This window comes from Crotalus tigris, unplaced genomic scaffold (assembly GCF_016545835.1).
Source record: "Crotalus tigris isolate CLP2741 ecotype Arizona unplaced genomic scaffold, ASM1654583v1 scf7180000018468.2839379, whole genome shotgun sequence".
Lineage (NCBI taxonomy): Eukaryota > Metazoa > Chordata > Lepidosauria > Squamata > Viperidae > Crotalus > Crotalus tigris.
Genome location: NW_024097024.1, coordinates 1893834 through 2839379, shown reverse-complemented (window position 1 = coordinate 2839379; position 945546 = coordinate 1893834). Strand labels below are relative to the sequence as shown.

At 36.6% G+C, this 945546-nt stretch overlaps 3 protein-coding genes and 1 pseudogene across 37 annotated transcripts; 2 read left to right on the top strand and 2 right to left on the bottom strand.

Annotated features, from left to right (window-relative positions):
- Window positions 1–55578: 55578 nt before the first annotated feature.
- On the bottom strand, window positions 55579–579090 carry ATRNL1 (attractin like 1). 4 transcript variants are annotated; one of them, XM_039352766.1, is made up of 29 exons: window positions 577611–579076; window positions 540489–540572; window positions 539293–539406; window positions 538102–538230; window positions 536689–536897; window positions 524700–524874; window positions 523030–523117; window positions 517386–517641; window positions 508901–509084; window positions 506104–506258; window positions 495151–495235; window positions 492702–492910; window positions 477043–477161; window positions 465967–466099; window positions 464441–464622; window positions 460166–460379; window positions 457985–458173; window positions 447772–447990; window positions 443452–443589; window positions 436155–436248; window positions 417991–418043; window positions 395432–395526; window positions 393927–394005; window positions 391908–392065; window positions 365726–365787; window positions 342836–342914; window positions 256383–256490; window positions 139617–139731; window positions 55579–58063 (listed from the first exon to the last, which is right to left on the bottom strand). In XM_039352766.1, exons 1-29 carry the CDS (start codon window positions 577895–577897, stop codon window positions 57939–57941), a joined length of 4137 nt encoding a protein of 1378 aa, XP_039208700.1. In that variant the 5' UTR covers window positions 577898–579076; the 3' UTR covers window positions 55579–57938. The 4 variants fall into 4 exon arrangements, with proteins under 4 accessions (XP_039208700.1, XP_039208702.1, XP_039208703.1 ...); XM_039352768.1 differs by lacking the exon at window positions 447772–447990 and having other exon boundaries at window positions 577611–579080; XM_039352769.1 differs by lacking the exons at window positions 55579–58063; window positions 139617–139731; window positions 256383–256490; ... (7 more) ...; window positions 443452–443589; window positions 447772–447990 and adding an exon at window positions 455943–456070 and having other exon boundaries at window positions 577611–579084.
- Window positions 579091–678135: 99045 nt separating this feature from the next.
- On the bottom strand, window positions 678136–713246 carry FHIP2A (FHF complex subunit HOOK interacting protein 2A). 3 transcript variants are annotated; one of them, XM_039352764.1, is made up of 19 exons: window positions 712575–713246; window positions 711837–712030; window positions 705162–705240; window positions 702229–702398; window positions 701061–701165; window positions 700763–700885; window positions 695010–695048; window positions 692855–693139; window positions 691247–691443; window positions 690868–690982; window positions 690697–690773; window positions 690391–690583; window positions 689249–689418; window positions 686882–687025; window positions 684738–684828; window positions 684045–684188; window positions 682038–682178; window positions 681638–681741; window positions 678136–681548 (listed from the first exon to the last, which is right to left on the bottom strand). In XM_039352764.1, the coding sequence occupies exons 2-19, from the start codon at window positions 711879–711881 to the stop codon at window positions 681443–681445; spliced, it is 2328 nt and encodes a 775-aa protein (XP_039208698.1). In that variant the 5' UTR covers window positions 711882–712030; window positions 712575–713246; the 3' UTR covers window positions 678136–681442. The 3 variants fall into 3 exon arrangements, with proteins under 3 accessions (XP_039208698.1, XP_039208697.1, XP_039208699.1); XM_039352763.1 differs by having other exon boundaries at window positions 711837–713246; XM_039352765.1 differs by lacking the exon at window positions 695010–695048 and having other exon boundaries at window positions 711837–713245.
- A 909-nt stretch (window positions 713247–714155) lies between these two features.
- LOC120312265 lies at window positions 714156–715420 on the top strand (annotated as a pseudogene).
- A 17505-nt stretch (window positions 715421–732925) lies between these two features.
- ABLIM1 (actin binding LIM protein 1) lies at window positions 732926–942121 on the top strand. 30 transcript variants are annotated; one of them, XM_039352749.1, is made up of 26 exons: window positions 732926–733160; window positions 831436–831570; window positions 855001–855184; window positions 856769–856878; window positions 866114–866240; window positions 866918–867011; window positions 880005–880092; window positions 881257–881315; window positions 883396–883458; window positions 888175–888222; window positions 893822–893899; window positions 895237–895392; window positions 898053–898091; window positions 899391–899426; window positions 899747–899876; window positions 909252–909356; window positions 919506–919553; window positions 924305–924451; window positions 926805–926899; window positions 926999–927095; window positions 928964–929028; window positions 930745–930805; window positions 931175–931182; window positions 932249–932323; window positions 934099–934179; window positions 935819–942121. In XM_039352749.1, the coding sequence occupies exons 1-26, from the start codon at window positions 733148–733150 to the stop codon at window positions 935930–935932; spliced, it is 2256 nt and encodes a 751-aa protein (XP_039208683.1). In that variant the 5' UTR covers window positions 732926–733147; the 3' UTR covers window positions 935933–942121. The 30 variants fall into 30 exon arrangements, with proteins under 30 accessions (XP_039208683.1, XP_039208686.1, XP_039208678.1 ...); XM_039352752.1 differs by lacking the exon at window positions 732926–733160 and adding an exon at window positions 733478–733500; XM_039352744.1 differs by lacking the exon at window positions 732926–733160 and adding an exon at window positions 774002–774150.
- The last annotated feature ends 3425 nt before the right edge of the window (window positions 942122–945546 follow it).

The window sequence follows — 945546 nt, the reverse complement described above, 5'->3', positions numbered from 1 at the left end:
GTATGAACTGATTGGGTGGGAGCTGGGCTGTGTTCTGATTGGGTGGAGGTGTGTTCTGATTGGTTAGGGGCGTGGCTGTGCTCTGATTGGCTGTGGGGTTGGCTGTGCTCTGATTGGCTGGGGGGTTGGCTGTGCTCTGATTGGCTGGGGGAGTGTTCTGTTTGGTTGTGCTCAGGTTAGTCTGAGTTGCAGAGGGCTTTAAGATTTTGGGCTACCTTGCTATTTTTTGGCTTCGCGTTCGTGGTCGTGCCTCCTCTTCATGGAGGGTGTCAGTTTGCTTCATGTTTGGATTGGAGGGGTTTAAAGTGGCTAATGATGAAGCTGTGGTCTGGCTTCTGGTTTGTGGTCGTGCCTCATCATCGGTGTGGCTTTGGGTTTGTTTTTTGCGTGGATGTGTGGTGGTGACATCCTGTGTGGTTTTTGGGAGTGTGGGTCTGGTATCATTTTTTGTGTTAGGGAGTCGTTTGTCAATAAGGGTGGGTTTCCAAATGGCTGGTAGGTGGGAGGTATCATCTCGCTTGTTCATGCTGTGTGGGCATTTTTCTATCTCGATGGCTTCTCTGATTATTCTGTTATTAAAATGTTCACTTTTGGCAATGGTTCTGGTATTTTTAAAGTCAATTTCAGTCCTGTGGCTTTAAGGTGTTGGACCAGGGAAGATGTTGGTCCTCTTTTTTGACTGAGTTTTATGGGGTTCAATGCTGTGCACTATTTCTTCTGTGGTTTGTCCGATGTATGTGGTGGACAAGTGGTGGCATTGGGATTTCCATATACTCCTTGATTTCTAATTCAATTTATCTTTGGGGTTCTAAGGATGGTGGATATTTTTCTGTTTGTGCAGAATGCTGTTTTGATGTTGTGTTTATGGAGGATCTTACTGATTCTGTCTGTGATGCCTTTTATGTATGGGAGGATGGCTTTGCCATTTTCTTGTTCTTTGTCTTGGATTTTAGTGGGGGTTTCTTTTGGGATTAGGTTTGTAATCTTATTTCTATGGAATCCATTGGATGTTAGTACATTGGTGAGAGTGTGTAGTTCGGGTTTTAGGTGTTGTTCGTCAGCTAAGCGTTTTGTTCTGGAGATGAGTGTCTTGGCTACAGCGTTGATCTGTGCTGGGTGGTGGTGTGAGAGAGCGTGCAGATAGCGGTTTGTGTGTGTTTTCTTCTGGTAGATGGTGTGTCCTAGGGAGCCATTGGATTTCTTGTAGACTAAGACATCCAGGAAGGGAAGTTGGTTATGAGCTTCTGTTTCCATGGTGAACTGTATTTTGGGTGTAGGCTGTTGAGGTGTGTGAGGAAGTTGTCCAGTTTTTCTTTCCCATGTGGCCAGATTATGAAGGTGTCGTCTACGTATCTGAGCCAGAGTTTTGGTTTGTGATCCGATTTTTCTAGAGCTTGGGTTTCAAAGTGTTCCATGTAGAGGTTTGCAATGACAGGTGAGAGGGGTGATCCCATGGGTGCTCCTTCTGTTTGTTTGTATTTTTGTCCATTATAGATGAAGTATTGTGTGGATAGGCAGTCGGTTGGTCAGATCTAAGAGTGTGTTTGGGGGGATTATATTTGTTTTGGATAGCTGTCAAGGCTTCTTTGATAGGCACTTGGGTGAAGATGGATATGACATCGAAGCTCACTAGTAGGTCGCTGGGCTGTAAGTTTTGTTTCTTTATGATCTCTATAAACTGGAATGAGTTTTTTATGTGTGAGGTGATGGATTCTGCATAGGGCTGTAGTTGTTTTGCTTGTGTCTTCTTTCACAGCCACACATGAAACAAACAGTGCATAACATCTCAGATAGGATCCTCACCAAAGCTGTGAGGGAGGAGGGGTTTGTTTCTGGCGTTCTTGTAGTCTTCGGAGTTTGTTGGTGTGTGTATCTGTCTTGAGGGTGGTCTGTGTTTCGGCTCTCCAGATGGTGAGTTGTTTGGATTTGTCCCAAAGTGCCTCCCTCACAGCCACACATGAAACAAACAGTGCATAACATCTCAGATAGGATCCTCACCAAAGCCGAAACCAATGTCCTTTCCAAAGGATTCAACTTTGCAGTCGCTCCCAAACATATCCCCACTGAAACCATTATATGTGGAGTTGAAACCAGCCTGACCAAAATCAACCCCGATGACGCTAACAAAATCAGACTCAAAATCACCAACATCCTCTGCACCAGCAAGCCACCCAAAAGCAACTGACCCAAAGAGGAACAGACAGCACTACGTAACCTGAAAGAAGACACCAGCATAATAATCCTACCAGCAGACAAGGGCAAAGCCACGGTGGTTATGAACACATCTGACTACCAAACCAAATTAACCAACCTACTCCAAGACTCCACATACAAACCCCTAAATACAGATCCCACCACCTACCTGGAAAAAACCACCAGATCCAAAATAAAAGCCTCCCCCATTAGCGAAGACATCCAGCAAAGAATCATTCCCAGAGAGAAATCATCCAGATGCCCCAAACTCTATGGTCTCCCCAAGATACACAAAGAAGGAACCCCACTCAGACCTATAGTCAGCTCCATAGGCTAACCTCTACAAAACCTAGCCAAATTTCTCGCCAAACAATTACAGCCCTATGCAGACTCCATCACCTCACACGTAAAAAAAACTCATTCCAGTTTATAGAGATCATAAAGAAACAAAACTTACAGCCCAGCGACCTACTCGTGAGCTTCGATGTCATATCCCTCTTCACCCAATGGCCTATCAAAGAAGCCTTGACAGCTATCCAAAACAAATATAACCCCCCCAAAACACATCTTAGATCTGACCAACCACTGCCTATCCAACACATACTTCATCTATAATGGACAAAAATACAAACAAACAGAAGGAGCACCCATGGGATCACCCCTCTCACCTGTCATTGCCAACCTCTACAGGGAACACTTTGAAACCCAAGCTCTAGAAAAATCGGATCACAAACCCAAACTCTGGCTCAGATACGTAGACGACACCTTCATAATCTGGCCACATGGAAAAGAAAAACTGGACAACTTCCTCACACACCTCAACAGCCTACACCCCAAAATACAGTTCACCATGGAAAAAGAAGCTAACAACCAACTTCCCTTCCTGGATGTCTTAGTCTACAAGAAATCCAATGGCTCCCTAGGACACACCATCTACCAGAAGAAAACACACACAAACCGCTATCTGCACGCTCTCGCACACCACCACCCAGCACAGATCAACTCTGTAGCCAAGACACTCATCTCCAGAACAAAACGCTTAGCTGACGAACAACACCTAAAACCCGAACTACACACTCTCACCAATGTACTAACATCCAATGGATTCCATAGAAATAAGATTACAAACCTAATCCAAAAAGAAACCCCCACTAAAATCCAAGACAAAGAACAAGAAAACGGCAAAGCCCTCCTCCCATACATAAAGGCACCACAGACAGAATCAGTAAGATCCTCCATAAACACAACATCAAACCAGCATTCTGCACAAACAGAAAAATATCCACCATCCTTAGAAACCCCAAAGATAAAATTGAATTAGAAAATCAAGGAGTATACGAAATCCCATGCACCACTTGTCCCACCACATACATCGGACAAACCAACAGAAGAATAAGTGCACGCATTGAAGAACATAAGAACTCAGTCAAAAAAGAGGAACCAACATCTTCCCTGGTCCACACCTTAAAGCCACAGGACATGAAATTGACTTTAAAAATACCAGAACTATTGCCAAAAGTGAACATTTTAATAACAGAATAATCAGAGAAGCCATCGAGATAGAAAAACGCCCACACAGCATGAACAAGCGAGATGATACCTCCCGCCTACCACCATTGGAAACCTGCCCTTATTGACAACGACTTCCCTAACCCCAAAATCTTAAACCCCTCTGCAACTCAACTAACCTGGCACAACCAAACAGAACACTCCCCCCAGCCTCAGAGCACAGCCAAGCCCCTAACCATTCAGAACACCACTTCCACCCAATCAGAAACACAGCCTAGGCTCCCATCCAATCAGTTCAGACCCTCACTGGCAGTTAAAAGGAAGAAACAGCTAAAACCACACATTGCTGCTCACAGCAAGAAGCTAAAAACACCAGCCTGAAGATGACGAATGTGACTTCGTCGAAACGTTGCCAAGACACTTCCAATTTTACGCGGGAGAAAACCCGAACAACCAAAGACCTATATACAAATACCCGCGAAAACCTCAGAAAACAAATATCGAACCTCTACGGGGAGGAAATCCACCATCTGACCATGACCTATGAAAAACTTGAAGTCCAAAGAGCTTCCATTTTATGTGACCTCGCATTCCTACGTAACTGCCGAGATCAAAATCTAATCCCCACATGTTTCCAACTGAAATTCCACTCCAACTCTGCAGCCTCCAAACGGATCCTGAAAAGAACAGAATTGGCCCTAATCAGAAATGAACTTCACACAAAAAGATTCCTCCTAGACCGAATTAACAAAGATCTCCTCACACTCCACCTCAAACTCAGCAACAAGATCCACCCCGCACTTTGGGACAAATCCAAACAACTCGCCGTCTAGAGAGCCGAAACACAGACCACCCTCAAGACAGATACACACACCAACAAACTCCGAAGACTACAAGAACGCCAGAAACAAACCCTTCCTCCCTCACAGCCACACATGAAACAAACAGTGCATAACATCTCAGATAGGATCCTCACCAAAGCCGAAACCAATGTCCTTTCCAAAGGATTCAACTTTGCAGTCGCTCCCAAACACATCCCCACTGAAACCATTATATGTGGAGTTGAAACCAGCCTGACCAAAATCAACCCCGATGACGCGAACAAAATCAGACTCAAAATCACCAACATCCTCTGCACCAGCAAGCCCCCCAAACGCACCTTACGCCAAAGAGGACAGACAGCACTACGTAACCTGAAAGAAGACACCAGCATAATATCCTACAGCAGACAAGGGCAACGCCACGGTGGTTATGAACACATCTGACTACCAAACCAAATTAACCAACCTACTCCAAGACTCCACATACAAACCCCTAAATACAGATCCCACCACCTAACTGGAAAAAACCACCAGAACCAAGATAAAAGCCTCCCCCATTAGCGAAGAGATCCAGCAAAGAATCATTCCCAGAGAGAAATCATCCAGATGCCCTAAACTCTATGGTCTCCCCAAGATACACAAAGAAGGAACCCCACTCAGACCTATAGTCAGCTCCATAGGCTCACCTCTACAAAACCTAGCCAATTTTCTCGCCAAACAACTACAGCCCTATGCAGAATCCATCACCTCACACGTAAAAAACTCATTCCAGTTTATAGAGATCATAAAGAAACAAAGCTTACAGCCCAGCGACCTACTAGTGAGCTTCGATGTCATATCCCTCTTCACCCAAGTGCCTATCAAAGAAGCCTTGACAGCTATTCAAAACCAATATAACCCCCCCAAACACATCTTAGATCTGACCAACCACTGCCTATCCAACACATACTTCATCTATAATGGACAAAAATACAAACAAACAGAAGGAGCACCCATGGGATCACCCCTCTCACCTGTCATTGCCACCTCTACATGGAACACTTTGAAACCCAAGCTCTAGAAAAATCGGATTACAAACCCAAACTCTGGCTCAGATATGTAGACGACCCTTTCATATCTGGCCACCTGGAAGAAAAACTGGACACTTCCTCACACACCTCAAACAGCCTACACCCCAAAATACAGTTCACCATGGAAACAGAAGCTAACAACCAACTTCCCTTCTGGTGTCCTAGTCTTACAAGAAATCCAATGGCTCCCTAGGACACACCATCTACCAGAAGAAAACCACACAAACCGCTATCTGCACGCTCTCTCACATCACCACCCAGCACAGATCAACTCTGTAGCCAAGACACTCATCTCCAGAACAAAACGCTTAGCTGACGAACAACACCTAAAACCCGAACTACACACTCTCACCACTGTACTAACATCCAATGGATTCCATAGAAATAAGATTACAAACCTAATCCAAAAAGAAACCCCCACCAAAATCCAAGACCAAGAACAAGAAAACGGCAAAGCCCTCCTCCCATACATAAAAGGCACCACAGACAGAATCAGTAAGATCCTTCATAAACACAACATCAAAACAGCATTCTGCACAAACAGACAAATATCCACCATCCTTAGAAACCCCAAAGATAAAATTGAATTAGAAAATCAAGGAGTATACGAAATCCCATGCACCACTTGTCCCACCACATACATCGGACAAACCAACAGAAGAATAAGTGCACGCATTGAAGAACATAAGAACTCAGTCAAAAAAGAGGAACCAACATCTTCCCTGGTCCACCACCTTAAAGCCACAGGACATGAAATTGACTTTAAAAATACCAGAACCATTGCCAAAAGTGAACATTTTAAGAACAGAATAATCAGAGAAGCCATCGAGATAGAAAAACGCCCACACAGCATGAACAAGCGAGATGATACCTCCCGCCTACCAGCCATTTGGAAACCTGCCCTTATTGACAAACGACTCCCTAACCCCAAAATCTTACACCCCTCTGCAACTCAGACTAACCTGAGCACAACCACACAGAACACTCCCCCAGCCAATCAGAGGGCACAGCCCAGCCCTAACCATTCAGAACACCCTCCACCCGAATCAGAACCAGCCAGCTCCATCCAATCAGTTCATACCCCCACTGGCCGTTAAAAGGAAGAAACAGCTAATACCACACATTGCTGCTCGAAGCACGAAGCTGAAAACACCAGCCTGAAGATGACGAATGGGACTTCGTCGAAACGTCGCCAAGACACTTCCAATTTTACGCGGGAGAAAACCCGAACAACCAAAGACCTACATACAAATACCCGCGAAAACCTCAGAAAACAAATATCAAACCTCTACAGGGAGGAAATCCACCATCTGACCAGGACCTATGAAAAACTTGAAGTCCAAAGAGCTTCCATTTTATGCGACCTCGCATTCCTACGCAACTGCCGAGATCAACATCTAATCCCCACATGTTTCCAACTGAAATTCCACTCCAACTCTGCAGCCACCAAACGGATCCTGAAAAGAACAGAATTGGCCCTAATCAGAAATGAACTTCACACAAAAAGATTCCTCCTAGACCGAATTAACAAAGATCTCCTCACACTCCACCTCAAACTCAGCAACAAGATCCACCCCGCACTTTTGGACAAATCCAAACAACTCGCCGTCTGGAGAGCCGAAACACAGACCACCCTCAAGACAGATACACACACCAACAAACTCCGAAGACTACAAGAACGCCAGAAACAAACCCCTCCTCCCTCACAGCCACACATGAAACAAACAGTGCATAACATCTCAGTATGGATCCTCACCAAAGCCGAAACCAATGTCCTTTCCAAAGGATTCAACTTTGCAGTCGCTCCCAAACACATCCCCACTGAAACCATTATATGTGGAGTTGAAACCAGCCTGACCAAAATCAACCCCGACGACGCTAACAGAATCAGACTCGAAATCACCAACATCCTCTGCACCAGCAAGCCCCAAAAGCAACTTACCCAAAGAGGAACAGACAGCACTACGTAACCTTAAAGAAGACACCAGCATAATAATCCTACCAGCAGACAAGGGCAACGCCACGGTGGTTATGAACACATCTGACTACCAAACCAAATTAACCAACCTACTCCAAGACTCCACATACAAACCCCTAAATACAGATCCCACCACCTACCTGGAAAAAACCACCAGATCCAAAATAAAAGCCTCCCCCATTAGCGAAGAGATCCAGCAAAGAATCATTCCCAGAGAGAAATCATCCAGATGCCCCAAACTCTATGGTCTCCCCAAGATACACAAGGAAGGAACCCCACTCAGACCTATAGTCAGCTCCATAGGCTCACCTCTACAAAACCTAGCCAAATTTCTCGCCAAACAACTACAGCCCTATGCAGAATCCATCACCTCACACGTAAAAAACTCATTCCAGTTTATAGAGATCATAAAGAAACAAAGCTTACAGCCCAGCGACCTACTAGTGAGCTTCGATGTCATATCCCTCTTCAACCAAGTGCCTATCAAAGAAGCCTTGACAGCTATTCAAAACAAATATAACCCCCCCAAACACATCTTAGATCTGACCAACCACTGCCTATCCAACACATACTTCATCTATAATGGACAAAAATACAAACAAACAGAAGGAGCACCCATGGGATCACCCCTCTCACCTGTCATTGCAAACCTCTACATGGAACACTTTGAAACCCAAGCTCTAGAAAAATCGGATCACAAACCCAAACTCTGGCTCAGATACGTAGACGACACCTTCATAATCTGGCCACATGGGAAAGAAAAACTGGACAACTTCCTCACACACCTCAACAGCCTACACCCCAAAATACAGTTCACCATGGAAACAGAAACTAACAACCAACTTCCCTTCCTGGATGTCTTAGTCTACAAGAAATCCAATGGCTCCCTAGGACACACCATCTACCAGAAGAAAACACACACAAACCGCTATCTGCACGCTCTCTCACACCACCACCCAGCACAGATCAACTCTGTAGCCAAGACACTCATCTCCAGAACAAAACGCTTAGCTGACGAACAACACCTAAAACCCGAACTACACACTCTCACCAATGTACTAACATCCAATGGATTCCATAGAAATAAGATTACAAACCTAATCCAAAAAGAAACCCCCACCAAAATCCAAGACAAAGAACAAGAAAACGGCAAAGCCCTCCTCCCATACATAAAAGGCACCACAGACAGAATCAGTAAGATCCTTCATAAACACAACATCAAAACAGCATTCTGCACAAACAGAAAAATATCCACCATCCTTAGAAACCCCAAAGATAAAATTGAATTAGAAAATCAAGGAGTATACGAAATCCCATGCACCACTTGTCCCACCACATACATCGGACAAACCAACAGAAGAATAAGTGCACGCATTGAAGAACATAAGAACTCAGTCAAAAAAGAGGAACCAACATCTTCCCTGGTCCAACACCTTAAAGCCACAGGACATGAAATTGACTTTAAAAATACCAGAACCATTGCCAAAAGTGAACATTTTAATAACAGAATAATCAGAGAAGCCATCGAGATAGAAAAACGCCCACACAGCATGAACAAGCGAGATATACCTCCCGCCTACCAGCCATTTGGAAACCTGCCCTTATTGACAAACGACTCCCTAACCCCAAAATCTTAAACCCCTCTGCAACTCAGACTAACCTGAGCACAACCAAACAGAACACTCCCCCAGCCAATCAGAGCACAGCCAAGCCCCTAACCATTCAGAACACACCTCCACCCAATCAGAACACAGCCAAGCTCCCACCCAATCAGTTCATACCCCCACTGGCAGTTAAAAGGAAGAAACAGCTAAAACCACACATTGCTGCTCAAAGCAAGAAGCTAAAAACACCAGCCTGAAGATGACGAATGTGACTTCGTCGAAACGTTGCCAAGACACTTCCAATTTTACGCGGGAGAAAACCCGAACAACCAAAGACCTATATATGTACATATATATATATATATATATATATATATATATATATATATATACTAAGAATTAAATATTTCCCTTTTTCGTTACTTATAAAGTAACCAGATCTTTATAAAGTTATATGTATGTATATGTATATGTATGTATGTATGTATGTATGTATATATGTATATGTATGTGTATATATATGTTTGTATGTGTGTATATATATATATACATATATATATATACAAAAAAAGTCAGAATATAAGTACGAAAAAGGGATATCCTAAAATAAACTGAAAGAGTAAAACCAAACACTAGTTTAAGAAGGAACCAGTGATGGGATTCAGCCAGTTTGCACCACTTTGGCAGAACCAGTAGCTATTTTTTGTTGCCCAGACCCAGAATGGACTTCCGGAAGCGGCATCCACACAGAGAACAGGTTGTTCACATATTTGAATCCCACCACTGGAAGGAACTTTTGATAGCTCATTTCCCCCTTCCTTTCCATTGGCCCTAGCCACTAATCACTATTTAAGTGTTTGTATTTGTTGTTGTTATATTTATTTAAATTTTTGGTCTGATATTTTTAAACTGCTTTCTGAAATATTTTTTCTAAAAATGCATATAAGTAGCCCTGGACTTACAACAATTCATTTAGTGACCATTTGAAGTTACAATGGCCCTGAAAAAAGTGACTTATGATTATTTTTCACACTTAGAACCACTGCAGCATCCCTGTGGTCACAAGATTAAAGTTTAGAAGCTTGGCAACTGGCCTGTATTTATGATGGTTGCAGTGTCCCAGGGTCATGTGATCACCTTTTGCGACTTTCTGACAAACAAAGTCAATGAGGAAACCAGATTCAGTTAACAATTGTATTAACTAACTTAACAACTGCAGGGATTCACTTAACAACCATGGAAACAAAATTCATAAAAAACTCACTTAACAACTGTCTTACTTAGCAACAGAAACGTTGGGCTCAGTTCTGGTCATAAATTGAGGGCTACCTGTATCCTAACTCTCTAAATCTGCCTTGCTGTGTGATAGATCATATCTAAGGTAACACTTCTTTATTAATTTTAAAAAAAACTACATAAAAACTATTCTTTTTCCAGTGTTTTTCATTCTCTTTTCACCCATATGTAATCTGAAACAGACTCTCATTCTTTGCCCATCACATTTTGATTATCATTTTTATCATTTTTCCATTGCTTTAGAGGACAGATGTCTACTATCCCGGACAGATCTGAAAAATGAATGATTTTCGTTGCACTGTGATAGATACACTCCCTAGACCAGGGGTAGGCAACCTTGGCTCTTTTATGACTCGTGGACTTCAACTCCCAGAATTCCTGAGCCAGCATGGCTCAGCTTGGAAACTCTCCCTTTCCCCTCAGCATGGCTGGCTCAGGAATTCTGGGAGTTGAAGTCCACGAGTCATAAAAGAGCCTGCCATAGACAAATCTGATTATGATCTATAGGCAACTTCTTTAGAAGATTGACTCAAATTTTGAAAAATGGTGTGCATATCCCCTTGAAAAGTGCTGATTCTTTATAAAACAAGAAATAAATTATCAGTTCTCCTTAGCTATTCTATCATTCCTTCCAGGGATGGGGGAGAAGCAATTTTCTTGTTTATCATATCAGGACCAAAAAAAACCCCTCCTAAACTGCAACATGAAATGCTAAAATCCTATTTTTTCCTCTTAAAAAAAAAAATCTATTAAGTAAATCTTATGTGTGAATATGTTCCTTATTTCAGCCCAACTAGTTTCTCTCATAAGTATAATCAACAACAGTACAACCAAGCAATGCCAGGTTGAAGAAGCTTTCCTTTATGAGAGATATTTAGATGACACTTTCTGTTAGTTCTGAATGACAAAAATCATACAATATGTAGCCACTTAGTATCTGCCACTGAATGACAGAAAGCCTACTGAGATAATGGTTCCTCAGAATTATAGTGAAGTTTGAGTTCTTTTCCATAATTAGCTCACTTTTTCACCTTGTTCCTTCAAAAACCATTTCTGAGGAATAAAATATACTATGAAATATTTCATTCTTTATAAGCTTACAAAAAGAGATCAGCCAAGTAAGGATCTTGCCACCAGGGGACAAATTTTCCAGATTTACATCGGGAATTAATCTTACATACTGCTGCACATAAATAATTGAGGACTATTGCCCTATAGTTATTCTCTACAACAGTGTTTCCCAACCTTGCCAACTTTAAAGCGGGTAGACTTCAACTCCCAGAATTCCCCAGCCAACTAGCCATGGGGAAGTCTGGGAGCTGAAGAACATCCGACTTAAAGCTGACAAGGTTGGAAAACACTGGTCTACAAGGACCATGATATGGAACCACATTGCTGCAGTTTCATTCACTAAATGATATAAAGTCATAATGGTCATATGCATTGCTGTATTTCAGAAATCCCCTGCATTATATTCAAACTCTTCACATCTTAAGCATTTATCCCAAGGTACTCAGTTTATGGCAAGTCCTATTACCCCTGCGGAAACATCTCTATCCATATCTCAGTTGATACTACACTCTTCAAACACTTAACAGGGTCCAACAAAGCTGATCCTGAGTAGATCTATACCTGAATCTATGGAAGGAGAAGAAGAGAATTGCACTATGTTATTATATGTTGTAAATGGAATGCTCACATCTAGGAGGAAAGAGTTATTTTCCTCCACCAGACTTCTAAAACGTTCAATTAATTTCTTATCTTTCTTAAACTGGGCCTAATTTAATTCTTATGGCTCTCTACAAAACTTTGCATGGCTGACAGACTCTATAGCATTTTAAAAGACTTTAATTGTTTCTCTGCCACTTGGAAGAGAGATAACATATTTTTCTTCAGCTTTAAGATTCCCCAGCAGCCATAAACTTTGAATATTAATAGGATCCATGGAAACTGATGCCTATTGTTGCACCTGCACAAACTGACAGAAAAGATCCTGTCATTTGGGACTGGTGGCTGGGAAAAGGAGCATAAGACAAACAGAGACTGAAACACAAAGCACTAAATAGATCATTGCAGGCAAGTTTTTATTCTAGTTGAATTGGTACGTGTTGAAGTTAACATGCATAAAATGTAATACCTACCATTTTTTTCTTTTCACTTCCCTTCATCAATCTGTATTTGATCTGCAGTCAAACATTTCTATACTATGCATACTATGTGTTTGACATACACTGACGTGCTATGATATCTTCAGCAAATTTTGAAAATTGAAATTTGGGCAAGACTCTTAAGCTGAAATTCAACTGTGGATGTTATCGCTTTGCATTTTTGTAAGTAATTTGAAGGCATTTCTGAATGAAAACTCTTCTGTGCTATGCCTGCTTTCTTACAACAGCTCATTGTGCTTTACAGAGATTGTACAAAACTCCCTGTAAGGATTGTGGGATGATTGGCTACACTTTGTATTACATGAATACATGGCATATCACAATTTTTTAAATAAATCTTTCAGACAATCCCCTACTAATATACTAATTTTTCAGAGAGGTTGGCTGCTTTCTCAACAAAGATAGGAGTAAGCAGCCTCAGAAATATAACATGTTCTACATGCCAACATACAAAACAATTCCCCAACAGATCCATGAACATCCATGGTAGGGTGCAAGAGGAAAAAGTAATGAAACTTAGTTCATAACACTGTGATATACACCCCGCTGTTCACATGAATATGCATGATATTGTAAAAAGAAAAAAGATAAAAGGACAAAGTTTGCACAGTGTTATCATGATGCAGATTTCAGGTTTTTTGGCATCATTATGACTGAAGAGTTGACTCATTATTCTAGCCCACGGGTCAGCAACCCGCGGCTCCGGAGCCGCATGTGGCTCTTTCAGCTGTCTCCTGCGGCTCCCTGTCCTCAGCCACCATGTGCAGTCTGAAAAAAAAAGTGGGCGTAAAAAGTTCAACCAATCAAACTTCTCATGAAATTTGAATTGATTGGTTGAACTTCTTTGGTTTGTGGGACTGCCCACAAACCTCTCTCCTGCATATGGTGGTCGGGAGGGGGCGCCTGGGGTCTTCCAGAGCTTCCCCTCTCCGCCTGCGCCTTTCGGCTGTCTCACGAGCAGCGGATTTCCCCACGGTGCCTGCCTGGCCCTTTACCCACTGCTGCGTGGTCCTCTTGGCCGTCCTCCCACTGCTGCTGCCGGTGGCACTGAGGCCAAAGAGACGGCGAACGGGTAGCCGCACCCCTTCACCCTCCTGCCGCCGCTGCCCTCAGTGCTGTAGGAGAAGGAGACCTCTGGCTGCGAGGGTGGCAGGGCTGGCAGCAGATCGGGACCTTCCCCTCGTCCCCGCAGTGGCATTCCCCATTGACGGCATGGCCGCCCATGGTGCACCCAGTCTTTACGCCCTCCTCTTGCGACAGTGAAGTGGCTGAGGATGTGGCGGGGCAGCGGCCGGGCCGGGGGCAGCAGGGACCCCCGACAATGCTGCAGTGGCCACCACCGCTGCCAAAGCTACTGCCATCTGGTGCTATTTACATGGCTGTTCATCCGCATGACTGAGAAAGGCAGTGCCATCCTGCTCTGCTCTCGTTTCCCCAGACCAGAGTTGGGGCTGCTGCCTATCTCAGTCATGCAGATGAACGGCCATGTAAACAGCACCAGATGGGTCTGCTGCTGCGGCTGGAGATGAGCTTGAAGGAGAGGCCGTCTGCTCCCACCTCCTGCAGAGCACAACTGCTGCTTCCTCACCCTCCCAGCGAAAGAACCCCAGAAAGGTGGAAGACGTCCCTTCCCCAATTTTCCACTTCTCATCCTCTCTTTTCTGAGCACCCCTCCCAGAGCGAGCCAGAAACCTCAACTCCAGCCTCCTGCAGCAGGCTGAGATGGGTGAGCCCGCAGCTCCTTCTCCCCATCGGCCTCCTCCTCCGCTTCCTGGGAACCTTCACACCAAAAGGCAGAAAGAAGAAAGTCCCAGAGAGGGAGAGCGTGAGGTGGGGGGAGAGCAGTCTTTCCGAGGGGAGGAGAAGCCAGGACAGAGCTGGATGAGGGGCAGAGCTGGTACAAGTCTCACCTTAGGCTCCACTCTTTAAATCAAGCCTCCTGTTCTGTGCGCACGTGCGTGCGCGTGCGCACACATTATGCGGCTCCCAGTTTTTTCTTTTGTGAGAAAATGGGTCCAAGTAGCTCTTTCAGTGTTTCAGCTTGCCAACCCCTGTTCTAGCCAATTCTCTTATAAGTATATTGTACATTTTCCTTTGTTAGACTGAATACCTTTCCATCTTAGATTCTGAAAGAGAGGTATAAAAATATTCCTGCACAGAAGACTTCCCCATGTTTCTCATATTTCCCATGTTTCCTATATTTTTTTGCGCCAGCCTATGTACCAATCATAGCAGCCAATCTCAATAATGGGTTATTGCTGGGCATATCGGGTTGAGCAAATGCATTTTTTTTCTACTTGTGAATTGTCTATAGGAAGAATTAGAAGGATGGCTAAATTCTGCTTAGAAGTATCTTTGTAATAATAGTGATATAAATTTATTTTTTCAGGATTGAAAACCTGGTAGCTATATCTCACCCTTGCTTGTTTATTTTTTTGAATTGTAAGGGTTTTTTAAAATTCCTTTCTTGCTCTTCTTTATTTGAAATGGCTATATATTGTTTTGGGGTATTTGTTCATAATAATAATAATAATAGTAGTAGTAAAGTTGGAAGGGACCTTGGAGGTCATCTAGTCCAACCCCCTGCTCGGGCAGGAAACCCTACACCATTTCGGACAAATGGCTGTCCAGTCTCTTCTTAAAAACTTCCAGTGTTGGAGCATTTACTGCTTCTGGAGGCAGGCTGTTCCACTGATTAATTGTTCTCACTGTCAGGAAGTTTCTCCTTAGTTCTAGGTTGCTTCTCTCCTTGATTAGTTTCCACCCATTGCTTCTTGTCCTGCCTTCAGGTGCTTTGGAAAATAGCTTAATTCCCTCTTCTTTATGGCAGCCCCTGAGATATTGGAATACTGCTATCATGTCCCCCCTTGTCCTTCTCTTCGTTAAACTAGACATACCCAATTCTAGCAACCGTTCCTTATATGTTTTAGCCTCCAGTCCCCTAATCATTTTTGTTGCTCTTCTCTGTACTCTTTCTAGAGTCTCAACATCTTTTTTACATCGTGGTGACCAAAACTGGATGCAGTATTCCAAGTGTGGCCTTAATATTAGCCTTGATATAATCATCCAAGGCCTGTTTAGAGCCCATTGCTCCATAACAACTGGATTGTATAATTTTGAAGATACTGATTTTAATTTTTCCTTTGATTTTAATTGTACTATTAAGATACTGATATTTTTTATCTACACCTCTATCAATATAAATAGCTATAAACTTACTTTATGAATATATTTATTTATAAAGTAATACCTCCTAATTATGTCAAGTATCCTATGGTATGTGCAGCAAAATGTATCTCTGATATTAGGGTCTCTCTTTAATTCATTAAAAAATTCATCATTATTGTTATGATCTTTGTGCTTTTCTACAAATGCTACATTTTATGATGGACTTCTCTGAGGTCTGTTTATATGGATAATACATAGGCCTTTGGTAACTGATTGAAGATGAAATCTATGCACCCAACAGCTCCTGATGTGTATAATTAGGAAGAAAAGAAAAAGAACTCTGTACTTTTATAGCCTATGTATGTCTTTTGTAAGGCATCTCCATGTTACCATTAGACTAGAGACATGAATCTTTTTCTGATTTTACTTTACTGCCATTATTAATATCTATGGATTTTCTACCCAGCTTTTCATTTTCACACTGTTTATCAATCTGTTGTGAAGCCTGGTGATTTAATGCAGTAACCTTGCAGAAAAATGCTATGATTATTCCAATCTTTAAAGATTAAATTTCTACCAAATTTAAAATATAAGAACAGGAAAAAATAAAGGGTGAAAAAAAGTTATGAATATCCTGACATTCGGTTTTCATGTTTATGGAAGTTTTCACCATGCATTTATACCTTGTGGAATAACAGGAATTCAGGTATTGGAGCAGTGCAGGGCATTATTATATGACCAGGCAACTGTTGGCCTTTCAGTAATCATAGGAAATGGAAGTGTAGCCCAACAATATCCACTACATTTCCCCAGACCTTACCTTATTGTCATTTTTCCAATAGTGCTAAGCAAATGTTATGGAAAAGAGCACAGTACAGCACAAAAATGTGATTATTGGTGAATGCTTTGGATGGTTCTGGCAAAAATAGACCATAGAGAGTCCAGAAAACTACAAACTCAGTGGCACAGCACCTGTCTGGTCTTAGAGGACAGTGGCCCATCACTCTTGACAATGTCTACTTGTCTAGATAGATCAAGAGGTTTGACTCAGTAACTCTAGGTTTCTATAAAATGAGACTACAACATACTGGATTAATGACTAATCTACATGTATTTCTGCAGTCTAAATGTTATTTATTTATATCCTGCCTTTATTGTTTTTACAAATAACTCAAGGAGGTAAACATATCCAATACGCCTTCCTCCTCTTATTTTACCCACAACTACAACCCTGTGAGGTTGAGTTAGGCTGAAAATGACTGGCCCAAGGTTGCCTAGGTTTCATAAATATGGCAGGATTAGAACTCATGGCCTCCAGCTCTTTAGCCTGGTGCCTTAACTCATGGATCAAACTGGCTTTCCAGTTATAGTGCGTTTTGCAGATTTGTCACTTTATAGTATAATCCGAAGCCAACCAGATTGTTTTGACTCAAGGCCTACAGGCCACCTCTATCAATGTAACAAGATGAGCTACAATAGTTGGGATGTCATGAAAGGACAGGACATCTTTATCAAAATTATCATTACTATATTTTGATTATTATTATCTGCCATGCAAGGAAGTGGAAGAACTTACTTCCTAACTAAAAACTAAAAGCAAAGATGTGTCAAGGGCTGACTATGTAACAAGTCATGAACTCTTCATGTGCAAGTTCCAAGTCTGGCTAAGTCAGAACAAAGCCAATTGCTTTCCATGATATGATTTTAGAGCATAGACTAACCATGTTCAAGTAGAATGCCAGAAATCACTTTGAAGTGCTTAGCCTCATTGACAGAGAACCAGAGGAACTGAAGAATGAATTTTTTTAAAAAAGGTTATTAAGGATGAATGCAAGAAAAGGCTGCCAAAGAAAGCAAACTGCATGTCAGAAAAGACAGTAGAAATTGCCAAGAAAAGAAACTGAACCCAAGAAAGGCAAAGATCTCAGGAAGAACTTTAAACCAAAAAAACAAAAAACAAAAAAAATCCAGACAGCTGCAAGAAAAGACAAGAAGCAGTATTACAACATTTGTAAAGATGGAAACAGACATGGGAAAAAGGGGGTGGAATCTCAAAGATTCCTAAACTCAGAAGGATGTTCCAGTCTTGAATCGATATGTTAAAGGACAGAAAATAACTGATTTAAAGAAGACCAAAATTGAGAGATGTATACTGAAATTCTGCAAATAAAGATGTCAGTATCCAAGATACCTTAGAATATATTTGCAGGCCCTTGGTTTAGTGACTGTTCAAAGTTACAACAGCACTGGAAAAAGTTCCTCACACTTATGGCTGTCACAACATCCCAATGGTCACATGATCAAAACTCAGGCACTTAGCAACTAGCATATATTTACTATGCTTGCAGTGTCCTGGGGTCATGTGATTTGAGACCTTGCCAGCCAGATCCTGACAAGCAAGTCAATGGAGGAAGCCAGATTCATTTAATGACTACATGGTTCATTCAACAACTGCAGTGATTCACTTAACAACTATAGCAAAAAGGTCATAAATTGAGGCCTGACTCACCTAACAATGGACTTGCTTAGCAGCAGAAATCCTGCTCTCAGTTGTGGCCATATATCTGTGTTTACAGGAATCTTTAGTACTAGAAGATTATGTTAGATTAGCATTCCAGTTATTACTAAATCAGAAGTCTACAGGAATATGTAGACAACTACAGAAATATAGAAACAGCAACAGAAGAATCAGTAAAGATTCTAATAAAATTATACCTGTAAATCTGGACAATCACTCCCTGGCTAACAAATTGAAAGAGGTCACAGTGTACATATCAATATGAAGAACAAGAGTTTAAGCTATCAAAGAATGTCCTTAATTTCACACGTGAACGAAATATTGCTTAGAATCATTCAATGCAGATTAAAAACTGGTAGGTATCCGGTAGCTCCCTTTGAGACTAAAAAGTTTGAGATGACATTCCTAGACCTTCCTCCAGTTATGAAGCAGGCTAGGCCAAGAAAATAGGACTAGTCAATTTGTCTATGGCTGAAGGTGGCCTTAAACCTGGTGCCAGTCTGCCAGTCCAACATTTAGTATTGTACTGCACTGGATCCCCAACATTACATGCAAGGTCTCTAGTTGAAACCCAGAGGAATTAAGCATTATTTTTCAAGAGAAATAACAGTATTAAAATTCAAAGATGAATTATCACTAAATTAGGCACAAAGTTAAAACTCTGAAAAGCAAGCATATCTCTTTAGTAATGCCAAATTATCAGGGAAGACCAGAAGCTTCTGGTTTAATTATGGCTTTGCCTTTGTTACAGTCTTAGCCTTCTACCACATTATTATCCGGTCTGTTGCTTTCAATCTGTTAAGCAGGAACATAAGGTAGCAGAATAAAAAAGAGAGAAATCAGCAATAGGAAGTAAGAGACGGCAAGAAGGTGGTTTGATCCTTTTAAAATGCCCTCCCCTTAGAAAGTACAGATGGCTTCAGAAGATCATTTTATTCCAAGCTGCTTTATATTTATCACTATGCCCTTAGGAGACATTATTGATTATCCTTTCTGTGTATTATAATTTGATTATTTTATACTATTATATTTGCTATATGCCTTGCTTTGGAGAAATGACATGTCACCAAGCTAAGGACCCAGCATCCCAGGTCACAACAGCTGCTGTTTGAAAGCAAAGCTATCACCATTGTGCCTTCTCATCTTCATTAGCATCATGGTAGAATTTTGCATTTAAATTAGCAGTGTATATAGTCTGGCGGGTGGGGTGGGGTGGAGAGAAGGAATTAAGTTATTAAGTCTAAAATCCCTATACGTGATCCTTCGTTTTTCTATCAACTAACAGACATAAGAAGCAGCAGTCAGGAAGATGTATACAAAGTTTTGTTCTTTTGTTATATCCTATCAAAAGTCTGCCTAGCACTTTGGCCCCCGCTCCAAAAATCCAGTCATAAATTCCCAGAAACATACAAAAAGTTATGGATATTGCAGTCTCCTGTTTAAGCCTTGTTATCTACTATTTAGAAATAGGCTTAGACTTGCTTTATCTCATTTAACAACACGTCAAAGACAATTATATATATGTATTTCTCTTTACGGTTGTTACATTGAATATTTAAACTGCCCTGTTGTAATGTTGAAAAAAAAATACAACTTCTTGGTCCTTGGCTCTCTCTGAGTTTGCTTGTTTGATTGGAGATGTTTCATTACCCAACATCATCGGTGCTCATGCTCAAGTTCTGATCGTGTTCAAGCATAGTTGAGTAATGAAATGTCTGCAAGCAAACATATATTCTACATATACATATATTCTCCTATAATGGAAAAAAACTTTTGATAACATTTAGTGTTTCGTTTTAATTATATGGGCTAATAACACTGACATATTTACTCTTCATTCCATTTAGTCTTAATGTTAAAATGTTGGACAATTACTTCCTGATCCTTTATGTAGTGTGATAGATCCCCATTTCCTCAGTCCCTGTGAGTGAAAGTTTTTGGTTGTAATTACTAGTCTCCACTATGGTTGGATTAGTAATAAAAATTATCCAGAAAAGTATATTTAAATGGAAATCAGCCTCTACGGGAAACTGTTTTGCATCTCCTGATTGTAGCACCTTATTTAATCTATAATAGGACACTGCAGAAATGGCCTGATGAAGCCTTGGAAAAATTAAAGAGTGTGATAATAGGAAAGAAGACAATATGTTAGGTCTGGTTATTGTACAAAGATGGAAAGTTAGTGTATGTGTTTTTAAATAATGCAATACTGAAAAAGTCTGAATTTGAGCTGGAAAAAACAGAGATGAAGCTGCCTGGGGAGAAAAAATTCACCTTTCATTAAAACTGAGCAAACTTGCCAAGACTGCCAGGCTCAACATAAGCTTGATTAAGGCAATAGGGAACTTACAAATAAAAGAAAAAGCATAGCATAGAGGAATATATATATAAATGCTCAATTGGTTATAACTAGCTAACGGGAAATCTGGCAGATCAGAAAGGTGGGAGAGAAAAAGTAAGGCTTGGTGCTATTGATTAATGAATGGGCAACAGCCAAGAAAGCAATATTACTTTATTGCAGTTCCTCACAAACTGTATGATATTCGCCTGAATGTGTGGAAGGGGGCTCTAAGAATGTGCTGGCTAGATCATTTTCACTGATGAAAATGCAAACTCTGAAAATGCAGTCAATTAACAGGGAGTCAGAATTCTGTTGCTCTCCAAAGGCTCTTTGAACAATGAACAACCAGGCAGACGCACAGGGGAGAAACAGGCTATGTACATTCCTAAGTTCCTTTTATGTAAGAATTAATGTGTCAAGTAGGCTATACTCTCACATTATCTTAGCGGATCAAACAGTTTGAAGGCTGAGTTAAAAGTGCTGACATGGGTGAAATGGGAAGGAATTTTATAAGATATATTCTCTAGCAAATTATCTTCATTTCATCAAGTAGCATACTGGAGGACACGGTTCTTTGGTGTTTTGTTTTGTCCAAATAAAGTCTAACATCCAAAAGAACTACCGTATATGCCGGCGTACAAGGCGACCCAGCATATAAGACAACCCCCGTCTTTGTCGCCGAGTCGCATTCCTAGAACGTCACCTTATATGCCGGAAACTACCAGTATTTCCGGCGTATAAGACGACTCAACGTATAAGACGACCCCCGTCTTTGGCGCCGATTTTAACATTTGTGGAAGTCGTCTTATACGCCGGCATTTATGGTATCTTATTCCTGTGCTATATTTCTACAAGAGATTTATTTTATATAGATAAACGACAAAATGTACTTATATTTACTAGCTGTCTGAACCATCCCAAATATTTTTTGGTTTACAAGGTGGATTATACACACAAAAAAAAAATACCTAGCATTATACAAGAAGTTTATAAAGGCCTATGAACATGTCTGTCCATGGTGGTTGGGCAGAACAAACGTGTCAGGATCTAATTTTTTTAATGAAACAAACTTCTGGGAGTTGCTTGGTTTTAAAAATTGGGCAAGTAAATCCAAAGAATCTTGGCACCTAACACTATACCTAAAGCATTACATTATAGTAGTGTGAAGCTGAAAAGAATGGCCAAGAACAGAGTTAGTTTGATTGCCAAGCACAAGATGCTGAAGCATACCAAATAAATGTCCCATGATATTACATCATCATAGGACTTTGGGCATTATTGGCTACTGCAGATTAACAAATAATATTTCTTGTTTGTTTATATTAAGAAGACTTTTCTTTGGGAATAACTTTTTATAAGACAGCTGCTATTGGCTTCTCTCATTCTTTCTTCTGCTGATGACACTAAGAATACGGGTGCTTTAAGAGATGGCTTTAGTGATTTTGTGCATAATCCAGCAGGAATTTTTCCCACAGAAAATCTAATTGATCTGAATAAAGACTGTAACAAATGCAAAGTTTGTATTCATTTCAAGCAGAATTGCGCAGAGAACATTCCCATGTATTTTGTATTACAAAAACAAGATGATTAATACCTATGAGGTTGAAAGCAGCAGATAGCAAATAGTCAGACTATTTGAACTCCATCATCTACATGGTTTGCAAACTCTGCAAAAGTCACCATCTACATTTGTCTAGAATTACAAAAAAAAAAAAATGCCATTTACTCAAAAGGGTTTTAAGGCAGTGAAAAGATGGCCTGGCTAATGCAACAATGGATTACAAAATGTATCATCTGTCTCAAACTAAGGAAATAATGGAAGAGAGGAAGTACAATTTATTACTTATAGAATGTAAATTCATGTTCACATCAAACATAATATGTTCTGAGAACAAATGGCAGGAATTGTCTTAAACAGAAACAAGTTCTATGGTTATTGCTCATTTGGGAGAAATACGGAGTAAGGAAAATATAATCAAAGACCTCGTTGCTGCCACTCATGGGATGTGGGAAGACAAAATTTTATGTACTGTAGCTTTGGAGGTGTAAATTTGATTTGAGAAAGATATAATTAAATCAGTTCTTTAAATTTAATTTTTGAATCAAATCTTTAAATAGATGTAGGAGCATAGGAGCTTAAAAAGTAATTTATCAGAGAACTTTTAATCATTTCTTGGAAGTTTTTATTTTTAGGCCGGGGAAGCCATTTTCTGCATTGGTTTATTACAACTTATGATAAGTTGTCTCTTAGATGGTTTGGAGGCAGCTATATTGTTCTTTCCTTTACCTTTATATTTATGCTTTAATAGTGTGCAGGAAAAATATTTTTAAAAAATATTTGTTTAAAATATTATTATGAGAAACATTTGACATCTCATTCAGCTGAAGAAATGAATAGCTGAATAAATAGCTCTTTATTCCTTCTTTCATTTCCTAAGGGCTATTTAAAGTAGCTGGATAGAACCATGTCTGTCACCTTCACTGAAAATGCATCTGAAAATGCCTTGAAAGGGATTACGGTATATATAAGGACCAATTTCTCCTTTCTGTTATTAAAATATGTCTTACAAGATAATGTATAAATATCAAATAAAAGATAAAATAGATAAATCCTTAAGTATTAAACACTGATCTCTTAAAAGTCAGCATAAATCAAGGATAACCAATAATAAAGTGATATTTCAAATATACTGATGGAATAATAACATCTCTTTCAATAAATTCTAAAATAATCTGAAAAAATATTGTATGGAGAAAGTTGGCTACTCCATAAGTTCATATAGTATTATGATTCCATACTAATTTACTGTAATTTACTGTAGGCATACAATATTTGAATGTGAATGACAGATATCAGTTTTCAGCTACTCCAAGACACTGGAACCCAGGAAATGGTTTCATAAAACTAGCCACTTTATATATCTAAACTATGATCTGCAATAAAAAAATTGACAAAATTCATTCAAAAATGCAGTGTTCTTAGGAACAAAGCGTTATACAATGATTACAAAACACTTGTGAAAACTTTCCATTCTAACAGAAAGAAGAAACATGAGAAGAAGAAGCTGAATTCAGCATAACTGCATCCATCCAAGTCATGCAGCTAGTTGCTTTCTCAGCAGATTAAGCTGAAAGGCATAAACAAAAGAAATAGGGTTAATACTTCAAACCTGAAAAAAGGTAAAATGAAGCATAGAGGATAAAAGGTTTGGGACAAGTAAATAGGACATCAGAGGTCAGTAATTCCCTTCAGGGCCAAACCTATATGAATGGCTTTGTCATTGTATCTCATTTCAGACTGAAATGTTCTTTTGAACTCTGACAAAGATATCCACCCCAATTCATGCTTTTGGTCCCTGACAATTTGCTTCCTGCTGAAATAGTACTGGAGCTGGAACTAGATTTCAGTTAGATGTCCATGACCCTGGAGCTACAGGAGGCCACAAATGACCCAGAAAACATGAGTGGATGGAGGGTTAGATAACAAAGAGGTGCAGCATTAGTGTTTGCATTGCTTGTTGCAGAATCTGTGGCTTCCTCTTTGTAAAACACATATACCAATCATATCAACCATCAGAGGCTGAGCAGATAGAATTATTCAGAATGCTAAATGTTCATTTCATGCTTTGCTTCAACAGTGAAATAATGCTTATTTCTGAGTAATAACATACACATCTGAAGTTTCTCTTCCTCTGTAATACCATTCAGTCCACAGTTAAAATTGCAAAGAGAAAGGAGAAGAAAAAAATGAAGAGTTGCTTTGCTGCAAATATACAGTTTCATGTGGAATGGATGGCAGTAGTTATCATTATTTGCAGCTTTAGCTAGCACCGGAAATACTCTGAACAATCACTGCTTTAAGTAAGCACAGTTTGTGATGTTTTCAGGATGCCCAATTTCCATCTGTCTTTCCCCCATGCCTGACTTGGCCAGTTTTCTAGAAACAGTTCAGTTTCCAATGGCTCAATTAAATGCATTAATATGATCAGAAGAAAATGTCAGATGATTCATTTCCTTCCAATTCACCCACAGGATGCCTGTTCTTTGCTGTGCTGATTTGCTCCCCAAGTATCACCACTGATGATCTTCAGGAGCAAAGAAATACTAAAGAATAGTTTTGCTAAGTCCCACCATCTCCAGAAATCAGCTCAGGATAAGAATGACCTGTGACAACCCTTTCAAAGGGGCTGCCCCTTTCTTATGAAATTTGCAGGCCTGGCAAAGCTGTTTTTAATTCACTTCCAGTTTCTGCCAGCTGTCATCTCTGGATTTAGCACTTTGCTAGCTGCAATATGTATTGACAGGATCTGGGATGGGTGATCTCTGACCCAAGAACCCTGCAATTAATACTGACAAGCCCACAGAACTCAGACAGAATACAGCAGGTGACTAGATGGTACATTTATCACAGTCAGGAGCTGAATACACAGGCTTTAATAATGGCAGTGGTGCTGACTGCGAAGCTTCACAGGGAAACATTCTCTCTCAAATTGTCCCTTCAAACACAGTAATTGATATCAATGACAACTTTGAATTCTTTTCTGGCTTTTAATTCAAAGGATTTGGTGTGTTGGTGCAGTTATGGTAGCAAAGGGACCCTATCACTGCCCTATAAATCTAGTGAATGCATTGCGCGTCTCTTTTCCATCTTCCAAATCCATAACAGACATCAGAACAGTAGCCTGGAAGGCAAAGGGACATAATTGTCGATTATAGTTCTACCCTGCACATTGCACGTACATACATGAAAAATGCCCTATATTGTGTCTTTCAGTATAAACTAATGATGTTGTGAATGTTCTGATTTCTTAACTGGAGAAAAAGAACAGTGTAATCCAATTGAAAACTGCAGCTTGTAGCAGACAGTCAGACAGACAGAGAAACATAAGCTATGTCTAAAACATCTCCTTTTGTCTTCTCTAAGTTTGTAAGTTCCTGGAAAGCTAGTTCTACTTACTTGTATCATCTGGGAGCCCATTTTCCACAAGCAGTCATTTCTCTAGGCTAGTTTAAGGCATAAGAAAGGAATTCCATTGGACAGTGGTTGATAATCTGTTGTACACTGAAGTACGTAAATTCAGAAATTATAGTAGTTACTGTCTAAAACATATAGAAGGCAACATGTTGCCTGCTCCTTCCATAGGATGGCAGATTAAGTGGGTTGGACATGTAAATATGTCCTAAGGTAAGTGGAATTTGTAACTAATTTTTATTTGTTTGGTGCATTACACTTTTCAGTGGAAAGTGGCCACCAAATCTAATATCTGATATTCTTCTAGATTGTACCTTTTTGTTGCAAAAATTAATTTCTTATTGGATCATAGCAGGAGAGTTCTGAACATCTTCATGCTATTATATTTCTGCAAGAGTAGGGACTAAGATGCTTTATTATCTGACAATGTAATCTTGCTCAACTTTTCTTCTTATAAAAGCTTCCCACCCCCCTTCATTTTGTTGGGGGAGAGAAGGAGAAGTTAGCTTCAGCAATTGTGCTTTAAGTGAGCAGCTGAACAATGGCAGTCATCTGTCCTTTTTAAATTAACTTATGTATTTCTCCCTGCACCAGTGAAGCTTCAATGATTTCTACCAGTTTCCTGCTTATTTCCTCTCTCTCTCTCTCTCTCTCTCTCTCTCTCTCTCTCTCTTTCCCTCTCCCTCTCCCTCTCCCTCTCTCCCTCCCTCCCCCCCCCCTCTCTCTCTCTTAAAAAAAACCTATTTTTGAAGGAGAGATGAAGTCATCCGAAAGGTTCCACCTGGCCAGGCAACTGACTCTTCTTGCCAGCTCTTAGAATTGCTAACCTACTATTTGTCATTTTTATGGCCATCTAAATTTGCAGAGTGCTTTTAATCTTTATAGTATTCACCCCTTACAGCTGCTTCATGAAGAAAATTACCCTTTTGTCTTTGATACAGGTGGAGAACCAAACCTGAAAAGGTATGACTTTCCCAAACCACAAGAGGAAAAAAAGATTTTTTTTTTTTTAAAAAAAGAGAGAACTGGAAAGGTTACAACATCCTAAATTCTTGGGTATGAACACTTCTGTTCTATAGGTGTGAGAAAACAATTTACTGAAAGAGTCGTGTATATTTTAGGGGCATATTTTACTTTCAGGTCAGACAGCACAAGAGAATGTTTTCTAAAAGGAACTGTGAATAAAAGCGAGGCAGGTCAGTTGTGTGTTATTAGGCAGAACAGCACTTGCTACAACATGATCTTCAAATCACAGCAGCCTAGAACGGTGTTCAAGGCTCATATTCATCCCTTCTCTGAGCAATTCAAAGCAGGAAATTGCTAGTTTTCTCAAGGTTCAGCCACCTGTGGAGTGTGGAAGTTAAAATGCATCATAATTGCCTTCAGAAATCTTTTTTCCCATTAGCAATTCCCTGATGGCAACATAAAGAAAATCGAAGCCCTCCCATTGCATCTTTAGCTATAACTTAGCTATGCATATTTAATAAGAGAAGAAACTTACCATGCTACAAAAATATTGGTGTCCATGGAAAGTGCAGACCTTAGTATCCCCTCTCAAAATTATATCCATATATATATATATATATATATATATATATATATATATATATATATATATATATATATATATATATATACATACACACACACACACATACACACACACATTTAGCTTCCTTTTCTCTTTCTACCACAGATCAGTTGTTACAAGTTAAGGTGTGTCAGAGGAAATAAGGTGTGTCAGAGGAAATAAGGATCTTTTCTGTGTTTGCACACATACATTTATATTTGTGGTGATATATTTCAGGAAGGCAGCTCAGTTTTTGGGTGACTCATGACCATGTTATAGACTTACTTCAGTTATCAGTGGGATCAAGTAAAAGTACAACAAAAATACAGCCGTATTTATAGTTGACGAGAAAAAAATCCACTAAAGAGTGCCTCAAAATTTACCCATTTAACTGAGGATTACTTCAAAACACCGTAGTTGAGGAGTAAGTTGAGGTGGGTTTTTTTCTCCTATGATTCCTAAGGAGAAAAGCATACAAAGCATGATTTATATAAAAGGTTTGAGTTGAAGACATGTTGAAAGAGACCTGCATTTCTCTCCCATATTGCTAACCAGATCAGAATTTTCTTCTTAATGTTCACAAGGCAAATGTTGTCAGTTGGTACTCACTCTATTAAACTAATAATAAACAATTCATCAGAATTTTCTGCTAGATCTTAGAAATCAATGAAATCTTAGGGGCTTCTTGGAAGGGAGAGGTTCTTTTTTTTCCTGCACTTAGGGGTTAGAAAATAGTGCCAACATTTTTTTCTCAAGTCTTTGATACATTTGGCTTATGTGCTATTAAACATATTATTGGTTTCACAGTGTATAATATTGTATTAACATTAAATCCAAAACTCGTCTCCTAAACTAGCAAGCATAAGAATTCCATTTATAATATGCAGTTTCTAAAGAAATCTGCCAAGGTTAAGATGCTGTGTCTATATTTGTAGAAGAAAAGAAGAAACAGTTAATAGTATTTATGTCATGGTTCCGATAGATGAAACTCTTCAAAAGAACTTTTAGGCATTGTTTACCTTAAAGAATCTTTTATTCGAGAAACTAAGTATAGGCACTACATAGTTGAAACCAGAAACTAAATTCCCCTCCCCTGGATACAAATTAACAAAGTTCAATTCCCTCCTCCAATAAACAGTCATAAATCACATTCCCCAATTAGCTTGAAGTGGCGGGCTTTCTCCCCACCTCCCCAGCTCTCCAGCCTGCCAAAACACTATCAGCTCTGGGCCCTGGACTTTCATCCCTATTCCCCCTCCCAGCAGCAACTAATTCTAAAAGCAATAGAGAAAATGGCTGCATTTCCATCTGTTGTCAAAGCAAGAACATCCGATGTTAGCAGCATTGACTTCTATATTCTTGAAGACAGAAAGGGCAAACCCATGGCAACCTAGATTTTTTTTCAAATTGCAATTCCCAATAATTCTCATTATGAGAAGGCTACATGTGATTGTGGATGGTTCAGCACCATCTAGATGCAGATTTTGTTTCCCTGCAATAATGCCATAGAAGGACTAATCTTTGATAACCAGAATAAATTATAGTCCCCCAAAATCTGAAGAGTTAAGTACAGAAGAGGGCTAATCCATATGCAAGAGAGTTTGCAATGAAGTAGGTATATAATTTGCATGCATGGTAGAGAGTTAAACACCACTGGGAACTAGATTTTGCAGATTTTAGTACTATCTTATCATTTGTCTCAATCAAAAACTGATGTTAATTAACTATGCAGACAGATATGAATAAATAGAAATCAGATATATGTTATGATGGCCTTGAGTGTATTGTAATGCCATGATATCATTACTTACTTCTTATAGTGGGCAACCTAGGCTGATCTAGAAAAGTATCATGGTTGATGGTACCAAAAGCTGTTGAGATGTCAGGTACAGCCAGAATGGAATTACTACACAAATTCCAAGCTTACCACATTAACAAGTGTGATCAAAGCTGTTTCAGAATTAAATTCCAATATGAATTGATAATTCAAAAAAGTGAAGAATTTTTCATTGCGACAGTCTCATCTCTCTTTCTCTCTCTCTATCATTCTCTGTCCCTCCTCCCCTTCCTTCCTTCCTTCCTTCCTTCCTTCCTTCCTTCCTTCCTTCCTTCCTTCCTTCCTTCCTTCCTTCCTTCCTTCCTTCCTTCCTTCCTCTCTTTCTCTCTCTCTCTCTCTCTTTTTTTTCCTCTCTCTCTCTCTCCTCATCTCTCCCCATCTCTTTCCTTTTATGTGTCTGTTTCTAGATACAGTTTAGGTATTAGGTGTTTTACTTTATTACTTTTACACCCTATATTAGTGTTTTTTAAAAAAATTTCCTTGAGTTATTCCCTTCCCCCATCTTTTATGTGGTGTTTTATAGGCAGTTAAACATCAGAAGTTTCAATGTTCTTCTCTTTACCAAATAATACACTCCCAGAGGATAATGTAAAAAAAAGTAATATTGTTCTGTTATATAATAGTACAAATCATATTGCTATTTACTTTATATATAATATCACAAGCCATTTCATTTTAAAAAGAATGCTAATTATGTTTTTGAAGTTTAATAAATATATTTGCAGTGATTGCAAACCTTTTTGAGACTGAGTGTCCAAAAACCACCCCGCCCCCCAGCCCATCCGCCGCCTGCCCCTGCTCCACCCCCACTCCACCCTCAGCTCCACCCCGCTTGTTTGCAGGGCCCCATTGCCTCCATGGCCTGCTGCAGATTGCCCAGGTGACCCTGCAGTATCATGGTGGCCATGCCCTCCACCCGCATCCACCAGCATCATCTGTGCACATTGGGGAGTCTTGTCCCTGCTGCCTGGCTGCCATGTCCTTGGCTGTGCTGTTCCACATGGGCCACTCCTGGGGGTGACTCTATGGAGGGGCTGCTGATGAGGATGGGGCCATGGTGCGTGTGCCCACAAAGAGGATTCTGAGTGCCACTGTGGCATGCGTGCCATAGGTTCGCCGCCACTGATCTATTGTATTGGATATTCTCACAGTTTATATTCTTCTGACTATTTTCCCTGCAGCTTAGCTTTATGAAGATGCTGTTGCTATGTGAGTGTGGCATTGTTACAGTTTGCAATATTTAATTAAAATATTATAATAAGTTTTTCCTTGCATTTCAAAGCAGCTATTGCAAGTTTGCAAAAAGTTTTCTTCAGGGATCTAATTAGGGGGTGCTCTCAATTACTCTTCAGAAATGAAATTGCAATACAGACTAAGCAGTGTTCAGCCTAAAATTCATAGCAGGTGCTTTACATTTCATTTCACAAGCCATTTCTCATTTCTTACATTCAGAAGACTAGACAAGTGTAGAGCACAAGAATCACAGTCCAAGGAATATAAAGGCTGAATTTGAAGAAGCCCCAATTAGTCACATTTCCTGACTTTTGAGAGTAATAGCAATAGGAAATATAATCAAAATATAGAGATCTGGGATAGAAGATGCTGCAAGACATTTCTGCAGGTTTAAAGAAAACTAAGAAAAAGAAGAATTGGTATTGTCAACACTGAATACATTGTACCAATATAAGATTATGCTATGTTGACAGATGCAGTTAGACTTTATTCTTTTGAAAATATTCACCAAAGTTCTGGGCAGAAAAATAAGTTGACTGTTTCTCTGATTTTTTTTTAGGGCAAGGATAATTCCTACAACAGTTTCTTCAGGAAGGACATATCAGGCTGTTTTCATTAAAGTGAGCCACATAGCCTAGAAAATAAATAAGAAATAGTATGCCAAAAACTGAAGAGTGTGAATTAAAAAAAAGGAAAAACTAGCTAAAACTAGTTTGTTTCAGGGCCATTATTATAACTGACCACATCTTTTTGCCCCTACAAATTATTATTGTTTCCACTCTAACCAGCCAAAGTTTATATGTTTATAGGTCTTCCAGAGTAAACTAGATAGGAATTATAATCCAATGAAATAACGCTACTTTATTGTAATGCTAAATTCACAGAATTTTGCAAGTCTGAAAGTACAACTCTCTCTCCCCACCAGCATCTTCTTTATTGCCAAGAAACTAGGGAGGGTCTCTTCAAAGCCTCTTGTCCTGCCTGCTATCCAGCTGCAGGCTATACTGTCTCATCTAAATGTTCCCTTGGCAGCATCTGTCTGCCCAATCTCCAAAGGTCTTTCCCACATTCCTTTACAGATCAATTTTACTGTATTCCAGTGCTTGGGGAAAATAGCCAGCTCTGATTTCTGGAAGATTAGAAGGGTGGAGGCCCACCAGATCAAAGGTGAAAAGTGTTTCATAGGACAGGGAATGGCACAGAAAAGGAAGCTCCTTAGGACTCAACGGATGGCAACATTAAAGGAAGGGAACTGGAATGTGACTATCCAATCTGGTAGAATAGCAGAGATATTCTCAGGAGGAGGTGGTCCCACAGATAACCTGGTCCATACCATATAGTAATAATCAGCACCTTGAATTGAACTCAGAAAAAAACCCTGGGAACCAGTATAGTTCATGCAATGGGAGTAAAATAGACAAATCTAGAGCTGGGCTGCAGTGGGCATGCCACCACATAATAATAATAATAATAATAATAATAATAATAATAATAATAATAATAATAATAATAATGATAAAATTAAACTGCTCTGGGACTTCAGAATTCAAACAGACAAGCACCTGCAACATAACACCCCAGACTTAACAATTGTCGATAAGAAAGACAAAAAAGTCTGGATAGTGGACGTGGCAGTGCCTGGAGATAGCAGAATAGAAGAGAAAGAACTGGAGAAGATAACAAAATACAAAGACCTACAAATAGAAATATAAAGACTGTGGCAAAAGCAAGCAAGGGTAGTACCAATAGTCATAGGCTCCTTGGGTGCAATCCCAAAACAACTGGAGCACCACTTGAACACCATTGGCATTGACAAATTCGCTATTAGTCAATTGCAAAAGGCGGCCTTATTAGGAACTGCTTCCATCCTGCGACGATATCTGTAATACCATCAAACATCCACATCTGCCTATCCCAGGTCCTGGGTAAGGACTCGATAGGTAGACAAAATGCCAAATCCAGTCTGAACATCTGGCTGACTGTGCGATGATCGATAATAATAATAATAATAATAACAACAACAACAACAACAACAACAACAACAACAGGGAGTGACAACATTGAAACTGGAAAAGACTTTTTACAAAATAAGAAATCATAAGAAATTTGAGGAAAAGGAAGAAGAATAGACTGAATGGAAAATAAACCTAGCAGGACAATTGTGGGAAATTGGAGTAATAGGGAGACAATTTAATGAATACCAATGGGCTCGTCCTTCCCAAAAAACTTCAACCAAATGGTCTTTCTTATTCCAAATAATATATATAATAATAGAAATGATTTGATGATTCAAAGGCACTGACATGGAAGATTAGCTGGCAAAGGAAGAAAACCAGACTAAAGCTGAAGAAAAGAATGGCTTTGATTTATTTGATTTATTTATTATATTACTAATTAGAGGGTTGAATATGGTGGAAAATAGATAACTTTTAGAAAATAGAGTAACATTATAATTTAATAGGTAAGATATGTAACTAGACTATTAGACTTTGGTAGAAAAAGGGAAAGAGAAGAAGTTGAGATAAGGGAAACTTTTGATCACCTAACATAAAGTATTTGGGAATCATAAATAATAATGTGGAGGGTTTTTTTGTGTTTTTTTGTTTGTTTGTTTTTGAATATTGATGGGAAATTAAAGTTTATGTAGAGGCTCAAAAGTATTGATAAATGTTAGTAAAGGTTTACATTCACAGTTCAAGTAGGCCAATTTTACTGCCCAGCTGTTCTCTTACAATTGGGTATCTCGCAGATGGTGCCAAGGGCTACAAATAACTTTTACTAGAAAAACTATTCACAAATAAGTGAAAGAGAAGGATGAAGACCAGGAAAAAATTCTTTCTATGTTGAAAGCAATACATGAAACCATTCTTTTAGCTTGTGACAAAATAAGACCTAAAATAAAAAACCAAAATGCCAGCTCAGATGCACAAAGCCAAATTTTGACTACTACCAAAGAACCAACAATGCAGAAGATAACAGAAGAAGCGGGACAACCAAATATTATGACAGAAGACTCAACTGACCAACAAATAGAGCTGATGGAAAATCCAGAAAAGGAAGTGACAACATTGAAAATGGAAATGACTTTCTATATGAATCACAAAGAATTTGAGAAAGAAGTAGAACAGATTGAATTGAAGACAAATATATTACAGCAAACATGGGGAACTGGATTAACAGGGAAACAATTTAACGAATACAAATGAGTTAGTCCTTCCAGAAAATGGGCAATCAAATAATAATAATAATAATAATAAACAAAGAAATAATGATCTGTTACTACAGATCAAGTCCAACAAGAAGAGGATATCTAAAACGAATGCACCAGTTCTGGAAAGAACAACATCCAGAATCAGAAATAACAGAACAGAGACTAGCAGATCAACGCCGATTTATAACACAAAATAAAATATTCACAGAAACAGAATTGGACGAACTGCAAAGGTTTACCCAGGGCAAAGAAATCAAAGCCTTACCAGAAGTAATTCAGAATGTAGAGGCAAACGAGGGGGAGTTGGCAGTGAAGGAATCTAGCAAAGATATACAACTGTTCTCATTTGGAAATCAGGGACCTCTACCTCAGGAAGAACAAAACCCTCTAACTAAAGAAATAAAAGAATTGAAACAAAGAATAACTGAGCATCTAGAACAGCACAAAAACAACAGAATAAGGCTACCTGCATTGAAGCTTGTTCCAAAGAAACAGCTAGCACAAGCATTAAAAGATGCAAATACTGCAATATCAAGTATAAGCACCAATTCATTGCAAGAAACAAACCAACTAATGTACAGCACAGCTGCAGTTATAACAGAATACCTGGGATGCAAAATCAACAAAGAAGAAAAACAAACAAACAGTGCACCAGAAAAATGGAAGGTTAGACTAGAAAATAAGATCAGCAAGTTAAGATCACATGCAAGCAAGCTAGAACAGATGAAAGAAAAGAAGCTGAAGAACAAGAAGACCAAAGAATACCTAATCAAGAAATACCACTTAGAAACAAGGAAGATCAAGGAAGCACTGGAAATAATAAAGCAACAAATAACAGCTATAGCCAGGAAAATCAGTAGATATGAAGCTCGAATTGCAAACTATAGGCAGAACCTCCAATTTCAATCCAATCAGAAACGTTTCTACCAATCCATCAATGGAGAAACTGCAAAGAATCAGTCAGTACCTGACAAGGAAGAAACAGTGCAGTTCTGGAAGCAGATATGGGATAACCCAAAGAAATACAACAAGGATGCGGCTTGGTTAAAAGAGGTGGATGCAAATAAAACAGAAGTTGAAATGAAAGAACTAGTAATAACAACAAAAATGGTAGAAAAAAGAGCAAAGAAAATCAAAAATTGGTCAGCACCAGGTGAAGATGAACTGCATGGGTTTTGGTTGAAACATCTAACTGTTATACACCCACTCATTGCCAAACAGTTCAACAATATACTACAAGGAGGAGAAATTGAAAAGTGGCTAACAACTGGGAAAACCTACCTAATAATGAAAAATCCAGCAAAAGGGGCAACACCAGGTAGCTACAGGCCAATTACCTGCTTACCAACAACTTTCAAATTACTAACTGGTGTAGTAGCTGATGCAGTGCAACAGCATCTAGTTGAAAACAATCTCTTTCCACCTGAGCAGAAAGGAAACCGCCCCAATAGCAGAGGAACAAAAGATCAACTCCTAATAGACAAAATGATCTTGGAAAACTGCAAGAGAAGGAAGACCAACCTGAATGTGGCATGGATTGACTACAAAAAGGCATTTGACTCTCTGCCACATGATTGGATAATCAAGTGCCTAGAAATAACAGGAGTCAGTAGAAACATCAGAAAATTTGTGCAAAGATCGATGGCACAATGGAAGACACAGTTGCAGATCAATGGTGAGAGGCTGGGAGAGGTTAATATCAAGAGAGGAATATTTCAAGGAGATTCATTATCACCATTACTATTTGTTATTGCACTGTTTCCTCTGTCAACAATACTGAATAACTCAGGACATGGCTATCAAACATCAAAAACATCTGCCAGACTATCCCACCTCCTTTATATGGATGATCTGAAGCTGTATGGAAAAACATCATCTGAAATAGAATCGCTGCTCAACACTGTCCGTATATATAGCCAAGATATTGTAATGGAGTTTGGCTTGGACAAATGTGCCACACTTACTATCAAACAAGGAAAAATAGTGAAAACTGAAGGAATCAAGATGCCCCACGAAAATAACATTAAGAGTCTGGATGAGGAAGAGTACTACAAATACTTGGGTATCCTTCAAGCTGACAACATCAAGCACACTGAAGTCAAGAAAAAGATTAGAGGTGAATACATCAAGAGAGTGAAGAAGATCTTAAAATCCAAACTCAATGGAGGAAATACCATAAAGGCAATCAACACCTGGGCAATCCCAGTCATTAGGTACACAGCTGGAATAGTGGACTGGACTCAAGCAGAACTAAAAGCAATGGATAGGCAGACCAGAAAATAATGACAATGAATCATGCCCTTCATCCACACAGTGACATTGATAGACTTTATCTACCAAGGCAAATAGGTGGGCGTGGAATGCTACAAGTACATCAGATGGTCGAAGAAGAAAAAATGGCTTTGGAAGAATATCTGAAGAACAATGATGAAGATGCACTGAAATTAGTATATCAGGAAGGCTTACTAACTACTGGAGAGACCAAACTGGCCTACAAGAAAGACCAAATGAAGAACAGAATAGAGGCATGGGAAGACAAAGCACTACATGGCCAATACATTAAAAAAATATTAACAAGACCTGGCAATGGCTAAGAGCAGGAAAATTGAAGAAAGAGACCGAGGGACTAATTCTGGCTGCACAAGACCAAGCCTTAAGGACAAATGCATACAAAGTCAAAATTGAGAAGACAGCAACAGACAGTAAGTGCCGCCTATGCAAAGAAGCTGAAGAAACAGTGGACCACCTGGTAAGCTGTTGCAAGAAGATTGCACAGACTGACTACCAGCAGTGGCATGACAAAGTAGCAACAATGGTGCATTGGAAGATCTGCAAAAAATATCATTTGCCTGTAAGCAAAAACTGGTGGGATCATAAAATAAAGGCATAGAAAATGATAAAATTAAACTGCTCTGGGACTTCAGAATTTAAACAGACAAGCACCTGCAACATAATACCCCAGACTTAACAATTGTCGATAAGATTCAACCAATCTATGATTGGTTGAATCAGATGTCTTTGTGTTTCCATTGTCAAATATCACTTGATATAATTATAAAATGACTTTTGGTTGCCATTGACTTTAGGAAACATATCAGCCTGAGAAAGGACATCTCCTCACATAGAGGATACTATTTTAAGAAAGGATTTCATAAACATGCACCAAGGTAAGTATCTAGTCCTTACGTAATTGGTTTGCTGAAAGTTTGCCAACATTTTGAAAGTTGATTGCAGTAGATCAAATGAAATAAATTGGGTTTTTTTCTTCCTAGTTAGCCACAACGTGTGAATAGCTTTATAATTATTTGTGGTTCATGGATTATAGAATTGGAATCCCTAGTAATGGAACATCAATGATTGTAGGTCTGAAAAATATTATATTCATATCAGATTTAAAATTAAAACTATTCATTCAACTAACTTACTTCAAGTTTAAAAATATATTAAAATATTTTAAAAATGAGTGGTCTTTGGATTATATGATTTGATCTTATGAATCATTGACATCCTCTTAAAATAATATTTTAATGTACTTAAATAGATTTATAGGGATTTTTTAAAAAGATGCTTAGGTTTTGTTTAATTATGTCCCAAAACTTTGAAATTTGACTATTTTTAAGGAGTTTTGTTGTATTGGATCTAAGAGAATTATTTTGAGAAACTGATAATACCAGAAATACTCCTAATATTAAGGATTGAATTCAAGAGATGTATGATTTACCAGATTTTGAAAAGGCAATTTCATCTACTATTTTCTGTGAGCAAGATTGTTAGACAATTATAATTATAATTATTTAGATAAATAGAAATCTAATATTTAGGTAGATTTAGAAATCTAGCACTTATTAACATGTGACATAAGTATATTAATTGTCCCTTTCCCTTTGATGTTCTTGTTTTTGTAGTTGTTCCTGCATTTTTCCTGGTTGTTGTTGTTTCCTAGTTGTTGTTTGTATTTTGTTATTTATATATTCCTTTCTATAAAAATCTAAGAAATGATGATAATATTTTTTTCTTCCTAGCATTTTACCACAAATGAAGCTTCTTTTTTTCAGAACAATTGAATGTCGATCCATTCATTTGGATAGGAATTGATCAACTGACTTGTTGACCAAGCCTGACATCATGGACTGAGAGTGACTGGCCAAAAGTCACCAGCTGGCTTTCATGCCTAAGGCAAGACTAGAACTCAAAGTTTCCAAGTTTCTAGCCTGGTGCCTTAAGCACAAGACCAAGCTGACTATCAATAATAATAAAAATATTTTTACTCATTTATTCTATTTGTACATTTTCTCTACTTGCAACTTTCTTGTAGAAGTTTTACACAACCTCTTAATTAAGCTCTTTTTTTTTCAACCTAAAATCAGTTTTGACCTGAAGAAGCATTGATTATATAGACCTCTGTGGTGCATCTTTAATTAGTTATGAGATATACAAAAATTCTGGACATGAAACATTTCCCAACTGCTGCATTTGAATGTCAAAGAGCAGCAAGATATTGAAACTTGGGTTGTCACGTTTTCAATTTATCTCTCACCTATGACTTAAAACAGTTGTTCAAGATACTGAATTAAATATATTTATTTAATAAAAATAACTTTCATTAAGTTTTGTTTTTTAAATATAAAGAGACTGCTGTCCTTTCAATTTTGGATTGGATCCAAAGATGATTAATGAAATTCCTACATCAATATCTGGGAAGATCTTCTGTGAAAGGCAGGAGATATAGATGAATGTGACAGGTACTTGCATGGAAAGAAATATTTTAGGTCAAATCTCTTCATCATCACCTCAACCATGACAATGTCATCTAGTCAAAATCCAGCCAACTGCCTCAGGCTACTCATAAGCCAAAACATGCATATATGTTCCCATTTCCTGACATTGTAACTGATATTCATTCCTAATGACAAACATTACATAAAAGGATCTAGACCAGGGCTTTTCAACCAGTGGTACGGGTACCACCTGTGGTACACTGGCACCTGGCAGGTGGTATGCGACCATCCTAGAAAAGTGGTAGTGGAGGAGGGGAATGAGCTGAACCAGTGGGAGCACCTCACAAGCCTGAGCAAGAGATGGCTGGAGCTGCAGGGCTGTCAGAGCTCAGCGGAAGCGCCAGGATCAGTGCCGCTTCTTCGGGGCTATCAGTGCTTAGTGGAAGCACCAGGATTAGTGCCAGGCTCCAGCTGGAGCTCTGTGCTGATCCTGGTGCTTCTGCTGAGCCCTGAAGAAGCGCCGATCAGGTGGAATGTTGCAGCATCTCCAGGGTCTTGTGATTTACATTCATATGCTTGGCAACTGATTCATATTTATGACAGTCACAGTGTCCCAGGGTTATGTGAAGTGACCAAAACCTGCTGCAACCACCTAGCAGACGGGGGGGGAATAAAAACCAAACACCATCCCACACCACCCTCGCTGCCAATTCTCAACAGAAATGCTCACAATGACAGCCTCGGAGGAGGAAGAATGCCGCTGGGTGGGCAGGCAGGTGTCTTGCTCAGCTGTGGCTTGGGGGGGCACTTTTTTCAATGCCATTGTAACTTCGAACAGTCACTAAGCGAACTGTAGTAAATCGAGGACTACCTGTACTTTATCGCTTTTTTTCTTTTTTCTTTTTTTTTTAAAAACTTGGTCATCAAGTTTTTGACACCGTGCTAGGTGACTGGTGGTACTCGGATATTGCCATATCCTAAAAGTGATACAATGGGTGAAAAGGTTGAAAAGCCCTGATCTAGACCTCTTTTACCATTGCATTTTAATTTAAAGAAGGATTTTTCTATTGAATCCATTGCGGTTTATTTTGTGAGCAGCCAAATTTCTTTTAGTGTGAGGACAAAAATGTTTATTCTGTTCTCTCCTTATCATGCATTGTGTGTGTGTATGTGTGTGTGTGTGTGTGTGTTTCTAAATGACTGAGCTCAAAATATTTTTTATTTTATTTTTTGTAGAGAAGGTACTCATGCCCACTGAACATTTTGAGTATGCTCTGTGTATCTATGCTTGCTTGCTTACTTTCTATAGCAATGAGACTGGTATACAATGTTCTTGCCATAAATCACGCTTTCAATAAAAGGTCATTTGAGAGTTCATTAAAAGTTGTCAACCTGACTTAAGTCTGCAGGTCAACAAGAAAGAACCCATTTTTATAGATAATAATAGACAATGCTAGCCAAATCACATAAATTTCTGAAATTCAAATCAGAGAAAATATTAATAGTGTATACAGTAAGAAATAATTTAAGCATATTAATAACATGTTGAGATAATCCCTTTTTATGTGTGCATTTTGTTTTTATTTCAACAAAACAATCATATTGCACAGACTTTTTCATAAATTTAAATGTATGAAAGCTAATCCCAAATTATACTTGTTCATCTGAACAGTCGGGACAATAGTTCAAGCTCTATTTAGATTAAAGGCCAGAAGTTCCTCCAGCAAGATTCATAATTAGCAGGTAGTAGCATTTGTCAAGACTGGTGAATTCTAGTGATGAAATTAAGTAGTTAAGAAAAAAAAATCAGCCTTTGGAAAAAGATGATTCGCTCCTTTCACGGCCTTGCTTCAAATGAAAACTAAATACTAAGCTTTGTGCAAGAATTATGCAAAGAGATCAAAAAATAGATGATTAGTTTCAAAATTAAAATGCAAAATCTGTATATGTTTACTAAGGAGTAAATCCTATTGATCAGAGTTATGCTGCACAAAAGTACATAACACTATCCTTTATAATCTTTAGTGCTATACACATCTAGTTAAATCTATATAGTAAATCCAGAGAGGCATTTTTCTGAATGAGGTTTCTAAGTGTCAGGAGAAAGACCTGGTGATAGATTATGATAAAATTATACACACAAACACACACACACACACACACACACACACACACAGAGAGAGAGAGAGAGAGAGAGAGAGAGAGAGAGAGAGAGAGAGAGAGAGAGAGAGAGAGAGAGAGAGCTGCATGCCTTGCTCTGGATAGTTACTGTATATATAACTTTAAAGATAGGTTTACAATAAAGTGTTGGAAGGAGAATTTTTATTAATTTGCTCTGAGGTTGCTTAGTTTGCTATAGAAGTGTCCTGTAGGATCAAGGTACATATTAATCAAAAAGAAAAAATGCTGAGTCTTAAATAAATACAAGGACTCACACAGCAACCATATTTTTTTCTCAATGTGAAAAATAGCAACATTTGAAAATAAAGATCTGTGTGGAGAAATCCATCAAAACTGTAATAACTAGGGATTAGGCTAATCAGAAACCAAAGAAACTGCTTTATTAAGAGATATGTGTGAAAATCCATAGGTAGAAAGGAGTTCAATTGATTTCTTTCTTCCAAGTGCGAGACACCTATTCCAGAGTCTCTGACATCGATAACAGTGTAATTTGGTAAATGTAACAAGTGACACCAGCTATAACATTACATTCATGACATTGTGCAATGACGTCATCACACAAACACCACCATTACATACTCGGTATTCAATGTTTAACAGAGAGATTTTAGCATTTGCATTATGCCATTACACCCGTGGCCTTTTTGGGGTGTGTGTCGCTTTTTGGCCTTTTGACACACCCACCCACACAAATGAGACATATTAAATTATTTCTTCGCAGAGAACTGTTAAAGATTATAGGAGGGAATCAGTTAGTTTATACAATAAAATGTACATCTAATAGGTAAAGCAAACTATTAAAAATAAAAGTTATATCATTTGGAAAATGATATGGATGAATAAAGGCTAGTTGGGGATTTCTAAACTCAAGATGCAGTGACAAAAGGCTGTTTTTCGCAGCAACAGAACACAATAAACACCACTAATACTTTGGAATTCAGAATTATGGGCTATCATATCTGGGCTGCAAATTCTGGATTATTAATATACGACAAGAAAGAGCATCCTGGAAATTTTGCAGCTTAAATACTGTAATGTATCTCTAGCACTTGGGAACTAATGTAAATGAAAGCAAAATCAGTCACCACCCCAATGCCATTTTTGGAAAAATGTTTATGTGTATATGCCTTTTGGTGACTTGTTGGTTTCGGTTCCATCCCAGTTTAGGTCTCAGTCTACTTTTCAGATCAGATTGACCTGATGACATTTATTAGGAAGAAAGTAATTGATGCGGTCTTGTTCATTCTTGTTTATCTCTTAATAGTTTTGATGTCTTGAAACAGTGCCATCTTGATCAACATACCATAGTTGGAAATGGAGGCATTGTGGTCCTGCTCTTAACAGTGAGGTCAACTTTAGAATACTTTTATGACATATTGACAACATTGTTGCTCCCAAAATCATTATGTTTTGTTTTATATAATTAAGAAATACTACTGAAACAATAAAACAGTTCTTTGCAACACTCCACAACATGATTGCATAAGATGGATAATGATAATGATAATAATCCCCCAGTGAGGCACTACCTTGACGTGGTTATGGGGCTTGCATGCTCCGAGAAAGATGAAAGCTATGCCAGAGGTTCAACCATACTGGACAGGTCTCATCAGAGGAGTCAGACAAAGAGTGTCTCTCCCATAAAAAAATATGGTGAGACGTAAATTTCAGAAAGCCATACCAGCTTGGATGTCACCTGGGTTAACAAGGTCCGCACTAGATGTTACAGTTCCTGGATATCTGGTGAAAAATGGGTTACAGGACTCAGGACTGTTGGCTGAGCAACCAGGACTAGCAGCTGCAGAACTACTGAAAGAAAAGTTTTTTACTTGTCACAAATACACAGTGACTGAAAACAAAGAAATAATAATCTGTTATTACAGATTAAGTCCAATAAGAAGAGGATATCTGAAATGACTGCACTGACTGTTCTGGAAAGAACAACATCCAGAATCAGAAATTGCAAAAAAGAGACTAGCAGATCAACATCGATTTATAATACAAAATAAAGTATTCACAGAAACAGAATTGGATGAACTGCAAAGGTTTACCCAGGGCAAAGAAATCAAAGTCTTGTCAGAAGTAACTGAGAATGTACAGGCAGGGGGAATTGGCAGTAGAGGAATCCAGCAGAGATATACAATTGTTTTCATTTGGAAACCAGGCACCTCTTCCTCAGGAAGAACGAAGACCTTTAACTAAAGAAATAAAAGAATTGAAACAAAGAATAACTGAGTATCTAGAACAGCACAAAAACAATGCTGCCTGCATTGAAGCTTGTTCCAAAGAAACAGCTAGCACAAGCATTAAAAGATGCAAATACTGCAATATCAAGCATAAGCACCAATTCATTGCAAGAAACAAACCAACTAATGTACAATACAACTGCAGTTATAACTGAATATCTGGGATGCAAAATCAACAAAGAAGGAAAAAAAATCAAACAGTACACCACAAAAATGGAAGATTAGACTGGAAAATAAGATCAGCAAGTTAAAATCAGATGCAAGCAAGCTAGAACAGATGAAAGAAAAGAAGCTGAAGAACAAGAAAACCAAAGAATACCTAATCAAGAAATACCACTTAGAAACAAGGAAGATCAAGGAACATCGGAAATAATAAAGCAGCAAATAACAACTATAGCCAGGAAGATCAGCAGATACGAAGCTCGGATTGCAAATTATAGGCAGAACCTCCAGGATTTTTGAAAGATATAGTTCAGTGGTTCTGAGATCACATGTACCAGTTCCTTCAGAACCTTGGGGTGTAATCCATCTGGTCCTGGTGATTTGAACTAGTCTAGGATGGACAGGTGCTCACTTACCATTTCTTGCCTATCTTAACTTGTGTTTCTAATCTGTTTTTTATGGTACTGTTTTTGATAGATTGGACTGTTTTTTCCCTTTGTGTGAAGATGGATGCAAAAAACAAAGTTGATAAAGCACTAGACTGGTGAACTATTCAGATTTAATAAGTGACACCTTGAATTAAGGATTAAGCAGACCATTTCGCTAAATAGATTATATCTTTATATAGAATAATATCTAGAAACAGCTTACAAAACTGTAGGGCATTCTGAAACAATAGCCTTCAAGGGTAAATAGATTTCTAGAATTCTTTTTGCTTTTGGATTATTCTGCTGTCTTCACTGATTATCATCATCACACTGTTTTATGAATGTTGAACCAAGAAAACAGAAACAAAGCAAGAAGTCAAACTTGTAAGAGACATGACTCCTTCATAACATGTAGGTTTTCTCTGCTTGATTAACAATTCTTTGTTCCTCTTCATTTAATTTTTATAGGTTTTCCTTCCCCCCTTTTGCAACCTCTGTCCTGATTAAAACATATTAGGATCAAAAATGTCCCAGTTGAATGAAGAATCATTAACTGAAAAACATGGAATGCTGTTTAATTACCTTTACAGCAGCCAGAGAACAAATAATCTTAAGTTTCTAAGGGACCAATATGCATCATGCATAGTGACTTTGTTTTTAGTATCTGCTGGAAGAAAGTTCCATTTGCAAATCTCTTGGTGGAAAACTCTCAAGATTTTTTTTGCAGGAGATAAAAGAGTGTTAATAACTGGCAAAATGGAGCTATTTTTATGTAATAACAACTGCAAGTGATAAATATTGACATACAGGGACTTGTTGGGCTATGTTTCTATATCCTCTCACCGGCACCAGAAAAGCAGTTGCAATTTTATTAGGAAATGACCACAATTTTATGTATATGTAAGTGTTATACACTTGATTGAATTCAATAGATCCAATTAAAATCTTTAATAAAAGATTTTAAAGAATGTGAATTGAAGTGCACCCATTTGTTTTTAAGCAGAAACATACAAATATTGCAGAAACAATGCTATGACTTAATTTGGGTAACTCAGAAATCCCATTGCTTCCAAGAAAAAAGAAAGTTCAGCCTTTGCTCATTTATTTTCCAGGCTATGATTCTATTAGCAAAATGAAAAAAGCTAAATTTTAATCATTTTTACAGTACATTTATGAAAACTTTATGGTACTTGTCTGGAAGGAAGGTTATTAGAATAGTGAAGACTTCAAAAATTACTTAGAAATGTTCACAGCCTCATCTAACTGACCATATCATCTTTAATTCATTCATACAGCCTGCCTTTTTTAAAATCTGAAAATAGGTACAGCTGATTTAATGAGTTGTCATTCAAGTAATGTAAATCTTCAAACAACTGCAACTCTGCCCCTTTAAATCAGGTTGGCATAGTAACTTTAAAAAAAGCTTAGAAGGCATAGCAAAGAAGTGCTGTATTTTTACAGGGTCAAAAGCATTTATTCCAAGTATTTTTGAAGTATGTGCAGTCCTGTAAGTTGGAATTTTTAATAACCACCCTCAGTGACTTTAGATGGTTTTACATCCTCTGGCTAAAATTACAATGAAATCAATTAAAAAAATAAAGATTGCAAGCATCATGAAGTGAGGATCTCACTGTCCCTCGCTGAACACATAATAATAATAATAATAATAATAATAATAATAATAATAATAATGCAAGGCAAATAGGTGGGCGTGGAATGCTACAAGTACATCAGATGGTTGAAGAAGAAAAAATGGCTTAGGAAGAATATCTGAAGAACAATGATGAAGATGCACTGAAATTAGTATATCAGGAAGGCTTACTAACTACTGGAGAGACCAAACTGGCCTTCAAGAAAGACCAAATGAAGAACAGAATAGAGGCATGGGAAGACAAAGCACTACATGGCCAATACATGAAAAAAATAGCTGGGAAAGCAGATAATAATAAAACCTGGCAATGGCTAAGAGCAGGAAAATTGAAGAAAGAGACCGAGGGACTAATTCTGGCTGCACAAGACCAAGCCTTAAGGACAAATGCATACAAAGTCAAAATTGAGAAGACAGCAACAGACAGTAAGTGCCGCCTATGCAAAGAAGCTGAAGAAACAGTGGACCACTTGGTAAGCTGTTGCAAGAAGATTGCACAGACTGATTACAAGCAGCGGCATGACAAAGTAGCAACAATGGTGCATTGGAAGATCTGCAAAAAATATCATTTGCCTGTAAGCAAAAACTGGTGGGATCATAAAATAGAGAAAGTCATAGAAAATGATAAAATTAAACTGCTCTGGGACTTCAGAATTCAAACAGACAAGCACCTGCAACATAACACCCCAGACTTAACAATTGTCGATAAGAAAGACAAAAAAGTCTGGATAGTGGACGTGGCAGTGCCTGGAGATAGCAGAATAGAAGAGAAAGAACTGGAGAAGATAACAAAATACAAAGACCTACAAATAGAAATAGAAAGACTGTGGCAAAAGCAAGCAAGGGTAGTACCAATAGTCATAGGCTCCTTGGGTGCAATCCCAAAACAACTGGAGCGCCACTTGAACACCATTGGCATTGACAAATTCGCTATTAGTCAATTGCAAAAGGCAGCCTTATTAGGAACTGCTTCCATCCTGCGACGATATCTGTAATACCATCAAACATCCACATCTGCCTATCCCAGGTCCTGGGTAAGGACTCGATAGGTAGACAAAATGCCAAATCCAGTCTGAACATCTGGCTGACTGTGCGATGATCGATAATAATAATAATAATAATAAAGTTGGAAGGGACCTTGGAGGTCATCAAGTCCAACCCCCTGCTCAGGCAGGAAACCCTATACCTGACAAGGAAGAAACAGTGCAGTTCTGGAAGCAGATATGGGATAACCCAAAGAAATACAACAAGGATGTGGCTTGGTTAAAAGAGGTGGATGCAGATAAAACAGAAGTTGAAATGAAAGAACTAGTAATAACAACAAAAATGGTAGAAAAAAGAGCAAGGAAAATCAAAAATTGGTCAGCACCAGGTGAAGATGAACTGCATGGGTTTTGGTTGAAACATCTAACTGTTATACACCCACTCATTGCCAAGCAGTTCAACAATATACTACAAGGAGGAGAAATTGAAAAGTGGCTAACAACTGGGAAAATCTACCTAATAATGAAAAATCCAGTAAAAGGGGCAACACCAGGCAACTACAGGCCAATTACCTGCTTACCAACAACTTTCAAATTACTAACTGGTGTGGTAGCTAATGCAGTACAACAGCATCTAGTTGAAAACAATCTCTTTCCACCTGAGCAGAAAGGAAACCTTTCTGAGGAACAAAAGATCAACCCCTAATAGACAAAATGATCTTGGAAAACTGCAAGAAAAGGAAGACCAACCTGAATGTGGCATGGATTGACTATAAAAAGGCATTTGACTCTCTGCCACATGACTGGATAATCAAGTGCCTAGAAATAACAGGAGTCAGTAGAAACATCAGAAAATTTGTGCAAAGATCGATGGCACAATGGAAGACACAGTTGCAGATCAATGGTGAGAGACTGGGAGAGGTTAATATCAAGAGAGGAATATTTCAAGAGATTCATTATCACCATTACTATTTGTTATTGCACTGTTTCCTCTGTCAACAATACTGAATAACTCAGGACATGGCTATCAAACATCAAAAACATCTGTCAGACTATCCCATCTCCTTTACATGGATGATCTGAAGCTGTATGGAAAAACATCATCTGAAATAGAATCGCTGCTCAACACTGTCCGTATATATAGCCAAGATATTGTATGGAGTTTGGCTTGGACAAATGTGCCACACTTACTATCAAACAAGGAAAAGTAGTGAAAACTGAAGGAATCAAGATGCCCCACGAAAATAACATTAAGAGTCTGGATGAGGAAGATTACTACAAATACTTGGGTATCCTTCAAGCTGACAACATCAAGCACACTGAAGTCAAGAAAAAGATTAGAGGTGAATACATCAAGAGAGTGAAGAAGATCTTAAAGTCCAAACTCAATGGAGGAAATACCATAAAGGCAATCAACACTTGGGCAATTCTAGTCATTAGTTACACAGCTGGAATAGTGGACTGGACTCAAGCAGAACTAAAAGCAATGGATAAGAAGACCAGAAAAATGACAATGAATCATGCCCTTCATCCACGCAGTGACATTGACAGACTTTATCTACCAAGGCAAATAGGTGGGCATGGAATGCTGCAAGTACATCAGATGGTTGAAGAAGAAAAAATGGCTTTGAAAGAATATCTGAAGGACAGTGATGAAGATGCACTGAAATTAATATATCAGGAAGGCTTACTGACTACTGGAGAGACCAAACTGGCCTACAAGAAAGACCAAATGAAGAACAGAATAGAGGCATGGGAAGACAAAGCACTACATGGCCAATACGTTAAAAAAATAGCTGGGGAAGCAGATAATAACAAGACCTGGCAATGGCTAAGAGCAGGAAAATTGAAGAAAGAGACCGAGGGACTAATTCTGGCTGCACAAGACCAAGCCTTAAGGACAAATGCATACAAAGTCAAAATTGAGAAGACAGCAACAGACAGTAAGTGCCGCCTATGCAAAGAAGCTGAAGAAACAGTGGACCACTTGGTAAGCTGTTGCAAGAAGATTGCACAAACTGATTACAAGCAGCGGCATGACAAAGTAGCAACAATGGTGCATTGGAAGATCTGCAAAAAATATCATTTGCCTGTAAGCAAAAACTGGTGGGATCATAAAATAGAGAAAGTCATAGAAAATGATAAAATTAAACTGCTCTGGGACTTCAGAATTCAAACAGACAAGCACCTGCAACATAACACCCCAGACTTAACAATTGTCGATAAGAAAGACAAAAAAGTCTGGATAGTGGACGTGGCAGTGCCTGGAGATAGCAGAATAGAAGAGAAAGAACTGGAGAAGATAACAAAATACAAAGACCTACAAATAGAAATAGAAAGACTGTGGCAAAAGCAAGCAAGGGTAGTACCAATAGTCATAGGCTCCTTGGGTGCAATCCCAAAACAACTGGAGCACCACTTGAACACCATTGGCATTGACAAATTCGCTATTAGTCAATTGCAAAAGGCGGCCTTATTAGGAACTGCTTCCATCCTGCGACGATATCTGTAATACCATCAAACATCCACATCTGCCTATCCCAGGTCCTGGGTAAGGACTCGATAGGTAGACAAAATGCCAAATCCAGTCTGAACATCTGGCTGACTGTGCGATGATCGATAATAATAATAATAATAAAGTTGGAAGGGACCTTGGAGGTCATCAAGTCCAACCCCCTGCTCAGGCAGGAAACCCTATACCTGACAAGGAAGAAACAGTGCAGTTCTGGAAGCAGATATGGGATAACCCAAAGAAATACAACAAGGATGGCTTGGTTAAAAGAGGTGGATGCAAATAAAACAGAAGTTGAAATGAAAGAACTAGTAATAACAACAAAAATGGTAGAAAAAAGAGCAAGGAAAATCAAAAATTGGTCAGCACCAGGTGAAGATGAACTGCATGGGTTTTGGTTGAAACATCTAACTGTTATACACCCACTCATTGCCAAGCAGTTCAACAATATACTACAAGGAGGAGAAATTGAAAAGTGGCTAACAACTGGGAAAACCTACCTAATAATGAAAAATCCAGTAAAAGGGGCAACACCAGGCAACTACAGGCCAATTACCTGCTTACCAACAACTTTCAAATTACTAACTGGTGTGGTAGCTGATGCAGTACAACAGCATCTAGTTGAAAACAATCTCTTTCCACCTGAGCAGAAAGGAAACCGCCCCAATAGCAGAGGAACAAAAGATCAACTCCTAATAGACAAAATGATCTTGGAAAACTGCAAGAAAAGGAAGACCAACCTGAATGTGGCATGGATTGACTACAAAAAGGCATTTGACTCTCTGCCACATGACTGGATAATCAAGTGCCTAGAAATAACAGGAGTCAGTAGAAACATCAGAAAATTTGTGCAAAGATCGATGGCACAATGGAAGACACAGTTGCAGATCAATGGTGAGAGACTGGGAGAGGTTAATATCAAGAGAGGAATATTTCAAAGAGATTCATTATCACCATTACTATTTGTTATTGCACTGTTTCCTCTGTCAACAATACTGAATAACTCAGGACATGGCTATCAAACATCAAAAACATCTGTCAGACTATCCCATCTCCTTTACATGGATGATCTGAAGCTGTTTGGAAAAACATCATCTGAAATAGAATCGCTGCTCAACACTGTCCGTATATATAGCCAAGATATTGTTATGGAGTTTGGCTTGGACAAATGTGCCACACTTACTATCAAACAAGGAAAAGTAGTGAAAACTGAAGGAATCAAGATGCCCCACGAAAATAACATTAAGAGTCTGGATGAGGAAGATTACTACAAATACTTGGGTATCCTTCAAGCTGATAACATCAAGCACACTGAAGTCAAGAAAAAGATTAGAGGTGAATACATCAAGAGAGTGAAGAAGATCTTAAAGTCCAAACTCAATGGAGGAAATACCATAAAGGCAATCAACACTTGGGCAATTCTAGTCATTAGTTACACAGCTGGAATAGTGGACTGGACTCAAGCAGAACTAAAAGCAATGGATAAGAAGACCAGAAAAATGACAATGAATCATGCCCTTCATCCACGCAGTGACATTGACAGACTTTATCTACCAAGGCAAATAGGTGGGCATGGAATGCTGCAAGTACATCAGATGGTTGAAGAAGAAAAAATGGCTTTGAAAGAATATCTGAAGGACAGTGATGAGGATGCACTGAAATTAATATATCAGGAAGGCTTACTGACTACTGGAGAGACCAAACTGGCCTACAAGAAAGACCAAATGAAAAACAGAATAGAGGCATGGGAAGACAAAGCACTACATGGCCAATACGTTAAAAAAATAGCTGGGGAAGCAGATAATAACAAGACCTGGCAATGGCTAAGAGCAGGAAAATTGAAGAAAGAGACCGAGGGACTAATTCTGGCTGCACAAGACCAAGCCTTAAGGACAAATGCATACAAAGTCAAAATTGAGAAGACAGCAACAGACAGTAAGTGCCGCCTATGCAAAGAAGCTGAAGAAACAGTGGACCACTTGGTAAGCTGTTGCAAGAAGATTGCACAGACTGATTACAAGCAGCGGCATGACAAAGTAGCAACAATGGTGCATTGGAAGATCTGCAAAAAATATCATTTGCCTGTAAGCAAAAACTGGTGGGATCATAAAATAGAGAAAGTCATAGAAAATGATAAAATTAAACTGCTCTGGGACTTCAGAATTCAAACAGACAAGCACCTGCAACATAACACCCCAGACTTAACAATTGTCGATAAGAAAGACAAAAAAGTCTGGATAGTGGACGTGGCAGTGCCTGGAGATAGCAGAATAGAAGAGAAAGAACTGGAGAAGATAACAAAATACAAAGACCTACAAATAGAAATAGAAAGACTGTGGCAAAAGCAAGCAAGGGTAGTACCAATAGTAATAGGCTCCTTGGGTGCAATCCCAAAACAACTGGAGCACCACTTGAACACCATTGGCATTGACAAATTCGCTATTAGTCAATTGCAAAAGGCGGCCTTACTAGGAACTGCTTCCATCCTGCTACAATATCTGTAACACCATCAAACATCCACATCTGCCTATCCCAGATCTTGGGTAAGGACTCGATAGGTAGACAAAATGCCAAATCCAGTCTGAACATCTGGCTGACTGTGCGATGATCCATAATAATAAGGTTGGAAGGGACCTTGGAGGTCATTAAGTCCAACCCCCTGCTCAGGCAGGAAACCCTATACCATTTCAGACAAATGGCTGTCCAGTTTCTTCTTAAAAACTTCCAGTGTTGGAGCATTCACTGCTTCTAGAGGCAGGTTGTTCCACTGGTTAATTGTTCTAACTAGGGTTTTTTTTCTCATAGAACGCTCACCTTTTTTGGATGGAACCTTGTAGGGTAGGCAAGGCGGGTTGTATAATGTGTGTGAGTTCCGGCACCTTTTTTTTTTTTTTTTTTTTTACAAAAAAAGCACTAGTTCTAACTGTCAGGAAGTTTCTCCTTAGTTCTAGGTTGCTTCTCTCTTTGGAGTTCTAAACAACACCAGAGTGAGGGTATCCAAATTTTTCAATTTTTTTAATGAAACTTATGAATATTTTACTTTTGCATTCAACTTGAGCACTCAAGATGGCAAAGAATAAATACACTACAGAATACAAAAAATTAAACGTCCTGTGTTAAACCCAATGCAAACTTATAAATGTTTAAAGGAATAATCTTTATTGTTCATTTAAAGGAAAAGGGAATAGGGGACAAATGCTAACCATTGTAGGGCACACATTACCTCTGCTGAAAGATCTCTACTATGATTGTTATCAAAGCTGCTCAGGAACAGTCACAACTGTTGATCAATGTACTTTCACTGTGTCTGAATTTAATTGAAGTCGTTATCCAGGCCATTATGAAGTTCATGCAATTTTAAAGGCTCAAAGGCCATTTGGTGACTTTACAGTTTTTGTTTCTGTTTCCAGTAACTCCTACTTAAATAATTCCTGTGGAATTAGGTACTCTACTGTGATGATATTGCCTTTAAAGTGAAAGAGTGCTATTTGCTTCTACTGAAATCTAAATATTGTAAAGATAATAGGTGCTTGTCTTTAACTTAAATAGCTGTTGATTGCAAATCACTCAAGTAGGTGTCCTTAAGAGAAAGGAAAATAGTTATCTTATGCATACATTTAAAAAGTGTAAAATTAACATTTTTAAAAACTTTTCTAAAAGTCATTACTTATCCCAGCCAAAAAACAAAAACAAATCAAATCAAAAACAGATGACATCTCTTCTTTCACTTTGGCAAACTGACCACATCTGAACAATCTGAACAACAGATCTAGAATGCTAGATAGAATGTTCAATGCTTGTTTTATTAATTATACAGTAGTAATGAAGAAAACCTCCTTGAAAATTATGGTAGTTTCTGGCATATAAGATGACTTTCTAGGCATGCGACTTGGCGCCAAAGATGGGGATCGTCTTATACGCCTGGTTGCCTTATACGCCGGAATATACGGTATGTTAGATGTTTGTAGGTAAATGTTAGCACTTTGTATTGGCCCTGGAAGGCAGTGCAATGGCTGCAGGACAAGTGTTATATTATATTGACAGGTTCCCATCAGTTTTTGGGCCACTGCATTAACATTTTAATGTCATCTTCCAAAATAGCCTCATGCAGGAATTTAGTACATAAGAGCACATGATTATATTTGCATTTGTGATGTGGGTTATGGGGGAGGGGGCAAATCAATTTGATCAATGTTGTTTTTAAAAATGATTTTTTTTTTTTAAAAAAAGAACAATTTGTTCATAAGTTATAATGGAAAACATAAAAATGCATGCAGCTGATTCTTTTTTGCCGAAATAACATGACAGCAGTAGGGATGATAAACTCTTTACAGGGCACTTAACCCTGCCAAGCTTCAATTAGGTATCTTCAAGGTTTCACTACAAAGTATTTCTGAAAAATTTCCCTGAACTTCTTCTAAAGCAGACCTAGCAGGAATGAGGGAAGAACTGCAAAGAACTCCAAACTCTCCTGCAAAGAAGCCTAGTTGTGCTGAAATGATAACATCTTGTGCCAAATTAGGGAAAAAAGAATCAAAAGCAGTTCAAAAACTGAACTTCTACCTTTCCATTTGCAAGGCTTGGCCTGACATGAAAAATGATCACTGACTAACCTTGTGAGGCTGCTTTAGCTTTGTGATTACTGCATTTCCTGGAGTGCCAGGAGGGCTAACATAACTCATTGGAGCACCTGGCTCCTCCAGGAAAAGCTGTCATAACTGACAAGATTTGGTTGTGTTAAAGTTGCACTTTGCTGGCAACATTTTTAGTTAGTTAGTAAACGCAAGTGAAGTAGACTGGCACATTGAGATACAATACCATGGAGATATTCAATCTATAGAAGAGAGACTGTCATAGAAGAAATAGTACTCAGTCTTTCTCCTATCAACTGGGTTAGCTCCATGCCTATTTAATTGTCATGTAATTTATCCAATCAGGTATACTTTAAAAGTCAGATTCCACTCAAGAGTGCCAATCAGCCCAAAACCTATATTCCAAGTTATGAAGATTGTATTACATTCCCAGTCATATTAGCAAAGCCAGTTCAGAAGTGTAACATTCCCTTAGAATAGAGTTTCTCAGGAGACCTCAGCAACTTTAAGCTGTGTAGACTTTAGCCCCCAGAATTCCCTAGCCAATGTTAGAAAAGAGAGCAAAATTAAGGTTTGATCTGTGACTTTAAAAATGCTGAGATAAGAAGTAAATGAAGTCCAAAGCAAAGCAGAAAGTTAAATTAGGAAAGCATGTCAAAATCATATCATAAAGATTCTTTCAGAAGTACCTTGCTTATATAACTTTTCCATGTACAGAAGTTAAATTGCAATATTGTATATCATCTATAAAAGCTCCAGAAGCTATGGAAAAGTCACATATTTATCTTTATCCCATGTTTTTCTCAAGAGGGATACAGCAATATTTCAGTGATGGATTAAGTCAGGGGTGTCAAATTGGCAGCCCATGGGCTGGATGCATCATATGCAGGCCATACCCATCCCAGCTCCGCGAAGGCAAAAAACGTTGTGATACATCACAATAAGGGAATACAACCCAAAATTAATTTAAATTAAGAATAGGGTTTTATGGCTTCTTCTTCAGCAGAAATTTAAAATTCTCACGAGGTGGTTGAACATGCAAAATAATGTATGCAGATTTACTTGAAAACTGCACAAAGTATCCTGAACTTATAATTTTTAGGACCCAAGGATCCATTATGTTTTTTCCCCATGTTTTTAAACATTAGTGTAGAATATGCCTGAAGATGGGTCTTGAGGTGGCAGAATTGGAATTGAAATGCCAATTCCAGTGTTTCCGAGATTTAATTTACAGCATTTTTTTGTCTGACCAAATAGGTGGTAGAAAGATCAAACATTTCCTGGCAAAGTGAAATGTAGATGGATAAAGGTACTTCTGCTGGCATTACTTAAAGATTATGAGCTATCTTCAGCATTGGCTAAACTGATTCAAGGTCAAGCCTGCTTCATTTGCTGTTCCCATTTCTGTAATGCTAACATGCATTTGACATCAAGCAGATTTGGATTGCTTGCAATATTTCTGATAAGCACGTATCTTAATGTCTTCTCACAAGTGGGATTTCTATCTGAAAGTTCAGCTATATTAAATTCTGCAGAAATGAAAGTTTTTGTGTGAGTGCAATGTACAGTGCCCAGAGACTCAATGAAGAATGTTGGATTAAATAAGAAAGTCTTATTCAGATAGATTACTATCCAATTACATTACTACCATATTTTGAATTGAGAACAAAACTCACACATCATACCATTGTGGAGATGTTGCCTCCTCCTTGTCACTGGATTAATAAATTGGATTCCCATTCCTCCCTTAAATCTATGAGTAATTATTAAATTACAATCCTGGTTCAGAATGGTTATAGAGCTGCATGTGTCTTCCTAGACCAGAGAGGCCTGCATTTTGTATTGCCAGGATATACAGTTTGGTATATGCTGTTTTCTAAAACAAAGCCATTAATAGTTCACACTCATAAATTAAGCCTAGCAAAATGGATATTCTACCAATGACTAATCGAAAGGATGTCAGTTTCTCCTTTGAATAATTTCAGTTTCCATCTCACGATTGTCTTTAGATGTATTTGCACTTTTTTAATATAAGTTATAGTTATATTATATGTTATATTTGAATATATTTTTGAATCTATGCATATCATAGAGAATATATGATGCACCAAAAATTTAAATAGGAACAAATTAGGAATTTACAGTCAAGTCTTTTATTTCTTTTTGTTATTCTCTGAATAATTCCCTTATTCCTCATACATGCCCATTGTATTCAATTTTTTTCTATTAGCATAATAGAAGGCTTTTTTTAAAAAAGAAAACCAAAACAAAAGCCTTATCAGAGTTATAAAAGTTCATTAACTGATTTTTTCTGATAGCAACAGCCCTCCGTCTCCCTAATTCTGTAAATATTTATATGTATATAAAGTTATCAATAGAGTTATTAACACAAAAATGCCTGCAGAACTGGGAACCTTTGTTTTAGAATAATAAACTGAATTTAAAACAAAATCATCACACCTTGAAAACATAACTTGAGTAATAATCAGTGTCTTTTTGAGAATGAAAATATTTCAACAATCATGCCCGCATAAATTTATGACTGTGCAATGAATCAAAAACAGTAAAGCAATCATGATAAAAATGTGATCCAATGATCTTGGATGAGAGAGAACTACATACTGTACAACAATTCAGTTTAATGAATTTTTATCTTTTTTCAAAACATCACACCTCATCCAAATTAAGTAAAATTATTTTTAAAGAGAAACACCATCAAGTCACAAACAGGCCTTTATTATGCTACTGCACCATCTTGACATGCAAGGAACTATGTAGTAAAACTGTAAACAGTTAAATCTTTTCCCTTCCTTGAAGAAAATGAAAATATAATATAAACACCAATTATATTTGTATACCTTTTTTAATTAACACAACTTCACCACTGGTAAGAGTGCATAATTACCACAATAGCAGTTCTGCAGATTAAGAACTGCTGTTCTGTTCTTTCCTGGGATTTTAACAAGTCCACTGGAATATGTAATCTGCTATTATCAGTTTTGAGTACATACCAACTTCAACTAAAATTGTACATTTAATGTACATTGTAATGAATAAGATTAAGTAAACAAATTAAGTACTTAAATAGCATTTCTATTATTTAAATGCATTGTGTTTCTGGATTTGAGACCAGGAAGCCTAAAGAGCACATTATCAAAGTGATTAAACCTCTGAAAGACCTTTTCTCATTAAATATGATATGAGTCCTCCTTATATTTAGAGAACTGTATTGTAGCAAGAGGAGAAGAATATGTGTATGGGGGGTTGGCAGAAGGAGAAACAAGAAAATGGCAAAAAACAGATCTCCCTTCTGCGGGAACCTAATTAAATCACAAAGCCTTTCATCAACAAAAGAGCAGCTGCTGAAAACATAAAATGTATTCACAATTAAGCAGCAATTACAAAGCAATAAAATTGTGTCATAATTATTATTTGTTTTCAAATACCAAGATCCATGGTTCTCAGATTATGGTCTAGGGAACACCAGTGGTTTATGAGCTACTGCAGGTGGACCCTAGTGAGATTATGGCCAAAATATTGGGCAATACCACCCAATTCTGGCATACCACCCCAAATTTCACAGGTTTCAAATGAGCAAAAATGCACTGAGATTTGGAATACTTTAAATATTTTAGATATGGGAGTTTTTTTAAAAAAATATTTTTAATTTAATGTTGGGGTTTTGTGGACACTATAGGAACGTATGTATCCTCTGATGCCTACAGGTACCATTTTCTTGTCTCATAGCTTATGAGGTGACTTTTGATAAAGTAGTAGTCTGCATAAAGAAAAGGATGGAAATTGAACTTTAGAAATTGTTTCCTTCTACCTTTTGATTGGCAATTTGATAACGGCCTATATTGAAAAGCCATTCTAATAGCCTTGAAGAAGGAAACTGTTAGTAGGCCACTGGATACTTCAATGTATGTTTTAAAAGATTATTGTTAAGGGAACATAATATATATTTGTTTCTAACAGGGAGATCACTTTTAATAAAGGGGAAAATATAGCCAGTGCAACATGATTTGGTAGTAATTATGGCAATGATCTTCCCCTTGCATACTAAGGCTAAAATCTGCAACAAGCTTTAAGCCCATGGATTTCATGGGTCATCAGTATTATCAGTATTACCAATATTAATGGAGAATTCAAGGCAGTTTTATATAGGAATGTAAGGTTTTTCATTTCCACCCTCTCGAGTCTTGCAAATTCTTAACATGGCTGCTGTAAGTGGGGGAGAATGGTTGTAAATACTTTGCTGCTGGTTTGATTTTTTCCACTCTTACGATGAGTTAGTTTGGCAAGGAATACAGGAATGATCTTTCTGTTTCATTCCACATTCTGAACTCTTTACCCTGCTTTTGAAAGATATTTTGATAATCATGTATCCAAATTTTTACTTATTGAAACATGTATTTTGTTCATGGTATATTTGCCTCACTGAAGTACATATTTGTATTTCTAGCTTGAGTTCTATTGTCATACCTGGCAGTGATAATATTTACAGTATATCCCTAATAATGTCAGTTCTTGCCTTATTTAACTAAATGTGCCTAAATAGTGATCAAACTGAAACACTGGTAACTCATTACTTCTAACTATGTAATGAGTCCTTCAAAATAATTAATAATATATTTCCTTTCTCATTATAAAGCAATTTATAATTTTTCCTTTTTTTCTGGTAAGGATAATAAAAATTGTGGAGAAATATTTTATATTAGTACTGATGTTAGAATATTTTCTTCATGTTCAGCCAATATATTCACATTGCCCATTAGGGCTTTGGGGGCTCAGTGGAAAGAAGACATGTTAATTCATCTAAGCTTGATACTTCTTACCATCATCTTTGCCACCATCCAGAGATTGCCTCCATAAAAACTGAGGCTGTATTTTAGCTTTCAATGGAAGCTCTTCAAAAGAAAAAAGGTTGGGGAAAAAAAATAAAGCATTACAGAATATACAAATGCATTCTTGTTATCTCAGACACAAGTCCCTTGACGGGTTGAAAGGTGATGCTTTCGATTTCTGATTCCCAAACTCTTGTCTTTACACTCTGAGGGCTTCTGTTGTGAAATGTCTATCAGTGCACTTGCAATTGCCAGCCCTGTAAGAAAAGATAAAAAGAACAATGTAATACTCTATTATAAAAATATTTTCTAGCTGCCTTTATTCTTTCATGTATAGGAAATATATATACTGCATGTTTTGAAAATGTTTTGGAAGATTTATTTCAGTCTTTGCACAAGGATAGCACCTCAGGGTTACCAATTAAGGCAGCCATGTCTTTTTATAGACATTCATATGACTATTCATAAGAGACAGAATTAAAGTCAATGAAAAGTTATCACTTTTTCAGTCCATATCTGTTTCTGAGTGAGAAATGGAATTTCTAACTTCACTGGACAAATTCAGCTGCAAAATAAACTCATAAACAATGCAGTCAAAAACATGTCATATGAGTTCTGTAAACTGGACAGTGGGAGTGAATGCTATTTCACTGGAAAACAGTAATGAAGTTATTAAGATTAAAATATCAAGTTTGGCTCTGAATTTGAAATTTGCTGCCATAACTTGCTCTTCAGGTCAGTGATATGGATACCTGGCTTCCCATCATGCATGCACATGGAAACATGTCTCCTAAGACTTATATATTCTCCTATTTATTTATTGAAATGGCATTATGTTGTGTTGAACTGAATTCTGAGTTGAGTTCATCCATTCTAAAAAGGCTCCAAGGCAAAATGAGTCTGCCACTGAAATAGCTTTCTTCCAGCTTTTCAAGGGGGAAGTGGGTTGATTTAATGTACTGTTTTGTTTTGTTGTAATTCGCCAGTGTACAAAAAATTTATGTGGCATATTCAAAGTTAATTAAATACAGAGATATAGTGAAATCCTTTATTATATTGCATTTATTAAATCCTATTTCCACATAATTCACATACATAGCAAGGTAACGGTGCTAATATTCCTGGCACAAAATTGTTCTTAATTGAATGTTAGTATTAATGCTTGCTTCATTTCTTTTCCATTCATTTCAGGATGAACTTATCAGCAAATATATGCAAACAAAATTGTAAGAAAAAATCTGTTGCTTGATATTCTTCTGATGAAGTAAACATGTACTGGGATTTGAACTATACCTGGATTACTCCAAGTATTTTTCAGCATTGGGCATACTGGTTAAAGCAGTTGAGAATTTTACTGCAACAATATGTAGAACTCCAAAATAGGTTTATTCCTGTGTAATATTCATCATGACTTTAAAATATTAAAAAAAATCAAACTTCTAATCACAGTTACTGAAGAATTCTTATTGATCTCTGAATTCTAATGTGTCTTTAGTCTTAATTTAAGACATCCATTGTATTATTTTATATGTGAGTTGAACCATAGAGTGATCTTAGTTAATATCAGCTGCAGAACGCCTTATTATACGCATCATAGTAGAATGTCTCCTCATGGCCATCTCAATTAATCCCCAACAAAAAAGATTTTATTTTACAGGAAGGATGGCAACATGCAACCTGAAAGTGGGATATTATCTCCATAATACTTCTTGAAATTTCTTACTGAGTAGGCTATTGATTTCAGCATTATGATTTCCAATTCTTAAAATCACATAAACTGTAGCTTATGAGCTAAAATAGAATTAATGTAATTAAAAAAGAAAATCTCAATTCCATAAATATGATTGCTCCAGCTTCCCATGTATTATGGCGTCCATCCATACTATGTCTCTTCCCCTGTGCAACTCTGCCTCCTGTGCTGTTCGGGTCCATAACAGCTCAGTGAATATGGCACTTTATTGTGACTGCATTCAATAGAAAGTAATAGAAAGAATAAGATCTGTTTATTAAATGCATGATTATTCTTTGGTTATTCTGCTTCTACAAGACAACAGCTGACTTCCTAAATTAATGTTAAATAAATGTTAAATCAAAATTTGCTTCTCAGTGAACCTGGAGATGGCACTTTCTCAAATTAATATTTTCTTACGGAGGTTTATTTGTGTGCTATTCCATTCATTTTGTTTAGGGCAACAACTGTGAAGGAATCATGCTTTTCAATCTAACACTGCATTCTGAGACCTACTGACATGCTGGTAAAGTTCCATTAAAATGAGGTCACTCCAGAAGATCATTTCCCAAAGCATCACACAAATCATCCAAAGAAATTTATTTATTATTTTCTCTGGGCTCAACACCCTTTGTTTTATCAAAGCAATACAATTAACTGGGGGATCAATTCATTATTTTACACTGGCATCTAAAAGAATTTCATTTACCAAGTCAAAATGATGCACATATGCTGCCGGCAAGTAGAATTTACATCAAAATGCAACCAAGAGTCAATAAAAATGCTGGGGCTTAAATATTTATTATATACTTTACCTTTATTTAATAGGTTTTTCCCCCAAGACAATTAATATTATTGGTTGGAAATGTAAATTCTATGATAGCTACCATTTAGTTCCCTTATTTTCATAGCTTTAATTTAGTGTCCCTTCACACATTCCCCATTTGAAAATATCTTCCTATTGAGTTGACTGCTCTTGTTTATCAACATTGAAGCCATCATGTAAAATTAACATGGCTCAATGCTATAAGTCACGTGCCTAGTTTTTTAACATGTAGGTACTGAGGTTCATCTAGGAATGAGATCTGTCTATTCCAATACCTGGCATTCTCTGGATGACTTGGGATTCAGTTTTTAAAATGACTTAAAATTGTGAAAACACATTGTATGAAAAGCACCTGTTATGAGAATATGTTAATTATTATTATGTACAAAATGGGCCTGGTTATTTTGATGAATTTTGCTTAAAGAGAAAGAATAGCTTCTTTTATCAAATGCTTACATACAAACATTAAATAAAACAAAAGTGGAAATTTACTCTTATTAATAAAATAATGTTACATATACTTGAAGAGAGAGAAAACCAGTGTTATTTAGGTTACATATCGAAATATAACAGTTATCTTGAAAGACAATATCATGGTAATAGTTAATCAGTGAGTTTCTAGCTATAAGTTTACTTGAGTGCATGTCTGTGTGTGATGTTTGTTATTTATAGTAATCATGTAGAACAATTAATAAGTATAGAAATAAAATGTACCACATCAAAGCAGATTGCTTTGCAATAGTGTGTAATTTAGATATAAGTGCAACATTGAGCATTTCATTAGAACAATAGGCTTTGAAAGTGGTTTCATTTTGAACTAGTCTTTCCTTTCCAAAACTTTTATAGAAGAAAGGCTGCATTATATATTTTATTTTTCCTCCAGCAAAACAGCTTCATTAGGCACGAAAGGTTAATTGTAGCCTTAAATGCAATTCAAGCAACAACACGCAAGTATGTGGTGAATGGAGCAGCTTGACAGAAGAAGCAGCATGCTATAAACTGTTTGCCCAGCTGAAATGTTTTACTACCTCATTTACTAACTGTCTCCTTTTACTGCTTGTATTCCTAGTTCTTTTAAACCTTTAATAGCTGCAGTTTTATTTCAATGTAATCAGATTTACATAGAAATACTATGGCTGAAGATATTTAAATGTTTTCCTCCCTTGCTGTTTTATATAGATACACATTAACTGATGCAAGGCCACATTATCTTTCAGAATAAGAAGGCAACATTTTACTGGGTGTCTTACTTGGTGTTGGCAAATGCAAGCTTTTCCCTTTCTGCTGTTGTTAATTTTAATTAAAAATTTATCAAGTTCACATTTTTCTCCTTTGTTCAACAGAAGGATGTTAAAGATGACCTGCTAGGTTTGGTTAGGAAGATAATTGCAATTCAATTTTTTCTCCTTTAAACATATATTATTGTAACATATTATCCTGGACAGATAACTTTATTAGATAAGATTACATTTCAGGCATTTTACATTATTATGCAGAATCTGAACATTCACAATACAGAATACAGCTAGAATAAAGCATACATTGGCACACAATGTTTTATATCTTTTAACCAAATAAAAGAGAACAACCATTAAGCAGTTAAATGAAATAATTAAGAAGAACTGAAAAGAGAAAAGGTGCTTCCACAATGCTATAGAAAATCAAATGCTTCACCCATCAAAATTGTTACATCATTACTGCAATTTTTCATTTTATTTCTCCTGCTCTAAAAGCTATTGTAACACGGACAGTAAAGTATAAATATAGCTGCATTAGTGCTGTGAACTCATTACTCACGTTATTACTGTCAGGAATCCCAATGTCCCTGAAAGTTAATGCAACAGTTTTAAATCCCACTGAGAAAATGATGGAAATTAAAATGTCTAATCTGTGGTTACTCAGATCACCATAGAACTCCATAAGTGTATCTTCATCTTTATCTCATCAGCACTATTTATAATTACACGCTTCTCCCTTTTGCATCCTGTCATTTATTATCAACATTTCACTGCACTAAAGAACTCTGCAGATACATATGAAAATATCCTGGTTCATCAGCTTTCAACCATTTACAGCACTGTCTACACTTTCTTCTTTCATTCATTCAACTCATCCCTTTCTGGAATAAAAAAAGTGCAGTCAAACTAAAGGCCTAGACCCATTTCTTATCTTCATTCTGGATTATTCATATTATACTGAACAAAGTTTTATTCACTTCCATGAGCTTACTTGGAAACAAAACATATTGAAGCTATCTGAGGAACTCCTGTGCTGTCTAATGTTCATGGTTGCAAACTATGGTATTCCCTGTATGGAGCAAAAATTGGACTTTGAAAAAGCAGGATAGGGAAAGTCTTGAGTCTTTGAATTTTGGTGCTGAAAAAAACACCTGAGAATACTGTGGACAGTCAAGAAAACAAAACAAATGGATTATCAAGCATATCAAGACAGAGTTGTCACTCGAGGCACAAATGACCAGGGTCAAATAATATTACTTTAGACATATTATGTGAAGACCAAACTCTCTAGTGTTAACTCTTTTAAGTATTTCCGATAAGAAATACAACCATCACCACTATCTTTATTGTAAAGTTACATTAAACAAAATTTCGCAAGACTGAAAGTATTTCTCTCTTCTTTTTTAGTTGCTAGAAAACTAGGGAAACTCCCTTCTGAACTGCTTTTCATACTTTTCCTTCACCTGGGAACAGAGCTGCCTCTTCAGATAATTGATCTGATTGTGGGTCTCACTCTTATCTCGCAAGGTCAATCCTATATATACCAAATGTGAATGATGTAGAGCTGGCCATGCCCACCCAGTAAGCCACACTCAATCCATCCATGCCTACCCAGTAGGCCTCACCTACCTGGCCCCCTGAGGGCAACCACAATGCTGATGCGGCCCTCATGAAATTGAGTTTGACATCCCTGATCCATATGATTGTTAAGAATCAACATTGATTTGATGACACATCATTCAGTTGGTTCTTACAAGTGAGACTTTTTCTATAGGCCATCACTTGTTTCTCTGTATGATTCCTCCTTCCCATTCTCTCCTTAGTTTGGTTTATTCTTTCATTATATTACATTTTGTTATATCTGAAGAAAGTTGTTTAAATTAAACTCCTGATCCTTCTCCCATTTGACTCCCTTGTATCTTCTGGTATAAAACTCTTTGTTTCATAGCTATTTTAATTTATGATATGGAAAAAGATATTCTTATAAGTATTGATATGAAGAACAACCCCTTTACATCTATATATTATATGCAACAGGTATCCTTTAATTTTATGGGACAAAACTCAATTGAGTAAATTTGTGTGGGCAGTATTACATGAAAAATGTTGCTACAACTCTTATTTCTAAATCTATAACAAAATAAAAATCATCTTTTTTTAGAGACAATAATGTATACAGACTTATAAACTGAGTATTCTAGAAGCAATTTTTGTATAAGTCACTATCTAATATTGAACCTAGCTTCATAAAAATTCAATTAGAAAGGCTTTTTTGAGCATAGATATTTAATGCATGATAGATTTTTTACCCACATAATCACTTTCCATTTTCATTAATAGAGAATAGTTAATCATAAGAAAACATATTTCCACACTCCTCATTCTAATTTGCTTTTCAGAAAATTCTTATTGATTTGTGACTTTACAAGTAGATGGTGTAATACATTAATTACATGTGCAACCTGTGAGATGTTCAAAGCAGAACATAACATAAGGATTATAGTGATGCCTTTGCAAGACTATTGCTTTGCAGATTTTATTCTTCATCAAATATTGTTTTCTGCTATTAAATTACTATTAGTACATTCAGATAAGCAAGAATACATTATTACTATTATTACTGAAAGAGAAACAAGTTGAGAATTATTTTCTTCTATTTTTCAATACATTCAAATTCATGGTCATTTATAGAATAATAGTAGCAAAGAGAAAGTAATGATAAAATGTGCACAATGACATCATATATTAGGACTGAAATTTTCATTATGAAATAATCATGTATATTTCATCATTCTGGGGCCAACACAGTTTGCTGTTCAATCTTTTGACTGGAATTGTAAGGACCCACCCCACTTTGCATCTTAAGAAGACAGAACTCTTGGAATAATTCTTCCAACAGGAATCCTTTATTAAGAGAAAATGGTTGCAGGCATGCTAGACAGGACTTGGGGTCCAAGCTCTCCCATTCAAGGTTTTAAGGGGTTCCCCAGTAGTCCCACCCAATCAACCCCCCTTCCAGTGATAGTTTCAAGTATCACAATTCCACTCCCTTTCTTCTTTCTTCCGTCTGGATGGAGACTTCAGATAACTACATGAAAGGCAACTTCCCTCCTTTGGTATGTTAACGCTTCGAGGTTACAATAAACACACATTCAGCATTCAGCTCTTTGAAGTGTAAAGAAGGAAGTGAGGGCCATAAAGCCCCTTTGTTCTCCCCCTTCTCTCCCTCTTATGGCAGAATCCAGAGAAGGCAGAATTGGGAGTTTCTATATTTGATAATTTAAAGATGAAATATAATTGGATTCTGACAGGAATATATTTTACAAGCATGCAGATGCAAAATTTTTAGAATTGTGTAGAATCAAGTTTTTTAAAAATATTTATTACTGTTTCTGGTTATGAGAATAACTAAAATGGGTTAGGGTTAGTTTAAAATATAGCTGCATAAAATTGCAATATCAATAAAATAATAAATGTTTTAAAGGAGGTAGTGTGAAGGTTATCCATGAGATAAAAGAGACATCATAGATTGTATATAAACTAGGACCATGATTTAGAACAGACACTCTATATTATTTTCAGAAATAGATGAAACTAGAGCATTTAGTCTATACGTTTATAACTCTGATTCTAAATCTTCCAGGCTAATCAAAATCAGGTGGTGACAGAAATTAAACAAATGATAGTCCTTGAATCACAAAAGTTAGATCTTCATATTATGTGAATCTTTTTATTTATATTTTCTCTTTTATCTGTTTTAATGGAAATTGAAGTCTTTTCAAAATAATAATAATTAAAAAATATTCTCTATACTGTATTAAAAACCACTGCGTGGTGGTCAATAGTTAGAAGGCAGTACTCCAGGCTACTTCTGCTGACTGCCAACTGCTTGCAGTTCGATTCTCACCAGCTCAAGGTTCACTTAGCCTTCCATTCTTCTGAGGTCAGTACAATGAGGAGCCAGATTGTTGGGGGCAATATGTCGACTCTGTAAACTGCTTAGAGTGCGCTGTAAAGCACTGTGAAGCGATATATAAGTCTAAGTGCTATTGCTATATTTTAAAAAACAGATTTAAAATACAGTTTATTGGTGGTTCACTTCTATTTATTTATGTTTTCCATCTAGAAATTGACCCCAACACTTTTATTAGTTCCATAAAAAAAGACATTATCCATACAAACATCTGTCATCAAGCAACACCTGATGAAGAGGATCAAATATATTAAAATATAACCAATGTAATATACTACTCTAATTTTCAAACTGTCCTTTTCACTAAATAAAACATGGAAAGAAACGGGTATATAGAACTATAAACCTGAACTAAAGTACTATTGAAGTGTACTATTTAGAGATATGGGAAAGCCTAGAGCGAATGCCCAACAAGGCAGATAGTGTAGGTTTTGAAAGACTTTTGCTACCAAACAATCTACATATGACTGAAAATTGACCCCAATTAATTCTATAGGGGTTACAAGTATGTTGCAAACTCAAAGGTGCATATGATGCATAGCAAGCTACTGTTCAGTGTACATATGTATGTGTGTAAGTCCATTCCTAAAAGGGAACTAAATATACCGTATATTCCAGCGTATAAGACAACTGGGCATATAAGACGACCCCCAACTTTTGAGAAGATTTTCAGGCTTTAGAAAGTCATCTTATACGCCAGAAAATACAGTACAATATTGAATTTCTGTTTATAGATTAGCACAATAGGAGCTCCTTTGCTGCTAGAAAGCTTTGTCCTGTTAGTGCTTATTTCTGTAAAAAAAATAGGGCTGGCCACTAGGGGGCAGATTGGTTTTAAATTCAGGGAACAGCTACCCGTATATTCCTGTGTATAAGATGACCCCTGACTTTTAAGAAGATTTTCAGGCTTTAGAAAGTCGTCTTATACACCGGAAAATATGGTAAATGATTTGTGCATTGGATAAAATAAATGTTTAAAATAAAATAAACTCATAGAAAGAATTAAATCAATAGACAGCAGAATAGTTCCACTCTCTCATAGCTTTGGGGCTATTTGAATGACCTTAACAAACCCTTAGAACTGCTTGTCCTTCAAGATTCTCACACCTCAATGTCCACTGCCTTGCCAAGGTCTTATGTAAAGACAAAACACCCTAGTGAAAGAGAAGAGAGAGAGAGAGAGAGAGAGAGAGAGAGAGAGAGAGAGAGAGAGAGAGAGAGAGAGAGAGAGAGAGAGAGAGAGATGGAAACTAGAGATACTAGAAGCCAATATGCTAATTTTACCCAAGGAAAAGGTCCAAATGCTGAAAAATGAGAGGAAGATGTTAAGTCTATTTATTTATCTATCCTCTTATATCCCAAATGTGTGTGTAGGTATATGCAAAATAATAATTAAAACAATTAAAAAACAGTTAAAATGGGAAAAGCTACTTTTTTCATCTGGATATCCTCAAATATATATATGGATGTAATTTACTTGGACTTCAGTAAGGCATTTGATAAAGTAGATTACAACTTACTATTCGATAAGATAGAAAAATGTGGGTTAGACAGCATCACCACCAGATGGATTCGTAGCTAGCTGACCGGCCCTACTCAGCGTGTGATCCTCAATGGAACTGCATCTATATGGAGGGAAGTGTGTAGTGGGGTGCCCCAGGGCTCTTTTCTAGGCCCAGTACTCTTCAATATCTTTATCAACAATTTGGATGATAAACAGTAAAAAGCAAGAAAGGGATTTGATTATAGAAAGTTTTAAACAGATTAAGGGATCAGAAAACTTTGAAATATGGGATTTTGAATCAAATCCCATTGAATAGTGGGACATTTGGGATTGAGTTATATTGTGTGTTTTTATGATACCCTGTTCCAAGAAGATATTACATGAGAAGATGCTGTTACAGAAAAAGATTTCCAACAAAACGTATTTGACATGATTATGGAGAACAATGTGAAGAAGAATTTATCCCTGGATTTTAAAAAATATGGATAAGGCTCTATAAATTAAGAAGGAAATTAGAAGAGAGTAATTGGAATAATTTCTTCTGGTGAATTTATAAAAGAGGCTTGTCAAAGTTTTGAAGAAATTTGACATAAGAGATAATGAACATTCAAATAGATTAAAGAATAAGATTGTTTTATGTAAGAGAAAGGCTTAACATTGGCTTATTTGATAGAGTTAAAATGGGATATGATGTTATTCTTTCTGGACTTGTTGACATCTGGACAGGAAAACTGTATTGGATTACAGTATTACAGTTAAGAGTTGAGATACCAAATGATGAGTTTTATATTTGTTAACAAATGTAATTATTTTAGAATTCTGTTTGTTCTTTTTGCTGACACCTGGATCAAAAAGACTTTATTTATTGACCCGCCCTATAGCTAAGTGTTGGGACGAAGAGTTTTATATCTGTTAACTAAGAGAATGTGAAGAGATAGTGAAATTGTTTATATTTGTTGTGATAAGGATGGAAAATTGCTTTCATTGCTTTTCTTTATTTTTCAATTGTCTCTTTTTTCTATCTTGCACTTTTCTCTTTTTCTTTCAAATTTGTACTATATTTTATTATTGTAGTTAACATTTAATAAAAATATTTTTTAAAAGATGATCGTCTCACAGTTTCAGCCTTCTCAACCTTTATAATGTTCAGCTATTCACATTATTTCAATACATAAATTAACACATAATTTTTAAAGTAGAGACAGAAAGAGAGAGAAGTAAATAAATAAACACTTTTAAGTTTAGGGCAGATCTATTAAAAAAAACCTGGCATATTGAATTTATTTAGCCCAGCAGAATTTCACTTATAAGTGAGTCACATTAATACTTTTCATCAGTGAGCTAATATAGAGAATAATAAATAATAGGGAAAACAGCTGAATCTTATACCAACAAATTATGGAGGATTCTTTGATACTGACAAATGATACACCCTCTTTTGAAATATGTTTTTTGCCTGGGATTCTACTATATAGATAATGCTTTCCATGCATAACTCCTCATTTATCGAGTGTACATATTACTATCTTATACTAATTAGATAATTAAATACTATTTAATATTTTCTCTCTCTCAGGTTTTTGTTTTAATTAGTATATATTTATTTTGTAGCATGACATTGCTGCATTATACATTTTAAAGGTGATCACTGATTACAAGCTCTATAGAACAGATTGATTTTTTCCTTTATCGCTACCAGGGCCTCTCCTTTGACTCAGCACTAATAAGTTGATAACACTGCAATACTTGCATTTTATGAAAACCTTGATAAATTGGGAAAACATATTTGATTCATTTTTCTAATAGAGGCTTAATGACAGCCATAAACACATGGCGCTAACAAGATCATATCACAAGCATTAGCACAGGAAGAGAAAGGATCTAATGAGGAAAAAGGTTAAATAAAATCTGCACAAAGCTTTGTTTACATATTTGTAGGAGAATAATTCAGAAGGGTCTAATTTCACCTGTGTGGGACAACTTCTCACAGAATCTGTGACTATGATATATTGCCCTTTGTATGAAATGGTTCTGACACAATTTAATAAATACATTTTATTAAGCAAAACAGAAACAAATGCACCATATATTTATATAAAAGGAGACACTCAGATAATATATGTTACTTCTTTTAAAATTAAAGTCACAGATCATATGAAAGCAAAGACTGAATTCAACAGAAGACAAAGAAAATAGACATATTGAGGCTTGGTGGAACCTCCCTTCTGAATACTAAGGTCAAATTAGATAGCTAGGACATAGGGATAGGATCTGGTTTTACCCCAAATGTAGAATATCTCTTATATCCTATGATATTATCCAACTTCACTTCCCAGAATTCATATGTACAAATCATGCTAATATTTATTAATCCTCACTGAACGATAGTATATGCAACATCATCATATTTACACTAACTTTATTAGGATGTCTTCTGTATGTCCTACTCTAAGTCTACCTTTTTAGTCTATTGTTCTGGGACAATAGAATTGGTCTGTATGGAAAGCGAGTCCGGTCAGGAAGGGAGAAGGCTGGTGAGGGTGGGGGTACTCCGGGGAGGGGAGATGGTCGGAGCATCCCGGTTATGACTGGGATGGGCAGATATGGCGGGAGCCGAGGGGCAGGCCATCTTTGGGGAACGAAGGCTCGCTATGTTAGAGCGATTCCTTGTTCCGGCCCCTCAAAAGGCTCATCCTGTAGTACTGGTGACAGGGGAGTACAGGGCCTTAATTTTAGTCTGCTGTTGCTTAATGCCAGGTCCGTTGTCAGCAAAGCCCCCCTTGTCCGTGATTTAATATTGGACAGCGGGGCAGACCTGGCATGTATAACCGAAACCTAGCTGGGCCCTGAGGGGGGTGTTTCCCTCTCAGAGATGTGCCCGGACGGGTTTGTGGTGCTTCATCAGCCTCGACATCAGGGCAGGGGTGGGGGAGTGGCAGTCATCGTTCGGAAGTCCTTGAGTCCTCGTGGGATTCCTGCCCCGGAGGTTGTTGGGTGTGAGTCCCTCCTATTGAAGTTGGGTTCATGGGTTCAGTTGGGCTTGCTGCTGATGTACTTACCTCCCAGCTGCGTTGCAACAGCCCTGCCTGCGTTGCTGCAGTCAGTAGCCGGGTTGGCGGTGGAGTTCCCCAGACTTATAGTACTGGGGGACTTTAACCTACCATCACTTGGCGATTGCTCAGAGGCGGCGCAGGAGTTCATGGCTTCCATGGCAACCATGGACCTGACCCAGGTAATTCAGGATCCGACTCATAGGGGTGGTCACACATTTGACCTTGTGTTTCTCTCGGGGCAATGGAGACATGATCTGGAATTAAGGGGAATAGAGATCTCGCCCTTGTCATGGACAGATCATTTTCTATTGAGGCTGGACTTCAAAGCATCACTCCCCTATCGCAGGGAGAGGGAGCCGACTAGGTGGTTCCGCTCGAGGCACCTAATGGACCCAGATCGGTTCCAGGAGGAGCTTGGGGAAATACCTGACTCCCTTGTCTACAACTCGTCCGGGTCCCTGGTTGCGGCCTGGAATGAGGCGGCGTCCGGGGCCCTGGATCGAATTGCGCCTTTGCGACCTCTCTGTGGTGGTGGCCCCTGAGGGCGCCTTGGTTTACTGAGGAGCTCCGGGAGATGAAGCGCCACAAGAGATGTCTAGAGCGACGTTGGAGGGCCAGTAACTCTGAATCTGACCGATCACTATTAAGAGCCTATCTTAGGACTTATTTAGTGGCGATAAGGGCAGCAAAGCGTGTTCACTTTTCCGCACTTATTGCGTCCGCAGAATCTCGCCTGGCCGCCTTGTTTAGGGTGACCCGCTCCCTTCTTAAAGTGGAGGAGGCAGAGGAACCCTTGCAGGGGAGAGCTGAGGAGTCTGTTCAGTTTCTTTCGGACAAAATCGCTCAGATTCAGAGAGACCTGGACTCCGACTGGGCAGTGCCAGCCGAGTTGCCAGGGGCTGGTCTTAGTCATGTTATCTGGAGCGAGTTTGAGCCTGTGACCCCTGATGAAGTGGACAAGGCCGTGAGGGCAATGAATGCTTCACCTGTTTATTGGACCCGTGCCCCTCCTGGCTGGTTTCTGCCAGTAGGGAGGTGACACGAGGCTGGCTCCAGGCGATAATCAATGCCTCCTTGATGGAGGGGTCTTTCCCGCAACCTTTAAAGGAAGCGGTGGTGAGGCCCCTCCTGAAGAAGCCTTCCCTGGACCCAGCTGTTTTGAAGAACTTTCGTCCCGTCTCCAACCTCCCCTTTGTGGGGAAGGTTGTAGAGAAGGTGGTGGCGTCCCAACTCTTGCGATCCTTGGTTGAAACTAATTATCTGGACCCTTTTCAATCTGGTTTCAGGCCTGGCTACAGCACTGAGACTGCTTTGGTTGCACTGATCGATGACCTCTGGAGAGCCCGAGATAGGGGTTATTGCTCTATCCTGGTGCTTCTTGACCTCTCAGTGGCTTTCGATACCATCGACCATGGTATCCTTCTGCGTCGTCTCAGAGAGGTGGGGGTGGGCGGCACCGTATTGCGGTGGTTCTCCTCCTACCTCTCTGACAGGTCGCAGTCGGTGTTGGCGGGCGGACAGAGATCGACCCCTAGATGCCTCGATCATGGGGTGCCTCAGGGCTCAGTCCTGTCCCCCCTCCTTTTTAACATCTACATGAAACCGCTGGGTGAGATCATTCGGCGACATGGGGTGAGATATCATCAGTATGCGGATGATACCCAATTGTATATCTCCACCCCGTGTCCTTTCAGTGAAGCAGTCGACGTGATGTGCCGGTGCCTGGAAGATGTGAGGGTCTGGATGGGGGTGAACAGGCTTAGACTCAACCCTGACAAGACCGAGTGGCTCTGGGTCTTGCCTCCCAAAGGCCAACTGGATGGCCCATCATTAGTCCTGGGAGGGGGCAAATTTACTTCCCTCAGTGCAGGCACGCAACTTGGGTGTCCTCCTGGACTCACAGCTAAATTTGGAACAACATCTATCGGCTGTGGCCAGGGGGACCTTTGCACAGGTTCGCCTAGTGCACCAGTTGCGACCTTATTTGGACCGGGAGGCTTTACTCACAGTCACTCATGCCCTTGTCACCTCAAGACTGGATTACTGTAACGCGCTCTACATGGGGCTACCCTTGAAGGGCGTTCGGAGGCTGCAGTTGGTTCAGAACGCAGCCGCGAGAGTGATTGTGGGCGCGCCAAGGTACGCCCACGTGTCACCTATCCTCAGCGAGCTGCACTGGCTTCCTGTGGGTCTCCGGACACAATTCAAGATGTTGGTTATCACCTTTAAAGCCCTTCATGGCATAGGGCCAGGTTACTTACAGGACCGCATTCTGCCGCACAGTTCCCAGAGACCGGTGAGGTCCCATAGATTGGGCCTCCTTCAGGTCCCGTCGGCCAGACAATGTCGGCTGGCGGGCCCTCGGGGAAGGGCCTTTTCTGTGGTGGCTTCGACCTGGTGGAATCAACTTCCCCCGAGGTTCGAACTACTCCCACCCTGCCGGCCTTTAAGAAAGCCGTTAAAACTCTCCTGTTCCGGCAGGCCTGGGGCTGATGTCCCCGGGGGGGGGGGCTGGGATATGATCGGACTCGCGGTATGACTGTATTATTTTATTGTTTTATGATTGTTTTAACTCTGTACGCTGCCCTGAGTCCTTTGGGATTGGGCGGCATATAAATAAAATTAAATACAAAATACAAATAAATACAATACTTTGTTCTACTTCAACTACAAAACATTTTAATATATAATAAACTGTGTGAATTATTTTTGTCTTCATTTCCCTTTCTTTCTCCTTCATTTACATATTCTTCCTTGACAGATTTTTTTTGCATTCCAAACATATTTTTTAAAATTTGGTTACAATTTTAATACCAACTTTGAAAACATTTAGTAATGCCTAAAGAAACTATATGTCTTTAATATTGTGAAAATTTCAAATCTAACTGCTTGATTCATTAAGAATGAGTCCTATGAAAGTGCTCAAAAATAGGCATAAAATATAAAGGCAAGATGATTACATGCTAGTTTCTCTCCTAGTACTTCTGTCCAACACTCGAACTTCCTAAAGTGATTACCCAGTTTGTCTAGATGATTCTAAGCTGAAAAATCATACATCATATCACTGTATCTTCCAGCAATGCTAGAGGTATGTGGGTGGAGCTGACACAGAGATGGATGTTTGGGGCAAAATTAATTTTCTGCTTCTATCATGTTTTACGGCTATATTTTCTTATTGGAAAAGTAGTAAGGTTAGAACAAATTTGCAGGAAATGTCTTGTGAAAATTGGTTCTGGGTATGATTTTCTTTAACGTTATGGATGTTAAATATTATATTTTATAAATTATGCACTTTGTCCTCAATTGTTGACATCTTATTGGAAAGTATATAAAGAAAAATATGGGCAAAGGACATTTTCTAACATATACCTGCCCTATCGTATCTTTGCATCTATCTATGGGAAACTATTTTTGGAACACTATTCACAGAGGTGGAGGTAGAGTGCAAATCTTCATTATTGGGATTTCAAAGTACGCTTAACATCCATTTAATTTTGGAACTGCAGAGAATTTCTTTTAAAAAAGACAATTTATTTCTCCTATTTTGAGCATCCTCCTAGCATATTACTGTATAATGTTCTATATGATGTAGATCTACAAACTAAGAAAAAAACATATCCATCATGCAGAGTATGTGAACATTTCATTAGAGTAATCCATTTAGTTTGGGGGCTAAGAACAGGATAGTAATAAAACAATAATCCAAGATAAATATTCACTATCAATTCTGCAGTCTTGTGCTGACACTTTGGGGATTTTCAGCGGAATAGGAAATTGGTATATTGACTCATCTGCCATCACAAGTTTAGAGAAAGATTTTTGTTATAATGAGTGCACGAAGGCTGAATTACTACCTGCTAAAACAACCAGTGAAAACTAACTCTCCCTTTAATGATGACTTCTAGTTCATACTAATCAATTTTTCAATTATTCTAATGACAATTTGGAGTATTTACATAAGTACTGCATGCTCAATTGTCTTACTTCCAATTTAAACGCAATATGATATTATAATATATACCTTAAGGATTTTATAGTCACTAGGTTAAAGTGTTAGATTACACTAAATTAGCTTAACACGTCCTTTTGAAACTTAAATTAATAGTAATTAAAAACAACTAACTTAGAGTATATCTAAATCCAGTTTTAGACATATATATTTCCTTTGGTCATTCTCCATGGTATTGAGGAGAATCTATTTGCTTCACTACCTTTTCTCCATGCACTTTTTATTTCTGATGGTATTTAAACTCCTGCCTGCTTATTTCACATATATGAATGTTAAATTAACTTAACTTCTAAGCAAAGAGCTTATGGTTCTGTGCAACAGTTTCTATGGTCTATAATAGTGATGTCGAACCAGAAAAAACTGACCCCACCCCCACTCCACCCCTTGCTCCACCCCCATCCCGCCTGCCCATAGGGCCACTCACCACCTCCAGGGCCCACCGTAGATCACCCAGGCAGCCCAGCAGCACCATTGCAGCCATGTCCTCTGCCTGCACCCCACAGCATTAACTGTGCGTGATGGGGTGTGAGGGCAGAGTCTTGTCTATGCTGCCTGTCTGCCATGTCCTTGGCTGCACTGCTCTGTGTGGGCCATGCTCAGGGGCGACTCTCCTCCAGGGGGTCTGCTGGTGAGGAGGGGGTCATGGGAGGAGGCAAGGCTGGGGCAATGGCACGTGTGCCCACAGAGAGGGCTCCAAGTGCCCCTCTGGCACGCATGCCACAGGTTTGCCACCACTGGTCTATAAGGTACAGTTTAAAGATTCTTCTTCTAAATTATTCTTTGGTAATGTTACAGATCCTTAGACAGTAATATATTGTGGAAAGAATCCAGAGAAAGAAATATTTTGGGAAACATTATGAAGGCAGAATATATTTGCCCAAAGGATTTTAAAGGCAGAAACCAACCCCCCCCCCACCCAAGTTACTCTGCCCCAAACAGAAACCAGGTCTGCAGAAATGCAGATGTGATAATCCTGTCAGAAAGATTAGAGTCAGGAAACTAGGATTAGAAAGAAAGATCCCTAGAATCAACAATCCCTTACACCCCAAAAATCCAACAACTCATCAGCCACAGCCCCAGGGAAACAGGATATGACTTTTAAGACATAATAGGATTAACTCACCACCATCAGAATACCAGAAAGGCACATTCAGACTCAGGTCTAAGTTCATGCCACAGGAGCAACTCCAAACAAAAGCCCAAGAAGGTAAAAAAACCCACTCTCAGTTTTTCCAGAGCCAACTTTCTGTCTGGCTCTCCTCTTTAATAAACTGCAACCTTCTTTCTAAAGCAGTCTCAATTTTGATTATTCCCATCTTGGATTGGACCCTGATGAAGATTTTTCTTTCAACAATATTAACTAACATACGGTTTTGAGATTAGTCTAATCTATGCCTTCTAACTGCTTCATATGCCTTGCTTTAATATTTCATAATAAATGGAAAACAATTGGTTATACATATTTCCATTTAAGAGCATATTTGCTTTTGCTTTAGATCTGGCAATGTATTATATAACCATACCCTTCTATGCTCCTGGGAAAGTTTTTTTTAAAAACTCTTGTTTAACATTTCAAATACTGTCCTAATTTAAATTAGATTTTATTTTTAATATGTATTTCTTCAAACTTATTTGCACTATGCAGTCTTTGAATCTCTTATTTGGTCAACTGCCCAAATAAAAGAGTATGTATTTGCTGAAGCAATAATAAACCCTGAAGGAACTTTACTCTGTTTTTTTTCTAGAGCACTATCTATTTTCATTTTCTTATTGCTCCATTTTAGCTAAGTTGGGCACATTTTTAAAAAGTAATCAATCAGGAAAAAATTCATATACAAATAAATAAATGGAAGCTATGCACTAGTGACTAGCCAGACCATAAACATATCAACCCATTTTGACTGAAACTGCATGGGAATAATCAGTTACCACTTAGTAGAACCATTAAGAGTACTATAGTAAAGACTAGGTCTGAAACTTCTCTGGAATAGCGCCATACTGTTTATGATCTTGATTCATCATAATGAAATGCTATAAATAGTAATTATATTATTTGTAGTTGTCTTTTCTCACGTAGGAAAAGTACATTTTGCGAGCTATTTGTAAATTCAGACCTGGGCAAAATGTGCACATCTCACACTCTTCTTCATAAGATCACATCCAATCTTAAAGAAATTAGTCTGACATATGATGCAGCCCAAGTAATTTGGGCAGTCTTCTATTTCCTAGCTTAGAGTCCTTGTTTTGATACAGATATATAAATTCATAACAAACCTCATCTTATGAAGGCTGAAGGCATCTGCAGGTACAGTCTGGTGTATGTTCTATTAAAATTCTTGGAAAAGTTCAGACATGCATTAATCAGTTGTTGTTTTTTAAAATGGACATGTCCCAAGGAGTTTTCTTTCAAATGTTTATATCTTACATGCTTAACATAAGGCATATGAGCCTACTTAATATGGTATCTGTATCCAAATACATACTATGAAATAAATATTATTTCCATAATAGTCCAACATCACCAAATAAAGCATATACAATTTTATTTTAAATATGAAAGTGGATTTAATGGTAGGGGTGCTGCATGTGGCCATTATATTGTAACATCCATATCTAACAAGACACACTTCCAGAGATTCCCATTAGACCAGAATGCACATATATTTGACCTGCAACCTAATTCTTTCTACCTCTAGTCAGAAAACCCAGGACACCTAAGCAAACGCAAATCCCTTCTTCCGAAGTTAAGCAGCAAGAAATGAGGTTGTTAGAGGCTTTTTCTTCTTTGAATCTTTCTGAGAACTGTGATTAGTAGCTATAGGGAAGTAAAGTTATTTTCACTCTGGGTTGTGGGATAAAATCTAGGATTCAGGAAGGAATCCAACAAACCTTAATTTCTAGAGGCCAAATGCAGTGAGTAACCAGAAAAAGTTTGAGTTTGTATTTTATATTGATGTGCTCAAGGCTTTCCTGATTGCTTTCAAAGTTATTGCTTTCTGAGGTTAATCTACATTTTATATGGGCCTGCTCACTGCTTGTGTGTGTGTGTGTGTGTGTGTGTGTGTGTGTGTGTGTATCTGTTGTATATCCCTTTGAATGTTTTCATATTGAGAGGAAATTATTCTCTTTGTATCATTTCTTCCAAATATGGCTGCTTTGTAATTTTTACAAAATAAGTACTATTTCCAGAAGATTTTTTTGTAATATACTTAAACTAGTCATCCAAACTGACTACCAAAGAATGGCAAAACTGGGAAGAGATGGAATTTCTTAAAGGAAATTTGTTTGTTTATTCAATTTCTATAGCTACTCATCTCAAGCAACTGAGAGGTAAACTAACAAAAAATTAAATACAAACACATACATGCACCCCCCCCTCCCACGAAACCATAAATATCAATATAACTAAGAGATGTGGTCATTAACACACTCTGGATCTCAGCTCCAAGTATATAATCAGGACCTCAAGGCCTTACAAAGATCAACAGGGACAGGGCCATCCTAATCTCTGGAGGAAGAATGTTCCAGAGATCTGAGTTATGGCAGAGAAGGCACACTTTCTATTTTCAACCATCCTTAGCTGATGGAACCTGGAACATGCCCAAGGTTCCATAATGAATTGCTGACAGGTACTACATTCATATGTTCCAAATCTTTTTTTTTTTTTTGTAATTAAACCTATTAGTCATATCTAATTCTTTCTGTCTAGTACGCACATTGCATCTGTCTATCTGTCATAGGACAGCTCAAGTTTAATGAGAAAGTTTTGTTTGTATCCACTTCTGGCTTAAGTATGGCAGGATATAAACAGAGATAGTGTAAAACAGCTTATTTCAAGTACTGTGCATAGCCCAGCCTATATCACAATCCAAATTATAGTATTTTGTCATTTGTGTATTGATTAATTCACATATCAAAACATGTAATGTTACCAAATCAATTGCTTCGGTTAGATGTGAATTTGTGTAAGGGCTTTCAAGTATGCAAAATGCAGATAGATAAGCAAACAAGCAAGCAACTAAGGCAAAGTACTCAAAATAAAATGGTACAGCCTAAGAACCCAAATGACTGAACATCTATGTGAAATTCAACAGCCTAGTTTCAGTTTTAATAGATGTGTCTATTTTTTTCCCTTGAGTAGTCCATCTGTTTCTTTCAATATGTGTTACTCATCTAGTATGTGTTACTCATCTAGTAATCATCAATTTTTAATTTCTTCTAAGTGAATTCACAATTTCCGCTTACAATAGGTGACACTTAAATTGCTTCTTTTTGCAGGTTAGCAAGAAGAACATGGGTGTAAATGTAACAGTTAATATTCACACGGTAGAAAATATTATGTAAAGATCAGAAGACCAGAATAAATTTTAATAAGCTCCAACTTAGAATAAAAACATCCTTCAAGTATATGAGTAATGCACAATACATAATACTATAACATAACAAATTCCGTATAAATAAAAGTACATAGTTCAAATAATAACAATAATTTTAAAAACCCATAAAATGGTTGGGATTTCCAAGTTTGGGAATCATCCGTGAAAATAATTTCTTTTTTTAGTAATCAACCATACTGGCTGATGGTAGGGAACTTTCAGTGATCTTCTGAAGATCTGACGTATTCTCAAGCCTATAAGGAGGTATTTGCACAGAACAGGTATCTTCAGGACCATGACTGGGGAGGAATGATGATCTTGTGAGTTATCTTCAGGCAGCTTCCACATTTCTTCACATCAAATGACTGATGAGACCTCAGAACAGCTTATACACTTCTCAAAAGAATGCTGAAGGATGACCTTCATCATTATTCAATTTTGAGAGGCAGATGGCTGATGAAAAATAATCATATATGATGATAAATAGAAGAGATTTATCCTTGGGGATTCAAGGGGGTGAGGGAAAATACTTGAAAATTTCTCTTCTCATTTCACATGTTCAGATTTATCCCTGAGGAACAGTGACCTCCTCTAACTCAAGAGCTTTTAGACAGAGTCAACACTTTGAACTCCTCTGGATCAAAATAAAATTCATTTATTTGTTTGTTCATTTTTGAAGCCACCTGATTCTAACTGAAAAGCGGTCACCAACTTAAGACAATAGGTTCAACATGGTTTCCCTCAAACACATAAAACAGGATTGTTTTACTGGGAATCTATTCTATATAGGTGATATAAATAGATAAAGATAGATGATCTCACTGATTCACTTGATGATAGCTGTTTTTGGGGGTTTTTTTGGAGGAAGGTAAGAAGCCAAACTGATTTTCTTCAGGTTTTTAAAAACAATTTTTGGCTATTTTTAAAATAATTTCTGTTTTAGATTATATGTCAATGGTGATGTTGGAAAAAAATGCATTTTATTTATATTTTATAAGGTGTAACTGTGACTGAACAGCAGAATAAATTCCACAAAATTATTTTTGTTATTTAAAATCCTTTCATAAAATATAGCACATATCACTGTACAATATTCTACAGATATTGAAATCCATGAATATTTAGGTATTATTCTGTGTAATTGATCATTGTTAAAATTACTGTTTTTCTTAGCAATAAAAATATATTTTTCTAATTTGGAAGGATGTCATCAAAATAGTTTAAAAATATTCTGCTAAACTTTATGGGCTCTAAAGTGAGAGAATAGGGTCATCTATTTGTTTTGTATTATTTAATCAAGCTATATTAAAGTCATAATTGTGACCCTCTCCCACTAATGTCTTTCATGTTCATAATAATTCATGTTGCCCAAAGCCAGCAACACTATTTGATATCTGAAGTAGGAAATCCTATAAGCACTGTCTAGTTTTAAAAAATAGATCAAAAATAAATTAAATAACAAGATACCATGGGTTGCCATCTAACTCCATATTTGCAACTATTGATATAGATCTTATTCATTAGTCACAAAGCATAAGTAATGCCATTTGAGAATATTGAACCTCAGAATTTAAGTTTAAAATAGGAACAGACCCTCCAGTAATTTTGGACTTCAACTTTCATCAGTTTCAATCAGCATAACCAAGAATTAAGGACTATGATCAGTCTGACTGTGTTTTAAAATGTAAATCAGGAGCCACAGCAAGGCAGAAAGTGCATCCTATATTCTTGATACCTATCATTATGTTGATCCTGTTTCTATCACATAAAAATAAGGGAAGGAGTATAAAGGTTTTTTTTGGGGGGGGGGAATACACACCTACTTTCAATTCTAAGAAAAGGAATAGAGAAGGACATAAATATCATTTTCAGCTTCAAACATTGATCAGATTCAAGAGTTGAACTTATTGGCCCTCAAGGTTCATTTCTAGACAATAAATCCCTGTATCAATTACGATAGATTATAATGAAGAAATAAACAGCAATTAAAACAGTTTTACCAAGGTTCTTGTATGTAAAAAGTCAAGAAAAGTTTACAGTTGTGATACACTTTATGTTGCAGGTGCCAGTTTACAATACATCACTAACATAAAAAGATGACTTTCCTTAAGAATGCAGATTCTAAAACAGGTTTTCAGTGAAATCAATTTCTTTTTTTACTTCTGCCTCAGAAAGTTGCTCTACTAGGCTTATTTCAAAGTACAAATATATTAAAACTCCAATCGCTTTTCATTACTAAATTATTTCTGTAAATTCTTGTGCAGTTATGTTGAAATTACAGCTTTTAAGGTGAAATCAATGTATCTACAAACACACATACACACACAGAGAGAGAGAGACTTGAGAAAGAGAGACAACTAAAGTTCTTTTCTGCAATATCAATGGGGAAAGATTCAAAATGTTCTGAATTACTGGTGTACATTAAGATTGTCAAAATCTGTATAAAATATTTTTCATGTTCTGATACATTTAGGGTCAATTTCACATTCTTTTTATTAGAAATGATTCTATGCAGAATCTTGGCTTAGTCAGATATTAAGGAGAGAATAACTATAAATGAATACGCTTGGACTGAGGACATCATAGTAGCTTATTAAAAAAAAGATATACATATTTTTGAAACAATACATATTCTATGAACTGGAAAATGATGAATAAGACAACCTCTGCTTGAATGAGACAATGCAAGTGCAAACATGATCTACTGGAGGACAAGAAAGCAATTAACAATGAAATTTATTGATGCAAACCAGAAATGGTTTTAGAGATTAAATTATTTCTGAAAAAGTATCTGCCTTTTATCACAGTGGTTGCGGCTGAAAGATCTGAAAAACCCAGCATTATGAAAAAGAAACATTTTATTTAAAGATATCGGCCTTGAATTATACTCTTCTGATGTGGTACAGGGGGTATAGTTTTTTTTCGTTCTTTCCATTTCCTACACATATTCCAGATTTACTCTAGAGCAGGGGTTCCCAACCGGGAGGTGTGAGACAGTATTCCAGGGGGTGCACAAACTTGGGTTTTCAAAATTATAGTGTATATGCATAATTCGTTGCCATTCTTTCGAACCTTTGTAAGGGGTGAAGCAAAATATCAGAAGCATTCTAGGGTGCGGGTTATAGAAAAGGTTGGGAGCCGCTACTCTAGAGAAACTCCAAGAAGTAAAAATGGATTTGGGGAGCCAGCAAAAAGTTGCAGGATGTACTGTAGATACATTCATTCTACTGTTCTGTTCATGTCTAGTGCTTTATATTAGAAAATGCACCATTGCAGTAGAAATGTTTCATACTTGGAGGCATAATTATACAAAAACACTTGAGTAATTAGAACTGTGCTGTCTCAAACAAACAAACACAGTTATGATCTGCAAATAGCCAAAATAAACACCACATTTCCATAGCACAAGCCCCAAAGAGATACTATGCTATACATAGAGGGAAAACCTCTATAAATCTGACAATAATACACAGCCTGCTGATTCTATCTTACCTTCTTTCCCATATGAGCAACAATGATTTGCCTCTGGAATATTTCTCTTCAATAGTGATGAAGATAAGATACTAAGCTATGCCAAGTTGCAGGCTGTGTATTTATATGATTAGAATTTAATTTTACCACAGTTAATAGCAATAAAAACTCCATCAATTGAGCTTCAATAGATATAAATTTAAAAAAAAAATAAGCAGAAGAGAAGAATATGTTGCAGAAGACAGTAAGTCCAATTATTGATATAGTCCTTGGGTTCTGATAGCAATTGGGATCAGGATTGCCATTGCTAGGTGAAGCAGTTGTAAAGTGCAACATCACATGACCACATCATTTAGCAACAACAGTCCGAGCAGTGAATGTTGTAATCCCAAGGAGCACAAGGGATGTATGTACGGCAGCATATGGTCTTGGAAGGCCGAGCACAATGAGTTAGGGAAGGTTGGGGGATGGGGGGACTATGGCACTGTGCAAGTATAGGGAGGTCAGGGAATGTATGATGCAGTACCGCGAGGGTGCAGGGGAGGCAGGAAAAAGATGTTGCAGCCTCAGGCAAGCATAGGGAACCGAGGGAAATGGATAATGTGGTGTCATGTGAATGCAGCGAGAATGGGGGTATTGCCAGTGTGACTTACAAACTTACATGCTGGTTCCTCCATTGACTTTATTGAGGGAAATTGGCAGAGGAAGGTACAAATGGTAATCGTGTGACTACAGGAATGGTGCAAGAGTCAAACTTTGAGGACTGGTTGTAACTACCATTCATTTGTTCAATGCCATTGTGATTTTGAATGAGTGTTCAAAAAAGAGGACTATCTATCATAGAGGAAAAGTGAATTACTGGAACTGGAGCAAGGACATAAAGATGAAAATTACAAAAAAGGAGGCAATAGAAAAATACTTTTACATCTTATTGTAAAATATTGCAGTTTCTAGGTGATTTAAAGGGTATGTTCTACCACACAGAATCACAATACGGTCTCTTAAATGAGGGTTAATGGAAGAGGGCATATATTTTATTAACATAACTGAAAGAGCAGAATTGGCAAATAAAGAGATCACTATCAACATGTTAGTAACGAACAAATTAGATTGGAAATGGAAATAGATTGAAATATATAGATTAGAAATAATGAACGAATTACTGATTTTTCTATAGTTGTAGATATTTTAATAGAAGAACTGCATTGTAAGAGAAAACTGCAACCTGTTGCTGCCTGAAAGAGGACTCCCTCTTGTCAGTGGAGTCTGACTGAAAGAAATTGCTGAGGAAAGCTGACTCCTTTGGAGGAGTGCAGAAACGGAATTCAGATCCTAAAAATTTAAGCTCCGTTTCTGCAACCCGCCAGAGGAGTTACCTTTGTGCATCAAAGGAAGCCAAATGTCTACTCCAGATGTGTATATTCCAACCTCCCTAAAGTTTTTGTTCACAATTAATACTGCTTTAAAGGAATTCAAGTGAAATGAAGTGAGGGGACTCACTCTTGTTTGTTGAAGGCCTGGGTGAAGAACAGGTCTTCACAGAGCTTCTAATGAACAGCAGACAAATCTTAGGGGGAACCTCATTCCAGAGGGTAGATGTTATTACAGAGAAAACAAACTTCAAAGAAGGGTCCTGACAGGATTGAATCAGCTGGGTAGTTCTTATGGAAGACAGATGATCTCTCAAGTAACTAGGCCATATGCCATGTAAATAATGAAAAGTCACAACTAGCTAAAAGGAAAATGTCTCAAATGGCATATGACACATTCAAAAAGATGTTTTAAATACAAATCAATCAAATTCCCAATCTGGGAATTTGTAAAAAGTGTAGCTCTTTTTTCATGTGTAAATATGTAAATGTTCAGTGGGAATAAGAGAAAAAGTGCTAAGATACTCTAAAGACAAGTTCATAATTGTTTCTCCATATTTAGCCTGCCATTTTAAATTCAGGCCAAAAGAGAAGTGGCATGAGCTCAGAATTATTTTGCAGTTTCCCTGGAGAAATTTGCATAATGGTGTTGAAGTTGAAAATTAAAAAACAAAAACTAAAAAAACCCTATTTCCTTAATTCATTGCCTTGCCATTTCAGAATTGCTTATTCCAATATATTCCCTTGGGCTTACTATGGCTTACTAAAGGCATTTAGTAATATGCACTGCTTTAATTGGTTAAAGTATAATTATATAGGTTAAACTATTTTGCTTTTTATGATAAAAGATCCTTTGGACAGAAAAACAGAAATTAAATGGAATTATTTTAGAAATCACTAATTGCATATTAGACAATTAAAATTATAAATTATTTGATGAAATAATTGTTTTAATTATGCAACCCAGTTAGGCTTACTAGTAATCAGTGTTTCAACATTTTTATTAAAGTTGATTTTCATATACATACATTCTACTGTTTTTATTTAGGAAAAATGGACAAACTAGAATATCCATTAGAAAAACTGCAAACTGTGCTTTCAATATAAGTTGACTCAAAGTAAGTTCAATAGAAAAAAGATAGCAATAAATATTAGGGAAATTAAGTATTTACTTAACAAATCCTGTTAATAAAATGTTTTTTTCTAATTATCATAGATATCATGAATATGTATCTGTTTACACTGTTTCCAGCTTACTGTATACTATATGCATTCCTATATACTGATTGCGAAGTAAGTACACCATTTTTCAAGAAATATATATTAATTTTTAAGGAGGATATATTTCAGGACTTTGTGCAAATACAGAGATAAAAGAGCATTTATATTACCTCATTCAGATAAGGAAGATTTACAGAAGCTGTTGTGCAACTTAAGAATCTGATAAAAAAATATCTTAGCACATATCGTATTTCTGGGTTATAATAAGACCGTTCTTTAAATTTCTATTTTTTTTAGTAACTGGGGTATGTAGATTTTATAAAAGTCACTGAGATCATAAGAGTTTTCTGATAAAAAAGTCAATTAGCAGAATTATTTCTGTGTGACTGTGATTCAGAAATTGGCAAGAATTTCAATGTATAATAATGTTTTTCATTAGCAAGGACTGCCATGTTATTTTCAATATTAAAAAAGACCTACTGTTATGTTCCCAGGGTCAAGGTTACCCATTCAATGGAAACATTTCAGAGAAGAGGATAGCGAAGGTGAGATGGCTACCTTCATTCTTGAATCCCTCTTTTCCAGGAGACTAAAGTTTTATAACCTTAATTTCTCTGCCTCAGAATGAGCATCAGGATAAGACGGAATTAACTCATCCATCTCCTATCTTTCTACCAAATTCAGGCCCAGTAAGACGACAGTATTTTTACCTTTCTTTTTCTGGACTTGAAACTTTAAATTCTTTATATTTCTAAGGAATGTTTCTAAGCTAGCAATCAGATTAAAACACAACCTCTTTGCTGTGAATTATGTCTGCAGTTTCTATAATCTACTGTGGACATAAGGTTTTTTTTTTTTTTTTTTGCCCAAATAGTAGGAGATGGAAATAAGTGGATCTGCTCCCCCATATCTTTTAATGTTTTACTTCAATTACTTGCCATAAAATATATAGACTTTTGAGTCTGTGTATAAACTCACTAATGCAACTATTTCTTGAAGAAATACTTGCAGTGTTCCTAGATTTTTCTTCCCCTGATTTAATTTTTGAAGATTTAGTTGGGTCTTATATGCTTATATAATTCAACATATATGCAAAGAATTGTCTTTTTATGAAGTGTGATAAATATATTCTATTTGGATGATATTAAACAATCCTGTTATTTATTAAGATTTCTACTAATTGGACTTGATTATTAGAGTGCAATATCTGGCATCATGGTAATTTTTGGAAATGTCAGCATTTTTTAAAATTTTGTTGTCTTATGTACAAAATCCAGTCTCTATATAGGTTATCATTGCCTGCTCCAATGGCACTGGTATTTTGTTTATAATTTATTTTAGAATATCACATCTATCTTTTACTTATATGTTTGATTTAAAAATCCTTAAATATATGCAAATCAAACATTAAATAAGATTTCCTTGAGTAGATTTAAATGTCTAGCTTTAGGCATCCAAACTGGGAAACTCTGACCTCAGTCACCCAATTTTCTTTTCTATAAAATGGGATAAAGCCTACTTAACAGTTTGCCAAGTTGCTAGAGGGTCTAATTTATGAATATATTAGAATTGTATGCAACTGCAGTGCTAAGGAAATTGAAAATCCATTCTTCATCTATATTTCCTACTTTCACGTTTTAAAATAGCTAACAGATCTTTCAACAAAATCACTGTGGCTCTTTCTTGACTGTGGTTCTTGCATTATGCAGGTTTGAGCATTAAAATAATAAATTATTACTATATGATAAATTATTATATTTTATAATATATTTTATTATAATAATAAAACCACATTTTCTAGGAAAGAAAATTGGGTGACTTGAGATCAGAGTTTTCCATTTTGGATGCTTAAAGCTAGATATTAGAGTTGAAACAAAGACTTTTTAGAAAACACACACAGAATAAGCTAGCCATAATATATCTGCCATGTTACCTCTCTGGTGGTTTTCTCAATTGAAAGTGAGGGGTATAATTGAAAAAATTATAACTCAACAACGGAGACATGTTCTGCAAAGATCTGGTGCTGGCTTAATTCCTGGTATCCCCATATAAGAGTAAGGAACATCCAGGAGAGACAATTCCAGACAATATAGATTAGACAATATTGAGTAAAGTAGATTAATGGTCCATAAAAAAACAACACTTTTTCCTTGCTGTGACCTTTTCAGCATATTGCTACATAGAAACACATTCCTTAATTTAGTGGAATTGATATTTGTTCATGTTACCTATAGAGATCTATGAATAACTTGAGAAAGATCCACTCTTACCTACTAGTAAGTGTTATCTGATTTTCTAAAGTGATCAAGCTTGTGTTAGGAAAATATCATAGTGTATATGTTTTCATAAACAGTATGCTTATTGCTATTTCTGTGGCTGTTCCCTTGCTGCCCCTGGCATTCCATCATACATTTTGTCAGAAGATTTACTCATTATTTGGAGGGAAATAATAAAAATATGATTGCAACCACAATATTAGAAATCATTTAAGGCTGTTATTAAACTGAAGCCTTTTCTATACAGGCAACCTATCATTAAGTTTAACTTCTAGCTAATATTTTATTGGCAACTTTCAGATAGTATCTGACAATATCTTTGGGTGGAATAAGGAAGCTTACAAATTATGGTGAACTATCAAAATGAATAGAATAGCAAGAGCTTACTATATATAATTTCTTATCCTGTATGCTTTAACATGTTTTTGAGAAAAGAACACTTTTTAAAAGTAATATTTGGGGGGAAATCTACTTTTAGGGTTACAGTGATTGTGTAGTCCTTCATAAAGCTGCTTATGTTTTCAGTAAATAAATAACAAGTGGTAAAAAATATAAGAATGGTAAATAAATATAAGAGTGAAAGAGTGGATTGCAAGATGTAATCCTTAAAAAAAACCAAAAATGAAATCTTTGAGATTCTTTCTTTGAAATGCTCTGAATCACCTCACTGGTTCATCTTCAAATAAGTAGCATAATCCAAAATAAATTACAACGCAAGGTAAAATATTTAGATACTTGACTGAATTAGAAAAATTATGATAGGGAATTCAGAACATTTCTTGGGGCTTATTTATGCTTTCTATATAAAGATGATTTAGAAATTAAAGAGGTTAAAGATTGTATGATTAAATGGATAAGGAATTTAAACAGGACAATAGACATGCAACATTTATTGTGAATATTATCCTCAGAGAAAACTGAAACAAAATATTTTACCTTTGGTATATTACTCTAGTGCCAACACAGATCATTCATTTTCTAAAAACTGTTAGAAATTGAATAATTCTTTTGCATTTGATGGCAAGCTCAAAAATTCTTGAGGACTATTTAAATGACATTTAAAGGTAGAATTTCCTCCTTGCCAGCTTTTCTTTTTGTTAAACATTATTAAACCAAAGTATATGGAATTGGCTCTGAAAATGATATCAGCTGCCAGAGTACTTTGTGTTCTTATTGAAAATCATGTATAATTCTGTCTTTAGAAGACAGAACAAACTAAATGATGAAAATATGCATCAACATAAAAATAATTCTGTATTTGAAAATAAGTTTGATACAAAATTTAAATCAACCTGGAAAGCATTCATGGATTATAAGCATACATATATAAGTAGTCCTCAACTTACAACAGTTCATTTAGTGACCATTCAAAGTTACAATGGCAATGAAAAATGTGACTTATGACCATTTTTCACACTTACAACCACTGCAGCATCCCCATTGCCATGTGATCAAAATTCAGATGCTTGGCCAGTGACTCCTATTAATAATGGTTGCAATGTCCCAGGATCATGTGATCACCTTTTTGCAACCTTCTAACAAGCAAAGTCAATGGGCAAGCCAAATTCACTTAACAACCAAGTTGCTAATTAATAACTGTAGTGATTCACTTAACAACTGTGTCAATAAAGGTCATAACATGGGGCAAAATTCCCTTAACAGCTGTCTTATTTAGCAACAGAAATTTTCTTAAGTTTAAGATTTCTTAATTTTCTTAAGACTACCTTTACCACATTCCAAGTCTGGCTGTCTCTTAACATCAGGTATTACAATGGCTTTTGTCTGACTTCCTAAATGAGGATAGAATTTTTAGATCAGAAAGAAAGTCTCTTGATAGTTTATTTTAACTTACATTGTTTATTATATTGTCTTTTTGCTAATTATTCAATATTGTCTTAATTTTAACAATGTTGTCATCAATTTTATGGGCAGAATATCTCTTTCCTACAGTCTGTCTGCATTTTTAATTTTTTCTGCTTTTTTTTGGCTTATGCTTTAAATATCTATTAAAAATTTAAAAGACTGGAAAAGAAAAAGATCAGGTGGCGAAACTATTCATGTATATTAAGTAACATTGAACCTATTTTTCCTTCCGTACTTTAGTACCACTTTGCTAGTACTAAATAGCAGCAAAATATTATGCAATAAAACAAAACCCTGAGGCTGCAATCATATGGCTGCTGAGATGCTATCCCACTGTTCAAAAAGTTATATGGATATTCTTTGCAAGACTAGATAGAGAAAAATATAACATCATATTCTTTCTCATGTTTCTGTCTCAGCCTCGATATCTGGGTCTTTCCAATGTTGGAGAATTTCCAAAAGAAATTTTGACAGAGATGGTGTAGCTTGCAATGGTGGTGAATATCTGTAACTTAGGTGTAGGATGAGGATGAAGATTCGTTCCCCAAGCTTGTGGGTTGGTTTTCAAATGTTGTATTACCAGGCTCAGTGCTTTTTTTGTAAAAAAAAAAAAAAAAGGTGCCGGAACTCATACAACCCACCTTGCCTACCCTACAAGGTTCCATCCCAAAAAGGTGCCGGAACTCCGTTCTGGGCGCTCTATGAGAAAAAAAGCCCTGACCAGGCTAGATAATATTTTCAGACTAGGTCAGAGGCCCCCAACCTTTTGGGCACCAGGGACCGATGCCATGGAGACAGGGTTTTCTGCAGATCAGAGAGAGCGTGGTTTTGCATACTGCCTGTGTCCTGCAGATGGGGCTTTGCTTGTTTGTGCAGCCCGGTTGCTGGAACGCCACAGACCGGGGGTAGGGGACTCCTGGACTAGGTAACATCTTCATGTAAACTCCACTGAAGATATTATCTAGCCTGGTAACGAAATGTTTGGAAACCAACCCACAAGCTCGGAGAACGAACCTCCACCCTCATGGTGCAGCTATATAGATTTTACAGATAGATGTCCCCCTCTCTCTCCTAGCTAATATAACTTTACTGTGTGTTACATTATATCTCAAGCTATCAATTGTGCAACGTCCCCCCCCTTTTGACATTCTGAGCTAAAAGAAGAAAAAGAAACCCTTAGTGACTTATTATTCTATATAATTCTTCTGCTGGCTCTTCTCCAAAACTGAATATACCATTTTCAATTTTACAGGTAATGAACAATCTTGTGAAAATTTGGGATGGAGGTGGGGAGGAAGTTGGCTTTTCAGAGGATTTTACTCCTTTTTAATTAATTTTGTTAAATAAATTATAACCACTATTTCACATTCAGGTTTTTGGAAATCGTTACTGAATGAGCTGAATGACTGCCATTTCTTTATCTTAGAAAAATTTAAATCCACAATTATAAATTCTATGGAACAGAATACATAAACAAAAGTAACAATAGACTAAATACCCACTAGTTTCTACTTTCTAAATCTTTAAGCTTCTTAAATATAATTATCAGGTAATCTATAGAAGTATGCAATTAACCTATGGATACATGTTATTGTATTCAATAAGAAAATCCTCTATATTCAACATATAATTGCATTCTAATTTTAAGAGATTTCAGAAAAGCATCTTCCTTCCTTCCTTCCTTCCTTCCTTCCTTCCTTCCTTCCTTCCTTCCTTCCTTCCTTCCTTCCTTCCTTCCTCCCTCCCTCCCTTCCCTTCTCTCCTTCCTTCCTTCCTTCCTTCCTTCCTTCCTTCCTCCCTCCTCCCTCCCTTCCCTTCTCTCCTTCCTTCCTTTCTTTCTTCCTTCCTTCCTTCCCTCCTCCCTCCATTTCTTTTTCTCTCTCTGTTTTTCTTTCTTTTTCTCTATCTCTATCTCTTTCACTATCATACATTAGAGACATTTTTTTTCTTTTAAAGATCTTTCAACAGAGATAAAATGAACTGGAAATAGTGAACATATATTGTAAAATATGTTTGTCAGTGTTTTACTTAGGCTTCCTTTTGAAAATATGATGGCACAATCCTATATTTAATTATCCAATGAAAGCCCACTAAATGAAATGGAATATATTCTGTGTGTAGCATTGATTCCTGGCAAGTGAACAAGTCTCTGCAGATTTCAGATGAGGTTTTCCACTGTCTCCTTCTTAAGGTGAGAGCAACTGGCCTAAGCTGGTTTCATGTTGAAGATGAGACTAGAACTCATAGTTTTCCAGTTTTTAGACAGATGTCTTAAGTACAGGTAATCCTCGAGTTACGAATGTAACATGGAGCTTGTTTCTTTTGTCTCATTGGGCTGAATTGCAAGCTCTGCATTTATTGGCTGCTGCCACTGCCTTCACACCCCAATTCCTGAAGCTGCTTATTCAAATCAGCCACCCAGCAGCAAGCAGGAGGCTGCTGTGGCACCGCCCAGGCTGGGACCAAATGAGACATACAGGGAGACTGGCCTCATGGCAGAAAAGCAGACATTCTTTACTCAGATGCTGGTGAAGCTGTTGCCCTTAGATTTCACATTCTTGCAGTTTCACCAGCATCTGAGCAAAAGACATCTGCTTTTCTGCCATGTTCCTGTTCTGAAACTCTGGAGATCTTTGAAAAATAAGTAAGCGATTGGAAATGGGGTGGGGAGTAGCAAGTGGAATCTGGGAGGCTAACAAAGCAGGTCCAGTGCCTGTGGAGACCTGGTGGTGCAGAGTGGGGGAAAAGGGTGACATGCTGCAGTGTCTCTGCGGTGGGTCATAAGGGTGAACGACTGCTGTGGTGCTGCAACATACGTAATTTCAGGACCAAGTTGTAAGTACTTTTGGGAGGAGGGGTCATAATTTTGAATGGTCGCTAAGTGAACTGTCGTAAGTCAAAGAATACCTGTACTACACCAAACTGGCTCTATTTTTAGTACAGATGTACATACTACAAATAAACTATATGCTTAGTAAATGGCTTAGATAATTAGTAAATTTTCCATAATACCTAATCAATGTACAATGAATTCTAATTGATTAGATTTTAACAATGTAAATAATTAGATAGAAATAATGAAATGCTGAATTAGTTTATTTTTTTGATTATTTTCTTGGGCTTTTATGCTGCTAGTTTTTGTAGGCACCAAGAATGCCAACCATAGGATGATGGAATATCAAGAGAAATGTTACAAAAAAAGCTATCTCAATCTGAGGAAACTACACAGCATGAAAGAAAACTTAAAACATCCTAACCTTAAACCCATTCTGCATTTAGTTACCACATACTGTTCCTTGAATTGGAAGTGATAGGATCGTTAAATGAAAAAGAAAGAGGTGCTGTAAAGATTATTGGTTGGTGCGATCTCATTCAGATAAAATTGTCAGACAGTGTCCTATGCCTGACCCATTTTTTTCTTTTTTCTTGCCCTCTCAGATGCAAAGCAATTGCTTAAACAATCAATCTCTTACTACTTGTTTTTCTCCACAACTCAGTGCTTTCTCCAAAAGCAGTAACTGCAAGCTCTGTGACCTTAATTAATAAGAACCTTCTGACTGGGTGCCACTACTACCTGAAACTGACTAGACTTTAATCAGTTTCACACTGAATGTTTTTGAAGGAATGCAAACTTTGTGTGTGCATTGTTATGAAAATTATTTTTTAAATTGGCATTATATTTGCAAACCATGTTAAATTGGGTAGCTGCAAAATGAGGAGTGGCTGTATAAGTTGAGCTGAGATGGGTTTTCAAGATTCTGTTAAAATACCCCAACATCACTAAAGCTTTTTCCAAATACTTTTCATTGAATACTTGAAGGGCTCACAAAAAAATCATAATACTCTTATAACTGCTATTGATATCACTATTCCTGGGGTGAGCTAAATGGCAGCTAATGTAACTCCTAGCTAGCAGTGTTGTATGAACAAACTTTGGTCTGTGAAAAACTACATGGACAGCTAGGTCTTATATCACCTGGAGTTTCTGAGCAGATTTTAGGAGTAGAGCCATGTAGAGAGAATTTTGGTTGTCCAAATCACAATGTGACAAGTGCATGAATGACTGAGCATAAAGTATCTGATCCAGATATGGCTTCAATTGGTGCCCAAACTGTTAATCGTTTATAGCTTTTTTTTTGCCACAGCCACCATCTACTATTCCAGCAGGTACTGTGAGACCAGAAGTACCTGCAAGTTAGAAACCAACTCCATTCAGGGGAACACAAGACTGCAAAGTAGATTGTTTCCTGATTTGGTAAACTTTAAAATCACTACCATTCTTGCAAGGGTTCAGCCTGAGCCTATTTCCCCACCCAATGAATCTATGTCTTGAAAGGGATAGCACAGCAACTCAGATTAATTTAACAATTTCTTCCTCAAAATAAAAGATATACATCTACCTTCAGACTCCTCTTTCTCCATTATTACACACTTTGTGCCTATGGAGATACTGCTTCAAAGAGGATATTTAATTAATGTTACAGGCAGTTTTTGTTCAGACAGTGACAATTTTGATATTTCAGAAAAATATGAGCCACAATTCAGTAAGAACCAAAATGAGATGAATAATATTGGCATTTGCATAGGATATAGAGGTATCTGGAACACAAAATACTTCAACCAAGTCCAGTTTTATATGATATAATGGATGTATAATATGGGTAGAGAAGAAAATATTAAGAAGCAATTTGTTTCTCTTCTCAAACCCTAATATTTTTGGTTTTGTTTGCTAAACCTGCTATGATAACAGATCCCGTTATCTCAATATTTCTTCCTAGTCACCCAACTATGAACTTTATATAAAAACTTTATAAGATATTGAATAAAGTGCTGTTCTGAGCACAATTTATTAACATGTTCCCTCAGATTAAAAAAAAATGATAGTTTGAGAATAATGCATATTTCACAAAATAACAATAAAAATTTCACATTCAAAAATCTCTTAACATTAAATAGCTACCTTGTGGAAAGCATTACTTTGAGATACTTAGCAAATGCAAGGTATTATATGCAATATGTGGGAGACTCTCTTAGGCCACACACACCCTGCAGGCAGGCTGGACCTATTCGAGCAATCTGCCTCCGGTGACTGATAGACCTGAATCAGTTCCAGAGGGAATTGGGGGATAACTTGGACGTTTTGCTGCATGACACCGCTGAAGTCAAGATAATAAACTGAATCAAAGGGCAGCTGAGACTTTGGAAAGGATTGCACCTGTATAGTCTCTCTTGTCCCATCATTCCCAATTCTCCCAATAGTTCACAGAGGAGTTGTGGGTCCTGAAAAGGGTTAAATGTCACCTAGTGCAGGAGTCCCCAACCCCCAGGCCATGGCCCACTATTGGGCTGTGAGCCATTTGAAACTAGGCTGCAAAACTGGTGGATGAGTGCGCATGCATTCCTACTCACACAAACAATGGGTGAGTGTGTGTGCGTGCTCCATTTGCGCAAGCGATGGGCAGACATACCCACCACTTGTGCAAATTGAGCTGTGTGCTTGCTGGCTGCTCACTCAGAACCATCCCCTCCCCCTTCCCCCACTGGTCCACAAAGCCAGAAAGGTTTGGGAACTCTGACCTAGTGCACTGCTGATATAAAACGAAGGATGACTCTGACTGGAAATGACTTAGAGCTACTACTAAGCCCTACTTGTGATGGTAAGAACAATGCAACAACATTATTTCTCCACCTTCATTAGTCTTGGACTTATTTCAGTTGGATCCCATACGTAGTATATACACTCTGTGAAGTATGCAAAAATGGAACTACCTGGGAAGAATTCCTGGCACTCTCCTGCATATTGGTTCATCCTTCATTAAAACAAAAATATGTCTACAAATGCTAGACATTTCATCTAAAAAGGATTTATAACCCTTTTAGTATAATCCAGGTATGTCTGTTATTTATTAATTCTTAACATTGATTTTAAAAAAACGGAGTAGCAATATTGGACTTATATCTACATATATCTACATATCAATAAGATATGTGATATGTAAACACACACATACAGACACACACACACTAATAAAAATATGAAAATACTGAGCAGGGAGTTGGACTAGATGACCTCCAAGGTCCCTTCCAACTTTACTACTATTACTATTACTACATTATGTTTTATAATGGAGGTATAGTAAGAATAAATTACTTTTCTGTTCAAAATTAGAAGCAGACAAAATTGATCCCATGTCAAACTAATAACAAGCAGTAGCATAGAAGCTTTAAGCGGAAGATATTTTTTTCTCCATTTTAGACTTACTGATTTGAGGGCAATAGACAAACATAAAAACATAATCAGAGTTTGTAATAAAGGTATACAGTTTTGTTATACAAGAAAAAAGGATAAAATGTTCTTTAATTTGTAATGGGTCTGGTCCTGGGAAAAATGACATTCAGATATAGAATCATTACAATAGCTTTAAACAAGGAAACCCAGTTTGTGGCCAGGTGACGTAAAAGAAAAGAATGCAGACATTATGTCAATAATTGAAAAAAATATTTTATATCTCAAGGTTTGCCATACTTGCTTTCTGCCCAGAAAATGATAGATGTATATAACTGAAATACCATCCATCTATTTTAGAATGTACTTCCAAAAATCCCATAATAAAATTACTGTCTTTAAAAAATGCATTTAAAGTTTTAAAACAATAGTTTTAATAATTAAGATACAAGAACATGTGTAGAACACAGATCTGTTTTCACAACTTATTTTGAAAGAGAATTTATATTTGAAACGTTTAATAATAAATACACAATACTGACAAGAAAAGAATTAGATACCCATCCATAGATAAAATCTCTTCCTACCTAATCACTATGGTAGCCTATGAATAATTCTTACTAAATTAATGGGATTTCAAAGAAGACATGTCTGGGAATGAATATAATTAGCAGAAAGAAATGTATAAAATCTTCATGTACTTCTTTGTTGCTGTCAAAAGAATGAACATCCAAATAAGCAGCTATGATGAATTTTCAAAGGTTTGTTTATGAATACTTACAGCTTCCAGCAGAAATTAAGCAAGCAACAATTGATCATAACTGAATCTGAATACATGTTACCATGATGGAAATACAATATTTATCTTCAAAAATTAACATGTTGATTATTATCTATGTCAACAGAAGCTTTGGACTGCTTTCTACAATCACCTGGAAGTAGGTTTAAAATAGTTACTACATAAGGCTTCAGACTCAGTGTTACATTATCCATAAGGTGACCAACTTTTTTACAATGAAAAGGAGGACACAAATAAATTGAAGAAAAAAATATCGTAAATAAAGGAAACATTTTATTCATTACAACAATAATACAGACAACTTGCATGTGCAAAGTCTGCCAGCCGGGTGTTTTGGCACGCTCAGCAGCAATTCCTTTTTTTGATGGGTTTTTTTTTTCAACTTTTTTTAAAAAAAAAACCCATCAAAAAAAGGTGCCGGAACACCATTCTGAGCATTCTATGAGGGAAAAAGCGCTGAAGATTAGTCTTTAAATATCGAAAAGGAGGACATGAAGGAGGACACTTTTCGAGGGAGGACAGAACTTACAAAAGGAGGACTGTCCTCCCTAAAGGACGGTTGGTCACTTTATTATCCAGCAATGGTTTTCCTCATGGCTCAAATAGTTTTACTTTTTAAGAGGTTTCACTTAACAATAGCCCCCACAACCTTAATTAGAAGATCCCTTTTTGGGTTTTACTGTTAATTATTTCTTATTCTGTATGATACCAACATATGGATGAATTGCCTCTTAATTAATAATTTCCTGTTTCTGGTTTTAATTGTTAATTTTGCCTTATCTTTTTTTTAAATTGTATGGTGTCATATTTTCCAATAAGGGAGCAAAATAACAATGAAAGGATACTAGTAATTAAAGCCTCTAGGGCACAGAAATTAAGTTCAATTAAGGGAAAATTCTTTGGTTACATTAAACAGGAAACAATTAGATACCACAATTAGGATGCACAGAAGTAAAGGCACCGTAGCCGTGAAAAAAATGAAAGTGTATTGCTAGCCTATGTTGGATAAACTGCCTCTGCAACTGCATTTTTAAAAATCTATAATAAAGTCTTAAAAGGTAGAACAGACAACAGTGATTCTGTTTGAATTTTTGTAAAAGGTCAATCAATACATTTTCAGATTAAACTACTAGAAGAAAATCGATCTTTTCCCAAATATTCTAGTATAAGTTTACTCTCTAACTCCTTGGCAGAAAGAATACTCAGATCCAGTTACCCTGAGACTGCAGGAATAAAAGGAAATTCAGTCTGCCTTCAAACATCAGATTAAAATATAAGGACTGTTGAATTATACGTGAGTTGTTTTCTATAATGGCAATCTCTCGTAAGATGCTTTGAGGATCATTTAATCAAAAGGCAAAATATAAATCTTCAAATGAATAATAAATAAAAGAGCTGTAGACAGCATTATTGGGACAGATGGGAGTTTATACAATTATTGTAGTTGGGAATATAGAGAGGTTTGAGTATAGCTGTTTTGAAAGACAGCACAGAAAAGAACATTAGAAAGCATCGTTCTGTCAGGAACCAGTGAAGCCAAGGCCCCATCCATTTCCAAACTCTAGAGAAAACTTTCAGGACTTCAAAAAAAAAAAAAAAGAAAAGAAAGAAAGAAAGAAAGAAAGAAAGAAAAGAAAAAAGAAAAAGAAAAGAAAAGAAAAAGGCCATGGTCTGAATATCCAGGGGAACAAAACAGAACCTGCAGAAAAGAGCCAAAGGAGCTCTCAGAAAGTCAAAAGGGAAGCGTTGTGCTCTGAAAAAAGATGAAGAGCTGCAAAATTTTGTAACTATTTCTATTTTGATCAAATCTTCATTAACAATAGGATATGAATTCCATCAGACAATAATGGAGAGGAGAATAAGGAAGCCTGAAGTAATAGGATCACGTTGGGGTGAGGGGTTCTTTTATGATTTAAACTTTTTCACTAAAAAAATGGGTGGGGGGAATCACTAAGGGTCATATAAAGAGGACAGAAAAAATAGACATTCAAGATTTCCAATATCTTCCCTAAGTTGCTGCTTTTAGCATAACAGCCTTTAAAAGTCTCCATGAACATCTCTTCAATTATGCCTTGATTTCAGATTACTTTGCAATTGTCTCCCCTCAAATGTGACCTTCACATTCTGCTAAATTATCCAGGGAGGACATGATACAGGACTTTTCTCTCTGGGTGGTTAAGAAAACAGGAGCCTGGCAATCTTCTTCACAAGGAATAAGTTGCCATTAAAGATACATTTTTTTTCTACTTTTCTAATCTTAAGGAGCCATTAAAAACCAGGCTGTTCCAACAAGCTTTTTGAACCTGAATAAAAAACTGAACCATTTGCAGGGTGAGGTGGGCATTTTTTAGCTTGCTTTTTAACGCTAGTATTTTAAATGATGGGGATTTTATTGTTTTTAAAACGTTATTTATAGCTTTAGGTTTTATATGATGTAAACCACCCATCAAAGATATAAAGTGGGTGAAATAAAGATGTTAAATAAATAGATAAATAGCCTGTAAATTCAAATAACCTGTACTGTTTATAATTATTTCACAGAATTGCTTCAGTTTATAGTATCTTTGTGCTGCTAAGATATTGCTTTCCTACTTTTGAGGTGACAGAAAAATGGTGTTGCTGTTATTTCATGATGTAGAGCTCTGCCCAAGGACATGGACATCTGTCATAATGATAGCAAATGAAAGCAAATCTGAAAAAAGCTGGAAAAAAAAACTATGACCGTTTCATCAACCCCAAGTTTTGTTCTGTTTTTCAAAGTCAAAAAGCTTGAAAATATACTTTTTGATTTACTCTTCTCAAACTTGGATATAGTTTTCCGTCTTTCTTGTAAAAGTCAGATACAAAATGTGAAAACTCAAACTTCTTACTCAATTCAAAGCAGTTTCACACAACATGTGGAAATATACAGGCAGTCCTTCTTTAGTGACCACAGTTAGAATTAGAATTAGAATAACAAAGTTGGAAGGGAACTTGGAGATCTTCCAGTCCAACCCTCTACTTAGGCAGGAAACTCTGTACCAGACAAATAATTGTCCAATCTCTTCTTAAAAACCTCCAGGGTTGGAACATTCACAACTTCTGCAGGCAATTAGCAATAGTAATTCAGTTGTTAAACTAGGCAACCACTAAATGAAACCAAAACTGTGCTTATTGTCATATTTCAGCTTTTTTTTGCTTTACAGGCCTGTGAAAGCTGCAAATGCAGATTGGTTCCAAAGTTACTTTTCACCGATGAATGGCCACTAAATGAGGACTATCTGTATTATCCATTACAATTGCACAACATTTATGCCAGAGAGGCCATATTACATACAGAATATACTGTAGGCCAGGCATGTCAAACCTGCGGCCCAGCCCGGTGCCGTAAAGGTGAAAAATTCCAAATATGTCACTATACGGCCCACGATGCAATTGGGCTTGACAACCCTGCCATAGGCGGATTCAGAACAGCAAGGGATAGTATGTTAATGTATGAAAATTATATAGTTGAAGTTTAGTCACCATCACTTCCATTTGAGATGTGAAGTGCCTACATCTACATCAGTGATTTTCAACCTTTCTAATGCCGTGACCCCATAATACAGTTCCCCATGTTGTGGTGACCCCCAAGTGGGTGTGGCCACCAATAAGAGGGAGTAGGACAGCTAGGGAAAAGGGAAAAAAATGGCGGACAGCATGGTTTGGTGACCCCCATGAAATGGTCATTCGACCCCAAATGGGGTCCCGACCTACAGGTTGAGAACCACTGATCTACATGAAGCTTTTTTAATTTCTGCTTGCTGGGGGAAGTCAAACTGGAACATCATGTACACATATAAGTGATCTGGTTTGAACAAATGTTCACAGAATCTAATACAGTTAATGCAGCTCTTTGATTTGGAATCTAAAAATATTCTGATCAAAGAGAATATTGCTGTAAGGCTAGACATTGTACAGTGGAATGGTAAGCTTCTTAAACTTTTGCAAAGATAATGCTGTAAGAAAACAAATGGATAAAAATTAGGTATTGCAAATAGGAACTATAAACCCAATGGGAAAGTATTTTAATTTCATTCCATACTTTTTCTTTTGTTGTAATACGAAAAGAAGTAGAAAAAAATCAAATGAAAACTCAGCAAGGCCATGTAAAATCTGAATTTATGTATAAAATTCGCTATATTCCTATGGGATGTCTCTTGGAATATTAAAGATAAATTGTGTACCGTCATGTGGCTTATTGAATACATGATATGATTGACTTCTGAAAGCTATAATGTTTTATTTTTTATTACATGTAAGATATGTTTGTGTTGTGTTCTGAGATTGGTCTTTTTCTTCTATTTTCTTTTGTCTCTCATTGTGTCTCATTATCCCTTGTTTCTTTATGCTGAACTTTATTTTGTCTAATAGTTAAGGCACCAGGCTAGAAACCAGGAGATTATGAATTCCAGTTCTGCCTTAGGCTTGAAAGCCAGCTGAGTAACTTTGGTCCAGTCATCTCTTTCAGCCCTATTCACCTTACAGGGTTATTGTTGAAATTAGGAAGAAGGAAAGTTAATACAGTGCTAGCCTGCATTAACAGAGGGATAGAATCAAAATCACGTGAAGTGTTAATACCACTTTACAATGCCTTGGTAAGGCCACATTGGAATACTGTATCCAGTTTTGGTTACCATGATGTAAAAAAGATGTTGAGACTCTAAAAAGAGTTCAGAGAAGAGCAGCAAAGATAATTAGGGGACTGGAAGCTAAAACATATAAAGAACGGTTCCTGGAATTGGGTATGTCTAGTTTAATGAAGAGAAGGACGAGGAGGGACATGATAGCAGTGTTCCAATATCTTAGAGGTTGCCACAAAGAAGAGGGAATCAAGCTATTCTCCAAAGCACATGAAGGCAAGACAAGAAACAACAGATGGAAACTAATCAAAGAGAGAAGCAACCTAGAACTAAGGAGAAATTTCCTGACTGTTAAAAAAATTAACTAGTGGAACAATCTACTTCCAGAAGTTGTGAATGCTCCAACACTGGAAGTTTTTACGAAGAGACTGGATAGCCATTTGTTTCCTGCCTGAGCAGGGGGTTGGACTAGAAGACCTCCAAGGTCTTAGATAGGTTCACTGCCTTATTTATAAAAATTAAAGGCAGGATGAAAAAAATCAAGTTAAACAAAGAAATAGAATAGAATAGAGCTGGAAGGGTCCTTGGAGGTCTTTTAGTCCAGGCCCCCGATCAAGCAGGAGAACCTATACCATCTCAGAAAAGTGACTGTCCAGTCTCTTCTTAAAAACCTCCAGTGATGGAGCGCCCACAATTTCTGAAGGCAAGCTGTTCCACTGGTTAATTTTCCTCACTGTTAGGAACTTTCTCCTTAATTCCAGGTTGCTTCTCTCTTTGATCAATTTCCAACCATTGTTTCTTGTCCTGCCCTCTGGTGCTTTGGAGAATAATATGACCACCTCTTTTTTGTGGCAGCCTCTCAAATACTGGAATACTGCTATCATATCACCTCTATTTCTTCTTTTCTTTAGAGTAGACAAACCCAAGTCCTGCAGCCATTCTTCATATGTTTTAGATTCCAGGCCTTGGATCATCTTAGTTGCTCTTCTCTGAACTTTTTCCAAGGTTTCAACATCTTTTTTATAGTATGGTGACCAAAATTGGTTGCAGTATTCTAGGTGTGGTCTCATTAGGATTTTATAAAGCGGTACTAATATTTCACGTGATCTTGATTCTATGCCTCTGTTTATACAATCCAGGATTGTATTGGCTTTTTTGGCTGCTGCTGCACATTGCTGGCTCATAGTCACGTGATCGTTCACTAGGACTCCAAGGTCCCTCTCGCAGTTACTGTTTTTGAGCCAAGTCTTGCCTAATCTCTACTTAATCTGCCTAAATGTAAAACTTTGCTTTTCTCCACATTAAAACTCATTTTGCTGGATAGGACCATCATTCAAGTTTGTCAAGATCTTTTTGAATCCTGAGCTTGTCTTCTGGGGTGTTGGCTATTCCTGCCAGTTTAGTGTCATCTGCAAATTTGATGAATTCCCCTTCTATTCCCTCATCTAAGTCATTGATGAAGATATTGAAGAGTACTGGGCCTAAGACGAAGCCTTGTGGTACCCCACTGCTTACTTCTCTCCATGTGGATATAGTACCATTGAGTACTACTGGTTGAGTACAGTTTGTCAACCAGTTACAAATCCATCTGGTGGTGATGTTGTCTATTCCACATTTTTCTAGTTTAACAAGCAGCAGATTGTGGTCTACTTTGTTGAATGCCTTACTGAAATCTAAGTATACTATGTCCACAGCGTTTCGCTGGTCTACTAATTTAGTCACTTTACCAAGAATAAAATAAAATTGGTTTGGCATGATCTGTTTTTAACAAACCCTTGCTGGGTACCAGTGATAACTTTGTTTGCTTCTAGTTGTTCGCAGATCTGTTTTTTGATTATATTTTCCAGGATTTTCCCAGGTATTGATACTAGACTGTCTGTAGTTTCCTGGGTCTGTTTTTTTTTTTTTTTTCCTTTCTTGAAGATGGGAACCACATCAGCCCTTTTCCAATAGATAAGAAGCTTGGCAGAACAAAAGTAAGAGCCTCCTTGTACAAGAAGACTCCAGACTTACTATAAGTTACTATTGTTAAGTAGTATACAATATAGCCATTGCTTATGAAGGTTCTATATAGTGACCAAAGACAGACATTTACATATAAAATGATGCCACTCTATATTAATATGTAATGATGCATCACATGCCAACGTGATTTTTATGCCATATTTTTTGCCATCAGTTTTATAGAGCATCTCTAGCTCCAATATCTCTTCTAAGAAAGATTTTAGTTATGCTTCCTATCCAGCAAATATTTTCCCTATGTTAAAAAGCATCAAGTATGTTAACCATTTTGGGTCATTTTCCTGCATTTTGCTGAACTGTACAGTATCTTTTTTGAGGCGATGTTCCTTGTGATATAGATGCTCCAAACCACCAGTTACAATGGGTATTTTTGTTGTTGTTAATTGCGAAGTCCTGTCCGACCCATCGCGACCCCATGGACAACGTTCCTCCAGGTCTTCCTATCCTCTACCATCTTCTGGAGTCCATTTAAATTCACACCTACTGCTTCAGTGACTCCATCCAGCCATCTCATTCTCTGTCGTCCCGTTCTTCTATTGCCCTCAATGTTTTCCAGCATTAGGCCCTTCTCCAGTGAGTTCTTCCTTCTCATTAGGTGGCCAAAGTATTTGAGTTTCAACTTCAGGATCTGGCCTTCTAAAGAGCAGTCGGGGTTGATCTCTTCTAGGACTGACCGGTTTGAACGCCTTGCAGTCCAAGGGACTCGCAGGATTCTTCTCCAGCACCATAGTTCAAAGGCCTCAATTCTTTGGCGCTCAGCCTTTCTTATGGTCCAACTTTCACAGCCATACATTGCAACTGGGAAAACCATGGCCTGGACTATACGCACTTTTGTTGGCAGGGTGATGTCTCTGCTTTTTAGAATGCTGTTTAGATTTGCCATAGCTTTCTCCCCAGGAGCAAGCGTCTTTTAATTTCTTGGCTGCAGTCCCCATCTGAGGTGATCTTGGAGCCCAGAAAAATAAAATCTGTCACTACCTCCATTTCTTCCCCATCTATTTGCCAGGAATTGAGAGGGCAGGATGCCATGATTTTGGTTTTCTTAATGTTGAGTTTCAAGCCAACTTTTGCACTCTCCTTCTTCACCCGCACCAAGAGGCTCTTTAGTTCCTCTTCACTTTCTGCCATTAGAGTGGTATCATCTGCATATCTTAGGTTGTTGATATTTCTCCCGGTAATCTTAATTCCAGCTTTTGATTCATCTAGCCCTGCCTTTCTCATGATGTGCTCTGCATATAAGTTAAATAGGAAGGGTGACAGTATACAGCCTTGCCGGACTCCTTTTCCAATTTTGAACCAATCAGTGGTTCCGTGTTCGGTTCTCACTGTTGCTTCTTGACCCGCATATAGGTTTCTTGAGAAACCTATATGCGGGTATTTTTATGCATCTGTATAACTAAATAACCATTTATTATGTTTCTGTATGTTGATATCTATGCACGTGCATCTCTGCATGTCAGCAACATGTGCATGCTGGCCATCATTCTCAGGGCACTCAATAATAGCAATCATATGACTCGTTATTTGTGTGAGTTCATGCTTGATAACAAATGTGAATCTTTACAAACAAGAGGCCCTCTATGCAAGATACTATTCATGCTTTCATAATCTTATTTTCATATGAAAAATAATCAGCATCTTCTTTGATGGGGAAAGATTTATCTGGGAAAGAGAATGGGTATACCTCTCTTTATTGAAACTAATCAGAGTATCACAAACTTTGTTCTATTGATATAACACTGATCTATTGATATTGGGATAAAACCAAACAAGAATTTCACTGAGGGAAGGACCCTTGATACAGGATGGCACAAAATATCTATTTAGCACCAAGGGAGTATAAATCTTGGAGACTGTATTTTACCACCACCCAGCTGATTATTGCTAATCCTTAATAAACAATAGGCATCACAGAATCCAGCTAGATTCAAGGAACTCCCTTGAGCAGTCATTAATGGTAAATGTCAAAAATGTCCCTTCTACAAACTAATTTCCCTGTCTACTCTGCCATTATTCAGCCCCTCAGAAAGGAACTCCCAGGGAGATATGACTATTGGTACATTTCTATCTTCCAGCATATCAGAAAACAATTGTTATCCATAATGAAGTTAAATTTTGCTGAGAACTAGGCAGCAGATATTGGTGAATAAAACTGCATTTCTCGACTTCAAAAAACTTCAAAATTTTATCCTCTTCCACTTCTTTCCTTTTCTTTAAAAAAACTGTTTTGACTTCTTTGCATTGTTATTTGTTATAATGTACATAGAGCTTTACGCATATTCTATACGTAGCTATGCAAACAAAACTGGTCAAAAACTTCAATAAAATTAATAAGCAACTAAACCTTTGAATATTATTTGATTATTTATTTATATACTGCTTTTATTGTTGTTTTAAATAACTCAAAGTGGCAAATATACATAATACTCTTCCCTTCTCCTATTTCTCTCACAACAACAACTCTGTGAGGCAAATGGGGGGGAGGGGGGGACAAAGGGAGGAAGGGGGGTTACAATCTCCTTGTTTCTAGCCTTCTGCTTAACCACTAGACCAAATCCCCTATCCTCATACATTTATAACATTTCTAAATTACAAATGATTCACTGGTATTCTTCTATAGTATGAGTGTTTTTGTTTCCATTTCAGAAATCTCAAATGAAATGCACAAAGTTTAAATGAAATTATTAAAGTTACTCAAAATATATAAGAACACAAAGGGCTGTTATAAGGATCAGTCACTGTTTGCTACAGTTGTCTTGCTTTGACTTTTTTTCTCCCAACCCAGCTGGTTCCTTGATAGGACAAGTGAAGGTCAAAGGCTCTGTCAATGAGGTCAGAAGTTGCCAGAATGAGAACAAAGAATTTGATGTCTGAGTGCCTTTCTTTATAAGAATAATGAAGGAAAGAAATGAATCCAAATTATCCTGAATGCATGTCAAATGTGGGAGAAAAAGAAAAGTAGCTACCGCCATGTGTGCTTCCCATTACAAAATCTCATTGGATGAAGATTAATGTAGCTACAAATCCTTCTAGGTGGCTGCCCAGCATTTCCCTCTTAATTACTTTTTGTTAGACAAGCAATTATTTTGAAGAGATTCTGCAGGTCTCCAAAATGGGAAACGGCATGTAAATTATTTCAATTTTTTTGAGTAAATTTTGTACTTCAGAGTCTGTAGCAGACTGCAAAAGAAAAAGAAAAAAAAAAGCCCACTACTTTCTTTCGTTTTTCTAAATATATGGAGAGTTACTTTTGTGAGTGAAATGGATGGTATCTACATTGAACAAACAAACGCCAAACAAAGAAAGAGGAAGACTAGTTGTATGGAAAATCTATTTACTGTATGAAGAATGGATGATTTACCAAAAATGCTTTACTTTTCTGTACTCTTGGGGATGAATGTAAAATGTTATTTAATATTTTCTGTGAGATGGTCTTTGTTACATTTTATTTCCTTATTGTTCCAGCTAATCTAGAGTTTTTAGATTAATCCTTATTCCAACATCCCCAATATTTTTCTTAACGTTTTATTTTTCATTTTTAGGAAATATAAGACTCCGACCCTTAACTTTAGCTGTTCAGTTAATTAGCACTCAGCAACTTGCATCTAGGATACATTTCACTGATTACCCAATCATACATGCAAAATTAGGTTACTCCATTACATTAACTGTGAACTCAAAAACATGCTGGGAGTTTAAAGGAAGAAAAACTGCAGGATTTAAAATTCCATTTGCAGTTGGTATAACTTTGCCTTTGCTCTTAGAGTCAATCAGGTCTTAACTGTTCATTAAACATTCCAAAATGTTAATGTTTGTCCATGGCGATCTTTGTGTATGCCTGGCTCAATCAAAAGCAGGATCTTCCCATGTTTATTTTAATTGCCCAACACAAAAAACAAAACTGTTGAAATTAAATGTCTGCAGTATAAAAGTTGGGTTTCCATGATCCAGTTTCAATCATATCTGTACTACTTTATTTCTTAGGAACTCCTGCTGCTGAAAAATTCCTTGCAAACTTAATGGTTTTTTCCTGTTCATATATAGAAATAATTTGAGATTCTTCTCTTACGGATTAATATACTTATGAGTTTATTTGAAAAAAATGTCAATTGTAATCACAAGAACTTGGGAAGGATAAAGTGACATTGAAACTAAGCAAAATAAGTAGCCAACATTATTGGGGATTTTAGCTTGAATGAAACTAGGTAAGAGGAGATATGATAAGGATCTATAAAATATTGCGTGGTATGGACTATGTGGATTTTGGGCTATTCACTGGAGCTAAATCCAGCATGATCAAAGGAAGTACTTCTTTACACAAGACATAATTAAGTATGGAAATCATTTCTATTAGATGTATATCAAGTTGATATTTCAGTTTTGAATTTTCTTTTCCTGCATGATAGCATCGGCAACTAGACATACCAAGGACTTAATTTAGTCATGTCATAAACTCCATTAGTACTCTGAAATGTGCTCAGGTTTTCTTCAGTATCATCCAACCTGAGGGGCCTATCTTCCAGTGTTATATTATTAATCAGTTTATACTGTCCATAAGATTTTCTTGGTAAAATGCAGGAATGGTTTATTGCTACTTTTCCCATACAAGAGGAAATGATATTTAAGGGGTCCTTGGTGTTCTTTGAGCTTGTTTGTTTTCTTGCAGGCATTTCATTACCCTAACTAGGTAACGTCATCAGTGCTAATAAGGAATGCTATTTGCTGTCAGTTTATATTCTGGTGTCTTGCCTGTGGGTGGGGGTGGTCTTAGGGATTCTTTGGTTAGGCTGTTTACTGGCTCTCTGGCAATTTCTTGATTGGGGTATTGCTTACTTGATTGTTGGTCTGAAGTTGTCCTTGGAGTTAATCTATGCTGATCTGAGTACTGATTGCTGGTGGAGAGGTACTGGACTCTTTTTCTCTTTGGGGTTGGTTGATTGTCTCTTTGGCATAGTCTTTAGATGTTGTTAATGTCTATGTGTCTATTGATGGCTGATTTGTCATAGTGCCAGGCTTCTAGAAATTCCCTGGCATTTTTGGATTTGGCCTGGTGGTCTAGGATTGTCACATTTTCCCAATTGAAACTATGGTTAAATCTGTATATATGTTGCGAAATTAAAAAAGTTTTCTCATGCCTTTTGACTGCCAGTTGGTGTTCATGGATACATTCTGCCAGTCTTCTGCCTGTTTGTCCTACATAGTGATTGTTGCAGTTCTTACACTGTATGTTGTAGATGACTCCTGTTTTTTGCTGGGTCTTTTGGACCCCTCATTTCAACCCGGAGCTACACATTTCTCCTTCACTAAAATGTCATTTGTTCCATTGTCACAAAATATATTATCTACTTCCTCTATTGGTACTTCCCAATATAAGTGCCTGCTTACTTTAGTGGACAGCTGGGATGACCTTCATGCTTGAGTGATTCTGCAGGGATTATATACTTTTGGCATACCGCCTGGCATTTTTTATTTATCCCTCCCAGAAATATCCTACCTCCAGCTTGATGAGGCAGCACAGCAGGACTTGAGGGAGTAAGATAGGTGGCATCCACAAAACAGCAGTTTCAGGCTTCTGTTTTAAAACTGATGTGGTCACTCAAGATATGTTTACTTCAATTCAAGAAAATTTTTCTAGAATGAATAGCTTCATGTTGGGCATCAAAAACATTCAAGAGTCTCTATAATTAGAATTCCAAATTTAATTTTCCTCAAATATATTTGATCTCCAGACCAAGTTATTTTAAAAGACAGATTGAGACTATTGACAAGAATGTTAGCTTTAGGACTTATATATGGATGGTAAAGATAATGAAGATTCAGTTTAGTACTATCCAAATTTGTATAATTGGCATTTCTTTATAATTTTATTTGAATGTACAGATTGGGTTATGCACAAACAAGTATTCTGATTTTGGTAAAGCTGTATCTTATTACAATACTTTAGAACTGGCTAAGAGCCATGGTAGCACAATGGTTAGAATGCAGTATTTTAGGCTAACTCACTGCTCACTCCAGGAGTTCAGTTCTGAGCAGCTCAAGGTTGACTCAGCTTTCCATCCTTCCAAGGTCAGTAAAATGAGGACCCAGATTGCTAGGGGCAAAATGTGGACTCTGTAAGTTACTTAGCGAGGGATGTAAAGCAGTATGAAGTGGTGTATAAGTCTAGTGCTATCGCTATTACTATTTTCAACAGTGTCTCTTAATCAAGGCCTATATAACATGACACATTGCGTATTCTTGTTGCCTATATTATCATTACTTCAAATTCTCTGCTTTATTTGCTTTATTTGTATAAATTAGTTCATTTATTTTTTGCCACTTGAATATCTACCAATCTGGCAGCCATTGCAAAACTGCAGATGTCATTAGCTTGTTTTTCCTACACGGATTTTCTCCATTATATCCTTGAAACAGGGACTGTTTGTTTTCTGTAATAGCTTGCATTCTTTTTGGAAGCTTGCTGGCTTCATGAATACAGCAATTAAGTTTTGGCTTCTTGCTATTATGACAGTACTTTATAATAAAGTACTGGTAAGAAACCAGTACCTCTATAGAAAAAACTGTCTTAATCAAATAGTATTAATTTTATTTAAATGGCCTATTATTAAGACATACTTCACAAATTATTGATTTGGTTTTAATGACAGCTCTTTTAAAGCTTAAGTGAGATTAAAGAAGAATTACCCATATTTTCAAGAATAGGACTAAAATTGCCCAGTGATCTTCCTTTCTCTTTTATTATATTTTGTAGTTTATTTTACCATGTAAATTTAATGCAAAATGACACATACATTATCAATACATAACTGGCATCAATACATAACTGGCATAACTTTCTCTGAAGTACCTTCTAAATATCTATGTCTTACCAGGATGTCAGTTCAACAAGTAAAATCTATATGCCTATCTTATTCATATAGCCATATGACTATAACATGGGTTTTCCATACATTTAAAGGCCTCCAATGTCAGCATGCAATGGTGCCCAAGAATTATATAACTGAATAGCAGAAGTAACATATGAATGAATTAGCAAATTATTACTAGAAGAGGGTAAAATTAAAATTAATGTTATAATAATATGTGTTCTGATATCTCATAGCAAAACAGCTGGATTGCAAGACTCAAACTGTTTTCAAAAGTCCACTGTCTTGGTCATGTTTCTCAGCTGTGAAACTTCTCGGAGAAACTGTGACATGCAAACAGTTGTATTTGCTCATCAATATCAAAATGTACCATTGAGCACAAGGCAGGGTGTCCTGGTTGGAAGAGACAGTACTGCATTGAGGATTGACAGATCCATTCACAAACCAGAATGACATTTATAGTTAACCACCCCAATTATGCTCCACTTAGATTGGTGAAATCATGGAAGTGAAGAGATTAAAGTATAATTGCTATCAGTTAAATGACTCCTTTCGGAATGAAAAAAGATAGAGCATATTTTTCATTTGTGTCATATGTTTGACACTGATCATTATTTTCACTGGATTTTTATTACAATTAGTAGCAATAAATTCTTGTTTTCTTTCCCCCCCCATAGATATTCTCTGATAGTTCCTGTTATCAATATTCTTGATTTTCACTTTAATATTTAAATATTTTCCCTTTAATCAGTATCATGCTTGATCAATGTGAATCTGAATTGGAGCGTTTTCCCCTCTATTTTTTTTCCAACCAATCATATAATTTGTTCCAGATTTCATAGTAATCTGTTTCATTCTTATCCTTAAGTTCTAACGTCAACCTATCCATTTCAGCACAGGATAAAATCTTATTTATTATCTCTTCTTCTGAGGGTGTCTCATTGTCTTTCCATCTCTGTGCAAAGACTAATCTTGCTGCTGTTAGCATGTGTAATAATAGGTATAAGGATCCTTTATTGTATCTATCTTTAGTGATACCCAGCAAAAAGAGTTCTGGTTTTAGCTCAATGTTCTGCATTAATATTTCTTCTAACCACTGTTTTATTAAATGCCAATTTTTTTGTGCTTTTGAACATTCCCACTACATATGGTAATTGGTCCCTAGTGATTCTTTACATTTCCAACATTTCGGTGAGGTCTTTTTGTCCATTTTGGCTAATCTCACAGGGGGAAGGTGCCACCTATAAAACATCTTGTATAAATTTTTGTTGTACGCAGTAGCTAGTGTGAGCTTCCTATTCCTTTCCCATAAATCCTGCCAATTATCTAAGTCAATATCATAGCCGAAATTTTTACTCCAAATTAACATTGTGTCTTTTACTTGCTCTTCCAACATATCCCATTCCAATAAATATTGATATATCATTTGTGTGAATACGTGGATTATGGATTATAGATATTAATTGTTGACGATTTTCCTTTGTAAATGTAAGCCAGGCAAGCACACTATTAATCAACTATTATGTGATTTATGTTTTAAAAACCAATAAAATTTATTAAAAAAAGAAAAAAAAGTAACAATAAATTCATCTACTCATCTCCTTTTCTATCCCAAACATTTCTTTTTCCCCAATGTATTTCAATTTTGTATTTGCTTAAAGGTCATAATTTTTTAGTTGTGCACATTTTTTACCTAAACCTCATCTCTCATTTATTTATCGCGTTTGCAAAACATTTATTATATATTAGGAGGTTCTATTTTAACTATATAAATAATTGTAAACAATATATGATTAAATAATAGATAACTTGTCTTTTGTTCTCGTAATCAGTATTCTCCTTCCATTACATTCTCTCTCTCTCTCTCTCTCTCTCTCTCTCTCTCTCTCTCTCTCTCTCTCTCTCTCTCTCTCTCTCTCATATATATATATATGTAGTAGTTATAAAGAATCACTGGAGAGATTGAGGGAGAAATTGTACACACAAAAGATTATTGATGGGTCCACTGTAGAAATGGTCTGAAAAAAGAGTTGCTACATTCCCAGAAAGATATTACAGTACTTAAAAACTACAACATTTGTTCTTATGAAATTTGGTACACTTTATAATCTTATAACAATTTGGTTTCCTTATATTTTTCATCTCATTTTGCTTTATAAAAGCAAAAGAGTTATGGATACCTTAATAATCCACATTTTAAAGGCTGTATCTTACAAAGATTTTATCTGATTATTATGAAATGGGAGTTTTTCATTCTTCATGATAATTACCTTCCTAGAAATTTCAACTTGTTCTGATTAACAAACCATAAAAGTATAACCACCTTAGGTTTATGTTTCTTCCATGCTATATAATGGAAGAATTGAATCCTGCTTTTTCTTTTTGCTAATAAAACACTAGAATTGTATACAAATGCCGCAGTCCAACACAAGATAGGTGACATGAGGAACAGGTCATGGAGTTCTTGGGCAAATTTAAAAGAAAGCTTAAATTGGATGTGTCTTAGAAATTCCTGCTTTGTACAGTGTAATGATCTTGTGGCCTTTTTAATACTAATAGGGTTGAAATATCAACTACAGGTAGTCCTTGTTTAGTGACCATAATTGGGACCTGCAATTTTGTTATTAAGTAAAGCGGTTCATAAATGAAAGATCACGTAACTGCAGCTATGCTTATGGTTTTTCATAGGACAATGCATACTGACTCTAATAGCTAACACATTACTGCAAGAAAGAAACACTGCAAAGGTTGTAAATGTGGGCATTGGTCACAAAGTTAATTTTTCAGTACCAGGTAACTGTAAACAGTCACTCTCTGAGGCAGTTGCTAAACAACTAGTAGAACTTTTTGTAGCTCAGAATAGCATTGGCTCTTTCACAATTGTCTATATCAGGGGTCCCCAAGGCCCAGTCTGTGGACTGCTCCGGGCCACAGCATGCCAGCAACCGGTCTGCACAGACAAGCAAAGGATGAGGCAGTATACAAAACCACGCACTGCGGAAAAAACTTCTCTCCATGGAACCAGTCCCTGGTGTTCAAAAGGTTGGGGACTTCTGATCTATAGCACTGTCCCCCATCTTGTATTTTCATTTATTTCTTCTATTGTTTCAATATCTTTATGCATTTATAATTAAAGGGGCATTGTCTTACCTGAACGCCTTTCCTCAGCATGATGATGGAGAATCCACTGGTGGTAATCTCAGCCTTCCTGCTCAGTTGAGACTAAGTCAGAAAATTGTCACTCCTCCCGCTGGGCTGGACTGTACCCAGTTTTCGACCAAGGCGAAGCAAAAATGACGAAGTCTGACGCGCTAGCTTCTTCTATCCCTGACACAGGACCAGACTGCCCTTAAAGGGTGGGTGTGGATTCTCCATCATCATGCTGAGAAAAGGCATTCACGTAAGACAACGCCCCTTCTCCAGCATGATGAGTGGAGAATCCACTGGTGGGACATACCAAAGCCGCTCATGTCCCTACGGGAGGGAACTAGTCTGGGCTTGTGTCCCACTAGATGAAGTCACTTGCTGCAACACCCTCCAGCCAAACACAGCATCCGAAGAGGCAAACTTGTCCAACTTATAATGCCTGATGAAGGAGGACGGTGAGGACCAAGTTGCCGCCTTGCAGATTTCCTCAATGGATGCCAGGGTAGATCAGGCCGCTGATGTAGCCGCACTGCGAGTGGAATGGGCAGTGATGTGTCCAGGAACTGGTAGGGATTGAGACAGATAAGAAAGCCCTAATCCACCTCCCAAGAAGAAGAGACCTTTTGACCCATGGAAGAGGGCTGGAACGACACGAACAGGGCCTCTGACTTGCGGAAGGCAGAGGTTCGTTTTACATAACAACGCAGGGCCCTGCATACGTCCAGTTTATGCCACTGTCTTTCCAGTCTATGGGATGGATTTGGGCAAAAATTGGGAAGTACCACCTCTTGGGCCCTCTGAAACCAGGTGTTGACCTTCGGAATGAAGGATGGATCTAAACGAAGGACCACCCTTTCGTCATGGAAGGTACACAGGTCACTCCTAACCGAAAGGGCAGCCAGTTCCGAAATACGTCTGGCTGACGTGACTGCAATCAGGAATGCCACTTTCAGTGAAAGGAGTTTGATGGGTTCAAGATCTGATGGGTTCAAATGGCGTTGAAATTAGAGCTTGTAGAACCCGTGACGGGTCCCAAGAGGGGTAGCAACGAACCGCCAGTGGTCTGGCATTAGTCGCCCCCTTGAGAAAGGCATTTACCACTGGGTGCTGGGCTAAGGGAACCAGATTGTCACAAGTAAGAACCGTGGATAAGGCCGCTACCTGCCTGCAGATAGTGCTAGGTGTTAACCCTCTATCCATACCCTCCAGTAAATAGTCTAGAATATTTGGAATGGTGACAAAAAGAGGCTGGAGTTGGTGCTTAGTGCACCACAGGCAGAAGTTTCTCCATGTCACATCATAGATCCTATTAATAGAGGGGCACCTGGAAGCTTGGACCATAAAGATCACCCTCGATGAATAGGATTGTCTGGTTAAATTTCTCTGCTCAAGTACCAGGCGGCCAACTGGAGCCACTGGGGATCCTTGGCTGAGGGAGATGAGGTCTGGAGGAATCCTCCATGGTGGTGAGATGGAAAGCTCCACGAGGTTGGCAAACCACAGGCATCTTGGCCAATGTGGAACAACCAAGATGACCTCCGCCTACTCCTGAAGCATCTTGTGGATGGTTACTGGAATCAGTGGGAGGGGAGGGAATGCGTACAGCAACTCCATGGGCCACTCGCTGCAAAGAGCGTCCGTTCCCTCTGCCCCTGGGGATGGGAACCTGGTGAAATACCTGGGCAGTTGAGAGTTGGTTGGGGAGGCAAACAGGTCCAACCGGGGCTGACCAAATCTGTCCAAGATCTCCCTGAACAGAGCTGGGTCCAGTGCCACTCTGAGTGGTCCACTGTAGACCTGCTCACAGAATCTGCTTGTTGGTTCGCCTCCCCCGATATATGCTCTACCTTGAGCGAGCCGAGATTTGCCTCTGCCCATGAGTTCAAACTGTGGGCTTCGAGCATAAGGGATTGAATCAGGTCCCTCCCTGCCTGTTTACGTGTGCCTTTGCTGCCACGTTGTCTGTTAATACTAGAACATGTTGTCCTGCTACCATGGTGGAGAAGTGGTGCAGGGCCAGATGAATGGCCCTGAGTTCTAGCCAGTTTATACTGTGGCTCAAGTCCGAACAGGACCATCGACCCTGGGCCAATTATGACTGGAGGTAAACCCCCCCAGCCAAATAAGCTGGCGTCTGTGGTCAAGGTGAGCCTGGCAGGCTCCTTGAAGAGGGATCCCTTGACCATTGCCGGGGAGGTCCACCACAGGAGGGACGACAGTGTCTGCTGTGGGACCCTTACTCTCCTGTTGGAAGAGCTCATATTCAGCTTCTGAAAGGGGAGAAGAAACCACTGAAGCTCTCTGGGATGCAACCTGGCCCATGGAACGATCCCCATACAGGAGACCATCTTCCCCAGCAACTGTGACAGCTGGACTAGAGGAACTACCCTCTCCCTTCGAACCCAGTGTATGAGGGTCCGGATGCTGTCCCGGCGTTCCTGGGAAAGGAAGACCTCGCAAAGGTTCGAGTCTATGACTGCCCCCAGGTGGAGGAGGCAATTTGCAGGGACCGTATGGCTCTTTTGGAAGTTCACAGAGAATCCGTGAACCTGAAGAGTCCTGATGGTGAGTTCCAGGTCCGACTGGGCCGAACGAAAGGAGCGGGACTAGATAAGGATATCGTCCAAATAGCATTGAACACGCACTGGGATCATTCTCAGATGGACAGCTAATACGATTAAGATCTTCGTGAACACCCATGGGGCTGAGGAAAGGCCAAACAGGAGCACTTTGTACTGAAAATGCCGGTGCGCGTAACAAAACTGAAGGAATTTGCGGCGCTCGGGAAGGATTGGAACGTGTAGGTAAGCTTCCGTCAGGTCTATGGAGGACAGGAAATCCCCCCCTCCTGATGCTGGCCAGGATAGACTTGAGAGTTTGCATCTTGAACCGTTTGTAGTCCTTTAGTCCTTTCAAGTTCAATATCGCCCTCCAGCCCCTCGAGGCCTTCGGTATCATGAACAGAATGGAGTAAAACCCTTCTCCTTTCTTTTCCATGGGCACTGGCTCTATGGCCTCTATTTCCAGTATATGGGAGATGGCCATGGACATGAGCCTTGTCTTGGTGACGTTCCTCGTGTTGGGGCAAGCTAGGAAGCGCCCTGGAGGTATAGTTAAGAACTCCAGGGCAAGGCCATGTCGGATGGTGTCTATCACCCAGGATTCTGTGGTGGTAGCCTCCCAAGTGTCGATGAATAGGGATAGCCACCCACCTATGGGAGAGGTCTCACTAGAGTCATTTGTTTCATCTATACGGCCAGCCTCCGAAGCCCCAAAAGGGCCGTTTGGACTGGTACTGGGCCCTAGATCTGGGGTTTTGGCAGTCCTGGTGGCGATCCTGCCTGGGGAGAAAGGATCAAGAGTTAAGGGACCAATCCCAGGATGGTCCGGCCTGAAAGGGCTGCCTCCTGTCCCAGGTGGGCCCGGCCCAAAAGGGCTGCCTCTGGAAGTCTTGTTGGGGTCTTCTGTCCACCCTCTTAGAGGGGTGTGCAAGCACCTTACGCTTGTCCTTTCCCTCAATCAGATACGGCTCTAGAACAGGGCCGAAAAGGTGGGTACCACAATAAGGGGCGGTTGCTAGGTGCCACTTGGACTTCAGGTTGGCCTGCACTGTTTTAGTCAGAGGAGCCTACGGGTTGAGACGCTGGCTACTATAGATGTCGCAGAGTACTTGGCAGAGTGGAGCGAGGTGTCCGCTACGTACTCAAATGCTGCAACCAATTTGCCCAAGGTCTGGTGTGCTCTCACCTGGTCTGGGGGAATCAGTGCCTGGAGCTTCCGGAGCCAGATGATGGACGACCTGGCGAAGAAAGATGATGATGTCGCCACCCTGACTGACCACACCGAGGCTTGATGAACCCTGCAGAGGGAAAATTTAAACCTCTTTTCCTCTGGCTTCAAGGTCTCGGCCATGTTCCCTGGTATCGTGGAGGAAGAAAATAAAGAGGTTAGGGATGTGTCCACAAGTGGCACTTCCAGGAGAGAGAAGAAAGCGGAAGAGACATTAAACAGTTTTTTCTCTGTCCCGCTGGGAGTGGGAAGAGTGCCAAGGGATGACCATTGTTTTTTCACCGTGTTGCAGAAAAAGGGTCGGCAGGGAATCTGCTTTTCCTTGATCACTGGCTCCGAGAACAGAGGGTTTGAGTCCTGGGTGGTGGTGGCCACCGGCTTAGGCTCCTCTTCTGGAGCGATGTTGGCCAAAGTGCATGCCTTCAGGAGCAGCGAATAGAGAAGGATCGAAGAGGCCGGAGACTGGGGATGGGTCTGGAGCTACTTCTTCATCCTCTGACATGGGCAGGTGTCGAAGTCCACAGGATCTGTCTGAATAGCCCGAGCTGAGAAACAGGGCAGGCGCTGTCTGAGGCAGAGATGCCGAGGGAGGCAGAGGCATCTGGGAAGGCCGTTGACCCATGGAGGTCATCATGTACTGCGCAAAGGCTTGAACCATAATGGCCTGAAGTTGGTCCGGCCACACCCCCTGTTGCTCTGTCGGGCGAATGCCAGCCGCAGTAGGCGTATAAGTGGCTTCCAGGCCTTGTTGAGATGTGTGGGAGGGGGAAATTCCCCGAGTGCTTGTAAGAGAGGGGAGAGGGAAACTGACCTGTCCAGTTTCCCCCTGAGGAGACCATGCCCTAGGGGCAGTACTCAACGGTGCGTATTGAGGCTCAAATGGGGAACGGTCCAGTGGAATGGGGGAAACCACTTCTGCTCCACTGGAGGTGAGCCTCTGAGCTCTTCTCCAGTGCCTGATGTCTCCTTGAGGCCTCTCTCTCAGCCGCTTTGGAGGGCTTCTTGGTGGACAAGGCCTTTGCCTTAGCTTTTAGCCTTCCTGCCACTTCCAATTTGGAAGATCTGTACTTTTTCTTTGTGGGGGAGGCAGAAGAGCCCTGCGATGGCTGAGGAGTCACACTGTCAGCCATTGCCACCAAGATATTCTGAGCAGGAGATATCCGGGGAGTGGGTGGATCACAGATCTGGTTGTCAGAGAGGGAAACTCCGGGCTCTGAACAACAGCAATGGCTGACAGCCAGATAGTTGCCTAAAACTATCTGCTAGGCCCTGCTGGCACAGTGCTGCATCTAGGAGGGACAGGTGGTAACTAATAAATTCTCCCTGTGAGGTGATGGACTGATGTTGTGTCACAGATGAATGGCCACTGATACTCAGGGATGTATCTTAGAAGCCTGCTGATATATTAAGGTAGAAGGCCCAAGGGCCTGTCAGGCAGTAATTATAATAGGGCCGAGGAGCCTTGTTCAAAATGGCAGCCGTGCCACAGGCTGTCACTTCTTGGGAAACCCGAATAAACTGCCAGGTCCACTTCACGAGGAAATGCTCACAAGTGTTGGAATGTTTCCCAGTCCTTCGTTGTGATAGAATGGACAAGAGTCTGGCCCTTTATAGACGGCACCCCCCCGGGGCAACCAGGGATTGAAGGGCTGTCGCGGATCCCAAAATGGCAGCCGCGCCAAAATTAATGGTCTGAGTAGAAATACGCGGCTCTAAAAACCCCTTGGAGAATCTTGCTGACCGTTTGTCTCTCTCTCTCTCCCTCATCATGGAGAATGATGGGCTGCTAGTTTTTTTGAGCTGCGCAGCCTCCTTGACAATCCAAGGCTTCAGGAAACAAAAGGAAGCCTCTCAACGACGAAAAAACTCCGTCGAGGCTGTCCAGCCCTCGGGCTCACAGCAGGGGGTCGCCCAGCTGATGCAAGCACCCCGCGCCTCAGTGAGAGCTCTGTCAGTCGATCCGGAGGTCCGATGAGGCCGAAAAGGCAAAGGACCTCAGCTGATATTCGGAAAGCTCGGAGGAGCCGAAAAAAGGCGAATGGCTGTCAGCTGACGTTCAGGAGGCCCGGTGGAGCCAAGAATGAAGACGGCCCCCCAAGCAGTGAAATGAATTTGGATAAGCCAATTGAGGTAAACAAATTGAGTTCTTTAGAATTTGAAAAGCCAATTCAAAAAGGAAAGAAATGATGAGTGGAATTCCAGAGGTTCTCAGCTTGGATCTAAGTCAGAGAAACCTAAATTAATGCACCCTGCTGAGTGAAGACTAAGTCGAAAACTGGGTACAGTCCAGCCCAGCGGGAAGCATGGCAATTTTCTGACTTAGTCTCAACTGAGCAGGAAGGCTGAGATTACCCACCAGTGGATTCTCCACTCATCACGCTGGAGAACTCAGCCTTTCAATTCATTAGATATGATTCTTTCAGTTAGTGGTGGATGCCTTCTATTCCATGCGTTGGGTGAAAAAATCTGCTCTAGAGAAAATAAAAAAGTGACTAATTCAATGAATTTTGAATGTTTGCTGCATCTTTATACTACCTGAACTTCTTCCATCATTCAGCATTCCAAACTAATCAAGCCATTCAAAAGAAATTATTATCTTCAATAAATAAGAATGCTGACTAGGATTGCAGAGTTCATTTCATTCAACATATATATGGTCTATATCAGTGGTTCTCAACCTGTGGGTCGGGACCCCATTTGGGGTCGAATGACCATTTCACGGGGGTCGCCAAACCACGCTGTCCACCATTTTTTCCCTTTTCCCTAGCTGTCCTACTCCCTCTTATTAGTGGCCACACCCACTTGGGGGTCACCACAACATGGGGAACTGTATTATGGGGTCACGGCATTAGAAAGGTTGAGAACCACTGGTCTATATGTATATTGGGAACTGGACATAATTAAACAGTAAGCCTGAATTTCCATTCCATCTCTGCAACATTAACTCATTATATGTGTGGCCATTATCGCTTTTCATTAATTATCATTATTAACTAATTTTATTATAAACATCATATTTTCCATAGTAAGTGTAAAATCTGTAATTGGACTTTAAACAGATTAGTATGATTCAGGCAGGAGAGATGTGGTCATTGTTGTCAGCCATTCAGTCATGTCAGGCCCTCGGCCACTCTATGGATCAGCACTCTCCATGCCCCTCTGACTCATACTGCTTCCTTCAGGTCCACCATGGTCATCCTAGTGTTATCTTTTATAGTGTCCATCCAGTGGGTACTGGGAAAGCCCCTTCTCATTTTCCACTGATCACTCCAGCATTGATTGACTTTTCAAGTGAGTCAGCTCGCCTGGCATGACCAAAGTATGGAAATGTTTGGAGATCTTAGCTTCAAGTGATATTTTTGGTGAGATTCAATCTAGAACCTTTTTTGTGATTTTTGCAGTCCATGGGATATGTAATAGTCACCTCTAGCACCACAATACAAAGGGATCCATCCTTCTCCCATCTGCCTTTTTCAGAATCCAGGTTTTCGCAGCCAGGAGTAGCAATTGGAAAAATTATTGCATTAACTAATCTGCATTTGGTTGTGAGGCTGATGTCTTTACTTTTCCAGGTATCATGCTAGCCATTGCAATTCTTCCAAGTGCTATACGCCTTCTGATCTCAGGGCTGCAGTCACCACTTTGGTCAATTTTAGAACCAGGAAGATGAATTCCTTTACTTGTTTCAAAGATCTCATTGTTGATCTGAACTGTGTGTTCTCTGCAGTTGTCATTATCTTTGTTTTCTTGATGTTAAGGTACAATCCAGATTTTTTACTTTCATCTTTGATTCTCAGGATTAGCTATTCCAGAATCTCCATGCTTTATGCAAGCAATGTTGTATTATCTACATATTGGAGGTTGCTTGTATTCCTACCATTGATTTTAACCCCAATGGTAAATTCCTCCAAATATACACTTCTCATAACTATTTTTTCCCTCATGCCACCACTCTGCTGAACACCTAATTCACACAGTACTGTCTTATGTTTAAGTATATTAACCCATATAGTATGGCTGTACTATTCTTATCCTTCTCATCTTTACTACTTCTCTCATTAGTATCATTATTATGATCATTAATATTCTGTTGTTTTACAGGTACACTGCAAACTTATGCACCTGAGACAAATTCTTTGTACATCTAATAACACTTGGCAAAATAAAGAATTCTGTTCTGTTCTGTTCTGTTCTATTCTATTCTTCTATTCTATTATTCTATTCCATTCCATTCTATATTCCATTCCATTCCATTCCACTGGGGAGATGTGCTGCATATAAATTAATGTAAACTTTTTTCATAGCAATTATATTGATTAGAGCAGTGGTTCTCAACCTGTGGGTCGGGACCCCATTTGGGGTCAAATGACCATTTCACGGGGGTCGCCAAACAACACAGTCCGCCATTTTTTTCCCCTTTTCCTTAGCTGTGCTACTCCCTTTTATTCTATTGGCTTTTGAAAGCCAATAGAATAGACTCTCTTGAATAGAGTCTAATTCTATTGGCTTTCAAAAGCCAATAGAATTGTTCAGGCTGTCTCTGTCCTGCTGAGCCCGCCAAAAGTCCTATTCTGCAAACGGTGCTGCACCAGTTGAGTAATCCCCGACTTACGACCGGTTGAGTAGTCCTCGACTTACAACCGGTTGGGGGTCGTGGCATTAAAAAGGTTGAGAACCACTGGATTAGAGACTATAATTGTGCTTAAATGACATAGGTCAATTGCTTTAAAGATGAGGCTTTCATAGGCTTTTGAAGAATGGAGAGCTTGGTAAGATTCCTATCACTTATTCCATGTTATACTTTAGAGATACAAATCTTAGTAGTCAGTTTCATAGTTCCATTTGATATATTATACGTAAAACAGCACTTTCAAGGAAGTGTTCATCATTTATATAATTAATTATTTGCAGGCAAAACAGTTAATATGTAGTGTTCTACAGTGATGTACCAAGTTTAATTTATGTTTAACCCGTAAGAAAGACATCTTGAACTTCCTTATATACTTTCATCCAAACTAAATGCTTTTTTACATAAATAATTTAATGAAAGTGACAGTGCTTAAATTTACAAAGGATCTGCTGTATTTCCAATATGGGAATGTCTTGATTTCAAGAATGTTTTGAAGGTTGTGTAAAGCTTAATATAGATGCTTTGATTCAACAAAGCTGAAGATGAATTATACCACTGAAATAGATTTGTGAACTAAATAGGATTGGATTCTGAAGCAGCAAATCATATTACAGAATATGATTTCTGCATTACTTCAACTCTTTTTTACAATATTTGTAGGCTGCTATTTCTATTCTGTTCTTTTCTTAAGTCTGCTATTTCTATCTTTATAATGATGCAGGGAAAGTCTTTTAAAAATTTATGGTAGTGAAATATTTGAAGATATCCATCTGAAACATGCAAGTATTAAAAAATACTATGCTCTTTAAAGATACATCATCTCTGTTATTTCTATTCATTTTTGTAAAAAAAATGAAGCTGTTGCAAGAATTTTGGAAATTTCTCATTAAAGCCGAGGCACAAATCAATTTAAAATTAAATTATGAATCTTGAAGTGGCTTAAACTGAATAAGAGTGACTTTGTATCTTAAATACAGTAATTCCTCCTTGAATCCTGAATCTCCAGTTAGGATCAATTTTCATAAACATATTAAGTTACCATCCTCCACGTTTTCTTCAATTAAGATAAGAATATTCCATTGATCCTAATAAAATATTCTGAGGTTATTTAATGAAATTTGAACTTACAACCCAATCAATTAACCCAGCTAAATTAAGAAGTAATTTAAAATATAGTATATGCTCAAACCTTCAGATGCATACAAATTGCTAAATACAATCAATCAAGCCCCAAATATTTTTATGCTTTCTTTTTCTTTTAAAAGACAATATTTTGTTATGATAACTTAATAAATATGTTCATCTCTATTATTACTTTTAAGTTGGGAAACCACTCTCCTCAGATGGAAACCCCAGAAAAACAATAATCCTATCCTATATTAAAGTGATATCTCACAAAGTTGAATACATGGGATATTCATATAATGAAATGTCTTGACTTTTACTATTTTTCTATATAACACTGCCTGAAAAAATGGAATATTCAATATCTTTGAAAACTAAGCTAATATTATATGAATACATGAATTTTATATTTCTACACAATTTGTGAGTTGCCGAGGATTAAATATCTGGCAGTTATAATATAAGAGTATGTGAAAGGTTTGCTTACTACTTTCATTTCCCTTTAATTTTTACTTGACAACTACAAGAGATGTTATAGTAGCAATATCTCTATAGCAACTTTTGAAATGGTTTCTTCTTGCAGTACTGAAAGGTGTGAGATGAAAAGATTCTTGAAATTGGACAACTGCAGAGTATGAAGTGCTACTTTTAAGCCAGAACTCTCCCTATCGTAGTAATAATATAAAGCCTTGACAACTTTCTGACATTTTCCTAAAACAGAAATTGCTCATGAATTAGGTTTTTTTCTGAAAGGGTCTGAAGCAAATATAGTTACAAAATACATGGAGAAAGTGGGGGGCGGTGTTCATTGATAGACACAGCTATCCAAGTATTTAGAAAGTTCTAAATAACACACTGCTTTTCTATAGAGATAGTTCTTGATTTACAACCATTCGTTTAGCTACCTTTCAAAGATAGAACAACACTGAAAAAAGTGACTTACGACTGTTCCTTGCCCTTATGACTGTCATAGCATCCCTATAGTCACCTGATCAAAATTCGGGCACTTGGCAGCTAGTGTGTATTTAAAATGATTGCAGTGTCCCAGATTACATGATCACCATTTGTGATCTTTCCCACTAGAGTCTGACAAGCAAAATCAATAAGCTGGGATAAGCTGAATTCATTTAACGACCAAGTGATCCACTTAACAACTGCATTGATTCCTTTAACAATCATGTAAAATAGATCATACAATTGGGTATGACTCACTTAACAACTGCCTTGCTTAGCAATGGAAATGTTGGTCTCAATGGTGGTTAGAAGTCAAGGACTAACTTTAGTTAGAAATCTCTAGCAATGCAAATGTCACCGGTATCAGAATAAACAGTAAGCAAGACAAACCAATGGTATAATTAGCAATGGATGACCAGATGCTACTGTATCCAAATAACTGAATAGTCTGAATATCCCAAATTCTCCCTAGGGCAGGACTCAAGTCAAGAACTCTTAGAATTCTTAATGTGAAATAATAATGCACAGAAACTGAGATTAAAATGAAATATGGATGTTTCCAGTTAGTATCTGTCTTTCTCTGCAACAAAGATATCCATGATACACTTGGAATACTGCATCCAGTTTTGGTCACCACGATGTGAAAAAGATGTTGAGACTCTAGAAAGAGTACAGAGAAGAGCAACAAAGATGATTAGGGGACTGGAGGCTAAAACATATAAGGAACGGTTGCTAGAATTGGGTATGTCTAGTTTAACGGAGAGAAGGACAAGGGGGGACATGATAGCAGTATTCCAATATCTCAGGGGCTGCCATAAAGAAGAGGGAATTAAGCTATTTTCCAAAGCACCTGAAGGCAGGACAAGAAGCAACGGGTGGAAACTAATCAAGGAGAGAAGCAACCTAGAACTAAGGAGAAACTTCCTGACAGTGAGAACAATTAATCAGTGGAACAGCTGCCTCCAGAAGCAGTAAATGCTCCAACACTGGAAGTTTTTAAGAAGAGACTGGACAGCCATTTGTCCAAAATGGTGTAGGGTTTCCTGCCTGAGCAGGGGGTTGGACTAGATGACCTCCAAGGTCCCTTCCAACTTTACTATTACTACTACTACTAAAGTGAGATAAATTTTATCATAAAGATTGTACAAGGTAATTGACATTTTCTTTTGGGATTTAATACATAAAAGGCGGTCGCTTTTATAGAGTGTATTTGCTACTGTATTTTATGAAACTCATATGATAGAAAAATAATCTAAAAGCTATATTTTTTAAAAGTATCTGTGACAAATATATATCTATAGTCGGAGATTTTAAAATGTCTTTTCCTGGTCCTAATATAATTCTTTAAATTAAGTCAAACTCTTTCTATTCTTAGGTCTGGTTTGGTGAATTTCCAATCAGATTTTTAAATTTTTAACAAAAGTCAAGACAGCAATCTGTTCCCAACAGTAAAAAGTAAAACAGAATGGAGTTACTCTGATCTTCTAATCCCTAGGAATGAGTTTAGGGAGTAGAATTATATAACTGCCCCTCTGATTCTGTAGTAATTATCACAAACAAATGCAAAATTGCAATCACATTATAAAAACCAGGATGATGCAAAGCAAAAATAAAATAAGTGTTGGTGTGTGTCTTGGGAAATTACATATTCCACACTGAAGGCCATCTAATATGAGCACAATGATGTATGCAAAGTGCATCCTGTTTTTGCAGTTCCATAAAGCTGAGAGACTGTTGCCACTAAAACTGGACAAATACTGTGCCAACAATAATCAGAATACAGAACTGTCAATAGATGTAAGAGACAGCAAGATGTAGGTGTTAAGGAAGGCCAAGCTTAACTCCCTCCCTGCCCTTAAACATGGAACCTCTTTGGATGATTTGGGCCCAATTTCTCTCTCTCTTTCAACTCAACCTATTTCACATCAGTGAACACAATGCTAGAGCCATCATATTGGTCAACCTAGAGCCAAGGCCGGATATATATCTAACAAAGAAATAAACAGAGGAATTTATTGGAGTCATTTCAGATTTTCCTTAAGTGAAGAAAGAATTTGAAAGGAAGTGATTCAAAATGTTACATTTTACATTATTAGATTCTAGGAAAACCCATGATGCCTCTTTAATGTCAAGTTTCTGTATATTCAAAAGAAAAATAAAAGTAAAAATGTTAATCCCCAAATATATGATATTGAAGGTATATTTCTTCCATAAATCAATCATTTTGTAGTATCTGATAAACATGGAGTTTAACTTTTAGAGATACAGGTCTGCAATGTAATAATTAGGCAATCTAGTTAACATATAGGAAAATATTATAAATTATACTATAAAGCATAATGTTTGCAAAACATCCAATTTCTGATACATTGTAGCTATACATTGAAATGCAATGGAACTTTATCTATGCTACCTTTGTACTCTTAGCACAATAGAATCTTTGTGCTACTTGTAATTTACTAGATCTATTTTGTATTTTGTTATATAGCTATCAAATTTTGTTATATAACTATATAACTAGTTTAAACAATTGGTAAAATGAGCAAAATAATATTATCAAAATAAAATTAATCAAGCTACTGTATCAGAAAGAACATTATTTCATGTCAACAACCAATAATTTTTTCTGGACTACAGCTTTTACTTTGTGGAGCACAGGTTTTACAACTTTTTGATAGTTGTCTCAGTGCTTAACATTAAATGCAAGGCAATGAAATACTATGTAGAATTTCTCTTATTAATAAAAACCAGTCTGTATTTAAAATGGAGAAATATTGCTTGTCTTCTTGCGATTTATATCCCCATTAGCATATGGACAAATTCATACGGTGATACTCAGACTTATACTGAAAACAAGTAATCTGTCTTGACCCATGCAGGTATACTTCAAGGTGGTAACAAAAGTGGCTTGGAAATGGAGATAAGTAGTTTCTTAACAACATCCTTAAATGGTAACTTCATAGTTTTCTGGCTGTCTACAAAACTTTTTTGGGCTTTCCTTTGAAGTTGCAAGAAAGTTCATATCAAAAGAAGGTACAGCAAGCTAAGAATTCATGAAACTAAAAAAAGCTTATCTGTATAAATTGCTCAAGGGCCTGCCTGGGGAAACTGGTTAAATTTGAAAATGCATTCTTCCCACCATCACATACACAGACAGCTCACAATTCTTTTTTTAAATAATGGATCAATTTCATTTTCAAACAGCATGTACCTCAGTGCTGTGAGTACATCAGCTTGATACCTGGTGGACTCATTAGCAATATATTAATACTTTATTTATTATTTACCTCCTTATACTATTTCTATATTACCCTATTCCAATATGACTTGTGGGTGACAATAAAAGAATTGCATAACAATACTAATTCAATCATTTGTGAAAATTATCAAAATAAAAATATATTAAAATCTGGATCAAAAGCAACTATTAATACCTTTGTCATAGGTGAGATAGCACTGGTCATACAGTCTTCCCAAAAAATACAGTCCTTACCATTTTCCCCAAGGACAACAAAGTACACTCCCAATGAAAAGATAGGACTAGTAAAAATATATAATGATTGGGTCACAAAATTTGTTCTTTAAGAAGGAAAGCATCACTGCCTCTTTCAAAATAGTACAAACTCTCCCAAAGTAACATTGAGCCTCTGCTAAATCCACTTATGTACATTCAGCTGACTGCATTAAGGTGAGATGTGGAATTCATATTACAGAGAACCTTATCTACTTCTTCAGAGTCCACAAGTTGAAGCAAATCTCAGATAACCTTGCATGATTTGGCCTCAATCTCTGCATTGTAATCTACTGAAGTAGATGCTAGACCTGAGCAAATTTGATTGGTTTCATCAGCAAAATGTTTAGCAAAAATGTCACAATAGGCAGCCAGCAGCCTATTGTGCATCTGTGCCCTACAGTCACCAGAAACCTTAAATAACACCACTGCAGCACATTTGACTTATGTAATAAAAACAAAGAAATATTGACTTTCACTGCTTTGATCACTATATGTGAACCCAAAAATGGACTCTCTTTGGCATGAAGTTATAATGGTTCTTCTCCTATCTCCAGGGACAGTTCCAGTCAGTGTTTGGGGGAAGCAATCCAGCCCTAAACTCTTGCTTTTTGGGTGAGTGAAGCTACTGGGGTCCTATCTGAATGTTTGAAGGGACTTGGATAAGAAAGAAAGGGCCTTGGTCCAAGCTCACCAAGATCAAGTGGCTTTGGGTTTTGGGTACTCTGGATCCCAGAACTGGACATTTCCCATCTTTGGTTCTGGATGGTGTTGTAGTTCCTCACTCAAACCTATTTCTTTAGTCCCAGGTTTTGAGAAAGACAAAAATTAGGGGCCTGTGACAGATATTGACACTGAGACATAAAATGTGTTGTTTCAACTAGAAATGCTGATGAATATGGAGAGTTAACAATGAACCTACTAGTCTTTCCTGGTCTCATAACTTTAATATAGTTTTTGTAAATGTATGAAATACCACACGACTGCAATGAATGAAGTGTTTAGCAAAACAACATGATAATTTTTCATTTTGTATTTCACCAGCCAATTAAGAGAAAGAAAATGAACAAATTTACATTAACTTCTATAAATAAGGTCTATTATATAGCAAGCTAGAATAAAATGGTTTGTCTGTATAGTTATAGGTTTTTTTTTTTTTTTTTTTTTTTTTTTTTTACCATCCAACTTCATTTACCAGCCAACTACCATCCAAACTCTGTTTTTTGGGAACTGATACTTTGGAAAAAACAGGCAGATTGTGGCATGTGTATCTGTATGTCTTTGAGAGTTTTAAATTAATTGAACATTTCCTTTAGTACTTCATATGAAGAAGTGTTAATACATAAGGATTTCTTACTGTCATATTTGAATTTTCATGTATTCTTAATGCCTGACACATTTTTGCAGTAGTTAAAAGAACACCGTTCAATCCATTTGGGGGAAAATAGAAAAAAAATATTAATGTCCATTTCGTGTAGCAGAAAAGCAAATAGCATTGGGGTTTTTTCATATTTTTCACTGTTCTCTAAAAACTGGGAACATTTAAATATTTCCAAAGAATAAACCATTTGAATAATGATAGGTAGCATAATTTTTGCATTTGTGTTAATGGGAACTTGTTTTTAATTTATTTTAAGATTGTTTGCCATATAGAATCATTTGTGGAGATGGGTGGCCATATAATTTAAATTAAATACATAAATAAATGAACACAACTTGGAAAATATTTTTATCTTATATTTTATTTGTCTCTACATTTAAAAGGAAAGGAAACACAATTATAAATAAAACCAGTTCAGATAATAAAGTTCTTCATATGGTGACTTTATAGCTTCTCAGTTCCACCTTTTGTTTCTTCTACCAGATATCTATCTATGAGTTTTGACCAGACAAAGAGTATGTTCAGCTTTATTGCTTAAACAACATGTAAATTGGGACAGAACAGCAGCAATTACAACAAAAGGAACACATAATAACACTCTGCTAAGTGAATGGTTTAATATTAAGAAACTGCAGTGTGTGATTCTTTATACTGCATTGCAAAGTTCTAAAATGTAATTTTCTTTAAATTTGAAAAAGTGGGGACTTCAAAAATGATATCTGACATATCTTTCCTAATTAAGAAACATTAAAGTGCTAGTTAGCAAGTAGGTGTAATATTTTTGTTATGAAATTCTTCTGCAAATTTTTGCAATTCCTACAAAATATCTTTAATAATAAAGATTTGAAAGATAATCTAAATGAATTTTGTATGCTGAGATACCGAGTCAGTCTTGTTAGCTAGCAAATATAATTTTAAAAAGATGAGAGAAAAACTTAATTTCTGTTGCCCTGAAGTGCAGGACTAGAGTTGGTGAGTTAAAATTATAAAGAAGTAGATGTCAAATGAAATTTTCTGACTATATGAACTGCCAGCTAGTGGATAGACCATCACATGAACTGGTGAATTCTTCATTTGATGTCTTTAAATGGGGGCTAGAGGATTTTCTTTCTGAAATATTGTTTTGGATCCTGGACTGAACAAGGGTTAGGAGAAGATGACCTCTAACATTCCTCCAATGTTCGGATTATATGATTTCTAATAGTATTTTGGATCAATTCATTTATGATGAAACAATATTTTTAAAAATTTTGTATAATGGAAATCTGAAGTTGATTTATGTCAGTGTTGCTTTGCAATTTATTTGACTAAACTATATTTGTCATTTAACACTTTAGTACTCATGGCATTGCTATTTCTGAAGTTCTGCCTCTGTTATCTAGAGAAATCAAGTGATAATTTTTATACCAGTAATCCTTTTTATAGAAAATGGAAGAATTCATAAGAAATTGATATTAATTATTTACATAACTTTTGAATTAACTAACTTGAACATTCTGTTACATTATAAATCACTTGAGTTTTACTTAAAAGAATGTGAATTCTGATGAACTTAAAACATGGTTAAGACAAAATATAATTTGCTTCATGAATAGGAAGTATCACAGAGAATGTTAAGTAAGGGTTGGCTGCAATCACCTTGGTATGAGAGATATAATTCAGAATTGGAACATTAATTTCATATGCTCTGTCCTATTAAATTCCACAAAATTATTAATGAACTTTAGATTGATAGCTGCATGTCAATGATGCAATGGTTTTCTTGGCAATATCCAAGCATTTGTACTCATCAAGAATCTGGCAGTAACATGTGGAAAACAAGATGACAGCAAGATGAAAGACTTGCTTCTTGAAGAGAATAATTCTTGACAAAGCCTTACTGTTTTGAGGAATATAATCTAGTAATTAAAGCTTCTTAGTTTTAGCCTAGGACTGAGGAAAATAAAGGAGTTTGAGGCATTAAATCCCACTTCAGTTGGGAGATTTTTTGCTGCAGCAAATTATGCAACAGGCCTATCTGTATCCATGTTTTGTTGGTGTGAGCACTTTGATTCCATACAATTCGATATGATAAAAGTCATCAGACTATGAGTAGTTGATACTGCACTATTACATGAGGTCTATTGGTTGCATTTGACCATTGCACTGATTTAGATACAAAGCTACCTTCTTTCCCTTGCTATTCAGGCAAAAAATAAAAGTCTGATGTAGTGTTTAGTGGCTAAATATATAGTAAATGGATTTGATTTATAATTTATCTAGTCCTTTTTGTAGGAGCTTCCTAGCTGTAAAAGATGGCCACTAAAAACGTATTCTTGGTTTTATGACTTTCTCAGAAATGATGTCAAACAGCAATGGGACATATTTTGGCACGAATGTTCCTTGTTGCTGGAGCAAACCTATATAAGCCAACTATAGGTAGTCCTCAACTTACAACAGTTCATTTCGTGACCATTCAAATGGCACTGAAAAAAGTGACTTATGACCAATTTTCATACTTATGACTGTTGCAGCATCCCCAAGGTCACATGACCAAAATTCAGATGCTTGGCAACTGACTCATATTTATGACCATTGTTGTGTCCCAAGGTCATGTGGACATCTTTTGCGACCTTTCGACAAGCAAACTCAATGGGGAAGCCAGATTCACTTAACAACTATGTTACTAACTTAACAAATGGAGCAATTCACTTAACAGCTGTGACAAGAAAGTTCTTAAAAGTGGGACAAAACTCACTGAACAACTATTTTGCTAGCAACAGAAATTTTGGCTCAATTGTGGTTGTAAGTTGAGGACTACTTGTATTGGGTTCTTCTGCACTTAAGGCTAAACAGAATTGAGGATATGGGTCTGTGTGTAGTTTTTATACCCAGTGTTTGTACATGCACAGCTCTTTAGCAATATCTTATTGTATTCAGCATATATAAAAAAGTAACACAGATGCATTCTGGTGAATGCTCACCCCAAAAATACAAGTAGCAATATTTGAAATTGAATTTACTAGAGAAAGACAGTGGAAAACTTCTGTTGCTACAACAAATTCTGCCAACAGTGAAATCTCTAAAGTCATATTCATACATATACACACTTGGCAGATGGGAGTCATTTATGTTTACTAAATCTATGTTGCAAAAATGTAGATAACTAATAGATGAAAGAAAGATACTGAAAACCTCAACCCGAACTGCAAAACAGTGTTGAATCTATTTCTGCACCTAAAAGTCTTCCGGCCTCCTCTCCTATAGAGCATGCCATAATATTAGAGGCAGGTGTGATCAACAGATGTTTGTTGTAATCTAATAATACTTTATATTTTTCATTGTACAACAAAGGGAGCTAAATAACATAGAAGTTTCAGTCAAAGGATAGTTGAAGTGAAAGGACTAAAATAAACCTGTCTGATATATTGGGCAACAAACAAACTAAACAAGATAACAGGAATATAAGGGAATTTTTTAAAGAAATACATGGACTATCTGGGATAAAGAAGCAAAATACTAGTGACAGAGGAACAAATGAAAGAAATAAGTAACAGAAGATCTGGCTCTGTACCTTTGGTAAGCTATACAGAAAAAAAACAATCTAAGGACAAAATAAATCCTTTAAAAACGGATCTGAGAACATTACACTCAAAATGAGAAAAGAATCTGAAAACTAAACATTGGGTATAGATTATCTTCAGAGATTATAACTCTTGATACATAGTTATCATAAATTTTCATGTCAGTTCCGATACTAGTTACGTCAGAGAAGCAGAAGAGGAAAAAAGAAAGACGAGAATCTTACAAAATATTTAAAGCATATGATTATATTGTGTGTGTAATTATGTAGATATATTTATCCTAGCCAGAATAAGCATTATCAAAAGCTGTACTTATTTATAATGATACTAATGAATTTATGTATTTATTTTTTGCAGAAATGTGTGCTTCAAATTGAACAAGTCTTCTAGTGTAAAGGGCCAAAGAGCTCTGGCTCTTTTCCAGGCCTTTGGTGAGAATGAGTGAAGCCCCTTTGGGTTAATACGGGTTTGCTTCTTGCTGTTGCCTGGTTGTTGTTTTTTGCCAACTTTTATTCTTTGTTTTTGCTGTTGTATTGTTCTATTTCCCCCCCCCCCGTCTTTTTACTTGTGAATCACCCAGAGTTAAATTTCTCAAATTTAATAAATAAGGCAGACAAAAATGCCAAATCCAGTATGAACACTTGGCTGACAGTGCGACAAACAATAATAAATAATAATAGCAATTGACATAAATATTGTAAATATAATGTGCAAAGCTTTCAGAATCAAAACGGATAACATATAGGTTCAACTCAACTACTTATTTAGATCAGTTTCTAACATAGAAAATAGCTGTAACTCGGCTTCCCTACTTCTTCAACTTCTGTACAGTTAGTCCTCGAGTTACGAGTGTATTGGAGCCTGCCCATTCCACTCATAACTCAAAAACTCATAGAGTGAATCTCATTCCTTTAGCGAGATCACTTTCTTGATTGTTAAAACGTATGCGGCTCATTAAGTAAACATGAGGTATCTCAGGTTGGGAAAGGCCAAGGGGGGCCTAATGACGGAACACGCCCCCAAGACCTCCACGACTCACTAAGATACCTCATGCTTCCCCCTCCCTTCTTGCCGTACCGGACTCACTTACCTTGAAAAGATCTGTCTCCTCTCTGCCGTGATTCCTGCTTTTGAAGGACAGGAGAGTCGATGGAAGTTCAGGCACCTATCAGAATGGGTGCCTGAATTCTTGCACTGTTTGCAGTCCCTCCTCCTGCTTCCCTCCACCTCTGGAACGGAGATGCCCTTCTGCATGCCCTTAGAGGCATGCAGAAGGGCTGGATCCAACATCTGGAGGCATGCAGAAGCTCCCCCAACCTCAATTCCTGGCACAAATGGCTTGGAAGCCCCCTCCGAGGCTTGGATCCAGTCCTCGGAAGCTCCTTTCTGGGTGGCAGAATCTTGGAGCAGGCCTCCAAGGGCTGGATCCAACCTCTGGAGGCATGCAAAATCTCCCCCAACCTCAATTCCTGGCTTAAATGGCTTGGAAGACCACTCCCAGGCTTGGAGCCAACCTCCGGAAGCTCCTTTCTGGGTTCAAATGGCTTGGAGCAGTCCTCTGAGGGCTGGATCCAACCTCCGGAGGCATGCAGAAGCCTCCATGGCCTCCATTCTGGGCCGTTTGGAGGACACCTCCAAGGCTCCAGGGATCACTTTCTCCCCCAGTGCGGCAAGGTCCGGTGGGCTGGACATGAGTGAGAGGGGCCTGGCCTTCTCTCTCAGTTGAAGGCTTCAGGCCTGCTATCAGGCAGAAAAGAGTTGGGGGCAGAAGCAGGAGACAGGCACTTTTCGCATAGAGAATGAAAGTTTCTGAGGTACATGATTTTGCGCGAGATCACAGACTCCAGAAACGTCCATTCTTGGCATGAAAAACATTTCCAAGCCGACTCTCTTCTACCTCAAAGGGAAAGAAACTATGGCAGAGAGGATTTTTGCAAGGTAAGTGAGTCCGGCATGGCAGGAAGGGAGGGGAAAGCAGTTGTGAGGATTGGGGGAAAAATAAGGTAAATGTTGTAATGCCACTGAAGTCGCTTGTAAGGTCGAACGATTGCCGTGGTGCTGCAATATTTGTTATTTTGGGATTTGCTTATAAACAGTAGGGGGCACTCATCACATAACTTTGAACAAGCATTAAGTGAATGCTCGTAACTCGGGGATTACTTGTAGTGTCAAAATATTTGCTTTTGACTAGTCTACTTTTATGCTATTCTTACCTGGACTACAGCAATAGTAAAGAATTCAGATCATGCTGAGTTTTTAATCTGAATTGGATCCCTCACAGTTTAATAAGCAAATAAGCTGACATAGCTGCATGCAACATATTAACATTAACATTTAAATTATATTTCAGGCAAAATCTTCATATTGTCTGAAGATGATTTGGAGCTAATTAAAATCTACTTCTCTTGGCTTTAGCTGATTTGATCTATTATGTTGTACTGCAAAGATTGATCATTTTGGTAATTCAAAGAAAACAAATGATCAAACATCTGAATATGTTAGGAAGGTTACTACATTTCTTGAGATTACTAATCAATCACCAAGTTGTTCTGGAGGAAGGTGAAGGACAATTTGACTTGAGAGATATATTTTCTTAAGCATTTTGCAAGATGCAATCAGGGTATACTGTATATTGCATATTGTATATATCAGGGTATAGAGATGAAACAGAAGCTAGTTCCCCAGGTGTAGCAATTATAGTGCAAGTTCAAAGGATGAAAAATGAAATTCATGTTGACTATCATGAGACATTAATCTAGCCAGAAGTAAATAACTTTTTACCAGCCAAGACTACATTTGAAAACAATGTAGCCAAAATAGATGTAAGAAGAGCCCAGGACAATTAAATATACTCACATTATAGGAGATGAAAATCTGAGCTTTTGAGCTTGTTATTTTATAGGGAGAAGTTAAATTTTCTTGGTTTGCTAAGGTGAGGCTTGGCTTAGCTTTGCCTTTTCATTAAAAGGAGTTTGGCTTGCTTATCACATCACAATTTGTGGTCCAACATTCAACTGATAGAACTAGTTGCCTAGTCTTATAGTGGAGCCTTGTTCTAGACTTTCCCCTTTTAAAGGCCAAATGATAAAGCAATAGAAGTTTGGCTATGAGTATCCTCTGCTGGCAACAATTGGTGTGCCAGGTGTAAGCATTTATGAAACAGAAGGCATCAGCAGCAGTTACTCATGCCCTTGTCATCTCATAAGCAGGATGCGCACTAAATAGAATTGACCTTAAAAGACATTCTAGTAATTGCAACTATTGCAAAATGCAACATAGCCAATGTACTAACCACTCAATAATTCCCATATAACACTAGTATTGTAGGAATGTCTAAATATAATTTAAAGGATTAGCTTATCGCCTTTGATAAGCTAATGAGGTTATTCAAATATAGAATCTATTTGCCTAAAATGTGCCTGCAGTGAGTTCCTTAGTCCAACAGCCCCAATCTTTTGGGCGTCAGGGACTGGTTCTATGGAGAGAGGTTTTTCCAAGGACTGGAGGGGGTGGGTCTTCGCACACTGCCTACATCCCACAGATGGGGCTTCACTTATTTGCATGGCCTGGTTGCTGGCATGCTGCAGCCCGGTGCTGGTCCACAGACTGGGGACCCCTGCCTTAGTCCTATAAAGTGCAGCAGAAAGGGATTCAGAGGTACCATTTCCTGCTGGAACTCCCGTATTATGGAGTGCCTTCCTACCAGGAGAAAGATTTATGCCCCCACTCCTGATTTTTAGAAAGCTTTTGAAAAGTTGGCTATTGAAAAGAGAATTCAGGGACTGAGACACAAACTGTACGTGAAATGAATGAGAACACTAATACCATGACTTTTAAGTGCTGAATCGTATGTGATGGTTCATTAATACATAGTTATCTATATAATTATTAGGCTTGGGCTATAATTTTGTATGTTTTTAATGGTTGTCATGTTTTCCTATAGTGCTCTATTACTGTAGTCTTTTTAGTGAGCCACTTAAAGTAGGAAGAGCTGAAATGACACAGGAATAATAGTAGTAAACAAACAAAGGTCTCAATAAAATATGTAATCAGTAACATAATATTTCTAAAACATATACAAAATTAATTCTCACATAAATCCAAGTATTATTTGAACTATTGTCACTTTCTTAATTCCTGAAGGACTTACTTTTGATGTTATCATCAATTTAAAGAAGAGAACATTTTGAGTTATTGCTGGACATTAATAGTTTAAAATCTATACCATTTTTCTGTGGCTATAATAGTTGGCCATAACACTATATATATTTCATGACAAATATGGAAATAATGATAAAGCAGTATTTATGCTATTCCATACATTTATTATTTATTATTGTATTATAGTAATCCTATTATCTCAGAGGAACACTTTCCCCAAGCAAATTTCCTAAAAATATTTGCCCTAGTTTTATATTACATACTTTTTAAAGCAGTTACACTGGAATTGTTTCAATTTCTAAAGCATAGTCATTCTGAATGCATTTTATGAACTCGAGAACATTTTGTAGCTAATGTTCCTTATTTCTTTATAATATATAAAGAAATGTATAAGTCAGATGTATAGGTAGTCCTTGACTTACAATCATTTGTTTAATGATATTCAAAGTTATTACTCTGAAAAAAAGTAACTTATGACCATTTTTCACACTGATAACCATTGTAGCATCCCTAGGTCACATGATCAAAATTTGGATGATTGGTAGCTGAGGACTACCTGTGCAGTCATATGTGTGTTTTTACTATTGAAACTATTGCAAGGTTAAAGGAAATAGACAAGGGAACTTAGATAAAACTTTTTTTATGACTTTTGGTTAAAACCTTTGAAACTCCAACCAATATTCTAAGTTTCTTCGTGCAAATGAAAACCATATGAATGCTTATTTTATCAATTAGGAGGCATAATTGGCTTCTTTTTCTTAATTTTCAGTTCCACAAAATCTTTTCTCCAGTTTGGAAAACAATTCCAATATCATCTCTACAATCAAATCAAATAGGATCAAAATAGATATTAAAGATTTGACAATGGCAACAAGAAATTTGTTATATATTAATTACTTGTAGAGTAAGGCAATTATTGTTGTTTGTCTACTGTCTTTATCAATTAAACTGAATATATATGTTGGCAAGAAAGAAATCTATCTACAATTTTCATTCAGAAAATTAGAAGGAACCTTATAAGTTATCTTGTTAACACTTGGCTTTGTGCAGAAATCCACCCAACCATACATTACAGATGTCATCCAGCCCCCATGAGAAAATCTCTTGCAAGGAGAGTTCCATTGTTGTTCTAGGCTGATTGTTTCAACATTTAATAGCTTCTCCAGCCTGGAGATTCCTCTGACTAGTCTATTTCTTTGAACAATAATGTTGCAAGCATTTTTTTGCATATTCTAAGAACAACATCCTTCCATTCTTTTAAAAAAAAATCCAATAATCCTGAATCTGCTTTTTTTTAAGGCAGTTTGTTCCACTTTGAATTAAAATGGTTGTCTTCATATTTCCAAAACTGTTCAGAGAATTAGCTTCATATAATTTCACTCAATTCAGGTCCTTTTTTAATAAAGAAGTTATCTGGTTAGTTTGGTTCTTAATTACCTGATGGGCTGGTTCCTACTACTGAGACTAAGTGAATGAAGCTTTTTGATTTTTTTTTTAGATTTTTTAAATCCCGCCTTTACCAGAGCTTATAACAACTCAAAGATGTAGTGCAAGATCACATAATGTGGAGAGACCTGGCCCACAGAATCGTCTAGAGTCGGATAACATCATCAAGAATGGATAACATCATCACTCCTTTCTCTTCCTAGTTCCCCGACAAGTGAGGGGAGCTGGGCTGAGATAGAGTGACTGTCCCAAAGTCATCCAAGCTTTCATGCCTAAGGCAGAATTAAAACTCACAATTTCCTGGTTTCTAGCTGATGCCTTAACCACTAGACCAAACTGGCTCTATTATTTTAAAATAATAAATTGAAGCTGTAACATTGTAGCTAAAACTACAAAAGGTGATGAACAGGAAGAAAAATCCTTGTTATATTTTAGGGTCAGCCCCAGTGGTACTGAATGAATTATAAAAATTATAACAATCATGAATACTTCTAAGAAGTTCTCCAACTCACACTGTTTATTCCTGCTATACAATCTGCACAGTTCCAGAACATTTCTATTTGTATAACGCAGTCACATAGAATTCTGCATGCTGTTTGTTGAAATATATAAAACTGTTTTTCCATCATTGTATAATTATCACTATAATTATCCCCACAGTTGCAAATTAGTCTATAACAGGGACCAGGAAATAGCATCCCTTGAATGAATCTGACCTCCTGAAGGATAATGCTCACCTCCCACAGTACAGCGAAGAAGAAAGGAAAATGATAGCAAGAAGACAAGGAGAAAGAAGCAGCTGTGCACTCAGTGATAAGGTTAAGTGAGCCTCTTTAAACAGTTTCCATGAATTATAGTTGCCAACTAAGTCTTTAAGTTTAAGTCAAAAGCCCTCAGTCCATTTCTGCAATGATGAGTGCCATTTTTGAGAAGGATTATGTACAAAAAGTACTGTCATCATCTTCTTAAACAATTACTACCACTATGTTAAATGGCATGTTAGTTGAACAGCTTATTCTCAATTTTCAAGCTTAAATTTATTTATTCAAGCTTAAATTTATAGTATATTTTATCTGAGATTATGGATGATTCGCTTCTTTATGATGCATACCATGTTGCTAGCTGTACATACTTACATTTTTTAAAACTGAACATGCACATTTAAATATATATTATTTCTGTGACAGAATCTGATTTCATTTATTAGATTATTCCTCTAAACAAAGCATATGTCCAGACCAAAGCATATGTCCAGATTATTCCTCTAAACAAAGCATATGTCCAGACCAGACCAAAACCTAATTGGATCTGTATCCAAAGGTGCTTTTCCTATGAGTCAGCCTATGTTGATTGTCTTGTAGCGTAACTGGGCAATGCTCTTACTTATCTACCAGATTTATTTATTCACTAAATTTATATGCTGCCCCTCTCACTCATCAGGTGTCTCTGATTATTGGGAATACATATTTATCTTATTCTTAAGGAGAGACAAGAAAATCTCTGGAAATAAAATTTAGGTTTGGATTCTTGTGAATTCAGATTAAAGTGTAGGAATATATTTAACTGGGGTGGCAGTTAAACTGTATCAATGAGAGATTACAAAGGAAATTTGGAAGGCCAGTCTTATCTGGCAAGGTGAGAAGTTAACATCAAAAAAATCATATAAACTAATTTGGAGCCAGCTCTTTGCAACTAGAATTCAATTCAATCATGCAACCACACATGCATGATTTCAGGAAGCAAGGATTATAGGGATGGTCTTTCTTCATAGCTGCCCCCTTCCTCTGTCACAATGTAAAGCATCTTGCTGGAATTTCAGAAAAGAAGATCTGATTCTTCCAGGGGACTTTTGTGGAACTTTGGCATATTATAAAGAACATTTTGCTATATGATATTTTAATCTTCTTTACCTATTGGGGGGGAAAACATTCAAAGTTGCTTTCAATTGTAGCAGTATATAAGCCTTAGAACAAAGTTCCCCAACCTTTCTGGGTTGGTGGCTCGGAGGGGGAGGAAGGGGAGGAGGGAAAGAGGGGATGGTTTTGTGGGAGGAGCAGATGCATTCATGTGCGAGTAGGGCCGAGAACACCCATGATGCCCCAAGTCCTTAAATGAGTGGGGCCCCAAGCACCCGCAATGATTGCGTGACTGGCAATCGCATGAGTGGGGCTGTGCACACGCACACATGCATATCAGCCAGTCATGCAGCCCAGTTGTGATTAGGCCACGGATCAGTAGTGGACCACAGCCCATAGGTTGGAGACCTCTGCCTTAGCAAATACATATGCACATACATAATGACTACACATACACACACACACACACACACACACGTTATGACTTGTATTTGTCTAGTTTTCTATTAAGTGCTAGACCTTATTTAAAAGGCGGTTGAATGTATGAAATTCAGATATAAAAGCAGTGCAACTATCTATGCGTTGTCAGTTTTGATTTACTTTTCTTGGTGTAAAGAAAACAGTCTGCCAAATAAGGCAGAAGAACTTGAATTGGGTTCTGTATTAACAAAATGTAAACCACAAGTTACTCATTCCAGTTCTAAATAGGCAGATATATATTTGAACAATTGACTCAGATGCTTTAACTTTCAAAAAAAGATCCATTTCTGGTAGGACAATAATACTGGATTTAAGCTACGGGACTTATGTTAAAGGATTCTTACCTGATTGACCAGGTGGTGGAACCCCTAGTGATCCTCTTGGCAGGCATAAAAACACAGTGAGTACAGCTGCTTTGTTTCCTGAGCATGGCTCAATGGCAATTGGTTTTGGAGAACCCTGGAATTAAAGAAAAAAAATATAACATTGACTGACTTAGATTATTTTCTGGCTTTACATGTTTTTTTAAAAAAATTCAAATTATACTTTAATTTTTTTTTTAAAAAGGAGAGACAGTACTTTCAACACCATTTCCTAAAGGTCTTTTGGACCTGAGCAATGCATTGTGGCATAATTTCTCAAAGATTACAGATTGTTTCTGTAATCCCTGAGAAATTATGTAGGATAATTTACATTTATGGCATAAATGTGGTGACTTTAACATGCCATAAGACCTTTTTCTCTCTTTCAAATATGTCACCTTCTAAGCTTTTCCACAAGTACTTCTATTTATGTTTTGAAATAGATATACATCTATCTATTTCAAATATACATAAATATACATTTTCATGAATAATTTCAACTACTGAGTTAAATGCAAAAAATATACAATAATTGATATTAATTTTCATTCTTACAAATGTAGCAGCATGCATTAATTTAAAATAAAAATATGATCATATAATCGACAGCCTTCAGGATTATTACTCGGGAAAAAAATCACTTTACAATTTACATACAAAAATATAGCTTTGTTTGTGACAGTTTATTTTCCTACAACAGAATGCAACTGAACTACAAAATTTATTTTTAAAATGAAACTCACATTGAAATGCATTGTACTTTCTAAAAGTACATAGAGTTAGAAAAATTGTTATTTAAACATGAAAGAAAACAAAAATGTTTAAAAAGAAAAGTGATATTGATAATAAAGTATATTAATGAAGTCATACATTTATCAAAAAAACTTATTTGCACACTATCAGGAATGGTTGATGTCAAGAGAACTGTATAAGAAAAAGAAATACTGAACATTCAATATTTACTAAGAAAGACTGCCATTTATCAGTTTATGTTTTTCTTTTTAATTCACTGTATTCCTTTGAGTTTTTATTTGTTTGCTTAGTCTTCTATGCTGTAAATTTCTATAGCTTTTTGTAGGTTACTGAACATCTCAAAGGTTATTTACAACATGTAAATATCTCATAAAATACGACAGTGCTATTCCATACAGCAGGGTTGTCAAACTGCTGGCCCACGGGCCGGACGCATCATCTGGAAGCTGCACCCACCCCATTGCGGCAATGGCAAAACCGTCCGGATACGTTGCGCGACGTTTGACATGTCTACCATAGAGTATGATAAACCTCCATGTTCCCAAATGGCATCCTAACCACCCAAATCTTTTTGATACTTTGGAAGCACAATAAAATAGAAGATTGGATACTGGATGAATTGGTAGACAATGCAGTTATCGGAGAAACATAGGCAAATTTCAACATACCAATAATTATCTAAACAACTGCATGTTGATGATCTGAAACTTCATTGATAGAGAACTCGATGAATTATGGGATAAACTTTAATAAGTCATTAAGGATGAATATGAAAAGAGAATGCAAAAATGAAGAAAGAAAAGAAAGCAAACTAGATGTCAGGACAAACCAAAATTGCCAAGAGGAGAAAGATGAGATGCCAAAGCCAATAAAGATAAAAATTTCAGAAAGAAACAAAAGAATTTCAGAGAACAATTAGAAGGCAAGAAGTATCACAGTATTACAACAACAACTGTAAAGACATTAAAGATAGAAATAAACATGGACAATTGCATAGAAAATTTCTGAGTGGGCAATTTAGAGAATGTTGTCAGATCTGAAACATACAAACAAACAAAAAAATATCCCACTGTTGCCATGCACAACACTTTTCAAAGTATAGTGATCTTTGTTGTCTTTTCTCCAAATAAATTTAAAAAACTCAAATAGTATTAGCATTAAGCATTTTCAATTGAACTTCATCAAAATCAACTACATCCAGTATTTTCATTTCTGGCTGAGAAAGTGTTTTATAGCATGCTTTAAGGGGGGGGGGGGTAAAGTGCAATCTTAGCATATATCATTTCAACTTTGCAGTAAGAGACTCAGGCAGCATAGAGCAAATGATCATAATTCAGATACCCTTAGGTTTGTCAGTTGTTTAAAGATAAATACATAACCCTAAATCAAAGTTATTTCAGTGGGACATGACACATTCTTTGAACACTGTACAGTTTATCATATACTTTTCACAGCTTTGTAGGGGGGGAGGGGGAGATAAGGCACGTGTTTATTTGCCCAAAGCACTTATCAACTTCAATTTATTTACCAGAATTACCATGTTTTAGATGGTAAAAAGCAGCAGCTGTTATGCTTTGCCAAAAAAAAAAAAAAAACCTACCAAAAAGAGTCAGACCATAAATAAAACATTGGAATACATAATATATGCAGGAAATAGTGAAAATTGAGACAATATGCTGTTCTGATTTAAAGCGTATCTAAAACTTTATTTAAAAAGGGTATCTATTTTGTCTTATAAAAACAAACTTAAGTATCCCACAAAAGGAACAATTCAATTATAATTAAGTAGCTTAAAACATGTTTTGTATTCACATAATGATAGGGTCAGATTCACTTCTGTGGGCTTGTTGATAGACTCACAACAGCAGCCATTCCAATCCCACAGCTGTTATTCTACCCAAAGAGCCTTTCATTCTATGCTGAAGCCTTCTCCAAGGCAATGACCTTTCTAATTCTTTGGACTGGAACAATCATTTTCCCACTTTTGGAACCTACTTAACATGCGTTGTCTATTTCAATAAACATTTTTTTAAAAATAACAGAACAAAAAGTACAAAACTAAATAGCTTTTGGTCTGCAGAGAGTATTTTAAATTGTGCAAATAAAACATAACTATTACACAAGACATTATGGCAGAAAAGATAAATCATTTCATTTCGTTAAACTTGAATATCATAAACAAAGTCATGGAATCTTGATCTAGAACAGGGGTGTCCAGCCTTGGCAACTTTAAGACCTGTGGACTTCAACTCCCATAATTCCCCAGCCAGCATTCTGAGAGTTGAAGTGCTGAGGTCTTAAAGTTACAAAGGTTGGAGAGCCTTGATCTAAAGTAGACATGTCAAACTTGCGACATCACATGATGTTGTGAAACATATCGGGACGGTTTTGCCATTGCTGGCAATTGGGTGGGCGCGGCTTCTGGATGACACGTCCGGCCCATGGGCCGGTAGTTTGACAACCCTGATCTAAATAATGTTACAGTAAATAATATATCTTGGAGCTGACTACTTTGTTACAGAGCACTTGGTTTAGGTTGTAGAAATCTTGAAAGAATTTGAACACCAGTAGGAACAGGACAAAATGTGGAGCTGGAATGCCTCTGCCAGTCCACTGGAACTGTAGGAAACTGGGCTGATAAACATCTTATATCATTGAAGAATGAATGGGTTTTTGCACAGATGAATTTGCTGGATGGCGAACACAATTTTCTAGTGCAGGGCTTTTCAACCTTTTCACAGATTGTACCACTTTTAGGATATGGCAATATTAGAGTACCACCAGTCGCCTAGCAAAGTGTCAAAAACTTGATGACCAAAAAAAAAAAGGGGGAACAAAGTGATAAAGTACAGGCAGTCCTTGACTTACAACAGTTTGCTTAGTGACTGTTCAAAGTTACAACGGCATGAAAAAAGTGACTTATGACATTTTTCACACTTATGACTGTTGCAGCATCCCCAGAGTCAGGTGATTTACATTCAGATGCTTGACAACTGATTCATATTTATGATGGTCACATTGTCCCAGGGTCATGTGGTCTCTTTTGCAACCTTCTGACAAGCAAAGTCAGTGGGGAAGCCAGATTCACTTAACAACTGTGTTGCTAATTTAACAACTGCAGTGATGCACTTAACAAATGTGGCAAGAAAAGTCGTAAAATGGAGCAAAACTCATTTAACAAATTTTTCACCCCTCCTCCTTTTATATCTTCTCCTTTCCCTTCTTTCTCTTCCCTCTTTCTTTTATATCCTCTCTTCTCTCCCCCTTTCTTTTATATCCTTTCTTTCCCCTCCTTTTATATCCTTTCTCTCCCTTTTATATCCTTTCTCTCCCCTCCTTCTTTTATATCCTCTCTTCTCTCCCCCTTTCTTTTATATTGTCTCCTCCCCCCTTTTCTCTTCAGTGCCACTCCAGCTGACTGCTCTCTTCAAGGCTGCGCTTCTCCATCTCTCTTTTGCCATCCCCTTCTCTTTCTCCCGTTATCTTTTTTTCCTCTCCCTCTCCCACCAAAACCTGTTCCTTTTATAGCCTTTGCTCTCTCTCCCCTTCTCCTTTTCTCTTCTATGTACGCTGGAAGCACCGATCAACTGGAGTGCGTGCCCTGATCCTAGTCTCTCAGCAGAACCCAGGCAACACCTCGTGCAACTCCAGTTGAATCTCCGTCTGAAGAGAGTGTGGGGCTGCCTGTCACTCTCAAGGCCTCCACCAATCAGTTGGAGCTGCGTGCGCTGATCCTGGGCTCTCACAGAACCCAGGCAACACCTCATGCAGCTCCAGTTGAATCTTTGCCTGAAGAGTGCATGGGGCTGCCTGCCACCCTCAAGGTCTCCACCAATCAGTAGGAGCTGTGTGCGCCGATCCTGGGCTCTCACAGAACCCAGACAACACCTCATGCAGCTCCAGTTGAATCTTTGCCTGAAGAGTGCATGGGGCTGCCTGCCACCCTCAAGGTCTCCACCAATCAGTAGGAGCTGTGTGCGCCGATCCTGGGCTCTCACAGAACCCAGACAACACCTCATGCAGCTGCAGTTGAATCTCCGCCTTGCCTACCCTACAAGGTTCCATCCCAAAAAGGTGCCAGAACTCCGTTCTGGGCGTTCGATGAGAAAAAAAGCCCTGCACAGGAGGAATAAAAAAATGCAAAAAGTACAGAAAACCAGTGACAGGATGATTGGATATTTGGCGGAAATTAGATTTTAATTTCCTGGCTCTTTCTTTTTTAAAATATTTGATACTTTATTGCAGTATAAATAATCAGAAGAGGAATAAAAAATATCCTGAAATAAATATTCATTATATTCACAAAGCAAAATGAAGCGAAGCAATTTATATTGCAAGAAAAAAGAACATCCATTATAGCTAAGCATTGGCCATATATTTCTGGGCAGTCATTTCAAAGCTAGGTGCATCTAATTTTTAAAAGTGCATTATTATGCTATAAAGACAAATAGATCGTGAATCTTATGCCAAAAAAGCAATTAGAAAATTGGATTAAGGAATTAATGTGAATATGTTACACTTGTCAGCAATAATAAGTATTTTGACACAAGAAGAATAAAATTTGACATAGTGCACAAATACTGATCAGATATGCTAAACATTTAAAATGCAAACAAGTATTCATTACTCACTTCCATGTTGTAAACTAAATACCTAAATGCTAGGCTTATCACAATTAGTCTATAAATAAAAATGAATCTTTGCTCTTCTCAAATGTTTCCCCTTAAGAAATAATAATTTATACATGAAACTGAATTCTTAATCACATTATGAACACTGTACAGTATTTATCTAGTAAACCCAACTAGAGTAAACATGATTTCTTTGTATACAAGCACTCATGTGTGTTAATTTGATGTAATTAACACAGCAATTTCAGATCCTTGCAGCTGTTTCTTAAAGTTCCATTTGTGACAACATTAGATAGTCAAAACTTCCTCACCTCTTGAAAAGAATTAAATCAGATGGGAATAGTATTAATATGAAAACTGGCCTTGACATTTGGAATGCAAGCCACATTAATACTCCAATCCTATTACCATTTTGCTAATGTACTTGCTCTTTTCCTTGGCTTAATGTTGCATTGATACTTATGACATAATGCTGTCTTTTGTCATGTTGCATTTTATATGCACTGGCATGCTCATTAAAGAACCTAAATACTTATTTTAGAAGTTTAGCATTTTTTCTAGGCTTCACTGAACATGACTAATGGAATCCCACCCCCACGAATTTCAGTATTTTCAGCCCCCATGATAGTATCAACTTAATCAGGTGATTAAGCAAGCTGCTTTCAAAATATGAATAAGGAGAGGCATATACAATTTTTCCTTATTGATGTCCACCTTCTGTGGCTCTCACAACTGGAAATCCTGCACCAAATTATTAAATAATTAACATTTATAGTAAAAATTATTGGTTTTACTATAAATGTTAATTATTTAATACTTTTTTTGCTGTCTCAGTTATTTCAGCAGAATATGAAAAGAAACAATGAATAATTTAAACATTAATGAAATTATTGCACAAACACTTCCACTAGAATAAAATCTGTGCTTCAGGAAGAATATTCTTCAGAAAATACTGAAGGAAGATATTTGTTCATACATTTCATGACAATTCTCTTTGAGTTACCACAATATTTTTGTTTGCTTGCTTGCTTGTTTTGACCTTTTACTTTGCTATCTTCACCTTTCATTAAATTCCATGCTCAATATATTCATACTTTAGCTGCAATTTACTCTGAGGATTGAACAAGAACATCAATATTTTGGTTTTTTTTCTACGAAGTTTTCTAGTTGAAACTTCCATAATGATTTACATTTTTAATTAATTAAATTTTTCTATGTTAAGAGGTAAGTAAGCATTATTATCTATTTTAGAATAGTGATCTACTAACAGGATTCTCTCCTTTGGCTTCTTAAAATGTTGCCCCCAATCTGAAGAGAGAATTACATTAATTTCTTTCTTCCATAGCTATTCAATCCCTCAAAGGGAATTTATCCTCAAGGTTCATATTATAATATCAAAAAAGCACTTTCATTTTCATTTCCAGAACCCATTGAAAATATTATCAAAAATACAACAATAGAAGTAGTAAATAGAAGTATGGACTTATATTTGTACTATACAGCTGATTTTAATACAGACTAGCTATTCTAATCTGTTACACAGATTTTTCTCCAGTGATTCTTCTAATTCCAAGTAGATAGAATTGACAACCATTTGACAAAAGAAAATGAATGTGAGCCATTTCTGGACAACAGATCTACAAACATGATCAAGAACAGCAACTTTTTTATTGCTTTACCACATGCCTAAAGGCTCTGCCAATGAAACAGGATAGTGATTATAAAAAAGAAGAGGAAGAGAGATTGCCAAGAAAAGTAAATTCAGAGAGGACATCGGGCTAAGAGAAGGAAGCATACATTTCCATCATGCTATTTCCTTTCAGAATAAGCAGCATTATGAGAAGTGCAGAAACAGAGCAAGAAATAGTTAGCAAAATAAATAAAAGACATGAGATAAAAAATGAAAATGAAACAGCTAAATCTAGTTTAACCAAACAACATTGGTTATATTTCTTAATATTCTTTATCCTTACAAAGTACCTTTGATTTTACACATCCACAGATTACTTCCATTTGTTCTTTAAATCTGTCATGTTTCTCTTTTTTAAGGATCTCTTCAGTTTCATCTAACAATTTGTTTTCATTTTCTTTCTCTAGACCTGGGGGTGTCAAACTGCTTCCCTGCGGGCTGGATGCGTCATGCAAAAACTGCACTCACCCCATTGCCGGCAATAGAAAAAAAGTTGTGATACATTGCAACACATCACGTGATGTCATCGTGAGTCTGACACCCCTGCTCTAGACATTCACAATTTCTTTGTTTTGGGTTCCTTTGTTCTCTCTATGATCAAACCACCACAGTCTACTTCTTTTATTGGTCACTCAGTTTGATTTTTAATCCATTTTCAGTATGTACTTATCCATTCTTGACTTCTTTAGCCCATACACTTATTATATAGTATTATTTCTATTGCATTAAATTGTGATATATCTCCTGACATTTTCATTCCACATAACAAAGAAAGTAAAAGCACACAAGCATTTCACTTATTCTGGCATTCATTTCTCACAACAGACCATACACTGCTTATAAACATGCTACCAGCATTTGCATGGCTTAAAATTTCTCTATCCATTTCCTCATTTTTAGTAATCATTCTAAAGGTACATATGCTCTTATACTTTTTCTATCTTTTACATTGTTCATTGAATTTTGTCATATTGTTCAATCAACCATATGTAAACCAAATGCTTTTATCTTGAACCGATCAATTTAAAATCCATATGCTTTCTTGTACCATATAATCTAGCTAACATTCCCTACATAGCATTCAGATTCACAGCTAATAACATGGTACCATCTAGATACCAAAGTACAGATACATTTATGTGCCAAATCGTGTACATTACCAGCATACTTTGTACATTATCCATAAATACATTAAACAACCAAGAGTCCATTGCAAATCTATGCCTTATTTCCTGATGAATAAAATAGGAAAAGGAGTCTCATTAGTTGCTTCACATAAAAAACAAATGTATTCTCAAAACATTGGCAAATGCTTCAAAGATATGACCTACAGATAGAAATGCATAACTGTATACTTTTTATATGAAAATGTGAAGAAAATAGCATTAATTTTCCAAAATAGTGCCTCTGCCTAACAAAATATTGAAAACATGTCAATATTTTCCAGCAAGGAAAAAACAACCTCTAGTACTTTGAAGTATCAGATAACACCAAGTGCTAAAAATATTCATACTGTTTGCAAGCAACTAAAGGTTGGAAATAGTCAAAGTCATCAGCAAATTTTTCACGCTCTTGGACTATCCAAAGGCAAAAAAGTAAAGCTGGAATCTAATCCTCCATAACATTTTGCTCCTAAGCATATCAGAGACCTACCCCTCAATTCAGAGTAGTGGATCACAAGAAAAAGGTGCTGAAAAGCATTTTTATTGTATTATGGGAAGAGGGAAATCAATGAGACATTTTACATGCTAAGAAAACTTTCAACATTTTACTGTGAATTATCTCATAAATTTAATTATCAAATGCACAGAGTAAATTAAAGTTCTAGAAGAATAAATCTAAAACCTAACTATGCACTTGTATTGTGTTTTTGTGGATGCTTAATCTCCTCTTGGACTAAATTGTAACCTTACTCTAATTCCAATTCTGCAATCAGACTCCCTTGGTAACTGATGGCAGAGTAACCATAGGCATTATTTTAAAATATTAGGCCTAATACCATACACATGTAATTTTTACTTGTTAGTTCTGTCATATGAGATAGATGACATTCATGTGATATTTACTTAATTTTTATGCCCATCTATTATGTTGGTAAATTTTAAGTTCCAAGTCAAGGATCAAAAAGTTTTCCTCTTTTTCTATCTCTAGCCCGTATGATTGTTCTCAGCTCTTTGTCTAAGAAATACCAACTGGAAGCAAATGCAAATGTACAAGACTGAGGAAGTTTTTTTTTAAAATGATAGAATCTGCAACTGTTTATTATCCAAAAATAGAGGGGAGGACTCTGCTCCGCATAAGGGTCTCTTGCAAATGGTAAGTTTCAATTCTATCAGTTTATTTTTGCAGAACCTAATTTCTTCCTAATAAATGAATTGCAACAACACTCTCTTATTTTCACTATAGAAAACTAGCTATTCCAGGAACTTGATGACTCGTCAGTTTTAAATCTGAGAAAATAATTGAATGGCTTGTAAAGGTCAATTCCCCATTAAGGTTCACCTTAATGAGTCTCCAATTTTTCTCCATGGGAATCTCATGAGATCTTCCTTGGTATCTCTCATTCCTACTGATGAGTGAAACAAAGCTGGAGCTGAGAGCTCTGTGGCAAAATGAAGAGAGGAGGCTGAGGCCTCTGAGCTATCTCATCTGCCACATTAAGGAAGTGTAGCATGAGTGTATTTGCTAGGACCTGAACGATGGTGAATTACCTCTGGGCAAGGTAAATTCTAAGGCCCAAGATTATAAATTGGGGATAAAAAACTGGAAAGATAATGGCCCTGATGTACAAATTGACTGTTCATCCTAGGTGAAAGGATGAAAGACTAATTGCACTATTTAGTAGTTGGTTCCCTCTGACCAGCCGGTGCCTGGAGACACGAGGCTCCTTCACTTTTACCAAATCAAGCAAATGTTTAGAGGTTTTGGGGCTGAAAAATATCTCAATCTATTCCCAAACTGTATATGTGTAAGAAATCCTGATCACTGGCTCACTGCTTACACCTAGTGGTAAGCAGTACATTGTGGGCTGCTTTTGATGACCCTTCAGTGTTTTACTCAAAGTGATGATTCAGGATGACTTGGTTAATATATATTTTCAATTCAATTGCCCTTGACACATACATGGCAATTAAAAATAAATATCTCAGATCAGTCACATTGGTCTTTTAAGACAGACACAGTGCATAAGGAGTTAAACCCTGTATAGTTCAGTTAACATGTATTACTAAGTCAAAGCAAAGTGAAAGGAGTAGCAGAAGAATTCACTTTATTACAATCCAAAAATTCATATAAGTCTAGCAATCTTATCCTCGATAAAAACGTTCTTGATAGATCATGATCTTTTCCAATATGAATTTGCTATGGTATAATTCTTAGGAGGTTGCTGTCTTGCTGTACAGTTAAGCTACAAATTGTAGCCTGGTAATGAAATCAATTTTGTATAATTTTGGTATCTGATATTTGTCTCAACAACTACCAACCTCAGAGTTCCTTGTGGAAAGACAGGGAGAGGGGATTGCTAGTGAGAGGGTCAATTGAAATAAGCAGAGGATTTTGCCAACCAAAATTATTACTAAATGGTAGGTATAAAGGAACCTTTGATTCAAAGATTGACCAAATCATTCCTTCAACTTTATTTATATCCTGCTTTTATTATTTTTACAAATAACTCAAGGCAGCAAAGATACACAACACACTTTCCTCTTCCCATTTTTCCCACAATAACCACCCTAGGAGGTGAGTTGGGCTGAGAGAGTTTATATTGAATTGCATCAGGCATCTTTGAAATAACTGAAAGATTCCAATGGAATTTCGCACACATACTTCTACTGAATCAACTGATTGATTGAATCAACTTGAATTTTTCAAGCAGACTGATTTGATTCTAACCAATTCAATAGTACAAACCAATTCAGATTGATGACTTGACACATTTAGGCTGATGATTTAAATCAGATCAATCTGGTAAGCTTCCCCAAAATGGGTGCTATAACTGGATTGTGAAAAGAAAACTCTTCATCAGGGACCAGTCCAAGCTGGGAATAAGCAAAATGGAGACTGTTTTAGAAAGAAGGTTGGAGTTTATTGAAGAACAAAGCCAGACAGAAAGATGGCTCTGGGAAAGCTGACCACATGTAATAGGGAGTGGTGGATTTTTATACCTTCTTGAGCTTTTGTTTGGAGTTGTTCCTGTGGCATGAACTTTGACCTGAGTCTGAGTGTGCCTTTCTGGTATTCTGATGGTGGTGGGTTAATCCTATTATGTCCAAAAGTCATGTCCTGCTTCCCTGGAGGGGTGGCAGATAGCTATGTCCTGTGTTGCATTTTTTTGGGGAGGGGTGAGGGATTGTTGATTCTAGGGATCTTTGTCTTTCTAATCCAAGCTTCCTAGCTCCAATCTTTCTGACAAGATTATCACATCTGCATTTCTGCAGACCTGGTTTCTGTTTGGGACAGAGGGATTTGGGGGGTGGTTTCTGCCTTTAAGATATTTTGGGGAAATATAATATTCTGCCTTTTAATATCCCCCAAAATATTTTTTCTCTGGGGGGGGGAGCTGGCTTCCCAAAGGATGCTATAATAACAGAACAGAGGATTGTTTGACAACATAATAGAAATGTCCTACCTAGTGTATATTTTCTATAATGTGGAAAACAGTTTCAGAATTAAAATAGAAAATGTACATATAACCTGGAACTGTAGAGTGTAAAGAGAGACAAGAGACAGATGGTAAATTTATTCAATCTCATCACCTCCCCCACCTATTATTATTTTTTTTTTGCAAAGTTTAACATTTTCCTGAATGAACTCATACCTATCCCCTTTTTTTCATAGGCTTTGTATAGGATACAATCCTTGTATACCAGTGGTTCTCAACCTTTTTAATGCCGCGACCCCCAACCAGTCGTAAGTCGAGGCCTACTCAGCCGGTCGTAAGTCGAGGACTACTCAACTGGTGCAGCACCATTTGCAGAATGGGACTTTTGGCAGGCTCAGCAGGGCAGAGACAGCCTGGACAATTCCTATTGGCTTTTGAAAGCCAATAGAATTAGTCTCTATTCAAGAGAGTCTATTCTATTGGTTTTCAAAAGCCAATAGAATAAAAGGGAGTAGCACAGCTAAGGAAAAGGGGAAAAAAATGGTGGACTGCTTTGTTTAGCGACCCCCGTGAAATGGTCGTTCGACCCCAAATGGGGTCCCGACCCACAGGTTGAGAATCACTGCTGTATACAGTCCTCTTTTAGGAATTGCATTTTGTTTACTTTTGCTTACTATCTTGAACTACAACATATAAAAGTGAGATAAAAACACTTTATAATACATAAATAAACATAAGCATCAGGTAGAAAATAATTGCTAAAATAGTCTTTAACTACTATTTTTATGATCCTCTGAGAGTTTCTTAATCTGCTATAGCTCATTCAATGAACTGTTGAATAAGCAAGAGATGTTAATAATTATATATCACATTATGGAAGTGTTTTGCACATTCATCTTATTAATGAATATTTCTGTAGATACTATAGGTGTTAGGCAATTTGCACCTGTCCCTTTTTCCCTTCTTAAAAATAAGATTCAGCTACTTCTCTAATTAACCAGCTATAAACAGAATGGCTGTGTAAATGGTTTCATCATAGGTTTAGGAAAATCATTATGTTGCCTGCTTTACTTCTGAGGCTATATTGTCTTCATAGCAAGACAGGAATTTGTGAAAAAATTCCACAGCCAATGTGAATTAATATTTTTCTTAATTAATAAAAAGTAACTTTTATTAAGAGAGGACATCACTGTTCTAAAACAGTTTCCTAATTCTAAGTATTTAACATGATGTATGATGCATTTCATATCTATTATAAGCAACAATAGGAAGGTAATGTATCACTAATGGAAAGTAATAAACTATATTAAAAATGTTCCATTTTTTTAAAAAAATCTACTTGAAGCTTATTATGGTTTGTTGTAATTAATCAAGTTAGATTTTTAAAAAAACTTTGATGAAGATAGTTTTGAATAATAATTGGATTTTTTTTAGAAGATGAAAGAAATCAGTCATTTTTTATATCTTATTTCTCTCCATTGTTATCTTCTTAATGAAGATTTTCAGAAAATTTGGAAACTGGCAAATGTATTTTTAAGCTTTTGTTAAGCAGTGAATGGGACAAAAATATATGCAGTCCTTGACTTGCAACTGTTCATTTAGCGACTGTCCAAATTTACAATGGCACTGAATAAAGTCATTTATGACCATTTTTCACACTTATGACCACTGTAGCATTTTGATCACATGATCAAAATTTGGACACTTGGCAGCTGACATGTATGGGGCATTGTCTTACCTGAACGCCTTTTCTCAGCACGGAGATGGAGAATCCACCAATGGGTTTAGACGGGTTACAGCCCACTCCACACGGAGTGCAGCGACTTCAGCAGCCTGGGCTACCCAGGCATCCATTGAGGAGGTCTGCAGAGCGGCCACATGGGCTTCGCCATCTCCTTTTATTCGGCACTGCAAGATTTAGACTGTATTCCTGCCCAATCAGATCAAGTCAGCCAAAGTTGCCACGCCCGTCCTGGACCATAGAGATCCCAGTCTTGACTTGATCTTGCCCAGGACAGACGGGAGATTCTAATGTCTGAAAAGGAGGAAACTCCTCCAGAGGCCCCTTCATTCAGTGGCCTCTTCAACCCTTCTTTCTTTGTCATTTTACTACGTAAGGCCACTTCCACAGCCCACCTTGGGCCTGAGCCTTCATCAGCAACGACCCCTGTTCCCCCAGACTCGGAGGCAGACCCGAACTACTGGACCAGAGAGGTCAGGGGTTTTTCTCCATCCTCTTCGTTGTTCCCAAGATGTCAGGGGGATGGAGAGCCATTCTAGATCTCAAAGGCTTGAATTTTCATCTTGCATACCGCAAATTCAAGATGCAAACGCTCTGCTCCACCTTGGGAAGTATAAGAAAGGGGGACCTCCTGACGTCTATCGACCTCACAGAGGCGTACCTTCATATTCCTATCTCTCTGGCCCACCGCCGGTTTCTACGGTTCGCATACAAGGGGTGCCACTTCCAGTACAAGGCGCTCCCATTTGGCCTATCATCGACTCCCAGGGTGTTTATCAAAATCCTGGAGGTTCTGGCAGCTCATTTAAGGATGATACCAGTCAGAGTCCAATGCTATCTGGACGACATATTAATCCAGTCATCGTCGGACCTCGAACTGGTGGGAAAGCTGCTCCAGGACCACGGGTTCTCGGTAAACTTTCCCAAGAGCCACTTGGTCCCCAAAACAAGGCTGTTACACCTCGGGGCCATCATAGACACAGTGGAGTGCCGGGTGTACCTATCTCAAGAACGCCGGGACAGTATAAGGAAGTCAGTCCTCCAGACATGCAGGGGGCGGTCAGTAACATTGGCCAGTCTCTCCCAATTGTTAGGGAAAATGATCTCGGCCATAGCAATCATCCCGTGGTCCAGGCTCCACTCCAGGGAACTACAATGGTTCATGCCCCCCTTCCAGAGGCAGAACCTCAGTGCCTTCCAGCAAAGGGTAAAACTCCCACAACAGGTTTTGCGCTACCTTATGTGGTGGCTATCACCAGCCATGCTCAGAGGGTCATTCTTCAAGGAGCTGGACCGGATAGTACTCACGACCAACGCCAGCCTGTTCGGTTGGGGAGCACACCCTGGGTCGCAGTGGGCACAGGGTCGTTGGTCCAACTCGGACCTCCGGCACAACGTAAACTGGCTCGAACTATGAGCCATCCATCTAGCCCTTTGTCACTTTCACAACCTGGTGGCACGGCTTCACGTACTGGTCCTCATGGACAATGTGGCAGCCAAGGCTCACGTGAACCACCAAGGAGGTACCTGCTCTCGGACTCTTTTAACCGAGTCTCTCTTACTGGGTTCCTGGGCAGAACACAATCTGGTCTCCATCAAGGCTGATCATATTTCAGGGGAAGCGAATACCCAGGCCAATCTTCTGAGCAGGACAACGGTAGATCACTCAGAATGGCGCCTCCATCCGAGGATCTTCAGGGAAATTTGTCACCGTTTCGGCCTCCCACTTGTGGACCTCTTCACAATGTCCACCAATGGGACATACCAAAGCAGACTGGTCCGGTGTGGCACTTTGATGTATAACCTGTTGGAGAACCCTCCTACCGAAGGAAGCCTTCACGGAGGCAAACCTATCGATCTTGTAGTGCCGAATAAAAGGAGATGGCGAAGCCCATGTGGCTGCCCTGTAGACCTCCTCAATGGATGCTTGAGTAGCTCAGGCCACTGAAGTCGCTGCCCTCCGTGTGGAGTGGGCTGTAACCCGTCTAAACCCATTGGTGGATTCTCCATCTCCAGTGCTGGAGAATGATGATGTTTGCAGTGTCTTGGGGTCACGTGATAATCTTTTGTAACCTTCTGACAAGCAAAGTCAATGGGGAAGCCAGATTCACTAAACAACTACATTACTAACTTAACAACTGCTACTGATTCACTTAACAATTGTGGCAAGCAAGGTTGTAAAATGGGGCAAAATTTAACAACTATCTTGCTTAGCAATGGAAATTTTGGACTGAATTGTGGTCATAAGTCAGGGACTATATGTGTTGCCTTAACATAATGGGATAATAACTATAAGATCCTTTGGCTTTTCTTTCAGAAATACTCCCTTACTTGCAACTTCTCCTGGGATAGTCGAAATAAATCATTTCTTTAGCTGAGAAAAAAGACATAAATGAAAACTGACTTTCATTTATAACATAAATGTAAGATTTGCATTCAACACAGCATGAATAAGAATCCTAATTTTGGTAAGTCTCCTACCAGGCAAATTGAACTGTCCTACTGCACTAAGTATTTTTATTTGCCAATAAATAAAGAAGCAGCTTCTCTCTGCAGCTGCTCTTGTCAGATGTGCCCAGATTCAGGCCCCATTTCTCAATAGTAAGTTTCATTTGCCAGCAGTGACATCAGCTATTATTGTTACAGGATATTAAATCCAGCTGCCTTTTGTAAAAGCTTAGTGAGAACATGCAAGCATCTCACAATTGTGGAATATGTTTTGTGATGATGAAAAAAGACCCGTGTTAACATGGGTGATACCACCACATGAAAAAAAGATATTGGAAACTGCAAGCTACTACAGTGGGAAAATTGGCATTACCTGTTCCAGAAAAACATCTATTTCACCTAATTAGTCCCACAGCACACCACAAATAAAGTAGAAGGTGCAAACAATTTAGTATTCATCAACAAAGTTGAAATGAAAGTCATGAAACAAAAACAAAGAACAAGTAACAAGTTAAAGAGAAAAAGGCCCATTACTATAAAGTTTACAAAGGTTTCTCTATCTGCAGCAATTGACTCATTATCAGAGACTTTTCATGCAAGCCTGCTTTTGTTTTCTGGCTTCTAGAAGTCCAGAAGCACACAGTGCAATTGTCATTCAGCTGGGATTTCTAACTGTATTTCTTATATCAGTAATAGGAACGTCACAGTTCTGAAACATTGACTGTAGGCAGATATTTTAACAGTCTGCTTTTTGTTCCTGATGGAAAGACTCTCTTTTTCTCCTTTCCAACTCAGCATGGCAGAAAGGTTATAGATAGTCTTGCTTAGTAATAAAATCTAATTACCTTCTCAAGTCTAATTATCTGCCTTTCTGATTTGAAGACTTCTGAGGTCTAAACTAATAACATGCATGATTTCTATACATAAATCAATATGTGAGAACATTATAAAAATTCTTATCTTGGGATGTTCATTGTACTCCCTCAAACAAAAAGATCCTTGATATATTAAATGTCTGAGCCTAAAGCCTTTCAACATTCTTTCACCCAAGATAGTTAGAGACTTGTCAGACTTTACAGCAGATCTAGAAGTAAATCTCACCTCTTCAGAAACCCAATTCCATCCTCTGCAGTAATTTCATTGATGTGGCACAGCTCTATTAGTAGTTTTTATTTAAATGATAAGATGTCATTTAGAGAGAGAGAGAGACCCAAACTTTCAAATCCTAGGCTTTTTGCTTTTACTTTTACATTAGTTACTATGTTAATGTTTACCATATGGAGTTTGTAATTTAGCTCAACCTTGGACTATAGCAGTGGTTCTCAACCTTTTTAATGCCGTGACCCCCAACCGGTCGTAAGTTGAGGACTAAACCGGTCATAAGTCAAGGACTTTCCCTGCCCGGGAGCGCCGCACATGCATGGTGCCGCCCCCTGCGCCAGCCGAGGCATAGCTGGCAAGCGGCAGAGATGGAGCAGGCCGACCACCGGCTGGGCCACCAACTGGCCCAACCCAAGGGAGATAAGGGCCGGGCCCACGCACACCAGCAACCCTCCCTGCACCCGCTGGCCTTCCACCTCCCACTCCTGGCCCTCTTTTACTTACATTTTTAGTAGTTGCTCAGCAGGGAGGGGTGGAAACTTCCAGACAGTTCGCCTTCGCTGCAGACAACTTGCAGCATCGTTTGCAGACTGGGGCTTTTGGGGGGGCTCAGCAGGGCAGAGACAGCCTGGACAATTCCTATTGGCTTTTGAAAGCCAATAGAATTAGACTCTATTCAAGAGAGTCTATCCTATTGGCTTTCAAAAGCCAACAGAATAAAAGGGAGTAGCATAGCTAAGGAAAAGGGGGAAAAAATGGCGGACTGCGTTGTTTGGCGACCCCCGTGAAATGGTCATTCGACCCCAAATGGGGTCCCGACCCACAGGTTGAGAACCACTGGACTATAGGTTTTCAGAATTCCAAGCCAAGGGCTGGTGGGGATTCTGACAATTACCTTCTTAAAGTAACCCCCATACATGTAACTGTTTACAAATTAGGTAAGATTGATCTAGTAGTCCAAAAATGCATTGTGCAGAACTGCTGTATCTAATATTTCTCTATGAATTTCATGTGGACTTTCTAGCAAATGTTTTACATGTGAAAGTATCACTGAGTTTAATGAGATGCATTTGCCACTTACATATGCAAAGAATTGTAGTTTAAGCTTCTGCAGTTGTTGTAATACAGTAACAGCTAAGGATTTTATTACAGTGTGAAATCTAGCACTGCTTGATATTCTGTAATATTTATATTCTGTGAGAAATCTTTTGTGAGGTTTAATGTAATAAAGCAGGCAGAAGCCCAGCTTTATGTAATTAAGTATTTGACTTGAGCTAGCTATGGCTGCTTTAAATGTTATTACACTGAAGGATGCTTTAAATTTCCAATTTAAAAAACTGAATGAGGGCAATCAGTTAATAAAGATGGTTGTCAGCTAACATAGAGCTGGTGACTGAGTAAAGGAAATCTGCTAGTCACTTGTGATGGAATATTTGATGTGAATGGGGTCAAGATACTTAACAATAAAGTTAATGGAACAATTCTGGTCTTTTAAAGTACAGTTATAAACAAACTAGCAAATAACAAGGAAATACATTTCAACCCAGAATTAATGGTATGGACAAACATTTACAGGTGGGATTTTGGCAAGCTCTTAAACCTGCTGAAACAGTGGTCAAGGCAAACTAAACTGAGTATTCATGCAGGGGAGCTGGAACAATATTTAAGGCTATTATCTGATTCTCTTCCCATAACATTTGTATTTATTTGGCTATTTTGAAAACATTCAAAGTACACTGATGCAGCAAATGAGCTGGGACCATGTACAACATGAAATTAGTGTCTCAACTTAGTTATGTAACTGCATAGCTTTGAAATTTCAACTTTTTGCATCAAAGTTGCTGTGGAAGAAAGCTATGTGAGATTATAGGACTGCAGTTTTTTTCCTTAGCAGACTTCTCTATTAATTTTTTTTTACTGTAGCTGTGGTTTGCTGTCTCAAATCTTTTTAGTCTTTCAAATCATCTAGACCAATAACTTCTGAAAAATTTTAGTAACACCCTAGTTGTGCTTCAGCATGCAGATATCTGCAAATATTTGGAAACCAATATTTCCTTATATCACTAAACCTTTTTCCATTTGCAAGCAAGCAACTGTGGGTTGCCTGGGCACCCCAGACTATCTGTCCTAGAAAGAAGTATTATATAAGTCTATGGGCAAGTCTATACTAGAAAGCCTTTCTTTTCACCAATCTTATTGCTAATTCATTTACTTAAATGATTTCAGTTAGTAAGACCTATAGAACAGCCCCAGAGCTGAGTAGATTATGGTCTTGTACAATGTGTTTAGCCTATCACTGATCCAGCATTGAATCGTGTTAGGAATGAATCACATAATATTAAGATTTTTTCTAACCCAGTTCTGCTAAAATAGTTTGTTTGTTTAATATTTTTATTGATTCTTGAATCAGCTTGAAGAAGATACATAGATTGACAGGAGGAAGGATAAATATATCCTTATTCACAGCAGGTTTGAGACATAGCATTACAAATTAACTGGTGTAAATCTATTGCCATCTTTCTAGCTTTCTTCTTACTGTTATGGCTATGTGGTTTAGAAATAGACTTATTAATTCATAATCAGCATTGTCAGTTGGAAAAGAAAAAGTAGGGAGAAGAATTTGTATTGCAAGTTTTCTGAAGCATAATTTAAGTGCATTAAAACACCCCCCCCCAAAAAAAATCACTGCATTTCTTAGTATGTTATCAGCCTCACACATCACATATCAGTTTTTAAAATTTTCACCAGCAATGTAACTTTTCCAAAATCATCTTAAAATACCAAGAAAATAGAAAAGATTTGTGTCAGTTTTTACTTTACATGTTTATGTCAGTTCCTCATTTACATATATTTCATATAAGTAAAATCTAGCAAAGTTGAGGATAAGTTATTTGTAATCTAGATAAGTCTAGCAAAAACACAGACTCATTAGAAATCACTTATCTATCTCCTCACATGCTGTGGATTATTATATTTTGTGTCTGAATAAGGGTATATGATCATTGTCACAAATAACCCATATACTTCAAGGGAACTGGTTAATAAATAAATCAGTATTCAGCATACCGACAGTCAAAAATATGAGATGTGTTTATCCTGTCTTAGCTTAAATGATAATAATGTAGAAGTTGCTCATAATATTCTAAATGAAAACAAGTAAGATTGCAATTCTATGATATTCAATTTTGGTAAACAAAAATCCCATTTGAAATGTTATTTTGAGTAAACTAGTACAAGAAAACAAGTAGGCGCTTCCAAGTATATAAAAATATAAAATAATTCATTTTAGATTTTTAAACACCTATTTAATCATGTTACAAAAGAGATTAGAAAACAAGAGCACAGAAATCTTTTATCATTTTTCAAAGGTGTCAGTGCTACATTGGCTGCTCAGTAATGTAACCAATCAAAAAGACAGAAAAGAACAAGAGTCAGTGAACATATCATAAATGTTGATTTTGAGACTAGTATTAAGAATTTGGTATATTAATCCACCCACCTGCCTACAGATTCTGCTTCAAAACAGATAACTGCTTAGCTCTCTCCATTTTACAGATATGTTTTCATAAAGATATGATAATATTTCCTGTAGAGGTACAACACCATTCTGGGCTAATTTTGCAGCACAACTGGATTTCATTATGAAGTGAGATTGGAATTAAAAATGGCAGTCCTATATTTGGTACCTGCAGCTAACAAGAGAATGAATTTAACATAGAAATATATTATCAGTTGATAGAGCAGGGCAGGGAACTAACCATTACGTTATAGAACCTAACATAGCCATTCTTAAACAAAGGAATTTCCAAAGACAATTTTCAATGTGAAAAAAGTAAATTACAATTTCTTAAAATAGGGTCATGTGACTTAAAGGATTAGTTCATGACTGTGCATAGTTTTATCGGTTCATTAAAGAATATTAATTGTGATCGTGTCAAATTATGTATGAATGGAAGATAACTCTTAATGGATTTTTGCTAACCAGGAGGGTTTATAGTATCACTGGAAGATATTTAAGACTCATCTGCCTTTCAGTTCCTGGGATTTTCTTGATTAGGCAAATAAACCCAGATGCAGAATTGCCAGCTTGCAAGAATTAGGAATTTGGAAGGCAATGGAGTCTTGCCACCATAGCAAGAACTGAACAGTGCTCGCAATGTATTTTTTTTTTTGTATAGGTGAGATAAGAATGAAGTGTTCTGTATACAGACCCATACCTGAAGAGGCAGGAGAAGACTATTAGTAACTGGCTGAAAAGCAAGTTTGATTGTGCTCAGTTATTGGCCAGAAAGGATAAAACTGATTCTTTATTATCTTTAGTCCCACAAAGGTAAAAAATTGTCCTCACAGTATTGTGATGTCTGAATAGGTATGAAAATAGGCAAAACAACTGAATAAATATAATCCAGTAGGTGATATGGGGAGAGGCTTCAATCACAAATATACAAATTGTACATTAAAGAGAGATTTGAATGGTCAATAAAACGACTTATAAAATACTTCACAGTAAAAAAAAATAAACTAGTGTACTGCAGCAAGAATGTTTTGCATTGACTGAAGTGCTTTCCAAAAGCAATAGACTGCTGAGTTATTCATATTGTGAGATTATTTAAGTAGGTTTGGAATGAGCTGCATTTATTCAATCCTCTTACACTCAAAATTGTGTTAATACATTTAAATTGTGCATGAATTTGTTTGAAGGACAGATTCCAAAAACTTTAGTTTGAAGCATGTTGTATAAATGAGCCAAATAAGCTAATTTTCATAAAGATCGTTGTGTAATGGCTATACTTGAAATTAAATGATAAAAATGACCATGTAAGTCAAATAACATTTCTCAGCAAGTTTTTCAGTGTTTAACTATGACATTAATACTGTACATGTACAGTATTCATTTAAGGACTACATTGCTATTATGTTTATTACTGCTTATTTGTTTTGGCAGTGATGGATTTTCACTACAACCTGTAACCAGTGCTATTTTGGTAGCTTTAACCCTCGTATTCCAAATCAGACCAGTTTCATGTAAATTAATTTTAAACTCAGTTATTCTGCTATGGCCTGTACTTCCTTTCTGGTGAAACAGGAACATTTATCTTCTGTTCCCTTTTATATATCCCTTTCATATATTCTTGGGAGTCAGAAATTATAACTAATCAATGCTAACTGGAAACACTTTGAGGCACTAAAATACTGAAAAGTATGTTTTTATTAGAAAAATTATAAAAAGTAAGAATTACGATCCCCATATAAAAGGTGAACTTGAAAATGTGTTTCTTGCTTATCAAAATAATACTTCATCTTAACTTTATTGCAGTCATAATCTAATTGGGAACAGCAACTACATCCCTAAGCAACCGTTGTTAATTGAAACCTTGCATGATCACCTTGCTAGCAATAACAGTGATGTTGTGGCTGTTAAGTGAATTATTCACCGTCATTAAGCAAAACTTCACATGACCACAACTTGCAGCTTGTTGCCTGCTTCCCCATTGACTTTGCTTGTCAGAAACTGACTGGGAGGGTTGCAATTAGTGATTATGAAAGATTATGCAACTGCTGCAAAAGTGTTATGGACACCAAGCATCATGGTATTTTTTGGGCTACAAAGACAAAGTTGTATTTGCAAAGACTGGTGATAGGTTTTCAGTGGCATCATAACTTTGAACAGTCAGTAAACGAATGGTTGTTAAGCGATGAATACCTGTATTAGAAATTTGGATCTTAAAATTTGCTTCTCGTGGTATATTCTTCCAATATACTAAGGATCAGTTTTTTGGGGTCATGTGTCTCATTCCATTCTGAGGCTCTTTTATGGATGTTGGAGGGAGACATAGCACTGGACTTAGCTAAAACTATACAATGAAAGGAGAAATACAGTCGGGGCTATTGTATTCTCAGGTGACTGAAAACTAGATATTTTTCAGCTTTCTGATCATTCTAATAATTCTTAATAATCATATTAATTTGCTATTTAAAATAAAAAGAAAGATTAGATATAAATGTAAAATATGCCCTTACTTTACCAAGACTTCACTGAGTTGTTTGAATTTTCCCAGTTGGAAACCTGAGCCCAAGGAAGATGACAGTTCCAGCACTCTGGTGTTGACTAGTTTGGCTTTCATAACACACACACACACACACACACACACACACACACACACACACAATTTGAAATTTAGCCTAGTAAACTGAAAATTTGAAAGCAACCTTTCTTGGAGCCCATCTCTGCATTTAAAAGCTCTACCATACTCCCACTGAAACAACCTTTGTAGATTCTAGCACTTCTTGTCATTCACATCCACTGCTAATGGCTATCAAAAAAAATGAAAGAAAAAATGCAGAAAAGGAAGAAGAGTGAATATTTGAGATATATATGGCCCCTGAAATGTTAATACCACAGATGCCAGGTACTCTATGAAATACAGTCACTAACCCCCAGGTTTTCAAGTGGCTAGCTATATCTGAATGCAATGTTCTCGGTATGTGGACTGCGGCCTAAATAAAACAAGCTTTTAAGATGCTGACAGCTATATTTGTATTCAAGCAAATATACTGAAGTACAGATTCCATTTAGACCTGCCTATTTGGAGGTTGGAGAAAAGCAGATGAGGATTTAAGCAGTTGTCTGAATTTGACTACAACAAGATAGCCAAAGAGAAATGAATGTTTTTTATTAATAGCATTTGATACATCACTGTGCTAATTACTGGAGGAAACACAATAGATGGCTAAAGCATCAAGGAATGGCATATATCTTCTATCCATATAAGGAAATCATTTGTTGGTGAAAAAAAATGTTTAAAGTATATATTGATTCTGAATGTTTTGTTTAAAAAGGAGGAATATTATAAAAAACAGTTTATGTGAAAGAAATGTATTTAAAATATTGCACAGTAAAAGAAACCAAACATAAACACATAAAAATTACAACTAAAAATATAATTGGACAAAAATATATCATCATCATCCTTTTGGAGTTTATCGTAATTATACACATAAGGGACATAAGAATTGTATCCCCAACTCTTGTTAAGAAAAGTCACAAAAAAAATCTAAAAACATCAGATGGCCCAGATTATTGACTTGCTAAAAAGCACAATAGGTTTAGTTCTGATCTAATCAGAATTTGTTCTTAGATGTATGAAATGTTAAAAAAAAAATCAGAGTTTGACAGTTTTCAGGTAGTGCTTTTTCATGTCTTTCTTCATCTTAGGTGCATTGAAAAGGAAATTAAAGTAAATGAAATAATTTTCAGCAATAGCAAACCTACAATTAAATAATTTTTGTTTGCAATTAGTTATACATCACTGACATGTTTAAGTTCTTTCTGATTAAAATCTAATTTTTAAAAGACTTAACATGTCAAAGCCACTGTTGCAAGTTTCATGTACTAGCTGACCTTCAACGTTCATTTGTTTCAAGTGGAACCTTAATACATTTCTTCTTGTTTTAGAAGAGCCTTAATAAAAAGAATGGTGTACTTAAAGCAAACCTGAATGCCTAGTGATCAAACAGCAAAGAATGGCTTTCTTTTTCCTTTTCATGAAACCAACTAAACTGTGAAGTCCATTTGTTTTGTTTTTAAAATGTTACTTTTTAAATAACTTCTATCTCTTAGTTACTTAGATGGGAGCTGTGTTTTGTTCCATCTGACAAAGGATTTTTTTTTAATTTGCTGTGTTTACAAGTTGTATGAGACTTGTGTAGCGATGACAGCTTGAACTCTATTTTCTTAATAAAACATTTGCCATCTCTACATTATCAGAATGTTAACCTTTATTTTTTTCTCCAGATTGTACAGACTCATTTGAAAAATTTGTCAGTATCTTTTGTTGAAACTGACTCTAAAAATCAGTATAATGATAACCTGCTACCTTTAAATAAAATGTTTTATATATAAGAGGGAAAAAAAAACAAATTGTAAAGAACTGGAATTATGTATTTTTTTTCAGCATGCCAGCCACTTAACATTCCCCCCTGTGGAACAAATATAATTAGCTAGTAAGATTTATAGTTATCAAAAACTTCTGAAAGACTTACATATTAGTTACCCAAAAGTTTATAACCTTCTATATATGATTACTAATTAACTACAGATCAACCTAATTAACTATAGATCAAAATTTCTGACACAGTCCTGCAGAACTATTTTTAAATAATAGTAATAATTTAATGTGATATCAGTGCAGTGTTTGAGAGAGCACGTATCAGTTGTTACTATTGGAGATATTATTCAAACTGTATATGCATTTTTCAAAAGTGACATACTTTTTAACACATAAATATTTACAGAATAACTACTGAAGTTGAAACCTCATTTCAAGAAGCCCTGGGTTTTGTTTAACTCTATTTTTTCAGTCTTTCTTTTTTTTTAGTACCCAGAATTACTGAACCAGACTTTGCTTAATTAATAACTATAGGATGTGAGGCAGTTCCAGTGCTGCTTTTTCTATTAACTTGCAATTTCCTTTAGGAAATGAGTAAACTGGGAGGAATGGCTGCTGCAAATAGATAGTATAACTGTAAATTGCCAAAATTCATTTGAATGAAATAAGAAACATGCTCAGATAAATTCTATACTTGAATTTATTGAAAATGAATCTAAACATTTGTGATGTACTTTAAATATATTGTACTAAATGTTATAGAGAAATGCAGAGAATTTAAAAAAATATTGTGCTGGTTCTTGCTACTCCACTACAGAATTGCTCAAAAAGGGAGAGTATGTGTTCCAGACTGCTGTTCCACAGCCCTTCCATTCTTTTACAACTGCTTGTAGTCAGTCTTTTTTAGGATGAATGGGCAATAAAACTCAATTACAGTTCCAGCTTATCTGGTACAAATAAAGTGGCACTGATTCTTTTCAGATGTACTATGCCATCAATGTAAACAATCCTATTTATGGGTCTCATCCAAATTACACTTTCATTTCTTTTGGTAAAGGTAAAAAGATACTTTTATTTCCTTTCATCAGTATTTACTCCTTTTTTGATGGCATTGTACAAGGTCTGCAAAAACTCTTTGAAGGGATGCCTTGTTTCAGTGGACAGACAAATGAAGTGTTCCTCTAAAGTCTAAAGCAACATTACAAAATGAAGGGTGTCCACCTATCGTATTAAGAAGTGGGTTGGTTGGTTGGTTTGCTTGCTAGTAACACTTGCTGCAAATGACCTTGGGTGAGCATAAATTACTATTAGTGGGATAAATCATTGAGACAATTTAGCCTTGCACTGACAGTTTGTTCAGGCAGAGCAATGTGTCTTTGTGAGGTAGTTCACCGTCATCACCATATGGCAAAATTCTTCAGGATGGTAGCTGAATTTATTTATTTTAAAAGCCGTGTATAGTGGCCAATAAAAATAAATAAACAATAGACACCTGACATGGCCCTTAACAAGGCAGCTGCTGACCCAGCCTGGCTTTATTGTTGTTGTTCCTTGCAGCTAGGGAAGAAGGCTTTGCATGGGCAGCAGCTGCCTCCTGAAGGGCCAGACAGGGCATGCCTCGTCAGCAGCAGAAACAAAAATATGTTATGCAATGACAGAGTCTTTGAGTACAAGGTGGTGAGAGTGGCAGAGATGGTGAATGTGCGGTTGGGGAGAGTTAAAGTGGAGCTGATCCCTTCATCTTGGAAGAACTGAGGCTCAGTGATGGGAGGGATCAAGCTGGAATGCCTTAGATTGGTTCTTGGCTAACAACAGCTTGGATTCAGTTAACAAAAGCAGTGCTGGGATTGCCATTGCTAAGCAAGTGTGATACCAAGTTTTATAACCTCATTGCATTGTGGTGGAACTTCTGCTCCCAACTGCCATCCTAACTCAAGACCACCTGTATAACGGATAGTTCTAACACTGGAATTTCACTTCTCCATCAAATTAGTTGGAGGATTTGATTTTAGAAGGACCAGAGTCAATTAGGTCTTTTTAGTTTATAGGAAGACTTCAAAAAGAGTCTTCTATATAGTTAAGAAAATAGCCTTTGTAAATTATGTAAAAAGGTAATATTTTAATGCTCTTTTCCCCAGATCTTTATTGTATCTAATTTGTGAGGTTAAAGTAACATGGTGTAACCTTTTCTTTCCTTGCTTTTCTTTCTTTTACATTTAATGTTTTATAACCCATTCATCATAAAGTATTTTATGAAGAGTTTAATACACATTTATCCAGCAGTTTTCCCCTAATTCCTTTTGTGCCAGCATCAGGGCCTTTCATACTGATGGTTTCTGCTCTCATTCATTTACTTTTCTGGAAAACTACATTCTTAGAAGCAGTTAACATAGATCAGTGGATTGGAGGGCTACACACCTAATTTTTGGACTCACTTTTTCTTCATAAGGACAAGTAATTATTTGCTCAGATAACTCTTCTAAATTCTGTCTTGACATTCCATTAGGATAAAACATTACACTCACCACAATTTCCCCAGTTTCTCCATTTCCTTTCTACTCATCCTGAACAACATAATTTCAAAGGGACCAATATCTGTTTTGGACTTTCTACAGCATTTTTCCAAATGAACAACTGCAGTCATCAAATATTGTTATGAATATGCTAAGCAATCATACCCTCTTCAGATTTGTTACATGAGTTACAGCCACTTTTACAACTTTTCTAGGTGGGTTCTCATTACCACAACTATGCAAGGCAACTACTTGGGCTCAGGTTTAGAATTGATCCAGGAATATTATCCTAAACTGAAGAATGAACTTTTGGAACACATACATTTTGTTATGAGTTTTCAAGCAATTGGGTTCACAATTGTCCAGTTTGTATATTTCTATTAGTAAAAGGCTCCATTGTATTAATTTCAACACTAATGAAATTAAAAGTCAAATGGCCCAATTTTAGTGATTGGATTTTGAATCATTTGAGGGATTTGGGAAAAGTTTAAGGTTAGGAATAGATGTTATTTTTCCACCAAAGCCTGTCTACCTCCCTCCCCAAAAATGATGGAAAATTTTTATCACATGCTTTTAGATCAGGTCAGATTGTAAGGTTAGAACAAACCTTACAAAAGTTCTGGCTTATGGTTCTTGATCCCTTAGAAGTTGTCTAATAATTCTAAAAGAATTATGTTCTGCTTGATGAAATTCTTTTACACCTATAGCAAAGTATTTTACTACTCTGTTTAAGTGAAACACTCTAACTTGAATGGTCAGAAAACTGGATTTCCTAATTTGACACAGAGTTGTAATAACTCTCATAGATAATAAAATAAAAAAAAAAGTAATGCTTGCCATCATATTGAAATCTGAAGTCACAGTCTGGCTGATAAAACTCCATTATGCTTGTCTGTTATATCAAGTATTCCTGATTCAATCACCACTGCTTTGTTTTCTAAATAATTGGAACCATATAATTTATGCTAGTAATTTATTCTAGTGTTTATGCATCTTAATTTCATAATTTTTTCGTTTATCTGAATGATTATGCAATGTGTATTTGCATTTTGTTTACTTTTTGCTACGTATAAGCCCCTAATCATTTGCTTACCTGAAATTATTTTATGTTCTTGAGTAATACATGCAAGTGAGTTCACCTGAGTGTGTCCTGCTATTAAAGTTGCTTTATTAAGGTCACATTTTGATTTCCTCAGTTAATTAAAGGATTCTGTTATTTTTATAATTGCCTGAGTTCTGCAATGGCAGATTTTACACCTTTTTTCTTATTTGGTTTCTTGTAATTCATCACAGCTGTCAATACAAATTCTTTGCATCTAGGCAGTAGTGAGAGAAACATAATGCTTTATTATCTAATTGCATTTCTAAATGGGATAAAACTGTTACTAAAACAGTCTCTTTCAAAGTGATTCACTATATCATAGAGCAATATAGTAACTATCACTTTATAATATAGAGCCGTGGTGGCAAACCTATGGCACGCATGCCACAGGCAGCACGCGGAGTCATCTCTGGTGGCACGCAAGCCATTACTGGACTGAGCTGCTGCCTCCTCTTCACGCATGCACAGCTCTCCGCACATGCAGTGTGGGAATAGGCAAGAGGCTACAGCGGCTGGCCACGCAGGGGAGGAGGAAGACGAAGGACAGCGGGGGCAGTAATGGCTGTGGCGAAAGGCGTGGGAGGTGGCCTGCCTGGTTAAGCTGCCTTGCCTTGGCTTCATGGAGCTATGGCGGGGTGGCGGTGTGGAGGCCGATCCAGACAGCCACACAGGGCAGAGGTGCTACCTAGGGCCAGAGGGGAGGCTGGGCAGATTGTGGGTACCGGCAGGGGCGCCGGCGCGAAGGCCGATTGCACGCGTGAGCAGGACAGCCGTGCAAGACAGAGCCAAATATGAATCTGGCCGCAAATGAAACAGGCGGAAAAGGTGATCGCCATGCCTAAAAACAAAAAAAGGGAGGGAGAGCGGGAAAAGCGACGAGCCAAGTCAGGAAAGGAAAACCGGGATCTCCCTGACCAGTGCAGAGGGAGCAGCCAGCCCACCTGGCCTGCATTTAGGAAGGGGGGGAAAGAAGGAAAAAAGGGCAGAAATTACTTTACATGTTCAAAGATCAGGATGATCTTCTCTGCAGACAACCCACAAAGCCTGAGGAAGAGGTGGCGGCGGTGGCACTTTCTCCCTTGAGATCACGCGAACGTGTTCGGAGGGAGCACAGGAGGATCTCCCAGAGCCCGACCAGGGTCTCTCCAGCTGCGGAGAAGGGAACCAGAGCCGATCGGAACATCCTTTGTCTGGCTGGCCGCGGCTTGGAGCCTTCTACGGGGCTGATTTCTGCGCTCCACCCATCAACGCGCCTCACTCTTCCCATGCCAAGTGAATGCCATTTTCATTCCCCGGAAGCCTGGCCCTGGTGTCCGTTTGCTCCCCTCACAGATCAGCTGGTCAGGGAATGGGCTGGTCGAACCGCCCTTCACCTGGAAAGGAGCCAGAGACAAGTCCAAGAGAAGGAAGCCACAGGACAGACTTCGGTCTTCCCACCATCCCTTAATCCCACCGGCAGGTCCTCCCAGAGATGGTTGGAAGTTCCGATCCCTCCACAGAAGTTTCCCTCTGCTGCCCACCTTCTATGAGGGCGCTGGTTAAAGTTTGGAGGAGTTCCCCACCCCCCGCTTTATTATTTTTGGATAGAGGGGATTTACCAGGAACAGTGCCTCTCCCCAGGATGACCAGAAGGGATCCCCTTCTTCAAAGGAAGCCCCTGAGCTCGGCTATCCGGACAGCTCCCTGTCCGATCCAAGCGAGCCCCTCCCAGCCCCGATCTTCACTTCTTCCGAATCAAGGGACACTTTCAGGACATCCCTAGAAGAGGCTGACCCCGCTTCTCTTGCCCTGCACCTCCTCGTTTTTGTCATCCACCTTGCCAGCTGCTGGGCTCCTGGTGGGCCTGCCCCACTTCAACAGCCTCAGACTGCCACCGCCACCCCCAGGCCTCTACTTCAGCCCCAGCACCACCGCCGCCTTGGCTGCTGTGAGAAGGTACCCCAAGACTTTTTGGCCGAGCTGCCCGGCAGGACCCCCATCTTTTGGCTGGGGCCGGAGGGGAGGTCGCACAGTGCCTTTGCGCTTTGTAGAAGCTCGCTGTAGGCAGGGGGAGGAGGACGCATGTGTGTTTGCACTTCGGAGGAGGCAGGGGGAACATAGTGCCATTTGCGCTTTGTAGAAACTTTCTGTAGGCAGGGGGAGAAGGACGCGTGTGTGTTTCTACTTTGGAGGAGGCAGGGGGATCATAGCGCCCATTTGCACTTTGCAGAAACTTGCTCTAGGCAGGGGGAGGAGAACATGTGTGTGCTTGCACTTTGGAGGAGGCAGGGGAATGTAGCGCCCATTTGAACTTTGCAGAAACTCGCTGTAGGCAGGGGGAGGAGGATGCGCGTGTGTTTGCACTTTGGAGGAGACAGGGGGAATGTAGCACCCATTTGTGCTTTGCAGAAGCTCACTGTAGGCAGGGGAGGAGGAGCGTGTTTGCATTTTGGAGAAAGGGAGAGAGGAAGGAAGGAGGGGAGAGAGAAGGAAGGAGGTGGGAATGAGAAAGAGTGACAGGCAAGGAAGGGAGGGAGAGAGGGAGGGAGGGAGGGAGGGAGGGAGGAAGGAAGGAAGGAAGGAAGGAAGGAAGGAAGGAAGGAAGGAAGGAAGGAAGGAAGGAAGGAGATGGGAATGAGAAGGAGGGAGGCACATGACTCTGGGGATGCTACAAAGGTCAGAAGTGAAAAATGGTCATAAGTCACTTTATTCAGTGCCTTTGTAACTTCGAGCAGTCACTAAGTTAACTGTTGTAAGTTGAAGACTACTGTGCTTTATCACTTTTTTCCTTTTTTGGGAGGGGGAGTCATCTAGTTTTTGACACCTTGCTACACGACTGGAAAAGCCCTGAGTTATAGTACTTGGATTGCAGCTGCTTTCTTGCAGGTATGTGAAATGGCGTATAACCCACAGGTTTTACAAAGTTAAATGAGGAAGTTGGTTACAGCTTATTAGGAAAGATAAAATAGACAACCAAGAATGCTTTATTGACCATTCTTCGTCCAGATTTTATATCAGTTGCATCTGCTACTACAGGCATTCTGCTTCAGATTTCTGTTATTTTCAGCATCTGGCAAAATCCAAGGCACCATGCTTTCATTGTTTAATTCCCCCCTCATACAGTAGTGGCCAAAATTGTGGAAATCTTTTGGGAAAAGTGTATAGTAGAAATGCCACCTTTGGTTAAGTTTCCACCAATTTTTCTTCTAATTTCTTTATAACTGTAGCCTTGTTCACTTAATAATACTATTTTACATCGCTTTCTGGGCAACTAGTCAACTCCTTGCACCATTACTTTAATTTTATTACGTTTTACAAGCTCACTAAATGAAAGAACACAAAAAACCCAACCAACTTGATAGCGATCACATAACACACTAACAAACATCCTCCTCTGAGCTTCAATACATGACATCAATAACTGACTCCTACTGTGATCTGATTGGCTCATTGCCAAAACAAGATGATGAGCCTCCTGCCCACTGCCCCACCCACAGAGACCCCCTGGATCTCCCCCAATCCTGCCCACAGGTATCCCTCCTCAGGAGCAACAGAGGTGGCCATGCCACCCTGGCCACGCCCACCCACACTGCCATGACTACCATAGCCATGCCCACTCAGTGGCCACGCCCACTCAGTGGCCACACCTGCCCAGCACCCGGCAATGCATAAGTGGGTTTTGGGTTGCAGTTTGGGCACTCGGTCTCTGAAAGGTTCACCACCACTGATATAGAGGATTGTATATATTTTTACTTTCTTAGAATAATTTCTTCCATCATTTCATACAAAATTATTTCATACAAAATTCATACAATCCATTTATGGATTGCTTGTTATATTCAACTGTTTTCTGTTTCTCAAGCCAAATAAAGTCTGTATTTCCATAGGTGTCTGCTCCTAACAAAAAATACATTAAAGGAATAAAATGCATATCATGAATATGTTCATTTCAGTCTACAACTACACCCCAGAATTTTGAAATAAAGTTTCAACTAAGGCATCTTTAAAACTCAATAAACTTGGAAAAGATTTCAGTGATGTCATATAATTGGCCAGAGTATTGCTTACTTTTGAGGATGAAAATAATTATATTTATATATATCATGTTAGCTGAACCATCATGAATTGGTGGGATTGGAAATTCAACATGAGAAATTTCATCAAAATGTGCTGCCAGCATTTCAGGATTTTAGGCTTGTCTATTTTTATTCTTACTGCACATTCTTCTCCATAGTCTTAAATCATGGCAAGGTATACTCAGGACTAAATCATAAGCAGCTGAACCAGAGATAGAAACTTGGAATAAGATCAACACAAACATGTCAAGAAAGAGAATTGGAAACAAATGGTGTTGCCTATCTCTAAACTTTAAAATCCCCTGTAGTATCAGACCAAACAGTAAACATACTTCCTAAAATTTTGCAATTCTAACTGAATGATGAACCTATGCATAAATACTTGAAAGTAAGCTTCACTGCATCCAAGAAGAACTGATCCTATTTGTAAGGATTGCATAGTAAATGGTAAAGCAAGTTGACAATTAAATTCCACACTACATTTTAAAGGGTATGAATCATGTTAACTAATATTTTCAATGATCACCTTTTTCAAACTTTCCCAATTCTAATGCTACATTTGTTCAATTATTATGAATAGCATTTTGGTATTTTGACTACCTTAAATCAGTCTGATGGTTTTCTGGATCACTGCAATATACATTATATAATTAATAGGTTATAAATTTGTATAATATTTAGGGACATGATTCAAATATAATAGATGGAAAATAGCAATTAGACATAATATAAATCCCAATTGTTCTGAAAAAGAACAATTCTGAAAAACCATGTGTTACTTTTTTGTAAGGGCATTTTTGTATAAAAGCCTGAGAAAACAGCTTATTTTCAGCAATGAAAGATTTGGCTGCTCTCTGTTAAGAACATAACTTGCCAAATGCTCTGTTTTGGGCTGGCAATGACTAACTCATTTTTCTCAGTTTTACATGAGAAGTCCTTTCCAGTTTTTCATGAGAATCCACTATTAGCAAATACATTTTTCTAGCAGTGGCTTTTTTGAACTTGAATCAACAGCAACTGGACCTGGCTGCATTTGGACTTTTGGTCTGCTGTTTGGAAGAGTAGGCTAAGGAACAGGCCAGAGGATTGGCCATGCCAGAAGACAGGTTGTCCTTGTTGCCCTGCTGCACTGGAATCTATGGACTTGTGGTGCTATGTTAAAGATAGCCGTTTCTTGCACCATTTGTCTATTTGAACACTGTTGATCACTGAGATTTTTATTTATTTATTTTTGCTGCTACTGCTGGACACGTCCTCCTGTAACACCTGCTTCTTTAATTATTGGACACTGAATCATTCAGGTTCATTGCACCATACATAGACTGCTGCCTATGAGACCCTGTTTATCACGTTGGGCTGTAGGCTTCAGTTGGGATTGTTGCTGTTGTCCCAGCCTCCCTGCTACATAGCAACCTACGGACCTGAGCTCCTTGACTCTATTTCTTAGTTGGCAGTGAATTTCTCCAGATATATGGTTCTGAGCAACTTCTACTTCTCGTAGTAAGGTCTGAGGTAGATGAGGTGTCCATGGCCACCATCATGGCCATGGGCCTATCCTAGGTTATCCAGAACCCAATATGGAAAAATAGTAACACACTGTTTCTGTTGGAATAATGGCTATATGATCTGAAATGGTGGAGCTTTTAGTGTCCCCCTTGTCATTGTCAGACATTGCCTTGATTACAATGGAATTTTCTGGAGCTGCCATCCACTGCAGGGAGGCTGAGGCCATTAGATTGGTCCACCCCATTGATAGATGAAACTGCATAGCTTTGAGAGGAAATGGCGGAAATACTGGTGGCTGCATGGTCTATCTGAAGTCTTGGTCATAAGTATTGGAATAAAGGGGCAACTGAAGCATTGGATTCAATTGAACCCATGCAACCTTATGCATCTCATCACTCCCCATGGTTCATAGAGCAGCTGAGGGAGATGAAATGAAAGATGTCTAGAGCACCAACCTTTGCTGGTGCTCAGCAAAGAACAAATTCAACCAGACATTGGACTGGGTTATTTGACGGATAGCCTCTCCCCAATTACAAAACCCAACTCATTAGATCCAACAGAGAAGGCATGCTTCAGATTTCATCTGCTTAAGGGATGGTCTTCTCTGCTGTGCCACCCACCTTATAGAATATTCTTCCCCTCCTCCTCCGAAAGTTAGTTAGGTCCATCTTTGTTAATTTTCTGGAAGTTCCCAAAGACCTCCTTATGTAACTAGCCTTTGAGGTTTCAGGAAACATGCAACATTTTAAGGTGGCTCCTCTATTGTGGATGATATATGATTGTTATACTTTTCTCTCCATTGTGGCTTGTATACTTTATTTTTTAATTACTTGTTAACTTTAACTAACACTTGCCTATACTTTATAGTGATTGTTTTTATAATGTTTGTTTTCAGATTGTGGTTTTATTTGACTGTTATATGCTTTCCTGAGTCACTTCTGGTAAAATGGGTAGATTTATAAATCAGAATCAGAATAGAGTTAGAAGGGACCTTTGAGGTCTTCTAGTACAACCTTCTACTCAAGCAGGAGACCCTATATTATTTCAGACAAGTGACTGTCCAGTCTCTTCTAGAAAACCACCAGTGATGAAGCACCCACAACTTCTGACAGCAAGCTGTTCCAGCAGTTAATTGTTCTCACTGTTAGGAAGTTTCTCCTTAATTCCGTGTTGCTCCTCTCTTTGATTAGTTCTATCCATTGTTTCTTGTCCTGCCTTCTGGTGCCTTGGAAAATAAGTTGATCCCCTCTTCTTTGTGACAACCTCTCAAATACTGGAATATTGCTATCAAGTCCCTCCTAGTCGTTCTTTTCTCTAGACTAATCAAACCCAAATCCTGCAACCGTTGTTCATATGTTTTTGTTTCCAGGCCTTTAATCATCTTAGTTGCTCTTCTTTGCACTTTGCACTTTTTCCAAAGTCTCAACTTCTTTTTTGTAATGTGACCTAAACTGGAAGCATTATTCCAGGTGTGGCCTTACTAGGATTTTATAAAGCGATACTAATACTTCATGTGATTTTGATTCTATGCCTCTGTTTATACAATCAAGGATTGTATTAGCTTTAATATGAGCCACACACTGCTGGCTCATATTTAAGTGATCGTCCAAGGTCCCTCTCACAGTTACTGTTTTTAAACCAGATTTCGCCTAATCTGTACTCGTACCTTTGGTTTTTCCTGTCTACGTGTAAAACCTTGCTTTTCTTCACATTAAATTTCATTTTGTTTGATATGGCCCATTGTTCAAGTCTGTCAAGATCTTTTTGGATCTTCTGCTTGTCTTCTGGCATGTTGGCTATTCCTGCCAGCTTAGTGTCATCTGCAAATTTGATGAGTTCCCCTTCTATTCCTTCATCTAAGTCATTTATGAAGATAATGAAGAGTTGTAGGCCTAAGATGTAACTTGTGGTACTCCACTGCTTACTTCCCTCCATATAGATGTAGTACCATTAAGGATGACTTGTTGAGAATGGTTGTCAGCCAGTAACAAATCCATCTGGTGGTGATGTTGTCTATCCCAATTTTCTAGCTTACCAAGAAGTAGGTTGTGGTCTATTTTGTTGAATGCCTTGCTGAAGTCTAAGTATATTATATCCACAACATTTCGCTGATCTACTAAGTTAATCACTTTGTCAAAGAATGAAATACATTTGGTTTGGCATGATCTATTTTAACAAACCCACACTGGCTTTTAATTATAACTTTATTTGTTTCTAGATGTTCACAGATCTGTTTTTTGATTATCTTTTTCAGTATCTTCCCAGGTATTGATGTTAAGCTAATTGGTCTGTAATTTCCTGGGTCTGTTTTTTTTCCTTTTTTTAAGATGGGAACCACATCAGCTCTTTTCCAATCCTCAGGTAATCCCCAGTATTCCAGGATTTTTGAAAGATATGGTACAATGGTTCTGAGATAACATTTGCCAATTCCTTCAGAACTCTGGCATATAATCCAACAGATCCCAGTGATTTATGTTAGTTAAGATCAGATAGGTATTCTCTAACCATTTTCTTGCTTATTTTTATTTTTATTTCTAGTCTGTCGTTTATAGTTATACTTTTGGTAGATTGGGCTATAGTTTCTTTTTGCATGAAGACTGATGCAAAGAATGAGTTAAGCAGTTCTGCTTTCTCTCTGGTGCCTATTACGTCCTTTCCATCTTCTGTCTTAAGTGGATCTACTGTTTTTTTTTTACTTTTTTTCTTGTTATTTATATGTTGAAAGAAACTTTTTTTATTATCTTTGACTTTTGTTGTGAGTTTTTGTTCATTCTATGCCTTTGCTTTCCTAATGTCATCCTTGTGTCAACTCTACAAAGGAGCATTTTCCTTATTATTCTAGGTTGTCACATAGCACGGAGGGAGGGGGTTGTCCAGGTACTTCACTAGTCAAAATAATCTTTTGTTCTGTGGAAACCAAGGTCATTGGCTGCCCCCAAGACTAGGGACTGGGCAGTGCATAAAAAGCCCACCAAATAATCATATTGGGGAACATAGTTGCTTGTATAGCTTTTATGGGTGGAGTATTTAACTTTGTATTGGAAAATTGTTACTTGGTATCCAGACTTGGTTTCACTCTTGACCGTGTAACTAATAAACATGTTCTTTGAGGAATTTGCAAGCCTCGGAATTCTATTTTATTCATCTCTCTCTGTTGGAACCATGACACTTTGCAGATTCTGCTGATACTCTGCCTAATGTGTCCCTCTTTCCATTTTTTGTACTTGTCCTTTTTTTCTTTCAGTTTATTAGAGAGATCTCTGTGCAACCATGCTGGTTTCTTCTTGAATTTCTTCTTCTTTTTCAGTGGTATTGTGCTGGACTGGGCTTTTATCATCACATTTTTCAGAGTTTCCCATGCTTCTTGAGTTGTTTTTCCCTTTAGGATTTTCATCCATGAATTTTTTCTTAAAATCTCTTGCTGAGTTTGTTAAAATCAGCTTTTTTGAAGTTTAAGACATTGGCTGGATTATGTTCTATTGCTTATGTTTGCATTATATTGAACTCCAATATGTTGTGGTCACTCTCACCCAAAGTTCCAGCAACTTCAACTCTTTCTATCACTTCTCTATTAGTAAGAATTATAGCATTTTCTCTGTTTCTGTCCTCTACCTTTTGGATGAGCTAGGTTGGTTAGGAATCTGTTTGATCTCCCACTTGTTGCAGAGCTTGTCTCCCAGTTGATATCAGGGTAGTTAAAGTCTCCCATTACTACTGTGATATGTTTCCTACATACATTTGTTAACTGTTTAGCAAAAAGTTCATCTATCTCCTCTGCTTGGTTGGGTGGCTTATAGTATATGCCTATAGTAATGTTGTTCTTTTTTCCTTTTATATTGACCCAATTTGATAGATAAATAAATTAAATATATTCTCTCTTAGATAAGAGGCTTCTATTAACCCACTTCAGTCAACTTGCTAATTGTTTATACATACGCAATTTATTAGAGAATTTTTAAGACATATTTTCTGAAGTCATTTGAAGGTTCTCCAGGGTGCAGTTCCAAAGCACAGTATTTTGTTGAATATTTATAGGAAAGAAGCAAAGGAAAAATGGAGTACTTGCAACAGATTAAAAGCTCTTTCCAATCTTATTCCATTAATAAAGCGAGACATACAGTATATTGTAAAAGTATGAAGGCACTTTTGGTAATTACTCAGTTTTTTTTCCTGAAATTTGCAGCACTATTATTATTAGAAATATTTCAAACTTCTCTTTCATTTTAAAATCCCAAAGCAATGAGCAAACTAAATAAAATCCAACATACAATAAAAACATAAATTATAATTAAAAGTCGATAAAAATGGATTAGACATACAATAAGCAGGAGAGATTCAACTGAATCCAACATCATAGTTTCATTGTTAAAATCAATGGTGGAACCAGCTGAATGTTAGGGATATGGCAGTCAAATAAAGATGCTTATCATGGTCCAGAACATGTGTAAAAAAGCTTTTCTAATCATCTTGATGTGGACAGAAAATTACGTGAAGAAGTTATATCATTTAAGTCAAACTTTTAGGGCTCTAGAGCAGAGGTGTCAAACTGCCAGCCTGCAGACTGGTTGCATCATACAGAGGCCATGCTCACCCCAGCAAAAAAAAAGTGACGATACGTAGCGACAGGTCACGTGATGCGGCGAGTTTGAAACCCATGCTCTAGAGGAAAATAATCAGCACACTGAAATTTAGAAAGAAATAGTTACTGCAATGTCTTCAAATATCTGTCTGCTATTTATCTGTATATGACAGTTACAATTCTAGAAGCTGCTTTATGCAGTACTGTGGACTAAGCAATGTATGATGTATTATAGTAAACCATGTAGGAATTTGCCAGTTACTACTTCCACCCTAATAAAGGCAATGTTTGCCAATGAAAGGCAACAAGCCTTCAAGTGATAATGCTAAATCTAAGGATAACATGAACCTGCATCCTAGATTTTTAGCTGTAGCTTTATCAGGATATATGTTGATTCATAATATATAAGAACAAATGAAACAGGTTAAATATAAGGACTTTCCTCTAACCCATTACTAACTATGGAAAGTGGTGAATTCCTGAAAGCCTTATTTGATTTAATGAGTTAGACAGAAAAGGCTGCTTAATATAAATACTAAAAATCAAAAGATGCAAAATAGAAGTTTGAAGAACTACAAATGAAATGCTATGTAGCTGAGCCATTCTGAAAATGACTCTGAAAATAAAAGTATAATTGCAAATTTCATGTGCCTTCTACTTACAGTTACATAGAAATAAATGAAATCATTTGAATAATTGGAATTAACAATGTGGACAATTCTTTTACTTACATTTAAATAGTACTTTAATAATCTTGATGAAACATGAAAAACCATCTAAGATAACTGACTTGTTGAATATATATATGTGTCTCATTTGAAGTTATGTGTTTCATTTAAAGGTATGCATCTAGGTTATGGGACTCAATCTAATATTTAGTATCCATAACAATGTCTCTTATCTTTCTGAAAAAATTAAACTCCTGAATATAGGTTATTGAAACAGAATTGCTACTTGAACCGTAGCCAAGGTTATTGTATCTCTTTATAGAAAAAAAAAGCTTCAGTATCTTATATTTAATTTGTAAGATGTTTCGGAAACATCTTAGACTGTTTTAAATCTTGCAACATGGAAGTCTCTAAGGATCTTCATCTTTTTAACTACTGAAAAAATGGAACTAAGAAAATAATTTTGTACATTTTTAGATGACAAATGTTACAGTTTAATAACTAGTAATATATTTGAAGATGTGTTCATCAGGTTCTCATACTCTCAGTCTTCATTTTGGGTGTCTATGACAAGAAGGAGAGGCAACTAATACAACATTATGTCCATAACAATATCATGACACACATAGTTGCACTGTCTTTCATCTTGGATGCCTGAGATTTTCTGAGGCTGGGAGTAATTGATGATTGTACTCAATTATAAGTAGTTTCTTATTATAGTTCCACATAGCTTGTTCTCAAATTTACAATATTTTACCATGCCAGTGAAAATGCTTGGAATGGTTATTTGTGAATTGTGAACAGCAGTTGATATAATAGCAATTGAGTGTACTGATTAACAATCACAGAAGCACTGACTTGTCGGGGCAAATCAGGAGAAATACTAAATGTGAACATTGGCAAATATCCAGAGTTATTTGAATGTCCCATCTGAGATTCTTTAAAGAAACTTTAATTGTCTGGAAATATCCCAAATTATTTTCATTATAACTCTTACTTGACAGTCTTATGATATCTTGTCTAATTAGTGCATGCCTTTTAGTTTAAGTGTTACTAGTTGCCAGCATGCTCTCCAATATTCATCAGAAATGTTAAGTTTGCGACAGCATAATTTTTAGCTAGTTATTATAATTGTAACAATATTAAAATGTACTGAAGGAATAAAACTTTATAATCATGGAATAAAATACAACAAAAAGCTCATCTGCAAGTGTTTTGCAAGTTCTACATTGCCCCAGAAGCCACATGGATGAAACCTATAGGAACAGATAGACAATTGGAGAAAATAAGAGTTGACCGATTTTTGTTGCCATTTCATTGATTTGGGCCACATAAATCAGTTTCTAGATGAAGCTAGAGTTCAAGTTGAAAAAATAAGCTGTATCATTATCCCACTAATTATATTAAGACTGGGAAAGATCTGGGTGCAATGCAAACGGCATCATTCATGCCCACCATTCAACTTTTCCTCCAAAATGCAAATCTATTTAGGAAAAAAGCTGCCAAATGTGTGTTGGGAACACAAAAGTGTCTAACAAGCATAGGGCATGGCGAATGACTCCTACATATCAATTGACATGAAAAAAAATGGAATAGTGATTTAAATCCCCAAATAAAGCTTTCTTATTGGCATTTAATGCATTTAGGCAATTTCCTTGAATCGTGACAGCTAGCATTTACACATAGGAACCAAGATGCTGAGATGTGGAGATGAGAATCCCTAACTGAGGAGTATGGACTGAAGTAAAAAGAAGCAAAATGTTCATCAGAAAATCTGATCACCCTTCCTCTTTTCAATGTCAAGGGATCAAGAATAGCGTCATGATACCCCATTGTTGGGATAGGCTATTTTCTAGAAGACTTCTTCAATTTAATTTGACCTATTGCTAGGCACTATTTTTCCCTACTCCTAATAAAAAAGATGAAGAAATTTATAGAGGAATAAGAGGCATAACCAATATGACCAGAAAACAGGTAGAAGAAAAGATAGAAAAGAACAGAGGACCCTAACATCATTCCTCACCAATCATATAACACAGAGGGTGGCCAAGGAAAGAAAAAAATACTTGGAGAGTGCATAAAAACTAAAGAAACATCTAGAAAATTTATAAGAGCAAGCAAGCAACACACCAAAGGAAAAGAAACAACCCATCTTTTTTAGTGCAAGGAAATGGTATTACATGGAGTAAAGAGTAAGACCAAAGAGAAGATGGAACAAACAATTGTTCCTCAGAAATTAAGACATCACATCTTGAATTTTGCACATGAGATATGTCTATCTTTTGTCAAAATCTGATTTAAGGGCATTATATGATAAAAGTCATGTTAGTCCATGGTGGCAAACTGATTCATCAGGAATCTAATATCTACCAGCATCTAATAATCTAAAATCTAATAGCATCTTTTCTTTGTAATATATTTTATTAAAAGGCATAAAGTTTCTATGCATTATGAAATAAATTTCAGTTCATGAAAGCTTTATGCCTTCTAAGAAATCTTATGAAAAGATGTTTCCAGCTTCCCAACGATCTTTGGACAATGGAAATCCATCTCTTTGTCAAAATGCCTTATTATAACAGAGATTCTTAGTGTAGAATTCAGAATTTTGGCAGGAGATACATTTTGTTCTCCCAAATCAGCCAATGGGTGGATCTAATGACTTACATGGAATGAAAGGAGCTTTCTTTCCATAAATATCAAGAAGTTTCCTCCCTCCCCCTCCCACCAGGATGCTGTTACTCTCCCACCTCTGTGTTACTGGAGCAATACCTTTTTGATTTTCATGAAGGTTGGGGCAGTTCTGCCATAAATTTGGTAAAGGAGATCAAAAGCCCCTTTCACTTTAAGGCTAGTATTATTTCAAATATCTTTAATGGGAGCATCCCTTTTCAATAGATCTCTGGCAGAGAAGAAATAAAAATGAATACTTATATCTACATTAATGTGTTGCTGTGGTTTTTATAGGAATCAATATTTTCAATTTATGATAAAAATTTATGGAAACACCATTTTTGCGAAAGGTCATGGTAGTCATTTTTTGTAGAGCCACTCTTGCAATAAAGCCATCTTAACTGATACTTCTGACCCTTCCTCAGCATTTCAAATATGGTCTCAGCTGTACAATAGTATTGTCTTTACTGGTATCTGTCCATCCTGATACTTACCTACCAATGTAAGAGGAAAAGTAAACTGAACAAATATAAAACACTTAGCATTTGCATTTGATTATTAACATTTTTTTCCTAATAAAAGACCTAGAGCAGTGATTCTCAACCTTTCTAATGCCGTGACCCCATAATACAGTTCCCCATGTTGTGGTGACCCCCAAGTGGGTGTGGCCACCAATAAGAGGGAGTAGGACAGCTAGGGAAAAGGGAAAAAAATGGCAGACAGCATGGTTTAGCGACCCCAGTGAAATGGTCATTCGACCCAAATGGGGTCCCGACCCACAGGTTGAGAACCACTGACCTAGAGAAAAAGTACAGCTCCCTTTAATCCAGTGTTTTTCAACCTTGACAATTTTAAGGCATGTGGACTTCAACTCCCAGAATTCCACAGCCAGCAATGCTGGCTGTGGAATTCTGGGAGTTGAAGTCCACATGCCTTAAAATTGTCAAGGTTGAGAAACACTGCTTTAATCCTTGATGGAGGAAGTGGCAAGAACAGCCTTCTGTCTGATTCTACTTGTGCAAACATTACGTCTTGCCATCACCATTTAAAAATATTTCAGGCAGCCAGGATTTTCTTGGGAGTACACTGAATAGCCTGTTATGTTGTACCCTAATAATTAGCTTCTGGTTTTCTTTCATTTAATTACATTATGCTTAGGGTCAGACTTTTTATTATTGATGAAGAGAAATAGTAACGACACTGGTTTCTTGGCAGTTCCATCTTTTTAATGACTTCTCAAAAGTAAGTGCCAGTGGTAAAGGAAATCTGTATGCATCCAGTGTGCTTCCATTGTGTAACAAGGGCTACCTAACCTGCCCTTAAAAAAGTTGTTAATTATTTTAAAAATTAAATAATATAGCTGAATGTCTAAATGGAATACTTCCTAACTCTTAATCTCTCAACTAAACTTTTATCATTCTATTTTAGAATCATCACTCAAAAAGAATCAGTCTTATTTTACTCTCATCTTAGTATATATTTTTTTACTCACTTCATTACCACATTTGATAGAAACTTAGCAAACTTTAACATTAGTGAATTTAAGTCTGCTCTGTTATATGAAGCAGCCAGGGTAGCAAGCTCATTATATAACTATATAGCAAGCAAAAAGCAGGAAATATATAAAATATATATTCCACAGACTTATCAAACTATTTGATTTTCATATTATAGTATTATACTGATCTAATAATTTAGCAGATAGATATAATAATTATGAACTTTAGCTTGTCCTGGTTCATAGATATATGTGATGATGAATGGCACATTGATATATTAAAAGAATATATTATAGTAATAAATCACCTGACTTTGCCTCTCCCAGCTACATAATCAGGATTAGTAGTAAAATTTTTCTGGGCATCTCTATGTTTTGTGAGCCTGAAAATTAACAAAGCAGGATCTCCTGGTAGGATGGAAGAAACATATGACACCATTTATACTGAGAAAGCTTGCAGAGACATTTTATCATGTTTGGGTAGATATGTAAAAAAGGTAAATTCTGGATCCAAATACAAACTTTAATACAGAGGATCTTAAAAAATAATATTCAATTGATGCCAGAACTTTTCTTTTAGGAAAAAACATGAAATTTGTTTGTTTGTTTCCTAAATTTATTTCATTTCGAAGTGAGTCTGAGCAACTTACAGCATTAAAAGCATTAAAAAAAATAAAAGATACATATTTTTAAAATAATAAAAATGGAAACCAATCAAAGGTAAAAGATTATTTCAGTATATGATCACAGCACCAAGATTACAGTATGCAGAGAGATAGAAAGATTTGACACTATCCACTATGGAAGAATGATTGGACAAATTGACAGAATTTGCTTAAATGAATCAAATTTCTTTGATTAGAGAAAAGATATTATCTACATTTTAAAAAAGAGCTTGTGATTTATGGTTTTAATGATTAGACAGGACAGATTATAAAAAGATGTAGCTTTAGAAAGAGAAGTTTAAATATATTTGTACTTATAACTGCTCTTAAGAATATCATTTCTCTATATGTTTTTTCCTTTTGTATTTTGTATAATGTTTACCTTTTCTTGCACTTTTTCTCTGATTTCTTTCTTTTATCCTTGCTAACTTTCTATTAGTTTGTGTTAGCTGTCTAGTTTAACAAAGTTTAACAAAGAGAAGGATGAGGGGGGACATGATAGCAGTATCTCAGGGGCTGCCACAAAGAAGAGGGAGTCAAGCTATTTTCCAAGGCGCCTGAAGGCAGGACAAGAAGCAACAAGTGGAAACTAAGCAAGGAGAGACCTAGAACTAAGGAGAAACTTCCTGACAGTTAGAACAATTAACCAGTGGAACAATCTGCCTCCAGAAGCAGTGAATGCTCCAACACTGGAAGTTTTTAAGAAGAGACTGGACAGCCATTTATCCGAAATGGTATAGGGTTTCCTGCCTGAGCAGGGGGGTGGACTAGATGACCTCCAAGGTCCCTTCCAACTTTACTATTATTATTATTATAAAAATAATGAGAAAACTTTCATTACCTTCCACTGGGAAGTACAATCATACTTTTGACACAGCAGATGGGTTCATATAACATGTTTTAACTTAACCTTCAGTCTTGAAAACTGATTTCCTTTCTTCCTGCTTCTACTCCATAGGCAATGCCACACAAAGAATGCAGTTCATAGCAATTGATATAAATATTGCTATAATTTTTTTGCATAAATTACTTCTGCTGAAGTAAGAATAAAAGCAATACAATGATGCAGCTGAATAATCTTCCGTTTCTATTAACTTTCTTCATATCATGTTAGAAGGTGTGATGTATTTTTATCTTCATGATACAGGAAACAGATGCTAGTATGCATTCATGCTGCTCTGTTGGAACTTAGATTTAATTTTAAAAAATGAACAGATTTTTGAATCATTCAAGTAGCTTCTTCAAAAGTCATGCAATCCTAATATTTATATATTCCAAATAAGCTTAGTAGTGTGATATATATATATATATATATATATATATATATATATATATATATATATATATATATATATATATATATATATATATATATATATATGTTTTCTGAGGTTTTCGCGGGTGTGTGTATGTAGGTCTGTGGTTGTTCGGGTTTTCTCCCGCGTAAAATTGGAAGTGTCTTGGCGACGTTTCGACGAAGTCCCATTCGTCATCTTCAGGCTGGTGCTTTCAGCTTCGTGTTTCGAGGAGAACTTCTCTATCCCATCAGCCACCCTCAGTTAGCATGCCCCTGGGAGAATATTCTACTGGGAGAATATTCCAGAGAGTGGGGCCTCAACCGAAAAAGCTCTTCTCCTGGACCCCACCACCTGAAATTCTCTGGCTGATGGGATCCGAAGTAGGCCCTTTCCGCTGGAATGAATGGAGTGGATTAATACCACTGGGGTGAGACAGTTCCTCAGAGTTTACTGGATGCTATATGTCATCTTTTGTTGTTGGTTTTTTCTGTTAGAGAGGTTGTTAAGGCACTACATTTCATTGCCTAGGTAATTATATCAGTTTCAAAAACATCATCACACCACTCCTTTCTCTAGACATGGAAGTGAAATTCAATAATCTATATTGATTACAAATCACAAGTAGTAAATTGACAAAATGTTTTGTAATCATCTGATTCAAATTGCTCTGTTGACACAGATCCCCAAATCTGCTTCAGCAACTGCATTAATAAATTTCCTTAAAGTGAAACATTCTGAAAATTTTGCACAGATCTAAAGTCCCTGGAAAAGAAATTTTTCTTCCTTAGTATCACATTTTGCAGCCTTCTATTTGCCCTGGATGAATGAATTACAAATTGTCTCTTTTGTGGGTTTTTTTTTAGTTTATTGCAAACATAAGCTTTCAAAATAAGAGAAACATAGTTATTTCTGACATTAATGGGTTAGATTAGTTTTAATCTTGAATGATTGTAAAATGAAGGTATAAAAATTTCTTACAGAAAGATAAGACAAGCAAGTTTCTTTACTTAGTACTTTAGTTAACTTCAGATGCTCATAAAAACATTCTGCAGTATTTTATTTGGGGAATGCTTTGCTTGTGTGTGGCAGTTCTGAAATGTGCCATGACGCAGAATGATTCACAACTTCTCTTAACAATGGATTTTAATTCTTTCCAGTGTTCACAGTATCAACCTGTTGACTAATCTCTCACTCTCTCTCATGTGAAATATGTTTGACGATGTAACAGTCTGAGTACTTGAATATCCTCGGCTCTCTCTTTTATTTTCAAGAATATTGCTATTAAAAGAATGCCATTTATGATGTGGCAAATAAAAAAACTGAACTGGAAGACTGAAGAAAGTCTTGTAATGAAAAAGAGCCACATAGTTCTTAATAAATGAGTACTTCTATTATTCATTACCATGAAAAAGGATTCTCACTGGAAGAAAATTAATATTCATTTAGCAAGTATTGGAAACATTTCTGTTTATCTCTTTGATCCTAGCTTGGACATCATTTCAAATATAGTTCAACTGAAAACACTTGTCAGGAAAATTCTCCACAGGCAGGAGACTAGACAAGAACTTTAATTATCTTCTCCAAGTAGAATAGCAAAGGACATAACCTTGATTGCATGCTTTGGTTCTTGAATGTAAGGATTTTTTCCCAGAGGAATTGCCCCTGTGCAATTTCTGATTTAGATCCGCACAATAGCATGGAAGCATGAGTTTATCTACAATTTGCATTAATAAGTTTCTATTAGTTTCAGCATAAAGTATATGTATTTCTTTTCAAATGCTTCCAGATTAGAGTTATAGACATGGGAAAAAATTACTTCAGTCTATTATAAATGCTAGTGGACAGTATAATCATATGATTAGTCACCAAATGGAACATCAAGTTGCAAAGTATCTCCAATCCCATGGTATTAATCTATAGAAAAATAAAATCTTACATTCCAGAAGAGGAATATAAAGAATACAAATATAAGGTTACAGTAATTTGGAACTTGATGTTCCATTTGGTGACTAACCATATGATTAAACTTTCCACTACCATTTATCTGTGTGGGTATAGCTGCTACTACAGCTGCTACATGAATATCTACACAAACTTTTGGTGCACTAACTAAATATCTGAAGAATTAGTCTACTTCAATGTGTGATGCAGATGCTAAAACTCGGACCCAAACATGCCTTCATGGGAATTCTTGCACTGAACAGAGAATAGGCATGAATAAAAATGAAAAGAAAAACAGCCAGATATCTTATGTTATAAAACATTAAAACAGAAAGGCTTTATGGTGAGTAAAATCAAGGTATAATGAATTACTTTAAAATTCATATAATGGGGGTAGAAATCCAATCATTCACTAATCATTCTTGCCTTCGCCACTCTTCTTCCAAATTAGTCAGTTCATTTTTTTTTATGACAGTGACTGATCAATATGTTCTTCCAACTCTATAATTTCCTTTCTTGATGCTAACATAATAAATTGTTTAACTATTGGAATTATCTGTGGCCTAAAGTTCAATATTTAAAGAGTTAGATGTATGGTAGGGTACTGGTGTTGTGGTATTTATTTGCTGAACTCAAACCATGCTAATCACTACTTTCCCTATTACCATTTCCAAGTAAATATACATATTACAATATTTATACAAACATTTAAAGGAGACAATAAAAAAGCTAAGAAGGAAACAAAGATCAGAACATGTCCTTCCCAGCAGCCAACACCTAGGTAAGCAGGGATTAACACCAGGCAAATAAAGAAGCAGAAAATATTATCTTAATCAAGGGCATCAGAAAGGAGAAAACCATACCTTCACTAATACTATCAGGGCAAGTTACTGTATATCAGTGGTAGTCAACTTGGTCCCTACCACCCACTAGTGGGCGTTCCAGCTTTTATGGTGGGCGGTAGGGGTTTTGTCTGATATTGAAGCACTTTCCTTTTTTTTTTTTAATTTAATTGACTTTTTAAAAAATTTTCATAGCATTATTTAAAAACATTTTCATTAGGTTTTCATAAAATTCCCCGTGACAATTTAAATTTCTGAAAATATATTATTTGTATTGCCCGCGCATAAGTTTAGTTCACGTTACATAAGTGAAACTAAATGGCGCTATAGTGCAACCGCAAACAAAAGAGCCTCATCTCAGAATAGCTCACGCATCTCCCCCCACACCACCCAGCTGTAACAGAGAAGCAGAGGTGGTAGCCGGCGCCCCCCCAAACCCAATCCACGATGCACGAGAGGCATGCACAGACAATACACAGTGCAGGCTCTTTTGTCGCACTGGTTAGTACACGGTTAGATTTGTGAGAGTGAGCACGTGCCTACAGCTTCAAACAAAATATTGTGAGTCCATGTCTCAAAAAAAGGAATATGCTCGTGGCTATTTGCCAGAGTATCTGAAGATGGGTTTCATAGAATCTGTTGTAAATAAACAACATCTAATCTTTTTATTGTGTCATAAAACATTATTCAATGAAGCAATGAAACCAAGTCGATTGTGAGAACATCTTTCTACAAAGCATCCAAATGATAAGGACAAGCCCATTGAATATTTTCAGGAAATATATAAAAAAATTCAAAATCGTTCAACAATCGTTGCATCATTTAAGAAACAACATGCAGTGAATGAAGATGGATTAATTGCCGCTTATCACATTTCACAATTAATTGCAAAAAGTGGTAAAAGCTATAATATTGGAGAAACTGTAATAATACCCTCTATAAAAGAATTTATTTCAACAGTAATGCATCAGGATATACCTGAATTTTAAAAATGTTGCCCCTAAGCGATAGCACAGTAAAGCGACGAATTGAAGAAATGCCAGTTAATGTTGAAAAAAACCTGATAAGTATTCTCCAAAACTCTTCATTTTCCATGCAATTGGACGAGTCTACCACTGCAGATAATAATGCTTTATTGATGGGATATGTACATTATTTTGATGAAAACAATACATTACGAGAAGAAATGCTATTTGCAATAAATCTCATTACAGATAGAAGAGGATTATCTATATTTAATACTGTGAAATCATACTTTACAAAAAATAATATTCCTTTGAATAATATTGTTGCATGCGCTACTGATGGAGCACCATCAATGGTAGGTCGCTATCGTGGATTTGTTGCTTATTTGAAGGAAGAAGTGCCAAATGTTTTATATATTCATTGTGTGGTGCACAGACAACATCTTGTAGGAAAATATCTAAGTACAAGTTTCCATTCATCATTAACTATAATAATTCGAGCCATAAACAAGATCAAATCCAATGCAAAAAATGATAGAATGTTTCGACAGCTTTCCAGGACAATAATGAAGATTTTATTATGTTACTTTTGCACACAGAAGTTCGGTGGCTGTCAAAGGGTACATCTTTGGCTCGTTTTGTAGCATTATATGATAGTGTCATACAATTTTTTGAAAGTAATAATGAGACCAATCTGTGTCAACAGTTAAAAACAGTAAAGAATGATGCCTTTTATTTGGCAAATATTTTCAAGAGATTTCATGATGTCAATTTGCAGCTTCAAGGAGCTAATAAAACTCTTATAGGTTGCCAAAGTATTGTGTCATTATTTATTGACAAACTTGAACTACTTCATTATAATCTATTGAAGAGAGAATTTCATCAGTTTCCTGAATTATCATCTATAAAAGATGATGTAACTCCAGAGGATATTGACAGATTCAATAGCCACCTCAACGAACTTAAATTGGACATGGACGATATTTTGAAATTGAAGGTGTATGACTGGATGAAAAATCCTTTTACCGCAAATATTGAAGAGGCTGATACAACTTGCCAAGAAGAACTGTTAGAAATTAGATATGATGAAGGAAGTAAACATAAATTCGATAGTGGTGGATATGAAAACCTATGGCAAAGTAAAAAAATGCCTGTCTTATATCCAAATATGAGGAAAATGATATTCAGTTTATTGATACCTTTCCCTACCTCATATCTTGTGGAATCAGGCTTTAGTGCTGTTAATCATATTATGACCAAAGAAAGAAACTGCCTGAATATTTACAAAAGAGGAGACCTTCATTTGTTCCTTACAAAAATTGAGCCAGATATCCAGTATTTAGTTTCGCAGCATCAGCCTCGGGGATCTCATTAATAATTTAATTAATTAAATGTAATTTCATCAGACTTCATGCTTCTATGTATGCAAAGTATAAATAAAAAGATAGATTTAATTACAGTAAGTTGTTTTATAAAGATTTATTCTGCCAAAGTTAGCAAAAGTCCGACAAAGTATTTGGTAAGTAATTATTATTATATGCTTTAACTTGCTGTAACTCTGCTTTATAAATTTTATAAAGTAAAGTTACTTCCCTATTTTATAAATCACCATTACTGTGGAACTGGTGGGCTGTTTGAAAATTTTACTACTAACAGAGATACAAAAGTGGGCGGTAGGTATAAAAAGGTTGACTACCCCTGCTGTATATAAACAGGTAACAAACCCCACATTGACTAGCACTGATAATGCTATCCAGCCTGTTAATGAAACATCAGCAAGCAAACAACCAAAGTCATAGAACACCAAAGTCTCTACAGTTCAACCCTGAGCTATATATATTATCTTATGCTGGAATATTACTGTCTATCTCCTTCTTGTACACATAACATTGCAAAAAGAATACTGACAGTACTGATTTTCCATTTGCCACCATAAGTAGACAAAAAAAAAAAGCCCACCCCAATTTTGCCTCTTGAGTTAGAATATGGAACTAATCTATGCCTTTCTTTGTATTTCAGAACAGCAGAACAGTAAATCTCAGAGAAAAATAGAAAGCATCTAAATAAATATGTTTATTGAAACAAGAAGACATGCAATCATTTTAGTATTAATTACAACATAGCAAAAAAATAAGCCTAAGCAACAACTTGAGGTTAGACAACACAATAGACTAATTATCTGCTGATCAACAATCAATGTTGCTTAGCATCTATTTTTTTTTTACAGCACAAAGAGATAGAAACTTGCTTTTTAAACTTGTGATATTATACCATAGCTACCACCTTTAACCAATGTATAACCTGCTGAAAACAAGAAAATGAATGAAGCACTGACTAGCACTTTTGATACCAAAGGAAGAAAGACAACAATTATCGTTTTGGGGACTAGTCTGTTCTATTTAATCATAAATCTTATTGTGATAAACAGTGAAATGGAAAGGTTTTGGGATAATACTAATTGGAACTCAGGATACTATCAAGCTGGACATTTTTATCTCTGCATAGTGGCATGTAGAAAAGTTAATATAAAAACACAGTGAAGAAAAACAACAGACAGGATTATAATTTTGAATTTCTGCTGATAATCCTTTCATTAAAAAAATCTTTCTGGGAAATGGCATGCATAAGTAGAAATAGATTATTATTTATTTAGTGTTATAGTCTAACACTATCTTATTTTATAATAATTGGTAAAAACAGTGTTATATAGCACAGTGTAAAATTATTTCATCAAAGGAAAGATGGATGGATGGACACATATACATACATACATACAATATATAAAACAGAATACATATACATACATACATACAAATATACACACAAATGCAGACAGGCACATAGTCAGAAAAACACCATGTTGTTGTTAACTGCGAAGTCGTGTCCGACCCATCGCGACCCCATGGACAACGTTCCTCCAGGTCTTCCTGTCCTCTACCATCTTCTGGAGTCCATTTAAATTCACACCTACTGCTTCAGTGACTCCATCCAGCCATCTCATTCTCTGTCGTCCCCTTCTTCTATTGCCCTCAATCTTTCCCAGCATTAGGCTCTTCTCCAGTGAATCCTTCCTTCTCATTAGGTGGCCAAAGTACTTGAGTTTCAACTTCAGGATCTGGCCTTCTAAAGAGCAGTCGGGGTTGATCTCTTCTAGGACTGACCGGTTTGAACGCCTTGCAGTCCAAGGGACTCGCAGGAGTCTTCTCCAGCACCATAGTTCAAAGGCCTCAATTCTTTTGCGCTCAGCCTTTCTTATGGTCCAACTTTCACAGCCATACATTGCAACTGGGAAAACCATGGCCTGGACTATACGCACTTTTGTTGGCAGGGTGATGTCTCTGCTTTTTAGAATGCTGTCTAGATTTGCCATAGCTTTCCTCCCCAGGAGCAAGCGTCTTTTAATTTCTTGGCTGCAGTCCCCATCTGAGGTGATCTTGGAGCCCAGAAAAATAAAATCTGTCACTACCTCCATTTCTTCCCCATCTATTTGCCAGGAATTGAGAGGGCCGGATGCCATGATTTTGGTTTTCTTAATGTTGAGTTTCAAGCCAACTTTTGCACTCTCCTTCTTCACCCGCATCAAGAGGCTCTTTAGTTCCTCTTCACTTTCTGCCATTAGAGTGGTATCATCTGCATATCTTAGGTTGTTGATATTTCTCCCGGCAATCTTAATTCCAACTTTTGATTCATCTAGCCCTGCCTTTCTCATGATGTGCTCTGCATATAAGTTAAATAGGCAGGGCGACAGTATACAGCCTTGCCGGACTCCTTTTCCAATTTTGAACCAATCAGTGGTTCCGTGTTCGGTTCTCACTGTTGCTTCTTGACCCGCATATAGGTTTCTCAAGAGACAAATGAGATGGTCTGGTACTCCCATCTCTTTAAGAACTTGCCACAATTTGTTGTGATCCACACAATCAAAGGCTTTTGCATAGTCAATGAAGCAGAAGTAGATGTTTTTCTGGAACTCCCTAGCTTTCTCCATGATCCAGCGTATGTTGGCAATTTGATCTCTAGTTCCTCTGCCTCTTCGAAATCCTGCCTGTACTTCTGGTAGTTCTCGATCCACATACTGCTGGAGTCTAGCTTGTAGGATTTTAAGCATAACTTTACTAGCATGTGAAATGAGTGCAATGGTGCGATAGTTTGAACATTCTTTGGCATTGCCTTTCTTTGGAATTGGAATGTAAACTGACCTTTTCCAATCCTGTGGCCACTGTTGAGTTTTCCAAATTTGCTGGCAAATTGAGTGTAGCACTTTTACTGCATCGTCTTTTAAGATTTTGAATAGCTCAGCTGGAATACTGTCACCTCCACTAGCTTTGTTGTTGCTCAGATTTTCTAAGGCCCATTTCACTTCACATTCTAGGATGTCTGGTTCGAGGTCATGACCATCTCATTGTGGTTATCTGGGATGTTAAGCTCATTCTTGTATAGTTCTTCTGTGTAGTTTTGCCATCTCTTCTTAATCTCTTCTGCCTCTGTTAGGTCTCTGCCATTTTGGTCCTTTATCATGCCCATCTTTGCATGAAACGTTCCCTTCATATCTCCAATTTTCTTGAAGAGATCTCTGGTCCTCCCTATTCTGTTGTTTTCTTCTATTTCTTTGCACTGTTCATTTAAGAAGGCATTCTTATCTCTTCTAGCTACTCTCTGGAATTCTGCATTCAATTGGGTGTATCTTTCTCTTTCTCCTTTGCCTTTCGCTTCCCTTCTTTCCTCAGCTATTTGCAAAGCTTCCTCAGACAGCCATTTTGCTTTCTTGCATTTCTTTTTCTTTGGGATGGTTTTAGTTGCTACCTCTTGTACAATGTTGCGAACTTCCATCCATAGTTCTTCAGGCACTCTGTCTATCAGATCCAGTTCCTTAAATCTATTTGTCACCTCTACTGTATATTCATCAGGAATATGATTTAGTTCATACCTGAGTGGCCTAGTGCTTTTCCCTACTTTTTTCAATTTAAGCCTAAATTTTGCAACGAGAAGCTCATGATCTGAGCCACAGTCAGCTCCTGGTCTTGTTTTTACTGACTGTATAGAGCTTCTCCATCTTTGGCTGCAGAGCACATAGTTAATCTGATTTCTATGTTGACCGTCTGGTGATGTCCATGTGTAGAGCCGTCTCTTGGGTTGTTGGAAAAGAGTGTTTGTTATGACCATCGTATTCTCTTGACAAAATTCTATTAGCCTGTGCCCTGCTTCATTTTGTACTCCAAGGCCAAACTTGCCTGTTATTCCGGTTATCTTTTGGCTTCCTACCTTAGCATTCCAATCCCCCATGATGATAAGGACATCATTTTTTGGTGTTAATTCTATAAGGTGCTGTAGGGCTTCATAGAACCGGTCAATTTCATCCTCTTCAGCACCAGTGGTTGGGGCATAGATTTGGACTACTGTGATATTGAATGGTTTGCCTTGGATTCGAATTGAGATCATTCTGTCATTTTGAGGATTGTATCCCAGTATTGCTTTTCCTATTCTTTTATTGACTATGAAGGCTACTCCATTTCTTCTGAGGGATTCTTGCCCACAGTAGTATACCTGATGGTCATCTGAGTTAAATTCACCCATTCCTGTCCATTTTAGTTCGCTGATTCCTAAGATGTCGATGTTCAGTCTTGTCATCTCTTTTTTGACTACGTCTAGCTTGCCTTGATTCATGGATCTTACATTCCAGGTTCCTATGGAGAAAAAATCTTTACAGCATTGGACTTTCCTTTCACCACCAGATATATCCACAGCTGAGCGTCCTTTCGGCTTTGGCCCAGTCGCTTCATTCTTTCTGGTGCTACTAGTACTAGCACTCTGCTCTTCCCCAGTAGCATATTGGACACCTTCCGACCTGAGGGGCTCATCTTCCAGCGTCATATCTTTTTTCCTTTTAGTACTGTCCATGGGGTTTTCATGGCAAAGATACTGGAGTGGTTTGCCATTTCCTTCTCCAGTGGATCACATTTTATCAGAACTCTCTGCTATAACCTGTCCGTCTTGGGTGGCCCTGCACGGCATAGCTTATAGCTTCATTGAGTTACGCAAGCCCCTTCGCCACGACAAAGCAGTAATCCATAAAGGGGCAATAATAATTACAAGAAAGAGACAGTTAAACAAAATACATGGAGACTCAGGAAATTGTTTTAAGGTTTCTTACTGACCTAAAAGTCATTCAATATATTTAAAAAACAAATCCATCTGAACAATCAACTATCAACTATTTGTTTTGTCTGATCATATTTTGAATTGAATATCAATTCACTGAGGCAGTTAATGAACTCTTGGCATTTTAAACTGGGCTAAATCTTTAAATATGACAAAAAAATACAGCTATGAAACTACTGTTTGGCTGAAAGAAATCATATGGCATTAAGTCAGTAAGCTAGAAATAATGCAGGGCATTTTTATCTGAGCAAAATTCTTATCTTTATCTAAAATGCACTAAGTAAATCTTAGAGGTGGTAATGTCAACATATAACCTTTCCGCTTCTCAAAACTGAAAATACTTTTTTAATATCCCCATTCAAGTTTTCAAAATAGTAAAGGAAGAATTCAGGATAATGAAAAATCAGTATCATTTCACTAGAGAGGAATATGAAAACAAAGCCTAATATCAAAGATGTAGATACCATATTTTTTAAAAATCCTACTTTGAACCATAATTTTCTAACATTTGCAATTTATACAGTTAATAAAAGAAAGATAACAGCTATAATTTATTGTATGTTGATTCTTTCTTACTTAGAGCTAAAAATTACATCAAGTTCAAAAAGGCTTCTAAATATATATGATTCTTGAATATGTAGAATACCATTTCATCTTTTCTTCAGGGCACAGAAAGCCACAAAGAGAAAAAAAATCCCTGCATCCTTGAAAATGAACTACTGAAGAGATTAAATCTAGAAACAAACCAAAGTTTACCAAAGAAAGAAGCTGTCAATTTTATATTAATGCCTTGTTATCTGTGACAGAAACTGATACTGCTGTTTCCCCACTAGTGTCTTACAGTACCTTATCCAATATAACCAGTCATACTTGTGATGACATGAGGTCATCATTACAATTATATTGGCACATTGGTAGTTGGATGGTGCTGTAAATCAATAGGAAATGGCCTTTAATTCCATTCCCGATTACATAGCAATGTTGGCCTAAAAAGAAGCACAACTTATAAACTTAAAAAACAACAAAAGCAACGACCTCCTTATTTGCTCACAATGTTCTATAAAAAGAAATTACTTGAGTGTATAAAGTATCATTTTTGTTTGTTTAGCACCATTAGATTTAGTTACAATGAGACATATGCTTAGCATCCATGTTTGGGGACAAAGGTTTATGAAACAGGTGTTTTGACATTTGCAAGAAACGTGCATTTGTTTAGGTACAAAAATGACCAGCACAACAAATTTATAATATTATTTTCCCTTATTTTCGTATTATTTATAACTCACTGACTTAGGTTCATCCAATTCTACTAAAAAAAAAGAATATAAATAAACAAACAATATTTATCATTGTTCAGTGCCTAATGAAATGATAAAATGTGAAGGCTTAATTTTATTCTTTTCTGTTTCTTCATATGAAAGCATATGTATGAAATGAAAAAGACTTTAAAATGTAGCATCTTTACCATGCAAAATTACTGAAGAACTAGGCAAAATTAACATTAGAATAATTTATTTGTTATTTGTTAATAATTTATTTGTTATTTGTTAATTGCTTAAGTGACATTGGAGTAATTTTACAATGGTATCCAATATTTCCTGCATTCATAAATTCAAGTGTAACACCTTAACAATGTGTTTCACAATGTACCATATACATTGGGATGAAAGGCTAACTTAATGTAAAAAGCAAATAGAACTGAAGCCAGCAGTCTGTACTTTGAGAAACTACAGACAAGCCACCCATGTTGTAGAGACTATTATAAATCTAAGGATATTTAATTAATGCACAGTCAAATGTGGAAGATAGTAAACCCTTAGAACCAATCTAACCCTTAGAACCTGGGCTTTGATTTGGTACATATGTCTCATTTCATATTAGCAAATGCAGTGCTTTCTCATAATCTTTTTCAGAGCTCATCTACAGCATGAAATGCCATTAGAGGTGTGCAAACATTCCAAGCTTGAAACACTCCAAGCTCAACACGGCTGTTCTGAGCTGAAGGCAAAATACTCCAAATAGTCTCAAATTTGAAATAAAACATTTTGTATCTCCCTATTCAAGCAATATTTGAGTGTTCCATTCTCTACAACTGAACTGATACTTCAGAAAGTACATTTTTATTTTATTTTTTCCCAGTATAGCTACTGCTGTATTGATTTTGACTGAATGATGTGATTTGAATCAAGCAACAGAAGTAGCAGGGCTGAAAAATTATTGTAACTTCTGCTCTGCTACTTGGAAGACAGGATCAAGAAACTTAGAATAGACAAAACTTAATGATTCCAGCACATAAGACTTTGCCTGAGCTTCACCAGTGAGATCAATACCATTCCATTTCTCAAATCATGACATATCATGAAGGCAAAACAGATGCTATAGGCAGAGGTTGCTACTATGAATAAGACTCTGGCCAGGTCTTCTGCTGAAATCAAAAATTGGGAAGGCTGCATGGAAGTTTGACATTCGAAGAAGCTTGTTTCTCTTGTGACAGCAGTGATACCACTCCCTGGTGTGCTGACAAGGATTCAATGTTAAGGGAAGTGCTCTTCTCCTGGCACAAATAGATAGAAAAATGGGTGGAACTGTCTATTTGCCAGGAAGCCCACTACTGTTTTAGGAACCTAGAGGCTGAGAATAAGTGACAAGAGGAGGAAAAACTGATTATCTTCTCATACACCGTGTCTCCATTGCTGGAGATGATAGTGACTAGAAAATTACTAAATTTCAGGACTGAAGTCAGAGTCAGTTTGGAGTACCTCAAGCTTTGGTCCATGTTATGAAGCTTAAACTCATTGAAAGGAAGGATAAGAACACTAAATGTCTTTTATTTGGGGATGCTCAAGCTTTGGCTTAGACATTAATTTCTTTCCAGTTTGATCTTCTGCTATCTAAAGTAGTTATCAATATTATTTCTCAGTTTTACCCTGATAATTTGTAAAGGATATATCTAAATATTATCAGAAGTAGATATAAATATTTTTAAAAACATAATAATGGAGTCTGAATCATGTAATTAAAATGAAGCAAGGTTCAGAACAAACGAAAGTTCTTCTTTCAATAATTCACTAATGCATTATGAATTGTCAAAGATAATAAGAAATACAATGTGAGCTGGCTTCTGTTGTTCTTACTTGCATACCAATGTGCCTGATGCACATTTTTCAGTACAATCTCCAGTAGTTTCTGAGTAATCACTCCTTTCTCTAAACAACAACAAAAATGAACTTCATCTCCTAGCAGCAGAAATATACACTAAAGCTACTATGAGACCAAAGAAGCTGTTCCTCGCATAGCAGTCAAAAATATATTGAAAAGTGCCATAGCTCAAAGGATTTGAAATGTTACTCTTTCAAAGTATTCTCTTATGACTCTGTTCTCATTGCTAAAAGGTGACTGTGAGTTAAAAATCAATTGTTGGATAGACCAAGCTTTACAGCTGTTGAAATACTTAGGGCCTGGCAGATCTTTAAATGATGTCATTGCAATGTAGTTATTATTACTTGCCTTCCATCAAATCTTGCTGATGGCAGATGTGCTTTGTATTCATTGGGTCCAAATAATTGAAACAATCCATCTGTTCTTCTTTGGCTTTGGATCTAGCATGATTAGTTGCTGCCTTGTGATATGTGCCAGTGATGTCATACTTAATCAAGTAGCCACTTACCCTCAGGATCTCTACAGAAATGTGTTGTATTTTTAGCAATGAAATAAAGAGAACTAAAACAATACACCTATTTGGGACATTTTTCTTACCACCATCTGATGAGACCTAATATTTGTCAGGGATTATCAGTCTTGGACAAGCAATTGTCAGCCTTGTGCATTTTTCATGAAAGCTTTTAGTGTTCTAATTTATCATGAATCCCAAATCATTACAGTAATTGACCCATTCTAGGTCTACTGCTTAAATTTCTGTTAAAATACTTAATTTGCCTATTGTCAGGTTCAGTTTAAAGACTGCAATGGGTATAAGCCTTAATTACTTTTTCCACAAGACAGAGTAGTAGGCCATAGGAGGCAAATCCTATTATTTGCAGAGCTATTTTAGTGAACTTTGAGATAATAATTTGTCCTTCCATCTTGGTTCTATTAACTATTAGTAAGCTGAGAAACAACAACAACCAAACTTGTTTCTTTCAGTATCATGCTACCATCAGAAAATTTGCTAAAAAAAAGGAAACAGAATATTATAAAACAAGCCACTTAATAATATCAGAGGTTGATTTTCCAAGTACAGCTAAGGAATGATTTCTTTTTAGGAAGCTCTCAAACATTTTACAGCTGGACTCTTGCATAAAAATTACAGTTATTATATTGCTGAAATGAAATGAGGGTATATTTTATTATATTGTTTGATTTAAGTAATAGGATCCTGACTATTTCTCTTACAATATTTATGATCTACTTACTGTATTCATTTATACTCCGCCGTTCAAGATAAAAATAATTTTCAAAAACTTTACTTTAAAATGTGTAAAAACAATTAAAAGCAACACCACAGACAATATAAGAACCTTCAAGAGTCATGAGGCAGATTCAGATTTACTCATTCAAAACTGATGAGGAAATTTTCATTAGTTTTCCCAGTGATGAAAATTGAGAAAACTTGTCAGATTTTCCTGGAGTGGAAATTTCACATCTTTGACTGAAAAATCTTGCCTCCATTATCCACCAATCAAATATCATCATATGATAGTCCATTAAGAAAAAATGTCTAAACTTTGGATGGGCAAATATACAGGGTATGTTAATTTGAACTTGGGTCTTAGTTTATTTAAATATTTAAAATAGCCCTTCAAAATGGAGCCTGAAAATTGATTCAGTCAGTACACTGAATGAAAAATCATAGCGATTGGGAAAAAGAGTCCCAGTATTTCAGCATCTGTAGTTTACAAACTCTTGATTGTTTGGAAAGCAATGCAATAGTCCAAATGCATTTAACAAATTCATGAATAAATATGATAGCTTGCTCATGTCTACAAATGCTCCTAGCTAATGAGCCAGCTGAAACTGGCACTCAAGATCACCCACCATTATTGATGCTGGATTTAAGAAGCCCAAAACTTCATTAATTGGTTATTCAGAAGATTATCCAGATAAGAAGAATTTCTAATCTATCACTTTTTTTAGCTTGTTCATCTTCATCCACAAGATACATTTGTAACTGACAGTTCTAGGCTGTATCCAAATTCTTTGTTCCATTTTTTTCTCTATACGCTAAAACATATACATGTATATATAGCCATGGATGCAAAAAAAAATGTGTATGCGTGTGGTCTGGGTGTGTGTGTGTGTAGTGAAAATATCATAAAATGGTTAAATTACTATAAAATTAAATCTAACAATTTAAGTCCAAGGAGGACATTCTCTATTCTTGAAAAATGGACATTGTGAAATGTAAGGTAGTTCCCCAATGGAATGAATTCCATAATTTAGGAGGAAACTATTATTTGAATCTAAAGAAATATGTATATTCCCTTAAATGTATATTAGCTTATACATATGTATATGTATATTAGCTTATATCCTTGTCTTCCTGAATTAACCTTCTGGCCAGATATAAGGTCATGTTTGTAGTTTATGGCCCCATTAATGATTAATTATCATGTGATCTCCAAGTGATGCGACACCAGAAGTAGATTTTTTTTCCTACGGCTCTGTAGAGCCCAACCTGTTCTGAAAAAAAAAAAAGGAATCTTAGAAAACGTCTTAAAATGTTCACAAGAATGGTCCTTTCTGCTAAAATACTCTTGTTGAAAAACTTTTCACCTATATTTCTAACTCTAATAGTCTGCATATGTGAGTGATTTAAAAAGATAAATGGCAATTTAAAGCATGAAGGAGTACAGGAGAAATTTCTACAGCTGTTCACCAGGAAAGGTAATCTGAAAATATCACAGTGTTGTTATTTAAATATTTCTTGCACACTTAAATATTCTTTACAGATGCCAGATATGCTCCTGAGAAAGTTAGGACAATTCTATGTAAAAAGAACTAATTTCAAACTACTGTACTGTAAACTGACTATGAAAATGAATACTACTCTGATCAGGCATTACCCAGATTTTCAATCTTGCAGAGCATACTTCAGTAGCCTATTCTATCTATTGTAACATTAGTTTTAGCCAAAGATCTACAGAAAAATAATACTGTGTTTATTTTTCAATTGCTATTCATTTAAATGAAAGAGAATTTTGAAAGAGTGTTTTGTTTCGAGAAAAAATAGTGAAATTATCATGATTGGAATCTGGTGTTTTTATAATTAGTTATTAAATGACTATAAGTGAGATAAGATACAGTATATGAATACAGCTAGTCCTCAAGTTATAAATGTAATGGAGCCTTATAGTCATATGTTGCAGCAATCATTAGCAGAAATGACCTAATGACCCCCCCATCCCAGCTTCCCCAATGAAATGTTAAATGAACATGCAGGTTATTAAGCAGAGCATGGGGTGCTGTCTGGGTGGGGGAGGCTGTTGAAGGCCTAGCGCAGACCCAGGCCCACCTGTCCTGGCCCTCCCAAGGTCTGCCTGAGATGCCCCATGCTCCACTTCCCGTGCCTTGGGTCCCAATAGACCTCTACCCGCTCCCACTGGGTTCTCCTTTTAGATCCATCATAACCTTGCAATAGGGTCACATGTAGCTTTTGGGAGGGTCTGTTATAATTTTGAACATTCGTTAAATGCCTTGTCATACCTCAACGATTACTTATATGCTGTTTTGAATGCATGATAATCATCTTTCTAGCGTTTAGAGTCTTGGTGGCACAGTGATTAGAATGCAGTATTGCAGGCTAATTCAGGTCACTGCCAGGAGTTTGATTCTGACCTGCTCAAGATTGACTCAACCTTCCATTTTCCCGAGGTTGGTAAAATGAGGACCCAGATTGTTGGGGGGGAGGGGGGGCATATGCTGATTCTGTAAACTGCTTAGAGAGGGCTATAAAGTATGGTGAAGCGGTATATAAGTCTAAGTGCTATTGCCATTGCTATTTAGTAGCTTCATAATTTCCCACACTTCCATAAAAGCATACAAGAATTCCTCCTTTGTAATTCTGATTACAAAAAGTGTCGCAGAAGCTAATACTGGCAATAGCACCATATAATACCCTAAACAATAATGTCATCTGGAAAGCCCTAAAATGTAATATTTATCAAAATTGTCAGACTTTTAAAAAGATATCTTATACAGAGGAAGAAAAATAATTGGAAAATTGGAGAGCAAATGTGTACACACCATGTTAGCAGTGTATAAAAGCTAAAGTGGGAAAGACAGAAATGCCACTGAAAATTTTCAGATCAAGTTGAAGATTCTGCGTGAATCTCAGGCCCTCTGAAGAATCCGGTTTATAGATTGAAGATTTCCTTAGCACTAGTATTACTTATCAAGATACAAGTGGTCTCAGTGGAAGAATTCCCTTTTGACACTTTTAACATGTTTGACAGCTGCCATGCTATCTGAAGAAAATGGATCAGGCTTCATTTATAGCTATGCCAGCAAAGAGATGATGGAAGTGTGGTTGGGTAGATCCAGAAAGTGAAGAAAGCACATTTATCCAATGGTTCTTCAAAAGCAGTCTATGTCTTATTTCCCCTTATTTTTTTAGACATCTTTTTATTACAATAATGGAAGATGAAGAAATATCCTAAAGGATAACTTTTGCCAGCTAGAAAGAGGTAAGGTCAACACAAATGAAATATATACAAATGGAAAGTGCAATTTAGTGCCAAACCCATACTATACATACTCTTATTGGACTAGACGATGCCAGAAATGAAAAGAATGGAAGTGGAAAGAAATGACTAAAAGTATTTTCCAAATCTCCATTGGTTTTCATAAAAAAAGTAAAAGCAGCTCTGAAAATGGAAAATACACTTTTACTAAAAGCAGCATCAGCCTGACCACGTTTTATCAAAAATTGATTTTTCACAGCTTTATATTGCCAAAGCTTTTTAAAAAATTTTGCAGTAGTTATGCAGATAGGACACCACATGGTGGTTAGGGAAAATAAATAGATTTTAACAACATTGTTTCAACTTTTGATAATCAAGAATTACTTAAATATTATAATTCATTTCTTCCCTCTTAAAACTGTAGATTAGAAGTGTATATGTAAGTCTCAATGGTTGCATGAGACCTGAATGCATTCTATTGTAGCCTTTTGGTGCTCTTCCCAGAGTTAAGGTTCCTATCCCTGTTCCCTTCTTTAGGAGACTTCTTGGACTGCAAGGCATTCAAACCGATCAGTCCTAGAAGAGATCAACCCCAACTACTCTTTAGAAGGCTAGATCCTGAAGTTGAAACTCATATACTTTGGCCACCTAATGAGAAGGAAGGACTCACTGGAGAACGGCCTAATGCTGGGAAAGATTGAGGGCAACAGAAGAATGGGACGACAGAGAATGAGATGGCTGGATGGAGTCACTGAAGCAATAGGTGTGAACTTAAATGGACTCCAGAAGATGGTAGAGGACAGGAAGACCTGGAGGAATGTTGTCCATGGGGTCGTGATGGGTTAGACACGACTTCGCAATTAACAACAACAACAAAGGAATAAAACAGGTATTTAAATGTTGAAGGTATTTATAAAGAGTAATATATCATTTAAAGTTTCTGAAATTCTGTTCCCAAATAATCTCTTAGTATAGTCTTATATAGGTAATATTTGTTCAATCACAAGTTAGGACCAGCACATCTGTTATTAAGCAGTTGCTAAGTGGGGAATCATGACTATATTTTCCTTTTCTCCCTTTTGGATAGCATCCTGGGATAGCATGCTGGCAGCTGCTGTTTGTAACTGATAAGGCTAATCAGTTTCACACTTCTGTTTTTGTTTGTCTCTCAACCATTACCCCTAGCTTAACCCTAGTGCAGGAATAATTAGCAAGAGGGGAATTAATGTTTGTATTTATATTCACTGGACAATAATTGATTACAAAAGAATAAACAGTCACATATTGGAAAATATACATTGAAAGGTACGTGGAAACAATGAAGGAGCTGGCAGTTCCAAGCTGTGAGGTGTGTGTGTGCTATGTAAACAGCTAGTGTATTTCCCATTGCATGCCTAATTTGCTTTCTTAATCCCTTCTTCTCCAATGTCTTCAATCTTCGAGGGAGGGGGAGAAAAAAGCAAATCAGGCACAGGAAAGACTGCCTACAATATTGTTTTTTTTTCTTCCTCATTCACAGAAAACGAGATAAGGATTTACAAGAGAGTAAGCAGGCACAAAATGGGGAATACATTGGGCTGTTTGTATAGAATGCTTGAAGATTTCAGAAAGATTACCTTTCTAGCCTTGAGGGAAATTGCTAGCTTTCTATCTGTGCCGTGTATTGGCTGGGCATCCCTATAAGCTGTAGGGAAATAGAAAGGTAAGTGGACCTGGGTGTATGGGGTAGGGGGAAAGCCCAGGTCTCTCAGGAGTGATAGGTGGAGGGAGAAGGACCATACACCAGGAGGCCTAACCAGTGAAGGCCTCACAACCCATAGAAGGGTTTCCCTGTGCTGATAAGCATTGGGCCTCCTAAGACTTCCCCACCCAAGGCACCTCTGTGAATGCAGTTGCTTAATAACCACAACAGAGAGAACTGGTTTATGGTCATTAATAGAGACAGTCATATGAGTGTCTTGTTTAACAGCCACAATGACTTATGACCAAAATTCCAAGCCAAATTATGTGGCAACCTAGAATGAGAAGAAAAAATAATTCAAGGACTACTATATATAAACATGTCCTTGTGGTTTCTTGTTTTAAATTAATTTTAATTCCAAACTATAGTTGTGAGATTTCATTATGGCCTCCCAATCAGCTACTAATCAGATCAAACCTTGTTTATCTTTTTTTGAGTTCTGCTGAAGTCAAATTTAGTGAACAATATTGTTAAATAACAAATTTCTCCTCATGTTTAGCTAAAATCTGCTTTCCATTAATATTGCAATCCTACTATCTGTACTGAAGTACAATCTTGTTATTGAACAGGAGAAGACAATTCCTTACATGGCAAGGAAGAACCAAGCAAAAGCTAGGGGAAGCAGGCAAAGGATTATAAGGAGTTTATATGATGTTATTACTGTAAACAAGTTATTGTTCTATCGCAAGTTTCAAATCATTATATAATGGTCAGTAATCTGAGCCACCTCGTGGCTTTGAAGAACTCCCATTTGATAAGGCCTATAGAAATTGGCTTCGTGAAAAAAATATTACTGTTTAGAAAGCAGGAAATAAACAATTTGGGACACACTGAATCATTTAACACAAGGCTTTATCGCAAATAATAAATTGTGGTAAATTGATATACAGTGATACCTTAGTTAGTACTCAACTGCTTTGAAATTCATCGAATTTGGTATTCAGCGCATTTTGTTATGAAAAGTTTGTCCCGGTACTCATTATTTGGTACTCAACAGACAAGCTAGAACTTGTTGGTGTCAGCTATCTTGTGACTCACTACACTATATCTTATGTGAAAATTTTGTTTGATACTCATTATTTTTGGTACTCATTGTGCCTCCCAGAACCAATTAACAATGAGTACCAAGGTACCACTGTAATTGATATAATCCTAGAAGGGATTGTGGAGGTGATGTGAAGATGAAGGTTCATGTCCAATGAATGTTCATAAAGCCCCCCCCCAAAAAAAAAATTAAAAGGTCTCAGCCATCCAGACAAGTCTCCAAGGAGAAACTGCAGGCTAGACAAGTTAACATTCTAGATTAAGAATGCATCTGCACTGCATCCTTAAGCTGTTCGTATTCTGCGTTTATGTCAGCTTGCCTGTAATGTGTGTAAGAAAATGCTGTCCTGACTGAGATGCTTGGCAGCATGTACTACACACATATATAATGTGTTAAATTTATATATACCAGTTTCAGGTATCTGCAGGCATATAATATGGAGGCTCAACAGAAAATTATGAAAAGTAAATAGCTCAGGGTAAAAAAAAAAAAAAAGAGGGACATGTGGTGAGGATGCAGTTAATCAAAGGAGTTGGCTTCAAAGAAAACACAGCCTAGCAAACAAACCAGGGAATAATGTTTGAGACAAAAAAAACAAGAAAATATCACACTGGAAGTGGGAAATGAAAACAGACAGGCAGCATAATAGGGCAATATTATAGTGTGGAAAAGCCCTAAAACAAACTTTGCCTCCCAGTCAACTCACTCATCAAAATAGCTGAAGGATTCTAGGTATGCTTGTCATGTGATAGAGTACATGCAGAGGCTAGGTCCGCTCTGTAAAGGTTATGCCACTTTGCAGTTCAAATGTAAGAAGATGGACCACTTTGTAATATTCATAAAGTGAGGGAAATGGAAAAACATGGAAATACCAATGAGCATTTCTTTTTGGCACTATAATGAAAAGAGGTGTCTTTGTAAATAAATTTTCATGTAGTGTACTGTAAAACTGGGACAAAAATGGATGTATTATGATTTCATACTCTGGCTACAACATCTCATCTCCAACTGGCAGACTTTCTTGTAGGCTCCCAACAACAACATTTTACACTGCCTAGGATTCATTATGGCTGGTATTTCAGTGCAATGGCAGAGAATTTAACGATAAGCTGTATGTGCTTACATATTCAGATAAAAGTTGGTTTCTTGTTTTTCTGGTCAAGAAGCATCTGCTCAAATGATGTTAGGGTGCTGTCTCCCTATGCTCAACAGATGTAAAACCCTTAAAAATTCCTCTGATAAAGCTAAGGAGTAAGAAAAGAGCTATTCCCTATAAAACCCACTTAGCCATAATATCAATCCCACAATACTCTTGGTACACAGACTTATTGAAGCAATTACTGCATAGTATCAGTAACAAAGAAAATTACACAGTTTGCATATGCACAGATCTGAGACACATGACAAGCTGCAGAAGACAGAGCTACATCTTTCGTACTATTCCTTGCATTCTTCTCTAAATCCAGCACTTGAGTATTCTCACTGCTCCATTTTAGCAGATCCAGTTAGACTTTGACTGTACCAAATGATGTTTGTAATAAATAAATTAAATTTATTGCACCATTTGATAAAGATTTCAAAACCACTTTACAGAATTTCTAACAATCCAAAGCTGTCCCAAAGAGAAATGCTTGCTCTCCAGTACCTCAACCCATGTGATTGTGGTTATGTCTTCCTGCAAGGATCATGATCAAAAACTGTTTAAAATCCTAATGATCATAAGCTAAAAGTGAACAAAAGACACCTGTGTCTAAAAGAACTAACATATATTGAACATCACATACTGAGCATAGAAGAGTAAGAAAAATGGAAGGTGTTTCATAAAATGATTTAAGTAATATCTTGGAAATGCTACAATACTTTGTAAGATAAGTGTTCCACAGCTGGGAGTGTTTCTGATCTTTTAAAGCTCAAAACAAAACAATCACATTTTGAAACATATGAAGTTCTACAATTTTAACTGAAACCTCATTGCTGGTATTCTATGATTTCACCTGTCATTATGTATGTTGATATAAATCTCACATGCAGATTAGTTACTGTAGCACATATTTTGTGTCAATAAAATCGTATCATCCAAACTCACTTTCAACTTTTACAGAAAAATTGAGAAATGGAGACTTCCAAAGGAACATTGTAGCCTAAAAGGTTACATCTCTTTTTCCATGGTTCCGAACCACCGCAATAGGAAAATCTTAATTTTATTCAAAATAATTGTCCATCATTTGCATGCAGCATGCTTTCAATCCACTCTTTGCAGGAAAAAAAAGACTTACAATAGCACAGGGACTGCTAGTCAAGTTGAGATCTGGCAAGAAACACTGGAAAAACTGTCTTAGTCAAAATCTTAGAACATTTGTAGCAGAATTTATATCTTGTCAGAAGAATAAACTTTCCCAGCAATTTAACTCTTCTCACCATTGTCCAATAGATCTTCAAAAACAATTAGAATTCATAAATGAACTTGGGGATCATAAATAGTTAGCTATTATTGAACATTTTTCCAGGCATCTAGAATTTGAAACCATAGTTATTCTATTCCAATTAAGTGCTTTAAAAAGTAATATCTAAATGGGTTATTCCAATGAATTCATAGGAAGCAATTTCCCATTATTCACAGGGAGAGTTTGGAGAAATGTCTAACTTCACTCACAATCAACCCCTGCTATCTACAAAATAAAGGGGAAACAGAAATCCTGCAAAGCAATATCCATTCTCAGCTCTAATAAAGAGCAAGTCCAATCAATGCCATTCAGTATCAGCCATCAGTAATTAATCAGTTTCATTCTTGGAAATAAATCTGCACTGTTCTAATTTTATGAAAGTCTATACCAGATGCAAAGGCAGCTTTCCACTGCAATGACTGTCATAGAAGACAAAGACTTATGTGCATTATTTACTGTTTTTGTGGATTATATTTTATGATTCAAAGGAAGAAAAACATAGTGAAACACAATATTATTCGATGAATAGGAGAAGACAACACCTTAGGTCAGTGGTTCTCAACCTTTTTAATGCTGCGACCCCCAACCGGTCGTAAGTCAAGGACTACTCAACTGGTCATAAGTCAAGGACTAAACCGGTCGTAGGTCGAGGACTACCCAACCGGTCATAAGTCGAGGACTTTCCCTGCCCGGAAGCACTGCACATGCGTGGTGCCTCCCCCTGCGCCAGCCGAGGCATAGCTGGCAAGCGGCAGAGACGGAGCAGGCCGACCACCGGCTGGGCCACCAGCTGGCCCAGCCCAAGGGAGGTAAGGAACCTGCCGGGCCCCACGCACACCAGCAACCCTCCCTGCGCCCACCGGCCTCCCACCTCCCTCCCCTGGCCCTCTTTTACTTACATTTTTAGTAGTTGCTCAGCAGGGAGGGGTGGAAACTTCCAGACAGCTCACCTTCTCTGCAGACATCTTGCAGCACCGTTTGCAGAATGGGACTTTGGCCGGGCTCAGCAGGGCAGAGACAGCCTGGACAATTCCTATTGGCTTTTGAAAGCCAATAGAATTACACTCTATTCAAGAGAGTCTATTCTATTGGCTTTCAAAAGCCAATAGAATAAAAGGGAGTAGCACAGCTAAGGAAAAGGGGGAAAAATGGCGGACTGCGTTGTTTGGCGACCCCCGTGAAATGGTCGTTCAACCCCAAATGGGGTCGCAACCCACAGGTTGAGAACCGCTGCCTTAGGTGGTCAGAAAGAAACACAAAAGAAGTTAACCAGATAGTAAAATTTCTTTTACAGAAGGCAAATTAAGAAATGTAAGCTGTTTACATAGCATTATTGCAAGTAAGTTAAATTACTGTTGTTCAAATGAAAACCTCAGGCCAGTTTAGAAGAAATAATTTTTTTCCTCATGCTATGCTACCCTCAAATCATGAATAGTTACACCCAGTATGTTGCAACTCTTCCAAATAGCTACACAAATATCCAGTCACAAATAGATTGTTCTGTAACTGAATGCTAAATGAACTCCTGGCTTCATCTGTATCAGTGGTGGTGAACCTATGGCACGCGTGCCAGAGGCAGCACTCAGAGCCCTCTCTGTGGGCACGCTCGCCATGAGGTCCCACGTGGCTGGATGCATCCCAGCACCCATGTGCTCACTGGCCTCTGTGTGCGGGGGCCGATGGTGTCAGGCAGCAGCCGCCCCGCCCCGGCCCCCGCCTCGCCTTCCCCTGCGACAATGGCACCCCCGCCCTGCCTCACCTTGCCTCGCCTCATCCCACAGGATGAGCCTCTTGCCCACTGCCCCACCCACCAGAGTCACCCTGGATCTCTCCCAACCCTGCCCAGCCCCCACAGGCATCCCTCCTAGGAACAACATTGAGCTGGCCATGCCTACCCTGGCTACACCCACCGATCTGCCATGATCACTGTAGCCACACCCAGCAGGCCACGCCCACCCAGCACTCAGAGATACATAAGTGAGTTTTGGGTTGCAGTTTGGGCACTCAGTCTCTAAAAGGTTCGCCATCACTGATCTATGTTAAAGAGGTTCAGAGGAAAATAAAGCATGATGAGGTAAACTGGCTGAAAATAATCATTTATGCACAGCACAGATTACTGCTGGGACTTTCACACTTTTTATCTAGAAACCAGTGTTATCTTTCCAACTCTAATAAAAGCATTACATTGCCCCAAAATCTTTTGTTGTGTTAAAAGTCCACCAGATTTTTGTCTAGGATTCCTAGACCATCATTTCAGGCAAAGTTCATCTTGTACCATGGTTGTACATCATTAAGTTGTCTGAATCACCTTTTTGGGGGGGGGAGGCTCTTGTTATGAACAATTTTCCAGTGGTGGAAAAAGGCTGTGATAGAATAAGCATCTGAGATAAACCTTTCAGGAGATGCCATTATAGTAAAATTGAGCATTCCAATCAAATACTCTGACATCTGAGCTGATTTGTCACAGTCATGATTTTCTGAAAGAGGTTAATGTTCAGAGGAATTTGGAGAATTGCATAGCAAGTGCCATTTCCATTAGCATTTTGTTCAAGGCATGTTCTCTTTGGTAGGTAAGAAAAAGTCTGAATGTAGAACAAAGCCACCTAGGAGGCCTCATATACTAGTGAAGGAGTTCCATGCATTTACCTTCATTTCTATATGTAGCACAGGGATATAAAAATATAGCAGACGCTTGTCTTTTTTTTTTTTTTTTTTTTTTACAGAAACTGACAACCAAAGCTTTACAGACTAGCATTTTCAGTATAGAGAGAGTACGAGAGAAAAACTACCAGGGAAGGCAAAGCAAGGACAAGGTCGTTTATGGTGAAACAAGCACTGCAATGTCTTCAAATCCATAGGAATCAATCATTTGTATTTATTTTTTCTAATTCAGACAGAATAAGCAGATAAGAGAACTTTACTTTGTGCTTGGCAGGACATTAGCTAGCACTCTATAAAAAGAAAGATAATGGCAGATTATTCTCTCTGTATGACAGGACTAACCTAGCAAAGAAAACAGGGCTTGTATTATGCTTGCCAGATTTTGTATTATTCTTCTGCTGCAGAAGCACATATCCCTAGAATCATTGCTGCAGCTAAACAGAATTCCTCAAATATTTTGCATTACTAAGGTTATAATCAACAAAGTCCAAATCAAATTTATCTTCCCATTTTGGAAAGAAAGAAATGCATTTTTAATTTTATTTCTAGACTTGATTGGGAGAGTTTGCCCACCACCAATCATGATCTTATCATGCTAATAATATGGTTCACATTTGGATTGGTATTATGTACAAGACAGATAAGGAAGGCAGTCATTTAAAATATATTTAAAATGGCATTTAATCAGCTGGTGATTTGCAGACTTTCAAGATTGATATTGACCTCGTGGGGAAAACCAGATACAAATCATGATCAGATGAGCTAAATTACTTCATTGTAAACATTAAAGAATCTTTTAGGTTTGAAAGTACATCTCCCCCCCCCCCCGCATCTCCCTTAGAGCACAACCTCTCTTCTGAGCCTCTTGCCCTGCCCACTATCCAGCAGGGGCTATGCTGCCCTTTATCTGATGGTTCCCTTGCATCTCCAAAGTCTTTTCCTGTATAAGTAAATAATATATTTTATTTCTTAAAATTAAAGAATTAAAATGTATATCTAATTCTACTGTATCTATAAATTATATGTTTATTTACTTTGTGTATTTCTATGGTTTTTTAAAATTTCTTTTTCCCAAAAATGCTGAATAAAAATATATGTTAAATAATGCAGATACCATATCCCATTGCCCTTCTATTGAGGAAAATGAACACCACAATCCAGATAGTTTCCTGAACTATTGGCATGGCATGGAAATGTGGCAAAAAGAAGTTTAGCCTTGACATTTTCGCAAACATAAACTTATCAAAAATACCATTAAATACTCCAAAATGATAGATATGCCTTTAAAAAGGAAGAAAATTCAGTCAGTCATTCTAACATAATTTTTATATGTTCCCAAGAAAATGGGAAGGAGGAGATAAAGATTCTTTTTGAAGGTCATCTGTCTGAGCATAAACCTATGGGTCCTTCTCTTGTGGAATGCAGACTGGATTAAATATCATTTGATGTACCAAATATAGAAAGCTGCTATCAGCTTTCTATATTTCTAAATAGGAAAAAAGTCTTTCTTCTGCCCCAAATGTCCAATAGGCAAGGTTATAGAAAGGATTTCCCAAAACAAAATGTAGATTGGAAGAGGATCACAGAGTATAAATATTGTGTTTTATGTGATAAAACAGGAACCTGCTCATTTTGTGAGCTAAGAATGTAACAAAGGCAACATTAAAATGAGAAAAGGTTTACGCCCATATTCTGTTTTCAAAGTTTGTAGGTCTTCAAAAAAAAATTGATTAGTTCAGATTTTGATAGAATGTCCTGCCCATTTAGAGAAGCTGTATTAATGATTGTTTCTTTGATGGCCACAAGCTCCTAGTTAAAAAAATTATAATCCCTTATGGCTGTAAAAACAAAGTGCTGGGAAATGCTGTCATCAAACTCTGGAGCAGATTATAAGAGTACAGTTTTCAAACCAAAATTGGAAGCAACATGGAAAGATGGGATCTGGATGACAAAGGATGGACTAAAAAGCAATTGCTTGTTCTGGCCTAAATCTCTTCAAATTTAACTTTATATACCAAAGTGTGTATATTTACACATTTGTTTTAATTTTTCACCATCGCTTTAATATTTCATGATTTATGTATACTCTTGAAGCTCTTCACTCTATTTTCCAGGTCAAAGATGTTTTAGTGTTTGAAAAGTTTCAGATTCCTTGAATCAGAATCTATTACAATCTAATATTCACTTAAAATTATTTGGGTTTTCATCCAACAAGATGGAGGAGATAACTAAGCTGATCCTGGGGTCAAACGCATCATCAATCTCAAGTTCCTTCATGCTTACAGGAAATCTAAGTCCAGCCTCCCTTGTGTTGATTCTTACCCGCCACCAATTTGCTTTGACCATTAGCAGTTCAGATTCTTGCAGAGAGCATTAGCTTACAATAAACCTATTATTCTTTGGAAACTGCCTGAACTCCAGATTTAATGTGCTTGACACAATACGGCATTATTTTCACATAAAAGTAAGCACATCTGCAATGTCACTATAAAGATTCCTTATATAGTTATCCATTAAATACATTAAGCAACCAACGAGACATCACACATTCCTTATGCTGAACTATTTGCTAAATACTGAATTAATTTTATTTCTATAATGTGCTCTTATAATATTCATATTCATACTGATGACCTTATGTTATCACAAGTGCTTATTTGTGGGGAAAAATTCCGTAATACAGACTTATTCACTTTGTCATATATTTTTATAAATGCACAAATATACAATAAATCTTTCCCCAACAGTCACACCTTTTAATGATCTGCTGAGCAGACAAAATGCATGTGCATCTTCTGCATAATATAAATTTAAATTTACACCGCACTTTCCAAAATTGCTCATTGTCGTTTCTTTCAACTTTTCAATCAGAGTTCTGTCAAACACTTTCTCAGGCTCACTTAACAAACTATTCTCTCGATAGTTTTGCATTCACTCTTGGTATCTTTCCCTTGGCGTAATGAATTCTTCCAATGGTCCGACAGCTATTCAGTCTTCACACACAAATTAAATAAGTTATACAGCTGTTGCATATTCAAATCACTCACATATATTAACAGTAGTTGCATATTTACATCCTCAGCATTAGCACTTTCAACATTTTCACAATATTTATGATATTCTTTTCATCATCTTTTTCAAAAACACTGATATTTGTACATTTTGTTCTAGATCTACTATTCTACATATACTGGAAAAATCACATTAAGATATGGAGAAAATAAATTGTATTTGTGTGAATAAACCTGAATACACATCTTGCAATTAAAGGTTACTGATATATTTTTTTCTGCTGCTTCCATTAATTTATCTACAAACATGACAAAACTCCATAGATATTCTCATATTTAATAATTCAAGGAGAATCAATAACATGCCTAACTTCCATCAGATCAGTTTTTCATTTACAAAAGCAAAACTGTGTTCTTTAATTGTGAATTAGAGATTAGTGTAGCAATCATTTACACTAGGATTTATTTCTCCAATCTTTCCTAGTCAGCAAATACCTGAAGGGTTTGTTCCTCGGAAAATTCCAATTCTTGCTTAAAAAAAAAAAAAAAGTAAACAGGCTATTCTTTGCAGTGACTCTGTGTTAGTTTGCTGTTACTATTAATACTGCATGTCTTTGTCTCTATGTTGTAGCCTTTTGGTTCATATTCACATACTCACAATTTCTGTACCACATTTTAAGTATGAATACATATTTGTGAATTTAGATTACATGAGATCTACTCAAAGCAGGAAACAGAGAAAGAGAGGGAGGGAGGGAGAGAGAGAGGGTGGGAGGAGAGAGGATTTTAAAAAAACATAATAGCTCTTAAAATAATAGTTCTCATATTGGAGTCCTAGTAGACAATTACCTAAATATGAGCCAGCAGTGTGCTGCAGCTGCCAAAAAGGCCAACACAGTGCTAGGCTGCATTAACAGAGGGATAGAATCAAGATCACGTGAAGTATTAATACCACTCTTCAATGCCTTGGTAAGGCCACACTTGGAATACTGCATCCAGTTTTGGTCACCACGATGTAAAAAAGATGTTGAGACTCTAGAAAGAGTACAGAGAAGAGCAACAAAGATGATTAGGGGACTGGAGGCTAAAACATATAAGGAACGGTTGCTAGAATTGGGTATGTCTAGTTTAACGAAGAGAAGGACAAGGGGGGACATGATAGCAGTATTCCAATATCTCAGGGGCTGCCATAAAGAAGAGGGAATTAAGCTATTTTCCAAAGCACCTGAAGGCAGGACAAGAAGCAACGGGTGGAAACTAATCAAGGAGAGAAGCAACCTAGAACTAAGGAGAAACTTCCTGACAGTGAGAACAATGAATCAGTGGAACAGCTTGCCTCCAGAAGCAGTAAATGCTCCAACACAGTTTTTAAGAAGAGACTGGACAGCCATTTGTCCGAAATGGTGTAGGGTTTCCTGCCCGAGCAGGGGGTTGGACTAGATGACCTCCAAGGTCCCTTCCAACTTTACTACTACTACTACTACTACTACTACTACTACTACTACTATTATTATTATTATTATATGAGGAATAACATGTCACTCAACTGGAAGAGTATCGGGGCATGAGAAAAGAATAAACCTGAGCCTAGTTAGGTCTTTTTGTCAGGTATAAAAGTGAATGGAAATTACAGTACTTTGGAACTAATAAATAGAATAACTGGCAGATATGATGGACATACTGCCTTAAGTCTATGGAATTCAAATGAAAAAAATGGAAAATGGAAAAGAATGAAAGAAAAATCCACCACAAACCCACCATAACAAATTATATATTCAAGGGTTTTGTGTACAGAGAATCAGTCTGGTCTAGTGGTTAAGGCATCAGGCTAGAAAGCAGGAGATCGCGAGTTCAAGTCCCATCTTAGGCAGGAAAGCCAGCTGAGTGACTTTGGGCAACTCACTCTCTTTTAGCCCAATTTTCAATTCTACAATGAACCTGGCTGAAGCCATCTTGCTTGTTTCCAGTTGCCACAAGATTGGGAGGAGGAATGGGAGGTTTTATGCTAGCCTAAACAATTCTCTGTCCTGTGGGAACCAAGGTCATTTCTGTTCCCTCAGCTGGGGTGGTGAACCTAATGTTAGAAAGCTCACCAAACTATTTTATTGGAGAACATAGTTGATTGCATAGGCATGGAGTGGGAAGTTTAACTTTGTAATACTGTTACTTTTTGGAGGAAACTTTAGTCTTGATTTCACTTTTGACTGTGCCAATATTTTGTAACCAATAAACCTGTTCTTAGAGGAAAACTCAAGCCTTGGAGTTCTGCTTTGATTGGTCTCATCTATCGGAACCATGACACCAATCCAGGGCTGTTGTTGTGGAGAAAACAGAAGGAGAAAGATGTGTTGGATACATTGTCACCTTGAGTTAGTTATCAAAACAGTATTTATTATTATACAAAAATAATAAAGTTGGGATATAAAAAAATAAATACTACAAGTATTACATCCATATAACTTTATACATCTCAATAAATGGTATTATATTTCTTTGTAACTGTCCATACATAATCTGCACATATGATTAATCAACTTATTCATCAGTCGCAAGTAGCATCAGTCTTCAGTCCATATAAATCTACATTTCCAATATCAAAAGACATGTTACTAAGCAATAATAAATTCATATCTAGCTTTCAATTGCTTTCTAATAAATATATATTTCAAAAGAATGTGGATATCTGAAAATATTAAACCCTTATCAAAGTCAAATTAATATGTATAACTTCTTCCCCAAATACAACCATTTTGGAACATCTGTCCATCTGGATTTCTTTAGTTGGATAGATATGCATTGTGTTTGTAAATGTCCAGTGTCTATTTTCAAGGCAGCATTTTCCCCTTTCTATATTGGTCTGTTTTGGATGCATTTATCATTTTATGATGTTGTTGTGACCATAAGATATTATTGAGCTTATGGTTAAAATCTGTAGTAAAAGTTTCTTTTTAATTCTTGCTGGACTGGGATACCATAGAAGCCTTGGCAGTTAAATAAGTAAATAAATACTGTAAATAACCCCTCTAACAATTAATTTGATCATTCCATTTCCTTCCTTCCTTCTATTAATAATGTAGCCACCAACTCACGAAGCAAATAGATTTAAGGAAGAGCATTACTTATATCTATAATATTTGGTCCATATTACTCGGCATCAACTTGCCTTGAACTGTTCCTAATTTCTTTCATCTTACTGGGATTCTAAACATCTCTCTCTCTCTCTTTATTGCATCATCCTAGCTCCACTGTTTTTTTTCATCTGCCTCACCATCTCTCACTATAGAATCTCATTTCCAAATCTTGCCTTCTTGGAGCTGCATTCCTAATACATGTGGAAAATACTTCATCATCTTTAATTGTTCTAATCTATTAACATAATACATTGGGTGTTCATTTCTGACATAGCTTCTGCCTTGATCCAGGTATCACTCTGTTCTTAAACGGAGTCAAACTATTTCATCCTATGCCATTCTGTATAACTATTTATTTATTCAAAATTTTCATATTATTTAATTTGAAAACTCTGACCTTTATGTAGCATGCAAAAGCTACTTTAGCTTATTAGTGATTCACAACAAATCTCTTACGAAGCCATTGCATCTGTTGGCATTGTTGTCTAAGTAGAGACTTTGCAAGAATTGAAATAGATTGATTTTTTTTAATAAGAAAAAGCTTGAGCAGCATGTCTTTGAAACACAATTTCAAAATAGGTCAGATTCTAACAGCCTACAGAGTATGAAAGTCTGGATGTGTTTTCTCATGCCTGCTCTTCTTCTGGGAGCTCTCATGGATCATTACTCTTTGAAGAGAAAAATAGAAAAAAGAGAAAATGAGAAAAAAAGAATCCATTGACAGACTCTCATAAAACAAACTGGAGTTGTCCATAGGGAAACATTAGCAAAGTTTAGATTCTGAGCAACTATGCTACAATATAAAGATATACCTATTTCCTTTCTGCTTCTTTCATGAAAATCTCACACATAGCACAATCCGATACATGTCTACTCAGAAGATACAGTTTAGAGGGCATTTATTAATCACAAGTAATTGAGGATAAGATTGCAATCTCTTTATTTGAAAAACTGGCACCTCCCTGATACAATATATTAAAGTATTGAAATTAAACCATTTAATACTATAACCACTCAATATCTTATTGATTGCTATACCCACATTACATAATCACAGTAAACTGAAAACAGGTTGTTGATATTCAAATAAACTAATAGGAAACAAGACCAAATAGCTAAATGCTTGGAAAATACAGTTATGCATATCATATGATCTTTTAGATTCAATCTCCCTGAGAGGGGTGGCTGAGGTCCCCACCCCATGTAAGATGGAAGAAATGGGATCCTAGGGACTTGCCTTCTGAATGGTAGTATCAACTGTATAGAACACCTGACTACTGAACTCCTGCTTCTATTTTGCAAGTCTGTAAAGAACTATTCTGTTCTTATTATGCTGCAAGGTAAGGGCAGACATGGAAAGCTTTTAGCGCTTAAACCAAAGGCTACTGCAAATCAGCCGAAGTACAAAGAAATTAAATATTTGCCTATAGTGTTTTAGGGTATTTTTATTTATCTGTTTAAAAACATTTAAAAACAATAATATAATGGAGATATGAACATTAAACAAAAAATATATATACTTTTTAATACCATAAAAATAATGTGCTTCGCTTGGAACTCTTAATGTCATATTGAATAGTAATCACACAATTTCAATAATTATATGTTTATTGATAGATAATATATATTTTAAAATGTACCCTTATAAATAAAATAAAAGGATTATAGTAAAACTAAACAATAATAACAAATAACATTTTTTAAAAAACTCTTATCAGATTCTGTTTTTATTGTTTTATTGGGATGTGGACACAATCACTTTTTTTTTTAGTTTTAAGCTGATCAAACAAAACAAACACTTCTATATATCCCCAAAATATCAATGTTAATATTCTATTGATAAAATTCAGATTATGTCAATGTTATTTTTTTCTACCTATGTATATATTCAATAAGCCATATGTATTGTGATAAGATTGCTTATACTACAGTATAGTATTTTATAACTTTTCTTTCAATGTGTTCATTGTGCACATATGTATACATATGAGCAAGGATGTCTATATACATATGTGTGCACATAAATATTAATTAATTTTATTTATTTATCAGATTGTATGTATCTCTCTCACAGAGGCACTCTGGCCAGTGTACAAATAAAAAGTTAATGTCAGGCACAAAAGACCAAGTCCATACTTGAAGATTCAATTTAAGTGATTTATTGCTAAAAGCCTATGCTCAGGAATCTTCTCAAGTAACAGATTCAGATATGGGTCAATAGCAGTCAATAGCAGTTGGACTTGTTTGTGGCTACATAGTGATTCTGATCTTTCTAAGCTGATCCCTCTTTTCATTTCTCCCCCTGTCTCTGCCAGTTCTCCTACTGTTAAAAATATAAAAACTGAATATAAAAAAGGTAAGGATGGTGAAAAATCAATATTAAATATTAATTAAATGGCAGAGGAAGGGGCTTCAGGGTACTAACCAGCCCCATGTCTGTGTGTTCCTCTGCAAGCTATAAATTAGATGGCAGAGCCAGATCCTTAGATATTTTTGAAAAATCATGAGACTGGAGCTTTTTTTAAAAAAAACAACCCAAAGTATAGAAATTTAATTTTCAAGAATATAGCTTAGTTCAAATATGTCTTAGAATAAATCTTATGTTATACACTAGTCTTGCAAAAGACTTGTAAGAGATTATTTGATTATATTAATAAAATGACTTAACTTACTCTTTTTATTTGTGTTCAACTGACCCCAATTTACCTATGCTTTTTTTAAAATTATATTAATATCTAATTATTCTAATTTGGTGTAAAAATACATGATTTTATCTTAAAGGTTACGGATTATAATAACAAAGTACTATATCCAGTAATATTACCTAGTGAAATGGCTTCTTTGTTAGCAAGTATATGGTTTTATAGAGAACTATAGAATGTGTAGTTTGCATGTAATATATAGATTATAGAGCGTTTTTTTGCTTCAACTCCTGAACTAGAAATAGTCAAAAAAAATCTCCTTAATTTAATTTTACAAGTAATTTTATAACAGAACTTGCTATTATATTGAATTTTGAAATGTTCACAATTTTAGGATCATTTAGACTTTAGTCACTGGGCATATATACTTTCATATATTTTTTCTCTGACTTTAATTTGTATCGCATTAAGCAGTCAACTTCTCAAAAATGCATAAAGAGGAAAAATATAGATTGGAAGAAATTGTAACTGTTCTAAGCAGAAAATGTGAATAGAGAAGTTTTATATATTTTAATTTCTCCTAATTATCCCCAAAGTATTAATTATAGCAGTGATAATCATCATAATAAAACATTCTTTATTTTTATCCCAGTCCTTATCCCAAATGAAAACTGTTTAAAATGGACTATCTAAAGCAGTGGTTCTCAACCATTTTAATGCCGTGACCCCCAACCGGTCTTAAGTTGAGGACTACTCAACCGGTCGTAAGTCAAGGACTTCTCAACTGGTGCAGCACTGTTTGCAGAATGGGACTTTTGGCAGGCTCAGCAGGGCAGAGACAGTCTGGACAATTCCTATTGACTTTTGAAATCCAATAGAATTAGACTCTATTCGAGAGGGTCTATTCTATTGGCTTTCAAAAGCCAATAGAATAAAAGGGAGTAGCACAGCTAAGGAAAAGGGGGAAAAAATGGCGGACTGCATTGTTTGGCGACCTCCGTGAAATGGTCGTTCGACCCCAAATGGGGTCCCGACGCACAGGTTGAGAACCACTGATCTAAAGTATTTGCCATATAGAAAAAAATGACATTTTTGCACTTGACATAAAGATACTCATGTAGACAAATAAAAGTACAGGGTTAGTGCAATCAAAATATATTTTCTGTTGAAGTTGCACAGTGTACTGTTGTTAATGTAAATGCAATGGCACAAAAAATGAAATGTGTTTCTTAAGATCAGTGTAATGTATTGTCCACAACTGTTTTAAATCACTTGCTTAATGTCTGACCTACATTGCTGTATTGTTTAACAGTTGCTGTTACTGAAAGCCAGACTGGCTGATAATGAGGTTTGGGGTGGGAAACTGTTGCTTTAAACCTACCTATTGGTTGCCACCTAGAGGCTAACTATATAAATAGCAGCCTTTAGAGCTGCTTCTATTCTGAGTTAATAAACTTGTTTTTGTTTCAACACTTTGCCTCATTCAATGCCTAAAGAACTGAAATATAACAATCAGCTTGGACATTACTCATCATAAAATGGGTATAGACAACCACAGAGATGATTATGGATAAAATTTGCTGAAATAATTACAAAAGTGAAAGCAAGTATTAACCTAATAAACAGAAACTATGATAGAGGCTTAAACTGGCATGTATTAGAGAGAGAGAAAAAAACATAGTCCGCTAAGACTGATGCCAGCCCTGTGAGGTAGATCAGGTCAGGAAGCAGACTGCGTAAGTTTTATTAAACTTCTATTCTAGTGATATAAACCATAGCACAGAATCTGTGTTTTCCCTTCCCTCCCCCTTACATCCCAACGTATTACAGCACAGCCAGTCCGAGCTTCTTTTTAATGCTTTCACTCTTTCCATGGCATAAAGCATACTTTTGTTTTTATAACTGTTTTGTTTATTTCCTCTGACTCATTTATGTGGCTCTCTACAATGGGTAATTCAGTTTCAGCTGAATACTAGCTTCCTCACATGAAAAAGCTAACGAACCAAGAAAGCAACCAAAATCAAAATAGAAAATTTGCTTTATACATTTTTTCTGTTCCTGAATTACACTTTCCTCGAAGCAAGATTGACAGTCATCATCACCATCACCATCACCACTATAATTTTCATCAACTCTTTTTTTTCTAATTATATTTGCTATAATAGCTGCTATCGTCCCAAGAAGGAAAATTGAGTTTCCTTTAATTATGGGTTGCATAATTTACAGCTCTAGACTTACAGTTTAAAGAAGCAATTTATTTTATTTTAAATAGACAACAGCTGTGCTTTCCTTTTCCATTAAGTGCAGCTAGGCCTTTCCTGTTAAGATAACATTGCTTCATTTATTTATCAAATTTATATAGCTACCCATCTCACAAATGTGACTTTAATAAAAAAACAATTATTAAATAAACATTAAAACAGTTAAATATAAATAAAACCATGGGCAAATTCATCAAAGTCTCATATATAATACAACCATAGGGAGTGATCAATATAATTAATATATGTAATTAATGTATTAATATATTTCAGTCTAATTAATACAGACAAAAGAAAACTACCAGAAAACAGCAGGGTTTGTTTTTCTTTCTTTCTCAGATTTTATAACAAACTAAGGCTTAAATATGATGTACATATATGAATGTATGAACTGATATCCAGTATAAGCCATGATGATGTCGATATAACATTTCATGCATCACAATGTCATCACACAAATAGCACACATTTCACAATACTTTCCTATTCTTTCCTTATCTCCCACTGAATATAATCTTTTATCTGTAATGGGATAAATACAATATTTTCATTCCCCAAACCATTTTGGCTGCCTCAATATAGGATTTCATTCTCTTCCCCTCAACTGAATCCAACTGAATGAAACTCCCAAACTTATTATAACCCTGCATTCAGGGGTAATTTTTAATCCATCAAATGGCTCTTAAATCCCATATTTCTATTATAATCTCAGAGATGCAGAAAACAAGTAAACAGTACAAAGGAGGCAGAAGATATAATTCACAAATATAATTCAAAGATAAGGAAAATACAGATTTATCTGAAAATAGCCAACTGTAGAAAATTCTGCCTTTTCTTTGAAAATCCTAAATTTAAGTGCAAATACAGCCAATATTTGCAGCTCTGGTTCTCTTGAAATGCCTGCAACACAGTTGTTTGTTGTTATTTCTTTCTTTTTCTCGTGTAGAAATCAAATTGTCTATATTTTGCTAAAAGGAGATAGGGTAGCTCAGTCATAGCATCAAGGCCATGGAGAGGTGCTGACTGTGGTCAGATCATGAATTGCTCATATGCAAGTTATGCTAAAGGAGGAGGAAGCCAGTCTGTTTCTGCAATATGGTCTTGAACTGCATTTTCAAGGAAAACATCAGGAATTGCTTTGAAGTCTGAACCTCATTGTTGGAACCAAAGCAATTATAGAATGAACTTAAAGAAAATGTTAAGTATGGATGTGAAAAGAAACTGCCAAAAAATGAAGACACAAAAGAAAGCAAACTGGGTGTCAGAACAAACATGAGAGAAGAGAACTTTAAAAAAAATCAGAGAGTGTTAGAAGTTATAAGAAGCAATGTCTACAAATGTTTGTAGACATTGAAAATAGATATGGGAAAAATAATGCTTTCGTGGAAGAAATCCTTCAAAATATCTCTGAACTTAGGAGATTCAAACCTTGAATCCAATGCTAAAAGAATCCAATGAACAGTAACTGATTCAAAGAAGCTAGAAGGAGTATACTGGAACTGAACAGTAGAGATGTCAACATCCAAGAGTCCTTAGAAGAGGTTCCCTACATAGAAGAAGCTGTAGCATTAGAAGACAAAGTTAGATCAGCACTCCAATCATTGCCAGATCAGAAGGCTACAGGAACTAAAGGAATACCTACTGATATAAGGAATACCTACTGATATAAGGAAAGCCACAGAACAAGAATCAGTAAACTTTTCACTAAGCTTTGCCAGCAAATCTGAAGAGCATCACTGTGGCTAAACCTGAGTAACATGTTTCAGATTTTAACTTATATCTTTTCTTGCTAAGTTGCTTTAGTAGACCCTTTAGTTTAGTTATAATCAGTAGTGGGAGTCAGCCGGTTCGCACCGGTTCAGTAGAACCAGTACCTAATTGAGTTCAGCAAACTGGTTATGAGCCTGGTTGCGGGTTCATTGGCATTGGAGAAAGGCCAGCAAATCTTCAGTTGAGTCTGAACACTTGCTATCCATTGGAGGGCAGAGGTGAATGTGGAAGCAGAGGAGAAAAGTCCCATTCCTTTGCCAAATTCTGGCAAAGGAAAGGGGAAGGGTGGGAGGCATCGGGGGGTTCCCGTCACCCCCAGCTCTAACTTCTTCCCTCCAGGGATTCATTGAGGCACCCCCTCCATCTATTTCCTGCTGGGCACCTGTGCAGCTGCATTTCCAGGATCTTCAGGATATGCTCAGGGTTTTTTCCCATTCATCCCCTTGGCGCTCCCCCAACTTTGGCTGCTTCTCTCTCTCTCTCTTTCCATCTCAGCTTTGGAGGGGACCCCAGAACATCTGGAGCAGCTCCTGCTTTTCCCCTGGGAGCGGCTTTTCCTCAGGATCTGCATCCCCTTCCTGCCCTCTTCTCCAGCCGGTGGGAAACACCGCAATCTTCACAATTCCCTCTTTGACTCTTTGGCGCCATCATGAAGCTTCAGTTTCCATACCGATGCTGGACCAGGAGACAACCCCGACCAGGCAAAGCAGGGCACACTTCTGATGCAGATGACCAGCGAAACAAAACAGAATCCCGACTGGAAAGGCAACGGAGGGAAGGGAGGGCGAAAGAGAGGCTGCCAAGGGGTGGGGCTGAAAGGTGGAGGCGGAGGCCAAGAGGAGAGCAGAAGCCCCATCCCTCCTCCACCCTACCACTTGTTGGATCTCTGCAGAGAACAGTTGCTAAGTTATTTGAATCCCACCACTGGTTATTATCATCTACTCCAGCTAAAATCTGGGTATTCTGAATTCCATTTTCTGTCATGCATATGGAGAATGATGATAACATCCAAACATTTCATTATTTTTTTTTTAAGGAAGACAAAGTCAAAATCCTAAAACCATAGGTCTAAAGAGGTTTTATTAAGGGATTGTACTTAATTATCAGTCTGTTTGTAGTTGTCAAAGTGCTGGGCTGGAAACCAAGAGACTGAATTCTACACCTTCTTTAGGCATGAAAGCTAACTCGCTCTCTCAGATCAACCCATCTCCAGGACTGTTGCTGTGGGGAAAATAGAAGGCAGATTTATTAGGCTTGTTTGCTCCCTGAGTTCACAAAGACACCAATATATTTTTTTTATGAAATTATGAAATCAGATATCTTTCTTCCACAAAAGCATCCCAAGCTGCATTTCACATTTTTGTTTAGTTCTGCCAGCAGTTAGACAAAATCTTGTAATATTGTATTATGTTTTTTTTTCAGATAGATAAATTTGTTATACATGTAATACAAATAAACCTGTATAGTAAGAGCATGTGAACCAGCATTTCAACTGCTTCAGAAGAATAGGGGCACATCTGACTTTGGAGAACTTATAAAGTGCTGCCACAAGCACTCAGCAGTAGCTGAGAACAATCTTTTTCAAGCTGTTTGGTTGATTTGATGAAGAAAAATTAAAGGTCCATTCTATCATTGACTACTAGTAACAAGGCACCATTGTAAATACTTTTTCATTGCTTTTTGAGCTGCCTCAATTTATCCCTGGTAATTCTAATCTTTATCAAAGTAAATGTTAACTTATATTGCTCACTAAAACTGTAATTCTACCCCCCCCTTCATCTGACTCATAATTGAAATTTGTATTTTAAGAGTATAATTCTCTCATTATTTCTAGCTATGGAATGTTTCATGAAAATTGCAACACTGAAGTTAATTTGGCTTTACATCTCTGTTAATGGATACTGTCTGAAATATAATAAACTATGGGTACTCAGACCTCAGCTGAAATAAGTCAAGGTTACTTTCCTAATTACTGCAGTTTGTTAGACAGCGGACAATTGCGTATCATTCCTCATGTCTGACAGATTTCAAATTGCATATAAGAGTTTTGTTATAGTGTCAAAATGATTTTTTTCAACATAACATGACAAGATCTCTCCATGTGAACTTTAATCACTAATAACCCCAAATCATTAATTGACCTTACCATCACCTTTGGATGGTTTACCTACAAATCATTAGATAAAATGTTTCTGATTTTTCTCATGATAGCCATTTGTCAAGTTATGGTCAACTCATGGATGAATGAAATAGGAAAATCAACATGGTATAAGAGAGTACTGAATCTGACTTTGGCTGAATCAGAGCGAGTACAAATATTAATTATAAGAATATTTTTCTTTAACATGGCCAAATATTGGGGGTTTTATTAATAGCAAAGTTATGAATATCCATCCCATTAGCACCCATGCTGATTTGTAAGATGATCTATTAAAATCTATTAATCTGTATATGCAGACTATTAGCATTAATTGTGTAATCATTAAATTTTATATACTCTTATTATGGTTATGAATTGCATTTTTTGCTATGATTATGGATATTCAGTTCTTTAATTCTGTATTCTTTTATAGTTTAAGAATGTGTTACTATGTACATTGGATGTTAAATGAATTTGTTGACAATAAACTATAATAGTATTTAAAAAACATTTTACTAGTATTTCTTATTTAAAAAATGAAGATAAACATGATGTCTTTTATAAGAGACTTATTCTTAGTGAACAAAAAAAGTCTGAAGAGAGTTTCAAGGTCTGGACATCATACTTGAGGTGAAATTTCTCTGAACCAGAATTACTTCCTCTAATTTGGAAATTATATTTGCTAATTAATAGGTATCAAAATAACTTGTGCCTTCTTTCTCCATTTAAACTAGAAAGTTGTCAACATGGCAAATCAAGAATTTCCTGGAAGGATCATGCTTGGCTGAGTTTGTCTCTCAGCAATCATGCTGTGCCATGCTTTTGTTAAGCTTATTTTTGGCAGCTGTTGTGAGGTGAAACATATCTTATGCCAGCAGTTCATTAGCTAGATAACTCAGGCCATGGGGGCCCAAAAGCCAAGTCTCTTCTGTCAACACATTTTCACAGCTAGCCATTGACATGAAGTTTTTTCTTTTTCATGGCCACAAAAAATGAATGAAAACAATAGGTTAGCACCAAAACTTGAATTTCCTTCTAAACATTTTGAAGTCTGCCATAATATGGTTCTTTGCCATATCAATTGTATTAAACCAAGGAAATAATTATTTAAAGTTGATAAATATTGAATTGCTCTTGGTAAATTTTGAATTGGTCTTGTGCCTAATAGACAGAACTCCTTATAAATTTATTATTACATTTGTATGCCACCCAATTCCTCTTATGGATTTGGTTGGTATACATTTGTTTTACGAGTAATGCCTCATCAGCTGACTCTTTGCAGAATCTACCTAGATGCATTTTCTCTAGGACTCCTTCATTCCATCTTCTGTTGTACACTTACTTTTTCTTCTCCAACTACTTAAAAATTATTTCTGAATTTCAGTGGTGCAAAATATCATCTACATCTTTTGTTTCTAGGACGTATTGTTATCTACTGGACTTATTTATTCTTTCTTCTTTCTGTAGAGTTTCTTTCACTGTCAGTTTTTGTTGCAGATTTTTGAAGAATTTCTTTGAAGTGATACAGCTTGTCCTTTCCCATCAACTCTAATGTGACTTACTCACTGTTCCAATTCTTTGCCTCTTTATACAGGGTTTCAACAAGCTTGTTATATGCTATTTTTTCCCAGAAAAAACAAATATTCCAGAAACATTATAGGCACAATGGTAAAATCCTGCTCATTTATCTTAACTTTTGCTTCTTAAAGCTTCATCAATAGATACTTCTTTTTTTTTGCTCATTTCTCAGACTTTGGATCTCTTTTAAACTTCACAGACAAAATCCTGTTAACTCTCCTTGTTCATTTGCTCAGTTAGCTTACTCCCTGAAATCTGGCTGCATGATACTCTTACACTCCCTGATTACTTAATAGTTATGTAATCATTCCTACTTGGTAATCAGCAACTCTCAGGACTTACACCTTAATATCAGCTGCTACTGAGAAATCACTTCCTCACACCTTAACATACAATCTGTCAGACTAGCTTCTCTAGTCACCTCTTTCTCCTATGGGATTTACTAGGAAGGTTTTTGTTAGCTCTATTCATTGCTGGGTGATTCTATAATTTTAGACCCAGGCAGCAGGTATGTGTGATTGCTGGAGTATATATGATTGCTGGAATATTTCGTTGTATGATGCCATTTTGAAAATTATTTTATATATTTTTGTAATACCCATTCCTTCTTTACTGAAAAAAAAAGTTTAAAATTATGAGGGGTTTTTTTTCCAAAAAGTTATATGGGAAACATTGTATCAAGAAATAATGTGTATAATTGGAAAAAATATACAATAATAATACTCTACTATGAAACCTGCTTTGTGCTAGAATATCAAAACATGATTTAGTGTCATATTTCTGTTAAAAGTATTTTTCCCCTTTTTTTGTTAATTCACAAGAGCCCTGTAATTTCTGATCTGACGGTTCTTTCTTCCCAGATTGTGAAAATTGCAAAGAAGAAGCAGGATTCAGGTTCATTGTCTCTGGTATAAATTGTCTCAGCAGCAAGGTGAAATAAATCATGGTAAATAATATTGCTCTGGAACAGAATAATGTCTTGTACATGTCAAAGACACTATAGGTTATCTGTGTATTAGTAACTTTCTTGTAATATGCAAAAACATCTATTTTGAAATAAGATCATTTCATTGCTTGAGTCAGAATTCATACCTAAAGTAGTAGAGGTAAATTTTTTGTAAATCAAAATGTATACTTCCTTTTCTAGAGGGCTTAAAAGAAGAATAGGCATAAAGCTATACTACTTTACTGTGACTGTTTTTCCCATCATGCAGTGATCTCAACCATGGAGTCATGCTTGGACTTTGGCTGAAATGTATTACAGGTTACTCACCCAATTCCCATTACTTTCTTCAGTTATTCAAATATAAACTTCTGTGGAGATTACTATTTCAACTCCCACAAAAAAATTATGTTATCTTTCTCAATATCTAAGCAATATAACAAAAATTGCACTTTAGTTTGACCTTATTTTAACCTTTCTTGGCAGTTGTTAAAGCACATGAGTTAAGAGGTTATTGACCCTATTACTGGATATATGAAGCACAAAGCTATAGTTTTGAGACAAGAAATCTTTCTAATATTTAAGCTGAAATCTTTCAAGGTTGACACATATTAGTACAAAATTCCTTAAACTTTGTAATATCATTTTCTCTGGGTAAGCAGTATTAGACTTAGGGCTTTACATGCTACTTCTAACTTGGAAGATAGGAACATTAAGGATTTTTTTTTAGTTTCTATTTTTTTTTTAAAAAATGTTATATTACTGCATTCCATAGACCCTGAGAAAGATGCATTTGTGATCTAGTCCCCTCATATACATTCTCTTGTGTTTTGTAAAATCTGATAATCTTGTTTTTGTTATTAGTTCTTCTTTTTCATTATTTCTTTTGATCATAATTATATATTATTCACTACCCAGAGTTGCAATTATAATTGAAGTGACCTATATTGCTTATGATTAAATTCATAGAACTAATAAAGTAGTTCAGGAAAAAGTAATATAAAAATATGGCAATTTTGCACAAGTCTCAGGAACCAATACCTGTGAGGTTTCCTCAACCTCCTTTTCTATACGTTTATATGTTGGACAAGTTGTCTTCTGGTCTTTCATCTCTTGTGGAACTTCCTTGAGCTTCTTCTGTTGATCCTTTTCTTTACAGTTATATGTTGCACAGGTTATCTTCTGCTCCTCCATCTCTACTTGTTGAGGCCTCCCATTTTTAATTAATACAGGCTCTTCAGACTGCAGTTCTGGCATTAAAGATTGTTCCAAAGAATTTATAAATCCTACTTCTCCCGCAGATTCAGGAACCAATACTTGTGGAACTTCCTTAAACTTCTTCTGTTGATCTTTTTCTTTACAATTATATGTTACACAGGTTGTCTTCTGCTCCTCCATCTCTACTTGTTGAGGCCCCTCAAACTGAAGTTTCCCAATTTTCATAATTCTTAGCACTTCTGACTGCAGTTCTGCCTTTTTTTCTTCCAAAGCTTTAAACATGATAGGTGACGATGAGCATACCCCCAGGACCGAAGTATAAAAATCTTTTGCTTTAGAAACAGTATTAAGACTATAACGTATCCCCAGGTAGCTCACCACCATTCCAGTCGGAACATCCCATCTAAACAAAATTTGTCTCCTTTTAAGTTCATCTGCTAAAAAAGCAAACTCCTTTCTTCTTCTTAAAATTTTTGGTGGGATCTCCTTTAAAATTATAACATCTTGTGAAGCAATTTGAAACCTCTTCTTATAAAAAGCTTGTATAATTTCATTGCGCAGGGATCTTTTCCCAAAGTAAATTACCACATCTCTTGGCAAATTCTTTTGCTCTGCCACCACAGAGTTAACTCTAAATGTCTGATCAATTCCACTAAGTATTTCCTCTTCTTCTCTGTTCAGAATCACAGCAAAGTCCTTTGCCACCATCTCTCTCAAATCTCCTTGCACAGACTCATGTAAACCTCTGATTCTTAAGGCATATTCCATTTGTTTATATTGAAGCATAAGAATCTCATCTTGAAAGTTTTTCATCTCTTTTTCCATACTTTCAAATTTTTCCTCCATCAATTCCACTTTTTCTCCTACCTCTTCTACGCGAGCGTTCAACTTTTCAAGAACAGAGGCAACTCCTTTTAAAGTCAAAACTATCTCTTGCCTCAAAGTCTTATTATTTTCCTCTAAAATCTCTTTCATTTCTCCCCTAATTTGAAGTATCATATCTTGCAAGTCCTTCACCATTGTTGACTGTGGCAAGGAAGAAGGTGAAACTATTAATTTAGGTTGTTGCCCTGACGATAACACCGAAGAAGAAGCCACCTTGGAAGCTGTAGAGATTACTGGACGCTTTGGGGCCATCTTAAAAAAACTTTACTCCTTCTTAAAAATTGCAAAAATTAAGCAAAAAAAAATAAGAAATTAACTCCCTAAATTAAAAAAAAAATCCTTCAAGAGGGATCATTATTAAAAAGAAGGGAGTTCAAAAAAAAAGAAAAAGGAGGAGAAGAAAAAAAATAATTAAATAGAAAAAATCCATTCCATTTTTTAAAAGTACCGAAAAGTACAAAATACAAAACACGAAAATTAAACAAAAATAATAATACTAACACTCCATTCCAATCATAAAAAAAACAAAAAAGAAAAAAGGAAAGGGAAAAAAAGAAACACCAAAAAGCCTGCCGGTCACCATTCTAACGTCTGAAAAAAAAACACTGAGAGGCTTGCCGATCGCCATTTTACTTTCCCTTTCAACAAAGGGAAAAAAAAATAAAAAGAGGGAGTATAAAAGTAAAAACAAGTCTTGAAACTTAAAATCCAAATAAATCAAAGAAAACAAAAACTAAATCCTCTACTCAGCTCTGTCCGTTTATAAAAAAAAACAACTCACCAGTTTTCTTTAATCACGGAGGTGATTAAGGACAAAAGCAGCTGGGAAGCGGAGACAAGTCTGAACTCCGTGGGAGCACTCTTTTCACCCCCCAAAAGAAAAACTTGGGGGGTGCATAAGAGGCTCTATCACTATTCAGACAACTCTCTGCCCCCCCCTTTGCCCGGGAGGGGGTTTTGAACCGCTGAACAGCTGATGTCTGCTGTTCATAGCGGTTCTTACACTTACCCAGGAGGACGGCTACAAAGTAGCCGCCATCGCGCAGCAAATCCACCGGAAGCAACATGTAAACGTAAAGAGAAAGACCAACAGAAGAAGGAGGTTGAGGAAGTTTCACAGGTATTGGTTCCTGAGTTTGTGGGAGAACCAGGACTTACAAAATTTTTTGGAGCGATCTTCAAGGGCAGATTTTAATGCATTTCTTTCGATGCTTATGGGCAAGAGAGACTGATAAGGATTGTGTTTATAGTGGACGCAACCGGCTATTGGACAGAAGATTATGGAGACTGAATGAAAATTTTAGATAAGAAGTTTAAGTTTAAGTATTTTGTTTAGATATTTAGAAGATTATTGAGATTGCGGGAGAAGTAAAATTTATAATGTTTTTGGAAAATGTCTTAAGTAATGTTTAAATATGTGTTCTGGGATAATAATATGTATGACATGAAAAGGTTTAGAGTATATTATAAAATGATGGATAATAATATAAATGATATGAAAAGGGTTTAGAGTATACTATAGTTTGTTTAAAGATTGGTTTCTTTTCTTTTTTTATTATTATTATTATTCTTAAGAGAAGTTAATTTGTTTAATTAAATTTTAGATAAGAAGTTTAGATATAAGTATTTAGTTTAACTAATTAAATGAGTATCCAGTCCTAATGGTATAATGAATGTTCATATGCTTATTTTTGTGTTTTAGAGTAAAGAAAGAGGGAGATTAGATTAGATTTTATAGTGTAGGTATAGATATTTAAAGAAAGTAATGTTCAAATTGGTGTTTTGGTGATTCTTTATAGAATGATGGGTAATAATATAACTACAATATTAGAAAAGGTTTAGAGTATATCATAATATGTGTTTAAAGCTTGTAATTATTATCTTTTAGAGAAGACAATTTGTTTAATTTAAGGTATTTAGATTTGTTTGGATTTATATGTGTTTTAAGTTTTTTTATTTCTTATCTTTTTTGAAAAATTTTAATTAAGCCTGTACTCAGCTCTAGGAAGGTTGAGGGAGGGTATGGGAGGTTTGGGGAGAGGGGGGAGGGTATGGGAGGGTGGGGGGTTTGGGGAAGGGATTTATTTTGTAAAATTCAAAAACTTTCAATAAAAAAAATATGGCAATTTTAAAGCAAACCATTCATGAAATATAACAAAGAGAATTAAAAATACATATAATATTCATTGATGCTTATAAGAATGACAAAAAGTAATCTATTGTTGTTCCTTATATAAAGCAATATGATTTTTCTAAAGCAGGCATGCCAAACTGCCGGCCCGCAGGCCGGATACGTCACGCCGAAACCGTGCCCACCCCATTGCCAGCAATGGAGAAAAAGTCACGAGACGTCGTGCAATGTCATGTGACGTCGCAAGTTTGACAAACCTGCTCTAAAGCAACAGAATGCTACACCTAGATTTGAGGTTTACAGTTACAGTATCTCCACTGTAGCAAATTTAGCAGAAAGGAGCAGATGTAGGTCTAACTCATTTTTTTCTTTTCCTCTAACTCAAAGATCTTCAAACTTGGCCCTTTTATGACTTGTGGACTTCAACTCCCAGAATTCGTCAGCCAGTGTCCTGGCTGAGTGCCTGGCTGAGGAATTCTGGGAGTTGAAGTCCACAAGTCATAAAAGGGCCAAGTTTCAAGATCCCTGCTCTAACTTGCCTTAATAGTCAGACCAAGATAATTTGTTGTTTTGCAAAAAACAAAATGAAAACCCCAGCCCTCTATGAGTGAAAACTGACACCCCTACAGCTGAATCTTTTTTAAAAAAAATATTGAAAATTTTAATTACAGTAGTAAGCACAAATACAAGCTAAAATCAGAGGGAAAAAAGATAGAAAGAAAAAAATAAAATGTGCAGGGAATGAAAACAAAAAAGCAAGAACAAAAAAAGAAGAAATAAATATTTAAAGAAGAGATTTCCAATCTTTATTACAAATATGAACAAACTTTTTCATTCCCATAAGCAAATATCTCTTATTCACAAAACCTATTTCTTATCTACACAAGTTCATAAACCATCAACGTTTCAGTGTTGGTGTCAGCAAAGTCTATAAAGAGTTACCAAAGCTTTAAAAAGAAAAAAATGTCTTATTTTAACAATGATCAAAAACTAACTTTATTTTACTTCTAACAATCTTGATATTTAATTCATTTAGATGTCTTGATGTCTCTTCAATTTTTCTTTTTCCATTCCAAAGACTTCTTCAAGGGTTTAGCAAGCTTCTTTTGTAAATCCAATAAAAAGTCATTATCCAGATCATTTTTTTTTGGTTTATCATCCATGTTTCCACTTTAAGTTTTAAGGCTTTAATCAATTTCTTTTATATGTTCTTATCCAAGTCATTCTCTTGGCTTATCATTTGTATTCCCATTTTAGTTGTCTTTTCTGTTTTATAGTCAATGCTATTTTAATTTTCCAGTATTTCTAGTTCTAATGCTTCTAAGTCAAACAACATTTGTTTCTTCTTTTTTATGCTGTAAATTTCTCAAAATATTCTCTTTCACATTTATCATTCCTTCATTAATATATTTTTGTCATAGTCTATCCATAGATTCAGACATAATTGTGACATTGTAACTGCTAATTTCTGACCCCATTCTTTAAAAATCTTCTAGAATATTTCAAATGTTACATTTTGACTCATTTTTTAAATTCCAGTACTAACCAAAACAGTGAACCCAGTGTCCTCTAAAAGGCTCGGCTGTGCTTGTGAGCATGATGTCTCCTGGCATCCAAACCTTTGGAAGACTGCTGTCCTGCAATTTCCTTGTATGGAGCACATGTGGGTAATGTCCCATCTTCTCCTTATCTGGAGAGGTTTTGTAAAACTGGTCTACTCATCATTCTTTGATCTTCATATCATTTGGAAACATGATAGTTTGTCATTCCACACCAGAAAGTTCCTTAGTTGAATCATTGTTGAATAGAAATGATTTTGCACAGCTGAATAAAATAAAGATTTGCTTTTTCTTTTAACATCTTGCTTCTGTTTTTTTTTAGCATCTGTTGCCTAAGGAAAATTGTCATTCTATCTAATGGAAAGACTGACTCCAGTGACCCAAAATTATAGGTTTAATGCCTTTAGTGCTAATTGCATAAGATCCAATACATTCATCTCATGTATAAATTTAGACAGATATGCAGACAGATTTAGACAGATATGCAGATATGAGATCTTCTTGTTTTCTTTTCCATGGTCCCCCATTTCCTCCTCCTGTAATTATGCATATTATTTCCCTACTTCCAAAAATCTTCATTCCAAAAACTTTTTCACAACTCCTACCCAACAGAATCAGCTTGCCATAAGGAACAGCACTTTTGCTATCATGTTAATTAAGAAGTTATTTATATGAACATAGCTCAGCTTCTTTTCATTTCTGCATGCTGCTTTATGAGGAGCAGGACCACACCAGTCCATCACAGTGAATAATATGACTGGCCTTGACAAAACATTGACATCCCATACATTACTGATCACAACTACCTGGCAAATCTATCATAATATGATATACTTTGAACAAAAATGTTAGGCTGATCACTTTATTCAACTACCACATGTACGTTTAAATTTTTTATCCACAGATTAAAAAGCATTAGGGAAGTAAAACAGTAATTATATTGCTTTGCAGTCAAAATCATCACTTAACTATATAATAGCTGTTCTCTTAATTATAGCACATACAACCTTTGTGGACAGGAATTCTGAAATAATTAAATGCTTAGTCAGCATCTATCTAAATTAGTGGGAAATGTACAGCATGTTAGATTTCAATTCATATGTGTTTTCCATAATCATGAAATCTTGTACTGCATTGTGAATCTCTTCCTATACAATAAAATTCAACTTTCATAATATCAACAGCTAAAAAAATCTATTAGGTTCAAAACTGCAGGTAATAACTGAATATTATCCTGATTTTTTTTTCTTTCATGTCTTTCACTGAAAGACAAAAGTTTACATTCTTCTTACTCAACACTTATTATAACTAAAGGCTACAAGGTATATAATAAATAACACAGTAATATTGTCATTAGGTAATATAAATAGCTCTGAAAATATATTTTGTTATTAGTGATTAGTAATTCAGTCCTATATTTTGATGCTACCATTCAATTGTTTTTTGTAGGACAGGATTTCAGTGAAACTGGTTTGTAAATAATACCATTCAGAAGACTTTAGTCAGGAAAAACAAGATTGAATGTTTTTGTTTGTACATATGTTACTTATTTAATAAAATATGAGAATATACAACATTCTCATTTCAGTAAAATGGAGCATTTATAATATTTTTCTTGCAAACTGATATGCAAATACAATAACTTTATTGTGCCAATATTTCAAGGGTGTTAATTTTTATTCATTGAAACTGAGTATGAAATCTGCAAAAATAGTATATTTCATCACTTTTAGAAATTCAGATTGAGAAGAGTAAAAATGCCCATGCCATTAAGATTAAAATTATTATTTTAATTTTTATTTAATTTTATTTTTTATTAATAATTGAATTTAATACATAGTGAACTGTAGAGGATTAGGGGATTCCCATCCATTACAACAATGATCCAAGCCTCACATGCTTTGATTAGGTCCATACACTGCAGTAAAGCACAATGTGATTTGTTCATTAAACTGGCAGGAGTAGCCAACACCCCAGAAGACAAGCTTAGGATCCAAAAAGATCTTGACAAACTTGAACAATGAGTTTTAATGTGGGAAAAAAGCAAAGTTTTACATTTACGCAGGAAAAATCAAAAGTTTAAGTACACATTAGGCGAGACCTGGCTCAAAAACAGCAACTGTGAAAGGGACCTGGAGTCCTAGTGGACGATCATGGACTATGAGCCAGCAGTGTGTAGCAGCAGCCAAAAAAGCTAATACAGTCCTGGGTTGTATAAACAGAGGCATAGAATCAAGATCACACGAAGTATTAGTACCACTTTATAAAACCCTAGTAAGACCACATCTGGAATACTGCAACAATTTTGGTCACCATACTACAAAAATGTTGAGACCTTGGAAAAAGTTCAGAGAAGAGCAACTAAAATGATCAAAGCTCTGGAAACTAAAACAAATGAAGTACGGTTGCAGGACTTGGGTTTGGCTAGTCTAAAGAAAAGAAGAAATAGGGGTGACATGATAGCAGTATTCCAGTATTTGAGGGATTGCCACCAAGAAGAGGGCATCAAACTATTCTCCAGAGCACCAGAGGGCAAGATAAGAAACAATGGTTGGAAACTGTCCAAAGAAAGAGGTAACCTAGAATTAAGGAGAAACTTCCTGACAGTGAGGATAATTAAGCAGTGGAACAGTTTGCCTTCAGAAATCGTGGGCGCTCTATCACTGGAGATTTTTAAGAAGAGATTAGACAATTACTTGTCTGAAATGGTATAGGTTCTCGTCCTCGATGGAGGATGGACTAGAAGAACTCCAACTTCCTATTCTATTCTGTTCTGTTCTGTTCTATTCTATTCTATTCTGTTTAGCACAATGCTATTTCTTAAGAAACCATAATTAACAAAATCATAGCTCGGGACATTATTATGTGAATTTAGGTATTATTTCAGAGCATTTTGTTTTGCCACAGAAATGCTAGGAATGAACCTAAAATTCATGTCTATTATTTATTCTCCTCCCACTTTATCACCACAGGTATCTAGGTTCAGAAAGGTATTTCATTTAAATAACCATGTCATCTCCTGATTTTACCATTTAATTCTCTTTAAAGATGACATGGGAGATGAATATATATGCATGCATGCATTTGTGTGTGTGAATGTGTATGTTTGTGCATGTGTGTTAGTAAATCTCAAGGCCTATTCCAATCTTGCTTTGGGGTTCCCAAACTGTGAGGTATACTGCCCTTAGGGAGGTGCAGATAGACCAGAGGTGTGAATAATTTTTCAGCTGTACAATATTACCATAAATCCATTTTTGTCAAAGTTCCATTGTATTGTTTTCACTGTTCATTTTTGTACATTCAGGTGTTTGGATTTTTAGGAGAGTTGTGTACATTAAAATTACATTAAAGATAGATGAGAGGGCCCAACATTTAGGAACTCCTTATAGAAAAAAAAAAAACATAAAGAGAAAGTACTGCACTATCATGAAACTCTTACTTAAATCTTCAGAAAAGAAATATTTACATAGTGCATTCTAATCTCCCTTGTCATCCTCAGCAGGAGTACAGCTACTGCGAATTATTTAAAATACACAAGCTAGGAGTATCTGTAATTTTTCTCAGGCAGAAAAAAGTAGAAATGAAATACAGTCTCTCCAATGGGATAAATCTAGCCAGAGGGTATATCATGACTGCTCTTTCTAGGCATGAATATGAACAGATATTCTCTGAGCTGAAGAAGCAGACTGGTTGTTGAAACCTAAGGCTATAGCTTTCACTCTTTTTATCTGCTGTGAAGGGACCATAAAAGCTAAATAAGTTACAAGAAGTGGTAATTTTATGTTTGCTTTATATCTACATTTAGACTAATTCTAGCCTTAATGTTTAATATGTTTAAATTAAGTTACTTTGTTTAGAACATAAGTTTGGATTTAGTATCTTAAATAGAAGAAGTGTTAAAATTATCATAGGATAAAGCACTTAAAATACATAATTTAAAATTCTCAATTATGTGTCCAATTAGATTTGCAGGTGGGAGTATGAGCAGGTGAAATCATTACTGCAGATAAGCCAAAATTCCTGTTTGATATAAGTATTATTTCTCAAAAGGAAGACGAATTTTCTGCCTTTTCTGAAAATAACTCCTTCATTGGTATCATAAAATGTTTTTTCAGTGAAAAAAAATGGCTGTTGAAGAAAAAAGAAAACTCTTGAAGCAATATCTCAGATGAAGAGATTCAACAGCTTCAGAGGCCAAAACATTTTCCAGATAAATGAAGCCGTCTGACTGGAAGGGCAATTTTTAGCTACCACAGAGTTATGACAGGTCAGAGAAAAACATACAGCAAGATGGAATAGGGGAAAAAACAGCTGCAACGGTATGTTTTGAGGTCAAAGTGGAGTAAATCAATGGACATGCAGAAAAGTAGAAAAGCAATTTGAAACTGGTTTGGAAAAAAAGCAAGAAACCTACAAAAGGATAGAAAAGGGGCTGATATAATCTTCCATTTTCTGGAGCAACATGGAATACAGCCTCAAAATTATGACTACAGGGCAGACTTGGAAGTCAAAATAATAAATAAAAACACACAAAATAATGAATAACGTAAACAAAAAAAAAATAAGATTCCAGTGGATGGACAAGACTATACAGTGTTTTAATTAATAATTAGGAACTATTAGGAGATAGTAGAAGTTAAGGAAAGTTGAATGTAATAACAATACAATTATGAAATCAAATCCCTCAAAGTTTATTTTTCACCATAAAATAGTAAAGAATAACTTATTGGAATCTCTTTAGTCATAATTACAAATGAACTGATGCAAATTTTTTTCTCTACATTTTTAGATGTATTATTTTATAGCTACAAGAGTTACAAGTTTAGGATTCTCTTATCTAAGGTGAACAATTTTTTTACAATGAAAAGGAGGACACAAATAAATTGAAGAAAAAAATATTGTAAAAGCTGGCCCCATGGAAGGTCAACTGCCCGCCGCGCCCCTGCCCATAGCTGCCCCACCAGCACCACTGCCCGACTGTGTAGAGGGGCCCCATGGCTCCCAAAGCACCAGCTGCGCTGGCTCCGGGGGGCAGCCTGCCGTCGATACACCCCGTTTGCAGCCGCCCTGCCAGCACCACCGCCCACCCTGCGCTGCCCCATGTAGAGATGGCTCTGCAGCTCCCACAGCATGGGGGGCAGCCAGCTGCTGCTGCCCCTCACGCCCCCACCCGCAGCATCTCCGCCACCCCTGCCTCTTGTGCCCGCAGTCATTATTGCCCTAGCAGAGCCGAAGATCAAGAGAAACTTACCGTTCCAGTCTCCTCCAGGTATCTTCGGAACTAACTAGGACACAGGTCAGCAACCTGCGGCTCCGGAGCCGCATGCGGCTCTTTGAGCCTTCCCCTGTGGCTCCCAGCCTCCTTTGCCTTTGCAGAGAGAGACAGAGACAGAGAGGCAATTGCGCTTCCCTGCTTCTCTCTCTCTCTCTCTCTCTCTCTCTCTCTCTCTCTCTCTATCTATCTATCTCTATCTCTCTCTGTCTGTGTGTGTGTGTGTAAAAGAGAGTGCACTCACAGTGTTCTCCGAGGAGCTAAAAAGCATACTGGGCGGAACTCCTTCCTTTGCTGAGTCTCTGCAGGAAGCAGGAAGCAGGAAGGGCAGGAGAGAGCTAGCTAGCCCAGCTAGGCTGACTCAGGAATTCTGGGAGTTGAAGTCCATGAGTCATAAAAGAGACAAGGTTGCTTACCCCTGAGCTTGTTGGACAACAGCTTGAAGCTTACCAGGTGAGCAGCAGATAGGAGGGGGGGGAGAAAGAGAGAGAGAGAGAGAGAGAGAGGGAGGGAGAGAGAGAGAGAGGGAGGGAGAGAGAGAGAGAAAGAAAGAGAGTGGAGGAAGAGGAGTGGCAGACCAAGGGCAGATAGAGAGGGAGGGAGGGAGAGAGACACACACAGAGAGAGACCCTTTTGACATCTAAAATGAAGATAACACTGCATATATCCTTTTTTTACCTTTGTGTGTATGTAATTTTATTCTCTTAAAGCATTCTCTTGGTGATCATTGTTTTAATAGTATGGATATTCCCAAGAGTCATATTTTTACTTTTATTTTTAATGTGTGTGTGTGTGTATGTGTGTGTGTGTGTATACACACACACACACACATACATACACAAACACACACGCACCTATAATAAAGGTAAAAAAGGATATATGCAGTGTTATCTTCATTTTAGATATCAAAAGGGTTTTGCGGCTCCTGGTGTTTTGTTTTTGGTGGGAAACGGGTCCAAGTGGCTCTTTGAGTGTTTTGGGTTGCCTACCCCTGAACTAGGAGATGGTGTAGTTGGGTAGCCGGGAGGGGTGCAAAGTTTCTGCCAATTCACCTTCACTGCAGACAACTTGCATGTGCAAAGTTTGTCGGCCGGGTGTTTTGGCGTGCTCAGCAGCAATTCCTATTGGCTTTCGAAAGCCAATAGAGGGAGTAGCACAGCTCATGCAAAAGTTGGAAAAAAACCATCAAAAAAAGGTGCCGGAATGCCGTTCTGAGCGTTCTATGAGGAAAAAAAGCCCTGCAGATTAGTTTTCAAATATCAAAAAGGAGGACATGTAGGAGGACACTTTTCGAGGGAGGATAGAAATTACAAAAGGAGGACTGTCCTCCCTAAAGGAGGACGGTTGGTCACCTTATCTTATTGGTCCAAAGAGAGAAGATAGACAGAAAATAGAGATGGATGGATAGAGATATGGATATAGATTATAGATATAGATACAGATACAGATATAGACATAGACAGATATTTATTTGGCTTTTAAAATGCCCATCTCTCTCAGAGGGGGACTCTGTGATATTTTAATTTCTTTACTACTTTATTTATTTACTTATCTACATTACTAGGTTTACATGTCCTTTTCAATCATTGCTGAATCTCAGCAGCTTACATACTTTTATAAAGACTAAAACAGTATATATGAGAAGATAAAAAATCAGAACATCTTTTTGTCTCTCGTGGATGGCTTAATTGATTTTCTTGCATATAGCACAGGGTTGAATTAGATGATCTTTGTAATCCCTTCCAGTTCTACATTTTGATGATCCTATGACCCAATTTACCCTATTTTCCAAGATTATGTGTAAGAGAATATAATATACAGAATGTCTCTTTACAGATTTAGGCACTGAGCCCTTGGGACTTCAGATGAATTTAAATCTAAAAGTCATAAGGATAACAATTACTAAGCACTAAATGTTGATTCTGTTCATAGAAAGTAGCCACAAATCATTTATGCAAACATGGTTAAGGAATAGATAGGTTGTATTGATTGAAAATGCTATAATGATGGTTATGAATATTTAAATAAAGCATCAGAGCCCAAACAAGAAGACTGACCTAATGTTTCTATGTAGGGAAAATAGACCATAGTACGGATTTTCTCATGTTTGTTGGATGACAATGCAAAGCTGAACTAGACAAGAAGAACAAGATTAGAGGAAGGACAATTGTCCAAATCAGTATAATCAAGACTGATCAAGGGGTCTAGACTCTAGAATCAGAATCCCAGCCCAAGGATTAATGCTACCATGGCGAATCTTTAGAGTAAAAGGGAGTAAGTTAGGCAGACACAAAGAAAAAATAAGTGGAGTGATAGATATTAGCATCTAATCAGAGACACTTGGCAAGACATTTAAAAACTCAGAGGGAAGACAGGTTAGCACTATAGTGTAGGGGAAATCCTTTCAGTGCAACCAGGTATGAAGGAGTACAGAACACATATGTTCTATAGCAGGAAGATAATGAATAACCTCATTTGAAACATAAAGCATTTTATAGGATTTTAAAACAACAATACTTAGAAAATTTTATGAACATGGTTTTTCCTTACATGCATGCCTTATAAACTTGGAAAGGTAAATTATAAATCTAAAAATAAATTAGTAAATACACAACAAAATTATTCTGTTATTTGCCTTTCTTATTGTTGCTGTGTAGGTTTTCTACTTCTCCTACAGTAGTCCATCACTTATGACCAGTCACTTAGTGACCATTCAAAATTATGAGAGAAATTCCTGTGAATAATTATCACCTGGTTCCAGAATTCCAATGGCTGCCCCCTCTCTGCAGTGATGCTACTCCATTTCTGCCCTTGGTAACCAGTTTACATTTACAGCCATTTGCAGAATGCTGTAGTCACATGACTGATTAATGACATTTTTGCTGAAAAGTGACATTTATTTCTAGGTTTTGGAAAAACAATCCAAAGCAAAAAATAATAGTTTGCTTAATGACTGGAATTTGCTTAAGGATTGTAGCATTTACTTTATGATTGTGGCATTCATTTAGGAACAACCCCCCCCCCCAAAAAAAACACTGTAAAATCAGGTCTGTCAGATGGGTGATCCATTTTATGACTGTTGTAATTTATGACTGTAATAGGCAAGCATAGGTTTTGGATTACCTGTAGTACGTTATATGGATTTATCCCATAATCTGCTGATGGTAAAATATAAATATTCAGAAACATTATCCCTTTATGATTAACAGCCTCACAATTGTCATTTGGGGATCAATTGTACAGAGTGGGAAAGAAACAGCAAGAACTATGGAAAGACTGAAGTGTGGTTTAGAACTATTTTTTTGTTGTAACAGCTTACAGAATTTATCTGGCTTAAGCCAAGACACTGACCAGATCCCATTCAATATGATAGATAAAGAATTGAGGGATGGCAAGAATTTGGGTCCACCACTCAAGATACCAGTACATTAACTTGATCTTGCAACCTGGATGGCTCCTGGCACAATCCAAAGTGCTAGTTATCATCTATAAAGCCCTTCATGGCATTTCATCTAATCACACATCCAGTCAGTTCACCTAGAGATTATACAATGTCACATTGTGGGACTTGGGAGTGTTTCTTCTCAGTGATGATTCCTGCCCTGTGGAATGATTTCACATCTGAGCTGCCTATTCCTTTCTTTTTGACTTTCCACACCCTTTTGACTTTCTGCAACTTATTAAAGACTTGGTTGTTCTTACTGGCCTTGGCCTAAAATGGCAGTCCAATCCCTTTGGTTGTTGGTTCTATCTTTTGGTCAACTGTATTCTTTTTCATTTTAAATTTATTTAACATTTTTAAATTGTAGACCGCCCATTAGTTACAGTAGTCAAGCAGCCTCAAAAGTGACATAATAAATAAATAATATTGGACTGAAATACAAGGCCAATTCAGAAATAAACCTCTGTCTAGTTATCAATGACAGACACTCGCAGATACAGAACCTGTATTACAGTATACACATTAGAAAACTACAACATTACATTACTTTTCAACATAATCACCATTCAAACTGAGGCACTTGTCATAATGTCTTACAAGGTTTGAAACTCCTTCTGCAAAAAAAATCTCCCGCCTGGGAATGAAGCCACTCTGTAACAGCATAGTGACGCGCATTGTCATCGTTGAAGTGGTGTAATACAAGCCACTGTTTCATTTAAAAAACTGGTTCATTTTCATCTGATCTAGCAGACGAGCCAACTGCAACACAACTTTCCACTCCTCACTGCCTACTGAACTACTGCGCACAGCGCTATAGAATGGGCATTGCTATCCCCGCCTATTTCTCACATATGTTCAAACCAAGGTTTATTTCTGAATTGCCCTCGTATTATTCCAAAATCCTATAAATAGTACATTTAATTTGACTAAAAACAAAACACTTTATTCAGAACTTTGTATCTGCTTGTGAATGGCCTCTGAAACCTCTAAAAATCATGCAAGAATGCTCACATAATTTTTGGAGGTTTCAGAAGCTGCTCATGAGCAAAGTACCCTCATATGATTTCCAGAGGGTACAGAGGCCTGGTGTGTTATCAGAAATGACATGGCATGCCACAGGTGACACATGTGTCATAGATTCATTAATATCAAGCTAAACTCTCATGGAAAATAAGGGCAGACTGTTTCTAAAAAGAAAAGGAAGCAATTGCCTTGGATATTACTATGTTTTTATCGATTAAGGAATATTTATCTAATGGTTTTAATGCTTTTAATATTGTAAGATGCTCAGAGTCACCTTGAAACAGATGGGTGGCAAATAAATTTAATAAACAAAAAGAAAGAAAGCTTTAGGAATAAAGAAAAATTGATAGCAATTTTATTTCTGCAAGTCTTATTCCACTTACAACATAACTAGAAGCTATATTCTTAAAATATTCCTATTGTATAAAGCTGAATCAATGGATTTTACAAAAGAGCACTTAATTGTTTACGCCTTTTACTGTTTGATAAGTGTCATATTTATGTTTCTATCAAAATAGTTACAGCTTTCAGTGAAGTTACACAGTACTAATTTGGCAACATAGTGCTTTATGTATGACGACAACTGTGATAAAAGATCTGTGAAACAGACTGATTAAATGACCTGTGAAAAAGAGGTTGAAAGAATGCACTACCAGTTTGCACAGATCTTTTCCTGTTAAACAAGCAGGGAAGGCATACTGCTGATCAAGCATACAAACTAGTTTCATTTTCTGCAAAACAATCAAGCGTGCTTGGACTGCAGATTTTAAAATTGCTCATTATTTTATTTATATTATTTAAATTAAAAATAAAATAAGCCCAGCAAAAATTATTGTATGGAAAGCAAATTTTAAAGCCAGCCATGTTATTGACAAGAGAAAACTGAACACCAGCTGGTTAATGTAAATGTCAATTAACTGAATGCAGAAAAGTCAAGTATAGTTCTTATTATATTTTTAATAAATTACTGTTAGTTCTCGACAGGCACTTATGCCATATTGAAGTAACAGAACAAAAGCTTGGGTTCAAGATAACCCTTTTACAATGCTTGTTCCTTGCCTTAAGACAGCAGAAATACAATGTATTTAATACACATTATTAGGAGTATTCCAATTTAAAATATCTCCTCCGCCAAGGAAGAATTAACAGAAGAAAACAAAAGTTAAAAATACATAAAAGTACTATTTAATCCTTGGTTTCTCCATCCTGTCAATTTGCCATTATCAAGGGGAGCCCAGAATAGTAACGGAAAATTTATTTCTCAATAAATGAGCACATGACACATTTCTGCATGCATATATGCATCACACAGTCTATGTATACATGTGGTAAAACTATATTCTGAAAAAAGGAAACACTAGGATTAGGAAAAGAAACTACTGATAGAATGGATGACTGATTAATATTAATTGTAAAACAATGTACATTGTTATAAACTACAAATGAATTTATCTACTATTATCTTTCACATACAGAAAAGCATGAAAATATGTGCGCACAGAGACATGTTCCCCTCTCTCCTTCCATTAGGAATAAGAATAAAGACGAAAAATACAGAATGGAGGTGGGGCAAAGGAAGAGATAGTTATATAGAGATGTGAAAGATGGGGAACAAAACTGGATGGAGAGGAAAGGGGAAGGGATGAAGGGAAGGGAAGGGAGAGGAGGGGAGGGCAGAGAAGAAGAGAAGAGAAGGGAAGGGAAGGTAAATCAAACCCTGTTTAGGAATTGCAGAAAGGAGAAAAATTAAGCTGGCAAGCAGTCCTTTTAGAGTGCCATGGATTAAAAGGTCGTACAGACTTCAAGCACATGCAGACCTTTTTGGAAAGTGCTTTCTTTGTTTTTCGATAAAAACTGTATTTAAAAAATTACAAGCATGGGTATTTCAGATAACCTGTCTTCTCATACCAAGCAATGGATGATATTCAGAGGTATCCATGCTTTCTGATGATAATGTCTGTAGTCATTTGTACCCTCTGCCTATTCCTTTTTTCCCCAGTGGAAGCTACTATTCTATGGAGTAAATGTAAAATAGCCCATCTCACTCCCATCTCCCCCCCCCCAATTCATAGGTAAACCTTTGGGGAACAGAGATTTTATATTTTTGTCATCTATATTAGTGGAACTACTGTGTGTATTACTCAGATTCCAATATGAATAACTGGAATATCATGAGTACTTAAAGCGTATCTTATGAAATATACTGCCACCATTTGGAGTAGTAAATATCCTTGAATTAGAAGGATCACAGAGATGCTGCAGAATGACAGACCCTTAAATTAAATATATCTTTGAATTCATAATTGGCATAATTTGTTATAAGATAGAAGGCTCTAATAAATGTTTTCAATAAGTAAATAAACCTGAAAGTTCATGCAATAGAACTTTATACAATATAATGCATCTGCTTTATATATGCCAATATACACACATATGAAAAAAGAAGTTAACACATCACTTTTTCAGATCACTTAGATCACTTTAACATCACTGACCTACAACTATATCCAGGTTCTCCCTGTTACATTCCTACTTGTGGTTTAATTTAGCTATTCTTTAAATAAGTTCACCTGAGGAAAGCAGCTAAGATTTATAAAGTTCCTCAGTAATTTCTCAGGTTCATTGCAACATGTTAATAGTGTGTTCTGGAAGTACATATCTAGATTCAGTACTTTTTTTTTTTTTGCAGTTTCTGGATTTTTATGGACACATATGATGCTTTAACTTCAAATCCATATATGTAATTCTCGGAGATTTTGTGAAATCTAACATTTACGAAAACAGCTACTCATGTTGGCATCTACCCAGCGATGGAGGCAAATGATTAAATCTTAGTCATGACATTTGTATTTACATCACACTGTTGTTTGTGTGTGCATTGTGTAAGAGGCAGGGCTAAACTTGGGAAGTCCTGAAGCAGAGTTCACCATTTTCATGAAAGCTCTGCTGCCATATTCTTGGCTGACCAGTGAGGTTTATCAACTCATTAAACTCTCCCACTCAAGGCTGTTTTGTCTAGCCTTGTCTCTTTGTATTATAAGAGGGATCTGAAGCTTATTAGCAATGGCGCTTAGACTTATATACCACTCCACAGTGCTTTACAGCATTCTCTGAGAGGTTACAAATGTCAGCATATTTCCACCAATATACCAACCTCAGAAGGATGGAAGGCTGAGTCAACCTTGAGTCAGTCAGGATCAAACTCCTGGCTCTGGGTGGAGTCGGCTTGCAAAACTGCATTCTAACCACTGTTCCACCATGGTTCTCTTAATTGGTTTTAAGGAGAGAGAAATAAAGATTACAGCTAGATCTAGCTTTTATAACACATTCTTTTATTCTTAAGTTATCCTTCCCAAATCCACATATTTCACTGCTATTTGTGGTTGACCTAATCCCATTAGTCCTTCTCTGTCTGTTCCTTTCATACTCTTTTAATTATTGCCATTCCCATCCCCTCAATAATTTAAAACATTCCTCTATAGACTACTTCTTTAGGGGATCTAAAACCATGTTTGGAATTATGCTATTCTATTCAGAGTACCATATTTTTTATTATAGCAAGCTGGTTATTATTATAAACAACAATAATAAGACTATTCATCTCTGAAGTTTAGTTGAATTATTCAAATAGTTTAATACAGTGTTTTATTAAGTTAATTAAAGCTAATATTAATAAAGTGTGACTGTGATTCTAGGAGGAGGAGAAAAACAAAAAAAAATCTGTAACACATTCTATCCTCATGTGGCAGGTATCTGTATGGTGCAGGTGGAGAGAACTTCTCTGACAGCTGAAACACAGGAAAGACCCAAAGGCAGCAGCTTAGCAAATTTCTTTGTGGCAAAGGCAACAAGTATCACTAATCTTGTAGAACAGGGGGAGGGGAACATAACAGAAATGGAGAAAAAAAGTCAGGAAATGAAGAGAATTTCACCATTAATTCCCTTCTGAATTTGAGGAGGAGGAGGCGGCGGAAAAATCCAAATCTTCATCTAAGAAGTATGCAGATAGACCTGCATGACATTGCTTGCAGCAGGAAGAAGGTAATTTCTACTTTGTAGCTTATAATCACTATAAGTGCAGCATGCCTGTTGTGCCTACCATCCTCCTATTCCAGAAAATCCAGCAATCACAGATAGCATAGCCACACCACTTTACACAGGAAAGTCAACAGTAATTCTTTGGTACTTTTAAATTTGGAACCGGAAAAGGAATTAGAATGGTAGGAACTTAACTATTTTATATAAACTGGATTTTTAAAAATTGAAATAGGGCATTTTTTGCACTGGTTTCTATAGGTTCCTTATTAGAATTTTTAGAGGCTGATGTGTCATTTTTTTCTCTACCCGTCTAAAAAAGTACCGTATTTTCTGGCGTATAAGACGACTGGGCATATAAGACGACCCCCAACTTTTCCAGTTAAAATAGAGTTTGGGCTATGCTTGCTGTATAAGACTATCCCTCTTCCAACACACACCAAATAAAAATTAAAAAACATCAGATTTAATTTCAATATGGTACCGTAATTTTAATTCAAATGTTTATGACATGCACACACACACACACACACACACACACACCTCCTTTCCCTCCTCCCTCTCCCTTCAATCCTTCCCCCCCACCCAGATTTGCAGTTCGGAAAGTGCAAAGCAGCCGGGAGACAGATTGAGTTTTGTTGCTAATTTCCCAGGGTGAACATTTACCAGCCTGCGACTTCAAGTCAGAAAAAAGCAGTTACAAACCACACGCCCGCTAGAAGTGAGCCGCAGGGACAGTGGTGGCCGATGACACCTTCGTGACCTTTGTGAGCAGCGGCTGTGGGGCGAGACGAAGGAGGAAGAGAAGGAGCGAGCGGGTCCCTTCTGTTGCTCCCCCCCGGTAGCAAGCTCCGGCTTGGAGCAAGTGGGGTGCACAACGGGATCTCTGGAGACGGGATCTCTTCCTCTCGGTCTTCCATCCTGCTAATCCTCCACAGCCTCCCCAAGCCAAGCTGCCCCTCCCCGAGTTTGGTGGGATGTACTCGCAAAGCTCCCCCCTCGGTTGAGATGACGGATTGGGATATGGAGCTGGGAGCGAGCGGAAAGCCTGCCTGTTTGTGAGCCAGGAAACTTCGGGGCTCTGCCTTGTCAATCGCACACACACCTTGATGAAAATTGCCCTGCGTGAAAAAGGACTTCTCAGTAGATTTTTAAGGCAACATTACCAAGAATGAAATTGGCGACAGCCAGAATGTTTAGGAAAGAAGGAAAGGAAGAAGTTAATAAACCGAGTAAGAAAGGCATTTGCCCTTCGAAAACTTGCATTTTCACAAATGTGATAAGTTGCCCCCTTTTCAGGTAATGGGGGGGGAAGTAAATGCTTTCCTTTTAATTTCAGCTTTCCTTTTAATTTGTTATTAAAACTCAGTGCACTATAGTACTTATTGATGGGAGCCAGATTGACCAGCCAGGATCTGTCATAAATAACACCACAAATGCACCATGCAAGTTTACTTAGGCAGGGGGAAACTGCTGGTATAAGCTCAGTGGAAGTCGACAGGCGAAAGGACCGTGTAGCTCTTTTCTGTCTCCCCTCCATTCCTGCTTCGTAAATCTGAGAGGAATTTAGCTGACATCCCTCCCTCCCCTTCCAGACTCATAGCCTCCTCCTCCTTCCTCCCTACCGTGTGGGGCGCGAGGAAAGAGGGAACGTCTTGCACCGCTGCTGCCTGCCTGCCCACCTCTGCAGCTGCCGGTCACATGCTCAGTATGAGCCGCCACTGCATTCCCCATGAGTATCTCCTACCGCCCTGCCTCCTTTCAAGCTCCGCCTCCCCCAAGCTACTCTCACTGGGTGTGAGAGGTCAACGCCGAAAAGGCCCCAGATGATGGCAAAAGAAGCGCTGAGAAGTGCCTCAAATGGATGCAGATGCTTCGGTTTGTTTTCATTATATATAAAAAAAACACCCTACAACTCTTTTTCCCCCTTCCCCATTGCATGGGCCATCCCTTTCTACTTCCTTCGAATGAATTAATCACGGGACGGCCACTACCAATCCGCAGTTCTGGAGGGGTGGGCAAAGGATTGGGATGGCGAAGGAGAGGGAAGAAGAGAGAAGGAGGCGGTATGCCAAACCACATGTGTAAAGGAATAAAATAGAATACCCGTCTTTTCCGGCGTATAAGACGACTGGGCATATAAGATGACCCCCGACTTTTGAGAAGATTTTCATGGTTTAGAAAGTCATCTTATATGCCGGAAAATACGGTACATGGGAGATACTTTGAAAGTACTGTGGGAAAACTTTTGAATGTGTATCCAATTGAAACTTGGCAAGTTTAGTGACAATGAAAGGATCTATTTTCTTACGCTCATTCATTCTGCCAAAAAATGAAGCATTTTCAAACATTTCGAAACTTTCCCATTATAGCCTGTGGTTTCCCAAGAAGGAAGCAGAGAGAAGCCCAAATTAAGAGACTGGAACAGAGGGGAATAAGTTCAGGGTAGCCACACCCTAGAATCTCCCAGGTATGTCTAGAAGATTGTAGCTTTAATATGGCAAGATTATGTCTATGACGTATAAGCAAATAAAGAATTGGACTCAGTTAGGTTTCACTATATTGTCCTTGGGCTTGGCCCTGATGTCTATACATTAAATGTATATGGTTTAAAGACTGAAGTAAAAGTGAGGATTCAACTCACCTCACAGATTGTTTTGGAAAAAACAGGAACAGGAAGGAGTAGAAGGTATGTTTGCTGCCATGAATTATTTATAAAAATAATAAAGGCAGGGTAAAAAAAATCTAAAAAATGTAATCCATTGCTTGAATGCACTGCATGATCAATATTAAGTAAACTGGGGAAGCTAAAAGGTTGCTGTTAAACATATACAATCACCTCAGTTATACCTGAGCCATTTTGTGGCTCTCAAACTTCCCAAATCGACAGTTTAGTGTGATTTTTACTCTTTGGAGGTAGGTAGGTAAAACAAAAACAAACCCAGTGATAATCAGCTTCCACTTGGTTTGATATACTTATTTATACTGGAGTATCCCGCAAATCCCCTAGTGGTAGTGACCTTACCATGCTCCCTGCAGCTTTCATAAGCAAATAAATAAATAAATAATGGCCCCAGGAATTAAAGGCTTTGTTGAAGCTATTAAAATATCCCATTCTAAAACTTTAGGAATGTATGTATTAATGAATTTATACTACAAGCTTAGTAGAAGACTTGTAACACAATAGGTACTGTATAACAGTTCTAACACTACATTTATCTAAAAAATTATCTAGACCCTTTTCAATCTGGCTTCAGGCCCGGCTTCAGCACAGAAACCGCTTTGGTCGCGCTGATGGATGATCTCTGGCGGGCCCGAGACAGAGGTTATTCCTCTGCCTTGGTGCTACTTGACCTCTCAGCAGCCTTCGATACCATCGATCATGGTATCCTTTTGCGACGACTCGAAGGGGTGGGAGTGGGAGGCACTGTTTTACGGTGGTTCTCCTCCTACCTCTCTAGCCGGTCGCAATCGGTATTGGTGGGAGGGCAGAGGTCAACCCCGAGGCCCATTGAATGTGGCGTGCCACAGGGGTCAGTCCTCTCTCCCCTCCTATTTAACATTTATATGAAGCCGCTGGGTGAGATCATCAGACAGCACGGGGTGAGGTTTCATCAGTATGCTGATGATACCCAGTTATATATCTCCTCCTCGAGCTCTCTCAGTGAAGCGGCCGATGTGATGGGCTGTTGCCTCGATGCCGTGAGGGTCTGGATGGGGGTTAACAGACTCAGGCTCAATCCTGACAAGACCGAGTGGCTTTGGATGTTGCCTCCCAAGGATCATGTTGACTGTCCAGTGTTGACTCTTGCGGGCGAAAATATACCCCCTTCAGAGCGGGTTCGCAACTTGGGTGTCCTCCTTGATCCACAGCTGAATTTGGAACATCAATTGACGGCTGTGGCTGGGAGGACCTTTGCACCAGTTGTGACCCTACCTGGACCGGGAGGCTCTCCTTACAGTCACTCACGCCCTTGTCACCTCACGTTTGGACTACTGCAACGCGCTCTACATGGGGCTACCCTTGAAAAGTATTCGGAGACTACAGTTGGTCCAGAATGCAACCGCGCGAGTGATAGTGGGTGGTCCTCGATACACCCACGTTACACCTATCCTCCGTGAGCTGCACTGGTTGCCTATTGGTCTCCGGGTCCAATTCAAGGTGTTGGTCATTACCTTTAAAGCCCTATATGGCTCACGGCCAGGCTATTTGCGAGACCGCCTACTACCTCATAGTTCCCTACGTCCGGTTAGATCCCACAGGCTGGGCCTCCTTCGGGCCCCGTCGGCCAAGCAGTGCCATTTGGCGGGGCCACGGAGGAGGGCCTTCTCTGTGATGGCGCCCATGCTTTGGAATCAGCTTCCCCCGGAGATTAGGACCGCTCCCACCCTGTTGGTCTTCCGTAAGCTACTTAAGACCTGGCTTTTCCGGCAGGCCTGGGGTTTATAAAACCTTACCCCTAGATGATTGTTTTTGTATTGTTGTGTGTTATGTTTTATGTGTTTTTTATTGTTAGCCGCCCAGAGTCCTTCGGGAGTGGGGCGGCTTATAAATTTTAAAAATAAATAAATAAATAAATAAAATCCACAGGTCAAACTCACATAATCAAAGCTGTCAGAGCTACTACCACAAAATAAAATGATACTTCTGAAATTATATCTGATCCAAAATTGATTGTCAATCAAATAAAACAAGGAAGGTTGGTTAAAGAAATTATTATTTTACTAGCAGTATAAATACAATTTGCTGAATTGGAAAGAATATGATATTTATTCCCACATACTGAATAATAGGTGCTATGGCAGTCATATATATGCACCCATTCTACTGATGTCAACTAACAGATATACTTAGTAAGGAGCACAATGATTAAAACCACCATGATTAAGATTATCAAATGGAATTCACTTCCCAATAAATATATGGAAAGCTTATAAGATTATGTTGTATTGTATTGTATTGTATTGTATTGTGTTGTATTAATATATTATATTTATTATATTATATTTATTATATTATATTATATCATTATATATCACAACACAAATGTAATAAATGAATTAATAATTTAAATAAATTAAAAATGTAAAAATAAAATAAGGAAATGGCTTCTTTTATTGCAGAATTTCATAAAAATAATTGCAAGGCAATTATACGAACTAGGAAAACTGTAACAATTTAGGGGAAGTGTGATTTTTATTATTTAGCTTTTACAAGTTCAGAAGAGACTGGTAATTTAGTTTTGTCATACAGCCCTCTTTCTTTGTACTGAACTCTACGTTGTAGATACCACAGAGTAATTGATACAGTGCAATAGATTACTAAATATTTAGGGTAATGCAATATTTCTTCAGACTGCAATCCTTTCACAGAAATGTTAACATTCACATCCTACCTATGTTTTACTAGCATAAGCCGAACACAGGCATGCAGTGAACACAAATACACAAATAAAATGATCAGAGTTGGGGAAAAGGGGTTATTAATAACTTTAAAAATATACAGTTAAAGTCAGTTTCTCTATTAGTTGGTTTCTAGATAAACATGTCATATAAAAGGACAATTAATTTTGATGTTTATTTCTAACATTTAATTAAAAAATAATAAAAACAGGTTTTTCCTGAGGATCTGCTCTGCCATTTGAATATCCTAAAAATATATTCTCTATAACAGTGTTTCCCAAACTTGACCATTTTAAGGCATGTGGACTTCAACTCCCAGAATTCCACAGCCAGCGTTGCTGGCTGTGGAATTCTGGGAGTTGAAGTCCTCATGCCTTAAAATGGTCAAGTTTGGGAAACACTGCTCTATAACATTACAATTCCAAACTTCTTTTCCTTTTCTTGACTCTAGGCCCATGGATACATGCCCATCTACACAGCATAACCCCAGCTGTGTCCTTATTTTAAAATAATTCAATAGAAATAAAGGACATTTTCTTTGTTTTCCTTCCATATGTTACTTTATAAGGAGAAGATATTTACTTTCCAAGCTTCCTCTCTTTTCTTCCTCTTACTGTGCATTCTTGGTAATGTATAGCAGGAGGAGACCCAGAGTAAGTCTGCTGATTTATCCTTCAGTATGCCCAATAAATGTGCTGTGGAAATGTACTGGTTGCTGAGGATCTTAATCAACTTCTTTAAGAAAGGAATGCCACTGCTACTTAAAGAAGACTAAAATAAAAATATTTTGTAATTTAGTCAGTGTAATTCTGTTCTATGTGCAGCACACTATCATAATTTTACAAAGATAAAACCTACCTCTGTTAACATATGCTATCTAATTTCTGATACCTATAATGCTGCTGGCTTTCTTATATACTTCATTTGATTACTCACATATACACATTGCCTGATCTACTGAGACAACACAAAGCAGTATGGGACCCTTAGATATTTCAGACTACAGTTATAATCCTTAACTATTTGCTAAACTAGCTTAGACTCCTGGGAATTACACTCTAAAACATCTGAAAGTTTGCCTGTCCCTATCACTAGCTACCGTTTATTACTTAAGTGATCATGTTGGGGTAAAGTAAAACAGATATAAGCAAAGCCAATTAGATATCTCTACAATCCGTATCTCTTCTAGGAGCCAATAATCTTAATCTGGGTACACAATATCTATGCAGAAATTGCAGGATTGTCTTTGATTCTTATGATTACAAGTATTCCTTGAGTTATGACCATAATGGAACCTGTCCATTAGAATCAAAAGTTGGAACAATGTTAAATTAATTGCCTCAAGTAATGATTCCTGCTCTTTACAGTGCATTTGTTAAATAAATGCACAGGTTATTAAATGGAGCTCGGGGATGGGGGGGAGAGATCCTGGGAATCCTAGCACAGGCACAAGCCCAGCTGCTCAGGCCTCCCCCACCCTGTACGCCGGCCCACCACACAACTGACTGCCTTGCCAGTGAGCAAGAATGAGGAAGGAAAACCCTTGGCATGCCTGCTATTCTTAATTTTGCCCCTGCCCTTCTCCTGCCAAGGTGCCCTGCTTTTCTGTGGCAAAAAAGGAACCAGTCTTTCAGAGCTTTCTGCACCCATCAGCCTGCCACTGATCAGCTTGCCATTGGGAGGCTGCAAAACTCTCCTGCCCCTTGCCTGGCTTTGGGAAGCTGGCCTTTGCATTAAAGTCAGCTTCAGGATGAGCTTCCTAAAACCTTTCCCTTCTTATTTCCTTTCCTCCCTTCCCTAGAATGCCACATTTCTTCAATAAAAATAAAATAAAATTGGGAGGGACAGATTTGTTGATTCCCCTCTGCTCTGATTAGAGGCTAGGACTAAATTCTCCCCCTGCTTTCCAATTTTTATCCCTTTTAAAAATCTTATCTTGACTCCAGGCTGAAGGAATGAAGCAACAAGGAAATAAAATTTTTCTGTGGCTTTTCCCCCTGAACTAAAGAAAAAAAGTCACCTCCAAAAGTTATGCAACAAAATGGAGGACACTGGTTCTTTGCAAGATTTAGCTGTCCATCTGAAAGGCAAGAGGCAGCAGAGCTTTGAAACCTCCTGATGGACAGCTAATTGGCAGCCAGCCGATTCTGCAGAAAGCTCTCAAAGCAGCTGCCATTTCTGCAAGGAATTGTTGGGACCTTGAAAATGGTGCCTTCTTCCAGGAGGCATAGGGAGCAGGTCTGAGCACTGCAGGTCCCACTGGAGCAGGATGGGGGATGAGAGGCAGGGAGGGGGATGCTGCATTCCCGTGATCTGTGTGAGGGTGAATGACCACAGTGTCGGCTCTCATAACTCTGGAATAGAGTCTTATAATTTTGGAATGATGGCCATAATTTTGAACTATCATTAAGCTGCCTGTAGTTTCTTGAGGAATACCTGTATAAACAGACTGGGAAATCTCACACTTATCATATTCCCATTAATAAAGGTCTCAGTTTGAGTAACTTGTACATCTAAGGACATATAATGTCTAGACGGCTATAATGAGACTATCAAATACTATCTAAGCAAGAGGTCATACTTCTATTTTTTCCCTAATCATCCATGTTCTTGCTTGTTCCTTTGAGAGAAAGACCTCAAATTATTTATAAAAAATGACAGATATAAGTTACTTTATAATTTGGAAAAATATCAGAACATTTTTTGTAGAATATATATATTAATGATCATACAGTAATTAAACTATGATAGTTAAAGATACAGAACTATGTGGCTACACAAAAAACTGGTCCAAGTTATGTCGGTAGTCATTATCAACCTTTATTTGCACTTCTCTTTAATTTTAGGTGATGCTTCTAGAATCTATTTTGTACATTTTTACATTATTCCCCTGCCATGTTGTATTGTATAGCATTTTATAATTTCTTTTTCAGAGTGTTGCCTTTACAATTAAAAATGTTGGAATGTATCCGTTAATCACAAACATAATATATCCATAAGTAATATATCTCCAAACATAATATATTAAATCAGAATAAAGACATGCAATGCAAATCTCATTTTAAAATACAATCCTAGTAAATTAAGATGGATATGAATGTTAACCAGGGAGCACAGTATACTCAAAAGACCAAACATGAGACTTGTTTAATACATGCAACTAACAGTTGTCTGCCAAAAAAAGGGCTGCCAGGTGAGCAGATTGTCATTGCAGGCTAGGCTAATGGATCCTCTGGTGGCTTTTGTTACTGTTCATGTTACACTACTGAAATGATGAACCTTGAAAATGACACAACATATGTAGCTTCAACTTGTTGGCTACAGGTAATCCTGCTCTTCTTGGTTTCAGAAGCAGATGCAGATGAGACTAGCAATATAAATATGCAAATTGAAATGGTCCCTAGTTGGCGACACAGTGCCTACCTCTAATGGACCTCGTAGAAAGTCTGTTTGCTCAGCTCCTATTTCGAGTGCTACATCCACAGAAGCAAAAGGACGGCTGGCCATCTGCTGTCGCTCTCGCAAAAGTTGCTAAGGAAAGGGAAAAAAACACCCTACGTTAATAAAGTATATTTAAAATTGAATATTTAGTACAGTCAATCAATGATTCGTTTAACATTGATCCACTAAAGGGAAATGGAGCTTCTGAACTACATGTTCCAAAGGAGATCAGTTGTGTGATAACATGGCTTTCTATACTTGGGGAAAAACATAATAAAACCAGAAATGTTAGTTTGTTTTTATGAAAGCACATGGGAAACACCATGATTCAATATGTTTCCTTTGAATACCATGCCACTGAATCAACTACAGGTTGGGCTGGGTTGTTTTTGCTATTTTTAGAACTGAATACAGAAATCCTCAATTTACAACAGTTCATTTAGTGACCATTTGAAGTTACAATGTCACTGAGAAAAGTGACTTATGATCATTTTTCACACTTATGGCCATTGCAGCATCCCCATAGTCACATGATCAAAATTCAGACACTTGGCACAACTAACTTATATTTATGATGGTTGCAATGTCCCAGGGTCATTTGATCACCTTCTGTAACTTCGGATAAGCAAGGTCAATAGGAAAGCCAGAGTCACTTAACAACTGCATTACCAGCTTAACAACTGTAGTTATTCACTTAGCAAGTATCACAAGATAGATCCTAAAATGGAGCAAAACTCACTTAACAAATTTCTCATTTAACAACAGAAAATTTTGGCTCAATTGTGGCTGTAAGCATAGGGTCCCTGTATATTTATTAGAGATAAGCTATTAGGAGCACAGGCTGAAAACAGCTAGTTCAAAACTTACTTCTTTTTCTTAAAAATACAAAAATACATTTGTTTTCACTTGGGAAAAAAAAACTTAAGATGGTGGAAAGAAATAGAATGTTGAAGGTTCTATTTCTCCTTAAAATATGCTCCATGACCATTCACACACATCCATTTACTCTTCATACTTATATATGAGAATTACCATGAGCTATGGTTTCAAACAGTGTTTAGTTATTTTATTTTTTTTCCACTGAAACTTGTTATTAGAAAAAAAAGATGCTAAAAAAACCCTTCTCCATCTTTCCATATTATTTGTCCATGAAGTATTAGATATTTTAGTGGTAAAAGAGGCATTAGGAGAGAATTTAATTGTGTAGCTGTAAAAGTAATGATAATAAAAGAAGATGGCATGGATTGTATGAAAAATCATCATAGTTCTAATACGATTCTTCTCTACAGTTAGAAATCCCAAATCTTATAGCTGACAGAAATACTGTGTGACAAAATTTGGCAAATTAACAACACTGATATAATGTGATAAGGTCAACATCAAGAGTCAGAATCTTAAAAAGTAACATTTCTTACATATGGAAATTTGTTGAAAGTTTCTTTTAATCAAAAATAAATTGTGGTCACTTTCTTTTGCTCTGCTAATTACTGTGTCAAACTTTATTTTCTCAGATATTATTTTGGTGCTTTCCTAAAATCACATTGATTAGCATCTATCTTTGCTGTAGAACTTGAACTCTTTTACACAAAAGCCAAAGGGAATTCAGTATGGCAACCTTGAGTGTTAAGGTTTTAAAGCAAAACAATACTTTATGTACAAGTTATCGTTTATACAATTAGCTGGCAACCAGTGTATGTCATTACCAATTGCTTAGTGCTGTATAAGTTAGAAAAAGTACATATATCATATTTCACAAGCATCAAATCTTCCTCACACATGCATAAAATATTTTTCTAAACAAAGAGCACATAATGAAAAATCATAGCAAGCGAGTATGACCCGAAATCTTATATTATGGAACAAACTCTCTGAATCTATCCTGGGAACAAGACCTTTCAGCCTTTAGATTCCCTGTCTATTTGTACTATAGTTATTACTAATAGTGTCTGCAGATGCTTAAGCATAGTCCTTTCTCTGATTACTTAAACATGAAGAATAATGTCTGAGTATCAGAGAACATTATTACACCAGTGTCAGTGCAACTGTGTAACTTAAAGACCCACACTAGTCACAGATTGTTAGAAACTCCTATGACAGGTGCAAACAACCAGACCCACACATGAAGAGTTCAATTAGCTGTTTTATTGCTCAAGCATATACATAGGAACTCCTCAGACTGATGTTTGCAGCTGGGTGAGATTAGATAAGGTTTAACAGTATTCAAAGTGGGTTGGACTTCGCCCTATTACCCACAGGGACTCTAGACTAATTCCCCATTTGGCTCTTTCTCTGGCTAGAAGAGACTGTCTCCTACATCCACCAATATCACAAATTATTCAGTTAGCCACAATGTATACTCTTCTGAGATAATTTATATTTTTCTTTCAACCTATAACAATAATACTAATTAAACAAAGCAAATAAAAATGACGAACAGCACTAAATAATACAAATCTTATTTCTCTGCATTTGAAAAACTAATAAAGGCAATATTAAATATTTAAATCAAATTAGCTGCCCAATTAAGTTTAGTTGCTTCTTTATTTATATGAACTGGGTTTGGCTGCATTTGGGATGAATTGCCTGAACTGAATTCTGTACACACTTTAAAAAGTACACCTAGATACTAAAGCAGTCCCAGAGGCAGATATTACAATAGGATTGTACGATACTAGGGACAGGCAAACAGTGAAGACAGGAAAAGGGGCTGCTTTAGGGCTTGTTGGCACAAGAATCAGAATCAGAATAGAGGTGGAAAGGACCTTGGAAATCTTCTAGTCCAGCATCCTGCTCAAGCAGGAGATCCTATACCAGTGATGGCGAACCTTTTAGAGACTGAGTGCCCAAACTGCAACCCAAAACCCACTTATGCATCGTCAGGTGCCGGGTGGGTGTAGCCCATTGGCTAGGTGTGGCCAATTGGGGGTGTGGCCCATTGGGTGGGCGTGGCTGCGGTGGTAACGGCAGACTGGGTGGGACTAAAAAGTTCAATCAATTCCAACTTTGCAAGATCTTTTTCCTGCGAGAAGTTGAAATTGACTGAACCTTTTTTTTTTTTTTTTTGCACACGGCAGTGGAGGACTAAAGCGAAAAGATTTTATAAAACCAGCTGAAGCCCTAGTATCTGAGTGCCGCCTCTGGCACCCGTGCCATAGGTTCGCCACCACTGTCCTATACCATTTCAGACAGGTGACTATTCAGTCTCTTCTTAAAAACCTCTAGTGGTGAAGCACCCACAATGTCTGAAGGTAAGCTGTTCAACTGGTTAATTGTCCTCACTGCTAAGAAGTTTCTCTTTAATTCCAGGTTGCTTCTCTCCTTCATTAGTTTCCACCCATTGTTTTTTTTTTCTGCCCGCTGGTGCTTTGGAAAATAAATTGACCCCTTAAGCTCCCCTTGTATTCAAATTTAAAGGGGCAAAATAGTCCTCTGAGGCCATGATAATAGTTGAAGTGGAGGCAAATAGGAGGAGGAATGAGTGAGAGGCAGAAGAATACTGTTGCTGTTACTACACTATCACCTTTCCCTCCAGTGCATTTCTGCTTGTATTCTGAATAGGAGGTGACTGTGAAAAGGACAGATTCTGAGAGAGTTTAGGTCCACTGTGAGGCAGTGGAGAAATGGCTGTAAGAACCTTCTCTTCCTTGTCTTCTCCTTCTCTTCAATTGCTGTCCAGGAACCTGAATGTTCTTATTTTTGAGGGTCCATCTGAAAGCTACTTACACTACTTAGCTCGGACAATATATTTCCTGCTTCTTTCCAGAGTTTAGTTCCCCTCCATCCTTTTCATCCAATGGGCTTGCAGTTTGCCATCAAGGACCAGTTTGCTTTCTTCTCCCTTATTTTGTTACTCCGAAGGGATAAGAGTCAAATGTAAGAATGGGGCACAGGTTATCTATCAGTTTTCATACTATCTTGCTGGCTGGGAGGAAAGAGTCCTAATTGATTAAGGAAATATGATCATAGTTGTTAAGTGCTGTATAGACTTATGACCACAATGGAGTTTTGCCCCATTTTAGAACCATTCTTGCCACAGTTCTTAAGCAAATCACTGCAGTTGTTAAGTTAATAACATGGTTGCTAAGTGAATCTGGCTTCCCTATTGAAATAACAATAATAATAATAATAATAATAATAATAATAATAATAATAATAATAACAACAACAACAACAACAACAATAACACAGTCAATGGGCCAGACCCAGCCAAAGGGCCACACCCACCCGGCATTTGATGATGCATAAGTGGGTTTTGGGTCGCAGTTTGGGCACTCAGTCTCTAAAAGGTTCACCATCACTGCCCTATACTATACCCGTGCATTTGGTTTTTCTTGCCTAAATGTATTTTTTTCACTACTGAATTTCATTTTGTTAGCTAGCACTCAATATTCAAGGCTGTCAAGATCCTGGGATACTGCAACCATCATAAATATGAGTCAGTTGACAAGCGTCCGAATTTTGATCACATGACTGTGGGTCTGTTGCAATGGTGGTGTGGAAACAGACATAAATCGCTTTTTCAGTGCCGTTGTAACTTTGAACAGACACTAAGTGAATTGTTGTAAGTTAAGGACTATGGCCAATGAGGTATAGCTGGCAATCATTTGGAGGTTCTCTAGTTTCACAACAAAGAAACAGGGATGTTTAATTTCTTTAAATAATCCAGCCAATCCATTACAGCAAGAGAAAGAAAAAAAGAAAGGAGAAAGAAGAATCTAATCTTCCTTATCAAAATTTTGGCAAGATTAAAAAATCAGTCAGAAGCCAAGATGCTAATACCTCAATCAAATACAGACACAAAGTTAATTTACACCATGTATTGCCATTCATATCAGGTTTGTTGTCTTCTATTGTCAAATCACTTTTCTTTTAAAAAAATGTCCATTACTCTCTACCTGAATAAGTTCTTGCATAAATAAATAAAATACGTCAATATAGTATTATTATGAAATCAGAAAGCATTGTGAATTGTTTTTGCTCAGGACCAGAATGACCCATAAGCAATGAGGAGAATTGGGACTGCCTGATTTGAAATTGTATTTTGCAGCTTGCTGCTCAGTCTAGAAAAAAAAGAGTGGCTTTAGAAAAATTTACAATTAGAAGGAGAAATAGAAGAAATAGAAAAATTTACAATTAGAAGGGCATGATTAGAGATGTTCAGATAATATCATTTTCTTTGGGGTAATAAAATTAATGTAGATTTTAAGAATCATTATATTAGAAGTCCATATTGAATATATGGAACAGATATAATGCAGACTTTGTCCAAAAATGCTTTTATGGGTCTTAGTACAAGTAGCATTTTACAGGAAAGAAACAATAGGTAAAGAGCATTGTTATAACAGGAACATGAAGAATATAAGATGAAATCAAAAATCCAATTAACTGTAACTGCAGTGAGATTTAGTTTTCAATAGTTTTTATATGTACAATTAAGAGAAAGATTTAAAGTAGATAACAGGACATTTAGAATTGAACAAAAAAGATGTTGAAGTTGAACCATATACAAATGATGAACATGTATAATTGCCAAAATGAATAAACTTCTATGAAATTTGACACAAAAAAATAACAAGGAAAAGACTTGTGCAATAAAATGGGCTAAGAATTTGGACACAATATAGTGATGAAACAATGGGAAAATATGTGACTAAAATATGTAACTAAAAGGATTGAAATTTATATTGTTAACTTCAAAAACAATTTTTATAAAATGATGTATCTTTGACATATGATTCCAAAAACAATATCCATAATGTATAAAGATACGTCAAATTTATGTTGGAAATGTGAACAACATGAAGGTTATGTTATCATGGTTGACTTGTAAAAAAGCTAGACATTTCTGAATTCTATTATAGACTGTTATATCCATAAGAATGGAAAAATTTGGAAATACCCATACAGAAGAATGGTTGGTGAAGATAACAGAACTAGCGGAGATGGCAAAATTAACTTGTTTAATTTGAGAAACATCAGCTAGATTTATCTGTGACTGGAAACCATTTATTTACTTTTTGCAAAAAAAAGAAAGAAAAATTAACTTGAGATTTATGGATTTGAAGATTAGAAATGATTAGCGAAAGAAGGAAATTATGCTGTTACCTCAGAAACAGAGAGTAAAATATAGCCACAGTTTTTATAAAATATATCTATGTATGTATATATACAATATGTATGTGTGTGTATTTATATAGATATATATTTATATAAAATATAACTACTGTCAAAAAGATTGGAAGATGTTTCTTAATGTCCTGTCCTGTCCTGCCCCCCCCCCTCTCTCTTTCTCTCTCTCACACACACACATAACTGTGGTTTAGTGGGTTTATTAATATTCCCCAGCAACTCCCTTTACCCAAAATCCACAACTATCCCAATTAAGTCCAGTCACAGACCAATGCTAGTCCACAAAGCAATGGCCAATGAATCCACAAGGCAGTTGAAAGTTTCCCGATCAAAATAAACCACCAGGCAAAATGAAATCCACCATACAGGAGGGTTCACGAAGCAAGAAAAGTCCAGAGTTCACAAGGCATAGTCCAAGTCCAGGCGTGGTATTAATCCAAAGCAAGGTAAGAATCTCAATGACCAGAAAACAGATGACATCTGTAGAGGTATCTGGGGGAAGCGTCCAGGGGATTCATCACACTCCTCTCCTCTCCTGTCTTCCCTCCTCTCCCTTTTTTCCTTATTTTAATTCTTACTTATTCACTATTTGCCTTATATTCTTTTTTATAATATTTGTATTATTTTTATCTTTTTAAAATTTCAGGACAAATTATATTTTTTAAAAAAAGAAGACCCACAATTCAGATTTGAAATTGCAGACAAAAGGACAGCAAAAGACAAGAGAAAGAGTAAAAGCTAACAAAACAATCCTGAATATTTTGAGCTTTAAAATGCAGTCTAGAATGTCAATACTAAAAGGTACAAGAACAGAGGGCTTTCTCTTAGAATCCAATGCTTACTATTCTTGGTGCTAGCCCTTTTCTAAATTAAGTCATACAGTTTCTAAATTGTTCTGAATTGTTGGTGGCAAACTGTTATCTATTCAGGTACCTTCACTGTCCATAACCATAAAATCATGAACTAGCAGAGATGGCAAAATTAACTTGTTTGATTTGAGAAAGATCACATTTCTTCTTTTTTGTATGTGGCCCATCATTGGTTCTGTCCTTAGTTTCTGAGGATTTGTATAGTCATCACATAAATATTTATTGATTTTTATCTTGAAAGCTTCCCATTAAGTTATAGTCTACATAAAAGAAGATATAGGATTTTCAATCAATCAGTGCTATAGGAAGGTATGAAATTTGGCTCGGGCATGAACCAATTATGTAAGGGTAAGCAGAAATAATAATTAGAAAGAGAACTTTTCTGTAATACAGTTAGAGATTTCAGCTTGTTTAATAGTGTAGCTGGGAATATTCAAGTCCTTTGTGATCCGTGTTGATTTACAGCCTACTTTGTTGGATCATTTTTTAATAAGGGACATATTGTAACAATCAACACTTCTGTTCCATATGGTGATAATTCCTTTCCTTTTCATAGAAACATGAGCGAGCAAACAAGCGAGTGAGCGAGCAAGAGACAGATAGAGAGCATGTGTGGTGTGGTCATTATAGCTTACCATGGTCACGTTATCAGGATTTGCAAATTTCCCTACTATCTTGCCACAAGCAAAATCAATGAGGAAGCTGGTAGGAAGTTGTAAATCAAAATCACATGAGGTTCTCATTTAACAACCTATGGTGATTCATTTAATAATGGTAACTAGGGACTGATGTAACTGATGTCACTAAGCAGTGGGGTGATGTCATGCTTTATGACTGCATCATGAAAAAAAAATAATTACTGTCATTTAGAGATGACTATCAATGCAATGAAAAAAAAATCATCCTTAAAATCTTGCCTGAAACTGGTAATCAGGATTGAAAGTATTTACATGCTAATTTGAACCTTTCAAAGACTGGGCATAAACTGTTGTATGCATGTTAGCTAATCGTACTTGACTCACCCATACCAGACATCTATCTCCTGTTTTTATTCCACATCACAACAGCCAAAATCATCTCTAGAACACTTCTATGAAGTATCTCAAAGAAGATTCCGTTAAAATTTTAATTGTACTACAAGATGGAAACTAAATTGTTTAGGATTATTTAAGTCTATAAAAAGTTACCAAACCAATGTATTATTAAAAAGGATTTTTGACTGGGGATTTTAAATATTTCATAATACACTGGTTAACAAAAGATTTCAGTCTGAACTTATAGGAAATATAAACAACAGAGTTTATAGGATTTTTTAGATTATAACAACCATTCATTATAATCAAAGTAAGGTAGTTGCAAAATTATTGTTTATATTCACATGTTGTCATTGTAGTGAACAAACACAATTATTCATTTGGAAACTAGGACTTCTTGTGGATGATGATATCTATGATTCTCCTAGATTAGACATTTTGGATAATTCATTTTAATAAATATCTAAAACAAATAGATAAAAAGATTGATTCTGCAGAGATCAGAAAAGTAGGAAAAAATACTGTGGTCTATTCATTTAAATGTATGAAATCAACCTTCTCATTTGTAAGGTTATAGTTTAAAAACATGAATATAAAGATGTAGCAGTGTACATCTTTATGATATGCTCCATTTATAGTAGCTTTTAAAAATAGTAACTAAATGAGTATGAGTTAGTTACCAATAAAACTTCTATCATAGGAATGTAGGAAAAATCTTTTGGCTCCTTCATTCTGTATTCAGGCCTTTGTTCGGGATAAAGGGCTAGAATAAGAATAGAGAAAAACTGATAATATTTTACAATACATTTGGCCATGAAGAAAAAGGTTATGGGCATGAAGAAAAAGGTTACTAGAAGTAATCATTCATGGGTATGGTATTTCTAAAATACAGTTCCAATATACTTAATGCTTTAATGTATAAGCTTTAGCTTTTAGTGTAACAATAATTTTAAAAAGGTCAGAGTTTATTTTGAAGTATACAGTTGGTGGGAGAACAAAAGGAGTAGGATACACAGTCAGTATAAAGTTAACTCTCAGTGTTCAATTGAACTTCATCTATAATAATCCTATCAAGTTTAAGACCATTATGTGGTAAGGTGTAGTTTATTACCCAAGAAAAACAGAAGGGGGGGCATCACAGTCTGAAAAGTTGTTCCACATTCATCACAATCCATATGTCAAAGAATCTTGGGGAACCCTCCATGGGTTGACATGCCAAAATAAAGTGAAATATGTCCATATGTAGATATGCGTCCATATTTCACACAAGCTGTCCTCCTGAGAAATGCCCCCCCTGTAATAATCACATTATTTGGATAACTAAAAACAACAGGGGACAGATACCGTATATGCCGGCGTATAAGGCGACCTGGCGTATAAAATGACCCCCATCTTCGGCGCTGAGTTGCATGCCTAGAAAGTTGTTTTATACGCTGGAAACTACCATTATTTCCAGCGTATAAGACGACTCGACGTATAAGACTTCAGTCCCGATTTTAACGCTTGCAAAAGTCATCTTATATGCCAGAAAGTACGGTATTTTATACCTTGCAATTGATTTTGTAGTTTGCATATAATGCTAGAATTAAATATTATCTTTTTAAAAAAAAAATAGGAAAACTCAGTATGAACTAAGCACAGCATTTACAATTTAATCCATGGCAATACTGAAACCAGAATTTCTCAAACCAGAGGTCCCCAACCTTTTTGGCACCAGGGACCGGTTACGTGGAGAGAGATTTTTCCATGGACTGGAGAGTGTGTGGTTTTGTGTGCTGCCTGCATCCTGTGGATGTTGCTTTCTTTGTTTGTGCGGACTGGTTGCTGGCATGCCATAGCTCAGTACCAGTCCATGGACCTGGGGTTGTGTACCCCTGTTTCAGACAATGTAGGGGAACTGGATGAAATAGCAAAATGTCCTGGCTTATAGTGAACTCTTAATACAGAAAATTGCCTATTTACAAACATGGGATGAAGGAGGGCAATCCAGCCAACTGCAAGTGGAACAGCTGTGCAATTCTGCTTACATAGCCAGAAACTGAACATAAACTTAAATGCTATTGTAACAATATAGATGAGGTCTTGAAAAATTGCTATTATTTTTCTTTAAGGGCTTTTGTATAACTACTTAGACACTGAATCTATAAAGTAAATCCCAATAAATCTTGGTGTAACAGGGAAAATAGCTAATTATTTTTGTTTTGTTTTGCAGGAACTACAAGCTATTTCTGCCTTATGATAATTGACACTTTTACCATATAATACATTTTTGAAATGTTATAATTGCATATAAGCATTTTTACAGATGTGACAATGTCCAAAAATTATTGTAAAGTCTTTATTTCAGAAATGGTACATAAGACCTTTCTTAGAACATTTCTTTAAAATACTAGATCATTTATTCCACTACTCTTGAATTCCATTTCCCATTTTAAAAATGATGAGAAATTAATTTAAAAATCATATTCATATTTCTACAATCAGATTAACAACACAAATACTTCAGAAATAAAATCTATTCAACAAAACAGGTAAGACTTGGACTTAAATGGCATAGTACTGTACACTGTCTTCAACAAGGTAACTTGCTATATTCAACATCAATTGAGATCTAGAAATAATCACATCTACAGTAGTTAATGAACGATAATAAAAGTTTTGGGCTTCCCAGTTATTATCATTGGGGTCTCAAAGAGTATATGGGTTAAGTTATTTCTCAATTATATATGGTAATTTGAATCTCTTCCAGAAAAAAAAAATAGATGTGATGGAAAAAAGATATGCCCCTTTCAGTCCTTTTCACCAAACACAAAAGTTCCAGCAAATATTATTCCAAGGCAGTAATATTATCTTATATCAGGAAAATTATAACTTTCACTGGCTCCCACATCTTATGTGGCCAAAATGTGAAAAGTGTTCTCTAATTCTGGGACAACTAGCAGTACCATTGTTAACAAAAAGATGGCAGAGCCTTTCCCACTGGTCAATGGAGAGTACAAGCTATTTTTCTTTCTCATACTTTCTCTGCTAGTATTATGTACTGATGTAGTATAGTTGCTGGGATATTCTAATATAAGTCATAGACAGCAGTCAGTGGTCACTGGGAAAGGATCTACTGGCACCCTAAAATTACAATTGTAACCAAATGCCATTTGCATTAAAGTTCACACTGAGAATCTTAAAAACAAATTTTAGGATTTAAATTTGCCATACTTTCTATTTACTGGTTCACTATTTTCAGTGGAGGAACATTTTTTTTAAAAAAAATGTTTTTATCTTCAAGCTTAATCAATATATTGGCAAGAAACAACTGCTTTCTTTAACTCTGCAATTGTATTAACAAGAGACTGAATGCTTTTTCTTCTATTCACTCTGAACTTGCCTATTGTTCTTCCAGCTGAAGAAGCACATTGAAGCAAAAAGTCACAAGAATTTCCCTTGGATTGGCAATATACCACAAAACAATTTTCTTACAACAGGTTTTAAAAAAATGAAAAAGCAGGAATATATGAAATTATTCTTAGCGTTAAGATCTCATACACTAAGGCCCAAATTCTGAATATTTTATTAATTCATAAATCTAAGGATAAAATGAGTTAACCAAATGTACTCTGCCAATTAACGTCATGGCTTAACCAAATGTATTTCAACCATCTAAGAAGCAACCCAACTGATAAAGGAGTATTCATACTAATCATTTGAAAGTATCAAGCCAAATGATAATAATAAGTGTTTTGTTTGTTGGGTAAATATGGCTAAATAAGACATATCTAGCAAGGGTGCATTCATTTTTAAGCTTTTAAGTTATGTTTCTTAGTTAAAAAGGTTAAAGTGATGCATGATCATTCATTATTCTATACCAGTTAGAGATTTTAATTTAATTATATTTCACTCTAAAAAAACAAAGACAGTATAGTTTGACTTTTGCACTAAAAATGTGGCAGCATTATAGGTACTGTAACAATAAACTAAGGACATAAGTATTCATAAGTTACTGCTCTTGCATATTCTGTTGTGTTCTCTTCTCCAGTGTAACCACAAATGGTTACAGCAGATTTTACTTTCACATCAGAGGGAACTGCTGCTTAGCATAATATAATTAATGTTCAATATGATTTGTTAAAATAATCTGGTTTCATAAACAATAATTTGGAACAAATTACAGATTTTCTGTGTTTAGCTGATGTGATAAATTTACATTAAAGCCAAAGCTTTAGTTCAATAGTTTCTGAACTCTACTTTAGGATTATATTATAAGATAAATAAGCCCTACCAAACAATTCTTCTATGATTCTTGAGCAAGGCAGCAGGTGAAGTAGGTAGTTTATTACAGTTTAATCAGAGAAGATACAAAGAACTTTATATACTTTCATTCATCCCCTAAACTCCGCTGAAGATGTTACCTAGCCTGGTAACGAGACATTCAGAAAACAACCTACAAGCTCGGAAAATGAACCTTCACCCTCAACCTACACCCAAGCTACAGATATTCGCCACTATTGCAAACTTTCATTCTAATTGTATACAAAATGATACAAAAAAAATAAGAAAATGTAATTCAAAGGCAGTAGCTAAAATGCACTTTAAAATAAAGTGCTTGCTTGTTCTTTGCCCATTTTTATATACTACAATCCCATCCAAACAGTATCAAAAGGTCAATTTTGGAAACCAAATAGCAGGTGCTTGCAATTTCCCCAGAACAAATCAAAAAGAGAAAAAGGATAAAAAGGTCACTGTGTATTTGGATCCAAGGAACATTTAGCAAACTGCATGTTGCTTCTCAAAGAACAAAATATGAATGTTCCCCTACCACTTTAGATTCAAGTTTGCTTCCAATGAAAGGTTCCATAAATAGAATGAGGAATTATATCTATCTATAATATATGAAAAAATAAATTCCTGAACTTATATATGTTTGACGCAAAGCCAAGCAACTATATGTACTGTAGCCGAGTAGATCAATGAGATATCCATAGACACAAAGTTTGTACAGACACATCTTTTGTGTCTCTGCCAGGTCCTTTCCCCATTGTTTCTCACATTTTAAAAGGATTTTGTTTTGGGATTGAGGGATATATTTTTGGATTTTGGATTTTTAAAGGAAGCTTGAACTAAATCTTGCATGTTTCAAAGCAAAGCAACAAATAAAGCTTCATTTTTAATTCTAAATAGTCCTCTGAGCCCATATGCACTCCATAGGAGTAAATGGAAGAAAATCATGGTGGATTGTGGTAGTCCAGTGTTTTTATAATGATGTCCACTTAATTCAGTAATCTCTGAATTAACAGTGAATATTTGGGGTTAAATACTGATATGGCACAACCTCATTAATTTGCTCTCCAGTAAGCTGATATTTTGAGCCTAAATACAGATGTCCATATCTTTTGTATGGGCAAAGCTCCTCTCCCTAGTAGCCATTTTCTTTGATTTGCTCTTAAAATGACAGATATGCCCCGTAAACATGAGGCATTTGCATAATACCTCTAAAGGAATGAAGTAAAACATGAGGCTATCCAAACACATAAGACTGCAATCCAATGTTAAAGGACTATCAGTTCTCTTTAGGGAGATTATTCATTATATTCATTATATTTTGCATTTATGTATATGCAAATTGTCAGCATTGTATATGCTTAAACAACCTCTTCAACCATTTAGCCAAATGTACAGAAAGCTTCAAGCTAATTAGAAAATGGAGGCAGCATCCTTTGTCCAACCTTTTCTCTCTATCATTTCCATGCATTCAGAGAAACATCTGAAGATTTATATTCATGTATGCATCAATAATGCAAATAAAATCAGAGTAAGCACAGCAGCATTCCATGTAATAGCCATATTTTTACAAATGTATGTGTATTCTACTTACTAAGAATATGGGTTGGTTTCAGAAGATATTGGAAATAAAAAAAATTCTATTTTTTTCTGGCTTTATTTATTTTTGGCAAAACTGACAGAAATATCAGGATTGGATTTGGTATGAGTTCTTCTAAAATAATTCTAAAATAAAATAATTTATAATAAACTGCCAAAGTACTGTGATGCTTAAAAATGGAATTAACCCTATTGGGAGAAGGAAACAAAAAGTATATTATTTCTCATGTAGATATGGTAGTTTCCTGATACTGTCTTCTCCTTGAATCAAATAACTACTACAGTTGTTTTGTTTTGTTTGTTATTATGACTCAGGAGATTTGATCATGAATCTCTTGAGTCTCAATTAGTGATGCCCTAAATTTCAGGAATTATTAAGGCACAGGAAAATGATTACTGATAGTGCACATATAATTGGCTGAAGATTATTGTTAAAATACTGAGATACTGTATGTATTATTTCCTCTAGAATTATTCCTATAGGATGATTTCTGTACAATTACATTCAACACAGAATTTAATTCCCTGTTTAAAAGTGTTCTGCTTTATTTTCACTTAACTATAGTGCTGAATGAGGCCTTCATTTTAGCAATTTAGAAATTCATGCTGACCATTTATGTACTCAGTTATGTTAATCATGCTACAAATTCCTCAAGAGGAATGTATTTTTTGTTCTTAACAAAAGAGCATTTCAAAACAATTAAAAATCTACTCACCACCAAATGTAGTCATTTTGCTATTAGCCCATGAAATTTTATGTTTGTAGCAAAAGGTATGAAAAACAAGTATATGCAACAGTTTATGTGGGTATATTGTTATGTACATTTCAGGAAAAGGGTACAAAATGCTTGAATATCTAGAACCTCCATCATAAAATGATGTGGTCATTAAGTGAATCATTTATTTATTTCTAAAATTTATATGCTGCCCAATCCCAAGGGACTCAGGGCGGCGTACAAAATTAAAACAATAATCTGACAATAAAACAATAAAATAAATACATTCATACAGCGTGTCCGATCATATCCCGCCCCCCCCCCGGGACATCAGCCCCAGGCCTGCCGGAACAGGAGAGTTTTAATGGCTTTCTTAAAGGCCGGCAGGGTGGGAGTAGTTCGAACCTCGGGGGGAAGTTGATTCCACATAACCATGCCAGATTTTATGACATTTCTGCCATGGCCACTAAGTAATCACAGGTAATTGAGAAAACTGGTCTCTCCCTATTTACCTTGCTTGTCGGAAGCCAGCTGGGAAAGTCGCAAATGGCAATCATGAAACCCTGGGACATTACAACCATCATTAATACATACCAGTTACCAAGCGGCCAAAATACAATCACATGACCCTGGAACACTGCAAAGGTCATGAAGATGAGGACTGGTTGCAAGCCACTTTTTCAGTGCTGTTATAATTATAAATAGTTGCTAAATGAATGGTTGTAAGTTGAAGAATACCTGTATTGCTATACATTATGATCCAGTATTTAGCTGCTTGCAATTGCACATGTAGGAGAATGCTAAAATATTGGTGTTATTCCAGAGTGGAAAATACTATTGTGGATTAATACTGTATACAGAAATGTTTCTGAACTGTCTAAACTTACATTGCACATGGTTTCATGAAACATATAAAATAACTTTAGAAAGAATGAATAAATCCTGAATGGGAGTCTAAATTTTTATACTTAGAAACAGTGTTCCTTTATTTACCCTATAACAAGGAAAGCTTCATTTTCCTTCCTAATTGTAGAAATAATATGGACATGATTAAGAAAATATATCTGTGGTAGAAATATACTTTTCTGCTGCAAGTATCTTTAAAGCTATAAAAAAATCACAATGTATACTCTCAAAGGTGCTTTTTTCAAGAAGCAATTTGGACTTTCTTGTTTTTCTTTGAAGACATTTCGCTTCTCATCCAAGAAAGCCTTTTCTGCTTCTTCTTCAGTTTCAGCTTTTTGGATGGGAAGCCAAATGTCTTCAAAGAAAAACAAGAAAATCCAGTAGTCTCTTGGAAAAAGCACCTTTGGGACAACCATGACCTGGATGATTGAGCATCTCCATAGACAACAATGTATACTATCTTGTGCAATAACCACTCTTCTCAGCTATTGCTAGGTTGGATTTTTTTTTTTGTTTCATTATTTTATAAATAACCCAAGCCAGTGAACATACGTAATACTCTTACCTTATCCTGTTTTCCTCACAACACACCTATGAGGTGAGTTAAGACTTAGAGACCCTGACTCGCCCAAACTCACCCAGCCAGCTTTTATATTTAAGATGGGACTAGAACTCACAGACTCCTGGTCTAGACAGCTGCCTTTACCACTGGACCAAGCTAATTCTCAAAGGCAATTATTATCATTGGCCACAACTATGTGATGAAATCCCCCATCCTTTTTTTAAAGAGCAATTCTCATTAAAGGATGGAACTTTAATTATATGGTTGCGTCCATCATAACCTCCTCATTTATTAGTGAATATATCTGCAATTTTGAGGTGAAAAATTGTTCTTTTAAAAATAACTTGCTTCCTTGCAATCATAAAAATCTGCTCTATAGACTTGATATGAATATTTGAAAAATACTTATTGAGCTAGAAATTACCTTATTTATGCAACTGACAAATGGAAATAGTGATATATATTTATTACATGAAAATTAGCACTCAGGCAACATGGGAGATCTAAGAAGAAATCTGTTAAGTCCAATTATTTGCTAAGTAATTGTTTCCTATCGCTTAAAGTAATTTCAATGAAAGACATTTAAAAAGGCAGATATTGAATATGGCACACTTATAGATCCCAGAATGAACATCAACAATATTTTCTGTCTCACATTCCCAAAGAAGAAAATAACACTGATATAGTTTACTGAATTCTTTTAAAAGGGAATAAAAACATCCATTCAGGATTCAGGATAAAGGATGGCAGAGGGAAACTAAAATTCAGATAGCTTACCACAGTTTAAGCAGGACAAATCATTTATGAAAACAGAAAAAATGGCTGAATCCATTACTTGCTATGTGACAGATTATCATTTCTCATAGGAAAATGATCTAGGAAAGCCTCTAATGGAATGGAATCAGGGAATTTTGTTTGTTTTTTAATGTTTTCTCCTCCAGCAACTTCTTGTCCCTCCCTTCTCTAAATTTGTTATAGTGAAGACAATGAAGTCTTCCAGGTCTTGAGAGGTTAGAAGTTAGCAACAAATCAACAAATAGTTCTAAATAGAAAGAGTTCTAACTAGAATCCCATTAAAAGAATGCTACCATCCGCCAAAACAAACTCTAGATTCAATCTCATATCATTTTTTTACTCAATCTTCGTAATGCAGTCATAGACCCAAGATGAATGGGCAAAACTACAATTGCCACAGTGAAACAACTAATCAAGTTCAAATCCTTAGCAGCTGTCTGCATGGATTACAGAATCACACTTGATAAATTGATTAAAAGTTGTAAATTTATTAAAAACTGTAAATTGACTAAAATTCAGCAATGATTTAAAATGTGCTCCCATGAATATTCTTAAATGCTTAATTTCTAATTCTGAGTCTTGATGCATTCTTTCTCCTTTTTCTTCCTTTCATCCAACTTCTACATATCATCCAGTCAATGCATTTGGAAGAAAGAATCTTTTGTTTTTTCTTCAGTGTGCCTAGGCTTCAATCATTGGTCATGATGCATGGAATAATGGAACTGAAATAAACATATGGAAAGTACCATAGTTGCCTATCTATTGTGGGAAGAATCCAGAGAAAGAAATATTTTGGGGAGTATTTAAAAAGGCAGAATATATTTCCCCAAAGGAAGAAGATCTTAAAAAAGACAGAAACCAGCCCCCAGAAACCAGCCCAGCCCCTCTCCCCCAAGCAGAAACTAGGCAGAGGCCAGCTTTTAGAAATGTGATAATCCTTTAAGAAAAGTTGGAGCCAGGAAGCTAGAAGCTGATGAGATTAGGAAGACAAAGATCCCTAAAATCTACATCCTCCACCCAAACTCTAAAACAGAAAACATAATAGGATTAACCCACCAATACCAAAAAGGACACACTGAACCCAGGTCAAAGTTCATGCCACAGGAACTCCAAACACAAAAGCCCAAGAAGGTATAAAAACCCACCACTCCCAGCAATATGTGGTCAGCTTTCCCAAAGCCACACTTCTGTCTGGCTTTGCTCTTTAATAAACTGTCATCTTCTTTCTAAAACAGTCTCCATTTTGTTTATTCCCGGCTTGGACTGGACCTGATGAAGATTTTTCTTTCAACACTATGGTCAATTGCAACAGATAACAGCTCGCTGGACTTTCAAAAAAACCTAATCTTCCTTGTGGATATACAAATGACAATGCCAGAGATTAGTCTTGCAAAACTCATACTATACTATAGTGTGATAATTACACCTTATTGTAATTTTTGTAACTATTCTTTCTATTCCTTGACCATATAACTCAAAGCAAACCATCTGGATTGTTTTGCAGGTTTAGAGCACCTGGAAGATAACTGATGTATATAGAATGCTGGACTGATTAACATGGAAATCATTTTTTCACACATTGTTATCAACAACTTCTATCTTCCTTGCTTGTTTGTGAAAAGACTTTGGATTAGCTGGTTCAGTTAATTGATTCTCAGACTAGAATTAAGGTGTTAAGCTATGTAGTTATATATAGCTTTATTTTGACAAACAGAAATTGACTTTTTAGAACCTTCTAAACCTTTTGTTTGAACAAAGAGTACAAAGAATTAATAGGCATTGTGGAAATAGCTGTAAAACCCTGTTTATGGATCTTCATTGCAAAATCCATGTGAATATATCATTCTGATGCATTATTGTGTTTGAATTTTTATTGTATTCTTAACTATCTTGAATACCCTGCTTGAATTCAGAGGGAGAATGTGAATCAAAGAAGCATAAAGACTTTTCTTTACAATACAAAATATTTCTGGGTTCTGTGAATAATCATGAATGGAAAAACAATCCATCTCAAATGATTTCAAACTTACCTATGAATTATATAGCACATAACATTAGTCTTCATTTACTTTACTGAATTACTACAAGACCTTTTTCATCTGAATATAGTTTTCTTTTTTAAAAAGATCTTTTTAAAGGAAGAAACATGTTTCCTATCTTGGATTTTATACAAATTTAAACTATAGGTTGAAGTGTATAGTATTATATCATATTCTGTCTCATAATCTTGGGAAGCTGTATTTTATAAAATAGATATTTCTTGCATTAAAAATGGAAATTGTGAGCCCATATATGAAAAATTGGAACAAATGTGCAAAGAAATATTTACATCTACCCTACATATGTCAAACCAAACTTTGAACACACATTTGCATTATTTGACCTAGTCCTAGACAAAAGAAGTTATCTGATTTCTTTATTATGGATTGTGTGCCAATCCTTTTAACACAAAAGTATTTAGAAGCTCAATGGCCACCCCCTTTCATAGACAGTAACAGTAGATTATAAAAAAATGAGTGGGGAAATCTATTAAACTGTACTTTTTCTAGACAAGAATTTATTAATTATCATGTAATGTGTACAAATATTAAAGCACTTATATTATTTAGAGCTCTTCAACTAGAAATATAAATATGGGAACATTTTAAGGAACATAAATTACAGGAATTTATTCCAAATTGTGTAGACACAGTCATCTTCACAGAAGAAATGGACAAAAAAATAATTCTCTCTTGCAATATACTGTCCTAGGATCTGCTCTTGAAAACTATTGGGAAAACAGACTGGTACAGAATACAGCGGCATGAACAGCGATAGGCAAGAGCTGCAGCATTCCCTGGATCTCTGAGATGCACTTGGTTCTAATTTGGCTTTTGGGTGCAATTCAAGGTGCATGCAATCATCTTTAAAACTTTACACGCTGTAAGATCCAGTTTTATAGAGATCACCAATCTCCCATGGTTTATTTTTCCCTTTAGAATCATCTGGCAGACACGACTCTTTCCTGGTTTTGTTCTTCCATCTTTCTTATGCAAAATGTGATGATAGGAAACTACTGTTCAGCATCGTGTTCATGATCTATGATGCCTCACAGAGTTCAATCTTATCCCCTATGCAGGAGGTTTGATTGAAAATGACTACTCCAGAATCAGTAAGGTCACAGTATGAGAATGCTATAAATGGATTTGCAGATACAATTGTGATTCTTTCTTAAAACATTGGATGTGGTAACAATGACGTATGACTTGCTATAACTATCTTGATCATAATGCACTCAAAGTAAAAATATGCTTGAAAAATGTCCAAAAATTAGAATTGATGCAAAATGCAGGAGTCAAGCTGCTTCCTGCTGCAAAACAAAAGTGCTGAAAGAGCTACAATGACTGGCAATAGCCTACTGGTCTAGGTATTCTTTAGGGAGTTAATTTTTAAACCACTAATTGTCTTAGGAATTTTCTTTCCTGCCTCAAATCTGCTTAGATGAGCAGGAGAGGTTGTTGGCAAACACTTCCACTTCTACAAACTCAGCTATCTAATATGTAAGAGAGGCATTATCCTGGGTGATTCTGAGTACAGAATCCTCTCCCTAGGTAAGTTAATTTGCTCTCTTTTTTTTCCTAATTTTATATTATAGTACTGTCTTGCTTTCTGTTTTGTTGTAAACCACATAGAGTGCTTATATAAGCAAAAAACCAAGCTATACATTTGTGGAGTTCACTGATTTCTTTTTCAAGAAAAGATTGGACAATCATTTGTTGTGCTGAGGTTGGTTCTTCAGCAGCCAATACCCAGATAAGAAAGGGGAAACTTTTACCTTAATGTTTAACATTACATATTATCATCATCTTCACCATCAACCAAATTCCCTAATCAAAGAACTACCAAGTAGAAAACCATACCTCCCACTAACACTGGTAGTGCAAACAACTGTATATAAAAAAGGAGGAAACAGCTCACTAGCTCTGATGATGTTAGTTGGGTAATGAAACATCTGCAAGCAATCAAGCAAACAATCAAGCTCAGAGAACATTAAAGACTCTAGAATTCAACTCTGAGCTACATATATTTTCATCTATTGTAAGAAAAAACTTTTAAAAGCAGAAAGGAAGATATGATGTGCAATGCTTCCACATATTTCTGTTGAATTTCATATTTGTTTGTTCCTCTTTTACAGGTTTGTAGCTTTGTGTATACTTTGTGAATACTTATTCTCCAGCAGCAAGGAATTCATTGTGACATGCTGAAATTCCTATAAAATATATAGAATCTTGCAACTGAAAAAGGATTTCCTTTATATTTTACCTTAGGCAAAATTTATGAACTCAAAATCAGAAGAAAAGGTCTCTTTGAAGCCTTTTCATAAAGCAAACATTATGAAATTTAAAAGGGAAAATACTTACAGGTATCAAATATACTTGACTATTTAAACAGTGTACATATTTCTTTATTATTACATCAATTAGATTCAATCTTTCTTGCCTGCGTTAAGTGACAGCTACAATGATCAATCATATGAATATAGAATGTAGCGCTAGAATGCCCTATATTAAGCTTTGTTGAATGCAAACTGTTTTCATTTTCCAATGAAAATTTTATTTCAAACTATATGGAATTGGAAATCATTGCAATATTACCACAACACTAAAAAATAAAAAAACAATTGTATTATAATTCAGAAACAGATACATTGTCCTATTTGGTTTGAGAAACATAATATAAATTTAAATTTAATATTACATATAAATAATATGCCATTGGCTGTTACCCATAATGATATGATAGCTAGATTTTCTAGCAATCCTGTCCTTCAACACAAAAATCAACACACAAGCTTAGCACCAAAGCTGTATTTGTAACAAAACTGAAGTGGGTAAACTTGTCACAGCATATGAACAAACTCTATGTTGTAAAAAAGAGGGGAGGGCAATGGAGAGCAGTAAGTTGAAGGGGCTATGGGCAAACAAACGCTTGCAAGTAAAAATGCTACTGCTGTTGCTCTACTCATTTCACCAACAGGTTTTTCTGATGGAGAGGTTCTCCCACAGGCTAACACTGTTCTATATTAACCAATCAATAGATTGAACTGAAAAATGTCAGTTCAGGCCAGTCAGCCATTAGATAATACAACTCTTAGCCAGGAGGTAGATCAAGAGAGGACTCAGCCTAGAATCATTACATGTCCACAACCACTCCAAATCCAACCCGGGCCCCTTGAATTCAATTGACTTTCCTCTAGTGCCAATTTAGTGCTGATCATTAGTTGACCAGATTCTTGTTTATAGGTTCTTAATTGGAACTTACCATACAGTCCTGATTCTTTGTGCCTGACACGTGGAGACATATTTCCTGATATGGTCCGGACTCTACTATGCTTTCATAAATTGTAAAAAAAAAAAAAAACATGTTCTTTTAGCAGGCTGTGGGGTAGGGCTAGGTGATTATGTATTCTCGTTTTTATTATTATGATTGAGTTGGTTATCCTTTCCTCTGAATGCATTACAGTTCTTTGGATTTGGTTTTCTTTTTATTACTTCCATTGGATTTTTAAAAATTCCAATCTGGAAGCTACCTAAGAGTTATGTTGTTGGTTGAAACAACATACAATTTGGGGAAAAAAAGAAGTAAAGGTTTCTAAGGGAAGGACTTTGGCTTCAAAAGATTTGCCTTTTAGTAACAAATATGAGACTATTAGGAAAGGCACAGCCATTAGAGAAGATACTGTTTTCTGGGGGTAGCATGAAGAAAAATACATAAGAGAAACAAATTTTTTTCTTTATGTCAGTTTGGTCACACAATATATATATTTTATGACAACCATAGATCTCTGGCAGACTTTCCTAATAGATACTAGTAGAGTGCTAATCCTCCATGGGGTGCTTTCCTTCAATGAGTTTTGAGTGAAGCATTTCTTTATAGCAGCTTGGGAAGTATCTTAGAACCACCTCTGCTTCTAAGGATAAAGCAATGTTGCTTTGCTTTCTTCTGCTTCTCAGTCTTGACAAATACTATAAAAAACTTCACTCTCTGCTCCAAAGCTTTGGTGAGTACTGTAAAATGGCAACCATTTATTTTCTCTTATGCTTATCCTGCTTGACAAATACTGCATGAAGATATGCCACTCACCTTCTTTGGCTACTTTCACATTAAACTTTTTTGATAAATGTTGGGGAATTAAACTTGTCTGTCTCTTCCAGGATTCACCTGCTGGAGCTGGAAAATGACTCTTCTCACGTTGGCTAGTGATAAATAGAGGGCAGAAAGATTTGAGCCAATGTATAATATTTGGTTAAAGGACATCACATCAGGTGTACTGATTCTGTTACCTAGTTTGGTAATGAAATGTCTGCAAGAAATAACCAAGCTGAGATGGCACAAAGGATTCCATGAAAATCACAGTTTTTTTTGTTTTGAAGAACAAAAATTCATTCTCCACAAAAATAATTTGTTTGTTGTTAAATCTGTCAGAGAACTATGAGATAATTAGTCTTCCTTAATTATGGCCAAATGCTTCCAGACAGAGTGGCTTCAGCAATCCCAGAGTGCACTGGAGCCACTACAGCACCCCCCTCCCCAGATCAGCATCAATGTGCCATGACCATATGATTGACAGCTTCAGCAAGTATTCCTGAAGTTCAAGTACTTTGGACAAACCTCCATCATTTCCTGAAGCTGTCCAGCCACAAAATATTCTGACTAGAATATAGAAAAATATTTACTAGGCCTAAGTGAGATAACTTACCGATTTCTCTTGACAAAGAGATTTATGCCAGCAAGGTAACATGATTTTATTTATCAAAACAAAGCCACAATGTTATTTGCTTGTCAAAGCACTAATCAAGTAGAAAAACCGAAAAAAATCAATATATAGTATGTATGCTATGCCCACAACAGAAAGCACACATAAAATTGTAAGTTAGATATACAAAAAACATTGCCTCAAACCTTCCATTAATCAAACTAATCAGGTTAGAGCCCCTTAGCATGTGTCTGTTGAAGTCTTACAGGATGATGTCTTAAGTAAATACTCTGAAAAGATGCTTAGACGGGAAGTCGAGAGGTGTATTTCTGGCCCAAAGCAATTCAAGGCCACCCAAATTGTTTCACTGAATAAATTACTAATCCCAGTGAAGCAAATTTAGTCATCTGCAGGGGATGACTCATTTAATCAAAATGAACCTATTTTTACCTTTATTTATTTATAAGGTAGTTGGGTTTATTCTAAACCTGAATCAAAGAAACAATATGATAAAGTAAATGTATAAACTAAGTTCTATTTTGACTAGCCCATCAAACACCCAGAGACAGAGAACTTCAAGTCGTTTTAATATGTACTGGTTATAAAAAATTACACACATAAAAATATTATATATATACACACACATATACACTCTCTAAAGCAGGGTTCCCCAACCCCTGGTATGTGGCCCAGTATTGGACCTTGGCCAGTTAGGAATCGGGCCGCACAGCTGGAGGTGCGCTGAAGGCGCAACCTCCGTCTCCAGGCATGCGGCAAGTGTGCAGGAGTCTGGGCAGAGGTGGGAGAGTGTAGGGGAGGAGCCTTCTTGTTCAATGCAAAGATCCTCCAGCAGCTGCACTTGCAACTCACTTGCAACATCTGAGCTCCATGTCCTTTCTCCTTCTGCCTTTTCTGCTATCTCTTCTTCTGCCTCCTTCTCCTCTTCCTGGTCCTGCTTCTTCTTTCTTCTGCTCCTTCCTCCTCTTCTTCCTCACTTTCTTCCTCTCCCCCTCCCTTTGTGCAACTCCTCGCACTCCCTTCATGCAACTCTGCAAGTTTGCAAGACAAGTGCAAACAGTGCAGGGAGAAACTACCTTTTACCTTAAGCACTGCATCTCCAAAAGAATCTACCCCTCCCTCCTCCCTCCCTCCCTCCCTCCCTCCCTCCCTCCCTCCCCCCCCCTCTCTCTCTCTCTCTCTCTCTCTCTCTCTCTCTCTCTCTCTCTCTCTCTCTCTCTCTCTCTCTCTCTCTCTCTCTCTCTCTCTCTCTCTCGTCTGCACCTTTTTAAAGACTGATAGGCTCCATTGCACTTCAACTGGAGTTTTTTGCTTTTGTTTTGATGTTTTGTGTTTTGGCAACATCCTGCCTGCTTTTTGTGGTTTAATTTGGAGTGTGTGTATGTTTGTGTGTTCCTACTTTCTTTGTGCAGCAAAGAGGGGGGAAAGGGAGAAGCTACATTTCCCCTTAAGCACTGTGTTTCCAAGGGAATCCCTCTCTCATCTGCACCTTTTCCAAGTCTGCTGGGCTTGTGCAATGCAGAGTTGGTTTTGTCCCTCTCTCACTGTCTCTCTTTCTCTCTCCATGTCTTTGTTTCTCTCTGTCTCTGTCTGTCTGTCTGTCTCTCTCTCTCTGATTGTTTTTCTAAGCACTTCCTCAATACACTGGGTCTTTGGTTTGTTTTGCTGGAAGACAGAGTTTAGGATTGTCTTTTTTCCTACCCACTTTCTTAGAAGCAGAAAGTCACTGGTCTAATCTAATACAATGTAATAATAACAGAAATAAAGTGATTTATTTGTTTGTTTGTTTACTTAGAAAATTTGCAATAAATGTAATGCACTTGAATCATTCTGAAACCTCTCCCCCCCACCCGGTCCATGGAAAATTGTTTTCCATGAAACCGGCCCCTGGTGCCAAACAGGTTGGGGATCTCTGCTCTAAAGGATCAGGAAAGTATCACTAAACCTTGGACAATAAACTAACAAGAAACTTTATTTCAGAAAAGAGGCAACATGAAGCATCTTACAAAACAATTCTCCAGGTCGTAAGAAAATCTATCAAATATCGTTTCTTTAGAAGAATGAAAGACAAGGCAGATTCTACTAGCATTAATTATTTATGTTTGGCAGAAAAACAGGACAGAACAATTGGAGATGACATCAGATTAGCATTTGGTGTTAACCACTGGGGGAAAGGAACAGTGTTTATTAGTCTCCTTTGAAAAACTCATCTTGTGTTCTGGACTGCATTATTTATTTGTTTAAACCAAACAGGCTCTTCATCAGCTTCTGTCTTTCCTTATGTTCTCATTTCCCTGCAAATTTATGATAACCAAGGCCTTTTAACAGATGTTCCTCCAGACTCATTAACTTCTGAGCTTTATTGTTTATATAATTCAGAAAAGCTAGTTTATTACAGACAACGAGCAAAAAATAATAAAAAATGAAGAGCATATATCATAACACTGAATTCCAACCATGTACAATGTATGAAAATTGGAGGAAATGTTATTTTAAGTAGATGCTTTCTTAGGTGAAAGAAGGAGTTCCTAATATCTCCAGCCAGAAAGATAATTTACTCCTATATGACTTCTGGCAAACAAATGTGAGTATTTGCAAGCAATCCAAATAGATGCTTGTTGGGTTATTGACCAATATCTCAACAGAACACAAAGTACTTTTGATCAGACTTGCCAGATGATAAGCTCTTTAATTCTTTCTTCCTGATGGAGGGAACAAAATACATGCAGTATTTATGAAAATAAAATATCAATAAGTCCTTAACTATTTCAACAACATACTGTAAATACGATCCTCTGAGAGAAAGGAAGAGATAAACTGCAGGCAGGAAGGGAAAGAAATGAAACAAACTGAACTAATAGTACAAATATTTTTCTTCCTAGAAAATAGTAGGTGAAAGAATTTGGACCACATCAGGTGATCCATCCCAGCATTATCTTGCCAAAAAACTATAATAAACTACTTCTGGAAACTCTGCAAGACCATTTCTTCAGTTTTCCCACAAAAAGTGATACTTATAGACATGCCACTTTTGAACATGACTAATTCAACTTCCTCATCTTTAACAAGTTACACTTCATATCAAGGCAAATGCATTATCTTTAATAAATCAATTAATAGCTGGGTTTTGTATTAAAAAAGTTACAGATTCAAGAAAATTTAGTGATCAAGAGAAAAAGTATGGTAACAGGGCTGATGAAGTGAGAGGTCTTACATTCCATCTCTGAAGGTTTAGGAAAAGTGCCAGGTCTTTATGACTCTTCTAAACAACAGAATTGAAGCCATTCAGATCTCAAGGGGAATCTCATTCCAGAGAGCAGATGCTTCAATAGAGAAGGCACACTTCTGGGTGTGCCCTATGATATTCATTAATCTCTGGCATGCCAACTTTGCATGATCTAATCAAGCAGACAAATATTAGGGAGACAGGCGGTTCTTCATTAGAATATATTAGATAGTAGAATATATTAAAATGCAAATAAAATTCTCTACCCTCTAATTACTCCTAGAATTTTAAAGATTAAATAACCTGAATTTGTACAGGCCCAAATAATTCATAATATGGCTCCGCTGTTGCTATTGCTGCTGCCACTAGTGCCTAGTACTTTGATAACTAAGAGTGATAACTAAGATATAATAAGGTATCTATTCTTAATGTTTGAAAGGATAACTGATATGACAACTTTTTCCAGACAGCCAGAGGTGTACGGACAACCCTAAAATAATGCCAACCTTTCCAAAGTTAAATTCAAATTAAATATTGTTTGTTTTTTTCAAAGAATACTCCAGATCTCACAATATCATAAGATCTTACAGAAATTTCACAAGATGTCCTGCAATATTTTGACATTCAGGTTGATATTACTGAAACCTTGGCACATTTGATTTAGCTATTTCTTTTTTTAAAAAATGAGAACTTTGAATATGATTGTATGAAATAGCCTCTAAAAAGGTTGCTGGCTGCAACTCCAGAAAACAGAACGTAAACCACTATTAAAAGAGAAGTCTTCTAAATTGGGTAAATTCAAGCAAATTGATGGTCCATTAAATAATAAAAAGTAAAACTTTGTCCATTGCCCTGTTTGATGAAATCTATTTTCCAGAAATCTATTCTTTTTTAATGTATATTTTATTAATTTTTACAATAACAATCTTAGTATTTAATAAGCAACACGTCTGGGTTGATAGTAATACAATTTCCATTCCTACCCTTTATTTTTCTAACCATTTATAAAAAGAATTATCATGTTTGAAAGTATTCTGAGTCTTGCTTTCCCTTCATTTTCAATGTGAGCCTATTCATTTCTGCACAGTCCAAAATTTTCTTAATTATGTCTTCTTCAGATGATATTTCTTTGCTTTTCCAGTATTGAGCAAATATAATTCTCACTGCTGTTAATATATGTAGTATTAAGTATACACATTTCTTATCATACTTTTCTGGTATCACACCTAAAGGATGATGTTCCTATCATCTTTTCTAGCCACCTATGTATTTTTGACCAACATTTCTTTGCTTTAGGGCATGCCCACCAAAGATGATATGTGCCTGGATTTTGTCTGCATTTCCAACAATTGCTAGACACATTTTTAAACATTTTTGCTAATCTTGCAGGTGGTAAGTTCAATCTATAGAACATTTTATATAAATTTTCTTTGTAAGTAGCTGCCCTAATTATTTTATCATTTCTTTCCCATAGGTTTTGCCATTTTTCTAATTCTACATTGTGCCCAAAGTTTTTTCCCAAGTTATCATTGTTTCTTTAACTTGTTCATCTCCCATCTTTGAATTTAATAGAAAGCTGTACAGTTTCTTAATCAGTTTGTCATCTGATGACAATAGTATCTGGTCTAACCTTGTCTGGTCTTTGTAAAAACCATATATTTTTGCATTTTTCTCATCTCATTTGTATTTGCAGGTGTGGCCACCATGATAGCTCAATGCCCTATTCTTCCAATTCTGGTTTAATTTGTAGTATCCGATCAGTATTCAAAGTATCTTTATAAGTCACAAGTTTCTCATAATTGATTAAGTTTGGGTGTACAAACGCCTCCATTGTCAAGATTCATCCTGGTATTTTCATGTAAGTTCTTGATTTTACCTTTTCTCATGTCAAAAGCAGTGCATTTCTTACATAGTGGTTTTGAAAGTATTTGTGAATTTTGTTCTTCCCATACTATAGGAAAGCATGTCATCCAAGTTGTAGGTCATGCCCTTCTATTTTACAGAAATCTATTCTTCAATGTTGCATGCAACTCTGCCATTAAAGAACTGAAGCAAACTCTTGCTCCTTCCTTTATATCTAGCTGATTTCCCCCCAAGCTAATTATACTGTTTATCATTTTTCCTCAACCTTGTAGAACTACAGTTCGTAAAATTATCAAGGATTGTGAATCATAGTTCTAAGCTACCCAGAAGACACCAGGAATGGGGGAAGATGTGTTAGACATATTAGATTATGTATACCTTTGAACAGAGTTGAAAAAAATACACTACAGCTTCAAATTACTAATTGGGAACCATTATACAGAACAGAATGTAAGAATCTAATTGAACAAAAGGCCAGTTTTATCATATATCTGGAAAGCCAGACAGTACTACTACATAGCACCCAAGTCTGAGAAAGCCTTCACTTCTCTATATATATTCTTAAATTGCAGAAGGCAGGGTGCCAACCAGACTTTATTTATTATATTTTTAGAAACATCTGAAATTCCCATTGATATTGGTAACAAACTACAACATATAGGGATATGATTAAATTCAAACTGCAATTAAAAAAGCAAGCAATAGAAAGTTTATGTTTCAAGATTTAGATGGTGAATTTTGGATATTAACGAAGTAATCTTATACCAGGAATACCTTATGCAAAACTTCACAATTTTCTTTTCTGGAAGTCAGGCTATAAAGACCAAAGAGGCTAAATTTAAATTTGTTGATAACGTTTATACAACTTATCAAGATGCCTCTTTAGTAAGAGGCAGGAAGAGCAGATCTGAGACTTTTTACATCCTATTCAAAAATAAGAAGGGAATCTAACAGGAGCACTTTGAATCCTACAAATGTATTTTTCATTCAATATAAAATCTGATGGTGCTGATCTTATATTTTTCGGATCATTGTCTTAAATCTTAAATCACAACATAAAAATTATATTTTTAATCTAATGCAACTATACCACAGGATATAAATTATTTGTTTTTTCTATGCGTTCACAGTAGGCATCAGCAATGCTGGTTCTTTAATAAAGTAGGGTATTTGGTGATTTTTTATTTTTTTTTTGCTTTTGAATCATCACTGAGCTATAAGCTTCTGAACAAAGAGTGCCTGATGTATTTATATTGTTTTGTGTCTCCTGGACTTTGTTCCATTCTGCTAACAAGCTGCCCAACTTAACTTTGATTAGATATATATTGTCAGGAAATAATCCAATAAGAAGCAAATATGTTATTGTTAAGAATATGTGTCATAGATTTAATTTTAGGAATTCTCCAGGCATTTGTTTTTCTGTCCATGCTAAACATAATAAATTATATCCCTACAATTGAGGGAGATGAATAATCTGCACCTTTAAAAGTTTCATACTAAAAAAAGGCAAAGTATACATGTTAAAAAAAGAGCGTACATATAACTCATAAGTTATAGAAAATATATCAAGATGAATGAAGGGATGGATGGATGGATGAAGTGTGGAAGAGAACAGCTGTAATTTGATTTAAGATACAATTGATATTTATTAAATATATACTTCTGCACATATCTCGTAACATGAGCAAAATGGATTTGTAAAACAAATATATAAATCCAAATAAATTTACAGGACCTGCTCCCCTTTTCCCATAATAAAAAGGACACTAATTATTTTTTTTCTTCAAGGATTCCCTTACTTTTCTAATAGCAATTTTAGAGTTTTTAATGCTACATTGGTTTGTTGCTTAAATCACAAAAAATAATAAATTACATTACCATACATTGTTTACTTAGTAAGGATAATATCCATGTTCTCACACTTCAATTTGTTACTAATAATAGTAAATTTTTAATTTCAGGCCTCTAACTGAAAGTACAAGATATATTGTACAAACTACAGTATATCATATGCAACATAAAATACAAAAAGGCAAATTATTCCTCAATACAACAATGTAGCAACAAACCTAGTTGCACAAGACAAAATAAAGTTGGCATAAAAAAACTCAAGGTAACATAAATATAGCCAAATAAAATGTATCCATCCATCCATATACTTTACTATGTTTGTGAATAACAATGAGTTCAAAGTACATTTATTTATTCCTAAAATAATTATAGAGAAATTTTGTCATTGACAAAATTAAACTGGTTTCCCCTTAGACTTTCTCAGTGTTTATTTTCTTATTTAGCAGACAATATTATTAAAGATAAAATAATCAAACATAGAGAAGGACAATCCTGGTGAAGAAGAATTAAATTTGTAATAGAAAAGTAAATTATTAATTTGTTGTTCCATTTCTGGTGACCCTGAGCAAATGGAGAACTTTGTGGAGCAGATTTGGAGATGGAACTACAATGGAAAATAGGAAGACCTTCAGCCTTCCAGCCCAATTATTGTTAAATTATCATAAAATAGCATTAAGTCTTCCACTATAATAAAATATTAAATATCATCAGTTTGAAGTCTTTTTGAAATTAAATTAACACAGTCTCCTATGGAAAGGCCAAAAGCAGTTGGTTCCTCTAAACTAAATCTCATCTTTAACTAGATGTGACAATTCAATGAATAAAAGTAGCTGCAATCCTAGCTTCTTGGTTCATAGACTGAGTTATTTGCACGAGATTAAGAAATCAATAACTATAAAGGATATGCAGTAGCTCCTATGTGAAGAGCCTGAAAATGCTAGGAGAGGGAGTCTAAATTGATACAGGTAGTGCTCAACATATGATCACAATTGGAACTGGAATCTTTGAGTAAATCTTTGAGCCATTGACTAAAACAGTCATTAAGCAAGATGACACACGAATGCTTCATTCAATGAGTGCAATCCTGGCTCTTTCAGTTATAAGAGAACGTTAAAGGAAAACCAAACAGATGCATTAAGTACATCGAAGTGGCCATTGTTTTCAAGGCTCACAATGCAATCTATCATAACAGACACTGATGTGAAATAAGTAGTTTGTCTCCAGTTACTGCTGACCCTGCTTTGCTGCCCCTAAACTCTGATAAAATAAGTTTGCTTTCCCAGTTAAGGAAGATATTGATAGCATCAGGAGTGTACTTATGACAGCAGAATAGGTTTGTAAAAGGCATTGTCTGCAATATGGTGAGGATTCATTTTACAAAAGATATACAAATCTATGGATAGCTTTTTGTCTTGACTCCCTTTTGTATGTCAATCACAAATCAAAATGATAGCTTGCTTATATTCTTTCTATCATTCATATTCTTTTCAGATCAGGATTCATGAATATTGAGAAATGAACTGGACTATGATGCCAGGCTCTGTCTCCAAATGAATTGCACATTATAATGTGCTTGAATAGATTTCAATAGATGGAAATTGTTCTGGAAAATAATGGACCTGCTTTTTTGATATGCATGTACAATGATGCATATCAAATATATACACATATAAATCAATCAAATCTAATGAATCCATTGGATTTAAGTACAAAGGTCACTATTCCAATTCTGTTTTGTCTACTCCACTTACGTATCTGGTTCTTATCCAAATTGTTTTGTATTTCATACCAGATATTCTGCTTTTTGAAAAAGTCAAATTCTAATTTTTAAGACTCAGCACATCAATGTTCTGTTACTTTAGATTACATAAAGCATATCGAGTAAAGTTCACATATGTGAATTTCAACTGTAATTTTTCAAAACTGGAAGCATAGCATTCTTTAATAAGCTGAAAAGTAGAGGTTGACACAATTAACTTGATTTCCTTTTCAAACTATTTGCAATACTGAGCAATTGTTCAGTTTTCAAAAACCTTAATCAGTAAAATTGCTGTTTTTGACTCTATTCTTTTGCTGCTAAGTATACCCCAAAAGATTACCGTAAATGCCGGCGTACAAGGCGACCCGGCGTATAAGACGACCCCCGTCTTTATAGCCGGGCCGCATTCCTAGAATGTCGTCTTATACGCCGGAAACTACCAGTATTTCCGGCATATAAGACGACTCGGTGTATAAGACGACCCCCGTCTTTGGCGCCGATTTCAGCACTCGCGGAAGTCGCCTTATACACCGGCATTTACGGTAAATATTTTGTAGGTGCTGGTCTTATGGAAAATGCCCATAATCTATTTTATTAGCAGCATCTTACTAGAATTATAAACAAAAAGCTGTACACGGTATTTGGTGCGGTGTCTAGGCCTAGAATATCAAAGGTAATTTAAGATTTTACAGTCTATGTTATTCAAAATATACTGTGAGAAAATCATGTCCTAGTAAGTAATTGATTAGTTGCACTTTTGTCTCTTAAAGAGGTAATAAACCCTAGGATGTGGTTGTATGTCATCTTACTGAAGTGGACTTGTACCAAATTGCACAATAGTTCATTCCTGTTTTTTCAATGCATGTTTCTACATATCACTGAAGTTGCATGAGATGTCAATGCACTTTGTAACAAACTATTTCCCAGCTGTGGCTAAAGCAGGGACAGAAGGCTCAAATGTTCTAACATACCTAACAATTCAATTACAGTTATCTTATGGTGCCATCACATATTTTTCTTCAACAATCAAACAGCCTCAGCTGGAAACCCTAAGTAATAACGTAAATAAAGCACCATCTGGCAAGAATAATTAAGGAAGGCTGGAAATAAAGATTAATTAGCACAGTACTTCAAATAACCTTCAGAGTCTTGATTATGAAATTATATCCAAAACAGGTAATCACTTATTTCATGTTGTAGTTAAATTTAACTAAGCATGAATAAATAATTTCACACTTTGAATCTACTATTGCATGTTATTGGCTACTGACACAAACCAAAGCTCAGAATTGTTTCATTCTGGTAGGACAAGAATCATGAAATAGATAACAAATAAGCTACAATGAATTTCTGCCTTGGATATTTGAGATAGTGAACAAGAGATAGTTGTGACTCCAACATGTTTCTGTTTACAATATTTTGTTATCTATTGATTTTCATTAATTCTGAGTCATCTTTTCAGAAGCATCTGCCACTAATAAAAATATTTCTTCATATACCTTTTTATTGCTCACATAATCATATGATATTTTTGATCTACATGAACCCAATATTCCAAGCTCAGAAGCAAAACTATATAACTAGAATAACCTTTGTCCTGTAGATAGAGAAATCAGCCATCTGTCACTAGGAAAAATTGCCTTCACTACTTTCAGCCAGAAACTCAAGATGGGAAAATGAAGAGAAATTGATGGCATAATCTATTATGTCAGGTTGAAAAGAACACCTAGAGTGAATTTTTAAAACTTTAGCGTAGTTAGGGACAGTAATCTCAGTAGCAGCCCTATCTTACTTTACATTATAACGTGACTGTTTCAGTACTGATCGTAATTTAACAATGGTTGGTAAATAAATATTTAAATCTGCTAAGAACTCAGATACTAGGAGCATCCTGATGTCAACAGTATTTTAGAAACAATATACACTCAGGACAGAAAGATATAAGTCTTTTCTCTGCTAGAACTTGTTTGTATTAATTGCCATTTGATGAATAAACCTTAGCAAACTATGTAACTTAAGTATGGTTTATAAAACACATTTGGCTTCTTATGTCACATTATCCCAGGACCAATAATAGTATAGCAGAAATCATGAACTAATGGACTAGTTAATGATTCAGTATTATGTGTGAATTCAAAAATGATGTGTTTAGCAAAACATAATTAAAATAAAACATGACTTCATGTATCACATGGAGTGAGCCAAGCAAGTGACAAACATTAAACTTTTATTTCATTCAGATATTTATGGCCTTCTTTAGAGTATTATGGTAAGGGCAAACAAAAAGGATCAAATATACTTGATGAAAAGAATGCTAGAGATAATTAAGAAAGTTGGCAGAGGATGAAAACTATCTTGGTGCAGTACAGATTTTGATATCCAGTTTTCCAGGACAATGCCCTTCATCTTCAAGGAATGCCTAAAAGCTTAAAAATAGGTATTTAAGAGCATGGAACAGTTGGCTCATTTACTAATGCTACCATAGTAATAGGCCAACATACTAAATAGCTCTTTGTTTAATTAATGCATGTTTAAATATACCACACAGAAAACTTGTAAAGTCAACATAAAATTTAGATCACTTTGCTTAATTGCTCTTAACACTGCTTAGGGTCATGAGATGCAAAGAAAGCTAGTATAGGATAAATTGTCCGATGAAATAGCGATCTATTGTCCATGAGGAATTCTTAAGTATATGCAAACACAACAAGATAAGGAAAAGGATTATAAAAACTGTATAGAGAACTCACCATAATGATTTTATATCAAGTTCATCCTTAACCTGTTTGTGTTGGCTGACTTGTTATTCATTTAACATAAAACTAATTAAGCATGGGTGTTACTGCTTGACTGAGTGACTTGATCCATTTTCATTTCATTTCATTTTACTGATTATTTACTAACTATCCCTAATATGAGTACATAATAATTATGCAGCTATAGTATAGAATAGAAATTCTAATATATGCTATTATGACTGAGACACTAACAGATAAATTGCAGATTCATTGATCAGGACAGTCCCTTTTGTTTTGTTTTTGTTCCTTGTGCTTTTGTTCCTTGTGCTAAGTCATTATTTATTTCTTGAAGAAATAATATCCTAGATTTGCACAAAATGTTATGCCATAAACTATTTACAAACTATAATGGCTGTGTTTGCACTTATTGTTAAACTAAATTAAGCAAAACCAAATGATATGTGAAATAAGGTACTGAGTGACAAATATCTTTTGATGATATAATGCTTCACAAATATATACGAAGCAATATAGATAAATGTCTGTAGAAATACATATGAACTTTAAATACTGCCAGTTCCTAAAAGTTCATGTAAACTTTTACTGTTTTTTTTAAAATTATGGTTAAATGAAGAGTGGCCTATAGATTCTTTTCATAGGAATCAAGTACCGTAAATGCCGGCGTACAAGGCGACCCGGCGTATAAGACGACCCCCGTCTTTATAGCCGGGCCGCATTCCTAGAACGTCGTCTTATACGTTGGAAACTAACAGTATTTCCGGCGTATAAGACGACTCAGCGTATAAGACGACCCCCGTCTTTGGCGCCGATTTCAGCGCTCGCAGAAGTCGCCTTATACGCCGGCATTTACGGTAATCATTGTAGTAGCAAATAAACCCACATTCACTAACACAAAAATTGCATGAGTTACATTCTTTGCTGCAGTCCAAATAAACTAACAAAGCAAATTATTTTATTTATAGTACATAAATGACTTGACTTTCAGAGTCCCTGAGAGCCCAATGGACTAATTTGAAACCATCAACTAAATAGTATAACAAAACAATACAGTAAACAAAGAATTAGTCCAAGTAAATTAAGACAAACACTGAGACAATCTAATATTTCTTAACAGGGAGAATCTTAATAGAACTAGTACTGAAAGAGATATATCCTACATATCTAAAATTCAGCCCTCTGAAGGTTGTAAATCTAATGGGGACAAATAATGGGGTGTCTCTCAGAGTCTGCATTTTGGATGTACTAAGGCAAATGTGGAAGGAAACACTACAAAGAAATCTTAACCTACTTTTAGTGCAATACTTAATAGGTTAAATACCAATGACCAGCTACGTAAAAGGAACTAACTACTGAAACCCATCTATTTTGAGAAGAAATGAGATGTCTTTGTGATACATGTCAAATGAAGGAATAAGAAACCATAAACAGTGCAAAATCCATAAACTTAATTTCAAGAGTATACCACATTAACCAGTATTTCTGTTCTGTTAACATTAAATGGATGCTGATGAATCAATCTTTGCCAGAGGCAAAATTATAGAATTCATATTCACATACAATGACCTTTTCATAAGGGGAGAAGAAAGTCATTTGAGATCAGAGTAACTCACCACTAAAATCTTTGTTCTGAGTGAAAAAGGGATAAAAACACTGGAATATTCTCCTGGAAGAAAGCCAAAACCACTATTGTATAAAAAAAGGTCAAACTGAGGGAGAATTTAAAGAAGAAAATATTGTAAAATTATTACATTCACTATCTGCCTCAAATCCAAGTGAATTGCAGCCATGTCCCTCTCTTGGGCATGCATATCTTTACCACTTATGGTTCTGTTAAGTTGCCAGGCTTCAGTGTCAAAGATATATATTCTTGTCCCTTCCCTGCCTGTTTGTTATCTGATAAAAGTAAGTAATATTCAATGTGCTTTCCAATTTAACTTTATCCTTTGCCGCATAACTGTTCCCCTCAATCTCTGTTGCCCATTTTCTTCCAGTCCCAAGTTTCACAGCTTATCCAAGCAGCTTCTTCAGTCTGAGTAAGTTGATTAGAGTGATCTGATTAGGCAGAGAGTCATTGGAATGTACTAACTCTTAAAATTCTTAGGGGCTTCTAACGACTCTTTGCCTACTCAGATTCCCCTAATCAATTTAGTTCAGACTGAAGAAGCTACTTGGATAAGCAGCAATACCTTTTAAACCAACAAGAAAATAAGTCTAACTGCCATGACTCAACTGCCAGACAATTCTACTTGGATGACTGAGAATCTTCATCAAAAACACCCAGTTTGCTTACACCTTCCTGGATCAATTGCTTTGACTCTTGCTTTGATAGTTGAGAAAAATGACATTTAAAAACACTTTTGATAATTTCTCTTTGTCCCTCCATGAATTATAACTCCTCTGCAATATTCGCTCAACCCAGCTTTATGCTTTTTTATGTAGAAAACTATCTCCTTTGCTCTCAATTCCAAATATGAAAGCTTTTTCAATTCAGATACACAGCAGCCTAATGATTTACTTTAGTATTTAGAAAAGTTCTATGATTTCAAGCTAGTGTCATTAAATATTTTATATATAACTTTATGCAGACATATACTCTGAGTAAGAGAGCATGGCCTAATCCCTTTGAAACACCAAAAATAAATATATCCAAGGGAAAACAAAAACACTTTGTATGAGAAGATTCAACAGTAACAAGAAATTCATCTCAGCAAAGTGCTAGCATAAGCAATTTTAAATTAGATACTCTATGTAATCTGCAAGGTAATATGGCTTAGTATAGTAATGGATTATAGCTAGATTTAAAATGTTATGCCTAACGATTCCTGAATATGTGAAAAGTAGCTTCATTAGACTTTATAGACTTCTAACTATATGGATTTTCTGCATATTATTTGCTTACTAACCAGTGCCCAATTAAATTCATTGTTCCAGTTTAAATTTTAGCTCCAATAAAATAGTGAGCTTAGTTTTCTGGACGGCATGACTATTTCAACCCAAATTTAGGTACTGAGAACTCTCCGAACCATATTGTAAATAGGTCACCATTTATTATGGTTGATAGAATTTAACTGTCATTAGAAGCACTAATGAATTGCCTTTTTTGTGTAGCATGAAATGGAAAATCTGTCCAGCTTAAATCAGTCAAAGAACAGCAAGGATAATTTGGCAAAGATAATAAAAGTTCATGATAAGTATGATATAATGCATATCAGAAATATGGATTTAATGAATAAGGCTTAATATGTTAACTGTTACTGAAAGAAAGATTATATTTTATCTATTCTGTTTTAATAATACGCTTTTAAAGATGAATGATTCAAGGATTACTAACATTAACATTGATCTGTTTAATTCAGTAGAACTCCACCAATGTAAATAATCATTTAATCATCTTCCTCTTACCCATCACATTTTTTTTAAACTGATAATGCTCTACTGATCAAACATTATTTCTCACATAGATGGTATTAGGATAAGCAATGATTTAAAAAAGCAATCAATTTGCAAAAAAAAATGTCACTATTCAGTTTTGATTTAACTACTGGTACACAGTGTACTTAAGAGTCCATCATATCTTGATTAAGAGCAACCTATGAACTGGGGACATGTTGGGAATAATTATTAACCATGACTATTGCAATTGTATGAGTAGAAATGCAACACCTTTGTTTTTAAAGTTACATAAAAAGAGATTGAATGGATATGGGATGATAAAATCTTGAATTGTCTACTGATAGTGAAGTTTTCACTCTCTTTGTTTTTTGAGTATGCTGCCATTTATGTCCCAGAAAGGCAGAGAATATATAAAAAATAATTACACAGTCTCCATTAAGAAACAAGCCATTTTTTAAACTCAGAAGATATGTAATGTTGGACATGTTTGATTATTTTATAGGAGATCGGGAAGGAAAACAGACTCAGATTGGCCATATATATAATCTTATTTGTTCATCATAATAAAATTACTGTTTAGTAACTGTTGTGTTCTCCGTTCACTTGCGAATGATGAAGAGACATGGTTGTAATAATCAATGCTTTATTCTCCTACTCCAACTCCAAGCAAAATGCAAAAGGCATGCAGGCCTTTTATAGGGCTCAAACCCCGGACAGAGTGAACCAATAAGAGTTCTTCTTTCTTCGTGCCTTGCGCATGCGCACAAGGCTGGGGCCGCTCTGTCTGATCCCGGACAGCTTTTAGAATGCCCGGGCCCATTTGCAACAATTCTGGGCCTGCTGAGTTTCCTCATCAGGCCCAGGACACAACAGTAACCACTTCAGAGTCATTATGTATGGTAGTTAAAGATTTGGAATAGGAGGATTAGGGAGATTAATTTATGGTTATGGGCATTCAGACAGTGACTTAGTCTTACTGAGGACAGAATGAAAAAATATCAGCATGTAAGCCATCTTGATCTACTGGAGAAAAAACAAGATTACACTATGAAATCCCAGTCTGGGTTTTCTGTTTTCAATTCCTGGACTGTTCATTTTCTGGTGTTACATGTTTTCCAGATCTAAACCTGATGGCTGGCGGCTGGTTTGCTGGCTATGGAAAGGAGTTCAAATCAAGTGATTTTTTAGGGTATGTAGGAGCCATTGTTCCAAACCCCAATACAATGTCTCATAAACATTCTTATATGAAGGATAACTATTTCACAAATTGCTAAATCCCTATAGTCCCACATAAAAGTTGAGGCAGTGAGAAATGAATATAATCTCAGTCTGTAATATTTGCACACCAACACCTCACTATCAGTAGCACTTGCTAAAGGGCTGCCTCCCCTCTTTTAAAGATTGTCATGCTTCCTGTTCTGGATAGTAGTAAATTCTGATTTTAAAAATACTCTACTGAAGAGGACAAATTTTGGGCACATTTTCCAAAATGTGTATTATTTGGTAGAGACTTTGTTTGCAAATATTGTTGAATACCTTATTATTGATTTTAAGTACAGGTCCATCCTGTACTTACATAGTACTACTATAATATAATAAGACTTGTAGTACTTGAATTGCTGACTTATTAGAAAAAAAGTATTTATTTTCAACTGTTACTGTTCTGCAACATATGGACCAAGAATAAAAGGAAATTTAAAATATTCAAACTAGTTTGTAAATCACACAATTTACTAATAGAATTTCAAATAAATAAAAAAATTGACAAAACTCTTGATTATCTCTTCTTTAATTGAAATATGCATATATTTTAATGTAAAAATAACGGAATTCCAATTTGATGCAATGTTGTGTCTTAATAAATAAAAATTCTAGCTGAAAACATTTCACGTATAATTTGCCTGGAATCAAACTAATGCTCAATACAAACAGAACATATTGTAACACTAAGGCATCTAATTCAAGGACAGATGTCTAAACAATATAGAGTCCAAACATTATACAGGGCCAAAACCCAGTTAAATGATAAGCATCCTAATTACAGAGACAGCTGATGTTTGAAATGAATTTGGCTGATACACATGTTGTGCATATTGTATTGTGTTCTTCAAACTTAGAATCAAACAATGGTAATTATTATAGCTTTGTAAAACAAATACATATTCTCATTTTGAGTGTATATTTTATGTGTAATTAGGTGTAATCACATATACACTCAAGAGAAAGAATTTAAATATTGCCCTTTCTATAAAAAACATATTGGAAAAAAATCTGATCCAGGCTAACTGTGCCAGCTAGGGAGCAAATTAAACTAACATTCTGCTTGCTGTTTTACAAGGACAAATTTACTACTATTTCATCAATATTAATTCATATATTAGTAGCTGGTAACAATCAATGCTAATTATTTCTAATCAATGCCAAATAGATTTTTTAAAAAACCTAATTTTGAGGATCTGTAGTAATGATGGAAAATTCTAAAAAATAAAAAGACTTTAAAAAATTGAAGGAAAGTCTAATTTTAGAAATATATCTCCTGGCTCCTATGCAAAAATAGGAGTCCAGTTATTCTGTGCTGAGATGGCTTTTAAAAACAATTTATTTTATAATGAGGGAAATCACTGTTCAGGTTCAAATATGTATATATTCCAGCATGATTTAACTGATTGCATTTAACTCTGATTTTTTCCTGATTTTTTTATGCTTGTCATTTTATTTATTTATAGTCCACTTTTATTATTCTTATAAATAAGTAACACACAATACTCCTTCTTCCTCCTATTTTCCTTATATCAACAACTCTACGGGTAGATTAGGCTGAAGGAGAGAGACTGGCCCAAAGTCTCCCAATCAGCTTTCATGACTAAGGCAGGAATAGAACTCAGTCTCCTGGCCTGATATTTTAATCACTAGAAATTCAGATGTAACCTGATGATATTCTAATAAAATATTTATAAATATATTTCATATTTATAATAAAATATATAAGAAATTTGTAGTTCTGTTGCCTATATGGAAAATGGTCATTGTAACACTATCCCTTAAAAAAGATATCTAGGAACAAAAGTATAAACTGCAAATGGCAGTTTTCTTGCAATCTGGTAAAACATAACATAAAGAGTTAACTAACGACTTTCTTATAAGGAGGGCAGTCAGTCAGGCAGAAGCTAGAAGAACTGAGGGAGGTACCAAAAGAAACAGTTGCTTGACAATTGTACAAGGTAAACTATGAGAAAGGAAAAATATATATTGTATGATTGTATATAAGAAAGTAAAGAAAGAAAAAAAATTCTGACAATTATTATCTAATTGTCACTTCTAATTAGGAGCCTCGATGGATCTAGAACACAGGTCGGCAACCTGCGGCTCCAGAGCCGCATGCGGCTCTTTGAGCCTTCCCCTGCGGCTCCCAGCCTCCTCTGCCTTTGCAGAGAGAGACAGAGACAGAGAGAGCAATTGCGCTTCCCTGCTTCTCTCTCTCTCTCTCTCTCTCTCTCTGTGTGTGTGTGTGTGTGTGTGTGTGGTTTTGTGTGTGTGTGTGTGTGTATGTGTGTGTGTAAAAGAGAGTGCACTCACAGTATTCTCCGAGTAGCTGAAAAGCTTACTGGGCGGAGCTCCTCCCTTTGCTGCGTCTCTGCAGGAAGCAGGAAGGGCAGGAGAGAGCTAGCTAGCCCAGCTAGGCTGACTCAGGAATTCTGGGAGTTGAAGTCCATGAGTCATAAAAGAGACGAGGTTGCCTACCCCTGATCTTGTTGGACAACAGCCTGAAGCTTGTCAGGTGAGCAGCAGATAGGAGAGGGGGGGGAAAGAGAGAGAGAGAAAGAGAGGGGGGGAGAGAGAGATAGAGAGAGAGAGAGAGAGAAAGAAAGAAAGAGAGTGGGGGAAGAGGAGTGGCAGACCAAGGGCAGATAGAGAGGAGAGAGAGAGAGAGAGAGAGACCCTTTTGACATCTAAAATGAAGATAACACTGCATATATCCTTTTTTTACCTGTGTGTGTGTGTGTGTGTGTGTGTGTATGTATGTGTGTATATATATATAAATACATATACATATACATATATATATATATATATACACACACACATACATACACACACAAACACACACACACCTATAATAAAGGTAAAAAGGATATATGCAGTGTTATCTTCATTTTAGATATCAAAATGGTTTTGCGGCTCCCAGTGTTTTGTTTTTGGTGGGAAACGGGTCCAAGTGGCTCTTTAAGTGTTTTGGGTTGCCTACCCCTGATCTAGAACAATATATACTATGCTTTCTATTTACTTGCTTGGATTGTTAAATTAAGTTTTGTTTGTTCATATCTTCAATGAGTTCTTTGAATACATTTGTCTAATGCATAATCAAAAAAGGATCACTTAAAAGCACACTGGTATAACTTAGTTGTTCAGGTTGTGAATGGAAATGTGTTTTCAAAGTACATTTATTTATTTCTAAACTAATTATAGAGAAATTTTGTCATTGACAAAATAAACTTGGTTTCCCCTGAGTGTTTGTTTTGTTATTTAGTAAACAATATTATTAAAGATAAAATCATCAAACATAGAGAAGAACAAATCTTGATAAAGAATTAGAATTATCATAGAAAAGGAAATTATTAATTTGCTGTTCCTTTTCTGGTGACTCTGAGCAAATGGAAAACTTTCTGAAACAGATTTGTTTGGAGAAAGATCTACAATGGAAAATAAGAACTATAGTGTGAATAACATATGGTTTTACATTACATGATTCCACCTAAGGACACTTGCTATCTTTTATATTTATATGATAACTAAATAATTATTTTAAGAATTTCAGTTTCTTGTCCTGATATTTTATGATAAATCAATCTTGTTATTATTGATAGATTTAGAAATGTATCTTAAGAGAGCAATGTCCTCAAAACTGTGGATGGTATTTCTGTGTGAAAATAAAATGTCAACTTCCTAGATAACAACTAATAAATGATTTAAATTCATAAGCTTCTTGTAAAACAATGTGTAAAAAATTGTGAATTGGTTTAGAATTTGAGTAGTCAAGTAATTTATATATAAATAAGAATCAGTTATGTTACAACTATATTAAAAGGTCATAACAAACGGAGTACAATTAAAAACAAATGCCTACAGCTTTTCTGACAAATTTAATGTTTGCTCAGAATATAAATTGATATTGATATTATAATCTACTGAATATGCTTAAAATTATGTATTAATGAAATTAATGAAATTAATACATGTATTAATGAAATTAATGCATGTTAGTTTTAAAAGGCCCATTGAAATAAATTATACTTAAATTAATCATAAATCCCAATCAATTAGACTATATGAATATGTATGGTACAAAAAAATATTTTCAATTATGTAGACAACTAGGATTAACCACTAAAGTTTTGAAAAATATTTTGAGTTTGAAATACTTCAAAGTTTGAAACAGATTGTTCCAACATTGGTAACAGTGGCACTGTTCTACCCTTGGTAAAAGTGTTCTGAGCTTGAAACATTTTGGGGCTTTTCAGAGCTGGAGCAGCATTTCTAGTTAAGGAATTTAAAAAAGGAACAAGTAACTCAAAGCTTGATTTGTTCAAAATTCTTTGCATATCACTATTGTACAGTTATGAAGTTAAAATCAATAATAGAATATAGATAGAGATGATATTTAGATATAAATATATATAAAGAGCCCCTTTATGGATTACTGCCTTGTCGTGGCGAAGGGGCTTGGGTAAGTCAATGAAGCTATAAGCTATGCCGTGCAGGGCCACCCAAGACGGACAGGTTATAGCAGAGAGTCCTGACAAAATGTGATCCACTGGAGAAGGAAATGGCAAACCACTTCAGTATCTTTGCCATGAAAACCCCATGGACAGTACTAAAAGGCAAAAAGATATGACGCTGGAAGATGAGCCCCTCAGGTCGGAAGGTGTCCAATATGCTACTGGGGAAGAGCAGAGGGCTAGTACTAGTAGCGCCAGAAAGAATGAAGCGACTGGGCCAAAGCCGAAAGGACGCTCAGCTGTGGATATATCTGGTGGTGAAAGGAAAGTCCGATGCTGTAAAGATTTTTTCTCCATAGGAACCTGGAATGTGAGATCCATGAATCAAGGCAAGCTAGACGTAGTCAAAAAAGAGATGACAAGACTGAACATCGACATCTTAGGAATCAGCGAACTAAAATGGACAGGAATGGGTGAATTTAACTCAGATGACTATCAGGTATACTACTGTGGGCAAGAATCCCTCAGAAGAAATGGAGTAGCCTTCATAGTCAATAAAAGAATAGGAAAAGCAATACTGGGATACAATCCCCAAAATGACAGAATGATCTCAATTCGAATCCAAGGCAAACCATTCAATATCACAATAGTCCAAATCTATGCCCCAACCACTGGTGCTGAAGAGGATGAAATTGACCGGTTTATGAAGCCCTACAGCACCTTATAGAATTAACACCAAAAAATGATGTCCTTATCATCATGGGGGATTGGAATGCTAAGGTAGGAAGCCAAAAGATAACCGGAATAACAGGCAAGTTTGGCCTTGGAGTACAAAATGAAGCAGGGCACAGGCTAATAGAATTTTGTCAAGAGAATACGATGGTCATAACAAACACTCTTTTCCAACAACCCAAGAGACGGCTCTACACATGGACATCACCAGACGGTCAACATAGAAATCAGATTGACTATGTGCTCTGCAGCCAAAGATGGAGAAGCTCTATACAGTCAGTAAAAACAAGACCAGGAGCTGACTGTGGCTCAGATCATGAGCTTCTCGTTGCAAAATTTAGGCTTAAATTGAAAAAAGTAGGGAAAAGCACTAGGCCACTCAGGTATGAACTAAATCATATTCCTGATGAATATACAGTAGAGGTGACAAATAGATTTAAGGAATTAGATCTGATAGACAGAGTGCCTGAAGAACTATGGATGGAAGTTCGCAACATTGTACAAGAGGTAGCAACTAAAACCATCCCAAAGAAAAAGAAATGCAAGAAAGCAAAATGGCTGTCTGAGGAAGCTTTGCAAATAGCTGAGGAAAGAAGGGAAGCGAAAGGCAAAGGAGAAAGAGAAAGATACACCCAATTGAATGCAGAATTCCAGAGAATAGCTAGAAGAGATAAGAATGCCTTCTTAAATGAACAGTGCAAAGAAATAGAAGAAAACAACAGAATAGGGAGGACCAGAGATCTCTTCAAGAAAATTGGAGATATGAAGGGAACGTTTCATGCAAAGATGGGCATGATAAAGGACCAAAATGGCAGAGACCTAACAGAGGCAGAAGAGATTAAGAAGAGATGGCAAAACTACACAGAAGAACTATACAAGAATGAGCTTAACATCCCAGATAACCACAATGAGATGGTCACTGACCTCGAACCAGACATCCTAGAATGTGAAGTGAAATGGGCCTTAGAAAATCTGAGCAACAACAAAGCTAGTGGAGGTGACAGTATTCCAGCTGAGCTATTCAAAATCTTAAAAGACGATGCAGTAAAAGTGCTACACTCAATTTGCCAGCAAATTTGGAAAACTCAACAGTGGCCACAGGATTGGAAAAGGTCAGTTTACATTCCAATTCCAAAGAAAGGCAATGCCAAAGAATGTTCAAACTATCGCACCATTGCACTCATTTCACATGCTAGTAAAGTTATGCTTAAAATCCTACAAGCTAGACTCCAGCAGTATGTGGATCGAGAACTACCAGAAGTACAGGCAGGATTTCGAAGAGGCAGAGGAACTAGAGATCAAATTGCCAACATACGCTGGATCATGGAGAAAGCTAGGGAGTTCCAGAAAAACATCTACTTCTGCTTCATTGACTATGCAAAAGCCTTTGATTGTGTGGATCACAACAAATTGTGGCAAGTTCTTAAAGAGATGGGAGTACCAGACCATCTCATTTGTCTCTTGAGAAACTTATATGCGGGTCAAGAAGCAACAGTGAGAACTGGACACGGAACCACTGATTGGTTCAAAATTGGAAAAGGAGTCCGGCAAGGCTGTATACTGTCGCCCTGCCTATTTAACTTATATGCAGAGCATATCATGAGAAAGGCAGGGCTAGATGAATCAAAAATTGGAATTAAGATTGCGGGAGAAATATCAACAACCTAAGATATGCCGATGATACCACTCTAATGGCAGAAAGTGAAGAGGAACTAAAGAGCCTCTTGATGCGGGTGAAGAAGGAGAGTGCAAAAGTTGGCTTGAAACTCAACATTAAGAAAACCAAAATCATGGCATCCGGCCCTCTCAATTCCTGGCAAATAGATGGGGAAGAAATGGAGGTAGTGACAGATTTTATTTTTCTGGGCTCCAAGATCACCTCAGATGGGGACTGCAGCCAAGAAATTAAAAGACGCTTGCTCCTGGGGAGGAAAGCTATGGCAAATCTAGACAGCATACTAAAAAGCAGAGACATCACCCTGCCAACAAAAGTGCGTATAGTCCAGGCCATGGTTTTCCCAGTTGCAATGTATGGCTGTGAAAGTTGGACCATAAGAAAGGCTGAGCGCAAAAGAATTGAGGCCTTTGAACTATGGTGCTGGAGAAGACTCCTGCGAGTCCCTTGGACTGCAAGGCGTTCAAACCGGTCAGTCCTAGAAGAGATCAACCCCGACTGCTCTTTAGAAGGCCAGATCCTGAAGTTGAAACTCAAATACTTTGGCCACCTAATGAGAAGGAAGGACTCACTGGAGAAGGGCCTAATGCTGGGAAAGATTGAGGGCAATAGAAGAAGGGGACGACAGAGAATGAGATGGCTGGATGGAGTCACTGAAGCAGTAGGTGTGAACTTAAATGGACTCCAGAAGATGGTAGAGGACAGGAAGACCTGGAGGAACGTTGTCCATGGGGTCGCGATGGGTCGGACACGACTTCGCAATTAACAACAACAACAACAATATTTAAAGAGAAAGAGATGGAGGGAGAGGGGGGGGGAGAGAAATGTGATAGGTCCTATTTCCATCTAGTAGGACTTATCCCAAAGTAAGCAAAACCTCTGAAGAAGGAAGTTCCCCTACATAAAGGTGGAGTATTTATGGGCATTCAGATATTGTTCAATTATCATTCCCATTTGTTCTAGCCATATCAACTATTATTAAAGGATAAACAGGATTCTTCTTCAGCAGTAATTTTAGAAGTATCTGATGCACCATAGCTTCCTTATTTCTGGTTGCACTTATGCAAAACTGGTAATAAAATTTAACATGCACAGGTTTGCCTTATGCCAAGTTTAGCCTTCTTCAATTTTACAGATCCTGGACATCTCTCTCTCTCTCTTCCTGTCACATCAGCTCATCACAGGCAAATGTTTCATCAATATCCATTACAAAATCATTTGATGCATTACAATGTACTGTAGATACAGCACCAAATACATTTAATAACTATACCATGACTTACATATTAGGATTTGATTATTTTTTTATATCTGAATTAGATCTTATATTGTTAATTCCTCAGCATTGTTGAGGTCTATTTTTTATTCAATAGACAACAAACTGTGAAATGTCAGGTGCCATGCTTCCAATTATTACTTTAAATATAAATCTTGCCTATTTGCCAGAAAGCAGTTTCATGTTTTTAAAAATCTAATCAACATAGTTATGAGGAAACTTGTAGTCTCTAAGATTTATTTGACAGAGGCCCTGAGGGCATGCTTTTTACTCCCACACTTTACCTTATTGCAAGATAATTATTTTTTCTGCTAGGCTCAGTGCACAACTCAATGAAGGATTAAAAATGATATAAATATAAATATTTTACATTGCATTTCTGTATTAGTTATTAACTGTCCTTCCTCCAGAATTGCATGATCACAAATTCTTTGTAGAGCTCAGATGCGGAAGCTAATCACAATTTAAATAATCACACAGATACTGTTCAAAACAATATTTATATAAAGAATTGAGAAAGTATATTATATTTAGTAAATCAGTCTTCAGTATTTGTAGCTTTAAAAACTGGTACTTCTTCATATATTGCACTAATTTAGGAATCATGTACAGAGAAAGGTAAGTCAAATTTGATCCCCTTTCCTCAAAAAAATTAATTTCTTTCCTTACTTCAACAGAGAGAGAAGAAAGTACAGTTATTTTAAAAAATAACTCTGTCAAACACACGCACAAACATTTTTCATTACTTCTAACATTTTTCTACAAGACCAAGGCAAACACATTCTGCATTATACAGTTAACTAGAGGAGCAGCTTGCCTTCAGAAATCGTGGGTGCTCCTTCACTTTAAAATCACAGGATTTTAAGAAGAGACTAGACAGTCTGAAATGGTATAAGTTCTCCTGCTTGAGCAGCGGGCTGGATTAGAACACCTCCAAGATTCTATTCTATTCTATTCTATTCTATTCTATTCTATTCTATTCTATTCTATATTTTTCATAATTGAATTTTTTTGCTTTACTAAACTATATATGTTCCAACATGGAGATACTTTATTACTAAGAATTCTCCCTCTTAAGGTGAGGTATATTTACTGTATTTTTAAATCTCTATTTTTTGTGTTTCTATTTACAGTACATTTATATATAAAGTATAAAATACTTTCAAGGAGGTTTAAAACTAGCACCGCAGAGCCTCAATAGGGTGGGTGATAGAATACCAGAGCCTCAACAGACAGTGGGTGATAGAATATTAACTTCAACAAGCCTTGCTTTGATATCCTCTCAACTTATTAGGGGCTATAGATGAAGCTCTAGAGCAGACATGTCAAACACAAGGCCCAGGGGCCGGATGCGGCCCGCAAAATGGTTTCATGTGGCCTATAAAGCCATCCTGGAAACAGTGAGTGAACGGCCCCTGCTGCCTTGGCCCTTTCCCAGGCCGGCTGGGAATGTACAATTTTGTGGTGGCCATCTATGCTGAAACGCATTCAGTCTTAGCTCCACAAGCCCGTCTAGAAATAGCGAGGAACTAGCCCCTGCCGCATCAGCCCCACCCCTGGGTGCATGCTGGGGAAGTGTCACCCTTTGTGAGGAATGAAGAAATGGACCATGCCTTGGCTCTTGCCCCGGTCCCAACCCCTTCTGCCAGAGACCTTCAGATTTGTCCCACTCCTGCTCAGGCCCCCATAGGCCACCTCGATGCGAATGATATAGAGCTGGCCATGCCCACCCAGTAGGCCACACCCACTCCATCCACACCCACCCAGTAGGCCACACTCACCCTGGCCACACCCACCCGGCCCCCCGAAGGCAACCACAATGCTGATGCGGCCCTCAATGAAATTGAGTTTGACACCCCTGCTCTAGAGATATCTTTCTTTGGCTCCTTTCCTTTATCTCTTTGAACATATTGAGCATATCTCTAAATTCATATCTCTTATCTGTAATCAATTCCAGTTCTTATCCATTGTCTTTTTGCCCCAGTTTCTCTTTTATCTTCTGCAATGGAGTAGATAATTATGTCAATCTTCATGTAATTTAGCAGATTACTTGGCCTTTCATTTATTTACCTAGAATACAGTCAGGTTGTATATTTAAATATTTAAAAAGATAAGCCTTCAGAAACATTTCCTTTTTTAAAAAAAAAGAGAGATAAATATCAGGTCCCAAAAATATAATGGGGTGTGAGAAACACCTTGGAAAGAAAAGTCACAACTAGAGCAACATTGTCCAACAGATATCTTAACCCAGAGAAGGAACGGGATGGTAAAAGCATGTCAGAAGGAATCTTCCTTAATTTTCTGGAAAGTAAAAGTAAGATAGGGGAGGTGTACTTTCAGACTTGCAAGACTCAGTTACTGTGATATTAAAATAAAAATACCGTTAGCATACAAAGTTTTGGTTTCTTGTCTGGACTACCTTGAAGGGTGATATTAGCTTATAGATATTTAGGTTGTTTTTATTTTTTGTCATGTTGTCTACAGGTTTTTATGTATTGTCCAGCTGACCAGAGTCATGATGTTGAAATTGTGGCCATATAAATCATTTAGATAAATCAATAAAGACATACAGACTTCTTATAACAGAGTGAGAATCCAAGTGCAAAATACACTATCAAAAGATGGCTGTATGAACTTGTTGGCACAACATGCAAAACCATAATACAATTTGTTCGCCTCTGCTTCAATATCCAATTGAAGTCAGCTACTGTGTTTTGCAATTGATTGTCAATGGCTAGAGTATTCTGTGGATTAAGCCAATTGAGACACATTCAATAAACTGTTCAAACAACCCTAGCTGTTGAATGTGTGAATGCAAAAATTAGAAATGCAAAAATTAGAAATGAATTCCTGGTTTCCAGATATTGCTTTCTAAAACACATTGTAATTAAGAATAAAATAGTAGAATTACTTCCTGTATTATTTGGCTTTTTAATGTATTCGGTTTATTTTAATCTGCTTATTTAACTGTTCAATCTCATGGTCAATTAAACAATACACAGAGGTATACAAATATGCAACCCATATTTGTATCTTATTAAACTTGTTTCATTGTTATGTGGTATCCAGACTAAAGTGATTATGTGATTAAAGATATATTAATTAATCTGTCTAATGAAGTGATTATTAAAGTTAAAAGATTACATTTATCAATGAAACAAATAATAGTGTTAAATTTTTATATTTATATACAATTTTTTCTACCTCTATTTATTCATTCAATTTCTATAGCCGCCCAAGTTAGCACTCAAAACTGTTAAATTAAATAAAGAAATAAAGAAAAAACCTTACAAGGAATACTGTTTTGAAAGATGATTTCTTATTTAAACTTGTTTTAATTTTAGATTAACAGAAGATTTCACTTCAATCCTGTCTGTACATTGATTCTTTTTCTCTGCTTTGTTGTTAATTTTAATGTTTTTATTTTCAAAGTCTATTATTTTAATGTGTATAGCCATTTAATTGTTTTGTACCATTATTTATGGTATTATAAGCCACGTAGATTCACTTGATAATGAGATGGGTGGCATTTAAATTTAAGAAATAAATAATAAAATAAAATAAAATACATTTACAAAGAACTATTGATCAGTCAGGACTTAAACTTGGGACTCTCAAGTGTCATGCTTGAGAGGCTTTAATGTATTTATATATATTTATGAATGGCAAAAGAAGTGATACACAATCTGAGACTTTCACCAGACATTTTAGATCAGGGCTTTTCAACCAGTGGTACGGGTACCGCCTGTGGTACATTGGCACCTGGCAGGTGGTACGCGACCATCCTAGAAAAGTAGTAGCGGGGGAGGGGAATGAGCTGAACCGGTGGCAGCACCGCACAAGTCTGAGCGAGAGATGGCTGGAGCTGCAGGGCTGTCAGGGCTCAGCAGAAACGCCAGGATCAGTGCCGCTTTCCAGCTGATTGGCGCTTCTTTGGGGCTGTCAGGGCTCAGTGGAAGCACCAGGATCAGCACCAGGCTCCAGCTGGAGCTCAGCGCTGATCCTGGTGCTTCTGCTGAGCCCTGAAAAGGCACCAATCAGCTGGAAAGCGGCACTGATTCTGGTGCTTCTGCTGAGCCCAGAAGAAGCGCCAATCAGCTGGAATGTTGCAACATCTCCAGGGTCTTGTGATTTATATTCAGATGCTTGGCAATTGATTCATATTTATGATGGTCACAGTATCCCAGGGTCATGTGAAGTGACCAAAACCTGCTGCAACCACCCAGCAGATAGGGAGAATAAAAACCAAACACTCCCCACCCCACCCCCACTGCCAATCCTCAACAGAAATGTTCACAACAATGAAAACCTCAGACAGGAGGAAGAGTGCCACCAGGTGGGCAGGCAGGTGTTTTGCTCGGCTGTGGGTTGGGGGCACTTTTTTCAGTACTATTGTAACTTCTAAGAGTCACTAAGCGAACTGTTGTAAGTCGAGGACTACCTGTACTTTTATTACTTTTTTTTCTCTTTTTTTTGGTCATCAAGTTTTTGACACCTTGCTAGGTGACTGGTAGTATTCGAATGTTGCCATATCCTAAAAGTGGTACAATGGGTGAAAAGGTTGAAAAGCCCTGTTTTAGATTACAGTTGTCAGCAATTTTAGCCAATGTGGCTAATAGCAAATACTATGAGACTTGCAGATTCCTAAATTTTATACATGAACCTGGAAAGGCTGAATTGTACTTCACAAATAATTCAGAAAAAGGTTCTACAGAGTGCATGTGCTATTACATAGTAATTGACTGCAATTTTTTAAAGCAGTTATATCTTGACTATTTTTAAAATCTGAAACATTGCTGAAACTAGCAAAAAGTACTTATACTTTCTGAATGCCATTTTTCATTTGCAAGGTGATAAGCATTTAAATATATGATTTTTTTGTCAAAAGAAAATGAAAAACACGTTAAGTGTTACGTTTCTGGTGGCATTATGATATAACCTGGCTGAGACGCACAATTACCTTGACACAAGGTGTTGGGTAATTACACAGATTGTCAAAGTGAAGCAATTTCACCCAAAAAATAAATGAATATATGTAATGTTAGTTGATGTTAGAAAACGCTGTTACTCTTTTATTTAGTTACTTCTTTTTATTTTTAAAATATATTTTATTAATTTTTAACAATAACATTCTTTAGTGCTTAGTAAACAGCGTGTTGTCTGCATTCATATGTTTAAAAAACAATTAATAATAATTTCTATAGTTCCGTAATCAATATATTAATTAATGATACATTTCTTTGATCTTCTCTTCATCCAATAATATTCTCCTTTTGTCAACATTAAGCAAATATTATTCTTAAAAATAAACACATATAAAGTTAAATATAAACTTTTTTCTTGTATTTATACAGATAACATAACATCAACATATAGGATCTTTTCTTATCAGTTTATATTTCAATTGTATTTATAAAAGTCATCTTAAGTCACTATATGTCCTGTTTTCAAGATTCTTATTTAAGCTTAATTTCCCCCCTATATTCAAACGATTCTTATCAGTCATAATTTTCTCAAAGTTAATAACCTTTAAATATCCAAACTTTTCATTCATGTGCACCATCCCAATATTTTTACATTTCATATATTATAGAAATTACTATACTACTTATATATCTTATCTCTCTTACGTGAGACCCCTTTACATCCATAATTTATCTATTCTTTTAACTGTATTCAAAAAGTGTTTAATCATGTAGTACTCCATCTGGTAAGTCACATCAAATCTCTCAGGTCTAATTTTAGCCTTCTTCTTTTGCCAGATAGCTTTCCAAGTTAGTGCATTCAACTTGCCCAGGGTTTTTTTCTGTATTTGGTTGTTGGGAATAGAAAAAACAAGTTAGATAAGACATGTATTTTTTTGTCTCCCAAACTTCAATGATTGTCCTGGTTGCTCTATAGTCCATTTTGTTAGGTCTTCTTTCCAGTCTTCAAGTTGATTTTGAGGCTCTGAAAAATAGGATATCTTTTCCATTTCCATTGTTGTGGCAAAATCTTGAAAGTTTTCTTTTGTTTGTATTAATTTGTAGTGCTCTTCATCTGTAGTTTCCCTTTTTTGTGTCACTGTCCTCTGATTTGTATTCTATTATCTTATTTGTTTGTTCATTTTTTATCATGATTTTCTGAGGAGTTTTAAGTTGGAAATGTGCTCGTTTATGCTATCAAAGTTGTTTTTAATCTCATCATGATTTGAAATCATTGTCATTTGAATCTATCGCAGCATTGCATATATTTCCTCCTGGAAAGTATTTGCCTTGTCTTGGAGTGTTGCTCCTGCAGATCTCTGATTTCCAGGCTGGGGCCTTCAGAAGGAGATATTAAATGTAGTTTCCTGCCACTTTTAGATAGGTATGCAACATCCATTCTATCTCCCCCTTCCAGATATTCTTTCACCAGTACCAAAGTCTATGTGTTTAGCCTTTTAAACAGCCAGTCTTAAAGTCCAAACAACCAAATCTTACATAGCTCTTATCTTTACATATGGTTTTTTATAATCCAATGCTTTTCCAATTATTAAAGCACCACTGAAGACAGTATTTTATAACAGTTCTTCTGTTAGGGGTCTTTCAGTTTATCTACCAGCCAAAGTTGCAGCCCAGAATGTTTGACTATGCTGTAAAATCCCCCCCTAGATTAGCCAACAATCAAAGTTTTTCTTTTTCTGCAGACAATTCTTAATCTTAAGGATCACAGCTCAAAAAACATTTATAATCCCGGAAGGTCAGCAGTTTTTAAAATAAATATAGTTCTCAGTCTGCAGTAGATGGCCCAGTATATTTTTGTTTCCTTGTTCCCAACTGTTTTCTATTTGGCTGAAGGTCACTAAGGTTCAAGGGAACAGATTATTCTTTGTTTCTGGGTATCTTGCCAATTTCTGAGTCAGTGTTGCTATTTTTCTGTACTTTAATCCTCCACTAGATGTCAGTAGTTATTCATTTTCCAACTTTTCAAACAGAATTATTTTTTATAGTTTTGTCACAACTCTTTCAGATGTAGAATCTTAACGATTTTCTTAATTTTCAGATTTATCCAGACTGTAATATTAATTTCATTTCAGTATATTTATCTCCTCTGTAAAAATTAATTCACTGTTTCTGTCTATGGAAGGGTGGGGGTAGGTCCCCTCCCTTCTCACTTTTTGATGATTTCTTGATTTGGAGATATTTTCCAGGGAATCAATTCAAAATAGAAGAGAGAAGTTCAATATTCTCACCCAATTCCTGTTCACTGTTGTTCTAGTTCATGCTTTTGGACTTCGGCTGCTGGTAGCTTGGACTAGACACTGATGTGCAGCTAGCCTTTCTCCTGTTGAGTTGGAGGGCTTCTCCCAGATCAAACAGATCAACTGCCGTCATTCTGTGATTATCAGGGTGCCCCTCCTTTTTTGCCACCTATCCGGGGTGACTTTAGACCCATTTAGGATCTCCTGGCAGGGTGAAACCAGCCGTGGGGTACAGAGCTCTGCAATCCTTCAGCCGCATCGCTATGGAGCAGAACCAGGAGTCTAGGTATTTCTTTTCAAAATCAGTAAGAGATAACATGAATGCTGCCTTCAACATTAATTGTAATATAAAAATATAATGATTGAATTGAAATATCATACTAAGCCATGGTTTGCTTAACAAAAAAGTTAGTTATACAACACACTAGCTGTATTTACACAATTGATTAAACTCAATCATTTCACTATTACTGATCTATATTACTATTTATTAATGATATAGTTTACTATTGTGATATGACAATAAATAATAAAGCAGCATTAAATACATATATGTTATTAGCCATCAGCATAAATATATAGTTGAATATTCCCACTTATGGGCTATGTTGTAAATATAGCCATATTATATTTATTTCCATTGCAAGATGGCAAGTAGAAAAGGTGTTTTATTTCCAAGATGAGCAATTTTGGGAGCCTTATTAGGATGTGGATGGAGCTTAATGAGACTCATGAAATATTTAACTCTGGAAAAATTCTACTTTGAATACTGATAGGATTTGGTCTTCCCAATTCACAACTCGGTAGAAGCTCTAACTTAAGGAAGTTTTAATGGAGCAATCTGGCTACCTCAAAGGCATCTGAGATGCTCTTATACTTGATGGAATCCATGGCAGCATTAAAACCTATAAGATATCTCTAGCAAAAGTTCAAGAATGTTTTTAAAGTGGATATTTATTAGACATTTCAAATATGGATTAAAGAACTAGTATTTCTGATAATGCCCACCAATGGAATTTATATCTTTAAAAATGGTTGAATGTGTCAAAAGATCTGAGATTAAAATTGATTCATCAAAAAACTCTATTCAGTGAAGTAGCCTACCTAAGAGAAAGGACTTTAAATTTTCTATGTTGTAAGTACAGTATTTATATATAAAAGGATTCACTGGCCTATATAATATGGTTATTTAATCATTTGATATCCTTTGGAGAGAGTATATATAAGAAGATTTATGGAAAAATGTTTAAATGTTAGAGGTGAATTATAAATCAAAGTTTGGAATTTGCCTGTTTACCAGGAATTATGGTTGGGTCAAACATATTGGACATATGATATTATATTAGATATACATTTGTCAGAAAAGTGTTATCTCATTGTTTTGGAAATGGTAACATTTTTGATTATTCAAAGGATGCAGCAACATGTGCTATTATGGCATACATTTGGTGTCATTTTATAATAATAATTTGTATTGATTAATGTATTTATTAACAAACTATATACTATAAACTATGTGTTTACACTTTATATAAAGTAGTATTCTTTATCTTTATCTTTTGTATATGCATTTTAATTTGTGCTCATCTCTTTTCTACTTGTTATCTTTATTTTACTTTAAGTTGAAAGACTGTTTAATAGTGTTGTTAAACTTTTTTTTTTAAAGTCTATAAAAAGTTGGAAATGAAGTGAATGCCTTGTTAATAAATATTTTGGGGACAAAACAGTTTTTATATAATAGAAATTGTCCAGCACAATTCCTATGTTTTGTAACAGTATACACAGTCTAGCACAATTCTTATCTTTTGTAACAGTATAAATAGTCTATACAAATCATGTCTCCATACAACATAGTTAAGGAATAGTAAATGAAACTATTAAACACAGATCATTTTTCAAAATAACTGCCAACATTAATACATTATTTAAGTAATACTCAGGAATTGTCTATGACGCGTTTGGTCTATTTCAATATATAGTAGTAATAAACTTTCATTTAACAGCAATATACACAATAGCTTTTATAATCATTGTTCTGTGATGCAAATAAAATTATGACATGGGAGTTTACTTTTTTGTCAGACTTTTACAGTAGTGAATATATATTGGTCCAAGCTCCAAATGAAATGTAGGTTCCTAGATTATTTCTGTTTTAATAAAGAACAGCTGCAAGTACAACCATATTAATTGATACCTCTGAAACAACAATTTGCAGGATTAATAGTTTTGATCAAGAGTTTCATTAGAACTTCAGCTGCAGTCTGCAGATGGGTCAATAAATACAAATTAAAGGTTGAATTTGTTCTCTTTAATTTTCACTGTGTGGCAGCCTTTTTATAGCAGATCAGTAGCTAAACTAAAACAAATAGGCCCATATGCTACGGATGCTGCAAAGATCAACTCAGCCATAAAACATAGTTGTAAAATTTATGAAATTTCTTCATTATTTGAAGAATTACACCTAAAGTGTTTATTTAAAAAGTTGTACTAAGAGCCAAAGATTAATAAATTAAAATAGAAAAACAATGATTAAGAGATAACATGAGGTAATTAAAGCAGTGTATATTATTTTAGAATATTAAGTCTAACATTTTGTTTCTTTGATTTTATATATACTTCTCTGAAATTGTTGCCTTTATGGTACTGATATAAGAACTATTTTTTAAAATAGTTCCATGGTAGTTGATGCTTCCTTTTCCAGCAATTTTTAAAAAAACAGAAATATTTGGAAATAGGATACAATAAACCTAACAGGAAAAAAATGGGTATTTTTAAAAATATTAAAGTTGTATCATTTGACAAAAACATTATTCCAATATTACTGACAAAATTTCGAATAGGAAATATTTTTAAATAAGAACAAGTGTTAGGTCCATATTGCATGATGGAAAAACTCAACAGCCTATTCTCTAATTTACACATTTTTTTATTATTACATATGTTTGCAGCTAATGATTAATTTTCAAAGGACCACTTGTTATCAGTATATAGATATATATAGGTGTGTGTGTGTGAGAGAGAGGGGGGGGGAGGGAAGGAGGGAGGGAAGGAGAGAAAGAGGGAGAAGGAGAGGGAGATCTTCCATATGATTTACTTTTTTATTTTGTCCAGAATGGTGTTTCAGGTGGGAACATTGTTTTATTCAGATGCAGGTTAGATCGCAACATAGAGTTTGTGCATTTATGTTCTGAAAGTATATCAACTTCATAGTTTATTTAATTTGCAGGGCTGTGCAAAGCATTTACAAAATCAGCTTTAAAAAGCACTGAAGTGTTAAAGCAGAAAAGTCTATGAAAGGCTTGCATAACTGTTTCAAAGCTGTATCCCTGTTGTCTGCAGGTGAATGGACATGAACAAACATGAACATGAATACATGTGACCAAACACTTCTGTTGTTGCATTTTTTAAGAAAATTGGAAGTGTCTTATCATGTTTCAACTGTGTGCCAAATTAAGTTGAAACATATCATTTTAATCTTACAAATAGAAGTAGGATTTCATCCTGCAATATGTGATAATATGAACTATTCTAGAAGGTTTAGCATTTGGAACTCCCTGAAAAGCAGCTCTTTCTGTGTTATTCTTTGTTGCACGATTTTTTAATGTTTTAATTTTCAATTTCTATTAAAACTAACATATAGTTAATTTCACCTGCTTATATAATGCTTCACACATTTGAGGTAGACACAAAGTACTGTACTTGTGGCAGAAGAATTCACAGCTGACAATCAGGAAAGCAAAAAGAAAGAGACCTAATTCGTCCAAAAAAGAGATGTTTCAAGTCAAGCATTTTGAAATTATATTTATGTATAGCCCAGCTGAAACACAGTTTCATATAATTATTTCTAGTGAAGAAAAAATGAAGCAGAGTTTGAAGATGTGTCCATTAGCCAGTGAACTGGTAAGTGAAAACTCCCTTGAGTTGAGCACAACTTCTGGTGATAACATGGGAATGCCCATATAGTTTTCTTGGCAGCAATACTAATGTGGTTTGCCACTGCTTCTTCTGGGGTGTTTTTCAACTTGCCAGTCTAGCCTCTAGCCCTGTGATTTCTACATACTGTTCTTTATGCTGACCTTGGAGAAGAAATAATTGTGAAGCATCATCACTGAATTTATCTGTCAGCTATGTAGGATCCCTCTGTGTCCCTTACACTTCACCATGCATCAGTGAACTGTAACAAACTCTGACAAGCATACTACGCATCTCCAAATAGTGAAGCACTCTTGTTATGACAGTTGGAATGGAAATATTGGACACAACCACAATTCTCAAATTTATTCAGAGATAAATATTCCTGCAGGGTGTTGATGAAAAAAAAAGGAGAAAATGATACATATCTAATGCAACCAGTTAAATGCTAAATTCTTCATAATGTAATGTTAAAAGAAATGTCATATATAATTGGTATCATTTGAAATTTAGTCAGTTTGCTGGTTCTATGAGTATGCTGTCATAAAAAGCTGTCTGGCTGAATTTTAAATACCTGACTTGTTCAGTAATTTTCCTCCATTCAAAGAGAATTTATGAGAAAGGTCATTTGCTATGTAGTGGTAATCATATTTGCATGTGAGGGCTGAAACTTGGAACATCACAACACAATTTATGAGAGACTTTCTAATAAATTAGGTTCTCCCACTGAATATCTATAAAAGTCGTAAGTTATTTTAGAACACTTTAGAACTATACTGTAGAGTGATAACAAAATAATTAATGAACTCAAGCAATATAGAATATGGGTATATTTTCAAAGATATATTTAGTTAAATTCCTGTCTCAAATTTCAAGGTTGGACAACTATGCAATTTAAGCCAGACAGCAATGCCTATTTAACTACTTAATTCTAATACATTTGTGTGTGTTCAGGGGGAGGGGGTGAAAGGTCCTTCAGTACACTTTTTGTCCATTTAACTGGCACAGAATCCATTTGCAAATATTATACCAGGCTTATACCAGGCTTTTCACAAGAACTCAATCTAAAATAATATTGGGCTAGCCAGAACTAAAAGGGTATTAAAAATGACAAAAGTTGAAAAGAAAAAGACTTTAATAAATACATTTTCTAAATTCATTTGATGAAAAGTAAAGAATAATGCACTGAACAAACTTTTGTTATATAGCATCCTGCAACTTTCTGAAATGATTTCTTCTCTATTTAGAATATTAATGAACATCAGAATTTATTTTAATATGAAAGAGCTTATACAATGGTAATTTTTGTATCCTAACGCATCCTCTTCACTCAAATAAACAAGGTAAATTTAGGTAAAAAGAGGATGGGTATTAAAGTTTTTGTTGTTTTTTATATTGGGTTTTTATCTTTATAAACCACTCGGAGTAACTAAGAGTGATTTGAACAGCCATATAAAATTTCTTAAATAAATAACATTCCACCCATTCCCAAAGAGACACATATGATTTATTTATTCCATGGCCCAGCTTTACATCATCAGCTTTACAACCTGGCACTTTAAAGGACATCTTCAATTTCATAAGGTTTTCCGACACCTTCTACGTGGACAGGATGTGTTCCCTGAGTTCTGCAACTGTTTGATGGTGACATGGTAGCAGGCTTTTTATGCAACAGAATCTTGTTTTGAAAAACTTTCCACACTACAGTAGGAATACCAATTAAAGGCATATTTTCAAAATTCTACATTTGTATATTTGCCTTACTCGGCCATTATTTCCCCATGTTTGTTTATTTTAATTAACTATTTCTATATCCTGAGTGCATTAGTATTTCATATTGTATTGTACTGCACTGTAACTTCAGTGTGTCTGCATATTGGAAATGTACTTTCTAGTTAATAAGGAATGAGCAACAACAGGATGGTTTGCAGAGTAGCCTCTAGAGATCATACTTGTATATATGAGCATGTCTGGGGTTAAATCAGCTTTTATTGCAATAGTGGCAAGCTGACATAAAAGTAGCAAAACCAGCACTATTGTCTTTACTGTTGGCAGGAAATGCTGCACGTGACATGAGATCAATGAAAGCTGATAACCTAGTTTATTCCTTGTCTACCCTAATAAAAAGCCTTTTATGAATAAATGAAATCTATAGGAAAAAGTGATTCTGTAAGCATCATGAATGTATCACAAGATGATACATTCACCATTGAAAGTGATTCACCATTTCAATGGTTATTTGGAAGATGACTGAGAAGAGAAATTGTTTGGTAAGCATCTGTAAGGTCTGTTCCAAAAAGATGTTAAGACAATTCAAGTTTCTTTTTTACAGCCAGTAACAGAAATTACATACAATTTTATACAGCTATTAGTATAAAATGATCTAAATAATCAATAAAGATAAAGATAGTAAAATAAATCTAAAAAAGACAACATTAATTGATTAAGTTACTAGAACAATTGGATAAATTATGGTGACATTTCTAAAATACAGAGGTGCCCAGACACTTAAGTTCTAATTTAAGATATTAATATAAATTACTTAAAAGATAGCTATAGCAGAGTAAATGACCATAGATTTAATTACTATGACATCGCTTAACATAAAATGGTGGTTTTACAGTTCTACACTGCAGTGTCCTTAAGATAATAACAGCTGGAGCTATTCTACCTCTTGGCAGACAACAATGGTTATTAAACAGAATTTTATCTACTTGGAGATTATCCATAAGGTATCTTCTAAAAAAGGACATATAAGATCAGCATCAATGTTGCAATATCTGGAAGCTAGAAGAAGAGTGCCAACTGGAATAACAGGGGCAATCAATATGTGTTATTGAAGTTGAATACATCTGTGCACATGGCAAAGGAATTAATATAAATATAAAAACCTGATTGATCAGAATATTCATAATAAAAGACTGAAAAAACAATGATGAAACAGACTTGTTGGGGAGTAGTCAAGGAGATGCAAGAAAAGGAAAAGAAATGAGAGCGAAAGTAGACTTACTGCAAACAGATATCATGAAAACAGATCTTCCCACTGAATGGGAAAGGATGGTGCCCACAGAATTCCTCAAGCGATTATCCTTGAACCCAACGGTCTTCAATAACTACAAAAGAGGGTGGAGCCCACAGTTGCTTAATGGTCACAGAAAGAAGCTTAGGAGAGATCTGCCCTAATGGATCAGGAGTTAAAAGTGTTAGTGGGAGATTGATACTTTCAGACTTGCAACCTCTGTTAATGTTGCAATAACATTCTTGTAACAGGTCTTGTCTCCTGTCTGGTTTACTTGAGAGGTCTGACAGCCATTTATAAGAACCCTGGAGGAAATGAATTGTCTAGATCCATTTTATTCAGTTTTGTGACTGGATTTAGTATTGAGACACCTTTGGCCATGCTTGATGATTACATTGGTGGCGCCAAGATGGAGAAATATGCTAAAATTGCTCCAAGCCTATGACTGATCAATAACTGGCAAAAGCATTTAGTTTCAGTTCTTGCTACCCAAGGGGGGGTACACTAATTATTGAAAGCAAACATTCACATACTTTTTCCATACATAAATATGTAGATTTCAATAATTTTCCTCAATAAATCAATGAACAAGTTTATGTCAGACACAAATAATCAGGATAATTCATAAGGCTGCAGCACAGAAGATTTATACAAGCTTATATACAAATATCTTGGCACTAAAGTTCAATCCTAAATTGTGCCAGGTAAGAATCAATGGAATTCAAGAGGGGTTAGACTTTAAGCACTTTTTGTAATGCAATAACTCTAAACTGATGCCATGTTTCACTAACCCCTCTCAGCTCTGCCTGTTCTTCTCATACAGTCTAATGTTTTTGACTCATTTGTTTAATTGGGTTTTTCTTATCTAGTCTTAGATTTTTGTGGATAACAGATTATGTTTTAGATTGTATTTATGAATAAATATTAAAAAATAAAAAAAGATTTACCAACTGTGAACCACCGTTGAATGCATCTAAACATAGCTTAATTTCCACAAAAATATTTGTCATGGGGAAAAAAATCATTCAAATGACAAATGCATCACATATTAACAGCCATTCTTTGTTCTTCACAAAGTTATTTTTGGCTCCAAACTAATTTAACACAAATTTCACCTTGTATAATCCACAGATTAATATTGGGGAGCACCTCACCTCAATATTAATAAGAGGTTATTAATAAAACTCAATATTAATAAAACTCACTAACCTAGAATCTAATAGCTTTTATTATATTGTAATATATAATTGATTGAAAAACAATAATTTGTACTTATAAAAAATATTACTATGCAGAGGACTTTATTATCAGTACAGAAATTGTACTACAATTTGTACTGAGCATTCATTTTCTATATTCAGTATTCCAAAGGAATTCAATAGCTATTGGGTTTCTCTAAAAAAGGTGAACTATCTTATCCATGCTCATTATGCCAATGAATTTGGCTATCACTAAATTGTTTTATTAATGTTCAAAATAAGCAATAGCAATGAATCTCTGAACTATAAATATAATTTTTCCTATATTTTAACAATCTTCTGGAAAATGATTCATTTTTCAGAACAGACATAAACACACATTTTTCTTTTGCAGAACTGCAAATTTGGGAATAATATCGGTAGATTGATATTCTACAATAGTAGAAATATTTTCAAAGTCACAACACTAAAGGCAAGGTAAGTCACTTAATTTCTTTTAAATAAGGCTAGCTGTCCAACAGCTTGTAAATAAAATACACACACAAAAAGCACATAATAACATATAACCTCACACATATACTCAGTCATGAGCCATTACAAATAATTTCCTTAAAGTGTCAGGAACCAAAGTCTAAATGTTTGAATCTGATAAACGATAGTATCATAAAAAAATTAAATTAAAATTATCCTTCTGATGACTTCATCCATGCAGTTTTCTAAAATATTACAGAAGTGATATTTTACTTGTCTTTTTATGGGATGCTTTAACTTCTAACTCTACCCAAGAGACGTATACTTTTAAGATGTTCCTTCATGCTACGAATAAAGTTGACCAATAAATGCTTAGCTTCTGCAATCAATCAAGATCAACTAAGTTCTGACATTTTGGCTTAGTAATATGATTATCCAAACTTTCTGTGCACATTCCTTACAATTTCATTAGTTAAGAATGAACTGAGGTTATACAATTGCAACTGTAGTTTCATTAGTTAAGAATGAACTGCAACTGTAATACATGCATAATTCAGAATTACTCCTAGAAAAAGAAACTGAAATAGAGTTGTCTTGAAATAGTGTGTTATATGGGAAAATATGCTATATTGGCAGATACAAATTAGAAAATCTAGCTGACAACCCCTTGCAAAATACTATAGAGTGCATAAGTATATGTAATGCAGCAGATGAAGGCTATTCTCAAAATTGTTTCTCCTAAATCCTTTGTGATAACTAAAGGAAAATTATGAGAACTGGAAGTGAATGCTACTTCCTGCCTTCTATTTTTTTCTGAGGACAATCATAACCCTCTAAGTAATACTTAGTAGATACTTCTTTATATTGTATTTTTTGCCATTTAAATGTAATAACTCTAAACAGCATGCAGACCTGCATAACACAGAACAACAACAACAAACAATAGGTACAATATAGCAATCAATACTAAAGCAATAAACAGTGATAATAAATAATAAATACAACAATAGAAACACTTTAAATCAGGAATATTTAATGTTGGCAACTTTAAGAACTGTGGACTAGAGCTCCCAGAATTTCCCAACCAGCATCCCCTGCTTTAAATCATCCCTTTCTCATTCTCAGGACCACAATACACCAGTCTCCTGTCCCTTTATCCTCAAGTATTTTTCTTACAGTGATTTAACATGTTATCAGGGAAGGGACAGAACTCATCTCAAAGGTAATCTGTTTCAGAGGACTAGGCTGCAGAAAATGCTTCTCCTATGACTTCTTTCTCGCTTTACCTCAGGAGTACGAACTGTTAGCATGCATCATCTGAACATATGACTTGCATAGGCACATTCTACCTGAAGAATGAAGTTCAGAGATAACTAAACATCATGGGACTCTTAGATTTATAACAATGCTGCTAAATTTCAAGCTTGCAGTGGTTATCTCAGACATTTTAATTATTGCTACCACACTACCATATGAAAAACAATCTTTCTGCATTTGTTTATGTGACTATAATTGAAATTTATATCTGACCATCATGTAGCAAATGCATGCTCATGAAGCCGAGTTTTTTGCATCTTATTTGAAATATTGTAACTTAATGTGGTATAGTGATTATAAGAGTGTTCTGTAACAATGACTTCCAGATGCTGTTGGCAATGCACCTTTTAATATTTCCAGCCAGCACAGGATTTCCAGAGCATCTGGATATTTGTTTCCAATCTCTTTCCAATACATCTGCCAATGTATTGCTCCTTGTAATCTATTTTACATAACATTTTAAGGATAAAATAATGAGGGACATTATACTATACTCAACTTAGAGAAAGGCTAAGGTAAAATAAAGAATTTAGTTAACCTGTAGACTCTTGGGAAAAGATAACACTAGCAGTGATTAATGCAAATTAAACATATGGGTGATTTAAGTTCTTAAGGTTCCCAAATGTCTGCTGTCTGAAACAAGAAAAGCTAATCAATACAATATCCACTTAACCAAATTATTTCATCTTTCCTTTACACTCTAAATCTTTGCCCAAAATAATGCTTTTTCAATTTTTTAATGAAATACTAAAGTGCACTAGAATAGGTTGCTGTGCCTCAGACACTTAAATACTGCTACACTAAGGCAGGCACTTTACAACATAAATAGAAGACAAGAACATTTTAAAAATAGTGCTTTAAACTCTGCTGTCAGGCATGTGATAATTTATGAATATCCTGAGCTTTACCACTTCCTCCTGAACTCCTTTGTAATTTTCTAGTGATTTGTAATGTTGTGATACTATCGAGACTGAAAAGTCCTCAGGCTAAGTATCATGCTGTAGAAAAAAAAATTTGGTATTTTTGACACTACAAACGCAGCAGACATTTTTTGTAAGTCTTTCTACTGCCCCATGTTATGTGAAGTTCACAGAAAACATGTGCACCTGATGGATTTCCATGACATTAAAATTCGCCACAAAGAGAAAGAACATAAACAGGTAATGTCCCTTGGTTGTTTCTGTTGGCTAGACTCAGCAACCTGATTTCTCTTTAGATCCCTAGAGCTTTGCATCTGACAGCCATGGGGGACAACTGAGGTGACATGAAAAACAAAGAAATAACAGAATGTGCCACTGTGGATACTGTCAACTAGATACTTGACTATGAAGCGAATTTATAGTTTAAATTCTCCATTTCATTTTTATTGCACAGTACAGTTCTCTCTGCCTGACCTTAAACTGTATTGCTCCCTGTTCTGAACAACTGATGGACATGAGAGATTTTTCAAATTATGCATCTTCCACACTGATCCAAAGCTCCCAGTTAGACTTTGGACCAGTTACCTTCTTTCAGCCCAACCTATATCACAGGATTGTGATTGTGTGAAAATTGCTAGAGGTACACCTATATACACTACTTTGAACTCCAGAAGATGGGAAATTCGTCTAACAAAAATATTCTATGTGTTATATAATGCTATAGAAATATAGAAATATTTAAAACTTAAATAAAAAGATGAAAGCAAACCTCACTCTCCACTAGTATTGATGTTACCTAGTTTGGATAATGAAACATCTGCAAGAATAACCAAATTCAGAGACCACTGACGACCCCTCATTTCAACCTTGAGCTACAAATATGCTCCTCTATCAGTATCAGCATCAAAAATATCTCTTGTACTTCCTATACACTGTTCTAAACTAAAAACCTTTGTGTACCTGGTGCACAGTTGGCAGAGCAAAAAGTTTTAAATTTAGGTCTAGATTTTTCAATCTGATTTCAAGGGTTTTTTTTACTTTAAAAATTAATGAAAACTAAGTTTCTTTATACATTACATTGTATGTATTACAAAGGTAAAAATAGTTTGCAACTGATTTATTGTGATTATCTGTTTTTTTTTTTTTTGTGTAGAATCTGGGTTTATTTGAGCATCAGACCTTAATAGGAAACCCCAGTGGTGTCACTTATGATAAAAATAATTTATAATTTAAAATTAAGTTATTGGGGGATGTTATCTTTTTTTTTGTGGGTTTATTTGAATGTAAAAACTTGATTTCTTTACAAAACCTTACTGACAGTCCTGCCTTGGTACCAACCTATTGCACGCATGGGAATCCAAACAATTCCACATAGCTTTTAATTTATATAAATGGCATCCATGTCCCAATTCTATATGCTCTGTAAGAAAATAATTTTCATCTGTACATCTGAGAAATCTTCAGTACATCCAAAAGTTATATATATGTTCTGAAGGAACAGACTGACCTTTTCAGTAAAATACCCGATGACATGAAATAAGTGATATGTAAGAAATTCCTGCATGATCCATTTGCCACCATTACAAAATATAATCATCACCTCCACTGAATAAGCCCACCATCTTTATTCCTTTCTTCCACCATACTATTTTCCTTTCTCAATGAGCAATTGAGAGGCCTTATGGCTGATTTCATAACTGAAATAAAACAATCTTATTCCACTACTAAATGAATCCACATATTAATTATACTTATTAGTTGTAATTTAGCCAAGCTGTTGCCAGGAAAGAAAGAAATGCCTACATAGTACATATTCAATTAGTTTCATCAAGAAGGTGTTTATCTTTACAAAATCATCTATATAAAATATTTATTAACTAGTAAATTCTGCTATTCTTCCTAGAACCTCTATTTGTGCAATTTTTGACATTTGTAATTAACCAAAATAATCATTTCATTTTGATAAATTTCTGTATCTCAGTAAAGTTTTTTCACAAGAGTAAAAGAAAAGGACAGCAGGACTTTTATTGAATCTCTGAAATAATCCAGTCATTTCCTGAATTCATCATCAGTGGAGCAGCTATCATGTGAATTTCCATCTTTAAATTCTTATTTAATAAAGAGCTCCTTGTTGAAAAATGAATGGCCCTTTGTCTTAATTCTTACATTATATTGGTTAGTGTATGGCATATCCAGTAGTAGCCTAATAGGAACATCATATAAAACATGTCATAGAAATGGCTAAATTTCAAAATACTCTTTCTGAAATAAGAAACCATTTTGCCATGTCACTGTGGTAACAGCTGAAAAATATAACAAAATATACAAAGGTTGCACCCAGATCTTGGTTATATATGAATTTGTCATGGGTCACAATGACCCATACTATTATGAACTCTCATGAAGCTGTCATGCTTGGAGAAGAATGATAAATCAAGGGTGACTGTCAAAGTCACTGAGTTCATAGAACCAGATTCTCTTAAATCCCAAACTTGCTTATAGAGATCCCAGTCCAGAATTTCTGACATAATCTCAGTGGAAACAATCCAATATCAAAATTAAAAAGAAATAAATTGCACAGAATACGTTTCAGGAAAATGGTCTGTGGGAATAATGGTCTACTTAGGAATTTCTATTGCTTCCAAAATAGTCATACATTATGACCAAGACTAATATGTGCCAGTGGATTGCAACTGAGGCTTTCTCTTAGAACATGTTGGATTAGACACAAAAGGCAATCAAATCCGTATCCAAATCCAACAGGGAACTGAATAATACAAATTGAAAAATAATACAATGAGCCAAAAAGAGCACATACTACCTCCATAAGAGAGAAATGGAGATCACAATAACTACAAAATGACTCCAATGTTATAGGTTTGTTCAACAGAAAGAACAAAAGAACAAAAGTGTAATAAGTGAATAAGTCAGTTAATTTTGTACGGTTATGTGTTTATGTAAAATTAGACTCTCCATCTCTGTCACAAAGCAGCACTTAGACCTTTTTAATTTTTATGGCCTATGGCGGTAAGTGATTATAATCATTTAACAAACAATAATTTACCATTTAGACTGGTTGTGAAGCACTTCCATAGCCAATACCTCTCCAATTTAACAATGGTGAATTTTAAACTCTTTTCATTTGACTTAGACTTGCACATTCCATACTCTAAAACAGATTTCTGAGCTAAACTTTCTTGATTCATCTCAATACAACTCTAATTCTTTCTCTCTTGTATCCACAACAGACATATACTGGCAACGCTTTGCCACAAATGGAAGCATAGTCATTCAATCAATAACCACATTTCCTTGACTCCCCTTATTTAGTTTCAGGCCTTGCCTCACATTGTACATCAAAGAGACTATTAGAAGAGGCTTTTCCATGACTTATATATATTAAATAAAATAAACAAAAACATGGCATATCAAAAGAACTTAAAATATCAATGGCTTATATTTTTTAACTATACCAGTTCAACGGTTGTGCTTTCATAAGCGCTTTGGCATAAAAGATTTCAATATAGGAAACATTGAAAAGAAGAAGCCAGTAAGCAAAAATAGTCTAAATAGTTACTGAAAAGTATAAATGTATTAAATAGGTCACATTTGCAGCCACTATTGAAAAGAATAAAATAAACAGTGCAACCATAAAGATTTAAAATATCTCTGAATGTGAACATTAAGTTTAGATTTCTATTAAGCGGCTTTGGATTTAGTCACCACTACAAGTTCCTTTTTATCTATTCGCAACAGCGAATCCACATTGGACTTAAATATTTTCAAGGTTAAAAAAGTACAGTGGGCTATATAAACAATTATTTACAAAAATAAAGAATGATGAAAAAACCATCAATGTACTGTAGCTTCTCTAGATAGTATAAGGAGTTCTCTTGAAGCAAAGGATAATTTACCATCCTGCAATGCAATCATTTGCAGATTCTGGGTAGCATATTTTCCTTGCTTTTGGGAGGCATGAATGTCCAAAAAACATAATGACTAGAGAGGTTGGAATCTAGAAGATCTGACAAACCTGCCAAACAGCAGAAATGATTAGCCCTGTAGGAAATGAAGGCACTACAGCAACAACAAAGACTTTCTGTTCTTACTGCAATGCCCTCATATGTCAAGTTCCCCAAAGTTAGCATCTGGTTGTTTCACATCTCCAGTAATGTTACTGATTTTTTTTTGCCATCCATTAATACATATATACTACCCACTGTACTCTTCCTTTTTGTGGAAAGCAACAAATTCTGCTGTGGCACCCATCTTGTGGAACATTCTCCCCCCCCCCAGTAACGCTAATTCCAACCCTGTTGGTTTTCAGAAGTGCCTCAAACCCTATTTGTGTCATCAGGGTGGAGCCCCCAGGGTATGCAGAAATGACTCCATTGTTGATAATAATAATAATTGATTCTTAAACTCTCTTCTCTTTTTAAAGATCTCAACAATTCAGTCCAGTCATAATTTTCCTTTCCCTTTTTTTCTTGACTCAGTCATTTTTCCTAAATTTGTTCCATGACTTGATTCCCCGTCATTCTTTCTATATGTCCAAACCACTTCCTCATAGTGTTTTTATGCTGACCACTCATTCTCTATTCCATCTACACTGACTCATCACTAAGATAGCACAGAGTTTGGGAATAGAAGGTTGGGAATAGAAGGGAAAGATGCTTCCGAATGCATGTTATACTATACATCCTTAACAAAGTAGCATATTTTCTTGGGTTATTATGGTCATCGCTGTAAGAGTCCATTTTCACCAAGTCAGTGATTTACACACAGTAAGAAATTTTACAGAGCTTTGACTCTGTGGTTTTGACTACTATATTTACTATTTTGAGCACTCCCGATATTAGAACTTTCCTGCACATGAATATATGCCAAGGGCTTTTGAGTCGAGGGTTATAGTTTTCAAATTACATTTGAGAATGAAGTACAAAGAAAGTCAGGACTGGAGATCCCAGTTCCACAAAAATTGACAGATGTGTTGTCAAGAAAGAAGAGAGTATAAACATGAGAAAACAGGAAGATAATTTTGAAAGTGTCTAAACAAAGATTTTATGTCATCTTTTAGATATATGGGTTCTTCTTCAAACTGTTCACTAAACTTGTAACAAGTGATCCATTATTTTTCTCTCTCAGTTAAGAAGTGTCCATGAATTGCACTACAAATCTGAAAGTAGTAAATTATATATGGGTTCATTAAAAGAGAAATACATAATCTTTATGTTGAGCACATAAGAAGCTAGTGGATGTACTCTCATGATATATTTTATAGCTTTAAAGAAACTTGGAAACGCAGACAAATTTGAAATTTATTTCAAAGTGAATGTAAATATGCTGATAATAAATCTATATTCAGATGTGATTTTGTTCAGATAAAACAAAAGCCCAACAACTACTTTATATAGTAAATCCTCAGGCAAGAACTCTTCATTAAGATGTAACAGTTTCATACCATATAAAGAAGAAAACAGTTTTTAAATGTATTTGATACTTTTGGACTCCAGTTGACTCTGGATACTTCACAGTATATAAAAAAAAGAAATATGCAATCCAGATAAAAGGGATTCCAAGCACAATAACTCATGCACCTAAGTCTCAGGGGGAAATGCATTCCAGAGTTTCCATGATAGACAAGGCATGATTCTAGGGCAGTGATGGGTGTGGCCAATTGGGTGGGCGTGGCCCATTGGGTGGGTGTGGCTGCAGTGGTAACGACAGACTGGGTGGGACTAAAAAGTTCAATCAATCAATTCCAACTTTGCTGATCTTTTTTTTTCCACGAGAAGTTGAAACTGACTGATTGAACCTTTTTTTTTTTGCACAAAGCGAAAAGGTTTTATAAAACCCAGCTGAAGGCCTAGGACTGGGGCAACAGCCTACGTGCCCACAGAGAGGGCTCTGAGTGCCGCTTCTGGCACCCGTGCCATAGGTTCGGCACCACTGTTCTAGGGTCTCAATAAATGGCACTGTTTAATTGAATGAACTCTGTTGGATCAAACCAACTGGGATCATAGGAAATAAGTGGTCCCTCAAGAAAACAGGCCCTATGACATGTGCATATTCTACACAATTTTGAGAGTTAAATACAATTGTTTCTCAGAAACATATTTTAAAACAACATATTTTATATTAGTACAAGTGTGTGTGTGTGTGTGTGCGCATGCAATGCAGTGCTAAAATATATACTAGCCCAAAATATTCAATTATAAACAAAATAACCCTGTCATTCGGGAAGATATACTAGCTAGTGGATTTTTTTGTGCAACAGCTTCTTAATATCAAGATAATATATGGCAGTGTCCCATAGACTCCTTCATCCACTATATAATTTTTCATGTGTCTATTGAAAAGTACAATAGCAGCATGAAATTTGAATGAGGAAAAGTAAAATATATTTGACTACATGAAGTAGAATGAATATTATAATATGTTATATTAATGTTATATGATTTGTAAGACACTCAGAGTCAGCTATGTTTGGATTAGCATGTCAACTTAATAAAAGTTAAAATAATAAAAAGTTTGGGAAAGTGGGTAGCTGACTATTCATCGAAATCTGTTTTCCTGCTTTAATGTATGATGAGTGGTGAAAACTAAGCTTACATCAAATCAAGTGTTCAAAGGACACACAATTTTTTTTTAACCTGCCAGTGGAAGTAAAGAAAAAAATGCTAAAATGAAATTCCAAAGAATATATTCGAAGACATACTATGTGTAAAACTGAGAAGAACTGTTCCACTTAGAACAGTGGAAGTCCCTCAACTTAATTAAATAACCTATTTGGAAATTTTCACAAGAAACTATTTCTTTTTTATATATATAAACAATTTTATTGGTTTTTTCCATTTTTTTGCAATGTGGTGGTCAGGGTGTCAAGTCATTCAAAGACAAAATCATATAAATATAGCTCAAATTAATTATCAAAAATTTCTTCTCTGTTTCCTAAATATAAAGTTGCTTATTAAAATTAATACACTTTTAGATAAAGTTCAATCAAACAGAAATCATCAATCACATGCGATTATAATAATCTATATCCTGTTTTTAAGCTTTACTAATTACAGTTGTCATACTCCAATTACATTTTAGTAAACATATAGTTGGGATTTCAGGTATCCTTAATAATAGGTCATTCATCGAGACTGATTTTTTCCATATTACAAATAGCTCTTCCTCTCTCTCTATTACAGTGGTTCTCAACCTGTGGGTCGGGACCCTATTTGGGGTCGAACGACCATTTCACGGGGGTCGCCAAACAACGCAGTCCGCCATTTCCCCCCCCTTTTCCTTAGCTGTGCTACTCCCTTTTATTCTATTGGCTTTTGAAAGCCAATAGAATAGACTCTCTTGAATAGAGTCTAATTCTATTGGCTTTCAAAAGCCAATAGGAATTGTCCAGGCTGTCTCTGCCCTGCTGAGCCCGCCAAAAGTCCCATTCTGCAAACGGTGCTGCACCAGTTGAGTAGTCCTCGACTTACGACCGGTTGAGTAGTCCTCGACTTACGACCGGTTGGGGGTCCTGGCATTAAAAAGGTTGAGAACCACTGCTCTATTACAACATAGTTATCATTTTAGTTATAAAATAATAATATAAGTCCAATAGATACAGTTCTATTTTAAAAAAATATATTCTATCATTTCATCAATCTACATCTATAAAAAATCTTTTTAAGCCCTTGATAAAATTTACACCTTCAAATATTTATCAACTATACTATCAGAAAATTCCCATCCTTCATTCGTAATAAAATCAAACAAACTCTCTCTATTACAACATAATTATCATACTTATAATAATAATGTAAGTCCAGAAAATATATTTCTATTTTTAAAAATATATTCTATCATTTCATCAATCTACATCTATAAAGTCTTTTTACCCCGTGAAAAAGTTTACTTCCTCAAATACTTATCAACTATAATAACAGTAAATCCACATCTTTCATTCGTTATTAAATCAGAGAAAATCTCTAAAGCCTTTTTATGTCACATTTAAACCTAACTCTAGCTTTCTTTCTATGCCAAGTTGGTTCCCATATTAAAGCTTTTCGATTATCAAACCTCAAGATTTGATTACAAAAATTTCTAATCAATTCACACTGAACAAAATTTCCTTCCCTTTCTGCCAATATCATCTGAGTATTATATTGACTTTTACTCGATGTTATGGTTATAAGTAAGTTGTCCGATCTTCTTCTCCGTCGGCCATCAGAGTTAGCTCGGACAGCTGGAGGAGCCGCTGCTCCTCCGGAGCCGAGCACAGCCTCCTCGACAGTAGTCACACCCTCCAGGCCGACTTTCGACCTGCTTAAGGGTCTACCGGCAGAGGGAAGCTAGCCGAGGAGATGAGTCTCTTCATGCGGCTAGAGGCACCGCAATCTGGAACCGGAAGTCACAAGAATTTCTATTTCTATGCTTCATAATGAGACCACAATAGAATTAGTCATTTTCATTCAGGTTTTCTTTTTCTGTCCATTTGATGTTTTTGACAATGAATTTTGTACCTCTTTATATTTTAAAACAATGTCCTTGACAATTTTGGGGAACTTTGCAAAATTTAGAAGATTGAGCACATTATTTTTGCCTGTTTTACCTCAGCTTGAATGCAAAAATTGGGAATCACTCATTCTCTTTGGAAGATATAATATAACTGATAATTTTATGACAAACCAAGTTCAAGGAAAAATGCAAATTCATAGGAGGAAAATGAAGTGGTTATGCTTTTCATAAATTATCACATATCTCAATCAGTAGATGAATAGTTTTACACAATTACTATGCATGTATTTTGATCATCTATTGAGAGTTTAATTTGGCAACCAAAACTAAATATACTGCTAAAATGATTCAATGTAGAACCACCATGCTTCCCTGACTAATAACCATCCCTAGAAATACACAACAAACAAAACTAATTCTGTTTTCATGGTAACATTAGTTAAAACATTAAAATAGGAAATCAAAATGAAACTATGGTGAACTTTATGAGAGCTTATGCAAAACCCTGAAGGCTTCCTTCTTTCCAAAATAATCTTGGGAATGATGTTGCCACGGGCGTGAAGAGAAGAAAGAGTTTAATATCAGCAAGTTGTCTTCACTGCCAGCTCATTTAAAACCACTTAAAGCCTGGCTCTGGCAATATTGCTATTGTAGGGAAAAAACAAAACCCAAAAAGGTTTAGTAGACAGCACAGTTATTTTAACTGTAAATAGTTGTTTCATGAAGAAGTTATCCACTTGTCTTTTATTCTTATAAAAACTGAACAATAGTGCCTTAATTTTCAGGTGTAAACAAAGTTGAAAAGAAACCGCAACTTATCTAGAGTAAGGAAGTTCCTTTGAATAATGGAATAAGCATGTATATCAAGTCTGAATAAGCATGTATATCAAGTTATTATCCCAGATAATAACCACTATTTAAGCCAGACAAATGGCCAGGTGGCAATAAAATGCTTTGTTAACTTTTTGCTAACAGCATAAAAAGGATTTTCTCTAATTTTATCCTCATCAAAAATAAAAGGAGAGCAAAAGGAATAAAGCATGCCCTTACTACTTTTCATCAAACACAGGTCATGTACTGTATAAGATTGTTCCTTAAGGACATATTTTTCAATAATTAAAAAAAGCTATGCAGGATGGTACGAGTGTATTTTTGTATATATCTGCTTGAAATTCATATTAATCCAATATATTTATTTTCCTTGTTTTACATATATTACAGAATGTATCTTCTATTTCTCTATTGCTTTGCCATTAGGTCACTATTGGCTAGCAGCATGCTTTTTAAATTAAAAACATTAATAAAAGCATAGCTGCAGTGATTGTAAAATTAATGCTATATATAACAACAGTCCCAAGATCTGGGAACATACGTTTATGTTCTTCCACCTTTATTATAAAGCTCTAACTAAATCTAAAATTATTTCAGAGATAAAGTCCAAATATGTAGACCAGGGGTGTTAAACTCGCAACGTATCGTGACTTTTTTTCCATTGCCAGCAATGGGGTGTGCGCGGTTCACCATGATGCATCCGGCCCATGGGCCAGCAGTTTGACATCCCATGACGTAGACAAATCACAACATTTCATGTCATCTAAGCTTTAGCTGTTGACATTTTAGTCATCTTTTAATCATTAAGCTAGAAGCTAGCAGAATAGGAAGAATGAGGAAGAGGTTGTTTAAGAATCACTGTGTTGGGGCAGAAAGTTCAAGAAGCAAGAATCTGTGGTGGAATCTCCAGTTAAAATGGTGGCAGGAGTGAAAAAGACTGGTGACTTGAAGTTTTTGTAGCAAAGAAAGTGGTGGAGGCCATGCCCAACCCAGATCCCACCCCCAGAAATTCCTGAAGCCATTATGCAGTCATTTCCAAGAGAATGTAGACTGTCAAGGCAAGATTCTTGTAAATGGGTATGCAACAACAAAGAAGCAACTGTGTTCATCTCACAGTGTTGTTCTGGTTCCTTGTGCCTTAGAGAATCTAAAATTATTTTAAATTACTTGGAAGAGAATAAGCTGGAATAGAGGAAAAGATGAAAAGTATAATTTATAAATATAATTTCCAGGTCATTGAATTCACTCATATATAATTTCCCCTGAGAATGGTGCTTGTTCTTATTCTCATAATATCAGTCAATTTGATATTTATGATTCCGGTTTGCTCTAGTTGTATGTCTTGGATCCTGATTTTCCTCAGTTTGATCATACAATTCTCTGAGTTTTGAACAAGACAATTTATTTACTATCATGTGCTTTTTCTATTACTTGGAAAAATATTCTACCTTTCACAGGACACAATCTTTTGCTGGCTCACATTTTAGAGCAGCTTCATCCTGTTAATAGCTTATCATACTGAGGAAGTCACACATATGTGCAAAATTCCTGACTGGATCAGTTTGCCAAGCAATGATCTGTTAAGACTCACAACTGAAATAATCAAATGAGCTGTGCTTCCTGTTCTGCTATGATCAGAAGCTCTGTAGATGGCAATGCAGCTACCTGTTCAGCTACTCGTATTGAACTCCCTCTTTCTATTTTTTAATGGTACTCATCTTGTATTTTGATTTTAATTGCATCAGTTTTATTGTTTTATTTTATATATTGTGTTTTAAAACAAAGTTTAACAGATGTGCTGAATAAACACACTGCAAAACAATTTAACTTATCAGAATTTTAGCACTGTTTTTACATCCTGTAACTGTTCCTACTCACTACTTATCATTTTACCTAACAGGCTTTATTGTTCTAGGTTTTATACCTTTTTATGTCATTCCCTTAATGAGAAAACCAATACAATGTCAATATAGTAAATAACCCAAGCTGCTGCTGCATGGAACTTTGACACTCTTCCCACAGCAAAACTCTTTCTCTCTTTTGCCATCCAATGACAATAGTTACTGTCATTGTTGATTTTTTTTCACATGTACTGCTTCAAATTTTACACTGAAAAATTTATGTTCTGAGCTATTTGATATAAGAAGGCAAGCCAGTTTTGCACTGTTGGCAATTTCCACCTATCCCGAGCCCCAGATCCCTGTTTTTTTCCCTTCCTTGCAGTTGACAAGCCACCATTAGTGATATCATATTTGGCTGTGGTAGTTGTATATTGGATCAGTATTGGTCATTTGTTACCTAACTGCATGAATAGGTATAACATGACAAGGAAGGAGTAGGAATGGGGAGACTGGAAGCAGGCAGGATATAGATTTTGGCACATTTCTCTTGGCTATCCTGGGGAATCCCTGGTTAACTATAGTGATAACAACAGATTGTTACAAGGTAAGATATGAAGGTTGGAAAGAGATTAAAAGTGGCAACAGCAAGACTGTAGAAATACACTGAAAGACTTCAAGATTCTTACGTTTCATAAATATTACTTTGTGCACTAGAGTGCTTCATATCCAATGCCTGGGGAATTAGAGATAATATCTTGCAATCTACCCAATAAGTAGCTTTTCTAAATTGTTTGGCTGCCTATTTCCTCCTGTTTGTATAATTGTCTCTATTTTGCTCCTTATTTAAATTAAAATTGTAAGATAAATAGTGCTTCTTCTGGGGCAGGGGGAGGATTGATATTAAGACAACTTAAGGAATGTAGGAAGTTAGAATCAGAAGTTATTCATAATTAATTACCAGTCTATACCAACAAGAGTTCTAAAAAGTATTAGAAGCAGCCTTTCCAAATAAAACTTGCTAGGATATATAATATTCTAAAAGAACCTTCAAATATGTAAATATACTGTTAAATAATATCGCAGTAAATTAAATGTATCTTGGAAATGTTTTAATTCCATTTCACCGTTAATTAAGCCACTTCAAAGAAAAACATCCTAAAACACATTAGAGCAAGAAATCAATATTTTCCTATCTAATAGGACTTTTAAATGTCATGGTATCTTGATCTAGAAGAAAACATATGAAAGTTGAGGTCAACATCTGAAAAAATATTTCAGTAAAAAATATTAAGCTCCAATCCTTTAGATACAAGTATCACTTCATAATTATACTTTAAGTACTGACATATGCATACAAGGATCGCATTTTTCTTAACCAATATTTTTATTTTGCCCAACAGATTTGTGGAACGCCACATTCTAAAAAATAGCTCTCTCTGAACAGCATGGAGAATAAACAAAGGAAAAATTATTATTGTGGTTCTTAGTGGGAAAGCAATTATGTAACCAAAGTTGTCATTATCTTTATATAATGAATCTCAGTTAAATATTTTCAAAATTCATATTTTTATGAGTCTCATCTTTTTTCCATCATGTTATTTGAGAAAATAAATTTCAGTTGGGTTCTGGTAACTAACCTGCAGTTTTATGGTTATTATTTATTATTGGTATAAAATAAGAAAAGTCTATATTTTAAAAATATATTTTGTCGATAAGCAAAATAAAAGATTCTCAAAAAAATATTTACTGCTTTCTTTCACAAAAGAATTTTGAATCAACATTCTTAAGAAATAAATCCAAAGTGCTATTTTTTTTAATCTGTAAACTGGATATATCTGCAGATCTGTAAGTTGTATGAAGAACACCCATTACCATTAGTCTCACATAGTTACAGTCATATTATCTTGCCAGAAACTTATATTAAATATGCAGGACACAGAATCCATATAACAATATACTGCTGCCAGCTATGATTATGGCTACCCGCTTTTATAGATGCTGTTTTCTAGTTATCATAATACCAGCTATTCAAAATCAAAGGCACCTTCAGCTGAGATTTAACAAACACCCATCTTAGAAAAATATCTCTAATTGCAAGAGAGGAGCATATTAAATATGTTCAGCAATGTAGTTGAAATAAAACAGAAAGCTAATGATATCAAAAGAAGAAACATCGATCAGGAACCATCATCTAAAAACTCTCAATTTCTCATTTTTTAAATTTTCTCTAAAAGTTCAGATAGTAAATGCCCACCAAAAAAACTTTATTGCCACTAGAAGCACATGGCAAGGGACCATAAGGATGCAGTCTCCAACTATGCTAATTATTTTGGCTTGTAGTGTTAACTCAGCTCTCAGCCGACATGTCTTAAATGGTGCATGACCACATGGTTCACCCACTTTTGAAATAATAAAAAAAATGTCCTCTTCTATGTTTGCCCATATACTACTCCATCAAGTAGCAAACTAGTTCTATCAAATGGATGAAATCTAATTAATCAATGTTCTAAAAATGCAAGCAGACTGCAAAGAATTTAAAAAACAAATCTCCTTGAAAAGATAAAATGGCGATCAGGAAATGAAACCTAACAGTGATGCACATTGGCATATGATAGGTGCTCAGTTTTCAGTACCAAACAGTGAAAAATCTTAAATAATAATTACCTTAAATATTATTGAAGTCATGTCAATTATTTTGCAGCATGTAGCTGTAAAGTCAGAGCATTAATGCCCATATTTATTTAGTAAATGTAATACATACCACAAAGTTTGAGTCTAAGAAATTACTTTAACCTTTCTTCCTCATCCAGCTTTTTTGTCTAGTATTGTCACTGATACTGTTATTCTTTACTGAAGTGAACTATTCTACAATAAATTATTTTAAAAATGACTGTATGATTTAACATTACATATAAATTTATTAATAATAATGGATGGCTCTTAATGTTTGTATTCTCTTTGAAGAACAAAACTTTACTACTCATAATTTCCAGTAATTAAAAATGATCTATTCTTTCCTGTATATCAGTATGCTTGATTTATCAAAACTCAAACGGAAAGCAAAAAAGCAACCAAAGACTCTAACTCAACTTTTTCATTTTGCAATCTATCAATTTATCATTATGAAAAATGTGAATCTTGTGTCTCTGCAATATTGAATGAATCAGAAGTGAACACCAACATTTTATTACATAACACAGACAATTTTCTATTTTCCAATAGTAAACACTAAGTTTCTGGATACCTGCCTCTCATTGCATGCAATAAAGTGCCTGTAATAAAATGAAGTGTTTGGATCTGAAAGTTCCCTGAATCAGGCACAGAAAAAGAATATTTCTTTATGAAGTAAGAAGACTGCCTGCTGTAGAACTTGTCTTTAAACTAAAATGAACCATTTATTAATCTGTTTCCTATTATTTTACACATTTCTTATATATATGTCTAGGCAGCCCAAACCCAGGTATATTACTCTTGCTTTTAACAGTACATGTACATGTACATGAAGCACAATAATATTACATTTTAGACATTAATGTGCCTGTTGGGTGTGATCCGTATTTTCAATAAGGGACATTATTTTTCAAACAGATATAATGTATCTATCAATTAATATTCTTCACACATTTCCCCCCATTTTTCTCATTTAATAATGCTCTTAATTTATTCTATTATAAATTAGTACAAGTATGTATTGGAATTTTTATACTGTACTGGTGTTGAACTGATGTAGGATTAAACAGATTCCATGGATACCTATCTCGTTATTATTTCCCCCACAACTATTGCTTAGTCTTTGACATACAATAAATAGCAATGTTGAATGATCCTTTTTAGCTAATATAGTTGTAAACTGCTTAGCAGTAATTAACATTTCAATTGGGTTTATTATTATATCAGAACCATACAAATTTTAAGCAAAATGATAAAGTCAGATGGTTTTTATTTAAAAGATTTGAATCGCCACCCCTGTTAAAATAACTTTGGGAGGCTAAGTAAATGGTGCAGCAAATGATATAAGTTGTAGTATTAAATTGAGTAAACACAGTTATTTTCAAGTCCATGTCTGAAAAAAGGACCATTAAATAGAAATGTTTGTGTGTATATGTTCTTGCCAGATATACTGACATATAGGGTAGTAAACATAAGTAGCACTCAAAACTACATCTTGAAGCTGAAGTGTTGCCAAAGATCACACCCGAGTAGTAATTTCATAAATTATGTGTACATAATCTAGGCATGGACATGGGGGTTGTTCATAAAGTTATAACTGGTTTGATTTTAGGTTAACGTATGAGTACCAGGTGTCTGAAAAAAAATATATTGTCTTGTCCACCAATCAGCTTTAAGGTGATCTTCCACTTGATTTTTTTAGTAGGCAGACATGACTGAATCCCTGAATTAGTAAGCATTTAAAGCATTAACTTTTCTAGTGTAATATTTGTTCAAAGTTTATTAAGCAGTGTTAGATCTTGATTGTATATATATATATATATATCATTTGTGAATCAATTTTCTTGATATTAAATATTTTCTTCAAGTCTCCAAAACACTATTAATTTCTCTCCATTAAGAATATTAAAATAGGACTAATTAAAGTAATTAAGATAATGGATAAGTTACATTATCACCATTACCCTTCTACAGTAATTATATATTACTGGAAAATTACAAAAAGGGTATAGAATATATTAACTCAAAGCCATGTCTCTTCAAAGGCATAAAAGTACCGCAGATGCATCATAAAGTAAAACTTTTTTGCAGTTTCTTATAATTAATTAATTAAGTGACATGCCACTTTACAATGCCTTGGTAAGGCCACACTTGGAATACTGTATCCAGTTTTGGTCACCACAATGTAAAAAAGATGTTGAAACTCTAGAAAGAGTACAGAGAAGAGCAATAAAGATGATTAGGGGACTGGAGGCTAAAACATATAAGGAACAGTGCTTGGAATTGGGTATGTCTAGTTTAATGGAAAGAAGGACTAGGGGTGACATGATAGCAATGTTCCAATATCTCAGGGGTTGCCACAAAGAAGAGGGAGTCAAGCTATTATCCAAATCAGTGGATGGAAACTAACCAAAGAGAGAAGCAACCTAGAACTAAGGAGAAATTTCCTGACAGTTGGAACAATTAATCAGTGGAAAAACCTGCCTCCAGAAGTTGTGAATGCTCCAACACTAGAAGTTTTTAATAAGAGACTGGACAGCCATTTTTCTGAAATGGTATAGAGTTTCCTGCCTGAGCAGGGGGTTGGACTAGATGACCTCCAAGGTACCTTCCAAAGTTGTTGTTGTTTTAATTATTATTATTTCTTTGCATGATTTTATTCTGATTAAATGTAACTGGTGCTAAATGCTGTTAAAAATATCTGTCAACACTTGAAGTGTTTTCCTACTGCATCTGTTGAAGAAATAAACATATTGTATTTTCTTGACATGAGTCTATTACCCATCTCCACAAAAAGCACAACCCATTCCTTGTGAGAACCGACATTCTTTTCTTAGCTTACCTTCTTTCTGAAAGGTCTCAGAAAAAGGAAAACAGCTAGTTCTCAATTTGCGATTGGTTGCTTATGACCTCAATCCAAATTTCCAAACTTCAGGCCCCATTCATGGTCATATAATCAAAGTTCAAATGCCTAGCAACATGGTGGTATTGTGGCCATTTTCAGTATCCCACATTCATATGATCACATTTTATAGCAGTTTTGATGGCAAAACCTTTCCCATAGCAAATCACTGGTTCATTTTATGACCACCGCATTCACTTAATGACTGCTACAAAAAAGTCATAAAATCCAATCAGTCACATGACTGATCTCTTTTAAAACCTTCATGACATACAGCTGTAATGGAGAGACTCCATTACATTATGGCCATATGTAGCTCTCTATGAAGAAAAAAAAGTTGTGAGATTAGAGAATTAACTTAGAGTGAAAAATTAAAATCTTAAAGAGATAGAATGGTAAAATTGACGTAATGAAGAATGTCAGAAAATACTGTTCAAGTGCTGTCTTAAAACAAGTTATATTAAAAAAAACTTTAAAAAGTTATAAAAAATCAGATGCCACTTTTATGGATAGATCAAGATCTTGCCTTACTACTGCAAATAGTAAAGCAAACTAATACACATCTATAAATACGAGAGCTCAAACACTCACAATTATACCTCAACAATTACAATGAACTATTTCATCCATGAGAAGTAAAACTGATAGAATGTATCACTATCTTTGACAATGAAAATTATCCTAAATTCATTTTAAAGATAAAATGTATCAGATCTATCTGTAGTGGTTTTTTAAAAAATAAATGTTAATTTAAGCATTTAACTTTAAATCTTTTGAAATAAAAAAGTCATATGCAACTTTTCAATATCCCTTAGCAATGTTTTGATATTGCATATAAAAGATCTAGCTATAAAATTATTAAACAAATGAATAGAATACAATTATTTTATATAACTACTACAATTTGAAAACAGCCTGTTTGATACAGCTAAATCAGAACATTGACTTTAATCCATGTTTAGGCAGAAAGCCAGCTGGATGATCTTGGGCTAACCACTCTCAGTCAACCTTAAGCAGGAGGTAATGGCAAGCCACTTCAGAAATCTTGCCATGAAAGCTCCAGGGACATGCTCAGGCAGTCAGCAGCACTGACCCAAAGGCCTATGCATGTACACATATACAGAGGAAAAAAAAAACCTCTTATAGTTCATTTAATGGTTTCTAAAAAGTTCCAATAAAATTTCTCCAAAATAAAATGCTACTATCAATTTAAATAGTATTTCAAGAATAAGAACTTATTTGGAAAATGGAATAAATTAAATAAGTGTTTATTTAACATTTCCAAGTAGGTTTACATCCATGCTGCTTAAAAGATTGGCCTAAGTTCAGTACCTGAACTGCAACCTTATTGAAGAAATATAGTATAAGAAATTAAATAGAGCAGGTGTCAAGTGTTACTATGTTCCTTTTAAAAACAAAAACCAATGTTAAATCACTTTTAGTCTAATATGTACATAAATAACACATACAAACACTTTGATGTATATCCATCACACTCAGATTTCTTTCTGAGTAAGCAATGTTGTACAAAGTGATGAAAAGAAGGAAGAAATATAAGGCAAAAATAAATTAAAAATAAGAGAGTAAAAAAACTAAATCTACTTTACATTAGCCCCGATTACTATATTTCTCCATTTTATTTGCAAACTATCCTTGTTTCTACTGCAGCCATGCACTTAGTTGCATATTTACTCTTATTCTTTATTGCTTCTAAGGTAGCATAATTTTTATTTTTGTGAAAAACTGTATATGAGGACTAGTGTGTAGAGTAACAGATTATAGAAAAAAGAAGAGATATAAAGAGAGAGAGATCCTCCAGTTTGTGTATATAATCAAAATATGCCTCTATCGATATTATGAGTGATTGAAGATAGTTCAGTTTAATTTCCTATGTTCTTTTTAAATACAGTACTCTTGAAGAGCTTTAGTGTCAGTGAAAGGACAGATATTGTTCTGTTTCTTCAGTTCATGACTAAAATTTGACTTTGTACAGGTAGTCCTTGATTTATTCCTATAACGGAACCTGCCCATTAGAGTTGCATGTTGCAAAGACCACAAAGTGAAGCATTTCACTTAATGATCCCCCCAATCCTTCCTCTCTCTACTGCAATCATCAAACAATTGTACAGATCATAAAGTAGAGCACGGGTGCCTCAGGTGTGATGGATGCTCTTGGAGATGTAGTGCAGGTCTAGCTCACCTGCCCCAAACCCCAAGCTTTCCCAGGTCTCCCTCAACCCCGAGGCATTCAATGCTCTGCTCCCTGTCCCTTGGCATTCCTCTAGGCCTCAGCCTAATCCCTGCTCTGCAAGAAATCCTAAATCTGGTTAACAGAAGCAATGCGTACGCGAAATCAGTTGCAGTCTCTAAGCCAAGACCTACTTTCCATCTGGCCACCCAAGGGCCTTCCAAGGTCTTTTCCTGCCCTTTGGGACTCCCAAGTCTACCTCTTCCCTATTAAGATGCAGAATGCATTGGCACCAACTTGTCTATATTTTCATGTACCCTGCATAACCATATATTATTGCTAATATAATATAATTAGAAGTAAGATTAAAAACAGATCTTTCTGAATGTTGATCACTTCTGCTGACCAGGTTCAGGCTCTGTTGTGTGGCTGATTAGCCAGAATGAGAACAGGTTGAGGCCTGTCAGGTCCCGGTGAGATGAACTGGGGAGATAGGTGGAGTGGGGGAGGGGTCATTGCAACGTTCCTGCAGTCATTCGTAAGGGTGAACAATGACAGGAGCACTGCAGTGATGGTAACTTTGAAACCAGATTGTAAGTACTTTTTGAGGGTCTGCCCTAACTTCAATAATGAAGGGACAGCCATAATTCAATTTGCAAATCAAAATTTCAGTTCTAATGTCAGTTTTCAGTTTGTTATTCATTCGGTTTTGAAAATGTTAAAAAAGGACAATAATGCAACATATTCTAGATTCAGCTTTACAACAGTTTAGAAATTTAATATGAAGTAATTTCTATGAAGGCTGGTCAGTTTTCTCTCCACCATTTATTCTCCCTACATCAAATATTGTAGGATTTTTATGTTAGCTCAATTTAAATGTCTACTCTTAGCATTAATTATGGGCTTATATCAGAATATCCCATCTGAACAATGTGCCTGCCCTTGTGGTCTAGGAAGCGGGAGGTAATAAAACATGTTCTTTTAAACTGTCCATCATGAAATGTTGGTAACGGGAGGGATAAATTAAAAAGGGATATGAACAGAGGTGAGTCCATTGAATCCAGTCTCATTCTACTTATATTAAAAGAGAATACAGTATATACAAAAACCTACAGATACACAAAAGCTTAAATTTTAAACTATTATTTTAACAAGGGAATTTCAAATTCCATCACCACATATGTAATATAGTAATAAATTATACATCTGAAATAAACCCAGACTAAAAGTAAGAAACAGGTGGTTGCATATCCTTAAAGTGGATTTAAAAAAAAAAAGCCCTTCCAATTAGAGAATATTTGTCTACTGAGAAAGGCCCAGGGTTAGGCACAATTTAAAAGGAACAATTCAAATGTAGAAAGGATATTTTTAAAGTGGTCTAGCTTATACCAAACTAACTACATTTCCATGTGCAAAGAAAATGTGATGTTCTGGCATTTTAAAAAATCATCTACAGAAAAGAAGTTTCACCAGCAAGATAGGCAGATTGCATGTTTAGAATTCTCTCTGAGTAAAGGAGATTAAAAAAAGTGAAAATAATATTCATACCTCTCTCCGCCGAGAAGCCCAACAGGTTTGCTTGATTTTCCAGACCACAGCAGCAACCAATAACAGTGACAAGAAACAACTGCAATTATAAAACATAAAAAATAATTTAGAGTTAAAAAAGTTTTACACAACGTAAATTTGATTTCATAGTTTGGAAAAGTGAATTTTAAGAGCACCAAACAAAAATATTAAAACATTTGCAGGTACCCAGTATTATATAGCAAGAATTTTCTGAAGTATTGTGATGGATAATAGCAACATAGTATTTGCATTTGTTTATTTGAAGGCTTTCTGCTAATCATGTCACTTACTATGTCTCAAGTAAAACTAACAAAAATCTTAAGTAAAATTACAAAAAAATTGAAACAGCAGACTATAATCTTCAGTTTGTCTAAACCAGTGGTTCTCAACCTTTTTATACCGCGACCCCCAACCGGTCGTAAGTCGAGGACTACTCAATCGGTCGTAAGTCAAGGACCAGTCAACTGGTGCAGCACTGTTTGAAGAATGAGACTTTTGGCGGACTCAGCAGGGCAGAGACAGCGTGGACAATTCCTATTGGTTTTTGAAAGCCAATAGAATTAGACTCTATTCAAGAGAGTCTATTCTATTGGCTTTCAAAAGCCAATAGAATAAAAGGGAGTAGCACAGCTAAGGAAAAGGGGGGGAAAATGGCGGACTGTGTTGTTTGGCGACCCCCGTGAAATGGTCGTTCGACTCCAAATGGGGTCCCGAACCATAGGATGAGAACCACTGGTCTAAACTGTATTATTCTCCTAATAGTTCTTTTTTTAAATCTACAATGTGAGAGATTAAAAATGACTTAAGAACACCAAAGTTATAATAACTGAATGCCAAATAAACTTCTTTAGGGATAATTTTACAATTATCTGATCAGATCAGAAAAGAACATATTCATTTGTTGAATCCATAACATCGTGTAGACCTAACACGACATCATCAACATCTCAAACAAGTTGAAGAGAAGATGGAACGATATAGCCATATAAAGCATTTCTTGGCAACAAAAATTCATGGAACTAAAATATTCCATAACTGTGATGAGTAGTACAAAGAAAGAGGAGGTAACTATCATATACAAGGTGCATTATTTATTATTGTATCTACAAAAGAAATCTGCTAAAGCCTTGAAGAAATCTGTGCAATAATATAAAGATAAGAAATAGATTCCTGTAACTATGTTTGATTGAATTAAAGATTAAAGACTGTTAAAAGTAAAAGGGAAGACTACAAAGTTGGTTTGATCAAGATTAAAATAAGACTCCCTCCCCCACCCATATTCTCTTTATAGGCTTTTTGCTGATATCAGGATTGAAATAGCTTGTGCTTAGGGATTTGATTATAGGTAAGGGATGGTATATGAGATTAAGAAATATCTTTTTAACTTTATGGGAGGGTGAAGAGTTATTAAATTGGTTTATAGTTGTTATGATGAAGGTTAAAAGTCACTTCTTTTATATTTCTTTTCTTTTTATTATATTTTCTCTTTTAAACTAATTCTTTATCTTTTCTTGAACTTTTTACACTTTCTTTCCAAGCTCCTGTCTCTAAATTTAGTTTTAGTTTCTAACACTGTAATTAAAATTCTTAATAAAATTATATTTTAAAACAAAAAAAATTGGAAAAAAATATAAACAAGGCCTTTGCCCAGAAATTACCATCCTAGATGCTGTCTCAGAAGAGTATGAAAATGTCATTTTGTTTGTTTAAGGGAAACAAAGCATCAGTGAAGAGACATAATACATGTAGGTTTCTTAAACATTTGTATTATTTATAAAACAAAAAATTCTGTTATGCATTGCAAATCTGGTATTTATATAGATGCCTTTGTATCTCACACAATTACTGCATTCCCATCATTATTATTAATTACATTAAATAAATATCAAAAAATAAAATGGTAACTTCAGGTAATGAACAGAGATGCTACTTTTTTTTTATAGGCTTCCTCTTTCTTCTGCAACAGAATTCCTACACTTTCACAATATTCAAGTGCTTTAGATTGTCAAGGTACTATTTTTTTGGATGGAATCGTCCTTCCCAAGTAGACTAGACAGGAAACATGACCAGATGAGGTAAATCTACTTTATTCTAAGGCTAATTAACAGAATCTTGCAAGTTTGAAATTACACATCTCTGCTATTTCTTTTTTTTACAGCCTGATAAGTTATGGAGGATCCTTTTTCATTTTTTTCTCTCTTTCCATTATGCAGCTGTGTGCTTCCTCTGTTATCTGACTTTTTCTTAGGTAAAAACTCTGCCCTTGTCTCCCAAGATCATTCCCACATACTATGGGTTGTACTAGCTTCTGCATTAAAAGATGTAAAATGGTATGAACAACATTTAACAGAAAATTGTTTGGCTGTATTTCAACAAAGCACTTCAGCAAACATAGTATTCATAGCACCCAAATTACTGAGTAAAGGATGGAGAACAAGTAGATTGATCCAGGTATATCACAATTACTATTTCTTTCTTCCTTCTATTGCACTTCAATGCAGTTTATCATCTAGAAAACAGCAGTCTTTGGCGGAAGAATGATTTGATATATCTGCATCTTGTAATATGTAGTATTTAATTTCACACAACTTGTGTCTGATGGTCCGTGTGCTGATGGCCCTACTATTTTCAGTCTCCTTAAAGCTTGTGATCTGTAAAAATACATCAATATGGAGCTTAGCATACCATCTTTTATGAAAATTCTGAATTTCTGACTAGTGTTGCTATTCCTAGTGGTATAAAAAAGAATACAACAACTTTTACAGCAACAACTGGGATCAGAAGTTCATCACTAAGGATGTTATCTCTTTCAGAAAAGTCTATTGGTCCTACACAATGCTTGACCAGTAGATAAAACTAGCTAGATGGCTAATCTAGCTCGTCTCCAATTAACCACAACTTCCCTGGGTTGTTATTTAGCCAGTTTTGTCTAATTCATGAGTTGTTAAACTGTCATGTACATTAAAACTAAGCAAAAACTTTTTCCTGCTCTGCCTAGAAACGCTTGAATTCTTTAGGTACAACAGGAAAGAATGCCCAGAGTCCATTTAGCTGGGATCAATATTTGAATCTATGGAGCCCTGACAGATTCACATGCTGGGGTTGTACAGATTGTCCAATCTGAGTAGGGAAAAATTTGAGATTGCATCTTAGCTTTATATCTATTTTCATGGCCATATCTTTAGTATAGGACTCTAGGAGGCAAACAACAAATTAAAATTAGCATAAAAACATCAACAAAAGCAAATAGAGCCTGCCTCAAGTAGCACAAACATCCACAGCCCTCAAAAAATAGGTTCACCCTGCTTCAATATTGGGGGAGGGGAACAAATTTTGAATGCTTTGCACAAAGCCATCAGTATTGCCTAAGAGTTAAGCATGTAATGCTATTGATTTATTATTCATATTTTGATTTATGGATTATTCCCTATTTTTAAATATATGCCTATTTAGATGAAACACTGAGAACAAATCTGTATTTCATCAACCCAATTCTAACACAAGTCTGGCTAGTAAATTTAGGATTCCAACTGATACCTGTTAATTAGTAAAGGGATACTGTTGTTTAATATTGTTTTAATTAACCTATACCATATTAGTAATATTAAAAAGAAGAGGAAATTGAATGAAAAACCCCTCTAACTCATACTTTCACTATTATCCACGCGCAAGGAGATAACTATCAAGCTATTTCTCTTTATATTATCTGTTCTATGAGTAATGCAGCCAGGAGCAAATTTTCTAACTTTTATTATCAAGACGTATCATCCAAGGGAATTCTTTGTATTGAACTTTTTTTTCTATAATATTTTTCCTTACATTCCCAAGCTACTATATTCCTTAAGGGTTTTAATTTAAAAATAATTAAATTGTATTATTTAGGGAAGATGTCCGAGTTTATGATATCAAGATGTTGAGAATGGTCAGCCCTATTAGAGAGGTTAGAGTTATGGTGCTGCAACTTTAAAAACCCATATTCCTGGAATAGCCATAATCGTGCTTTTTATAAAATATTTTTCAAAAAAACATAATACAATATTTTATTTTGTTCTACTTGTATATTTCTCAAATTAAAGGGCTAATATAGATTAGCACCGGAACGTCTTCACTGCTTTACACAAAATTTTCTGATCAACATTTTACAAATTTTCTACCAATAGTATCATTTTAAAGAATAAGCTGAAATGTTAGCTATAGAATCTTTCAATAATACTTTATGAAGCCTTCTGATATTATTTATTTAGATAGAATTGATGTCACCTCTCTCCTATAGGTAAGCTAACTGTTAAATTCCTGTTAAATGGACCCTACATTGTTTTTTAACTAAAAATTGCATATGTAACTTAGATATTTTTTTTCATTTTTTGTTTTCTATATTATATTAATGAAAAAGAAAAAAATGTGTTACATAAACATGGCTTGATCAATGCCTTTTTTTAGAAAAATAAGATTTCACACTAAGGATCTTTTCATTGTTCCATAAATTGTTTATCCAAGGTGCTTGACAAATTCAAATTAATATTATTTTCTAAATGATTTATTCTCTTCTCATCTCAGCAGCCAATCCATATCTATGAAGTGCACGCTGTATAAATTTAATTTCTTTAACTATTAAAAACATGAATTAGTCATATCTAATCTGTATTAAAATAATTCTGGTTTAAATAATAAGTATCAGTGTGCTCACAAGTGTGGTAATTTTATTTACATTGAATAAATATAACTGGTAAATAACTGGTTGAACTAGCATTACAAAAAGTACAATTTCTCAGAACTTCTGCTGAGATACCAAAAGATCAGATTTTGCCATTTCATTGTAATAATGTGACTCTCTAAAACATGATAACATTAATTTGTATTGTTTCTCTTGAAATCTAATAATTTCAAATTTTAATAATTAAATGTTTGGTGTATTGATTAAGATATAGAGCCGAGGTGGCGCAGCAGTTAGAGTGCAGTACTGCAGGCCACTTTAGCTGACTGTGTTCAGCAGGTCAGCGGTTCAAATCTCACCGGCTCAAGGTTGACTCAGCCTTCCATCCTTCCGGGGTAGGTAAAATGAGGACCCAGATTGTTGGGGGCAATGTAAATAATATATACATTGCTTACTGGTGTACACCGCTTAGAGAGTGCTTGCACTTAAAGCGGTATATAAGTCTCATAAATAAATAAATAAATAAATAAATAAATAAATAAATAAATAAGTCATCAGGCTAGAAACCAGAAGACTGTGAGTTTTAATCCCACTTTTGCTATGAAGCCAACTGGGTGACCTTGGACTAGTTACTTTCTCTCAGCCCTAGGAAGGAGGAAATGGCAAACCACTTCTGAAAAACTTTGCCAAAAAATCTGCAGGAACTTCTCTCTAAGAATTGGATATAATTGAATGGAGGGGGGGGGGAATCAGATAAATCACCCTTACAATTATGTAAAATAAGATTAGTTCGTCATACTGAGACATGGGAACTCCAGCAAAATATTACATTGAAAGAATGAGCTTGCTTGTTTTTGTATAACTTTTGAGACCTGGATTTCATTTTAAAGAACACTAATTTCACTCACCAAAATCAAGAGGAAAAAAAGAAAAGGTTCTTCTCATGCAATAACATGTCTTAAATCAACTGCTCTTAAACAGCTCTTTAAATTGCTGCAACTTGCAAAACAACAGGAGCTATGAGCCACCTGAGGCTCTCTTTTCTAGGACAAGTGCACTGAGATAACCAACACAAGACATTTCCTTATCTTCCATTCTTGATGTCTGCAGTGTCATCTTCCCTGTAAATGCCCCCCCTTTTCCTTTCATCGTAATTTCCTCTGCAGAGTGAGGATGAGATCCTAAACACCTCACCTTATGTTTACTTTGAAAAGCAAACATAATTTGTTTAAAAAGCAAAAGGAACACACAGGCTTCTTCTTGGATTGTGGAACCATTGCACTTTTTCATTCGTATATTTTGGCTTTAAACCAGTAAGCCTGGTTATCTGTTAGTAAGTACACTCTGGTACCCGTCTATAAGGTATCATGTAGTTTAGTAATCCATAGTTTGAAAATTACTGTCTCTTCATTTAGTAAGCCTTAAATATGGCAAATAAATAAGCATGTTTATCTTTTGGTAAAGAAACATATTGTGAGTTTTTATTCTTTTTAATATTTGTAATAGCGATGCAAATATACACCTCACAAGTCACATACATTTATAATCCATTGCATTCTTTAAAAATCCATTCTATTATTTAAAATCCCATTCTTCCAAATGGGATTTAAACTTATTATTTCTGGACTATAGCTTTCAATGTATTTTCAATATAGTTTTCAATACCTTTCAATTCCCTTTTTGAAATCAATAAAAGTTTGACTTTCTGATCAGTGTGATGCTACAAATTCAAATTTGCTTTTCATATTTCTGATATGCCACAATTTTTAAAGTTAAATGATCATAAGTAATGCCAGTGGGAATATTAGTATCATGATTATGATGAAGAGTTTGATGTATTGTGGTAGACGAAGAATAAGAATATGTATATGTGGAATGCAAGCCAGTTCACATACTTTAATGAAGTAATACATTTTACTTACAAACTGTATATATGAAGATGTTTATAATCTAACTTCCATTGAAGTAAATGATGAAATACCAATTGATTAAAGAGACAGAATGCATAGTGTGTTTCTCAGCATGAGAAATATCCAGAATAGGATATTTATGCTTCAGTGTACAAAACAACAACAAACCATCTGGCTATCCTAATTATAACCATATTCACTTTTTTTAACAATTTTCATTTCCACATATAAAATGAGACAATGCTCAGATATAGAACTCTTTTCTTTTTCACTTTTTTTTCCTATATATATTCAAAGCATTCCCTAGTATACTTCATGACAGCAAATTCTGTTTAGCTATGCTAATAGGGACAACCAAGATATATGATAGAACCCCTTCTATTATTATTATGTTGTATTGGCAGATAACTGAGGCTAAATATTATTCCTCAAGGTTATAATAAATTATATCTTCTATAAATTACTTGCCCGCTGTAACTTAATATAGCTATTTTAAATATTACTTTTTATTAGTAGACTGTTTGTTTGTTGGATCCACTCAAGGCTTTAAAGGCTTGACACATTTGCTTCAAAGCTATTGTCTTCTACCTATGCACTTCCCCAGGATAGCATAAAAAACATATTCATTGAAGCAAATGCTTTTCATAGTCTTGTTCTGTATATTCTAAGTCACAGGAATGTATTTCAGGAATGGTTATTATGAATTAGTAAAGATAAAATGAGAGAAAATACTAAACAAAATCCAAATGTCTTTGTAAGGAGTTATATGTTTTCTCTTATTTATAAATGGTTAATTCTAGAGAAAAAAAATATTCATTTTAACAATATGTAAGGTAGACTTCAAACTATACTCCCACTGCTATTTTTCCTTATCGCTATATGGATATTGTTGTACCCACTTGGTTAGAAATAGTAGTAATAAGTCTTCAATCAAACTAAATGTCATACATATCAGTAATGTCCATTGAATTTAATGTCAAGTGCAGGAAATCAGGAGTCCAGGCAATTCAAATGAATATAGGTTTATTATATGTTAATGCTCACTACAAAATGTGAACTACTAACAATCAAAGGAAATTGATGGTAGATAATTATCAACGGTATTCAAGGTGGGCTGGGACTTAAGACTGATGACGCATTTGACCCCTCCCTCAGACTCAATCTGGTAATCTCCTACATTTAGTTCTCTTATTCTTAATATTTGGTCTTCAAAAGAAATTATGTAATAATGAATGCAAATATGGGTCTTAATTACAATTAACATCAATCTGATTAATATACATACATCTTCATAAATGATTTTGTGTAATAATAAATGTTACTAAGTCATTGGCCTGAAATATTTAACATAAGTAACACATAAATAGAATACTTAGAAAATAAAGAATACTGTATAAATAATTATATACTGTATGTTGGTTTATCCTTGCTGTAAAGACCAGCCAAATTATAAACTTTCCATTTGCAAAGAGATGCTAAGTGATTTGAAAATAATATTTGGTTGATTTTATTCATTTTATGCTTTTATTATCTGTGACTGAATCACAATTAGTAATAAATTGCATTATGTCATGGTTCATATATATAAAATACTCAAAGCAAATTCCCAAGCATCAAATATCTCTTGCTGACAGAGAAAATATGCTGTTACCATAATAGCAAAAAAATTAATTTATTATTAATTTTCAAGGACTTATTTTTGATTAACATATAACTCTTGATAACTAAAAGCAGCTGATCAATATCTCCCTTTTCTATTTAACATAAAGAAAAGGTATTATACCTTTGCTACAAATTACAGATGACCACTATGTGTCAGCAAAAAAAGTAAAGAAAAATCTAACTCTATACTGAACATATAGTTGTCTGGATTTTCCCAGCCCAAATATGATAGACCGAGGTAATACTCATTTTAGAACACAAAAATGTTCAAATCATAAGTAGTGTTCCTCTATTTTGTTTTTGAAAGCATGAAACCATCTGAAATCTGGAAAAAAATGATACTTCTCAAACAGCTTCTTGTGTGATGCATGAGTATTAAATATCTTTGGATTGCTTAAAATTGCTTAAATTGTCACTTTAAATTGATATTTCTCTTTGATATTGGCAAGATTGCTATTCAAAGTATCATTCTGAAAACATACACAATGACTGTTAGAAATGTTTGTACCTCATGAATATTTGATTAAAAATAATAAAATGCTTGTACAGTTAAAAGAAAACATCAGACACAGAGAAAATAACTTCATAAACAAAACTGGCCACTTTGCACTTACAATCATCAGTTACCATGAAGTTTGAAAACTACACTGAAATGCTCATCTCACACATCAAATATAGACACTAATTTGAGACTTGCTGCATTTGGCTCAGTATAGTTTCTGCCTACTGATAAAATATTGACATAGAATCAATTTTAATTTTTAACAACTTTAGAAATAACATTTGTTGCATACTAATCAGTATCCATTCATTATTTAAGCTGCTTGGTTTCCAAGGATGAGATCATTAGTTTAATCTTAATGTTCTTCTTTTTATATTATATTGCCATTTTCCAAACAAATAGATCATATTAGTATGTTATCTACTAACTTCTCGCCCACTCTTCTAAATGACAGTTTCTGCTGCAGTTAATTTTAAGGGTACCAGATTTGAGCTATAAGATCTGGACAACTACTAGATTAATGAAAAAGACTGTCCAAATTTTTGTAGCCCAGATCTGGTAGTTCTAAACAATTTGTCAGGTTTAGCTTGAACATTGACAGACACAATAAACATGAAGATTCCTTGCATATCTCTAACACAAGATATGTCTAATTTCATACTGGACCAATATGAAAAATGGCAATCCGGCTGATATGTATATGACATTCAAATTTATTCCATTTTTTTTCTATTCATTATTTTCTTTGTGGTATGAGTTACTTATTAGGGTGATGGATTCAGATGGATTCCAGAACACTCTTATGGAGTTTCTGTTAGAACTATATATTGATTTACTTACTGCTGATTCTAAGATTGAATTTAGTTGGAAGTTCTACAAGCAGACAAACCAGCAAAACCTACCACCTCAGCATGATCACACAGAACCTGCTATAATTGTCTAAAGAGAAAAACACTCTATTGACATATGGAGGCAGACCTATTTTAAGGCTCCCTTGATGCATGCTGCATCTAAAAATAAGGGAGGGAGTGTTTCAAAATCAAGTCCAGAAAGAACTTTACAACGTCTTCATGTTTTTTCCCAATTTTTTAATCTGTTAACCCAGTGATGGCGAACCTGTTAGAGACCGAGTGTCCAAACTGCAACCCAAAACCCACTTATGCATCGTCGGGTGCCAGGTGGGTGTGGCCCATTAGGTCGGTGTGGCTGCTGTGGTAACAGCAGACTGGGTGGGACTAAAAAGTTCAATCAATCAATTCCAACTTTGCAAGATTTTTTTTTCCCCCGTGAGAAGTTGAAATTGATTGATTGATTGAACCTTTTTTTTTTTTTGCACACGGTGGCGGGGGCCTAAAGCGAAAAGGTTTTATAAAACCCAGCTGAAGGCCTAGGAATGGAACGATGGCGCGCGTGCCCACAGAGTGGGCTCTGAGTGCCGCCTCTGGCACCCGTGCCATAGGTTCGCCACCACTGTGTGAACCCAACAGAAGCCTTGCTTTCTATCTAGAATCGGCCAGCTCATTCAACCAGTGAGTCAGGCATAATGAAGGTTACTATTCATTCTTTTAATGTGAAATATCACAATGTTTATTTAACACCAAGTTGCTGCCTGGCAAAATTCAGCTGTACCGGGTGACCTTGCTACAGAGCTCAAAGCACTCTGAAATGTTTGCTGCCTCCTCACAGATCAGTTTAGGAAGTGAGTGTGATATATGTCAGCACTGTCATTCTGTAATTGCATCTACATTTTCAGAGCCAGAGTGATCTACTTGCCATTTGTACTTTGCCACATTATATATCCAGAAACTTCACTTATGCCATTTGTTTGGGTAGCATTTTAATTCCTATGAAAACTATTCCATTTAGATAATGAACATTTTAGTGGTATTAACTGAGGGAAAACTAAACATTTGTGGCCTGAAATATTTCTGCCTTACATAGTTCACAACATACTATGGGCTTCTTGTACAGCGCTTTGAACATAAAGAACTTGCTTTTCCAAGAGAAAACAACCAACTTAACTCTTAATGTATTATGTTGAAGCTTAGTGAATTTTCCTACTAACAATTACGCTAAAATAAAAAGGCACTGAGATATTATGGGATTGTGAGTTAAGGAACATTCAGTTATTCTCCTTCCTTTTTACCCTTGCTTTTAGTTCCCTTTCTTTTATTAATGTTTATTTTCCTAAGGTTAGTCAAGGACTTTAAAATGGCACTGCTTCAGTGCCCTCCATTTTAAATTCTATTCTTAAACTGCATTGCATACCATATTGTGTGAAGCCAGTAGCCTCTAATCATTCTTCACTCTGTTGTCAGTACTTTATCACCCTTGGTCTATCTGACAACAAAGGCTACTGCAAACTGAGAATTTTCAGGCCCATGAAAATTGCCCAGTGTGCATGATTAATTGGTAGCTCTGTGCCCTAAGAAGCCATATAGCCATGGCTAACCCACAGCCTCCCCTTTCTGCAGCTCCCATGTTACTTTCACATATATTAGATACAAAAGTTAACTGTATCTGCCTTTTAGCTGCAAAACAAGCAGGTGGGGGGGGAGGTTATGTTTAATTCACATATGCAGATCTCTTTTTATATTCAAACCATTACAATAACTTCTTGTGCAAAATTCATAATGAATGTGAGCATATATTTATATTTGAAGTCAAGTAATTACTAATGTCAACATCATTTTTACTTGGAGAAACATTCAGGGAGTATAATGAAGCATTGCATCTTGTGGAAATTGAATAATCAAACAAGTTATTTTCCTTATCAATAATTACTGCATGTTTATGGACCAATTTGCAAATAATAAACAAAATCCTGTTACATTTTTCAGCTTCGTTTAAAAGCTTAAGAAATGGATATTATAAAGCTTCATATCATTTGCAATTGAGCACTTATAGCTTCAAACTTATATTATTCAACAGTGTGTAGAATAAAAATAAACTAATCTCTCAATTTATTTTTCTTCGTTTTTCTATTTTTCAAACATTTATTTATTTATTTAGAAAATTTATATAGTCATTCACTGCAACTTTGTTCTATTCTATTTGAATCTATTTCAATTTTGAAAATTAGAACATTTGTCTAATATATGCATTTTTATACACAGAATAGATACCTTGGTGTCACACTATGTATTTTTAGGGCTACAAACTGCATTTAAAATAAAAAGTTGGGATAAAATTAGAAATGCTATACTGTATTTCACTAATCAGTTGGGAAGCATATATTGCATTTAAAAAATCTAGGGAGTGCTAGAAACTCAATGATACAACATTCAAGATTATAAATATTCAAGAAGTCAAAAATTCTATTAGTTATTTAGCCATAAAATATGTGAGACAAATAAAGTGATAAAACATATAATTATAGCTTATTCTATATTTTATTATAGTCGTTAAATCTCATAATACAATAATATGCTACATTTTTATTTTTCAATTCTTGGAAAACAATTAGAAATTTATATATATATATATGATATATAAATAATATTATATATATATATTATATCATATATATATATATATATATATATATATATATATATATATATATGTATGTATATATTATATCATATATATATCATATATACATATATACATATATATATTATATATCATATATATATCATATATACATACATACATACATACATACATATATATATTTATATATTATATATATATATATATGTTTTCTGAGGTTTTCACGGGTATTTGTATTAGGTCTTTGGTTGTTCCAATTTTACGCGGGAGAAAAACCCGAACAACCAAAGACTATATATATATATATATATATATATATATATATATATATATATTCTGAGGTTTTCGCACGAAGATGAAAATACCAGCCTGAAGATGACGAATGAGACTTCGTCGAAACGTCGCCAAGACACTTCCAATTTTACGCGGGAGAAAACCCCAATAACCAAAGACCTACATATATCTATCTATCTATCTATCTATCTATCTTATCTATCTATCTATCTATCTATCTATCTATCTATCTATCTATATTTCCATATCAATATTAAAGTTTTGTTGTCCCTTATCCTATTTTGATCAATGTCAAATTTAGATTAAATGTAATGTTACTATATTATGTGAATAATACTTCTTAAATGTTAGAGTTAATTAGCACTTGCAGTCACATTTTATATGGTCTGCATATTTCCAATGAAGTAACAAATTGTGTCAAATTAAAATTTTATTCTGTTTCTTCCCCCCCCCCCCCAACATCTCAGCAGAAAATCACTATACTACCACATCAGATCTCACTTACAGAGTTGTTTGGGGTGAGGGATGTTACTCATTTTTGCCTTTATTTTTTATTTCTGACATTGTTCTATTTTAAACTAGAAGTATAACTAATATAAAGATAATATATTCTAAAGAAAATTGTTATTAGGCAATGGTTAGAAATATTTAAATGCTAATACATAGTTTTAATGCTCAGATGAAATTCTCAAGTAATATAATTCATATTCATTATAAACACATGAACAGAATTTTCATTAAAGATATATATCTATCGATTTCTATGAATAGCACCATTAACTTTTATCACTAGGAATTCTATTTTATATTAAGATTGCTTTAATATAATATGAAAGTGTGTTTGCAGTTGACAAGAAATAGCAATCACTATTCAAATATAGAACTTATTCCAACTATAGAAAACTTGATCCTTTAATGTACTGTAGGGCAGGGCAGGCTGGCAGGGCAAGACAGGACAGGACAGGACACCAAACCTGATTTACACAAGTTAAAAATATTACTATGTTTGGACAGTTAGACATAGCTAATTTTCATGATAGAAACAGAACATTAATACCCAAAAAGGATGTGTGGAGTTATCTATCGTGTCCCTTATTTATTGCTTCCAAAAGGAATAAAGAATAGCATTTGTTTCTAGGCTAGTAGGTATCCTTCTTGACAAAGATAATTACAATTGAAAGAAAGAGGAATTTGGAGCCTTGACCATGGGTACATAGAGCCAGTAGAATATTTTTGTAGTAAGTTCAATACATTGTTTTTGTTTGTTATTTCTATGGCTGCCCAATTTGCAAAATCTGACTTTGGGCAATATATCCCAAAAAAATCATAAATGAACTCATAGTTCTTTCCTTGACTCCCATCAACTATCGGTGTTTTACAAATGTTAAAACATTTAAAAACAAAGAATAATACAATCCCCCCCCCCAAGAAACAACAAAAGACAAATGAACAACAATAGCAAAGAAAACACATCTGAAAGGGAACAGAAAGAAAGAAAGAGACATCCATTCTATCCACTCTAAAAGCCAGGGCAAATAGTGAAGTCTTGAAGTTCTTTGAAATTAGGAATGTTTTTAACCATCTAATTTTAAAACTATAAATCTTTAGTAGCAGATATCATTTTATTCCTTTAGGGGTAATATAACATACTTGTACACATTAACAAGAATAAAAATATGCTAAAATATCATACTGGTACTGAAAATATTCACAGTGAATTGAATAGAATTATTGGCTCTTTTAATAAGGAAATAATGAAAAACCTTCCATCTTCGCTTACTATTTTATTATCATACTCTATTAATGTTTCTCTGTAGCTTACAATAAAATTTGATGACAAAATTAAAAAAATTAAAATTGACAATAAAGACATGTTTTAAAAGAAAGAATATTGTAACAAATTCCAAAGAATTTGGCAATGGAGTTTTATGGAACTGAATTAAATTCAGATCACTTCAAGACAAACAATGTATTATCAAGTAGCCCAGACAAAAGCCATACATAACTTTAAGGGCACTAATGGGAACCTATTCCATAAATTCAAGTAGGTCCTGACTATGCATAAATTATAAATTATGAAGCAAAATTCATTTTCAACTGGACATTTGATCCACATTGCTTCAACAGTTCAAATCAACTGATAGAACTTCAGGGAGACTTATGGTTCTGGTTCTGGTTCTAGTAATATGGCTTGGTGCCTAAGTAGTTCTAGAAGCACATAATCCAACTGATATCATCCTAACCAATATGATTATCCGGGGAAAAGCAACTAGAAATTATTTCTAGGAGCTGGGGATGAGGCTGAAGCTAGGAATTTGAATAGTCTCCTATTGAAAATCAGCTTGCCTCTCCTGGTATTATTCAGAAAGTCACTTAAAACTGAATTCTTGTGCAGGACATTTATACATTGAACTGACTCCATATGTGTTGCTTTTTTTTTAAAGATAGTTCTAATCTTTTTCAATTGATTTATTTTTATTATACATTCTTATTAATTTATGATCTATCTATCTATCTATCTATCTATCTATCTATCTATCTATCTATCTATCTATCAAGAGCTAGAAAGGCTTTCATTGTATTTTATTCATTGCTGATTGAAATATGGTGACATATTAATGAAATAACTAAGTAAATTTGAAGCTTTTTTTTTTACTTGCAAAGTCACTTCGATTTAGAGATTCATTTGAACTATTTTCAAATCACCAATTCCTTCTAATATCATATTAAAAATATTCCCAAAATGTTCAGGGCAGTAGATGCTGTTACCAATTATCTAAAGCAGAAGTCACCAATCTTTTCATGCTTGTGGCCCAGAGAGAAAGGGAACAACTGCAAAATTTGTGCATGCTAGAGGCCCCGTTTGCATAAGCGTGCAGGCACTATCCACCACTGCTAACCCTATGTGCATATTCAAATGGGCTGCACAACCCCCATGCACACTAGCGGCCCCATTTGTGCAGGCACACAGGGGCTAGCCACTGCTAGCCCTGCGTGCATGAGCAAATGGGTTGTGGACACTAGCACGAGTGTGGGTGAGTGCGTGAACACATATGCACACACTGATTAGCCTGTCCTGCGGCCTGGTGGCCTGGTAGTGGGCCATGGTCCATATGTTGGGGACCCCTGATCTAAAGGAGAAAGTAAACAATAACATGCACAAAATACTTACATTGGTACAGAGCAGTAGAACCTAACATGAATTGCTCCAGCTGGTCAAGGAGCTTCACCCTTAATTCAATCCAGCTGGCCAGGGCATAAAAGTATAATTACAACATCACCATGTCATCTTCTTTCCTTTTTTTTCTACCGTTCTTAGCATTATTGACCTCTCAATGGAGGTAGCTAAAAAAGTAAAGGAGTCCCTGTGGATTTCCATGGTCATGACGTCATGGGGGTTATTACCTTTCCACCGAAGTGGTACCTATTTATCTACTCGTGTTTGCATGCTTTCAAACTGCTAGGTTGGCAGGAGCTGGGATGAGGACAAGAGCTTACCCTGTTACCTGGCACTCGGGTCTTGAACCTGGGCTGCCGGCTTTCCAGCTGACAAGCCCAGCATCTTAACTACTGAGCCTCTATGCTGGCCCTTAATAGAAGTAGATCTTTCCATAAAATGTACAAAGTATGATAATTTGAATCTGGGTCATTTGTGTCTTAGATAGGGGTTCTGGATCAATGTGTTTATGATCCATTTCTTTGTTTTCTTGGTTTGGGGCTGATTGGCTAGTTTGAATGAGCAGCTTCATGAATTGGGGCAGAAGCAGCAGCAGCCAATCAACAGGGAGCTTACAGTCTAGCAGTTCTTCATTGATTGGCTGCTGCCCCAATCCCTGAACCTGCTCATTCGAACTAGTCAGTCAGCAGCAAACATGAGGCTTGGTGTTGGCCAGACTTGACCCAAATTAAGCCTACAGGCCCTCATGGCAGAAGAGTCAGTCTTTTATTCCAATGGGGCAAATCTGGTTTTTTTTACATCTCACATTCTTACTGCTTCACCATCATCTGAATAAAAGATTCAGCTTCTCTGCCACATGGGTCAGCCTCTTCTGGAATTCTGGAGCTCTTCAAAAAGTAAGTAATCCATGGGAAATGTGGTGGGGAGGAGTAAATGGAATCCAGGATGCTAGCAAAGCAGGCCTAGTCTGTGGAGACCAGGCAGGGCAAGATCGGGGGGAAGCAATTATGGGGACCCCAGGGGAGCATGAGGTATCTTAGTGAACCAGGGGGGGGCTTGGGTGGCCTGTTCCAGCACCAGGATCTGCATGGTCTTCCCCACCCTGAGATACATCATGTGCATTTAATGATTTGCACATTCGATTAGCAAATGCATTGGGGAAAGCAGGGAACCATCACATTCATTTAACATGATTTAATCAAACAAATCCTTGGGTTACAAATGTAATTGGCAGGCTCTATTACATTTGTAACTTGAGGGTTATCTGTAGTACAGCAGAGCAGGCCTCTGTTATAGCAAAGTATTCAGCCTTATTGTATGGTGAACTCTGGCTGAATGCATTTTAAATATCAGCATCTATGACTGAAAATATTAAAGTATCCAAAATTAGAGGTTATGATAATAGAATTGCCTTATTGGTAAGATGGGCAGCATATAAATTTAATAAATACATGAATAAAAATAAATAGTTTTGCCATATGGGGACTTTGGGAGGGAAGGGTTGTCTTGTTCAGACTTAATAAACAGAGTTACAGTCTGATATGCCTTGAATTAAGATAGAAAGGAAGGAAGGAAGGAAGGAAGGAAGGAAGGAAGGAAGGAAGGAAGGAAGGAAGGGAGGGAGGGAGAAAGATTGCTGTTTTATAATGAAGATTGATTAAACACAGCAGATGCCCTTTGAATATGTTGGAACTGCAAATCCCTCAGTCCCAGTCAGCTAAAAAGTAAAAAGCTAATTAAGAGCCACTGAATCAGTTCTTGTTTCCTGGTGACAGATGTTTGCCATCTTGATCCTTAGTATTATTGTGTATCTCTTCCAAGGATAGTTCTATAATTTCCTAAATTCTGACATATTCATTGTCTTCCCTGTCTTCTACATGCCTTAAGGGTGACTACAAAATGGACAATATTCTGAAAAATTATATGTGGTTTAAATATATATTGATGCTTAATCCTAAGTGAGGTCAATCAGATTCCTTCCTAATTACAGATAGTAAAGTATTTAGCAAATCTCATTATAATAATAAACCTAATAAAGTATAACTTTTCATTGTATAATCACTCTCATATCATCTGTTTCATTTTTTAAAAAAAAGTTTTATGCTTATAATGATATAATTTTTAAAAAGGCAACACATTCTAGAGTAAATAAAACATCTGATCTGTTAAGTAAGATTCTGTTATTCATGGAAAGATGTTTATGTTTCATTTAAAGTTATGCATCTATTCAGAAAAAAACATAATACCTTCATGGGTGAAAAATTATATTTCTTACAGGAAGGTTATTTGCTTACCAATGTAACATGTGAATGGATTCACAAGTGGTATTACCTTTTATATAAATATTTCAGAAAGCCAATAAAGAATAATAATAAGAGTTGAAAACCTTTTTGCATGCTACTGGAAGGACCCACCTCAGCTAACCACCCAAGAAAGCAGAACTCTTGAAACAGGCATTGTCTCAAAAGGAAACTTTTATTAGGGGTTAGTGACAGTAGAGAAGTCAAGGCGAGGAAAATCCCACTTAAACGGTATAGTTAAACCAGCAATATTCCTCCTCCCACCAGATTCATAATGTCCATTTGAAATCCAGCCAATCTACAAGTGGCACAATGTGCGGGTAACTGGCACAGTTGGCGCACATCTCAAGGTCTTCTCCAGTTTTGTTTCTCTGTAACAGTCTCCCTGATAAGGGAAACACATTCCTTTCTCAAGTGGATAGAGGCAGGAGAGGAAAAGGAGAAAGGGAAAGGTATCCCGAGCGAAAGCAATTATTCCCCCTCCCCCCAGTAGAATGGCAGGCCCCAAAACAAGAGCACAAGAGTATATATGCAAGGAAGACAATAAGGATTTGGGGATCTGACAGCTACTTTTTACATCTCCCAGTCCATAATGCATAACAAGAATATAATAAATGATATTTATGTATTTATTTGACTAATTATTCCAGAAATTTCTTTTTTATATATTATTAATTTTTAAATGAATGAAATGGAACTAGGCCTATATTAGGAACTAAGGCAGGATGAAGGTTGGAAATGAACAATAGAAGGAACTAAGGTATCTAATAGAAAAGAGTAAAACTGGCTACAACTTTTATTTGTCTTAAACATATTTTGAAAATGGACTGAAATATTAATAAGTAATATTACAGAATGATAGGGATTTCAAGGGTGAAACTTTTAGAAGATTATGAAAAAAATTAAAGATGCATCTCTTACCTGACATTATAGAATTTGAAGGCATGGAAGACAACAAAATTGAGATTACCAAAATGGGAGTACAAAAGACAAATCGAGAAAAGGATCTGGACATGAAACTGCCGTTATAGGAAATTCTGATGATGCCTCTTTATGGGATTTACAAAGTAGGCTGGTGAAAGCTTTAAAGGCAAGTTTGAATGGCAACGTCTGATGAAAGATTAAATCATGTGATGCCATTGGAAAGATTTAAAGGTCAAGCTTGTAAAGAGCAAAAAGAAGAAATTTGGACAATTTGATCAGGGATAAACTATTTGTTTGATACTTCTAATGGACTTTTTGCTGAATCAGAACTGAAAAGATGATTTGTGGATTTTGTTTAGATAAAAGTTAGGCTATGGAAAGAAGTTTTTTTTATATATGTAACTGTAAAAGAGGGTAAAAAGTTACTATATTAGCTTATTCATGCGCAGTATAGTGAAGGTTGGAAGCCACTTCTTTATTATTCGTTTCTTTTTTAATTTTCCTCTTCTCTTTTTTCCTTTTTTCCCCGTTCTTCAGAACTTCTATTTTACTTTTTTGTACTTTAATGTGTATTAGTTTTTACTATGTTTATTAAAAATTTGAAATAAAATTAAAACAAGCGTAAGTTTCCCAGCTGCAAGTTATTTTTATTATTCAATACTAAGAAATGTTGTTCAAATGTGTTTATAATGGTTTAAAAAGTTTTAAAATTATTCCACACTTTATTATTTAATATAGAGTTTATTATTAATTTATTTGTATTACTGTATATTAAGTTAGTTAGTTAGTTAGTTAGTTAGTTAGTTAGTTAGTTAGTTAGTTAGTTATTCATTTGGGGATTTTTTATATTGATTGTCCAAACTGTGTGACTGTGATCTAAACAGCATATATGAATAAAACCCAAAGTAGAATAATATCCAAATTACAATATAAGTCAATAATATTGACAAAAACTAGCAAACAAAATGAAATACCAATCATATAGAATTGGACTTATCAATACACATGCAATCTCCCAAAGATGGGCTCATATATCATTCATGCCCAATGCCTAAGATAAAGGAGTTTTTAAAGCTTTCTGAATGTCAGAGAGGAAAGATTCCAAAGGGTAGACACTGCAATAGAGTTGGCATGTCTTCTAGTCCAACCAGATGACATTTCTTTAGAAAGGGAACTCCAGCATGCCTACCTTGTTAAAATGAGTAGGACTGGAAGAATAACTATAGACAGCTGATGCCATGTAGGAAATATACCTGGAAGCCTAGCCTTACCACTGCATTCTTAACTAATCACAGTATTCAGCTTCAAGGTAACCCCTATAATGTATTTTAATAGTTGAACTAGGATGTGTCTAAATCATGAATGACTACAAGGACAGCTCTCAATTCAGGAGTAAATATAATTGACACATAAGCTGGAATGATGCAAAGCCCTTCCTGGCCAATACTTCTCAAGCAGGAGTTGAGCATTCAAGACAATTCCCAAACTGTTCACCCTTATCAAATTCTGAATATGAGAGTGCCATCTGTCCCAGAAGCAGAGTATCTCTCAATTCATGGATGTGAGAGTCCCAAATACCTACCACTTACAGTATCCATTTAAATATTATTTCAAATAATTAACCAAATATTTGCTTAACTAGGATTAAGTCAAAGTCTGTTCTTATTCATTTATGTCGCTCCAGCCTACTAAGCTGGGGCAGAATATTCTTTCTTACACCAGCTGGGTTTATGCCCAAAGTGGAACGAGAACTCATAGTTTCTTGATTTCTAGCCTGATGCCTTAATAAACACACTGAAGTACTCAATAACTCATATTTTTATAATGTGCAAGGAAAAGCAACTTTGGTTTATGGATCCTCCATCAGTATTATGCATTAATAAGTAATAGTTATCCATTATGTAGAATAACTATAAGTGATTTCATAGCACACAATTGGTTATAAAAGTGACTGGATCTCAAAAAACCTGGAAGATACTGGGACTGAGTAAGCACTTTAGTACTCTGAGGATATATACTATATAAATATCAATATCATTATTCATAAACATCATGATGAACTCAATCAGCCTAAATCAAACCACTACAGTCTCATTATTGAAAGTTATGGACTTAATCTACCATGCTGGTCCAGTGTGGGTTAAGTACATATATTTATAAGGCACCTTATCCCTTATACTACACTGGTTCAGTAGATCGAATAAGAGCTAGAATCAGAGATATATTAATTTAAATTACCACGTTCATTATGCCATTTTATGAACTAGAAGAAAAGAAGAAGAAATCACAGGGAATCCAACATTTGCTAGAACAATTTGCATATAGAATAAAATATTGGGTTTTTTTGTGAAAGTGGAGATATAATACCCCTAAACAGTAATGGATTTGATAATGTGATCTCTAAAATGATATAATATAAAGAAACAGTATAGACCTATGAATTATCTAAAAACAATAAACCTATAAACAATCCATTTTATTGTTTTGACTGCAGCAAACTAAAATAGCTAAACAAACATTGTAAGTTTTAATGTTGAGCTTATAGCATTTTCTTTATATATACACACTCAAGAAACACAAAAGTAAAAACAAAATTAAAATTGTTTAATGAAAATATAAAATAAGGTTTAAATCAAGTTGTAGTTTCATGCAGTATTCCACTAGTAAAAATGAGCTTCTATTTTGATATGTATCTTTGGCATTTTTAAATTAATTCTACTAATCCCTGAATGAAATGGCTTAGGTGTAAATTGCAGAGGCTGCTGCTGTATGAATATCACTCAGTCCTATCTAGAATATAAATGGAAGGACCTGAGAAAGCATTAGATAATATAATGAAACAAACTGGAGATTAATAACTTTTGTGTTATGGTTCTGCAATATATACCATTAAGCAGCAGACAAGAAATAAGATTGTGAGTTTAACACCACCTGCTTTAAAAAAAAAGACAAGAAAGTCTCCTAGCTAATATAGAACCAAGATGTTATTTAACATACTATTGGAAGCTCCAGTTTTAAGTCAAGTTCACATTTCAAATCATCAACAATATTAACAATGAAGGTTGAGCATCCAACTTTAATACTGCGGTTGATTTACTAATTTTTTTTCAGAATAAATTCAAAAATAACACTGAGTCTACATTTACCCCAAAACAGTAAAGGACATTAAAAGATTCATAGAACTGCTGTGGATAGCATAATATTCTGTGTTTTCAGTCTTCAATGTAATTTTTCATTCTCAGGCTTCACTATGATTAATATTGTGCTAGAACCAATTTTAACAATGGTTTCACTAAAATAATACATTTTTTGCTATTTTCTACAAAATTATAGCCTGGTTGACCATGCACGCTACACCATAATATGATTAATCTGCTCTATGGAAACAGCCCCTGTAGTTTGTTAACAAGTTAATGTATTGAACAGATGTGATTTATTCATCAAACACAGTTGAACCAAGGTGCAGTATGTTGTATGAATCTAGTTTGCAAATTGAGCTATAGGGTATCTTCCCTAATAACTCTATAAAGTAGAAAGGGCCTTAACCTCTTATGCTGCAAATATTATAAACTGCGGACCCAAAAGCCATCCAAAAATAAAACTCTACTGAAAAAAATAAGTAAAAGCTGGGAAAAAAATCAAAAGCATGCTATGCAATACAACCTTAACTTTAAGTATGGGAAGAAAATATCCAGTCTGCTACTATTACTGTTTGTCAGATAAATGGCTAACATGAAATAATGAATGCATACAATAATGTATATATAGTACATATTATAGAATAATTATAAAAGTACTTACTATGATTGTATTTATTTACTAAGCATATTTCAGTGCTATCACAAGGTGTCCCAGCATTAAAAAGAGCACCCAAGGGATACAATATTGAAAGACTGACATGATGTGATTTAACAGATTATATTATATATGATTAAAAATAGAAACACTACCTGAAGAAAGTAACAAAAAATTGCACCAGGTCCATGATGGTGTTGTGCTGTGAAAACGCAATCTGAAGAGAAAGAGAATGAAATATGAAATAATGTTAAGGCCAGTTCAATATTCTGTGTAACCTATAATGAAAAATCCTCTTACAAAATCAAACTATTGTCCTTAATATTCATTAGCTTATAACTTCTATAATATATAATAACATTTTTAATTAGATGTTCAGCCCATCCATCTGCCTTTACAAAGTCTGAAACCATAGATTAACAGGTGGATACATTTGGAAATATGAAGACAGTGATGATTTCTGAACACAGGACATCAAATTCTTGAAGTTATCAGAAGAGATGGCACATTGTTTAATGATATTTACTTCTCCCAAAGGGAAATTGTGTTACCTTTTTCTAGTTGCTCTCCCAACAGATGATGTGTCCAACAATACTTCATGAATCTGACCATGTGGAAGGTAGTAGATAAGGAATTAACCACAGCTCTTGAATACAAGGAGATGAGCTCAGTATTTTTATAACAAGACAACAAAGAACTTGCTTGAAGACATTTTATTATCCAACTAGGTAATATCATCAGAATAAGTATGGTATTTGTTTCTTATTTATGTACAGTAATTTACCCTGCCAGTTTTTGTGGGGATGCAGTCTTCTCCGTGGTAATGCCTTGATTAAAGTATTGTTTTCAGCTTGATTGGCTGTCTGGTGTTAATCGCTACTTATCTGTACATTGACTATTGGAGAGAATGTTTTCTGGTCTTTTTATGTCCATCTCAGCTTTTAATTGTCTCTTTTAAATGTTGTGTAAATACAGTTTATCTCTGTGTCTATTGATGCTGATTGGTAAATGAATATTCTATGATGGTAAGGAAATACATTAAGCAGAAGAGTAGCAATAACAACATTCTGAAATACCTTTAAATGCCATCGTGACTGCTAAACCTGAAGACTAACTAAACTGAGGCTTGGATCTTCATTAAATCATACAATAATTAACTTCACCTTTAGTATATCGATCTCAAAAAATATTTAAATGTTTTATTATTGTTATTGTTTATCAGCTTATGGTGTCCCTTGAGTCAATATTTTTGGTGTTTTATAGTACACATGCAAAACTTTCAGGAATTATACTTCCAAATACCTTGCCCATAAGTATTCTATAAATTGCTTAGGGAAGCATATTTTCCCTTAAATCTGATGGCTTCTGTGGACCTAACATTACAACCATATACATTGCTTTTTATTCTTGCTATGTTACCATATTTTCTTGTCTGCCCACATAATATTCAGAAATTAATATAATTTTAAGATTAAAATGTTAATAATAATGATAATGATGATGATAATAATAATAATAACAATAACAACAACAACAACAATAATAATAATAATAACAAAGTTGGAAGGTACCTTGGAGGTCATCTAGTCCAATCTCCTGTTCAGGCAGGAAGTCATATACCATTTCAGACAAATGGCTGTCCAATCTCTTCTTAAAGGCTTCCAGTGTTGGAGTATTCACAGCTTCTGGAGGCAGGTTGTTCCATTGGTTAATTGTTCTAACTGTCAGGAAATTTCTCCTTAGTTCTAGATTGCTTCTCTCTTTGGTTAGTTTCCATCCATTGTTTCTTGTCCTGCCTTCAGGTGCTTTGGAGAATAGCTTGTCTCCCACTTCTTTGTGGCAGCCCCTGAGATATTGGAGCACTGCTATCATGTCCCCCTCGTCCTTCTCTTCATTAACTGGGTAGACATACCCAATTCCAGCAACTGTTCCTTGTATGTTTTAGCCTCCAGTCCACTAATCATCTTTGTTGCTCTTCTCTGTATTCATTCTAGAGCAGACATGTCAAACTCGTGACATCACACGATGTCACGTGACATATCGGAGCTTTTTCTCCATTGCTGGCAATGGAGTGGGCACGGTTTCCTGGTGACATGTCCAGCCTGCAGGCTGGCAGTTTGACACCCCTGTTCTAGAGTCTCAACATCTTTTCTACATCGTGGTGACCAAAACTGGATGCAGTATTCCAAGTGTGGCCTTATGAAGGCATTATAAAGTGGTATTAATACTTCACGTGATCTTGATTCTATCCCTCTGTTAATGCAGCCTAGCACTGTGTTGGCTTTTTTGGCAACTGCAATACACTGCTGGCTCCTATTTAAGTGACTGTCCACTAGCACTCTGAGATCCCTCTCACAGTTACTACTATTGAGCAAGGTACCCCTATACTATACCCGTACATTTGGTTTTTCTTGCCTAAATGTAGAACCTTACTTTTTTCACCATTGAATTTCATTTTGTTAGATAGCACCCAGTTTTCAAGTCTGTCCAGATCCTCCTGTATCTTAAGTCTGTCTTCTGAGTGTTGACTATTCCTGCCAGCTTGGTGTCATCTGCAAATTTGATGAGTTCCCCTTCTATCCTCTCATCCAAATCATTGATGAATATGTTGAAGAGCACTGGGCCAGAACAGACCCTGGAGCGCCCCACTACTCCCCTCCATGTCAACTTGTGGGTCGCAACCCCTTTGGGGGTTGAACAACCCTTTCACAGGGGTCGCCTAAGTCCATCGGAAAACACATATTTCCAATGGTCTTAGGAACCTGTCTCGCTTTCAACTCCCCCTAACATTCTTCATTCAGGCAGGCTTCCAGAGTTCAGCCGGCAGGATGCAGGTAACCCCTCCCCCGTCCTGCCATCTCCCATGGCACCGCGCCACTCCGCGTCCCACGCCTCAAGCCTCCATGGCACAGAACCGCTGGTGTGGTCCCCAATGGCTGCTGACGTGCTTCCTGCTGCCGGCGACCATGCAAGCCCTGGCAATTGCTCCAGTCGAAGAAGCGGCTGGTTGGGAGGCCGCTGCAGCACCGATCTTCTGCGCCCATCAGCTGACGACCCCCTGAATACGCACTTGTCAGCTGGGAGGTCTGGTGACAAAGCCGGATGGCGTGGAGGGCAATGGGGAGGTGGCGGCTCGGCAGGCGGGTTCCCGTGTGGTCACAAATGTCGGGCCCACGGGACTTGACACAGAGTTGACAGTCCAACATAACTTCCCTCCTCGAATGAGAAAGAAGGAATCTCTCCCGCCCGTGTCCCTTCTCCCCCCTCAAACGACAACAGGAGGTTGCAGACAACTAAGTCAGCCAGTGCAGAAAGCCCTGGAATGGCCAGTCCAGGGCACCTGGTTGCAGTGCTGGATGTCTTTTGCTCCTCCTAGAAGCTGGTGGCAAGAGAAAGAAGTTGTTCAAACTTCAAGCTAGCTACTGGACGCCTATTCGCACTTTTTTTTCCTTTTTTTTTTTTTGAGTACTTGTCTGCCAACCCACCCCATCTGTAAAAGGAACGTCTTCCACCCAAGCATAACTTTTAAGGATTTTAAGGATCTTTGAGAGGAAATAGAGAGAGAGAGAGAGAGAGAGAGAGAGAGAGAGAGAGAGAGAGAGAGAGAGAGAGACAGAGAGAGAGACAGAGAGACAGAGGGAAAGAGAAATAGAGAGAGGGAGAGAAAGAGAGTGACAGGGAAAGAGAGAAAGAGAAAGAAAGGGAGAGAGAGGGAGAGAGAGCAGGAGAGAAAGGGAGAGAAAGAAAGGGAGAGCTAGGGAGAGAGAGGGAGAGAAAAAGGGAGAAAGAGAGGAGAAAAAAAGGAAGAGAGAAAAAAGGGATAGGGAGGAAGAGAAAGAGGGAGAGAGAAAGAGAGTGAAAAAGAGAGGGACAGAGGGAGAGATAAAAAGAGGAAGAGAGGGAGAGAAAGAAAGAAAGAGGGAGACAGAGAGAGAGAGAGGGAGAGAGAAAGAAAGAGGGAAAGACAGATTAAATTAGTAACATGGTTGTTAAGTGAATCTGGTTTCCCCCATTAACATTGCTTGTCAGAAAGTTGCAAAAGGTGATCACATGACCCTGGAACAATGTGACCATCATAAATATGAATCAGTTGCCCAGCATCGAAATGTAAATCACATGACACTGGGGATGCTGCAATGGTCATAAGTGTGAAAATGGTCATAAGTCAAGGACTACCTGTACTTTATCACTTTTTTCCATTTGTAACAATGAAAATACATCCTGCATATCAGATATTTACATTACGATTCATAACAGTAGCAAAATTACAGTTATGAAGTAGCAACGAAAATAATGTTATTGTTGGGAGTTACCACAACATGAGGAACTGTTCTAAAGGGTCGCGGCATTAGGAAGGTTGAGAACCACTGCTCCATGTAGATGCAGTTCCATTGAGGACTACACACTGAGGACGGCCAGTCAGCCAGGTACGAATCCATCTGGTGGTGATGCTGTCTAACCCACATTTTTCTATCTTATCAAGTAGTAGGTTGTGATCTACTTTATCAAATGCCTTACTGAAAATAAATCATATCCACAGCATTCCTCTGATTCACTAATTTTGTCACTTGGTCAAAGAATGTGGTAAGATTTGTCTGGCATGATCTGTTTTTGACAAACCCATGTTGGCTTTTGATAATGATTTTGTTTGCCTCTAGGTGTTCGCTGATTCATCATTTGATTATCTTTTCCAGAATCTTCCCAGGTATTGAGGTCAGGCTGATAGGTCTGTAATTTCCTGTATCCATTTTTTTTCCTTTTTTGAAGATGGGAACTACATCAGCTCTTTTCCAGTCGTCCAGTAGTTCCCCAGTGCTCCAGGATCTTTGAAAGATATAGTTCAGTGGTTCTGAGATCATATCTGCCAGTTCCTTGAGAATCTTGGGGTGTAATCCATCTGGTCCTGGTGATTTGAACTCATCTAGGCTGGACAGGTACTCACCTACCATTTTCTTGCCTGTCTTAACTTGTGTTTCTAATCTGTTTTTTATGGTATTGTTTTTGATAGGTTGGGCTGTTTTTTCCCTTTGTGTAAAGACGGATGCAAAAAACGAGTTAAATAGTTTTGCTTTCTCCCTGTTGCTTGTCACCTTCTTGTCACTTTCTCCCATTAATATCATTTCCTTGATTTTTTTCCTTGTTTTTTACATTTTGAAAGAAGCTTTTTTTGTTATTTTTTACTTTTGTCGTAAGTCTTAGTTCATTTTTAGCCTTAGCTTTTCTTTGCAGGCTCGGGCTATTTACTGACATCCTGCCTTAGTTAAGGACTCCTCTTTTCACTTGTTATACTTGTCCTTTTTGTCTTTCAATTTTGTTGTGTGTTGAAATTCTATACCTTTTAGTATATATTTTATTTTGATAGTTATTTTTATTCCTGTTAGTGGTTTTACTGAAACAGACAATAAATATATTTCTGTAATTTTAATTTACATGATGAATAGCATATGATGCTAGAAGCTGTAAACAACATAATATTAAACTCTCACTAGTAAACTGGCAGAGAAAAATAATTTATTTGACATGCAATCTTGAGGTCTACATAAACACTTTCAGAACTACTATCTGGGTGGCAACGAACTTGAATTATAACTCAAAGTAGATAAATATGAAATAAGAAACAGATAAAAGCTAGTTACACAGTTTATTTGCAGAATATGCTGAAAATATATTCTAATAGCATTATTTCTTTTTCAAAGCTGTACAATTCTATTCAAGCAGTGATTATAGGAGGAAAGTCATGTAGTCTATGGTGACAAAAAATTAGAAGACTGATAATGTGTTTGACATCAATCACCACAAATAACAACATAGAAAGATATGATAGATCAATTGTAATGTAAATTACAATTCATTACAGCAGTCAATGCACAATTGATGAGAAGTAGCCATTCATATCTTTAACTCCATAAACTGATTATTAATACTGACTGTGTTGGTGTTTGCAAGTACTTTCTGCAGTAGCAAACTCATGGCTTTGTTATGAAAAATAGTTCCTTTATTTGACCTCTTAGGTTCTAGTATATCTTTCCTCCATATTATTCATATATTTCACTATATATAATCTTATATATTGTCAAAATAATGATCACCAAGAGAATATCTATCAAAAATAGAATTTAATCCACCAAGCTTTCGTCAAATACATTTGACATCGTCAGGGTTAAAAGGCAAACGCCGGGAGAAGTCTTATATACAGTTGTTTAATGCCTGTTTCCGGCTCCTGGAGCGTGTCATCGGCCCCAGCTGATCGAGTTGAGTCTCAAGCGCACGCCCCACATCAGCATCTATCCTCTTTCCATTGCTAAATGGAAACAGCTAACGGAGTAACGTATGACAGAATGCAAATTAGCAATGGAAAGAGGATAGATGCTGATGTGGGGCGTGCGCTTGAGACTCAACTCGATCAGCTGGGGCCGATGACACGCTCCAGGAGCCGGAAACAGGCATTAAACAACTGTATATAAGACTTCTCCCGGCGTTTGCCTTTTAACCCTGACGATGTCAAATGTATTTGACGAAAGCTTGGTGGATTAAATTTTATTTTTGATAGATATTCTCTTGGTGATCATTATTTTGACAATATGAATACCCCCAAGAGTCGCATTTTTGTTTTTATTTCTAAATAATCTTATATATATATTTCCCATTATTTATATTTTTCACAACCATGAGATCCCCAACAATGTAGTCAAGAAAAGGGTGTCAATTTCCACCAAGAAAAGAAAAGGGAATCTTTGGTATTAAAGTGGAAAAATTCTTTGCTTAAGACTTTGACAATTTTTTTACCAGCTTACATATACTATTTTGGACTACATGAACTTCTGATACCGTGCGTAGGATAACTATTAACTTTCTCGAACCATTAAGTTTCTTATATAAAATGGAAAGAAAAATATAATTTTCAACTGATTCTTGTTATAGTGACACTAATAAAGAATGAATTGGGAAGCACCAACATTATGCATAATAGTAATTATTTCCCCTTATATTAGCTTCAATTTTACTTGTACCTTGGTACACAGTTATTCTCACCCCAGACTACTGAAATCAACAGTTTTTGTTGTCCTTCTAATCGCAAAGAGTTGCTATATTTTTCAAAACAAAATAGTTAATCAGCAGTATTAATGATGTTACCTAGTTTGGGTAATGTAATGTCTGTGAGAAAACAACCAAGCTAAGAAAGCACCAAGGATCTCTCAAAATAGTTGGTGGCTATGTATTAATATTGCATATGTATTGTTTGTATCATATATATTTCTGTGCCTTGAAGAGATGCACAGAATCTAAATATAGTGTACTTCCCAGCTTCCTTCAACGTTTACTGCATTGGATGGACTGGTAGGAAATCCTTGATTTCTACTCCAATAAAGGGCATTGGAAGAATATCTGAATCACAGTGAAGAAGATGCACTGAACTACTATAACATGAAGGCTTATTGAATATTGGAAAGATCAAACTGGTCTACAAGAAAGAGCAAATGAAGAATGAGGATACATATGCTGAAAAAGGAGTGAGGAAGATGAAAAAATCCCCAAAGATGGCAATAACATATCAGACATAATATAGCTTATAGACATAATATAACATAATACAGACATAATGTGTCTGTAAAGAGACTAGGAGCAGAGCTTGACTCAAGAAAAAAAATAATATAGAGAGAGAATTGCAGTTCAATCATGTCCAATTCTCAGAGACTCCCTGACTAACCCCTGAAGTTTTCTTGCCAAGATTTCCAAAGTGGTTTGCCATCAGCTGGCTTTATACCCACGGCTTTTTTTTTCTCATAGAATGCCCAGAACGGAGTTCCGGCACCTTTTTTGGATGGAACCTTGTAGGGTAGGTAAGGTGGATTGTATGATGTGTGAGAGTTCTGGCACCTTTTTTTTTTTTTTACAAAAAAAGCACTGTTTATACCTAATGCAGAACTAGAACTCATGGTCTCCAGTTTCTAGCCTTTTGCGCGCGCGCGCACACACACACACACACACACACGTAGCAAATGTGGTGAAGGATTATAAAAATATTAAAAATACAATATAACAACCAGACCAAAAACAACAACAAAACAATTTAAAGGCAAGTGGAGATAGCAACATCATAAAACATAATAAACAAAAGCAACACTATCAATTGGCTGGATTTACAAATTTAACAATCTTAATTATAATTTCATTGCTATGGTGAAGGTATCTTACAATGTGATCAATTGATTTAGACTACTTTAACATGCTCTTAGTGAGATACCTCTGAAAAGACTCAGGACTTGCATAGCTACAGCATATGAACATCACCAATATGGAATTTTACACCAAGTGTTACAATCACTGAACTTCCATGCTTAATAGAAAGTACAAGTTTTTAAATACTTTTCAAGCATTAAGTAATGTGCACTGAGAACATCAAGATCAGTCTTGTCAAAACTGAATCTGGAGTCCACAGGCTCTAACCCCTTCTTGCATTTTGCAACGCATTTTGCAATGCTGTAAATGAATGACTTTGACCCAAAGGGATTATAGGTGCCATTATAGAATATTTATGATCTCAGCTTTGTTTGTGCATATTTATTTTTATACTGTTTTTATGTTTGGTTTGGTTTGTGCTGTCCTGACACCCGAGATCTTTAAAATCAATAGACTTAAATATCTTGCAAATATTGCAAGATAAACAGACTGGTATCATTAATGGACTCAGTGGCAACGAGCTTACTTAATGAATATTTCTTGACCTTGACCACTTCTATTTATAAATATAAAATATATGTTGCCTGAAACTATATAAATGATTATCTAATATTAATGTGACCATTGGCAGAGGTAATATGTTTTTAGAAATATAATAAAAATAAATGGACCTTATTGTCTAGATAATGAATCACAATGTTAAATAGTGCAAAGAATGAAGAGATTTATTCCAAAATTCAATAATTTCTGTAAAAATAAATTATAGGAAAAACTATACTCTAAGGGGAAAAAGATGGAAAAACTATTTATTTGTTCATTTACTTATTCCAGTTCATATGCCACACTAATTTGGAGACTCTGAGAAATTTACAGCTAGCCAAAAGTAGGCTTAAAAAGATTAGAAACAATACAAACAACTATAGCAGTGGTTCTCAACCTTTTTAATGCCGCAACCCGCAACCGGTCGTAAGTCGAGGACTACTCAACCGGTCGTAAGTCGAGGACTACTCGACTGGTGCAGCACCGTTTGCAGAATGGGACTTTTGGCAGGCTCAGCAGGACAGAGACAACCTGGACAATTCCTATTGGCTTTTGAAAGCCAATAGAATTAGACTCTATTCTATTGGCTTTCAAAAGCCAATAGAATAAAAGGGAGTAGCACAGCTAAGGAAAAGGGGAAAAAAATGGCGGACTGCATTGTTTGGCGACCCCTGTGAAATGGTCGTTCGACCCCAAATGGGGTCCCGACCCACAAGTTGAGAACCACTGAACTATAGCATTCAACTTGATGTGCCTACATATTGGAGTTGTCAGATTTTCCATCTTACTTCTACAGAGTCTCTTAAAGACCCTCATAATGAAATACAACAAACACATTTCAGATAATTTTCGGCATCTATGCCTATGGGACAGCTAAGTCCTTCTCTTCCAGGAATGCCACCATGGAAAGTGATTTGAAATACTGTATATGAAAGGACAAAAGGAATGCCATGAGGCTGCTTAGAACCATCAAGCAGCAGGAACATTTTGTTTGGGAAATACAAGAAAACCAAAATAATAATAAAACACCCCATTTTAGTGATATGCCAACTCCCAAACATTCTTCCTTCCTTCCATTCCCAAATAAATGTAATAGGGTTTTTCTGCCTATCCATACCTACTTCAAATGTAAAATAAACAAATATCAAGGCTAAATACTTCAGCTTGACATTAATTCTTGACTTCAGAGAAGTTATTCCAATTACTAGGTTTAGTTGTCAGTAACTCTTTGGCATAATTTCTGATTTAAAATTATAAATTTAAAATTCTACAGCTTTAAAAGTGCTCATTTTCTGCATTTTTTTCCTCAGTCTTCATATTGGTTGCTTTTCTGTTTGTACTCACCAAATTGATTTGCTATTACAAAATAATAGCAAATATTATTTGAGGGGAAAGGATGAAAAGATCACTAGATAACACATAAGCCCCCAATTCTACCCTTATCTGAAAATGTAATTTATTATTTTGTTACTACAGTTTCAGGTTGGGTAAACATAATCACTGTTAATAAAAATAAGTATTGTGTTGTATCAGCTCTCATTGGGAGATATGTTTCTCTAGTTTACATAAATGATATAAAATAGGGAACATTCACACTTTCAGTCAGATGATACTTTGCATGCAAACTGCATTAAGTGTTCTAATACAAAATCAATTCATCTCTCAATTATTTTTTTCCAGCTTGCAAGATCAGGCAAGTGGAAGCTATAACTGAGAGTAGCTAAAGATAGGCCTGGAATGTAGTCGGAAAGTCTTTTTATGTTAGCTGTAACCTTTTTATGTAAAAGAATCAAAACAATTCAATTGAGCACTGAAAACAGCAGTGTGTGGGAGTGAAGGGGAGAATGATATGGTAGATTGAATGTCACAATTCAAGCCAGTTCTCTCCTCCACCCCTAATCAAGTAAGCTACTGACTAAAATTTATATCTATTGTCTGTGGTTTTGTATTTCCAGCAGATTTAAGATTTATAAAAATGTCTCTGATCAAATTTTGACATCAAACATTTCTTAATCTCAATGTAGCATGCAACAGAATGACAATCCTTTGATTTGAAATGAAAATCTAAAATCAGAAAGGAAGCTGCCCCGTATATATTTTTCTAGAACTTTATAAATCTTAGTGTACATTGATGATTCTGGTTTTAATCAGGGTCTAATGACACCAAATCAGGATGTACCATAAAGATTATAATGAAGTAAACCATATTCTCCTTGAAGACTTCTTAGAACACTAAATTATATTTCTCTTCATATTAAAGGTCCTAATCGCATTCAGAGTGGGATATTGTTTCTTGTCTTTTCTAACATCTCTGGAAATTCATTTGATTCAGTTATTGTCTGTGCACTGGCATTCTTTAGCATACCTAAAGTTGGTGCCATGATGGGTTCAGATTTGGAGTCAGAGGAGAAGACAATGACAAGCAGCCAGCTTCAGAGCCAGCTCCGGAAGTGCCAACACATAAACCCCAATTCCAGTATCACCAAAAGGCCTGCAGTCTGGATAGGAAGAGACGGTAGGGTAGACCAATACCCAGCAGGCACAGCTGCCACTCTTCTCTGAAAAATGAAGGTATGGAATTATCACCCCTCCCAATGCAAGAGCTCAGTGGGCTGTAGAGGAAGTAGAGCAAAAGCACTCTGCAAGACTGCTCAAGAAGAGTCTTGCTAAATGAGCTGCACCCGGGCTACCTCTATTAAAATGGAGCAGTAAGCACAAGCTCTTCACTGACAACAACCACTTGTTAACCCCCACTTTCTGTATCTCTGTATCTTTCCGGCATGCTGCTTTGATTTGGAACCCTTGAAAGCCAAACTTGCCAAGGGAAAACTTGTTTCTATGCTGCAAGTGTGTGTTTGTTTGCCAGTTTTGTTTAATAAAGAGAATAAAACCATCTCTTTGTCTATTTTGGTGTGCTTTGCTTGGGACAGAAAAGTTGGAATCTTTTTCTGAGTTTAGAATATATTCTTATCTTTTCTTTTTAACTAGGTTTTAGGCTGGGATCTAGTACTAAGACAGCCTCAGGTGAATTTGCTGATGACCTGTGGCAGTGGTGCATTCATCCTTGAGCTCCTTGATCCCTCAGTGGTTTTCCATTCTATCCATTACTATATGCTTCTGAGCCAGCTCCATCTATCTTCAAAAAGTACATTATGTAGAGCATTAGACATTGCTGAGAGTATCCAAAAATAGATATATTTTATTAACACTGTTTGGCAATCTTTCACTTTTTCTTTTATTGTTGGTATAGCTAGGCAAACAGTTATGTCTATGCTAGCGGCAGGAATATTTTTGATTATTCCCCAATACAAAAATCATTAGATGAAAGGCTACAACTTCCTCAAATTAAGTATTTCTCTCTTCAATCTGTTTGCAAGTGGAATAAAGGAACAATATTACCCAGCTTAATAGGTTTCTGTAGGAAGTATAAAAATAATTAAAGTGATTTCTCCCTAAGTATGATGGCAACAAACCATTCTGAAATTTTACACAAACGTTCATTTTTTTTAATGGTGGATTACCTCCTGTTTTCATTCAAATATTGTGAAGAAACATAAATGTTAAATTGATAATTTTATTGTATGCCACCATGTTTTCCATATGGAGAATTACTTCAGATCCATTGGCTATATGCATGCTTGATTCTGCAATCTAAAACTGAAATTTTGTTCATATTTTATAGCATATAGTGCTACAAGAAGCATTATATCATTTGATGACAAGATTGCCTTTGGGGAACATCTCAGTGTCTATCGCTGTAATGTATAATTCTATATTTTTTATTCAAATTTTTAAATTATTTCTATCAAAAGCAAACATTTTTCCTTAAGGGACTATTTTTTATTTGTTTTTGTTATTACTCTTACTGTTTGGCTAAATGTTTTACTTTGGGGCAGTGAGACATTTGTTTATGATGCATTTGTTACATTTTACAAGTAATTATACGTTTTTGAAAAGATGGGTGGAAGAGCTATGAATTTTAATAGAGCATGAAACCTTTTCTGTTTTTTTTTTTCAAAAAATGTGTCAGCATTTCATCGTACATCCAACATACATCAATGAATAGAAAAAATGATAACACGTGATTTCTTCTTATTAATTCATACTCAACAAATATTTCTTGTCTGTGTTAAGAAAGCAAATAATTTAGAAACGGGTGCCTAATTCATTGTAGGTAAGCACAATTTAAAAATTTAACATAAACTAATATTATGTGAAATATAAGAAGCCTTTTTAAAACTGAAAGAAAATATTTTTTACTAAAACCATTTGGACATTTAATGTGCTTTTTGTTATTGTTTTTGTAGCAATAATTAGCTTGGCCTTCCAGTATTTGTCTTATGCTTTTATTATTAACAAGAAATAATTGTTTGTTTAGATATATATAACCACACATCACACCATAATGACTGTGGGTGGCTTAAAACAAATAGAAATGCCATAGAACTAAGAAAATTAGAAACAGCATACATATTAACACTGTCTCAGGTTCCTGAAACCTTTTAGATACAGAAAAAGTTAACTTGCTTAATTATCTACAATAGAAATAAATCAATTACCATAATAGTAGCAGCAAAAACAATAAATATGAAAGTAAACTCACTTATCCTGCTATGTGACTATAGACTGGGTAGTGATGATACTCAAATTGTACAGCAATTTTAAAAACTAAGTATATATCATCTGCTATGTTACTTATTGTGAATGTCATTGAAGTTTATAACAATGCTGCAGCATAAACCAGCATTTATAAAATATCATCATTAAATATACGTTCTTAAGCCAGGGCAAACAGTAATATACAAATTATGTGTCATTTAAATTGCTTGCCATTCCTGCTACATATTTCATAAGTATGATTTTTTTATATTTTTAATTGCATTATGATTGCATATTTAAATTATCTGACTACGTATTACAACCATCTGTAGTTTTAATAAATGTCTATTTCAGTATCCTATATAAAACAGCAAAAGGTTACAAGAAATAATTGATTGTTTAGATATATATGACCACACATCACACCATAATGACTGTGGGTGGCTTAAAACAAATAGAAATGCCATAGAACTAAGAAAATTAGAAACGGCATACATATAAAACCTATCGTGACTGCTTGGATACAAACAGAACTTTTTTAAGTAAAAATGCCTCATAGGTACCATCTAACATTTCAATCTTTATTCCTTCTTTTTGTCTTCAGTTATTCAAGAAACAAATTTTTCAATTAAGATCTCATGAATCCTAATGAAAATATGCTACTTTGCCTAAGACTTTACAATTCAGGAGAGTCAAAGTATTACTTAATGCAAGGCACTGTGAATTCTACAATCTGCATGATGAACTTAATCTGCCACTCTCTCCTGATATCTAAAGCTAACTGAAACATCTCTGAATAGCAAGACATCCTGGTTATTTATCACTAGACAAAGGTGGCATAAGGCAGTATCTTTAGTTTGGGTGGGTGGGTGTGTTTGTGGATCTAAGGGTTGTTGTGATAAAATGCCATAGTACACTACTATTCATTAAAATGCTGCTACGTAAAGCAGCCATCTCACAGCAATTAGACCACACTGGCTCTATTAAGAGACAGTCACACATTCCCTTAAGACAGCCACTCATTGTCTGATCATCTTGCAGTACAGTCTACTGGGGCTACCATCAAAGGTCACCCAGAATGCATCAACTTGTCCAGAATGCAGCAGCGTGAGCAATGAGCATGCCTCTTCACAAGCTGCACTGGTTGCCGGTTTACTTCCAGGTGTAATTCAAGGTACTAGTTCTTATCTATAAAATCCTAAAAGGCATAGGACCTGGTTATTTAAGGGATTACTTTGTCTCCCATAGCATCTATCCAATTGATTCAACCCTGCAGAATTGGCATGCTCCAGGATCCTTTGATTAAAAATGTCATCTACTGGGACTCTGGAAATGAAACTTCTCTACAATGTCACATGCTCCCAGAATTCCCCCAGGACCTAATTGGCTGCCACTGTGCTATTGTTTAAAAGACCCATGAAGATCTGGTCTTCATCCAGACTTTCAATGAGAGAAAGAAAGAGATATCTTGCTTCATCACACCTACCATCTTTGATCTTTTATTGGTTTTATTGTAATTTGTTTGTTGTGAGCCACCCAGAGTCATTGACAGTTGGGCAGTATGAGTTCACACATTTAAAAAGCAGCCTCTTAAAAATATCAAATAATAATAATGATAAATTTAATATTTTAAGGGGCTTTTTAATTTTTTTTTATATCCTAAAGTACAGTATTATTTTCCTTCCTTCTAGTTGAACTAAATGCTGTCAAAGCTTAACCGCCTATTTTCCTATTACAAAAGGCATGGGAACATGCTAAAAAAATCATATTTTACTTTAAACACCTAAAGGACTGTGCAACATTTAAAAAAGCTTGCTACATTAAAATGTATATTCAAATCCTTTCCACAAAATCAGATAATATAAAGTTTGCATTTTCTAAATCCATTTTGCTGAATAAAAAGAAAACAATTTTATAATATAAGGAACCGTTACATGAAATACAAAGGTCATATTTTTCTGTATCAAAGAATGACTTTTTGAGTGAAGACTCAGGAAAAAACTCCAACATTCATTTGCTCTTAAGCAGTCTTAAATATAAAAAAGGGAAAAAATAGTTCTTCTTAACCAAAGTACATTAACAGGATTCTGCATAAACATTGCTCCTTCTTTGCTGTAAAATGTAGCACTTCTTGACTTATAGAAGAAAAACTATAGTTATATTAATAACAAAAAATATAAATTTACATTATTTATAAAGTTGCTCTGGAGCAATTCTTGGTGGATCTCCCAAGCACCTAATTAGCCCAATATTATTGGGTTTTTCTGCCCAGACAAGTTCATCTGCTTTTAACTGTTGCCAATTGCTTTTAACCATTGCCTGATTAAACATACCAATTCAAGAGTGTAGTTCAAACAAATTCTTCTTAGTGGACTTACAACAGTGGTTTGTTAAAGTTTAGAAGAAATTTGAGACATGGGATAATCATTGAATGAATTAAATAGCAAGATTGTTTTATATAAAAGGAAGGAACATAAACTTTGCTTATTTGATCATGTTTAAAATGGGGGTTCTTTCTAACTTGCTATATCTAGACTGGTACAGGCATTATATATTGGATTTGCAACTCTTACAGTTAGGTGGTGAGATATGGAATGAGTTTTATATTTGTTAATTAATATGATTATTTTAGGACTCTTTTTGGACTATTTAGTAATACCTGAGTTGGAAAAGTTATTGTTTATTGCCTAGGCATGGACTTGCCTAGATAAGAGTTGAATTATGGGATTAAGAGTTTTAATTTATTCTTTATAAATTCATGCTGGCTACTTCCAAATACAAACTTCCTCCCAAAATTCTCATTGCTTTTAACTTGTCAACTAGTTTTCTATTGGTAGGACCAGATGCAATAAAACCATTCTGTTACTCTTCCTTAACTTTCTAAAAAATGAAACATTACATAAGAATATGCAGTCTTAAGACAAATTGTTTTTTTCAATAGATTTCTGGTTAGATGGAGACATATTACTATGTCTCTTTCTCCTAACAGGTTTGGTATTCTAGAACACTCTCACTATAAATCACTGTTATTTCTTATTTCATCTATTCCTACCTAAATATTACCTTGCTTGACAATCTTACATTGTTGTCAACAAGACACATGCACAAATTTCTCAATCTCAGTACACTTACTGTAAGCATTACTTCACATATAATACCGGTCTTCTTTTCACTACCATTCCTGCATCTGGACTAATTCTTTCAAATAAATTATACTTTTCAATTGTATTCTATTTATTAGTTTTATCACACCAGGCTCCATCTAATGCCTACCAAATCTTATTCACTTAAGACTTCTAGTTTAATCCCCGTACACTGGGTATAATACAATCACATAATACCATCAGAATTCAAGTTACATCAGAACAGTATGTAACAAACTGAAGCAAAGTTATATGAAAGTCACTTAGAGACCTAATGGAATTAGCATTAGTGAAGCAATGCTAACATATTTTTTTATACTGCACTAGTTTTTAATTGCTTGATTTCTTCCCTTGTCTTGTAATCAATGTTAAATAGAAAAGTTAATACATTTTTTTAAGAAAAATGTTCATTAGCATTTAATTTAGATCACTACTTTTTTCTTTCAAAATTGTTCAAAACTTTAAAAGGCTTAACAAGGTTAAAACACCAAAAAGTTTTGCAAAAGGTTAATATGTTTGAAAACATTATCTTAAAAACATTATCTCAGCAGTCCACAGACAGCAGATATTCCTTTCAAACAGATCAAAAATTTGTATATATACTATATATAACCAAGCAAGGATATATTGGTGTACATGGGAAATAGGAAAAAATCCACTGCAGCTTTATTAATTGCAATTAATATATCCAATTAATTTTAATTTACTTTCCATAAAAAAATTCTGAATTTAGAAGCATATTTTTATCATCTTTATTTATAATGTGAACTTTTTAAACCTATAAAGTTGCTTATTAGTTAGTTGAAAAACAAACTTTTTAAAAAGAAATTTTGAATTCTTGAATTCTCCTTTGATTTGATAACAATACAGCAAGCTAACAAAAAACTACAATTATCACATTCCTCTTTCAGCATTATATAAACCATGTACAGGTAGTCCTTGTCTAACAATCCCAAGTGGGACTAACAACTTTATCACTAAGCGAAGCAGCCAGTAACCAAAACTGTGTTTTCACCTGCAAAGCAGAGAGATTGGAGAAGAAAGGGTTTCAAGAATGTTTGTGTAGTGTGTTGCGTCTTTCAGCATCAGGCTGTTGGCAGGACTGCACTGTTTTAAACATGTAAAAAATCAAACAGCTTTCTTGCAATACCTTTCTTTCCAATCTCACTATTCTGCCTGGAGGAGGGGGGACAAGCAGGCAAATTCTGCGGGCTGGATCTCATTTGGTGACACTTCCCAGCACCTGCAACATAGAGAGACCGGAAAGAAATAATTTCCAAGTGAATAAGCTGCTAACCCCAGGTTGCCAGCAAATTCACACTACTTTTAATGCATAGAAAAGCAAACATATTACTGTCTTGAAATCCTGGAAAGGGCAAGAGTTAGGCAAAGGAGATATTGCCTACAGAAACTGCTTGCTTCTTTTCTTTTCCTCCTCCCTTGCAGAAGGAATTTCAGGGAATATTGTAAGCTGTACTGTGCTCATGACTATCAGCCCTAGGCTGTTGGCACATGCTTTCAATGTCTGGAAGGGCAAACAGCATACTCTCCTGTCATTCCTTTCTCTCCAAATCTCTCTGTTCAGATTAGACACAGGATGTCCTGACTGTAATGGTGTCATATGACTGAGGGACATTGTAAAAGTTATAAATGGTTCATAAAGATTTTTTTCAGCATTATCATTTTGAATGGTTAATAAATGAATGGTTGATAGATGAGTACCTCTAATGTAAGTTAATAATTAATAGTATATGCAATCTGTGGAAATATAAAATTAAAGTGAAAGGAAGGAAGAAAAGCCATGACATGTATATCCAAAATTGAGCAGATGGTGTCATTACAAAAAGATCAATATTAAGAATTGAAATCTCTAACAAGCAAATAAGAGTACAGGAAATTAACAGTTCATTTGGTGACCATTCAAAGTTACAACGGCGTTGAAAAAAATGACTTATGACAGTTTTTCAGTTACGACCTTTTCAGCATCCCCATGATCATGTGATGTACATTTAGATGGTTGAAAACTGACTCACATTTATAGCGATTATAGTGTTCTGGAGTCATTTGATCCCTTTTAGCGAACTTCTGATAAGCAAAGTCAATGGGGAAACCAGACTGACTTAACAATTGTTTTTATAATTTAAGAAATGCAAATGTGATAAGAAAAGTCCTAAAATGGGGCATAACTCATTTAATAAATTTCTCACTTAGCAACATAAGTTTTGGGCTCAATTATTGTTGTAAGTTGCGGGCTACCTGTACCACAATCGCCACTCCCAACACTTCCCTTTTACTGTTGCAAATTATCCTGGCATATTAAAGGATCCAGTTAAAACCAACTAACCTTGTTTAAGTATCTATCATCTCAATCTCTAATTAATTTGCAGCTGCTATTACTACTTAAAGAACAGCAAGATTATATTAGCAAGCATGTTTATTTTATTGCAGTGTTTGTGTAATGCTCCATCATAACTGCTTACCATTTATACTATTAAACTAGTTCTGTGTTTATTGAATTGTGTTTTTTTCATTTGGATGTGCTAATTTCTGCAACTAATATATATATATATATATATACACACACACACACACACGGTTAATAACACTAAAAATATGAACCCTGGGTGAAAACACACACACACACACACACACACACACACACATATATATAATAATGATAATGCTTGTTAAGTTTTTTTCTTAATACAATGCAGAAGATTGCATTTGTTTTTCTAATAACATTGTTTTATTGTACAAACTTAAATTCTTATTTTTTACTTCTAAATTTTATGCTATTTATATTATTTCTATTTTTCCATCTATCCTATTCTACTGTCTTTTAGTATTATAAGTTAAAACTATTTCTTTTTTCACCTCTGTGTCTATGTTCCTCTCTGTGTTTTCTGCAGAACTATGTTTTCCTATCTTAACTATTTCCTAGCCGTTTCAATATTTCTTCCCCACGACCCAGGTCTTTAGTTCTTGTAGTAGTCAATCTTAGTCATTTTCAAAGTGAGAACAGGTTTCACTCCTCCACAGAATTGTAACTGGGCTTTTCTCTATCCCCAGCACACACAGTTCTCTATTGCTGGAGCTGGGCTCTGGAGCTCCGCATCTGGGCTACTGAACATACTAGGCTTGCTTTAGTTTGCAGATCCTGGTGCATTCTTTTCCTCTTCCATCTCTCAGTCTGCTTCTCAACCAGTCTTGCAGCTCCAAGAATTCTAGTCTTCTTTCACTGTCTGAAGATTGCTGCTGAAATGTTTGTCTTCTAGCTAGATACTTTTTCTGGCATTTCTGCTGCCTTCCTCGCTTGATTTCTTTCTTGACATACCCACATGCATGCTTGCTTTTGGTTCCTTTTTATGAAACAAACTCTTCAATTAAAGAGAAGGGGGAACTGTTTTAAATCCTATCTCAGGCAGCAACAAAACAGAAAAATGCCTACTTTAGGTGATAAGTTCACTCTTCTACATTACTATAATATAGAACATAGATTATAGATTATAATGGAAAAGAAATTTGCTGCAACCTGTATAACTTTAAAATAAATAAAACTTCATTTTAACAAATGAAACTGATAAATAATTGTTTTGATGATTGCTATTTGTTTTTATGTAATTACCATTTGCTACACACTTCTATTAACAATGAAAGTTTCTTTGAGTCTTTATAGTAAATAACTCCACAATTTGTCTCTTTGATTACATCATGACATTCTTTTTCACTTCTTCATCTGAATCAAAAAAACACCCACAAAGGTATTGCTTCAATTTGGGAAAAAAGGAATAAATGGCACAGTGCCACATCTAGACTATATGGCAAATGGGAAAAGATGATGAGTTCCAACTTCAGAAATACCTCTTGGGTCTTTCATAAGTTTAATTCCTAGTCAAGGTATGAACTCTGCAGAAAACCATTTACTCCCAAGACTTACTCACAGTTCTATCCTATACAGTTAATTGAAAGTTGTACTATAAAGCTCAGTGGAATTTATTTCAAACAAAGTATATGCAAAAGACTTCAGTGAAATCAATGTGAACACCAGAGAAAAATGTGGATGTTATATTTATCCCCAAATTGTTCACAAATGTCTTATTTCTCTCCCATTACAATGCCATCCACTTTTGCCACCTGTGCACGGAGCCTAGAGGAAAGAGGAATTATTAGCTCAGCACTACTATTTAGATTTGATTAGAATTGTTGCCACAAAGCAGATGCTACACACTTCTATCAACAATGGAGCAGTTTCTATATACTGCTATATACTGTACTATATACAATGGAGAGTCTGTATACTTTATAAGCAAGTATAATATGATTATATTAAACAGCTTACTTGCAACAAAATTTTAAAGTTCATTATTTTGGGAACACAGAAGTGTGTGTGTGTGTGTGTGTGTGTGTGTGTGTGTGATTTCTAATATATGTATAATTCTTATTGGTGCTAAGTTTGCCACCTGTGCATGGAACCTAGAGGAAAGAAGAATTATTAGCTCAGCACTACTACTTAGATTTGACTAGAATTGCTGCCACAAAGCAGAATATTATTTCTGTAACCAGTAAACTAAATAACCAGTAAACAAATGTAATGCATTAAAAAGCCTGATATAAAATTCAAATTCTTAATTGTGAAATCTTAATTGCCATGAGTTTAGGATTTAATAGTTAATAAAAGAAATAGTACAACATTTAAACTTTTAAAGTTAAAAATAGTTAAGACTGGTACTAATGACAGACAAGTAAAAACAGAATCAGTATTTACAAAAGACGTGTTACAAAGACTTTAAACCAAAAGAGATCTTATTATGATTTTATTATAGCTTACACTCAAGTAAAAAAAGATATAGGAATACAGTTGAATTATCTACTAAAGCATATATAAAAAGCAGCATAAAAGAGATCAAATTAGCTATACTTATGTAAACAATTAAGTATGTTTCTAATGGAGACAATTTGGTGTAGTGGTTAAAGTACCAGGCTAGAAATTAGGAGAAAATTAGGCACATAACCAGCTGAGTGACCTTGGAATAGTCACTCTCTCTCAGCTCTAGGAAGCTGGTAGTGGCAAACCACTCTCAAAACCTTTGATAATGAAACTGCAGGAACTAGTCCAGGTAGACACCAGGAATGACCCAAAGGGACACAAGAAGTTTCTTCTTGTTAGAAAACAAAAAGTTTCTAATCAACTCATATGGACCATTACAAAAAGTTAAAGAATGAAAATGCATCTTATTTTCCATATTACAGAAAAATACATTACAGCAAAATTACAGCCACAGCAGATATCTCCTTCAACCCTTCAGGATACCTCTTCAACTTATAATAGAAGCAAATTGATTGCTTTGCAAGCAGTATTACTTCAATTGATTTTTTGTTCCTCCCTACTAGCTCCCTGGAAAAGCCAAACACAATTCTAAAGACGCATTTTCAAAACAAGCATAAGAGTTTCTTTAAGCGAATGCTTAGGAATATAAACGAACTTTTATTAGGTTACAAAAATCAGTATAATCATTTTACAAAAAGTGCTTAATCAGCTTAGGGAAGCTATTACAGGCACAGTATGCCTTAAGTTGTATTTTTCCCACTTTCCCAATAGATATACTGAAAGTAAGAGCTGATGGAAAATTCTATTTCCATTGATGGACAAAAAATTAACCACTTCTACACTCCCAATATATGATTCATTAAGACAAAAATCAAGGGCTGTTCATAACTATTTTCAGTCTAATACCATAGCATGTCTTTTACCAGGTCTGTAATAATAGGGTTGCATTTTCAGCAAGCTGAAAAATGAATAGTTTTATAAAATTATCCTTAAGGATAATTATCCTTAAGGATTGTCATCAGGGAAACTAGAATTAAGATATAATTTCTACCAGATTTATACTACAATATATTATCCTGGATCCAACTTTTCACAAATGTGCATAGTTTTTCAGTGGGAATCCTCCAATAGCATCCTAAATTTTTTTACAATGTTGTATCTTTATTATTTTTTATACAAACTTCAGGATAGTTTTAGAGATTTGTATTCTGTTATGAAACATATTAACAGATATGTCCTTAACAGATTATTTTATTTTTCAGAATAAAAATCAGAAGGTAAAAGTAAAAAAAAATTAAAATTAAAAGGTCCATACTTGATATAGGTTCATACTGTATTCTAACATCCGGTGACTCCACTATATTAAAACAAACATACCAAAAAACCAACCAACCAGAAACCAAAATTTGCAAATGCCAAAATATGAAAAACTTTCTTCATTTGTCAGGTACCTTTATCTAGTTCAATATTATTTTAAGGATGGGGATGCAAAGGCAGACTATAGAACAATAGCAATTAAGACTCTCATATCACCTCATAGTGCTTTACAGAACCTCTCTGGATGGTTTTACAACGTAAAAATATTGACTCCAACAATCTGGGTCTTCATTTTACCAACCTCGGAAAGATGAAATATTTTGAGCCCACCAGGATCAAACTCCGAGCTGTGGGCAGAATTAGCCTGAAATATTGTATTCTAACTACTGTGCTATCAGGGCTCCTTGTGAGTTTCCTTTGTAAATCTTACTATAAAATTTGATATGGTATCCACTGGGAATTTAATATACTTTAGGATGGGGCTGGTATTTGGAGCACGTATCTTGTAGGAAGCCTATATACATACATACATACATACATACATACATACATACATACATATATATATCAGTTAGCTGGAAGCTTCAGATGAGAATATATTACTCTCTACTTCCTTGTAGAGAGATTGACAATTCCAAGTTTACATTTCAAACATTTGAAATATATCTACTATAGTTCATTTAGAATTGCAATGAATTTAATTTTACATGAATGAAGGCAATTTTACATGTTTGGTTCATTTAAAATTGTCCCATACTTCAGTGATATGTTTAGTTCTGAAGTAATAAGCTAAAGTAATCATAATATTGATTCAGTGCAAAAGTTTTGTGTAGCTCCTGTGAGACATGTTACTCACAGATGGTATTTATGCAATTCTAAAAGAAATAAATAAATAAATGACAGAAATCTCATGATAATGCCAAATATCATGAGATTTAATTGTTTCTTTCTTCTCTGAAAACTCACTTCAATGAGTTTGAACATGTTGATTGGCAATTTTCAGCTATTTTTAAAAACTAGACTTAACCTTTTCATTACAGTACCTCCCTCACCCCAGTCCATATTGCCTGCTTTAAGCTGTTGCTACTATAATTCTGTTTTGATATTTCTTTGAAAACAAATACATGTTTCAGTTACCAGAATAATCTATACAAAATAATTTTAGAAAATGAAAATACCCTGTCTTAACATTCTAGCATCTGATCAATATATTTTGAAAATATAGTCTTTATTCACTGACACATAGTTGCCACCAAAATCATTATGGGGTTTAGAACCTTTAGAACATTGAGCAGTAAATCAATATTGTTTCACATCATTTAAGTTGTTGTGAACAACATAATTTATGTACAGTCTCTTGTGTATGCAAATCTGAGATCCTGTTCTTGCACAACTGCTGCAGAAATTGCTCTCTGCTGTAACTGCATGTATGTGCATACACAGGAACTTTACTTCAATATCATTCTGGAAAATTGGCTGCACATGTAATTGTGGAAGCTTTGTAAATAAAAGAGTTGCTGGAACAGTTTTGAAAGAAATGTTTTGTACACACTCCTATATATTGTAACACATTCCTTTCAATCAAAAGCTTTGCAAAGCAAAATATAAACAAGGATGTAGTAAAAGTTTCATTCAGTCAAAACATAAATAAGATTGAATGATCAAATAAATCTATTGTCACTGTATATCATTAAAGAACCTATGGAACTTCCTAGTTAAATTTATCAGAACATATTGTTGAATCAAAGCTCATGGCGCTTATCAGCTTGAGATCCCTCACTTCTTTACATTCGCTAATTTTTGTCTTTATCTTTTTTATGTTTTATTGATTTTATTGTAATTTCTGTGTTTGATTGTTGTGAGTAGCCCAGAGTCATTGACAGTCTGGCAGCCTACAAATTTAATACATTATGATTGGTTGCACAGTCAGACAGATGTTTAGATTGGATTTGGCATTTTCATCCAGCTATCAAGCTTCCCAAGAACCTGGCATAGGCAGATGTTATTGTTTGATGGTGTTAAATATATTGTTGCATTCCAGTTGGTAGTATTTTTGCTTTCTTTTGCAATAGCTGTTCTACATATACTTGCAAGTCTTTATATTTTGTAACTTTTTCCAGTTCTTTCCTTTCTGTTCTGATGTCTCCCAGTAATGCCACATCCACTATCCAGACCTTTGTCTATTTGTGATCCCAGTTCTTGCTTGCAGGCAAATGGAACTCTTTCAGATATTCCAATGCACATTGTTTGTACTTTGTCATGCTTTTGTTTGTAGTCATTCTGTCTGATCTTCTTGAAGCAGCTAACTAGGTAACTATTTCTTCAGCTTCTTTGCAGGGGCAGCATTTGCTGTCTTCTCAATTCTGGTTTTGTATGCATTTGTTTTTAAGGGTATTATGATTATTTACACTACATCTATGATATAGTGTAAATTGCAAAAGAGTATAAGAGGGCTTTTCTATTAGAAAATGTTATAAAGATTCTCAGACTGCAATATATGTTTGCTGTTTCTTATACTTTTTCAATGATGTTACTTTGATTAAAGAATCAATATTGTTCCACAAAGATAAGTAGAAAAGTAGAATACCTGTGAATCAGCTAGGAACAAGAATATGTTTTCGGAAGTGGTGGAGGGCTGCTCATTTCTTAAAGAAATTGTTGGGGACATTCTGAAATTCTGCTTTTTATCCAAACCCCCTCTCTCCTCTAAAAACGTTGTCCAGAAAGATATGAAAAATTATGTGAAAAAGAGAAGTGTAAAGGAAATTGCTACCTATTCCTCATCAGAAGATCCCCAAATGTTGGTTTACCACTATGAAATGAATGTTTCTAATTGCACAATTCTAGATGAAATTAGCACCATAATGAAAGCCATTTATCCCAAATTTGTTTTCTGGGCTGTGTTTAAGTAAACAATATTTTTTCATAGCAATTTTGTGTATAATGAAATCTATTATTACGACTGTTAAAATAGTTCTCAGTGAAAAAACTGCACATATTTACGTTATTTACAAAAATGTGCAAAATGATTAAAGAAGTTCAGTGGATGCCTTTAAGCCTTTCACTCATTCTTAGTAAATTAATCTCAAAAGTTGTTGGTGTAAAGGAAAATGGATGAGAGGGCTACATAAACCACCCTGAGATCCTGTAGAAATGGTAGGATACAGATCTAATATTTTTTTAAAAAAACTGAAATATTTAGATATTCTTCATACAAGCCTTTAAGAAGCAAGGTATAAACTAAGGCTTTTTGTGACAGACCAAGCAATTAATGTATGCTTATCAAATTCTGCATTTTTTCTTTTTCCTATAGAATCAAATCACAGAATTATCACATAGCTAAGCAATGGTTCTCAAAAGTATGGCTAGCATGTAGATTTGCAGCTTTACCAAACAATAAAGCTAGATCTTTATTTTATACCTGTAGATCATGCATGTCAAACTCACGATGTCACGCGATGTATCGTGACTTTTTCCCCATTGCCAGCAATGGGGTGGGTGCAGTTTTGAAGTGACGCATCCGGCCCACAGGCCAGCAGTTTGACAGGCCTGCTGTAGATGGTACAGTTTCAGAAAAGCTGGGAATGCTTTTTTAAAAAGGATAGTAATATACACACAATAAGAGGAATATGTCCAGTACTTCATAATCCAAGGTTTCCCTCCATATTCTGCATTCAGATGTGCATTTCCCGTGGCCTAGAAAGAGCACTATAACTTGTTTATACTAACCTGTATTTTGATTGGCCATGAAAAGTTGCTGACATATACATAGAAAGTGATATTTGGGTTGCTTCTGAAATTGAATTTTTCACAGGAAAAACTGTCCCTATATTCCTTGATATTAGTCTTCGAAACTACAGGAATCTCTTCTCCAGATATTGTTCCAGCTTTTAAAAAATATAAAAAGTCAATAAAAGACTATTAAGTAATTGTTAAATTACATCATCTATTATATATGTGTGTGAGAAAGATACAAAAATGTATAATTTGATTGAAGTTAAATATGTTAATGGAGTATAGTAGAGAAACATAGTTAAATTATAAAAATGAAGCAATTACACAGATAAAAAAAATCTGTCACCATATGAATATATACATATATCCTATTACAAGTTTGTTTCAACCATATATAATAGAATTGTATAAAAAGCAACTTTGTTTAATTTAATTTCATGGTTAATACAGTTTCCAGAAGTAATTTATACATAGTAATTTATACTAAAACTGCAAAGTTATTCAAGTATAGAATTGTCTTGATTGTGAAATATTGCTGTAGTTTTGCAACTGTTGCTAACAAAGATAATATCAAACCAGATAAACCTATTTCATTTGCAAGAAATGAGATTATTCAGTTATGCTATTTAATCTGTATATTGCTGAACTAGTAAAATCAGACAATAGTGAATATTTTTTAAAAAAACATTTATGCAGAACTCAGGGAAAGGCAGTGGATTGAATAGAAATGGGTTTCACTTAGGAACTTTCTTTAAAATTTGAGACAGGAATAGCATATGTTTCTTTCATATTAATATATGCAAAACAAATGCTACGTCATTTTATATTTATATCTACATTCAAAATATTTAAATTACAGGCATAACCGGGTTCTTTAGAAATCATAATTCAGTGCCAGTCATGTGCAGAAATGAAATTTTTATATTGATTTTTATTGTAACAAAAGCATCATAAGGAACTTATGGAAAAGGTATCCTTTGGTAAACTTACTGAAGGATAGTGTCTTTGCTCTTTTTGAAATATTATTATCAGCTTTGATTTTACTGGCTTGTGCTAACATTGATAGGTATTATAAATAACCTATAATCCCAACATAGAAGTTCTTCAACATAATAGAGGTGTATTCAATGTCCATTCAATACATGGAATTGATGGAATATCAATTGTCAGTTATAGCATGATTGTAATGATATTTAATCACTTCACTGTCTTCAGATGTTCTTGTGAGGTCCAGCATTTAAAAGATTGACACTTGATCTATAAATTAAATAGATGTGGAATTTACTCTGGGAAGATTGGCACTCTGTGTGGTCATGATTTCTTTCCAAATATTGTGCTCTTCCTCAAATATATTTACAAATATAGAAACCATACATGCAAATATATAATTGCAAAGCTTCCATTTTCATTCTGCATAATTCATTAAAATTCAATCAATGATGCTCTCCTTGGATATATTTTACGAAAGTCAACAGAACCAATATAAGAAAACTTTCTAAACAAAGCTTTTTATTAAAACCCAATGAAAAAAAACTGGGTCCAAAGGTTTGAGTGTGGGGAGAAGGAACAGATGATAAGCAGATTCTTTTATGAGAACACACAGAAGAATTTTCTTGTTTGATATCAATGTTAAGGTTAATAATTAAATTCCAAGCTTCAACACTGAAACAAAGAAATTAAAAACTCAGTCTCTGCTGTAGTCAAGAAAGTAATTTATCTTAATTAAAATCACTCTGTTCATAATACTGCCACTTTAAATTTTAAAGAGCATACAAGGTTTTGTTACTCAAGTAATTTTAATTGAATAAAAAAGTTAACATGTAATGAACCTTAATTTAATTTGGAAATTATCTGTTTTAAGTAATGTCATTAATAATGTCATAATGAGAATGGGAAAAGTATTTTATTAACATTTACTAATAAGAAACAAAAAGCAATCATATAAATATAGTAAGCACATTACTACGTGAGATAATATTAAAAAGGGAAAACTACTACTAATGTCTTTCTTACCTGTAGAGCCAATAGACCATGTGATATTCAGGTTAAAGTTATTTGATGCATTAATTGATATATCCAAATTTTTGTTTGACTAAAAATTTTAAAAACAAAACACATAAACATCACATTAAAAACAGCCTAATCTTTGATTATAGGTAGTCAAACATAGATATTAACCCTAAACACCCTGGACTTGATTCAGGAAAGGAACTTCACTCAAACTAGGCACCCTTCCCATTTTTCCAGCCACCAACAAAGAAGATTTCTACAGTTAACAGAGGACTACTAAATACAATTAGTAGTAGAAAATCAAAATTTTCCAAAATCCAAAACAGTAGGGGAAGGAGAAAGGGAGAAAAAAATTAAATTTGGAGAAAATTGAATTAGATGTAACATTTTTATCATCTTTTATGCAATCATTTTATTATTTTGTAAGATGCACTATATGGCAATTTGGTTAGAAAACTATGCTTCCTGCATACCTTTGAAGAATTATTTCTTATGGTTTGATTTTTTTTTAGAAATGTTTAATACTGCACTTCCAAATCGTTACACTTCAAGAAATGATGTCCCAATAATTACAACAGATGTTAATTTTTGCTTCCTCAACAGGAGGTAGTATTAAAGTATTATATAAATAGATAACCATTAAAGATTGAAAGCAGAAGACATCAACATTGTGCGAAGATACAAAAATACTGTCTTGGATAGATACAGAATGGCAAGAAAATTCTTTTAGGAAAGGAAGGAAAATAGTGGCATTGTGGCATAGTGAAACACTATCTAATCATTTTCAAATATTATATTTGAACTTGTATCACTATTAGCAGTTAGTTCTTTAATTATTTTACCCTTTAAAGTTTAGCTAGAAATTTAGTTATATGATTATTTTTGTTGCCTTAAAGTGAATTTTTGAGTTCTGGAGACTTCCTGGACAATACTTGCAGTTTTCCTAGCAAATGAGTTTACTTTGTAAAGTAAATGAGTTTAATTACAAAAATAATAAGAGTAAAATATTCCTTCAGTCTATGAAAGTCTAAGACATAAAGACTCAGTATTAACAAGTCTACAAAAGTTTTTTTCTTATTTTTTTTCTCTTGTTTTCATTTCTTTTTCATACTACATCATTTATCCTTATATGTTTATATGACTGCTTCCAGACCAGAATTATTCACAGAAGCAGCTCGATTACTTAATCCTAACTATATGCTCTATAGACCAAATTATTGACACTGAATAATGAAAACATGGAATGAGAAATAACGAACTAGCTTACTATGTGAGAGTTGTAAGAACAACAGTACTGATAGGGAAAAAACAGCCATTTTTTTTTTCAACTTCAATAATAAGACTTCAAAGCTGATAGTTACATCACCAGTTCCTAATTGTTTTACGATTACCTATCATAATTCTATTTGGCTCCATTCTGTTTTTCAAAGAGATTTGTTTAGAAAAAGAGATACATATAAAACTATAATAGAAAATTATAACACAGGTTCTGATTTATAGCAACTTACCTGTTCAGGATTTGCAATGAAGTTTATGGCAGTGTGATGGCGATCATCTTCTTGTAACAGACTGAAGGTAAACTGGTAGTCAATCAGTAAACTATCTGTGAACGAAGTATTAAAATGAACAGATGGGATCATGTTGAATTCAGAAGTTTCAGATTCATGAAAGCTTCAATATAGTCTAGAATGTATACATTACAGGTAGAGAAATAGTAAGCTTGATCTACAAATTTTATCATTCTTTATTGCGTTTCTGCTTCCTCATGCATAAGCCATAAAAATTAAGAAAAATAAAATGTAATGTTAAAATACAATGTATGCATGATTAATATTTATTTATATTTATTTATATTTCACATTTTTGAACCACCCATCTTGCTCAACAAATATGTTGAATGTCACACGTTTTCATTATTTTATTATCAATAATAAATGTCAATAATTTTAAGTAGTCATTTCAAGTATTAAATCCAATAAATTGTAGAGAACAGAAATGATTTCCTTTCCTTTCTATAGCTTACCATGCTATGGAAGGTTTACCCAATTCCAATGAAGCTTCTGAGACCATATAAGGGATCGTTGTTGATGCAGTTTGTTTGATACTAGTTTTCATTGATCAAAATTTATTGAATATATACATACATATATAGTGTTTTTAACTGCACCTGACTTGTCTCTGCTGATTAATTCCTATAATACATTTTGGGGAATGTATTATAAGAAGTTATCAGCACAAGATTTTTACAATGAGAAAACACTTAACTATTTACTAGGTTTGGCAGTGAGCAATATTTGATGAGGAAAGGGTGATTGAGAGTATTGTTTGACCCTCATAAGGCACCTGTAGGCAACTTCTTAAAGAAGATACCCTATACTTGGTGGGGCCCAATAAGATTATTCATGTATTTGATATAAGCAGTTTCTAAGCGGTGAGACATAGATGCTCATGTGTGTTCCAAATCACATTTACCTTATACCAGTGATGATGAGCCTTTTAGAGAACGAGTGACCAAACTGCAACCCAAAACCCACTTATGTATCATCGGATGCCGGGTGGGCATGGCCCATTGGTGGGTGTGGCCCAGTGGGTGGGCATGGCTATGGTAATAACGGCAGACTGGGTGGGACTAAAAAATTCAATCAATCAATCAATTCCAACTTTGTGAGATCTTTTTTTTTCCCACGAAAAGATCGATTGATTGAAACTTTTTTTTTTGCACATGGTGGTGGAGGCCTAAAATGAAAAGGTTTAAAATCCAGCTGAAGGCCTAGGATCGGGGCGATGGCACGCATGCCCACAGAGAGGCTCTGTGTGCCACCTGTGGCACGCATGCCATAGGTTCGCCACCACGGCCCTATACTGTAGTATTTATTCTTACTGTACTATTGCTCTTTCCAGTTTTTGGTCTTATTGATGGCAATAATTCTTAACAATTGTTTTGCCTTTCAGCGATGTATCCATCCTTACAATTAATTTTTTTGTTTTTTTGTTTCAATACAGGAAAGTACTTGCAAGAAAGAAATGGTTCATTTACATGGAAATATATGATCTAAGTTGGCTATCACTACAAGTAGTCCTTACTTAGCAACAATTGGAACAACCAACTTTCTTTAAGCACCACAGAACACTTCCGTGTTCTTATTAACTCTGCTTGTTACAAAATGGTTGGAAAGCACCAAATGGTGACCACGTGACTGCAGGACACTGCAACAGTGGTAGATGTGAGTCAGTTGCAAAGTGCTCAGATGGCAATCATGATGCTATAATGATTATAAATATGAAGACTGATCACAAAACTGTTTTTTTAAACACTATTATAACTTCAAACATCTGCTAAATGTACTACCTGTATACTATAGCTGGTCAGAAAAGATGTAAAGATGTATTAAGATGTAAAGATGTATTAAGATGTAAAATCAAGAGAAAGCAGGTACATTTAAGTAGAGCATGGGTACAGACTCACACTGTTCCATATAATTGTCTTTAGTATCATATAATTATCTTTAGTATCATATATATTTAGTGCACAACCCTTTAACTGGCAAAATAGCTTACTGTAATGTAGCAGTTCAATTTGGAGCATATTGACAAAAAAGCCTTAGCAGCCATCCTAATATGAAGAATAGCAGTAAAGTGATCCATTAATGCACAATGTTTATGTACAACTTCGTTGCTACATATTTTTGGTAATATCCTAGCATTATCAGTTCCTGGGTTAACTTTTATTTAATATGTAATATACAAAGTCACTCTTGGGGTATTTATTTATTTCCATTTTTTTTCCTAAATGTACAGCCCATCAGATTTTAATATAAGATAATTTTACATACCAATCAGTTTTGACTTCTGTAATATAAGCTAGGCAAACATATCTGAAATGTGGGCAGTCATTTGTCCAAATAATAATAAAAAATCTTCCGAGCACCATGGTCAAGATATTTATTTCAGACTATTAAAAACTAAAGCTAAATAAAACTATGCATAGTTTTATAAAATAAATTGCAAATAATAATAATACAGATGCACATACATTTGTGTCATAGCAATAAATTATAGACAAACATATAATTAACAAACTTCAGTCCTGGATGGAATTAGAAGAAATTTTACAAGATGAATGAGCGGGCTTTACTCTAAAGTCGGTCAACTCTAGACCATATATTGATACTACATCATATTATTTGGAAGTGATTTCCCAATGCAAAATCACCTTTATATGTAGGGTTTCTGCACTATAAATCTGCAATTTAAAGATTTTTCAGGATCAGCTCAGCAATACCATTATCAATAGGTTATTTCTTTTTCTTCTAAAAGTTATATATCAAATTTTATGAGAGTAGGATAATAAGGGTAACCGTCAATAGCTGCTTTTTGCACTGATATACATAGAAAAAACTATGCAACATGGATTGCCCCTGTCCTTTTTATTACTTCAAAGATTGAATCAGATAAAATTAAGATGGTCATATCCACAAATCATCCACCAGTACCCAATATTGCTATACACACATCTCTTGCTATCCTATATAGAACTTAGAAAGATAGTGAGTTGTATAGTTCTGTACTGAACTACAGAAGAGAATGGGTTGGTATTTAGATAAATACAAAATCAAAATCATAGTGGTTGCAAAAAATACCGAAAGATGGAATGTAGCTGAAAATCCAACAGATATGCAGGTGCATATTTGGGAGTGATTTTTTCCAGCACAAGGGAATCTGTGCTGGGTTTATTATTGTTCATATATCGGCATGATATCATGAAATTTTAATCAGGAATCATTTAAATCATTTGGTAAGAATTAAATAATTAATTTTATTTAAACCATATGAAATGGATCATATATTTTGGGAGCCATATAAATGTAATAGAGCAAGATGTTTCTGTTCTTTGGATTAGGACTTGAAACAATTTTCCTAACAAATTCAAAACATTTACCAAATAAGTCATAGTGAGCTGTAAAGGCTTTACTTATTTCTTTCGGTTTCCTAAACACCTGCAGCAAATTTGGATGTCAAAATTTCTGTCTCCTTTGGGTTTTGGAGAAGTCAAAACTGAGCACATTTTCATGAAAGAATTCGTTTTAAAGAAATCACAAAGGAATTGTGATTTCTGAAAATTCAGGATGCTGAAAATGAACCATATAACAAATGTGGTCATCTAAGCTACAGCTACAGGTACATTTGTAACTGTAGACAGCTTATACAAATGGTAATCTTTAAAATATGTTATTTTAATATCCATAATCCTTAAATGGTATGGAAAGCTGGAACACAACCCTGCATTATTTCAGACAGAAATATATATCCAGATTGTTCCTCAATTCAATTTATTTATTTCCCAATAGTTTAAGATTATTTATTACTGAGTAAAATTATACAAATATGTCTCCTCTTTCAAATATCTTTGTCCCTATAACTTTATAAAGGTATTTAATTCATAAAGTATTAATTAGTTAGTTATAATGGATAACTGCTGAATATCTATTACATTATATTCCATACTAATCTATGAGAGAAATTTTGATGAATTTATGCATTCTGAAATTTAATTGTTTTACTTGACAATTTTATAAATATTTAAGATAATTATTTTCAGTAGCACATAAAACTTTATCACTTTTAATGCATAAAGTAATTAATTTGGATAGTCAAATTTCTTTATGTTAATTTATAAAAATGTTTGGCAAGACAACTCTCCCCATATGTTTTTTTCCTTTCTACCTTATATAAACAAATACATCACTTTACACTTGAAACTACATTACATTACATTTTGCAGTCTTTAAACATCAAGATCAGTCTCAAGCTCTCTTCTTTATATAAAAATATTATCTATTACAGATATTGCAGATATAAAAAAACTGAGTGATTACTGCTTTTAAAGGTTGCACACATAATGTGGTCATTTCAGTACGTTAGATATCAAAATCTAAACTATTTAAATAAAGATGTAACAGTCTAAGCAATTGTTTAATTTCAATATCTTTGCTGAGCTTTTAAGGAGCAATTCCTTTTCTGATGAGCACACAAGATTATGTGGAAGGTTAATGGGAGTTTTGTGACTGTATACTGTAGGGAATAAATACATGGCTCTAGTCAAACTACTTATAAAATATGTCTTAACACTTAGCCTTTAAAATGCTTTGCTGTAGCCTTTTAATGCTCAGAAACAAATTGAGAGCAAATCTAACTTTCTAGAGCAGCCACATTATTACACCATGACTATTCCAACTTTGGACAGTTTTCAAAAATAAAACTTAAAAAAAAATTTAAAAAATTGTATGATACACAGCTTGTGGAGTCAGATCCAGTTAACTAGATTTACATAGTCCTATACAGTTGCTGGTATTTATTAGTAATATTTCTAGGTTACTTATCCTATCTTTTAAAATCCCTTAGCCTATATCTACTTTGGACTCAAATGTTATAATCAAAATTATTATACAAAGAAGATAGACTGGGTTTTGTAATGAAGATAATACCCTATCAATGTCCAGGGCTCTAGATTCCTGTAGAGCAGATTCAATGGGCATGTGTGGGACTACAGGGAGAATGAGAAAAGAGAAACTCCTATGTCATGAATGAAGTACACTGAAGTAACTTTCAATTTAGCACCACAGCTGCAATGTAAAACTACTACTTGTTCAAACACATAAAAACGGTTAAAATGTTGCCGTGTTATACAAAAAATATTAAAATAAACTCTTTAGAAAATAATTTTAAAATTTTAAAATTGCAAAAGAAAACAGCAAAGTCTGACTAAAGAACTAAGAAGGTAGCAAAGTTCAATCCCAAAGAACTTCATTGATCTAAAGCAGGGCTTTTCAATCTTTTCACAGATTGTACCACTTTTAGGATATGGCAATATTCAAGTACCACCAGTTGCCTGGCAAGGTGTCAAAAACCCGATGACCCCCCCCAAAAAAGAAAAAAAGTGATAAAGTACAGGTATTCATTGATTTACAACAGTTTGCTTAATGACCGTTACAATGGCACTGAAAAAGTGACTTATGACCATTTTTCACACTTATGACCATTGCAGCATGACCCCAGAGTCACGTGACTTACATTCGGATGCTTAGCAACTGATTCATATTTATGATGCTTGCAGTGTTTCAGGGTCATGTGATCCTCTTTTGCAACCTGACAAGTGAAGTCAATGGGGAAACTAGATTCACTTAACAACTGTGTTACTAACAACTGCAGTGATTCACTTAACAAATGTGGCAAGAAAAGTCATAAAGTGGGACAAAACTCATTTAACAAATTTTTCACTTAGCAACATAAATTTTGGGCTCAGTTGTGGTTATAGGTTGAGGAGTATCTGTATACCCACTTACCGCACTTTTAATGGGAAACTTGTGCCTGTTTCTCTGACATTAATCTTTGCACTGTTCTATCCCCTTCTCTCCCTCTGCTTGTCTCAAAGAAGCCTCTCCTCTTCTCCGTCTCTCTTTTTCTACCCCTTCTACCCCTGTCGTCTTTTTTTTCTCCCTTTCCCACCAAAACCTCTTCCTTTTATATCCTCTTGTCTCCCCTCCCTCCTCTTCTTCTCTTTGGTGCAACTCCAGCTGTCTCCTCTCCTCCAGGCTACAAACTGCTCTCAGAATGCCAATCAACTGGAGCCCCATGCCTATCCTGGGAGCTCAGCAGAGCCCCGGCAACACTATAGCTCCAGCTGACTCTCCCATAGGCCTGTGAGGTGCTACCGCCGCTTTAGCTCATTCCCCCACTACACTTTTACATTTATTTTTACACTTTTGTTTACAGTGCTTTTCAACCTGTTGTACGCGTACCACCTGCCAGGTGCCGAAGTACCAACAGTGGTACATGTGCCACGGGTTGAAAAGCACTGGTCTAAAGGATGCAAAAGAAAAGTTGTAAAGGGATCAAATCACATAACAGATTTACACAGTTTTTGCTCATTGTTCAATAAGATCTATTCTTTGCATAAAGCAACCCAGAGTGAACAACAAACAGTCCAGTACTAATAATTTCTAGTACTAATTAAAATATTTACAATCTTTCAGTAATTTTACACTGGCAGAATAACCACAATATTTATGGGTGTTCTTTAAATCAGCTTTTTTTACCAGTTTTATTCAAGTTTGGATTTTTTACTTAAAGCTACATTTATTATTATTGTCCAAATCTAAGTCTAACAAAATTACTTTTTCAGATAATTATTTTTTATTCTCCTAGCAATTTACTTCCCCCCCCCCCAATCAATTGTTTTCTGTTATAAGGCTCACGCTCATATAATCTTCTATTATTACAGAATCCATGCAATCATTAGTTCTGGTATTTAGTTTCCAATTCAATTCTTTTAAAAAAAATATCACTATTTAATTTTCAAGGTATTTTTTTTTCATTTCCATTGTTTTCATTTCACAACTGTTTTATCACAGGTAATTCTTATATTAGAATACATCAAGGATACTCAAGGGAAACAACTGTGGGAGTCATAATTCAAATATGTGGATTGTTCCCAGTTACTTCCATTGATTAAGAATTAATTAATAAAATGTATAGCTATTAACTGATATAGCAATTAACATTAAAAAATAAAATTAGAAGACAAAATAAACCTTAATTCAACACTGGCCCTGCATCTGATACAATTTCCAGATGATTTAAACAACTATTTTCTATAGCAGTGCAAACATACCTACACTATATGATGCACTTTCATTAAAGTAAAATTATTTTTTTTTCCTTTCTTCAAATTGAAATGAAAGACTGGCTCCTTTTCAATATATTTCTCTAGAAAGGGCGAGTATTAAACTTCAGTGATATTAGGTTATTTTTTTTAAAAAATACAATAACAGTTTTTGAATTTAAAAATAGCCAATATTTTACTATCAGTGTTCCAAACAATATATTCAGTATAATAGTCCTTTCCAAGTATCTACAATCCAAATAACTAAGTAAAAAAATTAAGCTATAATTTTTATTTATAGAAACACCTTATAAAAGCTCTTTAATGTAATTTGATTCCAGGCAGGAATCTTTTCAGAATATTAATCCAAAAATGAATTATGCCTGAAAGTGTATTGTAATGATGTAAGGAAGTGAAAAAAAAATCTGGATAAAAAAAATCTAATTTAGGTTTTTAATATGTGAGAAATAATAGTAAAAAACAACAACAAATAATGACTAGGATAAATTCATTTTCAAATGAGGTAACAAAGTAAGATAGCAAACGGATTTTGCTATGTCTGCTCCTTCCTAAATATTTGTCAAGTAGCAGGACATACAGGAGATATCCCTTACATCTTTGTTTCTATAATTCCTATTTTTTGCTGTATTTTTGTTTTGGAATATATAAATACTGTATTTTGACACTTATCCTGAAAGAAGTGGTAACTTTGAGACTGCCTCATTCCTTTGCATAATGGCCCCTGTCATTGCTATTACCCTCCAGCTTTATTCCCATTAAAAAGATTGCTGTGGAACATCTATCATAAGAAATGCAAGCTATATATTGCATCTCTTTTCTGAAAACTTAAAAGACCAAAAACAAAGCAAATCTTAAAAACATTCACACATGATTAAGGTTTTAATATCCATGAAAAGTTTTATAAAAACTGGAAAATGCTGTACCTTTTCAGTACTACAATGCTCAGTTATGTGCCACTGTTGTTATTTCACAATCCTAGGTTTTGCTCTTACAAATAGGATGTATTTTCCAATAACATTAAACCATATTTTATTAGTAATCCTTCTGCTGAAAAGTATTGTTTCTTATACAGTATGCATAAGATTCTAATATGGGAAGCATTTGTTCCACTAACTATCCTTAGATATTAGGAAGAGTTTTTTTTCTAAGCAGCTTCTATTCCTAAATTACTAAACATTGAGAGTAAAATGACAGTTTGTGGTGATCGTTACTACTACATTTAACAGTAATAAAAATAGCCTCAATCTGCAAAGTCAATTAGTGTCAAACATAATTGCTGGAACTCATTAGTCTAAGTCAAGCATGACAGCTTTACAATTATAGGAGGTACTTAGTTTAAACAAATGGGATCCCAGAAGAAAACTTGCAATGAAAAGACAGTAGCAGATAATCAGATCGCTAGGCCATGTCTCTCAATTCACCTGGATTATATGTATTGCTTGTCTTGCATTAAGAACCTACTGTTTTTTTAGTTCTTGAACCAAAATTCCAATGTCATTTATTAAAACTGATTTCTTCTAACATATTCTACTATTGCTCCCATTTATATTTTAGAACAATGTTCAAAAGATATTGAGTTTTAAGTACTGAAGTATTGTAAGGCTGCCATCTAGTGCCCAAGGAACTCCCTTTTTAAGTAAAAGGTAAAGTTAATTTCAAAACTGAACTTATACAAAATGTATTATATCACTATGACACTGCTTATGTGCAGGTTCACATTTGAAAAGAGCAGAATACAGTTGGAGTATTACAAGCCTATTTTATGGTATGTTTATTGTGGAATATTTGATGTAAAACTAACTGTTCAAAAGAGATACAGAAAAATATGTTTTATTAGTCAATGGGAACAATACTATAACTATAAAAATAGAATAAAAAATAAATAATTACAACAAAGAAAAATAACACAAAAGTTGTGTAAACATTTGAGTTTTGCACAATTCTTGAGTGTACTGGTACAAAAAGAAGGCAGGTAATAGAAAAGCTCAAACTCTAAATCAGGTGTTTTTAGTTTAAGTGATTTACTTGAAAGTCTGTCTTAAAATGAAGACTTTATATGAATACATTACTCAGTAGTAAGTGTTATGAGTAGCAAATTATGCTGAACACTCAGAGATAAAGAATAATACTGACCACCTATCCTCCTACCCCTACCCGGAGTTCTGGAAATTTAAAAAACACTCACTGGTTTCAAATTTGTCTACTGCCTTGAGCAAAATATACAAATCTTTGGTCTAGCAGCTAGCAGAAATGAAGAAATATAGCATCATGTGTTTTTTTTTTTTTTGATGATACAAGGACTCTTCTTTACTTCTGTGTTCTGCTAAGTCAGCATATATAAACTTCTAATTCAATATCCTCTTTTTATATAAATTTGTTCCGCACAAATACAAAATATTAAATCAACAGTACAGTGACTTTTAGAACAAACTTATTTTATATTCAGTCAAATACAGTTTATGGACTATTGTCACTAAGGCTATCTGTGGATAGATCATAATTGGCAAGATAGAGTATCTAAGTCTCTTCCTATAGTATTTCCAGACTTTTACATCCTTGCAACAAGTAATAATCAAAGCATAAATTGAGAAGAAAGAAAAATCCTAAACTATGATGTCTAGCTACAACCTGAAGGACAGATTTGTTATTATTGCAGGATACCAGAGTCTACTGAAATGAAACTGTGCACCCCAAAATATCAATTAACCCCCTGGGCCAAACTCGCTCTACTACCATTACTTTTATCTACAAATATCCCCCTCTCCATCAAATTATAACCTCAGCAAAGCTGAGCAAATACCCAAACTTCTGGGGGAGCAATGGGAGACAGAGCATATCTCAGCTTTTCCAAGTCTAAGAACTAGGGCAGAAAGAGAAGTCCATGAATAGTGCATGTAAAATGCATATAAAGTACATAGTGCATATAAAGTGTGCATCAGATTGCTCTTTCCATTAGGAATAACTTTAAAAATTAAAATTGCCAATAATTGTATCAAGAATTGTTTAAACCAACATCCGCGCATTCAAGGAAATAAGGATATATATAAATCTGAAGAGAATTATAACAGACATTGCTCAAAAATCACCAGCCACTCATTTGATAGCATGTATCCAAGTTACAGAAAAACCATTTAACCTGTATTTTTTTACAGGTTTATAGAAAAAAATGTTTTACTTGTATTTAAGATCTTAATCTCTTTTGTAAACCAATTTTCTGAAAATGATTATCAATAAAATCTTTTGGTTGAAGTGCAGTTTGTTAAAACGATAAAGGTGATATCAAATCCAACCAACTGGTCTTCATCACTTCAAAATCATATGTTTCTGTATATCCAAAAGCATAGATTCTAAAACCACATGTATTTCGGCTGCTAATATATGAAGAACTATTCCATAAATTTAGATGTTTCCTTTACCATCTAGAATTCATCAACATCCATCATATAAAATAAATAGGGGAAAATATACTGGAATAAAATATTGTATCTGCAGCTTGTGTGTCCTCACAAAATTGTGTCCATTCTGTATACATGAACATGTGCCAAATAACTAAATTTATGATGACTTAAAACAAAATGGATTTAACATACAAATGTTATAAAATCGTATTATAGACATAAAACTCAAAGGATGCTGAACCAATATTTTATAGAATTTAGTCTTTTCATCAACGTTCTTTTACTGGGCTTACTTTCCTCTTTTTTCAGAGAACTGCTTAAACTGAATTTGACATACATTTTATTTCCTTCACTTATATTCAAAACAATGTTGTAACTATTATAGTGAAAATATGCTAAATAATTTGTATTGATTTGTTTTGGATTTTATTTTTAAGACACCTACTGTAGCCATCTGTGATAGAACTGATCATCAGTTACTCCATTTCCAAAGAACTTAAAATTTACAATTTTCAATTTATGTGCCCCAAGAATAAACTAATTTCATTGTAGTTAATGCCACGTTAGATTTTAGCAGCAGACCTAGAACGAAGTCAATATACGTATTCTGCATTTTACAGCCACTTAGCTTATGATAGTGCTCCCACTGTGCGTGAAATCATTTTTTTCTAAACATGACCTACCCACAACTTTCTTGAAACCCTTCAGCAGGCACAATTCCAAGTTTAAGAATCACCAATATAGATTTTCAGAAACAAGTAATAATATTGAAGTAACAATCCATTTAATTACTTATGCAAATTAAATTATATTTCAATTAATTATCGAAATTGAAGACTATTTTGAATTTTTATCTAGAATTATTATCTATATAAAATACATGCTTAGTTTGTACTGATTTTGTTTCTTTTGGAAAAAATTAAGCAGTGCTAAATATGGCAGATGATGATAAAAGTGTTCCCTCTAATTTTCTTTACTATAAAATAACTAATCACATTAAAGTTTTCTGATCTATCTTTTTTACCACTGAAACTTTTATCTGTTTTTTCCAGCTGATATTAAGAATAATATTAGTTCTTCACTGAGAAGGAAAGTCATTCAGGATTTTGCAATTTCAATTTCCAGACTAATCAACCAAGTCCAGAATTGGTAAAATATTAGTATTTATCAAATTCCTTCATTCACTCACCCTCCCAAAAAAACCTTCAGTTTTATGAAATCAAACTTGTTAAAGCACTTAATAAAAAATACAATAAATGTATTTCAAAATATTTCTGTTTCAGCCAAAACCAATGGCTTCTGTTCTTCCATTCCTACCTATGATGTTTGTAACCTGAATAGTCAGAAAGCTGGGCAAAATGAAAACCAATTCTATGTGTTTGCTTTCTTGATGTTTTGGATGTTCACACATATGGAGATCTTGAAGCAATTCTCCTTCTCATAAAATGTACACAACGATTGGAATGGCTGGAGTGTTGTACCTCCATATATTTTGAAGTGCTGATATAGATTCCAATATGAAGAAATTATCAAAGTTTTAAGAGTTTTTTTTATTTCCCAATGCCTAAATGGCATTTTGAACATTACTGAATGTGTAAGTCTTTATGAATGCTACTTACTATCATATTTGGTGGTCGTGTAAAAATATAAAAGCCTTTTGGGTTAAGATATGGTGGAATATTCAAAGAATTTTTAGAAGGAGGGTAAAATTTACCCCACAATTGTTTTTGTTAGGTATTGTTACTGATTGTGATACTAAAGAGACTACATTGATGTTAAATTTAATTACAGCCGCAAGGCTGTTGATAGGGCAATGTTGGAAGAAGGAATCTTTGCCTACTTTGCAAGAGTGGTTTCTTAAAGTTTCTTACCTGGTGGAAATGGCAAAGATTTCGGCTTTTTTGAAGGATCAATCGCAGGAGAAGTATTTTGCGGTATGGAAAAAATGGATAGATTTTATACAATATAAGTTGGATATTAAAAAATACTATCTAGTTTTTTAATAACTTATATTTAAAATATCTTATAGATTTTATTTCCCTTTTTTATTTTTATTTTTTATTCTTATTATATTTTTTCTTATCTTTTTTTGTCTTTTCTTTATTCTTTTCTTTTTTAAGTATTATTTTTTTGGGTATTTATGTTTTTTCATATATATATATTATTGTTAATTATCTTATAGTTTGTTTAATTAATGTATTTAATATTTAGATTTATTCATGGTTTATATATTTTTTTTTTCTTAAGATTATTTGAAGAAATTTTAATTAAGCCTATGTTCAGCTATGGGAAGGTCGGGGGAGGGAATGGGAGGGTTGGGGAGGTTTGAGGGTGGGTTGTTTTGCTTTTTGTAAAATTTTAAAAAAATTCAATAAAAAAAAGAAAAAATATAAAAGTTGGTGATTCATCAATTGTCAAAGAAACTTTCATAAGTTGGAATTGCTTAGAATTTTTGTAACTTTATAAAATTCAAAGTTGAATGACCTTTTGTAAAAATAAGTGTTGAACCTCCAAGCAGACAGGATAAAAGAAACAGATGGAGAGGATACCAAAATTCCAACAGTCTCTGCTACATATCCAAGAGCCATCATAAAGTTATAATTGCTTTATATGATTATAAATGTCTGTTGTCAGAGTCAATACTGCTGGCAAGGATGGATTCCTGGCATAACATATTCTGATGACTTTTTCAGAGAACATGAATAGTTGAATGCATACAGAAGCAAGCCATGTATAAATGAAGAGAAACAATGTGATTTCATGAACTAGAACTATAATCTTAAAATTTTCACTAAAGCTCTTCTTATAAATCTAGATACATACATTTAATGTTACATAAGTAGCAACTTTCATATAAAAAATAAGGGCAGTATCTAATTTTACTTCACGTGAATATCTTTAGTAGTGCAGAAAATGCATTACTATAGGGGTTTCTTAAAATATTCAGTTGTTTCTTCTCTTTTAATAGATGACAATATGCATCTATAACATGTATTTCTCTTTCTGCCTAGCCTTTTCTCCCTGAGTTCAGGGACTATCTTTTATTATGCTGGTGTAATCTTACCAGCAGACAAGGGCAATGCCACGGTGGTTATGAACACATCTGACTACCAAACCAAATTAACCAACCTACTCCAAGACTCTACATACAAACCCCTAAACACAGATCCCACCACCTACCTGGAAAAAACCACCAGATCCAAAATAAAAGCCTCCCCCATTAGCGAAGAGATCCAGCAAAGAATCATTCCCAGAGAGAAATCATCCAGATGCCCTAACTCTATGGTCTCCCCAAGATACACAAAGAAGGAACCCCACTTAGACCCATAGTCAGCTCCATAGGCTCACCTCTACAAAACCTATCCAAATTTCTCACCAAACAACTACAGCCCTATGCAGAATCCATCACCTCACACGTAAAAAATTCATTCCATTTCTTAGATATCATAAAGAAACAAAACTTACAGCCCAGCGACCTACTCGTGAGCTTCGATGTCATATCCCTGTTCACCCAAGTGCCAATCAAAGAAGCCTTGACAGCTATTCAAAGCAAATATAACTCCCCAAAACACATCCTAGATCTGACCAACCATTGTCTATCCAACACATACTTCATCTATAACGGACGAAAATACAAACAAATAGAAGGAGCACCCATGGGACCACCCCTCTCACCTGTCATTGCAAACCTCTACATGGAACACTTTGAAACCCAAGCTCTAGAAAAATCTGAACACAAACCCAAACTCTGGCTCAGATACGTAGATGACACCTTCATAATCTGGCCACATGGGAAAGAAAAACTGGACAACTTCCTCATACACCTCAACAGCCTACACCCCAAAATACAGTTCACCATGGAAACAGAAGCTAATAACCAACTTCCCTTCCTAGATATTTTAGTCTACAAGAAATCCAATGGCTCCCTAGGACACACCATCTACCAGAAGAAAACACACACAAACCGCTATCTGCATGCTCTCTCACACCACCACCCAGCACAGATCAACTCCATAGCCAAGACACTCATCTCTAGAACAAAACGCTTAGCTGATGAACAACACCTAAAAACCAAACTACACACTCTCACTAATGTACTTACATCCAATGGATTCCAAAGAAATAAGATTACCAAACTAATCCAAAAAGAAACCCCCACTAAAACACAAGACAGAGAACAAGAAAACGGCAAAGCCCTCCTCCCTTACATAAAAGGCACCACAGACAGAATCAGTAAGATTCTCCACAAACACAACATTAAGACAGCATTCTGCACAAACAGAAAAATATCCACCTTCCTAAGAAACCCCAAAGATAAAATTGAATTAGAAAATCAAGGAGTATACGAAATCCCACGCACCACTTGTCCCACCACATACATCGGACAAACCAACAGAAGAATAAGTGCACGCATTGAAGAACATAAGAACTCAGTCAAAAAAGAGGAACCAACTTCTTCCCTGGTCCAACACCTTAAAGCCACAGGACATGAAATTGACTTTAAAAATACCAGAACTATCACCAAAACTGAACATTTTAATAACAGAATAATCAGAGAAGCCATCGAGATAGAAAAATGCCCACACAGCATGAACAAATGAGATGATACCGCCCGCCTACCAGCCATTTGGAAACTCGCCCTTATTGACAAATGACTCACTAACACAAAGAATGACACCACACCCACACTCCCTAAAACCACACAGGAAGTCATCACCACACATCCACGCAAAAAGCAAACCCAAAGCCACACCGATGATGAGGCACGACCACAAACCAGAAGCCAGACCACAGCTGCATCATTAGCCACTTTAAACCCCTCCAATCCATACATGAAGCAAACTGACACCCACCATGAAGATGAAGCACGACCACGAACGCGAAGCCAAAAATTAGCTATGCAGCTCACCATTTTAAACCCCCTGGCAACTCAGACTAACCTGAGCACAACAAAGCCCCCACCCAAACAGAACACTCCCCCAGCCAATCAGAGCACAGCCAACCCCCCCAGCCAATCAGAGCACAGCCAACTCCCCCAGCCAATCAGAGCACAGCCAACCCCCCAGCCAATCAGAGCACAGCCAAGCTCCTAACCAATCAGAACACACCTCCATCCAATCAGAACACAGCCAAGTTCTCATCCAATCAGTTCATACCCCCACTGGCAGTTAAAAGGAGGAAACAGCTACAATCACACATTGCTCCTAGAAGCACGAAGCCGAAAGCACCAGCCTGAAGATGACGAATGAGACTTCGTCGAAACGTCACCAAGACACTTCCAATTTTACGCGGGAGAAAACCCGAACAACCAAAGACCTACAAACACCCGCGAAAACCTCAGAAAACATATATATATATATATATATATATATATATATATATATATATATATATATATATATATGCGATTAAAAAGCTTAAAAATATGAATCCTGGGAATATTCATAATGAAAATATAAAATGAGCACCAGGGTAATAAAAACTATAAAAGTTTTTAATAAATTAAAACTATAAAAGTTTTAAAAAGCGCCAAGCTTTCGCCGTCACCTGCCGGCATCCTCAGGGCTGGCGCGCCAGAGAATGAGAAGGACTTTTATAGGCGTGTCGAGGTCTGCGCCCGGCTCCTCGATCTTGTTATCGGGCCTAATTGGTTCAGCCGCGTGCAATTAACCTGTGCTTCTTTTCTCTTTTTGGTTGCACTTTTATCCTCATCCGTCTCCAATTCTCCCAACTCTGGATTAGCTAGATGGCAATTGCAGTTATTTCGGTTGCCTTTATATTCTAACCTCCCCTTAGGCTCAGGTGGTAGTGCACATTCCACATTCCTTTCTCCACCATCTCTTGTCCAGTTGTTACTTTTAGGATCGTATTCATTTCCGGTCTCAATACTTTCATTTTTAATGTGTCCGTCATCCTGTTGGTCTCGTAAGTTGCTACGGGTCCGGTGCAACGTGGGGGGATGTTCCGCAAGGTGGAGGGATCGTCTCTTATTAGTTGTCATGCCCAGCTGTCCTGCGCGTGTCCTACTCCGGGTGCCCGGTCCAGGGGGTGTGTGCGCAGCAATCAAGCCGCGTCCCTCCTGGTTACAGCGCTCTTCCTCAGTTCTCCCCTTTTTTACATTATTAAAAGCATTCGCTTGTATTCCATGGGAGTCCTCAGGACCATCAGGTAGGGGGCGTGACGGCTCGATCTTCCGTACCCTGCCGCTCTCCGGTCTTCCCTCCTCCTCTATGACGGTGTGCGATCGTCTCTTATTAGTTGTCATGCCAAGCTGTCCTGCGTGTGTCCTACTCCGGGTGTCCGGTCCAGGGGGTATGTACGCAGCAATCAAGCCGCGTCCCTCCTGGTTGCAGCGCTCTTCCTCAGTTCTCCCCTTTTTTACATTATTAAGAGCATTCGCTTGTATTCCATGGGAGTCCTCAGGACCATCAGGTAGGGGGTGTGACGGCTCGATCTTCCGTACCCTACCGCTCTCCGATCTTCCCTCCTCCTCTATAACGGTGTGCGAGGGTTCTTCGTCAACCACCCCCCGTGGTTTATCCTTAGTAGGGCTAGTCGCTCCGGCTGCATGAGGGGTTCTTCTCCTCCTTTCCGGATCAGCCGTGATGTTTCTTTTGATGTATGGGCGGGCCGTTGCGTTTGGCGATTCATCCGCACTTCCACCTGCCGTATCTTCTCTCGTCTCCTCTTTGCTGCCAGGGGGCCGAATCCTGGTTCTTATCACCCCCCTAATCTTCTGGGATTGCAGTAGTCTCACGGGGGTGGCCTATAGAGTGGTTAGTAAAGATCCCTCCACCACGTTGAGAAACCGTACTAACAAGCTCCTAGATGACCTAAAATGTAAGGGGAGGATGGGGGAAGAAACGCTAAGAAAGATCCGCCCTGGTGACTCAGCACTCGCCAGATTTTATGGCTTACCTAAGATACATAAGCCCAATGTCCCCCTCCGTCCCATTGTAGCATTTAGGGGTACCCCCATCTCTGAACTTGCCAAGTGGCTGAGCGTACGCATCGGCCACTTGGCAAGGAACAGCGACACCACCGTAAGATCGGCAGAAGAATTCCTCAACAGAATTAAAACCCTGAAGGTAGAAGAGGATGAGCTTATGGTCTCCTTTGATGTAATTTCTCTATTCACTTCCATCCCGCAAGAACTTGCGGTTGCGGTCCTAAGAGACTGGCTTAATCAAGGAGACCATGGGCAGCATCAGGACTCCCTTCAAACGGAGGACCTGATAAAACTGATGGAAATATGCCTTAACACCTATTTCACCTTTCAGGGTGTTATATATGAGCAAATTAAAGGAACACCCATGGGGTCGCCGATCTCCAGTGTGGTTGCAGAGATGGTACTCCAACGGTTAGAACACATAGCGATGGCCCAGTATCGACCAAAATTTTGGGCCCGCTATGTGGACGATACGTTTGCGGTCATTAAGAAACGACACAAAACTGACTTTATGAGCGTCCTGAATTCGGTATACCCAGACATCCAATTCACCATGGAGGAGGAAGATCAGGGTAATTTGGCATTTTTGGATGTATTTGTGCAGCGCCAGGTGGATGGCTGTCTAGCTACCAGGGTATACCGAAAACCAACGTGCACTGACAGGATTCTCCACTTTGGGAGCAATCACCCGATGGCCCATAAAGCCAGTTGTGTCAGGACGCTATTCAAACGAGTGGAGACACATTGCAGCACCGTCAGAGCTAAAAAGGAAGAGAGAAACCACCTCTTCCAAATATGTAGACGTAACGGCTACCCGGTTAAATTTATTAATCAGTTCAGGAAACCACCTGGACTCCGGGGTAACCCAGTATCCCAAGAATCCATGCCTCAAGCCACCACACGCATTGCACTCCCCTATATCCACAATGTATCAGAAGCCACAGCTAGGATCCTGGCACCATATAAAATACAGGTGGCCCATAGACCCAACCAAACACTGCGGGCGGCAATAATGCGCCCTAAGGACCCGCTCCCCAGCATCGAAAGATCGGCAGCCGTCTATAGGATTGACTGCATGGACTGCCAATGCACTTATATTGGGGAGACTGCTAAACGCATTAAGACCAGGGTCCATGAGCACGAATTGGCAGTGAGAAGGAGAGATTGTCACTCCCAAATATGGGCCCACACGGTGGATCTGGGCCACAGGTTTAATTTTAGTGGCGTCAGTGTATTGGCAAATGATAGTACCAAAGGGGGCCGCCTTCTTAGAGAGGCATGGCTCTCGGACAGCAAATCCATTAATAGGCATATTGACCTATGTCCGTCCTATTTGGCCTTAAGATCATGGAGTGCCAATAATCAGCGGCAACACCCCCGATGGCCCAATAACAACTTGGGCAGCACCCGAACCATCCAACAAACCATGTGCAATTTGGAGGAAGGAAAGCAATCGCGAGATACTTCGACCACCCCCGTGAGACTACTGCAATCCCAGAGGATTAGGGGGGTGATAAGAACCAGGATCCGGCCCCCTGGCAGCAAAGAGGAGACGAGAGAAGATACGGCAGGTGGAAGTGCGGATGAATCGCCAAACGCAACGGACCGCCCACACATCAAAAGAAACATCACGGCTGATCCGGAAAGGAGGAGAAGAACCCCTCATGCAGCCGGAGCGATTAGCTCTAACAAGGATAAACCACGGGGGGTGGTTGACGAAGAACCCTCGCACACCGGTATAGAGGAGGAGGGAAGATCGGAGAGCGGTAGGGTACGGAAGATCGAGCCGTCACACCCCCTACCTGATGGTCCTGAGGACTCCCATGGAATACAAGCGAATGCTCTTAATAATGTAAAAAAGGGGAGAACTGAGGAAGAGCGCTGCAACCAGGAGGGACGCGGCTTGATTGCTGCGTACACACCCCCTGGACCGGGCACCCGGAGTAGGACACACGCAGGACAGCTTGGCATGACAACTAATAAGAGACGATCGCACACCGTTATAGAGGAGGAGGGAAGATCGGAGAGCGGCAGGGTACGGAAGATCGAGCCGTCACACCCCCTACCTGATGGTCCTGAGGACTCCCATGGAATACAAGCGAATGCTCTTAATAATGTAAAAAAGGGGAGAACTGAGGAAGAGCGCTGTAACCAGGAGGGACGCGGCTTGATTGCTGCGCACACACCCCCTGGACCGGGCACCCGGAGTAGGACACGCGCAGGACAGCTGGGCATGACAACTAATAAGAGACGATCCCTCCACCTTGCGGAACATCCCCCCACGTTGCACCGGACCCGTAGCAACTTACGAGACCAACAGGATGACGGACACATTAAAAATGAAAGTATTGAGACCGGAAATGAATACGATCCTAAAAGTAACAACTGGACAAGATATGGTGGAGAAAGGAATGTGGAATGTGCACTACCACCTGAGCCTAAGGGGAGGTTAGAATATAAAGGCAACCGAAATAACTGCAATTGCCATCTAGCTAATCCAGAGTTGGGAGAATTGGAGACGGATGAGGATAAAAGTGCAACCAAAAAGAGAAAAGAAGCACAGGTTAATTGCACGCGGCTGAACCAATTAGGCCCGATAACAAGATCGAGGAGCCGGGCGCAGACCTCGACACGCCTATAAAAGTCCTTCTCATTCTCTGGCACGCCAGCCCTGAGGATGCCGGCAGGTGACGGCGAAAGCTTGGCGCTTTTTAAAACTTTTATAGTTTTAATTTATTAAAAACTTTTATAGTTTTTATTACCCTGGTGCTCATTTTATATTTTCATTATGAATATTCCCAGGGTTCATATTTTTAACCTTTTTAATCATATATATATATATATATATATATATATATATATATATATATATATATATATATATATATATATATATATATAATATAATGCACGATCACCAGGAGAATTTTTAAGTAAAAATACTTTACTAAAAATAGTTTACTAAAAAGGTTGCCAAGCTTTCATTGGGGAACTCCCCAACATCATCAGGGCTAAAAGGTCGTTCTAACAAGGATGGTTTAAATGGGTTTGGTCGAGATGTGCCACTAACTCTCTCTCCTCTCTCTCTCCCTCTCCCCCAGGGTTAGTGGCACATCTCGCCCAAAGATGGGTGGGCCTAATGACACTATGACTGGAATGATTAATGGAATAGAGGGAGAACCTCCCCCCCTCTATCCGTATACAGGATGAGGAGGAAGGAGTGAGACGACCAACATACGGGATGAAAGGGATTCCTCTTACTTCCGGATCTAATACTTACAGTTGGGGAATGGTGCATAATGAATGGCACGACCAGCTGGGTCCGCTAACATGCCTTAGAAGCCGGATGCAGGCTACTAACACCCTATAAAAGACGCCCCAGCATCTGCCTTTTAGAACCCTTTATATTATAAAATTTGGATTGCTAACAAAGAATTAAGGGAGAATGGGATAGCTATTTCGAGTTTCTTAACTCTCTTCAGCCACACTTACCGTTCTGAGATTCGAGCCTGGGCTGTGTGCATGTTAGGCAGCTGTATTATCCTCTAGGCCACAGGCTCCTTCTCACTTTGTCAGCTGTATCAGGGAGGGAAGAGATAGGGGGAGGAGATTTACCTTGAATGTTTCTGGATGCACCCTGTCGGCCCAAATATGGGAGAAAGAAATCTTCTTTCTTTCTTTTTTTTTTCTTTTTTTTGCCTATATCAGCTCAATCTAGAGCCATCCACAGGCAGCAGTCGCAACTGCGACATCATTTGTATTATAAAATTTGAATTGCTAACAAAGAATTAAGGGAGAATGGGATAGCTATTTCGAGTTTCTTAACTCTCTTCAGCCACACTTACCCTTGAGATTCGAGCCTGGGCTGTGTGCATGTTAGGCAGCTTTATTAACCTCTAGGCCACAGGCTCCTTCTCACTATATGTATACACATATACATGCATACACCAAAGTCACCCAACCAGCTTTTATGCCTAAGGCAAGACTAGAACTTTATAAAACAGTTTCCTGTTTTCTAGCCTAGTACCCATACGTTGTTTTTGTTTCTCTCTGTTCCTTTCTGTTTTACTATTATATTTACTATTATATTGGATAAAACCATTTCATTCACAATATAAATGAGAAAATGAAACCAGGAAAAAAAAAGCTTTATGGTTTATGGGTAATTTTAAGTACCATTAAAAATTATTAAAATATCAAATATGCTACATAGATTGAGAACAATCTTCACACTTCAACCACTGGGCACTGACTGTATATAATATACTAATGTGGTAAATGTATAACACAGTGAAATGTACAATTAATACAATAGTTGTCAACCTGTATTATGTCTACCTACTTACCCACCTATGAACCTATATAAAATCCTTTCTTTAAAAAAGTTATTATTAATGATCAGCTATCTTATAAAATGCAATATAAAACTGCTGCATCAAAACAAACAAAATCATTGCCTAGGGTCCTCTTTTTACTATGGCCAAAAATATTTTGGGGAGTCCAAAAAGTGAAATGAAGTAACATGAAACAAATTCAACATATTTGCTCTGTGAATTACTTCCAAGGTTCTTTTTAATTAAATTATTACTATATCTTTTAAATAGGGTAGCTCCAAATTCTAGTGTCATATCAGAAATACTTATCTTCAAATCACAACTTTATAAAAGGTAGCATTTTACACAATATTTATCTTAAAAAGTCCTTTCATTTGTCTTTTTTATAAACTGTAAAGCTCAAAATATGGTAACCTACATAATTTGTGCTGCTTTCCATGGATCTCTACCTTACTTGAATTTTTAAAATAAGAAAACTATAGAAACTTCTCTGAGAAGTCTAAAAGAATTGGGCATGATTGAATAGAAGAAAGAAAGAAAAGGTATCTGCCATTAACGTACCACTGATCAATAGTTTCTACTTAATAGTTTATTTGATAATTAATAAATTAATAATAACTCATAATACTGGTTTAAAATAGATTTTAGTATGTATATTATTTCAAAATAATATCAGAGGGAAACAAAATATACGAATACTTACAGTAGCATGTTCCTCTGAGTGGATTACCAAGATATCTATTTTCAGAGTCACAACTGCCAGGAAAAAAGACAAAACAAAGAGCTAAACATTGGATTATTATAAACAATATAGCATATTAAATATTTTAAATATAACATTCATACAGCCAATGAAATAAAAAACAAACATTAATTGAAAGTGTCTTCTGTGTATTGCTATGCTTTTATACCAATGAATTTAAGTTAGAATATGTAATTCCTTCATCAACATATTTTAATCCTCAGCATGTATAGAGGATATGGAATACAATGATCTTCTGTTGACATGTTTGGGTAATTTATGCTTGTTTGAAGTTAGTTTCCATTTGGTTTGTAGTTTTATTCTTAGCAAGCTAGAAAAAAACTAATGGAACTACATGGAACAAAATGTGTTGATCACTACTGTCTGTGTGCCTCTATCTTTATTATGTTCTATCTTTGTTAATTAAATTAATTATGTTTATTAAAAGACAGTAGAATGTTTTCAGATCTAATTACAGGAATAAGACAAGAACAGAGAATGGCTATGTGCAGCCAGAATAATGCTAATCAAATCAAATTAAACTCTGAAAGGTCACTTGTCATGTCTAACTGGGGTAGATAATCTGCCATCATTGGTCTTATTTCAATCTTTCTGTAAGGAATCAACTTAATTTATAAGAGAATGGGAAAGGGCTAACAGTGTCATTATTACTATGTAATCATTTCCAAATAAATAGCAGTTATATAATTATTTTTATTCTAAAATGATGACACTCTTGCACATAATAATTTAAAATAGTTAACACAGTGTTTCTTTCATAGAATTTTAGACTTTTGTTTGTTGTTTAGTAAAGGTTTTTTTTCCTTCTATGTTTCAAATAACTTCTTGATATATCTTGAAAGAAAACATAATGACTTCTCTCAATTGTTTGGCAGAATGGTATACATCCATAGGCCTATATTGGACAACAAACTTGAAAACTATTTTTGTTGCTTTCCTCAGTAACACCTTCAATTATAATTTAAATGTACTGCAATGATGTGTGAGAATAACTTTGGGATATAGGGCATCCAGTCATGGCCAAAGTAATGATCAGATAAAATACAGCTTAGCCTGCAGCAGAAATATGAGTGCGGCAAGAAGCTCAGAAGAGATCTTCCCTAGTTACTTAGGCTGTAAAGGGAGAGAGAAGTACTTATAATATTTTGTTAACATAATATTACAATATTATTAATTCATCTTTCCTGTCTGGTCTACCTAGTAAGACTGAAATCAATATTGCAAGGCTGAAAGTCTCCATCTTCTTTACAGCCCAAGAAACCTCCTTTAATCATCACTTTCTTACTCATTTCAATATACAAGTATTCTTACTTACGGCTGTGATAAATTAAATTCATTTGGAATATTCTCTGTTTTATCCATTTGTTACTCTGGCAATACATTTTTTGGCATACCAGTTTTAAATATGTTTTTGAATAATGGATTTATTTTGGCTTATTATTGAGGGTTGTATTCAGAAATATCTTCTGTAAGTGGAAAGCATACTGGGCCTTTTTCCAAGTTTCCATAAAAAAGAGAACTATTTTTGTTTGCACAGGATATTGCATAAGGATTTATATAATTTCTCCAGATGATATACATTATTTTCACAAAATCTCACACAATAATGTAACTGTATAACACTGACAGAAAATGCCACATCTTCCATGTGTACTTCTCAAAATTCATTCTATTTAATAATTCTTTAATAAATTCTTCAGAGGAATTATTCAGTGGAAATGTACTCCTATTAGACCATTATTAATAACAGAATATATTTTCCCCTTCCTTTCCCTCTATAGATGAAAAGAAGATGGAACCAGTTCTTTATTTGAATATTCCTGAACAAATTATGTAAAATGTGGTAATTGATTTGGGAGAGGGTGTGCATTGAAATACTCCTACTATTGCTGCCAAAACCAAATCTTTTCCTGGTCTGGAATGTTTATGTAAGTTTGAATAACACAACATAATATTATGAAAAATTATACCCATGTTGCGGAAAGTGCAACATGCAATATTTATTCTAAGTTCCATGTTCCACAACATGGATAAACTAGCTCTACAAATGATACTGTAACATGCATTTATTGCTTAACTTCAAAATGTCAAATGAAATTAGGATTTTTATTTATTGAATAAAATATCAAACTTACTGTTTTTGGTAAAGCTCCATCTCAGAAAAATGTTCTTCCTCAGAAACAGATATTTACTATTTGTAAACATCTTACCAGATAATCTTAACAAAGACAGTAAAGTTTGGCTTTCTAATTATTAAATTTGCTTAAAGTTACAACTCAACTCAATTTTCAGAGTTATCCAAGTTGAATTTTTTATTTGGGTCCTATTAGCTTTCCTCTGTGATTAGCTCTGGTCTTCTTTGGGTCATATTACAATTACTTATACTAATCTCTTGGATTACTGAACGATGTGTTGGATATTTTTGAGAAACTTTTCTATCCCAACCACCGAATACGCTCTTTTATACTTTCTTTTTTAAATAAAAAATTTTTATTTTCCAATTATCCAACATAATTATACAACAAAATTCACTTTACAAAATAAAATAAATTCATAATCATAACCATAACCATAGGTGCCGCTTGCTCATTTCCCCCAAGCTGCATCCACCCTCTCTAATACCTTCCCTACTTCCCTCCTCTTTCTCTCCTCCCCTCACTGCTCTCTTCCACTCCCCTTCTCCTCTTACCATCCTACTTCCTCCCTTCACCTTCCTCCCCTCTCATCCCTCTCAAATACAGGAATGCAGCGTAAGGGAAATGCCCAAGCAGCACCTCTCTCATAAATTACCATATCTATATTATCCTATTCTACCTATTTACCCACCCACTCACCCACCCACCCACCCTCAACCCCCCTCCCTCACTTCCCAGAGCAGAGTAGAGTTATTAATAAGAAAATCAACAATATAAAAAGAAAAAAGGAAAGAAAAAAAATCATACTTAACCCTTAATTCCCCTTAAATTACATCATCATAAACAAATCTCTTATACAACATTTACTATAAAATTTACACATAAAATAAATGAAATTTTATAGTCCCATACTTCTTCTGAATATAATCTATCCATCTTCTCCATACAATAATATATCTTTCTTGTGTATGATCCTTTAAATAAGCAGAAATTTTTGCTATTTCTGCAAAATTAGAAACTTTAAATATCCACTCTTCTAAAGTAGGCAACGAATCTTTCTTCCAATATGAACCTACTAATAACCTTGCTGCAGTTAATAAATTCAACATTAAAATAGTTTCTTTATCATCTAAATCCACAAAAATACCCAATAAGAATAATTGAGGAGTAAACTTTATCTGCCTTTTAAAAATCTTTTGAATGTTCCACCAAATCATAATCCAAAAAGTCTTTACCTTTTTACAATTCCACCAAACATGAAAATAAGTCGCATCCGTGTTACCACATCTCAAACATTTGGGTTGTAAATTAGAGTACATACAAGATATTTTTTTAGGATCTAGATGCCACCTATAAAACATTTTATAAAAAATTTCCCTCAAATTTTGAGCTTGTGTAAATTTAACATTTCTGATCCAAATTATCTCCCATAAATCCAATGGGATCGGTTCCTGGATATTCTGAGCCCATTTAACCATACAGTCTTTAACCAATTCTGTTTCTGAATCTAATTCTATTAAAGCATTATAAATTCTTTTCATATGAGCCTGATTCTGATCTTTAATCTGAATTACCAAATTTTCATCTTCTAATGCAGTGGTTCTCAACCTTTCGAATGCCGCGACCCCATAATACAGTTCCCCATGTTGTGGTGACCCCCCAACCACTTATACATCACCAGGTGCCAGGGGCGTGGCCAAAGAAAAGGGGGAAAAATGGCGGACAACCTTGTTTGGCGACCCCCGTGAAATGGTTGTTCGACCCCAAATGGGGTCCCGACCCACAGGTTGAGAACCACTGTTCTAATGTTATTCCCTCTTATCTACAATCCACCTATCCACTATTTGTAAGTATTGAAACCATGACTGTAAAATATTTTCTTGCCTTAATACATCTAAAGATTTTAAATGCCAGTCCAAACCTGACCAAATTAATAATTCTTTATACGAGATTTTGTCAAAGTTCATCCCCTTAGAAATTCCCTCAATTGCGTGTCCAGGAATCCCCCAGATAGGTATTTTATAATTTAACCTATAATAATACTTTTTCCAAACTCGAAGTAAGGCATTCCTCAAAATATGTGATTTAAAAGCCCGGTCAACTTTCTTGTTAAAAATTAAATATGCATGCCAACCATACATTAAGTCCCACCCTTCAAGAGAAAGAATATCCTTATTTGTTAAATTAAGCCAATCACTTATCCAAGTTAAGGTGGCTGCATCATAATATAATTTCAAATTAGGTGCTTTAAGTCCTCCTCTTTCTCAGGCATCTTGCAAAATCTTAAACTTAACCCTTGGTTTCTTCCCAGTCCAAATGAATTTATTGATACCCTTCTGCCATTCCTCCAAATTTACATCTTTTTTTTAAATACCGTATATGCCGGCGTATTAGGTGACCCGGCATATAAGACGACCCCCATCTTTGTCGCCGAGCCGCATTCCTAGAATGTCATCTTATACGCCGGAAACTACCAGCATTTCCAGCGTATAAGACGACTCGGCGTATAAGATGACCCCCGTCTTTGGCGCCGAGTTTAGCGCTTGCAGAAGTCGTCTTATACGCCAGCATATATGGTAGGTATCATCTGAAACAAGAAAAGAAACTTTGGTAGAACATTCATTTATACAGCTGAAATTCTCCCCAACAATGACAATTGCAATTTTTTCCAGTCATTGAAATCCTTTTGTACTTTTGCCCATAATAATTCATAATTATTCTTATACAATTTTCCATTTGAAGCTGTTAAATATACTCCCAAATATTTAACCTTTTTCACCATCTGAAAACCTGTAGATTTAACTAAACTTTCTTTATCGTTAATTGAGATATTCTTAGATAATATCGTAGTGATTATTAACTTTAAAACCAGAAACTTTCCCATACTGTGTTATAAGTTTTAATAGACAATCAACCGCTTGAGTCGGTTGTTCCAAAATTAAAACCAAATCATCCGGAAAAGCCCACAATTTATACTCATTTTTTTTATCTTTATACCCTTGAGTACCGTTGATTCTCGAATCTGAATCAACAAAATCTCTATTGTTAAAACAAATAACAATGGAGATAATGGATATCCTTGTCTTGTTCCCTTTTCAATATTAAAAGTCTCAGTCAGTCTCTTTCGTAATTGATAAGCCAACCACCTCCCAGGCTTATTCGCATTACAAAAAATATTATGTCCCATATAACGCAGATTGGTAGCTACCTGATCTGCCATCAACATATTAAATTGTTCCCTAAGCATTTTTATAGAAACTTTTAACTTATTATCGGTTGGATTAAGAACAAGAGCTTCTTCTTTTAATTTAATCTCTTCTTCTATTTCTCTACTTCTTTGTAACATTTTACCCCTAGAAACTTTATTTAAATGAATTGAAATTCCCCTCATGTACGCCTTACTGGCGTCCCAGACCATGGCATCGAAGTACCCTTATTCATATTTAAAGCAAAAAACTCCTTCAAATACTCTTTACATTTTTATACAAACTCTTCCGCTCTTTTGTACTTGACACTTAGAAATCATTGAAACTTCAACCCTTTCTGTTTTATGGTACACTCCTGGAAGGTGTACCTTGAATTTGGTGGGTAGTAATTTGTGATACAGATTAATGTGTCAGGCTGTCCCATTCATTAAATTAACATTTGTTGAATGAATTCATTAAATTAACATTTGTTGAATGAAAGGAACATTTAAAACTAAAACAAACACGGAGCTTCAATATCACAAATGTTTGGACTCCAAACTAAGTGATATGCATGAACTGAATCCTATCCATTAAAAAAGAATAAGAAAGAAAAGCAACTTTCCTTCCATCCTAACCTCCTGTATCTGCCAAGGGACAATTATCTTTAGAGTGGTTATTCTGGACTATCCTTTTCCATAGGATAAATCTTGGTGATTGAGAAATATACGACACATTGAGTGTATTAGGCAATTTTCTCTTATCCCTATTCCTTTTAGGATATGTATCCCTCAGGTTTGATTTCTGCTCCATTTCATCCAAAGACTGTTTAATAGCAGTTTTCCATGACTTAAGCAAGGATCTTTCAAATAATTTTCTACTTAATGATGCTAACAAATGGTCTAGCACATATTGCAATATATATGTAACATATATTTAAATATATTATATTAATATTTATATATAGCATAATTTATACTGTAAATTAGTAAAAGTTCAACTGTTAAAATGTTGGGCATTTTAAATATCAGAGAAAAGTGCCATACTGAATCAGATATGTGTTGAAGTTAGGTAAATGTAATATGTATTAAGAAAATACTTAATCCTGCTGATTTAAAACATGAAATTTTAGCAACATTTCCTATTTTCTTATATGCTTGTATATCCTTGAAATCAATTAAAAATATAACATCAAAATATATAAATATACAAATTTAATAATGATGGTGAAAAAAAACTTTAATTGTAAGAAGATCGGAGATGACACCCTAAAGAGGATACGTCCCTGTGACACGGCCCTTGCCCGTTTTACGGTCTACCAAAGATCCACAAGGAAGGTACCCCCCTTTGCCCCATTGTATCATTCAGGGGCACCCCCACCTCAGGACTAGCTAAATGGCTTAGTACCCGCATCAACCACCTCGTAGATGGCAGTAACACCATGGTCAGATCTGCAGAAGAATTTTTAACTAGAATTAAGACCCTTAGGGTGGAGGATGATGAGATGATGGTGTGGTTCGACGTCACCTCTCTCTTCACCTCCAGGATTTAGCCATCTCTGTCCTGAAAGAACGTTTGACATCTATGAGAGAAGATCATCACCAAGATTCCCTTCAGACAGAAGACCTCGTGAAATTGATAGAAATATGTCTCCAGACTTATTTCACATTCCAAGGTACCATCTATGAACAGATAAAAGGAACCCCGATGGGCTCCCCCATCTCCAGTATTATAGCTGAGGTAGTCCTTCAACAGCTTGAACATAAGGCTATGACTTTATACCAACCCAAATTTTGGGTTCGATACGTGGACGATACATTTGCTATTGTCAAAAGACAACATGTAACTACATTTATGGGAATATTAAATTCCATCTACTCTGACATAAGGTTTACTGTAGAGGAAGAAAGACACAATTCTCTTGCCTTCTTAGATGTTTCCATCCACCGTCAACCAGATGGATACCTACATACGAAGGTATTCCGTAAACCAACCCACACGGATAGAATCCTCCATTACCAGAGTAATCATCCTGTTTCACATAAAATCAGCTGCATTAAAACGTTATTTAAACGCGTTGACTCCCACTGCAGCACGGATGAATATAAGAAAGAAGAGAGGAGACACCTCTTCCGTACATGCATATATAACGGTTATCCATTAAAATTTATCAAACGACATTGTACAACTTTCCAGCGCCAGACCACCCAACGAAGAAGGGATTCCCCCCTACAAAAAACACGCATCTCCCTCCCATACATAAGTAACATCTCAGAGGCCACAGCCAGACTACTAGCACCCCATGGTATAGAAGTAGCTCACAAACCTAACCAAACCCTACGATCAAAAATTATGCGTCCAAAGGACCCCCTACCTACCATGGAGAAATCTGCTATTGTTTATAAGATCAACTGCAAAAACTGCGAAGGCAACTATGTGGGAGAAACAGCCAAACGTTTGAAAACTCGCCTCCACAAACACAAACTGGCCATAAAACGAGGCGAACCACACTCACAACTTTGGATGCATATGGCACAACAAGGCCATCAGTTTGACTTCAATAACACCCTTATCTTAGCCAGTGATGCCACGAAGGGAGGTCGGCTGCTAAAAGAAGCCTGGTTCTCGAATAACAACTCATTCAATCGTCACATTGACTTGCACCCAGCACAACAAGCGCTACGAAAATGGAACTCAAACCATCATCCTTTATATCACAAACCTTACAATCAACATCCACAACGTTCTAATCCAGGAGCTACACCTCCTCCCTACCAGAAACAATCTGATATAGACTACCCAGAAACCTCCCAACAACATCAAGGAGAAACCACACCCCCTTTAATTGGAGAAAACAACAATAATGACATTGGAGTGCTTAAGAAATTTGAGGATAGAACCACTAAATTTAGCACTACCCATAATAATAATAAAAGTGAATATCCCATACAGAGAGGGGAGAATAAACATGTGATGACGACCCGTTCGCTTGATAAAAGGGAAAGTAACATGAGCGGGGAATCTGCCCAAATACCAACAGACTTTTGCTCACAGAAATGGGGGGGATTTAACTTGAATATTGACCCACGAGGGAAGATGAGCATGGAGGACACCATGATGGAGGAGGATGATTCAAACATTGAAAAATACCACATCCAGTTGATGCTTGTACATGCGAGAGAAGATAAATACGGGAACACACAGCAGAGGAAAGATGTTAAATTGCAGGCGATGAAGCCCCGCCTCCATGGTAGGATACACAATGACATCGAACTAAATCCCCCCGCTGCAACGAGAACCAGTGCTGCCGAGAGAGGGCGGAACATAGCTCTAACAATACTCCCTGAGATCGATGGAGATGTGAACACAAGTGCTCGAGAGAACGACAGAAGAAATCTTTACTCCGATTCCCCCTCCCACCTATCAGCTGTTCAGCAGGGAATGCTGGCACAGTCTAGGAACCAAGCGCAGACGTCTATGGAACCCGTTTGAACCACCTTGTTAGAAACGGTCTCTCAGCCCTGAAGATGTTGGGGAGTTTTCCCAACGAAAGCTTGGCAACCTTTTAATATAGTAAAATACTTTAATTAAAATATTTTAACTTTAAACTCTCCTGGTGAACGCGCTTTATTCATTCCATTTATATACAAATTTGTATTTATAATATAAAGTATTATTTTATCATATTTGTTCAACACAGCTTAAATACAAGAGTTCAATTGCCTTCTAAGAAAATGACATCTAATATCCTTATGCAAACATTAACAATAAACAAGGTATCTGCCAATATTTTCAGACTACTATATTCTGTTTCTACTTTTATTTTTCAAGTATTTTTCCTTTCATGTTTAATATAAAAGAACATTCATACTTCAAGTAGATACAAAGTCCAAATTTTGAACTATTTAAGAAATACAGAGTCTGAAATATCAATTGTACCCTATAATTTCTATAATTAATAGAACAAACACAGAGAATGACATTTTAATTTTCTACTTTCATTTCAACACATTTCAGTTATTCAGGTAGAATGTGTTGTTTTTAGAAAAAAGAACATTGGTCTGAACTGAAAATCCAATAAACAATCAACTGGCTTTTCTTCCAATAAAAAAATAAAGGACAGGAGTATATACTATCTATAAAATAATTAGTACTTTTGTCCTATTGGTAACAAAATAAGGCATGTGAAAAAAAAACCTTTCTTCTTTTTCAAGGCTATGTTTCTGAAGCCCTTTTAGATCAAGACTATAGACTCTAATTCTACACTTAAGGAAGTTCATTTGATTTCTCTGGATTATCTAGTGGGATAGAAATCATGCAAATATATCTAACAAACAATTTATATGCATTTAGGCTATCAGCTACTTTAAAAGAAGGCCTCCTCATGTAATCTGCATTTGTGCTGCAATATACCTGTAGTCCTTTGACTAATTTTATTTCTGGGTATTTAAAAGTAGTTTGGCAACAAAAATCTGATGATAATATACTTTGAATTATTTCTAAATTTGTTTTTAAAAAGAATTTGTGGTAAGTTTATGCATTTTTATAAATGGTGATAAGAAGAAGGCATAAATGTTAATGCCAAAGATTCAGCAAATAAGGCTTTCCTTGTCATGGTCCTATGGAATATTATGGATGCAAAGAAACCTGATCTCTCATACTGATTCAGCTGAGATGTTATGGCCAAGTCAACTTCAGGAAACAAAAAATATGCTGTAATCTTGAATACTGTGCAGTCTTCATGAATGCCAAGTGTAATAAACCAAGTATAATATGAAGAATCAGAAAGTGGGTGGGGGAGCTCATTCTTAATGAGAAGCCTATGATTTAGCTATGACTGGTGAATTGCCCCAGAAAGTCATTTTTCTTTCTCCTTTTTCTTCAATGTGTGGTGAATCACTCTATTTAAATTTCTCAATTGAAGACATTAAAGAATAACAAGCTGAATGACATTTACAGATAGAACTTTAATTCCAGCAAATTGGTTTGCAAATCAGTGTCATGACCAGTGTTAAACCATAATATATGTTAAGTTCACATTTTGACAATTAATTTTACTAGATGAACACTTTTCCCCTTACTGCAAGAAAATCATAAACCTTATAGTCAGAATAAAATCAATAATACAGCTTCCTTCTCTGAATCTTACAATGTATTATTCTCCCTTGCTCTCATTCCAAACTTCGATACCAAAATAATTCTCCATGAAAATAACTACTTTCATTTAAAAGTAGTTCATTTTATATTGCATTTATTCCAGCACTGTAGTTTGTCCCCCAATGCTCAGGGATATATAAAATGGCCAATTTGAAGGATTCTAATGAAATGTAACAATGGAAAAGCAATAGTATAAGCAGAATTTTTTTGAATTTTATGTACAAAAATTATTGTGAAAATTACATTTGGACTGTAACAAAAAAGTGTACCCTAATATCACTACACAACTATTTCCATTAACGAGAAGAAGTTGCCGTTAAAAAAAATGGTCTTACATCTTGAAAAAAAATAAGTAACGGATTAAAAAAATAACAAACCTAATATCTATTGGCAAGCTCTGCAAAAAAAAAAAAAAAAATAGAGAAAGCATTTTATCATTAATAGCAAGTCTTTGGGCCCAAAAGTCAAATTAGTATTTGCACTTAATGGAACACTGATTGGCTTGAAAAAGATCTTTGAAGAATGCCGTGGTAAACAGTTTGATTTGCCAAGAAAACTTGTGCCCATATAGCTACAGCTGCAGTTAAGGTCAATTCAGGGACAATTTTACTTTTTTAAATAAAGCTTAAACTTTTAAGCCTGCCACATTAATGAACATCTAAAGATCAATTTGGACAAACAATTTTCTTTCCTCCTTTGAAAATATTATGTAACTACAAGAAAAGCTATTTTTCCCTACATTGGAAACAATTTCTTCATGTTTAAAATTTAATATAACTTGTTTCAGTTATACAGTAAATTAGCATACAAATAGATTTCTTTCTCACCTTTTTTCTCACTATTTCCAAAAGGGGGAAAATGCATATCAGGAGTTGGATAGCAGGGGGAAAGGTTTGGCTGAAAAAGATGCAGGTAATTATAACCTACAAATAAAAACTTCCAATTACCTTCCCATGTTCTCCCAGAAGAACATAATATGAAATATGAAAGCCTTACCATTTGATCTCATGATGATAGCACCAGTTTACTGTGCTGTCTATGACATTACAAACTTTTCTGATAATTACAAACTACTGATAATTAGCTATGTGAGTGCCACCCTGCTACAGTTAATCTTGATGCACTAAAATAACAAATGAAGTTATTTGCAAGATCAGACAACACTGTCTTTACCCAACACTAATCCATTCAGTAGCCAAATACTATATTACAGTCATGTTCACAGAACATCAGAAATAGAAGTCATCAATGTGAGAAGAAAATTTCTCCCAAGTTCTATCACCATATGTATGTCACCATATACATGATTTTTTTTTCTGACAAGGTTCAGATATTATGTTATCAACCACAACATTACAATAGGATTTATCAATCTGTGCCTTCCATTATATATTTTTTTCAATTTGATGGTCCAACTGACCTCACATTTCATCCCAGTACTATAGTTGATCTCCATTCATTCATTCATTCATTCATATTCTTCATTTTTTTATATAAATAACTCAAGGCAGTGAACACATCCAACATTCCTTTCTTTTCCCATTTTTCCCCACAGCAACAAAACTGTGGGATGGGTTGGGCTGAGAGTGTGACTGGTCCAAAGTCACCCAGTCAGCATATATGCAGAACTAGAACTCACAAACTCCTGATTTCTAACCTGTGCCTTAACCACTAGAACAAATCGACTTAAATGTAATTAGAAGAGCAATATGAGCAAACCCAATTATTTGCTATTCTTATGTGCTTTGCAATCAGAATCTTTATTTTTACAAGATCTACGATTATTACATAATATATTGTTATTAATTATCTTATAGAACTGAATTTGGACTTTTGATCATCCATCCCTGATAAATGATCCTAGTTAAGCATTTTTCTTTTTATTTCACTTTACAGTGGGAATTACTGATATGATTTTTGCAATACATGGAAATAAATTTTTGGAACCAACCAACAACCTTGTATCTATCAATATGATACAAAGAACATATTAAGAAGATTAAGGTATAAACATAGAAGAAGCAGAATATAAGAGCAATTAACACAAATGAATAGACATTATTAACACAATAAAAAACCCAGAATATACAAAGAAACTTAAAGAAAGCTTTGTCGCAGCTAATTTCTTCAGGGCTATTTATTTGAGATTTTTCTTTTTACATTTTATGATTGCTAGGGCAACTGGTGTTAATGATAGCTCACAAGATGGAAATGTAACATGAAAAACTACTTTCTGTTTTCAAATATAAACACTGTCACTAAAATTTTTCTTCTTTATTCACATTTCACTCTGCTGCCTAAAAGATGGAAAAAATGTAAATGAATATAGCAGTAGGTGGTGCATATTATATCCATTAGAAACCATAAGAAGAAAAAAGCAATCTTTGTTACATTAGGAGCTTGCTAATAAACACATACTATCCCCAGTACCAATTCAACTTAGTATTTTTCTCTTGCTTCATGAAAGCAAGTTTATTTTGTTCTAAACATGCATAATGTACTTTGGAACGATCTATCAAAACCATTAAGAAGAACTTTCCTATCTCCAACCTGTGTGTCTCCCTACTTGCATGCCCAATTAATAAAGAAGCATTTCCATAATTAAAACAGGGCAATTTCTTTTCTTACCTAGCCACAGCCCCCATCACTACCAATTTTTAAAAAACAACGAAGTCGTCATTTTAGTTCCATATTAATTTTAATATAAAACATTTTATAGTATTCAAAACCTTTGTCCTCTGACACATTTAGAGCACTTTTACCTTACCCAGAAACATCAATGGTACCAAGATTCTATCTTGGGAAAAAAACTAAAAGTCTGATGGTAAAAACAGAAATCTATTTTCATGGTGTTTGGTGGAACCCAAAATTTGACGGAATCCAAAAGGGTACTTGCTATATCAAAATCTACATATTGTTTTTCCATAACCTACATTAGCTCATTGCAAATATCAGGATATTTTTAAAAATATGCATGTCAGCATGAAGAAAAATACCTGTGAACTTTTTCCCCGAGTTAAGTATTTTCTTAAGAATAATCCCAGGGGAAACTGAGATTATACTAATTCCTAGATTTTGTATTGCTTTCGATATCACCATGAAAAATGACTTTATTCAAGCTTTATATTCATAACCCCCTATTTCCAACTTCTTGGGAGATTTTCTTTGAATTAGAAGAAACTTATGTTTTTAAACGTACCGTATATTCCGGCATATAAGGCGACCCGGCGTATAAGACGACCCCCGTCTTCGACACCGAGTCACATGCCTAGAAAGTCATCTTATACGCCGGAAACTACCATTATTTCCGGCATATAAGACAACTCGGCATATAAGATGACCCCTGACTTCGATGCCAATTTTAATGCTTGCAAAAGTCGTCTTATACACCAGAAAGTACAGTATGTTTTTATGTGTTTTATACAATGATTAGATGTGAAATACTAGAATAATTATAATGATAATGAAGTTTTAAATCCAATTCATAGTTCACTGAATAATATTATCACATGAAACATAATAGATTAAAATGAGGATGACAGGACAGATTAAAGAACAAACTATCTCCCATTCCTTTCATGTTTTGTATTCCTATTTAAATTAAGCTAATATTTCAGACTTGTTTTTACTGGGAGCCAAACAAAAATGATGACATGTAATTAATTATACACAGGAGCAATACAATTGATGAAAATTTTCTAACCAGCTTTATTACCATCCATCAAATCTTATTGATCCATATCATTGAATGCATTTCCAAGTTAAACATCTAGTAAAAGCACTGGTATTTTCTTCCTCCTGACCAAGGCAAGCTACGTTTGAATTGTTTTAGTAATAAGAAAAACCATTTCATACAGAAGAAGTACATTGCTTAGATTTTCTGTTTCTAACAGTTTTCAGAATGTTCCCTATCAAACTATTAAATGCATGATTATTTCTTTATGCTTATTTAATGTTTGCAAATAGACAAGAAGAAAGTGCTACATTTTGGCTTCTTCATTCCTCAAATGAGTACACCAAGTATGTTTAAAAGTACCTTAGACCACCTTGTGTACGTCACAGATGAGTAAGAATTATAAAATTATCTTTACCACACTGTATACATGAGTCAGAAATACCTTTTTTTCTGACACTGTACTACTATTTCTGATTTCATAAAATAAAGAAAATATCAAAAAGCTTTTCTGAATAATAGTTCATACAAGCTTGTTATAGATTTCTTATTTCAACTGATAATTATCTCAAATTGCAAATCACAGACAGAAATCAATGAAGGAGAATATTTGTAGTTCAGGTTTGAAATGAGGTATCCTTGGATTTCTTGCAGATATTTTGTTACCGAAACTAAGTAACATCATCAGCAATGATGATATCACCTAGTTTGGGTAATGAAACATCTGCAAGAAAACAGCCAAGCTCAGAGAGCACCAAGGACACCACAGATAGAAATCTCACATCACTAGATGTTAACTTAAACATAATACATCTTGATGGAGAATATTAATATATTTAGCTGAGAATGATGAAAAATCAAGTATAGAGCATAATTTCTTAGTGATTCATGGTCAATTGATCAAGCTCAAGATCTGACACTTCCAGAGAGACACAAACAAGAATTTATAAACCTCAATGTCTCACAGAAAATAGTTCATATACTGCACAGGTCACTTAAGGGATGGAAAATTTTGACTGGGAAGCCATAGAATGATGACACTTCAACATTAAATTAATTTGATACAGGTTGCTAGAAAGCTATTTAAGCATTCAAATGCAAAAAATAATTTAAAAAATATTTTAATATTTTGTTAAACATTAAATATTTTATTTATTAAATATATTAAAACATATTTTAAAAACATATGTATTTTTCTGTTACAACAAACAGCATTACTTGGATAAGTGCAGAAATCAGAAAGGTATGTATTTATTTAGGGAAAAAAGTAAGAATATTGCAATTGTAAAATATTAAGCTCTTTTTAATAGTTATCGGGGTAATATCTTCTATGGCCTTTTCTTCTGACACTCCCTTTTCAACAGCTGTGCCAAATGCTATTGTTTAAGTACCAATTATGATGACTTGATCTGCTATTTGTTCTATTCCATTCTTTGCAACAGTTTCTCAGATTTCCAACTTAATTACCATTTAAGAAGTGAAGGTTCTTTGATCGTTGAAGGTTTCAATCTAAAACTCTATATCAGCTCTTTTCAGTCTAATGTCAGTTTCACTTTTTGAAATTATTCAAATAAACAGAAATAATAGAATGTGTAAAAGAAATGCCAATTATAAATACCATTTAAGAACTGAATCATAATGCTAGAATTCAAGAGTTCTCCTAATTTCTAAAATTAGCCCTTAGAATCTTGAAGAAATCACATAACTAGATTCTGAATGCCAATGTATTGCTTATTTCTTTTAATCCTTTTATTATAATCTCCTTACCTGAGTTGTGGCTATTTACTGATTTCTCTGTATAATTTACTTCATAAATTATCAAGTTATAGATATATATGACAGTCCCATGGCTTCTCATTTAAAGGGTGTTATATTTAACTTTGCTATTAATAAAAATTAAGGATTTGGGTATTTTTAAAGAAAAGAAACAAAGATTAATTTCAGAATAATTTGATTCACAATAAAAGAAATTGGTTGCTTAAAGAAGAGACAGATTGCAGAATTAACTATAACTATAATTAAGCAAGTTCAGCTCAGCTCACATTACATATGGATTTAGTACCTATCTGTCGGGAAATGAACATCATGGATGACACTGAGTTAGAACTAGCTATTCATTCTTCTATCATGTCCTCTCAGATTATTTTTAAATTTTTAAATAAAGGCAGTGGAACAAGGTGGATTAATCTAAATATGAAGCATTTGAAGTATATGAAGACACTCTGACTGTCCAAATGACTATAATTAATTAACTGTGTATCATTTAGGTACATGTTGAAAGATAAAATGTTTTCCTAAATTTACAAGAATCTAGGTCTCTAAAAGATAATTAGGTATGGGCAATTAATTCCCCTTGATGCAGAATCATTGTAATGCATGCATTCAATGCTGATACCAGTGTATTCCTTTTTTAAAAATAAAATAGCACTAATTAAAACGGAAGCATAAGAATATTTCATTTTATAAATTAATTATAAAGTGATATTGAAAAGGAATTTCCAAAATGTTAGAAATGGATAACTTATGCCTGCACACCTGCAAAAATAACATCAGCTTCATATCATTGGCACTAGTTCCATTTTTAAAATAATAAATGGTCAGCATAAATTTTAGGTTACCAAAGAAATCCCTCTGAGAATTACCTAGATCGTTTATCATATTAATACTATATTAATATAACAGTTTCACCATAATGGCACTTCTAAATGTTATTAAATGACAAACTTAAACTTTTGGGACATAGATATATTGATACATGTCAAAAACCTCCAGCAATTATTGTGGCTATCATGCCTAATGGAATGTTAGGTTGATCCAATGAAACTATTTGAAACTATCTGTAACCCGACAAAATTATTTGTTATGAGTTATGTTAACCTCTCAATGATGAAGAATCATACAGTATTAAATATGTTTCTTATGATATTATGATATAGTTCCACATAATGTGTTTTCATTTATATTGAACACTTCAGGGAAAGTTCAGAGTTAAGTTAGTTAAGCATGAAGATTAAATTTTATTACACTATACCAAAAGTATCAAACGGCTGGCTTGCGGGCCGGTTGCATCATGCAGAGGCTGCACCCACCCCAGCTCCAGCAACATGAAAAAAATCATGATACGTCACGACATGTCACATGATGCAGTGAGTTTGACACCTGTGTGCTATACCTACAGGTTCACGCTATTTATTACTAAATTTGTTAATTGTTAATATGGAATGGGGATTAAAGATATTGATTTGATAACATATTAATGAATATTAAATAGAGAAATGAAGTTAAGAAAAGTTACCCTTCTCTTCAAGAAGGGACTTCTTTATATAAAACCTGCCCTAAACCTGAGAACTACATATTCCTATCTCATCAACTTCACTTGTATCACACTATGCATGAGAGTACTTTGCCTCAGTAAAATGCTGTACTACAATCACAAGGAAGGCTGTGCTTCTTGAACATATCTCTCCTCTCAGAAACTAAGAGTACTTCCAAGGCCTTTGAAGCTGAGGCGAACAGAAATTAAGGGGAACACAGAGGTTTTGACCTACAAACTGGCATTTGATCATTCTTGGTTCCTTACACACAAAGATTGGCACCAGAATTGATTCAGGCTTTAATATGTTTTGGCATGACGTATTGTTTCATTTCAGAAAAAAAACCAGATATTTATTTTATGTATTCTGAAGTATTACCATAATTTTGAAAATATAATAGTTGAAAGTATGGAATTTTTTCTAGATATTTAAGATAAATAATTTTTGAAACTGAACTTTAATATATGCAACATCCTTTTACATTACAACAATAAAATAGGTTTTATATAAAGGAAAGCTATAAAGGTGTTCAATTAGCAGTGAAAATTTATCACCTCACAAATAGTGACAAAATTAAATTCATTGTATGAGCTGTTCATAATCATTAGATTTAAATTAAGATTTTATCATTTACACTTACAGTTGACACTGGTCTCCTTTGATTCCTTTGGTTGTGCAGAAGCATTTTCCTGTTTGCATGTGACAAATATTTGCATGGCCACTGCACGTGCAAGCTATAAAATCAGAAAGGGTTTAACAATTATATTACAATTATTTTAATACAATACTTTGTATATCAACACTATACATTTGATGGAATGATGATTATGACCTGAACATTAACAGTCCCTTCCAAAAAAGGGATCATTCAGTCTCATTAGGTTTTAACTAACAGAAAAGAGGATATACTATAGTGATTTTTTTAAAAAATATATATTTTTATCTTCCAAAGCAATTCCCTTCTTGCAAATAAAAAGACGGAGGGAGGGAGCAAGGGAGGGAGCGAGGAAGGAAGGAAGGAAGGAAGGAAGGAAGGAAGGAAGGAAGGAAGGAAGGAAGGAAGGAAGGAAGGAAGGAAGGAAGGAAGGAAGGATTAAAAAGTGAAAATGGAGGCATGGTATTTATCAGAGAAACTAACTTATAACTTTAAAGTTCTTAAGTATATAGTTCAATATTTTTGGGAATATATCTCAAATTTGTTCTTTTCTCAAATATAATAAAATGCATAATGATATAAGCAATAATATTAGAAAAATAACATTTGGAGAAATCAACATTAAGCCCAAGAAGTTATCCTTTTTTCTATCATGTAAGCATTTAAAAATAAAATAATAAAGCTAAAACTAAAAGCAAAAAAGAGATATTCAAATAATCAATTGAATTAAGAATCGTATAAAACACACTAATCAATCAATCAATCAATCAATTAATCAGAATAGCGCTGGAAGGGACCTTGGAAGTCTTCGGGTATAACCCCCAAGACCTATAACATTTCAGATAGATGGTCTTCCAGTCTTTTCTTAAAAACCTCCAGTGATGAAACACCTACAACTTCCAAAGCAAGCTGTTATGAAGTTTCTCTTTAATTCCAAGTTGCTTCTCTCCTTGATTAGTTTCCATCCATTGTTTCTTGTCTTCCCTTCTGGTGCTTTGAAAAATAAGTTGACTCCCTATTCTTTGTGGCAGCCCTTCAAATACTGGAATAATGCTATCTCAGAACAAGAAAATGTATTCATTCAAGCAATAATTGAGGACTAGCTTTTTTATAAGCAAAAACCCAAACATTTCCTTTATCAAGGAAACTTTAAGCATGAATCTATTTGTTCCAAAACATCTAATATTCTTAGCAACAATATGAAAATAGTTTATCATAGATATATTTTTGATTTTTTGGTAAAAACCTGGATTTTTCTGATGATTTCTCATTCTGGTTTAGCTTTTTTAGCCTAATTGAAGTGCTGCTCCCTGTTCAAGTTCAGTTTTTATAGCTTTGATCAAATGGGATCAGGAGCTGGAATCACAGTAACCAGCCTATATTTTTGACTGTCGCAGCATTACCTGATTGTGATTTGTGATCTTCCCTGCTTGCTTCCCACAATCAATGGGGAAGCTGGCAGGAAGTTGAAAGTCACATTCACATGAGGTTCTCACTTTAAGACCCATGTGGTTTAACGACAGCAACTGGTATCTGCTGTAGTTGCTATCCCTAAATCGTGTTGTCACATGACTTCACACATTACAGCTGCAATGCTTAGTGATGGAAATTCCAGTCCAATTAACGTTATTATATGAGGATGCTTGTTGTCTAGTCACTAAGTCGTATTCAACCCTTGTATTCTTGTATAATGACGGTAACTGGACTGGAATTTCCATCACCAAACATTGCAGCTGTAATGTATTATGTCATGTGACAGCACTATTTAGGGATAGCACCTCCAGCAGGTACTGGTTGCTGTCGGGTCATTAAGTGAGGACATTTAAATTTAAATGAGGAAATTTAAATGCCACCTTACAATTTTTAGAGTAATTATTTTCCTTTCATTCCAACTCTTATATCTCTGATGTCCTTTGAAAGAGAGAAAGTAATCTTTTTCCTGAACAGACTTGAAACTAGCAAATGTCAACTAACAATATCCTGATCATTTGCTAATTCCTCATTAGGCCAAGCACACCCAAGAGAGCAGCCCACAGCAGTAATGTTGCACTGCAACTTCAAGCCACCTCCTCTTTACAATGCCAAGCTTAGAAAATAAAGGATGCAGTTAGGAAAAGGCTAGAACACTCAAGATATTTTATGATTTAATTCACAACAGCAGATGTATGCTATCCACCAATCCCAATTCTTCATGCATCCACAATTTGAAAATGACTGTTATTCATCTCTTTACAGTAAATGTTCAACAGGAATAAACTATAAATATTCAAGGATGCACTCTCTTTTACTCTAAAGCAGCGGTTCTCAACCTGTGGGTCGCGACCCCATCTGGGGTCGAACGACCATTTCACGGGGGTCGCCAAACAACGCAGTCCGCCATTTTTTTCCCCTTTTCCTTAGCTGTGCTGTTCCCATTTATTCTATTGGCTTTTGAAAGCCAATAGAATAGACTCTCTTGAATAGAGTCTAATTCTATTGGCTTTCAAAAGCCAATAGGAATTGTCCAGGCTGTCTCTGCCCTGCTAAGCCCGCCAAAAGTCCCATTCTGCAAACGGTGCTACAAGTTGTCTGCGGCGAAGGCGAGCTGTCTGGAAGTTTCCACCCCTCCCTGCTGAGCAACTACTAAAAATGTAAGTAAAAGAGGGCCAGGGGTGGGAGGTGGGAGGCCGGCGGGCGCAGGGAGGGTTACTGGCACGTGTGGAGCCCGGCGGGTGCCTCACCTCACTTGGGCTGGGCCAGCTGGTGGCCCAGCCAGTGGTCGGCCTGCTCCATCTCTGCTGCTTGCCAGCCACGCCTCGGTCGGCGCAGGAGGCAGCACCACGCATGCACGGCATTCCCGGCCAGGGAAAGTCCTCGACTTACAACCAGTTGGGTAGTCCTCAACTTACGACCAGTTGGATAGTCCTCAACTTACAACCGGTTGGGGTCGCAGCATTAAAAAGGTTAAAAACTACTGCTCTAAAGTAACACTAGCTACAACTACCCAAAACTCTGAAGTATTTTCTGTGAAATTTACTTGAAATTTTAATTCAACATTGGTAACAAGATACATAGTACAGGAAGTTGTAATTTAAACTTAAGGCTTAATATTTGCCATTTGTTAACTACAATTAATATACTGTATACTAAACAAATTAAGTGGCATAGACATTGAATTTTAATTAATTCTGCCCATTTTAAAAACAAGGAGTTAGCATGGGACAGGATATAAATCACTGCAATAACTGTGTAAGAGGCAAAGCATCAAGGATTTATCTGAGAATTTGACTTCTTTTAGCTAAAAAACCCTGTTGCTTATATAAGAATTAATGTTCTGCTGTCATTCGTGAGCAGGAAAGTCATGCCTCCTTAGCACAAATAATAGACTTTTCAACTCTTCTTTCTACTGACTGCCTGTTGTACCATAACCTTTTATTATTCTCAAGGCTGATGGGATATGCTGGGAAGAGAATACAGAAAAATAATGGAAAATCCATTCTGTGAAGAAAGTATTTAGTAGATCTGGACAGATGTATAATAAATGTAATAACCAACAGTATGATTTCATTCACAATACAGTAGTACATGTGCTTTAAAGAAAAACCCATGACAGAAATTTAACAATAATGCTAGGATTTTTTTTTCTTAAAAGCATGAGTTGTATCTTAATGAACAATATCATTTAATCAGAGCAAGATAATCGAAAAATGAATGAACTTGATGTCATCTTTCATTTGTAGTATTAAAGTTGGAATTTCTGTTATTTTATTGCCTATCTAACTACCAGCAATTCATTGAGAAGCAATAAAATGTTGAAATACAATTGATAAACAATACAAAATGCCAAACAAGGATTATATAATTAAATATGTATTTCTTTTGCTGAAATTGTTCTGAATAACTATGAAGCAAACTGAACTCAGAATCAAAAATGATTTACTATTTATTTTCCCAAAGATGATAAAATAGTGTTTTAAATATCAACAAATACAGTAGTGATTATAAACAGTAGCTTTTACAGCAGACTGAATTATTAGTTTCGTTATCTAAGATCAGAGATCAAAACTGTTATATGATACAAAACATAAATAAAAACATAACCTAATTATCGTTATAGGCAAATCAATAACTATGAATTACAATGAATTCAACAACAGTTCCTAAAATAGGCTCATAGTTCTCCTTACAAAAACTGCCACTGAGCAAAAATAAGCAATTTTCTTAGATCTTTCATCACAGCAGTCTACTATCAGTATTTATCTCTTTTTCTAATCTGGCTGGTTCACTCAGCATGCTGCCAGATGAGCGTTAATGTTGAATGCTAAGATAGGTACAGTATACAGAGTAGTGCATCAAAATATACAAAATTGGTTTTCTTGAATCTTCTCAATAGAGACAAAGAAGAACTTACAGAAACATGTTCTTAAATCTGTTGTCCAAAACTATAGATGGCATTGCACTGAGGGTAGCATGAAAGAAACTATTCTGTGGGGCAGAATATTAGCAAAGGAATTTAAACTGGCATAAAAGCAAAGGCCTGCTCACAGTCTATAGAACTGTAGGAGATAGTATTTAATCCCTCCACAGTTCTCATATAATTTTTATCTCCAGAGATACAACCTCGTTGAAACAGAGGTAAGCTGAAAATTTAAATCTGTACTTATGCTTTGGTTTTTCTGACGAAAAAATGAACTTGTCCTTGAGAATTAATGTTTGTGAGAGGCTTTCATACAGTTTACTTTTAATCAATATTTTAACTGTCAAGTTCTCACATACAGTATGTCTCTAAGGAACTGAGAGCAGTGTGTAAATGTAAAAGTGCCTTTGGACTACACCAAGTCAATGCAAAGCATTACATCGATCAATTTATTTCTGAGCACATTTAATACTCTCAAGTACTTCTACTGACAAAATTATGCACGCAAAGCATTTTCCTTAATACCTTAAATACTTTTAGTGCTGCTGGAAAAATTATCACTGAGAAACAGAGTTATAAGTTTCTGTATCTGTACACTCTGATTTTAATTTTTCAAAGTTAAGATTAGCTGAAGAGTAATTACCCTAAGAATTTAAATTCCTCTGCTTTTTCAATTATATTATGTTTATTTATTTATTTATTTATTTTTAAAATTTATAAACCGCCCCACTCCCGCAGGACTCTGGGCGGCTAACAATAAAAACACCATAAAACATGACAAAACAAACAGTACAATAACAGTCATCCAGGGGTCAGATTTTATAAACCCCAGGCCTGTCGGAAAGGCCAGGTCTTAAGCAGCTTACAGAAAACCAACAGGGTGGGAGCGGTCCGAATCTCCGGGGGTAGCTGGTTCCAAGACGTGGGTGCCATCACAGAGAAAGCCCTCCTCCGCGGCCCCGCCAAATGGCACTGCTTGGCCGATGGGACCTGAAGGAGGCCCAGCCTGTGGGATCTAACCGGACGAAGGGAACTATGAGGTAGTAGGCGGTCTCGCAAATAGCCTGGCCCTGAGCCATATAGGGCTTTAAAGGTAATGACCAACACCTTGAATTGGACCTGGATACCAATAGGCAACCAGTGCAGCTCACGGAGGATAGGTGTAATGTGGGTGTATCGAGGAGCACCCACTATCACTCGCGCGGCTGCATTCTAGACCAACTGTAGTCTCCGAATACTTTTCAAGGGTAGCCCCATGTAGAGCGCGTTGCAGTAGTCCAGACGTGAGGTGACAAGGGCATGAGTGACTATAAGGAGAGCCTCCCGGTCCAGGTAGGGTCGCAACTGGTGCAACGGACAAACTTGTGCAAAGGTCCTCCCAGCCACAGCCATCAAATGATGTTCCAAATTCAGCTGTGGATCAAGGAGGACACCCAAGTTGCGAACCCGCTCCGAAGGGGGTATATTTTCCCCCGCTAGAGTCAACACTGGACAGTCGACATGATCCTTGGGAGGCAACATCCAAAGCCACTCGGTCTTGTCAGGATTGAGCCTGAGTCTGTTAACCCCCATCCAGACTCTCACGGCTTCAAGGCAACGGCACATCACATCAGCCGCTTCACTGAGAGAACTCGGGGAGGAGATATATAGCTGGGTATCATCAGCATACTGATGAAACCTCACCCCGTGCTGTCTGATGATCTCACCCAGCGGCTTCATGTAAATGTTAAATAGGAGGGGGGAGAGGACCGACCCCTGCGGCACACCGCATTCAAGGGGCCTCGGGGTTGACCTCTGCCCTCCCACCAATACCGATTGAGACCGGCCAGAGAGGTAGGAGAACCACCGTAAAACGGTGCCTCCCACTCCCACCCCTTCAAGTCATCGCAAAAGGATACCATGATCGATGGTATCAAAAGCCGCTGAGAAGTCAAGTAGCACCAAGACAGAGGAATAACCCCTTGTTAAATGTTCCAATTATTTAAATTTTTAATTTATCAGTTTGCTAATATAATCAAGCAATCATATAAAGTCTACTGAAAAATAAACTTTATTTATTTAAATAAAGTTTATTCTGAGATGTAAATACAGAATTGCAATTCTACAAAATCTTATAAGGTAAATAAGACTCTATTTTTTCCTAAATATTTCACCATCAACAATTATTCATTCAGTAAATGAATTCAAAATAAAATGGAAATAAAACAGCAACTAAGTGTTGTATTGATTGCATCCATTTATCATGAATGTTTATTGTTTAGTCTAGTCTAGTCTAGTCTAATGAAGAGAAGGACGAGGGGTGACATGATAGCAGTGTTCCAATATCTCAGGGGCTGCCACAAAGAAGAGGGAGTCAAGCTATTTTCCAAAGCACCTGAAAGCAAGACAAGAAGCAACGGATGGAAACTAATCAAAGAGAGTAGCAACCTAGAACTAAGGAGACATTTTCTGACAGTTAGAACAATTAATCAGTGGAACAACCTGCCTCTAGAAGCTGTGAATGCTCCAACACTGGAAGCTTTTAAGAAGAGACTGGACAGCCATTTGTCTGAAATGATATAGGGTTTCCTGCCTGAGCAGGAGGTTGGACTAGATGACCTCCAAGATCCCTTCCAACTTTATTATTATGTAAATTATTATGTTTATATTTTAAAACAATATATCATTGTGTTTCCAATGAGATAATCATATTCTTTAGGATATCTTCAGGATTGGTAATGTAGCTTCTTTCTATTTGAGGTGTAAATACTTGTTTATCAAGTATTGTCTAGCATCGAAGCATCACCCAATTTTCAAATATTTATTTAAACCAACTGTGCCCATTTAAATATTGGGTAACTCCATTACATTACAACTTTGTGAACTTGAAAAACTCTTCAATATTACCTGTGCACTGTCCTCCATTTGTTGGATCTCCATAATAACCAGGCATGCATGTTTCACACTGTTTTCCTGTAGTTAGATTTTTGCACTGGTCACATACATTGCCATTAATGCAGTTGCTATGTCCATTACATTGACAAGCTGCAATTAAAACAAAATAAATAAATGTGTACATATATATGGGAAAAGACAAAAAAATGAATAGTCATTCTTAAAAAGTACAGAACACTGTGATTAGCATTTTTAATCAACAAATGAATTTAGTAAACTGAATAAATATAAATTTAGAGTAGTTCATGGAGAAGAATATAAGAATATAAAGAATATACCTTGGATATATTACTTGCCTATGTGCAATCTAATTTCTTTTATGAGGAACCTTGGATCCCATTCCTTTGCTACAAGATCCTGTTCCTTTGCTACAATGATGACAATGCAGAAAAAAATATATATTGCAATCCAGTTACAGAGAGATGTAATGAGGCAGCTCTGCTATAAAAGAGCATAGCTGTTGGCCATATAACACCTTCAGATAAGGGCTGGCCTTTGTACTCCAAATATCCCCAGGAACTAGCAGAATATATTAAGGAAGAGAATGAAGGCGATCCATAGAAAGAGGCAATTGTCAAACAACCCATGGAAAAACAGTCCATTTCTTCCTATAGCAGCAGCAGTGTCCAGTAACCCAGATTCCTTTCTTTGCCTATGGTGGTACAGTGCCTGGTGAAATCTGTAGTAGATTAAATATGCAAATTTCTTTCACAAGTACTCATTAACCAGCTGCCTGGTCCTGCTATACTTGTTCAAAAACTGCACAAGCAATATCATGTTTCTTATCTTAGGAAAAACCATTATATCCCACTATAGCATTCTGAATTGAATTGATTTAGCACTTAATATTCATGAAAGTCAACTTTCACCTCTTAGCCTCTTTTGAGTGCCCTTATTACTAATTACCCTGTTGTTAACTTACATGGATCATTATTCCTTGGTATCCACAATGCCCTGTACTAATGTAGCATCTCTGCTTACTGCTGCTTCTCTTTTGATAGCTATGAATATGTTTCTGTTTCTTTTTCACACTCTATGGCCAGAATAAAGCAAAATAAATACCAAGGTTGTGCTGATGTACAAACCTAAACAATGCTTGCATCTGCCAGTCAAGGCCTTTCCTTCAAACAATCTCACTTCACAGTGAACTGCCTTTTCATCTCTCTTCCATTTTAAGAGATCACTTTTAATTCCTCATACTGTGAGGGAAACTCAAAAAAGTTTCAAAAATCAATACATATGCTTTGATTTTGACATCAGGTTACCAATTTCCTGAGTTTTCGATTATGGCTATATTGCTGATAGCTATAGATTTTTGAAGATGTGTTATTAGGCAATACAATGTATTAGGACTGTGCAAACTATAGGGAAAAGGTGCTCTGCAACCAACAGGAATATGTAGACAGGACCAGTTTTTGAATCATTAATGCAACAACACAACATGAGCTATTATATAAATGCCAATTATTATACTGATAGAAGAAAACATTCTTTATAATGTTTGTCACTGGTAAAATACTTTGAGTCTTCATACAAAATTGAGTTCCCAAGTATATTTTGACATTTAGCCACAGATGCACTGATGAGCTTAAGTAAGTACTGCAATTTTGTATATTGCTTATATCCAGTGAGCTATTTTAGAGATAAGTATATAATTTATTACCCACAAATCTTTTTTATAGAAGCATGACAAGAAATAAAACCTAAGGCATGATACTAAAGAATAAGTAAATTAGCTTTGATCCAGTTGAATGAATCATATCAATTAAGAAAACCAAATTAATATTTTCTAAACACACATGTGCAGAGCTGTTCTAAATGACTGAATTGATGAGGATAACATCAATTGATTTGATTTGATAACAATAATTGGTTTTCAGTTTTAAGTTGAAAATGTAACTATTGATTTCAAATGTTTCTCAATTCATTGAAAATGTACAACTATGCATGTAAATCTATGCAAATAAGGGTATGATCAATTCCTGGTGGTTTCCACTAATTTTTCAACCCAATGAATTAAGTGAATTTAATTTAAACTGATACGTTAAGCACTAGATACATTGATAATCAAACTATGAGTTATTACATGATGTTTTTACATGATTGATTGATTTCTATGGCATCAATTAAGTTCATGCCAGATTAAAATATTTGGAAAATTCAAAATAATAATCCCATTGAATATATAACTATGATAACATTGTCTCTCACTTGCTTTTGTCATGTTCTAGTTTCAATTAGAAAGAACTTCTACCTAATATTTATCAGTATTTCTTTAAATACTGATTGCTTGTTTTTCAGTGATTATGTTTTACTACATTTCTATGTACAGTTGAAATAGGTAAATTCAGTAAGAAATTTTCATTATACTTTATGCTTCACCTATAAAACAAAGTATATTTCAATGATAGTATAATAAAAAGAGGTTAATGTGATTAGTCTCATTGGTTTTATATGAACAGATATTACATTCATTTCCATAACATGGAGAACAACTAAACTGTTTTGATTCTATATTTGATTCTCTTTATTGAATTACTTCCTATAATTCTGATTAACTAAAGATTGCTGTGTAATTTAATTAATGATCACAATTTGAGAACAGCTAACTGTGGAGTCTTTAACGTTCAGTATCAATTGAACAGAGTTAAATTAAACTAATTAATCAACAACATATAATTTTAAATAGCATTGCTAGTAACCATTAATATAAACCTACCAATCTGGATGAAGATAAAGATCTTGCATAAGGTCTGAAAGTTTTTGAAATATGTTCACTTTTGTTCTTCTGATTGTCAATCCTTTTGACACTAATTCTTTGTGTAGGCGTGTGTGTGTGTTTAAAAAAATGTTGTTAGGTCATTAAAAATCATCCACTATTACAATCATAACAGTAGCCAAATTTGAATTGTTTTTTAACAACAAGAAGTACGCTACTGCTGTCATCCTAAGATGGCAATAAATGCCCTTTTTTTTCAATTTTGCTTATTTTTGTGTTACTAGTCAATACTTAGTATCATTGTTTAACAAAAGACATAGTTAAGTAATAGCTGCTGCTGCATGTTGTACATAATTTTGCCTGGCTCTCTAAGCTCTAATAGTTATTACTTGAACATATTTATTTCTGTCAACCTTTGGAAATATTAGTGATATGTATTTATATTAGTGGAATTTAAGCATGACTAATTATCATTTTTATTTACATTGAGGACCACAATTGGGACTAAAAGAACAGTTAAGAAGACCCAAATGGAAAGGCTGACAAGACCACTACTTCATTCTCTTTCTGAAATACCTCTTCCTTGCTCTTTCTGACATATTTTTTCCACTATCTGTTCCATGAAACATATTAAGTGAGGCTGATCTGAACTATTTTCTTGTAGAGGGTTTTTCATGTAACACCGAGACCCACATGTGGTCTTAGGCCTATAGGATACGTGCCTGTTTTAAAGGACAATTTCATTTGGTTTTTTAAAAAATAAATTGTGGCCTTAATTGGTTTATATTATATGTGGTTGCTTTGATAGCAATCTAAATGTTTTTTTAAAAAGAGTACATGTTACCTTAAAAATAAATAAATTTAGTTTACAGCGAAACTAAATTGTAATCAAATGCTTACTCTCTTAAGAGTTCAGCTAAATGTGGTATCTGTTACATATCAGAACACCAAAACTCTATTCCTCTTCATTTTGGAAAACTGCCAGATAATCTCTAGAATGACTAAATTAGAATGGTGGAACATTTTGAATTTTCCCAGAATGCTTAGCCTCCAAAGATGGTCTGATTTATATAAGCTTTGCTCTTACTATAAATTTATCAATATATAAAGCTCTAAAATTTCTATGCATATGTATTACTAGCCTGGTATTCAAAGAAAACTCCATATAGAATATTTATGTCCTAGCTTTAGTCATAAAAAAATCTTTTAAAAAAAACAACATGTTTACACTATTTCTGTCTGAATCAAAACAACACTTGAAGAAGAGTATCAAAAAAGATAACTTTTTGACTCACTTTTCATAATAGCATATATATTCAGTATGATTTAACAAACTTGAAATTTGACATCATTTTTAAAAGTAGATAACAAGAATAACTGAGGAACATTTTATGAATCAGGATCTATATTTGAAAAACTTTAAAAATATACTAATAAACTAATCAACAAACTATGTTTCCCATATCCCAATCCAAAATTTATCCGATTTTTGAAATTAATCTTCCATAATTTCAATAATCAAAGCGCTAACAACAATAACAAATTCATCATACCTGGGCATTGGATAAAAGACCATTCGTAATTTTTTTCTTTAGCACAAAGGTTGTTGTCAATAACTATTTCAGTAGAATGCATCCCACTGAACTTCACTGGCCCCCTTGCCGAGCCTTCTACACAATGGCCTTTTCCTGTATTGCTAGGATCATTGCACCATCCACATCCTGGATGGTCCAGACATTGACTGCAAGTCCTCAACCCTGAACAGTTTTGAGCTGTAAATATAAGAGATTAAAAAAAATAAAATCAGTAAAAGCTGAGTCTGGGTAAGCCAATTTAGAACTTTTAAGTCTCAATTTTTAATTTTAAGAAATCAGATTGATACAATTAATTTTATTACCACCATCATATCAGCTAGTGTATGTGTCTATGGCTATAGAAGCTCAATAAACCTATTATATATATACGTATGTATGTATGTATGTATGTATGTATGTATGTATATGTATATGTATATGTGTGTGTGTGTATATATATATATATATATATATATATATATATATATGTAGGTCTTTGGTTATTCGGGTTTTCTCCCACGTAAAATTGGAAGTGTCTTGGCGACGTTTCGACGAAGTCTCATTCGTCATCTTCAGGCTGGTGCTTTCGCTTCGTGCTTCTAGGAGCAATGTGTGATTGTAGCTGTTTCTTCCTTTTAACTGTCAGTGGGGGTATGAACTGATTGGATGAGAGCTTGGCTGTGTTCTGATTGGTGGAGGTGTGTTCTGATTGGTTAGGAGCTTGGCTGTGCTCTGATTGGCTGGGGGTTGGCTGTGCTCTGATTGGCTGGGGGAGTGTTCTGTTTGGGTGGGGGCTTTGTTGTGCTCAGGTTAGTCTGAGTTGCAGGGGGGTTTAAAATGGTGAACTGCATTGCTATTTTTTGGCTTCGCGTTCGTGGTCGTGCCTCATCTTCATGGTGGGTGTCAGTTTGCTTCATGTATGGATTGGAGGGGTTTAAAATGGCTAATGGTGCAGCTGTGGTCTGGCTTCTGGTTTGTGGTCGTGCCTCATCATCGGTGTGGCTTTGGGTTTGCTTTTTGCGTGGATGTTTGGTGGTGACATCCTGTGTAGTTTTTGTGAGTGTGGGTCTGGTGTCATTTTTTGTGTTAGGGAGTCGTTTGTCAATAAGGGTTTCCAAATGGCTGGTAGGCGGGAGGTATCATCTTGTTTGTTCATGCTGTGTGGGTGTTTTTCTATCTCCATGGCTTCTCTGATTATTCTGTTATTAAAATGTTCAGTTTTGGCGATAGTTCTGGTCATTTTAAAGTCAATTTCATGTTCTGTGATTTTAAGGTGTTGGACCAGGGAAGAAGTTGGTTCCTCTTTTTTGACTGAGTTCTTATGTTCTTCAATGCGTGCACTTATTCTTCTGTTGGTTTGTCCTATGTATGTGGTGGGACAAGTGGTGCATGGGATTTCGTATACTCCTTGATTTTCTAATTCAATTTTATCTTTGGGATTTCTTAGGATGGTGGATATTTTTCTGTTTGGGCAGAATGCTGTCTTAATGTTGTGTTTGTGGAGGATCTTACTGATTCTGTCTGTGGTGCCTTTTATGTAAGGGAGGAGGGCTTGGCCGTTTTCTTGTTCTCTGTCTTGGGTTTTAGTGGGGGTTTCTTTTTGGATTAGTTTGGTAATCTTATTTCATTGGAATCCATTGGATGTAAGTACATTAGTGAGAGTGTGTAGTTCGGTTTTTAGGTGTTATTCATCAGCTAAGCGTTTTGTTCTAGAGAAGAGTGTCTTGGCTACGGAGTTGATCTGTGCTGGGTGGTGGTGTGAGAGAGCATGCAGATAGCGGTTTGTGTGTGTTTTCTTCTGGTAGATGGTGTGTCCTAGGGAGCCATTGGATTTCTTGTAGACTAAGACATCCAAGAAGGGAAGTTGGTTGTTAGCTTCTGTTTCCATGGTGAACTGTATTTTGGGGTGTAGGCTGTTGAGGTGTGTGAGGAAGTTGTCCAGTTTTTCTTTCCCATGTGGCCAGATTATGAAGGTGTCGTCTACGTATCTGAGCCAGAGTTTGGGTTTATGATCCAATTTTTCTAGAGCTTGGTTTCAAAGTGTTCCATGTAGAGGTTTGCAATGACAGGTGAGAGGGGTGATCCCATGGGTGCTCCTTCTATTTGTTTGTATTTTTGTCTGTTATAGATGAAGTATGTGTTGGATAGACAATGGTTGGTCAGATCTAGGATGTGTTTTGGGGGGTTATATTTGTTTTGGATAGCTGTCAAGGCTTCTTTGATTGGCCCTTGGGTGAACAGGGATATGACATCGAAGCTCACGAGTACGTCGCTGGGGTGTAAGTTTTGTTTCTTTATGATCTCTAAGAAATGGAATGAATTGTTTACGTGTGAGGTGATGGATTCTGCATAGGGCTGTAGTTGTTTGGTGAGAAATTTGGATAGGTTTTGTAGAGGTGAGCCTATGGAGCTGACTATGGGTCTAAGTGGGGTTCCTTCTTTGTGTATCTTGGGGAGACCATAGAGTTAGGGCATCTGGATGATTTCTCTCTGGGAATGATTCTTTGCTGGATCTCTTCGCTAATGGGGGAGGCTTTTATTTTGGATCTGGTGGTTTTCTCCAGGTAGGTGGTGGGATCTGTGTTTAGGGGTTTGTATGTAGAGTCTTGGAGTAGGTTGGTTAATTTGGTTTGGTAGTCAGATGTGTTCATAACCACCGTGGCATTGCCCTTGTCTGCTGGTAAGATTATTATGCTGGTGTCTTCTTTCAGGTTACGTAGTGCTGTCTGTTCCTCTTTGGGTGAGTTGCTTTTGGGTGGCTTGCTGGTGCAGAGGATGTTGGTGACTTCGAGTCTGATTCTGTTAGCGTCGTCGGGGTTGATTTTGGTCAGGCTGGTTTCAACTCCACATATAATGGTTTCAGTGTTTGGGAGTGACTGCAAAGTTGAATCCTTTGGAAAGGACATTGGTTTCGGCTTTGGTGAGGATCCTATCTGAGATGTTATGCACTGTTTATTTCATGTGTGGCTGTGAGGGAGGAGGGTTTGTTTCTGCCGTTCTTGTAGTCTTTGGAGTTTGTTGGTGTGTGTGTCTGTCTTGAGGGTGGTCTGTGTTTCGGCTCTCCAGACGGCAAGTTGTTTGGATTTGTCCCAAAGTGCGGGGTGGATCTTGTTGCTGAGTTTGAGGTGAAATGTGAGGAGATCTTTGTTAATTCGGTCTAGGATCTTTTTGTGTGAAGTTCATTTCTGATTAGGGCCAATTCTGTTCTTTTCAGGATGCGTTTGGTAGCTGCAGAGTTGGAGTGGAATTTCAGTTGGAAACATGTGGGGATTAAATTTTGATCTCGGCAGTTGCGTAGGAATGTGAGGTCACATAAAATGGAAGCTCTTTGGACTTCAAGTTTTTCATAGTTCCTGGTCAGATGGTGGATTTCCTCCCCGTAGAGGTTCGATATTTGTTTTCTGAGGTTTTCGCAGGTGTTTGTATGTAGGTCTTTGGTTATTCGGGTTTTCTCCCACGTAAAATTGGAAGTGTCTTGGTGACGTTTCGACGAAGTCTCATTCGTCATCTTCAGGCTGGTGCTTTCGGCTTCGTGCTTCTAGGAGCAATGTGTGGTTGTAGCTGTTTCTCCTTTTAACTGCCAGTGGGGGTATGAACTGATTGTATGAGAGCTTGGCTGTGTTCTGATTGGATGGAGGTGTGTTCTGATTGGTTAGGAGTTTGGCTGTGTCCTGATTGGCTGGGGGGTTGGCTGTGCTCTGATTGGCTGGGGGGTTGGCTGTGCTCTGATTGGCTGGGGGAGTGTTCTGTTTGGGTGGGGGCTTTGTTGTGCTCAGGTTAGTCTGAGTTGCAGGGGGGTTTAAAATGGTGAACTGCATTGCTATTTTTTGGCTTCGCGTTTGGGGTCGTGCCTCATCTTCATGGTGGGTGTCAGTTTGCTTCATGTATGGATTGGAGGGGTTTAAAATGGCTAATGATGCAGCTGTGGTCTGGCTTCTGGTTTGTGGTTGTGCCTCATCATCAGTGTGGCTTAAGACAACTTCCTCATACACCTCAACAGCCTACACCCCAAAATACAGTTCACCATGGAAACAGAAGCTAATAACCAACTTCCCTTCCTAGATGTCTTAGTCTACAAGAAATCCAATGGCTCCCTAGGACACACCATCTACCAGAAGAAAACACACACAAACCGCTATCTGCATGCTCTCTCATACCACCACCCAACACAGATCAACTCCGTAGCCAAGACACTCATCTCTAGAACAAAACGCTTAGCTGATGAACAACACCTAAAAACCGAACTACACACTCTCACTAATATACTTACATCCAATGGATTCCAACGAAATAAGATTACCAAATTAATCCAAAAAGAAACCCCTACTAAAACCCAAGACAGAGAACAAGAAAACGGCCAAGCCCTCCTCCCTTACATAAAAGGCACCACAGACAGAATCAGTAAGATTTTCCACAAACACAACATTAAGACAGCATTCTGCCCAAACAGAAAAATATCCACCATCCTAAGAAACCCCAAGATAAAATTGAATTAGAAAATCAAGGAGTATACAAAATCCCATGCACCACTTGTCCCACCACATACATCAGACAAACCAACAGAAGAATAAGTGCACGCATTGAAGAACATAAGAACTCAGTCAAAAAAGAGGAACCAACTGGGAAAAAATTTGGGTGAGAAATGTCAAATTTACACAAGCACAGAACTTAAGGGAGAATTTTTATAAAATGTTTTATAGATGGCACCTTGATCCACAAAAAATGTCTTATATGTACCCTGACGTGCAACCCAAATGTTGGAGATGTGGTTATAAGGAGTCTTCCTATTATCATATTTGGTGGTCATGCAGAGAGATAAAAGCATTTTGGATCAAAGTATGGTGGAATATCCAGAGAATTTTTAGAAGGAGGGTAAAATTTACTCCGCAATTATTTTTGTTAGGTATTGTTACAGATTGTGATACAAAGGAGTTGTATTGATGTTAAATTTGATTACAGCCGCTAGGCTGTTAGTAGGACAATATTGGAAGAAGGAATCCTTGCCTACATTGCAGGAATGGTTTCTTAAAGGAGCTTATCTGGCGGAAATGGCAAAGATCTCGGCTTTCTTAAAGCAACAAACGCAAGAGAAGTTTTTTGCTGTTTGGGATAAATGGATAAAATTTATACAATTTAGATTGGGTATACAAAAATATTATATAGTTTTTTTCATAAGTTTTATTTTTATATATATTATAGATAATCTTTTTATATATATAAATATAAAGTTTTTAATTTAATTTTTATTTTTACTTTTTAAGCCTATATTCTGCTCTGGGAAGCTCAGGGGGGGGGAAGGGAGGGGGGGGTTTTGGGAGGGGTGGGGGGGGGGTTTATATGTATTGTTTAGTTTTATTTTTTTTGTATATGTTGTTTCTTGTTTTGTATTCTTTTTTCTTTTTTGTAAAACTTATAAAACTTTTAATAAAAAAAAAAAAAAAAGAGGAACCAACTTCTTCCCTGATCCAACACCTTAAAATCACAGGACATGAAATTGACATTAAAATGACCAGAACTATCGCCAAAACTGAACATTTTAATAACAGAATAATCAGAGAAGCCATCGAGATAGAAAAACGCCCACACACCATGAACAAACGAGATGATACCTCCCGCCTACCAGCCATTTGGAAACCCTTATTGACAAACGACTCCCTAACACAAAAAATGACACCAGACCCTCACTCACAAAAACCACACAGGATGTCACCACCACACATCCACGCAAAAAGCAAACCCAAAGCCACACCGATGATGAGGCACGACCACAAACCAGAAGCCAGACCTCAGCTGCCTCATTAGCCACTTTAAACCCCTCCAATTAATACATGAAGCAAACTGACACCCACCATGAAGATGAGGCACGACCACGAACGCGAAGTCAAAAAATAGCAATGCAGTTCACCATTTTAAACCCCCCTGCAACTCAGACTAACCTGAGCACAACAAAGCCCCCACCCAAACAGAACACTCCCCCAGCCAATCAGAGCACAGCCAACCCCCCAGCCAATCAGAGCACAGCCAACCCCCCCAGCCAATCAGAACACAGCCAAGCTCCTAACCAATCAGAACACACCTCCATCCAATCAGAACATAGCCAAGCTCTCATCCAATCAGTTCATACCCCCACTGGCAGTTAAAAGGAGGAAACAGCTACAATCACACATTGCTCCTAGAAGCACGAAGCCGAAAGCACCAGCCTGAAGATGACGAATGAGACTTCGTCGAAACGTCACCAACACACTTCCAATTTTACGTGGGAGAAAACCCGAATAACCAAAGACCTACATACAAACACCCGCCAAAACCTCAGAAAACATATATATATGACGAAGGGACCTTGGAGGTCATCTAGTCCAACCCCCTGCTCAGGCAGGAAAACCTATACCATATATACACATATATACCATATACACACACACACACACACACACACACACACACACACACACACATATATATATATATATATATATATATATATATATATATATATATATATATATGCAGCCTTCAAGTCTGTATCAATTCAAGTCTGTATAAATTCAACAGAGTTCTTCAGCTGTCTTTTCTTTAAACACAACAAAAAAAGGGTAGCCTGGATAGGATTGCTATCCAGAAAACAAATATTATATCCTGAAATTTGCAAAAGCTTAATTCAAAACTCTTCTGCTGGGGAAATAAGAGTAGATCTAAAACATCCAAGTTTAATTCATTAAATCAAACAGGAAAGAGGTACTTTTCAAAACATCACAAACAATATTTATGCCTATTCACACTTAGTGGCATCAGCTGCTCAGGACTGATTAGATCAGAGCAAATATACAAGCTGTTTAGTAATTCCAGAAGCTTCACATCATTTGCCAATTTCCATTATCAGTTTCAATTTTTCTACAATGGAAATGGGCTAATAATAAAAAAATGGTTAAAAAACCCTTGTCCATATAAATTTCTGCCTTCAAGTCTGTATCAGCTCCTGACCTAAATAAATCCCTGTAATTTTCTTGGTAAGATTTCTTAAAATGCTTTGTCATTGTGTAGCAGAAAATGTTACACATTCAATGAAAAGAGCTAAATAGTAACATTTACAAAGGCTTTTGCTTCTATTCAGTTTGTTCAATTTGTTCTCTCCCTCTGATGTCTTGAGACATTGCACAAATAATTTTATAATATGGAACAGACAGTCCATGTCTCTTAAAATTTTATTCAAGTACATTTCTAAATTAAAATTATGGTTGCTGACCCAGAATTGTTCTTGCAATGCCGTTAGCGACATCAAGAAAACAAAATACCCTCCAGAACAGCAGCCACAAATTACAGCACAAACTAATATAGGGTAGAATGGCAACATCTTACTATTAATTAAATGCATTTGAAAAATAACTGATAAGCCAATATTTACTCTTGGCAAAAATAGAACTAAAGACTTAATATAATTTTGTAGTAATATATATTTTTTCTTTTATAATACTTAAGCTATATAAAGCTGTATTTTGAATACAGGTAGTCCTCACTTAGCAACCACAACTGCAACCAACAACTCCATTGCAAAATATACAGTCATAATGTGAAATATGTGACCAAGCCCAACTTACAGTGTCAGATATGGGTGCAGTCATTAAGCAAGTTACCCAGTCATTAAGCATGACATCATATGCCCATGACTTGAGATTTCCTGCCAGCTGGGTTCAAAAGATGCATGCATAAACTTTTTGCTGTCAGATTATTCAAATTGAATGGAAGCAAACTAGCTCAGAAGCTGGCAACTCAGTCTCCAATAAATAGTAGGCTCTCAACTGTTTCCCACAGTTAAATCTTAATTAAAATGGTAAAAAAATTTGAAGCAACTGTTAAAATTTCATTAAATTCTGTGGGCATGAAGCAAAACTCTGCAAGATCTCATGAAAAATTGACCAACTTTTTGCATAATAACTGCCAAATTCATGTGCAGTGCTCAAGGTGAGATCACAAAGATTTCAAAGATTTACAGCAATGGAGATGTCTCCAGTGTCTACTGCTCTCGGTTCTAGAGGATCACCTTTATTAAATGGGCAAGGCTGGAATGTGGAATTTTAAATTTTTTACTGGCTAGGCAGAAATACAATTTAAAATACAATTCTTTCTGTATGTTATTGAATTGATGTAATAAACCCTATTAGATTTATTTAATATATACCTTTGTAGCCGTGTCTAAAACGACAACTAAATTCAACAGACTTCTTCAGCTGTATTTTCTTTAAACACAACAAAAAAAGGGTAGCCTGGATAGGATTGCTATCTAGAAAACAAATATTAAATCCTGAAATTTGCAAAAGCTGAATTCAAAACTCTTCTACTGGGGAAATAATAGTAGACCTAAAACATCCAAGTTTAATTCATTAAATCAAACAAGAAAGAGGTACTTTTCAAAACATGCCCAAACAATATTTATGCCTACTCACACTTAATGGAATCAGCTGCTCAGGACTGATTAGACCAGAGCACATATACAAGCTATTTAGTAATTCCAGAAGCTTCACATCATTTGCCAATTTCCATTATCAGTTTCAATTTTTTTACAATGGAAATGGGCTAATAATAAAAAAATGGTTAAAAAACCCCTGTCCATATAAATTCTGGACAGGGGGGTGGAAGCAAATTTGTTAACAATTTTCTGGAGTTCTGCCAATTTGTCCAAATCCTTTTAAGAATATTTGAATACAGCAAGAAGCTAATAATTTCTAGGTCATGTTCAGCATAATATAAGTTAGCAACACTGGATTCTCCAGGACAGAGCTGAATGTTGCCTGGCAACCAAAATGGAAAACAGAATTTTTTATCATTTTGTACCCTAAATTAAACTAACATCTTTAAAGGGTTAGGTCTAATCCTTTGTTGTTGTTTTCCCAATCAACATGGAAAAGTTTCAAAATTTATGGATTATGTCAGATTTCTTTAGAAGCATAAGGCTGCTAATGGGTCAGAATAAATCATGTATAGTGATGATATAAAACTTCACAATTCTATCTGGCCCTGCTTGAAAATAAAGGACAACATTAAGAGAAACAAATGGATGAGAGAAGCTAATGAACAGTGAACCAAATTAGATATTGTTGCATTGAATCCTACTTTCAAGCTGAACAAAACAAGTGTGAGACATGATTGTGACTCATGTATTATTTAAAATAAGAAAAGGAATAGAAACTTTCTTAATCAAAATGTGAGTTTCTGAGGGCAGAATAATATAGTATTCCTTAATGATTTAGATATTTTTATAACATTATCGAGAGTAAATTGGGTGGCCATATAAATTTTATTAAATAATAAACAAAAAACATTTGGTAGTCAGGTAGTCTTCGACTTACAACAGTTCACTTAGTGACCATTCAAAGTTACAACGGCACTGAAAAAAACTAACTTATGACTATTTTTCAGCATCCCCATGATCACCTGATCAAAATTTAGATACTTAGCAACTGACTCGTATTTATGACAATTGTCCCAGGGTCATGTGGTTACCTTTCGCAACTTCCTGATGAGCAAATCAATGGGGAAGCCAGATTCATTTTGCAACTGTGTTACTAAACAACTGCAGTGATTCACTTGACAAATGGTAAGAAAGGTCATAATATGGGGCAAAATTCACTTAACAAATGTCTCACTTAGCAACAGAAATTTGCTTTTCTTATTTTAAATAATACATGAGTCACAAATCAAGAACTACCTGTGAGTATAATGTTCTTTCAAAAAAAGTAGATAAATAAATTACTTAAGTAGCAAACCAAATTGCTATAGAATACAAGTTTCCAGCTCAGTTCTATATTCAGATGCTTGTCTTTTTAAGGTGATTGTTTTATTCACCATTATCATTGGGAGTTTTATACTGTGTCATAACATTAGTCTGTCTATTACTTCTACCAGCTCTCATAGCTTTCAAGAAGAAAACTAAAATTCTATTGATTTTGAGACATTCTAGACACAAAGTATTGAGCTGTGCATGATTATCTAAACATACAGGAAAAAAAATAACTGGTTTAATTTTAGTCTGATATTAGTCTGAACATGGGCTTTGGCTTCTTTTTTTAAAAAAACTTTTGGTCGCTAGCTAGCAGAAACCTCAACAGAAACACTCTACACTGCGCTATTCCTTTTAGCATTTTTATTTCCATTAAGTACCCTAAATATTTTCATTCACATCAGCGTAAATACTTACGAGAACAAGTGGTAGTTTGCCACTCCAAACACTGGCCATATGGAAAGGAAATGATGTAAGCATTTGAGTCAACACATCGTTTTGTGCTGCTACACCACATGCATTCCATGCCACTACTGGTACAGTTGGAACATGTTGTCCTTAAAGAGCATGGCTTTTTGCAGGGGCGAGCATTTTGATTTGGACTAACTGAAGGAAAAAGAAAATAATAAAAAAGGAAATTTCAGTATTTTTGCTGAATTATCATGTGTGTGTGTGTGTGTGTGTATAGACACATATATACAGTAGTGGCCAAAATTGTGGAAACCTTTTGGGAAAAGTGTACAGTAGAAATGTCATCTTTGGTTAAGTTTTCACCAATTTTTGTTCTAATTTCTTTATAACTGTAGCCTTGTTCACTTAATAATGCTATTTTACATCGCTTTCTAGGCAACCAGTCAACTCTTTGCACCATTACTTTAATTTTATTACATTTTACAAGCTCACTAAATGAAATAACACAAAAAAAAACCCCAACCAACTTGATAGCGATCACATAACACACTGACAAATGTCCTCCTCTCAGCTTCAATACATGACATCAATAACTGAATCCTACTTTGATCTGATTGGCTCATTGCCAAAACAAGATGATACCTGATTGGCTCTCTAAACACTCATGCTCATTGGCTACAATCAGATGAAGGAAAGCTACCTGATATCAACCTAAGCAAGTTGTGCTTTCTTTTTCTGGTTATTTGGCTATAACTTTTCATAGAATACAGTACAGATAATTGAACAAACTTTGTTGCATTACATTCTTGATTAAATTATATTTCTGTTGATATATCATTTTATGATATTACTGCCCAAAAAAGTGGTGTTATTAGACATCAAATGTCAAAAATACACTTTTCCCAAAAGGCTTCCACAATTTTGACCACTGTGTGTGTGTGTGTGTGTGTGTGTGTGTGTGTGTATCATCTTGTCCATTCACTTTATTGTCTAACTTCAGCTTGCCAACCTTTTTTTCATCTAGTATATTATGCGATCACTCCACAAATGTAAACTATGTGAGGTTCTGCCCATTGACTGACTCAAATTATTGTCTGTCTCTCCATTCCATGCCACCAGGACCAACTGGTCAGAACTTCTTACAAAACACGCTACTGTAAACTTCTAAGACATCGATCATCCTTCTCTCACTGTTTCTTAGTATCCAGCTTTAAGAGTCAACTATCATCACTGGGAATAACACTGTTGGTTTTTCTTACCTTTCTTGTCATAGAGCTCCTTATCCTTATAATTTTATAGATATTTGTCAAATGCAATTGCAATTAAGAAAGCCTTTATGTTGATTAAATCTATTTTCCTGGCATTTTTTTGATCTTCTTAAAAGTGTCTTCCATTTTCTTCTACCTGTGTTTCCCTATCTGTTGACATTCTTAACTTATATAACTGTCCTTGTCCTTCTTGATAGATGTTTGAAGTTTGCATTCATTTTTTATGTATCGTTCTTGTTGCCCAAGGCTTTCATCACCCATCTTTCTCTGGCTTTCTTAATACTTTTTTTCTAAAAGACACTTTTCTAAAAAGAAAATATTCTTTTCTCTTTCTATTGTTTTTTTTTTGTTGTTGTTGTTGTTTCAGTTCTGTCACAAGTGAACTATATTTGTACCGTGCATTCATTTTATATTTGTGATTCTGGTATACATAAACTCTAATTCTAAGACTAATCTATTTAGTGCATAACACTTATTTATGCTCACACTTTCCACCTGGAAACATTCCATCTGACTGGATTGAACTCTACAGCTTTTGTTTCATATGAATCTACATCTATACTACATTTAATACACTTATACAGGGCTTTTAATTCAAATGTCTGCTGATGTCGTTGTGTAAAATCTACAATTATTTTGCTTGAAGCAGATGTAGAAAATAGAGAATAATTTTCACAAAAAAAATCTATTACTCTGTTGTACAAAGTGCATGACTTAGTCTAAGATTCCAGTTAAAACCTTTCAATGCCATAAGATATATATTTAAAGAAACGTTCCCTGGTATGCTTTGTAATTTAAACAAATACAATTCAGCAGCTGTCTCCTGGAAATTAATCAATGCTCATTCCATTCAAAATGCAATACTAAAGACATGTAAAGTATTCCACAAGTGTATTTATCATAGAGTAGGCTTTCTTACCAACAGGTTTCTCACACACAAGGCCATCAGCCTTAGCTGTACAAGGATTTGCTTTTAAACCTGCCACTTCAGCCCTTTCAAGATAGGCACAGAATCCAGAATCATTTGGTTCTCCAGGAAGCCACTGCAATGTTGTATTAGTAAAGGGAGACATATCATCCCATCCCCAGTAGGAGATGTTAATCTTGCGTAGACCCACCCAAGGAGATATTTTCTGCAAAGGTGAATGCAAAAAGCCCATATGAATAATCAAACATTGATATTTTATTACATATTACTTCAGCCATGTTAATGATACTTTGCACAACCATTTGAAATTATATGAAATATAATTTCATATTATTAAAATATATTATAATCACAGAAAATCATAATCTTATGAAATACATTAACCACAATTATTTATTGCGGGGTATTAAGATTAATACCTATTTTTTTTCTAATTTCAAAGCAAGTACACATGGGACTATTTTCCATTTGATATTTAATTGCTAGTGGCTAATATAGAACAATTAAATGAAGACATAAAAACAAAATAGCCACAAATCCTGACAAACACAGGTAAATTTTACAGATATGTAAAAGTCATTCATTTAGGAAGAAAAACAAATATTCCTTTTCTTTCTACATAAACTTTAAAGCAAGAGTAGAGACTTAATTTCTCCAGGGAGCCATATGAGAAACTGTGATTGTTGTGGAGGGCCACTTGCTGCCCACTGATAACGCCCCACCCCAATGCTGCTGATGCCCTGCGTCCAACACTGCACCAATGCCTTGCCCCTTTCACTGCAGCGATGTCCTTTCTTCACCTCAATGCCCCCCATGTTGCTGATGCCACTGATGCTGCAGGCCAACTGGGACTCCCAGTAGGCTGGATATGGGCTGTAAAATTCCCAGGTCTGCTTTAAGGTATGTGTGCAAAATTGGGTTACATGGTAGACATCTTCTTTGCACTGACCAATTTCAAATTTGTTAGTTAAATTTATAAATCATTTCAGTCATCCAAACAACTCTAGGTGATGTACAACACATCAACACAACATAACAAGTAGGAAACAAAAACAAATGTACTTATATCTGAAAGTCAGTTAACTCTAGCAGTTAAGATAGTGGGTTAGATATTGGACGAATGGGAGTTCTATTCATCGGTTAGGCGTGAAAGCCAGTTTATAACTCGGGATTAGTTTGTAGAAATGGAGCCTTTTACAACAGTTAAGCCTTAATCTATAGTCATTCAATCTTAGAAGGATTAAGAGGGTTAAGTTTAAACCAGTACTTTCTCAACACTCAAAAAGCATGCAGACACCAAGCAGAATCTCAGAAGCATCACTTGGTTGGCCAGGATTTGAGATATGTAAGTAATATCTACATATTGATAAAAATTGACCACATGCCATGTTATGCCTTCCCACCAAATATAAATATCGAGTTAATCCAACCAGTAGTAAATACATTTGGAAACGTATCCACTTGTGCAGAAAAATTACAACAGTAAAGTAATAGGTTATAAAATGTTAAGAGAACTTGAAAGGATAGCTGGGAGGTTTTACTATACTTTGTAAATCAGTATTTTCTCTAGGCAACATCCAGATGTGTGATCCTTAACTCCCAGAATTCCCACCCAACATAATGATTGCTAAATTATGGGAATAGAGGCTCAAATAATTGATAGTTGCTATGGTTGGGAAACATTATATTATGTTTATGTTTAACATAATATATTTGTGTTAAATTATGGGAGGGCTACCTCCAGCCATAATCTACAAGCAATGACATAGCTGAGCAGGATATATGAATTCAGCTATTGGTGATTCATTTTTACTTTGGTCATTTAAGAAAAGGAATGATATGTTAAGTCAAATGCTCATTATTTTGTTAGCATTTTAGAATGCTCATTATTACTAATCATTAAAAAAATGTTGACATATCCAAGATTATTTTTCATTTGGTTATTTAATTAACTGTAATGCATTCAGTAATTATATATGAATTAATTAAGTTATTGGAAAACATACATTTTAATACTCAAATGATGAGAAATATTTCAGATTAATAGGGCTCTCCTGCTACCATTTTAAAACTTACTAGTCTGTAACAAGGAGGTCATCTAAAATGAACTCAAATGCTCTAGTCTAAATCATCATGATTGTAATCTGAAGGTTCCAGCTGGCATATGAAGGAAATTCAACAAGTATCTCTGGCAGCTGATAACACATTCAGAATGACATACAGAGTAAACAGAATTGGAATTATAGATAGGAATGAAAAAGAAATTTTTTAGGTGGAAAGAAAATCAGAAGTGAGATATTATTCACAATATTTTATTAGAATTTTTTGATACGTAAATGATTACTTTAATCAAAGAAATGCATGCATTTGTCGCTATTGGTTGAATAGCACATGTGGATTATTTCAAATAAAACCTCTGTAATTCAAGATGTAATTTATTTGAATAAGGTCATGTTTAATATTATATTTCTTTTCAGATTTTTTTTAAAAAACAGCAATAAATGGAACAGCTGTTTCACCAGTCAGTAGCTTATTATAATGACACCAGAAACTAAATTCTTATCTCATTAAAAAAGGAAATTACAACAACACACACGATTTAAGACAAAACTCTTCCAAAATTTATTATTGCATTTTATGTAGTGAATCCGGAGTAATTCATTATTTGAGGGGAAGAAGTAAAAATTCCAAACTGATTTATCCATCATATGATCAAAATCTTATTTTTGAGTAGCAGGTATTAAATACATGTAATTTATGGAGAATCTTAGGCAAGCCTAAGTGTAAATATGTGCACATTATCCACAAGTGTTTGGAATGCATTATTAAATGCAACACAATTTTCTTATTATATCAATGCAAGCTTTCTTTTTCTATCTAATAAATCTATACTCTACATCATAGCAAAGTCATAACTCCCAATTTTGGCATGTGAGTATATTGTTTATGAGTTGAGGCTAACATGAATGCTTTAAAAGGGAAAGAACTTATTCATGTAAAATCAGACTATAAATGGTTAGTTATTTTGATCCATCGGTTGTGACAGGAATTAACCAATCAGCTTGTTGCTCAAGCCTGACATCAAGGGCTGAGACAGAATATCTGGCCCAAAGTTACTCAGACAGCTTTTGTGGCTAAGGCTGGACTAGAACTCTCTTTAGTTTATTTAGTTTATTATTTATTTATTCATTATTATTATATCTTGTTTTTCTGTTTATATAAAGAAAGTCAGCTTGTATGAATACCACTAGATGTAAGAATATTCTATGCTGCACTAGAAAGATTAATAACTTTACTTAGTATAAAGAAAATGGTATCTATTGGCTATTAGACATGCTGTAGCATCTATGAATAACATTTATGTTTTATGAAATCATTTCTCTATTAATAAAGAAAAATAGAGCAGTAGCAGCTGTATTAATTGAAAGGAAGAACCAGATGAATTGTTAGCCACATATCCCTATCCAATTGAAAGGCACAGTTTTCTTAAATATAAATGCACAGTTCCAGAAGGAAGACATCACATTATTTAAAGGATGCATATAAACATCCACCATATCTTGTCTCCATCCCCTATATAATTGTTACTGATTAGAATTTGAGAAAGCAGAATTAGGTGGCATGCATCTGCTACACTGAGTCATTCATAGGATTTATGTTTTCCTTTTTTTTTTCTTTCATTAATATTAAAGTCATTAGTAATTTACCCAATAGTGGAAGAACTAAAAATAAAAATTATAAAGATCAGTGTAAAGTGATCTTTAGTTTTAGTTTTCTTTCTTTCCATAAAGAAATCTGGGCAATCCAACTTAACTGAAGGAAATGCAATCAAAATATTTTCAAAATCACTTCAGCCATCATTGTTATAGCTGTTCTCCAAATGATAAAACCAATGAAAATATGCCACCAATGATATCAACTGACTGATTAATTGCAAACATTGCAGTGATATTAAATTTATTTTCTTAAAAAAATACTTCTCTAGATTTTGATTCAATTCTATAAACAACATTTGTTACTAATTTTAAAAAACTGGAATTCAAATCTGTATTGCAAAACATAAGAATTCACTTTAGTATGGAATAATAAAAATAAGAATCCTTAAGCTTTAATTTCAACTACTATAATACATCAGCAAATCCTATGTACATATACTTGGTATCTGGTTGAGTAAAATGTATATTTGTTTCTATGATATGTTATCATCATTTCTTAAAAATAAATCCAAGCTGTATTTTATATGCACTCATGAATTATTCAAGTTACCTGGACAGTGTACTTCTGTATTTCATCCAAAACAAACTCTACCTCTTTGGAAGTTGTTAGTGAAGCAAGAATCCCATTTAAGCCATAACAATAAAGTCTGGCATTGTCATAGTTTTCACGACTAGAGTTTATACGAAGGCAAGCATCTCCAACATGATTCCATCCTTCTCCACATAAGTGAGCTAGTAAAAAATTACACAAAATTAAAAGTAATTGTAATTTTTTTTAAAAAAAAACCATTTTGAACAGAAATCACCTTTCAAAATATTTACTAAATGTATCGTGTCCATTATATAGTAAGCTTTATATATGCTTTAAGGGGAAAAAGTATATACACAACACAACAGATCCAAACTGGATAAATTAGTGCAAAAATATATGAGTCCACACTGGCACTTGCTAATTACTGCAATATGTTCAATGTGCTTAGAGATCAAGCACATTGGTCTACTATCTTCTTAAACATTAATATCAGAATATCAGTAGCTCCTCATTGTTCTTCTCTTTGAAAATAAAAATATCTGCGCTCCAATAAGGTTATACTATACCAATGTTTATCATTTTTCAAAGAATTCAGATTGTTCTTTCAATAACGTAGGATAAAGTTCATATGGCCTACAAATTTAAACTCAGTTATAATAACATGATATCCCTTAACCATGTCTCTATCAATTTCAATCTTCTGTTCTACTCTTTTATCCTGCAGTTCAGAGTTACTTTGGACAATACAAAACTGAATAGATCAGTATTTCTGCTTTTCCTTGTATTGAATTTTACAGTCTACTACATTTTTCTCACTTTTTTATTTTAAACAAAAAGAAAACCCTTTTTGAGGTTGTTAATAAGTATGCTAACATAGTAAATGACTAGAGTAAAACTATAACATTAGCACACATATAACATAACAACCCAAAAGTCAAGTGATTAATAGGATTTTCAGTCAAAAAAAACTACCTGTGCTCCATATATACATAATTTTTTAAGAAAACATAGTAATAGGTGTTTTAAACTTACTGAAGTGTTATCCATAAAAATGTAGGTACATTTGAATCAAATATAATGAAACTTTGATTTAATTGAATCCCATTTATTGGACTTTGGATGCAAGAGACAAAATATTTGTCTAGCCCTCCAAAAGCAAGAGATATGTTCATTGCATTCAAAGCAGCACATAAAAAGTAAACACACAAAAAATTATGATGATCTTACTTAGGGCAATTTACATCATTTACACTGATAAAAAAATGGCATAATTTATCCTATGATTAAAGTGATAGAAATCACTGTAATGCTGTACTTTCAACAATTTGAAATAATCGAACACACACACACACACACACACACACACACACACACACAGAGTCCATTATTGTTACTATTGTACTGATTATACTGAATTCAGTTGTAAACTGGAAATAACCTGAATTCCTGGTCTGACTGCCCCATTCTTTCTTTAATAGCAAGATTATCTGTTATTAAATTGACATTATTAAAATATTATTTTGAAAAAGTTTTTTTCTTTTTACCTGGTAAAGCTTGACATTCTTGCTGTCGCTGATCCCACTGGCAATTGAGGTTTAGTGAACAGCTTTTGCAACTAGTCAACTTATTACATATCTGTTCATTTCTTACATGGCATTTGGTGTAGTTCTTCACTGACTAAAATATAAGCACACGTACAAATTTTGTTAATTTTCAAAATAAAGGAGAAATAACAAAAAGTCACAAAGGAACTTAGTGGTTGACTTTGGGCCGCTGGCTCTCCCTCAGCTCTATGAAGGAGGCAATGGCAAACCACTTCTGAAAAATTTGCCAAGAAAACTGCAGAGACTTGTTCAGGCAGTTACCAGATGTCAAAAACTGACTTGAGGCATGTGCGTGCGTGTCTGTGCAGACCCACATAACATCATCATCATCATTATCGTCGTCATCGTCATAATAAGCTACTGCCCATAAAAGCAGGAGTTATCATTTAGTTTCTGATGTTTATCTGTACACGTATCCATATGTGTCTTCTTTCAAATTTCAACAGAATACCTAAAACAAAGGTTGTACCCACACAGTCATAATTTACTAGAAGAATATAGGTTCAACCCATTTTCGTGGTCCTAGCCAGGAAGTTGATGATAGGAAGCTTTTCTTCCTGTAGCCAAAGAGACCTGATATAGTTATATTGAGGAAAGGAGCCTAAATAAAAAGGGAAAATTATTTACTTATTCATCAAATTTTAAAGTAACTACAGATAGCCTGAACAAGGCTAAAAATGGCATGTTTCTTTACTTTCCCATATATGCTGGACAATGTAGGAAATAATATCAAACTCAGACAAACTTTAACACAGCCCTTTCTGTCACGTACATAAAATTCAAATTGCAGGTTCTCTGTCAAGAAGGCATTCATATTAAGTGGCACTAGTGATATACAGATAGTTCTCAACTTACAACAGTTCATTTAGTGACTGTTCAACATTACAACGGCACTGAAAAAAGTGATTTATGACCATTTTTACACTTACGACTGTTGTAGCATCCCTGTGGTCATGTGATCAAAATTCGGATGCTTGGCAAATAGTTCATATGTATGACATTTGCAGTGCCCCAGGGTCACGTAGTGACCTTTTCTACCAGATTCACTTGACTACCAGGTTATTAACTTAACAACTGCAATGATTCACTTAACTACCATAGCAAGAAAAGTTGTAAAATGAAGCAAAACTCACTTAACCAATGTCTCACAAAATTTGGGCTCAATTATGGTCGTAAATCAAGGATTACCTGTAATTCATTTTAGTACTTTCAGTAAGTGTTAAACTTCAGTTCACAGAAGTTAGTAAGAGTGAAGCTTGTGAGATTGTATGCAAAACTCCCTTGTAGGTTTCAGAAGCAATTCAGGAAGAAAATTCACTTTGTCAGGATTGCCCCAGTCTTGGCTTCTGCTGGCCAAATGGTGTCACAGGACTTCCATTTGGGCTATTGACAACACTGGCCAATGAAATGAACTTTTCCAACATTGCCAGAAAGAGACGAATGATCAAGGCTTTAACTCCAAATATGGAAGAATTAAAACCTTCATAAAGATCAAACAGAAGATGAAGACATTGTCTGCTTACAGACATTTTGGACCCAGTAAAGAAAAAAATAGAAAACCTCTGGATAAAAGAAAGTGATATCCCAATGTGGAAGAGGTAGATATGAATTCTGAATCAATTATGGAAGCCATAAAAATTGTGGACCTTGATACAAAAGAGAGAGACATGCTATGGGTGGGGAGACAGAAAAAGTGAAAATTTAGCCTAGAGCCATGGCATGAAAAAGAAGAAATGGAAAGGGACAAGCTAAGAGATAATGAAGTAAAACAAAATGGTCTAAAGCACAAGATTAAGATTATTCATGAGCAAATCCAGATAAAAAAGGAGAAAGTGAAAGGCTTTTCTCCTCAAAGATTCTCAATCATCCAGGTCATGATTGTCACAAACGTGCTTTTTCCAAAAGGTAACTGGACTTTCTTGGTTTCTTGCTTGAAAACATTTCAAAGCTTCTTGAATGAAAAGTGAAATGTTTTCAAACAAAAAACCAAGAAAGTTCAATAGTCTTTTGGGAAAGACACCTTTGGGACTTTTCTTCCTACAGTACTCTGTCAAATCAGATACTGTTTACTACATAATAAGAGGGCAAGAGCTAGGGAGATGCAAACAAATCAGGAATGTCAATCAGCTAATTGAAAAACAGAAACTATTTGCTTTTCAATTGGGAGGGGGGCAAAACATAACTTTGAAAAGGATAAATTTGTAAATTGAAATGATAAGCAAAATATGTCAAACAGATTAGAGAGAAACATATTCTCAACATTACAAAAAGATAAAAACCACTGCATTCCCCAGTTAATAAGTTAATACAAAAGCCAAACACTGCAGCCCAATTAAAGAAGATGAGGGCATGGGAGTAGGAAGGGAAGGGAGTTTGGGTTTGTTGTTAATCAATCAATCACCTGCACTATTATACTCCCTATTGGAGCCCCAGACTAACTGACATAGCCAGGTCTTTAGGTTCTTACAGAAGGTCAAGAGAGTTGGAGCTGACCTCACTTTGAGGGATAAGATGTTAGGGAGAGCAGGTGCAATAGCATAGAAGGTCCTTCTCCTGGATCATGTCAGCCAGAATAATTAAGCTGATGGGGCCTGCAGCATGCCTCCTCTGCCAGCAAGGATGTGGCAGCCAATCCCAGTGGGATGACATTATCCCTAAATAGCCTGGACCCATGCCATGAAGGGCTTTAAAGATGATTATTAACACTTAAATTGCACCTGGAAGCAGACCGCAGTCAATGCACCTCAAGGAGCAGGAGTTTTACATGGACCATTCTTGGGGCTCAAGAACTGCCTGTACTGCTGCACTCTGCAGCAGCTGTAGCTTCCAAATGTTCTTCCAGGATGGCCCCATGTAAAGCACATTGCAGTAATCCAGCCGTGAGATGACTAGGACATAAATGACTTGAGTGCAGGGACTCCTGATCCAGCAAACACCACAACTGGTGCACAACCCAAAGTTGTGTAAGTCTCCTTAGTTATACTCATAGTAAATCTTTGTTTTCTTTTCAGCAAAGCAAATAGCTAAACTGGGAATAGCTGTCAAATATCATGTGAGTACTGCAAAAAATGCAGTTGTTTTAATGGTTCAAGGGGAGTTTGGTTGCGCTTCCACACATTGCAATATACCTCCCTCACAACTTTGCTCAGCTTAGTATCAATATTTTCAAAACATAACATAAGTTCTTTCTCTTTTTTTTGCAATTGTATTGTTCAAATATCAAGATTCATGTCTATGGAGATTCTTAGTCATCCAGGTTATTGTTTGTTCCAAAGGTGCTTTTTCAAAAGGCAACGGGCCTTCTTGTTTTTGCTTGAAGACATTTTGCTTCACATCCAAGAAGCTTCTTCAGTTCTGAATGAACTTCAGAACTGAAGAAGCTTCTTGGATGAGAAATGAAACGTGTTCAAGCAAAACAAGAAGTCCAGTTACCTACTGAAAAAGCACATTTGGCTGCCAAGATTCACATATACAGAAAATATACCATCTCTTAAAATTAATTGGAATTGGTGATTAAGGCAGTTCTAATCTCCAATTTTACTAGTATACTGGAATATGCATTCTCCTTTATAAATTAATAAAAGATAAATGTAAAGACCTCTATATTAGAAGAGAAACAAAAGTGAGAATTGCAAGAATAGAAAAATTAAGATGCATAGGATCTGAGGAAGAGTTAAAAGGCAATGAGTAAGCTGAGGGCAAAAAAATGATTATAGACACTGGTAGCAATATTAAAAGAAATTCACTGGCTATAACTATACAAAAAGAAAGAGTGGGATGTGGAGTATCTGTGAAGAAAAAATTGCCTTTTGTTGCAGTCTTGATAAGAGTAGCCTAATCATTTCTCTTTTCCTTGTGACTGAAAATATAATTTTCAAATTTAAATTGGGGAAAAGAATGTTGGCATGTCACCTTAATTTCTAAATTAGATGTGTATCCATGGTAGAAAAAAATCCCATTATTGGCTGAAATAACAATTTTCAATAAGAAATAGAACTTATGCTATTCTAAGCAATTACTAAACCAAGTAGCATTTTGCTGTAGATTATAAAAAGAAAGTCTGTGTTATTAAGATCAACCTAGAAATAGCTTACAAGGTTGGCTGACAAGGTAATTACAAACATGAACATACAACAGCACATAAGTATTATAAACAAAGAATCTGGAATGAAATGTTGCAAAGCAACACAAAATTCATCTGCAAAATATGCACAGATAAATTCTAGTAACTTTGTAACACCTTTTTGCATCTAAGTTGGTTCAGTCATTATACATTATTGACAACCCTTCCTGATATGTACATTACAATGAATTTTAAATTGCAAGTAAGCACCATCTGCTCATTTCATAACAGTTCTACCTAATATTCCCTGTTAACACATCATTATCACAATGTCAAATTTTTGAACAGTTTTTACTTGTTCCTGAGAATGAATCCATATGGTAGTAAACAGTCTTCAGTAAAAGTAGGAGGATTAGAGAACCCACAATTGTTTTATTTTTTGTAGATACAATTTTCTGATTGAGAAAATCCAAAACTTTTTTAAAATGTTTAAAAGATTTAAAAAACAAACAGAAAAGCCTTGCTCCTAACCTGTGTATAAAAGTACTGCTTTTATATTCAATCTATGCATTATTTTATGTATGCATAAATGCAAAGCCAGTAATTCTCGTTTACACTAAGGCTGCAGTAGAACTAAAATAATAAATTCAAAATTGACATGATGTATCCAGTTGACAGGTTTAGGATGTATATCAATTCACGCAAAGTAAGATAGAATAGTGAGGATGAATTGTATTATTTTATATATGTATTTAACTGCTAATCACTTTAATCTATCTTGAACATAGGGAGCTAAAATAGTTGTCTAGGGACTATAAGGAAATTGACATAAGCATCTGTGTTTCATTCCCATCAACAGTATTGTTCATTTCTGAAATGGCATTGAAGACAAAGTGAGCCATAGCTGAAGTTGCTGGGTGACTCTAGAATTCCTTTACTGAAGTTTCTATTATGTAATAGTAATTGATATTTGAAACAATATTTGTTTTTCCATTCCTTCATATTCTCTATTGCCTTCCTGTTTTCTATGAGTTATCAAAAGTAATTGTTGGTGGTTTATTGCATTCATTAGTTAATTCCCTTAAGCTCTAGATATATATACAATGCTCAACTTGATTATAGTGCTTCATGGTTTCTTTTGTTTGTTCCAGTTTTCTAGATATTTTAAGCACTCCCCTGCTTCTTATTAATCCTACAAATGTCATTTCTTCCTTCCTAGATTTCTATGAATGCCCATATACTTATTAAAAGTTAGAGTGTACGAATTCTAAGATACTTACATAACCATTCTGTCTAACAAAAGAAGTACTTTTTTCTCAAATTTTCGTTTCCATCAAGCCACAAGTTCCGGGATTCTGGGCAAGCTTTTTATTTAGAAAGGCCATGGCTCTTCTTCAGATTATCATGAAATATTCTTATGCATTATTTGTTTCTTCATCATATCTTTTTTTTCTTTTTACTATCCTATAATCCCTTTTATTGAGGTGGAGGTGAGATGACTGAATGGAGCTGAGTGTTTATTGGCCAGATGCCCTTCCTGATGTCTGTGTAGAGTTCACAGAAGATATTTTCTCTTTGCACCCTGATAGAGAAACATCCGTCGCTCCCTAGGATTGAACACTATTATAATCAATTCTAATTCTAAGTGGCCACTAATTCGAGGTTGGTTTAGTTAATCAGGTTAAAATATATTGTTATTTCTGGCTTCCCCTTAATGGACTTTTTGCTGAAACCTGTACTGAAATGACAGTGCTTTATGGATGTGTTTACAAGTAAAAGATGGAACACAGGATGGAGAAATTATTGGTTGTAAATTAAAAGGAGATGAAAAGTTACTAAATTTGTATATACATGTGATAAGGGTTGGAGGTAACCTCTTTATTTTTGTTTCTTTTTCTTTACTAAATTCTCATTTTTTTTCTTTGTTTTTTATTTTTCTTTGCACTTTTTACTTGTTTTATTCTTTTAGTTTCTATTATTTTTTTTACTATTGCAATTATAATCTTAAGTAAATTTATTTTAAAAAAATAATTGTAGGTGATTTTAATAGTTAACTTTTCTTTTTCTCTCTCCCGAGCTCCATAGAACTATAGGTCTAGTTTTAGTATTTTATCCAAATTGGAAAGGTATATTTATCAAGCTTAAAACAAAAGTGGACCTTAGATCATTTTGAAACGTGCCTTTTTTTATATCAGATGACAGGGCTCTCATAAAACTATGGTGGCATATGTCATTATATACTTACAACCCAACACTAATACAAATATGTTGTGGTATTTGCATTATAATGTAGTCGCGGAATTTCATATCTGCCTTTCCATTCTGTCTGTGGACAGCTGATAAGGAGTCAATATTTAACTGTAGCATCTCAAAACAAAAGGATGCCTATGTGTTAATCTGAAAACAGTGAGCATCTTTAATTATTCTTTTCTTCCCATTTCTGTGTTCACTATAAGGAGTAGATTGCCATCCCAACTTAATTCTTTGCATTAGCAAAATATGATGGTGTTGAATCTCTTCACACAGTGCTCCTGGTTCTAACTAGAGTTCTGCTTTCTACAAAAGCAAAATGGAAATTGCAACTTCACTGGAGATTACCTGCAGAAGAAATTCATTACTATATATTTCTTATAAGGGAATTAGTAATTTCACTGATTACATACATTATAAATAAATGGTGAAGAAGAGATCTCATTGTTTTACCAGAGTTTCCCAGTTGTACTGCAACAAATAAAGAGAGGCTTAAAGGTCTCATGTATGATTAGACCAGTGATATTCTCCCTCTATGTATAGTTGAAAAGTAGCTCATGTAAACTGCAGATGTTTTGCTATATATCTGGATTTGTGAAATGACTTCCAGATAAGGCCTTTAACTGGTGAGGTTATTTTCATCAACATTTGGTCACAGCTGTTCTCGGAGGTTTAATGAAGCTAACTTCAAAGATATACATGGTGTAAGATCAAGAATTATATAACAATTAATGCTCCAATGGAAATAAGAGTAACTGCAAAGATAATATTTACATATTTGATCATTATATCCAGAGATAATTGAATACTATAGAAGAATCCTTAGCTGGATACAGTCTCATAACAAGATATTCTGTCCCTTGGAGTTACCAAATATGATCCTGTAGAATTACTCAGAGAAAGGAAATAGTTCTACTGAAAAATGACCAAGTACACACAAAATGTTTTTTCTAAGCTGAAATGGTATTTGTAACCTTGTAATGCAGTATAAGGAATCCATACACTATTTTAGCATATACTGCAAATCAGGCCATTATAACTATAATTTATGTCAACATTACACATTTTGTGAGTGAGAAACTGACTTTTATAAATGTGTGCAGTATTAAGAATCAACCAGGCAAAAGTATTTCAGATCTGACATGGGCACCTTCTGCCATCTGCCTCTTAAAGAAGCTGTACCTTTTCCTGTATCCACATGTTACCTGTATGGATTTAGGAAAATGTGTATTTAAGTTAAGGAGATAATAACATATATCTAAGTAGTAACCAATAGCAGAGAAGATGCCCATGCAGGATCCAAAGCACCTTTACTTTTTCAAATCCAGATATTGTATATCCTTAATATTGTTACTAACCCTGCAACTAAACTATGAGCCCAGATAATTGGTAATAGAGTTTTGTTAAAAAGCACCAATTTCATCTGGTTTCACAATATAAATATTTTATTATTACTGTTAACTGTGAACTATAACAATGCTTATGAAGAACAAAGTACTTGCATTAGCTATTGTGCACTTAGATTTCAAGAATATTTTCTTCGGCAAATTCATCAATGCATCTTGATATATTACAAACTTCAGTTTCATCTTCTTAGCAAAGTTTATTCAAGCAAATAAAACAAGGAAGTGAGGGAGAGAGGGAGGAAGGAAGGAAGGAAGTTTGTATATATATGTACAGTTTCTACTAATTAGCAGTAACTATAACTCTTCTGACAACCTTCTTCTTTCTCTGGATTGAGAGAAATACTTTTGTCCAAGAGGAATAAATCAATGTCAGTAAGAGCATAGAAGATGTCCATATAACTGGTTGGAATTACAAGGGTAGGAATCAAAGAAAATATGTAAAATTGGTGCAGAGGTAAATTAAATTTGCAAGAAATCTGGTTGTACCATATTCTGTGTGAATGTGATAGATGGCAAGCTCTAGCACATTTACATTTCATTCTGTGTTTTCCACATTTTTGCATTCATGAGCAGTTTGAAATTTCAGCTTCATTGCTTTCTCAATAAAGATAATATATGATATGGGAAAATTCTAAACTATAATTTCTGTTTGTTATCCAGCTGTCCTTGCCTAACAGGCCTTAAATGATATATAATATAATATTCTTGGTCTTTTCCTTTCTTCATTTCTTATCTAGATTGTTTACCTTCTCTTTTCTAAGCATCATATATGAAAAATCACATAACCAGCTATTTGGAAGATTATTTTTTTTAAAAAAGTATTTATGTAAATGCAGTTTTTCCAATATTTGTGTGTTTTAAAAGATAAATAGTTATCATACCCATAAATAGTTTCATCGACTCAGAGAAACATCCACAGTATTCTTATATATTTCTGAGACTTTGCCTTATCATAAGTAATTTTATTTTTCTGTCAAAAGCACTACTGTATGCCACTGATAACACATAAGTAAAGTCCATCACTGTTGATAAGAATCTTCATCTTCCCCCCCCCCAAGGGAATATATATCAGGGTGGTAAGAAGTGTCTAAGGGAGGAAGGTTTAAGTATACTCTCTCATTAAATTCAGGAAAATAAACAGCGTAAGTATCTTCTTAAAAACATTGTTATGTTCCTCTAAAATAGGGAAAAAGTCATATCAAAACAAAATACAATAATATTAATAAGAACAAGCACTTATGAGAATATACTGTACACTATTATTGTAAGGTTAGTCCTGAATATTTAGTACTCAGGCTATCAACCTGAACAAAATATGTAGCTCCAAAATGTATCAGTTAAGGTGCTATTGTTAATCTTCAAAATTAAATATACAGACTCTTACAACTCTGGAGTTATATTAAATTATGCTACTTTGGCCTTCAAATTCAATATACTATAATACAGATATTCAGGTTAAAACATCATCAAAGATGGATGTCTGGTCTCTGCTTCAACATTCTCTTCAAGAGTGAAGTCACTATCTCCTAAACCAGGGCTTTTCAACCAGTGGTACAGGTACCACCTGTGGTACATTGGCACCTGGCAGGTGGTACGCGACCATCCTAGAAAAGTGGTAGCAGGGGAGGGGAATGAGCTGAACCTGCAACCGCACAAGCCTGAGCAAGAGATGGCTGGAGCTGCAGGACTGTCAGGGCTCAGTGGAAGCGCCAGGATCAGCGCCAGGCTCCAGCTGGAGCCTGGCACTGATCCTGGCGCTTCTGCTGAGCCCTGAAGAAGCAACAATCAGTTGGAAAGCAGCACTGATCCTGATACTTCTGCTGAGCCCAGAAGAACACCGATCAGCTGGAATGTTGCAGCATCTCCAGGGTCTTGTGATTTACATTCAGATGCTTGGCAACTGATACATATTTATGACGGTCACAGTGTCCCAGGATCATGTGAAGTGACCAAAACCTGCTGCCACCACCCAGCAGACGGGGGGAATAAAAACCAAACACCCCCCATACCCCACCCCGCTGCTCACATCAATGAAAACCTCGGATAGGAGGAAGAGCACCGCCGGGTGGGCAGGCAGGTGTCTTGCTCGGCTGTGGCTTGGGGGGCACTTTTTCAGGGCCATTGTAACTTCGAACAGTCACTAAGGGAACTGTTGTAAGTCGAGGACTACCTGTACTTTGTCACTTTTTTCCTTTTTTTTTTTTTTTGGTCATCAAGTTTTTGACACCTTGCTAGGCGACTGGTGATATTCGGATGTTGCCATATCCTAAAAGGGTACAATGGGTGAAAAGATTGAAAAGCCCTGTCCTAAACTGTTCACATGCTCCAAATTGTTCCTAATATAAATCTGCAATTTATCCTCATGAATCTTTCTCTTTATTAATGTGTTCATTTATGCTTACAGTGGACAGTCTAAAGCCCGCCAGACAATGCTGAACCAATTTGTATTAGCCTAAGTCCACATGGAGAACAATGAGAAAAATTAGAAAATACAGACCAACAACTTCAAGAATATGGGTGTCTTGATAGATCACACATTAGGTGTTAACTAGCATAGTTGGCAAAAAGAGCCAATGAAGTCTTGGGTAGCATCAGCAGAGAAATAATGTCAAAAAGAGGAAAATCAATAGTTTCACTCTATGTGATAGTTGTCGGACTGTGCTTGCAATGTTGTGTCTCTTTTTGATTGCCACAATAAAAGATGGGTTGGATTAGAAGATTTGCAAGGTCCCTTTCAGCCCCACTATTCTATTATTTCAATAGTTCTCTTTATCAGTAAATATGAATTAATTTGAGAAACATTTTAAATATATTAACTTTGAACAATTTTTCCTGATAAACTAAAGTGGTTATGAATTTCTATTTTATTCTGATAAATGTATTTTGATTATTTGACAAGCATAAATTTGTTATTTGCACTAATCCTGCAAATTTGAGCATAGTTTATGAACAAGGGGAAAACAGCCAAAAGGCATTTATATGATGATGATTCATACTTCCCAAATGGTTAGATATGAAAAATGCTTTAGAGTACGTTAAGTTATTAAATTAGTTATTTCAAGTTTAAGTGTTTTGTTTTATTGGCAAGGAAAATGGGAAAACAACTGCTGTACAAGTTTCATTATTTCTCTTTTCAATTATATTAAATACATTTGCAATTAATGTATGATGTTAATTCAGCATTGGCATCAAACTCTGATTTTTATATGACATTTACATTTGATGGCACCAAAGAGCAAGCTAATGATTACAAAGCAGAACCATTAACAAAACCACAACGTAGTAATCAAGACTCACCATGCTGCAGTTACTGTTTGCAGAAATGCACTTCTTATCATCACACCACTGACAGCCATTTGTATTAGCAGTACAACTGGCACAGTCTGCATATTTGTAACATCTGTCATCTGCTACAGCTATTAGACAAATGAAAAGTGTCACAAAACATCAACATGAGAGACTGAGAATGTCATGCTTTTTAATTTGCACATCTTTAACTGCTGCTATAAACAATATTTATTGTACTATTAATTGTAAGTGCAACTTTTAGTCTAAGATTAACATTCTTTAATAAAAAGCAAGTAATATAGGTTATATTTCATTTAAACTCAGTCATGCATATATTCTACTAGAACAGTGTTTCTCAACCTTGACAATTTTAAGGCATGTGAACTTCAACTCCCAGAATTCTGTGGAATTCTGGGAGTTGAAGTCCACATGCCTTAAAATTGTCAAGGTTGAGAAACACTGTACTGGAAGCTTTTCTAGATTTAGACTTACCAAACATTCCTAGAACAACAATTTTAAAAAATTAATTTATACACAATTTATAAGTTTTCGTTGCTTTAGTCATATGAAGTTTTCATTCTTTACTCATTAATTTATCAAAGTATCACAGAAAATTTTAGCAACTATCCACAAAATACCTTTTTAAATCTGAAAAATTAAGATCTTGTCTGTTCTATTTTATTTTATTTTATATTGGGCTATCTGTATGTTCTTATATACAGCATATACAAAGTAAACAAGAAGCCTATCATCATCTTATTGGGCCTTTTTATCTCATCGTATCTTTGCAACAAATGTATTAATATGTTAAACTTATACTACCTATGCATATTTAGCAGCCAATGAAATTCCTAATTGAATGGAGATTATTGTAGATGTCCCAAGCACAATCCAGTGATTTTTATCAATTTATTTATTTGCCATAGGATTCCCTTACTGAATTAAGCCTTAATTTAACATATGAATGGATTCAGCTAACATTGTTCAGAAGGGTTTCAACATATTTGATGGCTTCATGAATATTGTGCAGAAATATTTCAAAAAGTAATAAAAGAGTAACTAAAAATTATAGTTTAGAAATCATGGTTGGAGTTTTGTACAAAATGGCAATGGGATGAGAGAAAATTTATGAACTTTTAGAATTATCTATAATCTTGCAGTATTGTGACTTAAAAGAAAGCTAGTTTGATGTAGCAGTTAAGGCACCAAGCTAGATACTATGAGAGACCGTAAGTTCTAATTGTGCGTTAATACAAAACCAGTTGGATGAGTTTGAGTCAATCATTCTTTCTCAGTCCTAAGAAGGCAGCAAGGCAAATCACTTCCAAAATCTTGCCAATAAAACTTCTCCACACAAATTTTAATTTTTTAAAATAAAAATTATTTATTTACTGTGACCTATAGTATTATCATAGTTTCTGTAAGTCTTAGAGAAATATATTCTGGTTAAATAAACAATACATAAACAAGATATTGCTTTGTGTGTGTGTGTGTGTATGTATGTATTTAAGATAACTTATACAGCTACCTACTCGCTCACAGAGACTCTAGGTAACTTACAGATAATAAAAAAGCAATTTAGAAAAAAGAAAAGTAAAAAGTAATAAAATAATAATAAAATAAACCCCTCCCCATCCCCTCTTAGCAACAACACACACTCAAATCAACCAGTTAATGGGTTCCATCCCACTTTGGATTCCCCAGATCTGCTGGCAAAACCACATTTTCAGAGCCTTATGAAAAAGTGTCAGAGTGGGGGCCAGTCTAATTTCTGGAGGGATAATGTTCCTGAGAGAGAGAAGAAGGCCCTTCTTCCAGATGTACTTCCTTAGAGACAGGAAGCACAACAATCCTTGCCTCCCAACTCTAGTGGGTCAGGTAGATGTGACAGTCAAGAGACAACCCCTCAGATAACCTGAAGTTATTAAACACACTGAACAAATATGTCTTTGCTGGAGATATTTATTTGTAGAAGTCATTAAAAAAAGGTTGTAGATGCTCATGAAGATATTAGCATCACCACAGAGTACTGCAGTGCTATCTGGAATTGGACTTTATTGTAATCTAATTTGACTGGCAATTTCAGAATATTCTTTGATATCCAGAAATTCATAAATTCTTCACAAGGAAATGATGTTAGTATTTTAAATGATTTTTTCAATTATTATTTAAGTTTTAATGGCAAAAGTAGGCACAACAAAAGGATTCTGGACCCAATCAAATTCTTTTTTTGAAAGGGAAAAATATTCCTAAATTGTGGCATAGAAATCAGACAGGATTGCATCACTAAGATTAGACATTTTCTCTGAGAAAAATTTGTTAATAAAAATTGCTGAATTTTGGAAAAATTGTTGAACTGCATCCATTATATTCTGAAGTTATATATACCGTATATGCCGGCGTATAAGGTGACTTCCGCGAGTGCTAAAATCGGCGCCAAAGATGGGGGTCGTCTTATATGCCATCATACGCCGTAAATACTGGTAGTTTCCGGTGTATAAGACGACGTTCTAGGAATGCGACTCAGCGATAAAGATGGGGGTCGTCTTATAAGCCGGGTCGCCTTGTACGCCGGCATATACGGTAATACAATAGTTATATATAAGTTGATCCTTACAGTGGTATATTAATTCAGTAGTAACCATATCAGCCATGTATGCCATTTTCTATATTCAACATCATCACTTAATTTCTCTGCCAATACAAAAGAATGTTCTAATAAAAATATTTTTTTCTTGCAGTCCATATCATGCCAACATTTTTCCATAAGACATCCATCTCATTTCACTTTGCATTAGTTATGTGGCTCCTCATTTCTTTACATAGCATAGTAAATATCCAGAGAATGAATGGCCTTGCTTTTACAAAATTCACAGTTTTAACTGTTTTGTACAACCTTGAAATCTTATGGCATGTATTTCTCTGCAAGTACATGACAATGAAGACAATGAATGACAATATATGGAACTGTTCGTCTATGCAGACCACAGCATCTGACATTTGACATCAACTACTCCAACATTGTGTATATACTACTACTACAGAAATACCAAGGATTTCATGCTCCTAAATAGTCAAATAAATGTTTATGCTCCCATGGTTTTGAGAGGTAGAGACTTGCAAATAAGCATATCTTCCTCTGCATAAGCACAAACTTGAAACATCAATGGAATCATCTATCTAAAAAGGAAACCTGTTATGCTCTGTTTTATTTGTTTCATTAGTTCCACATCACAAAAAAATGACAAAACCTTTACATATCACGAATTCTACCAGATCTATTCTGCATGGTTTAGCCAACTTTTTTGCAACAGTATAATCTTCACTTGCTTTTGCTATAAAATAAATGACTAGATAGCAAGCTTTAAAGACACTTTTGTTGTTGCACAAGTTCTTTCATGGAATTCAGCACATTTTCTTTTGAAATACTTAGGACTTTTGTCTTTCACATTGAAATGTTTCTTTCCAGATGTCCTTGTAATTTTTCTGGATTCAGATTATTGCTATTGTTATTATTGCATTTGATTTATTTTCTTGCCAGTCCACATAAAACCAAACTTGATAAAGCTGTCATATTATTTACATTTCTCATTTGAATTTAATTTCTAAGAACTTGTACAATTAAAAAAAACAGCAATAATACTGGAATGTTCAATTTTTCTGTTTTCAACTTTTTCTGTACTGCCTGCAACTGTACCAGTTTGTAGCCAATGAACTGGAAAAATATTCATAATATATAAATATTTATTAATTCTAATCAAAAGAATAAAAATGTTCATATACTGAGGAGTGTATATCTAAGCTAGATATAGAAGTTTAATATTATTAAGCAAAAAAATTATGCAGCAAATTCACTATTTGTGATGCCACTTAAAACGAGTCCATTACAAGATGACTCACTTGTACATAAACATGGCATGCACCACAAAATTAGAAGCTATACATTAGTATAATGAAATTAAATGGATTTCTCCCATTGTGAATTATTGGCTGAAGCCTTTTAAGCATAATCTTCCATGTTCCTTTTGAAACCTGATTTTCTCACATGTTTAAAAGAAGCATAGTGGCTCAATGACTTAACATGCTGGAGATGATTTTTGCTCTGGAAGCTCTTGGCCTACCACTGTGTGGTGGGGTGAACTCCTGTCACTTGCCTCAGCTTCTGCCGTCTAGCAGTTCGAAAACATGTTATTTGAGAGTAAATAGGTACCACTTCAGTGGGGAGACAAGTTGGCACTTTGTGTGTACAGTTAGAATCCTGCTGGTGCTGGACCTTCCCAACGGCAATTCCCATCTGCAAGGTGGCTTCAATGTAGGAAGAGGGCCCCAAATGACGCTACAGGGAGGCCACTTGTCTTTCTTTCTGGTGCAGAGCTAGCTCGCTCCCTGTGGCACCCCTTGGAAACTACATGAGCATGAACCGAACAGGGCTAGCAATCTTAGGCAGCCAAACTACTACTCTGTATTAGCACTGTAGTCTCCTGGCTAATGTAATGTCACTAAATGCTAAATCAGGGGTCTGCAACCTTTAACACTCAAAGAGCCACTTGGACCCGTTTCCCAGAGAAAAGAAAACACTGGGAGCCGCAAAACTTGCGCGCATACAAAGGGTGGGGAGCTTGATTGAAGAGTTTAATTAGAAAGAAATAGGCTGCTGTGCATGAGTTCTCTCTCTCTCTTTCCTCTCTCCCTCTCTTTCTCTTTCTCTTTCCCTCTCTCTCCTCTCCCTCTCTCCCCTCTTTTTTTTCTCTTTTTCTCTCTCCCTCTCTCCCTTTCTTTATTTTTTTCTCTCTCTCTTTTTCTCTATCCCTCTCTTTTTTTCTCTCCCCCTTTCTTTTTCTCTCTCCCTCTCTCCCTTTCTCTCCCCCCTCTCTCTTTTTCTCTCCCTCTCTTTCCTTTTCTCTCTCTCCATTTTTTTCTCTCTCTCTTTTTCTCTCTCCCTCTCTCTTTTTCTCTTTCTCCCTCTCTAAAACCACTGACTACATAAAGGCTATGCATCTGGTATGAACTTAAGCAATATTTAGATTATAAAATAATATTAATTATTTCAAAATGTAGAGTAGTAGCATTTCATTTCACTAGTTATATATTATGGGGTAAAAACTAAAAAATCTGTAATTATAATAATAATAAAGTTGGAAGGAGCCTTGGAGGTCATTCTAGTCCAAACCCTGCTCAGGCAAGAAACCCTATACCATTTCAGACAAATGGCTGTCCAGTCTCTTCTTAAAAACTTCCAGTGTTGGAGCATTTACTGCTTCTGGAGGCAAGCTGTTCCACTGATTAATTGTTCTAACTGTCAGGAAATTTCTTCTCAGTTCTAGGTTGCTGCTCTCTTTGGTTAGTTTCCATCTATTTCTTCTTGTCCTGTCTTCAGGTGCTTTGGAGAATAGCTTGACTCCATCTTCTTTGTGGCAACCCCTGAGATACTGGAACACTGTTATCATGTCACTCCTCATCCTTCTCTTCATTAAACTAGACATACCCAATTGCAGCAATCTTTCCTTATATGTTTTAGCCTCCAGTCCCCTAATCATCTTTGTTGTTCTTCTCTGTACTCTTTCTAGAGTCTCAACATCTTTTTTACATCGTGGTAACCAAAACTGGATGCAGTATTCCAAATGTGGCCTTACCAAGGCATTGTAAAGTGATATTAACACTTCATGTGATCTTGATTCTATCCCTCTGTTAATGCAGCTTAGCAATGTGTTGGCTTTTTTGGTAGCTGCAGCACACTGCTGGCTCATATTTAAGTGATTGTCCACTAGGACTCCAAAATCCCTCTCACAGTTACTACTATTGAGCAAGATACCAATGCATTTGGTTTTTCTTGCCTAAATGTAGAACCTTACTTTTTTCACCACTGAATTTCATTTTGTTAGATAGCACCCAATGTTCAAGTCTGTCAAGATCCTTCTGTATCTTAAGCTTATCTTCTGGAGTGTAATAGTAGTAATAGTAGTAAAGTTGGAAGGGACCTTGGAGGTCATCTAGTCCAACTCCCTGCTCAGGCAGGAAACCCTACAACATTTCGGACAAATGACTGTCCAGTCTCTTCTTTAAAACTTCCAGTGTTGGAGCATTTACTGCTTCTGGAGGCAGGCTGTTCCACTGATTAATTGTTCTCACTGTCAGGAAGTTTCTCCTTAGTTCTAGGTTGCTTCTCTCCTTGATTAGTTTCCACCCGTTGCTTCTTGTCCTGCCTTCAGGTGCTTTGTAAAATAGCTTGATTCCCTCTTCTTTATGGCAGCCCCTGAGATATTAGAATACTGCTATCATGTCCCCCCTTGTCCTTCTCTTCGTTAAACTAGACATACCTAATTCTAGCAACCGTTCCTTATATGTTTTAGCCTCCAGTCCCCTAATCATCTTTGTTGTCTTCTCTGTACTCTTTCTAGAGTCTCAACATCTTTTTTACATCGTGGTGACCAAAACTGGATGCAGTATTCCAAGTGTGGCCTTACCAAGGCATTGTAGAATGGTATTAATACTTCACGTGATCTTGATTCTATCCCTCTGTTAATGCAGCCTTGCACTGTGTTGGCCTTTTTGGCAGCTGCAGCACACTGCTGGCTCATATTTAGGTGATTGTCTACTAGGACTCCGAGGTCCCTCTCATAGTTACTACTATTAAGTATGGTGCCACCTATGCTATACTTGTGCATTTGGTTTTTCTTGCCTAAATGTAGAACCTTGCTTTTTTCACCACTGAATTTCATTTTGTTAGTTAGTGTCCAGTGTTCAAGTCTGTCCAGATCCTTCTGTATCTTAAGCCTATCTTCTGGAGTGTTGTCTATTTCTGCCAGCTTGGTGTCATCTGCAAATTTGATGAGTTCCCCATATATCCCCTCATCCAAATCATTGATGAAGATGTTGAAGAGCAGACTTCCAGTTTGCCACGCGGCCACCATGGATGGCTGGGAGACTTGCTCTCTCTCTCACCCATTCAGTTTCGCATTGCTGGGTGCCCCTGAAAAGGGCTGAAAGTCGCCCAGAAGAGTCGACCAGCAAGGAGGGGCTCTCGCTGGATCGTGGGAGAGCAGCAACTCTCCCATTAGAACTGGCAATCCTTCCAAACCGGCAGACGAAAGGACCGGTGATAGAAATATGGCTCGTCCCTAGGCTGCAGACAGCTGAAGTCACACTTTCCACCAGGCAACCTTAAAGCAGCATGGAAGAGACTGGGTGAGATTTATCTCTTTTACACTCTAATTACTTTCTGTACCTGAATAAGCTGCTAAGCATTTTCCTCCCTGTGGTGAGGGAAGGGAGATTTTAACTCTCCCTCTAGAAAGAGCGGCGACCGACTACCATAGGGAGTTTAAAACATTGAAAAAAATAACTGGATCCCAATTGGAATTTTATTTCCTAAAGCTTGTGGACTGAAAGATTTTTTACTCTTTATTTTTTACTATCTATCTCTGTTGAAAATTTGGGGTTTTCTGTACAAACAAGAAGAAAAACTGAGGAGAAAAAAAATGGGACTCAAAGGGAAACTTTAAAGCAGACATGTCAAACACAAGGCCCGGGGGCCGGATGCGGCCCACAAAGTGGTTTCATGTGGGCCGCGAAGCCATCCTGGAAACAGTAATGGAACTGCCCCCTCTGTCTTGGCCCTGGCCCAGGCCAGACGGGAGCCAATGTACAATTTTGTGGTGGCCATCTATGCTGAAACGCATTCAGTCTTAGCTCCACAAGATTGTCTGGAAACAGCAAGGAACCAGTCCCTGCCACATCGACCCCACCCCCTGGGTGCATGCTGGGGAGGTGTCACCCTTTGTGAGGAATGAAGAAATACACCATCACCTGCAAGTAGCCAGCAAATGGCCCTCGCCTACTTCACATATCCGGCTTTATGGACTCTGGGGGAGGGGTTTTGGCAGGCAGCGGGGTGCTCTCCTCACAGTGCCGAGAGGCTGAGCCAGGTGGCGCAAAAACTGATGAGAAGTGCTATGCTTCCTAGCCTCCAGCCTGCCCAGTCTCAGCAGGCAGCAAGGTGTAAAGCTGGTGAGCTTCGTACCTCCCGGCTCAACTTCTCGGTGCTGTGAGGACAGCAGGGCAACTGCAATGATGATGTGGCCCTCAATGAAATTGAATTTGATACTCCTGCTTTAAAGGTTAAAGGCGACACCATGTGGTCAAACATGGTATCTCAATCTGTTATTCTTCAGGGGCTTGGCTGACAGCCCAGAAAACAGATAAGATATATGCAACCTTGAAAATTTTGAAATAACATCTGTGAAAAGCTCTGCTGTGCTTCTTATTCAGGGAAAAAAAACTTTTGCTTTCTTTTGGATTTCCTAATTGTAAAGCCTCTAGTCTAAAATACCAATATGGAAGAAGATCAGGAACAGAATTTCTTTATGGATAAAGATCAACAAATTCTTTTAATGTTGAAAACAATTATTCAAACTCTCATCATAACTGATAAAGAATTAAGAGGCTACAGAAAAGAACAAAAAGGCAGCTCGGATATGAAAACCCAAACTTTGACCACAACTAAAGAACCATCTATACAAAATACAATAGAAAAAGTGGAACATTTAAATACCATGACAGAAGAATTAACTGCTGACATTTGAAAATCCAGAAAAAGGAAAATGGAAAAAGGAAAAAGTTTCCTATGTAAATCAGAAGGAATTGGAGGATCCAGAAAAAGAACAGTTGAAAGAGAAGATAAACAATTCAGAACAACCACAGAAAAATAAAGAGACAACCTGCCAGATCTACTAGTTCTCTCAAAAAATTGGTGACCGGATGGTTTTGTCAATGCCAAATAACATAAATGACAATACAAGAAGATTGGTTTGATGACCCAAAAACAGGAACATGAAAGATGATTTGGCAAAGAAAAAAAGCTAGAATAAGACAGAAGAAGAATGGAGTTTTGACCGTCTTATGAAAATTTAAAATAAAATACATTTAAATAGATAAAGCATGTATATTGAATATAAAGCATTGCTATGAATTGAGATAAAGAACAATTTTTGGCCATTAAAACTTAGCAGCATAAATATTAATAGCTAAATTTGAATATTGATTTGTGTATAAAGAAAGAAATTTGTGTATAAAGGTCATGTAAAGGTGAATAGGATATAGATAAGCTAAAAACCTATTGATGAAAGTAATAAACAAGTCTATCTGGAACGTTAAAAACAAAAATTATTAGAGAGGAAGTATTACATATTGAAATAAAAAGAAATTTTGATCACTAATTTAAAAAATTCAAAAATTAGCAGAAAATAAGGATATCATATTATAGAGGGTGAGAAGTTAAACAGATAAGACGTGTATTCTGAGCATTAGATTTTGTGAGGAATGGTGATAGAGGAATTGGGAGTATTTAAAATCTTGGGAATGATAAATATCAAACGTTAAATTTAAATATTAGTGGAAATTAGAATTGGAAAAATTAATTAGGTCATTGTCTAAAAGATTATTTGTTAAAACAATTAGAATATATATAAACTAAAAACTATTGATATATGTAGGAAAGTTATGTTTTATATGATTGACAGAATAAGAATTGTTTTAATTTACATATGGACAGTATATATATAAGGGGAAGAGAGAGGAAATGTTTACGATAGTAGTTTGAAATCTGTACCAATGATATCTGTATTTAATTGAATTATTACAACCCAGCCGCCACATTGCTTTTCAAATATGTGAATGTTATATTAGAAAATCAATAAAATTTGAAAAAAAAAAGAAGATGTTGAAGAGCACTGGGCCCAGAACAGAGCCCTGGGGCACCCCATTATATACTTCCCTGCATGTAGATGCAGTTCCATTGAGGAATTAAAGGCATTGAATTAAGGCATTCAGTCATAAAAGAGTTTAACGATATATTTTAGAGGATCATCGTCTCAAGAGTTCTAACTATACTAGAGTGTGCAATATGAAATTTTAATCATACATATTAAACAATTGCAACATAAATTTCAACTATGCCTAAAGATAAGATTTATTTATTTTTCACAAACTTAACTTTGAAGTTACTGAATTGTGAATTCTGAAGTGTGATATAAAATGCTGCTCAGCAATATTATCAGAATGCTATACTTCATCACATTAAATAACACATAACACAATAATACATTTTCTTAAAGAACACAGTTCAGTATTCCGAACCATCACTTTCCTTATAAGTTAACTTCTCAAGAGGCAGTAAATGAAGAAGTGCATGCTTAAGAAAAACATATATTTGAAAATAGTTACTATTCAAGGTGAAATATAAATTAGGAATATAGTTAAGCTAATTTCATATTATTTAAACACAGCCTTCATTATTACCAAACATAACATCCAAATTCATTGTAATATTCTAATGCTGCATACATAATTAATATCAATTTCATCAATCTCTTTCAATTTATTAAAAATAAAAAAATAACCCAATTCTTCTACCCATTGTAGAAATTCATAAGCATCAATAAAATCTAGGCCAAATAAATAGCAAATGTTTGTTGAATAAACTTCAAAAAGTCACTGTGAGATAAATAAAACTCAATTTTTAATTCTGCAAAAAATGTATAAATGAATTCCACAGAATAATGCTGATCCCAAAATAATATTTTAAGGGATCCAATTTATATACCCACAGACATTAAATGTTATTTTAAGAATGATTTTATAATGTGACCTTCACATGAAGTAAATTGATCATATTTGCCTTATACTAATCAGTGCAAATTTTAAAAAAGTATTTATTTATATCCCATCTTTATTATTTTTACAAATAATTCAAGTCCGCAAACATACAGTATCTAATACACCTTCATCTTCTAATTTTTTTCACAACAACAACCCTGTGAGGTGAGTTTGGCTCTCTTTACATGCCAGCATTTCTATGATATTAGTTCATAATTCCTCAAGTAGCCCAAAGAGAAACCACAATCTGAAATTGTGGATCATTTCCAGAGCGTGCATTTTCCTTTGAAAGGAGGGAGAAACCAACTCTTCCAAAACAGGCTGTTTCTCAATCATACATTTCTATTCTTATTTAAAAAGAAAACTTTCTATCTAGATATTCAGTTTATTATCTAGCTCAGTATCAGACTTAGACAACATATAACCGCCCAGATTATTTAGAATTGATGGTAACAAAAGAAAGTTATGGATGACTTTTCCCAAATATTTTATGCAGAGAAGATGGAATCTTGTGGACAGTCACATAAGATCATGACTTATATGTTGAACACCAGCCTTTCACTATCATTTTTTGGCTGGTCTTAATAGGACTAACCCGACAGAGAATGAGATGGCTGGATGGAGTCACTAAAGCAGTAGGCGTGAGCTTAAATGGACTCCAGAAGATGGTAGAGGACAGGAAGGCCTGGAGAAATGTTGTCCATGGGGTCGCGATGGGTCAGACACGACTTCGCAACTAACAACAACAATAGGACTAACCATTAAAAAGAGCACATCCAAAGCACAATATCACCAGACACGAAAAAGCGTAATAGTAATTTATTAACAAATCTGCCAAGAAGTCCAAAAGAATTAGCAGGGCTATATTCCCAACATCCATTTGTAAATCATCTACCAAAGCTATCAGGGTGTTTCCAAATACTTCTGGAAAAATGCCCAAATAATTAATATTATTTGCACAGATCCACCTTTTCCCAATCCCCTGTCTCAGAAACAAAGTATTTGACACTACTCCATAACTACAAAATATCCATGTCATGTGTGGGTTTCTTCGTATGGAGTGTAATTTTGCCTATACCACAAGAAAACACTGATTTACTCCTTTAACCTTGCAGCCTGTTCTGTTCTAGTTGTTCTAGTAATTTAATCAATCATAGCAACAAGCATGTAAGCCTTAAAGTCTTCACATATTCTAACCACATCCTCAAGATTCAGTCATAATAGAACAATTAGTTGCAAGGATTACAAATATTTAAAAGTATATCTCTTTGACATATCAAAAGAATTCCCAGTATAAAATAAATGTTAAAATGAGTCCTAAAGCATTCATCAAGACATGACAATTCATCTCTAGCACTGTTCAAGCTGAAATGGAAGCAATCATTTCAATTGTTTACCAAAGAAAATGATACGGCCAGTCATGAAATAACAAAAGGTTGCTGCATCTTCATTAATCTAAATATATTTTAAAATCAACTGTCTTTACCTCCTGTATTAGTCATGCATCTTATTTACTCCTAACTACTATTACTTGATTCTTAAGTGCTGCCACTGATTTCCATACTGCTGATTGCAAATGATATTGCTGTTTGCCTATTATATGTGGCTGAAACACTGCTTATTACTGAATTACTTAGTTGAGGCAGCTTCAGGGAATATATAATAGCAATAGCACTTAGATTTATTAGAGCACCATAGTTTTTACATGCTGTCTGAGAGGTTTACAATGTCAGCCTATTGTCCCCAATAACTTGGGTCCTCATTTTACCAATCTTGGAAGGATGGAAATCTGAGTTAACCTTGAGCTGGTCAGGATTAAACTCCTGGCTGTGGGTTGATCTGCAATACTACATTCTAACCACTGTGTCACCACAGCATAAGGAAGACACAGCTTACTGAAGAAGCAACAGAGGGAACTAACAGAAGTTTTGGAAGAAGGAGATACACTTGTTATTCATCAGAGAAGATAGAAACAGAGTAAACTCTTCTTGTGAACTGTAGTATATGTGCCTAATTTTATTTTGCTTTTGTTTCCTGAGCATAATAAGAAAACGCTTGTGGAGAGATTAGTACCAAGAAGCATCTTGAAAAATGGAAGAAAGTGAAATAGAGAAAATGGAAAGACAGAAAAAGTTACATGCCTAAACTCATCAAGATGTTTTACTCTCTAGACCAGACATGGCAAACTCGCGACGTCATGTGACATCACACAATGTATCGGGACTGTTTTGCCAATGCCGGCAATGGGTTGGGCGCAGCTTCTGTGTGACACGTCCACCCCTGCTCTGGACCTTCAAAATAGACTCCAAGGTTTCATTGCTGGTAAAGTTTCTGGACCCTTGGATGAAAAAGAGCTTCCACAAGCCTCATTAATGAGATAGAGAACTCTACTGGGATCAGCAAAGGTATGGATTCCTGTTTCTATTCTGTAGGGAAAGAAATGACAGGTGGTAGTAACATGAAGCTTCCTACTGAGAGGACCAAAGCAGTAAACTATTATCCAGGCTATCAAGAGACTGCTGGCTTCCCGTGGCACAAATTCAGGATGTGATAGCTAAAAAGATTCTTTAAGCCCACTTAAATATCCTTTCTACTGAGATACATGGGTACAAAGGACCCAGTCAAATAGAACCTTGAAAATGGTAAAAGTATTATGATGAAAAGTTATGTTAATCTGAACTTTCTTTATTGTATTTGATAAAAGGAATTCTGCAATTGATAATTCATTCACTGAGCACCTCTTTGAATGTCTTTCACACTGCAAGCCTTGGTCAGGAAGGCCAACTCATTACATCTTGCAATCAGAAATGAATTGTATTCAAAGCACTGGGAGAGCCTTTGAGAATTATGACTTTCCCCAGAAGCAGAGGAAATCTTTACCTTTGATCAGAGAGCACTCAAGTACATGCTGGAAGCAGAGCTGGGTTCATGAACTTTTTGCTCCTTATCAAATTTAACAATATATTACTAGTAATATCCTTGTCTTTTAGAAAGGCTCTCATTTATTTCTTTAGTTAGCAGCTACCTGTTTCAGAAGTGTTTCTTTCTGCTATGCTTTTTTTTTATGGTGTTGATAATCTGTTGTACTGGAATATGGAAACAGCCTTGATGAAGGCATGGAGAAGCCATTGGGGGGGGGGGGTTTGACAATTTAATTCTAGGAAAGGTAAAAAAAAAAAACTCTGCCTTTATTCTGCTCAAAATGGATAAAAGCAAAAGAGTTGACATAAAGAAGGTGAAAAATTTATAATCTTCACAAAAATAGAAAAATAGTACACTGCTTAGATACCAATAACAAGATTCGGGACAACAATAACAGGCTAGTATAATGGGCATAAACTGGTAAAATGAGTTTCAACAGTTAACAAATGAAAAGTCCTACATTTGGGTAGGAAAAAAAACTAAGATAAAGCTATAGAATGGAAGGACCATGCTGTGAGTAGCGCACAGAAAAGGGATCTGGATGTCTTGGTGGATTTCTAGATGTCTTGCAAAAAAAAAAAAGTGTTATTCCAGGCTGCATCAACAGAATTATAGTGTCAAGACTAAAAGAAGTCACACTTAATTCTGTGTTTGTCAGATCATTTATCTCTAGTATTATATTCTGTTCATATCGTTGCATTACTGCATTCAGTAAGACATTGAAGAAGAAGGCAATCAAGATGGTACATAGTTCTGAAGAAAAAAAATGGTTGAAGGTATTAGGTGTGTTTAGCTTGAAAACGGAAGACAATAGATGTCTTCCAAAATCTGAAAGGCTGCTTTGTAGAAAAATGGCAGAACTGTTCACAGGTTTTAGAACTAGGACAATAATTTGTTCTAGTCCTGCACTAGGCATGAAATTTGAGTAGTTCATCTGTAAGTTTTGTTCAATTCCCTACATTCTAAGATTACTGTATTTAGAATTTATTTAATACATCTTGATTTATTTTCGCATCCTTTTCAACCTCTTATCACAAAAGCTGTATTGGCCTTTTAAAGTGGTTTTTACATTCTGTGCTTACCTACTTTTCAAAGGTTATTCACATTATTTCACCCTTTAGTCTAGCATTCAATGCAACTAAGTACTTTTTCTTTGATTTGTAAATCTTCTAAAACTGAAGAGACTTTTTCTCAACTGTCTATATTCTCCTACCCTGATAAAGCATTGGCAATAAGCCATCTCAACATCTTACAGTTTCTCTTATCTTTTCATCTCTTTATTATCTGTTATTTTCAGAAAATATCTTAATAATTGGCATATCATGTTTTAATAATTTAAAGTTACATCACTGAATAGCTTTTGAAATAAAAGAAAAAGCAATGTAAATTGCCACATGAAATTGCATCAATTGTCAAAGAGATGGATTCCATACATTCTTTATACTTAAACTCTGCAATCATTTCTAAATAATGGTCATCATTCCCTTTTAAGATTTCCAAAACCTATAACATCATACAACATGCTTACTAACAAATTTCCTATTTCTCTTTTCTATTGGAGTTACTGTGGTAGAATAGAAGGGCTAGAATAGAAGACAGAGTAAAGAGGCGGTCTAGTTTGGAATTGCTCCATGGGAAGAAGAGGCAAAGGCCATAATCTTAAAGCCTTTATCTGCCAGTTCCCAAGTAAATGCAATTAAACTGGAAAGATTCTTGTAAATATGTGATCAACAATAAAGACACCACATTGGCCTATTCATGAATTTGCTCTGATTCCTTGTGCCTAACATTAATCAGGGAACAAACGAAAACCTTTTTTATGACATCTTTGAAAAATTTCTCTAAGTATTTTTACAAACATTATACCAAGTACCTTCAAGAAAAAATCAGAATGATGATGGTTCTGTCTTATAAATGTGCTGGAGAATTAAAAAGCCTATACACACACACATACACACACACACACACACGTAACTTGTATTTGTACAGATATTTTGTAGTCCAAATGCATTCTCATGGCAGAATCAGTCAAGCAATATATTCATTGCATTCAGTTTAATGTGTATTCTCAAAATTACAGGAAATTTACTTACCTATTTTTCTGGGACATTTTGCCCTAAGAAGGTTAGTATCATGTTCAAGTTCCCATGATACACAGTGATTTTTGTTCCATAAGCACCTTAACCCTGGCCCAGCAGCTTTACAAAGATCTTCATCTCTGAATGCTTCACAGTTGGGAGGTTTGTATACAAGGATGTCATTCAACAAAATGCTTGAAAAGCCTCCAAATATATACATGGACCTATCAAATAAAATAAAGTAATATTGTGTTTCTACAAAAATAAATACCAAAGCCATGAATCTGCCTTGTTTATATCCCTTTTAAAAATATATTTGGGTGCACCTGTATATTTTTACAATTACTTGTCCTAACCAGATATAGGTAGGTTATAGCTAGTAAGTTCATTTTTGTAAGCCCCTTGAACCCATTAAGACCATTTTATGAAACTGGGAAACTAGTTGCCAAATAAATTCTTCAGTTTTTCAGAAGAACACTAAGTAAATCAGATGAAAAGACTACAATTAGCTTTATACAGCCTTAAAATTTAAACCTGCCAGTTAAAAATGGAAAGAATGGGATTTAAAAAGGTAACCCTCTTTTTCCAATAACAGCCTTATATTACTGAAACCATGAACAGGTAAAAAATAATAATAATAATGATCCAAAACCTGTTCACTCTTGACCAAACTCAGAAAGTAGAAAGTATAATATACCTAACTATATGAAAGGCAGATTCTAAAACAATTAAGAATGACATTATTTAGGTACTTTTGTAATTTTCTAATAAAAATAAATTCATTCAGATCTATATCCTTTATCAGATTATTCTATATATATATATATATAAAACAACATTATCCTGAGCATAGTTTTATCCAAGATTGTCTTCTTCTTCCCTTAAGGCAATATGGAATTTAATGTATCAATTTAAAATAATTTTAATTTAAAACTTCACAAGATGGCTATTTAAATATAAGAACATATATAGAAAATTCAAATAATGATTTTCACCTTACCCAATTTTTTTTGCATATTACAACATATATGATGCACAATTGAACAATATTACTTGATCAATATATTAAAAATTTTAAGTCAAAACAATGGTTCAAAGCAACTTCTTCATCAATATAAAATCAATTCAATATGATATATACAGAATAGAGTAATTCCAATAATAAAAAAATAAGTTGATCAGAGAAAAACTATATGTGGAGATAAAAAAAGGCAGACAAGCTATGATTAACAGCCCTTCTCATTTGTCTTCAGATCAGGCAACAGAAAATAAATGGGTCAAAGTCACACAGGGGATTCATGCCTTTATCAATGCTTACCTGGACCACTGCAATAAACTCTAATGGAGATGCCTTTTAAGATTCCACTCGGAAACTGCAATTGTTTCAGAATTTGGCACCTTAATCATAGCTTGGCATCTTCAGAACCACTTTCTCCAAGAATTCACCTGTCTGAAATGCTTACCCATAAGTAAAGTTGTTTTTTGTGATCCACTTTCAAAAAGTGAAAGGGTCTGAGGCCCAAAAATGTGATATTTTTTTTTTAGGTAATGATCTTAGTCCAAAACAGAATTGTTCTTGGGATAGGATAAATGTGATTTTGCCTACGATTTATGTAGGACAAGTAATCCTCAACTTACTATCACTCATATAGTGACCATTCAAAATTAAGATGGCTCAGAAAGGATGCTTTTATGATCTGTAAAGAACTTCTGAACACCATAAAATGTCATATACCTCCATGGTCATGTGATAGTGATCTGAGTACTTGACAAATACATTATTGGTTCCCAAGAGTCCCACAATCATGTGACCATCCTTTGCAATTTCCCTGCCAGCTTTCCCAGATAGAAAATGGAAAAGCTGGCAGGAGAGGTTGCAAGCTGCTGCCACTTGCCAAAGGATTTTCCTTCCCTTGTTCCTGGATGCAACGGCTGAGAAATCCTTCACTGGGTTGCAGAGCTCCAATCATTGCTTCTCCAGCCCGGTGCAGGAGTTCCCTTCTGTGCGTGGAAGGGAACCACCTACCCTACTTTGGCACACAATTATATTGTTCTGTCTGCTGAACGACTGCAACTGGGAGAGCTGGGTTTAAAATCATTTTGCAAAGTGGCCATGTGGGCATCTCACTTAATAACTGCTCCACTCAGATATCAGTTTCAGTTATCATAAGTCGAGAACTACCTGTACTAGGATTTTAATCTTAAACTTTAATTTCAGTCTAATTTATACATTCCTTTTTACAGAGCATTTCAATCATTATACTTTGTAACAAATAAGTGGTCAAATGAAATAATATTTAAATTTAAATAAATTAATAATACTGAAAGTAGTCATATTTCACAAGTTTTAATTTAAATGGAAACTCAATATTGGTAACCAGACAATATTTCATATTATTCATGAATTGTGCATCTTTAAACAACTGATATGTTTTCTTTTAGCCAATGTTGAGAAATACATTACCCATTGCTGACAATTGCAGAATGACCAAATCTGTTCACATCCCTATGAAGACTTGGTTTTTTAAGAATTTTCCATTCATCACAAGCTAATAAGAGAAGAGAATGTAATTTTCTGTTACTGGACATCAGTATTAGCAGAAAATGTGATAATTATAAAACAAAACAAATCTCTTACATCACAATGAAAATAAGTTCACAAAGAATTTTTTATTAGATTAGAAAATAATAATGTAAAAATATGATAATTTCCTCTTCATAAGCTTTAAGAAAATATAGCTCAGCCTTTTAAAATAACAATTGAATATATTTCTATACAACCATGAATTATTTTAAATATTACATATTCAACTGATTGTATTAAACTCATTGTAGTCTAGTCTATCCTCTAAGGTAAATCAATATTATCATCTTAGAGCAGACATATCATCTGTCATAAAATCTATGAAGTCCTTGGGACCTCTGTGAGCTTGGATGTTTGCAGACATTTCATTACCCAACTAGGTAACATCATCAGTGCTGGGGTGGGGTTTGCTGTCAGTGTTGCCAAGGTATTGATTAGGGTATTGTTTTGTACATGTTTGATATCCCTGGGGAGATATGGGGGGTTTTTTTGGTTTCTTCCTTAGCTTTATTTTTTTTTAACGATCTGTAAATGTGGTTTATCTCCATGTGTCTATTGATGGCTAGTTGCCTGAATTCCAAGCTTCCAGGAATATTTTACCATTTTTGGATTATCTTGGTCTAGGATGTTCATAGGTTTCCATTGAAACTATGATTGAGTCTAACCATGTTTTGTGAGATTAAGCTTTCATGGTCTTAACTGCTCTGGTCTTAATTGCTCTGTTCTGCCAAATCTTCTGCCTATCTGTCCTTTAAAAAGGCTGTTACAAGCCTTACACTGTATGTTAGAGATGACTCTATTTTTAGTCTAGGGCTATAGGATCTTCTGGTTTATTTAGGATATTTTTCTTGGAGTTCTATTATCGTAGCGGTGGTAAAATTTAGGCAGTAGTCGCACTGGCAATTGTAATTTGCAATTATGATCTTGTGTTTAATATAAATATGTTTTATAGTTTATGCAATGATACTGCTAACATTTTCTAAGCATATTTTTCTTGAATGAAGGTATAAAAATTTATTTCTAGAAAGTATTATCTGATGTTCATGTTTCAATTGCCATTCATAAAAAATGTAACGTATTCTACTGAACTCTATAAAACTAATAGTAATCTGATCTGAAACCAATTTCCCATTATGCCATGCCAGTATGATGCATGATGCATGATTTGTCACTGTTATACTGTAACTCCTTTCAGAGCACATTAATTAATAATGTAGCATCTACTTTGAATGTTATACAATATACAGACATTTGAAAAGCATTGCACTATTTGTCTCTTTAAGTATTCCTATTCAGTTTTAATATATTTCCTTTTTTAATTTGAGGAATGTGAAAATAGAACTTTTTTCTTCTGGAATTTTCCTAGATACAACTTTATGCATGCTGACACTGTACTGATACTCTAGTTCAGACATGTCAAACTTGCGACATCATGTGACGTCACGTGACATATTGGGATTTTTCCCCATTGCCGGCAATGGGGTGGATGTGGTTTCGGTGTGACGCATCTGGCCTGCGGGCTGGCAGTTTGACATGCTCACTCTAGTTGGTTGCTGCGGACATGCCGTTTGCAAGCTGCAATTCATTTCTCCTTTGCCCTATAGGATTTGCATTTGAGATTTTGCCATTGCACAAGCATTTCTTAACTTTATAATATCCAAAATAAAATTGTCTTTTTGCAATTGTTTCATTGCTATATTTTTAGAATTCTGTTCATCATATCATCTACACTACAGAAAATTTTAAAAAGTTGCTTCCTGAGATAGCTTATTTATGGATTTAGCCTATCATTCTTTGCTTTTACCTTATAATACAATGTGCTTCAAAGTTTCCAAATAATATATCATTTGTCTATAATAAGTCAGAAACCAGAGTATCAGTGTGACCAGTTTTCTGTCTTATTTCCAGTATCAAAAGTCAGTAGTTGAATCTTTCTGGTATTATTGGTATTTAGAATCATTTTGACACCATCCAGTTTAAACACCCTGAACCATTAATACATATCTAAGACATTCTAATAATTCTATTAGCAGTAATTGGAATTGTACTTTCATATCTTCCATCACCATAAGTAAATGAGACATTTCAAATAAAGCTGTGAAAATTACTTGAAAGAATGATTTGTTCTAAGGATTTCCATGAATGAAATACCAGTCCTTATAGCACAGTTCCCGAAGGATTTAGCATTTCTTTGAAGACTTCCGAGATTATTTGCATATTTGGTCAGATTACCTTACATTTTACTGGAACATTCATATTTTCACTTGTAAAGGAATATAAAACAAAACTTTGGAAAAAGAAGGGGGAGAAACAAAAACTGAGTCCTGAGAAACAAACTCATCAATAACCTGATTTGATTTTAACTGGTATAAAATGAGATAGGGAGAAATTCTGATACGTTTTCAAGATTCTGTCACTGTAGCCAACAATATAAAATAATACAGGTAGTCTTTGACTTACGACCAGAAGTGAGTCCAAAATTTCCATTGCTAAGCAAGACAGTTAAGTAATTTTTGCCCCATTTATGACCTTTCTTGCCATAGCTATTAAGTGAATCAATGCAATTGTTAAGTTAGTAACATGGTTATTAAACAAATCTGGCTTCCCAACTGACTTTGCTTGTTAGAGGATTGCAAAAGGTAATCTCATGACCTGGGATACTGCAATTGTCATAAATACATGCCAGTTGCCAACCATCCAAATTTGATCACGCAACCATGGGGATAGTGCAACAGTCATAAATGTGAAAAACAATCTTAAATCACTTGTTTCAGTATTACTGTAACTTTGAACAGTCACTAAACAAATGATTGTAAGACAAGGACAACCTGTATACCTAGAATCTCTGGAGTGTCTGTTTTTTGATCTAACTCTTTGAAGCAGAGAACTGTTAGTTCTGTATATCAGACAAAGTCAAGAATGGGTTGATCAACATTTTCCACTTCTCAGAACTGTTGCTGTTTCGTCTCCCTTTACAGTTCATTCATTCTTCACCAATTTAATCTCTACATTCCTTTATATCAGGCATCCCCAACCCCCATTCCACGGGCGGTGCAAGCAGGTGAACATGCGAGCATGTAAAGCTGCATTTGTGCAAGCAGCAAGCGCAAAACCATCCAATCTTCCTCCTGCCGCTGCCAATCCACGGGGCCAGAAAGTTGGGAACTGCTGCTTTACATCACTAGAGCTGCATCAAGAGGACATAACTACCTTGACATTTCAACAATAATACTTCATCCACAGCAATATTGAAAATGTAGTTTTGTCCCTAACGGTTTTCATAATTCTAATTTACAGCATGCATAGAAATCTATTTGTTTTACATTCTCAGTTTTCAGTTCTTACTAATACTTTATCAAACAAAAATACCGTATATTCCGGCATATAAGACGACTTTCTAAACACTTAAAATCTTTGCAAAAGTCGGGGGTCGTCTTATACGCCGGAAAAATATTTACTCAGCAAGTTTTCTCTCCCCCCCCCCTCTCTCTCACTCAAAAAGAGTCCTAGGGTTATTATTAAAACCAGCCGATCAACTAAAGATATCTCTTTCCAGCCTCTATACTGGGAGTATGATAGGCATTATCTGGCTGTCGTGACAGTAAGATTTCCTGGAGGTTTAATCCCCATTCTATAATGCTACATTGCAAACCGTCTCTTCTCTTCTTCCCTCCCTTTTGCATCCCAATTCCTTGCCCACCCCTCCAGAACTGCGGATTGGTAGTGGCCATCCCCGGATTAATTCATTCAAAGGAAGTAGAAAGGGATGGCCCATGTAATGGGGAAGGGGGGGAAAGAGTTGTAGGGTGGTTTTTTTTATATAATGAAAACAAACCTAAGCATCTGCATACATTCGAGGCACTTCTCAGTGCTTCTTCATGCAGGCTTTTCAGCGTTTACCTCTCACTGCCTGTGAGAGTAGCTTGGGGGAGGCGGAGCTTATGGGTCTGGAAGGGGAGGGGTGCCAGCTAAATTCCTCTCGGATTTAAAAGCAGGAATGGAGTGGGGACAGAAAACAGCTACACAATCCTTTCGCCTCTCAACTTCCACCGAGCTTATGCAAGCAGTTCCCCCCCCCCCCGCCGCCGCCTAAATAAACTTGCATGGTGCATTTGTGGTGTTATTTATGACAGATCCTGGCTGGTCAATCTGGCTCCCATCTATAAGTACTGTAGTGCACTGAGTTTTAATAACAAATTAAAAGGAAAGCATTTACTCCCCCCCATTACCTGAAAAGGGGGCAACTTATCACATTTGTGGAAATGCAAGTTTTCAAAGGGCGAATGCCTTTCTTACTTAGTTTATTAACTGCTTCCTTTCCTTCTTCCCTAAACATTCTGGCTGTCTCCAATTTCATTCTTGGTAGTGTTGCTTTAAAAAACTGCTGAGAAGTCCTTTTGCAGGCAGGGCAATTTTCATCAAGGTGTGTGTGCAGAGCCTTTGACAAACAGGCAGGCTTTCTGCTCACTCAGCTTGGAGAGGCTGTGGAGGATTCGCAGGGTGGAAGACTGAGAGGAGGAGATCCCTGTGTGCAGCCTGCTTGCTCCAAGCCAAAGCTTGCTACTGGGGGGGGCAATGGAAGGGACCCGGGGAGTCACACGTATGCCTACACGTGCACGCACACACCCTGAGCTACTCATTTGGACTTACAGGTGGCCAATGAGAACTCAGAAACTGTGCTCCCTTTCCCCCTCCCTCATGGAAGAGGGGTAGTCTTATACGGCGAGTATAGCCCAAACTCTATATTTTAACTGGAAAAGTTGGGGGTCGTCTTATATGCCCAGTCGTCTTATACGCCGGAATATACGGTAGCTTGAAAATAGAAGCTGCATTATTAACAGCTCTCCTAAAAATATTAGTGATAACGTATAGAAAGTAAACTTCACCAGAAGCATGTATTAATCTTTCAGCCAACAAATCTTATAGACTGGTTCAAAAATATAACACAGAATCTTCATATGCACTAAAAACCTATTATGATTCTTGATAAGTCACTATTTTGCTGCTAGTGCTTCAGTAGTAATGAGAAATATCAAAAAGGTTTGGCAGAAAGGTACTTAAAAGAAAAGTCTTTTTAAAAAATCACAAAAGAGTATTACAATAATAAAATAGTGAAAAGATGCCAATCAAAGTGGAACAAGGGAAGAATGACACTAACAACAAATGTGTATTTCTCATATTTTGTTTACAAGAGTCTTAATAAAATACTATGGACTGGAAAATAAAAAAGACTTAATAATTATGAAGTGGATTATATTTCAGCTATTCATTTCTCATATGAACAAAATAAGGAAGAAATATCTCAGCAGCTTCTCAATTATTTTATAAATTCAGTTCAATTTCTTATAATTCATTTTTCTTAGGCTGCTTACTAGAAGCATTTGGACATCTAAATTTACAGTAGTCAGCAGAGGAGAATCCTGCAGCTAAAAGACATCTATGCCATTCATTGTAATTTGGTCAAGGGTGGAGCAACTCAGGCTGCTTTGTTCTTTTTCCCCTGGGAAAGTGGGCTTTAGTTCTGAACAAAAATCATTATTAAAAGCTAAGTTTAAGATAAGGAATCCTTGCAGCCTGTAGATATAACTCCTTTTTTGCTCCTGTTATTTGTCAAACTGGCAGGTCTTTTCAATATACTATAGAAAGAAAAAGAATCATGTTACAAATCGGCTTTCTTATCTTCTTTAGTCTTCTCAGTAATGGCTAAACATTGAACAAACTTCTGAGCTAAAAAGTCGTTTTGTTTAGTTTTAAAAACTCCTAAAAATATATTTTTATGAAATATATATTCATCTCAAGTTCAAGTGTAATTATTTCAAAGGAGAATGTATACCACACTCAACAGTTTGAATTTGTCCTTGCTTAGAGGAAACAGTGCAAGCACATAAATTATATCTAAAGACAGACATTTATAATTAAATATCTCATAAGAAAAGCATTTGAGATATCAAAGTGTTAGTATGTTTGGCTCTAGCCTCATTGATCAAAGTGATTTCAGGGATACCCAATTGATCACAAATACACATAATTCTAAATTATACAGAAATTGCATTAGAATGGAACACCATGAACCTATACTGGAAATTTAAAAAGAATTGTTTTGTTGCCAACCAGTAAAATTCATTCAGATAAGGGAAACATTTAAAGCTTCAAATTACATGGTAAAAAACAAATAAAATACTAAAATTTGAGATAGTAAATGGAATCTTTCTCTTTATTCAAATAAATTGAGAAGAAAAAAAATATTCTTTTATAATTGCCTTTCTTAGGAAAACATGAATTTAGGTCTGTTTGAAATAACAAGCAACATATTTTAATTGCAGGCGTAACATTGATATTTAAGAATAGCTTGTGTATTAAGCACTCTTAAAAGAAATGTTTACTTTTGCTAGCTGAATGAAAAAATTATGATCTTTTGCAATTTCAATCTGCTTTCCTAATGCTAAAAAATAGCAGTTAATGGCCTTTGCTATTACTATTTTACATTTTGGAAAGCATATGTCAATATATTGCTCAAAGGACTGTATTTGATTTCTCCCAATAAAAGCCATGATCATCAGACATGCATACATACACACTCACTCATGCACACACATATATGTATGTGTATACATATAAATGTGTATATTGTATATAGTTATTAATTCAATATGAAAGAATCAATTATAGCCATAAAAGCTAGCTTGGTGATTTTGGGCCAGTCACTCTCTCTCATCCCACCCATCCCGCAGGGTTGTTGTTATGGGGTAAATAGGAGGAGGAAGGTATATTAGATATACCTTGCCACCTTGAGCTATTTGTAAAATAATAAAAGCAGGATGTAAAGAAACAAACAAATAAATAAACAAGCAAGTAAGCAAGCTAGATAATCAATAAAAAAGCCATTTGACATTTTCTTTTTTTTTCATTTTTCTTTTAATCTTCATTATTATTGGGAATAAAGTGCTATAATATTATATTTGTTTTAATTTGATAAATGTGTTTAATATTAATAAAATGAATTCCACTTACAAGTGAAAATGACATTAATTACAAAATAGCACTTTTCGTAGAAAGAGAAAATCATTCTACTCCCATTTCATTTGGTTTAATATAGTTAACTGCATTGTATTAGGTTATACAGAAGATCATCTTCACTCTCATGATCTATTCATTTCTAACCTCCTTCTTCTCTTCAGTGCTTGATGTTGTCAGTTTGAAGGTCACTCAGTTATTTGAGTGATCATTTTCATGCAGACTCTTACGTTATTTCCAAGAGGCAATCAGATTTGTTCAGTTTTTACTATTTTCCCATTGATAGTAAGGGTTGCACATTTATCAGTCCAAACTACATTGCAATATACTGGACATAGAGATAGTGTTGAGCATCAATTTTATTACAGATTACAGATATACTGCTTCAGATCTTCCATGTAAAGAAGGTTTGATAGCTTGGCAGATGTGTTTGATGTTTGATACCTGTGACTTGACTTGTTCAATATTGTTGTGAGAGGAATCAATACAATGACATACAATAGTGGTGATGATGAATCTCCTTGAAAGATTCCTCCCATGATATTAGTCTCTCCCAGACCATCACAATTGACCAGTGAATCTCTCCATTGTGTCATTTATCTGCAGATATTTCTACTGACTTCTGCTATTTGTAGGCAATTGATTATCTAATCATGGCAGGGAGTAGAATGCCTTCTTGTAATCAAACTAGACTACATTCAAGTTGCTATTCCTTTTCTTGAAGTTTTTCAAAATCATGTCAGTTAGTTTGCTATGTTGGCAAATTCAGTTTTCTTCAGGTGGAAAGAGCTTGTTTTCAACAATAACAGATTATTATTTCTTTGTTTTCTATATTTGTGAATGACAAACAACTTTTCTTCCAATAGTCTCTAATCCTGCAGCTGCTGGCTTGGATGCCAGATGCCCAAGAACTCCAATGCCTAGAATGTTCCTTGTTGACCTGGGTGACAATCGATCCAATACAAATTTCTGTAAATTATATCTCACATGTTCATGGGAGAGACACTTTTCTGGCTCCTTTGATGAGCCCTATCTATTATGGTTGAAATCATGGGAGTAGCTCTCTTCTTCCTCAGAATACACAAAACTCACAACTACCTCTAGGTACTGCCTCATTGAGAGATGATTATTAGCATTATTTTCCAATGCAATAAAATATTGTTAAATTTTGTCTGCATTGTGGGCATTTTTCATCAGATTGTCAAATATGACCTATTATAAAGGTTAAGAATCATTTTTATGAAGAGATACATTTCAAAAACCTCTCCTAAACCATTTCTTTTAACCTGGAACACACCACTACTAAGCATTAATGTAGCATGTGAAACATCGCCCATAACATTGAAATATTAATATTGTAATATTGAGCCTTGCTGCTCACGTCATCTCTCATACACTGAATATACTGTGGTTCAGTCCTTTTAAGATCTAGCACATCTAATAAGCTGTTAAGCTTTTATAAATTCAACAAATATCCTCTACTTGAGTGTCTTAAAAAGCTTAACTATGTCTAACTACAGCATTCTAATTAATGTTAAGACTTATATATAAGTACTATTGAAATGAAACAAGTATATACAACTAATTTAGTTACCAGGCTTAGCACTCCATTTTGAATTTGAAAATAGCCCCTAAAAAATTCATTCGGGCCATTCCAGCTATTAATGCTTCACCTATTGATTTCATTTTAAAAGCTCTAGGTTTAAGTGACAGAAAGCCAAGTATACTGAAAAAATCATCACTACAAGTAGTCCTCATTTAGTGATCACTATTAGGACCAGTAACTGGGTCTTTAAATGAAGCCATCATTAAGTGAAACCGTGACTTATGATCTTACTTTAATTTTCTTTGCTGTACAGGCCTGTGAAAATCTTAAGTGCAAGGACTGATCACCAAGTTACTTTTTCATCAACATTGTAACAGCAAACGATCTCTGCACAAGATGGTAAATGTGAACTACCTGTAGTGCCAAAAGATAAGCTTTACAATTCAAAACTTTCTGGATTCAAATCCCTGCATTTCTAGTGGGAAATATTGGATGTGTGATCTCGGTGAACAGATTCTTCCCGCAGTAAGGCCAGTGTTCAAAACCTCTATTGGTCATAAAGAATCTAAATTATTAAGAAAAAATGTGCATGTCTAATGTTCTTTTAATTATTCCAGTTTTTTTTAATTAAGTAGATATTACAAACTCTGCTCTTTTTATATATATGCTCATGTTTAGAAACAAAACATTTCCTTTTCTGTGCTTAGGTTCAAGAGATATTGTAAAGTTTTTAATCTAGGCTTCAGGAATACCAGATTAACTTCACATGTAATTAATCTTCACACAAATATTAAAATTAGACAGAAATCTGTTTCATTTATATTATAATAGATTAATAATGCATGGGAAATGAGACTGCTAAAATTATAGATAATATGTTAAGTGTTTTAATTATTTAGGAAAAGAAATGATGTAGCATTAAAATTTAGAACCAAAGCAGACTGTAATTTTTATGTTTAAAAATAACAATCAGTTAATGCAGTTCTAGGTTACATTGATGCTGTTCTCAGTGCATACACAAAGTTGATTACAATTTCTATATTACGTGACAAGAAAATATAACCATTGAAGAAGATGTATTGAAGGAAGACTCTACACATTTTAATTTAATGTTACAGAAAAAAATATTGTCTTTAAACTACTGATATATCTTACTGTATTAAATTATTACAGAATTCTGTAATAACATTGTAGTCATTGATATAACTAATATAATTTATACCATTAAAAGAAGAAATAAATGTATTTGTTAAATGTTTGTAGAGGTTATGATTTATGGCGGTTACATACAGAGTAGGAAACTTTGAAGAAAATATTTATTAAGTGATACTATACATATATATTTATTTCCTATTTGTCATAATTTCAGAAAAGTTATTATTTTTATCACATATTGCTATAAGTGTTTAATCATGTCAAATCAAAACACTCTATTAAACTAGGACATATGAAATATCAAAAACATTCCCTCTATGAATATTCACTGTTTGGAGATCTAATCATATTTTTTTTCTCACATTAACTGGAGAATGTTTTAAAAGCTGTCAACATTACTGTGTTGGGAAATGTAAAACTGATAAGGCAACAGTGCATAACCTGACATATTCCCCCATCTTTGCCCCAATTTAGTTTATTCTATAAATGTGTTAAAGTGCTATTACGAAGATGAACTTTGTTTAAATATGTAAATACATTCTTACTTTTTATGCCTAAATTTATGAAATTATTACTATATTTCAGAATTATATATTTAAAGGGGGGGGGCAAAAAGGCTGTTCACCCAGCCCTCTGACAAAGGGACTGAAATCTCCTTTTAAGTAACGTGGATTTGCTTTGGTTGTTGCCTGGCTGGTGTCATCTTTTGTTCTTTGTTCTTATGATTGTATTATTCTATTGTCCTCTGGGTTTTTAATCTGGTGAACTGCACAGAGAGTTTGGGAGTTCAGCAATGTAAAAAACTAAATAAATATTTAAATAAATATAAGCTCAATCAAGACCCTTGAACCTTGAATACTGTATAAAGAAATAAATCTGCTGTCAGAAGCATTTCAATCTTCTATCTACTGATCAAACTCAGGATTGAAATGATAAAAATGTGGCTTGCCTTAGAATAAAATATAGTTATAAATATTCATATTTATGAAATTAAGTACTTTTATTGTATACATACTGAATCATAATTTTATTGTTACTTATATGTTATATACTATATTCTATGCAGTAGAAATTAAATTTGGAGTTCCAACCTTTCAAACATTTACTCTTATACTTACCAATATCATAGGCCAGGAAATCAGCAGAAAAACATTTAGCACCATTACTTAATGAAGTATCATTATGAGTGTTTCCACCAAAAATTAACATTGCTCCATTCATCAAAACAGCCGAGTGGAGATATCTTGCAAAACCACTTTCTTTTAAAATCATCCTATTGAAAAAAAAAAAGAAGACAGAAAAATAAATTTCAAGAATTATATCACGGATAGTTTTGAAATAGGCCAGTAAAGAAACAAGCTGTAACTATTCGCTCTTTTCTTAAAATTTCTTATTATCTTAGGGACTTTTGAAGTTACAAAAATAAAATGTAATAAATTTATATTAAAACATAAAATAAAATATAAAATATAATTTAGGTGCCCTTTTTTTCAAATCCAATATTTTCTCTTTCACAGCAACTTTTAGACATTTGAATTCATATGCATCAGTTTGGATGGTGATATTTGATAGTTTTTTTGATAATACCCCTGAATGAACACATAGAGGACCTTAAAGCCTGAAAACCACAATGCAGTAGCAGTGAACCTTCTCTGCCTATGCAATTTTCAAATAATGACTTCCAAAATCTCTTAATGATATTGTTACTAATGCCCTGTCCTCTAGCTATAACAGTACGAACAAGCCTTTTATAGCTATTCCTGCCAACACTCCAGAAGACAGGCTTAAGATACAGAAGGATCTGGACAGACTTGAACACTGGGCACTAACTAACAAAATGAAATTCAATGGTGAAAAAAGCAAGGTTCTACATTTAGGCAAGAAAAACCAAATGCACAAGTACAGCATAGGTGGCACCATGCTCACTAGTAGTAACTGTGAGAGGGACCTCGGAGTCCTAGTAGACAATCACTTAAATATGAGCCAGCAGTGTGCTGCAGCTGCCAAAAAGGCCAACACAGTGCTAGGCTGCATTAACAGAGGGATAGAATCAAGATCACGTGAAGTGTTAATACCACTTTACAATGCCTTGGTAAGGCCACACTTGGAATACTGCATCCAGTTTTGGTCACCACGATGTAAAAAGATGTTGAGACTCTAGAAAGAGTACAGAGAAGAGCAACAAAGATGATTAGGGGACTGGAGGCTAAAACATATAAGGAACGGTTGCTAGAATTGGGTATGTCTAGTTTAACGAAGAGAAGGACAAGGGGGGACATGATAGCAGTATTCCAATATCTCAGGGGCTGCCATAAAGAAGAGGGAATCAAGCTAATTTAATTTGGTTTATACACTATACATGAAGTCTAAGATTTTAATAAAAACTTCTTGATCACATTGATGATCAAAGATGATTCCCTGTTCACTGTTTTCTACACTCCTCTGTGTATCTACTATATGTGAACTAATATTTCTCGTACTGTAGAGCAGTGGTTCTTAACCTGGGCAATATCGCCTCCCAAGGGGCGATTTCATTTTTCAGGGGGGCGATGGAACGAAAAGGGGCGACACGGGGGCGAAGGAACGAAAAGGGGGCGATATGGGGGCGATATGGGGGCGATGGAGCAAGGAGGTTTGGGGACACTTTTGAGACTTTTTCGTACAGTGAATCGCTGTATATCTGTCATACAAAAACATCAGATTGCTCGCTATTAGTGGATTGAATTGTGTTTTCAAATGTTCTCCAGCTAGCTTCAGTACAGAATGCCGTACATATGCTAATATGCATCGCTTATCTTCATGCGCATTGCGCAGCAGCCTCTACCCATACAGTGCTGCGCCATTGGCCAGAATGGGCAGTGATGGAGGGGGGAGCACTTCGGATTTCACATTCCAGTTTGAGTTTTCGGCTTCATTTTTGAATTTTTGTTGTGCTCTGTAAAACATTTTGTGTGTCTCTTTGTATTGTACTTTTTTAGCGTGCACTCCAGTTCGATATTATATTTTCTTTGTGTCTTTTTAATCCTTTTCATGACTATATATACTTTCCTCAAATCTTAATTTAGTTTCAGAGTTTTCGTCTTGAAATTCTTAGTTCCTGCATTGCGGTTTGTTCTTATGCCCTTTTTATATTTCTTTTTGCATCTTAAATTTCACTTGTAATTCAATCATTAAATGTTACTGTTTTTCTTTTCAGGCATTTCACTTTCTTGCAATTGAATTTTGTTTTCAGTGGTCATTACATTTAAGTGTCTTGAATAAATAAGATAATAATGAAATACATGTATCACAAAGTTTGGGAATAAAGTGACGGGTGGCACCAAAATTTTTCACACAGTTGAGATATGGGAAAAAGACTGGAAATAAATTATTTGCATCGATATGCCTTGATGACAATTTTAAAGAAAACAAAAAAAGTGTTTGCATAAATTGAAGAATTATTTCCTATATTGTGATTGAGAGGTTATGTTGGGGGAGAGAGGCGATGACAACTTCTGCATTGGCTCAAGGGGGCAATTCGTTCAAAAAGGTTAAGAACCACTGCTGTAGAGTGATTTTATTTCTATTAATACATATATGTGAAATCTCTGGTCCTCTGGACAGAGGGATAAGGGGATGATGAAAGTTGATGTTTAACAATATTCAAAATATTTAGCAGTATCAACTATTATCTCAGAAAAAAAACCAGGTTGAAACCTAGTGCTAGAATGCTATTGTTTTCTTTACTGAGTAAAGACAAAGCAAAAATTTCATTTCAGTATCAAACTTAAAGCACTCGTATAATCTGAATATTCAATTGTTTAATAAAATGTATGAGAATATATGTATACATACTATAAATATACATACATAAAGACACACACACACGCACACATATACATACATATATAAAAAGATTTAGGAACAAAATCTTACCATGTTCTAGTATTAACTTCATATTTATAAAGATCATCAACCAATCCATATTTATTACTGGGCAATGCTTTGTAGCCTCCATGAACATACACGGACTTTGTTGTGTCATCATAGACACTGGTATGGCCATATCCACCTTGTACTATTGCTCCTTTTGTTTCTGGTACAAGCCAAGAATTTGATCCTAAGATATAACAGAACAATAATTAATAGAAATGTAATAGAAATTCATTATAATTTACTAATTCCTATATTATAATCAACATTCTTAGAAAGCAAGAAATCCTTTTGATATGTTACTGTTTATAATTCATTCCCAAAGTAAGCCTAATCTGTTAAAAGTTGATATACAAAAGTATATACAATAGTATCCAAATTATCAACAGAATATAAACATTATCTTAAAAATACAATATCCAGTGTTCTAAAAATTCAATCAATTGAAAATGTATACCCACATTAATATGATCAATGATATCATATCACTGATATTTAGTATCAAATTAATAATCAATAAATATTTTTATTGTTGGAATGTTTCAACAAATTAGATGGAAAAAACTAATATAATCCTGACCAAGCCAGGAAAATCCAAACCAAGCCAGCATTACAACATAAGGCATTCCAGAGGATGCCTTATGTTGTAAGGCAGAATATAAGGCAGAACAGACTGATTTCTATTTGGTAGACCGGGTGTCTCACCCAACAGAGTAAAGTAAGGTAAGGTAAGGTAAGGTAAGGTAAGGTAAGGTAAGGTAAGGTAAGGTAAGATGGAAGATATACATATCCTTCTATCGGGGTGATAGAATTACAAATGAGGCAGCAACGATCCCCAGAGTAGATGACGACCCAGCAAAAGGGGAGGGAGACCAGGTATGGAAACAATGGGATAGCCCTCTGCAGGATTGGGGCGATAGGGCTACAGATGAGGCAGCGATGACTTCCATGGGAGGAGGTGATGGACCAACGGCGCATCACAGTCGTGAGTTGGAGATAGACACACAGAAGCGACCAGGAACGAGAGTGGGGGGGAGGCCGGGAGCAGGAACGCCCAAATAGCTGCTCTTCACAGGACTGGGGTGTGGGAGTTATGGGTGACACAACAGCGACCTTGGGGGTGGGGGAAGATGACAGCCCGACAGAGCACCCGAATCGCAGCTTGAGAAATAACAACTGAGATCACTCCAAAACGGGAGGGGAGACAAGGTGCAGAGATGGCTGGACAGCCACTCCCCGGGTGCCTGCATGCGCACCAGAAGAGCGATTGAAGATAGGAAGACAACCATCAGGGCCATGGGCAGATTTCCAGGTGTAGAGAAACTCAGCGCGTTACGGACGAGCACAATCAATGGGCTGATGACGCACTCGAGAAGCTGGGCGCAGAGGCAAGCGGCTAAATAAATGTACACTTCAAAAATGTGTTTACTGTTCTTCAAGTGTCAAGCATCTTTGGGTCTTAAAATGAAGCTTTTTTTCACCTTCTCTGACTATTGTGAAAATTATGGTGTTCATGGATCATCTATGAGTCTCAGTAGGAGAACTTTATGGATGTTTTTATTAACTTGCACCTTAAAGTGTTTCTGGACTAATCCACAAGGAAATTTATTTTCCTTTGGTTTAGCAACACTACATACACTCTGTAAGAGTCTCAGTGTGCGTTTCGGGAAAATACAGAGAATATTATTACTTTTCTTTAGCTAAAGAAACATAGTGTTTTAGTATCTTTAGAAATTTTTAAAAACAGTATCTACTGCACAAACTTGTTTGAATTAGTAACCATATGGTATCTGCTCTCAATGTCAAGAGTTTCTTTAGATTTGTTTTTAAAAAGGGCCGTATTGGCTCAAAACAAACACTTTTCCCAATATTCCCCTTATGAAAGTACTATAGTTCCCTCTGCACTCCCATGGAGACTTTGCCAAAATGTCTCAAAGAAAAAATAAATTAGAGAAATGTAAGGATACTTAAGTTTAATTTATTTTTGTAATATACTCCACAACTCTTCTTCGATATCCTCATTATAAGTACATAAATCAAAGTGGTAATTGTGTTACTGTGTACATTGTTTTGCCCTGTTGAATTAATTCTGTTTAAAGTACATGGATCTTGCATTATCCTGCTGTTTGGAAATCAGGATAACAAGAAGATTTAGGCCACTATTGAAACCAAGGGCTTGGTTTTACAAAACCAGCAGGCTGAAAGGGATATGGATATGGATATGGATATGGATATTTACTATACAACTCATTGCCCAGGATAGAAATCCAAAGACAATCTAGACAAATGACTTTCTAACCTTTGCTTGATCTTCCAATGAAGGAGAATCCATGACTCTAAGAGGCAGATTGTTCCACTGTTTAATAGCTCTTGAGGGTAGGAAAATTATTCTTTATTTCAAATTTAAATGTCTCTCTGCAAAGCTTCCATTTTATCTTATCCTCTTCCTGTCACTGCCTTCATTTACTAACTCCTAGCTTAGTCTTCCTTAAGCTAAACAACCCAGTTGCTTTAATCATTCTTCTTAGGACTTTGCCTCCAAGTCTCTCACTATCTCTGTAGTCTTGTTTCTGGTCTTTCCAGACCTCTTTTTTGTAAAATAGTGACAAAAACCTGGACAGCAGTCTGACTGGTATACCATAGCACAACTATCACCTTCCATGATCTCGAAAATATATCTCTACTGATATAGCCAAAGATATCATTGGTATTTTCAGAATATGTAGCACACTATTGGCTAATCTTCCAACACTGTTATTTGTCTACCAGGAAATCTAGATTCTTCTTACAAACTACTGCCTTTCTAGGACATTCCCAGATAATTATGCCAATCTGATTGGTCTGCAGTTGACTAAGTCTACTTTTGTCCCATTTTCTTAAAGACCAGAAAAACATTAGCTCTTCTTCAATTTTCTGGCACTTCCTTGTACTCTAGGATTTTCTGACATTACATCTGTCAGGTACTTAACACCATGGGATATAGTAAACTACAGTTGATACAAATAGGCTTATTTGTCCATGGATCAGGCCTGTGAGTATTCTTTTTCTTGTGCCATATCTGTTATTGGACGCTGGCGATCCTGTTTTTATCAGCAGCCGCACGAAAAAGTGCTGCTGAATTTTGTCCAAATCAATCCTAGATTTTGAAGCCACGATGTTCTTTTTCTGCCTGGACCTCATTTGCCTTCAATCTTTCCCTGGAGGATTAAATGGAGTATGCTGTATTTTTCTGGGTGTCGCATCACATGTCTGAAATATTCTAATTTTCGTTTTTAAATTATTTTGATGATTTCCCTTGGCTTTCCCAGGTGGCTTATCACCTCCTCATTTCTGATCTTGTCAACCCATCTTATACGTAACAGCCGCCTGTAAATCCACATTTCAAATGCTTCTAGTCTCTTCAGGTGGCCTTCTGTCAGAAACCAACTCTCTACTCCATAGAGCAGGATAGAAAAAATATAGCATCTGACAAGCCTGATTTTCAGTCTTAGGCTTATGTCGTGACTGCAGAAGACCTTTTTCATTTTGAAGAATGCTGTTCGGGCTTTTTATATCCTTGTCTTTAGTTCAACGGTCATGTCCCAGCTTTCATGTAAATTGGAACCAACGTGCGTGATCCTTTCAACTTTTTCTAGTGGTATTCCTTCTGAATTAATTGGTGGTAAATTAACAGGTTGTTTGCTGATGACCACGATCTTGGTTTTTGAGGTGTTAAGCTTCAAGCCATATTTTTTCAGATATTTCTGTGACTCTGTTGATGAGGAGCTGAAGGTCTTCATGCTTACTGGCAAGCAGAACTGTATCATCAGCATATCTTAAGTTGTTGATCCAAACACCATTTACTTTGATGCCAGCATTGATGTTCTCCAGTGCCTCGTTGAAGATAGAGTAGATATTGAACAACAGTGGAGACAGAATACATCCCTGTCTAACCCCTCTTCTTATTTCTGCATCAGCTGAGTATTTTTGGTCTAGTCTCACATTTGCTACCTGATGCCAATACAGATTCTTTATTATTTGGATGTCTTTGTCATCTAGTCCCCCTTGTTTCAGGATTTCTAATAATTTGCTGTGTCTTATTTTATCATGTTATTTCTACAGGAGCTGCATTGTTTACTATTTTGCTTACAACTGCAATTCAGAGTGCTTAAGACTTACATAATTTAGGATCTATGTAACAAAATCAAAAGCCTAATAAGAATCTCTACTCATTGGTACATTTGGCAGGAAGGGATATCTAAGTAGATATACTCTTTGTGGGTATATCTTATGGAATATCTAATCCCTAAAGTCAAGGATGGTCCCATCCCTCATGATTTTCTAGAAAGAAAATTTGGTTATTCAAGGAAAAACTGTGCAGGACGTCTATTAAGAGAGACATAGTGCCATGAATGAATGTTGTATAAGGATACTTTATTTTATTTGTACAACAATGTATTCTTCTTTATTGAATTATTGATTTTAACTCTTTATTCTACTTAACTTGGTAAATACTCAATTGTCAACTGCAACTAAGGCAGTATAAAACTTAAATAAATAATTTTATAAGAAAACATACAAAGTTACACTATTAAGATAAATGGTAGAACTTCTAGTTTAAAACCATAACACAAAATAGCGGGATTTAAAATTAAGAGCATGATTCCTGTTCAAAGATTTTCATTTTATTAATAGGATCAAACTGTCATACAAAATTAATATCTATTACTATTCAGAGTTTTCCAATCTATGTTGCTTTGTTCCAAAACTCAGTTTATACTTAGAGTCACCATCTGGAATTTTAAAATTCAAAACCATCCAACTGCTGTAGGTCTAGAGATAAATCCTGTACAGGAATTCAGGAAAATATACTACAAAACGCATTCACCCTTAATGGAATAGCACTAAAGAAATAAAATGAAACATAAAAATGATCAACCTCAGAAAATAAACTACAAAGTAGAGACAAGATTCTGCAAACTAAACCTTTGTAAAGCAAATGCTTACAAAAAGATCTGATGGCAAACTGTACTTTCTTGTATCATTGTGATTAATATTTGATGCTGACAGTCTATTATCATTATAAAGAAATATACACAGTTGACAATATCCTGAATAATAATAACTGCTAACTATGCAAATTTTTTGCCATTGCTAATAGTTTAAACCATGAACTGAAATTTATTAAAATGTGCTTTGGAGTAGAATCTATTTTACGAATTGTTTACTCATACATATATTTTATAATATTTTAAAGGAAGTTATAAAGTGGAATTAAGTCCTAGATTTCAACTTTAGCCCCAGTAATAAACTATTCAGTAGACAATGACATTTTCATTTCTGTTGTTAAATGAAGCAGAAGCTAATTTAGCCAACCATGTATCTTCCATATAATACTGCTTGGAATTCCTCCAAGGACACCACACTTAGCAATATAATTTTAACAATGTTAACTATTAATGAACACTACAATACCACAGTAACGTTACTTGTGGCATGATTCTCATGTTGTTCTCATTTTTCAGGATTTAGCAATGCAGACTAGAACTATGCATGGTCTGAAAGTGATTCAGAAGAAGACCTCTTTACTATTCATTAAAGCAGTCCAACGTTTCTCAGGCTTCTGAGAAGATCCTATTGTTTTAAGAGTTACATTAACTTTAACTAGTAGCTTTTTTAAGTATTTTTTCTAAGCTCACCCCAAATCCTGAAAAAATCCAGATTGCATTAATGAATAACAATAAAACTGAGTACTAGCACATTAAATTGAGTATTAGCACATTAAAAACTGTACATTTTCAGCTTTTTAAGTTTGACTATCTCTGGCATGGAAGAATTAATTGGTCCAATATTTGTTCTTGACTTTTTCAAGTGCAGAATTCCAGTGGGAATGTTAAGACTCAGAAAAAATGTAGCTAATATTAACATTATTAGAAATTATACATCTCACTAGTATTAACAGTAGATTTTGTGCACAATATTTTTATCTTAATAATACAATTCCTCATTTAACATCAAAACAGCAAAATTTATCATAAATATTACTATAGCTGCAAACAATGCTATCAGTTTTTAGTATTCATAGTTGGATGGGCTACAAGATTTATAAAAAGAAAGTAATGTTGCCTACCTGTGTATTATATTAAAAGTTCAGCAAAAAGTTTTTGTGGTTTTTTTTTTAAACAACTAAGAAACCAGTTGTTATTTCCACAGTTGTTATTTCTACAGTGTAATCAATCATTTCCCCAATTTACCATTGTAGGCATTGACTAGAGAATTTTTTTTTCAGTTCCATAAATTGGAGGTAGGGGAATTATCTTAAAACCATAGCTAAGGAATAATATCTTTGCACAGATAAGGATCTCAGTGCAAATATAACATTTTCACATATTTTCTCATATATGCAAACAAAAAAAAATGGATAGATTCATGGCTGCAGTCTATATCTTTAACCTAATATGCAGCTTATCTCTTAAAAGCATGATAAATACATATTGCAGATGTTACGCTTGATGGACAGAGTGAATCTTTATATTCAGAGATAATACTGAGGTGAATACAGATGCTAGAAAAAAAACACTAAAAGAAAGTAATCATGGTATGCTTATGGCACTCCAAAGGCATCTAATTTGGCCACTGGGAGAAGCAAGATGCTCAATTATATGAAACTTTTATCAGGACTCTTCTGATGTTGCTTTTTCTCAATAACAATAACTTACCTGTATATATTCAAATCCCTTGTTAGATCCTATCTTGGGTTTGTTTTTGTTTTTTGTCTCAACTTAAATACAAACTGCATAATGCATTTATTGCTATTCATTATTTTTATTTCTAAAATTAGCATACTACAGCATTCAGGCAATGACTAGGAACAGGGAAGAAAATCCAGCTAATGAACAGGCAATACTAGTATTTAGTCCATTTCACTGTTATAAAAAGATAATAACTGGAGTTTAAATTATAATTATTGATATTGGCTACTGTCATAATCCTGCTTACTTAAAAATGAAGCATATATGACTCATTGGAATAAATACTGTAGCTACCAATTAGGCTTGAAAGCATCCTATGCACAGTTTTAAAAAATGATAAATACCACGGAACTTTATAAAGAAATACAATTTTTTATAACTACATTATATAATACAGAAGAATGCATTTCAGTATTGTTACAACCAAAAAAAAAAAAAAAACCTGTCTAGAAAAAAACCCAGTAAATTACTGATTTTTTTTTAGGTCAGAAGTGAGCAATATGGAACAGCAGTGCATCCTGCTGGATTATAGTGAAACTGCAGAGTTCAAAATTGTACAGAATTATTAATTATTCATAAAATCACAATTTATACCTCCCCCAAATGATCTTAAATGGTGTTAAAATTAAGGGTGGTCAAAGCTGAATTATTTCTTTGAAAGTAAAGGATGTGGAATCAAGTATGTGAATGTCAGTAATATTAAGCATATCTTTCCAAAAATATATTGAATACGGGATTTTCCAGGACCTGCATAGTATTTACTTTTAAGGCAGCCTATTCTGAGAGGGGTTTTCTCCCCACAATTGTCATTCTGAAAGTGCCTGTTTGCACATTATTCATATAAGTTAATTCTAAGCTACTTTGTGAAAATAATTTTTACATTACATTCATTTTACATCAAAGATATCCTTTTCATGTAACTTCTAAAATTAACATCTACATCTATATCACAAATAATTATGTGTAATTGTTTAAAAATGTATAAAATATACAACTTTGTCTATGATCCAGAAGAAACAGAAATCAATCTCATCCATACATCAGTATTTATTTATAAAACTAATAACTATTAAACAATAACATGCTGCAATAATGCAACTTTCATCTATTACCAGTATTTTCCACAGATAGTTGCAGGAAAGTTGATCAGAAAAGGAAATTGATGTTAGACCATAATGTTGTGTTTAAATTACTGTTGTGTTTAAATTGTGTAGTGTTTAAATTACTGTTTTTTTCTCCCCCTCAATACAAAATTATATAAACAAGCATAGAAAACCAGATCCAGACTGTAAAGGTTAGGTTTCACTAATACTCCAGTTGAAACTAAGGGAGCAACTTTCTCATAAAATTGTAATGGGTGCTATTTAATAACTTTTTATTTACAACATTGCAATTGATTTTTTTCAAAGTTGTCTTTTAATAAAAGAGGCATTTCCTATGTGAAAGTTTATTTTTTTCATTTTTTTCAAGTTAATATAGCTATTACAATATTGTATTAAAATTAAACTTAATTTTTTTTGTTAATACATATTAAAAAAACAAGAACTGCAATCCATATTAACAGAAGGGGAGAATTTAAAACCCTCATTAATGTATTTCCCATACTAGAATTCCTATCCAAACTGAATGATGCCTATCTAGGATGGGTTAAAAAATACCAGGTGGTAGGTATAAGTACAGTTTATCCCTTATTCTCCCTTGTTTCAGTTCACATCAGGGAAGTTTTAATAAATTCAAAACATGAAAAGACAACTTACTGATGTAATACTCTTGAACGCTGCTTGTATAGCCATATATTACAGAGTAACCAAAAATCACAAGCATGATAACATCCCTGCTGTCAAGTTCCACTATGTGCGCTGAGTGACCTTCAACTGCATATTGTTGGCCATGAACAAGCACTGCTGGAATCCGGATGCTCCAGGTCTGACTCGGTATGTTGAAAATCCATAATTCATCTGTGACATTACCAGTGTTTGTTTCAATTTTGCCTCCATACATGTAAATATCATCCTGTTTTAAAGAAGGGAATATAATCATTAGCTAAACTTCAGATAAAAATACAAAATACACAAATATAAATGTTGAGTTGTGATATCATTGTTTTCACATTGGAAATAACATGGACTTATAATATTAATTTATACTACAGGAGCTTATTTCTGTGAATTTTTTTTTAAAACCCTCCTTTTTTCACCAAGAATTTATTGTACTAAAGACAAGGTATATTGATCAACGAGCAATGACAAATTTAACTGCTTTTTTAAAACTCCACATATAACTGTAAATTACAAATGAACCTTGGTGCAGTGTCAATTGTAAATACTTTCTAGCAATTCATATGTATAAAATTTCAGAGTAGATTATTGGTTCTGCAATTATTGTAATATTACTGTAGCTGCATAATACCACATTTTAATATTCTACTTTTTTCTAGCCCTTTTTTCCTAGCCTTACCTCACTCACTTTCAACTACAGTTTAGTTCTTACCCAGAATAACTGGGAAATGGTGGTGGGGGGGTGTTACTTGAACAGTTTCAGACTAGATTAGACTACTCTCCTGTATTCCAATTATAAAAAGCAGCCTTACATGATCAGATGCCTCAAACAGCCTTTTTAAGTCAAATTATTCCTAGCTTCCTTATGCTCTAGGATTCTTATTCTATGACATTTCCAATCTTCTGTGTACTACTGCCATTTTGACCCAAACTTCTCCCTCCCCAACGAGTCAGAATAACCCTTCTGTTTTCTTCACATTACATGATTGCCATTAGTATTTTGATATTATTGTCTTCCTTCCCTCAGTGCATATTACAATCATTGCAAAATCTTTTAGTAAATTAAAAATAAGTTTTGTACTACCATAAATGGATGTTCTTTACAAGTCTCTCTATTATCTTGTTCATATTATTCCTTTAAAGTCATCTCCTGACATCTACTTCTGTACAATCTCTACATTGCCAAACAGTAGTAAGATATAAGGGTAAGAGGTAGCCTTGCTTACCAACCACTCATTCAGTAGAATTACAAAATTACAATAGTCCCAAAAAATAACTTTAGACTAAAATAACTTTATGTAGGATCATTTACTACTTTTGCAGCCTTCCTCAATCTGTTCAAGGGTTCCCCCCCCCCTTTTTTTCCTCCCTTTGCAAAGGAGAAATATGGGAGAGGAAGGGATTGGAAGGAAATAAGCTATTTGCCCTTCTAGACTTGAAAACAATGTAGTTGCGCAGCAGCCTGGGGCAGTAAACAGGTATAGGTAGTCCTCAACTTATGACCACAACTGAGTCCAAAATTTCTGTTGCTAAATGAAACACTTCTTAAGTGAATTTTGCCCCACTGTACCATCTTTCTTGCCACAGTTCTTAAGTGAATCACTGCATTTGTTAAGTCAGTAATACAGTTGTTAAATGAATCTGATTTCCCCATTGACTTTGCTTGTCAGAAGGTCACAAAAGGGGATCACATGATCATAGGACACTGCAACTGTCATAAATATGAGCTGGCCATGCACTTGAATTTTGATCATGTGACCATAGGAATGCTGAAATGGCTATAAGTGTGAAAAACAGTCATAAGTCACTTTTTTCAGTGCTGTTGTAACTTTGAACGGTCACTAAATAAACTGCTATAAGTAGAGGACTACCTGTACTCAAAGATGCCTAAAGGGAGAAGAGTGGTTAGGGAACAAAACAAAAGCCGAAAGTGTGAAGCTATTATCTCTTTCCAGTTGGAAATCATAGTTGCAATCTTATGATTTCCCACTTAGCAAGTACTTCACTTAGGGCCAGAGTTCCTGGTTCCAATTTGGTTTGTTAAATGAGGACTACCTGTAGTTTCATTTTAGTATCATATTACAATCTGAGTATCTTCTTTAGATGACAATTGAATAAATTCAGATTTACTTTGCTTTTTAAATATTATTGGTGGGTAAATTATAAACCTGTAAAAATTATAAGAGCATCTTGAGAAATAATCCTACCTTCCTATGCCTTCTTTATACAACTGAAAATAGTTAGGACTAAGTCTTATTTCTGGGGTTTTCTTAGAATCATTATGTTCAAACTTCACAGAGCCAAAAGAGTAATATAATCAGCCAAAATTACTGATTAGATAATTTATCTTCCAACTATGCTAACTGTACACATGTTGTACTTTTGACAAGAAAGGTTGATTTGATTTGATTTGATTTGAACTGTGCATAATTAGACTTTATGCTGATGAGTAGTAGATGGCTGGAAATCATGCCATCAGTCTCCCAACTACCAAACAAATTCCAATTTAAAGAAACACCATGTTCGCTGCAACAATTCTTTTAAATCCATATTAAATGTTTTTAAACAAAATAATATTTAAACCAATTATTCTTGCACATTGCTATAATTTAAATCTTAATTTAAACTTACTATATTAGAAAAACATTTAAAAGCTTTTATTAAAAAAATCAGTTTTTGGTTTGAGTCTCGATTGTTTTGCAGTTTTTCCATTCAAAAACAGAATGGAAATGTTGTTCCCCTTTTAAAGAATTGTGAAAATCCAGACAACAATGCTAAAAGAGTGTTTATATTTTCTTCCAGGATTTCAAGACAGACATGTGGTGAAAAGAATCCCCCAAAATTGAAAAACTGCATTTAATATCTAATAGCACGTGAAGCAACCATACTAGGCTGCCATATGGACAATAAACAGATGGTGCTATCAGTTCTGACAGGACTAATTCTACTTGCTGAAAATAATGACAGTTTGATATGGGTATTTATTTGCATCCACCATCCTCTCTTTCAGCAGGGGATCAACACTGTCAACAGCACCAGGATTGTTTTTAAGAACTTCAGATCATTCAGCAATATATACAATGACAGCTATATACTGTAAATCAAAATTATATTTTTATATTTTTACTGTTAGCAACTGAAGATAATTATATATAAAATGATATGACTAAATCAGTGGTTCTCAACCTGTGGGTCGGGACCCCATTTGGGGTCGAACGACCATTTCACGGGGGTCGCCAAACAAGGCTGTCCGCCATTTTTTTCCCTTTTCTTTGGCCACGCCCCTGGCACCCAGTGATGTATAAGTGGTTGGGGGTCACCACAACATGGGGAACTGTATTATGGGGTTGAGGCATTAGAAAGGTTGAGAACCACTGGATTAAATAGTTGTATCATTTTATATATAATTATCTTCAGCCTTTCATATTACATTGATTGACATTAATGATGTACAGAAACATTCTCATCTGCATCAAAGGTCAGTAAGGGTTTTGAGACAGATGAAGCTTTCGGAAGGGTGTTAATCTCAGCTAGCTCACTGTCCACATACAGAGAATTTTTGTTAAAACGAGGTATAATTCTACAATGATTAATATGGGAAAATACATGAATTAGTTTTTGATAGACTAGAATAAAGTTTTCAGAAAAACTGGACAGTGGGATCAAAGCATTCCATTTATCCTAAAATAGGTACAGAGGTATGGAAAAATGTCATATTCAAAATGAATGTAACAGTATGTAGGAATTAGCCTGGAGACAGGGAGAAGAAAAGGCAATTTAGTCTGTAGCATGAATGTGAGCAGCTCAGAAGGGACAATTTCTTGGACTTTAAAGGAAATGGGGGAAGGGAAGAATGTACTTTCAGACTTGCAAGACTTATTAACGTAACCTTACAATAAAATAGAATTAGCTCATCTGGCCATGCTTCCTGTCTGGTCTACCTCACAAGGCAATGAATGCAATCAAGAGGAAAATGTTTATCACTAAGAATGGTAGAAAAAAAGCTTATTATAGTTCATTAATTTAGAAAATACACATCTATTAAATAAACAGGATTTTGAATGAATTCTGGAATCTTTTAACTGAATTCTGAAAGTTGGTGCTAAATGCACCAAGAATAGTACACAATTGAAGTAAAGCATGTGGCAAATAAACAGAATGCTTCAAATCCATATCCTTGAAAACTTTGAAATCTAGGAAATTTAACTGACCCAAAATAGAGCTGCCCAAGCAGTGACATATATGCCAAATTCTCCAAAATATAAGTCCTACTAGAACTGCACTGGTTGTTGGCTGACTTCCAGGTGTAGTTCAAGGGTCTGGATATCACAAAGCTCAGAGTTTGTCTATGGCAGGGCTTTTCAACCAGTGATACGGGTACCACCTGTGGTACATTGGCACCTGGCAGGTGGTACGCGACCATCCTAGAAAAGTGGTAGTGGGGGAGGGGAATGAGCTGAACTGGTGGCAGCATCGCACAAGCCTGAGTGAGAGATGGCTGGAGCTACAGAACTCCAGGGCTCAGCGGAAGTGCCAGGATCAGCGCTTCTTTGGGGCAGTCAGGGCACAGCGGAAGTGCCAGGATCAGCACCAGGCTCCAGCTGTAGCTTGGCGCTGATCCTGGTGCTTCTACTGAGCCCTGAAAAAGCACCAATCAGCTGGAATGTTGCAACATCTCCAGGGTCTTGTGATTTACATTCAGATGCTTGGCAACTGATTCATATTTATGACGGTTACAGTGTCCCAGGGTCATGTGAAGTGACCAAAACCTGCTGCAACCACCCAGCAGATGGGGGGAATAAAAACCAAATGCCCCCCACACCACCCCCGCTGCCAATCCTCAACAGAAATGCTCACAACAATGAAAACCTCGAACAGGAGGAAGAGCGCAGCCGGCGGGCAGGCAGGTGTCTTGCTCAGCTATGCCTTGGGGGGCACTTTTTTCAATGCCATTGTAACTTCAAACAGTCACTAGGCAAACTGTTGTAAGTCGAGGACTACCTGTACTTTATCACTTTTTTCCTTTTTTTTGGGTCATCAAGTTTTTGACACCTTGCTAGGCGACTGGTGGTACTCGGATGTTGCCATATCCTAAAAGTGGTACAATGGGTGAAAAGATTGAAAAGCCCTGGCCTATGGGACTGCCCAGTCTCCATGCCTATCTGCTGCTATCCAATAAGACCAAGTAGAATAGACTCACTTTGTATTCTGAATCTTAGGAACTATAATCTGCAGGGCTCTTATTTTGCATTTTTTATCAGCATTGGAATGAAAGAGAGAAGAAAGAGAAGTTATTCTGTGTTCAATGAGGCTTATTCCTTAGTAATCAAATACAGGATTGCCTATTTAAGTTAGAATATGTGTCTAACTGCAGAGTTATTTCATGGAATGATGATTTATTCCAAAATGAAATGAGAAAAATGTATCCTTGATTCAGAATTCTAAAATACAGAAACCTTCAATACAGTGTTACTATGTCATATATAAATAGAACATTATAAGAACGAATTGAGCTGAGGGAATTGGAACGAGAGGAGGAGGAGGAGGAGGAGGAGGAGGAGGAGGAGGAGGAGGAGGAGGAGGAAAAGAACTTTTCAAATTTAATTTTGATGTACATACAAACCTGATATAAAGTAATAGTGTGTCCATATCTCTGGAGGGGCCCTTTCAATATAGGCACCACATTCCAAATGCTGCTTTCCAAATTATAGCTAAATGGTAAATAAATAAATAGTTTATTACCTAGAAGCAAAATTCTAGACTTATGTAATGCTTACAAATTAAAATATAATTTTCTGTTTGTTCCTGATATGCCATATAACAGTGGTGGCGAACCTATGGCACGGGTGCCAGAGGCGGCACTCAGAGCCCTCTCTGTGGGCACACACGCCGTCGCCCCAGTCCTAGGCCTTCAGCTGGGTTTTATAAAATCTTTTCGCTTTAGGTTCAATCAGTCAATTTTAACTTCTCGCGGGAAAAAAAAGATCTTGCAAAGTTGGAATTGATTGATTGAACTTTTTAGTCCCACCCAGTCTGCCATTACCACTGCAGCCACGCCCACCCAATGGGCCATGCCCATCCAATTGGCCACACCCAGCCATTGGGCCAAACCCACCCGGCACTCAACGATGCATAAGTGGGTTTTGGGTTGCAGTTTGGGCACTCAGGCTCTAAAAGGTTCGCCATCACTGCCATATAATATCTAATAAATATAATAAATTAGAATTTAATTTTTTGCAACTTTTCCTTATTCCACCAATATTTTTAACCAATAAAACACTATTTAAAAAATTGAATAAATTTTCAAACAAGATTTTCAATTGATTATTATTGAGTGTTTTTCTCAGTGGGTTTATGGCTTATCCTTAATAAAGAAATGAGCATTTTCTAAAAAGTTGGAGAAATTTATTTTGTGGGGCAGTTCATTTACATGAAACTCTTGTTAAAAAATATCATCAATTGTATGAAAGCTTTGGCAATGCCAGCCCAAGCTGCTGAAATTAAAGATATTTAGTATCCCTCCCAAAAGGGCAAAGAGTTTAAGCACAACACAATTATGATATTTGTTAATCAAGTATACAAAGTTTAAAAAACAAAATCTAAAATATGAAGTCATAAATTAAAATGAATACTACAATTTTGAAATTAAAATCCAGGTGGAAGAAATGCCAATTTATAGATAATCTGAAAAATAAGAAAATGGCGCTAAAATGCAGCTTCCAAAGAAGTTCATTTCTTAGGCCGGGGATAGTGGAACAGCCTTCTTTCACAGTGGCAAAATAGGCATTTATCTATGAAAATATTTTTACACATGCACAGAAGTTTCTTTCGGATATTGGTAGTAGGACTGAATCAGAAAATCTTACAAATGAGGCAAACTTCAAAATCGAATAAATCAGTCTTGCTATATTTGGACATATGTCTAATTATTCTGTGAATGAATCCCTGAATTTCTGCAATTTTACTTTCTTAAGGAAGTTTTGCATAATTTAAATGACCTCTGAAACTTTTTTTTTATTATTCATGTGTGTAAACCAAATATAAGTAAAAGCAGACAATCCTGCCATCCCAAAGGAACACCTCACCGCCACTGCCACCACCCCACTGCCCTCCCCAATTTATTCCATTAATCCACAGCATTTCACTTTCAATGATCTCCTTTTCAGGAAGATCTGAACTGAACCATGAGGCAACCAATAAAGCAAGGCAGGTGTAGGAGAGAGGAATGCTTTTCATTAAATTTTAATAACTTTACACAAAATACAAATATAGTTAAGAAAAGAAATAACTTACTTTAATACCATCTGGAAGGTACTGTAATTAAATGCATATCCACCAATTACCCACATAAACTTTCCATGAAGAACTGCCTTATGGGAAGCCCTGCTCACAGATGGACTAAATGGCTTCACATTAGGCAGAATCCAATAGGATTCCATTGAGGGGACATTCAAAGAACAATCAGGACCTGTTTAAAATATAGAGGGGATGTACTCTTATTAATTTAAATACAACAATTTTTGATAGCAATTATAATTGAGGTAATACAATATATAAAGTGAGCCAACCTCATATATTGTAGAATATTTAATGCATATAAACATTCTAAAAATTTGACAAATTGCATTATCATGTATTTTAAATGGCATGTTAGTTTCAAATTTTATTTTTACTGTAAATATTTTCATATATTTAAAAGAAGATTTTAAAGACATGCAGAAGATATGCTTCTGTATTACTTCTAGCTTAAGAAGGACAAATGTGAAGAACAGTGACACCAAGTGGTAAAGTACACACATAATTATATACAATAAAAATATATTCACCTTTAAAATATTATTCTTTTTAATTATGAAAGACAGTATATTACACATAAAACTACTGTACTCTATGAAGTAGTCAACAAAAAAACAGTTCATCTTGACTTTTAAAAACTCCTTGATCTATTTATATTTGAGTTTCTTTGTTTTATTTTAAAGCACTTATAACTAAACTTGAGTCCAAAAGAATCCTGGACTGTTTACAACACCAAACAAAACAAAAACCATAATTAAGTCAAAACCAACTATCAAAACCAAAAATTAACCCAAAAATAAATTAAAGTTAATATGTAGGATAAAATACAAGATAGGCACCCACAGTCATTAGCTGGGACTGAGAGCACCTTGGAATGAAATCATTTTGTTTATGAAGATGCAACAGAAAAGGCCTGTATTCCATTAGCCTCAAAGAGGGCAGAACTTTCAACAAGCCAATACTCGGAAGTGGGTCTAGATGCCTTTTGACAATCAATTTCTTTTATTATTTTATTTTTATGCACAACTTTAAGCATTTATAGTCATTATTAACACCTAATCTCTGTCTCCAAATTCCTCAATATGTGATTGATATTCCCTGTATTAGGTACAATTATTGCTGTAATTTTATTGACTATCTAAATAAGCGTGCCATGCATTAAAAATAAAGCCAGTATTAAAGATTGAAACTTCTTATCAATTTATTTGGCAGGACTGAATATAAAGATCTACTTTATCTCTAAAATTCATCACATTCTACCTGAAAAAACCTGTTTGAAAAGGTGTTTTTTATATATCAGTACCAATATAGAGAACAGCACTGTAATACATAAAATATTTCTTGCTACTTTGTTAAATTTTACAAATTATTGTGAAATTTTACAAATTGTGAATCAACAGGAATAATATTTAAAATAGTTATTTATAGGAATACCAAGGAAAATATACACAATAAGAATTTATATCTGCTTTGACAACCTGCTTAAAACTTACACATTACTTATTAATTTCTCATATATATTTCACTTTCTATTAATTTTGACCATATCAAATACATAAAGCTAATACACAAATGAAAATAGAAAAAAAGAAAACAAAATTTCATAATAAATCATCATCCCTACAGTTAATCCCAATCTAATCTAGGTATTCTGTCCTCTTTGAGATGGCCTTTGAATGAGGAGTGTGTGCAAATTGTCTCAATATTAATTAATTAATGACAGTGAATTATCAGAGTGTAAAAGTCTACATCTACATTGAGTATTTATGTGCACTTTACACTTACAGGAAATATAAATGCTGGTTTTCTTGCTCCAATACTCTGGACAACTCCTTATACCCCCAGGTGCACATGCACTCATGCACGCACAAATACACACATACACAGGGATAGAGTTCAATATATTGGAGAACTGTAAGCTCTTATACTGCCTTTATTGCTGATACTGTGGTATCTATCACCACACAATTTTATAAACAATTACAATCTAATTAAATTTGTATACCTGAACCAGGAGTTTAATGTATCTGTATACATATCATGAAATCCAAGCCAAAAGAAGAGAATTAGGATAAGCACATATCACAGCTTGCAAATATGAAAATATCTGAGTTATTTTACAAATTACCTATTTTAACATACCATACTTTGGTAAGTTTGTTAAACAAACATATAAGGGAATACACAGTATTTGACACCTGAATCCTGTTAATAGAATTTTGCTATTAAATAGTAAAAGCATCATAAAGCACCAACTTTCCAACTTTGCCTATAAATTCTAGATTGTGAAAGGTGATTATGAGCATCATTACATATTCCAATACCAGGAATGACTTACTAGGAGTAACAGACATTTGTACTAATTAAACCTATTATAAAAAAAAACACCCCATGTTCCTTGAATCCCAATTCATAGTGATGGACAGAGATGGACAGAGATCCATCTTCAAATCTGATATGGAACTCAGGTGGAGACATACACAGAATGGAAATGCCTTAAATTAAAACCATATTTCTCAGAATCATGCATCAGATAGGGAGGACAAGAGACCAGAAAAGGGCATAGGCTTTAAATGCTCCTAACAAGTGCTACACTATCCAAACATATTTCAAATCATATTTTAGCTCTCAAACCTGAGTTTCTGCATATTTCTAGAGCAATTAATGCATGAAAATTTAGATTTAATTACTTTGTTTAAATATTGCCATATACAAATCTACAAAATAGATCAAATTTCCCAAGCAACTCAGTGTTGAAGTATAATTAAATAATGACAGACTGAATTTATTATTTGTTGCCTGAAAAACATTTCTACTTAAAAGCTACCTCTTATAAACCAACCTAGAATTAATTTGGTGAAAATTTAGACAGGACTAATTTTTAAAGGCTCTAGGCATCTTATATCATTATATTATACTTTGGTAGATCACAATTCTGAGACTGAAAATGCAATATTTCTACTAATCGGAATTATAGATATGGTTTATCACTGTATTTTTAAAGACGTCACTTTGGTATATTTCAATAATGGAATATTTGAATTTTGAATATTGGTGGAACAAAGCTTATCAATAGTAATAATAAATAATGTCTTTCCACTGCTAAAAGAGCTAAGCATGTGCATAAATGATACTGCATATCATTATTACTAATGTACAATAAGCTGCAATTTTCCAGTTCTCCCTTATGTTAGTATAAATGAGACAGTAATGCTAGAATGCACAGATTGAAAATTACTGAAATTTATACAAGTCTGTAATTGAAACATTAGAATTTATTTTAAAATATTTTAGAAATAGCTTGAACAATATTTTTTCACACTTAACTTTGACTATCATTGTAGATATTCATTTCAATATAGCCACCAGAGGTCACAATTGTTTAAAAAGATATATTAGAATACTAAATAAACTCTTTTATAAACGGAACCAAAGAAATTGGTGGAACTATTAAGAGCTTATACTAACATTAAATGGATTTGAAGCCTGCATAACTTTGTACTGATATTGCATTTTTTTTAAAAAGCAGATATTAAAAACTAAAATGTTTTTAATGATAAAAATTTTTATCTTTATAAATAATGTTTTAAAGAACTATCTGAAAGGCAATTAAGCATTAAAATTTAATTTCTTGCCCTGAGATAGTGCCTTGTTTTAACTACAGTATCTATTGCACCAATCATAGTGCATGTACTTTTCCAATTTATTCTCTCCATTTCTCCTGATCTCTCTTCACACTATATTTAATTCACACTATATTTAAAACCCCTTTTTATTCTGGTTCAATCTACTAACACTAAGCTTTATTTAATTCTTATTCTTATTGGTTTCTTTTATACTTTCCCCCCATGCCCCTATAATTCACGCAAATTTCAACCTTCTCTTGCCTTCTTTTGATGACTATACTAGCTTGCAGGATCTAAATTTTGGAATACTTTGACATAGCTTCTCAGGCGCCTTTCACTGCTATCTTTTAAGATATTTATGACTTAATTTTATTTTGTGTCTTTGAGTTGGTGATAATTCCTGACAACAACTTAGACAAGTTCCTGTTTTCTTGGCAAGGGTTCAGAAATGGTTAGTAATTCCATCTTGAGTTGAGACAGAGTGACTGGCCGAAGTCACCCAGCTGGCTTTGTGCCTCAAGCAGGATTAGAACTCAGTCTCCTTAGTTCTAGACTGATACCTTAACCATTACATCAAATTGACTCTGTATAAGATAAATTGAATATATTCAATATATTTAAGATTAAATCTGACTGAAACTTTTGAGAAAAAAAAATATTCCAAAGGAAATTTGGGTTTCATTTATTCTATGAAAACCAACTTTAAAAGAGAACCAGTTTGGAGAACTGAGAGAACCAGGCCAGAAACCAGGAAAAACAGGGTGACCTTGGGCTAGTCAATGCTGACTTGATAGTACTCACCAACTTAGTTTTTGTCCTTAAAGCAAATAAGCATACCTTAAATGATCGTATACCAGTGATGGTGAACCTTTTAGAGACCGAGTGCCCAAAACCACTCCGCTGAGGCCCAGCCAACCCTCACTCCACCCGCCCACCCCCGCCCTGCTCCACCCTCACCCTGCCCGCTCTCAGGGCCATCCACGGCCCGCCACAAATCGCCCAGGCAGCCTTGCAGTGCCATGGTGGCCATGCCCTCCGCCCACGCCCTGCAGCATCATCTGCTGCCCAGCTGCCATGTGTTTGGCTGCGCTGCTCTGCCTGGGCCACACCTGAGGGTGACTCTCCTCCGGGAGGGCTGCTGACGAAGAGGGGGCTATGGGGGGAGGCAGGACTGGGGCGACGGCCTGTGTGCCCACAGAGAGGGCTCCAAGTGCCAACTCTGGCACTCATGCCATAGGTTCGCCACCACTGTCGTATACAATAGACTTGCTGGACAGGAATACTATGTCAAAGATACATTTTTCCAAACACGCTTGATTAGGTGCCTTAGCTCTTCATAATAAAAAGCTATTTTGTTTCACACACAGTACGCATGAGAATGGCTAAAACTTAAAAGAGGAAAAAATACCCATTATACAATAATGTGTCAGAGCATGCAAAAATCTTTACTTGGGAACAAAATTATTTATTCATAAATTATTTATTTATAAATTTAGCAGTAGAAGAGTCATACATGAGGCTCTGATATATGCACTGCTTTTAATGCAAAAGAACCTCTGGTAATGATAAAGATCTGTTACTTAGGAATCTACTGTAGGTATCTAGCCATATTTATGTGTTAACTTCAAGCTTACATCCTGCAGTACCTTCTTTCAAGCTTAAGTGGTAACAGATCTTTTGCTAGAGTTTGTATCCTGGAATGCCTTATATCAGTTGTTTCAAACTGCTGGGCTGCGGACGTTTGCATCATGTGACGTGGCAAGTTTGAAACCTGTGCCTTATATGGTCTCAGCTTGCCAACTTCAGACTACACACCATTTTCCTTCTAGTATCTCCTGTTCCTTCTTCCATGGGTCTGGAGATGCCACGAGCATCCCTCACCAGCTAAAGGATCTGTATTACTCTCTCTACTTCCATCCGTTTTTCAAATGGAGCTGACAGAAACAATACAGACTAGGATGTCTCTTCCCCTCCTTTTTTCTGCTCAAGCATCTCATTCATAGAATTTCCCTTTCTTTTTCAGTGGAAGATGCAATTTATCTTAGCATGCCACAAAGGATTTTTTTTTAAAAAAAGAACAGATATTAACAGTTGCCATTTTTATTGTCACAAGTTCATCTCAATCTGCAAGTAGAAAACGATACAAAATATCTGAAAAATTGTCAGAGAGAGATAGTAAGAATGGAATAATTATTTTACAAATATCTGTAAAATGAAATAAATAGCAATTCATGAATAAAATACTGCCAGCTCCAGGGCTATAAATAATTTTACAATAAGATTCTACCAGTACTGATTTTGATTAATGTTGAAATTAGCAGCTTCAATTATAATACAGCAAACTTTCTTTCAAATTTTGGATTATTAAATATACGAAGGTTGAATAAAAAGTAATGACTCCAATGTTGCAAGTCAAAAGCAGTTGACAGTATTGATGTATTGGAAGCTCTGGTATGTTCTTTCACATTGGTTCTTTCCTTCAGTTGGCAGGAATTTGCTGTGAGAAAAGGTTCTGAAGTCATTTTTTATGATATGCTCATTGCTGCAGTTTAAGCAATACACTGATTGAACTTTTGACTGCCAAGGAAATCCTTCTGATTGAAACTCATTATTGAATGCAGGTTATTTATGATAACTGTTTTGATATTAATACTATGCATCACTGGGCCAAACATTTATACTGGGAAGAGTGGATTTGTGATCTTTATCACAAATGATACAGATCAAAGTGGACAACCTGAAACAGCACAAATTTCACATCAGAAAGGTTGATGAACTGTTTATGGACAACTGATGGACACAGAGCAATTACCATCAAACTTGGCATTTCATATGAACCCATGGGTCACATAACTGATGTCCCTAAATATTTGAAGGTTTATTCAAGATGGGTTCCTCATATACTGATGGCAAAAAGAAAATGTCAAGAGTTGACATTTGTCAGCATTTGTCACTGTACAAGAATAAAGGTAAAAAAATTTCTTCACAGCTTCACATGAAGAAATGACAGCTGTTGGAACATGGCTTCATCACTGACTTGGAAACAAAATGTGAGTCCATAGAATATTATCACAAATTTTCACCGGCAGAAAAGAATTCAAAACCTAGTCTTCAGGGATCGCATATGATGTTTTTCTTGGGATCGCATATGATGTTTTTCACACACATTTCTTTGAACTTGCCTGAGTGCTACATTGTAACACCAAAATTTTAAAATAATTATTAAGTAGAGTTGGAATAACAGAAAGGAAATTTTGCTGTAACATGACAATTCCAGGCCTCCTACCTCTTAAGCCACCCAAAAGACAATTGTGAAGTTGGATCTCATTGTCTTACCCCATCCATCATAAAGTTCAGACTTGGCATCATTTGACTTCCACCTTCTCCCAACATTGAAGGAATATCTTCATAGGCATTTGTTTCACCCAAATGAGGAGGTGGAAAAAATAGTCAGGACCTGGTTGAAGAGACAGAGTGTGGAGTTCTTTTGTGACAGCTTTAAAAAGCTTGTCCATCGTTGGTAGAAGCATGTAGCAAATGATTATGTGGAGAAGTAAATGCAATAACAAAAGAGCTGATTTCAAGGATTATTTTCCTGTTTCATTTATTAAAATATGCCTATTTAAACTAACATTATGGAGATAGAAGCGTTACTTTTCATTCAACCCTCACAGCAAATGAAATAGCAATAAATGTCACAAAATAGTGTGAAAACAGTTATCTCTCTAGAAGACAAAGGGGGATGAATCTACACTTCCAGACACTTTGCCATGGTTCAGTTAACTTTCTATAAACCAGTTCAAATTGTGGTCAAGGCAATCTTCTAAACTAATTTATGAATTATACCAGTAAAACCATGCCTCAATGATGCCATTTTTTTTTCTTTTGGGCATGGCCATAGCTGGGTGAAGGAAAAAAATGAACTGGGAAAGAAAGCATTAAATCTCCTCCCAAATAAAAGAGAGAAGATGAAAATTTCTAGCTGTGTGTAAAGAAGGAAATGAAGTAGCTAATGACTATATCTTTAATGTCCTGTGGTGTTTTTATGAACATGGTACCTATTCAGGATGTTGGGGGTTTTTTGGTTTCAATACTTCTTTTGATTGACTGGAGCAAATCTCTTTGGTCTATTATTTCATGAAGGCCATTTTTCTGAAATCGTTTGTGCTCGTATCAGTTTGCAGAACTGAGAATTGAAATGCATTCATCTTCAGTATGTCAAATTTCCATCAGATCAAATGCCATTCATTTAAAATACAGTGTAACACTTAAATGTACAATAAATCAGTTGGTCAGTTACAAGCATCCAAGATCTACAATAGCAATCTAATGAGTAAGCATTATTCAACTAGTGTGCATGAAAGACTCTAGAAAATGTTTTCCTACACACCACAAAAAAAAGTAATCTCCCAAAACACGCTGCCCAAAACCAAAAAGGTTTTCAAACAGCCCAGCCTCATAAAAAGGAAATAAACTCTTGATAGTAATTCTGGGACATGCTTACCCAATTCCTTTTCAAACTATAAAGAATTCCCTCCAAACAGTAAGGTATAAGGAGAACACAAGTAGCTTTCCCAAGTGGTAACGTGGGAAAGAAAGAATGTGATTATTTATAATGTGCGCTAAGGTACTGATCATAGTTTACAAATCACAAAGCTGAGTGTGTGAACCTATCCACAGGGTACACTTTCCCTCATTATGCTTTCTTTCCAATAAAATTCCCTTATGAATGCTATCAGTACTGGATTCATATGAACATCAATCAAAATCAGCCATTTTAAGCAATGCCTATTGGCTGGTTTGTTTAGACAAAACCAAATAAAACTGTATTAGTGCTTTGTGAGCTGATGAACCCAGCTACCACCTAGTTTCGAGAACCATATGAGCATCAGAGGAACACTTCATTTTGATGGGTGGTATATGCAAAGCACTCATTAAAGGAAATCTGCAAATTGTTTCCCTTTCTAAGAAGCAGAATAGTATGACAGAAGCAGATTTGTCTTCCTCATTGCTTCATATGGCATAGCACATATTTTCTCCAACATGTAATGCCCAAAGGACAAAATGCTACCTCTCACACAAGAAGTACAGTGCTAAGGGAGAGTAAGTTTTCATCACATGTCCCTACAAGATAAAGAGAAATAAGCTTTCATAAACATTTTCAAATATAATTAGCTATTTACCCATTTTTCTGCAGGTATAATAAGATTGCCAACTAGGTTGCAATCCCTGTTGGTCTCTAGAACTAGTAAAGAATGCCATTTTCCTAGGTTATATGTGGAATCTATAGACATTCAGCTGTTCACAATTAGGAATGCTTGAAAGTTTATGTTTTTCTATTAAAGGCAAAGCTAACTCAATTTCTTGTTATTCTTTCCTATCCAAGAGAATTGATATAAATTACGTAAAGCAGGGGTTCTGAACCTGGGATCCATGGATAGATTTCATAGAAAGAAACCTGAACAGGAAAAAAATTACAAATTTATTTTCACTAGCCTTTAATTGAAACAGAGCTTTCATTCAGTAATGAATGTTGGCAAGATAGTATTTTATGGTCTCTAGACTCCAAACTTGTTTAACTTCAATAAATGTCACTACATTATATAAAATTCTTACATTCTTAAAAAGCAAAACCAGCTGCTTATATAACCAGTTACACTTGGTTATATAAAGTACCATTTCCTTCCAAAGCATGAAACTGATTATCATCATCACAGTTTACATTTCCAAGGCTCTTTTGTACCGTTATCCATACAAGCCGTTAATCCTATAAGTCTATAAATCTAGAATCCATTGTGTGATGGATCCTCTTTAGAATCCTCTTTAAACAACTCCTCTTTGTTGAGTTCAAGATCATGCTCAGCAAAACCCAAACTCTATTGTGTGAACCTGTCCATAGGTTCACAACAGAGTATATGAAGCCTGTTTCATGCTTTCCAGGGCAGCACATAGACAAAAATATACAGACACAACGTAACAGAACAGTAAAAGCCATACAAGAGGCAACACATATGTAACTACTCTAAGCAGTAGACAAAGCAGTCTCTACTACGTCATTACACAAAAGAAAATACAGACATCTTCTTTGCCACCATTGGTAAAAGGCTTGGAAAGAATTCAAGAAGCCTTGTTCTGCATTGTTTTTCTACTTTGTTTTAGTGTGCCCTTTCCCTCAGCAAGGTATTTGTATTTGTTACACTGGGGAAAAAGCATGAAGTGACAGGATTGAAACTTGACAGAAACAAGTAAGAGAAATGCCAGAAGACTGGAGGAAAGGAAATATTGTTTCTAAGATCAAAAAAGAATGATCAAAGAAGCAATATATCAATAAATATTCCAGAACAGATCATAAAAATATAAGCGTTTTTAAAGATTAGTGATAACTCAACATGAATTAGTCAAGAGCAAGGTCTGCTGAACTAAATTTTTAATAAAGTAACTTTTCATATCATAATATGGAATCCAGTAGCATGATTCAGTAAAGCTTCTGACAAAGCACCCATGACATTCTGAGCTAGCTAAGGTTGGCTGTCATTATGATAATTAAATGGCAATATTGCTGGCTTAAAAGTTATGCATGCATAACTGGCTGATAATCATACTGGACTGAGGTATTAAACAGCTTCTCAAGGTTTGAAGGTTTGATGGAAGAGATCCCTATTATTCAATTATTTTATTTGAATGAAAAAGCAGAAGAATTGTTTATCAAATAACATAAAAGTAGGTGGGACATCTAAGATATAGAAGACAGTAATAACCATAAAATTATATTGATAGGACTAGATTGGAAACAACAAAATTGATCAGAGAAAACTGAAAATTCTTCACTTGTGAATTTTATAACTTATGAAAAAGACCTCTGAACAGCAGATTAGAAACGGAACATAAATCAGCAATGTGATTTGCCTACAAAAAGATAAGTGCAATTTTAGGTTGTTTTGACAGAAGCAAAATCTTCAGATCTTGAAATTGACTAGATCCACTTTGTTCAGATCCAAACTTTATTACTCTCTCTCTCTTACTCCAAGGAACAAATTTTAAGGATTCAAACAAACTGGACAGGTTAATAGATTCAATTTAAAAAAATAAGAAAGGTTGAAGAATTTGGGAATATTAAATAAAGACTTGAGGAGACTGAGAGGGGCATTGCAGCACTGTTTAAATATCTGATTAAATATCATGTATAAGAAGGTCAAAATCTGTTTTATAGAGGACATGTAATAGCAAATTTTAACTTACAGAAGACAGATTCCAACTAAATATTTTTTAAAAAAAGTTGTTAACAATATTATCACATAGATAGGGAACCAATTAACCAGGCAAGTGGTGAGCTGACAGAGATGCTTTCATTTTGATTCCTATTCTCTCATTTATACCTCATCAACTGTGTGGTTTGGCACAGCATCTAAACAGGACACGTACAGACTTCAATGGATAGTTAGAACTGCAAAAAAACCAACTGCAACCAGCCTGCCTTCCTTTGAGGATCTGTATACTGCACAAACCAGAAAGAGGGCTGAGAAAATATCTAAGATCCCTCACATCCTGGACATAAACTGTTTCAACTTCTCCCCTCTGGATACTGCTCCAGGGCATTGCATGCCAAAACAATTATACACAAATATAGTTTTTTTTCCCCATGCCATCACTCTACTAACACCTAATTTCCACAGCACTGTCTTAGGCCTAAGATATTTAACCATGTAGTAGGCTGTATTGCTATTATCCTTCTCATCTCATCTTTCTTATTTTCTTATCTTTCTCATCTTGCCTACTGCCTTCTCCTATTGGTATCTATGATTATCACTTGTTGTAACTTATGATTATGATTACAATTCTGATCTATGATTATATGACCTATCACTTTGTTATTTGTGTGTACACTGAGAGCTTATGCACCAGAGATAAATTCTTTGTGTCCAAACACACTTGGCCAATAAAGAATTCTATCTATCTATCTATCTATCTATCTATCTATCTATCTATCTATCTATCTATCTATCTATCTTGAATAGATTCAATGGTCTAAACAGCTTGTTACAGCTGTACAGTTCTGTTATAATGCCAGGATATTCACAAAATTCTCCTAGAATTATTAAATCAGAATACCCATATAAATCATCAATATAACTAAGGAATGTTCATCTAAGTATATCAGGTTTTAAAGCCAGGAGCTTGCATGTTCTTAGATAATGATTTACAGATGAAGTGAAGTCCTTCAAATAAGAGAAGGTGAATTAAACAAAGAATCAGCTGTAGTATATTCATTACTATTTTAGTCTCCCCCAGCTTGAGGACAGACATAAACCTCACATGTTTCACATACCATGAAATACATTTTAGCAAAGATGTTAACTTACCTTGCCAACTATCATTGCAGACACAGAGTTTTTCTCCTGTCAAATCACAGTAGCCGTGATCAGGACTTCCACAATTAGCTTTACAATAAGGGATATCACAGGCTTCTCCTTTCCAATACTTGTCACACTCACAATAGACTTGGCTTGGTATCGAGCCACTAGTTGTGCATTTCCCATGCCCGGAGCAGTTATTAGGACATGAATTAATTCTATAATGAACAATATCAGAAAAAATAGTCATTATTTACATGTTCAAGTTATTTTTTTGTTTTATATAAGTAAGCTCGTAATTACAAACAGCAGCCTTCAGACTACTTAAAATTACCAAGCAACAAAACCAGAAATCAGTGACAAGATGTTCATCAGCTGTATTTATATGCTTCTCCCACAACATTTTATTAGCCTACTACATACTGAAGCTCATCTATGAAGAAGAAATAAGTCAAGAACAATAATGGGTTGAAAAAACAGTCTTCTGTATCATTCCGATTTTGTAAGAATTTCTGTCCCACTGTAGCAAAAGAAATACAAGTAGGATCAGTACAGAGGTTTGATTTTCCAACATATTATTTTTAGTATTAAGTTTCTAAAATATAATATTCACATAATGAATATGTGGGGTAAGAATCAAACAGAAAAGATAACTATTTTGGCCTTTTGGAGCATTCTGTTTATCAGTCATAGACACAAGCATGAAAGTAATTACATTTAATATGCTAAAAGCCAAATATATGTAATTTCCAAGAGAGATGGGCTGTTAAGAAATATGAAATATAAATAAATAAAATCTCACTTTTCAGTTTCATAAAAAGAGCAAAATATTCCACGAGAAGTAAATATGGAAGAAAAAGTATCAGAAATCAGAAAGTTTTCACTTGAAGTTTGTTTTCATAAATTTTAAAGTCAGGGGGCCAAGGGCACTATTTTCAACTGACTACCATTGTTAAACAAGGACTACCTGCAATAACAAATACATTAAACTCAGTAATTATTAAGTATTCTTTAAAGCAGGGGCCCCCAACCTCCAGGCCACAGTGTATTCGGAACCAGGCAGTGCAAGCGGCAGGCCGATGCAGACATGTTCACTCAGCTCCACTCATGCAAAGAATTCCATCAATAGTCAAGAGTTCTTTAAAGCAATGGTCCCCAAACTTTGAGGCCAAGTTCCCCTTCTCACTCGCAGCCGGTCTGCCAAGCCACAAAGGTTGGGGACCACTGCTTTAAAGAACTCTTGACTATTGATGGAATTCCTCTTCATCAACATTTTTAAAGCTGTATGTGCATTACATATATTATTGTCAAAAATCAAGTTTTTATAAGCTTACTTCAAATGTTTTAAGCTCCAGGTCTCACAAAAAGAAATACATTTCTGCCAATTAATTAACACAAACATAATTGATAAGAAATACTTACGAGTAAAAAATATTAAATCCTGTTAGATTATAAGCAGCATCACTAAAAAAGTGTAGCAGTGCATAGCCAGATGTAGTTACTACTTCAGGTACAGTTTCATTTCCATGCACTTCTGGAACTATAAGTCCACTGCAGAATTTTAAATAAGAGTAATATATTATTAATAAACAGTGAAAAGCTGGGGATTTGAACAAATCACATGAGTTCTTAGCATAATTTGGAAGCGTTGCAAAATTGCATTCCATTGTAGTGTATAAAACAAAACACATATACTCATACTGAATTAGTCCGAATTTCTAAATGATTTCAATTTTTAAAAAATGTCTGATTTCCATGTAATGCCGTTTAAAATAAGAGAAATGATTGCCATAAAATAATATAGTCAAAATGCATAAAGGCAATATTTCATTTTTTAAAAATTAAAAATTCAAATTGGTGCATAGAAGCAACTTTTAAATATATGTTTGATTTCAAAGATTCAGCTTTACAATGTAGACATAATTCTTGCACAGATTGGCTTAAGTGTGAACTATATAAGCAAGTTGCCACTAAGTCTTTTTCAATGGGAACATCCCATATTTTTCTCCACCTGTATCCAGGACATGAAAAAAGCAACGGCCACATTGTTTTCTTGCTACAAATCCAAAATGATGTTTTCTAATTTTGCTGCAATAGCAGCACTGTCTGGTTCACCTGCTATACTTCATTTCTATTCTGGTTGCACACTGTGAAAAGAATTCCCTTTTCCTCCAGCTACATTTTTGTTCTCTGTAGCAATTTTTTCCTGACCTACTGCACTGTCTATCTCCTTCTGAAGGATCTTCAACCAATAAACCTGTTCCTTCACCCATTTTTAATAAGTTCACAAGTGAATTGTTTTCATTTTTTAATGAGGTGAAGAAACAAGAGTTTGCCCTCAATCCCAAGTGACAGAAAGAATGGTTGGTTCTTTCTCTTTCTTTCTTTCTTTCTTTCTTTCTTTCTTTCTTTCTTTCTTTCTTTCTTTCTTTCATGCAAGAAAACCAGGGTTTGCTAAAAATGATTCAAAGTAGAGGATACTGAAATGGATACTTTAAAGAAGGATCTTTAAAAAGGCGACAGAGGAGGAATTACATATTGAAATCCCATCTAAAACTATTTAATGCATATTTTATAACACTGTAATAAAAGCTATTAAGCTTAAATACTCACCTAAATACAGCTATTAAAGGTGCATATATTGAATCTCCATCATAAACATACATATGATCCCAACTACATTCTGTTGCAAAATGATTAAATCTTAATCTTAAAACTGAATTAGGGCTAGAAGAGAAAAAAGGAAAAAGCACTTGGAAATAGCACATTTTATAATGAAATATACATATAAACATGGCAGTACAGGATTAAAGGCAAGATTTGTATGCAAATGCCATTGTCCATTTTATGATTATGTAGTTTTTAAATTGTAATATGTGCGTGTATGCGTATACAACTATTACATACATTTTAGACATTTATTTTACTTGCAGATGACAAAATCCAATCAATATGCTGAATCTGTGGAATTAAATTTGCTGGTTCAGACATAGAAATGTCTGGAAACAGGCTCTTTACCTACATGTGTCTCTTTACTCTTACATTCTTTCCTTCACCTTGTACAGCAAACTATAATTTATTATGACACATTTGCCCTGATGCTTAAATTTAGAAAATGTAGCTTAAAATATAGATAATGTGATTAGGCTATTATATAAAACAATTTAGCTCAATTCATTGGATATTCAAATATGGCCTGAAAATTATCAAAAAGGAATAATCCACTCATTCAAACTAGTATTATTTTAATTTATAAGAATGCCAATTTCAAAATATCTTTACCTTATCAGCAATAAAATCAATCTCTGTTATTTGGAACTTCTATATCGATTAATATGAAAGCCAAAGATATGAACAAACTATATATTGACATCAGACACTTTTAGGCTATTATCAGGCCAAAAAGAGTTTGTATTATGCAACAGCAGGTAGGACAAACTAATAATTCCCAGTATCAGGCATTGCTGGACATTTTTCATGGCAACTAACTTTGTAGGTCCATTTGTGCAGCCAGTTAAGCTCACAGGTAGTGAGTGGGTAGATATGACCATCAACTATAGTGCTTCTGTGGAAATAGAAGTAGTCATATATTCCTTGTCTGCATTTCATATTTAGTTCTCAACAGTAAATTTCTCATTTTTTTCCTGAAATTTAACTGGTGTATCCAGAGTTCTTTAGAAAATCATCAAAAGTTGGTAAAATCTTTGCAACCAATTATAGCAAACTCCAACATTTTTTTACATATAACTTTGTCAAATATCTCTTAAGAGCTACAATGTAGAATCAACATTAATTAAAAATATACTTACTATCCTTCAATTAACCATGTACATTTAGTTTTGTATTTATAATTTATTGGTCCATCTGTTAAATATCCAGAAGATTCAGTTAACCTACAAAAAAAAGTTAGTTTTTAAAGCTATTTTTCCTTTCAAACTACATACAAAAATATTACAATTTGAATGGAGTTTAAAAGAAGAATTTTATATAAAATTGTGTTTGAACTGAACTAATATTCCTATCTTTTCTCACTCATTAATATTTACATACATATTTGCATGCATTCAGTTGCATACAAGTGTGCTAAACTGTCCTGCAGTATGATAATAAGGTATTGATACCACCCAGTGTAATGATTAAACTTATGCTCAAGTTTAGTTTTCAAAGCAGGTAAATACTGCAACTGGGGAAAAGGTTCTATAGGAAGAACTCATAGATAAGCAATGTATATAATTCATAAAAACAATTCCAGATATAAAATAAAAATGCAAAATAAATAACTCAAATGACCTGCAAAATATTTATTATATAATAAAACCCTTGAAAATTAAAAAAATAGAATGAACTTCTTTTCAACTTTTATTTTCAAAATCTTCAGAACACATTGAACCAAAAATTAATTTACATAGACTTCATTTGCACATCATAGCTTCAATGTAATTTGCTAGCTTGTCATTTAATTATAATGCAGAAGTACATGTGAGAACAGAAACGCCTTGGACATTCACAAAACCAACAAGCTTAACTACCCAATGGTGATAACTATCCGAAATGGTGTAGGGTTTCCTGCCTGAGCAAGGGGTTGGACTAAATGACCTCCAAGGTACCTTCCAACTTTACTATTATTATTATTATTATTATTATTATTATTATTATTATTATTATTGATCATCGCACAGTCAGCCAGATGTTCAGACTGGATTTGGCATTTTTGTCTACCTATCGAGTCCTTACCCAGGACCTGGGATAGGCAGATGTGGATGTTTGATGGTATTACAAATATCGTCGCAGGATGGAAGCAGTTCCTAATAAGGCCGCCTTTTGCAACTGACTAATAGCGAATTTGTCAATGCCAATGGTGTTCAAGTGGTGCTCCAGTTGTTTTGGGATTGCACCCAAGGAGCCTATGACTATTGGTACTACCCTTGCTTGCTTTTGCCACAGTCTTTCTATTTCTATTTGTAGGTCTTTGTATTTTGTTATCTTCTCCAGTTCTTTCTCTTCTATTCTGCTATCTCCAGGCACTGCCACATCCACTATCCAGACTTTTTTGTCTTTCTTATCGACAATTGTTAAGTCTGGGGTGTTATGTTGCAGGTGCTTGTCTGTTTGAATTCTGAAGTCCCAGAGCAGTTTAATTTTATCATTTTCTATGACTTTCTCTATTTTATGATCCCACCAGTTTTTGCTTACAGGCAAATGATATTTTTTGCAGATCTTCCAATGCACCATTGTTGCTACTTTGTCATGCCGCTGCTTGTAATCAGTTTGTGCAATTATTATTATTATTATTATTATTGTTGTTGTTGTTATTGTTATTACTATTATTATTATTAATTAGGCTGTTATCCTATCAAGGCCTTTAAAAATATTTATTAATTTTTATTTTAGACTCCTTATTTTTATAATCAGTTTGAAAATAAAATGCCCAAATATCAAATTTTTCCCTTGCCCTCTGTACGCTCAGATATTTTTTCTGTTCTCGAAGGACCAAAGTATAAACGCTCAAATTATTTGAAGCTAAGGTATTGGCATAGCTTCTTCATAGGGCAAAACTAAACTCTGGCATCAACTTCGTTAATTTAAAAGTATTATAATCCATTTTCCTAAGGAAATTATTTGTGTCAAACAGCATTTGAAAAAAAGCAAAATTTATTAGGGGGGACATGTATATAATCAATTGAAATTGATGCAAGATGGTAATATTTCATCAACTATAGGCAAAGATGTTAAGGAAAGGATAGAAGGCCTGTGAGAAGTACTGATTTCTGCTTCTTAATCAGATCACATCTGATTAAAATAATACAAGAAATATGGGCAATGGGTCAATCAATTCCAACTTCTTGTGAAAGATTGATTTACCTTTTCCCCCCCAAAAAACCCCTTCGTTTATTTCTTCGCACGCAGCGGCGGCAGCGGATCACGAAGGAGAAATGGCACAGGGTTGGGAGTCAGGTAAGGAAAGAAAGGCAATTTCTGGGAGGAGCAAGGATTTTTTTCCTTACCTGCCCCACTTATTCCGAAGCTGCTTTCTGCTCAGACGTTGCTCTTGCCAATGGCCCGCCTGCCCACTTCAGCCTCCAGCGCTCCACCTGCTGCTTTGGTGGCTCTGTAGGCAGAGCTACTAAGTTTTCTTCTCTGTCAGAGACGAGAACTTTGCAGCTCTGCCTACAGAGCCACCAAAGCTGTAACTGAATGGGCAGGTGAGGGGGGAACCTGCCCCACTTGTTCCACACCGCTTTCAGCCAAGCTGCATTACAGCGGCATTGGGCGCAACACATGAGGCAGCAAACAACCGCATCACACCAAAACCGGCCATTTGCCGCCTCCTGCCCAATGCCGCTACCATAAGGCCATGGAACAAGCCAGGTGGCGGTAAGAAACCAGTATACTGGTTCTTTACCTCCACCTGGCTTGTTCCGTGGACTCATGGCAGCAGCATTGGGTGCGACGCACAAGGCAGCAAATGGCCGTGGCCAGGGGCAAACAGACACATCACGCTGAAACCAACTGTTTGCCGCCTCCTGCCCAATGCCACTGCCATGAGGCCGCGAAAAAAGCCTGGCAGCGGTAAGAAACCAGTATACTGGTTCCTTACCTCCGCCCTGCTTGTTCCGCGGCCTCATGGCCGTGGCATTGGGTGCGACACACAAGGCGACAAATGGCCGCTGCTGGTAACAAACAGCCGCGTTGTGCCAAAACCGAGAGGACGGCATGCTGTGGCTGCTGACAGACACAGTTGGTCCCCATGAACTCGCTGCATGCAGGGCCAATGGTGCCAGGCAGTAGCCAGCCCGGCCCCTGCCTCGCCTTGCAGCAATGGCACCCCTGCCTTGCCCCGCCTTGCCTCACTCCGCAGGATGAGCCTCCTGCCCACCGTCCCATCTGCCATAGACCCCCTGAATCTCCCCCAAACCTGCCCAGCCCCCACAGGCATCCCTCCCCACGAGCAACATTTGAGGTGGCCAACCGTGACCACCGAAGCCACACCCACCCAATGGCCCATGCCCACCCGGCACCCGGGGATACATAAGTGGGTTTTGGATTGCAGTTTGGGCACTTGGTCTCTAAAAGGTTCTCCATCACTGAGCTAGGCTATCTTGCTATACCTATAAAAACTTGGCTGTCTTTCTAAAATTGCAAACTTGCGTGTGTCTTTCAGTCAGTCGTCACTACTGGAATTGCTGGACAAGTCCCTGCAAATTTCAGAAGTGGTTTGTCATTGTCTGATTCTTTCAAGGGCTGAGAGAGAGGGAATGGCCCAAGGTTACCCAGCTGGTTTTCCGCCTAAGGTAAGGCTAGAACACTAAGGCTGGATAACTATCCCTTGGGAGCACTGAGATACTAGATTCCTGCACAGGGCAGGAGATTGGACTAGAACAGTGGTTTTCAACCTTTTTAATGCCGCGACCTGCCAACCGGTCGTAAGTCGAGGACTACTCAACCAGTCGTAAGTCGGGGACTAACCCGGTCGTAAGCCGAGGACTACCCAACCGGTCGTAAGTCGAAGACTTTCCCTGCCCAGGAGCGCCGCGCATGCATGGTGCCACCCCCTGCGCCGGCTGAGGCGTAGCTGGCAAGTGGCAGAGACGGAGCAGGCCGACCACCAGCTGGGCCACCAGCTCGCCCAGCCCAAGAGAGGTAAGGCACTCGCCGGGCCTCACGCACACCAGCAACCCTCCCTGCGCCCGCCGGCCTCCCACCTCCCACCCCTGGCCCTCTTTTATTTATATTTTTAGTAGTTGCTCAGCAGGGAGGGGTGGAAACTTCCAGACAGCTTGCCTTCGCTGCAGAGAACTTGCAGCACCGTTTGCAGAATGGGACTTTTGGCGGGCTCAGCAGGGCAGAGACAGCCTGGACAATTCCTATTGGCTTTTGAAAGCCAATAGAATTAGACTCTATTCAAGAGAGTCTATTCTATTGGCTTTCAAAAGCCAATAGAATAAAAGGGAGTAGCACAGCTAAGGAAAAGGGGAAAAAATAGCGGACTGCGTTGTTTCGCGACCCCCATGAAAAGGTCATTCAACCCCAAATGGGGTCGCAACCCACAGGTTGAGAATCACTGGACTAGAAGATCTCCAATGTTTCTTCCTACTTTACATTCTATAGGTTCTGTGAAAAAGAGGACTACAAGAAAGGAAATTGCATCAGATGAATCTACTCCTAAGAGCTCTACTTTGTGAAAGATAATTCTGATAAAATCTATTTAAAAACGTAACAGTTATGGAATAGTTGCGGAAATGAAAAGTAGATGAAAACAGGCCAACTGACAGAAGAGGCCATTATACAGTGGGAGAAGGAAAATGAAAAGAGGGTTTAAACTATTTCTTTTCAGGGCAGTGAATTCACAGCATTTTTTTTCTGTTATCTTCAATAAATATTACTTACCTGTGGTACTTGAATTTCTTCTGAACATGTCTCAGTGGTTTATTTTTTCTATATTTCTTCACTACTTCCATGTAGTGAAGTCGGTCACACTTTAGTTATCATTTTAGTTGTTAATAGGATCTAAAAATCGTTGCTGTTTCTATGCAATCAAAACTGATGTTCTGAAGAAAGCACCAACTACACACAGTAACCTAAGAAGGAATGGCTGTTTACAGCTTCTACAAAAACCCAATTTCTTGGACACTGTCTGCTTAGAACAAACTGATTGTATTACTCTATGAACTATTTGAGCAACAATATCATACACTAAAGTAGCAGCAGTTTATTTAGTATACCTACTCCTTAAGCAAATATAGATAGATGGCAAATGAAAATAAACTACAATGTATAAATCTATCGTTTGCATGTAACTTTCGACACCATGGAATAAAAAATAAGTGTGGAGATTATGATGTATATAAAATATTTAATTTGGCTATATTCTCAGCAGGATTATGGAAGGCATTCAAATGAAATAGCCATGAGCAACATGCAGAGAAGTTCCTTTGTTTGCATGGCATAGCTTTAAGTCATCCACTTGCCAGTGGCTTTATAATTACTATATTATCTGAACATGTTATATTTGTTCTTTCAATCAAATAGAGAAAGCTGAAACAACCTTAGACAAGATAGCTTGTCTCTCCTAATGGAAAAAACCATTTTGCTTTATTTGGATGCCATAGCAACAACATTATTTCAATGCTTCTAACTTTAACTTTGGGAATTAAGCACTAAATACCTAGAATCTAATACATTTTTAATGTATTAAAATGCATTAGATGCATTTAAATTAAGATGCAAAGGGTCTTCTGGCATGCTAAAGATGAACACATTTATAAAATAGTTCCCTATTCATTCAATATGTCCCAGTAATTCTGCTGCAAAGAAAGGATGGAAACTGAAAACAGATTGCAATGACAAAAGAAAAAAGAACTTTTTCAAAAGGGAAATGAAAGGTAAAGAGAAAGAAGTTTTTCACAATAGCCCTGTTCTCATTCAAAACAATAAAACAGAAATTCCAGTGTGAATGAGTAGCAAGAATATGCATGAATCTTCCCTTCAACAAATAAACTATACTAGTACTCCTCAATTTACAACCAAAATTGGCACTGGAAAATTCACTGTTAAGCAGTGTAGGTCATTAAATGAGACATCACATAAGTGCATATGAATTTAATGACACAGTCATTAAACGAGACATCACATGATCATAATTTGCGACTTTCCCTGCCAGCTTCCCAACTGAACTTGCTTGTCAGAAGCAGCTGGGAAGGTCACAAATGATCACATAACCACAGAGATGCTGCAATGGTTGTATATGTGAGGACAAACTGTAAGACACTTTTTCAGTGCTGCTATAATTTTAACTGGTCACTGAACAAATGGACTACCCGTAAGTCTTTTGATAAAAACTGACATTTATGTCATAGACTAACATGGCTTTCTTCTTACCATTATTCAATGGGTGTAACGACAACTACAGAATATATTTATGATTTGGGAATTAATTTTGTCATAGTCTCTATGAGCTATCATCAAAAAAACTCTTATTGTGCTTATCATCTTACTATGCTTCAGCTGTTTCAAATAAAAGCCAATTTACAAGTAGTCCTCAACTTACAACCACAGTGAGCCCAAAATTTCTGTTTTTAAGCAAGACAGTTGTTAAGTGAAATTTTGTTACCTTTCTTGTCACAGTTGTTAAATGAATCACTGAAGTTGTTAATTTAGTAACATGATTATTAAATGAATCTGGCTTCTCCATTGACTTTGCTTGTCAGAACGTCACAATATGTCATTTAGGGACTGTGGTGGAGCAGTAGTTAGAATGCAGTATTGCAGGTTATTCAGCTCACTGCCAGAAGTTTGATCCTCACCGGTTGACTGAGTCTTCTATCCTTCCAAGGTCGGTAAAATGAGGACCCAGATTGTTGGGGAAATATGCTGACTCTGTGAATCGCTTAGAGAGTGCTATCAAGCACTAGGAAGCAATATATAAGTCTAAGTGTTATGGCTATTTACTAAATAAATATTTAAATAAAAATGACAACTACTAAAATTGTTTATACTTCTTCCGATGAAAGTGTAAAGTGGCTTCTTTATATATTTCTTCTCTTTTTCTTTATTATATTTCTACTTTTTTTTCTTTCTCTTTTTTCTGCATTTTCCCAAGTGCTATGGGGCGGTACATAAGCCTAAATGCTATTGCTAAATACTAAGAGGGCAATTCAGAAATAAACCTCCGTTTGAGCATGTGCAAGAAATAGGCAGGGATTGCGATGCTCGTCCTATGACGTCGTGTGCAGTTCAGTAGGCGTGAGGAGTGGAAGGAGAAGGTTGTGTTGCAGTTGATTTGTCCGCTAGATCAATTGAAAGAGAACCCTGCCATAGAAAATCCTGCCAAATGTGAAGTACATGCAGTAATACGATTCCTATGTGCGAAAAAACTTTCGGCAGCCGCAATTCAGCACGAACTGTGTAATGTTTATGGACCAAACATGATGAGTGAAGGTGTCGTAGGTCAATGGTGTCGCATGTTTAAAGATGGACGTTTTGACGTGCACAATGAGGCAAGAAGCGGCCACCACCTATAGTCAGTGATGAACTCATGCAGGAAATTGACAAAAAGGTCCATGAAGTCCATTGGTTCATGATATCTGCATTTTCCTTACACTTTCCCCAAACTTCTCAGACTGTTTTGTACAGGATAGTGACAGAAAACTTGGGATACCGCAAGTTCTGTGCTGGTTGGGTACCAAAACTCCTTTCTGAGCACAAAACACACTGAATGGGTTCATGATGCTGTTACAGGGTGGCTTCATTCGCAGGTGGGAGATTTTTTTTGCAGAAGGAATTTCAAACTTTGTAAGATGTTATGACAAGTGCCTCAATTTGAATGGCGATTATGTCAAAAGTAATGTCATGTTGTACTTTTCTAATGCGTATAATAAAAGTTCTGTATCTGCGAGTGTCTGTCATTGATAACCAAATGGAGGTTTATTTCCGAATCGCCCTCTTATTTCTAAAGGTACTATGTTCCTGTAATTAGAGGATGAAAACTTCCAGTAATCTATAGATTTCCCAAACATTCAATCTAGCTGAGAGTAATCCAATTCAGCATGAATGTAAATGTGGGCATGGATAACTGTGTCCTGCTCTCTTTCTCTCATTTTCTTTTTTGGCTAAGATTTCATGCACAAACTATTTTAAGACTGATTGCTACAATAGGTTCCTATATCCTAGACCAGTGGTTCTCAATCTTTTTAATGCCGCGACCCCCAACCGGTTGTAAGTCGAGGACTACACAACCGGTCGTAAATCGAGGACTTTCCCTGCCCGGGAGTGCTGTGCATGCATGGTGCCACCCCCTGCGCCGGCTGAGGTGTAGCTGGCAAGTGGTAGAGACGGCGCAGGCCAACCACCGGCTGGGCCACCAGCTGGCCCAGCCCAAGGGAGGTAAGACACCCGCCGGGCCCCACGCACGCCAGCAACTCTCCCTGCGCCCGCCGGCCTCCCACCTCCCACCCCTGGCCCTCTTTTACTTACATTTTTAGTAGTTGCTCAGCAGGGAGGGGTGGAAACTTCCAGAAAGCTTGCCTTCGCTGCAGACAACTTGCAGCACCGTTTGCAGAATGGGACTTTTGGCGGGCTCAGCAGGGCAGAGACAGCCTGGACAATTCCTATTGGCTTTTGAAAGCCAATAGAATTAGACTCTATTCAAGAGAGTCTATTCTATTGGCTTTCAAAAGCCAATAGAATAAAAGGGAGTAGCACAGCTAAGGAAAAGGGGAAAAAATGGCGGACTGCGTTGTTTGGCGACCCCCGTGAAATGGTCGTTCGACCCCAAGTGGGGTCCCGACCCAAAGGTTGAGAACCACTGTCCTAGACTATATCTTGTTAATGATGGAATTTTGTTTCAAATCAGAGAAAACTGAGACAGGATGTCTCATTTTATGATGTCAAACTGAAACTTTGAAATATATCTGCAGCACTTTGTAAACAGAAAATGTCAGCAAAATGATGTTTTTATCAGTGAAAACTGACCACAAACAACAATCAATTATGGATTAATGCAGCATAATAATTGATGCAGAAAAATGCTGGAAGCTGAATCACACATATAAATAATGTGTATATATAAATAGTATGGTAAACTCCTCATATTGGTGCCTTCTGATTTTAAATAAACTGATAAAATTAAGTATATGATTATTTATTACTGCAAAGTAAAAAAGAAAAAAACTATAGTTGTAATCTAACTAACTAGCAACTATCTTATAGCCTTTCTGAGCTGAAAAAAGTTAAGAAGGTCAAACCTGGTTAATACTCGGATGACAGACTACCAGAAAATCCCTATGAACATTGCGAAATTTGTAAAATATTTCATAAGAAAGCTATGGCAAATATCTTCTCTGATGTTTCTAGGAAAATTACAAGGGAATTCAGCAAGACTTATCTTTAATTCCCTGAATGCTTTACATTTTTATAATTATGAATCATCCTCAAAACTCAGAAGATAGTATGAGTTTCTTCCTATTGTATGATACTGGTCAGTGCAGTTTTCAGACAACATGAGTATAAATCATTGAGAGATCTATGAACTGTAAATGTATAAAAGCTGCCTAAAGTAGCAGCCAATGAGCTTAAGATAATATTTTTAAACACATTACATGCTGTGCAAGCAATACTTCAATCTATTGCAAATCAAATTCATTAGAGTAACATAAACCCTAATGTCCTGAACTAAAGGATTATCAGTATTTTTTCAAATAAAGAAACAACTGTACTGAAATAGATTTTTCCAAAGATCCTTCAGAGCCGCATATTTTTTCACACTTCCAGACTGTATGCAAACTGAATTTTATAAGCTGTCAAAAAGAAAAAAAGAAAAAGATACTCTTCTATTCATCCAAGCACTTCAAATCAGGGTGGATTTGATTTAAATCAACTCAATTTAAATCATAATTTTTAAAGAGCAACTGTCATCTCTGTCCTGCAGCAGCTCCTCCTCTGACCCACTGTTGACTCACCAACAGTCCCATTCACTTTAACGGGACGGCTGGTGATGCGGCAGTGACACAACAAGGTGAGGGACATGGCGGGCAGCAGGTGAGTGGATGCCCGCTAACAGGTGCTGCCATGATGGATCTGAAATGACAGGTGCTCTTTAAATGTAAGGACTCGTTCTTGCTGGTAGTTAGAATCTTTATTATTATTTGCAAACAAAATGAAGGTTTCCTATTTAGAATAATAAGCTGTCAGGTTAGTAAAACAGCGATATCAGAACTGATTTCTGGTTAATAGGTTAATCACACATACCATGTTTCCCCGAAAATAAAACCTACCCTGATTTTTGGGGGTGGACCCAATATAAGCCCTACCCCCAAATAAGTCCTAGTTAGGACCCTGCCCACTCCGTCCCACCTCACTGCCACAATGGGGCAGGAGAGTGTGTGTGTTGCACCGCTGCCACCATGAGGCAAGGCAGGTGGGGGAGGGGTGGAGATGCCCCACATGCCCCACACCCGCTTACTTCAAGCCCGCCCCCAATCTGGCCATTCCTTGCTTGGCAACCTTCCCTTTCACTCTCCTTCCGAGCCGGACTACCATGCTACGGAGGATGGGTGGGATAGGCTGTCTCCCTCCACCATTTCGGAGCTGGGGGGGGAGTGACGGCAAAAGGCTCCACTGCCACTGTTCTCTGCTGGAGGGGCTTTCTTCACGCTTTGCTGCTACCTCCTTCTCCACCAACTCTCCTGTGGCTTGCGCTGTGACTGGCCAGCACAAGCCTCCCCTGCCACCTCCCTCTGCTAGCCCTCTTGTCGCTGCCACTGGAGATAACGTAGAATGGGTAGGGGAGCAGCTCTGCATAGCGATGCAGTGCAAAGAAGAGCACTTATTTGCTGCCCTGCATCGCCCCACATCTCCCTTCTCCGTTCTGGAAATGGCAGCCCTGTTTCCTACCGCTTCTCCTCCCAGCATTATTGTAGAGTTTGGCGCATCACAGCGCAGCTACTCTCTCTTCCTGAAAGCATTTCTTCACTAACCTGCTTTCCAGCTCTGGCACGTTTCTCTCCTGCTGCAGGGAAACGGAGTTTGTGGGACTAAAAAAACTTCAGTCAGACCTTCCAACTGCTTGCAAAAAAAAAAAAAGATCTCCAGCGGAGTGGAAGCAGTGCGATGTGCTGCACAGCCTCCTACGAGCGGCCGCAGAAGTGGGCTGGCAGCCATGCAGGCACCTGCTGGACAGGGCTGTTAGTGCCGCCACACGAGGCAAGACAGGTGTCACAAAAAATATAAGATATCCCCCCAAAATAAGATCTATTGCCTCTTTTGGAGGCAAAAATAATATAAGACCAAGTCTTACTTTTGGGAAAACACAATAGTTGGAGAAATACTCAAGTTCTTTTATTTAACTAAAACAGCCTGGTACAGATGCATTTTTCTTCAAACAATCATACAGTTTGTAGTGTACATATATTTGCAAAACAATGGGATAAAAGAATATTCCTGTTTTATGATTTATCTCATGGTTACTGTGAAATTGTGTGAATGCATCAATGCAGTGCATGTTATCTCAGTTTGCAAAGCTTGGATTCATTGAATGAGTTTACCAAAAATATAAACATTGCAGAATATACAACCTCATGCTACATAACTAAGCTCCATTTCATGCTGAATAAATTAAATTATTAATGTATCTTAAATAGAAAACTATATTTAGATAGAATTTTACTCCAAAAGCATTTTATTAAAATAAATTTGATAAAAATAAAAAAAATCCAATTTAAATTTTAAAAATCCATTTTTTTATTTTTTTAAAAAAAATCATCAATTAATATCCACGCTGCTTCAAATGAATAGATAATTCAAATATCACTCATTAACTTCATGTTGAGGACATGAACATCCTCAATTCATCTCCAGCTACCTATGAAGGCAGGCTCTATCTGTAGCTTCTTGCTGAATAAGCAATATTTTTTCACTTCTGTCAGCACAAACCATCTTGTAGTATCAATCTGCAGCAAAGTTTTTCAAAATAGTCTCAGGTGACCATTGCCTGCTTCTAAAGGCCACCTGAAGCAATTCAGGCCATTTGCCTTTGAGCAGGAAAGCCCTGACTGACATGCAGCCTTCGTGTTCACTTCCCTTGCTAATGCATGAATGGCAGGGGAAGGAGGTAGAAGAGAAGATGTAGATCTTTGGGACACCAGTTCTCCTACCACCCAAAAGACCCAATTTACAGAAGAGTGAGATTTTCTGTTGACAGCTGTATGATTTCTGTAGTCTCCCACATCTCTCCTGCCATTCATTGGTTCCAGTCAAGTGGAGAAAAAAAGGTAATTGGGTTTTTGACCTATGAACTATATGGAACATGCCCTTTAGCACAACGTTGACATTTGTAGAAGTGTTTCCTCTGCCCCACAGCCATATGTGTAATATTGCAGGCAAAGCAGCATCCCAATGAAGCAGTTGCTTATCACACATACATACACCCCCACAAAAGTAAACTGCTTCTCCACATGCAGCTTGGATCTGGTTGAAGTAGCAGTGCTATTCTCATTCTTCTTGGTAGAGGCATGCATGCAGTCTGCTCTCCTTCTCGCTCTGCTTTGAATGTTACTTACAGTGAAAGGCAGGACCACTACTCATTGTCTCCCATCTCACCTCTTTAGCCGTGGGTGGCAAAAAAAATTGGGGGAGAAAAATGAGGAAGAATGGTTCCTTTGGAATTGAATCACTAAAAATGGGTGGGGCTGCTTGATAAAAGTGAGAAGGTTCTTTAAAAAATGAAAACATGTATACCTGCTTGATTTGTCACTGACCAAGCGCAGACAGTTTCATTACATGAGGATAGTGTTTTCAGAATAGATGTCCATAGGTCACTGTATGTCTTTCATCATCCAGCTGCAGAGAACAACTTTACATGTTTTGCTCTGGAAGTGGTATTTTTCCAGTTTATCCACTTCCAGAAACTGCATCTAGGCAATTTAGGGTATGTTGATGCACATAAGAGACTGATTGATTGTGCCATCAACTTTTAGCAATCACATAGATAAGATTTCTTCATGACAATCTGCCCCTAACCTGGTCTTTCAGGTCTTCCAACCCATTGCCATTGTAACTGAGGCCATCTTGATGCTAGTTTTTCTCTTCTCTTTCCTATTATTTTTCCAGAGATTTATAGATATTGCTTCTTTTAACCAACTACCAAAACGGAGCACACTAATAATGTGTATATTAGCCCACTCAAGCATACTCCACTAATCACAGTTCAGGATCTAAATAATGAATGAGGAATTTTAATTTTAAGTGGTCCTTGGAGATAATTAAATACGTCTTGTATCTCTAAAATAAAAAATTAAATCTCAACTTTTACTTTGATTTCACCCGAAGTCAGTAAATGTACTTCACAGATCTCAAGAATTTTCTACATTCATCCTCATAATTGAAAAATTGCAAACAACTGGTCAAACAGATAATGATAGCTGTGCATGCTCCTATGATTACAGGGATAGTTGCTGCAGTTCTCCTTTAGGCAAGATTACTTTTCAAAGTGGCAAAAACAATAGCTAAAATAAAATGTATAAGACTTAAAACAATATATTATTTACCTCATTAGTCTGTCATCAACAGTATCAGTTACATATCATGCATAAATAACTAGCTAGCTATAAAAAGCAATATATAAACAATCCTTTCATTTTTCTTCTCATTTTTTGTATTAACTAATTAAAATTAATAACTATGAAGTTAATACTTCATTACATATTCAGGCAAAAAAATCTCTGTTGTTAAAAAGGGGTAAAATCTCTGGATGAAGCGGATTACCTAGACCCTTTTCAATCTGGCTTCAGGCCCGGCTTCAGCACAGAAACTGCTTTGGTCGCGCTGATGGATGATCTCTGGTGGGCCCGAGACAGGAGTTATTCCTCTGTCTTGGTGCTACTTGACCTCCCAGCGGATTTTGATACCATCGATCATGGTATCCTTTTGCGACGACTTGGAGGGGTGGGAGTGGAAGGCACCGTTTTACAGTGGTTCTCCTCCTACCTCTCTGGCCGGTCGCAATCGGTACTGGTGGGGGGGCAGAGGTCAACCCCGAGGCCCCTTGAATGCGGGGTGCCGCCAGAGTCGGTCCTCTCCCCCCTATTTAACATTTACATGAAGCCGCTGGGTGAGATCATCAGACAGCACGGGGTGAGGTTTCATCAGTATGCTGATGATACCCAGCTATATATCTCTTCCTCGAGCTCTCTCAGTGAAGCGGCTGATGTGATGGGCCGTTGCCTTGAAGCCGTGAGGGTCTGGATGGGGGTTAACAGACTCAGGCTCAATCCTGACAAGACCAAGTGGCTTTGGATGTTGCCTCCCAAGGATCATGTTAACTGTCCAGTGTTGACTCTAGCAGGGGAAAATATACCCCCTTCGGAGCGGGTTCGCAACTTGGGTGTCCTCCTTGATCCACAGCTGAAATTGGAACATCATTTGATGGCTGTGGCTGGGAGGACCTTTGCACAAGTTCGTCTGTTGCACCAGTTGCGACCCTACCTGGACCGGGAGGCTCTCCTTACAGTCACTCATGCCCTTGTCACCTCACGCCCTGGACTACTGCAACGCACTCTACATGGGGCTACCCTTGAAAAGTATTCGGAGACTACAGTTGGTCCAGAATGCAGCCACGCGAGTGATAGTGGGTGTTCCTCGGTACACCCACGCTACACCTATCCTCCGTGAGCTGCACTGGTTGCCTATTGGTCTCCGGGTCCAATTCAAGGTGTTGGTTATTACCTTTAAAGCTCTATATGGCTCAGGGCCAGGCTATTTGCGAGACCGCCTACTACCTCATAGTTCCCTTCGTCCGGTTAGATCCCACAGGCTGGGCCTCCTTCAGGTCCCATCGGCCAAGCAGTGCCATTTGGCGGGGCCGCGGGGGAGGGCTTTCTCTGTGATGGTGCCCACGTCTTGGAACCAGCTCCCCCTGGAGATTAGGACCGCTCCCACCCTGTTGGTTTTCTGCAAGCTGCTTAAAACCTGGCTTTTTTGGCAGGCCTGGGGTTTATAAAATCTGACCCCTGGATGAATGTTATTGTATTGTTTGTTTTGTTAAGTTATGTTGTGTTTTTATTGTTAGCCGCCCGGAGTCCTGCGGGAGTGGGGCGGTCTATAAATTTTAATAAATAAATAAATAAAAATAAATAAATAATGTAGCAAAGTAAGTTTCTAACAAGGTCAGTATTGCAGCAATATTTTCAGTCACAATGGTAGGAAAGGATAGCCACATTAAAAATACACTATTAAGATTGAGCGTAGCTATTAGTATGATTGTCACAAGCAATACTTTTAAATCTGTGTACCATTCAGAAACAAGATTTAGATGGATATTAAGAATTCATTTAGGCACATAGTTTCCCATTTATACTATTTAATTCTTACAGCATTTTTTATGTCTAGCAGAGTTTTATACTTTATCAAATGTGTGGCTTAATGAACATTTTGAACAAGGCAAATTAGTGCCATCTATTTTCACCTGTAGCAAGTTAAAACTACTGAAAAATGGCTCCAAATCACATTCCAATGTACTGTTCTTTTCCATAGTACTATGTTATATACAGGAATGTCAAACTCGCAACGTCACGTGACATCACGCGACGTATCACGACTTTTGGCGGTTTTGGTGTGACGCATCCGACCCATGGGCCAGCAGTTTGACATGCCTGTATTAAAAGGACACACAAATGTTACTTTTTAAGAAAGAAGCTGAGTATGGCTTTCCACATGCTTGCTTAAACTATCATATCATTAAGATACTAGCCTTTTAGGTTTCACCCACATTCTTCATAGCATGCAAGAAATAAATCCTGGAATGGGGAAAATAAAACTTTTTTTTAAAGCCGTTAACAGTATGTCTAAAGTAGTTGTGTATTCTCTCTTAATACTAAGTTATTAAAATACGCATGTTAACATTCTCATCTGTATAAACAGTATATGCACATGAGAAATCACAAGGACTTTCTTTCATATGCATCTATTATTTTATGTTAGGTTAGGTTAACAATTGTACACCAGCCAAAGTAGTTATGTAACTATAATATAATGTGTTAAGTATTTTTAATGCTTAAAACTCAGCTTTTGTAGCAAAACAGAGCACATATATTGAATGCTGGATGCAGACCCCAGGAATGGGCAGTAGCTGAACAATTCTGTATTGATTTGATCAATGCCAATATGAGAGTTTCAGAATAAATTGAAGACTAAACTCTGCTGGTTATTTTACCCACCAAAAGCCAGAAGCCCCCAAAATTGAGTTCTTAAGATGGAATCAAGAGAACAATAAAGAGAAAAATTTAATACTGACAAAAAGGTACATGGAACTGAACAACATAAGACAGAATTTGACATTGAATTATGTACAAATGATGAACATGTTATTGCAAAAATGTGTAAACTTTTCTTAAGATTCTAAATGGGAGAGAAACAAATGAAGGATTACATGAAAAAATGAGCCATGAATTTTGACTATGTTATACAGATGGATACGTGGAATATGGTTAAATGGGGTGAAATGGGGTGAAATTATATGTTAAATTTAAGAGAGAATTTTTATAAAATGGCACTCCATTGGTATATGACTCAAGTGTAATTAACAAAGAAGTATAAAGGCACTTCAAAATCAATGCTGAAAATGTGAAAAGCAAGAAGAGACATTTTTACCATGCTTGGTAGTGGAGTTGTGAAAAAGATTAATATTGAGATAAAAATTCATACAAAGATACAAAAAAATTAACACTGAGAAAAAAATGACAATTTTTTTTATTGGGATATATGAATAGCCCATTAGAAAAGTCTCATGGAAGAAATTTTATATATGGTGACTGCAGTAATATTATATGCACAGCAATAGAGGAATACTAAAATTGCCACAATGGAAGAATGAATTGTGAAGATGATAGAAATGGCAAAAATGGCAAAACTTACCTTTGGTCAGAGATAAAACAGCTACTTTTATAAAACACTTGAAACCTTTTATGGATTTTTTTGCTGAAAATGGAAAAAAATGAAGTAATGATTTATGGATTTGATGAAAAGGATTTAAAAAGGGATTGTAGGAATTTTTATAGTATTAAAGAGGGAGGAGGCATAATGAGCTTAATTATGACTGTTGAAAAGAAGACTGGAAGTTGCTTTTTCTTTTTATGATTCTTTTTTCTTTAGTTTTCTTTTTTCTTTACCTTATTTTTATCCTATTTTTCTTTATCTTTTATTTATGCTTTTTATATTTAATTTTCATATATGTAAAAACTTTCAATAAAAATTTATGTATATGCACATTCATTCTCTTGGTAACAGGTGAATCTTTAGTAGTTTGTTAAAAATGCTACTAGCTAGACCACAGGTCGGCAACTTGCAGCTCTGGAGCCGCATGCGGCTCTTTGAGCCTTCCCCTGTGGCTCCCAGCCTCCTCTGCCATTTACAGAGACAGAGAGAGGCACTTGCACTTCCCTGCTTCTCTGTCTCTGTCTGTGTGTGTGTGTGTGTGTGTGTGTGTGTATGTGTGTGTAAACAAGAGCGGACTCACTGTGTTCCCTGACAAGCTGAAAATCTTTTTGGGCGTGGCTCCTCCCTTTGCTGCGTCTCTGCAGGAAGCAGGAAGGGGCAGGAGAGAGCTAGCTAGCCCAGCTATGCTGAATCAGGAATTCTGGGAATTGAAGTCCATGAGTCATAAAAGAGCCGAGGTTGCCTACCTTTGAGCTTGTTGAAGAACAGCTTGAAGCCAGCTTACCAGGTGAGCAAAAGATAGAAGAGAGGGAGAGGGGGGCGGGAGAAAAAGAGAGAGGGGGGGGAAGGAGAGAGAGAGAGAGAGAGAGAGGAAAGAGAGAGAGAGAAAGAGAGTGGGGGAAGAGGACTGGCAGACCAAGGGCAGAAAGAAAGAGAGGGAGAAAGAGGGAGGGGGAGAGAGAGAGAGAGACCCTTTTGATATCTAAAATGAAGATAACACTGCATATATACTTTTTTACCTTTATGAGATATATATATGTGTGTGTGTGTGTGTGTGTGTATATATATATCATGTGTGTATATGTATGTGTGTGTGTGTGTGTGTGTATGTGTGTATATATAAAAGGTAAAAAAGGATATATGCAGTGTTATCTTCCTTTTAGATATCAAAAGGGTTTTGCGGCTCCCAGTGTTTTGTTTTTGGTGGGAAACTGGTCCAAGTGGCTCTTTGAGTGTTTTGGGTTGCCTACCCCTGAGCTAGACCATTATTCTATTCTTGTTATTCTTCCATAGCAAGTAACACACATTAATCATTGACGGCTGTTAGCCAAATACCAGTCAGTGTTGTTAAAGCAGGCAAAGCTTTTATGAATAAGGTGCCTTTATTACAATTACATATGCTAGATCTCAGTTTGTACACTGGCTTAAATGCCCTTCTATTTTTCCTACTATGACTAGTTGTTGCATTTCCTTTTTCCGATAAGGTTTCCTTTCCCTGTCAACAGATTATATATAGCCTGAGGCAGAAAAGAGTAGACACAGATGCAACAGAAGTCATATTATTTAATTCATTTACATGTCAAAGGACTTTTTTTCTTGCAGTTAGTGAACTAACAGAATATGCTATTACTTAATGCAAGGGAAGGGGATTCAGTTTTATTTTTTTGCATGGTATAGGATTAAACTACAGCAATTTTCCACTATCTACAATGTACAATCCTTTGCAGCTTCTAATCATGTTGTACATACAGACATCAGCCAACTATTTCTGAATCTGATGTAGGCATCAGTCTATTCCAACAAATACATTCTTCTTTGTCTGCAACAGTGAAAAACCCTACAGTTTCTTACAGAAAAATGACAAAAGTAGCACAACATGAGAAGAGGTCAGCATGGGAGCCCTTCTTCAACAAAATCTATTCTCTTTCCAGTTCTCTCTCTAACAATTTCTTTCTTCCAGCAAAGAAGAAAGTGCAGCAGTTCCAATTTGAAGCAATCCAGAGCTGTTAATAACGTCTCTGGGGACAAGCTCTGATCAATCAAGAAAATGTGTTCTCCAGCATGATTGGATGGAGAACCCACGGATGGGTTGTCTTAATCTATCTGCTCCAATTAGACTAAGTCTGAAATTTAGTACCGCCCCCTCTGTGCCAACTGCACCCCAGTTTTAGACTTAGTCTCTTTGCCCCAAGACGCGTTTTGTCTTCGCTCCTGGAGCAGAAGACTGTTTAATTCTATTTAATTACTTAGCTCAGGCTATTATTATTATTTGTTATTTTATTATTGATTCAGAATCGATTATATCTAGAAGAAAGATCAATTATCCCAGTCTGAAGCCTATTCAGGCTGACAGACTCACAATCCTCTCCCTCTAGGGGGGGGGGGAACTTTTCCCTTCTTTGTTTTCCCTCAGTTAGGGACAGCAAGATCAAACCTTTGATTTAGGTCATTTTCAGAGCCTCATCAAGCCTGGAGGGAGCCTTCCCAGGTCCCTCGGCCCCAGCAGAGAGCAGCAGGTGAGAATTTGGGCGCGGCCCAATTTTCGGAGCCAGGAGGGCCTGTCAGGCCTTGGACGACAGCTTTTCCAGCCGGCCTAATCACATGCCACCAGCTGCTTTAGGAGCCCAGGCGATTCACCTGAACGAGGGCTCGTTGCAGCTTAGACCCTAGGCCTCAAGGCCTTCTCCCAATTTTCGGAGCCGGGAGGGCCTGTCAGGCCTTGGACGACAGCTTTTCCAGCCGGCCTAATCACATGCCACCAGCTGCTTTAGGAGCCCAGGCGATTCACCTGAACGAGGGCTCGTTGCAGCTTAGACCCTAGGCCTCAAGGCCTTCTTCCAACGGCCGTTTTTTAGGGCGCGAAATTGGCGGCCGCCATTTTGAATTGCCTCCCAGCAGCCATTTTGGGTGTGGCTGAAGCCCCCGGCGGCCATTTTGTATGTGGTTGAGGCCCTTGGCGGCCATTTTGTGAGTGGCGGAAGTCACTGGCGGCCATTTTGTGAGTGGCGGAAGTCGCCGGCGGCCATTTTGTGTGGGGCTGAAGCCTCGGCGGCCATTTTGAGTGTGACTGAAGTCACTGGCAGCCATTTTGTGGGTGGCTGAAGTCACCGGCGGCCATTTTGTGTGGGGCTGAAGCCTCGGCGGCCATTTTGAGTGTGCCTGAAGTCATTGGTGGCCATTTTGTGTGTGGCTGAGGCCAGACTGCCTGGAACTTTCTTCTGAAGGCAGTATTACATCATCGGTGGCAGGATCGTCGAGAGAGCAGGTTCGACCGGGGAGGGCCGGATCGATCCTAAGTGATCGGGGTGCCCATTAACTCCCCGCCCATCCCCCTCTTGGGCTGAAGTATCTCTGTAGACTCCCTTGGTGAAGTACAGCGCCGAGGGGGGCGTTTTGCCAAGGTTGAGACCAGAGCAACTCATCATGGCAGAGAAAGGCAGCGAGCCGGCCAAGAGGAGTCGCCAATCAGAGGCAAGTGGTAAGAGCACCACCAAGCGAGCCCGGCCAAGCAGGGAGCCACAGAGGGAGGAAGGGTGCCAAAGACTGAGAGCGGCCTCCCCAGATCTGACAGACACGATGGGAAGGTCTATTTTGGAGCCCCTTTCTTCGTACAGTGCCTCAGCCCCAGGGGCCTGGTCTCCCCCCAGGGGAATTCCTGAGTCAGATTCAAACCTAACAGTGGCTTCAGGGAGGGGTATAACCAGTCAGGACACCTCAGGGCCCCAGGCCACATTCACTCCCACTGCAGCAGGACTTCGCCCTCTTGAGAACCAGGCCCTGAACCCAAACCTCCTCCAGTCCATGATAGCCCAGGCTGTGGCTCAATTTATGGCCTCCAACACCCCACAGACCCCCCCAGGCCACGTATCATCCACAATCTCCAGATTTGATGGAGGATCCCTCATCGGATTTGGAATCTACAGGGGCTGAACAATCTGGCCTGATTTTGTTTGAGGACGAGGGCATCACTCCCTCTGACCCCACCCCTCCTGTCGGTCTCTTTGACCATTCATTCTTTAATTCCCTGCTACTCAGGGCCTGCACTAGTGCAAACCTCCCCCAAGAACAGGAGACCCCACCTCCAGGGGTCCCCACGCCATATACACCAAGCCCTCAGTCTCGCAGAACAATATTCCCTGCCCTCCCCTTTTTCTGAATATAGTTCAAGAACAATGGGAGAACTTAGGATCCTTCTTAAGCCCCGGTGCAGTAGAGAGAACATTATTCAATGTTGCCCGTTCCCTGGCCTCCCTATTGGAGATTCCTGAGATTGATGAGCCTTGAACTCATTGTCTCCCAATGTTAACATCCCTGGGGACATAAATGAGGCACTTAGGGCGGAGGATAAAAAGATTGACTCCTGGGCAAAGAAATCCAGAAGACACTGGTTTTATTTGCATCACATCTCTGTTTATCATACGCTCACTGTATGAATATTTTTCCTGTCATAAGCTTTGTGTTTAAAACTATTTACCCAATATAGAATAGAATAGAATATGTGGAAAAGGTGTTTGTGAAAAAGGTGTTCCAAATTTAAATTTTTGTAACAGCAACTGAAAATATATTCCCAAATGTTGTACTAAGACTTAAATACTTGTGTATAAACTCCATTATAAAGTGAATTATAGTGTTTAATATTACTATACACTCTAATAAATATGACAACATAATCTAACAACTGGTGACTAACAAGGTTTTATTTTGTCTTCTATAACGACTCTAATTCATTCAAAGTTAGACTCTGACTAGGCAGATCCAGGTGAGGAGCCTGGGGCAGGTTTTGTGAGGTTATCTAAACTGAATTTAATTCTGTGACTCCCAACGACATGGACAAGAGTCTCCAATCTGTCAGTCCAGCCTCCTGTCTATTATCTCCTGATCTTTCCTGGGTTGTTAAAGACAGCTAAGAAGTGATCCAGAAACAGGGCCAAGGAATGATATCATCCTTTTTGAGGGAAGGGGTGATACTGTTGGTCTTGAAGGAGGCAGGAAGAAGAAGCTGCAGCTGGCATAAAATGCAGTGTCAAGAGCAACAATGGGCCTGTGTGTCATCACTGCTACACAAGCTGCACTTGTTGCCAGTTGGCCTCTAGGTACAACTCAAGGTGCTTGTCATCACCTTTAAATAGAGCATATGGCCTAGTTATTTGAGGATCCACCTATCTCCAACGATCTCTCTCTAACTGGCACATTTGCCAGTGAGTGGGTGCTTTGTAGTTCCTCTCTATTAAACAGATTGTGCGACCAAGGACCATCCTCTCTGGAAGAGCATTCCCTAGAGCAGCGGTTCTCAACCTGTGGGTCGCGACCCCATTTGGGATCGAACGACCATTTCACGGGGGTCGTCAAACTACGCAGTCCGCCATTTTTCCCCCCTTTTCCTTAGCTGTGCTTCTCCCTTTTATTCTATTGGCTTTTGAAAGCCAATAGAATAGACTCTCTTAAATAGAGTCTAATTCTATTGGCTTTCAAAAGCCAATAGGAATTGTCCAGGCTGTGTCTGCCCTGCTGAGCCTGCCAAAAGTCCCATTCTGCAAACGGTGCTGCAAGTTGTCTGCAGCGAAGGCGAGCTGTCTGGAAGTTTCCACCCCTCCCTGCTGAGCAACTACTAAAAATGTAAGTAAAAGAGGGCCAGGGGTGGGAGGTGGGAGGCTGGCGGGCGCAGGGAGGGTTGCTGGCACGCGTGGGGCACGGCGGCTGCCTTACCTCCCTTGGGCTGGGCCAGCTGGTGGCCCAACCGGTGGTCGGCCTGCGCCGTCTCTGCCGCTTGCCAGCTACGCCTCGATCGGCGCAGGGGGCAGGACCACGCATGCGCAGCGTTCCCGGGCAGGGAAAGTCCTCGACTTACGACCGGTTGGGTAGTCCTCGACGTACAACCGGTTGGGTAGTCCTCGACGTACAACCGGTTGGGTAGTCCTCGACCTATGACCAGTTGGGGGTCTCAGTATTAAAAAGGTTGAGAACCACTGCCCTAGAGATACAAGTGGCACTGAATCTCCTGGAGTTTCTTAAAAACTTACTTTATTTTACAGTCCTGGACCTAATTTGTTTACTGATGTATTTGTGAAGCCCTGTTGTAGCTGTACATTTTTATTTTAGTTATTTTGATCTGGATTGCTTGTTCATGTGTGTTTATGTTCATTATTGTTATTGTTTCTGCATTTTGTTAACTGGCTAAAGTCTAATAAAGTGGTTAACTATAACAAATTCAATAAATTAAATTAAAAATTAAATTAAAGGATAGATTATACATAATTAAACTAGACTGTAATTTTGATTCCAATTTGCCACATCTTAGCCTCAGAAACAGTATAGATTTTATGGTTTTTAGAAGTTTGGGAAAGTGGCAATGTTTTAATATTTACATATATTACTGCAATTATTTGCACTATGCGGTTTCTGAAAGAAAATGTTTTGAGTTATAAATGTTTTGCACAGCTATTTAAGAAATATTTAAAGCTTTAAAAATAGGTAAATTTACATAGTGCTGAGACATTGTGTTAACTATGGTTTATCTGAACAAGCCATATTTTATAGCTTCTAGTCTGTAATAGTTAGGTCCATATCTTGAACTAGGCCAAGCAAATCATGTTATGGTTTCCAATTCTGAAATCCTTCATATGTGTTTTAAATCCTCCATATGGTAGACATTTAAAAAGACATACAAAAAGAAAGGATGCCTATTTGTTCCAAATGCTGATATAATTGAGATAGACTGCAAAACACAATTCAGATTGCACATTTCTATTCACATAAGGTAAGCTCACGTCTATCTTCTTTCTGGACATTCTCTATGAAAAATAAATTTATAAAACTCTCAGTTATGAACACGATGCAATTAATGTAGGTATTCCACTTTAACTTAATCAAAATATTTAAATCATTCTAAGTGAAAGATCATCTCTGTTCTTTTGATTTAACAAAATTATAGAACTTCAAAGATTACAAGTGACATTATGGAATTTGAATCATTTTTATGATTAGAATTATATTTATCATAAAGGTAGTATGGGCATTTTCACAGTTCTCAAGGAATAAAAGTAAAAGAAATGGACAAAAGACACATAGGATAATTTTCCTATAATATTTAAAGTAACTGCTTCAATTTATAAATATGGGTTCTAAGCCATCACAGATAAACAGCAAAATTAAACACCACAATTTATTAAGTTGGTGGTTTAAGCTGAACCAGTCATGCAGTAACACCCAACATTTTCTATTAACCTAAGTTATATAGATATATTTTATAGGTAATTCATTTCAGAACATTTAAATTGCTACTATTTGTTTCCTATTACCCAAAAAATCAAGCTAAGTATACCAGACATGTACATAACTGAGGCTTAAAGAAAGAAAAAAACTAGGTCATTCTATGCTTCCTCAGAATTAGGTCAAAATTTTAACAAGTCATTCGCAGGAGATAAAGATTTTAATATTTTTGTGGACTTTATCATTTTCTTTTTTTATTGTAGAATAAAGCCATAAGATTGAAAAACTCCCCAGAACATATGCATTTGAAAATCTGGTAGGTTATTTTTAATTTTAAATGACAGTTAAATGAATATTGTATTCCAAGATAAAAATTACTGGACAATTTAGCAAATATTATTTGCATAAGAATATTAAGCATTTAGCAATCTTAAGCTCTTCAAATACTATAGTAATTTTGGTTGCCATTCTTAGATTTTGAGAAGGATGTGGCAATGTAAAATTATCTATTTTTCACAGTTTCCTCTGAGGAGAAATTACTGATCAAGCAAATATACTGTAGCCCAATAATTCTCATCTATTACACAAGCTTTACCATGTAAAAGATAAGTAGGTGTTATTTAAAAAAAATAGAAGCTAAAATAAATATACTATTTTTTTTAGGAGTTTTGGATCACATTCAATGCTGTGTATCAGTCTTTTATAACATTTTCAGGGAAAGGAAAGAGACCCATACTCAAACACTGGAACACCTGCAGAAATCTCAATTGTTTTTAATTAATAAATTTATTAAATCAAACTAGAAACCTAAATTGTGTCAATTCAGGAGTGTATGCTTGACAAATTCTAATATACTGATTGGTAATTTTGTGATAGTAATCTATACTACTCTTTCATACTAGGAATCCAATATAGCAAACATTCCAATAATATTCCAGTCCAAATACATACATATATCCATATCCAGAAATAGATATCCTGTATATTCAATTATTTCCAGGATCTGAAACATTAGAAGTAAATCAGATGCATACTCATAGGAAAATACTGCCTGCTCCACATGCATTTTTCAACTCACATCCATGCAATTATTGTTCTTTGTTTAAGTACTTGCAGGGCTTTTTTTATCATAGAATGCCCAGAATGGAGTTCCGGCCCTTTTTTGGATGGAACCTTGTAGGGTAGGCAAGGTGGGTTGTATGACATGTGTGAGCTCCGGCACCTTTTTTTTTTTTTTTTACAAAAAAAGCACTGAGTACTTGAATATTATTTATGTTGAATAAGTATGTATAGAATTGTAATTGCTATTTGCTATAATGATATTATGCTTTTCTTTCTCATGTTGCACTTTTTTCATTTTAAATACTTTTTAAGTACAGCTTTTATATGTATTTGCATTTATGAAACTTATCTTTGTGTTTTGTCTGTTTGTTTTTCTGCAGCTATTACTTTAAGAGTTTTCCAAAGTGATTAGTATTGACCTCAAGAGCTACCCAGAAGGTTGTTGTGATTATTATTATTCAAGTACTATTACTTAAAGTTAAATTTATTAAATTATTTTCATATAATAAAGATTTGGGGTTTAATGAACAATCTGAAACTTCATGAATGAACTGAAGAGTTTGGCAAACCTTGCTTTAAGGCAGTGTTTCCCAAACTTGACAATTTTAAGGCATGTGGACTTCAATTCCCAGAATTCCACAGCCAGAATTCTGGGAGTTGAAGTCCACATGCCTTAAAATTGTCAAGTTTGGGAAACACTGCTTTAAGGTAAAGGATTTTTTACAAGGCAACTGTAGGCAAAGAAGCCCAACTTTCAAAGCCTGCTTTTTCTTGCATGTAAGATTACTGCATCGGGCAGGAATATACAAATGTGGTACCTCTATATTAGTGCAAACTGTCATGCATAATTACACGTGACTAGAAGTGAACCATTGCTTAAATAATTAATTTTAAGCTCACTTAAGCATTGTATTAGTTATAATAACATGACCAGAAACGTCATATAGTAAATATGACCAATGATTTGCTTTCTCTGGGGGTAGCTTCAGAGGATTGTTAGTAATCTTAAACTAAAAGACGACACTTATATCATAAACCCCAGTACTTTTTTTTTATTCCGTTCAGGGGCTGTAATGATGTTATTTTTTTCCAGTAATTTGCAACAAGGATAAATTACCCAAAATTACAGCAATAGTAATTAGAATTTGCACTAGAATAGAGCACAGGATAGATAAAAAGCAATGTAAAGGAAGGAAAAAAGTAATGGAAGGAAAAATGTTCTCTAGAACAGGCTCTAATGCTTGGAAAGGTGGAAGGAAAGAAAAGAGGAGGATAATCAGCAGCAAGGTGGTTGGACTCAGTCACAATGGTATGAGTGCACTGCTGAGAAACTTAAAAAAACAGGTTAGGGATAAATTATCATGAAGATGTCAACGCTGCTAACATTGGATGTTTTTGTATTGACAACAAATGGAAATGTAGCCATCTTTTACCTTTTGCTTTTAGAGTTAGATGATGCTGGGAGGGGGAATATGAGCGAGAGTCCAGTTAGACCAGGGGTAGGCAACCTTGGCTCTTTTATGACTCGTGGACTTCAACTTCCATGCTGGCTCAGGAATTCTAGAAGTTGAAGTCCACGAGTCATAAAAGAGCCAAGGTTGCCTACCCCTGAGCTAGACATAACAATGCTGGACCCATCATGAGAAGCAAGGTTATTGTAACCAGAGCTGGTAAGAAATTGGCAGGCTGGAGAACAGGAGAGGAAACCCGTGCACGCTAATTGGGGAATGTGATTTATGACTGCTAATTGGAGGAGGGAATTGTGCTTTGATATTATGTGCTCAGGGGAGGGGAATTTAGTTTTTGGCTTTTGATTATGCACTGCCGATGCTATGCTACTCAGAATAAAGATTCTTTAAGGTAAACAATGCCTCGAAATTCTTTGAAGAGTTTCATCTGTCAGAATTATGACAGAAGATCTATCTATGTCGTCACTAGGAGTCAGAGATGATTTGATTGTATATAATCAAAAAATCAAAAAGGAACTTATTCAAGAAGGTTTTCTGAGAAAAATGGAAGTCTTAGCAAATAAGACAAGAGCACAGATCTTGGAATAAATTTTATGAGGTAAGTTTAAACAATAATTCAGAGAGTAAAGCTGTGTAAATCTGATTTGATCAAATCTTTTAACTGAATCAGAAAGTCAAAGGAAATTATTAAATCAGGTGGATTTCTATTGATTATACGTATTGATTTAAAATATCAAAATTAATCGCCTTAATTCACTTTATTAACAGAGATCAAATTTATAGATCAAATTGAAAACAATCGATAGCCTTCTATCAGATAAGAATAAACTGCAACTTTGGCAAAGAAGTTACAGTATATAAAGAGTAAATTCATGCATCATTTTCTGGGGAGAGGCAGATGGACTTCATTTTAACACTGCTTACTCTGTTTCTAATAAATCACGAGTGGCTAAGTTTTTGCCAATAATACCACACTGTTTTGTTGATTCAATATCCCATTTAAAGAAATGGATATTAAAGAGCTCCGAAAGAATATCTCTGAAATGAGGACATTAAAATGGCAAATTCAGTTAGTTCCAGATGTAAAATGATGTGCATACTTGTAAAACGTTTACGTGAATGAGTGAGCAATGGCTAAAAAAACGGGATCTCTGGATCAGAATATGTAGTTGAATGGAACATGGTCCCAGTATGTTACTGCTATGAAAAGAGAAACTCTATGAAAGAAAATTGACTCCAACAGCCACTGGGATACTCTCCAGGTTGTGCATGTATTCACCGCTTGACAATGTAACCCACTGTGCAACTGCTATGAACAAAGTAAATCCCACGCTAGGAATTATTAGAGAAGCAATAAAAAAATAAAACTGCCAAAGGCACAGCACAACCACAAACTGCATTATGCTTCTAGAAAAGATGCTGAATAACATTAGGGCTGGACTTCTACAGAGACATTTATGGGACTTTGTACTTTAACAAAAAAAAGGACTCAACCTGACATTGGGAATATGATATAAACACACATCACATGCAGACTGTGGATAAGGAATTGATTTTTCTCCACATCTCAAAATATTTAGAGTTGGAGACAATTAATATGGAAAGTTTAGAAAAAATGAAGAGTACTTGTTTGCCAAACTTATTTTTTACCATAAAATATAATTGTGTCCATCAACTTGAGGGACACTAAAAACACAATTGAAAACTCAGAGAATAAGATTAATTGTGGCTACTGGACATTCTCAATACTATTTGAGGAGGGATGCAATTGCAATTACATCTTGTGGATCTAACAGCAATAACAATATTGAGAATCATCAATATGCTGATGAACACAGGTTTACATCTCTATCTCCGATGATCTAAGTGATGCTGGGGCTACTCTTTCTCAATGCCTGGAGACTGGAAGGGGACAACAGGCTTCAGCTGATCTCTGGTAAGATGGAGTCACCAAGTATCCAGTTGTTTAGCATCTTTAGTTCTGGACGGGTTGCACTATCCCAGACAGTCCCAGTATGCAACCTGGGGATTCTCTTGAACTTGCAACTCCTTTTCAAAGAGCAGGTATCAGTCATGGATAGGAAAGCCTTTGCATAATTTTGTGTTATGCTTTAGTTGTGCCCTTATATGAGCTGTAAGACCTACACATAATCACTCTTGCCATAGTCATCTCTCAGTTGGATATCTATAATACACTGTACGTGGGGCTGCCCTTGAAGAGTATTTGGAAGCTATAGTGCCGCAGAATGTACTACTTGCACAGTTCTGGGGGACCTGGGTGGAACATATAACAGCACTGTTGTGCAAGCTGCATTGCTTATCAGTTTGCTTTCAGGTCCAGTTCAAAGTGTTGATTCTTATAAAGCCCTATGGCATGGGTCCAGAGTATCTGAGGAGCTGTCTCTTCCCAATGGGACTAGCCCGCCCACTTGTGCCTGCTACAGACCCCATTTGCTAAGGAATTCTAGTTAGTAGGATCAAGGAGAAGAGACTTTTCCGCTGTGGCCCTGATCCTGTAGAACACTCTATCACCAAAGTTGAGTACTGGTCCTACACTTTTGGCCTTCCAACCAGAACTTGGTTTTTGCTGGTTGGCTTGGGTCTCTGAGGGAAGCGCTTATCACTGGAAATGGTTGACAGGTAGGAAGACCTTGTCACTGTGCCACCCGTCTCTTGGTTCTGTTTTTTTTTTTTTTTGCACAGCTTTAAATTTTTAATTTGCATAGTTTTAATACTTTAATTGCTTTTATAGTTATCTTTTTATGATCTGTGAGCCTTATCAGGATGATGGGTGGCATATAAATTTAATAAGTAAAATAAATAACAGTAGCTATTCCATTTGAATACTGATTAGATGAACAGATTACTTTTAGAATGAATTCCGATTAGTTTTTTTAACTGTATACCCATCTTCAGTTTGTATGTTACCTTTAGCAAAAGATATTTTTTAATCGAAGCTACAACAATAGCAAATTAACAGTGAATTAATAAGTCATGTTTTAATGGTTAACTATTTGGCCAAAGGAGTAAATATCTTGAACTTTATTCATTGCAGGTGCATAATTGTGACAAATCTGAACAATTAAAGGGCCTTTAGGTAGAAAACAAGGAATGATGCATTAAGGCTATGATCTTTACACTTAATGGAAAATAAGCTATAGCAAACTTTCTTCGTGTTACATATTTATGTAAGTGTAGGATTTCAGTGTAATTCAAAACATCTCTCAGATCTTATAACCCAACAAAACCTGTTAAACATCCCTTTAAAACTCTATCTGATACTTGAGCAGACAGAATATGCCTCCAAGAAAGAAAGCATGTGCAATGATTTTGGAGAGTCAATGACTTCTTTGGGAAATTATCTTGCATTTTGCAGTTGTCTATAATACAGCTATTATATTCTATGGTAAGGCTTCCGAGTAGAATCACCAAACCTGATTTAAGATGAAGGGCTGATGTAGGTCATATCCTGGTAGTAGGATATACATTCTTAAATAAGAATTCCTTTGCTGATGAGACTAAGTAGCTTTCAAATAATAATTTTAAAAACTCTATATTTATACATAAACAAAAGGCTCATTGGAGTATCCTTTGCATGTACTCTCATAAATCCACTGGGAATAGATTTGCAGGCATAACTAATAGAATAGAGAAAACAAAGAAACCGGTTTCATTGGATCTAAAAAAGGGAAAGGACCTAAAATGTACAGCCAAGGGAAAGCCAAATAAGTCTTCCACCTAGACTGGCCGATTCTTGAGCAAATCATGAATGATTTTGGCTTTACTTCAGGCGGATTTAGCATGACAAAGGAGCAGTTTCTGAGAATGGAAGAGAGTGCAACCCACTCCTGCAATTCCAAGAATTATCATTGACTGTCAGAAGGCAGAACAGCGTGTGCCTTTCTATCTTTCTTTCTTTATAACCACATACTGCTTTGCCAAAGCCAAAGTTGCCTTTGTAACATCAATTTGAATATAAATTGTTTTAAAGAATATTTGTATTTGGGAGTCTGTTTATAAATGTGAGAGAATGTGAAAGAAGAGATTGGATGCTTAAACAGAAAACTATTTCATTGTGTAAGTGGGACAAAAATGTACAGGTAGCTCTTGACTTACGATCACAATTGAGTCCAAAACTTCTGTTGTTAAGTGAAACATTTGCTAAGGGACATTTGTTTGCCCCATTTTGCAATCTTTCTTGCCACACTTGCCACTCTGCAGTTGTTAAGTTAGTAACATGGTTGTTAAGTGAATCTGGCTTCCCCATTGACTTTGCTTGTCAGAAGGTTGCAAAAGGTGATCACGTGATCCCAGAACACTACAATAGTCATAAATATGAATCAGTTGCCAAGCTTCTGAATTTTGATCACATGATCATGAGGACATGGCAACAATCGTTAAGTGTGAAAAACCTTTTACGGTACCATTGTAACTTCAATTGGTCACTAAACGAACTGTTGTAATTTGAGGACTACCTGTATAAGGAAAAAGTGTGAGGATAGTATGAAGGGAAAAGTGAGTAGAATGCTTGTAGCCCCCCCAAAACCACAGTTAGATCTAATCCATCTCTTTGAATCTTCTTTGTTGCCAAGTTAAGAATAATGCCTGCTTGGTATCATCAGTAGACTTTCAACCCCAAGCTGGTCAAGTGAGTCCAGTGTGGTTCTGTCATGTTGCCTGAATACCGTACAGATCTAGATGGGGAAGAACTATTTCCATTTCAATTCTACCAAGACCATGCTGCTATGAGTCTTCAAGCCATCTGTTTCTGTGGATAGTGCATTTTGCCTTGAATAGGGTAGCATATCCCCACTGAAGAGTGGTTTATAATCTAGGGATCTTCATAGATCAGCGGTTCTCAACGTTTGTGTGACGGCCACCCCCGCCACACAAACGTTATGTGCATGCGCGGCGCGCATGGGGGGCGGGGCCCCAGGCGCGGTGCGCACGCACGGCGCCGCCCCCATGCGCAGTGTGCATGCACGGCGCTGCCCCCGGAGGTGCGCCGCTGCCCCATGCATGGCGTGCATGCGCGGCGCCGCCCCCAGAGGGGAGAAAATGGCGGATCGCCGCCTTTGGCGACCCCCGAAAAATGGTCGATCGACCCCAAATGGGGTCGCGACCCATAGGTTGAGAACCGCTGTCATAGATAATGTGATCTGCCACTAGATTATTTTCAACTGGAGGCTAATAGTCTTAATGTCTTAATTATATGGAAGCTCATTCAAATTACATTTATCTGTGGAATACCAAAAGAAATGTCTTCCTTCCATCCTGTAGTGACTCCCATTAATCCAAGGTCAAATCATTATATCAAGAGCAGTCAAAAGTAAACATTCTCTGCCAACATTTCTCTTCTGTGAAACTGTTTACCCTTATAAATAAGAACAACATCCTGCATTTAGAAAACTATTGAAAATTTGGATAATCAATCAAGGAGGTTTTCAGGGAAGAAGTTGGCATCTTGGATATATATGATATTACCTATTGTGACTTTAAAATTTGATTGATTTATGGTTATTCACATATTGATATATGTTATATACATTGTATTTTCATTCATCTCTCACAGAGTCACCTAACTAAAGCAGCCGCATATTTGTAATAAATACATACAGCTTGACATACTTTAATAACATAGCAAACACCTTTGCACGCATGATCATTTGCTTTTTAATCTAGAAAAATCTGGCCAAGAAAACCTTTACAAAATTGGCCCATTTCCTTTAAAAAAAAAGATTGTTTTTGTTATTGGATAGCTTAAAAATATAATTAATACTTCCTTCATTGAAAGTTTGCCAATTTGAAAACAAAGATATTTTATGTGCATTTTTTTTGAAACAAAAGCACTACCTTGATTTGGTCTGCTTAATAAAGGGATAAATGTGACAATTTTCAGATTGCCTTCAAAGGCATTGTTTTTTAACTTATTTTAGCATCCACGATGTACCGCTCTATGCCACTGATACATTTTCCGCACTCAAGAATATATAGAAAGAATATTCAAGTAAAAATCCTCTTTCATTCTATATAGCTTTTTTAAATGCTGTAAATACAGGTAGTCCTCAACTTATGACCACAATTGAGCCCAGCATTTCTATTGCTAAGTGAGACATTTGTTAGCTGAGTTTTGCCTCATTTTAAGACCTTTCTTGCCACAGTTAAGTGAATCATGCAGTTACTAAGATAGTAACACAGTTGTTAAGTGAATCTGGCTTCCCCATTGACTCTGCTTGTCCGAAGGTGATCACAAGATCCCAGGACAATGCAACTGCCATAAGTATGAGTCAGTTGCCAAGCATCTGAATTTTGATCACGTGACCATAAGGATGCTGCAACAGTTGTAAGTGTGGAAAACGGTCATAATTCACTTTTTTCAGTGCCATTGTAACTTTGAATGGTCACTAAATGAACTAAATGAAGTCGAGGACTACCTGTAATATTGAACTTGAAATGTTAAGTGTTTTGCCAAAATTTTTGCATCTTTACTAATATTTTGAATATTCTATCCTGGCAGAATAGTTGACAGTAGAGAGCCACATGGATCCTTGGGCAGTCTAAGAAGCAAATTTGAAATAATAATAATAATAATAGGAAGAAGAAGAAGAAGAAGAAGAAGAAGAAGAAGAAGAAGAAGAAGAAGAAGAAGAAGAAGAAGAAGAAGAAGAAGACGAAGAAGAAGAAGAAGAAGAAGAAGAAGAAGAAGAAGAAGAAGAAGAAGAAGAAGAAGAAGAAGAAGAAGAAGAAGAAGAAGAAGAAGAAGAAGAAGAAGAAGAGGTGGTGGTAGTAGTAGTAGTAGTAGTAGTAGTAGTAGTAGTAGTAGGAGTAGGAGTAGTAGTAGTAAACAATTGATCAGGACTAAATTTCCACATCCTTTGGACATTGAAGAGTCATTTTACAGAGGAGATAAGTGATATAAAAAATTAATGAATAAAAAAATGCACTAGCAAAAAAGAGATATGTTTTCTAAGTTCAAATTGACTGGAGTCAAAAACCTTCATAATATTCACCAGAACTTGAAGATTTATATTTATTTTTAATATTAGTCTCATAAGTCTGTTTCAAAATGTAGGTTTTCCCTGTTCCTCATTCCAAGCCAAAATTTCATGGTGATTTCTTCATTAAGTTTTGACAGAGTTATCTTTGACATTTCAAGGTAAAAGGGAATGGTTAAAAAGTAGCATATTAATAAACAATGAAATTTGTTCAAAAAAGCAGGTAGAAAACTCTTAATACTTTGAACCTGAATTGCTTCTTTTTTATCACTTAACATTCTCCCTCTCAGAGCATCTTTCAAAGAATAATTTTATTTATTAACAAATTCCCTGTAGAGGAAATAATACATTTCCATTGAATCAGTCAATTAACTTTGATACATGCTTATTAAGATTGATCAATCATGGCTGATAAGTCTGCTAAGCTATTTTTCAACTAAAAAAAAACCCTGACACACCCAATTGCCCAGATTGATTATCAATATTGAGTATCAATACCAGTAGTGTTTGCCAATATCAATCACTCACTTCACAATGATCTAAGCTAATTACATACCATTTTATATCTGAGAATAGAAAATATGAGATTCTCATACTGAATCCATTGACAAATCATAGAATCCAACCTTAAATTAAATGATTTGAAATGCTATTAAACTGTATATATTATCCATCAAAATGAAGGGTTCACAATATTTATATTTTCAAAAATAAAAATAGGACATTTTAAAATACACTTTAAAATACCAATGTTTGGGTATGGTATGTTTAATGCATTTACAACAAAACATTTTCCCAATTAGACCATTTTGCTTATTCTATATCCATAGCATAGTTTAAATGTTCTAAATCACAGTATCCTGTATTCCATCCCCAAGAAGGATCTTTGCAGTCTGATAACCTTATTAAGCTGTACAAGCTAGGAGATAGAGGTAACCTTTGTAACAGTAGCAAAAGTAATCTTCACAAGCTGGTCTATTCACCCTAACTCATTCCTTCCACAAAATCTGTCTGTGAATTGCATGCTTTCATACTACAGTTAAGCTAAGTTATTTATCATTCTTAGAGAAATTGTGCCTGCAAGTTAAATCGTTCAGCATGCAGTCACTTTAGTACAGTATATATTAACCTTCTTGATATTCAAGCAAGTTGAAATTTTAGATATATGTTCTTCAGACTAGATTGTTATAAGGAAGTAACTTAATTCAGAGTAGGCTTCTCAAGATGCTGCAATGATTTCAAGTTGCCCCTGAAATTTGTTCTTCTCTTATCAATCTTAAATTCCTTAAGTTAGTTTCATAGCAGTTTGAAGTGACTTAATAAAGCATGGCTCTTTTCCCTCTGATAATATTGAAGTCACCTGTTACTCATGTTTAGCAAAATATTGTGGTTGATTGGTAAATGGATACAGACATGATTTAGTCCAGTGGTGGCAAACCTATGGCACGTGTGCCAGAGGCGGCACTCAGAGCCCTCTCTGTGGGCACGCGCGTCATGCCCCAGAGATGGCAACTATCCCTTTTCAACCAGCCTCCTGCTAACTCGCCAAGGTCCCATGTGGCCGGATGCATCCCAGCACCCATGTGCTCGCTGGCCTTTGTGTGCGGGGGCCGATGGTTTCAGGCAGCAGCCACCCCAGCCCCTGCCTCGTCTTGCCCTACGACAATGGCACTCCTGCCCTGCCTCGCCTTACCCCGCAGGACGAGCCTCCTTCCCACCGCCCCACCTGCCAGAGACCCCCTGGATTTCCCCCAATCCTGCCCCCACATGCATCCCTCCCCACGAGCAACATTGAGGCGATTATGCCCACCTTGGCAACACCCACCCAGTCTGCCATGACCACCCACAGTCACGCCCACCCAGTGGGCCACACCCATCTGGCACCCGGTAACAAATAAGTGGGTTTTGGGTTGCAGTTTGGGCACTCGGTCTCTAAAAGGTTTGCCATCACTGATTTAGTCTATATTCAAGATGTCATATATAATATTTATTTGCCACTTAAAAATGAGTTTTGTTCTGAGAATAAAGACATTCTATAACCATTATGTGATTTTGCTGAATGAACATTCATCTCAATAGGGTTTTTTTTTCCTTTTGTTGTTGCAAAGTGTTTCTAAATCTACTGTTCAATTGGTTCACATGCTCTCTTTTTAATACATATGTAAGGATCAATTATTTTTTTTCTTTTGCAAATGCCTTAAATTTCTTATTTGAAACACTTTTGCTATTTCGCAAAAACATTGAACATGGTCAGATTATCCTAATGTTTTAATAGGAGGAAATCTTGATTGTTATCTACAAGTAAACTTGATCTAATATTCACACTGACAGTTTCAATATTGTATGTGGCAAATATAGGAAATAATCAAGAAAATACCATCAAGAGGTGTAGATAACTGCATTAAATAGGTTCAAGGATATTTTCATTATCTTCTATGTTGTACACATATTATGATAGGAAATTCTGTAAGTACTACCAGAAATAAAAAATATACATCTAACATTCATATATAAGATAATATTTTTCAGAAATCATATTAGAATCAGCAGTTGGATGTTCTGGATGCTACTGAAGATTTATCTTAAAAAGTTAAAAACATACATTTGTTTTAATTCTCAGATAGATGTTAAAGCTGTCACCTAAAATTCTGATTTTTCTCAGGGGAAAAAATTAGGAAAGCAGGTTTTCACTATTTGTTAGATGTGGCTTCTATTTATCACATGGGTGTCACATTCTATTAAGGTTTAGGCCTCTGTTCAGTGTCCAATAATAAGTATACTTCCTTTTACAAATCACTAAACAAGGAAGCATGGGGCAATAAACTAACTTGCATAATGTTAAACCTCAGGCCATAAGGACTGGGGACAATTTACATTCTCAAGCTTTATTTGGTTACTTTATTCCTAAACTAATCTCCAACTTGATGTCTCTAAATATTTTGAACTGGCTATCACTGCTAGCCAGTGTGTCAAGGAGAAATCATTTACTACAAATGGAGAAGACAGTCACAGGATCTCAATATTTGATGTCAGTCCTCCTTTGCTAAACCTTTGGCTTTTAAGAGACAGATTTCTCAGATTGCTGATTACACTAATCACTGTTTAGAAAATCCATTACATAATAAATAAAACCATTGATTTTATGGGACATTTCTGATTTAATAGTCTGCACCTTTGTCTGAGAGTTATTTAATGTTTAAAAACAATTTTTAAATTTTACTGAAAGTTTTAAAACAAGGAAGGTTAATTGATCATAATACACAGTAAGAAGATAAAAAGAAAAAGAAATAAAAGAGAAAGTTAAAGTGCAAAAAGAAAAGTAGAAAAACAGAAAAAAAAGATATGAAGTGGCTTCCAATCTTTTCAGCAATTAGAAAAGTACAATACTAGATTTATCTCTTTCTCTAAGTTACATCATGACTGTTTCTATAATCTACCCTATGTACTTCATCAAACCAATATATCACAGGTTGATTTTTTTCCATTCTACGCAAAAAGTTCATGAAGGGTTTCCAGTCAGCAATAAGCATAAATTGTCTAAAATGTTATTTAATATTTGAAAAGCACTGTTCCCAAAAAAATACACTAACTTCTTTTGTTAACTTAGAATAGTAGATGACCTCATAAGATTACAGGAACCACCACCAATATTCTATTATATTCTTAAAATCTGCAATGTGATCTGGGCAGTCCTGGCTCATATTTTCTGTTTTGTTATCAACTAGCTCTAGAAAGAGTATCATAAAAAGGATAGCATAGAAACACTTACTTGAACCTGCCTTGGCAATGCTGGCACTGATCTCCCACCCAGCCCTGATCACAGAGGCAGCTGGAATTGACACATCGGCCAGAAAAGCACGAGGTTCTTTCACAAGTCTTGGACTGAGAAACTTGGGCATACAGCACCAGGTAGAGAATTCCATAACAGAGCAGCCAGTTGTTTATATCCATGAAGGTAGCAAAGCAGCAGGAGGAACAAGAAAAAGGTCTCCAGGCTCCCAGGATTACAGGAGGGCCTTCTATTCTGCGCAGGACTTTTCCCAACAGATCCAGCATCTTTGCCCACAAAGCACATCCGCAACTGGCCTGCCTGATGAACCGCGATGGGAACAGGAAAGCTGATTAGTCCAGTTGCTCGGACAGATTTAAGTAGGAGGAAAGCCGCCCCACGCACATCACTCAAATCAGAAAAGAGGCGCTTTTAAATAGGTTGTAGAAACAGGATGCCGGGAAGGGGCTGGAGACTCCTGAAGATAGTTAAATAGGAAACCGAAAAGCTTCCTCCCCAACACTTCTCACAACACCTCTGCGGGGTTCTTCAGGTTCAACGGTGGCGACCAGCTTCCCGCCTCCTCTTCCTCGTCGTCCTTAGGGCTCATTGCCCCCACTTTCCATGAGCAGAGGCTTCTCTCCTGCCCTCGCCGCTTCTTCTCACGACATGCCCCCTTTCCCGTCCCCGGTTCTCCCCGCGCCCGCAAAACCCCCTCCGCCTCCTGTAGTTCGACTCTGGCAGCGGCAGCAGGAGCAGCAATAGCAACGGGAGAGGCAAGGAGGGCAACGGAGGGGATGCTCGCTTTCAAGGCAGGAGGGCGCCGGGCGAGACCAGCGTGAAAATTTCCTCGGCGTTCTCTCCCAGCATCCCAGAGCAACGGGCCGGAGGCGGGAGGAGAGCGGCGGCTCCGGGTTTTTATCCCGCCGTGCAAGCTGGGGTAGGAAGGAAGGGCGAGAGTTAAAAGCCTTCGTCTGTCCCAGCTGACACTTTGAAAGCAGCCATTTTTAAAAGGCTAATTGTAAGCTGCTTTCTGAGGCTGGCTGGGGCCGAATCCCTCCTCTTCCTCCTTCTCCCGCTCCGCCGGTCTGATTAGATCCGTCCCTTTCTTTTGGACTACCAGGCAGGCCCCGCCTCGGCCGGGAGAAGAACGGCGGCAGCGGCTCCCCTCTCTGGAGGAAGCCCCACAGCCAGGAAAAGATTCCGCTTTAGGATCCTGGTTGCTGGAGCAACTGCCCTGGAACGGATGGGGAGGCACTGAGGGTCCCTTCCATTTCTGAGCCCAGCCGAAAGTGAAAGGAGCGTGCTTCCTCCCGCCCCGCAAAGTTTCTGCCCGGGTTTCTGGCGGCCTCAAGATCGAAAGGAAAGTCTCCCCTCCGTCTTTGGAATGGCAACGCCGCCGCTGGCTGCCGCTTCAGCCTCTCCGCCAGCTTTGCAGGGCAGCTCTAGAAAGAAACTACTACACAAAGAAGAGCTGAGCATGTGCAGCAGCCGAGGAGCCCCCCCTTAAAGGCGCAGTGCCTGTCTCCATTGCATCACTTGGAGCGTGACCCGCGCGGAGGAGAAGCGCTGGATCTGCCGGGGAAGGAGGCGAACGAGCACGCGCAGCGGGGACAGAGGATTGCTCTCTTTTCCGCAGGAGACGATGCGAGTTCCTGAACTTTATGTGCAAAAACAAACAAACAAAGCCGAGACTGGAAGCCATTTCCAGACGTGCTTTGTAAACGCCGTGGCTCATTGCGGCAAAATTTCCAACAGAAGGACAGCTATCAGCAATCAACCTTGTTCCGACGGTGTGTGTTTTTTCTATAGCTACCACTTTTTTCCTCTAGTCATGCCTCCGTTGAACTTTATAGTACAGGCGGTCCTCGACTTAACAACCATTTCTTTAGTACCTGTTCAAAGTTACAACGTTACTGAGAAGAGCGACTTAAAACCGTTCTTCACACTTAACTACTACTATTGTGACAACCCCATGGTCATGTGACCAAAATTCTGCTGTTGGGCAACTGGCGTGTATTTATGACGGTCCTGAGGTCAAATGATCACCTTTTACAATCTTCTGACCAGCAAGGTCAATGGAAAAGCTAGATTACCTTTACAACCATGTTACCATAACTAACTTCACCACTGCAGTGATTCACTTAACTGGCAAGACAGGTTATAAAATGCGGCAAAACTCACTTAATAACGGCAATGGAAATGTTGGGCTCATTTGTGTTCATAAGCCAAGAGCTATCTGTATAAGTATTTACAACGAGTGGAGCTTACTGTTGCCATTATGCCACCTCCATTTTTTTGCTTTTTGTGCTTCAGTTTTGTATTATTTTTAATGAAGATGATGAACAAAAAATGATCCACCTTAATTCTGTTTCTACTCCATTATGCCAGAAGCATAATTTTTCTGCAAAGCTTTCTGAGCTAAGCATTCTGTTTGCTAGTGCCAATGGTAGTAGTAGATAGTGTGTATAGAACTTTTGTGATTATTTGACAGTGATTTGAAACATGTTAACATTGGCTCCATGAGCATAAGTATATTCAGAATTTGCTTCTTAAAATCAGCTTTCCATCTTTTCTAAGATTTTTATTTCATTTCACTTCATTTTCTTATACTGGTCAGAACATAAAATAAGATACAGAAATTGCTGAATAGTGGAGAAAAAAGTTATGCTGAACCCCTAGTGGCAGCATTTCCTTTCTAATGAAACAACTGATGGCCTTCCATAGATTTTTTTTTCCTGTTAATGTTATGCTGCAGTGGCCATCTCACACTGAATTGTCTTTTTTTTTTTACTAGTATGGCCATATAATGTACAGATGGATTTTAAATGAACTTGCAAATGGAAAACTTCTGCTGCTCTCTCTGAGAGCTAAAATAGAATATCAACTTGATAGAAAAGGGCCTAAAATTGAGTTAAAAAGTGATGCTTATGATGTAGAATCTCTATCAGAATTATGCAGCAATCTTTTGCCAGGGAATAAGCTTTACAGAATATATTGTACACTCTATTTTCTCAACATTAACTTAAAGTAGCATGAATCCCTCATTATGCCAGCATATAACAATGGTGTCATAAAATTGGATATTCACATTACAAATTCCTTTCATGTTTCTGTTACAGCTATCTGCCAAATAGTTGTTCGACACAACACAAGAGCATTCTGAAACAAACCATTCAACACTTGAGGCAGTAATACATAAATGGAAGAGAATCTGACATTATTAAGCAATTCTGTAGGTTCGTCTTGGCTTCCCTGAACTGCTTTCTCTATCATCTTCTCAGAATCCATCTGGAACATGTTGTAAGTTAAAAATAATGTTCAGTGAAGAAACACATTGGAAGATAGCTCTTAATCAAAACTACGTGTCTCCAAAAATCTTAAATGAGAGGCACCAAACAGATTCCAATTTGATCGGAGCAGAGGGAAAAAGCACCTCACAAGAGTAAAAGCAACCATGTCGTTATTATTCAGCTAGTTGCTTAAAACCGAAATTAAACAACTGCTGAAATTGAGTAGATACTGTTCTGGACCCATCAGTTAAATAGATCTGTATGTTAGAATGTTTGGCATTTATTGGGTTAAGTGCTGTCTCCTTAAGAGATGGCTTATGGGTAATGTAGTTAGTTATTCAGTGAATCCCATTGTTAACAAGTCTGTAGGAGGAGCCACTAAAGTTCATCACAGGATATCCTGGCTACGTGCCAGCTCGTGTTTAATTGTCTTTGTGCAAACCAACCATGCAGCACACATGGACATCGAATGTAATCAGGCAAAAGTGAATATGGAGGAATTATTGATTTTACCGACATAATGGACAAATGTTCACTACTGGACATATCTTCAGGAATGTAAGTTTCTGTTAAGGATTCCTGGATTAAATATTTGTTTAAATCCATTTTGTTGTGTTATCTATCTGGGTCTGAATTGGAAGGCAATTCAGTTCAAGGTCCAGAATATATCAAACTAGAAGACTGAACCTCAAACTATGTATTTGTGTTTATGCATTGTTTGATGTAACACTTGTTTATCTATGTTATAATTGTGCATGTTTTCTATTTACCTTATAGTTATGCATGTTTTGATACTATGTTTTGCCTATTTAGTCACTAGTTAGTTAGCAATGAGAATTGCATGCTTTAATGCTACGTTTTTTGCTTATTTCAGTTAGTTAGTAGTAGAAATTTATATTTCCAAGCGGAGAGTGTTCTGGATCAATCAGATAGATCTGTATGTTAGAATGTTTGGCATTTATTGGATTAAGCGCTGTCTCCTTAAGAGATGGCTTATGGGTAATGTAGTTTTAGCTAGTCAGCTATCCCATGTTAACAGGTCAGTAGGAAGAGCCTCTAATATCATCACAGGATATCCTGGCTACGGGCCAGTTCATGTTTAATTGTCTTTATCAAACTAACCATGCAGCACGCATGGACATCAAATGTAATTAGGCAAAAGTGAATATGGAGAAATTATTGATTTTACCAACATAATGGACAAATGTTCACTACTGGATGCATCTTCAGAATGTAAGTTTCTGTTAAGGATTCCCGGATTAAATATTTGTTTAAATCCATTTTGTTGTGTTACCTTTTTTTAATTTTTATTTATTCTTTTTTCACTGTACAACAAAAAAAATAAAAATGAAAAAATACATTTTTTTCCTTTAACAGAACTGTGTTATACATCTCATATATATTATTTACAATTTATTTACATCAGTAATCATATCTTTCTCCGTTCTAGCCAATTATAACATTTGTTCCATATTTCATAAAATTCTATTGCTTCCTTGTCTTTTAATTCTAGCGTAAGTTTATTCATTTCTGCACATTCTAGAATTTTGTGTACGATCATATTGTTTGTAGGTATGTTTTCACCCTTCCAACACTAGGCATATACTATGCGGGTTGCTGTTAATATATGTATAATGATGTATTGGAGTTGTTTTTCCATCTTTAAATTTATTATTCCCAAAAGAAATAGTTCCGGTTTGAGTTCAATTTGCACCTTAGTTATCTCCTGTATCCAATTCCTAATCTGTTCCTAATAGGTCTTTGCTTTAGGGCACAGCCACCACATGTGATAAAATGTTCCTTCCTTATTTTTACATTTCCAACATTCCGGATTCATATTTTTGTACATTTTGGCCAATCTCGCTGGTGCTAAATGCCATCTATAGAACATTTTGTATTGATTTTCCCTATACGCAGTTGACAGCGTCAGTTTGCAATTTATGTTCCATAATCTTTCCCATTCTTCCAGTTTTATATTTCGGCCCACATTTCATGCCCACGCTATCATTGTCCCTTTCACTATTTCTTCCTCCAAATCTACCTCTAATAAATATTTATAAGTTTTTGTTAAAAATTTTCCTTCCTTGCCTGTTAAAATTTTATCCAATTGATGTGGAGTTTGGTTTATTCCGTGCTCTTCCATATCCTTATTATATTTAGATTGGATCTGTAAATATGGCCACCAGTCTATAGTTATTCCTTGTTCTAATTTTTCTCTTAATTTGAGGTTTCCTTGATTATCTAATAGTTCTTTGTATCTGATCATCTTTTTTTTATCCAGAGTGTTAGGGTAGATCGTTGCCTCCATCAGTGAAGTCCAATTTGGGATTTTCCTATAGTGTCTTTTTTTAACTTTTTCCCGAATCAGTGCATCTCTTATCTGATGTTGATAAAAATATGTGTGTGTTTTCTTATGTTTTCCCCATAAAAAGGCGTGCTTACCAGCCTGTAAGTCATGCGCTTCGATCATTAACACCCTTTTATTGTCTAGGTTTATCCAATCCTTGATCCAAAGTAGTCCAGCTGCTTGATAGCCCAAGTCCACCTCTACTTCTACTATCTTGTAATATTTTCATGTTTATCCGTGCTTTTTTGCCCGCCCAAATAAATTTATTTATTATTTTGTCCAATTCCTCCAAAAAAATTTTCTCTAGTTTTATCGGGACTGTTTGGAATAAGTATAATAATCTTGGTAATACATTCATTTTAATCAACGCAATCCTACCTAATAATGATAATTGTAATTTCCCCCAAGTCTCAAAATGTTTTTTCAGTTGTAATATTAATTTTTTATAGTTATCATCTTTTATTGAGGAACACCTTATAGTTAGCCAAATTCCTAAATATTTGATCTTTTTTACAATTTGCAATTCCAGATTCTCTTCTAATTTCCTTTTCTGTTTTTCAGTTAGGTTATTAACTAACATTTTGGTCTTCTCTCTGTTAATTTTTAATCCTGCCACTATTCTGTATTTTTCTATTTCATTCGTCAAAATATTTCCTCTCTCTATTGATTCCTTAATAAAAAAAGACCAAATTGTCCGCAAATGCCTATGTCTTATATTCTTCAGTTTTAACCTGTACCCCTTTTATCTCTTTATTGGCTCTAATTTGAGTTAATAGTACTTCTAAAGTCAATATAAAAAATAGAGTGACATTGGGCATCCCTGTCTTACCCCCTTATTAATTTCAAAGATTTTTGTATTATCTCCATTAATTATCACGCTGGCTCTTTGTGTCTTGTGTATTGCCTTTATCGTATTCTTGAATTTCCCTCCAAATTTCATGTCCTCAATCTGTTGGAACATAAATTGCCAACTGAGATTATCAAATGCTTTCTGAGCATCTAAAAAAATTAGTGCTACCTGTTTTCCCGGATGTGCTTCGTAATATTTTAAGACATTTAACACCGTTCTCGTATTATTTCTAATTTGTCTTGTAGGTAAAAAATCATTTTGATCTGGGTGTATTATATCCTGTAATATTAGTTTCAATCTTTCTGCAATTATGGTAGTAAAAATTTTATAATCAGTGTTCAACAACGAGATTGGCCTATAATTTTTAATCTGTTTGGAGTCTGTGCCTTCTTTTGGGATAAGGGATATGGTGGCTTCTATCCAGGAGTCTGGTGATTTGGCTGTCTCCAACACATCATTATACACCTCAATAATATTGTTGCGTTATCTATCTGGGTCTGAATTGGAAGGCAACTCAGTTCAAGATCCAGAATAGATACCTTTCTCCTTTTTGGCATATTAAAATACAGTTTCTGAACAGAAGTTCTCCTTGTTTTAGGTTTTATAATCTTCAGTGTCTAATTGAAGTAGGCTTCAAAGAGTCAAAGCTTCAATTTTATCTTTTGATGACGAATCTTCCAGTATAATGTACAAAATAATGGGAAATATTCCCAGTCACATATCAATTCCTCATTCATATTTGAATGAGGTGAATTCATATTTCTTTGGTAAAGTGACCTTTCTATTCAATGTGGCAAGGCCACAATCTGGAAGAATAGCCCAAAAGATCTTATAAATAAATGATATCAGAGTAGAATGAAAGGTTTCAACCCCAATAGAAATGCTTACAAATTTAGGCAACTACCTGAACAAAATCCATATTTGATGATAAATGTATTGTTCAGTTCTCAGCAATTAGAAATGTTAGGAAATTATGTTTTTCTTTTAATAATAATAGCAGCCTTCTAGAGACAAAAAGTTATACAGTAATGAGAAATATAAGCAGTAAAGCATTTTGACCAAGCTCATGTCCGTCATTTGTATTTAGTCTACCCAGAATTCCTAGCTAGTGTAGACTATGACCACCCTGGCTGGAAATGTTAGGGGTGCATTGCTACAATACCTCAGATTAGATATGTCTGTTTTAAGAAAAACAAACTACAACCAAATTTGTAGTTCAAAAAGAGCATCTGGGATTTAATTTTTCTGCATGATTTCTACCAACTTATGATCAATTAAGTGTTTCCTTATATTATACTTAAGCATCACTCGATATTCTGTGAAAGCCCAAAAAATAAAAAATAAAAAACATTGGATGTAAACAAAGATTTGTTTTATTTATTTCGCCATGCAAAGTGTTATAGCATTGCCCATAAAGGAGCTTCTGTTATTTATTCATTCTGAATTATTGCTTGTACTAGGTTACACTCATACAATAAGTGAACAGACTTGTAGTTGTAATTAAGCTTAAACAGCAAGAGTATTTATATTTTCTTTTTATTATTGTACTTCCTTTCTTATTGTATTTTCCTTGGTATGTATACTTATATACACTGTGAGACTGAAATATATGCACATAAATTAGGCAAACAAAAAAGGATTCTACTTCTTTTACTGCTGAATGTCACATAGCATCATTTAGAGATGTTAAAATTCTAGATAGTGTGGGATTTGTAATTGCCTTTGCTAGTTATACTAATTAAATGATGAACTTCCTTAGTTAGAAATCTAAGGGAGAATCTGAGTGAAAGCAACACAATATGGTATTTCGTATTCTGAATATTTTTATGCCAATATACAGTATTAAACATGACAATTACTTGTGATTAACAGATTTCATATAGAAGCCAAAATAGCTTTTCTTCAGAATAAAAGTTCACAGTGAGAGATTTATGTAGGATTTGAGAATGTGTTCTACATAAAGAAAAAAAAATCAAACCTATAGAATGCTATGTTTACAGATCAGTTTTTGGAAGCATAAAATAATAAATTTTATCTCCAGAAAGATTTGTGATATAGGATTGTGATATATTGATCAAAAAGTCTTGTTTTAAGGTCGAGAAAAAGGTGAAATATTTGGAGGTTATGTTGACAAATACAAAACTGTTTCACACTAATTATGTGCCTCTCTGGAATGATATTAAAAAGGATTTAGAAAGATGGGATAAATTTCTACTGTGTAGAATTTTGGTACTTAAGATGAATGTTTTACCAAAGATGATATTTTTGTTTCAGACATTACCAGTATTTGCAACTAATATTCTATTTAAACAATGGCAGAGGGATATTTCCAACTTTATAGAGCAAGGGAAGAAACCAAGAATTAGATATAAGTTACTACAAGATGCTAAGGAAAGAGGGGGCTTGGGTTTACCAGATTTGAAATTCTATTTTGATGCATGTTGTTTGATCTGACTAAAAGAATGGGTGAACCTCTAGAATAAGAGGCTACTTGATTTAGAAGGTCATGAATTAAAATTTGGATTGCACAGATATTTATGGTATGATAAAGTTAAAGTAAATGTTGATTTCAACAATCACTTTATTAGATGTGCCATATTAAGAGTTTGGAATAAATACAAAACGAAGTTTTTTATAATTGCCTATATGGGTGTCTTCCCAAGAAGCTTTTTTTTCAAAAAAAAAACTGAATTTGGAAAGTGAATATGTAAAAACATTGTATGGTTCAGTGGGCAAGGAACTTTGGATATAATGTGATGGTTGAACAAGTCACACTAAACTATAATTTAAAACAAACTGTTTATAAGATGATGTATCGCTGGTATTTAACACCAGATAAATTATCTAGATTCTAGAACAGTGGTGGTGAACCTATGGCACACGTGCCAGAGGCGACACTCAGAGCCCTCTCTGTGGGCACATGTTCTGTTGCCCAAGCCTTGCCTCCCCCTGTGACCCCCTCCTCACCAGCAGCCCCCCTGGAGGAGAGTCGCCCCCGAGCATAGCCCACGCGGAGCAGCACAGCCAAGGACATGGCAGCCAAGCAGCTTAGACAAGACTCTGCCCTCATGCCTCATCACGCACAGTTGATGCTGTAGGGCGCAGGCAGAGGGCGTGACCACAATGGCGCTGCTGGGCTGCCTGGGCGATCGGTGGACCCTGGAGGCGGTGAGTGGCCCTGCGGGCAGACGGGGTGGGCAGGGCAGGGAGTGGAGCGGGGGTGGGGCCAGTTTTTGGGCACTCAGTTTCCAAAAGTTTCACCACCACTGTTCTAGAATGTATAAAAGTATTTCAAATGAATGCTGGAAATGTAAATATAGGACCTTTTATCATTTATGGTGCACATGTGATAAAGCAAAGAAATATTGGAGTAGGATTCATATTTTAATATAGAAAATTCTTAAAGATAAAGATGAAACCAGAAACTTTTCTTTTGGGCTTAATAGAAAAAGACTTGGGGATAAAATTGGAACTTTGATTTTATATATGTTGACGGTAGCAAGAAAACTGTACACACAAAAATGGAAGGATATGTCGATTCCTACTATGGACGAATGGCTACAGAAGCTGATGGAGTTGGCAGAGATGGCTACACTGACTGTTTTGATAAGTGCTTTTTTTGAAAAAAAAAAAAAAAAAAGTGCCAGAACTCACACATATCATACAACCCGGCTTGCCTACCCTACAAGGTTTTATCCAAAAAAGATGCCGGAACTCCGTTCTGGGCGTTCTATGACAAAAAAAGCCCTGGTTTTGCTTCTACTCAGGACAGCTTCTGGACTTTGTGCTTGAGGTGGAAAAAAATGAAACTTTGATTTTGGATTTTACTGATTAGATTGATTTGTTATAGAAACGGATAGTTTATACTATTATGGAAAAATAAAAGTTGAGGTTCAATGTTATTGAACACTGGTTCAATCAATGCAGTCTATTCTACCAAGGTTGGAGACCCCTGGATTAAACTATTCAGACCCCAGAAGCCCAGAAGCATGCCTTCTCTCCTTTGGAATGAAGTTGCCCCCGACTTCTGAACAGCTCCTATCCTGCTGTGTTCTGAAAACGCCTCTGCCAAGGATGACTAAAGCCTCATTTTTATATAGGTTATTTCCCAATTATTATCTCGCTATCTCTGCCCTTCTTTTTATTTTGTCATTTTTTTACATCCTGTTTTCAGCTGGCATGTACATTTTAATAATAAGAACTGGTAGGACCATAAAACAGAGAAAATAATAGAAAATGAAGAAGCTAAAATGCTCAGAGCCGTTGGAATTCAAACAGGGAAGCATTTGCCATACAACATCCCAGACTTAACAATTGTAAATAAGAAAGACAAAAAAGTCGGGATAGTGGATGTGACACTACCAGAAGGCAGCAGAATAGAAGAAAGAACTTGAGAAAATCATAAAATGCAAAGACCTGCAAATAGAAATAGAACGATTGTGACAAAAGAAAGCAAAGACAATAGCAAAGATATTACCAGTAGTAATAGGCACCTTGGGTGCAATTCCAGAACATCTGGAAATCTACCTGAACACAGTCTATATTGGAAAAATCACCATCAGTCAATTGCAAAAGACAGCTTTACTTGAAACAGCTTACTTTTAACACTATCAAACAGCAACATTTGCCTATCCCAGATCCTTACGAAGAACTTGATTGGTAGATAAAAATGCCAAATTCAGTCTAAATATCTGCAATTCTTTATAGCAGCTACATTTTTGATTGCACAGTTGCCTTTTGCATATATACATACACATACTCTATCTACAGTTGATATTGTAATTATTAATTATAAGGACTTTGAGATACAGGAACATTCATTTCTTGATTCTTTAGTGCAAAATGTTCCATATATTCTACTACTGTGCATGCTGCTAGTTTAATGATTTATTTCTCATCTAATTTTGCTAGACATCACCTACAACTAGAACCTATTTTAATGAATTCCTGAAGGGGTTGTCTGTCAGTTTGCTTTCCAAGAAGCTGATACAGCATTCTTTCAGCAACAGGATTTGTTTGGCTCTCATCCAATGCTCAATCAAATGTTAACGTATTTTAAAATCCAGCTCTCAACTAGTAAATAAGGAATACTGAAACGCATAAATATATGCAGGAATACATGGAGTAGATAGTACAAACATATAGAAGATCTTTTGGGAGACTGGGGAATGAAATCATAGCATATTTTTAGGAAGAAAGTGCTTCAGTTTTGCTAATAACAGCAACTGCAATAAATATTTTTAAAAAGTTGGAAATATTTATTTCCAAAATGAGAGCATAACATACATAAAGTTTAGTCCACCTGATGCTTTTTAATAATATAAATATTTGAGAAGGAGGCATTTAATTCTAAACTAAAACACAAAGATAAGAAAATGAAATATTTTAAAAGAGAAAAACTATGGACATGAATACATGCATAGAAAATATTCATATATGACGACTAATTTTGTAATAAAAAGGGATACTGCCTTCAAGTTATACTTGAGTTTTGCAGATTTGCCTGGATTATCTATGCTCCTTTCTTGAATTATTGTCCTTTACTATTGTCTTCTTTGTTTTTTTAACTTCTCTTTCTTCCTACAATCTTCCTAAGTGGTTCTCCATTCATGCACTAACCAGCCACATCTTTGGTTAGATTTCTGTATATCCGATAAAACTACTTTATCCTTTCTCTTGAAAGGTAACTTGTACAAGTTAGTGCAAAGTGGAAATCAAATAAATAATTACATGTAAATTGATCATCTATTAAATATTTATTATTATCAGTACTGATATCTCCCATCAGTCACAACTGATTCAGAGATATCCCGGTAAGAGAAGTGAAGAGATAACGTTTGCTTATTCTTCAAACTCCCTAATTTGGGTCTCACACATCTACAATTATAGCAATTATTAGGGAGATTCAGCAAAATCTGTCACTCTTCTGCTGTCAGCTGCAGCTTCCTTCCATATTAAAAAGTTCCACAGGGTGCTCACTTCAGGAGCACTTACGCTAAAATTGGAATAATAATAATAATAGTAAAGTTGGAAGGGACCTTGGAGGTCATCTAGTCCAACCCCCTGCTCGGGCGGGAAACCCTACACCATTTCGGACAAATGGCTGTCCAGTCTCTTCTTAAAAACTTCCAGTGTTGGAGCATTTACTGCTTCTGGAGGCAAGCTGTTCCACTGATTAATGATACAGAGAAGATTAGCAAAAAGTTTCACAGAAGGAAAGGAACTTTGTTCCATAGAAGAAAAAGCCACAAACACACAAGAAGTCTGCTGAGCAAAGAGGCTTTTTTGGTTCCAGATGAAGGGTCTTTCCACTGGCCAAAATGTCAAGACCAAAAATCTTAGCTGGCAAGTATTGGAATGTGCTTGTTGTGCATTCAAATATGTATTTAAGCCCTATTTAAGAAATGATTTATTATTCCCTATCTAACATTACTCTTTTCAATGAACTGTATTACTTGTTTGTCTGTTTTTTGAAATATGACCTACATTGTCTTCTTTTCAATTTGGTAAAAACTAACTTGCTTGAATAAATGCTGATTTGAGCTGAGAGCCTAAAACCACACACTGCCCATCACTCACAACAATGCATAAAGTCAGAGTCTGGATGCATTAAGAGTTAGAGTGGCACCAAATTAATAATAAAAGGCAGAGATGAATGAATGTGATCTTTATTACTTTTCATACTCTCATTTGTACAAACAGATAAAATTACATATACTCACAGGCATGATCTGCTATTGAATTTCTTCTATTTCCCATAACTATTATTCAGCTTTCCCAGAAATCTTATTAACCAATGGAATATTTGTATTCTATTAACCCCCCCCCATTGCATCCCAACAATGGAACAAGCAGGGAATAGATTACAGAGAATTATTTGTCAGAACGCTAAAATACAAATCTTCAGCATCTGATGAAAGGCTAGTTACCTCGTACTTTTGATGTATTTCATAGTTGCAATAGCTTTCCTCCTTTAAAGTAAAATCAATCTACAAATGCTAACACATATTTTTAAAATTTATACCACTAAAAAGCTAAAGATAAAATTATATAGGTCCATTAAATAATTAAATGAAAGCCTGAAAGGTTGACATAAATAAGATTTTGTAATGTGTCCAGCAAATAAAAAATCTTTGAAGACCTGAGCCAATCAAATCATTCTAACATGAATGCCAGAGTTGCCTTGAACAGCAAGCATATAAATTTAATAAATAAATAAAAATGCAAGTATAGTTAAAACATGTTAAAAATAACAGCTCACAGATTGGAAGAAGGCAATGTACATACCAACAACAAAGAAAGCAGACATAACAGAGTATGCAAACTATCATACTTAATGCTTAGGAACATCTAACACAGATTAAAACCCTACATTACCAGATGCTGAAGCTGATTTTGGTACAGATTGAGGAACGATAAACATTATTGCTTATGCTTGCTGGATAACTGAGTCAGCGGAGTCAGTATGTGTTCCATTGACTACAGAAAGGCATTCAATTGTGTCAACCATGCTCTGTCCTTGTATTCATGCAACACCTACTGCATATAAGAATAGGAAATCACAGACCAAGTAGAACATGGTATAAATAAACTGGTATTAAGTCAACAGTGGAATCAGACAAAGCTGCATAATCTTATTTATTCTATATGCTGAATATATATTATGGAAGCCTGGTTTGGAAAAGTATCAATATGATCCTAAAACTGAACAAATAAACATCAGTTAACATGCTGCACTGATAATACTACTTTGATAGCTGAAATCCAAATGTTCTCCAAACTCTTGAAATTAAAATCAAGGAGCATAGTGAAAAATGGGAGTAAGATTAAATATAAAGACCAAACTGATGACACTAAGTATAGCAACAATTCTGAAATTTATAATGAAAATATTGAAATACTGGATAGCTACTGCCTTTTGGATCAACTATCAACAGTAAAGTTACAAGCAGTCAAGAAATATCCAATAATGCAATCAACTCTTTGGAAATGCTAAATAGGTAGTCTTCAGTTTATGATGTTTCATTTAACAACCGTTCAAGTTATGACAGTGCTAAAGAAAGTAAGTTATGACCAGTCCTTGCACAACTGTCACAACATCCTCATAGTCATGTGATCAAAATTTGGGTGCCTGACAAGTGACAGATTTTTTAATGGTTTCAGTGTCCCAGGGTCATGTGATCACCATTGGTAATCTTTTCAGAGGCCTTCCGCCTCTGAATCAATGGGAGAAGCAAGATTTACTTAACAACCTCAAAATTTGCTTAATGACCTCAACAAAAACATATCATAAAATTGGGTGTGACTCACTTAACAACTATATTACTTAGCAACAGAAGTTCTAGTCTCAATTGTGGTTGTTAGTCAAGGACTACTTGTAAAAAATTAACTTGCTACATCATTGTCAATTATTTTTCTGTTTCATGAGTAGACATTTCACGGCATGTTCTTGTATAAAAATTATTTTATTCTGTGTCTCCTATTCATTGCATTCACTGGGGAATTATTTGTCTCCCACAGATATCCATGAAGTCTGTGTGATCAGACAGTTCACAGGCATATTCACTGAATAATTCTAATCTAGCTAATTTCCTGGTTGCCAATATCCCCTGCTATTTTATTCCTGGTCTTCCTTCTAAATAGAATCTCATCATAGTGCCAACCAGAATGTAGGAGTGCTTTCTCTTTTTAACATATTAATTGTTTTCTCAAAGAGGAATTAATTTGAACATGAAAGAAAGGCAAAAGGAAAGATAATATTTTAAAAACCTAGTAAAATAACATAGACAAACTGCTTTAAGGAAAGAGCAGAAAAGAAAGTTTGTAGCAGGTTCTCTTTTTCCATTTAATAAAGCAAAAGACACTCTTGCAGATTCACGTTCTAATTATTGTATTCATAGTTTTTAATCAGTAGGCATAAAATAATGGAAAAATAGAGAAAACCATGTGCCTCTTGTTCCACCTCAGCTAAATAGAAATTTTCTGAAAGGTTTATTGTCTTATTACATTTTAAATGACTGCTGATATTTGTGTATAAAGCATTTAAAACAAGAGAGTATTTTCTTCATTTATTCTGATTTCCTACAGGTAGTAGGTAACTATTCATATAAAACACAGTTGTCAAACTCACCATGTCACGTGATGTGTCATGACATATTGCAACTTTTTTCGCATTGCGGGAGCTTGGGTGGGTGCGGCCGCTGCATGATGCATTTGGCCCGTGGGCCGGCAGTTTGACACCCCTGATATAAAAAAAGGGGGCTATCTGGATATCTGTTTTCAGTGCTTCAGCTGAACTATTCTGCTACTCGTCTTTAGTAAACTCATATTGGAGGAAACAGGTTGTTGCCTTAAATTCCAGATTCAAGTGTATGAATGTTTTATTTGTTTTTACTACATTCACTGTAGTTTGTGAGCCATCCTGTGCTATGTTGTGTAAGATAGGCAACTATATAATTCAAATAAATGCATACTTCTTACAGCATGGAAAATAATTTGCCTCCCCATTCCTAATTCAATTTTTCACAAATGGGGATTGAGAAAAGGGTATATAACAAGATGAGGAGTTATTGGTTCTTAATTGTGAAGATTCATTGATTGTTGATATGATTATTTCCTATTCATTGGAACAGGTATAGAGTCTAGAACTTTTTTGGTATAAATTAGCTTTTTTATATATACAGTGGTAACAGTAAACAAGGAACTACATTTTTAATTGTAATACATTTTACAATAGAGGTACTTGGGGATTAAGCATTCTTATTTTCCCTTATGATGGTTGTCCAACTCACTTTTACAGAAATGTCCACAGATATAGCTTTACATCTCAAAACTGCTACTGTAAAGATATTGTGTTTTTAGCTTTTTATAATTGGCTTCAATTTCTTTATTGGCTAATACAAAGACTATGCTTTGTGAGTAATCACTTGTTATCTGACCTATGTCAGTCTTGCCTGGTGAAAGGTACCTGGAAATAACAGAATATTTTTCTGGCTAAGACTAGCAATGCATCATTAGGAAGGGCAGTAGAACAAAAGGCTTTATTTGGACCTTCTGCAAATAAACAAATCTCTATATTCATTCCACACCTAACAGTACTTAGCTTTATCAATTAAGTTCTAAAGTTGACTAAATGAATGCTGTGTATTTAGAATGAAAGTACTACCAATCTTTCATTATTTTTGGCTCATAATTGTAAAGGAATTTAGAGCTGGCATAGAGGAAGATAAGAGTTAGTCATATCTGGGCAAGACAGAGTCAGAGACAAAAGGAAAAATGAGGGGGAAAAATAACCCCACTTTGATTTTGTTTAATACAATTTTGTAATGATATATGGGAAAGACCTTGGAAGACGGGGCAAATAAATCCGATCAGCTAAGAGAGAATATAGCTTGTAGCTGGATAGAAGGCAGAGCAAAAAATTCAGAAGAAACATTCTCTGCTTTCTTAGATTGTAGAGGGAACAGCAGAAAAATTGCACTTGGAGACTTACAAGATTCTGTTAATATATTCTGTTGTTGAATTACCAGGAAATTTCAAATGGAAATGGATTATTCTTAGATCTCCTGATCTTTAGATTTGTGCTTCTGGCTTCTTTTTTTCAAACTAGCATAAATACTTTATTATCAGAACTTGATTGTGTGTGTGTCACTTGAAAAACAGCACAGAACATTATGAAATGTTCATTTTTAAAAATAAAATCTTTAAATTATGGGGAGGTGGAGGGGTTGAACAGTAATTTGGGACATGGCAATAAAAACTGCATTGACATCAAAGGAGGATTATTTTAATCATCACTTTCCCACAGACACATCAAATGTCTAAGCCCAAAGTCTGTGTATGGAAGAACTAAAGTTTGTCTTATCCGGATGCAACAATTTTGAAACAACTTTTATTATCATGTGTTTATTACATAGAAAGGCATTTTCTGTATTGGATACTTTATCTCTGATATTGTCAGGCAATTTTGATTGGAACAGTCCATAGGTCTCTAAGTAAGTAAATAAAAATTTAATCATTGTTTCCTATTATATTTTGTACACAGCTGAGGGTATTGATTTTGAAATAAAAAATCATAAGAACTTTTTTTATTAGCTATTTTGAGTGACATCTTTAAAAGAAACGTAGGCTATAAATTTGGTAAGGAAATGAATAATGTTGGTGTCTACTTCCTTCAGATGCTGCTTCTTGCCTATTTATAAATAGGCAGTTATCTTGCTGGTGTTAGGTCTAACACTTAGGAAATATAAAGCTAATAATACAACCTGTAAAATTTCTGCTAGAAAAAAAATTGAATAGTTTTCAGTATTACCCTGTGGCTATCTAGCTTCCCAGTTCATTCTCAAGGATTATAGTAATACATGGTATAATTTCCTCACAGCATACTGGATTCTGACTAGGCAATCCCCAGAGTAAAATTCTTACTCAGCCATGAAGCAGCCGGGCACCTTGAACTGCTCATTATCTGTCTACCATTCACAAGGTTCTTGTAAGGATCAGATGGCTAGAGGCGGCGGGGGGGGGGGGATTAATATGCTGCTGCTTATAGATTATTAGAGGAAGGACAAACTAAGATTTTTAACAAAGAAATAACGAAGGAAAACTAATTATAACAACACAGTAGTTTCATTTTTTTTTTATTTTAGTGTCATGTGTCTAATGGAAGTAGACTGATTACTGCATTTGAAACATACAAAAAAGTTACTTGTAGGCAATATTTTGTTCCCACAGTGGCTGCAGACAGTAAGATGACTTGAACAATAAAAAATGTTGTTTATCATGAGGTACAGTCTAAATAGCTCCCTCTTTCTCTCTAACTGAGCACAGATGCAGTATTAAGGATCTATGCTGTTACACAACTGACCTTTCCTGAGATAATTTATTCATCTGGATCTCATCAGATATGTAGCCATGGAAATAGAACTATTCAACACATCTTCAAGTTATGGCATAAGATTTCATATACAAACTAAGGATACAAGGAAATTTATATGGATTTGCAGCAGGCTCATATTTCTCTAGAATACTTTAAATACTTCAACATGCAGCTGCAATGTGATTATTTCTGCTTATCTTTCTCAAAAACATAGATGATAGTAATTTTATCTTTTAAAAACCTTGGAAACTCTGAAAAACGTTTTCTCAGCTTTAAACATCTGTCCATTTTGGTATCTATCCAGTTCTCAGTGTTTCTCAATTCTGGCTGGGGAATTCTGGGAGTTGACGCCCACATATCTTAAACTAACCAAAGTTGAGGAACACTGCAGTTTCTTACAATAATAACATGCCATTCTGAATCAGCTGTCTGAATGTTTCTTTGGTTTTGAATAAGTCTTTGCTGTATATTTGCCATTCTCAAATTCTTCATTTAACTTTAACTCAACATATAAATAAAACTAATCAGAAATGAAGTTATAATCAGACTATCTGCCCAGGAATAACAATACATTTCAAGGATTGTTTTCTTAAGGATGAATTCAGAGTAAGACAGGATTCTCATTGCCAAATTGCAGAATTAATCAATAATCAAGCAAGGCATCCCTTTTTCACAATTGTCTTTTTTTTTCTTTATATTGCAATTGCATATTTACAAAATGCACGTATCTGACTTTCTTTGAAAAAAATGTTTTTGAAAGGTTACTAGTCTATATATGATATATTTTTTGTGTCCAGATGAGGAAAATTTGGATGAGAAAAACCTGGGGTATAGCATCCAGTTTTGGTCGCCGCAATATAGAAAAGATACTGAGACTCTGGAAAGAATGCAAAGAAGAGGAACAGAAATGATTAGGGGGCTGGAAGCTAAAACATATAAAGAACAATTGCAGGAATTGGATATGTCTAGTATAGTGAAAGAAAGAGTAGGGGTAACATGATAGCAGTGTTTCAATATTTGAGGGGCTGCTGCAAAGAAGAGGTCAATCTATTTTCTAAAGCACCAGAAGGCCGGACAAGAAGCAGTAGATGGAAACTAATCAAGGAGAGAAGAAACCTAAGGAGAAATTTCCTGACAGTGAGAGCAATTAACCAGTGGTAGTTGTGGGTGCTCCATCACTGGAGGTTTTTATGAAGAGATTGGGCAACCATATATCCAGAATGGTTTTGGGTTTCTTCCTTGTGCAGGGTGTTGGACTAGAAGACCTACAAGGTCTCTTCCAACTCTGTTATTATGTTAAAATATAGAAAACTTTTGGGATGCTATTTCTGTTAATTTCTTTTAATAGAACATTAGTGTACAGTGTTTGGAAGGCACTGCTTTTATTAAAGAAAAAATCTATATTGTCTTTGACATGGTACTACCCTTTTTATTCTGCACTATCAAACTACATTTTCTCTTTGTTTGTTATTTTCACAATATTATATAGCACTATACTTACATATGGTAAATGCTTTTGAACATTTTTTACTGTGGTTCTTGCTGTGCCTTAAATTATAAGTCTTCTTTATAGCTCTACTCTTCAATGCCATATTTAATTATAATTTCATTTCAGTCTTTCTGTCAGCTGAAGGTCTGTTGAAAATCAGTGCTTAGAAAATAATAAAAAATAGAAAAAAGGAGAGGTTTGAATAAGGCATGGAATATCACATTATAAAACCCACAGTGCTGCTGCTGATAAATCACTAAAGAGGGATTCATAGGTCTCTACTGACAAGCTGCTACATAAAAGTATATTCAAGTAACAGTGCTAAAGTCTCATGCTGAAAAGAAAGACGTGTCCTTAACAAAATATCTTTTAAAAAGATGACAAGACAATCTGAAAGAAAATATGTTGTGCATTTCCAGGAAATGGAAGTGGTCAAAATTTGCACACATGAAAGCTAATTGTTACAGAAAAACAACCTGCCTTCATTTGTGAATCTTTATTCTTGACCACAAAGAGAAATACCACAAACAGAGAAGACAATAACCAATATATTCAATATATAAATGTGAATATTCTGGGTCCAGTAACTAAGTGACTTGAAAATTTATATGAGTCAACATTCAGAATAAATCTTTTGCCATTTAATATCAAAAATTAAATATCTGAGAATCTGTTCATCACTCTGATATTCCAGAGAGTAGTAAAACGTAATGGGGAAAGCCATATAAGCCCAATTTCCTCTCTTAAAAACATTTTGAGTATTGAGAGTTGGAAAGTTTTAAGAGGTGCAAGCTGGTGGTTTGAGTTACAATGGATGTCAGGTTCAGGAAATCCTTATCAAAAACACCATCTGTATTCCCAAAAATTGTAACCATTTTTTCTGCTGAAGCTGGGTTTGAATTCCAGCCTTGTCTTAAACACACACACACACACAGACAGACACACACAGACACACACACCCCTTTGTGGTGATATTTCATGAACTGATTTATAATTTCTGGGTCATGAAGATGATGCATTGACTGTTATGATGCTGTGAAGAAATTCCTCATTTTCATTCTTCATTCATTCCAAATTTACATTTTTCAAACTTTTCTCTCTGCCATCAGCATGCAAAGAACCCAGCTTGCACAAATCTTCCAGTACTGAAGAACATGGATGAAACCCAAATATTCCTATGAAATACCATGTCAGACAGCAATTCCCTTCAAGGGATCAGCTGATTGTTAATCACTTCATCAACCTTTCTCATGTGAAGTTTATTGGTTGCTGTCACAGGTCATCCACTTCATTTTTGATCACACAACTCAATTCTTCCCAGTTTACCATCCATACATTTTCAGCCCAATGAAGTGCAATGTTCACAACAACAGTCATCACCATAAATTACCTGCATTTAGTGATGAATTGAACTGCCAACTCTTTTGGCAGTCAAAAATTCAGTCATGGCAGATTGCATAAAGCACACTGATGAATATTCACTAGAGTCTTCCATTTCATAAAAAATAGCAATACAACTTTTTCTCAAAGCGATTTCTTAGAAACTGAAGTGAAAGAAAAAGTATGGAAGAACATGTCAGAATGCCTCGCATGTCAGAGCACACATTGATAGAAGATGATGAACCCATAAAATTATAATTTTATTGTCACTCTATTAAAGAATAAATATTCATTCTCAGTGGTTTTCAGACAAAAAGCATATAGCTGTATTTTATTTCCAATTCTATCAACAGTCTATTATCAATCACATTTTATTTCTAAAATCATTTTTGTTTCTTTCATGATTTTATGAAGTTAAACGTTCCAATATATTTTTAAGGTATGCAGACCAGAGTCATGATTTGGCACAAGCAACTGTCTAACATCATAAACTGATGTATTTATTTTAGTTAAATTGCAAACTAGAGAGTGGCCTCCTTTTGTTATCATTGTCCCTGGCACTAGCATAAAAAGATTTGTATTTGAGGCAACATTACTTTCTAAATAAAATGATTTGGGAACAAAAAGATTGAGATGGGAAGCCCACCAGCATTCAACAGAGAAAAACACCTAAGTCTATAAACAGCACAAGCTCATATTGAAATACCTGCTAGGAATGTGCTATAAATAGTTTCTAAGACTGGGCTTCTCTGAACGCTGATAATTGCGAGCAAGTAGTGATCACTTACAATAAAGAACTAAAACTCACTTATATATCAGCATAAACATATTTTACTGAAAAAAATGCTCTATTCTCAAAACACTGTTCTTTTTTACTCAATGTTTATTGATAATATTTTGATAATAAAACTAAGATTTTCCTTAGTTAATATGCCAGAATGGATATCAGTTCTGTGTATTTACTACTGAAATGTGTAAGAATACTAACAACTAGAAATGTTTCATTAATGTCAGGGACAGTCAAGCTGTTTCCAGTGAATTATGACTGCATTATAACTAACATATGACAGACACTATCTATATATGTTTTCCATTGTCTTTTTACAAAAATGTTTGTAGCTATTTATACCAAATCAAATATTGTGATGATATTTGATAAAAAATCCCCCTCCATGGGCACTATCTCTCACAGATGGAGGACTCTGTTTTTACACATTGTTACAGCCATATTTTTTTTGTGAAGCCAATAGTACTGCCTATAGAAGTGAGTTCTTCATACCATGAATACAATATTTTGCAGATGTATAGAGATAAGTAAAAGATTCTTTGTTATGAACACATGTCAGAAAGATGACACGTCTTCATTGTTCTCAGAATTAGTTCTAACTCTCTGGTGCATTAGCCGACTGAATGAAAGCTATCAAGAAGGCCTTGCCTCAAAGAGCAATCAGCAAGTGCAAGTGACAATGCTACTTTAATAAGCATACAGGATAGAACTAATCATTTTATCATTAAAAGAGTTTGACAATTAATTTGCTAGTGAAATGAATGAAAGATGAAAGGAAGAATCTAAAGGACTATTTATAAGAGTGAGTTTAATAGTGAAAATGACAAGGCAAAAATGTACATTTTTTGAACAGATGTCAGTCATCTTCATGGACTTAAGAACATCAAAATGTTATTTGTGCTGATTTTAGTCATCATCCCATTAACTCTATGTTTGTTTAGCCCATTTTCCTCTGAATTACATATTGATTGTATCTGATTCTTTCTCTCTTAACAATTTTTTCTCTCTGTACACAGTATCTTCCTCTTGTTCTCATTTTTACTTATAAAGATACACAGAATTCTGCAGAATATGAAGATAATATAAGTCATTCTCTTATATCCAGTTTTGCTCATTCACAGCTCATTCACTTCACCCTTCTACTATGGATTCTTTTCATACTTATTAGTATAGCTCTACATTTTCTTTTCAATTATTTCTATGTTACTTTTTGGAACTTCTATTATTGCATCTCTTTTCCATCAATTCTCTTAGGAGAATAATCTACCTTAGAAAATCTCTAATACAGAACCCCTGCAGTCATTGTATTTTCACCCTAGTTTTTAAAAGTTCTATCCTTTACTTTTCTGTTTCTTTTTCCCCCAGGTTCTACACTTGTCACTGCCAATAATGGATGCAACCTTCACTGATTCTTTTAGTCCATAGGCCAGTCAGTTCTTCTATATTTAAATGTCTTGCCCTCACCTGTTCATTCATCTTACCTAACAGAGTAATTTTTTTCTCTGGATGCATTTGTTCACAATGTTGCACAGTTTTCCCCCAGACTCATATCTGATTCTCCCATTATTACAGTTTACTGGAATATAACTTTCAATTATTATTCTCTTCAGTATTTTACTATCAGCCCTTCCATTCATAATTACACCTACATTTACTTTCTGCATGCATTCATTAACACCACTCTAAATTATGGAATCTGTGTTTTAATCTACTGCATCCTTTCTCTTAGTTTCACAGAGACACAACATAGATATTTTTCTTCCTGTCATTTCATCTGTTAATGTCTCTCCTTTTCCATTTACCTCTCTTACATTCTAAATTTATAAATCTTTCGTGTATCACAGTTATCATCAAATTGATCCATAATTGTGGATCTCTATGCCCATTATGGAGGTTTTCACATAATAGTTTTTAGAGAAAGTCTAGACCAGTGGTTCTCAACCTTTTTATAGCTGCGACCCCGGTCGTAAGTTGAGGACTACTGGCCCGGGAGCACCGCGCATGCATGGTGCCGCCCCCTGTGCCAGCTGAGGCATAGCCGGCAAGAGGTGGCGGCAGGCAGGCCCGGGCGCTCCTGGGCGGCCGCGGCAGGCTGGGCGACCACCGGCTGGACCACCAGCTGGCCCAGCCCAAGGCAGGTAAGGCACCTGTCGGGCCCCATACACGCCATCAACCCTCCCTGCGCCTGCCGTTGCCCCGCTAGGCTTACCTTGGCCACCGCCTGTTCGGGGCAGTGGCAGGCAGGCCCAGGCACTCCTGGGCGGCCGCGGCAGCAGTGGCACAGGGCGACCACTGGCTGGGCCACCAGCTGGCCCAGCCCAAGGCAGGTAAGGCACCTGCCGGGCCCCACGCGTGCCAGCAACCCTCCCTGCGCCCACCGGCCTCCCACCTCCCACCCCAGCCCTCTTTTACTTACTTTTTATTTGCCCAGCAGGGAGGGAAGCTCTGCAGACTGTTCCCCTTGCAGCACCGTTTGCAGACTGGGGCTTTTGGCGGGCTCAGTAGGGCAGAGACAGCCCTGGACAATTCCTATTGGCTTTTGAAAGCCAATAGAATTAGACTCTGTTCAAGAGAGTCTATTCTATTGGCTTTTGAAAGCCAATAGAATAAGAGGGAGTAGCAGAGCTAAGGAAAAGGGGAAAAATGGCAGAAAAAATAGCAGATCGCGTTGTTTGGCGACCCCCGTGAAATGGTTGTTCAACCCCAAATGGGGTCTCAACCCACAGGTTGAGAACCGCTGGTCTAGACAAGGTTATCAACCTTAGTTGAATCTGTACCATATGCATAATTCTTCTTAATGTTAAGGCAGCACTGGCCAGTTGTGTTCCATTCTGGCCTAAAAGCAACAAATGCTACCAAATTTGAGGATTACCACGAATGCTTAGCTGTTATATAAAAAATCAGGTTTCTAATCTAGAAATTACCTTGCAGGCCAACACATTTAGTTCATACTCACCAAGTTGGAGGCCCAAGCTATGTATTGGTGTAAATGCAGGATGCCTCTTACCTATTAAAGTTATTTGGGCAACAAATCAATTTTTCCATGCAATGGAATTGTGTTTTCTTGTATTAAATTCTTATTCTTAATTTCTATTTCTGATGAAGCATTTTTTTTGTCATATCCTCAGCTACAGGTTAAGATTTTGAACTGCAAGGTTTTATTTCAGAATTATGCTTTATTTTTGTTTTCTTATCTCTTTCTCTTTGTTGCTCTGCCCTTGTTCTTATTTTAAAAATAGTTTGATTTCCATGTATTTCAAAAAGTTCAAGTTCACAATCAAGCTTTCTTTCTCTCCCCTCCCTTCTTCTTCACTTTATATAATTGTCATGATTAGTTTATTACTCTCTGTAGATAGTGTCAGAATTGTATTGAATTGTAGCTACAGCCAGTTATGGAGTGCATTTATTAAAAATAAATAATTATTTCCAATTTTATAACCTATTTAATGATTCTTATGTTTTCTTTACCCACTGTTTTCCCTTTTAGCCTGGAACAGGAATATTGCCACTGATTTACCCTTCAAGTATTAAATTCTTTATTTCTATTTCCTAATACAAATATTTTTGTAACTCACCATCTCTAATATTATTTATTTGATTGATTGATTGACATCCTCGCCTATTATTCAGGAACTCATAGTGGTGAGCATATCTTTGCCTTGTCCTGTTTTTCTCCACAATGACAACACTGTGAGATGGCCCAAAGTCCCTAAAGAATGCTCTGATTATGAAGTTGAATGTGGATATTCTGACTCCTAGCATACATATCACTTAAGCTCACTTGACAAGAATTAAAGCTTTGCAAATCGGGTTAATCCATGATATTTCTTTAAACCTAATCAGCCAATCCTAGTAAAAGTCTGACTGTGGCATTTTAAGAAATCCAGGACTTATTTTTTTTAATTGAACAAAATTAAATGGTATGGGTGACTGCTATATTGTTCAGAAGCATAGTATGATTTCTAGTTAAATGAACAAGCAAGGAGTTATACAGAACAAACAAAGAGTTTTACAGAGTTGTGGAAAGAATGAAATTATCAGGGTGCATAGCTGATAATATGGTCTAAATTATGCTGCTATTTTGAAAAGCCTGGCAAGGAAAATGCTTAGGCTAGCAAATGGTCAAGCATCATGAAATCTGCAAGTTATTAATTATTAACTTTCTCTCTCTCTCAATTTATTCATCTGAAATGAATTCAGTTCATAACCTGACCCACAGTAATTGCAATCAATGTAGTCATTGATGCCAGGTTAAGCAAGCTACCCCCTTTGTTTGTTTTTCCTAGAAATGAGAAGCTGCCACATCAATAAATTATAGTTTGCTGAGATACTCTGATATATATCAAACATATCATTTTCAATCAGTTATTCTTTCTTGTTTCTCTGCTGCTGTATAGCATATAAATGTCTCCGTTACTTTGAAGAGTAGATGCACACAGTTTAATCTCCCAGTTCATAGTGTCTGATCCAAAATGACCTTATTAACTTTTTTCTATATTTATAGTTCCCAAATAGTGCTCAAGGATTTCCTTGTGACATATTGCAGAAAGCTGCAAGCCATCTAGAATTCAGATTCCTGGTAAACCAGTTCTGCATTATAAATCAAACTGAACACTGATTCAAAGGTGGTGGGTTTGGGCATGTGTCTCCGAACTGCAGAATAATGTCAATAGAGCAGCTTATTATGGGATGGGGCTAATCCTCTGGAATGTTCTTTCCCCCTGACATTTATGTGGTGCTTACTGTTAAACATTCTAAGTTACTGATGTCCTCGTTTGTCTCCATCCAGGCTTTCTCTTTATATATTGTCTTTATTTGTGTCTGCTTTTGTTTTTCTTTCCCCCGGCATTGTGCTGTTCTGTGAATATTGCAGTGATTTAAGTCACATGAACATCATAAGTAATAAGAAGACCTAAGTGGCTTTCCTTCATTCAACTTTGCTTCTCAGTCCTCATTTTTAGACATTCTCACTGAATCCTAGTTCTTTCTACTACAGCATATGCTAACATAAAATAATGAAATCTTTGTCTCCCAAGTTGTTAAAAGCTACATTGTTCCAGAGCATAGTCTGGTTTATGTTACTGCACATGCAGCAGGACACATGATTATGGAGAAGCAAATGATTAAACAGGACCAAAGGTAGCAGAAGAAAATTGGTTGGTAAATGACTGGAAGCACACTGTGATTAACAGACTTTAAATTCATTAATTTAAAGATTCATGGAAAAATGCACATTGTGCATCTATTGCAATTTTAGCACACCTATTTTATTTCTCTAAAGTCTTCCTAATTTTAGTATAAGTTTTGATAGTTTCTTATTTGTTATTGTTGGTATTCATGCTAATCGGTTACTAGGAATTACAGTTTTCTACTGTATTTACACAGCACATTTAACCTGATTCTCTTTTAAGTAATTTTTGGGATTTGCTCTATACATTCAGCCATAAAATAACCAAATGAGCTGGTTTCAGAAAGCATGCAAAGCCACAACACCAAGTTTAAAACTACAGTAACTTTGCATATGTAACTATTAGGTTGTGGAAAGCAAATAATATTTTACCTACATCTATGAAGCAGAACAGGCAAGCTAAAGTTCTCCAATGACCTTCAAAGGAAAAGAGACAGATTAAAAAAAACAGGTTATTTTTTTTCTGTGGGGTGAAGGGATCAATAAAATAAATAAATAAAAGCATTTTTATGCTAGAAGGGATTACTATCAGTAGAAGGCATGGGCTTGGAATCTTCTTGGAAGATTAGGTTGTAGAGATGCAGAGTCAGCCCATAGTAAGATCACCTTAAGCTGTTAGCAGATTCTACGCTCTTGGAATAAATGGTGCTTCATAATTATAACTGCTTTATTAAATCCTAAATAATATTTCCTGAGGATATATACCCATAACCTTGTGGATCTTGGAGTCCTTCTTTCCTTGAAAAGAGTTCTGTGATCACGGTAATTGTTGATGTCCTTAAAAGATATGTTTTGCATTTATCTCCTAAAGCTTTGGTTTCTTATCTAAGTATTTTTCACACAATAAAGTTTTTACTGTCCTGTGTGAACATAGGCATCATAATGCATAGAACTGGACATGAAAATATGACACCGCATAGACTGCAACAATAGGATAAGGGATACAAATTATTTTCTCTTTTATTGAAAAAAGCGAAAGTGGGGCATGAATCAATCTTCTAGCCCACTGTGGGAAGTCAGGCCCCCAGAGAAGGAAATATTAAAAGAGGCAGAAAAACATGCCCAGTTTTCCTTGATAGCCCCAAGTTTCCCTCCCCCAAGCAGGGACCAGCTCTATAGAGATGCAGATGTAAATCCAGGGAGCTAGAAGCTTAGGAAGACAAAGACACTTAAAATCTACATACCCCACCCAAACTCTAAGACAAGACATAATAGGATTAACCCACAGATGCCAAAGGGCAAACCCAGACTCAGCTCAGAATACAGGACACATGAACTAGCCTCAAACAGGAACAGAAAATCACTCCAAACAAAAGGCTCAAGAGGTTATAAAAACCCACTCCCTACATGTGCACAATCCTTTTTTCTTCTCCTCTTTTCTGCCAGAGCCATACTTTTGTCTGGCTCTCCTTTTCAATAAATTGTAACCTTCTTTCTAAAGCAGTCACCATGTTTTTTATCCCCAGCTTGGACTGAACCATGATGAAGACTTTTCTTCCAACACCACTTTGACCATTTTGACTTAATATGATGTGCCATATGTTTATGAAGTTGTTGTATTGTTTCCCCAATGTACAGATCTGCACATAGCTCACTGCATTGTACTGCATATACCATGTTGCTTGGTGTTTTATCCTTGGGGTGGACAAACTTCTGCCTTAGTGTATTCTTGGGTTTGAAGGGTACACATATGTTGTGTTGGTTGAAGATCCTCCTGAGCTTTTCCTATATTCATCATCCATCAGGACAAGAGTCAGCAGTCCATCTGCATTTAAAAGACAAAGGCCACTCTTTCGAAGACAACAAAGTCCACATTTGTGACAGAAAGGACCACTGGTTTAAAAGAGGGGTCAAAGAGGCATCTATGTCAAAATTGAATAGCCATCTATCTCCAGTCTAAACAAAGTCATTTCAATAGTTCCAAGAAAGCTCCACACCCATTTGCACTACTCAGATGACCCTGAAGACAGATAAGCCTCCAGATAGCTTTAACGACTCGCTACAAGAATGCAAATGAACAGCTGTCTTCAGGAGTATAAATTTTTCCATTCCCCACCATCCAGTCAGAGCTGAAGAAGTTTCTTGGATGAGAAGGGAAACGTCTTCAAAGAAAAACAAGGAAGTCAAGTTGCCTCATGAAAAAACGCATCTTAGGGATAACTATGACCTGGATGATTGAGAATCTCCACAGACATGTTTTAAACTGATAACCATCAGATTCCTAATTCCATGCTAGCATACAATTGATTTCTTGCTACAGTATTTAATTTGCTATTATGTAATACACATAATAAATAATGTCAAACATAATGAAATTATGCACCAAATTCCTAAATTCTAATTAAATACTTCATTTTTCAGACATCCCTCTTTTAAATAACAGTTAAATACAACTGGTATCATGATAAAATCTGGGAACTGGAGACTGGGGGAGGGGATGGGTGGGTTTATATTGTAATTTGTAAAACTTTTAATAAAATGAAAAAGAAAAAAAATCATCAATAATGAAACTAAAGCCCAAATTTTCTCCCTTTTCCTGCTAAATATCCCTAAACAATGAGTTCAAAGGAGACAAAAGAGAATCACATATAATTCCATTTTATCTCTTGCTGCCTTCTAATCTTCCTCCATTATTGATGGATTTTTGTCAGCAGCTTTTTTGAGATGGGAATTTCATTTTTATTCACTTAAAGTAAATTAATACTGTTTTAAGAAATCCAGTGTTTAATTCTCTACCAGTGATGGGCAGGAAAAATTGCTTTTCATGGCAATAAAAGGTCACAATATCATTGCTTTAAAATGTATTTTATTATACCAATGCTATTTCAGTTACACTTTGACAAATTTAATAAGAAGTAGACAATAATTCTAATAGGAAAAGATTTCTCAGTACTTTGGAAATATATATATTAAGAAATATATATAAAATTCAGTTTTGAAATATACTGTAAATGAGATTGCCAACTTTAAATTATTGCTGCTTTTACAGAGAGATAGAAAAATCTCTTTCCCAATTGAAAACAATTAGATTTGATTATAGTACTTATGACCTTCAAACTGTCATGGTCAAAGCAGAACATGGCTTTAACTAAGTTTTTCTGCCTTTGCAATTTTCCAAAATTAAAGTATCAACTCAATAAAACTTATCACAAGTAATTCTGGAGAAATCTGCAAATGGTGTAGACAAGCTTATCCAGTCATTCTATCTAGATATGTTGAGACTGAGGTTACAAATGTTTGGATACACCAATTTGGAGAAAGCTAATTAAGACATTTAGACATATCCTTTTTTTCTTTAATAACAGACTTCTGCTTTACTTTGAATCACTGGAGTAATCGGTCAATGATGTCTGAGATAAAAATCCAGGCCAGCTTCTATATTTACAGTTTAAAACCAATCCAAATAATTTAACTTTGGAGACTAGAAATCTAAATGTTTAGTTAAGAAATCAATCAATCAATGGAATATTTCTTCTCCCTAATGATAAAAAAGTTGGAAGTGTTGGGTAATTGCTCTAGTAGAGTTATGAGGAACATGTCCAGGACACAAGTTCAAGATCCTATTCAAAGAAATGAAGTTATAAATATTTCCATGCATGGGAGGGAGCATAAGACCAATTTGCTCAGTATTATTTCTCTGTATTTAGAATTTAGAATTTTCCAGTAAGAAGGAAAAAAATACACGATATATTACAACTTGGTTTTATAATAGGGAAAGATACACACAATACTATTTTTAAAAATGACATTGACCAGTATTACTAACAAGAAAATAAATTGCTATAGCGAATCCATTGCCAAGAAACAACTGGAAAAAAATCACACAAATGCCTATTTCCAATATAGCTAGAAGAGAGATTTAATGCTTTTGTATGTTATGTTGTTTTAATAATTGGCCTTTATATGGAAAAACATATTCATTTCAAAGCCACTAATATTTATGGTAGAATTTTTTCCAGTAATTATATAAGGAAAGTCACACATGACTGCATTATAAATAAAAACTTACTAGGCTAGCTTCCTATACCTTCTTTGTGTAGGTATGCCCTTCACATTGTAGATTTTGCTGTGTTGCATGACAAGGTTTAAAGAAGCTATTTTTTCAAATTCAATTAATCAGAAGTGGGAGCTGTGCTGAAAAGGGATGAATTCCTCAGATGAATTTGAGGAGAAATTTCTTCTAGATTTGCTATTCAGTGCAATAAAGTTTCAGACTGAAAGGACAGGGATATATGAAGGGGAGATGGACGGGATAACATACACAATTTTGAAGCCTAGTTTGCTCACACAAAAGTATAAAAAAGTATCATGTTCCTCCATTTAATAAATTTCCTATTCAAGGAAAAGTTGGGCAATATGGAATGGGCTATACCCCAAAGGGGGCATGCCTGACTGGAACACTAAACAAGGCTATTCCACCCTGGAATATTCCACATTCCATTTTTAGTAGCTACAAATAATTCTAGAATATGGAAAAATCCATGGAGAAAGAAGATGCTTCATTTTTCATTGTGCAGTTGTATCGGACGAAATAAAACACATGTATCCAGTTAACATTAGGAGCATTATATCTATTTCCAACAGTAACTTATATCTTTTGTTGAAGGAAAAGTCTTCATCATGGTTCAGTCCAAGCTGGGAATAAACAACATGGTGACTGCTTTAGAAAGAAAGTTCCAGTTTATTGAAGAGAAGAGCCAGACAGAAAGATGGCTCTGGAAAAAAAGAGAGAGCACATGTAGGGAGTGGGTTTTTATACCCTCTGGGGCTCTTGAGGTTGTTTCCTGTTCCTGTTTGAGGCTTTGTATTTCCTGAGTCTGAGTGTGCCCTTTGGCATCTGTGGGTTAACCCTATTATAACCCTATTCCTGGCTTAGAGTTTGGGTGGGATGTGTAGATTTTAGGTGTCTTTGTTTTCCTAAACTTCTCGCTGGGGGCCTCCAACCTTCCTGGATTATTTACATCTGCATTTCTACAGAGCTGGTTTCTTCATTGGGGAGAGAGACTTGGGGCTATTAAGAAAAACTGGGCATGCTTTTCTGTCTCTTTAAGATCCTTTGAGGAAATATAATATTCTGCCCTTTTAATATTTCCTTCTCTGGGGGTTGACTTCCCACACTTTCTTGTATATTTCCATAGTAATTGGGTGTAGAAAAAACTTTTTCACATTCTAACACAAGTCAGATTCTCAATCATTCAAGTCATGAATAGTGCAACAGCCTGCACCTGTGTTCAACAATGAAGGGACACAGGCAGAAAGCACAGCTCCACAATACATCCTTTCAGCAGTTCCAACAAGGCTCCACTCTGCACTTCTCAGGTGATCCTGAGGACAAAGACAAACCTCTAAGTGGCCTCAATGACTCTCTGAAAGACTGCAAATGACCGGCTGCCTGCAAGGAATATAAATCCTTCCATTCCCCACCATCCAGTCAGAGCTGAAGAAGCTTCTTGGATGAGAAGTGAAACATCTTCAAAGAAAAACAAGAAAGTTCAGTTTCCTCTTGAAAAAGCACCTTTGTGGATAATAAAATAGATTCCTGTGTGTGTGTGCTACATGTAGGGAGCAGGGAAAACTAAATTATAGTCCTGCCTTAGGCCTGAAACATGGTAAGTATCTTCAGGTCAGTTGCTGTCTCCCAGCCTTAAGAAGCAGGCAATGGCAAACAGCTGAAAATGCAACCAAGAAATCTGCAGGGACTTGTCCAAGCAGTCACTAGAATCAAGATTGATTCAAAATAGCTGGAGGTGGAGATATATCACTGTTTATAGAAAAGTACAGTAAAGAGGAGGTGGAAAGGAAGGAGAGAGAAAATCCTGAAATTAAAAGAAAATAGTAGAGAAAGATATTAAAATGTCTCTCCTTTCTTGTGCAAGGTTTCATGATTATGATATGAATATGAAATATTTTCTCCAAATATGTTTAGTAGAAACATTGCTAATACAATTCCTTCTTTCTGAAAAAGAACTATTATTGTATCCATTTATTCAGGGCTTAGAAATCATGAATACATCCGCAGCAATCTGACCTTTTAAACTGCTGCTCCAAATTCCTTCAACAAAGAAAGGAGCGGACTATGTTGTCAGCAGGCCTTTTATCTTTTATTTTCTTCAGTCCTCACTGTTAACTTACAATTACAAGAATTATTCTGAAAACTAAGAAGCAAATTTGTCTCAACCAGACTATTGTTAAGCCCTAGATTGTTAGCATTAATTGGGGCTTGATTTCTGCTTCCAAATATTGAGAAATAAGAAAATTAGGCTCTGAAGTTAGAACTGTACAGAGAGGCTGCTATTGAAGAAAAGACTAATAATTGAAAATGCTACCATAATCTCTTATTACTTCAGGTGCTGTGCATGACATTTTAACACTTAAACTTTAACTAGTTTAAACCATTCTTCAGAGTGGTGGGAAATGAGATGGGAAGAGTAAAATACATCAAGGACACAATTCTCAATGGGTATATTTAGTAGTTTTATCGAGTTCATGGTATACATATTTAATTGCACTAAGGACATTTTTCAAATCTTCTGAAAGTAGGCATATGTTTTTCAGTGTGTTGAAAGAAAAGTCTTCATCAGGGTCTAGTCCAAGTCGGGATTAAACAAAATGGAGACTGCTTTAGAAAGAAGATTGTAGTTTATTGAAGAGCAGAGTCAGACAGAAAGGTGACTCTGGGAAAGCTGACCGCATGTTGCTGGGAGTGGTGGGTTTTTATACCTTCTGGGGCTTTTGTCTTTGGAGTTCCTGTTCCTGTGGCATGAACTTTGACCTGAGCTTTTGAGTGTGTTGTTTTTGGATTGGTGGGTTAATCCTATTATACCCCAAAGGTCATATCCTGCTTCCCTGGCTGATGACTATTTCCTGTGTTGGATTTTTTTGAGGGGGTGAAGGGTTGTTGATTCTAGGACCTTTTGTCTTTCTAATCCCATCAGCTCTTAGCTTCCTGGCTCCAGCCTTTCTGAAAGGATGATCATATCTGCATTTCTACAGACCTGGTTTCTGCTGAGTTTCTGGCTGGGGGAAGGCAGAGGTTTCTGCTTTTTAAAAGATCTTCTTCATTATTCTGCCTTTTTATTATTCCCCAAAGTATTTCTTTCTTTGGATTCTTCCCACAAATGCTTTGAAAAAAAATAACAGCAATATTCCAGATATAAGACAGTTATTAAACCCTGGTTTCCTTTTTTCCAATTTATTGCTTTTCTTGAAGAAAAGATAGCTTTTCATCCAGATACCATTCTAAACTACTACTCAGTTTAGAAAACATGTAAGTCACACTTTCTGTGGTGTCACTCAAATTGGTTTACCTGAACCTTTTTAATAGTAAGCTTGCTTTCCTCCTGCCAATTCCAATGAATATGTGAATGCTTCACAGAAAGCAGTATTATCTGAATTTTCTAGCAACATCTACAGTATAAAGGATTTTGATGCAGATGGCTGTAGATCCATTGGTTGTGACAAACCCCTGACTGATCAGCTTGTCACCTGGGCCTGATGTTGGTGTGGTCTGTGTTCAGCTCACCTGTGTTTGATTCTGCAAGATGGCATTCATTGATCCAAAAAGCGGAAATAGTGCTTGAAATATCATGATGATCTGTACAGGATTTTAGGATCTTTTGGGTCTGTATTTTAAAGTGAACATTTAAGGCTGATCATCTAAAATACTGATTCTCAACCTGGCCAGAAAGCTAGCAAAAGTGATTGTTCTGAAGGCTAGAAAGGCTCCTTTCTGGCCACAATGCTAATGAAGGCAATTGTTTTGAAGGCTGGTAGGGCCAGAATGTCATAGTAACTTTTTATTTTAACCTTCATCAATTAAACCAAATTTATATTCCTTCATTTTATCTCTGAAACTCTTAATTTTTGTTCATTTAAATATTATCATGGAATCTCTTCAATTCTTTGATTCTCTTCAATTCTTCAAATTCTTCTTCAAGGTGTTAACAAGTTCTTTTGTAAATCCAATGAAAAGTTATTATCCAGATTGTTCTATCAGTATATCATTTGTATTTCTGTTTAATTTTTAAAATTTTTATATGCCATAAAGAATCCTTATGTCGGTCATTCTCTTACCTTGCCACTTGTATTTTAACTTAAAATACTTTCTCTGTCTTGTAATCCACACTTTTTAATCCAATATTTCCACTATTTCTTTATCGAGGGAAATTTCTTCCATAGCTGCCATTCCTTCATTAACATTCTTTAAACATAGTCTATCTACAGAAATAGAGATCATTACTGAAAATGTTGATAGTGTGGCTACTAATTTCTTGCCCCATTCTTTGAAGATTTTCTATACCATTTTAAATATTAAAGTGTTTTGTCTCATTTTGTAAATCCAAATCAAAACCAAAGAAAATTTTTGATTTGTTTTGTTTTGGCCTGGTATCTTTAATCCCCTCTACTGTCCAATTTAAATTATAAGGTATCTAATCTCTGTTACAACTTATAATGGGAAAAATAATTCTGATATTCATGGAAAGCTGTCTATTGTATAGAGAATGTTTCAAAATCTTAGTAAACATTTCAATATTGCAAATTTGTCTGAACCATTAATTATTTATAACTTTCTTGATTCAAAATATCATTTAGTTTTTGCCATTTATTTCAAATTCTTTCATTTTTTTTAACTTATATTTAATTTTTCTTTTGTTCAGAAATGAAAGTAGACTAACCAGGTGGCCTTTGAAACTTTCCATTTGGAAGATTTCTAATAGCCTTTAGACCAATCTTAAGGGATCAATTGTCAAGGTCCCAATTGTTGAGGGGCCTTTAAAGGACACACCGAGGGACTCGCAGGAGTCTTCTCCAGCACCTTTGAACTATGGTGCTGGAGAAGACTCCTGCGAGTCCCTTGGACTGCAAGGCGTTCAAACCAGTCTGTCCTAGAAGAGATCAACCCCAAGTGCTCTTTAGAAGGCCAGATCCTAAAGTTGAAACTCAAATACTTTGGCCACCTAATGAGAAGGAAGGACTCACTGGAGAAGAGCCTAATGCTGGGAAAGATTGAGGGCAATAGAAGAAGTGGATGACTGAGAATGAGATGGCTGGATGGAGTCACTGAAGCAGTAGGTGTGAATTTAAATGGACTCCAGAAGATGGTAGAAGGCAGGAAGACCTAGAGGAACGTTGTCCATGGGGTCGCGATGGGTTGGACACGACTTCGCAATTAACAACAACAACAAAGTTCACTAACCTTGCTTCTAAAAACTTTCAGAAATTGTTTATTTAGCTATTTTAAGGATTGGCCAGTGTGGTACAGATTGCCCTTTATATCCACTTATTTCCTGAATGTGAAAAGGGTAACAAGAAGAGGGAAAAATTTAGCAGGCTGCTCTAGCTCTCAAATTGGAGCCATATAATCCAAATGTTCCTGAAGTTCTAATCCCACAGGAAGACGTATTATGTGTTAATGGGCTAAGAGCAAACCCAGGATCCTTTTTAAAAAGAACCAGGGTATAAATGTTTAAAGGAGCAATTAACATATGTCAAATACAATCAGATGGATTTTGAAATGCACTGTTATTTTTGCAAGCATTGACAATGGCATTTCCTGGCCCAAATGCTGGTCCCAGCTGGAGAATTCTTGAATATAAACTATGAACCCTTACAGCAAATGGGGCTGTTGTTTCAGACTTTGTTTGAATAGCCACAATTACTCAATTTGATATGGGCAAGTAATTTTGTTGAATTTGTTCATTAAAGGGGATGGAGAATAGAGAGAAAGAGATAAATTAACATGGAATAGTGTTCATTATCTTAATTTCTCTCTAAATTCTACTACACATCAACTCCTTTTTTTTTCTTTTCCAGATTAAACAGCAGAACTTCAAGTAAAAGCTCTGAAGATTTTTACAGAAAATACACTACTGCATATTATCTGACCCAGGAGAACACTTAAGAATGGATGAATATTACAAAACATTGCCTTTGAATTCCTGTTGAGCATTATAAATCAAGGAAGATGCTGGTTTATTCCATTTGAAGAAGCTACAGAGAGCTGAACAGAAGTAAATAACTAACTACTCTGAGATTCTGTTTCCTGATCAAGATAAACAATAGCTTTAGTTTTTATTTTGCTCCATATTTGACTAACATATAGAACTAAAGGAGGAAGAATGTACAAATGTGTTTATGTGGTGCATCACTTCTTCAACTAGGATTTGTCATTGTGTAATTTTTAACTTCTGCCCAGTGTGAGCTAAGGGCAGCTAATGTTTGCAAATTCTCTACCTTCTGACAGTATAATAAATGCTATATAAAAAAGAATTATATAGCAGAATTCAGAAATAGATTTTCATGATTGGTTATGTGCTCATAATTATGGTAGACAGACATTTATAGGGCTCCTAGATGAAAATTGAAATTGCCAATTGCCACTTTTGCTGGTAAATTCTGTACTGACTATTGTAGGAGTGGTGGATAGCTCTGCTATTCATTGCAGTATCTATAATGATCTCACCACTGAAGTTATGGACATATGTTTTTAAAATCATACCTTTCAATGGTATATCTCAAAATTCAGAGCATGTTAAAATTTGGACTTTGTCATCTTTCATTAAGCTCTTGCTTGCCAACATATATTCTTCCATTCTGACAAAACAAAAAATAACTGTTTGTGTTTTCCTTGCATTAAATAATATGAAACTGGAGCTCAGTTGTCTCTACATCTCGTATTACATCTAGGCACCACCTGAGATAACTCAGAAAGTATCAGGTTCTTGAACAAGGTTCTTGAACAAGATAGCTTTTTTTTAAAAAAAATTAGTAACCAGCAGAAGCAAGAATAAAGACTTTTGGGAATCATTTCAGAAAAATGTTAGGTAAAAAACGTATAGCTATTAGTGTAACTTTAGAATTTCCTTGGTAGTGGATATTGATATCTATAATGCAGGCAAAGTGCTAAGGAACTCCATTGTCTTTAGAGAAGTTTAAAATGTAGAGAAGCCCACTTCCATTACAACAACGGAAGTGTGGGGTTTTCATAATGCATTATTTATAATAGTGTAAAACGTGTATCTCAAGATAAAACAGATTAAGAGCCACAAGGGTGACTACTAACACTACGTAATTGGTTTGTTTTGCAAGATGGCAATCAGAGGTAGGAAAACATACAATACTTTTGAAATTAATCTAGTACTTTGTTTTCTATTTTTCTGTCCTTTTTCTTTCTAATTTCTCTACCATTCTACTCTCTATAATTGTGTATGCCATAGTCCATTTCTGTACTTTTAAAAATATTTAATTTTAATTTAATGTTTTTGGTACTTCCTGATCTTCAGAACTGGCATCCATTTTATCCTGCTGCATTGTTAAATTGCTGCTGCTTTAGGGCTCTAATATTAATTCATTAATGAATTCATAATTCAAGTGTTAAAACCTATAGAATAGTTAAAATGCATATATAAAAATTACAATATAGCCAAAAATGATCAAAACTATGAGGAAGGCACCAGAGAAGTCCTATAAATTAGCACAATGCAGAATTCATATTTCATATTTCTCTAGCAACTTTGATGCATCTAAAAACAGCTCACTTAAAAGAGTAGCAGTAATCTCAATCTGTCTCCTCTGGATAGATTAAAATGTATTGTAGAGGGTAAGATTAATAAAAAATGTCCCACAAAGGGACATCTGCTTTACCTGAGATGTTACTGGCATACTTTTGTACAATCTCTGGACAACATGCAGCCCAATTTTAATTGAACGACAGCATTAGAAATGAGTTGAGGAATGCGTCCTATTATTTTTAGAAATTTAGATTATGTAGAGTTGATTATCTCCCTGGAGATACATATTTGGTTTCTACAGAACATTTCTCAATTTCAATGTTAATGGGCTATTTATTTTTTTGTAAACTATTTTCAGAATATCTTCATACCAAATTTACATTACAGCAAGCAGAATGTCATACAAATAAAACAAAAGCAATATTTATGGTTTAGCTACATCACTGGATGGTGTCTCTTGCACTGACTCAAAATTCTCTAAATTGACATTGGAGACACGTATTTTGAGCCATCTTGAACAGCATATTTGAATCCATTTTTCATGCTTCTCTAAGCATGAGATTTGCTGTTACAGTCCTGAATACAGTGACATCCCTTCAAAGTCTGATCTTAGATTTGGATTAGATCAGTTTTTAGATCCAGATTGTTTTATTTAATAAATACCACAGCTGTTTTTTTTAACTATTCAGCTTTGCACAATGAAGTAAATATTGAAAGATACACTAATTCAAATAATATATTCCATGATAATAAAACCATATCTTTAATTTCATAGAAATATAAAGATATTTATTTGAACAACTAAATTCCACATCTCAGAAATGACATACACAAAGAACATATAAAATACACTGACGAAATATGGTCATTCTTATTTTGTATACATATATGTTTCTGATAAAACAGTTTCTTTTCCAAAAGAAAAAAGAAGGAATCATTCATAAAATGAAGTAGATGGTTTTTCTAGATGTCTTGTTGATCTTTTGATTGTTAAGATGGCTGAAAAAAAGGGGAACATTTGCTCTGAAATATAGAAGAAACCATTTGATTTAATAATATTTTCATTAGCAACAATCTCACTAGGAGAGCTTAGATTATGCGATTTATATGCTTGAAGGTATATGGGCAATATCTGTATGTCTTTAAAATGAGAAGGTTTTAGTGAGTGTCATTGTATAATTTAATCATTAGATGGTAGTGGGCTTATTTGTTTCTGGGTTCTGTTGCAGCTCTGTTTAAGAGATTATTGTTGATATTTCAATTTGCCTAAACGCAGGGTTTGCAGACTTCATTTCTACTTGATATGTCAGTACCTAAATATAGGAAATTATTTTTATATCTTATTCTCATGCAGCACCAGTGCAATTCTGATAACTCAGCAAAGAATAATTGCTGCTGCCTTCTCTTTCTCCACCCACCAATTTACCCAGCTTTTCCCATACAGCTTTAACCTCTAAAGGGGTATAAAAGCAGACAACTGTCAGATCAAATTTAAGTTTCAGCTTTAGATTGTAAGGGCAGGTGTTATAGTAAACTAGGGCAATCTACTAGTTCTTGCCAGGAAGCAGTAATTTGTTGTAAAGCTGCTGTCAATTTGACTACAAATTCAACCATTCCATTACAGTGGCCCTGCTTAAGAACAAAAGAACTTATTGGCTATCTTTGTTTTTTCCTTTTAAAACATGAATTTTGATTTGTAGCTCCCTAGATGCAAGTAATAGTAATAGTAGTAAAGTTGGAAGGGACCTTGGAGGTCATCTAGTCCAACCCCCTGCTCAGGCAGGAAACCCTATACCATTTTGGACAAATGGCTGTCCACTCTCTTCTTAAAAACTTCCAGTGTTGGAGCATTTACTGCTTCTGGAGGCAGGCTGTTCCACTGATTAATTGTTCTCACTGTCAGGAAGTTTCTCCTTAGTTCTAGGTTGCTTCTCTCCTTGATTAGTTTCCACCCGTTGCTTCTTGTCCTGCCTTCAGGTGCTTTGGAAAATAGCTTATTCCCTCTTCTTTATGGCAGCCCCTGAGATATTGGAATACTGCTATCATGTCCCCCCCCTTGTCCTTCTCTTCGTTAAACTAGACATACCCAATTCTAGCAACCGTTCCTTATATGTTTTAGCCTCCAGTCCCCTAATCATCTTTGTTGCTCTTCTCTGTACTCTTTTTAGAGTCTCAACATCTTTTTTACATCGTGGTGACCAAACTGGATGCAGTATTCCAAGTGTGGCCTTACCAAGGCATTGAAGAGTGGTATTAATACTTCACGTGATCTTGATTCTATCCCGCTGTTAATGCAGCCTAGCACTGTGTTGGCCTTTTTGGCAGCTGCAGCACACTGCTGGCTCATATTTAAGTGATTGTCTACTAGGACTCCGAGGTCCCTCTCACAGTTACTACTATTGAGCATGGTGCCACCTATGCTGTACTTGTGCATTTGGTTTTTCTTGCCTAAATGTAGAACCTTGCTTTTTTCACCATTGAATTTCATTTTGTTAGTTAGTGCCCAGTGTTCAGGTCTGTCCAGATCCTTCTGTATCTGAAGCCTGTCTTCTGGAGTGTTGGCTATTCCTGCCAGCTTGGTGTCATCTGCAAATTTGATGAGTTCCCCATCTATCCCTTCATCCAAATCGTTGATGAATATGTTGAAGAGTACTGGGCCCAGAACAGAGCCCTGGGGCACCCCACTACACACTTCCCTCCATATAGATGCAGTTCCATTGAGGACCACTCGCTGAGTACGGCCGGTCAGCCAGCTACGGATCCATCTGGTGGTGATTCTGTCTACCCCACATTTTTCTATCTTATCAAGTAGTAGGTTGTGATCTACTTTATCAAATACCTTACTGAAGTCCAAGTAAATTATGTCCACAGCATTCCTCTGATCCACTAATTTTGTCACTTGGTCAAAGAATGCAATAAGATTTGTCTGGCATGCTCTATTTTTGACAAACCCATGTTGGCTTTTAGTAATGACTTTGTTTGCCTCTAGGTGTTCGTTGATTCCTTGTTTGATTATCTTTTCCAGGATCTTCCCAGGTATTGAAGTCAAGCTGATAGGTCTGTAATTTCCTGGATCCATTATTTTTCCTTTTTTGAAGATGGGAACTACATCAGGTCTTTTCCAGTCCTCTGGTAGTTCCTCTGTGTTCCAGGATCTTTGAAAAATATAGTTCAGTGGCTCCGATATCACATCTGCCAGTTCCTTGAGAACTCTGGGGTATAATCCATCTGGTTCTGGCAATTTGAACTCATCTAGGCTGGACAGGTGCTCACTTACCATTTTCTTGCCTATCTTAACTTGTGTTTCTATTTTGTTTTTTATGGCACTATTTTTGATAGGTTGGTCTGTTTTTTCCCTTTGTGTAAAGACAGATGCAAAAAATGAGTTAAATAGTTCTGCTTTCTCCCTGTTGCTTGTCACCTTCTTGCCACTTCCACCCACTAATGGACCAATCATTTCCTTCACTTCATCTTTGCAGGCTCGGGCTATTTGTTGATATCCTGACTTAGTTATGTTCCCCTCTTTCCACTTTCTATACTTTCTTCTCAAATCATTCACAAAGCTTATAAGGTTATCTGCACAATATATTTTGCAGCCATAATTTTCTTGCAATATTTGGATAAAGTTAAAAGAAAGATTGAAAAATTCCTTTCAAGAATAATAATGGTAGCTCTAACTACATGCCATCATTTAATGGGGAAAACAGTCCTTTGGAAATTGGTCCAACAGTGGTTTGAAAACTAGGGATTATATTTATTCTTCATATAGAAACTTCTAGGTCAAATCCCTAAAGCACTTCAGATGATGAGTTCAGTATGACCTACTTTTGCACTTAAAAAGAGCTGCTGTTGGTCAAGAGATAGATAGATAGATAGATAGATAGATAGATAGATAGATAGATAGATAGATATAGATAGATAGATAGATAGATAGATAGATAGATAGATAGATACAGAGATACAGAGATACAGAGACAGACAGACAGACAGACAGATATAATAGACATTTTTCTAATCTGCATTTCACAGTGCAGTCTACACTTGTTAGGTCAATGGAGCTCAGTTACTGCTTCCTCCTGCATCCTGGACATTGCTATCCATCATTCCTGGTTCTGCCAGACAATGGACTTCCCTTTGCTTTTCCCTCCTCACCTTTTTAACCAAGGGTTCAAAGAGGGCTGCTGGAGAACAACTTGAAGTTGGCCATCTTCTATCACAGTGGTTCTCAACCTTTTTAATGCTGCGACCCCCAACCGGTCGCAAGTCGAGGACTACTCAACTGGTGCAGCACCGTTTGCAGAATGGGACTTTTGGCGGGCTCAGCAGGGCAGAGACAGCCTGGACAATTCCTATTGGCTTTTGAAAGCCAATGAATTAGACTCTATTCAAGAGAGTCTATTCTATTGGCTTTCAAAAGCCAATAGAATAAAAGGGAGTAGCACAGCTAAGGAAAAGGGGGGAAAATGGCGGACTGCATTGTTTGGCGACCCCTGTGAAATGGTCGTTCGACCCCAAATAGGGTCCCGACCCACAGGTTGAGAACCGCTGCTCTATCACTATTACATGCACTTTTCAAGCATACAGGTAACAAGTGTGACTTGCTGGAAGTCAAGCATTTTTCATCAGTTAAATGTGAAGGTAATATACTGAATTACACACTTAACCTGAGGAGTGTTTGGACAAGCATAGTTATATTTCCCATGAATTCCCTTTTTAATATATGATCCTCAAGGGGTCAAATTGGCTGTTTGCACCTCTGCCTTGTCTCCAGATGGAGTACTCTCAATCATTGTTCCCAATAAAAACTCCCTCATTGGAGCAGAGCATTTTCATCACTCACCAAGAGAAGTCAGCTATCCCTGGAAAATAAGAGAGAAGCAGCCCAGCATTAGATATCACCACCATGTATGAATGGCCTTGGGAAAAGACAGATGCTTAAAGGGATACTAAAGAAAAATGCTGTCTAGGAAACACTCTATATTTTAAATCCAGTTTTGTTTTCTGATCGTGAAAGACCACTCTTTCAAAAAAAATCAGTGACTAGATATACATGTTTCTAGCTGCAAATGTGGAAGTGTATAACTTTCTTAGAAGATATATAATCCCTTAAAATAAAAAAGAAAAGTATCTCAACCATGGAGGAGGAGGAGGAGGAGGAGGGCAAAAATAGCATATCTCATTTTTCAGTCTAGCATCATCTAGTAAAGAGCCCAGTATAAATAAATAGCTGGCTATGTTTAATATATTTGATAGTGAGCTACTTCCTAGGTGTAGCTGTTCCACAATATTATTCATGAAATCATAGGGATTATAATTATTTCATTTGTATTATATTGTATTTTTCCCTGCTTTGTTTAATTTATTTCAAAGTAATCCATAGTTCTATTTAAAAAAAGGTTTCTGTTAGCCAATATGGCTGAATGGAATAATATAAAAGTGTTAAAGGTAGTAGAGAAACAATCTTTTCACCTCTGAAGATCCCAAAGAATTCTTTAGTCCCTTCCTTGATTCTTTAATTCATATTAATATTTTATAAGGACCTACTGTCTTTGAATTTATTTTCCCTTTCGATGATATTAGGCAGTATAATTTCAAATAATCCAAGATGGACTACTGCCTAGTTCAGTGATGGCGAACCTATGACACGCGTGTCAGTGCTGACACGCGTAGCCATTTGGGGTGACACGCGCAGGATTTCATGCGATTTTATGCAATTCATCCTCGGCTCCTGCACGCCGAGGATGAAAGAATTTTTTTTTTTTCGCCACGTAAGAGAAATCCCCATGGATACCTGGCGGGTCACCAGGTTATGTGGGACTCGAACCCACTAAAACTCTCCCATTATGACTACCGCCCCCCTAGAGCAACCGTACCACTACGGCCTTGGATCCAGGAAGGATGAAAGAAATACGCTCTGTGCTGGAGGAACGGGGAGCGGGACGTGTGATCTCCCCCACCCACACTCACTCATTCACTGTGTCCCCACCGCAAACTTCAGCCTGCGCCGCCGCCGACTGACAGGCAAGCACAGGCACAGCCCCTTTATCAGCGCAGGGGCTGCTGGTAAGGCGTGCGTGCCGTGCGCACACACTTCATCAGCACGGCTGAGAGTACGTTAGGGAGGACCCCCAGGAGAGGAGCGCAGGAACAGTGTGCGCCTTTCTCCAGTCAGGCCGCAATTAGTGAGTGCCACACAGTAAGGGGGACCTGTGAGCACCATTAGCAGCAACTATTGGGGTGCCATGGACTTGTAATTGCCCACAATAACTGAGATCAGTGAGGGGGAGGCTGTGTTAGGCTAGTTAACCCCTAATTGGCTAACAAGCTATCTATAATTCTATCTGCTGTCACTGGCCCACTGATGGAGCACCCAAAAATAAAAAACAAAGGTTAAGTAAAGGGAATGGTAGTAGCAGTGGCCGACCCTTTCAAGAGACATGGAGCGAGATGTATGGTATTATAGAAAAAAATGGCAGATCATTTTGCGTTCTATGTACTGAAACGGTAGTAAGCAGAATATGGAATATAAATAGACATTTTGAAACTAATCATTCCCAGCTCTTGGAAAAAAGTGAGGATGAAAGGAAGGAATACATTTCCAGGAAGCTACACCTTTATAAGAGCCAATCTAACTCCATCCTTAAATTTATAAAAGGCTGTACAAATTGAACATCTGCAAGTTTGAGCATTGCTCACTCCATAGCTCAGCATGCAAAAGCACTTAATGAGGGAGAATTTATTAAAGAAACTCTCCTAAGATGTGCGCCACTTCTATTTCACGATATGCAGAATAAAGATGCAATTATTAAGAGAATATCTGAGTTACCACTCAGTAGAAATATCATAAAAGACCGAATAATGAGACTGAACACAAACGTACAACATCAATTAAAGAGAGACATAAGGAATTGTAAATATTTTTCCATCTGTCTTGATGAAACTACTGATGTCATGTCACATGCTCAGTTGGTCATTATTGGTCGATATTCTGATAGTCACACAATGAGAGAAGAGTTGATAAAGTTAGTATCAGTTCCAACAAGTACATCAGGAAGCGAAATATGTAAGGTTGTTATGCAAACATTCTGCGACCTAAGCATTGATATCTCTAAAGTTGTGTCAGTGACGACAGATGGTGCCCCAAACATGGTGGGGAAAAAAGTTGGATTTGTGAAATTGTTTACAGAAGCTATTGGACATCCGATTGTGCCTTTTCATTGTATTATCCATCAGGAGGCTTTATGTGCCAATGCAGGATTCACTGACTTAAATGACTTAATGTCAGTTGTTACAAAAATAGTTAATTTAATAGCTGCTCGCCCCCTTCACAAGCGAGAATTTTCAGCACTTTTACTGGAGGTTGATTCCACCTACAGTGGACTGCTGATGTACAATAATGTAAGATGGCTGAGCCGAGGCAAGGTTCTTGAGCGCTTTGTGGAGTGCTTTGAAGAAATTAAGGTATTTCTTGAAGATAAGGATCTGGGAAACTTTCCTCAGCTCAATGATGATAAGTGGGTCAACACCCTGAGGTTTTTTACAGATCTCTCTGTTCATGTTAATGAACTGAACTTAAAGTTACAAGGTTTTGGCAAAAGTATTGATGTTATGTTTGGATACATAAAAGCTTTTTAAAGTAAAGTAAAAATTTTCAAGCGAGATGTAGAAACTAAAACGTATAAGTATTTTCCTCGAGTACAAAAGCATTTTGAGAAGGCCAGTGCAGCTGTACTAAATGAAGTGGAACTCTTGCATATGAAGTGCCAGCATGTTTTAGACTCGTTACTTGACCAGTTTACTGATAGATTTAGTCAATTTAGAAGCCTAGAACAGACCATGAGAATAATTAAGTATCTTGATGTAGTAGTCTACAATAGTTTGGAATTAAATGGTTTCCAATGGACGCAAATAGATGATTTGGAGATGCAGCTTGCAGAATTTCAAGACAGCATATGGGCTCAGGTGTTTGTCGACTTGAGGTCAAAGCTTGAGAATCTGGAAAGGGGCCGCTTGGAGAATCAAGATGAGTGCCACTACGAACAGGAAATTTGGAGGGCCTGGAACAGACTACCAGACACTTTTAGCACCCTGAAAAATATAGCAACAGCTTTACTCACAATTTTTCCTTCTACGTACTTTTGTGAGACCTTATTCTCAGCATTAAATAATATCAAAACCAACAAAAGAAACAGATTGACAGATGAGGTTAGTAGCACTTGCTTGGGCCTGAAGTGTACAAAATATCAACCTTCAATTGAAGATTTAGCCAATGAAATTCAGCAACAAAAAAGTCACTAATATGCAGGTTAGTTAAAGAATTCGCCCTCCCCCTCACTTATCTCAGTTCACGGCACCCCAAACAAGTTCAATAATATCAAGGGCAACATACGAAATCGACAGATTGATGAACAAAGAAGTTACTAAGCAGGTATGTTAAATAATTTGTTTTTGGTTTATTAAATACAATTATATATTGCAATTATACATTTTTGTAGTTTAAACTATAAATTGCGCAAAATTATGTTTTTTTGTCCAAGTGACACACCACGCGAGTTATGCTCGATTTTTTGCCGAATTTTGACACACCACGCCAAAAAGATTGCCCATCACTGGCCTAGTTCATAGTTACATCAAATTTCAGGCAAGTAATGGCAGCTTATTCAAAATTTCTCTTCCATGGTGTTGTCATACTTTCAATCTCAATGGGGCAATATTTCCTGCTACTGAAATAATTTCTACTTGGGCTTAATGTTTTAATGGGGATATCCCACTTTTTTCAATTCTCATATAAAATGTCCAAACTTTCATCCTCATTAAAAAAAAATCAGACTTGGACTTCTGATTTGCCATCATGGCCATGTGGCTGCTGGAAGGCGAACTCCGTCTTCTGCGTTTGGTTTTGCCCCACTGGGCAACCCTGGAAAGGGTCGAGAGTCATCCTGTAGGGGCGACAAACAAGGAGGGGACCCCCCCACTTGATCGTGGAAGGGCAATAGCCCTTCCGCTCGATCTGGGGCAGCCCTCCAAACCAGCGGACAAAAGACCAGCCATAGAAATATGGCTCGTCACTAGGCTGCAGACAGCTGAAGTCAAATTTACCACCAGGCACTTCTAAAGCAGTGTGGAGGAGACTGGGTGAGATCTGAATCTCTCTTCAATCCCAAGTTTTTTTTCCTGTAAAAGCTGCCAAAGTATCTTCCCCCCTGTGAGAGGGAAGGGAATTTCTATCCCACCCTCTAAGAATAGTGGCGATTGATTATCCAGGGGAGTTAAAACATTGAAAGAATAATCTAACTGGATTTATATGCCTCTAAAATTTGGGGACCAAAGGTTTCTTATCTTTACTGAAGACCTTGATGTTTATTTACAAAAAAGAAATAAAATTGGGAAAAGGATTATAAAAATTTTGGACATAAAAAAACCTTAAATGGCATTGGTGATATCTTGTGGCCAAGTTTGATATTACAACTTGTTATTGTCTAAAGGAGACTTGGCTTGAAGCCCAGACTACAGATAAGACTTTTTCAACCTTGACAAATATCAGCTGTGAGAAGCTCAGCTGTGTCCTATACCCAGTTATAAAACTATTTTTATTCTCTGACTTTAAAACCCTCAATTTAACACACCATTAAGAGAATATGGATGAATACCAGGAACAGATTCTTTTTATTTTGAAAACAATACATGAAACCATTCTTTCAGCTTGTGATGAATGCTACAGAAAGGAACAAGATGTCAGCCTAGATATACGAACCCAAATTTTGACTACAAGTAAAGAATCAACTATGCAGAAGATAACAGAAGAAGTGGAACAATTAAATACTATGATAGAGGACTCAACTGACTAACAAATACAGTCATTGGGAAATCCAGAAAAGGGACTGACAACACTGAAAACGGAAAAGACTTTCTATATAAAGCAGAAGAAATTTGAGCAAGAAGAAGAACAGACCGAAGGGAACACAAACATATCAGGACAGCTATGGGGATTTGGAATAATAGAGAGACGATTCGCTAGCCCTTCCCCAAAAATGGCGACTGGATGGTCTCTCTTATTTCAAATAATATATATAACAACAGAGGGAGATCAACAGAGGGAGATCTATTTGATGACTTAAAAGCACTAACATGGAAGACGAGCTGGCAAAGGAAGAAAGCTAGAATAAGGCTGAAGAAAATTGGGGTTTTGATTTATTAGAGAGGACTGTATATTACTAACTAAAATAGAATATACTTAAATAGATAAGATATGTATCTTGAATACTAGATTTTGTTATTAATTGAGATAAAGAAAACATGGTCATTTAAAACTTGGAAGTATAAATGTTAAAAGTTAAATTTTAATATTGATGGGAAATTAAAAATTGGGGAAAACAAATAAATAGGATATTGATTATCTATAAAGATTGAATATAAAAGTAATTAAGATATGTACAAGATAAAAATTATTGATAAATATAATAAGCATGTTTTTACTTAGCTGATATAATAAGAACTGTATTAGCTTAAATATGAGACAGTAGATATTAAAGGAAAAAGAGAGGAAATATTTGATGTTGAAAGAAGGGAAATTTTGGTCATCAAATTTAAGACATTTGGAAATTAGTTGAAAATAAGGATGTTATATTATATTATTAACTAGATGATGCAAGATGGTGGGAAATAGAATATACTCAAATAGATAAGATGTGTATCTTGAATATTAGACTTTGTTATGAATTGTGATAAAGGAAACTTTGGTTACCCAAAACTTGGAAATTATAAATATCAAATGTTAAATTTAAATATTGATGGGAAACTAAAAATTGGGAAAAACTAATAACAGAACATTGATTGTCTATAAAGATTGAATGTAAAAGCAACTAGGATACGTATAAGCTAAAAATTTATTGGTAAATGTAATAATGCTATTTTTATTCAATTGATATAATAAGAACTATATTAGTTCAAATATGAAACAGTAGATATTGAGAGAAAAAGAGAGGAAATATTTGGTGTTGTAGCTTGAGATTTGTACTAAAGATTTTTGTATGCTATTGAATTATCGATTAACCCAGCCACCACGTTGTTTTTTAAATACTTAAAGGTAAAATTAGAAAATTAATAAAATATTACAAAAAATAGTAATTCAGACTTAGTTTTGGAAAGTTCAGCTTTGTACGAAACTTTCGTCCATAAATTTTTATTTCCAAATAACCTAATCAGCTATTTTATTTCTTAATGTCCTTTTATGAATCAGAGGGCAATTAGAAATCCATTTCTTAGTAGACATAATTCTGTATTCTACTTGGGTTGCATGACTAAAGAGTTTGGGTAATAGTCCTTGCTGTATGAAAGCTTTAGCTGTAAATCAATATGTTGCAGCTTATTTATTACTGCAATTACTAGACCGGGAGAAACATGATTGGAAGTGGGTTCCAGTAAAAGATTCAAACTGAGAAAAGAAACTTCTACTGTGGGACCAACTTAAAAAGCTAGCTGTGACCTTCAAATTTCTAAATGGTTTGTGCTTCTTACTATATTGCTAAAATAATCTCCACAGCAGCACACAATAAGAACTACATAAGGTGAATATCAAACATACAAAACAATGCACAACATGCATTTTTATAACCATTCATTCTATTTAATTTTGCAAATTTTAAAAATGATCAAGGTGATCTCAGGACTTCTGCTCACCTTTTTCCAAACCCTAAACTTCACTGAGTAATGTGAAGTTAATCATTTTTACCTGATACATTATTTATTTATAGTTATGTTTTAATAGTAAATGTTTCTGGTATCCCTATATTTACCCCATACATTTCTTGGGGTGGGCATGACACACATTGAATATAGTCATAAAAGGGCTTGTTTGATCATAGCGTATAAATTAAAGTCATTATCTTTTCTACACCCTGATTTTGTATTTAGCACGTTGTATGCCTACCTAGCAGTTTGAAAACATGCAAATACAAGTGGATAAATAGGTACTGCTTTGATGGGAAGATAACAGCCTTTTGTGTGCCTTGGCATATAGTCCTGCTGGTCACATGACCACAGAAATGTCTTCAGACAACTATGGCTCTCTCAGCTAAAAAACAGAGATGAGCACCGCCCCCTAGAGTTGGACACAATTCCACAGCGAGAAACCTTTACCTTTACTTTTATGAACAAAGTTATGTTTTATTTAATAAATCAAGCACAATATATGATGTTTAGACAGAATGTAAAAAAATAAAGTTGGCTGAGTTTTTGATGTGGAAATCATGGGGATCAATGGCTATCAGATGGCAGCGCTACTGTCTGAAGACCATCTGCAGGGAGACTACTGGACTTCCTTGTGCAACTGGTTGACCACTGCAAGAACAGCCTGGTCATCTAGGTGGGCCATGGGTAATAAGTGAGATGCAAGAATGGCAAGGACTCCGTTCCTTGTGGCAAGAGGCTTTCATTCCTTTCATTTATGCAGAGAGAAATGATGCAACTCGCGCCAAGTCCAATAGGTCTATCTATTGAATGTAGATTATGCTGTTTTTATGGATACATAAAAAGAAAGAGATGCAAAGAGATAAAATGGCCTTTTAATTGATCTGATATATCTTGATGAGATTGGATTTGTCCCAAAGAGATATATGAAGGATAATATCAGAAATATTTAAATACTATCAAGAAAAAATAAAATCAAGCACCTAATTTAAAATTATATTATGATGCAGCCGCATTAACTTTGATAAGCGATTGGCTTAATTTAATAAGTAAAAATATTCTTTTTCTTGAAGGGTGGGACTTATTATATAGCTGGCATGCATATTTGATTTTTAATAAGAAAGTTGATTGGGCTTTTAAATCGCATATTTTGAGAAGTGCCCTACTCCGAATCTGGAAGAAGTATTATTATAGGTTAAATTATAAAATACCTATTTGGGGAGTTCCTGAACATTCAATAGAGGGAATATCGAAGGGGGTGAATTTTGGGAAAATTTCGTATAAAGAATTACTTATCTGGTCTGGCAATGATTGGCAATTAAAGTCCTTGGATGTATTAAGACAAGAAAATACGTTACAGTCATGGTTTCAATATTTACAAATAGCGGATAGGTGGACTTTAAATAAGAAAGTGGGGATAACATTAGGAGATGAAAATCTGATAACACAGATTAAAGATCAGAACAAGACACATATAAAAAGAATTTATAATATTTTAATAGAATTGGATTCGGGAACGGAACTGATTAAAGATTGTATGGTAAAATGGGCTCAGAATATTCAGGAAGTAATCCCATTGGATTTATGGGAGAAAATATGGATTAGAAACGTCAAATTTACACAGGCTCAAAATTTAAGAGAAAATTTTTACAAAATGTTTTATAGGTGGCACTTGGATCCTAAAAAGTTATCTTGTATGTATCCTAATTTACAGCCCAAGTGTTGGAGGTGTGGTAGTCTTGATGCAACTTTTTTCATATTTGGTGGACTTGTAAAAATATTAAGGCATTCTGGATCATGATTTGGTGGAACATTCAAAAGATTTTCAAAAGGAAGATAAAGTTTACTCCTCAACTATTTTTATTAGGGATTTTTGAGGATTTTGATGTTAAAGATACTGTTTTAATGTTGAATTTAATTACAGCAGCAAAGTTATTGATAGGTCAATATTGGAAGAAAGATTCGTTGCCTACATTAGAAGAATGGACATTTAAGGTTTCTAACTTAGCAGAAATGGCTAAAATTTCTGCTTATTTAAAGGATCATACTCAAGAAAGATATATTATAGTATGGAGAAAATGGATAGATTATATTAAGATTAAATATGGAACTGAAAAGTTTCACTTATTTTATGATTAAATAATAAGTATTATTAATAATATTTAAATTAAAATTTTCTTTTATTATATAATAATGGATTATAAATGGATTTGTTTATGATATGTTATTAAGGTTTAAAGGGAGTTAAGGTTTAAGTATGATTTTAATGATTGTATAAATTGTTAAACTTGTTTAGCCTATGATTAATATATTTGTTAATTTAATTAGATTATGTTTAATACGTTTGAAATACCCTGTATTTGGCTCCGGGAAGTCGGGGGGTGGGGTTTGGGGGGAGGGTAAATGGGTTCATTTTATTTTGTAATTTCTAATAAAACTTTTTGAATAAAAAAAGAAAAAAAAGAAAAAAAAGAAAAAATAAAATCTAGGTTTTCTCTCCTGGAGGCAAAGCCAATATGCTAGTAAATTGATTTTCATCATAAAAGTACTGTATAACAAGGAAACAAGCTAAGATTGCTTCCCTCTTCCCTTCTCTAGTTTTCTTGGCATTAGATCCATTGGCAAAGAAGGTATGAAAAGAAAGTAATTTCTTTGGGAAAAAATATGGTTATTTAATTATGTAAAATTAATGCATAATGCAAACATATGTGCCAACAATGTATACATATATGCCAATAATGAAATTCCTGCAAGAAAACAACCAATCTCAGAAAGCACCAAGGACCCCACAGTTCAACCCTGAGCTACAAATATTTTCTTCTTTGGGCATCTTTGGATCTGAAGCACTGAACCACAAGTGAAAGCTTCTGTAAAACATGCTATTTTGGTCAATAAAATTATAACACAGTAAAGCATTCACCAAACATTAATGGCTACATGACCTTGCACAATTTCTGATACACTGGTTCTGAATCAAATTCCATGGAGCAAAAAGCCAATCAGGGCATATGCGGACAGTACAGTGCAGCTATATTTTAAAAGCTAACCTTTCTTTTTCCTGAATAAAAAAGTTCAAGTTCTATTAAGTTGTTAATATTCAGACAGTATGCCGTGGAGAATATTTCTTTAGAAAATACATACTTACTCTTTCACTGCAACACTCATTTTTATTCCCCACTCCAATTAAAAGTAATTGCTTGAATAGAAAAAGGTACTAGAGGTCATATCACATATAGCTGAAGCAGCTAAATGTAAAAGTCATCCACTTCTACTGCATCAAGCAAAGCAAAAAAGGCTGGATCATAGAAAAGTCATAAATCATGATTAGTACACAATAATGGTTAGGTTTGCCCAATATGAGCGAAAACTAAACAAATCCCATTAATTTAGTTTGATTTGTGAGCTTTATCACTGAGTTTAAGTGTTTGGTGATAAGGATTGCCTAGCAAGATTTCCCTCATTTTTCTTTCATTACCTGTGTGCACAATCTACATGTGTTAAGATTAACTCAAGCATGGCTATATTCTTTCACTTGTAGAACTGATAAGTAAAAGAATACTGGTTCAATGTAGAAGGATAAGAAGATAAACATAATAGTAAAGTTTAAAAGACCTGGAAAAATAAACTGCCTAGCAATATTATGTATTAACTATTTTGTGTGTTTTGGTTTATTTTTCTTGTACTTTGGGTCTCTGAGATGGATTAAATCTGATGGTCATAATATGTCTTTGCAATAATACTGGTTTGGAAAGAACTTTTTCTAGAATCTAGATTCTAGAACATTGATGGACTATTCTTCTCTATAGTTGCCAAGAATCTAACCTCAAAAGAGACAATTGGAAGAGGCATTCCCATCACACCTATTATCGTGTTTCTCCGAAAGTAAGACCTTCCCCCAAAATAAGCCCTAGCTTGATTGGGGGACTAATATAAGCCCTACCCCAAAAATAAGCCCTAGTTTTGGGGCAAGGTGCAAAGACCAGGTCTTATTTTCAGGGAGACATGGTAGCTGCAGGCTTTTGTTTTTTTTAATGAAAAACATACTGTATCTGTTGGAAGAAGGTAGCAGTATCTGGGTATAAAACTAAAACAATACAAACTATGAGTCTGCTTGCAAAAAAAGGCAGAGAGTATTTTAAATTGTAGCTTTGCATTATAGAATAATAATATCTGCATTTGGAACCTATGGAGGACAGTTTACATACTATAAATGCAAGATTCTCTAGGAACATTTATGATCTCTAAAATTTTCCATTGTAAGCAAATTTGAATAGATAACTAATCATAATTAAATAGTTTAATGTTGCAAAACCTATTTGTTTGTTTACAATCCAAAACTAATAAACAAAATTTAAAATAGAGCACACCATTAAAACATATATGCAGGGCGTTTTTTCTCATAGAACTCCCAGAACGGAGTTCTGGCACCTTTTTTAGATGGACCTTTGTAGGGTAGGCAAGGCGGGTTGTATGATGTGTGTGAGTTCTGGCATCTCTTTAAAAAAAAAAAGCACTGCATATATGTGCCAATACATACATACCGTATTTTCCAGTGTATAAGACGACTTTCTAAAGCCTGAAAATCTTCTCAAAAGTCAAGGGTCGTCTTATACGTAGGAATATACAGGTAGCTGTTCTCTGAATTTAAAACCAATCTGCCCCCTAGTGGCCAGCCCTATTTTTTTTACAGAAATAAGCACTAACAGGACAAAGCTTTCTAGCAGCAAAGGAGCTCCTATTGTGCTCATCTATAAACAGAAATTCAATATTGTATTGTATTTTATGGCGTATAAGATGACTTTCTAAAGCCTGAAAATCTCAAAAGTTGGGTGTCGTCTTATACGCCCAGTCGTATTATATGCCAGAATATATGGTAAGTAAGAGAAAAAACTCTATAAAAATTAACAATTCACAGTTTCTATAAGCTAAAGCTATACATAAAAATTTTGCTATTGTCTTCAAAAAACCTGGGTATTGATCACTTCATACTTTAATCTCTTCAACACAAATGGATGATTCAGGATTCAAGAATGGATGTATTAGCTTTGATTGCCAATGACAGTCCAATGGGTGTTTTAAAAGATGTGTGAAATAGAATCAACCACTATGTTTGACACCTCTGATCTACATGGACTAGGTGTAGAAGTAGTGAGGAGTCTAGTAGTAAGTGAGAAGTATCCTGAGAGAGATTTACTACCCAACATTGTTTGAAGGTTGGAATACAACTGAATGTCCAACAAGTGAAATAACAAACTAACAATACTGATATTTGGTTTTAGCTAACAACTAGATGAAAAGTCACCAGGGAACTTTATGCATTTCTGATGTCATGGTTCCGACTAATGAAACACTTCAAAGAACTTCCAGGCATGTTTAGCCCAAAGCCTTTATTAACAGTGTTACAAATTGACAGCACATCGTGGAGGTTTATGCCAGAATCTGAATTCCTCTTGCTGGCATCTAACTTTTCTTGCTAAACCCCTCCCTTATCTTGCAGTCACAAGTCACATCTTCCAGTTAGCCCAGAGGGCAGAGATTTACTTCCGTTCCTTTTCCCTGGCTTTTGTTATTTCCCCTCCTTTTTCTCTGTCATCTGAATTAACTCTAAAAATACCAGACAGTTCTGCATATTTTGTCAAAGCAAGAATATTCAATATTAGCAGCGTTGACATCTGTATTAACTCCTGTGTTAAGGGTAATTCATTCTTTAATAAAACAAAATTGAATGAATGAATGGAACCATTTACCCAATTCTTTAAATTGTATACTGTACAGCATTTAAAGAATTATGTCCAGAGTTTGCCCTAAACCTACTGGGTACTGCTATGGCTGGTCATAACTTGCAAACAAAATATACAAGTAAGAGTAGTGCTTCTAAGCTTTGAAGGCATCCTAATAGGCACACTCACATTAAGATCAATGGTGCTTGTTTCAGCAGCACTACTATTCAAACACTGAACTCTGGGATAGCAGACAAAGCTGATAAGATAAATGGAAACAAAGAAAAAAGAAGAAGCAATTGCTCAAGCCCTACATGTAGCTCTGTAAACATTAATCCGATGCATCATGGAATGAATTCTATTAATGTCGGGAACTGTTCAACTGTAATTATTATAAAGATTAGTTATTTTTCATTTCTCAGTGCAAGTATGAGCAAAGCTCAGTCACATTTTATTAAACCTATTTTGAATGTTTAAATTTCATTCTTACTGAAAATGCCTTTTTATTACATTGATAGCTATATTCATTTGTATTATTTTATACTACATTTTTATCATTTCCCTATTGAATCCCGCTTCTTTGAGGGGATGCTGAAAAGCAGGATACACATGCAAATGCAATTAAACAACTGTTATTAAAAACAAATTAAAATAGAAGAAAAATCTGTTCTATAAGCACCTTTGAAGGGTAGTGCTATGAAACTGCTTCCCTAAGAAATATGTCCAGAGGACAACAGAGACAAGTGAGAAAATAAAGGTTGAGCAGCCTATGTTTCTCAATTCATGAAGAAGACAAAGAAAGGCATTGCTCTTACTGGATTGTAATTTGTCATCTTCCCTACATAGGGATGTGTGTGTGTGTGTGTGTGTGTGTGTGTGTGTGTGTGTGTGAATATAAGACAATCTCACAGCAATTTGAAACCTTTTCAGTCTTGCCAGTCATTCTTGCATGTTCGTCAGACAGCTCTATTTTTAGTCATTTCTTTCTTTCTTTCTTTCTTTCTCTTTCTTTCTTTCTTTCTTTCTTTCTTTCTTTCTTTCTTTCTTTCTTTCTTTCTTTCTTTCTTCCTGGATAAGTAGCCTGCAACATTCTGAGACCCAGGAATTTTATCAATTGTCCATTTATCTTCATAAAACACATGCTCTTCTAGTGTAAACATACCCTTATTTGGCTGGCTCAGATTAGCTTCTGCCTGGTCGCACAGGAGAGGAACTCTAGAGTAAAGAAAGAGACAAAACAAAAGACAAACAAAAGGTGCATCAACATTTTACGCAATTTAAATCACCCAGAGGAAAAAGAATAACTAGTCCAGTTTCTATGGAAGATCAACTGGCCAGCATCTATATAAAGAAAGAGACAAAACACAATTCTGCCTTAGAAAAGCAATGTCTGGAAACCAAAGAAATTATTTCAGCTTCTTGGAGCACATTGCCATTGATCTTAAATCATTATTGAACAAATAAATTGTAATGGTTGATTTCATCATAACATATCTGAGCTGAAATGGAAGAAATGGAACACTATACACCCTCATATAGGCAGAATTCTGACTGAACTGAGTGAATCAAGGAGCTTATCAGTGCAAGAATGTTTATATCACATCATTAGGTATTTTCTAACTAGCTGCTATCTATGGTTAATTTTATTCCCCTACCCTTTTTTCTCCTTTAATAATAACGGACATCTCTGCTAATACATTCATTTGTTTTTAATACCATACTTAATGCCTTTTTTTGAAGGCACATATGTAGCATATACATGTACTATATTAAAGACTATCTGCAAGTCAAGCACCAGTTTTTGTTGTTTTTAATGTGTTTGGCTATATAGTTTTACTATAGTATTAACCTTTGGTTAGGAGGTCCCAGAATTGGTTATAAGATAGGTGGCTATATAATTTTTTTTTTAAAAAAAAAAATTCTTGTTTTCAATTTTATATTTACTTGATTCCATTAGGCACTGTTAAGACAAACCACACGTTATATCCTCCCATAATAATAATGCTGATCCATCTTACAGTTTGTATATATATATATGGATTGTAAAGATAATACATATGAAACTCTCTGACCGAGCAGATGTACGCATAATCTTTGTTAAAAATCCTCATTTTTATATGCATATTTATGCATATATTCAATTATATGCTTATTTCTCTTTTATTATCTAAAAATGAAAAATTGATAAAGCCTCTCAGTTTTCAAAGCATTTAGTATCAGACAGTATAGAAAGAGCTCAGAGGGCAGATGAATGTATCACAATTCATGATGCAAAATGATGACTTGTGTCAGAAATTGATGTGCAAATAATAAGGATAGAATATGTGTCATGACATCACTGTGCACATATCACCATTATGATCTAATCTTGGTTTGCTAAACAAATCACTAGGCAAGGATTATTATATCCTTACCTATTGTAGGCTATGATTTAGGTAATATGCATAGCAAATTAGAAGAAATGCAATGGTCTCACATTAAGAAGTCTCAGCATGCAGGCCTGAAGTTGGTAGCCATCTGCTATTTTAGTGGGATCCTTTAATTTTTTCCCCTTACCCTTTAATTTTTCTAAAATACCTTTGCAGCAGTTTGGATGGAATTGCTTGTTTTCTTATGTATTTGTTACATTTTTATTGTAAGCACTTCAGGGTCAGTGTGCAGTCTGCAGCCATAAAATATTCAGGAAGTGTGTTCCTTAGACACTAAAAGGTTGCGCATCCCAGTTGTATAGCTATCAGTATTTCTTCAGTTCTTGTTGGCCTGTAGTTTATTTTCAAACATCATTCAAGTATTGTTCCTCAATTTTGGCAAATTTAAGATGGGTGAAGTCCATCAATCTTAATATTGCCAAGATTAAGAAATACTGAAGTAAAGCACATATCTATGAATAACTCAGTGATTCTTTGGATTAAGCAGAATCACATTCATAGTCTACCAAACAAATCTTGTTGCCGGTCAGTATTATCAATTATCTTCAGCTAGGGAGAGGAAAGCATGACATCTTAGTATTATTTTAAAGTTTTTTTTTCTTGCTTTGACTAATCTATTCATCTGGCAGGAGAAAAAAAAGTTGTCTTTTTCTTATTAATTCCACTTTGTTTCCATCTTCAATAGACTACATTACAATCAGTTCATTCACATGCACTTTTTGCTCTAAGAACATGCAAAGCCTGCGGAAACTAGAAAGTCCCATTCCAGCACTCACATCTGGCAGCCAGAGATACAAAAAGCAAAAAGAATCCCCTGTTCACTGATGCATGTACGATTGCCTCTTCTTTCTTTGTGTTTACCTTTGCCAATGTCACTGACCAAGCTTTATGCATAAAAGCAGCCACCAAAAGTTAAGGTGACATGGTGAATTGCCAATGTAGGACAAAAATCTATTTTACATAGAAATATAGAAATGCACTAGGCAAACAAGAGAGCGATTGAAATATTTATGGCTTGTAATATAAATTATTCATCCTGTAACATATGGGTGGGTGAGATTGTGAAGACAGCAAAGAGTGAAAAGCAAACAGAAAGAAATTGTAGTGGCTCAGCCATTGTTCACCAAATAACCACTGATCTTGGAATTTTTATAAGTAAATTTATACCCTTCCTTTGAGGATGAAAAAATGAGTCCTGAAGTCCATAATAATTCCCAGCAGTAATTTTAAAAGGTTATTTTAAATGCTATCAAAAGTTAAAAGGCAGGGTTCAGTCTTTCCCTGTTGTGGAAAAAACTGCCCCTGGATTAGAATAAAGTCCCCTACTCCATTAGGGAAGAAGGGTCATTTGCCCCTGAAACCTTCCTTATTCAGGAAGAAAAGCATCTTTTTCCTGAATTTTTCTGGTTATATTTTTAAATAAATGTTTTATGACTGTTATAATATATTGTTCTAGCCTGTCAGAGTAATCAAGGGACTGACATATATCTGTCTCTAAATTTGAAAAATAAAGTAACCAAGTCAAGATTCCCCAAGAGTTCCATCTTCCTCCCTTATCTACAAGCAGGTAGATCGGTGTTATTCAGTCTGAGCAACCTTAAGACATGAGATCTTCAACTCCCAGAAAAATGCTGAGGTTGAACAACTCTTATGGGGAATTCTGGGAACTGAAATCCAGAGAGAGTTGCTGAGGTTGAGAAACTCTGATCTAGATCGCAATCAGGAACAGTGCTTTGGAAGACAAAACTGCTCCTTTAAGTTTTAACATCTCCTACATACTGTATCTCCTCTTCTGCACAGAAAAGTAGCTCCAGAAGGGACTTGAATTGCATATTCATTCCATATTAAAGCACATACCTGTACTTAAGCGGATTTTTGCCTAATCCTTTGGGGCTGTCTATGCTAATCAATAGTATAGTTCTGCCAATATGAATGTACATAAATGTGTGTGTGTGTGTGTGTGTGTGTGTAAGTATATATAGAGAGATAAGGTAGCTTGTTGATAGTAAGTTATCTGCTCTTTTATCTTTTGTCTACTGTTTATGTCTCTCCCTGCTTTTTCCAGCCTTTTATCCCATTTTTGCAAGATACTGTGTTTTTGATGTTTGCCATTGCTTAGTAAACATCATCAAACATAATTTTTGATGGCTGAATGGAATAATGTATGTACCCACTCTAATCTGAACATAGGGTTTCATTGGGAAAGTGCTGGATGCAAACTAAACTGAAATTACAAATTTTCTAACACACAAAAAGACCTCGAAGTTTGTAAATGCTTTGTTTCCATAGCTTCCTTTTTCTTTGTCAGTGCTTATAACCTTTCTTCTTTCTTCAGGGCAGAATACCTCTTGAAGAAATCATACAGGAGATTAAAGATTCTGTAAAAAAAAAAACCTACAACACAAGTAGCTGATTTTTTTTTTGCATATTAAAATTTCTATATATATTAAAGGCTTCACTAAAAGGTGACCAGTAAGAAAAAATCTGATAGAAATAATTCAGAATAAGGTAAACGTTTTGAATTGTTTTAACAATCATTGTACCCAAGAGGAGATGGGCAGGGTTGAGTAGAGAAACTAACAGAACATCAAACCAGATGTGAAGAACTCTGCATTCCCTTTCCTTCTGCTTGTATTAGCTAATCGTGTATGTTGATAGATTGGATTTAACTGAACATTTGAACTTCAGTTTCTAGCTTTGTCAGAGCACTATCACCTTAAGAAATATCATGAGTTGGGAGACCAGCATCTGACCAGCTAAAAGCCCTCTGGAATGAAGTGTCCCCTGGTAGTCGTGTAGGTCCCACAATTATAACATTTTAGCTGTAAGCCCTGAAGACCTGCATATTCTCCAAAAGCTGGGGTTTAGAAAGTTGGAGCCCCCACCCCTAGCAGAAATGTGTGGGGTCATGTGTATTGTTAGTTGGACTTATCATCTGTTCTTGCACTTTATTCCATTTTCATTCCTTTGCTGTTTCTAATGTTATTATATTGCTTTTTTTCTGTTTGGTTTTATTGTTCACTGCACAGTAAGATGCCTAAATTAAATAAATTTAATTAACTAAAATAGAACTAAGGTTAAATAAAAAGAAGCTCAAAATTAATGACAACAATCATTAATTGATATTAATGATATTAAATGATATTAAAGTTGTGGATAGCTTCAGTTTTAGAATTGACTATTGATAATAAAAGGACAAGCTATCAAGATAATACCACAGACCAGTATTTGATAGGGTAGCAGTGAGGATCATGGAAAAGATACTCATCTGTCATGATGTGTTTATATCTACGAAGAACAGAATCATCCAAGCAGTGGTTTGCCTATGACATTCTACAGAGTGAAAGTTGGAATTTGAAGCAGGACAGAAAGAGTACTGATACTTTTGTACTTTAGTATGGGGAAGACTCCTGAAGAAATTGCATAGCCAAATCATCATATTTTAGACACATAATGTGAAGACCTAACTCTTAAGAAGTGTATATAATGCAAAAAAAAAAAAAAGAGGGAAAAAAGAGAAGACAGCCAGCAGTAAGGTGGATGGGCTCAACTAGAGGTGTGATGGTTGCACTATTAAAAGAACCCATGAGCCCGGTTGAGCATAGTCCAGCTTGGAAAAGATCTATCTATATACAGTAGTTTTCAAGAATCACTACTCATTTGATGGCAGACATTCAAGCAATCATTTAATACCACATTATCAAAAACATAATCCTGTTTATTTAATTCATTTCTTTATTCCTAAAGTATATATTCCAACCAAGTGAATTGATTCTGGTTGGTTAATAGTAAAAACAATCCCTAAGTAAAAACTCAACCTTCTTGAACCAACACACACACACACACACACACACACACAAACTGGTTACCATCAATTTAACTGCATGTTTAAAAAGGAAAATCTTTAAGGTTTTCTGCAGTGATGCACAATGTAACAGAATTGTTATGTTCATTTGCATGATTATCTCTGCATTCATATATGACCCATTCTTAATATGCCATTTGGGGATTTGCAGTGGCCAAAAGCAAATGACCTTACAATCTTCAACATTTCAGAGAATGCAAAATTAAAGTGAACCAACTCAACCTGCCATTCAGGGAACATTTTCTATTTTTAATATAAATCAAGCCAAATGAATAGCAGAACTACAACTATTTGGTTTTTACTTATATAATCAAGGGAAGAGAAAAGTTTGCTCTAAGCAATGACCAAAAAACCTGGAAGGTAATTTGTTTAAAAAGCCAGCATCAAGGTCCATTTGTAAATGCGGTACAGATCAATGTGACTTTTTGCTGTAATTCTGTCAAGTTCATTTATTCTTTTCAGGTTGATTTCTCTTGCCAGTTTTCTATTGCTCAGAAGTCCTCCTGTAGGCAAAATGAGCTTTCTGCAGGATTTGCAATTTACCAAAGTATTTGTAGGGGAGGAATTTGCATGATCTTCTCTGTGAATTTTTTTTTAGAATGGTCTGAAGATTTTCTTTGGTTCACCAATCCGCCAGAGAGAGAAATCATCCCTACTTCCACTTCAACAATAGTTACTAATTTAGCAACTGATGAATTTGTGCATGTTCAATTTTATATTAAAAAGAAACCAAGTCAAACCAAGTCTTACTGTATATATCCAGCAGCACGAATCTGAAGCAGAAGAATAAAAAAATCCATCAGGATCTATAACCTTTTCCACTTCCTGCAGGCAGTTACATATTAAATGCAACTATTTGCAGGAGAAAAGCCTTTACTGGTCAGCCTGCATATGCCCTGACTTCCCTATGAGCAGGATTCTGACAGTGCAGCAAATACAAAATGCAAATCAGATTGCACAGTTCTGGGTGATAAACAGCTATCTGTATCTGGAGACATTCTAGCACATTTTGTAGCTGCCGTGGGATATCCAAGAATACAACTGAGTAGGGAATACCAAGCTATATATCAGCATTTCTCAAACTTGGCAAGTTTAAGATGTGTGGACTTCAGCTCTTAGAATTCCCCAGGATCTGCTGGGTAGGTAATTGTGAGAATTGTGTCTACACACTTTAAAGTTGCCAAGTTTGAAAAAGGCTAATATACCTTTTAGATAGCATTAGAAACTTAACCCTTTTTGTAATAAACTTCCCCCCTCCCAAATATAATAGATCTGATTGCAAAAGTTGTGTAAAGTAAAAATTCCCAAGGCTCTTTCCAAAATATCTGGCTCTAAAATCAGTTCTGATATTGCTGTTTTACTAACTTGACAGCTTATTATTCTAAATAGGAAGCCTTCATTTTGTTTGCAAATAATAATACTAAAGTTTCTAACTACCAGTAAGAATGAGTCCTTACATTTAAAGAGCACCTGTCATTTCAGATCCATCATGTTAGGGGCCTGTTAGCGGTCCTCCACTGACCTGCTGCTCGCCATATCCCTCACCTTGTTGTGTCATTGCCACATCACCAACCATCCCATTAAAGTGAATGGGACTATCGGTGAGTCAACAGTGGGTCAGAGGAGGAGCTGCTGTGCTCTTTAAAAAATATTATTTAAATCGAGTTGATTTAAATCAAGCCTTTTTACTAGTGATTTACATCATGATTTAAATTATGATTTAAATCAAGTTGATTTAAATCAAATCCATCTTGTTGCAAAAGAAAGTATATATCAACCCATACACATACATAACACACATATACATGTATGTGTTTGTGTGTGTGTGTGTGTGTGTGTGTGTGTGTTTTGAGTGTTTTTTGGTGCACCCTGTTGGCCCAAATATGGGAGGAAGAAATCTTTTGCCTGTATACTGGCTTCAGGTGTGGATGTGTCAAGTGAGGGTCTGTGATGGGTCTTGTGACTTGACATACCCACATCTGAAGCCCTTATAAACAGAAGAACACTGACACTGACATCCTCTAAACTCAATTGAAGATGTTACCTAGCCTGGTAATGAAATGTTCCAAAACCAAGCCACAAGCTCAGAAAACGAATCTGCCCTCTCATCCTACATCCGAGCTACAGATATTCGCCACTATTGCCATTGTTTTTATCTTATGTTTAATTTTGTTCACCCTCCCATGTTACTTGTTGAGATGAATGACCACACAGAGTGAATAATTAAATAATTCTACTCTTCACACTTAATCAGAATTTGGCACATACAGCTAGAAAGAACATCCGGGCAGACACAGCATCAACTTTGGGTAAACTCAATTTATCCTAATCCAATTCTGAACCTGGGATTAAATTTAATTATTTATTGTTTAAAGAGGATAGCTACAGTACTTATGGTTTGAAATTGGTTGATCTGAATTTAGTCCTAATGGTAGCTGCAGGTATTTGTCTATAAACATGAAGAACTATGTCCCAAAGGTGTTTTTCCCCAAAGGGCAGTTGAACTTTCTTTGAAAAAGTTCCAGTTGTCATCCAAGAAGCTTCTTTAGTACTGAAAAAGCTCCTTCAATGAGAAGCGAAATATTTTCAAAGGAAAGACAAAGAAAGTCCAGTTGCCTTTTGGAATAAGAAGTATCTTTGGAACAACCATGCCTAGATGATTGAGAATCTCTATAGACATGAAGAACTATAGTTAACCAAAGTGGAAATGAAAACTGGGTATATGGAAGTAAATATGGAATCTTACAAGCCCAAAGCTTTATATGATTTGTTCAAGTCATGTTAAATTAAGATTAGCAAAACGTGCTAATTGAGCACAGACTCACATGTGGAATTTAGGAACTTTGGTTTGGGGCATTTGAAAATGATCAAGATATTTTTATTGCTTGTTCCATCATTAATCTCATCCTTCTTTGGTTAAACAAACAACATGGGGGTTTGCAGAAGTAGCAAGTAAATATGAATAATGAATTCCCATTATTCTTTTATAGTTGCTCTCTAATCTTCTCAGCAGTTATAGTTCTCTATTTGAACAGATGGCTCTCATGATAGAGATAAGAAGGTTATTCCCTGAAAAGAAAACATTTTATTTCTTGTGCTGTATCAGAAGGAAACAACTTTAATAACTCACTTTATAGAATAAGAGAACATTTGGATTCTGTAACTTTGATGGCAGATGCTTCTACTGTGCCCAGCAGCACAGTATCATTAATGGTAATGTAATGGCAGTTCGTAAATCAGTCAAGAAGAAAACAAAATATACTGCAATGGAGAAATAGACAAACAAGGACGCTCAAGAGATACTTATTCCCGTTGGGTTTATAAGATCAGTGTCATATTTACTAATTGTTCTATTTACACCATTTATATTGGTTGCCCAAGCAAATACTTCTCACAAAAATAATGTGCAAACAAAAGAGAATGTTAAATGTTGCATTTCTGGCATCAAATTATATTGAGATACCAGAGATTTTGTAAATATTAACATAGGGAAAGATTGGAGCATCTGATATTACATGTTATATCTCTGTCTGTCTATCTATCTATCTATCTATCTATCTATCTATCTATCTATCTATCTATCTATCTATCTATCATTACTTTTATAAATAACTCAGGGTTGCAAGCATACCTAATAACCCTTCCTCCTCCTATTTTTCCCCAAGCTGGGCTGAGACAGAGTGACTGACCCAAAGACACCCAGCTAGCTTTTATGCCTAAGGTGGGACTAGAACTTACTGTCTCCTAGTTTCTAGCCTGGTGCCTTAAACACTAGACTAACTGCAGAAGAATTACAGTCATATATCATAAGCTGATCATTGCAAGCCATCAGTCCACCATGTCGCAAATCTGTGGCTGATTATATTTAAAGATTGTCTGAGAGCAAGAGTTAGTGAAGCTAGAATCAATCGTTTATAGATGCACTTGGAAACTATGCCTCTCCATAGACAATTTCTTTATTCTTTTTCAGATAGACACCTCACCTAAGGCAGTAATTTGTCTTAGGCAACAAGCTAAATTATGCAATTAATTAATTAGGCAATTAATCTGATATTTATATTATCCAAGTTTAAATGCAACAGAAGAAGCAGAAAAAATATGTACAAAATAGTCCAGAGGTCAGAATGCATGATCAAAATATAAGCAGCAAATTCAAAGGATTAAGCAATAAGGCAAGGCCTCAGCAATAAGAAGGGTAAGTTTAAAAATGTAAGTGTGTGCCTGAGACGTTTCCGAACTCTCACATATGTCCAGCTAGTGCTAATTATCTGACCTGGATGCAGAGCTAATTAGGGGGAGCTCCTGAATACAAAATACAAACATTCCCATGAAGCAGCACCAAATTATATCAATGAGTGCATTGCCAGAATTGAATCTGTCCAGCTGATATAGCTATCTAATATGGGCCTGTTGAGAGTCCACCCAGGGACCCACATCTGAGAAATACATGGGTGTAGACAAAATGACAGTTCTTCTCAGTAATAACTCCCATTGTTTAGAGAACTTTCCCATTTGGGTCCCATTCACATCCTAGTGGCTGCTAAAACTGTTATTATTCCAGTATGCCTTTACCCTAGTTGAGTATGAATTATCACTGCTGGAATTTTGAGTACTGTTGTTTTTATTATCCCATAGAGTTTATTTAAAACACCATTGTTAAGAAAATATAAACTTAGCTCCGGAAAACAGAAAGATATAAAAAAGAAATTTTAAGATAGCTCTAACTTGACATTCTTTGATATGGGAGGAAAGAAGGAATATTGTTAAGCTTTCAAGATTGTTTTATTATAGCCTATATCAATAAAACAGAGTTAGAATGTGATGTGGTGTCTATTTCCTCATCTGGTCAATCTTAGCGGACCTTCATCCAGAGTCAAGCTGAGCTGAAGACAAAAAAAAAAGTTCATACATGTTTTAAATTAAGTTAAATCATTTCCAGAATAAAGGAAGTATCTTTCAGACAGGAAGGCGGTGCAGAGAGTGGTGAGAATGGCCCAAAAAATCATTGGCTGTTCCCTCCCTCACATCCAGGACATAGCACAGAAGTGTTGCTTGAGCAGGGTCTGTAAGATTATCTGGGACACTACACATCCTCTTCACAACCTATTTTCCTTGTTACCTTCTGGGAGGAGGCTTCGTGGTATCCGTAGCAGAACATCCAGATTCAGCCATAGTTTCATTCCATACAGCATTAACCTTGTGAACTCTCAAGCTTCCTCCTTCCGTTTTATACTCAAAATGGATATTTATTTATTTATTTATTTATTAATAAAATTTATATCCCACCCAGTCCCTAGGGACTCAGGGCGGCGTACAAAATTAAAACAATAAATATAACAATATTTAATATTATTTAATATTTAATATTTATTTAATATTTAATAATTTGATTATTTCATATTTATTTGCTATGTATATGTAGGAGTGTGGGTCTATACATATGTTGTACATAGTATGTTTTAGGTGTGTGTCATATATGTGTTTCACTTTGAGAGCGGGCAACTAAATTTCATTTTTGATGTGTGACGTGCCCACAGTAAAAAAAATGACAATAAAGGTTATCTTATCTTATCTTATCTTATCTTCTTTTTTAAACAGTTGTATTGGTTTTTCCATTTTTGCACCCAGAAGCCTAAGAGCCAATGTGGAGATAGGGTAATCAACTGAATACAATAGCATCATAAATATACAGCTCACATAATACTCCTTAAAATTTCCCTCTCTATCAATTAACATGATATAGTCAAATTAATACATTTCTAAATAAGATTCATTCATTAATACATTCCTAAATAAAAATTCCATTAATCAATAAAGTGTAGTAATCAGTGCTCAGTCATTGCAGGGTACAAATATGGCTGACCGCCTTCGCAGCGTTTATTGCCTTTTATACAGTTTTACAAGCAGCAAAAGTTTAGCATGGCAATAGCATAGCAATAGCATTTCATTGGTTAAACTCCTTACCAATCCTTAAGGATAGAAAGCCAGAGGCCCAAAACAGGGAGCAGTTGGCTGTAACATCCTGTTGGCATAAGCTAGCTGATATCAGGCAGGTGAGGTCATTGTACCAGCCTGGGGTACTTTCCCACATTGCCATGGTGAAGTGTAGGGATGAGATAATGTAGAGAGAAGAGGCACACGGGCTTTGGAGGGGCAGTTTGCTGCTCACGACCTCTATCTGGCCCCCACCTCTACAATAAAGGTTATCTGCAATCCATTACTTATATAAATCAAGGTCCTGTTTTCAGCTATTATTAATTTCCAAATACCACATCTGACTTAGCGTTAAATAAACATATTATTTACCATTTGGATGTCCCTAACTCTCTTATTTAAACGTATTATTTCCATCATTACATTCTTACAATTCTTAACCATATTCTGTTTTCTCTTCAGTAATTCTTCATTTATTAATTTCATCTCTTCCATTATTACAATCTTTTTCTCATTATACCTCCACAAATTAATTATCATACCTAATTAAGGAAAACACACAAAAAAAGAAAAAATAGTAAAAAAGAAAGACAGAAACAAACCAAGAGGAAAAAAGAGCAAGGAAGAAAGATCTATTATTCCAAAGAATCTGTTCTTACTATATTTCAATGCTAAGTTCTAAATCTTATCCTGATAACACCTCTTAAAAGTCCAAATCCAAATCAGTCTGCATCTCTATGTAACCTTTGTGACCCATAACTGTAATCTTAAATTCCATATTTATATCTTATTCTAGCCTTCTTTCTATTCCAAATAGGTTTCCATAATAAAGCCTCTAGATCCACAAATAAGTCTCCATTCATCTCTGGCCAGAGTGCATAAATCAAAGGGAATTCTCCCATTGTCCATTTTAATAGGCTAGTAACAAAATTGTGGCGATTCTCGATAGCTCGTAATTGGAGCTCAATCCCATCTTTTTTGAGGTTACGTATAGTTTAGTTGCAGTCACTTTTGAATCCTCCAAGATCTGAATAAATTGTATATAATATGATACATAATCCTCTTTGGTATTGTTTGGTTCTTCTTCTATTGATTTTTTATCTGTCAAAAAGTCAATTGAATTCTGCATATCAGCTTGTCCTTCTGGGATAACATCCTTAGTTTCTCTGTTAAAAATCATTTATTCATTAGCAACCAAGGTTTTTTGTAATGTAGATTGATAATTTAGTTCCTCCATCTCAGTAAGTTGTAAGCAAGGTTGAGAACAGGTCTCTTGGGTGTGTATTCCTTCTACTGTTTTTTGGCCTGCAAAATGTTCACTTAGGCCTTGTGCTTTAGTTTGTCATTGAGAAATAATCTATCTTGTATAGGTGACTATTAGCTCAGTATTTTCAAGACTTTTGTCCAATATATACTTATAATTAAAGTCTAGGCAGGGTTTCTCCATTTCAATAGTGTTTAGAGCCATTATTCTTTTGGTAGAAGCTGTATTTAATAACAGTCAAACAATGTCCACCTCCACCCAGCTGTACAGCTTTTTTATCTTTTCCTTTTTGTGATAATTTGAAGGTCAGAGTCAGACTCAAAGTCCAAGAAGAGAAAATAAGAATTGCAATTGGTAATTTCACCACAAGATCTCCCCAGAGGGTTAACCAAAGTTATTCAGTCTTTCCAAACCCCCTGTAAAAGTAATTTCTTTTCTTTCCTCCTTTCCTCTTTCCCTCTTTTCCTTTAATTACAAAAATAGTAAAAAATAGAAAAAAAAAACAATATTCTCCAAATAGCTGACGTATTAAGTCTCTATATCAAGGAATTTTGGGACTCCCAAATGTTCAAAAATAATATCAGCCATTAAAAAAGTAGAACTTAATTTTTCTTTGTTCCAAGTCTTTTTTTCCCCCATCAACAACGCCACTTTAACAAAGTAGGGAAATAGTTAAAAAAAAAAAGCTTTTCACAGGAGTAAATAGGAAAAATAGAGGCAAAAAAAAGGTCTCACCGAATGTTCCATGGTGGTTCTGTTTCGCTTAGATGTTCTTGTGGCTTGCGGTTGGTGCAGCTGGGTGATCGGCCATTTTACTGACTGATCTTTACTCTGTTGGCCCAAAGGAGCTTACCCGGACTGCAGAAGATGCCGCTACCCTTCTGCAGTCAAACGGGGGGCCTCCTCAGAAGTAGTCGCCCCTCCAGGGTGACTATTCGACCCAATCAAGGGTCTACCGGCGGAGGAAACTCGGCCGGCGAAGAGAGCAGTCTCTTCGCATGATCGCAGCACCGCGACCCGGAACCAGAAGCCTTATCTTATCTTATCTTATCTATCTATGTAAAAGATGTGTGTAAACAGTGATTGTAGTCAATAGTGTACCTGGATCTATATTCCTCTTTCATGAGCAAAAACAGCATCACTATAGTTAATTTGTGATATAAACTAATCCTGCTCAACCTGACACCTTCCATATCTGTTGAGAATGCAGCTCTTCAAATCTCATGGCATCAGAACCAATATCCATGCTGATCAAAGATTCTGAGAATTGTAATCACAAAAAAAAAAAAAATCTAAATAAGCACTGGAGTAGCCTAGCCCGGGTGTCCAATGTGGAAATTGTAGTTGTCTACATCTGGTTCAAATAATTAAACCAAACGCTAGTAATGGACAATAAATATGAAGCAAAATACAGGCTCAGGGAGTTCTGATGACACTTAACAACATTTCAACATAATTCCAGAATGGAAGAGCAGACCTTATGCAAGAAAACAGAAGGGAAGAAAAATGTACCAAGGATCTCTTTTTCACTACTGTGCAACTGCAGATAATTTACTGTTTATAACTGCTATTGGTAATTATGAATACTGAGTCCTACATAGCAGTTGCTAGGAGATTAGCTATCTATAGCTCCGCCAACCCCCAAGGTCTTTTTTAACTTGTAAAAGAATTAATGGGAATAGTTGCAAGTTACCATCCAATTAGTGGAATCTCATTCTTCAGAAACCCAGAGGAGATTCACTTCTGTGTATGTCCACTCACAAACCTAGCAGCAAAGTGGAAGCTTAGCAACAATTTCAGCTATTGGAAGAGTACTCTTATATGGCATGGATAAAATCATTTTTGTTTAGCTGTCTCTCTGAAATGTAAAAGATCATTCAGGGGTAGCAGAAAGATCCATAATAAACTATCCAGGGCTTTCTTTACAACATAATTCTAGTATACGCCTAAGCAACATAAAACATGGTTTGTCTTAAATTTACCAGAATTATTATTAAAATATTTTTTTTTAACTCAAGTAACTTGAAAATGAAACATGTTACATTTTTTTACTCTGGAAAGAAGTAATTATTATCTATTTGTCCTATGCAATCCAGGGCTATTTTCTGCCAGCTTGAACTTTCTCTGAATTTCTTGCACACACACAAACACACGTGTGCGGGCACAGACACACAAACACACAGACACACGAACCCACAGAGTGAGCCCTCTCCTACACAATGATTTTGATAATGCCTCTTTCTTTAATGTTGGCAAAAACTCCCATCTCTGCATTCTTCCCTTTTTATATTGACAATGAAAAATAATGTACTGTGAAGTAGATGTACTAGTTGCATGTTTCTCTCTTGTGTAATAACCATGGATATGAAAGTTGAATTGTACTAAAAATATTTGAACCTAGGTGAATTGAATTCCCTGTTTACAGCAGTTATTCTCTATTCTTATTAAACAGAGTGCATAAGCCTATGTTTACCCCCCACAAAAGAAAAGATTTTCCATGTCTATTTGAATACAGGTTTGCATGCATCTGGAAGATAAGAGAAAGAACAAGTAGCAATGAAATAACTGATAATGAGGAAATTAATCATCTGGTTCTAATAGTAAAAGCAATTCAGGCAATTCTTGCAACAGTAGAATGTTTAGAATGCAATTTCTGGGGGGAAAATGAGATCATTAAATCATCTCAACTTTTCAAGGAATTTGAGAGGTCACTGTCTAGCTTAAGTAATACAGTTATTTGGAACAACAACTATCTTAGAATTGCATCATTTAGGAAACCCCATGTATTATTTAGAGGATCTAGCTTGATTTAAGTTGCATTAATTCATGTTTTTTTTTTATTCTAATTGCAGATAGGTTTCAGGACCAACTGAACTTTGCCGAAGTCTCCTTTATTCCATCCACCACATGCAAGCTGGATTTGAGATGATTTGAGGCCCTTCTAAAGTCTCTTGGGAAAACACCAAGAGTTGCAAGGGAAATAAAAATGTACTAAAATAATTTTTCTCCAGTGCAGCATCCCATGACCGGAATTCTACTCTTGAGATATTAGAATAATAATCATAAAGTAAAATTTGCACGGATGACATAACATCCAGATATTTTCCATCTATTCAGCAAAGCAAATAGTTATGGATAAACCCAAAACATATGATTCTAGTAGGACATACTTAGTATGACAAATTCAAATCACTGGAACAATCATTTGAAGTTGCTTTGTGGTAGCACAACAAAAGCACCAATCTTTGAAACATGGAAGTGACTACATCATTGTTTCTCAACCTTGACAATTTTAAGGCATGTGGACTTCAACTCCCAGAATTCCACAGCCAGCATTGCTGTCTGTGGAATTCTGGGAGTTGACATCCACATGCCTTAAAATTGTCAAGGTTGAGAAACACTGGACTACATTTTCTGTAAGATCCTGTAAGTTAGAACATAGAATCCTAGGGCTGGAAGTGACCTTGGAGGTCTTCTAGTCTAATCTGCTACTCAAGGCAGGAACCTTATATCTTCCCAGTCAAACAATGTTTCTGTAGCTCCGCAATGCTTGTTCTGTAATGCATACTATGTTCAATGTAGTAAAATATTCTCTAATTCAGTGGTCCCCAATCCCCCAGTCTGTGGACAGGTACCGGGCCATAGCATGCCAGCAATCAGTCCACACAAACAAACAAAGCCCCATTCATGGGATGCAGGCAGCACACAAAACCACACACTTTCCGGTCTGTAGAAAAACATTTCTCCACAGAACTGGTCCCTGGTGCCCAAAAGGTTGGAGACCTCTGCTCTAATTCAACATTGTTTCTGTAACTCCAAGGGCTTCTTCTGATCACTGAAGATCATGTCTAAATAGTGGCAGGGCAGAACTTCTCTCTCCTAAGAATTACAGCCTTCCCCCCCCCCCCCCGCCATCCCATCTCCCTGAGGTACAAAGCTCTCTACTATTCAATAAAGGGGATTATTTGTAGCTCAGGGTTGAACTGTTACCTCCTGTTTTCTCAAGTTACCTCCAGGATTTTCCCAGATCATCTGTAGATGTTATGTATCTACGCCAAACCACTTTTACCAAAACTTGCAATGAAATGAAAGAAGATTGTGTCTGTTTAGGCATGTGCCTATAGACATGGCCTGGGAAGGCTATATCAAATTCTTGGATAAAGATGACCATGGCAGTGATTTGAAGAATAACATTTGTTCAAATGAAGAGCCCTTCCAATTGATTTTTACAAACATATTATTTATTATATAATTAGCTCAGATTTGATGAGATGTATCATGAATGAGTAGAGCACTATAGGAAACTTTTTTACTATTTTTACCAAGACTCCCACCTCAAAGCACAAACTCAGAATAATTCTTTGCCCTGTATGTTGAAAAGAAATGATGCACAGATAGTCCCCAACTTACAATTTGTTGTTTAATAACCATTCAGAATTTTGACAGCTTTGTAAAAGGCTCTCATGGCCATTGTAAAATGTCATGCTGCCCCTCCCATGGTCACATGACTGTATTTCAAGCGCTTGGCAACAGCCTGAAATTTATGACTGGTTGCCATATCTTGCGGCCAAAATACAGGTAGTCCTTGACTTACAACTTAGTGAACTTCATTTTGAAGTTACAATGGCATTGAAAAAACTTATGACCATTTTTCATACTTATGACTGTTGTGGCATCCCCGTGGTCATGTGTTCAAAATCAGTTAGATGCCTGGCAACTGACTCATATTTATAACAGTTGCAGAGCCTTGGGATGATGTGATCAGCTTCAGGAACCATCTGACAAGCAAAGTCAATGGGGAAACCAGATTCACTTAACAACCATGTTACTGATGTTAACAGCTGCAGTGATTCACTTAACAACTGTGGCAAGAAAGACCGTAAAATGGGGCAAAATTCACTTAACAAATGTTTTGCTTAGCAACAGAAATGTTGGGTACAATTGTGGACGTATGTTGAGGATTACCTATACCACGGGTCAGCAACCCGCAGCTCCAGAGCCACACGCAGTTCTTTGAGCCACCTCCTGCGGCTCCGAAGCCTGCTCCGCCATTTGCAGAGAGAGAGAGAGAGAGAGAGAGAGACAGAGAGGCACTTGCACTTCCCTTCTCTCTCTCTCTCTCTCTCTCTCTCTCTCTCTCTCTCTCTCTCTCATGAGACTTGCCTCCTCGCAGGGCTCCTGATTGGCCTACGCCTGGGTGCCCCACCCCCTGGGAGAAGGGTGGCCAGGAAATCCCTTTCCCAGGCTGGCTCAGTCTGAGGCGTACATGGCCGGGGAGACGCGCGGGAAAGCCCTGGGATCCCCCCAGGGAGCAGCCCACCGAAGCCTCCACTAGCATGGGAAGCTCCAGCATCGCCGGTGGATAGAGCTGACCGGTCGGCGGGCCATTGCAGCAAAGATGCCAGCAATGCAGAAGGTGGCTGGCTCAGCGGCCTGGGGACGGCCCAAGGAACGATGCCGTCGCTGGCTGCCGCCCCAGCCGGGACTCCACGCTGCTCAGGCTTGCCCTCTGCCCATGGGATGTAGCCTCTCTCTCTCTCTGAGCGTGATTGCAAGCTTGCTGCCTCCCCAGGGAGGAGAGAGCTTAATAGGGGCACGGGTGCGGGGGCGCTCAGCCACCATTCTGGCTGCTGCGCCTGGGCACCGAGGCTTCTACCCTCTTTGTGGCAGCGGCATTGCCTTCCATGCTGGTCCCATCGCAAGCTAGGCATGCCCTCGCATGCTCACGGGAAGGATGGGAAAAGGGGTGGGCAGTCCCGGTGTTGGGGGGGAGTAGGGGGAGGAAGAAGGGATCCGTGGGGGTGTGGAGTGTGGGAGGAAGAGTCGGAATCCAAGATGTTCAAATCTGGTTGGGCTCCCAGCAAATGTGCGCTGAAGAAGTGAGGGGAAAAAGAAAAGAGGAAAAGAAACAGCAAGTGGGGGAGAAGTTTCTTCTTCTTCTGGTGCAAACTCTGCTAGAGCCAGAATAGGGGGGATGAGGAGGAGGAAGAGGAAGAATGGCGATTGACAAACTGTGCCAGCCAATCTCTTTGGGGGAGGGGGTGCAGGATGGAGAGGAGGGCAGCTTGCCTTGGAGAGGGAGAGGGACAGAGAGGGAGAGGAGAGAGAGAGACACAGACTCTTTTGACATCTAAAATGAAGGTAACACTGCATATATCCTTTTTTACCATATATGTATGTATGTATGTATGTATGTATGTATATGTTTTCTGAGGTTTTCGCGGGTGTTTGTATGTAAGTCTTTGGTTATTCAGGTTTTCTCCCACGTAAAATTGGAAGTGTCTTGGCAACGTTTCGACGAAGTCTCATTCGTCATCTTCAGGCTGGTGCTTTCGGCTTCGTGCTTCTATATATATATATATATATGAAATATATATATTTCAGTAAAAAAGGGAGCGATCACCAGGAAATAAAACACCAAGGTTTTAATAAATAAAATCAAGCTTTCGATGGCTAACATCTGCCATCATCGTCAAGATACAAGCTCGCTAGTGAGGAAACCTGCTTATAAGCATAGCCACACCTAAACTCTACACGTGGACCTTGTAACAGGTCCAAGCTGACTAATCCTTGCTTCACTTACAGCCTTCAGTGATTCTTTCTTATAGCTCTTGCTTACATCCACACAACCACCCACTTCCCCCCTCCCTTTAGTTCCTGAGTCATATAGGCAACGTTTGTTTCTCAAAATTAAAGGGTCCTCTGCACTATTGAGTTGATTCTTCTTCCTGTGTTCCTCGGGACGTTTCTCTCCTCCACTCCTCCGGCACGCATCGCACTCATTTGCATTCTTCAATCCTGTCACTCCTCCAATCCCCCCCACAATCCTTGCCACCAATCTCATCCACACTTTTTATTTCCCCCCACTGTTCCCAGCGTATCGCATCCTCTGTGCTCCTCCTTCGTGCCATCCAGTGCAACTCTCAATCCGGTTGCCTCTCTTTCAGTCTTCCGTAATGCCGCTCTCCAATTTTACGCGGGAGAAAACCCAAATAACCAAAGACCTACATACAAATACCCGCGAAAACCTCAGAAAACATATATATAAACCTATATATATATATATAGGTATAACTATATATATATATAAGGTAAATAAGGATATATGCAGTGTTATCTTCATTTTAGATATCAAAAGAGTTTTGCGGCTCCCAGTGTTTTGTTTTCAGTGAGAAATGGGTCCAAGTGGCTCTTTGAGTGTTTTGGGTTGCCTACCCCTGACCTGATTTGCAGTGTTTTTGCTGGTTTTTGGCAAAAAAACATCCATGTGGGAGAATGTGTTCACACTTATGACTGCATGATTCATTTGGAGGCCACCATAAAAACAACAATATTGGATCCACTCATGTGATTGCCTTTATTTATGACCAACATGACTTACAATCGAAACTGTGGTCCCAACTGATATGGTAAGTTGATCATAAGCTGAGAATTCTACACACAACTGCCTTTCTAGTAAAAATAAAATAATAAAATAATTACTATTGTGCCACCTGGCCATATATCTTTGAGATGTGTGGCTATCCAATCGGCTCTTCTCCATCCTTATTGCCTTGAGCGTCAGTCCAATCTCACAAGCAATAAAGGAAAATCAAAAAGAGAAGAAAGAGAAAAATATTTTAAAAAATCACTTTTTAATTTTAAAATATTAAAAATTAAACATACAATATTGCAGACTCTGGAGTATAGAGCTGCCCAATTTCAAATATACAGCAGATGATTAAACTATAAAATCCTGAACACCACAAGAAGGTGCTGATCTGTTACAGTTCTGTTAGCCTGCAAATGTTATTGAGTTCTGGTAACTGCTATGGGGAAAATTATGGTGTGAACATGTGAAAGAAAGGGATTGTTCTCATGCACACCCTATACTAAAAGCATAGTCCCTGAACTTGCGTAAACATGTACATAACACATGCAGAGGAAAGAAATTAAAACTTAACATAGCTTCTGCTTAAATATGTATCTCTTACTTAAACTTTCTTAACCTTTCTTTAACCTTCCTTAAATCCCAAAGCAAAGTCTGCTTTTTTCTCCCGGCAGTTACTGTATCCTCTGTGATTTATTTCGGCCATTTATCAGAGCTCTGCCCTAACTCAAGCACAGCACTTTCCTTCATCATTTGCCCAAAATTCTACTTCTAATTCTCAAGAACAAAGCTTTTCAAATCCAGACAGAGAAGAGTGGAACATGTCACTTTGCATTCAGAAGGCTTGCCTTTTCGAAAACCGTGTTGATTCTGGAAGTGTGTATTCCCAGTCTTGAACCTAGCTGTCACTATTGTGAATGTAGGCTGGCATCACAGCAGTGGGCAAGTAATGAAATATGAATCCTGATATAAACCCAGGTTTTTAACAGCATAATAGTACAAAAGCGTTGGAAGGGACCTTGGAAGTCTTCTAGTCCAACCACTTGCTCAAGTAGGAAATCCTATACTATTTCAGACCAATGGCTATCCAGTCTCTTCTTTAAAACCTCCAATGATGGAGCACCCACAATTTCTGGAGCCAAGCCATTTCACTGGTTAACTGTTCTCACCATCAGGAGATTTCTCCTTAGTTCTAGATTGGCTCTATTGTATGTAACTGTATCTGATATCAGAATGTAAATATGGATGGCTGCACCGGATAAATTGTCAAAAATGTACAGTATAAAGCTACTTCAAGTGTACTCTAAAAATGCACTGAACAAATTGTCAAAAATGTCTACCTCAAATGTATGCTGGAAATCTAAATGTAAAGAAGGAATATTTTAACCATCTATAGTAAACCTGCAATAAAGGATTCATATTTTATCATTCTTAAAGTGAATATAAAGATAAAACCAGATTTTTTTCTCGTGGGCCTAATGAACAATGAAGTTGAAAAAAAAATTGGAACTTTGATATTATATATGCTGACAGCAGCAAGAATACTCTATGTGCATAAGTGGAAAGATACAGTACTTTCATTCCCCAAATGGATGACTGGCTGAAAAAGTTGCTGGAGTTAGCAGAAATGGCTAAATTGACTGTTCTAATTTAAAGAAAAGAATATAACTAACTTTGCAATAATGGTGGATATCTGTAGCTAGGGTGTAGGATGAGAGTGAAGTTTTGTTCTCTGAGCCTATGGGTTGGTTTCCAAATGTTTGTTACCAGTGAGGTAACATCTTCAGCAGAGTTTAGGGGATGTCAGTGTCAGCTAAACAGAAGAACACTGACACTGACATCCCCTAAACTCCACTGAAGATGTTACCTAGCCTGGTAATGAAATGTTTAGAAACCAACCCACAAGCTTGGAGAATGAATCTTCACCCTCATAACTAACTTCGTTTTTACTTGGAAACTACTTTTGGACTTTGTGCTTCAGGTGGAAAAAAATGAAACTTTGATTTTGGGTCTTGCTGATTAGGTAGGTTTGTTGTTAAGGGAATGGCTAGTTTATATTACTGTGTAAAAGTAAAAAGTTGAGTTTGCATGTTATTACCTTAACCTATTGCTCTAAAAACAACGGAAAGTCATTGTTTTTCTTTTTCTTTCCCCTTTTGCACTATACTTCTTCTTCTTCCCTTTTTCCTCATCTACTTTTCCATTATTTTAATTTTTCTTTCTATTTTATATTTCAATAAAACTAATAAAATTAAAAAAGAGAGGGTGCAAATATGAACAGCTAGGATTACACAGTGATTTTTTTTTCATTGTGTTTCATGAACGTACCATAGTTTCAAAACTGATTTCTATACAATTTACTCCAGGAAAGTATTGTTAGAAGAATGGCCAGTTTGAGAACACAACCTACATTCTATCAAACAAATAAGAATATTTTCAAGATCTGTATAAACTAAACTATTACCAATTTATTACATGGAAGCAAATTTTAGATCAACTTTTTTGTCTTTTGAGCAAATCTATTAGGAAGAATAGCTCTAAAGAGTTTGCTATTAGGGGGTAAAATTTAATAACTTTCATCAAACGAATAGACCTTACTAATGGAGAACTAATGGGCAAAATGGCAAGTTCAGCATTACAAATAACAAAGCAGCAAATTAGTCCACTGAAGTAGTTTCAAATCTTTATTTGTTCAGCCAAACAAATGCTCAGACTTAAATACATTCATGAAAACTGAGTGCCAATTTAAAATTGCGTATAATCTTTCATAGTAATTGATTGCACACTGCAGGTAGTTAATAGATTTCGAAAAGGATAGCTTTGCCCTGTGACAAGCAAAATTGTCTCCTGGTAAAATTTACACCTTTGCCACTAATTAGCATTTCCATTAAAATGAACAGCTTCTCACAATAAAGAAATCTAGCTAAAGTGTTAAGTATGAGCATCACAAGGTTATTGAAAGCTAACGATTAGCCAAAGCAACAGTTTGTAAAAATCTGTCCTCAGAAGAGAAAGCCATCTAGTCCTTATCAATTAATTGCAATGCAGTGTATACCAGATGCTTTATCTGATGTGTTTTTAGAATGACAACAGCTAATAGCTCTCTGGACAGTTCACAAACAAAGATTACAGCACAATCAAATATAAAATCTGAATCTGAAACAATCAAAGAATGAATCTACAAATAAAGGACAGTAGGATTGCAAAAATCTAAAAAGCACTAAAAAGTATTCTGTTGTGAAATATCACACCTTAAATACACATTTCACTTTCCAGGGTAATCCGGCTTCATCAAGAGGAATCCACATAGCAAAACCGCTTGTTAGGAGATCCAAGGCTGGTTAGAATATTAGAGGAACCAAAATTATTTTAGAAGCTCACAGTATGAAGATGTTAAAATTTAAGTCCATTGAGGCAAGAAACAACAAACAAAAAATAAAATTAGTAAAAATGTATTAACTCTTGATTACTTTCAGATATTTGGATAGGGAGATTTTGAAGACATATAATGTTATTTCAGTTCTACAGTATACAAGAGGATCAGCTATAAGAAATATTACATGAGAAAGTTGCTCACTGAATCAACTTTGATTCCATTTAGGCATCTACTATTTTTGCATCAACTATTAATGATCTCGATAAAATGACTTCTTAACATTCCATCTGATTCTACAAATTAAAAGTTTTTTTGTTGTTATTTTTGGTTCTTGCATGAAATTCACATGCAACTTATATGTCATGTTTGTGAGCTAAAACTAAGTCATGCTGCATTAAAAATATGAAAGACGTGAATAAGGAATAGTGCCATAAAAACATATAACCTCACTCTAGAAGAAAATAACCAAGAATTCCTTTAGCAACTAGTCTGTCATAAAATAGAAGTTTGCAGTTCCAGTTTTAGACAATTAAAATGGTTTCCATTGATCAGGGAGAATTAAGTGAATTATAAAGGTCTAAGTATTTCAGGATCATAATAAACTATTACCCATTTTCTTTTACTTTTTTTTCATCCCTAATCTTGCAGATCATCTGGAACCTGGGAATGCTGTTACTGAGATGACATTTTAATAATAATGTTAATAATAATCCTCTCCTTCAAGGTCACTTACTAGTTAAATGAGAAATCAAAATTAAGGTAGGAAAGTCAGTTCTAATATTCTGTAAATTAGCTAACTCCTAGGAGTTCAGGAGAAAAAAATCAGTTAGACTATAACTCTCCATTTTCCAAAAGGCAAATTTTCAATCAGCTTGGAGTCTCCCATTCCAAGAAAAAAAAAAATGAAATCACTTGTTTTAGTTATTGAGGGAAGGAGGGAGGGAGGGAGGGAGGGAAGAGAGAGAGAGAGAGAGAGAGAGAGAGAGAGAGAGAGAGAGAGAGAGAGAGAGAGAGAGAGAGAGAGAGAGAGAGAGAATGGTTCTTATTGGATTTTAATATTTGCAACAACACTGAACAAGGGGGACTTCTAAGAGTCTTCAGAGTTATTGCAGCAGTCCATAGTCATATGATTTGTGATTTTTGATGATCTTTACCAGCTTCCCACAAGCAAAGTCAGCAGGTAAGCTGGCAGGAAGTTGGAAATCATGATCATGTGAGGTCTTCATTTAATGACATGTGTGGTCCTTGTTTAACAACAGCAACTAAGACTGCTGTCTGTCATTGCTAAGCGATGCAGTCATGTGATACTAGGCTTTACACTTAGTGATGGAGTTCCCAGTCCCAATTCCCATTGTAAGCCAAGGACTGTCTGTATTTGGTGGCACTTGGGGAAGATTATGAAAGAGACAACTTGCTTGAGCATAATCAATTATATAGACAACTTTCCTTAATATGATACTAGAGGGTAATATTTACAAATAAATAACACTCCAAGTCACAGTTTATATCTTGCATTTACAGGCAAGAAAATGATTTTTAGAGACAATGCATCACTTTGAACAGAAGTGCCACTGCTTCCTGAACAATTTGTTCAGAAATTTGGCACTTCCCTGATCTTCTTTATCCATCACTTGGATTGTCACAGCTTCATTACACATCTTAAAATTATTATATGACACTGATCAATTGCTCAGTCTATTAATCTCAACTGCTTATGTAAAGCCTTAGAAACAATTCCAAGTACAGGTTCTCTCACCTGGCTTGTAGCCATTTGTTTCCTTCAACTACTATGACAAACACATCATTCAAGGTCCTAGCATACTTGAAAGATATGGATTCAATAAGTTAGCAGTCATAAGGGAATAAATTAGATACATGAATAGCATATCACTTCAAGATAATTTTCAAGAGAAAATTATTGTTATCTAAGATTTGAGCTCTAAGACTATCCTGCTTTATATTTATTGTCGGTCTTAGTAGAAGTAGTGTATACCTTTTTTTAATGAAAATTATCAGCACTTTTGATCAGTGACGTCATCAAAGTAAACAAACCCACGTGCTGATTACGTCAACAGGGCACAGCCCTAAAAGGAAGTGACGTGCTCAGCCCCCACCCTCCGGATGTGACGTTTTGGCCTAATCCCATCAAGATTGGCAGTCAGTCCTCTGGGTACATGATTAGGTTAACCCTAGACTAATTCTATGGACATTCAAAACCAAAAAGAGCTAAGTAAAGTGAATAATTAGCAGAGGCCTGTGTTTTTGGGGAACAAGCCCTACTTTGGGGAGCTGTTAACCCTAGACTATTTCTATGGACATTCAAAACCCAAAAGAGCTAAGTGAATAATTAGCAGAGGCCTGTGTTTTTGGGAAACAAGCCCTACTTTGGGGAGCTGTGAAATAAAAAATAAAAAAAGGCTTTTTATTTCTAATCATTCTAGCCTAACGATGCTTTTAATTTTTGTGGAGTTTTAAAAATCAGTGCCTCAAAAGCTGGGGAAAAAGAAGCCCCTGAAAGGCAGCCAGAGCCTGCATTTAACCCCTTTTTTCTAAAAGATATTTTTTTCTAAAAGGTATTTATGTCTAGGTGGTTTTAAAAGCATTTCCTCGAATGCAGGGGGAAAAACAAACAAACACAGCCCCTTTTAAAACCCACAGCTGGTTTTTACCTTTGTAAAAAATCTAAACACACATATTTTGCCATTTGTACCCCGAATAAAATTTATTCTGCCCGCCTTCCCACTATAGCAAAAGACAAGGAATATTAACAGGAATTAAAATGCTCACAAGAGGCAAGCAGCCAACCAGGCTCACAAGAGGCAAGCAGCAAGCAGCCATGCCTGTCTGTCTGCTAGTAAAAAAAAAGAAGGGGTAGGCCTTGTTTGGGATGTGCCCGGGCATGTCATGCTCCCCGTGATCTGGGCATGCGCAATGCTCAAGGGCGTGTCATTGCAAGGGGCAGGGGAGTTTGCTCCCCGTGATCTGGGCATGCGCAATGCTCAAGGGCGTGTCATTGCAAGGGGCAGGGGGGAGTTTGCACGGGCAGGGACATGCCCGGGCATGTCATGCTCCCCGTGATCTGGGCATGCGCAATGCTCAAGGGCGTGTCATTGCAAGGGGCAGGGGAGTTTGTGTGGGCAGGCCTGAACAGCTAGCGATTTAACCCCAGCAGTCTTTTGAAGATGGCAGCCTCTGATGGAGATTTGTTTGATGTAAATTTGACCCCCAAACCACCCAAGCGTGGGCGCAGAATAAGAAAAGGACCTGAGTTATACAGTTTCATTGAAGAGAACAAACTTATAAAACCTTGTTATTGCAGATTCTGCAAAACATCAAATGGTAAGTAAATATATATATATAAAAATTAAGAAAACAGTATTTTGATTGGTTGAAACAGCAAGCCTAAATCTACCTTATTTCCTGCTTTAGAAACGGCGGAGTCTCAAAATGCCAGCATGCCTCAGATTCTGAAAGCGTGTATTATTAAAATATTACACCACTGCTTAATGGGGTGTCTACAATCAGATGAAGACCACGTGGATGGTACCAGTGAAACAGAACATATTAAAAGCTTATGCTTTAGACTTTCTATGCCTCATGTTCTCTGGATCATCATCAGTATTTCTGACAAAATGAATAACTTATATTTCACCCAGGGTTCCCTTGATGAGGTCAAGACATTCATACAGCGTATCGAAAAGAGCCGTAAACCACTGTCATTAATGTCAAAGATTGAATCTGAATTGCCATTGTCTCTGAAGAGGCTCATATGCCAAAATGTAACAGAAATTAATTACAAGAATCTCTTAATGCTATGAAATTTATAATAAAATGGGCTTTACAAATCACATGAAATATGTATTATGTTTTTCTTTTGCTGACCCCTGTTTAACTTTGGCAGATGTTAAACACAATTTAATCAAAACTCAAGGGGTATTATTCAATTCGGTTTCCCTGATGAGGCGGGGCTGGTCAGATTTGCAAAAGTTGTGAAAAACACACCTCCTCTGATGTGATTAAGTTGTGACATCACCAGCGTATACAAAAGCAGGGTCCATACTGGTCTAGTCACATTTGCTGGTTTCTGGCATATCTGTACCTCTGGAGCCATTTGATCTGCTAAGAAGACCCTTTTCAGAATGGAAGCCACTATTGTAAGTAGTTTTATGGCTAATTTTTGAAACACTTAGATGCAAAATGGAGTTTTAGAATATTCTTGTCTGCTTGCTTGTTTGACTGATTGATTGTTTTATTTCACTAGAATGAATTGACAGACTCAGAATGCTTGAGGGCTTATGAAGGTATTTGTCTTTCATACTTTCACACATTTAGATTCTGGTAAACATTTCTGCAACAAATCTGACCATAGGATTTCTCTTTTCCTTCAGAATGGGAGGATGACCAGTTATTCACTGATGTTGCTATTACTGTAGAGAACCAATTGACAGACTCAGAATGTTTGAGGGCGTATGAAGGTATTTGTCTTTCATATTTTCATAACATTTTAGATTCTGGTAAACATTTCTGCAACAATTCTGAACATTGGGGGCTTTTTTTCCTTCAGAATGGGTGGATGACCAGCCCTATGTAGACCTTACATTACCCCAGGAGCCCCAAGAGGCCCAGCCATGCACAAGCTACACAACACGAATGCTGTTAGGAGGTATAATATCTAGCATTTTATCCAACTACAAAATCATTAGTATTATTTTTTTAGAAACTAAAGGGAGGGGAGCGTTATTACATTATTAGGAATGTTGGTGATAGCCTTTTGTTTGTTTGTTTAACCAGAGCCGGCCTGCAAAAAAGCAAAAATGCATGGAGGTGGACTTCCCGCATCCCCAGCAGACAGTCATAAATGTGATTCCATGCCAGCATCTCAACCAGAAGGGGAGATATGTCATTCTACACCACAGCTACAAGCCCCTAACTCTGCAAACTCTCAGAATATGAACAATGTTTATTTGGATATGGTACAGGAATGGGAGAAGCCTATCAGGAATTTCAGGGCTGTGGAATATTATCAACGCTATAGATTTATTAATCTTGACCAAATCCGGTCTTTTGTAGATGCTATAGAGGCTGTTCATAATGTGATACAGCCTCTTTTGAATAATGTTGCTAGGGACATAGGTCCAAATGATTTTGTTCAACTCCGGCTGGATGCAGAGGGGTTAAATCATCCTCTCTTTTCTCTCAGGAGGAATATCAATGATTTAAATGCTGAGGATTTTCTGACCGGTATTGAAAATCTGCTGCAAAGTAAGGCCGAGATACTGTGGGGGGGTAATTTGCAATTAGTGGTTACTGTCGTGAAGAACAAGGAGGGGGGAGGTCTTAGGAAGTTAAGCACTGTGCTGCTCACCAGAGTGCTGGAGAAAAAAAGACAGCACCTAGTAGATTTCAATGTGGGAGGTGAATTTCTATGTTTTGCTAGCTGTTTGCTCTGGCTGATTGGCGGGGATGTTAGAAATCAAGAAATTATTACCAGGGCCAGGGAACTTCACAATAGACTGGGTGTTTCCACAGAAAACAGAATTGACTTTTCTCAGATACACCTCTTTGAAGAAGCTTTAAGGGTCACTATAAAGATCTTGTTTTATATGCAGGACGGTTGGCGGTTTTTTGTCACAGGTAGCCCCCAGCAAGAAAAAATAGTGTTTATATTGTTACACGACAAGCATTATTATGGCATCAAAAATATCAAGGGCTTCCTGGGTGAACGCTATTTCTGTAAATTCTGCCACACACCCTACCACCACAAATTTAGTCATGGCTGTCAATATATCTGCAGAGCCTGCCTCACCCAAGAATGCCAGCAGGTGGTGGGGGAGAAGGCGCGCTGCTGTAGGTGCAAAGAGTTTTGCCGGTCTAAGGTGTGTCTTGAAAGACACACACAGCTTGCTATGGAGGGAAAAGTAGACTGTAAGAATAAAGAATATTGTGAAACGTGTGGGGTTTACGTCTTTAGCCCCCACAAAAAGTGCAAGGAAACCAAGTGTGGACAGTGCTCTGAGAAGGTTGAAAGTTTGGAAGGGCATTTATGCTTTCTAAATTCGTTGGACCGGCCGCAAATTGGCAAAAGATATATTATTTATGATTTTGAATGCTGTCAAGAGACAGGCATCCATATACCTAATTATGCCTGCGCCAGGGATATGTTGAAGGATGAGGATGATAAAGATGTTGTGAGGTGGGATTGTTATGGTGTTAGATGCCTGGAGCAGTTTGTAAAGAATTTTATAAATCATAAGTTTAAAGGATGTACTTTTATCGCTCACAACTCCAAAGGTTATGACGGGTACCTAGTATTGAAGCAATTGATCCGTGAAAAGGTTAGGGTTCAGCTTATAAATCAAGGGGGGAAACTTTTGTGTATCACCCTGCCAGATTATAAGATCCGGTTTATTGATAGCCTCTCATTTTTGCCCCTTAAATTAAGCAAATTACCCAAAGCTATGGGGTTTCAAGGCAGCAAAGGATATTTCCCCCACTTGTTCAATACAATGGCCAATCAAGACTATGTGGGGCCACTCCCTGAAATCAAGTATTACAGCCCTGAAACCATGATGCCCGGGGAGAGAGAAGAATTCATGAAATGGCACTCTGCTAATACAGGTACTGTGTTTAAACTAAAGAAGGCTCTGGCTTACTATTGCAGACAAGATGTAGATATATTAAGAGAGGCCTGTATTCGATTTAGGGAACAGGTGATGGAAATGACTGAGCGAGAGTGTTTCAGGGGGGTCGGGGGGGATATTGTTGAGGAGATAGCGATTCGAGGCATTGACCCCTTCCAACATATCACACTGGCATCTGTCTGTATGGCCCAGTACCGGTTCATGTATTTGAAGAGCTATACCATTGCATTAGCTCCTTTGGACAATTATCACAAGACACAGAAAAGGTATTCAGCTCCAGCGATTCAATGGTTGTTGCATATAGAGCACACTGAGAATCTCAATATCCAGCATGCTCTGAAGGGGGGTGAAAAGCAAGTAGGCAAATATTTTTTGGATGGTTTTGCTGTCATAAATGGAACTCCCACAGCTTTTGAATTTCGCGGGTGTTTTTTTCATGGGTGCCCTGTCTGCTACTCTGAAAAAGACTTCAACAAATTACTTGATTCAACATATGGAGGCCTGCACAATCGTACTAAGATTAAAGAAGAGTACCTCAGGGGCCAGGGGTATGCTGTGCGCTGCATCTGGGAACATGAATGGAGGGCCATGGTGGAGGATGACACCTCTTTGAAGCAGTTTCTAGTTGAGAATAAGCTCCCAACTCCTTTGAATCCTCGAGATGCTTTTTTTGGTGGTAGAACAAATGCTACATGCCTGTACTACAAACCAAAACCCGGTGAACAAATCTTATACTATGATTTCACCAGTTTGTACCCGTTTGTGAATAAGACCAAGGAGTACCCAATTGGCCATCCGCAAATCATCTACCAAAACTTTGGGGACATAAAGCAATATTTTGGGTTGGCCAAAGTCAAAGTGTACCCACCAAGGAATCTCTATTTCCCAATCCTACCCCACAAATCAGGGGGCAAATTAATGTTTAGTTTGTGTGCAACCTGCACAGAAAAACTGCAAACCACCCCCTGTAAACACAGTGATGAGGAAAGAGCTCTGACTGGGACATGGTGTACCATTGAATTGAATGTAGCTTTAGAAAAAGGTTACAGAATTGTTGAAATCTATGAGATCTGGCATTTTGAAAGAACATCAAATGAGCTATTTTCAGGTTATATGAACACGCATCTCAGACAGAAACAGGAGGCCAGTGGTTACCCTGACTGGTGCAAAACAGAACAGGATGAAGAGCAATATATTCAGGATTATGAAAAGATGGAAGGTGTCCGCTTACGACGTGACCACATTGAAGTAAATCCTGCTAAAAGACAGATTGCCAAGCTGTTTTTAAATTCGCTGTGGGGCAAGTTTGGTCAGAGCACCAATCACCCGACCACATCCGTGGTGACAAACCCTGAGGATTTATTCAAATACCTTTTTGTGCCCTATTATGATGTTTCCTCATGTGAGTTTGTGGATACAGAGACAGCTGTTGTGACATGGAAAACAGCCAAGAACCACCCCACCAAATCGACATGCACTAATGTATTTATCGCCAGCTTTACTACTGCTTATGCCCGGCTGGAATTATACAGACTACTGGATGGGCTGGGCGATAGGTGCCTGTACCATGACACCGATTCAGTCATTTTTGTAAGTAGAGAGGGGGCGTGGACACCTCCTTTGGGTGATTATTTAGGACAGCTGACAAGTGAGATTCCACCAAACACTACGATAACAGAGTTTGTTGCGGCTGGTCCCAAAACGTATGCTTATGCTTTGTCCAACGGGGAAACGGTGCTAAAAGTGAAGGGGATCACGCTAAACTGTGGTAATAGCAACAAGGTTAATTTTGACAGCTTGAAAGATTTGGTAGATGATTATTGTGTGTCTGGTGCAGAGAGAAAAAAGGAGATCGGGGTAGAGCAGTTGGGGATTGTTAGGGTTAAGAAAAATTGGACCCTAGAAACGCGGGTCCTCCGAAAAACTCTAAAAGTAGTGTATAATAAAAGGTTATTAAAGAGTGAGGATTACTGTACGCTGCCTTACGGTTATTAAGGATGGCAGAAAACATTGCACAATTTGTACATCCTTTCTCCTGTATTATAAGCGGCCCGTCCAATTCTGGCAAATCTTTTTTTATCAAACAAATGTTAGAACATGGTGATGTTGTGTTGTCTCAAATGCCTCAAAATATTGTATGGTTTTATAGTTGTTGGCAACCTCTGTACAAAGAACTGCTTAATAAAATTCCTTATATTAAGTTTATGGAGGGGCTTCCGTCTTCTTTTGAAGATGATGATTTGTTTCCGCCAAAACAAATCACTCTAGCTGTGATAGATGATCTCATGGCATCGGCCGGTGACAGCGATCAAATAGAGAAGGCTTTTACACAGTACGTCCATCACAGAAACCTGAGCATTATTCTCATACTACAAAACCTGTTCTTTCAAGGTAAGAAAATGAGAACAATAGCTCTGAATTCCAAATATTTGGTTTTGTTCAGCAGCCCCCGTGATCAGATGCAAATTGTCACACTGGCCAGGCAAATGTATCCCACTAACACAAAGTATTTTTTAGAAGTATTCCAAGATGCCACTCGCAAACCACATGGGTACCTTTTGGTAGATTTGGCAGCCACCACTCCAGAATCCTACAGGTTGAGAACAGGCCTCTTCCCGCCTGATTGGCCTACTGTTTACACGATGAAAAAGAAGTGTAAAAAGCAGTAGCTCAGTTACCCTAGCACTAGTTCATTTAAGATGTCAGAGAGGGTACGTAGAAATTGGGGGCTTTTAAAAATCTTAGTAAAGGCTGGACCAAGACAGAGAAAAGCCATCTTATGCAATGCTAACAATGACCTGGTGGGGGCAATAGCAGAAATAGCTCTGAACACCCTAAAAGGAAACCTTCCTCTGAAACCTTCACAATTCCGGTCTCTAAAGAGAAAGAAAGGTGTCATTAAAAAGTTGAGTGATAGAAAGGTCTCACTAAAAAAGAAGAAGAAGATCATACTTCAGTCGGGTGGTTTTATCGGGCCCTTACTAGGGACAGCTATTCCGCTGTTGACTAGCCTGTTAGCTGGATAAACCATGGATCATGCCGAGAAAATGTACCTGGTGTCGCGTCATCAGATGGAGCAACTACAGGGTAGGCCACCTACTATGGGGGCTATAGCCACTAACCGGTTGGATGATGAGATGCGTACCATTCTTCAGAGAGCTGATTTGTCTGAGGATGACAAGATTAAGCTCTACAATTCTACACTGCAGAGGTATCTAAGACTGACCAGGCAAAATGAATCTGAAAAGGACAGACTGAATCTCATTTATCCACCGGAAGAGCCTCGACCACTTCCAACTTTACCAGAACAGCCGCCACAGCCATCTCCGCAGGACACAGCGATGGATGAGATCCTAAGGGGTGTGAGCACCCGTTACAGGAAAAATGCAGAACTTTTACTGAACAAAATGAAGCAGCATCAGGACGTCTCAGCCTGGGATGATCGTGGTACCTTTTTATACAAAGGGGTCCCTATTCCTGGTACTAATATTTTAGACTTGGTAAAAGGAGCCTCACAACACCGAGCTCCTACTGAGAAGCGGAAACCTAAAGGCTGGGATGACTTTATGAATGCTATGGCCGAGGTGAATGTTCCAACCTCTGTGTTGGGATCTACAACTGTTAAAGAGCAAATAGAAAAGTTGAAAGATTCTCTGGTTGTTAAGGATGAAGCTGCTACTAACCCCGTCTCTGTTATGACACCCCCTTTTGGAACTCAGAAGCCTCTGATTACCGGTACCCCCTCTAGCCCTTGGACATTAAATCCTAGAAGTAGGTTCAAGTTTGGTGACTGGCTCAATTTGTAAAATGAATAAAAACACAGTGAAACAAGTAAAAACGTTTAAGTCTTCTTCTTTATTTTACAATAAGGCATGCATGTCTGCATGCATTGGTGACGGTTACAGGTTCCAAGCCCCCTTCCCACCTTTATAGTTTTTACAAACAGCTTTACCATTTGATCATTTTTAATATCGGCTTTGGAGTACATCTTTAAAATATTTTCATAGTCCACTCCTTTAGTCCGGTTCAGTAGAAAAAACGCACAGTGTTGCCCGCAGGTCACAGCGCTGGGGTGTTGCAGTTGATGTTGGTGAAATGTGTACTTCTCAGCTTGCTGCTCTAAAAACATCACTATAGAGCCAGGAAAGTCAGGGCTATCCGGCGGTCTTCCATAAGAATCAAAAAATTCCCCATATCCAGGAGATGGGAAGTAGAGGGCCAGCCAGTGTTCACCAGGCAGAGTGTGAGGGTGAGTATTTACAATTAATCCAAAAGGTCTTTTGGAGATATGTCTCTGGGGTAGCAGATCACAAGGGTAGACCCCTAGAAAGGCAGTATTTCCAGAGAACAATTGGAGGAGCTGCAGTGTGTCCATACTCACATATAATCAAAAAGCACATTCCTTGTGTGACTTATTTCAATAAGGTTTTCAAAAATTGCATAGAGAATCATGTTGACGGTGTTGGGGAGGGGTTGTGCAAATCTAATTTCGGCTCTGAGGTTACCATTCTTGATCAAAGAATAGTGCTCAGAACACCCCTGATCAGGACTCAAGTCAAAACAATACAAAGTATACCCTCGGTTAAACTCTTCCCGGCTGATTATCAGTGGCCTGTCTTTCATGCCTTTGCCCGTGGCTTGCACCATCTGCATGTACTCTCTCACAAAAAGACCGTGTTCATAATCAGGCTGGAGAGGCTTTGCAGGGATCTGCTCGCCATCACAATACAGGGCGCAAAAATTGACATTGCAGTGTTGAAAATTGAACGGGTTTCTTTCATAATCCCCACTAAAAGATGCATTGTCCACAAACCCAATCACTAATTGTTTAGGTAGCTGCCCCAGAAATAGATTTTCCTGATTACACACAAGGCTCCCTGCAGGAATGCTGTAAACCTTCATCCCCACTCGATCAATGGGGTATTTGGCATTGGAGGTGAGCAAAGCTTCTGCATGCCCAAGGCGCACTCCCGGGGCTATTTTTACACGTTTTACAAAGAGAGAAGCTGCCAGGAGTTGCACTTTATAATTCTCATTGCCGTCCTTCATCACACAAAATTCATTTCTGCTTCTTGTGAGTTTGACTTTCACATCAACGCCATTAATCAGCAGTCTGTCTTGAAAAAACAGATCGCTATGCAGAGGCCCTAGCAAATCCCATTTACGACTACCGGCCGTGTGTCTTGCTCTCGCTTTGAAACCGGAGTTCCCAGCAGCTGTCAGTAGAGTACTCTCCATGAGTTCTGAGTCATCTTTGTAAAAACCCCCAGCTGTAAATTGGGTACCCAGTGCATCACTACCAAAGTTCAGAATCAGTTCAATCATGGCCCGATAAGAATAGCAATGATGGCTCTGTGTAATGAGCCGATCTCCCAAAGTAACATCCAGCTGGTTAAATAGTGATGCTATAGGGTAGTTGGTCAGGCCCACCCTTGCCCCATCATCAATATCCGTCCCATCCGCCTTTACAATCTTGCAACTCACATACAGCAGAGTGTTGTTTAAATCCGTGTAATGCTCACCATGCCCTGTGATAAAAAATTCCAGGGGTGCGTTGGGTGTTAGCGCTGATAAAGGAGGGATCTCGACATAGGTACTGTTTTCAATACTGGTCTGTGTAGGCGCCAGTTGAAAAAGATCCAGTTCTGATTTAACACATTCCTCTGAAGCAGAATGAATAAATGACATATTGTATTAGAATATGTCTTCCTTGTCACAGAGCTTCCTCTTCTGCGCACGTCTCCTCTTGGTATGACGGGCCTTTTTCACAAGTCTTCTCTTTTTAAGCGGAATAGGGGGGCCCGATGCATAATTCTTCCTGGCTATGAACAACCCTGATCCAGCCTGCCCCCTATCAACAACTTGGGATACAAGATTCCCCGCAACATCTCTGACAATGTTTTTGGCAGCAGATTTCACATGCGGCTTAATGATTTCTAACCCACGCCTCAAAAAAGGCATTGCTTTTCGAAAAAGCCCACGGAACAGACCCCCTAACCCTGTCCCGTACATAATGGGGGCTCCTCGGAAGCCTGGAAGGCCTCCACCGGCTTGTGCCCTGTAGTAAGCCACGTAGTCTTGAGGGTTCCCGTGCTCCTTGATTACAACCATCCTTCACTTTTCCGAGGCCTAAAATGAAGCTTGACAATCACCTTCCCGTTATAAAAACGCACGTTTTTGTCCTGGTCGGTTTTGATTTCTATAGTAACGGTATCGATGTGATGTTTGCTGACTGGTACATAATGTGGACGGTCATAGGTTATTGTGATGAAATCATTGTCTTGCCCTTGCACAGGCACACAGCGCAGTAATGGCACATAGTAGTCACCCACTATCTGGAGCTCTACAATGTCTGTGTAAACATATAAGGTGTTGAATCCAGGGAATGTACTTAACAGATGTCCAAGTTCTCCGCTAACTAGAATGGTATGCGGTTCATCACCTTTAAGGTTAATTTTTCGACCCACTGCATCATACTGTAGGGTTGTCTTAGGGCCGTCCTTGGCACTTGATATAAGCTTGTTCATATTTTCTAACAGTTGTCGGATGCTAGTATAGTATCCGCTTCTCAAAGAAAAATGCCATCTCTTTCTCTCATTAGCAATTTCAAAATATCCAGGAGAAGTTAATGTGTGCCAACTATGCGGATACTGTATCTCTGCTAGCCCTACTTCCCATGACCCTGGAAGATCCAATGATCTTGCTAATTGTATAGTAAAATTAGAATTTCTGTTTTGGGGGAAAATTGCTGCTGACGCATTGCTGGGAAGGGTGATGTAAAACTCTGCCATATCAAAGATGTTGTACTTCAGTCTCCTTAACCCAACTGTTGAACTTCTCTGGCCATCCAGTCCATTTGACTAGAAATTCTCTGTGTCTCCCCCGCCCTCTTTTTTGGATAATTTTCTCTATTCTGTATATGCGCTGTTGGTCAGCAGGAACCTTTTGGAGCTCCTCAAAGTAAAAAGCCCCCTTTACAGGGTCACCATTGTAATCATTTAATCTATACACCGCTCTTTCCCCCCTTGTCTGCAGTTCTTTGACGATGAATATCTCATCCGTATAGGTTTGCTGATAGCCCTTTTCAAACTTACCCTTCAGTCTGGATACCCTGACATGATCCCCCATCTTAAGACATTTTTCCTTTCTTTTTCTTTTTAAAGTTGCCCCATAAAGCCTCATCCACACACCCCTTTCGTTAGACAAATTTACGGTGTTAGGAGCAGTACCGATGCTACGATGGTAAGAGCTATTGTACCCCTGAATAGTATCTGCTAAAATGTCCACATACCGGTGGGTATTTCTAGCTGTGAAATATCTCCAGAGTTTGTTTTTTAGGGTTCTATTAAACCTCTCTATAACGGCTGCTTTAGTTTCGCTATGAGTGACAAAATGATGAATGCCGTAACGTGCTAAAAGTTTCTTCAGTGGAATATTCAAGAACTCTTTACCTGCATCTGTCTGTAATTTTCGGGGTGCACGTCCTGTTTGAAAGATATTCTGGAAAGCGGATGTAACTTCCCTCCCTGTTTTATCAGATAAAGGGGAGGCCCAGGCATATTTAGATAACACATCGATAACTGCTAAGATGTACTTTTTTCCATGATTCTCTTTAGAAAATTTGGAGACATCTATGAGGTCAGCCTGCCATTGATGATCTAAGCCAGACACTACTGTTTTATTTCTAGGAAAATTAATTCTTGCAGGCTTATGAAGCGTATAAGCGTCTTCCCCTGACAGCCACGTCTTGACTTGCTTCATGGTCAGGTTTTTATCATGTTTTCTAGCTTCCTGAAAAAGGGCATTCACACCTCCATAACTCCCTACACACCCCGGAGTATAATAAATACGACTTAAAAGCTTTTCATGCATCGTTATACTGAAAGACCACTGACAAATGTTCAAGTGTTGACATTAACACAGTCTTTTATTGGTTATACAGAATTCAGAGGGTGCACGGCTCTGCCATCAGAAAAATATCCCTCATCACCACTATCAGAATCAGAAGATAATACTATTTTATAATACTCTGACCCGTCTGAGCCCCACAAATCACGTCCGCAGTCACAAGCAAACCAGTCTTTACACAAATTGCAGCTCTTTAACTCACAAGGTAGATAGCGTGGTCTCTGGGATAGCTCATAATCCCTGTTACAGTCTAGATCAGAGAAATCTGCAGAAGCTTTCTGACCATGGCGATTACCACAGGAATCTAAAAGCGGGGTGTCTTGAAGTGTTTGCTGTCTAGGTATTACTAATTCAGTGTCTGCAAAATATAAAGCACATCCTGTTAGCGGTGTATCCGCTCCAGCACCATTTACATTATCATAAATAAAAACATATTTACTTACCATTTGATGTTTTGCAGAATCTGCAATAACAAGGTTTTATAAGTTTGTTCTCTTCAATGAAACTGTATAACTCAGGTCCTTTTCTTATTCTGCGCCCACGCTTGGGTGGTTTGGGGGTCAAATTTACATCAAACAAATCTCCATCAGAGGCTGCCATCTTCAAAAGACTGCTGGGGTCAAATCGCTAGCTGTTCAGGCCTGCCCACACAAACTCCCCTGCCCCTTGCAATGACACGCCCTTGAGCATTGCGCATGCCCAGATCACGGGGAGCATGACATGCCCGGGCACATCCCAAACAAGGCCTAACCCCCCACTTTTTTACTAGCAGACAGACAGAAACACACATGGCTGCTTGCTGCTTGCCTCTTGTGAGCCTGGTTGGCTGCTTGCCTCTTGTGAGCATTTTAATTCCTGTTAATATTCCTTGTCTTTTGCTATAGTGGGAAGGCGGGCAGAATAAATTTTATTCGGGGTACAAATGGCAAAATATGTGTGTTTAGATTTTTTACAAAGGTAAAAACCAGCTGTGGGTTTTAAAAGGGGCTGTGTTTGTTTGTTTTTCCCCCTGCATTCGAGGAAATGCTTTTAAAACCACCTAGATATAAATACCTTTTAGAAAAAAATATCTTTTAGAAAAAAGGGGTTAAATGCAGGCTCTGGCTGCCTTTCAGGGGCTTCTTTTTCCCCAGCTTTTGAGGCACTGATTTTTAAAACTCCACAAAAATTAAAAGCATCGTTAGGCTAGAATGATTAGAAATAAAAAGCCTTTTTTTATTTTTTATTTCACAGCTCCCCAAAGTAGGGCTTGTTTCCCAAAAACACTGGCCTCTGCTAATTATTCACTTAGCTCTTTTGGGTTTTGAATGTCCATAGAAATAGTCTAGGGTTAACAGCTCCCCAAAGTAGGGCTTGTTCCCCAAAAACACAGGCCTCTGCTAATTATTCACTTTACTTAGCTCTTTTTGGTTTTGAATGTCCATAGAATTAGTCTAGGGTTAACCTAATCATGTACCCAGAGGATTGACTGCCAATCTTGATGGGATTAGGCCAAAACGTCACATCCGGAGGGTGGGGGCTGAGCACGTCACTTCCTTTTAGGGCTGTGCCCTGTTGACGTAATCAGCACATGGGTTTGTTTACTTTGATGACGTCACTGATCAAAAGTGCTGATAATTTTCATTAAAAAAAGGTATACACTACTTCTACTGGTCTTTAACACTGAGTTGCTATATCGTGATGTGTTTCATAATGAAAATGGGAAATCAAACACTGTAAGTTTAACTATACACTGTCCAAAAATAGAAAACGAGTGTAGAATAGTGAAATTTCGCTTTTGATCTTAAAAGGTCTCAAATTTTTCCCCTGCTAGGGAAGGTCCGGTTATCTCTGTGTGTGACAAAAAGCACGTTTTTTCTTCCTGTGAAAACGTGAATGCTATCTGAGACAAGAATGTGTTTATTCTCTGACTAAGCTATATCCAGAAACCTAATTTGGCCAAGAAACTCTGAGAGAGCATAGCTTATCTTATGTTTTTATGTCAAATGTCAGCATAGCTTATCTTATGTTTTTATGTTAAATGTCAGCATAGCTTATCTTATCATGTTTTTATGTAACTGTAAACCAATCACTTCAGCTGAAAATGCCCAGTATACTTAGCTAAAATGGGGTAATTCAGTATTTTCCATCAACCTGGCCATATTTCTAATAAAATACTGTCAGATTCTTTTGAGCATGAATATTTTAGTTCCTTATTCACCTTGAAATAGCAACACCTTCTGTTTGAAATCAGATTTCTTGAACATATGCAACAATATTTTAGTATTTTAGATCCTGGAAAGCATCTTGGTGAGTCCAAACACAAAAAACCTTACAGATGTTCCGATAATTCTTAAATATATAATTGAATTTATTTTAATTATCGGCAGATCTGTATGTGTATTTCCATATACCTAACCTTTCTTTCCCTTTTTATTCTCCCCCAAATACATTATTTTATATTCATGATTCCTGGCTTTTTTTTTTTTTAAAAAGTGATTCTTTAGGATTACACTCTGAAATCTTTGCTATCTGTTGAGAGTACACTTTTATCCAACTATGTATGATGTTTTGCAACATTTTGATGGGGGTCCATGTCCTCTGGGTTTCAGGATAGCGGATACAAAGATTCTGCATGGTTTGATATTTCTGGTATGTGTTAGTGTCAGAATATAGCAACTGTAGTGCTAGACTCACAAGAGCCAAATCAATATTGGCTGAGATTTTCAGCAAGGTGATCACAGCAAGAAATGGTCAGAAAAAGAATGATAGATAAGCCTCCAGATTCAAGGGCAATCAATTGCTTAAGGACAAAGATTATAAAATGGTATGGAATCAAATCAAGACCCCACCAAAAGAGCAAGTACTCTTGTAGCTTCTCATGTTTTAGTTGTTTCATTTATACACACAAACAAAAAGCTTCCACTTTGCCAAAAAGCCCACAGAGAAAAAACAGAATTGATTGATCCAAAACACTAATTGGGAAAATGGATCATTTGTTAGTAATGGTTCATGGTACTGTTAGATGTATACTGAAAAGAAAAACTCACAAGCTAAAAGGAGTAAATATTTGGCAGTAGGTTTTGAAAACTGTCCAAGCAGCAACAATGCTTGTTCAATTATTCAGAGTAAGATCAACTTCTAGTATCAGATTGTTGGCATTACTTGGGGAAAACAAAAAGGAGACTGTGAGTAGCATAACTCTACCCTTCACCAATCTATCACGCACAATTTCAAAGTGGATACGAAAGCAGTATTCCTTTTCTGATATTATTCCCAATGGCATTTCAGAGGCATAATTTTCGATTTTAGCTTATAGCTCTCAAATCGAATGCATTAAACTCAGAACTAGAATATTAAAGTTGTTATCAGGCAAGTATACATTAGGAATAAGCATTTTCCATCAGCATTCACAAGGTTGTTTTATGAAATTGTGTTATTTCCATATAAGCATTAATACTGTTCCATAAAGGATATTGCTACTAAAGTATTGAAAGTATTAGTCAATATTTTAAGCTGTTAAGACTTTTCTTCTCTATTGAAGGAAACTTCATTACAAAATATATAAACTCAGGTTATTTAATCTAGCACTAGATGCCTGCAAAAAGGATATTACAGCAGATTTTTTTTTTTACAGATGTTTGCTTTCTATGGTTAGAATTTGGTCCTCTCTTAAAATGTTGGTAATGGATCCCAACTGCAGAAAGAAATTATTCGGAATTGCAATTAATTTATTAAAGGCATGTTAATGGAAAACTATGAGTATACATTAATGTTAAGTATTCACTTATGACCTCATCTTACTTACAGTTCCATTTGGAAGACATAACTGCAGAGAGAAAAGCTATATCCCCCAAGGCAGCTCGGGTAATCTACACTTAGATTCACAATCTAAGACCAGCGGAAGTTTAATAATTTAAGTCCAACTAAGGATCTAAGAATTATTAAGGTACCGTTTAAGAATACTGTATAGGCAGTTACAAGTAGGGCGATTTATAGTAGAACAGAAACCATTGTGGACTTTCTAGGTGTGGAATACAATAACAGATTGTTAACAAAGGGCTTTGAAGTGTAACCTTGCTGTTGGCTTTACCTGGTAACCATGTTTTTTTATGAGGGTGAAGATTCATTCTCTGAACTTGTGGGTTGGTTTCCGAATGTTTCGTTACCAGGCTAGGTAACATCTCCAGCAGAGTTTAGGGGATGTCAGTGTTCTTCTGTTTATAAGGGCTTCAGGTCTGGGTGTGCCTAGTGAGGGTCTTGTGATGTGTCAGGCGTGAGTCATCAGTGAGTATTGTGATGGGGAGCTTACATCAGATCAGGGACATTTGGATGTGAACTGCTGGTGGGGGGGCTTGTGTGACTTAGTTGAGTGTCAATGCCGTCTCTGGTTGGCTATGCGGTTGATTTGGATTCTGAGGGGTTTGTAGACAGGTTATAGGTCAATGTGTTTGTTGATGTAATTGCTTGTGGAGTGCCAGGCTTTGATGAACTCACGAGCGTGGCAGGTAGTAGTGTGGCCAATGATTTTTGTGTTGCTCCAATTGAACTGGTGCTGTTTGGTGTTGATGTGGGTGGTGATTAAGGATTTGGGATCATGGCATTTGAGTGCCAGCTGGTGTTCATGGATCCTGGTTTTTAACTGATGTGATGTTTGTCAATGTAGAATTGGTTGCAAGAGTTACAGTTGATTTTGTAGATTACATTGTTTCTTTCATCCTTCTATATGCTCGAGAATTCATTGAAGCCTGGCACTCTACAAGCAATTCCATCAACAGACATACTGACCTACAACCAACCCCTGGAACCCCTCAGAATCCAAATCAACCACAGACAACCAGAGACAGCACCGACCCTCAACCAACCCACACAACCCCCCCCAGTTCACTTCCCAATGACCCTGACCTGATGTAAACTCCCTATCGCTAGACTCACACCTGACCCATTACAAAACCCATCACAAGATGCCCACATCTGAAGCCCTTATAAACAGAACACTTGACACTGATATCCCCCAAACTCCGCCTAAAGTAGAAAACATGTATAAAATCATAATGAAATATGTACTAGGGATGATTTAATGGTGGCCAAATCTACATGCTTTTTGTACTGATCCATAATGGTTTAAATATCAATTGTTCTCAAACAATTGAAAAAGATTTTATGTAGCCATTCATAAAATGAACATTCTGTAGAACTGTGTTATATGGAATCTCAGTAAAACATTTTGAAAAGGGAGGAATTGTGTTGTAGGAATTAGGTATATGAAGAAAAATTATATAAGAGTACTGAAGGTCAATTGTTGATTTGTTTTCCTGGAATATTCAATCTATGCACTTCTGAGATTGTCAGAAATCTATACTTCGTGCTTGCTTTATTTCCATAAAAGCTAATGGGTAAATAATAAGATAAAACATTCTGCTTTCTTATAGCTATTCAAAAACCAGTAAAACCATGGAAGGAAATAAGGCTAATCAGGGCTGCCACCAATATCTGCAGGGTCACCATGTTCGCCCTGAAAGTTTCTGAATTGAGAGGCTGGACAGACAAACCAAAGATATGAAAACAAGATCTTTTTACTCTGGCGGCCCCTTCTCCATAGAAAAGGAAAAACTATAAAAATAAGCAGTCACTTGTTTAAATTACATTTTTTTATTTTTATGAATATCCCTTTTAAGTCCTTCATGCACATTTTCAACATAAAAATCTTTCAACTGAATTGTATGACATAAGTTATAATTGTTCTATAATGTGGCAATTCCAACAGCTCCTCAAGAATCTATTAAACTTTGGCAAACAGTATCATCAGACTAGACAAAATCCAGTAGGAAGGGCTTGAGGAACATTTTACATTTGATATAAAGTGGAGCAGTGTGTGGACCTCAACTCATGAATGGATGAGAGAAATTTTCATAGCAGTACAGCAGGCAACATGGAATAGGGATTATTAATCATAGCTATGTTGATGTGTTTGTTAAATGATAGTAATCCATTTTTTTCATACTGAGTGACCAATGAAAATACAGTGTTGCATTGTTTGCATCAACAAGTTAAATGAGGATGTTAGTTTAAGACTGATAGGAGATTCAGCAACTCCTAGAAAGCAGCCATTTTTAAAGAAATACCATAATGATTGTACAATATTGGGATCTTTGTCCTGGTAACACTGCAAGCAAATACTAGGGTTTAGTCCATTAATATACAAATATACATATGTAAACAGGTAATGTACAATCAGCCTGAAGTTGTATCTTGCATCACAACTCTGAAATTGCACGAATGAATAATAGTATGAGAATGCAACAAAGAAAAAATGTGATTTACTACACTAATACACTTATAATAAAATTAGTTTAAAAAGAAACAGCTATCTTACTCATTCTCTCATGTTATTACATATTCAACATCAGAAACTAATCTAACATAGATACAATTCCTGGCAGAAAGATGAAAAATGTCCTTTATTTACATAACTGTGCATCTAGGATAAAAATTAAAATTAGAATCATACAATTCCAGCTTTCTTCATCCACTCATGCATATAAACAATGCTATATCTGTAATGGCAATAAGCACCAAATAGATACCTCTGACCTCTTTAACCCTAATGGTAATTCTGTAGAATGCATTGTATGTTTACCTGTGTGAATAATAAATAGCCATATACACATATATGAACACACACAACAAACACTTCAGGCTGATGGTTGTCATGACATACATAATTCAAACAATTCAAGGAAGAAAATAACTAGCTTTTTTTTTAAAAAAAAGTGCATAGAAATCAAAATATTTAAAAGATTAAAAGAGCTCCATTCTGGAAAGAAAATTCTATCTGTTTTTACAAAAATAAAATGTTTCTTCTAAACTTTATGGATACACAAAACAACTTAATGAATAGAGAATGTGAAAAGCTTTCTCTAGCTTTGAAATGCATATTATGGCAAAGAACTCCTAAACTGTAAGTCTTAAAGAATACATGAAAATCTTGGTTCCTTAATATGTCAGGAATTTACTGGCAAAATTAACATATTTAGTACTTCCTTAATGTGTATGGCATACACAATTCAGGCATTAATTATAATGCTTTAGAAGATATGAATATAAATATTAGATATTTTCTGTAACCTTTCTAATAGCAAAACAAGAATTTCTTTCTTCTTACTTTGGGGCACTTTGATATCTGTGTAGTTCAGTATTTTTTATCTGGACAACATGGACTATACTTTTCAGCTAAAAGTACAATGCCAACAAAGCACAAAATGGCTAAAGCATTCAAATGGTAGTATTTCCCCAAGACTGAAGAACGTTACCCAAAATTTAAGAGTATGGCTAGTTTGCATGCATTTACTCAAGTTCCACTATATTTAAAAGATCTATAATAACAATATAAATTACTTATACCTGTATAATATTTAAATGCTTCATAGATGGACCTATTTCCATAAAACTATTTCCTGAGTCTATCTTTTTCTAATCAAATTCAACAGCCAAATTCAGAAACATTCATTAAGAAAAACAAAGCCCTCTGTGGAGAGGCAGCCCTATTAGACAACTTTTTCACATTATTTTAATTTTCACAATGTAAATCCCTACATTTAATTTATTTAAATATAAAGTTACACTGTTCTCTAGCAATCTGTTTTCATCCTGGCAAATTTCTGCAACATTATAACCAGGCAGATACTGTTTTTTTTCCTTAAAATACAAATCAGAGAGCTATTCCCCCCCAAAAAAGTTACACCAATCCAAATAATATCTGAAATAATTAGCAAACATGTAAGGAAATTATTACGAAGGAAGAAATTTAAAATTGCATTAAATACTGAAAACTTTAAAAAAGGAAACTTTTGGATTAAACTTGATTATGTTGTACTCATGGTGCTACAAATAAAGTAAAAGTGATATAAAGGGACCAGTTCCCCCCATGTAATGAGTCTATCAATCCCAACTCTTTCACATAGAGATCAAAACCAATAAAAATATTATAAAGAGTAAACAATGTACTTGTCTGTACTTATTCTGAGTTCCCAGTTCATGGAAGATCAGAAGAGATGAATAATAAGAGCATTTGAGTTTGCCATCTACCCTAGATTATTTGGTATGTCAAAATAAAGAGCTCTTTACTCTCTCTGAGTTGTAATGATTTTCTGTAAACATTAACATCACACCTAGAAGTAAATTCATTTGTAACAGCCTTCAAGGATTCTGAGTAAAATAACGTATTCCTTATCCCTTGTGGTAGATGATAACCCTTTCAAATTAATTGGATAGTAAAGTAATTTAACAGCACAAAACCTGTGAATTTTCAACACTAAATAGGCACAAAATATGTCTCAGTCAAATCAGATAAAAATTATATATAGCATAACAAAAGATAATGAATGTTATTCAAATAAACCTGTCTAAACTTGGCATCACTAGGGAGAAAGTATTCAAAGAATATGAAAGATTATGGGGAAAAAAAAATCTCATGTTTATAAAGTCTGAAACTTCTTGAATTTTCCCAATTGCCTGAAATATTTTAAAACAATATAATCGCTTACTGGTTTTTATAATAAAGAGATAAAACACACCTTAGCTATGACGAAAAACTATTATTTAAAACCTATGAAGCCTATTTTGTGTGTGTGTGTATTTAAAAATTCCTACTTTCCAGAATGTTATTAAAAGAAAATATTTTAATTAAAGTCCCAATCTATATAACTTCTGAAGCTGAACTTTTTTTTGCTAGTATCCCTTGGATTGATGATAGGACGTCTGTTTTGCATTTCCAAGTTGCCTCTGCCAATGAATGAAACACTTCTACAATTTGAATGTGTCCCATGTAAATTTTCCAAATGTATGGCAATGTTTTGCTTTTTTGCTTTCTTGCCTGGGAAAATTTATTACCCATTTCTCACCGAAACACTACATAATTGTGAAGTTTTTGATTGATGCTCATGGTGCTGATGAAGAGTGGTATTTCACAAATGCAATTGCAGCCAGTTCTTTACAAAATTCTTCTAATACTATCACACCTTCAAGTAATGTCATGTGGTCAACACTGTAAAGTGAAGATAAGGAATAGATTTTAAAAGCCACACAACGTCATTAGGAAATGATCTGTATTTGACTGGCAATTAATATACTTACATAGGCCCTTCAGGTTCTAACCCAAGAAGACGTTTCCTGACCAACAGAAGTTTAGGTGTGAAATCAGGTATGCGCTGAATCCGTACCATCAGATCTCCAACAACCTGTACATTATCCACAAAATATTGAACACAATGAAGCAAAGAGTCAGTGTAATTATATGGATCTGAATCTGGCAATAAGAAATCAAAATTCAACTTTCTGAAATACTGTGCATATCATGTAAGACAGATGGATCCCAAGAACCCTATCAAATTCCCACTCTGGTCCATCTGATGAAATTGCGTTGACGAAATGATGAACATTAACAAGAATAAAAGCTGCCTTCCATTTCCAATTGCTCAGCAGCAACACCATTAACATTTACACAACTATGAGTCTGATCAGATGGCATACTTACCCTAACAATGACTGAAAAAAGAGAACGGCAGCCAGAAGCCAGATTTACATAGGGATCCAAAAGGTATTCATGAATATGTGGATGTGGAAACAAGGAAAGCTTGGACAATACAGATGTGACTTGTAGATTGACATCATATGGCTGTGTGATAAAAAGAAAAGAAGACATTTCCCAAATATACACATTCATTGTCATAGATACAAGAAGCAGAAAATTACTAGCTTTGCTTTTAACCATACACAAGATTTACAATGAGTAATTTTTATCAACCATGCAAGCACATGGCTTTAATTGTTTGACAAAAAAAAAAGTCATTATACTACTCAAAGAAAGCCAATGGTTGAGATTTCAGTTTTATTTCTTTAGGGCTATAATTGATTTAAAACTATCAAACTGTAAGCATAAAAGAGACAGAAGGTGTACAATGGATCAATTATTACTGTTTAGACTATGTGGGACAGAAGGTTTCTAAATGTCCTATTCAACACATCAGTCAACTGTCATCTATACTGATGATCGTTTGTGGTGATTGAGAGATTCTTATGGCTGCTCTTGTAATGCTAATAGCAGGCTGAGTGCAGCACAAAGAATTTGTATTTTCTTCCTGTCCCTACTTCTGGTCCTTTAATATATTTTAGCATAATCAAGGGAAGATTATCATTAGGTAAAATTCTCAAAAATTGGGGTGATGGAACAAAGTAATTTTCCTAATGTACAACCATTCATTCATTTGCTTGTTAGCATTTCCTGTCTATGGCTCAAGAGAACATTCATATGCCAATGTTATTATATTAGCAACCTAGTAAGAAAGATTGTGTTTAGAAATAGTTTGATCTATAGTTATTGTAATGGATTTTTTTTGATCAGCAAAATGTCCACTTTATCCTTTGTTTCAGTTGTTATAGAACAGTAAGAGAGATTAAGTCCTGCAAAAATCCTACAGAAAGCAAGAAGTTTTCAGCCTAGGTGGCTGCACACCGATCGCTTAGAGCCTTCTGAGACATTCCAGTTACATAAAATATTGAAAACATTTTGTGATTAGCTAAAAACTATTGATATTAACATGTTGGTATAAGCATCAAGAGGATATTAGCCTTGAGAACAAGAGGAGAACATGCATGGAATACATGGGCTAAATCCGTAATCAGGAACTATCTTGCACTTAAGAAATAAATCACTTTTTGAAAAAAAAAAAAAAGATAGGCAAAATCGTGTAATTTGGAAGTTCTAGATACAGAATTTCAGTTTCTATGTAAAAGAAAATCAGGAAAAACAACAACTATTCAGTTCAAGAGGCCAGTACTAATGGATTAACAGCATATACAATGTTGTGTCAGAACACTGAAATGCCGTTTATGGATCCAAAAAGCAGGAAACCACCATGTCATAGGCTTTATAACAGGGGTCCCCAACCTGTGGGCCATGGCCCACTAGTAGGCTGTAAGGAGTTTGCAACTGGTCTGTAGAAATGGCCGGCAAGACCATGCGCATTCTCACTTGTGCGAGCAGCAGGCGAGTGCACGTGCACTCCATTTAAGTGAGTGGCAGGTGCGCTTGCTGGCCGCTCACATGAAACCATCCCCTCCCCTCCACTGCGGGTTGCATTAGTTTTATAACATTAGTCTTATGTCAGTAGAATTGTATTCAGTTGTAAGTAAATGTTCACAGTCTTATTGTTAAAATAATTAAATCAAGTTTTTCATTTTAATCTCAAATGAATTTAGATTAGCGTTTTAGGCTTAAAAAAATGCAGCTAGCTTCCCTTATTTTAGTATAATCTAGCATACCAACAATTTATATTATCCTCTCCCTTTAGCCTGTTCAGATTTCATGACTCTTAACTCTTCTATTTGGGGAAAGACCTTTTTTTTAAAAAAAATCTGAGTTTAGGAACATTCATCAATTCTCAAGTATACAAAATCACTCTCTACAATGTAACTGTACTAGGTATGTTTTGCCTAAAAACAGCTACATCACAAGAGGAAGCAGCACAAAATGCAGATTTACCTGATCCAGAATTTTGCCCATTCTATCAAAGAGAACTTTCAAGAAATGTCCTTCAAAGAATGCCGTTTCTAAATTGCACTTTTCCAACAATTTAGGAGATCCTGGCCATTCCCATCGTAAGCATATGGAACAATAATCCCGAAACTAAAGAAGGAAACATGTGATTACTAATTAATAAATTAAAAAACAAATAGTAACAAATAGGAAACACTTGAATAATCAACTATTTTTTAAAGATCCCTTTAAAAAATCCCAAAATAGCGATAAGCAAGGCTATCTATCTGTCTGTCTGCATTACAGTATCCTTCTAAGAATATTGTAAAAAACGTTGAACTTAATTGATAAATGCTATTTTCTTTTTGTCGGACTACAATTATATATTTAAACTAAATACTATACCGCAAATATCACTTATGAAGAAAAATTAAGGTACTAACTTGAGGCACATTAGGATGCTATAAAATTTAATGTAAACCATGTCTAATGTAAACCATTTACTAATCAAATACTGCTTCAGTTCATGCTGCTTGATAGATAAAATAAGGAATGAAATGTACTATTATGTGGTTGCTGGGTTTAAAAAATAATAAAGTAAATTGTCACATCATTATGTAATCATGTGAAGTTGGCTTCTGCTTCCCCCTTGTCTGAAACCATCATATATATAAAATAGCATTTTCTGTCTTTACTTACTTGTCGATGGGCATCTCTGAGGTAGGTATCATAACCTGTTCCTTCTACGTGGTAGGAAGATTTGGCTTCATCTGGTACAAGACAGAGAAAACTGCAAAGATATACAAAACAAAGATATATATAAAACAAATTCTTTCTATGTCTTTACAACAATGAGCAACTCAAACACTATTTAACTAGTTACATGGATTGCTGTGAAACTGAATACAAAGAAATCTGTTGAGGCCTTTCATTCAATCTGATTACAGAAACTTTGCACTACTGGAAAACAATGTTTAATCCACTCTTTGTTATTTCAGTTGGCACAATATTTATTTCAGTTTCCTATCCATCAAGTTATATGCCCTTTTGAGAGCAAAACCAAACATAAATTAAAAAAAAACGGAAAAAATTGATATCGTGCGATGATTAAAAGAGCATTTCATATATTTCATTCACAAAGTAATACACACAATTTTACATATACATATGCACAAATGTTGAAATCTATCCTTTTCTTTTGCTATACAAAATTTAATTTATAAACTAATTCAATTTAATGTATTTTTTTTTTTAAAAATGGACTTTTTTCCTTTTTTTGTTAAGTTTTCACTTGAAAATAGCAAGCTAATAATATAAATATAATACTTACAAAACCTGTATGAATATCTTATTAAGGACTTCTTTCTAAAATTATGGATAATATCATTGTGTAATATTTACAAATGATAATGAAATCTATGGTTGAATGAATAAAATAATTACTTTAGGAAAACGGATGTTGGGTTTAGTAAAAACAAAAATTGTCTCAACCAAACATTCTGGCTGTGTTAGGACAAAGCCCAGAGACAAAACAGTGAGATCCAATCAGGTAGAATTCTTTATTTGCTTAGACTAATAGAATCTTGCCAAACTAAAGCTGTAATTTTCTATTAAAGCTGTAACTTTCTAAGGTATCAGACATATCATGATAGATTCTAGGGTTTGTTACGCTCAACAATCCTTCCCCCCCCCCCCAGCTCAAGACTGGGCAGTCTCTTGATCTAGGCCCCTTCCTTGGAAAGCTCGGCAAAATCCTCCCCCTCTGATGCTGCTGCAGGTGCACATCCCATCAAGACTGAGATCTTAACTGTTCATTGGAATTACAACAAACTATGTTGGTTCTATTAAGAAGGGGAAAAAACCCTGCTAGACATAAAGAGCAAAAAGGACATTTAGCTGATTTTTCAAATGAATTTAAGGAATAAGCATTACCATCTAATGGCATATCTCTCAGGGTTTCATACTTAGATTTCTATTGAAATTCTGTACTCTAAGAAGCTATTTGTAATAGTTTTGGCATTTTTCTTAATGCAGCGGTTGAAGAGTGAATATTGCAGCATAATCAATTGTAACTAATTATAACTAATTGTGTGATTTTGAATATATTAAAACCGGCTTTAAATACTAAATTAAAGATTCAGGAATCCAGCTCACAAATGAAAGTCAGTCATTCCCTTCTGGCTGATTCATTATATTCAAAGCTATCTATTAGTTCTCTATCTTAAAAAACACTTTATCTTTTCGATTTTCTCTCAGGCTCAGTGAATACACATGCACTACAAGACTCCTAACTCTAACCCATACTGTCACATGATAGCTTCAATGTTCATCAGAAAAAGTAATCAATTAATCTGCTCCCCTTGAAACCTTCAGGTCTACCTTATAGTAAACTCTTGATTTAACACAGTAATGTGGCAATGAGTATCCCACTAAATCAGAATGTTGTTAAATCTGAAATGAATATGTTCATGTGCATTTTATGAATGCATAACATTGGAATGGGATTCTATGCTCATGTAAAATAGTGAATGAGATTTTAGCATACATATATGTATAAAGGGCAAAGCTTTTGTCCACTACGTCCAAAGTATTCTAAACCAAGATTTGTTAAACAATATGCTTATGTAATGCACGTAAAAACAAGGTCATTCTTGAGAAAAACCAGACAAAAAAAAAATGCTGTGAATATCACATTTACTTCTGGAAGGTCATATATGAATATAACAAACAATTACTAAAATACATACTTTACTAGTCATAAGTATTGGATTTTATTGCGGAAACCTAAGGCAAGTATTATAGTATTACTAACCTAAGAACAAATATTAGTAAATTTAACACACCTATTTACAATTTTATGGACTTCAGTCTTCCCATCATTTTTTGGATGATCGGGAGTTGTAGGTGGTGAAGCGCTAAGCCACTCTTGATTTGACAATATAGTATCAGGAGAAAGATCTGTAAACAAAGGATCTTCTTCCAGGTCTCTGTGGCAAAATGAGGAAAGAATAGAACTTGGGTTTCCTTTGTTAAAAAGTTAATGCTTTCTTTTTGAAAGACAACTTTATGTCTGCAATCTGAAAAAAATTACATCCATCTTGTACAATTTCTACTTCCTTTTCCTTTCAGCTACAGCCTTCAACTCATGAGCAGCTTTTTAAACATATTCCAAAAATAGCTCGAGTAAAAATATGAAAACATTCTGTCACAAAACAATTGCAAAATAGGCCTTTCCACTATCAGAATATTTGAAGTGTGAACCACTTCAGAATTAATTACCTAGAATGATGTTTCTGTTTCAAACAATGCCTACTTTGACAACCAATGCACCATTTAAGCAATTGCAGAAAGATACTGTATATCTAGATATTTATATGGCAAGGGGAAAAATGTAAATTTTTTCACGATGAAAAAGAATGAGAATTGGGCTTTCTTGATTTGAAGTTGTACTTTTTAGTCTGCTGTTTGGTTTGTATGAAAGAGTGGATGTTACGCAAAATAAAAGAATTTTATAAATAGAAGGACATGACCTGAGATTTGGATGGCATGGTTTTTAATGGTACATCAAAGTTAAAGTAGACTTTAAAAACCATTATATTACAAGTGCCATCTTAAGAATAGGGAATAGATACAAACCCTGGCTGTGCCTGAAAATGTCTTTGTGGGTCTTAGTACAAGAAGAAGTTTATAGGAAAGAAAAAGCAGGGGAAGAGAAATGATGAACACATCTAAAGTTGTCAGAACAAGAATATAAAGAATACAAGATGAAAAAAGATCCATTGATTGCAGAGGGATTTAATTTTCAATTATTTTCATATGTTCTATTAAGAGAAAGATTCAAAGTAGACAAAAGGACATTAGGAACTAATAACTTAAGATGAAATTTGAAACTGAATTATATGCAACATATAAAATGTGTAAATTTTTATTGAAATTTGAATGGAAAAATAAGATAAAGGGAGTATGATAAAATGTGTTAAGAACTTTGGTTATAATATACAGAGGGACCAATGGGAAAATATGTGGGCTGAAATTTATATTATATTACACATACAAGGTAACTTTTATAAAACTGTTGGTACATGATACCAAAACTATTTAGAATGTGTAAAGATACTTCAACTCTATGTAGGAGATCTGGAAAATATGAAGGGTCATTTTATCAAGCTTGGCAGACTTGTAAAAAAGCATTTTAAACATTAACATTCCACTGAAACCAAAACTTTTTTAGTAGGGACTAATGGATAGACAATTAGAAAAGTCTTATGGAAGACTTTTTTTCTACGTGCTAACTTCAGCAAAATGTATATGTGCAAAGATGGAAATCCTCTGAAATATCCTCAATGGAGAAATGGTTGGTGAAGATGACAGTATTTGCAGAGATGGCATAATCGACTTGTTTCATTACGGAAAAGACAATAACTACATTTGTTAGTCATTGAAAACGCTTTATAGATTTTTTTCTAAAAATAGAAAAAAATGAACTTGTGATTTATGGGGTTTGATTATTGGAAAAGGTAGATAAAAGGGAACCTCTCTTAAGGTATCCTTAGAGAGAATAAAATCGAAATGCAGTTATGACTTCTGTTAAAAAAAATTAGAAACCACTCTTTTTTTTAACTTTCATTTTTCTTTCTTTTCTCTCTCCTTTTATTTATTTCTTAATTACTTATCACTTTTCTTTCTTTTTAATGTATTATTTTGTAACAAAATTATTCAATAAAAATTAATTTAAAAAAATTAAATATAGTGGCAGCCTGGGTGAGTCCTGCAGCAATCGTGTAACATAGCAATACCAAGACTGGTTAGTAAGCATGCAAGCCACAGCATTCTAGACCAGCTGTAATTTTTCAATGGTCTTCAAGGGCCAAACCCAGTAAATTAATCTAATCAGAGATGACAAGAGTTTGAATAACAGTCTTTGAGATATCCTGCTGCAGATAAGGTTACCATGAAATGGGTAGATGTACATTCTTCATTTGTATGTATTGCATTAAACAGCAGTATTTTTAAACAAACTTTCATGATTTTATTACTACTTCTGAAATACTCATCACCTATTAAAATAACACATTCAAACATTAAATCTACATTCTCAATTATTTGCTTATTAAAATAAACCTACCTGAAACTAAAATAATTTTAGTTCTAAAAAAGTGCTAATGAAACATAGCTACTTCAGAGGAAATTCAGAACATAATAAAACATACACTGCTCCTGGTATCTGCCCATTTTCTACCACGTCTTTATCTTCTTGGCATGGTGGTTTATATTCTGTATAGTTCCTCTCTTCTAAATTTCTAAGAACCAGGTTATAAAGAATGTGTTCATCAGGCTTTTGCAAAAGATGTTCAAACATTCTGAGGGTCATTATGCTGATCTATAGAAGTAAAGGAAAAAAGACATTAAAAGATAATTGCCTTTTTCACATGGATTCTCAGTATTATTATGCTCGTCACTGATAGAACAGCTGTAGAGGCTAACACACAGAGAGAGATATACTTAATACTCAGAACTGCAATCTGTGCTTAGAAAATAGGTTTTGGTTCAGAGAAACACAATTGTTACTATCTCCTAATTTGGTGGCTCACTACAGATGGAAAGTTAGGAAAAGCTGCTGTAAAATTATTTTGGGAATCCATCTGAATGAACTATTCTAGGTTAGGGATGGAAAATTGTCATACTTCCAGTACTGAATTAGTCTTGTTTATATAGCTATTAGTGAAGTTGTAATTCAACAAGTGGAGGACCACAACTTTCTCTAAGTATTTTGCTTAGAGAATGGAAACAACACACATGCCACAAGTTCAAAGTAGCACTTAAGTGAATATTACAGGCTTGCTAGTCTGAGGCAAATCTTGAGATATTAGTCTTCTAATTGCTAGACCTGCAGAGCACTTTAGGTTATCAGTGACCTGCCTAGCCTTTGAAAGTGCTGACAGGCATTTCTACCTCATAATTTTCCATTTCCTCTCTTACCCATCTCTGCATCACCTCCCAAAATGCTAGTATCCTATATTTGTCAAATAGGAAAAGAAGCACATATGTATGCTAGGGATTGCATACAGACTTTTTAGTATTTGCTTTTTAGTACTTTATGGGTTACTCTGAATTATTTATCCTGAGTGGTCTGTCCACTTAGAAATGAGACTATTAGAAGGTGCAGTAGTATAACCTTCAATTGTACTCAATATATACGTATGTACACATACACAAAGACACATGCACACACACGTTTATCTGGTGTCTAAAGATGAACTGTTCACCATTTAAAAGTTAACTTATTAATACACATCTGAACACTGGTTGTTTCACAACAGCACTATGTACTTGCTAAATTTGAGCTTCTTACCTCATCTGAAATGTGATCACAGTGCTCAATTAAGCGATGTCGCAATGGGTGCCTGTTGACATCCATTAGTTTTTCTGGCTCCCGCTGCTCTCCAAGGATGAAGTAAACCATTTCATGAACTAAGGCATCTGATGTGACTTGACGAACGATACGATGCAACAGGGCAGTTGAAGTAAGAATTCCAATCTCTGAACTGATCATAACAAACATTTTTTTAAACAAATTGAATGACGTGGGTTCCTTCGTTTAAAAAAAAAAAAAAGGATGGGAGAAAGTCCAGTTCATTTTCAATGGAAGACTACTCACGTTTGCATTAGTTGAGGTTCCATCACGTCAATGAAAAAACGCTCCCGCACTGAGATTGCCATGGCAACAGCAGTTGTCTAAAACAGAGAATATCAAGATGTCATCTTCATGATTTACAAACCATAGCTTTGTGAACTTGTTTTGGCAATGACTGATACAAGTATTACAAACCTTGTGAGCTTCCTTAATAAGCTGATCACAGTAATCAAACCAGGATAGAAATGAAATCAGAGCTCTTTTGCCTGGGAAAGCAGATGCATCTTCTTTATAGTTATAGGAGTCCAAACTAGAGTGCAGGAAATGAAGGCAAATGAAACATATTTGATATTTGCTACCATTATAGCATAATGATAAACAATAATTCTAAACATTTAGACAATTTTCATTATTATATTGATAGTGATACTTTTTCCAACTGAGACACATTTAAATTTTAACCAATCTCAAGTATAAGGTAGGTTATACATATAAATCAATCTATGGCTTAGAAATAACTCAAACATTTCCAAGAGTCCACAATGTAATACAAACATGCAAGGACAGAACATACCCCCAGTTAATGCCTTCAACTGTTTCGATATCTAAAGGATCCATTGACTGAGGGAGGGCTTTGTAAAGAGAGGCCAGCCTATCTGTCAGCAGTTCACATAAACATGTACTCTGTGTTAAGCACTTGGCAGCTGCAGGTTCAGGCAAACTCACTAGAAGCATGAGACCTTCACAAGCTTTCACTGCTATTCGGCCATCCTGTGAAGGAAGAATAACACATTTCACTAAGTTGCTCTGATAACGTCACTGCTTTAGACAGGAAGGCAATGCAGAGAGTGGTGAGGATGGCAGAAAAGATTATTGACAGTTTACTCTCTTCTATCCAAGACATAGCATATAAGTGTTGCTTCAGCAGGGTCCACAGGATTGTCTGGGACACTATACATCTCTTCATAACCTGTTTTCCTTGTTATCTTCTGGGAGGAGGCTACGTGGTATCCGAAGCAGAACATCTAGATTCAATCACAATTTTGTTCCATATAGCATCAATCTTCTGAACTCTCAAGCTTCCCCTTCCCACTACGTATTCAAGATGGGACAGTAATTAATATTTATATGTATTTATATGTAAGGGTGTAGGTATACACATGTATATAGCATGTTTATATGTGTGTTATTTATGTGTATACTTTTGAGAGCAGACAACAGAATTTCATTTTTAATGTGTGCTAGTGCGCCCACAGTAAAAAATGACAATAAAGGTTATTTATCTCTCTAAAAAAGTTGATGCACATCTAATTATATAGTTTCCATGGCCTAGTCTAAAAAAAAAATATGACAGCTAGGCTAAAACACAACGTAGAGGTTGACATAATAGATTATTAATTGATTACATAATATGGCATGAATGTATGTGTAGGATTAATTTTACTTATTTATTAAATAAGACAACCACTATCAGGATTGACTCTATTTACAGAATAATTAAAAAGAAGTTGGCATTCTCAAATGCAGCTTTACTAACCTTTAAAAAAAGTAAATGGGTTTCATCACATTTCTATCATCTGCAGGTAACATGGCTAACAAAATGGAGATAGCTTTAACAAGGTCTAAAAGTTCTTGCTAATCTCAAGCATTATTTAATAGATTGGGTATTAATAGGACATCATTCAGAGCAAGACTTAAGGAACTTACAATAGTGATTCTCTAACTCTGAAGTATAGCTTTCTGAAAATAGTAAATTAATGTACTGACTCTTATGCAAAGAAAACTAATGATTTTGTTGGTGTTGACGTTAATGTTGTATAAGGGATAAACCGCTTTTAATAATTATCTTTCTTCCATATACATCAAGGATTCTCAGACTTAGCTGTATGAAAGCCCCTCCCTCCAGAGGTAATGAGAAGCAAAGCCTAGAAAGTGTGTGGAGAACATTCCCACTTTGCCTACTCAGTGTGACATTTGCCTCCCCCTCCCCCCAGTAGCTTACAAGACTTTACTAGAAATCCTGATCCACAGTTTGAAAACCGCAATTTTGTGAGAATTCCTGTGAGTTTTGGTTAAAGTGGATCTGTAGTGACCATGATTACTCAGCAGCCAAACAACCACCAGAGAAATGATATCCCTCTTTAATCCAATATTAATCCTGCTATAATAAATAGACACTCACGGGGCTTTTGGTAAGGTTGAGCAGAGAATTCACCAAATTATAGTCCCCATGTGGGCGAACAGCTAAAGCCTCTGGAGATAAAGGGATGTTTAATTCAATTTGATTTGCAGACAAATTATCTGCCTGCTGAAGGTCATGCTCTCTCTCTACTTGCTTTGTCCTATTTGATGTTTCTTCAGACTGAATGGACTGTCCGGTATCTGTCACCCCAGAATCTTGCCCCTTTACAAGGTCTTCTGTGACTGAGTTTTCCGCATCTTTTGAAGCCAATACTTTCTGCTTGTTCTGAAAAAAAAGTTAAAATGGATAAAATCAATGTTTGCTTTGTAACAGAAATGCAGCAAAAAGAAACCCAAAGGAAATGAAGAAACAGCAGAAGAAACCAAGAATGTTAAGTTGATTCCAGAGGGTCTAAATTTCTCAGTAACTAAAATGCATTTGAGTTGAATACTGTAATGGAAAAGGAAGCTTTTCATTATGCCTTTCACATTTTAAGAACTTTTAATCACATCATGTATTTTTGATTCTCAGATAATTTCCTTAGAACAGGAAAAAAAACCCACAAGCATTTATTGCACTATATATCTTGTACAGACTGCTAAAATTTATAAACATCAAGCAATCTTCCATGAATTTTAGCCTGCTTAGATAAGCTATTATCTTGTGTTTATTTGTAACTTATATATTTACATACATACTTCAATTTTTTAAAAACAAAATACCCACACATTATCATTTGATTGGTTAGCCTTAGTGGTTTACTTCTTCTGTTTCTTATCTAATTAAAACACACTTCCCATCAATCAGATTAGTCAGAATTGCCACACATGTTAAAAATAGAAGAAATAGGCCATCCTTCAATAATTTAAACTATGCTGCAAAAAATTGCTAGAAATTGTACCATCAGGTACTCTACATATCCTTCCAAATGAAAGCAGACATTTATGATATGCAAGGAATCTTTTAATACTAATTCTAAAGAAATCCAAAAGAATTCAGTTTAGGACCTCAACTCACTTTATTATTCTGAGTTCTAAAAAGGGTTTTAGGTGCTAATCAAGTCATGCTCTAATTGCACACATCTAGAAGAAAAAAATGTTATTGAAATTAGCAAATTTGTACTTACCCCATCACAAAATTGTGAAAACCTTTCTTAAAGGCTGCCCAATTAAAAGTAGAAACACTTTAACATTTCTGCCTAAAGATCTGCTTCTGTTTTGTGAATGATAAAACAGATTCAAAGTTCCAGTTTTTACCAATTTGAAACAATCCTTAAGAACTACGGTAATGGATCCATAGGTTGCTTTCTATTTAGCAATATGGCACACTTATATTATAATAAGCTTGCATAAACAATTGTGTAATTGTTATTTTGGAAGCACATGTAATATTCCATGCATTACAAAAAATAAACATTAAGACTGAATGTAATTAGAACATAATTATGTTCTATTATGAACAAATGAGATAAAAAGATAAGAGTAATATTGTATAGAATTGCCAAAAATGTTTTACTATAAAAAGGCATATATACAGTTTCTAAAACATAATGTAGATTTCTTTCTTTGCTTTTGAAAATGAAATTGAGTCTATAAAACACAATAATTTGTGTATGACCGGCTGGCATCATTTTAACATTCATGGATCCCATTATTCTGAGACCAAATTTAAGTACTGCGCGTAACTATACAAAATAAGTATTTTTAGGTTTTCAGTGCTTCTTTTAAATAGACCTCAGGCCTGTAGCGAGATTTCAACACAGTTGTGATGTGAAATTGTTAATATTAGTCTTGATCTAAAATGAAATACTTGCAGAAAGAATCAATCTGACAAATGGTAGCAAAGACTTGTTGACTATGCCTAAACTTAGTATAGCCCACAATTTTGTACTATAATTTTAAAAGCTCCAGCACCATGACATTGCTGCTTTATGGGATTTGTTGTCCCAAAAATTACATAGGACCATGTTTCTTTTACCATCAAGAAACAGTCTGTTTTCTCTGGAAACAATAAAAAAATGTAAGATATTTCAATGTGGTGGCTGTTCTGGATTATCGTTAATGGCTTGCAGTAAGAGATGATTTATGTATCACACTATGCAAAACAATCAAAATTCACTGATTTGTTCATGCATTTCTGAAGCCCACCTGCTCACCTGCCTCGAAGAAATGTGTAGGACAGGGCCTGGAATCACCTATTAGGAAAGTTTAATGAAATAGGCTGTATGCTTTCTGATTCAAGAGCATCATCACCAAGGGACTTCACTACCAGACCACTGGGGATAGCAAGAGCAAGCAACAGTTTGCTGAACTTAACAGAAAGAAAAAAGCCAACTCAGTTCAGCAGCAAAAGGTGTGTAGAAAGCATCTTGTCAAACAAACAAACAAACAAACAAACAAACGCCACATAAAAAGCCCAGCTAATTAATTGTAACGAAAACATCCAAACAAATGTAATCATACGCATTCTGTCAGGGTACATATGCTGCTCATTTTCTCTTTTCACACTATTAGTCACAAAATCATGGAACAAAGATAATTGAAAACACAACCACATAATTTCATAGGACAGAAGACATTGTTTATCAAAAAAGGACTGCACTGAAAAATGCAACAGTGTTATACATATTCCAGTTGTCCAATATGGCCACATAAATCCGCAAATAATGGCAATAATAATTCCCAATTTTCTAAATGTAGTTATAGTAGAAAACCTGTTTATGGAAAAAGTTGCAATGGCTCTAATAAAATTCAGAAGGTTAGCTGCTAGCAGCCGTCTACCACTCATTAAAAACCTTAATACCTTCAACAGTATTAATTCTATATATGTCTACTCTGAAATGTTGCAATAAATTCAGTCAGAAATACTTCCAAGAAGAAACATAGGATTCCAAATTTGTAAGATTCTCTCAAGGTCACCAGTCTTTGCTCCATGGCTATGAGTGTTGGGTTGATTGTTATGGCAATAGTGAATTACTATAGACTCTAATCCAACTGGGCTGTTAAAACTTTTAAACCAAATTCAGTTTATATATTATAAATTAGGTATGCAGAACATGGTGAGATGCATTTCCTCATGTATCAAACAATCAAACTTTCTATCACGATGGATATCTTGAAATCACTGGATATATATTGGCAAGCCTAAGCAGTTCGGTTAAACTGTTTGTTTGTGTTTGTTAAATTTATTTGCCACCTATCTCGCCATGGGGCTACTCTAGGCAATTTACAACATAAAGAGTGCAAGCAAAACAAGAATATCTGGATTATTCCAATGCACTCTACATAGGGCTGCCCTTGAAGACCACCCAGAACCTTCAATTAATCCAGAATGCAGCAGCAAGCCCAGTAAAGGGGGCCCCTAGGTTTGTCTATGTAAAACCTCTGTTGCATGAGCTGCATTGGCTTCCAGCTTCTTTCCTGATGCAATTCAAGGTGCTGCTCATCACCTTTAAAGGCCTATATGGCCCAGGCCCAGATATCTGCAGAATATCTGCCTGAAGTTCAGTAGGTCTCCACCTATTTAGCCTTCCTAAGGCTTTAAATCTCTGACTTTTCCATCAAACATTGTAAGATCAGAAAATCAAACTGATTTGGCACCAGGTTTTTATTCTTTTTAATTCTTTAATATGTTTACTGAGTTTTACAGCTTTAATATGATTTTATATGTCTTTTAATTTTTGATTGGGGGCCATCAGAGTTTGCTGAAAGATGGGTGGCTGTATAAATGTTTTAAATAAAAAATAAAATAAATATAATCTATATATGTGATTTGTGATATTATAAACAAATTTAAATTTAAAATTAACAAAATTGAAGAATTAAAAATTCAGCACCATTGTAACTTCAGACAGTCTCTGAACAAGTAGTCAATAAGTAGCAACTATCTGTACAACATGACATTGTCACATTAGTTTTGATTGATGTAAAATATGGGGGAATGCTTTTTTTTCCTTTTTTAAATTTCAAGACTGAATTATTTATAAATAAAGGTGAGATTAAATATTTAAATAAATATTAAATACAATGCTTAAAAAACAACAGCATCTTAACAGGATTCAGCCTCAATTTATTAGTCCTCATCATACCATTACAGAATTCAAAGTATAGAACCTAGCTCTGATGCAACTGACTACCTAATTATTTCACTAAGCAATTTCGTGCTGACATTAAACACAGGTCACAAAATGGATCCTTTGGATACTCCACACTTTAATAATGAAGCTGACCAAGTTCCCTAAATACACAATATTGTGATTCCAACTATCACCATACAGCCAGCCCAACAAAATATTACTGCACAATCAGTAGTTATCTAATGTGATTCAGAGATCCAGAAGTACATGGTTATACTTTCACATTTCTCTCTTTCTGCAGATCATCTATAAGGATAATCAACATAATGCTGGAACTGTTCTAGATCAGTGTTTCTCAACCTTGACAATTTTAAGGCATGTGGACTTCAACTCCCAGAATTCCACAGCCAGATAATCTGTTTCTTCTGAAAACACTTAAAACTAACCAACAACCTGTCTCAAATACCTTAGTGTTTATCTATACTTGGAATTAGTGGAGGAGTCTTCTTCAGCATAAGCTGTCCTTCTGTGTCCTTGAAAATGATCTCACCATTTTATTAGTAATTTTATGCACCTAATTAGTATTTATTAGCCACAACAGAATCAAGCTGTACATTGTGAGGAATTTCAGTGCACACTAACTGGAACTATTCCCAAAACACCAAATTGGCAGCACTCTAAAATGTCTTCCATAAATGTTTAATTGTATGTCCAAGTCTGTGTAGCAATACTTTTCTCAAAAGCATTTAGCAAAATTATGATAAAAGAGATGAATCTCCATCACTAATTCTGTTTCACTAGAATAATTCTGTTCAGCACCTCTCAAGGATGAAATTGTCCTCTTTCCAGGTAGGCCAGACTGCAAATACAACCAAATGATCTAATTCTGCCTTAGGCTACATTAATAGAATCTTGCAAGTCTGATAATGAAAACCTCCTGCTGTCTCTTTTAATAGCCTGAAAAGTTAGGAAGATTCCCTTTTGCGTCTCTCCTTCTGTACATATTATGCAGTCGAGAGTTATGCCATCTTTTATCTCATCATTCCCTAGGCAGTACCTCTTCCCTATTTTCCAAGGTCATTCCCACATACCATTACAGTTTAAAACTCACACACAGTTGCTGGTAAAAATAGCAATTTACTCAAGGCAAATAGATAACGGCAGTCAAGGAAAAGAATATAAATCAAAACAATCTCTGGAAATCTTGTCTGAGCAATTTTGCTTTTAACAGGAACATGCAGAAGAGTAATTAAAATCCAGTCCAAAGTTCAGAGAGTTAGGTTTGTCAGCCACTCCAAGGTCAGAGTTTCATGAGGAAGATTCACAAGAATGATATGCCAAAGGAAGAAATCACACAGTTGTCTCTAATAAAGTAACAGATAAAGCTGCCTTTTAAATTAGGCTGCAGACAGCTATCTTTAATCAAGAGTGTTACTCCCTTGTTTGACAAGAAGCCTCATTGAGCACCTGTACTCTGTTCTCTGCTCTACTCTCTGAATCTGAGAACTTGGAAGGTGAAGCTGACAGCTCCAGCCATTCCCATGGTGCCTGTGTTTGATCAGCCTCAGGTGACTCTTGATAAGAGTCTCCTGAGGCTGATATTCCACATGTTCAGTTAGAGCAGCTTCTTAAAGAGTCTGAGTCCTTGGTCATGGCACTATCTTCCTCCCCAGAACTCCATCCAATCTCAGCTGGAAGCTTATGCTTCTGGAAGTATTATGGAAGTGACATATCAGAGGTGGAGCATGAACTTGGAATGCATCCTCACCACCATTCTTCTGGGCCATTTCTCTTGTAGTCTATCAAACAATTTAATCAGTGTTGATACTTATTGGAGTCCAAAATATGTGCCACCTCATACTTGGGCTCATCATTTATCATGATAGGTGGTGGAGGCAAAGAATTTGAACAATGAGACACTGGAACACCAACTGCCAACAATGATCTATGGAAGACATGGTATACTTTATTTGATGCAGGTAGTTTAACATGATAGCTTACTGGGTTATTCATAGCTTTAATTAGTCTCCAATTAATCAGGCAGCTGCAGTTTATTGATATTGATCAGCAAAAGGTTTATTTTTTTGCTTTCCATATCTGAAGGATTTGGTGGATTGCCTTCAGTTCCTGCAAGCATTAATTGCAGATGTAATTGATTAGGTAGGGGAATCCACAGGGGAAAAAAACAGAGATGGAAACCATAATTAATAAGAATGATGTTATTTGTATAGAGATGTGATGTTCACTGTTTTTAGGCACATTCCTCTGAAGCCAGAAATTTAGTCCAATTGTCTTGATGGTAAGTTACATAGCACCAGAGAACTGGCTTTCTTGGAACATTCTTTGACCAGCAGCAAAGGGCATAAAACAACATATTGCTCTACTTCTGTCCTGTAATGTGGCCACCAGAAATCTCTAGCCATCTACTGCTAAGTCTTAAATGGACCAAAACGCTCTGCTGGTGGGCTGTCATGACCTAGATGCAGAACAGCAACCTGCAAGGCTCCAACAAGAACTCAACCTTGAAAGAATAAGACATTTTGATCCAATACCATGAGGGAGGTTATTACATATATAGCTTCAATTTCCTTCCAATAGGCCTGGGCAGTAGCAGGCAAGGCATGGCTGTTCTTGTAGTTCCTGAAGTAAATACAGTGGAACATTGGAAGCAGCCTTTTTTTGGGGGGGGGGGGGGAGATATAGTAGTTGTAGCTGAGAGTTGATGTCTGATTGTTTATATTATGGCTTCCTGGAATGGGCATTGGTATGTTTGTTTGGGTTGCTAGGTATATAAGTAATTTTAAAATTAAAACAGAAGAACAGTAACTAATGGATTTGCCTTTAGTTCAGCTTCCTGGTTGTCTGAAGATGCTGATGGTCAAGGTGTATGGCCTTTTCCAGCAGATATCACCAAGTTTCACATGTAGCTTCAGTTGCTAACAGTTCTTTTTCCAAGATGGTATACATTTTTTCAGCTGTGATAAGTTTGATAAGTAGCACCCACAAGAAAATGGGATGAAGGAATGTATCTGCCATGAGCAACAGCATTCCCAGGGCTACATCATAGGCATCAGTCCCTATGACAAAAGGCTGTGTTGGATCTGGATGATGAAAGGTGGGTTGAGAGATGAAAGCAATTTTTTCTACTGAGTAATACACAATCCTCAATAACCTGGATCAAGTGAGTATGTGCTTCAAAAGTGATTGGAAGGCTGTTATTTCTAGTTTGATAAAGAAATTCTCTACTTATAGCAATGGGATTGCTGACATAATCCTAGTCCCTAATGATTAAGCTCAAGTGCCTTAAGGTTCAATTTTATTTATATATTTATTGGTTTATTTAAAAGATTTATATGGCTGCCCATCTTAAACAACTCTGAATGGCTTACCAACAAAACAGCAACACTTTTGAAATCAAGAGGAAATTATGAATATACACTAATCTAGTATTGTTTTTCCATGCAAATCCAATCTTTCTAAAGATTTCTATCCAAGGAATCTGTGAATTAGGAAGCAACTCAGTTTAAATTGCTTCAAGATAATAAAAGTACTACAAATATATATTACAAGGAATTTTAGGGTACGAAAGTAAAGTAAAAGGCTATGCTGGATTTATGAATAAATATGAAACTATTATTTGTAAAAAAAATGGAAAAGTATGCTTAACAAGGCTTAAATAATTCATTAAATATTATATTTATAAAAGTATTGTGTCTGCTAGTGAAGCACAATTTTGTGCAAAATTGAAAAGACTCTCTTAAGAAAAACTAACTTTTCAACACTTAAACAGGCTTTTCAGTAATAAAAGCACGATCAGCAATGGATTAACTTACTTCAAGAAAAAAATTAACCAGGTATGGATCTTGTTTCAATTTTGAACATACTGTGCAGAGAAACTGGATTTCTTCATTTTCTGTAGGTGTTGCAAGAACTTCGCCACAGAGTCTTATTAATTTCTGTTGAAAAATTACAGAAACATTTTTAAATCAGGTTTTTTAAAAAAAGTAACAATTTCTACTGATTCTTTTGTAGAATCATACTCTAGATCTCCTTAAAATAAGAAAACAAATATATTTAATAATAAAAAAGAATGTATTTTAAAATGTACCATTTTTAAAATTAATCCAATACCTGTACAGGTCGGTGTACATTTATGTGTGGAAGAAGAGGTTGCTGTATTCTTCCCAGAAGTTTAGTATAAAAAGATAAAACCTGTTGTTTCATGCCTGGAGGACACTAGGAAAAAAATGAGCAAAAATTAAAAATTATATGGAAACTGATGAAAACAATTATTTTCAATATTTTATATGTGTTGACAAGCTTCTGATATTTCATAGAGATTTATTTTTTAACTTGTACAGTATTGAGCTCTTCTGAGTTCTATTTTGATTGAAAGATGGCAACAAATACTTAACAGAATACAAAATTATTTTTATAACAAGAATAAATTTTATAACAAACAGAACACAATTACAGTATTTAAGAAAATTGAATTTTCATAATACACCTTACACAGCAGAGTTAAACATGTAGTACCTATTGGAAATACCTTAAAATAAATATATCTTACTATGATTGTTGACTGTTTTTTAAAGATTCCCAGCAGGTGCTATGTGCTTGCCCATGTGGACTCTGAATCACATTTTTCCACCTGAATCAATCTCGCCCCAGACCTTTTTTGTACATCATACCAGCATTTTAAACTAACAGTGATACATGAGTGCATAGGCCTGGTTGCATTGGTTGGATGAAAAGCAACCAATATGGTTTAGGTATGACTTATTGAAAATGTAATTATCGTTTGTGGCCCTAAAACTGTTAGACGAGGCCATGTATGCTGACACTTTCCCAGCAGCAATCTCACACATGGGAGGGGGAGCTACAATGAAAGTTAACATTATGGAAAGTATGGTGATTTGCCTTTAAAGCGATACTGCACAGTTTGATGATATTTACAATTCAGATCAATCGTGAATTGATAATTTCAGTAAAGACTAAGATAAACTGGGTAGTAAGAAAAGAGGATTGAATAACTCAGGAACAAACCAATTCAGCATTCAATAGTTTTCAATCTGCCCAACTTGCAAGACTTTCACATACAGTATGTCATGTGTTTATGCATGATTCTAACTCTTAGTAGCAATATTTCTTCCTAGATTATCCTAAAATATCATTTCCAACACATCTTTTCTTGTTCAACAAGACTGGAAGAACAGGAAAGATTTAATATGTGTTAAATAAATACAATTACATCCAATCATAAAATCTGGCCTTTATTGATAAAACCTAATATACTTACATCAGCCTTGCCCAAGGTGTATAATGTTTCCAAGATTTTGTGATGTAGCAGATATTCCATACAAGGCCCTGTTTCCCCAAATTCCCTTTCATTTTCTTCTTGAACTAAAATGTCCAACATCTGCTCCAGATGTGATGGAATATTGGTATCAGTCACAGGAGCCTTGTCATCTACAGAAAGCATTTACATTAAGATCCAGCTTCATTAGCATGGTATAGTAACTTATCAATATAGCAAATATTTTTTTATTTACTTTTAAATTTTCTCATGTGATAGAAGAAATAGAAAACACAAATGTATGTATTATTTTTACTAAGCACTGAAATTGATGCATATCTGTTGGAATTAGCTTATTAAAGCAAATGGTTCATGATATTTTGTGAAAAAGGACAGAAAACTCTTGCAAAAAGTGCTTGGAAAAAAAGTCAGTTATATATCATCTTCGATATTACTAATTATATATATTTTTCGATATTAAATCTCAATATAAAATATATTTAAGCCACGAATAAAAGCAAACAAACCATTTATACTATTGGTGTAAAAATTAACTGAAGCCTAAGTGGTATTTATTTATCTCAGAACACTAAAAGCAATGGAGATACAATTTCATCTAAGGAAACGGTTGCATTATAAATAAGCCAATGGAAAGTTTACTCCATTTCCTCTTATGCAACTTTCTACAAATAAATGGTATTTCAAGGTAAAGAAAGTCAAAGTCACAAGAACAACTTGCAACAGCTGAACCTCTGGACTTCTAACATCACAAATGTGTTTCAGAAGTGTTGCCAAGTACACCATCTACAGGTCATCAACTAGATTCCCCTTTAGTAATAGTAGTAAAGTTGGAAGGGACCTTGGAGGTCATCTAGTCCAACCCCCTGCTCGGGCAGGAAACCCTACGCTATTTCGGACAAATGGCTGTCCAGTCTCTTCTTAAAAACTTCCAGTGTTGGAGCATTTACTGCTTCTGGAGGCAAGCTGTTCCACTGATTAATTGTTCTCACTGTCAGGAAGTTTCTCCTTAGTTCTAGGTTGCTTCTCTCCTTGATTAGTTTCCACCCGTTGCTTCTTGTCCTGCCTTCAGGTGCTTTGGAAAATAGCTTATTCCCTCTTCTTTATGGCAGCCCCTGAGATATTGGAATACTGCTATCATGTCCCCCCTTGTCCTTCTCTTCGTTAAACTAGACATACCCAATTCTCGCAACCGTTCCTTATATGTTTTAGCCTCCAGTCCCCTAATCATCTTTGTTGCTCTTCTCTGTACTCTTTCTAGAGTCTCAACATCTTTTTTACATCGTGGTGACCAAAACTGGATGCAGTATTCCAAGTGTGGCCTTACCAAGGCATTGAAGAGTGGTATTAATACTTCACGTGATCTTGATTCTATCCCTCTGTTAATGCAGCCTAGCACTGTGTTGGCCTTTTTGGCAGCTGCAGCACACTGCTGGCTCATATTTAAGTGATTGTCTACTAGGACTCCGAGGTCCCTCTCACAGTTACTACTATTGAGCATGGTGCCACCTATGCTGTACTTGTGCATTTGGTTTTTCTTGCCTAAATGTAGAACCTTGCTTTTTTCACCATTGAATTTCATTTTGTTAGTTAGTGCCCAGTGTTCAAGTCTGTCCAGATCCTTCTGTATCTGAAGCCTGTCTTCTGGAGTGTTGGCTATTCCTGCCAGCTTGGTGTCTCTGCAAATTTGATGAGTTCCCCATCTATCCCTTCATCCAAATCGTTGAAGATGTTGAAGAGTACTGGGCCCAGAACAGAGCCCTGGGGCACCCCACTACACACTTCCCTCCATATAGATGCAGTTCCATTGAGGACCACTCGCTGAGTACGGCCGGTCAGCCAGCTACGGATCCATCTGGTGGTGGTTCTGTCTACCCCACATTTTTCTATCTTGTCAAGTAGTAGGTTGTGATCTACTTTATCAAATGCCTTTATTTTATTATTCCTTGGATCTGATTCTGTGTATGCCAGGGCTTTTCCACCTTTTCACCCATTGTACCACTTTTAGGATATGGCAATATCCGAGTACTACCAGTCACCTAGCAAGGTGTCAAAAACTTGATGACAAAAAAAAAAGTGATAAAAGTACAGGTAGTCCTCGATTTACAACAGTTCGCTTAGTGACTGTTTGAAGTTACAATGGCATTGAAAAAAGTACCCCCCAAGCCACAGCCGAGCAAGACACCCGCCTGCCCACCCGGTGGCACTCTTCCTCCTCCGAGGCTGTCATTGTTGTGAGCATTTCTGTTGACGATTGGCAGCAGGGGTGGTGTGGGATGTGTTTGGTTTTTATTCCTTCCTGTCTGCTAGGTGGTTGCAGCAGGTTTTGGTCACTTCACATAACCCTGGGACACTGTGACCATCATAAATATGAATCAGTTGCCAAGCATCTGAATGTAAATCACAAGACCCTGGAGATGCTGCAACATTCCAGCTGATCGGCACTTCTTCTGGACTCAGCAGAAGTGCCAGGATCAGTGCTGCTTTCCAGCTGATTGGTGCTTCTTCAGGGCTCAGCAGAAGCACCAGGATCAGCGCAGAGCTCCAGCTGGAGCCTGGCGCTGATCTTGGCGCTTTCACTGAGTACTGATAGCCCCGAAGAAGCGGCACTGATCCTGGCGCTTCCGCTGAGCCCTAACAGCCCTGGAGCTCCAGCCATCTCTTGCTCAGGCTTGTGCGGTGCTACCACTGGTTCAGCTCATTCCCCTCCCCCACAACCACTTTTCTAGGATGGTCCGTACCACCTGCCAGGTGCCAGTGTACCACAGGTGGTACCCGTACCACTGGTTGAAAAGTCCTGGTGTATGCCATATGTGAGAACTACAATTCCCATCCACTGAATTGCTGAAGGACAATAAATTGAAGAAGATTATTTTAGATCACTAGTTTCTAAGTGACAACAAAGAATTTTGTCTTACCTGACGTTTCTATGTAATAATGGGTAATTGCCTTCCAATGGTAAACAAAGTCCTCTTGCAATGGAAGGGAAGGTGCAAGCTGAAAAAATACAAACAAGTGGAAGATATTTTCTTCAAAATATGTATTTTATATTCCTCTAAACATCTCTGCAATTTACTTATGAATTTGTCACAAAATATACTTGACAGATATATTGTTCAGCAGGACAATGATATAAAATACAGCTGTCATTAAATCAGGTTACATAATTCTGAAAAAAAATGATCCATAGAGCTATGTATATTATCTTTTTTACTTATTTACTTTTACTTATAAAATTTATTCTGATTTTATTTAGGGGAAAAGTTAAAAGGAAAAATTATAACAACAAAAAAAAAGCAATATGACAAGGACCATAACAAGACTTACGACCTTTGGTTCTGTGACCAGTTACAAGTGTGTTGAAAAAATGGACTTATGGCTGGTCCCAGGATTAAAAGCATTTAAGTACCCTTGCTGTCACATTATAAAAATTTGGGCCTGCCTGCACTTATACAAGGGGTGCTTCAACTCCACATTCCTGCCTATATCCCCTTCCCCATCTCTGCCCTTTTGGTATTCCACACTCCACCATATACCTCTGTTTGCAGCTGCCCTTTGCTATCTTCTTCACCCTGCTAATGGTAATGGGTGATGGTAAAGCTTTGAGATACATGGTCAGCAGGACAATGGAATTCATTTGTTGAAGAGAGCTAACTAGGCTGGAGTGGTGGCAATGCTTGAAGAAGTGGAGATATTAGGGCTTCTGGACTGTGCAATACACACTGTGTACCGCAAGTATTCCTGGAAAAAATGGCCTGCAAGGATGTCCATTTACAAAGATGCCCAGGCACTGCCATAAATGCTGTTGGCATTGGGATATTTAAGAGTGGCATTCAGGGCCAGCAGTTCTTCAGGACCGTGGGGATGGCAGATGGGTCCCTGATTAGGGCTGCCACGATCAAAGCTTACAAACCTATGCCTGCAACAAAAGCCTATGCCTGCAGCACACCCTCCTCCATGGTAGCTAATATTGCCTCTGCCACACATGCTAGAGAACTCCTTTGTTTTTACAAGACTACCCACTCCACAACCTATCTGGCCAATGTGGAGGTGAACCACATGATGGAAGGGAGGGCTCAGCCATTTAACTTTTAATGTATTGAACATCTCAAGCGTCTTAAGAGCTTTTTCTGATTGGGCAAGCCCTCTACTTTATCATGTGGCTTACCTTCCTTTCCCAGACCTTACTAGTGCTTTTCTTGGTTGGTATTTGAGAAGAAAAGACTGAGCTTTCACTAGAGGAAAAGATACAAAACATAAAACAGGGTCTGTGGCTGATAGAGATTTTTTGTTTGGTGAACAAATTGCTTTCTGTAATGCCCAATTCAAACACTTATCTGCTGTCATACACACATGGATAAGCAAGCTGAGTAGCTGGGGAAAGTTCTCATGCACCTCTCTTTGATTGATTGTCATTGTGTGCCATTTTCCTTCTTATTGATTGGAGTTCACTGCAGGTAGGGCAGTCCCACTGATTTTTGCTCCCTTTACAAGGGGAAGGCTGGGCCAAGAATGAGCAAAGGACTTATGGGTAGCTTCTACTGATGCTAAACGTTTTTTCTTCAGCCCTTGCTGAAGCTTGCAGGCTGGTTTACCAGAAGGGCTTGGAACACAAGTTGCAAAATGTGTACTGCGCCTTCCAGAAGCCCGTATCCTTTCTTTTTCTCCACTTCTGCCCCCACCGAAAATAGTGTCTCCCACACAACCTCCATCTTTGCTCAGAGAATTACCACTGGCTCTCTTGCCTTGTCTCGAAATAAGGAGCCACACCAAAAATTGTACACTGCTTAGGGTTGGTTCAGAACTAGAATAGTGTATAATAGGGGCGTCAAACTGCTGGCTCACGAGCCAGTTGCATCATGCAGAGGCCGCACTCACCCCAGCTCTGGCAATGCGAAAAAAGTCACGATATGTCATGACACATCACGAGATACAATGAGTTTGACATCTGTGGTCTATAAGTATTATAAATGCATAAATAAAAATTTCTAATTTTTTAACATGACTGATTTAATATCATACTATGCCAAAACCTGGCATCCCCAAAATGACACTAAGTGACACCAGATCTTGGCAGCAATCTAATAGAATGACTTGTAAAGAACTGAGACTGAGAAAATATAACATGCTGTATATATTTATGGACATACATGTAAAAAAAGATAAAGATGAGTTATCAATATTAATCTTTAAATCTAGGTCCGGACATATTCTTATCAATTTGAGCTAGTAAAACCAGCACATTTCAAAATATAAAACTGTAGTTTTAATTCCCAAATGTTACAGAAACTATGAATATCAATCTAGAATTTAGTACGGAAACTATGGATATCAATCTAGAATTTAGTATTTAAATTAGAATTTTTGCACATATCCCAATTTTTGCAAAATATATAAAATAAACTGAAGCTAGTTTAATATTAATATTTAATAATATATATTTTAAAATGATCTATTTAACTTAGAAATACGTGCAAACTTTTGTCTGCGCTTTCCATGCTTATCACTGTATTTTATTTCAAGTAAAAACATCCTGTTTGATTTAGCATAATTTCCTCCTACACCCAATCTTAGGTACTATAATAAATATGATCTGAAATCATCATTACCCCAAGGCTTTAAATCCTGCTTTCCTTAAATTGCTGCCTAGTAATTAGTTTCTTGGCTTAACTTTAATAGGAAACAAATTCTCAACTACAATGGTTAAGATCTTACTTTTTGGAAATCAAACCATACAAATTATATTATGATATAGTTCTGGATATGCCTGTGTGTTTTTTATCACTTATTTTGCCTATTTTATATTTTTCCTTTGTGGTTGGCAATACTACTACAGTAGCCATTCCATCAATAAAAAAGTCCATTTGTGACTTATTCAGTACCAGAATTATTTTTTCAAAATCCAAAATACCAAAAATGTCCAACAATTCAAATTGTTGTGGCTCTTCAGGCTTAGCATATGTGAACCCTGCTAGTGATTTTAATGATCCACAAAACTAGCTTCTTTTTCTTCTTCTTTTGCTCATTCAGCAAACCCTGAATGAACACAAAAAAATTAAAAGTCTGTAAAACTTTGTAAATTTAGCTAGCACTTATATTAGAAACCCATACTATTTAATAATTTGAGTTTTACTACTCTGATAAAAAATACCTGTTAATTGAATTGATGCTCTAAATCAATCATTTCTACAATAATTCCTTTGGGGCTTGCTTTGTAAAAACATAAAATAAAATCAATCTTTGCATATGGATCATAAATTTTATTTACTACGCACTGAGATATGTATGTACCAACTGTTATGATCTGGACAATAAACAGCAATACCATTCCCTACCCCTAGTATTAACAGCCCTAATACACCAGTCTTTCTAAGTAATGTATAAGATGTATGATTTAACGGATTAATGCAAATAATATATACACTAATTACAAATGTAATTTGTACAAATAAGGGGTCTGCATTTTCTGTTCCATGGTAAAATTGTGAATATCAAAGTTGTGTATAGCAAGATCTTGAATCTATGGGAACTGAAAAGTTATTTTCCAGACCCTACAATTATCTTCTTCCCTGAGAACTTCATTTCTCTTCCTTCCATAACTATTGTCTATACCAGTGTTTCCCAAACTTGACAATTTTAAGGCATGTGGACTTCAACTCCCAGAAATCCACAGCCAGCATTGCTGGCTGTGGAATTCTGGGAGTTGAAGTCCTCATGCCTTAAAATTGTCAAGTTTGGGAAACACTGGTCTATACAATATACCTCCTTCTTCCTTCAGTCACAGTGGATATCACTGGGTCAGACTGATAGGGCTTCAGATGGTCTGTTCTTCAAATTGAATTTGGTTGGCTGGTGATATACATAAATGCTCCATTTGCACCTCTTGGGTCATGCTGGCTGGGGAATTCTGGGAGTGGAAGTCCACAGGTCTTAAAGTTGCCAAGGTTGGGGACCCCTGCTCTACTGTTCTTTTATGATCTCAGAATAGGAGATTCTTGATCATAGCACTGGCATTCAATGGTACAACTGAGAATTCCACCACGAGAAGGAGCAAATAAACAGACATCGTTGAAAACACATTGTGAATATTTGTATGTAACCACAAAAGTCCATCTGTCATTCTTTGCTTTCCTAATGTAACAAAGTACAAGGTCAAAACTAAGGATACATTAAAAGCTTTATATATACTAAGGTTTGAGCTCTATCAATCGCAGATATGAGAAACCATGGATAACCTGCAATTATTCAGAGCACATAAATTGACTCAAAAGACAATTACCTTGAGTATTTTAGAAATATGCCACTTCTTAAATACATGTGGCATCCAAACAGAAAAATGCTCTGCAGCATTTGAAGTGTACTGAATCATGAGTCAGGTTGTAACCTTAGAGTGAGAGGTAAATTTATAATTTATAATCAGAAGCTATTTCTTTTTATCTTTTTTTCTCCCTTTCTTGCAGTTTTAGCTTTCCCTTTGATTTCTTTTTATTTCCTCTTCCTTACTTTTTATTAATTTGAATTAGTTTTATCTTTTTTAAAACTTTAAAAATTTTATATATATGTGTGTGTTCAGCATAGATTAATTGCAGGAATAATTGTGTGGATCCTATGACAAGTTTTCAATGCATGCAGGTGTCACACAACTCCCTCTTATGTCAACTCATATTTCTTTAGGGCCTACTATACTTCAATCTATACTTTGTAAAGTGATACCAATCCATGGTCTGTTAGGAACCGGGATGCACAGCTGGAGGTGAATGGCAGGTAAACAAGTGAAACTGAAATCATCCACCTCAGTCTGTGGAAAAATTGTCTTCCGTGAAACCAGTCCATGGTGCCAAAAAGATTGGGAACCGCTGTCCTAGTATACAGTCTTAATCAAAATCTTGTTAGCAACAAGTCCTATCAAGTTTAATACAACTTTCTGGTTAAAGGCATTATAAAGGTTACAATTAATTTTTATTGTCAATTTTTCAGTGTGACAAGGATGCAATTCCACTTGTGCCAGCGGCTCTTATATGAAAAATATACGCTTATAAAAACTCTGCTTTACTAGTAATACGCTGCTTTTACTCCACTCTTTCTACTAGCTTAGTTGACTCCTATGATTAAATATGCCATAGCATCTAGCAAAGCAGCTAATGAATGCCTTGGAAAAGATATTCAAATGCCGTTATTCCCTGTGACACTCTGTGGAAGTGAAAGTTGCACTTTAAAGAAATAGGATAGGCAGACTGTTGATGCTTTTCTACTTTCATGTTGAAGAAGACTTCTAAGAATATCATGAACAGCCAAGAAAACAAACTAATAGATCATTGAACAAATCAATCCAGAGTTCTTGGGACCCAAATCATTAAGACTCAAATTATCCTATTTCGGACACATTATGCAAAGACCCAGTTCTCCAGAAATACTTTTATGCTGGGAAAGATAGATGCTGGAAACTAAAGAAGAGGATGAATAGAAGCAAAATAGACTTACAGAATTACAGAGATGATGAGTACATCTTTAGGAAACATGAACAAACAGATTAGAGATAGATTGTCTTAGAGAAAATCTATCTATGTGGTTACTAGGAATTAAAAATGACTTGATGGCACATAATGGATCTATCAATAATTAAAGTATATGAGGAACCTATGCTTCGTAATCATACATGGCACAGTTGTGCTGAAGCCCTGAACCAATCTATGCTCATGATGTCATCTTTTTGATTTCTTGCTGAATGTGCAACAGGGGACTTTGCCTCCTCCATGTCCAGCACAGAACTTCAATGGAACGATCGTCAAAGTTCAAATAATCCTATTCCTGCCAACAATCTCCTAGGTTTTTATAAGCAGATGGTATAAGGAGCCTGATGTGAGCTACCAAACTCCCTCATCTCTACACTTTTGCTCCCTGGGGGAACATCTTTAAAATCAAGAATAGGGTGATCTGATAGCAGATCAGGTTGTCTCTTCAAAGCACATCCTGCTCTGGAGAAACAATGGCCCCCCTCTGAAAATGAAAATTGTAAGACTCACATATAACACAAGCTATATTTTGTGGAAAGGTCTGTTTTGCTAATTTGTCCTAAAGGCTTTCTGTGACCCAAAAATAGCACTACACCCATTTTAATTGTCTAATTGTCTTTTATTGCAAACCGAGTACTTTTATTTACCCGAGCCTTTTAGTTAGTTTTTATTTGGCTACACTTTTTATTTCAACATAAACATTTGTCTATTTGTTTGTCCCTCCTGTAGCCCAGGCCCAGAAGCATAATTGAAGAGAACTATTTTTTTTAAAAAAAAATGGACAAATAAAGAAAGGAAACAGCTATAGCTGAATTCAATTAGGGACTAGAAGGAAAAAAGGAAACGAGAATTATATCAAGTTCTTATATCCTACTTTACCATCTGAATCCGGGTGGGATCTCCCCTTCTTCCCCAGCAGGAAAAAATAAATAAGTTAAAATTATTAGGTGATCTGAAGCCGAAAGACGAAGGAGGCTGAACAGGAGAGGTAACCGAGAAAGCCCTGAAAAATGAGTTTTCCCCAGCTTAGGCCCGAGGTAAGCCCCGGCCTTGCGTGGCGGGCGCTGCCGGTGGCCTTACCGCTTCCACGGCGTGCTGCAGGATGGAGGTGAACTTGGAGAACATCTTGTCCCTGGACTGAAGTAGCCGCTGACGGGAGGATCTGGAGAACTCTTCGATCCGCCGCCTCCGCTCCAGGGTGAGGACTGCATGCGGCTGACCGGGCAGCGGGGATCAGATCGGCTACCGAAGCACGTCGGGCTGCCCAGCTCTGCCTGCCGCAGGAGACACCGTGGCACTGACGGAGGAAAACACCCACCCGCGCCGGGCTTCGGCTACGGAGCCCGGAAGTCGGAAGCCGAGCGCCTTCGGCCGGCGCCGTTGCTTCTACTCCCTCCCCTCTCAGGGGCCTCCAACAGCCGCTACGTCCGCGGACGCCGGTGCTGCAGCGCTTTAGCCAGAGTCGCTTAAGCAGAAAACAACACGGGCTCCGGACTACTTAGAAGAGAGCTGTGGTGTAACGCAAACGGCAAGTAAAGGATCTCTCAAGCGCAGCTCTTCTTCCCCTCGCGCCAAAGATCGAGCAAATGCCTGATGAAAGGGGAGGCAGAGCGAAGTTCTGATGCACGGCAGGTGCCTATTGCAAGGGAAGGAGGCTGGGGGGGGGGGGAACGAGAGAGGGAGAAAAGCGATAACACGAATGCAACTACGGGCCCAGGGAGGAAGATGCGAAAGAGGCGGAGAGTTGGCTTATCTCGAAGCGCTCGCTGGCTGAAGAGGTCGATCTAATCTCCTGTCCCGATCCAGATGTTCACTCACCTCTGGCGGACATGGCTCAGATAGACTAAGAGAGAGGTGGCGGCGAGCGCAAGAAGCGAAGCCCCCCTCCCCCTTCGACATTAACCGGGCGCAGCCGAGCAGTATCTCCCCATGTGCCGCCGGGACTGCGAGCGAGAGGGCGGTACCTGTCTGTGTCTCAAAGGGAGCGAGGGAGCGCCGCGGACTAGTACAACAGCCCACCGCTGCAGCCATTGCGAGCAGCGACCGGCTGGGCCTGGACGGGGCCATTTACCGCTTCGGCAGGCGCTGCAGCGCCAGTCGGGTCTGGCTAAAAAAACAAGCGCCTTTCCCGGCCCACCAGTTCGTGGCCGGGGCGTTCTGAGGAAGAGAGGGGAGGCAATTTGCCTCTTCGGTCCTTGATGCAATAACATTCCGGAATGAATTCTGGCTTAGCCGCCGGATAAAGAAGCCAAGTCTGTTTTTCTGAGAGCAACTCAGGACATTTATGCCGTTTGCATCGAGCTAGCAACAGGTACTACCGTCATCCACGGTATTTTTAAAGGGGGAGGGGGCACTTCCAGGTGCCCACAATGAAATGTTGGAAGAAAAGTCTTCATCATGGTTCAGTCCATGCCGGGGGATAAACAACATGGCAACTGCTTTAGAAAAAAGGTTGCAGTTTAATCAAGAAGCTTGGGAGATTTTGAAAAATGAGATAATAAAAACCCAGTCTAGCACAATACCAACAAAGAGGGAAAACAACAGCTCTTAAAAGAAACCAGCATGGCTGCATAAAGAACTCTGATAAATTTAAAGATAAAAAGGACAAGTATAGAAACTGGAAAGAGGGGCACATAACTAAGTCAGAATATTAGCAAATAGCCTGAGCCTGCAAAGATAATGTGAGGAAAACTAAGGCTTGTGACCTTAGTCAAAAATAACAAAAAAAAGCTTAACGTGTAAAAAACAAGAAAAAAGTGAAGGAAACAATTGGTCCATTAATGCGTGAAAGTGGCAAGAAGGTGACAAGCAACAGGGAGAAAGCAGAACTATTTAACTTGTTTTTTTGTATCTGTCTTTACACAAAGGGAAAAAACAGACCAATCTATCAAAAATAGTGCCATAAAAAACAATAGAAACACAAGTTAAGCTAGGCAAGAAAATGGTAAGTGAGCACCTGTCCAGCGTAGAGTTCAAAACACCAGGACCAGATGGATTACACCTCAAGGTTCTCAAGGATCTGCAGATGTGATTTCAGAACTACTGAACTATATTTTTCAAAGATCCTGGAGCGTTGGGGAACTACCAGAGGACTGGAAAAGAGCTGATGTAGTTCCCATCTTCAAAAAAGGAAAAAAAATGGATCCAGGAAATTACAGACCTATCAGCCTGACTTCAATGCCTGGGAAGATTCTGGAAAAGATAATCAAACAACGAATCAGCGAACACCTAGAGGCAAACAAAGTCATTATTTAAAAGCCAACATGGGTTTGTCAAAAACAGATTATGCCAGACAAATCTTATTGCATTCTTTAACCAAGTGACAAAATTAGTGGATCAGAGGAATGCTGTAGATATAATTTACTTGGACTTCAGTAAGGCATTTGATAAAGTAGATCACAACCTACTACTTGATAAGATAGAAAAATGTGTATTAAACAGCATCACCACCAGATGGATTCATAGCTGGCTGACCGGCCATATTCAGTGTGTGGTCCTCAATGGAACTGCATCTACATGAAGGCTGCACAAAATTGCATCCAATAGTGAAGTGGTGTTGGAAGCCTTCAATCCTGAAGACCACACTAAGGGATTACAAGACCTCAATTTTGGCATTGATGTCCCTCTTATCCAACGCAGTCTCGGTCTGTGTTGGGACTTGAAGAAAGATGTCTTTACCTTTAGAGCTCTGGCACAGAACACTGTCTTCACAAAAGAGGAGTTCTGTCAACAGTGAATAGTCTGTTCGACCCTCTAGGGTTTGCCGCACTGGTAACGGTCCAAGGGAGGCTCCTTCTGCGTGCGCTTTCCCAAAGCACCACAGACTGGGACGAGCCACTTCTGCCAGAACAGAAGCAAGCCTGGGAGACGTGCTGCTTCCTTGGAGGGGAGGGTGAGGGGAAGGGAGTGAGGGGAAGGGAGTCCATGAAATGAGGCTGCAGGCCAGGCGGAAGCGTGGGTCCCATCGCATCGCTGTTCCCAGCTAAAGGCATAAGGAGAGTGGGCAGAGGAGATGACTGCAGCTCCGGAGGAGAGGAAGCCGCAGCCGTGATGGTGGCAGGCAGGCTGGGGGAGTCTCCAGGCCCTCTTTCCGATTCGGAGAGCCACTTGTCCTCCCCGCTAAACCTGACTGAGCAGTTCAACAGGGCGGTATAGCGTGTCCCGATGCTGGTGGCTGCGGCCAGCAAGGATCAGCTTCTCTACTTATACGCGTGCTATAAGCAGGTCAAATGTGGTCATTGCAACATTCCCAAACCTGTATTTTTTTATTTTGAAGGCAAGCAGAAATGGGAAGCTTGGAAAGCATTGGATGACACAAGTCTTGAGCAGGCAATGCGAGAGTACATTGATGCTGTGAAAAAATTGGACCCTACATGGAATCCACAGATATGAGAAAAGAAAGGAAAAGAAGGAAAAACTTTATATGGAGATCCAGTTGTCAGTTCATTGTATCAAGAAGAAACCATCAGGGAAGAAAATAAGAACATATTTGACTATTGCAGAGAAAACAACATTAACCATGTAACCAAAGACATCCGATCAAAAAAAGGAGTGAACACATGTAGGGAATGGGTTTTTATACTCTTTGGAGCCTTTTGTTTGGAGTTGTTCCTGTGGCATGAACTTTGACCTGAGTCTGAGTGTGCCTTTCTGGTATTCTGATGGTGATGGGTCAATCTTATTATGTCCAAAGGTCATATTCTGCTTCCCTGGGGCTGATGACTCTTAGAGTTTGGATAGGGTATGTAGATTTTAGGTCTTCTTAATCTCCTAGCTCCCTGGATTTACATTTGCATCTCTATAGAACTGGTTTCTGCTTGGGGAAGGGAGACTTGGGGCTATTAAGAAAACTGGGCATGCTTTCCTGCCTCTTCAAGATCCTTTGAGAAAATATATTTTCCTGCCCTTTTAATATTTCCTTCTCTGGGGGGGCTGACTTCCCACAGAAGGAACCTCAGCGAGTATAAATTGATAAACTGTATTTGAAATTATCAGTATTTTGATCAGCATTTTCAATTCAAAGCAGTTAAATCAGTTAAAATATATTCTAAAATATATTCTAAATATACAGTTTTCCCATACAAATATCATAGTATTGTTTTCAATGGCCAAAGAATGATGGAGGAAAAAAACGTACATCGAGGTAAGATGAATTAGAAAAAGGGGGAATGTTCAGATGATTATTTTTCATTCTGGGCCTTTCAGAGCCTTTAAAAAGTCCTGTTGTTTCTGGATAGATAGATAGATAACCTTTATTGTCACCTTTTACTGTGGACAAAATGGCACACATTAAAAATGAAATGTAATTGCTTGCTCTCAAACTGCAGTGAAGGTTTTATAGTTTGTGATGTTGTGTGTGACTTCAGATATGTGGTGATTCATCAGCTGAAGCACAACCATATTATGTTTACAAAACCAGTCAGTATTGTTGATGCCTCCTGGTATGGGAAAAAAACAGAAACTGTCCTCAAGCCTGGCTCATAAGCTGCTTTTTTCAAGAGGGAGACGACAATGTGCACCTTGGTCAACTATTACACAGCTCATTCTCTGGGCACAAATAGCAAGACTTTAATCCCAGAAGAGCTTCCAGGTGGATATGTTTTCTCAAGATAAATTGATGGCCAGAATACTATTGTAGAGCTTATAATGGTAATGTCTGAAATGTCCAAAACGATATCTGTAAGTTCAAAGTACAACAAAAGCAACATCCTTTTCATTTAACGATAGTAGGCACGTCATATATACAATAAAAATCTTCAGAGCAACTAAAAGTGCATTATCTACTCTATGGCACACTATATACATCTGTCATAATGATTAAATCAATATTTCGGAGGGCCTCATTCTGTCTGCCTAAATGTGCACCCAAGTCTTTAATAAGTCTAAAAACTATCCTGATTTCACTAAAAACCTGAATTGGACTCTGCCATCTGAGATACATGCTCAAATTAGTATTGGAAAATCCTTTAGTGGTGTTGACTTTGCAAGCATTGGCTTTCTCCCTCATGGCTATAGATTAAAGTCCAAATATGTTGGATTTTACACTCAATATTTTGTCTCAATTGGCTAAGAAAAAGCTCTGTTGGAAATCAGTTAAGAGGACTTGAGTTTTCTCCATAAAAGTATTACTTAACTATACCATCCATAGTATAAAATACCTTACCAATATTTCATGCTAAAGACACAGAAAAAGTTTTATGTTAGCTAGATTCTCCTCAGGATACACTGTGACACTGACGGGAGGCTAATACCCACCTTCACTGGGATTCGGCTACAGAGCCCAGAAGCCGATTGTCTTTGTTCGGCATCATTGCTTCTGCTCTCTCTCCTCTCTTGGGGAGGGGGCTACAAAAGTTGCTACCTCTGCAGGTGCTGCAGCGCTTTAGCCAGAGCCGCTTAAGCAGCAGAAGAGGAAAACAACGTGCTCTCCGAGAAAGAAAGAACTACAAAACACAGCTTTTTTCAATTCTTCTTGTCCGAGCCAGAAACCAGGAGGTGTCTAGTAGCACCTTTTCTGAGTCAGTTTTATTGAAGTTTTCGTCAGTTGCAGCTCACTCCCAACAACAGCTTATCTTCTCATTTATAAATTGAAGGGTGGCATTTAGTATTACCTCTCACAGGGTCTATATGTTAATCCTTAAAGCTACACCTTTCAAATTTCCCTTACTACTTTCCAAGAGAAAGTACTGTCACTGATGAAACAACTTTTTCTTTTTTTCTTTCGACTTCAATAACTGTTGTATGTTTACCTATGTATGAATTTTATCTGTGAATGACAAGGATCCTTAAATAGAATACAGGTAATCCTTGATGTACAACCATAACTGAGCCCCAAGTTTTTGTTGCTAAGCGAGATAGTTCTTAAATGAGTTTTGCCCCATTTTAAGACTTTTCTTGCCACACATAAGTGAATCCTGCAGTTGCTAAGTTAGTAACATGATTGTTAAGTGAATCTGGTTTCCCCATTGACTTTGCTTGTCAGAAGGTCACAGAAGTTGATCACGTGACTCTGGGACACTGCAACCATCAGAAATATGAGTCAGTTGTCAAGCGTCTGAATTTTGATCACATGATCATGGGAATGCTGCAAAGGTCATATGTGTGAAAAATGGTCATAAGTCACTTTTTTCTGTACCGTTATAACTTTGAAGGGTCACTATATGAACTGATATAAGTCAAGGACTACCGGTATCATGGTAGATGGTAGTACCTACCTGATCTTGATGAAAAGCTAAGTAGAGTCTGAACTTGTTAGCACATGGAGTAATATTGTTGGCTAGATTGGGGAGTAAGTTATACACACACCACACTCAAAAGCAAACTACTTCCATGTTTTACAGGAAAACCGTATGGATGTGTCTAACACAGATACCAGGGAATTAAACTCAACTTGAGGGACCTTTTAAGAGAATGTGTGATAATGCTTAGATTGATTAAAATAGTATAGATTTTTAGAAAAACCAAAACAGCAAGCAGGGATAAGGACAATTTGAAATACTTGAGGGTGAGAGACTTCCAGCTTTGTTCAATGTGTGCTCTGTGTCTGTGTATTTCTGTACTAGAGTTTTTTGGGTAATGCTATCTAAAGATGGAAAATCTCCCAATGTAGATGGGTCCTAAAACCCATAGCAATTAAGTCATACTAATTGGTTGAACCCATTGTTCCCCATTCCAATCCCCATAGACTTCAGAAGCAAAAAAGAAACTTGAGAGTAACACTTGTCACAGTTAGGTATGGCAGCATACAGCTGAATATCATCAGCCATAAAGAAGGTTGAAGTACTGTAAATGGAAAAATAGCTAATAAATATATTTTGATGGAATGAATTTGGTACTGTACACTAAAAACATAGCTAGAGCATCACTGAATTTTAAAAAAAGAAATGCTAGGCATGTGTACAATACTAGCTTTCTGAAAAGTTGCAAGACATGTTGCTAATATCATAGATTTCCAGGCAAAATGGCACAGTACTCAGATTAAGTACTAGCATCCTTTGACACTCCTGGAACTTCTTATTTCATGACACATAATACTTACTAGGTTGTCCTTCACTTACTGTATGACCATAATTGTGCTGGAATTACAGTTGTAAATTGTTGAAGTCTAAGTCAGACTTAGACCAGACCTGATTTTTTAAATTTTTTTGCTGCAATCATTAAGTGAATGTCCTGGCTGTTAAGCAAATCAATTTTCCCAATGAATTTTTTCTGTCAGAAACAGGAAGTAAACACTAAAAACTGGCAAAAATGTTAGAAGTTGTAATCACGTGACCTCTGCCAAGATCTATAAAGCACCCAAAATGTGATCATGTGTCCAGGTACTGTACACGTATGTATGTGTGTGTGTTTGTGGCTGTCATAACTTTGAAAGTCATGAATAGCTCTAGGGAATTCTGTTGTAACTTTGAACAGTCATTAACCAATTATAAGTCAAGAACTATGTGTACTTGCTTCTGTTTAATGACAATTTTGATTCAATGGGTACTAAGTTTGTAGGGAGTACAATAACTTTGACTACAACAGATCTGCATAAATTATGAACTACTGGGGACCATGGATTTTATTTTCCATATTTGCAAATATAACATTGGACACTTATTTCAATTTGAATCACTAGATAGAATAAGGACTTTCAGAATTCAGTTCAGCTTGAAAAGTAATGTGTTCCCCAGTTGCATACTATTACAGGGTATTAGGATTCTTTAGTGCCACAAGTTAGACATGAAAAGTGTTTGGTCATAGAAATTACTCTGACCTTGTTATTCATGAAATGCTTACACTATAGCAGGGGTGTCAAACTGCAGGCCTGCGGGCCGGACACGTCATCTGAAAGCCACGTCCACCCTATTACCGGCAGTGGCAAAACTGTCCCGATACGTCTTGTGACATCATTTGTTTGACATGTCTGAACTATAAGATAAATACAGTTTTAAATAGTAATACCCAGATGACCTTTTTATTGGGTAACACTCAGAACAAACTGAGTTTTGAACAAACTGACTTTTGAGTTTGTTAGAACTGAGTATTTACTGAGTAATACCCAGTAAAAAGGCTCGTTTTTTCATGTCTAACTTATAGCAACAAAGAATCCTAATACCCTGTAGAACTGAGTTCTAAAAAAACTATTTTAAAAACTTTAAAAATTAAGTTTATCTTAGCTTTTTGCAAATTATCCATATTAAGTAGTATTTGAATTATTTCATACTGTTACTACTAGTGTTATATGGATTCACGCTTATTAAAAGTTTTTTGGGGAAGTCACTGAAGCTCCTAAGCCTTGTTTTTTTTATCTTGTCTTTCTAAAAAGTTATAATAAACTATGTCAATTTTGAAAGAACAAACAAACATACCCCATTCTTATAAATCAGTGCAGGGTGTCTTTAAACCATATACAAATAGGTTTTTTTTTTTGTTAAAATGAATTTAACGCAACAGCAACACTTTACTTTGGCCATATTGGATCTTGGCAGAGAATGCATGTGTTATGCTTGCCTTAAATCCCCATTTTTTTGAATTTATCAATAATTATGCAATTTTCATGCATACTGATGTCAACATGATATAATACTGAAAGGATAAATCTAGAGGGAATTATGCTGATAATTGTTGAGCTCTCTCAATGTTTGAACAGGCTTTTTTAAAAGAAGGTCACGGAAGATAACTGAATACATTCAGACAGATTTGCTTTATTTCAAATATCTCCACCCCAATCTATCCAGTCAAATACACTGAAGTAGCCAATATACTATCCATTGTAGATATCTAATGATTTGTGAGATTGGTCATTAGTTATATTATTTGTTGCAGAATAAACGAGATACAAATGAAGTCTATGAAGAATTCTCTAATTATGAGGAAATAGACAATTTACATCAGGGGAAAAATAAATCAGATATTCCCTGCAGATGGCAGTAGGTTTACACATTTTAAAAGTGGATGCTATTAACCTCTGGGGGGGGGGGGATTGTGTTTTGAAGAAAAACTACCTGATTTATATAAAGTATGTAAAACCCATTTTAAAATTTCATTTTAAGAAAATGCATGTGAAATTGAATAAATTATTTAAAAAATGTACAAAATGCAAGGAAAATTCTTTTTGCTCATAGAACTTATTTTTCATACCAGTCTTTCTAATGCAATTTATCTGCAATTTTGTTTAACTGTATTTTACCTTTTACATCCTGGTCCATCATTACTGTTATTCTACTATTCAAATCTGTACGTGCTAGTTGTAATAGATGACAGGAATAGCCATTGTCTAGGGCAGTGGTGGCAAACCCTTTAGAGACCGAGTGCCCAAGCTGCAACCCAAAACCCAGTTATGTATCGTCGGGTGCTAGGTGGGTGTGGCCCATTGGGTGGGCATGGCCCACTGGTGTGGCTTCAGTGGTAACAGCAGACTGGGTGGGACTAAAAGTTCAATCAATCAATTCCAACTTTGCCAGATCTTTGTTTTTCCCGGCAAGAAGTTGAAATTGATTAATTGATTGAACCTTTTTTTTTTTGCACACGGCAGAGGCCTAAAGCGAAAAGGTTTTATAAAACCCAGCTGAAGGCCTAGAACTGGGTGATGGCGCGCGTGCCCACAGAGAGGGCTCTGCGTGCCACCTGTGGCACATGTGCCATAGGTTCGCCACCACGGGCCTAGGCCAAGTGGGCTAAAACATTTTTAAAATCCAGAATGTCTTGACAGCATTTGAAGGATCACAGAAAAAGATTTCCTTAATTCACTGAAATATGAGAAGGGGAATGTATAGCACAATCAGACTTGCAAGACTTATGACTAATCCCAGTAAAAGTAGTTTCACCTTTTTTGCCAAGATGAGTTCATAATCGTGTCCATGATGAGTTCATAATCGTATCCTTTCAGTGAAGCAGTCGACGTGATGTGCCGGTGCCTGGAAGATGTGAGGGTCTGGATGGGGGTGAACAGGCTTAGACTCAACCCTGACAAGACCGAGAGGCTCTGGGTCTTGCCTCCCAAAGGTCAACTGGATGGTCCATCATTAGTCCTGGGGGGGGCAAATTTACCTCCCTCAGTGCAGGCACGCAACTTGGGTGTCCTCCTGGACTCACAGCTAAATTTGGAACAACATCTATCGGCTGTGGCCAGGGGGACCTTTGCCCAGGTTCGCCGGATGCACCAGTTGCGGCCTTATTTGGACCGGGAGGCTTTACTCACGGTCACTCATGCCCTTGTCATCTCAAGACTGGATTACTGTAACGCGCTCTACATGGGGCTACCCTTGAAGAGCGTTCGGAGGCTGCGGTTGGTTCAGAATGCAGCCGCGAGAGCGATTGTGGGCGCGCCAAGGTACGCCCACGTGTCACCTATCCTCCGCGAGCAGCACTGGCTTCCTGTGGGTCTCCGGACGCAATTCAAGGTGTTGGTTATCACCTTCAAAGCCCTTCATGGCATAGGGCCAGGTTACTTACAGGACCGCATACTGCCGTACAGTTCCCAGAGACCGGTGAGGTCCCATAGATTGGGCCTCCTTCAGGTCCCGTAGGCCAGACAATGTCGGCTGGCGGGCCCTCGGGGAAGGGCCTTTTCTGTGGTGGCTCCGACCTGGTGGAATCAACTTTCCCCCGAGGTTCGAACTACTCCCACCCTGCCGGCCTTTAAGAAAGCCATTAAAACTCTCCTGTTCCGGCAGGCCTGGGGCTGATGTCCCTGGGGGGGGGCGGGATATGATTGGACACGTGGTATGATTGTATTGTTTTATTGTTTTATTGTTAGATGATTGTTTTAATTTTGTACGCCGCCCTGAGTCCTTTGGGATTGGGCGGCATATAAATTAAAATAAATAAATAAATAAATCTGGCCTACCTAGTGGAACCCCCCCCCCATCTACTCTTTGTTTGCTGTTTTTGTTGGCCTTATAAACCATTGCTGAGTTTCAACAAGTAGTGACAATAACAACATATGGGGGCACCAGGTGAGGACAAATATGACAAGGACCATGATAACATCATCCTCAGCAGGAAAGAGATTAGCTGTAGTACGTGGACAAAACAGCTAGGGTCATGTTTGTCCATTTTTAATATCTTAAGTTGAATGGAGCCGATGGAAAAAGTTGTAGCCCTGAAAGACCAATTTGTAGGATGAATGCATGTATGTCTGTTGTTGAAGGCAGATTAGTGAAATAAGTCACAATACCTCTAATAAACTGAAAGGGGACTTCAACAAAATAATACTGAGATGTAAGTAGTGGCAAAAGTGGCCCATGATGAATAACATAACCTGCTTGCTTGTGAATTTGAAACAAGACTGCTGACTTTGATTTTAAACTTGGGAATTTCAAGAAAGGGGATAAAGAAAAGACTGGGGTACATAGCAGGGAAGTTCGTAACTGGGTCAGTTATGGGAGAAAACAAAGTCTGAAAACTAATTATTTTTAATATTATTATTTGTATGTGGACTTTAGCACAAAGTCTAAGGAGTGCTTAGAGAACGGTAACTCGGCTTGAGTAAAAATGGCCTAATAACAACAATCTTGCCTCTGCAGAAAACAACCCAAGCCAAAATGACAATGAAAGGCAGTGACCAGAGAAGAGGGAGCATTTCCATATTAAATAAGACTATGAAAAGAAAAAAAAATTGACATCAATAATGATAATTTTAAACTGAGATGCAGTCAGGCTTTGAGGGTAGATCATGTAGTAAAAGTTTGTGGGGCAGTTAGAGAAATATGAGAAGAAGCCCTAAAACTTAGATGTTCTATTACAGTGGTTCTCAACCTTTTTAATGCCGCGACCCCCAACCGATTGTAAGTCGAGGACTACCCAACCGGTCGTAAGTCAAGGACTTTCCCTGCCCAGGAGCGCTGCGCATGTGTAGTGCCGCCCCCTGCGCCTGCCGAGGCGTAGCTGGCAAGGGGCAGCGATGGCGCAGGGCGACCACCGGCTGGATCACCAGCTGGCCCAGCCCAAGGCAGGTAAGGCACCCACCAGGCCCCACGTGCGCTAGCAACCCTCCCTGCGCCCGCCGGCCTCCTACCTCCCACCCCTGGCCCTCTTTTACTTACATTTTTAGTAGTTGCTCAGCAGGGAGCGGTGGAAGCTTCCAGACAGCTCGCCTTCGCTGCAGACAACTTGCAGCACCATTTGCAGACTGGGGCTTTTGGCGGGCTCAGCAGGGCAGAGATAGCCTGGACAATTCCTATTGGCTTTTGAAAGCCAATAGAATTAGACTCTATTCAAGAGAGTCTATTCTATTGACTTTGGGAAGCCAATAGATTCTATTGGCTTTCGAACACCAATAGAATAGAGTCTTTTGAATAGAGTCTATTCTATTTGCTTTCAAAAGCCAATAGAATAAGAGGCAGTAGCACAGCTAAAGAAAAGGGGGGGACCCCTTTTAGCGACCCCCGTGAAATGGTCATTCGACCCCAAAAGGGGTCGCGACCCACAGGTTGAGAACCGCTGTTCTATTACTTGCTGTGCATCTGGTTTTGATTAATGAGATATATGTATTTTTCATCATTTTGTTGATGAGATGCTTACGTACCCTGTTTTTCAATCTGTGATGGATACATTTATCTCTAAAGAAATCCCAAAGGCTGGAGAATTTGAAATCTTTTCTTTATTTGTGTCAGAAGCACCTTCAAATTATAGATATATAATGTTCAACACTGAGCAGATAAAATAAGTATAAAATAGATCATAGATATATAGTGCATATAAAAGGTATGTAAAATAAATAGAATTAAAGCTAGATGACATTCACCCAGTATTGGGCCACATCAACAGCACGAAGTCTTCCTCCTAGTACATGTTGAAGGACATTGTATGCACCATAGCATGTGTGTGAGATGGATCGTTCTTTTCCACATTCACACAGAGTATCTTCTATAGGGAAGACTCATTTTCTTAAATTGTTCTGTTATCTTTCTATCCCGGCATGTAGTTTCTTTAGTGATTTCCATATAGGCCAAGGTTATTCTTAACCATGCAACAGACAACAGACAATCACGTGGTTGGGTTCAGTTGCCTGGTAGCTCCTTACTCGCCTTTCATAGTTCCAGAGCTGTCTGTGGCAGCTGCTTGTTAGGAGGTGCAAAAGTTTTGAGGAAGCTATTCCTTGATCTCAGTCTTGATCTTAAGAGGTTGATTGCCGTATAATAGGTGTGTTTCTGCAGATGTCACTTTAACCCATTCTTTCTGGGCAGCATTTTCGTGGCAGAACTTTGGAGGGGTATACCAGCTAAATAATGCATCTTTTGTATTGGGTTTTTTTTAGACACCTCAGTAACCAGCCTTACTTTTTCATTTAGGGCCACATCCACCTGTTTTGCATGTTTGATCTGTATCAAACAGAACTAGCATATCTCCAACAGAGTAATGTAGCTCTAATATGTAAGTTCTTAACTTGTGTGGTTGAGTGTCCATCTAGTGCCTGTTATTTTTCTCAGAATGTTGTTTGGTATTAAAACAGGTATTCTTAAAGGTAAGTGTGTGGTCTAGAGCTATTCCCGAATACTTGGGGGTAGCCCAATGTTCTAGGCCTGTACCATCCCATCATACTTGCAGTGTTCTTGATGTCTCACATTTTTTTAAAATGGAAAGCACAGAATTGTGTTTTCAGCTGGTTTGGCTTCAGCTGGTTATCCCTGAAGCACATAGCCATTAGGTTCAGACCCTTGGTCAATTTTTCTTTGGCAGCCTTGAAAGTTATGCTCCGCACTGCTATTGCCAGATTGTTGGCATAAGCAAAACTCCTAGTAGCTTCTGGCATGGTTGGTCATTGGTGTATATGTTAAACAGCATAGGAGCTAGTACGCTATCCTGAAGAAGTTTATTTCTTTGGATTGTCCATCCACTATGTTGTTCATGAAAGTCAACATCTATAGGCATTCTATAATTTTTAAGTTTGAAATAAAACTGGTTTATTCCAATTAGTAAAGTAATATAGTGATTACTAATTTTTACAGTTTGAAATAAAACTGGTTTATTCCAATTAGTAAAGTAATATAGTGATTACTGGACAACGCCAAGTAACCTGATTATCAAGCCAACACAGATCTTATGTAGGTTATATCACAATTCATGATATTCTAAGGGCTACTGTCTAATTCAGGGGTGTCAAACTCAATTTCATTGAGGGCCGCATCAGCATTGCAGTTGCCCTTGGGGGGATAGGGGGGTGGCCAGGGGATGTGTGGCCTACTGGGTGGGCGTGGAGGGAGTAGGTGTGGCCTACTGAGTTGGCATGACCAGCTCTACATTGTTCACGTCAATGGTGCTTGTGGGGGCCTGGGCAGGAGTGGGACAGATCTGATGGTCCCTGGCAGAAGGGGGTGGGACCAGGGCAAGTGCCAAGGCATGGTCCACTGGAGGAGCCTCACTGTTCCTCTCAGGCCATGGGGGGGCTGGATGGTGGTACGGGCTGCCTGGGAAGCAGAGATGAAATGCCCAGCCTGGCCCTCAAGCACCCGTGACACCAAGCCCAGCCCCACTTCCCCAAGGGGGCACCCAGCTGCACTTACCTCCTCCTCAAGGCTGCTACCGCTGTGCTTGCTCTCCTTACCCAGGTTGCTCATGATGGGTATGAGGGTGAAGTCAGAGGGAGACTGTTTCAGCATAGATGGACACCATAAAATTGTACATTGGCTCCCTGCCGGGTGGCCTGGGCCAGGGCCAAGGCAGTGGGGGCCGTTCCCTCACTGTTTCCAGGATGGCTTGGTGAGCACATGAAACCACTTTGTGGGCCGCATCCCCTGCCCCCAGCCTTGTGTTTGACATGTCTGGTCTAATTGAATAATTATTTTACAATCATCTATATAAGGAACTAGAGCAATGTTATTCAAACGAGGCAATTTAAAGATGTGTGAACTTCCTGGCCTCAACCTGTTATCATTATATTCCTTTGGTAATTTAATAAACCAGTTTTATTTCAAACTCTCCAACCTTTGGGCTTCTTTAGAAAGGAGACTCTCCATTACAGAGTGAAGTCTGAAAAATACTGAACCAGAAGATGTCATTCTTGGAAGCAACTGCAGAGAAATTGAAACACATTGGCAATAGATTATCAAAGCTAGAACTGCTCTGTAATGTATGATGTAACAGCATGACTCTTCTTATACAAACGGGGAAACATGAATGGGTGTTATTATCTTTATCCTTGAGTACAGCAGAACTGGACATGCATTTCAAAGTTTCCTTTGGACACAGGGAACATGCTATAGTGAAGAATATAGGTCTTGCCAGTGTCATGAAGACTTGTTACTTGTCTAGCAATTCACCTTTGCCTACATATGAAGCAAAAAGAGTATAAACGGTATATGACTTAACATAAACAAAAAAAATGGTTCCCACAAAAAGCTGTATATTTTATTTAATGATTTTAAAACCTAAATAAAAGTCCCAATATTCAAAATTCATCTGACATGGTTTTCCAGTTTCTTACTTGGTGCCTTAACCATTACACCTAACTTGATTGCCTAATATTCTGTAGGGGAAAGCCCAAATAGTCAAAATGGCAATGCAAGCAAAGTCCTGCATCTTTTGCACAGGCATCAAAATTGCCCACATGTACAAAGAGACAGATTGATCATGCAGTTGTAATGATCATTATGACTTTATAGATCCCCCTGGAGTGCCTTTGAGAAGATATGTGCTGCTGAATTTTCTTTCCAGAAGAGCTGAAGGTAAGATATTGAATATTTGGATTTTAATCTATAGCCGTGAGGAAAAAAGCCAAGGCTTGCAAAGTCAATACCACTAAAGGATTCTTCAGATATTAATTTGAGAATGTATCCCAGATGCAGAGTCCAATTCAGGCTTTCAATGAAATCAGGATACTGGTATTTCCTAGACTTATTAAAGACTTGGATGCACATCTAGGCAGACAGAATGGGGTCCTCAGAAACATTGATTTAATCATTACGACAGATTTACATAAATGCTGTAGATAACATATTACTTTCATTGCTCTGAAGTTTTTGATTGTATATATGATGTACCTATCATCATTGCAGGTAGAAGGATGGTGCTTTTGTTATACCTTTAACTTTCAGATATTGTTTTGGACCATAATGTCAAGGCTTGGACTAGAATGTCTAAATATTTGAATGACCTACTTTGTTCAATGCTGCTAATTCTGATAATGTATAAAGGAAATTCTGGAAAACATAAATTTAAGTTTTGTGGTATTTTTAAATAATTGATAATAAAGTTATCTCTGTATCGTATGATGCAACAGCGTAAAGGAATAGTCTCATGGCCACTTGGAAAATAGAAAAGATTGTGATATTGTCTGCATACAGGGTTACCTATATATATATACAAGAATATAATCGAACACCAGGATAAAATACAAACAAAACTGTTTTAATACATTTAGCTTTCGTTGGCTAACTGCCAACGTCGTCAGAGTAAAATGTTGGTGTTTTGGGAGCTTGCTTATAAAGTCGACTGTTTTTTCCGCTCTGCTCATGGAGTGAGTTACCGGTCTGGCTGCCCCAATTGGCCATATTGTTTCTAGCTGTCCCGCATCAGTCCGTGTGTTCTTAAACTCAGGGATCATTTCCTCCCTTATGGTTGCTCTCGTCTGCCTGGTTTGTGTCCGAGTGCCTGTTGCTGTGGGTTGGTTCCCTAACGCTTCCTGTCCTATGGCCACCCCTCCTTTTGGCTGTGCCCTGGCTTCCCTCCTTAGTTCTTTCACAGGATGCACTGGGGATTCCTTCCTTTCGGCAGTTGTAGTTCTTTGTCGCATGGGCCAGCCGTTCCGATCCTACATGGCCAGTGCTTGTTGCCTTCGTTGCAAGTTGTTACGTTGTTCCTCCCACTCCCTTAATGCCTGATAAGCAGGCAGTAGGTCTATATGGCTATTGATCGAGTGTCCGTCAGCCAGGCCTCCTTAAGTAGTTGGCCGCCCTTGGTGGTATCCTGGGCAACGGTCTCCACCCCCGCAAGGTCGAACGTATGGTTGCAGCTGGCCAAATGTGCCCATACTTGTGAACGTTGTTCCTGCTGTCTGATGGCCAGCTCATGCTCATGAATCCTGGTCCTGAGCCGTTTGGTCATCTCCCAACGTAATTGCATTGGCAATTTCTGCATTTTATTCTATATATCACCAAGGATCTTTCTTCGTTGGGGAGAGGCTCTTTGGGGTGCATTACCTTAGCACATAGGGTCTGAGTGGTGTTCCTTCTTTGTGAATCTTGGGGAGGCCACAGAGCTTGGGGCATTTGGATGATTTCTCTCTGGGGATGATTCTTTGCTGGATCTCTTCACTTATGGGAGAGGCTTTTATTTGGATTTGGTGGTTTTTTCCAGGTAGGCGGTGGGGTCTGTGTCTCAACAGCCTACACCCCAAAATACAATTCATGATGGAAATGGAAGCTAACAACTAACTCCCCTTTCTAGATGTCCTAATCTACAAACAACCCAATGGCTCCCTAGGACACACCATCTACCGGAAAAAAACACATACCAACCGCTACTTAAATGCACAATCCCATCATCACCCTGCACAGGTCAACTCCGTAGCCAAGACCCTCATCTCCAGAACCAAATGCCTAGCTGACAAAGACCACCTGAAAACTGAATTACACACTCTCACAAACGTATTAATCTCCAATGGATTCCAAAGAAATACAATTACCAACCTAATCCAAAGGGAAACACCCCCCAAGAACTAAGACATAGAACAGTACGACATCGCCCTCCTCCCCTACATCAAAGGCACCACAGATAAAATCAGCAAAATTCTCCACAAACACAATATCAAGACAGCCTTTGGCACCGACCAAAAAATAGCCAACATCTTAAGAAACCCCAAAGACACGATCCAGCTAGAAAACCAAGGAGTCTGCGAAATACCATGCAAAATCTGCCCAGCCACATACATTGGACAAACTAATAGGAGAATAAATGCACGCATCGCAGAACACAAGAATGGTCAGAAAAGAAGAAAAAACTTCCTCTTCCAGCACCTTAAACCTACAGGACATGAAATTGATTTTGAAGGAACCAAACTAATCTCCAAAACTGAACAGCATAACAAGAGAATAATTATGGAAGCCATCGAAATAGAGAATCACCCCCACAACATGAATAAACGTGACGATACCTCCTGCCTACCAGACATCTGGAAACTAGCCCTAATCAACAAACGAGTCCTAGTCATGAAAACTGACACCGGACCCAGAACAACACAGTACGCCACCACCATTCACCCTCACCAGACCCAAACCCTAGCCCAAACCCATCCCTCAGATGAAATGTAACCACCATCCAGAAACCAAACCATGGCGACATCATCAGCTGCTGCACTTCCCTCTGACCCCTACACAAAGCAAACGGACACATGCCATGAACATAGAGCTAGACCGCAAACTCAGAGCCAAACCAAAGCCCGGTATGTTACATCACAGCCTTCTGCTCCAGACATCACATCACAGAACTCAGGAGGTTACAACGCTAAAGCTCAGGATGTTACAACACAGCTTACCACCCAGGATGTTGCAACATAGAACTCAGGATATCACTACACTAGATTTCAGGATGTCACCACACAGCCCATTACCCAGGTCATTACAACACAAAAGACTAATGGGCACACAGCCAGCAACTCAACTACTCAGGATGTTATGAAACAGCCGACCAATCCGCAAACAATAACTCCAACACAGCCCACCAACCCACCTACAGCAACTAAGCCAGCACTCCACACACCCCCACCAATATTTATAGAGAGACGGCAGCTCCGATCACACTTTGCTCGCACAAGCATAAAGCCAAAGACCCCAGCCTGAAGATGACGAGAGGGACCTCGTCGAAACGTTGCCAAGATACTCTCAATCTTACATGGGAAAAGACCCGAATACGCCAAGACACACACACACACACACACACACACAGTGTTTCCTTGAAAGTAAGCCCCCTCCAAAAGTAAGCCCTAGCTAGAGTGGGGATAGGAGAGGTGAAGCTGCCCCATGCGCCCCACACCCACTTACCTTACTGGTAGGATCGTCACAGCCAGGCCTCCCATGCCTCAACACTTATCAAGCCGTGTGGCTCATCAGGAGTTGCAGGAGGTTGCACAGCGCTTTGGGCCATTGCTGCTGCTTGCAGCAAGAAGCCTCATGGTGCTTCAGGCTGTTTCCGCTGCTCATGGCAGGACGCTGGATGGCGCTTCACATCATTGCTGTTGCTTGCGGCAGGATATTGCGTGGCCTCCTGCCATGAGTGATGGCAATGGCCCAAAGAGCTGCATGGCTTCTTGCCGTGAGCAGCAGCAACGGCGCAAAGCACCATGCGGCATCCTGCCACAAGCAGCGGAAGCAGCCTGAAGCACCATGCAGCTTCTTGCCATGAGTAGCGGCAACGATGCAATGCGCTGCATGGTGTCCAGCCACAAGTGGTGGCAAGCAGCTGCTGAAGAAGTCAAACAGCACACATACATACAGCAACAGCAATAGCACTTAGACTTATATACAGCTCCATTGTGTTTTACAGGCCTCTGTAAAGTTTACAGAGTCAGCATATTGCCCCTAACAATATGGGTCCTCATTCTACTGACCTCAGAAGGATGGAAGGCTGAATAAACCTTGAGAATTGAACTGCTGGCAATTCAAAATTAGCTTGCAATAATGCATTCTAAATACTTTGCCACCATGGCTCTTTTTATGTATGTATGTATGTATGTATGTATGTATGTATGTATATGTAAAATGTACCATGCAGTTTGATTAGGCTCTTCTATGAATGTAATAGACAATAAAATATGAATTGCTAATTGAAACATTTGTTGGATGTTTATCCCATTTTTTCTCCAATTCAAGATGCCATACCTAGTATTTCTGGCTTCACTTATGGCAGTGGTTCTCAACCTGTGGGTCGGGACCCCATTTGGGGTCGAACGACCATTTCACGGGGGTCGCCAAACAACGCAGTCTGCCATTTCCCCCCCCCCTTTTTTCTTAGCTGTGCTACTCCCTTTTAGTCTATTGGCTTTTGAAAGCCAATAGAATAGATTCTTGAATAGAGTCTAATTCTATTGGCTTTCCAAAGCCAAAAGGAATGGTCCAGGCTGTCTCTGCCCTGCTGAACCCGCCAAAAGTCCCATTCTGCAAACGGTGCTCCACCAGTTGAGTAGTCCTCGACTTACGACCGGTTGAGTAGTCCTCGACTTACGACCGGTTGGGGGTCGCGCCATTAAAAAGGTTGAGAACCATTGACTTATGGGAACAGCATCCAACTGTGAAATTGGCTATGTTGAGTGAAAGTGATTGGTCTCTAAGGTCACCAATGACTTAAAGGACCTGGATCTGGGTATCCCTGGTCTTAATATCCTAGCAACTGTCCCACACTAAATTAATTCCACCTGACATCTATTAACTTTATGATAGTATTCTGGCCATCAATTTATCCTGCACACTCAGAGAAAACAAATCCATTTGGAAACTCTTCCAGGATTAAAGTCTTGCCATTTGTGCCAAGAGAATGAGCTGTGTAAAATAATAGACCAAGATGCACACTGTCATCTCCATCTTGAAAAAAGCAGCTTATCAGCCATGCTTGAGGTCACTTTCTCTTTTTTGTAACTGGTTTTGTGACTGGTTTTGTAACCACAATATGGTTGTGCTTCAGCTAAAGGCCCAGAATGAAGAATAATCATCTGACCATTCCCCCTTTTTCCTCATTCATCTTACCTCGATGTAAGTTTTCCTCCATTATTCTTTGCCCATTGAAAACAATACTATGATATTTGCGTGGGGAAAACTGTTCATTTAGAATATATTTTAGAATATATTTTAACTAATTTAACTGCTTTGAATGCAAAATGCTGATCAAAATACCGATCATTTCAAATACCATTAATCAGTTTATATTGGTTGAGGTTCCTTCATTGTGGGCACCTGGAGGCACCCCCTCCCCTTGTAAAAATACCATGGATGACGGTAGTACCTGTTGCTAGCTCGATGCAAACGGCATAAAATGTCCTGAATTGCCCTCAGAAAAACAGACTTGGCTTCTTATCCGGCGGCTAACCCAGACTTCATTCCGGAATGTTACTGCATCAAGGAGCGAAGAGGCAAATCGCCTCCCTGCTCTTCCGCAGGACACCCCGGCCACGAACTGGTGGGCCGGGAAAGGCGCTTGTTTTTTTTAGCCAGACCCGACTGGCGCTGCAGCGCTTGGCGAAGCGGCAAATGGCCCCGCCCAGGCCCAGCCGGTCGCTGCTCGCAGTGGCTGCAGCGGTGGGCTGTTGTACTAGTCCGCGGCGCTCCCTCGCTCCCTTTGAGACGCAGACAGGTACCGCCCTCTCGCTCGCAGTCCCGGCGGCACATGGAGAGATGCTGCTCGGCTGCGCCCGGTTAATGTCGGGGGGGCTTCGCTTCTTGCGCTCGCCGCCACCGCCGCCCTCTTAGTCCATCTGAGCCATGTCCGCCAGAGGTGAGTGAACATCTGGGTCGGGACAGGAGATTGGATCGACCTCTTCAGCCAGCGAACGCTTCGAGATAAGGCCAACTCTTCGCCTCTTTCGCATCTTCCTCCCTGGGCCGGTAGTTGCATTCGTGTTATCGCTTTTCTCCCTCTCTCGTTTCCCCCCCCCGCCCCCTTCCCCTGCAATAGGCACCTGCCGTGCATCAGAACTTAGCTCTGCCTCCCCTTTCATCAGGCATTTGCTCGATCTTTGGAGGGAGGGGAAGAAGAGCTGCGTTTGAGAGATCCTTTAGTGGCCGTTTGCGTTACACCACAGCTCTCTTTTGTGAGTGCGAGGAAGCCTGGTCTGGTCAGTGAACCTACCTTCGTAGGGGTGGGGTGAGATTTTGCTTCCACCCCACCTTTTTGGGGACCAGTATTTTACATTATTGATTGAAAAACTGGGGATTAATGCACCAAGATATTTAAAGCTGCAATGAATCTCTTTGGGTTGGAGGGGGGGGGGGAGAACAGAGAAAGGGAAAAAAAATAATCACAATCACTTCGGAGCTTTACCAGGCTGTCTTTTTTTTTTTCAAGAAAAAAAAAAACATTTTTGTGAAGAATTTGGCAGGTAGAATTTTGCATTGATAGGAAGTGAAGGAAAATACCAGAACAATACTAGTACGTTCCCTTTTTTGAGCTAGGTGAAGTAGCTGGTACAGTGTTGTTAGTCAGTTTCAGCGTTGTAAATACTTGTCTTAATGAAGTATTAGGTATTCTGTAGGGGTCTTATTCATGGGAATGCATATAATATTGATGTTAAAGTCTACAAACAACTTTTATTATTTGGATATAAAAATATTACAATATTAGTATATTTTTCAACAGCAATCCTTTGCACACTTTTCTTGCACCCAGTCAGAAATCCTTTTGAATATAGATGCATAGGATCATAATGGAAAGAAGCCCAGATGTAAAATTATTCTTTGGAACTGGGACATAAGATCTGTCTTATGTGCTGTGTTTTGAGAACACAAAAAAAATTATTCAGAGAAATCAGTGCATTTGATATTTCTAGCTGCATTGTGTACGCTTTATGTAAGACCTTTTATGTACGTGTACTTGTAAAGAAATAATAGTACCAAAGACATGTTTCTCTCTGATTTCCACTGTGCGCATTTGCTTTATTTCACTCGTACTGTAATTGTTTCAATAATAATTGAACAAGATGGAATGGACCATGACCAGATCAAAACTCCTGTAGGAATCTGCAAATACTGATTTGTCTGCAAATTCATAGGTGTGGCTATGCTTGGTACTAGAAAAAGAAAAGGTGGAGACATGGGAGGAACTTTGTATATTCTGACTAGGCTCCTTAATGTTGCCTAGCTTCCTCTAAATTTTGTGATGTCACAGTACTGACTCAGCTGAAATTTGAAAGCACATTTAGTTAATTTATTTTGAGGGTGGGTGGGATGCTCAGGGAAATCCTCTGATTTATAAAACTTGCATATCAGCAACTCCAAAATCTCTTAACCTTCATCTTTCTGCAGAGATATCTGTTTAATCCTTGAATGGAAAACCTTGTGCCACTTTTCATTTCCAACATCTATTGCTAGCTAGCTCTAGAATTGCAAGACCATTGCAGAAACCATACTGTAAAGTTATTGTAAAATAGAGAAAATTGAAGCAGATCTTATTACTAGAGAGGTGAGTACTCCTGGTTTCCCTTCAAAAATGGTTTGCATTTTTGCAACAAATAAGCTAAGAAAAACATTAGATGTCATATATTATGCTTCCCAGCTGTCCAACATACTTGAGAGCAAACAAGCATATCAACATTTTTTTTATAATTGAGACATATAGCAGTAGACAGAAGTCTTTTAAGACAAGCTTTTATATCCTTGTGAATTAAGATTTTAAAAAATATTCAAAATACCGAACAACTTTAAAATACTATGATTATAACATAAAGCATCACATTATGATGTAGTAACTTGACATATTTAAGGGAATGGTTTTGCTAGCTTTAAATATAAAGAGTTTAGAAAGCCAAATATAAAGTATGACCTGGGAACATTTTTGGAAAGCAAGGGCTAACTGCAGCTCCAAAGAGTGCATATTCAGCAGTTTGGGAGAAATCTGTCAAGAAGACTTTGGGAAGCAGACTGTAAAATTCAAGGCAGGTTTATATTTATATTATTTTGCTAGTCAGGCCTAATTGATTATGTTATTGAACAAGAATGGTAGCCTGTGGGACATTTGTTAATGCATCCTGATGATCATGCTGCTTCTTGCCTTGACAACAATACGTTTTCAAAAAGGGAAACAATAGGATATAACAACCATGAAAAACAGGAAAAATACTATTGCATAATCCATCTTCTGTGGTCTTTGGCTGCCAGTTCCAGATTCAGGTGTAAGTATGAGTGATATATGCATTCAGTGGTCCCAAGTATTCCCAACAAGGTGCATAAACACAGATGACTATTATGGAAATTGCTTTTATTAAAGCTATTTCAGTTAAAGTGATCAATTTTTGTGCCAAGGTATATTTACATTGTACAATTATATGCAGTTAACCAGAATCACCAGTTTCTGCAAACATAGAACAAAAACTATATGACATCTCAGGGTTTGGTTATAGACCAGAATGCTCAGGAACCCTGTTGGTAGAAGTAATCAAACTTTATTAAAATCCTCTTAGTTGCCTGTAATCTTCGATGGAGTCAAATGGTTAGGGTAAGCTCCAGCAGTCTAAAGACTCTGCAGAAAACTATTTAAAGATCGACATTTATTATTGGAAAACTTGTTTTGTACATTTTAAATTACAATTTGTTGTCCCAACCCAGGTATCTGGATTAACTACTGGTAAACTCTATAATCTGGTGTCTCAATCAGAAGACTGTTGTAGAAGACAAAATAATGCAGCTACTCTGTGGCTCCCAAGCCTTACTGGTATATGGAAATGGGAGACAGAAGTGCGGTAGTATGGGAAGAGATTTGTCCATAATGGTTATGACCTTAATTAGACCACCACTTTTTATTTTACAGAATTATATTTTTTATTTTAGAAAGTCAAGGATGTGACAACTAGCCAGGAAGTTTGTGAAACTGAACAATACTTTAATGTGACGGTTGCAGTTGGTATATCACCTGGCTACAAACTGAGTAATGATTTATCTGTAACTTGTGCAAAATACATCTTATATAAGCTTAACCATGTTATATTGCCCCTTCTGGCCAAATGAGCATAAATATTGATCAGGACTGAATAATATAACGTTTAAATAATAAGTAGTACTGCAAGTCAATCAACTCCCTTAAGGTTTTCAAAGAAAGGAGAAAAGTGCACAACAGGAATGGTTGATTTAAGCATAAGCTGCCTATAAGTATATCTAAGCAAGAAAATGAGTTGGCAGGGCTTAACAGGATTCCCAGCAAAATGCCATCCACAAATGTGTTCTTATTTTCCCACCCCAGTGGCTTAGATTTGTAGCCCAAATTTACATGGTTTTCAAACCTGCCAGCTACAGGAATTGAGAGCCATATTTCTTCAAGAAGTGCTACTAGTTATACGTAGTTTCAGTTGAAGAGTCTCTGGACTTAACGGATGTAAGTATTGATCACATTTTTACAATTGTTCCACCAGACATCCAGGAAGGCTTCCCAAGTATAGTTGTTCACATATCAGTTATGTCAACTAATCTCACAGTTTCATGGCCAAGAAGCTCATGATGCGAAAAATAAATTCTGGAATTAAACTATAATATGCATTAAAAGGGAAATTTACTTTCTTGTTGACTAAAGACAATCTGTTGTTTTAGTGCAGTGATGGCAAACCTATGGCACGGACGCCAGAGGCGGCACTCAGAGCCCTCTCTGTGGGCACGCGCACCATCGCCCCAGTCCTAGGCCTTTAGCTGGGTTTTATAAAACCTTTTCGCTTTTGGCCACTGCCGCTGTATGCAAAAAAAAAAAAAAAGGTTCAATCAATCAGTCAATTTCAACTTCTCGCAGGAAAAAAAAAGATCTTGCAAAGTTGGAATTGATTGATTGAACTTTTTAGTCCCATCCAGTCTGCCGTTACCACCATAGCCACGCCCACCCAATGGGCCACGCCCACCCGGCACCCGATGATACATAAGTGGGTTTTGCGTTGCAGTTTGGGCACTCGGTCTCTAAAAGGTTCGCCATCACTGTTTTAGTGTGTTTTAGTATCCTGTCTATGGTAATTGAGGATCTTATGATGACCATGGGTTTACACTCCAGGCAAGCTGGAAACTTAGCTGATGTCTTTCAGTGAGGGGTTAACAACATGTCTATATGTATGTGGAATATTTTTTATTAGTTATGGGATGGAATTATATTTGATAATTCACAGTTCCTTAAATGGAAAGACAACAGCAAAGATACACTACAATAATATCAACTAACAATGGTTGAGGCTGCCAGAAGAGCAAAAGCCAGAACTTTGTATCTCCCTTGATACCTGAAGCGGTAAAAGAGGAAGAGAAGGAAGAGCAGGGGGATCTTCAAAGCCCAGTTACTTTACAAGTTTTTCAAAGTATTAAATACTTGAAAGACCGAGAAGTTTGTCATCTAAAATGCAACAAGTAAGCAACTAATTATTCTATGTCTTTTAGCTGTTACCAGGGTTATGGTTAGTTTTTAAAAATAAGTTTTTAAGTATAAGATACTGTAATAATATCAGAAAGAGGGCCAAGGAGAAAAGAACTTTGCATATTCTCACAATAGTTGTGTTAATTGTAGGGATAGAACTTTCCATGTTTGAGCTCCGCAATTAAAATCAGGTTCTATCCATATATCAATGCTTTTGTAAATATATTTTGATGGTTATATATTTGTCAGTTTTGCAAAAAAAGCAGAGTTTATGGAGATTGAGAAGGACCAATGTCCTATGATTGATTAGGCTCCCCAAACTTGGTGTTCTTTAAAAGTATTAACCAGTTTCCATAGCTTTTAGCTAGTTGGCTATTCCATTTTTAACAGTTTAGAGGGGAAGCATGGAAATTCAAATGCTGGAAAAATGATGGAAACGCATGGAAATATTACATATGGACACTTAGTAAAATAATGTGATTTACTACAAGACTATTAAGAATAAAATCATAATCTGGATTGTGTTTGTTAAATGTGTTTGTTAAATTACTTAAATTAATTTTATTATGTGATTGCTTTTTAATGTTTTACCATGAATTAGATTCATGACATGAAGGCTATGTTAAAATATGGCTTTATGAGAAAAAAAAATCTGTGAAGTGCTAGACTTAACAAAAGCAACTTAACCATTTATCTTGAGTTGCATCTTTTATTTATTTTTTTAAATCTCTCTTGGTTTGGTTATAAGCTAATTGGAATTCCTGGGAAAAAATTACAAATAAGTCAGCATTAATCAGTACCAGAATGATTGTGAGCTGCTAGTTTCCTGTCATTGTCTGTCTGTACAATGAGCTTTAAGCTATTTTGAATGCCCATGCTTCTGTATGACTTTAAAAAGAGAAAATAAGTTTCGCTTGTGGCTAAACAATCAGCAGTTCAGTTCTATGCATAGTTACTGAAAATAAGTCTCTTAGACTTCAGTGTGTGTCACTCCCAGGAAATTTTATACAGAATTGTATGACTGCCAGTGGCATCAGCTTGGGCAGGTGTAAAACCTCCCATAAGTTCCTTAAATGGAGGGAAATTATCTGAATCTGATTTAATCATAATGCTTCACAAACAATAGAGACAACAGAACAACAGCAACACAAGCCAACATGATCTTGCTGCTGCAACTAATCATGTGGTTACCTTTTTATGATGTTGCCTGTGAATAAAGACAGCTGTTGGCCATTTTTATGTGTGTGATGTTTACATTTTGTGCATTCACACGCTGATTGTATGAATAGGTTTTCACATTTCTGAAAGGTTGCTAACAGAGAATTAGGCCCTGTTATCTGTAATTTGAGAATGCAGGATATGGAATAAAAGACTTAAATTACAGGAAGTTATTTAACAGTGAAGCCAAATATGAGAGGGGAAGATGAACTTTCTAGTGCTGGATATGTTCAAGAAAACAGTAAAGAACCATTGGTTAGGGATCACTTTGTTTCTATTTTTGTGCTGCATAGCTGAATCTATTTTATTTCAAAACAAAATTATGGACAGGTAGGAAAAACGAAAGTTTCACAGTAGCACCACTGCTGAATCTATTGTACTGCCATGCCTGCCACTTTAAAAAAATAAATTTAAACAGTGTATCAATTGGCCCCTCAAAGGTTGAATATCCAATAAATAGCAATTAGCATGAAGAGTGGCAATTTAAAAGAAAGGAATTTAGCCATGGGAAATTTATTTCAGAGATTTGAGTCTGCAATGCAAAGTTTTTGAAATTAACTCTGTCAAACAAAGTTTTCAATGTTTTGTCCTCAAATGTACTAGGGAGGCACAATAAAACTATAACAATGGGAATCTCCTACTTCTGAACTCCTATTCATTAGCTACAAGAGTAAATATAAACACGATGGGACCATTTTAGTTTTCGAAATCCCAAACTGAGAGTTCTTTCCTTTTTTTTCTGTACAATACTTGCTCACATGAACATATAGAATCATACAGAACAACAACAGAAGCATCATGGGAAATCATTATGTATTGGAACAGACCCAAGACCCTAAAAATCTAGTTTCAGTTCTGTACAGAAAATATACTAAATTTAGGATGGTCTCTTTGAAAACAAAAGGCAGAAAATAATCACTTCTTTCCATAATAATTTGTTCAGTGAGTCTAAACATCCCATTTTAAAAATCAATTATTCGGGGGGAGAGGGGAAGTCTTCCTGTAAGATAAATTTAATACATCATAAAAGTACATCTAAACTTTTTATGTTATTATGACTTTAATCCTTAATCCTGATACTGAGGTCTGTATACTGAGGTCTGTATCATTTCTGATTTCATAAAAATATAACTTGCTGGAGAGGAGTAATGCAATTCAGTAACAATATCAGTTTATACAATATGGTCTTCTTTATACTATGAAAATACCATAAAACCACCATTATAATCATAATAATTCTTTATTTGTACTATACCAGCTTTTCTTATCTTTTATCAGAATGTGCTGATCAAACCAAGATGGATCTTTCTAATGAGACCTTTTATCTATGAGTCTTTCCAGCTGGCTGAATTGCATATCCATCCATCTTCAAATCAAGGATGACCCCCTTATGTTATAACTATAATTTGTGATTTGTTTTCAGCAGTAAGATATGATTCATGATCCATTGCATAATTTTTGTCACCCAGCTGCAGTGCACATGGCTTTGTTTCCTATTTATAGAGCCTTAATGGTGTGAACATTTTTTGATAGTTATCTTTAGAAAATCCTTCTCTTTGTCATGTTCTACTAACAGATAGGAGAGGATAAGTGGAAGGAGTTGGTATGAAATTTAAAATTCTAGGCTATGTTTGCAAGACCCTCTAAACCACAAACTAGTTAGCCACATTTCAGTTTAGTTCATTATATTAAGCTAGCATGTATTATTAATTTATGACCTAGCATGCTGTTGAAACCTAGAAAACCACTGTTCTCCTTTGTTGCTTTAGCTCCTATATATCAGTATTGTTCACAAAAACCTCCTAAAGTAATTCTCAGAAATGATGTTTGAATGGGGAATCCAACCTTTAGTGGAAAAGAAAATGTAGAAATTCGTTAGCTAGAAAACTACTAGAGATCTAGGATCCAAACTATTGTGCTTGCGATATTATTTACTTAAGCTGCTTTTTATGCTTCCCCATAAACCAGTGGTGGCGAACCTACGGCACAGGTGCCAGAGGCGGCACTCAGAGCCCTCTTTGTGGGCACATGCGCCGTCACCCGAGTCCCAGGCCTTCAGCTGGGTTTTATAAAAGCTTTTCGCTTTAGGTCTCTGCTGCCGTGTACAAAAAAAAAGGTTCAATCAATCAGTCAATTTCAACTTCTTGCAGGAAAAAAAAAGATCTTGCAAAGTTGGAATTGATTGATTGAACTTTTTAGTCCCACCCAGTCTGCCGTTACCACCACAGCCATGCCAACCATGTGGGCCATGCCCACCCAATGGGCCACACCCACCCAATGGGTCACACCCACCCAGCACCCGACGATGCATAAATGAGTTTTGGGTTGCAGTTTGGGCACTCGGTCGCTAAAAGGTTCGCCATCACTGCCATAAACCTTAGAAAATATGGTTCTACCTTAATTCCCACAATAGAAAATGGATGCTAAAGATGTAGAAGGAAAAATTAACTGTTTCAATTAAAGAAGAATCTATATAGTTTTGTTTTTACTTGGAAAGTACTTCTGACTTAGAGCTGGAAACTGAAAAAAAAACTTATTTTAGATTTTTGATAATTAAATTGACTTCCTTATTATAGAAATGGTTTGAAATAGTTAGAAATATAAAGCAAAAGGTTCAGATGTATTTTTAAAAAATCTATTGCAGAAATCACTCCTTTTTTCTTTTTTCTTTTGCATTTCCATTCTCTTTTCTTTGTCTCTTCTGATTTTTGTTTTTATTTGTATTTTATCTCATAACAAACTTTAATAAAACTATATAAAAAGCATGAAAAAGTATGGCTGTTTTTAGTAATTGGATTTTAAACATGTTCATTGACATGGTTTGCTGGCAATATGTATTCGCTTGCCGGCATATGTATTTTCCTTGCTGATGGTTGAATGTTGAACATATACAGATATTCTGGTGTCCAGCTTTGAAAAGAATTAAAGAAATTATATTATCATTTTTTTTCAAAAGGGCATAGTGGAATCACATTGAAGATGACTATTTATTTCCACTAAGAAATTCTGCTGTTTTATGTTAAATACTGAGAACAATTAATTCAGGAAGTTATTGCTTGTTGATGACCTATGGGATGGAGGTAATGCTTCTTTATTGGACCTTCTTGATCTTCTTGTGGCCTTGTGGCTGTCCAGTCTCTTCTTAAAAACTTCCAGCGTTGGAGCATTTACTGCTTCTGGAAGGAGGTTGTTCCACTGATTAATTGTTCTCACTGTCAGGAAGTTTCTCCTTAGTTCTAGGTTGCTTTTGTCCTTGATTAGTTTCCACCTGCTGCTTCTTGCCCTGCCTTCAGGTGCTTTGGAAAATAGCTTGATTCCCTCTTCTTTATGGCAGCCCCTGAGATATTGGAATACTGCTATCATGTCCCCCCCTTGTCCTTCTCTTCGTTAAACAAGACATACCCAATTCTAGCAACTGTTCCTTATATGTTTTAGCCTCCAGTCCCCTAATCATCTTTGTTGCTCTTCTCTGTACTCTTTCTAGAGTCTCAACATCTTTTTTACATCGTGTTGACCAAAACTGGATGCAGTATTCCAAGTGTGGCCTTACCAAGGCATTGAAGAGTGGTATTAATACTTCACGTGATCTTGATTCTATCCCTCTGTTAATGCAGCCTAGCACTGTGTTGGCCTTTTTGGCAGCTGCAGCACACTGCTGGCTCATATTTAGGTGATTGCCTACTAGGACTCCGAGGTCCCTCTCACAGTTACTACTATTGAGCACGGTGCCACCTATGCTGTACTTGTGCATTTGGTTTTTCTTGCCTAAATGTAGAACCTTGCTTTTTTCACCATTGAATTTCATTTTGTTAGTTAGTGTCCAGTGTTCAAGTCTGTCCAGATCCTTCTGTATCTTAAGCCTATCTTCTGGAGTGTTGTCTATTCCTGCCAGCTTGGTGTCGTCTGCAAATTTGATGAGTTCCCCATCTATCCCTTCGTCCAAAAGGTTGATGAAGATGTTGAAGAACACTGGGCCTAGAACAGAGCCCTGGGGCACCCCACTACACACTTCCCTCCATACAGATGCAGTTCCATTGAGGACCACTTGCTGAGTACGGCCGGTCAGCCAGCTACGGATCCATCTGGTGGTGATTCTGTCTACCCCACATTTTTCTATCTTATCATGTCTATTGAAAAGATCATTGGGTGCCTTTTTTGCAAGAAAGTGGAAACACACACACAAAAATATAGAACTTGGGAGCTATAAGGTGAGAAATTTAGTAATCTGATTTTCTGGTCAATTTTGGGGATGCTAATCAGATCTTCATCTGTATCCATGTCCTAGGAATATTTCTAAGCAAAACTGTTTTAGGAGTGGCAGCAGATCTGGGAAAGTCCATTGTTAATATGGAATATGGAGGTAATCAGGCTAGTGTCCCTGACTAAGGAAGGAACATTAAGGTTTCTCACCTTATTACATTATGTTGCAGTTACCTTGATAAATTGCTGTATGAGTACTGTGAAGTGGTGAACAAAACTACTGTTCTTTGTTTCAGATAGGATGGCAGAGGCTTTGTCTGGGGCAGAGAAGATCAATTTGTCTCTGATAGGATGACATAGAGAGGAGCCGGGTTTGACCTTAGTTATGTCCAAAGGACAAGGAGGAAAAGGGGTGCAGCCTCAATTTTGTTTGTTCTATCTATTTTCTGCACTGCACATGGTACCCATTGGACTCACTGGGAAATTGTGGTGGTCAGTTTCTATTGATACATAGATCCAGCTTGTACACCAATTGTACCCATTCTGCTTGGTTGCTTGTTCCTTTACTTATTTATAGTTGATCCTACAAGGTAGAAGCTATCTACTGTGAAAAGATACCATTTGAATAACAAAATGACAAAAAAAATCCAAGTAGATAAGATTATTGGTTAATAACCAATAATCCTATCTATCTGGATTATTAATAACTGTAAACAATTTTGATGATAACAAATGGTTATCATCAAAATTGTTTACAATTGTTAATAGCAAGTGCATTCATAAATAAAAATTCTGATTTATATGTGGGTTAGTTGCCTTGAATAGTGACAAATAAAAGCAGTTGGGTCTAAAATAATGTAACTGTTTCCTGGAAAAATTGAGGACAGTCAGTCTTGTATGATCACACAATTCCCCTTTTGTTTCATGATATTTGTGGTACATTGGTTATAAAAGTGTGTTAGCTGAATTGCAAAAATATTTGGCCCAGTTGACTAGGAATGTGATGTGGCCATTACCCAATAAACACATTCTCTTTGCGACAGAGTATATTTTTGATTTTGGCTAGTACATGGGATTCAAATATCAAAGTTAGCTGTAGAAATATATCCCAGGAATGAGTTATTTAGTTCAATGTTGACTTGTATTAGTGATAAGCCCATTTTGTCCAATCAGTATGTATTAAAACACACTTATTTGAATTTCATTCTACAAACAACTTTTATTAAAATAAAACATTTTGTGCATCACTTTCATATTACATGCATTGTTGGCACATAGAAAATTGTTTTTAAAAAGATAATTGGTAATCTGAAATATGGTTTAATGTTGTTCTTTAGTTTTGTCACAGGCTCATAATTGATTTTAGTGTGTATTTTTATCAACTGGGACACTGCGAATCCCAGGTGCACGTGTTGAATGTCTAGGCATGAGAGCTCTTTGACATAGGAAGGGCATGTTGGTAAAGTTGCCCAGCCATTCAGTTTAAAACTGCAAAGGGCAGTAATTTACACTTAGCTCCCCTGTTAATTACCAAGTCCTGGCAGCCATAGCTGTTGTTCTATTTCTTTTTCAGTGTAATTAATTATCTGGCCTGAATCAAAGGAAGAAGCAGCTGCCTTTGTTGCAGAGAAGGGAGAAAACCCCCCTGAAAACTTCTGTGTCCATAATGTTCTTTTGCTATGATTTTCTATGAAATATTTATTTCATTGTGTTACTGAAGAAAATAAGCATTAGACAAAAATATACCAGGTTCATATCTTTGTTTTCATTTGCAATCATCAGGGTTAGTGTTTGGATCTGGAGTGAGAGAAAGTTTCCTATTTCAACATAGAATGAGAATGTTTCACTTGCTGCCAGTATGTTTCAGTTTTGATCTGGTACTTGCTCAACTTGAAGAAAATTGTGATACCAACTCCTTGCTGCATTTTGTCATTTGTCAACAAAGATCATATTCAGGTGGCAGTGTCGGGGATTTGTGCAGTTGGATACAGTGTAAGGACACTGGTTCCCAGCAAGCTATCTTTGATTTATGCTCAGGAATGTCCTGCTAACAAATATCATGGAGAACACTGTAGCTTAGGAGAGATCAGAAGTACACACCGGCAAGTTCCTCTGTGGATTATGCTAATTGTTAGCAAAATAATCCTGGGTCAATGCAAATATTCAGTTTCTCCTTAAATCTTATGCAATCAATGAGTTATTTCCAGATTACATTAACAATGATTCCTAGAAATCGATTAATCTGGTTCTATTATTATTGGAATTGCATACTGAATTATTTTACTCTAATTTTCTCTTTAAAATCTGTATGTGATTTACTTGCCTAGTTCTGGTTGGCAGGCTGAGTGCATAGAAGGTAGCAAAGATATCCCTCCATTCTCATCCTGCTAATGACCACAGAAACAATGAATAATCTTATTTTACTAAAAATGTTAAGGAATGCTAATACCAGAACTCTCTGGGTGATTTGTAATAAAATACAATAAAAATACAATTTGAACAAAAACATACACAATAAAATCAAGTAAAGATTTATTAAAACATTTAAAATACCCAGCAGATTCTAAATATTTATGCTCACTTTCATAACGGATGTAACTTTTAAATGTCTACTGCTGGAATTTTTTATTTATTGTGGTTGGTTAAGATGCTATGATCTCATTCACACGTGATTTTCAGCAATGTATTATAGGTTACACCAGAAAGTGAATAAGAACTACTAAGCATTGTCTTGTCTTCTTATATTCAATTTCCACAACGAGATAAATAAAACAGGTTAAAGGTGTGTAATCTTTGAATTCATATCAGCACTGGGCGGCTGCAGTTATGTTTTCTTCCCAATCTGTTCATCCAGTGGCGCTGGCCCAAGTTCCCCAGCGCCTGCTGTGCCGCTTCATCCTGCTCACTCATCCCCAATATTCGAGGCTTTGGCTCCCCTGAGTTACTCCCTGGAGCCATCTTAAACTCATCACCCCCCTCAGATAACTCTCGGACAGACTACTCCTCATCTGAGCCATCATCTGAGGGAGCCATCACAATGAGATTGTTTCATATAGCTTTTTTTCCTTCTTGATCACATTCTCCCAAAGCAGGATCTGCTTTTTTTTTTCCAGATCAACTAATCATACATTGGTTGCTCTGGCCTTACGGCTGTAATAAACAGATTGATTGATTGATACATTGGTTGCAGTAGGAATTGACCAACTGACATGTTGCCTGAGCATGACATCATGTGTGTCTGGCCCACAGTAACCCAGCTGCTTTTCATGCCTCAGGTGGAACTGGTTTCTAGCCTGGTGCCTTAAACATTAAACCAAACTGGTGCTTTCTTCAAAGTCTAGCTTTTTATATTATAATTCATATTCTGAAGCAATATGCAAGCAGTGTCCTGGCTTATCTAATTTTATATCCCTTTACAATGAAAATGCTCATTTTGATTGTCTTATTAGTGTGAATAGGCCAAAGAATATCACATTGCTATGCGTGCTTGAGGCCAAATAGGCACGACTAAAGCATCGCATTCTGTGGCTTGGGACTACCATAATAACGATTCCATATTTCACAATGATATTGGCAGAAAACTGAACTCAGGAAGTAAAAATAAAAGGAAAAGTGAGTAACATGTAAGAAATAGACAATTAATGTGTAAGAAATGATCCTTCACTAGGGCTATTGCAATAACTTTCTCTAGATCAGACATGGCAAACACAAGGCCCGGGGGCCAGATGCGGCCCGTGAAGTGGTTTCATGTGGCCCATGAAGCCATCCTGGAAACAGTGAGGGAACGGCCCTCATTGCCTTGGCCCTGGCCCAGGCCAGCTGGGAGCCAATGTACAATTTTGTGGTGGCCATCTTGGCACTTGCCCCAGTCCCACCTCCTTCTGTCAGAGACACTCAGATCTGTCCCACTCCTGCCCAGGCCCCCCCATAGGCCCCCTTGACGCGAATGATGTAGAACTGGCCATGCCCACCCAGTAGGCACCTACTCCATCCACACCCACCCATTAGGCTGCACCCACTCTGGCCACACCCACCTGCCCCCCCAGAGCAACCGCAATGCTGATGCGGCCCTCAGTGAAATTGAGTTTGACATCCCTGCTCTAGATAATTAAAAAAAAAAATCTACCCCCTTATTTCAGAAGATGGCAATGTAGTTCAGTTGAAAAACTGAGTAAGAAAACACTGTCCATAGTTCCCCTTTAACATAATTTCATGTGGCCTTTCACAGTTTTGGGTTTCCATATAATAATACACTGCAATCTCAGATAATCCATTTAATTTTGTGATTATGACTGTAGATTACGAGCATTTTAGTCCAACTATAGCAGCGGTTCTCAACCTATGGGTCGCGACTCCATTTGGGGTTGATTGACCATTTCACGGGGGTCGCCAAGCAAGGCTGTCCGCCATTTTTTCCCCTTTTCCGGCGGGTGCCTTACCTCCCTTGGGCTGGGCCAGCTGGTGGTCAGCCTGCTTCGTCTTTGCTGCTTGCCAGCTATGCCTCGGCCAGCGCAGGGGGCGGCACCACGCATGCGCAGCGCTCCCGGGCAGGGAAAGTCCTCAACTTATGACTGGTTGGGTAGTCCTCGACTTATGACCTGTTTAGTCCTCGACTTACGACCTGTTTAGTCCTCGACTTACGACCGGTTGGGGGTCGCGGCATTAAAAAGGTTGAGAACCACTGAACTATAGGGTCACAATATTGAGAAAGGCTGTGAGTGGATCCAGTAGGCAATTAGTTACCACCATAAATATAAAACCTTTAACTTTCAGTTGCAAAGGTGATTTTTTTCCCTATTTTTTTTTCAAGTGAAAGATGTGAAACAATGCAGCGTAACTGTTTTGTATTTGTATCAAAAAGAGAAAGATGAATTTTCATAGAGAAAAAGATGAATTTTCAGAGAGAAAAAGGATGGTACTGCTCACTATTGGCTTGGGTACCACATGATTTGCTTCCAAACTCTTCATCATATAAGTTCCTAATCCCCCCCCCAAAATAGATCTGTGTAATGTGGCCCACTGTGGGGAAAAAAGGGTTTCCCATACTCAATACAGAGGAACTGCTATTAAATAAGGTAATCTGTTTTGTCTGATGCTGTCAAGAACTATTAAGATCCTACCTTCCTCATCAGTTAAGTACTGGAAATTAATTTCTTCTCTAGCAATGCCAGGTCGTATCATTTTTATGAGCCAGGCAGAAAAATATTTTATATTTTAACTTCCAGGGATTTTTGTTAAGGAAAATCTATTATAATTTTTGATAAAAAATAGTAAGTACATTCTATGAATCATGGGGTATCCAAGCCAACAGTGAGTGGTACCATCCTTTCTCTTTCTGATATCATCCTCTCTCCTTCCTCAAAAGTAGAATACATGAAATTAATGGTGATTATCATAGTTCTGAAACAAGAGATGGGTTGAAATTAGGCCAAGAAATAATAGGATTAAGCAGAAGTCTGCATGGGAATATCAAGTTCAGGTTATTAATTTCTGCTTTATAAATTAAGATGTCTTTCTGAAACAGTATTCAGGATGAAATGCTTAAATGGAAATAACTGCCAATTCAAATATAAGTGATTCTAAATAGAATATATTGCTTTCATTTTACCAGTTGAATATACTTTCTTGTAGTTTAGCAGATGTGAAATGTTCTGAATTCCAGAGAAGAATGAAGAAGAGTTGGTTCTGTCTTTAAATCAATACAAAAGAGACACTGAGAGCAAGGCCTTGAGAATGACCCCTCTGGCTTCATTAAATGGCACACACAAGAGACTATTGAAATATGCTGAAGCCTTGATGGGTACATTTTTGCAAGTGTTAATCAAGTGGTTTTAAAGACTGCACTATAGAAGTAAATGCCTGCTTTGAAATCTATATGAATAAACCTTGTTGTTAGTGAGTAAATATAATGGCCGAACAATCATGTGCAGACTCCAGAAGTACATGAAGTCAGCATCCTGGCAGCCAAACTCTTTTTGTTGCTGGGCTTCTTTTCTACAGAGTTCCCTTTTCAGAGAAGCTGTTGGAATGTTCTTTTGCCTGGTTAACTATTGATTGCTATTGTTAATGTTTGGTGGCATGATTTATATGGCTAGCCAGGGTTCCTTGTTTTTCTGCGGCAGACAATAAAATAGCTACATCTGTAAGCACTGACCTCTAAAACTGCAAACAGGCATATTCTCTCTGCTATGAAAGTCTCATTCTACAGAATTACAGCTGCTAAAAGTAATTTTAAAAAAGGGGGGAAATAAATATCCTTTTAATGTCCAAATAAGCATTTCTGAAACTAATATTTTAGCAAGTTTTTTTTCCAGGATGTATGTGGACAGGGAATATACTTAATGTATATTTTTGTGCAATTAAGGAATCAACTTGCCAGCTCATGCCCTAAAATACTTTTAATCTCACACGGAGATTAAATACATATATTGAATATATAATGAAATAAATATAATGAATAAAAATCTGTCTTCTATTATTCTTTCAAAGATCTGCATTTGCTTTAGGTAGTGATAAGGTTAATTCACCTGAAATCTAGAATCTGTGACTTGCTATACTTATATAGGTTGTTGGTAGGGGTGTCAAATATGGAGCCCCAAATGTTCTGGATGCATCCCATTCAATATTTTACTTGAAATCAAGCCAGGATTATGTGTCAACTGAGATATAGTAGAACAATATGGCAGAGATTGGCAACTTTTGAGAACTGACATTTTTTTATAAATTTGATAGCATATTCTGGACAGTCTTACAAAATGGTTGCCCAAATTGTTGGTTAGTTACAATGGAAGGAAAATAGAAAATAGTGAGCTGAGGAACTGACTTGGGTGTTGCTGAAGTATAACATCTGCTGATAGGACTCTGGGAGTTGTAGTTCAATCCTATCTGAAGGATCAAAGATTTCCTTTCCAGATATATAGGATGTTTAGAGAAGACATGAGGAAGAATACCAATAAAGCTCCCTTATGCTATTAATCTTTTGTGCAGGAGCACAGTGTCTTAATGACAATGAAATTACCCTGGTGAACTGGGAATTGCCAAAGATTATAGTTAACAATGAATTTAGCAAAGTGCCTGTGGCACAAAACTCCAATTTATACAAAGTATGGGCGGGGAGGGGGAGCAGGATGGGAGGCAGCGGCTTGTGGCGCGGCCCAGCCGCCGTGTTCTTACCTGAATGGGTGGGGAGGGGGAGCAAGACAGGAGGCAGTGGCTCCGGTGGTTATGGCATGGCACGGCCGCTGGGTTCTCAGCCGAACGGGTGGAGAGGGGGAGCAGGATGGGAGGCAGCGGCTTTGGTGCTGGTGGCTCGGCCTGGCCACCACGTTCTAAGCCGAACAGGCGGGGAGGGGGAGCAGGATGGGAGGCAGCGGCTCTGGTGGCGGTGGCACGGCCAGCCGCCGCACCGCCACATCCTGAGCCAAACGGGCAGGGAGGGGGAGCATGACGGGAGGCAGCGGTTGTGGTGGCAGCGGCTCGGCCTGGCTGCCGCATCCTCAGCTGAACAGGTGGGGAGGGGAAGCAGGATGGGAGGCAGCGGCTCTGGTGGCAGTGGCGCAGCCTGGCTACCACCCACGCCGTGTCCTCAGCCACTTTGCCGTCGTAATAGGAGGATGCCAAGGCCAGGTGCACCATGGGCGGTCGTGCTGGCAACGGGGAATGCCGCCTCGGGGACGTCCAGGCCTGCCACCAGCCCCGCCGCCCTCGCAGCCCAAGGTCGTCTTCTCCTGCAGCACTGCTGGCGGCAGCGGCGGCAGCGGGAGGACAGTGAAGTGGCGCGGCTGCCCACTTGTCGCCGCCTCGCTCAGGGCGACCAGAAGCAGCAGTAGCAGGAGGACAGCCAAGAGGACCGCGCAGCAGGTGGGGAAAGGGCCGGGCAGGCGGCAGGGAAAATCCGGTGCCCATGAGATGGCCGAAAGGCACAGGCGGAGAGGGGAAGCTCCGGAATACCCCCGCGACCCTCCGGACTAACAGGCAGCGGCAGAGCAGGGCGAGGGGAGACCTGCTGGGCAGGGAAAAGGCACCCCGAGACTGGCCACCCACGGCTCCTTACCAGGGACACTTTTCTAGCAATCCTCCCGGCCACCACGTGCAGTACGAAGAAGGAAAGAGGTTTGTGGGCAGTCCCACAAACCAAAGAAGTTCAAACAATCAATTCAAACTTCATGAGAAGTTTGAATTGATTGGTTGAACTTTTTTAAGCCCACTTTTTTTTTCAGACTGCACATGGTGGCTGAGGACAGGGAGCCGCAGGAGCTGGCTGAAAGAGCCGCATGCGGCTCCGGAGCCATGGTTTGCCGACCCGTGGGATAGACCTTGCTTAGTAACTGCCCATTTAGCAATCCTTCATAGTTACAGCATTGTAAAAAAAGCTTTGTTACTAATTCTTGCAGTATCCCAGGGTCACATGATCCTTATTAATGTGTTTTGCAACTGGCTTGTGATAAGGAGAGTTAATGGAGAACATGGAATTACAATTATAAGTCTGGTCACATGATGTTTCGCTTAACAAGTGCAGTAATTTATTTAACAACAAACTGGAAGTGAGGTCATAGCTCCATCACATTCATGTTATTTTTTGCTCAGTGACAGAGTTGCTGGTCCCAATTGTGGTTGCTCAACAAGAACTACCTGCATCATAAATTTTGGTCCAGATGAAGTTCCTTAGGTTTTAGTAAAATTCAGAGCATTTCTGCCATGCATTATAGCAGTGGTTCTCAACCTGTGGATCGGGACCCCATTTGGGGTCGAACGACCATTTCACGGGGGTCGCCAAACAAGGCTGTCCGCCATTTTTCCCCCTTTTCTTTGGCTACGCCCCTGGTACCCAGTGATGTATAAGTGGTTGGGGGTCACCACAACATGGGGAACTGTATTATGGGGTCGCGGCATTAGAAAGGTTGAGAACCACTGCATGATAGAATCTTCCAAATAGATTGGCATAGAGTTTGGAATTGACCTTGCCACAGTGATTAAATTTTAAACTATTTCTTGAATCTTGTATCTTGGGGATCAAAGATACAGATTTATGACAAATTAAGTTTTTTATTAATCTGCCAGCATACATTTCACCTAAAGAAGGAAGCTTTTTTTCTTCCTTTCCTCCAGGCCCCACCTCTTCTACACAATTAATTTATAGTAGAGTGGAAACTAGATGGTAATTACATACACAAAATATCCCAAATCCAGCTACTTACTAAAGAAATGCTAACTAAAGCTATTAGCAGTTGCCACAGTCTATGAAAAACAATGGAAATCAGCAATACTTTGTGAACTGATCACAGTATTTTATATGCAGTCTCCATGGAGACCTGAATATTCTGAGTGTCAATTGCACTCTTTCAAATAGATTTATGTGCTAGTTATATTCCTGTGCAAGTCTGGGAGCCCTTCTTTTGTTGCTAATGGAAATCCTTAAACCAAGGCCAGATTTAAACAGGCCGCTATAATTAAAGTGAGTGGTACGTTTTTATGCTTTTTTCATATATTTCCCCAAGATAAAAACAGTGACATCACCTAATGCAAATCTGAGACTATCTTTGCCAGCTCAGACTGGGAGACAGATGGACAGGAGGATAAAATAGAGCTTGCTGACAGCTTATTTAGTTATGGTAGCTTTCCTATTACTTATAGTTCAGTTTAGTGATTGCCATGGAAATTCTTATCTGCTTCCAGGTTTGCACATAGTGCTTTGTGCAACAGATAAAAAGGATGTCTCTTCTTTCATCTCTGCAGTCAGTGCCACAAATTGGATTTATGCTATGATGAAATAAATGGTGTAGAAAGCAAAAAATATAATGATCTCTGTAATATGATGGACTGTTTTGATGTGTTTTTATTTTTTTTAGTAAGTACACCCTTTCTTTTAAAGATGATCCTATTTATTTATCCTTCCCTTGGTTATATAGTAATTTGAATGATCGTGCCTAGTTCTTTGGATTATTACATTAAAAAGATTATCCAACCCATAAGTTTGGTGTCTCTTTTATAATTCTTACACTTCCGAGAATGTCCTTTCTTTCCAGATATTGTACTATATACTTAAAACACTAGCAAGTTATTCCTTCTTGGCAAAGGGAGGAAATCCTCTAGTGCTTCTTGACAATAATCATGTTGCTGAGCTTGCAAATTTTTGCACACTGTTTCAAATTGGTACTGACATCCAAAGACATTATCTCTATTTGGAGAAGCAGACAATGCAACCTGAGAGCTATTCCTTCTATTTAGGGTAGCACAGATTGGCATCCAATAATATATATAGTATGTCTGAAGCTAGAAGTGGGTGCTTTGTTTGTGTTAAAGCCAGCTTATGTTTCTATTTTGATTTAAATGGAGTAATGTTTTCTGCTATCTGAATTCATAACAATATTAGCTCCTACAGATATGAAATTTATATTCACAAATATGAATGTTCACTTTTATATTAATTTCTTTAAAAGGAAGTTAAACAGCATCAAGTAAAGTTTGGCTGTTCTCTCTTAGTTGCTTATACATTCAGCTTATGCTGGGCCAATACCTTTCATGCAAAACCTTAAAGATTTTCTTCTCTGAGAAGCCTTTGTTTTTCCTACTGTATTATTGAGTCTTTGAGCATTTCTTTTGAGTTTCTTCTGACATCTTTGTTACATTATGTTTATGTTATTATCAGGGATAGCCAATCCCGATGCTCTGCTGATGTAGTTTTTAGGTACAAATATATTCATCTCTTTAAAACCTTTCTGGCCACTGTTACCTCCTAATGTGAAAAAATATCTTTGTGAGAAACTATGGAGGCTGCAAAATGTTTACAAAAGGCATGCATATGCTTACTTCTGAATAACTAAATAAGGTACTTCATTGCTCAAAGCTAAGTGAGTAATTAAAACAAAAACAACACATTCCATCACCCATGATAATTTATAATTTCATTAAAATTATATTCTCAATAGTAAAAAAAATTGAGAGCAAATACTCTTTCATGCAACTACATGAATAGAGATAAAAAATTGCAAGGAAGTTTATGTACAGCGCTACAATCAACACTGATGTGGTGGCTGCTTACAGTTTTATCATGGTAGCACTAATATTTAGAGATGTCTTTCAGTAATAACGTGTAAAATGCTGCAACATGATCAGAGACGGCAAATCTGTAACAGTTTGACCCCTCTTGATTCTCAGGAAAGCAGTATGGTAGACTTGCATTAAATTGCAAGTCCTTTATTAGATGTGACTTGGAGTGCATCCAAAGTGACCAAACCAAATATGCAAGTGCAGGCATAACTCTGTAATCAGTTCTGCAAGGCAAGACGTTTGATACCTCATTAATATTATATTTCACTTCAGTGTAAGAGTCTCGTTTTCATCCTAAATAAAAAATTAAAACTGTCCAAATATTATTTGTAAATGATATGTTGTATTATTTCCCTGTAAGGCAAGAAAAGTATATTTTGGGTGTCTTTAAAGGCAGACCACAATAGTAAAGTAAGGATGCTCTTTAGTGCAAATGCAAATATAATATTCTCTTAAATTCACTTTTGGATGAACCCCTTTAATATATCTGGGTACATCACCTTATGAATCATAGTGGCTTGCCAGTTGTTTCTAAAAGAAGGTGTTTGAGCAGAACATAAAGACAAAAGTGTTTCCACACCCCTAACTCTCCCCATGTCATATGGCCATACAATTGATAGCCTGTCCTCAAGTTTAAGGCTACTATTGTTCCCTATTTAGTGCAGCTGAGTGGTTATTGAAATGTTGTACCAAGGTATTGTTTGTCCAGATTGTTTTTCTCACTGGTTTCCTCATAGTCTCTCCCTTTACTCTGATAATAATGTTTTGCTATAAACGGGGAGTGGAAAATAAAATGAAATATACTGTGGAACAAAAGAGTGCTGTTGTAAGAGCTTTTGAAATGGTGAACTCATGCTTCAATTGCCTTCCATTTAGTCTGTAATCTATAGGCCGCTGCTCTTGAAGACCACTCAGAAGCTACACCAGGTCCAGAATGCAGCAGTTCAAGAAAATATGGTTCTGTCACATGTCACCCATGTAACAGTGTTTATTTCAGATGCAATTCAAGGTTCCGGTGTCATTCTTATGACTCAACATCCTAGACTCACATATTCCCAGTGATACCTGCTCATTGAGTAAGATCTGGAACAGAGGGCTTGCTCCATGTACTGACTCAAGATGCCAGAATCCCTTCCACTATACATACAGTTTTGTTAAACTTTTGACTTGTTTAACTATATTCTTGTTCTAAGAAAAGCAAACATGGAAAGAAGTATTTGCATATTTAGTTCATATATTTATAAGGCTAACCAGTTCAAGCAGGTAGTCTTTGACATGATCGCAATTGAGATTGGAATTTATATTGCTAAGCAATGTGTTGTTGCTGTGGTCATTAAGTGAATCACCCAACTGTAAAGCAAATCCATTGACAGAATCTGGTTGGAAGGTTGCTAATGGTAATCACGTGACCCCAGGATTCTGCAATCCTCATAAATACATGCCAGTGGCCAAGTGCTGAATTGGCGGTCATATGGCTGTAAGGATGCTACGATAGTTGTAAATGTGAAGATCAGTAAAAAGCACTTTTTTCAGTCCTGGCATAACTTCAAGCAGTCACTAAATGAATCATTGTAAACTGAAGACCACTCTTCTTTTGTCGTTATTAATTTTTTAAAAAATCATTCTTCGTCCTTTGGGGAGGAGTGATATCGCAGTAAGTCCAATGGGGTTTATTCTCAAGTAAACATAGATTGAATGAAGTTGTTGAGTTTGAGTTGAACTTGGCTATTAACCACATGTCAGTGTCAGATAATGCTACTTCTCTGGCTTTCCATTATTCAAGAGGAAACTGGCAAGAACTGAAGGAATACAGATATCAAAAAGAATGGCTTGCAAGCATTTCCCATGCAAAATTGGATCCCTTTCTCTTTTGCCCTTATTTGTTCTCCTCTGTTTTTGTTTTTGCCAACAAGTTTAATACTATTTATTGCCTGTTGTACAGCTACACAGGTAGTCCTAGACTTACAACCATTCTTTTAGTGACTGTTCAAAGTTACAACGGCATTGAAAAAAATTACTTATGACTGTTTTGCACACTTATAGCCATTCCAGCATCTCCATGGTCACATGATCAAAATTCAGATGCTTGACAACTAGCATGTGTTTATGATGGTTGTAGTGTCCTGGGGTCATGTGATCACCTTTTGCAATCTTCTGACAAGCAAAGTCAATGGGAAAGCCAGATTCACTGGACAATAACTTAACAGCTGTAGGTTCACTTAACAACTGTGGCAAGAATGTGTAAAATGGAGCAAAACTCACTTAACAAGCGTCTCACTTAGCAATAGAAATTTTGGGCTCAATTGTGATCATAAGTCGAGGACTACCTGTATAAGGGATGAAAATAGATGTGGGATAATTCTGTGCTCTGAAATATCAGATGAAATTAAAATGTGGTCGCTTAACAGCTTTTATAATTGAACGCACCTTTTCCAAATGTGTAAGTAGTCCCATTCCAATGCTTCTATTTTAAAAGCCTCCATTACAGTGTTAAGTTACAGTTCATCACAGTTTCAAACAGATCTTATTTTTTTCTCAAAGGCAAAATGCATTAAAGACTACTTTCTTTTCTTAGACTCTTGAATAATGCTAATTTGTGTTAATTATTTCCCCAAGGTATATTCAGCTATATTGTGGTAGTGATGAGGAGGAAATTTTCTATTTGATTCTGGCCATTACAGTTTCCCTTCTTTACTGAGCTAGCCAGGAGAAACAGAAACAGTTTACAAATCACTATTTATTTGCAAGTATTTTTACACTGCCAAACTCAGTAACACTTCTAGTGGTCATGCATGCTTGTGGAATTATTTTTTCTATTCTTCTTTCATTCCCCTTTCTCCTAAGGAATGCAGAAACTAAAAAGTAACTTAAACAGGACATAGCAAATATATATGAAACAAAGTTATAAGAAGCTAAAGGAAACATAATGTGACTTTTGTGTATCTTGGTAGATTTGATGGAAATGATATTGCTTCTAATAAATTCTTTTGTGAACATACTATACATACATGATATGAAAGACTTTTTGATTGATTGATGATATGCCATCAAGTTGGTGTCAATTCTTAGTGACCATATAGATAGATTTTCTCCATGATGATTTATCCCCAACCTGGTCTTCCATTTCTTCCATCCCCACGGTAACTGAGTCCATCTACCTTGCTGCTGGTCAACCTCTTCTTCTCTTTCCTTCCCTCTTTCCTAGCCTTAGAATCTTCTCCGGATACTTAAGTCTTCCCATAATGATCTAAAATTCAAGCCAGATCTTTTGTTTCTCAACTCTGGATTGAATTAAAAAAAACTTGCCTTTTTGTTTTTTGTTTTTCATTCTTAACAAATTGAATTGTTACAAGGCCATATGGTAGAAGCTATAATGGCACTGAATAAATGTCAGTATGGCTAAAACCTATATATCGGGCCAGAAAAATTATTTTGCCTACAAACGTTTTTAAATGATGGGCTGTAATTCAGATGCTGCTAATGTGGTAGTTCCTGAATTAAACTGATATTCAAGACAACTTCAGGAATTGATCTGAAATTGTAATAGTCAAAATCCTATTAAATGATCTTTTTGATAAACCCCTTATGTCACTCTTTTAGTGGAGTATATTCTTTCTTGGTATATTTGTTTTTCCTCCCTCAATGACAGCTGCAACTGGTATGTGGCATCTCATTCTTGCAGTTGGGCAAATTGATCTTAACAGCTTGCTCTTATAAAAATGCCAGAATTATTCCAAATAGCTGTTTGAAAAGGCAAATGTGAAGCCCCTAACTCCCCCACCCTAGAATCAGTACTTTCTATTTGGCCTGGTTCCTGGGAGGCATATTTTGTTGCCAAACTCTACTGCCTAGTTCTCACTTTTGTTCCTGTTGATCTAATTTATCATGCAGTCTGCAATAAAGTAATCCTTTTTTTTACATCCATTATTAAGCTTTTCATTTTTAAAAGTATATCTCTTTTAAACATCTAAACATTAAACATTCTAAAAGAAAAACAGATTGGAGGATTCATATCGTGAATCAGGATTATAATAGGTTTAGGACAATAATTTTATGCATTCTTAATTAAAAATAATCACCAGGAAACAGAATTTCCTAGAACATGCTTTGTTTGCAGGCAATACTCTTAATCACCGTTTATTGAAATCTTAATTTTCTGTGTTTGTGTGAATTTTTTTTATACAATGTTGATGCATTGCATCATGAACTTTATGCTGGATTTACACAATGTGTTAAGCTGAAATATAGTTGGCAAATGTATTGTGAGAACACAGCCAGTGAGTCAGACCATGGATCCATTTAGCTCAGCTCTGTTGACAGTGATTAGTTTTCAGGCTGGAGTTTTTCCAGCTCTACTTCCTGCCTTTGGATCTTGTGTATTCTGCCACTGAACTGTAATTCCTATAGTGGCTGTTGTGAGGAAAATATATTGCTTCTGACAGTGTTTTCATACATAGACTCCATTCTTTTGTTCTGACTTACTTCCACATAAGTATTTATGCAGAAGCATTACATTAGAAGTAGTCGTCACTTAAGTGAAGTCATCATGTGACCGCCTCACTTAGCAATGACAGTTGATTGTTAGGCCGGGATCTCATGTTTTTCTTGCCCTGCTGCACTTTTCACTGTATTCTACCATCCTGCTGCCTGCCTTCTGCTGGGCACCCCCACTGCCCTGCACTCTGCCACCCCACTCTTGTCCTCCATTTTCTTCCTCTTCCTGCTGTTCCTTAGGCATTCCTGGATTGGTGCTTTGCTAGGTTTTGTGTTCTCACGAAGACATCAGGTGGCCAGCAGTTGCTTTGTGAAGGACTAGGCTGTGCATGCCTTGTCAGCAGTTGAAGATAGAAGACATCTGGACAGCAAGAGCAGTGGCCGAAAGAGAAGAGATGGGGAGGAGATAACGGGGGAGGAGGGGAAAATGAAGCACATCCTGCAATGGTAAATGCAATCATGTAACTACAGCCATAACTTTGAAGACTGGTCATAAATACTATTTGTTCAATGCCCTTGTAACTCTGAACAAATGCTCATTAATTAAGAACTACCTGTATGTGTTTTTTGATCCAATCTGTGATCCTAAGAACATCAGTTACACTTAGAAACACAAGGAATGCTAACCTAGATAACTAGATGACCTCCAAGGTCCTTCTAACTACTACTACTACTACTACTACTACTACTACCACTACTACTACTACTACTACTTCTTCTTCTTCTTCTTCTTCTTCTTCTTCTTCTTCTTCTTCTTCTTCTTCTTCTTCTTCTTCTTCTTCTTCTTCTTCTTATTCTTATTATTATTATTATTATTATTATTATTATTATTATTATTATTATTATTATTACCTAATCTCTTCTTAGTAGCTATATTCTTTGATGCCAATGCATACTTATGAGACTATTAATATGAAATTTGAGCTAATATGCTTTAGTTAATATTATGCTACCCTATATTTGAGATATGTTATATTCAGTATACTTGATGAGATAATGAAACTATAAAATGGATTCATTTAATGTACTGTAAATAATGTGTAGTCATCTGTTCAGGGTTTAAGAAACTGTGTTCCAAAATCTTGGCCAAAAATCAAGAACCATTTTCTATAACATTTTGAAACAGTATTTTGTGAGAGAAAACACTCTTTCCTTACATACCCTTATTTTGATTTCTGTCCAAGATGGTGATGACACATAAATCACCACATTAGATTGCTGTTGACAGAATTATCCTGGATATCAAAATTAGGTGCTTTTCAGTCTTATGCTGGCTGTCCTTGTTACATTGCTCAGTTCTACTTTTTTTCAGGGCTGTCTCCACCCTTTGCCCCTATATCCCAATCAATTATTTTTTTTATTAAACAAGTATAAAATGCAAATGAAAATAAAAATGGTGAAAAAAAAGAGGAAGAAAAGGGGGAAAGAAAAGTTTAGAGTAAAGTGGAAAAAAGAACAGCATTGACTTCTGACTCTTAGCACAATAGAATAAGATAATAATATTACAGCCTCAACTTTTTACTTTTACGTGCTTAATATGTTTTAGTCATTTCTATAACAACAAACTTATCTAATTGGCAAAATCCAAAGTCAATGTTTCATTTTCATTTTTTCCATTTCAAGTACAAATCCAGAAACAAAGTTGGATATGCCTTTTTTAAAAATTAAAGCATCCTAATATCCTAATATCCTAATATCAAGCTTTCACTTTTGAGGTTTTTGTGGTTAAGCTTATGTCCACTTTATCTTGTCTGGTTTGGTTCTTTTAATTTCATTAAGGGATTTAAGAAAGTTTTGCTTTCCTTTATTTCTTGTGGTTTTGCAATCCAGGGGCTTAATGTTTAAGGTTTATAGTTTGTGATAAATGTTCATGTGGTGAAGGTTCATGCTGTGAGTATATCCTGGTTGTGCTTGAGAGCCATGACATTTCTTTTTGTATTTTATGAAATCGTATTTTCTATTGTTGTTGTAGTTTAACCTTGGCTTCTTGCTCTGCTTGGATTTTATCCAATATTCAGGATGTACTCTATCTAACTAAAGATAAGTTTTACATTTTGCAGGTAGCCTTTGACTTACAAGCACAATTGAACCTAAAATTTCTGTTGATAAGTGAGACATTTGTTAAGTTAGTTTTACCCCATTTTATGACCTTTCTTGTCACAGTTGTTAAATGAATTACTGCAGTTGTTAAGTTAGTAACAGGGTTGTTAAGTGAATCCGGCTTCTCCATTAACTTTGCTTGTCAGAAGATTGCAAAAGGTGATGACATGATGCCGGGACACTGCAACCGTCACAAATGTAAGTCAGTTGCCAAGTGTCTGAATTTTGATCACATGACCATGTGGATGCTGCAATGGACATAGGTGTGAAAAATGGTCATAAGTCACTTTTTTCAGTGCCATTGTAACCTTCAATGGTCACTAAATGAACTTTCTAAGTCAAGGATTACTGTATTCTGTATCTCTTTTCACTCTTTATTACTCCTTTCTTTATCTTTAGAACTTAATTATACTTCTGTATTTCCTTATAGTTTCTTGTAGCATTCTAACTGTTTTTTAAATAAGAAGTGAAAACTTTTAATGTCTTCCTTGGGTCAATGTGCCCTCTTAATCAGGAAGTGTGTTCAATGTTAATCAGACCAATTATTACTTTTAAATTTAGCACAAGCATTACACATCATGATCTTATATAATGGATTCTTTTTAATACATGGTCTGTGGATATGTGCTGTTTTGGGGAGAATATTGTTAAGTTATTGTTGTATATTTAAGATGTAATTGGGCATTGCCTCTCCCAGACCTAATTGGAGGAGTCATCCAATCTTGTTATTGATATGATTTTGTTTATACAGATTTGTAGCAAGGGCCAAAGAATATCCATCATGATGGTTGGAGTTTAATAATACCAAAGAGCTAAATAATATCTAAGAATATATACACTCACAAGTGAAGGCAAATATATGTGTCCCAGGATAATATTGTCACATCAAATTCTGCATGAAAGCTAGTGGATAAAGAAATTAGTGTACAAAAAAAGTATAATTGGAAAAAGTATTTGCAAACAGTGTGTATAGATAAAGTTGTAAAGATGTAGATTAAAAAATGTAAATTGATTTGGAAACCAAATGGAACAAGCAGCCTATGTCAAAAGTTATTTTCCTCTTCCCATTCCATATTTTGTAAGTCCTATTTTACAAGTGATTCATGTTTAGCACTTAATTTTCAATCCAACAAATTATATATTGTTGCATGAATTAATTTATTTTTTTCTTTAGTATTTTGGATAAATTGTTTTACCATCAACTCTTGCTTTCCTCGTGTTGCAAAACCATTGTTTGTTCTGTCTTTTAATGTTTAATTGGAATGCAGAAGTGATGCACCAATTTGACCTGTTTTCTTTAGAGTCATTGTCAAGGCAGCATTTTTTTACATATCCTCCAGAGTGTAACTAGATAATTAAAAGATCCTAGATAGATACAAATTTAAAAGTAATTAGAACCTACTTAAATTTCCCAGAAGACAGTGTTGTAAAATTAATTTTATCAAAATAATTATTTAACTTGTACCTCATGTCTAGATCCAAATTCCATAGTTGATCCCTAGTTACAATTGATTAGCAATGGCTATAGTGTGAAAAAATATGTAAAGAAGAAAGTTGTTGGTGGTTTTTTCATGTCTCTTATCTTTTTCCTCCCTGTGTACTGTGTTATTACTCTGTCCTACTGTACATACTATAACTAAATAAAACTTAATAAACAGTAGTGTGTTGTTACTCATGTTTCCCCAAAAATAAGACCGGTCTTATATTAATTTTTGCTCCAAAAGACGCATTAGGGCTTATTTTCCAGTTAGATCTTATTTTCTGGGAAATACGATACTAAATGCATCTGTCTGGGGTTTATTTTGGGGGTGGGGCTTATATTACGAGCATCCTGAAAAATCATGTGAGGGGTTATTTTCCATTGGGTCTTATTTTCGAAGAAACACAGTATTAAAGAAACAGCAGGTTGGCTTTAAAATTTTAGGTATAAGACATCATCTGTAAGAAATCATTTCTTCTCTCTCTCTCTCTCTCTCTCTCTCTCTCTCTCTCTCTCTCTCTCTCTTTCTGTTTCTCTCTGAAAAGTGGTGGAAATGAGATAAGAGTGTTTTGATAGTAGACAGCAGTTTTTACAAAATTGTTAGCTAAGTCTATTTGTAGAAGCATTTTTAAAATAAGAATTAGTTGCCATTATAGTTATACAGACTTTTTAATATTCCAAATGTTTTAGCAGTTTCCAAATGTTCCGCTATTTCCATCACTGAAGATTTTAAAGAAGAAATTAGATATTTTAAGAAGAAATTAGAAATAGGTTCAGAATGGCATAGGCATAGGGTCTCCTGCTCAAGCTCATAGAACAGTGGTTCTCAACCTTTTTAATGCCACGACCCCCAACCGTTCGTAAGTCAAGGACTACTCAACCGGTTGTAAGTCAAGGACTACCCAATCGATCATAAGTCGAGGACTTTCCCTGCCTGGGAGCACTACGCATGCATGGTGCCGCCCCCTGCGCCGGCCGAGGCGTAGCTAGCAAGGGGCAGTGACGGCGCAGGGCGACCACTGGCTGGGCCAACAGCTGGCCCAGCCCAAGGGAGGTAAGGCACCCATCGGGCCCCACGTGCGCCAGCAACCCTCCCTGCTCCTGCCGGCCTCCCACCCCTGGCCCTCTTTTACTTACATTTTTAGTAGTTGCTCAGCAGGGAGGGGTGAAAACTTCCAGACAGCTCACCTTCGCTGCAGACAACTTGCAGCACCGTTTGCAGAATGGGACTTTTGGCGGGCTCAGCAGGGCAGAGACAGCCTGGACAATTCCTATTGGCTTTTGAAAGCCAATAGAATTAGACTCTATTCTTGTTGCGTGTCTGGAAGAAATATTATTATAGGTTAAATTATTAAATCCCAGTTTGGGGGATTCCAGGACACATGATCGAGGGAGTATCTAGGGGAGTAAATTTGGATAAGATTTCTTATAAGGAATTACTTAGTTTGGTTGGGCAGCATTGGCAATTAAAGCCTTTAACTGAGTTGAAGCAAGAAATATTGTATATTCTTGGTTTTATTATAACCAATTGTTATTGAGGTGGAGTATAGATCAAAAGGTTGGAATTACTTTAGAGGATGTGAATTTGGTAAAACAGATTAAAGATCAAAGTCGAGCTCATATAAAAAGAATTTATAATAGAATTGGATTCTGAAACAGAGTTGGTTAAAGATTGTATGATCAAATGGGCGCAAAATATTAAAGAGCCGATTTTATTGGATACATGGGAGACAATTTGGGTTAGAAATATAAAATTTACTCAAGCGCAAAATTTGAGAGAAAATTTTTATAAAATGTTTTATAGATGGCATTTGGATCCCACATGTATCCGAATTTACAGCCTAAATGTTGGAGATGTGGAAACTTTGATGCAACCTATTTCCACATTTGGTGGACTTGTAGAGATATTAAAGCTTTTTGGATTAAGATTTGGTGGAATACTCAAAAGATTTTTAAGAAAAAGATTAAGTTTACTCCGCAATTATTTTTGTTGGGTATTACTGTAGATTTTGATGTTAAAGAAACTAATTTGATGTTGAACCTTATAACAGCTGCAAGATTATTGGTGGGGCAATATTGGAAGAAAGATTTGTTGCCTACTTTGGAAGAATGGATACTTAAAGTGTCTAATTTAGCAGATATGGCGAAGATCTCTGCCTATTTGAAGGACCATTCACAAGAAAGATATATTATGGTTTGGAGAAGATGGATTGATTATATTCAGAAGAAATATGAAATTGAAAAGTATTATCTTGCTTTTAAGTAGATTTTAGATAATTATTAATAGTTTTAATTATATTATTATTTTTGACTTAATTTGTTAATATTTGTATTGAGAAGGAGTTAAAGTGTGTTATGGTTTTGATTGATAGTATAGTTGGTTTATGTTAGTTGGATTATATTTGTTTATCATTTTGTTTTACCCTGTAATCAGCTCTGGGAAGTGGGGGAGGGGGGATGGGGTGGGGGGTTTATATTGTAATAAATTTATAAAACTTTTAATAAAAAAAAAGAATTAGACTCTATTCAAGAGAGTCTATTCTATTGGCTTTCAAAAGCCAATAGAATAAAAGGGAGTAGCACAGCTAAGGAAAAGGGGGGGGGGGAAATGGCAGACTTCGTTGTTTGGTGACCCCCGTGAAATGGTCGTTCGACCCCAAATGGGGTCTTGACCCACAGGTTGAGAACCACTGTCATAGAAGAGCTCCAAGGTCCCTTCCAACAATGTTATTCTGTGTTCTCTTCATTTAATCTTGACAGATAAATCAGGATGTGTTCTTATTTTAAAAGATGGCTTCTCTGAAATAGAATAGAATTCTTATAAAAGAATTGCTTTGTATAAAATAAATTCTGTGTTTTGGTCATCTTTCATTTGAGCTATACATTCATATTCAATTTCATCTCATTTCCTATCCTATGACTCCTTTTTTGCTCAATGGTGTTCTTAATTAGCAGTCCATATTTGGATTCTTCCAACTGATGCTAGATGCATTTGACTAATATTTCCATAATACTCTTAAGATAGTTGGAACATCTGGGACAATGTACATCTGCCATATTTCCTCTTCATCTTCTATATATCCAGTGGTCAGGATCCTTTTTTTGTTTGTTTGTTTGGAGTTGAGGTTTCAGGAGTCTTCCAACTCTCTGCTTTATGGTCATGATTTTAAAGTTATTTCTGATTTGAAGTTATTTGCTATTGTATATTTTGTTCTACATGTTATTACTTCTATTTATTGTTATTCCCTCCCATTTCTACTAAAAGTTTACAAATTATCTTTACAGGTTGTAAATATATATCGTTCCCTTTTAACTGATGCAGATTAAATAATCAGATTAAAATATTTTCTTCTTTCTCCATGAAGAATTTCTCATGATTCATTTGAAACAAAACTTACCAAAATGTTTTATTCAGTCTACCTGCATTCTTATCTATTTGATTTATTTCATTTTCTACTTTTCATTTGTTCTATAGCTCCAGTATGTGCAGTTCCATTGCAATGTAAGTCATCCCCCCTAGTTTAGGCATCTAACATTTACCTTAAATGTTAAGCCCTTGTGCCTTCATATTACATCTTTCCAATATATGACTGATACCATTAAAATTCTATTGGCTCTTCTTCTCACTCCCTCTGACTTAGTTACATGACACATCTGAATTCATGATTCTTATTTATGTATTTGGAATGCTATCACCTTGAGTAGCATACACGTCATGCTTTTTTGTGTTAAGTTTGTTCTCTTTATGAGTCCTCTGCTTTATGTTCATTTGCAGAAATAAGTGTTTAGACATAGTCTTTTCTGTGTTTGTGTATGTGTGCATGTGCATTTGTGTACGTGCTTTCTAATCAGTGTTGATTCCCAGTGACTGCCTGGACAAATCCCTGCAATTTTCTCGGCAAGGCTTTTCAGAAGTGTCCTTCCTCGGGCTGAGAGAGAGTGACTGGCCCAAAGTCACACACTGGCTTCAGGAGGGGTAGAACTCATTGTCTCCGACCTTCTATCTTGATGCCTACATCCAACTGGCTGTCTGTCTGTCTGTCTGTCTGTCTCTGTCTCTCTCTCTCTCTCTCTCTCTCTCTCTCTCTCTCCATAAATATACATTAACATCAGAAGAGAATCTGAATCACATATGAATATTTTTGACATGTTCTTAAGCCAAATAAAGATCATTTAGGCCTTTTGAATTATTAAAAATATCCTTCATTACATCCAATGTTAAAGTATTATGCTCCATTCTGCATTAGTACATCAATTTTAAATGTTCTTTACATTTAATTATAATCTTCAGTTTCTTCTGCTTCTGTAGTATGCAGCCTTTAAAGTCCCATACTATCATATTTTTAAAGAGTTCAGAACAAAACATTTTCCCGCAGGAAATATTGTTATAATTTATTTCAAACTCTTATTTCAAATCCTTCTAGGCCAGGAGTAGTCAACCTTGGCTCTTTTATGACTCGTGGACTTCACCTCCCACAGCTGGCTCAGGAATTCTGGAAGTTGAAGTCCACGAGTCATAAAAGAGCCCCTGGTCTAGACCCATAGTTGTTTAATTGTGAGATGGGCAGCATATAAATGTAATAATAAATAAATAAAAATAGTCTGTAACTTTCCAAAATCAATATTGTAATTGCCCTTTTGCTGTTTATACAAAAACTTTTTCTTAAGGTCTTAAATTTGTATTTAAAAGTTCCTTTGCTATGAACTGAAGAAACTCAACCAGTGTTGTAGAACGTGGTGATCCATAGGTTCCGAATAACTGGAAAGCAGTTAATAAGCAATTTTTGAAAATTAAAGAAAATATACAAATCCCATGTCCACTAAGGCACCAGCCATGGTTTAGGTGAAGATGGTCTTCCATCATCTTCTAGAACACTAAAGCTGCCAGAAACTACTTGTCTTGGAATCTCCTTGCAAGGAGCAACTATCTGCAGCATTTGTGGGTGATCTCAAATCTTCTCCTTGTCTGGAGAAAAATTACAAAGAGCCAGTCAATTCACTGTGATTGTTAGTTCTGCTTCATTTTGCCACATTGACATTTCTACTTTTAGGGGCACCATCTTCAGTTCGCTACCATATTTCTTTCCTAGAAATCTCTAAATTCTGTTTGCTTTTTTATCTACCAGATTTGTTATTGCAAAACAATTGAAAACAAAAACATAACTGAACCTGTGAAGGATATTTTTAAGATGTGAGATTATTTTACTTGGAAAATGAAACAACCAAAAGGCTTTGAGATACTCTATATTAAAGAATATTGTATTCATAAATTTCCTCTACAATAATAGTAGTAATCATTTATTGCCTATATGAATCATGATTTCAATACAGATTAGTATATGAGACCAAGTTTGGTATAGTGATTAAAGGCTTTATGTAAGAAATCAGAAGATTTTGAGTTTTAATCCTGCCTTGGGCTGGAGCCAGCTGGGTGACTTTGGGCAGTCACTATGAAGCCCTAGGAATAGGAACATGGCAGCCCTCTTCCAAAAATATTTCCAAGAAAATGACATGGCTTGACTTGACAAGACTGACCTGAAATTGACTTGAAATTGGTATAAACAATAGCAATTCTATAAAAATATAAAATATGTTTTTTTATTTCTTACAAACATCAGATAAAATAAATACAAACTAGCCTTGGTGAGCTTTTATTTTATTTTGTTTCCTCTCAGTTGGTATTGATTTTGTCATGGTTTATTGTGCTTTCCATTTTGTATTTTTATTTTATTTTACAGAAGAAGAAAAAAATCAAGCACGTCCTTCAACAAAAGCATTTTTCTAGCAAAAGAAATAATTGATATGCAGGAGTGAAGAATGTATCTGTTGATTAAGTAGAGAATGTTAAAGAGTGTTTGATTTCCCCTTATACAGCTCATGTTTCTAGGGTTTTCTAAATAAATCTCTGTTACATCCCCTCTTATCTCTTTCTTGCTGTCACCTAAAGAAAAGTGATTAGAACTGGTAGGTTTTTCATCTGTACTCAAATATAAAAAAGCATTAAAAAAAATAGTACAGCCGTATGGTCAAGACTGAAGGTTTTAAAATAAAATAAAGCGTCCACTAATTTTGCTGTTTTTAGCAGAAGGAAATTTTAATTTGAGGAATTTAGATATTGATTTTAAATTTTTCAACTGTTGTGCTTGTTTAGAGCTTAGACTTTGGAGAGAAACTCTGTGCTTATGAAGGTTTCAGCTGACTGATACTGATGATTTCACAAATTTTATTGTGTAATCTTGAACATTGTCCTTAAACCTGGGTCAATCAAAGAAGATCTAATGAATGGGGACTATTGAAAAAAATCTGCAGTACACTTATGTGTGCTTTATACCTAAGCACATAAATGGAAATTATATCTAAGTATTTAATTTCTAGTGGTTAAAGAATTAGGATAGGTTTCTCTACTCCATTTATCAGTTGTAAATTGAGACAAGCTAGAAGACACAGTTATTCTTGACAATCATTCTTCTCTCTTGAAAAGACCATCATTTTATTGACATAGTCCAGCTTGAGTGATATGCTGAATGTTCTGTTTAAATTTAATTTCAGGCTTTATATTATACTGTGCCACCTTCGCAGTATTAAATCCAAATATTGAATCCAGTTTTATTATGGAAGAGAATAAATACCTGGTATAGTAGCATTTCGTCAAATGTAATATATTTTACTGTGATAACAATATGGGCAATCTAGAATACAGGTAGTTCTCAACTTATATCACTTCATTTAGTGACCGTTCAAAGGTACAATGGCACTAAAAAAATGACCTCACCATTTTTCACACTTACAACTTTTGCAGCCTCTCCCTGGTCATGTGATCAAAATTAAAACACTAGGAGGTTCCGGGTTGCGGCGGTGCGGTCAAGCGAAGAGAGTCGTCTCTTCGCCGGCCGAGTTTCCTTTGCCGGTAGACCCCTGAGTGGGTTGAAAAGTCGCTCTGGAGAGTGACTACCATTGAGGAGGCTTCTTGGATGACTGCAGAGGGGTGACGGCATCTTCTGTAGTCCGAGTATCTCCTTTGGGCTGACAGAGTAAAGATCGGCCAGTAAAATGGCCGATCATTTAGCTGCGCCAACCATAAGCCATAAGATCATCTAAGCAAATAGACCCACCGTGGAAGATTCGATGAGATTTTCTTTTACCTCTACTTTCTTTTTTCCTGTGAAAAGCTTTTTTGGGGGGGAAATCATTTCCTATCTTGCTAAAGTGGCGTTTTTGGTGGGGGAAGAGAAGCTAAAAAGAAATTAAATTTACTTTTTTTTAATTGTTGATTTTATTTTTGGATATTTGGGAGTCCCAAGAAACCTTGTTACAGAGATGTAACATACCAATTGTTTGGAGAATATTGTTTTTTTTTCTTTTTTATTCTTATGGTGTCTGGAAAAATGGAACATTTGAATAATTTTGATTATTCATTGGGGGATATCTTCTGGTGAAACTATTTATTCCAACTGTCATTTCTTTTTTTTGGAGTTTGACTTTGGCTTTTAAGTTATTACAAAGGGAAAAGATAAAGAAGCAGTATAATTGGATGGAGGTGGATATTGACTGATTTTTTTTGAATATAGTCTCCCCCAAAAGGACGCTGGCTTTAAATATGATAGAAATGGAAGAAACTTGTCTAAATTTCACTTATAAGTATATATTAGATAAAATCCTGGAAAACACCGAGAGGATAGTTGCTTACACAAAAGAGATTGCACTTCAGCGACAAAGTAAAGCACAAGGTGTAAGTAAACATTTGGAAAGCCAAGAAACAGCAGAGGGGGCTTATACCCAAGAGATTTCTTTTCAACCTTGCTTTCAGCCTACTGAGACGGAAGAATCAAACCTACATTCGGATTATCAATTTATACTGGAAAAAATTCTGGATGATAATGAGCAAATGATCTATAACAAGGAAATGGAGGATTTTATCCCAGAAGGACAAGCTGACTTGCAGACACCATCTGACTCTCTGACAGAGAAAAAACCAACAGAAGAAGAGCAATACTTGATCAAAGAGGATAATACATTATCTTATTTACAACCTATTAAGAAAATGATGTCAGTTAAACTTTATGCAACTTTAAAAGAGATGGGAAACGACGTTCAGCTACGAGTTATTGAGAACAGCTACAACTTTTATATCAGTTTAATAAAATAGATAATGGGAGACTCATTTTTGGTGTACACGTTATGGCAAGAGATAATGTGTGATCTATTTGAGGAACTAGAGACTTTATTATGGAAACCCATTTGGAATAGAAAGAAACCCAGAATAAGATATAAATATTGAATTTATGATAGTTGCAGTGTCCTGGAGTTATGTGATCAGCTTTTGTGACCTTCTAACAAGCAAAGTCAATAGGGAAGCCAGATTCATTTAACCACCATGTGACTTAACAACTGCAGTGATTCACTTAACAACTGTGACAAGAAAGGTCATAAAATGGGGCAAATTTCAGTTAACAACTGTCTCGCTTAGCAGCAGAAATTTGGGGCTCAATTGTGGTTGTAAGTCAAGGACTACCTATATTAGCATTATTCATAAGCATCTGTTTATAGTAATGTGGTTGCCTTGCCTATAGACTGTTATTCCAAGTTATCTGATAGAAGTCCCTGTGCTTGAGATGCTCCAGTGATAATCACCAGCATGTGCTTATTTATTCTCCATTTAAACATAGATGTTGAGATATGGACTGTTCTGTCACTTTTGAGTTCTTGCTTATTAGCGAAAAGAGCATGTACATAAGACTGACTAATATATTGACACAATTAAAATGTACAAGCTGTTTGATCTGGTGTGTGCCTTGTATGAATACTGGGAGCTGCCAGACTTTATGTATATCCTGTAGAAGAGTCTTTTGCCTGCTTCAGTTTTCATATTCTTATATCATGTTGTTAACAGATCTGGAGTTAGAGGACAATTTGAAATTCAAGGTGGTCTTGGGCTGATCTTGATACCTATTAATACTTACCGGCATGGGATATTAATTAGGGGACTGGCAAGCATTCCAAAAAAATCAAGGTACATAAAGAAAAAAACAAGAAAATACTGAGAGATGGCAATAGAGAAGCAAACCATTAAATGCTATGGTTTGTTTAACAATAAGCAAAATAGTAAAGAAAATCCACTTATTTTGTTTTTTAACTAGAAGCTAATCTTTTAGGTCTAGATTGTTATGAGTTTGGAAAGTGATTATAGTCTTCCAGCAGATAGGATCAATTAATTTTTTGCACATTAACATCAAAAATTTCCTTTTAATCTTTGTTGTCCTTGAATAATGCTGAGATATTTCAGGCACTCCATTCTTTTGCTTAGTTTTCTTTAATCCGCTCTATCAAGGAGGTTGGTTTTGTTTGTTTGGCATGGAGAAAGTGCAAGGAATCTGCATGTAAGTGCAGACATTGGTATGGAAGAACTCTAAGGGGGATTATGCTAATGAACGCTAAGTACATTTGAGTTTAAAAGAGAGTGACAAGTGATAGGAGAAGGGAACATTCAGGACCATTTCAGGAGGAAGGTCTAGAAGTGCTAGAATGACTAATACTAAATGTATATAAAAGATTTTTGGTGCATAGTTCTTGCTTATGGAGAAAGAAATGAAAATAGTTTTAAAATTCTTTTACATTGCAGTTGTGAAATAATAATAATACATATAAATATAAGTTATCTATGTAACATATATTAAGCAAAAATTCTCCCAGATCCAAACCATTGATTCCAGACAAATTTTGGCACTTCTTATTTAAGAAGTTAAACCCTACTATAAACAATTTATTCTAAATCACATGTTGGCATTGACACTTGGGAAATGAAAATAAAAATGTAGAAAGCTGTCCTGTAGTAAGCGAAACCAGAGTTAGTCTAGCATAATATTATCAGTTCACTGGCAATTGCAGAAATATTTTTCTAGTTCTATTTTGAGATGTTAGAAATTGAATCAGGGGTCTTTTCCTTGCAAAGCATGTTTTGCCTGCCCTATGGAGTTCTTTTTTTACTGTGCCACACTGTGTGTTTTTATCTGTGGGGACTGATTGATTGATTATGTGCCATCAGAGTTGTGTCAACTTTTAGGGACCAAACAGATGCATTTTCTTAATGATGATCTGTCACTAACCTGATCCTCCAGCACCTCCAATGATGCACCATCACCACTGTAATTGAGTCCATCCAACTTGCTGCTATTCTTTCTCTTCTTTTTTCCTTGTATGGCATAACAATAGCTGATGATATGAAAGGCAGAGCTATAGATGTAAGCACTTCTTGCTTTTTATTTAAGCTCAAGATAATGGTTTAAATGTTTAACTGTTGTTTGGTGATTCAGTGATTTTCCTGAGAATACCTTGGATAGTCAAGAAAAGAAACCAATGGCTCATCAAAAAAAATCAATCCAGAATTCTCACTTGAGACATAAATGACCAGATTGTCTTATTTCAGCTATATTTTTTTCTGGAAAAAAAAGTTATTGCTGGGAAATTATTCTTATAATAAGTAATGGGAAAAAAACATTAGCCTTTGGCCTTGGCGACTAACCAGTGCATGAGAAATTACTAGAGGAATTGGCATTTCTATCTTTCCTATCAGCTATTGTTATGCCATACATGTACTTTTTGACAAGATATTATATCACTTCTCCACTTTAGCCTTATAAAACATCAACAAAGTAGATGAGATTCTGTGTATGTATTTCTGTGTTGAAGTCAGAAGATAGAATTAGCTTACCCAATAATAACTCTTTCCATTAAAGTCCATTAAAGAGAAACTTTCCCTCCCTTGTTTATTGTTCTAGTCTACAACTTCAGTGGTTATTTGCTAACCATTACTAATAACTGAATTATGGTTGGAATTAATTATCTAGAAGTGTCTATGAATTTGATTTTGCTTAGATCCAGTTAAAATATAGTCAGGTGAATTGAAAATTCACCATTATTTTCTGTGTGGAAGCTAATATGAGCATGTGAAGTGTAGTGAGTAGAATAATAATGAGATGTGACTTGGATGTGAAATTGGTAGTACACACAAGGGCACATTATGCACATAAAGGTGGGTTTCAAATAATCCATTATGACTTTTCTGCACAACAATAATAGCCGAGAAAGATAAATAGCATTTCTGTTTGTTTTTATCTGATAACTTGATAATTTTGATAATTAGCATTAAACTGTTAGGCTTTCCCCAAACCAGTACAGTACTAGATTTAGAAGCTTCACAAGTAATCATTTAAGGACATAGTTCTCAATAAACTATTTTTTTGCAAGAAACACTGTTAATGAAGAAATCCAGCAAAGGGTTTAACATGCAAGCCTCAAAATCTTACATTTTTTTGTCTTGCTTGGTGGAGCAGTGGACTAAAAGAGTCCCGCTTTTGGGTAGCAAGCAAGTTTGGCTGTTGTGGATTGTTATTGTAATGGACCGATCTGGTCTTGTGTGCCATTCTTCCAACATTGCCTGATCTATCATTCACAAATCCCTTTACTGTTGCTTAAAGAATTCCAGGATCAATAATACTGGCTTTCTCAGTGCTTATGTTGCAACCTGCAAAAAGCTCCCTCCTTCTACAGGTGCTCTGAGTCAGAATGCAGGATGACTAAGGTAAGGTTTGTTAAGAGCAAATGCTTTCTAGTCTTTTAGCATTGCAGTACATGGGAGCAGCAGCACACCCTGCTTGACATGGCCACTCCTCCCTTGCCCTGAACACTCGCCAAATGATTGAGAGAGAAGAGCCAGAAGGAGAACAGCCACTTCAAGGGACTAGTTGTTCCTTCCTGCACTTGGAGAAAACTGTAGCTTTTTTATGTTGGGGAGATATTGCAGCTGGAGAAAACAAATGGCGTTACAAATAAACCACAGTTCTGCAAGCAGCCAAGGTCTGTCCTGAGAAGCTCTGCTATGTAAATCCCTTGCTATCTGGCATATTATTTGTATTGTATCCAGGATGTTATTTTTCAAGCAGGAAGCTGATTAGGAAAGTTTTGCTCAGCTGAAGAGAGTATTTGAGTTCTTCTGTCACTGGGCTGGATATTAGTATCCAGCCAGACTGTGCAGAAAGAAAATGCTGTTGTTTAAAAATGGATATCTGGGTTCCATATGGTATAGCCTTATCAGGATAAGGAAAGATAGAGAGATAGAAAGACAGATAGAGATAGATTGAACTTGATAGATCTGATTCGTGCATTTGATGTGTTTGATTCACTTTTAAAAAAATTATGCTGTTGGGATAACTAAGAAAGGTAGGAAATTAGCTTGATAAATTTTGTTTTGCACCAACTTGTTGCTGAAGGAATTGTGTACATTTTCAGGATATATTGAATTCATAGTTGGAAAAGGAATTCACCTGGGCTTATTTAAATATGGATAACCTACATAAAGAAATTGATAGGTCTTCTTTGCTTTAATGCACTAATTAATTTATTTAGCAAAGCCAGGAGGAATGTTTTGCACTTACTGTAATATAACGATAGTACAAATCATATATATTTTGCAAGCTGTGTATTGGCTCTGTATATAGTTCACTACAAGAAATTAAGCAATTCCAGAGAGCACCAAGGACCCTGCATAGTTCACTTGGCTCATGAATTTATAAATTAACCAGTGCTCTGTTTAAAATTTCAGTTTCCAGGAACACTTTTTAAAAATGTGTGGGCTTAGGGAGACAAGCATAACAAAAAGAGAAATGGAATTTATATATTGGGATAAATGTTCATCCCCAGAGATAAAGAATTCTTGCCTTGGTTGTGTTTGTACAGAATTTTTATGCGTAGATCATGGAGATTTGTATGATGATCTTTGGGCAGATTGTTTTTGGGGAACAGGTGTGTCCAACCTGATCACTTTTTCTCTTTAATGCCCTGTTGAGAAATGCATTTGTTTAGGCATGATGTTGATGATGACAATCACTTGACATGTATATGCTTGTTAGAGAAATGCCTACCGCAGTCTTTTAGAAGTGGCAAGTTTGGAAAGAGTCTTTACAGGTAAATTGTGTAACTGTGATATCTTTGACAAGATCTAAACCATACACAGGACCATATTAATTGAATTAAAAGGTTTTTATTGAATCAGAACTAGCCAGGTCAGTGTTGTGAACCTCATTATCCAGAGACTGCATTTAATGCAATATTATTAAAAGAATTCTTGGCAACTCTTATGTAAACTCTCCTTGTGTTGTCATATCTGATGGAAGTTGTTCCATACTATTGACACAATAATTGCTTCTTATTAAGAGTTCTTTTAGCTTTTTTGTTGTATTGTGCTTGAAAAACATTAATCTTTTATTTATTATCTACAATGCATATCAATAATGTGTTGCAATATAGATAGTGCTAACACATGCATTTGAAGCACTCCTTGGTATGTTGTCTTTAGCTAACCTTTCCCCTCCCACCTTTAGTGATGCATGTTCTTATGGATACATGAGTAGATGCATATTAGAATGTTCTGCAATTACAAATAGGCTTCATAATTTTAATTTTAGGGTTCAAAATTTGGTTGTTTTTGACTGAACTGGCATACAAATATAATATGAATACAAGTGAAATGTGCTTTAGGCTTTATTTCCTTTTCTTTGTGAAAAAGATGGTTATATCTATATGTCTTAAATTAGAGGAACGAATGATGTTATTATAAACTTGGTAAGATTTTTTTTCAATGCGATTGATAAAGGATCATTAGTTTTTTTTTAAGGTTAATGCTTACTGATAGTTTAGTCAGTTAATAGTTGGGACTACAGTTTTCCCTAGAGATCAGCCACTTCTAGAAATGTGTTATTAAATAAGAAGAAATGGGGAAAATAGTTCAGTATCTATGGAACAGCATACATTATGTATGTATTGCATGTGAAAATTCCAGTTCACTATTGATCACCGTTCTCTTCAGTTAGAGGAAAATGTGAAATATCTCCACTTATGTCCCAGAGAACCAATGCTAGTCAGAACAATAGTGAAATAGTCCTGGTGCAGGCATCTTATTAAGTCATGTTTAATATTCTTCTTATCACTCTCTTATCACCCCTTCATTGCCATCTTTGTAAACAACATGTAACTCTATAGCCAGACATCCTTTTTAAAATTTAAGAACATCCTAGGAAAGCAATAGTGAGCTGCTGTAGCCCTGATTTCATATTAGGACAGTGACTAAACTTTGTGTGATTTCAGCCTATTTTGAAATGGGGTGCTTTTAAGATTGTAATGGAGGTGTTATTTCTCAGAATCCTTCTGCTCCCATTTCTACCTTAGAATCAACGTATAATGCCAAAAGATAATTAAAAGGGACCAATTTTTTTTTTTTGGAGAAAGCTTTAAGGTTGGAAATTGGTCTCAATAGCTCTCACCCCCCCCCCAAACAAAAGTCACAAATATACAGCTGAAAAAGGGCTGCCATATCCCTAATGGGTATCTAAATGGCCTTTTATGGATTTCAGGGAAGCTGACAATTGGTAGCTAAATAGTCCAGCATAATCCCTTAAAGAGTATCTATCTGGAATATAACAGCATGATTAGAAATAAGAAATTTTTGGAGGCTAATGCAATACTTTCCAGTATGTCCATTTCCTATTTAAATGCTCATTAAAAGTGGAGATAAACTATAAGTCATTAAAAGCTAAAATTAGTCAGAAGGGAGTTTGCAAGGGAGATACCGGAAGGCATATTGATTACTCACCTGCTCCAGATGTCAGCTCCATGTAAATCTGAATTATCACTCTAGAATGAAATACTTTGAGTGCAGATGCTAGTAACTGTCCACCTTTGAAATAGAAAAACTTTAGGATAAGCTCCATTCTGTGTTGGGCAATTGTTAAAACAGTATGTGGATTTTTTTTTCAATGAAAGGTTGATGAAAAAAGATTATGTGCATCAAATCATTCTAAACTAGCAATCACATAGGTGTAGTTAGATGTTCTCCACCCTGATATATTCTTAAATTATTCTTTCAATTCTCCTAACGATACACTCATCAAGCATTCATCTTGCTGCTGGTTGTCCTTTTTTTTCTTTTCTCCCACCTTTCCTCCCACTTTTTCCAGCATTAGATTCTTTCCCTGATTATGCAGGGTATTTGCATAATGTGTCTGAAGTAAGATAATTTGAGCTTGGTCATTTGTGCCTCAAGTGAGAACTCTGGGTTCATTTGTTCAATTATCCATTGGTTTGTTTTCTTGGCTGTCCATGATATAATGGGAAGTCTTCTCCAATGTCAAAGGTCAAAGAAATCAATATTCTTCCTATGCTGCTTCTTTAAGGACTAACTCCCCCCCCTCCATAGATTGTCACAGGGAATGCCATGCATGTATAATTCTGAGCTTTGTAAGTATAAATATAATATGACATTTCAATTTTTTTTCAAGGCCATAATGGCTGCTCTAACCAAGTGCTAGAATCTCCCTTCCCCCACACTCCATCTACTTATAATTAAGAACTAAAAGAAAAACAGAAATGTAAAAGATTGTAGATCAGATAGGTTGACTATTGTGAAAAGTAAAGTTTGAGGATAAACCATGCCAAAACAAAGAGTAGTGATATTTGGCAAAAGAAATATCAAACATAAATGATCAGTTAATGCCCATCACATAGAACTATCTTCCTTCAAATAGTTAGGTATTGTTTTTGGAATCTATCATTGTGGTAGAAACTCTAGCTGGACTTAAGGGAGGTGTTAAGAGGGGCCAGCTTTAGAGTCTTTGCACTGCAGAAAGCAGCAGAATTCTTGAAGCCTTATCTGATCATATGTTTAATCTTATATCAAACTATTGTTTCTAAAATTGACTAATCATAGTTGCAGTTAATTTTTAGGATTTATTTTTAAATTTATACTTTACAAAGTACAACAAGAATTTTTAAAATATTTCCAAACAAAATTACCTACTTCACCCAAAATATAATAATATAATTAATATGAAATACTAATTACAATTCGTTCATTCATTCATTCCCCACCTTTATTGTTTGTTCATAAAGGTGAAAGATAAAATTGAAAGTTAATTTACTGTTGAAGCATTGTTCAATTATTTTGCCTTTTCCCCCTCATATATGTACTATGCAATGGTCTGGAAGGACTGAGCCCACTTTGGGATAGGAGAAGAGCTTCCTCTCCTGTCTTGTTATTGTAATGGATTATTCTGTTCTTAAATCAGTTTCCCAACCTTTCTGGCTTTGTGGACTGGCAAGAGGGGGGGAGAGGGGATGGTTCCACACAAACGGCCGGCAAGTGTGCATGTGCATGAGTGCAGCTCCATTTGCACACGTACTTGCCCACTGTTTCCACGGCTCAATTGCAAACAGCTCATGGTCCACTAGTGGGCCACGGTCCAGAGATTGGGGACCCCTGTTGTAGACTGTTTGCTTTTGACCTTGCCAGAACTAGCTCTCACAGATTCTCATAATTACACTTTATAATGACTATTGCAACTATGTTTTATAAATCATTAGTTAATCATAATCATGTATGGTACTGTTTATTGAAAGTTAGATTTTCTGATAACTTAATATTTAAGAAAGCATGCATGAATACATTGGAAGATAAACCCCTGTCCTGAGTGGAACACATCATCCTGGGATTTATGATCAAATACAAGGAACAGGCCAATTTACTTGTCACGAACTCTACGGGTAAGACCTAGAGATATCTAGATTTCATTTGGCAATGTTGTATTTTAACATATTTAAATAATAAAGTTTTGTTGTGCTTTGTATTATTCAATAGAATTATATAACTGACATAGTTACTAGCTGTCACCAGCTGAATGGCTTTTGAACTGCAAATCACCGAATCAGCTGCTATAATGCAGCTGCCTTGCAAATAATGTGCTGTTCAAATTAATTGTATCCACAGAAAATAATATCAGGAATTTCTTCTGTGTAGATAAAAATGTGGTTAACTTGAACAAATCACATATGAAAATATAACTAATAATTAAACAGCCACCAGATGGAAAGACAGAGAATCTTTTGGCACCAGCTACTGGTTGACACAATTACACACACACACACACACACACAGCCACACACACACACACACACACACACACACACACTTTGAATATTATTAAAATATGCAAGTTTCTACATTTAGGCAAGGAAAACCAAATGCACAGGTATAGTATAGGGGGTACCTTGCTCAATAGTAGTAACTGTGAGAGGGACCTCGGAGTCCTAGTGGACAATCACCTAAATATGAGCCAGCAGTGTGCTGCAGCTGCCAAAAAGGCCAACACAGTGCTAGGCTGCATTAACAGAGGGATAGAATCAAGATCACGTGAAGTGTTAATACCACTTTATAATGCCTTGGTATAATGCATCCAGTTTTGGTCACCATGATGTAAAAAAGATGTTGAGACTCTAGAAAGAGTACAGAGAAGAGCAACAAAGATGATTAGGGGACTGGAGGCTAAAACATATAAGGAATGGCTGCTGGAATTGGGTATGTCTAGTTTAATGAAGAGAAGGACGAGGGGGGACATGATAGCAGTGTTCCAATATCTCAGGAGTTGCCTCAAAGAAGAGGGAGTCAAGCTATTCTCTAAAGCGCCTGAAGACAAGAAGCAATGGATGGAAACTAATCAAGGAGAGAAGCAACCTAGAACTAAGGAGAAACTTCCTGACTGTTAGAACAGTTAACCAGTGGAACAACCTGCCTCCAGAAGTGGTGAATGCTCCAACACTGAAAGTTTTTAAGAAGACACTGGACAGCCATTTGTCCGAAATGGTGTAGGGTTTCCTGCCTGAGCAGGGGGTTGGACTAGATGACCTCCTAGGTCTCTTCCAAGTTTACTATTATTATTATTATAACTGGTAAAATAGGCTGTTGTTTACATTGACTTATTTGGCTATTTGTTTTCTGTTATTCTATTCTGAATTATTCTCTTTCTACCACCATCTCATTTTTTATATATTGAGTGTTATGGAATTGTGAATGGGATGTGAATTAGACTCCAGTATTAAATAGATACTGAATCTAGTATTGATTTACTGACACTGTATTGTAAATAGGGTTTTACATATTCCAAATGTCTTTGCTATATGTTGACTAAACATGGATGTGTGTAGAGTGATATTTGAAAATTTGTGGGTTTTTGGTAACGTCTCAGAACTACACAACTGTGCTTGGTACGTATTGGCACTTTTCAATAAACTGTGCAGTTTCAATGCCCTGAGCCGCATTAAACCTTTTCATTATGTTCTGTGTAATTCACATACTGGGTTATGTGACTATGTAGAACCCTGTTCAGAACCTCTTAGATTTTATAGAAAATACAGCAAAAGCTTTGCCCTTCAGCTCTGTGTTTATTGAGGTTCTAAATTTTTAATGTCTGGCTCAAGACACCAAGAACAACACAGGGAGTTACTTCAGTATAGTTTCTTTTAATTTTATCTATAGATAAAATTCTTACCAGACTAAAACACTTCTCATATAACCACTAGATATACAGCCTGTATACTGCTGGAGGGTGGGGTTTGTCTACCTTCAACCTCTTCCTGCATACCAAAGATTCCAAACTAAGTTGTCTCTTTGCCTTCTGTGAAGGGATCCCTCCCTCCTGCGACTCTGGACTACATTTGACCATACTAAACATGATTCAACATGCCAATACTTGGTAGCCAGTGGTCTGACATTTTCCATTGCTTTGTGTCATCATGCCTGACGTTGCTCCATTGATCTCTAATTGGATGTCACATACTATACATAATTCTTTTTAGCAAGGCTGATCTATAAGACTGAAGATACTGTGGATATAGTTCAAAAGATTTGTATAGCACCGTACAAATGGGGTCTGCAGCAATCAAACTTCATTACTTCCAGTTCATATTTATGTTCCAGTTTGTGATTCAATAAAAGACAGCAGCCTTTTCTTACTAACCTGTGCCTAGGATTTCTGTGCCAAGCATTGGCAGTATCTTCATATTGTCTTAGCAAAGTGATCATTATGAGACTTAAAGATCTTAGCAGCTTTCCTGACTTGTATATTTCTCCTATAAAATAGGAGAATTAATTATTTGTCTTCTGAATGATAAGATTTGTTATTTTTCTCTTATTTTTAAATATAAGCTATTCAAAGTCATTTGGAAACGTGCAGCCTTTAAACCGTAAGAATGAATGAATGAATGAATGAATGAATGCCAAGGGAATTTGGCACTGGAGTAATTGAGAACTTTTCTTTGGGGATTATTTTCTTGATATTTTATGATCCATAAGAAGGATTACAAGTTGAGATTTATATTGATTCTTCATTGTCTTAATTATTTTTTGAGACTGTCTTACTTCAGGATAATAGCAATTCATTCCATCTTCTCTGTTAGGTTCTTGATAGCACATTGCAATAACAACAACAAAGACTCAACCAGCAGAAAACAATTTTTAAATAAGATGTACTGAAAGAGAAGAGGCTAGGATTACAGAACTGAATTTTATTTTATTTTAGAATTTAGTTTGCCTCTCAGTTTGTTAGGGAACTTTTTCAGTCTTTTATTTTTAGACTTTGTGTGAACTGGTGAAGAGACTATTCTCTTAACTGATAAGACAGGAATGTCCATATGGCCAGAATGTGAATTTCTTAGATTTAAATTTAAATCTACCATTAAATGTCTTTTCTTATAAAACAGTGCACTTATTTTCATATTTCCATTTTCTGCATTCCTTTATTACTGTACCAATTTTTAGCTTTACCATTTGGAGCTTGTACACAAATATACAGAATTTTCTAAATATATATGGCACCTATAATCACTTCTTTTCTCTTCCAATACATTGTTATGTTTCTTTATCTAGATACTTGTTTTCTGCCACGTACTCAAAGCCTTCCAAATTATTCAGTTCATTGGTGTAGCCATCAGAAAAACACAGATACATAGCATCAGAGGATTGTGTTCCTGCTGTTACCATAAATCTGTATATGTTAGTGAATCTTCCATTGATAGACAAATTCTAACATTGTCACTGTAGCCATACCATCTCCATCTTCATTTTTGTTATGTATCTTTACCCAATGCACATAACATCTTATCAATAAGTTTTCAATCTTCACACTTGGAATACTCTACACATTGGGAGTGTTGCAACTTGAATTCCACAGACCCTCCCATCCTGGACATAAACTGTTTCAATTCTTTCTCTCAGGAGGAGCGTTGCATCCCCAAACATCTAGATCCAGAGACAGTTTGTTCCCTCATGCCATCACTGTGCTGAACACCACAGCACTATCTTATGTCTAAGTATATTTACCCCCTGCAGTGTGGCTGTATTACTATTATCCTTTTCATTTTTCCTATCATCTTCTGTTATTGATATCTTATATTACTTTGTTGTTTGTATGTACGCTGAGAGCTTATGCACTGGAGACAAATTCCTTGTGTGTCCAATGACACTTGGCCCATAAAGAATATTCTAATAAAAAATATTCTAAGGCACGGGTGTCAAACTCGTTGCGTCACGTGATGTGTCTTGACGTATTGTGACTTTTTTTTGCATTGCCAGAGCTGGGGTGGGTGTGGCCCACAGGCCAGCAGTTTGACACCTCTGTATCTAAGGGTTAAGCATCTAGAGGTATTGGTAAGTTACTACTGTACCTATATATGAAACCTTATGCTATTTAGGGCTTCGAAAATTTGATTCCATGATTCTTCTTGCACAAAAGTAAACAAGTTACCTTGGCTTCTCCTAAGTCTCCCACTAGGACTTCCCACACAGCAAAAGGAAAATCTTTCTTGACAGCCTAAACAAAGTGAAATCATAATAAGATATAAAAGATAATTCTACCTGACAAATATTACTACCTCCTACTCTGTTTTCCTGTCTTTAGCGCCATTAACAATGCCTTTAAACAGAAATCCATGCATATAAGAATGAATGTTGCCTGATAAGTGTTTTTAAATCTACATCTTGTTCATACAGTACAGTACTGGCCATTTTAAAGCTTGTATTCAGTTCTATGATTATGTAGGACTGCAGTCTGCCTGTATTTGGCATGGTTTACATTTTACCGGACTTATTTAATTAGGAAAGCTGGTTTCTGTGATCAGTTGTCAGTTCTTCAAGTGGGCAAGGACAAGGTATTTTAAGTTTGTTTCTTATACTTTCCTGAATATTTTTTTTCTGCAAGTTCTCCCATAAACAGTTTGCTCACTTCTTCCCAAGGTCAGGTTTACATTCTTTCACACCAGTTGAACAGCAGTTTTTTCTGTGTTTGCTTGCTTAATGTTTTGTCTCATGATACATGGAGGGTTTCTTTGGTGCTTCTCTCATGTGGTTGAAAATGAAATTAGAAGACTATATACTGTAAAGAATAACCTTGCATTTCCATTTTTGTTTAATTCAAAAATGTAGTCCAAATGTTAATATAATTAATTCTTCAGAATTGTATTGTTTCTTGCATAAGTTCTTTCAGGACTAATATCTAAACACTGGTGTAATAATTCCTAATTATTACAAATTAGGAATGACAAAACTTCAAGAAAGTCCCAATGAACTATGAGCTTGCTCAGCCTTTATTTAGACTAAGTTGTCCTTACAATTTGGAGGAAGAAATATTATCGTTAAGTATCTTAATCAGATATGGAACTATATTCCTAAAACAGAATTTATCATCTCATGAGGAGCCCTGTTTTGGGTCTGACAAAAGGAATAGTCTGGAAAGAAATTTTCCCTCCTGATTTTAATGAATGGATCCAAAACGAGTGGGTTAACCTGTTTTTGAAAAGTTACTGGATTGCTGCTGTTTCCAGGCACTGCAGCATCCACTATCCAGACCTTTTTTTTTAACTTTCTTACAACAGTTGTTAAGTCTGGGACAATGTGTGGCAAGTTCTTGCCTGTTTGAATTTTAAATCCCCGCATACTTTAGCTTCTTCATTTTTTTATTACTTTATCTATTTTGTGATCCCACCAGTTCTTGCTTGCAGATTTTCCATATTTTCCAATGCACCATTGTTGCTTTTGTTTGTAGTCAATCTGTGCAATCTTCTTGAAGCAAAAAGTTTTAAAAACTTTTAAGTCTTTTTCTGTGTGTGAGAGCGAAAGAGAGTGAGAGAGCTTATTGACAGATGAGTTATTGGTAACACTAGTAAGGAGTAAGTCAGCTCTTTGATTTTCTGGCAGTTATTGAACCCTCCGTTTTATTGATCTTTTATGCTTGAAACACAATATGTTGGCTTCTATAATGCACCCAAGAGATAGAATAATGCAGATTTTTCATCAGTCACACTGAAATTTATTTTGATGTGTCAAAGAAAAAAATATAGTTTGATTCTCACAATCCCAGTTTCCAAACTGGTTGCTTCCTTTTCAGATAGGGCATATTAGTCCTTGAAAAGGCCTATTAGTCTCAGAGAAAGAATGCTATCAAAAACAAAGTGATATATTTGTTTTGTAGCTAATGTATATTTGATTTGGGACATTAGTGGGGAGAAGAAATTATTTGAGTTGGGCAGTTTGTGTTGCTGTCTATATAGTATGTTATTATTATTATAGTTGGTTGCACAGTCAGCCAAATGTTTAGGCTGGATTTAACATTTTTATCAAGTCCTTCCCAAGGACCTGGATAGGCAGATTTTGTTGTTTAATAATACTGAAGGCATCTTTGCAGGATGTAAGCTTTTCCATGTAAAGCTGCCTTTTGCAAGTGAATGATGGTTATTTTGTTAATGCCGATGGTTTTCAAATGATGTTTTGGAATTGCAACCAGGGTGCCAATTTGTAACTGGTATTATCTTTTGCCACAGTGTTCTGCTTCTAGTTGCAAGTCTTTAAACTTTGTGATATGTATTCTTTCAGTTCTTTGTTTTCTCTTCTACTGTCTCCAGATATTATTGTACTATTTAGAGCAGTGGTTCTCAACCTTTCTAATGCCGTGACCCCATAATACAGTTCCCCATGTTGTGGTGACCCCCAAGTGGGTGTGGCCACCAATAAGAGGGAGTAGGACAGCTAGGGAAAAGGGAAAAAAATGGCGGACAGCGTGGTTTGGCGACCCCTGTGAAATGGTCGTTCGACCCCAAATGGGGTCCCGACCCACAGGTTGAGAACCACTGATTTAGAGCTTTTTGTGTTTCTTATCAAAAATTATTAAAGCTAGGATGTTGTATGGCAGATTCTTGCCTGCATGGATTCTAAAGTCCCAGACCACTTTAATGTTTTCATTACTTTGTCTATTTTGTGGTCCTATCAATTCTTGCTTGCAGGCAAATGGCATTTCTTCCATATATTCCAATGCACTATTGTTGCTACTTTGTCATGCCATTGTTTGTAGTCAGTCTGTGCAATCTTGCAGCATCATCTAACTAGATGACCTACAAATATAGGCAGTTCAAAGCAGGTGGGGTTTTGTAAAATTAGGGTGTTCAGATCTGATAAATTCAATATTTCCAGATATTGATGAAATCTTTAGATATTACTCTGAAGGTTCCAATCACAATATTTATATTTGTATTGTGATTCATTGCACAGTTAGATGGATGTTTAGACCAGGGCTTTTCAACCAGTGGTACGGGTACCATTGTGGTACATTGGCACCTGGCAGGTGGTATGTGACCATCCTAGAAAAGTGGTAGTGGGGGAGGGGAATGAGCTGAACCAGTGGCAGCACCGCATAAACCTGAGCGAGAGATGGCTGGAGCTGCAGGGCTGTCAGGGCTCAGCAGAAGCGCCAGGACCAGTGCTGCTTTCCAGCTGATCAGCGCTTCGGGGCTGTCAGGGCTCAATGGAAGCACCAGGATCAGCACCAGGCTCCAGCTGGAGCTCGGTGCTGATCCTGGTGCTTCTGCTGAGCTCAGAAAAAGGGCCGATCAGCTGGAATGTTGCAGCATCTCCAGGGTCTTGTGATTTACATTCAGATGCTTGGCAACTGATTCATATTTATTACGGTCAGTGTCCCAGGGTCATGTGAAGTGACCAAAACCTGCTGCAACCACCCAGCAGACGGGGGGAATAAAAACCAAACACCCCCCACCCAACCCGCTGCCAATCCTCAACAGAAATGCTCACAACAATGGAAAACTCGGACAGGAGGAAGAGTGCCGCCGGGTGGGCAGGCAGGTGTCTTGCTCGGCTGTGGCTTGGGGGGCACTTTTTTCAGTGCCACTGTAACTTTGAACAGTCATTAAGCGAACTGCTGTAAGTCGAGGACTACCTGTACTTTATCACTTTTTTCCTTTTTGGGGGGGTCATCAAATTTTTGACACCTTGCTAGGCGGCTGAAAGTACTCGTATATGTTTTAGGATATGTTGCCGTATCCTAAAAGTGGTACAATGGGTGAAAAGGTTGAAAAGCCCTGGTTTAGACAGATCTAGCTTTTTTTAATCCACCTATCAAGTCATTATTATTTTGGTTTGTTGCATAGTCAGCCAGATGTTCAGACTGGCATTCTTTTCCACCTAACAAGTCCTTTCCAAGAACCTGGCATAGGCAAATATTGAAGTTTTATGATGTTACTCACTGGGAGGATCATTATTAATACTGTTATTGTTTATGTAAAGAAGAAGTACAGAATAGAAGTATATAACTGCAACATAGCATAATTTTCTGGACTCAGTGCAATATTTGATATGCAAAGAATACAGTATATGCATTAAAAATATCTAATGTTTAAGGCAGATGCTTACATTCCCAAGACTGGTTTTTAATTCATAGATTAACAAGGATATACAACCTCTCATTCTTAGCTATTATTATTTTAATGCTATTTAATGTGAGTGTTAATTATAGTAAAGTTAGAAACAAACTTCCAGGGACCACACTAGCCCATTACAATAATAAAGGGTTTAGGATTCAGGAAAAAGACATAAAGAAGTCAGGGATAAGCATGTTGGGATACAGTTACAGTTCATAGCTGAGATGTTCCCATCCTTTGAGATCTCCTTGCCTTGTATCACTGCCTAAACTTATCATTGTCTGTCTGATCTATTTGGAATTTTAAATCCACAGGAAGTACTCTTGTTTTCTTTACATTGAGTTTGACTTTACTTTTGTCTTCACAGTCAATGAGATAGGAAGTAATCTAAAAACTAAGTGCACAGCAACAGAAATAAACTAGGTGGGTAGCCTTATATCCCATGTGCAGCAGTTTTACTGGCTTTTGACTCATAGAAACTGTTTGCAGATGAATTACTCCATTCTATTCTACATTAATCTCCTTTTTCATATAGTTGAAAAGGGCATGTCGAATCAGCCAGATGAACGTAGTTGAACAGCATGAAAGTAATTACTTTAATAGGATCCTTCCCCTTGGTTCCCCCCCCCCCAATGAACTTTTACACCAGAAAGGAGATTAGCTTTTCCTCCTCCCATCAGGTAGATTTTAGAATGGCTGTATAGCTAAACTGATTAAAGGATAAAGCAGGAGAGGGCACACTTTTTTTTGCCTCTGAAGTCTTCATGCAGTGATGGGTGGTGGATCATGGACCACATACCAGAAGTGGACATGGACAGAACTAGCAGCTTCTTAATCTACTATTCATCCCTTGTTCTCCAGCATGATGAATGTAGCATCCACCGGTGGGTAATCTCAGCCTTCCTGTTCAGACAAGACTAAGTCAGAACTTTAGCCACGCCTCCCTTGGGCATACTTTCCCCAGTTTTTTACTTAGTCTTGGCTCAGTAGGACGCAACTTTGTTTGGCTCCTCAGTTAGGCTAGTTTAAAAAAAAAAGAGATTTATTAGATTTTTGGTAGTAGCATACAATTAGTTTAGGTATTGGTTTGTTTCTACTTGTTTTTATTTGTTTTCTGTTTGTTAGCCAGCTTTTTGAGTTAAGGGAGCTCAAAGGCAGCTTAAGTGCCTTTTAGGTCCAAAAGGGCCCTTCCCAGCTCTCTCTGGACCGTTTCTCAGCTACGCCAGAACATCGGGGATTTTACCGAAGATCAGCTGTTTAGCGCTGAAATTGGCACTTCTTTTTGGTGCTTGGGGCTTCCCGGGAGCGCGGCTCAGCTGGGCGGCTTCGTTTTCGTCGATCTCGTGGCCCGAGGTCCCGGCAAGTACACGAGGCTCTGAATTGCAGTGGAGGCTGCGCTACAAACCGCAAGTTGTTGTTTTTTTGCCTTATATTCGAAGGGGAAGGTAGCCCTTACCAATTAAGCTCCCTCTGCTCCCTTTTCGGGTTGAACGGCCCAAATAGATCGCTGGAGCGTTCATTAGGGCGCCGCCATTTTGAGCGACCATGAAGCCTCGGGTCGCCATTTTGAACCATAACAACAGGCGCGGTCGCCATTTTGAAGGTCCTCACGTGCCATAGCGGTGCGTTTGGGCCTGATTCCACAGGAACTTTAGCCTGCTGTGCCAGGTTTCCAAGGGGAGATTTCCCAAGTTCTCCTTGCATGTTTCTCTCTTGATCAGAGAAAATAGCTGAGGAAGGAGGTGCGGCCGCCATTTTGGATTCCTCTATTGAACACACATATTCTTCACATGGCCTAGTCCCTTGTACTATCCTCTGAGGGGGTTTTATTAGAATCCACCTGTTCTTATTAGTCCGGGGCGCTGTGCATGCAGGGCCTTAACAGGCAGTTCTAGAGAATTGTCTGGCTGTTTGTCTTCATGGTTCATCAGAGCGCGGGAACCTCCCTCTCTGATAACCAGATCTGCGTGTTAATTTCCTCCATTCCTGGACATCTCCTATCCAGAATATCCAGTATGCGATGGCAGACAGTGCAACTCCTCAGACATCGCAGGGCTCTAATATTCCCCCCACACAAAAAAGCGCAGATCCTCTGATTTGGGGGCGGGGGGAAAGAAAAAGGCCAAGACAAAGAACATTGAGCCCTCCAAAGCATCTGAGCGAGAGGCTTCGAGGAGACATCTGGAGCTGGAGAAGGAATTTCCAGAGCTCAAAGGCTCAGTCCAGTGAGGCTGATGTGGTTCCCCCCGTTTCATTGGACCCATCCCCATTTGGGCCTCATTTCGCACCTTCTCATGATGCCCCTAGGGCGTGGTCTCCTCAGGGGGAAACTGACCAGGTTGGTCCCTCCCCTCCCCACCTCCTCCTCCTTCTTCAATCACACAACAGGTCCCTGAAGCAGCATACCCTTCCACTTCAGCTGGAATTCGTTATTCAGGACAACAGGCATGGTCAGAGCAGTTCCAGGCATTTATGCATCATGCCTTTGGACAGTTCATGGCATCATCCATGAGCCAAGGGTCTCCTCAGATACCACAACCTCCGCCCATGCCTTTAACTCAAACAGGGCGTGCCCTGTTAACTGGTGCTGGAGATTCTGAGACATCCTCTCAGTTAGGGGAAGGGGGATCAGTGGATCTAGAGATGGCAGACATTCCTATGTCAGAGGATGAGGAGGCTACACCGGATCTGGCCCCAACATCAGGTCTTTTCGATCCTTCACTGTTCAGGTAATTGCTTATGAAGGCTTGTACTACGGCCAGATTGGCTACTGAACAGGAACCTAAGCCATCTACCTCCACTGCGCAAGAGTCTAATCCCTTGTTTGCAGAGAAAGTAGTGGAAGAAACATAAATTCCTTGTCCAAGCGTCTTCCGCACCACTGTGGAGAAACAGTGGTCCTCATTGGCCATTCTGCCTTATCCTAATAGTACAGAAAAGAAGTTGTTTAACGTTTCCTCTTCATTTGCTTCTCTTCTAGAGGTGCCTACTGTAGATACTCCTCTCACATCATTGTTCTCCATATCCACAATTCTGGGAGATATGGCTGAAGCACTAAAAGCGGAGGACAAGAGGTTTGAATTTTCTCTCTGTAGAGCTTACCAGGCCTCGGTATGGGCGATCAAGGCGGCAACGTCTTCATCCTTTTTTGCACGGGTGTCCATTATGTCGCTTCGCGAGTTGCAGGACCTGATTTCTCCTGACCAGGTGCATGCCCACCAGACATTAGGAAAATTGCTTGCTGCTTCAGGATATATGGCAGATGCATCCTTCCATTCTGTCAGGTATTCCGCCAGATCTATCGCGGCCACTGTTTCATCCTGCAGGTTGCTGTGGTTGAAACAGTGGAGGGCTGATTTAAAGTCCAAATGGCGCCTCTCAACAGACACGTACAGCGGTACAAAGCTTTTCGGCCCTATCCTAGAACCTTACCTTATAGAGAGAAAGGATAAGCGCAAGGTCCTCGCGCACCCGTCTAAGAAGCCGGATAAAAGGCCACATCAGGAATTCTCCAGACAGGCTTTTCATGCCGGAGGTTCCTGGGAGTGGCGGTAGCCCTTTCAGGCTGGGCAGTCCTGGGATTGGACCAGAGGTTCCCGATCCTTCTCCCGCAGCCAGGATCGACAACAGGACCGCCAAAATCCAGGAACCAAGGGTCAATTCTACTCTAAGTGTCCCTTTCAGGGGTCTGGGAGTCGCCCTTACAGGTGGTCCAAGTGACGCCAAGGGGGATCCTCCCATAGGCGGTCGCTTAGCACTGTTCAGCGACACTTGGGAGCTTACCACCAATGACTCTTTGGTCAGGGAGACCATAAGATACGGTCTAACTCTAGAATTTATAACCACCCCTCCAGACCGCTTTATTCAGTGTCCCACTTCAAGAAACACAAACAAGGCTGAGTTAGTATCCACGGCCATATCTCATTTGTTAGAAATAGAAGCCATAAAATCAGTACCTTGGGATCAATGGGAACAGGGATTTTACTTCATTCTGTTCGTGGTCCCCAAGGCCTCGGGGGGTTGGAGAGCCATATTGGATTTAAAGGGGCTCAATTCCTTCCTAACCTACAGGAGGTTCAAGATGCAGTCTCTCAAATCCATTCTGACCAGTATCAGGAAAGGGGATTTCCTATCTTCTATAGACCTGACAGGCGTACCTCCACGTGCCTATCCTCCCACAACACCGCAGATTCCTCCGGTTTTGTTACGCGCACCAGCATTATCAGTACAGGACTCTACCCTTCGGGCTTTCATCGGCTCCTCGGGTATTCACAAAAATATTGGCAGTTTTGCAGCCCATCTCAGACTAATTCCGATGTGCGTACATTGTTACCTGGACGATATAATTATCCAATCCAGTTCTTTCCGTTCCGCCCAATCAGACCTTCAACTAACAATCAATACTCTTCAGGAACATGGATTTTCCGTGAATTTCAAGAAGAGTCACACTTCAACTCGCTTACTTCACCTAGGAGAGATTATAGACTCCAACCTTTGCAAGGCTTACCTATCACAGGAGCGCAAGGACAGTATCAGATCACTTGTCCACAGGATATATAGAGAGAAGGTAGTTCCACTGGTCCAGCTGTCTCAGCTGTTGGGAAAGATGGTTTCCCTCTCTGGGGATCGTTCCGTGGGCCAGACTACATTCCAGAGCCCTCCAGTAGTCCCTTCTTCCTTTCCAGAAGCAGAACATGAGTGCTTCCACAAGGAAGGTGAGAGTTCCACATCTCCACATCTCTTCTGTGATGGATGTCATCAGCAATGAACAGGGGATCCCTATTCAAGGAGCTCCCAGACACCAGCCAGTTTGGCTGGGGCGCTCACCTACAGACTCATATGGCACAAGGTCAATGGTCCCAGTCAGATTTAGCGCACAACATCAGTTGGCTGGAACTCAAAGCAATCCATCTGGAACTCCGTCAATTTTCCGCCCTTGTGGCGGGAAATCACGTTCTTATTCTGATGGACAATGTAGCAGCCAAGGCCCATGTCAACAGACAAGGAGGGACTCAGTTGTGGGCCCTCATATTGGAGGCCCTGGACCTGGGGTTGTGGGCAGAGTCCAACCTGGAATCTATCAGTCCGGAGCACATATCTGGGGAAGCGAATCGTCAAGCCAACTCACTGAGCAGGGTCATGATCGACCACTCGGAATGTACTCCAGCGACCATCCGCAAGCTTCTTCAGGAACAGGAGGAAGTTATCTTAGTTGTCCCACACTGGCCAAGGCGACCGTGGTTTGCCGACCTCGTGGATTTGTCTCTCTCCCTGCTGTGGAAGATTCCACTGGGCCGCGTCTCTCTCAGTCAAGGGAGAATTCAACACCCAGACCCCCAGTGACTTCAACTATCCGCTTGGCACTTGAGCGGGAGAGTTTAGCCAGGCAGTCCTATTCGTCTGGGGTGATCTCCATGATCCAAACCGCAAGGCGGTCCTCGACCAATAGGATCTATGATGCCACGTGGAAGAATCTTTGCACATGGTGTAATACACATAATCTTAGACCATTGGAGGTCAGTATTCCTGACATTTTAGACTACCTTTTGGAGGGCCTAAACAAGGGTCTATCCCATAGCACCATCCACAGACAGGTTGCGGCCTTGTCAACAGTTCTCACATCTGACAATCTAGTACCATTATCGCAGCACCCTGCGGTTGCTGCCTTTCTAAAAGGGGCGGTAAATGCTAAACCTTCTGCGGTGCATTTCTATCCCTCATGGGACTTACCTACGGTGTTACAGGCCCTCGTGACATCACCATTCGAACCCATCCGGTCTTGCTCACTTCACTTCCTTTCTCTGAAGGTTGCCTTTCTGGTAGCCATCACTTCGACAAGACGTATTTCGGAACTGGCTGCTCTCTCGGTCAGAAGCGACCTGTGTATTTTTCTGGATGACAGAGTGGTCCTTAGATTGGATCCTTCTTTCATTCTGAAAGTCAATACCTGGTTCCATAGGTCTCAGGATGTTAGTCTTCCAAACTTTTGTCCCAACCCGTCACATCGCTTGGAGAGGCTGTGGCACAAGTTAGATGCGCGCAGGGCCCTGCATCACTATGTTAAGCAAACCGCAGCTTTTCGCAAGTCGGAGGCCCTGTTTGTGTCTTTCCAGCCCTCTTCCATGGATAAGAAGGTATCGTCTTCAACCATTGGAAGATGGATCAGGGCTTGCATTACTCACGCCTATAGATCCCAGTCTCTCCCAGTGCCTACGAACGTCACCGCTCATTCTACGCGCAGCACGGCCACATCGGCGGCCTGGGCTACTCAGGCTTCTGTTGAGGAGATCTGTCGGGCAGCGACCTGGTCATCTCCCTCTTTTTTTATAAGGCAATACAAACTTGATAGGTTCGCTATGGCGGATGCCTCATTTGGTAGAAGGGTTTTGCATCAGGTAGTTTCCTCACAAGGGACGCATGCCTAGACTTTCCCTCCCCGTAGGGACATGGGTGGCTTTGGTATGTCCCACCGGTGGATGCTACGTTCATCATGCTGGAGAAGGGGCATTGTCTTACCTGAACGCCTTTTCTCAGCATGATGATGTAGTATCCACACCCACCCTTACAAGTCAGTCTAGGCAGGTGTAGTTACAGGAGGAACCATTGCATCAGACTTCGTCATGGATGCTTCGCCTCGTCAAAACTGGGGAAGGCACCGCCCAAGGGAGGCGTGGCTAAAGTTCTGACTTAATCTTGTCTGAGCAGGAAGGCTGAGATAACCCACCTGTGGATGCTACATCATCATGCTGAGAAAAGGCGTTCAGGTAAGACAACACCCCTTCTCTCACAACCATACAAACATAACTTATCTACAGCATTGTCGCTTTTCTTCATAAACATTCTGTCACTTTTTTTACCATTATCCAGCTATGCATGTAGCTACAATAACTCCCCTCTGCTCTCAACATAGAGAAAAGAACACATTGTGCATGCAAACTCCTCTGCCTGCCTGATTTATGATAAAAAGTTGGCTTCCAAATCCTGACTGAGAATGTGTAGATATTAAGTCTTAGAACAAGGTGACCCAGTTCAAATCCTTTCTAAGCCATGGAACTAATGAGGCAACTTTAGGCCAGTCACTGTCTTTCAGCTCAACCAACCTCTCAGTTTAATTACTCTTGGTAGGAATAAAATTAGAATAAACACTACTATATGCCATCTTGAGAACATAAGAGAAGGATGGGGTGTAAATTAGAGCTGTGCATACTCTGTTCACTCTCCAAAAGTTTCTGTCATGGTTCCGACAGATGAAACTCTTCAAAAGAACTCCGAGGCATTGTTTACCTAAAAGAATCATTGGATGTTTTTGCATGCTGGTAGAATACTTTACTGAAAACAAAGAAAGATTCCAGTCTTGTTTTGGCATTCAAATAACATGCTTAATTTATCTATTTGATGACCCTTGCATAGGGAGTTTTGCAGGAAAAACCAAAGAAATAGTTGTTAAGTATGGAGGATTTCTACTTCCAAGAACCAGAATTTGGCTAAAACTACATTTTCACTTTCAAATATATAAACCATGGAAGACAAAGTCTTCCATAACTGTAAGTATATGGTCTTTCTTCAGCTATTCATTTTATACGTAAGAGGATAACAGAATGTATTTGACTTTTAGATGCATTCATTGATTGTATAATTAGAATACTTAAATAGCGATTACAGATATAGAACAATCCTTTGTCTATTCAGTTAGCCAAATATTAAGAGCTTGAGTTTTTCAATACATAGAAACACAGGAAAGTTATTTATACCTGTATAAGCTAGAATTGGTTTCCTTAGTGATGGAACCAAGTGCTTCCAAAACCAAATATAAAATTGTTCATGGAGAAGACTTTGCCCTAATTGTTGCAAAACATCACTTGACAAACAGATCTGAAGCTAGGGAAGACTATTAGCAGAAAACATGCCCCTATAAATATATCAAGAATACATTGTATTCTTGTATTAGTATTTTTTAAAAATACTAATATCACATTATTTTACCCTGAGAAAGGGAAGCCTTATTCTTCAGATTAAAAAATTAACAAAATTCCTAGCAATGAGGTATGCTTGAATAGTCTTCACTTTTCACCAGCTCAGCTATATGAATGTATTACCAGTTCTCCAGGGTAATCCTTTTCTTAATTCCTAGATTTCAGGAATTCTCAAATTACTACTATCCAAAACAGATTTTAAGGCTCATATAGTCAATGGACGCCAGAGAAAGTCTGTTAGAAATAGAACTAAAAATAACCCGTTATGTGTTTCAGAAAATAGGACTTTCATTGCATGCCAAAATAATTTTAGATTGGATCATCTGCTCTCACACCAACCTTGCTAAAAGCGGAGTTAAAAGTGGATTTTAATATGGTGCATTCGCTTCTTATTTTGTAATTAAAGGATTTTTGCATCATAGCCAAGCCTTTCATTTTATAGCTACATACATATTTATAGCTAAACAGGAAGACCTCTCATCCGAAATTTGAATTTAAATCTGAGTTAAAATGGGAATCTAGTGATTTTCTACACTTGAAGTGGCAGATGAACATGGAAACAATATGCTTATGTATCAGATAAACAGTGTGTTATTGTTATCTAAGGGAGTCAACAGGGACAATGCTCAACATAATGATTTTAGTCTTTTGCAAAGAGGAAAATGGAGGAGTTGAAATAGGGCAAATATACTAAGGCATCTTCTAGCTTGCCTGAAACTTATTGTGATTCAATAATATCTGGGATTTTCATTTAAATTTCTGTAGTGCCATGGTACTGCCATTGTTGATCATTTATAAGCCTTCATTCTATTATTTTTCAGTCTAACCAATCAGCTAAACAGCTTAAGGTACATGTTAGTTTCTAAGATTCTGTTATTATTCCATGCCACAATAAAATTGCATTCCTTGAATCCCTGTGGTATCTTGTCCTGGTATATCACAGATGACTAGCATACAGTATATGTCATTATCCACACATCTCTATGCCCAGGGTTTTCCAAAATTTATATATGGGCATGTTTTTAACCAATAAAGGAGAATATTTAACCAATAAATATTTAACCAATAAAGGAGAATAGGTGTGGTTTTGTTTTTATGTTATTGAAGAGCAGATTTATTAAGACTTTTTTTTTCTTAGTATTTCAAGTGGCACTAATTCATTAGATAGTTTTAAAAAGCAAGCAGGCAAACTATTCTGGAGAGTTATTCATATGTCTTATCTGAGATAATACTGTCAAGCAAGTTTGTTTATCCCCAAGTGACCTTTAGTTCTCAGTTTTTTTTATTAGCAGAATGACAATAGTCATTCCATAACTTATAAGCTATGTTCCACCCTGACAGCTGTTAATTTATTAGGACATTTGCCTCAGTTATTGCTTGTTATTTCCAGGATAGATGGCAACTAGATAGAAAAGTAAATTCCTCTTCTTATTGTGCACCAAAGACTGCTATTTATGCAATAATAACTTTGTTAGATAGAATTATATAATAATAAAACTGAGAGATGCCATTTAGGCTCAGCTCAACTCCTGCCAAGGGCAAAAATCCACATTAAAGCTCTCTATGTAGTTTCTGCTTCAAAACATCCAATAAATTGAGACTCACCATCTTTCTGGATATTTGTTCATTCATACATTCATTTACAGAGTTTATAATTTGCTCAGATCAGATTGACCTTGGGTGGCTTACAGTTCTCTAATTCTTTATTTTGGATTAGAAACAAAGCTAAATATAAAATCATTAACAACATAATAATCAAACTAAAACACATAAATCACTATTCCCTATAACATTGGACGGAAACTAATCAAGGAGAGAAGCAGCCTAGAACTAAGAAGAAATTTCCTGATAGAACAGTTAATCAGTGGTATGGCTTGTCTTCAGAAGTTGTGAATGCTCCAACACTGGAAGTTTTAAAGAAGAGATTGGACAACCATTTGTCTGAAATGGTATAGGATTTCCTGCCTAAGAAACAGGGGTAGGCAACCTTGGCTCTTTTATGACTCGTGGACTTCAACTCCCAGAATTCCTGAGCCAGCTATGCTATGCTGGCTCAGGAATTCTGGGAGTTGAAGTCCATGAGTCATAAAAGAGCCAAGGTTGCCTACCTCTGGACTAGAAGATCTCCAAGATCCCTTCCAACTCTGCTATTCTGTTCCGTTCCTATCCTATCCTATCCTATTCCTATTCCTATTCTAATCTTAAAATGCAAAAAGTTCACTCACAACCCAGCCTGCAAGGCCTGGTGTAACAAGCAAGGCTTTGTTACATCCAGAAGGAATGGCACTTATTGCAATAAGGTTTTTTTTCTGCCTTCGACCTAAATCTATCATTTGGCATCCTGCACTGTGAAATGGGAGGTACAGGTCTTGACAATTTTAGATGACATCTTTTCACACATTTGTGGGGGGGGATCATATTCTTATTATTACGATCATTGAAGGCTTCGTGGTATCTCACTTTATAAAGGTTTGGTCCAGATAGTACAGTATCTAAATATTTGCTCTTCAGAATACTTTTAGCAATGTTAACTAGTTTCTGAGAAGCAGTTACTGTAAATTTGTCACAGCATAGTTATGATACTGCACTTATTATGTGTGGTTATGATTGTAAGAACAATAAAATAAATGGAAATAGGCTTTCTAGAGGTAATCTTTTTCTATGGAGAAGAAATTCTTTAATAAGGTATAAGCATGTAACATTAAGATTTCAAATAAACTAGTTAAAGTAGCATTTTCCATTTTCCATTGCCTCTTTGGAAAGCATTTGTTCTAGATCAGTGGTTCTCAACCTGTGGGTCGGGACCCCATTTGGGGTCGAATGACCATTTCACGGGGGTCGCCAAACCATGCTGTCCGCCATTTTTTTCCCTTTTCCCTAGCTGTCCTACTCCCTCTTATTGGTGGCCACACCCACTTGGGGGTCACCACAACATGGGGAACTGTATTATGGGGTCACGGCATTAGAAAGGTTGAGAATCACTGTTCTAGATCTATTTGGTATTATTTTACTGCATCCACTTGGAATTTGGTTAACTCCACAATTCAACTACACACAGTATTGTATATTTTCTCAATTGCTATTCTTTTCAGTAAAATCATTCTAGATAAAGTTATCTATTTTATCAGTTTATAAAAAGTAGTATTTAAGATATAAATGAAAATAAACTATCCACCCTATTTCATTAATAAATTATCAGCACAAGAAGATATATAATGAAGAGCATTAAGGGTCCATGCATTAGCTATTACTTGATACAATATTCCTCTTTATTGATTTATCCTAAAGTTTTAATATTTTAATAGGGCTCTAGAGTGTCTTAATGTCTTACTTGCTTCCTATTATCTCATTACTTTCAACCACAGAGATAGATTCTCAAGAAAGTCCACAGTACAGCTATAACAACTATTGTCTTATTCTATTGTGTTCTGTGAAATATAAAAAAGATGCAGAAGCTCTTGGCTAAATAAGCCACCTGAAGTACAGTTATTAAGCCACATCATTAGCACTCTTTGAAGATGCTTTCATAATCCCTAGTATTTTTATTTATTGATTCTCCAAAGGGCTCATTATCTATCATTTACTGCAAATGTATTTGCAACTATAGGAGCAATTTAGTAGAAGAGTATCATAGCTAAAGAATATAAAATAAATGCATATCCGAGACTTGAAAAGGCTGCATGGTGATTGAAATTTAATAGGAGTTAAACCCTGACTCATAGTTATTCTAGTTTATATTTTTGATACTGGATCATTTCACTTGCTCTCATAACTATTAACAGTTAATGTATAAAAAGTTTCAATGGGTGGGAAAGAAGTCATTACGTATGTATGACACCACTCTTCATGCATGATAAAAATCAGATCAACTTGGGGTTTTGTGTTGTTTTGTGTTTTGCCAGGTTTTTTTAGGATAAATAATCTAGATTCTAGAGCAGCGGTTCTCAACCTATGGGTCGCGACCCCATTTGGGGTCGATCGACCATTTTTCGGGGGTCGCCAAAGAAGGCGATCCGCCATTTTCTCCCCTCAGGGGGCGGCGCCGCACATGCGCGCCGTGCATGGGGGGTGGTGCCGCACATGCGTGCCGTGCATGGGGGCGGCGCCCCATGCGCGCGCCGCCGCGCATGCGCAGAACGTTTGTGTGACGGGGTCGCCGTCACACAAACGTTGAGAACCACTGTTCTAGAGGGACATATAAATTGCTATGTTTAAGAAAAACAGGTCAAACACAGTTTTGCATCCCATAAAAGTTTTAGAAGCAGATTTTTATTCTAATTTTTGAAAGACAGATTTTATTTCTATGTTATATATTTCACAATAAAATACTAAAATTTCTGCATGAAATTTGACAATGTCAAAGTCTAGCAGATTGCGGGGAATAAATGAATTTATTTGATTATACTAGTTTTCAGCCAATGTTTTCTACAGATCTTTTTGTCTCTGAAATGAGCAGAAATAGTTATCTGTGCATCAAATTTGGAAATTTGGAGAGAGTTTTTATAAAAGGATGAAATGTCATATAATAATCATATATGTTACCCATCCACATGTGCAGACAAGCATTTACTGATAAAGCATAAAATGGCTGCTTTAATCAACTCCAAGAGCCAAGCAGATTTGAAGTTGTGTTTGAATTATTAATAGAGAGAACATAACCATGCAGAAGAAAGCTCAGGAAGCTTGTACGTGCAAGTTGGTAAGATTCAGAAGAATGACTGAAGAATCGGTCTGTAAGAATGGTTTTTGCCAGTATGCTCAGAAGATCACAGCTTGCTTTGGAGGGATAGGTAAGAGAATTGGTGTGATAGAGAAATTGAGTAACATTTTATTGAAAGACGTGAATCATTCAACTAATTTTTTTTTTATGAGCAAGCTGTTTGTTTTCAGGTCATTAGTGAATTCTTCTGTTTGTGTTTCTGCATGCATGCACTTTAGATTATCGGTGTGAATAGTCTATTGCATATTGTTCTGAACAATTTAATGAAGAAGTAGTGATAAATTACAATGGCCTGTAACTGAATGAACACCTGAAATTCCTTAGCGTTTGATCTTTCATCTTTAAAATTTAATGCATCTATAGTGTTATAGTTTTTGTTACATTCCTTACTATATTTGCCTGGAATGAATATATAAATTGCAACACTAATGCAATTTTGTGGTATAAGCTTTCTTTAAGTCTAAATCAATTTAAATTATTTTATATTGCATGGAATAACTCAATAATGATGTCATTATTCTTTTATCACTTTTTAAACCATAACAGAAATGTCATAAATCAGCTCCTATTCTGCTTCCTGGAATAGTGGTTGAACTTTTGTTATTATTATTACAGCCTAATTCATAAGGCAGGAATGTTTGAATAAAATATTTGCTTCTACAAAAGTTGGCATTTTTATCTTTTAAAAAAACCTAATAGCAGGATTTTGTATTTGTTTTATTCCGTGTAAATGGAGCTTTGGATAAAATGAAACACTATCTTTTTTGTTAGCCTCAGTTAAATTTTATTTTTTGTATGTAGCATTAAGGAAGAAGATACAGAAAAAGACAAGATCTGGTGTTTGTGTTTTTATGACCGAAGCAATGAAGGCAGCTCTCTTCACACAATGAACAGTATTACTTCTGCTTTAAATAAATCTAAGGCTGTCATTTTAAATATATTTTCCTGTAGATTTACAGTTTATACTTCTAAGTAGCCATATGTAAGACCTTTGTCAATTGCTTTAGAAAAGGTTCCATGAAATTCAAATCTCCAAAATTCAATACTCCTGATTACCCATATTTTACTAGAAAAGTCTGTAATGACAATAATTGAGAGCCAGTTTGGTTTAATGGTTAAAACTCCAGATTAAAAACCAGGAGATAGTGAGTTCTAGTACTGTGTTAGGCATGAAAGCTGGCTGGGTAACTTTGAGCTAGTAACTCTGTCTTGGCCAAACTACCTCACAGGGTTATTGGATGAGGAAGGAATTATATTTATTTATTTATCAAAACTTGTATGCCACTCATTTCTGCCTTGACTTTTTTATGCAAATAATAAAAGTGATATATAAATAAATAAATAATGAGCCTACATATTACTATTCTGCTTCAGATAAGAACTCTAAAAGAAGGTCCATAGAGTAAGAAATATAACAATGAATAGAGCTAAGAATATAATTTTGGTGGGCTAATAATTCTGGCCTCTTTCATACTTAGAGATTTTTCTGAAGATCATTCTTGACCAACATGTTTACACTAAAAGTTGTTTCTTTAGGGCACATCAAATTTAAAAAGTAAAATAGTAATCAGATATTGAATTTTTTAAAAGATTTTTTTAAAACGTGAGGCCTAGTTTTAAAAAGTGTTTAAACAGGATTTCTTTCACAAAACAACTATAACTATTGTTCTTCATCAAAATATTGGAACTCCCAATAGACTCTTAAAGTTGAAAATGTAAGAAATGGCTGTTTCCCATATTTTCTGAACTTTTATGTAGTGGTTCACAAATGTAGAAAATTTGAGAAACACTGTTAGAAACCGTTATAAAGTAACGAATGATTAAATGAAATTAGACTTATATTGTCAACTTTAGAATGAGCACGGTTGCAGACATCTTTTTCCTTCTCATTCCTAGTTGTCACATAGCACAGAGGGAGGAGGTTTGCCAGGTATTGCGCTAGACTACACATGTCAAACACAAGGCCTGGGGGCCAGATGCAGCCCGCAAAGTGGTTTCATGTGGCCCGCAAAACCATCCTGGAAACAGTGAGAGAACGGCCCCCAGTGCCTTGGCCCTGGCCCAGGCCAGCCAGGAGGGAGCCAATGTACAATTTTGTGGTGGCTATCTATGCTGAAACGCATTCAGTCTTAGCTCCATAAGGCTGTCTGGAAACAACGAGGAACCCGCCCCTGCTGTATCAGCCCCACCCCCTGGGTGCATGCTGGGGAGGTGTCACCCTTTGTGAGGAATGAAGAAATGCACCATTGCCTGGAAGTGGCCAGCAAATGGCCCTCGACTACTTCACATATCTGGCTTGATGGGCTCTGGGAGAGGGGTTTCGGCAGATGAGTGCAGCTGGGTGCCCCCTTGGGGAAGTGGGGCTGGGCTTGGTGCCGTGGGTGCTTGAGGGCCAGGCTGGGTATTTGAACTCTGCTGTCCAGGGCTCCCGGCAGCCCGTACCACCATCCAGCCCCCCCCCGCATGTCCTGAGAGGAACAGTGAGGCTCCTCTTGTGGACCATGCCTTGGCACTTGCCTGGTCCCACCCCCTTCTGCCAGAGACCCTCAGATCAGTCCCACTCCTGCCCAGGCCCCCACAGGCACCCTTGATGCGAACGATGTAGAGTTGGCCATGTCCACTCAGGAGGCCACACCCACTCCATCCACACCTACCAAGTAGGCTGCACCCACCCTAGCCACACCCAGCCAGCCCCCCAAGAACAACCACAATGCTGATGCAGCCTCAATGAAATTGAGTTTGGCACCCCTGCGCTAGACAAAACAGACTTTCTCTCTCAAGGGAACCAAGGTCATCGACTGCTCCCCAAAACTGCTGGGCGTTTCATGAAAAGCTTTATAACCTGTCAGATATTGTGGCTATGTATAATCTGTATATTCATAAAAATGAAATGGCATTGAATTGGAAGGAGTCTCTGTGTTGAAGGTTTGGGAGGCAGATTATAAGCTTTATGATTATTATACGTTACATGTATAATATGTTACATTTCTGATATGTTTTTAAAGTCATATCAGAATATTGTGATTTGAACACTTCAGTATATAATACTTAAAAATCTACCTCCTGCCTTGGTTTTGATGAATGTAGTACAGTGTTTGCCCCTACCAAATTAAATAACTAATCAGAAATTTGCCATTTATTAGTGTTATATTGCAGGTGATGAAATTAATATTTGTACTGAAAATATGGTTTCAGAATAATAAAATACAATATTTTTAAACATATCTTCAGTTTAAAAATATTGCTGTTTTAAAATCATGTAAACTAAATTTAGCCTTTAAATAAACTAAATTTAACTTAAGATAGTTGACCCAAGTATTCTTATGTTGTAGTCTGCCTTTGTAAATGCAACCGTCCTCATTTGTTTGGCGACTATTTGAAGATAGAACAGACCTATAACTGTTGCAGCATCCCCAGGGTCACGTGATCAAAATTCAGATATTAGGCAACTGGCATGTATTTATGACAGTTGCAATGTCCCAGGGTCATGTGATCGATCACCTTTTGTGACTTTCTGACAAGCAAAGTCAATGGGGAAGCCAGATTCATTTAACAACCATGTTACTAACTTCAGTGACTCACTGAATACTCAACTTCAGTGATTCACTTCAATGAGCTTCAGCGATTCACTTAACAATTGTGACAGGAAACATTGTAAAATTGGACAAAATTCAATTAAGTGTTTTTCTTAGCAATGGAAATTTTGGACTCAATTGTGCTTGTAAGTTGAGGATTACCTGTATATCTAAATCAATATGATATAAAATATTCTACAGTTTCTAGTAAACATACTTAAGTATTTTTAAAGGAAACTGTTTACCCTATACAATTTATATTATTTCTGTTTGAAGTACAAGTAAATGAAATAGGTGGTTCATCTGTGATACATGTGGTTGAAAGATATTAGAATTATGTTGTTGCACGATGCAGCAGTATATATTTCACATTTGAGTACCATGTTTTGATTAATTAAATAAGTCCTTGTATGACATCAAAGGGAGGGATTTTTTTTCCTGTGTTTCTTTTCTGCCAACTGTAAATAAGATTTTTGCAGTCCAGATGTAATGGCCTTTGTCAACTTTAAAGGCAGTTTGAATGATTGCCACAGATGGAACACACAAGCAGTCATAGTAAACCATTTAGATTTATTTGCTTGTAGATTAGAAACAACATCTCTATTTTACTAGATAAAACAACTTTTGGTTTGTTCTATCAGGCCCTCTCTTCTTCTCCCCCCCCCAATTTATATCCCTGCTGAACTCACATACAGGTGACTCTGGGTGGCTTACAACATTAAAAATCTGCACTGTTAAAATTTTACAGCATTAAAACCTATTCCCCCCCTCTCAACCCAATCAAATCAACCACTTTATAATTTCCATCTCCATTCATTGTCCCCAGGCCTGTTGACAAAACCACATCTTCAGGCCTTTCAGAAAAGCAGTAGGGTGGGGACCTCAGGGGGAATGTGTTCTATAAAATGTTCATTTGAATCTTGTATTCACTAACTAATGCATTTCATGAATTGGTCCTATTGGACGAAAATTATTTGATGATTTATTATAACACTAAATGAAACCGTGGACTAGAATCATCCTCTACATATACCAGTATTTCTGCAAACATCAGAAAAGTAAGTTTGACTGAAATAGGTTTGGAGTAAACTAAATGCACATATAAATATGCACATTTGCATTCTTTCTTTTCTAATAACGTTGCCTCTTTATTAAACTTTGCTTTCCAAAACTATTTCTTAATTATTTTTGATTTTTTTTTGCTGAAGATACAAATCTGATTATGCCATTCATATCTTTTACTTTGCATTTATGTATACCAGTGGTTCTCAACCTGTGGGTCGGGACCCCATTTGGGGTCGAACGACCATTTCACAGGGGTCGCCAAACAAGGCTGTCCGCCATTTTTCCCCCTTTTCTTTGGCCACGCCCCTGGCACCCGGTGATGTATAAGTGGTTGGGGGGTCACCAAAACATGGGGAACTGTATTATGGGGTTGCGGCATTAGAAAGGTTGAGAACCACTGATGTATACAATAGACAATGGCTAAAATGACAATGATACCATGACATATAGTAGGTGGTTTCAATATGTTTGCAATTACCGCTTTATTCAATGTGCTTCTCATAATCTTCCAAAGATCAGTGCTAAAAATACTTCTTCCTTAATCTACTTTATGGATGAGGAAGAAAAGAAGCAATGTATGAGCATAACATGAGAGATGGATAGCTGGAAAAGTTCATATAATTTCTATCTCACTAAGGTTGACTTCCTTTGCTCATCATTTCACATAGGTGCCATAGACATGCTGTCTTTTCCCATTTTAAAGGGCTTTGGGAAGCTCTGCGGAACAGGGAAAAAAAGAAAATTGGTGTCTAAGCAGATGAAACACAAAAACTCTATCCAAAATATGTCTCTTATAGAGGAGGGGAATATTACTGAGGTAAAAAGAACAAAGAAGCAATTGCCATACTTGAAACCAGATGGCTACTATTTGTATGAATGGTTGTTTGAGCAATTGGAAAGTTCAGGTAAGTGGGGGACATGATTCTATTATAAATTTGGGGATACAAATTTATTTGGTAACCAGTAAAGGGTGTGGATGAGCATAAATTGTTAGCAATAAGGATGGAATGAATAAAACGTCCTAATTAGCCTTTGCCAAATGGATTCTCTGAATATGGTGGGTAGTTCTGAGGTCTTTATCTTAGCATGTCTGAAAGTGTTATGTTGGGGAAGGCTAGTCTAAATATCTTATATTATGCAAAGCAGCTCCTACATTTCCAAAGGTTTGGAGAGTAAGATACCATGTTCAACAAACAAGTGTAATATATGTCAATATGATAATCATATTGCAAATAAAGATTGTGTCATAGTATTTTTAGTTCAAGTTGTCCACCATTAACTCTTTTGGGACTCCTCAAGCTTTGGTTAGTATTTCTAGACTTGTGTGTGTATATTGTTTTGAATTGTAAACTGCCTTGAGTATTCAGTTTGATCAGAAAGGGTAGCATAATCAAGTAAACCTTGGAACACTTTAAGATGCTTTGAGTTTCTATTGGGATTATGGTAATTTTAAATAATAAGAAACGTAACATTCCTATCTTCTTAAAGTAGATAGATACCAGTTCTAACTATTCTTGTTTTAGAGCTGCAGATTTATTCACTGCTTTTCCCCCTTTGAATTGATATAATATCTGCAAATATCAAGATAAAGGAAGCAGTGGGGTGAACAGTTCTTGCATTTAAATTGCTCATCGCTGTCATTGTAAAAGATTAAAGTGTTTTATAATAGTAGTCATTATCTCTGTTTTCCAAATGGTAAAACAGGAATTGAAAAGGATAAAAACACCTGTTGAGCACAAAGAAAATTGGTGGCAAATGCATAAATAAAATCCCATTCAATCATTTTTCACTGTCCTCAATTTACATGCAATATACTTATCAACAGTGGTCCTGAATTAGTTTGCATTGATTTCACACTTTTCAATCATTTGCCATCAAATTTGCGTTGACTCTTAGCAACCACTTGGATAAATTTTCTCCATTATCCCCAACCTGATCTTTCAGGTCTTCCAATGATGCACATTTTGTATCTATAACTGAGTTCATCCACCTTGCTCCTGATTATACTCTTCCCCTTTCTTCCACTTTTTCAGCATTCTCCAAAGAGTTAGCTCTTTACATAATGCCTGAAGTAGAATAAATTAACCGGCTTATTTGTGCTTTCAGTGAGAACTCTGAATTGATATGTTTAATGATCCTTTTTTGTTTTATTGGTTATCCATGGTATTCTCAAGAGTCATTTCTAACATCAGAGTCATCAATAGTCTTTTTGTTCTGTTTCTTCAAAATCCAACTTTTGCGTCTACTGTATAAAGTCTCCCACAAAAAAATATTTCCTACATGATTCTGATCTTTGAGGTTATAAAATCATTTCAGCATCTGAATATCTTTTCCAACAACTTCAATTGTACTTTACAAAGTACTAATATGCCTCATATTTCTTGATTGGTAACAATAGTTGATAAATATTCCTAAAGGTTAAGAACCTATCCACTACTTTAATATCTTCATCATCTGTTCTAAGGCTGGTTTCCTGTGCCTGTTGTCATTTACATGTAATTCCAATCCCATTTTTTCCATTTGTATTCCTTTGTTGTCATGTCTGGAGCTTTCAGGTAACTTGTTTCAGCTATCAGAGTAGTATCATTAGTATAGTTCAGGTTATTGATATTTTTTAAAAATCATCTTCCAATTCAGCATCATTCAATACAAACTCATCATATATGGAAAATAATATAGAATGTGCAGTCATTTGCTAGCCTTGAGCCATTTTGTTTTACCATATTATGACAGGACTACAGGTAGTCCCTGACTTAGGACCACAATTGAGCTCAAAATTTCTATGATTAAGTGAGACATTTTAAAGTGAATTTTGCCTCATTTTATGACCTTTCTTACCTCAGTTATTAAGTGAATCACTGCAGTTGATAAGTTAGTAACCCGGTTGTTAAGTGAATCTGGCTTCCCCATTCCCCAAATTTGCAGATGACACTAAACTTGGAACCAGTCACGTTATACCTGCTATTGCCATCTTTTAACATACAGATTTGAGTTGGAACACTTTTTTCCTCTGAGCCTGTTTCCATCTTCTACTGTGATCAATGGTATATCCTCCAGAGACGTTAGCTTTGGGCAGTGAGAGAGTTTGTACCTGTCAGATAGGCTCTCCCCTTGTACTCCTAGATTTCTAGGTCAATCTGGCTTGGAGTTTTTGCTGACAGGCAGGTTTGAGGGCTGTGCCAAGGAGCAGGTTAGGTGGGCTATTTTTAAACACAGGTTTAGCACTCTTCTTAAGGAATGCTAAATCCATGTATAAAATAACATTACAGGCTTGCTGTGGGTAATACATTGCTTAGAAATCTATCCCCAGCCACAGTGTGCAACTTTCTAATGTGCAAGTGTCTATTAAGTTACAGTTGATAGGTGCAGAAAGAGTAGTAGCATGGCATACAATTGTGTTGTTATCACTTGGGGTGTTCTAAGATATGGTGGGATTGCATTATACCAGACTTGTCAAATTCAAGGCATGCGGCCAGATCTGGCCTGTGATGTGTTTAGATCTGGCCCGCAGGGCCCCCCTGGAGACGGCAAGTGGCCGACTCCCACTGCCTTGGCCCCAGCCTATCTCAGCCCAGCTGGGTGCTCCCCCTGGGTGCAAGCACAGGAGGCAGTGTGCACACGGGGGCTGGCAGTGCCCGGCAGCAGCTGTAACTCGTTGGCCCTTTTGTTGCTCATTGGCCAGCAGTAACAGCCAGCTGGATGTGAACCAATAAGCCATGCTCAGCCTCACCCCACCTGCACCACACTCACACACCTTAGCGCCCCACAGACAGGCCTCCCACAACCCGCCTCGCTTTGCCCTTGTGGCACTGGCACTAGCAGTAGCAACCCCGTCCAGCAGGAGCTTAAATACTCAGCCTAAAAGTAAAGGCTGACAAAAGTGTGGATTTTAGTTTGATCAGTAGGCATTCTGGTCCTTTTGCAGTATTGTCTGATATTATCGGCTCTCATAAAGTAACTACACTGGAGTTTAGCTTCTGTGGAAAAAAGGTAAATGCAATAAAGGTTCAAAGAATGTTCTTATGAGTGAGTGTATGGCTGATAAATGAATTTGCTATCTTCTTCAAACTGGTTGTAATACATACAAACTATCACTGAGAAAATAAAATAATATGCATTGTCTTTCAATGAAAGCCCTTTTATTTCATCTTTTTAGCAAGTTTGAGCTGTGTGCCATAATGCAAAGAAGCAAGTCTTTTATGAAGACATAATATATAGTGAATCTAAATGTAGAACTCCATCCTGCAATACATAGGCTTTCCTGAAATTCATATATGTGCCAACAGACCATGCTACCATCAATGCACCAAAACTATTTTTAAAAATGTGGACAATATTGATCTCACCTTTTTTTCTCACTTCCATCACTGAAGGAGTATACTTCACCATATAGATCAGTAACTGTTATAAGGCTGTTGGTCGGCCAAAGTTTTACAGTAACAGAAGAAGACTCCCCTTCTCTGAGGTGAAGATGACAACCAGAAGCAGATACTTCCACTGCGATTGGAGTGAGGTCAAATTAAACATATCACTGCTCAGTGTGGCACATTTACTTTCTGGATTATTAAAACTTATAAACTGCTAGTATTTCAGCCGTTCTCCTTAATCATTTCAAACTTCCAGTTCAAAAACAAATCATCTGTCAAACACTGTATAGATTAGTTGTATGTCTTTTTCTTGCTTCTTTCAAAAAGCCAGTGGTCCAATCTGTTTCAACCTTAGATCTCTATGTATATGTGTTTGTGTGTGTGTGTGTGTGTGTATCTTAAAATAAATTTGAAACTGAAAATACTTAATTTAATCACTTAAACATGAGCCAGCAGTGTGCTGCAGCTGCCAAAAAAGCCAACACAGTGCTAGGCTGCATTAACAGAGAGATAGGATCAAGATCACGTGAAGTGTTAATATCACTTTACAATGCCTTGGTAAGGCCACACTTGGAATACTGCATCCAGTTTTGATCACCACAATGTAAAAAAGATGTTGAGATTCCAGAAAGAGTACAGAGAAAAGCAACAAAGATGATAGGGGACTGAAGGCTAAAACATATAAAGAACATTTGCTGGAATTGGGTATGTCTAGTTTAATGAAGAGTGGGATGAGGGGGGGATATGATAGCAGTGTTCCAATATCTCAGGAGTTGCCTCAAAGAAGAGGGAGTCAAGCTATTCTCTAAAGCACCTGAAGACAAGAAGCAATGGATGGAAACTAATCAAAGAGAGAAGAAACCTAGAACTAAGGAGAAATTTCCTGACAGTTAGAACAATTAATCAGTGGAAGTTTTTAAGAGGAGACTGGACAACCATTTGTCTGACATGGAATAGGATTTCCTGCCTGAGCACAGGGTTGGACTAGAAGACTTCAAAGCTCCCTTCCAACTCTATTGTTGTTGTTGTTACTACTACTACTACTAGTAATAATAATAATAATATAATATCATCATTATCATCACTACTACTACTTAGAAAATGTGACAACAGATAGACATAAGGAATAAGCATGTACTCCAGCTTTCTTTACATCATTGCCCTACTATATTTGTGGATAAGATATTTCACTAGTTGTCTAAATAGAAAATGGAACTATGGAAAATGGAACTAAATAGGAAATGGAACAATGCTCTTGGCAATGCTGTAAACCAGATGTCTATAGAGATTCTCAATCATCCAGGTCATAGTTATCCCAAAGGTGCTTTTTCACGAGGCAACTGGACTTTCTTTTTTTTTCTTGAAAGACCTTTTGCTTATCCTCCAAGAAGCTTCTTCAGCTCTGACTGGATGGTGGGGAATGGAAGGATTTATACTGATTGCAGACAGTTGGTCATTTACATTCTTCTAGAGAGTCCTTGAGGCCACCTGGAGGTTTATCTGTGTCATTGGAGTCATCTAAGAAGTGTAAATGGGTGTGGAACCTTCTTGTAAACCAGAGTTTCTCAACCTAAGCAATTTTAAGTTTGGTAGATTCAATTCTCTGAATTCCCCATCCAGCATTCTGTGAGTTGGTCCACAGTTGAAAAACACTGCTATAGATAAGTGGTGTAGGGCTCAGCAGAAGCTCAGGAGCTAAGCAAGTTTGGATCTCATCAAGTCCTTGGATAGGGGAGCTTTTAACTCCAGGGTTTTCAGGGCAGAAAGGGCAGCTGAAATATATTGTAGAAAAAAAGGGGGTAAAACCACTTCTATATTTTTAATAACAAAAATACCTTGGCAAGTCTGTAAAAACACCAGGAATCAAGCTCCAGTTGAAGTAGAAGTTATTCTTTTCCTGCAACAGATCATAAAATTAAAGATATATAAGCACTCATGTTTTAATTGAGCATTGATTTTCTTTACAAAACTCACAATATGCTTCTTCTTACAAATGAATCAAAAGCTCCTATATCCAAACAGAAAAGTTCTACATACAAAATTTATTTATTTATGTATTTATTTATTAAAATTTATAGACCGCCCCACTCCCGCAGGACTCTGGGCGGCTTACAATAAAAACACAACATAACTTAACAAACAAACAATACAATAACATTCATCCAGGGGTCAGATTTTATAAACCCCAGGCCTGCTAGAAAAGCCAGGTCTTAAGCAGCTTGCGGAAAACCAACAGGGTGGGAGCGGTCCTAATCTCCGGGGGGAGCTGATTCCAAAACGTGGACGCCATCACAGAGAAAGCCCTCCCCCGCGGCCCCGCCAAATGGCACTGCTTGGCCGACGGGACCTGAAGGAGGCCCAGCCTGTGGGATCTAAACGGACGAAGGGAACTATGAGGTAGTAGGCGGTCTCGCAAATAGCCTGGCCCTGAGCCATATAGAGCTTTAAAGGTAATAACCAACACCTTGAATTGGACCCGGAGACCAATAGGCAACCAGCGCAGCTCACGGAGGATAGGTGTAGCGTGGGTGTACTGAGGAGCACCCACTATCACTCGCGCGGCTGCATTCTGGACCAACTATAGTCTCCGAATATTTTTCAACGGTAGCCCCATGTAGAGCGCGTTGCAGTAGTCCAGATGTGAGGTGACAAGGGCATGAGTGACTGTAAGGAGAGCCTCCCAGTCCAGGTAGGGTCGCAACTGTGCAACAGACGAACTAGTGCAAAGGTCCTCCCAGCCACAGCGGTCAAATGATGTTCCAATTTCAGCTGTGGATCAAGGAGGACACCCAAGTTGCGAACCCACTCTGAAGGGGATATATTTTCCCCTGTTAGAGTCAACACTGGACAGTTAATATGATCCTTGGGAGGCAACATCCAAAGCCACTTGGTCTTGTCAGGATTGAGTCTGAGTCTGTTAACCCCCATCCAGACCCTCACGCCTTCAAGGCAACGGCCCATCACATCAGCTGCTTCACTGAGAGAGCTCGGGGAAGAGATATATAGCTGGGTATCATCAGCATACTGATGAAACCTCACCCCGTGCTGTCTGATGATCTTACCCAGCGGCTTCATGTAAATGTTATATAGGAGGGGGGAGAGGACCGACCCCTGCGGCACCCTGCATTCAAGGGGCCTCGGGGTTGATCTCTGCCCCCTACCAGTGCCGATTGTGGCCGGCGAGAGAGGTAGGAGGAGAACCACCGTAAAACGGTGCCTCCCACTCCCACCCCTCCAAGTCGTCACAAAAGGATACCATGATCGATGGTATCAAAAGCCGCTGAGAGGTCAAGTAGCACCAAGACAGAGGAATAACCCGTTTCGGGCCCGCCAGAGATCATCCATCAGCGTGACCAAAGCAGTTTCTGTGCTGAAATCGGGCCTCAAGCCAGATTGAAAAGGGTCTAGGTAATCCGCTTCATCCAGAGACCGTCGGAGCTGGAGCGCCACCACTCTCTCTACAATCTTCCCCACAAAGGGGAGATTGGAGACTGGGCTGAAGTTGTTTAAATCAGCCGGGTCCAGGGTGGGCTTCTTGAGAAGGGCCTCACAACTGCTTCCTTCAAGGGTTGCAGGAAAGACCCCTCCCTCAACAAAGCATTGATCAACATCTGGAGCCAGCCTCGTGTCACCTCCTTGGCGGCCGAGACCAACCAGGAAGGACACGGGTCCAATAAACAAGTGGAAGCGCTCATCGCTCCCACCACTCTGTCAACATCCTCAGCGGTCACAGACTCAAATTCATCCCATAAAACCAAGCTAAGACCTGCCCCAGTCATCTCAGAAGGCCCTGCCCAATCGGAGTCTAGGTCTATCCGAATCCGAGCGATTTTGTCTGATAGAAACTGCACAAATTTTTCCACCCTACCCTGTAAGGGCTCCCCGGCTTCCCAAATGTTAAGTAGGGAACGGGTCACCCTAAACAGGGCGGCAGGGCGAGATTCTGCAGATGCAATAAGTGCGGAAAAATGCAAACATTTTGCCGCTCGTATTGCCACTAAATAAGTCCTAATATAGGCTCTTAAAAGTGTCCGGTCGGGTTCGGAGTTACTAGCCCTCCAGCGTCGCTCTAGATGTCTCTTCTGACGCTTCATCTGCCGTAGCTCCTCGGTAAACCAAGGTGCCCTCCGGGATCCACAATGACAGAGAGGTCGCAAAGGCGCGATCCGGTCTAACGCCCCTGATGCTGCCTTATTCCAAGCAGCAACCAAGGACTCAGCCGGTTCGTGGAGGAGAGAATCAGGAAAACCCCCAAGCGCTATTCCGAACCCCTCCGGGTCCATTAACCGCCTGGGGCGGAACCACCTAATCAGTTCCGCCTCCCTGCGGTGGGGGAGTAGGACCGAGAAATCTAACCTCACCAAGAAGTGATCCGACCATGACAAGGGAGAAGTAACTATACCCCTTAAATCGAAATCACGTTTCCACTGCCCCGAGAGGAATACCAAGTTGAGCGTGTCTCCTCCCCTGTGGGTCAGACCCTGAATTATCTGGGTCAGGTCCATGGTTGTCATGGAAGCCATGAACTCCTGAGCCGCACGGAGGATTCGCCGAGTGACGGCAGGTTGAAATCCCCAGCACCATAAGCCTGGGGAATTCCACCATCAACCCGGCTACCCCCTCCAGCAGCTCAGGCAGGGCTGTTGTCACATAGCTGGGAGGCAGGTATGTCAGCAATAAGCCCAACTGAACCCTTGAATCCAACCTCAAGAGAAGGGACTCACACCCAACAACTTCTGGGGCAGGGATCCTGCGAGGTCTCAAGGATTCTCGGACAAGAATCACCACTCCCCCACCCCTTCCCTGGAATCGCGGTTGGTGCATTATCTGAAACCTGTCTGGGCACATCTCCGAGAGAGGAACACCTCCCTCTTGGCCCAGCCCGGTCTCAGTGATACATGCCAGGTCGGCCTCCTCATCCAGTATCAGGTCCCGGATGAGGGGAGCTTTATTAATAACCGACCTGGCATTAAGAAGCAGCAACCTGAGGCCAGGGTCCTGAACACCCCACTCTCCAGGTATTGGAGAAGAGTCCAAGGGGCCGGAACAGGTAATTGCTTTAACGCAGCGAGTCTTTGTTCCCCGAAGATGGCCCACCCCTTGGCTCCCGCTATATCTACCTCTCCCTACGATAACTGGGATGTTCCGGCCCACCTCCACCCCCGAAAACTCCCCACCCATCCCGCAGGTCTCCCTCCCACCATCCCCCCCTCCCGGCAGTCCACATCTCACATTCATATCGAGCCGGGAAGTAATGTTGGAATACTCATAAATAAAAGTCATAACTAATGAGACTCATCAGATCCTTCTATTCCCCACCATTAAATCAGAACTGAAGAAACTTCTTGGATGAGAAATGAAATGTTTTTAAGGAAAAAAACCAAGAAAGTCCAGTTGCCTTTTGAAAAGCACGTTTGGGACAACCATGACTGGATGATTGAGAATCTCCGTGGACAATGATTATCCATAAGATATTGGATTGTGCCGAGATGTACAAGCTTACCTTAGAAATGAAAGACAAGGAACAAACAGAATTTTATGAGATATGGAATAAGTGGTACAATTGGTTAGAACAGAGAAATAAAAATGTATAAGAATAAAGGTAAATAACTGTAAATAACTGTAAGAGATATATGACACAGTACTGTTAAAGAAAAATGTATTTCGTTTTTGTAAAGTGAAAAAGGAAAAATAAAAATTAAGAAAAAGAGAGAGTCTCCATGGATAGATCCTGACATTCTCTTCTTTTGTAAAACGCAATCATAGAGGCAGTCATGTTTATGTCTGGCTGGTTTCCTTACTATACTTAAAAATGAGTTAGAGATTACATGCAAATTTGGTATTAGAGAAAAAGATATTGTACCCAGGCAACACTGCTCTGGTCCCCTGCACTTGGGTTTTCCATACATACATACATCTAATCTTGGACTTTCCCCATCAGTTTTATTTTAGCTATTATTCTGCAGTACTTTTATCATGTAGTAAGGGACTCTTTCTTGGAGCTGAATGTCACAAATCTAATAAATTTCTTTTCATTTGTAAGTTAGGTGGATAGTACAGTCTCATTTGCTCATCTCTCCAGCTAACAGCTATAGAGAATGGCTGAAACAGGAAAAGAGATGAAACATAACAGTGTTAATTCTAATCACATGTGAAAAAGGGGACATGGCCATTTGATGACCTAATGTTCCAGTCTGCAGCAGTTGCTCTTACACATCAGAAGCTTTTGGAATGGAAAATAATTTCAACTGAGGGAAACATTTCAAACAAGAACACCGCAAACAAGACTGTTTTTTTAATGTACAAGAATAGGAGGGAGGATATAGAAGGGAATACTGTGGCAGTTTGGGAAAGTATGTTAACAAAAATCAAGTAATAGACGTCTTTCAAAGCTTAGAATACAACAAACATGTAAATGACTAACCAAAGTGGCAAATAACAGTGGTCCTATTTGTGTGTAAGAGTAAACTATGGCTAATTATTATGTATTCCTTATAAAATGCTCAGGACAAATTAGAAGTCTTTATTTCAGTTAAGAATTCATTAAATGTTCAGTACTATCACCGAACTAAGAAAACTACAGTTAGTTAATATGATCCAACTTCATGTAAGATGCCTAATCATAGTTAAGATTAACCACAATTGATGGGGTTCAACATTAAACCTTTCAGTTTAAATTGAAAGCAAAAATCTAAAACCATTACTAAAGAGAGAAGGAAAGGATGGCTAGTCCGGAACTTTTGCACTTCTGGGGGGTCCTGGATGCAGCATTGATGCTAGACAGTTGGGTATATCATCTCAAAGGGAACCTTTATTAGCTTCAGTTAACAAACCAACTGTGTCCTTACTTTGAGGAGAAGGACCTGGCTTCAATGTTACCTCAGAGTTGGATTCTTATAATGTCCTCTTCAGTCATGGCTCCTGAAAGTACCTAGTTTAGAATGCAAGTAGCAAGCTAATAAGTGATACCTTTTGAAACACTCTGTACATCTTGTTCTGGATCAGCTCTACTGATTGCCTATTATCTTCAATATCAAAGTGTAAACATTGATATGCAGTGTCTTAGCTTAGAATCCGACAACTTGCAAGTCTTCTATTTCTATATAGTCCAGTTCACATCACCAAAGAGTGCCTTTTCAGGATCCCACTGCATGTATATTCAACAGCTACACCAAGTTTTCTCTTTAGCTGAGCCCATGTTATGAAACAAGATATCAGAATTAAAACAGGTTTCTTCTTTATCATACTCTAAGATGGGAGTCAAAACTTATTTGTCTTCTCATGTCTTTTAATTGTCTGAATTTAAATTGCTTTAATTGCTTTTATGTGATCCTTGTTTTATAACATTGCTTTAATCATATTCCAGGATTCATTTTTCTATTGTATCTTGTTTTATTTGTTTTTTCTGGGTGGGCAGCATATATCTGTAAATACTTTAAATAGAATAAATAATAAATTAGCCATTGTTGATTGCTATATTTAAGGCTGGTCGGTATTCGAAGTGCAAAACATTATCAACCTATTATCATGCTGTGAGGCCCTAGAACTATTTTTAGCAATTTAATCAGCCACAAGAATTGGAATGTCAGTTCTTTGGGGCTGTGATTCTGTTACTTACTATGAGTGACTGTAGAAACTCAATTGCTGGTTTAAGAAATAATACCAACATTTACTTATGCATGTTTCCCTCCTGACTCATCTTTGTCAATTGCAGAATTAGATGAATGAAGAAAGAAACAAGTCCAGATGGCTTTATCTTTGTCATACCTAGTACTATGTATTTTTTTAAAAAAAGAAATACAACAATCATGAAAATATTTGCAGCAAATAAAATTTAACAATGATTGTACATTCTCAGCTTTCTGAAATGTACTAACCATCTGTCTCTCTATCAAACAAATGGCTTTGATCATTTACCAGATGACTGTAGTGCCAGAATTCAAGCTTTTTGGGGAAAATGTTGTGAATACCATGAGAATTCCCCATACATTTTTTGAAAGCCCTTTATCACCAGAGTTGGTGATAATCATCTCTTAAAGCAATGAAAAAAGATGCAGCTGCTTTAAGAAGACTGTCTTGGATTATATTTCCATTGCATTAAAATTGATAGACTACTTTATCTGGACAAACAAAAAAGATTGTTTGTACCTTTGTACAGGGAACAACTTGCTTCCAGAAGTTGTGACTGCTCCAACACTGGAAGTTTTTAAGAAGAGATTGGACAACCATTTGTCTAAAATGGTATAGGGCAATGGTGGCGAACCTATAGCACGCGTACCAAAGGCGGCACTCAGAGCCCTCTCTGTGGGCACATGCGCCATGCCCCGGAGATGGCAACCATCCCTCTTCAACCAGGTGCCCGCTAACTCACCAAGGTCCCACATAGCCGGATGCATCCCAGCACCCATGCACTCACTGGCCTCTGTGCAGCAGCTGATGGTGTCAGGCAGCAGCCGCCCCGGCCCCTGCCTCACCTTGCCCTGTGACAATGGCACCCCCACCCTGCTTTGCCTCGCCCAGCAGGACAAGCCTCCTGCCCACCGCCCCACCTGCCAGAGACCCCCTGGATCTCCCCCAACCCTGGCTGGCCCCCACAGGCATCCCTCCCCATGAGCAACATCGAGGTGATCACGCCCACCTTGGCCACACCCACCCAGTCTGCCATGACCACCACAGCCACACCCACCCAGTGGGCCATGCCCACCTGGCACCCGGCATTATATGTGGGTTTTGGGTTGCAGTTTGGGCACTCGGCCTCTAAAAGGTTCGCCATCACTGGTATAGGGCAGGCATGTCAAACTGCCAGCCCACGGGCTGGATGCGTCACGCCGAAACCGTGCCCACCCCATTGCTGGCAATGGGGGAAAAGTCCCGATACATTGCGCGACATCACGTGACGTCACAAGTTTGACGTGCCTGGTATAGGGTTTCCTGCGTGAACAGGAGGTTGAACTAGAAAACCTCCAAGGTCCCTTCCAACTCTGTTATTCTGTTACCTTACTTGGAGATGTAATCTTCAGCATTGGGAGGATGAATGTACAGCCTCAACTCCTGATCTACAGAGTTGAAGTTTTTAATAATTTACCAATGAATCACTTACTGACATAAATTAGCTGTGAAAGACTACAGTGAATCTACAGCTACCATTAATTGAAACGCTTATATGGAACTTTTATTTTTATATATGCATCCATGGTTATGCCTGTATATTTTTGTTATTCATTTTCTTTTAGTTATATTCTATTTGCATAGCTTTTCGTATTTTTTTTTCTGTTTTGTATTTAATGAAAGGAAAAAAAAGGTACCAAGATTCTTGGCATGCCTTGCGTATTTGGTAACAGCTTTTCTTCTCTCTTAGTTTGACTGCAGGAACGCTCAATAAGAACACACGCATGCTCACTCTAATATAAATCTCTCTTGTCCCTGTTGTCACTAGAAGCAGTTCCTGTGACATTTCTGAAATCTTATCACTTGAGGGAGTCCTAGCTTACCAGCTCTTTTGCAACTTGCCAGAAGGTAATGCCAAGGAATGGAGTAGAGATGGTGAAATTTCTCCTTCCTTACTCAGTGGCTGTTGCTGGGTTCTTTCCCTCCCATTCAGAGGGAGCAGAGTTCACGCTCTGGGAATGAAGTGTTGTTAGGACAAATAAAACAGACGCAGAAGGGAAAAGCAAAGAGGTGAGAGTTAGAAAGAGAAAGAGAAAGACGACACCAAGCAATTTGATTACATCAGATCTGGTGGGAGAAATAATACATAGCTCTCTGGAAAACCAGCCTTCTGGGTATTTGTTTTGTTCATTGCTGCTGAAAAGAAGGAACGTGTGCATAACATATATATATATGTCCGTATTTGAGAAACATTTCAGTTGAACTTCTGCCTTTCTGCCGCTGCTGACCTTTTTTCTGTCATGGTAAAAGAAAAAGGTAATTGATTTATATGTACCTTACAGGTTTAGACTGAAAGAGTTTGGGAAAATAAGGGGAGAGAGGCATTCAGAATTGTTTTCCATGGTTACTTTTTATCTATTTTGTTGTTGTTGTTGTTGTTGATGTTGATGTGTAGAATGACTAAAAGGAATCTTCTGGGCAATCATTTTTTTTGAATTAAAGGTGCTATTCCTGGGGTCTGTTCCCAAGGTTACTGTGAAAGTACTTAGTGAGGAATCTGTTTAGGGAAAACCTTGAGACTGATTGAAATGCAGTACAGTTTCAGTTTGGAAGCTGCCTATCTTAAGTGTCCTAACTTGAAATTTTACTAGAAAAGCAGTGAGGAAGAAGAATTTTAAGCATGCTAAGATTCACAGCCTAACAGTGTATATACCTTGAGAGTTCTTTTGTACATTGAAGCACTGTTGAAATAGGTGATGCTAGTCTGAAGCAACTGTTTTAATCTAGTCACTTTTTAGATTTCTCTTTAGATTTATAGAAGAAAAATTCAGAGGACTCCCCTATTTTGGAAAAAAGAAAGATTGTCTGTTTCCAGAAATAATAAACACAGGGCTGAGAATAGAATCATAGTTGTTTATATAGTCTCTCTTTTTGTTTTTTGTTTGTATGTAAGTGTATGTTTGGATATGTGTGTCCCCTGCATCTAAGAAAAGTTAATGTCCATATTGTTCTTGTACTTGATACAAGGGAGGTATCTAAACATCATGATGATTAAGTACCTAAAGCCTATTTTTGATGATAAGAGTTTTAAAATACATATTTATTTAAAAAAAATCAGGGAACCAGTCTGACAAATCTGTTTCTGTGGTAGAAATAAGCACGAAAGCTTCTATTCCCTATTATATGAATAAAAATAATAATGCATAATGGCTAAAGAGATTATACCTAGGATACTCAGAGTCAATACAGCCCTCAGCCACCAAATCTCACTGGGTTACTTTGGGCCCGTCAATGTCCCACAGCCCAAACCGCCTTAAAAGGTTGTTGTTGCAGGGAAAAATGGAAGAACTTCTGTGTTTGCTGTTTGATATAATTCTAAATGAACAAAACAAGTGATTTTTGAATGTAACATATAAAATGAAATAATTCAATTTTGCAGTTCTGATGGATAACCGATAGAAATAAAGTGGAGATATGTCTGCATTGAACTTTTATTATGGGAAATGTTGCAGAATTCTAGTTTGTCAGGCTTGCTTTAGAAGTACTGGAATTCTTCCAATAAAATGCTGGCAACTTCAGTTCAGCCTAGTTTATGATTTTGTCAAAAAAGGTTCCTACTCAGTGAAGAAGGTTTTTTTTCTGAATAACCAGTTATTCAGGAAAAAAAACCTTCACCGAGTAATAATCTTTCTTGTAAGAAAACATTTAAGTTTGGCTCTAGGGGATTTTTTTCCTTTTTTTTTCTTTTTTTTCTTATTTTAGACCAACAAAACAAAACAAAACACAACAAACATTACACACATACACACGTAATATATCCTTTTTTGTTAACAGCAGTTTGTAACAGTACTCTTCTATTCTTTACATTTCCCCCCTCTTTCTTCTTTGAAATATTTGTCCTTATTGCCGGCTCTAGGGGATAGTCAATATCAAAAAGTGTGTGCTCACTGTTTCCTATAAAACTCCTTTTGGCACTTCTAAATTTAGAACAGAACAGTCCCCCCCCCCAAAACCTTCCTAAATGGAAAATAGGTGGTAGGGGTTGAATCTACAAACAGTTGTATGCAAAGCGTTTGTTCTTCCTGTGAGGCATGGTATTTGAGTCTTGTTAATATCAGAAAAACAAGAGAGCAGCCGAAACATTCATCTTACTGCCAAGAATTAGTGATGATTAGAAATGGCTTTAGTATTGAATGTTCCATAGAAGCGGTTGCTTTTTCCCAACTGCAGACACCACACTTGAGCCATAGACTACACCCACTGACATTCTGTCCCACACAAAGGTTGTGCTGCTGTGGAAAATCACTTAGGTATAGCCTCTGTAGAATTCAGCAAACACACCCTAATATTGCATATTAGAATTTCATTTAAGGAATAGATTGCTTTCTATGTTCTTGCTTCTGTTACCTAGGTGCAGCTCCATTCATTCTGAACATTCTGGAAGAATTAATTATGTAAATTAATTGGGCAGTCATAAAACTGCAAGTTTCATTTTAATAAAATAAATGTTAAGTACCTTGACATAGTGAAATGGAAATCAAATATACTGTATATTGATCTGATACCGTTGTTTCATTTCTTCTCACATGAATCTTATTCATTGAGAAGTATGTACAGTAGATGTTCCAAATTTGTCTAAACTCTCCTTTCTAGATGTGTCATTTCCCCCTTACATATAAGGAGAGGCAATGAAAAACAGAATCAGATTATGTGTACTCATCTATTTCTATCTGTGGTTTGAACATTCACCCATCAATTAGAATTAGAAACCTCGTGTGACACAGTATGTTCATGGACATTCCTGCAAATTGGCATTCTCTATTAACATCACTTGTTTAGTGGAAGTCAACAGTTTGAGTTGTCTGGTTGACGAGCGAATATTAAATTGTCATAATAACTTGAGTTTGCTTTACTGAAAAAGCTAGCCAATGTATAAAGCATGTGTGAACCTTAATTCTAAATTCTACAGCAATTTTGTTTTGGAGAAGGGCATCCATCTTGTAAATGTATCATGATTTATAAGTAGACCCTGTTTCATAATACGTTGATGCTTGTGTTTGTTATTTCATAATGTCACCAATGCTGTGGCATTTTGTAGAGAACATTTCTTCATTTGTATAATAAATGAATTTAATTAGCTTTGACTTTTATGGTGGTATCTTAAAGCCCAACTGGAATTATGAACAAGAACCATATTATATAATGTTATGCAGTCGACTTCTAAGATTCAAATTCCCTAACTTTCCCTGGCTTTTCTTCTTTTTCTTTGTCCATTGGCCCATATCTAATACTGCTATTCTTGCATTTGCTTCTCGCACCATCAACATAACACACAATTTAACAATGTCCTGTTAGGAATAAATGTGTTATTTCCAAACAAGCCCTCTAGTATTTCCCTGACAGCACAAGTTAGCACCTGTGATGTGTATTAATGCATATATACTGAAGTATTTTGAAAATACACATCCATATAAAATTCAGGAAATGATTGCATATTTTATGTAGATGTCTTTAGCCGAGTTTGTCTTCTATCAAATAATTTCTGCACTGCATAATATTGTTGAAAAAATAATTACTGTGAATAAAGTAGGATTATATTTATAACTGGTTCTAGTTCTTCCTGAATTATAGAAGAATTTAAGAGACATTATAAATAATGAGGTAACATAATAAATTCAAGTTTATTTTCAAAAGATATGAGCAACTTCAGAAACAAAGCATAACATAAAAAGAACAACAGATTGAAAAAGATGACAGGCCAGAGTATTTCTTTCATATTCATTTTTTAAACCTTTGTCATCTAAATTTAAGATTTTTTTTGTGTTTGTGGAATATTCAGACTAATCAGAAAGCTGACATTCTTCAGAGGTTTATCATACTTAAATAATAACATAGAGAAGAAAAGCAAAGAAAGCTGAGCTTCCCTAAGATGCTGATCCCCATTCCTATAACAAATACACAGGATCGTAATTAGGAGCTGAGCTCAGATATTTTTTTTCCCTTGGGGGCATCATTGGATTCTGGTCTATTGTGGACTTTACCAAATTATTTGTTCAACACTTAAATCAATTAGTATAAACATTTGCATTTGTTAGGATGGTGACACTAATGTGTGTGATACAGAGGAATATGGAGATTGTCTTAAAGAAGAATTCAACAGCATCAGATAATATCAGCTCAACCCTTAAAGGATGAGGGAATGAAAAAGAAACTTAAGACTGTCCAGTTTTGAGGTTCCTTGTTATAAGAAGAGGAGAGATGCTCTCAGGCTATATGTACCCTCCAACAATAGAGTAGACTTCTAGTATGTGTTTTATGTGTTGATACTTTATTTATTTATGTTCTTCAATAAACGATTTGTACATCCACTGTGTCCCTTTATATGACATCATGAAAAAAAAAATAAAGTACATTAAAGCTGTATTGTGGACTACGTTAAGGTATTCAGATCTTGAATATGTAGAGAAGATGCTAACTGTGCCATTTGGTTGAAAATTAATTTCAGGTATAACTAGACCAGGTTGTGTTATGTGGTTTAGGGCAATGAAGCCAACGTTTTCTGAAGCAGGATATATCTTTATTCCAAACATACCTTTTATTACCACATATTGGTACAGTAGTGGACTTGTGATTGCAGCTCTCTCTAGGTCACTCTTGAGTAGGAATGCCGAGTCCTGTGTCTGAAGACCAGTGTTGTAAGGCTGCATTCTGGAAGGTGTTTAATCTTCTCTTAGAATCATTTTCAGAATGCCTGGCAAATAAATTGGATGTGGCTATGATTATCTAAACAGAGGTTTTGAAAAAAAAACAGCTCTCTACTATAAAATATGAGCCTCACCTTTTCTTCTGCCTGGGTCATTTTTAAGCTTTATCACTATATCTGGGGAAAACTGCCTGCCGTCCTCCATGTGAAATGCTGATCTTAGCAGATAAATGTACTCTAGACATGTTTGGATCATCAGCATTTTCTCGCCCAGATTATTGCTTACAGCACTGATAAAAGTGAGTGAAGTATTAATATTTGTGTGTCCAATCACACTTGGCTAATAAAGAATATTCTATTCTATATTGTTACAGTTGAAGATTAAAATCCCATCTTTTATTCCAATTTTCTGGTGAATAATGGCAAAGCTAGGAGCAATAACCTCATTGTCCTTGTCACTTCATTATCTTCTGAAGGCAATAGTGACCTTTGTACAAAGAGTTCAGTAAGTAGGCAATGTACAGATTATTGTTAATTAAAAAGAAATATATAAATTAAAATGATGTCCAGAAGAAAGAGTACTGGTCATTGTCTTAGAATGTAAGTTTCTCAGATCATTCTTGGGGGACAAAAGAAAAAAATGAAGTCAACTTCATTGTAGCCTGTTCAGAAAGTCATTTTCTGAAATGGCTGGCTTCCTCCAAAAGTGCATGTTACACCTTCTCTTCTTACATCCTACAGAATGTTTTAAACAATTTTTATTCCTACATGTTTTGGGCTGATATTAATTGTGGGCATTTAATATGTAACAATTACAATAAATATGTAATTGTGTGTTTTAACCTGATGTTATATTCTATCATGTTAAACACAGGCTAGAACCCTTGGTTGGAGCCATCAATAGTTATTGTAAACATTCCAAAATGGGAAAAAGGTATATTATTATATAGGATTACAATCATAGGTTGTGTCCTAAAAAATTGCATGAGATGTTTAAAATCAAATCCACATTATTAGGAGTGACTAATGTGTTGTAATGTGCAACCTGTTAACTAAGTGTCAAGAAGTGGATATTATCACTTGAATGCCTTGTTTAAAATTTATAATGCATAAGGTCACTTTCATGAGTGAAACCACAATGGTGTTATTATTTCTGAGCATGGTGAGTCCCTTTTATTTTTCACTAGCTTCTCTGGAATTAGAATAAGAGTTTAGTAGTTGTTTCAGAGTGTTGTGTATCAAGCATTCAATGTTTGATACATAAAGAACATTATATTCATTTAATTAGAAGCTGTTCTAAAATAAAATCCCATCGGACGTAATAGGGATGATATTTAGTAAAATGGTAAATGATTGAATGTTAGTATAAAGTGAACAGCTATGAGAACAAAGTAGAAAACCTGATCCCCTCCATATGTTTGGAAATATAAGTCCCGTTAGCTTTGGCAATATGAAGGATTATGAAAGTTGTAGCCTCAAATGTAAAGAGTTGGTTGCTGTCTCTTTGTATTGCTTAGATTTATGGACATGCAAAACTACACTCAAATATTTTTCTGATAAAAATGACTTACTGACTTCTCCCTAGAACACTTTTCACTGTAGATGGGTGTGTGTGTGTGTGTTTGAATTCTGGTCACATTAATTTTTTTGTATCTGAGCCAATCAAGTGCTTTAATTATTATAGACTAATTTGTAAAACAAAGCAAGTTAGAGATTAATTGCAAATTATTCATCATCATGAGTGGGTAGTTATTCGAAGAAAAGCTTATAATTTTAACCATTGTCTCTATCTTAAAATCAAGTGCAGAAAAGGAATTAAATGTTGGTACAATGGTCCCACTTGCTGATGGATTGCTAAAAATTATACCATTTTATATCCTCCCTACATTTCTTCTCCATTTGAACATTCAGTTGAGAGGCTTTTGTGTCTGAGATGAAAATTGCAGTGTCCTCACAGTCAGAGGTTTTCTGGCTTCCCTGTTAATTTCATCCTCCTCAGAACTTGTGATATCTCTCAAGGCATTGCTTATAGAAATCAAGATAAATCAACTGGGGATGAAGAATATCATTGATTATCTTATGCAGAGATGTTTTGCTTGCTATAGATCAGGGGTGTCAAACTCACCACGTCACGTGACATGTAGCAAGGTATCGTGACTTTTTTCCCCTTGCTGGAGCTGTGGTGGGCGCAGCTTTCACGTGACAGATCCAGCCAGCCTGCAGGCCAGCAGTTCGACATCCCTACTATAGATGCTTCCTCTAATATGGCTTTACCTTGGTGAAAGATTGATGATAGCAACCAAGGCTTCCTAAAATAATGGAACAGGTAGTTCTTGACTTAAAGCAATTCATTTCATGATGATGGTATGGAATTACAACGGCCTTGGAAAGCATGCTTTATGACTCATATAGACTTCAACCATCACAAAACACTGTACCATCACTCCCATGGTCATGTGATCATGATCTGAGTGCTTGGCAACTCTTGATATGTCCAGTTGCGAAGTGTCTCTCAATCATGTCATTTCCATTTGCAATCTTCTCTGCCAGTTTCCCCCAAAAGCCAATAGTGCCAAGCTGTTGCCTCCTGCTAAGTGGACTCTAGCTCTGGGAGATGGCTGAAAGAGCTGCCTGCTGAGGAGAACTGAACTTCCTTGGTGGGATATAGAAATAAGCTCCATTCTTGCATCCTGCTGAAGGAGTTCCCATCTGTGCATTAAGGGGAGCTGAACTCCTTCAGCAAGCAGCTTTTTCAGGTGAGGAAGCCAAAATCCAAGAAGAAAATATCCATTTAGGCAGCATGGTAAAATAAGGACTGTGGGGTGCGTCAGGTGGGTGGAAGAGGCCCAGCATAGGCCAAGCACCAGTGTCTTTCTGTTCAGGGGCTGAAAATCCTGCATGGATTTCTCAAGGAGGGTTTTCAGCTCCTGAACAGAACCTCATATTCACTGAGGCACCCTGTGCTTCCTACCTGAGACTCCCTTTGCTTATTCCATGTGATATCTCAATCAGGAGTGCTGGGATTGTGGTTGTTGAGTGAAGTAGTCACATGATGTCTTGTTTAATGATCACTTAAAAATTCACCAAAATTCCAGTCCCAACTGTGGTTGTAAGTCAAGGATGGCAGGACAAGAAGCTCATCAGAAAGCGATTCAACCTGAAAATAAGGATGAATTTCCTCATAGTGAGAACAATTGATAAATGAAATAGCTTGCCTTCTGGAGTTGTGACTGTTGTATCACTTTCAAGAAAAGATTGGACAACCATTTGTCCAGGATGTATAAGAACGCCTGTCTCCTCTAATCCAACTTGGGTCTTGGACTGGAAAACCTTCAAGGTCCTTTCCAGCCCTATGATTCTATGATTACCTATTCCCACATGACTGATTTTTACAGCAAATTATTAAAGAGAGGATAGAGAAAAAACTTGGGTTGTAGACCAGACTGCTTAACCTGCCCCCAGAGGCACTCCCACAGTCCTTGATGACTAATCACAAGTTATATTTTCTTCCAATCTTTCTTCTTTATTAAGCCTAGCCCTTGCCTAGTAAAATTGTGGGAACTTTAAAACTTGCTGCAATCATTTCTTCTGACTCCAGTTGGCCTAATAAAAGGCATAACGTCAGTTGTGGATATCAGATATTTTTGGCTCATGCAGCTGATGTTGCTTTTTGATATCATTTCAGAATGCCTTTTTCACATTAGATTATTTGCATTCCTACCAAAGTGGAATCTGTTTCATTCAGATACAGTAAGCACAAACTGCTTACCTGGCACATTTGACTATTTAAATTGAGTCAGAGGTCAATATGACCTATGGTACATTTGATATGCTTGAAGAAAAAAAAACCCTAAGAGCTAGTTACAACAGAGAATGAACGTTAGCCAAGGATAGCAGAGCACACTTAGTAGGACAACAAAGACAGTGTTCGACTGAAGTCCTTCATTTTGATTGCATACTGAAGGACTTTTAAGTTAAAAAAAATAGAATTAAAAAGACCACATTGTGGTTAAGATGTTATTAGTAACAATAGCAGTGGTTGTGATTGATAAGAAATCATCCCCACTTCTCCTTTATTTCATAATTAATATATTCCTTTCTGCATCACATTGAAAAATTATAATTCAGCCCAATAATGACTGAAAAAGGCACGTCTAATGGGGACACATATGACCTTGTTTCTGCAGATTGTACAATTCTGGTATAAATCAAAGCATGAGAATACACTATATATGCAGCGATGTATGCACACACTATAAGGAATGGTCACACTTAATACAACTTTCCCCAGACTGGCTCCCTTCAAATTTTCATTTCAACTCCATTTATCATACTGGCTGAGAGATTTATGAGAGGTGAAATTGAACACATTTCTTGGATATCATATTGTGTTATAGCATTGTGTAGAGCAGGGTAAACTCTTACAGAGAAATTTATTTTTGTCAACATTTTGCAGTATATAAAATGGCCCTGAAAGAAGCCAAATCACTGTTGAGGATTAAATATTCTTTTTTCGTACTGTTTATACAGGTGGGAAAGTTAAGGTTAAATTTTGAGTCTGACACATTAATATTATTTTCTAACCGTTCGATACAGAATTTGTTTATTGACATAATGGTTTCTAGAAATGTGACCATTTAATTTCATTGGTCTAGCACAGTGGTTCTCAACCTGTGGGTCGGGGCCCCATTTGGGGTCGAATGACCATTTCACGGGGGTCACCAAACAAGGCTGTCCGCCATTTTTCCCCCTTTGGCCACGCCCCTGGCACCCGGTGATGTATAAGTGGTTGGGGGTCACCACAACATGGGGAACTGTATTATGGGGTCGCGGCAATAGAAAGGTTGAGAACCGCTGGTCTAGCATAAGCATTCCTGTTCTTATAGCTAAGTAATGTATTATCTCCTATTTATCCATCTTTGCAGTTTTCCTGGAAAAGTTATACATATCAAGTGAAATAATAGGACCAGTGCTATTCCTAGGGAAGAGTGGCCAATTTATGAGCAGATTTTTGAGTGTCATAAAAGACACGTGTTTTTGTATATGGTTTGTTATTACTTTACAGTACTTTTATAGTTATACACAGGACTTTTTTTCTCATAAAACGCCCAGAATGGAGTTCCGGCACCATTTTTGGATGGAACCTTGTAGGGTAGGCAAGGTGGGTTGTATGATATGTGTGAGTAGAAAAAAAAGCACTGGTTATACTATTACTGATGGGGGTTGCTTATAAGGTTGGATAGAGAAGGGAGACATCTTAGCCATGGAAGTTCACTCATCCCAATCTACTTCATAAAGTTGTTATGGATTAAAATAGGACAAGATAGTGCTATGAACACTGCTCTGAGCTCTGGAATGAAAGGCAGGTAATAAATAAATAATTTTCCTGGTTTGGGTACTTTTCACAGTGATACAAGGAGAAATAATTCTGTGCCTAGAAGCACCACACATGCTGCCTGTGCAAAGCAGAGGAATCGGTACCTGTTATGAACTTTGTATATGGTTACTGAGTTCATTGAGAGTATTGCAGAAAACCGGAATTTCCTCTTTACAGTATCAGCACCTGAGGTCATTTGTAACCATGATTGTGATAAGGCAACAATTGATCTTAAAGAGGCCCTGGCTGCTTTTAATGAACATCTTTTGAACGCACTGCTTCCTTTAAGTCTTCAGAATTCATGTTTTATTTTTGATTAGAGTCATATATGTGCAATTGTAATCCTTAAATGATTACAGCAAGGTAGGAATAATTCCAAAACATATGTTTTCAAATTATAGAATTATAGAAACATAGATTATATGAATTGGAAGGAACTTTACAGGTCATTTAATCTAAACCTTGCTCACTGCAAGAATCCACTAGATTTCTCTGAAAAGTTCAGTTGTCATTGGAAAATCTCCAGTGAATTTAATAATAATAATGATGTTGATGATGATGGTGGTGGTGGTGATGGTGATGCTGATGGAAGAGACCTTGGAGGTCTTCTAGTCCAACCCTATGCTCAGGCAGGAAACCCTATATCACTTCAGACAAATGGCTGTCCAGTCTCTTCTTAAAAGCTTCCAGTGTTGGAGGATTCACAACTTCTGGAGCCAAGTTGTTCTACTATTAATTGTTCTAACTGTCAGAAAGTTTCTCCTTAGTTCTAGGTTGCTTCTCTCCTTGATTAGTTTCAATCCATTGTTTCTTGTCCTGCCTTTAGATGCTTTGGAGAATAGTTTGGGTCCAGTATTGTTCTACTAGACCAGGGGTAGGCAACCTCGGCTCTTTTATGACTCATGGACTTCAACTCCCAGCTATGCTGACTCAGGAATTCTGGGAGTTGAAGTCCATGAGTCAAAAAAGAGCCGAGGTTGCCTACCCCTGTACTAGACTGTTCCATTACTTAAAAGCTCTCTTCCATCAGGAAATTGGTCCTAGCTTTCAATGTGAATATAATTTTTTCAATATTTCAATATTTGGGGGGGATTCTAGTGTTCAAAATGATAAGCAGGTTTATTTTTCATTGGCTTTGGGTAAAATTTAATGTGTTGAATATATGAGAGATTTAGAAATGAAAATCTCTGACAAAAATATTGGTTTTCTCCTTTCACTGTCTATGAATCCTTTCTCCTGAATGCAAAGTCATAGCTGTTATTCCAGTCAATATTTTGAATTAAGATTTTCAAATAACAGCTTCAGTTAGAAATGCACAATATGTGTAACTCTACAATTGCCAACATAAAAAAATATTGTTTGGAAGTTATTTATGATATATAATAGTAATACTATATAGACCAAAGCAGCTTTTACTTTGGAACCTTTATTTCAATCAATACATGAACTTTTTTCCAAGCACTTGAGCATCACCTCAAGATGTGGGAGGTGTGCCTCATATACTCACCAATTTTTCTTCCCATATTTTGGCCCTACACCTGAGTGGGCACATGATTAATCTGATTTGAGAACTAGTGGAAATGTCAGTATGAGTTTCTAAGCCACAAGTAGGTTCTTTAACTTTTTGTTTGTTGCTTCATGTATTTGGGTCTTGAAGTGTTTTAGAACACATCAGAATGGCATGCTTAAAAAACTTCTGACTTCTTCAGTCATGTTACTAGAGTACATCAACATCACAAAAGCTTAGAATCTAAGCAACTAAGATTAGCCAGGTATGTAGCAAGTTCTACATATTGGAATTTCCACAAAAATGGATTCTGAGTGAATAAAGTTACTTTTAATAGCTTGGTCTTGTACTTTTATACCCCCATTTACCCTTTTGTACTGTATAAATAATGTGTCACCACTGCTACAAGTTATTGTCATCATGTTTTTTGGGAAGAGCCAATATCCAGTCCTTAAGTTTCAGAAATAAAACTTTTTATTTAGAGATAGGACAGCTCATTGAAGGCTATGTTATACCAAAGTTTTTTTTAGAAATAATTATCTAATTGAAATATTAGTAGGCATTTCTTAGAGTCTTCAGTATTTAACATGGATTAAATAACAGAGGACTATAAATAGAATCTAAAAATGACTAGTTGGAGGATGAAAAGAGATCATTTCGTATTCCTAGCAATTATGTTCTAGTCATTTCTTTAAAAAAATAGAGCATTATTATTTATTTCTTGTTCTGTATAAAGTGCTATAAAATATTCTGTCAACATGAAATTCTTTAAAAAATAGAACCAAAAAATAGAACAAAAAATTGAGAAAAACTCATTTCAAAAAAGTTATACATTGATTTGCATTTTAATGAGTTAAATAAGTATTTGATCCCCTATCAGTAAGATTTCTGGCTACCAGGTGTCTTTTATACAGGTAATGAGCTGAGATTAGGAGCACTCTCTTAAAGGGAGTGCTTCTGATCTCAGCTTGTTACCTGTATAAAAGACACCTGTCCACAGAAGCAATCAATCAGTCAGATTCCAAACTCTCTACCATGGCCAAGACCATTAAAATTATAGACTGATCATTTCTTTATCAGTGAGCAAATGTACAAAATCAGCAGGGGATCAAATAACTTTTTCTCTCACTGTATATAAATCACATAATATTAAAAGTTTGTGATCTTGTGGGGCCACATTACTAGCTGTCCAGGATTGCATGTGGGCCACAGGCCATGGGTTGGACAAGCCTTTGCTAGAGCATAAAAAGTCAGCTCTTATGGATGCTCGCAGAGAGTGGGCACTGTAGAAGCCAGAAGTGAGTAGGACTACAGACAACAGTTAATGGCTGCCCTTTCTATCTGTTTCTCTCTACATCTCCTTATCTCCACCTATAATTCAGAAGTAATCTCATGCAGAAGGCTTTTAAAATTAGATTGAAGGTTATGTACAGGTTGTTTAATGTCACAGAAAATGTAATTTTCCAAGCCCAATTGATAGGATTTTATGGTTTGGTCTGGTAGAAGAAAGTGATTTTGGAATATCACACAATATGATTTTCATTGCTCTCCAAACAGCATTATAGAGTATTTGTTGTTTTTTAAAATATGTTTTATTTTGACGATCATTTATAAAAAGTAGAAAAATGTGTACATTTAATATACAAAATTTGTTTTTCCAGTGGCCCATCCTCAGGAGCCTCATCACCCCACAGAGAAGCCTGTCATTCACTGCCACAAATGTGGGGAGCAATGTAAAGGAGAAGTGCTTCGAGTCCAGGCCAAACATTTTCACATCAAATGCTTTACCTGCAAAGGTACTGTAATTTCATTTTATTGCTAGCCACTCAGGCAATCAAACTATCCATATTTCTTTACTCAGAAGAAATTGGCTGGATCCCTTTTATGGGCCTGTTATTGGGTTTAGACCCATGAAGAAGGAAATAGAGAATGAACATTACTTAAATGTACAAACAAAAGTATTCCTTATATTTGTGTCTTTGATATGTATATATGTATTTATGAATGAATGAATGGCCACTCATAGTCACATGATGTTGATTGAGCAGCCATATATATGCTATAATGATAATATTAATACAAAAATTAATTTCAGCAATTTTCAGATATTTCCATTTTTGAAACTTTAGAGTTTACATTAACTGATTAACAAATATAAGGGCTTTCAAAAAATGTTATAGCGTGGGACCTTGTAAAAAATACTGCTTGGACCATTAAAGCATATTTAAGTATAAAACATATTTTCCAGGCTGGCAATTGGAAAAGTTGTGGTTTGAATCTAGCTGGTTTGTCTGTGCTCCCTTCATGTTATAAAATACCTTTTTCAAAAATAGCTTTAATAACCACATACAAACACTCACACCGGTGTGTGTGTGTGCGTGCGTGTGTGCGTGTAAACGTAACTAATATATAGAAGAAGCAAATTTGTCCAAATGTATTAAAAGTCTTATTTGCCCCCTTTTGAAAAATGGTTAATTCAAAGACTTCAAAGAGCACACGTCAGCAGTCCAATGGAATATAAAACAACAGCACTTAGACTTATACACCGCTTCATAGTGCTTTACAGAGCTTTTTAAGCGGTTTACAGAGTCATCCTATTGCCCCCAACAGTCTGGTGCTCATTTTACTGACCTCGGAAGGATGGAAGGGTGAGTCAACCTTGAGCCATTCAGAATCGAACTCCTGGAGTCAGCAGTAAGTTGCATATTGAGTTGTGTGCTAATATACAGTATGTATAACTACTAGTTCTGCTGGTTGGGGTTGGCTGTTAATCTGCCATCTGATGCTCCATCTGCTTTCAGGAAAGATTATCCAGTTTACCAGAGACTGGACTACTTTGTTGTTGTGAAACAATTTGCTAATAAATGCTTGTGGATACAGCAAGAAATTCAGTTAGAGGATCTTCAGATCAAAACATTGCTTTACATTTGTTGATCACAGTTTATAATATGTTCTTTTCAATATGTTTCTCCATGAATGAGAGGTTTTTAAAAATATGTTCCACTTTTGGGGAAATTTAGCTCTTTCACAACACATTCGCTTTTGTTATGGAAGTTGTATGATCTGAGTTTGAATTCCAGTCAGGTATTACTTTCAGTATGGCATTAGTGATGTGAAACAAGCTTCTACCTCATCCTCAGTCCTGTTATGAATCTTTGCTTTGCTTAATTTTTTGGAAAATTTGCTCCTCTTTGCAAATATTGTATTTTGGCACAAAGGTTTATTTAAGCAAACTTCCCCCCCCCCCAGTTTATTATGAGTAAGGTGTTCATCTACCTTTTGAATAGGTGGGAGCAATGGTTAAAAATGACATCCTTCATGACCAGCCAGAGGAATCATTGATTTCAGTTCTACAATCATATGAAGTACAAGATTCAACATTTATGGCCACTCAGCTTTTCTATTCCAGTTAGTTTCTGTATATGGAATGGAGGAAAGACATCTTGTTCTTTGTCTGAAATTGCAAAGTATCTTGGGGCACCCTGAATTTCTAATTTGAATATGGAACAAACTATGCCTAGAAGGATTAAGCTTTGCTTTCCCCAATTTGAATGTCATAGCAAGCTAAGATTATTATGAGCCAAGAAGGAAGGGTATAGTTCAGGGGTAGGCAACCTTGGCTCTTTTATGACTCGTGGACTTCAACTCCCAGAATTCCTGAGCCAGCCATGGCTGACTCAGGAATTCTGGGAGTTGAAGTCCACGAGTCATAAAAGAGCCAAGGTTGCCTACCCCTGGTATAGTTGAAGAAGGAAATCCACAAGGTATTTCCAGCAGTCTGAGACATCACTGTTTTCTCATGCTTAAGAATTGATTTATTAAGCTTGTATCTTACTTCTGCCAGAATGTTAGCACTGACAAAGAGAATTTTATTAAAATGGACATATATGCACTTTTACACAATATTTTGCTATAAGATCAAATATATGTTTGCCCATACCATGGTGGTACAGTGGTTAGAATACAGTATTGCAGGCTAATTCTGCCAACTGTGAGCAATTTGAGTCTCACCGGCTCAAGGTTGATTCAGCCTTCCATCCTTCTGAGGTCAGTAAAATGAGGACCCAGATTCCTGGGGACAATATGCTAACTCTGTAAACTGCCTAGAGAGGGCTGTAAAGCACTGTGGAACAGTATATAAGTTTAAGTGCTATTGCTATTTACGAAGGAATTTAGATAATCTATGACCTATTGGGTTATCTCTTTAGAAATATTTACCTATCACTCACCCACCCTCCCTGACTCTCATTGCACCTCCCTCACACCCTTGCACTAACTCTCACAGCTCCACATAAACTCCTCAATCCATGAAATATCTCTCACACACCCTGGTGCAATCCATATGGTGCCTCTCACATACCACTGCACATCCTCTCCAATGAACGCAGCACTTCCCCTGCAACCCCGTGCATCCCTTCACTGTGCCCCCACTTGCCAGCAGCTACTTGCCTACCTGCCAGCCTGGGACCTATGACTTTTTCCCAGCTTCCTTGTTGATTTTCCTTGTGCAAAGCAGCTAGGGAGTATTGGAAACGATAAGCATGTGACCGTAGCTGACCATGGAAGCATAGTGGCATTGAAGTGGCCATAACTTTTCAAATTTTCAATCTCCTAGGAGTAATGAATCACAGAATGAATGTGTTCTGTAAATTATCTCATCTAAAGTACCTTGGTAGGTACATCATAGGTTGTTGCCTTATGATGCAACCTTTAGCCCAAGTGAAGCTTATAAACAGATATAAAATTTTTATTATTATATAGATTTAATTTGTCCAAATTGTGTAGCAGGATATATGTTTATTTCTTCCACTGATTTATTATTTGGACAATAATTAAGATTAAAATGTCTTAGCCCCTCAGCTTCATTAGCATTTGGTCTCTTATTAGAATAACAGTTTTAATTTGTCATTCCACAAGTTGATAGGTAGCTTGAGGAAAATTTCTGTAGTTCCTCAAAGAATTTTTCCCAACTAAACAATAACTTGCTTAAGAAAAATCTTTGTTTTGCTTCTCCTCTCCTTCTGAATGGAAGAGAACCAGAGTTAAGTAGCTGCTTTGCCTTGCTTTATAATCATCCAATTATCAAATAGCTTAAATGAATCAATCTTTGTTGGATTTGCCCTTGATCTGAGAAATGACTACATGCTCTCTGGGGACTGATCTGCAGGCTTACATTCTCTCTCCAGTTTTACCTCATCCCATAAAATTTTATTTCTGCTGGCAGAAAGTGAGCACCTCTGATGCAGTTTAATAGAATACACTTTGGGGTTAACTTTTGGGTATTGTTGTAGATGAAGATATTTATAAGCTGGTAATATATTAATCATTTGCAGTGAGTTGCCAAATCAGAGTCACATGGGTAAGAGTGAATAACCTCTCCAAGGATAAAGAGAAAGACAGGTGACTCTATATTATGCACCGTAATTATATAAATATATTTTGCCATTTTAAATTTTGCCAAATTTTATGTTTTCAGTTCTTCTGAATATTATAAAATGATGTTATTATGATTGAGATCTATTTACTAGAATTCCATATAATTGTTCCATTATTGATGGGCAACTAGACACTCTAACTGGGTAGTTTTCTAGATGTGTGAAAGATGTCATGTTGTTGGATTGCAGTTTTTATTTGGACTAGTAAATGAATTAAATCCTGATCTATAATTTCATTATATAAAAACCCATTTTTCTTATTAAGGTACCAAGAAAGGTTTCTTAGCATCATGTTTAGGATTATAACCACTAACAAATAATTAGTAGTCCTATAAATTCATACCATAGGTTCCTTTATTGTATAAAAAGTGATATAAAAAGCTGTTTGATTACAGCAGTTTAGAAATGTAATAAATAAATGCCCAAAGTATGCCATGCCCCACCTGCTGATGCAGTGCTTCTCTGCAATTTTTATTTGGGAAAAATATATACAAAAATCTTAATTCATGTTTGTATGATCATAATATTTGAATTGTCTATTAAGTAGGTCTGGATTAAACTGTGGAGTCCTTGGTGCTCTATGAACCTTGTTGTATGTTTGCAGAAGGTAACATCTTCAGTGCTAGAAAGGAATGGGCTTTACTGTCTCTTTATATACTGTAATTTGCCCTGTGAGTGTTGGTGGGCTACTCTAGTCTTTTAATTTATTTAAGATATTTTGGAGGGCTTTACTTGGTTTGTGTGATACGATGGTGTGGTGTGGTGATAATAGTTGGTTATTTCTGACCAACTAAATGGCAATGTTATCATTGTTATAGCTTGGTTGTACTGGACTGGGTTGAGCAGTCAGGAACATTTGATAAAATTGTGAGGGTATATATTGAACGATGTTCATTTCCTTTTTCTGCTGTCCAGGTTTGCTGCAGTGTGTTTGTGCTTGTCCTAATAATGTTCGCACACAGGTTTTCTTATGGGGTGTTACTTTGATAGATGAACAGTGTGGGTGAATTTTTGATAGTCTTTTAATTGTAATTTGCCACCATTTCCTCAGCTGATTAGGATCTCTAGGAAGTGTTATTTGTTGCTGTTTCTTCTTTCCTTATGAATTTTATTCTTTGAAGATGTTGTTAATTGTTGGGTCTGTGTATGTGAAGAGTACTATGACATTGAATGAAATCATAATATCATCTTTTTCTACTGTCTTTGATTTTTCTGGAGGAACTTGTAGTGAGGAATTGATAGAATATGCACTTCCTGCCGTGAGATGATTTAGAGGAGGAGATAGAAAGGGAACTCATCAAATTTGCAAATGACACCAGCCTGGCAGAAATAGCCAACCCCCCAGAAGATAGGCTCAAGATCCAGAAGGATCTCGACAGATTTGAAGACTGGGCCGTATCTAGAAAAATGAAATTCAGTGGTGAGAAAAGTAAGGTTCTACATTTAGGCAAGAAAAACCAATACACAAATATATAATAGGTGGTACCTGGCTCAATAGCAATAATTGCAAGAGGGATCTTGGAGTCCTAGTGGACAGTCACTTAAAGATGAGCTAGCAGTGTGCTGTAGCTCCCAAAAAAGCCAACACAGTCCTAGGCTGCATTAACAGAGGGATAGAATCAAGATCATGTGATGTATTAGTACCACTTTATAATGCCTTGGTAAGACCACAGTTGGAATATTGCATCCAGTTTTGGTCACCATGATATAAAAAAGATGTTGAGACTCTAGAAAGAGTGTAGAGAAATGCAACAAAGATAATTATGGGACTGGACGCTAAAACATAAGAAGAACAGTTGTTGGAATTGGGTATGTCTAGTTTAATGAAGAGAAGGGTGGGGGGGTGACATGATAGCAATGTTCCAATACCTAAGGGGTTGCCACAAAGAAGAGGGGGGTCAAGCTATTGTCTAAAGCACCTGAAGGCAGAACAAGAAGCAATAGATGGAAACTAATCAAGGAACCTAGAACTAAGGAGAAATTTCCTGACAGTTAGAACAATTAATCAGTGGAATGACTCACCTCCAGAAGTTGTTCCAACACTGGAAAGATTGGACAACTGTTGGTCTGAAATGGTATAGGGTTTCCTGCTTGAGTAGGGGTTGGACTAGAAGACCTCCAAGGTTCCTTCCACTCAGTAATTCTGCTATTCTGTTATGTCCAAGCTTTTAAAAAGTTTTTTAACTATGCTATTTGTTGGGATCACTAATAAATACAATTGGACAAAGACCTATTAAGGTTTGTACATTTTGCGGCATTTACAGGAGCATGGAAGAATGGACACACTGCTCTTCTTCAACCACTATAACTGCTGTGGCCAGTAAAAAATTCACTTTGCTATTAAAATCTGCTGACCTCTGAGGATGTTCTGCTCTCTGGTGTTCCAAAAAAATATCAGCATGAGAAGAATAAAAAAAAAGTAACTGCAAACTTCCTGGGGTAATATTGAGCTTCACTGAATAGTAATTCTTTTTTGTTTTGAAAATCTAGATTTTGATCGTTATGTTAGGGAAATTTGGTGAAATTTCCATCCCCAATCTTATATTCTTTTTCTCTTCAGCCTCTTACTTCTCTCTTTCACATTTGCCTTTTTAATACAGCAAATTGGTAAGAAAAAGATAATTTTGGCAAGGGGCTGAATTAATCAAATGAAGATGAGTTTTAGTGGAAGCTAAAGAGATCTTTAGATTAAACTGGGTAATCATTTAGGTTTAAGGCTGCTGATTGCCCATTTCTCTCTCACTGTCTCTATTAAAGTCTTCAACTAAAGCTTTTTAAACATCTCAAGTTTCAAACGGGATTTTTTTATGGTGCTTAGTTTAAGCAATTATATTTGTTAATTATATATATATAACAATTTTAATTTTAAAAATTAAAAATGGGAAACAATTTTCATTAAAAGATAGGAGAGGAATATTACTGATTTAATTTTTTTTTAGAAAACTTCTTTTGCTAAATCTTAAAGTCTTACTTAACCTCATATTTGAAATATGTGCTATAATAATTACTTAAGAAATAGCTGTAACTTTTACCTTTTAATTCTTTTGCATCAGTAGCCAACCTTTACTCCTTTTGTACCCTTTAAAAATTATCTTCATAATTTAGTTTGTATATTCTAGTCATACTGAACATAGCAGCTTTGAGTATTTCTAGGACTCGCTGAAGGCTGATAAAGTCCCAGTCAGCTATAAATATCACTATTCAGGAAATGAACTCTTCATACTAAAATGTAAAGCATCTCAGTTATTTTTCAGTCAACTAAAATGTATTGAAGGAAAGTGTGTGGGTTTTTGTTTGAGGTTATATATACATATACTTTGAGGTTACAGTACCAAAGGGTATTGTTTGATGTTACATAAACAAACAACAATAATGGCTTAACTTTATCTGAGAGAGTTTTCCTGCATTCACTGATCTTATACTGTAAAATCTAGCTTTTGTGCATGTTCAATAGCAAATCTTTTAAGTGTGAGATCCTGTGTAGGAACTCTTTTTCTAAGTAGGGCACAAAGAAAATTCTTATAACAAAAAAAAATGGAGATTGTTCTGAGAAAACACAATAAATTGTATTTTACCTTCAGTTTTCATCTATTTTTCACTCAAATATATACATTGGTGAATACATGTACCAATGCACGGCAGAAGAAAAGAGTTTTTCAAGAGATGTGTATATAGTATATCTATGTACAGTGCTTCTACAAATTGGGTAATAGCTCCTTCTAAAATGGTAATCATAAATTGAAATATTCCAATCCAAAATTATCAACTTTATTTTTAAATACACATAGCCTGGCTGGCTTTCAGGATGCCTGAAAACAGATAATAACAAAAGTGATGTTGTAGGTCAATGAAGAGATGTAAGAACATGATGTATCATGAAAGTGTCTGAACTGGGAAAATGGCAAGTTTGAGCTATTTCACCCCTCACACCCCACTCACACACACACCAATTGCATAACAGCTAATATCTTTATATGAATGGGTATTGACTCTTGCAGCTTGAAGCAGTTGAATGTGTTAGAGAGGTTTTCATTATGAAAACATGCATGCATCTTAAAATTAATTGAAGGAAAATCTATAGAAGTAGCAGGTTTCACCCTCTTCACAGACATTGGAAGGATTATACTCATCTTTAGAAATCTGCCAACTGCTCATCTTGATACCAAGGTAATCACAGTGGAAAAATACAGGCACAGCTACACTTCCAGTTTGAGCTTTCAAATAACACTGTCTTGTGATTCATCATCCAAATACCCATATTCCTCTATTTCCATGAAATAAAAATAGTCCAGGAGGCTATAATTGCAAATAACAGTACTGAGATTAAACTAGCTGAGCAGAGACCATTATCAAGATTAAAATATGTCTGTGCATAGTGTAATTATTGCCTTTGGTGAGGAATGGAATGTAAATGAATTCAAGACACTATCCAAAGTAGGGTGGGGTTGTTGTATACTACAGCTATATACTGTAGCATTTAAAGATTCATATTATTAATTCTCCAGCAGGATGGCTGTAGAGTCCAAATGGATGGGTTCTATGACGGCCTTCCTGCCTGGCAGACTGGGTAAAAACTTTGGCCACACCCCTTCCTTTGGGCGTGACCCCAGTTTTGACTCAGTCTCGAAGCCTGGTAGAAGTGCGAGAGGCAGCTCTCAGAACAAAACTAATTTAACTCAAAAAAAAGAGAGAAAAGGAATCCCCTCTTCCTCCAGTTGAAAGAAAAGTTTCCTGGCAGCTGATAAGACTTGAGAGATGCAGCCAGGATCGGCGGACTCGTGAGTGGGGCGTCAGGGACTAACGGGAGGCTTGGAGCGGGGCCGGATCGCTCGCCGATTTCCGGCCCGCCGAGCAGCTGTTTGGCGCGGGGACCTCACACCGGGTTGCTCGTCGCCCTCCGGGTCCGCCAAACAGCTGAGTGATTTGGCCGACAGAACGAGGCGCCGCTCAGCGCGAAACAGCTGAGCCGCGCAGGAAGCGGCAAACCGCGGCGCCGCTCAGCATAGATCAGCTGAGCGGCGCGAGAAGCAGCCCGACAAGAGCAGAACTAGCGCAAAATTTTCTTTCTCCTCAGAGGAGAGGCGCAGCCCTCTTAAGACTAAAGGAGTCTCCCTGATTGCTAAATTCAAAGATCCGCCATTGTTTTGAACCTCGTGGATTCCCGGGCTACCATTGGGAGGCGTGGCTTCTTCCCCATTCGCCATTTTGAACGAGCGGATCTACCCGCCGTTTTTCCCTTGGGGGTGGGGCCACCACCCGGACTCCATTTCCCTGCAGACAAAGGGGGACCCCTTATGCTATGATCTGAGGTTATCTCAAGAAATTGAGACAAGAGGAAGGAAGAGGGAAAAGAAAGAGAACCGTTCTGATCGTGGTCTGTTGCCACAGCCACAGACTGGGGGAGAGAGAGATATAAACTGCACTTTGTCTGGACTAGGTGAGGAGGTGAGGAGGAGTATTTTTCCCTGACTGTTCCTATAGTGGCCTTTAGTCACTGCCTTGCAGGATCTTCTGTCCAAAGACTCCTGTCTGTCCGGCCATTGTTTGTATAGGCAGAGGAGGGCTCAGCCCCAAGCATCTGCATCTGATCTGCGTATCTTATTCCCCCACTCCAGGCATTACCTACTCGGGGTGTCTGGCACAATGGCAGACAATGTCTCGTATTCAGTCACGCAGGTCCCTCAATTGTCCCCCCCACAGCAACAACAAAAACGCAGATCTTCTGAATCAGAGGTGGGGGGGAAGAAGAAAGCTAAAACAAAGCACCTTTCTCAGAAGGGACAGTCTAAAACGGCTGAGCGAGAGGCTTTGAGGAGACATTTGGCTTTAGAAAGGCAAATTAGCAGGGCACAGAGAACCAATGCCAATGGGACAAATTTGGTTTCCCCTGTCCCAGCGGTGGCACCCAGCACAGAACCTACTGCCGAGGAAGTGCTCAAGACTTGGTCTCCTCCTGGGGAAACTGAACAGTTAGATTCCTCCAATCCCTCCTCACCAGCTTCTTCACCCGACCACTCTCCAGCGCCTCACCCCAGCGACAAGGCGCAGGAGAACATATGGTCGGCACAATTTCATGCATTCATGCAGGATGCATTCTCCCAGTTCATGGCTTCTAAGGGGCAAGTGGCCTTTCACACACCCCGTAAGGGACGGGCTAGGCCACCCCCTACCAGCACCTCTGAAACTTCCTCTCAACTGGGAGAGGGTGACTCAGTAGACCTTGACATGTCAGACATGCCCCTCTCGGAGGACGAGGAGACTGCACCTGAGCAGGCGACGAGCTCTGGCCTCTTTAACCCAGCGCTCCTAAAATCACTCCTGATAAAGGCAGTTTCCACAGTCAACCTAACATCAGTACAGGATGAGAAGCCCTCAACAAGCAAGGAGGCCAATCCTCTATTTGCCAAAAAGGTTCCACAAGATAAGTACATTCCATGTGCGGAGGTCTTTATGACCACGCTGGAGGAACAATGGTCCTCACTTGCAAGCCCACCGGCACCTAACAGCGCGGAAAGAAAGCTTTTCAACCTATCTCCCTCCTTCTCTAACATGTTAGAGGTTCCTACTGTAGATAACCCCTTGATTTCATTATTTTCTACCTCCGCGATTCCAGGAGACATGGCGGAGGTCTTGAGACCTGAGGAGAAGAAATTTGAACACTCCCTCCGGCGTTCCCATATGGCTGCAGCCTGGGCGGCCAGAGCAGCCACTTCATCATCATTCTTCGCGAGGGCCAGTATCATGTGGCTGAGGGAACTGCAAGGCACGGTGCCTCCAGACCAGGTCAGAGTACACCAAACATTGGCTAAGCTCCTCGCGGCCTCGCAATTCGTGTCTGACGCTTCACTGTACGCAACAAAGTATGCGGCAAGATCCATTGCGGCCACAGTGGCCTCGCGTAGGCTACTGTGGCTCAAAAATTGGAAGACAGACCTGAGGTCCAAATGGCGTCTTTCGACGTCCAAATACAGTGGAGTAGCCCTATTTGGTTCCATTCTGGACCCACATGTCAGCGAAGGCAGAGACAAGAAAAAAATCCTAGTACATCCATCAAAGAAGTTAGACAGGAGAGGCAGTCAGGACTTCCGGAGACAGGGCTCCCGCCCAGGAAGCCCCTGGGAATGGAGACAGCCCTTTAGATCAGGGCAATCCTGGGACTGGCCCAGAGGCTCACGATCCTTCTACCCGAGACAGGATCGAACCCAGGATCGCCAAAGCCCGGGAGCCAGGGGCCAGTTCCAGTCCAGACGCCCATATAGGGGAGCGGGAGGCAGATCCTTTAAGCGTACCAAGTGACGCCAAACAGGATACTCCCATTGGGGGTCGGTTAGGAAATTTCATCGAGGTCTGGGAGCAGACCACGACCGACGCCTGGGTTCTGGAAACGATCAGGCATGGCCTGACCTTAGACTTCTGTTCTCCCCCACCAAACCGGTTCATCAGATGTCCCATCTCCAGAAGAGTACACAAGACGAGGCTGATAACTTCGGCCATAGCCCACCTCCTGTCAATTCAGGCCATAGAGAGGGTACCAAAGGAAGAGGAGGGAAGAGGATTTTATTCTATCCTCTTCGTTATCCCAAAGACATCAGGAGGGTGGAGAGCAATCTTGGACCTGAAGGGCCTGAACTATTTCATAAAGTACAGGAGGTTCAAGATGCACTCCTTGAAATCCATCCTAACCAGCGTCAGGGAAGACGATCTATTATCCTCAATAGATCTCACAGAGGCGTACCTACACATCCCCATCCATCCCAGCTACCGGAAATTCCTCAGATTTACCTACGCGGGTCGGCATTATCAATACAGGGCATTACCCTTCGGACTATCATCAGCACCAAGGGTATTCACCAAGATCCTAGCTGTAATAGCGGCCCATCTCAGGTTGATCCCGGTTCGTGTTCAGTTTTATCTGGACGACATCTTGATTCAATCCAGATCTCGGGAGCAAGCAAGGGCAGATCTCGAGACCACAATCCGAACCCTACAGGGGCACGGATTCTCGGTCAATCTAAACAAGAGCCACCTCATTCCCTCAAGGAGACTGCAACACCTGGGCGCGGTGATAGACACGTCACAGTGCAGGGTATACCTTTCCCAGGAGCGACTGATCAGCATATCCAAGCTAATTCACCAAATTCAAAAGATCAGGAGAGTGTCCTTGCTACAACTCTCGAAGCTCCTGGGGAAGATGATATCTTGCATGGGCATCATCCCATGGGCAAGGCTCCACTCGAGGGAGTTGCAGTGGTTCCTCCTATCCTACCAGAGGAGGAACCTCAGCACCTCCAACAAGAGAGTGCTGGTACCAGCACAGGTGATGAAATCACTAGAATGGTGGCTATCCCCCACGACACTCAAGGGGAGCATATTCAGGGAACCGAACAGGGTCACACTCACGACAGACGCGAGCCTGTTCGGATGGGGAGCCCACCTGGGAACCCAGATAGCACAGGGCCAGTGGGGACAGAAGGACCTGTCACACAGCATCAACTGGCTAGAGCTACGGGCCATACACCTGGCCCTCCGTCATTTCTCTCACCTAGTAACGAGGAGGCACGTCCTCGTGCTAACAGACAATGTAGCAGCCAAGGCACATGTAAACAAGGAGGGAGGAACGAGATCAGTGGAACTAATGAAGGAAGCATTGGCTCTGGCTCGGTGGGCAGAAACCAATGTGAGTTCCATCAGAGCGGAACACATCTCAGGGGAGACAAACACCCAGGCAGACTCCCTGAGCAGAGCCAAGGTGGACCAGTCGGAATGGCGTCTGGACCCGGCTCTCTTCGAGGAGATCTCCCGGAGGTTCGGACAACCGCACCTAGATCTATTTGCCAACCACAAGAACACACAACTCCCCAGGTTCTTCTCCAGATTCCCGTCCCCGGGATCGGAGGGAACGGATGCTCTCAGGTGCCGGTGGCCGGCGCAACTCCTGTACGCCTTCCCACCGCTGCCATTAATACCGGCGACCATACGCAAGATGATCCTGGAGGGCGCAGAGATGGTCTGCATTGCCCCTCACTGGCCACGGCGCCCGTGGTTTGCCGACCTCGTGGACCTTTCGATATCACCTCCGTGGAGGATTCCCCCAGACAGGGTAAAACTCAGTCAGGGCAAGCTTGTACACCCAGATCCCCAGTGGCTACATCTAGCCGCTTGGCATTTGAGCGGCAAAGCTTAACTAAACAATCTTATTCGGCAGGGGTGATATCGATCATACAGGCATCACGAAGAGCGTCCACTAATAGGATTTACGACGCTACATGGAAGGGATTTTGTAGGTGGTGCGCTTCGCTTCACCTAGACCCGACGCAGTATCTATCCCTAATATCCTAGATTACCTATTGGAGGGTCTTAATAAGGGCCTGTCAGTCAATACTATCCGCAGACAGATATCGGCCCTCTCAACTGTACTCTCCTGCGACAACTTAACTTCCCTAGCACAACATCCAGCGATTAGTGCCTTTTTAAAAGGGGCATCTAACACAAAGCCCCCAGTCATACACAGGTACCCGTCCTGGAACCTGCCTAAGGTCCTTCTAGCCTTGACATCAGCACCCTTCGAACCTCTTGAAACATGCTCACTCCATCACCTATCACTGAAGGTATCTTTCCTTGTGGCAATTACTTCAGCAAGGAGAATCTCAGAACTAGCAGCACTGTCAGTAAGGAAGGATCTGTGTACCTTTTTCAAAGATAGGGTCGTTCTTAGACCAGACCCGACCTTCATCCCGAAGGTAAATAGCATCTTTCACAGATCTCAGGAACTTACGCTTCCTGATTTCTGTCCAAGACCCAAACATAGGCTAGAACACAGATGGCACAAGCTAGACGTGCGGAGAGCGCTGTGTTTCTACGTGAAACGCACCTCGGCTTTCCGAAAGACTGAAGCATTATTTGTGTCCTTTCAACCAGCAACTATGGGAAAGAAGGTATCTCCTTCCACCATAGGCAGGTGGATCAGAGCCTGCATAGCACAGGCATACGTCTCACAGGATTTGTCAGCACCCACTCAGGTGACTGCCCACTCAACTCGGAGCGCAGCCACATCTGCGGCGTGGCTAACGCAAGCTCCGGTGGAAGAGATTTGCAGGGCCGCAACCTGGTCCTCACCTTCGGTTTTCATTCGACATTACCGTTTAGACTCCCTAGCAGCAGCAGACGCGGCTTTTGGCAGAAGAGTTCTTCAACAAGTCGTATCTGCTCAGAGTTCGGTAGCCTAGACATTCCCTCCCAGGGGGACATGAGGGCTTTGGTATGTCCCATCCATTTGGACTCTACAGCCATCCTGCTGGAGAAGGGGCGTTGTCTTACCTGAACGCCTTTTCTCAGCAGGATGATGTAGAGTCCAAGCCCACCCAGAGGATAGGTCTAGGCAGGGAGATAATAATGATATAATAAAGAGCTGCAATGTTAATTCCAACAAAGTTTCTCGCCTAAGTCAAAACTGGGGTCACGCCCAAAGGAAGGGGTGTGGCCGAAGTTTTTACCCAGTCTGCCAGGCAGGAAGGCCGTCATAGAACCCATCCATTTGGACTCTACATCATCCTGCTGAGAAAAGGCGTTCAGGTAAGACAACGCCCCTTTTCTGCAAATGAATAAACTAAACAAAATAGTTTGTACTTTCAGAAAGGCATTCTAACCTAGTACCTTATGTCAAAATAATAATAAAAAAATTCCCCTCTCTATTTTCCTCCCCCAGGGGGAAGTTTTGCAGATTTAGCAAAGAAAGAATAACTATGGTAATTTAAGTGTTACCTTTTTATTTTAAATTTAAATGACAATAAGCTGTTGATTGTGACTGATGCTAATCCAAGGAGTAACTCACATCTTGACTGGTGGCTTCAAAATAAAATGAACAACATGTGTGGAAAGTATGAGATAAAATTGATTATAGTAAGAATAATCAAGAATCCAAGAATATTACACTCTGTTTAGCCTGGGGAACAGCCATGAGCAGCAGCAATTTTTTTATAAGAAAAAATGGTAATTTTATTTTAGTACTATATGAAAAAGCTATACTTAGTACATTTTATATTTATGAAGAAGACTAATAAAACTTTGATTAGTGAGGAAAGTGTGTTATTATTCTCAGTCCCCAAAGGGCTATATGCTAGGCAGGGAAATTGAAGAAAATATCCTGGAAAAAAGCAGTAGCAAACCATTTTAGTATTGCCATCAAGAAAAACTATACTGTATTTATGTGCCCATGAAGTCTAGAAGCATTGAACTTGGATTTCAAAAGACTTTACATTTAGCAGGGTAAACAGACTTAGTTTGCTTATTTTGTGAAATGCAGATAATGCTTACCACTTTATGGTAATTCACTGTATATAGGCTTAACTTTACACTTGCTAGGTTGTCAGGTTAATAGGCATTTTGCAATGTTTGCTAATATTGTCCTATTTTTTCTAGCTATTTTAAAATAAAATATTTTGGCAACTTTTTCAGGTGCTTGGCACCATTGTGTGACTGTGTACAATGGCTCAAGTAGAAATGTATATTGTAGGTATTATATAATATCTACTTGATAGCTATATACAGTATATATGTGTGTATGTATGTGTGTATAGATGAGACTTATAAAAATATTCAGATAATAATATGGAGTTCTTAAACAGTTTTTGTCTAACTTAATCTAATTGAACGTTATTAATGAATTCTGATCATTTTGTTAACTACTTGTGCTGGAATAGGTTTACCACACATTATAAAGCCCACAACTGCAATTGATCCTTCCTATTTAAGAAGACCTCCCTATTATAGAGCATTTTAAACTTGTTACTGACCCTCAGTCAGTTATGTATGGTGCCTTGCTGTAAAATGGACCTGGACGCTACACCACTTGCTGAGTCATCTAATAATTTCATTCTGTTTGTAAAAGCTGTATTTATGATCTAATAAGCCCCAATAGCTTTCAGGTGGTTATCACCATATTTAGTCTGGAAAGATCCATTAAGATCAGTGGACACTTCATTGTCCTTTTCAGATTTTGTACTCAGTTAAATTATTTTGTGTTTGTGAGCAAAACTAAAAAGATTGAAGATCAGAATTAAAGGTAATGTTTTAACTCTACCATCTTACTTAAAGGGATTGGTATGAAGTGACCTTAAATTCAGCTGGTTTTTATATTGGAAATAATGTGAAGACAGCTTCCAGCCAGGTATTAAATCAATACACTACTGTGTATATGTCTCATATATATGTATATGTATGCACATATACACATACTTTTCTGTTGGCATATTTATCAGAACAAGCTTATCTTTCTATATCCAATACTGTGATTTCCTGTTAAATAAATTATTCTGTGGGCAGACTATCTGGCACCACCATGATTCAATAGTGCTATAGGAGAATTTATGAACACAATAGAACAATTTTATAAGGCTATGCATTATCTGACTTACTGCATTACTGCATTAGGTGGCCATAATTAGATTTGGGAGATAGAATATATAGGAATGTAGACAATCCTGCAGGGAAGGTAAGGAAGCTACTAAATTGTTCTGTTACATAACTGTTCTATCTTTTGCCTAATCTGTTATCTTTGTGATCAGATTTTTTTCATGTCACAAGTGCATTATTTACGCGTGTGCGCGCGCGCGTGTGTGTGCAATGGCACAAAGTCCTCGAACTCTGGGATAAGTATGAAACAGCTGTTTATTGTTAAAACAATAAAAACAATAAAAGCAACTATTTACAAAATCTAAAAAATGACTGTCTTAGCTTTCGCTGGTCCACTACCTGCGTCATCAGAGTAAGCATTTGGGGTGGGGAGTTTGCTTATAAATCCAATTGACTCCGTGCTCTACCCATTGATCATGTAATGGGGCCGTCTGCTCTAACTAACTCTAGTTGCTCTAATAGTCCCGCATTCTAGTCCTGTCTGCATTCTAGTCCTCTCTTTCCCCCAATCCTTCCTTTCTTTGCCTTTCCCGTTCTGGTCAGTCCTGCCTCTCCTCGCTGTATCTCATATCTTGGCATCTGTATCTCCTGGCATCTCTGTCTGACCAGATACAGTGTCTTGAGTGTTTTTTGATGCACCCTGTCAGCCCAAATATGGGAGGAAGAAATCTTTTGCCTGTATCGCATTCGCTACTGCAACATCATTTGTCAGTTAAATTGTTTTGGATTGATAACAAAGAGTTAAAGGGAGACTGGGATACTCCCAATCTCCCTTTAACTCTTTGTTAGCAATCCAGAAAAAATTAACACACACACATATATATCCCTAATTATATTAAAAATACGAATCCTGTGTATAGCCATACAGTAGAAATAACAAATTTAAAAATAACAAATGATCGAACACCTGGATAAGGTTATAAACACAACTGTTTAATTTGCAAGAGTATCGTCAGAGTATAAAAACTAGGATTTGGGAGTTCACTTATATCACTGGCTGCCTCTGCACCCTACTCCTCGATTGGGTCATTGGTCCACTCATTATCACCGATCATGTAGTTCTTAAAGGGCCCGCACTTGTCAATGTGTTGGCAGCTTCCAAGGCTGCTCTCCCACCTGTGACAGGGGGGAAGATGAGCAAGAGCGACCTGACAGCCAACCCCTGGATGCTCGTATGCACACCAGGGGAATAACAACGACTTGGGATGGGAGACCAGCCTCAGAAGCTGCCAATACATGACAAGTGTGGGCCCAAACTGTCTAGGTTCCACATACACATACAATTGTACTCCAGTTGCGGTAAGCACCCACATGATCCCATGACAGCACAGTTGCTTTAAGGAATCTATGGTTGCTTGTTTATATTCAAAGCAAGTAGGATGCGAATAAGAAACAAATATTTGAGCCACTAGAATCTGGTCAGTCTATATCCTCTGTGAATATGTTAACCTTGACACTTAAAATTGTTAGAGTTTAAAATCCGTATTAAATTTAGTATTTTAATCAGCAATATTTTGCTCAAGAAATATGAACTGAATGCTCTTGTTTTGTATGGCAACATAATCCTCTAAGTGACTTACTTGATTGTATTGAATAAAAATTCAGAAACCTAAAGTTTGGTGTAGCTGCTGTGACTATAAGACTTTTGCCTTCTCAAACTCATCAGGCCATCAGTGCCTCATATATTCCTTCCCTGCCCACTAGTAGATCAACTTTGATCATTTAATTGTGAGATTTTTTTTAATTTGGTTCAATGTGAGAAAGCTTCTGCAAAATATATCATCTATTCTGGCATTCTTTTTCCATTAGTTTTATTTGTCATGAATTATGCATAATTATTCTTCTTCTCTAAGATCTCATCTTACTGTCAGATAGAATGGAAGTATCTGTCCTTTCATTTAAGTTTTAGTGAAGCTGATTAAACAGACTAGACTTTTTGCAGTACTGCCTCTGGACTCTTCTATCTGTTTGGCTTCTGGTCTGTTTGGCATAAAAGTTGCAGAACAGACAGGTATAAAGATGAAAACTGACGCGGTTCACAGTCCTGTCTTTACTACCACCACCCCCTGTATGGAGATAGTGTTTTTTTAATGCTCTGAGATTTGTTATGTTGGAAAGATATTTATGTAAAGCAGTTGCAATTATGACTATATTCTTACATTCTGTGTAGATCTCAGACTGAAAGTTACCTGATTCCAAAATGTTTTGGAGGATGTTTTCGGCTGCTTTCTTGAGATTGTTAATAGTTAAGAAATTACACATTCATTTCAATTCTTTCTGTTACCTAAAATCTTGTCCTCCTGATTCTGTTTATGTGTTGAAGTATACAAAACTTTGGTTGTTTTGAAGAACATCATAAAATTGAATATATAGTATTCATGACAAATGACAAATTATCATTTGAGAGCAGTTTTCCATATCAGTCTTTTTGTTTCTTTCTGTTACTTCCATAATTTAAAATTATCTCTGCTTTCAAATTAACCATATACATACAATTGTTTTCTTCCCCTCAAAACTTCACATTTGCCATTAAAAATTCTCAGAGTGACTGAATTTCAGTATTCCAACAACAATTGAATAATGATAAAACAACATTTACTTTAAGGACAGATAGTTCAGTTAACATATCAGAAAAAGACACAGAATTTGGTTATTGTTATATCTCAGGAAAAAAACAAAGTGAGCACCTCCCCTAAATCAGATAGGAAACCTCCAGGTAAATGAGATGGGAATCATGCCTATATGAGTCAATTTTATTTTATTTATAAGGCAACATTAACAGAATCTTGCAAGTCTGAAGGTACAAACTATCTGCCATTGCTTTTAACCACCTGAACATTTAGTGGGTCCTTCCAGTATTTCTTCTTTGACTGTTAATCCATTGGTAACTTCTGTTTCTCTTGTCAGATTTTTTTCTTAGGCTTCCTGTTGTTCCCCAAACTTATCCATATAGTCCATTATTTTTTCATGGCTGAAAACGAATTCGATCCTGCCAGTCATAGTCCAACTCCCTTAACCACTACATCATAGTCTACATTTTGGAGATCATTACGCCCAAATAACAATATTTGCTCCTGCTATTTATTTTGATTACCATTCAAGCTATTGGGTTCATGTGAGGAAGGAAGAAAATACTCAGAAAAAAAATTCTTTTCTTTTCTTTCTTTCTTTCTTTTTTTTTGATCCATCCACTATTTTTAACCTTTTGAGCCCTAGCCTAGGATATTGTTTATTGAGTTTGGGTTTTCTATTTGCATAATTCCAAATTATTAGAAAAAAAATCAGTTAAACAAGGTTGCTTGTCCTTAGTGTAACATGACCTGCCTACTTTATATGTCCCAATATAGCTTTCTTTCATGCTGTGATTTTCACCATAGGACTGACTTTCAGGAAGACATACCTTGAGTGAATGTTTTATGACCAGAAGGAAGGTCATATGTAATAGGCCATAATAAGAAATTGTGTGTATACAATTTATCTGTGTGAGAGAGTTGTTTACATCTGAAAGGTTAATGTACATTATTGTTCTTCCACTGATGATGCATATGTAAATCTTAATTTAATTTTGTTTTTATACAATAATAGCCTTTTTAGGAGCTTGGTTTTTTTTCAATGAGAGGCTCATAATACTCAGTAAAAATTATATCAATAAAATTGAGAAGAGACCGTACATTGAAGAATGGTCATTTTAAGTAATCCAAAAATAATAGTGCTGTGGATGAATTGGAAATTAGAAATGGATAGTTCTTTTATTAATTTTATTGCAGTTTTTAAATTATCATTTTTTCAAGTTATTTGTTATATATCAGGAGTGTCAAACTGCCAGCCCTCAGGCCAGATGCATCATGCGGAAGCTGCGCCCACCCCATTGCTGGCAATGGCAAAACTGTCCCGATATATTGCGTGATGTCATGTGACAGTACGAGTTTCATATGTCTGTTATATATGCTTGTAATTGTGATAGGGATAATGCTGTCATTGATAACATAATGTAACATAGTGATATGATATAAATATAGCATTTATAGCGTTTTGCCGCTTGCTCAGGAGATTTGAGGAAAATACATTCCTAGTGGTATGCATCTCTTATTTCCATGTGGATAGCTATTTTTCCTACTGCAATAAACTCAGCAAATATGCAGAGCAATTCAAATGACCTTTTCAAATGTAGTCCAAAATAATAGATTAAATTCATAGGACACACCTTTGTTTTCAGTCAGATCATCGTTCTGACAGAAATTATCCTCAGTATCAAGATAGGAATGGTCCCATCCCTACTAGGAAGAGATGGAATTGATTGTATCTGGGATCTTTGTTTATAGACAATTAAAACATGTGATATATCACTGAACAGAGTTTATATTTAGGCTTTGAGCTTCAAATTGTCAAATGTTTTTGTTGTACAAAAGTTTGATTCAAATTACTATATTTACTTATTAGAACTAGATGTTTATGTTCATGGTGTTCTTGAAATTGTCTTGAGTACAAATCATAGGTTGATAATAGTTTGAATACTATATACCAAACATCTTTTACATTTTCAGTGTATAACCATGCTGTTTAATTTATTTCATTTTTTGTTAAACCAAATTTTGAGCCACATTTGATACACAAATTTTTTATCGTTTTGTTAGATTTTTCATCTCTAATGTTGAAGAAGTATGCATTTTGTCAGTGGGGAGGCAGAACATTAAAAAAATGTAGAGCATGTGTACAATTTCTGTGTGAGAGAGAGTTGTTTACATCTGAAAGGTACATTAACTCGTGAATGCTATTCTTGGAGCATTTTTAGAGTTGGTCCTGCAATCCTGAGAGGAGACCCTTTGTTTAGCAGTTGAAGATCTCAGAGAAAGATTCCCAGTGATTCTAAATCTGTGCACAGTGCATCCAGAGACAAATGGAAATGTATGTGTTGTAAACCACTTGAAATATACAATCCTTTCATAGTGCCCATTGGAAAGTTACTCTCTTCTGTACCACAATAGGTGGAAAAGTTAAATATGCTCCAGAAAAAAATTCAGAAGTGTCTTTTGCTCTGCATTTATTTAAAATCATCTTATTTATTTCTTAAATTTTTTATTTATTTCTTAAATTTCTTGTTTATTTATGAGTTTGTTTATGGAATAATGTTGGCTTCACGTGCAGTGTTTCCAGAAACATCTAAATTAAGGATTATATCATGTATCAGGTTTTATTTTTTTTAAAAAAAAAACTTGCAAATGTGTGATCTTTTAACCTTGAGATGCTGCATTTGTGAGTCATGTGCTAGAGTGAGTAGAATATAAAGCAGTCATTCCATTGCAAAAATATAACAGGCTAAAAAGCAAGAAATTCACTATAAGTTATGATTTGGGTCATATCTGAACCAGGATTTTTTTTTTCTATCATGACTTGAGCAAATCTTAGTGGCCTTGTTTGCTTAGCATATTAAACCAAATGTAAATAAACAACATTTCAAGGTACTGTTTTGTGTTAACCTGCCGGGTGAAGCTGTGCTACCAGTCAGTCTAAATGTAGCAGGCATCTTAACATTAATGTCGAAAAGTGTTACATTTTAATAGTAACTGTCAGACTAAAGGGACTGGTTGAAAACCAGATAAATTTATTTCAACTAAGGCAACTTCTTTGTTTGCTTAGATTTTAAGCCATGAAAAAAAAATTCTGTTGACCTTGTTCTGCCATCAGTATTAAGAAAGAGAGGAAAAGTAGGGCAATTTCAATAGGATGTTAAAATTAATTTGCAATTACATATTTTTATTTTGATCATAAGCTATTTGTAGATAAAGCTAATAAAGTAGAAAATAAATCCAAGCTTTTACTTTTTCCAATCGAAGTTCAAAAGTGTTACTGTACAAATAAATATTTAGAAATTGGTAATATCATATATGCTCTTGTTAAGTGTAGAGTTCATGTGATAAAACTTTCTCTACCACTGAGGAGATTTACTGTGTCTATACATTCAATTTAATTTTTTACAGCAAGAAAATAAATAAAATTGATTTTCATTTAAGGGAAAAAACATGCAAATCTACTAAAGAGCAGAAAACTAATCAGTGATTTAAAGATTTATTTTATAATTGATGGAAATATAATATAATATTTATATATATATTTCAATAAAAAAGGAAGCGATCACCAGGAAATAAAACACCAAGGTTTTAATAAATAAAATCAAGCTTTCGATGGCTAGCATCTGCCATCATCGTCAGGATACAAGCTAGCTAGTGAGGAAACCTGCTTATAAGCATAGCCACACCTAAACTCTATGCATGGACCTTGTAACAGGTCCAAGCCGACTAATCCTTACTTCACTTACAGCCTTCAGTGATTCTTTCTTATAGCTCTTACTTACATCCACACAACCACCCACTTCCCCCCTCCCTTTAGTTCCTGAGTCATATAGGCAACGTGTGTTTCTCAAAGTTAAAGGGTCCTCTGCACTATTGAGTTGATTCTTCTTCCTGTGTTCATTGGGACGTTTCTCTCCTTCACTCCTCCGGCACACATTGTACTCATTTGCATTTCCATAATCACAGTATTTCATGCTGGGGATTCTGTCTCGGTTCACATTTTTTAGCACCTTCAATCCTGTCACTCCTCCAATCCCCCCACAATCCTTGCCACCAATCCTGACGATGATGGCAGGTGCTAACCATCGAAAGCTAGGTGACTGTAAGTAAGAGCTATAAGAAAGAATCATTGAAGGCTGTAAGTGAAGTAAGGATTAGTCGGCTTGGACCTGTTACAAGGTCCATGCATAGAGTTTAGGTGTGGCTATGCTTATAAGCAGGTTTCCTCACTAGCTAGCTTGTATCCTGACGATGATGGCAGATGCTAGCCATCGAAAGCTTGATTTTATTTATTAAAACCTTGGTGTTTTATTTCCTGGTGATCGCTTCCTTTTTTATTGAAATGTATGTACCCAGGAATTGTCGTTCTTCAATTTTTAATATATAGTGATTAAGGAAACCTGATTTGAATTTTGATGTTTATCCTTTGCTAATTTAGTCATAGCTGCAGGCTTTAGAAATAGTCTGCTGTTCTTTTTATCCATTATGATTTTTTTTCCTTTGAATTGTTTTCCTTTTATTTTTAACACTTTCTACTTAGAAAGGTGTCTAGTCTCCACCACCCATCTTGTTGCCTTTCCTGATGCCCACTTTGTTCATCAAAATTCTGTTTATTGCTTAATTTTTTATTATTATTCCCTGACTTCTTTGTCATCTTCTAATTTTCTTCTTTTCCTTTTCTAACCTCACTACATACGCTTCGAAAACTAACACAGGTGACAAACTGTGTTCCATTATCAGTTACAAATAGTTGTATTTTTTTATGTTCAAACTGATTTGTTCTTGGTTGTTGTTTTTTATATTTTCACAGTGTGTGGGTGTGATTTGGCTCAAGGAGGCTTTTTCATTAAGAATGGTGATTACCTTTGCACTGTGGATTACCAGCGGATGTATGGGACCCGATGCAATGGCTGTGGGGAGTTTGTGGAAGGAGAAGTTGTAACAGCTCTGGGAAAAACATATCATCCCAACTGCTTTGCCTGCACTATGTGCAAGTAAGTCAACTAATGCTGAACAAAATTTCTTCTTCTTCTTCCTCCTCCTCCTCTTCCTCCTCCTCCCTCTCCTCATTCTTTATCACCTTATCTATATGGATGTCAGGAGATCAAAGATTTAAAGAACATAAATGCTAGAGAAAAAAGAAAAAATACTCAAAAAAGAAAAACTTGATTTTTATTGATATGTTGAGTTATATATGTTTGTATATGTATGTATGCAACTGAGGTAGAGGATCATATATGTTTGTATATGTACGTACATAACTGAGGTATAGGATCATGCAATTCACTGTGGTGTTTCCTTTTTTAGCTATTCATTTGCAAAAGGATAAAGATTGGATATACTTGAATATACCTAAACTTACCTGATCATGGAAGCTAAGTGTATAATTCTTGTTTAGCTAGTACCGGCATTTAATAAAAGACATTTTGGAAATAACTGGATTCTAGGGGCTGTTTCTCCTTTGGTCAGGATCAGGAAATTATTCCTACCCAGCATGGTCAACCGTCAAGATAATTTTGTCTAAATTTCCATAAGATTATGGAGGTTTATGGGGTTCCCATTAGTCTTTTAGAGGAAAAAAACATTTTTAGAGGCAGAATGTCCCTTTTTTCTCACTACATTCTCTATCTGTAATTTTAATAAAAAATATGAAAGTATCTTTAGGTTTATGTTTTGACAAATAGTGCCTTGGAAAATGTATTTTTATTTGTGTGATACTTTCATATATTTAAATTTATTTGAATGATTATCCTCCTTACCCTTCCACAGAGCACTGCATAGCACTGTAGGAAAAAAAAGACATTGAAACTCTGCAGAGCTTTAGCCAATCCATCAGTGTAATGGACAGCTAGATCTGACTTGTTACAAGCCAAATATTCTTATTCCTAGCTGTTGCCTACCTTCTGAAGAACTGGATTTTGTTGCTATTATTGAAGCTGAACTCCCTCATGCCATAATTTCTGATTTAATTTTTTGTGGTAGTTGCAGGATCTGTTCGTTCCCACGGTATCTACTTTTAATCAACTCACCCTTCTTTTCCTAAAGAAACATAGCTGAGCTGGCTCTGAGTAATGAAAACACCTAATATAGTCTCCAGTAGCTGCATTCCCTTCTCTGCTTGTTTAGAACACCAAGAACTGCTTAAATTCTGGAATTTGTTGCTTCCATTGACTGCCCAAAAATGAGCTATCTAATCGCGTATACTTTCAGTGAAAAAAATAATAGAAATTTCTAAAGATTTTCCTTTGAGCATTCAAACTATCAACGAGCAGGCTTCATTTCCTAATGAAAACACTTACATAGGCCTGGGCTTTTTAAAACAAACAAACCTTTGAAATAAAAATGTATTGGTCAGTTTTTTTCCTATCATTATTATTTTTTTCTTTATTGAGATACATTTAGTGTTTGGATTTTCTCCAAATGTCTATCTTTGCCAATACCGCATTTTGAACATGCTTTGGCCCTTTTTCCTGCAAGAGACTTTGGTTTTACAGCAGCTGCAGCAACGGGAAGTTGCTGAGAAAGACAATGTAGCCCTAGAGATGGCCTTGCCTTAAAATGCCTCTTTTGTTTCCCAGACGTCCTTTTCCTCCAGGAGACCGTGTTACCTTTAATGGAAGAGACTGTCTCTGTCAAATGTGTGCTCAACCAATGGCATCCAGTCCAAAAGAACTCTCCACTTCCAGCAGTAAGTATTGTATCTTTTCTAAGTACTCCACTGTCTGGAGAGCTATATTTCTATTTTCTGCTGCTGCTTTATTCTAATGTGCAGTGCTGGGTTTGGCTGCAAGTTGGGGTTGCATTCTAGAAATTGGATATAGTCTCCCCCTATTTCAGCAGTCTGCTGCTTTTTTATTTTTTTGTTGTTGTTTAATTTAACTGCATCTGGAGAAACTAGGTAGATCCAGCATAGTTCTTTTTTATTCAAAAGAGGTCAAATTCTTTTGTACACAAATATTCAGAGGTTATATTATTTTAATTTTGACCTGCTGGAGACATAGAAGCATTACGGTTTGTATTAAAATAGCATTTACAACATTTTTAGAGTTTTAAGTAATTGCTTTAATATCCTTTCTGTTCATAAACAAAAGTAAGTAAAAACCTTTTTATAAGACCTTTATGTTTGGTAGTTACTTGCTTTTAAAAAAATTGGTAAGGAAAATATTTAAGAGAAGTAAAGAAGATTAGGATTACATTAGGTGTAGATATTAGATGAGAAGAAGTCAAATTTGCAAAAGGACTTTCAAAATATTAACCAAATTTATTAATGAATATGTCTTTTGTTATAACTGATCTAAAACCTCTTTCTTTGTCCAACTTTATTTTAAATATATTAGAATCCAGATTCTACACAGATCTTTTTGCTTATTTAATGTTTTATTTTATTCCCTCAATAGCTAATTGTGTATGTGTGTGAGCGTGCATCTCTTTTTTTAATATGTAACAAATATTTCTTTGCAAGGAAAACTTTAAACATGCAACAAAGTAACTGAAAGGAAAGCTGAATTAAGTCAATCTCCAACAGAAAGGCAGAGTACACCAAAAAATAATTATAGACACATTCAGAGACTGTCTTCTCTACCTTCTTAATCTAGTTGGTTCAGCTGCAGCTGATATTTTTTTCCCCATTAATGTTTATATATATTATTCAGACAAAAAAAGGAATTTGAATTTGTAATGTATTGCTGTAGCGACTTGAGCCTGCTTAAGGCCCCTAGTTTGGGGGGCTGCAAGGCAAAAGTGATTATAACAGTATAGCAGTCAAAATACTAAGGTGTATCAACCAAAAAACCCAGTCTGACCGGAAAGGAAAAAAAAAACTTTCTATATATTCTCTTGGCTCAGCTGACAAAAGAGGTGGCCTGGAGGTTGACACAATTGCCTAGCATGCAGGCTGCCCAGGTTCGAATCCCATAAAGTGTATGGATAGCTAGCTGATAAGAGCAAAATGAGCTCGAAATGGCCATCCTAGTCTCCCATTTAACTCTTTAACTCTTTGTCACAAAAAAAGAAATTCAAATATATGTGTGTGTGTGTGTGTTTGTGTGTATATATGTGTGTGTGTGTATATATATGTATATATATACATATACACACATACATACACACATATGTATGTATGTATGTATGTATGTATGTATGTATGTATAAAGCCAGAACATACATACATACATATATACATGCATATGAATTAACAGCAACTGATTAAAATTGATTATCTTTAAAATAAACCATTCTATTGATAAAGGTAATGATCCCGGAACTAATATGTGTGCACTTGCATCATTCTTTGTCATATACATTACACAGATTTAAACATGGTTAGTAGATGTAACAAATAGATTTCATATCCATATTTTTAGAGCTGTTCTCTGAAAGATGGATCTGGCTTCTTGCTTTTACTAGTGTTTGTGTTTTCTTTCAGTTGTTTTTTCTTCCTTTAAACAGTGTTTATTCTGAACACACACACATGCACACATATACATACACCCACATGGAAACTCCTTAAAGAAGCACACATCATTTTCTATTTCTGCGTATCTGTAATCATTCGAACTTACATAAGTATTGCAGAATTCTTTTTTATAGAAATTGTCACAAAAGCATGGTAATGGGGAATGTAATATTGTGGTTATTAATGCAATATAACATCAAATGTCCTATGAGAAGACATTAAAACAGATACATTTCTCCATTACGTTACCCAAAGTAGAATAAATGGAGTTGTGTTTGTTTTGCCTTTCATTCATTTTAGAAATCACAAATCAGAAATTCAAAAGTCTGGTATTCTTAAGTAACTTTTCATTAAACAACTCACATTACATTACATTCTTACTACATCTGTCTGCAACAGTTTGTATTATAAATAGAGTTCCTTTCAACAAAACAGTACAAAAATCCTAAAAAAACACAGTAGTGACACAAAAGCATCTTCTAATAGAGTCCAAACAAAAAACTTAGAATGTTATAACTTTAGATAGAGCAGTTTTGACAGAATGGGGACAGGTTTGCTATGCTATGAGGAGATACGTATTACATGTGTTATGAATATAAACAAATTTGGCTATGAAATTATTTTAACGAAGTCCTCTTGTCCATTCGGGCTGTAAATGGTCAGATATTAGGTAACTGACTTGAGCCTGAGGCTTCATTTGGGGGAGAATATCACTGAAAGAGCATCTGAAAGTTTGAATATAACATTGTCTTATAGAAGGGTCAAGTAGAATTACTGTTAAGTTTTTTTCATGTTTTGATGGGATTCCCTAAAGGCTTGTAAGATTGAAATCTTACAAAGCTGAAATATAATTCAGTTTTGGGGACAGTTGCTGTGATGTTATTGCTATAATATCAATATGTCTTTTTGGTTTAAAAAAGGGGATAGCTTAAAGAGAAAAAGCCAGATTCAAGTTGCATTTCATTAAAGATGGATTGGAGATCTGGCTTAAGTCTTACACTTAGGACTGTGGCAGCATCCTACAGTCTTGTTATGTGATGAGAATTCAGACAATCAGCATGTATTTACAGTTGCCATTGTGATGACCATTTGCGACCTTTCCAGCTGCCTTCTGACAAGCAAAGTCAAGAGGGGGAGAGGAAAACTGAATTCACTTAACAACCACATGATTCACTTAATAATCACAGTGATTTGCTTAACAATGATTACAAAAAAGGTTGTATAATCAGATGTCAAGGTTCTGACAGACAGAGACAAATAAAGCAGAACTCCAAGGCTTGCAAATTCCTCAAAGAACATGTTTATTAGTCAAGAGTGAAACCAACCCTGGAGACACATGTAACAATTCCCCAATACAAAGTTAAAAAATCCCACCCCTATAACTATGCAATCAACTACTGTAAATGCCGGCGTACAAGGCGACCCGGCGTATAAGACGACCCCCGTCTTTATAGCCAGGCCGCATTCCTAGAACGTCGTCTTATACGCCGGAAACTACCAGTATTTCCGGCGTATAAGACGACTCGGCGTATAAGACGACACCCGTCTTTGGCGCCGATTTCAGCGCTCGCAGAAGTCGTCTTATACGCCGGCATTTACGGTACATTCCCCAATACACTTTCTTGACAGGCTTTTTATGCAACGCCCAGCCTGCAGTCTCAGGGGCAGCCGATGACCTTGATTCCCACGGGACAAAAGATTATTTAGACTAACAAAGCACCTGGGCAACCCCCTCCCTCCATTCTATGTAGCAACCAAAAATGAGTTGGAAAAATGGCTGCATTTGTAGAGTTGACATCAGGCACATTTCACCTAACCACCCTGCCTAGCAGTGGAAATCCTGATCCCAATTGTGGCCATAAGTCAAGGATTACCTGTTTGGCCCAAGTCCACCTTCATTTTTTTTAAATAAATGAAATCTTACAAGTTTGCCAAATGATATATAAGTACTATACATCCAAAATGGTTGGGATGGTTGGTTCCATGCTTGAATATTGTGCATTTTGTTTTAAAATGCTGGAAATGTTGATACCATATTTTTTTGAGACACAGGAAATTGTTTCTAGTCAGCAAATCTCAATATCTTTTTCCCAACCAACAAACAGCCTAGAAAATGGCACATCTTTTCAAGTTCAGCGGAAATGAGTTAAATCAGGCTGCCTTTTAAATACCATCTTCCCATAGCCTTGTAATATATTACATGTCTGCAAAGTTGTTTTGACTCTCTTCCTTGAAACTTCTATGACGCGTAGATGCTTCTGGGCAAATGACATGGCTTTTGTAAATTTGTTCTTTTTTTCTCTCAAGTGTGAAAGAACCTTGGAAATGAGAATGTCGTATTGTTTCTGTCCATTAGCCTGAAAATTTAGAGTTGTTTTTTTGTCCTTTTAGAAAGAACACTGAGTCATTGTTGTAATCCAAAGCTTGGATCATCTTGGAAACTATCCCGTTTGCTTACTGATTGAAAATCGAAAAGCCTTTAAGAAAGGCACACACGTACACAGGCGCACACACACACGTCTCTCTGTCTCAAGAATTAACTCCAAAACATTACCTGGCAACAATTTTTATTAGTCTTGGTCTCCTTGAGGTCTGAAATGCAGAGGGGAAATTCATCATATTATCATTTACTGTGCTGTTCTGTTGGCACAGATACTCCTTAGAAGGAGCACAATAGAGATGTAAGTCTGTACTTAGAGCATCCCTATCAGAAACTTCTGTTCTCCACTAACAGCTCTCCGAGTCTTCCTTTTTTTGAAATGGCACAACAGTTGTTGGAAGCAAATATGATGTTATTCCTATTGGAGATCAGGCCCGGCTTTTATTTGCAGTTGATTTCTGAATTTGGGCATAAAAGTTCCTCCTTCTGACATGAATTAGTTTTATCCCGTGAAATTTGGAAGGCTGTATAATTAATTTCCTAGGCAGTTTACTTTCAGCAACTAGGATCTGATTATGTCATAAAACGTTTATAAAGTTACATAAAGGAGCTGGGGAAAAAGCCAACACCCAGAATTAGGCAATAAGCTTGGTTTTATTACAGCATATAGGTGTATATTCATTTTCTTCAAGTTTGAGATTTCTTGCTAGTGCCCTTTACAATTAGTCCATTAATGTGTTTGTTTTGAAAAGATTGCATCTGCTAACATCATTTCTGGCAAGTGATTGCACATCTGCAGGTTGTACTACTTTACTTTTGTCAGTTACATGACACACCCAGGCTTTCTGTTCCATTCTCTTTTCTTTCCTTGCCAACTATGTGGAGGTTATTACTCTGTTCCTCTTTCACATACACCCTTGTACAAAAATAAAAAAGAGAAGAGAAATGGGAATAAAAGCTTAGAAGGGGCTCAAATATAGCATGCCTTGCCTTGCCTTGTCCCTGTCCTGTTGTTATTTTCTAGCATAGTGTTACTGTTTCTAGTTGCTGTTTTATTTTAAAAGTTATATTTATATTTATTTATAAATAAGCCATAAGGAAATATTTCTGTGGAATCTTTTGAAACCCTTTATTTAGGTTCTAGTTAATGCAAACTTTGCAATCTTGGTAACAGATGAACAAATCAAACTGTTTAGACCAGCCTTCCCCAACCTGATGTTTTCAAGTTGATTTATGTGAACCATGCTGACTTAGAATTTGGGTAACTGCAAATGGGACACATTTGAAGATCATGGCTGCAGAAGGTCACTCTAAAAGTAGTTTCCAAACTGGATCTTATCAAATAGTGAGGTATAGATAGACAAGCTTTAAGGACTGGTAGTTGATTAAAATATTGATTGTCCAGCCTTGTATTGTTCAGAGAAGTCTTTGCAAAGTGTTTATGTATGTATACACTTTTATTTCTTGAATAGAAAAACAAATAGAAAAAATATAAACAGCATACAGATTTAGAAAACAAGAATGAAATGAAAACAAACAAAGAAGAGCCAGTTTAGTCTAGTGGTTAAGGTAGCAGGCTAGAAACCAGGAGACTGAGTTCTATTCCTGCCGTAGCCATGAAAGTCAGCTGGGTGACCTTGGGCCAGTCACACACACTCAGCCCAACTCACCTCACAGGGTTGTTGTGGGGAAAACAATAAGAAGGAGTATTGGGCATGGTTGCCATCTTGAGTTGTTGATAAAAATAATAAAGGCAGGATATAAATAAGTAAAAATAAATAAAATAAAAAGGCATAAGGTATATATTCACAGTATATTTGCATACATGGAAACCAATGCTGTGTAACTGTTAAGGAGCCAAACTGAGTTAGGACAACCCAGATTCTAGTCTTTCTTTCGTCACAGAATCCAGCTGTGTGTATTTGGACCAGTCGTTCTGTTACTGGGAAGTCAAAATAAACATCTGTCTACCAAACCTTACTGCAATGGTATGGTAGATGGTGCTCCCTAATCTTCAGTAAACAGCCTTCATCCTACACTGAATAAATTTGTTACGAGTTATTCTAAATGAGCATTTCAATTTCATTATAATCATCTATTGCTATCAATATCAAGAATGCATTATTCATAAATTTTTAATAACATTAATTCTGCAGAATACTGAAGAGTTGGGGCTATTTATTTACCTTTCCAATGCTGATAAATAAGGGTGCATAGAATCCACTTTCTTTGTCAGATATCAGTTGCTAGATGATAATGGCCCAATTGATTTAGAGAGTTGTTAATAGAAGCTGCTCTATGCACTCTAAAGCACATCTCATATTCTGCAGAATATGCAAAGGTCTTACAGTGGATATTGCTCAATTATTGATGTATTCATGAATAAAGTGTTCTCTAAAATCTGAAAGTTTGAAAATACCTTTTCCACTTTAGGTTATTTAACACATTTTCATAATTTATTTAAATCTTTCAGTTATTTAGTAATTTTAAAAGTATGTTACCAACGCACTTTTAAAAATACATTGTGGTGTTCATATGTAATACCAGAAATAAAAACAACGATCAGATTTTTTTAGAGGAACTATAAGCCAGTTACTATTTTCAAAGAGTTTTATAATTGAGGGATTGGCAGTATATATAATATGCACTTTGGTAGTCCCACAGCAATGGTTACATGTCAGTTTGATTGTTTATGATCATCCTTTGAAGCAGCATTTTACCTTCATCCTAGATAACAAAAAAGCATATTCTTAAACACCCATGATGCATTAGTCCTTTTGGAAAAGCAGCAAGATTCATGCATCATTACGATTCTCTATTCTCTTGTGCCTCTATTTCACGCCCTGACCTTCATCTTGCTTTTGCTTCTTATATTTATCATACCATTAAATTATGCATTTGAAAGCTCAAAACCTCTTGACAATTTATAGGTGGCATCATAATCTATTCTTCTTGAGTACTTTATTTTCTTGCTTGTGAGGTACAACATTTAGATTTATTCTAGAAGCAAGATAAATGTGCCTGTCAAAGATTTTATAATGTAGAAGATTTGAAAAGAAAGATTGCTATGCTTTTGAAGCAATTTTTAAAATTGGATTTTTTGAAAAGAACAGACTAATTGTTAAAATTTAATTATTTTTCCTGTTTTAAATGTGAATATGTTTTTGAGAACATAGAGAAGCTTTATAATTAAACACCACAAATCTTAATTTTTTTTTATTTTGAATGACTACTTGAATTCAGTTGAATAGCTGCTTGATTTGATATGAAAGAGAGCACTAGGAATGTTGCAATTATCTTGCAGCAATTGTGTAAGTTAAAAGATAGACCACTCAAAGTTTATATTGTGAATCAAGATCATTTGAGGACAGCTGATCTGTGCTAATTGATGAAGATTAAGGGTACATCCAATTCAACTTAAAATACGTCTGACATTTTTTCTGCTAAAAACAGCATTAAAATGCAAGAAGATTGTGGCATAAGAGAAATAATTCAACAATTATTTGTAGGTCCACAGGTAGGGAGCCTGCCTCCCTTCTAGTAGGAGCAGAATCTGACTGGATTATGTCAATTATCAGGATTGATTATGACTTAATTAACTGGTAATGATTCTCTAAGGTTTTGAATGGAAATTTTCCCAGCCCCCCCCCCCTCGAAATGTCAAGGAAATAATTTTGGACTTTCTGCATGCAAAACAGATGCTGTACTGCTGAGCATTGACAGGCAAGATAGCCAATAGGCAGATATTATGAGAGATGGAGTGTAACAATATCCAGATACTGACACATCCAAGATCTAGTGCCACATTCATTATAGCTTGATTGGATTAAATTTAAAAATGCTTATAATTAGACTTAATGAATTCACTGAGACAAGATGTTTGTGTGTGTATGGGTGAGTGTATGTGTGGTTAGGTGGGTGTGAGAGAGACAATGGACTACTTGCTGCAGTTTTCTTGCCAAGATTTCATATATGGCTTGCCATTGCCTGCTTCCTTAGGGTTGTGAGAGTGACCGGCCCAAGATCACCCAATTGGCTTTGTGCCTAAAGTGAGAGTAGAACTCACAAATTATCTGGTTTCCAGACAGACATCTTAACTATTATACCACAGTGATTCTCTGAGGCATGTTAGACATGCCCAATTTAATTCTCATTGATATTGATATTGCGCTAAGCATAATGTTCTGGATCCATTATATGATTTTTTTAAATGGAATATATCAGCAGTTTAAGGTACCTAGTCAACTTTCTGTGGTCTTGAAATCCTGGTATTGTACAGGAAACCTCCAAGAAAACTCAGGGAAATAGGCAAATATTAATTAATTGTAAAAATGAAATATTAAAAGATAACACATGCACATATTTACTTTCCTGGTCGCTTATTTTCATTAGATAGGAAAAAAATTGTCTTCATTTGCGAGGGAAAGAAATGCTTTGTAATTGAAAAGGAAGTCCCTTGATTCTGTACTGAAATCTATTTAAAGAAACTGTTTAATATCACAATTTTATTATAATAAAATGTTGGGTAGTTTTAATGTTTCCCTCTTATTTTATTTTTATATAAACATTTAGAATGTTGCTGCCACCCAGAGGATTGAAATGAGATAATGTGTAAAGATCAATTAGTAGAGAGAGAGAGATGGAAAATAGGATTGTTAACCTCCTAGGAAAATATATTTATTTCTAGAAATTATATGCAAAATTAAATGCAGAAAATGCAGAAAAGCAAAATCAAACTGCAGAAATTATATAGAAAATTAAAATAAATAATTTATTATTGTTAAACCAGCATATAAAATTAAAATCATCATAGATGATAGATAGAAAACTGTCAGTTGCTTTTCATAGAAGACCCTTCTGTAAGGACACACACATACAAACACACAGAAAAATGTATGTATTGTATATGTATAATGTGCATGTATATAAATATATATATAAAAATATATTTATGAATCAATATAACATTCAGAAAGCTTCTTTTGTTGAGTTGCTTTAAAATGATAACAGGTGGTTTAATCTGGGAGTAAGTAAATATGGATCAGTAAAATTGAGTGACCTGATATATATGTCTTGGTTTATTTGCAGATTGTGCAGGCTGTGGAAGAGATATAAAAAATGGACAAGCCTTGCTTGCTTTGGACAAGCAGTGGCATCTTGGGTGCTTCAAGTGCAAGGCCTGTGCGAAGGTTCTAACTGGAGAATACATCAGCAAGTAAGTCCATATAGAAAATAAAATATTTGAAAGGGTTTTTAAACAACTGGCATTTAAATCCTTTACTGTTATAAAGAGCAAAGAGGACTCAAAATATATGTCCTTTATTCAGGTATGAATAATTTCTTTGCCCTTCAGAACTTACTCCTGTAAGGGAAGCATCATCTGAACCATGGAGAAACCCCCCCCCCACCCGCATGTGTTATGTTATCCCCCATGTGACATCACATCAGAACATGTAGTAAGATATTCTGTTCTCTGATTGCTGAGAACAAACTTGTCAAAGGCATGCATTTACTTGCTATTGTTCCTTCTCTGTCATATTGTTATTACAACATCCTTTGGGGCTAAATTAGGTCAAGAGATGGCTACTTAATGAGTTTACTAGCTGAAGAAAAAAATTTAAACCTGGATATTTTTTTTGCCATAATTTAACACTTAATGTTTGCATTCTCTGATTGTGAAAAATGTGTTTATGTTCAATAGTAATAAGTGAAGGATGAGACATAGCTGATGAGAAATCTAAGAAGCTGCCTTTAATGCTATTATGCACCATTATTAATACCTTTGTTGTGTTCAACCCAAAAGACAAAGACAAAGAAGGGAATGGACGTAAAATAATGTGTATTCTATAGAGTATTAGTGAAGCTAATTTGTATCTTGTGGGTTACATTCAGAGATGGTGCCCCTTACTGTGAAAAGGACTATCAAGTTCTCTTTGGGGTCAAATGTGAAGCATGCCACCAGTTCATCACTGGGAAAGTCCTAGAAGTAAGTAATATGCAACTTTATGTGTAGCTGTTTGTTATATATGTATTTCACAAATGTATGTATATCTATAGATTTATGTGTATTTTTATGTTATATAGGAACAAAAGGTACATATTATTTAATGTAAATGGACTATGACCAGGCTTCATGTTTTGGGGGGGAAACCTACATGTTGTTTGACATCAGAAGCACTGAGCAGCAAGGCCTTTACACAGTGAAGAAATCTTTGGCATATCTTGTGCTTACATATATGTCCTATAAGAATCTTGAGTAATACAAGATTATAATGAAGTAACTCTCCATTAACTTGTATGGTCATCTGGATATAAACAGTCCAGATTTTCCTCATAAGGTTTAGTAGGTTGAATTATGGTGGATTATGTGTTACAAAAATATATAGTAAGATTTAAAGTTAACAAAAGCAATCACTACCTAATTACACTTATCTTTCAGTATAGAGCAGAAGAAGGAGGAGGAAATACTATTGTGTAGGGCAATCCAGCATCTATTCCTGATCTTCCAAACTCTACCATTAATTTACAAATGAGGCTTTACTACAGCAAAATGGAGATACTATGTGACATTTTATGATGTTTGAATATTTTCAATTTTTGGCTACTTATTATTTTAAGTATTTGTCTAACTTTGTGTATTTTAAAAATCTTTCCTCGGTATATATTATTTAAGACTCCATGGTAAGTTTTGTTATAAACATATAGTATTTCATTTCACTTATAGTAAGGAGTACTATAAAAGTAGGAAGTAAACACCAGAGGGCAGCACTAGATTTTGTAAAGAAGTAATTCTATGGATAGAGACTATAACTAACCCCCAATTTTTTCATAATAGTACTTTTAAATATAATACAAACAAGAATTGCTTTACTTCAGAAAATGTACAATTTTGTTTTGAGACGTAGAGGAAGGCTGCTGAAATAATTTGCATTTTTAAATTGATTAACTCTTAGACTTAATGTGAATATATATTTTAATAGGTTCTAAATGTTTAGCAAAATGTTTTAAAATGCCAAAACAGTATAGAAGTCATAAAACATACATCAGTCAATAGAAATAAACTAATTTAAACTGCCTAGGTTTTTAACCTGAAGTTGAAAAGAAGTCAATTGTGTTTCCATTGGGAATACATTCCCCAGTCAAAGGGCCACCATTAAAAATAGTCTCTCCTTTTTTGGTATATTGGAAAATACCATCATCTGACAACTGGAAAGTTTGGAAAAGTCATTTCTTACTTTATTTGGATCCAAGTCTTGTATAAAGAATTGTAATTTTGTAAGGAATTTTGAAGATAAATGTAAAGGGTGTGGATCAACTTTGGCCAAATGTTTGGAACAAATTTTTTTTTCCTGGGAGTAGAGCTGAAGGACTTGAGTTCACTTCATTGTAATTCTGGGCCTCTGTGATGCTCACATTCTGATTTGTTTATCTAGAACATTGTTTCATTACAAAAATGGTCAGGAATCAGCTGCCATCAAAAATGGTTTTTATTTATTGCGCAAAATGCCATGATGGGGAGCAAAAAAGAGATAGGTATTAGGGTAATGAATCACAGAGGGAATTTTGATTGAAACAGAATATTCTTATTCAAGACAGTCAAACATCATAGTGAGTGGAATAAAATTGAGAGATGCTTATTAAAATGTTCCATACCTCACACAAACGAGAGAGAGAGAGAGAGAGAGAGAGAGAGAGAGAGAGAGAGAGAGAGAGAGAGAGAGAGAGAGAGAGAGAATGAATGAATGAATGAATTTATTTTAAGGTACATAACATAGCAACAAGTTTATTTCTGACTCATCTTCTGACAATCTGGGGAGTAGAAATTTTCTTTATAAACAGCCATTTCTTTGCCAAAAAAAGAACCTTGATCTGTCAGTCCAACTTTGTGCAACAAGTAGATAATCTTGTGCAAGATAAGACCTGCTAGGTCAGATTTCTGTTTTGGATGTGGGAGAGAACAAGGAGTTATAGATATGCCAGTCTTAGCTGTGTCCATTATCATTTTCAAGAATCCAATCCCAGGCCATTGTCCCTCACAGATAGCATGGGTACCCATGAAGGAGCAAGGGTTCAAATGCCAACATTACAGGTAGTTCTCAACTTACAACCACAATTTAGTCCAAAATCTATGTTGCTAAGAACATTTGTTAAGTGAATCAGTGCAGTTCTTAAATTAGTAGCATGGTGTTAAGTGAATCTGGTTTCCCAGATTGATTTTGCTTTTCAGAAGGTCACAAAAGGAGATCACATGACTCTGGGACACTGCAGTTGTCATAAATATAAGTCAGTTGTCAACCGTCCAAATGTAAATCCTGTGACCATGGGGATGCCACAACGGTCATGAAGGTGAAATATGTTAATAAATCACTTTTTAGTGCTGTTGTAACTTCAGACAGTCACTAAGTGAACTGTTGTAAATCGAGGACTACTTGTATGCACAAAACTGTCTTTGGAGCCGCTATAGTCACTATAGATGGTGAATTCTGTATCTGATTCTTTTAGTAGCTTTAAACTTAAAATTGGTTTTTTAAGACCACATGGGGAGTAGTAGTAGTAATATTAGTAGTAGTAGTAGTAGTAGTTGTAGTAGTGGTAATAATAATAATAATAATAATAATAATAATAATAATAATAATAATAAAGTTGGAAGGGACCTTGGAGGTCATCTAGTTCAACCCCCTGCTCAGGCAGGAAACCCTATACCATTTCAGACAAATGGCTGTCCAGTTATATCACTTGTTTTCAGTTCAGGAAAGATACTTGACAGATGTTACACACTACATTTATATCTGTCTATCTTTTCTACTAAAATTTGACTAATTAGAATTATATCAGTATTTTTCCCTTAAGGAATGAAATCTCACTGAAAAAGAATTAAGCTGCCAAATCTGAAATTACAATTAATTCAACCTGGTTGCTAAGCCACTTAGATTGCAGATTTAGTAATAAAGTTGAGCTAACTACTTGCCAGGGAAAGTTGGCATTAAACACTTAATAAAAATAAATACATCATACAAAGTTTTCAAAGACCAGTTGCAAAACCCAAATTATATCTACACAATAAACATAGTATGCACAGTATACATAGAGAAATATGTTAATTAGGTATTTGCTGTTAAATATTCTGCTCACATAATGTTGCAATATAGCTTAATAGGAATCTTATCAAGATAATTGAATTAAAGCAGGGGTGTCAAACTCAACGTATCGTGACTTTTTGCCATAGCCATGGGCACAGTTTCGCTATGTTGCATCCGGTCTGTGGGCCAGCAGTTTGACACTCCTGAATTAAAGGCACTTTTTAAAAATCAGTTATAAATGTAAGGACTCTTTAACGTGAACAGAAGAGATTTAGATATATGTTATAATACATATCAACTCATTAACACACAAAATACAGTTTATCTGCTTTGAGAAGAATTGATCCTTTGCTTTGTTTGATAGTAGAAGGAAACCAAGTCCCCAAGGTCCTAGCTTCAGCAGGAACATTCAGAAGCAATGTTCTGAACAGTTCTACTAAAATTACTACATGCTACTTAGGTAAATGTAGACAAATGGTACTGTCTCACCTTAAGCAATAGGCATCCCCTTTTCTTTTTTCCATAATGGACTGATCCGTTTATTACTAGCTTCAACCAAAAAGTTAGAAAAATCTTTCTGTTTCTGCACTGTGAGTGAATAATCGGGACCAGACTACAGGGTTGTTATTTTGAAAGAAGAGAGGACTGTACTTTGGATTAGGAACAATATTGCCAGAGTTTTTCCTGTGATAAAATGATCTGGAAGTTATTTCATGTCAGCAAGATGACTCTCACAGTTATTTGAGGGAGTCAGAGGGAAATGGAAGATGCAACATATTGAATGGTGACGTTTTAAAAAAATATATCAAAGAAGTCTTAGCAGAAGGTAAATTAATCTTCCTGAAAGAATTGTTGAATATGCAGCATTACAATTATTTAAATAAAGCATGCAACTTTAATGGAAGAGTAAATGAGGGAAGGAAGGTTAGAGTAACTATTCCAACTGTTGTTACCATATAGCAAACAAATAACCAGAACAAAATACATTTGTGTGAATTTAGTGTGACTTCTTGTCTTGAGAAGTATAGATATTAAACTGTGCCAAGGAATAAATTGTGTGTGTGTGTGTGTGTTAAAACTTTTTAAAATTCTTATTAATCAGCACTATTTCTATTTATTTTAAAAAATATGAGGGACAAATGTTTCTCTATTTAGTTTATATAGAAGCAATCATGAATAATAATAATAAGAATAAGAATAAGAATAATCCAAAGAATTAATACATCAGCGTGGGAGAAATATTAGAGCCCATGTACCTTCCTTTAAGTAAGCATATAGAAAGTGAGAGGGTAATTATAATTCATGCATACTTTGGTGAAAGAGATTTTTTTTAACCTAAAACTGATTCATGTGTATATGCACACACATACACAATCATTACTCACATGGAATATTGAGATAGATAACAGCCTAGTTTTAATTATTAGGATCTGAAAATGAAAATATAGGTCCAGATTTAGGACTTAGTTTACAAAGACACTCTTTTAAAAGATGTGGGTTTGTTGTTGTTTTTCATTCTATTGTAATTGATTATGCACTATTGTTTTTAAAGAGAAGTAGGATACAAATGTTTTGATATAAGTACTTATCTGTACAAAGCATCTTATGGTATCTATATATAAATACTGTTATATATAAATTACAGTTTTTGCTTTTGATAAAAGCGTGTGATTCTAATCTATGGCAACCAGCAGCATATCTACAGATATTTCAGTTGCAGAAAGATTTCAAGCTCACGCTTGACCCTATTTCAGATACAAGATTTTGAAAAAGTATCAGCAAAGGGTTTGGGACAGGGATTTGGGTACCAGTTTGTGGCCTGATTTCTATCAACATCAACCAACATATTTACAAATTGCTAATGGGCACTATCAGAGGACGTTGAAGCAGAATCTTGCATATATTTTATGAAACTGAAATATTATTTTTGTAGAAGCTTGTGACCATTCGTGGCATTTAAGAAGAAAGAAAAGATTAAGCTTTTCTGTGTGAGCTCTCTTCTGATATTTATTTATTTATTAGGTTTTTATCCAACCATTATTATTTTATAAGTAACTCAAGACCGTGAAGTACATAATAGTCCTTTCTCCTTCTATTTTCTCCGCAATAACCCTGTGAGATGGATTGAGCTAGAATAGGGGTATCAAACTGCTGGCCTGCGGGCCAGATGCATCATGCTGAAACCGCGCCCACCCCATCTCCGGCAATGGGAAAAAAGTTGCGATACGTCGCAACACATCACGTGACATGGTGAGTTTGACACCTCTGGCCTAGAGAGACAATGCTGGCCCAAAGTCAGCCACCTGGCTTCTGTGCCAAAGGCGAAACTAGGAATCTCCTGATTTCTAGCCTGATGCCTTAACCATTACACCAGACTTTGATGCTCTGATGTTAGACTGCCTGTCCAAAAAACATTGGCCAGATTTCCTGATGAACAATAAATGTACCTGTAGAATCCCAGGATCCAAATACCTTTTATTCCTATTCCTTCCAAGTAGTTTTAGTATTCTTTCTTTCTTTCTTTCTTTCTTTCTTTCTTTCTTTCTTTCTTTCTTTCTTTCTTTCTTTCTTTCCTTCCTTCCTTCCTTCCTTCCTTCCTCTTTCTTTCTTTCTTTCTTTCTTTCTTTCTTTCTTTCTTTCTTTCTTTCTTTCTTTCTTTCTTTCCTCTCCTCCTCTCCTCTCCTCTTTGTTTTATTTCAAAATGGGCTAGTAGATAATTGTTCATTATACATGTGTAAGTATTTATTTTATCCATAATCTAATTTACTTAAACAGGTTAAGGATTTTTTAGTATGGATGTGTGGTAGTTGGATTCAATCTCTGGAAAGTACAAAAGTCCAAAGAAGGTCGTAGCTGCTTTAAAATGTTACAGATACTTCCTTTGTATATACCAAAGTACTTTTTGGAGACTGAATCCAAAGTGAGAGGTCCTTGGGGCTCTTTGAGCTTGGTTGTTTTCTTGCAAACATTTCATTACCCAAACTAGGTAACATCATCAGTGCTAGTCTTGATCACTAGCACTAATTATGTTACCTAACTTGGGTAATGAAATGTCTGCAAAAAACAACCAAGCTCAGAGAGCACCAAGGAGACCTCATTTGAATCCTGAGCTACAAATATTCTCCTTTATTGAGTACAAAGTACTGCACAGCTTTAAAGTGCAGCCTTAATCTGCAACTTGTTTAGAAAATGTCAGTAGTCCTTACTTGTTAAGCACTGATTCAGTGAATATTTGAAGTTACAACTATGCTGAAAAACAACTTTATGTCCAATTTATCACCATTTATGACCTTTGCAGCATTCCACAATTATTTGATCGTCATTACTATCAATATTCTTGTCTTTTAGTTTTCTTCTCTCCCCCTTCCACCTTTTGCAGAGTAGAGAGATTGAGAGAAAAGCATTGTAAGAGAATAAGCTGATTGTTCTTGCATACATCAAAAGCAATATAATCATACCAGCCAGCTGGGGCTGGGAGGTATCTGTGTGCTATCAAAGCAGCTTACACTATTTTCTTGAACTTCTTCCTTTCCAATTTCTCTGTTCTGTGGAGGGAGGGGGTAAAATATACAAGCAATTTCTGTAAGCAACCTCCCGTTTATCTGAAACTTTTCTGCTGCTAATATGATTGCATAGCTTTTGATATGAGGAAGAGCAAACATCTTACTCTCTTGATATCTCTTCTCTTCAATCTTCCTGCTCTGCGAGGGCAGGTAATGGCCAGGCAAAGGAAAGATTGCCTACAGAAATCGCCTTGCTTTACCCCACCTTACAAAATGGAGAGATTGGAAAGGTAGAGGTGTCAAGAGAGTTAGCTGTTTGTGTAGCATGCCCATGGCTCCCAGCTCTAGACTGCTGGCATAGTTGCATTGCTTTGTGTGCACAAAACAACAAAGCAGGCACTCCAGCATTCCAAAGGAGAGAAGTGGTTAGGAGGCAAACAAAAGCCAAATTATGAAATGCGATTTCCCATTTAGTGACTTGCTTAGTTTAGCACCAGAGTTGCCAGTCCCAATTAGGCTCATTAAACCAGGACTACCTGCATATTGGGTAGAACAAATTAGCATTGTGACATGGGCAAAGGTGAAGCGTATTGTATTCAGCTCCTTTAAAATTTGAAAGTGATAGTTGTTATAGTTTTTATAGTTTATGTATTTACTGTTAAATGCTTCACTGATTACTTAAAAGAAAAAAAAAGAGAGCCAAAGCAATAGTGAAATACCAGAAAGGATATGAAGTCTTTAGAAAAGGTATGTGGGTTCACATATAATGCTAACTAGAATAGTTTGTGTATCATTATTACATTATAGATGAATGTAATCAGGGAATATGGTGTAATGAATTTTGGATTGGCCTGGAAAGTATCATACTTCTTTTGCTGCCAACCCAGTTTGTCATGTAAATCTTTAAGAAGTCTCTTTAAGAAAAGAATTTACAGCAGTTAATTGCTTCTTCAAGGCAAAGAGAAATTGATGTCAATACTGTCCTTTTTTAAAGGATGGGAGAAATGAAATCAGGAAGAATCTGTTTTCAAAATCTGGAATCACTTGCTAAAGAATTCTACAAATATGTTAAAGGTTTTTTTCTCTTGATCTTGCCTATCACCTCTATCCTTTTCTTATTACTCCAAAAGAATCATACTATTTTCAACTTTCCTCTTAGTTTTAATAAATGTGCAAAGGATTCTACTGTCTCACAATCTTTATGGTGCTGCATATCAATCTGCAGGAGACAGGGTGGGGGACTGAATGACAAAACCTAGCAAGCAAATCATTAAGCAAGCCACAAGACATGTGCAATCTCACAATGCAAATACAAAAATGCATTGTGTTCATGTATTCATCCTTTCCACATCTTTGAAGTTTTGACTAGCTGCTTATGCAGTGCAGAGAATTCTGGGAGAATACATGAAAACAGGTCTGTAATTGTCCCAGCTACTCACTCATTAAGAAAAGGGGGGGGTGTCTGTTGCTTGAGGGCCCTTTAATTTACTTGCATAAGTTCAATCACACATTTTTTCTGATTACTGTTATCACTGTATTTATTTACAAACACTGTTAAATACTATGCTACACTAAATATAACTCTCTTTGGAAAAATAAATCCATTGCTTTTCTTTTTGTTTAGTTAAATAATTCCATAATAAATTAGTCCTCTGGGCTTCCTTCAAAGAGGGACTGTCTTACACTGATAGTGCTATTTTGAAGCATACATAGCAATGACATTTTTACATGTAGGAAACACATACTAGATATGAATTCTTTGCCGTTCAAGTAGAGAAAAAGGTGTGTAGGATGGCATCCAACAAGGGTAGCAAGTGAGAAACCAGTTTTTCAAAAGGGGAAAGATTATACACTTGGGGAAAATTATACACTGCTCAGTTCAGTGTCTTTTTTGGGAAAGCACAAATGACCAAACTCATAGAATAACAAAGAAAGAGAAATGGCCACAGATTCTGCAATAATAAATCCTTCCTCACCACCATTCAAATATGGGGAAGTAGATGACCATGTCAGTATGGTATACTAGGATTTTAAAATGGCATCTTTTGGGGTGAAATATTTTGATATTATATTTGATGTGTCTCCCACTCATTTTATATCTGGCAAATTCATCAAAAACTTATCTTATGAACTCTGTAATTACATAATGATTAGTACTTCATTATCCATGTAGCATTTCAACATGCATTCCTTTTCTTAAATTTTAATCCCAAATATTTATTTGTCTGTATGAATTTTGTCTATGAAAACATCTATACCAGTCAGAAATAATAAAGGATACAGTGGGCCTTTCCACATTGAACAACTCATGCCAAGTATTCTACTTGTTTTAATTTTTGCTATTTAAACTTCTCTCCTGGGTTCATTTTCTTTAAAACTGCTAATAAGAAAGGTTATCCCAAATTATCAAAGTCTTTTTCAGCATCTAAAAATACCACTGCTATCTTTTTTAGTAACTGTTGATATATTCTAATGCATTTATTTAAAAAATCTACTGCCATCCTTAATTTTCCTCTTGAAATATAATCTGTTTAATCTGTTTGCATTATTTTAGAAATATTGTATTCCTCCATTTAAAGGAATTATTTTTTTTTATTTTTTTGGAACCATATTATTGGGCTATGATTTGCAACTGTGATACAGTTCTTCCTTAATGGTGATATGAAAGCCTTGGATAATCAGCAAATGTCAGTCCTGGGATGTTTAATGCTTTCCCTAATAAAATATCTAGTCCTTTCTTTTTGAATTTTGTACTCTCCAGGCACGTATCAAAGCCCAGTATATTGAACGACATTTGGGGAGAGCTTTCCCATTTTTTCTCCATGAAATGAGAAATACTACATATGCATACATAACAAACATATATGGACTCACCAGGAGAATTTGCCTTGGTTCTGTAAATTGTACCATGCTACATTTTATAGATCCAGTTGTCCAGGCTATCCAAATCATTAAAAAAGAATCTGATGATACTTCATTTTTTTCATAAACTGAAAGTGCAGATACTTTGTGAAAATTCTCAGAAACTTGCAGTATTTACTGGTTGAATGGCTGTACATCAGAATAGGAAATACATTTCTTTAGTATTATTTTTGATTGCTTATCAAACTTGCTGGAGTCTCCCTATTGGCAGTGGGGTTAATTAAAAGATTGTAACAGTATAAATAAAGCAAATGGGACTGGTAGGAAAAGATACAGTATATCCTAATTCTTAATAGGATTACTGCTAGCCAAACCTTCTGTCAAGTCAAGTCACGTCCCTGCTTGGTTTTGAAATGAAGCAAATCTCAACAGCACCCCATTTCAAGAGAACATTTCAAGATCAAAACATGACCTCCAATTTTAAAAAAGCATTCCCTATTTTGGCTCTTCTTGTTTTCAGGAAGTGAAGTCCTTGGGATGTTTTGTCTTCCAGTCCTTACTGCTTGTATTGTAAGAATTTTCTCATTTTGTTTCACAAAAATGAGCACACATTGGAAAAATGATGAAACTCACTTAAGGTATTAGTGAGAGGGAAGAAAAAACAAGTGCCATCTCCAAATACATTTACATAGTGCTACCAAGCTAAGTAGTAGTAAACAATGATTTGGCATTATAAAATATGGCATCCCAAAATCAAGATTTGTAACATGTTAAAAAGACAAAAGAAAAGAAAGAAATTATCTATAGCTTTTGGAAGTAGCTGAAATAATGTCTCTGTTAGATAACATTCCAGGGTCATAACCTCCTAAGCAGCATAAAGCTAAGCTGTTTCTAAGTATATACTCCTCTCTAGAGCATATTAAAACAAGGGCAAGGTATAAAGAAATAGGCTATCTTCAAAGATATTAGTAGACCCAGGTGTCAGTGTAGTGATTTACTGCTGTGCAAAAAGAAACCATTTCGTGGTGGAAAAAATAGAGTGCAATCTTAAGTAGCTTCATGTTTCAGTAAAAGTAATCATTTTTGAAATGATTGGATAGAATTATTAAAATAGAAGAAGCCCAGCTGTTCAGTTGTAATACCATAAAAATGTATTTTTTTGGCCAAAAGAAAAGATATGTTTGTAATTAGCCTCTCCTCCAGATCCATTGGCAGTGAAGTAGCCCTTGTGATATCTACATCCCAATGGCAGTTCTTTTGGAAAGAAGTGCAGAATGAGATCAGAAGTATTAGAAAACTATGTTCTCCTACTCAGACAAAAGGACAAATATCTCTCACCATATACTTTCAAGAACATTTACAGCCTAGAAGTAGAAATGAAAGTCAGGGAAAATACCAGGTCATATCTATACATTTACATATCTACACATTTACATATATGGATTCCTAAGCTAGGACTGGGCATTTTCAATGCTTCATAGACAAAGCTAAGCACATTCAAGATCACAATCCTATATATACTTGGGAGTAAATTCTGTTAAACCTCCTATGACCTATTTCCAAGTAGACAGGCATAGGATTTCATTATAACAATAAAAATGATTTTAAAAGGAATATTTTCTTTAAGTAATATGATTTGTAAACATATTTTTCATATAAACGTAGCCAGTAATTAGTTTGAATTTTTAACCAAAGTGGTTTAATTTGAATATTTGCCAGACGGCCTGCTAAATCTACTTCTGACAATTTTAATTACATTTCTGCAGGCCTGAATCCATGATTCGCCAATACTTTGCAAAAGTATGTTGTTGTTGTTTTAAATTAAAAACCCAAAGTTTTGGGATTGAAGATTTCATAGATTTTCAGACGTTCTAATGTTAGCTTAACTAGTATGTTAAGAAAACATAGTTTTTCCAGAAAGTAAGTCACTGATTCAGTGAATTATGTACTAATTGAGAAGAAATTAGCTTTCTGATATCTCACTGTATGGTATGCAAATTTTGGCAGCTGTAGACACTGATATTTGTGCTATTTGGAATCTGTCTTAATAAATTTAGACAACTCTCAGACACTCTTGCTCTAATTTGCCTATAGAGATATGAATGCTTTATGGGAAAAGTAATTTTATCATTAATAATTCTGCTTAATTATCTTACCAGTATTAACTTTTGTGTGAAAGAGCACAAACAGAAAACACTCTATTTGTCGCCATTTATCAGTGATAATTGTGTAATTTAAAATACATTTTAAAATCCCTGCAATCTAGAACAGTTTCCTTCATCTAAAACCTTCAAGTTATGTTATGACTCCTGTTTCTGAAATATCCATAGTCCTTTCTTGAACTGATTTAGGGATTGCTATCATATTTTAAAGGCAAACTATTTTAAAGTAATGTCATGTTAATTCTCCATTACATTATTTATTTGTCTTAACAGTGAAAAATTTTGTGATATGTATCTGTACCTTAACACTATTTTAGTAGGCTTTCTCAATGCTTATATCGCTAGAAATAGAATGTAATTCTCAACAGTTACCATTGTTAAGGAAAGAAATCTCCTTACACATAAATTTGAGACAAAATTTTAGCTTAAGTTACAGTCATAGCTTATCACTAAAATTAAGCCTGCAATTCCTTTTTATCTGATAGAGTCTTACATTTTTAAAGCCTTTATTTTTGTACCCTAGTATGAAACAATTTTACATTTAAAGCTTTTATCTTCATTTCAGAGGTAAGGGTATTTGATACGCAAATGAGTATAAGCAATAGTACAGGGTAATTTATATAAAAGTATACATTCATCTTAAAATAATGAAAAACTAATTAATTATTGCCATTTACAATATAAAGAACAATAGATTAAGTTCCATTTTATACGATGTAAGTTGGAACTTTGCCAGTTTCCATTCTGTCTGATTAGCGCAGTTACAGAAGTAGAACAGTATCACAATATCTTGATTCATGTGATAAAGATATTAATGAGAAATACCAAGATAATAAAAGTTCTAATTAAAATTCAATAAAAAATAACTATGAGAGAAATACAGAATTTAAACTGCAATCTGTATATAAAGACTGCCTTCTTTTAATTCAGAAATCTTGCTCTGCTTTTGCCACTACCAAAAGCAATAGCAGTCAGTGAATGGTGAAAGTAAATAGAATAAAAATGCTAGCTCCATTTATCTATAAAGAAAAAATGCCTGCTTATTATATTTAATTAATAGCAGTGAAAATAAAAGGGGAGAGAGGCAATGAAAAAAAAATGCTATAACTAAACTATGGGCCTAAGAAAACTCACAGAAAAAATATTACGAATTTGTATACATCACTAACTCATCTAACTGAAGAGACTGAAACTTGCCTTTTCAAAATGTGTAGCATGTTAGCTTTAGAAAAGTGCAGTTCATTAAAAATCATAACTTATGAAAAGCTAAGCTTGGATAAGATTTTGAACTGGAACTGTGCCATTTTTATATAAATATTGGTGAAAGATACTATAGATCTCATTCTATTCTCCACACTTATCTTTTCTGCAGGCAGGGGACAAACATTACCATCCAAGTTGTGCACGATGCAGCAGATGCAACCAAATGTTCACAGAAGGAGAAGAAATGTATCTGCAAGGTATAGAAATTATATATTGATATATATGTAGGCAGAAGCTTCAGCTAATGCTGAATGCAGAAACATGGGCAGTTATAGTATGCCCCAACTTCCAGGTGCAATTCAAGATGTTGGTTATTACCTATAATGCTCTACGTGGCATGGTTTTTTAAGGAATTTCCATAGTTTCTTATCATCCTGTATAAGTGGATATAGTTGGCATGGTCCAGGTACCATCCATTAAACATGATGGGGCCTAGGAAGCTCACCTCTGTCACAGGACCTGTCCTCCAGGAACATGTTAACAGGGTCTTCAAGACTGAAATGAGGTTATAATAGAACTGTTTTGCTTTCAGTGTCATAAATTAATCTCTGTGGATTTTCTTTCATCATTTTTTTCTGATTCTGACCAAATATAAAAATGTTGGTTTGCTTCAGTTCATATCCCTATCCAGGGGTGTTATTAGGAAATGATAAAATAGGATTAAAGTATAAATCAATATAGAATTTCCTGAATCTTTTTTCTTTTCTTTTTAAACCAAAAATAAGACGTACCAGAATTTACTGATAGAAAACAAGTTTTTTCTAGTGCTCTTGTGACTATAACATGTTTCCATTATTTATCAGCAACAAAAAACAAAGTGAAGGAGGGTTATTTTGAAAATTTAAACTTTTCTTACAGTGATGCACTGCGAAACTATATGATCTGGAAGTTTAAAGACAGAAATTTCAGTTGGGTAGTCTGTTCACTGTAAACTTGCATTAGACTTATCTATGTGCCAAATAACATAGAACATTTTTGTCATATCTTCATGTTGAAGGAGAATCTTGGGTTCTGCCTTAATCCAGTATAAACCTAAGTTCTGCTCACAGAGCTGAATTTTCCTTTTTTTCACATCTCTTTTTACCTTGCATCCACGTATCTGCCGGGGTCTCCCAAATCTGTCTCAGGAAACATTTCAATCTTCTGAGCCAATTTAGAGTGGCCCAAAAAGGTGTTGGGAAAGCAATTTGTAATATACAATTTAAGTCTTCTGTTAAAAAGAAAACTGATTCAAGTCAAGACGCTACTGCAGAAGTTTTGCAGTTAAAGAAGGTGGGAAGAATTAAAGTCACTATTTTAAATGGATTTATTCAGAGTTGAATGAAATGTAATATGATTTATCTTGCTTTTTTCCACAATAGGTTCTACAGTTTGGCATCCCGACTGTAAACTCTCTACAAAGGGAGATGAAAAGCTAAGGGTAAGGAGTAATTTGCATTTTCTGAATTTTTTAAAACTATATGATGATTTCTTTCACATACAATATTACTATTTTACAAATTTAAAAAAAATCCTTTTTATAATTATTTTACTGTTGATCTTTTTCTTGAGTTTGGTCTTGGGTTGTAAATAAAATTTTAATTTTATATGATTCCTTTAGAAATTGGAAATGTTTTTATAGCCTTAAAGATGTGATCCTGTTTATTTATTTAAAGTTAATATGACTCTAGGATAAGTCTCAGCAAAGAACAGATAATGTATAAGAATTCTGCCAATTTATGTATTTTATCATTCTGAAACCCATTAAAGAAAAAGGAATCATGAATCATTTTAATTCATGATTAAGCAATAAACTGACACTATAATCTGATATACTTATAGACTTGCATACTCACAACTGATAGAATACTCTTCCATATGTGGGGTCCATCACAGAATATTGTTCAGGTTCTGTGAAGAAAACAAAAGGAATAAAAAGCATTCTGAGTTTCTGAAAAACAGTCATGTAACATAATATTTGGCAATTTCCAATTCTAGGAAAACAGTATTCCAGTGTCGCAAGGAAGGCCTTGGAGAAAACTGTTGTGCATTTTATCATTACTTTAATTCACTAGTGTCATTTTTACATTTTTCCCTTTTCTACACCCTTATCAGTTCAGAAATATATAAATTTCATCAATACATAAATTAACTTCCAGAATTTTCAGATTTCAAAGTAATATATTCCATTCTTACTGATAATATCTGGATATGGATTTTTTCTTCTATTCCTGAAATGAAGAAGATCTTAGAAAAGTTTCCACTGGTTAAAGGAAGGTGTAAATTTTATTTCCCATATTTTCCCAAAAGATTTTTTTTTTTTGCTATGTACTCTGGAAAAATGGGATTTTTTGTCGGAAGGGGCAAAAAGAAAATATTATTTTCTTTTTTACTAGGATGGACAAAGCATTATTTGTATTAATAAATGGGAAGTTGTCAATAGTTGTTTGTGTTCTAGACAAATATATTGACCTAGGTTTTGCATCATTATCTTCATTTGGCTTCATTTTTGTGGATGGGTGGGCCTTTGAGTCTGGGTTGATTCCTAGCATATAGATCTATTCATTAAATATCCCTTTTGGATATCATTAAAATTTGTAAAGCCAGGTTAAGTAGCCACAAAGACTGAGTTATTGATAAATAGTAAAGTCAGAAGTATGATTCTTTTAAAAGAATGATTCTTGTTAACTTCCTGAGTCTTGGGACGTGGGCAGGATATAAATGCTAATAAACAAACACATTTGTTGTAGGATTAGTTCATCTCTAAGTTGAAGATCCAAACATGCTGTTAGCCAGATTGTTTATGTGTTGTTATTAGTGTGGTAATAATTCTCCAGCTAATTGTTATTGACCTTTCAAAACCATTTAGCAAAATTCCCCGTTTCCAAGGAAACGGCAGCTATTCCTTTCTTTCTCTCCTACATGAGCCAGTGCTTGTCTGGCTCAGTGTAAAAAGACATTTGCATCTAAAATGTAAACTATTTCTTGAGAAACAGTAGTTCCAAAAAGTGTATAGCATTACAGAGAATCAAAACTGTTCTTGTTGTATTTCCCCTGATAACCAAAATATATACAACCAGAATTATTTGTTGAAATAGCTTCAGCAGTCATCGGTACATTATACAGCATTTTGTCTACAACGGATCTTGGACTGCATGCTTCTTATTATCGCGAGTTCCTGCTGGGTTAGATTTTAGGTGGAGTCCATAAAAGCAATGATTATTTAAGATCTGTTCCTCTTGGGAGATTTCCATAGAAGGCTATGGATGCCAGAAAAAGCAAGAAATAAAGTAATCAGGTATAAAACTGTGCAGAATGTTAATAGCTTTCTAACACTGCCCATAATCAGTTTTTCTTTTTGAGGGGATTGACTGTTTCTCTAACTGCTGTCATGTACCAAATATCACAATGATTATAAGGAGAAAATTTTTATGGAGAGGGAGGAACTTCTTTTTAATATATATGTTTAGGAAACCTTTCTCCTTTTTTCACTTTTCCTTGTTGTTTCTGTTTTATAACAGCATTCCTCGTCTGATTTCTTTTATCCAAAGAGTTTGGTTCTTCGCAGGCCTTACTCTTCAGAGGTTTGCTATTGTGCTACTTCTTTCTGCACTCACATTTTCAGCTGCTACCCCCACTTCTTTCACTACCCTTACTTTTCATTTTTTTAACCACATAAGGCACACTTGATTTTGAATTTTCACAAGCAGTGTCACTACTTGCTTCTAATGTATATGTTTACATAGATTGCAAAGACCAAAGAATAAGGATGCTAAAGAAACTATATTGAGACACTATTTATGTAGTGATACCATGTTAGTTCTTAAGGAGAAAAAGTATGAATGAAAATCATTTTATTTTTCATGTAAGTCGTTCAAATGTTAATAGTCCTTTGAATTCTGGAAGATTTCATTTTAAAAGAAAAATAAATCAGCAGATCATCTTTGGGCAGAAAAGACATTCTTCAGTTTCTGTTTTGTACAAAAACATCTTATGTAAATAGTGTATCCCAGAGTTTAATGATGAAACAGGCATTCCTATGCTTAACTATTTACATATTTATTTAAGCATTGTTTCTCAATCTAATCTCCATAGTTTATATTCCCAGTTTTCAAAGTTGACTCAATTTAGATACTCCCCACTTTGGTAATACTAGTAAGCAATGTATTTAGGCCCAACTAGTTGACAATGTTTTATTAAAGTGTAGTAGATTTTGTGCACAACTTAAAACAGTTCTGTATATTTGTTTGCAGTTGTATGTATTTTTGTGTAAGCATGATAGCATGGATAATGTATATATATTGCACACCGATTTTATTTGGTTGCTGTTCAGATCAAATATTTGGCTGTAATTCAAATTGTTACTTATTATAAAATACATTCTTAGAATGTGTATTTTATATGTAATGGAGAACAAATTCACTGAGTGATGTTTTTAAAGGGTGTTTGCTGTTCTGTGATAAGTAGATGCAATAGTTAAAGTTCTTGAGATGGAATAGTTACAGTTTCTTGATATTAATTTTCATCAAAGTTTACAATCTTCTCTGGCAAAGATTTTCAGTGTTTAATGTCTTATAAAAGGAACTTGAAAAGCTGAAGACATGGGTTTGCTAGCTGACCTGGGAACCTCAGAGTAATATGGAGTTCATCAAGTGGTTTGTTTGATTATTGTCACAAAGGGTAGGGTTGGGTGGGGTCATTAGTTTTGTATTTGATGTTTACTTTTGCAAGCTACCTGGAGTTGCTGTGAGTGGGTTTGGCAGCCATATACATTTTCTTAATCAATAAAATTGAGCAGAGTAACTTTTTACTATTACTAGTCCTAGAGCAGGGGGTCTGCAACCTTGACAACTTTAAGACTTGTGGACTTCAGCTATGCTGGCTGAGGAATTCTGGGAGCTGAAATCCACAAGTCTTAAAGTTGTCAAGGTTGCAGACCCCTGACCTAGAGAACATTTCATTTATTAAATTTCTATCTGTCAAATAGCAAGACCAAGCCAGAGATGCGATGAAAGATATCATTTATTTAAAAGATTTCTTAATCTTTTAACAGCCTTTCTTTTTTACTGATGAGAAACAGTATTCTTTGACCATGTGTATTGAATAAGACATCACTTTGCTATTTAATACTTTATTCCCTCTTCTACCTTAGATGCCTTTTATTATTTCACCGCAGAATAGATTCTGGTTGTTTGGGGGAGGGAAATGTATGAGCCAGGAGAAACAAAATGGATTGATGGTCAAGTAAAACACATGTATGATTTTTTTCCATTGTTAATGCTGTCCTGAAGCCATCAAGAGGTGATGGATAAAATAAGGGTCATATTAGCTGTAAGATGTTATTTTTTATACAGGTAGTCCTCTACTTACAACAATTTGGTTAGTGATTATTCGAAATTACAACAGCATTGAAAAAAGTGACTCATGACTGTTTTTCACACATACAACCATTGCAGCCTCCCCATGGTCACATGATCAAAATTCAGAAGCTTGGCAAATATAGTATCCCAGGTTCATGTGACCACCTTTTGTGACCTTCTGACAAACAAAGGCAATGGGGACCCCAGATTCACTTAACAACAGTGCTACTAGCTTAACAACTAAGGTAGTGATTCACTCAACAACTCTGGCAAGAAAGGTTGTAAAATAGTGCAAAACTCCCTTAACAACTATCTTGCTTATCAACAGAAATGTTGGGCTCAATGTGGTCATAAGTCAAGGACTACTTATATAAGTTAAGGAGCTAATGTGGATTATTTTGGTTCATTTCATAATTCCTTAAATTAATAGGGATGTAAATTTTAAAAGCTACGTAATACAATAAGAACCAAATTAAGCAGAATGTCAAACGTTCCTTGATGGATTTTGTATATTTTCAAAAAGTAAAATTCAAAGGAAAGTTCAAGTATGATTGTAGCAGCAGAACTTGTAAATGAAATATGTGATCTTTTATTCATGAAGCCTTTATATACATAAACAAAGGTGAAAAAAAGTTTAAAAATATAGATTTCCATTCCTTTCCTAAGTCATTTCCTGGACTCTTGTGTGCAGTTTTAATCTGAGCATAATAAATTGATGATGTTTATGTTGTGCATAATATGGTAGCTTTATTATATATAATATTTAAATTATAGTTAGCATTGCAGTGACAAGCTAAAACAACACGTGGTCTCACGTCCGTTCTTCTCCAATATAGCCACAGAAGCTTCAATTTTTTTTAAGATTAACTAAAAAAAAACATATTAAGTAAGTAAGTAAGTAATGTATTTTCTCCCCATTTTGCCACAATGTGATTTTTATTAGGACCTGGGCAGTTTTATCATTCTGTTATCAAAATAACCCAGTGCCAAATCCTATGTTAGGATTTCATCTTTTAAAAAATTACCTCAAAAGTGTTTTTTCAAAAGGCAACTGGGCTGTTTTTTGTTTGAGGAAGACATTTCACTTCCCATCCAAGAAGCTTCATTGGTTCTGGTTTTGGTTCTGTGGAATCTCTATGGACATTTTAAAAAATTACAATTTACGGTATGGAAATGTCCTAAAGCAAGTTAAAATTTAAAGAAGGCTAACATTTTCTAGTTTTCACAAAGGTTAATTGATAGAGGAAGCAAGGATGTACAGATTAAAGTCTCACTGCTGTACAGGTAGTCCTGGAATTACAACAGTTCATTTAGTGAGCATTCAAAGTTACAGAGACACTTTAAAAGTGATTTATTATTGTTTTCCACATTTATGATCATTGCAGCATCCCCACAATTACATGATCAGAATTCAGAAATTTGGCAACTGACTCATATTTATGATGGAGTCATGTGATCACCTTTTGCAACCTCCTGACAAGCAAAATCAATGGGGAAGCCAGATTCAATTAACAACTGGGTTACTGACTTAACAACTGCAGTGATTCACTTAACAACTGTGACAAGGAAGGTCTTAAAATGGGACAAAAATTCACTTAGCAAATCTCTCACTTAGCAATAAAAATTTTGGGCTCAGTTGTGGTCATTAATTTGAGGACTACCTGTACCGCCTCATAATGATCAGTCATAGCCTAGCACAGTGATGGTGAACCTTTTAGAGACCCAGTGCCCAAAAACTGCCCCACCCCGTCCCCGCTCTGCCCTGCCCGCTGGGCTATCCACCACCTCCACGGCCCACCACAGATCACCCAGGCAGCTCAGCAGCACCCTCTGCCCTTGCCCTGCAGCAACATCTACGCACGATGGGGCACAAGGGCAAAGTGTTGTCCCCACTGCCTGGCTACCATGTCCTTGGCGGTGCTGCTTTGCGTGGCCCGTGACTCTCCGGGGAGGCTGCTGGTGAGGAGGGGGCTGTGAGATGAGGCGGGGCTGGGGTGACAGTGTGTGCCAACAGAGAGGGCTCCAAGTGCCGCCTCTGGCACGCATGCCATAGGTTCACCACCACTGGTTTAGCATTATGTACAAATGCAAACTATTTATATAAAAAAGATGCTATAAAATTGGTTCTGTAAACCAGTATCTGTCTAAAAGAGGGATCCCCAACCTATGGTCCGTGGCCAGTACCAGACCACTGGCTCCGGAAATAGCTGGCGAGCCCCATCCCATTTGCACATGCGTGGGGATCCTAGCACCGTCGCCAGCGTCATGCAGGTGCCAGCAGCTCATTTGCACATGTGCACGTGTGCTAGCATGTGTGCTGTAGGTGCATGCAGCCCATTTGCGCAAGTGTGCAGGCACCTACTTGCACATGTGCATGCATGCTAGCGCCACTATTGTGCACGTACCTGTTTCTGCACATGCACGCGGGGCTGCACATGTGCACATTTCCCTGCTGCTCCCTTTCCTTCCAGGCCACCAAGCTAGAAGGTTTGGGGAGCTGTGGTCTAAAAAACAAAGTGACCTTGCTAATTTTCTTTTTGTGGGCCCCAGAAGTTACTCCAGAGTGAGTAGGCCCTAATGTTTTTCAACAATTTGAGTTAAAAATAATCAAATTAGACAGGATTAAGAGGGCAAATGTCTTACATTGTCTTGTACTTAAAATCTCTTCAAACTCCCTCAGAAAGACTTTTGGTACCTCCTATTGTAGTCTTTGTGTCATATAAAACCTGATATAGCCCTTGAAGTGATGGAGGTTGCACATTCCTGCTGTAAAAGAAAAAAAATTATCTAAAACATAACTGTGTTCTAAACATGTACTTAAGCATGTATGAGTCACATTCTTCCATATCTAAGAAGCTGTTCTTTGGGCTTGTTACATGGTAATTCTATATGAATGCAGTATGATTGCAAATACAAACCAAACTATTCCTTCTTCTCCAGCTGTTTTCACCATCTTGTATACTGAACACCATCAAAACGTTAAGGCAGGTACTGTAAATTGTGCTGGATCAATGTCCTTGTATCTGTTAGTAGTGCATCCAGTTGGTTTGATGTTCAAGGAATTATTATTGATACAATGAATTTACCCTATTTAATTCTCCAGAGCATGACTTGAACATCTGCAGTTCAGAGATGGGCAGCATCACATCACTATCACAGAAGGATGTGAATGGCTCCAGTGTTGCTTTGTTTTAATTTTTTAAAGATTATCTGTATAAATTACAGTCCATGCATGGCAAAATCAGTGTCAGAGTAAAACAGAGGTGCTGATTTTGAGATATGAACCAGTTTTTCTTTTTATTAACAAAGGAGTTCCTTGGGTTAATGCTGCATATAAATATGTCAACTTTTAAATGCAACAATTAACACAAATGTTGTGTCAGTGTGGTATACTAATTTAGATTTTGGATTAAAACTTGAGAAACCCAGATACACATTCTCATTTTACCATGGAATTAATATCTTTGGACCAGCCAGCTTCACTTGTATGTTATTATAAAGATAAAAAGAGGAGAACAATTGTAGTGTAATAGTTAAAGGCACCAGGCTAGAAGCCAGGAGACTGTCAATTTTAGACATTGTATAAATATTAATCCAATTAGGTGATCTGAGCCAGTCACTCTCTTTCAGTCCTAGGAAGAAGACAGTGGCAAACCATTGCTAAAATGTTACCAAGAAAATTTCATGGACTTGTCTTGGCAGTAACTAGAAGTGGCACAAAAAATGGTGGGAGGAGGGGGCATAGAGGGAAAAAGAAAGCCTCGTATCTTGCCTTGAACTTCCCCAGTAGATCAGGGGTCCCCAACCTTTGAGGCTTGGTAGCCCGGCTGGAGGGGAGAGAAATGGGAACTGGACAGCTTGCGAGTGGACTCAGTCCTTGAGTGAATGGTGGGCTGGCGCAGTTGCGCAGCTCTTCCACAAGTGGCCGGTACAACATGCACACGCGCGATTGCCCGCTGGCTCACCATTTATGCAAAGTGAGCTATGCACGCGCACCAGCCAGCCACTCACACTGTCCAATTTCGAATAGGCCACAGCCTGGTAATAGGCCATGGCCCAGAGGTTGAGAAACTCTGCCATAGATGGTGGAATGTAGGTATAAAAATAAATTTATCCTAATACGTAAAAGAAATCTGGGAATTCTTTTTTATAAAAATGTAATATTGCAAAGAGAGAAACCATAATCATGACAACAAATGAAATAAATATATAAAGTGTAAAGAAATACCCGTAACTCTCAACTTACATCATTTGTTTAACTATCATTCAAAGTTACAATGGTGCTGAAAAAAATAACTGTCACAGTGTCCCCTTGGCCCCATGATTAGAATTTGGTCTCCTAGCAACCAGTGCATATTTTTGATGGTTGGAGAGTCTTGAGGTCGTGTGATTGCCATTTATGAGTTTTCTAGGAGACTTCCAACAAGCAAAATCAATGGGGAAGCCAGATTCACTTGATGACTGCATGATTCATTTAACAACCACCATGATTCCCTTAACAACCATGAGGGAAAAGGTCATAAAATTGATCACAACTTATTTCATGACCATGTTGCTTAGTGATAGAAATTATGGTCCCAGTTGTGGTTGTAAGTTAAGGATTACCTGTAGAGCTACTTAATGGATAGCACAATTCAAGCCCTTATTTGTAAATCAGCAATTTAAGGAACATGAAACAATATTGACAGATTCTGTCCCAGTGTAGTCAGAACAAATGTACAATGCCCTCCCATTGTACATGCCTTATTTTACATTTGAATCATTGGCATTTCATGTTCATAATGTTGAACATTCTGTAATACTGATCTTAAGGTTGCAAGTTGACGTATTCTTTCTTTGAACGGTATCTATTCTATATGCATATTTATTTTGGCATCAGTCATGTCTGACTGTTGGATGTTCCTTTCATTTAATCAAATTAATTTCACAATTAGTATCCATACAATTGCAAACTTGATATCATTAAAAAAGAGTCAGAAAAGGTTTTGTTGCAGGGGAACGTGTCACTCATTGTATGGTAGACACTCCTCATTTGCTAGTGTTGCACCTATTAGGAAATAACTCAAACAAAACAAATTAATGCTTTTAAGTAAATGCATGTTTAAAAAATACAGAAACATTTTCCGTATAGGAAATAAATGACATTGTAGGACAGGGGTGTCAAACTGCCGGCCTGCGGGCCGGACGCATCACATAGAAGCCGCGCCCACCCCATTGCCGGCAATGGCAAAACTATCCCGATATGTTGCGCGAGTCACATGATGTCACAAGTTTGACGTGTCTGTTGTAGGAGATGACTATACTGAGCCTGAGGGAGGGGAAAAACGTGTCTCAGTCATGAATCCCTGTATATCCCCAAGACATCTAACTCAGGGCTGTCAAACTCCCGACATCACGTGACATGTCACGATGTATCACAACTTTTTCCCATTACTGGTACGGGTGGGTGCAGTTTTGTTGTGATGCATCCGGCCCTTGGGCTGGCAGTTTGACACCTCTGACCTAAGTTCAGCCCATTTTGAATTCTTTTTTAACTCCCGCTTATTTCCTTTCACCCTTACTAGTTCAGATTCTTGTAGACAGCTTAACCTTATAATAAATCTTTGTGATCATTTGAATTGCCTGAATCTCCTGATTTCCCCCACACTTGAGGGACGTTATTTTTTTTTAACTTGTTTAGGTTTTCCATACATAAGTTTTAATTGAAAATATCTGGGAAAAAACAATTATAATAATCTTGTATGAGTTTGGCTGCAAGAAATGGCTTTCTAGCTGGAGCTGATTATCTGAATGAATATAATAGTTAACATTTTAGGAAGAGATCATCAAAACAAGCAACCACAAGCAAACAAAACAAGCAACCACAACCACAAGCAAATTTTACACAGTGCAGAAATTATTTTAAACACCTTGTATATTTAGAAATTTATTGATGAAACTGAAAGTTTTCTTCTGGATGCAAAAATGATAGCCAAATAAGTCAAGCCAAAAATATGATGACTGACAGAAGAATTAAAGGTCAAAATAACAGAAAGTTGATCAGCAGATAAAATTTATTGTGTTAATGAAAAAAGAAGAATTAGTTGCAAAGCAAATGAAAAGCATAAGCTTATAGTATTAATTTACAACAAGCACCAAGTATTTGTTTCCAAAATATGACACAATAGCAATATTTTTTTTAAAAAAATCTTGCTTTACAAAAACAAACATATGCTGTTGATATATTTTATGGCATGTTCATTTTGTCTCTCAGTACTGGCTTATGCCTCTAAAGATCATCTTGTTCTTTGTTATGGACTATTATGCAAGAATAATTTGTACTTTTGCTTTTTTACCCCATTTTTAAAAAGAAAAAGGAACTAAACACAGCAATTTACTGAAATTGGGGATTGGATTTCCCACCCAAAAAATTGGAAGATCTGTTATCTTTTACAAAATAAGGAAAATGTACTTTCTGCCTATCTCTATGCAAATATTTCCACAGTAATGTCTGGAATGAATAATGTTTGGTTTCTCAAATCTTGATCTTTGGTTTCTAGCCAGTGAGAGACAAAGAAAAGTTCAGCAAGAGTTTAATTATAAATGATGTTTGGTTCAAGCAGAAAAAAAAAAAAAGGAAAGCACTTATTCTGAATATTCCTTGGACCTTGAAAGAACATTTGCTGAGGGAGGGAATGTGTATATATTAGCAAGGCGATTGGTTGATGCTTTGTAGTCTTCCCCAGCCAGCTCTGTTGGATCCTGCTGCATTGACTATGAGGCAAATGAACAACATTAGTGTTTCGCTCTGAATTTGGATGAGAGATCTTGCAGTCAAGCTGGATTTGCAGTGGGGACATTCTCTTCCCATCTGTCTGTTTCAGTGGAAAAGAGAGTGTTGGCTTCCTTTAACCTTGGCGGTATTATCACATTGACTCCATGGCTGGAGTTACTTGGGATGAAAGAAGGTTACCCCTCTCTCACAAATAATAATGCTAGGCAACAGCAGAGAGGGGTTAATGAAACATGCAAATCCATATAATCAGCAAAAGATAATGTGCTGTTTAAATACAAAGGGGTCTTGCTCTAAAACAACTTGAATTGGTTTAGATATTCAGTTAAATTGTTACATTCCTTCATCAGGTAAGAAATTTTTAAATCTTGAATCTAGTTCAGCAGAGTATTATGAAGTTGATTAGCAAGTATTTCGTTCTGTGGAAGATAAATTCTTTTTCTGTTCAGATAATCTGAATATTTTGCAGTTCTTTTTAATCATATTTATGCATGCTCATCTCTTTTCTTTAACAATTGTTTTTCAGTTGAATATATTTGTGTGTGCTTTTTAAAGAAAAACAAAGCTTAGGCATATTGCCAAGATTTTATTTTATTTTGCTGCAATAAAATACAAGCTCTTAGTTTTTGTTGTTTTGTTTTTAACAGGATTTTTTGGGTCTGTGTTTTGTATGATGGATTTGGAAACATAACCCAATACCCCCCCCCCTTTTTTATTTTGGTTAAATGTGCAATGGGACAATCCTGGCAAACATTATCCTGTCTTGCAGTATCTTCATATCCCTCAGTTCATGTATAGTTCTAATGAATATATGATTTTCATTTTATGACATATGATTTTAACTATAAACTCTGGGGATATAAATTCCAGTTCTGAATGAAAATGGGGGGGGGCGAGGACTCTTATGAGCAGCATTTCCCAATCTGATGCCCTACAGATGCATTGAATTTAAATTCCCATAATTTTTTGACCACATACTCTGGAAAATATGAGAGTTTATACAATAGAGAATTTAAGTTTGGGAAAAGGAATAGAACGATAATGGAAGATGTGGGACTATTACTCACTTTATGCTTTTCTTGTGAAGTGAAGCTATTTCTAGGCAAATCTGTGAGTTTTTGTACACTAAATTTATTGAGCCACCATATTCCTAATACAAAGCGATAATAATACTTTTAGAAACCAAGAATTCATCTCAGGTACAATGTAAAAATTCTGCCTAGTCAGCTTCTTTCATTGATCATTGAAATATTCCAATGAAACAGATAAAACTAGGATAAGGTGGCCAGGGCACAAGCTGGATATTTCATTTTAACTTAGTAGACCTTTATGTGATGCCACCACATAAGGAGATGAAAACCACCACTTAGTTGTTTCTGTTTTCCTATCTCTGGAGTAGTTAGGGAATCCTATGGAATGACCAGGGTAAGAGGAAAAAACAAGCCAAAGCAGCAGTGCCTGCTAGATCATGGTTTTTCAAAAGACATCCCCAGTCTGAAGTATTGGGCTATACAGGTTCTTCTGCAGACTTGCAGGAATTAGCAATAATTGTCTTCTAAAACTGTGGTGTTTTTTAGTCCTCCTTGTGTAGAACTTAGCATGAAAAGCTCTTCCAGTCCATAATACTGGGTAACCTCTCTGTAAAGATAAATACAACCTGCTTCATAAGACAAAAATGTTTTTGCGGAATTTTCCTTTAAGAAAGAAAAAAACAACTTGAAAACAATTTGAAAATGAGCTTAGCTTTGAATGTTCCCAACAGGATATCTAACCCAGCCATGTTTTTACAGTGTTTTTTTTTTTTTCCCCTTACAGCCTACCCGGACATCCTCAGAGAGTATTTATTCTAGGCCTGGATCCAGTATTCCTGGCTCACCAGGACATACAATCTATGTATGTATACTTTCATGAAATATTTTATTAATTAGATTATGATATAGTGTTATGTTTTTAGAAATGTACTTATTTAGATGTATTGTCATTTATGAAGAAAAACAAAACAGTTCATTAACTGGAAAATCAGAATTACTTGCTCGTGTTAATTCATTTTTATCAATTAGATTAAAAGAAATTCGGGCAGAATGACATGATTTATTAAAAAAGACTCCTTTGTAAATTTTTGACTTGTTGTTTGGGCATTGTCAGTAATACAGGTGGGAACTCGACTTAACAACTGGTCACTTAGAGACCATTCAGAGTTATGACCAACTTTCCCAAAGTACTTACGACTCAGTTCAAAGGTTCTGACGGCCACGGCCCCTTCTGTGTTCACATGAATTTTGAGTGCTTGGCAACCAGCCTGACCAGGATTTATAGCTTTTTTGCTGAAAACCAGCATTTACTTCTGGTTTTTGGCAAAAATATGCTATAATGAAAAAAGGGTTCTCTTAACAACTGCAGATTTCCCTCATGACTGCATTTATTTACTTAACAACTGTCCAAAAAAGTTGTAAAATTGGGTTGGTCGCATGCTGTATGGCCATCACAACTTATGGACAGACTTCATTATGATTGTAAGTTGAAGGCTATCTATATCGCAAAGCGGTAATTTAAAGACATCATTCTATCCGCTAATGAATGGTTGACAAACAAATCTTGGAAATGTGAAGATTTTTTTTTATCTGAATGTGATATTCTATGACGTTGGCAGTATAGAAATTACTGTGGGCCATCAAAATGAGTATGTGTATGAGTGATAGCTCAATATGGTCCCCAAATACTGTTTTTAGGGGACTCATAATTACATGATACTGATGCCTGGATGCAGCTCATTGTAAGCTATAGTTATTTTGTCAATGAATAAATCACAGTTGCTTAGTATTTAAAATTCACTGAGTCGTAAACCATGCTTCACTATGTTAGTCAACCAATAAAATCCATGGAGATTTTTCTGTTCACATTTTATGTGATGGATGTGGACCACCAATTTCAAGCTACAAAGTATACTTTGAAGGGAAATCATCATGTTCAGAAATTGCCACTTTTCTACCTTCTGGTTGCTGGTCTTTTTTTTTCTTACACTTTGATGAATTGATGATGACCCAATCCAGTCTTAATGTAATAAAAAGGGGGCATTTGATTGAAAATGAATTTGGAGAGTGGAGGAGAGAAATAGGTGTTTTTTGTGGTTTAACAAGCATTTGTTTTTCTTATAAGCAAAATCATTTAGAACTGGATGTTATTCAAGTGAATCTACAGAGTTGTGTTTATCCATTTTCTTTGATTTTTAGGCAAAAGTAGACAATGAGATCCTTGATTATAAGGATTTAGCAGCTATTCCCAAAGTCAAGGCCATCTATGACATTGAGCGCCCAGATCTAATTACTTACGAACCTTTCTACACTTCTGCTTACGAAGAGAGACAAGAAAGGCAGAGCCTTGGAGAGGTAACGAATTGGAAGTTCAATTTGGAAACCAATTCACTTCTTATATGTAGTCTAGCTTCTGTTCTTCCTATAAACAGCTGATGCAATAGTCGAAATGCTTCATATTCCTCAACTTCTTGCTTCTTTGTAGCTTTGGAAAAAATGTGAGTATTGGATTCTGCTGCTTTACTTTCCTTTTTCATCAATAACTATGTGCGCAGGGATCCCTATCCCACAGAGCTCTTCCCTGTCACCTTCATGCACACGCTTGACTGGTAGTAGCCAGGAACCTTTGATTGTGAAGCACCTAGATGGGCATAAAATGTTCAGGATTTACTTTCCCTAGAAGTGGTGTAGATTCTTAAAGAAATACTGCTACGTGGGTAGAGCATCTGTGTGAGACATGAGCCGTAAAGTGGTGTCCAAGTACAAGAAAACATTATTGGAATTGTAAGAATGATGCTTGAGTTCATGTTTCAAAAAATCATTATTACTTTAGGTACATGAGTTCTCTGTGTTTGTACAGAAACCTTTTTAAAATTAAACTAGCTATATCAATTGAAGTGGAATAGCATTCATCCAGAGATAAGGATGTGGCCTTCTGGGCCTTTGTAGGACATTGAAGACATTGATATTCCTGCTTAGGCCAGGAAATGAACCAGATCTGTTGGCAGATTACTTTGTTTCAGTCTGTGTGAATTGAATATGGAATATTTGGACCCAGACAAAAACTATGTTTATGTATTATTATTAATGTGGGCTTTTCTTTATGTTAGGCTTATACATACATGAACAACAGAGAAAAGAAGAACTTTAGTAGTCATATAATTATCCTAAACATTTTGATCATATGATGTGTTTTCTTGGAAAGATTGTACCTCAGGTTCACTACACAGAAATGTTTTCACAGAGTGCCACCTAGTGGAAGCCAAGAAACACATAGATTTTATTTTGTTAGTGAACCTAAAACTCATTTAAGAATAAACAATTCTTAATGAAAAAACGTAATTATCTACCACTTTTGTGGTATAGCTCTGATCCATTTTGTCTTTGTTCACATTTACTCCTCAGGCTGCATTTCTTTTCAAGGGCCTCTAATTTATGCTCTATCTTTATTTCTGATTTTGATTGTGGTTGTGATTTTAATTTGTTGCTCATTTCATCCATTTCAATTATTTTTCTCACCTTGATTTTGTATCAGTCAGTTGTATTTTTGAATAAGCTTACTGTTGTTATGTAATGTAATTTTACTGCAAAATCATATGCAGTAAAAAAAGTGCAGACACTATTAGTAGAATATATGTTATTTCTATATGTGTTGGCAGGGTAGATATCAACCCAAACATACATACATACGTACGTACGTACGTACGTACGTACGTACGTACGTACGTACATATAGAAGTGCAGTTAATTTTTATACAGTGATTATAATAGGAATGATTGAAATGAAACCAAGAAGGTTTTAAGTGCATATTTATGTTTTCTTGGTACCTTGAACCAATAGCCTTTTCCTTTCTGGTGTTGACTTTCTTTCAGATCTGCTTTCCATTGTAAAGTATGCAATCCCAATTGTAAATTCAACCCCAGCTTGGATTTTGGAAAATTTGACTTAAATGAATCAAATAATACAAAATAACTTAGATTTTACTAGATTTCTTTATCTCCTCTGTCGTTGAAAGACTAACATTTATTCTAATTCTGCTTCTTTTGCTTTCATTGTGCATAATATTATCGAATAAGTGAAGTTTTGATAAGTACTGAATGTGTAAAAATAATATCTCACATAGTCCTATAATCTAATTTAGGAACATGTCATTAGATAGCCAAATGAATCATACTATGTTCCATTAGTTGGGTCATATATTATCGTTTCTTTCTTGTACTGTGTTAAGTCAGAGTAGGAAGAAAAATGCAATGGCTATGAAAGTGGATTAGATTGATCCCCACTATTACTCATAATAACTGAATATTTTCTCCCATATGGTGGGTGCTATGAGAACAAGAAGAATGGTCTTGGTTGTGGGATTGTATAGACATCTGGTTGGCCTCTGTAAAAAGAGGGTGCTGGGCTGAGATAGCCTTTCATCTGAGTCAACACACCCTTCATAATGTATTTAATACAATTCCTGCTAGCTCAGAAATTCTGGGAGTTGAAGTCCACAAGTCATAAAGGGCCATAGTTCCCCACCTCTCATTTAATACAATTGCATTACTCAGTTCTTCTCAGGAATATATCTGTGGGCTCTTCAGATGGTTGGACGCTAGTCACATTTTCTGCTTCTAGATGCAGTGAACTAAGGGCCAAACTCAATTGTGAATCTTCCTACTGAATTGATAAAATGTCCTTTACAAGTCAGATGTTCCGTTATAAAACAGGGCTACCAGTTATGAAAACCCTAATAGTTTACATATTAAGTATTAATTCAGTACAGGAGGAAATAATTAAAACCTGACCATGAAATATTCGGAAGATGGTAGATCCCAGATACTAGATGTCAAATATTAACAACATATTTTATTGTTCATTTTTATTATATTCTAGCTTGATTTATTCTTGAAGCCTAATGGGTTTTATATATAGTCTATATAGTATATAGTAAGGAGATTCAGCACTTTATTGTTTTCTATTAAAATAAATTTAAAATGAAGCAGCTATAATCCCATTTTTCCCCCCTCAGAGTTCAAGATACGGCAGTTCTCCTGTGCATGATGAAAGTGTAAGTTGAAAAAAGAGTAATGGACGATGATATAAAACAAATTGGCATTGGACAGTTTGTCTCTAGTTTGATTTATTGATTTATACATGTTATCTATAAATGCACTGAAGAGGGATCGTTAGATAAAATAGTAATATCTTTAAATCATAAGATATTAATTTATAACAAACTGCCCAGAGTCCCCTTAACAAGGCAGATGAGCAGCTTAAAAATGTAATAAATAAACAATCAAATAACTTCTAGACTATATGCATTCAGCATGGTAGGTGACAAGGTGTATAGATTTCGTATACACACAAAAGATGAAGATAAAGTTCAAATATGTTATTTTACAAGCAAGAGTTTATGCAACTTCTTATAAAACAAAGCTGCTAGCGATTCCATCTCTCAGGTTCTTATGAACTGTTGTGAAAGTTGCTCTAGATTAGAATCATTTGGTTAAACAGCATTTCTTGCCACTTGCCTTCCACAAGTTTTTTAAGAACCATTCTGAAAAACTGCAGTGTGGATTGAGCTGCAACAAAGATATGCGGTTAAACAGATATGCCAAACTTCATCACAAACTGAGGTTTTCCAGTGCATGTCTAAGAACTCATAAACCATAGGTGTATAAAATTTGACTTACATGCTATTTTTAAATAACTTTGGGCTATGGAAATCATAGAATGGTATTGCTAACTGTCTCTTTGCTTTCTGTACATCAGAAAACAAAGATGGTAAAGCTAAACAAATCTCATTTTGGTCTGAAATAGTCATTTTATTTGAGATCAGCAAGTAAATTTTGTAAACAGTGAGGACATTTTTGCCCAAGAAATGTCAAAACAATTATTCCTTTTTCTTTTTAAATTATACTGTCAAGATGAAGTCTGGCCATAATTTACAGAGAAATTCTTTTTAAATATGGCTTCGGTATCACATGTATTTGGTAAATTCCTAATAAAATTTCAAAATCACTGAAAGATGAAAGCCAATGAGTTACTGTTGTTTTTATTTTTAGTTTGTAGAACTACAGTAGTTACATTATTAATGTTTATGATAATCAAGTTTCCAATAAATAAAATCATTACTACGTCATTTATTAATCTTTGATTATATTAAGCACAAATTAGCATTCATGTAGCCCTAAACTCAAGCAGTTTCTTGTATCCATAAATCTGACTGTCAGAATTCTGTTGGAAATCTCTTAATTAAATTGGATGAAACAATCTTTCTCATGAAATTATCAATTATCTTTCAATATTTATGAAATATTTGAGTAAAATGTCTTACCTGTAATCTCCTTTCTGCTTTGTCTTTCAGTCACCAAGGACACTATCTCCAACTCCGTCTGCAGAGGTAAGTTTGATGAATATGTGCTGTATATGACCAATCAAACTTTCTGTAACTTCGTTAAATTGACTGCTGTATGATGGTGAGATAACAGTTTTTGTAAAAGAAAAGTAGTAGACGAAGCCCTCTCTCAATTCTATTTGTGATTGTCCTGTTAACAGTCCTTCCATCACAAAGAATGTTTCCTTATTTATGATCTGGTATGATACAAGTAGAGAAGCATTTTTGGAATAACATACTGTACCTGCTAAGCATGAGTGGAAGATACAGCATGAGTAGGAGCTTTATCAGATCATCTGCTATAACACATACAATATTTTCTTCAGGGTTATCAGGATTTTCGAGATCGAATGATACACCGGTCAACCAGTCAGGGTTCCATTGGTTCCCCTGTATACAGTCGTCATAGCTACACTCCCACCATGTCACGTTCACCACAGCATTTCCACAGACCTGGTAAGGATAATGCAATCATAGAACCAAATTTAAGAAACGATCATTATTTATCTTTTGGAATTACTAGGAAAGGGATCTACTTCTTTCAATTGCAAAGCTATTTATTCATTATAAATCTGTGTTTCCTTTTCCTTCTCACTCTTGGTTAAGTGGATCTTTAGTTATTGTAGGAGAATAGGAATATTAGCTAATTAGAAATTAAATAGTTTCCTAAAATGGATTTATATTATTTGGGTCAATAATTAATGAAGAGGACATAGGAAATTAAATTTCTCTAGTTTCTTTCACCAACAGCATTTTGAATTTTAGGTTATGGGCATTTTTAATAAAGTCAGAGTTTCTGATTTTTTAAAATATTCCTTAACATAACTTCTCATTGTTTGATCATGAAAATGTAAAACTATTCCATTTTTTAAAAGTCTTTATTAAACTCTAGAGGAAGGAAGTTACAGTATTGTATTTTTTAAAAAAGAGGAAAGAAATATTTTTTTTAAAAAAAAGTTGTCAGGGGAAGCAGTTTCACAGCTGAAATGTCAGATATGCATACAGAAGTAAAGCAATCCATGAGTCAAACTCAGTTTCTGGTGATCTTGGTAATGTTATGAGAGTTGCCTATCTTTGCCTTTTTCTGTGATATTTTTTTCAACTACTCAATTTAGTAAACAAGACTACTTAAACAATCCCGCATCCAAGTATTATTAGAGTCAATTTAGTTTAGATTTCACGACCTGCCAAAGTCATATATCTACTGTCACCGTGATTCAACTAGTTCTCTTCTGTTACACCTGGGCTTTTCTTTTAGAAATATTCTGCATCAATATTAATTTTGCAATTTGTTAATATACAGTATGTTAATATTAAATAACCATTTGAAATTTTACTTTATCTTTAAAACTAACATAACAATATAAAGTTAATACTTTTTGAGAGATTTTAAAATTGTGATGATATTATAGGAAGTCAATTGGCACCATGAACAATTTTACACCCTCAGATTTTATTATTTTTCCAGATATTATCTTTGGTGAAGAAAAATAAATTCAGATTTCAGTAGAAAGAAAGCTTGTCTTTAAGAATGCCCGCCTACCTAAAATACCTATATTCATGCTTTTGTAAGCCTCTGAACTCTACAGTTTCATTCTGATTTATTTCCTGAAAGTTTTCTTCTGGTAAACCAAGTAAAAAGTTATAGTGATTAGAACTTATATTTTATTTTTTAATATGATTCTTCTTTAGTGATTATATTATATTAACATTTTCATTAGAAGAACATTTTGTTATTGTTGAAATTATTTGTTTGATATGTATGGCCACATATTTGCCAAGCAACTATAGCTTTTCTTCTATTAGCACAACCTATAACAAACAACGTAAGCTTTCATTTGTAATTATTTGGTCTAATTCTTCCTCAGATAATTGTTCCTTGGAAAATAAGTTAAAAAAGAGAGTTGCATGAATGCCAATTCTGCCTCGTTTGTTTGTATATAAGGAAATATGGATTTAAGTTGAAGCGAAGGTATATTCAATGTAAATCTGATTTTTCCACGTTTCTTCCTATGAATTTTTCCTGCAGTAAGAAACCTCTTTCATTTCCTTTGTGTAGTCTTCAGATTCCTACTTATGAGAGCTTGTCCCTGTGTTTCCCTCAGCCTCTAGCCACTTTTCCTGCTTCTGTCTTATTTGGTCTTCTCTTTTCTTTGTTTCTGCTTTGTCCTGCTTCATGAATCCTTGCTGCCGCAGAGCTGTTGTCTAACGGTGTGCAGCGGTTAGCCCTCCTACGCACTAATAACCCAATCTCTACACACAATGATTCCCGCCCCTACTCCCCTTTCCGACACCACTTCATTCCCTATGTCAAAGGTAAGAAGACAGGCCATTCAAGCTAGTGTCCAAATGACTGGAGATTTATTAGCATTCTAGGGAAGCTAATAAACCACATCTCCATAAGATGGCTGTCCACTCTGTGGTCCTAGCATGCTCAGATTTTTGTCATAAAGATTATGCTAGACCTGGCATATCTTCTTTTCTTTGAGAAAGTATGTCCTTTCTAAGGGTCCTCCATAAATGAAGTGGTTAAGATTTCTTAAGAAAATGTGACTGCTTGAGAACTGAGATATTTATCATTTTTTTGAGATTAATTTGGAAACTATTGTAGAAAATTCATCTCTGTTTTCAAACACACTGATATGATCCACATTTTCCTAATCTTAAAGTCCCAGACCACATACTAGTTATGCATGAATTTAATGGGTATCTTGCATATATACCAGCTTCCAATATAGATTTACATAGATATATATGTATGCATATATGTAAGAACAGTTTCCTGTTAAGTCTCCAAAAATGTTATTTCAAATTTTTGGGATGAATGCTATGTTTAAATGTGTCCTTTCATCCCATACACTTGCCATATCAATAGTGGAGCATGCTTATATTGCAAATTTTAATCTCTAATGTAGAAAGATGCTTACATTGTGTCCACAACAATTGTCAATGATTCTCTAGCATTTCAGAAAAGAGGGGATTTTTTTAGCTGTACTTGCAAGTTTCACAAGGAAATCTGTGAACTTGTTTATGGAAAATATGTATTCTAACACAAAACCATGGCCTTTCGTACAGTGATGTGTAGGTCAGTTGACACAACATTTCATCATCTAAGACTGATATATTTTAACTTAACACCTACATTTTGAGAATTCTTTGATTCTTTTCCAATTGTTTGCTCCATCCACCACTTTGAGCTTCCTAAACCTAGTTTCCCTTAATAACTGTTACATCACCTAGTCCCTGTATTCAGCATTACTTTCTCAGGAATGGTTAAACAGTAGAATTGGCTTAATTAATAAAAACGAAACAAGTTTTAAATGCAGGCCTAATCATGCATGCTTAACCTTCCAAAAGCAAATGAAGCAATAAATATGTCAGTATACATGGATCTCAATCTCCTAATTATGCTAATATAAAATACAATTGCAACATTCTCACTTTGTTTCACTCATGAGGTCCCTTAAAAACAGAGGCACAGCTCATGTTTGCATGCACTTGATGCATAAATTCTACTTTTACATTTCCATGTTTATTTCATGCTTTTTAAGGCATTCTTCTGTCATGGCAAAGCTTCAAGATCAACTCATAATTACCATTTTCTGAAAAGTAAATCTATCTGAAAGACTGAATTTGTCATTTGGGTTGATATTTCAAATTCAGGGTATGGGGAGGAAAATATATGCATCCAAGTGAATTAAGTGGAATTAAATTGGGAGTATTTCATCAGTGAAAGATCTCCATTAGTGGAACATACTTTCTAAAACTATTCATGTATTTTGGAAGATTACTCCCTTCCCAATTCACTGATGTAAAAAATCTGCTGGAAAATTATTGACTGTATTATGTACAAGGGCAATTCGGACATTAGCAGATACAGAACTTTTATTATACACATTAGAAAAATACAGCATTACATTACTCTTTGACATAATCGTCATTCAAATTGAGGCACTTCTCATAACGTCTTACAAGATTTGAAATTCCTTAGTAGTAGTAGCTCGGCACCAAATCTGGGCTATGGGGGGTGGTGGTCAAAAACATCCCAACAGAACTGCTTCAAAAATTCTTGGGTGCATCTAGTGGTGTGCAGGCGAGCATAATTGTGAACCAACACCATACTGGAAGTCAGCATGCCTCAAAGCTTGTTATGGATGGCTCATCTGAGTTTTCGTAACGTTTCACAGTAGACTTCTGAATTGATGGTCGAACCACGCTCCATGAACTTCACTAGCAGTACTCCTTTGGCATCTTCATTTCCTTTGGCGGGATTTTCTATGGCACCATTTCCAGTGTGGTGTTAGTTCATGTTAATGCTCGCCTGCACATCTCTAGATGCACCCAAGAACTTTTGAAACAAGAACTATTGGAATGTTTTTGATCACCCCCTCCCCCATAGACCAGATTTGGCGCCAAGTGACTACTAAGGAATTTTCAAAGAGGCAAGTGCCTCAATTTGAATGGCGATTATGTCAAAAAGTAATGTAATGTTGTAGTTTTCTAATATATATAATAAAAGTTCTGCAAGTGTCTGTCATTGATAACCAAATGGAGGTTTATTTCTGAATTGCTCTCGTATGTCATAGTTACTTCAAAGAATTGTGAGAATGTGTATGAACATCAGTGACTGTTACTTTCTTTTCATTTCTGGCAGCTTCAACTTGGACTGCTTGGAAATTTGCTTCTGCGCATTGTTAATAGTGATGGTTAGGAACCTAGCATTAATTTTGCAATTATGCTAAGTAGTTTCATAATAGTTATATAGCATATCTCAAAATATAAGGAGTTTTTTCTCCTAGGAATTCTTTTCAACCAGCTCAACCAGTTTCAAATTAGGAACACTAACCGCTGAATTGATCCCAAAAAACATAGGATCCATGATTTCCCTGCAGGTCATGATGTTATAACAGAAAATATTGTTACTACTTAATTACTAAACATTTAATGATACTTTGTTTCTCTTGTTTTAGAAGTTCTGCTTTGGACCTTCTGTTTTCATTTACTGCTTTTCGTGTTAGCTTAACTCTTCATTTGCATCTTACTCTACATATTTTAAATTGAAGTACAATATTCCAAAACATGCAGTGTGCTGTTCTAATTAAGGAAATAATTGTGTGCTTCCTGGACAGATCATAATAGTGGTGATGTATATTAGAATCTATTCTTGAATCAATAGTGTGTCATTTACATTATGAACTTGAAACCAAGATTATTTTAGCATAGCTGCGGGACATATCACAGGTGTAATATTTAGATGATGTAGTTTTTCTACGTGTATTTAAAGAATGAGAAATATTAGTCCCCTACCCCATCAAACTCAACCTTTTGTAGAAGAATAATATCTTGAAGGAAACCAAATATATCAAATAAGTCCAAGCTTCATGATTTCTAACCTTAGGAAATTCATATGCACTTGAGATGCCTGCACCATCCTGGAGGGTTTTGTTTTTAGTGCTGTAGACAAGAATGCAGTAAAGATGTAAATGGGAAGAGTTTGGCAGGCACATCAAGAGAATTATTTAATGCAATTGTGATTCTCACAAGCCATGCTTCAGAGTCAAGTCAAAGCAAGTGCTGGCTGGTGGTCATCAAGAACTGGAACAACTTCTTTTTCTCTAGGTAAATATAAGAGCAAAAGAAACTAATTCTGAAATATTTGCTAAACATGAAGAACTGAAAGAGTTTGTGGCTTCCATGTTAGCAACTTGTGCATTACACCCAAAAGACCTTACAATACACAATTGAGCTGATCTTAATTTTAATTTTTAATACAAATACTTATATTCTACCATTCAATGCTTGACAGCATTAAAAGCAACATACCAACAGTGGAAACAAATGGCTAAGTCAAGTTTTTGTCTATTAACTTGAATATTACAAATTAAAGTTATATTTATCATTTATCCACAGCTCAGTTTTTAAGCTAGTTGGTAATGAGAGGGTATCAGGAAAATCTAAAGAGGTACTCAAGCTTCCGTTTTATTTCTGTTGTTTATTTCTGTTGTTTAACATTGTTAGTCACCTAGAGTTATTAACTTGAGATGGGCAGCCACATAAAGTGAATGAATAAACAAACAAACAAACAAATCAAATATTAGATTTTTTTACATGCAGATTTTTTTAAAAAAAATCGCATAAGCAAGTGAACAGAGACAGAATACTCCATGAGTATATTCTATGAATATGGGTCAACAGTGGAGTTCCCCAGGTGTATGGGGGGGGGGGGACTTCAACTTGCCTTCTCTGGGTTTGAAGTAATACAAGAGTTCTTGATGACTACGATAATCATGAACCTGGTCCAACTTGTTGATGGTTCTATTCATGCAGGGAGTTACACATTAGATTTGGTGTTTGCCTCAGGGCAGGGGCATTATGATCTGGATTTGGGAGACATTAAAATCATTCCCTTGCCAAGTACAGATCACTCTAATCCTAGAATTCTCCATAGCTGCCCTACCACCACAGGGGGATGGAGCCTATTCAGTTGGCTCACCCCAGTGCCTGATGGACCCAGTATGAGCTTGGGATTTTTCAAGAAATTCTGACACATGTCTTGGCAGAGGCCCTGGTTGCAGCTTGGAATGAGCAGGTAACAAGACCTTGGATTTAATTGTAGCTATGTGGATGTCTGTGGATGTGAATTTGATATGACAACATAGTTTACTGAGTAGCTCCAAAAAATAAAGCAACATAAGAGATGCCTAGAGGGCTGCTGGAGGAAGATAGAGGCTAAGCACAGGTGAGATCCTGTATTAGGACTTACCTTGTGGCAATAAGGTTAACAAAGTATATCTTCATCCTTATTGCCTCTGCAGATAACTGCTGAGCAGTTCTGTTTCAGGTGACCAAGTCCTCCTGGGTAAGGAAGAACTGTGGGAGTCCCTGCAGTGCTGCTGTGAAAAATATTCTTGGCAACTATCAGACAAAGTTGCTCATCTTCACTGTGAGTTGGATTTTGGTAGGGAAATCCTTTGAAAGTGACCGAGACACTTTGTATGCCTTGTGATCTGGGAAGAGTTTGAGCCAGTTGAATCTGAGGAAGTGGACAGAGGTCTTGTGGCTATGAGCTTGGTTCCCTGTGTTCTTGACCAATGCCCCTCGTGATTGATTAAGGCCTCCTAGGAGCTGACATGCAATTGGGTTCAAGCAGTGGTTAATGCGTCTTTGTGAGAGGGAATGGTACTGCCTGCCTTAAGAGAGTGTTCGTGTGACCCCTTCTCAAGAGGGCACCCTTGAACTCAACGGTGCTAGACAATTTTCATCCAGTCTCTAACCTTCTCTTTTAGCGATGGTTTTTAAAGTGGTAGGTGGTGTGCAGGTGCAAAGGGCCCTGGATGAAACACATTATCTGAACTCATTTCTGGATTCAGGCCAGGGCACTGAAATGGCATTGGTCATACTTGTCAATAATTTTTGGAGAGCTCAGGATAAGGTGGTGCAACAAACTCCTCAGTGGCTTTCAGTACCATCAAGAATGGCAATCATCTAGGCTTTAGGGGTTGGGAATGGGATTACTGTGTTACAGTGATTCTCCTCCTTCCTTTATGTTCCAATCGGTGTTGGGATGGGGAGGAAAGGTGAAGCCCTAGGTCCTTGCATTGTGGAAGCCTTAGAGCTCAAGTCTTTTGTCTTTTTTCTTTAATATGAAACTGCTGGGGGAGATCATTTGCTCTTCTGGTATTGGCCAAGTGTCTGCAGACTGTAACAGTCTGGTTGAGAAGAAGCCAGCTTCAACTCAAACCTGGCAAGAGGGAGCAGCTCTGGGTTTTCAGCTCCCCAGGTGATATTTCATCTTTGTCTTTGGTTGAGGTGGCACTTCCCTGGGCTGAGGTGTGTCCTCTTAGTCTCATGATTCTTGCTTAAGGAACAGGTTGTAACTATGGCTGGGTAGAGGAGACTTTGCACAATTGTCTAGTGCACCAATTATGTCCCTTTTTGTACTATTAGGCCTTGCTTATGCTCACTCATGACTTGGTCACTTCCTGTTTGGATTACAGCAGTATGCTCTACATGTGGCTGCTCTTTAAGTCCACCTGATCCAGAATGTGGGGGTGCATGCAGTGATGTTAGGTTTAGCCACGTTATACCCCTGTTGCATGAGCTGTACTAGCTCCCAATTTCCTTTCCCAGTGCTGGTTCTTTCTTTTAAAACCCTAAAAGATATAAGATCAGGTTAACTAAAAGACATCATCTCCCCAAGGACATCTGCCCACCCTATCAGTTTGGATAGGGTGGGCATGCTCCTAATCCCTACCCTTAAATATTGCCATTTTATGGACCTAGGAAATGTGTCTTTTTTGGGGGGGGGGAAATGTGGTAGCCTCTGCCCTATAGAACACCCTTCCCACTGAAGTTTGGCAGGCTTCCACCCTTTTAGCCTTCCTAAAAGCACCTAAGACCTGGCTTTCCCCCCAAGTCTTTGGATAGGGTGAGATTTAGAAGAAGACTTTGTGGTGGACTGCATATAAAAGTTTAACTGTGTGCCAAATTTTGATATTTGTGGTTTTAACATTTTTATTGCACACGTATGTTATTTTAGCTAGTGGTGGTGAGCTTCCCAGGGTTTGGTACAAGATGGAGAGCTATATAAATATTTTAAATAAATAAACAAATGTCTACGCAATCCTATTGCATTGCAAGCCAGAAGTTGGGGGACTTTGTTATTTGCAGTGATCTTTCTTAAGAGAAGGAACTCTTTCATGTAGCTGCATGAAATCTAAACATGCTTGGAGTCAAAGAAGATATTACTTGTTCATCATTTTGTACCTATACTTTGGAAATGGATAAGTGCACCACTAGAATCAGCCATGCAGTTGATAGGAGAGAAAAGCTAGTTACGTGTTTTCTTCCCAAAGCTTTAGAAGCTGCTACTTAAACACTTCGTCATTGTTGTTTCTTTTTAGAGCTGACCTTACCATTTGGCAGAGTAAGAATCTATCCCAAGATTTGATTTGGCTGCCTTAAGCAGGGTAACACTTATATAGCCATAGATGTAGATACATGATACTGATATTTCCAGCAAAATGAAGGCATCTCTTATCATTATCTATGTCCCTGTAATAAAAACTATTTTCCGCTTTAAGTACTGTTCGTATATGTCCTGCCTTGACGGGGGATAGACCAGAAAGATTCAAAGCATTTACTCTTCTGTCTCAGGCAAGAAAATGTTTGGGCCAGCCTTGCTTCCCCGGAAGCTTATCTGGAAATGATTCTCCAGTTGAACAAAATGTATCTCCAATGAGGAGTAATGTGGTTTAAATTAATAAGGAATGAACAACTGCACCAGACATTAACTGGAATAACTTGTAGCCTCTTTGCTCATTTTTCATGTGTGATTATTTTAAGTACGGGAGCTTCTTTTGCATGAGAATTAACTTGGACACCAACTTGATTTGCATTTTGTCTAGCAATAATTTTGCCAAATGTTGTTACTTGTATACTGAAGCATTTAAATCCAGTAATTCCATTTGTCTTTTTCTATTCCTTTTCACATCTCATCTGTGTAATTTAAATGCATGGTATCTTTATGCATGCTATTGGTATGAGTGAGTGAGTGAGTGAGTGAGTGAGTGAGTGAGTGAGTGAGTGAGCGAATGAATAATATAATGCAAGCTGCCAAATTTCAGCCTAAAACGAATGACTTCTTTAATATATAATAGCAGTGCCTTACAATACTAGCCACATTTCTTAACTCTCCTGTATATAGTTTGTTTTTCCTTCTCTGATTTTCCCTTTGCCATTGACTTTTGGTTGGGTTTTTACTTATGCCTGCCTCTTTACTGCTCTCTTTGTTTTGTTTGTTTGTTTGTTTTTCCATTCTCCTCATTGGAGGCAATGAGCCGTCCAGCGGTCGGAATTCCCCGGCCCCTTATCGGCCCGACAGTCGCCCTCTAACACCAACTTACGCTCAGGCCCCTAAACATTTCCATGTTCCAGGTAGGAGTGGCATTGTGTGTCTTGGTGTCTTGTCCGAGTGTAGACTGTAGTAGCCTTTGTAACTCTTTGTTTTTGTCTCCATCACTGCATGCTGTTTAGTTATTTTGAACTTGGGATATACCCTAAACTGGTTTGAAATCCAGACTTGTTTCTTTAATTTGGGAACAATTAGAAAATGCTGGATATGGGGAGATTTTTAGTTATAAAATTAATATTTCTCCAAATTATAACAGAGCAAACAGCCATACATAGTGGTTTAGTTTAGCTGCAAAGCCCAATTTTTTTTTCTTGTTTGTCTCAGAGTTATACTATGTTGCTATTGGCTAGTATTTTTAACAAAGGACAAGATACAAGATGCAGTCCTAAGCATACTTGAAAGAAATTAAACATTATCAGCTTTTCTTATAAATTTTCAAAAGTAAAAAGGAAACTAAGAATAATAAAAGGAAGAATTTACATGAACACCATCTCAATAATAACATTAATTATTCAGTTAGTCTTATCTATGTACATATCATTTGCAATTGATTGGTTTACATGATCTTAGAAAAAATAGAAAATTAACAATACATACTGGTATAAAGAGACAAAACATCAAAATAGGCCTCTGCTGAAAATCCCACAGCAACAGAATGTTTATCAGTATCAATGTCAAAATGGAGGTAAGTTCTTCATACCTTTATATCTTTGTATACTTGAAAAAGAAGGGGTATCCTTCATTCTTATGGGGGTTTTTTGTTATCATTGGTAAGTGCAATATCCATTTTATTTGTCTTCTGGTCAGTAACCACACAATTAGTGCATAGTTTAAAAAGAACGGGAGTCTTCCAATTAAAAACCCTCAAATTAATAGCTAGATACCTTTTTGTAAAAGGGAGCTACTGTAGTGCCCAGGCACACCCTGTGACTCAGTGGGGCAGTTGATCACCTCCTCTCCACAAGAATTAAGACTTTCTGTGGTTTGTCAGTCACTTTCAATCAATATAGATGTGACACGGAGAGGCCAAGATATCCTTCCATTTAATTTTGATATGTTGATATTCTAGATTTTCTCTGTACCTTTGCATACTTAATTTAGTGTAACCTATTAACTATTTATAAATAATACTGTAGGCATATTATTTAAATGTCAGATAGCTAACAGAGATTTCTGAAGTACTTAAAACTGTAGGACTACCTTCTTGATCAGCATATTGCATTTCTCATTATTCCAAGAATCCCTAAGAAACAAACTGGCAGGCTGACACAATTATGGAGCACCCATGGAACATGGCAGCAGTGATCAGTTCTCCAGCATGATTAAGAAGAATCCACCAATGGGTTATCTTAGTCCTACTGCCCAATCAGACCAAGTTGTCAAGTTGTCACGCCTCCTCATTATCTGGGGACCTCCCAGTTTTCTTCTTGGTCTTTGCCCATTACAGACGTGATTTCTTGACTCTCTCTATGTTGGAGCAGGTCTGATAGAAAATTTACTCATTGGTGGATTCTTTAAAAGAGTTTAGCAGCTTAGTTGAGAGTTTTGTTTTCCCCTCTGTAAGGATTTGCTGCATTCCCCTCTTCAGGGTTAGGTTAAAACTTTCTAAGGAAAGGGGGGGTGGGTTTTTCACTTCCCCAGATTCAGTATCCTGCTGAATCAGCAAACAAACCTCACCCTACACAGTGGGGGGGGGGAGGTTTAATCTATACGCATTTCAAAGGTGTTGTTAAAAAAAAAGATCTCAGTTTCACGTGCGCGGTTCCTTGTTGCTTTTCAGTTTTGCAGCCTTGTGGCTTCTCCCTAGCCGGGCTCGGCTAGGGACTCTTAGCAGCAGCCATTTGAATTTCAAAAGGCCTAATCTCACTTCTAAACACCTTTTTACTGCTGCAACAAAGGAAAGCCCAACATGGCCTTAACAATCACCTAAAGCCACTGTGGAAGCATTAGGAGCCTCGTGGGGCAGCAGTAAAGCTTTTTGCACCTAACGGCTGTTAGGCACAAACCCCTGCTTCTCGGGCCAAAGCAGATTCCAATTAGCCTCATTTGTGGCAGTCACTGGCCCCTTGCAGTACAGCATTAATCCCTCACACACACCCCTTCTTTACCCCCCTCCCTCCTGGTATTCCCTCCAAGGGAACGTTCACAGAGCCTGCCATTTGGAGGCTCATTCCCCCTGGCAGTCACCATTTTGAATTAAAAATAATAATAATAATAAAATAATAAATAAATAAATAAATAAATAAATCTAAATTGAATGCAATAACGGGGGTGAACTACAAATGTTAATTGTATTAAACTAGATTGATTAACAAAATTGCTGGCTCCTTCATCTGAGTCTCAGTTTCAGCCATATCCTGATCCATGCACCTGTGAGCAAGAGTGTGGTACCAATAGCAGCTCTGGTTCTTCAGCCTGGTCGCCATATTGCCTGTCTGCCCTTCTGCATCTGGTGGCTGTTCCACCATCCTGACCATCGCCACTACTGTGGGACACGTGTGATTCTTCTCCACCCAATCCACGTAGGTCAGTCCCCCGAGGGGGCCTCTGACGTCCCTTGCAGAACGAATCAGGCCAAAGGCAACCTTGGGTTGATTTCGATGGAAATGGCAGACCCTTCTGAGCCACGTTCCTTGGATATGGACGTCATTCCTGCCTCAACTGAGCTGACACCCGAGCCTCCATCAGGTAAGGCGAGATCCAAGTCTAAGCACGGCAGGAAAGCTGGCACGGCGAGCGACAAACTGGCTGAATGCACCCACAGAGCTCTGGAGAAGCAATTCTCCCGGGCTCAACGCTTGTCTGCTGAAGGAGGTCTCACTTTGCCAACCTCCATACCACCGGACAGGGGAGAGCCTCAACCATCCACATCCAGAGTATGGTCGCCGGAGACGGGGTATCAACAGGTCCCAACTCGGACTCTTGGTCAGGTAGGCCCACCCGTGTTTGGGGAGAACTTTGCCTTGCCAGGTTCATCTGCAGCACCCACTGCTGCCAGCACACCACCTGCTGTGGGGTTAAGGCTTCCGCTAGAGCAGTCCGTCTCCGACCAGCTCCAAATGTGGATATTACAGGCAGTGTGCCAAGCTATGGCATCAGCGAGTCATCAACAAGCCCCTCCGTTCCAGGACCATCCTCTTCTTCAGCACCAACAACTGCCGTGAGGCCTCCACTGGATCAGTCAGGTATGGTCTCTCCCTCCCAATCCCCTGATTCGGACCCGGATGTTTCAGATTACGGGGGAGGCAAGGATGGTTGGTTGGATTGCGAGGAACCATCTTACGAATCCCAACCCATGGCAGAGCTTTTTAATGCTTCGCTATTTCCGGCTTTGTTACACAGAGCATGCAAGGCAAGTAAGCTTTCCCCTCAGTCGGTACCAACCCCTCAGCCTTCCTCCGATCAGGAAACCAATCCTTTGTTTGCTGTGCCTGTAGACACGCACCTCCATATCCCTTGTCCACAGCTGTTCTTCCAAAATGTGCAGGATCAGTGGGAATCACCAGCAGCCCAGCCATCTCAAAGCGCATCTGAGCGCAAAATGGTAGACATGCCTAAGGCATTCGGAGACCTACTAGAGGTTCCAAAAGTGGATGAATCGCTGGCACCGCTTTTCTCCACTGCCAGCCTTCCAGCTGATGTATCCGATGCCCTTAAGGCAGAGGATAAAAAATCTGAAATGGCCTTATGCAAAGCGCACTTGGCATCTGCCTGGGCTGTGAAGGCAGCGATGGCCACTTCCTTCTTTGCAAGAATCTCTATCACCTGGCTGCGTCAGCTGCAGGATAGAATCCAACTTGAGGAAACTAGAATGCATCAGGATCTAACAAAAATACTTGCCACATCCGAATATATGGCCGATGCCTCTCTGTATTCAGCCAAACATTCAGCCCGAGCTATGGCTTCCAACGTGGTAGCTAGAAGACTCCTGTGGTTAAAAAATTGGAGGGCCGAAAGTAAGCATAAGTGGCGCGCAGCCACAGCCCCTTTCAAAGGTGGCAAATTATTTGGGGATGCACTAACACCGTACTTAGTTGAAATAAACAGAAGCAAAAGGTGATCTCCCACGTGGCAAAGAGTTCCACAAGACGGTTCACCCCTTACAGTCGCCGGTAGCTCTTTCGAGCAGGGACAGCAACAGAGTCGGCACAACCGTACCGACCGGTCGCTCCCAAACAGGAGCGTTCACTGGACAGGACAGGTTATAGAGACAGGTCCAGGTACCAGCCACAACCCAAAAATTCCTTTCGTGGCCGAGGGGGTTGGTCCTTCCGCCGAGGCAAATGACTCTGAGGGAAATCCCCCCATTGGCGGCAGGCTCACTCACTTTACTCGCCAGTGGGAAAACACGACCACAGACTCCTGGGTGTTGCGTACCATAAGGGAAGGCCTGTCCCTGGAGTTCAAATCCATTCCTTTCAATCATTTTGTGTCTTGCCCAGCCATGAGAAACCCAGTAAAGAGGGGACTCATGGAGGACGCTATACAGCATCTTCTAGCCATCAAGGCGATAGAGGAAGTTCCCCCAAGCCAGGCAGGGCAGGGATATTACTCAATCCTGTTTGTAGTCCCAAAGTCTTCGGGGGGATGGAGGGCAATCCTCGATCTCAAGGGATTGAATCTTCACCTTCATTACAAACGGTTCAAAATGCAAACATTGCACTCCATCCTAACCAGTATCAGGCGGGGAGATTTATTAACATCCATAGATCTGAAGGAGACATACCTCCACATCCCTATTCTCCCAGCTCATCGCAGGTACTTAAGATTCTGCTATCTCAACCGCCATTTTCAGTACAGAGCCCTTCCTTTCAGCCTCTCTTCAGCCCCCAGGGTCTTCACCAAAATCCTGGCAGTGTTGGCGGCTCACTTGCGGCTGGTCCCAGTCAGGGTCCAATGCTACCTGGACGATATCCTGATCCAGTCCCTGTCAGTCTCAGCCGCCCATTCGGATTTGACCCTCACTATACAGACTCTTCAGGCCCATGGCTTCCTGATCAACTTCAAAAAGAGCCAGATGAATCCATCTACCCGTCTGCTTCACCTGGAAGCAGTAATAGACATGGAATCATGTCATGTGTACCTGTCAGAGGAGAGACGCAGGAGCATCAGGGACTTGGCTCGCAAGGTACGCAGGGACAGAACCGTGGCATTAGCCACGCTTTCTCAGCTCCTGGGCAAACAGATCTCATGTATAGCAATCGTGCCGTGGGCTCGGCTACATACCCGGGAGCTTCAGTGGTTTCTTCTCCCATACCAAAGACAGCATACGTCCAACAGACGGGTTCGGGTTCCCCGTCAAGTATGGGTTTCCCTTGGCTGGTGGACTTCATCGGCCGTCAGCAAAGGGACCCTGTTCAAAGAACCCAACCGCCTTCAGGTGACCACGGACGCCAGTCTCTTCGGCTGGGGTGCTCACCTCCAATCCCGGATAGCTCAGAGTCGGTGGTCGCAAGCAGATCTCAAACACAACATAAATTGGTTGGAGCTCAGAGCGATTTATCTAGCTCTTCAAAAATTCCACACAAAAGTCAGGGGCCAGCATGTACTGATTCAAACAGACAATGTGGCTGCAAAGGCCCACGTGAACCGGCAGGGGGCACACGGTCGAAATCCCTCATGACAGAAGCCCGAGCATTGGGCACCTGGGCAGAGAAACACCTGCTCTCCATCAGAGCCGAACACATTTCAGGGGAGGCAAATCGACAGGCAGATTTCCTCAGCAGGTCGACAATAGATCATTCGGAGTGGATGCTTCATCCAGATATCTTCAGGGAGATATCAGCCAAATTCGGCAGTTCGATTATGGACCTGTTTGCCACCCCGGAGAACGCTCAGCTTCCCAGATTCTCGGGGAGCAGAGGGAACGGATGCGCTTCGCAGCAGATGGCCACATGGCCTATTGTATGCCTTCCCCCCCCCATTGCCTCTACTTCCTGCAGCAATCAGGAAGTTCCTGGAGGAACAAGCGGAGGTGATCTTCATCGCCCCTTACTGGCCCAGGAGACCATGGTTCGCGGATCTGGTGAGTCTTTCATTTTCAGCTCCATGGAGGATTCCCGACAGCCAAATAAGGCTGATACAGGGAGATCTACAACATCCAGATCCACAATGGCTTCAACTGACCGCCTGGCACTTGAACGCCGCGCCCTAACCAGGGAATCTTACTCAGCGGAGGTGATTGCTATGATACAGGCGGCCAGGAGACCGGCAACGAACCGGCTTTATGACCATACGTGGAAGCATTTCGGTCAATGGTGTGATAAGAAACACGTAAGTCTATCACAAGTGACAATTCCCAGAGTCCTGGAATATTTAACGGAGGGCGTCAACAAGGGGTTGGCACCCAACACTTTGCGCAGACAGTTAGCAGCCCTGTCCTCAATTTTGTCATGGGACTCCTCGAGCTCCTTATCAAGACATCCAGCCATTCGGGCTTTTCTTAAAGGGGTCTCGAATACCAGACCGCCTGTTATTCACAGGTATCCCTCCTGGAACCTACCCCAAGTGCTTCAAGCTCTAACATCTTCTCCTTTTGAACCACTCAAAATGTGCTCATTACGACATTTGTCATTCAAGGTCTCCTTTCTCATTGCCATTACCTCGGCCAGGCGCATTTCAGAGTTAGCGGCCTTGTCGGTTAGAAAAGACCTATGCACATTCCACAAGGATAGGGTAGTTCTCAGGCTTGACCATTTATTCCAAAGTTTAACACGGTTTTCCATAGGGCACAGGAGGTTATCCTCCCAAATTTTTGCCCTCACCCGTCACATGAATTGGAACAACGCTGGCACACTTTGGACGTAAGGAGGGCCTTGCGATGTTATATCAAGCGCACTAAGCCCTTCCGTAAGTCAGAAACTCTATTTGTGTCCTTTCAGCCTTCGTCTATGGGGCAAAAGGTTTCAGCTTCCACCATAGGGAGGTGGATAAGGGCCTGTATTTCAAGCGCTTATGTTTCCCTGGCCTTACCATTTCCTCCTCATGTGACGGCTCACTCTACCCGCAGTGCTGCTACAACTGCGGCGTGGGCAACACAGGCGTCCATTGAGGACATATGCAGGGCGGCGACATGGTCGTCGCCATCTCCATTCATTAGACATTACCGTTTAGACAAGTTTGCTTTGGCTGAGGCCGCCTTTGGTAGACGTATCCTACAACAAGTAGTCACACCATCTGGGGGCCCGGCCCCTACTGACTCCCACCCTTAGGGACTCGAGAAACTTTGGTACGTCCCATTGGTGGATTCTTCTTAATCATGCTGGAGAAGGAGCGTTGGCTTACCTGAACACCTTTTCTCAGCATGATGAAGAAGAATCCACGCCCTCCCTAAGTAGAAGTCAGTCAGGTCCAGGTGGGATGGTTGTTCTGTTAGTTGTCGTTACTACCTGCTTGAGAGTCATCACGTCGTACTGTTGTCAATGGCTTCACCCGTCGATGAAAACTGGGAGGTCCCCAGATAATGAGGAGGCGTGACAACTTGACAACTTTGTCTGATTGGGCAGTAGGACTAAGATAACCCATTGGTGGATTCTTCTTCATCATGCTGAGAAAAGGCGTTTAGGTAAGCCAACGCTCCTTTCCTGACATTTCCCATTTCTTTTCACCACAACTTTTGTTCCCCTCTCACTGCTGTCCCTGGGTGGGTCAGTGAAGAGAGCTATAAATCCACGGGTCACTTGACTTACTTTAGCTATATATAGACCTGATATGTAATATGTGGGGATTGTACTCCAAAAGATTATCAGATTAGCACAGAAAGATGGACTTTGTGCAATTTAAATCAATGAAATTAATTAAATATATTTAGTATTTTCCAGCCAAGGTTTCAAAGGGTCAGAAGGCTGTACCTAAAGGTCTGGGACTGCTCATGGCATGGGCCATGCCTTAAAAGGGTAGCATATCATTGTGTGGGACAGTTTTAAGATACAAATGGAATTAAGGTTTTGATTACATTTTGGATATTCCCCACTCCAATAGTTTCCTTCCCATTCTGGAGCTCTCTATCAAGAATACATGTCTCAGAAGATTGGAGTCAAAAGCCCAAATGAACCCTACAGCCAGTGATCCTACTAATACAGCCTAACTTTCAATCTTGTGTACATTTAATCTGGCTGTTACAATACTATACAACATCCATTGCTGATACTGGGAATATTTTAGAGACTTTCATATTAGAATAAAAAGTATTTTTGGGAGGAAGAAAAATATTTACTAACATATAACAGAATTTACAGAGTTGGAAGAGACCTTGGAGGTGTTCTAGTGCAACCCCTGGCTCAAGCAAGAAACCCTATACCATTTCAGACAAATGGTTGTCCAATCTCTTATTAAAAACCTCCAGTGTTGGAGCACCTACAACTTCTGGAGGCAAGTTGTTCTATTGATTATTTGTTCTGTCAGAAAATTTCTCCTTAATTCTAGGTTGCTTCTCTTCTTGGTCAGTTTCCATGCATTGCTTCTTGTCCTGCCTTCAGTGTTTTGGAAAAGAGGTTGATCTCTCTTCTTTAAGGCAGCCCCTTAGATATTATTATTTATCTAAAGTTCCTTAAATGAAAATAACTATCCATAATGTACCATTCCCTAGACACATATATTGAACATCCTTTCCCAGCATGAAGTGATCTTGTTACACATGGCAAATAGATGTGTTACAGAGCTCTATTGTCTCAAAGGATTTAGAAGAGAGAAATGTCAGTCCCTTTATAATTTTAGGGACATTTGCTGTTAAACATGTCAAATATATATTTTCTAGTGATTACTATGTGATTGTAATTTTTTCAGCAAAGTAATAGAACAACTTGCAGCAAAGCATTTAGCTTCACAATTATCCAGTGTACACTTAGGGTTCTCCAAAACTGTCTATGTGGGGTTTTGAGCCAGTAGTACTGCTTAACTCAACCTATCCTGAAGATTGTTGTGGGGGGAAATGGAAGAAACAGTGCTTTCCTAGCTCCCATAAGATCTTGTACGAAAATGAGGAATCTTATAAATAAAAGAATAAATAAGATTGTGGTGTTGCTTAGCAAAGAAAAAAGGTGTAACTTGGTAAGGAAAAATTATTTTAAAATCTCTGGAACGAACCCAGCGTTTAATGATTGCACTTTATAATAGCTGTTAACACAGTTTTTTAAATTACTATGTTTTTGATTGGCCATGTTAATTAATTTGCAACAAGCTTTCTAATGTAGGAGTGATGTACTATATAATGCATACCAATACCCGCTTTCAGTTCTCTGTAATCATAGGCATATTTAGAAATACACTCCACTGAACTCCAGTGGTGCTTATTTCTGTGTGAGTATGTATAAGAGTGATATTGAAACGGACAGAATAGCATTCTCATTTTTCTCTGGCTGTTGAGTAAACATAGATGACAGAACGTCTTAATCCAAAAATGATTTTGGTTTTAGCGCATATTTTCTAAGAATCCTCTCTTACAACAATTATTAGCATTCTTGTTTTTCTATATTTCAGCAGAATAGCTGAAATAGCCAAACTCATTTAAAAAAAAACACTCCTATTTAAAACTATTAGAATTTGGAGCTTTGAAAATACTGATTTGCCAAAAAATTATCCTGAAAAGGTGAACAACTATTTTGCAATATAAGCTGACCAAACCAAGTAACATGGCAAAAACATTTTTTGAAGTGCCATATAGTCTTGAAGAAAATAGCTCTAGTTCAAAAGGGAACTTCAGAAGCAAGTTCTGAAACTATATGTAAATTCACATCATTAATGTCTGTGGTTAGAAAACAATAGAACTTCTGTGGCCAAGTTTCCTAGTTGATATGGTGAACTATGTTCTGTGCAAATTATTTTTGTCTCCAACCAAGGCATCATCATTAATATCCCCGGAAATGTTTATCCCATTAACACCCCACTAAGAATATAAACAGAAAGGTTTACCCTTTAGGAATCCCATGTGGCCAGTCGTGTGTCAAAATTTCTTATCATGTGTCTGTGATAGTTTTCTATGTTTGTGTGAATGTGCGTTTCTTTCATAAGACACTTAGCATTTTGGTGTCATGGTTTTTCAGTTCATATGCCAAGACCTTGGTTTGGAACATCCATTCATTTTATGTTTGATTTTTTTCCCCTCTTCTATGTGTAATAATTGAAAATCTAAAATTGTTTATATTTTTCTGCTCTTTATTTTTATTTTTTTACAGATCAAGGGATCAATATTTATAGAAAACCACCTATCTACAAACAGCATGGTAAACTTTATTCTTTCTGTCTTCAAAATGGGATAATCAAATTATTGAATACTTACATGAACAATAACATTCTTCTGCACTTATTGTATTACATACAATACTAATTGATTATTTTTAAAGTTAACATAATTTTCTTTTTTCTTTTCTTTCTCTCTGTTGAGGTAAATAAAATAGATTTAAATGATGTAGGTTACATAATATGCCTCTCTGTTTTAGCTTGTCATTTGCTATAACATATGTATTCCTTATGGTTATTTCTTTACACAGGACCCCCCTTTGAGATAAAAAAATGTATGTTGGTGTTCATTTCAATACTTCAAACTGGCTTTATATTTTTTTTTAAAAAAAATATAAGAGGCTGTTTTTAAACCAGTCCCAGAAACTGAAAATGCCTGATCTCCACAATAAAATCTGCGTAGCAGGCATTAGAGTTGACCTACAATGTGACCTACATTGACAATCAATGTAGGTCACATTGATTACAATCATTTAATAAGCTTTCTAACCACAGAACAAAACTTGGTCCAACAACTTGATCTCTATATTGATCTCTTGATTTTTGTATTTCTAGAAATGATTGTGGCCAATTAATATTAAGAAGGGACAATCGCAGCCTAAACCTTAAAATATCACAGGCTAATTCAGAAGCGTTTACTACTACATTTCCTTGCTGTTGGAGTTTTTATTGTTATATTTCTAAATCAGGAAATAACATTTTTGTTTAATTTAAATTTATTTTATTTTATTGCCACCCATTTCTGAAGGTTTTGACCCCAAAGACCACATTTGTTGCCAGTTTGGAAACATATGGAACAATTTTTTTAAAAAGACATAAGAATGACTTGTTGTGGTTCTCCTTTCTGAACACTCATCTCTTAACTTCACTTAGCTAAACAGATTATCTAAGAAAACAAACTAGTTCAAACATACCTTGAACTAGTTTCAGAGCCATTCCTCTGATTTGAGTGAGTGTACACACACACACACACACAGAGAGAGAGACACACAAATACCAATTGATATTGGTACATTTTTAAAGGTTTTCAGTTCCTCTTGACATGGGAAATTATATATATATATATTTAAAAAATAGGTTCCTCCTCTTCCTCTTCCTTTTCCTTTTCTTTCTCCTTTTCCAAAGATCATGACAGATTATTCATTATGGAAAGCAGTGTGGAAGGTATCTAATAAGATGCATTAGCTTTTGAAATAAAACCATTTTTGTTTAAAAAAAACCCCTGGCATTCGAATGCATTTTGTCCCTACTGTGTCTTGCTGTGCTTGACCTAATTTAAACTATAACTAATAAGAATCTCTCTAAGTTTAAGCCAAGCACCAAGTCATCTAAACTCCCAAAAGGCAGTGTATTTGTACATATGCCAAGTATAGGAATAGCTATATACAATAGAATATGCTTATATTCTATTGTATACAGAGAGTAATTCTTTAGAAAAAAGAATACATTTTTATTAGAAAAATCACATTTAAATAGAAAACCTAAAATACCTAATCCAGCTTTATTCTAAGTAAATGAAAGAAAGATGTAGCTTTCTGACCCTCAAGGAGCCTAGAATAATATCTATTCCATTACCAGAATTGTGTGTGTGTGTGTGTGTGTGAGAGAGAGAGAGAGAGAGAGAGAATAAAAGTGAGAGTCCTGAGAATATCAGTTTAATCAGTGGTATTTAAGCCTAAAAGGGAATGATCAATATAAAGTTTCCATAAATAAATATTCCATAAAAAGATTAAAGGCAAATCAAATTCCTAGAAAAAATAAAACTTTCAGAACATAGAATATAATAAGATTTGTTTGCTTGAGCAAAAATATTGATCGTTATGTTGCATTTAAATTACAGTGTTATATTATTTTAAAATTTTAACCCTGTCATTTCACTTTTTCTTAATATTATTTTTATTTCTTTATGATTTTATTGTGTCATCTCATCTCCTATTAACTTGTGAATATTTTACCACTGAATTCATCCATTTCAATATGTAAGTATTGTTTGAAATTGTGCCTTTGTAGTGTCAAACAATGAGCCAAGGTAGCTGTTTTTTATCCATTAGAACTAGGCTGGACAGAAGCTCTATGTGCATAGCATACATGAAACCTAGAATGGAAAGAATTAAAACATGCTGGCAATTCATCTTTCAAATTCATCATTTAGCACATCATGTCTGCAAAGAAATGGAAGTAGAAGTCTTGATGTCCCAGAAATCAAAATTTCAGAACAATCAGGAATCATGAATTTTGTTTCTCTTGCAATACCTCTTTTTTCTTTGTAGCCATTTCAATGAATATGCAAATAGTCAGCAACATGCACAATTGAAGCATAGTGGGGCTTTGAAGAGAAAATTCAGTGGAAAAAAAACTATTCACTAATGATACAACAACACTCCCACAATCTGTACAATAATGCTCAACTTAATTCATTTTTTGAATAACTCTTTTCACAGAAGGTGAAAAAAAAAGTCATAGAAGTCCAGCAGAGTTGCAGACACCATATTTTGAATTGATTGCTATGATTTTGCATGTTTTTAAAAGTCCATTTATTTAATTGTATCATTGAGTAAATCTGGCTTTTCCCATTGACTTTGCTTGTTGGAAGCCCCTCTGGGAAGATCACAAATGGTAATTGAAATGTGTGTGATTCTTGTGGACTAGATGACCTCCAACTTTTATTATTATTATTATTATTATTATTATTATTATTATTATTATTATTATTATTATTATTATTATTATTATTATTATTATTTCCTGGGATACTGCAAATATTTTTAAATACATGCAGTTGCTAAGTTCCCAAATTCTGATTATATTACTCTGGGGACACTGCAGTGGTTGTTAGTATAATGACCAGTTGTAAGTCACTTTTTCCAGTACTGTCATAACTTAACGGCCATTAAACAAGTTGAGCACTACCTGTATAGCAATAAGCTGACCTTACCACAATTGAGGTTATAGTGATAGTCACAGCCTAGCTTCATCTTTAGTGCATTGCTTCTAAATATTCCAACAGATTTTTAATAATGTATGTGTTGTTTGGATGAATCCTGATATGAAAGAAATTAAAATGAAAATACAGTAGGCAAATGCTAATATAAATTCTAAAAGTTCTCACTGAATGTTTACAGCAAAATAAATCATATTCGCTATCATTCAGTTATATATCTATAGTTCTGAACCTATCAGCAAATATTTATTAATTAGTCGATCAGAAAATGACCTAGAAAGGTTGAATGTACTGTATTTTCCCTACACACAGGAAAAATACTGTCATTGTCATTATTATGATTATAATACTAAAAAGTTGCTATGTAGAGCTTCCATTATTCCAGTAAACTTACATATTTCCAGCCATTAAAAAATTGCATACAGATCTAGCATTATATACATAATTGGACTGAAAATAGCCAATTTTCTCTACTGGACTCAGCTTAGGGATATCTACTTTTATGAATTTGTTGGAGATGCCAGCTCTACACACTGTAGATTTCCACTATTTTAAATGTGTCTTTACAGGTACTCCTCGACTTACAACCACAGCTGGAACTTCAATTGCTAAATGATGTGATCATTAAGTGAATCATCATGTGACCGAACCCAATTTTATGACCATTTGTACCCTGGTTGTTAAGTGAACCACTGTGGTCGTTATACAAATCACATGGTCATTACATGAATCACATCGTCGTTAAGTGAATCCAGTTTCTTCTATTGACTTTATTTCTTGGAAGCCAACTGGTCACAAATAGCAACCATTACAACTGTTGTATGTGCGAATTAGTTGTCAAGCGCCCATATCATGATCATGTGACCATGGAGATAATGCAGTGGTTGAAATTTCAAGAAGGGATGATCAATCACTTTCAGTGTCATCATAACATCAAACTTCTCTTACTTGAATAGTCAAAAGTTAAGGCCCACCTGTATTATTATACAGTAATGTGGTGGAAACTTCAGCTGAAGTATGGAGGGGAGGAAGGAGTTAAGACACTAGCTAGCCTGGAATTCCTGAAGCGGAGGAAGTGATGGAGAATTTATCTAGTTTTATAGTGAGTGCAGATAATCTGGCAAGATTCTTGTAAATAGGTGAGTGGTAATAAACATACTGCTCTGATCAGTGTCCCTATCAGTGCCTGACAAATAACTTTATTTTTAAAAGGGCAAATAGAGATGATTGAAATCACAACTGGGGAGACTTCCTCTATTTGATTAAGAGCTACATTCCCACATGGGTAATTTGTCAGGAACCTAATTCTGCCAGGGACTCCACTTTTTCCCTGTACTTATATGTTCCCTTATATGCCACCCTGCATGGCATTTTGAATGAGTAGTTTGTTTCTTCCAAAGAATATTTGATGTAAATGAATAAATATGGTCATGAATGAATGAGTGAATGAAACAAAACATGAGGGACAGGCTAGATGTATGGCTGAATTAGCTTTTGAATTACTGTTATGTACCTCATTTACATTGTGTAGGAGGGAATGAGGCTCAGTCCAGAAAAGAAATGCTCCCTTGGTTCTTGTGTTAATGCTTTATTTGTATGCACCATACAATTGAAATTCTCAGGAATGTCAAGATTTTACATATTACAGAAATTGGGACTTTATCTGTTACTAAAAGAGAATGTGAAAAATGTGATTGTAAGAGAATTTGGAATACAATAGTTCCATAGCATTAGTCTAGGCCATAACAAAGCAATTTAATTGGCTAGTTTTAAGTTCCCCTAATTACCATTTAGATGCAGCTGCTCTGGCAGCCCAGCACAAGCCTTTCGATGATATCATCAAGTCCTCCAAGTTCCCAGCAGCCCATGCTCCAGCACCCAACGAGATTCCAAAGATTGAGACAGAATACTGGCCAGGTCCTCCCTCTCTTGCGGCTGTAGGTATGAAACAAGTGATGTGGGTGAAAACCCATCACAGCTTCCTGCTATCAATAAGTACATTTAGGCTGCTATGAATGCTGCAAAGCTTCTCACGAGGGCATTGAACTTTTTTTTGCACTGAGTGCTTGACCTCTTAGCACAGTTATGCTAAGTATCTAATTAATATTGGGGTTGTGGGGGGAAGTGTCACAAACTTTATAGGATTTGATAGCATCAGAATTACCTGTGGGGATTTCAGTCCCTAAAGTCTACATCACAGAGGAGATGCTTCAAGAATCTTCTCACTATAAGTCCCTTTCTCTGGATGGCTTCCCCAGAATCTTTAAGGTTTTTTTTTTTTAAAAGATACTACCAAAGTGTGTGTAGTGTCCACTGGTTGCATCTGTTCATCAGAGTGAAGCAGCTAGGCCAGCTTACAAATGCATTATACCTTCTCATGCATTGTTCTGTTCATCTTCTGCTTTATTCATTCAAGCAAGCAATGATCAGCCGTGAGCTATGAATGCTGACATTGGACGACAGAGTTAAATGAATTCCTTAATCCACTTCATTGCCTTTAGAAAAGCAGCAGATATGCCAGTATTGAAGTATAAGCCCATGGCTAGTCCATCCCTCTTCTATTCTTTGAATGGGTGTATGGTGTCGACATTGCCACATGTTGAAACCAGACTCTTTTGGCTTGTTGTTGGATAGTAATAGCCTGTATAATATTTAAAGTAGCAAAGCTTATATGTCCCCACTGCATCATTTTTGTGCCTTAAAGTTCTTAACTTTATTTTCCAATCTGTGTTTCATTTCTCTATGTATTATTTTTAGACCCCATGTGTTCCATGACTCATTGTTTAAGTTTGTTCACTCAGAGTTGGGTCCTACCTGTACAGACTTAAAATGATACATGTTGAGATTGAGGAATTTGATATGAGGTTATTTTGATGGAGCAAATTCATTCTTTCTTCTGCTAGAATTAAATATCAACTTCATGGAAGAAAAAAATAACATTTAGTGATATTTTACTTTCATAGTATTTATTATAAATCTGAATATTTAAATATGGGTTAAGGCATATATGTTATTCCACAGCTGAGGACAAAATTATTAGATAGGGCTGATTTTTTTTTTCTTCTATTCAATTTTGTCCAATTCTTGGAGACTGCTTGGACTTGCAGTTTTCTTGGCAAGATTTTTGAGAAGTGGTTTGCCATTGCTTCCTTCCTAGGGCTGAGAGAAAATGACCGGCTCAAGGTCACCCATCGGCTTTATGCCTAAGGCAGAACTTGCAGTGTCCCAGTTTCTAGCCTGATGTCTTAATCACTACACCACACTGAATTTCATTACCATTTATTTACCTTAGTTAAAATGATAAAGGAACAAGACAGAGAGTAATATCAAGATAATAAAGGGTGATTAAAAATATCTGCAATGTGTAGCTTGCCATTATGTTTGTCTCAGGAATCAGATTTGGGATGTCATAAAAGCAAAGTATGTGCATAATTATTTAAATTACTATTTAAAAAAAAAAAAACCCAAAGATGATAAAAAGCCAATTGTGGAATCTTCTGCCTTTTATGTCACAATAATTTGATTGAGTTTGGAATTAGGTAGAATAACTTGAGAAGAGATCAATTGCTGCTCCTTGTCATATAGCAAATTATTTTGTATTGACCAACTTTGACCACAGTTCGGTATGTGAAGTCAGTACAGTTATTATAAAAGACTGAGATGGTCAAAATCATATATTGATTTTACTGTAACTAAAAGTAAGAGGAATTATATCAGCAATTAAGGATGTATAGTTCTCAAAAAGAAAAGGAATAGGTTACCCTATAACCTCTCAGAATAATTTAGCATTTGAAACCAAAGATATTTTAATTCCTAAAATATTTTTAACAAACTGTTAAAAATAAGGTTTTTAATAAACAAAGAAATAAAATATTGTGGGCCAAATTATGATTCTAATATTGGAAATACAGTATTTTCACCAGAGTAATAGCTGTGACAAAAATCTTTCTACAAGCCTGGCCTCCAAGATAAGACATTTTTCCTCAACACATTCCCCTTACTCAAAAAAATTGTCTATATTAATCAAAATGTTACTAATTATGTTGTATACTTTGTAAAATTCTTCATTACATAACATTATGCACTTAATCATCAAAATAGTTTTACGTACAAAAATCTATTATTTAATTCAGAGCCAGATTATCTTATTAAGACTGTTTTGAGATTGAATTGGTAGATTATTTAGGTATTTACTTAAGTATTTAGTTAATTTCTTCTACAATCAACTCAGAAAAATGTACTGGTTATTACCTAGACTGAAATAAGAGGTTCTTTTTACTGTGGCTTATGGAAGTAGGTTCTGATATGCGACGCCGGTCCACTGGCAGGGACGAAGACCTTGAAGAACTTCAGAGGCGCCGGCAGCTGCAGGAGGAACAGTTAATGAAGGTGGCTGTCATCTTAATGTATATTCTCCCTCTGTGCCAAAATCTGCATGATGGAATCTTTTTTACTAGCTTACTTTTTCCTCAAAATTCTCATTTGCAGCTAAACTCAGGCCTGGGGCAATTGATTCTAAAAGAAGAAATGGAAAAGGAAAAGTCGTTGCTTGCCAGCAGATGTTATGACTCTCCAGTTAATTCATGTAAGCAGCAAAATTAGAAAACCATAAAGGATTATGGGCCATGATGAACTAGGACTACAGTTCTCTACTGTATTCACATAGCTGACAGTTGAGCCAATTGACTTCAATGTAATTTAGTTTTTAATAGATCTGTATAGAGTTGTACTATAAAAAGTTGATATTATGGCTGGTTCTCATCTAATTATTGCAGTTCTGTTTCTGATAATGCAAAACATGACCTCTAAATAATAACAAGGAAGTAGCTTTTTCTCTGATGTGTTTACTGTCTACATTATAACTCTAGTTATTTCTCACAAAGTATGTTTTTAAATGAAGAAAGATTCCAAATGGATATTTCTCAGCATCTACTGAACAAATCCAGAAAAAGAAATGCCTATAAAAGAACTGTGTTCCTTTTAAGTTACAATTACATGAAAACTTCTTGCTTTGATAATCTCTGATGAAAAGCTTTTATTGATTCAAATTATAAGATAAAATCCTTCCAGTATTAACTATATATTTGCCACCAATCAGAAGCTATTTTTTCCTGCATCTCATATGGATGTTTTGAAGAACATGCACCAAAGTTTCTCCATGTTTGTGAGATGGCTATAGTTAGGGAATTGTTACAGGGAATTGCATAGCTAATCATTGCAGACATTGCGTATGGTAACATATGTACTCCACAACAGCTTTAGGAAGACTGATTTTGTATTTATATGATATATAGAAGAAGTTTACTACCTCTTTATATAAAATAAATATTAGACAGTCCAAGCATCTCATTTTAAAATGAGCATCTAGTTTAGAGAAAAAAGACTATGCCACACTCTTATAATGTGGCCATCTTTATGAGAGGATTGCTTTCATGCAACTTATATGGGTATCTATAAAAAGCCAGTAAGTAATTCATAAAGAATGATTAAGAAAGCAACATTTGACTTGTTGATTCTCATAGTCTTTTAGATTAAGAAAGGAAATCAGACTCAATGAGTAAGGCAATGCATTCAAAATACATTGATGATAGCAATATCATCAAACAGGTCTTTGGGGTAAATTGAGATTTCCAAGGAGAAAGCAAAGATACAATTACTGTTTGCTTATAGGAATTTTGTATATGAGATGCATGCTTACATGCATATATTTTCCTTATACTTTTTGAGCTTTTCATTTGCTTTCCAGAACTCTAAAATATATTTTAAATATATAAACTTGTACTAGGAGACCTAGGGCCACGATAGTAACAGAACTAAAGGAGGACAAGGATGATTATAGCTTTCATTCTATCTGTCTGCATCAAATCACTTACTTCCAGGCAACAGTCATAAAAATGATTCACTTCTGGGTACACAAAGACAAATGTGTCTTTGTGTATGATTACAGAGAGCAGCCTATTCAGCCTAATCTGAGACATAAATTTAGTAGATTGCTTTAAACAAGTTATTTTTTTTAACCTCAGACTCTGCCTCCGATTTTCCTCATATGGAAACAATAGTAAACCCGACTTGTAAATAACTACTGACAGAAAACAGCATTTTGCTTATTTAGTGTGTGCAAGAAAATAAATTAGTGGAAGAAAGTATGTTTTAAGCAATCTGAATCAAAGACTCAGAATTGTGTTAAACCATGACCATAAAACATGACTAGCAAGAAATTGTTGCTAGGTAATATGTAGAGTGACTTGTAGTCAGTTAAAATCCATCTTAGTCTGTAAAATTAGACAGGAATTGAAAATTTCATATCTAAATTTCACTTACTGGACAAAATCAAGATAAAATGATTGCCTAAAAACTTCATATAGGCACAAATTTATACTTTCAAAAATTTTAATTCTAAGAGGCTGTGTATTTTTATTTCCTAATAATTATTGTTTCCTTCTTCTCACTTAGCTTTACACGCGGCTGCTTCTAAAACTTCTTCACTGCCTGGGTATGGACGAAATGGACTTCACAGGGTGAGCAGACAATTCTTTCAGTATGAGAAAGTACACTTTAAATTTCAATTTCTGTTGAGCTTCTAATGACCAAATAACTGAAACCATTTTATGTTGAATAACACTAAAACTATAGTTGAATGAAGTTCTTTAGGATACATATGTTAAAAATACAATTTAAAACAAAAATGGTGAAAATAATATAATTCAGAAATGTTAAAAATAGAATAAAAAATAAAATTAGAAGAACAAAATAGAAACATTATATCAACAGTGCAAAATTCTTACTTAGCCTTCACGATAGTTCTACCTGTATTTCTTCCAGTCTGCCATATTTCCGCTTCAGACTGTACTTTTAGGCTTCTTAAGTGTGTTGGGAAGGAAAGGGCAGTTACTAAGGCCACTTCACCTGGGAGGGGGCTTAATCAAATGGATCTATGTAAGTCCAGAATGTTCAGATAATAGAAGTCAGATAGGAAACCCAAGAATGATAATTAAATGTTAAATAACTTTTTTTAAACTGTTAGTGGATTTTATCATAAATATTATTTATCTATGGAAACTATGTGATAATTAATTTCTGCATATCTGTCACTAGTGTCTATATTAAGCTGGTACAAGATATTCTGGCGCCATAGGCAGAAATACAACAAATTTAAAAATGTTCCTCTCAACGAAAGGTGTGGTGATAAATTATTGATAAAAATCAACATTTTAAAGGTCATAATCTATTGTTTTAGACTAAAGATTTCTGTTCTTTCTCACCCTTAGTATATATATTTCATATAGCTTTATAGGCATAGAGTACAACAACATTCCTCCTGTACCACTGTCAGTTTTATATGCACTTTTTATGAATGTCATGGATATTCCCAGATAAAAGGCAGTTTGGTCTAATGCAGTGGTGGCAAACCTATGGCACGCGTGCCAGAGATGGCACTCAGAGCCCTCTTTGTGGGCATGCACGCCATGCCCCAGAGATGGCAACCATCCCTCTTCAACCAGCAACCTGCTAACTCACCGAGGTCCTACAAGGCCAGATGTATCCCAACACCCATGCGCTCGCTGGTCTCTGTGTGCAGGGGCCGATGGTGTCAGGCAGCAACCACCCTGGCCCTGCCTCACCTTGCCCTGTGACAATGGCACTCCTGCCTTGTCTTGCCTCGCCTCACCTCCCAGGATAAGCCTCCTGCCCACCACCCCACCCTGGATCTCCCTCCACAGGCATCCGTCCCCACAAGCAACATCGAGGTGATCATGCCCACCTTGGTCACACCCATCCAATCTGCCATGACCACGACAGCCATGCCCACCCAGCGGATCACGCCCACCTGGCACCCGGCAATAAATAAGTGGGTTTTGGGTTGCAGTTTGGGCACTTGGTCTCTAAAAGGTTCGCCATCACTGGTCTAGTGATTAAGGCATTAAGCTAGAAATCAGGAGACTGAGTTCTAGTTCTGCCTTAGCAATGAAAACTATCTGGGTGACTTTGGATTAATCAACTCTGTCAGCCCAACCCATCTCACAGGATTGTTGTGGGAAAAACAGGAGAAGGAAGGAGTATTGGTTGTTTGCGACCTTGAGTTATTTATAAAAATAATAAAGAGGGGAGGAAAAAAATAAATAAATATAAATGAGTGTATTATTGATATGTTTGTTGTGCTTATCTTTTTATTGTTATTCAATGTACAGATAATGTGAGTTACCTGTTCATTTTTTATATATATATATAAACAGCCGATGTCGACAGACTTTGGTCAGTACAACAGTTATGGGGATGTGAGCAGTACAATTCGAGGTAAGTTTGTAAAGGAAATAGAGTGTGAGGTTTGGGCTCTAGGTGGTTTTTTTAGTTATTTTCAGCACTTATGCTTTCTGTTGTGTTTTTATAGTAATTCATAAGGTCATCTCTCACATAAAGCTTTTAGATACCATACTTAATCTTGAAATATAGGTACACTTGCCATTTGTTGAAAAAAAGGGTGGAAGAGATGGTTCAACACTATATTGAAGAGGATGTTGTAAAAATGAAATTAAAATTTAATGAAGGCAGAAAATATATGTATTTTGGGTTGATAATTTTTAGGAAAGACTCTGAGCTTAAAACTTTTGTTCAGAATGTATCTTATCCTAATTATGTGTCTTCTCTCCATATATCCCTTTTCAGATTACCAGGTTGGTAACGATTTTCATCCATCAAGTAACAGAAACCAATTCATCAACCGTGCACCAACTATGTTATTCATATCTTAGAGAAATTTCTTGAAACTTGTTAATTTGCTTGTTTTATTATTAATAATATAAACATGACACTATGGGAAAAAGTGTTTTACTGTCAGTTTTGTGATTTTTTTATAGCAAACATTTCTAAGATTGTCAAAGAAGCAATCAGTGACAGTTCTCTCATTGATTGATTTCTCCTGACCACTTTGGTACTATCCAAAGAAAGTGCAAATATAATTCTGCTTATTCCATAGTTATACCTTTGCTCTTCTTCTCCCGATAATTTCCTGTCTTGTTTATATTTTATTGTGATCATGGAATAAAAAACTGATAATGTATTTTATACAAAACAGGCACATGGGCTGTATAAAATGGCCAATTAAAAATGTAGTGTTATTTCTTAAACACAACCCTTCTCTTTATATGTTTGAATATTACTGTTATGGAAATGTCTATACATTAGTTACAGAAAATACTTTATTGATGTAGAAAGAATTAAAAAAATTATTTGTTAAAAAGGATTAAATGCTTTAGTACAACTGAAAAGCAACCAAATATTGTAAAGATAATAGCTAGAACTAAAACAACGAATCATTCTGTGGGACATTCCTGATTCCCTGAATAATGATGTATGAATACTCTAGATAAGCAGAAGCTACTAAATTTTTAAAGAAGTTAGGCCCTAAATATAGAATGTTTAATATTTTTAAAACTGATCCAGTAGTTTGTGTTTCTTATGACCCAAAAGTTTTCTCATTTTGTCAATCGGTCTTTGGGAAGAGTCCCTCGGAAGCTTCATAACTGAAAGAGAGGAGCATGAACAAAGGCTATTTAAATTAGGAGCCACATCTATAAGTATAGTATATATTGGGCATAATTATATTTATTATACATATTTCTTTGGAACCTTAGCATAAATTAAGGTGCATACTTAGCATGAATACCTTTACTTTATTTGTGTGGGTTTGTAAATAAGGATGTAATCTATGTGTTTGATACCCACCTGCTTCTGATACAGTTTCACCCAGATGGTCATGTCCCTGCAATGCGAATGGACCGAGGAGTTTCTATGCCTAACATGTTGGAACGAAAGGCAAGTGCTAATTTTATTCATTGTGCTTCTCAACAATGAAGGGTAATTTTTTTTTTTTGAATGATAGATGCAATTTAAAATGTTGTGTATCCACTTTTTAATTTGTTTATTTATATACCAGTGCTCTCTTTTCCGGGACAGTAGGACATCCCCTTTATTTGAAGTGAGAACATAGGATAAGAGATTTAATATATAGGAAACTAGATGGCAGTATTCTAGGTAGACTTAAAACAAATAGACCTTAACAATCATGGGAAATCAGCTAGCCACACTAGTAACCTAACAGCATTAATTGCAATAAATCAGCAGAGTGCAGCAGGGATGAATTCATTCATTTGTGTGCACAAAATAAAATGGAAATCAAAGCAGATGTTCTGATTGCGATCCCATTGTATACATTTTTATTCAGAAGTAAATTCTAGTAATTCAATGAGACTTATTCCCAGAATCGCATGATTCAAAATAGGATATCCAAAGCAATCCAAAGTGTATGTGCAGGAAAGGGTTTTACGTGAAAGGCCGTTTTCAAAACTAGACTAATTAAGATTGTACATTTTCTTTTCCTTATAACTCTGAAAGAAGAATAATTTCTTCTATACAGCTCATTATTTTTGATGTAGTATAGAAAAGAGGAAGGAGGCTGTTTGAGGATGCGAAGAGGAACAGGTTTGAACTGAGATATATACCGTGAGAAAGAACCACTTCCCTTACTCTCTCTCCCCCTCACCACACAAAACCAGAGTGACATAAATAAAAAAGCAGATACAGATATATAGAGAGATAAATAGATATTCATGGCCATAAACCAACGTTCTTTAGCCACAGTGTTTTTCAGACAGTCTTTCTGGAAACTTTTTTTTGTTATTCATTGGTTAAGAGTCACTCATACAGATGTCAGGTTAGTTCTTAAGAAATATGCTCAGGATGTACAGTGTCCTGGTCATTATAGTTTTAACACACGCAGCCCTAACTTGGGATTGTAGAGACATAGTCATGGGAAAATTAAGGCAATATGAGGCTGCAATGTATATATGCTTATCTCTGAGTATATTTAGTTGAAATCTTCAGAGACTACATATACAAGTTTTCCATTGTCACAATGAGTTCACCCATCATCTGACTTCAAACAAATAAGCCAAATCCAATCGCATTCTGGTTTGGCACAATATGTGAATGCAGCCTTATAGAGGCTTGTTTATATATTCCTGATTTTTAGTCTCTAGTATTTATTTTATTAAAACTCAAGGTTCCTGCACAAGATGCTTGCACTATCACATATAACTAGCTTAATAGGGTGGTGGTGTGGTGACTAAATGGGTATGTAGGAAAGTAACTTTTAGCTTAACTTAAAAAGAGAACTGAACAGGACAAATATAAGCAAAGGAATGGCCACTGAATTAACTTTTTAACAGTTTGCTTGTGAGTCCATACGCTAAGAAGACAAAGGCAAATCAGTAGTGATCTGTAAAAGAAAGAAGATAGTAAGCACTATCTATGAGCTCATCAAGGAGAGAGAGGGAGAGAGAGAGAGAGAGAGAGAGAGAGAGAGAGAGAGCGCATGGGGACATCTTTATAATTATGAGACTTCATTTTTCAGTAATAAATATTCCAAGGAAGCATACAAAAGACTGCATTTTGTGTACTCATACTTAAAACAGCCATGTAATGAACTTGCAGCTGTCTTTTGACAATGACCACATTATGCTTGCGAATTTAATGTCTATTTGTGTCATTTAATAAATTCTACATAAAGGCCTCTTCTATACTGTTAACAGATATTTCCTTATGAAGTACTCATGGTGACCAACAGAGGGCGAAATAAAATCCTAAGAGAAGTGGATAGAACCAGGTTGGAGGTAAGAACTAAGTGTCTAGTTTGGCATTAAAAGAAAGTTTTGTAAGGATATGGATTGCTCATTATTCATAACCTTACAAGATACTGCATTAATCCGAACTAACTGCTTCATCCATACAAAACTAATTAATACATCAATCCATGCATGCCTGCTCAGAAATAAGCTTTACTGAGTTGAGTGATCCTTTCTAAAGTAAATGTGTATAGAATCGGAACTGAAATAAGCTTCATTATTTATACACAAGTGACATTCCATGAATAAGCAGCATGTCTTTAATATCAGGACCTTGAAACCTGAACTTAGATTCATTGACTGCATTAAGCAACCATGGCATAAAAATCAATTCAGCAAGCTAGATTGTGTTAAAGCATAAAACCACAGCTTACAGTGCAAGTCAGCTTCTTTATAAAAGCATGCAGTTATTGAATCAGAAACTAGGTATGAATCTATGATTTATGATATAATTCTGACTGATTCAATAATTCTTGTCCCAGCTAAAATTTTCAAAACTAATAGAGCATGACCAAATTGTAAGAGTAACCATACGTATTATAGTGTACAGCCACATTTTTCCTCAAGGTTATACTCTAGTTGTAAAACTGTTTTCAATCATATGATATAATGATGTTACCAGAGTATGTAAGGGTCCAATTTTTTAGTCCCCTCCACCATCAGTCTATTGCAGACATGTCAAACTGCTGGCTCATGGGCCGGATGCATCACGCCAAAACCACGCCCATCCCATTTCTGGCAATGGGGAAAAAGTCGCGATACATCGTGCAGCGTCATGTGACGTTGCAAGTTTGACGTGCCTGATTTCATGTATCAGATTTAAGCCAGCTGATTTTGGTATCTGTTCTGGGAGAAATATTAATGGGATTGCAAGCTGCATACCTCCTGGCCTATAGAAATACTTCACCTTTCATGTCCATAATAGGGATCAGCTGAAGATGTATGACTATAAGATATGTATCTTTTTTAAGACAAATATGCAAACATATCCCTAGAAATAAAAACTGATCAATTGATACATTTAATCAAACTCCATCTATACTTGAAATGTTTCAGTTTAAGTTTCACTCTTTGCCATTGATGGAGGAAAATACAAGGTCTTGATACATGTGAAAGCCCTTGCGTGTACAGCTCCATATGCTAGATTTTCTTTATGCCAGCTGTCACTACAGCAACATTGGCAGGCTGCTCATATATTGAGTTTTCAGACACTGAACATCTCAACAGGATTGTAGTCTCAACACCTCTGGAGGGCACTTGGTAGAGAAAGGCAACTTGAACTAGAGATTTGCTCAGTCTCTAAATTATTTGCTGACTTATCTACTGCAATATTTGACTATCGTTCCTATTGGCTAGAGGTTATGGGTTGCATCTTATTACTTAAAATTCCTGAAGAGTTAAAAAAAGGGGGGGGGTTATTCTACTCTTGGATGCTTTGGCATTCAAAAAAAAAAAAAATCCAAAAAGGCCACCTGGTGCTATAGGACATTGGCCTTTATCCACTGCTCAGGACTTTATATTAGACGTGGTACATTAGATCTAATACATTGAGGGTAATACTGTGATATCTAGATTGCCTGTTTCTACTACTTGAATGATGATGTACTTCTGCCTTGTCTTTCTTTAGCGTCATTTAGCACCTGAGGTTTTTCAAGAAATATTTGGCATGACGATACAGGAATTTGATAAGTTACCTCTCTGGAGACGCAACGATATGAAGAAGAAAGCTAAACTCTTCTGAATTCTTCTTTCTCGGGAGAGGGAAGATATCATGTAATAGGATAATGTATTATAATCGAGTCCAAACCCTTTTTGGAGAGCAAATGCTGAAGAAGGTGGGAAGGAGAGAAGGGACAATCTGAGAAAGGCATATACTAATGCCTTGAGATTGTGCAGTAGCCTGTCAAGCTTGCCATTGGCAGAGACATGAAAGGTTCTTTGTTCAAATCTCAGTCATGGTTTTCACTCATGAAGTTTTTATATGGCATATATATTCAGTCTTATGCCTTCCTCATTTTCCCTTGACTTTTATTCAAAGGTCGAGGATGCTAATTGAGAAGACCCAGGAAGTGCCCGTAGGATGCACAGCTCACAATTTTGTGGCATGGACTTTCCAAGCAATGAATGAATATATTCTATAGTTAAGGAAGGAGTCTTGTGTAATATATTTATCCTCTGGGCACAGCTATTACAGTTAATTGGCCTTATTGTCAAACAGCTTATTCTTTCCGCAGTACTCATCAATAAAATAGGCTGCTGAACAGAGGTATTCTACTGTGCTGCATACTGGCCATTTTTTTTTGAGAACAAGCTCCCAGCTTGCACATGCACATATCTAGTAGTAAATTGCCATGTTTTGTTGTCTTTTCCTGCATTAACTGAATATAGTTTTTTTGCTTTAAACCACTTGGTTGAAAATTAACAAGAAGAGCAAGCACGTAAACCAAATATCAGTTTCTTGGTTTAATTATGAAGGAGTTATTTCAACTGTCATGTTAAATGTAAGCCATAGTGTCATGCAATCTTAGATTTAATTTAGATGTGACTTTTGCTGTGTGAAAATCACTGTGACATAGTGTGGTCATGCATTGCTTGATTGTGCTTGAAAAGAAGCACTGTGTGGGCCAATATATTGATGTTGTTCCTTTTCATGTTAAAGTAAACAATATTAATCATGTTGGTCCAGGAAAAAAAAAAGGACTGTACTAGGGCAATATCTTATTGTGATCAACCAAAAGGCACACAGTCATGTTTAAACTCTGAGGCTCTCCAGTTTTCCTTTCATAAAGTTGTAGGATCTGATATAGGATCATCTTTCATAGGATTTAGTATAGATGTCCTAGAAAGCCTTATTGTGGAACTGAAGATTGAAAAGTGTTTTGTGAGAACAACTAATGCCAAGCAAGTCAAAAGATTGGACACTTTCAAAGTTCTCTACATAGCCTGTACCAGGATTGGAACAGCATTTTTCATACACTAATACCATCCCGCTGCAAAGGTTACATTTGAATTTTTAAACATGTCTACTGGAATTGTGAATTCTGAAATTTTATTATTATATTTTAACTATTATACAGAGTGATTTTGCTGCTACAAGTGACCGTTCAAGCTATTTTCTTGTATGCACTGATAATATTGCACAATATGTCATGTTAAACAATGTTTAATTTGATTTTCTTCATGTAATCACTCATTATTCATATAAGAAGACTTGAATTTTGTGTTATTTTACTATACACAGTTGCAAATAGGTTTTTTTTCTTTTTATTTACTATCAGTGCCTGGAAAAAATACTTTTATCTTGGGCAATTTCTCAATCAAATGAACTGCTCAACTACATGTAGCCCTTTTTTTTAGAGGATATTCTGTGACCTGGCTTCTTGTCTACCTAAGTTGCTTGGTAGATTGTGTATTTTCCATAAAGGACACATAAAATTTACTTTGATAGAATCAGAAGCCATTTTTGGCTGACAATAGGGTGCAGTGATACATTAATTTTTTACCTGAGTGATGACTGCCACTATATAAATTTTTACTTTTTCTCTTTTAATGTGCATTTCTGCTTACAGTGTAATCCTGTATGTGTACATAACAATAGTTTATACTAATCTAGAAGTAAAAATTCACTAAATTAAATGAAGCTTGCCATCTAGTAAGTCTGTGTAGTGTAGATGAGGAACCTGTTGGCCTCCAGATGTTGCAAGACCCCAACTCCTGCTTTCCATACCATTACTAATTGGGGGGGGCAACACTTGGTAATGTTATTCAGCAACATCTGCAAGGCTACAGATCCCTTGTCTCTTCCCCTGTTTAGATAGCAATTCTTATTGTAAGGTTTATGTAGGGAGGACTTGTAATATGTTTTGCTCTTACATTTAAGAGCTAAGCATAAGTGGATTCCAGTGACATATCTGAATTCACAACAGACCTGGTTTGCGAAAATCCAGAGGATCAGTATGTGGGAGCAAAGAGAGATGAGTTTTATTTGTGGCCATTTAGTGATTTTTGCAGCCTGATATAAAATGATAAAAGAGGATTTTCAGCATATCAGTACAGATGGTTTAGAATATTGTGTGGCAGAATTCATGTAAAATGTTAACTCCATCAAATGCTGAATATCCTGTCATTATAATTAGGTGTGATGGGATGTTCAATGGCAACTCAGAGCTTTCCCAGGAGACACCCAAATCAAGAGAGTGTGCAATCCCGAGCTGGGTGGAGAAGAGGGGGAAGAGATTCAGGGTAGCCACACCCCAAAATCTCTCAGGATGTATCTGGTACCTTAGAAAGTTACCAGTTTGGCAAGATTCTGTCGATTAGATGTAAGCAAATAAAGGATTGGATATGATTGGATGTCACTGTCCCATCACTGGGCTTGGGCCTGACAATAGGAGAAGGAGTGGCACGACCATACTAATATCATTGTTTGTGGGAATTTATCACCTGGCCAAGAATAATTTTTCTTTAGCCTGCTTCATAGGTTCCTGCAACTGATGTCCTCCAATATCCTACCCTGGGATTAGGGGTTCCTGGCTTAATATTCAAGAAATTAAAATCCAAAATAGTTGAAGGGCACTGTTGGGGAATAGTGAGAGAAGGATACCTGATAATTACAAGATTAAATATACTACGACAGGAGGGAAGGGGCAGTCACGCCACATGACAGTGTTCATCTTTCTAATTCTATTATCTCAGGCAATATTATTAATTAAAACAAATTGTAGCAGGAGTCAGAAGGCTCAAGGAAACCTTAAAAGTGACAATGTGTAGTTGTGTTTGATTTCTGTAATTTTCTGTAATTATGTATTCGCTGGCCTATTAAACTAGCTATAATTTAGCCAACAGGACAATTTGATGAGTGATTTACAAAGGAATGTGCTATTTATCAGAGAAATGGACCCTTTGCCCCCAAAGCAAATTCTGGACGGGTAGCCAATCAGTTGAAGAGGGCCATCTGAGCTGCCTCTTTCCTGGACATACTATTATAGCTTCAATGGCACATCAATGGCTTCTCTGATTAGGCATCCTTTTTTCTTTTTTGTCCTTGGTTCAGTGCTTTTATACAATGAGCTCTGGACAGACATTTGTATCTGGAGCACAAAAAGGATTAAAGCAGCGTCTCCTGATTGCAGTTCATTAAATTAGCCAACATCCATCCATAACTGTGCTTCCTCTTTTTTTTTTTTTTTATTCAGGATGTTTATATCTTGAAAATTAGAATAGTTGCTTCCCATCCCCTCACGAAATGAAATGTTCACTGCCTTTTATTCTTCAATTGAATTTCCTAAGCTGAGAAGTAAAAAGTGTAACCTACAACACGGCTGCTATTTGAAATCATTCCCTGTATGCTTCAAATTGACTGGGAAGCCAATCATTTATTGGTTCCAACTGCAAAGCCCAGTGTTCCCTCCCCATTCTTGATTAGCCAATCAATTTTGACTCAACAAAACCTGAATTCTATATTCCACACATATTATTCCAAGAGCAATGATAGTTTTACTTTTTAGAAAGTAAAATATTCCTTGTAAATAGACATTCTCCTTTAAGATAAATGGCTAGTTAAGACATCATTCCAATGTTTTGCAAACTCTCTTATATCCTGAAACAAAAATTGGGGGGGGGGTTACTATAAAAATGCAGATGAATTCATAATTGGACAATTAGTTTATCTCTGACCAGAAAAATGTATGATCACAAATGAAGACTTACAGTTCCTAGCATTATTCATCAGTAGGTTGGCTCTTCTGATGCAAAACGACATTGTAATTGGGTTTCTACAATTTCAGGATGAAAATGAATGTTACGCATGTTCCACTATTATTTGCTGAGATGTAAGCATGACATACTTTTGTAATAAAGCTTTGAAATTATGGACAGATCAATTTTTTGAAAATGTGTTAATGGTAATCCTCGACTCACAACATAATTGAGCCCAAAATTTCTGTTATTAAGCAAGACATTTGTTAAATGAGTTTTGCCGGGACACTGCAACCATCATAAATATGAACTAGTTTTGATCACATGGGGATGCTGCAATGGTCATAAGTGTGAAAAACAATCATAAGTCACTTTTTTTCAGTGCCATTGTAACTTTGAACAGTCACTAAATCAACTGCTGTAAGTCGAGGATCACCTATATTTATTTTGTGAGGAAGTACAATTTATTTTAGAGACTACTTCCCAATTATACTAATTTTATAAAAGAAGAGTTAAAAGGGTCTTACTAAAAATATAAAGGGCCAGAAAACCAGCAAACATATTTAATGTGGTGCTAAAATGGAACTGATTAGAAAGATTGAGTTTTTTCCCCTCTATTGTTTTAAAATGACTTGAAGTGCTATTGTACAAATAATTCAATTACCTAACTACCTACTTACCACTATCACCATCCCCAACCCTATATGTAACGAAAAAGACATTTAAGCCCAAATTTTAAGATTTTTTTAAAAACACTGATTCAATTGTATTCTAATGGGAAGAGTAATACCAAAGCTGTGGTGAAGTAGATGGACTTCATTGTAGTGATGTACAAATTCACCACCACTATTTGATAAGTTATTGCACACAGCAAAAGTACATCTCTTGACAATGCAAGTTAATGTCAAACAAAAGATGAATAAGCAACACATGGCTATTGCAGAATGCAGATTGTCATCCCGGAAGACTTGTGATGTGTATTGTTCAATTACATTGGTAGAGCTGGGTGGGAAAATTCAAAAACTATGTGAGAAGAAAATTATCTCCAGAAGGATATTTTATTGGTGCTTATCTACATTGTATGATGCACATTCTTTTATTGTACATTTCTTCTGCATTTTTAATGCAATCTACTAAAAAGGGTTATTTTGGTTTCATCCTTTTTCATGTTACAATTCAATCTTCCCACTTTGAATCAAAAATATAGTATGAAGAAATTGTCACGCGCTAAATTGCTTCCCAAAACAGAGCTGTTAAAAGAATGTCTTTCTTGGTTTGGATAAACAGTGATAGCTCTCCATGATAGTCAAAGCAAGCTTAATTCCAAATATAAAGTCATGAAACATAAAAAAAGGATCTTTAAGATATTTTCTTCAGCGTGCAGAATGATTTCTACAAGGAAGAAAGAGATATTCTTGAGATATTCATCCATATGTAAAAATACTGCAATGATCCAACATGATCTTTGTTTCCCAAAGGGTTCTATCTAAAACCATTAAACAAGTTTTGCTGTAAGCCTTAGATTTGGATGTAAAAGCTATACATCCAAATCTAAGGCTATCAGATTTGGGATTCAAGGATCTGGTAAACCACGAGTTGAATAAAGTATTGAAAAATATTTTTATTGTTATCAACAATTATTAGCCCTATGAACTCTGTTTTTTCAAGAATTAAGTGCTAGTTTGCACACTAAATTTGCATACCAACTTCTGACCCCAAATCAAGGCCAGTTGAATCAGTTACTAAGGTTGAATATTAGGCTATTTCTCAGCCACCTAGAGAAGAACCTGCTTATTCGACTATACTGTGTATTGTTAATAGTGTTTGCTATAAAGTAGTTTAAATTACTGACAATGGTTATAGTGATGAAGCCATATTTCTGATTTTTAGGAACATGACTCTAATTATATTTTGCTTAAAATCTCAAGGTTTAAATTTATCCATTCTTCCCATAATCAGCCAATTTTCAGAACTGAGAAAAAGCCTTTTTCAGAATTTCCCTTTTTCCCAGTCTCTCCCCCTTTTTATTGTTGTTATAGAATAGCTCTGATTAAGAGCCTTTGTTGAAAGAGAAAGCCAACAATGCCTGTCCATAGAATTAAATCTGCTTGTTTGCAAAATGGCCACTGTTGCTATTCATGCTGTTTGCAAATGTCACCCTAATGCCACTATAATCTACATCGCTGTTGTACTCATACCAAGTAGATGAATAAAGTTTTAAACTTTATTCTTACCCTATTGTTTGGAGATTTGTTTTTCTTTATTCACTAGTGTTAATACAGTGAAAATGGGTTTGGTTATGCCTGATAACAAAACTTGTCATAAACACACTGTTTGCAAAACAGAGGATATGTTGGGAACAATTATTGACAAAATTTTACACAATTTGAAGATCTTGTGGTATTTTCTAAAATGATCCTTGGGGAAACGCTCAAAATAAGGTTAGCATTTCTTTGGCCACAATCTTTTTAAATTATTGAATAATTAGTACTGTGACTAATAAATAACAGACACATGGTTTTGAGATCTCAACCTTAATTTCAGGGTAGCATTATTGCATAGGCCAACAGTTCTCTTATGTCCTAGAATTAACATAGCATGATTTGTAAGAGTTGTGCACAATTATAAAGTTTTTGCAAAGTTTATGGATTGAGAATGTAAAATTCATTAGTTGTGTACAGCCTCTCATTCAACGCAGAGGAGTGCAAATTTGTAGGTACTGTATTAATCGAAAGCTAAAATTAGAGCAGGATGTGGTTAGTAGAGTAAGTAGTAGACAACTGATAAGAGCTGCATCACAGCAAGTTACAACATATTATAGAGCTGTGGGAGAAGATAACACAAAATGGAAGAGATCAGGTTCAACAACAGAAAAGATTGAAATAAAACAATGTTAGAATAATTATTAAGTCAGCTGTATGATTATAAAAAAGACAAAAGAGACTGCATCAACAGCAGTTTGTCAAATCATTGAAAAATTCTATTCTGCACTGGATAGATCCTATGTCAATTATTATGTCCATTCTGGGTAGACTGGTTTAATTAACTCAGAAAAGACAACGAGGACAACAAGGAAAGTAAAAGGTTCTTGAAAACAATTGATGGTATTGGGAATATTTTGGATAGAGACCAGCACTCTTCAAGTATCTGGTAGTCACATGACAGAGGCATAATCTGTTCTATCCAAAGCTCAGAAAAATGAATGTATGTGATAGAAGACACATTTTTATTATGTAATAGAATTCTTAAAAAAGTGTGTTGAAATTTTTTAAGACCCACCCCTTTAAACACATTCAACAATCCTATTTATTTTAGTGTTACTTTGATCTGCATTTTAAAGTTTCTATTTTCTGTTTTTGTCCTTTAAACACATTTAGCTGCCTTACTTATTCCCCAGAATTGAAAGATGTGATGTAAATCAAATAAAAATGAATAAGCCAACCACTGCACCAGCTGAAGGGAATCACAATCATCATAGGCAGATATCCAGCTGAGAATTTTACAATCTTTATCCTGGTCAACAGACCTTTTTTGGGTTGTTTAATGAACAGATATTTGAATGTATCAGTCGATATATATATGAAAGTGTCAGGCCAAAAGCCAAATTTATTTCATATTTGAGAAGCCAAGATGTGACATTGGTCATTTAGCCAGCCATCTTGATGTTTGCTATGCACGTTGACCCTAGCAAATGATTCATCATCATTATTCTTCATACTTAAAGCCTTTTCTTCTCAGATAATGAAAAAAATAAGTTCCAAATTTTAGAAGTCTGGCTTTCCTGCTTCCTGATACAGAAATAATGTGAGTTTCTGACCTCTGAGTAATGATTGAGGAATGTATTACATCTCCCAACACAGCAGGGCAGCTGGTAAAGTGAATCTTCACAGCATGTTAAAAATACAGATAATGATGCCAAAATCCAGATCTGATTGAAACATAGTCAAATGTCAACACTAATTTACTGCTAAATACATATGGTTCCCTGGGATTACTTTAAGTACAGAGTTATGCACTATGTTTTTTTTTTTTTACCAACACAGCAAACTTCCTCCCCTCATTTTTCCCCTCCCTCTCCATTTCATGTTTAGTTTCCTTTGCTTGAGCTTCTATAAGGCTGGGGGGGGAATCTAGTTCAAAGTTTTCTGTGGTGGAAGGGCCTCAGGAACATGTACAGACTCTGTTCCGAGGCTTGAATGAAGAAGAAAAGGTCATTGTTCCAGGTCACGCCCCTTCCATAGCTGTCCTTTTATGGATTGTGCCTTTTATACTTACAGCCCCAGAGAGTCTAGAACAATCCATAGTTTTGATGAAGCTCTGAGCTGCTGTTTCTTTTAACAGATTAGTGAGATCAGGACTCTAGGAATCTCTAAAAAATGCATCATTGTGAGATATCCAACTATGAATGTAAGAAAAATAACAACAGCTATGGAATGAATATGAAAATAAGTAAATTGTACAGTATCTTTCTTTTGCAACTGAAAACCCCTGAGAAAAGTAGCATTTTGTTTAAGGGATTGTGGACTGATGCTACCAAAGTGATGCTCTTGTGCTCAGAAACTTTTTTTTTCCTTTAAAGCTGAAGTGCTGCACAGCCTTACTGCTTGCTGAAGATGTTATGCAAATAATTAGGAAATGAATATTTCAAATGCATGCAGTGAACATTACAAAAACTATGCATTTCTTTAAAACAACCATGTTTCTCTTCGTAGAGGTTCTTTAGCAATTTTGTAATGAGGCCACAAGCCACATCCAGTGTTAGGCTCACACATTAGCATATTTATTCTGAAAGAATGACAATATTATTTTAAAACTTTCTTAGTCTTTTTTATTATTTCCTTTTGCAAAACGTTAAGACTGCAGCTTTTCATTTAATTATTCAAAGAATTTAGTGGTCCTTCTGTCTTATCTCTATCTCTAGACTTCCTGGACTGATTTTCTTGAGGGAATATGTAAAAATCTTTCCTTTGTTTCTTCTATCAGTTGTTGATACCAACCAAAATGATATCAAAATTAGGATAGCTGCATAGTGAAGTCATCAATTAAATGCTGAAGTTATATAGTTGGGTTATATATGTGTGACAATACAATAAGTTGTGATGTTTGCATGATAATGTAATCATACACATTTCATCAATAACCCTTCTACTAGTTCCACTGCCCAAGTTCTGTCTACTAAAAAAAAAATTTGAATGAGCAAATTCCTCAGATAGCAGCTTGGTTTGCTTCAGAGCTCTTCCTGATTGAATCCAAAAATATCCCACAACTTCTAAACAATATTTAAATAACAGAGAGATGCCCTGGATTTGCCCAAGTCTGGATCTGAAGGCCAAATGAAAAAAAAGAGCATTGGATTCAGTGATTAATGGTACTTGTCCTCAAAGTAGAGTGATTCTTGAAATTCTCAGGATGCCTCTTAAGAGATGAAAATATCCTGAAGGTTGAGAGAGATCATATTATGTCTAAAAAGAAAAAAATAAAATCTAAAAAATACTGTAATTTCTACAAAACTACCATACTGTAGCTCTCCTTTTCTCCTTAAAAGCAGGAGTGCCACATTATAACCATTTATGCTTTTTTTCCATACTCCCTTATAAGAGGACAAAAGTGATTTGACTTTTTTTGCTAAAGTTATGAGCACTGACTATGATTGAAGCA

Bases quoted from the DNA above. Each gene is read 5' to 3' on its own strand.
- ATRNL1 (XM_039352766.1), bottom strand. From the start codon at position 577,897: ATGCTGGATCTGTTGGGAAAAGTCCTGCGCAGAATAGAAGGCCCTCCT. The intron at 540,573-577,610 runs GTAAGTGTTTCT...TTTTTTTTGTAG, and splicing joins CATTGCCAAGGCAGGTTCAA to GTTAACTGAATCTTCTGGAT. The intron at 538,231-539,292 runs GTGAGTATTTAA...AAAATTCTGCAG, and splicing joins CCTTTAATAGCTGTATTTAG to TGGACTTATAGTTCCAGAAG.
- FHIP2A (XM_039352763.1), bottom strand. From the start codon at position 711,881: ATGTTCTCCAAGTTCACCTCCATCCTGCAGCACGCCGTGGAAGCG. The intron at 705,241-711,836 runs GTAAGGCCACCG...GTATTTTTTCAG, and splicing joins TGCAGCACGCCGTGGAAGCG to CTTGCACCTTCCCTTCCATT. The intron at 681,742-682,037 runs GTAAGTATGCCA...GATAATGTACAG, and splicing joins TTTTTTCAGTCATTGTTAGG to GTTGTTGGAGATCTGATGGT.
- ABLIM1 (XM_039352731.1), top strand. From the start codon at position 804,808: ATGGATAGCTGGAAAAGTTCATATAATTTCTATCTCACTAAGGTTGAC. The intron at 805,118-831,435 runs GTAAGTGGGGGA...TTGTTTTTCCAG, and splicing joins TGAGCAATTGGAAAGTTCAG to TGGCCCATCCTCAGGAGCCT. The intron at 909,357-919,505 runs GTAGGAGTGGCA...ATTTTTTTACAG, and splicing joins TAAACATTTCCATGTTCCAG to ATCAAGGGATCAATATTTAT.